This window comes from Manacus candei, unplaced genomic scaffold (assembly GCF_025592945.1).
Source record: "Manacus candei isolate 608988 ecotype Guabito, Panama unplaced genomic scaffold, ASM2559294v1 h1tg000076l, whole genome shotgun sequence".
NCBI classification, from domain to species: Eukaryota; Metazoa; Chordata; class Aves; order Passeriformes; family Pipridae; genus Manacus; species Manacus candei.
Genome location: NW_026138124.1, coordinates 460138 through 1613570, shown reverse-complemented (window position 1 = coordinate 1613570; position 1153433 = coordinate 460138). Strand labels below are relative to the sequence as shown.

At 44.4% G+C, this 1153433-nt stretch overlaps 6 protein-coding genes and 2 long non-coding RNA genes across 65 annotated transcripts in view; 2 read left to right on the top strand and 6 right to left on the bottom strand.

Moving 5' to 3' along the window:
- The window catches only part of AUTS2 (activator of transcription and developmental regulator AUTS2), a 766509-nt gene extending 655362 nt beyond the window's left edge, over nt 1-111147 (bottom strand). For 2 of the 5 annotated variants that reach the window (XM_051809510.1, XM_051809514.1), the window contains exon 1: nt 110574-111146. In XM_051809510.1, coding sequence (XP_051665470.1) covers nt 110574-110858 — 285 coding nt within the window. In that variant the 5' untranslated portion in view covers nt 110859-111146. Of the gene's footprint in view, nt 1-110573 lie in introns of all 5 variants that reach the window. The other 3 variants (XM_051809512.1, XM_051809515.1, XM_051809513.1) reach the window with 3 other exon arrangements.
- A 415325-nt stretch (nt 111148-526472) lies between these two features.
- LOC127480935 (uncharacterized) lies at nt 526473-645499 on the bottom strand. The gene is made up of 3 exons (XR_007908057.1): nt 645458-645499; nt 607234-607336; nt 526473-526560 (listed from the first exon to the last, which is right to left on the bottom strand). It is a non-coding gene; the product is annotated as an uncharacterized LOC127480935 (long non-coding RNA).
- On the top strand, nt 551096-900849 carry LOC127480934 (uncharacterized). Its single transcript, XR_007908056.1, has 2 exons — nt 551096-551270; nt 900392-900849. It is a non-coding gene; the product is annotated as an uncharacterized LOC127480934 (long non-coding RNA).
- CASTOR2 (cytosolic arginine sensor for mTORC1 subunit 2) lies at nt 774865-895053 on the top strand. Of its 2 annotated transcripts, none has more exons than XM_051809604.1 (9): nt 774865-775275; nt 841178-841248; nt 883837-884030; nt 884819-884951; nt 886235-886358; nt 886902-887012; nt 887754-887836; nt 890366-890460; nt 891242-891383. In XM_051809604.1, the coding sequence occupies exons 1-9, from the start codon at nt 775163-775165 to the stop codon at nt 891287-891289; spliced, it is 972 nt and encodes a 323-aa protein (XP_051665564.1). In that variant the 5' UTR covers nt 774865-775162; the 3' UTR covers nt 891290-891383. The 2 variants fall into 2 exon arrangements, with proteins under 2 accessions (XP_051665564.1, XP_051665563.1); XM_051809603.1 differs by lacking the exon at nt 891242-891383 and adding an exon at nt 894533-895053 and having other exon boundaries at nt 774905-775275.
- RCC1L (RCC1 like) lies at nt 894489-926932 on the bottom strand. 2 transcript variants are annotated; one of them, XM_051809599.1, is made up of 12 exons: nt 926593-926932; nt 925303-925432; nt 922688-922816; nt 921769-921835; nt 920614-920665; nt 918926-919010; nt 917732-917913; nt 916345-916429; nt 915146-915319; nt 913776-913861; nt 912204-912254; nt 894489-894536 (listed from the first exon to the last, which is right to left on the bottom strand). In XM_051809599.1, exons 1-12 carry the CDS (start codon nt 926884-926886, stop codon nt 894504-894506), a joined length of 1368 nt encoding a protein of 455 aa, XP_051665559.1. In that variant the 5' UTR covers nt 926887-926932; the 3' UTR covers nt 894489-894503. The 2 variants fall into 2 exon arrangements, with proteins under 2 accessions (XP_051665559.1, XP_051665557.1); XM_051809597.1 differs by lacking the exon at nt 894489-894536 and adding an exon at nt 907936-908159.
- A 642-nt stretch (nt 926933-927574) lies between these two features.
- On the bottom strand, nt 927575-937054 carry NCF1 (neutrophil cytosolic factor 1). Of its 2 annotated transcripts, XM_051809602.1 has the most exons (11): nt 935616-937054; nt 935072-935152; nt 934655-934730; nt 933320-933485; nt 933125-933180; nt 932698-932820; nt 932196-932303; nt 931332-931449; nt 930623-930727; nt 928947-929089; nt 927575-928034 (listed from the first exon to the last, which is right to left on the bottom strand). In XM_051809602.1, the coding sequence occupies exons 1-11, from the start codon at nt 935685-935687 to the stop codon at nt 927916-927918; spliced, it is 1167 nt and encodes a 388-aa protein (XP_051665562.1). In that variant the 5' UTR covers nt 935688-937054; the 3' UTR covers nt 927575-927915. The 2 variants fall into 2 exon arrangements, with proteins under 2 accessions (XP_051665562.1, XP_051665561.1); XM_051809601.1 differs by having other exon boundaries at nt 935072-937054.
- Nucleotides 937055-939362: 2308 nt separating this feature from the next.
- GTF2I (general transcription factor IIi) lies at nt 939363-1046684 on the bottom strand. 50 transcript variants are annotated; one of them, XM_051809520.1, is made up of 44 exons: nt 1046476-1046606; nt 1044510-1044710; nt 1034738-1034843; nt 1033268-1033406; nt 1020305-1020448; nt 1019769-1019952; nt 1019541-1019569; nt 1018328-1018376; nt 1017595-1017638; nt 1016201-1016278; nt 1014826-1014885; nt 1013289-1013351; nt 1011486-1011587; nt 1007328-1007393; nt 1003490-1003591; nt 993732-993797; nt 992530-992631; nt 990856-990918; nt 989071-989172; nt 978985-979047; nt 976443-976544; nt 973366-973431; nt 971552-971653; nt 967036-967101; nt 963885-964068; nt 962440-962492; nt 959942-960025; nt 959072-959255; nt 958696-958754; nt 956661-956732; nt 955970-956153; nt 955400-955458; nt 954666-954749; nt 954091-954186; nt 952216-952281; nt 951200-951383; nt 950266-950318; nt 948635-948715; nt 947668-947851; nt 946707-946735; nt 945810-945869; nt 944439-944477; nt 941981-942076; nt 939363-940473 (listed from the first exon to the last, which is right to left on the bottom strand). In XM_051809520.1, the coding sequence occupies exons 3-43, from the start codon at nt 1034834-1034836 to the stop codon at nt 941997-941999; spliced, it is 3726 nt and encodes a 1241-aa protein (XP_051665480.1). In that variant the 5' UTR covers nt 1034837-1034843; nt 1044510-1044710; nt 1046476-1046606; the 3' UTR covers nt 939363-940473; nt 941981-941996. The 50 variants fall into 50 exon arrangements, with proteins under 50 accessions (XP_051665480.1, XP_051665505.1, XP_051665483.1 ...); XM_051809545.1 differs by lacking the exon at nt 1044510-1044710 and having other exon boundaries at nt 1046476-1046684; XM_051809523.1 differs by lacking the exon at nt 1044510-1044710 and having other exon boundaries at nt 944439-944471; nt 1046476-1046618.
- Nucleotides 1046685-1060187: 13503 nt separating this feature from the next.
- On the bottom strand, nt 1060188-1132969 carry GTF2IRD1 (GTF2I repeat domain containing 1). Of its 2 annotated transcripts, XM_051809582.1 has the most exons (29): nt 1132906-1132969; nt 1109443-1109571; nt 1107292-1107433; nt 1104222-1104368; nt 1100399-1100582; nt 1098563-1098873; nt 1098039-1098128; nt 1097051-1097134; nt 1095480-1095663; nt 1094231-1094256; nt 1091422-1091542; nt 1088476-1088513; nt 1087356-1087436; nt 1085523-1085612; nt 1084923-1084982; nt 1084415-1084480; nt 1083111-1083294; nt 1081945-1082003; nt 1081695-1081760; nt 1080781-1080864; nt 1074394-1074577; nt 1073660-1073688; nt 1072822-1072920; nt 1068440-1068487; nt 1064548-1064625; nt 1062538-1062730; nt 1062059-1062096; nt 1061227-1061363; nt 1060188-1060449 (listed from the first exon to the last, which is right to left on the bottom strand). In XM_051809582.1, exons 1-29 carry the CDS (start codon nt 1132963-1132965, stop codon nt 1060375-1060377), a joined length of 3087 nt encoding a protein of 1028 aa, XP_051665542.1. In that variant the 5' UTR covers nt 1132966-1132969; the 3' UTR covers nt 1060188-1060374. The 2 variants fall into 2 exon arrangements, with proteins under 2 accessions (XP_051665542.1, XP_051665543.1); XM_051809583.1 differs by lacking the exons at nt 1107292-1107433; nt 1132906-1132969 and adding an exon at nt 1132706-1132764.
- Between the last annotated feature and the right edge of the window lie 20464 nt (nt 1132970-1153433).

Here is a 1153433-nt window from a genome sequence, read left to right as displayed (position 1 = left end):
CAGTTAAGTTTGACTTTATTTGCATGACGCTTGCCAAGACCAGTGAATTGGGAATTAATAGCTCCCACTGCTCCCACATTGCAGCCAATTTTACTGCATTCACTCCAGCACATCTCAATGCACAGAGGTCAGATGCAATTTTAATGAGCACCTCTACTCTTCTATTTATTTTAATACCTTTACTGCCCCATCAAGTTTATAATAATTAAGCATATTATAATTACAGAGAATTAAAGACTCTCCTTAAATGTATCCCCCATTATTTTATAATCAATTAAAATTAATAAAATTGATTGTAAAATCTCATGTCTGGTGTACAGTAATGTCTATTCTCATCATTATACAAAGCTCTACTTCAGTAATGGCCAACTACAAAGATTTCAGTACTATCAGAAGGTCTATAATAATCCATTTTCTTTACTGATCTTCTGATACCTCAATCCCTTCCTCAGAGTACCATTAATGCCCTGGTCTGCCAGGCTTGTTCCAGAGCCAGCTGCAGAGGGCTGCCAAGGGAGCTGACATGTGGCACCACGTACAAGCAAATCCCACCTCATCCCAGCTGTGGCCAAGCCCTGTTGCTCCAACTGGGCAGAACATGGGCAGACATGGGATCCTGGGAGCACAGTGGTCTGCTTCCCTTTCCAGCCTAGGTTCCCCACTTGGCAACAGTAAGAAGAAGAACTCAGAAAAGCAGCACTTTCCCAACTAATCAGACTCAGGATGTTCTGCTTTCTCTTATCTCCTCACTTCCCATCACCTAGAGACTTTGTGCTTTCCCAGCTGCTCAGCCATCTCCACTCACAGCTCTGCTGCCTTACAGCTGGGGGTTTCCTTGGCAATTATATCTCTTCAGTTGCTGAAAGCATCAGAAAATGACCCCCAAAGACCTCCTTTCTCCGTAAGAGCAAAGAGGAGCTGGTGGAATCACAGAGGTAATACAATTTTCAGTGTAAGTACATTACCTCATGGAACTTCTTGCCACAGAGTCCTCCCAGGGCAAACAGTTTGACAACCACTCAGTGTCTGTACTGCACAGCTCAGCACTCACCAGCAGCAGAGAAAGAAGCTGGAACAAATGTCACCCACTGGGCTAGTCTGGCCTTTTCTTTTCCTATTTTGGGGCTATTTTGGGAGAGAAGGGTCTAGAAAATGAATTGCCAAGAAAAATGATGCTGTGATCTCTGGGAAATCAGAGTTACAAGGTGAGGACTCGTGTCTGACTCTACCCAAGCAGAACGGGCTTGCAAAGGGGAGTCTGCACCATCTGACTGCAGAGCTGATGCACCAAGGTCTTCAAGAAAATGAAGAGGCAATCTATAAAACATCGCCCCAAGCCCCAGAATTTCTGTAAAGCTGATGGAGCTAAAAAAAACTCTCTTCCCACTGAATTTCCCTGGGAGGAACTTTGCTTATTAATTATACAAACCAAAGCTGACTTGCTAAACTTTGTGACCAAGCGAACACAGAACTGGGCGTTACTCGCTGCATTTTGCTTTTGTCACCCCGGTGTGCAGTTTGGTTTCTCTATGCTTCAGCTTCCTTCATTATTTTTATGCTTGAGGGGTGGTGGATGTATTTTGGCCGGGGAATTCCACTGGCCAAGCAGAGAGGAATTGTTTTGGTCTGTGTTTCTGCAGCACCTTACACAGCAGCTCCCCAAACCTCGATGGAACTCGGCAGTTCAGCTCTAACTTCTGCAAGGCAAAGCACACTGTGATTAGGGGCTCCTTGAAACCACCTGATTTTCCTAAGCATCTGAGGGCACTGGAGCAAAAGGCTTGATGTGTCTGCTATCACTTCCTAATGTGTATCGCCAGCTAATGGCAGCCACTTTAATGATGGCACTGTGCAGATTGCAGGCCCTTTTAGCACTTGTCAGGCTGCCTCGCTCGGAGCCTCCGCTGCTGCTCTCTCACTGACACGGCTCTCCACGGAAATGCTCTTCTCTCTGTCAGCTTTGGGGCGTGATTGGAGATGCTCCCATCGCAGTCAGTGAGTGTGAACTTCCCTGTGCCACGGGGCCTCGCCACAAGTGCCTCAGTGTGGGAGGTGGCACTCGGCAGTGTCAGCTCCACTCAGCCGCGCTCCTCCCCAGCGCTCCACGGCAAGTCACTGCTCTGGCTGAATCCCTGCTCCCCGCAGGACAGGAAAGAAACCCAGAGTTACATCACAGGGATCTCACGGGGAAGGCGATCTGCTTACTCAGAGCAAGCTTTTTATTTTTAGAACTCGCTGGAGGAGGCAGTGGCTATATAAATAAAAGGCTGCTCTGATTCTGAGTAAGCACAGTGCCTGCACGGCTTCTGTCATCACGATGACTGAATAATTCCCCACCCAAAGGATGGAGTGGGAGTCTACAGCAAATGCTCTCTGTGTGCAGCATGGAGGCGTGGGAATTTCATTGGAAGTGCTCCGGCTTCAGAGCTGGACACGAACGTGAGCAAAGCACGTGGCTACAGAGACTCTTCTCCTTGCACAGTGCCAGCAACCAGGGCCTCAGTGCTTTCAAAGAAGGAAATCAAACCACTACAGCCCCACACAACAAGATCCCAGAAAGGCCTTCATGATGCAGGCATCTCCTCTTGTAGAATAGGCATTCATGAAGCCTATACCAGTCTGGAACAATAAACTTCTCCTTGTGGGCAGGACCTATGCCATCTCCTCATGCAGTCCTCTCCAACGGTACAGAGTTCAGTGACTAAAACTCTGGAGAAAGCCTGAGAAGTGCTGGTGGACTCCAAGGTCCTTGGAGAAGGGCAGGGTTTGTACCCTGAGGGGTCGAAAATTCATAGCTTTGACACCCTAAGCAAATCTCCAGGGTCATTTCTGTTTGCGTATTGATACATCTCCTTGCTTCGCTTCTGCAGCAGGAGGTTGGTCTAGCTGTTCTTCAGCACTTCTGTCAGCAGTGGAGTAATAACCAGCCTAGGGAAGAGCAGGCTGGGCTCTAACTAAACACTCACTATTTCATCTACCTTCCAAAAGAACAAATACATAAAGTAGCTGGAAACATCATCCCCGACTGCAGTTACATGCAATATGCCTTGCAGTTAATCCTGAGCACACCAACACCAACATTTCCCATTTATGGGCTCAGACTTCTTTTTTCTCTCTCTGAGCTATTTCCTTACCTCCCTGCAACAGCTCCATCCTTCCAAGCAGCTCTCCCAGCTGAACAGGCCCTGAAACAGCACAGCTCTGCTTTCCATCCGAACGGGCACAGTTCATTGTTCAAAGCATTATAGTTCGTCTGAGCCTAATAATATTTGAAAGCAATAAATAAATTCATTGTTCTCAAAATGAGTAGGCTTAGGAGAATTTGTGATGTGGCAGGATCCCCATCAGGCAGGGACATGACAGCATTTTGCACATCCTGCTGCTGCTGGTGCGCTCAACCCTCCTGGCACAGAGACCCTACGCCCTGCAGATTTGTGCCACAACCCTTGCAGAGTTACTTTCCAATGTGACAGCTTTTTTTTAGTGGATTTTTAAATCACTGCCTAATCCTACTAGCTGTGTTTAGTTAATCTGGAAAAAAGAAAAGACCAGGATTGAGTCTTGCTGAGTGTCCAACAGTCTCCATGGTACGTGCAGTTCATCCAGCCAGAGACATTTCTCCTTCACAGCCAGTGCAGTTCTTCACTCTGAGTTAATGGGTATTAGGAGCACTCATACATGTACTGGACATGTACCCTAACACATGCTTCAAATCTAACAGCAGGAAGGCTCCAGTTGGGAATTCTTTCAAGAGAATCATTAAGTACATGCATAAATCTTGTTGAGAGTCGAGCCTACATTTTGAACTCTAGTCACTGATGGTTCAAATCCAAATTTACAACACTTCCAAGCTTCCTTAAAAGGCAAAAAGAAACAAACCTGCAATAAAATTAATGATCACTTGTGTTTACATTTCTGTTGGTGCACTTCAGCAAGTAAGATTATATCCACGTATTCAGAAGTCAGAGACACATTATTCATACTGCTATCAGTTCGGGACTGCCTGCCATGCTCTGCTTTTGTGCTCAGCTCTGCACTCAGTTTGTAAAACAGCCCTTACTCGGAGTCACACTAACAGCAGCTGCAGAGGACAGACTCAGCAGAGCCAGAGAGAGACAAGTCACCATCAGATGTGTCTCCACCATCCTGAAACGTCCATCCAGCCACTCTGAGCTTGGCTGTGCATGTTTTGTGGTGCAGCAAGAGAAGGTGGCTGCTCCTGTGCTACAAGGCCAGACAACCAGAGCTACTCTGAATAAAGCCTCGTTCCAAGAGCATCCCATTATCCACACAATTTCTCCTGCTCTACTATTTCCTGGCACCATAAAAGAAGGTGGAGTTCAAACAACCACTGTCCACCTGGGAATACACTTTGTGATTCCTAACTACATATTCTCTTATCCCACAGGTATTTATCCAGCACCAGGACCAGGTTCTGCTTGAACAGATTTGTGTGCCAGAGAAATCAATTGGTCTTTCCTTTTTCTTGTTTCTTGTCCTCCTTATAAACTCTCATCTCCATCTTCTGTAATGGCAAAGAGGTGAGAACCTGCCAGAACTCGTCCCCCAGCACAGAGCCCTCGACAAGCTCTCTGCCTCTACCAAAATATGGGGCTGCTGATGGTACTCTGCTAACAAGTCTGCTCTCAAGAGTCCTTTCAGACTACTGGCAAAGCTCCTTGACTTTAACTAGTGAGCTCCAAGGTACACTCAATGGCCACAGGTTTGATAGGATCTGAACCAGGTGTCGCCCTGAGCAAAGGAGAAGGAGCAGGCAGGATTAATGACTGCCTGCATGAATTATTCAGAACTCTTTGCCATTCCAGAATGAAAGAAATCGGGCAGTTAAGACCCAGAAAGAATATAAATATTCCCTTATTTATTCACAGACTATTTGTTCATTCCTCCAACACTAAAGTACATGAGAAAGAGCAAAGCATTCTATACCTGACATAAATAATTTCTATTTCTTAAAGTGCCTCTTTCCCTGCAAATACAATAATAGAAGTTAAATCTATTATCATAAACTTTGTTAGAAAGAGGTCCTAACCTCTCAGGATGGGATACAGACCCTATTAAATATAGTTGAAAATATATCCTGGTTTGGCAGAAACTCATTTTTCACTTCTTACCAACCAGCATGAGAACTAAATTTATGCCTCAGTTAGTTCAAACATTGCATAGAGAATGAGGCAGGGCTGTACAATGAAGATAAAATCCTGGCTTGGCTGAAGCCAATGGCAACAGGCCCATCAGCTCCCAGGGAGCTCCTTGAATCACAGAAAGAGCTGAGGAGCTCCTGCCCAGGGATGCTGTGTGGTGTGTTAGGAGCACCCTGGTGCTCATCCCTCAGTCACCACAAAGCATTTGGGACACGTGAGGAGACACTCTTTGAGAGAAGATGGGGAATATTTTCTTGGTCATGCATTACTTTGCCATTTGGGAAAGTCATGTTCTCTGTCTGTTTCAAACTCCCTGTGGAAACTTGGGATGCTGATCTTTCCCAGGGTTTGTACTTCTAAAATGCTCAGGAAAAGCAGTTGTCCCCTGCACAGCAGTGCAGTGACAGCGAGTCATCAAAGAATGAGAACCAGCAGAACAAAATTCAATCAGGATGGGGACCAGACATTCCTGGTGGAACTCACCTGATTTTAGCCAGCTTCCATTGCCAATGCAGAGGCATCATTGGAGAGGGTTCAGCTCCCCCTCATCATCAGATGGGAGTGACCTTCCACAAGTCCTCAGCCACACAGGGACATCAGCCTTTAAGCAACTAAAGTTAGGTAAGATAAATCCCACCTTCAATTACAAGAAACAACTTTCTGGTCCCCAACCTACAAAACGTGTTCAAGGCCACTAAAGCTGCTCATTCAGCTGCTGGCTCAGGTTGCAGCTCTGAGTTCCTTGGAGCAAGTCATAAAATTCGGGTGGAAACAACAGGATGAGGCCACATAATAAAATGAAGCATGTGCCCTCTGTGCATGAAGCTCTGGCTGAGGAGGAAACCTCACCTTCCCCCTCCTCGCTCTGGAGGGCCTGGCTTTGCACCTCAGTAGTCTTGAAAATGGAAAAGGTATTGAGAGAATTATTTTTAAAATCACACTATTCTCATGTGAAGGTTTTTAGTAGCATGACCTCCATTATTAATCAGAACAGAATGCAAAACATCTTCAAGCAGCCCTTCTAAATAGCAATGTTTATCTGTTCAAAGAAGCAATTAAGGAGGCTCTGGGTTGTAAAAACACTGAATACTATTTCCAGTTAAATGCAAGGACATTCATTACAACTGTCATTATCTCAGGAGGACTGTAGCTAACACCACTGAACTGACAATCCTGTCCTGAGCACATTACCAAAGTCACCTCTCAGCTCTGCACATGCCGGGCAGCAGTGAGTCCTTGGCTCCCCTCCAGCCTCCCCCCAAAACGATGAACACTCAGGTGTCTCTGCACCATCAGAGACCATTTACTGAACTTCCCTGTTTATGATTTTATCTCCCACCTAATTACAGCTGAAATAACATAATAAGATTTGTTCTCCCTGTTCGAGTCTGATATATTTAATAGATTTTTCAATATTGGTTTATCCAGCTATGTCAAAATGACAGCCCCACTTAATGTTAATCAGAGGTTGCGTGTGAGCATCAACGTTGAGCTCAGCACAGCTCAATGGAATTATCTGAGTTGTGAGACACCGTCGATATGTTTTGATCTCTGTGTCAAATGAATTTGGTTCCTTGTTAATTTTTTCCCTTTATGTTTCACTGCTGTTTAATTGTTTTGTCATCTGTGTGCATGCTGCTCTATCTAATTGCAATATTGGATGTTCAGGCAAATCAGAGGGCATGGTGTGACATTCATTGTTACTGAAGATCAGGTATTTTTCTTGTACCTACACACCAGCAGCACACGGTGTGAATATGCCTGGAAAGCCCAGCTCCAGCTTCCAAGGAGCTCTTAAAAATCATTCTGATGGTTCTCCAGCATCACTCAGCTATCAAAAAGTATGATTAAACAACCCACAGGGCTTTGGCATTAAACAGTGAGAACTACCTGAACTTAAACCAACACGTAGCCAGCCTGAGAACTTCACGGTGCACACAAGTCAGGGGTAAAGGGGAAATGATCTTGAGTTCTTGTACAGAGCTCACCAAGCTCAAAACACATGATCAAACACAAGGGGCTGGAAGGAATGCAGTGCTCTTCCTCAGCACTGCACAACTGCCTGCAGACCATGAGCACAGACCTGCAGACCAGGAGTGAAGAGAAGCAATTGTATCCCCCAAAACAGCAGTTCTCTTAAGTATATTGGTCTTAGAAATAAGGGATGACCAGCAGGGAAAATCCTCTCACCCACTCATTAAATGCTAATTTAAGGGCCCGTTCTAACTGCACCAAACAAATTCCTGTTCTTCGTGGACTTTAATTAGAGCACGAACATTTCCCTGAGGAACCCACGGGCAGTGTAGATTCAGTGTGATGGGGTGACAATAATTTTTCCATCTCTAAATTAAAACTTCCCAGCAAGGCTGACTTTGTTTTAAATAAGTGATTTGTTCTATTGACACAGACTCATAGAAAACACCTCTGAGACCATCGAGTCCAACTGTTCCTCCAGCACTCCCAAGCCCACCAATAACCCATGTCCCCAGGTGCCACATTTACATGTCTTGTACATGAAGTATCATATTAGGATCACCATGAGAAAGCTGAATCAGACCTGCATTTAGATTCCCTATTTTATCAAAATTTAACATGTGAAAGTGGATTCACAGAGATGTGTTAGCACACAGATCCAGTCACCCAGCACTGAGCAGTCAGGGTCTGGATGCAAACATAGTCATCATCACACAATATATTAAAATTTAACTTAAATGAACCAGCAGCAGGAAGCTGAAGACAAAGCAGCTGAAAGACAGTCCTGTTTGATACATGTCACTGTCAGAATCTTTGAGAAGTGTCAGACAACCCAACACATGGTCTATCCATCATGAGACTCTCTTTGGATTGACTGACAGATCATATGAAGCACTTGTAGTTAACTTGGGCTTAAAATGTCATCAGGGGATACTTAAAACTTACCTACTACAGTCTGCTTTGCTTAGCCTGGGTAATAGTTTTAGAGACCCAAATATATACTTGCCCCTGATCTCCTAATAAATCATAATTTGGATGCAATGTTGAATGTACTTGAAAGGTCAAAGCAGACAGGGTGGGATCAATTATCAGAAATACATCAATAATTTCATTTACTCCTCTAGGAGTAGATGTAGGATGCTTCCTGGGGCAAAAGAGCCAGGAAATTAGTCAGATGGATTTGGGGGTTAGATGTTTTCTTCCCTAGTTCCAATAGTCAGCACATCCATAGCTGTGACATCTGTTTTTCAAATGTTCTCTGAACACACAAATTAATTTTCTTGCACGTTGTAACCCAAACAGCCCTTTCTCTAACAACGCACTCCAGCAAAAATCTGTGAGTCCAGCAAAAGCTGGAGTTGAAGGATCATGTTCAAAAAGCTAACCAGGAGCTGCTGGCCTGTCCTGCAGCCACTCAGGCTTTCCAACAACTTGGTCTCAGAGTAAATTCAGATATTTAGAATTCAGCGAATGCCATGAGACTGTTTCTGGGAATAACACCAACAACACAAATAAACAGGACCAGATCTCAGATGAGGAAAACTAAATTACATTTTAATTGAGCAGCCTCTGTCATGATCTTCCAAAATCATGGTGGGAGGAGGGGAGCTCAACTCGAATAGCCTTTTAAAACCCTCACACTTGGAAAATTTTGAGCAACAACTCTGTGAGATTTGAGTTGAACCCTCGGTGCTCAAACTGGACAGTTCAAAATCAAGAGACACTTCTAAAACCACGAGACACTTCTAAAACCACCAGCCCCAAGGCTTTACTCCGACAGCTTTATTCTTAGGCTCCTCTCAGCTGCAGCCAAATCCCAAACTGTTTATCAGCAACTCTCACAAGGCTTTGCTGTTTTACTAAATCAGCCTTTAGACTCTTCCTCTACATCATCAAGCAGTATCTCAGAGCCACATTTGGGGCTCAGCTCCACGCTACACATCGCAGCAAAACCCCCAACCACTGTGCCTGGATGCCAAACAAAAAAAGAAACCCACTGGTTCCCCCTGCTCCTGTGGCAGAGAACTTTGAAGGCAGCTGAGGAGCTGTGCCTGGTTCTGGAGCCCTTGCTGGATTGGGCTCCACAGAGCTCTGTGTGCTGGCAAGTGTGAGCACGGTTGGGGCTCATTTTGCAAGGGTTGTTGCAAAGCACACGAGGGAGGGCTGTGCACGGCCAGCCCAGCTTCCCCCCTCCCTCACAGCCACCACGTTCGCCTCAAACAAACACATATTTTTGTCTCCCAGGTGAACATTTCTTTTTTCCCCCCTTAACAAAACAGGAGGCAGCTGCTCCAAGAGGAACCAATTTTGCTAACTGCTGAAGTGGAATCTGCTCAGGTGGCACATTGCACACAGGGAATCAATCAATCATAAACCACAGGATGGTTTGGGTTGGGAGGGACTGTACAGACCATCTCATTCCACCCCCTGCCATGGGCAGGGACACCTTCTGCTAGCCCAGGGTGCTCCAAGCCCTGTCCAACCTGGCCTTGGACACTTCCAGGGATCCAGGGGTAGCCACAGCTTCTCTGGGCAACCTGTGCCAGGGCCTCCCCACCCTCACAGGGAACAATTCCTTCTCAGTATTCCATCTAACCCTGCCCTCTGGCATTGGGAAGCCATTTCCCCTTGTCCTGTCACTCCAGGCCCTTTTAAATGGACTCTCTCTCCATCTTTCTCATTGGCACCCTTCAGGTACTAAAAGGCATAATTAAGTCACCCCAAAGCCTTCTCTTCTGCAGGCTGAACAATCCCAATTCCCTCAGCCTTTCCTCATAGGAGAGGAACTCGGGAAGCTGCTTCCTATGTGCCAGTCCGTGAAGCAAAGTACAAACCAAACATTTCTAAAGCTTTCCCCAGATCCAGGTGTAACCCAGCTTAAAGAAAAATTTGTGCCAAATCCTAACCCCTCACCTGTCCCTTTCTTTCCACAGCAATTCCTGCAGCAGAAAACTGTCACCCTCACCCGACCCGTCCTGTGATGGCCACCCAGAGCCACCACCACGCCGCCACTGTGCCCCTCACCACCACCACACATACATCCACCCTCTCCCATCCTCCAGCATGGCAGGAGATCCCTGCCCAGAGCGTGGCCATGGCAGGTTTGGTGGCCAAGGCCATTTGCAGCCATAAGCAGAGGAGAGGACATGGGGGCTGCTCTCGAGTCCAACAAAGTCAATAGGATTCTTTCTCCTTGCATTAATAGGTTTGGGGTCAGCTGTTAGACAAACAGGTCAATAACAGTATCAATAATTACAGGTGCAGCCAAGCGTGGACCTACACTGTTAGAGGTATTAAAGGCCGATTCCAAAGAGCACAGCAGCTCTTCCTCTCCCCGGGAGGCCAGGGGCAGATGTGCACCCGCATTATCCCAGCAGATACTATCTTACTGCGCTCCAGAAGGCCCGAAAGATTAAAACAAGTTGCCTGAGGTGACTCAGTAGGTGACCAGCAGTGTTGGGCAATTTCAGCTGTGCCCTTTCCTTCCTTTGCTCAAGACACAGGGGTTCCCATCCCGGGAACAAGCCCAGGATTAAACAGGCCTGTGTGCTTCTGAATGAAAAGACAGCAAGAGCATCTCTCTTGTTACTTGGCCTTGTTTTACTTGGTGGCCTTTGTAGTGTTTTTCAGAAGATTTAAAACAAAAAATGTTCACTGAACTTCCTTTTTGCACTGGCTCTTTTACATTTAATATAAGGGTTTACCTATTTGTATTTCAAATGGAATTTGAAATGAACACAACTGTATTTAATTCCTTGTTATTACACTGGCAACATCAAGAGACATCACTGCAGCTGTTAGAGGTTTGCTACTGAGTCAGAGAGCATGGGCTTATGTTGCTCCTGAAGCTCAGGGCAGCCATCCAAGGCTCCTGCCAAGCACAAGATGTGGAGATGTAGATGGTGGAAGGAGGGGAAGGAGATGGGACAGAGTTGCAATTTTACCAAAGCAGCATTTTAATGTATTTCAGTTGTCCAAAATGGTACCTTAAACTCACCACCATTACCTTGGCTTCCCAACCAAGACAGATCCCACACGTTCATGTACCTCGTGCTGTCCGTATGGACGTGCTCCCTTTCCTCCACATCCACATGAGCTAACCTGTCCCACTTCCTCCTATGGGGCCGTGCCAGACACATCCTGGTCTTCCCAGTGAGCATCACAACTCTGCTGTTTCAAAAAAATTTGTTCCCTTTGGAACAAGTCTGATGTTTAAGCAAATGAGGGAGCCAACATCCAGTCATCACTTAGGACAAAATCCTGCCAGGCTCCAAGAGCAGCCCAGCCTGGCACAGAGACAATTCTTGCAGCTTAACTGATTATTTTTATTTGTTCTCTTACCACTCTCCTCACCATCTCCAAAATGCAATAGGCAATGGCCAGCTGCCCATGTCAATGCCACTGGCAAACATTTATTAGAGTTCTAATTACTGCCAGTGGTGGAAAAAGGATGTCAAATCTAATCCTGGCAAACACTGGGGTATGTAAACCTGAGCTCTATCATGCTCCCAAATGCCCCGGATGGGATTTCTTCTGTCTTTAGATGTGGGGTTATGGCAGCATGTGCATCAGCTACTGGCAGCAAGGAGTCCTTCCTGTTTAGTCCTTCAAAGGTTTTACAGCTCCCTTACACTGCCCAGGCCGCCCAGTGAAGCCACTTAGTTTCCCTCCATAAATACACTCACCACTGCAGCACTAAGGGCCACAGCACAGGACAGGGCACCCCCTTCCTCTCTAAATGGGTTTGGAAGAGCAAAGGAAGATCTGCTTAGATTTAAAACCCAGGCCCAAGAGTCATCTCCGCAACAAAAAGGTTGCCTGGGTATTTTAATTTCCAGTGTTTGGATTTTTATAAGGTAGTCTTGTGAGAGGGTGACTCTGTCACATTCACCTGGCAGAAGAGCTGCATGCATTTTAGATATGTGAAGAGACACACACAGGTACCTTTCTTCATTTACATATATAAATAAAACACACCAACATACCGGAAATTGAAAAGCAAAATATACACACACACACACATATATGTATATATATATATATATATGCACACACACATAACCTCTTCCCTGCAGTTTATTTTTATATCTAACAGTCCTTTTGCTTCCTCAACACTGGAACACAGAACTACATCTAAGACCCACAGGGTTAGAGGAAGCACTAAAAAAAAAGCAACCAGTAATAAACCAAAATCCATAAAAAAATGGATGCTTGTGTGCTCAGATGTTGTTAGTAACAAAACCTTACCTTTGACCCCAGTTCCCCATCCCCACCTTGCCCTGAGCTCCAGGCACAGCACACACAGGCAGTGGTTACTGAGCAGCAACATCCTTCTCCCTCTGCTCAGCAGAGGATACATCATCCACATGAACAATGTCCCGTTTGGAAGCTGTTTGGGTTCCTGGGCAATGCAAACACTCATCCCCACCCTGAGCTCTCACAGCCTCCAGTAAACTTTGTACACCACTCTCAGGAATTCAAATGGCTTTGATGATCAGCACCCGTTTGCTGTAATTAAGGAAACTACCAGCTCCTTCCAAAAATTTCTGCAGATCACAATCTGTGAGCTGAGAAACACAGGCAAGAAAAATATTTGTGATGTGGTTTGAAAATAAACCCTGGATCAACCAAGCCTCTTCACCAGACATCTTTCTCTCTCCCTCCAGCTTGACTAAAGGATCTTCACACCTTGAAAGATTGGTACAGAAGTGAGAAAAATAGGCTCTTTTCCCAGAAAAATCTGTTAGACAACAAGGTGTGATCTACAAGCAGGGAGGGCTTTTGTCTTCAAGGCAGCTTCACATTTTCTGGCCCAAATTTCGTTTGTGAGCGTCGGGGAGTCGCCACAAACCCAACCTGTGCCCACAGCAGGGCATGAACCATCAGTGGAGGGAAGTGCTGTAACACACACACCACACCAGCATGTCTGTGAGCCCCCAGTCAGCCCAAGTCCCTGTCCCCAAGCCCTGGCCCTGGAGCTCCAGCTGTACTGAGATAACCCCTGACAGAAGGAGGGAGCATCCAGGAAGGCCAATCCCATCAGGACAGGGGGATGTGCCATTGCTCCTCTTTTGTGTGCCATTAAATTGTAATAGGAGCATTAAGGGCAAATCCTGGATGGACAGACAGGGAGCCACTGGGATGGTCTCCTTTCCCTGCCAGACCTGGGGAAGTTTCTGTCAGAGAGGTAGCATGAGGGTTTGCAGCTGGGAGGCTGCCCCCACAACCCTGGACCAGAACCTCTCCTTCTCTAGCCCTGGAAACCTACTTCAGAAGAAGTTACCTTGCCATCTACAAAGCCAAAATAATGCTTAAAAGAGCTGTGTCCTCTGTCTGTGTTGACCTGACCCCTGCAGCCAGGCCGTGGAGTCCAGCACAGCCTGAGCCAGCAGTGCCTGCAGACCCCATGCAGGCATTACAGCTCCTGTGTGGCTGTGTCCTGAGCAGCACTTGCAGCAAAGCCTGCATCACACTTCTACAACTTCTGTAAAAGAAAATACAGAAAGAAGAGCAACACCCCCCCCAACCTCCCCACCTCACCCCCAGCGTGACACTTGATCACCCACACTTTCATCCTGGCCATCGTGAGCTGCTGAGGAACGCCAGGAGGGTTTGACAACACATATATAACTTCAGAGGTGGCACTGAAAGACAGACTTGATGGATTTTAACCCACTCTCCCGATGACATACACCTGCAGGACCACATCTGGTCCCAAAGGAGGACAAGCAAGTCCATGATGTCAAGTGAAGGAAGGGAGAAAGGGAGAGAGGCTCAAGTGATTATGCAAATCAAACTGAAATTGAAATTTCAGTCTAACCTGCTGGGAAGAAACCCACAAACTAGGGCAATTAGAAGAAGCAATTATTACTGGATATAAATAAGAGAGATAATTTCATTTCTCATTGAAGCTATAAGGGCTTTGGGACCTTGGCGATGGAGCCAGAGAAGTTTCCACTAACTCAGGGGGTGGCTATTGCTCCTCCTCTACAGTAATGGCACATGCCTTATTCCCACAAGTACAGATAAACCAGCCCATCTGTCTTCACCACGGGCACATTCTACCTTTCTGGCCCCGAGGACCCCAGCTGAGATGTTCAGCATATAATGCTGCTGCCACGCCAAATCACCAGGAGAAAAACACCAAAACAAGCCCCCGTTTTGGCACCATCTGATATTCAGGGAAATGGACTGGATGGGGAATTTAAGATGACTGAAGGTTTCATGCAGTCCCTTGTGAGAAGTTATGACCTATTTCCTTCCTTTGATTGTATATCCTTCCTAAACTGACTTTTGGATAAATCAATATTAAAAATGCATTGCCCTATAAATAGGCAGGGTAAAGAAACATCCCTTGCACTTTAAATCACTCTGCTCAAGATTACATTCAAGCCTCATTACTCTAAAGAGACCTGGGATCCTCTTCCAAATGACTGAATTGGGGCAGACATTTTTCTGACAAGATCCTAAAAGTATTCAAGTCCATCCAGGCAGCAACGTCTGGCTTTTGTTTGAAAGAAGAGATATCTTGTTCTCAGCAATGCTAGAAAAGCAATGTCATGTCATGTTTACTACTTCCCCTCTATTGACTTCTGCAGCTGGTAAATTTTTTATGATAGAAATTACAAATATTTAGCCTGCTGAAGGCAGGATGAGCCAAGTATTCCCAAGGCTCATGCACACCAGCGTCCTTTGTTCCCTGGTTTCAGCTGCCCGTGTTAGATCTGCTTACATCCCTGCATCTGCTGGCACAACAATCAGAAGGATGCACTAAGCCATCCGTCCCAGGGAGCTGCACCACAGCAGGAGCGGGTGTTCTTCTCCCTTTCCACGTTCATGGAATGCTTGGAGTGAACTCTGGCACTGCGCCGGGCTCGGCACACACTGCCAGGACAGGCAGCAGTTCTGCCAAGGACGAGGCCACACGTGGCAACAAACTGACTGTGAGAGGGGATTGTCCTGCTCTGCTCTGCCCTGGGGCGGCCTCACCTCAACATTGGGGCAGTTTGGGGGGACACAATGTAGGGAAGGGATTGAGCCATTGGAGAGTGTCCAAAGGAGGGCAACAAAGATGGGGAAGGGCCTCGATTTGAAGCCATCTGAGGACACTGAGGGCACTTGGTGTGTCCAGCTGGAGCAGAGGAGACTGAGGGGAGACCTCAGTGCAGTTCCAACGTCCTGGGCAGGGGCAGAGGAGGGGCAGGGACTGAGCTCTGCTCTGGGGGGACCAGGGACAGCAGCCAGGGAATGGCTGGAGCTGTGTCAGGGCAGGCTCAGGTTGGATCTCAGCCAAAGGTTCTTCCCCCAGAGGCTGGTTGGGCACTGCCCAGGCTCCCCAGGGCAGTGGGCACAGCCCCAAGGCTGCCAGAGCTCAGGGAGGGTTTGGCTGATGCTCTGGGGCACAGGGGGTGACTCTTGGGGCTGGGCCTGTGCAGGGCTGAGGGTTGGACTCTGATCTTTGTGGGCCCCTTCCAACTCAGCATATTCTGTGATTCTGTGAGTGTGCAGAGACCCCAAACAGGGGCTCACCATACAACTTCTGGGCTGGCTGGGGTTTGAAGCCAAGCTCAACATGGGTCTGGAGGCAAAGCCTGCAAATCCTCTCGTGGAAGATGCCTCAAAGGTTGTAAGAGTGCCAGTTGTAGGGTGTGAACAGCAGCTGAGGGTTACATGTCTCCCTAGACTCCTCCAGCACAGAATAGCCCTAGTGCAAGTGTTGGGTTCAGTTTCAGTAAATGTCATTAAACACAAGTTCTTAAAATTTTGTGCAGAATGTTTTCTTTTTGCCCCAAATAGTCTGCATGATGCACTGCACCATATGAGTCGAGCAACTCTATTATTTTTAATTCCTCCATGACAGCTGTTGTTTATTATTAATAGAAACATTTTTGGTTTTGTCTAGATGAAAATATCTGTGATTTGCACTGTGGGGAGAGCATCCCTCACGCTGGCAGAAAGGCCACGTCTGTGTTGCGATCTGGAAACACGACAACAATGAGAATGAACAGATCTGAAGCAGCTTCAATCAGGCAGCTCTGGCAGCAGCAGAGGCTGTGGAGATGGAGCTGAGAGCCCAGGAAGGGCACACACTGGTGCGTCCCTGAGCAGCCACCCAGGCTGAACCTTGTGCCACTGAGTCTTCCTTATCACCGGTGTCCAATTCATTGGATCAATGTCAGACAGATATTCCAGATCCAGCTGCAGCCCTGGGGCTGGAACACACGATGGAGGAGGAGTGTCTGAGGGAGACATGTTTGTTCAAGAGGAGAGGAGTCTCAGGGGACCTTCCTGCAGCCTTCAGCCCCCTAATGCAGGGTGTGGAGCGGGTGGAGACAGGCTCCAGAGGAGCAAGGACAAGCAGGTTGCAGTATAAGACACTGCAATATAAGAAAACCTTCACTGTGACAGTGATCCAACACTGGGAGGCCAAGGAATTGTCACCCTTGGATGTGTTCAAAACTCAGTGGGGTATGATCCTGAGTAAGCTGATTTAAGCTTGAGGCTGGCCTTCTTTGAGGAGAGGGTTGAGGAAAAGGACCACCAGCCCAACTCCCAGTTGGATCAAAGACCCTTCTAACCCTCACTACTCATCATTATTCCAGTCATGCCTCAGCTCAACTTCAGACATATCAAAAATATCAAATTTTAGTATTTGGTAATGAAACACTGATGTAGGAAAGCAGGGCGTTCAAACCATACTAAAAAGCAGCTGTCCTTAATGATTCAACAAATAATCATATGTATCTAAATACACATATTTTAGACATGTAAATAAGTGCATTAGCTACGTATCAAATCACACCATATTATGCTGGCTCAATAATATGATCATTCAATATACTATGAAATGCAAAAGAAAAAAAAAACATGTGAGAAAGGCACACACATAAAACTACCCTGCAAAATTCCCCAGTTAAATTCTGACATTTTCCAGATCTACATATTTTCACTTCCAAAATGTTTCTCCATGGAAATTATATTGGAATCAACACATTTTTTCTAAACATTTAATTTATAACAAATATTTGGGTTTGGTTTTAATCAAATAGGTTTTGGCAAAATATTTTGCAGCTCTGCACGTAACACCTTCCCTGCTCCTGCGGGAAAAAGGAAAATGCTCTGGGCTTTTTTATCACTGCAAGTGGTATACATATATATATATATATATATACAAACACACAGATATACATAGGATGTGTTTGTCCCATAAATGTGGGACAACTCCAGGTTGAGCAGTGGCCACCTCAGGAGAGAGAGACTTCAGGGACCCTATCAGAGGTACCAGCCATGATGCTCCAGCCTCTTTATCCATAGCAGAGACCAGAGCACAGCCAGAGCCAGCCCAGCTCCTGTGCAGCTCCCCAGAGGGCTGAGCCAACCCAGGGACACTGGACTCGCTCATAAAAGATTTATCTACTCCATTTCCCTGCCAGCAGTTCATCTACATTATTGTACAAGCTGTACTGAATTACAGCACAAGAGTGGAAAACGCACCGTGTCAGACCTGAAGGTGGTTTATAAATCTATAAGTTTCCCTGGAAGCCAAACTGCTATGCTGGTTTACACTAATGAGGCATTTAGCCTGGATTTTTAATCCTAATATCTCACTCTTTTCCAAATTATCTCAGCGACAGAAGCTCCTGGTTACAGCTGCAGCATCCTACAGGTTGCAAATTGGAAAATGGTGCCATGTCAATGAAGATCTCTTTCAGCCCTTTTGCCATACATAATCCTTTCAACTGTTTCCAGTGTGCTTGGCTTTTTTGGGACTGACTGAGAAAACTCACAGTGTTTAAACCACTGCACACAAATAAATCACTGGCCTGTCTTCTCTTTCCTGACTCATTATATACAAATGTAATTTTTTAAAGAGAAAATCTCATCAGCCCAAGGATTCAGTGACTTAGAAACCAATTACAATTTAAAATAGTAAGAACTGACCCAATGTTTGTTTCTCCCAAAGCCAGCCCCTGGCAGCATCCCTGTACTTCATGTCTGTGTGACAGCAGCTCATTCCCTCTGAGGCTGAGATTCACCACTGGATATGACTCAAGTGAAGACAGTGCAGATCTGTTACCCAGGCCAGCACCCCTACCAAACCTGGCTCTCGGGGCTGAAGCTGCAGAGTCTCACCCTCCTCTGGAAATGAAGGGGCTGCAAACTCACACAGAGCTGTGAGATACATTGCAATGAGATTTATCATTTCAAAGAGAGGTGCAGAGTAAGCAACAGGCTTGTATCTCAGTGACCCAGCGGGTAGAAAGATGATTTTACACATGTAGACATATATAACTCTACCCAAGCATCTATATACACATGTATATAGGCACCTTTTGCACGTGACATTTCCCTACAGAGGCTCACAAAGGACCTCTCCATCCTTCTTCCTCCCCCAGCTCCATCCTCCCCTTTCTGTTTGCCATCTGGTACCCATCAAAGGCAGTTAGACCCATGACACATGTGCTCTTACCAAATCCTTTAAACCTAACTAGAGCCCTGTTTTGTTTCTTCCTCATCAGAAGCCACAAGGAACCCTGATTCAGTACATCTGGACCTTCTAATAGGGTAACAGCCTGGCTGTGCCAACTCTGCTTTCTGTCTGACTCCATCTTAATAATTCACAAATCACAAAAGAATTGTGAGGGGAGCAGAGCCAGCACAGCAGCACTACAAGGATGGCAGCTGAGACCAAAACAGTGGCCACAGATAGTGTTTGGGAGTGCTGGCATACAGCAAACCCATCTATATCCCTTTTTATACATGTGCCAGTCCCCTCATTTACTGGTCCCTTGTCAGGTGACTGGTATTGCCAGCAAAGCTCCCAGGTTTGCAGTTTGCCCTAGAAAGGCAGCCTGATGTTCCCTATGTGAAGGTGCCACAACAACAGCAAACTGCATCTGGCTGCGGGAGCCTGTGCTCGGATGAGAAGCCACATTCCCAGGGAAATGTAAGGAAATACAAATGGCTCCTCCCAGCTTTAATCACAACACTCATTTAGTGCAGTGCTGCCTGTGATTTCACTGCAAGGGTTTCCACAACTACTCTTTCCTTTACTCCCATTACTCGTTTTAATCTGCCCTTCCAGGACTCATGTGGCTTGGGACTCCCAGCTTCTGATATAAACAATTTCTAAATATCAGAGAAGAACTTGAAAATACAATCCAGTGACAGATTCAAAGCCCTCTCTTTCCTTTCTTCCCATTTTGATGATTGTTAAGCTGGTATCACACCTTTATGTGGGGGTCTAACTACTGAGTTTTACATTACAGGGCTAGAAACACCTGTAAATCAATGAGCTGATACCATGGATTACATCCCGTTATCCCTCAGAGAACCCCACTGGGCAGAGTGTAAGCTCAGTGGGGTCAAACCCATGCAGGAATACAGAGTAGCACTGTGTTATCATTTGCACTGAAAAGATCCACTGAAAAGATTCCTTCTCTCCATTTGCTCCATTCAGCCCCCGACACTCTGTTACCTTGTCCACACAACAGGAACTCATCCCAGGGATCACCCATCGAGCAATACAATATAACAGCCTGCACATAAACACAACCCTCTCCCACTACCATCTGACTCCGAGACCAACACAAAAGGCAGAAGAAATGTCCAAAGACAACCTCAGAGCTGCAGCTCCCCTTGGGCAGGTGCTCAGCTTCCCACCCCACGGCTGTTCTCTTCATCCCTAAAATGGCCACGATCTCCTCCAGGCACACACACACACACACACACACAAGGGTGGGTGGTTTTGATGTTTGACCAAAATAGGCCAATAAAGACAAGACATTAATCTGTCTGAGAAAAAGAGGGGGAAAAAAAAGCTCAGCAAAACAGAGGAGGGGGTCTTGACTTAACGCCAGGAGCTTGAGGACTTGTATTTATTTATGCTTTTCATGGGAAAGCCGTTCAGAGGCAGTAATCCATGACATCTGGCAACAGAGAAAGGAAGGACCTTTACTGCAAGCTGACTGATATTCAATCAAAAAAATGAGGAAAAAAAGCTCTAATTGGTAGTCCTGCAAGCAACTGCAGCCGAGAGGAGACCTTGGCAGGCTCTGAATGCCGGGACATGGGACTGTCCCAGCACAGCACAGAACACACAGACTCCACGGGCTGACTGCAGAGACGTGACAGAAAGCAAAACCTGAGGTGGTGGATGAAGAAACGGCACAATAGGGATAATTAGTCTGCCTAAACTTCTGACTGGAGGGCTGGAATCACGCCTGACATTCCCCAGCTATGCAGGAGCCTTCGAACCGGCTCGACTGCGCCTTGGCAGCTCAGGCTCTTCACCAACCCACCTCTACAAACCTCCACGTGGGACCCTTGTTTCTGATGCGAAGCAAATAAACACGAGGTATTTCTTTTCTGAACAACAGGACGACTCAAAGTGGTGTGCAGCTCTGCAGGGCCAGATACACATCGACTCGAAGTCTGAAATTAATATGGAAAGTGATTCATAACAGGAGGAGACAAAACAAGCCTATTCATGCTGCTCCATGTCAAGCCATCTTATAGCTAGTTTGGATACAAATCCTCTCTTCTTTTCCAAAACCACAAAGAAAAGCAAACAGATGTCAGCCATTGCAGATTTGCAAAGAAATGAACTGCACAGCCCATAATACCAGTGTTTTTCTTCAGCTCTTTGCACTGAGGGCTAGGGAGGCATTTCTCGGAGCCCTGCTGTGTGTGCTGGGGCTGCCACAGCCACAGGGCCGAGCCAAGGCCGTGCCTGATCCTCTGGGACCAGGCACAGTCCCACACCCAAGCTCCAAGGGTTCCATCACATTATTTCCTGTGGAGACACGATGGGAAGGGAAAAGACACCCTGTCAACAGGCAATCTAGAAAAATACAAGTATTTCAGAGTTAAGGAGCGATTTCAAAAGCACATACAGGGCTCAACCCTTGAAACTCCATTTTCAAAAGCTGCTTTGAAGCACAACAGCTTCGGCACCACTGAAAATCACTGAGGGAGACAGAACCCAAATTGCCTTGCAAAATCTTATCCATATGCAATTAACATTATTGTGAAGTACTTTTGATTTTAGCTTTTTTAAGTATGTTGGGTGTAGATATTACAGCACTAGAGCCCGTTACTCTCTTTCAAAGTGATACTTAAAAGCGATTTAAAAGTGATATTGATTTCTAAAAAGCAAATCTAAATACTGAGAGTGTTCAGAACACTCTGGTTATACACAAAAGGATTCTCTATTACTGAGTTTTCCCCTTCTCCTCTCACCTATCTCATGGCAGATTTTGGACCACTAAGGGTCAGTCTTGGAGACCAATCCTTCAGTGCAGCCTGTGTGGTGTGAATATGAGGACTCAGAGAATTTGATTTCATCAAATGTTCTGGCTGCGTCTAGAAAAAGTGTGAGCAGCACTCCAGAATTGAAGTGATTTCATTCAGATTCTGCATTCCCTTCCCTGTTCTGTTCCTGATTTTCATACATTTGTCATCCTGGCACAGGGGGAGCTGCTCCCAGCACAGCTGGAATGGGCCAAGTCAAGTTGCCATGTAAAGGTCCAGGACACGTCAGATACAGCTATCCTAGTAGGTCCCAGAGGCTACAGATTTGCTTAATAGAAATTAAAGGTAGAGAGCTGTGCCAGGAGCTGCTATCCCCCAGGACCCACCAATTCCAGCCAGGAGTTACAGCTGAGCCCTGTGGCACTCACAGCCCTCCTCCAGGCAGCAGGTCCTCACACACCCCCTCAGCCTCGGGGCTTACAGAAGAGCAAAAGTGAGCCACATCTGGATTTTGGGTTTTTTTCCTACACCAGAACAATTAACCTATTGTTTGCCTCCAAATTCATTCAGAGAAGTCAGGAGACTGAGGGAGACAGCCTTGTAGCAACTACTTCTTCATTAACAGCTACTGAGCTAAGTGCCTTTTTAAACCATGTTTGCTGTTCCAGTCTTCTCCTTTTTAGAGGGTGTGCATCTCTGTAGTACTCAAACCACTAGGATTACCTCATTTAAAAAAATATAAAACCAAGACTGCCATTTCCCACATTTCCTTCCCCTGCAAAACTTACTTTAATTTCTAATTTACAACTACAAACCATAATCTTACATTAGAATTTGCATAAAAGTGAAGAGACCTGCAGCAAGATATTAAATTTTAAATTTCCACGCTAGGATGGCCAAGGAATATTAGTCTGTCCAAGAAGTTCCTGCCTGTAAACTTGAGAGCGGTACATGTAATGAGAGGAGAATTTGTACACTTGAGTGAAACCAAACTGATTAAAAGGCTTTGGTGCAGTTGTTCCAAAGCAAGGATACAGATTGTACATATGGATAGCAGGGCTGCTACACAAACAGACCAGTGTGCCACCCAATCCACCACTGTGTGGCCAGGGCTGGCCCACACAAGCAGTCTAAAAAAATAATAAAAAACCAAAAAATAAATTAAAACCACAATGTTAATAAAGCTCTACAGCACGCTGCGGCTGGAAAGGCTCAACATGAAACTACCAGTAAAATTTTGTTCCTATTTCCAGCTGCTGCCCCTCAAATGGGAAGATGGACAGGCACCGGGCATTGCTGCCTTTTCCATATTAAAGCTCTCATTTGTGATTCTGGCTTTGCTGAGCAGCATGTCCTGGTCAGAGCCCTGTGCTCACGATGAATAATTCGGGGGCTGCTTGTGAGACGTGATAGAGCAACTGCAGGAGGATGATGAACAAGCAGTACAACATTCCGTGGCAGAGCCCAGGCACTGCCACCACCGGAGTCTCTTAACCCAATGTCAGAGGAAAGCCTCCCCCTCAAACCCCACCAGGCAGTAAATGCTGCCCGGCACAACTCCTGTTCTGTCCTTCCCGAGGTCAAAACCTACTGCAGCGTGTCACTGGAGAGCTTCCATCTCCTCCTGGCCACCCACGGGGCTGGAAGGAATCTAAAGGCAGGGCAGAGGCTGAGCAGATGACACAGGACACATCGCAGCCCTTAAACCTATCGCTCGGGATCTCACAGGCAACAGCCAGGCCGAGGGCACTGAGCCACTGCCCTAGAGAAGTTCGGGACCTGCAGGGTTTCTGCCCTGAGCTCGAGGAGAAAAGCCCCCTGCCCTCCTTCCCCAGGACTGACCCCAGCCCCGGCAGGGGCCGTGCAGCTCCGGGGTGCCCAGCGATGCCTCACCCCGCCCGGGCTGAGCCTCCCACCCCTCCCTCGCCTCTCTCCGTCTGGGCGCTGCTCGCTGAGCCTCCCTCCTCGCCGTGATCAAAGGACGAGCAATCATTCCCGCGACAGGCAGTGCTTTGTTCTCACCAGCCTACTTTTTGCCGCCAGACTCCCTTTGCCGGCATCTCTGCCGACTTCACTCCCTGCCTGTCACCACATCCCCGGTACTCAGCTGTCAGACACACGTTGTCCTGCTACCTATTTCTGTTGGCTCTTTAAAACTTTGTTAGCTCAGTTGCACACTCCAGACTTCCATTAAGTTGTCTTTGCCACAAAGAAAACATAGGTTTAACAATCTTCTCATTTTCTACCTGATTATAGTTCAGAAGAATTAATTTTTCTAAGCTGAAGTGTTTTTTAGCCCCCAGTCCAGTAAACCATTCATTCAATATCACTGGAGCGATATTAAAGGCATCTTTTCAAACCAGCAAAAACATGAAAAACAAACACCCTGCAAGTAGGATAAACTGTCTCACCCTCCAAAGTGGAATTTGTTTGCCTCATCTGCTCTCTGGGGAGCTTCTGAGATGCACCTGGAGGCTCACAGGACCTCGTCCTCTGCACCAGCCCTGAGCCAGCAGACAGCAGGTCTGATCATCATTGTCCTCACTGTAGTACAACCACCCTGACCTTCCATATGTAGCCACATCATCTCTGGTGGACACAAAGGTTCCCAAAGCCCAAACTTCAGCCCTGGGTGGGGTGAGCAAACACCAGTTCTTGGTGCACAAAGACCACTGTCACTTTGCAGATGACAGGTACCAAGTACCGAACTTCAAAACAGCCTCCAGAGGGTTTGACAATCAAGAGCTCAACGACCCAGGGACCAGGATGGGTGCCAACCACCTCCTCACACAGCCACTTTGTGCTGAACATGTCCTCAAACAATGCAGCCTGATCAGAAAGCATGTGGATCTAAGATGCAAGAAGTCAAATTAGTGACAGCCCAAACCAGGGGAAAAGGAGAAAACTGGTGTCTCAATGTCACTCCCTCGTTTGTATCGCAACAGCTTCACTTTTTAGACAAGTCCCAAACAAATCAGAAATAGCCCGTGGCCTTCTCCAGTTTTGAGTGTGTCATCCTGACACACTCGGTCAGGTCACAGCTCAGAACTGGTGTGATGCCTGTGTGTGTATTTTCCCCAAAGTCCTCACAATGTCCCCAAAGAACAGTATGTTACCAGCAGGTCTGTGTGATGACCCAGTTCCTCCAGCTCCAGCATCAGTACAGATCTCTCAGGGTATCCTCCCTTTAAAGGTCACCTTCAGGTTCATCAGGAACATCACATTATGTTAACAAAAAATAAGTAGGAGAATAATTTTCTCATCAAGAAAATGATTACTTTAAAATAAGACCAAACAGTGTCTTAAAGACAACCCCTTTAGATAGATCTTATAAATTAGTTAAAGAAAAGCTCTCTTTAAAAATGTTCACAGCTATATTGTCATTATTTCTTTTTTCTCTTTACTTGACAGAAAACCCTCTGCCACATTTACACATTAAGCTCCACACATTCCTCTGAACCACTGAGAAACTAAACAGGGTAGTGTTTGTGCTCATGCTGATTTTCAAAGGGCTGGACCCTTAACATCTAGGACACCTCAGAAGGGTAACTAAGAAAATCCAGCCAATGGCCAACAAGCTTAAATTCACTATATATACCTTAAGAAGAACAGTGATCTCCAAAAGTAAAAGCAACTTTCCCTACATGTTAGGGAAGCTAAAGGTGAAAAACACAACAACAACTTATGACTGAGGCACTTTGGGTTCAGCTTCTAGCACTGGCTTGTTACTAGTCCTTACCCTGTGACCTTCACCGTGTTCTCCGAGTCTCCAAAGAGACTTCTGCATGTATAGACTTGGTCCCCTAAGCTGGGCTTACGGTCCTAAAACCTTCAAACATCTGAGTCTGAAACCCTGCAGTGCTTCAGATACACATCCTCAGAACAGAGACATTAGTATTCCACCCTATTTGAACGGTAATTGTTTTACAATACTGGCCATCTCTCTGTGCACACAATCCTTCTCAGCCTGGTTTAGCGCAGCACATCCGGATTTTTAAATCCCCTCTGCTGACACGTATCCGAACGAGAGCACTGTGCCAGCACAAAAGTACTCGAGTGAATCTGATTGCTGTCATCACAATGTTCAACTTGAGTGACACGTTAAACATCTAAAACTGAACAGCAAAGAGGTCTGGACTAAAACTGAAATCCTGGCGTAGGGTGAAACGCGGGCAAGGGTTTATTTTCCTTCTTGACTTTTATCTTCAGTGTGATCCTCCAAGGCATGGGCAGGAAGAGGGCAAAGAAGCTGCTCAGCCATGGCAAGACTCATCCAACTGATGCAGCCACGTAGAGGGGGCAAACCACGCTCATGTGCACAGCCCTGGGGAAGGGACCCTGAACTGAAGATGGTGCTTTCAGATTTGCTGTCCTTTTAGTCCCACCCTGATTAATAAATCCTTATCACTAATGATCATTTCGTAGCAATCAAAGAATGCCTGGCCACAAGAGCTGTAATCTTCAGGAGTTTGGTTCAGTTCACCTGCAGCGTGGCACCAATGCACACCCGTGCAAGCAAATATAACAAGTACACGGCATGCCAGAGGGTGCCAAGTGCCAAAACTCATCCCCAACCTTCAGTTCTTGTACCATTGCTCCAGTTTTTCACTTGCCTGAGGTCAGCAGAGGGCTGGAGGCTGCCTGCACACCGAGGTCAGCTCAGAGTTCCCTCAGTGGCAAGTACAGCAAGTACCAGCTTGGAGGGTCACAGATCCCACACCTCTCAAGTGATGGGGTAAGGACTGGGAGAGCAAAGCCCCTCTCACTGTAAGTGAAGATCAGATCCACCTGAGGAATTTGAATGTCAACAAGTCTGTGGGACCCAACAAAATGCATTCCAGAGTCCTGAAGGAACTGGCTAATGGAGCTGCCCAGCCACTCTCCAAGACATTCAAAAAGTCCTGGCAGTCAACAAAGTCCTGGGTGAATGGAAAAAGGGAAACATTACATCCATCTTTAAGAAGGGAAGGAAGGATGATCCTGGGAACTACCAGCCTGAAAGCCTCCTCTCTATGCCTGGGAAGATCATGGAGCAGACCCTCCTAAAAGCTGTGCTGAGGCACATGGAGAACAAGGAGGTGATTTGGGACAGCCAGCACGGCTTCACCAAGGGCATGTCCTGCCTGACCAACCCAGTGGAGTAACAAGGGACAAGGGAAGGGCTACAGATGAAATTTCTCTGGACTTCTGTAAAGCCTTTGACACAGTCCCCCAGAACATCCTTCTCTCCAAGTTGGAGAGAGATGGATTCAATAGGTGGACTGTTGGGTGGATTAGGAATTGGTTGGACGGTCCCATCCAGAGCATCATGGTCAACAGCTCAGAGTCCTGACAGACACACAGTAACCAGTGACCAGTGGTGTCCCTCAAAGGTCTGTATTGTGACCACTGTTGTTTAGTACCTTCGTTAATGACACAGACAAAGGGATCAAGGGCACCCTCAGCAGGTTTGCAGGTGACACCAAGCTGAGAGTGCAGTGACACACCTGGAAGACGGGCCCATCCAGATGGACCTGGACAAGTTCAAGAAGTGGTCCTTGGGAATCTCATGAGGTTTAACAAAATCAAGTGCCCAAACAGCTCCACACTGCCACCAGCCATTCCCACTCCACACTGGAGGAACCAGCCTACGTGTGCCCCTTAGCAGTGCCTAAGATCATATCTTGCATGGCCCTGTAAACCACCTGCCCTGCTGTGCTGCCCAGGCTGTACACTGGCCATTTGAACACCATGTCCATGGACTGAGGGCCTAAGGAGCACACCTAGGAGGAGGAAGGCTTTGGCCATGCACATCTTGCCCATTTTAACTTAAATTGCGTCTCCAGCACAGAGTGCTCAGAAACAGGGGAAGGCAAGAGCCTAGCCCTAGAGGAAAGCTCTGCATCCCACTCTGGGTCTCCGGTGATGCAGCAGAAGAGAGAGCCCCACCATGAGCAGCCTGAGCAGCAGCAGGTTTATCCTGCCCGTCCCACTCCAGTATTTACTCTGCGAGCACAGGAGTTAACCCACAGCCTTTAATGAGAACAGACCCGATGCTCCCAAGAAGCCTCTTGGCACAAGCTCTCATCTATGTTTTAAATTCATGCCTCAGAAGGCCAAATCTGCTCCAACACTGCTGTTTCATTGCTGTTTGCTGTGATTGCCCTTTTTGGCCCAAGTGCAGCTGAGATGTCGATCCCACCACCCAGCACAGATGTGCAGGGCACACAGCAGTCAGTTAGGTTCAAATAGAGCCATATATGTTTTTCTGGAAAACATTATGAAGAAAAGCTGTCAGTCCTGAATGCATATTATCTCTAATTAATCCCATAAAAAAAAATTAAAAGGATGGTTGCTTGGTAGCGTTGCAAGAACCGTTTTGTAATTAATATGACCTTCATCTCCATATGGTAATTAGCAAACATTTATGTTGCCATTAAAAAGACCATGTTCATTACATAAGCTCACTTTTTTCTATTAGCTAACAGAACCAGCAAAACCAATTTAGTGCAAGCCTTGAACTTTTGCAAATACTCCAAATAAATACATTCAAAACTACTTTTTTTTTTTTTTTCCTTTTTAACAGACACTTGCTGGCTGATGTGAAAAGCACTGGAAGATGTTCCCTGAGGGTCTGGCAGGAAGGGTGCACGCTCCTTCTCCTCCCAAGGAAATGGCTGGCACGTGGGTGCTCCAGGAGCTCAAGCAGCCAGTTCCTGCTCACATCCCAGAGCCTTGAGTTACCCAGGATCACACTCTGGGAAGTCTGCCTTTCCAAGGGGCCGCAGACCCACTCCCAGGTGATGGACACTGTGTGGGGACAGTTCCCAGCTCTGCTGTCAGCACATGGAGCAGCCTCTCACCAGCTCTTTGTCCCCTCATCTGGAGCAACGGTGCCACCGTCTCCTTCCCAAAGGCCAGACAGAAATGTCTACAGAAAACACTGAGATTTCACTGCTAATAAGAACATCAATCTATTTTCTTCTCCTTGAAGCCAGATTGTTTTGCTCCAGGGAACGCCAGTGGTCAGCATTTCTATTGATAGTTTCTCCGCTTATATTAATCCAAGGTTTCCTACGCTGTGTTTTTTTTTGCATGCTGCAATCACTCCTACTCCCTGCAGTGACTCACCATTTAACTGGTTTGCTAACAGAGGACCTGATGTACCAGTCGACAACAACAACAAAAAACCCATTATCACAAATACTTGTTTTTTGCAGAGGTGGGAGAACTTGTGCTAAGTCATTCAACAACACCATAACTGCAAACACAGGGGAGAAATATGAGCGAAACCAAACAGCACACTTGCCCACACACTTCCCTACTCCTCTGACACATCTGCAAGTGAAAAACCCCAACCTTCCCATGGTTTGACTTCTGCTAATAACAGTTATACTTTACAAACATGCATTTCCTGCTCCTGATGAAAGCTGACAGCTCGGGGGGAACGACACCAAATGACTCGTGCTAATCAGTGCTTTCATCAGAGTATGACATGGTGTAAACCTCATCCAAGGTAGCTTTCTCTTTTACTTGCAAGCTGAACATCAACAACAACAAAAAAACATTTACTAATTGGAAAGATTATATGAAAATGCTAATAAGTCTGTTAAGTTGACAGGGCTGGGAGAATCTACATCTTATATACACGTATTTTTGTGTCTCTCCAATAATTCTTGCACTATAAATGATTTAACTAGGACTAGCAAATGCAAAGAATATTTGACTGAGAATTGCAGAAGAAATTCAAAGATTCTCATCCCTCCCTAGGGCTCGCCAAAGCCAAACACCCAACTTCTTCCATCTTTCTTCAAATTCCAGCAATTTTATTCCCCCACAAGCTGCAGGTTATTTCCCATTTCTCACTTGGTTTGGGCTCCCACTAAATGGCTCGAGTGCATGAGGCTGAAGAAAACCATGTACAGGGTGGTTAAGCTGAGCAGTGGGATGTTTGATTGGGACTCACAAACCCTGGATACTCACACTTGGCACGTGCAGCTGAGCACCAGGAAGGTCACGTTCAGAATTTACCCCAAAAGAAACACATCTCATGCATAAACACTGCACAAGACTTCAAACAAGTTGCCTGTTCTTTTTTTTTTTTTTCCTGAGGTAGCCAAAAAACATGTAGGATTGAGCCTGGCGACAGCAACATGCTGTAAACTTATCATAAAAGCAGGAGAGAGAAACCAGCTACCAGCTGTGAAGAATATTTACAACTGTAAATATTATATTTCAACTGGAGAGAGACTAAATACCATGTTATGGAAATGCCTCCTTTATTGATCAGCTCATCAGAAAGGAGAAAGAAAGAATATAATTCTGCAGTTTTCAGCAGCACAGCATTTTGCTGACACTGAGAGTGTATTTTGAGATACTGACTTTCCAGGAACAGCAACAGAGATCAACTTGCTGATGAATGAATGCAGTAACTTACATTCCAACACCTGCAAGGAACACCTTGCTACCACTTATTTTGGAAAGAATGCAACTTGAAGAATCAAATAATCATGAAAATTTAATTTCTATTGGTTATATTTATTTTCACTCAATAGTATCTCTTAAGACACCAATCCAGGGCAAATTCCACGAGAGATTTTTGAGCATTTTCCATCCTAAGAGCACCACAGACCTGCCCTGCTGAGCTGAGTCCACTGACACCCACTTGGAGCATCACATATGAGGGGGATATGGTACAACAAACCATATGTACAGTAATGCCTTTCATTTAAAGCTCCAAGTGGAAAATTAATTTTCCCATCTTTTTCTGTGGTAAAATAAAGAAAAAAAAGAAAAAACCTCACTGACCTACGTATGGAGATTAATGCAAATGCAACTGTCTGGTTTCAGTCTGGTCTATTGAACTTCTAGTAAGACTATAAGAGATCGAAGTAATTAGGAGCTCATCCAATAGCCAGAATTTTATGACTCTAAATATTACCAGCGTTGGCATTCCCAGAGCACCCTCACAGCCACTGCAGTGTAAATCCTCCCTGCTGCAACCCTGGGGAAGAGGAGCATCCATAACACTCCTTTATTCTTTAAGTAATTAACTTTCTCTGGTAAAAGGTAGTAAACAAATATCAATATTCTACTGCAGTCCACCACCAGGAATGACACTGTGGATACAGAGCAGAGCCTTGGGAACACCAACAGATACAGGAAGCTGCCAAAAATCCCTCTGTACAAATGAGATTGTTCAGCTATGGGACTATCTGGACAACAAACCTCTCTTGCTTCTCCCCACCTCTCTTCCAAAAGCAGAACGAATGTCTGTGCAGATCTAAGTTCCTTCTACAAACCTTGAAATGAAACTTTAGAAATATATAGAGAGCACGTAACCTCCAAATTTCCAGGTCCCTCAACTTTGGACATCAGTGGCAAATGTCTCCTCCCTAAGGTAACAGGACACCCCAATTCACTTAGAATTGCCATAATTCCAAGTGAAACCAAGTGGAAGGGAGGATAATCAGTATTGGATTTTCCAGTACAGGATATTCTTTTATTAGTTCATCAGAATAGAATGAGTTTGGCCAAACTGTCTCTCATTTTATAAAGTCCTCTACACAGCTGAAAACTCGACAACTACTGGGAAAGGAGTTGGGTCCCCTCTGGAACAAGACAGGTCTGAGCGCTTGGGACTCACCATACTGGGATGCCCCATGGTTTGGGACATACCAGGCCAACTTGGCAGAAATCCTCGATGCTATGAGCCTCTCTCAGCCAGTTTATTTACTCTGCATTGACAGTTCCCCACCTGAAACCAAAAGCAGGGCAAGATGGGAGAAAAATTGTACCACAAAGTGAGCTGTGACTGCTCATCCCACCATGCCCCGAGGAGCAACTTCTTCCCCAGCAGGTCAGTTGAACCAGTGTAAAACCAGAGCAGAGGTGCAGTCCAGCTCCTCACTCAGGAATATTTTGTGAATGAATCATCCTTCATTTGTGTTGGCTGCACGGATCTGCCAAACAGGGCCGGCAGTTCCAGTGGGTGAGGAACCAAACGGCAGAGCCGGGGACGACTCCAGGAAAGGCTGAAGCAAATGCACAGTGCAGCAGCACATCTTAACCAGCAGAACAGCTCCAGGCACGCCTGGAAAACCCAGAGTAAGTGGAATTTAATTTCTGGCTTAATAATTCCTTTCTTTATACGTGAATTTTGCTTAAGAGGACATCGAATCCCATTTTCATTTGGGATGGCTACACTGAATCAGAGAGCTGAATGGCAACTGTGTAATGCAGCTCAACAAAAGAAAGGGGCTTAATTCTACAGCCCAAGGCAAGAGCAGTCCCTACGTGGGTCAGTCCCAGTGAAGGACTTCTCACTTTGCATTTTACCAAATCACCTCACAACACACCAAACTAGAAGATTCCCCATATCCAATTTTTTTTGCTTTTCAACTCCATCTCCACAGAGTCTACATTACCCTTCATCTCTGGGATGGAACTCTGGGATAATGACAGGTTCCAATACCCACTGCTGGCTTTGAGGGTGTCACACAAATATTTTCTCCTGTTCTGAGGTTCCCTGGTGAACCTTCATTATGCAACTCAGAGCTGGATACTGCTGCACATCAGAAATTTTGCAAAGTAAACCAGCAACCAATAAAGTGCCCAAGGCCAGGTTGGACAGGGCTTGGAGCAACCTAGTCTAGTGGAAGGTGTTCCTGTCCATGGCAGGGGGTGGAACTAGCGGATATTTAAGGTCCTTTCCAACCCACACCAGTCTGTGACTCTATGAAATTGGATCAGGCAACTTCAAGCACAGCACAACTCATCACCCACCCCATTCTTGGGAGAGTTGGTTCTTATCGACCAGCTTTAATCCATTTCGAAAATGCAACCATTATTCAGAATTTTTTGTTGTTCCTTTCAAACAAAAAATTATAACAACAAACCTATTTGTCTAAAACCCCCAGAAATGGTGGAATTCTCTTCTAGTTTAAAATACAAATAAATCAGGTTACCTACATCAGCTTCCCAGAGACCTGGGAAGAAATGAAGTTCTATTCATGACTCGCCTCTGTAATGCCCTTCAAGGCTCCTTGATCACAGGTAATACAAACATTTATTGCCAAAAAACCAAAGCTGTAAACACATGAAAGCTTGCTGCTTTCAAGCAAGAAGCTGCCCCGACTGCTCACCGCTAAATCCCAATCAGGGATGGATTTTCCATGCTGGCAGCACTCAGAAAAACACTCAGAAACCCAGTGTTCATCTGAAATGTTGCCATCGTGAGGGAGGCAGATACCAGTCATTTTCTAGTGAAGATTTTCTTAACGCTGAACAGGGAAGCTGAGATTAAAGGTTCGCTATTCCCTACTGAAAATTAATTTTCTACAGTTGTTAGAAAACTTGTTTCTCCAGGAAAATGACTCACTTGACTAGATAAACACTTCTATCTCCTCCAGGAAAGCATGTTTCCTTGAACCTTGTGACCTTACACATTATACAGTTTAGTATCATCACAGAACAGTATTTGGCTTTTCATGCAGTTTTAGAAGGCAAAATCCCAACTACCCTTGGGAAAACATTTGAAATATTTTTTTTTAATCTGCCTTAAAAAGAATTAACACATTTGTTTTCCACCCCCCAAACCTGCTACCATCTTGTTAATTACCAGGCATGCTTCATGAGTACTTTCAAGGTGGAAAACAAAAGAATTGGGAGGTAAAGGAATGAAGTGGTGCGTAAAATGTCTTGGTAAAAACAGAAGGGTTTTTTTAGTTTTAAAACTAACTTGGATTTTAATGTGTATTTCGCACCTCCAGTGTGGACACAGGTTATGCTGGTGGGACAGGCAGAGCTGCACATACTCCTGCAACAGCCAAAGCCAAAAGGATTGTCTGATGTGAACAAGGGAGCTCCCAAAGCCCTGGGCCCTCCGGGGAGGTTGGGGATGGCCACACACAGAGCATCTGCCCAGGCACCCCCTTCAGTGCTCCATCAGACACTCAGTGTTTTTCCCAAACCTTAAACTGCTCCATCAGGGACTGGAGCTTCATCACACTAAACACTGGATCTGTGTGGGTTTGGGAGCACTGTGGAAATTCAAGCCCCAACTCTGGTTCCAGAAGCAGAGGGATGAAGGCTCTGTGTGAGCTGGAGCTGTGCAGCAGCAAACTGGGTGCCTCTACTTCAATATTGGGATGATAGATCCATATCCAGCAGGGATAGAAAAGTCCTTTAGAAAACACAATATTCAATTTCCTTTTCATCTCAGGGATGCAAGCCAGGCTTAGTACCTTAAAAACCTGGTGCTGCAATAATCTTTTCTGCTTTTTTTCTTCCTCTTTTTTTTTCTTCTTCTTTTTTTTTTTTTTTAAATGAGGAAACACTGCTTTCATTCCCCTCTGAGAGGGCTGATCTGAGCGTACAGGCACTGACGACACCAGTGCTGCAAAGATTTTTTGAAGGAAGCCAAAACCAAAGTGCAAGAGATTAAAGAGACAACTCCCTCACAAGCCAAATGATTAAAGCCTTCGCTCTTTGGAACAAGAATTTCCTTGAAATAATAAAAAACAAAAGGAAGACGAACAGTGCTCCGGGTCTCCACCAGTTTACGCTGCTGCGTGCCAGGCTTTTTTTGGAGTTCTGCACTCCCATTGGACACCCCATGGAAATCACTTATGGATACAGCAGGATCTGAAGCAGGGCCACAGCTGTAATATATTCTTTGGCATTTCCTTCACATGCACAACATATTAATAGGAGTTTTCTTTGGGATCTGGATTATGCTGCAGAGAAGTAGAACTATCAACAGACTGGAAGAGCCAAGACCTAACCCTTGTCATTCAGAGAGAAAGTTCTTGTGGATTCAGGATTCTGTACTCTACCTCCCTGCCCCAAGCTGAAAAAGAAAATCTTTTGTTTGAATATCTGAGCAAATTTCTAAGTGCCTATTTGCCAAAGGACAGTTTTTTGCAGTCTATAAAGGTAAGATCAATATCATCCAAGTGCTCATCCTGCGAGCAGATCTGCTCTTTTGCTGCCAAACATGCAAGAAATGCAAAGCTCTCATGCATTCCCCTGCAGGATTTCTTCATTACGTTACCATCTGAATTCTTCTTTGCAAAACTGCTATCTTCAGGAAAAATGTGTTTATTGTGAAAACACCTCACAAAGAGGGACAGTTAAAGGGAGGAGAATAAAGAAAAAGAGGGTAACCTCTATATTGTAATAAAACCAGCTGAAAGTCCTCTCTTCTGCAAAAGAGCGTTGCCTGGTGAGAACAACTCTGTTCTTCTCTTGGTAACATTACTCTGTCTTTTTTAATACACTCGTCATCCATTAACTTTGACTCCCCATGTGTCTAATTCACAGCTACACACCAAACAAATTATCTGGAATTAAAAACATCTCACTCATTTCCTCTTTCCCCACCTTCACTATGTCTTACAAAATCATTTTTCCATGAGATGTCTCAAGCAATCACTAATTTCTTTGCAGGGGGCTGGTGGGAAGGCAGATTCTCTTTGTGTGACACAACAGTCCCCTGGCCAAGGTTTGCATTTGGAGGATTTGACTCAGTCCAGTGCCCCAGATAAGAGGCAGCCCCCCATCCTCTGCCTACGAGATCAACAGGGAGATGCTGCTGATTCCTGCACTGTGGTGCTTTTCCTCCTCCCCCATCAGCACAGCCTCCCACATCCAGCTAAGAAATGACTGTAGAAAAGTCCACTTAATCACCTCCAAGCTTCATTTACGTTTCATATCCATATCTCATCTGCCTAGCTCCTCCCTCTTTACAGTAACTTCTCAACCCATGACCTTATTTTTTTTCCTCTGCAATCATCACTTCTGTTTTTAATTTACACTGTGTTCTCTCCTCAGGAATTCTGCTCAAGGGGGGCACATGCAGAGTGAATAGCACTGGTGCACCCTTGAGATGCAGGGCAATTCCTGAACCTCCTTGCTCCATTTTTTGTGGACCTCACACCATCAGCCTGCAGCCTCTCCTGCCCAGCCACCACCTGTGCTCATGACCATTGAGGTGCCCGTTGAACACAAATGTATTTCTCCTCAACATGTCCACATGAACGTGCCAAAATTACATCATTGGCTTCCTGCAGCTACAGCTCAAACTCTTCCCTGGTTCCTCCAACTCTTTCACTTCATGATCATCAGTTTATGGGGCAGGGTTTTTTTTTAATTGGTTTCCATCCAACCAGCATCACAGCTGCTTCCCTACATAAGGATGTGGGTTTTCTCTCCAGTAACCCCAGCACTGCTACAAAGGAGCAGATCTGTCCTGCTGCTTGGTGGCAGTCACAGCAGTACAGACCACAGCACACCACCCACACCAGCCAGGTCACTGCTGCTGCTGCACCCACTGCTCCTCCAAAGCTGCAGAGCAGGGTCTGTGAACTTCCCTTAGACACTGAGGCAGGGGAGGTACCATGGGAGTGGAGATGTTCTTTGAAATTCTACAGGGACAAATCAGAGAGAGGTGAGGACTGAAACCATCCCAGCTGAGCCATATCAGCCACACTGACACAATCTCTCTGCTTCGAGACTGACTCAACCCAGAGAAACCAACTCCATCACCTTTGCAAACTCACACAAATTTTAGTGGAACAGAAGCACAGACTGGAGACCCCAAAGCAAGCCCATCCCTTCACTCTGGCTCCTCATCAGCCATACAGTCCATGTATGACTGCAATTCAGATGGGAACAAACTGAAGACCTCAGAGTAGGAAGCACAAGTGGCAGCAAGATTCACTCCTGGTTCTAGCACTTGCTCCCTACACAGCTTTAAAAAAGTCATCTGAGCTCTAAGACAAAGTGCAGAAGTGCAAACAGGGCCAGTAGATCCAGCAAGGAGCCTGCTGGTCTTTCCACAAGTGTTGAGGTCCTTTACTCAAAGGTTTTGACACCAACTGAGCATAAAACTAAAGAAGGGAGGGATTTCAAAACAAAACAGAACAGATTATGCCATTTCAGCTAAAATGATGTTACGGTTCCCTGAACTATATAAGATCTCTAAGTCTGAACAAGATAGCCTGAACTCCACAGAGAGCCTGGGCTTGTTCAGAATGTCTCCACTCTAATATGGAGCCAAACACAGCAACCTTCAGAGCAGCCCATCCCAAGGGAAGGAGAGCTGTGCACAGAATCACAATGCAGGACTTGCACATCATGCCTGAAGAGCAGGGAAATGTAACAGCTTCCCCAGCTTGAACATAACTGACCCTGCAAAGAGAAAGGGAATGAATGACCTAACATTGCCTGCAAGGCGAGAAAGAGCCACTTCTGGGAGGTGAAGTTCTGGGTGGGCAGCTGCATTATGGAAAGCCAGCTGATGGAGGTATTTTCAGGTCTTTAGTTTTAATTTTGGACATGCCTTCAGTGGAAACAATCTTCTTTTAAGAGGATAACCTTCATGTGGCATATTTTCAGACCACTGAACCAGCCTGTCCAGATCCCCCTGCACCTTCCTGCCCTCTGGCAGATCAACACTCTCACCCACCTTGGTGTCATCTGCAAACTGACTGAAGGTGCCCTTGATCCCCTTGTCCACTGATGAGGACACTAAACTGGATTGGCTCCAATTCTGAGCCCAGGGGAACACCACTTGTGATGTAACTTCACTCCCCACCACTCTCTGGGCCCAGCCACCAGCCTGTTTTTTACCCAGTAAACAGTGCACCCATCCAAGTCATGGACAGACAGTTTCTTCAGGAGAAGGTTTACTAAAGTCCAGCTGGACTACATGCACAGCCTTCTCCTCACCCACCAAGAGGGTCACCTTGTCACAGAAGATTCAGGTAGTCCAACAGGACTTGCCTTTCCCTGCTGGCTGGGCCTGATCCCCTGGTGGTTCTGTACCTGCCATGTGATGGCAAATGATCACAATGATCTGCTCCATGACCTTGCCCAGCACTGAGGGCAGGCTGACAGGATCCTCCTTCTGACCCTTCATGGAGATGGGTCACACTGGCCAATTTCCAGTCACCTGGTGAGCCAGGACTGATGATAAAAGATGGAAAGTGCCTCAGCGAGCACTTCCATCAGTTCCCTCAGCACCCTTGGGTGGATCCCAGCCAGTCCCATGGACTTGTGGTGCAGCAGGTCACTGATAAATTCCCTCTGGATTATGGGGCTTTATCCTGCTCCCTGTCTCTGTCTTCCAGCTCAGGGGGCTGGGTGCTCTGAGGACAACGGGTCCTGCTATTAAAGACTGAGGCAAAGAAGGCATTAAGTGCCTCAGCTTTTTCCTTGTCCTTTGTCCCTATGTTTCCCCCTGCATCCAATAAAGGATGGCCCTCCTTTTGCTGCCAACATTTTTATAGAAACAGTTCCTATTGTCTTTTATGGCAGTAGCCAGATTAAGTTCTAGTTGGGCTTTGGCCCTTCTAGTTTTCTCCCCACATAACCTCACGGCATCCTTGCAGCCTGCCTGAGTTGCCTGCCCCTTCTTCCAAAGGTCTAATGCAGAGCATTAGAGGAGATTTATGTTTACTGCTGAGTTAAAGGTCAGGAATGAAGGCTTCCTCCCTTCTCCATCTCTCCCCTCCTCTCTTCTGTGAAGAGACTAAGGCTGCATAATCTGCTGCGTTTGTTTTCATACAAGAGCTGCTTTTAAGCACTGCCCTGATGATCACACAAGGGTAAGCAGATGAAATCCAATAAGTGGCTCTACAGGACAAGACACATGACGAGACAGCCTGCCAGACTCCTGCTCTAATGTACACGCTGAAAAGAAGCTTATGCAGAGCCTGGGTAAAGAACGCTTTGTTAGGGAACACAGGCAGCTCACACTGCAGTGTCTGTTCTCCATTAGCCATCCATTTAAAAACACTTCTGATTATTTTCAAAGTACTTGCATTGCCCTTTCTCGAACTCAATATTTGCAGTTAATTGCATAACTAGTGCACTTGCCTGCCATTTAAAAGCACATTAAACCCAGTTTTTATTTAAAACAGCCATGTTTCCACTCAAGCACTGAAAATATCAGCAGATCCAGCAGATAGTGTTTCAAAGCAAGACACCTCTGCTTCTGAGAGTGTACACGTGCACTTCATTGTGCCCAAGTGACTGAAATTGGACAGAGGACATGGCCATACAGACCAGGACCTTCAGGGTTAAAAAAAGGGAACCAGCCATCATGTGCTCTTCTGCAAAAATCTAATCTAAGAATGCACTGCACAACAACAATGGGCAAGGCACTATGCTCATCAGTCCCTATGCTCAGCTAAGCACCCTTTCACACCTTTTAGGGAAGGCTGTCTTCATCCTGATCATTTATCCTGCTGGAGGCCAGAAAGCAACCACAGTGAAAAGCAGAGCATGAGAAAAAAAATCCTTTTTTTTTATTTTTATGTGTCCATTTATATAAAACAACTTTCAAACCTATCAACAGGATTTATGGGGTTTATTCTTTGCTTTTATGAGAGTGTTTAACGTGGACAGGGCATAAGCATGACTCTGACAGACACCACCCCCACTGTCTGGCACACACCTGTCACATTTAGGTGTGGGACATTCGCCACTCGGTGGCTTTGCTCAAGAGATGCCACCTCAAAGCCCTCGGCAGAGCTGCTGCACATGAGCCCTCTCCTCTCTCCAGCCTCATCTTCCAGAAGCTCCTCGGCATTCCACACACACAGTCCTCCACCCCAGCAGCCCCTCCGTGCTGCAGGCTTCAAAAATCACAGCCAAACAAGTTTTATACAAGCATCACCTCAGCACTCATAAATCTCCCCCTGGACACTTGACGGAAGCGCTGACTCTACTGGCTTGGTAGAGTGGTAAGTTTTGTATTTACTGGTGACGTGGTCTTTTTCCTTTTTAAATAAAAACTGCCCAAAACAACTGGCTTTCAATTCAAGCTCACCCAGCCTGTCTAGAAGAACCAGAATTGCATCAAACCTCACAAATACATGAAGGGAGGACCAACATCTCTGTCAACGGGCACGGCTGCAACAATGGTCCTGCTGCCACCACCCCCACCACTCTTTTCTGGGAAGTTCTTTAGACACTTTATCATTTTAATTTGGAAATATTGGCACATCTAAATAAATACAACACAAATACGAAGACAAAGGACATTATGCTCCCTTGCAATATTAGTAGTCAGTACGTTGACTTTGCTTTCTTTAAGTACTCTTCAAAAAGTTCTAACAAAAGCAAGTAGAAGTGTTTAATTATGATACTGGATATTTTAATTCCTTTCAGAAAAAAAAATAGCCTAGAGAAAGTCCAAGTATTGCATTTCAAAAGGATGCACTCCCATGAAGTAATTAAGATTTAAACCATGACAAGCTGCAAATATCTCAGCGTGCTCTCTCCAACTGCAAGCACCAGACAGGCAAAGGACCTAAGAACAATTTGGAAATTACTTGTGGGAATTAAGGGAGTTGCATAATCTGATTTAGTTGTTGCTTCTGTCAATAGAAAGATATGAAATGTCTTGAATTTTCATGAGAGTTTGAGAGTAAGTGGGAGGGAAAAAAAAAGGAAACATAATCAATAACCTAATCTATAATTTCATTGATGGTGAGGGCGACAGCTTGTGCAGGGCAGGGGAGGGTTTGTTGTCAGAATAATGATTTGCTCCTGAGACCCACTGCTATCTCAACCTAAGTATATAAAGCTCTCAGTCAATTCAAAGAGGCTACATGTGCCTTACCAGGGCTCAGGCTGGTCTCTAATGTCCTGAAAGGATAGATTTGCAATAAAAATATGGGAAAACATTTACAGACATTAAGTTTACAAGATGACTCTGATCCTGTGGATTAGTGTCGAGTCTGCAAGTGTGCTGAAGCCTGCCAGGGAGAATAAAGCACTGTACTGTCCTTACACTAAGAGCAATTTAATTTGTATGTCCAGATGTTCATTTCAAGATTTTTATCCATTTTGAAGTGTTGTATCTCCACTGCCTCGGAATAAAAACACAATTATGTGCAAGCCATTTACAAGATTCCTGTGGCAAATATTCCTAACCCTGCTGGGTTATTTTAGAGCAATGAAGCCATAGTTAATACAAGGCAGGAGGAATGTTTGACAAAACTATTGAAATAAATAAAAGGACTTGCTCAAAATGCATGTCAAACCATGTGAAAATGTGAAGGTTACTGAAGCCCAAGAGATCCCTCCGTTTCTTGCCAGGCCCCAACTGTTGGGAAATGTTTCTAGCAGCAAACTGTCCCACTTTGCATTTCTAAGAGGCTGAATCCCAAGAATAATAATGCACAGAAGATTGCAGCCCTTGGCTTTCCAGCCAGACAGTAATTCAATGAACAATGCGGCCGGCCCATCAAAACATCCCTGCCAAGTTACACAAGTACCACTTGTAGGAAAAGCTTTCTACTAGAAAAAGAGACAGCAGAGGAGAATGTGCTGGCAGAGAGGGAGCTGATGGGAAGGGCTCTCTCCTAATCGGGTGTTAATCACAGCACCTCTCCCGGTGGCTGTGCTGGTGCTCGGAGGGGATGTGGAGCAGCGAGTGGTACCTGCTGCCACTGCCCGGGATGGAGGGACCCTCCTCCTGCAGCCAGGCCATGCCCCTCCACAAACCCCCCCAGAGGACACGGCCCTCCCCCTCCATCCCCCCCATGGGACGGTGGCCGGGTCCAAGGGGTTCCTCTGGGAGATCACTTTGTCTGAGCCAGGAGAGGCTCTAAGGCAGTCAAGCTTGGTCCTACATCACAGAGTGAAAACCCCCCCAAACAGGCTGCAAACCATAGTCTTTTGCTGAAAGTAGAAGGGCTTTGAATAGGCAGGGCACTGATCCAAAGGGTGATAAGAAGGCTCTCAGGGCACATTTTGAAAGGAAACAAAGATATGTGTTTTCTATTTTAAGAATCACCCGCCCCATCAAGTCAAGTCACTAAATGGTTTGGGCTGGGTTTTTTGAAGGCCTTCACCCACCTATCCTAGATTCTTTCCTCATTTTTGGCTACACAAATGCAGCTCTTTGCAGAGCAAAATGCCTTTGTAATTCTGTAACATTGCCTCCCACTGTTCCAGAGCTCAGTTCCTAAATCACACCAGCAAGGGGTCCCTGCTGGGATCCAGAGCGCTGGGATCCAGAGTGCTGGGATGAGGATGGCTGCTATGCACCTCCTCCAAGGAGGAGATCCAGAACATCCACCCCATGCGAGGGGCTTACCAAGGCACGTGCCCAGAGGCTGGGACAAGGCCATCAGGCTGTGCCCATGGAGCTTCCCACTCTGATCCCAGCTCTGTGCTTGGTCCCAGGTCAGAGGGGGGAGCACAAACACAGCTGGGATCACCTGGAAGCTGCAGTTCTGGGAGGAGATGAGGCACTCACACACCACCTCGGGCTCGTAACACAGACCCACTGCCCACAGGGGTCCCTTACAGCCTGTGGTGGGTTAGTGCCCACCCCTGGCTGCCCTATCCTGGCCAGGCTCCAGCTTCTGTATGAACTGGAAGATAAGCAAAATGGTTTGCAACCACTGATACCACCATTCCCACAGCAAAGGACTGTAAAGCAGAGTTTGCTTTCCCCTAGGAAGGACAACAGGGCCTCAGCTGATACTCATCTGGGTGTTGAAAATAACCCCAGAAACCCACAGCTAAAGGCACACAGGCTTGAGGCTGGGTCTGAGCTGGATCTCTGAAGCCTGTTCACCATTTGCTTCAGGATCACACCATTAGGTTTCACTACAAAGCTCCAAGGGTGTATATTAATCACAAAGCTTTGTCTCTGGTGCCCTTTGGCTAATGACACTTCATGCAATCAGGGCCTCAGGTTGTCCTCACCTCTGAGAAAGGTGCTTATCTTGAAAGATGGCTTGAAAATGTACCAGAAACACTAGTTTCTAAACCATGTGGTCACCAGGAGAAAGACAAAGCAAAAAGAAAGGAGTTGGAATTTAGGAGAGACCGAACATAGCGAAATGCAATAAATATATTGCATTTACTTGCTGTTCCACTTGATTTTTAGCTCACTTTGGCTAAGATGAAAAGAAAATGGCCTTGAGCTGGCTCTGCTGTGCTGGGCTAAATTACTGCACCAGAGTCACTGGAGAGCAGGACAGTCCTCAGCCCCTCTGCTCTTCCCCTCTGGAAATTCTGCTCAGCATGCAAAGGGGGTAGAAGCAAGGGAATTATTTGACCTTGCATTCAGAACCAAACACCCTCAGTGTAGCAGACATAACATTAATGTCACCTTGCTACCAAGCAGTCAGTATTCTGAAGATTTGTAAATTAGAATCTCAACAAAAGGGAAATTGCCACTTAGATGTCAAATAAGAGGGTTTTTTTCAGGGCAACTATTCTTTTGACGTGGTAAGGCCAATTCCCAAACAAAGGTGTTTGAAAAGAGTTTCCAGGAAATTCTCTTTCAGGAGCATCAGCCCCAAGCAGCAATGCCTTGGTTTCAGGATCAAATCTGCTTGGATCAAAACAATAAATTAACTCTTGTGTTATGTCCAGCATCTGAAACACAAAATACATCCCCAAATTAGCACAACCTCCTTAAAAAAAAAACAAAACAAAACAACAAAACCCAAAAAAGACATAATTGTGCCAACACAGAAACAAAAATAGCTTGGGAAACTGTCAAAGGAGCCATCTGGAGACTCCCACCACAGCAGCAGAAGAATGCCACAACAACCTCCATCACTAATGCCCTTCTCCAAAGCACTCAAATACAGTGGGGTGAGAACAAACATCAGCACGTTTCTCACATGGCAAAGCAGAATCTCTGCAAGTCACACAACATCCACCTGAACCCATCTGCCCCAGTGAGCCAGGGCACGTTGGTCAGCAGGAACAGGTACCACCAGCTGTGCTTCTGCCTCCCCACAGAGCTGGATGCTCCTTCCACCGATGAGCATCAAACCACCCAATGCACCACAGCTCCCTCTTCCCCCAGCAATGGGCTCTAAGACATTAAAATTAAACTCAACAGCTGCACTTTACAGCTGTTCCTTTCTAAAATACAGAGGTCTTTTTTTTTCCTCCCTCTTTAAAAGTGAGACTGTCGGATTTTCTTAATAAATATTCAGCATCCTCACCAGAATAAAACGGGAGTGAAAGCAAGAGCGCTTGCTTTTGGATCTGCTCCGTGCCTCTATTTTTCTGTGTAACCTGCTCTAAAAGTATAATGATCAGTATTAAATCCAAGCTTGATGGCAAAGTACTAAAGCCCAGGACAACAGTTTCATTTCTGTGAGGATGAAGCATGAAAATTCAGTGACAAATCCATTTTTCTTATGCAGAGTTGTGGCTTCAGAGCATTTGTAAAGACAGAAGAGGCCAGCACTGGGAGGATAATAAAACTATTGGCTACACTTCTCAATCTCTTATAGGTAGCAGTTCATCCTCTTTCAAGGAAACAAAATCAAAAGATCCCCCAAAAGAGAAAAAACGGATGTAAATTTTCTGTAGAAACACACACAAAGTAACCAAGTAATCCACCGCAGTCTGCAATCATGTAAACATTAAATCACTACAGAAAGTGCCCTCTTGCATGGGAGTTTGGTGGATTCTCATCAAGCAGTGCCAGGAAAAATGGCTCAATTTATGGGTGATGTTATGGGAAAACAGGAGACACCTCAGTCCAGAGAACACGACAAGGTTCCTCCAAGAAATAATAAAATTTCCTTGTTGATATATAACAAGTATTACAGTTTCCTCCCTTCTTCTGCTTCCCCACAGTGACGTGGAACTGAAGATGCTCAATGTTCCCTCTTGAATACTGCACTGGGCTGTGCACCTCTGGTGAACTTGCAGCGTGTCAAAAGTACAAGTGAGTCTTCACAGCACATCAGCTCAATGGACCAAATAATTCCATGGCTCTTCTGCTCCTCTACAGAGGGTTTAACAAACCCAGAAAACACACCATGGGAAAGCAAATCCCCACATTTTCAAACACTCCCTGTCAAAAAAACACATCCATTCTGTAAGTGAGTCCCCAGCTGACCCTCCCAAGCAATGCAGGTGCTTCTGACTCCTCTCTGTTGCACAAAATCATTTTAGGGAGCACAGTTTCTGAGCTGGGCAACCAAGGGCCTTGTATTGCACTTCGGGCCACCACAAGTGTCACTTGGGCAGCCCTGCCCATGGTCCTAAGAGCATAACCCTCCTTGAGTCACAGGTGTGAGACATCAGGGCTGTGCATCTCTTGGGTCACACGTGCAGTGCAAAAGGATGCTCAGCAAGGCTTTACAGAGGCACAAAGGATAGTCTAGGACAGACTTAGCAGGTTAGAAAGTAATTTTTCAGGTCTCTTACAGCCTTACTGTAAGGTCTTATGGAAGTTGCCTCCTTCTCATTTCTGCAAGGGGGAAAACTGTACCACTTTGGCCACCTTGGACTACAAGAGGCTCTAAGTGTGGAGGGAAGGGACCATCCCTAATGGGAAGTTTATTGACAGTGCAACAACACAAACAACCCAGCGTGTGCCAGGTCTGCACTTGAGTGGAGCCTGGGTCCTCATTAGTGGACACATCTGAGAGCTCTGGCCTAACATCTTCCACCAAATCAAGCAGCAAATCAGCAGCAATTAGAGCCATGCTACGGAGACAGGGGTTTAACGTGCTTTTCATTACCGTTTATAGCTGTCTACAGACTGCAAAGCTGCACAGATCCCACTGTCTGAAAGAACAAAAGCCATCCATCCTGTTAGAAATTTCTGATTATTCATTAATGGATAATAACAAAAACATTTAGTGTGAGGAGGAGGAGGGAGTACCCCTAAATCCTACACAGCCTGAGCCCCACTGGTATTAATGGAAAACCACTGAATATCATTCAAGGTCAGGAGCTATCTGGAAAAAAATAACCCCAAGAGAGTCTGGAGAGCATTTTTTCCCCCCTTCTCTTTTCAAGACTTGTGTTGTGCATAGAAAAGCAACCTTTGTGCAAACCACAATGAACGTTTGTCCAGCCTGAAACACATCCCACATCCAGGAGCAGCAGCACACACGCTGCAAGTCTGGCATCAGAAGTGAAGCAGAAAGCTGGGGCAGGAGCCAGCACAAATGCACATCACTCCTTCCTCACAGACCAAGAAGAGGTTAGGTCTGTTCCTTCACCTATTCTGAAACACTCTGCTATTCTCTACTTCAGACATCCAAACATGCAGCTTAACATTTAGAGGAAGATCCTATTACAGGATAAGAAGGAAGGAAGATTGTCTACATATGAATTTACTCTGAAGAGCTGTTTATAAATAATTCCATATGTGGATACTGCTCATTGCAGAGTAAAACCAGCTCGTTCTGGTTTAGTTAAACCCATCTTGGAGTTGCAAGACCCAAATCTCTTTTCTGCATTCATTTTATACTGACATCACTTTGACGACTGCAGAGTGACTCCTTAAACCAAGCCCAGCTGCACTGGCCTGTCTCTGGGTATGCCAGAGCAGGCCCCAGTGCAGGTTGGCCTCCCCAGCACAAGCTGCTCCACTTAAATCACTTCTGCTTTTAGCCTGATAGAAATAATCCCCCAGCAGAGCTGACTTCACCCCTCGGTCACCCCAGCATGAGGCTGTGCTGATTCCAGCAGAGTCACTCCACATTTAACATCACAGCACTGTGAGGGATCCTGCCTGGGAAGGGGGAGCAGCCACGTCAGTCCCATCCCTGGGAGAGCCAGGAGAGCCCCCGGAGCTCCGGGCCAGCCCAGCCCAGGGGACAGCGGCCGCTCCTGCCACCCAGGTGGACTTCTGCAGCTCCCTTAATCCCTGCTGCAGTAAGGTCACAGCTAAGACTGGTGAAACGAGGACATCTTAAAGACATATAAGGCACCTCTGCGGCCTGTCTTAGGATCTTAATCAGCACATTGAGATCAGGAGACTCTATTTAAGAGTTCCTGCCTTACATTGAAACATCTGCTCTGCCCTGGAGGGGCAGCAAAGGCACCCCAATCCCTCCTGGCAGAAAGTTCTATTTACTTCATGAATTTTTGAAGCTGCCTCATGAATTAATGCACTAAAATAACTTTCATAGAGTCCTCATTTACAAATGCTCCCTGGAAATATTGGTAGCATTTAAAATATACACCTAAAAATAAAGCAAGTGAACATTTAAAACTCTCTGGCAACAGCCTGGAGGAGGAAGCCCATGTTCACAGTGGGGCTCAGCACAGTAAGAAACAGTGTGAGGGGCTGAACAGGGACCCCAAAAGAGATGCTCACAGAGGGGGAGATCATGGGAGATGAACTCCACAGACCCCAGCTCTCCCTCAGGTGGTACTGCCCAAAAGGACAAGTACCATCCTCATCCTCATCTCATCCCTGTGGATCCTCACCTCCCTCTGGTAAGGGTCTGGAGATGTGCTGGCAAGTGCTGCACCTTAGACCCAGGGACCACTAATAGAAACTTTTCTTCTGGCCAGTGGTAGCACTTGTCTGATAAGAAAAACCCTTTCTTGGTCACCCAACCTTCTGTGAGACACTTGGAAACCACCAGAAGGTCATCTCAGTCCCTCCTGCCTCAGGAGCAGACAAAGCACAAGACCACCAAGCTCTCCACATGTCTGGTCTTTCAGACAAGATCTCAGTACATGGTTCAGCCAGGTCTGCACAGGTTGAAACATTTGACCAGCTTCCCAAAAGCACCTCTTGCTCAAGACAAAGCAAAGTTCCTGTGCATTGGTCCTTCCTGGCTGGCTCACCCCACAACCAGCTCCCACTGCTGAGGTGAAGCCCTGGGTGCTTCAGTGTGTAAGGCACTCTGAGATCCCTGGGGATGAAAGGAGCTATATAAATGTAAATCATTCTCATTAATGTAAATTGTGGGACAATGAGATGTTTACAGTGAACAGTCCTAGGGCTGAGCTTCAGAGTGGGTATGCTTCTGTATAATTTCACCGGTGAAGAACACAGCCCTCAGTGCCTGGCAGCAGGACAGCAGAAAAACCTCCATGGAGGATCCGGTTGGGAACTGTCACACACAGTGACCAGGTCAGGCTCCGAGGGCAGCACCGTGGCCACAGAACATTCATCTCCTCCCCTGTGTGCTCCTGAAAGACTTTTCAAAACCTGAAGTCCTCACCTTGCACAATTGTCCACAGCTGATTTGGAGTTTCTCTGTAACTGCAGGAGGTCAATTAGCACTTTTTAAGACCAATTCTAAAAACCAGGTGACTCCAGTTCAAACAACTTGGTTGCTAAAGAAGGGAGAACTCACAGAGACTGAAATGTGCAGCTACAACTATGATGCTCACCCTGACTCAGACCCTACCCAGTATCCACAATATCTTCTAGGAATTATTCTACTGCTTTGGGGTAAACTTTGAACCAGGCCCTTCTATGCATCCATCTCCCAGCCTCTTCATGTTAAGGGACAACTCCCATGCTGTGCTCATCCCAAGAGAACACAGTCTTTCCTCCTAGAAAGCCATTGGTACCCATGGACCAAACCAGAGCATCAACAATTAGAAGAGCCAACTTAAGGCACAGCTTATTGTCTTCACTGGACACAGGGAATGTGACCTGAAGGTCCAACTGAACCTTTGCTCAGGTCAAAAAGGGTGAAAATCTGCAAGCTATGATGAAACTGGAGGAGCAGGGCTGTCCTTTGGTCCTGCAGACTGGAGGATGCAAGTCTGCACTTAAAGGGAGGGAACTATTCCCCAGCAGACATGGCCAGCTGCCTGCACAAATCCTAGGGCACAACCTGAACTTGTGCAGAGTTTAGAACCAGACTCTGGCTGCCAGATCATGTGTAGAGCTGTATTTACCTCGGTGTGTGCTAATGCCAGGCCAGGTTCAGTGCCAGAGCTGTCCTGGGATGAGCTCTGAGGACAGCCCTGGGTCTGTGCTAACCCTGGCAGTCCACAGGAGCAGAGACACACACACACATGCACAGAGGTGCACACAGAACACGCACACAAAGCACCTGCATGGACTGAACAGCAACAGCTCCAGCTTAATCCCAAACTGAGAAGCAAGTGCAAATCATCAAATTTAAATTTCAGCCTCTTTCTTTTCTGTGCTTTTGTTTCAGTATTTAGAGCTCCAACTAACAAAGCAACAGACACAATGCCACCTCCTCGGAAACACATACTCAGCTCCCTCCATCTGCTCCTTCCCCAAGCCCCCTTGTATTCTGCAAAGCAGATTGTGCTGTGAAATATTAATACTTGGTTGGTTATTCCCAACCCTGAATCTCAAGGCTTGTTCCCAGCTTCTCTCCCCCTTGCATCTTTTCCAGGGATCATGGCACTCAGTGGGTTATGTTACTGCACACTGTACCACGTCTGAGGGGAGCTTTCATAAAAGGGTGGAAGCGGTCCAGAAGCAGCTTCTAGGGAGCCTTCCATCTGCAGCAGCATTTTATTTAGACAGCAGAGGGGAAATTAGATCCCTATGTTGCTGATTGGCTTTGGGAGTTGAATCTTCATTTCGGTAGGAGGAGTTCATTTACACCACTGTAACGAACCCAGTGCCAAAGGTCCCACCGGGACGATCGGCGCTCGGGGGAACGTGGGGAACAATGACTGTTCAGTTCGAGGGCAGCGTGGAGCTGCCTTTAATTCCCACCCTGCTTTCGCTCTAAATTTCTTTGAATTTGACTTTGTTCTATTTAATCTGGATTTCTGCTCCATCTGGCTTCTGAGTAACGATGCCAATTTATTCCATGCGCTTGCTGAAGAAGCTTTTCCTCAGCAGGGGGGAGCAGTTAGGACAGAGCTTCAACAAGTCTGTTTCAGTCCAGCTCTGAACCTCCCTTCTCCAAATGTTCTAAAAAACACATCTGCAAGCAGGAATTTCTGTAATTGCAGTTAATTCAGGTAACAGAACAGTGAACAGAGAAGGTATCCCATTGGAAATACCCTGAACCAGGTCTGACCCACGGCAAATCAGCTTTGGCATCAGTGGTTGCTAGGCTGAGGTGCAAGGCTGATACACAGCCTGGCAGTGGGGACAGCTTGCTCTTCTCCAAGACTCTCGACTCAAGGGTAAAAGGACATTTCTTCTTCTGAGCCCCTACCTGGAGCAGATAGATGGCTATCCAAGCCCCAACCCACTATATTTTTTAAGACCAGATCTAGACAGAGCTGAAAAGATGACTTCTCAGTGCCATTTTCATGTTTCTTTGGATCAGGTGCTAAATCAGCAACAGGCTTGCTCTTCTTCCAGGAAAAGAACATTTTGGCTACCAAGCCCTTAATCAAACTTCACATCAGACAGTTATGCTTCATCTGTCTCCTGCTCAGTTGGGTAAGACAGGTGGCATCTAAAAGGCAACCCCCACATGAAAATAAACTTTTCCCTTCTTAGACTGTTGAGCAAAGGAGCAGCAAACAACAAGCATGACGGGCACAGCTACAGAGAGCCCCCCATTCCCATCCTCCCTGGAGACAAGGAGCCCAGAGGCAGAGCTGGAGAGGCTGCCTGGAGAGATGACAGGTCCGTGCCACACTGCAAGGCATCCTGCAGCCTGGGCAGGCTCCCAGATTAAACACATGCTCTGAAACCAGAGGTGAGAGCACAGCTCAGCCTGGGACCTGCACAGCAACGGGGGTCACAGTGGCACCCTGGTGGAGCCAGCACCCACATCCCCGGCAGGATGATGCCCATGGGAGCTCCTCTGCCATCACTCCTATTGACCAACCTAAGCACAGGCACGTGGCAAACCCACTTCTGGACTGCAGCAGAGGCCCAGTTATGGATGTTTATGTTTTTGCAGCACCGTAAGTCACCGTGGATGTCTGGCATTGAGCACGATAATTTAGCAGGGTTTTCAAACGGCTCAGATTCTTCACCACTGAGGTGTAATGGCCTGAGACCCTCACAGCTATATTTTTTCCTATTCACTTAAGGTCAGAGAGGGCTTAACCTTATTATTTCAGAAGGCTCAAAGCTTTGACAATTATAAACAGGAGAGTAAAAACAAGAGCTAAATTTGTGTAATACATTACTTATCATTTCCCAGCCTCTGAATCGAAGCCAGAAAGGTGAGGATGGCTCTGACAACTACTTTCTTATTTAGGGTCTGGCTTGAATGAGACCTACAGAGCTAACAGTAGGAACAGTTAATACCAAAGTCTGCTTCATGATGTGGATCAAGCAGGTTTGCTCCTACCACACTTCCAGATTTCACAAACACTCTTCCCAGGCAAGACACACTTGACATAATATGGGGACAAGTGTGCAAATATGTCAATAATAGAGGAGCAAACACAAAATTAGATGCTGCTGGTACATTCTCAGTGACCCTGTCCCAAGGGTCCTGCACCTCCTGCCAACAAGTCTTTACTGCTTTTGCTGCTGGACTCCCCTTGCTGGTCACCACAGACCACACATTCCACAACAGACACTTTCCACTGCAGCCTCTCCAGGTATTTCCTTGCACAGAGAATTCTTAGTCACTGGCAAAACTTGTACTGAAATTAAAACTCTGAATAGGCAGTTGCATGCCCCTCCTGAGTCTCCTTGTGCTTGTGACCAGCCAGCATCCCTCTCCAGGAAAAGGGGTCCTGCACAGCCCCTCACTTGCAGAGGTAGAAACAGTGCAGAAATCCTCTATCTAAAACAATCAGTGATAAATGCATTTAGACTGGACCATGCCCAGCTTGTATGAAGGTAAACACGAAGAAAATTGCTCTGTTTGATCTACATGATGAGGATTTGTAAGTCAGGCAATGATTCCAAACCTCGAGCTGCAGGGAGGCACCACTCAGGCAAAGCAGCCCTCGGCTGCATCACCACTGCCTGGCACAACTTCATGAGCTTCCTCGGCACTAAAGAGAGAAGCAGAACAAATCCCTTCTTAAATGCAATCCTGCAACCCATTTCAATACATAGTGCTGGAAGATGAAGCTTCCGCCGAGCCAGTCAGGGCTGAAATATTGTTTATTGTACCTGAAAATTAATTTCATACCTTTTGGGGCATCACCAGATTGTTCAATCACTGACTGTGCACACGAGCCCACAAGTTTAGTGGCCAATTTTCTTCAGGCGTGCACTAAAGTGCACCCACGTAGTTAAGATCAAATTCAACCCATGGTGTTCAAACATTATGGTACATAACTCAACAGAAATGTCAGACCTGCGACCGTTAAAGCATAATATTTGCTGTGCACCACCACAGATTTACACAGCGCAACACTGCAACCCTTTGTAGACACACAACAGGCCAGAAAGCAAGAAGAATTAATTTTTCATACATTAGATGAGAAGCTGGTGTGGAAGAGATACCAGAGTGTACATCTGCTGTTCACCAAATCCGGCAGCATCTGAATTCGGATGTAGTATTCGAGGACATCCTGACCAGACGGCTCCAGATGACCCAGGAATGCTGTACACCAGAGCCATCATACACACTTGGCCAAAGTCTCCCATAATTATTTGTCAGGAACAGACTTGGACTGTCTCCAGTGGTTATAGTGGCAGGTAACCAGGAGGTCACAGTGACTCTGCTGGGATGCAAAGGAAGAGAGGAGGTTTGACATCCATAAATCTGTGGCAAACTTACTGACTCCCCACTGTTTCTTCTGGGCAAATGCTTAAAAGCAGGTGCAAAACTGAGTTTTAAAAATAAATATCAACTATCAAAGGTCACAGACCACAAATTTACCCTGTTTCTTTTAAGGTAAGTATAAACACTAAGAGTATTTATTTAGGCTTGCTTGCTCACGTCCATCATGAGAAACATTAGGATGTGAGAAATACCAGTGCTGAGGAAAGATGTATCCATGTTTTCTGGGACAACAGACCTGCTCCTTTTCTGCCAAGAACTTCCACAAATCCAGTGAGTCAAGGCACTGACACCCTCAGGAGAAAGCCATCACCCCCAGACACAGCCATGCCTCAATGCTACTCCTCAAATCACCCCAGCACTGCCAAGAGGAGGCTAAACTTCCACAGGGTGAGGACTTCTAATCCAACAGTCTACCAGGAATGAAGGCACTCTGTGGCTTGAGCAGGCTGATGTACAAGCCTTTGATGGCAATGGCTTTGGGTCACTGCCACCCACAACAGTGAGAGCACACATAAATAACACCTGCCCAAATGTGTATTTATACAGAGCAAAGTAATAGCTCCATCAGACCCTTACATTCTATCAGCCAAATAATATGAGTTTTCAAAAACATTTACTACTTTAACAGGCATTTTAACAGCTCCCATAACTCAGGTGCATCTTTGCTGTAAATCACTCGACAGTTGAATACTCCATTCTGAGATTTAATCCCCTTCAGCATTTTAGAAAGGAAGAAACAACATTCCTAAGGTTGTTTAGGAAGGCAAATAACTTTGCCAGGAGCCTGCATTGGGAGAAAAATCAGCAAGGCAGAGGCCAGTTAAACTCAACATGTGACCTGCCTTGGTTGAGCACAGAGCTCAGCCTGGACAGGAGCTGGTCCTATATCACAGAGGACAGTGCTGCCATAAACCCCAGCTGAGCACCCAGCAACATCCAGCCCTGCAGGAAAAACTGAAGGCAGCAGAGAAAACACAGCTCATGTTTTTCTGCGAGGCTGCCCCCACTGCAGCCCCTGTACCCTTCAGTGCTGATAACTGGGGCCTTTCTGCCTCTGGACTTGCACTGAACAAAAGGAGCTGGCAAGTCACAGGGACCTGAGCCCATCCCACACCCCATCCCACACCGTAACCAAGGACAGCAGATTCTGACCGAGCAGCTCTACAAAGTCCTTCCCTGCTTCCAATCGGGATCAGGGCACTTAATGTCAATTTGGCAGGAACCCACACACCCTCCATAGCAAAGAGAAATCATCACCTCCCAGCTCAGCAAAGACACAGACCAGCAGAGGGGAGACAAAGGAAGCTGAAGATGGGAGAACACAGAGCCAGTGGTGAACAGGGGTGTCCATACAGATTGGAAAAGGCAGGCGTGAAGCACTACATTTGGAGCATGCAAGCCTCCACTTCCCCTCACCTCCCTCAGAAGTGGGGGGTTAGACCCTGACAGTCCCCATCCTGTCTCCTGCCCCTGGAAGGAAGGCCCCGTTCTTGCATTTTCTCACATATTTCGAAGCACACAGACAGAGGCAGGAAAGGCACTTCAGTGTTGATGCAGGTGGAAAGGAGGCCTGCAACAAACCAGTGTTTAAGAAACAGTCTCAAATCAGAAATTTCACTCTATTTCACTCTGGCTTTATGATCTACTCTGATGAGCTCTTTAAAAAAAAAAATACACACACACTCTTGCTATATACATATATCTCCATCCAGATGAATGCTTTTGTTCACTTAGCAGAAGTTTTTCTTGGCTGTAAAAGATGGCAGGCTGGGGAGACTAAATGAGAGTGGGGAAGAGCCGAGGCAGCTGGATCCCAGTCATGTGGAGCCTGGACAGGCTCCGTCAAAAACAAGGACCAAGCCAGAGACAACCCAGCACGACTGACTTCATGCAGAGCCCTACAGGGACAACCACAACGACATAGTGAGTGTACCACATTGGCCAGATTTCCCTAAATAAATGCTTGATGAAGTTCCTGCAGGTTTTGAGTAAAGATTTATTCTTTCCCCGCCAAAGCATGTAATGCCTGAGAGACAGAGATCTCAGCTGGCTCATTCGTTCATAGATTGTACCCACAAAAATTTCCCCTGCTCTTCATAACCACACAGAGTCGAATTCCCTGGGCTGGGACTTCTTGCTGGGTCTGCTCCACGACCCCGGATGGCAGAGCAGGCATGAGCCTGGCAGTGAGGTGGGGATGAACACGCTGTGCCTGGCACTGCACCTGAGACACACTGGGACTGTCCAACTTGCCACCCTCCATGTCATCTTCTGTGATGGCTTTAGTTCACCACATGCCAAAATCATACAGCCAGCTCCATGCTTGCTTATTAATAAACACCTCTAAAGCTGCTGACAAATTCTCCTTGCAAACCTTTCCTCTAGGCAACTTCTGCCCCCAATTCTCCCTGCATATCTGAATATAACGTGGGCAGGGCAGTGGCTCACCTTTCAGGCTGGAGAGAATCCCTCAGCTTGACCCCAAACCCCCCAAAATTACTGATTTACCTCCAGTAAGTCAGATCATCACATCCCGGTGAACCATGAAGGAAAACAACAGAAAAACAAGCAAGAGAATCTGCTGGGAGATAACAAGACCCTGCAAAAAATCTTCCCCAGCAGGCTTTTTCAAGCTAAGGAAGGAGGTGAAATGCTGAAGGGTGGAAGAAGGTAAATTATCAGAGTTGAGCCATTTCAAATGACTGCTCCCTGCTGCGTTCAGCAGCTTTTCTTGATGGAGTCACTAATCACTGTAGTTTACCGAATGACCTTGTTGTGGCCATCTCATCTTCAGGGGACCACAAGCTGCAACAATCCCTGGTGCAGGGAAATGATGCCTTTTGGGCTGTGCTAACTCACAGCCATCGAGTGCTGACTGCAGCCTGTCACGACAGGGCAGAGGAACAGCCCACTTCACTGTAAAATGCCTCCACAGGGGCATTCATCATGTCCAACACACAGCCAGCTTTGTACTCCAGGCAGAGATGGAAGATTGGGGCAGAAATTCTCCTGTACATACATTTAAAATACCGTCTGCCACAAGCTGGAAAAATGCTATAGAAAAATTAAATATTTACTTCTTCTGTTTGTTAGTATCTTTCATTAGTTACTCAGCTGTAACAGTCATTAAAATGCTGAAAGGGAACGTCATGTAAATTCATCACTAGCCTGGGAATACTCCTGCATTTGTGAGCAGGCTGCACGCTGCAGCAGAGCTCGGAGACTCCATTTCCCTACAGGAAAGGCCAAACGTCTGGTTCACTCACAATTTACAAATGATTATTTTTCTAATTAATCATTCATCAAAAAACACAAATAGCAACAGGGCATGAAAGGCAGTGCTGGTGTTAACAGAAGGCAGAGTCAATCCATCACAGTCTCACCCTCAGCTGCTCACAGGGGAGACCCTCCAATGCTGTAACTCCAGTGACTGCAGGGAAGGAGCTGGGGAAATACCCTCTGTTCTCCCCAGCTGCCCTAAGGAAAGGGATGATGTATGCTTCTGTTATGCCAAACCTCATCTGTGTAAATTGGAGTTGCAACAGATCCGTGAAACATATTGGGAGCTGCACATGATGATGGTTTGAACAGGCAGGTTGGGATGGTGGGATGAGGAAAGGAAGGGCCAACAGAGCAGTGTGGGAGGAGAGAAAACTTGGACAACACAATGCACCAGAGCTGGCAGTGACCCATGACAATAACCCTGAAGGAAAGAGGTCATAAGAAAGACATCAGAACAATGAACAGGGACTTGCTAAATACCTTCCCTGGCTCTCTGTAGCAGTGACTTGGCTGCAACTAATCCAGCACCTCCTGGGCCCACCTGGATCCAGAGGAGATTGGTCCTCTCAGCTCTTGTGCTCCCAGCCCACAGAACTATGACTGTTAGTGCCAGCACACTGACCCCTCTGTTGCCTTAGTTTGGATTAAGGATCTTTGGAACCACAAGCAAATCCTCTCACTATCCAATGCATGTAGATATCACCTCTCCCAGTGTTCAGTTTGGCCCTGCAGCCCTCTGTGCTGCTCACTCACAGGACAAGACAACATATCCACACACCTGGAGACTGAAGGTAAACTGTAAATGCACGTGATTTTCACCAATTCTCTATTCTCACCATGATTAATCCAGGTTAGATATCTCCTGTACTCCAAGGACAGATGTTTGAAAGGTGTAATAGTTTCCAGCACCCCAGACCTCGCCCTGCTTTGGCTCTGCTGTATCAGGCTGCTGGCCAACCCCTTGCCAAGCCAACGACTCTTCAAAAAGCAGTATGAACTGGTAAAAGCAGGCAGCAGCATGATATTTCAGCCTTGCTATAGTCTCCTGCTGGCTTTTATTACACTTCACAGAGCTAGGCTTGAACCATATAATCACATTTCAAAGAGGCTGGGGTATTGTTGGCAGTCTGCTTCATTCTTGACCACAGAGATTGTGAGATCTGTCCCTGCTGTTCAGAGAAAGAGAAGATTTCCTCCTTCCAGCAATTAATTAAACAAACTCAAACCCTACAACACAACAACAAAGGACATCCAAGATAACCAGGACTTTTGCAGGACTGGCTTTTACCAAAGCTCTGCCAGTGCAGCCTCTCCACATGTTGCACAGGGAATGCAAAACTAGGCAAAACCAGGGAATTGTTCTGGAGAGCAGAATACTCCATACATCCCAACATATACCATACCCCAGCATCCTCATATGAAACAGTGATCTGTCCTGTGAGAAAGAGTCTTGAAGACAGACATAATGAGGCAATTTAAGAAGAGCCTGCAGCCAGTCTCCTGGAGGTTTAGAGGATCTGTCCTGAGTGGAGTTAGCAGGTTCAGACCAAAGTGGGTTCTCAAAACTGCATGGCCGAACCTTGGACTGTTGTTCTTTACCTAATTTTAACACACTTGAAAAATTTGCACCAACTCACTGGACACAACAGGAGTGGGCAGGAGGGATGGTCACCACCCCAATGAGCAGCTTCACAGCCAGAACTTGGGAAGCCTTGGATCAAAAACTTGCCACATTGCAAGGTTTTGAGCAGGCCACTGGTCCCTCCATGTTTCAGATCCTCTTGTACAGTACTGAGAACGTTACGTGTTGAAGACACTGGGACAGGAAGATCTTGCAAGAATGAAGGCTCACATAAGCTGCTCAGAGAGCCAGGAAAGGATTTCCTTAGGAGACAAAATAGGAAATTCTGAGCCTATCAACAACACACACATCACAACACTCAGCAACCTCCCAAGACAGTGTTTTACTTAATGGCATGAACTTAGCAAAGCAGGAGTAGTGACAGTGACTGAAGGGAGAACGGAGCCATGGCACACATCAGATTGCTCCCATGGCACTTCTGCAAGGGCCCAAATCCAAACAGCAGCAGAACCAGCCTTGCAAGTTACTGATGGCACAGGAGGAGCTGCAAGAAACACAAATTTAAACACAGTTTGCCTCCAAGAAGCAAATATGTGTGCAGCTGTGAAGGACAGCCAAAAGTACCTTCCTACAGCCCAGCAACAGGCAAACTGGGGCTTCAGATTTGCCATGTGGGAGGAGAGAATCATTCCAGCATTTCTACCCACTGCAGGACAAGTCAAACAAGAAATCCAATCCAATTTCCAGCATTTCAACACAGACATCCTATATTAGCTCATAAGCACTAAATGAGGGAGGAAATCCATATTAACAGAAGCCACTGATAAGAAATAGGTGTGGGTTCCAACTTTTTCTGGTGGTTGGCCTTTTCTCTCCAGTACTTGCATTAGTATTTCTGTGAAGTACCCACTGCAACAACTGCAACTCAATACATTTACAGGAAGTAGAGAACTATGCAGAGTGAAGTGGCTTTTAGCCTCAGGTTTGGGGCACATTTAAAGGTTTTATTGCCAGGCAGATTTCATACAGGAAAACTATGACATAAACGACGTGTCTGAATATTTTTTCTAAGTGAGAGTATTTCCTGCCATTATTTTCTTGTGTTTATGTTCTCTCCAGTGCATCCTATTATAGCAAATCTGTTTGGAAGGGCTCCATCCCTGAAGATGATGCAAGCTCCAAGAATGCCTTCTGCCCAAGCAATAATCCTAAAGAAACCAGTTATACTACTTGTGTGCTTCACAATAATCAGATACATGAGGGTGCTAGATAGGCAAACCCAGAGCACCAACACACTGCAGACTGGGCTATAAATATCCAATTATTTCATTTTTTGAATCTATCACTTTTTCTAGCCTATTTAGCAAGATCTGTTTCTGACCCAAGATCTACATTTACTTAAGAGATGCTCCCATCCAAACTCCATGCCCAGAGACAGTGCTGAAAACCAAGATAAGTTCTCTGTGAACATCTCCAGTGCTCATTCCAGTTCTTCAAAAATACAGCTAACCCACTCCCTGAAGGTGGACGTGGTAATAACTCATACCCTTTATTTTTAGCCTTGCTCTTCCTTCAAAGCCCAGTGAGATATGTGGAGTTTTGCAGTGTGCAAAGATTCCCTGCTCATGATTAACATCTATGTGAATAATAGAGCTTTAATCTGGTTTCAGTCAGTTACCTACTGCTCCAGCAGTTTAACATCATGGGGGAGCAAGAGCAGCAAGGGTATCCAGCTTTCATATAACTCAAAGCAGTACTAAACGAGGCTTAATTACTTGAGATCACAAGATGAAAAATCTCAATATATATAAAAGGTAAAACATCTGCTGATGCTCAGGCAGTCCTGAGATGGGATGCTCCATGGGAATCTCAGTTAAACTCCAATGAGAAGGGACTGAGACTCATCTGTGTACCAGAATTACGTTCCTCCTGCTCCAGAGTTCCAACCTCAGCTGGATGCTGGGTCTGAAATATAATGGCAGGACCACAAGCAAAGCTCAATGTTTTAATCAGACACCTATTTTCTCAGCCAAACCTTCCAGTAAGCCCAATGTGGACTGAATTGCTCCTTCTAAAACAGCACAAGTGTGAAGGTAGCTCAGACAGCAAACCCTCTTCTCAGACTAGTGCACATGCTTTCCATCATCTTAGTGTCACAAGTCCTGGCTGAACAGAAGCAGGGAGGGAGATGCAAGTCATGCAGGCCACACTGTGATATGGCTGCAACTCATTCTCCTTCCATATGTATCCTTCCCACATTCAGAGAGGGACTCGTCTGCAGCCAGCCAAAGTCACTGCACGAGCAAAGTACCAACCTGGCATCTCAAAGGAACTAAAAACCCACTCCAGTGGTTCCTCTCTCCAGCATGAATCAAGTGAGAGAAACAGTCAAGTATATAAAGATGGTTTGAAAGGGTAGCTTGGCATTTGCCAGGCCTCCTGGGACATAACTGACCCCGAGAAGGTCCGGGCTGCAGCACCCAGTTCTCCCTTCAGCAGTGACCATGTATGGCCATGTATGACCCAAGTCATTCAGCCCTGAGTCACAGTTGTGCTCAGACCATGTTCAGACATCTGCTCTCCTGCTGTCCAGGCACAGGTCCTTCAAAACATCCAGTCTCTGCTGGCATGGTAGACAGACTGCAAAACTCATTTTCAACGCACCTTCCCCATCAGGTTAGTCAAGCTCTCTTCCACATTGTCTAGCTCCTTAGACATCATCTTTTCTCCTCTTCATCCACATCCTCAAGTGCTCAGAGGCAGAGTGGTGGCTCTTTATGAAGCCATTCTGATCCATTTCTGTAAGCCCTGCACAGAATCCTGGCACTCCAGCAGGCACCGAGAGCTCCTGAAGCTCTCACACCACCCTAACACAGACATGCCATAACCCCAACTGCATCTCCCTTAGTGCATCTCTGTGGCACCACAGACACACAGAATCATTTAGGTTGGAAAAGCCCTCTGAGAACAAAGTCCAACCACTGCCCCAGCACTGCTGAGCTCACCACTAAACCATGTTCCCCCATCCACACATCTGTTAAGTCCCTCCAGGGACAGTGACTCTACTACTCCTGTGCCAGGGCTGGACAACCCTTTCGGACCACCCTGATCCCTCGCCCTCACCTGCTGCTCACAGACCACTGCCCAACACCACTTCCCAACTGATGGGATGCAGCTCCTGATTAAATCCAGGCAAAGCTTTCCAGAGATGGGGCTGAGTGACGTACCTCTATCTTCTCTCCAGTTCACAATATAAATGTGATACTGATTTTTTTTTCCCCAAGTATATATTTAGACATAATATATTTTAATGGCAAAAAGATGCTTTGTTCCATAGGGGATGTGTGTGTGTGTGTGTATTTGATTCCTGTGCTTCAAACAGATCCAGGAATGGAATTTCATACTTTTATAAAATTAAGAACAGATGCTGTGGACTGTTTAAACCAACAGAGAAAATAATAAGAGGAACACTCTGAGGAAGGTGACATGAAAAAAATGCTGAATGTTGCAGGAAAATGGAAATACAATAATGACTGTGAGACTTTTGGGACCCATGGTTCCATGCCACAAATCCCTCAGGAAAGACAGCTACCAGCTCAGGCACATTGAAGTTTCTTCTGCATGAGCTAGAGAGAGAAAAGTAATAGATAACAGCAGCTGAATACAGAGCACATTTGTCTTCTAGTACAACAGAGATGCAGTTCACCTTAAAATATAAATCACAGCACATGCAAAAAGAAATCTCTTCTATTATGTTTACCTCAAAATAAGCCAGTGAAGGCTGGGTTACGTTTCCCTGCTGCTTCTCTCTCTGCTTCTTTTCTTTCCAGCAGGTCCCTTGGTGGGACAGCTGGATTTCCTGGGAAGCTGAGGCAGCCACTGCCCTGCCGGGGGGTCCAGGGGTCCCTGCACACCCCCCCGGGGCTGCCAAGGCTGCACCAGGTGCTTTGGTTGTTTGCTGGTCAGTGTTTCCATTCCAGCTTGCAACAGCGATGGAAACTTCTCCTTTTGGGTTTCAGTTTGTCATCACAAGGTTTATGTTTGGGGTTGAACCCAAGCCAGCAGCCTTTTGGAACTGAACTGGTTCAGAATGAATGTCTGCATCTCCCTTTCCCATGCTGGCCCACGGGATCCCTCACCTGGCAGGCCAGGTACCCCGTTTCCCCAAGGAAAGGTTCTGCTCGGAGTCAGAAGTGGTTGCAGCCTCTCTGTAGCTCCCCGCAGCCCGGCAGTGGCACTGTCACCCCCCTGGCACAGCACTGTGCTGAGGGACAGAGCTTGCTGAGCACCTTTTGCCTCTGGTCACAGAAACCAAGAACGGGACTGGAGTTCAGAGCCCGAGCTCAGATCCTGCCTCACACTTCCCGCACACAGAAGAGCCCCTGCTGTACTTGCAGATCGCACATTTGCATTGCAAAGCGAGGGGTGTCAATGCCTGTATGTACAAGCAGATGCACATTCCGTAGGCAGAGCTTTGGAAATTCACCACAGACGTTCTGCCTACGAGTCAAAAGCCATCTCCAATTGCTAAAACTTAAATCAAAACACAAGTTGCTACAATTCATAAGGAGCTTAATATTTATTACCATGTATTGCAAGCATGCAGCTCTGGAGAAAGACTCCCTTACTGTCTTCAGTGATTATTCAAGGGACGGGAAAAAGAAAGAATAGCCTTTGATAGTAACAAAAAAAAAGCAAGTGTGGAGAAAGCAATGTATTAAATCCTTTTCACAGCCAAGAGGCCAAAGAAAATGCTATATATTTATAAAGGAAATGAAAACCTGTCAGGAACAAAATGAACTGAATAACAGAGTTTGGGCTGAATAAAGAGAAGCAAGAACTCAAGAACCAAAACACCAACCAGGGTGGAAAATATGGCATCCCTGGAAAGAGGGCTCTGAATGGATGTACAGTCCATTTGTATGGACTGGCCTGGATTCTAACTCCACAACTGGAAGAGCTGGCCTATAATAATTCTAAATCTTTGATGGTGAAAGATTACCAGAAAAATCACTGGGAAAATTCATGAAAACTCACATAAAACACAACTACTATAAACCCAAGTACTGCTGTCTTGATAGAAACAAGGTTTTTTAGTGCGCAGATGACTTGGATTCAATTCCTGATATTAAATAATTTAGTTTTATGTATCTAATTGCAGGAAGTTTGTGCGATTTCAAAAATAAACAACATAAGTATTTCATATTCAGATACTTAATTACTATTACCATATTGATTGCAGGAAATAGGATTAACCACACATTATATTTTGTCAGAGGATAATGTCAACAATCTTCAAGTGATGGCTACCAATGAATTAGCTGGGGGTACTACATTAAAAACAAAATACAAACCACAGCCATGAGGAAGGAGAATTCTCAATAAACTGGCATAATCATCTTTCCACTTGGACTTCCCAGTAAATCCAGGAGGGGAATATACTGTGTATGTACAGTTAAAGGGAAGAGAGCTGGAAGGTCTCCTGAAACTTTCCTTTCTTAGGTGGGTCATCAGTGCAGTCATTCAATAGATCCAAAAACGAATCCTACAAAGAACAACAATGCTCCTCCCCCCCCCACCCCATTCCTACAGAAAGATTTGGTGAACCAGCAGGAGGATCTGCTGGAATGTATTTCCAAAAGGACCTGAGTGTGGCACGACCTGTGCAGCTCACCAGGCCACCTCCTCCTCCTGGTGGCTGGGCACTGCTGCTGGGGGAGATCAACCACAAAGGTCAGAAGTATCTGCAGCATTTAACACCAAACTCTCCCAGGGCTCTGCCCCTGATCCACCTCCCAGTACCCTCACACAAACAACCAAGCCATGGGACACGTCCCTGGCAGGTTTCATCAAACATCATCAGGCATTTCCTACGAAATAAAGCTCTCCAGAGCAGCTGGTTTAACTCCCTGCACAACCAAACCCACCTACAGCCAGGAAGCCTGTGCTGTGCCAAACCCCCACAGGATACCGTGAAGTACAGCCTGGAGAGTCCACTTCAGCTCTCTCCACACAGACATACTGTTATTTCAGAGGAGAGCAGCAGAGGTTAAGTTGTGAATTAATGGAAGTGTTGGTCTTAAATCTGAAAATATGCTTTAAAAAAAAAATAACACCAAACCACAACAACTTGCTGAGATGCACTGGGTTTGCATCTTCCTCACCACAGACTGCAGTTACCTCTCTGTACAGCAACACAAGGGAAAGGGCATAACATGAAAAGAGCACAGGCACAGCCCTTGTACATGAAAGGTAGGTTGAGAATCTCCACAGAGGCACTTCAACATCTCTTGCTATATAGAAGACAATGCTCTGATACTCCTCTTATTTGCTTTTCATCATCTTGAGGATTCCACAAATCCTCGAGTGTGCTGGGAGCTGTCGAACAGATTCTGCAGGGGAAGGTTGGCACTGGTGGAGGGAGGGAGGGAGTGTGGCAGCATTCCACTGGTCTCCAAGGCAGGGACAGACACTCCAACCACTTCACATCTCCAGAAATCCCAACTGCAGCTTTCAGCAGCCCTGCCTCACTCCTTTTCAGACACCAGGTTTAACATCAGAGGGGCATGAAAACACAACCCCCCACGATTCGAGGGAAGGCACAAATCCACCACATCCAGGGGCTGCAAAGCTGCCCCAGCTTCCCCAGATAAGGGAGTGACCTCAGGGCAGCTCTGCAAGCTGGGCAACACTTTGAACCAGAAATTCCTCAATGCCTTTTAGCCTTGAGAGCAGAGTAAATCCCTTCAACACTAACCAGCATCCAAATTAGCAAGGAAGAAATTCCAATTAATGTCCCCGGAGAAACTGGCTCTGGCAGAAGGAATTAGCACTCTCCTCCTTCTCCACTCTGGACAGTGGAGCAGTACTTGTTTGCACTCACAGCTAACACACTGCAGGAGCCCAACACACGTGCTGTTCCTCAAGGGAACAGCCCCTGACAATGCATTAAGGCCAACCTGCCTCACAGCTAATGCTGCACTTCCCAGTGATTTGCCCAGGATCTCCCACATAGGATTCACACCTGGCTTCAGCCCTTACAGATGGACTGGTGGATTCAGAGCTCATCCTGCCAGAAATCAGCACTTCTTATACCTACACAATTTTGCTCTGGCTCTTTCTGTGACAAAGTGGGGCTATAGGCCAGTGATTTTCACCTTTCAAAAGCAGAGAAGCCCTGCCTGGTTCCCAAGGTTGGCACTGCTGGTACAGCACACCCAGCCTGAGGCTGCTGCTAGGTGTTTTCCAGAGTCTAAAACAGAGAGCAGAGCTCCACAGCAGCCTTACACGAGGATTTAGGAGTTGGGACACCTCATCAGGAGTTGTGTCCTCATCTCCCCCAGAGACAAGGCAGGAAAGCAGAGCTGAGCTCTGTCCTCGAATCCCCCATGTGCACCCTGAAAGGTCGATTACTGGAACATTTACCTCAGAGCTAGTTTCTCAGATCGACTTTTCCAGATTGATCCAGGGCCCAAAGGCACTAATCTCAGGCTTTAGCAAGTGAGAGCTGTGCCTGATTTCCAGCAATGCCTGGTATGTACAGCAGCAGGGAACAACAGACACCTCCAGGCACTGCCATGGAAAACTCTAGTCATTATCCTTATAATTTTGTATTATTTGATTCAGCAACACAAAATCTTTCATCAGATGTGACAGAAAGGGAAACTGCTGTATTTACATAGAGTAGCACATAGCACATATGTTTCTGTGTGTGCGTGTGTGTGTGTACACACCCTCCGTATGTTCTTCCAGGAAGCCTACAGGAATCAAAATCTATCTCTGTTTGAGTTAGATAACCCTCACAGACTTTCTTTAAAACCCCTCCATTTTTTGTTTCCTCAACGTTGCAAGTTTATCCAAATATCCTAAAACTGAAGTACAAATGAACAGCAACAATTCTGCCCAAGCTCCACCTAATCTAGACATAAGCAGCATTTCTAAAGTCATTGCCAACACTAGGAGGATTTCCTTGCCCTCTCTGACCTAGCAAACTGTGGCCAGCTGCTCAGTTTCCCCCAGATCTTGGTAACTCTAAGCCATATGAAGTTTTAACAGCGATGCCAGGAGTAGGTGCAGAAGGGGAACAGAGCCAGCCCTCTGCAGCCGCCTCCCACCAGGAGAAATTCCCATGTTCCAAAGCAATGGCAGACACTCTGCATGCTCACTTTGGAAAGCCTACAGAGCCTCGATGAGAATCAGAAAGCAAAATGCTTTATGGCACATTCAGAGCCCAGATAATATTGTTGAACTGGAGGCAACTACATTTCAACAAAAGTACTTCTAAGAGGACCCAACAGCAGGAGGTTTCATGGCTGTGCACAATATTTCCAGCAACATCAGCTGAAGTTCTGAACCCTGCATAGCCAGGACTTCACTTAAGTCTACTTTTTGGCATACTGTGGGACCACGGAGGCCATCAATATAAAGACTATTTTCCTCAATGCCAGTTCATAAAGGAGCACCAGCAAAAGACATGAGCTACCACCAAGAACCCATGGAGTTCTCCCTCATCAGGTGAGGAGGCTGCTCCCCCCCAAGAAGTCCCACAGACTGGGGGGCCTGCCACCATGCTGCCCATGCTGTAAGCACAGCAGCCACCTCAAAAGGGACCCCTAAGGAAGTAAATTTAGAGATGAACTCTCAGTCCCACTTAAGTCAGTGATACTTTTGTGATGAGCTCTAACGGAGCCATGAGCTCAGATCATGATGCAGCTGGTTTTTAGAAGGAGGACACCAGGGTGCAGCCCAGCTCTGCTGTCTGCCTGCAATATCACGTGTCAAAACACTTCCAGTACCAGTAGAACAGATAAACCATTGGGATGGCAGCACATCCACACCCTGAAGGCACCTCATACTGCCAGATGAAACAGCAGGAGGAGGTGAGGCCTGGGCAGAGTGAGCTGCAGATCTCCCCAGCACATCCCAACACCACAACACATGGCCCCTTGCACCACTTGCCCCCCCTTCTCTGCTATGGTAACACCTCAGAAAGGCATCACACAACATAAACATGGGAAGTTCAGATTTCCAGATAAGACAAGGAAAACCGTGACTTCTTGCATTTCCAAAAATCTCATGGTTGGTGGAGGTGACCTGACCCCCATCAGGCTCCAGCACAGCTTTTCTTCTGCCTAAACCCAACAGCTCCAAGTGCTGTGCCCCAACAGGAGTTTGGCACTTTGGATATTTAACAGCTTCTGTATTTGCAGAAGAGCCACTGCAGAGCACACACCACAAGGAGGTCACCTGGGCTTGTCACCTGGGCTTGGCACAGCTTTAGGAGGTACCCACAGTAGCTGGCCCAAAACCTCCACTTCTCTCGTGGCATTTCATGCCCATTTTGCTGGAACACCTCTTAAAACCCCAGTCAGTCTGTAAGACACACTGGGTGATTAAACAGGGGCAAAAGCTCATAATTAGCAGTCCACAGCAACCAGACAGCACCCCTGATCAGAGAAGAGAGAGGCTGCAGGTGATTCTGACAACAGGGGAACCAGCACAGCAATGGTGCCCACACCTCTGGTACCTCCTTGCTGCAGCTGCTCTGCAGCCACCACTTCTTGGCTCTGTCCATCACTGTGTCCATCACCTCTTGGCTCTGTCCATCACTGCAGCCATCACCTCTTTGCTGTCCATCCCCCATACAGGGGCAGCTCTCCAAGTGTGGGCAGATCCAGGCTGGTAAAGCCCATGTGCTTCTCCAGAACAGCCAAGGCAGGAGAGGCACCCCCAGGAGAAGCCCCTCATTCCTGCCTCACTGCTGCACTGCCACCCTCCCTGTGGGACAAGCCATGGCACCAGCCCCAGTGGGAGCTGTCAACGGAAGCAGAGAACATTCTATGCTCCCCTGTCATCACAACGGAGGGAGGCACAGAACCTTCCAGAACACGCTGCTCAATCATGAGCCTCTCACCCCAAGGGGGGCACCTGGGGCCAACCCCCCACTCCTTCCACAAGGCCACTCGCCTCAGGTTTAGTGTGAGCTGCTCAGAGAACCACAGCACACTCTCCACAGTTAATGTAAAATATTAATGTCTCATTTGTTCAACAATTTTGTGGAAATTAAAACTTTTAGGTTAATCATATACTGAACAATTTTAATTAAAGCAGTTATAAAACAATTAATCCACGAGAGCAGGCTTGGATCCTTGCCAGCCTTATTGGTTTAATACATGTAGGCAAAGCTTATTTCTCCCCGTGTTTGACTTAATGAATGCTAATAAGTGACACAAAATATGCATGCAGAGCTCCTAATATAGTTAGTCCATCTGGTTTCACTTGCATTTTGTATTTGTCATTTTGCTTTGATAGAGGAATTGAAAATGAATTCTCTGCGCTAGAAATTAGAAAAACTTTGTACCCTGCTTAATTTAAAATAATTTTTGCAAATCTTTGGGTGTAAAATATACAGCAATTGAGTACAGTACATTGGCCAGCTATCTTTTTGGTTGCTCTAAGGTTGGAAAAGAGCACAGGACAGAAATACAAGACCATACCACAGCACTGAAGGAATAAACAACACGTGCTCAGCTTTTTTTCCCATCAGGATTTCAAAACATGTTTTTTGCTTGAAGAGATGGTAATATAAAGGCAGGGGATAAAATATGATTTTAAGCATCTGAGACAAATCCTCCACTACTCCAATTTGTTCTGTATTACAACTTGTTTGATTCATTTGGGGATGTACTTGTTTGCCAAAGCAAGCAGAGATCAAGCTCTTTGTTGAATATTTAACCTATGCCAAAAATTTTTACCTTTTTAGCATTTCTGTTTGAGTTACAGAGTCATGTTATTTCCAGTAGTGCTCTGGACCACCACGGCCAGGTGCAACCGCTCAGCTTTGCCACGTAAAATCCCTGGGCAAAGGCCTGGCAGAGCTGAACTCCTTTGCCTGCAGCTCAAACCACCCTGTGAAGAGTTTGCTTTCTCCCAAGCATGTACAAAAACAAATGAAAAATGGGCTCTTCTCTGGGTAAAATCCAGAAAACACAACTCATGTCACACCATGTGATCGTACATGATGTGATCTGCACCGTGGGAAGTGGCCTCTGTGGAGACTCTAGTTCACAACACAGCACCACCACCAGAACCTCTCTGCAGTCCTTTCAGAGGTTCCCAAATGCCCCTGTGCAGAACCATGAGGGTCCTTCCATTAATCCCACTGGGGTCTGCATCAGCTCCAGATGATGTCTAGAGCTCTAGACAACATCTCCTTCCACAACCAGAGTGACACAGCAGAGGCACAGCTGCCCTGGGTTAAACTGTGCAGTTACCTTCTTCCTTGCTTAAGGTCACTTCCCATTTCTGCTGCTGAGATGTCCCAAATGGTGACAACAGGGAGCCTATTAGAGCTTAAAAACTAGCTCTGTTCCCAGAGGACCAGTGTCCCAAATTCAGTCACGCCAGAACAAGCAGGAGGAAGGGAATTGTGTATGTGTGTCCTGAAAAGTGCATTAAAGATGACAGAGCAGAGGAGGAGAGCTCCTGATCACCACAACCCTCGTTGTACCCTCAAGGGGAGGAAGGGAAAAACTTCCTCTCTCCCAGTGCTTCAGAACTGCAGAACTGATGATAAATCTGTGCACAGGCCACTGGCATTACCTGCTTAACCCAGTAATTAGTTTATGAGCCACCCTTGGGCTCACCTTGATCTACAGGTTTAGTTTTGAGTTGCATTGCTCCTGCACTGATGTCTCCTGCTACTTCCTACAGGAAAGGTGCTCTGACCACTGCAGGAGGAAGATAGGGGCACATAGCCTGTGCTCCACACTCATCCCACCCCCGACCTTCCCTGTCCTGCAGTTTAGTCATGGATGACCTGAAAGCATCAAGACCTGGATGCCTCCATGGTGCAAGATGCAGCCTCAGATCACGTCACATTTCCAGCAGCTCATTAAAAGCACCACCTCAGCAAGGCAGCCCAGGAGGAATATGGAGTGTAGGGAGTGCAAGGAAAAGACAAGGAGGGGGTGAAACAAATGGCAGCAGTTTCAGGGAGATGAATAACTGCCTTACAATGAACTTGCTTGCTCACTGTTAGTGAGCAAAATTTGGAAACTCGTGTGTGAAATGAAGCCCTCCGGCAGCCCGTGTACCTGCGGTACCCGGGGAGGGCAGCACGGGGTTGCCCCTTGAACAGGGCTCAGAGCCCATGAATTTGTCCCCCTGGTTCACCCCCTCCTCAGCGTGACAGGAGCAGCTGAACGCCCTGTGCTGGGGAGCTCCCCGCGCTGGCTCACATCCGAGCCACCGCTCATCCCGCAGCAGTCTCTTTAACGATGATATTGCATTTTTCCGTCAGAAAGATCCCAAAATACCTCCCGAGTCACGCACAGGCTGCCGCAGCCCATGCTCTCCTGCAGCTGGGGCTCCTGCCGAGCAGGGAGCACCAAAGCCCCAGGGGATGAAGCCCCCGGGCAGCAGCACCTCCCGAGCTCACCCTGCCCGGCACAGGGCAGAGCCAACGTGCCGATGGCACTCAGACCCAGGGGCTGAGTCTGTGCAAACTCTGCGCAGAGAGGGACACCCGGCACCAAAACTCAAATTAAAACAGAGAGCCTGGATCGCTTCTACGTCCCTAGAACTGAGAGCTTGCCAACAAGCTCTTTGTAAGTGCTAAATACCTTCTATATGTGTCACTTTGAAAAAAGGAGATGTGGCTCTTCTGCACGGAGACACTCCGGCAGAGCAGCTTTCCTTCCCCCCTCCCCTTCGGTTTTTTTTTTTTTTTTTTTAAGTGTTTAAACATCCTACAAACACTGTTTAGGGAAGTCAGCAGGAGGTCAAATAGAAGCCTTGTGTCTCAGTGGATAACAATCCTTCTGTGAAATCATTCCAGCACGAATCGAGTCACTCTTACATCTCCCTCTCCAGCTTTTTTTTCTTTTATTTTAAAGGCATTTTAGCAAAGCTCACTTTGAAGTTTAAACCTCCTGCAACAACACTGCTTGCCAACAAGATAAAATATTTAGTACTGCTATATACTAAAATCATATCTCTAACAATACCTTCCACGCCTGACATAGCACAAAAGTTAATTCAGCCAACAAAGCAATGCTTGCATTTTGTGTCTCGAGAAGCAGCAATTTATCTTTTTTGTATATATAAATTACATACACCATTGTGCCATTTAAACCTAAAACCTCCTGTTGTTAAATAGACAATAGAAAGATCTTTAAACACAGACAAAAAGATCAGAGCTGTAGGAAGAGCTGTGACAAGTGCAGGAGAATGGCAAAATAAATGCGAAAACCACAATGCTCCCCAGCAGATCCTCCCTGCTCAAGCCAACAGTGTCCTTCACCTTGTGGGGTTGGTTGGGGGTTTTTGGCAGCAGCATCTCCCCTCAGCTATAAAGGCAATGGTATCTATTTGTGATTGCTGGCAAGAGCCCATGAGGAAACACATCCCCATAAGGGCACTGGTAAGGCAGCAAATGCACCACCTGGGCAGGAGGGGATTTTAGGAGCAGCCACTTGCCCGTGTTCACACCACCTCTGCTGTTGCCCAGTTTATTGTGGTTGGTGTGTGACATTTAATGCCTGTGGCTGCCTCTCTCTCTTGGAGGGTCCCTGAACAGATGATGGCAAGCACTCACTGTCATGGATTCAATGGGAAAACAAAACAACTGCAGGTGAGGACAGGCAGTGCCTGCCAGTGACAACAGTGTAGGTACAATGTGCCTGTCACACACCTCCTGCCCCCCCTGCCTTGGACCAGGGACCTGCAGAGTGCTTACCCAGCTCTGTGCATGGCCAGGGAAGGAGAAGCTTCCCCTCTACAGATGTGCTCTGACCAAAGGCAGGAATGGTGCAAGGGTTAGGGAAGAGAATGGAAGGGAAACTTGTCCTGCAATCTGACCTTTTGGGTTTGTTGTTAAAGAAAATAACGGGAATGTTGCAGTGACTGCAATGTTTTGTTGGCAAGGTTGTTTCATTTTAGTTTTGTCTCCACTGTCTTGCCTCCTTTAGTTGCCTCTTCAAAATAAAGAACCAGTAACTACCTTCCCCCAGCCAAAATCCTACCATTTCTGCCCTTGCTTTTATAGGCTGCTCTTTACCATGTGAAGAGGCATCACCTCAGTGCCTCACGTACCACATCCCCCCTCCCAGCATAATTCGATGCATTTTACTCTTTCACATAAAATTAGTGGAAACAGTCCCAAAACGTCTGTCTTCTCCCATCTCTTTGCTGTACTTAGAGCACAAACTCCTCCCCAAGCAATTCAATTCCCCTCTCACATATGCTCAGCACACATGCACTCAGTAATTCCATCTCCACAGAACTGGCTCAGGGCTCCCGAACTCAAAAAAGGCAAACTAATTTAAAACAAACACATAAATGCCTTCCCCTTTTACCTCTTCAGGATGCAAACAACAGCACTGCCAGTGTGAGTCAGGTCCCAGTTCTGGAGATCATCTCCAGAGCTCTGTCTTACCCCAGAACACAGCCCCCTCCACTGGTCCTTGATGCCACCTGGGATCCAATTTGCCTTCCCATCCTTGTGCTCTCCTCTCCCCATCCCTGCCTTATTCTTGTTCCATTCAAACACTATCTTCAATCTCCCTGTTCATCTCTCAAAGGTTCCCAACCAGTAGCTTTTAAACATTCACATCCTCCTCTGGACTTTGGTGTCTGTCCCCTTGCTGCCCATGGCCAAATCTCTCCCCAGCAGACTTGGGGAGGCCCCTCTGGGAGCTCACATGGAGCAGAAGAGATCACAGCTGGGGCCTTTTTACAATGTGAGGCAAACAAAATCCAGGCACTGCCAGATGACTGTTACCTGCAGCATGAATAGCTGCTTTTTACAGGTTTATTATTTTTTAAACAATAGTGTGTGTATACACATCCATATATATGCTTTTTTAAGGTACAGACAGGATTTTCATGGCAGTGATTTTATTTTGCTCTTCTTGGAAATTAAGAGCATAATTCACCAGGTGCAAACTTCTGCTAGGAACAAGCATTTCTAAAAATTCATCCTCTGCTTTCCCATTTAGAATTACCCCACAGCTAGAGCCTCGATTTTTATCTCACTGATACCTGATGTAGTTCTAAAGGCAGAAGCAGAAATACTACTAATTTACTGCAGTGTAAAAGTTGAGTTTGTATTCATGACATTAAGATCAATGGCACAGAATCAAGCCCTCCTAACTTGGGTCCAACACCAGGACAGCAGTACATGCCATAAGCTGGTCTAGGCAAGTATTTAAGCAGAACCTCCAGGTTATTGTTTCCTCCCTGTCTTGTGCACCTGCTGCTACAACGTGTTTTTAAGAAACCTGGCTCAGGGATCTGGCTGCTGACAAAATGACCTGATGGATAAGGTGAGAAGCAGGATTCTGTCATGGGAATCTTGCCCACCTTGTAGTAGATCACAGTGAGCCCTGTCCCTGGACGAGCACCCCAAAGCTCTGGGGAGCAGCCGAGGAGCCGAGCGAGCTCCTGCATCCCCTGCAGCAGCTGGGAAATGTGACCTAGAGATGCTGCTCTGCAAGAATGATCTATGAGAAGGAATCAAATAACAGTAATAAAAAAGCACTCCACCTGTGGGTGATCATACTTTTTAAGATGGATTAACAAAATGACTGCTTATTTATTGAAAATAATGAATAGCCTAGTGCTTTTAGTTCGGGAAGGGATGCAGGGGGGAAAACCTGCTGCAGCAGAGTTTTAAATAAACTGAAAACCTCTGGCAGTGGCATGTATCACAGCCAGAAGTGATACAGGGACTCCTGGGAACATGACTAATGGCAGCTCCTGGAAAGCACACCAGGAATATAAGCAAAGCTGGTAAAAGAGTCAAATGGAGGGAAAGGGAAATGTAGAGAAGAAAATGTAGGCTTGCTCAGCCTGGATCAAGACTGATGCCTCAAACCGGGATTTTAGAGAATTCTGAAACAAAGGGAAGGAAATGCTGTCCCTGAACTAACCCTTGCACCAGGTCCTGTCTCGTGTGTCTGGACTCTGGCCAAGCCCACTGGCACGAGCATCTCTATTAACACCTGAGCTGGGGCAGAGACTGTCTAAAAGGAAGAGCAAAACTCTCAACCTGGGCTCCAGGACCTATCAAACAGACTTCTAGCAGGTCAACACTAAGTCCTCAAAGCATATTTCCAAATCTGGGTATTTCCTCTATTATCAGACTCTGTAGGCAACCAAACTCTTTAAGGCATCTTTCATCAGCATCCACGAGTGAAGCAGGGAAGGGCTCTTTGTTTTACAGAGCAGTGCAGAGAAAGCAAGGGATCAGATTTCTAGGTCTAAATTCCCCTCCCAAAACCACATGGTCTCTTTAGTGTACCTTGTCTAGAGATCTTCAGAGGTGCTTTGCCACGAGGAACCTCAGGAGCGAGGATTTAGCCTAGTTCAGCTGTTCCTTCCATGACTCCATGGGACCAAGTCCCCTGCCAGAAGAGAAACTGAATCCAAGTCCCACAGCCTCTCCTGCTATTACACATCCCCCTTCACCAGAAAACCATTATATCCACCCCTGACACTTCACAAGTGGTAAAAAACAGACATCAGCAAAGGTATCAACAGGATTTTAACCCCAGTAACCAGAAAAGGAGGGCATCACCACAAAAGTAAAAATGCTTTTTAGAGATGAATTCTGTAAACCCAAATTTAATTTTACTCTTTTCTTGGAATTTCATTAACCAGCAGCAAGGAAAGGGCAAAGGGAGCAAGACATTTTGCCAGGACCTTCATGGCAATGAGATTAGGAACACCCTGAAGGTAACACGGCACCACAGACACATTTTTTGCAGCAGTGTGTATTCCAGCAGTGTAAGAGGAAAGTGGGGTCATTCAGGACAATGTGATCTCCAGTACACACAGGGGCAAAAGTAAAACACTTCCCTCTGGATTAGCTTTCTTCCCAACTGTACCCAGCGAATCATGGAAGCAGATTAGTTCTGGGTGTTCATTCAAACCATAATCCTCTAACCCCAGTGCTGTTGCCTTCATGGTGCTAATTTAGTGAAACAGAAGATTCCATATGAAAGGTCTTACAGCTCATCCCAATTCCCAAGAGATGGCTGATAAAAACAGGACCTTATTCAAATTTCAGGTACCACAGTGCAGAGCCATGGAGTACTGTGCTTTGACACCAACACTGCTAAACAAAAGCTTCCTCAAGAACTTACTAATTCTTTTTAAACTGAAAAAATGCACATTTGTGCTTTTTCTGCCTGTCATATTCCTATTTGGACATCCAGGACTTGCACAGCTCTGAACAAAAAATACACCACTCCTGACAGCTCATTCCTAAACAGGGAAAGAGTTAGATGAAAACAGAAATTCAGCATCCAAGCTTTTAAGAAACTAACCTGGCAGATTGCATGCAAACTTCCTTGGCAAACACAAACAACAGGAGCTGAATAATACATATAAATATATATTGACAGAATGGCTTCTGCACACACCACTTTCAAGGTATATGGTGGAAGCACCAGCGAATTTTATGGAAAGCCAGCACTGACTTGGCTTGAAAGGCACCTTAACAAACAAAGGAAGTACATTAAAAAAATGCAGTGCTAAGACATTATCAAAACATGCATTATAGCTTGTGAAAGCCCTGTGCAAGCGAGTGTGTCTGCAGAGGACTGTGCAGAGCATTGATCTGTCTGTATTCCGGCTGCTTTTCGGGTGATGCCTGACCGTGGTTTACAAGGGCAAGCTCAGAGGTCCCCATTGTTTATTTCTCTGCAGTCTTTTACTTGTCACTGATAATAGTTTTCAAGTCATCCAGCCTGGGAGGATGCAGACAGGGGTCTGCCAGGGGTGAGAGGTCAAAGCAATAATGTGCCAACCAGGGTCAGAAATATTTATCTGCACCAAAATGGTTCTGGATAATCAAATAGTAGAAAATTAGTTTCGTGACAAGGCTCGTATTTGGCTCTTTTCCTTACACAGCACAAGGAAGGAGCAGGGCCCATCTCCAAAGGAAAGGACACTTTGCCACGTGTCTGCCTCAGCTGTTGTATGGAGACTGTGACAATCCTGCTGTGGCATCCACCAATCTGCTCCTGCCACCTTGGAGAGAGCCCCTGCCTGGCCCCAGCTCTGCTGAGCTTTCTGTGGGCACGAGGGCTTCAGCCCAAAGCTTCAGGGACAGGGAGTATCTGTGGGGAGTGTCTATTCCCAGGCATGGCACAACCCCATTGTCATTGGAGCTCCTACACCTCTGGTAAGCGGTGCAGGGTGAAGGTCAAACACCCAGCTTACACTAAATCCTGAAACCAAGATTGCTCCAGAGCTGGCCAAGAGCTAAAATCTTCTGGACAGATAAAATCACTCACAAAAATACACCCAAGTGCCAGCCCTTCAGCAGGCATACCAGCACTTTGTATGCTCTGTCTCCTCTCCACTCTGCCAGCTGTTTTTTACTTCATGTTTACTGGTAATGCAGCAGAGCACCAGCCCCCTGGATTTCAGTAAAGTATTTACTCACACTGAAATGGGAAAACATTGCTCTAGTTAAAAATTCCCATCAGACTGAAGCAGATCTGCTCCTCAGATAATATAATGGCACTGAGGTCCTCAAGAGAACCCCCTCCAAAGCTAATAAAGTGAAAACAAATCCAGTTACATTAGGTTAATTTACAGAACTTCTCTTTTTTAAATGTACGTGGAGAGAAAATGGAAGAAACCTACTACTTTAATTCCAGCATTATAAATTTGATTTAGTGAGTGCAGTGCACACCACTGTGAGAGCAATAACAATATAGGAATGTTTTAAGCAGAGAAAATAAATTATTTCAAAAGGGAGTGGTGAGGGAAGAAATGACAAATGTGTGAGAGAACCTGCTCCAATATTAATTAGAGATCTGCTCTTCAGTTTGCATTTGGCTTCATTAAACAAGGAACTGGAGTTAGCAGAGGCTCCAGACTCAATGGAGAAAAACAGCTGGAAACTCAAGCAAACCCCTCCAGAGGTGCCTGGTTCTTACCCCAGCTACAGGAGAGCCCTGGGTGACCAGCTCAGATTTATGCTCCCATTCTTTGCACACCCAAGTGCCAATGATGAACCCCATCTCTGGGGAGCAGCTGCAGTCCCAGCTACTACAAAGGAGCAAGAGAGACTTCATGCTTAAAATCAGTGAGTCCACCCAAGCTACTGCTCCCAAAGGGGGTTTTAAACCCACCTAAAGTGAACAGTGATCAAGACAGTGAAGTGCTTCAGGAAGCAAGCGAATGGACTACGGGTAGTACTCACTAACTGTGGGAGCACCTCCCTGTGTTCCCCATGTCTGGTTTCTCGGGAGCCAGGAGGAAGCTGAGCATGGGATGTTCTGGACACTTCCTGCTGGGACTGAGCCTTGGGCAAACCCTCCTGCCTTTGTGCTGGAAACACTGGAGGATCTCAGAACAGAGATGTTCTCTGCAGACACGACAATACTGTCGCATTTTCCATGCACAGTCCCCAGGTTACTCACACTGCAAATCCTTTCATTTTCACAGGAACAGGTATTTTTTCTCTAGCCCCTGGAGACACTGACCCAAACCACACTCCCTTAGAGCAATCCCATGTCTCCTTGCAAAGTAACTGGCATGTTTTCCTTTGGCTTAGTATCAATCACACTCACTTCTCAAACCCTGGCAGCTGGCAAGCAGTGGCTGTGGCTACATAACTTCCCCCAAAAACAGTGGGAGAGGTGAAAGAACAACAGACACCTGCCCATCCATGTGTGGAATTGCCACTGAGCCTCAGTGCTGTGAAGGCAACTCTGCTCCATGCAGAGGGGACCTGCTCCTCCACCTCCAGCACCACACGGAAAAAGGGAAAGCAAACGTAGCAGCAATGTAATCCAAAGCAGATAACACCAATCAGGGAGGTATTAAATGAGGTGTGCCCCCCTCAAAAAAAACCCCAAAAAACAACAAACCAAAAGACAACACAAGGAATAACAAATTAATACACAGGCTCTGTTTTATATATAACATCTGTCAAAATACTGAAGTGTTTGCTTTGTTGTACAAGCAGGAGGTTATGATTTTGCAGACAGTCATAAAGTAGGGCAGTATTATAAAAATTACAGATTTGCTTCATTTTCTCTACTGGTTTGCAGTTACTAATTATGAGACTGCTAAGTGCCAAATAGTCAACAAGCAAATCTAATCGTTATTTAACTGCAGCCAGCCAGGTTGTAGATGCACTCACAATACACACACGTGCATTTAGTTCACTGCTGGTTGCATGTGGAGTCGGGTCTACGAAAGGGAAGGCAGCACCACATCTCCCAGCCACGTGTTTGGACACACTCTGCCAGAAGGCACATCAAGGCAGCTGAGAAAGAGTCTCATTTTTTCTGACTTGGGCTCCTTATTGCAGGAACCAAGTAGCAGGAGGCAGAATACAGAACCAGAGAATGGTTTGGGTTGGAAGGACCTTTTAAGGTCACATAGTTCCCTGCCCCCCAGCCATGGGCGGGAACATCTTCTACTGGATCAAGTTGCTCTGCCTCCAACCTGACCTTGAATGTGTCCAGGGAGGGGGCAACCACCTCTCTGGGCAACCTGTGCCAGTGTTTAACCACCCTCATTGTGAAGCAGTTTCCCTTATATCCAGTTTGAATCTACCCTCTCAGTTAAAAACCATTTCCCCCTGTCCTATCAGGACAGGCTCTACTATAAAGTTTTCCCATCTTTCTTACAAGCCCCCTTAAAGTATTAAAGGGCCACAATAAGGTCTCCCTGAAATACTCTGAATTTCTTGAGAAGTCTCAGCAGACATGCATGTAATGCAGAATAGTGACCACACTTGAGGCTTTAATCTCTTATAGTGCCAGAATCCAGCCCCTTTCCTGCAGCAGGGTGTGGGGACAGGCTCGTTACTTCCATGGGCTGGAAAGGGTGTGAGAGGTGGCAATGGGGTAGAGATAACTGGGGTACAAATCTTGAACTGATGCTGCAGCAGAGCCATGTCAGTCACTTACAAGCCCCCAGAGGTGCAGGAGAGTGAGGATCAGTGCATCACTTTGGAGGAAAACAGACCCACAAGGACAGCAGGGACGGGCAGGGAGGGAGAGGAGGCTGGGACAGGGGACACCTCACCTGTCACACCAGAGAGGGCTGCTGGGCTAAAAAGGCTGGTGATAAAGCCAGGAACAAGAATGGGGAGGAGGAGATGAAGCAAATCAGAATCCAGCAGCTGCACTGCAGTTGCTGGGCCCATTCCCACAGTCCTGGCTGGGACAAGGGAGCAGGGAAATAGAGACACAACTCACCCCCTTCCTCCTGGCACAGCTGAGCCCTGAGCACCAGATTACAGAGCTGCATGCTAAGAAGTGATTCCCAACAGACTGGGACTGGATGCTCAATGAGGGCTCTGCTCCATCTCTGCCCTGGGGGCACCTGCTTCCTGAAAAAGCCAGAGCTGGGTCACCGTGTCCTGGGACACACTGATCCTTGAGCAAACCAAGGAGAGCAGCAGTTCACCTGAACCTCCAGCACAGAAGTGAATTTATCCTTTCTCCAAGCCCCAGTTCCCCCAGAGCATCCCCAGTCACAAGTGGGAGGATCTCGTTTATTTGACCACCACTCCAGAGGTGTAAGGAGTCGCCTGGAAATGGTACCTGGAGGATCCACGGGAATGAATAAAGCAATTCCAAAGTGGCACAAATAAAATACAGCATGATAATGAGGAAAATACCTTTGGTTTTTATCCATTTGCAATGCAGTTATCAGTTAGCCTTGATTTGCAGTTCCACTTTACCCTGCCAACTTCCAAGTTACTTTCAAGAGTTTGGGTCAGCTTTTTTTGGTTTTTGTGGGGGGTTTTTTGTTGGGTTTTTTGTCTTTTTTTTATTGTATTGTTTTCCTGAACTTTTCTGGGACACTGTATTTTGATGGACTCCACAAAGGTAGTCTATGACAGTTCACCTTTAAAAGATTTAGGCAACCACAGAAAGTATTATAACAATGCAGTTTATGTAGACCTGGAATGTATTCTCCAACGAGATTAACTTATCTAATAGGATTTGGGGAAGCTTTCAGGGCCATTAGGATGCCCCGTACATGCTAAAGGCTCCAGATGCTGTAACCATTTGATTTAATCTAATCAAGAGACTGCCTAGGTGTATTTTGTCAATGGATGTTTCCATCATTTTCATATTACATTTCAATAGACAACTCACATCTGAGCTCATCCTGTACATGCAGGCAGGCACATTTGAGGCTAATCTTCAATTATAAGAGCCACTAATTATTAAAGCCTGGTTTACAGCTGGTTGCAGTCTAATCCTGCATGGTATGGAGCATTCCCCTAAGTGCTGCTGAAGGGACACTCCACGTACCCACTTTCCTTTATTTTATCTTATAAACCATTCCCCCCTGCTGTTGTTTGTCATTCATCCTCAGGAGGAGCCCTTGGTGCCCCTGGGTGCCAGGTGCTGTGCAGATCAGCAGTGCTAAAGCTCAAAAGGAAATAAAAACATCCTTATCCCGGCGCTCTCGCCCTGCAAACACACACGGCCGGAGGCGTAACGGGAGAGCGGCCGGGAAGGAGAGGGAGGGGCCCCTCTGCACACACCTCATTCGATAAGCAAAGAAGATGCTATAAATCGCACTGATGAGCACTTACCCTCTGGAAGTGAGCGAGGGCCCTGTGAGGGATGAGCAAGTGCAGGAGTTACCATCTCCTCAGGGGCTTTTAGCCCTAACAAAAGCATTTCCTTTCTCCAGGTTAAACAGAGATCCTCAATACACATTCTTTAAATCCCCCCCCAGAGAGGAAAGCAAAGGTCAGCTCACAGGCTGGCGAGCACAGGCTGGCTGAGAGAGAGACAGACAAATGTCTGGCATCCCCCAAAAAACTACACACATCCCCAAAACCCTACACACACCAACCGACTGCCAACTGCACACATACAGTGCCCACCAAGCCCAGAGAGCACCCACGAGTGAGAGGGGCTGCAGCAACACCTGGAGCATCCAGGTGTGGCTTTTGCTCATTTGTTATCTCGGGCCTTGCAAGTCTGAGGCAAAGAGAGGGTTTTTTTAAGATTCAGGAGATTGCATTGAAGAAAGTCCTGACCACCAGACTCACCTGAGGTGAATCTGCTCCCGGGTGACTGTGGCTGTCACACATCCAGCCGGATCATTTTAAGCACCCAAGGAGCAGCTGTAGTGTCAAGTGACTTTAACCTGAATTGGGCAGGCTCAGCAAGGCTGCAGATCTATCCAAGCCCTCCTTTATGTTTATTTTCAAGGACTAGTTCAGGCATCTCTTCTTCAGTGATATTAATCAGAGGAAAGGAGCAAAGATGAAAGCCTGCAGCAGCCTCTGGGCAGGATTTGTCCAACCCTGTAAATTAGCCCTCCCAGCAGATCAAAATTTGAGAGGTATGGGCACCCAGGAAACATGAACTATTTGAACTGATCCCGATTTACCAGGCTGTGAGGAAGTGATTCCTCATTCCCCAAACACCTTCTCATGTGAATTTTTCCTTACATTTTTTCCCATTATTTTTCCAGTGGAAACAATTTATTTTTAGAATCAAGGCTAAAAGGCTCAATGCATGTTACTGACAACTCAGAAACACGATGTTCCTCCAAAAGCCTTCAACCCTGCCCCTACAGAAACCCCGCTGTCAGCAGCTTGGCTCTCTTGGCTTGCCTGTGCTGCAGAACAAATACTATCACTCATCCTGTCGAGCTTGTGTAAAATCAAAATACACCACAGGCACAGCACATGGTGTATTTTTGTTTTAGGGACTGGCTCATATATAGCAATTTGTGGTTGTGAACAGCTAGTGGAGGTCACAGAACCAGCATTTCAGGAGACACCAAAACAAAGTCAAGATGGATGGAGGGCAGCAGATGCTCAGCTCTGTAACACATTGATTTCAACAGCTTTTTATTCAGGTGCAACAATCACCAGTTTCTGGCCTGGTGCAGGCTGTCAAATGCTAAATGTTCCCCAATCCCATGCCAAGACACAGGAGATGGTGACAAACTCTGAGCAAGTCAAGTGAAATCTAACACTGGCACATGCAAAGTGACCAACTCATTCCAACTCTTTTCCCTGTGGCATTCACAGGAAAAGCTTTCAAGTTTAGCTTTCAAGTTCCCTCATAATGCTTAAACACTGCACTTGTTTTAAAATGAGAATTAATTCCGCATTCAGGAAGTTACTTTGGATGTAGGTTGATGCTAACTCAAATTAAATTATAGTTCTATTTTTCTTAAACAAAAACTTTTGTCACTTCCAGAAGCCTTGCCAGAAACAAGCAGCCCCTCTGCCTAATTAAATCCACAGAGTCAAGTTGTGCAGACACAAGTCTGGCTCTGCCACCGATGCTGCAGGTGACCTTGAGCAAGTCACTGAATAGTCCCAGGACTGCCCTGTCCCACAGGAGAGCTCTCCAAGTTATTTCATTTGTGCTCAGAGAGTGGTGTTAAGACCTGGCGAAGAAAAGACTGAAGAAATGCAAATAACTTCATGCTTGTTCACATTGCTCTCTCCAATATTCTTTTTTGCCTTAGTGCTTTTATAATGCTATTTTATTTCCTTTCTTCCTTTCTGTGCACAGGGTGTTTGTATAACAAAAACAGTACAAGCTGCTATAGGCTGTGCCTTGATTCCTTTGGCTCTCTCGTGTTTAACATTTCCCTCTTCCAGAGAGCTGCTCTGCCTTGGAGAGGAGAGAGCTGGAAGGGGGAGAGGCTCAGGACTGAGCCTGCATTTTGATGGAGACTAATGACAATTCCTTGACCTGCCATTTGTCCACAAATTAAAAGCCATCCCAAAACAGTCTGTAACACTTGAGCTAAGTTGTCTAAATGCACCAAAAGCTGAATGTGACTCCTGTATCAAATCCAGCTGCTGCTTTAAAAAAAAATAGTAATAATGGGAAAATCTTACAAGCCCTGCACAGCCCCATCATTGACTATAGAAGCACCAAGTACAAGTACAGCAGGAAATAATCCCTGAAAATTAGTGAGAATAGGCTTAAACTGAATGGGTGACCACTACTGGTTTGGACCTTAGAAAATCTTCATTTTCTTCTTCGATGTCAACTTTGCAGACTCTCCTCTTTAACAAAGCTGACATTAAAAAAAAAGAAACTGTATCTGATCTCATCAGCCATTCTGTCTTTAAAGCATTTGACTACAATCCGCACCAGACATACTTAGCAAACTTTAAAATACAGCCTCTCAACATTGTTACAATTAAGTCACTCTGAAATGTCATGAAAAGCAATCTAGTCCCATTAAAATCTTCACACTCATTAAAAAAGCACTTACAGACTCGAAAATGTTCCTAATACATTATTTAAAGACACAAGATGTACAGTGACTAAAAACCTTGTACAGAAAGGGAATAGCAACAAGTCTGCTTTAAAAAAGCCTGTGTGCAAATGTGTGTTATAATTAGCTAATTGGGAAACTGCAGGTAGAAGGCAGTTTATCATCTACTGGGTTTTGTCTAGGGGTTCTATTTATTCATTTCATTCTTTTTTTTAAATAAAAAAAGGGGGAAATGGGTGCTTTCTTTTTATGGAAGGGAAAAAGGCCATTGTAGGCAATTCATGGTCACTATGCAGATGACATGTGCCATAGCCACTTCTTTTCCTGGAAGGGATAGGGAAAACCACAGACATCCTCCAGCACCAGGCAGACTAAGATGGGGTCACTGGAAGTTGTGCCTGTGAGGACTGGAATTGCAGAACAAAGACTAATGAGCTCAGGCTGTAACACAGCCACTGTCCTCCTACAAATGCTGTATCTTTTTTTTTTGATGTTAACAGCAGATGAAGATATAAAATTAGCATCTTTATGGAGCCCACTGCTAGATGAACCGTGCTCCTCCAGAACCCCAGAGCAAGGGAATAGCAGTGTCTTCTTCTTCCAGGGAAGGCTCTTGCTTCTCCCTGCACCTCACCTCACTTAAATACTCGGATTTTAATAAGTTTTTTTCACAGTTTTGACCAGTGCAAGAAGGGAATCAGGCTGCAGAGGCATTCAGACTACAGAATAGAAATATCATTTGAAGGAGTTGAAAGAACAAGAAAGAATTTCAAAAGAGGTGAGAGGAATACCCCCTTCTCCAGCAGCACCCACACAAAGCCTTTTACTCCAGTAATTTAAGAAAAACAGTATTTGCTTGCAGGGAGCAAGGAGCAAGAGCTCCTCAGCATCCTACAGGGGCTTCTAATCAATCAACCAAAAGAAAAAAAAGAATAAATAATCTAATCTAAGTCAACTATCTGAAAGGCTTCCTTCTCCCCAAACCCTGGCTCCTCTGGAAAGCAGTGTGGCTCAGGGAGAGCTCAGCCCAGCCTGCCAGATGCTTCCAGTTTCCTCTCTGCCTTTTCCCCAGGGAAGCATGAGGTGGCACACTGACCCAGTGGGAGCAGCCACCTCGCTGGGTGCTCTGCCAACAGCCTGTGCTGAAGGTCTACGGAAGATCAAAACAAGCTCAGTGCATAATGAGTGTACCCAGAATAATCAGCCACCTGCACAAGTTGTGACGAGGGATCTCCTGAGTCATGCTCTTTAGCAGCCTTGCTCTGTGTGTGTCTCTTCCACAAATGCCTCCAGCAGATTTCCAAACCCACATCAGCTTCTCACACGCACCCAGAGGTGATGATTTCCACAGCTCCCTGCCCTCTCACAGGAAGAAATGTCTTCTTCTGCCTGTTTTGAGCCTCCACACTTCATCTGCCGCCTCTAGGTCTGGTATGAAGAAGAACTTGAACAGTCACTCTCCTTCGACCTTATCCATGGCTGTATCAATGTTTATCACACTCCTGCTTAATCATCCCTTTTCCACAGTGAAGAGGTCTCCTCTGTTCACTGAAGGTGTTTTCTCTCTCTCTGATCACCACCTTCACAGCCCACACCATGTCCAGTTTTACTACACCCTTTAGAGATGGAGAGCACATTTAAGAGACAACAATCCATGGATGTCTACAGAGATGGCATCTTCTTCTTCTCTGTATTTCTGCTTAACAAGTCCTGATATTCCATTTGTTCTGTGAATGCTCTTGAGCCCTGAAATCGTGTTTCCTTAGGACTGTCCTCAGAGAGCAGAGGAAGAGTTGTGTGGAGGTTGTATATCAACCAAGGGACTGTCCTTCCTCTGCCCATCCACAGTCCAGGAGTGCACAGACCATGGCCCAATGTCCAGGGACAGAGCAGGATCCCAACAGGACTGGGACTCATCACACACTGCTTTTTGAGCCTTGACCAACCTGGGTTAAGACACTGGAGTTGAAACACACTGAGGCACCACAGATACATCACAGTGATTTGTCACTCCAGCTCTGCAATGAACACGTTCAAGGGACATCCAAAAACTTGGTGCCTGTAGGCACTGGCAGAATGTCTGGTTCAGGCTGCAAACCCCAGAACTATAACACTCATTATAATACTATTAATATGCAGCTAAAGTGTCAGAATAAGATTCAGTATTTGATACTCTCAAGAGGAGGCTACAAATTGATGAGCAGACTATGTGAATGAGTTTATCTTGGAGAATAACGAGTTTATCTTTAAAGAAAAGCCCATTGTAGGCAATTTATGACAGTTATGCAGGTTAGAGAAGGGGGGAAGCATGGGAGAAAAGGAGAGGAGAGAAGCAATAGCATCTTTTACAAATGCCAAAGACCTGAAATAATGTCACTTTAACTGCCAAATACACTTCAGCTTTCAGGCAAATCAGTCATGACAAGGAGCAACTTCTCGAGTCACAGACAGAGCTGCTTCTCAAATAAGCTCTCCTTAGCTCCACATCTTCACCTGGCAAAATCTGCTCCTGCTCTCAAACGTGTCCTGGGCCCCTCTGAATAAAGGTCACCAATTAAAGGGAACAGCACGATCCTGTTGTGACACAGACCATTACTCACTGGTGACCCAGTCCACAGTACTGACTGGTTTTCACTTGTGAAATGGCTGTATCTGAATTTAGGTCTCTAGAAGCACAAGTCTTACAGATCTTCACCCATGAATGCTCCAGCCCATGCAGAGCTCCTGTAACTATTCTCCCTGGAAAACCAAAGGAAGGTTTCTGACATAATGGCTGTCCTTGAATGAGGTTTATCTTCCCAAACCACCCTTCTCAGCCGTGCTCTTTCCAGTAGAAAATCCTGTCCACACAGTCCCATCCTCTCTCACACACTCGCTTGCCCCATTCACATTTGGTTTTTTTAGTACACCTTAATAGTTGATGCAAATAGAAAAAATGTTACAGGGCATAAAATAACAAGAACAATCTGGACATATTTTATTACAGTGCCTTATCATTTAACACACAATGGGAGCATGTATTGTGAAATACCACACCCCTGGAGGTGAGATATTCTATTTTAATACAACATGGAGCTTCCACAGGAGAACAGACTGTTTTAGCCTCAGCTCCAGTAATTTCCATATATGCAAAGATAAAAGCTAGTCCTCATAAAAAAATGTGCTACTGTGAGTATTGAACAAATTCAATGCTCAGTGGGAATGCAGGGAACTAACTATAGTCTTGCCATGGTACCTGAACTTGAATCTCCAAAACAAAAGGCAAGGGTTGGTAAACAGACAGCTGTTTCTGTTTCCCTCCTCCACCCCTCCCAAAGCCAGGGGATTCCCACAGCTCTGAGATTTATGTTCTGAAAATGCCTCTAAAGCCAAGGCAGAGGTTAAGCTAATCGAGGCAAGGACCATTCCACCAGTGTATGAACACTAGTGCAGGGACTGCATCCATCCACAAACTCACTGCTGTGTGCCTGGGATGTGCATGACTCAGTGTGGGTGGATTTGGGTGCTCAGAGAACACCAGTACCTGCAGTTTGCTTGGGCTGGACCAAAGGCACCCACTGGGAACTGAGCATCGAGATCCCACTCCAGGGAAACTCCCAGCCCAGAGTCACAGAATCACAGAATGAGCTGAGCTGGAAGGGACCCCAAGGATCATGGAGTCCAACCCCCAGAGGATCAGCCAAACCCTCCCTGAGCTCTGGCAGCCTTGGGGCTGTGCCCACTGCCCTGGGGAGCCTGGGCAGTGCCCAACCAGCCTCTGGCTTTGTGCCCTCTCATAAAGCCCCACAGCCTCTGCCTGCCCTGTGCCCAGCCTGACTCACCCCAGTGTTTGCAGCACCTCTCCTTGCCCCTCTCAAAGCACCTCCTCAAGCCAAAAGCACCATTCCCTCCCTCTGCTTCTCTTCATTCAGGAACTCACTATTTTGAGCTGGGGGAATCCCTGCAAAATCGCAGCAGGGAAGAGCCCAGACAGTAATTTGTGTTTTCCTCCAGCCCATATAAAAGTGATTCGTTACATTTATTATTATTATTCCTTAAATCCTTTCAATTTTAAGCACTCCTACAGCCTCTCCTTCCTACTGGGAGCCTTTGTCAAGCACCCAGCACACAGGTTGAGCACTCAGCAGTGCTCTCAGATGATGCAGAGCAGCTCCACATCCCACTCAGCCATCAGCTTGTCTTGGGGGAATGTGGAGAAAAAGGATGAAGGGGTGTGATCACACAGTGCTGAAGGCAGCACAAATCCTGTCTGTGAATGCAGGGAGCAGGGCTGGCCACAAATGGCTCATTCATCTCTCCAATATCACAAAGGACTATGCTTTAGCCTTTACAGGAGCAACAAAGCTACTGCATCGAAGGAAACCCTCACTCCAAAGGGAACACTTGCTCTAAAAGGAAGCCTCACTCCCTGAGACTGGTAGTGCTCTGCACCATTGGAAAAAACACCGAGGGCAGCTCTGGAGAGATGTCAGCAGTGATTATCCGGGTGTCCTCACGCCCCAGGGGCAGATCCTGGCACAGAAGACTTTGCTGAGGGAAAACCAGAAAGTAAAGAAAACACAGTAAAGACCAAGAGTGAACATTTCAGGAGGAAATGCTGGAGAATGGCATTTACATCTGTGTGTAGGGGCAAATGGAGCTCTCCTATTCCCACTGCCACCTGTATCCATCTCCTCCACCCTCAGTCTCAACCCCCAATCGCTCATTTCTGATATTCTCATTTACACCAACAGATTATTTTGGATTCTGTCTCATTTTATTTTCATGTGCTTTTAAATCTCTCATGCTACTAAAATATTTGGTTCATAAACAAGTGTCTTTTCCAGGAGGGCAAGGTGAGGAGCAGCTCCAGACGCTCCTGAGGGCATCTGCCAGTCAGGCAACATCTCCCCCCTCAGCAGTGTGTCCCACCAGAGCAGGGACAGCCCATAGAGCTGGTTGGCATGTCCAGAGGGCACATATCCGCCTGGGTCAATGCCATGGGAGATCTTGTTTCATGGCAAAACAATTGCTCATAAAAATTCCATTTAAGTAACTATAATTTAACATTGTCCAAATGAAAACCCAGGGGCTACAGCTGAACCTTGGGTGACTCTATTGAGTTGAAGGGCATTTTTTGTATTTTTTTGTCTTGGTTCTTTTTTTTTTCTTAATATTCATTGATCTGAACAACCATAATAATCACCATCTGTTGTGAACACAGTTGGAATGAAAAAAAACCAACACAAAACCAAAAAAAAAAAAAAAAAAAAGGAAGATCACATACAAGGCTGATATAAACCAGCATAACTCCTCTGACCCCAACAGATCCATCAACACTCAGATAAAGTGTGTCATCCAATTTCTGTCTGAAATTACTCATAACATTAAAAATATACCTTTAGCCAGAGGGGTTTTGGTTTGGTTTCTTTTGTGGTGCAGGGCTGCTTTCTGTTTCCTATTGTTCTAGTGCTCTTGTACACTAAGTGGAAGAGGATCTCAGATCTTGACATCCCACTTCACCAGAGAGATGTCACAGGCAGCAACATCTGTGCCTCTGCCTGCGAGTCAGGCAGTCAAGCACCTCCTCAGCCCCTCCATTACTGGACTGAGACATTGAATAAATTCCCTCCTCTTCTACAGAGGGTAAAAACAACAGAACACAAGCAGGAATGTTTAATGACTCAGTGCCACAGAAAATAAATGGCTTAAAAACATAAGTGCTTTTCGGGAAAGCAAGCTTTCCACCGCTGGAGAGGAGCTGAAGCTGACTGGATCCTTAACCATTGCAGATGCCCTCACCACCACACATCCAGCACCTCCACCACGGAGCCCTGGAGGTATGACCCAGTGTTTGAGACCCCAGTCCACTCCCCAGGCACCTGCTGGGGTCCTCTTTTGAGCCAGGGGGGCACAAGGGACCCTGCTCTGGGTTATTTTTGCAGATTCACGGGGTGCAGGCAGCTGGAGACAAGTGGACTCAGGGATGGTGAGCAGGACATACCATGCCCATGGTCACTCTCAGCATGGTAAAAGCAGCACCACTGAAGCCACAGGCTCACCCAAAATCCAAACAGTCCTGACTCATGGGTAGAGTCCTACAGGAGACATGGACCAACTCCCACTCAGAGCACTCAATGATAAATAAGGGAAACAGGCTCCAAAGAAGGGAAACAGGCTCCAAAGAAAGAAGTCCTGTCCCCGTGTATTATGCATTCTCCAACTGCTCAGCATCTTGCAAAATGCTTAGAAAACTCCAGCCCTGCTCAGGTCAGCAGTGAGGCTGGAGAGAGAGGACAGGCTGGGGGTGGGTGTCAGGATCAGCTTCAGCACCCCTGAACACAGGGTGAGAAGTTGTGGCAGCCCCACACCCATTTACATGGCTTGGGTGCAACACAGTGCAAAGCACCACAGCATCTCAACACAGCTGATTACAAACAGGAAAACAAGCAGCAAAAATACAGCTGAGATTTTCCAGCACACACATGTACTGGCAAAAGATTAAGCAGTCACCATTCACCAGTGACTAGTCACCAGCCTTTTTTAAAAACAACAACCCACAACACCTCTAGCCTCCCAAGTGCCACCTTACTCCCATTCCCATTTCCATGTAACTTCTGCAGCCAGAATCCTAACGGCACCAGAGAACGGCACAGACCACCTAGATCCAGGATGAGACTCTTCAAATGGTTAGGGGAATTGATTTTCAGTAATAGGGGGATTTTTGCTGGATTTGGAGCATTTTTATGGATTCTGGTGGAAGTTGGCACTGAAATGATGCTAGACTTGAAGTGGAATGGGATCTTTCATATCACTGGAACAGGAAACAAACCGTAGGAAAGCTCAGATGTGATGTAGGATGAATAGCAATTGGTTTCTATCTCTGGTGAGTGGCGAATTTATTATTACACTCCTTCTAAAGCATATCACACTGATCTCAAACCTTCATGTTGTCACGAGTTTCCTGGACAAGCAGGATTATTTTGGTATTAATCCTTCGCTAGATTTAGCAGTGCCTCAGAAACAAACTCTGCATGAGAGCCAGTCTCCCTGATTTCTCCACCTGACTTTTCTTGGCTCCTTCTACGAGTACTGGCAGGTATTTCTAAGCCCCTGGCATCGTTCAGCCCAGGGCAATTAGCATTATTTTGTCAAAAAGGACTTTAAGTGCATGCAACCGTATGGCAACACGGTTCCCATTGCACTCGTCAGGAGAACAGACGGGGGTTACATTACCTACCACTTTATAATACACCTATTATACACATTTTTCCTGGATAACACTAAGCCTGAGCCTTTTGCAGTCCTCAGGGAGCCTTCTCACTGATGAGGTGGATCTGGCTTTAAAAGGCAGAGTGACCTAAAATCTGAGGCTTAAAGTGTTGCATAACCTTTGAAAGGAAAAAAAAAATTACAAATTAAATTTCCAAATAAACCAGAACCTCAAGAGAAGAGTCTCAGCTCAGTATTCAGAAGCCTTTAGCCACATGTTTCTAGCTAACATTTAATGTAGCTGGAAGGGTAAATCTCCCTCTCAAGGAAGAATATGGCCTTTAGGTTTCCCATCCCAAGGGATTAAGAATGGAGAAGTGGGTTATTTGCATTAACATTTGAAAAATGTGTATTGCCAGATACCGAAAGAAAAAAAATAAATAAATAGCAATGTCCTCCCACAATTGTACTCTGCAACATCCAGAGAGTGGACAAGCAAAACAGATATCAAGATAAATCACGCAACACTTTAAAGAAAAAAACCCTAAATTTTGTTCCTTGATGTTTTCACACTGCATCAAGGATGTAACAGTAGCTACAACAAGGCTTCCAGCAACCCAACAACATCAGCCATGGGGGTAAAGCCTAATTTTGCATCAGGTGGGCCAGGTTAGTTCATGGCATCCACCATCAATGGCACAGCAAAGGTTTCCCCACCTGTCCAAAACCCAACAAAACCCAAAACGTCGCCAGGTCAGGCGAGCACTGCAGCCTGGTTTGGGGTTGATTTGGGGCAGTGGAAGATTTTGCTTATTCGCTCTTTGCCCTGCAAAGGAAGAGCAGAGGAATCCGCAATGGTCTGTCATCTTAGTGCCCTATGAAAATTAAAATCCCCAGTGCATCTGAAACAAGAGTTGGCTTATGTCTCTGCATAGTAACAAAGTGTGAATCTTATCCTGTACAAAAGATGATCACAAAGGCAAAATTCAGTTCAAGTTCTTTGTTTTCACAGGAATACTGAGAATAAAAGGTGCAAACAACCCAGAAAGAAATGGAGCTGACCTGTCCCTCGCTCTTCCTTCAAACACAAGCTTCATTCACAGCTCTCAGCACTACAGACCTTTATCAGAAGCAGGTTTGCCTTATCCAGGGCACCACCTAGATATTATGTCTAATTCCAGAAGCAGAGAAAATACAGGCTCTTGGAAACAATGTTCCACCTCCACATCCAGGGGCTGAGCCTGAGCCCCGGGGAGCCCCCCGGCCGGTTTCCATCAGCTCAGGGCACACGGTGCAATCCCACAACAGCCAAAAACGAGACTGTATGTGCATGCACATACACCCACAGACACACAGGGAAAACTGCTATCAATTATGCTAGTTAATTATACATTATAATAGAATTAGAGTAAACCCTCCTCATTATGTGCTGGCCCAGCCCCTGCTCCACAGCCAGCTGACCACAGGCTGCACCCCTGCCAGCATTAACCTTTATCTGCGCCTCGCAGCCCCGCCGTGCGCTCCCAGCATCGGGCTGGTTCTGACCTTGTTCCTGGCTGACCTTTCTCTGAAATCTAACATTTGTAGCAGTCCTGGAGACTGACTCATCCCCCACGGCCTTGCAACCACGATACATTTTTGTACAGGATCTAAAACACAGGACACCTTGTTTTTTGCCATGTTCCCGGATCCTTGCCTGCCATTGGAGGTCCTCTGCCCTTCACCTTTCTCAAAGGGGCTGTGACATTACCAAGACAGTTTACAACTGCTGCTGTATGTTCAGTTATTAAAAGGAAATCATGAGGGATGTCTCATTATTACTGTTTTGCACAGAGGCTGTCAAAAAGGGATAATCACAGATGTGCCTGCGAGCAGAGCTCCGAGTGCCCTGGCTGTGCCTCTCACAGCTGCAGCAGCCCCAAACCAGGACACTGAGCCCCCCAGACCAGCCTGGAACCCCAAACTGTGACTGCAGCAGATTAAAGGGACCTTTCACTGCTGTGATTCACTGCTGGAGGAAGCAGTTTCCTGCTGGATTTTCAGAGTGATGGTGTTTAACGTAGGTGCCTGTGTGGGGTCGTCGGCTCCCACAGGCGACACATCCTTAAGCATCTCTGACTCCACAGACTTGCACTGCGGAGACAAAATCATCTTCATGCACAGGAGGAAGCTGTGACCTGCATAATATTTGCTCTGCGAAGTAAACCTTCTCTATTTTTATTTATATTTAAAGAAAAGTAGACAAACAAACCCAGAATAAAGTTCTCCTGTCAGGAGGAGGAAGAGTCTTTCCAAAAAGGGCAAAGTCCCAACTGCCACATAACTGACTGGACACAGCAGTGCAGTGAACACAGTAATTTAGACTCCCAGGAGCACGGAGAGTGTGGTTTAACAGAGTTTCCCCCTCTTCCCCTACAGGAATAACACAAAGCTGCAAACAGCCTCCTGGTTCCAGTCTCTGACCTTCCCCATCGACTTTCATGGGGGCTTAGGTGTCAGAGATGATAACTGAAAATCACATTTGCGAGGGAAGGTCCAGGTAGGATTACGTTAAGGGGGGGAAAAAAGAAAAGAAGGGAAAAAATTATGAATTAAAAAAAAAAGATTGACTAAAAGTTTAGCTCAAAAATGGTTGAAGCTTCCAAATTGGCAAAGGGAGGTATTAAGTAAAAAAACAATAATTCCCTAAGAAAGTTCATAAAACCGATTAAATAACTCACAAATAAAAGGCACAGAAAAATTTGCCTCATGAGAACTTTCCCCATTGTACAAGCACAGTGTACACGAGATAAAACCAACGTGGCTGCTGAGAAGTGGCAATGGTAATAGGTGAGGGTGAGACACACCAAATGCTTCAGAAAGAGATGAATTTGTTATTGAGCAGATCTGGTGATGGTCACAGACATACCCCAGGCAGAGGTCACTGGCTGCTTCCCTGGTTTCACTCTGCCCACAGAGACACAAAACCCACTACTGACGGAGAAAGAGAATTTTTTCTCTTTTCCCCCCCTCCCCCGACCCTTACTTCTCCCAAGATACAGAGCTTAAACAACTCAACATTTAAGGATCATCAACAAAAGTCACAAATAGCTGTATTTTAAAAAATTGCTTTAACATTTTAAACCCTCAAATGTCATCCAAAATAACCGCATTCAGCTTGAAAAGATGGTATTTTTCACTTCGCAGATGTCCAGTGGAAGACCTGTGCAGGGTTTATATCTTGCTTTCAAATGGCATCATTTCAACCTTGCAATGGAAACTCTTCTTTCTTCAGAGAGGGTCAGTGACTGGAGAGGAAGAGATACTATGAGTCCATGGGAACTAAAGACTATTCCCCTCCATCCTTAGGGAACTGGGGAGCCCCGGGAAGAGCCTCGGGGTGACGGACGGACACAAAAGCCACCAACCACTTACAGTGGGAGCAGAAGGCAGGAACCCAGCCCCATGCTGAAGAGCAGTGAACCTGCTGGCCACATCCCATGGAGCCTCTGCCCTGCTCCTGCTGCTGCACTGCCCTCCAGAACTGAGATAATCTGGCCTTTAAATAGGGTTCACAGCACCTGACCCCAAACCCGCAGAGCAAGGGAGGGCAGGGCGAGCAGGACAGCATGTCAGGTGTTGAGGTGAGGTGGTCTTTAATAACTCCTAGGTTTTGAAAAGGCTTTTCATGCATTAGATCCACCCTTTTTCTAATACTATCCGGAAAAAACTGCACTTATGAGGGAAAGGAGCATAAAAAAGGTAATAAACATTTAATGATCCAATAATTGGTTATATCGGAGTAATCACTGTTCAGTAATTAACTCCCATTCCTGCTTGCTCATTTGATATTTTCTGTACCCTTTGATAGGTTCCTGTGACTATCAGCATTCCTTAGAAACTCTTACACTGAAACCTTTTGATGAAGCTTGAAAGCAATGACACCATTAATCACTGCACATGTCCCAGTGGCTTTCAGACTGTCTGAGACGAGGCCTTTCCACCCTGAACATCCCTCCTCAGCCGCCTTTAGCATGGCCACTTGGCCCTAGGATTTGAGATTTTTCTCCCTTGCTTCTTCATGTTCCCGGAAAAATGAATTAGCTACACATTTTCTGTGCCAAAGGGTTAGTGGGGAAGCACACCAACATAAAATTACATCTTGAAAGATAACAAAAAAATAATTACATTGCAGCGTCACGGAAGAATACAGGGAACAGCTGGCATGTTGTTGCAATGTAAAACTAGAATTAAACTCAGGTTGGTGTCACTTCCAACTAACTGCCCATGGTAAGCAAGAGTAGAGACACTGGGCTTCTGCCACAGCTTTCCACAGCCAGTCCTTTCTCACCAACAGCCACACAAAGCAGTGGGAGAGCAGAGAGTGCTGGCACAGCTTCATTTCAACCATGGCAATCCCACCCCAGCTTAGGAAAGAGGGTAAGGGCTCTCCCTCAGAGAGAGCCCAGATGATCAGCTTTATCCAAACAGGTATTTCTCCAACCCTGATCCTAAATCTAACCAACTCTGGTATTTTAATACAAACTCACATAATGAAAGGAGGCTTCATTTATGGTCTTTAAACATTAAAAAATACATTGCACAATTTACTTCTCTGGAGTAACAGCTCTGTGATTTAACAGCTCTAAATATGTATAAGAAAAATGATGGTATAGAAATGCTGACTCCTGTTTTTCCCAAGTAACAGATATCCTTGCCTGGAAAAAAAACCCAAAACAAAACACACACACACAAAAAAAAAGCTAAATTTCAGTTACTCTCTTTGAGGTGGATTTTTATCTCTATCACATCAATGCAGAGCCAAAGTAAAGCCCTGGCATTTCCTTATACTCCACGTTTATTGTGCCAGACATTTGTTCAATCAAAAGTTCTTTCTCAAGACAAATATCTGCTGAGGTTTTTTTTTCCTCCTGTGTGAATCTTTTACCCTATATTTATTTTCAGATGGCACCATCTTATACCAAATCAGATCTGCTGCTTGCAGTGGAGCTGCCTTTGGCTGCCACGATCTGAGTATGAGGTGCTGTTCTTCCAGAACATACACACACCTCCATCAGCACAGACCACAGAGCAGTAATGTCTGCCTCAAAGATTTTAAAAGCCAGGGTCACAGAGGAACACAGAAAAAAAAGATGATCTTCAGAAGTCAAATATTCTGCCCAAATTGTCAATATTATGCAAGATGCTGGTATTGCAAAATTGTATTTTTAACTGCTGCTATGTAAGTTAATGGAAGTCAGTTAGTACAAGGAATACTGATACAGAACATGAAATACCAAGTTAAACAAAAGCACACACATGAAGCAGTCAATTCTGCCCTGCATGGGCCAGGGGGATTTCCTAAAGCACAGGGAGCTGGAGCTAAGGTGTTCCCAGAGCTGAACTGGAGGGAATGTGAGCTGTTTGTATGTTACTCATGCACTTGAAGGCATTACTAGTGATAGGAAGGGAGGGTGACAGGGAAACAGATTGAAAGGGGCAGGAAAATTAGAGAGAGCTCCTTGCCATTAATGGAAAAATAACTGTAGTGTTGTAACAGATTCCTCCTCTTTTGTATGCATAGGAATATTTATTTAATCAATGTTCTGTAACAAAACAGGCCTCTGGTGAGCTATTGTGGAGAGCAAACTCCATTCAGGGAGTGGTGATTTGAATCCTGCCACCTGTTTAGCTGGTACTGGAGAAAGCAACAATATGTAGCTGGATGGGAAGGTGTGTGCCCCAGGGAGAGGAGGAAGCTCCCTCTCAGAAGCTTCCCAAAGTAATTACCCAAAGTAATGCCACTTGCCAGGGAAATCTTGATGACTTGTCATTACCAGGACTTCCTGCAAGCAAAGCTGCAAAGCTCACCATTTCTCTTAGGCAGAGGTAAAATCCAGTCCCATTCAGCAGAGACTTCAGCTTGTCAGGATTTCCACTGACACTGTGTGTTATCCCAGACCGGGACCTGTGCTCGAATCCAAACTCACCCAACATCCCCCCTGCAGACACAGACCAGGCAGGGCACAGCAAACATCAAACATGAAAGCCTTCAACAAACCCAGGCTCCTGCCAATTAGTTATTTCAGTCCCACTGTTACTGGTGGTCCCCCAGCCCAGCTGCCTGCTGGGGCTTTTCCAGCATGGCCAGGGATGCTCTGAGCTGAACCAGGAGGCAGAGTTTGGAAGGCTCGCTGGCCCTGCAGCTCCAGGAGCTGTCTCACCACCAAGCTTGACCTCCTGAAGGCCCCAAACTAAACCAACCCCAAGCCACTCTACCGAGCTTCCCCTCAAAATAAACTATTGTTTAAAAACAAGTTGCTGTTAGGAAGCTTCACATTAAAGATATTTTCTGTATATACTTTATAACATCCCACCCCTGACTGCACTTCAGCAGATTTTAAGCGCCCTGTGCTACTGCTTTTAACAACATAGTCAAGCACTTTCTTTAAGAGGGACCGATTTAAACATCTGCATAAATGAGTCCTCAAATAAAGGCCTGACAAGGGCCCACTGAAAAACCTGGGAATATCAGTGGGAGCTTCTCACTGGACTTTGTTTATTTCTCATTTCTGCACTGTTTGCTGCAAACACACACCATTTACATGAATTTGGTGTTCACCTTACACAAACCTTATCATAAAGCAGCTTTGCTCTTAAATTTGTTAAATGAGGATTAAAAATCCCCAGTATTTATTTATTTTTATAGGCCAGCTAGCACCAGAGATATACCAGTTTTATGACATATTACACCTGCAGACCCTGGCATTAATGACAGACCTAATTTGTTTATCACAGTCACAGCTGCCAGAGTTAGTAATACATCCTTTAACATTTCTTGTAGGCAGAATGAGAGTTTCTTCCCTTTTCTGCAATGGATTTAAGGAAAGATATTACCATAAATAGCCTTGACAACCACCACAGCTGGGACAGATAATGTTGCAAGTGACTTAAAACTGAAGCAAGCCATAACTAAGCAACACCAATTTTTACACACTTAAAAATCCTAACAGAATAAAGAAAGATAATGCATTTATCAGAATTTCACTGTGCTACCCTTCACATCAGATTTCCTTAACAAAGTTGACTGTTGTCAACAATTTTAAGGCTTTATATAAAATATAAATAAAATTATAGCTTTGTTTTTAAAAGTGGTTGAAAACAACAAAAGTGCTTTCAGTTATTTAAATAAGTGTTCTAGCCAGGTCCCTGCTACACACGTATAGGCATTGGTCCTTTGCAGTCCTACAGGAAAATTATGTCGATATTTTATGTTAACCACTTACTATTGGAGCATCCTGCAGATGCTAATTAAGTAGCCAGGCAGTCTCTGAAGAGGGACAGTATTAATAAACCCATTTTGTGGACAGAAAAACTCAGCTACAGCAAAACTAACACTCCAGCTCAAGGTGATCCTTAAGCACATATTTTGGCTTCACACTAAATACTACCTCACACATCACCATTGTCTCCATACACACCCTCTTCTCAGTCAAGAGACCCAAACCTACACGCCTGGATGCAGCACCTCCCCTGAGCACACACACGAATCCAACTCCCAATCCATCCCCACTCAGCACAATCCCAAAGCAGGTGCTCACACGGCCGTGCTGAACCGGGAAGGGAGTGACTGCTTCAAGGTTATGGAAGATGACTGTGCTTACACAGAAACCAGCCCATGTCTCCCAAGGACCAGCTCAGCATCTTAATTAAAAGAGTGTGTTTGAAGGTCAAGAGATATCAGGAGTTGTTTTGGAAGGGACCTGAGCAAACCCAAACGCAACAGCAAGTGCCCGTGATGAGGGTGAAGGTGGCCATGGGCCAAGCCCCAATCTGCCTCAATGTCCCAGCTGGGCAGAGCAGAAAAACTAAGACAAAAACAATAACAAAACTACAGAAGAAGGATCTTCATGTGTATTATCCCTCCCACTCTCTAGTTTTACCCTTTGAATGGTGTAAAGAACATGAGCATCACTCCAGGTTGGAGAGAGGCTGTGTGCCACATCTATGCCATGTGCATCCCACTATGATAACTGCAGACTGCCAATGCACCCCAGAAAATCCACACCTGAAACTGTGAGGGTAGAAAAAAAGGTACAAGCTGAACAGATTGCCCTATACTCTGAAATGTGTGGAGCTGGGCAGCTCCTTTGTATGTGAACACAAAACAAGTACCCAAAATGTTCAGAGTAGAGCCCAGCATGGAGGACTTAAAAAAACCCCTTAAAGATTCAAAGCCATTTTTGTGGGGTTTACATTCTGCATATTTTTTCATGTTGTAACTGGCACTTCCCACTGAGATTTCTTAGAAGTCTTGTCAGTGTGGATGGCGAGCCCAGACCAAGCCCTGCAGGCCATGCAGGGTAAGGTGGGACCACGGCCCTGGGACTGAGGTGCAGCTTCTTACCATGTATGGCAGCACAAGAGATACTTCCTTCCCCGTGTATTGGAAGGGATATTATGTCAGATACCTTCAATAAACAAACAAACCCTTCCCTAAACTCTAACATAAACCGACACAGTCAAGTGCAGCCTACCCACATGAAAATGTGGTGACCCACACTCTAACACTGTAATCTAATCCTTGAACTAAAGACAGTTTAATGCCTTTACAAATCCATATGTTTTCTAATACCACCATTGCTGTCAGCAGACTACAGGAGTGCCTCTTTGAAGATGGAAGGAAAATGACAAAGCACATCATTGTGAAGGCAATTATATGCTGCAGTAACCATTTTACAATGGCCCATATGGGCTGTATTTCAACAACGCAATTTCCAAATCTGCCTTAGCAAACATATATCTCCATCCCAATCCCAGGTAGATTTTGCAAAACAAAATAAGACTGCAGCCAGAACAAATCCAAAATATGGATAACAGATGTAAAAATATACCAACAAGGATACCAGAGCAATTTTTTTGTCGGAGTACCAAACAAAGAGAGCAACCACAGCAGACCTCACGAGGCCATTCACAGCAAAGCTGCCCATTCAAGGGACTTAGAGACCTGGGTTTATCAGAAATCTGATTATACACTCGTGTGCTCTCCTATGCAGCTGCCCAATTCACTGCTGCAGTTGCTGGCCCATCCACCTCCCCGGGGACCAAAGGGCAGGGGAACTGCAATCCTAATTTAGAAGAGATTGCAGTTAAAATCAGATATGAACCAAGGCTGTGCAGGCTTACTCCAAATCCTCTCTGACGTCCAAGACCAGGGCCTAAATGAAGGAAACTAAAAAAAAAAACCTAAACCCAAAAAACAAAACCAGAAACTCACGTTCTTACACTTGTGAGAGCTGCAGTTTTTCAGATGCCTGTTCTGTGTACCTCGCTGTGGTAGCTGGGGCCATGCCACACCCAGCAGCCCAGTCCCTTGGGAGGCACAGAGCAGTGAAACTGCAGCTCCAGCCCAAAATCTTTCCCTCCTGTTGAGGGAGAAAAAGGAGCCAGGGCTGCGGAACATCCTTCACGTGGCAAATTATGCAAAAGCTGTACTCTAGCAAAAAGTGGGTTTACTTGTGCTGCTTTTCAGTAATCCCCTGCAGTGGTCCATTGCTTCTGGGGGCTCTGGGATGGATTCCTGTTCTGCAATATCTCTGTGCCAGTGGCACAGTTTTCTAGGGGCTCTGGGGTAAGCCACAGAGGAAAAACAACCATACAGACAGGAGGTGCTCAGAACCCTGAAGGGCTGCACCCCGGACCTACAGGTGGGATCCAGGCTGCAGGACAGCTGTTAGACAGACCTACACACATTAGTACCAGAAATAAAGACAGCAACAGACATGAACGTCTTTCTCCCAGAAGTGACACAGTAATAAAAAATGCCTTAAGCTGCCTGTAACAAAGAGAAATGGTAAAGGTGAAAATTTACAAGTTCATTGCCAATTCATTAACAACAAACCAGCTGCATCGTATATCTTACATTTCAGTGCCAAGGGCAGCAAGTAGAGGATATCCTGCCAGTCACACATGCACAGCACAGAGCAAAAAACACCAGCAAGAGGGAAACCTGGAACTGGGTATTCAGTAGCATGATCCAGTTCTTATCATTGTCAGCTCCTCAAAATGATCCTGTGAAGCTGAGCAAAAGCATTTCAAAAACTTTAATCCATGTGAAATATTACTTCCTGGACCCGGAAATTCAATCCCCAGCAATGAAAACAAAAGCACACTCATAAATGCACCTTTCAACTCGGCCACTATAGCCATATTTAGGCTCATGTTCTCTCAAAAAAAATCCTTTACTCATTAATATAGAGTAAACTTGAAATGATTGCTGTAATTGCAGTTAAAAAATTAATCATGTTTTGAGATAAATGCAGATAAAAGCATGTTTTACTAATTATCTTTTGAAGCTTCCGCTCATGAAAGATTAAAGGTGGAAGAAAAGTTGTTGAAATATTGAAGACAAAAATCCTACCATTTGAAATCACTTTGAAGCCACGTACCTCATATGATTGATCCTTAATGTCCAGATGTACTAAAAAAGGAGTCTCTTTAATTTAGAAAACGTCTAACACAACACGCCTGTTGGAGCTTTTATGCAGTCAGCTCTCTGGAAATCGGTGTGTTGAGCAGCCCCCGCTCTACAGAACTCCAGCCCACAGCTGGATTTTCTTCTGGTTCATCCCCAACTGGGGCAAAGAACTTCAAGCCTGAATTGAAAACTGAGTTCAAGAACTTTGGGCTTCACTGAGCTCTCCAGACCTGCTGCAGTGTCAATGTGCTTATAACTAGTTTTACTAACCCGAGCAACCATCTGAGGAAATGCCACCAAATCCACAAAAGGTGGGACTTTTCACACTGGGGGGGAGGACCTGGAGGTACCAACTTCAGGGTTTTACCAGAAAACCCCCATCACCTGCCATGGGGTTATCCACAAGCCACATTAACATCTGTTTCCATCCCCAGGGCATTTAAGGGAATGCAGGTTATCTGGGGTGCAAGTTACCAAAAAACAAGGCTGATACTTTGATTCACAGCCCTGGCAATAACAAGGCAAATAATTGCCTTCCTGCTCAGTTCCACCAGTCTATTTTACATCAGCCCTTTGCAGACTGAGCGTTAATTTCGAGAGCAAATCTACTGACCCCAGGCTGAAGTGGATGTCCACAACTGCACTGGAAACATTTTAGGCTTCTGCAAATTCAAATAAGTTGAAAAATACTGTTACAGAAAACTGCTAAGATACGTTATAGCCATTTAACAGACCTAGTAACAATTTACACCAAATTGGTGCAACTGTATAAATTTCAGAAGTTTCCTTAGTGGCCACCCCAGTCACCTGCAGCACCACAGAACCAAACCCAAGTGTTATAGGGCAGTTTTCAAAAGCATTGAAAACTGCACTCCAATGCTACAGAGACCAATGTCAAGGACTCTTTAGTCCTCTGGAGTTTCAAGAGTTGGGGCAGATCTGAAATGGTGCAGCTGACACCCCTTTCCCAAGGGAAGGGTCCCACTGTAAAGAACAGCAGCCCCTGCTCTGGATTTCCCCTTCTCCTTCCTCCTCACCCCGTATCCTTTAGCCCCTCTTCCCATCACGAAGCAGAGGTGATACCAAACCATTAAATCCTACCCTTGTTACAAACCTGAGCAGGGCTAAGTAAACGATTAAAAAGTTGGATTTTTCATAACCACATATCCAAGGAAATTTGCCAATGTCCTTTTATTTGCATATCTGGCAGACTGCCCCAGACAACTAATACATAAGTGACAGCGTACAGGTGTATTATTTTAGAGTTTGCCTTTAATCTAGAGGTGTCAATTTGCTTCTGTTTTAATTACATCCATCTTGATATGTTATTACAACCTCATGAAACTTCTTCATTATGTGAATGGCTATAAATACACACACATGACAAACAGTTGTTATAAATTTTCTGGTTCAGCAGTGGAGGCACAATATCTTAGCCCACACATCATGTACATTTAAAATTGCAGTGTTCCCTCTCCTCTCTACCCACTCCCATTTCCCTTCCTCCTCTTCTCTTTCATCCAATACCAAAATACTTTTCCCCCTATACTTAATGAATCCTCTAAAATTCCTTCACTAGTAGCAGCACCCCAACACAAATACTATCAGCTTACAGAGACATTTCAGCCCATGTGTCCTTCTGGGCTGTGCCTCTGTAAGAATGTCTGTTTGTCATTAGGCAAATATAAGAAGATTGCACTGAGGTCTTATAAACACGCAAAGATCCACTTTTGTAGCTACATAATTCACTGAGTTTTTCAATACACATTCTGAGGTTGAAAACTTGGCAAATCCATCCACCAGATGTATCTTTCTGATCCTAGAACTCATTAAAAATGACTTTTTTTCCCTTTTTTTTTTTTAAAGTCCAGCAGACTCAGCTGTTGAGCCACATTAATTGCATTTTTATTATTTTTTCCGTAGAGTCACTGCCTACAAGCACAATAGATAGACAGTGAAAATTACTAGAAGTTTTAATCATTCAGTAATATCCAAATCCCATAAAATAAAGAGAGGCATTTTGGTCCCCTCAAAACAGACGGTTTTGATTTTCAGTATTTATTTTGAATTTTCTTTAAAGGAGGAAGAGAGAGGAGAAAAGACACAAATTCACACCAAAAGATTCCACTCAAAGGTCAAAGTGCCCTTGACATGCATTAAAACCCACAATACTAACAGAGTTACAACATAAATCGTCCCCAACAGCAGCACTTCTTCCCTTGCCTTCTTCTTGGAGGTCAAAACCACTTTCACTGCCTCAGCCCTCCATCAGTGCCCGCTCTGATGGGTGTCACACCATGCCCAGCCACTGGACACATCTGGCTAGCTCTGGAGCAATCTGCAGAGCAGCTCTTGCAACAGCAGCAGCTCTCAGCTCCTTGCCCTGGGTATTCTGGAAGTTGGGCACCAGATGCCAGTTTCTGAAGGACCCTTGAAAGACATCCATGGTACTCTCTGAAGACATACAGCTCTAAGCACCTGGATTTGCAGAGGCCAAGATGAAGGTGACAGAAGTTGTCAGGAGCCAGGTGAAGAACAGAGCCTGCAGCCCCTCAGTTGGACAACCCCATTTAGGGCAACAAGTCAGGTCCTTTGGCCACCTCTCTACTATTCCCACTGTCCGTGTAAGCAACGAGCCAGGTCCTTTGGCCACCTCTCCTCCATTCCCACCACTCACGTAAGCAAATGTCTCAACCAAAAAAGAATTAGGCAGTAGGCAGATCCTCTGACTGAAAGGTCTCAGGCCACTGAGGACTTCCAGAGCGAAAATAAATAAAAATCAGTGCCTTGAGCAATCATCACCATGTTTGTAGCTCATCTAAGTCTCAGCAGTAGCAGGTGGTGTGCAAACAACAAAACACGGGCTGTCAAAACTTACCAAGAGGGAGACATTACACCACACGTGTTTGATACCCAGGGCCACCCCTCTCCCACACCCAAGAGCCACCCAGGTGTGGTCCAGGAGAATCTGGTGGCAAGAATTTCTGTCTTATTGGTTCCACTTCACAGGCAAAGAGATTAAAATGCCTTTACTACACCAGGAGGGTGAGTTAAGAGCAGGTGTAGGACAATCCAGAGCAACCTGCAGGAGGGTCCCCAAGGATAGGTCACCAGGGACACAGTAACCCCTACCTGCATGTAGGGAAAAAGGTGATAGTGGCTCTGGATTTCGCCGACAGGTAAGGGGGTATCTGCACCAGGCACTGTCAGCGTTACACGCTCTCCTCTAAAACACTGTTCCTCTCACAGTCAGCCTATGACAGGGAAAGGCTTCTCACAAACTGTCATCAATTTGGTCTGGATCTGACTGCTATTTATTTCACAGGAGAATAAAATATGTTTTAAAGTCTGATACAACTGTTAGAACTACTCCACAACACACAAGTACCTCTTCAAATGGTTTCACTCAAATGATGCTCAACACAGGGCTTGTCTCAAAGGCTGAAGATGTTTGCTTCTTTTCATGAGCTCATCCAACAAAGGACAAGCCTAGGTTTGTGTGTGTATGGGGAAGATGGGTTGACAGTGGTTTTATTCCCAAACCATTAAGTCCCATTTGCTACCAAATAAAAGTACAAAAAGAGCCAATTCATAAGAGCACTGATTCTAGAGGAGAAGCAACTTCCACTTTAGGAAGCTGGCAAACACATGTGAGACAGATGAAAGGGTGACCATTTCTGGAGAGAAAAGAACTGAACTCCTGCGTGGCTGTGGAATAACTATTCCTATCTGGTGTTGGGATATTAATCATATCAGTGGTCTGTGCATCAGCCAGCATAACACAATTGAAAGTTCAGACAGCCAGGAACTTGGGAACACCAGATATCAACACAGTCTGCATACCTCCCATGTCTTTGTGTCAGGAGATTTTAAAATCAGCAGGACCAAGATGCACACCAAATAAACCCACATGGAGCACGTGTCATGCAACACCATCAAATTAAACCTCGAGGCAAAACCTCACAAGCAGAAAAGGATGTGCAGGGCCAAGGGACAACCTGCTTCTTTCGGTGACTTTTTCTACCATTCCTACACAGAGGATGACAGAACCAAAACTCCTTCCTATACTATTTACCAGACTAAAGGTTTACCCTTTTGGTTAAAACCTTCTCTCTCCACCACGCGAGCGTGTGAACTTCAGCAGCAGTGTTGCCAAGACACAAGGAGAAAAATCTCAAGACATTAAGGTAACACACTATTTAAAGCCAAATAGCACAGCAGAGCTGAGCTGAGGATCTGACAAATCGCCACTGCCTATTCTGCTGTTGCAGCAAAACAAATCCCTACCTGCATTAGGCATTTCTCATTACTTACAAAGTGGATTTTCATATCCATTTTATAACAAAGGAGTTTAGAGGACTAGGATGTTCTGAAGTGGTCTTCACCATGGCTTGGCATTGAGTCAAAATGACAACTGACTACACAAAAAAACGCGCACAGCTTGTAATTTGTGGCACATATCGAGACAAACCCCAATGAGAACACCAAATCATAAGGATGATGTACAAGAACACAGAAAAACTTGGAAGCAATTTTCCCTCACTGAACCAAGGCAACACTGCAGTTCAAGTGAAGGAAAACTGAGAGTTAAGCATTTCCACATTTCAGCCCGCAACTTCCTAACTCCATTACCTTCTTAATAATTGCATTTGAGACTTCACTAAACTTGAGCTTGGGCTATTTTTAAAACCTATCTGACTCAACTTATTGTTGCTCAGAACAAAGATTAAACTTCTAATTTAGCTGTAGATAATTACAAGGCTGCAGGGCAGACCCCTGGTTTAATGTGGTAGGGTCTCCCATTCAAGATGATAGAAACAGTCTTCAAAAACAAAAATGAAAAAAATAGTAGCAGGGACAGAGGAAAGAGGGGATCATCCTCACTGAGTGAAGAATCTTTCTGCTTCCTCCCACCTGAAGTTACCAGGATTAATGACTTCTTAAGTAGGGACAGATTTGGTTGAGTGTTCCTCCTCGGTACTGACAGCGGGGTTCTCACCAAGGAGCATGGATCACAGCAATGGATCTCTCCTCAAACTTCCACCTTTGGTGACAACATTCCCCTCTAGTTCTCAGTGTTCCCATCCAGTCCCTGCTATTTCTCTATTGATCTCAGTGTTGTAACTCGATCTTTCAATTACTCAGACTCTTGATGTCTGATGACTTTTTTTTTTTTTGCCTTTCCCTAATGATCATTTTCCTTCCAAGTTCCTGATCCTTTACCCTTATTTTATAAATCATAGAGTCATATAATTGTTTAGGTTGGAAAAGACCTCTAAGATCAGGGAGTCCAAACGTTAACTCAGCACTGCCAAGGCCACCATTAGCTGTGTTCCCAAGTGCCACATCTTTTCAATCCCTCCAGGGATGGGGACTCCACCACTGCCCTGGACTTCACACTCCCTCATCCCAGCAGAGGCCCCAGATATTTAATGAGAAAGGGCTTACTTGCTCCCCCAAATAGGAGGAAAAAGAGATGCCAAGGGGGATGATGGATAAGAGTGTATTCTGTCCTGTTGATATGCAGTGTATTTCTCATTAATGTTAATCTTAAAGAGCAGGGCCAGTGGAGACTAATTGAATCACATTTATCTTGGCCTTATAGTTTAAACTCTTCCTTCTCCAACTCAAGGCCATTGAGCCTCCTACTACCCCCTATGGGAATGGCAAAAATCCTCACCTTCACTACATGGTTACCTTCAGGGGCTTAAAAGAATATTTATGCAACAGTCACAGCCCTCGGTCATTATCTGCACAAAGAGACAACTTCAGCTCTCCAACAGCTACTGAAGTCAATGGGATTTAGGTGTGCTTTGCCTCCCAGAAAGGTACCAGGCTTTTAAAAGTATTTTTAAAGTATTTTTGAAGTATTCAGATGCCCAAATGATAGCAACATAGGTTTCAAATATCACCAGAGAGGTTCCCTTTGTGGAACATGCATCCTGCTGTTTTCAGTCCCACTTTTAGTTTGAGTTGCTGCTTTTTCAGGTCTGGTCACTGAGGGTTTTCATCAAGAGATTCAGTTGCTCTGTCAAGGTTATCTCGAAATTTGATCTCAGGTCAATTCACTGTTTCCTTAAAATACACAGTGGAAATAATAAATGCACCGCCTCATATGATATCCCAGTGTCACACAAAGCCAAATGCCTCTCCCCATCCCCAGATATCTTCATTTAGTTACTCCCTTCTTTTCTCTGCTGGTCTAAATCTGCAGACTTGCACGTGCAAACAGAGACTGGGACAAACACCTAAGCACCTAAGCAGTTAATAAACACAAGAAGGGCCACCAAGATTTGCTGACAGCACTAAACAAACACCTCATGTTATGATGCTGCTGTGCTAAGTCTTGAAGATCAAATTCCTTTTGAAATATGAAGGGATAGAGACAAGGCAGAACAAACTTGCTTGAAATTTCTAAGAATTTAAGTAAACAGGTTAATCAGGCCAGCAAGACGACTGGTGAGAAGAGACTGATTTAGGGAGGAAAACCACACAGCAAGACAGCCATTCTGGTGTCCAGCTCAAAGCCTCTGCTGTCACTAAGCCAAGCTATTTCTATTTTCAGTGGGCCGTGCCTAGAGATGAGTATCACACACAGTTATTAAAGCAAATTCCTGCATTCAGATGCGCTCTCCGAGCCACACTGCCAGTGCACACAGACACACAACTGACACCACAGCATCTTCAAACCTGCCTGCTACTTCTACATTTTGTTTGTGTAGCAGTAGTGTCTCTATTTTAAAGCCCAGATCAGCTGTTAAGCTTTACTCCATCTAGTCTCATCCTCTGTCCAACGTGTAAAACTGCTGTAGCCAACATCTGCCTAAATCACACAAACGCAGTGGAACAATTGCTTAAAAATTATTTACACTAGGTGGATGGAATCATCTGAAACAGAATTTAAAGCTCATTAAACAGCTCCTTGACAAATATTTGTCAGCATTTCTCATTTGTAATTAATTATATTGGGCTTTACCTGATGATAATTCAGCATGGTCTCAAAACAGACAAATGCCTATGTGCTGAACAGAAATTAGCTCAGCAAATGCACAGTGAGAAATTGTGACAGTTTTATGAAACAAGAATTCCCATTTAAATGCAAGTCCCCCTGCTTCCTACCCCACTTCTATCTGTGCTTTATAAATATCTGTGTCCCATTTCAGGCTTGTCAGATGAACTGCCTAATTTGAAGCTAAACAAACATCTGCAGAAAAAAACTCATTACCTTACTCAGTGTTCAGAAAACCTGAAACCAACTGCTTACTCCATAGGGATGGTCAGAGCTGACTCAGGAAACATAAAGTACTTCCCAGGCTTTAAGCTATCTTAACATTCAGGTCAGATTTCCTTTCTCATCACAGTAAACCATCTTCACCATGGCACGTCAACAGCCACATCACGTCAGCCTCCTGCCCAGAGTCCTACGCACCAGGGGGTAGGAGGGAGACAAACATCTCAGAGAAATCTCACCTCACCACAGAGCTCTGCAGAAACCTCCTTGCCAGGACTGCCAGAGCACATCACAGAGAAAGTCACTCCAATGGATTGATTTATCACATTCTGAGAAATGACCTTTCCCTGTCAAACTGGTGTCTAAAATGCCCACCTGGGTTTGGAGAACCTCACGCTATTATTGTTGGTAACAAACACACCAGCAGTGCAGCACAGGCTACTCCAAGCCTGGTAAAGCAGTCAGCTTGATAAGCCACCAGTCACACTAACACGTGGACAGAGCATCTGTGCCTTCCTCCCTTCACAGCCTGGGAGATTTGGGGAGGTCAGTAACTGCTCTGGAGTAAACCACAGAGCTTGCTGCTGTTAGTCCCAGAAGGCCACTCATGGGAGAATCTGGTAAAGCAGATCAAATTGCAGGACCACATCTCAGCTGCTTACCTACAGATTTAGGGCTGCTTTCTGAAGGTCAAGGCTTCAAAATGCTCCCCCGTGTAGGGGCCAGGCCCACATTGCACACAGCTACACAGAAGTCTTGCAAGGCCAGGTAAGGATCACTCTGGCCACATCTGCAAGGACACTGGAATGGCTCAACTGTCACTCCAAGAAAAAAAAAATCCACAATGAGACACCGCTGTCTTCATTTAACTCCCTCTTCCCCTGCATTCCCCACACAAACATTAGAGACACCAAGGTATGGGGTACCATAAACACAGAGACAGAGGACTATAAGCAATGGCCTCTGTTTCCACACCACTTTACACTTGAGAAGCATGAGAAGGCTACTGACACCTGGACATAAAAGCAGTTCCCAGAGTGGGAGCTGGTTAAAGTTTTGCTTCAAGGGATGGGAACTTTTATCAACACAACCATAACAGACTGAATGACTCCTCCTGAGGCTACAGCAGCCATGGGATGTGTGTTCTTGTGCAGCACCCGTGTCCCCTTGCCATCTATGAGCTTCACACAACCTGGTATTTTACACAGGCTGGGCTTTTTCAGTCACCCCAACAAAAAGCATTTCGTAGAGGACAGGTGAAGCTGTATGGAAGTTCTTGCTCCTATTTGCAACTTGATACAGCATGCATAAAAAGATCCTGGAGTGACACCTCACACTCAGCCAACTCACACCCCTACAAGTGCCCTCAGAAGCAGAAACTCAGCCCTGTCCCTCCACAGTGGCTGTTCCCTCCTGCATGAGCCACCACCTACCTCTGTCCCCTCTTCCGAGCCATGGGTTTAGATCTTTCAGTGGTAAAGGCATTCTGCACTTTCCTTCTCACAGTTTTTCACATCAAGCAGACCAAACACTGTCTCTGCACATTTTCAGCTGTGCTAAGCCTAAGAAAAGGCTGAAGCTCAAGCACAAAGCCTGGGCTGGGACAGTCTTGTTAACATGCACAACAACTTGGGTGCAAGTGTCTTCTGGAACCTGAGGAAAGTCTCCACATCCTCACATGAGCTGGGGGTAGACCCAGAGCATGAGATGTACAAATATCAGGACAACTCTTCACAGCACCCAAGGCTTCTTGTCTCAACTCAAGCACATTAACACCTAAACATCTCACCAAGGCTGAGATATCTCACTCCACCAGCCACTCACAAACTCCTCGCCAACACAAGAATCACAATAAAAACTTGAGGCTGCTACACGCAATGCACACAGTAATTCCTGCCACACTGGGCTTGTGCCTTAGACACCTTCATCTCCCTCTGATCCTCAGAAACAAGTTTCTCAACATACATATGGAGCTGCAGGAAAAAGCACCTAACAACAATTTTGTGACATTATTTCTCAACACAGCATGAAATCGTTAGGTCAAAATGTGCCACCTATCACATGAACATTAAAAGTATGTCAAGTCTCAGTGTGCAAGCTATTGTTTTATCTGAATGTGATATTAGCTGACAGAACTGGGTAATGTTTCTGCACTCCTTCTTAGTGATATAGGATTACGAGAGGATGCAAGTAGTAGCCATTCTTGGCTTAGCAAAGAGAGGAGAGTGCAGCAATTATTTTCAAGTGGAAAATAAACAAATAAGAAGTGAAACAGAATAAAGACATTCTCTAAAATACCCTACCAAGTTCTGACCATAAAACTCACTCTTCATTTCCCCTCTAAAAAGGACTACAGCCAAAATCTCAAGTCCATATTTCCATAAAACCCTTAATGACATGAATTGAGGCTTTGTTTGAGGAAGAACGGAATTTTGTCCGAAACAGAAGCATGCAAAACGCACTCTTGCCAACAAACATGTATTCACACTTTTCATCTGTCTAGTTTGAGCAGGACACTTGTGGATGGGCTCACCAGGTGAGAAATGGTGGATAAATTGAGTCTGGACATTACCTCAGCATTTGCTTGTTATTGCTTACACCAGTCTAACACCAACCATGTGGAGGTTTGTTGGAGCGAACAAATCCTCTCTTCAATTACACCACAGCCTCTGTCAGAAGCTGTAGTCTGGATGGACACAGGTGTAACCAAAGACAAAATGAGGCTACAAAACAAGCCCCCAAAAAACAACAAACCAAAAACAAGCACCAAAAAAAAAAAAAAAAAAAGAAAAGAAAAGAAAAAAACACTAACCTGAAAATGCCACTAAGTATTCCTGGCTAAATATTTAAACAGCTTAAGAGCTACACAGATTTTTTTTTTTTGTTAAACAATCAGCTTCACCTCCACATTTATTTTGACAGTTCGTCATCGTTCCAGTTGTGATTCCAGTGCAACATAAACCCAAATAAATCCGCTTTTCGCCACAGCAAACTTCTCCGGATCAGAAGTTATAAACAACAAAGCCCTTCCAACACACGGGGTGGAGGTTCCCCTCGCACGGCAGCATCACCAGCACGGCCCCGGCCGGGCTGACAGCGGTCCCACGGTCGCGAGTGGGTGGGCAGAGGGGACACGGCGAGCCGGGCCCGGGCCGGGCGGGGGGAGGAGAAGCCCCACGGGCGACGTTTCCCTCGGCCCAGCCCGGCCTGGGCTCCCCCACCATCTGGGGGGGTGACTCGAGCCGCCCACCGCGGGGCCCACTCGTGACATGCCAGCAGGGAGCGCGACAGGACGGGCGGCCCCGACTCCGCACCACGAGCGAGAGGAAACCCGCGCACACACACACGCACACACACACACACACACACACACACACACACACAGCCCGGCCCCCGCCGCCCCGCGGACACGAGTGGGCGGCCCCGCCGGGCCACGGCGGCGCGAGAAAAGTTTGATCCGTGGGAGGAGAGGGAAGGGAAGCGCCGCCGGGGGACCCGCGCACAAAGTCCCCTCTCCCGGCGCGGGGGGATGCGGGGCCGGGGCGGGGGCACGGCCCCGGTCCCGCCGCCGCCCGCCGGGAGCGGCGCGCCGGGCTGCAGGTGTCGGCGGCGGGAGGGCGGCGGGAGGGGAGCGGGGCACCCCCGGGGCACGGGGAGGGGGCGGCGGGACCGCCCCGCGGGCACCCCCGGCGGCACGGCGGGATCGGGGGGTGCCCGGGTGGGCGCCGCGGGGGCTCCCCCGGCGCTGCCCCCCGCACACACAATGAGGCGCACACACAAAGCGGAGCCGCCGCTCCCTTACCTCCAGCGCCTCGAAAGTGACGAAGCTGGACATCGCGAAACCGTCGATAATGTCCTCTTCGGCCGAGGAGGACTCCCGCCGCTTCCTCCGGGGGGGCCGCGGCCGGGACGGCGGCGGGGGCCCATTGTCTTCCTTCTCGGAGCCCGAGGAGGAGAGCGCGGCGGCCCCGGGGGCCCCGCCGGCGGCCCCGCCGCGCCGCCCGCCCTGGGCTCGCCGCTCCCGGTCGCGCTGGGACCGCGATCGCCGCTTCTTCCGAAGCCCGTTGCATCGCGCCGGGCCATCCATGTCTCTCGCCGGCTCTCCCTCTCGCTCTCGTTCCCCCCCCGCCCCACCGCAGCCACAAATCCGGCTCCCCCGGCGGAATAACGGGGGAGGGAGGGAGGGGAGAGAGGGAAGGAGAAAAGGGAGGGGAGGAGAGGACAGCAAGGGGGTGGGGGGGGATGAAAGAATCCGAGTGCGGTTCCACCACCACCAGCAGCAAGCACCAAATGTAAGAGATTCCTATAAGCGAGCCAAGGAAAGTAATGGCTGATCTCAGGTCGCCTTTGTAAAAAAAAAAAAAAAAAAAAAAAAAAAAAAAAGAAAGGAAAAAAAAAGCCTCACCAAGCAGGCAATAAATCAGAATAGCGGAATGCTTTGATCAAGGGGCTGGGAGGGCGAGGATCTTCGAAAGAGAGGAAAAAAGGCAGAAAAGAAGGGGGGAAAAATAAAGAAAGGAGCCCCGCTGGAAGGAGGGAGCTGAGAGTATTTCCTTGCACAAAATTTATTTTCTTTCTTCCTTTCCTCCCCAACTAAAAGAAGTTCCATGGGGGGGGGGGGAATATATATGTAGATGTACGGAACTCCTTCTGTCTGCGTGTGTGTGTGTGTGCAGGGAAGGGTGCAGCCTTCCCCTCCCCACCAACACGCACTCCTCTCCCCCTCCTCCTTTATCTCCCTGGATCAAACACAATAATAATAATAACGATGCATCCAGATGCAATTTTCTCAGGCACCGACCAAGGATGGACTCGGGAGTGGAAATCGGATCCCAGCCCGGCCCCTCCAAAACCAAAACCAAACAATAAAAAGAAGGAAAAAAAAAAAAGAAAAAAAAAAAGGAGGAAAAAGGGGAGAGAAAAAAAGAGCCCCAAAACACGCCCACCCACCCCAGCTATTAATACGGATCAATCATGGCAAATTCATCGGATTAATTGTGGCGAGGAAGGAGCGGGGGGCTTGTGGGGGTGTGCTGGTGGTGGCGACAATAGATCCGAGCGGGGAGGAGGCGGCGGCCCCCTCCCCAAAAGCGGCGGCGGCACCAACAACAAACGCTGACGCTGAGCCGTGCGGCGGCTCGGGGCCGGTGGGTGCCGGGTCGGTGCCGGTGCCGGGTCGGTGCCGGTCCGGGGGTCCCGGTCCGGGGGTCCCGCCGAGCCCCGCGCGGGGCGGTCGCGGTGTCGCCCCCAGCGGCCGCGCGCGCGCGCCCCCGCGCAGGTCACGTGACCAGCACCGCCGCCCCGCCCGCTCCGCTCCCGCCGCGCGAAATAAGTCGCGGGCATGCGCGGGGGGCCTGCGCCGTGCGGGCGGCGGCACGCGCTGACCCCCTCCCCCCTCACGGACACCCCTCACCCGCCGGCCCCGCCCGCGGGGGGCCCGGACCCCGAGTGCGCCCAGTGCCCCCAGTGCCCCCAGTGCCCCCAGTGCTCCCAGTGCCCCCAGTGCCCCCAGTGCCCCCAGTGCCCCCAGTGCTCCCAGTGCCCCCAGTGCCCCCAGTGCTCCCAGTGCTCCCAGTGCTCCCAGTGCTCCCAGTGCCCCCAGTGCTCCCAGTGCTCCCAGTGCCCCCAGTGCTCCCAGTGCTCCCAGTGCCCCCAGTGCTCCCAGTGCTCCCAGTGCTCCCAGTGCCCCCAGTGCTCCCAGTGCTCCCAGTGCTCCCAGTGCCCCCAGTGCCCCCAGTGCCCCCAGTGCTCCCAGTGCCCCCAGTGAACCCAGTGTTCCCAGTGCCCCCAGTGCCCCCAGTGCTCCCAGTGCCCCCAGTGCCCCCAGTGCCCCCAGTGCTCCCAGTGCCCCCAGTGCCCCCAGTGCCCCCAGTGCCCCCAGTGCTCCCAGTGCTCCCAGTGCCCCCAGTGCCCCCAGTGTTCCCAGTGTCCCCAGTGCTCCCAGTGTTCCCAGTGCCCCCAGTGCTCCCAGTGTTCCCAGTGCCCCCAGTGCTCCCAGTGCCCCCAGTGCCCCCAGTGCCCCCAGTGCTCCCAGTGCCCCCAGTGCCCCCAGTGCCCCCAGTGCTCCCAGTGCCCCCAGTGCCCCCAGTGCCCCCAGTGCCCCCAGTGCTCCCAGTGCTCCCAGTGCTCCCAGTGCCCCCAGTGCCCCCAGTGCCCTCAGTGCTCCCAGTGTTCCCAGTGCCCCCAGTGCTCCCAGTGTTCCCAGTGCCCCCAGTGCTCCCAGTGCCCCCAGTGCCATCCAGTGCCCCCAGTGCTCCCAGTGCTCCCAGTGCCCCAGTGCTCCCAGTGCCCCCAGTGCTCCCAGTGCTCCCAGTGCTCCCAGTGCTCCCAGTGCCCCCAGTGCCCTCAGTGCCCCCAGTGTTCCCAGTGCCCTCAGTGCTCCCAGTGTTCCCAGTGCCCCCAGTGCTACCAGTGTTCCCAGTGCCCCCAGTGCCCCCAGTGCCCCCAGTGCCCCCAGTGCTCCCAGTGCCCCCAGTGCCCCCAGTGCTCCCAGTGCTCCCAGTGCTCCCAGTGCCCCCAGTGCCCTCAGTGCCCCCAGTGTTCCCAGTGCCCCCAGTGCTCCCAGTGTTCCCAGTGCCCCCAGTGCTCCCAGTGCCCCCAGTGCCCCCAGTGCCCCCAGTGCTCCCAGTGCTCCCAGTGCCCCCAGTGCTCCCAGTGCTCCCAGTGCCCCCAGTGCCCCGAGTGCCCCCAGTGCTCCCAGTGCTCCCAGTGCCCCCAGTGCCCTCAGTGCCCCCAGTGTTCCCAGTGCCCCCAGTGCTCCCAGTGCTCCCAGTGCCCCCAGTGCTCCCAGTGCCCCCAGTGCCCCCAGTGCCCCCAGTGCTCCCAGTGCTCCCAGTGCCCCCAGTGCTCCCAGTGCTCCCAGTGCCCCCAGTGCCCCGAGTGCCCCCAGTGCTCCCAGTGCTCCCAGTGCCCCCAGTGCCCCCAGTGCCCCCAGTGCTCCCAGTGCTCCCAGTGCTCCCAGTGCCCCCAGTGCCCCCAGCGCTCCCAGTGCTCCCAGTGCCCCCAGTGCCCCCAGTGCTCCCAGTGCTCCCAGTGCCCCCAGTGCCCCCAGTGCTCCCAGTGCTCCCAGTGCCCCCAGTGCTCCCAGTGCTCCCAGTGCCCCCAGTGCCCCCAGTGCTCCCAGTGCTCCCAGTGCGCCCAGTGCCCCCAGTGCCCCCAGTGCCCCCAGTGCTCCCAGTGCCCCCAGTGCCCCCAGTGCTCCCAGTGCCCCCAGTGCTCCCAGTGCTCCCAGTGCGCCCAGTGCCCCCAGTGCCCCCAGTGCCCCCAGTGCTCCCAGTGCCCCCAGTGCCCCCAGTGCTCCCAGTGCTCCCAGTGCTCCCAGTGCCCCCAGTGCCCCCAGTGCCCCGAGTGCCTCCAGTGCCCCAAGTGCTCCCAGTGCTCCCAGTGCCCCCAGTGCCCCCAGTGCCCCCAGTGCTCCCAGTGCCCCCAGTGCCCCGAGTGCTCCCAGTGCCCCCAGTGCCCCGAGTGCTCCCAGTGCTCCCAGTGCCCCCAGTGCCCCCAGTGCCCTGAGTGCCCCGGCACCGCTCCGGGCCCCGCCTGTCGGCCAGGGATGTCCCCAGTGGAACGGGCTGCCCTGGGATGCCCCCAATGGAACGGGCTGCCCTGGGTGGTTGTGGAGTCCAAACCCACCAGGACGTGTCCCCACGTCACCTCCTCTGGGAGACCCTGCCTTGGCAGGGGTGTCGGACTGGAGGATCTCCAGAGGTCCCTTCCAACCCCTAACCACTCTGTGATTCCATGACTCTGTGTCCAGCCCTTCGCCTCCTGCCCTGTCTCCTTCCCCCACAGCCCGGGTCCCTCACGGCCTCAGCTGCTGCACCTGCCCCTGCCCAGCCGGAGTGTGAGGCTGTTCAGTCTGGCTGTGGGGAGAAAGCATTAGGAGCAGAGACCCGGGGGAATCAGGAGATTTGTTCAGAAAGGAGAAGGATAGAGGAGGAGCAAGGAACAAGACGGGGAAAAAGAGCCAAACCTGTGGAGTCTCTGCTCAGAACAGGGAAGAGGGGCTCTGGAAGCACAGCACTGGTTTTCCTCCACGTAGCAGATGATCAGGCTATTGTGTAGTTTGAAATATATCGGGAGAGGTTGGAAGAGCAGGAAGAGAAAGTGAAATAATTTAATACTCCATCTCTACAAGAACTAAATCTGCCTCCTGTAGCTGCTAATCATTCCTCCTTTGAGATACCCAGAAGGGCTGCAGCAAGGGGAACACACACAGGCTGAGTGTATTTTTCCAATAGTCTCCCTCTGGGCTACTCTGACTCTTAGAGGATGAGGTTCTGCTTGACTGTGTAATATGTTGTTTACTCTGTACCTTAACTTAGGCCACCAATCAAGTAGTATTTTTAATATATTTTCTATGAGTATTAAGTGATTATGAGAAATACTGGGAATCAGATACACCTCTCTTTCTGGAAGGCAAGTGACACCTTTGCCACCTCTCTCCACCACATCTCCTGGATGGCATGCAGTGACTTTTAAGCTGGTGTGAAGCAGAAGAGGAGGAAGCACAAAGCCGTTGGTAACCTGATAGTGTGAGAGCGTGTACCTTACAGAAGGCCACGCTGCTTATTGCACAGGCACATGGCTAGTTTTTAAACATTCTCAAATATCGAGCTAGAGAACATCACCTCCTAGATCTGACCTTAGATCTCCCTGTTCAGATTTTGTTTTCTGTTTAACGAATGCATTTCTCTGTTTTACTTTGGGTTCTCCTGTCTCATAGCTGCCTGCCAGATCTATATAATCTGACTATGCAGAAGCTACACCAGTATTGCTGAAGTGATACAATTTGTGTGTATAGCAAGCTCAAATATTACAAGGTCTCTGTCTTCTGAGAAATATTAAGCTATACTGTGTCAAACAACTGTTACCTGTTGGGTTTTTTGGAAAATAACTGTGTAATTTTCAGGGCAATGTAATTGATTATAGTTTCCTGCATATCCATCACCATTAAAGTGACTGAAGAGACCTGTAGTCGGATACATTTCTGCAGACATTCATTGCGTGGCTGAAAGTCTGCTCAGTCTGTTTTCTTCTGGAATGCACGTATGTGGAAAACAGAAACGATACGTGATTTATTTTGCATTCTTTGTAGAAACAAATCACTAGACTTGAATGTCTATGGAAAAAATAAGATTAAAACCCATCCATCTAGCTCATCCTCTATTGAAAAACATTTTTGTTCTGCACAATATTTATCTCAAGCATTAGAATTCACAGGTCACCTTTTTGGGTACAATACAGGTGAATTATCCCTTTTCTGGGTCTGATCCAGCAGGAGCATTTCCACCAACCTTAATTGATTTGGGAGTATCATACAGATGCTCCAGAAGTTCCCTCTCCAATGAGCTTTTGCCTCCAGGTGAACATTTCAAGTCATCTTATCAGAAAGGATAACACAGACCTCCATGCACATTTGTTCTTAGGCTGCCTGTTAGCTTTTCCTCTAGAAATACATCTTGTCTGGCATCTGGTGTGAGAAAATAGCGCGCTTTTTTTCCTTTTTTTTTTTCTTATAGCACCAGTCTGCTGTGGTACCTTGCTGAGTCACTGTTTTTGAGGTTAATGACTAGTGTACTCAACTGGATACTCAGTAATTAACACCCACGGAAAGGGTACTTCTCGAACATATACTAACAGACCTATAATCTTCTGATTTGAGGCAGATACCAAAAGCTTTCTGTTTCTAAATAATGAAGAGGGAAAGGTTAACACAGACCAAAAGCAAGAATTGCAATTTCCATATCACCATTAAGCATTGGAGCAAAAAAAAAATTGCAACTGTAAAAACACTAAAAGGGGTTTTCTAAGGACTAGCCCCTGGCATACCTAACTGAAAAGGATATTTTGACATAACTTGAATATCATGAGGTAATTCATAGCTTGAGGAAATGGCAAGAACTTCGCTTCAAGCGAGAGTAACTTGCACTGTGCTTTGGCATTAAGCTCCAAAGATGGAATTTTTGTGGAGTTCAGTCCACATAAGAATCTCAGCAGAGGCAAATGTACCCTTCTAGGGTTAACATCCTTTTAGGAGATGGGTAGCTTAAAATAGCAGAATGTATGTCTGTCTTTCAGACTTTTTTTTTTTTTTTTTAATTTTAGAAGGAGTTCGATCTGGGAATGCAAAAAAACCCCAAGAGAAAATGGGAAAAAGAGCCTTTTAGTTATTATTTCCACCCTGCTCATACAGTGCATGTGTAAGAATAGCAAATAATGACAACCAAAATTCTAATACAAAATAAAAGGCAGGGCGGTTGTGTGGATGGCAGAGGAATGTAAAACAGTTCCACAAAACTAAACCAATTTTCTCCAAATTGAATTGCTTATCCGAATTGTATTGCTTATCAGAGAGGATTGTCTGGCTTCATAGCTGAGGCTGCACCGGTTGTTTTAAAAGGTGTTTTCCGACAAGGTGGTTTGAAACAGAAACAGTTACGGAAGAAGGAGCATCCAAAGTTAACCAACAGGAAGACTAGAAAGCAATGACCTTTAAAAAACCAAATAGTTCAAGAATAATGATAAAGGCAGTACCAAAAGGAATTAGTTGAAACCCAGGGGAAGGCAGGTTTTCAGAACAATATCAGGAGAAAATATACAGAGAAGAGACAATAGTTCCTTTCACAAAGGAAGGAACTCACCCAGTCAGTGGAACTCACTGCCCCGCGACAGCTCAGAGGTCCAGAGTAGTAAGAACTTTCAGAATAAACAGAATATTGGTTACCAAGTGGCTGGAGGGCATGTACATTTTAATGCCTCACAACTTAAACCAGTTTCTAAAACAAAGCAGGAGACTGAATTAGATGGACCACCAGCCTGATCCAATCTGCCAGCACCTGCATCCTCCTGACATTAATGGCCATGGCAGGCACACACCTGAACCTGTCTTCAAGTCTCCGCTGTTTTATCTCTTGTGTGCAAGAACAATGCTAGAGCCATCATCCCCAGTACCAGGAGATCAGGGGGTGCATGAGAATCTTGGTAAATTAGCTGGTCCTGAAAAGCTGAAGTTTGGATTTTTGTAGCTGGTGGTAATCCTTGTGTAACTGGCAGATATTTCTTAAAAAATAGCATAGAGTTCAGGAAATCTGGGAAGTGAAAAGAAAAAAGAAAAAAAAAAGCTGGATGGCATGAGCAGAAGTACAAGTTTTCCCAGAAAAGATGAAAAACTAATTTATCTGCCTTTCTTGTTTTTCTAATTCATTATAATACAATTATGAAGTAAAAATATGAGTCATTTTATCAGAAAAAAAATAAAAAGAAAAATCAGACCAAGAAGGAGAAAAGAACTTCAGAGTCTTGATCTATTGACTTGTGTGGATCTATGGTAATTTACAGCAAGTGAAATCTTGGTCCCTGGAGATCAGGACAGTCACAAGCAATAAAGCTGAGTATGTTTATCATGTATGGCCAGACAAACTCAAGAATTTTTGGATCCTGCTAGTTTCTTGGGATTTTTTAATAAACACCCTAGTGGAAGCTGACTAAACCTGTGCTTCTAATTGCCTGAGATGCCTTATCCCACAGCATGAATGTTGGTGAACGGCAGTGCTCACAAATACAGAGTAAAGCAGGTGTCACTGGGTTTCAGGAAGCTTAATTTGAAAACATGATTCCAAATCATGAGAAAAAAAAATACTGTATTGGTTGTGAAACTGTAAAGGATGGTGATAAATGGCAAGGTCAGAGTTTGTGTCATTGTGGATGGAGGATCTGCAGTCCTGAGTATCTAATATCCAAAATATCAAATAAATAGTACATTAATGAAATCTGGAGACCACATTAGATTTAGAAGAACCACAAATATTCATGTCCGTTGAGGAACAAATATAGGAGACACAAAGAACAAAATTTAAAAAAAATAAAATTCATAGAATAGAATCACAGAATCATTAATGTTGGGAAAACCCTCCCAGGCCATGGAGTCCACCCTGTGCCCAATCCCCACCTTGTCCTCCAGCCCAGAGCACTGAGTGCCATGGCCAGGCCTTCTTTGGACACCTCCAGGGATGGGGACTCCACCACCTCTCTGGGCAGCCCCTTCCCATTAATGCCTGACCACCCTTTCCATGGAGAAATTATTTCTGAGAAAGAGAGGAGTCCGAGGTAATTCATTACATTCACTGTGGAAGCAAAGCACAAACTGCAAATTATAGTTCTTCAGTTTGCATCCTAAAAAGTGAACTGGTCTTCTAGGGTGAAATTCTGACTTCAATTACATGTAAATGAGAAAACTATTATTTTCTTCAGGAAATTCAGCTGTTTTTTTCAGTTTGAGAATGGGATTTTTTAAAATGCGACTACGAGATTTAGGAGCATACACCTGCCCTTTGTCTCTTCAAAAACTGTTCACCAAAGCATACTGCTAAGTAGGTAGCATATGTCTCTGCCCTGGAAATTGGTCACCTTTTTTTACCTGAAAATACTGTTTATATTTCAGTGATGCCCAGTTCAGACTGCACTATCACATGCTATACCAGTTCTGCTGGTATGTCACAGCAAACAATCAGTTTACATTTTTTCTTCTCTCCCACCTTCACCAAAAAGCATGTGAGAGAAACACAAGAATGGGGTTTTCCAGCATTTTCAATCAATGGTTAAGAGAAACTATGTTTTAGCCCAACACAGGTTATGATATAGGGAGAACTGCATGAAATTTAATAGCCTGGGTTATCCAGAAGGTCAGAGTACCTGATCCTGGTCTTTCCTGGCCTTTTAAGTCTATGAATAAATTAGAAAGCTGATCTCTCAAAGTTTTAATTTCAGAACAGTCTTTGTAAAAAGGGGTGGAGTGGAATTGCTAATTAATTACATCCTCCTCCAACATTCATTTTTCTCCCTGAGAAATGGTTTCTTTTGAAAAGCAGTGTTTAGTTCCACATCTAAATTACAAAAAATTTATATCTCTTTATGTCGTACACTGTACTGTGTGCCAGCACAGCAATTATTAAAGCATTTTTATTGATATTACACAGCTCTCTATGAAATGTGAATTAAATTTATCATGAAAATTGATTTTTAATGACAGCTCAAGTTTACATTTCTGACGTTCATACCTTTTCACTATATTTTTGTTGGCAGTAGAGCAGGGCAGCTACAATATCTTTATGTGTCAGAAATAGATTAGGAAATATCCTGTAGTTTACTCACATTTATCAGTGTGATTCTACTGATGAAAACAATTAAGTTCTCTATTGAAGTTCATGTGCAGAGAGCAGAGTCAGGTTAACTGGTCCAAATCTGCACACCTGAGCACTTGAAGCCCCTCCCCTGCACTTAGGCATTTATAAGAGTGTCTTGATTTTTAAAGCTGTTGAATGTGCTCAGCTCATTCTAGTTTTATGAGAATTATGGGACACCACATCCCTGGAATCAATCTGTCATCCTCTGCCTCTTTTTCCCTATATATTATCTTTCCTTATTACTAACAGACTGCTGAAGGTAACTTTTGGGTTAGCAGACTGAACATGACACTGGATGCTAAACCAGTTAACACTGCAGGGAATGCTGCTTTTTAATCCGCCTGTTTTTTCAACTGCTGCAGATAGAAAGGGTGAGAGAATTTTCTGGGCTTGCTATTTAACATGTTGTATTCATGTGCTTTGATGAAAACAGTCATCCGACGTGGGAACGTGCAGGAGCAGAGTCCAGTCTTACAGCATGACCTGGTCTCCTCTGGCATTAAGTAATCTGAGGACAGAAAGGTACAATGTGAAGTCAGATGCAATTATTGACCACTCCAAACAACGTTGTGCCAACTGAGCATCAAGTGTTCTTAGTGCTCAGGTGGCATCCAGAAGGAAATTAGGTCTGTATTAGTGTAAGCTACTGTGGATAAAACCTCCAGCTTGGCAAAAATGTCACTTTTGCTTCTCTAAAATTGTTGTATTTCTGTAAGACACATCTGTGCAGGAGCTGGGGGGGAGGCTTGGGTTGTTTTTCATTGGCTGATGGGAGAAGGATTATTGGTTGCTGTTAAAAATGATCCCAAGCAAACTTTTACAAGGTCTTCCGTGACTAATAAAACCTGAGTCTTTGAAAATGTACTACAACTCAAGTTGTTGTTAAGAGATAATTCTCTTCGATCCAGATGCTTCCATCTGAAGTGCAGTGCAGAGAAAAGAAAAAGGGAGAAGGAAATTAGATGGAAAATCCCTGAAAGCAGAGGGAGAAGAAATCTGCATTTTCTCTTGCTTTAACACTTTATGTGCTGAACTTGGGGACTGAGGAAGTCCCATGCCCACTGTGACCTGTGCTGGGATCTGGGAGGAGGATTGTCCTGTCCAGCCTGGGTGGGTACTGACACACAGGGATTTCATCTGAAAGGTGAGAGTAGATAAGGTGGGGTTATCTTGTTCCTGGTATAATCTCTGTAACAGTGAATACATGATCATAGGTCTGTGAAAGTGCCTTGGAAGAGCCTCTCTTTACAGAAGTGCCCTGAGATTCAGGCAAAAGATTTTGATCACCCTCAGCAGGTTTGGCATATTGTGTAGTTGCAAAGGGTAGTAAAATCCTTTCCTCTGTGATTTATATTGTGTATTTCCAGCCATTTTTCACCTCTTCCTGCACTCAGACCCAAGGACCTGTTCATGAGCAGTGAGTGAGATAAGGTGTGGAGGCATTTTCTCACAGTCCTGCAAGATGTGGTACAGCTGCTGCTCATACAGTGATGCAGCATCTCCCTCCAGAGAGGGATGGACATATTTTCCTGGCCACTCATCTGTTTATCTTATTTTGACCCATCCTTCCCCCCTCCAACCTGTTCCCTCTTACATCTTGTTCCTGACATCTGAACTTTACACTTTAGTCTGGAAAAACGGATATCTCAGTCATCCCTGGAAAAATAAGTTTGTTTGTTTGTAAACAATAAATCATGACTGGCAGCCTTGTGTCATGGGACACCAAATCCTTCTAAATACTAGTGATACCTGGAAATCTAAGGAACCTTTAAAAATCACAGAATGGTTTGGTTTGGAAGGGAACTTAAAGCTCATCTTGTTCCATCCCTTGCCATGGGCAGGGACACCAGGTTACTTTGAGCCCCATCCAACCTGGTCTAGAACACTTCCAGGGATGAGGCAGCCACAGCTTCTCTGGGCAGCCTGTTCCCAACATACAGATCTGATATATTCTGCATATGGTATTCAAGCAGCCCCAATATTTACAGAACTTCACTGATAATGTCTCACTGTTTACTTGCCCCAATCTAAAATATCCCATCAGCAGACACTCTATATTCTGCTATGAGAAGGCAATCCCTTTTTATCTTCCACGAATTTGAAAATACACCAAGCTCCTTGAACAAAAAATAAAAATAATAATGAGGCAGACAGAAGCAGTATAAATCAATATAGCACTATTGATGTCAACAGAGCTATGCAAATATATACTCACTGAGGGTGACACATAAAATCAAACCCTAACTTTATATGGAAAAAGATAGAAACTACAGCAGCAATATTAAATACACTTTTCAGCTATGTTCAAAATGGATTGTGAAATAAGTCATTGTTGTAATAAGTAATCTGAGAGGGTTGTGAATTCTTCTGTGAGCATGTTGCATCAGGAGACAGAAGAAAAATCAAAGCACAGCCTTGCAAGTAGCATTCCCCCTGATATTAACAATAAAACTGTAACACTTCTTGGTTTTAAATAACAATTCTAACCAGTTTTTGCAGGTTGTTGTAAATTCTGCTCTGCCCCAAAGAGTCAGGGTTGCGACAGTGCCAGGACAAATGCCACTGCAGGTAAGTGATTTGTGTCAGCATTGGTCAGCTTAAGAGTTTTACTAAACACATCATTTATCTCAGAAATAATTTCTGGCTGCAAGGGGTGTTGTGGTTGTACTGCAGGGAAAGATCCCAGTGAGGCACTGGGTTGCTTGGATAAAGCCCCCACAGAGTAAATAGAAAACATGGCAGTGTCATTAGTGAATTGCTACTCTTTTGAGCAGAAGAAGCTGTTGGGCTCACACAAAGCTGTGATGGTGACAGAACGATGTATCTTTTGGTTAAGCTGCCAGTCCAACACTGGTTTACCAGCACAAGACTTGCCATATGCACGAATTCCCTTTGAGATCTGATGAGCTCCTCCCAACTCTGACGTTCTCTGCTGTCAGACCCGACCACAGAAATGGGTAAACAAAGGGAAAACAAAGCTGAGGGAAAAAAAATCCATTACTTATTAAATCAACAGCTTAGCAACTAATGCATGTGCCTACCCCATAACTTCATGTAACAGGACTTGTATGAGTTAAATATTCACCTAGTATTCATTTCACAGATGGAATTATACCTCATACACATTGAGAGATGATTACTGAAACACCAAGATCAGCTTAGCTCCTGTATCCTGAAAAGAACAAAAAAGAAAAGAAATTGTTGCTGCAGCAAATTGTAGAAGTGTTAAAAGATGCAAAAGGGTTTTCAACTAGTAGACAATTTTAAGTAAAGCTAATAAAACATGGCCACTTCATTATTCATTCATGAAGAAAGGCTGAGTTCAGACACTGGGTTTCGGTAGAAAAGCTGGACTATAATATCCTGTCTCTTGTTCATCATTCCCACAATTTCCATACACATTTTGTTTATGTAGCAGTTCTTTTACTGCACTGAAGACCAACCCAGGGAAATTGAAGAATAAATTCCTGCTGATTTAATAGACTTTAAATCCAGTACTGATCACCCTCTTCCTAATTCTAGGATGGAGCAATGCACAGTGCTGGAACCTCATGCTGACAGCACTCAGTGCTTTCCAGGGAATAACCTCTCCCTTCTTTCCCTGAATCCTTATGAAAATCCTGGGTGTGCTCCTCCTGAATTCAGTTGCGAGATCCTCTTTGCTTTTAATTTGTGGCAGGGCTGTAGGATCTGATGAAGAGCGACACCAGGAGCTTTGTGATCCCTTTTCTGGCTCTAGTTCTGACACACACCGTGAATAGCGGTGTGCAAATTACTCTGGTCACTCGTTCCTGCCTCAGACAGCCCATGGAAACAGGGATGGAATTAATTTCCCTGTTTGCAAAGAGCCTCCACAGCGCTCACAACAGCGGCCGCGAGCCAGGGCTGCCCCGGGCACGAGGGCTCCGGGGCACGGAGGGGGCCAAAGTCAGCCTGGGGATCTTAACAGGCATCCAGATCACCAAGGCAAGTTAAAAATATAATCTTTGAGCATCGCCAGCCATAATCACTCCGGCTTTCTGCCCCAGTCATTCTCTCCTGTGTATGCAGTTCACCACTCTCTCTTTGCATTGTTCCTGCCTCTTTTTGGACAGAGACCCTCAAACCATAAAACTTCTAGGAGTGTAACATACTGTCAAATGAAGCAAAGCACCAAATAATTAAGTAAACAATCAGCACGGAGGTCCATTGAAGGCAGAGTTTGGTTGGGCAGAAGCTATTTTATGATTTTACTGATCTGCTGCACCTTAATTTCATCTTCTCCTTTTCCTGTCAGAGTGTTCTTGCCATTTAAAATTTAATCCCTTGATTTGACATTTTCCCCTGTCCTCCATGCCACTTGCTATAATTACTCTTCCACTTTCCAATGCAGGTTATTTTTTTCCCAGACTGAAATTTATTTGTAATTTCTCAGAAAAAAAAATCTAGTTAAAAACCAACTGCCATGGATAATTGAAGGGGGAAAGGGAGGAAAATTGGATAAGGGAGGATTATTGCTTGTAAGGGCACGGTTGAGGTAATAAAGGAAAACAGCAAGTTCCAGCTGTAAGGTTTGGTCAGATCTCTCTAACACCAGACAGATGGGATCATGAACCCCTTGAGGTTGGTGTAATCCTTGTGTTCTCACTGCTGGGCACTGTGCAAACAGTGGTTCTTGCATGGGGCCATTACTTCTGTAGTCTGTCCCAAACCAAATAATAGCAGCAATATCTTCATAATAAAAAAATATGGACCATCACATAGTGTAAAAATGGTATATAGACTTTTACAGCACACTTAGGAACTTACAATAGCAGGTCAGTCAAGGACCAGCCTTTGAAGGTCCCTTTCACAAAGCTGCTAAAAAGCTGTGTCCCAGCCTTGTGGCACCACAGAATCAGAGAACCACTTGGGTTGGTGACCTTTATGATCATTGAGTCCAACCATTATACACTCTTGAAATCATAGAATGGTTTGGGCAGGGACACCTTCCACTGTCCCAGGCTGCTCCAAGCCCTGTCCAACCTGGCCTTGGACACTTCCAGGGATGGGGCAGCCACAGCTTCTCTGGACAACCTGTGCCAGGGCCTCACCATAACCCGGTGGCTGGTACCACATGCACTGATTTCTCTGGGAATGCCACAGCAAACCAGAGTCTGGAAATGATAGGTATGAAATACCTTTTCTGAACATCCTAAATTGATAGGACTTTATTATGTCAGTCAACTGCAAAATCAGAACACAACTCACTAGCCTGACGATGTTATTTTGTCAAGGTCCCAGTTTGTGGACTGTTGGAGGGTGTTTTTCTTCTTGTTTTCTATCTGCTTTTGGTTTACCCTAATTCTCTTTTTGTTTCCCTTTGTACTGATTTTGCAATTCTCCTTTCTGCTTTTCACATTTCACACACAGATTTCAGTGATTTGGCTTCTTTTCTTCTTGCATTGGTATTTAATACATGCATTTGTCTCCATGCTCAAACATATGGAGTCTCAACATCTTAACAGCTTCACAGAACTCCCACCAAAACTTTTCTTCTTTTGTTTTTGCTTGGGTCACACTAATAGTGTTCTGGCAGCTAAATGTTGGGACCTCTTTTCAACTAAATTAATCAGAGAAGTAGAGTATTTTGATAGCTCCTCTGGTCTTTAAGCAAGTTCACAGGCTCAGAGATTATAGCCTGTAATCATTGCTGAAGAAATGTTAGGATTTTAAGCAGAAAGTCTTATTCCCCCTTATTTATTATCAACATATTAACATAAAGGGAAGTACAAATGCAGGAGTGTGAAATATGATTGTCACTGGGCTCAGTATTACAAATGTATGCAATATTCATGTGTACAGCTCAGAAAAGAGAGGGTGCAGCTGTCTCCAGGCCTGGGGTTTATCCCAAAGCAGCTGGGCTTGCACAGGCCTTCCCGTGCAATGGGCTACAAGCTGCTCTGCAGATGCTTTGCCAGCAACATCAGCTTCAGGCATCTCTGTGACTGGGGGGTTCTGCCCACACTTCTGTGCTCTGTCTTGCACTCAGCCACGGGCATAAATTGCAGCCCAGAAGGGAAGGCACCAGGGTTCCTCTGCACAGTGCCTCCCAAGGGGCTAAATGGTGTCTGTGGTTCTCCTCCGGTACGACTTGTACACAGAACTGGAGCTGGAGGGGAAAAAGGTACCTCCCTCTCCACCCAGTGTGGCCTTTAAGAAGCTGCATGGTATGTAGAACCAAGCATTTACAAACTACCTCATGGTAAAAGCAATTCTACATCTGTTTAACTTTACTGCCATGAGAAGCCCCATCTCATTGAGTCACAGACCGGGCTGGGCTGGGGAGGGACCTTACACACCATCTCATTCCAACACCTTCCACTAGAACAGGTTGCTCCAAGCCCCATCCAACCTGGCCTTGAACACTTCCAGGGATTTCAATATTTGAATCTATGGGATTAATCAGAAGCAAAATTTCCAGTGTACGAATAGGTGTGGACAGGACCAGGACATTACAGTTCAGGCTGATTTGTACTGGAGGTGTTCAAGATACAACTGGACGTGGCACTCAGAGCTCTGGTATAGTTGACAGTGTGGAGATCAGTGAAAGGTTGGACTCAATGGTCTTGGAGGTCTTTTCCAACCCTCAATGATTCTGTGATTCTATGAATCCCCTCACTGCAGGGATCTCTGTCACACCTTTGCTCAGGATAAAAGACTGTGACTGCCCAATATATTTCTTATATTGCCATGACTTCAGGAGGAGCATGAGTTCTTATCCACTCTGTTTTCTGTCCTTTTTTTTTATTTAGTCATTCTGAGAATTTCAACTGAAAAAGAAAACACCCAGTTTCAATGAGATCTTGGCTTTGTAGAGTAGCATACAATCAGGTCATACCTCAAATCTTTGTTGTCCAGCTCTAGACTTTCTAGAGTGACAGCAGCTGAAGAAAAGTTCAGTAATCTCAGCTTTAAAATAATAATAGAAAAAAGGCATTAGCCTTCAGCGTTTTGAAAAATAGTTTTCCAAGTCTATAGTCTGTAGCATACGAATCACATTCTTTCACAATGATATGTTCAACACAGTTTTCAGAAATCAGCCCTGTAATTTTGCTGGCTGTTGCCTTGATTTTAGAAAATTTGGACTTTATAGTATTGAGAGTATGAAATCTCTCTGTGTAATTACTGAAAATAGGGATTTTTTTAAAGACTGATTTTTTAAATGGATATGAAATTAATTTACCTAGGTTGAGTCTCAGAAAGTTAATTCTTTGTTCACAGAGTAAGCTGAAAGTTTGGGGAGGATTTGCTGTGCTCACCATACAAATGAGAGTTAATAGCTGTTGTGAGCACTGTGTGCATCCCAGGCTACAGTGTGGAGCTGCAAAAGATGCTGAAAACCTGTATTACAAAGATTAAGAGGCTTGAGTATAACAACATGAATTATTATGGGTGGTTCTTTTCATTTTCATTATTCAAACCCTCATAGGCAGTGCCAGATGTTGCATCTTTCCAGGAAGCTCTTTCAGAAACACTTCAGACATTGCTTTCCATGGAAGGAGCTATTGTTCTCTGGGAGTCATTCTCCATCAGTGAGGTGTAAACGCAGCTCCAGTTTTCGTAGCTTAGGCAGACTAAGGTTGTACAGTAACAGAGTTGTGACAAGAGGATTTATTGACTGATTTAGCATTTTCCCCCAGAGTAGAAAAGATTATTCTGCCCAATTTTAACTTGAATTAAAACCAGGAAACCTCATTAGAAAGAATCTAGTAGAACACTCCTTTTTATCAGTGTGTGGGAGACACTGGGATGGCTGTCATTGCCTCTCTCCTGAGGAACCAAGCTGATCTTTCCAGAGCTTAGGAGGTCTATAACAACAGAGATAAATGAACGACACTGCAGGGAAAATGATCAAGCCAAGAATGGAGTTTTATTTGTGTCATAAGCACTGACAATGTAAAAATCAAGAGACAGTGGCAAAATAATAACTGCCAAAATAATTTACAAGCACAGAATTGTACATTTTAGACGATCAAAGTTACAGACCTGGGAGTACAAGATTAATTACTCTGTGATAGAAGACAGTATTTTCAAATTTGAGTGAGATGATACTCTTTGAAGAATCCTGAGTAATAAAATAACATAAAATTCAGGGATACCAGCTTTTTCAGATTTATAGATCTGCAATGTCAAGCTCTCTACTTGCTTTACTTAACTGGTCATACAGCCTGTCTGTAGGAAAAAACAGAGAAAGAATAAGGCAAAAAGCAAGTGATCCATAAAGGATAGCCAAGTGGAAAAGGACTGTGTTTTCTCCTCTTCTCCTCCTTCTCTACTCTAATCTCCCTTTCCTTCCCCTCAAGTTCTGCTTCATGCTAGGGGTTGATGAAGGCCTGTGGGTTTTTTATTGTTACTGTTTTATTAGGAGTTCAGTCCCTCCTGTGTCTGAAACATTCTGTGATAGCTGGAGAATAAGTCAAATGTGACACTACATTAAATAAGAGACCTGAGTAACTGTGACAGGAAGAGATTTACAATCTGGGTGTATAAAGCTTTGTGGTGTTTTTTTGTTAACACTTAATTTCACTTCTGTGGCTGGACTCACATTTTCCTGTATTAAACTTCACCAAGCTTCTCCCTTCTGATACACTGGGAGAGCTGAAAAAGAGCATTTCTTGAGAGACCTGGTTGAAGAATTAACGTGAGTGGTTTGGCTGAATTCTTAGGGCCCAGGGGAAAAGTCTGGGGACAGAAACCCCAATGATGGGACAAGGTCTGACTCTGACCTGCTGAAAAGTAACTGCAGAGACAACAGCAAGTCAGGGCAACAAAAAGTAAGGACAAATTCTCCCCACATCCCGCCTGGAAGGTTTCACTCATGAGTTTACCCTCAGCTCTCAGCAAGGATGCCATAACTCTTCTCGTAAAAACAGAACTGATCTGTACCTTTTTAAAAAGAGGTTCCCTCACCCATCTTCTCCTCCCACCACCCTATAAGAGCTGTCACGCAGCAGGTTTTATTTTTGCTGAATCCAAGTTTAGAGTGTTAACAAACAGACCAACCAGGGACATATTTAAGAGAGACACTGCATTTTTTGCATGATGCACAAGCAAACACATCTCTCTCTGAGAGAGATCTTTTCTTGTTCCCACATCTCTCTGAGCTGAGTGTCACCTAAGCAAATTATGTTCTGGCAATAAAGACAATAAAACAATATTCATATTCCATGATGTGTTAATAAAGCACTATGTGGCTCTCTCCATTCCAGAGGCCAGAATCTAACAGAGACTCCCCTTGCAGGGAGAGAGGAGGTACCTCCACCAGGCTGCCATATCACAGCCCCATCCTGGCTCGTTCCTCACGCTTCCCTGCCTGCATTCACTCCCTCACTTCCTTTCTCATCAGACACAAGCTTTCCAGGGCAGCAAACACTCTTTATGTTTTACATGTGCACAGTAGCAAGTACAATGCAATTCCTGCCCTTAGGCATTCACACAAAACAAGTCTTAAAAGGAGTATTACATTTTTGCCTCTACATATGGCTTTGTGTAGAATGTGGCTCTGAACTTGGCTTGGCCACAACCATCTTCTCTGTACAAATAAGCCAGAGGGAAGCAAGTCCGTGGGAGCTTTAGGTGTGGGTAAGGAGAAGGGCTGCAGGCTGGTTGCCCAGGGTGCTGGAAGGCTTCTTAACCTGGCATGACTTGTAGAGGAATTTTGGCAGCAAGGGGAGATTGGATGATTGGGTGCTTGGAATGTTGGTCACTGCTGAGCAGTGTAAGCACCTGAGACCTTGCCAGGTCCAAACAGGCACATCAAGCACAGCTCCTGTGAAAAGCTGAGCAGTCATCAACTACCACTGCCATGCTTGCCCCAGGGCAAGAGACAGCAAGAAGGCTGTCAGAGGCCACCACTTGGGTGATTTTGACAGCTGACAAATATCCTGGTGCAGAATGACCCATTCATCAAAGGCAAAATTAATTATGGATGAGATTTGAAGGAAGTGTTCAGGAGTGCTGTGTTTGGTTGTTAGGTACTGGTGGTCCAGGCTCTCAAGGTCACCACTAAAGGGGATGTTTAATGCCCAGCTGACACTCCCCTTTGATTTCAAGCTCCTTTTAAAATTAATTTGCACACTTCCTAGCTAGCTGGGATACAGGCTGGATTAGTAACACACACCATTGCTCCTCTCAGCTCCCTTTCCTTTCACCATCTTTGAGTATTCCAACTTCTCCCTTTGCTCTTGCTTATCTGAGATCTTCTATCTATCTGCAGTGTTTTCTCTCTGTGCTGCTCTCATTGCCCTTCTCTATCCCTCCACATAATCCTTATCCTTCTCTGTGCTTCATTTAATCCTGTCTGCCCAATTATGCAAATTGCACATTTACATTTTGACAGGGCTCCTCCACCCCTTTTCACTTTGTTATTTGTAATACAAATCATTCCCCCACTTCCTCCAGTTCCCGGCTGCCTCTCAGCTTCCTCACCAGGATGTTGTGTTGCAAACGTGGGGCTCAGAGGTGATCCTTCCTCCAGCCCTGTGCTGGGGGCCCTAACCCAGAGCTGTGCTGCACAGGACAGCTCAGAGGAGCTCACTGACCTCCTTCTGTTGTGCTGAGGAGAATCATGGAATCACAGAATGGTTTGGATTGGAAAGGACCTTAAAGATATCTCGTTCCACCCCCTGCCATGGGCAGGGACACCTTCCACTAGCCCAGGCTGCTCAAGGCCTTATCCAACATGGCTTTGAGCACTGCCAGGGCTGGGGCATCCACAACCTCCCTGGGAAACCTGTGCCAGTGTCTCACCAGCCTCACAGGGAAAAATTTCTCCCTAATATCTAACCTAATTTTCTCCTCTTTCAGTTTGAACCCATTAATCCTTGTCCTGTCACTACAGCTCCTGATGAAGGGTCCCTCTCTGGCTTCCCCGTAGGTCCGTTCAGATACTGGAAGGTTCACGTGAGGTCTCCACACAACCTTCTCCAGGCTCAAGAGCCCCAACTTTCTCAGCCTATCTCCACAGGGGATGTGCTCCAGTCCCTTTATCAACTTTGTGGCCCCCTCTGGACTTGCTCCAACAGTTCCATGTCCTTCTTACGTTGGAAGCACCAGAACTGTACCCAGTGCTGCAGGTGGGGCCTCACAGGAGCAGAGCAGAGGGGCAGAATCCCCTCCCTCGACCTGCTGGCCCCACTCCTTTGGATGCAGCCCAGGACTCTGTTGGTTTCTGGGCTGTGAGTGCTCACTGCTGGCTCATGGTGACCTTCTCATCCCCCATCACCCACAGGGCTGGTCACCATCACCTCTCTGCCCAACCTGTCGGTGTGTCTGGGATTGCTGTGACCCAGGTGTAGGGCCCTGCACTTCACTTTGTTGAACCCATAGTATCTTTAAAAACAAAGTTCAGGGAGAGAAATTAAATGCTATTTCTTCCATATAATTAGTGAAACTCACAAGATTTTGCAACAGCACCTTCAGCCTTAAGTTGCATTTATTACTGCTGCACTCTGCAGCAGATATTATATTCCTTCATCTCTATAGCATATAAGGGTTTTCCAGTAGAGTAGCATCAGTTTCTGCTTCCATTCCCACTCTTCCTTGGAGGAGATTTTTTTCTGCAGACTAGTGTTTTATTTGGGTAAGGCCTTATTTATCTTTATTCTAAGTACATCCTGCTCTGGGTTTACATTGGAGAAGACAAGGTCAGGGAAGTATACATCTTATTTAGACTGGAAAGTGCTGAAGTCTGAGGGCTCCCGGTGAGAAGTCTCCCAGCAGTAGGCTTTATTCTTACTGCTCTCTCAAGATGACCTTCATTAGTTCCCACATTAGTTCATTGCCTCATCTCCCACGAAAGCTTCACACTTGTGACATGTTACACAGTGACAAAATTATATTTAAAAGTGTAAAAGCCAGCTTATTTTCACTGGACCGGGGCCAGACTTAGACAAAGCACCAATGACATCTCCAGTGTTAACCATCTTCATAACACTGCCAATAGAGAGGGACTATTACCTGCAGGTGCAGCAGCACAGCCCCAGGAGATGAGCAGCAGCAAAGGTCAGAGAGGCAAAGGCTGGGAGTGCCTCACCCGCTGTTTGCAGAGGGGCAGAAACAATCAGCCCAAGCTCAGCAAGGAGCCCTCAGGAAAGCTGGGAGCTGAGCCTGAGCACCCCGAGCCGCATCATGGGCTTTGCTGTGTGATTTACTTACAAGTGAATTTTTATAGCAGGAATGTATTTTTCTCTTCTTTCTCTGTCAAGCTTGAGTGAGCGCATGGTTACAAGACAAAATTGCCTTTGCTTTCCAACAGTGGTGTCCTTGCCTGGTTTCCATCCCTGCTCTCACACCCATTCTTCTTGGTCATTTCCAGCCCTGTTACAACCCCCCAGCTTTGCACCTCTCCTTCTCTTGGCCAAGACAACATGGAAAGCTCTCACTGCTGAGGGCAAAGTCAGTACGTCAGAGCACTGTCTTCTCTCCCTACAGCTCCCTATTTTTCTACAACACACATTTACCTTTGAACTTTTGTTTTAACCTCTCTTTTATAAATCTCCAGATAAAGCCTCGTTGGTTTTCTACCCAGTCCAGCCCCTCATTTTCATTCCTGGTGCATGCTTTTCTGTACTTAGATTCAACTTCCTTCCCCGTGTTATCACCCCTCTTATCTGCTACCTTCAGTTTAGCATTTTAATCTCTGCTTTTTCCTCCCCCTCTCCTTTTTCTGTCCATTTTTAAGTGAGCTCTCCATGCACTACTAAACCCCCTCCAAGGTGGCAGTGCCGTCGTTCCCAGCCCGGAGCCCCGCATGGCTGCCCCGCCTGCCCTGGCTGCTGGAGCAGAGCTGTGCATCCCCTGCATGGCCTGCTGGATAAATGGCCAAGCATTAGGCACGTTCTGGCAGATGGAAGCCCATGGCAGTGCTAATGTGCCACCACTAGTGCATCTCGTCGCAGTCGTCACATCAACCCTGGGGGAAATTTCAGCGAGATGATCTACGGCGCTCGGTCTCCTGTTTTAATCCTGGCTTGCTTTGCTCCTGCTGGAGAGAAGGACACTCGCACTGGCAGCTGGAAACGAGGGGCCCTTTGTCACGGCGTTGCTGCATCATCGGCCGTGTCCCGGGTGTGCTCCCGCCGTGTGCTCCTCGCCGAGAGGGGATGCAGGGGAGCCGACGGAGAGCAGGGGGACTGCGAGGGGAGATGATTAACGCTGATGGCCGGGACTGCCGAGATGAGCCTCATAATGGCTGCGTGTTGCTTCTTTCGCTTGCAGAGTGGAGCAATAGCCTTACGAGAAAGGGAAAGGTCAGATACTGAGGGAAATGGAAGATACTTAAAGCTAAATGTCAGAACATCAATTTGGCGAGCTAAAGAAATATTTCTCTCTTTTCACACTCTGGGACCCCAGAACGGCGTGGGAGGGCCGGGGGTGCCGCCGTGGCCCCTGCTCTGCTCCCGGCCACGACAGGGAGGGTTTGCCTGAACAATCCTTTGGCATCGCTCAGCACGAGCACCGAGCCACGTTTGAACACGATTGATGCTGCCGTGGATCACTTGCTTATTGAGACTTAGAGGTGAAAACCTGCCTGTAGTGGTTCACTGTCGCGGTCTCCGTCGTTGCCTTTTGTTGGGCTGTAACCATTTTTGTCTGAAGCGCTGGGGCCTTCACAGTTAAAAGCTCAGCTGCAGCTTCCCACCTCGGGCTGTTGGGACTTGTATTCCCAGCGCAGCAGTCACGGGTCAGGCTCTGTAGTACACACATCCCAGGAGGCTGTGAGTGCGGAGAGCCTGAAAAATCCTGGACACTGCTTTGAACTTCAATTATTAATACCCACCTCCAGGCTTCCTCGAGAAGACGGGCTGAAAACCACAGTCTGTGCTTCACTCCAAGGATACTTCACCTTTACGTTTGTGTCAAAACAGGGGACTTTCACAAATGCCTTTGTTGCCAGGAGCTTGAATTATGTACAGGGAACTTGGTGCTCCACTGCATCACAGTAAACAACAGCACATTTCTGTGGATTTATTAATCAGGTTTGTATGCATTTATTTTTCTGTAGTGGTTTAAGCAAATAAAACGGAATAACCAGAGGATTTTTACTGAGTTAATTAAAGAGGAGAGCAGTTCCAGGCAAGCATGACATTAAAGACTTGCCAAATACCTCTTTTCTGAAAATACTACCAGCCGCTTTTAAGTCTGCTCCAATTCTTAGGCTTTAATGGAAAGTCCTTTCCAGACCAACTGGTTTGAGTTCCAAAACAAGTCGTCTGTCGGCAAGTTTGTAAAGGGAAATGGGCAGGAGGAAAAAGGGGCTTTATGGGGAAAATAGGGAAAAGAGTGCTTCTGAGATAATAGTTGAAAAGTTCTGTGAGTGTCCCCCTCCCAAAGCATTGTCACTAACTTTGTTCTCTCCGAGGCTCCCGGTCCAGGGGTTGTGTGGCAAACCAGTCTTAGTGACTTCAAAACTCAGTCTGAATTTGGCCCTAGATGTCGAAAATCTGTTTGATTTAACATTCCTGCACTCTTTTCCTGTGTTTTAAACCTCTGTCCTGCTGTGCTGGCTTTGACAGGAAGCCCAAAGCAGTCATCAGTTCCTATAAGCAAGAAATTTGCCACAAACAGCCCTTTATTAAAATCAATGAAAGATCTGACCTATTAATTTCTGAAGTATCCTCCTGTATGCAAAGAGGCTCTGCAGTATTGCCTGGCTCTGGGATGTGAGAAACGACACTTTGTATTGCTCAAGGGGTGCTAAAAACATATAGATATGAAATAGATTGGGAGGTCTGCCAGTACAAAGTTAATGGAAGTTCTCATAATTTCCCCAAGTGACATTGGTGACCTGGGCTTGAAGCAAAGCCAGGTCTGGTTTCACATCATCTAACATTTCACTAAATGTTAACCTACTGAGATAGAATTTTTATTAGGTATGCCAGCATTTCATAATTTACCACAACCTCTAGATACATATTTTCCCTTTACAGTCCAGGAGATGTTTATTATGGTCTTTTGAGATGCATTAAAAGGGTGTTAGTACAAATAAAGCTCCCTTCCTTAATCTCCAGGCAAGCTGCAAAAGCGATTTAATATCAGCACACTGGATACCTGGTGTGCTGCTTGAACACATAAGGATCCAACAAGTACACTCCAATGCTCTCGAGGGCAGATGTTTGATGACTTAGAGCTGCTGCAGTGGGAGAAGGTAACACAAGGATGCCGAGGGGAGAAAGTCCTTTGCAAAGGCAGCCCACCAACAGAATGTTATTTTTCAAAATGTACCCACTCAACCCAATGGTACCCACAGCGGGGAAACACAAGGTAAATTAGTGACCTTTCAGGCCCAGATGTTAAGAGAGTAGAATAGCTGAGAAATCCGAGGGCTAAGGTCAAGATAAAGAGTGCTGCATAAATGCAACAGCTGTAAGGCTCTGAAAAGGCATCAGAGACAGTGAGCACCAGGAATATATAAATCACTCGGAGCAATCTGCTGCAGCACAGCGTGCTGGACTGCACAGTCTCTTTAAACTATTGCCAACACTTTCCAAAAGTGCATGGTTAAAATTAGGCTTCCCAAGTCCGTATTTAGAAATCGAAAGGCACCAGAAGTACCGAGCACCCATCGAAACATATGGGCTCACAAACCCTCTGGAAATCAGGTCACACTTTGAGGCAGAGATTTCTGTGCTGAGTTGCCCCTGAACTGAGAAGGGTCTTGGTCTGAGAGCAACCCCATCTCCACCTCTTTTCAGATCCAGCCTAAATAGACAGTTAAGGCTCAGCTTCTCGACCATGAAAAGCTTTGACCTGTATAGAAAACCAAGAAGCCTGAGCAGTAAAACTAATGAAATATGATTTCCAACAGTTCTTTTCCACCTGGATTTCCCAATATCTATAAGGAGTGACTTATAACAGGATCTGTCTCCTTTATACTCCCGTAATTTTCATAGAACTTGCATAACTTTAGTGTCTTCATCAAGGGGGCTTAGAGTTAGCCCATGTTTTCAGACATCTACTTGCTTATTTGGAAGTCTGCTCAAGGATTTGGGGATCCTGTCACTTATAGTAAAGGTTATATAAACCATATAGTCGCACAAACTAAAGGGCTTTGTGTTGTTTATGTGTCTGCAGCTTCTCTAATTTATTACAGGATTTTTACAAAGTAGGACCCTTTGCAAGGCTGCACGTGTGCTTACAGGGACTGTTTGAATCTTGTTCTGTCAGTCTTTTTGTTGTTTGGGCAGTCTCTCAAACTACAGGAAGCTTATTTGTGCTAAAATATGTACTATATTCTCCAATTCGATTTACTGAGAAATATACCTAAAACATTCTAAAAGCTGAGGCGGAAAAAAAGGATAAATCACCTTTAATATGTGGCCAAAAAATACCCAAACAAAAACCAGTTAGTCACAACATTGAGGATTTTTTGCCTTACTTTACGAATTTCCTTGTTTACTCACAAACCAGAATCAATTCACAAAGGATGTAACTCTTCATCTCAGATAGGACATAAACAAACCTTATTCCACTGGATTAAGACAGAGATATCTGTAAACAACACTGAATATTTCGCTCGGTAGATGCAATATCTGTGACCCCAGCACCTACCTGTGCTCTCTGCAGGCAGAGGCTGCAGCAGAAGGGTGCTGGGTTCAGAGGAGCAGCAGAAACAACAGTGATTAATTAGAGCACCAGAGAGCCTTTATTACAGAAGGCACCAGGCTCCATGTTCAAAGCTGACCAGCAGAAAAATCTCATGGACCATTGGGCTTTTTCCTCCACCAGATCCCAGTTTAGTCAGGTAGTTAGAGATCTGATTTGCTTATTGCTCATTTGTTTTTTAAATGCTCTGACTGTGAAAACACTCATGTTTGTTTTTATTGCTATGGTTTCAATTGTTGCCCAAAACTGTTGCACAAAGTTCAATTGCTATGTTTTTCTTTCTTATGGAATCGAGTCCTACCAATATGGTCTATTTAAAATTAAAATTAGGCAGCGATTAACTACTTCCCAAATCAAGAGGAAACAAAAAAGCCCTACTGAGACAACACAAAGCTGAATGCCTTCTGACAGATTTACACGTTCTCCAGTCCTTGTCCCATTTGGGTGTTACTGGTAGGAAGAAGAAACTCACAGAAATCCTCTTGTTTCTCAAAGCATAACAAAATGTACTACAGCTCATACATACGTACATAAAAATACAAAGAGACATAAACAAATCACTTATAGAATCCTTGATTATCAGTGTGTGTGTTTGTTTGCTAACATTACTGGCTTCAAGACCAACTTACCCTGAAAACACCCGTGAAGGATCTTTGCTGCTCTGACAGATGCTCAGAGCAGCTGCAGGGCCTCTGCAGAGCCCCCGGTGCTGGGCTGGCTCGTGCTCACAGGTGAGGCTGTTCAACCTCGTCCTGCAGGAGCGTGACAGGGGCCCTGACTCCTTTAAAGAGCCTGGAGCAGGGAGAGAAAACCAGAAATAGCTGTGTTTGAAGCAGTTTCACAGTGGTTTGAGCTGTGCTCTGGTTTCTGAGTTGCCCAGACAGCCGAACCCCAAGGAGGTGAAGCGTTCTGCTGGCGCAGTCAAGGTCGGTCACTGCCCGATGTTTGTCATGTTTCTCTCTCCAGCAGCTGTCAGAGTGCAGGGAGGAAGCGGCTGCAGCCACCAGCTAATGAAGCTCATCTGGTACATTAGAGGAGGTGTAATGTAGGAGATTGTGTGTTCAAGCCCTGCTATTAACTCATGAAAAAGTTGGCTGTGTGCTCTTCCTGAAGACAGAGTGGAGGCTTGCAGCATCATTACTGGGAATAAAGATGATAAATGACAGTTGCTCTTCTAACCATGTGCATCATTTCCCTCCAGTGTGACTCAAGTTGCTCCTGAGTTCCACTTGGGGCAGCTACCACTCCAGGATTTTTGTCCTCATGTGTTTTTTCAAGCTGCTTGAAAGCATTTGCTCTCGGATGAGAGCACACGTTTCTTTCCATGCTCAGTGATTTGCAATTCTGCACTTCCCTGATTGGGGTGAGGAGCCTTGTGGAGGTGTGTAACCCTCTGCCTGGACCTGTTTTATCCTCTCCTATGTATGCACCAGGCTGTAGAGCCCTTAACTGTGCCTCAGGGACTGTGCAGGAGCTCTGTCTGGTTTAGGGGAAAGCACCGAACAGGAGCTCAGCATCTCACTCTTACTCTGTGCCCTGCCACACATTCCCTAATGGACCAACAGCGAAGCGATGAAGGGTTTGGTTTTGAGCCCAGCCTCTGCACAGAGAGCTGGTTCCCAGAGGTTCAGCTCCTTAGGAGGCTCAGCACTCAGTGATATCCATGTTGATGGGAGAGCAGGGTTGTCTGGAGAGCTCAGCATCCATGCACTGAACTCTCCTGAAACCATGGGAGTTCCTCCTGGTGCTTGAATCAAAGCCAAACTCATTCTGCCATCTGTCCCTCAGTGTAAGGACACATTGGCCTTTATCTCTCCAAATGAAGTTCTCAATCCACTAAACTCAAGGGGACTTTTGCCTTTAGCTTTGGCCTTTTTAGGATTTCTCCCACTCTACCCCAATGCCCACCAGTGGCATTGGGAATGTCCTACATCTCCTTCTGTCACACCTGAGTTCTGAGCTCTCATGGGTGTGTGCAGCCACAGCACCCCTGCCTGCGGGTCTCCTGTGTGCTAAAAGAATGAAAAAGGCTTTAAAACATTTATTACAAATTTAGAATCTTTTCATGGAAGTCCTCAACCAGCTTGTGGGATTCATATGACAAATTGAGTTTGTCTGTAAATTAATCCACAAAAATGCTGATACCTTTGGGCACTTACTAATACCACAAAAAAGTTACAGATAACATCTTTGCCAATATTCTGCAGTATCAATGCTGTTGTCTTTCTTATTTTCTCCCTTATAATTTCTTCTTATTGATCTTTTACGTGGAACTAGCATTTTTGTCCTAATTAGACAATTGCACATTATGATGCACTAATTTGTTAACCTATGTTCACAAATCTTTTAATTACAGCAGTTGTTTTTGATGTGCTGTTATTATTCACTATGGCAGTAAACAATTCAACAGCTAACTGGAAGGAACTCATTATTTTCTGAGACGTTGTCATTATTTTTCAAAGTATTTTTTCTCAAGAATACAGACAGTGAATAACCAAAGAAACACACAGAGAGTCGTTTCAGAAACCAAACACCACACTGATAGTTATTATTGAAAACACGAAGATTTTTAAAGTGTAAATAAGTTGAGGATTTATTCTTCACACTTGTAATCCCCAAGCTTCAAAGGTGCCAGAGATACAGGAAAGCCTTGTCTAGAGGCAGCACGAGCCACAGCAACAGGTACTGGATATGTGGCTCTTCACATGCTTCCAGGTTTCCATGTGTTTGATGGGAAGCAGCTATATTGCAAAGGTTTTTGCTTATTTTTAAAGATAAAGATTCCACATGCTTAACTCTCCTAGGTATCCTTCAAGAAAGGGTTTAGCCCTTCTTTTGTTCTTATTTCGGGCTCAAGCAAAACATAGCCAGGTGATGCATTTTTTCCTCTTTCAGTTACTGTCACTGAGCTGCCTTTAATCTTTGTAAGGATTATATTAATATTGTCAAGCATTTTTTTCCCTCTGGAACAGGGAGGTGTGGCTTCAGGAATCCCTGCTTGTGGTGATCCTTCACTTGTCTGGATGAAGTGTTTGCTCCAAAAATCCTGTGCTTTTGAGGATGCTTCACATATCCCACCACAGCAACATTCCTTTGTGAATGTCACCGAATCACAGAATGGTTTGGAAAGCACCTTAAAATTCATCTTGTCCTACCCCTCTGCCATGGTCAGGGACACCTTCCACAAGACCAGGTTGCTCCAAACCCTGTCTAACCTGGCCTTGAACACTTCCAGGGATCAGGGATCAGCTTGGAAGTAACCTACCTTCTGTTTCCAGTGCAAGTGAGCAAGCTCATGTCTTGCTGTGTGTCTCTGCTGTGACTAAAGGAACAGTGTTGTTTGGGGGAGCCCCAAGTGCTGTTTGGGGGAGCCCTGGTTACAGCCTGTTGGTACCTCTGTGACCTTCCTTTCCATCACTACTCTGAGTAGCTCTCCTCTGCAAGAGATGGAGACTTGGTGTTGGTGCTGGTGTTGGCTGTGAGGCCATCACCCTGCCCTCTGCTCACAAAGCCACATGGCTCCTTTCACTGCAGTGGTGAACCCATCCACCCTCACATGCCCATGTCCAGCCTCTCAGCAGCCCTTCATCTTCCCCTTCCCTCCCCAGGAAAGGAGGCATTGCATATCGACTTGGATTTTAGCTAGAACTATCAAACTGTGGAGGCTTGTGTCTTACCACCAAGAGCAGCACGAAGACACCACAGTTGCAATGTACAGATTGCCAGGAACAGACTGTCTTTCTTGAAGATCAGGTTGTCCATGTGAGTATTTGCCAGTTACAATGGACAGATCCAACTTTCTTGATGCTCCACTTTCCCAGACCTGGGAAAGCCTTTCTCCTGATTTTGTGTCCCTCAGAAGATCAGCAACAGCTGCTGAGACCTCTTATGAGAATAGGAAGGGGGATAGGGGAGCATAACCAGGCCATCTGTTGTAAAACCACAACTCATTATTGATTTCAATAGACTATTTTTGGCCCAAACAGTTTCCCAGCACACAAGCCCTCACACACCCTTTCTGCTGGCAGTAGAAAGCCATGGCTGTTACTGAGAACGAGAAAGCGAATGGCAGAAAACAGTGTTGGGTCTCCAAAGCAAAATCAGCCCCCCCTCCTCGTTCCTGGCAGATGTTTCCCTAACCCCTTCTTAAAGCTCTGGAATGATGGAGGTGTGATGCTCTCTCCAGCAATCTCCTCAGTGCTGAACCCTTCCTGCCCTCGAGTGCTTTTTCTAATGTGTAATCTGTGTCACCTCTGCTTCAATTTAGGGCCATTATTTGTTGCCCTACCCATTTTCTGGAAGCAGAGCAGAGGAAGGGGAGGCATCCGCTCTGTTTCCTGGGAAGCAGGGCTGTGCCGACCTTTCTGCAGTTTCCAGCCTGTCTCATTTCTTGTGCTCTGGTTTCCACTCCATAAAGCCCCGCAGCGAACGTGCCGTGCGGACACGAGCGGGGAGAACTTCAAGGGTTCATTTTGTCACAGTTTTAAAATGTCACATTAGGCTGCACAGTCACATTAGTCCTGTTAGCTTTAATATACTCGATGCCTAATCTGCCAGGACTTCTTTATTGACAGCCTGCATCTGTATTTGAGCTTGAATAAACTTGTGCATAAAATGTTATCAGCAGTGACAGCTGAAGAGAGGTCTATTGCTCTTTAAATTTTTGATGGGAGGCAAGCATTCTGTCATTTGTGATAGCATTATATGTAATCCAACATAACAACTTGATAGTCTGATATAACAACATTCCAGCTTCCCCGCTACCCTTGTAAAGAGATGCTGTATACAAGCTGCTCCTACATGCAATAATATCAGCTCTGACAGCTGGTAAAAGAGTCAAGCTCCTCTCTTTAAATTTCTGGGAAACAACCCTCATCTTCAGTGATTTTTTTTTCTTGAGGTTGACCAACATCTTTGCCCAAAATTCCTGGTGAAGTTGTGCTGGTTTGGAAACTCATTACAGGATGGAGGTGGCTCATGAGATGTCTGATTTTTCACAGTGCTGTCTGCAACTTTGGTACAGTGGGATGGTGTTCTGTCAGAAATCACAGGACGGGGGCTCCTCAAAGTCTTTGCTCCTTGCACGTATTTCATCTCCACCCTCCAGGTTCTTCATCACTGTTGGCTTCCACTGTTGTCCCATCCCTGGAAGTGTCCAAGGCCAGGTTGAACGGGGCTTGGAGCAACCTGGGCTAGTGGAAGATGTCCCTGCCCAAGGAAGGGGGGTTGGAACCAGATGAGCTTTAAGTCCCTTCTGATCCAAATCTATGGTTCTATGATTTCCTGACAACCTCTCAGTTCCTGCCAGGCAGGGACTTGGTGCTGTCACCCAGAGCCCCTTTCTTCCCCTTCCTTTGTTCTCAAAAAACCAGGATAATCACACCTCTGGTCTACTCCCTCAGTACAGCCCCAGAAGAGATGTGCTCTGCTACCCCACAAGGACAATGCATCCTGCTCCTCCTTGTCCCTTCATGCTGGGTGCTTCCTGCATTCAGATTCATGTAAAGGAAGTCTAATAATATATTGATCCAACATTTTGACCACTATTGGTTTATTAATTGAACTGTGACTTTTTAGATTTCAGTAACTTAACTGCTTGAGGTCGGGCAATTCAGAAATTAACTTCAAGTTAGTTCTCACAAGAAAAAGATCAATACACAAGATAAAATATATCCATCAGATTATGAACAGTTCATGTCCTAAAGAAATATCTACTTTGCTTTTTCTTTAAGTGGACTTGATTTTCACTCCTTTATACCTCCTCCATGCTGGTATGATTGACTTAAGTCAATGAAAATCCAGTGGAGCAATTCAGTTTAATTTAGCTAAGCTGCACCAGCATGAAACTGGTATGGCAGCGAGGACCAGTGACAGCCAATACAGAGTCACAGCAACATCCAGAACCAGTTTATCTCTTCCACATACTCCTCTGCATGCTATAGCAACATCAGTAAGCAACCAAGTGACACTGAGATTTACCCAAAGGTGTGTTCAAATGAAGGAGCACATTTTAATATTACACCATATGTTGCTAAATGAGCTGTCAGGCAAAACTTATAGGCAGGTGGATACCAGATCCGTAAATAACTGAGGTGTAGGTATTTTAAGGCACAGGTTTGTGGAGGAGGTTGTACTTCACCTGATTTCTGGCTGGCAAGGAACATTGTGATAACCTCACCTGACCCTCAACAGAACAGGAATCACAGAATTTCACACAGAATGTTTTACCCTTCTGTTCTCATTTTTATTCCTGTCTGTACATGTTATAGCATTGCTTTCTTTTGTGGTTAAATCTTTCATCATAGAATCACAGAATCCCAGAATGGTTTGGGTTGGAAGGAACTTTCAAGATCCTCCAGTGCCACCCCCTGCCATGGGCAGGGACACCTTCCACCAGCCCAGGTTGCTCCAAGCCCTGTCCAACCTGGCCTTGGACACTTCCAGGGATCCAGGGGCAGCCACAGCTTCTCTGGGCAACCTGTGCCAGGGCCTCCCCACCCTCACATCCAGGAAATTCTTCCTAATATCTAATCTTATTTGATCATCTTTCAGTTGAAAACCATTCCCCCTTGTCCTGTCACACAGGCCCTGCTAAAGAGTTTGTTCCCATCTTTCTTATAGGTCCCCCTTAAGTAGTGCAAGGTGCTCTAAGGTCTCCTTGGAGCCTTCTCCAGGCTGAACAATCCCAATTCTCTCAGCCTTTACTCATAGCAGAGGTGCTCCAGCCCTCTAAGCATCTTCATGGCCTCCTCTGGACTCACTCCAGCAAGTCTGTGTCATTCCTTCACTCTAATGACAAAATAACCTTTTCTTGTCCAGAAGCATCATTACAGATGTTTTTCTAGCACTGGCCCTGCATAGAGAATAATTTAGGTTGGAAAATACCTTTAAGATCACCAAGTCTAACAGTAAATCAAACACTGCCACATCCACCACTAAACCATGTCCCCAAGTGCCACGTTCAGAGAAACATGAGGTTCAGGGTGAGACTCTGCTGCAGAGGTGAGTCAGGGCACCCGAGCACACCCAGCTGGGGAGAGGCTGCCTTTGCAAAGCAAAGTTTACACAAGAACACGGGGATCCTCCCCCAAAGCAGAGAAGTGCTGTCTCTGCAGAGGGAGGAATTGAGGCACTTCTCCATTGTCAGCTACGAGTCTTCTTCCTGTTGCCCCTAGGGCTGAACTGGCACAAAGCAGGGGAGAGCCCTGGAGTCAGAGTCCTGTCCTGGGTCAGCCTGGGCTGACCTGCTCGCTCGGTGTGCCAAGACCGAGGCACGATCAGATGGGGCATGGGATGGAGAAAGTATTATTCCCTGCAGAGCTTCAGGAAAAATGGCCTTAAGGCAATGGTGGTGTGCATATGCATACGGACTGGAAACCTGTGGGGTGAAGAAATGTTCCAAGAGTGGGTTCTCCCAACCTCCCAGACATTGGTCCTGCTGCCTTTGAAAATTAAATGGGGTTTTACCCTGATCAGTCCTCCAGTAGGAAGTGGTGGGAAGATCAGAGCTTCTTGAATTAATTTGAGATTTTATTATTAAAAAAAAATGAGTCCAGTTACTGTGCAGAAAAAAAAATAAATTTTGTGATGCATTCTTTTCCAGATCTTCCTGAGGCTGTTGCTAAGATAGGTAACTGTCAACATCTTTATATTGCTTTAGTTCATAGTTTCTTGACAAGCTTCTTAGGCTCAGATTATGGGGAAACAAACGTGTAGGTGATACAAAATAACCCCATGAGCATCAGCAGTTAATAGAGGTAAATTAATGGTTAATTGGAACCACACATGTACAATTAGTTCCAGGTTCCAGGTTGAAAGTAATAAAATACTTCTAAAAGGAAAATGGCAGTTTTTAAAGTAATGCCAACATGTTGTAACCAAATCCTGGGTTTCTCTGTCTCACTCACAACGGCTGGAAGCTGCATCTGTCCACGCTTCGCCAGGGATGGCACCAGGCTGAGCTCAGCCCACCTTATCCCCCACCAAAGCAAGGCTTTGAGAGTTTGGCTCTTTGAAGCTCTTCTGAAAGGCTGTGATTGTGGAGTAAAGGTCTGCTGGGGTGTGTGGTTAGTGATATTGTCCTTGTCTCCCCGGGCAGGAAGTTTTGGGAAGCTCCAGATGGGGCAATGATCTCCTTCCCCTCTGGATCATCTTCCAGTTGCACACAGAGAATTCCCTCCTGGCAACAGCTCGGCACTGCTCTCCTCATGGGGTGGCAAGTGCCCATGGCTCCTGCTGGCTTCCAGCAGCCTTTCTCCAAGAGGATTTGCCAAGCAGGTGTTTGGTATTGGAACTGTTTGGGCTGAGGATGCAGACAGCGTTTTTGTGAATCCCTGTGAGCTAAATTGCTTAACTGGAGCCCAGGGAGGGCCACTGCATTAAAACTATCTATTTTAAATGTCAGGAATGAGGCCTTTGCTGGAAGATCAATAGACACACAGGAAGAGTATTTTCAGTTCTGCATCCTTCATTTATCATCTTCATTTCTTGCCTTGCTTGTGGGGCTGCCCCCAGCCAAGCAAAAGAGACAGGGTCTGCCATCCGCCGTGTCTCTGCTCCGAGGTGCAATCCATTGGTCTTTCCCTCCAGCCTGAGTGGGACAGTGTGTGAGGAGGGGATGGGTTTGTGCTGGAATGAGCTCCCTGGAATGGAGAAGTGCTCTGGCAGACATGGGAGTGCTGGGCAGGGCTGCAAACCTGCACTTGCTGGGGGAAGCCAAGTGCACTGAGGTACCCACTAAGGGCAGACTTTTTGCCATAATTTGTCATTGCTGTTCTTATTAAAATGTAAAATAGGAAAGCAGAGTGGAGGAAGGAAGTCAGGAGAGCTGGAGACATGCAGCGACTCCAGCCTGGAAGCTCCCTGCCTGCTAATGAGGCATGAAACACCATGTGGTTTTTGTAATGCAGGGCTCAGTAATGGATTAAGTTGGACAGCTTGTCTTCCCGCAAAAAGCAAAGTGGCAACTGTGTATTAAAGAAGGTGCACGAGTGGATTTAAAAAAAGGAATCAAACCAGTGTTAGGGGCAAAAAAAAATGGGTTAGGAAAACGCCTAATGGAGTGTAGCCTTACTCAGGCTTAAAAGGCTACTGCTTAGTGCTGTCCTCGTGCTGTCAGAGCAAATCCACCAGCTCCAGTTAAGAGGAAGCTTCACTTTACAGACAGGATGGTCCCTCCTCGCCTAAAGGCTGTGGTCTGTCCTACCACTGAGCAGATGGTCAGAGAGGCCAGAGGTATGTACTTGACTGTAGACAGCTTTTAATAGTTCTTAAAATGCCTTTTTGATGAGAGTAGAAAGTCAGAGGGTCAAGTGAATTGAGTGAATCCTGTGATTTCCTTTCTCTTAACATGCACCGAAGGCAGGCTCTGAGGGGACAGCCATTCCACATTGGCTGCCTTGGCACTCATGGGTTAACTCATGGGATGCTGGTGTTTTAGGTCTCATTTATGCTGTATTTTTTCAGTAAACGACATCAGCTTTGGAGATCTTTAAATTAGAGTCTTTGAAAAAACCCAATATGCTGTAATTCTTCCACCAAGGTCTACATGGAAAACAAAGAACATATTTCAAATGCAATGGCAACAAATAAACAAATGTGCATAGCCCCAGTCTGTAGGCCCAGTACACACACACACACTTCCCTAATATGCTTGCTTAGACTTTACAATCTGTTTATTAATTCGTGAGTAGACTTGATATGCCCTCTGGAAAAAATACTAAAATAATATCTCTCAGTTGGCTTTGCTGTTAGCATGCCTCTAATTAACTAATGTACACCTCCACTTGCTATTAAACAGTTCCATGATTTTTAACACCAGTGTTGTTTGGTGCCAGCTATAAAAATTTTTAACAGCTCTCCTGTTACTACTAAGTACATGAACGTGGCTTTACATATTTGACCTTTCCCCTGCTCCCACATTTTTAACCCTTCTTTCCCACTGCAGCAAGGAGCTCATGCAACGAATGTCTTGTGGTGATTAAGATGCAATATCCCCTCCTTGCTTTCCACCAGCATGGCTCTGAGGACAGAGACCTGTGGGCCTCCCTTGAGACTGCAAGGGAATGTTTGAGGAACAAAGTTCTGATTTTGTGAGTAAAACCCACCCATAGCAGTAGAGCTGACCCACAGCAAAGGCCATTAGAGATGCTATGGTAGCACCTTTCATGGGGCAGCTTGCTTTGGGAGGCAGGGACTGTCAGCCTGGCACTAAAACATCACCTTAACTCCAAACACAACAGAAACCTTTTAGCCACCCCACAGTCTAACACCCTGTAATCACCAGGAAGACAAGAGCAAATCCTTGGGATTATTTTCCTGTTTCAAGGTAAGCAGGATAAAGTACTCAGCTGGAGTTCGGCCACGAGGCTGACAAATCAGGGCATGAGGCACACCCTGCAGTTAAGGAGAGCATCAGGACTCAGGTGGGATCATCCAAGGACCCCTAATGCAAAGTGACCCTCCAGCCCAGCGTGAAACCGATGGCCAACCAAAAAGAACTGTTTGGAGGGAAAGCTGCCCTGTCTTGAACAGCTCCTCGTGGGCACCAGGCTTGTAGCTGGAGGTCAGTCAACCAAGGAGGGCCAAGGGAGTAACGGCTCAGTGTGGCTGATGGAAGTGGCTGAGGCTGCAGTCTAGAGGGATATGGCTTTGGGCCAGGATCATTACGTGTATTTTCCTCTTACAATTTGCAGATAATGAAAATTCAGATTTTTACCCATGAGTTGGAGAAGGAGAACCAGATGTATGTCCTGTCCAAAGAGAAAGCACAGGCAGATAAGCAATTTCTTCTGACAGCTCCAACCCCACGGACACACTGAATGCTGTTGGCAATTCTAGTCTGGATCATTCACAAAACATACAAATGTTTGAACTCTAAATCCACCGCTGTGCAATCCAAAGGAACAGGTCAGAGCAATGGCAGCTGCTAAACACCCTACTCGGGATCCTGCCCCAGAGCTGCCAAGTGGGAGATGCTGCCAGCAGGGCAGAAGCAGGAGCAGCAAGGGGAAGGTGCAGCATGAGCCCTTTTCCTGATAGCCCCAGGCATTACCCTTTCTTGGTCAGTCACTGCACATCTTCTGCAGCAGCTGATGGATCAGCGAATGGATCTGACCTGTCTGTGAAATCCTTCGTAACATCCTGAGAGCATCACAGCTTAACAATGCAAGTGTGAAAAAACCCTCCTTGTGTTTTCAGCAGTGAAGTCTGGCAGGAGCTGAAAGCACTTGAAATTAGATCCTTGAAGCCTTTTGCCAGCAAACCAGCCTCCATCTACAGGGAGCAGTCCCTGTCTCTCTAGTCAAAAGGTGCAAATGGCTCATGGCAGCTCTGTGCAAAACTAGTCATCCTGGGAGTCATCAAGCCATGCCACATAGCACATGCATCCCTCAGCCCTATGGAGTGTCTTCGTGGCCTTAAAACAACTTTTCCTGCATAGTTTTCACTTCCTAAGATAAGGGGAAGTTAGTGTTACAGTATCTGTCATGACATTGGATGCATTTGTTGTCTGCTGGCCTCATACAGGAGGACTCACTGGTGTGGAAAAACCTGTCCTGGTATAGCCCTGCTTGTGCTGCTTCCCAGAGCTGCTCCCTCAGCAAATGATCTGAATTGCACACAGGTTTGTCTTAGCAAAAGAGCTCATGCCTTCAGAGGAGAGCCAACACATGGGAACTAACGTGCAGATGATCCAGAGGACCTACACTGACGAGCAAACAAGGGCACAGAAATACTCAGCAACACAGACCCACCCAGATCTGTCCCTCACGATTCCTCAGAGGTCACTGGGACAGTGAGGGGCTGTCACACCTGCCAGGGATGGCACTCATAAATAACAGCCACCTGTGACAGCCGGAGGTGTAGCTGTCTGTAGGCAATTGCATGTGAAACAGGCAGACAGGTGCCATCAATCCAGCCCAACCCGCAGCCAAGTCATGCTGTTCAGTACCTCGAATGCAAAGCACAAGTGTCAGCTACAGCCTGGAACTAACTGCCATCCTTAAAAGACAGTTGCTAACGCAGGCTTTGGTTGAAGGAATTGCTGTATACCTGCACTGCTGCTGTCCCTAGACCAGAAGTGTGCCTAATGGAGGAGAAGGGTAATCTCATTTGATATGAAATTTTATTAGTGACAGCTCATTCCTTTGGCTGCTCAGAGGGTTGGGCAGGTTGGATGGTGCTTTCATGGTACTTACTAACCTAGAAGTAAGTAACTGAAGAAGCAAATGTCACTGGGATGTGGACCATGGGGAGCGGGGAGAGGGCAGCAGCAGCAGCACGTGGAGATGAAGTCAGGCACCATTAGCAGCCTAAAAAATGAATGGAAAGGCCTGGGAAGAGAAAAGGGCAGCTATCACCCAGAGCAAGGATGAAGAAGATCATAAAGAGAGAAAAAGGAAGAGTGGTCAGCAGCAGGGTCTGCTTGGTTATCCCAGTGTGAAGAAAAGATTTCAGGTAGGGGCTTGGTGCTCACAGCTCAGTAAAGGGCCTCCTGCAGCAGAGCAGGAGTGGTGTCAGCTCCCCACCAGCACCCACTGCCTCCACTTGGCCCCAAGAAAATGCCAGGCTTCAAGCAGGACAGTCACACCATACATCTCTCTGTTCTTTAGATATTCTTTTATTTTGCATGTATTTACAAGAGACTTTCACTGAATGTAGGGTCAGCTCTTTGTAGTCAACTCTCTAGAGCTATCAGCTCTGTAGAGTTGAATATATACACCTCAATAAAGGCTTTATGAGCAGCCCTACAACAAGTCAGTGCCAATTTTCTGAAACAAGAGCTTATTATCTGCTGCTTCATCACATAGCACCAGGGCTTGTGACAGACAGGACAAGGATGAGCAGGAAGCACTGGCACCCCATCACAGGACACCTCTGGACTCACTAAAACTCCAGCCCAGGAGTATCAGTGCACTGGTGAAAGCTGGAGCAGATGTTCATGGACAGCCAGATGCTGCTCCAGCCCTGCAAGGCTGCCAGCCAGGCTGCTGGGGGTCTGAGCCAGTCAGAGAGGATCCCCCCGGTGACTTCGCAGCTGGGGACCAGCCATGAGAAAGATGCTCCCAGTGCAGAGGAGGAAGAACCACTGCTCTTGGGTCCATGTACTGACCCTTGCTTTGTTCTTGCTGTCAGCACACTGTTTGTCATTTAACAAACAGATCAATAATTAGCTATTTCTGCTTAAAGGCAGTAATACAGTACATTATTTGGTTTTTATTACTTACAGTTAGTAATATAGTAAAATAACATCAACTGATTGTGTAAAGATTTTGGGAGCTGAGATTGCACAGAGAAAAATCAATTTTGCACAATAAAGTATTTGAGGGAGTGGGAAACGATGCTACTTCTGCCTTCAAGTGTCTGTGGGAGCAGGAGGCCTTGAAAAGTGCCTTTGCCCAGGCCAGAGCACCGAGGTGGAGCTGAGCTGCAGTTGGTGATGGAGCACATTTTGCAGGGGCTGCATTACCTGCCCCCTGGCTTTGGGTTTGTAGAGCCCTCACATGAACTGCTTTGTTGCAGGGAAGTGGGGAAGCAGTCGAATGGACTGAATCACAGCTAGGTCTGGCATTCCCCAGGAGCAGAGGCACTCTCTCACTCTCTTTCCCAGTCTTATCCTTGCTGAGACACCTCTGCTGCATCACGTGCAAATGTCCAAAGATGTCTCGCTTTCTCTTGCTCAGAGAAGAGAGGTTTGCTTTGTACACAATGAGATCCCACCTCCTCCTTCCATCACTGTCCATCTCCTCCTGCTCCCTTCAGGCTGACCCTGTGGTCAATAGACCCCTTCTGCAGCCTGACATATTTTGCCACGAGCACCACAAACAGCCCAGCAAACAAAAAGCAGGTAGATTTCTTTTGGTTAATGCCTTAAACTGGCTCAGAGAAGGGCTGAGGACCAGCAGAGCTAGTGCAGGGGAGCATCATAGACCTGGTGTGCTTTTCACTGAGTAAGATGAACATACACTGTATTTCCTATTTTTCCCCTCTGTTGAGTGGGCTAGGGGAGGAAAAGCCACTTTCCATTTCCATTTCCATGGTTATATCCTGTCAAAGGTGCAGCTGTGAGACAGTGGCTCACAGCTCACCTGCCTGCAGAGGGGACACCTCTGTGTCCACAGTGCCCTGTGCCACCGCCACAAAAGCTGCCGAGCCCAGCTCTGCCTGCTCAGCCACTTCCAAAGCTCACAGAGGTATTTTTGCCAGCATGTCATTTTGTTCCTTTTACCTTCATCCACAGCTGTAAAAGCTGGATTTGTTTTTTCCTGTGCCCCCAGCAAGGTGACAAGTATAACTCTGCAGTTGGTGCTACCCGTCTTGTCAGCCACAGCCTGTGGTTCCTGCTTGTAAAGCATACTGAACATGTGCTCTGGAAGTGATAAGCAACAAAAAAATGATTTTTTAAAATGTTGTTTATTGGCATGCCATTTCAGGTCAAAGAGATTTTTTTCTTCCTCCACGTTATCACAGATATCAGAAGAGGAACAGACCAATTAGGACTATTCCCTGGGCCTTTCCCTCAAGGGTTTTGTGTAGGGCAATGTATTACAGGAAAGCAGCACTGTTTGTACTCTAAATCATTTGTACCTGTGTTGAAATATTTCTGAATTAATTCCTTGTGCTGAGAACAGTCCCCACATGATCCATCTGGGATACGAGGCCATGTGGAGGGACCCTGAGTACTGGGCTCCTGGTCCTTGATGATGTTTCTCCCTTGCCATCACACATCTTTGCTGCAGCATCATAGCAGAACACGTTATTCCAATCACGTTCCTCCACCAGCCTCCACTAAATACACCTGGGGGAATTCTTCCATGGCACTTATAGAGGGACACCATGATTTTACTGTAAATTAAAGCCAAAATACCTACAGAAAGTGAAATCCACCAAGGCAAAAAGAGGGCAGAGTAGTCAGGTACCGTATTAGGAACAACTGGTTTTGCTCATCCCTAATGAATCAGCTGCATGTGATGTTTCACACAGGTGGCCACAAGGTGCCCTTTGGGGCTTGCACAATGCTGGGTTTTTAGCTGGGATGTGCTGGGCCATGATCAGGTCTCTGGACTAAAAGAAGATAAGCTCAATGTGCTACATCTTTAAACAGGGCTTGGTCCATGAGGACTCAGCAGTTCCATGCAGGAGCCTCCTCTGCTCCACCAGAAAAACTGCATCAGCTGTGCTGTGCGTGGAACACTCTGGGCCTGTCCTGGGCCAAACGGAGCAGAAAAGCAGCTCTGACCTGAACAGCATAAGAATTGCATGAGGAACATATCTGCAGGGCACAGCAGGGCTGGATTAGGGTATTTATGGTTCTCCAAGGCTAATTTCACAAGCAGAGCCAGCCAGCCAGAAAGAGCCTTTAAAGCACCATGTAACCCCAAAAGGCCCAAAGCAATTAAAAGCCGGATGGAGGCCACACAGTTGTTGTTCAGATGGGGAAAGGAGACTGCCATGCTGAAAAGGAGGTGCAGAGGAGTCAGGCCAGGCTGAAGGTGTCCCTCAGCCCAGCTCAGGATGGTGTTTCAGACCTCGTTGGGTCCCTGCAAAGACACAGCGTCGAGCAGGGGGCAACAGCGGGCATTGCACCCCCTGTACCTACTGCACCAGTGCCAGAGGCAGAGCCCGTTGGCTGTGACACTCCCTCACCTCTCTTCACAAGTAACTTGCTCACAATTTGGGATGGTGCCATTGATCTCTGTCCAGCTCACCAGCAGCTGCCCCACACACCCCTTCCCACTCTGTCATCCCCCAGACCCGCCACATTCGCCTTGCACAGGCTCTCACCAGGGTTTGTGCCTTGTTTTTAATTACAGGCTTTGATATGAAATGCTCCTGCAGATCTGCTAGAGCAGCACTTCGCTCCCACCCCCTTTCTTGGTATCAGAGGCCAAACCACAATGAGGGAATTTTTTTGTTCCATATCTTTACGGTGCTTCTTCCAGTAGCACATAAAACAAATTAGCCACTTAGGCCATTATTAGGCACTTATGGCCTTTTGATGTTTATGATTTATAACAGCAATTTGCACTTATGTAGCACATTTCAGTTGAGGCTCATATGGCAATGATAGTGCTTTGTATTTCAGTCGCGTCTCCCCCCTCCGGCTCTCAGAGAGCTTTGTGAGACCATGCTGGGCACAGCAGCAGGAGCTCCTCCGGGGTGGCAGGAGTCCTGTGCTGCTGGGCATCCATCCATCCCTCCATACCAGCACTCTTGCTCAGAGCCAGCCCAGCTCCAGGTGCTGGAGCCCTGTTAGAGGAATGCACTGAAGAACGGGCTCTGCTGTCCATGAGAGCTGGTTCAGTTCTGTGGTAGACACAGGAGAGTCTGGTTGTCCCTTAGCTGCTGTTTTTAGCTGCTCTTCCAACGGGAATAACAAGCTTATTTCTTTGTGTTTGCAGCTGCTTTGCTCTGGACCTGGGCTGGGCAGGGAAACACCAACTGGGCATCCTGTGGCTGGGCTGGGCTGTGGACCAGAGCCAGCAGGTCAAGGGGGACAACTCTTCCCCTTCGTGTATCACTTGTGGTGTGTCCCTGGTGTTTGGGTCCCCAACCCCAGTACAGCTCAACCTGCAGGAGCTTTGTTTTATCTATGTGCACTGTTGAGCCCACACTTGAAAGGAATCGAAGTCTCCTGGCCTCTTCAGAGACAGAAACCCAAAGTCTAGTGAAATATGGTGGGAATTCTTGGCTCTAGGCATGGTTTATATCCTAGAGAAAGCTGAGCACTGCAGTACAGAACCCCAAACCTGCAGTATTTCCTCTCTGGGGATTTACTGTTGACTTGGAAAGAGTTATCGGCCCGACATAAGATCTTATTTTCTCCCTCAGTTTTGGCATCTTGCTGCAGTTTATTTAGCTCAGCAAGGAGACCCAGGGGTGCCTGTCCTCAACTGGGGCACAGGGGGGTGGATCTGGGCTGTCTGCTCTGGGCTTGGCTGCTTTCCCCTGTTGGGGGGAGCTGGGGGAGTGATTCATCTGAGTCTTGGCTCCCCCAGCTGAGAGCTGAGTACATCCTTGTTTCTTCACAAGGATGCTCTCATAGGTCATGTAATTTCTTTGTGAGGTTTTAACTACAAGGTGTTGTCTGAAGGGCAAAGCCAGCTGGAATTTGCTGCAGAGGATGGAAGATGGGAGGGCAGGTTTTGGCAGAGGGTGCTGGAACTGGGGCTGTTTCTGGCACTGTCCCCGCATGGGATGGGAGTTGCAAGTTGCTCCACAATCCATGGAGAAGTGTCTCAATACTCTTCCTGACTCACTGCTGCCCCTCTGTTACCTCCTGGGCACCCCCTTGGCTGCCTTCCCTCCTTGCACAGTCTCAGGGAGATGCTCAGAGACAGCAGAAACAAAGATATTCTGAGCCGGTTTGCCAGGATACAGGTCTGACAAAAACTGCTAATGATGCAAACTCTATCTGTGAACATGCCCTATTTCTTGGGGATGTTTTAGAAAATTAGACATGCTGTTGGCTCAAAAGTTTACCTTTATGCAAATCAAAATGTCAACATCTGGCAGGAGGACTCATGGATTGTTTTTTTTCAGCCTGTCTATAGCAATGGGCTGCTTTCTATACATTGTTTTTTCCCTGACACTCATCTTCATAGGCATGCTAAGCACATCCTGAGGTGATTTTCCTGATAAAGGCAAGTGTAGAGAGCTAAGTTAAATGCTCTTTCAAAGCCACCAGGAATATCACTGTTTACTTGTTTCCTGGTCTGTAACAGATGCTGGCATTCAGCATTCGGGAGCGCCTCCGGGAAAAAGGAAAAACAAAGACTGCCACGACAGGGTTAGCAAATGATAATTATTTGTCAGTAAATCTCTTCTCCCACCAGTGGAGCTGCTGATTATGAATGGGCACCTCCCTCCTCCCCACGTGCAGAGGCCCATGCCTGCACTTGGAGGGGACATGGTGGTGGCACAGGGTGATGGGCAAAGCTTGCTTAGTGCCACCAAGCTGCTCAGCCCTGATCCACACTGACAGCCTTTGGAATGCTTTAAAAGGTAGGTAGGAGGAATCAGTCATGGTTGGTACTGTCTGGGACAAATCCTCTGCTCACTGACAAAATCACTCCAACGATATAATTCTCAGTTCAGCATAACTCTGATGAGTTTAAGGGAGCCTTAAGAGATGTCTAGGAATAGGCACCTTCACCCAAACACACATGCACACACACAGAGAGGATCCAGTGCCAGCTCTGCAAGTGTGAGGTCTTTTTATCTGTGACCAGCACAACCTTCTGGCCACTGACCCTGCACGGGAGCCACGCAGGTGTCCCGAGACATCCCCCACCTGCCTCCCCTGCCCAGCGTGGGCATTCTCCTTTCACCCCCAGGCCTGTGCCATCCTTCCTCCAGTGGCAGCAGTGCCCTCCTAGATTTTCTTCTCTCCCTCATTTGCAGCCTGGGAGTTTAAAATGAACTGCTTCCTTCCCTAAAGTGGGTCTCGACTGTAGTACACCTGCTTTCCTATTTCTTATTAACCACCACACAGCTCTCACCTCTGGATTCTCTCTTGGGACAGACCTGCTGTTGGCACACTGAGCTCTCAGTGATGCCACAAGCACCGGGCCCTTCCCACATGCTGTGCTCCAACCATATTTCAACTGATGGGAAATGCAGGAGGAAGCAGCTCCCCTGTGCTGCCTGGCAATGTGTGATTAGCTTGAAGCACTGTATGTATAAATAAAAGGCAAAGGACGTGCACATAAACAAAATCTATTGCATCTCCTGCTTTTTGGAGTCAAGTGCTATGCTGGGAAAACATTGCCTCTTCATCAAGTTTTATCTCTGGCAATCAATTCATTGGGCCAACCAAGAAGCTTTAGAAAAAAAAGACACAGATTTTCCCAAGTTTTGCTTTCAGAGCTGCTCAATCTTCTCCATCACTCTGACACAGGATTCTGAGTGAGACTGGGAAAATGCAAACTCACTGGAACCCAGCAGAACCCAGGTGCTCCCTCCTCCCCCCAGCACATCCCAAGCCTTACCCTGGGGGGCTGGGCACACCCCTGCCACCACTGCCAGGACAAGACACCTGATGGTGTCCCCAGGCTGTGTGTCAGCAGAGGGTTTAGTGCAGAGGCACTGCAACTCCTGCAGAAGGAAAAACACTGCTGCAAAGGGTTCACAGGCTGGTGTTTTGGTAGTGAAAGTGTAATTTTTTCCCCTTGTGGCTATAAATCTATAGGCTGCATTCTTCTCACTGCCACAGGGAAAATGCTCTTTTATGAGGAAGGCGAAGAGTGGAGAGAGTGAGCTGATGAGGGATATTACCCTTAAAGGGGGCTGGGAGACCAACACAGTCAGGAAGCCTCTGGGCTAGCTGCAGAATTGATTTTGCTTTTTGCAGACACAAAATATGCTCCAAATACTGGCTGGATGGCAGTTCACTGGGCATACACTTGTCTCGCCAGGTGAAGGGGAGGAGTTTGCTGTGGAGCAGAGGGTGCAGTGATGTGCCAAAGCCCCGGCCATGAGCACTGCCTGGTCTTCTCCAGGTGTTGGATGTCAGCCCCAGGCTTCACTGGCCTGGCTGAACAGCCTCTGTCTGTGGTGACCTCCGACAGGGCACCTTTTGGGTTGATTTAGGCCAGAAGGAGGCAGAACTGACCACACATCCCTGTTGGCTTTGCAAAAGGCTCCTGTGGCTTTGCCGGATCTGATGGTTTTTATTGATACTGGGTCATCCTTCAGCTGCTCTCAGAAACTGTAGGTAAGTGCTGGGCTCAGTTGTGCTGAGGGTTTCTCTCCCACACAGCCAGGCAGGGGCTGCTGGTGTCACTCAGGCCTTGGGCTGAAATGAGAATTTATTGCCTAGTTTGGAGATCGCTGTGAAGTCATCTCCCCAGCACTGGAAGAACGTGGCTGATGGCTTCCTCAGCATGGTAAATTGCTTCCTCATCACCCTCAACCCTTTTCTTCCCTAGGCACTAAGGTTTGGGTGAGATTGGTGAGATTTGGTGCTTTTTTTCCCAAACAAGGAGTGTGCAGTCCAGTGACAGGTTAAAGTTTCTCTACAACCACCAGAGCTGGCAGTGGGCTTTCCTCTGCAACAGTTGGTACAGTCCCATGATTGCACCAATAACATGGCTGCAGGTGCTGAAACTGTAAGAAAAAGCATTGGAAGATGTCACAGTGCAAATAAAATGCAAGAGAAGATGAGGCAGGAACTGCAATAAGCAATATTTGAAGAAATTTCCTTCTATAAGCAATGTGTAAGTCCCAGGACTGTGCTGATCCTGACGCTGGCTAATTCCCCCTGATGCATGATTTCTGCTGTGGTCAAAAGGCAAGCTCCAGACTAACCCACTGAACTTGCAGGCAGGTTTCAAGCTATCTACCATAATAGCTTTGGCAATGAAAGCTGACCCAGGGGGCCACAGAAGAAGCCAAAAAAAGATGATACCCACAGCCAAAGAAATACATCACAGCATACAAAGCCTCTCTGCCAGATGCACCTTGGGCTGGCCACAGCCAGGAGCTGGAGAGCTGGCCCTGTTGCAAGAGCTGCTGACAAATTACAAATCCAGATAGATGAGGAGGAGGATCAGCAGCCCAAGCCATAAGAGAGGGCATTGTGGAGCTGGCAGGGAGCACAGGGACACGTGCCAGGCTCCTTTGTCACCCTGCTGCCACTCAGGGCAGGGAGAGAAGCTGACAAAGGCTCGTCGAGGAAAGAGTCATTTCTCTGTGCAAAAAAATTAAGTTTTCAGTTGCGTTGGGCTGGAGGGATTCAAATGCAACTTGTACCAGCACTCCAAAGAGAAAGCCTTGTGAGGAAGGATTCCTAAAGTGCTTCACTGGAGATATTGAGGCTGTCTCTCTTAAAGGGGAGATGGAAGGAGAGGGCAGTTCAGGAAGAGGGGTGGAAAAAAGAGAGAAAAATGAAGCAGAGGGGAGTTCTATTATGCAGAAACTATATCCCAGAAAAGTCTATAAACTAAAGTACCCCAGAAAAGCAAGAGACAGGCAGCTACCCCGTAAAACCCATAATTCTGCATTGTGTCAGGGTTAAAACTGGAATCTGAAAAGTTTACCTGTCTTCTAGGAATCAAGCTGGGGCAGAGCTGAGAACCCACTATGCTTAGATTTGCTTTCTTTATGTCCTCAGAGCAAATACTTTTCCATCCATATATGATAATGCTCATAAACACAATCGTAAACCTGCAAATCTTGGGACTGTCTTGATCTCAAAAGGATTGTGATTCATTTGCTATTTAGTTTCAGGCAAGGAGAGATTGTACCATGGAGCTTAGTACAGTTAGGTTCCCTCTTAGATTTATAATCCTTCCTTTGCTTTGTGTGCAGGATGAACATGATACTATTTATAGCCTTGTAGCAACCCTGGTGTTCAAGCCTCCAATTCAGCAAAGCGCTTAAGCAGATGCTCAGCGTCAGGACGACCACATTAAGCACATGCTTGTGTTCCCTGGACTTACTGGGGATTAGCATGTGCACTGATAACTGCAAAGATTCAGAAGAGATGTGTGCAGTGCCTGACTGTGAGCTTATGTCAACAGGCTCTGCAGAGCAGGAAACAGAAATGACCACGTGCTTCAAATTAAGCATGTGTTCAAGTTACCTGCTGAAACTGAGGCCTTCTTCTGTTACTACAGAGCAGCAAGAGACACCATATCTTCAATCAAGATCCTCAAATAGCAGGAAACTAGTCCCAAGCCCAGCAGGAGGCTCAAGGGGAGCTGGGCAGGGTACCAGCTTCATCCAGAGGATGCTGAAAGCAAAAACTCCACCGAAGCTTTGTTATGCAATGTGTTTAGTCCCCCTTGGAAAAATCTCTCTTTGCAAGTACTCTAGAAGCTGATTCAGACCATCTTTTGCCCTTTCTGAAGCTTAAGCGTGGTTTACTTTGCATTTTCCTGTCTAAAAGCTGTCTGACATCTTAGGTAATTTGCAGAAGAGTTTGGGTTGGAAGGGACCTTCGAAGATTCTTGCATTTCAAGCCCCCTGCCATGGGCAGAGACACCTTGCACTAGACCAGGTTGCTCCAAGTCCCTTCCAGCCTGGCCTTGGACACTTCCAGGGATGGGGCAGCCACAGCTTCTCTGGGAAACCTGTGCCAGGGCCTCACCATCCTCACAGATTTCTTCCCAGTATCCCATCTAAACCTATTCTTCTTCCTTTGTTGCCACTAAATGCAGTGAGGTTTTGAGAGACCACCACAATGTGGGGATTTGTTGTGAAGGTCTTACAAGGTGTTTGGCCTTTCCTTACCTCATCTCCCCTTTTGGATGAAGCAAGGTGAGCAGGACTTCACAGAAGGGACATAAGGAGAAATCAGAGTTCCCATGGCATTGCTGTAGGGTACCACTGCATGTGGCTGGAGGGAGGTAGGTTGAACCAAAGCTAACAAATGAAACAGCCTGACCTTGCATGTGTCCAGGGGCAGCCCTGTGCCAGGGCCTGACCACCGTCACAGCCAACAATTTCTTCCCAATATCCCATCTAACCCTGCCTTCTGGCAGTGGGAAGCCATTCCCCCTTGTTCTGTCCCTCCAGGCCCTTGTCCAAAGTCCCTCTCCTCTTGGAGACCCTTTAGGCACTAGAAGGAGCTCTAAGGTCTCCCCAGAGCTTTCTCTTCTCCAGGCTGGACAGCCCCAGGTCTCTCAGCCTGCATCTATAGCAGAAATGCCCTATGATAACTTCTCATAGGTTCATCTTTTAGTAACTTTTACCACAGACATAAAATTCACATTTAACCAAATTTAGCCAGTGCCATAAAGACACCAGCCTTCCTGGCCTGAATTTGCCAAGTGGAAGAGTTGGCTGCATGCAGTGGCTTCCCTGGTATGCCTCTCTGAGCTATTTTTGTGTGTGTGTTGTATTTTTGTGCTTATGGATGGCTTCAAGTAGAGACATCAAATACCAGAGCACTACTTTCCAGCATTCTGCTCTGTTTGATTTAGAAATAAGCTGTTACATGAGACATAACATGCAAGAAGCCTGGTGACCCCTCACCTGCTCCTGTGGGGACTCTTTGAAGTTTAATAAAAATGGAAGTTGGGAGCCTTTCCCCTCCTAAGCATGTTAATGCCATCTCACTTCTCTGTGTGTCTACCTTTTTTTCCTGATGTAAGAAACTAATATAAGTGAGTGTCCCCACCTCTCTGTCAAATTTAGTTGAAATTGGCCAAGAGTTCTGGAGGCATGTGGTATCTTGAGGCTGGTTTCCTCAAGAAATTGGGATAATAGGTGGGCAGAAGACATTGCTGGTTGGGAATTAGGTAGTAGACAAGCAGAAGGCAGTCCCGGCTGGAGGAGCAGGAGTGGTTTGACTTACTGGAGCAGCAGCAGTGCAAGCCAGGTGGGGCTGGTGGGAAGGACTAGGGTCCCTGGGGCACACCTGGAGCCATTCCATGGGCAAACTGGAAAGCCAGCTGGGAAGCTTAAAGCCCTGAGCTTATCTGTGCAATAAATGATGAAGACACAGGAAAAGCAAGAGGAACCTGCTAAGCCAGACGCTTCTTTCCATTGACTTTGAAGACTCCCCAAGGTGCCTAGGGAGGAGCTGGAGGCCCAAGAAAGCCATGGTGGAGATCCCCCATTCCAGCCACACCGTGGCTGTACATGTGCATTCCTGCATCCAGCAGTGTGAAAATCCAATGATATTGACTGGAGCGACGCAGGACATACAGTGTCTCAGTCCACCAGAGCCAAAATCAATCAGCTAATTGCTTCATCCGAGGTTTGCACCAGGCAGCCTGATGGTCACTGACGTGCCCCTTTCAGCAGCCCATCTGCTGCCAGGGTGAGCATTTTCAACTTTCCTGCAGAACATTTAGTGCAGACCCTGAGGGGATCCGGAGGCTGGGACAGTCGCTCTCTCATGTCACAGCCTGGGTGGATTTGCTGGTTACCTCTCTGTCTGCCTCAGTGGGCTCAAGCAATCTCAGTGAATCTGTTCTTATCGATTTAGGAAAAGGCTTTGATTCTGCAAACTGCAAGCTCTTACTCACGAAACTATGACAACTTGGTATTAGCTGCAGATCAATGAACTTTTTAAATGCAGTCTAAGCAACAAAACTCACTTACTGCTAAACCCTGATAAGCCTGGTTCTGGGACAAGTCAAACCTTTATCTTAACTGCCATGTGATCTTTTTCAGTTTGATAGTTCCATTTACTGTATTGATAAGGATTATAACCCATCTGCAGTGAGATTTTACCCTCCCTGGAAGCTCTTGTACAGCAGACGATTTCGAAAAGGAAATATTTTTTTAACTTTCTCTTCATACCAAGAACATCCCAATATGTTATTCTTATTCACTGTTTTCTTTCCAGCCCCTTCCGCCTGCCTTCCTAATCTCAGCTGCTCTCAGACCAAGCAGAAACCAGGAGTGCATCAGAGATTTATGCAACATGACAGGGCTGTGGTTGTGCTGCCATGAGTGGTGACCATGGGCTGTTGTTGTCTACATGCAAACACCAGCCTTGGGATGCACATGCCCTCTTCCTCCTGGGGTTCCTTATCCACACTTCCCAGCAGCAGGTGGGAATAATCCATCAGGACTGGCATTGCCAGGCTTGGACAGTGACAGGAAAATTGGCACCATCAGGCTAAAAAGCAGAAGGTTTTTTGGTGGAGTGATCCACAACATAATCCCTCCTCTGTGAACTGTGTTTTTTTCCCCACATATGGTTGCTGAGTCTGTCCCCCAATGAAAGCCTCATGGGGCTCCTTCTGCCCTGGCACCTTTTGGGTGGCATTTAGCCCCTAGCTCCTTGTGAAGGCATTCAAAATGAGATACTCCATGTGCTGGTTTAAAGGTAAACCAGTAGGGGAAATGAACTCAACTCAAAAGAGAGATTATAAATCAGAATAACAATTTAATAAAATAATACAATAAGTACGATTATACAGACAATTGGTTTTAACCCACAAAACCCAAATGTATAACCCAGCACCCTGGGGCATGAACAGAGTGGTGTTCTTTGGACCCCCTGAGTCCAAAGTAAAGGGAGAGGGGGAAAACCTGTTGGTGAGAGTGCTGGTGCAGTCTGGTCAAGAGTGGTGATTGCAGTCCAGTCGAGAGTGGTGATGTGCAGTCTGGTTGAGAGCTGTGATCTGCAGTCTTCCTCAGGATCCCATGAGTGGTTAAAAATGTCCCAAGACTCCAAGATTATATATCCTCCAGTTCAGGCAGGAATGCCCAGTACCTCCCTCAGGGTGGGGGTGGGGGGGTTGGGGGGGGAGGGGTCCCTCAATGGGTGTGAGGACAAAAACCACTTTCCTATCTCACAGGCCTCTTAACACCTGGTTTATAGCCTGAGGAGTCAGGCTCTATGGGCAGAGGGTGTAAATAGTCTATTGATAACAGTTTCTGGGAAATGGCATGGAAGGCTATAGAACACACAGTTTTGGGTTACACCCATCCAGTGATGAACTGGTCCCAGCTGTCCTAACTAGGACACCCCAATACCTTCCCAGTTGTGGCAGCTTCAGCTCAGGGGCTCAGGAATTTGGGAGGCTGCTCCCAAATAAGAGGCTGGTGCACTCAGATGCCACCTCAGGCCAGCTGAGTGTCACAGCAAAGCAGCAAAGCCAAGCCTGAAGATGGGAGGCACTGGAGAATCCCCGCCCAGGCTCTGCAAATGCCAGAGAAGCTGGTAGAATAATGGGTCCATTTATTCCCCTGGGGGGAAAATGTCAGAAAACATTGAAATGAGAAAAAAATTGCCTCTTTGTTCTGCAAATGGTCATCATTGTGAGAAAGTTTATCCACCCTCTGGGAATTCATTTAGCATCATCAAAGAGAGGCTTTACAAAACTGAACTCTTATTCACCCACAGTAATGTCACCAAAATAATTTCTTTACTGGAAGGAAGGTGAAGGTACCCACACCAACAGATGCTGCCACTGCTCTGCAGAGGTGTAAGGGTACACTATAGTGGAAACCTGCTCCTGTTCAGAAGTGACATAAGCCCCTGGGAAAAACTGTAGGAGCTCCCTTAGCCATGGGAAGGTACTCCCAAGGGTCAAGTTGTTCAGTGGAGTGTTCCAGCAGATTTTTTTGCCCTTGCCATGAAACAGTGGGTAATAAGATGTTTGTGTATACAGGACTTAACAACTCTAAAATACACTGGCCAGCCATGACCAGCCTGTGGGAGGCTTTGGGGATAGCACGGAACAGTCACATGCTTTTAGAAGGATGTGTTATTTATAGTGTCCATGGCAGTTACCATTGCAGGCCCTGCTGAGATCAGACCTCTCCGTGAGGTCTGATATTCACTGAAGAAATATTCTTCATATATTCACTGAAGAAATAACTCTGACCCCATAAACCTTCATTGAGCACCTCAAACAGATATGTCCTCATGGAAAGCATTTCCTGCTCCAAAAAAGTGTAGGTTGCTGGTTCATGTAAAAAGAAAGTCCCTTCTCCTTTTTTTTTTTTTTGTCAGATTAATCCCTTGGTCTTATAAAAATTATTACATTGAGTCCAACCAAGTGAGAAAATAGATGGTTTTCTTCAGCTTTCTTGAAGATTTTAATTTTTTTAAGCTTTGAGGCTGCATTATAGCCAAGAGTTTTAGAGTCAAACCACACCCCCATTTCTTACAAAAGAGCTTCTGGGACAACCAAAGGCGGTAGAGTCAGCCTTCTTTGGGAATAACCCCACCTTGAGTAGCCCTCCCACACTTCTCCCTCAGTCCCTCCTCACCCACTCCCCTCAGAAAGGCACCAGGAATGATCACTCCGTGGCAGGACAAGGCTGCCCAAGGCTGTGCTGGACCAGACAGGAGTGGGGTTGCCCCTTACACAAAGCCAAGTTCACAGCTGGGCTTCAGACAGGCATTAACAAAAAGTGACTTATTTTCCACACTGAAATCAAATGCAAAGTGGGGGGAAAAAAACCAGTCCTGAGTAATTTTGCAGCTTAGGAATATTTCACATTCTTCTCTCACCATAATGTGAAGGCCAGATATAACTTTCTGATTAATAGGGGCCAGGGAGTGCAATAAATGCAGCTTTAAAGGAAATTCATTTCACAGCAAGCACAATCAGTCTTTCAGAACTCCACCCCCTGTATACACTGGATATTTTTTGCCTGCAAATTTAAGAAAGCCTAAGGGAATGAGGTACCCAGCTCCCATTCAGAGTCTGTGGGAGTTGGATGTTTGTTTCCTAGGAATGCCTCTATAACCCTCAGTCACTGGGTGGTACCAGCAGCTCTGTGAGCCCTATTCCTGGGGCTGTGTCCCAGGCCAACCTCTCAAGGAGTCAGCTTGGGCTTTTGCACAGGTGGGCTCCCTGAGATACACATAAAACCTTTTCCCTCATATTTGGTGGCCTTTTTTGCCATGTTTTACTAGTGGAGGGGTGAGCTGGGATCCCAGCTAGTGCCGTGTGAATGCTGCGACGAACCCGAACTCCCCAGAGCATCTTTGCCCTGTGGCCAAAGCAAACCAAAATCAGGAAGGAAAGCACTGCTGTGAGGAGCAAGGGCCCCCTGCGTGTCAATGGAAGGTGTTTGATTACTTGGGGAAGTAGTGGATGGGAGATATCTGGTCGTATGTGAGAGGAAGAAGAGACCTAAAGTGTAAGGGATAAGAAATGTCAGAAGTGGAGCAGAAATTGTGCACTATAAACGTTTGCTGAGTCACATAGCCAAAACTGTACCGCCAGGCGTCTTGGATGAATAACTCAACACCCCCAAATTTCCTAAGGTCCTGTGAGTTTTTCAGCAGGGGTGTCACTAGGCACACTAAGGTTAAGCAAGGAAACCAGAGCACTTTTTCTGGGCTCAGGGTCTCCTGCACAAGGGTCTGCTCAGACACTGGGGCCCCAGCTGACTGTACAAAACTCCTCAAGACTGGACTCACTCTGATGGTTTTGAGCCTTCGAATCATTGACATGCTGGAGAAGCAGCTGCTGCTTAGTGAGATGAATTCACTCCATGCTCCCTTCTGACAAACAGGAGTGCTTGAGTCATCTTTCAAATCAGTAGCAAACGCAGGAGGTGCCACTCAGCATCGTGGCACCCCATGCCAGCCCATGCTGGTATGTCTTCCTTTGGGCTGAAAATGGTGATGCTAGTTCAGCTTTTCTATAGCAAACTGGCACTTACTAAAACTTGGTTCCACGCTGTATAATTTCTATGGCTTTTATTAATACAGACAGTATAGGCCTCATAAAGAAGAAAAATTACCAGTGGAAGATAAAACTAAAATACTAGTTGCATTACAATCACATTCTAGTGCTGCAATAAATTGCATGAAGCCAATAAAGCAAAACTAACTGAAGATATTTGACACAAACCAAAAATGAAATGAGAGTCATTATGCAGTCTGCTACAGGGACCTGCCTTGATGTAGTTAAAGCAATAAACTATCTGGGAGTAATCTTTACTTATTTTAAATTGCATATTCCAATTGCAAAGCTGTTTCTGGCATTTCTGCCACACTTACTTTAGTCTGCTCAGAAAAAGAATTACATGTCTGGATAAGTCATGTCCTATTAAATGTGCATCATATCGGCAGCACTCACAAGTCACTTGAGTCATAATATTGTTTATTCTAACATTAGTCACTATTTTCTGTCATAAATTAGCTATTCTCCAGAAGAGTGGAAACGAGATGGAGCCAAGGCTGCAATTATTTCACACATCCATGTTGGCACACGGAATAGATTAAGTGGCCATCTCTACAGAGGAATTATCATCACTGGGCCATGGGTCAATTATAACAAATGTATTCATACCGTTAGCCCCTAGGTATCTTCAATAATAAGAGTTTGCATTCCTTTCCCTCCCTAATTATTCTCCTCCATGGTCTGGCTGACCCACACATGTGTCAAAATAAGCGGCAGCAGTGCCTTTTGCAATATTCAAGGTTAAACCCTCCCAGCCATCATTTCCTGCCAGCCCCCTCCAATCCTCCCTACCCACGGGATATTTGCATGCAAATACGGTGCATGGTGTGTCTTTGCCATGCAACCAGTCCTGCTGCTAATTAATTGTCTGTTATGCTGCCTTTTTGTGCAGAGGTAGCAGCCCTGGCCCCCTACCGGGAGGGAGGGAGGGGATGCAATTCCTCTGCCTTTCAGTCACCCCGGTTTTAATTTGGCTGAACGTGCTGGTGTTGATATTTCCCTGCCTTTGTGTGGCTCAGAGCACGCCCAGGCCTGGCTCCTCATCACCACATCCCAATTTTGAACCTGTACAGACCTGGGGACCCTCTGTTATTCACCACTGGCTGGGGATCAGGGTCCTGGAAGCACGTGCTGATGGAGCAGGGAGAAGGGGAACTTTTGGTTGGGATGCATTAAGTCTTGTTTGTATACAAACCCCTTTTAGTTAAAATGCAGTGTTTTGCCCCAAAGGGAGCAGGCCATTACAGCAGTGAATGGTGCTTTATAAGACAGCTTATTCCCTTAGGGAAGAGGCAATCAGTTGCCCCAGCTGAAGACACATTCATACTTGAATTAAAAACCTTCAGTAGCTGTTTTTTCTAAATTGCCTCTCATATAGAGCTAAAAAAAAAAAGAGGAAAAAAAGAAAAACAGCCTACTTGCACATCAGTTTGTTCCATTAATAACATATGTATCCCCCTGGGAATCTGTGCTCATGGAAATCTACAACTCTGCTACACCAGGTGAGATGAAAGCTCATCTCAAGTGCACTTCACCCAAGTGAGATCAACAGTGGCTGGACTGCTCTGGGCCCACCAGCCCCCTGTGCTGGGCTCAAGTGGAAATGCTCTTCACAAAATCACAGAGTGGTTTGTGTTGGAAGTGACCTTAAAGCCCACCCAGTTCCACCCCCTGCCATGGGCAGGGACACCTTCCACTAGCCCAGGTTGCTCCAAGTCCCCTCCAACCTGGCCTTGGACACTTCCAGGGATCCAGGGGCAGCCACAGCTTCTCTGGGCACCCTGTGCCAGGGCCTCACCACACTACTGTCTTGCTCTGATCTGGGTTATTTTTGCTCCATCACACCCAGGCTGCTTTGTTAAGGGCATGAGGAGGTGGCCATTCCATTCCCTCCTGCCTTCAGCATGATGGGAAGGACCAGAAGTCTGTATAATATCCAGTTTTGGACCGTGACTGAGACCAAGCATCTAAAAGAGACTATGAATCCAGGGCAAGCCCATGTGGACAGATTCCCTGCATAGTGTTTCCACATGGGGTGATCCACCCCTTCCTACCACCAGAGATACAGGTAATGCCATTGCATCTAACACCTGCCGACAGATTTTTGTCCCACAGGTTCAAAGTGTAATTGGATAAAGGTGTGTCAATATTTTGTGCCCAAAGTGTTGTGTGACAGCACTTTCAGCTCAGTAACACCCAAGGAGAAGCAATATCTTCTTCAGTGGGACTTTGGCCCTGCCTTGGTTGGTGGCTCCATGTCCATGGAAAAGACTGAGGAGAGGGACACATGCAACCTATGCAACATGTTAAAGATAATTATTTTTTAAATAATACAGCTCTCAGGGATTGATGTTACAACATGAATCCATGTCCCAAGGACACACCTGGACCCTTTTCCATGTAGCATCTCCTGCCTGCCCTTGCCAGACTCAGGCTCTGTGCTCACTGCCTGCTCTTCCTTACCCCCATTATAATTAAAATAACATGCAAATGAAAAAAAGCCTTCTCCACCTGGTATATACTTTATCTAGTTCCTTATAGATAAGCAATTTAATGTCCTCTTTATGTTGTTTTGTTTGGCTTAGAGGGAATTTAGAGTCACCCCTGTTTCCACTGAAGCCAGAGGCAGTACATGGAGCAGCTTCTCTGGAAAGCCCCTGGCAGAGCTGGCTAACACACCTTATGAGTGGATGGGAACCAAAAGAAAAAGAGAGGAAATCCAAACAAATTTAATAAGAGAAAACCAATACTTTTCACAACCACTCTACCTGCTTCTTGGTGGTTTTGCTGATTTACATGTCATTACCATACAGACACGGGTATACACAGACATCGCAGGGGGAGGTGGGTTCTTGGGATGAAGGTGCCACATTTCCTATATTTACACAATATTTCCTAACCTTCTGGACATGGGAGCTCTGTTTAAAGGATGGAGTTTGTTTTACCTGGCAGCCCCAACCCATGCTGTGCCAGGATGTACAGCTGCAGCTGCACTGGGAGCTGTTGGAGGCTAAAACCATCTCAGCTCCTGGTAAATCAGTGACTGCTTGTTGTATGAACACATTTGCAGACACAGAGCTGTTATCCCACCTGAAACTGTCTCCTAGAGGTGGTTAAGAGCTGGGTGAGTACTGGCCAACCTGCCAGGACATTCAAAGCCCCTCTCTGCTGCAGCACATCCTGGCAGTAGCAGCAGCTCTCCCTGGAAAGGGAATGGGGCTGGAATTTTTGCTTTCTGTTTGCAGAGTAAATAAGAGCCAGAAATGTGCAATTCCACTTCAGTGTGGAATCAAGAGGTCTCATCTTGTGACTGAAGCATTCACAGTGCTGAGCACAAATGCCCTCCTCTTCACCTTTAAAGTCTGCATCCTTTCTGTGCTTCCCATGTGCCCTTTGCCTTCACCTCCAGGATGTCTGTCTTGCCTTTGAAATATCACTGCTCTCCTACTGTTAAAGTATGTGGAAGGATGAATCTTTTATCTCCTTTTTCTATTTGGGAGGTTGATTCTGGGTTCATTGGTTAGGTTTAAGATGTTACAAAAGCATCTGCCTGGTGGGATTTAAAGATGACAACCCTCCAGTGTTATTTCAGTGCAGGTAATGGCAAGTAGATCCCCCTGCTTTCTTTACACTCTGTTAGGAGGAAAAGCCTGTCTGGAATAAGGATGTAGAGATAAGAAGAGATTAGAGATTCAAGCTCAAGGCAGCTTGCTCACATAGGGAGCAGTGCAGCTGAGCCCAGCTCTGCTCCTGGGGGCAACCCTTCTGCCCCCAGACCAGCTGTGGCTGCACCTCCTGGCTCTGGAGGATGTTCCCTCTAAGAGGAAGGCTCCATGCAGCCCCTGGACTGAGCCATAGCTGCAAATCCTGGCCTGAGCTCCACAAAAACATGAGGTGAGCTGTTTCTGCTCCTTGTAGAGACAGGTCCACCCCAGCCAGGCACGGTTTGGGCTGCAGGCTGCCCTCCAGGGAAACCTCTGCAAACCATCACACAGTCCTTTCTGGAATGGTTCCCACTAGAAAAACATGGGTTTGGATTCAACTGAAATTACTCAAAGAAAGTTGGAGAGCTTTCAATGGCATTTCACCTATATAAAAAAGGACTTATGAAAAAATCAATTATTTTTGAAAAATGCTGATGTTGTTTCCAATGCACACTATTGTTTTAAAATTTATTCAGGTCTAAATTTTCCACTTTAACCAGGTTGCTTGGCATTGACCTCCACTCACAGTGTGCAGCACCACGCTGACTCGTGCTGCACAGCTCACTCCTGAGTGCCCACACCCACAGCTGAGAGCCTCCCCTGCTCCATTTTCCTCTGCTTTGTTTCTCAAATACTGAGGAGAGCTCCAACTTCATACGAAGTTGAAGTCATCCAATTTTCTGGATCAAAGTGTCTCCTGTTTTTGTTGTAATGAAGCAATTTGACACTCTCGGTAATGCAAACATTCCCAACTCTAATTATAGGAGCAGCTGTTTTCAATATCTCCAGAAGACTCTTCCAGACTAGCACACGGATATGGCCAAAAAGCACAGGACACCAGAGGCTGGGAATATTCCCTTCCAGCAATGCTCTTCTGTCTGCTCCAATTCCCCACCCCCCTGCTCCATACTGACAGAGGAGCTACAAAAATCCCTCTTTTTTGTGTTGCCACAGCCAGCAGTGAGGCCACTGGGGAGCACTGGTGCAGGCTGATTACCAGCATTGAACTGGTTGTTCCCTTCAGTCTCTGCAGAAGATGTGTGGGGAGCCAGTGCCAGGCTGGGTCTGTGGTGCTGCTCCTACCCTGGGATCCAGGAGGAAACAAACCTGATCCAGAGAAGGCAAGGTGACATTTGCTGCTTTTGTACCCTGAAGTGAGCCCGAGCTCAGCCTTGGGGCACAGGAGCCAGCTGTGCCAAGCCACGGAGCTATGAACCTGAAACCAGAGAGATACAGGTTTTGGCTCCACTTTTCCATGGGCTGGTCAGGGCCCAGCAAGCTGCAATCCTGCGCTGTGCCTCAGTTCCCTTGTGGAAACCAGGGTGACAAGAGCAGATTTGGGAAGACCCCTGAGAGCTGCTGTGGCGAGGCACTCGGTGTGTCCACCTTGCAGAGACTGGGGAGAGAAGCAGAGCTCCCTCCTGACCCTGCAGTACAGGCCAGGATGCTGTATCCAACAGCCAGCCAGACAAGGGCTGGATGTGAGCTGCAGGCGTCGAGGGCTCTTGCCTGCAGTGCTGAAAAGCAATTTATTCATTTTGTCTCCTGAACAAGTATTAAGATGAATATCGAAACATAATTGTCTCAACAATCTTTAGGCTTTTACTTATCAGGCAATGATAAGGCTATAGAGGGATATGTTCATTTGTCTGCAGATCTCTGTAATCCTATTAAGTATAGAGTGATAACTGTTAAAGTGAACATATACACAGCCATGCACACATTTATTGAGGAAAGTATTTAACACACACATACAGTGGCACATGCTCTCTCATTAAAATTCAGTGCTGCACAGCCAGGCTAAGTGCCCCTGTATGGACAACCCGCCTCGATTAGCTGTGGATCACTTGGGGTCAAAGACCCCTCCTAGCACAGCATCAGGAATGCTGCTGGAGCTAAAACAGGCAAAAAAAAAATTCCCCTTGTATTTTATTCTGAATTTCCTTCAGAGAAGAGAGACTTTTTCTGGCTCTGTATTTCATGCCTGGAATCTGCGGTACCAGGCCAGGGCAGAGCTGCCCTCACCTGATGCTTAAACCTACTGCTGGTGCCTGCATCAGCACTGCCCACAGGCTTCACCCATCTGCAGCACCCTGGGACAAATCCACAGGGAACAGAGGTTTCTTCCCTCTTCTAAGCCATATCTAGTTCAGGAAAGCCCATTTGGGGAGAAATCACAGAGATTTTCACCCACCAAAAGATAGTGTCCTGGGCTTCAGTAGCAAAGGAAGAAGCTCGTGCTTCAACCCCAAACCTGGCAGCTGCTCAGTTTGGCTTTTGCTCTAAAAGCTGGAGTTTTGTGGGTTGTGTCCAGGTACAGAAATCTGGTGCAGGACAGCCCGACACCCCTTGGGTGCAGTGCATGGCCCATGGCGTGGACAGGGACACGGCCCTCTGTAGTTCAGTCTTCACTCTGGCTCATCCAGGGGCTCGGGGGCCGACTGTGGCCGTGCAGCCACCACCACTGTGGGGCTGCCTGTGTCTGGAGTGACACACCACTGCTTCACCTCTCCCTTCTGCACTCACCTCTCCCTTCTGAGCTCACCTCTCCCTGTGCTGGAAACAAACCCCAGTCCAAGCACCTGTTTTTGCTCAGTGCATCTCTGTCCTGGGAATTCATGAGGCACCAACCCACTGCTCACCAAGGCACGAGATTCACCTCACCTCACCTCCCTGCTTTCCCAGAGAGGTACAGCCACACCAATACTCCTGTTTACAGCCAGTTCTACCTCCTGCCCCTTCTTTGGGCTTACTCTGCAGCACTGTCACACTGTGCCTCCATGCAACACTCCTGCAATACCTGCCACAGACCGTTTACCTCCCTAAATTACTGTGAATTCATTCTCAACAGTTTTTCCAGATACCTTCCAGCTTTAAAAACACCATTTTCAAAACAAAGGTATCACAGCCAACGAGCTGGGAATAAGGACTCACATCCTTAGTTTCTCCCTCCAAAGCCTTGGCTGTTGCATGCTGAAGGAGCTGGAAAAGCCTCGTGAGATCACCAGGCCAGCACACATCCCTCTCACACAGCATCTTCCTCAGTTACTTGAAACTTGATTCCAGCTGGGCACTTTTCAAAGAATCACAGAATGGTTTGTGTGGAAAGGGACCTTTAAATGCCATCTAGTCCAACCCCCTGCAGTGAGCAGGGACATCATCTAGACCAGTTTGCTCAGAGCTCCATCCAGACTGACCTTGAGTGTGGCCAGGGATGGGGCATCCACCATCTCTCTAGGCAACCTGTGCCAGTGTTTCACCACCCTCATTGGCTTTCCATTTTTAACTCCCTTCTGCCCCCCATGTGCATAAATATCTGCTGTACTGTGGCCCACAGGCAGCTGGAGTTTGTCAGTGCCTCAGGGCCAGGACCATCAGCAGCAGATGAATTTTGAACATCAGTGAGCTCAGAGCAGCTCATGGGTTTCATTAGTGCTCAGTATCACAGGTAAACCTGGTTTTACTGTACTTGCATCACTGGTAAGTCTTCTCCCTCCTGTAAGGTAAGAGGGGTGCCTGGGACATATTTCCCTCTTAACTGCAGGCTGAGAGGCACAAAGGTCCACAGCCTGAAATTGTAATGTGCTGTGACTGGAGTGAGTGGGGTTGTCAGGAGGCAGCCAGGAGAGGACTTGTTCACTGGTGGGTGGCAGGTAGAAGAGCAGAGGCTTCTCCCAGGCTCTCGTTAAACACTGAGCTGAAATGCCAAGTGATGGAAAAATATAAGGAAAATAACCCAGGAAGGAGCATTTGAAATATTGATAACTCAGGCAAATCACTCCTCTGGACCTTCTTTGATTACATTATCTGTTCAGTCTCCCTTACAAAGTGCTGCTATCACATAAGCATAATAAAACAAGGATGTATAAATGGAAGGAATTAAGAGCCATCCTATTGGGACCAATTTAATCTTTGCTTCATTTAAAAGGAGAACATGGCTCCCTTACATAATGTACATAAAATTGCTCTTTATTCCCTAGGTTTACTTATAGATGACAGGTCTATATAAATATGGATCTGCTCCTTATCCCCATTCTACTGTGAGAAGAACCACCTTCCACCACATCTATTCTCTGCTCTACGTACTGGAAGGAGGGTCTCCCTCCTGCTGTCATCTTTCTGTGAAAGGAGAGAAAGAAGATATGGCAGCATCCCTTGGCAGATATGAGCTTTGGTAGCTGATATTTGAAGCAAAAAAGCAGTGAGAGTGGTCACAGATAGCTCTTGCTCAGAGGCATCTGGTGTTGATGGGAATAGGTTAGTTAGTCTGCACCCCAGGGCTGAAACCCAGCCAAAACATCCCTCCCAAGTTCTCTCCAATCCCATCCATCTTTGCTGGCTTTCAGGGAGTTACAGAGCAAATCCACAGAAGTTTCCGTGCAGTGCAAGACAGGCAGGAAACCACAAAGTCTCCTGTGAACTGTCATGTTCAGGCCACTCAGAGTGAAGAGGAAGCAGAGTTTTACTGTGGAATTACCAAGAGCAAAATGCCCCTGCCAGGACAAGAGTCCTGCTGAGCTACCATGTAGGTGAGATCAGCCCTGGACTTCTCCACCAGGAAAGGCTGAACCATGATCCCGAGAGCACTGGGAGAAGGTTTAGAGCAACAACCAAAAGCCATTTCAGTCTTCACAGGTTCAGGTTTTTTAGTTAAAACTCAGTTATCAGCAGAAACCAGACTTTCCCACAGTGAAAGACATAAACTGAAGCTCAAATGTGGATCTCAGTCAAGCACAGTGTCCCTGCCAAACTTCTCACTGGTCCTGTTACCATTACTGAGTGGGACCCGAGTCACTGCGAGTTCACATCCCTGCCCAGATGAAATCATGTCCTTTTCTATAGGACACATTCAGATATGGGCAGTATTTCCTCTTTTCCTCACCTCTGAGTTGGGAAAAAAGGTATTTGTGCTTTCCAACATGCTGCTCTTTCAAACCAAATATCATAAGTGCAATTTCAAAGTATTCCTCTCTGCTAATATCCAGTGCTTTTTAAAAAGCTGCTTTTTAAAAAAGCAGCTAAGGCAGTGCTGGAATGGCTAATGCCTAATTAGCTAATGGGTAATGATGCTCCTGTGAATGAGTTGACATTTCACTCTATAATTATCATCTAGCCTGGTATCACATCCTGCAGTGGGCAGTGGCAGGTGCCCTGGGACAAGTCTAAGGAATGGGCAGGCCTGTGGTGATGCTGCCATGCTGCCCCCTGAGTCACTGCCACGTGCCAGGGGCGCTGGCAAAGCCGCAGCTGCTGCCACCATTCCCAGCTGGAACAGCACGGAGCCGGCCATGGCTTTGGCATGTCTGGCCTTCCCCAGACATATCCTCATTTTCCACTCTCGAGTTTATATGTCTGAGCCGAAAACCAGGAATTTTGCTGGGACTTCCAGCTGCCTGGCAGCCTGTGAGAAGCTTAGCCCTGGTCCACGGGTCTGTGTCTCCATCCAGGAGGCAGAGGAGGAGCTGGAGCAATCCCTTTCTGCTTTGCTGGGACTTATCATGAAGCCTGGAGAAGTAACCACTTGGTCTAATTCCCTGAGGCTGAAGGCTCATATGCTGTATTAATCCTAAAAAAGTCAAACTCATCCTTTGAGAAGATTTGGGGTCCAGCAAACTTTTATGACATGTTTTAGTCTAAAGACCCCTGTGTCTTTTTTCTTTTACAGGAGCAACTCAGCTTTGTTCCTCAGGCCACCAAAGAGTGAACAGTAATTTATAGGATTCAGAGGGGGTTAATTCCCATGTACTTAAATGCAAAATCAACCCCTCTGGGACTGCTGCTTTGCTTTTCCCCAGCCCCTGCCCTACCCACCACACTGGGACATCCTGTCCAAAGACAAGCCTTAAACCTTAGGGTCCATCTCAAAATCTCCATTGCCAACTGCAACTCTCAGAAAAAAAAAACAATTACTGGACAATCTGTTAAACAAAGAACCACCACTGGAAACTCCTACCTAGTTTTCTGGAGTTTTAGGGATGCCACCAGCCTCGTGCTCCCACAGCGCAGGGAGGCTGCTGGGGAGCTGCCCCAGGTCTCTCACATGGACACAGCACTGAAGGACCCCTGGCAGGAGGGTTTTTTCCTGTCAGTTTCCAAATCTATAGTTTACACTTGCAAGTTTGACTTTTTAGACGTGCTAAGTGCTCCTAATTGAAGGAACTTGCTGGACCTGAGCATTTCCAGGGGCAAAAGGGAGACACACAAGCTGTGACACTGAAACAGAGACACTTGTGCACTGGGAAAACCTGGCCGAGCTCTTCCTTCACCAATCCTTGAAAACACGACCAAACATGCACCCTGCACACCTCTGCACTTCCACTTTCATGCTTCTGCAGAAGGTGGGGAGATGCCCAAGTGCTGACAAAGGCTGGTTGGTGTCAGAGGATGTGTGTGAAAACAGCAGTTCATGCAATACAGCACTCAAATGGCAGATTAAATAATAATAATAATAATAATAAATACCACTATTAATGAGCAGAAGGAGCACATGGAGCCCTGGGAGACACATTAGCTGTTTGAACAAGCAGATATTCCTGTCCCTCTCTCCCTGTGTAGTCAGCATGTATTTATTTCTTTATTTAGCTGAACACTCACCCTTTGAGGAGAAGATGAAAGTGTCAAGACGACCCTCTCCTTATCATGCCCCGCACAAGGGAAAGCTTTGAAGATATATATGCAGAAACATGGGGCTCTCTGGTGAGATTCTCCAGATTTAATTAGTCCAACCTTCTGTATGGATCCTTCCTCCCACTCCAGACAGTCCTTCTTCCCTTCTCCCCAGCCTCAGACAAGCTTCTGGACTCACGGGCAAAATAGCAGCTGCTCAAGCCCTCCATTTAATTCAGAGCTTGGCTCTCCAAGATGAGCTAAAAAAATGCCACCCCAAAGATGGAGCTGCTTTTAGCATTATACACGAGCTGCAACTGCCAAGGAAAGTTTATCTTGGAGCCAATGTGAGCTCTCTTGCTCCAAGTTAAATATTTCCATTTAAAAAGTAGAATGAACTATACTGTGGGACTTCCAATTGCTTCCTGAAATATTAAGAAGGAATATCTTTAAACATTAATATTTTGTTACAGTGCTGAAGCCTTTCTAAGGGAGGGTTATTTTTTAGAGCTGTGTATTTTTCTCTGCATAATGGGAGTCTCTGATCTGTGCCTGTACTCTGCACTCCAAAAGTCACTGTGCACCAGCAACCTTCCTTCTACAGGAATCAATCACAATCCTTCCCTTTTGTCTTCCCTGTTATTCTTGCTGCTGGAGGCACGTGCAAAGGACACCTGGGTTCAAGCCTTTGTGGTATGAGCACTGTCATGTGCTATGTCTTCAGTGACCCCAAAGAGCTGCTGAGAGCCAGAGCCACATCCTGCATCCACATCCACTGGCACATCAACTGTGCCAGGATGGGCATGGACGTGCTCCCACTGTCCATCCCAGATGGACCAGCAGTGGGAGATTCCACCAGCCAGGTCCTCCCCAGGCCTCGGCGCTGGCACAGCAGGGCTGGGCTAGACCAGACACCAGCCATTCTAGGCAGCCCAGAGCTCCCACCCTGCTGTGGCAGTGTTTTGGGATGGGGCAGGACAACTCCAAACCCTCTGACCCTCCATTGCTCCACCACTGTGCCATCCATCCTCCCTGATGCCAGGGAAGCAGCTGTTGAAACAGCAGATCAGGAGAGCAGATTTAATGCTGCTTCCGTGGGAGGAAAGGGAAAAAAAATTAAAAAAAAAAAAAGAAGAAAAAGAGAGAGAAAAATGATGTTGCTTCCAGGCCATTTACATGTTCATTTCTCAAGAGAATGTGACACTTTATCCTTTTTCTCAAATTAACTTCTGTGTCACATGTGGAATAGAAAGAGACGATAGACGGGAACTGAAACATAGTGAAATAAAAGACTGGGAGCCGCCGTGCACGGAGCATATGTTTGTGATCTATAGGAGCCGGGGGAGGGACAGGAGTGCAGCCCTGCTATGTCAACCATTGTTCAGCAGCTTGGTATGTTGGCTTAATCTTCCAAGGTTTCCCAGAGGTCCTTTTTTCCAGATTTTTTTCTCACCCTCCTTCAGGGCAAACAAAGTGCTTTCCTGAGCAGGCAGTTTGAGCTGTTTAACCATTCACATTCTCACTGGGAGAGCCCCTGAGGATGAAGGGCTGGTCCTTGGGTGGTCAGCTCAAGGGGGGACATCAAAGCCAGAGGGGCAGCCCCAGGACGTGCACTGGAGGCAAGAGCTGGTCTTTGCCCACAGGCTCAGCACAGGTTTGCACCAGAGGCACAGGGAGCAGCTGTGCAAAATGTAGTAGAAAGAAACTGAAAAAAGGATTACAGAAGAGAGGGGTTTGTGCACCAGGCAGGGTGACACTGTTTGACACAGCCAACAGCAAGGCTGAGCTGAAGACGTGGGATCACACCAATGGCACCCACAGCTCCCATCCAAGCCCTAGGACCCATCAAGTGACAGGCTGAGAGAGTGGGGGTTGTTCAGCCTGGAGAGGTGAAGGCTTTGGGGAGACCCTATGGCACCTTTCAGTGCCTAAAGCAGCTCCAAGGGAGCTGGGTAGGGACTTTGGACAAGGGCCTGGAGCAACGGGGGAATGGCTTCCAGCTGACAGAGTGCAGGGCTACATGGGATATTGGGGAGGAATCCTTCTCTGTGAGGGTGGGGAGGCCCTGGCACAGCTTGCCCAGAGAAGCTGTGGCTGCCCCATCCCTGAAAGTGTCCAAGGCCAGGCTGGATGGGGCTTGAAGCAACCTGGGATAGTGGAAGGTGTCTGCCCCCCTGCAGGGGGTGGAAGGAGATGAGTTTTAAGGCCACTTCCAACCCAAACCAGTCTGTGATGACCCTATGAATTTTTCTTCCTTGGCTGGCAATGTGCCCCATCTGTACATTTTTGAAGCACCCCATAGTCATTACTCTTGATCTACTGGGACATTTTGGTCCCAAACCTGCTTTCTAAAGTGTAACTGGAAAATGAACCAAGTCCTGCTCTTCCACTGTCACTGCAGTGCACAGCAAAACCTCAGCCTGGACAGTGGAGACAAGCCCTTAACCCAGACTGTTCCTGGACTACTGAGTATTTATTGTTAATAAGTCCTGTAACTTTTAAAAATCAGAGGGATTTTTGGGGGGCTGGAGTGGGACAGGGAAGAAAGAGAACAGAATGAGAGATCATTTCTCTGTGAGATCTGACTTCAGGCTGGCTTAAGCACTGACCTCCACAGCTGTGCTGTGGGGAAGTGCAGGCGGCTTCTCTGGGTCACATATGGTTTGGGATTTTCTGGAGACTTTGTGAATTTTTTCTATTGCTTTGTATATTTGTGCCTTCAGAAAGAAAAATTCACCACCCTGCCTTCACATCTCCCTTCTGCAGCGGCAGAGAATGGGTGTTAAAGCCCATGCTTCCACCTTCACCTAAAGTTTCATAAACTATAATACCCACTTCTACTCCATTCCCATTCCCATTTCTGTTCAGGATGGCTCTGAAAAAGCACAAGGTCTCAGACAGCAGAAGCCTTTCTGTCTCTCAAGTATCCCCATTCCTTGCTGAATGCAGTACTCTGGCTGTGTTTAGGACACGGTGTATGTGTATTTTGGGGACCCTCTGCACACCCAGCCCCAAACTGTGTGGGCTGGACATTCATCACTGTGGTCTGGTGCTGAACAGCCCCAGTGCAGGAAACCTGTGCAGGAGGTGACAACCTCAAGCTGTTGTGGATTGACACTCAGGGCAGGGCACCCTCAGGCACAACGGGCAGCTGGGAATAATTTGTCTGTCTAGGATTGCAATTAAACCTCAAGGACCAGAGGTATTTAAGTGCTTTAGTTCAGGGCTTTGTGGTTTCTGGGTGTGCAGCTGAAGGCACCTGTGACCTTGATGTCTTGGTGGTGCATTGAAGGAGGGAAGGGGATGTTGGTGTTCCTTCAGGGAGATCAAAGACATTCACATCGCTGCAGCAGTGAGATTTATTTCGCTTGGAGTGTCCATAGCATATTTAGTTCTACCAAAGTTCATCACTGATTAGCCATAAGTGCCTGAGGGAGTGTGGGTGTTCCTGCGATATGGTCCCCCTCACATAATGTGGACATGTGATGCTGGACAAGAGGACACACATCCCACATTGCCTGTTCCTGCCCAGCACTACTGAGGCTGCAGGACAGCCCTGGCAGAGGATCCCACTCCACAGGGTCTCTGTCAGCCTTAGCCCCAGCCTTTGGTCCACCAGCATAAGAAAAGCAAAATATTATTACTTGTAGTATTCAAGCTGAAGAAATTTGAGGAGAATTTCCATTTTAAAGAAGAAAATGTACTTGCCACAACAATAGAATTTTTCTAGTTTGACATTTCGACTCTTTTTTTTTCCTTTTTTTTTTTTTTTTCCCAAAAGCTTGAAAGAAGGCAGAGGAAAAGAAATGCTCTCCTTCCCAGCTTCCAGCAAAATTCAAATGGAGGACCCTTGCCTTTCCCACCAGCTGTATGTAGGTCAAGTCATGTATGTGCTCTCAGGGACAGGGCTTACAGAGCAGAAAATGGGGCAAGTCCCCCAGTGCCCCTGGTTAGGCCATCCACCCATTCAGGAGAGGACATGGGGCAGGCTGTGTCTCTGCTCTGGCACTGATGCTCTCCCCATGCTTGGGACCTGCACTGCTTCAATCACACCAATCTGGAAAAAAGCCCAAACCCTACCCCAAGGAAATCACAGCTCTGCTGGTTAAAAGGAGCCTCAAAATATTTTCTCCAGATCAATTTCAACTTCTAATCAAAGACAGCTACAAAGGTAAACCCTGAATTTAAACCAGACCTTAAACCCACAGAACACTGTTTAGCTGGACAGCATTGTAAGAGTGGAAAGTGTTAGAGAAGCTGGGGAACAGCCAGCTGGGGTTTGTTTCTGCCCCTGGCCGACATGTTCCACCCCACCCTTATGGAGCAGAAGGCTTTCTGCATCTTCACCTGCTAAAAATATCCAAGGCTAGAAGTTAAAAGAAATTAAATATTTAGCAGTTGCATAAAGGCACCTTGGGATGAAAGTGTTATGGATACAAAGCTGTCATCTTATCCCTTCATCATCATATTTTTTATGTAGCAGACATGTGTCTTGTTGGCAAGGCAACTTCTCTGTTTTAAACCAGCCTCATAAATCTCATTGGGATGCCTTTCCTAAACCATCCGTGCAAAAAACCGGGAACCAGCACCCACTGGACATCACTCCAGGTCCCTTCGGGCTCTTCTCACCAAAGCTCTCAGCAGGAACTTGTTGGACACTTCCCACTGGGATGCTTCATGATGCCTCCCGAGACACCGACAGCAGGACCAACACACACACCTGGCTTCACTGGAAAGGCTCCTGCTGATTTTAAACATGCACTGGGTTTTGTCCAGAGTTTCCTTCCCCACTATAAACACAACAAACCAAACTCATTCTTCAGCTTGTGGCCACGGAGAGCTCTAACCTGGCAAACTCCTCTGGGTGTAACTCCAGTTTGGGCAGCCTGGGTGGACAAACAGGAGCTGTATTTTGCAAAACTGCTCAAGTTTAGACCAGCCCTTACACATGCAATGTGATGGCCACCACTCTTGATGTGCCACCAGAAGCTCCTTCCCCTGGGAAAGGAGGCTGGGCTGGACATCATGGGATCAGGTTTTTAACTGAGATGCTTTGCTTACCTTGAGGCAGAATTAAATCAAACCCAACTGGTTTCCTTGAAGCAGAGCAGAGCTGTAGGAAACACACAGTCAGGATATTTTTTTTTAAATGCACAGTGTTGTATTTCTGGGGAATCTTTAAGTCAAACTGATTAAATAATGATCCCCTGCAGTGATTTACCCTTTCAAATACCCACTCAAGGAGTAATTCAGCACACTGGCAGCACAACAGGCTTACTGCACATCTCACATGAGCATGCAGGATTTTGACATACTCTCATAGGGGCAATGCCTCCCTCTTCAATAGCACAACCAATTTAATTTAGTGTTGGCTTTACTGTCCCATATACCATTCCCTTTTTCAAGCACACCACCTCTCAGGGGGTCCCATCAGCCTCTGGAGCAGAGATATACCTCATTTTCCTGGCAGCAGAGTCTGTGGCAGCTGCTATCAGCCTTTTCCAAGTGTTGGAAGGGAGGGATGGGGGGGATGAAGGGAGGGGGGATGGATGGAGCTCACCCTGCACCCCACAGGTGCAGGCCCCTTACCTTCATGTGCACATGCCTCCCAAATGCACACAACTTGTGAGCCTCTTCAGAGCTAAGAGTGGCATCTTCATGTCAGGTACAGGTTTGCAAGAGGTCAGATTTTTAAAGGGAACTGAGGTCCCTCTTCCTGGAGCTCTCTCACCACACACTGGCGAAAATGGTCCAGAAATAAGGATTTGGGGGGCAAGAAAGGGGAGCATTTGTTTAAATGAAAACACTCTCCAGCCCTGGTTCTACTGGGAGAAGACATTTTCACTGGTGAGAGAGGCAGCATTGCCTGGAGGCAAAGGAGACTCCACATGGACCCTGGGTTTGCTTTGTGGGGCAGCTCTGTCACCTCTCTTGTCCTCACTTGCTGCACACCACACTGGGGCAAAAGGGTTAAAGGGAATGGAAAAGGGTGCTGTACTTTGGTCCCTGGCCTACAGCATCCCCAGAGCCCCTGGGAGGCAGAGGGCAGGGACACACAGCTCTGAGCTTTCTCTGCCCACCTCAAGCCTTCCTGCAGAGGCATTAGCAGGGCTGAAGGGCCATGAAGGACCACGATTCCTCTTTACTGGTGAAAGCAGCTTTTCCAGACCATGAGTGATGGTGATACCAAGCTTGATTGGCAAGTGTTGCAGTTATGTACTTGTGCCCAGGGTCTTGTGTGGGGCACATGGTGCCCCTGCCCTCACAGCACACACCAGTGACACACGTGTCTGATTCCAGTGGGTTTAGGAGGCATGTGCAGGGTCTGGCTGCCAGCAGAGCTCCTGAAAGGAGTTTTTTGGAGGCCATTTATCCAGTTAAACTAAATCCAGCTCCCTCCCAGTCAGCAGCAGGCACTGTACCCCCACAAATGGTTTTTTGGAAGTTGCCCTCCCCCACTTCTCCAGTGCTGCAGGATTTATCAGGTCTTGGGAGGCCACAGCCACTTTTGGGGACACCCTCTGGGAAAGAACATCAGGTTTACTGTTTTTCTTACCAATTTCATGTGCCTTGGAGTGAGGTCAGTTATTTTCTCTCACTGGCATTGGTAGGATGTGGCTTTTGGGAGCAGAGGAGCCTGTCCACACACCCAAGCTCCTGCCCTGTCTGCAGCAGCAATACCCCACAGTATCCAGAGCCTCACACAGTGGTACAGGAATGCTCAAAAACATCCCTTGCTGCTTTATTTATTCTGGGCATAAACATAGCTGGCAGCACTCATCAGTGGGTGGACAGTTTCCCCCAGTAACCTTGTGCCTCTGCCCAATTAGTGCCACACCACCAGAGTGGGGAAGGAGCACCAGCCCCCATGGCCACAGAGCCAGCTCAGCGTAGCCTGTGGCTACATAATGCATCACACCTCTCCTGCTTCTGCTGTCTTGGGTTAGCTGAACCCCATGAATATTTCAATAGGCTCTGCTTGCTCAGGATACTATTAATTTTGGAGTCCCTATAATCCAATTCCTTTTCCTCCAAGTGGGTGGTGATTATTAATTTCACAAGCTATGCTTCCACTAGCTCCTTCCTAGTCCCTTGTGGCTAAGGAATATTAATCCACGTTCATCCTGTCATTCAGCTGCCCAGGAGACTGTGGTGTGAATAGTATTATTATTAATACCACTGCTTCATATGTGGTTATAGCAACTTAAAGGCATAGGGGTGGGTTGAAAAGGTCATTTGCAGAACAGCACTTTAGTGCTGATGCTCAGAAAAATAACATAGGGCCCAGGAAGTGCTTTTTGTAGGTGTTTCTCCAAGTTCTGGACCTACTGATGCTGGTCCTACCTTGCCAGGGTAGAGGGCTCAGATCTGTGAAGGTCCAAAAGCAGGAGATGAACTGCAACCTTGTCCCAGCCATTCCTGGCAGCCCGGAAGGAGCAAATACTTTTGTCCTTTTGTGGAAATTGGGAGGGAAAAAAAAAAAAGTTAAAAACCTAAACATGATCTCTCTATTTAAATAAATTGCCATAATGCTCTGGAATGTAATCACTTTTGACACCTCAACGTTATTATCAAATTTGCTTGAAATTAAGCAATTCATTTGTGTTCTGTTGGAAAGGCAGAGGGTGGAAGAAGGCAGCTGTCGCACTTCTTTGCAGAGCAAAAAAGCCTTTTCCAGTCAGCCAGGTTTACTAAGGCAGGCAAGACACATTTCAATCAAATATCTCATGGAGGGGTTTGACAACACATCAAGGTTCCCTTCAACGTGTGGCATTAAATGGCAGGGAGATAAACAGAAAAAAGAAAGCCAAGAAGTGCAGCATTGAATAACAGACAGCTCTCGAGGTCTCCCACTGGCAGAAAAGGATCAGGGCATCCCCCAGCTCTGGATCCAGAAGAAGGAAGGGGCAGGGGGTGAGGCAACACAAGAGGAACCTCCATGGGTCACAGGCTAAATATGTGCAATAACCACCCCAGTGCTGGCAGCCAGAGTTCACACCCCCTTGACTGCCAGGCACTGGCAGGGCTGCTCTGGGAGCTGCTGAGGAGCAGAGCATCTCCACAGCTGCAAAAACTCCTGGTCACCCTGTTCCTCTCTCTCAGCCAACACTGTACGTGGTATTACACCAAAATAAACACAGGTGCAGGCGAGGGCCAGCCTCACACCTGAGCTTGTCTCGCTTGCACAGGGATTGTCACACAAGCCACAGTGCATGGAGGCCTCTTGCCAAGACAGTGAAGGCCAGAGCATCTGAAACCAGAGTGTATTTCAGTTTTGTTACTTTACACTTTTGGCAGTAAGATAGGCTGGAGGCTTCACAGATGTAACTACTTTCCCAGTTTTTCCTCCTAGAAGAATGTAGCCTTCCCAAATTGTCAGCACTTCAGCCAGCACAGCCCGGGCAAACACACCAACACAATTACAAAAGCAGAGAGGGAAGGATTACCCCCTCCCAGACCGTGTCCTGAAATGTCTCAGACAAGAAGTCAAATCCCAGACCTGCTGAGACCCACTTCGGGTGGCAAATCCTTAGTTTTCCAGATGTTGCACAGCATGGGCTGCCAGATGTCCGAAAATCCCAACCCACAGACCCTGCATGCACAGGGTGACTTGGCATGGAGCAGGGACCCAGCTGGGATACATCAGCCTTGCAGTGTGGATGTGGGCAGCCCTCACTGCAGAAGGAGGGAAGGAGAGGAGGGTTTCAGCCACTCCTTTACTCTCCCAAAGAATCATAGAAAGGTTTGGGTTGGAAGAGACCTTTAAAGTTCATCTAGTCCAACCCCTCTGCAGTGAGAAGGGACGTCCTCAACTAGACCAAATTGTTGTTCAGAGACCCATCCAGCCTGACCTTGAATGGGGCATCCATCACCTCTCTGAGTAACCTGTTCCCTAAAAAATAACCAAAAAACTACTCACTGTTGCCAGTAGCCTCCTGGTAGATGTTCACTGAAAGCCATCCCCTTCCCAGCTATTCCTACCAACATGGTGAACTCAAGGTGTCTGATCTCAGCCTTTTCCTCTATCCCTGCCTGCAGAGCCCAGACATCAGGAATTAATTAGTTCCTCCTGGTTTTAAGTCTTTCCTTAGTTTCTGTTCAAGGCCCCATCACCTGAGCACAGGAGGTTCACATGAGCTGCCACAGTGGAGCTAGAGTCAAACAGTTCCTCTCCAGCAGAAAAGCTCTGCTAGATGGTTTAACATAACACATAGCTTCATTGAAGGCACTACAAGGTTTCCAGACCTTCTCCAGAGGTCTGGAGAAGAGCTGTGTCCTGGGCTGTCGCGTCACAGGAGCATCTGAACTCTGCACTGCTCACTCATGGTTTGAGCGATGTGAAACACGCTGTCCACCCACTTTTTGACAAGTGGAGCTAATCTGGGTGACTCTATTGCTGATATTAGTGTTTTGGATACCGTGCCCTGCTCTAAATGAGCTTAATTACAATTCATGCACATTGTAGATTAATGGTAGGTGGAAAAAGGAAAACGGTTAATGTCTGTATCTGTGCTGCTGCAGAGCAACGGCCAGACTGAGCAGGCTGGATGGGGCTTGGAGCAACCTGGTGTAGTGGAAGGTCTCCCTGCCCATGGCAGGGTGGTTGGAATGAGATGATTTTTGAGGTCCCTTCCAACCCATACCATTCTGTGATTCTATGACTCTTCCACTTCAGTCCTAACAGAGCGATCTCCTCCCCTGCACCCTCTCCTGAGAGCACAGGCACGTGGCAGGGCACTGCCAGACAGGCTGCTGTGTCTCTCAGCAAGTACTCTAACCAATTACACGTATGTGAGTACATTACAAATTCTTTACAGCTCCAGTAAATCAATTTTTCATACAGCAGGAGGAAGAACTCAATGCACTGGCAATAATGCTTCAAACCTTTCAGCGCCTCTCAGCGCAGCTCTCACTCTGGGGTTTCCCACACCAGGCCTGCTGGAGCTCAAGAAGTGCTTGGACAATGCTCTCAGGCACATGGTATGATTTTTGGGGTTGGCTTGTGCAGGGCCAGATGGTCCTTATGAGTCCCTTCCAACTCAAGATATTCTGTGATTCTGTTATTCTCCTTCTGTGGGTGTTGGGAAGTAGCCATGAGCAGGAGCCCCCTCAGGGCAGCAGGTTCAGGGTCAGCATATCCTGTGCTTGGCATATACTTTATAAAAAATAGAGGGGTCAAGTGAGGGGCTAAATCTTATCTATCCCCTTAAACCATAATTTTGCTGCTGAGTCCAGTACAAATACAGTTGGGCACTGGGAAGTCTTTCCTTTATGCTCATGAGTGATACCTGAGGGAGTGAGATGGATTTGAGAAGTGATTTAGAGCCTAAAAATTATTATTTTAAGTTATACAGGCCTTTAGGAATTAGAAACACGTTGAACCTCATTTATATTTAGGTTCTTGTATATGTAAGTGATATTTCAATAACATTTGAGACTGATTCTGATGCTCATTATGGGGTGGAGTGGGTCAATGGAGACCCTACAATGTCTAGGAATCCTTCTGGGGAACAAGGGGAAACAAAGCCTTTGGTCCCTCATCTCATGACTTCTCTTGAAAGATTATTAGAAAGTCCAAGGGATCTCTTAAGCTGTGCCTGGGACTTTGTGAAGGTCCTATTTTAACATGGGCTGCATAGACAGGCACAGAGACCTTCACTTCAACCCTGCATGTGCTCTGTGACCTGAGCCTGCCCTGAGCACCCAGCCACAGGACTGGTGCATCTCCCTGTTTTAATGGGACTTGACCCAGTTCAGGATGGAGGTGCCAGTCCAACAAGGAACCTCTCTTTTTGGTCCAGGAATGTGCTAAAGCTCCCTCTGAAATGACACTGTCATTCATTAGAGAGTGAGAGATTTGAACACGTCCTTAAGTGTTGGCCTTAGAGATATTTAAGCAGCTGATCATTACTTCTACATGTAAAAGGCAATAAAAAGCAAAAATTAAGCCAAGAGTGATGATCTCACTTGCTTTTATTAAGAGAGCCATTAATTCTGGCATGATGTGGGTTGATAAAGCCTGCTTTCACATGAGCACTGCTATTGTCTGCAGCAGCCATAGGGAATTGCTGGTTTGGCTCCAGCCTGGATGGTGCAGCATCCAGGGGGAGATCAGGGCTCCTCAGCACCCAGACCCAGACTCGTCCTCTCATGGGGTCTGCACCCTGAAGAGAGGAAGGGAGCAAAGCTTGGAGGTATAAAGTGGGGGTTTAATCTTATTTTACAGGAAGGGAAGGCGAGATCTCAAGGTTAAAGAGAGTATTTGGGAAAAGCTTGAATCCAGTCCTTTTTCCCCAGAAAAGGGCAGAGAGTTCCTTTGCAAGCCTGAGCTAATTCAGGAGTTTTCCTACTGAATTACATTGTGGTGTAGCCTAGTTCCTTAAACCCTGGTTTAATGTCCCCATTAGAGATTATAGTCCTAGTCTAACTCAGCATTAATCCACAGCAGATTGCAAAGTACTTTTTTGTTTGCTCTCTAAAATTAGCAACAACAAAACACTCTGTTGCTATCACAGTAGGGACAAAGTGTAGATAGCAAAGTGCAGCAAATAGCACCACTTGCAAGAGCAAACCCTTTTCTGCTCAAGTACACCCTGGTTTTGGCATCAGAAACAACACTTTCATGGACTTCCAGGTGTTAAGAGGCTGAGTAAACACTGGTTTCCTTTGGCCTACCTCCCTGCTGCTCCGAATGGAAATGCACTGGTTTATGCAGCATGTCCAACCTGATGGACTGAGGGGTGCAGTGCCCTGCACCTCCTGCTCTCTTTGCCCACCCAGCTGTATTAGGCATAGAAACAGTTGTATGTTGTCTCCATGCCTTTCTAGTGCCTGAGGACTGTTTTCTTAAGCATATTACAGCCATAACACTGTCTTGTTGGGATATTTCCTGGCAGTTAGCGTCTTGCTGGATCAAATACATTCAGCTTTGCCTTTGGCCTTCGGTCATCTAATTGCCAGGAAAAATATCCTCTCTGTAGGCAACTACAGTTTAATTACTGAAGCTTTTCCTGGGCATAGGATTGGGAGACTTGCTTTTTAAGAAGCACCTTTGCCCCTGCCCAGTCACGCCTGTAGCACTGAGGGGTGGTAACAGCAGCACCATGTCCAGGCAAAGCCAGCCCAGCAAGTGCCAGGTACTGCTCTCACTCAGCAGGAGATGATGGGATTCCTGAGGAGTAAGATTGTCCTAAACATTAATGTTTTGCACTTTAAAATGTACCTTTGGTGCACTAGTCTCCTGCCAGGCAGGTTTTGCTGCATCAGCCGTGTACTGATCATGGACTAAGCCACAAGGAAGCTTGTTTGATGGTGGTTGTGAAGCTGGGTGAGCTTAAAGGGCCAGAGGAGTTTGGTACCCAAATTTCCATCAGTTTGTGCCCTCAAGGCCCTTTCACAGCAGTAGGTGAGTGGGGATGGGAATGTCCCTGAGCACTCAGGAGGGTTCAATTGTGTCTCTGGTGAAGCTGCTCATGCTGTACCTGGTGCAGCCGCACTGTCCAGTGTGCTCCCAGAACCTTGGCACACCTGGAGCTGGCACGTCACAGGGCTTTTTCCCACCAGGAATGCTGCACCCACCACCCTTTTTCACAGGCTGCAGACACACACTTGGGCCCTTGAATGTCAGCTTTTGTGCCTTGGAGCAACCCGGGACACATTTAATTTGTTAATCTTGGTGCAATATACCTCCCTCCAGCCATGTGCAGTGGTACCCTACATGGGTCATGGAAACACTGATTTCTTCTTATATCCCTTTTGTGAGTCCTGCTTATCTTGTTTCACCCAAAATGGCACGAGGCAAGGAAAGGCCAAACATCTTATAAGACCTTCACAACAAATCCCCATGTTGAGCTGCTCTCCCAAAACCTCACTGCATTTAGTGGCAATAAAGGAAGAAGAAAAGGTTTGGATTGGATATTGGGAAGAAATTGTTCCCTGTGAGGGTGGGGAGGCCCTGGCACAGGTTACCCAGAGCAGCTGTGGCTGCCTCATCCCTGGAAGTGTCCAAGGCCAGGTTGGACGGGGCTTGGAGCAACCTGGGCTAGTGGAAGGTGTCCCTGCCCATGGCAGGGAGTTGGAACAAAATGATCGTTAAGGTCCCTTCCAAACCAAACCATTCTGGGATTCTGTGAAATACAATTCTCCAGGATGCCTTTCCTGGAGTTAGAATTCAGGTTCCTATAGGGAAAAAAGGCATCCAAAGAGTTGCTGGGGACAAAACTCTTATTAAAATGGAGTGGGGCTACAGCTCTTCTTGCTACCCAGGCATGGAGAAGGTAATTGATGGAAAATCCCAAGCCCTTGCTCTGCCACGGAGCAGACTCCAGCTTCACTCAGCCCCTCCTCCAGCACTGGTGCATGTAGAGAGAGGAGAACATGCAGCATCGCAGCACCCATGGCAGGAATTACAGAACAAATGGGACTGGAAATTATAATTTAATAGAGCTGATCCAATCCATTCATTATTTAATGATTTCATTGATAACTGCAGCAGAAAGCTGATGAAAGCACAGCCCTGGCCTATAAACCACCTTTTCCTCTATTTATTAAGTACAGTGACAGAACATATTGAACTGAATATACTGGAATGTAAATAGGGCATACTTTAGCATACGGGTAACTGTTGCATTTAATAACTATTACTGGTATAGGTATCTTAATTTAGCACCACTCACATGAACAGAGGCAAAACAGGGTGTGAACACGTGCTAGTGTGAGCAGCTGCTCCCATTAACACACATGAATCCCTTCACCCCAGCAGAGAAGAAGGGACCACAGCAGCTACTTCATGCTTTCCCATCATTATATTCACCTTTCTCAGTGCTGCACCCCAGCCCCAGTCACTACTGTTGCTAAACCATCCCAGGGTCACAACTCAGCCTGTCTGCTCACTCACTCCCGGGGCTGTCCCAGCTCATCAGGTTGAGCTGCAAATCTATCACAGAATCACAGAATGTCAAACCAGCAGGAGGGAACCGTAAAACACTTCACTGACAGCAAATATGTTTTATATTTGTTTAGGAAAGGTAGTGGGGGTGATTTGTTACCATTTGTCTTTGTCCTTTGAGGAAACCCTTGTTCTGTTGTTTTCCCCTGCACTGGTTTTGGTGGTGCAGTGCTGACAGCTCAGTGTGGTACCATCTCAGTGAGCAAAGCTGGCCAGGGCAGGGTCTGCCTTGGGGCATCTCACTGAAACACCTCAGTTCATCACTGCTCCCTATATCACAGTGGGAGTGACTCTTACTTTCCCACTGCCTGAGCAAACAGCCCGTGTTTATTTTTGGAACATCCCGAGGGGGCTGCAGAGCGGGACAGCACCCAGCAGAGCAGAGGGGGCTGGAGGCACTGAGAGCCCTCACAAGCCTGGTGTAATGCATATAGCAATGCAACTGCTGAAGCTCCCTAGTACCCAGACTGGCCTTCTTAAGAGAAGGTGTTAAGACAAAAGGGAATTTAGAGGCTTGTAGAACATCCTGTTGTTAAACAGGTGATGCCGCACCAGCAAAATATTTTGAGAGTGTTGATGCTGCTCACAGCTGTCTGGAAGAGGGTTATTCTGCTCTTTAATGTCTCTTGTAATCTGCATTGATGTTGTGCTGATGCAGGTGCTGACAGTGTCTCTTCCCTCTTCCTTCCCCAGCCCTGATCCTCTCCCCCCTCTCAGCCCTACTGCTGAATAAATTGCAAGACCAGGGTTCTCGTCCTGCAGAAATTGGTAGGGAAATGTATTTGTTAGGAAGCACTGAGATTGTGTTAGACATCCAGATTATGGGTACAATTTGAATGGCAATACATTTTGACAAGATGCTATTATGTATTTATTTGCACAGGGTATAATAAAGATGACAATCAACAGATTGTGTCAGAAGTGGGGACGTTCAGAAAGGATTCTAATTTAGCAGAAGAGCCGGTGCCTTGTTAACTTCTGACATCTGAAAACAGTTCCCAGATTCTCTCAGGTTGCCTTGGCCAGCCTGACACACCACGTTCATTTATGTCATCTTAGTAAAATGGTCACAACTAACTGTTTAATGATTTGGAGGAAAGAGATGTTAGAGAGATGTAAAGGTTCACAGTAACCCTATTTCAGCTTCCTTCTGGTCCTCCCTGCCTCAAGAGGTCCAGGTCTTCAAAGCAGAGGTGACCCTCTGACAATGCTACAGCTGGAGGAACCTGCACATCCTGCAAGAAAATATTCCCAACAGAATTTCAAGGATACCAGGAAAGTCCTTTTGAGTCTGTGTCAGTGGCTGACAATGACTTGCAGTTACAAACATGGATTCCTCTTAGCCCAAGGTGCCTGTGGCACCTTCATGGGCATTTTCACAAGAAATTCTCTGGCAAACCCTCTCTCAGAGATGAAGGCTGCTGCCATCTCACAGGGGTGCTGTGTGCCTCACATGGCAGATGGAATCTGTCCAGAGATGTTCTTATCTCACGGATGGGCACTACTGTCTATCCTACTGATATCAGTTTCTGGAGAGCAACTCCTCCTGAGGTACTGTAGGTCAACACCCAGGAGTTAAACCCTTGAGCGTCCACGTGTCATTACTCACTCTATGGTTTCCACTGGGGAAACTGAGGCACTGAGTTTGGGTGTTATCCTTTAAATTATGCCAATATGAACTTTTGGTCTTTAGCCACACTCAAAGCAAGCAGATGGAAATCCATGTCACCCTCTCCAGATGCACTGGTGGGGATGGCAGCCCAGCCAGCCAGCCCAACTCCTTGCACCCACTGCCATCGCTGCAGCAGGTCCCTGCCAGACCCAGCATTGCACTAGCTTCTTGTGTTCACATGATTTTCCAAACTTTGGACTTGCCTTGCACAGATGTGAAGTCCTCACTGTTCCTATGGTGTTCAAGAGAGTTAAGGCAGCATCTGGTCTTCAGTCAGGCTCAGCTTCTGTATCTGTCTGTGGGTACACCTTAAAGGAGAGAAGATAACACACTGACCTACAGTACATTTCACTTTTCATCCTCCTAATGAATTAAGGGTAATTAGGAATTTCTAATTTCCACTGTTTATATGATGTACTTTTGCTTTATTTCCTTTTAACTCTCTGTCTCCAGAACCTGTAGGAATTCACATAGCCCCTCTGTGCAACAGGAAATACAATCAAATAAGGAAATTTATGTAAACCTTGGTTTTGCAAGAGGAAGATGTGCCCCTGTGTGTGAGTTGGCAATGAATAGTCTCTCCTAATGTATTCCTCATTGCTTTCCTCTTCCTTTGCAGACAGTCAATACCCTTGAGAGAAGTTAATTAGATCCGCTTCACTCTGTTTGGTCCTGAACACTGAATACGGGGGAGAGGGAAATCCCAGCAAAGCAAATTGACTCGATTAGGGTAAGAGACCACTGAACAATTGTTCCCATTGTCTGTGATCACAGAGGATGATCTACTTGAAAAGCAAGCGTGAAAATGTTAAAACAATGATTTAAAAATATTTGTGCAAAATCCCAGTTCAGAAACAGAATGTGAGTGGCAACTTAAAAGGAGCTGTTTTCAAAGGTCCCAGTGTACACACTGTGTTCTCAGAGCTTGATGCCTCTGTGTGGAGTTGTTTGAAACCACTCACTGCAGATATTGGTATTTCCAAGTAACCATTTGCATATCAAACTAATGAAGGTGATTGTGTGTACAAAGCATGTGCACTTCTGGCTGTATCTCTGTAGAACTGGCTGAATGGATTGAAGATGTACAATAAAATCACACTATATGTAGGTTGGAAAGCTGAAAACTTGTGAATACCTACCTCTGGTTTAGCTTCCCTTCCAACAGGCAGCTCACAATTACAGTAAGCATCTACTGTATTTTAACTAGTCACCCCTTAGATATGGACTGGCCAGCTCTGAGGGCAGTGATTAGCACCAGTCTGTACCAAAATTCCCAGCTGCCTTTTTTTTAAACCAGCAAATTTCACATAAAGTCCCAAATCAGGGCCCCATGGGACCTGTGCAAACATGAGTGACCTTATCAAATCCCAGCCCGCTGTTGTTGACCTGGAAGCAGCTAAGGTGAATGAACATCAAAATGAAGGAAACTTGTCTCAAGTCATCAAGGAATCAGTGAAAAAACTCAGACCCTGAGTTCCACGAGCCCCACTCAGCTGCCTTTCCTTCCTGGGATAGGCTGTTTTGCAGTGCAATCCCCAAAACATGCTCTATAGGGCAGAAAAGGCCTTACTCTGTGAGGACAAACCTCTTCAAGGGCTTCAGTGTCACAATTAAGACCATTTTTAAAATGTTGCTTCACATGTTAAAAGACAAAGGCATCCAGGTGTGCCAAAGGGAACTGCCCATAGGTGCCAGTGCTCCTTAGAACAGATGAGCTGTGGGCAGTTTTAACCAGATTTGACATGGGGTCAGAAGTCTCAGAGGTATTTAACTCTTACCAGTGTTGTAACTTGGGGCATGATTTGTAGAATGGTGTCAGCTAAAGCCCAGGTCCTGTGTAACTGTTGAGTGCAAGCTTGCTGGGAAAGGCCAGGGAACAAACTCAGCCTCTGGGAGTACAATCCCATTAGGGAATGAAATAAAACATTGTCTGTGAGGTACAAAGTGCTCATTGGTACTAGGAGTAAGTCATCTCATAAGAGATACTCAGAGTATTTTACTGAAGCTGAGCACTGGGAAGCTTTGTTATTTCTAGTTGACTGAACCAAAGGGTAATGGAAATGGCCTTTGGGATTAATTGGAAATGATGGATGTTTGCCTGTTATAAAACACCTGGTGCAGACACAGAGCAAGAGGAACTGTGTGTCCACCAGCTAAAGCTGAAGGGAGACTTTTTACCAGGAAACTCCACCCCATCTCCTGCCCTGGACCCATCACTTTGGGTAAACACCATAAATTAACTCTTCGGAGGAGATGAGTTGGATGGCTCAATAAAAAACAAATCACCTGAAAACACAATTTCATGGATGCACAGTGTACATGTTATGGTCTCCCTTAGTGTCACTGTTAATCCATCACACTGGCCTACATCTCTGCCTCGGGGTCAGCAGTGCTGCACCAGCCCCGTGCTCTGGCTGCTGGCCTGGCTGAGGCCTTCCCTCCCTCAGCCTGCTTGTTCCAGCAGGACCAAGCTGGCATCAGGACTTCTCTAGGCACATTTATTAGTTTTGGACAAAAATCATGCTCCTGTAATTCATGATTAGAGTGACAAAAGTGTCCAAGGGAGGTACTGGATGAGTCCAGTCCCATTGTGTTACCACCCTATTCTAAACCTTTCCCTCACTTTCAAGGCCAGAGTTCTTCAGCACTTGCTTTGCTTCTTTACTTTTAATAGAATAATAGAATGGTTTTGGTTCACAGGGACCTTAAAGCTCATTCAGCTCAAACACCCCTGCCATGGGCAGGGACACCTTCCACTAGCCCAGGTTGCTCCAACCTGGCCTTGGACACTTCCAGGGATCCAGGGGCAGCCACAGCTTCTCTGAGCAACCTGTGCCAGGGCCTCATCACCTTCACAGGGAAGAATTCCCTCCCAATATCCAATCTAAACCCATCCTCTGCCACTTTGAAGCCATTCCCCCTTGTCCTGTCACACCAGACCCTTATCCCAAGTCTCTCCAGCTCTCTTGGAGCCCCTTTAGGCACTGAAAGGGGCTCTAAAGTCTCCCTGAAGCCTCTTCTCCCAGCAGACAATCCCAGCTCTGTTAGCCCATCTTCATAGGAAAGAAGTATTTTCTATACTTTTCTATACTTGTGTATATATTTACACACACACACACACACATATATATGTAATTTTTCGATATATTTTTCCATAGATATAATTTTTATATATATATATATATATTTTCTATGTAGATAAGTATTTATAGTTTGCATATATATATAATATGTATATATTATATACATAGTATTTTTCTATACGTGTTTCCCATCAAAGCTTTGTACCAGCAGCCACCACCCCTCTGGGGTAGGATTAGATGCATATTTGTCTGAGCCCTTATTAACAAGTTTCAAAATGCCTCTTGGAGGGCTGGAGCCCCAGCCCAGCTCGGCAGTGCCTTCCCACTGCTTGAGAGCAAACCCTGAAGATGCTGCTCCCTTGCAGGCAGCAGGGCCATTAGAAGAGCTGGCTGCATGCTTTTGCTGTTGCTTTCCCGAGCAGGCACGAATACTTATTTCAAAAGAAATGCCGAAGGGCAGTCCTTAAGAAAATAAACAACCCACTCCAAACCTGAAAGGAAAGGCCAGGGCCTCTGGAACAAACTCAGTACTGGAGAACAGGGTGAAAAAGTAGCATCACCCTCAGGCTCAGCTTTGCTTTTATCAAAGCTTTTTGTTGTAGGGGATTATTTTAGTGTTTCTGGGGTTTCTTTCTCTTTTTTTTTTTTTCCCCACTAGCAAGCCATCACTTTCTTTTCTCATGCCTGCAAATCCTACCTTAGAGAAGCAGTGTTCCTGGGCAGAAGGCACAAGAGAGAGAAACAATGAGGATTATATTTGCACTTTCCATCTTGGCCTTTTACATTTCTGCTCCCTCCATCAGGGCACACTTAATTCCTAAAGCTCATCTCTTCTAAAAACAGGCTCATCCACTCTCAAGGCATTGCACTGTGCTGGTCCCATAAATACCAGCTTCCAGCTGTGCCTGCAGCCTCTGTGCTGGTGCAAGGTGGGCTGGCACTGTGGAACACAACCAGTCTTTCCAGAGACGTGCTCTGCATGTGGAGGTTCATGGACATCAGTCCAGCCATTCCTGAAGATGCCCTTTCATCTGTGGGGCTGACACCAGTTCTGCTCCTGGCATGGAGTTTGTCACAAATATCACATTTAAATTTCCATGCGTTCCCCAGCCCCTGGATTAGCCAGATGTTCTTGTGTTTTGCCCTTTTCAGCACCCTGTGCTTTGATAGGCTCGTTCACCTCCTCCTGTTCCCCCAAAGTCCCACTAACCTCTGGGGAAAGGGATGCAATTTAGCCAATAAAAATAGGAAATACTGGAAAGGTCAAATCACACTATTACAATAAATTACCATAATTCAGAGTGTAAATCAGGCATTAAAATGATGATATGTTGCAAGACAGAGAGTGACACTGGACTTAAAGATGGCACAACATTAATGCAGTCTGAGGTCAAAGATCCGACTGGGAAATGGTAAACATTTTATAACTACACCCTTATCCCTATAATCGTGTGATGTTCTGAGACTGTCACATCAGGGATTACTGAAGGATGCAGCAGCACATTGAGCTATGATTTATTTTCCATACTAAAGACTTCCAAGCCAACAAGTGGGGGCAATTGAAAATAGAGATACCAGCAGCACTGGATAACCTTTAAATGGTTACCTCAAGCCTTCAGCAGCTCACTGATTGGAGAGGGTGACATTTATGATGTGGTAGCATCTTTTGAGCCTTTTCCTGTGGCTGGGGTAGGGGACAGAATGCAATAATTATGGCATTTACAGGGATGGCAGGAAGGTCCTACTGTACAGGGGGCTTGGGCTCTGTGAGGGTGCATCCTTCTCCCCCACCCCCTCAGCCCACAGTATGATCTGAGAAATGCTCATTAGGCCTTGGCCTTGACAAACAGCACCTGGACTGAGCTCCTCCTGAGCTAATCAGAAACACCGGCTGCTCTCAGGAACTGGTGCTGCTTAAAGAGCTCCTGCTTTTTAATAAACAGCCTTGGAAACTTAATTTTCATGCCTGAATAACAACCCAAGGGAAGAAACATTTTTGTTATTGAGCTTTCAGAGAAAGTTACCAACCCAAATTGTGGCCAGGATGGAAAATTCCCATGACTAAAGCCCACTCTCTTGCAACCCTATAAACAGTGGTGCTGAGTGAGACCCTTTGAGCTCCCCTGGGCCGCAGCAGCTGTGACAGCGACCTTCGAGTGGGGCCTCTCAGAGCTCATGAAATCTCAAGTTTGCTCTATTTGGAGGATCCTGCTGAGTGACGACAACAGAGCCTGGGCTGATCCCCCCCCTCCTCGAACCCTTCACCCGCTGAGAAGGTGCAAAGGCCCCAACGTGAGTCCTTCACTGAACTCCAGGGGCATTTTTCACAGGTACCTTGTACAGACTCTTTAGGTCTGTGCATGTGCAAGTGTGAATATGGCATAGCAAATGTACGTGAATATTGCTCTCCTGGGTTCTTAAGTAGTTTAGATTTGTAAGTAAGTCAGCCCTGTGAGTTTCTATTGTGCTACAGTAAATTCTATATGAATCCTTTGTTAAGTTGTTTAACTTTAGGTATTGATTAAGTGCTTTTAAATTTAAGTGCTGTTAAACCTTTAGGCCTAAACTGAATATTGTGCCTCAGTGGGAGGGTCTCCCTTATTCCTTTTTTCTCTGACCCTAACTATCCTTACCCTTTGCTCCACCCCCCATCCGTACCCCCCCAGGCTCCACGTAGATAATTTTTGGGCAGATTCTCGTTTTATATTGATTAATTTTAGACTTTAGTTTGCTTTTTCTCCGTGCTTTAACCATCTAGTAAGTAGTAGAGTGAACCCTGCCAATGAACTTTGTTGTGCTTTCATTTTTATATTAAATCTGCTTTCGTTGACACTGTTGCCAATGATTCTTTAAACGAACTTAAAACACTCATTTGTGACAGGCTCACACCATGCTTCCTCCTCAGGTATCTTGAGTGGCTTTGGATACTTCAGGAATTAGAGATGAGGATCCTGCCCTTTGTTTTAGTTACTTAGATATGGTGTGGTGGTCCTCTATTAGTAAGAGTTTCAAATAGAGTAATAAATTAAGCTGGGTTGGGGGAAAAAAAAGTGCCAAGAACAAAGAAGGGTAAATTACTGCCTTCCTGGCACTGGCAGAGGTATCCCACCTGGGCTCATTGCATGTTACAGACAGTCTGCTGACCTCCCTCAAGCATCTCTTGACTATCTTTTCACAGTGAAATACAGACAAGTGCAAAGCAGGGATGAGCTCTGAGAGAGTCTCCATCTCTACAAGCTGGAGCATTTGGCACAACATGCCAAAAAATCTAAGCAGAACACCAAGTTACATGTACAGGTCCAACCTTGTCCAGTCATTCATGTGTTTCCATAGCTTCCCAAAGTGCTGGCTAGCCCTTAACATGCCCATGAACATTGATGAGGATGCCCCAGGGCTCAGCAGTGAAAGTTCACTCACGTTTCCTGTCTCCAGCTCTGGTCTCCAGCCGAGAAGATCCCTGCACCAGGGTGTGCTGTGGCCAGGGATGTGTCGATCCCTTCATGTTCTTGGATGATCCAATTGCTCCCCTTGTGCTCTGGCAGAGTCCTCAGGCACGAGAGGACACCGGTTCAGGCTTGTCATTTATCAAACCCAACAGAGGAACTTTCCAGTGAGACCCTTTGAGCTCTTTTTTTCCCAACTGTACAAGTCTCCTGTCCCAGAGGGCAGGTTCCCCAGTCCCAGGGATATGGGATGGGGACACCTCCCCACCTTTGGGAGGGTGGGAAGAATCCACTGTGGCTCCTTTGTATTCCCCCAGTGCTCATGTCTGCAGCCCTTGCCACGGAGCTCCCAAGGAGCAGAGAGGCCACATCCCACCTGCAGACTGTGCAGCCTGGGGGTGTCAAGAGGAAGAGCTGCTCCAAAATGAGCTTTCTCCCTCATGCCATCTTTCTGACTTCTTTGATAAACCCAAGATACAAGCAGGAAACAGCAGGGATGACTGTTCTGCTCTGCTTACCAAGGGACAGTAACTGCTGGTGGCAAAAAATCTCCTGCCCCTCTCCTTTCTGATTAGTAACAGGGGGGTGGGAAGAGAAAAAAATGAAGTGGCTAATTTTCCACAGCAGCAGCCAGCAAGAATTTTAATCTACAAGTCACTCAGCTGCAGAAACCTCCTGTTCTGAAAGGATTTTCCATCTTTCAAAATTTTCTGTATCCCAGTAAAGCTCTCTCATTTCACACAGATTAAGAGTTAATTCAGGTCAAATAAGGATTAATTAGTCTGTGTAAACCAGCCCCAGACACTGATGCGCAGGAGATCTTTTTCAAATTAGTTGCTGTTACTGTAAGTCTGTATCTTCTGATGGCAAGACCTCTGGTGTATTATAAATTTGCAATCAGGTACCCCACGGGATGTGAGATGAGGGAAAATGTCAGTCTTAACAGTGTTTAAATCCCTCCTGCTGCTGAACTGCAGCCTCTTTCAAATTAGGTCCTGTTGGCAAAATCAGATAAGGAGATAGAAATAAATGATGTGAACAAAGGTCATCAAAGAGTATCATTTAAATTGTTATTGACTGTGGGTACAAAAAAAAAAGCACAGCATGAAAACATACTTAATAAGAGGAGATAATAGGACCATGGAGACAGGTCTTTTTGATTCAGAGGAAAAACATCAAACAGTTGGGGTGTTTGTGTATGCTTTTTCATCTAGTTTACAGGTAAGGGGGAGATTAATAGGGAATATATTTCACAGACCAGGCCAAATCACTTTGATATGCCATATGCACTAAGATCAGAGATTATTTGTTCAGACTGTATTGCAGGAGAAGAGATCAAACCTGTTGCTGTTGGAGGGACTTCCAGGATCTTAGGGTAATCTAAAAATATTTAACAGAGTTGCCAAAAACTCCAAGTGAAAAAAACCTTTTTTTGAGGGTCAAAGTGTGAGAAAACCTTTCAAACAAAAGGCTCCTCCACCATTACGTAGTGAACTCCAAGTCACACAGGGATAAAAGATAAGGAAGGAAATACATATGGCCCAGTTATTGCTCCTAAAGATTTGTCTTGCAGCTTTCAGGAGCAAAGAATCTGCTTGGCCACATCTCTCTGTGAGCTGGTTCCACAGGTGGGCTGAAGGGGGGGTGGAACTTAGAAACTGAACTAAAGGATTTAGAGATTATTGGTTTTTTTAATCCCCAGGCTCAGAGGACACACATTGATCTGACCAAGGCAGGAGATGATCCAAGCCATACCAAACCAACAGGAAGCCAGACTCGATGGTCCTTGTGGGTCCTTTCCAATTCAGGCTATTCCCTGATTATATGAACAGTGCTTGCTTTCTCTCTCCCCCCTTCCCCATGCTGTTGCTAAATGACATTCCACACTCCTAAACTCTTTGGAGGAAAACTATGTAAACATTGCTTCAGGTTCCTCATTGTGGCCTCCCAGTACCTTAATGGGGCTCGTAAAAAGGAGGGAGAGGGACTTCTGGGGACTCCATGGACAGACAGTGACAGAACAAAGCTAATGGTTTTAAACTGACAGAGGGCAGGGTTGGATGGGATATTGGGAAGGAATCCTTCCCTGGGAGGGTGGGGAGGCCCTGGCACAGGTTGCCCAGAGAAGCTGTGGCTGCCCCATCCCTGGAAGTGTCCAAGGCCAGGTTGGAGCAACCTGGGCTAGTGGAAGGTGTCCCTACCCATGGCAGGGGGTTGGGGCAAGATGGACTTAAGGTCCCAAACTATTCTGTGATTGTATGATTCTATGACATTTTGGGAAAACTTGTGGAACTTCTCCTCTCCTTTATTGAGGGTGATGACCAGTAGCCGTGATATGAGTGATAAAAGGGGTATGTTGGTAGTTGTGCTAATGGAGCACAGATTATGATTGGACCTTTTCTGGGATTCCTCATCCTTGCTCTGAGTCATAAGGAGAGCTCTGCTGTCCTAAGGAGGAGCAAAGTGCTTTTCCCCACTGTTAAGCAGGGTCAGGTCAGGTGTACAGATTTTCTTTTCAGTCGACACACACCAGTGGAGGCAGAATGGCCCAAGGTTTCCCTCCATCCATTTTTCACTCAGGAAGATGTCACCAGAAATGGAAAGGCAGCACTTGAAAGAAAAGATCCTTCAGAATAAAGTCCTGCTGGGGAGAATAGCTGGCTTACTGGTCTGGTTGTTAACACACCACTGAAATCACTCAGTGCTGCTGGGGGTACAGCCCCCAGAAAAGACAAGAATAGCCATTCAAGCCAGGAATTTGGAATGTTTCTCCAGAACTCTCTTCTCTTCCCCAGAGTGGGCATTTTTTTCCACAGCTTGTCTGCAAATACTTGCAATTACCTTGGAAATAAACCCAACCTAAGAGCTGTGCTGGGTGCCTGGGAGACCTTCTAATCTGGTCATGACAGGACTCCAGATGCAAATGCCTTTGTAACATGGATGCACACTCAGCCCTGGATGTGACCAAAGGAGCCAGGGCCCATTTTTCCTGCTAAGAGAGGACTGTGGAAGAAACAGGATTTGAATAGTGCATTTTTAAATGACATATAAACTGCAAAAAGACCACTGTGAGACAGGCACACTCATCTCCTGAATTGGACTCAGCATGATGCAGGTCAGCCCTGTTGAGCCCCATCATTATGTTTGACTATTAATCTGAGGCTGCAGAGACCTTGATCAGATGCACAGCTCCTGAACCACCAGGGAGCCAGGCTTGCAAAAAAGCTGTGATCTGAGATGCCACTTGAGCAGCACCTCAGCAACTCACAGGGTTTTTTTCCGGAGGTTGTAGGAAGATGGTACTTCCTTTTGGTTTACCTGCAAAAACAATGGGCAAAGTGTTTGGCTTTTCAAAGGCTAGCCTGGATGATGACAACAGTCTGTGACATGGGAACTTGTTATTCAGAAAGACTGCATAAAAGCCTTTTCATCTTGAAAAATGGAGAGTACTGCTGCTCTGCAGCAGAATGAGACCCCCTTGCCAGGAAGTGCCTGTGGATGGCTCTCCCTGAACAGATTGCAGCAAAGTTGAACACACTGGAGTGGAAAAGCTGTTTCCTGAGATTTTTGTGGCCAAACACCAGACTTTGCTTGAGGAGGGGCAGGTTCATATTCTGTCTCTGGCCACCAGTAGCACAGACAAGCCTCTCCTTTCTGCCCTGGGATGCTATTCCAGAAACACAGGAGGATTAAGCCAGGCATTTTACAGCCAGGTATGCTGCAGTAACCCAGTGCTGGCAGGGAGGTAGATGCATGCACTGGTCACATACTACTGAGTGATTTGGAAGCCACTTCTCATGCAGCAAGTCATGCCACCAAACAGAGCTCCACAGAGAGGAGCACCAGGGACCACAACCATGTCCCATCAGAATTTAACCCCCTGCAACCTCTTAATTTGTAAAACGAGGGAATGCTTCCTTTTCCTGTTGTGTTTACAGAGATTTTAAACCTTTCCCTGTGGGTCTCCCTCCTAAACATGCACACGGCTCCTGTCACTGCAAGCTGCATTCGAGGACCTCCAGGCTACAGCATAACACAGACAGCAAGAAAGACACAGTGCCTGGAGTATGGAAAAAGGTTGAGTTGGAAAGAGAGAGAGAGAGGTTAGAAAGGAGAGGTGAAGTTGTTTTCTTGCCCTTCAGGGCCATGTCTACATGAGCCAATGTAATACCTATTACTAGAAGTATTAGCGCAGACAAGGCTTTGGTATCTCCATGGAGCAAAATTACATCCCTGAGCTGGCATTTCTTTTTCCATCCTCCAGCTGTAATGCCTGAATCATGCACTCATTGAGGGGAATACATCCTTTTCCATCGTCCCAGCCTCCTGAGGGTTTTAAAGCCCCAGTGCCTGCCAAAGTAAACTGTCTGTGGCTGCCATGCAGCCAAGTGTCAGGAAATGTTGACTCATCCCTTGCACCAGGGCCATGCTGATAACACTGTGGGTGGTAGGGCTGGGAAGGGACAGAAGCTTCCAGGTGTGAGTCTGAGCAGTTCAACAGGGAGATAGGGGAGCCCCCAGCTGAGCCACTGGTGGGTATCCAGCTCCCAGTGTCACAGCACCCACAGGATAGGGCAGAGGAGATTTTTAAAGCCTGTCTAATAGTTTTAATTCCAGTAATAACTATATGTAAAGGGACCAAGCCACCTCCACAGTGGCTCTGCTGGGTACTCTTGGATGTGCCTTTGTCACACCAGTCCACTCAGACAGCCAGATGTGGTGAGGGAGGACAGGCTACACGTCTCCAGTCTTTCTCCAGCTATCCTGCCTGTGGATCATGGGTCCTGCTGCAGACAGCTCGAATATTTTGTCTGCACAGAGGATATTAGAGTAGAGAGTTCAGCACTCCTGAAACATGGGGCAAAGAGCTTAAAGTACTGACCAGGGGCTGCTTAAGAGCAGTCAGCAGGAAGCATTTGGCTCAGGGCCTGGGTTGAATTTAGTCTGTCTGAGCCACGGCTGTGCCTGTAGCTCACTGCCAGCAGCTCCCGTGGGAGCTCCTGGGAACAGCTCAGGATTAGCCCAGTCCGCTCTGCAGAGGGCAGGACTGCTGTGCCAACAGCATGACAAGGTGGAAGGTACAAACTTGCTCAGGGATGGGAGGCACAAAGTGGCTGCTTGCTGCTCCAGTTTCCTGGAGCCCCATAGGTCACCTCCAGACTTCTAAAAAATGTTTTTAATGACTTATATCATGTCCTTCAGACGAGGTGTTAAACCAGGCTCCCTGGAGGGTATCGAAGTGGTAGTTTAAGGCTGCACAACACTTTTTCAAAAGCAAAAAGGATGCAGCAGAACTGGAGCAGTCAGAGGCACCATCTCACTCTCTCTACCAAGCAAGCTGAAGCAGCACACTCTGTGCCTGAACTGCTGCTGACACCATGGGAGACACAGCTCCCTGCTTGGTCCCTGAGCACAGACAGCTCATGCAAAGGTAAAGTGTGTCATATTCATGAGAGGCTTCCTCAGGAGACACAGTCCTCTTCTTATTCCCAGGTTGTTTTATCTTCTGTAACATTGTACAGGCACAGGGACATTTGAGAAATGCAACAAGTCTCCCTCAGCTGAATACAGCTGTGTTTGAATAAAGGCTATCTGAATAAACCAGGAATTTCCACTTCAGGAGACACAATTTCATTTCTGAGGAGACATGCTGGATCTGCAAGCACTGGATATTATTCAAGCACTTCAAATAGACACCCTCAAAGCAAAAGGAAGACTGTAGGTGCCATTCATTCAGCAGGCAGCATCAGTACTTGCTCCTCCTTCCCTCCCCAGCAGCATGGAGCCAGAGCAAATAACAGCAATAATACAAGGCTGTAAACTCTGGAAGAAAGCAGACATCTGTTGCCCATCAGATATTACACCTTGGTGACCATGCAGCTCAGTAAGTATGAAAGTGATTACTTATACTTTTGACAGCATGGCTGCAGCACATAAATAGGGAGCTTTGTACAGCAGACTGGAAAGGAAGAGCTACAAACAGCGGGAGAAGCCACCATTTCACCTGTGAGGATGTGTCCATGGTGCTCCTGCTGTTGCTGTGAGACAGTCATGGCAGAACAGCTGCAGGCTGATGAAGAACATCTTAGGTAGCCTTGATTTCACTTGGGTGCCGTTAATCGGCATCTACTGCAGTGCTGGGGCAGCCCAACCTCCCATGGGTTGCACACAAAGTCCTTGGAAGTGGTTGTATCTTCAGCATAGAATCATAGAATCACAGAATCAGCTGGGTTGGAAGAGACCTCTGAGATCATCAAGTCCAACCCTTGATCCACTACCACCGTGATTACCAGACCATGGCACTGATGCCACATCCAGTCTCATCTTAAAAAACTCCAGGGACAGAGAATCCACCACTTCCCTGGGCAGCCCATTCCAATGTCTGACCATCCTCTCTGTAAAGAATTTCTTCCTAATATCCAACCTAAACGTCCCCTGGCAGAGCTTAAGACCAAACCCTCTTGTCTTGCTGAGAGTTGCCTGGAACAAGAGACCAACCCCCACTTGGCTACAACCTCCTGTCAGGGAGTTGTAGAGTGATGAGGTCTCCCCTGAGCCTCCTCTTCTCCAGGTTAAACAACCCCAGCTCCCTCAGCCTCTCCTCACAGCACTTGTGCTCCAGTCCCTTCCCCAGCCTCGTTGCTCTCCTCTGGACCTGCTCCAGCCCCTCCATGTCCTTCCTGAGCTGAGGGCCCAGAGCTGGACACAGCACTCCAGGGGTGGCCTCACCAGTGCTGAGTCCAGGGGCAGAATCACTTCCCTGCTCCTGCTGCCACCCTGTTCCTGATCCAGGCCAGGATCCATTGGCCCTCTTGGCCTCCTGGGCACACTGGCTCATGTTCAGCATCAGTTCTCCAGTGCCAAGGCAAACATTATGTTGACCTGTCCAACTACCTACCAGACTTACTTATGTTCAACAACATAGATATTTTCTTTCCTCTTGTTCACCTCTCTTAGTGTCCAAAGACTGCAAATAGGTATTTTTGGATCACATCTAGGCAGATTGAAAAACCTCCCCTTGAAGTATTAAACACAAGCCCCCAGTTAATATTCTGTTGGGGCAGCAGAAGAGGCTCACAAAAAAGTGAGCAAAACCAGGCGTGGAGAAGGCCCAAAGGTTGGGAAATCTTTTAGGACTGGCAGTTCATGGTGATGAAGAATCTGAGCAAGTGAAAATTATGGAAGCCAGAAGTTTTTCTCATTTCTGATACAAAAGCAATGAAGTTTTCACTGGAGCTGGGGTGAGGACTATAAAACCCAGTAATCCATGGTATCAGATTATTCCATTTTTGTGTCTTCTTCTGAAGTAGCTGGGGATTGCAAGTCTTCAAGAGAAAAACCTGGAGTAGAAATCTGATCCAGCAACATCTATGTTTTTATGCAAAGAAACCTGGTCTAGTTTAAATAGAGGTCCCAAGGCTGAAAGTCTCATCCCACTGTCCAAACTCTCTGAAATAAGTCTTAAATGATGCAAAAAAGACAAGTTTCACATCTCATTTTTCTTCCCCCAGTCTCCTGTCAGGAAGAGACAGATGTAAACCAACCCCTGTAATTCCAGCCAAGCCCTTGCTCTTTTGGAGGCACAGCAACAGGGACTTAACCCCCACTCTGTCTTCTGGAAAGGAAGGTCCCTTTTTTTGATATCAGCTCTGTCAGATCCAGCAGATGCAATGCAGAAGGCACAAGGAAATACACACGTGGAAATCAGGCTTCTGGTCCAACCAAGTCTGAATTATGAGTTGCTGACATGAGCCCTGGATCATGCAGCATTGATGCTCAAGCACGTCTTTAAAGAAATGGAACAATGGAGATGTTATCCACCCTGTTTTATAGCAAAGTTTCTCAGTCTACAGGTTTTCTCTCCCCTGCATCATCCTACCCCAAGCCCTGCAAATCTGTACCTATGTTTCTCCAGGCCCTTCACCAGCTAATTGTCTAAAAAGATTCAGATTGTGACCTGCAACTGAAACCTTTTCACAGGCATTAGGGGAGTATTAAATGGGAAATTCTAAAACTAAATTATAGTTTCTCACTGCAAGTGTTTAAAAAAAATGTATGTCTGTTTTTAATTAAAAAGAAAAATAAAAAGTCCCACAGCTGACTACAGTCTCCCTCCTTTCTGCCCACAGGCAGGCTCTGGCCAAACCCTCAGTGGGAATAGAGCAACAGAACTCCACTGCACTGGTGAATTTACATCGATGGGCTCTGGCAGAGGATCTGGCCCAGCCATTGCCTGGACAAGCTTGAAAAATCTCTGCAGAAATCCCCCATCTCTCCTTTTCCAGGCAGCTCGGGTTCCTGTTGAGCATCTCACACCTCTCTGCCGGGAATGTGTGATTTATTTGGCAGCTGGGCTTTCCCTCCCGGGGAGCTTCCTAATAGATCCGTGAAAGCAAAGGTTACGTGGAGGCAGCTCCAAGGATGAAGTCATTGGCTTTGCTCTGAGACCAGAGATTTTAGCCAAGCCTGATGGTTTCAATAAAGAGAAGCTCGTGAGTTTGCTGTTTGCCCCAGCGGGATGAGTGCTGTGAGCGCCAGGTGAGGCTGAGCAGGGAGGGGAGCAGCCCCTGCACAGCCTGGCAGGCACAGCAGCTGCCTGGAGTGACAAGGACTTCCCTAAGCTCTCTGCAGCGTGTGTCAGGCTTGATTACTCCGGGGATTTAAGGCACCAAAGCCATCTCTAACCCTTCCTGTGGGCAGGCAGCCCAGTCACTCCTGTGCCCAAGCCTGGCACGTGGCACTGGCACACAGGGGCTGCCAGTACCACTGCTCACCTGAGCTGGGCTGGCACAGGGTGGGCAACAAGAGTTACCCCTCCTCTGTCTGCATCTGCCTCACCAGCAGCATCCAGGCCTGACTACTCAAGTTTTGAGTATGCTGCCTTTGGAAAAACAATTCCAAATAATCATTATCAGTCAGTCTTACTGATTACCTGTAACTATAGTTGTTCATAGAGATTGATCAGAGCTGAGGATTAGATTAGATGCTAGGAAGAAATTCTTTACTGTGAGGGTGGCACAGGTTGCCCAGAGAAGCTGTGGCTGCCCCATCCCTGGAAGTGTCCAAGGCCAGGTTGGATGGGGCTTGGAGCAACCTGGGCTAGTAGAAGGTGTCCCTGCCCATGGCAGGGGGGTTGGAACTAAATAATCTTAAAGGTCTCTTCCAACCCAACCCGTTCTATGATTCTGTGAGTGTAAATGCACAAGGGGATCTTCCCTAAAGCTGAAATGCATATATATGTAATACCCTGCTACATAATAGATATATATGTGCGGATGCACAGCTGGGAGCACAGTGGGCATAAAGCAATGCAATACGTTGTCTTTTTGACCTTCTCACCAACCCCCTGCATGCTAATCCATCTCCCTTGAGAGGTATTCACAAATCCAAATTCTCTGAACAATTTCCAGCAGCTCCTATTGGAGATGAGGGGAAAAGAACTAATATAAAATGTTCCTCTGTCTCAAGAAAAGATACATCCATAGCCAAGACTACATTGGCTTGAGGGTCTCACAGGCAATTTTCAGGCCACATCTTTTTTCATCTTAATTGAGCATTTGCTTTTAATCTTGGAAGGGTCTGAGCTAATGCACTTTGCATTTTTTTTGTATTTGTATATAATTACATGCTGTTAGAGTAATTTAGGCCAGATCCACATCCCGTGAAATGTGTGTGAATATTTCCAGCAACTTCAGCCAGAAAAGAACATTCCAGTCCTCACAGAACTGATTAAATAGTTAAAAATTCAATCTTGTAAATATTTTTGTGAATGAAAGTGGTTGGTTGTGACTCACAAGCACTTGAAAAACCACAGGGCATTAGGGAAACGTCTGCAATTCACAACACCTTCATGCAAGTCAGTATAAATTAGCATTCATCCCAAATTTCATAGTCTGTTCCTCATTGCTCCCTAATTTAATACACCGTGGAAATACAAGTGATGCTGTAAGACTTCAGTGACCAGTCACAGACCATGTAAAACTGAATTGCAAACACTGAGCACTTGCAGCAGACACATCCCAAACTGCCCACTGATACCAGTCAAAGTGCCTGAAGAATAATTACAGCTAAAAACCCCGAGTCAGAAAAAGTTCCTGAGCAATTCACTGAGAGACAAACTGCACATGAGCTCACTCCACCAGCAGTACCCAACCCCTGAAGTCCTCAAGCTGCTGCCCTAGCTATAAAGCTCAGTGTCATTCTGTGCCAGAGCCATAAGGATGCCCTTCACCTTCCCATTTCTCTCACAAAGTTTTTCAGAGAAGTAGCAAATGCCCCTGATCTTCCTCACTTTGGAGGGCAGGAATAATCTTAACATGGTGTGTATATGCAGGCATAAGTATCTACATGATCTAAGATTGGCTCCCAGCCAGTCAAAAAAATCAGTATTTACATGAGCCATGATTAAATTTCACCCTGAGACCTCCAGAACAAAGGAGTCTTTCAAAGGAAAGACACCAAGACTGTGAAAAATGCCAGGTCAAATTTTTTCCACCAGAGAAATCTAATTTTTGATCATATTCGGTATGACTGGTCCTTTCGATGACCCCATGACAGGGATTATAGGTTTGTATTGTTCTCTCTGAGGAGGAGGTTGCCACACCACCTCAACCATGCTCCAGCACTCACGGCTATGAGGCCTGGAGTATGCTCCAGCTTTTGAAAACCACCTTTAGAAGACATGTGAATATTATTCCTGCAGCTCCCTCATTCCTGAAAGCACTTACTGAGCTCCAAGAGGCATTATAAGGGATGGTTAATTAATAACAAACCTGGAGACCAACGTCCCGTTATTCCTGTAAAGCTCACCCTCTCTGACACCTGGCTGTGAAACACAATAGCTGTGCTGTAACACAAACAAGAAATATTTGCAGTAATTACTTTGCCTGGAGTGGTTTTTCACCCATTACACCCGGACCACAGCCATCAAATCCAATTTATTCTCCAGGGAAACAAGTCAGTATTTGATATCCAAACACGGGCTCCTGGAAACTCCTCACAGCCTGGGCAGGGCACTGCTCCCCTGCAAGGGCATGACACATCTTGGAGAGGGAATGGATCTCCCCCACCTTGTGAGGGAGATAACTATTTGAAACCCTTCATAAAATAGTAGAAGTACAAAATGAGGGGAATTCTATCTTCCCTGGATGTGCTACAGCATCAAGAAGCAATCTTTGGGGAGCCTCCCAAAAGAGAAACCTGCCCCAGGCATCACCTTAGCTTATTTCTGTTACTGTAAGAGAGATCACACCTTCTGTAGGGTCCTCTCTTGGCAGATTCAGAAGTTGCTGTGCCCCTGCTCCCACCCCCCAGTAGCTCTGAGCTCCTGCTGAAGGGCTCTGCCCCACATCCAGCTGTGCTGCACGAGGGTGTGATGACAACACAGCTGGCTCCAGGCACTGCTGGTGCTGCTCCTTGGGAACCTTCATCCTGACACCCAGAAGATAACCAGAGAGAGCAAAAACGGGGAATGAGAGACTGGAAATGACACCAGGTCAAACAAGTTTCAGACAAGTTTAGGGATGAGGTGGATTAACCCCTGCCCAGCCCAGCAGCTGTTCCCACTAGGCTTCATGGGGAAGCTGGCTGAAGGGACTTGGCTTAGGTTATACAGGTAGTCAGGACCTTTAATAAATTAATAGGGATTTAGTCTTAATTTAATCAAAATGAGCAATTTCAAAGAGGAATAAGGGTAAGTTGAACTAATTGGTTTAAAACATCACACCCTCAGTTAAACAGGTGCAGCATCATTTAGAAAATGCCACAATGTCCATCAGAAAGGGAAACTCTGTTTTTAAAGACCTCTTACTAGAGCTGGAGGGAGTAGACAACCTTTTGGGGACAAAAGCTCTTCTGTTGTGTCCCAAATCTGAAATGGAAGCACTCTTGATATTCTTCACTCCTGGACCCACATTGACGACACAACAAGGGCTGCACAAAAATTATGGAGGGTGATAAATATTTTGCATGTCACATCCCTCTACAAAGTGGGTAGGGTTTTGTGTGGACTGAAATGATTTTTTAAACAAATGAAATTATCAACATAATACATGACTTCCTTGATTTTTAAAATATTCTCCATTGATTTATGGGGATAAAACTTCAAAAACTTTCCTGGCATTTTTAGTAATTTCTGTTCTTACAGACCAGATGAATCAATTATTCAGAAAACCCAATGACTATATTTTCCTGTTTTAATGACAATAATTTTTAACAATGAAGACTTTCAGCTTTGAGCTGAGGACACTGAACCTTGAGGAGCATTTACCCACCCTTCCCACCACAGTTTGGATGAGCTCTAAACAAAACCTGAAGCAGCAAACTCAGAGCCCCATCCAACCTGACCTTGAATGTCTTCAGGGATGGGACATCCACCACCTCTCTGGTCAAGCTGTGCCTCACCAAACCCATTGTAAGAAACTTTTCCTAGTGCCTCGTTTAAATCTGCTAAATGGAGGGAAAACTCAGTCATCGGGTTTTGCAGTTTGGCTGCAGGAGGAATCCCATCACTCAGCATCACCTCAGTCCATGCCTGGGGCAGGTTTCCAGCCTGCATCAGGTGAGTGCATCTCATTTTGGCAAGCCCCTGCCCCACACCAGTTAACAGCCTTTTCTGTACACAGCCTGGTACTGCCTGCAGTCATCAGAGGAGATCATGTCTTACATCAGGGCCTGAACCTCACTGTGACACCTTTATGCAGTTAAAGTGTCTGTTCTCTATATTCACTCAGATAAAAATACATACTGTAAAGCAAAGAGGGGGACTGATCTCATTACAACCATTTCAAAATGCAGTGTGAGGGCAGCACATTACAGGCAGGACATCAGCCCAACCAATCTCTCATTCTCCCTGTCAGGCTCTGCAAAGGAGCATTTTCCCCAAGACACCAACCCCAGAGGACACCATGGGATTTGTTGTGGGGTAGGAAGGTGGAGATGGGCAGGAATTTGAAAAGCCAGAATGAAACCTGGGTAGCCAGAAACAGGGCAAAACAACAGGGTTCAGTGTGGGAGGTCAAGACTAGAGAAGCCACTAAGTGAGGCAGGGACAGGTTGTAAGAGTCTGCTCTAGAGATATGGGAATCATGGAAAATTGGGAGACTCTAGGATTTGATGAAAAAACTATGAATGTGATTATAAGGATGGCTCAAGAGCAGCCTGAGGACTGCTGTTTGTCTGCAGAAGTGAGTCAAGGAGCATAAAGGAGTCACGAGAGTGGAGGTCCCTCAACGCATCTCAGGCACCAGATCAGCCAGCCCAGCCCAGGTTCCACGTGCTCTGTCCATGCAGAGGACGTGATGTAAGAAGCAGTTTTTATTTTCCATGAGATCAAGACCCCAAAACTCCCCTGAGGACCGGTAACAAGGACTGGTGGGTGCCCACCAAATTAAGGCTTTTTGCTGCTGAAGTGCCTGTGATTTCTTGAGAATTCATGATTTGGTCGGAGGGTTCATGATGATAAATGGTCTCACCCCTCTGGCATCTGTGTTTGTTAGTGACCTCAGGAGCATTAGAGGTTCTTGCTATGGGAAACAGAGACATGGTTTGATCAACACCAACTTGCCACAGTCACCAAGTCCTGCACTCAAAGGGTTGTGGTAAATAGCTCCACAAAAAGTCAACAGGATGCTGGGCTGCATCAGTAAGGGCATCACTATTGAGATAGAGAAGCCATTATCTCACTCTACTCAGTGGTTGCCAAGCCACACCTGAAATACTGTGCTCAGTTTTAGTCCCTCCTGTGGAAAAAAGTTGTGGACAGGCTGGAGAGGGTCCAGAAAAAAGCCGCAAAGACGATCCAAGGAAGAGAAAGCTGCCATATGAGGAAAGGGAGGAGCTGGGGTTGTTCAACCTTGAGAAATGGAGGGTGAGGGGAGACTTTATCACCATGTCCCAGTATTTAAAGTGTGGCTACAAAGAAGATGAAGATTCCATTTTTGCAAGGAGTCATATGGAAAAGATCAGGGTACAACGGGCAATGGGTACAAGATACTCCTGGGGAGGTTCCAGTTGGACACACAAAGGAAGATTTTCACAATGAGAACAATCAGCCACTGAAATAGTCTCCTCAGGGAAGCAGTGGATTCCCCAGTGTTGGATGCTTCTAAGATTTGGCAGGACAGGATGCTGGGCCATCTCATCTAGACTGTGCTTTTGCCAAGAAAGGATGGACCAGAAGATCCCTGAGGTCCCTTCCAACTTGGGATTCTACAAAGTCAAGGCAAGGTTTAGCATTTCCCAGAGCAAATGAGCCCTCAAAAAACCCCACAAACCCCAGAAGGATGTATTAAAAAAATGCAGAACTGGGCTGAGCAAAAGCAGTTTGCAGGACTGCATTGATTTAAAATGGGGCAATGTGCCTGCTGATTTAGCTCAGAGGTCCAAAGGTGTATCAAAAGTCCTGCCTGTGGGGAGAAAAGTGGTGACACCAGTTTCTTCCATGAATGTGGTGCTGATGGAGCCTCCCCTGTGGGTGTCCTAGTTAGAACAGCTGGGACCAGTTCATCACTGGATGGGTGGAACCCAAAACTGTGTATTCTATAGCCTTCCATGCCATTTCCCAGAAACTGGTATCAATAGAGCATTTACACCCTCTGCCCAGAGCAGCCTGACTCCTCAGGCTATAAACTAGGTGTTAGGAGGCCTGAGAGATAGGAAGATGTTCCTGTCCTCACACCCTTTTATGGAATTCCCCGCTCTGAGGGAAGGACTGAGCATTCCTGCCTGAACTGGAGAATATATAAACTTGGAGCTTTGGAACCTTTTTACCACTCGTGGGATCCAGAGGAAGACTGCAGCTCACCACTCTCAACCAGACTGAGACCACCACCCTCAACTGGACTGCAGTCACCACTTTTGACCAGACTGCAGCAGCTCTCCCACCAGCAGGTTTTTCCCCTCTCCCTTTACTTTGGACGCAGGGGGGGCCCAAGGAACACCACTTTGTTCATGCCCCAGGGTGCTGGGTTATACATTTGGGTTTTGTGGGTTAAAACCAATTGTTTGTCTGTATAATCGTACTTATTGTATTATTTTATTAAATTGTTATTCTGATTTATAATCTCTCTTTTGGGTTGAGTTCATTTCCCCTGCTGGTTAACTTTTAAACCAGCACAGTGGGTTATAAACACAAGGTTTCTCTGCAGCATTTGCAAAAGTGTTACATGCCAGGTTGAAAGTCTTAACACATCTAACATTTCTTATCATGTCTTCTACCACCCTCGTTCTGATTTTCATCTTCAACTCCTATGTAAACACCAGTGTAATCTGTAATATCTGTGCTGAAGCTCAACTGCTTTAAATTGGCTTCTACTTAGGGAGATGTGGAGTGTTGCCCTGGTGTGCAGCAGCCCTTGGGCAGGACAGGTACGATACTGGGCACCCAAATGCTGTTGGAATAATCTGTGCATCCCACTCCCACTCTCTCTCAGAGTGCACTTCATTGCAGAGCTGTGATGTGTGAGATAGGGCAGGTACAGGGTCTGTATCAAAGTATCTGCAATGGAGGAGTTATGTGCACTAACACATTTACTTGCCATTATGAGGTGCAGCAGAGCAGATAAAACCATTAGATATTTAAAAATTAGTTAATGCTAGGATGCAACGATTTGGGCATTTTTAATGCGGCTTTAAATTGGATCAATATTTTCCAGTTCATTTTACTGTAGATTTTTAACCCTGCTATTGCACTCGAGCTCTGTGCTCTGAGCAGCAGGTAAGGCAGCAGACAGAGGAAACACTTCCACTGGGATGTGATCGGTTGTTGCAGGAAGTGCGTCAGCTCCTGGAGACTCACTAGGCACCATCTCTTTTATTCAAGAGAGCTTAATTGTCATCCAGGACATCTGGGACAATCTCTCAGGGGCTTGTGTTGACAGAACATTAACTAACACATGAAAGCTCTGGGATCCCATGACATGATCCATCACTGAGTAAAGACAAGTTGCCTGTATCACATAGGATGAATTCATTGAGGAGCCAAATCATTAGCATAGAAAGGTCATCTAGTTGTCTGTCATTATCATGTGAGGCAGATAATCTATAATGTGTGCAGCAGTTCCCCATGGAGCAGCAATCAGCCCCTTGCTACACTATTTGATTGTTCTTTTTACAACTGGTGAAGAGCTTTTTCATTGAAATCTGCAGCTGTAAACACCTGAAAGGAAATTTATAAGTCTTGCTTGCTTCTGTCATCTGTATATGAGCATAAACAATCTGGGATAAAAAAGTTCCTTGCACAAAATTTCTGCTCTCCACTAGACAGTCAGACTGAAAGATCTGAAATGGATTCAGTATTGCTTGTAGCAAAGTAAGATCTCAGTTTTAAATAGCAGAAGCCTGCACCCAAAACAAAAAGTCCATCTTATTTTTCTCTCTGGTTATACCCAGAGCTCTGCCAGGTGCTTTAACCATGTGGCCATAGACATCCACCAACAAATGTCAACACTGCTGATTTCTCTGGCTGTTGTCTCCCAGAAGGTCAGGTAAATCTTGCCAAGCCAGCACTAGCTGGACAATTCTCACCTCATCAGCCAACCTGCTGAGTCTGCAAATAACATCAAGAAAATGCCCCCAAAGCAACATATTTTGGAACTGGACAAAAAAATCAATCATTTTCTTCCGTCAGCAGTGAGCATATGGTTTATGTTGTTTCATTACAAACTTGGATATCATCCCATTTGACACTTGAAAAACACAAAACCATCCCAGCTATGAACATTGTTTTATCATGACTTGGGCTCTGGAGGTTTGTAGGCTCTCCACTCTTTTCCACAGTGCTTGATTTCCAGTGCTGCTCAAAACATGAGCCACTCTCTGTCACCTCCTTTGTCTTGTTCATCTCCCAAGGGTGGCACCTGGTTTCTGGCACCTGGTTTCCTCTCCTGCACTGAGTCCAGGGCTGCCTCTCTGCAGCTGAGAGCAGAAAATTGGTGGTCAATTGTACATGGACAGGTAAGTCTGTAGTGTGTCCTTGAAATGCTGTCTTGGGCTTCTTGTCCTGCATGGCAACTCTCTGTGCAAGAGCTGGTGGGCATTCATGCATTGCTCTCCTCAACGACAGAGCCATCACAGGACAATAAAGTTGCATATTTCAACTGGTCAGAGGGTCAGGTTGAAAACTTGACCCTAAACACCAGTGATGCGTCTGGAGTGTCAGTATTTCACAGACCTTGGAAGCTTTGTAATGGCAAATGGTCCTGCCTGCCTTTGTGATAACCTTGCCAGCAAACAGATCTATAGCACCTCACAGTATATCATTTCAGAGGTTCCCATTCAGAAAAGAGGCACTGAAAATCCATAAGAATTGAAATATAGTGGAATTTGAACCAAGGTCACGCTAGCTTGAGAGATGACCTGCTGTGTTCAAAATTAGCCTCACCCAATGCATGTACTGCTCAGTTTACAAGTGATTCTCTGACCCCATGGTATTCAGAGTGACAAAAATAAAAATGTTTGCAAGAAAGGGTGGACTGGTAGCTATGAAGGGTGGAAGAAAGGTGTATGGTTATTTCACCTATCCTCATGCATAAAACAGGCCAGCAAACATTACTCTGAAATTCCTCTGGTAAGACCACTCATCCTTCTCTGAACTCACTTTACCTCTGAGAAGAGTCAGGATAAAATCCAGAAAAAAACCCCAAACTTATTGACCTCAATAGGGACAAATTTTCAAGGTGCCTTGGAACAGAGCAGAAAAAAAAATCTACATTTTCCTATGTTATAAGCATGACTGCATCCTTGTCCCTGCCTGGCAAACAGGGGCTGGTTGGTTGTGTGAGCTCCATTAATGTGCTATTGGCATTTTATGCAAGAAAAAGGTGATCTAGTGCTTTTTCTGTTAATAGATCTTCTACCTGGGGATGTTTCTATAAGCCAGATAAAAAGTTAGTTAGCTTTCTCTGTGCAGAGTCACACCAGCCGACCTCAGTGTCATTTTTCAAAGGATTTTGCAAACCTATTGCAGAACAGCTGTGTGATGTACTTCTATCAGTTTTGTCCTAATTGACATCAACTACAAACAGGCTTAGCCTAAGCTAAACTAAGTACTCTTATGCTGGGGGAGGCTCCACACAAGGCTGGACGTGTGCAGGGACACTGGTTCCAGTTTTGCTGTGGTCAAGCTCTTGGGTAAAAGACAGAGGTTTTTGTAAAATGAACAAAGGCACTCAGAGGGACATGGGAGTGATCAGCTGGAGATATCCACATCTAAAGGAAATCGAGGTGATTGGGTTTCTCAAAACTGTCTTCAAAGGACAGAGCTAATGCTGCTTGAAAGTATTCTAAAAATGCAAGTTCATCAAAACGGAAATTTTCTGCAGGAAAGTGTCCACTTCAACAAGGGTCGAGTCTGAAAACACCCTGAAACATAACGCCTGGTGGTGGCAGACACTTCCAGCTTGACACCCCTGGACCAGAGCAGCTGAAGTTAGTTTCCAAAGGATTTTCTGGCTTCACAACCACAACATGATTTTATAGTATCAAAGGCAGCATGCAGCCATCCCCTCCCCTCAAAAGAGAGGTTCTAATAGACCTAATCCCCTTTTTCATTTGCACTGGCAGAAAAAATTTTAAGTATTCTATCAAGAGCCTGTGTTAATATTTTTAATTTCAAACACTTGGATGCAATTCCTAATTCCTTTGGTGTGTGGTCAGCCCAATCCCACGGACACCACACTGGCCATCCAGGTGGGTGCTGCCAGTGCCAGGCTTTGCCAGAGCCACCACGGATGCAGCAGCTCAAGGGACATCAGAGTGCTGGGCTGGCAGGGGCTCTGCCCCCCACAGATCCCTGTGCTGGTGCCAGTGGCCCTGTGACACAGACAGCAGCAGCCAAGAAGTGCCTGAATCCCCTCAAGCTCTGCATGTCCCAGGCAGGGCTGACAATCAGAGACAAATACACCAGTGCACTGGCTTGCATTTGTCCAGTTCCTTTTGTATTAACAAAAGAGGGGGAAGAAGCCCAAGTAATGGACTATTTTTCTGCTTCATTTTACTCTTGCCTTCTCTGCCCCCTGCAATCTGATTTTTTTACACCTCATTTATGTGTTTTTATTCAGCTCATCTTTGTGTTTTCTTTTTTTCACACCTTTGGATCAGCTCTCTCCCCATGTCTGGCACCTGTGATTATATCCTTCAGCTTCACAATGCAGACTTGCAGAGCAGCATTTAATAACAGGGAGGATTTGACTGACTGGAGCTTTGATAATGGTGGTGAGAAAGGCACAATCACTGCCTTCTCGACAGTATACTTTGCACAGAAAGCATTCGACAGTGTCACAATCTGATAAAAAAAATTCCCAGATTCTACCCATAATTATACCTTCTCTCCTTTACCTCTCCACCTTCTTTTCAAAACTAAGCTATTGTGGGTGACATCAGTCTCCAGGAAGGTGGGGGTGGTGGGACACAAACCTGGAGAGAAACAGAGAGGAAAAAAAGTGTTCAGTTCACCACGATTTTGCTCAGCCTCTTTACCTGCCCACGCTCCCACCTGTCTTTTTTCAGCTGACACCTTGTTCTCAGCTCATGCCATCTTGTCTGTGACGGGGTGAGGTTTTAGGATGACAAAATATCACCTGATTGGTGGTATTTCTAAAAGAGGAAAGCCTGAAGGGCTTCCAGGAATTTAGAAACCCAGGTGAACTAAGAGGTTGCACGGTGTTCGATCAGCTCCACTCAGAGTCCCTGCTGGGAGGAGGAGGAGGGACTGTGGATGTCCAGATCTTGCAAAAAATAAGGTGCATGTGTGCTCTGCTGCCTTGGGGCTTCTCAGGGTGATGGACCCCACAGCAGGTCTGAAAATCTACAAACAACAACAAGAAAATGACCCCAAAGCAATATGAGGGGGGAGGGCCATAGCTCTAGAGCCATTCATGGTGCTGCCCAGCTTTGGCTGGACTTTGGGTTAGCCCTGTACCCTCATATGGGTTTAAACTCTCCTAAACAGTTTATAAACAACACAGGATGGACTGTCCAAAGCTCTTTGAGAGATGTCCGTGCCCAGAGATCTCTGGCAGCCAGAGATCAAAACATATTCAATGCCCCCAACACCACTGAGATCTCAGGTCATACAACTGCTTTTGGAAACACCTGTGGGCATAAGGAGGGGACAGAGCTCTGACCTTCCCCTCCCTCCTGGGGTACCCACCCAACAGTGCAACTCCAGAAGCTCAGACCTCCTGGCACTGGTCTTCCCATTTAAGCCAGCTGGGAGTGTGGGGGCTGGTGTGGATGAGGAGGGTTTGAAGCACTCTCAGTGCTGCTGCAGGCAGTGACAGGCACTCGAGTCCCTGCTCTGCCATTCCCCATGTGGTGTCCACTCTGTCTCACTGAATTTCCAGTAAACCAGGATGTTGCATCCATCAGCTCTGGCAAAGGACCAGCATCGTTCAATGGTTTTTAAGAAGCATCTTTGGGAAGAGAGTCAAGTCCTAGCTGTCCCAGCTCGTGTGGACATGGCATAGCTGATGTTAAATGGCTGGGGAAGCAAGAAGCTGAGCAAACATCCAGGAAGGACGTAAGGATGGGGGTTACTGGCATCAGCTTCTGCCTTAATACAGTAATGTGGAAATAAAAGCCGCTGTTGTGATGGTCTCAGGGCTGCCCTTTGGCAGGAGGTCCTGCCCTCAAGCTGTGATCAATGGGGTGCTAACAAGCCAGGTCAGACTGATGGTGGTGGCTGTCCATAAGGGAGCTGCTGCAGACAGGGGAGGCAGCACCGTCCCCAGTGCCCAGACAGAGCTGGAGCGGGACAAACACCAAATTCAGGATCACAGGATCATAGATCACTATCTACCCTTCTAAAAAGTCACCCTCCCTGTCTTTTTATGAGTCACCTTTAAGTACTGAAAGGACACATTGAGGTCTCCCTGGAGCTTTCTCTTCTCCAGGCTGAACATCCCCAGTTTTCCCAGTCTGACTCCACAGCAGAGGGGCTCCAGCCCTTGGAACATCTTCATGGCCTCCTCTGGACCCATTCCAACAGGTCCATGTCTCATGCTGAGGACCCCAGGCCTGGATGCAGCTCTCCAGTTACAAGGATTCACCCACACCTGCTCAAGGATGGAGCCCTTCCCTCAACTCAACTGCATTCAGGGTCAGGCCATGGCAAATACTAATGTGGGCTTGCAAGGGGATGTTATAAAATCCTCCTGGATTTCATAACAGCAGATGCAGCTCTGATGGCCAATGCACTGCTGTGAAATGGGGATTTCTGAGGCACCAGCACAGCACAACCAACAAGGGGTTCAGCACCACCTCCATTCCCACACAGGGCAGGGCTCCTGCACGTCACAGTGTCTTGGGCACATTTTCCTTGCTTCACAGCCCATTTTACAGCTCTGTGGCAAATAACAGCCATAGGCTGGGCTATGGGAACTACTGAGTTAGAATAATACCTTTTTTTTTCTGCTGCTGCATTTGGCTGAATTAGGCATGCATCTTTCTATTCTTTCTATTCAAGCTCATTTTGAAACAAGATGCCAAAATAAAAGAGCCCCCCAACTATCCTTGAAAACAGAACTCATCTGGTCTTATATATAAACCATATAATACTTGAGATTTTACTTCTAGAAAGTGACATTGGTTTTTAAAATTAGTTTTTAGTATTTGTTATATTATGGCTAAGGCCATGCAAATTATCTTGGGTAAAGGACCTATTGGCAAAAAAAATATTAAGTTTGGTAATGTTGAAATCTAAAAATTTATGCCAACATCAACAGAAAATCACCCTTAGACCCACTGCTCAGTTCAAATACTTTCTAGGCACAATGTTTTTAGTTGTTCTTCTTTTATATGTACCTGAATTTAACTTAAAAGCATAGATGTTCTCACTGCTGTTCCCTTCCATTCCCCACGTAATTTGTTGTTGAATGAGGCATTTTTGGTAACTAACTTTTTTTCATTCACTCGGGAGAAAAAAAATGTTCATCCAAAGCATTATGTTTTGTTCAGCCAGTAAATTCAAAAGAAATCTGTATTTCACACTGCTTAACAGGAGCTCTTGTTTTAAATAACTGAGTGAAAAAGGAAATACCTGCTCCTAAACTGTGGATAGTCTAAGTAGCAGGATATTAGAGTAATGAAAGAAAAATTCAATTATTTATTTTTTCCCTCTGGGTGAGGATCAGCCCACCTTTCAGCACAGTTGCTTTGGTTATAGCCCTAAATTAGCACCACAGCCATGCAATAGGACAAGGCTGTCAAGGAGCCAGCCAGACACTCAGTGTGCAAAGACAAGAATCCGAAATAACTCCATGATAATCACCACTTTTGTCATACCATTGTGCTATTCATTTTGGGGGAATCATCATTTACACTTTATTACGCAGGGCTCTGTCTTCCTCCATTAAAATCAATGGCAGCCGAGGACACAGCCCGTTTGGTTATGGCCTTCCAGGCAGCTCAGGCACTTCTGGGAATCAGGAACAGAAGAATAATGCCTTTCAATAAGCAGCTTATCGACCAAGCAGGAGTTAAGTGAACCTGTGGTGTACTTCTCAAGTTTCTCTTCTCTCACATGATCATTGCACTTTGCTCCTGCTTTGCTTTTGTTCTGTTGAGAATTGATCCCTTGGAAGGACTCGCCCCAGCCCCAGCCCAGCATGAGGGGTGCACTGGGGTGATGGGACAGTGGTTTTCTCCCCTTAGTCCCACCAGCTCCCTCCTCTCTAAATTTTGGGATTGCCAGCTGCTGCACCAGTGGCCAACTCACTGGATGTGGATCTCCAGCTTTCTGACCTAAGCTGGGCTCCCAACCTGCTTTTCAGAGAGGAACAAGGAAGGAGGAGAGGTTGCACAAAGTTCAGTACAAAGATTTCCCTTGAGAAGCACAGGAGCAATTGTCCATGGTTCTTCCTAACCCCTTTAAACAATTATGATAGAGGCACTGCAAAGAAATCCAGGGAGGAAAAAAAGCAAAGTCGGATGCTCGGTTTGGGTTTTTTCCAGGGCTGAAATGGAGAATCCCAGCAAGAAGCAGTCTGGTAAGCCACAGTAAAGCCAGAACTGGGACACGACAGACCTTGTGTTTTCTATTTGGGGATGAACTGATCATCTTTCAGCTCTGGGTTGGCTGGATGCCCCATATCCATGGACCCAAGAACAGATCTGCCTCCAGCACACAGAGCTCTGACCTCAACGCCTCTCATCACAGGGATTCCCACAGACATCCCAAAGCAAAGGAAGGAAATCTTAATACAATTTATACTCCGGTGTTACAGGGGAGACCCAGCACTGAGGCTGAACGGATTTGGGATCTGCAGGATTTGGGAGCTGTGTTAAACACCTACTCAGATAACTGAGGCTACGCCGCAGAACTGACAGCTCCCAATCTCTGCTTGGTACCAGACAAGGCACACAGCCATCCTCAGAGGTTTTATTTCTTTAATGCAATTATCTGATGCATTTTAGAACAGTTATGAAGAATACAAGACATTCTCAAAGACAGTAAGCATCCATGGATTACAGTCTGTACCCTGCAGCTCCTCCGTGTTGTGCAAAACAGCATTAAAAGCATTATTTAAGATCAAGTCAGGGACCACTTCATTGACCAAGACAACTAGAGGTGAAACCATGTCGTGGGTTTCTCCTGTGCACAAAAGCTGCTCCTGTGCATGTGGTGTGCACAACATCTGCTGTGCAGGGCACCTGCTGAGCTGCAGGAGTGGGACGTGTGGGAAGATTTTAATTACTCACCATGGCAACCTACATTAATAGCTCTAATCCCCCATAATAAACTGGGTTGGTCCTTCTCCCACATCCACAGAAATACCTCTAGGAAGGACATTCATGCTGCAGATCTGCTCTTGGGCACCCAGTGCCAAACTGACAAGCCTCAGCACAAGTCCCCATGCAAAACAGGAACACATCCCTGGAAGTGCTCAAGGCCGGACTGGATGAGACTTGGAGCAACCAGGTCTAGTGGGAGGTGTCCCTGCCCATGGCAGAGGGGGGGGAGAACTAGATGGTCTTTAAGGTCCCTTCCAACCCAAATCGTTCTATGACTATGAAAACCAGCCTGCCCCATCTGTGAGAGCTCTGGTCTGCCTCTCCATGCCAGACTTATGGGGGTCCCACCATGTCCATCCCCAAATCCATAGAGCTTCACATACTCTCATGCCTCCAGCAGCTGAAGCAAGCTCATCTTGTCGTGCAGTGAACCAGCTTGTAGCTGTTACAGGATGGTTTATCCTGAACTCATTGATCTTTCCCCATTGATCCAAAGCTTGGATTAATTTGAAGCTAAACCTCTCCCATCAGTGTCAGGGAGATGGCCCTTCAGGAATCAATGGACTTGAAATATCATGTTCCCTCCTCCCAGCAGACACCTCCGAGCCACACGCCTGCATCTCACCCTCCTGCTGTGCTGGCAGCTCTGCCCAGGGACACCTGTGAGAGTTCTGTGTGCTGTGCTGGCAAGATGCCAACTGCCCTACCGTCCTGCAAGGAATTACAGACCCTGGGGAGCCCTAAGACAAAATGCAAATTCCCAAAGGAAAACAGAAAATGAGTTGCCAAACTGCACAACCGACCCTGCAGAGGTGGATGCGGGAAGTTCTGCCAAATTCAGTATAGAGCTGCTAAAAACTACAAACCAAACAACAGAAAGGAGACAGGGATGCACCAGGCAATCACAGCTTTGGTGTTTTCACTTCTCCCTCACCTGTCTCTCAGTCCATAAAGGTGATCTGAACTTTGCCCACTGCCAGCACCACCACAGCCATCTGTCTCTCATGTTCCACTCCTAAACACATTGTAGTTACCCCCAGATCTCGTAAGCCTCCTTGGGAACAGGCTGTAGGGCCACGAGCTCTGCAGCACCTCCTGCCACTGGCAGCTCAGCACCCATAGCACTGTTACTTGGCTGTGCCCAACAGCAGCAGCAGCTCAGGTTTCCCACATCTCTGGTACCAACATTTCATATCTGTGTACTGAGCCTTTCCTAGTTTCTTTTACACAAAATCACAGAGGGCTGCAGAGCTGGAGGGACTCTGGAAATGACAGGAGCTACAGCAGAGTCAATGCAAGATGATCCAAGACCCTCCTCATCCTTACTGAGATGGACTTTTTCATCATTTCTCTCGAAGCAGCATCTGCACTTCATCTCCCACCATGAACTGTCAATTGCCTTTGGGAGATTCCCACGAGAAGACAACAGCAGCAACATATTTGGGGGACAAAGCTGCCCACAGAACTCAGCAACCCCCACAGACCCCACCATGGAGGGGAAGAGGTACCCACTTGTTTCATTATTCACTCCCATGTGCTGAGACTTTCAACTCACAGCTTCCCCAGCACGTGACTGAGCCCATTCCTCTGCAGGAGCACAGGCAGAGGGTGACACTAATTATACCAGAGGCAGATGTCTGATAAATAAACAACCTTGGAAAAATGATGTGGCAATCCAGCTGCAGCGTCCTCTGCCTCACCTTGCGGGCTCCTGGGGAAGTGTGTGGCTCAGGGCACGAGGCTTTGGGCACGGGGAAGGACCAAGGAGGGGAGCAGCCCCCGCTTGCACCAAGGAGCTTCTCGTGCTCACCCCAGACTCAATATTTTTAGGGGGTTTTTTGGTTTTGGGGTTTTTTGAGTGACAAATCCACTGACTCTAACAAAGCAAAAGAGCTTTGGTCAGGTAAGGACTTGACTCTTACTATCTTCACAGAAATACTTTATGCAAGTCTAGTGCTTTTTATGTGAAGATTTTAATCAGTCTTCTACAGTGCAGTCTCATGAGCTGGGCTAATATACTTATTTTATGACAGAGATAATAGTAACACAGAGACTCAAGAAAACTATTTAGCAACATGTACTTAGAGATATGATGTTTGCTACAGGTCAGCTTGAGGACTGGCAATTCTGGGAGAAAGCAAAATTCACCTAGCCCAGATTCCTAAAAAGATGTAGATATAATCTCCCCTCTGGTATTTGTGAACAAGACTTTGAGCTTATTTTGCAGGACCCTGACCTGGGTCAGGATGAAACCTGGATGTTAGAACAAACCCCAAGCCCTCCCAGCAGCATCCAGGTGATGATGGCCTCAATATCCTCTTTCCAAAGCGCTCTCTGGCAGCACAGGCAGGAGCTGAATGCTCTTGGAAAGATTGCCTGGATTTGGGGTATTGTCCATGAGGATCTTTCACAAAGATGAGGCAGGCAGGAACAACATCAACACGGTGAGGGTCACCCCTACCATGAGATAAAGGCTTTGCCCAGCAGACAGCCCTTAAAGCTTCCCCTTTCCCCACAGAATGCCCCTTTCTCACAATCTTTTCCTGGGGAGATGCAAGAGTCGAGTCTCAAAGGCATCCATCTCCTGTGGGTGTGTCCAGCTCAGCCCTCCTTCGTCTGTGCTGCACATCCTGGGAGACCTGGGCTGTCTGAAGCTGCAGGTCACCAAATTATAAACCCAGTAAGAGCAGTCCTGTGTGGCTGCCAGGCCATACAGAAGAACAGGGGTTGGGCTCAGCTGGCTCTTTTGCAGGGAGGAGGGGAAAGGGGGGGAAAAAGAAAGAAAAAGAAAAAAAAATAAAAAGACCACTGTTACATTGTTAATAGATTACTCACTCCTATTTTAATTAAAGGTTTAAAAAGAGCCCTGAAACCTGATAATGGACACTTTAGCAGAGGGTAGCCACATGGAACGAAACCTTAAAAACCATGAAAGACCTGATTTATGTGAGAGGGCAATAAAACATCAGTGGAAAAAGAACAGCGGTGTCTGTGGGAGCAGACTGTCATCTCGCCTTTGACCCTGTTTTATACTGGTGTGTTTCTTCTGGTTTTCATCTGGAGTTACTGGTTTAATTGGAACAAATTAGTCCCAAGACTTGGCTGCGGGAAGGGGATCGTGCTCGGACGCTGCTGAGCACCAGCCCCAGCAGAAAACGTGGTTTTGCTGTGGGCCGAGGACTTTTACCCCCTTCCACAGGCATTTGAGCCAAATCCCAGCAGGTAATGAGCCTGAGATGGCCTCAGTAACACTAGGGATATTTGAAGGTGGGGGAAAAAACCCTACAGGAACTAAGTTTTGCTGATTTTAGACTGAATCACACCAGACAATTACACGCTGAGCTTCATGCCACTGTGAACTAGAAGACCCAGGTTATAAAATGGCTGAACAGGGGGAGTTTTGGGGAAATGGCAACTGCTCACTGACTCCCACTGAGCGACAGGTCTGCTCTAGCTCTCAAAGCAACTTCTTTACAGCTCAGCAGACGGGCAGGGGGCACAGGGGCATGTGTGTGTTCCGCAAACGAGGAACAACCTTAATTGTTTTGGTTTGGCAATTGAAGTAGATACCCCAGAGAAGAGTTAGAGATATTTAGCCAGACCTGTAAGACTGAGAAAGAGCCAGCTCCTGTTTCTCATCTCTGACACCCCACTGAGCTGCCTTGGGTCCACGGCCCACAATATTCAGCTTGGTTAGATCCCAGGGTAGCAATAAGTTGGGCTCATGTCATTTTAGGGGGCAGTTACACACTCAGATGTCATTTAAAGCAAAAGAAACTCAGAAACTTCAAGTGTGGAAACTCATGGAAACTCCTGGCAGGGCAAGCAGCAGCAAGGCACTTGCTCCATTTCAACAGATAATTTCTATTTCTCCCTCTTTTTGCTTTGGTTTGCAGACAGAGTGATGCAGCAGCTGAGTAAGTGCAAAAAAGCGTAAAAGCAGGCAACTGCCTGGTTCAGTGTAGGTCGATTTGATGATAAGACACTGTTTGAACATAATTGTAACTACAGGGAACAATAAGAAAGATGAAAATTCACTGTCAGGTGAGATGAGGACCTGAAAAAGACACATGGTCAAACTGTAATATGTATTCAAGGAATGCTATCACACTATGACTCCTGCAAAGTCAGCAGAGTTAAAATTTATCTACATCATCTTAAATATGGGGCAGATCACAGCTCAAGGAATTTGGCCATTTTAAGCTTCAAAATGCAGAAAGTGGATGTGTCCTGCTGAACCCATGCTGATGTTGAACAGGCTCATCACAATCTAGTTCTGAATCCCTTCCCTGAGGGGGAATGCTGAGATGCTGCTGGGCATCTGTGAGCACTCAGGACCCTACAGAGGAGGGGGAAAAGGTGGTTTGGATGGATTGGTTATTTTGGTGTGTATTTTTGATTGTTAATTTTAAAAGCCATAAGAAATTCCTATGAAAAGATATTCTTTCTTGGTTCTTCCTTAAAGTTATGCCAGTTTGCAGAGCAATGAGAATTGAGCAGTTTCATGGATAGAGCCAAAAAAGATGTCTATAAATATTCCATGTTAGGGAGTAAGAGCTGGAAATCCCAAAGAAGATTCTCCAAGATAAAATTTAATGGAAAGTATTTTTCACTGAAATACAGAAGGGAGAAAAAAACAGACTGCTTCCAGTGGGATGTGGGAACCAGAGTACAGCACAACAAGGGGTTTCTTCACTGGTTTCACAGGAGACAGCAAAGCCCCAGGCTCTGGCATTTGGGAGGAAATCAGTGGTTTGGTCCTGCCTCTGTTTGGGGTGGCTGGGAAGGGCTGCACTGAGCCTGGCTGCTCCACATCCCTCCCACAGCTCTTGGCAGTGCAGCCCCCAGGGAACTTATAGGGATGTCCAACCCTGCCCAAGGGTCACATACAGGCTCACTCCTCAGGAAATGTTAAAAAACTCCCTAAAGTGAAAAGAGAAAAGAAAATTTGGAAGGATTGTCATGCTTTCTCCCACTCCAACACAAATGTTTAAAGTGTGAAGTTGACAGGCACCTGAGCAACCTCAGAACGGTGATGGCATGAGCAGCATCTCTCAAACACCAGGCCACTGCAGCAGGGCAGGGGGTTGTTCCACAGCCACATGGTCCCAAACACAGATGGGGCCTGGACAGGGTCCCCGTGGGCTCCCAGGGACAACCACCAGGCAACAACCCCTTAAAACTGGAATTACTCATAGACATTAACAGGATCAGGCCCTCTAAGCCATTAATAAAACAACACCCTATAAATCAAGCATTTTGGTTTCTTTTGAAGTGTTCCTAATAGCAGTAAATGCTAACAGCCTTTTTTTCCCTTCATGCTACTCTGCATCCCCTAAATAAGGTTGTCTGGACCCAAGGGACTTGATGGCCCCAGCCAGTACAGCCACTGCTCGCCACAGGATGCTCTGAATTATAACAGTATTCCAAGCAATATATCACAGTGTTTCTGTATTGAAAAGTGGAACGTATGAGGGGGGAGGGAGAAGGAGAGAAAGGGAAAAAAAAAAAAGGGAAGAGAAGAGAAGCTTATCTAAATCTATTTACATGGAATGATTATTCAATTAATTTTTACATTACACTTGCCAAAAAGAATTGCCCGTGTCTCTAATGCTGTATGTGAGATTTCATTAATAATTAATAGCAGCTCTTTCTTCTCTGTTTAGCAAGTGGGAGTGTTTGTCTTTGGAGGTCACACCCCACACCCATGTGGGGACACAGCCTGAAGGTGTGGGGACAAACCTGTGCCCTGAGCTACTGTCAGTGGGGTTCCATCTCCAGTGGGGTGCTGTTTGCCACTACAAATGCTGGGTGCAGTGAACAGACACTGGACTGCAAGAAGGAACAAGTCCTCCTCCCCACCAGTCCCACCTCCCCGCCTGGTGCTTGTCCCTCTGCTCTTCATGACCAGCTTGGGGAGCCCAGTCCTGTCTTCCACCCCTCATTCTTTGTCCCCCAAGTCTCTCTCACAAGCCCTGCACCACCTTTGCTCCTTTCTGCTGAACCTGCCTGTTCCCCCTGGGTTGCCCACTCCTGGTGCCATCTCCTCTGCTCCCCACACCTCCGTGCTCGGGGTCCTGCCCTGTTCACAGGACTGGGATGAAGCTCTCCCTGTACTGGCAGGAAGCAGAGCCATGGTCACTTTCCCCACACCACAAGCTGCCCCAAGCTTTAGCAGGACACACGAGAGGAGAGTGGCTTGGCTGGGACAGAGGCACCTTCTTTCCAACCTCCAGCCAGGAGTGTTCCACTAGAACCTGCTGTTACAGCAGAATGAAACTAGAAGTGCTGTCAGCAAACACAGCCAAGGCTCCTGGTGAAACACAGTGTAACCCCTCCCCAGCCCCCCACGGGCACAGACCCACAGTGCTGGATGCACAGCACAGGGACCACAAAATCCTAGAATGGTTTAGGTTGGAAGAGACCTCAAAGCTCATCAAGTTCCAACCCCCTGCCATGGGCAGGGACACCTTCCACTAGACCAGGTTCCTCCAAGCCCCGTCCAGCCTGGCCTTGGACACTTCCAGGGATCCAGGGCCAGCCACAGTTTCTCTGGGCAACCTGTGCCAGGGCCTCCCCACCCTCACAGGGAAGAATTCCTTCTCAATATCCCATCTCACCCTGCCCTCTGGCAGTGGGAAGCCATTCCCCCTTGTCCTGTCCCTCCATCCCTTGTCCCAAGTCCCTCTCCCGCTCTCCTGGAGCCCCTTTAGGCCCTGCAAGGGGATCTCAGCTCTCCCTGGAGCCTTCTCTTCTCCAGGGGAACACCCCCAGCTCTCCCAGCCTGGATCCAGAGCAGAGGGGCTCCAGCCCTTGGAGCATCTTCTGCTGGAGGAGCTGAGGGGCTCAGAGATGCTCACACAGTGTCCCCTCCAGGACAACACTGTGTGCTGTGCAGTGTTTGTGTGACTTTAGGTTATACCTGGACTGTGGGACAACCAGGTTAGCTCAGAGCATGGAGTGATGAAAGCAGAGGGAGCAGTGTTAACAGCAGCTATAAATCACTCTATCTCCTTCCCAAACATAACATTTGTAAGAGACCCCTGGGTTCTTATAAATATTTAAGTCAAATTTCAGCTGTTTATGCCTTACATCTGTCTTTATCAGCCTGTAATCATTTCTCCACTCGCATTCCACCCCACTGCCTGCTAATCCCTGCTGGCTGCTCTCCCTGCAAATGTATTTTCTCACCTCAGTTTGGACAATGATCACCTGAATTCTTCTGCCTGGCAATTCGCTCCAAAGAGGCCTCCACTAGAGTGGCTTCTCACAGAGCAGATGAAAAGGAAAAACGAAAGGTGTCTGGAGACTTAACCATAGCTCAACAAAATAATTTAAAATATACATACGAATGACAGAAAGATCTGGATTGGAAGGGACCTTCAAGATCATCTTGTTCCACCCTCCTGCTGTGGGCAGGATCAGCTTCCATTAGACCATGTTGTCCAAGCCCTGTCCAACCTGGCCTTGGACACTTCCTTCCTTGGAATGAGGATCACAGTCTGCCCAGCTGTGCCCGCCTGCACATTTTATTACTTCTCCTCTCTTTTCAGTGCCACACTAACTGTATTACAATGACCTGGTTTCTTCCAAGAGGTGTGTGCAGGGAAAAGTGCAAGGACCAAATTTATCCACAAAATGTCAGCTGGTGCAGATTATAGCCAGAGACTGCTAACTTTCCAGTTTTCTAGTAGAAAGGAAAACAAAGGGGAGATTGTTTTTCAGAACTTCTTAAAGAAAAACCCACCAAGAAATCCATGCTTTCCAAGCATCCATAGAGCTGGTGAAAACCTCAAGGATTTGGCAATTCTGAATATTCTGTTTCACAGAGGGTAGACAAATGAAGGGCAGGGATATTGAGGAGCCAGGGAACAGTCCACTGAACCAAGGCTTCCCAGAGCTGCATCCCTCCCTCTCCTCTTACCAGCCCTATAATAAAAATTCTCCAGGATGATTGAGACAAGTCCCAGTGTCCCTTTCAGACTGATGGAGATACCTTATGGCTGGAGGTACTGCTGGGCTGTTTGCTACCTCATTCATGGCTATTCCCTTCTTGCCAATACTCTCCTGATTGCCTGTGATCTCCCAGGTCCCTGGGAGGGGGAAAGGAATCATGAAAGCATGAGCTTTCCCTGCGAGCCTGGAAATCCCCCAGATCTGTTTCCAGCAACTCCTCAGGAGCACCGCTCACACCAGAGCACCATCAGGGCTGGGTGCCATCACCTGGCAGGGCTGGGCCACCGAGGCACAGGGGCTGCAAAGGGCACCCATGACGGGGAGCTCCTACTCTACTCCAACAGTGTGGTGAGATTGGCTCCCATGAAGGGCAGCTTGATGCACAAACCATAGCAGACACCTTCAAACCATCCTCCAGCCTTGCCTCTCTCCCTGTCAGGGGTGGTTGCCCCTCCCAAGTTACCCTTAGCCCTCTTCCAGCTGCTGCAGGCAGGGAGCCCACGGAGGAGCCAGGACTTGCAGTTCCTCCTCTGTGCCAAGAGGCACGGATGGAGGTGCCACCTCCTTGCTGGCACAGTGAGGCTGCCAGAGAACAGCACCAGGTCTGACACATCTCATGAGCTGCTGGGAGCAGGTACTGACACCCTGCCAGGGCTGGCCCTTCGTCCCGAGCTGTCCCAGCCCGGCAGCTGCAGGGACCGGCAGGATCGGTGCCAGCAAAGGATCAACTCGGCCTCCTCAACTGTCCTGGCTTTTCCAGCACTTGCTGGGGCTGGAATTTAGAAAATCTGGGTTCCATTCCCAGCTCAGCTACATTTGGTTTTTTTTTTTGTCCCTGTGGGCAAGTGACTGAGCCATGCTGTGCTCTCGTTTGCCTTCTACAAGCTGGAGTGAGGTTACAGCCTTTTTTCTCACCACTATTTCACTTGTCTACTTACATTACAATCTTTTGGGAGAGGAGGCTGTACACGCATATCTACCAAATCTAATATAAGTGATCTAATCCTGGCAGATTTCTCTAGGTATTACTGTCACACAAATTCTGAGGGCTGTGTCTATATAGACAGCTTAAACCCACTCTCAGGCACCAGTAAGTGACTTATTTCAGCACTGTGCCCATGCACCAAGGTCTCTGACTGTTTTAAATCTGCATTTCAGAACCCGAGCTCCAGTTCTCTGGGATTATGAAGCCCAGAGACCTGATCCAGGCAGCCCACCCCACTCCTCTGGGCACAGGACATTGCCAGCATTTGACTCTGGAGCAAGACCTTCCCATACCATTCCCGTTCTCATCTGTGAGAAAAATCAGCCTCAGCAAATTAATTTATATAAACAAGTTAGGTCAATCATCACCAATTTTATTCACTCTAGTAAATGAGCCAAAGGGGTTACTCCTTTCCTGGGCTCTCCTGGTTCTTTTTCAATCTCTGGAACATGGTTTCCTCACTTTCCTATTTAACTAAGAGCAGAACTTAAACACTAAAGGTGTTTATCTCCTCTCCAAGGTCGATACTGTCCCACTCACATGTTCACCCCTTGGGATCTTGGCAGCTGAAGCACTTCCCTGGGTAAACAGGCTGTTCTGGTATTTTTACAGGTATTTCCCCCTCCCCATTTCTCAGCAGACTGTCTGACTGTCAGGACATGCCATGATTCTGCTCAAGGCTCTGTGGTCCTTTCAGGTCTAGCCCAGAGCACCTTGCCCAGGGCAAACCTCACGAGGCCCCAGAATACAAGAGCTGCTGCTGCCACGTGTCTGAGCTGGACACCCTTCGGGAAGGACGGGCACCCAAAGGGCCTCACAACAGTGTCACAGCTTGGAGCAGCTACACTTCACTCTCACCTCCACATCCCTTACAAAGCTCTGTTGTCCACTCCTTCCATCCTGCTCTCTCCTTTGGGAGCCTATTCTCACTTTTAAGCCAAGGAATGGAAAATAAAGAAGGAAAAGAGGGAGCAGCAGCCTGTGCAGTAACTGGGTGCATCATTGCCTCCTGTGCACCTCCAGTGAAATGCCATGTTTGTTCCAAGGTAAAGAGGAAGCACTGGGGATTATGGACACAGCTTTGATTTTATTTTAACAGCTTTAATATTTGGAGCTGTATTGATTTATCTCAGCATGTCAGCGTACTGCTGGTAACTAAGCAACACCAATCCTCTCTGTATTCCAGGAGGCTCACGGGATTTTTGCCTATGAACAATATTACTTTGTGTATATGAAACTAAATGGACCATAGGCACCATTTGTAAGTGGAGGATATTTGAGTTCCATATTTTTTTTATTTCTTCTTGCTGGGGGATGGACACACTCTCTAGCACAGCTCTGTACCCACAGCCCAGGCTATGGAGTGGCAGGACCCCACTGCACATCCCTCCAGGACATGCCAACAAGAGCAACTCAATCCAATGTCGCCAGGACAGAGAGATTTCTCTGAACAGTTTTTCCTGCACTCTGTAGGCCTTGCTTGCCATGGAAGTGACCGGCATATATTGTTTATACTTATAGACTGTGTGAAAATATGTGATGCTTATACTTGTTAGCTGTGTGTCTAATTATAAGGTTTGAGAACATAATATGTTTATAGAAAGAAAACCTTGAGAAACTGAAGATAATGAAACACCTGCAAATTTAGTAAAACCCTAAAAGCAGATTAATTAGAAAGAGGTTTCTATGCCAAGGATGATTTCAGATCGCGTGGACAGAACATCAGGTCCCATGAACTGGAGATATGAGACGCGTGCACAGACTGAGCTATCCAATCATCTTATTGTGAGCATGTACCCTGAGCAAACTAAACCGTATAAAAGTTAACTGATTTAAATAATAAATTGACATATTGTCGATCCTAAGGGTCTGTGAATAATATGTTCATGCCTCCCCATCGATAATCCAAAGTCATACAGATGCACAAAAAAACCAGGAAGAAAAGCAGCTAGTGTGGTGGTGCTTCCATGCCCTCCTTTTGGGCCTATGTGAAAGCAAAAACCCTCCAAAACAAACCCTAAAGTAAGGTCACCTTTTGTGGGACTCAGAGTGGCCCAGAGGAAAGTTTAGCAAGTAGAAAGAATAGAACAGAAATTTTCAGTTGGAAAGGATGTACAATGACAATGTAGTACAACTGCCTGACCACTTCAGGGCTGACCAAAAGTTGAAGCACGTTGTTAAGGGCATTGTCCAAATGCCTCACAAACACTGAAAGACTCAGGACATCCACCACCGGTGGAGGAAACCTGTTCCAGGGTGTGACCACCCTCTCGGCAAGGCAATGCTTTCCAGCATTCAGTCTAAACCTCTCCTGACAGCTTTGAACCATTCCCACACCTCCTATCCCTGGATATCAGGGAGAAGAGCTCAGCTTCTCCCTCTTCACATCCCTTTTTGGGAAGATGCAGGCAGCAAGGAGGTTGCCTCTTAGCCTCTTTCCTCCCAGAGCAGATCTACACTGGCTGGAGCTTCCCAATTGAAACGGAACCACTTCAGGTGAGCCCCCTACCCCTCAGCCTCCCTCCCAGACAGAGACAACTGCACCATCCGTCCTGGCAGCCCTGGCACGGGCAGCCCCAGCTGTTCCTTTAAGACCCTGTGCCTGTGTGGTCAGTCAGCAGGCACAGAGGCACTGTCAGCTCACACTATATGGTTCAGTGGTCTGGCGCTAACGAGGTTTGTTTTTGGAGCCCGCCTGCTGGGCTGACCCATTTAGGATCCTCACTGCACTACAAGCCCGCCTTTCAATTGTAAGGGCAGGCAGAAGGGGTCTTTAAAATTAAATTGGAGCCCACCAAGCCTGAAACTGCCAAGTGCCAATGTAGGAAGTCAGGCTGCCATTGACCTGGGCCAGCAGAATCCATGATTCCACAAAGGGGAAGGAAGAAAGGGCCTTGCAGATGAATGGCTTCTCTGGCTTGGGACAGTGCTCCCCTCACCACTGCGAGAGCCAGGGCTGCTCTGCAGCACAGAGAGACCCTGTTTGTCTTCAAAAGGCTTTTTCTGGAGGGAGGAGGGAAGGACTTGGGCTGGGAGGGACACAGAAGCCCTTCGATCCTCTATCTGTATCAGCAGAAATTAAAGTCCTGTGTTGGCTGGGGAAAGGCATCCCCAGAGGCAGAAGGGACAAACAGATGGGAGATGTGTGCAGGGAGTTGGGATTGAGGATCCCCCCAGCTCCCGGGGGACTCCCACAGGACCCATTCCAGGTCAGCCTTGCTCATCCTGCACAGGAGTGGGAAACTCTCAGCTGCTGGAGCAGGAGCATCTTGCCCTACACACCCAGCAGGCACTGAGCACATCACAGACCTGCTCAGTGGAGTAGCAAGAGATGCACTGCTGAGCCTCCTGCTCAGAACCTCTATGCAAGCCCACGTGGATGCTCTGCTTGTCCTGATCTTGCTCCTGGCTTCTGCTGCAGAGGAGCTCATCTGAACATCACCACAGACCTCTGCCAAACCCACCTTCACCAAGAAGGTGACAGCAATTGCAGAGTGCACTGCAGACATCTTTGGCCTCATGCTTCACCACAAATATGTTATTGTTATTGTAAAACAGACCCTCCCATGAGCAAAAGGAACCATGTAGGTGTCACTTTTTATTGTTTTGTGAATAAAAATTTATTTCTTGTTATCTTCCTGTGGCTTAGAATGGATCTGCCAGAACCACACACAGGTCTGAGACCAGTCACAAGCGGAGTGTGCACCCACCATGACCTCGTGTGTGATGCTTTGCACTGACAAATATTTCCAATTAAGAAGCACAAATATCACAGAATCAGAATATTCCAAGTTGGAAGGGGACCACAAGGATCACTGAGTCCAACTCTCAGCTCTGCACATCCCCAAGATATCTCCAAGATGTTGCACCATGTGCCTGAGAGCATTGCCCAAACCCTCCCTGAGCTCTGGCAGCCTTGGGGCTGTGCCCACTGCCCTGGGGAGCCTGGGCAGTGCCCAACCAGCCTCTGGGGGAAGAACCTTTGCCTGAGATCCAACCTGAGCCTGCCCTGACACAGCTCCAGCCATTCCCTGGCTGCTGTCCCTGGTCCCCCCAGAGCAGAGCTCAGTCCCTGCCCCTCCTCTGCCCCTGCCCAGGAAGGTGGAACTGCACTGAGGTCTCCCCTCAGTCTCCTCTGCTCCAGCTGGACACACCAAGTGCCCTCAGTGTCCTCCCACGGCTTCAAATCGAGGCCCTTCCCCATCTTTGTTGCCCTCCTTTGGACACTCCAACGGCTTCATATCTTCCTTATATTGTGGTCAAATCCATGTTTGTGGGATGGACAAATAGTGCTAATGAAAGTGCTGGAGTGATCCTGTGGTTCTGGCTTGTACAAATTGGTCATTATTTTAACTCAGCTGAAACAAGAACCATGTAGATGAAGGGGCTGAATGTTTTCTTACATGAAATCTGAAACCAGGGAAAAGGCACATTGGCTTTGCCAAAGAGCTTCCCTGAGGTTTGCAGATTGCTCAGCAAGTCTGGACTGAGTTAGAGAAAGTCAAAGTGACAGGAAAACACTCAGTCTCAGAGAGGGACTCAGAGAAAGAATTTTCTCCATCTTTAAATCCAACCCCCTTGCCATGGCCTCCTCAGCTCAGCTCTTCCCTGGGAAGCTGAAAATGGTGCCTTTCTCTCCATCAGGCAAGAACTGGGCTTCTGCAAACATCCACCAATAGCAGCAATGTGGATACACAACCTACAACGAGAAGGCCCAGGCCCAACACCTGGGCTTGCTCTGCACCTCAGCAGAGGTGGTTTGGAGGAGCTCCTTGGAACTCTCCATGACCAGGCATAAGCAGCAGCCTTCTCTTCACTCCCCTTGCCATGGGACCAGCAGGTATCTCCTCAGCCTTCCCAGAAATACCAACAGGCAGCTGGGGAGTTGTGTCTGGTCCCCTCAGCCATGAATACACAGTCTCAGGGTACTCCACATTTAAGCACACATCCAACATATAAGCCATATATACACACAGTGACACCAGTGAAAACAGAAAACTGCAGAGAAGCCCTCATCCCCTGTGCTTTCCCACCTTGGTTTAAGGCACCCAAAGAAATCAAGTCCAAAATTAAACAAACTATAGAATAATAGAAAAAAAGGTAAGTACTTTGGGAACAGCACTGTCCACCAAGCCTGATGCTCAGAGCACTTTAGAATTAAACAGATGCTTAATTTTAAGTTCTCAAAAAAACCTCACACCAGAATAATACTTTCATTCCTCATTTAAAAGAGAAAAAACAACAAAAAAAAGAAAAATATATTAATGGCACTTCATCTGGCAGAATGACAGAGGAGATGCCCTCATGGAGATGCTGAGGTGCAGCAGCAGATGAGCCAGTCTGATGCATTAGGGATGCAGGTTCCCGGTCTCGGCAGCACAAAATCATCCTGTCCCCTGAGCCACTGCAGCTTTGGGTAAATCCCATTGCCCTTGTTACTGCAGTTAATTGCTTGACCTCTCCTGCAGCTGCCTCAGACACACATCTAACAGGGAGGGCAGAGGCAGGTCTAGGTGAAGCAGCTGCCTACCTGCTGCTGATACCAAAATGAGCTTCACATCAGCAGCAGAGCGGTGATTAACTGATAATACTTTTCAGCAGCGTGAGCTGGATTTGCACCAGCCATCTACCAGCAAAAGCCTCCAACTCCCAGTGAGGCTCAATATTAAAAGACATCAGGAAGGAGTCTAGGCTGAGAGAAGAATGACCCTGGATTAGGAAAAAGAGAGCTCAAACCCATGAAGCCTTTCAAAGGGAAACAAAATCTTCGGATGTCGTTTGACTGCTTTTATCTGCAAATTGAGTTTTATCTGTGGGGGGAAAAAAAGATAAACCCTACAGAAACACTCAGCACACTGGAAAAAAATGTTAAATTAAGCTTACAAAAATGTTTCTCTTTCTGAAAATCTTGGCTGGCGACAAATGGCTTGTGCCAAGTTATAAATCAAGTGTTGGGTTTCTTTAACACTCAGCATCCCCTGATTTATGATGCCATCACAACCTCTCGATTGATTTCTGACTCGGTGATCCATCTTCCTCCCTAGGTACCTGCCCATTATAACGCCTCTTCCTGAGCAGGCAGCACATTTTGCTTCCCAGAAGGGCTTTATAAAGGAGAGGTTGAACGGAAACCCTCTGGCAGAGCACAGCCCTGAGGTGGCCACGGAGGGAGGGGAGATGGATGGTGTTTGCATGAAGGAGTAGTGGTACTCACTCGAGTATATGCATTAAGGGGTCCAGGTTTGCTGGCCATTGGACCAGCATGGCCTTTGGCAGCACAGGTGTGCTGTTAGAAACCCCAGGAAAGGGCTCTCTTGCTTGTTTGGAGTGACTAGAGCCTCCCTGCTCCCCCAGGGCTTAGTTCCCAATAGCAGCCATCCCTCCCAGATGAAAACAAATTAAACTCTACAGGCTGAAAGAGTCAAGCTCACCAAAACCTCTAACCAAAGAGGAAAGCCTTTTCCTCTAGAAGCATCCCACCCCTCAGCAAAGTCTGTTCCCACCAGCTCAGCAATATAAGGACATGAGGGGATGCAACTCACCTGGTACTTAGAGGGCCAGTGCTGTGACAACCTCCCTTGCAATACAAGGGCCACGAGGCACCTCCCCAGCAGGTACCAAATGGGAGGGAGCTGTACAAGGGCTTGCTCAGATGCAAAGGTCACCAGCCTTAGTTGCTGTTGGGCACCAACCCCCTGGATATCCCAACACACAGAGCACTCCCTAACCCACTCTTTCCAAAACAAGCCAGATTTACTAAAGCACAGCTACTTACACTGAGCTTCTTCTGACCAAAACAGGTGAGGGTGGTTTTCTGGGAGCAGCAGGGAGGGCAGTGGGGAGCAGCTCAACCCCAAATGCAGCACAGCTGGAGGCTGTTAAAGAAACCCAAACACCTTGGAAATGAGAGACTATGGGGGTGCTAAGGGCAAAGGTAACAAATATTGACCACGCAAATCCCTCTGAGGTTTTCAGACTTCAGTGGGTTAGAGCTGTGTCCCAGGCTATGCATCAGCCCTTGGGGTGAGCACAGGGATCACGAATATGGGCTGGGAATCCCTGGAGTGCTGCAGTTCACTGACTAACAGAGCCTTGTCTGTAACAGCCAGGTTATATATCTTTATCTAATGCAATGACTCCTATATAAACATTTTCCTGGGGAGTCCAGAAGCTGGCTGTCCACTCAGATGGTACCTTTTTAACTTCTGAGATAAATAGGGCTTTTTTGTGTCACTCTATGGCATTATTTATAGTGGAAAGGGCTCACTCTGTCAGTTCAGTATGTAAATGATGCCAGCCCAGTTTGCTAAATCCCATCAATTATTTTCATACACTTTCCTTTGCCTTCATCTGTCAGAGAAAAAGTCACCTTGAGGCCTTGAAGTGGTTTTCTTCTCCCATTTCCTTTGGTGTGTGACTCTACACTGAGGCTTGGCAGGGAGGGCAACATGGGATTTTCAGAAGAAAGTGAGTGGGGAGAACAAGCCCTGATGGCCTTTGGAGCTCCACCAAAGAGCAAGATGGAAGAGCTGCCTCTTGATTAAAAACTGTGCTACAGTCCCTATCATGTGTGCTTCTTCACAGGAGTTTCAAGGCTGGGATGGCCCGAAGAGCCAGCCCTGGTCTCAAGGGAAGGGTAGAATGTGATGCTCACACCAGCAGGGTGGGCAGGAGTAGGTCCTCAGCACCACCAATGTGGAGTTTTTCAAAGAGCCTTTACTCGTCCCATTCTTGAAAGCTGAGTGCTGCTGGCTCCCACCCTCTTGTGCCTTTTTTTATGCAGGCTCAACTCTTTCTCTACTTTTGTTACTAGTCTTTGGATTAGACTACTCATTTCCCACACTAATTTGGGTGTCTGCCTCCCATTCCCACACAGCACCACTGGATCACCTCCAGTTAGACCCTCAGCTGGTACAAACCAGCTTTCTTGGATTGGCATTAGTGGTTACTGATCTGACCCAGCTACGTGTCTCTTAGAGAGCCCTTTGCAGGGGCTAAACAGTGGGCTTGCAGAGCTTTAGGAAGAAGAGACATCCCCTGTTACTTTGCCCTGTTCTTATGAGCAGGCACATTTCCTTGGATGCCCCAATTCTCTCCACTCCACCCCTCTGGTCACGCAGCAGCACTTGAGCTCAAGGTGCTCACTCTCTCTTCTGATGTAGAGAGAGGAAAAAAAAAAAAGAAAACAAACCCATTAATCACCAAGCTAGCAAATGAAAATAAATACACTTAACAATATTTCCATGCCGCTTTTTATTATTATTATTTATAATGGTATTACAGAATTTTGTAAAATTAAAGTAAATGTCAAGCAAAATGTAATAATTTTCCTTGGGGTTTGGCACATTTGTGTGCCTGACAGTTTCACATTTTTCTTTATATCTGTGAAGACAGGAGCCTGACAGGGCTATATTTTGTTACCCACTTTGTTCAATTTTGTCATAAATTGGAGCGAACAAAACAGGGAAAATACAGACACCAAATTAATCAAAGAAATTACATTTTAAAGCACCTCTTACAAACACGTATGAAGTAATCATACTGTGCCAGGAAAGTACATGAAAACACCAACATTTCCCCCTCCCAAATACAAACACTTTGCCCCAAGAAGAGCAGAGAGCTCAGCCCAGGGCCATTAGTGTTACACACCCAGTGTTGCTCCTCAGCTCTCTCACCTTGCAAAGCCCTCAATTAATTTCTCTCTCCTGAATTTCTCTCCCTGCACCTGAAGTTTATACAGATCTCAGCTATTCCATCCCCTGGCAACGAGCTGCACCTTTTAACACGATGGTGGGTGCTTGACATGGAGCAGCTAATTTGGGGTGCCAGCGCATGTGGCCACATCTCGACCTTTCGACAGGTTGTGTTCAAGTTCACACCTTCATCCTCTCACTTCTGCTGCCACCAGCACCCCTTGCAATGCCTGACACTGCCTGTCACTGCTGGGCCACTCCAAACCCTCCATTAGAAGCACAGTGGCTGTCCCTGATGTTTGAAAGGAGACATTTGCAGCAGGAAGAAGCACCATGCATAAAGAATTGCAATTTCCATGAGAATGACAAGGAGCCAGTAGCAGGGCTATCCTCGGGCCAATCCTTTCTGCCTGAGTAAATTCGATTTGAATTCCTCTTGAAAGACCAGCTCTGCAGCACTTGGACTATATTGAAAAGGTCACTGGAGGCAATGTCAGACATACTCTCCAGCTGCACTACAAGTGCACTGATAGAGATTCATAACAATGTATTACTGCAGCTGGAGATCCAAAGTGACTCTCTGAGGAATCCTCTCCACTCCTCTGGCAGCAGCAGACTATTCCATTACTCCCTGGATGGAGGTGTTCATGCCTTCTCTCCTGTCCCCCAAACACCGAACTGGAAGCTCTTCTTGGATCTAGTTAACAGCTGGGGAGGATGGCTGGGAGGGCCTTGCAAACCCTAAGTCCATTTCAGCCCCTGAAATGGCCACAATGATATTTCACTTGCCTCCCTCCTGCCTGTCTGGGCTTCACAGAGCACTGCAAAACCATAGTGGCAGAATGTGTGTAACACCAACAGCATCCCAAACCCACCTCTGGCATGGACAGAAGTATTATGTACTGCCAGACTTAGGCTTAAAACCTGAGACAGATGTTTCAGGTTGTCCCTGCCTATGGCACAGAGTTGGATGTAGGTGATCTTTAAGGCCCCTACCAATCCAAACCCTACTATGACTGTCTCCTTTCATCTCAAATTTACTATTTTGCCCTGTAGCTCTGTGCTATGAAAACATGAATTTTCCCCTTTGCTGCTGGGCACATCCAGTAGACTCACTGCAACAAGTCCATGTGCTCACCCATCCCAAAGACCTGGAGAGGGGCAGCATCATGCAGAGCTCAGGGCAAAGGGAGAGCTGAGCAGCGGGGCCCTGGAAAGCTGCAACATTCCCCTGCAAATGTGGAAGTGGTTCAGTGGTAGATTAAGGGATTTTTTTTCTCCCCAAACTACATACACCCACCAATGTATGGCAAATGTGCATTTTAAGCTTATTTGTGTATTCGTTGCTAAATACCATAATGGTCTCCAGCTGTATAGCAGGAGGGCCCATTCACTGACATTTTACAGTTGAGTTTATTTTTTATTTTTTTTGGTTTCCTTATTGTATTATAAACATATTTCCTCTCATTTTGCTCTGTGCTTGTCGAATGCCTGATGTCTCCCATCACACCTGTTTTCTATTATTTGCCCTCCATTATTTTAATTCCCCATCTATTGTGCAGGTTCTGAAAATTGTCTGATAAATCCCATTCTCTACTTTAAAAAAAGCCCATGAGAAGGTTTTAATAAGTGAAATCTGCATTTTTTCCACATGGTGCTCAATGAAAGTGTCCGGTGAATAACCCCTGATTGTCAGGTGTTCCCATTCCCATCCTCTAAGAGGGGGGATAATTAGCAGACAAACGAAGGTTTACAATTCTAAAAATATCTCAGAAAGATCATTTGGCTGCTTGATCAGGAGAAGGATATTTTTAAAACTGCCATTTGAGACTCAGTTGTATTGCTAATTAAATGAGAATTTCATAAAAATAATCTGAAAAAAGTCTCTGTTAATTGGACAACGATAATGAACAGACTTGCTAAACAGAGGCATAAACGTCAAACAATCGAAGAGGAATAATGAAGTGCTGTGTTATCGTGCAATGCCAGGCAGCTTTTATTTGAAGTTTTAACTTTTAGCAATGTTTTTTTTTGTTTGTTTTTGTGAATGGCACCCAAAAATCTGCTTTGCAATCATAATTCCTGGGACTTTGATTGGGTGTGAGCAATGTAGGGGTAGCAGAGACCACAACACTAACAGCATCCTTGCAAGTCTTCTTGCATTCTGTTAACAGCTTTTGTGTTCTGCAAAGAATACGAGGTGGGAAACACATTAATATTGTATGGGTGTTATTCCTGCAGGATAGCAGTGTTATTGAATTAGTGATTTTTTGTAATAATAATGACTTCCAGTACTGTATTGTACAGTAAAATACACAGGGTCAGGAAGGAACTCGTAAGCCTGATGGAAGACTCCGGTACAGTTCTGTTGGTGTTCCTCAGTGTTTGGTTCCCATGTGCTGCACCCGTGCAGGGACCAGCACCTCCCTTCCCCACACACATTGGATAGAGACTGGTCGTGTTTTTCTATGGGCAGACTGTACCTGTGCCAGTGCACTGGAGCAGGGAGTGCTGCCAGGATGCTGATCCTTGGAAACCCACTGCTGGGATGCAGGTGCCATCCTAACTCCGCAGCTGGCACAGGGTCATGGAAATTGGGATTGCTCAAACTGGAGAAGAGAAGGGTCCAGGGAAACCTTATTGTGGCTTTCAATACTTAAGGTGTCTATGAGAATGATGGGGACAAACATTTTAGCAGTGCCTGTTGTGATAGGACAAGGGGGAATGGTTTGAGACTAACAGAGGATCGATTTAGATTAGCTATTAGGAGGAAGTGTTTTATGATGGGTTTCATGAGGCTCTGGCACAGGCTGCCCAGAGAAGCTGTGGGTACGTCATCCCTGGAAGTGTTGAGGCCTTGGAGCAACCTGGTCTAGTGTTGGTGTCCCTGCTCTTGGCAGGGGGTGGAACTAAATGGTCTTTAAGGTCCCTTCCAACCCAAACCAGTCTAGGATTCTGTGATCTTGCATAAGCCAAAGGCTGGTGCCTTACAGCCTCCACTCGGCTGTGCTCCTTCCTCAGCCCTTGGCACTGTCTCACAAGCTCACAGCAGATGGCACAGAGCTGCATGGAAAAATTTGCAGGAAAACCTCCATTCATTTTACACCAGCAGAGAGTTCTGAAGCTGTGGCTGCCTCCTGCAATGTGAAACCTGCCGTGCTGCCTTCGCACTCCCACAGCCCAGAGCGAGCGAGTGTGAAGCAGAGACCTCAGCCTGAGCACAAAGTATCTCTTGGATAATCCACTTCTGTGGAAAAACCCAAACAAACCAGCTTTGTGAAAGCCCAGTGTAATGAGAATTGACTGCCCTCCACCAGAAGCATCGATTAATTACTCTGCACTGGAAAAAAAAAGGCAACTACAATGATACACATTTTCCAACTCCAGCACAAACAAATGCTTCTGAGGCACAGAGAGGCTGGACTGAGAAATCTCATGGAATGAAGTCCTCTCCAGGATGGAGATAGCAGCCAGGTTTACTGGAATGCAGCCAGATTTTGGCCAAAGAGACTTTCTTCTAAGGTTCTTTGAAGTAAGAACAAGTGTTTGAGTAACCTGGTGTAGTGGCAGGTGTCTCTGCCCATGGCAGGAGGGGTGAAACTAGATGGTCTTTAGGGTCTTTTAGAGCCCAAATCAACCTGGAATTCTATGATCATCTCCTGCACTTTTGGCTCAAGCTCAGTTTCAGATTTTCTAGAAGTTTCTTATGGGAACACGTACTTATGCATCTGCCTTGGTTCACAGACCCTGAGGTGCCCTCTGGGGAACACCCTTACAGTTTCTGGTTGTCGCTGTGCTGGTGGCAGTGCTCTGGCCATGCCACTGTGCTGCAGTCCTATGTCACCTCCCTAATTCATTTAGAGACCACAACAGAGACACTGACCAGGACAATCTCACCCACTCTAGAAATGGAAAAATCACTGGAAAATGTTATTCCTGGGAGTCGTAAAAAGAAAAGTCAATTTTGCAGGGCTGGACTGATGTATCAAGATGAGAGTTGGAATCAAAAAGTCAAATGAAGGAACAGGCTGCACATCTGGTTCAGCTGTGAGCATGCCAGGCCTTTCCCAGTAAGCAGTGCACATGCCCTGGTCTGGATCCCTTTCCCCACCCATGACGTGGGGAGGCCCAGTTCTAGTTCCATCTCCATCTGAGGAACCATTCCGACGTCTTGAAGGACGGGGAAAGGGAACTCCAGCGTCAGGGGTTTCAGGTCCTAAGACTGGAGGGGAGAGGTGGCTCCATGGCAGGCACAGAGACAGCACACCGGGCGTGGAGAGGAGGCAAGAGAGAGTTTATTGTTGGGGATGTTACATTTATAGGGTTAGGGAGAATCACAGGTTAACCAATTAGAAGTCTCAAGGGGCTTACAGGAACACCCAGTCACAGGAAGGGGTTAACAAGGGGCCAATGAGAACACCTCAGGATACATTCTTGCATGGGATAACACTTGTCATGGGGGGTGTTGGGAAGAAGAAACACGTGTTTGCAAAGAGACCACCAAAAGCCATTTTAAGACATGTTTAAACAGCAGTTTTCCCATATAATGCAGGTTTAGTGCCACACCCTGGGAAGGGAAAACATTGGAATACGTCTTCTGCTGACCTGTTGGTCTCACTGGCTTCAGAGGTAGGGCAGGACTTACAGCGGGTCCCTTTTCAGCTGTGAAATCCTTTTCCTTCAATTGCCACCAGTTACATCCAGAGCCTACACTCCTCAGGCACTGCTGGGAGCACCCCAGACTCAGCTCCTTTCTCCAACACAGCCCTTGCATGACCTTAGTCACGTCACTTCATCTGTCTCCACAGCAATTCTCTTTTGGGCAACTGGGTGTAGTGCTTCTTCTAGGTATGCTGGGAAGAAAAACACATTATAGGTGGTAAAAAGCCAGACAATTGGATAAAAGCAGAAGATAGTAGTAAGATTCCCCCATGCATTCAGGTGCCTGGTTCACTCTCTCCAGGGATGGACTGTGTAGGATTGTGTAGATGAGTTATTAGACTAGCTGATTCTCAGCTGCATTTGGGGTCTCCAGTGCCAGAGGTAGTGGTTGCTCTCTGGGAAGCAGATATTGCATGGAATAGGTTAAACAATGTTTGTATTTATGTACTATACACACACAAGGCAGGGAAGACAACTGCATCACCAATAACTTGCAAAAGTTATAAGTTAATGTTATTATGGTGCACGCATGTCCAGCACGTGGCCACACTGGCTGCTCCCTGTTAGCAAAGGGAGTGGGTGCTTCCCATCTCCCCACTGCTGCCACGCTGGCCAGGGCTGGGGTAGGAGCACAGCCAGCAGGACCTGCCACGTGTGTACACCTGGTCCAGGTGTGCCCATGCTGACAGCAGTACAGCAATGGAGATTTTCCCTCCCACAGGAGATTTGGAGCTGGATTTAAAAACACAAGGAGGCAACCACTCAGCTCTTCTCCAGTGCCTTGTACTATGCACCATAAGGACCATGGGCTTTGGCCATCATCTCCTACAAGTAACTTATGGGACAGACTGTGGTCAGGTCGCAGCAAAGTGATTTAAGATGTGAATTTTTATGACATTTCTATACAAATGAGAGCTTTATTATAGACAGAATTATATGTTATGTTGGCAGAAACACAAAATCAGTGTTAGTGCCCTAACTCTCTGCTCCTATATAAGTGATGGGACTTCTGAAGCCTGGTCCTAGAAACTGCCACCATTGGGTTTCTCTGGTGCTTCAGGGAGACTTTATAGGTGGCACTTGTCAAGTCCCGCCCAGTTCTGTGCACTGGGTTTCAGAGTTACCCCCATGTGTGAACAGTGTGATGCTGACAGAAGTATCTCCATGCCAGTCTCACTGTGTCTGTGTCATATCCATAGTCTATTCACTGGAATTCTGTACTGGGATACGTGCACACGTGTAGAACTCTGTTGGTAAAAGCGTGTCCTTCTCTCCTCCCCTGCAGAGATCTGTAGTTGTATATCCATTGCAAAACTGATCAGCTCTGAAGCAGTTTCTCTTTTTACTTAGAAAATATTTGAGCTGTTCATACTCAGGCACTTTCAAAGGTCATGAAAGGTCTGCTGTGTAGGTGGGCAAAATGTAAGGTTCAGCCCTCAGACAACCAGCCCAAGAAGTGTTGTGTCATGAAGACAATTTGTTGAATCCCTGTGGCACCTCCATTAGGTCAAGACAACCTTTAACTCTGGCTTTCCTCCCCAGACATGCTCATGATGGCCAACATGGGGTTGGAGCACAGGGAAGAGAGAATGGAGGGCATGTGCCATCACTTCTCCAGCACTTGTTGCAGGAAGGATGACCCTTTAAGGAGCCAGTGAGCCCCACATGCCTGAGCCCAAGCACCTGTGACCGTGGGAAGGAAGCAGGTTCTTTTTCCCACTTAGCCTCTGGCACATCGACCAAGTAATTCCAGTTAAAAAAAAAAGATCCTAGTTGGTCTGCTTGGAAGGGCAGAGGTGGTCAAACCAGATCATGAGAGCAAAGGGGCTAAACTAGTTATCAAAGATTTTCCTAGCCCAGGGCAAGAACAACAAGCAGGGATGGATGGGAGGGTTAATTACAGCGCTGGATGCCCAATATTTTCGTTTTTCTACTCTGCTGCACTCAGGTATTTCTGTAAGCAGCGCCTGGTGATTCTGGGCACAACCCACATCAGCAATTAATTGGATCTGTGGGTCTCAATTCTAGCACCCCTTTGAAATGTTCCCTCAGGAGATCATAAAAGATGGGGACTGAGCAAAGCAGTAAGAGGCAGGTATAATGTGGAGAGGATCCTTTTGTTAATCCTGCTCTGCTTATCTTTCATTAGCACACCTCATTATGACATCCTACAGATTTGTGCTTTGGCTCTACTGGTGAGAGGCAAATGATGTCTTAATGAATGATGGTGCCTCGAGCTGATAAGGGCCTGCCCCTCGCTCCCAGTGAACAGAGGCTGTGCTCAGCACCCTGTGTCCATCTGCACTTAACGTAATTGGATGAAACTTGTAATAGTTTGTTCACTCCAGGTGGGTACAAAAGTCACAGCAAAAAATCCCAACGATAAAATATCAATTGCTGTCTCTTGCTCAAGGATATAATTGTGGCTAGTGGCACTTGTGGAGCTGAGCATCCAGTCTGGAAGATCATGGGAGGAAGGATTCCCCCTGGCACATACAGCAAAAGGCAGAGGCATCTTGAGCACAAGGCTGCAGAGGCCAGGCCTGGAGCAGGCAGCTCTTAAGACACTGGCACTGCTTTTAGAAACTGTCTTGGCTACTTGTGTAGCCTCATGTGGCTCAGTGCCAGTGCACTCACCTTGGGTGACTGTGAGGGTGGGGAGGCCCTGGCACAGGTTGCCCAGAGAAGCTGTGGCTGCCCCATCCCTGGAACTGTTAGGTTAGATGGGCTTGGAGCAACCTGGGCTAGTGGAACACGTCCCTGCCCATGGCAAGGGCTTGGAACAAGATGGTCTTTAAGGTCCTTTTCAATCCAGACCATTCCAGGATTCCTGCTGCTCCAGGAGGAACACCACTAGGATAGCCGTGCCAGTGCCCGCTCCAGCTCAGTGCCACTTCAGCCCCACGTGCCCCAGCCACTGTGTTTATAAAATATTTTCCCAAAGCCATTACTTTTATGCCCTGAATGATTACTTCATTTATCACATACATCAGAACTAAAATACCCAATATTAGCTCATTTAACTTCATGCTCAGTGATGGATTAATAGTTTCTCTTTTCTGGAGCAATGCCCAGTCCTTTTCATCTGAGGGCTGAGGAGAAATGTTCTTTGTCTCCTGAAGTCTGAGACATCTACTGTGCTTTGTGGATCTACTTGCCCACAAAAAACCCCAACCTGAGAATGCTTCAATATATATATAAAAAACCTGCTAAAGCTATAGATCACACCCATTTCTTTCCTGCTTTCAGAGCAGGTGCAAAGGAAGCATATCAGCAGTACAGTCAGCATAAGCCTGTGTCTCCTTTGAGGTTTCAGATGTCACATCACGTTACAGTGGATATTGGTTCCACATACTATGGTGCATCATGGGCCACACAGGGAAATGCAGAGATTGAAACAAACCCAACGAGAGCAGACACCTGTGTTAGCCCCAGCCCGGCTGAGATGAGAGAATCCTGAGTGCTAAATATTGTGGCCAAAATAAAAACAATGGGTGAGTGACCAAACTGAAATGCTCGAGCTCTTGCTGTTCCCCAGAATGAACAGAGATGTTGATCAGTCAGTGCAATGAGTGTGAGGAAACGTCCCCCTCTGTCACTCCTGTGGGCAGCAGAGTTGTAGCAGGAAGCAAGGTTGGGTCTATGGCATGTGCCAGGGACCAAACTGGAAGGCCTTGCTCAGTCAAAACTATCTTGGCTCCAGTGACACTTTCTCAGCTCCAGGATCTTTCTTCTGTAGAAGCTGTGCCTGATGAAGCCCATTTTCTTCCAAAGCACGGGTAGCAGACTTTGGTTTTGGAATGCTTTTTTCTCCTTTCTCCCTAAAACATCAGCTGTCGAGGAAGGGGGGCAAAGAGAATTGGGTATGGGAGCAGAGATGTTCCCAAACTTAAAGAGTCACTTTGTTATTGAGAGCTCTATGTCTCCACATCTTCTGTTTGGTCACAAACCGAGGATGCTACTGTCTTTCTGCATTGTGAAAAAAAAACATGGAACAAGAAAACAGAGCTGAAATATTTCAGCCAGTCTCCCTTATCCAGCACTCAGCAATTACTCTTTTTGTCCTCAGGGGGAAAGAGGCATGTACCATTTGAAAGTATTTAGAACTGACTGTGTGGTTTCTACACACAGGATCTTTCAAGGTACTCCTCTCTTCTCATTTGGTGTCACAGGCAATTAAGTTCTTAAGAGGTTCTCTGTAGCATTAGCAGACTATATGATACTCTTGAAAGCGCCTTTATAGCATCCTACAGATAAACTCCTTGCATCTTCCTTGGAAAGTAAAAGGCTAAATTCCAAGACTGGAAGCCGACCAAATCCTTTTTATGTACAATCCAAGCTGGTTGGGTGCTCACCACTGCTGCTCCCCCCTCCAGCTGTGGCTCACCATGGGGGACCTGCTCTCCAAAACCAAAGTCCCTTACCAGGAACTTCTCCCTAAAACCAAAGCCTGTTACCAGGGAGGGAAGGCTCAGTCCTGCCTCTTTGGCTTTACCCTGTGCCCAGCTGTGGGGAGCATCCAGCTGCAGGGAGAGCGAGTCAGAGTGTCAGGGAGCACCAAGGTCTGCATATGCCCTCTCATTCAGCTCTAGCTAAGAGGAAGGTAAATATCAGAGTAAAAAGAGCAAAAAGAAGCAAGGAAGAGCCCATCCTTGGGACTGGCCCTCAGCTGCTCCAGAAGTACATTTCTATTCGACGCTGCCATCCTTTCTGGCTGTAATGTATTTCCTCATTATGGTAAACATCCACATGGCATTTGTTTCTGGAATGACATTGCACAAAGCTGGGCAATAAAAATGCCTCTGATCTTGCAAAGCACAAGGCTCCAGACAAATAAAGTCTGTAAACAGTTCTGCGCTCCAGGATGTTTTATGAGCTGGACTAGTGTTTACTCAGGGCTAAAGCTGAAGAAGTTCATTTCATCTCCCGGAAAAGGCACTGCTCCTGCAGGAGGCTTCATTCCTCAGGGGGTATTGCCATGGTCACTACCATCTAACTCTCAACTACCTTTTTTCCTTTGCTGCCTGCAAGTCAGTATCATTCATTCCATACTTCCCTCTCCCAGCAATACTTCTCTGATATTTAGAAATGCATATAAATGTCAGCAGGCCAGCGGAAGCCTGCAGGACTCTGCAGGCAGCAGGTAGGTGTGGAGTTCACTGGGATTGTGTTATGCTGAACCCTGAGCGCTGGGGAAGGGTGAAGCACTCCCCTCCCAGGGCTCCTTGGCTGCTCTGCAGGGATATCTGACACCAGCCAGTGGCAGGAGGTGGACAGTGAGCGATGGCATCTCTCGCATTTTCTCCAGCAGTGGCAATCTGATGTGTGCAGGTGGTGCTTGAAGCCAAAGCTGTGCAGGAGAGAGAGACAGACCCTCATTTGAAACCTCTATGTTGCAGTGAAAACTGGAGCAGGGACACACGTGAAGTGATGAGAACAGTACAAGGATCATAGAATCATCATGGAATCACAGAATGGTTTGGGTTCGAAGGGATCTTAAAGATCAACTAGTTCCAACTCCCCGCCATGGGCAGGGACATCTTCCACTAGACCAGGTTGCTCAGTGCCCCATCCAACCCAGCCTTGAACACCTTCAGGGGTGAGGCAGCCACAACCAATGGCTCTGTTGAGGCTCTGAGATGTTACAGACCAGGCTGTACTCAGCTGAGGCCAAAAAGCCTTTTGCTCACTGCATGAAGGCACGTGGCTTTTTGAATTTTAGAATACAGCTGCCAGCTGGGGCACCTTCCAGATACAAAAGGGTAAGACCAACATGGCACTAAAGTGATCCATCCAACCTGACTGCCTGACACTCATTCCCAGGGGCTGCCCTGTCCTGTGCCCTGAGGGATGCTGCCTAATCTTCACATGCAAGTGAGGAAGACTGAACATCTCACATCCCGAGAGACATCACCAGCTGTTTCCAGGGGAAGAGACATCACCAACCTGTTGCTGTTGGGAAGAGGGTGGCTCCAAACCAATCAAGGTTGGATTGTCCAACCCGCTTGCCTTGTCCAGCTGAGTTTGTAACAAGACTGGAGATCCTACAGCCTCTGTGGGTCCCTCATTTGACATTTGACCATCTTCAGGGTGGGCACTTTTGACATCGTATCTCACCAGAACTTCCCATGCTGCAATTTGTGCCTGTTGCCCCTTGTCCTGTCACTGTGCATCTCTGAGGACAGTCTGGCTCTGTCTTTTGTGTCCTTTGCACACCCTGCTGTTAAATGTCATCAACAGCAATAAGGTGACCCTTTTCCCTCCTTAAAACTACAGTTTTTCTCAGTCTCATCCCAGTACATTGACATCTTCTTGCAAGGGAAGCCCAAAACCGGCCACCAGACCTCCAGTGCTCAAGCACATGTAGGAACAGCTCTGGGATTCCTGTCCTGTGAGCAGCTCCAGCTGCACTGCACTAATTCATCACCCGGCGGGTGTCAGGAGCTCCTGGAAAAAAGCAGAAGTCAGAGAACTTTCCCGGCTGGTTCCCCTTTGACAGATTTCAAGCATTCACTCTCCTCTCATCTGGCTATTTGTGAGGGGTTCACATGTCTAGAGCCGCTCCATTAGAGCTCGTCTGCACTGCTGGAAAGCTTCATTAGTTCAGGACAGCGAGTGCATATCTACTGTTCAGAGGGAAAACCAGAGTGGAAGACAAGCCACGTTAGTTACAGCGTGAGGGAAACTCATCAGAGCCAAGCTCAGCTGCAGACTGACTTTATCTTCCTGGTGTCTTTACCTCACAATAGCACAAGCCTTTGTTACACGGGGGGGGGGGGAAAGTGGTGATTTTTTTTGCTCTTACAGATTGTTTTGGGACAGACCAAAAAAAAAGGGTTTTAGAGGATACTTGGAGCAAGAGGGAAGGGGAAGATGCCCCCAGGCAGCACCAACAGGGTGAGATGCTATTAATCCACCAACTCCCCTGTCTGACCATGAACCCTTTCCTTAGGAAATTCCAGAAGGGTCCAAATTTGACATGTGAAAGGAAAAAACTATTTTTAATAAGTCCGGTCCAGGTCTTCCTTGGGTTCAGTTCCTTGTTGCAACTTGTACCTGGTGGGGTTTTGTAGGTTACATGATCACACCAGATGCTCTGGTCCTATGCCTTTAGCAATGCCCTTCACTTTTCTGAGCACCAAACCAGAGATCAGGGAAGGACAGAAGGTATGACTGGAAGTGGGGAAAAAATGGGGGAGAAAAGGGCTTTTTGTAGGCCTGACTGAAAAATGGAAACTTCCCAGGTTAGCCATCCTTTTGGAAACCTCTGGCCTTAAATACACTTCACCACTGATCTGTTTTGATTCCAGGAACAACACACTGAGCTGAGGCTTAGACCTTAGGCAAATTCGCCTTTTGGCTCAAACAGCAAATATCTTGAGCTGAAAATGCCTGCTGCTGACAGCCTGCACCATGGCTGCATCCCAACACTGCTGGCATAGCTGTGGTGGAAAAAATAAAATACACTTCATTCCCCAATGGTCATGCTGTAATGGCATGAAATTAGAAACTCTAATCAATAGTGCTTTACACAGCATGACTCTCGTGTCAAAAGAAGAGTCACAAATAAATATGAAAATCAAGGCTGTGAAGCATCAGTAATGAAGTATAATTCTGTCAAGTAATCCCAGCCCATGATTCTGTTCACAAAACCTTCACTCACCCAATCCTTCCCTCTCCACACTTCCCTGGTCTTCCATCTCCACATAATTTTCCTGGTTTTATTTGCTCTTCGCACATGGAATGTCGCTGATTTGAGCGTGAGTGACGAAACTGGGGAGGGAAGGGCTGTGCTGCAGCCCTTGCTCTGCCTCTGCTTAGTTCTCAATACTTCTACCTCTCTGTTGCTCTGGAAGAGGCACCAACCTGCATCTGCTCACCTTGCTGAAACCGATGACACACCTTTCTTCTCAGGCATACCTCTTCCATTCCTACAAAATGTAAATGAAATGCAGATTGTTATCTTTAGAACAACAGCAGAAGTTAGAGTTATCCTATTTATATCAAGAATTATAGGCAGTTGTGCTAAGACCCTTGTTTTTTGCTTGTACTGGCAACACTCCCAGAAGAACCACCGGAGAGGTAAAGTATTCAAAAATAATAAGTAGACCCCCAAAGGCATGAAGGGCTGACAGCCACAGGGCTCTCTATCTGTCATACAAGTCTTCCGGGAGCTGGCAGCATTTTGTTCAGGGACAGGGTTTGGGTTTTTTCCAGCACTGGTTTTAAAACTCCTCTTGCCATGCACTGCTAACATCAGCACAGCTTGGCAGGTAGAGAAGTGCCCTGAAAATAGGAATTCTTGGAGTGAAGATTTTGTTAATTAGACCTTCTTCCTGCACACAGCTCCAGCTCTCCGTGCAGCTCCTGTGGCAGAGATGCAGTGATTGACCAAGGGTGGGATGTTTTCAGGAGAACAGATAACAGCAGCTTGAATTCCAGACATAAATGAATGTCCTCCAGAAAGACCTGCCACATCCAAAGGCACAAGAGTCAGTGGGAAAAAAGCTTGCATGGCCTTAAGTGAAGCCCCCAATCTTTGTGAGGGCTGTCTCTGGCAGTTTCTGGGTCCTTTTCCTAATTGTGCCACTGAACCACATTACTTTGGTCACTTGAGTTACCTGCAGCCTTGTCTTTAGCACAGAAAAAGGTATTTCCCTTGAGCCGATACTACTGGAAATCTCAATGAGGACACAGAAACAGAGGTTTACACATCGAATCCATGGCCCGAAGCCCAGATGAAGCCAGTAAAAACAAACCCCAGGGGACGACTCTCCACTCCAGACACGCCAAATAGGGACCTGCCCCGGTCCCCTGCAGGGACGGTGGCCTAGGTGACCTCTAGTGGTCCCTTCCAACCGTACCCATCCTGAGATTCTGTGAATGTGGCCCCGTCAAAGGCAGGGTGCCATGGGCCATGCCCTGCAGAGCAGTTCTCACAGCACTGCTTTAGCTCTCTCTCTCTGAAGAACAGTTGCTTCACTTCAGAGCAGTCACTTACATCATGCCACGTCTGAAAAGTGGGGTGAAAGCCAAAAAATATGTCTCTCCCAAGCCCTCAATAAAACCAGTGACTTGTGCAATACATGCAAAGCTTTAACTTGGGGAACTTGAAGTCACCAAGCATCTGTTAATCAGCAACGCGCCAGTCCCAGGGGATTGTGGGGACGTTAAAGGTTATCCTGCTCTCCCGCACATCACACTGCTGAGCTCCATTACACAACCAAAGGATGATTTCATGTGTGGCAAAGAATTTTTGATTCTCCGGATATTATTTTAGATGTGGAAACCCAGCTGCTGAATGCTGCTTTTCAGGTTAAACAAAACTTACAGCCAACTCTCATTCTCACACTATTAATGAAGATAATCTTGCCCTGCAATTGACTTTTTCCCAGAAATAGCAGGAGAGGGATTTTCAAATCCTTTCAGGTTTGCAAAACGTTATCTCACTCTATTCCTTTAATCTCCTGATGCTGAAAGATGGATCTTTTTCTCTTATGGCTGGATGTACTTCCACACTTCAGCAGCAAACCATGAAAGGGAATCAGGCTTATGGAAAAAAAACAACAAAGAATTTGCAGTGTTAACATTTACTTGGGCTTGTCTGGACTTCCTCAGCTTTGAATTCCAACATGATTGACCAGACTGAACATTGCACAGAAGAGACAAACAAAATGACAGGCTTTGTGTACAAAGGACTGCTAGGCAGGGGAAGAGACTGTGCTCTGCCCCAGGGCAGTGCTGGACAGGACAAGAAGCTGAAGAGCTCAAGGACAGACAGGGAGAGAGGTAGGTTGGACTGGCGAAAAGATTCTTGCAGTACTACAGCACCAGTACTGAGCATTGGGACACACTGTGGGGTCTCAAGGGTCAGTTTTAAGAACATCTTCAGCAAATAAGACAGGGCCAAAGTTTATCCATCCCTAGAAGTGTCCAAGGCCAGGTTGGACAAGGCTTGGAGCAACCTGGTCTACTGGAAGCTGTTCCTGCCCATGGCAGGGGGTTGGACTAGATGAGCTTTAAAGTCCTTTCCAACCCAAACCATGCTGTGGTTCTATGATACTATGATGCAACCTCCCTGGAGGAAGAAGGTGACCTGGAAAATCTCCTGAGGTCCCATTCACTTTTTGATTTCTAGGAAAACCCACAAATAAACAGCACAGCTACAGTAAAAGGCAGAGCAGAGCATTCCCTGAGCAATTCTTCCTCCTGAATTGCAGTGAAGGCACAATTCATAGCCTGCTTTTTCATTTCCATGAATCTCAATTGTTCACATAATAATCACAGAAGTATTTAATAATACAAAGCATATGGGCCAGATGTTCAACTGGTGTAAATCAATAGCACTCGGGAAGCTTTAGTGGTGCTGTGTTGGCATAATCACGTGAAGATCTGGTGCTGCATTTTTAAGGTGGCTCTCTGGATTTTAGTGCCTTCTTATTGCTCCCACTAAAACCAAGTCACAGAGTTTATTGCCCACCTAAAAATGGCCACCTCCCACCAAATACTCATAGTAGAAGATCAAAAACCCAACGCTCAAAATAGATTGACTTAAGATCACTTAAAAGCCACTGGTCTGGCTTCTGCTGGCCATCATCACAAAGTTTTATCATAGCCACATACTTCTCCATCTGACCTTACCCTGTCTCAGGTGGGGATAGAAAGCACTCACTTGACCAGATGCCTTGTCTTAGTCTCATCAGCTGGTGTGGGAGCTCTGCTTTATTTACTTATCACTATAAAAAAAGAAAAAGAAAAAGCTTTTAATTCACTTCCTCCTGGGAGTTTCTGTGATGCTCATTGATCCACTCTACAAGTACTTCACAAACACTAATGTATCCACTAAACTCTCCACTAATGTCTTCCTGAGACTTGGCACCAAACTGCTCATTTCTGATGCTGTGCCCTTTTACAGTTGTTTTGCTTTGCTACCTGTTTCAGAGTCACCCCAGGGCTCATTAATTGTTCATCCTTTGTCCCTTGAAAATTTTCCTTTAATCTTTCCAGTCGCATGTTGGACACTGATGTGAAACAGACTTCAATTTGTGGGTCTTCACACCTGCAATGATACTATTTGAACTGATTGTGGCATTACCACTTGCACATGGATCTGTGTAATTGAACTGAAAAGCTTTGCAAGATGTATTCATTGGACTTCTGATCTCATTTGTTAGGCAGCCTGAGGGAACAGGCAATTTCCACTCCTCAATTTATGACAACTGGTCATAGTTACTTAAATGGAATAAAATAAATCCTGCAGCATGTGTCCCTTCTGGAAACCAGGTTGACAATTGTATCCAGAAGAGAATTAAATTGCCCAGTGACAGTACTGTATTGAGTGAAATATATATATATATAGCAGAAAGTCATGGTAAAGTTTTTTGTAGAGGTTCCCAGGTTAATATTCCTTCTGCTAATGTGACTCCTTGATTGAGATTCTCGCAGATCTCAAGAAATTGTATGGAGACTATGCAAATAAGCTGGTCTGCTACAGCTGAAAATAACTTATCCTTGTGCTAATTATATTTGGGGCTAAGGTGTGACCTACTCCACTTCCATAACTAGGCCTAGATTTTCAGCTGTCAGTGACAGCTGGATTTTCAAAAGACCAGTAGACCAGCAAGGCTGGGCTCTTTGGGCAGCACAGTGCACACAGGAGGAATTTCACTGACCACCCAGCCCCAACCATCAGCCCTCAAAACACCATTCCCAAATCAGTAAATCTCCTTTCTTTCATTCCACATAACAAGCAATTTGGGATTTTTTTAATTTTTTTTTCTTTCTTTTTTTTTTTTTTTTTTTTTTGTCTTGGGTAGAAATTGCACTATCTGGAAATCAAAGTAGCTGTTTCTAGACTCAGCCAGTTTTAAAGCTGAGGTTTGTACTGTGGTCCACACATCTCCCTGAGGACCACAAGCTCAACCTGGCATCCTGCCATAATGCCCAGTGTGGGAAAGGCTGAGGAACTGGGAATTTGTACTCATGTGGGATACTGCAGCAAGAACTCCAACTGAGGAGCCCTTTGTCTTTGTTCACTCCACGTGCTGAACTGGCTTTCAGTTTGGGTCCTGAGAGGACTATGAGCTCCAACAGACAAGGCTGTTTGAGTACACCTGCAGAGCTTGGCCTAAAAGGAGGCCAGGTCCTTCTTCCTTTTAGCCCTGCTCTCTTTTCCACTGGCTTTTTCCTCTCATGAAAGCAGCCCATTCCCATCTAAAGTGTGCCAAGTGACCTTCTGGAGGGTGAGGAACTGGTCCTGGGTGTATAGCAGTTGCCACACCTATTAATGTTCTGCTGTGTGAGAACACTAGTGTGGATTTATGAGATTATTTTAAATCCAAGCTGCACATTTCTTAATTATCGGTATTCTTTTCCTGTACAAGAAGAATTTGCATGATTTCTCAGCAGTAGAGAAGAGCAACATCAAAACAATAAATTAAAAAAATGCACCAATTGGTCATGTAAGTGTATGTACAGTTGCTGGCATTGTTCATTTTCCTTGCAGAGCCAATGCAGACATCAAGGAAGAGCAGATCCTCAGTGTAGCTTCCAGAGAACCCCATTCACTGGTGCTGGTGGAAGAGCCGGCCCTGCATTAGCATGTTTACTCCAGGAGTTCTTCAAGGAACCCAGATAGTTTTGGCAAAGAATGCCAACTCAGACAGTGATCCTGCAAATATTTAAGCACTGAGCACTGTTGCTGTTACAGGTGGTGTTGTTGGCACTGAAAAGACCTCTTACAGCAGTGGTGGGGCCAAGGGGACACAGAGTTTTTGAGGCTAAGACCTCACGGAGCAAAGACATCCACCATTTGGGTTTTAATAATATGGGAATGTGCATCACAGGCAGCTGGCTCCTGAGTTTAGCAGCAGAGAAACAGGCAATGGATTCACATGGAGATCCACTGCCTTCCTGGTGGGTTTGATCCTCTGGCACATCTGGGGAGTGTGACCCATCCTGCTCTGCCAGGAGCTCCCAGGCCACTCTCCCTCTGTATTGGGGGGAGGAGCTGGTGCCCTCCTCAGCCACTCTATATCTGCTGGTGGCTTTTACAAATGGGAATTAGGACCCCAAACCAGTGAAGTGCTTTAGTCCAACATCACTTCATTGCTGCCCACCAAATGACAAATGACATTAACGTGATTTTTATCACTTCAGACAGTCCAGCTGCCCACATGAAAACTTAAAGATATATTTTGACCCTGTCTTGTCTACATTTGTGAATGGTTCAAACACTTGCCATCCTGGCACCATATAACTCAAACTGCCACTGCCCCAGTGATGTATTTTGAAGAGAGACCATTCTCACACTGTACTATATCAGGGGAATGACAGGCCCTTGTGGTGTACATCAGCAGGAAGATGACACTCTACTTTTGTGTTTTAAGGGCTCTAAGATATATCATGGAAAGTGCTGTCTGATTCCTGGAACCTGGAGGCAGGCACAAGGTGTTATTGTCAAAATAAAAGAGAAAAACTGGGGCAGATTTTGAATCTGACTATCCCACGATGATAGCAACAGGCAGGGGGTCATGGAGGCATTTTCTTCTGGCAGATTGGGATGTTTCCTCATCACTTTATCAGATCAGCCCAAAAGTGTGTTCCTAAAGCTCTATTTCAGAAATTATCTTTTGCTTAAATTTTACAATATTCTTCACTCCACTGGGCTTTCAGTGGATTTGCACATGTTTAATTTTAAGCATGTATTTTGCTGCCATGCTACCTAGGGGTAGTAATCTGGATTTTATAAGGCTGAGCTTAGTTCTGTAAAGTCAGAAGAAGAAAAGAACATGGAAATAATTCAGCAAAGGGCAGTAAAAGTATGTGAAGAAAGGACACAGTTGCTCACTCACTGATATTTTATATATCCCCTGGCATCAGAGGCACTGATTCTAGCATATGCTGAATAAGAATCATGAAGCTGCAGGGGCTCCACCAGTCCTCAGCAGCAGGGGAAAGCAGATCTGGTGACGAAGTGAAAAGAGGGAAATGCAAAAACTCACGTGCCTGTGCAAGGTGCAAAAGTGATTGTGAAACAAAAGTGACTGTGAAATGAATTTAAACAAGAAAAAATGAAAGAGAAAAAGAAAAAAAAAATCTAGTGTTCCTTAGAGGACCCAATTGTGGGGCAGTCCCAAATCCTCAAAGTCAGATTTCCTATTTTAGAGCATCACACTCAGGACAATAAGCATGGCAGGTTTATAACCCACCCAAGTGAAACAAGAATCCTGGCCAGAGCTGGAAGTCCCTGTTCCTAATTCCATCATTTATCTACTGGCTCAGGTTCCATCTACACAGATTTAAAGCCTCACACTGGCTCCTAAGGCTATGCTATATAAAATTTGATTGTTACATTCAACGGGCTGTAATAAATTAAATGAACTATCAGTAATAAGTTCACAGGCAACACTATCTTTTTTCAGTAAAGTATACTTCCTTAAAATATACCAGCAGCATCAAATGTAACTAGATTTAATTTCATACTGAAGAATCTGTGAATATTCATTTTAAAATAGTCACCAAGGCCTAATTTTAATTTGTGTGATGTTTCTGCTAATACCAATGCCTACTTAAAATATCCATTAAAAAGCCTTAAGAATATTAACTGGGAATTCTTACAGAAATGCACTAGAGTTTTATGTTTTGAATTAACATTACAGGCTTTTTGGTTTAACTCCTGTTAAACAGACTTCATTATTACAAGAATATGTGCAAATTAAAAGAAGCCCATTGAAATCTAAAATTCCATGCTAAAAAGATTAGGGATATTTGAGTTATTTTTCTTCTGAAAGAATAAATGTAATAAAATGTGATAGGGAGTAAAACCCAATACTTAGAAACACTCACAAGATTGTCAGGGGCTAGACAGTGGTGAGAATTTTCTAATGAGCTTCAGAATAACAGGCTTCATACAAGGAATCATTTCCCTTGTGTTTTTCTGCCTCCCATCACAAAGACATCACATTTATAAAGCCTTTGTCACAGATCTTGTTGGCAAACCATTCTACGATTCCATGATCTTCACCTGGCTCCAAGGTGCAGGCAGGGATGTGCTGGGTCAGGGAAGAGACATATGGTCCTGACATGGTTTAAGCCCAGCCAGCGGCTAAGGACTCTGCAGAAGCTCTCTCCCTGCTTCCTCAGTGGGATGGGAAGGAGAATCAGTAGGGGAAATGTAAAACTTGTGGTTTGAGATAAGAATTTAATAATTAAAACAAAGTAAAAGAAAATAGTAGTAATAATACTAATGATTATTATAATAATAATTGTAATTAAAAGGAGAGAGAGAGCGAGAGAGAGAGAAACCCCAAGAGAAACAAGGGATGCACAATACAGTTGCTCACTACCCTCCACCCCGTGCCCAGCCCATTCCCCAGCAGTGATCAGTGCCTCCCAGCAACTCCCCAGTTTCTGTATTGGGCCTGGTGCTCCATGGTATGGAATATCCCTCTGGCCAGTTTGGGTCAGCTGCCCTGGCCCTGCTCCCTCCTGGTTGTTTGTGCATCTTCTCATTGGCGGAGCATAACACACTGAAAAGTCCTTGATTTAGGGTAAGCACTGCTCAGCACCAACCAAAACATCAGTGTGTAATCAGTATTATTCTCACACTGAACCCAAAATACAGCACTGCACCAGCTACCAAGAAGGAAAATGATTTCTATCCCAGCCAAACCAGGACCAGTCCCCACTGACACCAGCCAGGTTTAGCAGACCTGGACACCTCGGACTTGCTCTCCAAAGGCTGCCCTCTGCTCCCTACCTGACCAAAACCTGGCTGCTGAGGATGGGAGTGAAGGTGCACAGGGCTGGATCTCTGACAGGACATCTACCAGGCTTGGTTTGGCACTCTGCACTGGGCTGGGCTTCCCCCTCGGCTGGGCTTCCCCCTCCACCAAGGAAATTCCACTGCCCAACAGCTTGTCTGAAGTCGGGCTCATTCCACAGCCCTGGAGGGAGCTGGAGCCTCTGGAAGGATGTCCCCTGCTCCAGCACTACATACATATATATGTGTCTATATGGTGAAGCTCACTCTAAGGCCTAAGGGGCAGTGAAAGGACTTCACGTGGAAGCAAGGCACTGCAAAATACATTTATCCTTCATTTGCTTTGGCTCCCAGCTGCTGTATTGATCCCCTTGGCTTCTAAATAGCCTTCCATTCAATATAGTCATCAATGAAAAGTCTCCTACTCTCATAAATCACATGAATATTTACGCTGCCTTGTGTAAAATACATCTTGTAGCCTACCAGGTGCTTCATGTCCCTGTTCCCTGTCTGGTTACTTCTGTCCCTCTGTTTACCTGAGGGGGCTGGGGCAGCCCCTGACCCTTCCCTGGGCTCCAGGCAGCCACAGCCAATTATCTGTGCTAAAACTCTTCTGTCAAGCTGCCAAATCTTTTGCATTAATCCTGAAAATTACAATTAACGAGTGCTAAGAGGATCTTTCCACCTCTGTGTATGGCTCTATTCAGTTGTAATGATCCTTGCTGCTCCACCAGCATCCGAAGCCTCTTATGGTCACGGTTTTTGGCTCTGGGGCAGGGCAAGGCACTCAGGGAAGGGAAGGGCCTGGTGGCAGAGGGGCTTCTGCCTTTTCTTGCTTGATGTCCTGTGACAAGGATGCTCCACACTGAAGATGGGAGAGATCTGAGTTAGTGAGAGCCCACGGTCCCCTCCACGTGAAAGGTCGTGTCAACATTTCAGGAGCTTGAAGTCATTAGATTTTCTGGGATCTGCCAGAAGACGGGGCTGATGATCAGCCTGCATGGGACCCCACCCTGGCTGGCTAATGAGACAACTTGAAACAACTTCACTGAGGCTCCAGGAGTCAAATTCCCAAGTTACCAATGCAGCTACAGAGACGCAGCTCTCTGAGGACCAAAACTTTTAAAATATGGTATTTTTAGTGATTAAGAACCAGAACTGGGACTCTCATTGACATGCTAATGTTATCTCTAGATGTGAATTAGGGATCTCAATCACATCTGGATCAATCAATCCCCTGACTGGGCATGGTGAAATACCTGCAGTAACCTTTAAGATTTGAAGAGAGATCTGTTCATATTTTTTAGCATGGACTGATTGCTATTCCCTCACAACAATCCCGCCTCCACCTGAGCTGTTGAACAGTTCCAGGAAAGGTTCTTGTTCTTGATTTTTTCCCCTTGCTTTGACCAGCAAACACTTGAAGGTGTTTAACCTTCACCAAGCAGTCAGTAACTGCCCCAGCCGGGCAGGCACTGGCTCTGCTCAATTCACCACTCACAGAAACTAAAGGATCTCCTATAATTCAATGGGTTGGTAGGTCTTGTGCTCCTGCTTTCACAAACCTCTTCATTGACATTTCCCCTTCAGGACTATTTATCTTTTTTCTCCTCTGTGTGTTCACTTTAGTCTGAGTTTATACAAACCACTTCACTGTGAATGGAGCATTTGTGCATTTCCAGGGTTTCGATCCCAGAAATAACCCTGCAGAAATCACTAGAATTACACTGGGGGAAAAGCAATGGATGTCAAAGGAGAAACAAGGTTTGTTTCTTTATTCCTTAGAGAGGAAATGTTAGATAACTAACTGCTTCCCTGACTTAATAATTTCCACTGTCTTCAGTCAAATGATTTTCCATTAGAACTAATAATAAATTTACCTTGTAATTACTAGATTTAATCTATAAATAATATATAATATATATTCAATATATATTATCCTCTATCCTTGATATATATTATCCTCTATGAGGTTAAGCACTTCTCCCCTCACTTCAGATGCTCTTTAAATTAGAGGATACAAACACAAACCAAAAATCAGAGTAGCCCAAGTATCCACTACCCCAAGCAGATCCCCTTCTGGAGAGGTCTCTGTCTGTGCAGGCGGGTCCCTGCAGGTGGACAGATGCCTGTGTGGGACACAGTTAACAGGGTTAGCTGGGCAATCAGCATCTGGAGCTGGGCAGGAGTGTACATCCTCATGCTTTGCATCCACACCAGTTCAGACACTTAATGGACTTCTAATCTCAGCTGGGGACCAGTGCTGCTGTCACATAAAACTTTAATGATTTCAGGGCGAAGGGAAACTTTTCACAGTAGTAATTGCTGACATTAGAAACATCAGCTCTGTCCATACACCACATCCAGTGCTGCCTGCAGGCCCAGAAGTGCCACAGCAGTGCTAGGCCAGTGAGAGCTCTCAGATGTGACTGCACCAGCTCGTCCCACATTAGTTTGGTGATGTCCACACTGTCATGTGTTGTGTGCTCCTCACACACCTACCTAGGTTTTTAAAAATTAATTAAATTATTATATATATACATACACATATATGTGTATCTCAAATCTGGTACAGGTAATGGAGGCTTTGGTAGGAAAAGATATAAGACATTCAGTGTCAGTGAACTGTGTTGATCTGAAACTTATGAATAACCTGCTCTCAGCTCCCACCTTGTCTGGTGGCATTTGGCACTGATGTGTTGGCAGTAGTGGAGTCATCTGTTGGGGTCACAAATGCATGGTAGGAGAGCTGAGTGATTATAGAGAAAAGGCCACATAGAAAAAGCAGTATTCTAAGAAACTGGATTTGCAGGCACTCCAATACTAGATCTCTGTGGGAAACAGGTAGGGTGGTGTACAACTGAAAGATGTTGAGATTAGGAAGGAGCAGGAAGGACAGCAGCAGTATCTCACATGTACAAGGTAGTGTACATGGTAGCTTCTTCTCAAAAGAAGCCCTGTCATTATAAAATTAATTTTGTGCAACTTACTATGAAACAGTGATTTGGCCCTTCTCAAGTGGAGATCCCAGAAGTGCAGTGGCTTTTTAAGCATTGAAGATCAGGTGACAGCGGAAGGAAGAGGAGAAAACAGGGTCCATCTGGAACTGCTGGATCCTGGGGAAGGGTGACAGATTTAGCCAGTGGCTCCCAAGTACCACCCTGGCAATGGGACCCAGGGTGACCACGGGGTATGGGATGGATTTAACATATCCTTTGATGCCAGAGCCCTTCTCAACACAAAGCATCACTGTTCCCACTGCTTCCAAAGAGGTCAGTGCTGTCCCTAAGATCACCAGCCTTCTTTAGCTTCTGGCACTACTTTTTTTGGGTTGTGGGTAATTCTTCCTCTGAGAGGGCAAAATTGACTCCTTCCTGCGAGCACATTAAAAAGGCATTTGTGGATGAAGATAATGCTGGGATAGTGGTGCTAATAAAATCAGCAGAGAAACAGCATTTAGCAGCTGGGAGGGGAGGGAAGCATTTTTTTCAGGAACACACAAGCTCCTGCTTTGATGTTACATTCAAGCCAAAGCAAGGGTATTTTTTAAATTCCCAATAATTCAAGTTTCTTTTCAAGTTACCAAGCCTGGCTGAGCTCTTAAAGACAACAGATCTTGCTCCTGGGGTTGGCTTTCCTAGGCAATTGCAGCTCTGCTCAGAATACTATTTAAATACCAATTATTGTAATTCTCAGCAGAAATATTACAGGCATTCAGATTTTTTTCTTAACAGCCAAAGGGAGACATTTCCAGCATCTATCAAACCTCTTTTATTTTAATCCACATTAAAATCTCTTTCCAGAAGGACTGGTCAATGGAGCATAATTTATCATTATAGTTTAAAGATTTGTCAGTGCTGCCCTGTGCCAAGCCAACCTGTCTAGAGAAGCCTTTGGGGAGCAGGGGGCATGGCTGGAGAGAGCAAAGGGTGCTGCAGCCAACAAGTAATGGAGTGTGGATAGGCAGGAAGCAGTGGAAGCAATATCCCACGCTTTCCTGCAAGGAGCTAATTCCCCATCTCCCACATTGTGGGGAAAACACACAAATCTTCCTTTGATTTTATGGTGGAAGTGAGCAAGCAGGGCACACCTTGGGACCGAGCTGGCAACCAGCTGGCATCACGTCAGTGAAGAGCTCCTGCTGAGAGGATGGAGCCTGTCCCTGTGGTGACCCTTCCCTGGGCCCTGGCACTGACCCCACTTGTGAGGAAAAAGAGAGACACTTGTCTGTTGAGACCCTGGGTCTGGCCAGTCTTCAGAAGGGCAAATGGTTCTCCTGCTGCCAAGAGTGATCACACTGCATGACAAGACTGCTCCAAAGCTGTCATTTTTATTTCCTTCAATAGTCACCATCATACCGGGCCCACTGCGATGACTGTCCTGGCACAACCACGGAGTCAGGGGTCCTGTGGTGCAAGTTTGAGTTGTTATTAACAGCCAACACCCCGAATTGAAAAACAGATGTTAGAGAAGTGTTGTTGTGTTATACAAAAAGAGGTATGCTCATGGCTCATTCCTCAGCCCAGGTGGTTTGATAGATGAAGGGCAGCAAAGGAGCTTGCCCTGTTCCCTGTACCTGTGGAACTGCTGTTTCCCAATCCCAGCACAACTTTGGTTCCTGAAGGACACAGGGCGTGTGTCTGAGCTTTCCACCTTGCCCTCTTTCACTGCCTCTTCCCCCAAACAGTTTCAGCCAGCCAGATAATCTCAACCAAATTTGGCAGAGGCAGAGGTTAAATATGAAGCTTGTAGAGGTTTTGGGGGAAGCAGGGTAATGGGGACATCCCCAGAGGATCCCCACAGAGGGATCAACCCGGAGGGTGGGTGCTGTGCATGGGGGCCACAGAGCACACCCACCCTGCCCACCCCTGTGAGGGCTGCACCTCCCACAGACCCGCAGGGACGTGTTGCCAGGGAGGGAGTGGGATGTTCACCAGCACAGGAGCTTCAAGCTTTGCAGGGAGGAAAAAGGCCTTCCAAGCACAGGGGCAATTGCGAAGTGTGAGGGAGGGCAAGGAACACAAATCCCTGCTCATGCAACAATTTGTTATTTTAAATGCCAAAGCAGCCAGAACTGGTGAATGCTAGTCCTGCTCCTGCCAGAAAACCCATCAGCAACCCCCTCCCTACTCCCAGCACAGAGAGACTGGTGCCTGTGCCCTCAGCCACTTCTCAAGATAAGCAGAATCTATAGCTCAAGTCAAGCTAAAAACTGTCTCTCTTCCTTCCTCCTCTTTCTTCAGCTGCACCCATTGTAAACGGAGCACAGCTGTGGTTCTGGCCCTCAGACTGTATAGGAGCTATAGCAAAGTGCTTAATGTATTCTTAGCTTTTAAAATACTATTCATCAGCTGCAATCAAAGAAGAGAGCCAGCATCATGTTGCCAGCCAAATTAATCACAGCTCCCCCACTCCCCCCTCCACTCACACAGCCACATTGTGCACATCAGTGGTGGTCCCAAGACCACGGTTTAGCAGACTCTGGAAAAGGCCAAGGTGGTAAATGTAAATCCTGACTGCTCTTAATCATGTTCGTAATGACCATGTCATCAATCATACTTGTTCTCAAGTGCTCAGCAACCACAGCCCAAGGGTATATTTTTCAAAGAATTCAGTTCAGTGAGGTCTCTCAAAAGCTGGGTCACCATTATTCCTACTCACATGGGAGGAGGGTTTCCTCTGACTTTCTGGCACTGACAGTGCATGGAGTCTCAGCATCTCCCTACCAGCCTGAATGCAATGAGTAAAGTCAATAAAATTTATGCAACTGAAAATTTCACTGACCTTTAGAAGACAACAAGATAAGGAAAAACAAAACACATCAATAGAACAGATTGGGAAAAACACAGTACTTCTGCCATTTCCCTAGTCTTGCTATTTTTCACTGGGGACATGGTCAAAACACTTCAAATATCCAGGCTTTCAAACTTCCTACAAATGTTGGAACACTGAGAACCAAAGAGAATTTTAGTAGTTACAGATTTTTCCTACAGATCTCCAAAGGACTTGAGACCTTCTGGCTATAGACACATAACACAGAGATACTCATGTGAAACAACCCACACACAAGTGGTAAACATCCCAAATTCCCAGAAACATTACAAAACGAGCCACATGCAAGTCACCAGACCAATTCACCTCCTGTGACTGGGTCCTGTCACCACCTGATGGTGCAATCGTGCCCTACTGCAAAGCTAACTGTGAAGCCCACCCATGAATATATTGGAGCCATTTGGTGGTTCTCCCACGTGTCAGCGGTGCAGAGCTGTAGCAATGATTGCATTTCACACCCCAGCCAGAGCTGAACAGGACCTGTTTGATGCCACGGGAGGAGCTGATGGAAGCTTTAACACTTCAAGGAGAGTTCAAGACGATTTTACGGAAGCACGCCTTGGGGAAATTGAAATGTCAAGCATAATTTGGTACTTGAAACATGAAGGAGAGAAGCTTTGCATTTGTTTTCATCTGCATCTTCCCCTCCTCTGAACTGTACATGCTCCATTTCCTGCTCTTCCCTGAGTTTTCATTAGGCTGTGCTGAAATCTGCTGGATTTGAGGGATCTCCAAGGATAAACAAGTATCTGGCATTAACCTGCTCTGTAAAAGTCAATTTGACATGTCTCACTATTCTTCCATTCTTGCTAGGGAAACTAGACCAAAACAAGCTTTTCCCCTGTTATCTTCCTTTTCCCATCCATTTATTTGATCTTTCGTGTGAGACTCGAAGCTTACTTCTCACTAGTCCAATTCTTAATACATGAGGGTTCACCTGAAAAAAAAATAGGCTTTTGATCTGAGTTTCAATCTCAGACCTGGTCTCTGGGGCCGCAGACACTCCACCAGGGTCTGAGCAGGCAGCAAGCAGGAATGGGGCAGTTGGAAAGGCTGGGAAACAGGGGAGCCTCCTCTCCCCCTGAAATAGAAGTGCTCTCACAGCTGTCAGCATGAGAAGGAATAACAGGAGCTGGCAAACAGGCCTCTGTTAGGTGCAGCTCCTGAGAACGCTGATAATGTGTTCTCAGGAGATAAATTTTTAATTCTCCCCATCATCTGAGTAATTTCTGGTGAGACAGACCACAGAGCCAAATCTTTCCCACAAGGATTTTCCATGAGGCAATGCTTGCTTGATGTGTGGGGAATTTCTTGCACCAATTTTGTAAGTTTAACTGAAGGTCATATTTAGAGAACAGTCAAGAGCTTTCAATATTATAGAAACACGTAATATATTGGAGTAACTTCCTTAAAAACATTCTCTTTGCACAGCCATTATGAGATACAACTTAGCCAGAGAAACGCAGAGTCACACCAATATAAGATATTTCAACTTTGTAAAGAAAAGAGTTTCAATCCACTTGATATAAGGGTTTAGTTTAAAGGGGTTGGAATTGTAATTTTTCAGGAAATTTTTGTTCAAAATTTTTTACATGAGGATAAAAGGGGTTTCTAAGAATTCCCTACAAGGTAAAAAAATCCATTTACTGTAAGCCTTGGAGGTCACCTTCAGTGACCAACACCATTTCTGTCTTTGACAAGGAGCTGCAAGGTGCAGCACATTTAGTGTGAAATCCTGCCTAAGTTTTGCCTAAAAAAGAGGCAGTACAATCAGCAAAATTTTCCTTTTAGCTCAACAGGACAATTTTAGGAAAAGTCACCTTAACACCCCCTTGAAGACCCCTTCAGAAGCACCTGAGCAGCTCTTTTCACATGGGGTGCTGTTTCCATCAAACAATCTGTGGTTTTGCATGGCTCCAGCTGCAGGAGTGAATTATTTTGGGGCTACCCTGTGTCATTAGATGCAGAGGCTTTATACCAATGACCAGTTTATGTCAGTGAAAGCAGATTGGATTTGAAACAAATCCCATTGATTTTCCTTCACCACTTCACTGTAGCCCCACTGCAGGAATGAATGCACAGCAAATGAACCCAAGGCTCCTCGGTCCTCTCTGGGCAGAGGAACGAGGCAGAGCCACCATTCCCTGAATGTCAGGGCTCTCCTGCAGCACTGCTGGCAGCTGCTACAGAAACAACAGGTTTAGGGCAGTGCAGACAGCAATGCACTGGGCAGCAGCTCAGAGCAGCACCAAGGTTTTGTCTAAGTCATAGAATCCCAGAATCCCAGAACGGTTTGGGTTGGAAGGGACCTCAAAGCTCATCCAGTTCCAACCTCCCTGCCATGGGCAGGGACACCTTCCACTAGACCAGGTTCCTCCAAGTCCTGTCCAACCTGGCCTTGGACACTTCCAGGGATGGGACAGCCACAGCTTCTCTGGGCAACCTGTGCCAGGGCCTCCCCACCCTCACAGGGAACAATTCCTTCCCAGTATCCCATCTCTGCCCTCTGGCAGTGGGAAGCCATTCCCCCTTGTCCTGTCAGTCCAGACCCTTGTCCCAAGTCCCTCACCAGCTCTCCTGGAGCCCCTTTAGGCCCTGGAAGGGGCTCTGAGGTCTCCCTGGAGCCTTCTCTTCTCCATGTGAACACCTCCAGCTCTCCCAGCCTGGATCCAGAGCAGAGGGGCACCAGACCTCAGAGGACCTTTATGGTCTCCTCTGGACCCTCTCCAACAGGTCTGTGTCTTGCTTGTGCTCAGGACCCCTAACCTGGATGCAGTACTCCAGGTGGGATCTCACTAGGGCAGAGTAGAGTTCTACCAAAACCACAGTTTCAGGGTGTTTCTGGAAACAAGCAGGATGCAAACCCATCAGCAATGGCCCAGCACAGACCACTGCAGAGATGAGAAATGCCCGAGAGCCCATCTCGGAGATAAATAAAGATACATAGCAGGATTTGAGGTCCCTGCACTGCACCCCCCAACAGCCACCACCACCCTGCCATGCTGCCATGGGTGGGAGGGGAAAGTGTTTCTCCCCACAAGGCAGAACCTTGTTTTACACAAGTAAAAGGGAAAGTCTTCTGGATATCACTGTCAGGAACAGCCTTGGATGAAGTACTGCAAGACCATATTGTGAAAGGCAAAAAATATAACCCACTTCACTGGTTAAGGAGTGTGTTCCTCCTTGTGGGTGGATAAGATCTCTCTCAAGTGAATGACTCTGGTATTTATTATGTCAGATTATGGCACTTCAGTTACTGGTTCAGATTATAACAAAACTGGAAAAACAACCACTTACTAGATATTAATTTTATCTTACAGATTCTATTGTAAATGGGATACAGGCCTCTATGTATATACTACAATTCTTAAAATAGCTCCATCTAAATGCAAATGTAGGCCTCTGCCTAACACAGAGCTGAAAGCCTTCCCATTAACACACCAAGAGATAGGGGAATTAATTTAATGCTTAAAAATTCCCAGGGATAAGAGGAACTTCTTTCTCTTCACATTTAGCATCATTTTCTCTTCATGCCCAAAGCACCCTTAATACAATAATTTTTACCTTTCTCAAACTTACAGAGGGAAACGGCACTACAGTCTCTCTCTAGAAATTACTTTACAGGCTGTACCCTCCTGACCAAAGCACAGGTCTGTGTGTACTTGGGAAGGGAGGCCAGGGAAAGGCAGGAGATGAAGATCACTTGAAGGAAGGTTGTTAGGATTCAATTACTTGCCTTTGCAAACTAATCAAAAGCAGAGATAGTGCTGGACAGTGTTCATCTCTCACCAGCACCTTCTGCTCCACCTGCACCTCTAAGCCTGTCACACACAGGAGGCTCACTCTGTACCCACCACGCACACACACGGTGTGAGAGTCTGCTTTCTCTTTGGAGGACTTTAGTGATCCCTTGGTGGCACATGGAAGGTGCTGGACCCCACTACAAAGAACCACAGAATACACAGAATCATAGAACAGCCACAGACTCATGGTGCCTCTCCTGCCCCTGCTGCAGCCCAGCCCGAGGGCACGGCAGGACAGAGGGGAAGGATGCTTCTCTGGCTGTTCTCTAGGTATGAAGTGTGCCATGGGGAACCACTCTCTGCAAATGCATCTCCATTTTGATTCCCAGGTGCTGGGCAGCAGAAGTCAGCTCTGTTCCCTTCCCCATTGTGGGAATTCAGTTCTTAGAAGTAGCTGGTATCCATCTGTAGGAGAAGGGCACATAGCACACAACAAATGGATCTCTTTTTTTCAGTATTTATGAAACTTCACTAGCAGCTTTTGTTAAACTTCGTGTCTTTCCATCGGAATATATGTAGCCCAAATTTGTTCCAAAAGAGTATTTTCAGGAAAAAAAAAAGGAAAAAGGAAGAGTCATACATGACCTCAGCAGGAAGAGGAGACATCCACCTTAACGCCCCGCCTGGAACAGGCATCTTGGAAGCCACAGGACTGGAAACCACCATGTCCAGATGGAGGAACATTATCATCATGCAAAAGCTGGGCAAGTGAGAGAAATATTCAGGCACTTCCAACAGACTTGCACTCTGAAGTGTATCTCTTTCTACATGAATTCAGAAACCAAACATAACAATGGACACGAGGTTGTGTTGCTGTGAATGATAAGTCACTGTTGTACTGACACAGCAGCAGCAGAATTTACATGCAGAGATTTGCTTTAGATTGCCTCACATGTCACAGGTTGAGCTTGCCCTAAGACCCCCTATAGTGGGGCACTTGGAAGGAACTTATGTGTTCTTGCTCTCTGAGGTGTTTTATATCACACAGCACTTCTCATTCATTGCTTGGGGTTTTTCTTGTTTTCTGGCATTTTTGTGCCTGTGCTGAACACGACTGGCTGCTGAATTCTCCCAAGGTTACAGTCTGCACTACCAGGAGCTCTGCAGAGGTGCCAGAGCCAGCTCCTCTGATCAATATGGACATATTTTCAGAGTCATGAAGAAATTCCTGTTTTCTTTCTGGACCTTGTCTTGTCTGTGCTGAATATTTTCTGTGCAAGAGCTCAGTGGCTGGGTCTTTTGTGACTGATCATCTGTGAGTTAATGCCCTAAATGGCATAAGAAAACTAAAAAAAAGGTAACTTCTCATGGCAAACAGATGTGCCTCAATTTAGGGAACTCTGCATCTCTCTCAGTACAGAGTCAGGGTTGCTTAGAGTGGAGTTTCCTCTGGCAAAGCCAAAGGGTCTGGCCTGGCTTTTGATCAACAGCAACCTAAAGTAGTGATTTAAACAGACTTGAGAAATTTGGGAAACAAAAGACTCGTTGCAGCTTTAAACTGACAGAGAGACAACTACAGACCGAAAGGATGGTGTAAAACTCCACATGTAAGTTACTGTCATAAAAACATCATTGTCCCCAAACAATATTTGTTACTTCATGAAACACAACACTTGCCAATGCAGTCCTGGAATCTAGAAAGAGTTTATGAAATATTGACATTATCGGCATTACTGATATTCCCATAGTAATTATCTTTCCTAATTATTAAACAATATGGCGTGAAATCTGGTGAGGCTTGTTCCTGATAACTAATCTTTTGGACTTAATTTACTTTCTACTCTTACAGAGACAAACATCTTTCAGAGCCTAAAAATCGCTGTTCTTCACAATTTTCACTGGACTTTATATTAACAAGGACATTATGTAAAAGCAGAATTCTAGTTTCTCTGGGGCTTAGGTTTTTTCCCTTTTTACTATTTTTTTAGCTCAAATTACATCAAATTTTGAACTGAAATTGAAGATTATGCTCAATTTTATACTTGTTGAGTATCTGGTTTTCTAAGTGGGAACTTATGGTGGAAATCTTCCCTGACCCCAGCATTACAAATGCTTGCTTTGCAATACACAGAAATCTGGCCTTTCCCCATTCTCCTCAGTTTTGGGCCTTGTGGATTCCAGATTTGGCTCCACTGTAAAGTAAAAAAATATAACGTAAAGCCTTTCAAACTGCAAAACACTCCAGCTTTGCTAACAATAATCCAGGATCTAAGCTTGAAGGGATCTTGAAACATCAGAAGTAGTTGGTGAGAGCTTGAGACATTTTCAATGAAATGTGGGAGATAAAAAGAAGATTCAGGAAAACCACAGGATAAAAGCTAAAGGAGAAATGTAATCCCAAAATAGCTCTGTTTGGAGTGTTCTTCTGGAAGAGTTATTATACTGTTCAGTATGGTAAAACATCAAAGAGGGAATAATTCAACCAAATTACTTGTGAACTGAATTTCTCATCTCCTTCCAGATCATCACAAGTTTCTGGTTTCCTCAATGTGGCCAAACATGGCAGGGCTCTCTTGTGCACCCAACTGAGGCAACACAGGGGCAGAAGCAGAACTGCTGATGAAGCAGCTGTCCTTCCCCACAGTGCTGCTGTTCCAGTCCTATCCACATATCCCTGTCTCCTGCAGCATCTTGAACACTGGCCTTTTCCTCACCAAGGGGCTTCCCTCTTCTCCCCATTTGCACACACGTGAGGGCCCCAGTCAAGCAGTGAGTTTGTGTAAGAATTTACCTCCAGTCCCCTCCAGTCTCACCAATACCTGTCAGGCTGTCACTGGCCTGTTCTCCTGGATCTTGGCTGGCTCTAGGACTTGATGAGCAACTGGCCAAATTCCCATAAATAGGATTTTCCTCTGTTGCTAAAGACCAGTGGTGTTTTATTTAGTTCAAGAAATTCTAGTTGTGGCTTTAAGTATGTGATATTATGGGTCAAGCTAAGGAAGCCAGGACGTTTTCAGAAGTGGACTTAAACAGCTGTTCACTGGTACAAATCCTGCTTCTTTGCATTCCTGTTTCCTCCTCATGCCCCCCACTGCCTCTCTTTCTCATACCCCTGCACTCATAGAACAAGTCCTTGAGATTAACCACAATATGATTACATTTTAATTGAGGCCAGCTTAGTGTGGGGACATCCTTTTAACTCAGGAGGCCTCAATTCCACAGAACCATAATGAACTAATAATGAATGTACTAAAGTCATTAAATCAAAATTCATAAAAGGGTGAATATTGCTTTCTTTTATAATAAAGCAATTAAAATCCCATATACTATAATAGATACTACTAAGGTGCATAAGTGTTCTTTATGCCACCACACATGAATTCGGGGATCTTTTCAAAATAAGACTGCAACACTATTAATAGATGGTCAGAACTCTTTTCATGTCTTCTCTGGTTCAGCATTTTTGCCTGCTTTAAGAAATACTGGCATGATTTCATTAGTAGGGTTTATGGAATAGTTATAATAAATCATGACTTCCAATATAAATACTAACTTTGAAGCAGTGGAAATATGCTACTTGTCAATTTGTGTTCCATCACTGTTCCTTTCATCATGACATCCCATTTCCATCTCTAATGCTCTGTTCCTTGGGGGCTAACAGCCCCAGTGTATGGCAGCAGAGAAAGCATGCAGTGGGTATGTCTGACTTTGCAAGCCAGGCCTAGCTAGGGAAAGAGTGCTCCAGAAAAATGCACGATATATTGACCATCTGTCTCTTCACATGGTCTTTGCTCCAAGGAAAACTCAAGTGAGAAGCCCTGGATTATTTTAAACTTGGATCTCTTTACCACAGGTGTTGGAAAGCTAATGGGCTCAGAGAGGGAGAAGGTCAGTTAACAGATGGGTTTGTAGCTGCTTGTTCACCATGATGGTCTGGAAACACCTCTTCATAGAATCATAGAATATAGGGGGTTGGAAGGGAGCCACAAGGATCATCAAAGTCCAGCTCCTGGCCCTGCATTGGAGAGACCCAAGAATCCCACCATGTACCTGAGAACATTGTCCAAGCACTTCTTGAGCTCTGTCAGCCTTGGGAGAGCCTGTTCAGTGCCCAAACCACCCTCTGGGGGAAGAATCTTTTCCTAATACCCAGCCTAAACCTCCCTGACAGAGCTCCAGCTGTTCCCTTGGGTTCTGTCACTGGTCACCAGATCAGTGGGGCACTCAGAGCAGTTGATGTCCGTGGGCTCTTGGTCCCCCTCCCCTTGGCCCTGCCACAAAACACTCCTCAGCTCCCAGCTCTGCGTATTTCTGCTCAGCCAGTGCAAAGTGGCCCTGTCAAAGACAGCCCCATGGGAGAGCTGAACTCTGAGGTATCTGCACACCAAAGATCCCTGATGCCCAAAGCTCATGTTCCCACCAAGGAAAGCCCCTTCTCTGAAGGGCTCCAATCCACCCTTGGAATGGCTGAGAAGACAGAAGAGGTACAAAGCGACTGGGATCAGATAAAACAACCAGCAGCAAACAGAAATACCACCAAGCCCATGCCACTGCTTGCTGTGCCAGACCTTGTTTTCTCCCGAAGGCCTTTGGCCTCCATTCAGGAAAAAAATCATTATTGTGTGCCAAATGGCTGGGATCTAAACACAGGACAATTTACTGTTACTCAAAAATCTACACAAGTAACAACTGTTCTTCCTCTTAGTGACACAGTCATGGAAACCTAAGATTTGAAGACTGCTCAGAAGAGATATTGGTGGAAAGCCTGTCCTGGGGCAGGCGGGCACATGTGCCTGGATGAGAGAGGAGAACAGATTGGCAGAAGAAAAACTATTAAATAGTACATGGTGGAGTAGAGGATTATCTGGAGAACATGATATAAGAACAGACAGATTAAAGGAACACTAAATATTTATTACAAAGTCCTTCATATCATATACAATAATACATGTCATAGCTGCTGCTGAATAATACAGGCAACAGCCCATTGCTGAGATTGCTCTTGGAGTTGGATAAAATAGAATTAGAGGCTTTTATCCACTGGAGACCATGTGCTGTTATACATAATAATTAAAATCACTCAGAGAAGAGAGAGAAATAGCTCAGTGATCACTGTAACTACGTTGGACAAAACACATTATGTCCGGGTTACCACAGGCCTTTGCTGTCCATTAGGGGTGGGAAGGCACCAGACAATCATAGTCCTTTTCATCCCTGAATTTTGGAATGGATGAGCCCAAAGGGATACAAGTACTTCAGGCCATAAAGGACCAAAACTGGGGGCTCCTGAGGAGTCCACAGGCTCTGCCCTGGGCCACGGGCCAGTTTGCTGTATGCTGGGCTTAGGGGAGGTACAGTGTGCTTTGGGCACAGCCAAAATTATTCTGTTTCTGTGGGGATGACACAAGTGCATCAGCACATTATTCAGGCAGTCTGACCCTAGAGTTAGCAAGGAACAAAACATAATATTGCAACCAGTTTGTCTCATGAGCCTGTTCCTTCTGTTTCACAAACCCATGCAGGCACAGGGGATGTGCTCCTGGGTTCCCTGAGAAGGCTAAAAATGAATGTACTTAAATGGAAAATCTCCTTGCTGTGGCAAATCAGCCTTTGATATCAGCTCATGTCTAACACCTTATACACAGGCAGGAAAAGAGAGGATTATCCAACAGAAGTAACTTGTCACAATGCAGCTGCTCTGTACCTCCTTTCCAGAGCCGAGTCCCTCGTGCCACTTTCACAGCCTGGCCAGGAACTCCCACCAAAAGGAGATTTCCATTTGGCTGTGTAATGGTCACCAAAACCAAAGAAATTCTTCCGAGTTGTGGGAAGGAGAGAAAAGGGCATGGGAAGCAAACTGGTTCAGGACTGGGACTTTTTAACCAGAGTGATTTTTTCAGAACTACTGCACAGTAGTGGGCACTCTGAAGGATGGCAGTAAGATGGAAACACCACAACCTGTGTGTAGCAGTACCACAATCACAGAAATCACAGAATAGTTTGGATTGGAAAGTGCCTTAAAGACCATCTAGTTCCCACCCTCCTTCCATGGGCAGGGACACCTTCCACTAGCCCAGGTTGCTCTGAGCCCCATCCAGCCTGGCCTTGAACACTTCCAGGGATGGGACAGCCACAGCTTCTCTGGGCAACCCTCACAGTCAAAAATTTCTTCCTAATATATCATCTAAATGTACTCTCTTTCAGTCTGAGACCATTCCCCCTTGTCCTGTCACTACATGCCCTTGTAAACAGTTCCTCTCCAGATTTCTTGTAGGATTTAGCAGATTTAGCAGAGTAAACTCTCCCCACTCAGAATGCTATTCCCATATGTACTTTTGGGGGTTTTGCACAGGCAGTTCCCACTGGCACCACGGGAATTGCCTTGAGCAATGCACCATGATTCAGGAGCACTAGGATCCCAAGGAGTATTGTATTTCTTCATCTCTCCTACGTACTGAGGAGAGCAGGGCTGCTCCACTGAGGGGAACCCAGGTGCTGAATTCATCTAACAAGCTGCTTAAAACTCTGAACAGATGTATCTGTGTCTTTCCTGCTCCTTGAGCAGGCTGTGTGGAAGCACCAGCAGATTTACAATAGAGCAGAGGCACAAACCTTACATGCCTTAATATCAAGACCCGAGTCATTGAAAAATGGTTTATGACTGCTGTGTGTGCACATGATTTGAGCAATGTGCCATAGGAATATAGGATCAACCTTGTCCGTAATGGAAATGTAGATTGACTGGCTGGAGTCAGACTGGAGGCAGCAAAATTCCCACTGAAACTGGCAATTATACCTGTCGTGGTGTGTTCCCTGCTCCTGCACTGACTCATGAAAATGCAGATTGGGTATTTAGGTTGGATCTCATCCAGTGCCTGGGGAGGTGTACAAAACAACTCAGATTTTAATGGATATTTTATCAAGGTCCTTAACTTTGCAAAGATGATGGAAGGATTGTAGATTGACCAGTAAACACACCGACAGCTATTAGAGCCTGGAAAAGCTAATTCTCACACTACATCATTTTTTTATACTGCCAGAGCAGTGAAAATTTATCTCAGTATCCAAAATTTCTGACTGCAGCATCACCAAGCACCACAGTCCCCAACAACCATGAAACTGGCTTGAAGAGCAGACACGATTTAAAAACACGTTCCCAGAACTACTGCATGTCCCTGGTGTTTCCTGACCACTTAGGATTTACTACTTGCAACTTTTTCATGCAGATTACTACTTTCATAGGAAAAAGTGAAACCTGATATTCTTATGTGCTCAGATAACTTCAGGAAGTGAGCTTTAGTGAGAAATATTAGTATCAGACTTGTAGGTTAGAGGAGGTGAATCCCACCTGAGATGACAACAGTCACAGTAGTTGCACCATGGCAGAGGGAGAGGATACACACATGGGGGCCCAGGTGGTCCAGTGCCTTTCTTGGCTTCCTTATTCACAAAACTGGAGCTCCTGGACTGTTGTTATTATTCAGGTGCTTTAACAGTGGTTCTTAAGGCAACTGGGGCACAATCACAGGAAGATAAATCAGGCAGCCACAGCCCACAGGTCTAGGGTGGGTCAGGGAGAGCATACATTTAAAAGTTGTATTCCTCCCAATCTGTCCATGGATCAAGGCATAGAATGAGGATGAACTTTTATATATAATATCATCCTGATATTGTAAAAAAACTGGTTTCAAGGAAATTGGAGGTGGAATTTGAAGTCCCAAAGACTCAAAGTTTCTGAAGGTGTGGAACACCTGAGCACATGGTCTTGTAGGTGGGTATGCCCCAAATTACTGCCTCTGATGGAAAAAAACATATTGACCACAAGCACCAGGAAATCCTCGGGGAGAATTTCACAAGCATCCACTGAGGCCAAGGAACCACTTGTTTAATACACACAAGACAGACTTGTTTTCTCAGGTAATGCACGGTAATAGCCAGTTATTAATCCCTTCAGCTGTAGATTGGATTTTTTAAATACCATAGACATCACTGACAGGGAAGTCACTGAAGCCTGACCCTAGAGACTGCAGAAGAAACCCTTTTCTCATGGCAGTGCAGGGGAACTCCCTCTGCCTCTCACAGGGACATGATTTCGCCACTGTGTGAGCTACAGAGATTTCTACCAACTGGACATCTCAGGGTTACCATTCTTTCTTACATCAAACATCCCAGGGCATTTATAAAGTCAGGAAGAGATTCACAGCAAGCACTGAAGATCTCTGCTTCAGTTACATCTGCTGCATTTCACATGTTGCATTTCCTGATGAAAATGGGTTCCATTATTTCTGAAATCTTAAATGTGAAAAGTGGAGCTGTAACATATGAATTATACAGTGCTGCAAAAGCTATCATCATGTCCAGTTTTTTTGGCATTTGAATGTATAAATATTATACCAAGGAGCTTTTATACTAATGGATAATTGCCTGCAGTGCACACTTAACCTTTGTCCCCTTCATTTGACTTGGTAGTGCTACCTACATACATCAAACATCAATTCCTCCAAATTGGCACCACAGGAAAGGCATGTGGCCAAATTCCTTCTCTCCTGCAAAGCTCAGCTCGGCTCTACAGGATTTGAATAGTGATGCAAAGGAGAACCCATGCTGCTTAGACTAATTGGGCTAGATCCTCCAATAGCCCATTCTGCTCATGTCAAGGGAGGTATCCTGAATTTGGGTTAACAGTAATTCAGGTACCATAAAAAGTTAGTTATTGGGCCCACGCAGATCTCAATTAACTGCCAGTAAACAATCTCACCCGATGTTACACATTATTACTCTATCAAACATGAAACTTCTTGGGGGAAAAAAGCCCCAGACTACATTTTATGAAGGCAGTACACATCCTCCTCTGCATATGGAAAAGCCACACTGATCTCCTTGCTCCAGGGAAATAAAATATGTCCTGTAAACTTTCAGAGAAAGGGAAGATGGAGGCTGCTAGAAATAGCCAGTTGCTCCTCTTCAACTCTTCCACCTGTGCTCCGTGAGAAGTGACCTCTGCTAACTCTCTGTAGTCAGGACCAAGACTTATCTTTGCTCTGTATTCTCTGACTTTTGCCATATCATATAGTCCCTGACTTAGTACAGGAAATTTGATTTCAGTGATTATGAAGCACCTGAATTCCTTTGTTCGCACTTTTACTCCTGACCTGGAGGCTACTCCCACCTCCTCACCTGCACAACTGACATGATGTCCCCCCCAGCCTTGCTGCAGCATCACACAAGGGGTGTCATTGGAGAAAAATGTTCAAGAGCTCAAGTATCACAACAGCAGCACCAAGCACTAAACAGAAACAGTGATAGATTTCAGATAGGGAGAAGAGTAAGTCTATATAACTCTTAGAAAGTGGACCTGGGAGCCGTTCCTTCAAGGGCTAACAGATTATTCCCATAGGATTTGGGAGGGCGGCTTTACTGTCTGGTTTGCTGATGCAGAGATAGTCCAAGTGCACCCAAGAACTCCATACATGACATACACTAGAGATCCCCATAAAGTGCCATGCAGACACTTTGTGGAGGAAACAGGAGCTGAGAGAAAAACAAATGCAACTGTCTGGTATTGGCAGCAGCCTTTCTGCAGAAAGAGGCTTTCAAGAATGAGAAGCAGCCACAGATGAATGACAGCCAGAAGAGCTCTCCTGCTGCCTGAGCGCTGCTTCAGGATGAAGCTGGAACATGCAACCAAGCAAAAAACTCATGCTTGGCCTCTCGCCTCAAAGATCTCATGGCTTCCGACTGTCCCCAGGTCAGCTCAGGCTGATTCACCTGGGGCAGCAGTTGAGAGGCTGATGAAGGTGATGGATAGGCCCAGGGCTGGCCCATGTGAGGGGTGTAGGTGGTACCCCAGGCAGCACACTTGCCATCAAGTTTGGAGATGTTCTGCCTGTTCAGACCTTTCATGTGGAATCACTCGTGTTGGCCTGGAGCTGTGTCAGGGCAGGCTCAGGTTGGATCTCAGGCAAAGGTTCTTCCCCCAGAGGCTGGTTGGGCACTGCCCAGGCTCCCCAGGGCAGTGGGCACAGCCCCAAGGCTGCCAGAGCTCAGGGAGGGTTTGGCTGATCCTCTGGGGCACAGGGGGTGACTCTTGGGGCTGGGCCTGTGCAGGGCTAAGGGTTGGACTCCATGATCCTTGTGAGTCCCTTCCAACTTGACTGTGTGATTCTGTGATTTGTAATTATGTGATTCTGTGATTGGTAATTATGTGATTCTGTGTGTCTTCCCTGCTTTTGTATTCTGCAGGGAGCTATTTTATTTGTTCAAAAGGCTTCTGCTCAAGTGCATTAGTGATGCAGCAGAGTTCATCTTTCTCCTGTGCCATCTCTTGCAGGAGGATCAGTGTCTGCCCAGCAGGTTCAGCTGAGCTGTGCTGGCCGAGTGCTCGGCTCCTCCTCAGGGGCATCTCCGTGTGCTCCCAGGAGTGCACTCGGAGACTGGGGGACACACAGTGTGTGCTTTCAGCTCCACACAGTGCTGGTCAAGTTCTGCATTCCCTGTGTTATCTTTACACTCTCTTGAAGTGCAATTACCTCCTCATTTTGCAGCTCTTTGTGGCCATTTAATCTCTCCCATTTTGTTTCTGACATCTCCAATAATCTAACCCTGGCATTCCTTACAGATACTGCAATTACAATACAGAGCAGCTCTTGACAGGATGAGTCGTATTTTGCTTCCTTTCTGTAACACTCAAACCACCAGGCATGGCTACATGTAATGGCAAAAGAAACCATCACCAACAATTTGTATGGGTCCCTAGCACATAGTGACACTGCTATATATCTGTTTTAACCAATTAAATGTCTGGAAGCTCCCCAGAACAGGCTAGCCGAGGTAAAATTTACATGTGAATCTGTTCTCAGTAATAACTCAGGGGTGATTTTCCATTTCTTTCCTTATATTTAGGTCAGAGAATTTGCTGTAGCCACTGTCCTGCCTTCCCACCCCATCACACACTTGCCAACTGTCCTCAGGTTTCAACATGCCCATGACAACGGGGATCAGGGTGCAAGACACGGGAAGGAGAACAGTTCCCAAAATAACCTTTAAAAATGGGCTTTTTGCTTCAGCCATCACAGAAATGGGCCAAGGAATCAGCAACACCTTCTGTCTGATTATAGCATCACAGAATGTTTGGGTTCGAAGGGACCTTAAAGGTCATTTCCCTCCACCTTCCCTGCCAAGGGCAGGGACACCTTCCACTAGCCCAGGTTGCTCCAAGCCCTGTCCAACCTGGCCTTGGACACTTCCAGGGATGGGACAGCCACAGCTTCTCTGGGCAACCTGTGCCAGGGCCTCCCCACCCTCCCAGCCATGAATTCCTTCCCAATATCCCATCTATCCCTGCCCTCTGGCAGTGGGAAGCCATTTTCCCTTGTCCTATCCCTCCAGGCCCTTGTCAAAAGTCTCTCTCCAGTTCTCTTGTAGAGAAAGATCTTGAGGACAACTAAGTAACTCGCAGAAAACATCTCCACACAATGCAAGGCAACATCTGATGTTCTTCATTACTTTTCCAACTCCCAATATATGCTGAGATGTGTCATATTCCTCTTTTTATTTGGCCAAGAAAGTATCAATCACCTCCAACTGCTCCATCAAAATCCAAAGGGACTATTCGCTGACTATAAAATGGATGGGCTTTGTGGTAACCCTGCAGCTCATGCCCCTCCCTTAAACCATTTGCAGCAAAAACTAAGCCCAGGAAGTAGATACACAGATCCCAATATAATGGGTTTCCTGATCTCTGGTGTCAGTTAATCCCCAGCTAAGGTGAGATCTCAGAAATAATCGAATCCTTCCAGAACAGGTTTGATTTGTAAGAGTGCTGAAGGATTTAGGCATTCTCCTGCCACTGAGTTTGTTTACACCTTATTTATATAACATTAATCCCATGATTTGGGACTTCTAGGTACCTGTAGGAACCAGGAGGGATTATTTTCCCCTGCAGATGCTCAATTTGCTTTTCAGCTTCCTTCATGTTTTCTGGCTATCATCCAAAGTGGTCGGTTTTAAACTCATCCTCAAACCTGGAGTAAGGAAAGACTCATTCCTACCTAATGTGTAGGATTTGTAGCAAGACAAACCTCAGCCTTCAGCACTATCATTCCCTGCAGAGCATCACACTGGAGTCAGCCCTGGCCTTGGTGTTTGCTGAGAACTAGAGAGACTTTAAGAGAAGTTATCACACCCTGTAAAGGAGTCACAGTCCCCTCTGCACCAGGGAGCTGCAGACAGGAGTTAAAGACACCTTTTGGAGGGATTTTCTCCTGCAGCTCAGAAGAGGTGTGGGGATGTGTGGTTGTGAGGGGCTGGGGGAAGAAGCAGAGCCCAACATCTATTTCTCAGCCAAGAAGTCACACTCTCTGCATGTGACCTTGAACATGTGCCATCAGGAGCACACTTGGAAATTCCACTCTGCACTGAGGATAATTAAACCAACCCACCTGGCAGGTGTTGGGGAGGCTTCTCCTCCACACTGATTTGTGACTGTCACAGCACAGCATTTGTGCATTGAGGGAGTAGGTTTTGTGTAAGGGTAGCTCAGCTGAATCCAGCACTGCTGGAGCCTCATCCAAGCAAAGGATAAAGGACTCTGCTGCCTTTGGGAATACCTAATACAACATGACAGGGCTCCTAAAGAGCAGAAGAAAAGAAACTGATTGCCCTACCTGTACCTGAACAGAAAGTATCTTAAGAGATGCAGTGACATCGGGGTGATCCCCTTTTACTTTGTAGTGGTAAATGTAGCAGTGTGCTTGTGTATGTTCCTTAAAATCAGGCTAAGTATTATTTTAAAGAAGCTAATGAGTACTTATGAGGTATAATGAACATGCAAAGAACGTATAGAGCTAGTGGGTATTAAGGAAACCTCACACACTATCTCCATCTACAGAAGGATGGATGTATACTAAATGGATTTGTTGCCAATATTATGACTGGACTAGTTATACCAGTATGAAGTTTGCTTTCTTCTCACCCTTATTATAGTTCAACAAACTAATTCCTTTTATTGATGATATAATGTGCATCCCTGTGCTAACAAATTATTTGCCATGTGCAATTGATTTCTGCTGCTGTAATCACTACACACAAATATCTTCTGTATCATTGCTCTGTAGAAAAATATGCCTTCCAGCAAGATTATATAGAGTAATAGTGTGATTACTCAGCTTCCATGAAGTTATCTATCTGCTTAACCTCTGTGCAGCCTTTACAGCAGGTTTATACAGATATGCTTCAGGAATTTATCCACCTACACTTTGTAAAACACCTTGTTAAACCACCTTCCATCTCAGCCTGAGGATGAACTTCCAACTACTTTATGGAGAGGGCTGTGTCTAAGAGTAATTGCTTAATTTAGGAGAGCCAGCCAGCTTCCCTTTTTAGTGATATTACTCTTCCAAACTGAATTTCACACAGGTAAGTCTCAGATCAGCAGTTCTGTGGACTGGACTCTTTACCTGAGTACAAGCCTGGTAAAAGGAGCAGCACAGGTTTTCTGTGTGATTGAAATCTGAGCCCAGTTGGTGCCCCCTACACCAACTCAGATCTCAGGTTTTATCCTGGGAGAATGGACAACGTGTACAAGCTAATGAGTCACTGCATCTACAGTCTCCTGTCCACCAGGACATGCCCAAGGGCACTCAACAGCCCTTCCACAGGCTTTTGTCCTGCTGCCCCAAAATAGGTACTTCCTGCCTGCTGGTCAACATTTGGTCTAAGGGGAGAATTAAAGGAAATGAGCAGTGCCTGGATTTGAGGTGATGACAAACTACCACTGGCACAGCATCCCTGGCACAGTGTCCAAGCTCACCTGCTTTGCCTGCTACACAAAGATTCCAGGCCAAGGTTTGCTGGTAGGAAGCCTTTCTCACCAGCTCCCAAGCACAGACGTGGATGCTCCCAGCTCCCCAGCCATGCTGGAAGCACAGCTTTGTTACAGCCTCAGAGCAAAGAGGCAGCTGCTACCTGACATTTCTCTACATCTCTGAGCACTGGCACCGCCCTGGCAGCAGCAGCACAGACAGGATGCTTTACTGGAGCTGAGGATCCAGCCCCTCTTGTTTATCCTGCCCTATAAAACTGTCTCATAAAGGTTGTTACTGGCCCTGCCTGTATTTGTCACAAGGCCATTTTGCTCTGGTGTTTTCAGATGTGACTGATAAGCACTCCTGCCTGAAATGTTTCAGATTCACAGCACCTAGATATTCCCAGGTACAGCAGTTACACACCAATCAAAAGCAAATGTCTTTCAATCACAAGAAGAGAAATGTTTCTGCTGCATTATGCACAATTATGTGCTCAGCTGTTATGAATAACTCTGAAGCTCTTGCTCTGAGACTATTTCAACCATATGTACCACTTGCTCAGCCACTTTCTGCTCTCTTCTCAGACAGGGAAGAGCAGGAGAGACAGTTTCACCCTTTACCATTGCAGAAACAGCCATTATTTAAATCAGCTACAGCCAGGAGGATGATTTGGGCTCTGTATAACTTTAAAATATAAACCATTAAGTCACCTCTGAGATATCAAACTGAATCCAAGCAAGTCCCACTATTCAAAATACACTTTGAAATCTATAGAGCACAAATGGCACCCTCATCACAAAGCTGTCTCAGAAAAATCTCCCCTTTTCCTGAGCCAAAGCTGTATGCCACAGCTAACAGGGGGGTTTTCAGTAAGGAATGTTGTTTATGCTTCTAATTTTAAGATGTTCAGTGATGCATTTAGGGCAGTGGTATGTACCTTGTGAGTGGTACACACGTGCTCACATACCCTGCTTGTCTGACGAAGGAAGCCATCAATAATTGCTGAGCCTGTGAGTACGAATTGTCTCTTGAAAGGAACTAAGAGACTTCGAGAGCACTAAGGAAAATAAAACTCAACTGGGAGAGACAGTAACCTGACAGTTTTCTCATCCAAAGATGTCTCTCAGTTTCTTAATTGCACAGATTGCTTCTGATTACATCAGGTAGCATCAGAAGTAGGTTACTCTGCAGAAGGAGGTGACAAAATAAGCAGAATTCCAACTACAGTATCTTTGATCTAGACTCTGGTTCGCCAAGGCTCTCATTGCTGACAAAAAGAGAAATATTATCATCATCACATGGCAACACCACCATCAACGTGACTACTTCATCCACTGATCCCTGCCTCAGGATCTGGCTGTTCCTCTTAGCCACTACAGTAATGATTAAACTGGAAAGAGATTTTAAAGATTGGAAAGCGAGTGTGTAAAACAGAGCAAAAATATACTGGTTAAACCCTGGTTGAAATATACTGGTCAATATTGTGAGAGATAGGTGAAGAACACAAGAATATGAGATTAAAAACTCACCTGTATACATCAAACTCACTATATGCTAAGTCCTGAGAAAGACCCTGACCTTCATACAGTTTCACACTCAAAAATCAGTCAGCAAGACTGGTGTATATTTAGACAAATGGTAGGTGCTTACCTGGGATAAGCACAGCCAGCCAGCTTAGCCTGACAGTGGTACAGTCAAGCACGAGGGTGTGATGGGTGAAGGCCAGGTTTGGGGTTTGGCACTCCTCTTTTTGCTGTTTGTTCTAGGAAAGATAATTATTCACCATGGGAATACTCCCCTCAGTAAATATTCCTGGAAAGAAATCACAAAGAAATACAGAGAGGGCACCTGGCTTTTGTTTTGCAGCCAGAGAAATCCTATCCAGGATGGAAAACCGTGCCATGAACCCACAGAAAAAAGCACCTCGACTTGCATCATGGCCATCAGAGGGGTGTCGGGTGCCAGGGTGTACCTGCTCCTGCAGGACATGAGTCTCATGAGCATCTTAGAGATGGAAAAGGGCCCAAAAGCCTGAAAAGCCAGAGGCAGCAGCAGTGGGCACAGCCTGCCTGGCATTTCTACAGCCAACAGTCCATTTCACTACTTTTTGAACACAAACTATAAGCTCAAGGGCTTCAGTAAGTGGGTGGCCTCCTTAGGGCACATTTGAGAAGACTGATTTTCACACAGCACCTTGGGAAATGGAGAGAACTCAGTTAATGTTTTTCTTTTTTCCCCCGTTCTCATTGTCTCTTTTTTTTCCTTCCTCCTAAGGTGCTGCAGTTTCTCAGAACAGCAACAGCCAAAGGCATCAAACACTCACCCTTCCAGGGCCAAGTGTGTCTCCCCAGCACTCCAGTGCAGCAACCTGGGGTTGGCATTGATAGACAGTCAGCTGACATATCTTCTGTGATTAACACTTAAGGTAGGTCTGTTTTCTTGTTCAAATAAAAGGCCAAATATGTTGTCAACTCCTTTTTTTTGTTTTAAATCCACACTAGTCCTAAAAGAGCAGCCCCACATGCTGCCCACTGGCACATAGTCCTCATCCCCCGCACCTTCCAATGCCCAATTTCACAAAAAAAGAGATTTATTCCCATCCAAAGGCAAGGTAGGGCACACCCAGATGAACACCTCAAAGACAGAGAGAAAAAGCAAGCTGGACAAACACCAAAAGCACCGAGAGGCCAAGAAGACTGAGTAAATATCAGCATTATTTTTGATGCTGCAAGATTTAAATCCCATTTGGTGTTCAGATTTGAACAGGAGTTTCTGAGAAAACACCACTGGAAAGCGGCTTATGAACAGCAGAAAGTCACAGGGTCAGATAAAACCCACCAACACGTGCATGCAGAGGACAAGGGGGGATGCCTGGGATGAAGGAGGAAATTAAAACTGTGGAATATGAAATTATATACAGAGTCCTGCATGATTCCAGGGTTGCCAAGTTCAAGACAATGAATAAATAAGAGAAATTCAAACCCAAGCAAATCTCTAGGATGAGACAAAATTCATTGCAGGGTGTTAGAGCAGATTTGAGGAAGGAAATATGTGTGCCAACAGCAATTACTATGGAGAACTCGCTGAGCACAAGTCTAGAAGACTGGAAAATTGGAAAATAACAAACCAAATGTGGTATCAATATGCAAAAAGTGAGAGCAAGCCTGGCACAGGAAATTACAGGGCTATCAGCTTAATATTCATTACATATAGGAAAACACAAGGTCCCCATTGTATACAAGAGTGTAATTAAATCAAGGGGTTCAGCTGAAATCAACTGCTTGTGATGTTTATGAATCAGCAGCAGATTCCAAATGCAGCAGCAGCCTCAGCACCCAGCCCAGGCCTGGGGTTGTTTGGTACAAGCTGCAAACCAGCCTTGGGGGGGAATTTTCTCCCAGACAGTGTAAGTTTAAAATCTCTCGCTCAGAGGTTTGGAGGGTTTTTTTTTTTTTTGCTTTGCATGTGATTGAGTGCTGAGGAGGATTAGAATAAACAGGCCATCTGAGGACAGTATCTGGGGGAAGATGTTATGGGCTGATTTACTGAGTAGTGCTTATTTGTTTACTGTTTAGAGCAATGGCAGTGAAGCATATCTCTAATTCCTCCTGCTTCTGCCCCCCTTTTTCCACAGCAGTAACATCTGCAGTTACCCACATATTTCCTAAGGAAATATGGGAAGCAGTGCCAGACATTCACAGAATCCCAGAATGGGTTAGGTTGGAAGGGACCACAGTTGGAAGGGGCATCTGGTCCAACCTCCCTGCTCCAGAGCACATGGCACAAGATTGTGTCCAGATGCTTGTGGAATATCCCCAGTGAGGGAGACTCCACACCCTCCCTGGGCAGCCTGTTCAGAGCTCGGTCACAGGGAAGAAGTTTCTTCCTTGTGTACAGGTGGAACTCCGTGGCATCAGTTTCTGCCATTGCCTCTTGTCCTATTGCTGGGCACCACCAAGGAGACCCTGACTCCATCCTCTGGACACCAGTCACCTTTCAAAGGGTGGTCACTTGATGCCTATGGAAACACCCTCTTGCATTTGTCCTGCCTGTAAAGTCACACAGGTTTTTACTTTCAAAGGCACTGCCAGGCTTTGCAAGTGGAACAATGGCAACACATCCCAGTGTCTGCTGAACCAGCAAGGCCTGGTGGTCCCATCCAAGGCCAGAGACAGGATTTACATCGAGACCTCCACCGCTGGGCAAGTGGTTCAGAAAACTGAATCAGCATCCCAAGTCCCGGGAAATACCAAGGATGCAGCTCAGCCTTCAGATGAAGAACTTCTCTTATTTCCCAGAGAACCTGTGGCTGCCCCATCCCTGGAAGTGTTCAAGGCCAGCCTGATGGGACTCTGAGCAACCATGTCTAGTGGAAGGTGTTCCTGCCCATGCAGTGGCATTGGAACAAGATGAGTTGTAAGGTCCCTTCTAACCCAAACAGTCTGTGATTCTGTGAGCTGAATGTGCTCAGCCAGGTAGATGCCCTGAGTAATGTACATTAATCCTCACCTGCTCCTCCTCAGCAAGAAAAAGCTAGAAATGTTAATAAACATATCAAAAGCTCCTACAGTGCACCTCACTTTTAGAAAGGCACTCCACAATCCTTTGTTACCCTGATAACCTCCAAGAAAAAGTATGAATGAACACAAAGAGCCTATTTTAAATGTGCAAATACCGAACATGATTTTGAAACACAGCAAACAGTGCCAGAGAAAAAATACAAGTCTCTTCACTTCCATCACAAGTTTCTTGTATCAATAAAAACATGTGGAGAAATGACACAGAACCTGACAGTGTTTTTTAAGTCAAAATGAGATCTTTGAATAAATATTCTCTGAATTTTTGTATTTATACCATCAACACCAGATAAAAAAGCTTGCCTCTTGTTTATAATGATTTAAAATGAAAATCCCACAACAGCCCAAACTGGAAAGGATTTAAAATACAGATCCTGATCCCAAACCCCATTTTGTGCAGGGCCAGAAGCTGGACTTGGATGATCCTTGTGGGTCCCTCCCAACTCAGGGTATTCTGTGGCTCTAAGATCACCTACGGAGAGCCAGTCAGTTCTTTTGGGGCTTATGTGGATTTGGCAGATTGCACAGTGAACAGGAACTGAGGGAAAGCCATGACAGCAAGTTCTGGCTGCAGAGGTCAGCCCAGGCCCTGAGGGCAGACAGAAGAGCCAGCAAGTGAAGAAAGGTCCCTTCTCATGGTCATTTCTAGATATCAAGGAGTCTCAGCCCTGCTCCATATTCCCTCTTCTCTGCAAAGCCTGGGCTGAGCATCAGGAGTAGTTTTGGCAGCAGCTTGTACAGTGCTGAGGGAACACAGTTTAGTTAAAATTCACCTCACAAGGAGGAAATGAAAATCCTCAAGGCCACAAATTAAAAATTGTGACTTGACAGAACAACAATTTATAAATAGAAAGACCTATTTCCTGCAAAAATCCTGTGGACTGAGTATTGGAAACTAATTAGTGGACTGAATCAGCAGGAAAAAAAACTATTTTCCTGTTATTTTTGAGAAGATATTACATTTCTAACACTTTTCCTTTGGCACTGGTGATCAGCATAATCCTGTAGGCACTCTGCAGCCCCCCTTAGTTGCATTTTCTTCCTATTCTAATAAAACACAGTGAGGTAAAGGAAAAACTTATTATTAGCCATTACTTTTATAGCACCAGTAGCTGCAAACTGTCTTTTCCCTCCTGATTATATGATCATGGAGCAGAAAGATGTCATTACACCTAAAATGCTTTATTATAAATGCCACTTCCAACCAAGAGGACTTTCATGGAATGATACGATGGTTTGGGTTGGAAGAGACATTAAAGACCATCTCATTCCACCCCCTGCCATGGGCAGGGACACCTTCCACCAGCCCAGGTTGCTCCAAGCCCCGTCCAGCCTGGCCTTGGACACTTCCAGGGATGGGGCAGCCACAGCTTCTCTGGGCAACCTGTGCCAGGGCCTCCCCACCCTCACAGGGAACAATTTCTTCCTAATATCCAATATAAATATCTCCCTTTTTAGTGTGAAACCATTCTCCCTTGTCCTATCACTATCTGTCATGTAAAAAGTCCCTCTCCCTCTCTTTTTAAGCCTTCCCTACGTCCTGGAAGGTTGCAATGAGTTCTCCCCAGAGCCTTCTACTTTTTCCCACTAAATTCATTAAGAAGATAAACAAAAACCAAAATAGCCCCTGGCCCAAGTAGAATTTTGCACAACTCCATGTAAAGATGGAAACCTCAGGGCTCACCCCTGGGGGACAAAAAGTGCAAGTGAGCCCTGTGCAGGAGCCTGCTCATCACTCAGTGTCAGCAGGACTGCTCCCGTGGGATCTGTCTGCAGGAAGCCTTGGCCTCAGCCAGCAGAGAAATCAGCTCCAGTGTCAGCACTGTAGTGCCACAACGTTGAAGCAGTAAAAAATCAGCACAAAGTAAAGTTCTCAGCATAGTTAAGAACCATATTTGCAGAGTGCAGAGCTCTTTGCCTGGTGACTGCACCCACACAAAAGCGCACAAGCAAAAATTGGTGGTCAGTGCTGCTTCTGGATGAAAGCCAAGGTCCCAGGGGCTGCAACATGGATGGATCTTTCTGGAGCAATTCCTGCTGGATTGCCCAGTGGTCTGTTTTCTCTCAGGACACAGAGAAGACCCACACTGCAGCCTGCACAAGCACTGTTGGGAACAGCTCTGGTACAGCTCACAGAGCAACAGGGAACCAGAAAAAACTTCTGAGAAAGGAGTGGAGGGCTGCAGAGCTCTTCTGCACAGACTGGAGAGTCAGGCTGCAAGGGACCATGTGACTTGTCTCAATCTTGAGTCTCTTTGGGCATCCTCTTCTAGATGTGATCTTGGGCTGACGAGTCACCACACCACTGCCCAAGGTCACCATCCACCCCAGTGAGCCAGACAAGCACCACAATTCTCCTCATTCCCTCCAGAAATCAGCGTGATGAGACACAAACTAGTCCTACAAAAAGTCAGTGTAGGGCTGTTCAGAGAAGGCAGTGCTCTTTTATTACCAAATTAACTTTAAAAACCACATCCAGTTCACTTTCCACATCAAAGATCATAACCTCCATGTAAAGTACAGGGTTGGTGAAAAAGGAGGTACTTAGAAAACACATTTTAAACTTTAAAACACTACTAGCACTGATTCTTCTTGCTTGTAAAGAACTCTGGGGTTTTTTTGTCTTATAAAGTACTCCAAGATCTCATTTGCAAACTACCACTGCTCACCACCCTGGGTTTTGCTGGCTGCTCATGTACTCTTTGGGGATTTCATATTCTTTTAAATTTTGTAAATGGCCACTAAACTGGAGATGAACATTATAAAACACATTTCAATCACCCTCACAATTTAGACTAATTCATTGGCAACTGTACAAAATGCTATTTACAAGGTACTTCCATCAGCTGGTATCTGGCATTAAGTATTTTGAATCAATCTACCATCATTTTCATCTCTTATTTTTCATGCAACGGAAATTATTGATCGAAGCTTTTCAGACTCATTTAATATACTGGAATAGGCTTTAAATTTTCCCATGTAAACCTCAGTGGATATTAGCAACTCTGTCTTGCTTAATGCAACACAAATCAGTCTCCCTGGTGAGACCACAATATTGAACATGACATCATGACCACTTTACTAGTTGATGGGCCTTGAGACAGGCACCTGCTAGAAACTCCCCAGGGACTCCACACTGCAGTGTAGTTTGAGTTAATAGGTGCCTTAAAGGGAAAAATCATAGAATCATTAAGGATGGAAGGGATCTTTAAGATCATCAAGTCCAATCATCAACCCAGCACCACCATCAAGTTCACCACTAAACCACGTCCACATCCACACATATTTTGAACACTTCCAGGGATGGTAACTCCCCCAGTTCCATGGGCAGCCTGTTCCAGTGCTTGACAAGCCTTTCCATGAAATTATTATTTTCCCTAATATCCTACCTAAACCTCACTTGGTGCAAATTGAGGCCAATTTCCTCCTTTAACTCTCAGAGGCCATTACAGTCTCACAGAGTGATACTTGGGATGGATTTCGGGAACAGGCAGACTTCTTTCATTGCTTCTGTCAAGTTTGCATTCAGTTTTTGAATTGCAGGGAATTTTGCATTCAGTTGCTATTGTGATGGGTGTGTGCCAATGCTCGATTAGATCTCTGTATGTTGAGGACAGAAAGCCTGGCTGAATTTTGATAAACTTGTTCTTGAATAAATAAGTAAAACCATCACTGAACAAGGTACTCAGCCAGCTTCAATAAATACATATGGTAGGAAAACAGCCAGCTAGGCAAACAGAATATATCACACTGAAACGAGCACTGATGATTTTGTAATGACTCCAGCAGCTTTCGGCATATTAGATACTACTGTAAAAAACAATATGCAAATGTCTGAGTCCAGTTTACAGTAAAAAACAAGTTATGCCCCTGTTACCAAAGCAGCAGTGAGTGATCTAACACAGTGTGCTCTCCTCTCCCTTACCAAATTCAAGCTGGGTCTAATTGGCAGGCATGGGCACAGCAGCGCTGCAGGTTGTGCAGGTGATGCTTCCCCAGGCAGCACAACTTCCAGAGGCCATGGGGAAACTCTGCATTGGAGATCCCATCAGATAAGGACATCAGGATGGATTGAGTGGGAATACAAAATTGTTTTGTTGTGAGGAAACACAAGACTGCAAATGCTATTACAAGCCAAGCCCAATACAAGATAAAAGCTGCTGTGGTGTCCTCAATATTGCATTCGATGCCGAGCAAGAGAGAATGAATCTCCTCCGGGGCTGAACTTCCAGTGGTCCATTTCATGGGCTAATTTGTGTGCAGGATGATACATTCAGTATGTTTCGGTACTAACAGAGAATTATCATAGGATAAGTAGAGCAAGGTAAGTACATATGCTGCTATTGTTTTCTTGCAGCATAATAGCATCATCAATGAAGCCTGAATGCAGCCCAATTAGCATAGAGTAATTAGAATCACGGCTGCTTCTTCATTTACTGTTGCACACCACGATGAGGTGTTGGTTGCAGTATATGGGGCTGCAATTCTATGGATAATGCCCATCATGCAAAGCACATATCCTGGTCTCTCATCAAAAAAACCACAAGGGAGACATTAGACTGCCTCAAGCTGCTAAAATTTCAATTTTGGCCTGACTTAGGGAAGTCTCCAGCTTACTCAAAGAATATCTAAGCACAGGCTGTGTTCCCAAGGGATTATCACACCTGTAATACCTGTTGCCTCTAAAGGCAGATGGAAGCTTTAATAAAAAATTTGATTTTCTAAAAGGCATCATCTTTTAGCTTGAAACTTTTAACAAGTTGCTGACTGCTGCTGCTCAGAGCTTAGACAAGCATTAGGAACTTGGTTGAAGAAACCCTGTGCAATTGTCCTGTGTTGTTACATGGCTGTCCTAGGAAAAAGCAGAAGGCAGATATTTGGAGAGGGGTCTTTCAGAGCAGCATTTGTGGAAGCTGGCTGGGCTGTGGACTGTTTATAACCCATCCACCACTGAAAAGTCTCTTAATGCTTCTCCGGACTTAAATGGCTAAGTTTTACGGCCCTTTTATGGCTCATTTCAGCAAAGCAGTTAAACATGCTCCAGGACTGGTATCTACATGTAAATAAAGGAAACGGTACTTGGCTGGCACCCGGGCTCCCGGTGCCCACCTGCCCTGCACAGACAGCCCCGAGCCCCACCTGAGGCACCACGATGTGGGACCCTTTTAACAGAGGGCAGAGCATGACGTTCATTCAGTGGGACCCTCTTTCCCTTTGAAATCCAGCCTGCAGCCCCTAAGGGTCATGGGCAGCCCCACAGCCTCGCTGGAAGGGGAGATGCCCTCACCTGTTGCATCTTCCTTGCTGCTCCCAGGACCTGCAGCACACACCCAACCTCACACCAAGAGTCACACCAACCAAACACAGTTTCATTAGGATTTATACCAAGGCTGGAAAGGCAGAGGTTAGTGGACTAGTCTGGAAGGGCTAAAAATCCAGGAGAGTTTTTATGTGTTTTGTTCACATATCCCCCAGGAGAAGGAAATCACATAAGCCAGGGTGCAGGACATGGTACTTTCTATGACTGGAAATGATGCTACAGCAAGAAAGAGCATATAAGGAGAAGTTTTACATAAGATGTGGGTTTTACAAGCTTTATAAAGACTCTCTTAGCACTTGTTAGTGGCGGGAACATCCCCATGGTCCAACCGGTCTGAAATGGGAAGGATAGAAAAGTGTCTTCCATTTAAAGAAATGGGCTGTGAAGGTGCTGTCAATGTCTGTGACTCTTTTTATTGATTTACAGTGTGTAAGCCATAAATCACTCTACCTTTTACTGAGCCCATAACTATGCATCACTCTGTCAGGGAAACTCCTCAAATTTTAAGGGGGACGTGCAAGAAAACAGACTTGTCTTTCATCGACTGGGCTCAACCAGGGCTGGATTTAACACTCACGGTGGGGTGGACATATATGGACAAAACACTTAATTTGAACAGCTGCCCATATCTGCTGCTCTTTATCTCTCCCAGGATTAATCTTTGGCTACAAAGGGACAGATGCAAGCCATACTTCCATTGGCAGACACTACACAGGGGTTTGCCTCTGTTGCCAAACACTCAACCCATTCGAGGGTAGCACAGCAGAGGGGCCTCTAATGGCACCAAATTTTGAGAGAGCATCTTAGCAGGGGACAGGGCTGTGGTCTGGGGCAGAAGCAGTGTTTGTCCTGAAGTTGGATTTACCCAGGGCAGAAACATCATCCACTCTACCAGAATCTTAAAAAAAAACCAACAAAATGCATCAACCTTACAACATATTACAGGACAAAAATTATCTTAAATGAATTTATGGACAAATTTCCATCTGGCATCAGTTTGAACAAGGAGGTTTCCACATACTCTTTCCAATTCTCAAGAAGAAGCCATGCAGAATTAGATAGTTCAGATTTGGTTCATTCACAGCATTCAGTAGTTACATTCTTGGTACAAAAATCTCACCTGAAGGCTAAGAGTTACCTAAGGACTCCTACAAAGTCTAACTGCTCTCTGCAGAGCATCCCTAGCTAGGTGTTCAAGGTTCAGTCCCAGTGAAGTCATGACTTCCTCTGCCATGGGAGCAACACCAAGCCATAAGGATTTTGGGATGCTGCATGAAACTGGGATGGGTGGACTTCACCCACACAGGGAGCTGGCAGAGCACCATCTGCTGGCACTAAGAAGTGTTCCTCCCTTGGTGGGTCCTGTCATGCTTGGATTGTTTTATGTTTTAAATAACCTTGCTGATCTGCCTTGTAAGGCATTTCATTCTTTGTATGCTAATTCAAGCCCAAGGCAAAAATCCATTCTTCTTCAGCAAAAGCCCTACAACACCTTCTCCAATCCAGCCTGGTATCCGAGTCTTGCACAGGTGTAAAATTAAGGTGTGATTTAGTGCCTTGCTGAAGAAGGACTGCTTGCTGCAGGAGCACTGAGCTTGCTGGATTGGGACCTTGCTGCTTTAAGGTTTTCTGATTAAACATCCCCACCAGATTGCACTGCAGGAGGCTCTGAAGAGCAGTTCTCTGCCAGAGTGAAGCAACTGGGATAATTCAGGTCTTTTGCTTGCTCAGGGGTGATCACTGAAGGGGCAGAAATTAATTTCCTATAAACACAGGCATATTTTTTTCACTACTTTGGCAAATGCAGTTGTAAATAAGCCATTACAGGAGCTGATCTTTATGATGCGTGACTTCAGCTTGTCCCAATGGGGGATATTTTATGAGGCATTTACATAAACACATACAAATCAAAAGAGCCAGCTGTGCTCCTCCTGTACCTGCAACCTACAGATACTTCAGCTAATTCCAGGTTCACATAACCAGCCACCCTGAAGTGGAACAAGGTCAAATGTCTGGGATGGACAAACTGAAGCGAGATCCAATACACCCCCCCAATCCCAAAACTCTGAGACTTTGAGGAGCTGTCTCAGCACACAGCTGGGCACTCTGAGGCACACAGAAATAAATAAACTATCAGATTCCCTTCAGTGCCTGTCTGTGGGGATGATACTGTTCATCAGGACTCCACCCCAATCCCTCTAAAATGCATTAGTTAAAACAGTTGAGTTGGGACTTACCTGAAGTGGAGGTTTTAGAGTCTTTGTTTTAAGTATATTTTGGGCATTACTTGGTGGTAATTCAACAGTCAGACAGTATTATCATCACGTCAGGATGAGAAACAAGTGTAGGTGTGACACTGACAACATGCTTTCTCTTGGAAGACCTGGGTGGTCCAGGACTTCATTTTAGACCTCAGTATCTAGAACTCAGTGTCTAAAATCACTGTTTTGTTCCTCACATCTGCAAACTTTTATTCCTCTAATTCACCTTGGCCAAGGGCAGGGAAGGAGCCAGCGGCAGGAACTGAGTCCCTGATTTCTGCCATTTCCTCAATTCATCTTCTCAATTTCCACCTCCCTCCAGATCTCTTCTCTTTATCCTAGCGGGCATCAGACAGTTGGCCATCTCTTTTTTCACTTAATACCGCTATTTTCTCTCAAAACATCAATCTTGGGCAGCTGATGTCAGTTCAAACACACACATGCCTCTGCCTTGGCCAAGAGTCAGTCTTCAACTCAAACTGTTGCCTCCCCACCAGGCATTGCAAATACTCAGAGAGCTTTTACACTGAGCCCTCAAGCCAAGGCTGCTCAAGAAGGGCAGTGCCCATCCTTTCCATCCCTCTGCTGCTCGTGGAAAGCCAGGCTTCTCTCAGGAGAAAGGGAGAACTGATGATCTGGCCAAATGCAGCCAGAGGGAGGTGCCTGTCAGGCCAGGCTTAGCAGCTGATCGAGCTGAATTAAGTTCTCTGCAGCCTGTTTGTTTCTTTAAATGACAGAGGCCCCTTCACAGGAACAATGCAGGCAGCACGTGGCCTGTTCCAGCCCTTCTCCCTTCCCCAGCCATGCCTGGGCTGCACTCATCCCGTTTGATCTCTGTTAACACATATAAAACCTCAGGCCAGCTGCTCCCCAAGCACTCTGGAAACGACAGCCAAAGTCTATTCAAGAAGCTGCATTCAATGGATGGGGAGAGCAAAAACACACTGCTTTGAAAGTATGGCCTGATTTCCTCTCCATTGCTATCAAACGGACTTTTCCAAACTCTCCTGCTCTTTCACCAGCCCTCAGAACAACGTCAATCCTTAAACCAGCTGTGCTTGATTTCAGTAGCTGTGCGGCCTGATCCATAGGCTGCCCCTCCTTCCCCACCCCTCCTGGGGTGTTCTCATTTGCTTGAAACTGCATCTGAAGGGCATCTGTTTCCTCTCCCTCTGGTGACCTGGAGGTATTCAGAGCACCACTGCTCAAGTTTAGACTGGCAGTGTAAGACTGCCTTTAAATTGCTGGTTTAAAGAATAGGGATTGGCTCCCTAGAAGGTTTTAGTATCTAAAAGGTATAGGAAAGTGGGCTGAGGATGAAGAGAGCTTGCTCCATCATGGGTTGGAGCAGCTCTCACCCTGTGCCAGAGGCTGTCAGATCCCAAACTCAGTGCTCGGAGTGAGGCAGGACCAGCTAGGTAAGCTTTGGAGTGGGATCCAGCCAGCTAAGAACACAGGATGGAATGAGACAGCAGGTATCTGGAGGAAGGTTGCTAATTCTGGCATTCACAAGCCAAAAGGAAGATTCCTGGTCTGCAACCACAGCATATTTTCCCCACAGCCCTACAGCTGGGTGCTTCCCCATGCAGAAAGCACACAGAAAGCTCACACCCCCATTTTCTTTCCACTTATGCTGTGTTTTAGGGATTCAACATGCTTTGTGCAAGTTCTGTGTGAGATGCACAGTGAATTTAGAGAAAGATAAGGGTAGCAGCTTCTCTGGATTTCTAGGACTGAAGCACTCCAGTGCAACTCTGCTGATGAAGTCTTCCCACTTACCCTCCAACCTGGCTCTGACTGATCCAGGGAGACAGGCTCAGATAGATACAAATGTCAAACCACTAAGCTTGATTAGGCTTTATAAATGCCACAGTGGGAGAAAGGGAAGCCTTTCCTTCTTCACAAGCTATTGTCTTTAACTGGATAAAAGAGTCAGCCTAGAAAGCATCACCGGTTCAAATTCACTCAGTAACGTCTAACAACTGGGTTAATTTGAAGTTGGGAATCTGAAAGCTTTCACATCAGTGTGCTGCTACAAAATCAACCCAGCCCACCCTTTCAGGAGCCGAGCAGTCAGAAAAAAGCATCAGTTCAAAAAGCACTCAATGGTATTCTCATCCATCATTTTCTGACCCTTTTTTTATTTATTTTCCCCAAACTGGTGGATATTGATTACCCAGTCTACAGACCTGCATAGATCAATACCTGTTTTCAAAAGAATATTGTGCAAAACTAAAGAAATTAGTTTATTTTGTAATGGGGAAGAAACAGCATGTCAATCAGACCTCTGGACTTTCCTGTCAAGGCAGAGCAGTGCTCCCTGCTAAAGTACAAAAATGTGAGACAGCAGGAATTGCCCAGGCTGGTAGGAAAAGGGATTTGTGTTTTATAGGAAAGGAGACAGCAAGGGAAGAGGATTCCCTAAAGAACTGCCACTGCCTGGTGCCTTCCTTGCCACACCTTCTCCTTTCTTGTAGCACAAACATGGCCCTTGGCTTCATATTGCTGAGTAATTTGTGGTTTCACCTGGAGCAGTAAGAGGAAAGAGATGCTTTTTTCAGTCATATGCACAGTAGTTAATTGGACCCCACCTATGTACTACTGCAGGGCAATCAAAACTCAGCAGAACTTGAGGCTGAAATGTTCACATCTATCTAACTGCCAATAAAAATCAACAAGAAATGGAAGCTGACATCCCACAAATATCTTAAATTTCAACTTTAACACCCAAACCACAGGTTATCAGCACTCAATAGCATTATGACAAGATCTAGGTGACACTGCCAGGACCTGGCATAAGGTCCAGCACATGCCAAGAGACAGGCCTTTCTCTGAAGAGTTTGACCATCTACACTGAAAAAGGGGGTGGTGTCCTGATAATCTCCATAATAACCAAGCAGAGCTTGTAGAGAGAGTATAACAATACCTTATAAGTGACTAAGCAAGTCTTGTAAGAAAAGAAATCTTTCCCCCAAGTTTAGTACACAATCAGGATATTTTCCTGAAGAATTTACTTGCTCTTACCAGATTCGTCCATATACACGTTATTTGTTGAAATTCTGTCACACAGCCTGGGAGCAACTAAGCCCAGGAGACATGAGCTTTGCTGCTTTAACAAGCACTTTCAGAGGAAAGCCTTGCCAAGATCAGTGTTTGCCTTTAGAGGACCAGAAGTCACTGGACTGCCCATCTCTTTTCCTTGGAAGGCATCGAGGGAAAAGAACAACAAAAACAGTACCTGGAATTTGATACTGTAAAATGAAAACCTTCACCTGGCACAGGTGCTCACAGGAAATTATGGTTGTGCTGAGACATTCTTTGGGTCCTCTAAGGTACAGTTACATTATTCTTTGATTTGCATCTCCTGTCTAAACTTGCCTTTATTTCACAGCAGTGCCAGGCTGGCGCAGCACTTCTCTTACCCTTAAGCTGGGCCCCGTATGTGGCACAGCCTGTGCAATGCTCTGCACTGCTCTCCAATTAAGCTGCGTACTGACAACATGTTGACATTGTTAAGGTTAATGACCTAATGATGAGCACCAGGAAACAGGTTTGCAATAAAATGCTCTGTACTGATTGCTTCCATGATGAATGCGAACAATATGTTGGACTGGGAACAATATGTTAAACAATATGTTGTGGTTTATCAATGTCAGGGTGCGGCGCTGCCGCAGTGGCTGCTCCTGGAGCGGCTGCTGACCCTCAGGAGGGTCACTTTGAAACCAGCACAGGGAATTCTCGGCTCTCTCAGAGGGGGAGTGAGTAGGACCAGCCTTAAGGAATGCAGAGGGAGAGCCTGATCCAGCCCAGCTGAGGATCATCAGGAAGCACAGGCCAGACCTGGCATGGCAACACAGATCTGCTACACCTGCCGTTAGAAATGAACCACCTTCTAAAAGACTTAGTTAAAATAATACAAGGACTAGAATCTAATGTAAGACAGATTTAGTACCCCTGAGAAACAGGCACAGTGAAGCAGACATTAATACAGAAGAACAGCTCAGCTGTTATGTGAATAGATATAAAAAATTTAAGAGGTGAAAAACAGAACTTCTAAAGAAGTATTTTCCTTATTCATGGAAAAGTTAATTTCTTGGGGGGAAAACCCCCCAAAACCTCCTTTCATCCTAAAAAGCCTTGCTTGGAAAAGGAACTGCAGGGCCTTAGTGCAGGTGATGCAGAACCTCAAAGGGCTGCTCTGTGCATCCTCAGGGCACAGCCAGGCAAGAGCCTGTGGACGAGTCCACTGCTGCCACCTGTGTTGAGCAAGTGCCTACCCCACACCAACAAACTCCACACAAGCTCCCCAAACTCAAGTCAGTTAGAACCACATTAGCATCAAGTGACACAGAAACCAGGGCAGGAGCTGAGCAGTGGGACCCTGCAGCACCTCTGCTATTGTCTGGGTTCAGAAAAGCCAGAGATCAGAAGGCAGCACCAGGCTAATGGCAACATGTTCATGAAAGCCACGAGTCAGGCAAATAACCCAACCTTCTGCACAGCCCAGAGAGAAAGCTTAGACTTGCAGCCTTCAGAAAGAAACAATGAACAAGAGAGGAGGCAATGTTCAGTGTATTAATAGACAAGCCACTTCACATCAATACATGTAAACTTATTTTTCAAATGGAGAGAAATAAAGATAAACAGATAATCCTATTAGCCAAAAGTTAGGCCACAATTTTAGGACCTCAAGGTGCACAACCCCTAACTAGGAAGGGCACAGACAGCTTGATGTGCTCACCAGACAAACCCCGTGCAGACACTCACTCCCTCCCAAGCCCTGGACACTGTGACAAGCCCTTTGGCTTCTCCCCCCTGAGCCTCCTAAGCCTCCCAGCTGAAGCACAGTTACCATATGGGTGATTTCACTGTAGGAAAGGAAAAGCCTGGCCCAGATAGACTTCTGAGAGCTCCCTGAGCACTGTGAGCTTGTTGTCAGCCTCCCAAGTTTGCCTTTTAGCAGATGTCAGTAGTGAAAGATGGCAACCAGGTTTCCTTGTGGCTAAAAGTCGGTGGCAGTTTTGCAGAAGGAAATACCTAGAGCTGGATGACCCATGACCCTTTGGGCAAAAGCTGCCAGTGAAATAGTTTGCTCTGACACACGTCTCACCAGAGAAATGAAGTAAGACTGGTAGAGACACTCCAGGCTGATCTGTGGGCTCTGAGAAGATGGACAAGGTTTTAGATAACTTGGTCCCGGATTAGGAGAGGGAAGGGCTTCTCCAGGTGGGAATTCAGAGCACATTTGAGGAATGTGTCCTTAAATCCCCATCGACTATAAACAGACACTAACTCCTAAACTGAATTAAGTATGTAATATCTGGCAGTACCTCCTCTCACCACACGTGCTCTTCCTGTCAAGGGCTTGTGTGAATTTATTTGCAGCTCATCTCCCTAACAAAGGAGAAATATTTAGAGCACTGAACTGGGAGTCAAGAGCCTGTATTTCTGCCCCTAGGTCTGAGTTAAGAAAAACCATTTAGCTCAGTGATTCAGGAAAATGAATGCCCTACATTTGGCAGTAAGGCTAGATAAGTGTTTCAAATGTTCAGCTAATAGATCTTGGGCTTCTTGGACACTTGGGAGCTTTGAGCATGTTATGCTGCATCTATCAGAGTGAGATGGATTCTATGCACTGCTGTCCTCCGGGCATTTGAGGGAGGCCTTCCTATGAAAAGTTCCCAGTAAGACCCCTCTATTCAGGGTCTTCTCTGGAACTCAAGCTTCCCCTGAAACCATGGCTCCAGAGGGGCTGATTGCCGCTCTGTGCTGTTTAAAAGCTACAGGCTTACTAACATTATACATGCAGGGTTTTTTTATCTAAGTATCAGAGTGGTAAATTTTTCATGTCTGATTCACAAAGTAAAGGAAAAAATTGTATTCAGTGGAGAGAAAACGTACTCTTTGTCAATACCAATCAACTTTCAGAGCAAATAATTTAATTACAAATGAAAGAAAACAACAAAATTCAAAGAAAAGCCAGTCCTTCCCAGATGCAAGAGCATGTCAATTTGTTTCTAACTCATTTTGACTGGTGATATATCCTATATGATCTCCAAAAGTCATTCAAGTATTTATAATGATGTTAGCTGAAACAAAGGCTTGGAAAGACTCTGGCTTTGTGGAATGAATTTCAAAACCATATGCCCCATTAAAAATCAGTAGGTTCCTGCAGGCTAAAATCCTTGAAAACTGACCTCTGCCAACTTGAAGCTCACTATGTCATCACATTAAAAGTTACGTTGGTTATAGGTTAATGCTAAAACCCTCTGATTAGAGAAAATAAGCTTAAAAATTACCAAGGCAGAATTCACCTTGCTTCTAGTGCTCTGGAAATACAAAGGCAGCTAATCAAAGTTCAGATTCTGCATAATTCTTGAAAAAAACAATGCAGCCCGTTTGCACTCCTGTCTGTCCTGAAGTCCACAGGCTTTTGCCCTTGGGAGGTCTTATTTCCAGCAATCTCAGCACTTCTGGGAGTTCAAATGTGGTGGACACCTTGTCCTGGAAACCTGGTAGGGAAGCACCTGGGGGCTGCTGGTACCTCTGACCTGGTGCAAACCTTCCTTCTCCCTGCAGCCTCTTTCAGAAAAGGTGATGTTGGAAAATAGTCGCCAGCTCCCCATGTACCTCCCCTCACAGGTGACATTCATTGGGAAACAGGTGAATATGCTGCAGTTACAGAGCTTCAAATGGGCTGATTTAGGAAGGGAAACCTCAAAGATGTCCTGGAAAATGCCTGGCTCACCAGGGAGCAAGAATCAAAGGGCATTCCGAGGTCACCTACCATTGGCACCTCAGTCCCAGACATCCTGCCCAAACTACCTGAGCTACAGCCTCCCCAGTCAATGGGTGATTCATCCCGTCAGTCCTGTCATTTGAAAGAGGGATGAGTCATGCTCTGAGCCTGTTAAGCTGTCTCAAGGGAGCCTGGATGCAAGGAGTGGAGTTATGCAGGCTAGGGCTGGACTCTGGTTACCATAGTTATTATTTCATCTACAAATCAAACCTGCAATTGTTGAGTCTGCTGTGGGGCCCTTCCCTGAGCAATACTAATACAAAGAATCCCACTGCAATCAGCAAACAGCAGCAAAACTCCTCATTTCCACTTGACGTAAGTCAGGTGGGATTGGGCCCTGAGCAGGAGCCTTCCACTTCAGACTGGGATCCTCTCATAAAAATGACTAGTTCCCCCTTTGATGTGTGCTTATCTCCTGCTCTGCGCTTCGGAAGGAAAGGGAATGTCCTAGTTCCTGGTGTTGAGGTATTTGCCTTGCTAATGAAGACGTTGCATATTCACTTTTGATCTGCAGAGAAATGGAAAGTGAAAGTGGCTGATTTCCACCACTAATATTGTCACTTAACATCCCTGCGCTGTCTCCTGGCTGTGATCTCTATGTGTGCTACTGCCATGGGAGCTGATGCCAGCTAAAAACATGCCAGGCTGGTTTGTCCCAGTGGATGCCTCGAGTTATGAACTCCCCCGATGGCAACACTGCCCTGACCAGGCTTGGTGCAAATCTTACTGAGTCCCCAAAAACAGAGAAAAAATCCCAGCATGTTTAAACCAATGGCTTCAATGTTTGCTTTAAAACTGGATCCCAGTCAAAGGCATATATTAGGAAAAACCTGGCATATCCCTTCCCTTCAGTCAGGAAATCCTCCGCTCTGTGGGTTTGGGCCTGTGAGGTGGAAGCAAGATGCACAAAGAGGGTTTCATCACTGTGTTGCTTCCCCAGATCTCAGATGGCCTGTGCACAGCACAAGCTGGTAGAGGCTCCTGAGACTGAGGATGAGGAGTCATTCAAGGGATGAAACCTCTGCTGATACACAGCGTGGACTGGATACAGGGGAGCTTCTAAAAATCCCCATCTCCCTTTAACACAGCATCTCCTTGTCTCCCAAATTTCAGAATAATACCACGTAGAACAGCAGAAATTGCTGTTGTTCCCTGGAACAAAAGAGATCAAAACCTTGTCCCACTGAATTTCCCACTGGCTAAAGTCACAAAAGCAGGCTGTGACCCTAAATACCTTGAGGTCTGATATAAAACAGGTTATATAAAGGCTTCTATGGTGGCACAGAGCAGACATCAGGACCCTTGATCTGTACAAACAAAAGAGAAAATGTGGATCAAAGGGGCTAAAGCTGCAGGGGGACCTAGTGTTTGACAGAGTTGCCTCTTCTCCATGTCTGAAATGGGGCTGGAAGACAAACACAGAGTTCACACAGTCACCAGGTGCTAAAAGCAGGTTTGCTGAAGCCTGGGCTTTTTGGTGTTTGTCACCTCTTTTGTACAGACTCTCCATCCCATTCTCTGGGACACAAGGAGTTACTCCACGCCACCCAAACCGGCCCAGCATCCCACTGCACAGGTAGCGTCATCTCACTCAAGTCAAACTCCTTTTTATTGACTAGATCTGTAATGTGTGAAGGTCATTGCCTCACTTCACACGTCTCAGCAGGGCTGTATTTCCACATTTAGCCACTTCAGTTTGTCAATATTAACATCTGTTACTATTTAACACCTGCCACTGCTCCAACGCACGTGGGTTTAGCACCGAGGCACAGCCACCCAGCCTGGCTCCACTGCGGCTCCCCCTCATCTGCTCACCCAAGCTGCCCCGACACTGCCTCGCCCACGTTCCCTGAGGAGAAGGGAAACCCAGGAAGCAGCTCACCTGCTGCAGGGACAGACGTGGATAGTGCTGGAAGCTGCACTTCACTGTGACAGAGATGTGAGCAGCAGCTCGAGCAACGTTCCTGCCATTGAGCCACCAGATCAGTTGTTTTCACTGCAGTGGTAGGGGAAAAAACCCAGCCCACAACTCCAAGCTGGGAACTTTCTGTCAAGATTCCTTGTAGTCAAGAGTTTGGCCTCCCCAGGGTGCTTGTTATCATGAAAAAATAACAGCGTGTGAATGTTAACAGCTCCAAATATTTGTGTGGCTCACGACTCATTCCCTATTCAGGTAACTAAGGAATATATAACATGGCCATGGCAGCTGAGTCATAAGTAGAGATGGGCTGATTGGTAAAATCCCCCTCTGCACCAGAATCTTCCCAGAGCACTGCACTGCTGAACACAAAGGTTTGTACACAGACCTGTTCAGTTGCTCCATCCTGCCTGTACAGAATCAGAGAATCACTTAGGCTGGAAAAGCCTCTAAGATTATTGAGTCCAGCCATTCCTCCAGCAATGCCAAGGCCAATACTAAACCACATCACCAAGTGCCACATCCACACACCTTTTGAATGATTCCAGGGACAATGACTCCACCACTGCCCTGGGCAGCCTGTTCCAATGCCTGACCATTTCTTCTGTGAAGAATTTTTCCCTAATATTCACTCTAAACCTCCCCTGCTGCCACTTCAGGCTGTTCCCTCTCCTCCTGTCCCTTGTTCCCTGGAAGCAGAGCCCAAAACCCCCCCTGGCTCCCCCCTCCTGTCAGGGAGTTGCAGAGCCAGAAGGTCCCCCCTGAGCCTCCTTTTCTCCAGGCTGAGTTCCCCCAGCTCCCTCAGCTGCTCCTGGTGCTCCAGACTCTTCCCCAGCTCCATTCCCTTCTCTGGATGTGCTCCAGCCCCTTAATGTCTCTCTTGTCATGAGGGGCCCAGAACTGAACCCAGAATTCAAGGTGAGGCCTCTGCAGTGCCCAGCACAGAAGGATGGTCACTGCCCTGGTCCTGCTGGCCACACAATGGCTGATAAAAGCCCCTCTACTGCTGCAGGCTCCAATTTTGCACGAAATCACACTCTCTAGCATTCCCTATTGCCCAATATCTGCTCTCCAAGCTCCCTCATCCCAGGAGTTACAGCTACAGTGCCTCATGCAACGACCAACAGTGCCATGACTCTGCCAAAGCCCCCAGTCCCACGGCATGTGCCCTAAACCAGAGCTGGCTGACTGAGCTTAGTCAACAGAGCATGTACCAGGCTTTGGAACTCAGACTCATGCTGGCCACCAAACAGGCTCTTGATAGAAAAACAGTAACTTCAAGCATCACTTTGACGTTGCTGACGTGGCACAGCAAAGCACAACACCTCTTGTATTAACACAAGACAGCTGGGAACATCAGATGAAGTAAGAATTGACTCCAAAGAAAACCAAGATGGTGCAATCTCACTCGAACTGGCTTTCATTTCCACATGCTTTTGCATTTCCTGGTGGTGACTAGGAGCAAAAATACCCACAGATAAACTCCTGCCGAGGTGTTTCACAGTTTTGCAAGCTGAGAAGTCCAGAGAAACACCTACAGCCACGGGAAGGCAGAACTAAACTGAATTCTGTTTAAATGGCTTGCTCAAGGCTCATCTATCACTGTACCTCCCTGCCTGCAGTGACAATGGTGGCAGCTCTGGTAGCTGGGACAAACCCACATAAACCAGAGTAAACAATCCTGAGCAGATGTGGCTGTTTACAAGATGCCCCTAGGACCAGTGGAACAAATTCTATCTCTCTGCTGCTGGGTTTCTTCTGCTGAACAGGGCTCTTCATCTCTAAATTCCCTTCAACTGTGTGTGATTTCATTTTCTCATGAGTCATGTGTCTCATGAAAGCAGTGTCCAACTGGGACATCATTACAAAGCCTCAAAACATTATTTTTGTAGCAAAATCCCAGCAGAATAAACTTCATAAACTTCTATTTAATTATTAGTGTGAACAATTGCTTGCAGACTCTGCAAGCCATGGCAACAAGCCAAGCCCAATGTCTTTAAAAGAGGTTTCAAGTATCAGAGTTTTCCACCTCCAAACTCCCTCACTTCTCTGACAAGACAAATATAATTACCGCTTATTTGCTTAACTCGTTCAGGTAAAAATTCAACAGTTCCCTGTAATTTCAAATAGCTGTATGGAAATTTCATTGTTTGTTTAAAATCTGTTTATTTGTTTAGAAGAAATTTTATGTCTATTCAGCTATGCCTGCCTTGTGGGAATTTTACAGACTATTAATTCTGTGAGACAATATCCACTAAAACAGGAATGACTGGTCACCCTACGAAGCCATTACAGTGTTTCTGGTCCTTCTCATCTCCTAAAGAGGATGAGAAAGAAACAGGAAAAAGAAAAATAAGACAAAAATTAAAAAAAAAAAGAGTAGGAGAAGGAGAGGAAATGGAGAAGGAGAAGAAGAGGAAATGGAAAAGGAAAAGGAGAGAAAAGAGTGAAAGAAGAGAAGAGGAGAAAGAAGAGAAAAGGGAAGGGAAGAGAAAGAAGAGAAAAGGGAAGGCTTGGGAAGGTTTGGGAAGTCAAGGCAAGGCAAGGGAAGGCAAGGGAAGGCAAGGGTAGAAAAGGGAAGGGAAGAAAAGAGAAGAAAAAAGAAAGAAAAGAAAAGAAAAGAAAAGAAAAGAAAAGAAAAGAAAAGAAAAGAAAAGAAAAGAAAAGAAAAGAAAAGAAAAGAAAAGAAAAGAAAAGAAAAGAAAAGAAAAGAAAAGAAAAGAAAAGAAAAGAAAAGAAAAGAAAAGAAGAAAAAAGAGAAAAGACAAATCTCCACCTCTGTACAGTGACAGAAGCTGCAGCACAGGCAGCTACAGCAACAGGTAATGTGAAGAAGTTGAATTTGGTTATTTGGAAAGCTGATCTTGAAAGAAGCAGAAATTTAAGCAATCCTTAACACCTCCTATTTCTCTACATCTTCCAGTGTCTCATTAAATCAGGGCCTTTCACAACACACAATATTCCCTCTGCTTTCTGCAGGAGCACCAAGATTCTTTCATTCATGAGTTTATCGTGCCCTTTCTTTCCTATTTCACTAAGGAACTGGAGGATATCAAAGGATATCAGCTATACCATAACCCTGGAGCAAGCATTAGGTAACACCCTTGACAGTCCTGGGTTTTCATTAGGAAGGTTTCCACATCTGTGTCCCATGGCCTCAGGGGAACAAGTGAGGCCTTGAACCAGAAACACAAATCTAAATGCTTGAAGTGTAAAATACTGGGGCAAGAAACATCTCACAGGCCACTGTGAGAAACATGTTAGTAATCTCTAAAGGCCAGATAAAAGTCTCCAAGAGCTAGTCATATGATGCTTCAAGTGATGATTAGAGCCTTAAAAAACTGAAGATGGAACAGTAAGGTTTTCGCCAAATCACTGAATAATATAACAACCAAAGAATTTAAAGCTGTCAGTACAGTGGACTTCAGCACAGGAGGGAAAAACTAAAGGAAGAAAAGAAAAATACCATTTTGATAGTTCTTGCACAGATTTTCTCAGGACTGGGAGCATATGAAATAAAATCTGGCACTCAGCATCTTCGTTTTCTTCTTTCCCCACACCTTTCTACAGCCTTCTGTCCTTGCTGGTAAATGCAAAAGAAGTGTTTGTAAGATACTCTCTAGAAACAGGAAAACATTAACTGGTACAAAGCAAATGTGGCAATATCCAGCTCTACCTTTATGAGCATCTTCTAGAGCTTAACAATTCCTCTGTACAGATTCCCTCCAGCTGGCCAGTTACTAGTTCCTACACACTCAGTGGTCCTTGACCAACAAATATCCTCAAAAGGATAGTTGCAGAAGCAGATTTTTGACAGATCACTCTTACTCACCCAGCAGAAAACAAGAAGCATAATATGTGGGAAATGAAGTCAGATAAGCTTTCAGGCCAGCAAATAGCTTCTCTTGGATTTTACTTCAGAAGGAAACTCAATCCCACAGCAGCATTAGCCGGTTTTGGACCACTGGATATCTGCCTCGTAATCAAAGATTTCACCTCTTGTCTGATAGAGCTTTCTTTTGACATTATTGACAAATCAGAGAGAGCACCTAAATACAAATGTCAAACCAAATGATTAAAAGAAGAAAAATCTTCAGAAAGAGATATTATGGTTGAGGTTGAACTTGTCCTGACGGCAGCCCCAGCATCTCCCAGTTCTCTTCAGAAAACCAGAGATAAAAAGAGAGAGAGTTTGGCAGTGTGTGTGGGCTGATGGTACCAACCTTCAGCCCGTGAGGACTGACAAGACTGTCCCAGGGCTGGGGACCCACTTCTGAAACCATGATACCTCCTTGATCTTTGAGGTACCCCAAAAAGAAATGCTCTCCTCAAGGCAGAAGAAAATTCAGATCACAGGTACAATAAATGTCACAATGGTGTGATCTGGCTAAGCCAATTCCAATCCCTGTGGAAGGCTAATGAGCAGAAAACTACCCGAACATTCAGTCTCACTGCAGCTCTGACACCTCAGTGGGAGGTAAAAGCAGATCTTGTTTTCCTGCAAGGGAGTACATTAGTTCCTGTGGGCAATGGCCTCTCCAGGCACACTGACTTGGCTCAGAGGCCACACTTGGAAGACAGTGTTCCTTTAGTCCTCATTTCAGTTAATTGCTCTCTCTTTGCCTTCAAACTATTCCCAGCAGACTTTGATTTCCACTGCAGTACTAATAGTTCATATCACTCCCAGAACATTGCAAAGGCACAGCGCTCACAGCAGACTTTACAGAGAATTTTGCAGAAAATCAGAAGAGCCACACATAATACTCCTGGCACAAACATTTCCAGTAGAATTCCAACTAGGAAGGTGACCAAGAGTATCTGTCTGTGTGGCACAGAGAGATGCACCTAATCTGACTAGAAGAAATACAAAAGTTGTGCAAGACAGCAGAAATGTTCATCATCTCAAACTACCTGAGCCAGGAGCCGTGACTTGTGATGGTCACAAAAGTGCCTGGATTTTGCAGTGGTTTGGGGTCTGGCAGAGGTCCATGTTCTCACAGTGGTGGAGCAAGGAGGTGACTTTATAGGGATTCATTCTGAACAGTAGGATTCACCTTTAGTATTCCCAAAATGCAACAGGAAGTATATCAGGATCTCCTGACCTGGAAACAAGGAACCAGCTTCCATCATCTGTTATCTTTTATAAAAAGAGAGAAGATGTGGAGTGATTACAGAAGTACTTTCCAAGCATCAGATGTCTTGTGCTGATAGTGGTGATCTTGGCAAAGGAAGCAAAATGGGGAAGATAATGGATGGCAATTTCATGGAAGGACAGTTGTTCTGCTTTAGCTTTCTATGTGATCCTCCCTCTCTAGCCAAGGAATTCACTTGAACAGGGAGACCAGTCACACTTCTACCTTGAGAACATGTCAGCCCAAAATGGACATAAGAATATCTTAACTTGAACTTTTCCAAATGTCTAGTGATTTTAAATTAGTAAAGAATTCCAGGGGTAAAAAAGGCATCTTTAGCAGATGATCAGTGTAGTCATCTAAAAATCAAACCACATCAAGGCATAAGCATAAAAAGTCATCACAGGTTTTGATCATTGAAAAGGCACACTGCATGGAATGATACTTCATCTATTGCACAGATGCACACAGAGAAACAGAACAGTGATCAAAACTCACAGTGAGCACAATTTGCATTGGCTTTGCCAAAAGCATGTAATGAATTAGTAATCCCCAGTAGAAATTAGAACACTCACATTCCCTGAGAGATGAAAGAATGGCTGAAAGTTGTGGCAAAATGCTTTCTTGCTTCAAAATGCTCTGCAGTAGGGGAAAAAAAAAGGACAAAAAGAATATGGACAAATTTCATGAGTAGTGTGTTCTCTTTGATCAGCTCTGCTACGTGGTAAATACTATATGCACAAGCAGATAGCCACTAATTGAATCAGCTGTATGCTTTAATAATTGGCACTGACTGAAGAGGCTTTCACTGGGTATTTTCCCAAGATCCCTCTCCTCAGCATATCTGTTACATTTCTTATACATTTCTTATGTGGCTTATTTGCTCACATTTCAATTTCAAATCCCGCCATTGGTAATGTGACAGCAGCCCTTTCAAGAGCCTGCCCGGGCCCAGGGAAGGCTGTCAGAGAGAACAGGCTGATCCTGGGGAAAGCAGCCTGATTAAAAACCTCATTGTGTCAGCCAGGCAATCAGCTGTTCATTATCCTATGACACACGACTACTGAAATGAAACATTCACATATTTTAAACTTGAGAGATTTGTACTTTAATATAATTATTTTTGAAAGATTCTTCATCAAAAAGGTTAATAAGAGCAATATAGGTTAATAACAGCACTAAGGCAGCTGACATAATCAGATAATTGACCTTATTGATATGTTAAGTGCCCTATGCTTCACCTTGGGATGTGTGACTGCTCTCCACAGTCAATTATCTTATAATGATGCCTGCTTCTTAAGGTCTTATTGCTTGAATATTGGACTTCATCCACAGTTTTCAGTGTACCCCCCTTCCCTCTCCTGGAGGATTTCGGCTCCACTTTCATCTAGAACTGCACTAACCTGTAACAGGCACTTTTCATAAATACGCTGATGCAGAGTGTCATCAACTGCTTATAAATTCAGTTTCCTTCAACAGAACTGGGGTGGATCTCTGTTGTCTCCCTTCAGTGGGAACAGCCCCCTGCTCTGCACGGCTGCTCCCAGGTGGGATTCCTGCAGTAGGGCACTGCCCACACTCCTGCCCCGCCAGCCCAGCACGTGCTGCTGCTCCCCAAAGCAGAGAGTGCAGCTCCCCAGCCCAGCACAGAGGGATGCTCTGTGGCCTGTGGAGCCTTGCTCAGTCAACCCTCATGGGATTTCTCCTCGGAACAAGGTTATTTGCTCAGGCTCCTTTGCAGATCCACAATGATCCCTTTGCCTTTCACATCGAGAATAAGAAAAAAAGCTGTATCTGCATGAAAAGGAACAGCAATTCTACCCCCTGCCCCTGCCTGATTTTTCCCTCCAGGTAGGTGTTGGGGCCCTGCTCAAACCTGCATCTCATTCCCAGCCTGCCTGCATGTCTGCCCCCTCCAAACTGTACTGAAATTTCCAAATACAGCATACCTGTGTGGGAGTGAGGCTGGTTAGTAGGGCATAGGGACCGAGTGGATCTCTCCAGGACAAAGTGGATCTGTGTGTTACCTGGCTTAACCCACTCAGCCCTTAGCTGGGGTTCTGGGTGCTGCTGTTATTGCCACATGCCCCTTGGTGGTGGGAAATGCTGAGCAGATGTGGCAGGGCCGGAATGAGCTGCCCTGCCCCAGCACACACCGGCCTCGCTGCACACACAGGGGTCACTGGGGGCTGTCAGACACCCTGCACCACCTCTGCCAGGGGAATCTCTCTTACTTCTGAAGCAAAGGATTTGCTGAGAATCTGCCAGTGGCAAGAGAGCTCAATGGTCATTAGAAGGGGCCTGTCCAGAGCCACTCCAGTGTCTCCCAGGTTGCTGCCCCGGCCCAATCTCTGCTTTAGGAATCTTTCCTTAACCTGACTTTGCTCATGTCCACACTAACACTGCTCTTATCTCAGGGATGGCAAAATTAATTCATAACATGCCAGAGAGTCATAAAGTTTTGGCTGCATTTGGGGTTCTTTTTCTTTTTTCTTGAAACAAAGTGGGCCTCAGGGGGAAGCAACAAGATTTTGGAAGAGAAACAGGAAGGCCTGAACCTGGAGCTCCAGGGCTTTGAACTGCATTTGTGATCCTGGCTGTCTGCTTTGTGCCTTCTGTTCCCCCTCTCTATCTGCCACCTCATCTCCTTCCCAGGTGCCTGGGCATGCTCTAAAACATTCATTCCCTCAGCACTGAATACTCTTGTCACCTAATGGGCTTAAAATTGGGATGATATTCAGCTGAAAGGCATTAGGCAATTTTGTGAGAGGCCGAGTGTGAATCGACACTTCTGAGCGGAGCTGCGGTGTGGAGGCCAGCGAAGGAAAAGATTTACTCTGCAACCACTGTGAAAATGAGGGTTTTGGGGAAGCCATTATTTCCAAGGCCTTTTTCAGTTCTTCCCCAGCACGTCTTTGAAGTGCTCGGCGGTGTTTTAACCTCTCACTGATGGAAATGGCAGGGCAGCCTAATGCTGTCCTGCAGTTTAACAAATGGGATGGCAAAATGGAATGGCAGGCTGCTGTTTGGTAGCCTCTCAGGCAGGACCCTCCAGGAGCAAGCTGTTGTGCTCCAGGCTTCTCACAGACATGAGAAATGAAGGATTGCTCTGCACTATTTATTAGTAAACCTGTTCTCTGCAGTGTTACCTGATGGGACTGCTCTGATCATCATAATTCAAGAAATAAAATTTAATCTGTGTGGGTTGCTATCAGTTAATATCTTAACAGGGATATCTTTACAGCAGCATTAGCCCAGTAGTACAATTAAGTTGCACAGGCAGGGTATCTTCCATAATCTCAGGCACTTTGAAAGCTTCGGGGATGGATCTGCTGAAAGAAAATTGCCTCACCCTGGCACCAGTACTTTCAGCAGACAATGCAGGCTGTAGTTACCTCCATGAGACAAAGAAGAAAAATAAAAAAGGTGGATTAGGCCAAAGCAAACCAAACCAGCCCAAGAAATACTAATATAATTTCAAGCTAAATTTCTGCCTGACAATCTCCTGCCTGCAGGGCACTGGGCACTGTCATTAACTCTGGAGCCACTCAAGGTCCCCTTAGTTCCCTTCTGAAACTGGCTTTTCATTTTCAGGGAAGGAGGACAGATGGTCAGCTTTAGCTTGGCACTGTCCCTCTTACCTTCCCTCTTCCTTTCATTCATTTTTAATACACCACCCTTAACACACCATGCTGGGAATGTCTGGGAAAATGGAGAAGTCTGTGATAAAAGCAATGGAGAAGAAGGGAGCCCACAGGATGCTTTAAGTGCTTTCCAGCTCATATGGAAACACATAGCATCAGGTGATCACATCTGGTCTAGTCAGAGGACTTGAGATGGCTGGAGAGGTTACAGTTGTGGAATATGCTTCTAAGTTTGCAGAAAAAGTGACTCTACACAGTAACCGATATGCACACTGTCAGCACTCTCCAGTGATCAGGTTTTACAGTCCTTACCATAACATTATCTATAAGTAGCCACAAAACACCCAAGCAGAACAAACGGTTTTAAAGGAATCAAGAAAAATTATGAGCTCAGAGCAACAAGTTTTCTTCCGATTATCACAGAGTAGACCAGAAAAATGAGATAGGTCCTGTTAAATAAATCATCCCAGTGACACACAGTGCAGGGGGAAGCACAGAGGGACACATCTGACCAAGGCAGGTTTCAGGACAAACTTGTTGACAAGTAAAAATATTAATTAAAAATATCCTGGTGCTCTAGCTCTCTTCTGAAAAAGATCCTCAGAAGCAAATAACATTTAGAGTGTCATGAATTTTTTGTCCAGGTATACTTCTGTGGGATGGATTCAAAGGAACCAAGGATTTGTCCTGAGAAGCTCAGCTTGCCCCATGCCAGAGAGCTCTACGCCCATCATCAGGATGCTCCAGGTCCTACAGGCTTTTAGGGATATTCATTGGAACAAATTTCAACCTGTCTGTGTGGCAACCACGCCTTGCATCCCTGCTGTGCCAGAGCACCTCTGTTAATGCCTGGTAATGCCAAATAACTCAGAAGAACACCTCCAGTGAGTGACGTTGTATGCAGACACAGAGGGAAAATCCTGCCTGCCAAACATGTCAGTCTGGGAAGAGACAGGAAGGAAGACAGTTTGCCCTCATTTTATGAACAAAAGGTTGGCTGTACCCCTTTGCATATCAACTGGAAGGTAATTAAGAACCCGAGTGACTTTTTAGACACTGAAGTATTTTAGAAGCTCAGGGGCTTGGTGTGTTGTAATCAATTCAATTGATAGCTACTCCCCGGAAATCAGAGCCACTGCCAGCACTTGTAGGGCTCCTCTTCCCCAAGGCAAGTCCATCTGCAGGAGGGATGAGACGTGCAGAAGAGGCTCTGTTGTCCTGACTCTGACCCTGATGATGCTCATGCTGGGTACTGAGCAGAGGGAGGTTTAGACCCACTCTGAATAGCACTGAAAACCCCATCTTTGAATAAGCAACAGACAGAGACAGCTCACGCTGTTTTAAAGCACCACAAATACTGCTGAGTTTGCAAAAAGGACTGGCTGGGTCCCAGTGAAATCCCTGGGACTGTCTGGAGCTCATGAAGGGGAAACCCTGAGTAGAGAAGCTTTTAGTTCACATAATCTGCTAATAAACACTCTGGTGGGTTGGAGCTACAGGAGAAACCACGATCGTGGAAAGCTACCGAGCCCCAGGTCAGCCTGGAAGGAGGAGAAGGGTGGAGTGTTGCCCTGCTCTAAACTATTTGTACATTGTCCCCATGAAAAAAGAGTCTCAAACATGACCTGAAGCCTAATTAGGCACAAAGGAAACCTGTGAACATGCTAATCCATATAAAACATTTCAATCAGAGATCACACCACATTAGACACCAGAGAATCAAAAGACAAGGCACAAATCCCTGAGAAGCAGCTTTAGTAATTCCACTACTCACACAAGTGTTGGGTTCAGACCAGTGAGAATCTTTTGAGCAAGGACTCCCATCTGCCTGTTTGACTGCATCAACTACCAGGATGTTTACGACAGCATGCAAATAATACATAGCAGTGATTAATAAATAATACAGTGAAGCATGGTACAAACTCTGCACTGAATCCATTTCCTCTCCCAAAGCTCTACAGCAAAGCCAACACTTGCAACTGCATTACAGAAAATATACTATTTGTACAAAAGTTGAAAAATACTGCTGTCATAATTAGATTTTCCATTAGGCTTGTGTGGCATAATTAAAAATGTAATTTCTCTGTGAGCACATAGCAGTGCTCTAGGAAAAGGGTGTCAGTACTCATTAAGAGCATATGCAGGTACTTTAGCAAACCACATAAATTGGTTAACTACTAAACTAGGCTATGGAGTCTTAATTGTTTTGAACAAATACCTACTTACTGCCTGTGAAAGGACACATTGCCTTGCCTGTCAGAAACTGCTGTTCATTCACACAACTACTAACTTTACTGTTGAATGCCATTCTCAGCTCCAGGTACCCAAATGTGTCCTATGGACACCACAGAAGCGATTTGCAGACAACAAAAGCACTTGAAGATCTCAGATGAAAGCAAGAACTTGACAGGACGGGGACGTGCCCTGTCCCTGTGCAGCTCCAGGGGAGCCATGTAGCCACTTTGGGCACCTCTTTGCCCTCAGCAGACTGCAAGAGCTTTGCAAAGTCCTGGATAACACTCCTCCCTGCATATTTCTCCCTGAGATTCACAAAGGAGCAGATGGGAGCTGGTTGCCAGGGTCAGATAAGCCTCTCTGAAATCCATCCCTGCCATTTGTAGCCAGACTGGACGGATTTTTACTTGAGCAGGCAATTGTGGTTTGTGTGAGCCCAAGTTAGGACTTAGTGGTCTGCTCTTCACAGGCATGTGGGACACTCCCCAGTCCTTAAAAAGACTTAGAAGAGCCTCAGAGGAAAGCCCCATGGCTTATATTTCCAGGAAGGATTTTTGCAGTCTCTAGAAACTCCTGAAGCAGCAGCACTGGAACAATGAGCAATGGGCCTCTGCGGGCCCTGGGGGAGGATTCACCCAGCTCCCAACTGCCTGGTTGACCACAGTCTCAGCCCCACTTCCCACATGGACAGGGGCAGGGAGCTGGCACCTCACACACAAGTGCAATGCAACTGTCCACCTGGGTGGATGCAGCTGGACCACTGCTGTCCCAGAAGGACTTGAGGAGCTCAGGGAGGAAGCAGAGCTTCCCAACATAAACTTAAAATAGAGCTGATGCAAGAAAGAAGTACCTGTCAGGCTGGGAGGATTTGAACCAATAAGCCAGATTCTCCCAGCACTGTGATTTCCTACTGTTTTGCTTGCATAAACTCATCTTAGCTTTTCCTGCTAATAAATGGGAAGACAATCTGACCCAGCCCATTCATTGACAAGCTCTGCAAAAGAAACCTCAGGAATATTTTATTCCTCCCACATTAGGAACGTACAGAACATAGAGAGAAATTTACCATCACATAATGATCCCTATTATGCAAAGCAAGGCTGACAAAATTTCCATCATTACATCCCTGACAAGTACTCAGAACTGTGGGGGCTTTCAGGCTTTCTTTTGAAAGAAGAAAGACCTGCAAAGTAGCTTTAATGTCTTAAATATGGAGCAGGAACTTCATCCTCTCCCTACTCAGAAACACCTTAAATACATCTCCTTCCTTCATAGCTTGTTAATCCCTACTCCTCTGCACTTCAGACATTTAAATTCTTTCCACAGATCTAACACAGCAGAGGTGTTTATATCGTGTTTAATCATCACTCACCAGCTCTGAACACCCCCCATGATCTTCATGGTTTCTGAGTGACCAAAGATCATTATGAAATCAACCAAGTGAAGACCTCGCTGCGGCTCGAAGCTCTTGTGCCATTACCAAACCACAATCCGACACATTTTCTCCTGTTTTTGCATCCAAAACTGTACATCAAATGGTTCCATTAACATTGAAACACTGATTAAAATCCTGAACTTGAAGGACAAGCAGATTGGCAGTGATTTAGCAGCTTGCTCAGTGTTAGGCTGTTTTAGGGTGCAAATCTGATCCAGTTACTCTTTGGCTGGAGGCTCTGAAGGCACCAATCCTGACCCCAAACCACTGACTGATGACTGACAGGTGGTCTGCTTTGTTAACTAGTGTGGTCTGCGCACACAGAGCAACATTCTAAGGCCATCCTCATCTTCCTCACTGCCATTTGATCACCACATAAGCAGATATCAAAGAAATACATGTGAGGAGAGAGCACATGGAGCTCACAAGCACCAACTATTTTGTCTCCCTTGCCTTTTTTTTGTCCTTTCTGTGTGTCCCCCTCCTACCTCAGGAGCAGCTGAGAGCACTTGGTGTGTTCAGCTGGAGAAGAGGAGACTGAGGGGAGACCTCAGTGCAGTTCCACCTTCCTGGGCAGGGGCAGAGGAGGGGCAGGGACTGAGCTCTGCTCTGGGGGGACCAGGGACAGCAGCCAGGGAATGGCTGGAGCTGTGTCAGGGCAGGCTCAGGTTGGATCTCAGGCAAAGGTTCTTCCCCCAGAGGCTGGTTGGGCACTGCCCAGGCTCCCCAGGGCAGTGGGCACAGCCCCAAGGCTGCCAGAGCTCAGGGAGGGTTTGGCTGATCCTCTGGGGCACAGGGGGTGACTCTTGGGGCTGGGCCTGTACAGGGCTGAGGGTTGGACTCCGTGATCCTTGGGGGTCCCTTCCAACTGAGCATATTCTGTGATTCTGGGATCCTGTGATTCTGGGATCTGTGCTCAGATCTGCTCCGATTTCCTTCACTGTTCCACCATAGCTATTCAGACTTTCTCCACCTGGGGCTCCTTGCCTCTCCCCAGCCTCCCTACCCAGCCTCCTTCCCTCTGATGCTGAGCAGAGGAAAGAGCAGAGACTGCGAGATGTTAATGACCATCACAGGGGGTTCCTGCTTCCAGCACTCTCCCTCTCATTCACACTGCAGGCCAGGAGCACCCGTGAGCCCCAGAGCAGTAATTAAGGGATTTTAGGAGGAGGGTGCCCTCAGAGGGCATCAGCAGATTGACACATGGTATTTCTTCTTAACAGTGACCATCCCGAACTGTACCCGATCCGTGTGCTGCTGTGTTTCCGGCAATTTGTAAGAACTGTTCAGTGTGTAGCCAGCTGGAATGCACCACAGCACATAATTGTTCTGTTACTGTAGACTTCAATTGTTTCTCTTTTATTCATTAAATGGCCATTTATTGGAAGAAAGGTCCTTTTTTTAGATGCATTTTTTACGCAGCTCTGGATTGGACTTGCCAGGACTGAACAAGGGCAGACCTTCCCTTTTCTCAGTGTGCTTTTGGAAGGAAAATGGGGAGCACAAACACTGGAATTTTTGTTTTTTAAATGGAGATGTTGAAAGCCTTTTACATTCTGCACTAGAACAAAAATGAGGCCTTTTGAAATGTTGCATGGGAGTCAAGGCAGAAGGCCACCCATGCTGACTGTGGGAGAGGCAAGAGGAAGGGGCTGCTTAGCAGTGCCTTGAGCATCCTTTGGATCAGGAGAGCATCCAAGGACTCAGGGAAAGAAGGACTGCTATTGTGAGAAGCCAAGGGCTTCACGCATGGCATGGGAGAAAACCAACTGCCTGGACCTTACAATGCTCACCTGGAAGTCAGGAGACACGAGGACTTGAACTACCATCCCATGTGGGTGCCCAGGTGGGAGGTGGGGGTGTGAATCTCTGCTTTACACCAGCAATTCCACAGCAGGCCAGGAATTCCTTGAAAACAGGCTTGGTAAATCCCAAGAAACATCCCACGCAGACTTGAAAAGTACTGTAGAACTGACTGTGTTATCTCTAGAACTGTTTCCTGTATAATCAGTATTGTCTTGATTTCAAAGTGTTTTACAAAATACAAGAGCCACAATCCAAACCCAGGAATCCCAAGTCTGAAATTCCTAATTCCCATGTCAGCTGTTGTTTCCCCAGCAGAAGAGGGAGATTTTAACCAGTCTGTTCTGGTCAGACCACACTACCTTGGCAAGCTGAATCTGTCCTATACTTCACTCTACAACAGAAAAGCAAAACATTAAAACATAAAAATGTAAACAGCAAACAAAACCAAAAAACCCTAACCAAAAAAAACCCCAAAAACCCTAACTCCAAAACATTAAATCTACATGTATATACAGAAGATAATTCCCTTTGCTCTCCTAGCCTTTCCTTAAGCTATTGAAATGGTCTAAGAAAAAAAAAAGGCAAGATGTAATTGTTTCCTGTACAAGCCTTGTGCCAGACTTTATTTTTATGGGCTGTATTTATTGACTTTAGCTATTTTTCCAGTATGCACAGTGTTAGACTTGGCAGGAAGTCCTATGAAGTGAAATAACATCTCTGAAAAAGTGGGAATTCTCATTGTTTGGCATGGTCAAAGTAAAATCCAGTCAAGCAAACTTATGACCTTCTCTTGTGTCAGACTCAAACTCAGACCAGGCCAACCACTAGAGCAGATTCTTCATTCCTCTTAAGTCACCAGAAAGTGCAAATTTGGAGGCCTGATCCAACACCTAAATGAAGCCCCATGTGCTCTACTCTTCACTTCTACTACAAGCTCCTGTTTGCCAATGCAGTTACACGAAGAGATTTGTATTTTGTGTAGACAGCAAATTGTTTTCAGGGGAGCAAAATAAGACACCCAGTCTCACCAGGAGCCATTAGTGAGTTAATTGCAGCCGTTTAAGAATGAGGTCTTAATGTGCCTGTCAGATCCAGGCACTTGCTGCACTGCCCAGGATTCTGTATGCATCCAAGACAGATGTCTCCAAAGCAATCAGGAAAGTCCCACAGTATACACTGAAGAAGACAGAAGACAACTGAAGAGATTTATGTTGGATGGAATGACAAGCTCAAGAGTTTAACTGCACATGGCATTTCTGGAAGCTTGCCAACTCCAAGTTTAGTGTGTTTTGTGTACTTCACTCATAAATGTTTATTGTGACAGGTAAACACTTGTTTTGAAAGCTCGCAGGCGTACTATTAAAACAGAAGTGTTCCTGACATAGTCAAGCTGTGCTGTCAAATGTTTATCTTTTGAATGATGAATGCTGGCTTCCTTCTTTGTTCCTCTCAGTCTGCAAGGAACAGATTTGAACAGTGTCTCCCAACTTGTTTGGGCTCATTCCACCTGAGGGGCATTGGCTGAGAGCTGATGGCCCCGAGAGCAGCCCCGGAATTCCCAGCCCATATGGCCATCGGTGAAGGTGATGCCGAGAACAAAGGAGGTACAACAGGCTGAGCAAGAGCAGCTCAGTGCCAGGTCTGTCTGCAAAGGCAGATATTGAGCTTTAGAGACTAGACGAGACTAGAGTTCAACAGAGGGGGCTATTTCCAGAGATTAGGGCATCTCAGAGACACATATTTCACAAGCCAAATTCTGTAGACTTCTGCTAACTAAAAATGCAACTTTAACAAATTTTTCACAATAGTATTTTTTACTCTATTTTTTAAGTAATAAACTAGAAAATCTGGAAACATTTAAGCCACAGTATTGGACACATACACAGCCTGTGAAACTGCAGACAGTCATAAAAGTTATTGGCAAAAGCGAACAAAGAGTCTTATGGGTGAGAATTAAAATTCTCCACTTGGTGTAAATATGCCTTCTGTAGAACTAGCGGAAAAGCCTGTGAAAAAAAGACAGTAATTTCTGTGTGTGTCAGTGTAATTGCATATGTTAAAAGGCTGTGGAATTCAGCAGTGATCCCATGGGCTTTCAAGTGGATTTCAGATATTTTACACTGTGTCAGCTATAGATTGAGATGTAAGACTTTGGGGAAAAAAAGTACAATCTTCGATTAGATGAAATAGCATCAGATTTCCATGAAAATGCAAATGTTTAATGAATTCATTGCTAATGCAGCTCTGCTGCTTCTTTGTTCTGTTGCAGAGGTACTTCAACCATGGGTTAGCTAACCTGCACTGGGTGTGCACTGGGGCCAATTTAACCAGCATCACTGTAACAGTTCCCTGCTGGGGGCACAAGGACGGGAATGAGATCAATGATTTACCCCTGACTTGAGGAAATTAGTCTTACACAACGTGTAAGCCATGGAATACTCACCACAGGAGGCATCAGAAATGTTCCTCTTACCCAGGAGTCAAAGGAGGATTGAGTATTCATCAGAATACTGAAAATATTAGGGTCCACAGAAATAAAAAACCCCACCTTTTTCCAAAATGATGTTAAACAGCCAAGTGCAAGTGCTTAAACAGAATCTAATTACAAGGGAAAAAGAAGAAAAGAACTTCTCATCACCAAATCTGTACATTCTGTAGGCCCATGTCCCAGTTTACTGTACAGAGGCTGGACACACAGAAAGGCTTACACACTGAACTGGGCTATTTCAGCAGAAGGTGGAATTAGGACTGGCTCAGCATTTACCTCTTTGTTCCATTTGCTCTTTCAGCCTAAAATATTTCCCCTTTCTTTCTCCCTTACTGCTGTTCCTCAGGTGCAGCTGTAGCATGAGATCTAAATATAAACCATCACAAGCAGCAACTAACTTCGATCCATGTCAGGAGTTACCTCCCCACAGCCAACTCCCTGGGTGCTGAGCATCCTGCCCACTCTGAACCTGCTGGAGTTTGTACACGAACAGCCTGGTACAAAGGGGCTTCAGCCCTTCCTTCCCTCTGGCTTCAGTGATCAACAGAGCAAACTACTTCATCATTTCTCTCCTAATGAAGAGTGTGCTGTGTCTTGTGCAAAACAAGAAGTGACCCCTATGCCAGGAGTCCATGCTGGCTAGTGCTTTTGTCCTGTCAAATGAAAAGCACATAAAAAAGGCAGTAAAAAAAGAAAAAAAAAAAACAAAAAACATTAAGACTCACACGAGGCTTGTTAAATTATTTAGATCTTCACGATGTATAGCATTTTCCTGGTAATTAAGTTGGAACGTTGAGCTGGGCTAAATGTTTACTGCTCCCTTGAAAACTCAGAGAGTTTTTTCTCTACCACAACCCCAACAACTGAAGGCAGGTTCTTTGAAAGGTGTAGGAATTACTTCCCATTGGTGGGGCACATCAGCAGAAAGTGCATTTCATGCTCATTTCATGCTTACACCACTGCATGAGTTCAGTGTAAGAAGAAATCCAGCTGGAATATAGGGCTTCTTTGTCAAAAAAAGAATGTAAAACTCGGAAAGAGGAGGAGAGATGAGAAGAATTGCATTTTTATGTGAAGTGGGAAGAAGAGGAGGTAGATGGTCTCTGTTTATGTCTCTATTTTATTTTTTCTGAAGTTTCCACTGAAGAGCTGTTTCAAAAAAAAGTCCTGACCTGCCTTGGTAACAGACTATTTGCTCATAAAAAAGATCAGTGGTTGTTCCTATTTTTGTTTCCAGTTCTTCCCTTTTCCTGGCATTTTTGCCCCCGTATTTATCTGCTCTTGGCTTACACATTACAGCTCTTGTTCTCAGCTCCTTCTTGCTCTCCTGCCCTCTCCACACTTACATCCAGCCTCACTTCTCAACACATTTCTTACCAAACAGTTCTTATGAGAAAAGCCTGGTGCCTTCCTGGGCAATACAGGACTCAGAGGGGAGGTTTGATCCCCTGCAGTAAAGAACACCCATCACACCTCCATACATGATCCCACTGCCCACCAGCCCATTTGAGCTGCATGTTGCCCAGTTTAGACTGCAATCACATCCAGTATTTTGTTTTAAACACAACCAGTGTGGCCAAATAACTTAGGTAGATAGTTGTGATGCAAACACATAAGCTTTGCAGTTTGGGCAGCCAACCTACAGAGCCCTGAGAGGTTAATTGACATTGTCAACTCCTGCTTGGCAAGGGAAAAATATTTAGATGTTCAGTAAATGCTTCAGGTGAAGCCTTCAAGTACTCAAAGCTGCACAGAAAAATTCTCTAAATTTAGGTCTATTTTCAAAATCCTCCTAGGCTGGCTTCATATATCATCCAAGTTGAAACTGTTCTCATGATATATTATACATAAAGAATGCACTACATCATCAGAGTTCTGACACTGCCATGTTCAGGGGATGCCAGGACACAACACAATGAATTACAACAGTGGACATTGACAAATACACTTTAGGGGAAGTTTAAATTAATTTTTTTAGCTGCTTTCAGTTGGCTTAGAAAGTAATTTTTATTAAATAGACTAGTGGGAGAGTGGGCAGATTCAGAGCCTTGAGAAAGGGAATGACAGAACAGAGATGACACAGGACAGGGAGCAAGGAAGCAATTTCAGCTCTGGGAATAAAGCACTCTGTGATTTTGGAAAAGTCAACTGGGCCAAACTCTGACTGTGCTCACCCACAGGCAGCTCTGCAGAAGGACCCATGTATCCAGATACAACATGGATACCAAGTTGACAGGGGCAATCCCACATCTGTGGATTGGACATCCAGCAATTCCCACCAAGTGCAGTCGGGGAATGGATTGCTGCAAGCACCCAGTATACTGTGAATCACAGGGATGCAGCAGGTGGGCTCTCACCTGGGAAACTCATAATCATCCAATGGTCCTGGGTTATTTTTTATTTTTTTGTTCATAAAAATAAACCACTAATAGCAATAAGAGAAGGATAAAATACAGCTGATTAAGCCAAACAAAAAAACCTTTCATGAGAAGCAAACACTAGTACCTTTGAGAAAGCCCAGAATACTAAACACCTTTTCCCTCTGAAGGAATCTTTTGTCATTTCATGGGGAATGAATTAACCACAGTGTCTTATACAGGTAGACTTTAGATTAGTACCATATCCCTTCACTATAGATAATTAACCTCAGTTTCTAAATTAGCAGCAAAATAAGCCAGTTATTAGTTTTTATAATGACTAGAACTCAATATTTTGGGTAGTTAAACACCCAAGAGTTTAAATTAAAATAGACATGTGACAGAAATCCCTAAAGTGTTCTTCAGATCATTAATACTATAAATTCCACAGTAGATTGAACTGACAATGTTCCCTTTTCCTTCTGGAGCACTCCAAAGGGATGAGCTACTCCCTCAAATCAGCATTCAGTTTGATCTCTGAAATAATCTCTCCTTGATACCTAAAGCCTCAAGGCCAACAGCATAGTTAAACTCATATCCTCCTCTTACCAGTGTTATGTCTAGTGAAGTGAGAAAAAAAAATAATAGAAAAGCCCATGTTCCTGGTCTGCCTGCAGTGTGCTTCATACATTACCGAGACAAACTGATGCTGACATCCTAGAAGAACACCCTGCTGAGGGTCACAGCCTGGGCAGCAGTGCAGGAGGATGGTGGGAACAGGGAGGAATGTGGAGCTGTCACTGCTTCCCGGGGAGACTGGGCTGTGCACAGCTCCTGTGTGATCCTAAACCAGCAGTCTCTCCCCTCCTCAGGTCCCCTGCAGGGGCACAAGGGCATTAAGCACATCCAGGGGACAACAGGACTCAATAATCTTGAGCCAGTGCTGCTTCATCCTCCTGCCCCACAGCTGGATCATGTCTGTATGTCTGGTCCCTGGGAGATGCTCTTCCACAGCATCCTCAGCCCATGCTGAACACTGCTCACCATCAAAAAGCCTTTCTAATACCTATTCTGCATCACTGCTGCTGTAAAAGGAGCCTGTTCCTTGATGTCCTACCTATACTTGCCTTTTTCCCACCAATGTGACTCTGAAATTTCATGAACTCCTGGTCCAGCCTTTGCTTTCCTCTACTCACCAGTTCCCTTTCCACACAACCACTTCCTCATCCTCACACTCTGCATTGATTATTCCAGCCCAAGTTTCATGCCTTGCACTTGTCTCTAATTTAATTCCCTTTTTTTTTCCCCAAAAAAGCCCACTTCTGCAATTTGTTGAACTCATTTGAATTCTCATCCTGTTGTCCAATATATTTGCAGTCCCTCCTAGCCTGGTGCCATCTGTAAGTTTAATAAGCGTACTATCTATTCCATCATCCCTGTTGTTAATGGAAATGTTGAACAGAACTGATTGTCTCCCTCCTCCCCAAGCCTCAGTCAGCCTGCCTGCCCGTTTTAAAGGCTTGCAGAGGATATTTTCCCCACAAAGGGGTGGAGGTACATCTGACACTGACTTCTGTGGGAGCTGTGACATCTCCCCATGTGGTCAGTGAGTCACAAAGGCAGCAGCACAAATCCTGCTCAGCCCACTGCAGACCCCACCCTTATTCCATGTTAGCTCCAACCAGCTATGCATAACACCACAAAGAAAAGAAAGAACTAAAGCTCCAGAGATTGTTCCACTGCAAGTAAAATGTGTAATCTAAGAGAAATGAATGTTTACCTTCCCATTTATGTGAATCAATTAGTGATAAATATCCCCTGGGCATAGAAAAGACCAACACAGAAAACAAAGGATATGCCCCAAATAATAGAGGATTAGAAAAAGGCATACACGAGTAATAAAATATCAGCTACAGATGCCACTTGAGAAGATTGCAAAACAGAGGAAAGTGAGTAGCTGAAGGAGGAGAGAAAGCAGAGGTGATGAGATTGCAGTAGTAGTAAAGATAAATGATGACCATGCTTTTGGAGTGTATATGCTGGAGTTCAGTGTAGAGCCAGGAAGGTCTCTGGGAGAACAGAAGGGTAATTTATAAACAAAGGAGCCAGACAGGACTTCTATGCCCAAAAACAAGTTCCTTTTTTTCCCCAGTTCTATCAGTCTCTCTAAGGAAGGGTATTACCTTTCCCTATAAACCTTACCTCTAGACAATACCAAAATAGAAAGATATATTTGCCCTGGCACTCTGAAAGGACAATGGGAGATTGATGCCACGAGCCTAGAGAGAAAGAAACATTTTAAGAAAGAAAAAGGACCAAAGTTGGAGCTTCTCAGGAATTACATTTTATCTCATGAAGAATGCCACCAAAAAGGAATAAAAATTGGCTCCCCTGACCCAATAGCTTCATTTTTGCCAGGATATTTTTATCAAAAAATGAAATCTTTCCATCAAAAAATCTTTAGGCCCCCAGACAAAACATATGTAGCTTTAAAGTAAGTGGAGGGTTCCTGGTTGGGCTTTTTGGGGCTTTGAGGCACCATTACAATACAAATCACAAAGAATGAGCATCTCAAGTCTATTTGATTTTATTTTTTTTTAAAACCCCTCACTAGGCTTTTAATATGGATTTTTTTCTGGATTTCAAGTACATAATAAAAAGTGGAGAAAGGATGGGAGGTGGTCTGGCTCCACGCCAGGTGGATGGGAAATCCTGGGTACCCAGGGTACGTGGGGGTAGGTACTCATCTATTCCTGCATCCATCCATTCCTGTGCCCACCCCTTCCTTCACCCATCCACTGATGTGCCCATCCACTCCTGCACCCATCCATTGCTGTACCCATCCACTGATGTGCCCATCCATTCCTGCACCCCTCCATTCCTGCACCCCTCCTTTCCTGCACCCATCCATTCTTGGGCTCAGGCTTGGCACCTACAAGACTTGCACTGTCAGCCCTTGGGGAGAGGGCAAGAGGACACCCGTGTCCCAGGTGTGGGCAGCAGTCTAAAAGTGGAGATTGTGCTTTTTGGTGCCAGGTTCACATCTCCATCAGCATTACCCTCTTTGGGGTCTGTTCCTCCTTTGACCCCCCCCCTCCCACAGGGTCCCTCTGGCCCTGGGTCACTCCGAGCTCTTCTCCTCCTCCCCGTCACTGCTGCTGCAGACCAGCAACATCTCATGCTGGGCTTGCCTGCCCTGCCTGGCACCTCTCCTACCTTGATTTTACTGACAGGAAAGAGCAGAAGGAGTAAACAGGGAGTAAATCCAGAGGCAAGGGAAGAGCTGTTTTCATTTGGAGAAATTTTATTGCTGTTTTTGGTTCTCAGCATGTCAGCAGAAACTTGAGGCTCGTCAGGAGGCTGCTCCCAATCCAGTTAATTACTAGAGGTGCCTCTACTCGGCCCTATCTTGATCTTACACCGTGTGATCACTTTATTATTCAGTTTTATTTTATTATTCAGTTTGATTTGGCAGCTGCCTGAGAAACCTAGGGCTACTCAAGCTGTATATTTTAAGACCTTTAAAATCTGTTGATATAGATTCTTTTAAAGTCTTCAGGCCTGAGTCAACATTGTTAATTCTGAAGCTCCAGCCCATCAGCTTGGCAGGACACTTCACACACACACACATGCACAGGGCTCAGCAGCAGCTTAAGGAGGGATCTGGCAGCAGAAGCCGTGATTTTCCCTTTGGATCCCAGCCAGCCCCACTCAGAGGCATCATCTGAAGGCCTCAGCAGAGGCAGAAAAAGTTCAGTCTTTTGGACAGTGTCAGAAACAGACACTTAGGAGAGAGAAAACACAATTCCTGCTGAAATGAAAAGTAAAACAAAAGCCCTGTTTAGTGGGTGGGGGTATGGGTAACCAGCTGGTTCTTCCTTCAGGGCTTGTAGCAAAACTTAGTCATGTCTCTCTCTCTCTCTCTCTCCTTCTCTGCCAAACCAGGGGGAATTTTGGACCCCTCGCCCAGTGGAAGCTGTTCCTCTATGTGGATCTAAGAAAACCCCTCACCTCACTTTATTGGGTCCTTGGATCTCATCTCTTCAAGAGAGGGATTTGCAGGTTGTTTAATGTTCAGGTTTGATTTCTGTACTTTGATTTCAGATTACTCACCCTCCTCTCAGCCTTTTTATGATCAAAACTAAGATCCAGCTTCCCCCCTCTGACTTCAAACAGTTTTAATCCTGACTCCCTAACACCTATTTTCCTTCTAATTCCCTGAAGAATTTCCCTTCTGGGATTGCCACTGTTCACACTCTCTTGCATGTTCAAAGTCCTTCACATTCTTCTTTCATCCACGCCGTGCTCCCCTATCACAGACTCCTCTGATTCCACTTCTTCAAGGGCAGAAATGTGTATTTTCATCCACAATGTTAGCAGGTTGGAAGAACTGGATCCCCAGTGCTGCTCTCTGTTCACACATCAGAGGGCCAAAGAGAGCCCAGGAGACGCCTCAGCTGCTCGTGCAGAGACTCAACCAGGGCTTTCCTGCTCGGAATCAGCACAGCCGTGCAAAAGGCCTTGTCCAAACATGGAATTGCCGCTCACATCCAGGGGTTCACATCCAGGGGTTCACATCCAGCTTGCACATGGCAGCCATGGCACAGTAATCCCATCTGTCCACTGGTGGATGCTGGAGGCCTTGGAGTGATGGTGACCCTTTGTTAAAGAGAGGAGATGACAGAGCTGGCACTCAGCCACTCAAAATACATTTTTTTTTTCTGTGGGAATTGACATTTCCATTAATTGTCATCTTTTAGTCAGCAGGTTGAGAAGGTACATGTCACTGCTGAATTACTACACACCCTTAATGTGACTTTGTTTAATCATTGTCATTAACTTCACTTTTCTTTTTGGTAATTAGTCCTTTAATTAGTCCACCCTTGTTGCCAGCAGTGCTCCCCATCTCTTCTAGGCTTTCCAACAGTAAAATCTCTCCTGTGATACCCCCTCATAGGTGTCTTTTTTCACAGCTGAAGGACCAGTGGCCCTTGAATTCCATGTTACATGTTACCTCTGCTACAGCCCACAAGGTTTGGTTGTATCTTCTCACAGCTCTGCCACTGCTCTTCTTCCAGCCTGGCTGGCCTGGAGCTGCAGTGGTGGCAGCCCTGGGCTCTGTCCTCATCCCTGTGCTGAGCAGTGGGGACTGTCCACCCAAAGGTTTACTTAGGGCTTTCAGCTTCTCAGTGTCTGCACCGCACTGCCCACACCCTCCTGTTCCTTCTGTTACAACACCCTGTCATAGGGCAGGGTTTGGTGTTACATAGTTCCCTTTAGAAGGTCATTCCACAGGGTTTCTAAGCCCTTTCCCAACAGGGAATACATCACCACTCCAGCAATGCCAGGCTATCTAGGATGGAACAAACTGCAGCATCAAATCCCAATTTCCTCTGACATTCCTCTGGGATAGAACCCAAGGGAGGGCAGAAATCAGTGGCAGCCCAAACCAAACACAAGAGCTTTCCCACAAGGAGTCATTCAATGGTTGTTATAAGAAAGAAATCTGGATCACTCTGTGGTGCAGGGAAGCTGGAAGGGAGCACAAGGAGCCCAACTGCAGGAGGTTTGTGCCTGGAGCTCTGCTTGCAGCTTGGAGAGCAGCATGTCCCAAACCTCAGGGTGCCCCTGAGGAGCAGCTTCCTTGCAAAACCTGTTTCCGGACTAGTCCTCCCCTCTAGATCCTAATACCCTGCAGATTCACATCATCTTTTACCTTTGAAAATATTTATAAGGGGTGCTTTCAAGACAAAGTAGTCCTCCCATTCTAGTGTTAACAGTAAGTTCTACGTCAGTTCTCATCCAAGTCCCTTCTCATCCCAGCAGTTGTGTACTTCCAATAGTGAATTACATAACATGACTAATACTTGTCATGCACAGCTTGCTCTTCCTCTTTTATGATAAAAAGGACTCCAGATACCTAAGTATGAAATTTCCCTTTCTATCAGCAGGTTTTTTTCCCCAGGAGTCATCCTCTTAGTCTCTTGGCATATCAGCTGCTCTGAATCAGTGGGGAGGTGCACAGATACGCATTTGGAAAAATAAGAGGCAACTCAACCTGCTGTTAGAAGATCTAACAACTTCTAGGGCTGTGTTCCCTTTTGGCAAACCTTTCCCTTCAGAAAGTATGAGAGAGCTGCCAGCAGCATCCTCCCTCACTAATCCTACCAGGCTTTAAAGTACTGCTGCTGGGTTTGCACCTGAGCCTCGTGCACAGGCAATGTGGCTCCATGTTCAACAAGCACCTCATACACACCTATCTTGTCAGGCAAATTTTGCTGTGTTCAGACACCTTAGACAACTGGAATCAAGGAGGGTTGGATGTGCAAGTATTTTGGAATCACCCTATCTGCTATTGTGGGGGCCCAGGTACCTTTTAAGATCTGGCCTTGAGGGATTCATCCACTGGAAGTCACACAATTAATCTGATTCTGCTAAGGTTTAGTCTGGTTTTGGTCTAATCTCCAAGATTACTCTTTCCCCCAGATCATACAGATGGCAGAGAAAAACCATTTAAAAGTGAGGCTATCAAGGAAGAGAAAAGCCTGGCAAGCATAATGGAGGCTGGAGTAGTGTAGTGTGTTTAAACAGCTTTTAAGATCATTAGACTAACAGTGTGTAAATGTATAAAAACAGTCTGTCTGCACATCGTTCACAAATTTGCTGTTGCTGGTCAATTGGAGTCCTGGAGAAGTCAGAGTTAGGAGCCCTAATACATTGCATTTAGTGCTGCAGTGGGGCTGGACCTACTAGTTACATGTCAGTTTTCCAAGATTTCTGCTGAGAGTATTTCAGAGAAAAGATAATTGTTCTTTAAAGGTTTTCAGCATTGGTTTATTTAATTATGTTGGAGTTTATATATATATTGTGAAAATGCTAGCAGAAAAAAAACTGTCTTAGTCAGATGTGGAGTACACTGGGGAAAAGTAAAGCAGAAAAAGTTTTGAGGAGGAGGCTGATCCTGGCTCCTGAAGGCATTCAGGAGCTTGGAAGGGACCAAAGGAAGAACAGATGTAACCGGAGCCTCAACATCCCAAACAGCATTGATGCTTCCCAGATATTACCCAGGGTGGAGAGGACACATGTTGATAAACCCCTGACAGCATCAAACAGGTATGTTGTAAACACCTTCCTCAGCATCAGAAATGGAAATCCTGCTAAAAATCTGCAATTGTTTACCCCAAGAAATGCTGAGGGAGCTTCTGCTTCGATCCAGGTGTGCACTTGCTTTCTTCCCTCTTACTAAGTGAACCTGAAGCACGGAGGTGTCTCCTCTGTTTATATTTCACCCAGTCTCATGGAGTTTGTTTTCCTCCTTCTGTCTCACTGCAATTATTAACCTAAGAACATCCTGAGTGGAAGGAGAAAAGGGCAAGATGCAGCAGCTCACTGGTGAGAAGCTAAGTGGGACATTAGTCTCCAACCTTGGCTCAGGGTTACCTATATTAAAAGTACAGCCACATGGCAGGCACCAGAAGCTACTAATTTCAGCAGCAGCTCTCACAGAGGGGAACTTCCCAAAATAGCCCTGCTTTTGCACTGCTACCATTTAAAAAGTTTTAAATTAAATCTGCTTGTACTCTGCCATTCTTGCAAAGCTAACTCTAGAAAGGTCTAGTCTGACAAAAATTTCACTGACTATGTCTCAAAGACTTTCAAAGCTGTGGAAGCATCTTTATTCCGCATTTTCAAAATGAAACTTTCCGACTTCCTAATTTCTGCCTTGAAATAACATTTCAAAAACTATTATCTTCATTTTACACCAAAAAAGAAGCTGTTTAAAGGATGTCGAAGGGATGACACAGCATTTTGGCTCACCTGAAGGAAAAGGTTTCTGTTGATCTGAACAACATTTGTTTTCTTTGTACATAAAAAATTCAGAAATCAGATTTTTTGGAAGAATCCTGAAGCAGACTGGGAAATCCTTTGCAATCACCTCATGAGCTGGGAAAAGTACCCTAATCCTCACTACAGAGACTGAAGAAACATTTTGACAGGCAGCCTTTAGTCAAGGGTAACAGAAATGATTGCTGCTGTCTCTTGCTGTTTCAGAAATAATCCACAAGAAACCGGTGGCTGCCAATGAGGAACAGCTGTTCATTAAGAGACCCAGTTGGACTGATAGCCAAAAAACCTGTTCTCTGCTAAATCCAAAGGCAGTACACTGCAAAAACACCTTTCATACCATGTAGGCAGCTTCTATATTTTCAAAAAACCATATTTGTGCCAATTTCACTGAAATCATAAAACCAGTCAATTCTTTGATTCCCACCAATGTAAACTGAAGTCAGGTGGATCCAGTGCAATTTGCTTCCCTCACAGCTCACGAGGCAGTTCTCACACAAACAGTCTCATAAACCAGAGCAGTAACAATAATGAATAAACTGCTCATTAAAATAATAATACTGCTATCACTAAAAGAAAAATGAGAACCTATTTTACATAGTTCTACTTGGCCTGGTTATTCTGTACAGAGAAATACAGGATAAGGCATTGAAGGCATCTGAGAGAGGATGGCAGGGAACACTAAAGGCCTGGATAACCTTTCATTCTGAGAACACCCCCCGCTCGGTACCTGTAACCAATTGGCTGCACTTGCTTTTCCACTTTTTAATTACCCCCTTCAAGTAAAGCCACCTGAATTGATTTCTTTCTTAGATGCCAAAGTTCTGCCTCTGCTCACTCTTCCCTTCTATTCATCTCAGTGCTTTGGATAAATTTTTTCCTGAAATAATGTTTCAAATGAATGTGATATTCTGTATTTAGGGGTTAATGAAACACTTAACCTCCAGTTTCCAAAAATGGGTGCTATACAGCATGAGGAAAATGAAGCAAGCATGGCTATTAGCAATGCTGGGTGTGCTGACACTCCCCTCCAGGCTGTACACCTGCCAGAAGGGAAGGAGCATCCTTGTCTTTCCTCTCGGGAGCCAGCCGGTCCCTGCCTGAGGAAGGGAGAACTTCAGGAGGCAGCCCTTAACACAAAGCATTCTCAAACACATTTACATTACCCACAGGCTTTCCAATTCATCCTAAACCCCAAAACTGTACTTGAGGAGTCAGTTTTCAAGAGCTGTAAAGACACCTTTCATAACCCTGGGCTCTACATCCATGGTTATCGGATGGCAGCAGGGCAGAGCAGTGCTTCAGAACATCAGGTCTGTAGCCAGTGCAACATGGAGTCTGTCTCCTCTGTGCACTGCTGAGGGGAGACAAACTGGTTCCACACCCAGACACAGATTCCTCGTTTGCCAAAAGCCTCCAACTCCCTATGGTTTCACCACCCACGCTGGCTGGTCTAAAGCTGGGCACAGAGACACACCAGGAAAAGAGTATGAAAAGAGCTTAGGGCAGAAAGAGAGATCGTCATGCCCAAAGGAAACAGCAAAGAATGACCAAAAGCAGAATATTTAACCTAAAAAAAGCAGAATATTTAGCCTAATAACATCACCAGGAGCTTTGCTTTTAAATTCTGATGAGCTCTCTAACAGGAATTTAACCAGGTTGTGGTCCTGACACCAGAACCATGTAAGAAATGATGTTTCAGTTCACTGTCACATGTGAATATGGGGATGGGTTTTCATTTGGTAAAAAACTGAAATGACTTTCTGTTTTTAATGTTGGAGAAATATATTTTAAAATAATTTTTAAAAAAGTCCATGGCATTTTTGATGGCATAATTTCTTTTGGCATTAGGTAAAATATTTCTTTTTAGGTGAAGTTCTCAGCTTCCAGAAAACACAGGAAATTGAAACAAAAATAGTTTTTTAAGAGAACTGAATTATTAGAAAAAAGTTTTTCATTTATTCCTCTCCCTCCCTGATCCCCAATACAGACATGATTTTATTAAATGGTCAGTTATTTCTTGTTCAGAAGTGTTCTCCCAACTTTAGTTAATACAATTGGCCAGAACATGACTGATGTCCTGGAGCTGGACAAATCGTGGCTGTCACAAACACACCTCCATTTCCAAACACTGTGGATGGGACCAGATCCTGCTCCTTATCCAGTGTTCACTGGCAGTGGTGTGAGATGGAGCCTCAAGTCATCAAACCAGAAACTTGAACTGTTTCCTCTGGTGGGACTGAAGCCCAGGGACAGCTTTATCAATATCTGGACATTTTTAACAGCTTCTGCTCAGCAGGGAGGGATGCATGGACAAAGGGAGGGATGCATGGACAAAGGGAGGGATGCATGGACATCCCCTTGCCCAACCCAGCTGTTCCCAGTCCTGGCTCAGATGGGAAGGACAGCAGGCTGGGAACAACAGGCAGAGAACCCTCAGAGATCCCCCTGCACAAGGTAAGAGGCATAATTTCCCCAAAGCATGGTGGGCACACTCTGTATGTCAGACCTCAGAAGTGTCTGAGCAGTGTTTCCTCGCAGTTCAGGTGTGGGGGGCAGTCCAGAAGAGTGTTTTCTGCAGCACCCAAAAAAGATCATGCTCCATCCTGCTTTCTTACCCAAGGTGACAACATCCCAACACACAGAGAAACCACTCCTGCCTGTTTGTACCTTGGTTTGCTCATGTCCTATTTGCAAAGAGCCCCGGCAGGATATTTCTACACACACAATCTACTGAATATTTCCCAGGCAAGTATAAACCATATTTTAACTGTTGTGCCATAATTCTCTGCTTTTAATTAGAAAGTGTGCTAAATACTCATGTCCTTGGGGATTCTCATTGAACTAGTCAGGTTTCTGATCATGGAAGTTTTGCATTAATGAGACTTTTAGTTCGACTTACAAAAGCTCTTACATTTACACAGCCAGGCTTTTAACTTCAAAGTCCTTGAGAATTGTTTCCGTGCATCTGCCTTGTCTGGGGCCTTAATTCACAGTTCTGGTCTCTGTTTATTATACAGGGAATGTTTTGTTTAGTGTTTATAGATATATATTTACAGCATTTAGGGATATTAGAGTTTATACCAAGCTACATTACTATAAAGACTGATCAAAGGGAGAGTTAAATGAAACTGAAGCACAAGAGGAAAATATCTCTGCAGCCACGATGGGAAAGAACAACTGGGAGCAGCCAGGAAGCTGCCTGCCTAGTTATGCCACTTCCAAACCCTCCAGCCCTTCTCTCTTCCTTCGTCTCCTGCCCACTTGCAAACCACCAACCCCAAATGTGTTTTGACAGAGCAGGGAAAGCACCACAGCTCCTGCAAAAGTCAGCAAGTATGTTTGCATGTCACTGCCTATATTGAGGCACATCCACTGTTTTTCAAGCTCCAGAAAGCCTGTAAACACCAGGCAACAGGCAGTGCTGAAGTTTCTGGTTTTATAGTGTTTCCTATTTTTTCATTTTTTTTCCTGTGGGAGACAGAAAAGGAAGTTGTTTTAGTGACCATTAAAGTCAGTGTAGATCCATAAATACTTTTCCACTGTGTTTATTTTTCTTATGCTGCTATGAATGTTTTCCTAGAGTCACATTTATGTCCTGGTAAGTCATATGTCCCATTCATCTCCTCATCAATTTTCTTCTTAAACCCTGTCACTTAGGGAAAATCAGAGAAGTCAGTTGCAGCTTGAACATTATCTGCTTTTGGACAGTTCATGGCTCGGTTTTGTAGAGGATTAGGAGTGCAAATGCTCAGTTACTGTAGCACAAGGTTCTGATACTAAAGTACCCCACAGCCCTTGCACACCTTTGCACTCCTACTGTCACCCTCCCTCTGCTGTTCTCTAGGTGTTCACTGCTCCTCTGATGTACTGAGGGCTCAGGTCAAACAGCTCCCCTGAAATACATGTGCACTAATTAATATTAAATACAAGGCTTTGAGCATTGGCATGACCTATATTAACCGGCTCCAGACAAAAAGCAGGAATTTTGGTAATTTAGGATGCAAACCTGACTCTTTGAAAAATTTGGCCTTAGATGTGGGTTGTGACCACTTGGAATTCCCTTTAGGCCTTTTAAGAGAACATCAGGCATGACTTGCAGCCACAGGGACCAGCTGGGCGGCAGCTTCCCAGGTGTTTGCCGTGCTCCCTGGAGCTCCACAAAACTGGGATAAACAGGTACAAACTCAAAACTGAGAAAAGATGAAGCAAGACTCACAGACACACTGAGCAAACTCAGCCCCAGGGAAAGGTGAGTGATACACAGGAGCACAAACCCATGCTCCACCTTCACTGACTTGCAGCAAAGACCAGCTCTTCGCAACCTTTCCCTAGCTATGAACTGGAGAAAACACGTTCATCCTGGAAGCAAGAACCCTGCAGCGAGGAGGAATAAGCAGTGTTTGGTGCATTCATAATATAGATATTATTTGGCAAACTAGTTAAACAAATTGTTTGCTTTCAGGCTCCTAGTGATGTGTGTGGTTGGCAAGTCTTCCTCCCTGCTGCTCGGCCACCTGCTCTCCCTCCTGCTGAGTGAGCTCCGTCTCCAGCCCCAGCTGCTCCGGCTGCAGCCTCCACGAGGCTCCAGCAAGCAATGCTGTGTCAGCTCCACAGCTATGGGCAGAGGTGTTCCCATGGACATCATGAGCATCTTCCAACCAATGCCTTGCAGACTGGGCAATGTTTGCTGTCTCATGCTGGGAACCCCGGTCTGGATGGGTGGATGGATGGATATGGATGGATGGATGGATGGATGGATGGATGGATGGATGGATATGGATGGATGGATGGATGGATGGATGGATGGATGGATATGGATGGATGGATGGATAGATGGATATGGATGGATGGATGGATATGGATGGATGGATGGATGGATATGGATGGATGGATGGATGGATGGATATGGATGGATGGATGGATGGATGGAGATGGATGGATGGATGGATGGATGGATATGGATGGACGGACGGATGGATGGATAGATGGATATGGATGGATGGATGGATGGATGGATATGGATGGATGGATGGATGGATGGATGGATATGGATGGATGGATGGATGGATGGATGGATGGATGGATATGGATGGATGGATGGATGGATGGATAGATGGATATGGATGGATGGATGGATATGAATGGATGGATGGATGGATGGATGGATATGGATGGATGGATATGGATGGATGGATGGATATGGATGGATATGGATGGATGGATGGATATGGATGGATGGATGGATGGATGGATGGATGGATGGATGGATATGGATGGATATGGATGGATGGATGGATATGGATGGATGGATGGATGGATGGATGGATGGATGGATGGATGGATGGATATGGATGGATGGATATGAATGGATGGATGGATGGATGGATATGGATGGATGGATGGATATGGATGGATGGATGGATGGATGGATGGATGGATGGATATGGATGGATGGATGGATGGATGGATATGGATGGATGGATATGGATGGATGGATATGGATGGATGGATGGATGGATGGATGGATATGGATGGGCTGGTGACCAGATTGGTCATTGCTGAGTTTCAGTGGAGATGGACCAGCCATGGCACTGCTCCACCAAGGTCCTGCCCATGCTGAGGGTTGGGGCAGCCACTGGATGTGGGGAGGCTCAGAGAGACCATATGGCACAGGAGCACTCCCTGCCTGCCATTGCCAAGGGAGCATTTCCCACTGGTAAAAACCTCCTTCGCCAACCATTTCCCAGTCTCTGTTGTATCTGCTGGGTTACTATTCATTCTTTTTTCCTGTGATGGTAACATAATTAAAGACCTTTGCTAACAAGACAGCACAGTCCCTGTCCTCAGGACCTGATGTGTGTACATGGCAAGACTGAAACACACAGCACTGAAAGGCATGTGCTCTCATCCTCTGCCCGCAGGAGAGAAGTCCCCTTGCCAGTTAGAGATGAAGTTAAATCCCTTCCATGATAAAACTTTCTCACTAACTGTATCTGTGGTCCCCTCCTGTGGCTGGATTGGGTCATACAAGGTGCTGGTATGGTGGCCAAAGTTGGATGGACCCTTGCAATGAAGAAAGTTTTTTTCTTCTTTTCGGTGAAACTCATGATATTTGAAAGATGGTCCTGCTTTGTCCTGCCTATCCTCTTCTCCGGAGAACATGGACCTGAAGAACTGGAGTGGGTGATTTCTGCTGCAGAAATAATGTTGCTCTTCCCCAAATACCAGCTTCAGACTCCTTGACTCTCAGCCTTTGTTCCTCTCAGGGGTAACCAGGAATCCAGGACACCTCGGCTGTGCTGGCTGCTGCACTGGACTTACAATAAATGCCTTCAAGTCTGCTGCCTACATGTGCTATTTAATATAATCCTTCTGCCACCTCTGAAGAGGAGATCATCCTTGGAAATTAGATTAGAGCTGTCTGCCTAACCTGTAGAAATTGTTACAGCCACCTTAGGAAATTCTTCTAAAGTGTCTCTGGAGTTTGGGAAAATAAATAAATTAATGGATCACCAGGCTATATCTGTTCAGGGTTCCCATCATTCCTGGGATGCAGCCATCGTGTGAACTCTTCTGCAACAGGATGGGAACAGAGACATCCCAGGAGGATTTATCTTGACCCCACCACTGCCCTGCCTGACCCACCTTTGACCAGTGAAGAGATTCTGGCAGCCAGTGCTTGAAAAACAGCCTTTTATGTTCTTACTTTCCCCCTCTTCTAATAATTTGCAGTCACAACCATCACTATTTGATCCAGGCAGCCAAAAATGTTCAGTTTCATTATTCTGACTGTTTGCAGCTGAACAGAGCAGAAGGCCAAGCATACACACAAGCTCTCAGATCTCCAGGCAAGGCACCATACTTGATGTTTAAGAACTCAGGGCCTTAAGATGTTTTCTACCTTTTGCAAATATTTTTTTTTTTTCAGTTTCTGTGTCATTTCTTGCTGAACTTCACCTCCTGATGGTTTTTATTATGTGAGATTTTGTCACAAGAAGTCTGCGTAAGGACAGGGAATTAAACTCATGTCTCCCAAATCCATATCAGTACCACAACCTTTGGCTCATCTTCTTGCCTCGCCTGTCTAGCAAAGGGCACTGTACAAAGGTACACAAGCATACATTATACCCCAAGGTCAAGAATGTTGGATGAAAAGGATGAATAAATACAAGTCCACGTCCTAGAAATCTGCTCTGTACCCTCCATGGATTTGCAAATAGCACTACTTAGAAGCAGAAATTAAATCCACAGCCTTTCAGCAAAGCAGGAACAGCCCGTTGCTACTGCTGCTATTCTATGAACCTCAGAGGGTAACACATCCAACATCCCCGCCCACGCTGGGAGGGATGTGTTAGCTCTCTGAATATCCCTGATTAACACAGCTTTATCCCAGCGTTTTGTATCATCTACATACATGCTGCAACAAGGCTGGTGCAGGTTAATAATACCTCATACCACCACGGCAGCCGTTTCAATCATCACTCATTCAAGTGGGGCTGCAGCCAGGCAGTGCTGCCAAAGTGCATGAGGACCTGCAGGAACCCCTGCGGTTTGTACCTCAGCCAGACCAGGAAACAGATCCTGCCTGGCACCTCACAGCCTCTCTGGGGATGCATCAGTGCCCCACAGAGCCCAGCAGGTTTTTGGCAGCCTGGGAATCTGTTTTAACATACCTTAAATACTTCTGTAACCCCCTGGTGCAGAGGGACTCCTGTGAGGTTGAATCCACGTTTCCCCATCTTGCCTAAAAATAAAGGGCGTACTGGATAATCATTCCTCTTTGAACAAAGGCTGAAATAGTAAGTATTATACAGGTTGGTTGGCAGTAGTGTAGGTGCCACTTGCTCTTTTTTACCCATACACCTTCCTCTCCCTTCCTGGACACCAACCTCCTTCTTGAAAAACTCATCCTTGCTCTACAAGAGAAGAAAAGCTTTGTAATGCAGAGAAAACCCAGGTTCCTTCTTCATGCAGGGGAAATCCTTCATCAGAGGTAAAACCATAGGATGATAATCTGAATCACCAACTTGGGTTTTAAAACTAGTTGCCCGGCAGGATGACAGCTGCATAGCAGATCACTGTTCTCCTCCCTCAGCAGAGCCCGGTGCCTGTGGGCTCCTCTGCTGAAGCCTCCCTCCAACTCCAAGGGGTTTATAAATAGATACTGCCATCAAAATATCCTTTTTTCAGGAGCTTTAGATGTCTCTTATTGAGTAGGCACCACGAGAATTAATTAATCACTGTGTGTGGGAGATGTGCTGGGTCTGTGGCAGTGTTGGTGCAGTGAGTGCTCAGCCTGGAGGGCGAGCACCTGGAACAGCCAGGTGAACCCACCCAGACCAGGGGCCTTGGGGATCTTGCTCTTTTGGATGGGGACAGCTTTTGAGTTTTGTGGTTGTTTTAAACAACTTTCCTTAGTGTTTCTTGTACAGAAACATCATCTCCCTCTCCTCATATCAGAAACTAACTGTGCTGCTGGGAGGGTCATCACAGCATGTGTGACCCTTGTGCTTCCAAGATGGGTGAGAACAGGATGTTGTGTGGACTCACACCCATGTGAGCAAAGTTGATGTCCCTACTGTGACTTTGCCAGCTGATGGCTTTGTGGGAGAAAGGCAAACCCCGTGAAGGATAGAGAATAAAGGGCTGAGAGGAGAGCAGAGGAAGATCAGGGTTTAAAAAGGCTCATGAGATGCCTACAGCCCCTGGTCTCCTTCTGAAGAGTTGCAACACAGGGTTTTTGAAAGACCCTCCCCACCAGAATTGCCTATGCTCGTACAAAGTGAAATGAGAAGCAAAGAGAAACCTTTGACAAAGCAGTGCTGATCAATTCCTGAGGGAATTGATGGGATTTTCAAAAGGCCTTGACTTTTGTCTGATTCTACAAGCCATGGGTGTTCACCACTGACTCTGGCAGGAGTGAAAGTGCAGGAAGTCTCTGAGCCCCTTTGCACAGCCTCAGGTCTTCGGCGGCCTGCAGTGATTTCCCCCCTTGCTGACAGCAGTGGGGTGCACTTTCCAAAACATTATCCCTTCCCCATGCTGTATCACACTCCATTGTATTGGGAAGCAAGCTCTACATTCCTCTCCGATACTGAATCAAGAAGTTCTCCTGCCTGCAGAAGGAGAGCTCAAATACCCTTCTTTATACCACTGCTACTCTTCCCACCTGCCTGCTCTGAAAATCACTTCCATTCTGGGCACTGTGTGCTACAGAATATCTTTTTTATTTCAGAATGTTATTAACCAACTTTTGTTGAGTGTGCTACCTCTAGAACCCTTCCTTCAGCGTTATCTGACAGCTTCTCCCTGCAGCACTCCCCATGCCTAGTGCTGGCATTTGGTGTCAGCAGGAATGACAGAGAGCAAAACAAACCAAAAACATATTTGCTTTTCGAGATGGCTGCAGTGAGAGTGTGGCACAACATGTGTCCCTGGGGAGGAGCATTTATTCACTTGGCCCAAGTCTCAGGGTTGTGACTGTGAACACAGTTTAACGTGATAGTCATCAGAGTGCCATTGCAGCTCCTACCTACCTTCTTTTGCTCTACAGTCTGCTGTGCAAGTTGAGAGGCCAGGGCTGGCACTCCATGGACACGCTATGGAGCTGCCTCTATTGCCCTGAGAAATGTCAATCTCCAGGCACAGGGCTGGGGGGAGAGAACAGAGCGTGTGCCTTCCTGGCTTACAGGGGAACCTGGGGACCCTCGGCCTGGAACAGAACTCTGCATGGCGCCTAACATAGCATATGGAATGATTTCTGCTGAGCTTCTTCAAAATTCTAGTTTGAGGAATACAGGGAAATCAGCTATATTGAGACTTGCAATTGTACTTGCACTCTGTGTTTGAGAATCTAAGGTGCTTCTCCCTTCTCAAGCTGATCTGAACCATGATGGTCCCAACACTGCAGTGTTGAGGTTTCTCAACTCTTCCTGCTCCAGGGCGTGTTCAGGACATCCCATCCCATGTCATGAAAATATTTTCTACTGGGTTCAGTTGGCAAAGGATCAGGAGTAAGAACTCAGTGCAGAGAAGACAACTTTTAGTTCAAACAGAGAGCACACTTGTGTTTTCTGCTGCTGTGAGCAGTTCAGGCTGGCTTGCCTTGGAGGGCAGCGAGCAGCTGCTATTGATGTCTCTGAAGAAAAGACATCAGTATCACTCAGAAAACTTGGGCTTCATTTAGCCTTGTTAAAACCACTCTCTGTTATGTTCTGCTGCAATCATTTAAAACAAAGGAGTTCATCAACACTTGAATTCTCCGGGTCTTTACTTCAGAGTGCCTGGGAATGGGAATAAGCCAATGTTTTTTGTTTAAACACCAAAAGAGTGTCAGAAAAGATTAAGTGAATTTCTACAGAGGAAAGCTCTCACAGATGCGAGTGTCAGCTGGGCTGATGCTGTTTGCCAGTATAACAAATGAACAGTGGCACCTATCCATGCCCTGAACTTGCCATAGTCAAAGCTGAGCTGCTCCAGCAATGACAGAGTATTCTCCTGTGCCACCATTCAGCAGGTGTAAAACAAGCAAGGAGAAAAGAGAGATGATTCCAGGGTAAAAAGTGGGCTGGTGCAGGCATAAGCATTACCTGTTTTTTAACTATTCAACCGCAGCATGAGAGGATTCCCTGAGATTGCATTAATTCGGAGGTTATTAGTAAGGGTGACAATGATCAAAAAGCCTGGACCGAGCAGTCAGTGAACCAGGGAAACTTCTACAGCCCAGTCTGAGATGTCCATACCAGCAAAGTACCAACACACAGCACACCAGAAGCAGAGATGAGTTTCTCTGCTGAAAAAACAACTTTCCTTCAGCTACCACAAAATGCAGACACCACTACTCGTACCTATCCTAAATATTCTGTGCCACTGTGACCTTCCTAATTCAAAAAAGAAATAAAGGAACTGGAAAAGGCCAAGAAGAGCTGCAGGGACAATGAAAGGTATGGTTCAGCATATACTTAACTCCTTCCTGCAGCCTGGAAGGGTGAAGCTGGGAAGGGCTGCTCCATGCACACGCTGGTTGTGCACACTTTCCTTTGAACAACCACTTTGCCACTGCTGCAGGCAGATTCTGTCTGCCTTTTAGCCTAAACTAAACTTCAAACCAGTTCCCAGTTTCTAGGGGCCAGATGCTAAAAAGCACCCAACTGAAATGAGTTTTAGGCACCTAAACACCTCTGAGTATTTGGGTCGAGTTGTTTCCATGTGCTGCTAAAAGCTCCGTCGCATTCAGGTTCAATGTGACGGCTGCAGCACCACCAGCCTGGTGGTGCCACTGGAGCAGAGCTGAGGCATTTTTAAAGCTTGTCATGTTATATTCCACTCAGAGAACAAAATGGGGGATTTTTGATTTTAATTTGTCACTTTACATGCAAATTAAATGTTGTATATTTTCACAAATGAATTCAGCCAGTGTTTATAATAACGGAAATCTGCTGCTTGGATTGCTAAACGAAAATTCCCCACACTGCTTGTGCTTCCCTGCATGAGCTTTTTCACTTCAGCTTTTCTGTGTTCTCTCTTTGAGAATGCCTAAAAGACTTTGTGGGGGCAAAGAAGGACTGAGAAAAAAAAAACAAATGAGAAATAATTGTTAGGATTACTCAGTAGGATGGCTGGACGACATTTTGTCCCTGTTTTTTGTGGGAAGAAGTATTGCAGTGCTTAAAATTAAGCACATGCTTAAATGTTTTGTTGATCTGAAGCCAGAATGCTCAAAACTGCAACCAATTAGTCCCTCCCAACCTGGTCCAAAGCCTGTTAAAGTGGTTAGAAAACTTAATAATGCCTAAAATGTGCTTAAGTGCCCCTACCATCGGTTGAGTTCACTTAATGCAAACACAGCCCTTCCCCGGCAAGGAGACTGATTACGTTGCATCCCCTGGAAACCAGGAGATGAAAAGTTAAGTATGTTGACATTTTCTTTCAAGAGCAAAGGAACTGGAAAAATAAAACAAGCTTCAGGAAATTATGCCTTTCAGGAACCTAGGAAGACAATACTCAGGCTTTTCGTTACTGTTCTTGGGCTGTGAGCCACTTGGAAAGCTCTGCACAGAGACTGGCTGGATTGTAACCTGCTATGTATTACTTATTTTTTATTTTAATTGCAAGCAGTCTCTGAAACATTACAGAGCATATAGTGCTAGACACAGCAGAAGTAATTGAAGTGAGAGGGCCACATGCAGTCGGCAGTAAACCACCAAATGTAGGCAGCTCAGAAAAAAATGTCATTGATTCAGCATCAGTGGGACTGGGAGGAGAAGAGGCGGGATTGAGATTATCAACAACAGATCACACTTAAAACACAGCAGCAAGACTACAGAATTTAAAGAAAAGCAGCCAAGGGATGTATTGCTGTAGAGCTGCAAGTGTCTCAAAGAGGAATGGGGCCGTCAGCTCCTCAAGGTCGTTTCAAAGGAACAAGCCAAGCCTGAACAATCTGCTCTTCTCCTGGCTCTGCAAGGAACAACCTGGGTTGTGATTTCCCCCCAGGAAAAACGGAATGCTTTCACACCATATTGAAAATAGTAATAATTAACTAAAGGAGGCAGAAAAAGAATCCCTGGCTGTTTGTTTTGAGGTGGGTGTAAAGCAATGCAACTGTACTTCAACTGAAAGCAAGGTTGGAGAGCTCGTTTGAGGTGAGCCAGGAGGCCACTGTGTCGTTCAGCTTGCTTGTCCAATGTCTCCTCCAAGACCGACCCAGGGTGAAAATGACTTCAAAGCGTTAACATCCCCCTGTCCCTGCACACCCTTATGGGGTGTCACCCCAACTCATATTAAATGGCATTGACCATTCTGAATGGAATTGGCTACAGCAAAGGTTAATGATCATTTCTACCTTTAAATAGTTTATGAAGATGTTTCATGTCTTCTAATAACGCAGATATTGGAACTTGCTGTTCTTTCCACTGACTTGCATATCATTGAACTTTCTTCCTGAAATGATTATCCCCAGGCAACTATAAATCTCACTTTCTCTGGCTCAAAAATGCTGGACAATGTAATGAACTGTTACAAGGGCAAAGACAGTGGACAGGGTCACCTCTTATGAGCTGGCAGCACATGTGCTTTGGCTGGGTACTCAGACCTGCACAGCTTTAGAGAGTCATCTCAGAGAGTCAAAGAAACGGACACCTTAAGGCAGAGTTTGTAATTAAAGAGCATGCATTAGTTCCAAGGATATCACTTTGTGACAGCTTTACATGCTAAATATAGTGGGTCTTGTAGCCATCTGGAGTATAACATCACACCCCAGAATTTAATTCAAACTTTCCTGCTACAAAAGTATCTGCGAGGCAATTCCTTCCCCATAACTTCACTTGCACTGAGCTCCTACAGGTCTATCAAAGACCAAGAACAGAGAAGTTTAAAGCTCCAAGTGTCCAGGGCAGCCAAAGCTTTCATCAGAGCCCCAAGTCACAGCGCACAAGGGCTTGAGAATTTTATGCAGAAGGTTGCAAGAATCTGTAAGGTCCTGTGTGAAAATAAACTAAAGATCTTCATCTGTGAAGTCTCCCCCAGCTTCAGGTTGACATCAAGTGTGAATGTGTGGGCGTGCCTGGGAGCAGGGACAGTCATTGTGATAGTGGACAGGGAATGCACTGTCTGATAAGCAAACAGTTTATGGGCTTGGATGTGTTTGGTTTCTGCTTCCAGTCACTGAATATCTTCATGTGAGGTTTTGGGGGGGGGGGGGGGTTTGGCAGATAGAAAAGCTGTTCATCTCCTCATATCTGGAGACTGGCTTGTCAGTAAGTCACTTTTTACCACAGTAAACCTTGCTTGCATTTCATTCCTCTGAAGGACCTCTTATGAGAGCTCCTGACCACCTCTGTTTCACAACTCCTTGAACTCCACACTTGATCAAGGTTTGCCCTCAGAAGTTTGAACTGCTAGGCCCAAGACCTAAGCTACCCGCAGACTTAACCATTTTCTTTGAGGTTAGAAGAAAATAAACAGTAATATTTCATAAGTACCGTTGGTCAGAAGAAATGACCCATGTTTTTATCTATTTTTCTATTTAGAATTTGTCGCAATTACAGAAGGTGATTAAAACAGATAACTTTAGTTCCAGAATTGTCACCAGATAAAAAGCAGACTACAGGCTCAGTCTTTTCCCCTTAGTTCCTTCAATTAGTAGCTCCTCTCCCTACTCCTGGCAATGCCTCAGCAGATCCAACAGAGCTAATATGGAAAGATGTTTGTCCACATTATCATTTTTAATGGCTCCAAAAAGAAAAGGCACGGACAGCTCTTAAACCCGAGACAGCAAACACAAATATAAATCTCCTTAGGCAAACCAGAGTAAAGTCGTGATACACTTTACAAGCTGTAAGCGCTGATTTTATTAGCCATTTATGGGCCACTTTGCACAACACAGCTTTAATATTAAACAATAAAGCTCACAACATACAAAGGAAAACAGACTCTCTTATTTACTCCTGAATTGCACGTGTGGCATCCCCTGATCACAAGAAATCAGCAGAAAAAAGGTTACTCAGTTTAGGCTGCATATTTTTCATTCTTGATGTCCCACACCATGCAGACTGTGCAGTGACACAAGAAAAAATTTAACAGCCACTGGAACCTGTAGTAATGAACATTCAGTAAGCATTGAGCAGCCCTGTATCCACATCAGTATGCACACAGACTTCAAGAAAACTTGTCCTTGTGGTTATGAGTATTTATCATTTATAATCTGATACATCAGATGTCTCATGTAAGATAAGGTCTGACTGTACAAGGGACAGCATGCAAAATGCATGCGTTTGTATGCAAAATAAGAGTAATTTCTTATTTTGAGGCTACAGTCAGAACAGGAAGGGAAGTACTGCTAATCCTCACTATAAATGGAAAACAGACTCGGGGGGGTGAAGTGATTTGGCCAATACTACACAGGAATCAGAAGGAGAGCGAACACTAGCATGTCACCCTCCCAAAATCTCTGCAAAATATGTGCTGTCCCTCAGCAGAGCTGATACAAGGGTCCCTTTGTGCCCCTAAAGGATTTTGACGGTTGGTGTGGGGAATGGTGGACCTGGTCCTGTGCCACCCAAAGCACAACTGCCCAGGCTTTCTGGTGCAAGGAAGAGGATTTGTAATCCCACAGCACCAGCATGTCCTGCTTTATCCCTTCACAGGCCCCGATCTGCTCAAGCTTGGCTTCAGGAAGGCCAGAGAAAATCCAGCTGTTCCATTTCTTTTTTTCAACTGGCAGCCACAAAGATGTCCATACATTTGGTCACTCTTCCAACTCAAACCATGCCAGGCTGGTGAACAAAGCTTGTAAAAAAAATCTTAAACCAGATGGGCCAAGTTTCCCTGCATCTGCTATTTGCTAAAGATGGCTCAGACAACCAAAATAAAGGGACAGAGATTCCCTTGCTGATGTAAAACTGAGCTCCCAAACGAGCTTACCCATCACACTGCTATGCACAGATATGCATTAGAAATATCTCAAAATAAGACCAGCTCATCCAGCTGGAGGGGAAAACAAAAGTAGCACAGTGAAGCTTTGATCAGTGAAGACAATTGAGCTAAAGGGACAGTCTCCATGGAGTCCTTAATCTGACGGAGGGCAGGGTTAGATGGGATATAGGGAAGAAATTGTTCCCTGTGAGGGTGGGGAGGCCCTGGCACAGGCTGCCCAGAGAAGCTGTGGCTGCCCCATCCCTGGAAGTGTTCAAGGCCAGGTTGGACCAGACTTGGAGCAACCTGGGCTAGTGGAAGGTGTCCCTGCGCATGGCAGAGGGATGATCAAGATGATCCTTAAGGTCTCTTCCAACCCAAACCATTTTGTGATCTCTGGAAACCAGAGTGCCCAGTGTTTTGTAAACTAATTTGAGGTACTTTAACAAAAGATGTTCTAACCAATTAAAGTAAATGCAACCTTAATGAGAAAAGACAAGCTTTCGCAGACTGCTGATCTAAGTCTTCCCAGATAGGGCAGGGAGTGTGATGCTATACATGGACCACCAGCAGAATCTGATGAGCTCTGTGAGCAGAGCACACACACACAGCAGTGCCAAAGCTCAGTCAAGATCAGAGTTTTGTCTATTGGCTCATTTAATATGATTATTCACTAAATCACATCAATACTAATTATTATGGAGAATGCCAATGATTTTGTCAGGAAATAGTACTGCAAAATATTCCACTAAAATCCAAATGGCTCTGGAAGGGAAAACAGAAGCTCAGCAAAGCCCCAGCTTCCCTGTGGTGACACTGGCACACTCAACAAGTGCTCAGGTAGCACTCTGCACATGCTGTAGAAGTGGCAGCCAAGGCAGATGTAATTACAGCACATATTCCTGAACAACTCTGCTGTAAGAAGTGCCTTTTGCCCAGGATGCCTCTAAAACCTTCTTACTTTCCACTCAGCTGGCTGTGTCCAGGTTGAGTTACCCACCTCACAAGGACAACTGTCTTGGACGGCTCAGTGCATGTTTACCTCCAGTGCTCTGCAGATACAATGCCTCATCCAAAGGCAGACACCTGGCACTGCCCATCCATCACTTGCAATCCCTCACCTTAAAAGGAGATGTGGGATCTGCCAATGTGCTGCAAATACACCCACCCTACTTACAGCAGTCACGTCTCCCCAGCCCCCCAAAGTAACCACTCCAGAATATTCAATTCAACATGTTCCTTGTGGTTGTTTCAGTTGGATCACTGGCCACTATCGAGCCTCAGTGTCCATGTCAGTGTGAGCTGGTGGCATCGGGCACAGCCGTGTCTGAATGGTCTCTGAGCTGTGGCCACACACCCGGGAGGTTTGTGTTGTCTTTAATGGCCAGAGAACAGGGCCTGCTGTTTTCTCAACAGAGTGAATGTGCAAACCAGCTCGTTTTGCACGGAGTAAACAATTACTGACACTATCACAGAAAAGGGCTTTTGGACTGTGTCTGCTATAAGAATAATAGAAGAATAGTTGGGGTTTTTTTCCCCTTGATCTCTCAAAATTTTTAGTAAATGCTGGTTACTAAAAGGGTCAGAAAAATACGATGGAAAAAAAATAAGGAGTATGCAATTAAAACTCTGCCATTCCTAAATGTAGCCACAAATCAGTGACGAGGGAAAGAGGAAACTTGCCATTTAAAGACCAACTGTTCCTATTCAGTCAAGCCTAGGAGCTTGAAGTAGCAATTGTCAATGAGAGAATAAGGACTATTACTGTTGAAAATATAAACAAATTTTATTTACAGTTGACATTTTTGAGACTGGTGCTGAGTATTGTCATCAGATAGAAAATCGTTGTCATCTCTCTCCCCTTAGGGACACGAACACGCAGTGGGAGTGACTCTAAGTGTAAACCAGGCTCCAGCCAGCTTTGTTACCCATCTTGCAGTTGGAAAGGAAACCTTATGCTGTCTTATTTAGATAACAAACCCCTACTGACTGAGCAAGACCTCTCCACGATGTGGCAGGGGATGCTAAAATCTCCCAGCTATTAGCAGGGAGCTCAAGTCTGAGCACATGGTGAGAGGCTTCTTCAGTCTTGCTCCCCCACTCCCTCCCCCCAGCCCTGGCAGCAGGAACCTCAGCAGGGCAGGGCCTTTGCCCTCCAGAGACGGCGCTGCCGGGGGCTGGATGTGCCCTGAGAGAAGGGACGTGGAGCTGTGCCACAGCCAAGGGAAGGGACATCACAGTGCAGCAGCACAGCTCTGCCACGCCTGCCCTGCCAAAACTGCAAGTTGACATGACCAGGGCTTCCCCTTCTCAGTGGATACACGAAGTTCACTCTCTGCATTTCCAGTATTTGATGACAAGTTTTTAGTGATGAGCAAGAAGCAGCTGTAACATTTAAAGCAACAGATCTGCTTTCTAGCATGGTGCCTTCTGGGCATCTGCCTTCCAGGGCAAACATTGACTTCTCCATGGATTGAGAGGAGAGTGGCCCACTTCTGCCTTCTGAGGGCACCTGCTCAATCCAGGTGTTCAGGGTTAGGCCCTACCAGGACCCTAAGCCAGCACTTCCTACTGCTCAGAACAAACCTCCCAACTCATACAGCCCTCACAGAAATCCAAACCCCAAGTTTTCTGAGTTTGGGCAGCCAACAGCAGGCAACAAAAGTTTTGCTAAGGAAGCTGCAGCCCTGTGCTTCAGAGACAGAGCTGGTAACAGCTCCCTCACGCCGGGGAGCGACGGCGATTCTGATCCCCAGCACTCACAAGCTGCTGCGTGGAGAGCAAAGGCAGCTGTGCAGGAAGAGGCAGCACAAGACAGTGCAATGTGAAAACAGGCCCAAACTGCAGATTTTAGCATCTGAACTAAGGACTGATTCCAGTCCTCTCCTTCCCTGCTCTGTCCAGCTCCCTGCAAGTTTGGAAGAGGGTAATGCTGAGGAAAAAGGGATCCCAGCCTAGAGTTTTACAAACAGTGCTGGAATTTCTATGAGCTGACCAACAGAACTATCAACTGAAACAGAGGCTGGGAAATACCAAATTTCTTCTCCAAATAGGAGATGGGGCTGGAGGAGAAATTTCTTATTTAACAGTAGGAGGAAGTGAAACAAAGCAGCAGCATCTCCCTTCCTTCTAAAACCAGCACAAAAGAAGTAAGGGGCTTTGATATTGATAATAGCCTAAAAGAAGTATGTGCTGTCCGTGAGCTCATCCTTCTGACCCACAGACAGCTCTGTCTCTGGGCAGTGTCCCAGATCTAACACAAAGTAATTGTCAGTTCTTTGTGACTTTGACTAGAAATCTCAGTGCTGAGAGGGGAATCTGCTTGGGCTTTGATGTAGAGATTTTGGTAGTGTCTATGGCTCCCCATCTCAGAACACACTCATTTGATGTATTGTTGAGTAAAGGTATTTGTTTTCTTCTCAGAGAACATGCATGTAGCTTGGTAAATCTATTTCCTGACTGCCTTTTAAGATAGGTAGTACAAGGGTTGTTTCTGAGGCATCAGTTTATCTGATACAGAGAACAAGGCTGGAGACAAATGTAGAGACCTCCAAAGTGTTGGCATTACGTGTCACTTTGAGGTCCCCTCTGGTTCCTTCCAGGTACATCTGACAGAAAGCAGGTTCCCTCCATACAAACTATCCTGTAATGTAAGTTTTATCTAGCACATCAAGGGGTTGAGGAGACAGCCTCTCCTGGATCAGGAACATGTACTGGCAGCAGCAGGAAAGTCATGTCTCCCTACGGGACCCATGCACTGTGTATCAGTACAGGCTGATCCAGCCCCATGTTGGGAGGGACTCGTTCCCATTGCCAGTATCCCAGCACACTCCAATCTAGCCGTTACCGGATGAGCCTGGTCATTTTTCTGCCAGCATTCAATTGCAGTAGGTTTTTTTCAGCCTCTGCCAGGCTCCCCCTTTGCCATGTGAGGAAAGAGCCACACTTGACTTTTCTTCCGTAACTTCAGGAAGCTGAGCCTCTCTAAAGCTGTTTTGGGACACTGCCATGAGCCTCTTAGGAGTATTAAGGTATCCTGGCTAAGCAGCACATGACACTGCAGCACGGCCGTGCCACTGTCAGTGCAGGTGGAAGGGCCTTTCTCCACCATCCCTGCACCTCTGTATGTGCCAGAGAGACACCAGTAGCTTCTCCAATAACCTTTAGTGACTCTGCACCGAATGCCTTGGGGAAAACAAAGCTTAGGGCATTTCTCTGGAACAGGGAAGGGTACCAACACCCCTGGCCAGGTCCTGGGGTAATCACACCTTCAGTGCCAGTCCCTTCTTTGTTGCTGGGGCTCTAACCTAATCCTTTTACACAGGACTGCTGTGAGGGTATAATTCCCTGAGTCATTCCTTTATCTCTTTTGAATTATCCTAGCAAGCCTCTAATCTTTTACAATTTCTTTTTTTGTTTTCAAGGATTCATTTCACCAAGTTCCCCCTCACCCCCAGAGCTCCCATTAGCTGGCGTAAGATTTTGCTGGAGTTTTCTTGTTGGTGTTCCCATGAAGTTTTAGAAATGCCCTTCTCTCTTCATTAGCATTTTGGTACGTGCACCACACAGGTGTGTCTCTACCTTGCCTTGCCATGTAAGAACAAGATATAAATGAGCATCAAAGAATGACATATAAAGGAGAAGCCCAAGTTATTTCACAAATGCTGTTTAGCAGTTTAACCACACAGGTATGTTTATAGTTAAATCCATTACACAAAAGGAAACAGGCCCTAGGAAAGTGTGATACCCCCTTATTGCAAAGGCAACTTGCAGCTGTCACTCAGAATTGACATCAAAATGCCCTTTCCCAGGAAATTATATAGTCACCCATGTCCAGGATTTGAGCAATTCCTGTTTGCAGCAGACTGAGGCTGCCCTACCTGGCATGCCAGCACACCCAAACCAATCAGCCAGGCCTTGCCAGGAGATAAGCACCTCTCATAAAGGTACAAAGAGAGTAGAGCATGTTTAATATCTTGCTGGATCAGCCTCATAATGTGTTTAAAACACTGGAAGGGGAAAGCATGTGTTCCTTTCAGCACAATCTGTGCCTTATAATCAAGTATAAATGCTCACAACCCGCTTGGATCCTAATGAGGAGAATGACATAAATGGCAGAATGCTCTGCTCTTTCTACAGGTTTACAAAAATGAAATTAAATGTAGGCTTCCTATTACAAAACAATAGGCAAATTGAAGACCAATTATGCAAACCCATCAGAGAACCTGGTGAACTGTGGAGAATTTTGCATTTCTGAGGCGGAACGACTTTTTAGATGAAAAAACCCCTCTACTCCAAGAAATTGAGAACATCTGTGCCATCAAAGAAAGAATGCAGTGAATAATTGGACAATCACAGACAGGCAGCCATTTGAATATGAAGCCGTTTGTAATGTGGCAGTGGAAGGGAAATTGCAGAATGCCAGTGCTGCCTGGCTGTCACTCCCCCGTGTTGTTCCCTTTGTGCCTCTCACCGCGCGTTGTCTGCTCACTTTGCAGGAGTCTGCGGGGTTGGCAGCGAGGTCTCTGGGGTTATCTGCTTTCATTATTTTGCACATCACACACGTAATGGAAAAGGAGCAGGCAGAGAGGTTCTTGAGCATTTACTTCCTCCAGCATCCGAGTTTAAGTACACCTTTAACCTTCCCCTGACAGACAGCCCAACCTGCAGCCTCCCCAGACAGTTGACACACAACACACACCAAACATTCTCTCTCTGTCAGCTGACAAACTCTTGTGATCCCTTGCCTCGAGCAATATTATCATCCTTGTTTCCAGCAGGCAAATCCCACACAGATACTCCTGAAGGGAAGACACTGAGCTACCTCACAGCCTGCAGCCCTGCAGACTCCTGACCCCTCTGCAGAAGCGACCCACAGAAAACCCTTCCTTGCTCCAGCTGACGGAATCAAACTGTGGCCAGACTGGAATGTGGGCTCTGGAATGTGGGCACAGGGCCTGGGAGACCTGAGCAACACAAGGCCATGGCTCATCTCCCACTCCAGCATCCAAAATTATTTGTCCCCAGGAAGAGGAGAGTGTTCCTCTTCCCAGGAACAGACAGCTCTGCACCAGCCCCATGCTGCTTCTCAGCACGACCTCTCCTGCAACACAAATCGTGCTGCCAAGTGCTGTGGGATTACAGTGTGAGCACAAATGCTTTAGGATATTGTCCAGGACAAAAAAGGGAAAATAAAAAAGTGATCAACTTAGTTGTGATTTCATGGCTAGTTGCACAGATATTCATGTATTACTTTGCACAGTCAGTCTAATAACCAGCTTTCAGAAGGACAGACAGCATAATGAATGGGTTGTAAAACACGCTCATAAAAACATTATAGCATGTCTCAGAGCATTTGTTAGCTGTTTGGGATTAACTGGGTCCCCTGTTTTACATTTTCTTATAATTTGCACATTTCCTATGAAAAATAGGCATTCAATGTGCATGCAATTTATTTTAATTTCCCTCCCCCCTCACAAGATGATAAAACTTTTACAGCCATGAAAGAATGGCAATATTGTAGTCACGAGGTTCATTATACAGTAATTAATACATGTTAATATCCTGTAAATATTATGTTATAATGGCTTTAAGTAAATATATACTGTACATTAGCAGTACCTATTAAGTCAGCACCACTTAAAATGAAATGTGACTAATTAATCTGTTTAAAAAGCTTAATGTCAACTTGAATATCTTTAAAAATTACAGTACAGCATTGCAAGCCTGAGCAGCGAGTCAGTCAGCATTTAATTATGGAACTTTGACATTAATGGTTACTTTCCTGGTTTATTTAACTGGATTGGACACATGGGCCAGCATTAAATGAATGAGAAGGGTAGAAGGAAGGTTTCATTGTTATGAGAAGCTAAAATCCCAAACAATACATCTCATTAATGTTACTTTGAGTGGCTGCAAACTTGCCCATGGATCGTTACAGCAGCATTCCCTTGAAAGGGGGGCCAGTGAGCCCCAATAACCTGCTCCATGTGGGCAGTGCAGCTCCAGTAACGCTGCCTTCAGAAGGAATCGGGGGGACTCCACTGTGGTTTTGTCCATTTGAGGCATTATATCACTTTATTAAGGGATGGTGCCTGGCTCAGCCACGCAGTGACAGCAGCACAGGCTTTGTTCTCTGCTCAACCAGAGCCTTAGACACTGCCTTTGTCCTGCACAGTGTTTTCCTACTCCTCATGAAAGGTACCCCCTTTAAACAATTTCAGTCACTCTCCACTGACCTAAATATACAAAGGAAAAAAATTCCCCCAGTTTTTTCTACCATGAAGCACAAATGCAAGAGAAGATGACACATGCTGAACGAGGGGCCCAGGAAAGGTCAGCTTTTCTTTCACCTATAATAGCAAGAATAGATGAGAGAAGGCAAAATCTTTTCCAGTGCATCTTATAGGTATTCACTTTCTATAGAAGTTTTCATCTTAGTATGCATGTGTCTAAAGAATGCCTATCAGATCAGACTTGCTCATTTACTGTTGGCTATGTGGAGGTGCCTATCTCCAGCTTTGAAGATGCCAAAAAAAAAATAAAAACACAGCTCTGTGAATTGCAGCCTCAATCTTGCCCAAGAAGTGGGGTACAGGCATTTCAGAGACACGCACTAATTCTGAAACAGGGCAAGAACTCAGACCCAGCTCTCCCAAATCCCTTATCAACATTCATAGCCCAAAACAGATTACTGCTCTCCAAAGGTAACTTCAGCAAAGCATAATTAGGCAAACAGAGTTCCGTCACAAACAAAGGCAGTTTAAGAAGCTTGTCTTCCATTAGTAGAAATTATTAAAAAGTCCTTCTTCTAGATAGTCAGACACTGCCAGGACCACAGATGCCAGAGGTCTTGGACTCTCTGCTTTTCCATGGTCAGCTCCTTCAGGTTTTACCATCAAACCCAGCCTGAGCAAGCTCTCCTTGCAGTGCAAATCTCTCCAGTCTGCTGCTGGAGATTACAGTTGGGCAAAGCATTTTATGGAGTAACTACATCAAGGTGATGGCTGGAACTGACATCCTCCCTGGGTGCTCCGGGCAGCAACAGCCAAGACAGAAATCCAAATGCTGGGAGGCATTTCAGGATGATGGGAATAAATTACAAGAGCTCAAGAAAGTCCAAAAGTGTCTGTGTAAACAAAGAACTTTGGTCTAGAGGCTGTGGTCTGGCTAAGCAGTGCTGAACCCAATCAAAGACAAGAAAGCGAGGTTTTAGATATATTTTCCTTCCCTTGCCCCTGAGGCCAGCAGCCACTGTCTGGTCTTTAGTAAATCAGGACAATGGGAAACTATCCCAATTTATTTCCATCTGATAGAGTCCCAAGTGCCATTTGGACAGCTGGGTATTATCTGGCTGTGCTACCTTCTGGGCAAACCCATCAAAAGAGATCACTTCAGGTGTGAAGCAGAGCCTCTGGCTTTCTGGCTGCTCTGCAGTGAGCAAATAGCTGGGACAGCTCCCGAACCGAACCGGAGTCCTCTGTGTTACAGAAGCCCCTGAAATCTTGTATTTTATCTAATGCTTCAGCATTGGCTTTAGAAATAGGAAAAAGAGCAGCATTCCATGGCAAGCTGCAAATACAAGAACATGGATAACCAGAGCACCAAAGAGGCAGAGGTAGTGGCTGGGGTGGGAGATTTGCATCTCACAATGGGATCTCCCATAGCTTTCTTCAAAGGTAAATCACTTATCAACCCTGAGCCTCAGTCTCCCTACTGCTAAATCACTATTCACATTTGCTTACCTCCTAAGTTGCTGCTGGGCTTATCTAATTTACAGTCATGATACATCCAGAGATAAAACAGTTTTATAAGTGCATTGTATGTCTTGTAATCTCTTGATGTTCCCATGCAAAAGAGACATCACAGAGCATGGGAATACCCTGGGCAAGCTCTGAGTCTGCTTTTCACTTCCAAGAGCTCCTTTCTCAGTGACCCCTGGCCTCTCATGAGTGGGAGTGATGTGCAGCATCCCCACTATCAGCTTCTAGAAGCCATGAAAACCTGTTGTTATGACCAGAGAGAAGTAACCAGCACTATTATTTGGATCATTTGCTGAGGTTTGTAACCTAGAATTAATTTTTGAATTGAGTCCCAACACTGCCTATTTCACATATATCTGGGTAGCCAGATATACGTGAAAGAGCCCTTTTAGCAACAGAAGCAAACAGAGCTACAATCAAGCAGCTCAAGGCACAAACCTCTAATAGATCAGTAATCAGTAATAATCAACCCTTCTCTTTATGCTCAGGGAAATCTAATAGAACCCAGCTATTCTACAGTGAATACATTTTCATTTATAAGACTAAATGCAAGCATACGTTATCTACTTAATTAAAACCGAAGTTCTCTAACTAACCATTTGTTGTTTCTCCTGGGTGCATGTTACATACATTACTGGTGTTTTCCTGAAATCCATTGCTAATGGATTAAAATAACTTGATGAAATGTTTAATTTGCTGTGTGAGGTTATGAAAGAGCACAAAATGCTTTGGTGCTGTGCACGTAGGGAACTCCTCTCCACCATTATCCCAGAGCAGCAGCTCCCATTTCTCTGTGTAGGAATGCCAATCCTTCCCCCAGGTTTCTCTTGTCTTTGGGGAGGGGGAAGATGTGACTCTCGCAAACCCCAGTGCAACTGCTCACACTGGAAACTTGTCTTTTTAGCCTTTGGTCAGACACATGTGACGCTGACCCTGCAGAGACCTGAACACTCTGAAGCACCAGCTGGGAGCCAGGCAAGATGTGTCAGCACATCTCTAACAGCACCAACCACCCACCTTCAGGCAACAGAAATGTTCCCAAGTGTTCAGGTCCCCTGCAAGAGGGAGAACCTTTGAGTATGGGAGTCCTCTCTGTAAATCTGCCAGGCTTCAGGAAGAAAAGACAGTAGAAATTAATTAACTGCCATTGTTTAATTAGAAAGGAAGATTCCTATTTACATGTTGTCTTTGGTTGTTTCTTTTTCTCTGACTCAGTTCTGTTCTTCAGATCTTTCTGAACAGGAAGGTGTGGCCATGCTGAGTCAGTTCAATCTGTGCTGGTGGCACAGGGCCCTTGTGACTCCTGGTACCCATGTCTGTGCTCCCAGGGCTACAAGAGGCCCCTCAATACTTAAGGACAAAATTTTCCCCAGAAAGCTCAAACATATCCTGTCATCGTTGCACTGGTGGTGAAACATTAATTTCCTTGCATTTTCGTACCTCTTTTTCCCAGGTGAGCATCCACCCTCTGAGGGGGCACAGCTGTCCCCTTCTCCAATAAAAGGCTGTGCTTTGTGTCCAAATTATTAACATCTTCAAAGGGTCACAATCTTTACTAGTGGGTCTAAACCTGGCTCATTCATTGGCTCTTAGGTTACATTTTCTTGCTCCTGTGTTTCCCATGCACAAGTAACACCACTGGCTATTTTGAGTGTCATGAAGAATCTCCTCCATAGGAAAGCAGAGAGGAGTGGAGGTGAGGCATTACCAAACTAAGGCTGATGGCTACTGCTCTTGAACGAAAGGAACTCCCTGACAGCTTCACATCATTACTGCAAATCACATTATTTAGAGAGATGCCACCAGGAATTCTGCTTTGCTTCCAGCAGACACAAAGTAAAAGGGCACCTTCTCCAAGCCATTCAGTCTATTCTCCATTATAATTAAAAACAATTTCTATCCTCAATAGGGTTTCATTCAGGTAACTCATTACCCCCAAGAGCCATTTGTGAAACTAAATTGAGAATGCAAATTAATGTCAGCTATAACAATAATGCTTCTTTTTTTCCTCCTTCCCACCTCTTTTGATAACTTCCAATTTTGGAAGCTTTCAGGTGCCTAAAGGAGAGTTGCCAAGCGACAAAGAGGGTTTTGTGCCCTTTTTATTAGATGATATTTCGTGCCTAATTGCTGCCATCCTGGCACATCAGGCAGTCCCAGTGCTACACCTTCAGTCAGAAACACAGAGCAATCAGAGCCCCAGCTGCAGCCCTGTGCCAGGGTTTTCTCCATCAGCTGAGAGAGTGGAGTTACTTGCTGTGATTACAGGCAGGAATTCCCTGCAATGTCTCTGCACACTTCTGCCACAACAACAAATTGTTCTGGATATCACTGTAACCACAGCTGGAACATCCACGTATCCTCTGCAAGGAAACACAAAGTCTCCAACCATGCAGAGTGCTCTGACTCCACCTGTACTTGCTTCCCCTCTCACTCACTGTCTTCTTATTTTATCATGTCATTATATTATCTTTTTTTGCCTGCACTTCTTTAACTCCTGGCTGTATATCCAGTCTGATGCAGCTCAAATCCAGCACAGCCAAAGGACACCTGCTATTCTTTACAAAGAACAGAGCAGCAAATACAAGAACTGAAAAGCTTTGCTTCTGTTCCTCACTTAGGCAATACGTGACCACAGCAACAGCGTGGAGGGACACGAGTTTTTGGGTTTGGTTTAAAAGGGCAGGAGTGTGTGCACAGGGATGCTGCATTGATCAAACATGGCTTACCCACAGGCTCACATCAAAAGGGGAGTAAGGTCCCCTGTGTTTCCCATCAAACACACACAAAAGGCCAAATGGGTAAAACTGACCAAATAATTAATGCTAAAAACTGAAGAAAGCCAGAAACCCTGACCCCAGGGGATGGCTGAAATGCAGAGCCAATTGCTGCTGCTGGTCCCTGCTAGTGTCGTAACAAAAAGGCAAAGTTGTTATTTATGTCCTTTATTCCTGTAGCATTTGATGTCTTTAATGCAGTCTGTGCACAGGAGTGTGATGAAGTGCTCTTACTTCCATTTCACACACAAGGACAGAGACACAGCCTCCTATTCTCAAAAGGTACTCGAGCACCTAATGCCCTTGGAAATCAGCTCTAGTGGAGCTCTGAAACACCTGGGAAAAACACATGCCCAAGGGGCTCATCCAGACTTGCCAATACTGGTTGCTGCACGCTGACTGCTCGCCCGGAGCCCCGAGATGTGGCGGATGAACGCCCTGGCAGCCGTGTCTGCCACAGAGAGAGCAGCTCCTGAGGGCTGGTCTCTGCTGCTATGGTTCCCCCAGGCACAGCTGGCCCTTCCCAGAGAGCCTGCCACTGCAGACAAGGATGCCCTGCTGAAGAAAAGCTGCATCTCAAGTACACAGAGCACCAGCACGCTCAGAGTCAGAGCACCAAGGCTGGGGGCCGTGTTCTGGAGCTCCCTTTCTCCATGGTATAGGTTCAGTAGGGATCCAAGGGGTTATTCCTGTTTCACAGCAAGTGGAAGTATTTTGAGGGTCTTCTGCCTCCTGAGTGGGATCTCAGCTCTGCTCCTGATTTTTCAGTGGCCTTTAGCCAATTACTCTTCATCTTTCTGTGTCCCCATCCGGAAGAGCCAGTTACTGGTACAAGCCTCAGATTTGATGGATTAGCTTGTTACTAATTCCACTGTGTTCGACAAATCCTAAGTATCTTTTACTAATCAGCAGAAACTTAATAATTCTCATTATGAGTGCTTCCCATGTCCTTTCTGATAAAGCTCACTGGGAGATACAATAGTTTTCCAGAACAGAGGCACAGTCCCTTGAAAAAAACAGCAGGAAAAAACAATCAACCCATTTCTTTACAAAAATAACTTCATATCATTATGGGAATTTGCTTCACATTAGATTTCCAGAGGAATTTTCCACTCACTCAATTTCTTAGCTTTTTCCCCACAGAGAAACTGCTTTTTAAACCCACATTTTCTGGGTAATTGGACTGAAAATGGTTTTTTCATGGCAGAGAATGGAGCTGTCTCCTCCACTGTTGCCAGCCCACACTCCAGAGGCTCTTCACTTTGTCCCCTGAACATGAAGCTGACACCAGTATTCCCAGTGGGTTACCAGATGCAAACATCAGTGCTCCTCATCACTCCATTCCCTCCCAGGACAGAGTGCCAGACAGGGTCTCACCCAGCAGAGCTCCTCAGGAAACTCCTTCCTGCAAAGCACCGCAGCTGCTTGTGTTTGGGATGCAGGGAAGCATCTCCCACCTGTGGAGGTTACTCACCACAGCTACAGAACAGCCTGTGTGTAAGGCTAAAGTTACAAAGTGATCTCGTGATTGAAGTCAAATGTCCAAGTCCAAATGAATCCAAACAGAGACAATCCCCTGGATTTGCAGGATGCAGGTGGTGATCACACACAGAGAGTTCCACCCCAGCAGAGACCTGGATGCATTGTCCTCTAATGAATGCAAGTGTCTGCTCCCTCTCTGCCCCCCTTTGCCAAGAACAGGAGCAAGGGGGAGGGAAGGGGGTGATCCTATGTGAGGGGGTGGGGGGTTTCTCTTGTTTTTTAAGTCTGGTTGACATTTTGACTTTGAGCTGCTTGGAACAGCTACATCTCTTGCTATGCATATTCATGATAACCATCATCCTTGCTGACACACCACTCACCTTCGGAGCTAAAACAATGAACCACGACAACTTGTGATAGCAAGGGCTCCCACCTCTACCTGTTGAGGCACCAGGACAAGCAGTTTCAAAGCAAAGAGGGCACTTTTCCATACTAGAGATGTAGTTTTCAGTTTCTCCACTCTTTCAGACTCTCCAAAACAAAAAACATAAGCAAGACAACAACTGCACATGTCTCTTTTTGATTTTCTGTGTAAAAAGAAAGAGACAATTGTATTTTTGGTAAAACAAAGTGTTCATTTGGAGGAATATTGTAATGTTTTACTACCTCAAAAAAAACCCCACGAGACCTCAAAAAATTATTCATAGGAAAAGCTGATGTTTCACTTCTATTAATTAGTTTTCCTTAAATTCAGCAAGCAAATTCACCTTCATCCACTGATAGGCAAAGTTTTCTTCTTTTTTTGCATGGAACTATTACTGAAAATTCATTTTGGTTTGGAGTCCAGGTTCTCAGGCAAAGTTCTCAAAGAGATAGAGAACAACCAAAATCTCTATTGTCTTGAGAATAAAAAAAACTTAGCAAGTCTCCAGATGATATCACACATCAAAATGTGTCAGAAATGGCTTCCTGAAAGAAAAGATTACTCAATTTATCAAATAACTTGTAAATTCATATGTCTGGCATGAGCAAGACTCAAGGGAGTCTCATGAATTGTAAAAAAAGACTCCGGCTCCTCCCTGCCCATTTCAATTGAATGAAATAAGAGTCAAGAGAAAGTGGTCCGAGATGTCTTTTGAAACACGATGTGACTCCCCATGATGTATGGGAAGGGGACTGGTCAGATTTGGTCCCTAGGGCAGTTCAGCACGACAGTGGCAGCAGCTTTGGCCTGTGGAGCTGCTGCTTGGAGCAGTCCAGCCCCTTGCAGCCTTCCTTGCACCCTCATGTACCTATATACTCTCCCCTAGACAATATATGTATCTGTCTGCCTTATCCTTCCCTAACCTTTACTCTGCTACCTCCAAACCTCTCCTGTTCACATTCCCAGTATGCCCTTCCCCTTACCAATGCCCTTTCTCCAAATGCAAGGACCTTGCAGGTCATAAAAGAGGCTGGAGGGATGGAATCTAATCCCATCATTTCCTTTGCAGCAGGCAGATGCTCCCTCCCCAGACAATACACAGCAAAACTAAGGACACCCTTCAGAAACTCCCCTGGGCCAGGCTGGATGGGGCTGGTCTAGTGGAAGGTGTCCCTGCCCATGGCAGGGGGATGGAACGAGATGAGCTTTAAGGTCCCTTTCCACCTTTCCCACCTTTCTCTCTAGTCTGGGATTGTGTGATATCATCCTATTACCTGAGCAATCTGCAGACACATCCAATACTGCACGTTGGGAGTGAGGGTGGGATGGCTGGATGGGGCAGGAGGAGATCCCAGCACGGGCAGATGTCTGGACTTGCTCCCTCCAGTCTGTGCAGAGCATGGCCGGTTCAAAGGCTGCCAGGAGGTGCGTCGTCCCCAAAATGTCATCCATTTCCAAATCACCTCCCCATGCCTGGGTGGGCTATTTTCAGTCGCAGGCTCACTGTGGCAGCAGTATCAATACACAGACATGTCAATAAGGTGTCTGAAGAGACATTTTAGTTGTGAGCTGTGGTCTTACTTAGCTGAAAGTACACCAGTGCACCCATAAAAGTAATATAATCTCAGGAACAGAGGGACCTCTGCTAAAAGGACTGGTGAGAGCCAGGCTAATTCCTGCTCTGTTTTCTCAGGAAGTCTCCAGGACAACTGTCCAAGAACTACTGAGCCAGTTGCTGGGCTCAGTCTGGCTCTCACCAAAGGTCTTCTGGGTCCCCTCCACTGTCATAAGCACTTCTCTGATTCTGCTCAGTGCTGCCTAAGCCCTGGGAAGCTGCATCCTGCTGTGTGATTAGATCCACCATCTGAACCACATGTCCATTCTGTTTAAAGCACAGCTTTGGGAACCCAAGGCCTGGGTTCAGTTCCAGTCCTGAGACAATCTTTCTCCATAATCTTGGGCAGGAGATTAAATATCAGTGAACTCCAGTTCACTTCTGCACAATGGGGAGCACACTGCTTTATCTGTTCAGACTGTCAGCCCAGTGACCCAGACACTGGACAGGTGGGCATACACCAAGGGGAGACCCTCTAAATGTCACTGCCATACAACTGAACATTATTCTTTGGGAACATCAAATGGATGCTAAAGTCCATCCAGTCCCTGTTCACCCTAAACATTTTGTATACTTGCCTGTAGGCTCACAATTTCTGTGGTATCTTTTACAGTCTGCATAAAAGCAAGAAGAAGGACCATCCTGCCTTGCTAATACATCCCAGAAACCCCATTAAGTTATCCCTAGGCACAATCTAAACCCATGGGGACAGGCTGACAGCCCAGTGCTGCTGTTTCCTCTGTTGTCGAGGCCTCCTGTGCCACCCCCTCCCCTGTGAGACCTATTGCAAGAACTCAAGCATTAGTTCTGGTCAGCTGGCAATATAACTGGGTCTCTGGGGAGTCTGCAGCCTGCCTATCATGTGGAGCTCTGGCCTGGAGGATCTGCTAATCCACCCATGCTGACCAGTGGAGTGTAAGGGAAGCTCACCTGTGGGGAGTGGAAGGCACTTAAGCCTCAGAGGTTGAGTCCTTTGACCCTGGCTGAATAATTTCACTCATTTTCAGAGCAGTTACTTGCACAAACCCTAAAAACTGGCCAGGGGAAGCTCATCATTTGTCCACAGCAAAAGTGCCAGGCTCTATCAGGCAAGATTTCGTTCCACAAGAGTGTTAAACAACGAGAGTGTTAAATGACACTCTTGCTTACAGCATACATTTTCATGCTGCTGAACCCAGCAAACTCTACTTCTTTGAAAAGCCATGAGGTGCCTCCAATGGCATTTGGAACTAGTAACACCCATTTCAGGCTGGACAGATGGGACACAAGGATGCCTCAAAATGACCCGGGAAAGCCATAGGACCTAGACAGCCTAAACAGACTCAAGCTGCAGGAACTCACACATCTCTCCATTGAATACAGGAGTTGCTTCAGTTTACACCAGCTGAGAATCTGAATCGGAACTGCATTTCTCTACTCTCAGGTGATAACATTTGGATGCAATCTTATGAAGAGAACATAAACAGCTCAAGTCACTAAAAGCTTGAAACAAACATCCTCTATCCTGTGGGGTAGAAAGCATTTTTGTTTTTCAGCATTTAGGGTGGCTCAGGAGCACTGGTGGGGAATGAATGCCCTTAAGTATAGACAAGGGAAATAAATCTTCAGCTTGTCAAGATGGTAAGGGAAAAAAGGTGTATTTGTTTTCCGAGTGAATAAAGTTCAGTTTAATCTTTGTTCCACTAGGCTGCAATTCCACTGAGTGTGGTGAATTCTTGCAATGAGAGCAGAGGGTATCCTGCAGGCCCCAAAGCTGTACTTTTACATGAATTAACAAAAACTCAGTGTTCTGTGCAAACCTCATCTGACTGTAAGCTGAGCTTCCTAATTGAGAAGCCATTTTTTCCTCAATTAGAGAACCTTCGGAATTCAGCTGTTGAGCCTTCATTCTGAACAACAATATGCCCATTTCCATTGTAAATCTAGCCCAGGTGCCATACTCTCTGCTTACATTAATCTATGGGTTGTGGGGACAAAGGGCCTCCAGGGAGTGGGGTGGCCTTACAAGAGTTGGATTGCAACACCACCAACACTTAGGGTTTGTCCCAGCTTTCTGCCCACGTGCAGCTCCAAATCTTCCCGGTTCTTGTACTTGATTAACCATGCACACCCAAGACATGTGAATTCTCCCACCCCCAGCTTCTCCTTCTCCCAGGTACCATCCGCTGGAAGCACAAACATTCATAGCTTCAGATGAAGAACCTATTCACTGAGCTCACTTGAAGATACTTATTTTGACCTAATTGTACCTTGCACAGGAGGTAACACCACATCCTGCACCCAGCTCCTGGACCATACCAGAGCACCCTTCAGAGCAGCAGCACTGGCAGCAATAAACAATAACAAACACTTGATTTCAGTATTCTGCAGGATCTAAATGCATTTCAGGCACTCCTGTGACTAGCAAATGAACTTGTTAGTTTGATCACCCTTTTGGGTTTTGGGGAAAAAAAGGCTGGCAAGGAAAACACACCATCATCTGCAAGCTGAGCAAGCCACAAGGATTTGTTCCCTCTCTTCCTACTCATCCCAGCCCTGCACCAGAAAAGCAGTCTGGTGTAAAATCAGGACAGCAGGATAATAGGGAGAGATATGCAGAGACAAGGAGTTGCTGTCCTCCTCTCCCAAGGATGAAGGAAAGCTTTCTACTGTACCTGAGAAAGGGCAGGAGGGAAGGGCTGGTCTCAGGCCGTATATGAGATGGGAGTACTGGAGGAAAACGGTTATGAAAGCAGAAAGGTTTGTGTGCTTAAAAAATTGTGAAACTCATTACTTTTGTTAAGGTGCTCTCTGAGTGGCATTATTGTGCATTATGCTCTATAAAGAATGAGATGCTCCTCTGCTGTGCTTCACACTGGCTATTGAGAAAAATACTCCAGGCTGCCAAGTCATTGTATGAAGCTATTTTAGTTTTCTTCAGAGGAAACCAATGCCTTTTCAACAAATAAAGAAAAAACGGGAAAAAAAGAGTTCTCTTTTCTTTCTACCATTGTTGCAATCAATGACAAGGACTTGTGGCTTTCTGACAAGGCTGCCCCAGGATGGATCTGAAGGCAACATACACTGTTATCAGGTCATTGCCTTCAAAGCCTAACTACTTTGTGCCAGCTTGGGATTTGGCCCTGTATATTCAAGCCCACTTCAGCTCTGTGCACATTTTCACTTGCTATTAACTCTGCTGAGCTCTGGCCCATATCACTGTTTGCTCAGATTTTTCTTGATGTTTCCTCTCTCTGACCTCCTTTTGGAAGAGCTGGTAACATCTTGCCTCCTTGAAAGTTGATCATTTCCTTCATATCAAAGTAAGAAGCAAGGTCAAGATCGAGCTGCTACTAATGCACAGCTTAAAACAATAGCTTTTGGTGGAGACCAAACTAATCTGCTCCAAGTTCTTTTTTGAAGATAGGTGGGAGGAGTGGGTTGAGAATGAGTCTTTACACCTTCTACTCAAAGCAAACAGCCTGCTTTGGTGACAAACTGGGACAAACAGAGAGTGCTGATAAAAGAGATCACAGGGCTGATCACAGAGAGCACACAGGAATTGTACTGGTTCCCACAGGAACTAAGTCAATACAAACATTTCTTCAGAGACTAAATGCTTCACTTTTGCAAGAAAAAATCCAACACTTAAAAATCTACATATGACACAACCATTGTCCCAACACTATATTTTGATAAGGCTGCAGCCTGCTGCAGCCTGAGAAAGGCTGGTAAGGCTGGGACACCATGAAGTGAGCTGTATGGAGCCTTACAGTTTGCTGGTTTCCAACACAATGAAGATACAGGTGGGCAAAGTGGATTAAGTCACATATTAGCATATCATGTGACCAAGTTGCACTCTCAGGGACTTAAGTTCATTGTGCTTTAGCAGAAGTATACTAATACTCAAACAAACCAACAAACAACCCAGGAGAAATACCTGAACCAGGAGAAGAGCAGCAGAGCCATGAACAGAACCCAGAAGCCATCACACTGGCTGAGGGACAGCCCAGCTTGCTTTCTCAAACCAGTTTACCCATCAGGCAGCATGACATTGTGTGACTAGTAAGAGTTCCTCAGGAAGCGCTCACATGACCTTCATAGTGCCAAAATACACACAATACATTGGGCTGCTTGCTTACACTTCACTGCTCCCTGTTAAATCTGTTCCTCCACCACCCTCTCAACAGCTGCAGCTCGTGTGGGTTGAGGCATCCTCCCCCTTCCCCACCAGTGCCTTCAGGTACCTGCTCGGGTGCAGAGCTGGCTCCTGTTCCCTGCAACCTTGGAAATGAGCCTGAAGGCTTCAATAGGATGTCTGTGGAGAAGAAAGCAACAGGGATTTGGGCCCTCAGCATGACGGGAGATGAGCACGTCTCTTACCAAGTTCCTGCTTGAAGGGTTTTTTTCACTGGTTGGTCCCACAGTCTCAACTTGAAATGTTGCCTCCTGAGCCGCTGTTGAAAGCCAGCTATCTACCATTTATATTGTTAATTCATTAAAACCTGTTCTTTATCCTCGCAGGAAATAACAGCAGTCCTGCTTACTGGCAGACAATAACATTGGAGGGCTGCAATCACTGACAATATCAATTATTTAGTTTTCTGCCAATTTCTATTAGACTTTTCAGGCTAGAGAATTTACACTGTGTTATTGAATTGAAAAACAGCTAAAAGCTTTAGGGAATCCAAACTAATTAGCTGGCATTTGTAAACCCCTTTGTTCATGGTAATTTGTTTACAAGAGTAGATCAACCTTTTAATTATGGGCACATTCATAGGCCACATCCTGTACCATTACAGGCAACATTTTTTGTTTGATGTAAGAAGGGCAAAGATGGGGCAGCTAATTTTTACTTTAATGAATTGTGATGACCCCGCTTGGCACTGGATGACTTTAAAATATAAGTGTGTCTATAATTAAAACTAAGAAAAAAACCCACTCTCAGTGCTTTGGGTGGGCCAGAAATTACCAGCATCCACCAGTGTCAGCAATACAAGTCCACAGCCCTGCCTCTCACTCCCTCTTCAGCCTCAAGATCTCAGCTCAAGACAGCGCTTCCCCTTCTTGCTTATTCTCATCTATTTGTTTTAATTCCTTCTGTTTCAGACTTGCAAGATTAATGGTTTAGATGTTCTAGAGCAGGACACATCCTCCCTTGCAATGATGACCTTGTGCCAATGGGCATTTATCTCTTTGCAGCAGGTTGTCCTCTCGGTCTGTGCTGTCCTGTACGTCACAACCCATGACCCTGCTCCACTAAGCACTGCTGTGGCAGGAGCACCATCAAGGCTTTACAGGTCCTTTCTCTTTAGCATGAGATTAAGGGTTTAGTTTTGGAAGAAACCCTACAGTTCTGATTGATAGAGGATTTTTAGTCTGTTACATAGGAAGCTGTAGAGAACTGTTTGCTTTCTCTTCTGATGGATTTTCCAGACTGAGCTCCTGGGCAGAACTGTTCCAGGGGAGCTGGGCAGAAGTGTTTGGGCTGAGATCTCAGGAGCAGGAGGATTCCTGCCTGCAGCCTGTGACCATCTCTCCTTATGCATCAATGCATGGACATGTAAATAAATGAAGTGGCCAAAGAATGTTTTCCCACTGTGTCTGGTTTCTTCATTGAAAAGCTGCTCAGAGCTCCTGAGCAGAACTACTCAAAATCAACAGTTGTAGGATTCCAAAATCAAATATCTGCAGAAAGGAGTTTGATGAGTCTCAGCAGAAAACCTTGGGCCACAAAAGCTGGGGAAAGAACCTGCATTTGAGGACCACACAGGATGTCACCTTTTTGGAATGTCCTACCAAGATACAGAGACACTGTGCTGTGATGTTATAAAGCCTCTGCATAAAATCCATTGTTGCTTTCCCCCTCCCTCTGTATCCTGTGTATTCTGTAAACACTGGATATCTCTCCCCCAGGTAAACCCCCAAAATGTAATCCTAAGATAAGTGTTTTTTCCCCATGATGTGAGTGCTAAACCCAAAAGGTGTAACTTGGGTTTTTCCCTTACCTCATCCTTGTAAAACCCCCTGTTTCTAATAACTCAGCCCCCCATGAATATGTAGACCTTAGACCCTTAAAATATCAGCCTGTATGTCCAATAAACCATTCCAGATTCTGCCTCCAACTGAGATTGTGTTAGCTTTATTGACTCCCACAAACAGTGAAAATCTTGACATTTGCCTTGACATTGAACAGAAATTCTGAATATGTTCATTTCTGAGGTAAGGAATGGCAAAGAAGGGAAGGAAAATGAAATGAGATGTCTCTCAGTGAGGGATCATGCAGTAGATTACAGGAATATTGAAATGTGAAGACTTCAATGAAGTTCCTACTTTATTTTGAATAGTTCCAAGAAACTTGTTCAATAAAATCTATATCTTGATTTTTAAAAATGTATCAAACTTAATTTTAGGGGGGAAAATGCTAAGAAAATGTTTAAAACTGCTTCATCACTGATAGGTACACAGTGTATTGGGCATCTACCAGTCTGATTGAACATGTGGAATACAGATGGACACAGCCTTAGCCCATGGGCCCAGTGTGAGGGCAAAGCAATCTTCCCACTCAACCCCAAGGACAGACATGGCCCCAGGGACAGACATGGCCCCATGGTCACCTTCCCCCCTTTGTCAGTCAATTGACACCAGTAGAGATGAGTCAGAGGCCCCCCCAGCACAGAGTCTGGGTATCCTGTGCACAGCATGGTCTAACCAGAGCACAGGGCAGACCACTGTTTCCTCCCAGTCTCTGGCACTGGTTTGCTGGGCCCTTGCCAAGGTTATTTTCCCCTCTGTTGTTCTCTTTTCCAACCTGGAAACTGTTCCCAACTCTTATCCTATCTCCACCCCTAGAAGTGTCCAAGGCCAGGTTGGACAGGGCTTAGAGCAATCTGGGATAGTGGAAGGTATCCCTGCCCATGGCAGGGGTGGAAGGAGGTGAATTTTAAGTTCCCTTCCAACCCAAACCATTCTGTGATTATTCAGTGAGTCTGTGTGTCTCAGGCACTCTGAGTCTGCATGGATAGTACAGAGCTTGCTGTCTTTGTGTGTCATCTGACCACATCACATTTAGCTTTGCTTTAAGGGCAGCTGAATGTTTAGGTAGAGCAGCTGATTTAATCTCTTTAGGAATTGTGTTATGAGGCTCAAATAGCATCTATAAAATGGAGATGGGCACAAGTGTCCCTCAAACATTCAGGTCTTCCAGACCGCATTTAGTTAAAATATCATTAACTGTGCAGCATGTTTGACAAGAATGTATGACAGCACTAGCCATATGGAAAGCATAAATATTAAATACTGTATATTGCAGCCATTTGCAAGAAACTGCATTAATCCCTTGAAGGTTAATGAGAATTATTCATGTGCATCTGAGGGAGAGAAGTACTTCACTTTAGAAATTGAACAGCTTGACATGCCTGATTTTTCATTTACCAATAAATATGAAAATGGAAAATGGATGGACATCTCAGCACTGTGTCTGGATAAGAGGCTCATTGAGCAACTTTGAGGTTTGTTTTTTCAAATCAATATTTTACATCATTAATATTTTCAGTTCCAGGAATCAGTGAAACAATAAATCTTGCCTGATCACAGATGGTTTGCCACTGTGTAGATATTCTTGTAAGAGGGGAAACAAATGTCACAGAGCCAAGACAAACCTGGTTTGTTTAGTTAAGTCCTGAGAGTAAAAAGAAGGGATCAATACCTGTGTAGGGCCTGCTTAGAGAGCAGGGAAAAGAGGGAAAAGAGAAATGAGGAAAAATTATCCTTGATAGGCAAGATCTACAATTGGTAGCACAGAGACTACTCCATTCACATGATTGAAGCATCTCATCAGAAAATATGGACAGACACCTGAAATGTGTTTCAGTGACTAACAAATGTGATTTCTTGCAGTAATCCCTCCCGGAATTATTTCAAATGTTTTTCAAACAGCTTTGTTATGGCCTGTTTTTAAATGAACAACCTGCATCAGTAGAGCTATTAAAAACTAGAAATTATAAAATTTCTCTGTCTTTGATGAAAATCACTTGTTGTCAATGAAATCCTTCGTCTACTTTGCAAGGAGTAATTTCTAGAGATGGTTAAAATTTGTGGATAGTCTTCTTTTAATTCAGGTTGGGGGTGGGGTAAGGTGTAGCTTGGGGGTTTTTTTCAATAGCATCTTTCATAATGAAAATACTTTCCCTTCACTTTTCTCCTACCTTGTACGTTTTTTCATAGTCCAGTCACCATAGTTATGCCGCATATTTGGGCAAGTTCCAGTCATTATACCTGCAGGGTTCATGGTAACTAGAAGAATTTAGGTCCATGCCCACACCAGAGCCTGCTGCTCTATATCCCTACTAGCCATGAACACCATCCTATGGAAAACTGGGAGATTTAGCTGTCTCAGCAAAGAGAAAAGTATCCTGACTAGAAACCACACCTTCCAGAGCCTTTGGCTCAGCTTCTAGAATGTATTTTCAGCTGATGTGAGCAACGGGAGTTCCCACAGCTCAAGGAAACAGTGGGGCTGGACTGATTTACACTAGCAGAAGATTTAGCTCTGCATGTGCTCCCTTCAGTGCTAAATGCATGTGCTTCAACCTCCTTCCTGCCCAGCCTGAAACAGGTAGTAAAACAGATAGTTGGAAAACACAGGGAACTGCCAAAGGAACCATCTCTTCAGAAGTGCCTGGGAGATGCTTGGCCATAGGGAGGGAGGATGGGCCCCTGCAGCTACACTTTGCCTGATCTCAGGCTGTGCTTACATCCCCGGCCCCCTGGTGCTGGTTTGGACGAGCCAGCTCTCACTGAGGCAGTGCTGGGGCAGGGAGAACCCATGGAGTGGAGGCCAGTAAGCCTGAAGCCTCTTGGGCTGAGCAAAGGGGCTGATGGTGACCTGGGGACCCCCTGGAAACAGGATCAGGGGAATGAGGGGGAGGCTGAGTTGATAGAGCAAGCACAGTTCTCTGTCTCTGCATAAAGAGCATTGGCAGACAAGTCAGTTATCACATCATATGGGCTCTTCCTTCTCAGATGTCTTGATTTCCAGTCCTGGTGCTTCAGAAGTGGCTTGTGTGAAACAAGCCCGGAGTGCCAGCAGACATCCCCCTGCAGTGCAATACAAGCATTGGGAAGCTACTGGGACAAACACTGTGCTGCTGGGAACATCTTGCCCTGTTTTCTGAGCCAGAGCTCTGTGTTGGTGTGCGGTGATGCATATGGGACAAGGAGCAATCACACGCACAGTCAGACCATGGTCCTGTGGAAACCTTACTGAATCACACAGGATCCACATACAAACTCACTATTGTTGTTATCATTAGCTGGACTTCCAAGGAATTAATGCACTTCATTCCTTTTGCACTGTGCCCAAGGTCAGGAAAGCAGCTGAGGGAGAGTGTTTTGTATTAGAGGTATATTTATAAACAGCTTTTAAAGGGGTAGGTAAAGGGTGTTTGGATAAGTAGCTAATCAATTGGCACAGATTACTATGAGACCAGCAGAAGCACAGGCTGCTTAGGAATGTCTTACAGTATCAGCGACTGAGAGGCACATAACCATTTGATACAACATGTATTAGTCACCCCTGCAGCAGCTATTGCTAAGCATTTCTAACAACAGCACTTATGTGAATCTCCTTACAAAGTCAGTTAATCCGTGAGACTGGGACTCATTGACCCCAAAACAGGCTGCTGAGGAGGAATCAAGCAGGAGGTCTCTCCCCTTCTGAGCAGCAGCTTCTCTTTCAAGAGTGTCCCATTGCCCAGAAGTCTGGCAACCTGTGAACTCCAGCAGTGGAGTTTTGCTCTGTTTTCATTGCCAGACACAGCACACAAGCACTGTTGGATCGTACAAAGGAAAACACAGTTGGTGATTCCCAACTATGTTGTTTTTATTCTGAGTCATTTACCACCTCCTTTAAATAATCCCCGACGCCTCCACAGAGATTTACTTTTACAGCATCAGATTACTCAGGAGTGTGTCCATCTCTGGCCTTTTCCTTCTGCTTTTCAGTTTCTATTCTAGCCTGGCTCCGCCTGAGGAGAGGATGTGATCAAAGTCACTCAGTGGAATATTTTAAGGCTCTGAGGATAATCCACAACTGATATAAAGCATAGCAGACCCAGTGGCTTTGGTAAAGCCATGCACAGTTATGCCAATGGTAGGTCTTCAGCTTGCAAAGTTGCACTGCTTTCTCAAAAAACAGAAAGCACAGTTGGGTAGGAGACATCCCATTTCCAAGCCATGGCATGACATGGCTAAGTCCCATTTTGGGCTATGGCCACATGTATCTAAAATATAAATCCATATTACCAATTGATATTGTGTGTTTGACAGCGCTGACTGAAAATTTTAAATGTATGTCTTACAAATATTCACTTGTTTAAATATATACTGTAGCTAAGGTCTGTTTGTCTATAAGTAAAGGAAAATATAACATTGAATACTGAAGATAATTTTTTAAAAAAACATTGGGTGTGGAACTGTGTACCTAGTCACTGAAATGTTGTCAGAATGTGTCATTGCATCTGCCAGCTGTCAGCACTGCCATGTGCCCCAGGCTCCCCATCAGATCTGGCTGCATTCAGCAGCCAGGTTCTCCCCATAAATGGAAAAATATCATCCAGGCAGAGTGCCAATAGGTTACAAAGTTAAAAGGGGCAATATTCCACTTTTTTCTTTGTGCAGCTGTGGACAGCTTGGGATAAAAATGTTCTTAACAACAAGCCTCAAACACCGTCACACACGAGTGAAGGCACTGCATGTGGGACACACGATCTCCCATTGCATCCTGTGTTACATCACGTTCTGGTGCCCTGTGAAGCCAGAAGACAAGACTTGCTTTGCCTAAATTTACTCTGGAAATCCACAGATAGGCTGAAAGAAACAAAAAGAAATGGAAGTAAATCCAATCCATCCCCTCTTCTGCTTTACTGCACAATATTTTCTCGACAGGTTCACAAGGCAAACCTGCTGTGAGCTGTAAGGTCAGGGCCAACTTTGGGAGTATGTGAATTTTCCATAGCTGTTTAATATCTATGGTGAGAAATTACACTCCTTGCCTCAGAACTGTTGTGTTCTCTTTGGCAGAAAGGGAGCAAAGAGAATATCGTCAAGTCGTTCAGTCCCTCACTGGCTTTTGGATGGGCTGCCCAGTGTCCAGGGGAACCCCAACCTGGGAAGGCAGTAGTATTTCCCCCCAGTTTGTGTGTCTATACCCCAAATGTTCCCCATTTCACTCTGGGGAGAATGACAGAATGGCAGAATGACAAGAACCTGTCATAAAAGTCAAGAAAGAGCAGCTCTGCTCTTCCCCAGGAGACGTTCTGTGTGCTGCCCACAACAAGAGCCATTTACATTGGCTCATTTACACCAATAAAGCAATTCTTTAGGGCAAATTAGCTTCTTCTTAATGAAGACTTGTTATTTTTAGTAAGTCAGTGCTTTTGGTAGGGAGATTTAATAAACTTTATTCTTCCTCTCATTGTGATAAGCAAATTTAATTTTACTCTTTTTATTAGCAGTATTAAGCATCGCCTTAAAATGTACAATAGGCAATCTGAATCAGTTTGTTCAGTATGAAAATCCTCTTTTCTGATACCATATTTAGGTAAATGGAAAATATTCAGTCTCTCATAAGTGGATGTTAAGACAGAGGGAAGATACACCCAGAAAATAACACTGACCCTCAAAGGGGGCCAAAGCAGGGCCACTCATTTCTATCATTGCTGACATTTCCCTTGCTTCCAAAAAGGCAATCACTTAATTAAAAAAGCTGCTCTCCTGAATTCACAAATACTATTTTCAAGCACTTCTGTCTAAGCGAGGGAGAGGTCCCCTCAAAGCCCACAGTTCCTGGCTCCCACAGCCTGGGTACCAGCTTTGGTTGCAACACCCTTCTCTTACCATTGCAATAGTACACTGTAAAACATTATGCATTTGATGTTAGATCACAATGTTTTGTGCTTTTGCACACCCCAAAGCATTCAATAAGGTGTGGGACTGTGCAAGACAGCCGCAGAACATCATATACACATGCATCGTATCTCCACCCAGCTGATCCACAAATGATACCTGTTCTCTGTCCACAGTCTCCAGCACGTGTTTTCCCTGGCAGGTGCTTTCTGGGCCATCACACCTGTGTATCATCAATTGGTGCATCCCCCAGCTGGCAGTCAAAATGAGGCTGAACGAATGTTAACGAAAGGGAATATTCACCTTATGCAAAAGGTGAATCAGGGAGATAAATTCAAAAGATTGCTGTGCCATTACTATAGGCAGGTGCTATTGAGTTTAATCAGGTCTATAGAGAATTTAGAGAGCTATAGAAACTAGCCTAAAATAGGCAGTCTCCTATGGAGAACACGCCCTTTCCTGTGGATGCCTTCCAGCCTGGCCTGACTGCCAGACAGTCTAAAGATTCTGCACAACTCTTACAAAGGAGCAATTTTATACCCATTTTGACAATGCATTAGTATAATGGCTTGATCGGCAGATAATCTCCTTTTACAGAACAACAATATTTACAGAGCCTAAAAAAGTAATTTTCTCCCTCCCTTGCTGACCTAACTATCTCCTGGAGTTTCAGAAATAACCAAAGGCTTTTCAGTCACTTTGTATGTATGAACAATGGAGACTCTGAATGTATCATTTCTTTCCTCTTCAGAGAGAGTTTTCAACATAACACCCTTCATTTCTTCTAGACATTCTCTTTTCTCTAAACGTTACTGACACAGACGTTGTTCTCCTTACCTCGCCTGTGCTGGTTATGCCTTACTGGCTCATTTGGTCCAAACATGATAAATCAATTTCCACCCAATTAGGCTACGCCTGAAGAATTAATTTGCTACACTTTAGACTGTAGTATTTTGTATGTTCCTAAATGCAATTAGAAAACTTTAATTTAATCTTACATGCCCAATATGATCAGCTGGTACATAAGACAATCCAGTTGGAGCTTGTTCAGCATGCAATTGTAGTTGTAATTGATTAAAATTGTTTTTGCAAGTGTGTCTTGATGTCATGGATAACTTGATTTGCTTTGGGTCTTACTCCTGCAAGTGCATAGGCACATCAGAAACTTTCTCTGCATGAGCAGTTCATCAAACCGTGAAGGATTTATGAGCAGAAATAGGCAGGGACAGGGCTTGCTGCCCCAAAGCAGTCATTTTCTCCTCAAACAGTGTTTCTATGATCAGAGATGTGAAGGAGAGAGGGTAAAAATGTTAGATGGATTTTCAAAACAATAAAGGTGCTTAGGCTGACATCCACGGAGGCAACAGCAGGTAGGATCCCTCCTCCTTGGTTTCAAAACCCAACTGAAGTGCTGGGCTTAGGAGCCCAGTGACCTTAGGACAGGTCTACTCACAGCCAATGCTCCAGTTTGCAACTCCCTCTGTTTAAAGTAGCAGGAGTTTAGGGTGACTGGTCCTCAAAACACAGCCTGGATGTTCTGTGAGGTCTAAGGGGATCCCATCAGTCCATGCCCTTGACTGCACAGGGGTGCTCAAGGACCATGACCTTTAAAGTGCTGTGAGTGATGGATACAGCAGAGGTTAGTGCTGGCCCCAGGGGGGCTCTGGCAGAGGAGGGGATCCCAGATACAGCTCTGGCTCCAGGCAAGGCTGCTGCTGACTGTGGACAAATCCACACCATCACTCCAACCGTTGGCAAGGAAAGATATGGTCCTCAGCACTGCTGTCCCCTCAGCCTTTCTAATTCTGGTGCCTAAAATGAAGTCATTGAAATCCCACTCCATCACACATCTTGAGAAAACAGGCTCTAATTTCACCAGGGACCTGGTTTTCTAAGCATGTCCAGAAATCTGTCTAGGCTTCTGTCCTAAAGGCTTATCCAAATCTAGTCCCAGGTAATCAGACACTGTTATAATTGGACCTAATTTAAGATCTAGAAGTTTTTTAAAAGATCTGGGACGATATTTCCCACCTGGAAAATATTCTGCAAAAAAAGCTATTTCTTTGAAATATTTCAACAGCAAAACAGCTGCTTAGCTCAGCCAAAAAGGACTGGATCAAATCCCCACTGTTCCTTATTTTCAGAAGTAGGTTACAATGTGAAGGTTAACTGTAACTGGACATGACAGAATCCTAATGCCTTTAATTTTACTTTCCCACTTCTGAGAAGTGTTTATATTTGAAATCATGGTGAGTTAACATGAGTTAAAGGCACATGCTCTCACCTCTTGATAGATAAGTAATGGGTTGTTCCCTAGATAATACCAGGGCTTGTCAGTAACATGTAACACAGACACTGTGATTTTTCACAGCATGTAGTTCTCACTGTGACAGTAGGTAAGAGAATTTCACAGAGGTGGGGAAAAAAGCAGAAGATACAATATGGAACTATTCTGTGTCATGCAAGATACAGCACCTATAAGTTTGCTTCTGATTTATTTTCTCTGTTCTGTTAAGAACAGAATCTAGAAGGGAAGTTCCATTTCATATGTATAATGTACTTCGAGAGATAGACAGTTTGCAAAGTATTAGACAGTACAGTGAGAGAGAAAATGACCTAGTGCATGCCTGTGCTTGGGAAGGTTGGTATGGTTTGGGAAAGAGTGAGAAAACGTCATTGAAACCTCAAAATGACTGAGAATCAGGGCCCCTGCAAGCCTGACTGTTGATTTGGAAAATATAAATGCCATGTTACTATCAACTACCACACTGCATACTAAGGGAAAAGCAGATGTTAAAATGGCAATGATTTTCTGTCCAAAGCTTCACAAGTTCTTTCTGCAAATAAAAGCCAGCAAGCATTTTAACTCTTATTCATTCTCCACTATACTGTCTCAAAATGGGTGGACCAGCAGGGTAAAGAGCCAAAAACAGAAGTTTTTTTCAAAGACACTGGTATTGACACTAAACTGGTAACACTAGCACCCAGTCCCTGGTAAAGATCATGTTGACACCTCTAGATGTTCCTGATGACACTGAAGAATAACATACAGCCATGAACATGAAGGTGCCAGTAGTTCTTTTCTCAGCCCAGTATATAATTGCTATTCCCACAATATCCAGAAACACTAAATAAATCTCTTTTTCTTCGTGCTTATTTCTGTAGAAATTCCCCCACCTTCCTACAATGTGCCTTGATTTAACCCTCTGGCCACTTTGAGCAAACTGTTGCCCCAGGCAACAACCTTCAACTGGTTGGACCAGGCTGGGGGGAATTAACTTCAGCCTCATGTGGCTGTGGCTCCAGTCTCCTGTGATTGCAGGAAGCAACCCTGTCCAACAGACCCTTCCAGAAGCAGAGAAGCTTTGTTACAAGACTGGTTAAGTGTACATCCCACACTCCTAGGATACAGAGGCTGCTCCAGAACTTCCTTCCTGCGATAGCCTGTGGTTTCCACTTTATTGATGGCCAATTGTTCTCTTCAAAGGCTCTTCACCATCACAGCATAAACTCCCAGCCTCCCTGTGGGCTTAGAAAGAGCAACCACATCTCTGCTCAGCCATGTTACCAAAGCTTTGTTTAACAGAAGCTCTTCATCATCTTGATCGCCCTTAACAGCCCATCTCCAAAGCTGTTCCAGCATGGGTGCATCCCTCTACAGCTACCTAATCAAAGAGTACTGCCTCCAGCCAGGTTCTTCCCCCAGAGGGTGGCTGGGCACTGAACAGGCTCCCCAGGGCAGTGGTCATGGCCCCAAGGCTGTCAGAGCTCAAAAAGCATTTGGGCAATGCTCTCGGGCACATGGTGGGATTGTTGGGGTGTCTGTGCAGGGCCAGAAACTGGACTGGATGATCCTTGTGAATCCCTTCCAACTCAGGATGTTCTATGATTCTGTGATTCTATGATTTTTTGAAAATGTGCTTGAAATTATTTTGCTTCCATTTCAGTGTCAAACTGACAAGATGATGCCATTCATTGCAGTGCTCATTGTGGGCTGCCCACAACCCCCAGAGCAGAAGTCTGGTCCCTGCTGTCCCCCTCACAGGCACAAGCCCAAAACCAGAGCAGCTCTGGATGAGTCTATTCATGCTGTAAGCAGATGTCCTTGGTGCAGAATAGGTCAGTCCTATATAGGTGTTCTATAACAGCTCTTTATTCAGTCACATGGTCCATGGTGCTCCTGCTCAACAAAACTTGTGTGCTGCATGTCCAGTTTCAGGGAAATCACACCACTAAAAAGAGGCATTTCAGTTTCTTTTTAAACAGACATCACTGGGTAAAAAGAGATAATAGATTAGGCCAGTTCTCCCACGTACAAGATAATCAAACATTGGGTAGGCTGCGAAAAATATAAGGAAAAAACCAGGCATAGTATTGCAGGAATTTTTAAAGATCCTTTCCAGCAAAGTGTGTGAGAGCATTACATAATGTTGAGCCCTGCACGGGAGTAATTGCACTAAACCATCTCGCTTCATGTTCCATAGGTGAGCCCACCCAGCCATGCCAGACCCAGTCAGGCCACATTCCTGGTGCTAACACAGAGTGAATCAGTGGCATGTTTTGTAGAATTTCTACCACCTCTTTTCTGTTCCTTTTTAATATAGCAGGTGTTAATATATCAGGTGCTTCAAACTGTACCTCTAAAATATTCGTTTTCCCAAATATTACATTTCTAGTCACATTATTTAAATGTATCAGGAAAGCTTCAACTAAATCTTTTCATCCCATTTGATCTATAAACAGAGCTGCAACATGACAGGTTGGATTAATGCATCTGGCATTTGTGAAACTATAAACCTCACACAGCAAACAGACAGCAACTGCTGCTGCTATTTCCCTTCTGCTTTTGTAACGCCAGGCTAAAGTAAAACAAACCCTTTCCCTACATCTACATTTGATTGAAAGGTAGACATACACGAAAGGGTGAAGTATTCTAAGTGATGGGCTCAGTGGGATATTGAATTTATGTCTACGCTTTGATGCTTCTGGGTTTCGTTTTCTGCTCCTGAGTAGAATTAATTCTGTTCCCCACAGGAGTCAATTTGGTATTCTACATAACCCTCCTTTTTTATTGTTTTAAATCCAACTTTTGGGAAAAGGCAAGAGGTCAAGGAGAGACAGAAGGAATGAAAGGTGGAGAGGGGACCTTTTACAGCACAAATGCCATTAAGACCCTTTTTAATATACTAAGCCCCGTTTTGTCTGTCTTGGTTTCAAAAAGAGACAAGAGCTCCTTTAAAGGGGCTCCTGAATCCTCATTTCCAATTCCATGTTCTCCCTGACAACCCTTTACCTTGTGTTCTTGACAGTTACACAACTGACAGCACTACTTTTCCCCTTATACTCCACAGCAAGAGCCTGAAAAAATAGCCAGCTCCCCGCAGAGACTGATCCAACAACCTCAAATCCAAGAGGAAAAACCCCCTTGGCTCTGAACCCACTTTCTGGCCATGGGAAAGTGGGTGAGCTCTCCCAAAGACCCCCCAAACCAACAAAACACTGTCCAGGCTTCCAGAGACTCATCAGCATTCAGAGCAGCCACCTCCACACCGTGGAGGACACTTCAAAGAGTGTAAAAGCACAGGTATATATGGAACAAAACAACAAAAGGGAACAAAATAGACAGTCACAGGTAGGGAGGGAGAAAAGGACAATGCTACAAATGACGAGCTTTGTCTGGAAGTTTGCTTCCTGACAGCCTGTGCCCTGGTTGCAACATGATGTTGCTCCAGATTTTTCAGTGGTCTGAATGCTAAGGCAGTGGTCAGCTACATAATATAAATATCCAGGTTTCCAGGCACAGCAAAACCATTCCTCATTCAGCAGTTACACAAAACTTTAGCTAGCCTCACTTATAAGGATGAGGTGTAAATTCCAGGGTGAATACCCTACAAGTGATGGTAAATTCCAAGGTACATGCATGTGGTGTGAAGGGATGTTTCACAAATCAGTCCATTTTCTTACAAAATCATTCCACCAGACACACCCCTGGACAACCTGAAGCACCCAGGGCTTATGCCAGAAAGAGGCTGAACCCCTCGGCCCCAGCACAGTGTCCTTGCCCAATTCCACATTAATGGATCCATGGCAGAGATGTTCCCCACCTTTCAGAAGCCAGGGCAGAGGGGCCCAAAGAGCGCTGCTACAACCAAGGCCTCTAATCTGGGCCAAGTTCTCATCTCCTGAGAAGACCAGCTGTCAGTTCAAAAGTTCAGAATTGAGGTTTGAAAACTAAGGACCCGAATATAACCAATATTTATCTTTGGCTGAGTTTGCAGATAGGTTGACACAAAACCTATGACCTGCACAAAATTCAAAGTGTGCCTTTCCTTTGAAATCTACTGTTCTGTTGAAATTTCATCAGCAAAGCCCTCCTCTGGAGGAGGATAAATCCTCCCTCAGAAGCAGCACAGAAGCCCTGTGGAGAAGCAGCAGGTCTGTACAGGACCCACATCACACAGGCATTGACTGACTGACCCTTCCTTTCCCCGTGGGGATGGTTGTGGCAATCAGGGATGTTCATATTGGAGCCAAATTTGTTTAATCCAGGGCCTCAGACAGCTTTAATGCAGACCTACTCTTTAATGCAGACTGTCTGCTATTTTGGCACTAATAGTGTTAAATGGCATTAATTAAAACAAAATGGTTATAAAACAGGCTGGATTCATCAACAATAAGCGAGGAGATATTTTTCTTTCCTTTTTTTTTCCCTGTTTTTTAGGATTTTAATGAATAAACAGCAATTCCTATTTATCTACTTCTGAATTTTAATGAATAGTTCCCAGTGCTCATTAACAAATCTCTGTATTTATGGAAAACTGGCACTTCATAAATATCAAATTGTGCTATTTTATGTGCTGGTTTTATATAAATATAGAAATTCTGTAATTATCACTCGAACTGATCATTAAAATTCAAAAGCAGATAAATAAGCCCAAGCTTCCTGCATTATTATTCAGATAAAACATCTTTCTTTTCTTTTCTATATGGTTCTCTGTCCCTCCAGGTGTCACACCCATTCCTTGGGGTGGCACTCATCCACCACTCACCTTGCAGGTGGCACCTTTCTGCTGTGTTATCTGGGGTTCCTGCCCTGTGCCAGAGTAGGAACTCTTTTGTTGGCCTGCACCCGCTTCTTCCCAACCTCACCTCTCTAGATCGGGAAATTCCTGGTAGGCATTTTCATTCTACACTGATCTGTCCTTTTTTCCCCTCGACACTGTTATTGACTTTTGTATTATCACAGCATAAACCATTAGCCATTTTATGCAAATCCCTTTGTTGAATGAAATCCCTGTCAATCCATGAAATCAAATTCCAACGTGCCGTGTGATGTAAGTGCACAGAGCTGCCTTTGTTCAAAACCGCTGGGAGGAAAACCCACCCGATCCCACCCAAACCAAAGTCAACCACTGCAATCTGCTCTCCATTTGATCCCACTCTGGAACACAGAACAGGTCATATACTGCTCTCGGTGTGCGGGGAAAGCTGAAGCACCAGTGCTGCTTTCCAGTCCTGTCCCAGCTTTATATCACTTCATTTCAGATTAGTGCTTGACCCAGCATCAATTATCCACGTGAAGACAATGAGCACTAATATTACAGTAACACATGAACAGCACTTCAGTCACCTGCACTTCAGTGGCTTCACTCAGGCCATTTGTAGTGAAATCCACAGAGCACGCCACCATTTTCTGGATGTGTGGTGGTACTCCCACCCCAAAGCACAAGGAGCTAAAGTGCTGAAGAAGGTAAGAGCTGTGCCCAGGGTCACAGGGGGGGTCTGGCTCAGAAACAGTACCACAGTGGCTACTCAAGGGGAAAAGCACACAGGTATTTAAGAGGCAGACAAATCCATGACTCTTAAAAAGCAAAATCTATATTAGCCTAAAACCCCTAGAGATTCTGCAGGTCGATATATTATCAGGGCACTACAGCAGGCGTGTTGTGTTAAAGGTTATTCCTTTAAAAATCAGACCAATGAAAGCATTTAAGGTCAGCAAACTTTTATGTTCCCTGATTGCATCACGCCATGAAACCAAAGGCTTCCCAGGCTTCACCTCTCTCTTTAGAGAAGCTTGTGTGCAAAATTTTGTCCAAGTTTTTGAAAGTTATGCAGTGTCCTTGCCACAGTGCTGGACATATTCGTGATAATTGTTAAAAAAGTTAAACAAGGTGTGATTAAGGAAGAGTCATGACTCCTTTCAATTAAAATTCTTGGTTTTTCTTTTGTTCAAAAAATCCTCATCTCCCTGGAGTTTTGTATGTCAGTGCACCTGTAATGAAAAAGACTTTGGATCTCAAAGACTCTCGATGCTCCACCTGAGCATCGAGTCATTTATCAGGTCAGCCATGGGAAAATTCCTTTCCAGTTTGCTGACTAGGCTTAAGTGGGCCATAATAGCTTAATCCAAAACTTCCCTTGTGCCATAACACTGGTACATATGTGTTCCCCAGAGCTAAATAAGACCAACACTCTTCCAAACTGCAGAGTCAACTGAGTCAACACTCCTTACACCACCTGTGAGAAGAAACGACACTTTTGTCCTTTTTTAGTCCATTTAACTGTAGAACAGTGAAGTTTAGAGAAAGTGTTGAGTTTGATGTGCTTTAAGCCTAGTTTCCCCAAAGCTCTTGGCATTAAGGAAGACAGGTGGTACAGTAGCATTTCACCTCATGTCTTCTACCTGCTTTCCTTTGCTTTACATAAACTTTGCCTTTTCTCTTACATGAAAACTGTAACCACCCTGGGGCAGGAGAAGTGTGTTTGATCTGTTGGTTTGGCACCTCTCATGATGAGGCTCTGCTTCATCAATGCAGGTCCAGAAATAAGGATAAGACAAACAGGATGGATCAGTTATGGCCCTTCTCCAGTGGGCCAGTCCCTGGGAGAATGCATTGAAATCCCTGCACACAAACCTCATCTCCCAGAACACTGCCTTTCCCAACAAGGACTGCTGCAACCAGCTGTTACCAAAGGCAAAAACCCCACAACTTTTTCCTTACACCCTTAACTGTCCCCTTATCTCTTTGCCACTTTTTAACTCCAGTTCCACTTTTTCAGGCCGACCCTTGTTCTATTGTGCTGAACTTCTCCACAGCTGCTATTCAGGGTCTGCAGAGGGCTGAAGGTTTCATTAAAGCAAAGCCCTCCTGATGCTGGGCATTGTGCATGGCTCAGCAGCGAAGTCATTAATCCTCCCCACCACTCCCTGCCATGTTGGGGTGGTTCTCCTCCAGGACACACATCCCCTTGTCATGTCATGTTGAAAGCCAGAAGCTCCTGAAATATTTTTGAATTCATTATCACAGTTGCAGCAACAGAAACATTTGACTTTTCTGCCTAAATCAATACAGGGATCTTCCTTTTTTTTTTTTTTTAAATGACTTGCCTACACAACTGTTTCACAGCCAAGCTCTTCAAAAGTGCAAGCAGAGGAAGAACTATGGGATCATTCTGGCTGTAATCTCAGTATATCTTTCAATTGCCCATATACAAGACGGTCAGTCTTGTACTTTTCGGCCACATTTCCCCTCCATCCCAGGTTTGATGTTGACCTACTTTCCCATGCCATAATTCACTAAATATTCCCTTCAGCATCCAGATAATAAAGTGAGAGGAAAAACGCAAATCTGACTTGCACCAAGCAATTATTTTCATGTCCATCCGTATTCACTGTGTTAGTGCCAGGGTTTTGTTAATGCATAATAGAGCATAATGAGAACCTTTTTAATTCTCCCTCTTCTTCCATCTGAAGCTCTGAGAGCTCTGGGGAAAGACAAAAGCGGTCATGTTTCGCCAGGGTAGTGCTTCAAACCACAGTGTGCTTCAGTGATTACAGCCATGTGTTTACAGGAAGGTGCCACAAATAAGTGGATAAATAAATAAATGAACGAAAACCCTTATGTTAAACAGTTGATATAGGTTCAATAACACCTCAGGCAATTTGTTTCCCTTTACAAATGCTGATTCTTTAACCTAAGTCCTTGGGTAACTGCCAGGCAAACCAGAAGCTCAAGTGGGGAGATGAAGCAGGTTAGCTGCGTAGGAGACAGATGGGTTTATCTTACAAATAGCCTGAACTGTGCAACTGAAAACACAACACTGAAAAACATGACACTACACAAAATCCCTGCTTCAGGACTGTCGCTGGGAGAAGGAACTCTCTCTTGTCACCTAATGCGTGAGGTACAAGGCATGATGCCCTCACCAGGGCAAACTCACTCTTGTACCGCTGAACTTGGCTCTGGGCAGCAAGATGTGCAAAACTGCTGATGGAGCTGCAAACCAGCCCTGGCCTCCCCAGTCCTCCCGAGAGCTGTGCCAGGCACAGAGCAGCCATCATGCCATGGGTGGACAGGGATTGATGGGCCTCAGGGCCAGGAGAGCCCATGGAGAGCACCCAGCCTGACTCCACACACCCCGTGTGCTGTGAACATGTCCCAGGTGTGTCACACACAGCACAGGGTGTCTGGAGGCTCAGACCCAACAGCTCAGTGTATCCTGGAGTCTGCTGCCTACGAGAGGCCATACAAATGTTTATCACATGTTGAAGCAAAACACTGAAGAACCTCACTGTTTAACAATGATCCCTCGAGTATATCACACACATTGTATGTGCTGTGCTAGGAGTTTTCTTCTTTTCCTGCCTTTTAGGGTTGCCATATCCCACAGTTGCTGTGGTTTGCTCTCCACGGTGATACACAACGCAGCGTCCTCACCATCTGCTGCACGGAAATCTCTCTAAACTCCCCTTTCCTGGAGAAGACGTACATGAGATTCTGTTTTTGCAAAGACTGACTAGGACTCCAGTGTGACAAACACACAGGCTGAAGGACATACTGGCTATGTTCAAATCAAAGGATCTGGGAGTGCATGTGATCTCCTCTGTTTCAAACAAGGGCTTTCTAAATAAGGTCTGAGTATGATCTGACCAATACTAGAACAGAAGTTTTCCAAGTTATACTTCATTTAAAACATGAGAGATTTTGACTAGTAAAAGTGCAGTGCATTCAGAGAAACCCTCCTCCAGACATATTTAATGGCATGCAAATAAAATGAGCTCTGAATCGCGGCCTGAGTTCACGGCTCAGTTTGGGAGTTTGCAGCTGGTGCCCTTTCAGCCACATCCAGATACAGCAAAACGGAACCTCAGATGGTGGGAGCTGGCTGGGGGATGAGGAGACCCATCCTCAGCTGTGTCCACAACCTCTGCTGGACTGAACCACCCGAGTTCTGCAGCTTTTACCAGCCTTGGGCGTCTGAAGCAACCTCCTCCCGAGGGCAACCCATGGCCCGGCAGGGGAAGCTCTGGGCAGCTGGAAGAACAGGCCTTGGCTTCCCTACAGCTCTGACTTCTGACACGAGCCCTTGGTCATCTTCTGGAAGGAGTAAGAGTATAGACAGGCAGCCAGACCAAACATAGGATGGTGAGAGATGTCCCTTGACCAGCTGGAATCTTTCAAGAGAGACATTAAAAAGTGACCATAGGAGCTGGAAACTCAGACCTCCTTAACTGTGCCCACACTGTAATCAATCTGAATGGCTCTGGGGTCCTGGCACCTGACACCCATGCCAGCCTGTGGTGGTGCATCCCCTCAGCCCACAGTATGATCTGAGAAATGCTCATTAGGCCTTGGCCTTGACAAACAGCACCTGGACTGAGCTCCTCCTGAGCTCAGAAACACCGGCTGCTCTCAGGAACTGGTGCTGCTTAAAGAGCTCCTGCTTTTTAATAAACAGCCTTGGAAACTTAATTTTCGTGCCTGAATAACAACCCAAGGGAAGAAACATTTTTGTTATTGAACTTTCAGAGAAAGTTACCAACCCAAATTGTGGCCAGGATGGAAAATTCCCATGACTAAAGCCCACTCTCTTGCAACCCTATAAACAGTGGTGCTGAGTGAGACCCTTTGAGCTCCCCTGGGCCGCAGCAGCTGTGACAGCGACCTTCGAGTGGGGCCTCTCAGAGCTCATGAAATCTCAAGTTTGCTCTATTTGGAGGATCCTGCTGAGTGACGACAACAGAGCCTGGGCTGATCCCCCCCCTCCTCGAACCCTTCACCTGCTGAGAAGGTGCAAAGGCCCCAACGTGAGTCCTTCACTGAACTCCAGGGGCATTTTTCACAGGTACCTTGTACAGACTCTTTAGGTCTGTGCATGTGCAAGTGTGAATATGACATAGCAAATGTACGTGAATATTGCTCTCCTGGGTTCTTAAGTAGTTTAGATTTGTAAGTAAGTCTGCCCTGTGAGTTACTGTTGTGCTACAGTAAATTCTGTATGAGTCTTTTGTTAGGTTGTTTAACTTAAGCTATTGATTAAGTGCTGTTAAGTTTCAGTGCTATTAAACCTTAAGGATAAAACATTGGTCAAGTCCAGGGCTCAGTTTGGCAAGGGATTCCACTCTGAATATTGTGCCTCAATGAGAGGGTCTCCTTTTTTCCTTTTTTCTCTGACCCTAACTATCCTTACCCTTCACTCCACCCCCCATCCCCTCCCCCCAGGCTCCACACAGATCATTTTTGGGTGGATTCTGGTTTTAGATCGATTGATATTAGATTTTAGTTTGCTTTTTCTTTGTGTGCTTTAACCATCTAGTAAGTAGTAGAGTGAACCCTGCCAATGAACTTTGTTGTGCTTTCACTTTTGTATTACACCTTCTTTTGCCAATACCTTTGCCAGTGATTCTCTAAGCAACCTAAAACACTTGTGACACGGCCCCTTATCAGCAGCCTGTGCACAGCTTCATTTCAGCATTACTTTTCACTGCCTGTAAATCCCTTTTGGAAAGACAGATTCCTCTGTGAAAGTAATTTTTTTTCTGTCTGTCATGATCGTCACAGGGGAGATCAAACAGCTGGAGACTGAGCAAGTGGTGGGCCATGCCAGTGAAACCTGTTTTCAGGTACTGTAACCAGTGGATGCACCTTGAAAATGAGGTTTTGCCTCAGGAATGTAAACTGCAACCTGCCAGACTGACAGGGTAGATACAGGAGGCCAGTAAGTAATGAGAGAAATAGGTGTAACTGGAGGACAAGTTGATCCACCACCACCAGCATATGGTTGTGCCTCAGCAGTAGTGCATATCCACATCCAAAGGATGAAGGTAATCTCAGGAAGAGTGTCAGCATCTCCCAGTGACAGGGAGATGCTGTCACACACTGTTTTGTGCATACATTTGAAAACAGACACCTTTATGAAAAGAGCTCAGTTGCATCTTGAGCCCTGCAACAGCCATCCCAGTCAGGCACAGATCTCCAGTGAATTTGTGAAGTTTCCACTAAGCTGGAAGTGGATTAAGCTCTATAAACGAACAAATCTGCCCAGGCTGACAGACATGGCAGGAGGTGGAATCAGGGGCTGTCAGCTGCTGCTGAGTCAGTTGGGCAGTAAACCCTCCTCTGAAGTTTTATGTGTGGCTTTGTTGAGCTTATGGCTGCTTTCTCACCTTTCTTGTCAGGAGCAACTGAATAGTTCGACAATATTGTTAACCTATGCAAAGGAAAATACATCCTGCTCAACGTAGATTTTGCAGACCCAGGATGCTTCACCATTTCTGTAAAGTTGGCAATTTTGCTGTCTGGTCACATTTTCCTTCCTATCAACTTGGGTAGTGTGATTTGTTGCCCTAGAAAAAAAATCAGTATTATGTTAGCAGTACACAGCAGCAACAGTTCTAACATCTGACACAGCAGTAGTAAGTTCCTGACCTGACATTTAGAAGAGACTCCTCCTGACTCCAGTGTGCTTTGGAGTAAGCCCTAAAGACCTTGCCCATGCTTTACACAGGTACTGTTGCTTGTGATCAGTGCTTGACTCTTCATCTGCTGTGGCTCCTGGGGTCTTTTTATTCGTTCTGAACATTCAGCTTACAGTCAAATGTCAGCTCCTCAAAAATAAGTGGTTGGCCTGTGGTTAACAAAGAAGAAGGCTTGGTTAATTCCCAGCTCAACCACAGACACCCAAGTAAGACTGGCCAGATTGCTCACAGTCTGCTTAATTCCAGACACACTGAATTGAGTTGCTACCTCATGGAATTTTTATGTGCTTGCCATTGTTGTAAATCGTGCCCTTAAAATCTCTACTAACACCCACAGCTGTAGGGTAGGGACAATCCTACCACCTTTCTCTCACTTCCTGTGAGCTGGAAGCTCACAACCAGGCTCTCAACTCTGAAATGCTTGTACAGCATCGAGCACATGGAGCTCCAGGGGCTTTAACAGAAGAAGGAGCCCAGGAGCAGAGACCCACCCTACGAAAGGGTCAGCAGAAGGGGCTTCTCCCACAACCCAGGAAGACGGTCAGAATCTGCCAGAGGAAAAATAAAAATTAGAATTGTCTCAAACTTGGAAGATTGCCCAGGCTGACTCATGGGCACATGCAAAGGGTTTCTGGCAGAGCAATTTTACCTCCTCATTTGAACCACTCAGAATGAAGGCTGAATTTTAGTCACACAGAAATTACATCAAAAGGAAAAGCCAGATGTTTTGTGAATCCCACCACTAATGAGCTACAAGTGCTGGTTTTTACCATTGTACAAGAAAATGATGAATTTTTAAACATATACAAAACAAATTGTTTGTGATTACATTAGATCTTCAAAAGAAAGAGGGAACATAAATTCAGAGATGAATAGCATAATATTGGATGCTTGCCTCACTGCTTGACTTCAATAACTTATCTCAATAAATCCCCCAGTAGAAAGCATCTTATGTACTTCAAGCCTGGAGAAGATGAGACATGAATGCTGGAGGAATTACAAGACAGAGGGACATTCTTGCAGCAGTGAAGGAGCTGAAAATTACAAGGTAATGGAAACTCAGCAGGAGGCTCCCGTACCCTGCCATTAGCTAACTCCTACAGTGAGTGCTGCAGAAATCACTCAGGTGAGGTAAGCACTGTACACTGCTGCTGCACTTTGCATCTCTCTCCACCAAAACACATAGACAATTTAATTAGGCAAGAGGAGATACCTGAGCAACAGGGACTTTGGCTTGCAGATGAGACAGGGCTGCTGCTCAACCAAAGTGCAGCCCTTTGTCCCAACACGATCAGCTGCCTGTCTCTTTGCTGCACTCTGACACTGGCTGTAGAGATCAGTTTATTAAAGCATTTATCAATTTCAAGCAAATATAGGCCCGACCTCCTCAAACTGCACTACTACTGTGACTGTGGAGATCAGGAAAATGAAGAATTAACAGCAGGAGAGTATTAGGCTGGAGTTCCTTAAAGGGTAATTAGTGCCTGTCCTTCATGTTTCTTCCCACAGTCTCATCCCATAGAAACACTTGTTATTCCAGTCTTGGATAATAAGTCAGCTTCATATAAACATCTCTGTGCTGTAGCTCTTATTTTACTAAGCAGGATGTTAATGAGGGTAAGACACGTTTCAAGTATTAAAAAGGAAGAAGAAAACCAGCCCAGCAGGTGCAACATGGCAGAGCAGAGTGGGACATGCACTTAGAAAAAGGCACAAGAAAGCTGGAAAGAAGAAAACGCTTCCTCCAAGCAGATACACCACAGAAACCGAGGACGTCTTCGGCTGAGAAGTTGGGAACATGAAGGAGATAGAGGAGAGGTCATGTTAAGCTTTCCCAGGAGCTGGGGAAGGAGAGAGCAGTAGTGATGGCTCACAGAGCATCACTGCATACGTAGGAAGTGACAGTAGTGCTCTGAGTGGACTCACAGTGCCAGCACTGGGCAGCAGGGGCCTTGATCACACACTGCAAAAAGGCCCTCCAAGGCAGCGGATCACCAGCAGAACATTGCTGTCCCCTAAATTTTACCCTCTAAGAACTGCTTTCTTCTACCTTCCTTTATGCTATCACATCACAAAACCATCATCAATTTGTCCCCAGGTTAAGGGTTGTGGGGACTCAGAAAAACCAAGTGAATGAGACGCCCATGCCAGTCCAGTCTTTCTGCTTCTTATCCCTTGCTATAACGAGTAACCCCACAAGACTCTGGGCTCTGTGCTGCTGGCCAGCTCTGGCCCTACCTCAACTGAGTTCAGAGACAGAGAAGACAGCTTTTCCTCCAGGGACCACAGTGGCCACGGAGAGAGGCTTCACTCACCACAGCAGAGAGTAAACACAAGGCAGATCAAACCTGCAGCCTGATTTTTGATCTTAAGTGCTTAAAAGATAGGCATCTAAATCCATATTAAGGTACTTACATGTCTCAGTGAAGTATTTTGGGGCATGACAGCAGAAAGCTTGACTCCAGGGAAGTTCACCTAGATGTGACTTGACACTCGTGATAGCTGTGATCTCATGGACCCGCACGTGAGTCAGGCCCAGCCCGGCGTCCATCACAGCATCCTCTGGAGAGAGGCCAGCATCAAGCCTAGACTGGGGTGACTTAAAGCTTCAGGGTAGCTCCTGCACTGCCTGTGTCACTCCTTGTCTCTGTTTCAGCTCTCAAAGCGAGGGCTGGCAGTCACCTCCTTGGAGGTAATGCCCTGCACGAAAGCCCCGTCCATGCTGTCAGCGTGCACTGCACCCATCAGCAACTCCTCTGACATACACCACTTGTATTTAAACTCAGCCCTCTTCCAGCGTTTCACAATCAATATCCCCTGTCAGGATTTCTGAGATACCTTGGTATTTTCCAGTAACTCTGACAGAAAATGTGAGATATATTGCAAACGCCACCAAAGCCACATTTGGTGGTCACCAAAGGTGACATTTATTTCTGTGCCAGACTTCAAATTTGGTGGTACAGATTTCATTTTGAGCTGAAGGAGGGGTGGATTTCACCCTCTGTGTCTCAGAGATGCTTTCATGGTGGTGACTCTTACACCCCTGGTATGATATATGCAATTTTAAAACATTATCTGTAACTCTATTATAAAGTAATTGTTTCTCTAAAATAAGATACTGGGTATTAACTATTAAATATTCTTAGTTTTATTCTGTATCTGGAGAAAAGGACATTTAGAAACATTGGTACTCTATGTGTGAAAGAGACTCTTAGAACTCAGAATGTGCTTTGGTTTTTATGGGTTTCATTTCAGGAGACAGTTGAATTTTTAACTCAAATCAATAAAATGCATGGGTGCACTTACCCTCATCCAGCTTTCCTGGACATGTTAGAAGATAACCAAGCTTGCCTGATTCTCATTAAAAACAGACTAGGGGCAATTAATTTAGCTTGTACCAACTTGTAATTACAACACTAGCTGTACAACTCTACAAATAAAGGTGGCAAGGCAGAAGGGGCTTTTGTGGGATTTTTGTGATGCTACCCTGAAAAACCTCAGAGCAAATCACTTGTGATAAGTTTTTTAGTGTTAGACCTGCATTGTTTAATAGTCATCTCAATACTACTTTATACAACAAGTAAATGTCAGTTGTGGAAAGTGAAAACTGAAACATGCTCCTCACTCATTCCACTCCTCCCCCTGTCTGACCAGTTACTTACCTGACCACCTATCTTTGTTTTTCAGTCTGGCCTCTTGTTTACTCTTGCCAGGTGGTTCTGAGGGAAGATCTCTCAATTGCTACTGCTTGACCATTGAAAAGCGGAGTTTCACTCTCTTCTGCTTTTCTTCTTTCTCCATCACTATTCAGGCTGTAATGAGGGCAAGAAATATAATCAAGTTCTTCAGTTCCGTAACCACCCTTCCTTTATGAACTGATTTTTTGTTAAAAGGATTCCTGAAGACTTATCTTGCTACTAAAGCAGATTTAACAGCAGACTGTTTTCTTCCTCTTCTTGGCACTTTAGAGCCAGTGACTACTTGCAGCGTCAGCGGAACATTAAGACAAGACAATGTTTTCTGTGCAATGGAGAAAAGCTAAAGTGCTGCTCTCCCCCATCACCATGTGACAAACTCCACACCCCATCCCCAGCAGAAGAAATCCATTGACATGTTCTCCTAATTCAAGCCCTGTCAATTAAATGACAGCAAGTAAATGACAACTTTAATGTCACTTCACTAAAATGACTCTGTGGCAATTTTTGCTTTATTGCTCACTTGTGTAGTACCAAGTACCACACAACTCTGAAAAATATCCCCAGAAGAAGGAAAAAAAAGAAATAAGGAAGGAAGGGAGGGAGGGAAGAAGGAAGAAAGGAAGGAAGCAAGCAAGCAAGCAAGGAAGGAAAACTAGTGAAAGAAGAGACCAGAAACTGCTTTCTGATATTGGGTTTACACGGTTCACCTCTTCTCTAAGACTGAGCACAGCTCAACGCAGATGATGAGGTGACTGGTGGATGCTTAGGGCAAAGCTGGTCTTCCAGAGCAATTCACATTTCCATCTTTCATTTGTAATGCCAAGACACTCAGCTGTTGTCAGACACTGAGTCAACTCTGGGTTTTCAGAGAAAAAACCCCACAGTTCAAACCTGTGATTTAATAACTTGAAGTACTGCATTGCCTCTTCTCCCTTGGAGATATCTGATGCATAGTAAAACCAAATTACTTACTGTTGACACTAACTCATTTCACTGAGGATTCTTACTTGTTCTCAATGATCTTCAAGCTCTGGAAAGTGTTAAATGCACACCACCAGAAACCAGAAAATGCTTATCACTAAGCTCAGGGTTTGCTGGGCTATTTTATATGCTGCAGTAACTTGCAGTGTCAACCAAATTCATGTTTTCACAAAAATAACAGAGTGAAGGAGGAACAGTGAATTTACCAGAATGCCTGAAGTATATCAGCACAAGAGGCATGACAGCAGAAGTGCTGTCACCAGCTGAAGCATCGAGTCAGTGGCCTGCAAGCAGCTCCGGCTGGTTCTTTGCTTGTCATGGAATAGAAAGTGGTTCAGTTTCTCTCCCAGTATTTGCTGTCATGGAGCTCAAATATAACTCTTTCTGAACAGAAAGCATTCCACAGCTGAATCAGTTCCACCTGCCACAAAGGCAAACTTCTCTGCTTCCTAGTTGATTTTCCACAGACAATTGATTTAAGCTTTTCAAACTCCTCCTGATGGCAGGATTAGAGTTGAGTCTGTACAGTGCTCTACAGTTTGCAGGGTGAGCTCGGAGGTACATTTCTCTTTCACAGAGTTTTGCTTAATTAGATGAAGGGGACAGAGTTCAAGGGCAAGCCAACAGAAGGTGTTTTATTTAAGCATAGCTGTAAAGTACCTGTAATGAGAAAGCATGTCTCTCACTCCCGTGTATAAATGACATAAGCAATGTTTCAATTCCATTTCCCTCTCTTGGCTCAGTGGGTAACACAGGAACCTGATGTATTTGATCCTATAGCATTAGTTCAGGGAAATGTGTTTATTATGAGTTCCATTATAATATACTTAGCACAGTCCTTTCAAGTGATTACTAGAGGTTTGTTTAGGAACTAATTCAGCACTAGCTACAGTTAAAAAGAAGCTTTCATGTGTCAGTGGAAACTGTGTTGAATCTTTACTGACAGTCAAGGGGCTGAGGGAAAGCGATTAAACATTTTTACATGCAGCTTATTGGCATAAAAAGCATTACTTCTCCCAGGGCATTATTGTTTCCAATAAGTTTTCTTATCAGGATAGGTGGGAAATACCAAATCTCCATGGCAGCTGGGAGAATATATTTCCTTCTGACTAAAGTTTAGTTGGGCATTCCAGAATTGGGAATTCCCAACAACCACTAGAAATGTTTTCACTCATATTAGGATAGCCAAGCAGCAGCAGCAGCAATGAGCCCTCTGCCCACCTTGATTTTGTGAGAGGATAAAAGGGCTAAAATTTACCTCAATGTGAAGAATATTCCATTTTTCAGAGTCCAGTGAGTTCCACTCATCAGTGCTGCTGTTCTCCAGGGGAGAGGAGGTACTGTCCCCACAGGCCTGAGGGCTTCCACTGGTTTATTTACTGGATGGACCAGAAAGGAGGAACAGTTCACAGCAAAGATGTTTTAGAACATATTTTAGATCAGTTAATAATGCCTGAGATTCTCAGGTTAAGGAAAAAAAAGCCTGGGGATTTGGTGGCTTGCAAAGCTGACAACATATAGTAAACACTGACTGTCTTTATAAGTGATTTCTGTTTTGAATACCCTGTACAATGCAAAATGACCAATATTGGATGAAATTTTCTGCATACAATGAAGATGTCTTAAAAATTGTACTATAAGATTGCTGAGAAACACTGCTATGACAGCGAGGCAGTCAGATCTCTCTGCCAGATCTGCCCAGAACTACACTACCATGACACCATGGAAGGGCTTTAACACCCCAGTGGGGTTTTCTTTACATAGGAATCAGAAATAACAGCTTTTCTTTTTACTATACTCAGGACTATGTGGATAAGGGTTCCCTTTCCTTAAAGGTTTCTCCCAAAGCAGTGCTCAGCAGCAGGCTGGTGTGCAGGCACTCTGGATACCTAAGAAGCCTTTTTGTGTGCCACTGCTGAGACCTGGTTTTGTCCCTGACCCCCTGTCTGCAGGAACAGCTAAACAAGACAACACCAGCCACATGGATGATAGAAGAAGAAGTAAATATTAAAGCAAAAATATTGTGGTCCCGAGTGAGGCAGAGCTACAATTAGTGTGTGTGTATGAAAAGAATCGCAAGGTCAAGCTGGAAAGCCGCTTGAAGCAGGATTGTTCTTTGTGGTTGAAGGCAGCTCTGGGGGTGTGTGTGGTATGTGTGCAGATAAGAAACATCTGACCCTGCTTGATAGCTCAGCCCCCTATTCTGTGTATATATGGGATAATAAAGTTACAAGTGAGTTCTGCCTGGACAAAGTCTGTCTCCCGTGGATTCATTCACCGCACCCGTCATCAGCTCCCTGCCACTCTCGGAGTTCTCCCTGTGCTTCTCTTGCCCTGGTCCTGGCCCAAAGGTCTCTCTCAGACGCCTCCAGCATATTCTGGGAAGGAACAGTCACACGTCCTTCCAAAGTATCAGACCTGGCCCAATAGCTTTGAAGGTAGATTGTTATGGTCAAGGACAGAAGCACAGAATATGTTGAATTAGAAGGGACCCACAAGGATCACGGAGTCCAACCCTCAGCCCTGCACAGGCCCAGCCCCAAGAGTCACCCCCTGTGCCCCAGAGGATCAGCCAAACCCTCCCTGAGCTCTGGCAGCCTTGGGGCTGTGCCCACTGCCCTGGGGAGCCTGGGCAGTGCCCAACCAGCCTCTGGGGGAAGAACCTTTCCCTGAGATCCAACCTGAGCCTGCCCTGACACAGCTCCAGCCATTCCCTGGGGGCTTTCCCTGGTCCCCCCAGAGCAGAGCTCAGTCCCTGCCCCTCCTCTGCCCCTGCCCAGGAAGGTGGAACTGCAGTGAGGTCTCCCCTCAGTCTCCTCTGCTCCAGCTGAACACACCAAGTGCCCTCAGTGTCCTCCCACGCCTTCAAATCAAGGCCCTTCCCCACCCTCGATCCCTCCTTTGGACACTCTCTAATGGCTCAATCCCTTCCCTACATTGTGTCCCCCCAAACTACCCCAATGTTGCAGGTGAGGCCGCCCCAGGGCAGAGCAGAGCAGGACAATCCCCTCCTTCGACTGGCTGACATGATCTACCACAAACACACAGTCCTCTGTTCCTGCTACCCCTTTTCCTTTCTCTGAATAACTCAACCCCATTTCCCCCGTGGAATTTGGGCAAGAGAGCTGGAGAAGGATCTGGAGCACAAGTCCTGTGAGGAGCAGCTGAGGGAGCTGGGGGGGCTCAACCTGAAGAAAAGGAGGCTCAGGGGGGACCTTCTCACTCTCTACAAGTCCCTGATAGGAAGGTGGAGCCAGGTGGGGGTCTGAGGTAACGAGTGACAGGATGGCAGGGAATGGCCTCAAGTTGCACCAGAGATTGGATTGGACTTTAGAGAAAATTTTTTTACCTAAAGGCCTGTCAATCATTGGAACAGGATGCCCAGGAGCGGGCACCAGAAGTGATGGAGTCACCATCCCTGCAGGGATTTAGAAGATGTACAGATGTGGCCCTTAGGGACGTGTTTCAGTGGTCGGCTTGGCAATGCTGAGTTAACAGTCGGACTTGATCTGATGAGTCTTTTCCAAACTAAACAATTCTATGACTCTATAATTTTATTTTAGAATTATAAGGTTTTTAATGGTGTGTAGGTGTCCTTAATTACCCAGGTTAAACAGCACTAAGCACAAGTTCAAGGTGACTTCAACAGCTTCTGTTCAAAATCTGCATTTTCATCTTGCTTAGATTAATTCATATTTTAATTGCTTATATCATTGTAGTGTTAGCTAAGGGAGCACTTTCATTCCTTTGATCTCCTGCTTTCAATACACATAGGCAAGGCTGGACACCAGGAAAACCTTCAAAATTGCTCTGCTTCAGGGCAAAGCATGAGGCACAAGTGTGCAGTGACTGAGATCACATAGCATGAGTGGCAGCAAGGGCTGGGGACAGGTCACTTCATGCTTCTCCTGTTATCCCATACATTAATTGCTTATAACTATCAAACCAAGAGAGGCTTCATCAATTGATCAAAATTTGAACGAGGAAGATACATGAAGAATCCTCATCAATTTCCACCCCAGGGTCAGGGCCCTGCACATGGTCTGTGCCCCCTCACCCAGTGGGTGGCCATGGCCCTGTGTCTCTCGTACTCCGCATGGAGCTGAACCAACTAACCAAATGCCTCTTCAGACAAAAACCAATTGATAAGCCATTGCTTCACAATGGGGACAAACAGGAATGGATAACACCACAAATACCTTGGGAAAGGGATGATGAGACCTTCAGTTCTTGCCACAGCAGACCAGTGAGGAGCTTTCAAGGAGGTTAAAAGGAAAAAATTCAAAGCCACAAAAAGAAATCTTTTCATAATGTGATTAGCCTACAGCACTCATTGCCATGGGATGTTCCTGAAGGAAAAGCAAAAAAGATTCTAAAAGGCAGTGGAAATACATGTGCCTATCATGGCTGTCTAAAGTCAATGGCTGTCAAAATCAGGGAAGGGATCTTCATATTTTCTTCCAGTGTGGGCTTCTGTGAGATGTTTGTTCCTCATCTGTCTGTTGGGGATTTCAACTCTTACAGTCTGCTTACAGGTATCTGCTTCTGATGCCTGCCAGAGAGAAGCCCCTGAGCTGGAGTTGCTGCTGGTACAGCCTGGATGGTTCTCTGTAGATGACGAGGACTGTTCCATGATGTGCACCAGCTATTTCTGCACATTCCAAAGCCCCACTGAAGGTGTACATGTCATCAAGAGCACTCTCTCAGTCTCTAGACATGGGGGCAGCAGTGGGGCCACAGTCTCTCCATGCACTAGGACAATTCTTTTGATGAGGACTGGCAGATGCCCCTCAGAATTTCCTCTGCCAGCAGTCCCTTTCCTGCTTTCAGCTGTGATGAAGGTCCTTTACTCCAGCCTGTCGCTTTCCTCCCTTCCAGACCAGTTTGCCCAACTTCAGATTTGCACTTCCTTTTTTAATTTGATTAGTGACAGCTGTTATTATCTGAGGAAATCTAAATTGCCTCTTCCTGTGCTAATGAATCACTGCACTATGTGTGTGGGGATTAGAGAGCAAGATGGATTTATTAATACACTCCTAATTAAAGGGACTGTTCAACCGTTCCAGTGGCTTTCAGTGAAGGGGTTGTAGCAGGTTTTTGAGGTGGAGAGGACAGCTACAGGTTGTCACTGCTAATCACAAATCACAATTGTACCTATACACCTTCTCGGGCTGCAACTAGTGAGTGGACATACTAATTTACATGCCCAGAGCAGGGCAGTCATATCAATGGGATGTCACATTGAACTGTCTTGTCTGCAGGAACCAGGTCAGGTCCCGCATGGTGCTGCTGAGGCTGCACTGCCTGTTCCAGCTGCCAGAATGATTTTAAACCACCCACTGTCTGGAGGTGGGAGGATGTACCAAGGAAAGGGTCATCCTAAATTGACTTCTCTTTTACACTCCTTAAGCACCCTTTATTATCTGTCACACAATAAATCACAGCTATCTGTCTGATTCAATTTGGAGTCTGACTGAGGCTAACTACTCTTATCTAAGATTTTCACGTTACAATTGCTCAGGCCTCTAACATCACAGATGTTAATGATTTTGTTTTAAACTTAACTGGGCACTTAAAAAATCACCAGGCAGTTTGTAAAAGGCAGATTTTGTAAACTAAGCCTAATTACGGCAACAACAGACGTGATCTGAATACTGAGTCCCTAAAGAATTACTCTTATTTACTCTGCTTGTGAGTACAACTTCAAAAAAAGGTGCTTGTATATAATCTTCTTATCTCATACCTAATACCAGGAACTCAAAGAGATGGCTCCCAGCCTATCTTCACAAAATACAACACAACAACATGTTTCCTACTGTACAGCAGAGGGCTGGGACTGACCGGGAATAGCATTGCACTGTTTTCATAACCACAGCCCAAGCCAGCATCCTGAAAACCCATGGAGAAAAAGCAAAGGGAAAAAGAAAGTCCAAGTTTACTCATGTCTAACTCCCCAAACCATGTCATGCTTTTGGAGAGGAGATTGTTTGATCTGGTGTCGCCATTCTTACAAAATTAAGTTTATGTGGGGACTCAACATCTCAATGGCATCAGCCAATAAGGAATTCTGTTAGAGAGAACTGAGGAAGATCTTTCTTCTTGCATCCACCTTTTAGTCTAATTCTTTTGGCCCTGATTTACCTCAATTTTAATGCAGTGTTGGTGGGATACAGACAGAACACATGAATGAAGCACCTTCAGGAAGATGAGGTGCTCAGCTGTTCCAGGGTGAGCACTGCAGCCTCCAGTGTTCAGAGGAGCAATATTAACACCTCAGGAGTACCAGGGGTATGGTGAGGCTCGCGTGGCTGAGCATTGTGAGTTTATATACTGGTAATCTCAACCCAGTGAAATCACCAGAAGTCTCTTCATGGACTTTATCTCTGGCTTTGGATCAGATCAGCAGACATAAATCCCTGTATCTCCACTGAAGTCACACAACTATGCCAGCTGAGGCCAGCTGATTCTCCTGCCCTTTCTCTCCACAGTAATTCAACACGCAAAACTGCCTGCAAAAGTGTTGCTGACAACAGCCTTGTCTTCTCAAATGAACTACTTCCACGGTGTTCCCAGGTTCTACGTCTTCTGTAATAATGTCTTACTCTACGTGCATTATCCATCACCATAAAATCACTCATTCTTTCAGAGACAGTTAATTTAAATGAGGCTGCCATGGATTAACAAGCCATTGATTCACAGTTACAGATATAGTAAACACTCTTGATTTCTTTCAATCTCTGCACTTGAGCGTGCCAAGCAGTTCTAGCCAACACTGTACGCTGGACACACGCCCACCTTATTACTGGGAGATACCCAAACCTTTCCTGCAAGGTTATCACTGTGTGCTTGGCTACAGAGGAAGAGAAACTAAGAGCTTATTGGTATGAACAGACTTGCAGGATAACTTGATTTCCTGTAGTCATTTCAAATAATTGAACAAGATTCAGGTTTCAGTTATCGTTTTGCAAAGCTGACTCATTGCTCAAGGAAAAGCCTAAAGAAACCCAAATGCTTTTCATTGTGGACTCTCTCTTTTATTGGTGATTAAAAGATTAGGGGTGCCTAGGCTATTGCTATAATGGAAGGAGAGACAGTCCCCAGCTCGACCTCAGCTAATTTTGCTGTTGGGGAGCTCAGTGCAGGGCTCAGTGGTAGCTCTCATTGGTGGCAGCAGAAGCAGATGGAGAGTCCCAAGCCCATAGTTGCTATTCAAAACAGGAAAAGAAAAAAAAAATCCCTCAAACACTTCTGAGCTACCTGGACTTAACCACTTAGGCTCCATGCTCCCTTCATTTAGATGCCTGAATTTAGCCTGCATGAATCACCCTGTGGCAAATCTCTACCCAGACTTGATATATAAATTATGCATTTTTCAGCATGTGAAAAAGGGAAGTCCTGGGATTAGAAGCTAACCTGTGACTCAAAGCATGAGTGATCCAGTCAGTCTTGTCTTCCAGGGCCAGAAAGGTTTTCAAAATAACTTATAATCAATCCCCTCAGTTACTTGCCTGTATCCTGTCCTGGCTGCAGGACCTGCTGTTCCAGGCCTCACCATGTATTTCTTGTAGCAGCAATCTGAGTCTCTTTGGCTGCAGTATAAAGCCTAAACCTACTTGTTCTATCTACTGCAGATAACAAGGAAAAATTACCTTCTTCCCCTTTAAAAGTGTTTCAAAGATGCCTTGTTTTCCCTTAGCCCTGCTCTATCTCAGCTACATGCTCCTCCACGGGCTCCTCACGCCTCTGCTCTTCACTGGTAACGACAGGATGACGGAGCTGTGCCTCCTTTCCTCAGGGGGACAAACACATCCAGGAGATTATGATTTCCAGATATAACTGTAGGCAGTACAAATTTTTGCAAGGTACTTTGAAGTGATGGATAGCTCGTCAACTGTAAATTTAGCTCAAGCATTGGAAAATAGGGGCATTTCCCTCACAAAAAATTCAAGTGGTCTTCTAGGTTGCCCCAAAGTTACGTAATTGCAGAGTGTGTAAGGTTGGAAGGGACCACAGTGGGTCATCTGGTCCAACCCCCCTGCTCAAGCAGGATCATCCCAGAATACATGGCACAGGATTGTGCCCAGATGGGTCTGGAATATCCCCAGGGAGGAGACTCCAGCCCCTCCCTGGGCAGCCTGTTCAGAGCTGGGGCACTGCCCAGGGAAGAAGTTCTTCTTCCTGTCCAGTTGGAGCTTCCTGGGCATCAGTTCCTGCCCGTTCCTGCTGTGCCATTGCTGGGCCCCCCGAGCAGAGCCTGCTCCATCCTCTGCCCCCTCCCTGCAGACACTGACAGACACTGAAGTCATCACAGGAAGCCATGCCAAGGTGTGCTGCTGAGTACTGTGGTGTTCCACCATTCTTCCCCATGAGGGTGGGGAGGCCCTGGCACAGGTTGCCCAGAGAAGCTGTGGCTGACCCTCCCTGGAAGTGTTCAAGGCCAGGTTGGACAGGGCTTGGAGCAACCTGGGTTAGTGGAAGGTGTCCCTGCCCATGGCAGGGAGTTATAACAAGATGAGTTTTAATGTTGCTTTCAACCTAAACCCTTTTATGATTCTATGATGATTCTAAGATCTTCAGCTACAGTCAGGAGCCCAGACTATGAAACTAAGGAGTCAGAAACTTATATGAGAATATTTGGTTGGACATATTCTACTGTTTCTTAGCTGCTGCATTGAGAGGACAGAGGAGCAGATGCCTCATGCATGAGGCTCGACTGAATGCAAAGTAACCACCAACACAAAAGGGGACATGAGAGGTGTTCCAAGGCATGGCACATACACTGAATCAGGACCAAGGAAAGAGGAAATACAGCTCCTGCCTTCTATCAACACGTGTGGGTTCTGACGTGTAATACAAACAACAATTTCTCCTTTGCTTAATTAAGAGATGTTAATTTAAGTCTGGGTTTTGGTGTTTGCTTAAGGAAGGACAATTACTTCTGCTTTCATAGCATAAAATAAAAATCTCAAATAAGCTCCAAAGACAGGGCCTTTGGTTTGGGGTCAGTAAGCAAACAAAATGGCTTTGACTTCCTGGGATTCACAGATCACAAAAACCTAGTGCTTGTTACATTCTTAGAAGACAATTCTCTGGTTTCAGGGGAACCGCTACGGAACAGTACTGCAACTCACGCCTCCATCTCCACCAGTGAGTGGTCGTCTGCTGAGATCAGACCAAACAGATTTTAGACATTTAAGCAATTTAGATATCCATGTTTCCGGAAGGTGCAGAGCAAAACCAATGGATGCTCAGCATTTTTTAAGTGAGGCACCTTAATTTGTGCAACGTGGTTCCCAATATAACCTACACCAGTAAACAGCACTGGCCTGGCCTCCTCTTTTCCCTATAGAGGGATCTCCACATTCCCAGTTGAACTGCTCCAGTTCTGCGTACATAAACTTGGCTGTAATTGCAGTTGAGTCTTGAAACAACCTGGGGGATGCATCTCTTTTCCCCAAATCCATTCAGTTGCAAGAGAACAGGAATTACAAGGACTATTCTTGCATTCACCTTGAGGATATGTCTAGCAAAGGTAACTGTCACACGTGACACATGGGCTGACAAAACAAGGCTTAAATAGACACTGCAGAAGTATTTGAAAGGACACAAGCCCAGAGGAGTCTTTAGCCGTTGTTCCTCCTTCCTTACTCCTTTATGCTGAAAAATATGCAGAGAAAGAAAAGAAAATGAGGGTGTTCTGTGTCCAATAAGGAGTGAAGTCACAAAGTAAATATGCAGGGGGTAGTCAACACAGCTGTCACAAGAGCTATAGATACACTTAAGCACTGTCACATCTACAGCATCATTGTGCACGGGGTAGTTTGAGTTGTCCTAAGAATGGCCCCTGAGTACCAGTGGTGTGCTGAGCCCGAGGTTCTCTCCAGCACAGGACGGACCTGCCAGGGCATCCTGCAGTGTTAAATAAGCTCCTTAATCAGGACAGAATTCTATTCTATTCTAAAATGGAGGAAAGCAGGATGAGAACTAGACTATTTTGTATTCAGGGCTCCAATAACCAACCGAGTAGGATATATCATTATCAGAGAGTAAGGAAAGGGAAAAAGAAGCTAAACCTTGGTATTATTAAATGTAAAATCGGAAAACATTTAAAGTAACACCTTCATGAAGGGAGCTTTTAAATTATTCAAAGTCAATGCAATACAATCCACAGCTAATTACAGTCTATACATGCAAATGAAAGTAACGATAATCATAATTACTTTGCACTTATATACTGTAGCAATTTTCATCTGTAGACCTAAAAGACTTTGTAAACATTAATTTATCCTCCCATCACCCTGGTGTGCTGGGTAACTGTTACCATAATTCTCATTTTAGAGACAGGTAAACTGGGGTTCAAACATGTTTGCTTGTTGTCAAATGTTGGTGCTGCAGGTGGGATTGGAAGGGATGGGGATGTCATCAGAGGGCAGAGATCCCCCACCCTGCCAGGTTACAGTGGTTGGGGCTGTGGGAGGAGAAGGGTGTGGGGTATTGAGGCAAAGGAAAGATTCTGGAGCTGAAGAGCAAGAATTTGACAAAACCACTTCACTTACACTAGTACAAAGACAGGACTATATTTATAGCCCACCACACTGAGCTAGTTCTACTGCTGAGATCCGTACATTTACCCTGAAAGTGCTGACACTCATTTTAAGATTTGATTTTTGCCTTCTGTAGAGTTGCTTAGTTTTGTTCTTTTGTTTTGCTTCTTCCTAGAAAATAGTATCATAAAACTTTTTCTAGGAGACAGATTTGCAGAGAAAACAGCAAATACCAGAATCACTGCTGGGTAAACTGTAGGACAATGAGGAGGCCATTCTGCGTCCTTAGTGATGGTAACATTGGCCTCTGTGTCCACCAAGCCTGTGAATCTATGCCCATCTATTTGGCACATCATCTTAGGCTGTGTTGTTGTAATGGCCCTTTGCCAATTTGCGGCTCACCTGCATTTCCAAAAGCCCCTGAGCATCCAAAGCATCTCTCCCCTTCCCCAGCAGGATATGCACTGAAAAAGGGAATCAGTTGGGCAATCTTTTGTCCCTTAGGGATGTGACGGGGTACTGGAGTCCATGCCATTATTTGAATCTCACTGTGGGAGTCTGAGTCAATTACTACAGGCAGAACAAACAAACCCATCCTAGTGGTTGACAATCTCCCTATTAACAGTGCATGTACCACTGGGGTCAACGGTCCCCAAACCCCTGCAGGAATTAACACTACAGGAGTGGATGTTATAGTTACCAGTTCTCTGCTGGATAAATCCAGCCCAGCGCTGGCTGTGGTGGAGGAGCACAGATCGCCAGCCTGTTTTCCTGAGCTGAATTTGTTTGTTGTGCTGGGGCGCGTGTCCTCGCCCCCTGTCTCCAGTTTCCCTGCTGTGAGGAGTTTTTTGACCCCCACTTCCCTTGCTGACACTTTTGGCACACTGGTGTGGGGGTTTTCTTAGGGCAATCCCTTTGAAAATGATCAGCAGCACCACATTTAAAGCAACCGCTTTTAGGTCTTGTCCCCTCCTGCACTCTCAGCTGCACACTTAAGGCGGTAGCCAGAGAAGCAGTTTGGTGTTCGACCGACCCAACACCCTGGCAGGCTCCCACCTCAGGAATGCTGTGGCTTTCTCTTTTAGGGAGAATTTGCAAAGCTCTTTTACAATCTGGATTTGAGTTCTCATATACCAGTTGCTTAAAAAGCATTTATCTAGCTTCATCATGCTCAATTTGCCCGTTTAAAGCAGCCTGCAGCCGATCGAGAAACTGAGAGAAGGGTTCTGCAGAACCTTGCAAGACCTTTGTGAAGGACAGATTACTGTCTTTGTCTGTACTTGGGAGTTTTCTCATTGCTCTTAAAGCCAGTTTTGCAATCACCTCATAAATTTCTCGGAGATAGCCTGTTTGTGAGTCTACTGTGGCAAATTCCCCTTCTGTTAAGTGATTGCATGTTAGCCTGCTTGTGGATTATTTGCATACACTGCACAATTCTCCCAAAAATCCATCAACCAAACGCTGTACTGTGTATTTGTTAGGACCATTTTCAGCAAGGTTTTCCAGTCATGTGGGGTAAAGATGTAACTTGAACTCAACGTCTCCAAATATGCAAATGTATGAGTCGAGGAAACATCAGTTTCTCTTACTAATTGCCTCAGTTCCTTTGTTACCTCATAAGGTAAAGGCTGGAACTGAGGGGCCTGGCGCTGGCGGAATATGACTGGACACACATGAATCACTTGCCAATCTCCCACCCGCATCGCTTCTGCGTGGCATCTACCCCCCAGTCAACCGGAAGGGACCTCCCCTCTTCCCATGCCCGCGACTGGAATGAGCTGGGAGAGACAGATGTCTGTGCCTGTACCGAAGCATGTGGTCACTGTTCATCTGCAGCATGAGGGGGTGAATTTGCTGCGTTCCCTCCCCCATTGCTGCAATGGGGCCCTGTACCTCGCTCCTGTGGGCTGGATTCTCGAGCTAGGGTTCCCGTTCCTTCCCCACGATCCGTGCTCCCGCTAAAACCAGAATCTAACCTGACACTTAAATCACGAACACTCCTCGCCTGCCCACGCAGATCCTCCCCCGAATTTAAGTCTGTTTTGGGTTGCGAGTGGGGTATTCCCCCCACTTTGCGTATGTCTATGTTGTGGACTAGGGCTGTGGCTAACAGCCTGGCTGGGGGATTGTGTATTGGTGTGGCTTGGGTTTCTGTAATTGATTCAAAGGACTGCTTCTTTACCAGCTTTCTGCACCCTGAGGATGCTCCACGGTTTGCTTTTTCTATCCTCACTCTGAACAATGCACAGCCTATGCAGAGACACCACTGGGTTGTCCTTCCTCAGGGGATGCGGAACAGTCGGACCATATGTCAGACTGTTGTGGTAAAAGCTATTCACCCCATCAGAAGGCTTTATCCCTCAGCAATCATTTACCATTACATAGACGACATTTTAATTGCCACGGCCAAAGAGACTGAATTGCAATCTGTTGTTGCTGCTTAAACCAATGCTGTCCAAGACGCAGGATTGCAGGTCACTCCAGAAAAAATGCAGCGATCGCAGCCCTGGACTTACCTTGAATGGAGAATCACCCAGCAGGAGATCTCGCCCCAGCCACTTCGGCTTAAGGCAAATGATACCTTAACCTTAAATGAACTGCAAAAACTTCTAGGAGCCATCAATTGGTTAAGACCTATCTTAGACTTAACCACAGAGGAGTTACACCCCCTGTTCGAACTGTTAAAGGGTAACTCAGACTTAACATCTAGCAGGTCTCTGACTGCAGAGGCAAAGCAGGCTTTAGAGCCATGCTCCAAGGTAATCAAGAGCAAACAAGGCAGAAGGAGAGATCCTGAACTGCAAATCTGCCTTGCTCTTGTTCCTAGCAGGTTCCAGCCATTTGCAGTTTTGTTTCAGTGGGATCAAACTGAAAAGGATCCACTGAGGGTCCTAGAGTGGCTGTTTCTGCCCCATTCACCCCTGAAACTGTGTGGACCACTAATTAAATGTTTGCCAAGCTTGTCGTTAAAGGCAGAGGGCGTCTATAGGAGCCGGACAGATAGGACTCTGTGACCACCTACATCCCAGCAACTAAGGATGCTGGCTGAAGATGTAGGATTTCAAGCTGCCTTGGCAGGCTATGATGGTGACATTTCTGTACATTACCCTAAACACAGGCTTTGAGCAGAAATGGGTAACTTACCCTTAAAGGCCACAACCAGACACAAACACCAACCAGTAAAAGGCATCAGGACGGACCAGGAAAGTTGTAGTGACATGGGTAAACCCTGATGCAGGACAACAGGAACAAGAGGTGCAGACCATGAACCAAGGTTCTGGAACTGGCTGCTATCCATATTGCCTTGGAAAGGTTTTCAGAGCAACTTGTAAATGTTGTAACAGATTCTTGCTATGCAGCAGGTTTAGTGTCCCATCTCGAAGGTTCATTCCTTCAAGATGCTGCAAACCCTCACTTGTTGGTTGAAATGTGTACTGTTTGGTTTCTTGTTAACCACAGGAGGTTTGATTTTTACATCATGCGCATAAGATCGCACACAGAAACACCAGGGCCCATAGCAGAGGGGAACCAGAGGGAGGACACAGCAGTCTGGATCCCTTTCCCCACCCATGACGTGGGGGAGCCCAGTTCTAGTTCCATCTCCATCTGAAGAACCATTCCGACGTCTTGAGGGATGGGGAAAGGGAACTCCAGCCACAGGGTTTTTCAGGCCCCGAGCCTGGAGGGGAGAGGTGCCCCCCCTACCCCCACGCACGTGGTCCCATGGCAGGCACAGAGGCAGCACACCGGGCGTGGAGAGGAGGCAAGAGAGAGTTTATTGTTGGGGGGGTTACATTTATAGAGTTAGGGAGAATCACAGGTTAACCAATTAGAAGTCTCAAGGGGCTTACAGAAACACCCAGTCACAGGAAGGGGTTAACAAGGGGCCAATGAAACACCTCAGGATACCTTTCCCAGGACATTCCTGCATGGAAGATAACAGTTGCTGTGGGGGTGTTGGGAAGAAGAAACACGTGTTTGCAAAGAGACCACCAAAAGCCATTTTAAGACATGTTTAAACAACAGTTTTCCCATATAATGCAGGTTTAGTGCCACACAGCAGCTACGTTTAACACAGTGCCCAGAGGCTTAGAGCAAGCGAAATTGGCTGTGATGGGAAAAAAAAAGTGGTTTTCCTCCTGGAGTTAAAAAAAATGGTAGCCCTCGAGGGGGTGGTGTCCCTTGGGGTTGATCCAATCAGTGCCCCTGCAAAATTTAAACATATCACACCAGACCAGAAAAGAAGGATAATGTTGTAGTGGGAGAAGAAGTGGCCATGTTCTGGGACCACGAGGAGAGGGAGAGGGGCTAGTTGCCCCGCTGGGGGCCACGGCCCCCAGCCCCCCCAGCTGAAGTTGAAGAAACTCAGAAACAGTTTTAAACTGGACCGAGTTCCGTAACTGAAAAGCTGAGGGAGTCTTTCTCCACTGTGAGTGGGCAGCAGAAGACAGAAAAGCGGCGGCAGAGGCAGCGCTGAGTGGAAGGCTATGGTTGAAAACCAAGATAAGGAACAAGCAGCAACGGCAGCGTGTAGCTGGATGGAAGTCCTAAAATGCAACATGCAGAAGAGAGAGAGGAGCTAAGAAGCTCAGACATCCTGGAAGCTGGACCGGGATGGCCGGACAGAATGCGGAGGAGGGCCTTGCCCCCCCGCTGCTGCCACGCTGGTAGTTTGAGATGGAGCACAGGAGCTCTGATAGAATGCTTGAGGCAAAGACTTTCAACTGAAAGCTGCCCTAGATGTTCTGACTCGAGGGAACTTAAATCCCCTCTAGGAAGGGACCTTCATGGGAGTCTTACACCCCATGATATGACGTGGTGAGGCGAACTTTTGTCCCAGCTACCGCAGCCCACGGGAGAGAGACCTTCGCTTGGAGTCGAAGGGCCGAGAGGGGTGAGAGGAGACCCTCCTTGTGTGTAAAGGAGAGAGAGATCCAGCTACAACAATCCAGCTACAGTTGCTGCATTGAGGAGGAGAGACTGCTGCCCTAAAGGTGGAAAGGATCTTTCCTTCTTCCCTTCTGGACTTTTATTGGAGGGAAAAGAGATTTGATCCAATGTAAATACTGGTTTATCATACGAGAGATAGTTATGATTGTGTATATAATGTATTATAATATTTATTTGTGTAGTGATTGTAATATAATTCCCTTCCCCCCATATTGAGTCTTGCATTTTGTCTGGAAAACCCCTCTCACACTGGGGTGAGTTGTGGGAGGAGGCTTGGACTCGGAAATTGTATTTTTGGGGGTCTCACACCATGACATCTTTTCATTCATTTTTTCATCAGAATGCACACTCACTGAAGAGACAATTTCAAATCACACTCAATCAGGCTCGAGACATAGTTATGTCATGCCCAGATTGCCAACAAATAACTCCAATGCCATCTCAGGAAGGAATTAACCCCAGGACATTAGTGGCAAATGAGATATAGCAAACAGACATAGCACATATACCTGAGTTTGGCCCATTGAAATATGTACATGTTACAGTTGACACACGCTCAAAATACATCACTGCTACTGCACACACTGAGGAAAAGGCAAAGGACATGATAAGGCACTGGTTCAGCTGTTTTGCAATGCTGGGTACCCCAAAACAGATCAAAACCAACAACGGACCAGCTGACATATCAGAAAAGGTAAAAACCTTCCTGTCAAATTGGGGAATTTCTCACTCTACAGGCATCCCACATTCACCTACGGGACAGGCCATAGTAGAAAGGGCACATCGCATTTTAAAAGACATGTTGCTTAAACAAAGGAAGGGGGAATCCATCTGTAGCCCACAAGAGCGTCTGTGGAAAGCAACATATGTCATAAATTTTTTAAATTGTGACAATGCTGAAAAAAGCAGGCACGAAATGCAACACAGACCTTAGGCATTCTCCTCTCCCAAACCACCAGTCACGATGAGGGATCTAATTTTGGGATAGTGGACAGGATCGGTAGATCTTGTGACATGGGGGAGGGTTATGCATGTGCATCTGCAGGAAAAGGGCTGAAATGGGTTCCTTCCAGGTGTGTCAGACCTTACCTAGGTACATCCCCACAGCAGCAAGAATCAGAGTAATGCAGAGTTTAAAAAGACAGTTGTGTTTACCAATTGATATTGATGTTTACATTTCAGGTTTACAATTGATGATGACCAATGTAGCAAAATGCAGAGTTTATAAAAACCCATGAGTGTGTATGCGAAGAGTGAAGGCGGTCACCCCTGTGAGTGTGTGCAAGTGATTAAAAGAGTTGTGTGAATGTATAAAGCACCTTAAACACCAAACATCTTATAAGAGTATCACTACCTCAGCCACGTGGTCACATTGGGAAAATTTAGTGTACTGCGTTTAACTTGCTCTTGAAATAAAGTTGATTTTTCCTGTTTATATAAACCCTGAGAAAAATAAACGCTACAATTTTATAGGTACTACGCAGTTGGGCCAAGGCCCTTAGGTTAATAAAGCTGTTTTTCCAGGTTACATTATACCCCTTAGGAAAATAAAGGTTTAAGGTAATACGAATAGGTTTAAAAGGTTAAAGAAAACATTTTCAGTTGATATAAAAGCTGTTAAGGAACCAAAGTGAGCGGTGTGCTGGGTCACTGCCATGCTATGGTAATTGTTCAAAGGTATTCTACTATTTGCACTGTTGTTATTGCACTGTTTTTGTGACTCACCTTAAATATTTAGACCGGGGGAGATGCAGAGATGTGACCCGAGAATGCAGAAGGAAGCATTCTGGGAGTTGGAGTCCCCGGACAGCACACTGGGGCACACGAGCAAGGTGTGCTGTGCTGTCATTGGTGAGGCAGTCACATGTCCTCCAGAGGGGTTATAAAGAGGCACTTTTCTTGGAAATAAACAGATTTGGCTGCTTGCCAGCTGAGCTGCTGGGTCTCGTCTCTTTACATTATATTAAAATATCACAGGGACTGGTCTCTTCTGCTGTGCCTGCAGCGAGCACCAGAGGAAATGGCCTTAAACTGAGACAGGGGAGATTCAGATTAGAGATTAGATATTAGAAAAACGCTTTTCACTGGGGCTGCCCAGGGACGTGGTGGAGCCACCATCCCTGGAGGTGTTCAAGAGGCACCTGGATCTCACCAGGTGATGTGGTTTAGTGGTTCAGGGGGTACAGTGGCAGTGTTGGGTGAAGCATTGGACTGGATGATCTTGTAGGTCTCTACCAACCTTGATGATTCTATGATTCTACAGCACCCACCCTAGAGCAGCAGTGAAAGGTGCTACCACAAAAAAAGGTAATTGGTTTAATACCCCGCAGACCCCGCAGGACAGGCTGCTTGTTCCTTCTTGGGCTAATGATCCGAGTCACACGACGCAAAAGATGAATGGACTTGAAAAATCCCCTCGGCAAAATATCTGACAGTCAAGGAGACAAAAGAGCTTAACTTCAAACCTCTCTCACCTGTAATTACTTTTCTGGATTTGCATCCCATGGTTCAGGAAACGCACTCAGATTTTGCCTTTACCCACATTTCTAAAGGCCATTGTGTGTTAATCATTGTCTGGTACCATAAAATGCAACAGCCATCACTATCAAGCCTGCCAACTTAACAGACTCTTGTGATGGGTACATTTCTATAGACCTACACAATAAGACTAATTGCACGGGCTTGCTGTAAAAGCCAGAGGTCGTTTGATTACTAGCTGTTTTGTACCATGAAAGTGCACATTAATTATTTAAAAGATGGACTTATAATTATTGTAAGCGCTAAGTAATTACCTATAATTTTGGCAAGTGTTAGAAAAACTGATAGTCTAGCAAATTCAGGTTTTAGTCATTAGTAAGCTCCTAATTACATTTAAATTGTAAAATGAGAATTATGCAATTTATCTCCCCAATAATACATAAACATTATAGTGATTGTAGGTTTTAATGGACTATATTATTACTACAAAAAGCAGAGCAGTGATGGGCAGTGAGGGGCAATTTGAGTTCACTGCTGTTATTTTACATGATAATTGCTTATCAGTGACTGCACGTTGATGGGTCTCCTCCTTGATTAACACGGGATAAGTCCATTCCACTCATCAAACTGTACTGGAAAATAGCAGAACTTAGTGAAGTCAGTAAAAATAAGTGATTAGTCTTCTATCAATACAGGACTAATTGCTGTAGGTAAACAATCTAGAAATCCCATATTTACTCTTTCTTAAAGAAAGCATAATTCCCAAGTCATGCTGTTTTGGTTAGTGCTGCTTTTTCAATTTAGACTGTTCTCATACACTCTTCACCCATCCCTGAGGCTACTCAGTGCTACTCCACCACCTATACAGAACAAGAATGAATAGAAAAATGCCACCAAGTAATACAAACACAGGAGGATTTTTCATATGCTGCTACTCCAAAGCAGGCCATGCCCATCTAATATCCTAGCACGTCAATGGCAAAATCCATTTCAACATGAGAAAAGCAGTATAGTGACTAGATTCAGATTACCAGACAACAGAACTGGTCTGGAACCAGTTCAGCATCATTCCAGAAAGAGGAACTTTCTAATAATAATAAATAATAATAAATGCAAATTATCAAGGGTGATCAAGTAACTGCGTGGCTGTGTGCTCTAACCTTACAGATGCCCACCTGCCCCTCCACAGCAGCAGGAATTCACAAAAGAGCCAATCCCTTCTTTGCAAGAGCCCCAGATCTTTACAGTGGCAGCAGAGAATAAGTAGGAGAAAATGAGGGAGACCTGTCTGAGGATGGGACCCACCGAACTGGAGCACAGGACAACACAGTGTCCAGAGCACACAGTGACACCTTAACAGCACTCCCACAGAGCTCAGAGGAAATGTTACCACCCAGAGCTGGAACTCTGGGGCAGTGGGTTTCTTGCAATTTGGTAATGTTATTGTTCCTTTAGTTTCAGGTGACAGGGGAAGTGATTTCTGCCTGTGTCCATCAGACAAAAGTGTCAGTCACACAAGTTCTAGGGGCACTGCTGGTAACAGATTAGGATAGAAATGGAGGATATTTTAACCAGCTGAAAATGACTGTAATTAATCCGCATTAGAAACTGGATGGGTTTATATCCCAAACACTGCATTTTCAGCCAACAGCACAGCCAAACAGTGGTATTAGTGTTCAAAGAAAAGGCAACACCAAACACTGTGAATCACTCATGCAATTTCCTTATAGATTTTCACCTTCCCCGTTCCATGGACTTTTCAGAAAATGAAGCCGAGGGATTGGTAAAGGTGAACACCATGTCCCTTAGCTTGGAATCAGGACCTGCCCATGGAGTTAATTGTTTCATGATTTCATTAGGACTCCTGTCTGCAAAAGGGGGGAAAACTTGTCCCTTTGTGATGTGGGAGGAATGAAATCCTGAGACTGTATTTCCAGTCTTGTCCACAGCAAGACACTCCCACACAGTGTGCACCTTAAAAGCTGAAGTCTTGCCACTACAACTGTCTTGGTTTGACACCAGGGAAATTTAAGATCTGCTTTGTATTGTTATTTTACAAGTTATACAGTGTTGTTTTAAAGGATGTGCTCTGTGATTTAGTGGTGCCTGCTGAGATGATGAAAGTCAGTGCCTGATGTGCTGTGCTGTGTGACTGCTGTCTTCTCCCGGAGATGAGATATTACTTTTCACTGGAGTTTCCCAAAAGGCAGCAGCAAGCTTTAGCCTTTGGGGCACCAGATGTGCTCAGAACTCCCAAAAATAAAATCCAAGGGAAATGGTCATGGCTTTAGCTCAGCTCTGTATGCCATTTAGCAGAGTGGCTCATCAGTGGAAGTTGCCCTGGCAGAGGGTGCTGCAGTAGGGACACACTGCAGGGGTTGGCAGAGCCCACACCTCGGTGACTGGGGGGTAACACCAGCAGTGCTGTACAAGCTGTTTCAGGAGCACACTGGCAACGAGGGGTTTGTTCCTTGCTTCTGGGAGCTCACGGGCAGGCTTTTAGTGACGAGACGTTTGAAGGCCACGGTCAGATAATTTCTGGTGTCAATACTCAGGCCAACCCCTACTCCTTGTTCTGTGAGCTGGGGCATGATGAGACTCCTGCCTGGGCACCTTTGATGAAGGGGCAGATCTGGCTGATGTATATTTCTCTAACAGTGAGAACCAAAGCCTCTGCCCCAGAAGGCAGGCAGGAAGAGAAAGAATTACTTTTTGTCAAATGATAGGCTCTAGCTTCCTTAAGAGCAATACAGGATCATCCCTTGGAACACAAAAACTGATGAAATTCCTGCCCTGTATAACTTCCAGGTTGCTACAGAGTGAAAGAGTTGGAAATAACAGGACTCTGGGGACCCTGATGCTGCTCAAGAAATCTAATCCAAAAACTTCTCCCTGCCAATGCCCTGTGTCAGGTGCTTCACTGAAGATGCACTAAGCCTTCCAGGAGCTAAACAAGGGATAATATTATTCTACCATTTCTACTCAAGGCTTCAGCCTAATTCCCATTTACCATAGTTTCACCTATACTCTCAAGCATTGGAAGTTATACCCCTTCCAAGACTTTTTATTAAGCAGCTTAATTCTGCATTGAAACATTCAATGACTCTTTGCACCTCCCTAAATTTCAGCCCTTTGTAGGAACCACCAACTTATATTACAGGCACATCAAGGCTTTGGAAAAACTTCCTTTCTCTAGCAAGTGCTCTTTGCCTTCTGGTTCAAAGGTGCATCTGGTCACAGGTCAGTGATTCACCAGAAGACATCTAAAGAGGAACAACTCTTCAGTCAGGGCACATTTCCTCCAGGATGATGATAGCAATGGCTATGTGGGAACACAGGATCACTGTGCTGACAGAGACTGGAAGAGACACTGAGTCCCATGCCCTGATGGCAGAGGCCACTAAATCACATCATCTCCTTCACCCATGCTTCAAGATGCATCTTTAAACAGACAGTACTTTTGTCTCTGTTATTCTGACATGAATGCTGTTCTGTTCTCAAACCTTCTTGTTTTAATGGTTAAATACTGTCTTATTTCCAGGCTAGATTAACTAATGGTTAATGCATGTTTTGCTCTTAGTCAATGAATTCCTCTCTCACTGCTCCTTACTCCCATATGGTATTTTTAGACAGCAATCAGCTCATCTCTTGGTGTGTGATTTGCCAGACTAAACAAGCCAAACTTCTCCAGTCTCCTCTCTTAGAGTACATTCCATTTTCCCTTACTCGCTCGGTTCAAGTTCACCTTTCCTGGATGGGACTGACTGGAGCGTTGCTGCTTCAGACAGAGCCAGCCAGCACAAATACCTCCTCTCCCCTGGAAGATGGCCTTTCTCTGATAAACCCCAACATCACATGCCATTTCAATAGCAGCAGCACAGAGGCATTTTCCATCACCAACCAACACAAAAGGAAATTATCTCATGTTTTTAACTGTTGTCTGTTACTCTACTATGAAAAGGTCTTGCTATTAGTCCAAACAAGCACTTGACATCTCACTTCATATTTTTAAATTGAAGCAGTGACTGCTGCAAGCTATTCAACAGTGTTCATGGGACAAACCTTTACCAAGAAAAAATTGCTTTTGTTTGAGCCTGCTTGCTTAAATACTTCCCGTGGGTTTGGCTCACAGCTCCCAGGACTCTGCCAGCCTTTTCACTGTTGGTCTTGAATGAACAGAAGAGCTGTTCTCCAAGAGCAGCTGTAGGAGAGAAAGAGATGTGGAGCCCTGGCTTGGCCAACCTCAAGTGGGCTCCTCACTACACAGCCCTCAAGACTCCAGGGAGCAGGAAAATACAGTAACAGAGCTACCGAGCCCATTTTGATGTGGCTGATGAAGGACAAACATTTGTGCTGCCAGAACTGCAGAGTGTAACTGTCCATCGGGTAGGTCTGGAAGGTATCTCTGCCTCTGAAGTCACATCCCCACTGTGCTGGGCAATGAGCTCAGCCAGAACAATCTCACCAGGGTTCCTCAGCAGCCTGTGCCACCCGATTGCCCTCTGGAAATGTGTGTTACACAGGTACCAGAAGCCAGGGTTTGGTACTAGAAATCCCAACACTATTACTTTGAACTTCCTTCTGTTCTCGCTGATGGCAGTTTCTCAGCAGTATTTGCATCGTGGGAATTCACACAGAGGCTCCTTCTTTGGCTTTAGAGCAGCAGTCCCACTCCCAATGCTCTGTATATTCTACATGTATTTTCTATCAACAGATAGGTTTTTAGAGACAAAGTCCCCATCTGAATGGGAGCAATGCCTGCCAGGAGTGCCTGAGATGTGTGCCTGTGCAAAGGCCACCACTGACATTGCTGCAAGGCTGGGCTACTGGGAGACTGGAGGGAACAGCTCTGAAATCCACATGCCCAGGTTTTACAGATCCCTCTCCAGCCTGCCTGGGTCTGACAAAAGGCAGCTGAGCCTCATTAGTGAGGCAGCCAAGCAGGACAGGTAGCCTCAGGTTACACTAACGAGCCAATTAAAAGGACTTAGAAAAGAACCTTGGCTGGGTAAGGAGGGAGGAGAAAGCCTGGTAGCCCTGGCTGGGCAGGCAGAGCTGTGCAGCTGATGAGTTGGTGCATAATTACCAAAGATTTTTGTATTGTGCCATTGGGGAACGGGAGTCTTAAAACATTAAAGATGGCTGGTTTGGGGCTGTGATGCTGTTAATTTGTCTCATCAAAGACTGAAGTAAATCAAATAACAGTAAATAAGGATATTCTTGCTCTACCTGAGAGGATACCTTAGGGCATTTTGGAGGCCCTGCTTGACCCAACAGGCACCCACTGTCCCAGGATCCCACCAACACCCTTGAGGCCTTCTAAGGCAGCTGGGTAGGAAGGTTCTGTCACACATCAGTTCCCAGTCACCAGAGACCAAATTCAAATACATACCCAGCATTTTATAGAAAATAAATTCCAATCCAAATCAGGCCAAGTTCTCCTCTGAGGGCTGGAATTAAAATCATGACTCCAAATGATTTCTTAACTTTATCCAGTCATCAGTCTGTCTCAACAAGAGCTCACAGGCAACAATTTGGGGGATACAGAGTTACTGAGCTTTTTGGTCTGGGCTTGAAGTAACGTAATGATTTGCAAACCGACCTCTTTCTTTGTCAAGCCATTTGCAACTCATTCCTGAAGCTATTTTTGATGTCTTTGAGGATCCTTTACAAACCAGAAAGGCCAGACTTGTACTGATGAAAAACCTTAAAGTTTCCTCCAAAACTCTGCAATGAATCTTTGCCCAAGAGTAAGGGCAAGTTTTATGCATCTAGTCCAATGTCGTATTCTATCCGTTGGCCAAAATCCAGTGCTCCCAAGTGATTCCTCCTGCACAAGCACTACTGGAGTTTGGTGAGCAAAAATGGCCCATGCAACCACACGATCATTTTACAGCCATTTAAGAACACAGAGAGCTCTGTTCTGAGTTAAAGTTCCCAGCACACTGTTAGCATTAGACAAATAATTATAATAGCTGATTGCACCAAGGTGCCTCAACTGGAAAGAATCCCAACTTGATCTGATGGAACAAAGCTGCCTACAGGAAACACAAACACAAATAGGTCCTGTGACACCTGACTGAGCACCAAGATGCGTATTCCCCCCAGGTGGCTGAGATCTTCTGAGCCTGGGGACGGCAAACAGCAAACCCGTGCTCGTGTTCAGCAAATCTGAATGATCACATGCCAGAGGGAATTCACATCTACATGGCAGGATACGGCCAGAGAAGTGGAGCCATTTCACTTCTCAAGCAGAAACAAGAAATCCATAAGCTCTCACATCCTAGTTTTTGCAATAAAGAACAGGCATTGTCTTTTCTTATTTAAACAGATGGATACTACTCCTACCTGGGAAAGAACACACTTTGCCCTTTGTAGCTGCATCAAAGTAAAGGTGAAAGGGTGAAATAAGACCTGCCAAGCACGAAGTATTGCAGGCCAAAGAAAACAAGTGGTAGTTCTGAGAGTCCTGGGTTTGGGACTAGAAGAGGAGAAAGAGGGGAAGACTTGTTTTTACGAGTCATTTCAAGGACTATCAATTTGAAGACAATACAGCAAATATAGCAAACACAGTTCTTCTAGTACATCCATGAGGATATTTTCTGGCTGTCCAGCACTGAAATCTTCTAAATAACTTCCTGACTATACAGTTGCAAAGGGGTCAATGAGTTCATCATGTAACAGAGGCGAGTGTCTGACCAAATGACACTGAAAAATTTCAATGTTTTACTAATCTGAAGATTTTACAAAGATAGAATAAGATATTACAAAGGATCTGTGAAATATTCATTAATACACTATACTGTTCTTCACTCAACTCCTACAAAACCCATGTTGTCCTGCAGATATGCTGAGGTTGTCAAAGCAGCTTACAGAATTTGGCATCCTGATTGTATCAAAGTTACCCAAATAGGTGTCCTAAGTAATTTTTATAAATAGTGCTTAAAATAATACCAGAAATCAAAACACCAGAGGATGGCCTTGGGGCAACCACACTGAGATTCAGGCAATCTAGACCAAACTCCTCTCCTGTACAAATCTCCTAAGTAAAGAACAAGTACACTGAGGCATAATTGTGTCCCCAGTAGAAAATAGAGAAAATAATTGTTCTTCATCTATTCTTAGTTAAAAATAAAAGAAATGTAATGAGGACTTGGACAGTGTCTTCTGATGTCAGTATGTAACATTTAACTCCACAGCCCAAGATAACTGCTAGAGTTTCCATATATTAATCACAGAGAATAATAATCCAAGACATCACAGGCTGCTTGGCATTATCTTTTGATAGAGGAGTGCAGTAGATGATTAGCTCAAAGGCACTACTGCTAATCCTGCCTTCACTTCTATCCCAAGATCATCACTGTGATAAGACTGTTACTGCTACTAAGAACTACCTTAGCTTGAAACACTCCTGATAGAATTACAGGTGGAATAAGAAACTTTCAACTGTGCAGATATTGAAATAAACAGAAACAGATTTTATTATGAGGTCTTCTATGCTTGACAAGGATAAAATACTGAAGACTTTTGAGACCTGCAATACTATTTCTTTGGTCTAATGTAGGAACAAGGGTTTTCCCTTTCACTGAGAGTTTTCAATGATTAAATCTCTGGGACATCAAAAGAGACTTTGAATTTAACCTAAGAATCTTTTCTCCACTTGGAAATGTTTTATGAATCTTCTTTTAAATATGAATCTCTGAGAAGGTGAACAAGGAAAATGGTCATCTGTACAAGTTTGAAGTAAACCACAAACATATAGAAGCTAATGAAACATTAAGTGAAAAAGTCCCTATCTTTGGCTACTTGATTTCTCATATCTCACTCCTTGGAAGCAAAATATAAAGATAACAGGAATAAATCAACAGTTTTGATTTCATGCAGGTTGGTTCATCTTCATGACCTGTTTGATCAGGAAGATCTAATCTCAACATCTTCTGACCCTTCTCCATAGTTCATTACTTTCTAATCACTTATGGCTCTTATCAAAGAATGCTCTGAGTTTCTCAGACTGGAACAAATCCATAAATCAAAGACAATAGCTTCTTGGCTTTCTTTAGCAGCCTGTCTTCTCTTTATAATCTTGTCCATCTGTTGAATTTGAAATTCAGTTTGTATGTGTAAATATACTGCTAGAAAAAAACAAGAAACAAGCAAAATTATTTCTAGTACAGAATAAATGGTCCATTGACTTTCTGAGCTGGTGTGAGGCACTAACCTGGTACCCACCCAGGGAACTGAGGTTATGTACTGCAATCTGTTATCTTGCTGACCTCCAGCAGAGTTTCTCACTATTCCTTTATTGATATATAGTTTCTCTCCCATGGACAGACAATAGGAAAAAGGAAAACTAACAAAATAATGAACTGACCTTTTTAAGACTGCCTGCAGTTTACACTAAAAAGTTTACAATGCAAATGAAGAACATGTGCTTAACCATCAGTCTTTGTGTCAACTTCTGAAAGGAGGTAACAATCAAATTTGATATTGGTTATTTTCTGGATTCCAAAGGGGGCTTTTTTCTCCCAATATTCTGCAGTAAAATCATCCCTATTGGGTTACAGCAGTGACATACAGATAGATTCCTGCTCTTTGAAGGAGATTACATGGGTGACATTTGTTCTAGTAATTATATCTCCCAGATCAGTACAGAGCAATGCATTCAGACCCTTTAAAATGCAGCATCTCCCAGGATGCAATAGATTTGACAAGGACTGAAACAACATGCAGGCAAAGAGGATGAGGGGGGTAACACCAGCTAAGAAGATGAGAAGGGCTTTCCTCTTCACTTCAGCTAGACAAACACAGACTTCATTCTTCCACTTGCAATAACAAACTTGCAAGACTTGTCCATAAAACCAGCAGGAAGTAAAGCAGTGCACAAGGATGGATCTAATGTGTGCTCTGCTCACCTGGGGCTGGGGGTGTGGTTTTTTTACATATCACAGCGAGAAGAAAGTTGAATTTTAATGGAAATACAGCAGAATCTGACTGGTGAAGTAGCTTAGGAGCTGTTTTATAATTTCCCATGTGCGAGACTGACCAGAAGGAAGACGGTGGACAGAACAGGGAAGCAGAATGGGCAGAAAAGGACAGACATGGAAAAATCTGTTTTTAAGAAAACAGTTGCAAAAAAGGGAGATATAAAAGGGCTGTGAAAAGCTCTACTTTTTTGGACATTCTTTCCAAGCCTGGGCTGGGTAACGACTAAGGCAAGCTTCCCAAAGCACAAAGCAGCACAGGCTCCATGCAGCAGAAAATTCAACATCGTCTGCACACACACCTAGTCTAACTAATAATAACACCTCTTGTGAGACTGGTAAATCACTCTTTCATAAAGGCAGAGAAACACTTTCAAAATGACATTTTGCTTCACCCCAGCCCGGTTTTGGTCTGGGTACCTTACCTGAAAAGCCTACCTGAACAGAAAATCTGGCTCCTGTCCTGATTCAGAAGGAGCTGATTTGATATATTTGAGACAAAATGTCTATCTGGGGTTGGTTTTACTGACTAAAAGCACTGGAAAGTAACATGAATCCACAAAAATAAAGGTAATACAGTTCTGGAATATAGATGAATATAAGATACATTCTGTAAACGGATTTAAATTTCTGAGGCAACAGAAAATGTACTATACCTCACCTCTGTGTTCTCTTACCCAGACAACTTATTAGGATATATTTGGGGCTGTCTAAGATTTAATGACATTCAGACATCATTTATCCCTCATGCACAGCCAAAATTGGCAATGTTATTTAGGAGCTGACAACCAAGGGATAAAACATAAGTTGCTTCTTAAGATCAGTCTCAATTGAAAGTATTTAGATAATTAATAGGCAAGTTTAATCTTCCTTTTAAGTTCTTCCTTGTTTTAAGCAAAACCGATGATGAAATTAAGCCTGGCCATAGCAATAGCAAAATCATAACTACAAATACTGTTCAACAGCCAGTTGTTGCACCAGTGTGTGAACCTAAACGTGTCTGGTGTGCGTCAGTCAGCCCCTGAGGAAGCTGCATTTCTCCACTGGTCAGGATAACATACAACTCAAGCACTTTATACTGTTGGGACCTCTCTAGACAAAAAATGCTATAAAAGGTGTGCCATGTGTTGTTCTCTGGTTACCATAAAATAAGATTCCAGAGCAAGTGCAGAGTAAGGTAAAGAAAGCCTTCTTAATAGCAGGGTGATGTTGAAAGTACAGCTTATCATCTCTAGTGCTGGGTTATTTGTAAAAGTTCTGTCCTCTCTAAGGACTGGGAGGTAGAACAGACACATCCTGAAATAAATCAAACTCCTATATCATCCACCATATCTGATGATAGCCTTTATGACACTGTCCTATTTTCCATCTTACTTTTGTTATGTTTTCCTATGGAAAGTCAATAAAGAATCTTTCTTTCTTTCTTTGTCAGCTACACTTCTGGAACAGTTGAAAAAACACAACCCACCTCCAAGAGGTTATTTTGTAGAATATAGCATCATACACAAAGTGTCTCCGGCACAAAAGCACAGACTGTCATGTCCAACTTCTAAAGAGTGTATGAAGGATAACTTCCTTTACATGCTTTGTCTGAATCTTTTTTCCTGCTTTAAAGATGATTTTCAGGTTTCCTTGGGGAAAAAACATTTTCCCTGTCTGAATGTAAACAGCACACTGTCCTGAACCGGCCCTGTTGCCCAAAGCTCCCATCAGAGTGCCAGCCTGAGCACGTGCCAGAGGGACACCACGTTGAGCTCATGTCTGAGATGAGGGTTTAGATGCTAAACAAAAGTACTAAGAAGGAAAAGATCACTTTTTAGGCTGTTTCAAAATGGTTTTTCCAAGCTTTCTTCACAGAGGGACCAAGGAATAACTCAGGGGCCAGCAGTGGCTATCACCTATTTCCTGTCCATTCCAACACCCAAAGCAGCTCCTATTGTTTGAAGCTGCCACCTGTTCAGTGTGTCTGTCTGTGCAAGGGATAGAATGAAGAAGAAGGTTATTAAAAAAGCAGTTTGGCTAAATAAGGGAGCTCATTATGTGTGCTATTTTTGTTCCTCAAATGTCTGCCTTCCTCTCTTTCCCTTGAGGTTTCTAGAGAAATCTGACAATCAGGGCTGAGGTTTACTGTCAGCTTCCATTAGGCAAATCAGCCAGGCTGGGGATGGGGAAAGGACAAGGGGAAAATTGCCCTAAAATTGAGCTGATTCAGTACCAATCATGTCTTTGTGCACATCCCTACTACCAGAAAGTGCTCTGCTTGAGGCGCTGCCCCAAAAATGAGCCCTTCCAGAGCCTCTGCGGTAGAACACGGTCATGGAAAACCATTTTCTGTCAGAGCCACAGTGATGGGTGCAGCCAACAGCTCTCACTGCCCTGACAAGGCAATGACCTTCAGCATGCTCACCTGTCATGGACTCATTTCCATGTTGTAACTGACGTGTAAAAGTCATCTTCATTACTTGAACTAAAGACACACGAGCCAGCAAAACAGATGATTTTCCCAAGAATATGAACAGACTCTCTGGACATGGAGCATCAGATCTGACATTTCAAAATCTCTGCATAAAAATAAGAAAAATGAATTTTCTTAATTATTTTTCACTTTTCCTTTAGAAAATACTGATTTTCCTTCAGTGACTTTATATGACTTTCATCAGTTTATATAGAATTCCAATGGGTTGCGAGGGATCACCTAGTTCCAACCCTCAGTTGGGGGTGGGTTCCTTATATATCAAGAAGGAGCATAAACCGTTCTTCACAGAACAGACATCCAGTTTTAAGCAGAAAAGGTTTCTGTCTCTTATAGTTTTAATACCATGCTCACAAAACAGGCTATTATTCCAAGGATAGGCCAGTCTCCACTGCACTGCCATGTATCCTGGTTGCACCTTATACATCTTTTAGGATCAGTCACTATACACAGATACAGAATGAGACAGCAAAATTAGTCACCTGCTGTAGAAAACACAGCTCTTTCTCAGTTAGAGAGAGTGGGATTTCACTGCAGCACACAGTCGTCTTCAAAACTGCAGCCATCAGGGCAAGAAGGAGGCTTGTGCATTATGGTTTCCACAGGAATATCACTAAGAAAAAATATTCATTTCTCTAGCTGTGAGATGGCTATGAACTGTAATCATGCATGTCTTCTTCGTCATAAAGCCATTGTGAGGCATCATCACATCAAATTCACAGTAAACAGGGAATTAAATTAAATTATATATCTCCTCACAATCACAGTCTTTTAAATAAACCCCTGACCCATGAAAAACATCACCAGTGTAGCCACAAACATAAAAAGATATTTAGGATCTTCCACAGCACCTGTGACTTGAGGAATTTAAGTCCTAATGTCGATTACCTTGGCAGTATTGCACCTCCTTGGGATAAAACTGTCCCAGGGTAACACTACATCCTTCCCAGAAATGGAGGGACGTGCCCAAAGTTTTGAATTAACTGGTAGAAATGGGATCTGAATTGCTTGCTGCCCTCCCATCGTTGTCTGGCCACCCCTTCTTCTCCTCCACACACCACAGGGGACACCAGCAAACCTCTCTCTGACAAGCTTGTGCTCGTTGCTGAAGGCTTCAGACAGGGTTTAAGTTTTCAGACTCAGCAGCATTTCTCCCCTCTGGTGTACTGAAGGTGCCTGCTATCCATTTCCATGGCAGACTCCAAAGCAATGCCAGACATGGAGAGCTACTTGTGAGATGCTGGCACAATGGAGGAGATGGGACATGCACCCTCTAAGTCTAGTGGGACTAGGCTCCCAAACAAGCTCCAGGGCAGGAATGCCACAAGGGAAGAAAGTCCCTACAGGAAATCCAGTTTCTCCTTAGCCAGACACCTTTGCACTCCAGAGTCTCAGGGCTCATCTCCATTCCTGCCCTCATGTCCTCCTCAGTGCCTCTTATCTGCAGGTCCCCAGGTCACTGCCCCAGGCCACCTCCTGCCCTCAAGCCCCACATGTCAGCAGAGTGTCAGCAGCTGAACAGCCCCAGCCAAGCCACTTCAGGGCCCCCTGATGAAAACTAATGGATGCTCTTCCCAATTCCTAAACACCACTTGGGACTAAGCAGGAGGGACTCAGTAACTGTCTGAAGCTGGGTCTATAATGAGAAAACTCGAAGTCTGGAGGATAAAGTCTGGGTTTTGCCTCTCAATATGTTCTTCTCCACTGCAAAACCCACCTCATGCACCAATTTGGTACTCGTGTTTAATCAGCTGAAACAAAAAATGGACGAAACTTTGACAGGGTGTTTCATGAGGATCCTCTTGTACTCAAGGATTTCTAAATTGATATTTTAAAGCTTAGAATAAAAGCTTTCCAATATAACTAAGTGCTTTGAGCTCCGAAGTCCCAAACCGAGGTATTTCAGTGGAAAATAAGTAATCTTAAAATTTAAGTTCTTCCCATTAAGGAATCCAAAATTTCAGTGTTCTGGACCTGGTTTTTTTTTTTTCCTTTTCAGGAAAAGCACTGCTTCATGTCATGGATTTGGAAACTGCTGCACAAAATACCCAAGAAATAAAAACTACAGCATTTGTTTAACATAGCAATGGAAAACCAGCCTTGCCTCAATCTTCATCTGTTTTTGACAGGGTTCCCATATCCTGCAAGTTCATCCCAAAGAACAGTCACATCTACTCAAGTGAGCAGGTCGGGGGGGAGGAGGCTCAGTGAGGTCCCGTGGGCAGAGCTGCCCAACTACAGGTGGAAGGGGCTCTGACAGCCCAGAAACAACAGGAAAGGCTTTTCTGAGATGCTCCCACACCACAGAAGAGAAAACTAATTTCTCCCATGTGAGAGGACACTCTTGCTGCACTCCTGTCAGGAGTCCATTTCAGAGCTGAAGATTACAGGATAAAACATTCAACCTACAAGGAATTGTCAAAAAATGCAGCTAAATAGCAAACACATGTAAGTCCCAGGCATTTCCCTGAGCCCTACTTGTTCTTTTTTTAGCCTCAGGAGAAAAGCACATTCTTCTGCATAATTTATTTCTTCAGCAGAATTATGCAGAAAACTGCCACTAAATTGCTTTTCCTGATTAAAACCAGAGCATTTTATATTCTCCCCTCCATTTCTGGATTTTTATTTATTTTTTTTTTTATCCTAGAGCTTCTTCTTCCTAAATGTATCTCTTTAATTCTGCCTGTAAAGAAAACAAAGGCCTGTCTGGTCCTGCTGTTCCCAACACATTCCCAAATGTGGGCAGGACACCTCCCTCCCATTTCCCCAGCCCTAATGCTCTGAATTTGGGTCATGAAAGCCCATGAGCTGATTGTGTTGGGGTCTGTGTTGGGCTTGCTTAGGGGAAGGGAGCTTGTTGATGAAAGAGGGGGGGTATTTTATCACAAACAGTGAAATAGCTTTCTGAAAGGGCTCATGCCCTTGAAGTGGTGTTAGAGGCCTATGGGTAGGTGTTTACAGGGCTGAACAAAATCAGTTCTTTACCAGAAGCTGAAGAACAGAGGTTCTGTCACAGTCACCTGTACAACAACAGAGCCAGGTTCAACTGCTTGCAAATCACAAGCCCTCAAATCAGTGAAAGACTGACCTTCATTTGGATCAGTCATTTGCTGTTGTTCAGGTTTTTTGCCCAGGAGTGTGAGAGATTACTTTTAGCACACCTGAGAAATGGGTGGAGGATCAGTGGTTCATGGGGGAGCAGCTTCACCTCCCTGTGAACTCATTTCTTCCTGCACTGGTGATGTAGTGCTGCTATTTGCATTTAGCTCTGGATGAACATATTGGCTCAGCTCTTCAAAAACCTTCCTTTAAAGACCAGTTGCAGGCAGAGACTGGTTATAAACCTTTGCATGGCCACTTCCATGCTCTTAGCAGAAATAAAATATTGATGGATTTTCACTCTCATTTAAGGTCTTTGCCTGGTATGAGGATCTGATGTGATGAGTCAGTGCTGAGCCATGCTTATAGTGTCTGCCTGCATGTAAGAAATTAGGGCTATGACAGTTAAATAAAGGCACACTCAGGATTATTCTGCAGGCTTTATTTTCAGCATGACAGAGCTGTAGTTCTCTGGTTGTTTGTGCTTCTTCCCATGTTTGGTGTTTAGCAGCACCAGTGGAAATCAAAATGCAACTGTGGGGACGTCTGAGTTTTCATTGTAGTAGTATGGCCTTCTTCCTTCTCATCCTTGTCTTTGTTAATCATTAGTGTAGTAAATAATAACAGGCTCTGGGTAACACACCCAGTGCCTGGGTCACTGATGAAGGCACTTGGAAGATATGGAATGGGGGCAGGTGGGGGCTGTTGCTTAGCCACTAAATCCTCCTTGTCAACTGCTGAAGGTTGTTCAGGGAGTTTTTTGTTAGTGGAAAAGGATTCACTACTGGTCTCCCCCACATCTCTCTCCAAGCCCATCATTTCCCATAACCAGGGAAAGCAGCCCATGTACCTGTGGTGCCTGTATTGTTCACTGATTTAATCCAGACTTAAGATGTGTACCTAATTTGGGGGTTATGGAGTTTCAGTACAAAACAAAATATCTAAAAAGTGCTCTAAGAGCACTGTGGGTCCCTTCCCTATAAGTGCCCAGGTGCTGGTGCATGGAAAGCTGGTCAGGGAGTTCAGGCAAGAAGCAAAGCTTCAACAGCCCTTGCTTAAATACAGAAATACACACTGCAAACACCCCCACACAGCCAGCCTCTCTCAACAAGCCTGGGGGGAAAGGTAGAATTTGAGGCACATACTGAACACTTGTTCAAGACCTTGTTCTGATAGAGGGAAAAATTCCTACTGCCAGGACCCATCCTTGGAACACATTCATCCAGGAGTCACTTATTCTTACACCAACTCAAGGGCCATTGCAGGAGCAGAGCTGACCTCTCAATGTCTCTGTCCCTCTCTATCCCTTCACACTGACTTGAGCTTGCAGATGCTCCTGGAGCTTATTCCTCTGCCTTACACTGACTGAGACTGAGTCCCAGGATAAATCTTCCAGGGCCAGAATCCATGTGGAGTAGCTGGATCTAACCGTTGGAACTGTGTCTATTGCCATCTGTGTACAGCAAGCCACAGGTTCACAGACTTCTGCATGTTCAGATTGTGCTCATTTTATCAGTGCTGGTTGAACTTGGTATCACTCTGTTTATCATCCATATCTCTACTAATAGGATACATCAGCTCTTATAGCCCTGCCACTGCAGAAGCTGTTGACACATCTGGGGTGTCAGGGACATACCTCTCTTTCTGAGTAACAGATCATTACTGCATTGATGGTGTCTTTCTTTCTTGAATCCATTGATTGTTGATCTTCAGCTTAAAACTTCAAATGAACTATTTTCTCTAATTTGGCCTGTTTTGTGCTCACTATTAACTTTACTCATGGTAGCATTATGTGGTCTGCAAGGGTTGTCCGAAGATCCTGGTAGGAAGGGAATTTCTTTAACAGAGGAAAAGCAGAAAAAAAGAATATTAATGGAGCAATCTTTAACTGATACTTTGAATTAATTGTAGAAGGAGTGAGAATTCCCCTGCGTCTCCAAATTAGTGACTTTTTTTGTTATTTCCTAAATTAATGTATATGATGGCTTTCCAACAGTAACTAAGCCAGTAACGGCAGATAAAGAGTATTTAGTGCTTTTATTTGCAAATTAAATCTATACTATTGGGACAACTTTATTTCTGGCAATATCTCTGTAAAGTGTTCTCTGAAACCAGGGAACGAAAATCATCTGAGGAACTTCTGCACTATTGCCTTGGGAATTAGAGTTCTTGTTCCCCACTTTAGACTTGGCATAGTGCTATTGCAGGTAATAGCCTTTTGAGAGCAGTGATTAAATGCACAGGGTGAACAAGGCTGTACATATTGTGCATTACATTCCAGCTGATTACATTAAATATTCCAGATTCATGGGGTCCCCTCGGTGTAGGCAATGTTCCACTTAGCAGAATCATCATCAATATTTAAGCGTTCTTTCATACCAAGCTGTAACAGCCCCACTTGATACCTAGCAATGAAAATGATGTCTCAAATTGCAATACGTTTCAACCTCCACCAACATCTTCTGTAACTACAATCCCATGTTCCTTCCCTTCCTGAGCCCACCTCACTCAGGAATATGATGTTACAGCACACACGCACACTCTGGTCCCAGGATCCTGCTGTCCTGCCAACAGAAGACAAATGACCCTTTGATGTGATGTCAAGAAACTGCACATGCCTTTGGCCCCTTAGGGCCCCTTAGAGAAGCCTTTGGTTTCTCTGCTTTCATCACAACATGCTCCAAAGCTCCTCCTAGGCTAAATTATTCTTGGAGGCCCTCCCCTTCCTGTTGAGGAGATGTGGACCTTTAGGTCTCATGTCTTCTAAGTCTACACTGGCTGATGAGGAACAGGCATCCTGCACCCACTTTTCTAAGCCTGTTTTCAAGAATCTTTTAAAAGGAGGGGCTGCACTGCCTGTGCTAAGTGGTATGTTCAGCTGGAGCCATGTGCATCCTTTCCCATGCCCTGAGCCAAGCTCCAGCCACATGACTTGAATGGAGACAGGGAAGGGAGAATGCCTCTCCTCAGATACTAATAACTGAACTTACAACAATAATAAAACATGATATGCTCCGTTAGATCTTTCATTTGAAATAAAATCCTGTGACACAGAGATATCATTATCATTTTTATCTCGTCAGAAGTAACTACCACATTTGTGGGTAAATATAATACATCAAAATGGGAGATTCTTTGCAAAGGAGTCTGTATAAATACAAACAGTGGAGATTAAAGGGCTAACAACAATGGTCTTTGCTGCTGAGGCTCCAGCAACACCCTGTGTGCATCCCCAGCAATACGTTTAAAAGGAAGATTTAAGAACTAAATGTATGATATTACTTTGTCTCCCCTGCCAATAATCTGGTAGCCTTAGGCACACATGCCAATGGAAAAACAGGCTGGAGTTCAAAGATGTGGCACATGAGAAAGTAGCAGGGATAATTTTCACCTGATATAACATCATCAGAAACTGCTACACAAAATTATTGTGAATTATGGGGGCCTGCTGTGCATTTGATTTCCCACAGCTGCTACCACAGCAGTCACTTTCCTGAAAATTAAGTACATGTTTCATCTGCTCACAGGAAGGAAAGAGGGGGAAAAAGGTAAAGAAAGAAAAATTTATGATGGAAAACCCATTGAAATCTCCTGTGCCATCTTGTGTAGCCACAGCCTGTTCCCTGGCTGGACTCTGGGACAAGCAGCAGGGACACATGGCCTGATGTCACTGGCAGGGTGGGCTGTGTCCATCAGCAGTGGAGCCAAAGCAGACCCACCAGAGCTGTGTCCAGCAACTGCAATATGTTCATTCAATTTACATTCTCCGCAACTCACGTCTGTCTCTTATCTCCAGCAAGGGACACTACACAAAGCAGATCATTCCATCCTCTCCTCCAAAGCAGGCAGCAGCACTAACAGCCCCCGTGACTGCCAGGAGCTGCACAACAGCGTAATGAGAGCCTGTCTGTTGGAAACGAGGGGCCATGGGGGAGGCAGGGAAGGGAGATTCTTTCATTCCTACATGTGAAACTACAGCACAAAGCTCCTTCCTGAGCACTCACTGTGTGATCACAGCATTTGGTTTGAATGGCACTGCAGGTGGGGCTGGTCCCGCTCCCCCGCGGGGAAGCTGACAGGCCACAGCACCAGACTGACAGCCCTGAGCCTGAGCAGAAAGGGAATGGCACCAATATATTTCCCTCCTCCATCATTATCATTCTGCTCCAACAAATGTTGACCAGAAAAGCCATATGGTTATTTCATTTTCAGGCAGGTTTTACTAGCATGGAAACAAAGATACTTCAATCGCACTTTTGTGTCCCAAGATCACCAAGTGCTTCTCTGAGTGCTAATTAAATTCCACAACCTCCTCAAACAGCAGGTCAGTCCAATCCAGCATTGCCACAGCTTTGTTCCCTGTGGAAAGGCTGCAGAGGTGCCCATGCTGGGCATGGCTGGGTGTGCATCTGCCCTCCCCCAACACATGCTGGAACAACTGGCCCAGTTAAAGACAATTTGATGGAGAGGTAGAACCCCCAGAGAAAATTAATCTCCCGAATTTTTTTTATGGCCTTTGCCAACATCACTTCAAGGTGCTGAAGGGACAGCCTGTTCTGTGAGTTCATCAGGCAATGCAGGTAGAAAAGGCCTCATCCATGGAAAAGCTTCAGCCAAAACTTGGACTTTTTTGGACAGTGAACTGACTGGAGGGAACTGGACTTAGAACATCCTGACTTACAAAACAAATGATTTCTGGACCAGAGGAAGATGGACTAGGTTAGCAGAGGGCTCATGCAAACCATCATGCAGGTCCAGGATCCCAGTCCAGAAGCCCTGGCATTTCCTCGAGCAGAGTGACACCTTGAACCTCATTCCCCATGATACTCACAGGTACAATGAGTGCTTTGATTCTCACACTTCCCCCAACACCATTGGATCAACCGCAGAGAAAATCGGGAGCAATAAAATCAAGTCTTCACTGGACTTCTTTCTGTGTCTGGACATTTTCTTTTAGGAAGGTGATTTTGTCCCTAGGCCTTGAATTTTTAGCCTTTTCTTTTGAAAAGGAGATTGATATGGATCCTTAGAGTAAAAAATGATAAAATAATTTCTCTCAAAGGGACTTTTTGTAAGGCAGAATGAATACAGATCATGAGAAAAAAGGAAGAAAAACCACTCTGATTCTGGGGCAATTTCATCCACACAGGTGGCCTTCCTCAGATCTTCTCAGGAATTCCTCTTGGATTTTGGGGTCTTCATCTTCATAGAGGAGGCCTGAGAGGACAGGGTTCATCTAGGATAAGATAGGAGACTTACAGCTGCCACTTTATTTCCATTAGCACTTGGCTTGCAAAGAGCCAAGTCCTACTTCACTATGAAGCCGAGGCAAAGAAAAAATGGTTGGAACTCATTTTAATGGTAAATTTACTTTGGCATCAAGTTGGTACTTAAGACAGACATGAAGTTATTCTGTGGGAGTCAACTGAATATCAATTGGATTTTTATATAATGTGGAAAAGGATTGAAATTTGGGGTTAATTAGGAGTATTATGGACAGTTAGAGAAAAATGGAATAACAGAAAAGTGCAAACACATGGTAGTGTCTTTTCAGTACAATGTGCAGTCAAGTATAACTTTTTTGCTTGTCCGAAAAAAACCCCAACTACTTTGAGAGGCAGTGGTGAGTGTTTCTGTGATCCAGATTGTGACTGGGGAGAGAGATGGAGTGAGATAAGAAAAGGAAAGGAGTGGAATTTGCTTTAATTCAAAGCATCTTGAGCTGTTAAAGTTTTGGCCCTGCCTAGAAAGCAATAATGAAAGAAATAGCCCTTGCTGAGAAGTATCTCTTTTCTTCAGAAATTTCTATTCCAAAAAGCCATTCTCTGTCACTAATATGTCTGACATCTAATAAAAATAAATACACCTCTAAGGGATGTAACCTTTGTTCACTGTAACTTGCTAGTTAACTTCCTGTCCCCAGAAGTGTCTGTCACCGCTCATTTGTACACAGGTGGGGATCTCTGGGCGGACAAGGCCTTCCATGGGCTGGAACCATTCAGTGGGAACAGCCATATCCATCCCAGCATTATCCAAGATGCAGCAGAAGCAAACACAGCAACAGCACTGTGCACAGGATCATTAGCAGAAGAGAAAGGGGGCTGCGTTTCTCTGACTTCCAAGATAGTAATGCCAGCAATAGAGGAAAAGGGATTATCTTTTTTTTCCGAGGTTGGGAATCCTGTTTCAGGTTTCATGCCATGCAGACAGCAATAATAACCTGCTCTGAAAGCTGCTTGCTGCACAATAGTAAATTGCTCATGGGCAGCGATGGCAAAATTTAATCCCTGCTTTTAGAATGCAACCCGCACAGCCACTCAAGACAACATAATAGCACTTTTGTAGCTCTCTGCTACAAACATCACTTTGAAAAGGATACAGCTGTGGAGGGGAGTCTCCACATGCGTCATTTTTGGCTGACTACCAAGTCCTCAGAGCCTCAGCCACACTGCTCTGCCAACTACTGCAAATTCACGCTTGAGGAAGGAGAGGAAATGGTTGGAGCTGTGTAAGCAGGAAATGCAAGATAAAATTAGGTCCTTGGCCAGGTGATCAGGTTAGAAATTCATTTGCTGAAGAACTGCAATGAGAGAAAACTGGGAGGCAGCTCCAGTCTGGGATTTAATTTACAATCCATAAGGCACTGTATGGACTCACCTAAGCTTCTAAAGCTGCAGATGCATCAAACATCAGCCATTCCTTCACCCAATGCTGACCCAAATTATACTGTGGGACATCTGGTAGGAACATAGAAAAAGTTGTCTGCTTGTCCTGAAGGTCTCATCCATGTGATCTGAAAAGAGATGCAATGTCTTCATCCTGCCAAGAGGATTTACTGTGCAATGTGAACTTCATCTTTGCTTGGATGTGGATTTTCACCCTGGGTGCAGAGCAGTGAGGATTTGCCCATTCAGGAGCAGCCCAGACAAGGAGGACCCCAGACAAGACTACAGATGGCACCAGCAATTTCTCTCCCTGTCTTCCCTCCACTGTTCTGCTGAGCTATCAGTCACACTGTTTCCAGATGCCAAATAAATGAACTAAGTGTCCAAAGGAGGCCAGGTTGTTCTCACCACTGTGCTGGTTAAGCACGGCCCCAGAAGTGCCCCATGTCCTGCTCAGCAGTGGGGGCTGTGAGGACACATCTCTATAGAAGAAGAACCAGCCTGGAGGAACAACCCTTCCACAGCAGGCTGGAGGCACAGACGTGCATGTGAGAGGGACAGGGATGATGTTCCCAGCTGGGGAGGTGGGATGAGCAGCCAAGAGCAGTGCAGTATCCAGCTGACCCAACCAGATTCAGAAAAGGCACTTCCACTCTGGGAGCACAGTTGTTGCTGGAGGGCTGCAGTGGGCAAGGGAAGAAGAGCTTGGGGTTTTGCAGTCAGCTGTGAACCAGAAAGAGCAAGAAACCCCTCCAGAGCTGACCCAGGCAGCTTGTGCTTTGAATCTCTATCAACCTGCTGTCAACTCTTTCTGAAAGCACCAAGAAGTATCAGCTAGAATTAGTTTTTTCCATAACAAATCCAAGAAAACTGTAAGCTTCTTATGGATCTATCAAAGAGGGATAATGTGGTCATGTGTGTCCTGTGATATTACTAGGGCCTCTGCATCTAAATAATTTTAGAAAAAATCATCGTAAAACTTTGGGGTGTGTTCTCCCTTCCTGGCACAAATAAAGATATAGGATTTTGAGTGAATTGCCTAGTAATTCTGTCATGAACTGATCTGCTTTCTCCTTCCTCCCTACCTCACTGTATTACTGATGGGAACAAGGGAGTTGTTATCAATCAAGACAAGCTACATTGTGATCTCTGCAACTGAAATCCATTTCAGATCGGAGGATAAAATGTGATTATATTTACACTTCCTTGACACAATTCAGGCAGCAAAATAACAGCCTTCTAAAGATATTTTTCTTCTTCATATTTAGATTTGTCAGTATTGTGGAGCTGTGTGAGAAGGGAGGGAATTATTATAGCAGCTGGGATTCAGTGATATGTTTTAGTTGCCTTACAAATTAAGATGTTCAGTTTATTGTGTTGTCTTCCCATCTTTTTCATCTACAAGTTCCTTGAATAGTGTCCAGAGCATCCTCCAGATTGATGAGATTGCATTTCAATCAATACAGCTCTATGTAAATCTATTTTTGCTTTTGACATATCCCATAAATTATTTCTACTTATAACCTTAATTGGTCTGTATTCATCACAGGAGATGGAATTTCTAACTCATGCAGCTGTTTACAAATTAAATTTGCAATTAATGAAGAAAGTATGAGATTAAGCACTTCATATTTCCCCAATCTGAATTTGAAAAGGATATAATCATGTTTTATATGGTCAGAACGTGCTTGGACATTTTTATGTTAAAGGTGTAGGCTCCAAAATATCCCAGAAATGCAAAAACTGGCTTGACCAACATAGTCTTAGTCAAACTAAGGTTGGGCTTGACCTGCTGGTAGGAACAACCAGTATTACTCATAACAACAGTCTCATTTCTAGTAGACAACATATGTTCTCTTCTCCTTCCAACACCAACAATGATATTGAGCCCATCCATCCTACCCAGAGCACCAAGGAAGCCTCCCATCTCACTTTTTAATTTGTGCCTGCTCCAGTGCATCCTAGGCACAGTCAGAGACCCCACAGAGCTTTGCTTTAGAGTGAAAACAATCCTGCTCTCATAATTTTACCTTTTTTTTCTTTTTTTAAGGAATTGTATTACAATTTCTAATGTATTTCCTGGATCTCTACAAAGTATTCCATGGAAGGGCCATCTCCTGTCACCTCTCCAGATTCACAGAGACAGTTTTCAAAGCAGTAGCCAAGCTGAGAATGGTTCAGTATTCTCCTCACAGCCACATACTATGTAGCAGGAGAGCTGTGAAAAGGTGAGTTAACCAAAAGCATCAATAGCAATTTTTAAGGAACAATCATGTAGAATTACTGTTCAAACTTGATAATATACCATAATACACAGAGCTCAGCTGCAGGATAGCACACTAAAACTGGGAAAGAATGAAAGCCCTTTCCTTTCTTTTACAACTGGAATACAAGACTTCATTGGTCAATTTTCTAATACCTGCAATTTTTATTTTCTTATATTCAGTGCTTCATTCTTCTCCATCTTCAGCAGACTGCCTTAGGCAAAGTTGTGCTCCTCTCCATTTCCATTTTTTCTTTTACCTTCACCACTTAGACAGTGAATTCAAAACTACAGAATGCAATTAAGAACATAGCCTTGCCCTGCCATTTAGTACAGGCACAGAAAACTCAGGAGAAAACATAGATTAAAAAGTCAGTAGTTGAGTTCCAATATATTCACTGCTCGTGGACCCAAGGAGACCAAGGCCTTCCCTATAGACTTTCATAAAAGAGTCAGGATCTTGAATATTTGGATGACCCTGCTTGAACAGGGAGGCTGGACTAGACGACCCACTGTGGTCCCTTCCAATCTTACCCATTGTGTGATTATCTGTAAATGGAAGTTCATAATATCAGTTATTAGAAATGCTATCAATTCCTCATCCTCCAGTAAAGAATGAGATACAGTGCTGCAATATTCCTCGAGCAATGCACCTGTAATACAACACAAGCCTGTCTGTGTTACCCTGTGTTTAAAAAGGGCTCCATGGCTAATAATAGACAGGAAACTAGTTGGACGTGGATTGTGGGAATCACACCAACAGCTCTAGGAACCTCTCCTTATACAATACCAAAACCAGCTCAACTGAGTAACTAACTGCCCTTTGCTTTGGGAAAGAAACGGGGTTCTGGTGCAGGAAGAAGCAAGGTGTGATAAAGAGCAGCAACTGCTGAAGGGAATACTGAGGGTGAGAAGCTGGGAGTCTGTAAACAAGCAGACAGTTAAAGAGGAAGGTTAAGTGCAGGTTAAATGGAAAGGAGGTGAACTGGAGGCTGAATCCTGCAGGAAATGTTAAGTGTTAAGCAGTAGCAGTGTGTGTGTGCAGGTGCATGTCTTGAGGGAAGCCTCTCCACTCCATTCTTTCTCCCTTTCTTCTTTTTATATCCACAGAAAGGCCCCCCACACTTCTGCACATGTCCATGGCATCCATGGAAAAGCACTTCAGGCTTTTGTAAACGCACAAGAGAGAAAACACCCGGGAAAGCTTATGGGAGAGGTGAAGAATAGCTGAAAAAACCGCAGAAGCTCCTTTCCTTGAGAAGGTGTCTGAGGGGTCGACTCTGTGGTTACGAGTGCTTTCTTGCTGGGGTGCTCCAGCCCAGGAATCCCCCTGATGGCCTGCGGGGCAGACGGAGCTCCCACAGCCCCCGCAGCCCCCGCTCCACCGGCAGCACCAGGGGCCGCAAACAGCGGGGCTGAGGGAACCATCTGGGGGAAGCTCACAGTGGTCATTGCCCTGCTCCAAGCACAGCCCACGGTAGGGCTGGGCTGAGCCGGGACCACCAAGAGGGCTGGGCTGGGCTGGGCTGCCACCGCCTCCGCTGCCTCTCCTCCCCAGCAGGAACATTCAGCTGTCACCTCCTTTTCAGTCTCAGCTATTAACCCATTTTCTAACTTTACCAAGCCATCTATTAAAGGAATGATGTTGTCCCTGACATCACTCTTGGAGGTGAGTGTGTTTTGGAAGAGCAGTAACTTTGCTAATGAAATGCTCTGCATGCCAGAGCATGCTTTCTCCATGCTTTACCACCATATGGTTAAATTTTCCCCTCCATCAGATTTAATAAATAGTGTTTACAAATTCTTAGGCATACCTCCCTTGTAAAAATCCACTAAACCCACAACAAATATACTTATCATGGCATTAATTTGGTTAGAGATTTTCTCAGAGTACTGACAGCCATATCTAATTTCTAAGGATTTATTTTTATTTCAAAATATATTAGATACATTTTTTCTTTACCCACTACAATTCCTTTATAATCGTGGTTCCTCTGAAGGCAGGGGGCAGCTGCTTTGCAACCATCCACTGTCAGACTACATCCCCTCTAAAATATCCTTCAATAATTAATATTTTATATTTATTCACAAGTAAGAACTTAAACTTTTCAACACAGATCTACAAAGCCCTAAGTTCATTCTTTCTGCAGCTGAACACTGACATTTCATAGTTCAAACACCACTCCCTTCTGGGAGATTATCTCCTACCACGGTCTAGATATTAATATCTGCAGTCTGTGAAGAAGCTTTAATAATCTTAAATATAAATTTTAATATCAATTCTCTCACTCATACTTGTTCCTTCTTAAAAATGAAACCAAGCAGACACCTAAAAAGCAGAGACTTCAATTTATATTCAGTACCAGTTTTTAATGCATTTCCTTTCTTGGTCAGTTGATTGGCCTCTGTTAACAACAACATATCTGGACTAGTAGTGAATTGAGTGTCCTGTTGACAGATGCCTATGTTTCTCTTGAAATATGAATGTTATCTACCATTTATATGTATATGTGTGTGTATATGTATATGTGTGTCTATATATATAGATATATGTATATAGATATATGTATATACACCACATATACCCCAATAGTTTTAGAATATCAGCAGAGATACATTGTGGCAAATGAAAATTAACGTGGCATGGATCTGGCAAGTACCAGCACCTTTCTATCTTTCCAGGTTCCCTAGTTAGTTAGAGCCACGGATTCATCCTCACCTCTTTTTGTATGGAGAAATACTGCAGTAAGAGGCTGAAATCAGTGAGCAGCTGCTCAGTTCCCTGATACAAACACCCATATGTCAGCAACAAGCAAGAGATTCCCACCACATTTATACTGTTAGAGAGCTCTGAGAGTCCAGGGAAGTGTGAATTGTTTATGGTGATGGGTGAACTCAGGAACAGTTTCCTTCTGTCAGGATTTCTCCTGACGGAACTTAATTCCTCAGTTATGACAAACTCCATTCTGAAGATGTATGAAATGTTACAATTGAGTTAAATTGAGTGTGTAGCAAGTGGGAGAGAAATAACTAACCCAGAAAGCAAGGATCCTCTGACATCTGGCCTTACCTGAGGTGGCCTCAGGTTGCTCTGTGCTTCCTGCATCAGACTCTGCTCTAGTCCCACAAATTCATAAATAAGTTTTGGCAGAGAGAGAGAGAGAAAATCTAATTCCTTGATTGCAATAACAGTACCTGAATTCATCCTTACAGCCCCTTCACTCTCCTCTAAAAACATGACAACAAATGGAGACCTCCCCTAATCAATCTAACCACCTCCATAGTGGGGATTTTCCTGGAAAGGTAGACAGAGATTTTACTGGAGGAAATGTATAGCTCCTGGTCTCTGCTCAACCCATTACCATCAGCCATGCTGCACTGGTTAGGTGACCTGGGTCAATGCCTGGAGTATTATCTAAAATTAATATCTACCCAAAGATGATGTCAAATATATGTAAGTATTGGGAGGAGTATCAGCAAAAGAGTGTAAACAAAGTGTTCATAGTTTTTCATACACTCCCCATGATGAAAACTTTACTTCTGATATTGTAATTAAGGTCAAATATTCGGGGCCAAAATTGCAGCTGACATGAAAGAACTTTGCTGTTTTGGTTTAGACCACTGCAAAATGGTGGCCTTAGGCTTCATTTTTCCAAAGTCATGCTGATGTTTCAATTGCTTTGGACAAGGGTTTCCCACAGAACCAATGCTTCCCAGTGAAAGGAAATGCTTGTGATGTGGTTAAAAGGTTTGTCCCTCTGCATATGTTGGCAACTAAACCACAGTGCAAACTGCAGTCTCCACACAACTGGCACAACCTCTTCTGCTGTGCTTGCACAATGCCCAGCACTGTGCAGGCCTGCTCTGTGCCACAGCCCTGGCACAGGCCCGAAATCATAATCAATAGCAACAGCTCTGCAAACAAGAAATGCGAAACAGTGGCACTTTGATTCTTGTGACAACAGTCCTCTCAACCACAGCACAACCAAACAACAGCACAGCTACCACACAGTCTCTGCTTCATGACACCGACTGGTTTGGGCTGCAAGGGGCCACTGATGGGAGGAATTCAATATTGTTCTATGTTTGGCTAATGCAATAATCACTACATGTGACTGTTCCTTTGCTCGTGTGCTCAGTGCTATGTTTGGAAAAGGAGAAGTCAGTGAAACATCATAGATATAAACATGTGCTATCTTCCCAAACATGGAAATGTATTTTTTCCTTCTCTTATATTCTTTCTGTTCTTATCTATTCACTTCTGCTAAATACTACTTACCCTTGATTCAGTTCACAGTCTCAAGGCTTTTGTGTGGTTTCTACTTCACTTCAGGGATTTTGGAAATAAATTGCTGCACTGGGTTTGTTTTAAGAAAGGATTTGTTTGTTTTCAAACCCTATACTTGACTAAATGAAAAGGATCCAGCTCTGTGTTTTCTCACAGGCTATTTGGGTTCCAGTAATTGTTTGCTACTGTAGTTTGAAGGAGATGAAGGAGATGGGATGGGGCAAAACTACAGAGTGAGCCTTGCTTCCAGGTCTACATGACCTGTTGCCTATGAACAGCACTGAGCTTCCCCTCAGATGGGGGAGAGGGAGCTTCTGTACTCCAACAGCCCCCATGAGCATATCAAAAGCTAATCCTGGTTCATCCAAAGGAGAAGTCCGTGCACTTTCGGAGCACCTGGTTCATCCTTCTTTTCAGTACCCGCTTTAGAAGAAGAATCCTGACTAACAGTGCCCATAATTCTCTGTGGGCTTCAAAGGGAATTGGAACAGTTAGTTCACATGAAGGTGATAATGTAGTAGTAATTTTGGGCTGATTAGTTCTTTTCCCAGTATTTTCATTTATTATTTTAGTCTTTAGAAATAACATGGATCTTATTTGCATCTGATATATATTTGCACCTGGGCTTTCTGCTCCCACCCAGCCCAGAATCTCCAGAACTGATACCAGCTGGAAAGCCCATCAGAAAAACACCTGAGCAGTTCAACTCTCTTAAAAAAGTTGTCTCTACCACAGATGCCCATTAACATCTTAAAGCACGTTTCTTTTTTATACCTCAGTTTACCCAATACAAAATGGGGATAAAGATACTGAAACTGATGTCTGATGTAAAGATCTTTCAAGGGCTGTTGTAGTAGTAATGTAATGGGCACAGGTAGCAGAATGAAATTTGAAATCAGTGATTTCAAATGACTGATCAGAAGCTGTTGCTCAAACAGTAGATGAGAAAGACTGAGAGCTTCCACAATATGAAAGCACAGACCTCAGAGCCTTTGAGGACAAGATACAGGGAGGAAAGTCGTATGAAGAATAACCTTGTTGAAAGCACCATCATAAGTAAAAATATGTTTGTGAAAGGACAGGACAAAAGTGCTGAAGTCAATGGATACAGGCCACATTTGGTGACAGGGGTATTTGCCTCTGTAATCCCAAATCATGTCAAGGTCAGGAAATAAAGTTCACAGTCTGAGCATGCTCTGGTTGTAGCACACTTTGATCACACACGGGAAACTGCTCTAGAAAGGAAGCAGAGTTCTGTTTTATGTCATGATGACAGTAACTAGCACATTTCATAACTTCCCCTGTGTTTCAGCAATAGAACGGGCTTCTACAGGTGAACAGCAGGGCAACAATTATTGTTAGTGGCTAAAAAATTAATCTGACGCTCTTTTTGATGTCTTCCCATTTACCTCAGTTAGTGGCCATCAGGACTACAAATTCTCCTTCCTCAGAATATTTTTAGCATAAGGCAGTTTCATTCTGACAGAAAGACACTCACCAGCAAAGTTCTAAAAATAGCACTTAATTTAATCACCCAGCTAACAAAATCAAGGTGACAGATAGCCAAGCTCAGTAGAAAATGATGCTGCTACTTCATACCCACAACACAACACTGCTACAATAGCAATAACATGTACGCTATGGATTACCAATCCTGGAACAGCACAACTGGCATCTCCCTTAATCAGCTGCTAAATTGTTCTTAGCTAGGCCCTAAACTAAACGTCTGACTGTATTGAGAAAGCTTCAGATATGCTTTTATGAGATCTTAAGAGCCTGATGTGCAGCATTCCAGAGAACTGAGGGTTTCTGCTTGGTTTTAGTGTAGAGTGGGCAGCACCTGAGAGGGTGCAGCTTCCCTGTGCTCAGCTGTATGAGGTAGATACTCCTCACAGCCATAGAGGAGAGCAGGATGGAAGGGAAACAACTGCTGAACTGCTGGATGCCACCCTCCCTGGCCATGTGTGTTTGAGGCAGGGCTGGGAGCTAATCAAGGTGCTGGTCTGAAGATGTGTGCTTAGCCACTTCACTTCATGACCTTGTGCAAACTGCCAGACTCAGCACCATCTATAGCTGTAAAAGTGGATGCAAAACACAGCCTGGATGAACTACTTGGAGAACATTTTGCATGATAGGTGTCTGAAAGCTGCTCCTAAGCCGTTGTAATACAGAAGAAAGCCATGCTGTGTAAAAACCTACTAGCGGCAACCCAAGTAATTCTCTGCACCTCTAAGTCTGCAAAGGCACCTCCTATTTACCTACAATGCACCGTTCTCTGAAAGAATAGACACACAGCCAAATAAGAAGAAAAATGCAAGTATACTGAGGTATATAAATCTGCTCTGGAGGATGCAGTACAGTGACCAACCACATGTGGACTAGCTCTGCTATATTACTCAGATGTCTTGAATGAATCTCTTTCCGGAAGATCATTGCACATAAAACAAATAAAAGTGGAGATATTTATCTCTTGCAATATTACTCCACCCTTCCCAAAATTATTCTGTGCACATCTATGTGTACCAGACTGAATTAAAAAGATATGAATTGATTTCAACGTACTCCTTTCTTGTTGCTGTCAAGGTATTTTTAATCACTTGTCTAGTGCTACTAATCTTCGTACTTTCTCTTATAAGTCCAATTCTAAGTCAAGGCTTCCTTGTGCTCCGTGTGCATATGGGCCCATTCCCTGTTCAGCCACCCACAGGCACCTCCACAGATCAGTCACTGCTTCTGTGGGCAGCAGCTCCTGGTCTTTTTCAGGCTTGTGGGGGTTCCTCTGGAGTCACTGACCTGGCTTTCAGGCTATGCTTTGCTTGCCTCTGTGCCCCCCTCTCTGCTGTGTCCTATACCTAATTCTGCCCTTTTGCCCTCCTTTTCGATCAGGCAGGACTTGCAAAGTGCACCTCAGGACTTATGAGGAGTTCACCACCTAGTTAGTCACCGCAGGCAATGCCTGAGAGAATGGGATATTGCAACCCATGTTTAGCAACTGGGAAACTGGGGCACAAGAGACAGACTTGACTGGGCCAAACAGGAAGATGGAAGGTGAATTCAGATTTGAATCCCACCTGAGATGCCAGAGTCACAGAGATGTCCTTCTATCTTCCTGCAATTTTTTTAATCTGAATGCCATTATCTTTACTTTTGTTTTTTTTTTTATTTCCTTGTAGCTGTAACTAGTTTATAGCATTAAATATATTTTGAAATAAAAATTAAATAACAAATTACTACTATATTGCCTGCATGTCTCCCTTCAATGCACAGAAATTCCTAGTTTCAGAGTGATCACATCCAATGTCACAGACAATACCAAGTATTGTTGTTAAACACTTTAAAAGAAAAATGTGGCTCCATAAAATCTTTATATGATCCATACAGAAAAGTTTACTTAAAAAAAAAAAGTGACTCAACCTCCCAGTGCTCATGCACCTGTGGAGTGGAAAGTGTTCTGGATTGCTCTTGAGTACCAGGAATTTTTTTACCCACTTATATTTTAGCACCTTTCATCTCAACCTTTTTCTGAAGTTGATCATCCCTGTGGTGCTTAAATGAGAGATGACAGAGAACCCATGGGGAAAATAAGGTTGATGAAATGCAAAGTAGTGTTATTTATGCTGAGTCTGTGTGCAAAGTGCATTTCAAACTTCCTTGATTTTTCGGTAATAACCAATGCTGGGGGGATGGGGCAAGCCAATATTTGCATTTGATATTTCTAAATAGCTTATCTTTTTTTTTTCTCCCTCAGTGAAGCACAGTTATTATTTTTCTTTTTTCCATTTGACTTGAAGATCTGATAATTAAAACTCTGCAGGAAATGTAAGGAGCATCTTTGGGGCCTGCAGATGGGAGAGGGAAATATGCTAGAGAGGGCAGTTTGGGACACCTTTCCTTTCAGCCTCCAGGAGATGAATGGCAGCTGCTCAGATTTGGAGGCATGTTGCTGTGGTTGCTGTGGGAGCCTCACATTGATGCTGTCAGTGTCACATTCCTGTTTCCCACTGAAATGAATAACTTGACTTTGAAGTATTATCATGGTTGCTCCTCTTTAAACAAATATCCTGTCCTCTTGAACAAAAGCTCTCAGCTGTAAACTGCTGTTCCAGGGTCAGCCACCTTCAGACAAATCCCTCTGCCACACTCTGAGTCCAGCATGCCTTTGGCCAGGATGTTGAGAGCAAAGAGCTAAATACTGATTTGTCCAGAGGACCTAACACTCCTAGGACTTCACTGGCCTGAATCAGCACTATGCAAAAAATATCCAAAGGAGATAGGGTCGATAAAATCCAGAGATAAGCCACTCAATATTTCTCCTCAGAAGTATGACTGGAGGACTCACCTGAACAGATAAACCCTGTCACACAGAAATCTGTGACCTCAGTGAAATGCATTGAGTCAGGCAAGCAAGCGGAAGAAAACCCTGTCCTGTTAATAATCTGACATTCTGCCTTTGCTCCTCATATTGCATGAATTGGGAGGGGCAGACATCCTCCCACTGTTTGTACGAAGGGAGTCTTGCTAATTTTTCACCTCCAGTGCTACAAACACAGCACTAAGAGGGTGAGACAGCCACCAGGCACACACAGTAACAGATCTGCAGCTCTCAGGCTCAAGGCTTCCCCACAGCGGTGGCTCCGTGCTCAGGAACATTCCAAGAGCCTCCTTAATGTTCTCACCCAGCCAGAGGAAGCAGACAGGGGGTTGCTGGTTACCAGGCACGACGGGTGGACCAGCTGCCCTGCTGTGCCACTGACAACTGCCAGGAACCTGTCAGTGGAGCATCTGTTTGGAATCTTCACTGTCTCCATCATGATTATTATACATTTGTAAGAAGCAGAAAGGAATCCAAAGGACAGGTCTGCAGCTCCTCTGGTCATGAGGGCAGAGAGGAGTGAATCCAGTATGTCCCTGGCACTCCCATGGCTCTATGTCTGCTCCCACTCAGGCTCCCTTTCCTCAGTAAACCCTACAGATAACAGGGTCTGCACACAGGCAAAATGAAATAGGTGGTTCCAAATCTAGAGGATAGCTCTGTCCCTTGGAGCAATTTTCTCTTGTTCCTAGTGGCACAGCAAAGGCATTTCTGTTTAATCCCCAGACTAGGCTAAACAGCTGGTCCTCACTGAGACTTACGTTCATATTTATCCTGTCTGTGTCACAGCCAGGCACTATAATGATGTCTATAGGAGATCCAGGCTCCCTGTTGTCCAGCTATCCCCAGAGCAGAGAAAGCTGTCTCAGCTGTCAAGGAACCCTTAGCCCAGCAGTGGGAACAGGCCTGAATGCCAGCCCAACACTACAGGAATTACTGACATAAGACCCCAGGCTGTGCAAGGCAGACTGGAGAGTAGCACAGCCATAGCCTAATAGGCATGGAGCTGGAGGAGTAGGCTCCATTATCATCCTGCTGCACTTTGCTGGGCCACGTCCCATCCAAAACAAGGCCCTATTTTGCTGCAAACAATGCAGGCAATTATTTGCTTGCAGCACAAACTAAACAGATTCTGCTTTAACTTCCCAAATTAACAACTCGTTGATCATCAACCAAGCATGAGGAGTATTAGCTCAAACTATAAATTTTCATGAAGTTTATAGTCACAGAGTGGTAGAAAGAAAACCACACCACAGCCTTCCCTCAAGGTTTCAGGTAATGCCTGCTGCCTCCAGCTGCCTCCACCACGCAGCACAGACCTTCACTCCTCACCTGAGAAAAGCACCACACCTCTGGATTGTTTGCTCCCACTGGAACAGGTACCAAGGGGAACACCCCACTTACAGGAACTTCCAAATACAGAGATGTAAAAACAAACTCTGGTCCCAACATTCTGTGTGAATGGATGTCAATCATTACTTAAAGCACGCAAACAGCTAGCCTGCTTATAAGATTTATTATTGTCAAGTTGGAAAATTACAGTAGAGTCAAGTTTGTGTTTTAATAATGAAATACCAAAGCTCTTGCCAAAAAAAGTGGAAAAAAGAATTATGTCAAAATTAATCTGATCCAGATGGGCTGCACCAGGTCTCACCCAGCATGGCACTGGTTTGATAAGAGACCTCAGTCTTCTGCCCAAAACCTGGAAAGGCTCCCCCCCGCCTGAGGAAATGGCACACTTTAGAATCCAACTGCAAGAAGATGCAATGGATTTTTAAATTACACAAATTAAAAATTAATTAGCTCCTTGGGTTTTTTGTTGTGTGATTGGTTTCGTGCTCGGGCAATTAACTGTCAGCAGGGTGGTGACCAGCAGAAATCGGCTCTGCTGCAGCCGTGGAATGGCAAGGGTGGGCAACAATACCCAAGCAGCTGGTGGCAAGAGGCTCCAGCACAGCTTAAAGGTGAGAATATCCTCTCTGACTTGGTAATTTGTAAAAGAAAACCAGTGAGACCTTCTGCTGAAGTAACTGAACTGTGTAGGCCACAACACACTTCAGTATAATTTCAAGTATTAAATGCTAAATTCAGGAACATTCACCTGCCCGCCCCAAAAATCGAAACAAATCAAATAAAAACTGATAACATACCATGTTCTGTACTCTTTTCCCCTCTCAAACAAGTATAAGAGAAACACAGAAACAGCTTTACCCTTCAGACACTGGCCACTGGGAATCACAGCTTTTGAAATAAAACAAATAAAGTTTGCTTTATTTTACTGCTTCTCTAGCACAGACATCCACAGCCGTGTCTAATCTTAAGGTGCTGCTAAATGCTGTCTGGGTCCTTCACCTGGTCTCACAGACGTGGTGTTTTTGCCTGCACCCGTGCTCAGTATCAGCCTTCCCAACTGCTGTTGTCCAACGGCTCACATCCCAAAGAGCCTGAATCCAGAGATCCAGCATCCGGGTTATTCTGCTCCCACATTTGTTTTGTCCTTTGTGGTAGGACAGCATGGCTTGAGCCTGCCAGAAGCAGAGGAATGGTCCAGCTCTGTCCCAGATTAAGTCTCTCTCGCACCTCGGTGTCTAATGAAGCAGCTCTTACTTTCTCCTCTCCCTTATGTCCTTGCTGGAATGTTTCTCTTAGGGGCAGCAAGTCTCTTTTCCCATTTTCATGCCCCGATCTCACTGCCCTAACTCTTATAAAAAAACCAGCACAGGAGCTGGGACCCCCATACATTGACGAGGCAACTCAACTGTGCTGCACTTTGTGTTGGGCCAGAGGATAGGGAAAAATGGTATATAAAAGCTGGAAATTCCTTGCCATGTTAGCACCAATGAAAATTTATCTTCTAAGACTCCAGCAAACAGATAAATGATGTCCCTGAGTAAACAACTTCTGTCTGCCTTTTTTTTTTATAGTACCTCATACCTTGCCATCATTTTCTTGCCCTGCTGCCAGTCTCAGTGTGCAGGGTCACAAGTAAATGATACACATCTGCTTTCTATGTAAATCAGCAAGGAAATATTTACTATGCAGGAGAACCAGTGGATTTGCTTGTGGTGTCAGGGGAGGCCCTTTGGTGAGCAGTAGGAGGCTCCTGGGCACCTGCAGACAGCTCGCCAGGCTGGACCAGCTCCTTGGTATTAAAGTGGCTGGCAGCAAGCCTTTCGTTGTGTCGGAGTTTGTGCCTCCTGTGGGTGGTTTCCCTTCACTGGAAGTGGGGGGAAGAGGGAATGAAAACAGAAAGGTATCACCAGTGTATACCCAGTGTTCTGGCATGCTAGTTAAGTTCTAAATTATGTTTCTAATTACTTGGCATGATTTATTGAGACAGTGTCTCAAGGTCATAAAGCACTGCAAAGTGACACAACTTGCTTGCCAGCTGGAATCTCTGCCACTGAAATGCTCCCTTTCTCTCCTGCTCTGTCATACTTCTCGGGCCTCCTCCCACACTATCCAGCATCTCTGTGGTTGGATGGAGTCAGACACCTTTGGGGGCTAATTTGATATAGCTCTGAGCCAAGGCTGCAAAGGGAAAGGTTTGGGGGCAGCAAAGCTGGGCTGAAGGGTTAAGTTCCAGGGCATTTGTAAAACAGATCTGCCAAAGGAGTAGTTAAAAAAATACAGTCCCATTGCTGACTCTGATAAAGAAACAAGAAACCCAGAAAACTATCACGTAGGAGCAAAAAGCAGAGAAAATGCTTCTGCTGTAATGCCTCTCATGCAGGCAGTTCAAGCAGCAGGACACAGCCTGTCTGGGTGGGTGAGAGAACAGATCTGAAATCCACTGACCTTGTCCTGCAAGAGGATGGTGAAGGCCCTGCCAAGTGTCATTTGGTCCCAAAGAGCTATAAGGGAAGACTCACTGATCTTAAGTGTACAGCAGGGCTTTGCACACAGTGAGTGCATAATGATGTGTCACTGCACTGCCAATTAAAAGTGCTAACACTCCTGGGGCCTTTGGGAAGGAACATGTGCCCTTCCTGTGGTAAAACAGTGCAATGTGACAATGAAGAGACTGTGGAATCCAACCCTGATGCGTTTTAAAGCTTCTATAAATAATTAAGGGAGCTCATTAATTAATAAAAAGAGAGTGAAATTGCAAAAACAGGAGGAGAGAGACAACGAATACCCACAGGGGGATAAGAAATATGTCCTACACTGCAGCTTACACAGACTGAAGTCTTTTAGACTTAAAGTGGCTTTGTGGTTTGAACTAGAGAAACAAATCTTAGCTGGAAGAAAAATCTTCTGGGAATAACAAAGCTACTTCTTAAATCCAAGTTACACTTGGGAAGATTTTTCACGATTTACACACTCAAGTGAGAACAACATGGGATATATACAGATGTGTCTGTGTATTTCTCAAATTCATGAGGGAAAAAAAAAGGATCTAGCTGGTGCCTGAGGTTGGCTTGCACCAATAAGTCTTTGGGGAAGAGATAAAATACAGCAATGCAAAGAAAAACAGCTTCCACTAATTAGATCATTATTAGTCTCCTCTGACTCAAATGTGGGCAGCTTTGAAACCCTAGCTGCTATCAAAGAAAAGATTTACAGAAGTTCCACAAAGACAGAAAGAAACAATAAAGTCTGGTAATATCCCAGTGGGCTACGAATTGGTAGAGTACACTGACTGCAAGTTACTAATTACAGCAGCTTTGAAATCAGAAGCTTAAATCTGTGCTAAACAGCAACACTGCTTTGGGCCACAGTTTCAAGCTCAAAGGAATGTGCCAAGCACACACACCCAAGCAAAGACAAGTCATTCCAAAAGGAAAGCAGGAAATTGCAGGTGCAGCTGAATGCTTGTGAGCAGACAATTACCCAGTGGGTGATTGCAACTGCATATTTCATATGCGCAATTACCTCTTTGCACCCCTGCCTGCGTATTTTTGGATTTGATTTCACTGCCTATCTTTAAGAATATGACCTCGGTACCTGAAAATACCAAACTTGCCCAAACTGCTGATCTGAATGTCTAGTAGGCATTAAGGTTTTAAGCAGGTGAAAGGGCTGTTTTATCTTATATTACTGACACACTGCCTGACATGAAATTGGTACTTTGCTGCTGATGACTTCTCATCTCTGGAATATTTCCCTGGGAAGTTCTGGCATGCTGCTGGTGAGCTGTGTAGCACGAGTGAAGGGAGAGGAGATGTATGTCTACCCTACAGGAAGGAAATGCAGAGAAAAGGTTTCAATAAGGTTGAGGCCTGTGATCTTGCCAAATCAAGGAAATGGAAGGTAATAGAGGTGCCTGTGCTAAAGACCTGTCTTTTGCTGTCAAGCAGCCTGACATTTTCTCTGGTTTCAAATACTTATAATCTGTTGTGAAATACCCTTTGGATTTTGCTGTCAGCAGCTCTGTAGAGATGTGGGGTCTGTGGCTGGGCGGGCAAGAGGAGCAGGGAGGAGAACATTGACCCTCTGCTGTCGGCCCTGCAGAACCTGCCCAGGGCTCCAGGGTCTGGCACACAGCCCTCATGGGAAAGCAGCACCTTTAGCTTTTCAAACACTGCCAAGAAATTCTCCTGCATGAAACAAGCACAATGTGTGTTTGAAGCAGAATGCGTTTAAGCAGAGGAAAAAGCAGGTAATAGTAAGAATATCCTAAATAAAACTTTTAAATACTTCTTTAAGGCTCACCTAGCTCTACACTATGATAGATGTTAACAGCATCCAGCAAGCTACATGCAAGGACTAAAGGAGTTTTTCCCAGTGCAGGGTCAGCCCAACCCTTACTGCTAAATTTTCCTTCCCTAGTGTAAAAGACTCAAAACTAGGATAACTTTCAAATCTGCTACACTGCCAGGTTTTAGTGCTCTAACTTCACTGTACTACCATCCCAGGTTCCCAGAAAATGGTATAATTCTGAAATATATGTCTGATGTAGCATCTGTAACTAAAACATTGGAGGAAGGAGTTGGTGCTCCTTTGTACTGTTAGCAGTCTGAGGTGCCTTCCAAGAAAGAGCAAAAGAAGAGAATAGGACATGAAGAAATTATGCTAAAGAATAATAAAGAATGAGTTTCAGAAAAGTTACACAGTTGTTCATTACTGCTCCACAGTAGTTTTAAATGGCTACATAAATGTAAAAATTGATGGACGAAATGAAGGAAAAAAGATATTTCCACCTGGTAGGAGAAAAAACCTCTGTCCAAAGCTGCAGTGATTTATTAATATAAGTAATCAATAGCAATAGGTCTGTATCAGTTTTACATCTAAATTAAACTTTCAGGTCTCAATGTAGTCACTAAATAATATAATAGATTTACATATTTTAATTATATTTTATGGATTCTGAACATAATGTAATTAAAAGGGTTTTTCAGGGAAGATGATTAATGAGCAGGGCAGCCAGACGTTCTGTTCAGGCTTTGTGGGTGAAGGTGTTCAATATGGTGTGAGCTCAACCCCCGACCTGAGGAGAAGTAGATTCACCTCCACATACAACCCTGTGCACTGAAAGGAGGCACTGAAATGAGGAACCAGAGGCCATCACACACCAGGAACACATCTTTAGACAATATCTTACAAAAGTATAGTTCAGTTGTGGAGCAGGACTGTGTGAAACACAGAGAAGATATTTCAGGTCTTGTCAAGGACATATCAAGGTGATATTCCTTAGAACAGACAACACTCCTGCACACATTCAGCTGTGTTATGTGTTTGACAATAGGGAAACTGAGTCCTGGAAAAGGAGGAATGAACTTGACCCAGGGGTCAGAGCAGGCAGGGACAGAGCCAAGGTGAGGGACAGGGCTTCCTATTTCCACCCTCCTAATCCAGTCACCAGGCTGAAAGAATAATTTGACAAAAGGCTGGTGTGCCCATAACTGCTTTCCCAATCATATCAGACCTGCTCATAAAAGATCCTAAATCTTTCAGCGAACCTTGCATTTCTGTTGAACAATCACAGCTGTAGCACCATTGCTGATACTTCTACATTCAAGTTTTATCTATCAGTAAAATGCAGCTCCCTTGAACCAAGGTCAACACCTACTGAATCACATGCCCAAGAGCTTCAGCAGCCAAAGCAACTGCTGAAGATACAAGTAAAGAAGATTTGAAATAAAAACTGAAATGCAAACACAGCGGAAAGGAGGTCAGCATTGCCAGGTCTCTTAACTCCACTAAAGGACTGTGATACTTCATGTTTCCTCTACAGCTTCAGCTATTTGGTCTTGCACACAGAGAAATAAAGTTTCTAGTTCTCATGACTGTGAAGGAAAAGACCTCAAAATTCCTACTTAATGCAGATCAAGGAGGTTCTAGTCTTAGTTGAAGCCTCCTGGTGCTATTGAGGTATAAAACACTAGTACAGCACATAACAACAAAGAACAAGCAGTCACTTCCCTGTGATCTGTTGGTCCCTAGCATCTGAAAGCCTCCGTGTATTGATTTAGTAGTCAGTCCTCAATTACTCTCCAGCTTTCTTTTCTCCTTATATAAAACTATTCTCTAGCATCTACACCAGTAATTCGTCAACAGATTTCTGTAAAGAGCCAGAAGATCCACAGTGTGGCATGTTTTGCAGTTTTAAGATCCCTTCACTGATTTAGGGAAATAATTCATTGTTGCCTCTTCCTTTCTACTTCATTTCAAACAACTGTGTTCTCTGTGCCCCTCACTGCTGTGAATTGCACCCCCCTCCTGCCTGGGTTTACACTCTCCCAGCAGTTCCCACAGGAGCTGGCTCAAGCATGGCTGCAGAGACGGCTGCTTCTTGCAGAGGAAAAAATTTGGGTCATGAGTAGTTTGGCTTTTACACCATGGGACAGAGAGACCAGGCAGCCAAAGCATTTACTACCTCTGGAAGGGCTCAGGGCCAGGTTGGACGGGCCTTGGAACAACCTGGTCTAGTGGAAGGTGTCCCTGTCCATGGCAGGGGGTGGAACAAGATGAGTTTTAAGGTCCCTCCCAACCCAGCCTGTTCTATGATTCTGTGGTTCTATGATCTGTCTGACAGCCATGCTCGGGAGACCTGGTGAGGAGAGGGCAACATTCCCTCAGCATTCTTCCCATCTGGATCTCCACTTACATATTCAGAGTTTATTCAGAGCATTTACTGTTTTTTTCAAGACAGATCCCAGAAATTCCCCTCTTTTGGATGCAATCTGGATTTCCTCACTAGCCATCATTTTCAGTGACCTCTTGCTGATGATGTCCCTGCTCCCTTCAGCCCTGGTTCCAGTTCCAGCTCTCTCTGATGTTTCTGCATTTGCTCGGTAAACACACCATGTTCTGTATAATGTAAAACATGAGCATCTCATACACTGATAAAATTACTTCTATGCTTACACAGCTACTTAATTCCATTTTGCCATTGATTTGTCATTTTAAAGTTAAATAGTAACATGGATTGCAGCCAGGATACTGAGTGCTGCTTTCTCCCCCTCCAGTTTTTGATTTATGTGTTTGTTTATTTGCTGATGTATTTAAGTACTCCCTATTGCATTTCACACATAATCTGGTAAATCCTGGGGATTTACTTTCACAACTGATTAGAAAAGTCAATGTTTTATAGACAGGATTAAAATGGAAAATATCAAAGAGCCTTGATGGAATCTACTTATGACAAACAGTATCTCCAGTAGGCTCTCCAGCCCTTAAACACCCGTGTTGTGTGTTGTCAAACACTGTGAAGACATAACCATTCCCTGCTACAGGTATTATGTCAATTAAAGACGTATACTTGCTCATTTGTCCATTGTGGGAGTGCCTTGTGGGCTTTTCATTTAATGAGCACATGGGAAAAGATGTTTTCTATTTGCTAGTAGTTCTCTTCTAAATCAAATCAGACAGGCTGGGAAGCAATGCTAAGGCAAGCAGTGCATTTCCAATATTGTCATTTCACTAATCTAAATTTAAAAATTCTAAAAATGTCAACGGGACATTTTGTTTTTTCTTTTTCTGCTTTACCTCCAAACCATGTACTACTTCTTCAGTGTTATTTATTTTTAAATCCGTGTTTAGAATTTTATTAATGCTTTATGACAGGACAAATTGCTTTTCAGCTTTCTGATTCTCTGTCAAATGGTGAACCTGGCTTCCTTTTGATCCACTCTCACAACCAAAACCACCCAAACCAAATCAGTTATTCACACACAGCTCACTCCACAGTGGAATAATTTTCCAGATCATGAAATTTCAGTACAGAGTGATAAAAAAGATTAAGCTGGTGTCAGAGAGCAGATTACAGGGCAGCCCACAGAAAAGAATTAGATCTACTCCTAATCCCATTCTCCTGGGCTCTTGCTGGTTTTCCCTGGTGCCGCTAGATGGTGAAATTCAATTCTGTTGCACGGTGCTATCAGTGGTTTGAATTCATAACAGGGGCTTTTTTTCACTGTCCTTGGTGAATTTAATGCCAAAATATGGAGGCAGGAAAGGAAAGAGATTGTGTGCTGGGGCAAAGAAATTCCTAAAGAGAGCAAGGCATCCCTACATTATTAGCTGGCCACTGGAATTTGTAGAAGGACAGTCAATATTGATTCACCTTGCCTGTTACAGAAAGGTCAAGTGAGCAGACATGATAAGGTGATGGGAAAGCACTGTTTGTGCCTCTGGTGCTAAAAAGTCACATAAAGCGAGAGATAGACCATGCACAAAGACCCACCCAAGCCTAAGGCACTGGAAAACACCCCAATTAAGTGAAAATAACCATCCCCCTTAAGTGGCAGCCATCATTGCTTAATTACTGCCCAGGGAGGTATCCTGATTGAGAGCAGATGAAGTTTAGTGCTACTTAGGCAATAGCTTATTGCTCAGGTATGAAGGAAAGGGAAGAAAAGGAAAACCAGAAATAGAAGACTATGGCACTTCAGTCTAAAACTGGAGGCGTTCAGTTTTGCAAGATAAAACCAGAAAAGGGCTGGGGATCCACTGAATTGAGGTGTGTTTCTCTCCTCGTCCATAAGTCAGGGTCTGAAACATCCTTTTTTTATTCCACTTGTTTGCTTCCAAGTGGGGAAGGAGCAGGAGCTGAGTCCACTTGCTGCAGCTGGGCATTTAACCCGGCCCAGGCTGGACTGCAACCCCCTCAGCCATGCTCTGGCTCTGTTCGTTCTGCAGACTTCAGAGCAGCTCAAAACCACATTTTACTCAGGTAGAATCAGGCTCCTTATGCTCACTCTAAATCCTCTGGCCTCAGTGAAGACTGTGGCTTTGTCAAGATAATGTGACCCCTTTATTTTTTCCCCCTAACCCTGCAATTCCTCTTTCTTTGGAAGAGCTTTGACCTTTAAATGAAGATGCATGCCAAGAAAAATCCAGAGCTTGTTATCAAGACAATCTGTGGCACAGGTTGTGTGGTAATGTCCTCCCGAGGTGATGAATCAGATCTATCAGTGTCTAGATACTAAGGCCTTTTTTATCCTTGCAGACTCAGGGCTTTCCAAATCTTTAAGCCTGATCAGAGATAGAGAACTACAAGAGCTTACTTAAATCTCAGCAAGCAGAAAAGAGGGTGAGGGGGAGAGTGCTCACATAAAATAAAGGCCACTTTTTAAAGATAAAACATAACTCCAGGTACAATGAAGCCTTTAGAGAACAGAAGAGATCTTTGTCAAGAATGTATCTCATTTAGTCCCATTGTTTCACTGCACGTGTTCCAGAAAGCCAGCCATTTATCTTGACTTTTTTTTCCCAGGTTCTTTTCTCTTCCCTTCCTGATGCCAGTTTCCATTTCATTAGGAAATGAATCACTGATGAGGTGCTAGTCCTGCCTTCCTGCAAGCAGACCTCAAACACAAGGGAGTCAGGAAAAAGAAAATATACAGTCTTATGACTTGAAACCTGAATGCTTTTACAAGTGCAGTTTTATTTCTGTTGTGCTGTGCTATGGATAGCTGTTGTTTAGTGTTTATGACACGAAGGCTAAAAATTCCCTGTCAGAATACCTGTGGTTAGATACCTAACATATGTGTTGAGGCCTCAAAGGGAGAAATTTTCAAAGGGAAATGCAAAGGGCAGAAGAATTCCTGAATTTCCACACAATTTCCCTTGTGGGCACTGTGAGCTAAACCTTCCTGGTTCACAGAACATTGCTGGAATGCTGTACCCGTGTCCCTGAAAGCCTCAGAGGGATCTCTCATCTTCACAGTTGGTGTACTGCACACACATTTCTTTGTGGAGTTATGTGCCCAGACAAGGAGACAATCACATTCCTGTAGCTTGAGTACCCCTGTAATGGGGCATAATGATGTTGTGGGCTTTGCACAGGGAAACAAACTCCCAGACAAGCTGCGTCAGCTTGACCTTGACCTTTCATCCAACAGTGATGCAGATCAGGATGTTTTCTCTGCAACAGGGCTGCACACCCAGCACACACGAGTTGTCACATATGGAACAGTCTGCACCCAAATATCCCTAATCTGGTGATCGCTGAAAAGCAAAGTCCTGACCCACATAGCAGTTCATTTTGGCTACTTCAGTGAGAGAGGAAGGGAGGGGATATTGCTTTTCTATCCCCTGCATGAACTCATCCACCACTCAGACTGTATTGGTCTGACACACAGACTAAGCTGTTGCCAGAAATACCCATCTTGGAGCCTGAAAAATGTGTTTTTCCCAGCAACACCAGTCTAATAAAATACACTTCTCCCAACCACCCCATTGTCTTTCATATCCTCTGGCAATAGTCCTACATGACTATCATGATGCTGTGCGAGTCTTCACAGCTCCCAGCTACATTTTTTTTACATTTCAGTTGGATAAGCACGAAAGAAAACAAACACATTTAGCATTTGCAGAATCTTGTCCCTCAGCTATATAAAGATTTATAATGCACACATTTATTTTATGCAGCTTCTAAGTGACTAACCTAATGTGTCCTCCATTTAGAGGGCCCATAACATTTTCCAAAATGTATTGGATTGATCCACTTGTGATTTGTGCAGGAGTGGGAAACACCACTTTCACTCACACCATCAAAACATTTTGGGAATTGTTCTGGGATTTTGATCAAACCCCTGCACATATACAATTCTCACAAAGGCTTCTTATTTTGAAGACCCAGATATACTAACCAGCAACCTGATTTTTAGAAGAGCCAAAAATCTCTTTGGAAGGCTCTCTTTGGAAGAGCCTTCAGAGTCTCCCTTGTTTTTTCCACCAACAATGCATGTACGTGATTTCTATTCATTCCAGAATGAATGGCAGACAAGGAATATGATGCCTAACTCAAGCTGTTCCTATTAATTGCTTACAATCTTAACAGAGAATACATAAAGAGATGGAGAACACCAAGAACCCAATAACTGTGCTCACAGTCTGATCATCTCATGTGCTTGCAGTCAAAGCCATGAGTTGAGGGATGACAACACCAATACTCAGGAGCTTGCTTAGGAACATGCAGCTTGGCAGAATGAGGAAAGGACAGCCTGAGAGGCAGACTAGCAACTTGTTGTAAGTCTTTGGCCAAATTGCTTCATTTCTCCCAGGTGCCTCCTGTCAGATTTGGCTCATCACTCCTAGGACAGAGCCTTCTTCACATGACATAGGTAAAAAGCCTAAGGTCACGGTGCAGTGATTCCCTTTACCCTATCAGAGCCCCCAAAAAACCCCTCCAAGTCACTCAAAACTAAATGCTTTCCCATCTTCTGCTTCTCCTGTAAAGTGCCTCAGCTTTGTAAATCGTGTTTCTTTCTTGCTAGTTCTACAGTGAATTGGTTTGTGCCTCAAACATACTTGTACCTTAGTAAACCTCTTGTATTGATTTTAATTTTGTAGTATTTCTCAGTACTCTCTGTCTCTTTTCTTTTTCCTGCTGGTCCTTGATTTCAGTTCTTATTAAAGAATTTCCAGGTCAGGGACTGTCCGTTTTCTGTCCTTTGTTGTGATGGGTTTTTTTCCTCCTCCGTAATTTCTATTCTTCTGCATTTGCATAACGCCCAGTGAAGAGAGTTTTCAGTAATAGGTTTGGATGTTTTTTGTCTCTGACAGTTTTGTTTCACCTGTTTCTGTTTTCCCTCCTTTATGCTGAAGCAAAGGAGGAAACCTCTAATGTGCTGTGCCTCAGCCCATTGATTAAGTGGAGAACTTTTCCATGCAGTAATTATTGTTGCCTAAGCTATACCCAAGCACAGCAAATCATTGTTATTTCTGTATACTCTGCAACTCAGAGAAAGAAACCCTAGTCATAGTTAGACAGTTTATGAATTGATAGAAAAATCCTGCACAGGTTGTGCACAGATCATTTATAATCTAGCCAGCCCAGGGTTTGCAGAGGGTTTTGCCCACTAAGCATCTCATAAATCATTGACTTCCTTTAAAAAAATAACAATAATTTCAAAGAGTTAAGTGGGATTGGTCTGTATCATTATGTTCTCCCTCTAGGGTAGGGAGTTGAAAGTTTTAATTTTCTTTTATCAGTCTAAGTCATCACCCACAGCTGGAGTGTGATGTTTGACTTCCACTACTGCAAACCTTAGTAAGAGAGATCTGAGCACCCTCCACAGAGGTCTTAAGTGGTGCTACTGCACTTGTTCAGGAAGTTGTGTCATAACTGCCTGTGAGCAGAGTGTTGTGGCTCTGAACCATGCCCACTGTGGGACCGAAGACTAAAGTCACCAGCAGCAGAGCTTGCTGTCTGTCTTCTTGTCATGGGTTTATAAGTAAAGAGAAGGGAGCAGGAAGATGTCACTTTTGTGATCAGACTTCCCAAACACGTCTGTGTGTACAGGCATTATACTGCACAGCAATAATGACTTCAGCATGGGTCTGGTATCATTAAATTCACTGCACATGATGTGCAGTTGATTTGTGCAGGGAACAGGTTTCAACACATCTGGCAGCCCAAGCTACTCCTTCAAACTAGCTCACTGACATTCCAGAGCTGAAATAATTGTTCTATATCCTTCAAATCTAGGCAGACAAAGAAAGAATACCCCCCTAAACTCAACTGTAAATACTGAGGGTGGGAGGGTTCCTCCTCCGTGACAGCCGCTAAAGCTGCACTGCCCCTCCTGCTGTGTGACATGTCTGTGGGGTGTGTAGCTGTCCAGGACTGCATCAGAATCCCACTTTCTCTTTGTTCTTTCCATTGGCTCTGGGGCACAGTGTGCTTTTCTGCTACCTTTGTGTAAGAGAGGACGCTGGAGTCTCACCTGAAGTTCATGGCTGGTGCCCTCATGTGCCACCATTCCAGCCACAACAACCACAACAGAAGCAAGCTCAGCCATGAGCTAAACATTTTCCTTTCAATTAATCTCGTGGGTTTTCTTTCTGCAAAAACTGTACATCCACGTAATATTTTCTTCAAATATACTATTTATTTAAATGAATTAGCTGAATAATTTATATGACTAATTTTCAGCATGTGCATTGATTCTTTGTTATTTTTTATTGTAGTCAGCTTGTTTGTAGCCAGTTGTAATCATTCTTTGTAGTACTATGAAGACCATGGGATCTTTCTGATAGGAGCTGTACAGAAAATGAGATACTGAATGTTCCCTATAGCCAAAACCTCATTGAAGAAATACAACAAAAACACTGAGAGAAGCAGAAGGCAGTAAACAGGGAAGCTTGTAAGGCACAAGTGGGAAAAAATGTATTATAAAGCCACCACAGATCCTTGCTGGGTCATGGCTTACCTGGAGTTCCTGAGTGTTTTAGAGGAATTCTGGCAGGAAGAAGTTCAGCGCAGTCACACATGTGGGATGCTCCAAGCCTGAGTATGTCAGCTTTGTGCTTCCTCACAGTGTGTTTCACATCTTCAACCTGCAAAAGAAGATGCCATGTTCATATATCAAAGGACACAGCAACTGAAAGCACCTAATGTTAGAAACCTATTTAGTAACAAATTGACATTTTGCCAACAGCTTGTTGCTGCCACATTGTACCAGCTATGCCAAGAGCCACTTCTGCAGGCAAAAGGAAAATTGGCACCAAATTTATTGCTTTCTTAATCCTTCTAGTGCCACTGCCAACAAAGGCAGTCCTGCTTTTACTACCAGATTTAGTGAGGCCTTCCAAAACAACTTATTTCCCATGTACCACAGAAGGCAACTGTGGAGTGCCAGAGTGCAGGTGAGTGCAAGCAATGAACAAATTAGTCAGGGCCAGAGTACCTTTCCTGGGCTCAAAACAAGATCCATTTGTTCTGGATCCTTGGAGATGCTGGACTCAGTGGCAACTGTGCCCACGAATGCCAATAAAGATATGACAAAAGGAGACTTGAGCACTGAAGAATCACAACCACGCACCAGCTACTTGCAGAGATGCAGGACTTGGAGGAAGGACCAAACTGCAATGGCCTAATTGTCGCTGATAATGTCGGAACGGCCAAAGCGACACGAAAAAAGGTTCCAGCAAAGTTTATTCCAAGGAAAAAGCAGGGACCCCGGGGCTGCTGCACAGCCCCTTAAGTACAGTTTTTGAACACACGTAATGCACACGGATAGGACAGTTCAAACTTTCACACCAGAATTCTTACAGCTAATAGGTGCATTTTCTAAACTCTACTTTCTCACCACAACTTTGCTCTTTCTCAAAACAGCCCAGTTCTTTCCCACAACAGTCCCGAGCACCTGCTCTTATTTTTCTCTCATGTTGATGTTTTTCCCAACCACTCTCGTTCAAAACAGGTCCTTGTTCTCATGAGACAGTGCTCCTGTTTTCATGAGACAGTGTTCTCTGTTCCCACGGGACAGCTTCTTCAGGATGCATCAGTATGTTGTCAGGATCAGGGCCTCCATTTTCAGTCCTCTCTTTTCAGTCCATCTCAGGGGTATACTTTGATCTGGTCAACATCTATTGCTTCATCAGTATGTGCCAAGGTGCTGACAGACCCGCTGTCACCCCTGACACCTAATCTTCCCCAGCTACTGCCTAATTAAAATTCTCAGCACCCTATTAAAAATTCAGTTATAGTTCAATAGGAGTATCACAGACTATTTAAATAAAATGTATTTCAATAAAAGGAAATTCAATCCATAGAAGAGATTTTAGAAGGTATAGGTATACTTCTCAGAAGGGGATTTCTACCCTTACAAACTGATGATCTGTGCTCTCTACAGTATAATACCAACATGTAATGTTTTAAAAGAGTACATTATATTTAGTTGCTTACCTAGTTTTCCTCGTAAATTAAACTGAAGCCCTCAGCAGTACTTCCTTTTGTTCCTTCCTCTCTAATTAAACTGTGGCACTAATTATCTTATGGGCAGAAACAGTCTGTAGATCACTGCTGCTTCAAAACTTAGCCACTACTCCTCCTACTCTCTCGCATCTTATGAATATTTTCATGCAGTGAAAAAAAAACCCAAAATGCAACAAAGAAAGCAAAATTCTGCCCAAGTCTTCCTCTCTACAACTTCTCTACCTCCCTGTTTCTCACCTTCTTGCGAATCACTACCTATTCCCTAAGTTTGATTCACTCTTATCTTTGAACTTCAGCACTTCTCTAGGCTATAAAAGGTACCTGTGCTCTAGAAAGCATGACTGTTTCCTGATTCCTGATTTCCATTTTCATAATTGTTAGGATCTTTTCCTGTAGCCTTTATGTGGACGAGTAGTCTACCTCTAGTGTAATCTCATTTGGAGAAATTTAACAGCAGGTGTCAATAGAGTAACCATGAATTTTTTCATGTGAGAAAATGATTGCAAAATTGGATCATCATACAGCACATCTCAGCAAAAATACCAGTTGAGCTTTTTTAAAGTATAAATGATGTTTCTAATACTAAATCATACAATATTAACTTACTGCTGATGGCACAAACATATGCTCACTTTACAAAATCTACTACATTAAGACACTCTAAAGAGAGGCAAAAAGGGATCTAAACAAATTTTTCAGTTCATCAATTCACCAACTCAAGCATTGATTAACAGAACCCTTGCTATTGTAGCTGCACCCATAAGTAGCTTAATAAGTCAAAATATTCTGCTCAGGGTTTTTAGTTTAGCACTTCTTTATTGATTTTTTTAAGAAGAAAATACAACAACATATAAAGCAGTCTGCACAATGCTTTAATTTTGCACAGGCCCATCAAAAGTAACCTTCATTCATTTTTCACGTCACCAAGCCGCATGATCCTTCAACAGTAATTCAGCAAGAAAATTACATATCTAGCAGAAAGTTTTGAGAGAACAATTCCTTAGAGAGTACCCAGGTTGTGCTGTGCATTGCATCCAGTCAAACACACCTAATGGAAAACTGCTGACATCTTTGAACAACCATGGTGAGCAGGACAGTCTTTTTGTGGTCATGGGATATTTGGTGTACGTGCATAGGATGCAGTTGGGCTTTTATGAGCCTCATGAGAAATCAAATTAGTCAAGCAACTTCACCAAGATTGTCCACCTCTGTGGTAACCACAGCTGGAGCCTCTCTGTACTCCACAGGCATTGCATTTCATTCCCTCTGGAGCCCTGTGTTACAGGGAAAAGCCATCAGAGCTGTCACCCTCCCCAGGCCTCCTCGCTTGTTCCCCGTTCCAGACCCACTACATCATCTTCTCACCACCAGCTCTCTCTCTCCCCCTGCAGTCAGATCCCCCTACTCTCTGTGTTGAGCACAAGGTTTCCTCTCTGCCCTGTCAAGACCAGCCTCCTCAGAGCTCAGTCTCCCAAAGAGGTGCAGGGGAAGAGCTGTGTGTTTTCCCCAGCTTGAATCAAAATGTTCATGTGCTTCTCTTTGCTTGGTTTCTGCTTGCAAGGACAAACTGCTCCATTCACCTCAAAGCCATTAACAGCTTCCAACATCCCTCACAGCAAGAGCTTGTAGTGTTTCTACCTCCATTTGTCATGGTGCCCACGCTACATGGCTCTGAAGTCATTACACAGGGCAAGAGAGGCAGCTTCCTAGAGCACAGGACTAATTAATGGGCAACCAGGTTATTTTTGTTCTGTTTTATCTCACTTCGTTTTTAAATGTCTTGCCTAGAGCAAGAGGCCACTGTCACCAGCACTGGGAAGACCCATCACCACATAGGGATCTTCTCTGTGAGCCAGAGCATAAGGCAAGTTTCAGATATGCTTATAACATCCAGAACAAAACTGTCTTCCCTCTGTCCAACAGTGACCCCTTTGTGACATTGCTCAGTAACAAGAACAGGCTTTGGGGGGAGGTGGATTGTAATCATTAAATTGTAAATCCCTTTAAATGCACAGATCAAAGGGAAAGTTCCAATCCTATGACACATAATTAAAAATGCAGATGTGAATGGCTTTGATTCATGAATGCTTATGTACTTTTAAATTGTTGCCAAGGAGATCAGGGCATGAGAAAATTAAAAACCATTACGCTTCAAAAGGATAAATGATTTTCACAGCTTTCTAACATTATTTCCTGTTGCGCAGATTTTCTGTGTGTTTTAACATTTTCCCCACCCTGCCTGGGTAGATTAGTTCTAAAAAATGTTTTCTAGAAAATTTTCAGAACTCAATGAGATTAAAAGGAGATTAGTGAACTTGTTGGTTGGAGAGTTCCCACTGGTATGTAATGACAAACACTCAGGGCAGTTAAAGAGAAAACCCACCACAAACATTTTACCCTTTTACTTGCACTTTAATTTAAAGACCTGTGAACTTTCAATTCATTATTCTTTTTTCCAATTGAGCCAGTGCAGTACAGTATGGTACAGGCCATAAGCCAAATCTCCCTGAAGTTAAAGGAAATATTCCCATGGCTGTAATGGTTTCAATCTGTTTGTTTAACATTTCTCACTTGTAAAAGTCAAAGCACTTAACTGAAAGGAAAAGGCTGCTTCCTATTTCACAACTGAAAATAGAGACTCAAAGTGGAAATGATTCTTAACTATTGTATCATGAATGAGAGAGTAAGTCTAGTGCTGGCCACAGCAAATACTCCCACTTCTGATCCATGGTGTCTCAGATTTGTCTTGCTTCAATATGTCAATTTAACATTACCAACTTGCACCTGAGACATCTCTGAAGTGCTTTAAAATCACCTCAATCTTACCAAACAGTTAATTTCTTAGACAGAAACATGTTGTTGAAATGCACCTGTGAGTTGATGGCTGCAGTGAACTCATGGGCAGCAGTTTCATCCCTGGACTGAAAGTACATATGAAAACAGCACTAAACTCCTTAGTGCTGAACTCACTTTGCTTCTTAGCCACTGGCAACATGGAGGGTGGGATGATCAGGTGGGATTGCTGGCCCCCTCCTCTCCCTGTCCATCTGATGGAACACAGGATGATTTATGTGTAACTTCAGATGTCTCCGTATCGTGGAGGTGATTTTGGTTTACATGTATAAGTTACATAGGATGAATCCCACCCTCCAAAAGGTGTATATTTGGTTTGAAGGTACAGATCCAGTCCAGAGCCACAGCAGCTCTAAATACACTATTCTGTTCCCATGCTTTGGAATTTTGGGACTCCACTTTCAATAAAACAAGGTTCAGCTGAAATATGCCTGCATGAGGCTGACTCGCTCCTCACTCTACTCTGGCATTGTTCAGCTGCCAGCCAAGCCAACCTTCACAAAATTTTGTCTGAGGGGGAAAAGCCAGAGACAAGTAGCAGCAGACTAACAGAGCACTGAACAGTTCAGCAGGTATCTGGTGGTGGAAGGATAAACCTTTTGTATTTACTTCTGAACATATGAATCAGGTATTATTTCTGTTTGAGACTGGGCTACTTCAGAAAAGTGTCTCCATAGTGGCAGCCAGCTGAGATTCAGCATAAGTGGCCATCGCAAAAACGCACTCATGCCTGCTTTGTTATTTACTGCATTCGCTGAGATAGCTCCGGGAACCAGATGGCCCACATTAAGACATCTAATATATTACCCTTTTCGTAATTTGTCATATCGAGTGTCTGAATAGCAAATCAGATGGCAAGAATTTATCTTTTTTGTCAGTTGGCAGTTGTTCAAGAACATGTTACTATTGTTCTTTGTTTACATTATTGGATCAATAATGTTGCTACATAATTCTTATTCTTCAGATTTCAGTCCAAAGAAGATTTTATAGTCTCAGTTTCTTTGTGACACAGACCATAACACTTAATCCACTTATGGCAAGGCTTAGATCAGTCACTCGCATTTGACTAAGGCAAAAGCATCTGGTGTTGACTTGAGGATTTTAAGAAGCAAAGAAACAGTTTATTCTATATTTTTTAAGAAAGAGTCTTATGTGAATTTGGGCCTTCTCCACTAATGTTGGTATCCCCATCAGCATTTTCAATGTGAAAGAATAAAACCTCTCATCATGTTCAAGCATCTGGATTGTCTTGCAAACCTGGTTTTTGAATGTTACCTTCTTCCACACACACTTCAGAATGACTGCCCTGCCTTAAGGGAGGAGGAGACCAGATCCTCTGCAAGTTTAAGTTAACTCCAATTCATGTCTGTCATCAATTCCCATCACCTGCTTAGCTTGAAGGCTGAAAACTACTGGGTACTGAAGATGCTATGAATTGAGAGATGCCCCCTCATTCAGGTGAATACCTGCCAGGGAAGGAGTTGATAATACTCTATCCCAGGAAGTCTGCCTAGCCCACTTCAGGGCTCCTTTGTAGTCCCTGGACCCATATACACTCAGTCTTTGGCCTATAGGAGTTCCCTTAACCTAAGACAAGGTATCTAATTTCATCACTCTTTCTTCAAGCTTTTTTGTCAAGTATCTGTATTGTTCTTCTTGGCACTTCTCGCCTTCAAAATTAACATGTTCCTTGCAAAACAAGGGAGAAAAGCATATTTACTGCACCCTGTACTGCCTCAGACAGCCTGAGAATCTCCTCTGCACAGAGGCTCTCCTTCCTCTTAGATATGATGTACATGAGGGAGAAATTCAACAGAAAAGATGACTTTGTCCCTCAGTACAAAACTGATCTATGCAGCTGAGGCTGGGAAAAGTGTGAATGGAGAGAGAGGAGTCACAGCAATACCAATTCTCTCCAGCATGGTATTCCTGCAATTCCAGTTTCTGTTGATATCAGCTCTGAGCAGTAATGTACAAAAACTATGTGTGCTGTTTGCATATTGGCTTGCAAAAGCAGGGAAGACAGATTCTGATAAAACAGATGCAAGGACAGTTTTCTACATCATGAAGCTCTGCTCAGTCACCATGTCAAATATTGAACTCTTCTCTTTCATCCCCACAGTCAGAATCTGCCTCTGACCAGGACTAATAGCAGGAGCAGGCAAGAGCAGCTGTTCTGACTTCCAGCATGCATGAAAGCAGGGGCAACAAGAAATCTCACAGCTGAACAAAATCATTTGCTGTTTGGTTTTATTTATGCTGTTTCATTTCAGCAGCAGAACAGTGAACTGCCATTCAAGCATTTCAGCCTGTTTCAGGGACTGGTGGTGTCACTTTCTTGCTCAATTCACATTTGTTCTGGTCCCAGTACTGATTACCTTTGTCCCAGGTTCATCAAAAGTCTAAGCCCACTGCAAGTCTAGGAGAAGGAAAAGAACAAAACCAATGAATTCAAATAGTGTTTATCATTAATAAATTTTTATATAGTCCTTGCCTGTTTGCAGCAGCTCCAACCTAAACTGTAAATGTGCTTAATTTGCTTTGTAGGACAAAGACCTCCACAGTTCCTGACAACCTCAGCAGTTCTCAGCACACTGAGGAAGAGATAATTTTCAAATGGATAGGTAGCCAGATGGCAAGTGTTCTGTTTTTTCAAAGATACCTGCATATTTGAAGCAATTCTCTTCCTTAACACTCAGCTTCACCAGGGCTGGGACCATTATGAAGGGGAAGATGAAGAGGAAATCCTCATCCAGAGATAAAAGAGTTGACAACTGCCTTTTCTGCCCTTTGGAAATGATATTGAGAGTTGAGAATAACTCTTCCCACCGACTAGACTGGTTGGCAACTGAGTGATGATTATGTCACAAAAGACTCCCAATCCACTTTTCTGTGCACTTTTCAAAAGAAATCAGTGTTCTCCATGTTCTGCAGGTCTCCTTTACCGAACAGCTACTTAGCAATATCCTTCTTCTGCTCAGCTTGTCCTTGAGTTGGAGTGGCTGTTGCATACTAGGATAGAGATGTTATAAACATGTTTTTCAGAAAGTACTGAAGCTCAAGAGATTTGCCCTCACCTTCTGACGGTGTCACTGACTGCCTGACGACCTCAGCTCCCCCATCCCGAGGGCAGTGATAGGAATTCTCACACAGCTATTTGTATGTCAAACACACAATAGCTGGGGGTGAGCAGTGCTGAAGAACAGTGAGGCATGATTACTAATAGCTTGCATGATTATTCCCAAACACATGCAATCTCATAATATTGCCTTCATTTGGCATAACACTGCCTGAAAACACCGAGAGGAAAACACTGTTTTGCTCTAGTGTTTTATTGATAACTGGAAGGGGAGATACAGAGTATTTGCATTGCCCCAGCAGACAAAACCCCCACGTCCCGCAGGTAATTACCATCTCCTAATTGGGTTTGAAAACAGGAGATTTGAGTCTGGATGCATGGAGTTTGCACCAAAATGAACAATTACTAGTCTGAGGGATTCTGTGGTTTCAAAACACAACAGGAATAGACTGAAACTGAGGCTGAATTGAAGCTTTAACTGTGAGTTTGCTGGTAGCCTGTAGAGACCTGCACTGCCAAGCTGCTACTTTCACTGACTGGAGTCAGAATTCACACTGACCCCTATTGTCATCTTTTATCTGCCACTCTAGGCTCATTACATCAGTTTAACTAATGAGAATTAATATGAAAATTAAAATTGATAGCAAAATGAAGTACTTGGAGGACAGACAGTGTTGCTGCATAACTCTGGCATGCCTAATTACTGTTGTAACAAAGCCCCTGGCACAACCTGTCCAGGCCAGCCCTGTCCCAGCTCCAGACTCCTCTTCCCAGCTGCTGTTCCAGCCCAGCCCCGTGCCTGGGAGATGATGCTCCGCGTTCTCCATGAGGATTCACTGATCACACTCCTGGTGCAGCAGCCACATTTGAGAACTTTTAAGGTGCTGTGACAAACTAGTCCCCTAGTTTGCTGTGGATGCATGCAGAGATTTTGTAGCATGACTTACAATGCAGAGATGAAAAATAAGCATGTGCTGACTCAGTACCAATACCAAACTCTTCAAAAAGTCAGGGTTTCTGCTAGCAGACAGTCAAAGTTCTATACCTGACAGAGGACGAAAGGGAAACTGCTAGACCTGCCCGTGACCTCGGGGTTTCGTTTCAAAATACCTACTTTGCCAATCCAAAAGCTTAATTATTCAGAGTTTGTAGGCGCAGGCTGTATCCCACAGTGAAAATGTTATTACAAACAGGGTTCTGATATCTTCCAGCCTTCACTCAGCAGCACTTTAAGTGTTATTTGCACCAACATTGTTGTGACAACAGCTCTCACACTCCTCAATGTCCAAACTTTCCACCCATGACATGCAGCTTAAAACTCATCTAGTTTTAAATGAGCTGGCAGAATCAGAATTGTCCTCTACATTTTTCCATTACCAAGGCACCAGACGTATTTTACAAACATCTTTTCAGCAAGGGACTATGTCACTGTTTACTGATAGAATAATCAACATAAATCTGCAAAACTCTTTTGCTGACATTGTTGATAGGGAACAAAACACAGTATTAAACACACTCAGCCCTCATTTCCCCAATGCAACTTATCTGGAGTTGCTTGGCAGAGAGGATGTTGTGATTTTATGCTGTGTGTCCAATTTTATATTGATACCTGCTGTGTGTGAGTGGAGCTATAACTGCGTTCTGCCCAAGAGCCATCCTTGCTATGCACCACCTATGCTGTAACTGCCTCCATCATATACTTACAAATGGTTCCAAGCAGAGAAATAACATCTGTATTGATCTGAAGAATATTTTATTGATTAAAGAATGCAGAAGAAACCATATGAAATGCAGGCATGTTATTTAACAATGTCTTTTCAGAACCTGTGTTAGAAATATAGGAACATGAGGCTGTTAAATTTTTGATCAAATAGCTCCCACTGAGATTGCTGCAGTTATGCAAAGTCAAATCACTAAGCTATGGGGTTCCCCACCCCCTCACGCTCCTTCTAGTCTGTTCTGTAGGGGGAAAGGAAAGATCTCCAGATGAAAAGTGTTCTGGATATTGACACTGAAAGAATAAGAGTGTGAAAGTGTATCTCCATACTTTGTGCAGCAAGATGGCACACAGGTCTCTGCAGGAGACTGGTGTGATTGAGCAACACTTTGGGAAGGACAGCTTGTACAGATCTCCCCTGGCCTGTACTTAAACAGCTTTCAGTGTGTTTAACATCAAATTAAAAACTATTGTGTCATGTAGAAGGGCCATCCACTTCAAGGCTTTGTACCTAATCTTTCAGGTAGAGGAAGGCACATGAGGGGCAATTAGCAGTTTTGAAGAAACCCCGTGGGCAATCGCAGTCAAGTGTTTTCAGGTATAGAGTGGAGAAGGAGGAACTTCACTACAGGTATGAGAAATAAATAACCTGGTTTTATTATAAGCAAATGAATTTAGTAGGAGGACAGAAGGGGGTGGGGTTTTCCTTTTTATTAGTTCCAAGAGCTTTTTAGGTGTACTGTGGAAACTGTAAGGTGGATGATTCTGTCTGGACCTGACATCAGGGAATCTTTTGCGGCCAGGAATAGGGAAAAATACAAAAATAAAGATGTATCCTCTCTGCCACGTGGCAGCTGATTGTGTCCAGAGGGACCCCATGTACAAAGTCCAAGGGGGTACATCAGAATCAATCAAGAGAAAAGGTAACATCCCCTCCTGGGTCAAGAAATTACCTTTTAAGGTAAAAAACCGACGGTCAATGAATATTTGGCCACGGTCCAAAGAGGGGAGGGGAGAAGGCCGCAGCATTGCACAGAAGGGTCCAAGAAAGTTTGAGGTTGTGATGCAATGCCAAATTTAATGGGGGTGCACAAGAGTTTTATAAACTCTGGTGTGGAATGCACCAGAAAATAGAGTGGAGCATGAGACAGAGCTAGGGAAACGAACTGGGGTAGGGACACAGGCGAAGGGGGAGGAACGTGAGCGGAACCGGGGAAGGAAAGGGTGAATGGTAACTGTCTCCTCTCTGCAGCTTCTTCAGCCTATCAGAGAAGGAAGCAGGGAAGCAGGCATGCCTGGGCATGCCCGGGAAATACAAATCCCGGGGAAACATATGATGTATATATTTATAAACACATAAGAACTGTAAAGTCAGTATAATAAAGTCCTTTCAATTGCTGTGTGACTTCTTCCACTCCCGAAAGCGCTCCCATCCTGAATCTTGCTCCTTCACATGTCACAGCTCATGTAACCGGGAGAACACAAAAAGCTCAGTTTTCAAACGGTTGGGGTGCTTTCAGACCCACGTGGCCTTGGAACACCCAGCACACTGCAATAAAAAGCTTCTCGATACATTTTCCTTGTCCTAGAGGTAATTTTTGCCGTCTGTAACTCTAAAGGAAGGATTTTCCCAACACAGGCATGGGGTATCAGCACAAAGCTGCTTCTGGCAGCAGCTGACAATTTACTGCACATTTTAGTTCTCATCTTACATTCCTGTTTTTCTCTTGAAGAGAAATTCAGAAAACACCAGCTGACATCTCAGCCAGGAAATAGGAAATGCAAATAAAACCCAACAGCCTCTTGGGAAATCCAAATTCAAAGGCTTTCAAGCTCAATCTCCACATAGCTCTGAACTTCCCAAGATTGTGAAAGCCCGTTCTTGTATGAGAAATCCAGTACCAATTGTTTTACCATTGACATTGTGTTGTAAGGGGAAAGATACCACATGAAGGCGATGAAAATCTGTGACAGGAAACTGGATGAAATCAATGTTTTGGGGACAGAAAGGAAAAAATGTGGTATGATCCAGGATTCTATCATTGTTCAATGAAGGTCTGGCAAACTATTATGTTACACACACAGTTTGAGTATTTAGAGTTATATTTCATGTAAGCAGAGGGAAACCTAGTGATTTTGATATCACAGGAATGCTAATATAGATTTTTACATGTATCAGTTGGGAGAGAAACCCAGTCACTTTATAGGAACTTGAGGAATGAAAGCCTTGGTAAAGCTGGGACAGTCAGCTCCATAAACATGCTTCCCTTTTTGGTTTTTTATTTGTTTGTTTTTTCGTATTTCCCTTCTGGAGTCTCTTATACTTTTGTCTATTGAAGAAATTAAGATGAATGGTGCTCCACTGAGTGAATCCAACCTAGACAGTCAACTGAAGAAATTTTTTTCCAGGTTGCCAGGTTGAGGTGGCAGAAATTGGTGCTGGAGCACACAGCAGGTGAAAGGAAAGGACCTAATTGGAAGCACCTTGGCCTCCAAGGACTCTTTCCATACCAGCATGGTGGATTTAATTCAGAGTCAAGACTATGCCCCAGCTTTGTTAGCAGACCTAATTCGAGGATTAAAAATATTACAGAAATATGATTACCAGGGTTGGAAAAGAATTTGTTTTCCCAGGCTTTACATTGTCTTTTTAAAACTTATCCCAAAGTAAAGAAAACAAGTTGGTGAGGGTTTTTTTCTTTATATTTACACATCTATTTAGCCTTTCTTGCACACGCTCTTCCCAGTTTTGGTTTGTATTAACAACCATATTGAACATTAAAAAAACCAAAACGCCTTTTTCACCTACTGTTTAAGAGTTATGTAATTTAAATTGCATTTGTAATAGTTTCATATTGGTATTTTCAGGAAGCAAAAACATTTCATAAAAATTACTTCCCAGACAGTACCAGAGGACTCGGGGGGAGGGACCTGTAGGTCAAAATCTTTTGGTGACATGCAGCAGCTGAGGGAATGGCCAGGTCTGGCAGTGGGAATGCACCAGACCTGTTGAGACTCCCCTGGGTACAGCAGAACTGAGGTACATTTGCAGACACACCAGGGCTTCCCCTTGTGCAGCCTGGCAAGAACACAGGCCAACCCCTTGGGATGTTCAGACCAATTAATGGTGGAGGGGAGTGCACATAGTGTGTTCAGAGCATTTCCAGACCAAACTGGTCCTCTCTTACTGCTTTGCTCTGGGAAGGAGACTTTTTCCAGTTAGTTACAGCTCAGTAACTGCTACCATTGCATGAATGGTTCTTCTTTTAATTCCTTTGATCTAATCCAGACAGGTTTTTTCCCTTTGTCAACAGTCAGCCAGACTGTGTTTTTGCTTAGGTAATGAAATATATAGCTAATTTACATTAATGACTATTACTGGACACCTAGAAACATTTAGACAGACTGATCACTCAGTAGTTCTTTTTTACTTGAAAGGTCAAAACCTCTGAACCAAACTTAGACCAGGAGTGCCATGAGTCAAATGTAATATATTGAGGACTTTTATTAAATAAACAGAAGTTAGCTGCATAAAAACCAACAGTTCTTGTTATCTTTAGTGTCTCCTACTGTTTCCTCATGATTGAAAGTTAACTTTGAAAATGTCATACTAGAAAGCATGGTGCATATTGTACTCTTTGTTCTCTTCATTCAGAAGGATTCAGGTTAATACAGGGAAACAAACACAAAAGAAAACACCAGGAACCCTCAGGCAAACTTGTTGCTCTCCCACTGTTCAGCCCTGGAGGGTCACAGTCACACAACAGAACAAAGCTGGAACAAGCAAAATTGACCAAGGAAAAACACAGGTCATTGCAAAGGATGAAAACCCCAACATTTCTATTCAAGTTCTGTGGCACAAGACTGACACTATTTTGGTCCAATTTCCTATAATAGAGGCAGATGGGCTCTGAAAGGGCAACAGTAATAAATATAGACAGCCAATATCTGTCCATTGAAAGTTTTTCCTAACAAGATCTCAGATCTTGGCACCAGGCACAATTTCAACATGAGGGGTCATGCTGCAGGGTAGAGCATTATACCACATGCTGATACAGCCACAATAAAGAAAAATATTAGAGTGCCAAAAGCCCTTGGAACCCAAATTTTTAGGAGAACAGTTTACTTAAAAAGCCACAAATGCTTCCAGTAAAATTCTTGTTCATTTATATATGAACAGGGGAAGTGAAATAATTGTGGGAAAGGTGGAGTCTAAGGCAGAACAATTGTTTTTATTATTTTAAGTGTAACCACCCCAAACTAGCTAATTTCCAGCTAATTTCATTGTAACTAAACATCTGGGATTTTATTGTCATCATTTTTAGTAGTCTAATATGCTTTTTATATCTCAGAAAGCTTCCTAGAAGCTTCTCCTCTGCCACTTGGTCTCTCAGAGGATTGTAAATAGGGGACAATGTAACATAAACCTCCAAAGAGGCTATTACTTAAACAAACAGATGGGGTCATTTTCATTTATTTCATGACAACCTCTTCCACCCTTTGCTTTCCTTTGAGGTCATTTTTCGATTGTCTTGTTTTGAAGCCAGGCAATTTGTCCCACACTCACTGCTGTTCATGGGCTAATTAAAATTTTAAAAGTAATTGGAACACCCTTTGCAGTATGCTGTTAATTCCCTCCAGATTGCTGGGAACATTAGCTTCAGTGTTTGTTTTATCTGACTCTAAAATATTAAACGATCATGGTTTAGGAGTGGTATTCTCCAATTTAGTGCTCCCACTATAACCATACCGCTAATCGCTCCCCCCTCCCACTGCGGTGGTTGGAGAAAAGGCACAAAAAGTAAAGAAACAGCAATAAGAAAACAAACAGTAACAGTAACAATGTTAATAGCAAAAGTGTACAAAAGAGAGAGCAATTCACATGCAAAATGCTGACCACAGAGCCCAGAGCCCGATCCCACAGCAGTCACAACACCTGCTCCCTCTGGCTCGGAACTGGCACCTCCCTACCGCTCCCTCCTCCACACTGACCCGACCAGACAGGAACCCCTTCTCCCCAGAAGAGAGTCCCTTCCCCCTGCCCCAGGCAGTGACATGAGGTGGTACAGGATAACCCCTGGGTCCTGGCCTTGCCCCTTCCTTGTCCCAGCTCGAAGCAGAACATAAGCACATCAGATTTGGAATAATTCACTTTTAACAACAAATTTGTTATAAAAGTAAGCACCCTACTTCATTAGCATTGGCTCATGCTCTTGGAGGTCTCCACACTCCAAAAAGCCTGTGTGGCTGAATCCCATAGTGCCAGATCCCAGCACAGCAGGACACTGGGATGGGCAGGTGTCGTGGGTTGATTCTGACTGGATTTTAAACCCCCACAAAAATTTGTTAAGAGCTGGGAGAGGTCACACAGGCAAGACAGACTCAACGTGAGAATAATACTAAAATTTATTACCAACAGGATAGAAGCCAAGCAGTAAGAAAATAAACAGTTTTAAACATACTTTCTAACCACCCCTCTTCCCCCACATCAGTGCAGGAAGAGAAGTCTACCTATAAGGCAACAGGTCTTCCAAATCTGATGCACCTGTAGATCACTCTTCTCCATGAGCCTCAGGGAGCAGCCTGCTCCATCATAGTCCTTCACCACAGGCTACAGGAGAGGAGAAGGGCCAAAGCTCTGAGTCCCTGTGGTGGCCCGTGGGTCCCTCCCATGGGAAACAGCCTTCAGTGGACTCTTCTAACATGGGTCCACCCCTCCCCTGGGCCGCAGGTCCTGGGGTGCAGGGGGCTCTATACCCTGATGGTTTTCCATAGAACGCAGTCCTTGACAGAGGGTATTGTCCCAGGGTGGGTTCCCCACAGAGGCTACAAAGTCCTACCCAGAACAAACTGCTCCAGTGTGGTTTCTCTCTCCACAAGTCACAGATCTTCCGAAGGACTTCACTCCCTCTTGGGCCTCCCACAGCAGCGTAGCAGTCCTCCTTCATTTCGATGCATCCACTTGTTCCATCCTGGGTGCAGCTGCCCCGTGGCAGAGCCTCACCCCGGCCCATCCCGGCTTGGCTGGGACAAGAGGGAGGAAAGGACATTGCCTGCCTGCGGGGCTGGCTCGGCCTGGCCTAGCCTGCGGCCGGGACAGGCCCAGAGAGGACCACCGGGCTGCTCTGAGCACAGCCACACGCCCTGGCCACAGCCATGGCCACCCCTTTGCAGGGACAGCACTGCCAAGAGAAGCATGGGCAGCTTGGCCGGGATGGGCCTGGGGAGGGGGAACTACGGGGCCGCCTGCACTGGCCCCGGCCCCGGCCCCGACCTCAGCACCATGCCTGCCCCGGGCTAGTTGTTGCTCCAGCCCCGGGCCATGGTCGCCTGTGACTGGGGGGTCGGAACCGCCTCAGCCTGGTCACAGCGACCACCGCGCGTGGTCCCGGACCAGAGCTGCCGGACCCGGCCCCTGGGCCCAGCAGCTCCCTCTGCCACCCTCCCGGCTCCAATTTCTTCTGCACAACAACCCTCTCTTCCTCTTTTTTCTTAAATGTGTTCTCACAGAGGCGTTACAAAAACTTCCCATTGGCTCTCCTCCTGGTCAGAACCAGGAAGTTTGTCCTGGAACTAACCCCCTTTGGCTCTGGGGGGGGACCACATACACCTGTGACAGCAGGCAGGGCCTCAGCACCTGCGGGGTCTCACAGGGCACCCGCAGAGTTCACCTCACCATCACTAGCACAGGCTGGGGACAGCCCTGCCACTGTCATCTGTGCTGGCTGCGCTCTCGGGGACACCTCAGACACCAGGTACATCTTGGTCTTTCTGCTCTCTGCTCCAGGCCCAAGCAGCATAAACCAGATGCTGGTTTTGTACAACAACCTTCCCAAGTCAACAAGTCAAACTCTGACCAGAGCCCACAGACAAATCCAGAAGAAGCACAGCCCCCAGCACTCAAGCCTAAGCTACACTTGGAACCTCAGAAGGGCCATTCCCCTCCCTGTGTCATCTCTCCAGGTAGCTGAGGTGCTAGCAGGCACATGGAGCTCCGAGCACTCCTCCAGGCTCTGGCCAGGCTGCTGAGCAGCACAACTCAGCCAGCCTGCACCTGTGACGTGCTACAAGAAACCCTGCATGAGATCACACATGGAAAAGTTCTGCCAGCTTTCTATGAATACCTTTAAGTGAAAATTACTGTATGCAAATTTTGCAAACAGAATTAGTTGTATAAGAAATAATAACAATATAGAAGAAACCAGCACAAAGAATTTGGGAAATAATTGAGTGGAAAAAAAACCAGCAGCAGTTTACAAAAAATAATTGATACTTGAATACATTCATACTCTGTAGAGTCATTTAATTTATCTTCTATACCTCTCTCTGGAAAAAGAAAAGCAATTTTATGAGAAAAAAATAATCATTACTACACAGTCCTGCACTTCACAAATACCCCATTATTTGTGCTAACAAAAAGTTAGTGTCGAATTGTCAGTAAAAATTTGACACCACTTTCCACAATGAGCAATATTATAAGCAATTAAATCAGAACTACACTTGTCAGGGAAGTACCTGCAGTATACATCAGTTAAGTGTTAACATGAGTTAACAACCACTTCTATCTGGCATGTTTGCTTATCCATTTATTTTCTGATTAAGCCATCTAAGAACATGAAAGCAGCTGTACCTGTGTTCATCCAGCCAAGGACCCTCTCTTCAACAAGGGCTTTAAGTTGACACCTAGAAATAAGTAAGAACCATGCAAGTGTTGGCACTTCTCAAGTACTCTCACAACCTTTGAGCATTTTCAGGTCAAGGTATTTCTTGAATCTAGTATTATTTATCTATCTAGTAACACTCAGTAGATGTCTTCTCCGAATGTTGTGCAGGCTCTGCACCCCACAGGCTCTTTTTGCAAATAGAGAATCTTTGGCAAGGAGCTTCAGAGACCCACTAACACAGCTGTTTGTCTTGAACACATTTGCTGCAGTTTTTAATGACACAATTTCATTTTCCATCTATTCCTTTCCCAAAAACTCTCTTTTTTTTTTCTTTTTTTTTTCATTTACTGTTCTGGTAGCTATAGAGTATTGAGATGATGCCTTCATGGAATTCAAGTGTGCTCTGAATTGTGGCACACTATTTGTACAGCTATACCACTTCAGAAGTGAACAGTCTGACTTCCTGCTGTGGTTACCAGTACATCATTGTAGCTTTAAAGAAATCAAATAAATCTATACCTGTGTAACACTATCTGTACTGAAGGCTGCTTTGATTGAATCACGTTAGTAACCCATTCCACACTAAAATACCTAGCAAGGCACAAGGCAGTACAGAGACTGGCCAAAACTAAACTATCATTTTACTGCCTAAAACACCAGCTTTAATCCACTGGCACTATTTCATCCGAGCTGGTGTACCGAGTGCTGTTGACATAAGAACCACTCCCTGACTTCTCCTCTAGTAATACTCAGTGTTTTTGTTTACCCACAAAAGAGCTTGTATCTGGCATTCAGACTCTCACTTCAAAATATCAATGAAGAGTTTTTAAACGATCAGGCACTGAAAGCTGTGAAACACTTTCCCCCTCAGGTTTCCACAGTTACTGTATCTCCAAAGTGCCATTCACGTCACTTATGCCAGTTTGCTCCAGGTAGCTTCCCAAGCTGTCGCCGAGGTACCACCCCCCTTTGGATTGGTAAGTGTATGGCAAGGACAGCCACCATAACCCTAATTCTTCCCTCTCGTGTTCCTGGGCAGCATCCCAAGGTGGCTCATAGGTGTCCTGAGCAGGTCTTGCAGTGGGGTGAGCTTTGGGGTATGGCCAGTGATGGCTCTTGCCACTGAGTTCAACACAACCCATGTAGGCTTTTGCAGATCTTGGGTCAGGTACTGAAGGCTCAAACCTGGCTTGGTGGGAGGCAATGAGGTTTTGTCTATAGCTGAATCAGCTTTCAGCTAGGATATATTTACTGATGGCTTTATAAACCTGACATTTTTCAGGAGAAACACAAGGCCAGGGAAAGCACCTCAGGCTCAGACCAGCGACACCCTGGGCTGTATTCGACAAGCCCAAAGGCCTTCAGGCATCAATGTGCTTCTGGAAATGCAATGATAAAGCTCCAGAGAGCCTGACAGACTAAAGCCAATGAAAACCCACTTTAAAAGCAGCATAAAGAAACATGAGAAACACACAGCAGCTTGCAAAATGTACATTTTTTAAGTGTAGTTGGCAGATAGCAAAATAATAAGTGAAGACAACAATAACTATATATTAAAAAGTCCTTAGAACAGCTGAAATAACAGGTTTAACATATTTTTCAGGTACCCATTCCCACAGATAATTTGGCAGTAACAGAAATCACCAAGGAGACAATTGGACCCAGAGGACAGGAGCTGGTGAGGCAGCAGAGGTGCAGAAGGTAGGGAGGGCACTGGAGACTAAACCTTACAGGAACTAGTCAATGAAAATAATGCATATAATATGTGGCTAGGGGGGCACCACAGTTCAACTGTGCAACATGTTTGGGGTTCCATCATTAGATGGAAAGGAAGAGCTTTGACAGATCAAATTGAAACAGTGATAGTCAAGAACGTGAAAGTTCTGTTACGTATTCAAGGCTACATTCTGCCATCCCATTGCTCCCAGAACAGCGTGTCCTGTCCCAGGAACTGAAGGGCACTACCCAAAGCCATGATCACTTTATGAAGAACTATTATCCCCAGTCAGGTCAGACATTCCTAAAGTGAGATGTAATTCAAAGTTTCCCTGATTCGGGTATCCCGAAAGGCTGATTGCCAAGCTGCTGTCAGCTGAAAACAAGCCCTGCAAAAGCATCTCAAAGTCTGGACGCTGGCAAAGTCTTATTCATTTTTAAGGGTTGTGGGTTAAGGAACTCATTCAGATTGAAGGACGGTGCACTACCAAAGAAGACATACAGGGAGGTGAAAACCACCATGATTAATAAATACAGAAAATAATGTGAAATTTACTTCTTTCAATCACTTTACTACACTCAATTTAAAATGTTTTCTGTTCAGTCTAGCTATGTTTATGTACAAACATATAAAATGACATTATATGTCCCTTCTGCTGGATGAAATGGCAAGTAGTTAAGAGCATACAAAAATAATCAGGGCAGCAAGTGGAAAAAAGCTCTTTTCTACTAGAATTTATACATGGAACCTAGAAAGAGAGACTAATTGTTCCCTGGGACCCTGTGATTAGCTAAATCTGACTCGTAAACAGCTGCAAGATCATGGTATCAAGGAGTGAGTACCTCTGTTTTCTGTCTCGCTGGCTGCTTGAGACACATTTTTCCCCTGATTTGAGCTGATTGGGCCTCTCATTTACCAATTAGGGGACGAGACTGAACAGGGAGGAATGGAGGATGATTAAAAATCTGCTCTTTGCTATTTCTAAACAACTGTGGACCATTCTCTTCCAAATTAAATCTGGCTTCTGGCTGGCAAGCTAACTGGCAAATGCAATCTCATTCCCTGAGTGCCAGAGCACATCAGCTGTACATGTGCCATTTGTGGTCCATCTGCAGGAAACGTGACATGCTGGCTGATTTTGGGTGGGCTGGGAAGGGGATGCAGCAGTACAAGCAGCATGTCATTGAGCTTTCCTACCCTTCCCTCCTCCCCAAGCAAGTAAGGTTTTGGAATCTTGGGAGACTGTGCTTTAAAACTTGGGAAATTCACACCATTTCCAGATATCAGCTTCTGTCAACAGGTCTGGTTAGTAAAGTATCATTTTTTAAATGGAAAGATAGTGGCAATGAAATTTTTTCATTATTTAAAAGAATTATGATTTTTTAAAAATAAGATTTTGGAGTTCTGGCAGGTGATGTAGGAAATGTTTGGTTCCTGTTTCTCCACTCTATCTCTTGAGCTAGGGCAGGGAGGAAATGAACTGAACAACCCTCAGAAAAAAAGTTCAAACATAGCAATTTAAAATTCACTCTGAGCTAGATGAGATGTAAAATGCACATCCATAGGAAACCCATATTCTCCATTAGATAGTTCTTGGGCATAGACTCCCCACAGGAAGGCTTTAGGCCAGTTTGATAACCTTTATAATTTTATAATCTCTATCCTGGGAGGGAAGTAGTGCTGTGAGGAGAAGAAAGTTGTCTTTAAAATAACTCAGTTTTTTTTCCTGTATAATTGTGTCATACTGTATTTTTAAACTCCAGAGAGAGAAATATCATATTATGGTTTATGATGTAACAGATTTTTTTCAGCATATCAGAATACTTTAGATGGATAATAGCAAAGAGATAGCAATGCTGACCAGAATTCCAGCTCACTCCTGTAGCTGTGACACAGTGAATAGGTAAAGTGAGCTGAACAGCCCCACTGCAGTAACCAAGGCCCATTGGGCCCTCTCTCATTTGTCCGAATTAATTTGTCCCATCAATTATCGTGACTGGCAAATTCATTTCAGGAGAGATTCAGGAGAAAAACTGTTCCTAGTTACCAGTGCAGATTAAAGTGAGCTGTCAGAGTTGCAAGGGGGAGCTAACAAGGCACCTGACTGTATTACACTCAGAGTGAGCCAGAGCTGTCAGTCTGCCGTTCTCGAGTACCCTCATTTGAGAAAAGCACAAGATCTTGAGTGCCTCTTGTTCTCTGTAATTGCATCTGCACTCCAGTGCTGCCATCCTCCTGGAGTTTGACTAAGCCCCATGATCACTGAGAGTTTGTTTGCTGTTTTCTCAGCATACACGGGGTCGATCCATTTCTTTTTTTTAGCCCTTGTTTGCCTTGCTGTGGCTGAGAGCAGTTGCACACAGATACTGCCTGACACTGTCAGTGGGGAAATCATGTCAAACACTGGTAACCATAATGTTGTCTGCAGCTTAAGCCAAAAGCTGCAGCAAGTGCCCGACTGCACAGCATTGAATTAAAATGCTGTGCTTATTCATAAGCTTCCTTGACATTAATATGAATAAAATGGCAGAAAGCCTATATTTTATATTCTGTCATTTCAGTCTGCATGACTAGTACTGTAACTTTGTATGCTCCCACTACACTCATAGAGATTACACTTATAAATTGCCCCTCTGAATAAAGAGCACTGTGCAGGGATGACAAGTATTGATTTTCAATCTCCTTCCAAAATGACTCTATCATTGCAAGTAAGTCAGGCAATTTGCCTCACTTTACACTTCAGGCTATAGGCCTCAGATCACATTGACAGGCCTGATCCTTCAGGAGATGTTTAATTAGAAAAGAAACGGAAGGAATTACTGTAAATCAGCACTTAGCAGTGCTACAGAAATTGAAAAGCTCCTTCTTCCCTCCTGTATGAACTGACATTATTCTCTTAACCTCATCAGGAAGTTTGAGGTTTTTGTTTCACATAATTAAAACTGCAATGTTTTCTCTAGGAAATACCTCTTATGGTCTAGCCTGTTTTTCTCTTTCTTGCCAGCTCCTCCTCCCCTGCCACACAGGGGGATCACACAAGCCCTCACCAGGGCTCCCCTTCCCCGCTGGCAGTGCCCAGCAGTTCTGGGCACCTTTGCTCCAGAGCTCTTGGAGCCGAGCTGTGGGTCCCCTGCAGTCCAGGTGCATCCCACCTGGGAATTGCAGCCCTGTCCCTGCTGTGGCACTCGGGGGCCGGCGCTTGCTCCCCCCAGGCCCACCCAAAGGCACCTGCAAAGTCTCCCCCGGCTGCAGGATCCGGGGAAGCTCTTGGTTAAATCAATTCTTCCACGAATGACTGGAGTCTTTGACACGTTGCTTTGGAGTCACTGTGAGGTGGGGGCTTCTGAGTTTTTGATTTTTTGATTTTTGATTTTTAAACTAAACCAAACCACTAAAATTAGCTCGGTTCATTAAAACGTGGTGCTAATGATCCCTTTATGGACCATTCATTTAAGAGTTGGTCTTGATGATCCTTGTGGGTCCCTTCCAACTCAGAATGTTCTGTGATTCTGAACAAATCCCAGGGTTTACTGGCTTCCCCCCCTCAGCTCCACATTCCCTCCCTCTCACTCAGACAGAGAACCACCCGGCCTCACCCCTCTGCCACCCCACCTGCTCATCAGGCTCCCAAAACAACCACCAGGCAGCCTCAAGTCCCAGATTCCCCCAAAACACAGTGCAAGTTCTTGAAACGTGCCCATGCAGGTGTCTGCAGGGCAACAGATGGCACGGTAAAGGAAATCCTGGATGTGTGCTGTGTTCACTGTAGTGTTTTTCGTAGCAAGTCTTTCACATGAACAACATATCAACATTAGCATCTTGAAAGGGCTACAGGAATAACCTCTGCACCTTTTAAGTACTTGTTAAAAAAGGAATATCTCAAAACTAAAGAGAAGGATGTAACATTTGTGACTCTGCAAGAGATTTTAAAAAATTACCTTCTGTTGAAATGCAGTGGGGAGAAAAAACCCTCCTACAATTTTATTAAGCCTTGTTACAAGTGGTGAGTGCAATCATCCATCACCTTGTACAGATTACTTTTTCTTCTCTTTAGTGTGAGAAATGAAACCACTTGTTTACTGCAGCAATAATGCGTGGAGAACTACTTCCAAAGCTCCAAGCTATGCTCCATCTGACACTCACTATGGAAAGGGGGAAAACAAAATCACCCGAGAAAAACCAGCAGAGAGGTTTGGATGCCAATGGTCTCACAGCAGGCTGCAGTTGACACGTCTTGCTTCTGCGAAGGAGGGGAGTGTTGTGTTAGTGGTTTTCAGTCTTGCTGGTTGTAGTGGTTTGAATCTTGTTTTCCCCCAGAGGCTAAGAAAAGTGGTAGACCCCAAGGGGTGGAAATCTCTGGAAGTTTTGAAGTTTTGTCCAATGGGCGCTCCTGCAAAATGTAAACATACCACTACCAGAACGGAAGAGTTGTAGTTTGGTTGTTGTAGGAGAGGTGGCCATGTTGTAGAGCCACGAGGAAGGGGCTCTGAACCCCTCGGGGCCTCTGGAGCCCCCCAGCCCCGGTTGGGGGCTATAGGGACGTGGAACAGTGTTAAGCTGGACTATGTATCTGTAGCTATGAACTGGGGGATGGTTCTTCACTGTGAGCAGAGCAGCAGCAGCGGCGGCAGAAGCAACACTGGCCGGAGAAGGTGGCAGAGAGCCAGGAGAGATAAGACCAAGCAGCACCAAAGGCATTACAGGCAAGCAGGAGGGAACTCCTGGAAAGAGAGAGAGAGAGAGAGAGCCGGCAGCAGAGCTACAGAGTTCTTGGGGGTAAGAACTGTACCAGACCTCCCCCAAACTCCTTTGAGACCCCTCTTAGAAAAGAGGGAGATGGACTCCTATTAAGGAGAAGAGTTTTGAACATGCAGCACCGGAGAGAGAGAGGAGCTGAGAAGCTCAGTCGTCCTGAGAACTGAGCCAGGACGATGTGGGAGGTTGGCCTTGGGGACTCTCCCTTGCTGCAAGCTACAAAGAAGCTCGCAGCCTGAGGCAGGGCACAGAGACCCTGCAAGGAGCTGAGTCTCCTGGAGATACCAGACCGTCATGAAGACCCCCCTGTGTCTCATGATATGACCGTGGTGGAACGACCTTGTCTGGGGTGACGTAGCCCACAGAAGACCCCTTTGCCTGCGTCAAGGGGCCGAGGGAGCCTGGATACCTCCCTCGTGAGTGCTGGCAGAAATCCAGCTATCAGCTGCTGCATGTATGTGAAGAAGACAGATGACTGCTGCCGTAGAGAAACTGCTTAGAGACTGGAAGGGATCTGTTCTTCTTCCCTCCTGGACTTTTATTTGGAGAGGAGAGGAGATCTGATCCATTGTAAATACTATATGTCATGGTAGAGATAGTTGTGATCGTGTGTATAACGTATTGTAGTATTTATTTGTACAGTCATTGTAATATATTCCCTTTCCCCCATTCTGAGTCTGGCGTGTTTTGTCTGGAAAAACCCATCTCACATTAGGTTGAGATAGGGGAGGGGGCTTAGACTAGGGAATTGGATTTTGGGGCTATCTCAAACCATGACACTGGTGCAGGTTCCGCAGTTGCCTTGGCTTGACGGGGCAGCCCCAATATTCCCTGTGAGCAGCATCAGAGCCTGTTCTGTGGAATGAAGCTCTTTGAGTCAAGGACAGCAAAACACTCCATTTCAGATTAATTCCTATTTTTGCTGCAAAAAGCCAGGAAAAGGTCATTTTATTTTTATAAATGCATAGAAACATCTGGAATCTTCAGGATTTCTTTGAACACAGTGTTGTCAGTGTAAGCTCAGTCAAGCTTATGAACTTTAATCAGTGCTTTGCTGTTAATTGGGGTCACAGAGGTCACCCAGATGACTGGGACTTCTTCCTTTGGTGTTGTGAGGAATCTTGTCTGCAGAACAGCCTACTTGCTATTGGCAGACATGGCTTGCCAGCTGACTGTGTACAAAAGCTTTCAATAAATAGAGTCTCATTCTAAAGTATCTGATAACTCAGCCCTGAATCATTGGATTCAGTGAAGGAAATACTGGATGGATTGTTTTCCCCTGAATGAGTCAGGAGTTTAGAGGAGAGGAATCATTGTATTAAATGATTCCTTACGAACTTCTTTAAAAATATTTAATGATTAAAATATACTTTTCTATTCAAAACAAGAACCAAACACAGGGTGAATCTTCTGTGCTTTATTACAACCACTATTAATATTTCCAGGAATTTCCAACTGTTTCAACCATTTGTTCTGGCACTGAAAAGGAAAGCTTTGATTTCTGGTGTTCTAAAAACAACAAGTTATTCTGTGTATGACACAGCTAATGGAGTTGAACTTCCCATGAAGCTGAGCTTTTTGTTCCCTTTTTTTCTCTTTCTACACAGAGTAACTGCAGCCTCATTGCATGTCCTTTGTGAGACCCACTCTGGGCAAGACAGGCCAGGCAGTGACCCCCAAGCAGAGTATGAATAATTGAGATCCAGTTGCCATTGCCCTGGCAGAGGTGCTCATTTGGGTCCTTACTCTAGCTAGATACTAATGGCCATAAATTTGTAGGAAAGTGTTTATCTTTGAACTGTCTATTCTTATGTAAAATTTTGTTAAAATAGGTTACCAGGTTCCATAAATTCCTGGAGGGCTGTTTTGGCTTGATGGTAGATTGACAATATGGTCACCAAGCCTTCTTTCTTGAGGAGATCAGGTCACTAAATTTCAGCAGCTCAAGTTTCTAGTCATTATCCTGAGAACTTCAATTGTATTTTCAGAACATTCCAGAATGCATAATGCTTCCTCACTACTAAACATTTACTTTACACATGGTGTTTGAATGAATGTCAGGCACTGAAGGGAGCCCATAGTGTAGCACAGCTGAATGATCAATCAGGTACAGGAGTTTTACAGCCTGGAGACAGAGGACAGTGTACTTCATCTAAGTCTCCTTCCACAGCTGTGGAGGGCTGCTGAAGTAGCCAGTACTCACCATCTACTTCTAAAGGGATCTGCAATCTCTAGTCTGCAGTCTTTCCCACAGGCGGTTGTGGCTTTGTGCTGGGTAGAGAGCTCCTACACTCAGCATCATCCTCAGCCCCAGCTTGCTGGGGACTGGTGTTGCTGCTGAAGCTGTGATAGCATCAAGCTTAGAGGGGATATTTCTTGCTGCAGCTTCTGTTGATGTTTTAGCTCTTTTGGAAAAGTAACAGCAGCCTAAAAGTTCCTTAACCCAATGTGAAAGTCCCCATAACCAAAACAAACTAGTTCCCTATGAGTCTTTTTCACAGTCTTTTGACTGTGCCACCTCTGACAGATTTGCCACACTAGTCAGGTAACATAAACTTAGTTCTCTTGGCCAGAAATTCCCAAGCACCAGTGCAAATACTATTTTAAATTTACAGAAAACTTATGATTTTAATAAAAATATCACTGCTCTTTTCATGCAGGTGAGTGGTCCTGCCAAGTGTCCTTTCCTCACTTGTACTCCCTGTCCTACTGGACTGCTGCCCAGGGCTCTCCTTTCTTATCCACTGTCAAGTACCAACAGAGAACTCCCCTTCTGCTCCCTGGTCTCAGGGCTTTGGCTTTCCAACATTACAAGATCATGCAAGGAATAAAAGAATAATAAAAGCTGAGTACCATTTTAGGATTGTTTTTCAGCAGATCTCTGCTGTGTTATGTGCAACCTGTGATTATAAAATCATTTTGCACTTACAAATATTTTCTGTTAGAAAATGGAATCATAGAATCATAGAATATCTTGAGTTGGAAAGGACTCACACGGATCACTAAGTCCAGCTCCTGGCCCTGCACAGAATAGCCCCAAGAATGTACCTGAGAGCAGTCACTTATTTTCAACTGTTCTGTAATATTTTATACCTTTTTGTTTTAAAAAATCTATTAATCTAAATATGCCAGAATACAGGCCTGAATTTTCAGTGCAGAAGTTATTTATATATGCTACAAAAGAGATTAGAATCATACTTAATATAAATCCCTTTTCCCTTTCAGAGCTCTTATGATGTAGGTACAATAATCATATTTGTACTATACAAATGGGAAAATGAGGACACGGGGAAAGTAAATTACTGGAGACCATTCAAAATTATCAATAGTACTGATTATGACTAAGTATTCTATTGCTGTTATCTGAGGAAGGAGGGGGAAATAGAAAGTGAATATTCATTTCAAAAGCTTCAGACCAGTGAAGAAGGAAAACACTTTCCAACTGCCTGGCAGGAATGACTGTTGTAGGGCATTGTTGTGCCTCCCTTGTTGTGCCAGAGTTCTTAAATTCCATTATTCCTTCTGCTATTTTGGTTGCTTCTTGCCTAAATACAAGCCCCAGCCCTCTATTTACTGTGGTGGATCACTGACACATGGGGTGTTGGGGGGCACTTCTGCCCAGACCCCCGACCACAGGATGGCCTTTGAGGCTGAGCCGTTTGGAGCAAGGGCAACCTGTTCTATCTCCCTGCACTGCACCCATCAGCCAGCACCTTCACAGTCCCTGCTCTAAACTGGGAGGACTGAGAAATGGCCTAACCTTTCTTTTTCCCCCATCTCTGTCCCTTTTGTACCAAAACAACTAATAATTCCCAGTCCCATTTCAAAGGGACATACACCTCCTTGTGCTGCTGCCTCGCTTTCTGTGATAACTTCTGAAGGAAACCTTTTCACTAAACTAATTTCAGCATGCTCAATTTAGTTTTTCAGAGATTATGTGTGAGAGAGAGAGAGAAGGGACACAGGTTATTTATTGAACCAGACCAAAACAGTGCACTTACTTAGAATTAAGTACTGAAAATGTTGACTTAATTGCAAGGATTAATTAGGTTTTTGAAACCCTGTTCCTACTGAATAATGCATGGTGATGTGAGGGGAAAGAGGCAAGTATTTGGATGATGGATGAATAGCTGGTTACTAGTTGATCACCATCTGGTCAAAGTGCTAACTTTTACTTGCACATTTTCCCTTCTCCAAGAAAGACCCTACTTCTTGTTTGGAGTTGTTTTCCTCATTAGTTTTGCAGCTTCCCTTCACACTTCTTCCCTGCTTTGAGCAGTTTCAACTGATACCCTTTTCAAAGCACACCAGCCCTCTCACACCACTCCAGTATGTTTCTAAAGAGGAGCAGGAACATTTTTCTTGAGGGGACACTTCAGGTTGTTCTGGAAACCCCTTTTCCCTTCAGCAGCTTATTGCTCTGCTACTTTGTTCCACATTCCTGGTCACAGTAGCCTGCATATTTGGAATGCTCCTCCTGTCCTGAGAAAAGGCTTGGTATTGTTGCAGCTGCATTTGAGCCTATCTGGTTCTGAAGTAATCATCTTATTTAAGCTGCAGTTTAAAAAATGCTCTCCACAGTAATTATAGTGTTGCATTAAAAATTACTGGATGTGTACATATTGCATCCATAGCCTGTACTCTCTGCACTGAGATAGCTGCACCATCTGCTCTCCTGCTCTGTTCTTACTCCTGCAGACATTGGATAAACATGTTTGAGAGAGCAGCAGGCTGTTTGCAGTCATGACATATCTGAGCTGTTTTTAAAGTCAAAAGCCTTTATTTACAGCTTGGTGAAGAGAGAGGACTCATAATTAAGGGCAATAAACCAGATCTATAGCAGTTTAATGTTTCGAAGGGATAGGAGCCATGAATGTCAACCTGCCACTTCTTTAAAATGGAGAAGCCTCCAAAAAAAAAAAAAAAAAGGAATGGAATCCTTACTGGTTACTGTGAGACGACCTTCAGTGATATGGATTTGGTTTGCAGGTACAGAAGTGGGGTAAGTTCTGTGATTCTGAAGTATTCACTGCTTCTCACAGACATCACAGAGTGACCTGAAAAGAAACTCACTGGCTTTTTTTAACCCAATCCATAGTGCTGGAGCAGCACGAGGTGTTGGCAGGAATACTTGAAGGAGGATATCCCTCTCTGGGATAAGTTGCCAGAGCTGCTGTGAGATGTTTGTCCTTGTTTGGAAGGGAGGGAGAGCAATGAAAGGGAAGGAGTATTGGCAGGATGGTCCTGTAGTAGCCTAGAAGCCAGTCTGTCTGATGCCTCACTGTAGAAACTCACAGAACTCATCGTCCTTTGAACAGCAACCCAGTCTTAACCAACTGACTTAGTCCAATATCAGCTTGGAGTATTTACACCAACACTGAGTAGCTACTACATCTGAACTAATACTCTGAATCCTGTCTGAACCTGGGCACTTACTGGGCCTCTGCAATGTGTTCAGTCAACCCTTCAGTGCTACGAATCCGGGAATGCAGTTCACATGAAGCCTTAAATGTATTGGATTGGCTGAGCTTTGCAGGAGTTGTAATGGCAGGGATGCAATGCCCTGGTTTAGAGCTAATGTTTATACCAAGATAATTTAGTGGTTAAACTAATCCAGGATAAGACTCCTACAACTCAAGCTTGCAAAAAATCCCAAGACCAGGTTTTACAAGCTCAGGTTTTCTGGCAATGTGTGTGCATTTTCCCTTGCTCATTTTTCATCAACCTTTCCAATTTTACTTGTTTTCTCTCTGATCCTTGGAATTCAATTGTACTGACTTCCTGAGCATTAAACATACATGAATGTTCTACTAGTCTGCTTAATGGCCCTAGCAAAAAGTGTTTCGACTCATTGGCAAGGCAGTTGGAGCAATCACTGAACACAATCTACTCTTGCAGGAGTGGATGTTGGAAACAGCTTTTTTTTACAGTGAGTGAGCATGTGAAGTTATGATATTACAAATGGCTCCTGAGAAGTGGGCTTCAAAATGCAGCATAATGATCATTACAAGATGGGGCTGTACTTTGTTCTTTAACTGCTATGCACATTTTATTGAGATGGGAGAAAAGATTCCAGAGAGTGAGGCTTCAGCAGCCAGCTGGAACCCAATTTGGGCTTTGGCAATGACGCATTCATGAACTTCAAATTACACATCTCTGTGATGGTGCTAAGAAGAGATGATGCAGCTGAGGTGGATTGTTAAAAGGTGTTTTAGAAAAGTTACAAATGCAGAACTCTCCAAGCCTGAAGCATGTCACAGTTACAGCCTTGCAGATCCTGGTGGTGACTGCCACGTTGCAAAATCTCAGAAGTCTGAATTCAAGTTAATATTGGATTGACAGTAAATTTTTAAATTCTCTCTCAGATTTTTCTGGGTGAAGAATATGTTCTTGCATCAAACGCTCTGTAGTATTTACATTTTCTGCCAGGGATTAAGAAAATTATTATGGTAACTGGGTCCCAATCCAAAGTACCAAAGATATTGGTTCTTTCGACTGAACCTATTATTCAGTCAAGCTGAGCAGAGTTTCCTTCCTCTGCTTCAGAAACATACCCAAAGCTGTACCCAGCTGATTCCTGCTCCCTGCAGATCTACCAGTGATGTTGTCTATAGGATTTTTCTATTCTCTTGAGCTTTATCCAGTCAGTGTTTTTGCCACTAATACATTCTCTGCAATCCCCAAATCCTTATCTGATCATTAAAGTGGGCAGGGAAGAGGCCACAAGAAGCCTCTCACTGCACTTTCAGCACGGCTCAGATATTTTCTCTCTGAGCTGAAGGTACTGTGTCTATTATTCTGTGATGCTTCTTGGCCTGCTCGGGCCAGGCAGGGTCAACATCTGCCGGGAGGTCCTGCAGTGCAGCACCATGTGGATCCAGACTCCTGCCCTGTGTTCATTTGTCACCACTGTACAGAATAGGAATAAAGGAAAGATTTCCCCTTCATCCATCAGTATACTGATGATGGCAGTTCTGGGGTGACTGGCTGAGAACAAGGGACTCTCCCAAAGCTGTGCTCATCAAGTGCAGTTGGAGCTGTGGAGGGAACCATGGGTGAAATGACACACTCATGACATGCACCATGCCCTGCAGAGTTACAGCCTTGATTGTCCACATTACTCCTCAGAGAGAAGAAATCATCTTCCCCTGCAGAGGAAGTGTAATGCCCTGTGTCCAATTTTCTTTTCATTGCTGTTTTTATTATGGAAACAAAATGTTCACTGATTCTAAGATGAAAATGGAGAAAGCTAATTTTTGTAGTTCTTGCTAATAAAATTCTTAATGTGTTCCTCTCCCATTATCATAAAGATTGTTATGGTTTACTTCATCTCTGGAATCTTATTATTTTCCCCAGAATTCATGGGCATTCCTTATCTTCAAAACTGTTTTCATCTATTGAGATATTCCTCCTTTGTCTTATCTTTACCCTCATAATTAATATGAACATATCTTTATTATTCTACTTCTGTTTTCAAAACAATAAATGGCTATTGATCACAAAAGCCTTAGAGTCTTTAGAAGATGTGGCAGTAAAACTACTAGAAGCACTTAGTAAGAAGAAATTCTGGATTTACAGGTAACCAAAAATCTGATTGATAGCAAGGTAATACAAAGCCATTAAAAAAAAATGGTAATTCCAGTAGTACTGAGAAGTGTCAACCTAATTTGCTACGTTGTGAATGCTGCAGATGATGTACTGAGCTGGAGACCTGTTCTATGGTAAAATGCAGGTCAAGTGCACACATCAAATGTTATATGGTTTGGGGACTGGTTGTAACAACCTGGCTGTACTGGAACCAGTCTGCCTGTCTGCCTCCTGCCTGAGTATACTTAAAAATGGGTTACAGTGAGGGTTAAAGGCTGCTCTCCAATCATAAGGTACTTTTCCCAAGCAAAACTAAAATGCTGCAGTTGCAAAGATCTGTTAGGAAAACTGGTTGCACTAACATCTGTGATTTACAAGCACAAGAACTGTTCTGAGAGCAGGACAGAGGAGCGTGGCAGCTCAGCTCCTGGGGAAGGCCCTGCTGCACAGACAGGTGGGGGGCAAAGCCACCAAGAGTCTGAAAACTGACAAGGAGAGTAGGGCCTCTGTACAGGAAAACAAGAAAGAAAGAAAGAAAGAACAAAAGTCCAGTGTGATTTACTCATGTAAGAGGTGCAACAAGACTGTAGTGTGTGGCCCAACCTTTGCACGTGTATAGTGGTCCCACTGACCACCTGCAGAGCCAAGGGGAACGTGGAAGCTGTTAAAGGTATCACAAGGTGCACTGCAGCTCACTCACACTTCCCTTCACAGGCTTCTGCCACTGTCTCTGAGCTGGGCTGATAGTCCCAGCTGGTAACCAAAGGAGACAGCACAGTTCATGTTTAGGCACAGAAGCCTGTTTGACTATATCTAGGTAGCATCTAAACAAAAGAGAGAACCAGAATTGTCAAGGAGTTCCGTGAATTTGACTTGTGAAGTCCTAAAACTTTTATGTGTCTCTCCCTGAGGTGGCAGCAGGAGTCTAGTAATGAGCATGACACGAAGGCTGAAACACCTCTGAGCTGTGTGGCCCCACACTGGAATTCACCTGTGTTTCCTTTTGACATTCGGCCAAATGAGTTGCCTTTTCCTGGAATAACCTGAAAGTTGTCAGCAAGGTGGGAGCCAGAGTGGTGATGCATTGCCCAGGCAGCTACAGTGACTCTGGTGTCAGTGGGTAACAAGGCAGCTGGAATCCTTGCTTTTTCCAGGTGTCCCCTCCGTCTCCTTTGAGCCATTAGGATACACAAAGCATATGAAGTACAGCATGACTCAGGCCAGCTCTGCTGCCAGCACATGCTGCCAGCAGGATCTCCGGTTCAAACCCTCACTCCTGCCATTAATCTCTCTTGCCCTGAGCCAAATGCTCACAGGAGCTTTTCCTCGCCCAGTCTCTGATGAAAGCAAACTGTTCCAGTTGCTGCTGAGGTGAGAAGGAGAGGACAGGGCAGGCTGTGCGTCAGAAAGTCGAGTCACCACCAGATGGGAAAACATGCAGCTCATGTCCTGCTGAAGCAAGGCTGGCCTATGAGCACACTGCCATGGCAACCTCAAGCTCTTGGGTTACAATGCCATCAGTGAAACCTGGAGTTTGTACTGGCTGTGAGGGAAGTGTTTTGAGGCTCTCATCACTGTTCCTTTTCACCACACTGTTGGACTCAGACCACCTCTGAACTCGTCTGCTGCTGTGGAGCATGGGCTCTAAGACTCCTGGAGACACAAGCTTTTCTGTTTTTCTCATCATAGCAGTTTTTGCTGTAATGTCCATACATTACTAGTACAAAAAAAGACAACAGAAGAATAAAAGCCAATTAGAGTGGCTGGCAAAAAGTGGTAGAATCTCTCCGTGCTGGCAGCAGCTCACTTGACATGCGATTAATGGCGGTTAGTGTGGGCACAGCCCAAGCTTGTACAACTCTAGATAAATAATAATGAGGTTTAAAAAGATATAAGTTCCTCGAGTCAATAATTTTACCAGGCTGTGAGAAATGTTGCTGTTCTCATGGTAACAGAAAAGCTGTAATTTCATCTCTAATTTGAGCATGCCTGTATAATGTGTACAGATAGCTTTCCAACGGGAAATTTTTTCTCTCTTCTTTAATTGAAGCCTTTTTAATGAAGTAATATTCTTGTGTAGTTTGGGCAAACAATTCAATATGGACAAATTAGCACTAAATAAACCACTGAAAAGCACAGTCAGAATTATTTGGAACTAAACTGCTATTGCTGCTTGCAACCCCTGGTTTCTATCTCAATAGATATCGGATACTGATGTATGTGGGCATCTCTCAAGACTCTTGAGGAGATTCTGAATGCATTTACATCTCACTGGTGGTTGCATTTCTAGAGTTACATTCATTAGATAAGAAAGAAATACATTCACTGGTCTTACAAACACGTGTGCTCACTTTTTGAATAAATACCTCAAGAACAAAGGCACTCAGAGGTCAAAACAGCCCAACAATTTGAACAGTTGGTTTTTTCTGTCATGGCTTTGACCAAGATGTCAAGACACACAAAGATACTGAGAGTCTCATCCTTTCCACAATAATTCCAAAAAAATATGAATAAGGCACCTAAATGTGCAGGTGCAAGACCAAGAATGAATCTCTTGGAAAACCAGCAAGTATTAGGCCTGTGATTCTTTAGTACTTTTAGAAGTATTATCTGTGGTCCTTTTCAGGTTATTACAATGGTTTAGTCATGGAAGCCAAATGACAGCATGCATAATAGGAGCAGTTTTGGTAGCTGTACAATGGTGTCTCCATGGACTACTAATCTTAAACCATCTCCACTGTTCCTTTTTCCTATTAAAGCTCTATATTCAGGTTTATTATTCTCTATCAGTTCGAGAACATTTAACTGCCTGATATTGGGACAGTTCCAAAGCAGTTTCATAAATATGAATTAGTGCTTTGCTTACAGAAAACACGGTGTGACCTTGCCCCAAATGGATGTGTCCTTTGAACTGGGACCCCAGTTGCCCAGAGATAGGAGCAGACGTGTAGATGCTCTGAGGAGCCTCCCTCCCTGGGGGAGCTGGAGCTGAGCATGGAGGAGGAGGAAACCACCACTTCCAGCTTCTTGTTTTTATCTTTCAGCATACACAGACTGACATGTGATGGAACAGGGGCATTTCACAGTTAGTTTTTCAAAGGCTGTTACTTCAGAATCATTAACCTGGCTGAGATCTTTGCATTCTTCTCTCTGCTTTGTTGAATGTTTTCATAGCAGCAGTTGGTGGTGGTTCACATATCCTTAAAGCTGCAAAGCTAGCATTTTAATTTATCCTAATTCAGAACTAAATTGTCTTGCACTGTTGGCTAATTAAATGTTCAAAGAAGTGATAAATTAAGTAGGTTGATCATTACAACACAAGCAATTAGTCAGTCCAACTGAATCTGAGTCTTGACATCCACATTCCCTGAGATGACAGAAATTTTGGGGATGTGCAAGAATGCCAGGTGTGAGCCAAGGTTGAAGAGGAAAAAAAATCCTTAAATATTTCATGTTCACATCAATTTGGGACTTTCAGGCAGTTTATTTTGTTCATAAGGAATTCTTTTCTGGTGCCTAAGAGAAGATGAAGTTCCAAGACAGCACCTTGAGATGCTGAGACTTGCAGCTAGTTTCCTGCAGGATCTGACATCTTCCTGTGTTAGACACACAGGAACACACCTGTTTGTGAAAACAGGTATGAGTGGGACAAACAAATTCACAAAACCTCCAACCTTCTCAACAGTAGCTAATTCCTAAATAGACAGTTATAAATGTGATATTCCCTGGTAGGGAGCTTCCAACCATAAAGGTTTTCATACAGTCTTTTATTAAAAGTTCTCCCTGGAGTCAAATTACATAAGATCTAAAGACCAAAATGTTTGTTCTGAAAATTTCAGCCTCTCTGTGCACCAGCTCAAATTCTCAAGACAACTTTCTGCCAGAAAAAAAACTAAAATCTGTACAATGCATCATCATAGTAGCTTGATATTCTTCCTGCTAATATATCCAAGTGTTCCTGTGTCCTCCCACATGGCCCACCCTGTGGCAAGGTGTGTCTCTGGGGAAGGGTCATGTTGGCACATTGTGCAGCATCATCACATTGTTGTGGACTGTCTGGAATGTGAACCTGGGGATAGTGTGCCTGGGACAGGACATGCCATCTTGTATCTGCAAACAGGAATGAAAACTAGTCAGGAAAGATACTTAGACTGTTTAATTCAAGCATGTGGGGGACCTTGTCCTGTCTGTGTAATCATATCACTCACTGTTCTGCCTGGTAGTAGAGTTCTCTTCTCTCTTCCTCTGTGTTTAGGACAGTTAGATTTAAGATTTCCAGTCTTCTGCAGTGGAAACAACAAATAATAATTGCTAACAGTGTCCCTTAAGGGTAAATTTCCAATGCAGGCTTCCCACAGGCTGTTTTTCTCACCTATCCACCATGACTCTGGTGTGGAACAAGCATTTAGATCATTCTCTCAGTGCACTAGATAGACAGCTCTGTCTACTCTCCACCTCTTCTAGAGGTGATAATAAGTTTTAAAAGTCTTCTGCTTGTCTGCCATAAAGACAATGTCTTGTCATGACTTTTCAGTTTGTCTACTATTTCCTTGTGCCTTGGGTTATAACTTGTTTCCTGAACTCCTACTTGCTTTGCTGAATCAGCTGGTATTTCATATTGAAAATGATGTTCTTCAAATTACAGCTTCTGCGATGTTCTAATTTTTATTCTTTTCTGTGCTCTAATTGGTCTAGCTGGATTATGTTAATTATTTCTGATCAAAACTGCTTAATTAGCATGTCAGGTCAATTACTAAGGGTCTCTGGGGCTTAAGATAGTTGTTGGGTTTTTTTTTTTTGGTTATAGCGTAGGCAATTCATTGTTACATATTTTATGTTTCTAGAGCTACCCCTGAATTAATGAAAAGTTAACAGACTGGGATGTAAGCAAACGCTTCATAAACATCAGCCAATATCTTGCACTGGGGATCACTGGTATTGAAAATGCTGCTTTAATGCTTCAGCATTGAAATCAATCTTGAAAGCAGAGTTCATGGCCTCGCAGCTGGCCCATGAGGGGACAAACACCAAGAGAACCATGTACTACCCTGAGCCTGAGGGACAGGTTAGAACAGGGAAAGCTGCAGCCATGAGTGTTGTCCCTTACTGTCCATAAAAAGCAGGGATAACAGTAATTTCCCATCTGTGAGATTCCATTGAGTAACTCTTCATAAAATACTGAAAGGCTGCTAAATGTTGTTAAATATATTTCTTGCAGATAACTTTTTCTGATACACATTCATAATCACAAGAGCCTTTAGATTATACTAGCATAGAGGATGTCAGAGAAAAGTTGTCCACAGATTTAAGACTTTTTTTTTTAATATTCTAAATACTTGATTTATTTCTGTGAGTGTAGGTTTTCATCAAACCATCTTTCTCCTTAATTGAGCTAATAACTTTACTCATGTCCTCCTCTTTGTTCAGTCTGGCAAGCAATTTCCCAGTCTCATCTCCCATCTCATATATCCATGTTTGATCTGATTTAATCTTCTACAACATTCAGTGCATGATATTCAAGCCCAACCTTATTTAAGGAAGTAATACCTTTTGGTGTGCTGGGTGTCACATATCTCCTTTGTAAGGTAACAATTCTGTCTTGTGTTATTGCATGCTATTTGTTCTCCATTTTCCTTCCCCTCCTCCCCTTTCCTAACTGGCATATGACTCTTCATAAGAAGGTATAAATGGAAATGGTTCTGGACTGCTCGGGTGGGTGACCTTGGTGCCACATGCACACACCAGTGGCAGGTAGTTTAGCAGTTTCCCTGCCATGGTTGGTCCTGCAGCACAGGCAGGATGGAGAACAGGGGTTCTGCTGGCAGAGCAATCACAGCAAACCCCAAAGATAGAATTTCTGGTTCACCACATATATACTGTGAAGAGAGCAGGATTACATGAGCAACTTATCCTGCATTTCTGTAGGCCTTGCCTTGACATGGCTGGGCACAGACAGTGTAAAAGGTGCACAGTCATCATGGCTTCAGGCTCTGAGGCTGAAACAAAGAAGGATCTGTGCCAAAATTAAGGAGGAGTCCCAAGAGGTAAACAAATGTCTTCACCTCGCGTGGACACCTGCAATAATCCAATTAGAAATGTGTTAGTAGGGCATGTTTAGACTGTGGACACTTTCATGTAACCAATAATGTAAAAGTATCATGTGCCAGGGTGTAGAAAAAGTATAAAAAGGGTAGTTTAAATAAATAAAGTGGACATTTTGCAGATCATATTGGTCGTGTGCAATCTGTCTCTGAACCCCTCCATCGACAATATACATACAAGTAATCTTTTGCCAGAGATAAACCTAACTGGGGTTGCAGATCAGTGAGACAGGTTATTCAGAATTTAAGAACATTTAAATCTGGGGAAATAAAATTATCAAGAATTGGCAAGTGATCTAACAGTCAAGAAGTTGTCTCCAGTGTATAAGCACAGTGCACATTGTTGCCAGTGGTCTGGTCTACTGAGATACCTGATCATCTGGTGTTACCACAACTCCTTCTTCACTTATGTGGATCTTTCCTCCAGATAAATTTCCAGGGATCTGTTCTAAGCTTTCCCCAGATGTAAGTTGGCATTACATTTTTTTGCAGCTGTAAACAAACCCAAGAACTGGTGATGCTCAGCAGGGGCACAGTCACACTGTTGCATGGCTCACCCTGTCTCAGGGCAGGACTTTGCTGCTGTCCCAGTGGCACACCTGCACCTCACCCACTCCCCACTTTAGGAATCAAGGAACCAGATTATCAGGAACAACCCCTTTTTAAACAGTTAACAGCCTGGAGTGAGTATTCCTCGTTCTGGTAAATCAAGTCTTAAAACCTGCTAGAAAACAGTTGAAAAAAGAATGCTTTGCTACTGTGACTTTCACAAGTGCCCATATCTTTGAAGCCACTGAATGGTCTTTTTTTGTTTCTAACTACGATCCTATTCCCTATCCTATGCTGGGTGTCTAACACTAAACTACTTGTCATTAGTCCTAGGTGCTTCATGTATGTCACATAACTAACCTACCAAATTAACAGGGAAAAGAAGTTGAAAACACTTGACATTCTGAGCCTAAAGTCTTCTCTGTATAGCATGAAAATGGAACACAACTGAATTTACCATTTAGGTCTTCTTAATTCAAACATTTTCTGCAGTTTATTAAAAAAATGTCTTTCCTTTGGGTATCAAAGAAATATTTAGGATATTTATGGTAAATATTTCTGGTAATATTTAAATACAATATTTTTCTGTTCTATGCAAATATGTTTAAGGGACCTCAATGATGAAACTGAAAACAGTACTGCTCATTATCTTCGCTCTGCATGAGTTTGAGAGTGTAGGATGGTTTTGTTACTTTTCTGGCAAATAGTGGTTTTAGTCTTGTTTCTGAGGGATGGGAAGTTGGGAGGGGTTTCAGAACTGGTTAGAATTGTGAGCTGTTAATTTTGAGACTTGATTGCTAATAGCTGAGGGATATTGTGGGACATTCTGCAATGGAATATTTGAAATGGCTGAGAGAAAACTGCTCCTAGTGATTAGTAACACTTTTGCTCTATACTTCCTCTAGGCAACATGTTCTGAAAGTGGTGTGGGAAGCTTGGGCTGTATGCTCTTCAGGGACCTACAGAATAGGGAGGGAAATCTCTGCTAAAGATGAAGGAGATGCACCTTTCCTTACTAACAAGGAATGGTATGGCTTAACATCTTGCACTCCACTGTAGTGCTTATCCTTGTACTCACAAATTCCAGTCACTCTCTTGCAAGTGGCCTCTTCTGGGTGACCAGCTCCACAGCAGAACTTGGGAGAAGATCAGGTTTCTGTATTATTTTATTAATTTTCGGGTTTTTTAATTCAAGGAACTAAACTAGATACTTTTCAAGAAAAGCTTCAGTTATTCTGAGGGAAATGCCGGAGAATGCATTTGTCAACCTGGCTGTTTTTGATTCTTAGAGCTGGTGGTGCAATATAGTGACTGGGCTTTTTCCTATGTATCACAGTGTCATGGTGTACTTCTCAAAGTGATTCCAACACCTCACGGGTGCTGATGAAAGAGAGGTAACTCCCCTTTATCTTCTAGCAAATCCTATTACTATAGTTTCCCACCATAGATCAACACAGCCCAGCTGGCTCTGTCTTATCATCAATCAATCTACATAACTGTGCCCAAAGGCATCCTGAAATGCTTTGGAAGTTTCTTTCTAACTGTCCTTGAACTCCAGTCAGACTGAAACCAGTTGTGGTTTCAGCAGACTTATCCCAGAAATAAGTGAGTCTGTAACTAAGAAAACTGCCAGTATGAAATGCTTACCAAGGAAACATCCTGCCACTGTGCTGGTCTCCGTGGTATCCCACACTGCTGGTGTGCACTGGAACCAGTCTCTTTCCAAGTACAAAGAAACTCTCAGCCAGAGGTGAGCCCAAACTTGCTTGTGTGAGGGTTGAGAGAGCTTCAATGCCATGCATGTCTTGTTACTGTCCCGTGTTCATTATTGTCAACGGCAAGGTATTAGTGAAGCACAAGTGATGGCAACTGGTAGGAAATGACCAAAGGATCACACAGAGCCTAGTTCTATCCTCAGTTAAAACCATGTAGAGCAAATTCCAGCCCTTTCTGCTGGCTGGGAAGAATTTTCTACTGTAAGAAACCTAAATAGAAGCAGGATCCGCATGTACCTGGAGATAGGGCTGAGCAGAAGCCTCGTAAATCCATTAGGAAATGGAGGTCTTCCTAATTACAGAGTTCGATGTAATCATCTGTTTGGTACAGCAGGGAGGGGAGAGTTCAGAAACACAAAAGTATTAAGTTCTGCAAAGGTAAGGATCTGCCAGGCCTGAGAGGGCTCACAATGTCTGGGGCTTTGCACACAAACAAAACTGTATTCAAGCATAAGTAAAATATTTTTTTTTCTCGTCCTTCTTAAAAAAACATAATGTGATATGAAAAAACAGAATCAGGGATTTTTGTCCGGGGTTTTATTTTGGATTCAATGTTTTTATTTCCCCTAAGTGTGTTTGTATAAAGTTTCAGGCACAGATCTCTAACTTTTTATCCAAGTCTTCACAAGTACTCTCTCTTCAACAATGTATCTAAAGACATTTTGATGTGTAAAAGCTCATGAAGAGTGGTTAATGTGATAAAAGCAGAAGCTTGAAGCAATGACATCTAAAGAGAGTCTGTCTGAAGATCTTGAAATCAGATAGAATAAAGGGAAGGCTCAAATGACAAACATGTTTGATCTTACGTACTTAAACAGGAAATCATTTCCGAGCCCTGTCTTATCCTATAAAGGAGTGGATGAATGTCTTGGATTTAGATACATGTAGCTATATTTGCTATTGAGAAAATTACATACTTGTCCTTTTGCACTAGTACTGTAGCTCAGGAGTTTATTGATTTAAAAAGCTAAATCACCCACTTCATTCTTCCTCCCCTCTCTGCCTAAAAAAGTATTCAAGTGGAAAACAGAAGTTGGCTTTCTTCTACAAGGAAGGAATTAATTTCCTTAAGGAAACGCCTCCAAAAATAAAGTGAAGAGATGACTTTTGGGTCAAGTAGAGAAGCACAATGCATACAGAAGGCAGCTGTTGAGTCAAGCGCAGTCACTGCAATACAACTACACCATTTGCAGGGGAAGGGACAGGTAATTAGGGTGACAGAAGACAATTTCTGTGGATTAAACCTGTAAATTAAGGGAAAATAGGGAGGAATTATATGGCATGAGTCCTAAACCTGTCATTTCTCTATTCAAGTCTGGAGTTCACAGACGAGTAGAGAGCTTGCTAACAAGGAGGTAATGATAATCATCCTTGAACTTACCATTGGACATGAGTAGTACAGACAAGCTGAGACCTAGAGCCTTTCCTTTAGAAACACACTCTCTGTTCTTGTAGAATTGAAGGAAAGTTGCTTAACATTTGCTCATGTTTTGAAATACTTCTTCCCCCAAGCCCACAAGACATGTAAAGCCTTTAAAAATTATTTTTTACAGAAGAAAACTTATTTTTCTTGTCCGCAGTCAGGAGGTTCCTAGTTTAACCCTTCCAGCTACGAAAAGCTTTTAGCATATCATGGCCCAGTAAAGCATTTAAGTAGTTGCTTCGTTGTAATTGCAGCATTACACATACAACTCTGAGCTCCACAATCAGGGGCAAGAAGGCATTGGAGCCTTGAAACTAAATAATGCTGCATTAGAAATATTCATCTCTGTTAAATGATGCCCTCCTCTTTCCTCCTCCAAGGTGGTGCAAAAACAAGTGCAGCAGGCTGGGACTGCTGCCTGCAGTCAGTGACCCACTTGGCACACACAGTGGCCCAGCTGGTGCTCACTGCCACGCTCCCCATGGACAAGCTGCTCGTCCCTCCACCACTCCTTTGAAGGACCTGTGTTTTGGCTTTGCTTTGCTAGTGCTGCCTCTGTCCAAAGCCATGTGCACCTCCACATGTTCTCATAAGCAGGTCAATGAATGCAATGTCTCAGCATTAAAAAAAAAAAGTCTCTAATTTCGTGCAATAAAAACTGCTAAGGAAGAGTAAGGAGAAAGCATCAGCTCCAGATCAGTGGAGGCTGGAGCCACCTAAGTCACCGTGCATAGGCTCCAATCTGCAGAGAGCAGTAGTTTGAATATTATTTTAGAGACTCTCCAATTCCTTATGCACCCACATCTCTGATATTGCACCGAAGTTACCTTTGAATGTACAATATTTGCATTCCACTTGCTAATTCATGTTGCTTATTCCCTCTAATCTTGACATCACAGCACAAATCCTTTTCATGCTCTATTTCCTATGCAGTACAGCTTCTTTGGTTTGTAAGCAACATTATTTTTCCTGTTAAAGTTAATTTTTATTGTAGACTATGGACTTCTCCCCTTCCCCACTTTCCAGGAGGAACTACAGAAAGAAAAGTCAAAGGAATTGTCATGGACTCCTGAAAAGGTGCCAGTAAATTCTTCGTTTTCTGAGGCCTATTTCAAAGCTGGTGAGAGCTGTTACATTCACATGCTTGTGGACAAAACTACTTCTGACCAGTAGACAATTAAAGTAGACATAAGGCATCACATTAGTATGTGAACATACTAAGGAGTCAGTATGTAAACATAGTAAGGAGTCAGCTGAGGAAGAGGAGGGAGATAATCTGCTGAAGGCAGCCTTACTCCTTCATGGATAAATCAATGTAGAGAAGGTAAACATGAACCCTGAAGGTGATATACGAGCAGAAGAAAGTCCATGAGGAAAACAGAACAAGTCTGTGGAAGAATATGAAAGGTGTACAGATTTAGCAAGGTACTTTTCAATATGCATGGGGTCCTCAAGAAAGCCTTGTAATTCTCTAGACTTTACTGATTATGTGACATTTTCTGCAGCTGCCATGCAGGCTCATTTTATCAAAACAAAGTCTCAGGTGAATGTACCTAACCTAAATCAGTAAGAAGTTGTCAGATGACCCTGGTGAACACTGACCAAAATATCCACTCATTCTGTTTTTGTTTGTTTTCTGTGAAGTGTGCAATGTCACATCAGAATGGGTAGATTTGAGCTTGTCCTGGATTAATGTCTGGTTTGATACTCAGACAAAGTCATGTTGAGTCAAGGTTCACTCACTAGTGGGTGGGTTGACCTTGGCTGGACACCAAGTGCCTACCCAGCCACTCTATCACTGCCTTTCCCAGCCAGACAGAGGAGAGAGAATAAGATGGAAAATGACTTGTAGGTTGACATAAAGCAGTTCACTAAAGCAAAAGCAAAAGTTTGTGCACACACAAGTGAAGTAGAAAATAACAAGGTTTATTTTCTGCTTCCCATCATCAGCGATGCCCAGCCACTTCCCAAGCAGCAGGACTTCAGCAATGTGTAGTGGTTTCCCAGCAGGCAGACACTGTAAAGAACAAATGACCCCTTCTTCCTTCTCCTTTCCTCAGCTTTTATATTTGAGCTGGTGTCATATGATCTGGAATATCCTGTTGGTCGGTTTGGGTCAGCTGGCCTGGTTGTGTCCCCTCCCAGGACCCTTGCCCTCTGTTGGGGGAGGAATGTTACAGTGCTGATGCTGTGCCAGCCCTGCCCAACAGTGGCCAAACCACTGGTGTGTTATCAACACCTTTCCAGCTCCCAATGCAAAGCACAGCACTGTGAGGACTGCAATAGGGAAATGAACTCCCATCTCAGCCAGATCGAATACAATCTCCACCCCTTATTCCACACCATTTGCTTCATCCTCAGATCTCACATAATTTATATATCTTCTACCTATCTCCCATCCTTTCGCAGTTAGATATTATTTTCCCATTTTCATGGGCTTCTTCCACCTCTCCAGCTCTTGGGCTTCATTTTATTGGGATGGGTGCTCAGGACAGGAGAATCAACACAATCAGTCATTGGGCACCAACACCAGCCTGTCCCAGGTCATTGTCACACTCCCCTTGCTCCTCATAAAATTTGCTCTTCATTGTCCTGCTACTTCACTTCCTGCAACATACAATTTACACCACAGATTATTTTTTCCCCCAAGGTTAAATCTCCTTAAGGCACGCACTGTGTCTCCCCATCCTCCCACATCACCCACCAGGTACACCCTGGTGCCTGAGCAAAGACAATCTCATGGATAGGTTTGCCTTTTCCCATGGGAGGAGAAATCCACATCGACTTCCCCAGCCACTTCCCCATGTGTAGTACAGGGACCTTCTCTCCTCCCACAGGGTGTGGGGGTTTTGTTTGGGCAGGACCAGGGAGGTTGGCAGATCCTCTAGTGTTGACCAGCCAAGTGGCTTCAGCTAAATTTGTGTGCCCATGCTTCCATGTCCCATTACCTAATGCTCATTGTGTTCAACAGTCCATTATACCTCCCAGTCTTCCCAGAGGCTTGTGGGTGATAAAGGATGTGATATGTCCACTCAATACCATGTTTCTTTGCCCAAGAGTTTATAAGGTTATTCTGAAATTGAGTCCCATTGTCTGATTCAATTCTCTCTGGGGTCCCCTGTCACCACAGAATGTGTCTCTCAAGGCCTAAAATGGTGTTTTGAGCAGTGTCCTGGTTTACAGGATGTTTCCAGCCAGCCAGTTGTTGCCTCCACCAAAGTGAGTCTGTAGCTCTTGTCCTGGTATGTTGGTGGCAGTGGTCCAATGCAGTCAATTTGTCAGGCCTCACCACACTGGAAATCCAAACACCAGCCTCTATTCCAGGGAGATTTTACTCGCATGGCCCTGCTTGATTGCTGCACACGTTTCACATTCCTGAACAACCTGTGTGATGGCCTCCATGGTCAGGTCCACCCCTCGATCACGAGCCCATCTGTACGTTGCATCTCTTCCCAGATGTCCTGATATTCCATGGGCCCATCGGGCTACAAAGAGCTCACCCTTCCGCTCCCGTCCCAGTCTACCTGGGCTATTCCAATCTTGGCAGCCTTACCCACCTGTTTCTTGTTCTGATGTTCTTCAGTGGCACAACTTTTGCCCATGTCAGCATCGACACGATGCCCCTTCTGAGTCATCTGTTCCACCCGTGCAGCGAAGTCCTGCCCCAGTGCAGAGCCCAGGTGGGTTTACCCATGTGCTGCCTGTTGCTTTTCTTCCACTGATAGAGCCACCCCCACAGGGCATTAGCCACCATCCAGGAGCCAGTGCAGAGATACAGTACGGGCCACTGTCATCGTTCAGCATCTCTAGGGATGGTTGGATGACTTTCACTTCTGCAAACTGGCTTGACTCACCTTCTCCTTCAGCAGCTTCAATGACTCTTCATGTAGGACACCACACAGCAGCTTTGCATCCCGATGGTTTCCTACCAGGAAACCATCAGTAAATAGAGCATAGCCTTTTTCCTTTTCTGGTAGCTCTTTATATGATGGTGCTTCTTGGGCACAAGTCACCTTCTCAGACAATGCTTCAAAATCTCTGCTTTCTGGCCAGTCCATAACCTCTTCTAGGTTTCCTAGGAAATTGGGTTTTCCCATTCAGCTCATTGAGTAATCAATGCTACTCACTTCCTCCTGACCATTTCATTTTCTAACAATGTTCATTACTTGCCTTGCCCATTACCTCTCCCAGTTACTTTCCTTATCTCAAAGTCCTCATGATCCCAAGGTTTCAGCACCAAAAAGACTATAGTGGGTTGACCCTGGCTGGATGCCAAGTACTCACTAAAGCCACCGTCTCAGTCCCCTCTGCAAATGGACGGAGGAGAGAAAATATAATGAAGGGTTCATGAGTTGAGATAAGGACCAGGACACATTACTCACTTGTCACAGGCAAAACAGACTCAAAATGGGGATATTAATTAAATTTATTACTAAAAGAATCAGATCAGGAGAATGAGAAGTAAAACTTAAAAAAACATCTTCCCCCTCGCTCCTTCCTTCCCAAGTTCTGCCTCTTCCCCGCCCAGCGGTGCAGGGAGACAGGAATGGGATTTACAGTCAGTTCATCACAGGTTGTTCCAGCTGCTCAGAGAGGGGAGACCTTTCCCTGCTTCCCGTGCTGTCCCTCCCATGGGAAACAGTCCTTCATGAACTTCTCCAGCATGAGTCCATCCCACAGCAACTGGGGCCTCCTCTGGGTGTCCATCTGCTCCAGTGAGGGCTCCTCCCCGGTCTGCAGGGGGGGTCTCTGCACACCCCTGGCCCTCCATGGGCTCAGGGGCACAGCTGCCTCACCAGGGGCTGCACCAGGGGCTGCAGGGGAATCTCAGTTCCAACACTGGGAGCACCTCCTGCCCCTCCTTCTCCACTGACCTTAGTGTCTGCAGAGCTGTTCACATGTTTTCACTCCACTCTTCTCTGGTTGGAATTTTCATCTGCACAACAACTTTTTTTTTCTTCTTAAATATGTTATTCCAGAGGTATTACTGTCATTCCTGCTGGGTTCGGCCTTGGTTAGCAGTGGGTCCATCCTGGAGCCAGCTGGAATTGGCTCTGCTGGACATGGTGGAAGCTTCTGGCAGCTTCTCACAGAAGTCATCAATACAGCCCCCCACTCCCAAAACCCAATGCAACTAGTTTTATATTTGTGGACTTTACACTAAGAAATTATTTCAGGATCCACTTCCTAGTTCTCTAGCAGGGAACACAGGATTTCTTCCATATGCAACCTGCAAAATGCTGCAGGAGAAAACAGTCTGTGCTGTGTGGTGTAATTTAGACCATCTGTGATGACAAATCTTTCCAAGTTGTATTTTTGCTGCTGCTCTCTGACATTTCTCTGTGCTGGGGTATGAGTTACACAACAGCAATTCTCAACAGACATCAACAAAAGTGACCTCAGTTTCAGCAACACCATACTCTTTAAATTATATTGCTGTTACTGTTTGTTTTCTTATCTCGTTGCTGTTTCCAGTAAATTGTTATCTCAACCCTTTATCTCTGCCTTTTGTATCTCTCTCACAGGATGAGGTGGGGGGAAGAGAGCAACTGCATGGGGTTTAACTTCCAGCTGAGCTTAAACCATGACACACTCATACAGGAAGCAGTATGGGTTTTCCTTTTGGCAGTGGGGCAAAAAGATTTATTCCTATTTCATTTCCTTATGAAAGTATCCTTCTAAGTATGTCATGAGACAGCAGCAATGCCATTTTTGCATGGCTTCTAATTAAAAACTCTTCCGAACTTTACTTTTCATGGCATGCAGTGGCAAGGAAAAATTCAGCGCTATTGTTGAAGTCCACTTTATACTATAGCCTCACGAGTAGCTACATGGATGGAGTTAGCAAGTATTAACATGCATTAAATGGCTGCTCATTTCTTCTGTCTTCTCTCCTGTGTGCTCAGAAGTGGCTCGAAGTATTGAAATAGAAACTGTCCAAATTCCTGCAGATTCCTGCTGTGGTCAGTGGAGGTGCAGAACCATTGTATTAGTTCTACAGAAAGAGATGCATGTCAATGCATGAAGTCAGTTCTGAAAGTATCTTCCCATTGCTGTCCATCTCTGGAGGGAAAAATAAAAGGCCCCAATGCAAGGCTGGGACTCAGCTCATAAATGTCACTCTGGACGTTCCTCCAGCTGCCACTTTAGAGCAGCACAGCTCTGTCACAGGTCCTGTGTTACACCCACAGGCCTGTTTTGGATGTCTCTGGGTTTTAGGCAATTGAAGTTCAACTTTCAGGCCTTCAGATTGAGTTTCTGGTTATGCAACAAGTTGATCTGAGACTTAGAGCAAAGCTTTTGATTCCTCTGCAAAACACAGATGATGATCCTTTCCATGTAAATAGAGAGAGGCTCAGAGAAGAACAGTAGTTACTACCACACACCTGGATCCTCACACAGCAGGGCCTCAATCTCAGCTGATCCTCGTACACTAAGCCACTGACGGTTCTTTCATCTCTCCAAGCTGTCCTCATACTCTGGCCAACAGAACAGCCTGGAGACATTACAGGGGTGGAGAATGGATATTTTAAAATGGTATTTCTGCTAAAAACTAAGAAACTTAAACCATTCAGGGACAAATTACTTGCTGCCACCGTGCTGAGATCATTGCCACTCCATGGAAGGAAGACTGTGCTCATTCAGAGCTTGTACAGATGTTTTTCTCAAAATTGCTGACCTTTCCCCCTGTTCACCTCCTGTTCTCTGAGGTACCACCATACTAAGTGATATATCATACACAGCCATGGGTTTTTCCTTCTGGAAAATAATGATGGGCTCGGTTGTTCTATTCCCTAAACTGAAACACTTTCTGCACAATGGTGAGCCACAAAAGGTTTTGCCTTACTTGATTTCAATATTGTATCCTGACTCGTGGAAGAACATTTAAAGAACATGTCATCAGTGCCCTTAAAAGATAACTACACTAATTTTCCCTTTTTACCTTTCTGTCATTAATTCAGAACTATAAAATGCATAATTATACTGCACAGATTTCCATTCTTTCTTGTGCAGCACTTAAAATATTTTGTTCTCCTACCAAAAGATTCTTTTTCAAAATTTGTAGTCAAGATGCTTTTTATGTGTCTTGGACTCTAAAGATTATCCAATAATTTCTTTCAAGAAATTTCCTTATTTCTGAAATTACCTTTGTGTGGTTTCATTTCACACTGCTCTCCAGAGTACAGTCATCTACATTCTTTCCTTTTTTTTTTAAGTTGTCATCATCATCAGTGCTTAGAGTTTAACAATCACAGATTATATTTTACTTGGGAGCACATTGTATGAGCTTCTTACAAGCCATCAGAATACTTTGTTCAAGCTGTGTTTTCTCTTTCAGATCTTTCCAGTCTTCTTGAGCAGGGAGGAAGGTAAATGTGACACCAGTGCAAAGTTGGGACAACAAGGGCACTTTGGGGGCTCCAGTCTGCAGGATGTATAATTTTGTGCTTTGTAAATCACTGAGCCATAGCCAATGCAGAGCAGGAGATCTCTGCCACAACTGATCTTTTGGGGAGCACTCCATTGAAAATATCAGCTGGAAAACTCTGGTCTAGCACAAGGTTAAACTATTCTACTGCAAATGGACAATCCAAAATTATCTGCCAGGTTTGGCCGACAATCCTGAGCAATAAGCCAGGGAGCTGAATGCCTTTAATTCGTGCAAAGCCAGGCCAGTGGCTGGAGGCTTTGTCTGTAATGGTCGAGCAGATAAAAGTGGAGGGTTATTCTGTACTGCTTCTTCCTGTCCAAAAAAACAAGGCCAGGGAGGAATTATCACCTTAAACCCATTGCCATGGGCACATTCGTGGTCAGGAAACCAGTCTCTTCCCTCAGAGAGGACAAGGTTGCTCGGCTGCCCCTCCCAGCCTGGCCTGGAGCTGCAGTGCTTCCCGGAGGATGGAGAGCCTGCCTGGGGCAGTGCTGCACCCAGGGGGCTTTGGGATCATCGGGAGAGATGATGTGCAGAGTGCTGGGAACAAGAATTTTTCATGGCAATATTTGCAGTTTGCAATTTAACACAAACCCTGTTAAAGCACAAAAGCAGTCTGTTATAGCCAGGAAACACTGTGCACAGCAACTTTGGGTGTTTATTTATCAATACAATACAGCGTGGTTCCGGGGGGAATCGATCAAGTTGCATTAAAGATTTAGGAGTCCATTCTGTAGCTGTAATAATGCCTTTAGCACTTTCTCAAATCCTTTCTTATATTCCAACATAGCAGCTTGTGCTGGTTTATCTTTTGGACCATAAACCACTTTATATCTTCAATATTTCAGAAGTGATATCACAATAAAACAGATTTTAGCCACAAAATAATACACACATTTTCTGTTTGTATATGTGTTAAATCTGTTTTTGAGAAACTAACTGCTTGTGAAGCTATTAACACAGTACTAGTAATACCACAGAATATCCCTCTAAAAGTGATGGCAGGTTCTTGTTAATGACTAATCAGGTTTTAATGCAATTCTGTTGAAAAAATCGTAATTGAAAAATTATTCCTCTCAGAGAATTTAAGCAATTTTCTTTTGGTTTGATTTTTTTTTTTTAATAATTTAATCAAAAGAGTTCTTAAAACTTTCTATGAAATGAAAACCAAGGGGCTTGGGATTGTTTTTTTTTTAATTCTTCTTTAAAAATACAACATATTTAAGCCATATCAAGGTTTATCTAAACGCTCAGCAGATAAATCTGCTAAAATTAACAACTCCAGTTCAACATTTAAAATACTAATAATGGAGCAGGGTGATACTGTCCTGGGTTTGCATCCTAAGGGAGCGTGGCCTCAGACAGTGCACTATTCCTGTGGAGAGAATTCAGGCACTGCGGCTGCTGGGAAGCATTGGCAGCAATACCCAGGCTTTAATAGGTACATGAGCAATAACTCCCTCTGCAGTGCTCAGGAGAAAGTAATTCCATTTAGGACTACATAAATTTTCAGTTTGTTAATTAGGTTAAGAGAGGAAAAATAACATTAGGAACTTTCGCTGAAGTTGTATTAGCTTCAAAATTGCAAAGAAATTGAAAGAGAATTTATGTTATCCAGTAGCTTTGGCAATCAGCTCTACTTCCAAACCAGAGCCCCAAAACACTTGGACATGTGTTCTTTCTTTTTTTTTTTCATTGTTTTTAATCATTGGCTTGTCATTAAAACTTCTCAAACAGCTTGTGAAGTAGTTATCCAAATATATAATATAGAATTATTCTGAAATCTGTCTTTTTTATGAAGCATTTATCAGAGTAGATGTACTCAGCCCAGGTATCACAGATTATACATAGGAATTACTCCCGAGAAATACCGAGTAGTTAAAGCCTTTTTTGGAAAATATCAGGTCAGCCTTCAGAATTGACTTTGCTGAGATCAAGTGTGGTCATCATGTCAGCTTTGGGTGGGACCCTGGGAACTTGCCAATAACTGGTGAGGGTCACTGAATCTCACTGAAAGCCTTCAGGACTGTGGAGGAACCGTCAGGAATATTTTTGATAATGCAGACAGGAGTTGAGTGTAAATCAAAAATCAGCTTTCTATCAGAGAAATTTTATCAGGTTCAATAGAGGGAGATTAACCACTTCAAAACCTCACAAACTCATGCTTTAGATACACCCACATGAGAGGAAAGCCTTGAAAAGTGGCCTTTGAATTCTCAGCTGAGGATCCTGACCAGGAGAGGAAGAGTGTGTGTGTTGCTCTTAGCCTTCAACTGCTGACAGATGAAAGCACTTTTGTTCATCTATTCCTGCCTGGAATATGAAGGACTTGGATCACTTCTGATAGTAGCCATGAATTTATAGCTCAATACTTAGGGAAAGAAGGACACTAGAATTCTAACACACTGAAGTAACAAAGCTGGCAAGTGGCTTGACCTATCCCTTTCTTATGAATATTTACACCTGGTCTTAAAAATGCTTTCAGACCTGGGTATTTGAATGTGTCCAATGTATTCACCACATGCTAGTTAAAGAGAAGTTCAGATAAAGCATCAGACTTCTCATATACAACTCCAATAATTCCTACAGACAGCAGGAATTTCATCTCTCATCATGTTTCTGTAGGCATTCGCCCTCTTTCTGAGGTTTCTTCTTCCAGAAACCCAACTTTAGGGGGTTATTGCTTTGCAGCAGATGAGCAAAGCAATAGTTTGTCTGAGGTGTAGGCCAAAACACAAGAAATAGCATCAGCCTTGGTGTAATCCCTGTCTCCTCAGCCTTTGCTGGCAGTGGAAAGCTGGCAGCTCTCAGGTTTGTTACCAGTGCCAGTCATCAGGCAGATCTTGTAGCTCTTGGACCAAGCCCTGTCTAACGTGGGCAATCTCAAACCAGAGCAGGTAGGGTTTTTTGGGGGGCAGCCATGAGAAGTATTCCCTTCTGGGAATACTTCCATCAGGCTCTTTCATCAGGCTCTTTTTGGCCAAGGGTCCTAATGGGCTGGGCTTCCCGTTGAGGCCACCACAGGGAAAAGCAGTCCTGGTGCAAGCCTCTTGTCACCTTCCTTAGGGGAGCAGAAGGCAGGAGAGGAGGAAAATCAGGGAAAAGTTTGAGGAACTGCTACTCCAAGATACAACCTCTCTTTTCTGTAGCTTGTCAGTGAGTGCTGAGCCCTGTGGTGGGGTCACTGATGCAAAGAACAGCCTGTGTGAATGAACAGCCTCACTTACAGCACAAGGCAGGCACAACTGCAGGATGTACAACACCAGTACAAGGGAAATACCTGCACACACATCAGGAGTCAGTGCCATGGCACAACAGCCTCCAGCTGTGCTTACTTTTCCTTTTGGTTCTGTTCCTTGCTTGTCCTCTGCAGCACATATTGAAGGAAGCAGTATGCACCTCATTATTTAGATTTACTGTTCTATTGATAGCAGTTCAGAGCAAAGCAGAAGGGCTTAATAATCCTGCCCCCACCAACTGAGGTCTGGAGAGAGCAACAACCCCTCTCAGAACACAGGGCTGCACTAGGCAGCAGCTGGAACAAGGCCTCACCACTGGGGAAGTGACTGGTGGGGTTGCAGTCACTCGATGATTTTGCATGTAGAGCCAGCATCTGATCAGACTTTTAACCTGGAGGGGGAAGCAAAGCAAAATTCTGGTGAGTTAAATTACCTTCTGCTGCATACAATCACCCGGCATAACACAGCCCCGCAATAACATTCGTGTTGCCATTAATGGAAAACACTTCACATTGCACTCCAGAGATTTTGTTGTTGTTGTTTCCCTTGGTATGGAAGTGATCCATTCAGATTGGAGCTGCCTGAAAAAAGCCTAGGGGCTCAGACACCAGCAGCAGCAGCTCTCTAAGTGTCTCTGTCTTACTGTGTAATCTCTCACTGACTTGAAGGAAATGTGCCAATTGCTGCTGCTATAGGGCTCTGTGTACATAAAACACACGCTCAGCTGAGTGGCCCTATGGGGCAACATGATTTATTTGCTGATTTACCTCAACTAAATCATGATAATACTTCAACAGAATTGTCTTGGCTTCAACAAAATGTGTCAAAGCATTTTTAAATAGAACATTCAATCTGCACCTCACTCCCTCGTGTGATGAAGTAAAGAATTAAAAACATGACTATGTACTACGCTGGTAGAAGTCTGTGTCATGGTTTGAGATGGCCCCAAAATCCAATTCCCTAGCTCCATTCCCCCTCCCACATCTCAACCTAATGTGAGATGGGTTTTTCCAGACAAAACACACCAGACTCAAAGTGGGAGAGAGGGAATATATTACAATGACTATACAAATAAATACCATATCACATTATGCACACGATCACAACTATCTCTACCATGACATATGTATTTACAATGATCAGATCTCTTCTCCCCTCCAAATAAAAGTCCAGGAGGGAAAGAAGGACAGATCCCTTCCAGTCCTTAAGCAGCAGCATCTTCTGAGGTAGCAGTCTGTCTGTCTTCTCCACATGCAGCAGCTGATAGCTGGCTTTCTGCCAGCACTCACGAGGGAGGTATTCAAGCCTCTCTCGGCCCCATCGCCTCCAACCGAGGGGTCTTCCGTGGGCTTCGTAACCCCAGACAAGGTTGTATCACCACGTCATATCACGAAGACACAGGGGGGTCTTCGTGACGGTCTGGTATCTCCAGGAGACTCAGCTCCTTGCAGGGCCTCTGTGCCCTGCCTCAGGCTGCCACCGTGGCAGCAGTGCGAGGGGGGAGCCAAGGTCAACTCCCCCCGCATTCCTCTGGCCGTCCCGGTCCAGCTACAGGACATCTTTTGAGCTTCTTAACTCCTCTCTCTCTCTGGTGCTGCATGTCTAAAACTCTTCTCCTTAATAGGAGTCCATCTCCCTCTTTTCCCAGAGGGATCTCAAAGGAGTTTTAGGGGATCTGGTACAGTCTTACCCCCAGAACTCTGTCTCTCATGCTGCTGGTTCTCTTTCTCCTCAGCTCTCTTTCCAGAGTCTTCTCTGCGGTGCTGCATGTTGTTTCTGCTGCTCCTTCAGTTCAGGTGTTATCTCTCCTGGCTCTCTGCCACCGTTTCTCTGGTCAGCGCCGGCTGCTGCTCTGCACCCATGGAGAAAACATCTCCCGGCATAACTACAGGCACCTAGCCCAGCTTTATGCTGTTCCAGGTCCCTGCAGCCCCAGCCAGGGGCTGGGGGGCCCCAGAGGGCCCAAGGGGCTCGGAGCCCCTTCCTCGTGGCTCTACAGCATGGCCACCTCTCCTACAACAACCAAACTACAACTCATCTCTTCCGGTGAGCTTGTGATATATTTACATTTCTGCAGGAGCGCCCACTGGGCAGAACTTCAAAACTTCCAGGGGTTTCCACCCCTTGGGGTCTACCACTTTTCTTAGCCTCTGGGGGAAAACAAGGTTCAAACCACGACAGTCTGGAAAAGCTGATTAAATACTTATTGGAGGAAGTGGGGCATTTTCCGGTGTGCTCAAAGATATCTCAGGTTTTCTAAACATTAAAGCTTGTCTTGGAAACTTTCGGTCATCCTGAAAACTAAATTGAAATATAAATAATAATAATAATAATAATAACAACGACAATAATAATAATAATAATGATGTCGGAAGACCAGAATCAATGTTTATCTCCATATACAGGCTGTTCCTTCAAGCTGACAGGTACCTGTACCTGTACCTCCGGGGTAAAGAGGTGCTGAAGTGCTGACAGCAGAATGGTGACACTTGACCTACAGAAAAGCAAGTGCCAGGCAGTTTGGGTCTGGCTGGAGGAGTGACTTGGGCTTCCAGAGGCTGGAGTCTGGTGGATGTGGAATTATGTTACCTGAGATGTGAATTGTTTTATATCCTTGGTCCCTAAAATGTTCAAGAGATAACTTTACTCCTGGCTGAATGAAACTACCCCTTGAGCCATTTTATTAATGTTTGTTTATTGTTTAATGAGGGCTTGCAATGCTTAAGGCTGTCTACTCTGTTAAAATTAGCAACCAGGCTTTGAGATGGAAAAAGTCATCCTGTTTTCTCACTGGAATCATTCACAAACCAAGAAGGGATGCTGCAGCCAGTCCTTAATTGAATTCCGTGGCATTTTCAACGATAATGCATGAGTCTCCTCTCCAATTCAGGAATGAGGAATTATTACACAGAAGGATAAACAGGATAAAAATGAAAATTTATGCTCTTGGGAAACAAACCAAGTATTTCTGCAAATCTGTTTACTGGTATTTCAGTTCATAGACTCCTAAGATAGAAGTCTCTGTTATTGAACCCCGACCCATCAAAGATGATCATTCTCTAATTCCATGTCCTTTTTTACTCCTAGTAAAAGACCATGAAGTTACATAGAGCATTAAAAGCATTACTCTAAGTGGTATGGTAAATAGGCTGATCTTATTAACCTCAGTATAAACCAGGAACATAGGAGTTGGATTATGAAGGGGAAGGCTCATGTTCACACACATTTATCTAAGGTAATTAGACATTTGTAGGGGGGATGGGGTGTAAACCAAAAGTACAGGGCAAGAAAATTGATTTGTTCTCTGAAATTGTCTGCCTTCTACAGTGAGATCTAAAAGTAGATCCTATCAAGAAATAATTTACTATGTCATTTACAACATTTAGAAATGAAATGGCAATTACCAGCCCTCTGTATATGTCAAAGGTTGCTAGACAAGGTTGGCTCAGCATTTTCACAGCATCAGGTCTCTCAAATTCAGATCTTAGTCTTTATCAGACATCAGAGGAGTCCATCATAAAATACGTAGAAACAACATAGGCAATCTAGTTTCTGGACAACTCTTCCTTTGGCAATATTATGGAAAATTAGGGCTGGGAGACTGCTTATTTTTCAGTGCAGAAATCCTCCCTAAGATTGTTCGCAATTTGGAAAACTTACCTTTTTGTTGTTTTTACTGGGAGAATAAATAAGTAAAGAAATTTTCTGATGTAGATCAACTGCACTACATATTTACCAATTAGAATGTTATGAGAAGTCACTATTAGCAACACTGATGAGATTCAATGAGATGTGACACACTATTCAGGATGTAGGTCTATTTTCAGAATAACTTGTTCTCAAAAACTGACATTTTTTTGTTAAGTAATTGTTAAGTAGTTGAGGTCAGAAGCTATATATTTCTTAAAAAGGACTTACTTCATAGAGTTTGTGGCAGGAGTAGGGAAAAGGAGTTCCAGGTGACCTGAGGAATTTTCTTTTTCCTTAGTCCCACTGTCTCTTGCCACATCAACTGTCCTTCATGAAACTGAGCTAACAAGTCAATATTTTGAAAACCTTAGCTTGTAGTCTCTTGTAATATTAAATTTTGCCTGAGTTTAGATTTCCCAAGTTCTTTTTCTCCTAGCTGAAAACAAGGACAAGAAAATCATCAGAAAACAAAACTACAGTTAACACTAGAAGAACTACAAGAAGAAAGCACTTTAATGTCTGTAAATTAGAAAAACCCTATCACCTCATTAAAAACATAAAATGGTTGAAGCATAGAGGGTCAGCTCTGCTAAGGGGTTAGGTATGTCTGTGAAATGCTAAGAAAAATAAGTTGGAGAGACTTTTGCTTTTCCTGTGAAAGCTATTTTTGCACACATCTGATGCCTTGGGAGTCTGTAGGAATGCAGGAGCAGCTGATTTCCTCCTGGGTGCCGAAGATCATATCTGTGGGGTGTTTAGTTTTACTATTTCCAGTCCTTCAGATGTGTCTAGCGTCATCATGTCTGAGACCACTGAAATGGGAAGGGCTGTTTTACCATACTCCGTAGTCTGCTTTATATACAAGAGTGTGGCACATCTGCATAAGTGAAGTTGCTGTCAAAATACAAGTTTTCCTCACATAATGTAGAATTCAAACCATCTCAGTGTTCATTTCTCAGTGAGCTATCTCTGTAATAAGCATATCTGAAAATCAGGCTGTGAACTAAATTAAGAAACATTAAAAGCTGGGGCTGGTGTAAGACCACTTGTTTTGAAGAGGGTCATGAGACCACATGTCATGGTTTGAGATAGCCCCAAAATCCAATTTCCTAGTCCTAGCCCCCTTCCCCATCTCAACCTAATGTTAGATGGGTTTTTCCAGACAAAAACACACCAGACTCCAAATGGGGGAAAGGGAATATATTACAATGACTGTACAAATAAATATTATAACACATTATACACACAATCACAACTATCTCTACCATGACATCTAGTATTTACAATGATCAGATCTCTTCTCCCCTCCAAATAAAAGTCCAGGAGGGAAAGAAGGACAGATCCCTTCCAGTCTCTGAACAGCAGCATCTTCTGAGGCAGCAGTCTGTCTTCTTCACATGCATGCAGCAGCTGATAGCTGGATTTCTGCCAACACTCATGAGGGAGGTATCCAAGCCCCCTTGGCCCCATCGCCTCCAACCGAGGGGTCTTCCGTGGGCTTCGTAACCCCAGACAAAGTTGTTCCACCACGGTCATATCACGAGCACAGGGGGCTTCGTGACGGTCTGGTATCTCCAGGGGACTCAGCCCCTTGCAGAGCTTCTGTTCCCTGTCTCTCAGGCTGCCACCGTGGTAGCAGTGCGAGGGGGGAGCCAAGGTCACCCCCTCTGCATTCCTCTCGGAGCTCTCTAGCTCCTTTCTGCAGTGCATGTCGCACTTCAAGGCTCTTTCAAGTAAGAGTCCATCATCTTCCTCCTTCCAAGTGGTCTCAAAGGAGTTTGGGGGGGGGGGTCTGGTATCAGTTCTCACCCCCAGAACTCTGTCTCTCAGCTGCTGGCTCTCTTTTCCTCGGCTCTCCTTCCAGGAGTCCTTTCTCTGGTGCTGCATGTTGCTTCTGCTGCTCCTCCAGTTCAGGTGTTATCTATCCTGGCTCTCTGCCACCGTTTCTCTGGTCAGTGCCGGCTGCTGCTCTGCGCCCATGGAGAAAACATCTCCCGGCATAACTACAGACACTTAGTCCAGTCTAGCACTGTTCCAGGTCTTTGTAGTCCCACCCCAGCCAGGGGCTGGGGGGCTCCAGAGGGCCTAAGGGGCTCAGAGCCCCTTCCTCGTGGCTCTACAACATGGCCATCTCTCCTCAACAAAAAAACTACAACTCATCTCTTCCGGTGAGCTTGTGGGATGTTGACATTTTTGCAGGAGCGCCCATTGGGCAGAACTTCAAAACTTCCAGGGGTTTCCACCCCTTGGGGTCTACCACTTTTCTTAGCCTCTGGGGGAAAACAAAATTCAAACCACGACAACACAGAAACCCAGCCCTGTCTGTAAAGCCTGAGGAATGTGTGGGGTTCCTTCTGGTCTGGTACAAAGGTGAAGGAATTTGTTTGAAGGCCAAGCAATCAGCCTCAATCTCTGATCACAGTGCCTGGCATTTGGAGAGTTCAGAGCCCTCATGTTCTCCCATGACTTATTGTGCACAGCTCTGAAGTCTAGGATGAAATAGGGACTGTATCGGTGCTCCCCGCACGTGAATAAGGACAGGAAACTTCTGATTCAGGGATGTTTGCACCTATTTGATAGATTTTTGACTTATTTTTAATTTTTTTTTCTCTCTCTCTCTGTTGTCAGCTTATTCTTAGACACAAAGAAAATGGTCGTATAAATAATATCATTATATTTCAGAATTCACAAGAGTTCATCTTTCTTTTTCCTCCCTTAAAAGAACCACTACCAAGAGGTCGCTCCATGTGAGGGTTTTTGACTCTCTTCATAATCATAGGAAAATGACTTTGGCCCATCAGCAGAGTATCAGCTTTGCATTAGCAAGTTGGCTTGAACACAAAATGACCTTTTTACATTCCAGTATCCATCTCTCTGGAATTAATCCCATTCAGCTTGTAGTTTGTTTAAACATAAACACACAAAAAAGGTGCAGTAAGAGTGTTTTCAGAATCCAAATATTTGCTTTCTACCTCTTTAAACCACCTCCCCACCACAAGGGTGAAAGCTGCCAAATGGCAGCTGAAAGCAACATTTTGTCTTCAATTAGTCATATCTGAATCTATTTTTTTTCCTGTGAGATAGTGCCACTGGGACACATGTGTAACAACAGAGGGCAAACGAGGTCACTGGAAAACTGACTCCTGGGGCATGTCTAGCTTGCAAATGAGTTCATGACTTCTGTTAGGAGCTCCCATTCTCCCACTGAGATTACATTTCCTGCTGTAGACAGATCATGTGGGCTGAGCCAACATCTGCCCTTGGGTAAGCAGGAGGGAACACTGTGCCCTGAGCACACAACACTTAATCTGGGGGATGCTGCACAGGGGGCAGGAGCAGGGGGAACCCTCCCAACATCACTAAGTAACCTTGACAACCCAAAGTGCTGGAGAAGCATTGTGTGCTCTCAGGTGTCTGCTCCAAGGGCAGGGATGGTGTGAAATGTTTCATTTCCCCCCATGGTATGAGAAATGTATTTTATGGCTACTAATCTGAAGCACTTGGGTTAGGGGTGGGCCAAGGGTGCCCAGTAACTACATTAGGTAGTTTACAGACACCTAAGCAAAGGATGAGGCCAATTCATTAGCCAAGTATTTATGCTACAGCTCCCTGTGAGCTCCAAGAGGAATGGAGGAACTGTCCAATATGAGAACTGACAAAAGCAATACACAGACATGAGTTAATCCTGTTTTGAGTTGGTGAGTTTGCATGTAGTTGAGCATGAGGGTTGTTCCCAATGGGGTCTGATGAGCCTTGATTTCACATTTGTCTTTATGAAGTCTGGAAAGCTTTCCTGGAAAAATTCCCAGTGAAAGGCACTGGAGGTGGCTGACTTCCCCAGCTTGTGTTTCAAGGTGATGAATTCTCGTGGGGCTATGTTATAAAAATGGCCTGGTCAAGGGAAGAGAGCACATACCTTTAAAGGCAAGCTCAAAATTAGGATCCTTGAGTGTTAGAGTTGTGATTGATTTCCCTAGCTCTCAGATAATTTCTATGACTAAGTAAAAGCATTTCTAAAAATTGGGTCTTTGTCTGAAAGGAGGAAAACAAGATAAAATATTCTCAAATGCCTACTTGAGGTCTGCTTTCTGTGTTAGAGCACTGGCTTACATTTGACGTAGGGTTAAACAAATAGAAGCCTTTATTCTGTGCTGTAGATTTAGTTTCAGAGTGCGGCATTTTTTAAGCCCAGAGTGACTCAGAACTGTAGTAGACTGACTAACCTATAACTATCACAATAGTTGGAAAGCTTCCTTGCCTGAACCAGGAAGGTAATTGCTGCTTAGCATTGCTTAGCGCAGGCCTACCCAACTTTGTGACCCATTGATTATCATTTCATCTGATAACAAAGAAAGTAAAGGTGGTCTCAACCTCAACTTTCTTTATGACCTCAGAAGTGAATCAGCACAAAATCCACAGGTATTTCTTCTGGGGTTGCTTTCAGGACTATCTGGAAAGCCTGTGGTGCTATTCATATTCCTTGGCAAATGAAGAAGGATTGTTGCCCTGAAATAGAAGGTTTTCCTGATTGCTGCACAAGTGTCCATTTGGTGGCCACAGGCTTGGAGAGCAGTTCAGACACAACTGGTCACAGGCAGATAAGCACGGACACACAAAAGCTGAAGATTAGACACTGCAGCCTAATTAATACCTTAATTAACAACACTAGCCCAGTAAGAGAGGCTTATCATAGATGTGAATATTTATCTTTAGGCCCAAATCTCTCAAATTGAAGGCTACTTACTCAAAGCCAAGTTTTCTTCTTTTAAGGTACTCATTTGAGTTTGTGTTACACTGATGTGTGCATAACTGAAAATTCCAGAAAATGTCACGTACTCCTAAAACAGCACTACTGTACAAAGGGAAATTAGGATAGAACAGTATAATTCTAGTTGGAAGGGACCTACAGTTATCTTCTAGTCCAAATGCTTGACTACCTCAGGCTGGCCAAAAAAAGTTAAAGTGTACAGAAAACAAACCTCTTTTCCTTACCTCACCTGCACACCTGAGAGCTCCCCCTGTGCAACACCAAGCCCTGTCCCTTTGCACAGGGCTGCAAGGGGAACCCCAGAACTGGGAGGGCTGCTGGGGGGACCTCCTCCAGTGACTGGGCTCCCCCAAGGTGGCTCATGTCAGGAGCATCACTAGAGGTACAGCAGCTTCGGAGTGAGACATGGATTATTTTTAATTCCTCTATCCAGGCCTCCTCTCTGCCCTTAGTTGTGAGAACTTAAAAAATCAGATATTTTCATCTTTTAGTTTTCAGTTCATGGGTGTGTCAAAATGCTTGGATAGTTTCCCTGAGGAAAGCTTAAGAAAGCTCTAGAACAACTCAAATAGTCTTATTCATTGCAGAGTCCCCAAAGGATGCCAAATTTAAACTGAATTCCTGCTTGGAGAGGAAATGAAAACGGAGAGGAAGGGGTTCGGAGGATCAGAGGGTTTTTAATTAGTTTGTGGTGGAGACAGTGGAATTAAATGCTGTAATACTCTGGTGCCTCTCTGCACATTATTCTCTCCAGGGTGAGCTCTGTGAATCTGCTGAGTGACAGAAGGGTAACCTTATTGCTTCCTTCGCCCGTATTCTAATCTCAAATCAGCACAACACTGTTAAATTCTACTTTTACCTCTCTCTCTTTTTGGCTTTGCAAGAGTTCTATCCCAACACAGAAGGGAAGAGAAATGACAATTGGATCATGTACATATCTCACTTCTGGACTCCTCCAACAGTACTGCAGCTGCCAGGCCAGGTTGCTCTGGTTTGTTAGCTATTTAATTCAGCAATGACTTACTCTATCTTTTGTATAAAAGAAACCACCTGAATCACAGCAGCTTTTCTGTATTCTGTCCCCAACAGTCAGCTGGTTGTGGATCCTGCAGCACTGGCTGGACACAGCAGCTGCAGATGCTCCTTTTCCCCAAATGAAACATGGCACAACAAGTTTTCAGCGCTTGTTTTCCAGATACTGCTCTTACATAGAGAATGGGCTAAAGAACATAAAGTTATGCAAACTTCCTATCAGCATAATGCCAGGCATTTAAAAAACTGAATTGACCTAGTTTCTGATTTGTAGAATCAAGTAGTGACTTGCAGTTTAATATATGAAAAAAAAATCCTTAATTAAAAAATTGTGTAGCACACATACTCCTTCCTTTCAATCTCATACTTGTATCATGCTGTGCATGCTGCTAATTCAAAAGGCTGATATGATCACAGACAGCCCAGCTTCTAGGATTTACCATTCAAACACACTTGAACTGGCATGAAAAATGCAATAAAATAATTCTTTCAGACAAGTTTAGAGAGAGGTATTCCCAAAAGACAGAATTCTGGCTTCCAGCCACATAAAGCTTACACTTTGTCAATAACACAGTGAAGGAAGGCATGAATGAATTTTATTTCATTGGACAAGTGACTTGGAATACAGATAAGGCAGGGTGAGCATATAAACCTTTAAATAAATGTTTTAGCACTATCTGGAAGGGAGGAATGCAATTGATTCCAATCTTTTCTGACAGAAAATCAGTTCCTCTGAAGCTCTTGGGGCAACAAACACTAACTAAAAGGGTCTGTTACTAATAAAATCTTTAAGTACAACAAAACAAGATGTTGTCGTTTGAAATTAATAAGCCACAATTAATGCAAATTATTGCTCTGTAGTTTAATTGAAATATTAAACTGTGATATGAGGTCTTTGTTTTACTATGACTTTAAGAACCATGTAACTTTGAAGAGGGATCTTTAAAGAGCTCGAGGAAAACCCAGCAGAGCAATAGCTGACGAAACCCCCCCGACAAAACACAGTGCAAACAGCAGCAGCAGGAATTCCAAACATTCTGTCATACTCTGCTGGGGTTTCTCTCTAATGAGCACAACTGTGGTACCTGGAGCTGCTACAAAGAGTTAATAGAAAACACTGATTTCTGGTTGTGCCCCACATTCTCTGTTCTGTTTTGTGGCGGTTACCTCATACAAAGTTGTTTTGTGGAAAATCTTGACCTTTTCCTCCCTCTCTGCCTGTTTAACATGAACCTTGTTTTATTCTCTGCACTGATACTACAAGCTGGATCAGTAAAAACTGCTGTCACAATTCTGGTTTTGCTTTCAAAGACGTGTTATGCATCAGAATGAAGGGGGGCATTTAGTGTTTTAGGAGAGCCACGTTTGTAATTTCTACAAGAGAAACCCTCTGCAAGTGGCAATTTCTTTTACATTATAAATCTAACTCAAACCAGTATATGGAGGTTCAGTTTTATTTGCAAAACCACAGGTTGATAAAATTTACAAATAACACTCAACATTATTCTCTTGGGGGCTGAGAATGACTGGTGTGGCTCAGAGAAGGGACTGTAATCAATCACAACCCGAATTTCAAATTAAATGGTGCCTCATTCCCACTGCCAATCCCATACCAGCTCATAGGAGCCACTATATTTTTAGTATTAAATGTTATTTTCCTAATGCTTTCCATAATGGAAGCAAAAATTGCAGAATAGAAAAAAAGGTCTCGTGTTTGTACAAAATACATTCGGTGGCTGCATTAATGCTTTTAGCCTAAAATACATAGTAGCAGTAGTACTACTACAGTAAGTAATCTGTATTAGTTGGTAGAAAACACTTTTTACATTGCATTTACTTTCAGGTTACTACCTACTGAAAGAGACCTTTTCAGATTAAGTCAGATAACACGGTTAATAGAATGGAAAAAATCACGCAACTCCAGGTGCACATGCTTGCAATTGTTATTACCTAATAAAGAGCACTCAGGGTCTGTTTCTGTGCCTTCCCAGCCCATAAATCACAGAATTTCAGGATCCTAACTTCTGCCTTTTCATCTTAATTTTTATTTTTATTTTTATAAATAACTATTCAACCTTCAGACTTCAATGTGACAGGACTTTGGCCCTGTACAAACTAAAAACACAAGCGGTGAGCTCGAGATTTAGAAATAGAAAGTTGTATCTCTATTTTCATAATTCTACAGTTAGAGAGGCAATAGAATCTATTTCACTATCTTGTTACAGACATAAACCTCCAACACTCAGAGTAGCTATTTCTGAAGGGGCTGCCTTTCAGTTTTGCCAAAGAAAGCATTCAGCAACTGCATGGGAAAAAAAAAATCAAGTGTTAAAGAATGGCCAACATTTTCCTTGCAGTTGATGGATGACTCTGTGTGGTAATCGATACTTCTGCACTGTTGAACCCAAAATAATTGCATAAAGTCTCCAGAGCTCAAAACTTTTCTCAGAAGCCTCTAAGAAATACATCCTAGAACTCTTAGAACCAGCAAAGGGTGGAATACAGGAACACAGCCCTTTGCACTCTCTTCTCTGAACTGCTTATTTCTGGCAACAGGTTCCATATGTATATGTTTTGAATAAATTTCTGGTTTTGAATGACACTAAAAAGTGTCTACATTCTGCAGTGAGGTGTCCTGATAGTTAAATCTATGAAAGAAACACTCTTGTACTTAGGAAACATTTTTAAACGTGCATTTTAACATTCCATCAACATGAACAGAATTTCCTGCCTTGTGACAAAGTGCTTCATATTTAAAGTCCTGAAAATGTTTCCAGATAATTTCTTTCGTGTTTTCTGTCTTTATGGAAATCTTTCAAAAGTTCTTCTTGATTTCAAATACATAGAGGTACCAAACTTTGCTAACTAATTTACATCCAGCTCTAATGACTGCAGATCCCATCAGTGGGCAGCAGGTGTTTTTGTTTTATACAAAAGCTGTTCAACTAACTACTGATTCTATAGGCAGTGCTGACACTCTGCAACTTTAAAAATCACTTAACTTCTGAGGAACTGCTTAAATAATGAGAAGTTACTGATTGACATACCATGGAAAACTTTCAATGGAGTAATTTGACAAGTATTTCTATCTTCAGCTGAAGGCTACTTTTCTTTTGTTAAATATAATTTTCAAATACAGTTTTCCTTAGTGATGAAGAGTAGGCTAGTTGTGCTTCAGTAAAGAGCTGGCTGTGACAAATGACTGGATGAAGCAGTAATCTCAAAGATGACTTGAACAAAAAGTCAAATAAGATACCAACTATTGTAATTATAAACCCAGAAGTACTGTGTGACTTTGTCCATGTGCCAGAAAATACAAGTCTTTTGAAGTTATAAAAATCCTTTTAAAGCACTTTTAAGCACTTAGGGGCTCTTTTAAAGAACTCCCTTCTTATTAGAAAAACAGGCAGCTTGGAGGTCCAGGTCAAGGGAGGTATGTTTGGCAATTTAAATCAGCTCCTGTGTACTCTGAGGTTGTGTGTCCTGTCCTTAGAGCTGACCCAGCAGCAGATATGGCCTCACAGCTGGATGGCCCAGCACTAGCACCAGTTAGCAAAGGTTGCCCACAGCCACATTGCACAGACCTGGGCCTTTGTGCTCTCTAAGGTCCTTACAGCCCTGAAACTTCTTTTTCCTTTTTGTTTTTGTTTCAAAACAGTGGTGTGTTCACAGTGTGGTACAGGAAGCACGCTCAGGATAGCATATGTGACAATAAAGAGTGAGCAACTACCTGGTATGGTAGCAAAGAACTGTCCTGGATGGAAGAACCAGGGTAGTGTTGGATACATCCATATTTTCTGGGTAGAGCTTGTAACAAACTCCCCTTAAAAACAGGTTTATGTTTTCCTCTAGGACTAGCTGGGGCTCACTCCAGAAGGCAGTATGAAGTGAACCCATGTACTTTCAGTATGGAAAACTGTCCTACAGCAAAGCAGGGAGATGAGGAAGACTTTGCCTTTTGCTCCTCCACTGGAGGCATCTTCCTTAACTTGCTGTACCAGCTCTTTCATTTCACATCACTACAGTACTTCCTCTGATTCCCTGTCCTCCTCCTGTTCTGATGACATCCTTTGCCAGCAAGGACACTTGTGATACTGATTTTTCCAAATACAGCTAGTTGAAAATATTAAATGAATGCAAATCAAGCATTTGTGCATAGACAGAGGGACGAATTTGGTTTTGATCAACTGAAGGTTTTTTCCAAATGTTGTCTCCAGACATTTCTGCTGACTTTCTAAAATAATTAAAGCTTGTGGTGAGGCAGTTTTATTGTTTGGGGGTTTTTTACTAGCTGTATCAAATAGTGAGGGAAAGCACCATTCAGATTTCAACATATCCAGTTGTGCTTGCTTTCCTAAAAACTAAACCAAACCGTTAAATTTCTTATCAACAGGCAATGATTTTCATGGGTGACCCAGACTCACTGCACCTGTAAGTCTTTAAATAGCTGCACTTTCAGCTGTGGCAGCTTCCAGGAGTAATTAATCCTGAACATGCTGTTTCACGAAAATGACTTGGTGATTTTAGAGCTGTGTTTTCCCTATAGTGAAAATGCCATGTTATTGCCATATGAAGCTAGCTGTCATTCCCAGCTGCCTTCATGGAGCCAGTGGGATGCACAACTGCAAGGGAATCACTTTGCTTCCCTTGGAGCTGGGGAACAGCACTAAATCAATGGGCTCAGTGCTGCTAGAAAGAAGGATTCTGAGAACACCATCTGTTCCCAGGCAGATCAGGGGGATGATTTCGGTGTGTAATCCACACTGTCATCCCTTGAGTGTGCAAAGCACCAGGCTTGTGCCAGCTCCCACAGAGCACTGCCCCACACTGCTCCTGCTGCTTTCCCTCCCTGCTGAGCAGAGCAGGCTTGGGCTGAGCTCCCCCTCTGTAAGAGGGCAGCGGCACTCTGAATTCAGTCTTCAACGTAGTCCAACACAGGGAGCAAAGTCAAACCCATGAGCGGTTTCGCCATGGATACAAGCACACTGCATGTCTCCCTAACACAGCCCTGGGCACATAAGTGGTGTTATACAAACCGTGATGTTCTCAGCACAGTGTAAAGCAGTTGTACCTTGGAGGCACAGTTCTTACCTTCCTTCCTGTCCCACAGAGCAGCCATGGCTGGCACAGTCAGTCTGTCTGGATTTTTTAGGTGAGACACAGTGTGCGCTGCACTGAGCCCACCCTTTAATCCTGAGGTTCATCTGCCGGGGCCGAGCGAGCTCAGACAGTGGCAGTGAGGTCCTCAGGACGTAGGTTTGTTTAGTGACCTTCTCTGAGATGGATGGCTTACAGGGCTGACGAGCTCCATCTGCCCGGGAAGTCCCCTGACCGGGAATCGAACCTGGGCCGTGGTGGTGAGAGCGCCGCATCCTGACCACTAGACCACCAGGGGGGCCCCTGATATTAAATATTACTTTATGTTTAACAAGGGCAACAAGTCAAAACCATTTTAAAAACAAAGTAAGATTGGCAAAAGCCTATCAGTAGAGTGAACCAGAGATTAGGAAATCCCAGGTGAAATCCAAGCATTAATAAAAGTCATTGCTGACTAAGAGAAATTCTAAAGAAAGGAGGCTACAGACAAGAAATCTGTTTCCATAACACAGGATTTTTTGTATTTTTTCTGATCATCTGAACTTACTATTTGAAGAGGTTTCCTATTTTAACTCCTCATCATGTTGATAACATTAACTAACAAATATAAGGAGATCTTGTTTTCAAAGCCATACTCACTGGTTGATTCTAGGATATTTTATTTTATATTAGTAATGATTTTACAATAAACATTGGGACATTTATAGGAGAAACTAGCACAGCATTTGACAGGGCTTTGGGTCATTACTCTGCACCTGCAACAGTGCTCTGACAAAGGACAGGATACTGTGTGATGAAAATTAAAGCCTCAAAACACAGAACCCATATGTGTTACCACAGGAAAAAAATGGTAGCAAGCTGAGGGTGTTTTGAATGAGGTCATAATTTTTGTTTACTGTATCTGTTAAATTATTTAGGAAATGCCTACTTAGTTTATTTTTTAAAACAAAATATTCCATGCCTTGAATGTAATTTTTTTTCTTTGTGCAAAAGAACCTGTATTCAAAGCTAGAATTTAAGCACAGGCAATGTTAAATATGAGTGTGTGGATTTGGGGATTTTGTTTGCTTGAGTTTTTAAAAGAAAAACTTTCAATTTTTTTGAACAGGCAACTTTGTAGAAACCAGTAGTGACCAGGAGCAATAGTCTGAGCAGACAGCATTGCTTGTTTTTCAAAAGGACTTTTTCATAACCTGAATGTGGGTCTTATAACTACTTACCTCATAAAATCAGATCTGGTAGTCCTCAAGATTTCAGTTCTTTGTGACAGACAGCAGAGAGCATACAAAATCTACCTAACTGCATTTCTGCTATGTTTTTTTTGTAGGTAGCATTCCTGTTTGTGTATTAGACACAGGCATCAGTCCCAGAGACATACTGCTTTCCCTGCCTGCCCTTTGCCTCAACTCAGGTGAATATAGTTTTCCTCCTTCCTTGCATACATCACAGAAAGCCACCCAAATACTTCAAAGTAACACATATTCCTTGTTACCTCCAGTTAAAGATGGTAACATCAGGAAAAAACTTTTCCCCCAGAGGGTCGTTGGGCACTGACCAGGCTCCCCAGGGCAGTAGTCATGGCCCCAAGGCCACCAGAGCTCCAGGAGTGTTGGGACAACACTCTCAGGGACATGGTGGGATTGTTGGGGTGTCTGTGCAGGGCCTGGAGTTGGACTTGATGATCCTGATGGGTCCCTTCTAGCTCAGCATATTCTATAATTCCATGTTCTTCATGATCAGTGAGCTGACTGCTTCACCCCATAACCAACAATTAGAGCTGGTTATAACCCACCAACAGTTTACCTAGAATGAAATTAAGTTTTCATTAAACTGCAAGGTGAAGGCAACTAGCCAACTTCTGAGTGGTTCCTATTTTAACTGAGCAGATCTAATTTCAGATTTCTTCGAAGTTCAATCCTTCATGTCCTCTCCACAGGAGTAAACCCTCATCCCTCATAAGGCCACTGTTCTCCTTCATAGCTCCTGTGCTAAGTGACCCCTCTGTCCCCATTTCCTGCTGCTGACGTAGTGAGCAGAGTTTAAAACCGAACACTACTTGCTGGTTCCCTTTTAGGCACCACCATGACACACACAAATACACCCTGAGCCGGTTCTGAGACCTGATCCAGCTGAGACTGAGTATTACCAAAAGCTGTTTTAGCTGCAGCCACGCAGAGGAGCACCAGAGCCCCAGGAGCAGGCTGGGAGAGCAGGGCAGGACAACAACAGCCTGGATTTAGATCAGCTTAACTCATAACAGGATTAAATCCCAGCATCAAAAGACACAAACTGGTAGGATTTAAAAGAATATGACACTTACTGTGTGCAATTCTGAGAATGACTTTACCATGCCCCCTTTTTTTTCTGTGTGAAGGGGCCTCTCAGATCCCTGTCACTTCTTTATCAGGGCTTGGGAATTAGTGCCTTATAGAAAAGTGTGTCAGTGCCAATCGGGTAAATCAGTGAGCCCTGCCTAATTCTAGTGCAGGACACCATTCCTGCATCTTACTCTTCATGTGCAGTCATACCAAAGTCTGGGATTGTGGGCTAGAGCCTGACTCTTTCCTCTCCATCCTTTACTCAATATAGTGCCACCCTTTTATCTAATAAACTTGACTCTCCACATGCTCCAGCTCTGTCCAGATAACCTCACTGACAGACATGCTGAGGAAACATCTCCCCAGTTCCTATTTCTTTGATGTAGTACCTGGGTGACAGAAGATCCTCTGAGCTGTCTGGATCAATCAGGACAGAAATATCAAAAAACTCTAGAGAACTTTGTCCAAAGAAGTCAAGTGAAGAAATGTAGCTGTAATGTAAACACACCCACATGAGGGAGCAGCTGTGAGAGGCTGAGGATCACAGTTCGGAACTTTGTGCCCAAATATAAATTCAGTTCTGATCTGGATCTGGCCGGAGCACTTTAGCTGATACATCTGTGTTCAAGTAGTAAGTGTTAGAATATGTGGGATTCAACACAAGTTCACAAAATTTCAGCTCAGACTCAGATCTTGCTGAAACATCACTTACTGCGCATACTGAGAAACAAGAGCCACAGAGTATAGATGAAATGAGAATTAAGTGTGGGCAGCTACAACCAAAGAGCAGTGAAGTTCCAAACGCTGACCACAGTCATTCACGAGATAATACTCAAACCATGAAGCAATGTACACATGCAGTTACAAGCAGTTTTTCATTGAATAATTACTTCAGATTTTCATTAGATACTCTTCTTTCTCCTTTACATATATAAAACTTGGACAAATGACTGTAGAATAAAATGAGTTCTCTGTAAAAAGAGCACTTTTGAGGGCTGAATTTGCATTTACTTTTTCTGAGGTTGCCACTAAAACTTTTTTATCCTCCTAAACCTCGGCTTACCCAACTCTTCCGTGAACAGAGTTAATGGAAGGAACAGCAACACCCCTCCTCTGGTGATCTCTCCACACTGAAAATTCATGAGCAGGCCAGTTACACAGCATCCCTCTTCCCCTCACAGGTACACTCAGCCCTCTCATTTGTGAAGTTAATTTAGTGAGGTTAAATGACACAGTATATCTGACTACATTTTCTCAGCTCCAGCTGGAGCCCAGTTGGGGTTCCCAGGTAGGGAAAGGAATACTCTCCCTGCCTTGCTTTCATACCTGCTACAAAAAGGATTGCATTATCCTCCCCCCAGCCTCAATTACCAGGCTGTGGAAAGAACTCCAATTAAGCGGTTAGCCATAATGGCATGGCAGCCCTTCAGGAAACTGCCTATCTAAATAGAGATGTACGGAAGGCAGTTTTCTCTCTAATAGTGATGCATTTTCAATTTATGCAATACAAAGTGCATTGGTCTGCAGTGTCCCTGGCTACTGATGATTAATAGCCCATACACTGCAAGGGGCTACAAAGAAAAGTGCCAAGGGAAGCAGATGCAGTGGGTTTTATATTATCATGACTGCAACAAACTCATTCAGTGGTGTCAGCTCTGACTGCAGGATTCTGATTATGAAATATGATGCGTGTTGAATTTAATGGCTTTCTCTGCCCTTCTGGTGAGTTCACTGCTTTCCAATGTCATTTTGTGTTCTCATCTGAGTGGTAATAAAAGGAATATCATTGACTGTGCTAGCTCTGTAACCACTGTGTGTTTTACAATAAATTGTGTTTCAGGACCTTTCTACCCAGGAGAGTGTGCAGGGCCAGAAAGTAATATTCCCCAGTTCTCCAATATGAAGGCTTTCTGTGAGAGAAAGGAAATTATGCAGGACTGCCCTTCTCTTGAGGCATTCCTTATGTGAGCAGGACATCTCTTTTTCAAGTGGTTATATAGTAAAAAGATCTGTTTGGACTGCAAATAATAATAAAAAAATCCAAATAAGCAGCTAGTGCTACAGAGCAGAAATTATGATACCTTGATGACCAGAGGATAAAAGTTGTTTAAAATAAAATGTAAATAAGGAACCTGGACATACATAGTGTCACCCATGTAGGAACATAAAGTCAGGGGAGACATCTAAAGGGGGATTTCTTCATCCAGCAAATCATTATTCTGTCCAACCTGTCAGTGAGCTGTGGCCTACACCATTAAGTCAAGATCTTACTTGCTGGAGAAATACAGGTGTAGCTGCAAAATCCTCTAATACCTGCAAAGTCATTATATTGGTTTCTCAAACAAAATAAGCTTTGCAAAAATGCATTATGTCAGTGTCAGTGTTGAAGGGTGCACACCAGATTCTTCATGCTGCCAACCAACACTGACCAAGCTGGGATGGCTCTATCCCAGCAGGAACAATACAGATCTGTGCAGAGAGAAGAGACAGAGTCTCAAAGCTGAGATATTTTGCCTTAACTGAAGGAATTCCAGCGGTTCCATCCTCTTTGCCCATATCCGTCTCCTGCCTGTGTGAGCAACACTGGGGGCTCTGTCGCTCCCACAGCTGCATCAGTCAGGGAAAAGTAACATAATAGATAAATAGAAAGAAACAGTCTGTGAGATTCTCAGATAAATCCACCTGTCTGATCTTTCACCTTGGAATCTACTGGAGCCAGCATGAAACGCTGCAGCAACAGCTGGATCAGTGGTTGCGTGAGCTGGAAGGCAAGTCCTGTCATGTAGACAGGGTGAGACACAACCACATTACTCCTCTTTCAACCATGAAGAGGCACATATCAAAGCTTACTCACTTTTGCACTTCACAGTTTCATGACTGGCCAAATCTAGAGAGCAGCAGTGAAACGGCAAGAGGTGCTTCTCATGAGGAGCAAAACCATCTCCACTGAGGTAGGAAGCACCTGACACACAAAGAGTATTTTTGCCTTTGTAAATGCACGTTCCAAAGTTCACCTGTGCTGTTTTCTTATCTACAGCCCCCTCTGATGGAGTACTGCTCTTTCTAAAAACATAAGAAATGTTTTTCCAAGCAGGAGGACAGAAAGTTATGCACGTACATTTCAGTTCACTACAGTCTGAATCCAGGGCTGGGGCTGTATCTTTAAAGTGATGAAACCAAACTGCAGAGGCCGTTCCTAAGAACTTACAGTTAGGTGGAAACTCACCTTTACAGAAGTAAAGAAGTGTGTTTTTCTGGTTTTTGGAAAAAAAAGATCACCACCAAACCAGGACACAGTCCCGTTAACACCACAGAGAGGTGCACACGGCCACACACAGCCAGCGCTGCCCCAGCTGAACTCTGCCTTTAATGTAGTGAGTTTGCATTCAGCAGTTCAATTGTATCCCACACCACTTCATTTATTAGGTTTTCATGAAGAACCTAGGAATGAAACTTTCACCTTTAGGATAAACCAGAACGTTTTTAACCTTGTTTTTGTGTCTGGTTGAAATGTCACTGGTATTCTCAATCATATTTTATACATGAACACTTAAAAAGTTTTGCCTAGAGGATAAATGAGAGAATTGTCTTTTGTCCTTTCAAACTATACTTCATATATTTTCACATAAAAATGTACTGAAACAAGATTTAAAACTGTTATACATTTCATTGAGATCTACCTCCAGAGGGAGAAAAAAAAGAATATTAACATTTAACATGGTGGTTTTGTCTTTCTCCCTGTTTGCTGAAAAACTTGCAACAGTTGAAGGGTAGAAATGTCAGGCAGAAATTGTGATCTGCCTCAAAATTAAATTATATATTGCCATAACACAACAGAGCCTTTGTCCTTTCTGGAATTCTCAGTTCCAGTAGAGAATGATCAAAGGGGGTAAAAATGAAAGAAAATAGAGAACAAAGGCCCCAGGAACATTATAATCAGCTTGACAAGCCAGTGGCGGTGTTGCCTGCTACAATCATCTTTTGATTTCCTCTGGAATGCAGGTACAAGCAGGTGCCTGTCTCGGGGCACAGCACAGTGCAGGGACACAGGAACAGGCCACTGGTTCTTGGGCTGGAAACACAGAGAGGCCTCAGCTGCTGTCAGTGACTGGGGAACAAAGGAAATCTCCTGCAAAATGCAGACTATCCTCCCTCCTGCTGTGCTCGGTGCTGGTGTCTGCTGTTTACAAGCAGAGACATTGCAGCCGTCTTGGACCTGGCAGAGACAGCTGGCACTGAAACAGCAGCCCTGTCAGAAATTGCATCCTTGAGTCTCCTCTGCCCAACAGCCCATGAAGTGCTGTGCTCAAATTTAGATGTCTACATGAACAGTGAGACCGATCCAGCACTGAGAGGGCCAGAGCAGGCCAAATGCATCCAAGATGTTCTTCCTGGGCCAGCAGCAGCTCTGCACAGTGAAAATTACCTCAGCAGGTCAAGGCAGGAGAGTTTCAAGCAGGTAAAGAAAGGTTTACTATGACTAAGATAAAAGTCAGCTGAGTTACGCTGTACAGATGGGGAAAGGGAAGGAAGATGATCTACTCCCTATAGTGCCCAGTATCAGGTATATTTCTTATTCTGAATGTATTTCTTATGCTTGAAGTTGCAAATTTTGTCCTCAAGTTCAAAAAAGCCTTTAAGCACCTGCCTTTTTGTGTTGACTTCAGTAGGGCCTCAGAGCAGCATGTGTGCTTGAAACAGAGCAAGCCAACATGTTTACATCCATCTTTCTGACCACTCACCACAACATCACCACAGGGCACACGCCACGTTCACACCAATCCCTAAAATCCTGTCTGCAGCAGCTCTGGTGTCCCTGCACAGTGCATCCCTCGGTCTGGAAGCCTTTTGCTTCAGATGACTACAATTAGCCGGGTTTGTGACCAAGCTCGGCGTTTCGGGAGCTCCTGTGCTTTCCCACCAGAAGCACGAGGCAAGGCTGGATTTCACCTGGAGTACCTGATTGCCAACAAGTGCTCCTTAGTAACACCCAAAGCCTCCACAGCCTTGCTGTATGATTTATGAGAGATTGTGATGGTGATACACATGAAATACCACATCACCAAGGGTGGTTTGCCAGTTTGGGCTGGACAGAATTTTGCACCAGTTGTGCCTGTACAAGGGCACATGCCAAGAATTGTTATTTTGTTATTTTTCCTCAAAGGTCATAACTGAAATGCCCTGGTGGGAAACATGGAAATCCATCGACTGTCCTGCAATCCTTTAAAGCAAATGAATAACAAAACCAACAAAATGTCTTCCTTTTTTCTTTGTTAACAGTAGATTTTTCTCCTAAAATGTTGTTGTAATTCTGTTTAGGAAGACACAGTTACAAAACCTGAAGGGCTTGAAGAGCAGTTCTAGAATTTGCTCCTTACTAACAGCATTCTGACATATTCAGATCTATCATTAGACTCTATAAAGCTACCTGTAGTCGGTGTCAGTTTAATAATGGGAGAAAGGAGCCCTATATTCAAGGAAGCCCCAAGATCTTTCCCAGTGCCCCTGGAGGAGCGGGGAACAGAGCAGGGGTTTTCTTCTCATTCCATCCCTCCCAACCATGGCTGTTTTAAACCGAGTGGGCACCTCCATGCTCTTAAACTGAGATAGCAGGGCAGCTTCTCAGCTGTACAGGGCAGGGAGGATTAATATTCTTGGAGGTTTTCCTTAGTCTACAGGAAGCCAGCACAAAGGCACCAATAACCTCTTCAAGTAGAGAACATTTTCTCATGGGGATAGTAGCTCAAGGATAGAGGTTTTATTCTATAAAGTAGCATTATCTTGTATGAAAAGTAACTGGTTTTGGCTCTTTAGTGCAGAACTAAGCTACCTTAGTTTTACCTGTGCATTTGCACCTGTGTAAGGAAAATTTTGAAATGTCAACAAAATGTGTTTTAAGGAGTCTATCTTATGCCTCCTCTTTTGCATTTGTTTCATAACACAGAAATAGAAATTAAAGGCCTTCACTACAGTTCAGGCAGCTTGCCAGTACCTATTTTATAGCAATAAAATATGTACAAATTAAGGAATCTCATGTGGAAAATTCATTCAACAGCCTCAAAAGCCAAGTGAATGGTAATTACTTCAAACACAATGTGGTGGCAATCAGGCAAGATTGGATCATACTATTAAATGTATGTCTAAATTTTTAAGAACCAAGATAATTATGAATTATGAAAATAACTCAGATAATGCAATACCAAATACAGTGTTTGTGGAATAAGAGAGATCTTTAAGGAAGAGAGAAGACTTCATTCCAACACCTGCATAGAAATAACTAAAGGGCAAATATGGGGCTGATATTTTATTTCCTTACTTCTAGCCATCATTTTATACTTTAGGGTGGCTCATGGATGCCTTGAGGTATGGAGCAAGTGAAAGCATATAAAATAAAATTCAAGTAAAAGGATTTATCCTGCTTACTAAAAGCAATGACAGCTCCTTCTAGTCACATTCATATATATTGCAGTATAAAACAAATTAGCCTTCTTAGTTCCTGTGCAAGTTTTCTTCAATCTGGAAAACAATTTCCGTGCTCATCCACTTATGCAATGCCAGCTGAATAAACCCAGTTCATTCCCCACAGGTAAAGCTGAACAGAACTTCTGAAATAATTAACCAGCAGAACAGCATACCTAATGGTATGGTTGAAATTCCATCTATGAAATCTTTAGGACTACACATTTTGCTACAAACATGCCAAACCACAACCAGCTGTAAGAGGCTAGAAAACCTCTTGGATAATGCTGAATGTCACACTGGTTGACAACAATAATTTTGTAGGTGAGCATGAAATCAAACATAGTAATTAGTAGGGGAGAAGGAGTTGAAGAGGGAAGTTCTCAAAGGCAGATCATCATCTGCCTCTCTTGGAAGAAAAATTAAGCCCCAGACTTTGCAAAATCTCTCCACAAGCATCCAGCACACTGGAGCCAACTGCATATTCATCACATGCCCAAGGATTCGAGCTCTGTTTTGCTGTGGATTATGTTGGAACATTTACAGGTTTCCCTTGCTCAGATTCGCTTTGCCCAAAGACATGCTCAAGGACTGAAGAGAGAATCTGCCACAGTAGAAGCCCATGACATTACGAATGGCACAAAGAAGTGAGTAAAGGAAGAAAAATGTTTACTTCATTCAAGAAGAGCTCTGGGACACCAGTGACATTTTCAGCAGAAGAAATCAGATTTTGGAAGTCATTGCCACAAGATGCTGAGGGTGTGAAATAAAAACTTAAAGAGGGATTGGACACACATCACAGAGAATAAATTACTGTAAAACCTAACAGTGCTCATATAACTTCTGGCACAGGAGAGCTGTGCTCCTCTCCTATCTGGGAGCTGTGGGGGCCTTTCTGGGAAGAGCTCCCTGAGTTCCAGCCCTCAGTCAGTGAGTGCACTGCATTTTCTGCAGTGTCAGCCCTGCAGGTCATGGCATTGCTAAGGTAACTCCACTCAAGTCAGGGCACTCCAGGGAGGGATTCGTCCAATGTAATCATTTTTGTCTGCAAGAAATCTAGGCCAGTTGAATAATTTATCCAACTGTTGTGCACTGTAACTCTATTCTAGTAGATGCAACCTATAGTGCAGAGGGTGCATCAATATAGCTCAGCCAGGAGAGCAGAAGATTCTCTAGAAACCACCTGTTAAGGAAAAAAAAAGAAAACCTTCTTAAATATTTTTTTTTTAAAAAAGGAGAATATCAAGAGAGACTATCCTCCCTCTCCAATTTAAATGAAGTAGGAAAAGGTCTTAAACCATAACCACCATAGTGGGAATTCCATACATTCTCTTAGTTCCTATTTTTATTAGAAATTGAACAGGACTCCATAAAAAGGTCAAATAAAGCATGTGCCTTCATTTCTTCATTTTCCTGAGATGATTTGGTTTCACCGAAGATCAGCAAGATAGAAAAAACAACTTTGAATTGCTCAAAGCTATTTAGAAGACGCTTTCTTAAAAATTTACAAAATAAAAACAACATTCAGCATTACAGGTCCCGAATGCATTTCCCATGTGCCCAGCAAAGGCTGGGCAGTTACAGTGCACAAACACAGCCACAGTCCAGTGGCTCAAGAGAGGAAAATTGCCACTATCACCCTCAGGATATCTTTTTAAAATCACAATTCTTAAGACATAGTTAAACCATGCTGATGGCTTAATTCTAACTCTTCACGGATTTCTGAACCGATACTGCCATTTGCTCCATACACGGCCCTCCCCTCGCACTGCTGCACCCAGGAGCTGGCTCCTGAGCATGGTGGCAGAGGTACAGGGTGTGCCTGTGGCTGACCCGTGAGTGAGGACCCAGCCCAGGTGACATTAAGCTCAGTCCAGCACAGCAGCAGCTCAGTGGCACTGCTACCTCTTCATGATCAGCTTTGGCACCTCCGACACTGTGCATTTACTTGCAATGTCACATCCACTGTGGGATTGGCACTGGGGGTGCACTCACCCACACTGGGAGAGCACCACTTCCTAATACCTCTATTTCTGGTACCTAGTACAGCACTCCAACATCCAGAAGTGCTGTTTACCTGTTAAGGGTAGAACTGCCCGACCAGACCAAGAGTATTTTGGCTGTACCAATACCCACCCAATTCCTTCATAGCAGCACAGCTGGTTATTCTGTCTTGCTACAAGTCCGACAGGAAAACCCAGTTTCTCAATGTAATTTGAGAATGAATCATTGTTTTCTGGGGAGTTATTATAATTATCTCCCTTTGTTAACACCAGCAACAAGCAAGGCCTGGCATCAATTAGAAAAGGACAACACTTCATTGATCCCCAAACATCCCAATCTTTTGTTGCTGTAAACCAGCTGACAGTGCCTTGGCTGTGTCACCAAACACAGCTCTAACATGCCCAGGGTTGGGCACAGCCTGGAGCTATCTGGGGTGACTGAAGGGATGAGCCACATCACCCAGCTCCTGAGGGACAGGGAAGGTAAAGCTCCCAGCCCCTTCCTGCCCCCTGCCCAGCTCCTGAGGAAACTGTCCACCAACTCCTGCTTCATATGCATGTGCTGGTCTGTAACTGAAGCTCCCTGAATGAGCCCTGTCTGAGCAGCCTCTCTCCAGTGCTACTGTCAGACCCAGAGATCTTTGTGCCCGAGCAAAGCCCGAGTGCCTGTGAGCACTCCTTGGGCTGGCAATGACTGACAGCAGAATAATCTCCTAGTGAAAACCCTGGCCTACTTACTGCACCTTGCTCTGATGAAGGAATTTAATCTTGCAGGCAGTTCAGCAGATGCACTACTGAGATGCCCACCTTGTGGAATTTGTATTTTTTTTAAGCTCATTTAAGTTTTCAATCCAGAATCTTATTCTTTCAAGTGCTCTTTCTCCTCTCAAGGCTATCTCAAGCACTGGACATATCTTTTCTCTTTTTTTCTGGAAGTTATAAATGAAAACCAAGCATTTTAAAATTATTTGAATACTTGGAGAAGGAATTACTTGTCGATATTATTAAGCTATATTTCTCTCCCTTTAAACCTACTAGTAAAATATCAGTTAAGATCAGGCGTGGGAACTATGACCTCCCTCCATTCATTCCTGCCTTTATTCTTTACTGACTTTTTAGCCTCTAGCAAAGACACCTACTGAGAAACAAGAAAGAAATTACAGCTCTGGCAGTTCACAAATTTCAAAACAAAAAAAAATATTAGAAAGCATAGTAGTGAAAGAAGAAATTTGACAACAGGCAAGCAGTGAGGAAAAAGTGGATAAACTGACAGTATTCCTTTTTCATGTTCAGCTAAAGTAAAAAAGATCTTAGAATATTTCACAGATTATTTTAAAAGAGCAGAAGATTGTGGTGTCTCAAAAGAGAAAATGGGAGAATATGGTTTCATGATGTTTTGCTGCTTCAAACTTGCCATATACACTTCCTGTTTCTCACCTACCACATTTTTTCTCTACCTTCATACTTGGGCTATATACATGTTCTATCAACATCCTGTACCTCCTCCTATGGAAGAAGAATCCTATTGAAAAGGATTCATCCTTAAAATCCTAATATTTTGTAACAAGAAATTTAAACCAACGTTGTTTTGGAAAAAGTCCCGTGTCCATTTTATCCCTCCAGTGTTCAATCACACCATGAATTCTTTTGCAGAACTGGCAACAGCAAATTGTCTCAGGACTTTCATTCCGTGCACAGTCACTGCTGAACCTTAGTTTCTGACGCTGCCATGTAAGTGCTCTGTACTTACTGTGCAATAACAAAAAACCAAATATAACATTCAAGACGTGATCAGAAAATGACCACTGATACATATTCCAACATATTGGAAGTGGCAGATGATGCCTTGATTATGGAGCAAATATCCCAAGGAGTTCACAAGGGTAATTCCTGTTTCCCTGCTAAAAGACAAAGGTCCAATACAGGTCCTGATTTTCTAGGGGGCTGTGTATATATGTGTGGTTTAATTTAAATAGCTTGGCATTTCACAAAATAGATACCAAAATTGATTCTGCCTCCTTCAGGCTAAACATGGGGAAATGCTGACTGACAGAATCACCTGAGGGTAATAAATCTGCCAAGTGTTTTGTTAAACAGCAATTCAGTCTGAAATGCACCTTGGCATTCTGGAATAACAATGGGCTACTGTAATATGTGATGCATTAATTAGAGAGTTGACAAGAAAATTACCCTTCAAGCCAAGATTACTAAAAACTTTACTAGGCATTTTTTCCCCTCTGGTGTTAAATACAGTATTCAGTGTAGCCCTCCCAGAGGTTTTGCTCACTTCCCCCTGCAGAGTTAACCAGCATGGCAATAAAGGTCCAGGGAGAGCTGCACTAATATTTCACTGAGAACATTGGCTGCTTCCCCAAATTTTATTATAGCTGCTAAATGCTAAATGATGAATATCAACATCAAAAATGGTTTTGGCTTTTCTCAGTGTTTTTCTGATAAAAAAAAATAAAATACTGCTTTAATGTGTGACTCCATTTACATCCTACAATAGGTATGCTTGTGGAGCCCTGACAAAAAACCCACCTCAGCTTTCAAACACTCATCTGCTGGTGAGACAGAAGGAACTCTCAGCCCTGAAGGAAGTGCAAAGATGTACATCAGTATAAAGACCCAACAGAAATGAAAATGCTCTGTTATGAATAGAACAGAATTTGCTTGTTCTCCAGGCAAACTCCTCTCTGATCCCTCTGACAGCTCCTGCAACTGCTACAGCTCAGGACTAAATCTGGACACCCTCAGCGAAGCGGTGCAGTGGTGCTTCAGCACATGCCACCCCCCGAGCTGTGAGCTGTCTTCAAAACTACAGCGTACAACAGGCAAATTCTCACCCAGCAGCATCCTGACTGCAGGATGTAGAAACACAAACAGATTTCAAGGTCCTGAGGGTGCTGTAAGTACAATGGACTTTCCTCCATTATAATTCCTTCTAGGATGAACTTTTATTCAGAAATTTTGGGAAGTGAAAAATTCCATGTATGAAACAAAAATCTGCATCAAAGATGATTAATTCTTAAATAAATTACATTAACTTTCTAAATGCAATTATCAGTCATGCATTTGCTTTTTTGAGTTAGAATCTCTCTCAACTTCCAGCCCAATTCTCTGGTGAGCGTTCAGCATTCATGCACTGCTGCTGATACGGAAAAGCACTTCTAGTATTGCCAAGACAGAAGTGCTTACTACCAAAGAAATGTTTCAAAACTGTACTGAAATATACTCTGTGGAGTTGAAAACGATGTGTTAGAACTAAAGAAAATATCACACCTGTTGTAAATTGAATTAAAATTCAAAGACGTCTTATAAGTATAAAACTGAACATTCAATTTCTTACAATTTGAGGTAAGAGAATGATTTATAATCAAACATATCTGGAAAATGACACCACTGAGATTTGTCACCCTGAGGAATAGCCTGTAAGGATACATGTTTTTAGCATAATGCCACACTTCTTTTTAACTGAGTACAGAGAAATTCTTAGGTTTTGCAGTTGAATTTTAAAAAGTTACATCTTTCATAGACTGCTTTACTGTAGGTTCTGTAAACTCACTATTACAATAAATGAGCAGGAATCATACATTAAAAACCACTCCAGTTTCAACTGTTATAAACCCCACTTTAGTAAATCACATTACCTTGTAATTTATTCTTATGTAGCATGCATTTCCCTTTAAAATCACTTTCTTTTCCTTGGGTATCTGTCTCAATGATTTTCTGACTCACCTCTTGGTTCGAAAGCCTACATAGCTCAAGCAAAATCTTTCCATTTATCTCAACAAGCTGTATATTACTCTCCTTTTCAGAAGTTGTGAGGAGCTGGGTACCATAACGTCGTTTTTTTCAAGGAAAGCTTCAGATGAAGCAACAGTGTGGACTGGATGCTTGAAGAAAGCAAATGACATAATACATTGTGCTCTCATGGTAACCACAAGAGGAGACTCATCTGAACAGCAGGATCAGTGAGTTAACACTGACAGAGGTGTCATCTCAGGGCTGCTGTTAATAAGCCAATGTGGGCCCAAGTTACATCCCAGTTCTAGATGTCTCTGTCCTTGAGGAAAATACAACTAGGATGTTATGGCTCAAGTCCTGCTACAGAAGCCAAGCCTGTCTGTTTTCAGTCCCAGCTGGCAAACGGCTTAAGACTCTCGTGATACCCACACCTTTACAGAATGAAAAGTTACAAAATTTCCCAGATGAAAGCACTCTGGCAGAGAACTGACGTAGGATGAGGTCTGGCTCACGGGAAGGAAATTTAAGAAGAGACAGAAAGGAGGCTCTGTCCAGGGTAAATCAGTGCCTGGCAAACACTAAAATATGAAATTTGAAGCCTGTCATTTCCAATGTTTGAAACCCTCTTCTCATTCCTCCTACCACATATCCACGGGCTGCACTGACAGAGTCCCAGTTCATCAGCTTTTAAACAGAGCTTGACACTGAAGAGCTCTAACTCAAGGGGCTTGTGGTGGTTTAAATATATTTCCATCACTAGTAGATTTCTTTCTCCATTACACCCTTTAGAGAAGGGATCAGATTTCTTTTAATCTCTGTACATCACCTCAACATTTCATAATGCATCAAGAGAACCAACAGAGAACAGAACAAAGAACAGGTCTAAAGTCTTCCTCACAATTTTCACTTACTAATTTTTGCTTTATTGACTTCCCCAGATAACAGAGGCAGCCACATTGCCCAGGTATACTTGTCACATTTCATCAGAAAATTCAGTACATTGTTTTTGCCATTGCTCCATTCTGATTGTCAGACCCATCTAACGCAAACAAGAACACTTGTTCCACAGCTTCATCAGATCTGCAGCTTTGAGAATTCAGCTGTGACCAGAGATTTCAAGCAGCAGCCACTGCTCAACACTCTGAAGCTTCTCAAATGGTCAGTTACACCCACAGCCCAAACTATACAGCTCAGTCGTATCTACCTACAGCTGCCCAACATGATCTAGTACTGTCTAGAGTATCTTATCACAGATCTCTTCTTCAAGTAATCATTTAATTTTCTTTTCAAACAAAGTTAAGAGATTAGGAGTCTAAGTCTTTCTTTTCAAATCTTCCTGTAACTCTTTCCAAACACCTTCCAATTTGCCAACATCCTTTTTGATGTCCACACGTCACACTTGGACACACATTTCTATTTGTCCAGTAAGAGTACTCCGAAGCTAATCAGCACAGTTCTTTCTATTAAGCAGTTTTCCATTTTACAGCTTTACTTTCACCATACATTGCTGTTGGGCTGCACACACTCTGTTCATCTGTGCTTCATTCCAACTAGGCTTGCTTTGGTGGGAAGGAAAAAAATGTAAATGCTTGCTTTCACACACAATTTAATTTGTGCTTGCAGTAGATCATACACAATTCCATTACACCTGCTTCCAAAAAGAGGTGTTCCTAAGATTTTAGTACTGGGGGCCAGAAGGACATGGGAAGACACCAACATTAAAAAAAAGCAAAAAGCATTGCCTAACTTGAGAAAAGAAATTAATGCCCTTGGCCCATTACAGCCCAGGCCACTCATGGCCTAGTTCAGCACCAGCAAAAGTGTCCATGAGCTCCATGCTAAGGAGAAGAGGATGCTGCATATGTCAAAGCGGAACCTTGGTTGTGATGACTTTGAAGATATGAGGTTACAAAATGGAAAATCTCTTTCCAGTAGGCAGTACAATTCCAATTGGCCATTACAGCATAAAACTTCCAAGGATTACTGGCAACTTCAGGAGGAGGCAACTGTGCAGCTATAAAACATCTGGCCATATTTCACAGAGCGAACACACACTTTCTGGGGCCCCACTTCAGAGTTCTGCAAGAGCAGCCCTGGTTGCTGACAAGTACTGCTGAGTCTCCAGAGCCCATGATACTGTCCCAAATCAAAAATGCCACAGCTAACAAATCACCAGAGGTATTTGTACCAGAATCACATAATCCACATCTTTCTTTCGCACAGAGAACATGTTCTAGATATCTCCCATGATAATGCCCTCTGCATTGTCACTGGTAGCAGCCAGGCTCACTGACTGAGCACAGCACAGGCCGGGCTCGCTGGTTGCATTATCATGAAATGCTTTAATTGCATTAAATACTTAACTCTGCTCACTAGAATGGTAAAAAGGCTGGAGAAAAAAAAATAAAGAAAAGCTTGCAGAAGGAGAGGAAGCACAAGAGGAGGTTAAAAGCAAGCAGTAACTTTAGAGCCATAGCAATCGGTGACAGCAGGAGACTCCAGGTACCCATGTGGTCAGTACTAAAACCTCTGTTCTCCCATCTTAGACATAGGCATTTTCATACTCTCCAAGTGAAGACAGTAAAACAGCATTAAAAGAAAAAAAATCAACAACTTTACTACAATTACATGAATGCAACAGTGAAAAACAACGAAAGCAGCTTGGCATTTTTATAAGACAGTTCAAATAAAAATTAATGGTACATATAATAATAATTCCAAAAGTATTTTGTTTCCATTTATATGCAACTAAGAGACAATTTTTGGTGCATTTGGTTTTATACGTGTATATGCAGCAAAGTGAAAATTCTGCATGTGGGAAAATAAATAAGTGGTTATATGACTGGTTGACAGCAAGATTTGTAGAGCTAATTAGCTCAAGGAATAGTAAAGGCACTCAAAACTAACAGCTCATCAAATAGTTCTTCATACAAGAGATATCTGTCACCCTGCCTGTGCTGAATAAATATCTTTACTGTTTTCCAGAGATCAATGCCAACAGAAGCAAATCAAAACAAAACAACAGCAAAAAACACCAAGCCCCAAAGAACACCACACCTAAGCTGACCTCACCAACAGCAATTCCATGGGATCACAGAATCACAGAATCATCAAGGTTGGAAGAGACCTTCAAGATAATTGAGCCCAACCATCAACCCAGTACCACCATAATCACCCCTAACCATGTCTCCAAGTGCCACATCCAGATACCTCTTGAATATTCCAGAGACAGTGATTCCCTGGGCAACTTATTCCAATGTCTGACCACTCTTTCAGTGATTTTTTTTTTCTAATCTGAACCTCCGCTGGCACGACTTGAGGTTATTTCCTATCATCCTTTCACTTGAGACACAGCAGAAGAGGGTGACTCCCACCTGGCTACACCCTCCTGCCAGGTCGTTGTAGAGAGCGAGAAGGTCCTGCAGAGCATCCACATCTCCAAACTGAGCAATCCCAGTTCCCTCGGTCACTCCTCACAGGACATCTTTTTAGACTCTTCCCTAGTTCCAGTGCCCTTCTCTGGGCACCAGAGCACCTCCAGCACCTCAATGTCCTTTTTGCAGTGAAGGGCCAAAACTGAACCTAGGATTCCAGGTGCCTCACCAGTGCCAATACAGAGTGATGGTCACCCCCCTGGTCCTGCTGACACACTATGGCTGATCCAGGCCAGGATGTCATTGACCTTCTTGCCCACCTGGGCACACACTGGCTCATATTCTGCAAGTTGTCAACCCACACAACTAAATCACTTTCTGCTGAGCAACTCTCAAGCCACTCCTCCCCTGGCCTGGAGCACTGCATGAAGTTGCTGAGACACAAAGTGCAGGACTCAACACTTGCCCTTATTGAACTTTATGACTTATCCTCAGCCCATTGCTCCAGACTGTCTAGATCCCTCTGCAGAGCCTTCCTGCCCACCCAACTTAGTGCAATCTGCAGACTTACTGAGGACACCCTGAATCCCCTCATCCAAATCTTTAATCTAATATTGAACGTGACTGGCCACAATACCAAGCCCTGGGGAACCTCACTCGTGACTGGCCATCGTTCACCATCACTTTCTGGGCCTGACCATCCAACCAGTTTTTCAGCCAGTGAGGGTTTCACCCAGTGAGGTAAAAGAAGTTGCTGGAAATACCAAGTAGAAACTACTTCTGCTGCAGCCAAATCCAGCTTCCTGTGATCCAAGACGGATGAGAGTCAGAGTCACAGCTATCAATACACCTTAAATTCTGTAATATACATAAATACTCTTCTTGGTTTTAGTCTGGGGCCAGAGACCATCATTTTGGCCGGTCAGACTGTGTCCAGCCTGGATTATACAACACTGTGTTATTACAGCCCTGAACAAAAGAGCAGGCAGGGAATGGAAGAGTTCACACAGCCCCTCTGCTCTCTGTCTGTTCTGCCAGGCTCAAACCATGGCACAGCCTGTTGGATTTTCTGTCACTCAGGATGTCTCTGCAGGAGACCCTGGATGAATTTCAGCAGAAGATATGCATTAAACTACAAAAGCAGCCACCTCCAACTTGCTAATCCCTATGCATGCAGCTGGGACTACAGGGGAAAGCAGAATTCTGGGCAATTCCATGTCCCCCTCAGGCAGCCAGCATTCTTGACAGCCTGAGACAGAGCGAGCATCTCAGCACCATGAACCAAGGGACACGTGCAGAGTCTCCCAGGCACTCATGTGTGTGCAAGACCTGCTCCAAGTCTCAGGATCCTGAAGAAAATGTAGCCCCTTACAGAAGATGTGGGCCTAAGATGAACTAAGCCATATTTTTTGATGTCTCTCCTGCTACTGTTAGAGAAGAGAGAGGAGGTGAGTCCTTACAGGGGTTGGAAAAGCTTCTACCTTGCTTCTGCATGAAAAATCTGCACTTCCACATCCTAAGCAGATGCCACTGACATAAAACTGCAGATCCACAGTGCAAAACACCTTGAAATCGGTAAAGGGTTGAATGAACTGCCTGTCCCACAGCCGAGGGTTGTCCTCACTCCACTGTCCTTATTCAGATCCCAGTGCTTGTTTCTTGTGTGCAAAGCCAGGCCCAATTCATATACCTATTTCAGATCCCACTGGAAAAGACAGTATTTATTTATTTATTTATCTGTTTGCAAATCTCATGCCACAACATGTGAATTGAGCCCAGCACTTCATTGCTATTAAAGAGCCAGGAGGCTGCACCTCAGCCTCCCTCCTCTCCAAACCAGCTGTCAGGCCAGCTGCAAACTGAGCCATTTCAGATATCCATAAAACATGTCCTGTCACACAGCATAAGAACTGTGTGTGCTCCTCTTGGGCATTGAGTCCTTCCTTGTATGGTTATCTGTATTGTGCTGAAAATTATGATTAATTAGGAAGACAGAACACATCCCCAAAGCACACTCAGTAGAAAAGGTAACACCTTGTGTAGATATTTGAGGTCAAATAATTTTCCATGAGAGTTCACTACAGAAGTGTTGCTTCATCAAAAACAAACAGGTTCAAGCAAGTGCTTTTGTATCAGGGGACCCAACAGGGCCGTGTACTACAGATTAAGGAAACAATTAAGAAAAAATAACAGATTAAATAGTAAAAATCAACAGTGTGATAGGAAGGCTTACAGTAAACACTGTGTCTCACCTGCATTTTTAAAACCCACATATATCACCTTATTCGATCCACTTGTCTAAAAAAAGTAGACTGAAATGGATAGTTTTATTCCTTGGGAGGACTTGTGTGAAATACTTCATTGTGAGAGACAAACCAGGTTACAAGACATTGTTCTGGGCAGAACATCTGGTTACAGTTAGCAAAAGAAAAGAAAGTACTTGTCTGTCCATATCTTGTACTCCTGCAGAGGAGAAAGTAACATAATAAGGTGATGACACAGACCAAATAAAAAGAAGAAAAATAAAGTAGCAGTGAGCGTGCACTGAGGGCAGCTTCCTCAAACCAAAAGGAAGGACCCAAATCTGTCCTACTTCTGGCAGTAAGTGCTTGATGGGACAGAGGAGGAAAAGGATAAATTTTAGAAGCAGCTGTGGGAGGGAATCACTTCCACAAATACCATGAGAAAACGGAACTCCCTCAAAAAGACCATGAGAACTCCAACAGCTCCTGACAGCTCATACTGGCAGCACTGTCCCCAGTAGAGAGAAATGTAATAATGTTAAAGAGTAAAATTCATGGCTTATACAGTTTTATTATTGACATTCAAGTAAAATATCAGATCCTCTGGCAAGCATTATTTCTAATAGATCTGGAATTGTGATATAGCTATTATTCGATCAACTCAGTTTTGCAAATTAAATTGATATCTGAAGCCATTCCAAGAGACATAATGAGACTGTAGTAGTTACATATTTAAAAGAGGAGAAAAAGTAAACCATCTGTTTGCTTATGTACAGTAATAGACAACATACCCTTGCCATCTTTTTTGATTTTGACACTGTACTCCTTTGAAGAACTACTCAGAAGAAAAATGCTCAGGCTGTAGCTAGCTTTCATCATACTCCCCAAATCATAGCCCTCTTTTACAGCAAATCATTACAATTCTCTTCACCTTTTTATGCAAGCGCTGTCTTGGATATAAGGGCCATTTGGGGCAAACCTAATTTGATGAAACATTGGCCTTGTCTTCTGAGCATTTCAAAATGATGACACACATTTCAGCATTTGAATTCTTCTAAACCTGAGGCATGATAGTGAGTGAAAGCAGAACTGAGCAAACTCACATCTGAACATGCATCTGTGATTTAACTTTTAGTACTTTGTCAAATCTTTCTGAGTTTCTTTAATAACAAAGCAGTACAAGAGGTGTGTTTCCATTGAGATATTGAATCTGACTCTTGAAAACATGGTACAAAGAAGGCTAATCACAATTTTCATTTTACTCTTTTAGTGCTGACACTTCCCCCACCAAGTTCAATAACTTTTCTCAGGTTGACTAAGGTGACCAGAGTGACAAAAGTCCACATTCACAACTAATATAATTCATGACAAATTATTTCTACTGTGTTCCTCCTCTCATATTGAATTCTTCTTGTGTGTGAAAAGATGGCCACGGCCAGCACTGTGACTGTAATTGAGGTTCATGGAGTTGCTATTTCCATTATCAAACCCAGTTTCCAAGGTTTAATGTCAGCAGTTCAAATTGCACAAGTTATCAGCAGAGTCACATTTTGTGCTTATCTGTTTATAAAAGCACAGTTTAAATCCACTCAGCTGTTACTGAATCAGAGATCTATAAACCATGACCTGCATCTTCCTCTTCAGCTCTTTAGGACCTGCATGCTCTGAACACCAAAAAGTCCTCTGGCAAGTACCTGAAATTAAACTGTGGGGGAGATATCTCCTTTTTTCTTTTCTTTTTCTTTTTTTCTTCCCACCAAAACCATTTGTATAGACTATGGAAGAAAAATAAAGGAAAACCTAATATGCTTTTTGCACCACAAAGCAACAATGAATTCCTAAGAACCAGAATTTTCGAAGCTCTGTAGGTACATCAGGTACATAAGCCCCACAAAAGTACAGCAACTTGGATGGGTAATTTCTGAAACACCATCTCTGGAAGAACATAGGTTGGGGCAAATTCTGAGATCGGGAAAGACAACATGGTCTTTCCACTCAGAATATAACATCAGCTGGGAGCTGACAGCTTTCATTTTTTCAGGTGTCAGAGTTTTGGCCTCTGTAAAAAGGTGAAGTACATACTTCTCCTGCACAAAAGAGAAGATTAATTTGTTTCTCAGGCATGATGAGATCTTGAGCCCTGAAAATACTTCTCTCTCTGCTAGTCCCAACACTCAGTGATTCCGTCTCTGCTCAGAGGTGCCTTGGTGGCATAGAAGGCAGTTCCTCTCTGCCCCAGAAGAGAGTAGGTTTGGGAGAAGCCTGATCAAACATTCAGGGGCTGCTTTGTCCAGTTTTGTGTCCATTGCTTTATAGAAGCAGCGATGGAACTGTACCTGGACCTTCCTGCATGGAGAGGCATCAGGAGTAAAACTGATCCAGTGTGAATGAGCCGTGGGTGTGAAAGGCTCATCCATAGCTGGAAGCAAAGCCGAGCAAGCCAAGCACAGCCATTACTCTGCATGTTTTGCCAGGAAGCCACGTGAAAAGAGAACATTGTCCCCAACAGAGAGATGGTTCTCGGGTTCTAGGTCCTGCATGATGGTGGAAGAAAGAAAAAAACTAATCAAAATACTGCATCCTGTATCTATCCATAGCTTATTACAGAGGCAGAATTTACTGTTTTGGAGTAAGTTCCTTCATCTAACACTATTCTGGTCTTAAGAGTATTTTAGTTTGGAGTAATTCCTCCAAACTGAAATACTAAGCAAAACAAGTCAAAACTGATGCAGCCTAGCACTGAAATCCAGAAGGGATTGAGGAAAACCTTCTGCAATATGAAACGGAGTGAAAAACAATTAGTGAAATATTTCAAGAAGAAAAAAGTCTAGCCTTGGTAATAACAATCTTTTTATAATAACAAACAATCCTGATTGTATAAGCAGTATTTGTGTCCATCATCTACTTATAGCATTGTCTCAGTTTAATGAGACTGAAGGGTTTTGCTAAGGAGGATGAATTATGAGGAAGACCAAACGCCTCCCTCTAAGCAATTGCAAATCCAAAATTAAGAGAGTCCAATTGAGGAAGTATGGAGAAAGAAAAAATAACAGCCCTTTATTAAAGGATATATATGTATTGGCCGAACAACAAAAGAACACAAAACAACTAAACAACCCTGTACCCAAAAATCCCCTTCAAAAACAAAACAGTTTGGTACTTTCCATCCTTTGGTGCAATTCTAACCATGGCCAGCAGGGGGCGCTGTTGGCCCCAGGGCACGGGAGGAGCCGCGATGGAAATTCCGCCCCACCGAGAAGGGAAGAGGAAAAGGGGGAAAGGGGGAAAAGGGGGAAAAGGGGGAAAAGGGGGAAAAGGGGGAAAAGGGGGAAAAGGGGGAAAGGGGGAAAAGGGGCTCTTCCCATGAAACTCACGCTGGCTGTGGCTGGCTGTGGCCAGGAATTCCCCTTTTTGTCAATGGACACACGCCACTGCCAACATGGGAGCGGAGCAGGGAGAGGGCGACCTCCTCCCCAAAAAGTTCCTTTGCAGGTGGGTCAAACCTCTCCGATGAGCAGGTCCGGGCTGGGGGCAGAACAGGGCACAGGAAAACGGAGCCAGAAAACAGTCAGATGACCAGGCTGAAAACAAAGTGAACCTCAGACCCCTCCAACACACACCTTGCCTGAGTTAAGGCAAGAGTGAAGTGCCTCCCGTTTCCGAGGAGAGGTAAAAAAAGCTCATCACCCCTCCCCCCCAGTGTTCGGAGGGCCATCAGCTTGGAATGTGGATCTGCTGGTTAGTTCTTTCGTGTGGATCAATCACCGAAGGCAAACCACCCTTTCCATTTAAGATCTTTCTTTTATAACGATGCAGGGGAAAATAAAAAAGAACTCTCCCTTGGTTTTGTTTTAGAGCAAGTAAACCTATGACAAACATGACTTTAATCTCCAATATTTCTTCCATACTAGTGAGACTTCAGAGCATCTTCTTTCCAGCCAGTCTAATTATAACAGTAAAAAAGAGAAAGAAGTACTCAAATCCAGGGATTTGTTTCTCCTTCCTGCACTGAGACACCTTCTTTTGGTTGAGTTATGATTGCAAAGGTGAACAATGACGAAGCACATCAGAACTGAGATAATAAGCACATATAACTTGCTTAACTATCTTCACTCTGTTATGCAATGTTCAATATTGATTTTGATTCAACTAAACTGCTATTGGAGTTATCTGTTCCAGACAGCTGCCAAATACCTGCTCAGTAATGTGTCCAAATTCATTAACAGTTTTGTTTTAATAATATTTCTTTTTAAAGTTTAATTTTATCCACACATTAGCTTCATATTACTTATGCAAATAAAAGCTTTATGGCTCTATTAGCAATAATTCATTATCATTCCCTACTGACTTAGTGAAGGAATTTGTAACTTTGGAGTACATCCAGAGCTTTTAATTGAAGATACTAAGGGAAGCCTACATTTAGTTACAATCATTTGCACATACTAATCAAATATGATTAGCATAAGTCCCTCAAATTCTTTCCAGGCTCAAAGATAAATTGTCTAGTATAGGACTTCTCCTCGAATCCTGTCTGAAGGATACTGTATGAAGATGGAATCCGATGAGCATCCTGGCAGAATGAGGCTGTGATTGTTGGAAATGGGATCCCAGACAAGAAGGTGATCTATTTATTGAAAGTTACTGCTCCATCTTCACCATTATGGCAGAGGTAACACTTGGCTCTTCCTCCTCTGTCTAGCCCTTATCATCTCTAAGCAGAGGGAGAAAGGAAAGCAGCAGCTCTACCCATGGTGATTTCTCTCCCAGGGACTCACTCCAGGTGATGTGGTAGCAGGGAAGGAAGGAAATACAAAGACTGTGTGTCAGGTTGCAAAACCTAAAGTGTTTTAGTAGCTGCAACTGATGGAGAATGTTTGGGTGCAACTTTTTTCTGTTTCTTTACATCTCCTCAACTGGCCATGGAATGGATCATAACTAGCTGTTTGGTATTGCCACAGAAGCCCTACAGGGCTGGGTCTTCTAAGTTCCAGTGCTTCTATCTCCACTCCGAAGGTGGAGGACTAGACCCTAAACTGCCTCAAAAAACTTATTAAGAAAATTGCATTGTGTACCTTCCTTTCTTTGTGCTCTAAATGAGCTCTTGTTGAATCAGGAACTGATTTGTGTTTACTTTAGTATGTTGCAAGTCCCATAAGGACTGTGGGTATCTCCTCATCTCCGACAGAAGATGTTTTAATTAGCCAATTATATTAGTAAAAAGCAATCTAGTTTCTAGGCCGAAGAATAGCATAGCACAGATATTAAAATCAAATTAGCAAGACATACCAGTGTTTTCCTTCGGCATGTAAAAGCGACCTCCTGCACGGATAATCAGCATTGTGTCTGGGTGTGATCTGCAGCAGTGAAAAGCACACACAGTGCTGAGTAATGACACAGTGACAGGTATATGAACTTCTCTCTACTGTATCCAGCTTTTAGCCTTTTAATTTAGTTTATTGGTAATTACGGAGTGTCTTTACGCTTTAAAAAACAAACAGCATTGCAAACAATGAGCAAAGCACATACACTAAAAAGAAAGGGGGAGGTAGGGGTAGATCTTACAGCTTGACTCCACACAGACTTTTTCTTTCCTCAAAAATACAAGTTTACACCGAAGCAGAGAATTAGAATGTTTGATCCAGGGTGATGGCTCTTTTGATTGCTGGCTAGTGAGAGCTGAAAGGAATCTTTAAAACTGTGTTTAGAATTTACCGTCTGAGATAAAAACTGACTGAAAACATGTTTATTTGAGTACTAAAACCAGACATTTACAAAACAAATAGCTGCTTTGAAAAATGTGTTTCCACCTTCCCCCAAAGAAAAGAGCAGCCTGCTCTTCCATACCTGGTACCAGCAGCCCTGCTTCCAAACCCCAGCTGAGCCACACAGGGAGACATTGGGAAAAGAGGTGTGGATTTGTTTGGATAAGACTTTTATCCTTTAAAGGCCGGAGCAACAGAGTGACCGCCTTGGCAAAGCTCACAGATCAGCTCTGCTTAACCCCTGAACTCTGAGTCCTTATTGCAACCTTTCATGGGCTCCATGGTGTAACCCACCTCTGACCAAAACAGGGCCAAAGGACAGTGCCATGATGAAGAGGCAGAAATGGGCTCAGGTACCAGCTGTAGGGGCTCTCTGACCCTACAGGATGCAGAGCCTGTCTCTGCTGCACCTTGTGCTGCAGCAGCTCCAGCCCCAAGGTCAGGTTGGACTTGGGCTGGGAGTAATTGCTCCCGTCACAGCTTGTGACAGGTGCCCCAGATCAGGACACACTCTGATCTGCTCTAATATATAAAGAAAATCACATACAGAAAATGGGAGCTCTTAAAGGTGCAGTGCATCCACATAGCTGGACCCAAATTTAATCTGTTCAAAATTACTGTAAGGGTGGACTGCAGAGATCATTTCAGCCTCCCTGGCATTGGTGTATGTTTCTGACTGTGTTCCATGCTGCTGAGGGAGATGCAGAGAGGACTGACAATCCAAAAGAAAGGCAAACGAAATACGAAAGTGTATCAGCACTGTTCTGATTTCACTGCTGCCAACACTACTAGTTCGCCCTCCAAACAGAATTCTACATATTTTATTTTATCTGAAGGAGCATAATGTCCTCGTACTGTTTTTGTTCTGTAATTCCTTCTCCTTATCCCAGTGTCCACTCGCTGCTCTTAAACAAACAGTAGGATCATGCACTGGATTAAACCACATAATCCATCATTTAAACAAAAGGATTGATCAAGAACTCAGCTCTCCCTGCGCTTTTTGACTAAAATGCACACAGGAATTTCCACATATTTTTGGAACCAGTGACATTCAAACCCACCACCTAGGGCTCACTACGCTTGGTCCTGCTGAACACTTGACATCAGTGCTATGTCCAAAGACGGACTAACATCAGCTTCTTATGAAGACCATGGCATTTTTTGTATCTATTGGAAAGCACTTAGACACATGATTTCTTTTTATATTTCCTAGAGTAAATAAAATATTCTGAAATTACATTTCAGTAATTTTGCAGAATTTCATGCGAGGGCCCTGTTTGTCACCTTCCCTTCAGCCCTGTGACATTATTTCTACACTTGCTCACCCAGAATCCTCCCCCATTCCACAAGGTAACTCTTCATAAATGCTACCAGATGCACAGGGGAGGCAGTGATTCCTGGCTGTGTTGGCATCCTGTTTCTGAGGTAACACGATGCTCTGGTAGCATTACAGAGGGTATTTCCACCAGTGTAACTTTCCTGCAAACACCTGCAGAGAGGTGAGCTCAGGTGGGAGCTCTGACACCGCTGCCACCACCACAACCAACAACAGACAGGCCACGGGCAGTGCTGGGAGCTCTGGGAATGAGCCACCAGCCACCGTTGGGACGGGGACTCCAGGGCTGATCCCACCACCTTGCCTGTGCTTTGCTTGGCAGCACATCTGCAGCAAAGGCAATGTCCCTGTCACCTTGGGCCAGCCAGCCTGGGTGACTGCCACAGTGAAGGCTCTGACACGGGGTGCAAAAGTGCACTGGCACTGTGAAATCACTTGGCTACTGCAGCTCAGGTTTGTCATTAGCAATCACACTCCTGGCCTACAGTGGGACCGGGGCCCTACCAGTGGGGAAGAGAGGAAAAATCAGGTGGCTGATCCTGGGCTTCTGCACCTCAGTGAGAGGAACAGAGAGACAAACTGAAAGAACACCATGCAGGATCCAGCTGTGGCTGCTTTGCAATCTAAGTTGTGGTGCCATGATTTTGGGATGAACTTCCCTCTCCTAGGCACAAAGTGTATGAGTAAAGAATGCTAAATTACATGCAAGTCACATTAAGAACAATCAGTGGCATGTAATAAGGAATCTAATAGTTCATAAAAGAGATGCAAATTCATTTTTATGGGTGCACTATAATAAGCCAATTATTTCAGAGCTCTTCAATTATGCAGTTTCAAAAAGCTGAATTGCTTTAAAATTTTTTTAAGAACCTTTAAGTTTTTTGTATAGCTTACAAGGAAAAGAAAATATATCTGCCTTGCAACATTAAAAAAAAGCAACAAAAACCCAAAACCCACCCCCAAACATGATGCCATGTTGCAAGCAGGAGCAACACAAACATAGAAGAATATGTCAGCTGGCAAACCACGAGTGTAGAAGGCATGCAGATATGGAGCTCTGTGTTCGTCCCTATCCTGAGACAGGCCTTGAGAGCTCAGCCTGCAGCACACGGGGGTGAGTATGAGATGAGGACTCATGGCCCTGTAGGGGATCCACATCGGTACAGCTCACCCTATGAAGGACTGTATTCTATGAAGGACCATCGGGGTGCAGAGACCCCCCCCTGCACTCCATGGAGAAGTGACCCTCGGGACAGTAGATATGGAAGAACTACTGCCTGAGGGGTGGTCCTACACTGGAGAGGTCCATCAAGGGCTGTTACTCGTGGGAGGGACCCCACAGAACAGGGGGAGGACTCAGAGCTGTGCCCCCGCCGTAACCCGTGGTGAGGACCATGGTGGAGTAGCCTGTCCCCCTGCAGCCCATGGAAGAGTGACCTGTCGGACAGCAGATCTGGAAGACCTGTTGCCCAAGGGGTGGACTTGTTCCCCTGCACTGATGTGGGGGGAGGAAGGAGAACATGGAAGGAAGGAGGGGTGGGTGGAAAGTGTGTTTAAGACAGGTTTATTTCTCACTCTTTAAATCTTATCCTATTAGTAATAAATTTTAGTATTAACCCCACGATGAGTCTGTTTTCCCTGTGTGATCTCTCCCAGCCCAGAGTGACTTTAGTGGGTGCCTGGAATCTGTCCAAGGTCAACCCACAACAGTTGGACCTCAGCAAAGCCTTTGACACTGTCTCCCACAGCATTCTCCTGGAAAAGTTGCAGCCCACAGCTTTGACAGGGGCACTCTGTGCTGGGTCAGGAACTGGCTGGAGGGCTGGGCCCAGAGAGTGGTGGTAAACGGGGCTGTATCCTGTTGAGATCTGTTCACCAGTGGTGTCCCCAGGGATCAGTGTCGGGCCCAGTTCTGTTTAATATCTTTATCGATGATTTAGATGAGGGGATTGAGTCCATCATCAGCAAAGTTGCAGATGACACCAAGATGGGGGGGAGTGTCAATCAGCTGGAAGGCAGGAGGGCTCTGCAGAGGGACCTGGACAGACTGGAGAGTTGGGCTGATTCCAACAGGATGAGGGTCAACCAGGCCAAGTGCCGGGTCCTGCATTTTGGTCACAACAACCCCCGGCAGGCTGGGGACAGAGTGGCTGGAGAGCAGCCAGGCAGGAAGGGACCAGGGAGTTTGGATGGACAGGAAGCTGAACAGGAGCCAGAGTGTGCCCAGGTGGCCAAGAAGGCCAATGGATCCTGGCCTGGATCAGGAACAGTGTGGCAGCAGGACCAGGGAAGTGATTCTTCCCCTGGACTCAGCGCTGGTGAGGCCACCCCTGGAGTGCTGTGTCCAGTTCTGGGCCCCTCAGTTCAGGAAGGACATGGAGGGGCTGCAGCAGGTCCAGAAAAGAGCAACGAGGCTGGTGAAGGGATGGGAACACAAGTCCTATGAGGAGAGGCTGAGGGAGGCGGGGTTGTTTAGCCTGGAGGAGGCTCAGGGGAGACCTTATCACTCTCTACAACTCCCTGGAAGAAGGTTGTAGCCAGGTGGGGGTCGGGCTCTTCTCCCAGGAACCAGCAGTAGAACAAGAGGGCTCGGTCTTAAGCTGTGCCAGGGGAGGTTTAGGTTGGATATTAGGAAGAAATTCTTTACAGAGAGGGTAATCAGGCATTGGAATGGACTGCCCAAGGAAGTGTTGGATTCTCCATCCCTGGAGGTTTTTAAGATAAGATTGGATGTGGCATCAGTGCCATGGTCTGGGAACCACAGCGGTGTTGGATCAAGGGTTGGACTTGATGATCTCAGAGGTCCCTTCCAACCCAGCTGATTCTGTGATTCTGATGGGTGACACAGTTTCACTGAAGTCTTTGCTTCTTCAATTGCTCGTGGTTGCTTACAGGGAATTTATTGCTGATGGTTACTTACAGGGAAACAAAAGCAAAACCAGTTCTGAACCAGAGATCACATGAAGGAGCAAACCTCCCTTTGCAGTTTTATGCCTTTTTATGCCTTTTTAAGACTTCTGCTGCACTGATTGCTATATTCAAATGTTTTCCTGCAGGGCACCTCACTGCTGACCTTGGCAGCTGGTGTGACATGGCCTGGTTTTGGTCTGTGATTTTCAACTGGGACAAAAGAGTTCAAACGCTGTATGGGCAGTTCCTATCTCTAATACAACCATTTTTCATTCACAGAGCCACAAAACACTCTGCAGGGGCATATCAATTTCAAGAAATTGAAAAAATCACAGTCGTTCACATCTTGGCCACACAATAATAACAAACTCAGGCTTAACTCAGCATGTACAGTTATAAAGTGCTTGACTCCATCCCAATCTCTCTCATTACCATTTACCCCTTTCCCACATATGCACATTTATAAATGACCTGAGGAAAGGGCTTCCCTTTCTGTAAAATGAATAATTATATTTTTCAGCCTTTGCTTGCAAATTCTTCGGACCAATGTGCAGATAAAAGTGAAAACACTCTGCTGTATGTGCCAAATATTCCTGGAGAGAACACCCGAACAGATCAAGTTTCTGAGTAGCAGCAAAAGAGGCAATAAATTATTACATCATTCTCTACTTTAAGTGGCCTGGAGATAGTACAATATTGACCGACATCCAGATATACAATCAATTGTTTAGCTTTGAAAATGCTTTTTGACCAAGGCCTACCTAGAACAATGTACATCAGAGTTTGAACACTTTCCTATCAAAATCCATGTGTATTGTTTGCAATGCGAAAATGATGCTCATTTTAAAAAAGACCATATTCAAAACACAAATGTAAAAAAATTATGTAAAGTGTCTAAAACCCAGATCTGCATGAGATTCCGAGGTGGCTTTGGAGAAGGACATAATCGAGCAGAGCTGATTTGAGCTCCCAGTGTCTGAATCTGCAGTCAGCTGACCTTCTGGGACAGAATAATTTTAATAGCATTCTGGCCTTATAATGCTGTAAACTATATCATCAATACATACATCAGTCTTGGGTAAGAAAATAATAAATTAGTTAATTTTTTTCATTTAGCCAACAGCCAGTGCAAGCCATGGCTTTATTTACAAAAGGTTAAACATTCCTTTAATTGGATTGCTGGCATTTAAGTGTGCAGCGGAATATCCTTCAGCAGTGTCCCTTTTATTTGTGACTGGAGAAGTGCCTAGAGAAATGCCAAGGGAATATTTAATTTTAATAAAAAAGAGAAGCTTAAGATGCCTTTGGAGGCTTATGTTACATCTCAAAACTACCATGAACTAATGAATTTAATCTAAAAGGTCCCCAACCACAGGACTGAAGGGAAATTGCAACCCTGGTGTAGCTTGAACAAGCTGACTTTCTGTGTGTGTTAGCAGTGGTAATGCTGCTTACATTCTGTTATGAATACAAACACACACATCCAAAGTTTTTTATCACTTAGAAGATATTTTTAAATGAGAAATATGGCTGCCCTGCAGTATCCTAAAGACACTTCCAAGAACCATTCATGTCAGAAACTTGCAAATAAATAGAGCAAAAAGAAAATCCTCTTCCCTTCCTCCCCCAAGTTACACACCAAAATTGTAGTGCCTGGAAGAAAAACAGCCCCTTGTTTGTTCCTACTGGGGCCAAGCTAAGGACATCATTCTGCATGGTGCTGGTGGCTGAGTGCACTCAGCACCCCCAGCTCAGTTATTATCTCACAGCTGTTATATGCACAGTGTGAGAGTGTCCTGGGACAGTGGCTAACGTACACGTTGCCTCCCTAGGAAGCAGGGTGGGAATTTATGATGAGAGAAAATAGGTTCTATAAATTACACAGAGGACCTTTAACTAGAGGGATAGGTTTCATTACTGGAGCATGTTACTCAATGACCAAAATTAAGAACAGCTTCTAGAAAGTAGATTGCATTTAACTTTCCATTTGTGGGGAAAGAAAACAAGAAACAATTTCAGACACAGCCTCAATTATCTGGGCAATGTAAAGCACGATGCCAAGTTTGCACCAACACAGTAAGGGACCAGCACATAACTTATCATCTACCAGGCACCTTTACTTCAACATTGCATTTTGCTTTCCAAAATTTGATTATTGGAGCACTGACTTAATGCTACAGTGGATTTGAGAGACAGAATTTACCTATTTCATTACCATCTTAAACAATGTGAGTTGCCATTGCTTGGTGCAACATTGCCTGTGCAATGTGGTTGATCTCCAAGATCCAGCAGGTGAAGAGCCATGAGGGAGAAGAGCAAGAACTGGAGAATCTGAGCAATGAAACCCCTACCCTGAGATGTCCCCACCTCTGCTGGGGCCAAGCAGCAGCCAACCATCCCTCCCTGTAGTCCACCCCAACATCTGGCATTCATCCAGGCTCTGCTCCCCTCAGGCCCACCTGGTGAGGCAGGACTCTCCAGAGACAAAGCTGTGCCCCTTAATGTATACCCACGGTCTAAAGTACTTCACCACGATAAACAGCAGCAGTTTGGGGCACATCAGCTCTTTCCTCACCAGATCTCCATGTTCCCAAAAAGAACAAAACAACCTGGGGAAACTTTCCTATTTAGAGATTTCCAGCATTGCTTTATTATTTAAAGCCACAGTTCAGCTGTGGCTTTAATAACACTCCCGTCTCACGAAAAGGTGAGTGTTGGTGCCTTAGTGGGGATATAGAAGAAGTGGAAAATTAACCACAAACAATCCAAAAACTAAAAGAATCTCAACTTCACTAAAGCAACAGTTCATTATTTTCAATCCACTAATACAATTTTTAGAAATTTGCAGTTGGCAACCCTGACCTTTCCAATTCTATCATCATACTTGAAGAGGGGAAGTCTCATCATCAGATTCCTTTCTACCACAGACCTTCAAACATAGCTGCTGGCACTTAGACCTTCTTGGGACGAAAGACTCCCAATTTGAACGGAACACTTGGCATTGGTGTGCCTGTTCCATCACAATGTTGCTTGAAAAGATATCTGTGGAGAGGAGAATATATTTTGATTTTTAAAAATTTGGAATGGTGCTTTTTTTAAAATGTCAATTTTTTTCAATCATGGATACAATATTTAAAACTACTCAAGAAAAAAATAAAATGTCTCATTTAAGGTTAGGCAAAGCATTCAGTCAGCCTCAAAACCAAAATTGTCCATTAATTGTTTTGTTTTCTCTGTCATTCATAAGCAGCCCATCTGGTTTGATCTGGAAAGAAAACAGATCTTTAAAAAAGACACGTATTCATGTATGGTTTATCCTCCTGTCCTGCTGCAATTCCATGTCCAGCTCATGAGAGAGGCGGCTTCCTGCTTGGGGGACAAAATCAGTGAGGAAAAAACCCAACCCCAGCAACAACAGCTTTCGTTTCTTCTATTCTATGTCCACATATTTGTCCTTGGAGTCACAATTATTTTACTCTGGTCACCACACTCTGCACTGGATTTTTACATTTAATGAGGTTGCAGGCTGCTGCTTTTCACTATTATCCTTAATCAAATTTTATTGATTACTGGGACACAGCATCAATGGAGGGAACATTACAAACAAATGGAAAAGCTGCCCAGAAGCTACTGGCAAGTTTTTTGTACACTAGAAAAAAACTGCCCAATGTTAAAAAATAATGTCATTGCCTCTCCCATTCAATCCTGTGTGCTCCCTGAAATACATTTTGATAATTCTGCACTGTACTGTCCCCTGTAATCCTGGCAGACCCTGGCTGAAAACCTGCTGGCTGTGAAGACTGAACATGCAGGGATGCAGATGCTGCGCCAGGAGCTGGAGGCAGGAGGATCACACATTCTCAGCTTGATGTGGGTAAGTAAAAAACATGTTCCCTCATGCAGCCTCCCTCCCACTCAGGCAGCAGGAACCTGCAGAAGGCTGAAGGAAAGGTTGGTGGAACACAAGTTATTTGCCTTGTAGTTTTCTGTAACCAAGTCAATTATCTAAGAGTTAATGGCATAGAAATCACCTGGCCAGGGACTATCACAGGTTGCAGAAAATTAACAACTTAGAAAAAGTGATCAGTTGGTTCTAGGTGGTTAAATTAAAATGCTTTTAAGTATTCCAAATTATTTAAGATCCATGAGTTAAATCTCCTAAACTATAAATCCTTTCACAGTAGCATATGTATTATCAAGGTATGGCTAAAAGAGAAAATAAGGAAATTGGGGAATTTAAGATACACGATATGGTTGTGCCTGATAGATTAGGCTAAGTAAAAAAAAATTCTGTGCTAGTTCTTAAATGTTCATTATTATTTAAAGTGGCTGTCTGAATGGAAGCCGGGTGACAGCAGTGACCCACACTGAGATGTGCATTTCTATGGACAATGTTGTGAAAGGAAATGAGTCTGTTTGCAAGCCAGCAGCCCATTAAACACTGCAATCTGTTAACAGAGAGGCTCTAGCTCATATTAACACAGCAATCTTCAAACTCTTCCCATTCTTTTGTAGGTATAAATTGCAATTTCCCAAGACAGTCCAAAGTAACCAAAGAGTTGCTGCTACTCTGTCTCTACCACCTTCAACTCTTCTCTTTATTCCTGAGGATTACTTTTGCCATGGGATGTTCTGTGCCTTGTAAAAACATCCTTCAAAGAAAGCATGGTAGAACTCTTGATTTCTTGATCATAATAGTCCCTACTGGATTGCACAAGATTAATGACTAACTGTTTTCTATGAAGAACAAACACATAACAAAAGGTTGTCGGCATAGAGGGGGAAAAAACCCTTCCTCAATTTCATACAATTTATGACTGGTTTATGCCATAAAGAAAATGGATCTCTCCCCATGCACCTTAGCAGAGTTCCACAATTAATAGCCAAGAAAAGGAAAACAACTCTAAATTTCTCCTTCCTGCAATTACAAGATCTATAAAGGATAATCCTGTCTCTGCAGTTCAGGATGACCAGTCATTACAGGAGATAGATTTAAATAAATAGACCTACTACAAACATAAGTGCATGTAAAATGTACCAATATCCATGTCCACCTCTATGTCCTATCTTAAGCTTCTGGTCATTGTTCTAAAGAAAAGAAAGCTTTCATTTTGCATTGCTTATAGACTGTAGATACCAGCATTCCCTCTTGTGACACTGTGGGATGGTGATGATGGCACACAAACAGGGATGCAGGTGAGTGGGAACTGGCTGACACTGCTGCTTATCCCATCCCCAGCTTTGATCAACTACAGTGTGAGAAGCATTTGTAAAGAGCAGCATTGAGCTCCCTGCCCCCCCAACCTTGGCACTGAGCAAACCCCCAGTACGGCCCTGCAAGACCCCAGCCCACATCCAGCAGCAATCCCACTGCCATCCTTTGGCTAGGTGTCATTGTTTAGGATTGGTATTTCCCAATTCCATGTCCCCATCGAGATTGCAAACCATGTGCCTTTCTCTCACTCCCCCCGGTCCTCTCCCTAGTCCCCTCTGCGGAGAGATGGAGGGGAGAACAGGAGGCAAAGTAAAGCAAATATGATGGGTTGAGATAAGAACAATTTACTGGAAACAACAACGAGATAAGAAAACAAACAATAACAGCAACCATATCAATAACGAAAGTGTACAAAAGAGAGTGAGTCACATGCCAAAATGCTCACCATGGAGCCTGACCCGACAGCAGTCACCACACCGCAATCACAAGAAAACCTTTCCTTCTGGAAAGAGACTCCCTTCCCCCCAGGTGATGGTGTGAGGTGGTATAGAATAACCTCTGTGTCCTGGCCATGCCCCTTCAGCTACTGCAAAAATTATCCCTATCCTGGCTGGAACCAGGACACTGGGGATGCAGATGGGCTGAGAAATATGAGGATGCAGCAGATTGTTTGTCCTTTGGAGACCATCACAGCCTTCAAAGGTCTCATCCTATGCTCTTACCATTACGGACTGCAAGCAGAGAGCACTTTGCTCACAGCTGGGCATTACCTGGTTACACAGGTCCTGGTCCATTCGCAGTGCTCCTGCACTATGTCTGAGTGTCACTAAACATTTTGTAGCTATCCACATTATGAGAGACAGCAAGGCAGAGTTCAATCAGGCATGGACAGGGAATGTTTTCCAACTGGTACCGCTCATGCTCAGCGCTGGGTGATTGTGTTACAGTTCTCTGCCCTTTGTTGCTCTTTGTTCAGAGATGGTGGGATGGAATTCACCATATCTTTAAACTGTCACTGACACAGCTGCAGTGTTCATGTGCTTATCTTCTGGTTTGCAGCTTTTTTTTCCTGCTTTGTTTCTCCTACAATATACAGCTTTCTCATGAATTTGCTTTTTTTTAATGTGTGTATTAATTCCTAAATTACAATGTGTCATATCCTTTCAACTGCTCATGAATGTCTTTGTAACTATGGTATTTTATGGCAATTTAACTCTGGAGATTACAAATAAAATTATCAGCTAAAGCCAGAATGATTAGTAAGCCAAGATAAATGCTGTAAATTAATCATAATTTCATACATTGTACCAAGGTTTTAAATTTTCATGTTAACATAGCAGATGCAAATTTTTGAGGTGAAAAGAGTTGTAGCAATTTTAACTATACAAACTATCAATCCTTAAACACAAACAAAACACAGATGGGAAATTTCTAGCTAGCCTTTCAGTCAGAGACACCTTCACAGAACAAGTGTTTTTGAGCAGATACTTGCCAAGTGGCCACACCACAGTCACTCTGAGAGTTCCTGTTCTTTGATTTTCCGTTGCAGTGTCAAGAAGGGTACTCGTGACACAGCACACGCTGCAGCCACGGCCTCCCTTGGTGAGATGTGAGAGAATGAAACTCACTTGTCTGCAGGTCTTTTCTGGGATAGGACATACTGTACCTTCGGAATCCTGCAGCTCTTGACCCAAGGGACACTTAATCCTCCTTTAGGAAAAGTGCCTTAGATGTGAAGAGAACATTTTCTTCTGCAAAATAATGGAGGGAAATACTTTAATATTAAGAGTAACAGATGGGCACCTTGACACCCTCCAACACGGAACACACACACAAATATATTCCTTCCATGTCCACGTACAGACATACACACATTTTAAATCCCTTCACATTTTAAATTATGTTGCATTGACTCAACTAGACAGAAAATGTGCGGGGTTACTCCCAGACAAAGATTAATCTTTCTTTGATATATTCAATTCTTCACATACTGCACATTATCTGGTGAGTATATATGCCTTGCCTTCAAGAATGTGATGTACTGTGCCATATATCATTGTCTAATTTATTGAGTGCATCTCTGCAGCATGCACTGTACATCCCTGCCCAGGGTCAGGATCACATGCCAATCTGCAGCCTTGCTTTTCCCAGCCCTGGGTCTCCTCCAAGTGCCAAAACTGCCGTGGTCTGTAGAGACAGCCCTGTTCACACCTCTCACTTGCACAGCTTTTTTCGAGCACGTGTACAGTCAGCATAAGACTGAACCAAAAACAATCCATGACTCTCATTAAAGGCAATATGCTGGGAAAATCATTAACTGGAAAGAACACTGGAACAAGCAAAGCACATGGATCTACACACTCAGACACTGGCACCCAACCAGACTCTCCTGTCTTTATTTTATAGAAAGAAAACACTCTTGGGGCATCTGAGTTTTCCATTTGCCAGTGTGGTCTCCTGTCAGGCTTATTTCAGCCTCTACCACCGACAGCTCTTGAGACCCTCCTGTCACCCCAGAAACTGAAACAGCCTCTGTGCTCACATGTTCTGAGGGCATTAACGTACACTGTGCACTGGTATCTATTAAAGGCACAGAGGCCCTGCAAGGAGCTTGAGTCTCCTGGAGATACCAGACCGTCACGAAGACCCCCCTGTGTCTTCGTGATATGACCGTGGTGGAACGACCTTGTCTGGGGTGACGTAGCCCACAGAAGACCCCTTTGCCTGCGTCAAGGGGCCGAGGGAGCCTGGATACCTCCCTTGTGAGTGCTGGCGGAAATCCAGCTATCAGCTGCTGCATGTATGTGAAGAAGACAGACTGTTGCCTTAGAAGATGCTGCTGCTAAAGGACTGAAAGGGAATATATTACAATGACTGTACAGATAAATATTATAACACATTATACACACAATCACAACTATCTCTACCATGACATATATATTTACAATGATCAGATCTCTTCTCCCCTCCAAACAAAAGTCCAGGAGGGAAAGAAGGACAGATCCCTTCCAGATTTAGGGCAGCAGCTCCTCTTCTGTCTTCCATGCAGCAGTTACTGGATTGTTGTAGCTGGATCTCTGTTCAATACACACAAGGGGGTCTCCAAGCCCCTCGGCTCTCCTTCGGTCCAAGCGAAGGCCTCACCTGTGGACTGCCAGCAGAGACAAGACTCACATCACCACAGGTATATCACGAAATGCAGGGGCATCTTCGTGAAAGTCCCCTCCTCAGGGGATTCAAATTCCCCTTTGCAGAGCTCCGTGCTCTGTCTCCAGGCAGCGGGGGGGCAAAGCCCTCCTCCACATTCCTTTGGCTGTCCTGGTCCAGCTTCAGGACGCCTTTGAGCTTCTCAGCTCCTCTCTCTCTCCAGTGCTGCATGTCCAAAACTCTTCTCCAAAATAGGAGTCCATGTCCCTCTTCTCCAAGAGGGGTCTCAAGGGAGTTTTGGTGGGGGGGGGGCGTCTGGTATCAGTTCTCACCCCCAGAACTCTGTCTCTCAGCTGCTGGCTCTCTTTTCCTCGGCTCTCCTTCCAGGAGTCTTCTCTGTGGTGCTGCATGTTGCTTCTGCTGCTCCTCCAGTTCAGGTGTTATCTCTCCTGGCTCTCTGCCACCGTTTCTCTGGTCAGTGCCGGCTGCTGCTCTGCGCCCATGGAGAAAACATCTCCCGGCATAACTACAGACACTTAGTCCAGTCTAGCACTGTTCCAGGTCTTTGCAGTCCCCCCCCCCAGCCAGGGGCTGGGGGGCCCCAGAGGGCCCAAGGGGCTCAGAGCCCCTTCCTCGTGGCTCTACAACATGGCCACCTCTCCTCACAACAACCAAAACTACAACTCATCTCTTCTGGTGAGCTTGTGGGATGTTGACATTTTTGCAGGAGCGCCCACTGGGCAGAACTTCAAAACTTCCAGGGGTTTCCACCCCTTGGGGTCTACCACTTTTCTTAGCCTCTGGGGGAAAACAAAGTCCAAACCACTACAGAGGGGAAAATGAACAAATATAAACACACGTCCTCTACCTGCAGTTCAGTTTGTTATTGAAGACCTGGGGCTTCTGCAGAGAAGCAACCTGGGGTAATGTCCTACAATCTTCGCTCTAAGCACAGAACAATTAGCCTCATGTCATGGAATGGACATAACATATCCTGGTGTGATTAAAAGCACTAACCCCACATATGCCTCTCTTCGGTCTATGTCTACAGCTGCACTTAAAAGGAAGCATGCTGCATAAATATTGATACTTGCTGTGATTAATATTGCTATTTATATTAGCAATGAATTGGGTTCACATAAAAATAATTAGCACAGCATGCATGGGTATTATTTGCTACTAATTATATCACAGTTCATTTCACCAACAGCAACGTGTCACTAAGTCAATAACAACCAATGACTAATACAGAGAATGTATGACTTTAAAATAACCCTTGTGTAACTCTCTGTGTTAAATGAAATACTATTAGGAAGTCCCTGGATAATTGTTTCAGGTGAGCTCCCGACCAGAGTTACTAATACTAACACAAATTGCAAATGCAATTATAGGATAATAAATAATAAGGATAAAAAAGGTGTTAGTGGTTTTATTTGTTCATTTTCTGACTTTTTTTTTGTTTTTTCCCTTCACACATCCAGGCTCAGGGGTGACTAGGCAGATCAAAGCACCAGCTCTACCATTCTGCAACTCCTCACCCACAGCAGTCTGACCTCTCACTCTGGAAACAAGCTGGTGTCATTCCAATCCCCCCATCAGGGAGCACCCAGAGCCCCTCCACCTTCCCCCTGAGAACTCTGGATATACTCTTAGAAAACATCTCACAGAACAGACTTGGGCAACTGCAGCCCAACCACCACCACCCAGGCAGCAGCAAGAATATAACAAACATGTAATAAACCAGCCAGCAAAATCCTCCCCAGAGCCTGCCTCCTGCATCTGCCCAGCCTTGCTCATCTCCCAGCTCCCCTGAGCAAGTCATTTAACTGCTCTTGTTGCCATCTGGAAAGCTGGGACATTCCCGCTGCTCCAGTGCTCACAGGCTATTGGGAGACTTGGTTTACTGGAGTTTGTGAAGAAAACTGAGATTTTTGGGATGAAATGAGTTGTCATCGGCTCTATTGTTCAAGATGCTGGCTCTGGCCTGGATCCAGCAATGCACTTAAGCACTTGGTTGTCCCTTAAAAAAGTAGAGTAACTTTTCCACTGACAGTATCACGGCAAATGTATTAAAAAGACCTTCAAAAATAGCATAGACAAAATGGAGCAATGTAATACAAGTGCTGATTCCAAACACAAGAAGAATGGTTTCATGTTGTTCTCCAGAGCAGTCTTCTCACTTTTGGCTTCTGATGGCACCTGCAAGATTTAAACATGAAAGTGGCCACACATCAAAGCTGGAATAAACAACTTGGAAGGATAAAGATTCGCGGGTCGGTTTAAGACAGCAAATACAAACTTCTCTTTGCTCATCACTTATTAGTTAAGATGAACTTGGATGTACGTTAATGTTTTTTGCCAATACCTGTCGAACCCCCAGCCAGCTAACAAGTGCTAAATAATCCCAGAATATGGCTCCCAGCCAGACCTCAGCCCAGGCAGGGCTCACACACCGAGCAGCTCTGTGGTGTGCTACTGCCCCCGTGTGCAACAAACACTCCTAACAGCGATCCCAGAGCTGGGAAATGCTGTCCTGCTTTTCATCTTTATAGAACTGGCAGAGTTTCAGAGAGGAAATGTGCCGGTGCCCTGCAACTGAAAAATCAAGGGAATACTTCAAGCAGGGCCGTCTCTGACTCGGTTAGCATGTGAATGACAGGACACTGCCCCTTCTTGATCATTCTGTAAGAACTTCATACGTTGGGACAGACATTTGTAACAATTTTGTTGCAGCACAGAAAATAATGGATCTCGAGACACCTGGGATGAGATTTTTTTTTTTTTAACAACTCAACTCTTATTTTGGTGCCAAAATACTCAAAATTTGAAAGTTTTCACTGCATTAACTGTAGTGGTTTTGAAAAATTTATTTGAGAGTGTTACTTTATGAAGAGCAGGTCTCTCTGGGGAAAAAAAGAAAAGAGCTTTTAAACATGTCGCTGAGCATGGTTCAGGGCCTGGAAGAGCTCTAGAAATGCCTCACTGGTCAGTACAAACACCTGACAAGAGACAACGCAGACAACTCATTAAAAAAGCAGCAGAAACTCTCAGCTCTGATCAGCTGCTGTGTAACAAAGGTTTCTCTCCAAGCAGAAAGCAAAACCAGTTTTCTCCCCTGTCAGACTTTTCAGCTGCTGCTCACCCACTGATCTCCATCTGCAGATACAGCTAAAAGTCAAAATCCTTGCAAAGAAAAGGAATCAAAAAATACTGAAGGAAAGAAAAATTTAGGTTTATCATTTCACTTTATTTCAACCAAAACCAATACTTCTCGCTCTAAATGTTGATAGTAGCGTCAATAATAACACAGGTCACTTTGTCATTTTTACAATGTTACAACAGGACATATTGAAATTAATTAAGAAAGGGAATTGCTGCAGAAAAATACACTACTTTCTCTTGCCTACAAATCCAGTTTTATAATCAGTGAGTTTTGTTTAAAAACAACATTGGCAAATGACAAAATTTCTCAACAGCTGTACTTGGTACCTTGAGAAATGAGCTGCTCAGCAAGCACTTCATTTAATTTGTGAGAAGAAAGATGAACTGGCTAAAATTATCTTCTCTTGTTTCCTAAACATCTTGTTCTCCCATCCAATGTGAATGAAAGCAGGTCTGTGTTCCCACATCTGCCCCAGCTGCAGTGCCAGCACTGGGCTCAGGGCGCTTGTCCCCAAGGGGCCAAGGGGCCAGGGAGCACCAGGGAGCACTTCCATTGGAGCACCTCTCGGCTCTCAGTCCTGGAGATTGGCACAAGCCATTTGCCAAACATGCCAAACATGTTTGTGCCAATCTCCCAGGTGCCATCCCATTTTCAACATGTTTTTAAGGAGTTGAGAAGCAGCACAGGAGAGTACAGCAGCTGTCCTCTGCTCCCAGATCCAAGGATTTGAGACCATGCACTGCCACGCCTGGAGCAGGAGCTCTGCTGTCAGGGTTCCCAAGCAGGCTGACTGCACACGAGAGATCAGCCCAGGCAGCATCAGTGCTGAAGGGCAAGTGACAAGGACCTGTGTCCTTGATTTTTCTCGGGACACAGGATGACTCATCTCTTATTCTCAAATTATAGGAACCTGCTTTTTTTTCCCAGCAGAATTTGGGGACTGAGAAATCCCCTGGGGGCATTTGAAATCCTTTCCAAAAGGGAATTGGACCACTTGTACTATCTTTCAATCAAGTCCACAGAGCCCTGGGCATCCATGGGCTTGTTCTAAGGGAGCTGCCAAAATAACTAAGAAAATGACAGTTGATTTACCCACAGGCTTGCATCGACACAGGAAAGCTTTTGGGACCCACACTGGAAGAGAACAAAACGCATCATTCTACTGAAATGGTCCCATATCCTCGGTTCAGGTCATGGGAAAGGTCTTTAATAGTCATTGTCACCCAATGCTTCAGTGCCAGTGCTCCAGGAACAAGTTCCTGAGCTGGGCCTCTGACACACTGCAGGAACTGTTCTGTGTGCAGTTAATACTGCACCAGCTCATGTTGCAGCTTTCCTGCAGGAGAGCACAGAGTGAAGTCCCAGAGAGGTGACAGCGGGAACGGCTCCCCGGCACCTTCCAGACTGGCCAGGCCTACAGTACACCACAGGAAACAGAGGGCTGGGCCCAGCCTCACACCTCCTACTCCTTATGCCAAAGGCATAGACATGGAAACAGCTACATTTTAAAGCTCCAAAACAGTACCTCATCTTCTGGCCAGCCCTAACCTTTGCTATGCAGTAGCTCAGACGGCAATGGGTTTTTCTGTGCCCTTTCCAACTAGCAGAAGTATCCCTCTGTATTTCTGTTTTACTCATAGACTCTGTCTTTCAAGAAAAATTAAGCCTTTGAATGCAAGATTAAATTCCCAATGAAAAGTACACAGCTAGATAGAGTCAGAGTGATAATGGAGACCTAATATCTGCCAGGTCGACGCAGCTGCACAGCAAAGCCCGATGGATCATTGCTGCAGAAAATTCTGAGCCACGCAGCCTGTTGCCTCGATCCTATGGTAGGAAAGGTATATGATGTATGGTTCCCCACAGAACTTTATTAACACATTCAGGTTTGTGAAAATATGCAGGCTAAGCTTTTTCAGGTTTGGGGGGTTTTTTGTTTGGTTTTGTTTTGGTTTTTTCCTTTTGGTTTTTAAATAAGATATTTTCCAGTAACAAAACTGATTTTTAAGTATGGAACAGTCATTTGTCAGGTTTTCAAAGCCATCTGTTTTCAAAGCCTACCTTCCTTGTTGTTTACCACAGGCTGTCTATCTGTTTTAACAACCTCCACTGGGATTTCACATACCTCATTATGCAAAATCACTACTTATGCATTCACTACAGCACTTGTCTAACTAATCTGCACTCACAACACCTCCCACAGAAGATGCAGCATCCCTCTTCAGAGGCTGCAGATCAAAAACAATGGTAGCTGGTGTCATAGCAAGACAAAACACAGCCTCCTGTGAATTACTCTTGTGATACAGGCCTAATCCACCACTGCTCAAAGCTGCTAAAGTATAATAGGAAAAAAACCATATCACAAGAGATTTTGTATCATATTCAAGATAAAAAGCATCTATTTTTAATGTTGAGACTTGTGCTTTTCTTCATCAAGGGATTCCAAGTATTTTGGTCTCCCTGGCAATCTCATGAGCACCCTCAACCTCTTCTGAAGTGCCTCATGATCTACTGCTTGGTTCACCCCAGGCACCATGTGCTTTTCTTGCCAGATTTCCATCTCTAGTAGCAGCCCTAACCTTGGACAGAGCTGAAGTCACTGTTCACAGCCCTCCTCTGTCTCCTGTTCCATCCCTCCTCCAGAGGTATCCATAGAATCAGCAGATCCTTGACAACAGCAGACTTCCCAAACTGCTCCAGTCGCCCCTGCGGGGCCTGCGTGGGGACCCTTTAACCACAGCACTGATACAATCCATCACATTAAGAGCTGGGGGATGCTTTAATTCATGGATTATTAATGCAAGAGACTATTATGGCTGTGTCACAGAACATCCTCAGGGAGGTTAAAATCCAGAGAGGAAAAGAGAGGACCATAAATTTCTCTATTGACATATTAAATGCACCATATATAGTATTTTCCAAATAATTAAAACCAAAATAACTCAGAATTTATTAACATTATTTTCTTTAAAATAATTCAATAACTCATCTTCCTTGGAAAATCCATCTACTACCTCTATTTTTTGGTATACTGCAAATTTGAGACCTAAATGTAAATGCAAAACTTGCCGTTTTACATCTTTAAACACATCTCTGAATCACAGCTGCAATGACATTGCTGTGGAGAGATATAACTCTAAAATTCAAAAAGACAAAGTGACTTTAAATTATATTTATTTTACATGGAGAGCAAGGGGAATTCTTGTTGAAGCACAGAAGATTGAGGCTAGCAACAGGAAAAAAACTGAAGTTTCATGGTTTAGTTATGATTTCCCAGGAAAAAAAATATAATACATCAGTCTTATAAAAGGCGTTTCATCTATGAAACCAAAAACACTTCCTGGGTGAGGTAAGCATCACATCACTATCCCATTTCATATCTATGAAAACAAGAGACTGGAAATAAAACAAGGAGTGACCTTTCCAAAATGTGGACCTGAACCAGGTACAAGTATCAGAACTCTCCACGCTGCTGCCCTCAGTTCCATTTCCTACCCCAGGGTGCTATTGCATCACAGCCTCAAAGCATTCTTGGGGTCACTCCAACACAGTAGCAACAAGACTTCCATGATCAGGGACTGCAACACCACCCCTCACTGCTCAGGGTGGCAGAGGGGAGGAGAGGACACCCTGCTCACTTAGACAGTTGCTGCTGGAGGTTTTAACAGCCGGTTTGGGAACTGTCTCTGATTTTACCTCAAACTGCAGCTCACAGGGCCCAGACAGTATTGCCACAAATCGTAGGAGCCTTGGTCCTCTCCAAATCAAAATGGGCTTTTGTGGAGTGATTGCTCATCGAGTGAGACTCCGGAACAGAACTCTCTGTAATGGCCATGCTCATGTCTCGTAGCATGACAGGACAAACCCAGAATCAGTGTGTGTATTTCTTTGTGTCTTTGCTTTCCTCAGACACAAAAGGGAAATCACTCTAAACACTCACTGTTGCAAACCATTTTATGCCTAAATATGTTTTTATTTATAAATGGTTTTATATTGCAAAAGACTGAATTTATATAGCTTCATTAACATTTTCTATGTAAGAAAAAAAGATTCACTCAAACTCCTTATTTTGAAACACTAATTAAGTTTGTATACACCTGTATGATACACCTCCACTACAGCACGAACTGCTGTTTCTTTTCCCTGCATTTGTTTTACTTGGCTTGTTTGTTGTTCTACACAGTACAGGTTCAATAAGTACCTGCATTTTGCCAGGGGAACACTTGGTTGATACAACTCTGCCAGCACAGATGTTCACTGGAACAGCTCTAAATGCTTGATCTTCCTTGTACACTTATGAAATATGTCAGGCCCTTCACTAGGATTAAACACTGTCATGTGCTAACACAGGAGACGGTAGGTATGGATCAGGATTATGTTAGTGTAGGCACTGGTTATATGCAGAATAAAGAGCAGGTCTTGCACAAAGTTGTCCAAATTATTTATATGAATGCCAGCTACAAATAGGATCAGATTAACTTTCAGCTTTGGTAACTACTAGTTTTCCTGGAACCAAATCCTCTGCTTCTACAGATTCTGCTAAAAACATCAGCCTGGCTATCTGAGAGGCATCATGACTCCAGCACTTAAGAAGAGTGGTTGGATGGCCCTGCAGCAAAACTCATTTGTTTGTCATTTGGATTGCAGGTTGGATAACCAAGACAGACATGCAAAATGTTTGCATTTAAACTAATACACTCTCATCAGGAACAGTTCTATTGCTCACTGCACAGCTGGTTTTCCAAACAGTGCAGAGCAGCAGAAACCATCTTAGCACTGTTCTTAAATATTCCTTGTTAGGTCACTCCTGACATAATTTGGAAAACCGCTAGAATGGGAACTGAAACTGCATTAAACATAAACCCAACAGAAGACAAGCTGCTGGAGACAAACATTACAGAAACAAGCATCCTATAAAAAATGAACCAAGTGGTGTCAGGAGCCCCAGCCCCTGCACAATCAGAAGTGTCAGAGCAGCAGCACTGAGACACCACAGAGGTGCATCCAGGCGCCCCAAACCCAGGGCCACGGCAGCTCAGCCGGGCTCTGACAGGGGGTGTTCTCTGTGTTGGACGAACTCGCAGAGGTGTGTTTACCCAAGAAGCAGCAACTCTTCTTCAGTCTGAAAAAGAAGGCTGAAGGCTAGTGCAATGGCACAGAGAGAGAGATTCCACCAATGGTTGCACCACCCACCCCATCTCTCCCATTCCATCCGGCCAGACCCCACCTCTCCACTGCTCCACACGTGCTTTCGCTTAGGGCAGGAGCAGGAATAACCATGGAAGTTGCTCCTCAGCATAACAGGGTTGCCAGAACCTGGCAGAACCCTCAAATGTACTGTTGGTACTACAGCAATAGAACATTATTTTTTTTTAAAGAGTTTAATGTGAGATTCCTGTCAACATTTATTTAACAAGCACTCACTCCCCATTTCCTCTTTGACCTCGAAAGCACTCGTCATTCCAATATTTAAGCACCACACTAAAACAAAATATCAAACGGTCCAAACTGCAGCACAGAGGATGGATATAAATATCAGTCCTTTTGCTTCTAATGGAGCTTGAAATTAACACCACTTCTCTATTTCAGCACAATTTTTCAGAACTTTTAAAAATTCTTTTGGACAAGGGCCACTTCCTCTTCCTGCAAGGTCTGCACAGTGTGAGGTTAAAAGATAGGTCTTGACTACTGCAGAGGTGATCAGAGAAGACACAAAGACTGCTTACAAAATCCTGCCATAGCAGGAAGCACAGAGAATATGCAGGAAATATTTAGTATATACTTAAAAATGGAAAGATAGTTCTCTACAGTTTTTAACCATTTTCAAGAGGAGTAATCTTCAATACACTACTTAAAAATCTTTGTTAAATAATCAAATGGTAAAGACTAAGCTATAAAATGCAGTTACTGTGCAAACTCCAAGAGTTAGGATCACAGATCAGCCTTAGAATTAACTTTGACAGCAACCACTGGGAGAAACCAGATAAAAGATTTTGCTCATCTATGGGTTTATCGATGGGGCTCCTTTGGTTCCCAAGACCTCAGAGCCTAATGGGTTCCCAATCCTACTCTGTATATAGAATATATATAGAATATATATAATATCTGTCTATATTCTGTATATAGAATCATAGTATCATAGAGTTTTTTAGGTTGGAAAAGACTTTTAAGATCAAGTCCAACCATTAACCAAGCACTGACAAGCCCACCATTAAACTAGGTCGCCAGGTGCCACATCTACATGGTTTTTTAAAACCTCCAGGGATGGTGATTCCACCACTGCCCTGGGCAACCTGTGCCAGTGCTTGACAGCCTTTTCCTCAACATCTGATCTAAACCTCCCCTGTGGCAACTGGAGGCTGTTTCCTCTCATCCTGATTTTTGTTCCCTGGAAGCAGAGCCAGACCCCCACCTGGCTTCCCCCTCCTGTCAGGGAGTCACAGAGAATGAGAAGGTCCCCCCTGACCCCCCTTTTCCCCAGGCTGAGCCCCCCCAGCTCCCTCAGCTGCTCCTCATCAGACTTGTGCTCCAGACTCTGCTGCCCTTCTCTGGACACACTGCAGCACCCCAGTGTCTTACATCCTCGTACTTGGCTGGAAGAGCTTCTACTGTCAGCTTGCAAATGGAAAAACTAGTAAGGTTACACTCTGCTACACTGATCCAACCTGCAGTAACACTACCACAGCTCTCCTACAGCTCTCTGCAAAGCACAGGAGATGGGGAAATTCTCAAAAACCCTGAAGAACATAGGGAGTTGAAATCCCACTGCATACCAGGATTTGTGCTCTCAGGTTAGATAACTTGTTTAAATACTGCCTTGAAGGGCTCCTCTGCCCTAAAAAGATTGCCGAAGCTTCCTCTGCTCCTACACATCTCTTGCAGCCAACCTAATCAATATTAGGTGAGTGAGAGAAGATCTATTGCTCACACTGTTCTACTCCCTGTGTGTCTGGAGCTGACTTTGCGAGATCTCAGGGACCTACATTCAAAATTTTGAGTCAATATGTTTAAATAAACTAATAAAAATCCACAATATTCAGCAATCTTTCTTCCCTGAAAATGTCTAAAACCAGGGAAAGTGCTCCCTGATTTCTCTGCAGATTGTGATCAACCAAAACTGAAGACTGATGGATACCCCGGTGCAGGTTTCTTCCTAGAGATACCAGCTCTAATAGGAAGCATTTGTGATGCACTGGAGAAACCCTGTCTCAAAGGGTACAGCACATTTGATGTGCTTATTTTTAATACCAATAAACACTCCAGTTTCCCAACAGCCCTTCACAGTCCTCCAGCGTCAAAAACGTGGCAACAAGACTGCACCTGCAACGTGTTCATCTTTAAATCTTGACATCACAGGAATATATTAATCAGAGAGATTTAGGTTTGGATTAATATTTTTGCCCCAGCTTAGTTCTAGAAATGAGTGGTTTGAAACTGCCAGCATTAGTATGATTGCTTTACTATGTAGTTTAAATTTGGATTTTGCAGCAAGGTTGCAGAGAATTTAATTGACTCATTTTATAGCTTAACTCTCAGCTACAACATCAATATTAGAAGAAGAAATGTCATTTCTAATTTAACTTAATTTTTAAAGAACATGTTTCTGTAACCTTTGGTATGTAATATCTTTTTATTTTACTTGAAAAACATCTCTTTTAAGTGATAAAGTAGGCTAATAGGAAAGCTAATATTCAGTTAACCCATATTTTTCAAAGTAAACAAGCCCTTTTGCATAAATGGAGGCCATCAGCCAGCTTTGGTCTAATTTCTCTAAACTCAAAAGAAAAATCACCCCAGAAAAGAAATAACTAGAATACATTCTATGCAGATTTGAATTGGGGTCTTTGTGTAGGCAAAGCCAGTGGCTCAGTGGCTGTCACCACGAACCATGCTACCAGTGTATGGAGTTCTCTCAACTTTAGAGACTGTGGGCATATTTATGACTTTTAAAAAGCCAACATTGTACTCTGGGATTGGAAGAAATATGTTTGCTGACTTCAATTAAAATATTTAAGCTTGGGTTTTAAATCAAGCTCCAGCTCAAACTCAAATTCCTTGCTTCTAAGGTTCTGGTCTAGTGTGAATATGTAATGCACCATGTTAAAGAAAAGGGAAGCAAAATCAGAACATATGTGATTTAAGAGCCACATTGAGAGAATTTAAAACCAATTCTCTCTTCTCAAAATACTAAAGGGAGAAAATCTCCTACTCTAAACCTTAACTAGACTCCATCCAGACCCCTTAGCCCAGGAATTTGAAACATGAATGCTGTCCTTTTTAAAATCTTCTTTAAATCTTTTAAAACTTCCTGTTAAGTTTGGGTCCTCCTAGCTATACCCTTTAAGGTGGCATCCTTAAAATGGATATTTAATGAACAAAACATGAAGTTCAAGTTTGATGAAAAATACTAGTCTAACCTTTTCTATGTTTTTGCAGTTACTGCCTCGCTCGGTTCCAACTTTCTCTCCTTTATTAACAACCACCTTTAAATCAGGTAACCATAGTGATGCTTTTCAACCTGGATGTCTTTTGTTTGATTTGCTTGAAGATGAAGTCACAACATAATTTTCATCAACAGCTCTTATGAAAACTTAACATCAAAACTGTGGCAATATTTCAAGTAAAGTATGAGAGACAGTGGCTTTCCATGGAAAAAACTAATTTACCTTTAGCTTTAAATAAAAAGAAAGTACAGTGTCTTTTGGTACAATATTCTTACCTCAGTTTGGAGCAGATTTGAGTTCTCCTAAGCTTATTTCATTCTGTTGCCATATACAGAGAGCAAATCAGAGTGAGAAGCTGAGTTCCACGTGGTGTAAGCAGTTCCTCAATGTCTGTTGTTAGGACAGAGCTCAAGGGTCACAAAATACATTGTGCCAGGTGCTTCCCATGTATAGGTGGCAGCAAGTCAGCAAAAACCACCATGAAAGATCAGGACACGCTGGCACAAAGACTAGAGGGCTCAAGGGATTTCCTTAGCCATTTCACTGACTTTGATAAAAACGCAAAAACCGCTAACAGTAACTACATTAAATTTTAAAAATTTTGAATTTATAATTCAGTCTGATTTTTTCAGGAGGGGCATAAAGCTGAATGACATATTAACTCTCCTTCCCCAGGGCTCCATGTGTCACACAGAGTCTCAGAGATGTGAGGGAGTCTTGCTTTGACTTGGTCCTGGCAACACACAGGTGCTCTTTACAAATCCATTATGTGTCACACAGTATCTATAACTATAATCTTACTTAAAAATTGCATTGTCAACATAAATTTCACCAAAAATAAGCTTAACATTCTACTCTACAGAGTTCACTGTAAAGCTTAAATGTGTCAGATATTTCCACCAAGAAATGTCATCTGGGAAAACAAAATATTCATAACAAAATGGAAATATTTTGTTTTATTTGAAAACATCTTGCTGGAAAATAGAAGTCAGACTGGGCAACCCAGCTCTGCTCTTTGCCTGCCCCTCTGGAAAGCCTCAAAAGCATGGCTCCTTCTGTGGGGGAGGATTAGCACCTGCATGAATCCTCTAGGTTTTCGTAAGGGGGGACAATGTTCTTCCATTTTGGATCTCTTGCAATGTTCATTCCTAAATCATGGTCTGCAAGCTTGCTTCAGACCAAGGGAAAACAAGAGCAAGCAAACAAAAAACATGCCTTGTCCCCGAGAATAACGTGGATAGCACAGAGCACTGCCCTGCAAAAGGCATCGCCAACTGAGCTGAGGTGGCCTCAGGCAACCACCTGATGCTGCATTTGGTCTTTTGCCAGACCTGTCACAGAGGTGACTGAACACTGGGCCTTTACTGGGTACAGTGGGACAAAACCTTCTCGGTTTGGTGACCCTGGCCATACCTAACATTTCTCTCAAACCACCTGCACCTGAAGATTCAGAAACCAAGCTAAGGAAAAGAATGATCTGCAGTATCACTTACAGTAAAAACTCTCAAGATTAAAAGTTTTTCAGAATGTGGTGGGTTGACCATGTCTGGGGGTCAGGTCCCCATCAAAGCTGCTCTGTCACTCCTCTCCTCAGCAGGGGAAAGAAAATACAACAAAAGGTTCATGGGTGGAGATAAAGACAGGGAGAGATCACTCACCCATTACCGTCACGGACAAACAGACCTGACTTGGAGAAATTAATTTATTACCAATCAAATCAGATTAGGACGATGTGAAATAAATTGTCTTAAAACCTTCCCCACATCTTAATACCTTCTTCCCAGGCTTAACTTTAGTCCTGATTTTCTCCCTCCTCACCCCAGTGGCATAGGGGGACAGGGAATGGAGGCTGTGGTCAGTTCATAACGCATTGTCTCTGCTGTGTCTTCCTCTGCAGTGGGAGGACTCCTCACACTCTGCCCCAGTTCCAATGTGGGCTTCTCCATGGGCTACAGGGGGGTCTCTGCACACCCCTGGCCCTCCATGGGCTGCAGGGGCACAGCTGCCTCACCATGGGCTGCACCAGGGGCTGCAGGGGAATCGCAGCTCCAGCGCCTGGAGCACCTCCTGCCCCTCCTTCTGCCCTGCCCTGGGGGCCTGCAGAGCTGTTTCTCTCACATATTCTCACTCCTCTCTCTGGCTGAAGTTGCCTCCCCCACATCTACTTAACTCTGTTACCCCAGAGGTGCTACCTCTGATGGGCTCAGCCCTGGCCAGCAGCACATCCACCTTGGAGACACCTGACAGTGGCTCCACTGGAGAGAGAAGCTGTATCCCCCCACTACCAAAACCTTGTCACACAAACCAAACACAAAAATTAAAAGCCAGACTCCTACACAACCTGGGTTGAAAGGAAGGAAGGAATACAAGTGCTGACACATTTTAGATCAAAAAGAAGCCAAAACACAATGCCTAACACTCACAGGACCATCCGAAGAAACTTGGAAGAGTTTTTGTGTTCAAGAAGAAGGATCTGTAGGGTATTTTTCTCATGGCTCCCACCAAATAACACTGTGGGAGAAAGTAAAGGCACTCACCATCACAGACAGCCCACACACTGGGCACACATCACTGACCATCTCCTTAATGGCCTAAGGCCAAGGCATTTTCTTCACCTAAACCCCAGAGTATTTCACCTAATACCAGACTGGAAACCTTTTATGATTCTTCTGTTTCAAATGATTCTATAAAATGTTCTCCAATTTATCCCATTTTCAAGTGGGGAAAAAAAATTCTCCTTTTCATAATAAGGTATATGCCTATTCATGTATTTTTATAGTATAACAATCAAACCATTAATTATGACCAAACTTCCATCAATTTACTCTTTCATCTGTGTAGGTGCACTTTTATGCTCATTATCTGCCTTATGACTTCCTGTTTCCATTATGTCTTTCTTCTTCCCTACAGATTCCCTAAAGATTATATCCTCTTTAGGATATCCCTAAAAAGATAGAGACTGTACCACACATGGTGACTAATAGCACAGCAAGACCAAAATTCAAACACAGATATCTGGACCAACATTTTGACTTTCCAGTTAAACTCACCTTAATTAGTATGCAACAAGCAGTAGGATTTTTACTATCAGGATTTAAAACAGGAGAGATTCAAGTTGACTTATATATAAATAATATTTTATTTACTTTATAAAATTAGTATTTTACTCTATTTTGACACCGGAGGGGGTGATGCTGTTTTTAATTAGTTTACTCTTTTCACTTTTTTAGTGTCAAGAAAACAAATGGAGTAATATAAAAATAATAGCAAATCAGCTATAATCAGGGGATCTATAATGTAACCATAAAAGAAGCACTTTCAAAGCACTTGCAAAGTTCCAGCCACATGATTCCCATTAACTGTAATGAGCACTGGACAGATAAATTCACACATGTTGCTTTGAAGATTTGTACTAAATTGGCCTCATCTTTGTTAGCACTGAAGGAATACTGATGCTATACCATATGAAAGAGAAATAGTTCAATTTGCCCCCTGCAATCTTCTTCATTATCCATAGAATTCTCCTGCAGCCAGTCATACTACAGATTCATAATCTCTCCAATTTTACAGACTGTTAAAAATATTAACTATAGCACAACAGTCACCCTCTGCAGAATGGAGTGCTAAAATGCTCCTTTGTTTAAGCACAGGCCCAGCTAGTTGTGCTCTGAAGCACATCAAAGGCCTGAACAAGTGGAACAGCACAGGGAGAAAGCTACTGCTGTAGAAGCCAATCCATATTACCTTGCCAAGTCTTTAATTGCTATGCATGTACATTTGGCTTGATCTTGTGTTGCTTTGAAGTGAAGACATTAGCTTCAATTAATCCCAAAATGACCTCAAGTTATGAGCTTTGGGGAAAATAAAGAAACCCAGAAAATGGCACAGGACCAATGTGAGTTGCTTGCCGTTTTATTTCCTTCTTTTCCCCCTTTCTCCTCTTGTCTGTTTAAGGACAGGATTTTGTATTAATGGATAATGCTAAACAGACCCTGCAAATGAAGCTGCTTCTCTGCTGCCCAGGCCAGAGGAGCTCCAGGCTGTGTGAGCTGGTGACTCCTCACGGCTCCCTCCCTGCTCTCTGCTGCCAGAGGAGCTGCTGGCCCAGCGCGAGAGACGTGCCACGTGTAGCGCAAACACCCCTCAGCTGATGCAACAATCCAACATAAACAACTGTAAATCATGAAGAAAAAACCCCAGAATCCATGGATCCAAAACCATTCTTCAACTAAAGCACTTTGTAAATGGAGGATGTACACAAGTGAGCCAGCTACAAGGGCTGCACTGCTACTGGTGCTGACAAAAGCCCTTGTCACTATCTTCCTATCTACCACTTTCATCCCAATGAGTACACAGCTTCTAAAATTAGTCATTTTAGGGTTTTACAAAGGGGACACATCAACGCTGTTAGTACCCAGAGGCTCATACTGAAAAATCTATATATTACTTTGCTTAAAACTGGGGGAAAAAACTACCAATCCACCAGAAATTTTAAGGTCTCAAATAACATTCCTATACCAGTCAGAAATCAAAACTGCAATGCAAGCATGTACTCTCTGACAACTTGCAAATGTTACACCCTTCATAAGAGAAACAAACAAACAAAAAAAACCCCTTGCAACTCAAAGCACTAGAAATAATCCTCAAATCTTTTGCTTCTGCTATAGCACCATAAGCACAGCTCAATCTCCTGGCTCTGCCCTCAGCATAACCACTCCTGCACTGGAGAGCACCTTCAGAGAGCAGCAGGGACTCTTTTTCCTCAAGGTGGTATTTCCACAAGGAAAAACTGTTTGGTATTTTAAAACAAGTATTAAAACTTCAGGTGCTGAGGCTTCCCCTCCCTGCACGCCCCTTCCAGCAGTGCAACAGGCGCACTCCTGGTCATAGGTTGCAAACAGCTCTGCCCTCCCGCACCACAGCTGAGACAGGCAGCAGCAAGAAGCATCTTCTCAAGCTTTCTCTTGCTTTTCCTGCATCCATTTTCCTTCACTGGATTATTTTTTGTTGTTTTCTAAGGAGATAACATTTTTGTGCTGTTCTTTCTGACACATCGGATCCAAACATTACTGAACCAGACTCATATTTCAGTGTTTCCTCCAAATCAAAGGACTACTGAACTACTCAGAGTTATCTCTGTGTCAGCACATTCCCTCGAGGACAATATTGTCTTTTTCTCTCGTCAGTTAATTTGTTCATTGCAACATAAGTTTATTGAAAGCTCTATGAGTCTTTAGTTGTGCTCTTTAGCTGCTGTTTCCCATAGCTGCTGTGTCTCAGTATCAAATGCTGTTGGAGTTGAATTAACAAGAAATTTCATTATATCCATGGTTTAAACACAAAATATTCTAAATACCTGTAGCAGCATACTTGCAACTAACTTTAAGCCCTGAAGCAACATCACTGCCACTGAGTATGTCAGCACAGACATACTCATTCTCAAAAAGTCTCCACAAGGCCAGGAACAATTCTATTTATCAACACAGAAGGAGGAAGAGCGTTCTCCAGGGTCATGGAGCATCACACAACTGTACCTTACAACCAGTTTCCTAAACAACACACATATGTTGAATGCACATACCTGCATTGCCATTGACTTTATCAGCAAACTGTTCCAAAAATTCTGCTATAAACTGCCCTAAATGCTAGATACCTTTTCCAAAATGAAGTCTAAATCTGTGTTTGCCAACTTATGTGCCTTTAATCTTGCACTATTGTTGTCTGTACCATTTAAGCATTTTCCCCCTTCTTCAGCCTTCTCTCCTGGTATATCACAGACACAATCCTATCCTGCCCCAGTGCTCTGTATTCTCTGTAGTTGCTCCTGTATTAATCCATTTGTCCTGAATACAAGTGACCTGACTTGAGCACAGTATTCCAGGCACATTCCCTTCCTGCCTTACACAACAGCAGAATAAACACCATGGCCATAGTATCAATGATTTGCTGCATGTACAGTAGAATTGCTCTGATGCTCCTCTTCTGATACTTCCAAATTACAAGACCTTATAAATTAAATCTTTATTACTAGGCCATGACTGACTCATGTGAGTTTTATACCAATATATTTAACAGTCTATTATTTCAGCCCCTAAGACAACCCTCTGCTCCCAGCCCTGGTCTTTTGCCCTATATGACAAAGCTCCCTGCATTGCATTTCCCTTAAGTACTCTCAGTGACTTCCGAGCCATTCCTGCTGTAATTACACTGGTTTGGGGGGCATTTCAGCTTAATGTCCCCCAGCCCAGTACCTCTCTGAACATCACAAAATGGGGCTGTTTTCTAGCTGTTTCCTCATACCAATTTCTAGCTTAACTAATAATTTCCCATGTGGCTCTGTAGCTAATGTCTTTGTGAAATCCAAACAGATTAGATCTCAGAAACTCCAAAATCCGGCCATGGCTTTGAGAAAGACACCAGCAAGACCTTATAGTCAATGCTACTTTGTTTATTTTAATTATGTCCTTTGTTGCACAATAGAAAAAGGCAGCCTTTCATGTTTCTCTGCTTTTGTGACAAGACTGATTGTTATCTCCTTAATTAATCCTGGCTCTGCAGGTGACAGAGTCCAGATATAGGCTGCAGCTAAGTCAAGCCACTTTTCCCACTGTAAAAAAATTCTGCTTTCAAAGCTCTGCTGCTCTTGGTCAAACGCTCCAAAGATGCAATGACCGCCAACGAGAGGTTTTAGTGAAACAGGGCAATTGTTAATCCCAATGGAATACAACAGATGTGTGGCGTGGCGGGTACTTTACATGGTAAAGAAGGAAGCACGTTCCTTGTGAGACGGTGAACAAAGAGGATTTATTTCAAATTCGGCGCTGGTTTTATCCCTTCAAACCATGTGACTTCTTTGACCAATAAGGTTGTCTGTGTCGGTGCATGCTCCCTTGGGCACTCTTGCCCTGGTACATCCCCTGTCCCTTAAACACACCCCCTACATCACCGCCCTCTTAATTATCTAAAGAAGTCACAAAAACAGTGCAAAACCAACAGTGCAAACAATCAGAACAGTACATTGTAAACCACCAAAGCTCGCAATGACCCAGCACATCACTTGCTTGGCCTCTTATACCTCTATGGTAAACTTTATAAAACTTTCTTATATTCCTAAAAGGTAGTGCAACTTGGAGAAATAACTTTATTAACCTAAAGGTCTTAGCTCAACCATGTATAAACTTATAACCTTTATTAATTTGAGGGTTTTTAGATAACTGGGGAGTTCAACTTTATTTAAGAAACAGGATAAGCTTAGCAAAACTAAATTTTCTTAAAGTGACCTTGTGGCGGGGGTAATGTTATTTTGTGAGGTGTTTTGTGTTTTAATATTTGTCCAGTCAAACAACTCTCTTTATTCATTCACTCTTCTCATTCATCGGCGGCCACCATTCATTCATCTCACACACATTCACAGATTTTTTACAGACTGCTTTTTACCACATTGGTCGTCCCTTAATGTAAACCTGAAACATAAACATAACTCTTTTATAACTTCTGCGTTACTCTGGTTCTTGCTGCTGGATTGTGTACCTAAATAGGGTTTCACACACATGGAAGGAATCCACTTAAGTTCTTTTCTTGTAGCCACACAGCCTCCCCCCCAAGTCACAAAATCTAGGGATCTCGTCCACTGTCCTGAATTCAAGTTTCTTACCATGACCAGTGGTTTGGGAGAGGCACAAACCTAAGGTCTATGTTGCCTTTCATACTTACTCTTTTCAGTTCTGTCACAATTTAAAAAATTGATAACATATGTGGCTTTTTACAGATGTTCTTGCGGGCTATACAGATTCTCCCCCTTTTTTGTTGTTCATTGAACATGTGTTTCAGTGTGTGATGTGCTCTTTCAATAATTGCCTGTCTTATGGGTTAGTATGGAAATGCCTGTGATGAGAGAATTTTCCTATTTGATAGGAAGTGGAGCCGATTTATTATTAGTGTTAATCTGCTTTGGGATACCAGAGGTTGCTAAGCAACTAAGCCAGTGTGTTTTACACTTTTGGTGTTTTGTTCAGTGGATGCTGTGGCAGTTATGTTTTGTGGATGTGTATCTCAGTTTCTGTCAGTCATTGGCCCTGGCATGTTAGCATGTGATTTTGTGTGTATTATATAGAAATCAAACCTTCTATGAATCACAAGAAACCAAACAGAACGCATCTCAAACAACAGGTGAGGGTTAACAATATCTCAAAGAAACTAACTTTCAAAACAGGGGATTAACCTTATAGTATAACAGGAATTAGTTGCAACATTAAAAAGTTGTTTAGAAAATTTCCCCAAGGCAGCCAGTTCTAGAACCTGTACAGGAGTTTGGTTCGTGGTCTGTACTTCTCATTCCCACTGTTCTGTGGTAGGATTTACTCAAGTCATTGCAGCCTTTCTTGTTTTTCCCAGATGCATCTGTGAAGGCCCTGAGGCCTTTTACTGGTTCATTTTTGCATCTGGTTGTGGCCTTTAAAGGTAAATTACCGATTTCTGCCCACAATCTGTGTTTAGGGAGATGGATTGAAATGTTACTATCAAAGCTTGCCAAGGCAGCTTGGAATCCTGCGTCCTCAGCCAGTATCCAATCCAAGTTGTCCTTCATAGCTGGGATGTAGATGATGGTAGGATCCCTTCTGTCCACTTCCTGCAGTCGCCCTCTGCCTTTAATGACAATGTGAGCAAACATTTCGTTAATGGTCCATACAGTCTTAGGTGGTGTGTGGGGCAGAAAGAGCCACTCCAGAATTAGCAGCGGGTCTTTCTCAGTCTGATCTCACTGAAACAAGACTGCAAATGGTTGGTACCTGCTGGGAACTAAGGCCAGGTAGATTTGCAGTTCAGGATTTCTCCTTCTGCCCTGCCTATTCTCTATTGCCTTGGTACAAATGTCTAACGCCTGCTTTGCCTCTGCTGTCAGAGACCTGTTAGATGTTAGGTTGGAGTCTCCCCTTAGCAGCACAAATAGAGGGTGTAGCTCATCTGTGGTTATGCCTAAAATAGGCCTTAACCAATTTATGGTCCCCAGGAGTTTTTGCAACTCATGTAAAGTTAAAGTGTCCTTTACCTCGAGCTGCAGTGGTTGTGTGGAAATTTCTTGCTGTGTGATCCTCCATCCAAGATAAGTCCAGGGTTGTGATGGTTGGATCCTTTCTGAAACAATCTGAAATCCTGCATCTTGGACAGTTTTGGTTAGAGCAGTAATAACAAATGTCAGTTCATTTCTTGTGGCCGTGGTTATTAATGTGTTATCTACATGATGGTGTATGATAATTGTCTGATTTTTCGTCAGGTTGTTTTGCATCCTCTGGGGAAGGACAGCCCAGCAGTGCTGGTGGTCTTGCATGGGTTGTGCATTGTTCAAGGTCATGATGGAAAATGTAAACCTTGGCGCATTCTCAGGGTGCAGAAGGACGGTAAAGAAATAGTTCTTTAAATCAATTATTATTAGAGATCAATTTGCTGGAAGCATTGTAGGTAAGGGCAATCCAAGCTGCAAAGCTTCTGTATGTTTTGTGACTGCGTTTTCTGCTCTTAACATTTGCAGTGTTTTCCACTTCTCACCTTTCTTGGGGGTGCAGAACACAGGGGTATTTTTGGGGCTGGTTGTTGGCATATCGTGGCTTGCCTTAAGCTGCTTCCTCTCTTGCTCGGGAAAGCGGGTGGCAGAGAGGAGGATAGCAAGCAGCACGGCAGCAAGCAGTACAATGCTTATGGCATAGCCTTTGCCTTGCCTACGGCACCCTTGGTATAACTCAGCCCATTCCCTGCTGCTTAGGTAGTTGTGGGATGTTGCTGCTAAGGGTCTCCAAGGGCAATCTCTGATACTGGTTACTATCACCACATGTAACACAACTAGCTCTGTGTCTGGCCTCATCTTTTACTCCTAACTGGGCTTTTAGGGTTATAGCAAAAGGGTTAGATTGGTGTTTCACAGAGTTAACTCTTTGGTAGGGTTGAACTAACTCAGCAATGCTATAGCCTTCCCTTTCAAGAGGGGTTTGCAAAGCTTCTCCACAGCTTGAGCTTGCCTTTTCAAAAGCCAATTGCTTATACAGCATGTCTCTGGCTTTATTGTTTGTTTAAAACAGATTGCAGCAGATCTAAACATCTTGAATTTGGCTCAGTATAATTTTGTAATGCTTTTGTGGAGGGCAGGTTGCTATTTTGGTCTGTAGTGTGAAGGTTTTTCATAGCTTTCAGGGCTTGTTTGGCTATTACATCGTATATCTCTCTGTGGTATTTAGATTGTGTATCTATTGAACTATAATTTCCATCTCCGGTTAACTGATGTGCTGTTACACTGCCTGTGGGTCACTGGCATAAGCAGAGCAATTCTCCCTAAAATCAGCCAACCACATGTTGTCCTCCAGTCGTGTGGCATACTTATCAACTGATCCTTCCCTGTTTGCTACCTTGCTCCCTCCTGGCAGAACCATCCCGGATTCCTCCTCCTCATCCCCCCATTCCTCCCCTCCCCGTGGCCCCAGTGAACCCGGTTCCCTGTGGGGGGGTGGTGGTGGGTGGTGGAGGCGGCGAGGGGACGGGGTTACCTCCCCCTTTGTGCCTATGGGTAGGACGGGGCGGCGCTGGGGCCGGGAGAGACGGGTCAGTTTCTGGTCCCTGTGGCAGGCAAGATGGGGGCACCCATGCCTGGGCACGTGGTCGGCGATCATCCGTGGTGCAGGTTGGCAAATATGCTGGGTTACCCCCCCATCGCTGTTAAGGGGCCCTCTGCGCTGGTCCCATGGGCTGGGATCTCTCATCACAGGCCCCGTCCCCTCCCGCTGACCTGTGTCCCCTTGGCTCCTGGCCCCTGACTCGAAGCTTAAGTTACGAACAGCTCCTCTCCATCCCCCCGCTGGACTTTGTGTGTTTGAGCTCCTACGCCTAAAAGTCGGGCTGTTGCCAGCAGTGTGAGCGGGGGGGATGGTGTTGGCATTGGATGCATGTGTTGTCCGTTCGTGTGCTCTGCTTAGTGCAGATATTATGACTTGCCAGGCTGGAAAGGCATTGTTACCTTGGGGGTCTCCCCCCTGGACTTTCAGTTTTATGAGGTTTCCTGTTTTGTCCCATATTTCTATGTGAAGGGCTTCAACTAATGGCAGTTCAGGTACAGCTGCCTTAATAAAGCATACGAGTTCTATTAGTTCTGCCCTTGTGGCTTGTATGTGATATGGTTTTAGCAGGATAGCCAGTGCATCTGTGTCCTGTGAAATCTCAGTGGAGAAAAAATTTCCCATTTTACCGCTAGGTCTCGGCGCTGTAGATGTGTGCTGCTGGAAATGTTTGTCTATTTGCTGGCTCCCCCCGGTTCTCTGTCAACTGGATCCGCGTGGGTGGCGGAGGCGCTGTTTCTCGGTGGCGGTGGCAGTGGTGGCTGCGGGCGCGTGGCGTGTGCGACGGGCGGTTGTGGTAGGCGCTGGCAGCAAGTGGCTGGCAAGCGCGGGTGCGTGGCGGCGGCGGGCTGCGGCGGCGGTGGGCAACGGTTGTGGGCAGCTCAGCGTGGGGCTCTACGGCAGCAGTGGGAATCAGCTCCGGGGTTCCCACAGTTAGCTGGGCGGTGCGGGGGTTCCGGCGCTGCGGCGGGGAGTCGCAGTGCGGCGCGCGTTCTGTTTGGCTTCAGTAGGTTCCGCGTGGTTTTGAATGTGGCGCAGGGGGAGGCTCGGCAGGGTCGCGGCGGTGAGCTGCAGCAGTTTCTGCTAGGCAGAAAACCGATGTGGGCTTCGCGGGGTCTGGCGGTGGCACCGAGGATGTTAAAAGGCAGCAGCGGTGGAGCCGCTTTATGCACACGGCCGAGCCGTGGTAAGCAGCGGGTAGCGGGGCTTCCCCGGTGGTTTTAAGGTGCTCCGCTGCCCAGGTCTCCAAGCTGTGGACACGGCACCACTTAGGGAAAACGTCCTTGCCAACATCTTACGATGTTGGCGCTGCCTCTCAGTATGACTCACCAGTGTATGTTGGATCCCGCTCCGCCTCTCCAACTGCCTCGATCTGTCGTTTTTTTCTTTTCTTCTTTCTTCTTTCTTCTATTTCCTGTGAACTATCTGTAATATTTTTGGAGCTCACTAAACTAGGATTGCGTTTCTCAGACACTCTGAGACAACGACTCAAAGACATCTGTGTTTTTTCGGTGAAAATTCCTGTCTCGAGATAATTGAGACGATACCGGAATTAGCGAGTTTTTTGCCAGATTCAGGATATGCTAAACTGACTTAATATAAGTTCAAAGTCCCAAGTTCGGGTGTGCCATATGTAGGGTGCACATGTCCTTATATAATAAGAAAAAACACGCTCCTCGTGAGATGGTGAACAAAGAGGATTTATTTCAAATTTGGCGCTGGTTTTATCCCTTCAAACCATGTGACTTCTTTGACCAATAAGGTTGTCTGTGTCGGCACATGCTCCCTCAGGCACTCTTGCCCTGGCACATCCCCTGTACCTTAAACACGCCCCCTACACAGATGGATAGAGTGGGAACAACTGTTATGCGCTCTCTCAAATCCTGGCAGCTGCAGGACCCCTTGGAGCCGCAAACAGAAAGCCTCTCCTGGCTCAGAGTAACTGCTGTGATCTCAGAGTGCTCAAGAACTTGACTCTGACCATTCCCATCTCCTTCCTCCTACTCAAATACACTGAATTCCTAAATATCTGCATCCACGAAAAAGATATACGCAGCGATTTGGGCTTGCATGAAACACTGGTCTAGTTTGACCACTTCAAAACAGCCAAACAACAATGACAGAGCACAGACTTTGCACATTGGGATGTTCAACACACTGTTAATTTACAGTAGCATGGAATTATGTGGATTTTTTTGATGTCCCACACATTAGTTTGCATCCTATGAAGCAGCAACGCTGACATGTCCATACTGGCTGAACGCTACGAGCCAGACACACTTCAGACAGACAGAGCAGGGAAGAAGGAAATGAGCTCTTGAACCAACACACTGCAGCACAGGAACTGGCATAGCACAGTCTCTTGCTTCCCTGCATCCATGTGAGTCAGCAACAGCTATATTATTCCTCCTCCCAAACCTGCTGTCGTGCAGGGCTTGTACACAACTGCATCTTGAAGCCCAAAACACCTTTAAGGATCCCACAATGCCAAACTCACACACAAAGAACAAGAAGATAAAAGAAGTATAATTTCAAGCAATTTTGAAAGAAATTTAAAAGTAATTTAAATTAGTCTAATAAATAATACCTAACCATTGGGAAAAAAGTTTCCAAGTGATTCTACATTTAAATGCTTTAAAACAATCATATGAAAATTATCAAAAACAATCAGATAAAGAAGCCAATGCCAGAGTTCCTCTGACTACATCTTCCTTAACAGCAGAAGAAAGCTCAGTCTGACCAGAGTGGGGGTCAGCTTTGCTCTCTCCTTGGGTTTACTTTAATAAAGGAGCTACTGACATGGATTTTTGATTCTGTGGCTTAGTTTTATTTCCTAAGATTTGTGAAGTATTTTGCATGTCTGGTTATGCTATTCCCATTGACTTTAATATGTTGCTGAGGAAATGTGTAGTTTACCAATCACATCATCATCAAAATCCTTCTTTCCCCAAGCACAAATTTAGCAAATTATACCTGTAATTTAATTCTTAATCAAGAGGTCCTTGAACCTGACTCCCGAGACTCACTCAATGGATTCTGTTATGCATAGTATCAAAATAAAGGTGCTCTGGGTTCATGCCTCTATCTTCTACCTTTCCACCATTATGAACCTAAAATAAAACACTAGAGGTATTTGTGTTCTAGATGGTTAAGAAATTAATTTTCAATGAAAAATATTGGTTACAGTAAGGATGCAAACAGCACAAAGGGTTTCAAGCCTGAGCAAGCTCCATGATTCTAATGATCTGTGCCCAGAACTGAAAACAGGATTTGGAAACAAATTTTGCCTTGTCATTGAAAACAAGAGATGACAGTTATGCCTGTGCAAATTAAGTGTGGGAAGCTTATTTGTGGAAAAACAAACAAACAAATAAAAAACCCACGAAAAATCAGATTGCGGTCTGTTAAACATATTCAGCTATTTTTTAAAGGATAATTAGTTCAGTTGGTTACTGCATAACTGAAATGTTTTCTTTACCTGATTCAAATCACAGTGCACTAAAAAAAAATGCATGTGTACTTCCTTATGATTAGAGGCCAAGGTGGGAAATCAATTGAAAATAAATCAATTTATTTCTTCCCCATGATTTCTTTCATCAGTGTTGGTTAAAAAACACCCAAGAGCTAACTTAAACCTTTGAGGGTTGAAATGAGGCAGCTTTCATCTCACACTGTTGCCATTCCCACTCGCTGCAGCCCAGCAGCAGCTGACCAGCAGCAAACAGCCACTGCAGCTGCAGAGCCCCAAGAGTGGCATCGACCTGCCTGGCCTGTGCACCCAGCTGCAGCAGAAGTAAGTAAAAGAGCTCTGGGAGCCTTACTAGAGCTTGATCAGGTGTGATGGTTTCAGTCTAGGCCTTCCTGGAAACCAGTTTGTAACCAGGAAGGAACTGGGAAGGTGACCAAGGAAGTATTCCATGCTATTCCTTTACGTAACCTAGGGTATAAATAAGGCTTTGATAAGAGAGTTCGCTCTCTTCTCTTCCGGCGAGGTTGGAGAACGGTGGTCCCTGTCTGGGCCTGGCTTATCTGGAGCTGAGGCCTACAGTGACTGCTGTTATCGGCCACGCGTGAGGGGGGAGTGCTGGGCCGTGTCCAGACGTACTGCTTTCTTTCAAGGGAAGTGGTGAGCTCTTGCCAATCCTTCAGCTTTGCTGGGTTTTTAGATTGTGTAGATCTGTTTTATTATTTGCCCCTTTTCACCCTATTTTATCCTTTTCCCTTCTCCCTTCCCCCCTCTTCCCTTCGACTTCGGGAAGCTATTTGGGGTCATAGATTCATATATATAATTCTCATTGTATATCTCTGTTTTATACATAATATATATATATTTTGGCTAGAACTTTGGCTGCCTGGTTTTTCGTTTTTTTTTCCTTCCCTCTCTGGGAAGGAGACCCTGTTGTCGAGTTTCGGAGATTTGGCAGGAAGCCAACTCCAAACTTGCACATCAGGCCATCAGGAAAATGTACAGGATCTCACTACAGAAGCTTCTCCAAAACCTGTAGGGGCTGAACTTCACAATACTTGTATTTACAGGGAGCAACCTGAGGTGGCCTCGTGGTCTGTGATAACGGGCAGTGCCAAACTGGTCCCTATGGAACACAGGTAGAGGAAATTCCAGTAAGTCCTGTTTGATGAAACAGCTTGGTGTGAAAGAGAAAGACTTGGAGTATGAATGCCAAAGCCTTGTGTAAAGTAATACAACATGATATTCCTAGGTCTGATATAGCAATTCAAAAATCAAAATCCTGGTGAGATAATTACGTAGTGAAGTCCACATTTTACTGACAGTTTGAAGAGGCAAATGATCAGCATGGGAACTCTCTGTGATTTGAAAATACAAACAGAAAATTGAAAGGAATAAGCATGGAATGTGTTTTATATACATAAAATTATATCCACACCTATTTATGACAGCATGACACTGCAAACATATTTAGTATGACTAAAAAATGCTTTGCCACAAACCTAGACTTGGTGATGTCTTATTAGGAACACAAGATTCTGCATAATTAACAAAAGATGTAACCCATTGATGTTTGATGTTTTCTTAATTTGAAAACGATGCACCAAAATAAATAAAGTAAATAAGTAGGGCAAGATTCCCCTTGAATTCCCCTTGAATTAGTATTTTATCTCAGTAACTAACATATTTGTATAAAGATTTTCAATAAGTAATAAAACATCCTGCTTTCTAGATTGGTACTGATGTTGGTATAGTTCCACATAAATAACCTTTCCAAGTGGCAACATGAGTAAAAGCAATCAGGACCCTATCTTACTGTGTGCAGTACAAAGTGAACACTTTAATGCAATCAATAATCCCAAGGCAAAGAGACGATGGCTACAGAGCAAGACTCAGTGGGATATAGATTTCAGGTTACAAGTCAACAAAGATGTAATAACTCACCTTAGCTGCAGCATATTCCTCAGAGCTCTGCAAGCTCGTTCACCACCCAGGGATATTCTCAGGAGCAGATCAAACCACTGAAAGATGATTCTTTCCCTGTGCCACAGGACAGAGAGCAGAAAATACAGTCACTGGAGCCCAAGTCACATGGACTCTGAGACACAAGAGCCATATAAATATGAGCAAGTGAAGTGATACATCCCTGCCCTACCTGGAGGTTCCAAGCCCGAGCAACTCAGCTCCTGCAGCAGTGAGGTTGGCTACTCCCACCCAACAATGATCTTCATCAGTCAGGGACCAGACTAATAGAAGTCCACACATTATCCTCTTTGCACCCATTCCAGTGAATAGCACCTATGGCCTCAAGCAGGAGCTCACACATACCTTGCATGTGAAATTCCACCAGCAGTTGAAACCAGACATCGTGAAGTGTTGGTCTGGTCTGCTTGATTTCATATCCTTCAAGTGATAGGGTAAATCTCCTAAAACCTTTGCCAAATTTTGGGAGAAGCCTCCAGAGCTCTCTGGCAATTGCAGTTCTTACTGCACAGGTACTCTTGTATTTAAGCTGCTGTATTTCAGACTCTGCAGGGCTGGCTGCCCCAGAATGAAGAGTAAGTGCCCCTGAAGACATGGGAAAACACTCCTGGACTGAACTGTTGCCTTAAGAGACCACAGAGAAAAAAGACTCCAGGCCAATTTAGTGTAGGAGATAAGATAAAGAGAGTAGGTCCTTTAACCTCAGGCCTGACAGTGGTTCTGTGATTTTATAATAAGGTCCATCCAATCCTAGATTTGTCCACCCCCGTTCTTCCCCCCGACACGCCCCTTTGGGAATTGGGTCTGGGGGCATATGGGGCCCCTTCTTCCCCATCTTCCTCTTTGTCACAGCACATCCAGTCGTTGGAGCTCCTCCAAAGTTCTGGGTTTTGAAGGATCCTTTGACTATGATGTGTCTTCTTGTTCAAGCCAGGTGCAAAGGTTCTTAAACAGAAAGAAGGCCTACCTTGACGGAAGTCTAAACAAGCTAAGGAATTTATAAAGTTAGATATGAAAGGGGGTAATAGGATTGGGTAAATGTGAAAACTACTGTGCTAAAGGGTGGCATATTATACAGCTTTATTAAAATCTACATTCACCACACAACTACTTCTAAAATCTACAAAAGTTAAAAAAAAGCAAAAAGCTCTGAGGTATCAGAACACATCTGAGCACAGTGGGTATGCAGCAACACATCTCTATTTTTATGATAAAAAAATTTATGGCATTTTATTGTATGTTGATCATTCCAGAGTTTAGACAGGAATGGAATCCTGTCTAATTTGTACAGCACTGGTAGAATTGTTAACTGAGTTTTGCAGAGCATAATTCTTTCAACTCCACACACCTGCATGTTTTGCTTTCCATTTTCTCCCCGGCCACATTTTCTGCAGCTGCAGCTGCTGCTGCTGACTCAGAGCCATTTCAGACTCCATTCCCAGCACCTCTGACCAAAGTACCTGCCTAGACATGAATCCAAGGACCTCGATTCCTCCTCCTGTGCCAGCACCCTCAGTAGATGTGGCATGGCCATGCATGGCCATCAGCCACTGTTCATCTCTGGAGCTTCCTTATCTCTCTCTTCCTCATATCCCTTCTGATAATTTTTCCCTCCTCAAGATGATCACAACTGGTGGGCGTCATTTAAACTGCACATGGAGTGCATCAGTTAGTACCTCTGCACCAGCAAACAAGAATTAAAATAGGTGATTTGTATAAGGAGCACAACATGAATGACAAAAATTATTTTTTATATCATTTTCCTGTCCATTATTGGGAAACCAGGATTCCTACTAAGGCAAGAACTGACAATCTTCATTGTAGGGAAGCTTTGTGGAACACACGAATTTGTACAGGTTTTTGTAATCTCCTTAAATTTATGAACTTAGCAGAGTTGACACTAAAAAACCACTCGCACATGTGAGATCCAGTAAAACAGCTTACAGCATGTTTTTTCTGATTGGCAGTAACAGGTCATTTCATAAACTACATTACAGATTTTTGTAAAAGATCTTGTGATTGAGGATGTCTGCATTATCCAGATAATCTCAAGCAAAGAAGTCGGAACAATCAGCAATCACCACTGAAGCTGTAACGAAATGGTCTTTGTATCCACTTAGAAACTTTCCAGTGGAATATTTTCCACTAGAAAAAAACCTAAAAATTAAAAATCAAGTTCATCAAAACATTTTAGTTTATTAATTTGACTAAAAATCTCATGAAAACCATGCAGGTTTCCATTGGAAAATTACTTAATTTCCTCATACTCTGCTGCAATCATCCCAGCAGGCTGATAGAAACCTGGAGATAAAGAAACCCTCAAGTCCTAAACTCACCACTAGCAACCTCACAAGCCAAGTCTGCAAGTCTTCTTGCCAGCTTGGTAAATCACCAGGCAAACTGCCTTGAATTTACAGAAACTTTACTGCTTCTGAAGTCTCCAGCTCCTCAGAACCCTTTCAGCAGTAGACAAGCCTGACTCCAGGACTCCCAGCCTTATGAATTTTAAGCACCCAGAAATCTGGTGAAAACCTGGATGCATTTATTAAAAGAATCCATGTATTTGCAGAAGTAATTTTCAATTAAATTTCAATGCTTCTTATTTTCATGCCATTTGGAATAAGAAACTTCCAATTTAAAGAACTGGAAAATCAGACTTACACTTTCCAAGGAGTTATTGGTATCTGTTGTCCAAAATAAAAGCCAGAGGTCACATTGCTCTAGTTCTTTATTTATGAGGCAACAAACATGGAATTCAAAGCTTCAGTTGGTGCTGACTCATTCTGAAATGGCTGAACACTTACTAGAGTAGGAACTACCTGTTTCATAGTGGGTCTCCTGTGCATCCCAACCTAAGGCACGTGCCAGTTTCTCTGGGCTGTGTAACAGGCATTCAAATGGCACAGTGACCAGTAGCATTTACAGCCAGAACACATCTGTTATGTGACAGCTGCAAGTTTTACCATCTTTATTTAAAACCGGAACTTCTCTGTTATTTTTTTTATTTCATGACTATCCCCCTTGACAGTACAAAAGCTTGAACTGGCACAGCATGTATTCCTTTGGATGAGAACATTCCCAGCAAGTGAATGTAGAATCTCTATGAGCAAATTATAACCAGACACAAAAAATGGACTGAAGAAGCAACCTTCGTTCACAAGCAAACTCATTTCAGACAACTCAGATTTCTGGATAAAAACAAAGTCTATCAAGTCAATCACTTTCTTTTCAGAAAATAAAAAGACGCACTTAAATTATTAACCTTTATCCACTGCACTGCAACAAAAAAGAGTATTTTTCCATGGAAACTCAATTTCATGGAAAATTTAACTGATTGGAATACATTTGTCTCCTAGCATGTCAATGCCTTGAAGATACAATCCACAGTTTCACACAAGCCCAGCAATACAGGAGTGCAGCCTGGAACATGCCCATCACTGGACATCGCAGAGCCCAGGAGAGATTCCAGAGCCAGCACAAAACCCATCAGCTTCTGAGCCAGAGGAGGAGAGCACAAATGTTGTCTCTCACCTGGGCTGACTTGCACTATCATTGCACTAATGTGCTGCTCTGGGAATCCAAGTTGGCCTTTCCATAACACTCCTGTGACACACAGGTAACCCTGGGCTAGTATTGAACACCTGAGTGGAGACAAATCGTTTTACCTGCAGTCTACTGATGTTTCTGCTGTGTTTTAGTGTAAAAGCTGACCCAGAAAGGATGACAAAACCAAAACTCAGGAGAAAAGAGTTAATTTTACAACTCTAGAATGGACTAACTGCGTGTTACTTAACCATGGAGTACCACAGGGAAAGGATTTATCCCAGGCCCAGAACAAAGGACATCCGAATTCAAATCCTAATGTGCGCATTGACTATCCTTCAGTCATCTTTGTTTGTGTTAACTCTTCTAATTTCATACATTAGGGCTTGCAAAAGAATCAATATCTATTGAACACTGCCTCCTTTTCAAATATCTTCCACTCTGTGCTGTGGCCATACAGACATTACATACCTACCATAGAGATTCCACACACAAACTCACTGTATTTCCATTGGCCAGACTTATACCTTTCTGATTTACAAAGGCATTAATCTATCAGTGTTTGGGTACTACTCTAACAACAGCACTCCAAAAGTACTAAGACTCAGAAGAGTGCTGGAAAGTGGAATACATTCAGACTAGCAGCACCTACTCTCATAGCTAGAGCTGTTTAAACATACTTTCTAGTTCTGTGGCCCAGACCCACCAGCTGAAAATTATTTCCTATAAAGTAATTAAAAACTGCACATAATCAACTAATATAATCAACTAACCTGCCTACGTTTGTGAGACCCACTATGGGAAACTTCTTACCCAGTGTGCTGCCTGATGCTGTAAATATGAACAGCTACATGGGCCGACCTGCTATCCATATTTGTTTGAAAAAATTACAAGTGCAGAAACTACAGGTAAAAACTCTTCTTGATGACCTCCTTTATGAGCCCTGCCTTTTATGATGCCCTGAGTTCAACCTGAGCCTTTACTTTAGAGCTTGTCCCATAAGGTACAGATTTGTCAGAGGAAAAAATAGCCTGCAGCTGTTGAAGCAATAGCAACTGTTGTAGATGCAACCAAGGGAATATTGGGGTAACATTATCACATCACACACCTCATAGAATGACCCAAACATTGTTTCAGGCAAATATGAACTGGCACAGGCGAGTCAGTCTTCTCTGAGCTACTGGCACACATTAGGGTGACACAAAGCACTGGCCCTGGACTGAGAAGAGCATCTGGCTTTGAGCAGTGCCTGCTCCTTCTTTTGAGCATGTCAGTGCATAGTCCTTGGCCTTGGACACAGAGCTCCAACCCCCACACTCTCTGTAGGTCCTGAACCTCTTGGAAACATCTTTCTCCCAGGTACAACCAGGCCCTACATATTTTCAAATGTCTCACTTCCAGTCAAGGATTGAAATGTGTAAATGTTAGTGTGCTGGAGGATTTGATCTGTGCTGGGGAGATGTTTAACATATAGAGCTTGCCTGCAGAGAGAGGGAAGGTCAGAATGACTTGTGAGATGTTTTACCTGGGAAAAGGAGTCTGTGGAGGTTAGAGGCTTCCCCCATTGATCCTTCTGTGAAACACATCCTCCTGGTTTCACAATAAGAGAGTTGCTAGATAACTGTAAAGCCCACACTTACCCCTCTCCATGATCACAGCTGTGACACCTTTGAGGAAATCAGCTCCCTTGTATCTTGTCCCCAGAGCATCAGCACAGAATAGATAAAAGACCCAAGTACACTACAGATAAAACACCATGAATTCATACCCTGCTCAGTAGCTTCCCTAAACAGATGAGCCTTCAAGAGTACAATAAAGAAAATAACAAAGAATCACTCAAAGCACCGACAAACTACCAAAGCAACTCTCTGCACATATACTTCAGTCCTATGAGGCCCTTTTCTTACTTGCCAGAGAATCCCACAACCTCAACTCACTGACAGCATGGGCTACAGTTCACAAGATTATCCAAAAAAAATTATAAAACCCCAGCTTCCCATTGGTTTAAAATCAGAATACAACCTGTCATTATGTAAGAGGGACAAAATATCTGAGTTGATTGAGCCAATCAGATTATCCTTGCCCCCTGCTGATGAATATAAGCTATTCTAAAAAATTAAAAAGCTATTAGACTCTTGAAAATAGTTTTGAACAATAATCTCTGGATGCATTATTTCCATGTTTAAAGATCAGCTAGTAGAAGCACAACTGCTAATACAGGCTGCCTGAAAATTCAATAACTGGATAATGGTCACTTCCTTCACTGTTACTGTCTAATTAGAGAATTCTGCTTCAGCTGAAATCCATTTAAGTGAGCAACATCCACATATTGTAAAGAAAGATTAAGAATGCATTAGGTCAGGGTAAGAATGATGTGAGTAGGCAATTACAAAAGCCATCTCTGATTGACCACCTCCACCTCTTTTATTGTATTTTCTGCTCTGTCAATAAAAAACAGTGGCAAGAATTGAAATAAGTAGTAATTCTCCTTCCCACTTTTTCTTCTTTTTAAATTGTCACAGTAGAAAAAAATAGATAGCTACTAAAAAATAACAGTCTTGTGAGAAAGCACGAATACCTGCTCTCTAGAAAGAGTAGGGAACGTACAAATATTAGCACTCTCTCTCTACAAAACTAGTGGCAGAATGTGCTGGAATGCTCTACCCAGAGGAAATGCTGCTTTGCTGTAGTATGGGAACAGTCAGTTGGCAAACCTTAAATAGGGTGGAACTTTCATAAAACCAGCCCTGCACATCCACGTTCATGAATAAGAACAAGTGTCTAAGGTTCCAACATCATCTTCTAAGAGGCCTTACCTGATGGTTGAGCACTGGATAGGCCCAAAAATAAAGTAAAACATCATTATCTCCAGAAAATTTGGTGAAGTGGGTCTGCTGCTGTGCTGGTTTAAAAGTTATCCAGCAAGGGAAATGAACTCAACTCAAAAGAGAGATTATAAATCAGAATAACAATTTAATAAAATAATACAATAAGTACGATTATACAGACAAACAATTGGTTTTAACCCACAAAACCCAAATGTATAACCCAGCACCCTAGGGCATGAACAAAGTGGTGTTCCTTGGGCCCCCCCTGAGTCCAAAGTAAAGGGAGAGGGGAAAAACCTGCTGGTGGGAGAGCTGCTGCAGTCTGGTCAAAAGTGGTGACTGCAGTCCAGTTGAGGGTGGTGAGCTGCAGTCTGGTTGAGAGTGGTGAGCTGCAGTCTTCCTCTGGATCCCACGAGTGGTAAAAAGGTTCCAAAGCTCCAAGTTTATATATTCTCCATTTCAGGCAGGAATGCTCAGTCCTTCCCTCAGAGCGGGGAATTCCATAAAAGGGTATGAGGACAGGAACATCTTCCTATCTCACAGGCCTCTACTGACAACAGTTTCTGGGAAATGGCATGGAAAGTTATAGAATACACAGTCCTGGGCTACACCCATCCAGTGATGAATTGGTCCCAGTTGTTCTAACTAGGACAGCTGCCTAGTGCTCTGGGTAAGATCTGGTTAGAACAAAGGGTAGACAGCCCAGCAACATCAGCTAAGGAGGAAGATGTTAAAAAGTTGGCCAAAAAACTATCTGAAAATTGATACAATAAATCCCCTAGGAAACAGTTATTGAATGATATGAGGCCTCAGGTTATGCTTTTATATGTCTATAATTCCCTTATCTTCCAAATCAATGGAAAGCAGCGTGGGATTTCTAAAATCTAACAATCCTGCAGAAACTATTTTCCATGAGACACAATTGCATCATTTTGTCATCAGGCAGAAATACAACCCCATGTGTGATTAATATTGGGCAAATATGCAAAGTTTTCTTGTGCTTTCAAGAATATATTATTCCTTTTGTTTTGATGTATCAAAGAAAAACATTCTAAAAGCTCAGGGAATTTACTGACTACTAAAGAACTTTCACCCATGCCGATAGTTAAGACAGGGTCGTAGTTATATCATTTGCAATGGCACAGCCCCTTTACAATTTTCCATTCTCCCTTAATCATGACATAGTTAACAAGAGCAAAGTAAAAGTTAGAGTATCAGGTATTTGCAAAGTTTCCTCTATAGTCTTTCATTTCTATTCAGGCTGAAATTTGATGTATTCTGAATAATGGAAACAATGTTCAAAGCAAACTTCCCCCCAGCATTATGCTTCCTTAATGTTCCTTTACTTGTGATATTGTGATTTTTATATTCCATATAAAGGTCTCCTTTAGGTTGAAAAAAAGAAAATATGTTTTAACATTTAAAGCAAGGGTAAATAATACTGTACTGCTGGGCAGTTTTCAAAGCCACATTAAAAGAGGATCATAGCAAAAAGAGGCATCCAGTACAAAAACACTACAGGCTCCTTCTCTGTGTTCTGTGATTTTGTTAAGATACCCTTTTAATCCAGCCATTTATAGCAACTCTCTCAGTAAGTGGAAATCAGGCTTTATTATAACATATATTAAATGTCATTGCATTCTCTAACTGACAGATAAGATTTGGTGAATCCTGACCCTTACATCAGTTCCCCAGAAGACTGTTATGAAAGTGTTAAGAATACTGGGAAAACCATAAGAAAAATGTCTATTTCCCTGATGGATCCCAGTTGCCACAGGACGTCTGTCTATGGCTCACATGGGGCAGAGGGATACAGGTTTGCAGGAATTCCTGTCAAAATTCAGTGTAGAACATCACAGGCTAGAATTCAGTGTTGCTCACCCTTCAATGCCTGTGAAACTTTCCTCATGCAAATAAGCCCTGTGGATGCATTTAGATGCCTCTGCCTCCAGATGTGCATCTTCTGATCATCTCCAGTATTAGGTCCATCATGACAATCACATTGTGCAGGAATCTCTCTAACCATCCACCATCCAGAAGAGAACTTACAAACAAATGAGTTTCCTCTAGGGTCAAAACCACAAGAAGATTTTCCCTGACATTCCAGTGTCCTCCTAGGGAGAACACTTGGAGGAATCCAGCTCCATTTTCATACTACCCCACTCAAGGGATCTCAAGCCACACCTCTGAAGCAGTGCTCAAGCAAAGGCTTTCCTCAAAACACCATAGTAGGCATAAAACAAATCTTGGGACATCCCTGCTGCAAGGGCTTCAAAATAATGACATGAGGAGATAACAGAGAAGAGCCTCAATCTAAGCTGCTGATCACCTGTTGAAGCTTATCTGACTCACCATCTGTCCTTTCTCTCTTCCTTTTGGGTCAAGGCCTTTTATGGGTCAGGTAAGACCACAGTGAGATGCAATTACTGCTGTGTCTTTGCAGCCTCCCTGGAGCACGGGGGTGAGGGCCATTCAGGGCTGCACCCCCAAAGTGCTGCTTTCTGGTGCTGCAGCTTCATCACTTCTTGGACCACAGAGCCCAGGAAAAGTTGTCTGAAGCCCAGAAGCTGGAGCTGTAGTATTGTATTCATCAAAGGGCTGAGAAAGAGTCTTGCACAAACCATGAGATTTAGCAGGTCTGGAGAAGCTTTGTTAAATTTACTTTAATTCTCTTGATTTCATCTCCTCTGGGAATGGCTAAATACAGTTTTCCATGCTCTTGTATCATTGGCAATAGTTATCAAGGAAAGACAAAAAAGGATGAAAAATCAAATGTCTCACCTTATCTAAATTTGCCATAAAACACTAAACAAATTAATTTAAAATTATAAATAAATAAGGATAATTCAACCTCCTTGAAAACCATCATCCTATTCTTCAGACAGTCTGTCAGCATCAACTGGTCTCTAGATAACAGAGCCTGGAAGCTTCTCAGTCATCTAAATGCAGAATTTATTCCACTGGCTTCCCCATGCATGCACGTGTACACGTGTTTAATACATGTATTAAATTTCAAATACATTACTTTTAACTAATCACCTCAAGTGGCATTTGTGCAATCTAGATATTTTCTTTGTTCCTTCAACACTCTTTCAATTACACTGAAAATTTCAGAGAAATAAAATTATAGCATGCCGAATATTAAAAGGTAGGGAGGGAAAAGAGCAAGAAACTAAGCTTCAAAGGGAATTCTACACTTTGATTTCAGTTTGCATCTTCCAAATGTTCACATTTTGCTACACAGATGTCAAACCAGGGTATAGGTAATAAAGCAGGTTCCTGTAAGATGTAAAAAAAATACATTTTAAATGATCAAATTAAACCATATTCCAAGCATGGCAGAAGCAAATGACGTATTATTAGATCTTCCCTAAACCTCATTGAACCACCTCTTTCCATCATAGCAAGGGCCTGTCAACCATGCAAGCCCTTGCCAAAAATAAAGAAAGAATGGCAGCATTTCCCATCTGCTGATGAGTCCTTTCTAAGGGAAGACAAAACACTGATTTTATTTAACTCTGTTCCAGTTATTGACTGGCCATATAAACAGTCATCATGACACACAGCCAGGTTTATCCATGTGCCCAGCAAACCAGGCCACGCATAATAAAGAGATTACACACTCTGTTTGGAATACAGGCAACTTGGAATAGCTTTTATTGAAGCTTAAGCATGGGAAATATTGGGTAGTAGATTTAGGTATCACACAATCAGAAATATGTTTGGCTCAAAAACACAGCACATGGCACCCTCAGTGAATGAGGGTGAGTATTATTACAGCACAACAGGCCTGCCTTTCTCTCCCTACCAAAAGGAAAGCTTGGAATAGCACAGAGCACATGGCATTTTAAACTTAGGGGAGAGACACTGACAAGAGTAGGAAGGAAAAAAAAGTATTAAAAAGAGTTCTGTAAAATATCTGTGCCCTCAAAAGACAGCTCCTCATTAACCACCCCCAGTCCCTGTACTAGAGACCTTGGAAAGGAAAAGACTCCTAACATGAAGAAATGGGACAGAAGGGACAACAGTTGGGCTCTGCTCAATTTCTGGGTTTCTCCTGCTCTCACTGGCATCTCTACCTGGGGAGCCCACTCAGGGCAAAGAGGTTGTGGATGTGCTGAGGGCACATGCAACCCCACCAATCAGTGCTGCTTCCTCCTTTCCCTCTGCTACTCCATTTGTGCCCAGCTGTTGGATTTTTGTTGGTAAATACTTTGGGCTGGACTATCAACCTACCCTGAGGTTGCACAGGTAACACACGATGTGGCCCTGATTCACAGGTACGATTCCAAGGCACAACCTGCATAACAGCTAAGGAAACACAACTCACATTTGCTATCCCAGGCTTTCACTTTTCAATGCTCAGCCATCTCAGATGGTTACAATTTACACTAATTTGACCATTTTCTTGCATAGAAGTGTTCCTGCTTATTTAGAAAATACTTTCAAGTGCACCTAAGATGTTACAGCTCCTGTGCCAGAAAATGTCAGTTTAAGAAAAGTCCTGCAAAATAAAGGTTTTTCTGACCAAGGTCAGCAAGAGCTCAGACCTTTATTTGACATGATGGTAATTGGTGCCATGGATGCAGTAACCAACACAGGTAGGAGGCTCTTGATGACTAAAGGAAAAAAAAACAGATTTCTGCTTGATGTGCTGCTGACTGAATTTACTTTACAGGAACCTCATGTGGCACAGGAGGAAGAGGTGCCTAGAAATCAGGGGCCAACCAAATGGACAAAAAAGGCTGATATACAGACAGCTACTGTTCCCATTGCACAGAACATTCCTAACTTTTACTGCTTGTACTTTCCTCAGTAACATGTCAGTCCGTTCATTCTTTTTATTTACAACCCTCTGCCCTGTGTCTGTGTATCAAGGTATGCAACAACAACCTTCTTACAGACAGCAGTTGAACTGCAACTTTATTCTGAATAAAGCCATAACAAGATAGGTGAAGTGTCTACACAGAGTCAATCTAGGCAATAAGTATTCCATAAGGCAACAGGATCGGACTTTAAGAAAGATGCAGCTAGAGCACAACAAAGGTCAGTGAGAGCCACACAGTGATTAAGTTTCCTTAACCCAATCAGAAGGTGTTCAGCTTGAACTATGGACTATGACCCCTCAAGGAATCTGACGCCTTTTTTTCTCTGATGGTTTAAGGAAGAACAGTGTTTTCCTAGGTTAAGCTGACAGGCAGGATGAGGCTTACAGCAAGGCTTGGAGCTTGTGACTATCCTTTCTCCTAACACACATACCTGCAGACCCATCAAGCTGGCAAGTGATAGCAACATGCCTCTGTCATAGGTTTACTTGTTCTAAAAAACCAAGTGGGAATTTTTTTTCTTTCTCCTGCATCGTTGTGTGTAATGGTTTGGTCTAGGCCTCTTCCTGGCAACCAGGTCGAAACTAAGGAAATACCATATCCCAGTATTCCATTCTATTTCTTTATGTAAGCAGAAGTATTAATACAAGGGGAGAAGTAGGTTGAGCCCTTCTTCTCTTCCGGCGTACTTGGAGAGGGCTCTGTGGTGCAATGGACAGCACTTTGGACTTCTGGCTGCCGTGGACTACTCTCGAGAGGCTAAGGTTGAGGCAGAAACTCAAACTGAAACACTGTGAAAGAGGGATGTTGAACGAGGGAGGGAGAGGGTGGTTCTTTTGGTTGGGTGATTGACAGGCACAAAAGAACTGACTAGCAGGCCTGCATTCCAGACTGATGGCTGTCAGAAGACTGGGAGGGTGGAGGTGAGGTTTTTTTTTCCTCTCCTCAGAAACGGCAGTCACTTCACTTTTGCCCTGACTCAGGGAAGGGGTGTGTGTGGAGGGATTTTTTCCATGGTTCGTTTTGGTTTTGGCCAGGTCATCTGGCTGCTTCTGGACCCGGTTCACCTCCATTCCCCTGCGCCCTGTTCTGCCCCCAGCCTGGACTAGCTCAGATTTCATCAGAGAGGCTTGGCCCTTCTGGGAAGGAACCTTTGGGGGAGTCCCGGCCACAGGCAGCCGCTGACAGTGTGAGTCTGTGGGAAAGAGTTTGGGGGTTTTTTCCCCCTTCTCCCCTTCCCTTCTCGGGGGGGGGAAAATCGCCATCGCGGCTCCTCCCGCGCACGGGGCCCACAGCGCCCCCTGCTGGCCAGCACCGAGCACTGCACTGACCCCACAGCGCCCCCTGCTGGCCAGCACCGAGCACTGCACTGACCCCACAGCGCCCCCTGCTGGCCAACACCGGGCACTGCACTGACCACAGCGCCCCCTGCTGGCCCACACCGAGACTGCACTGACCTGACAGCGCCCCCTGCTGGCCAACACTGAGCACTGCACTGACCCCACAGCGCCCCCTGCTGGCCAACACCGAGCACTGCCGTGATCCCACAGCGCCCCCTGCTGGCCAACACCGAGCACTGCACTGACCCCACAGCGCCCCCTGCTGGCCAACACCGAGACTGCACTGACCACAGCGCCCCCTGCTGGCCAACACCGAGACTGCACTGACCACAGCGCCCCCTGCTGGCCAACACGAGCACTGCACTGACCCCACAGCGCCCCCTGCTGTTCACGGTTGGAATTGCACCAAAAGGTGGAAAGTACCGAACTGGGCTCTTTTGTGGGGAACTTCGGGTGTGGAATTATTGTTTAGTTGTTTTTGTGTTCTTTTGCTCTTCTACCAATACACATATATCTTTTAATAAAGGGCTGTTATCTTTTTTCTTTCTCCATACTTGCTCAATTGGAGCCTCTTAATTTCAGATTTACAGTTGCTTGGAGGGAGGAGCTTGGTCTTCCTCATAACTCATCCTCCTTAGCAAAACCCTTCAGTCTCATTAAACTGAGACAGCCTCTGACACGATGAGCACAGCACCAGCTCTTTGCTGTTCTTCTCAGCCTGCTCCCACAGTCAGGATGTGAGATGAGTCTGAGCTGTGTGATATCTGTTTGTTGCAGTAACTGAGGCATTATAATGATTTCAAAATTTAAAGTCTGTTTAAGCCAGAATAGAAAGGAAGTTACAGTAGATATTATAAATAGAAAAGGAATTGAAAGTTTGAATCTTTTTTAGACGTAGTTTAAGGCTCTGTTGATAAGTCCAGCCGGTTTGCTGCCCAGGACACTTATGCTCCACTTGGCCAGCTCAGATCATAGGTTGTCCCCAGGCCCAGTTTCTTGAAGGTATGCGCAAAATCATAAAATACAAGACCTGGTGTCTGCATGGCACCAGCTATGCAGGCAGTCTTTCACCTGCTCAATTCACCTCCTTTTTCTCAAATCCTCTTCTCTAACTAGGAAGATGGAGTAGAACCTCATCTCCTGACTCCTTGAACATTGTTCCAAGGGAGGTCACCCTTGATATTTCTGAGTCATCTCTTTGCAGTGTCATTCAACCCTACCTGGAATAGCAGGAACAGGTGACAGTCTGCAGGCTTGACCAGCCTCGGCAGCCTCTCAGTGACACCACAGATATAAGCTCCCAGCAGGCAGACTTCTCCAGAGATACTGCTTGGATGACAAACGGGGCCTCTCATCAGGAAGTCTCCAATCACTAACCCCCTAAAGCACCAGTTCCAATGGGGTAGATGGCTGGATCAACTTTGCCCGGTTGGCCTTTTCTGGGACTTGCCTGTTGCTCACACCCTCCTCATTCTCCAGTCCCAGGGCATTGTATCTCTTTCCTAAGGGCACTGCAAGGGGGAAGAGGAAGGTCCCTCCTCCTGCCCCAAGCACAGGTGAGAATCTGGTCTCCTTTGTCTTCTGAGTTAGTCAAGTCAGTCAGTTCAGGGCTGGAAGCAAACGTACCTTCCTCTTGCCTTAAGGTAAGACCTCTTGCTCAGCTTGTGACAAGTACACCACACCACACATCCACCTCTCGTGCAGATCCCCAGACACTGTGCTGCCTATTACACTCCTCTTACAACACGGCTACGTGCTTGAGGAGTCCATCCAGCTGGGCACGCTTGCACCCATGACACCCATGTCTGCCTTCAGACTCTACAGGGACTTCCAGGTTCTGGAATCACATGGAAGTTTGGATCTGAGAAGCTCTTTCAGTTCTTGGGAGGCCAGGCAGGGTGTAGCTGTTGTACACCATGATCCTCAACTGCGGAACCCACCAGCACAGAGCTGAACACCTCCAGGAGTGTCACTGTGTAATTTCATTCAAAAATGCTATCCAAGGTGGAATTGTGCAACATCAAGTGTTTTATTTTATCAGGCACCACATTTGACCACAGTCCTAGGTCTGTAAGATCTTTGGGGTTTGGCTTTTGTGGTCTTCAAAAAAATAATATACACCATAACATCAGTTGCAGCCAGGAGACACCAGAACTCAGAGTGCCCTGGGCCCTAGCTCTGATCATTTCTGTTTAGGTTGGAGGGTATTTACACTTCTCAAATATGCACTGGAACCAAGCTGTGAAACATCCTGAAAAATCTGGTAGGCTTAAGAGCTCTAAACTTGCAGAATGAATTTCACTCTAATTTCTCATTCCTAGGAATTATCTTTCCAAACAGCAAAGTAATGACTGACTCTGATTACAATTCAATCAAATAAAAGCCCTGCAGAATACTCACACATACTTGGAACAGAAAAGGGAAATGCAGTTATCTGAAATTCTCCATTCATTTAGAGCACAATGCTGCTTAAACCTGGGCATAAATGTCTCTAGCCAGTGCTCACAAGATGGTGTTGTAATTGATGCCAAAAATTCAGCAGCTTTATCATATGCATTTTTTTTTCTACTGACAAAGTATTCCACAGAGCTGTATTTCAATTCTGATTTCATGTCACTTCAACTTCTGATCAGAGCTTAAACATAAAAAAATTATAGCCCTCCTCAATGGACCAACAAAAAAAGAATCCCTTCTTTTTACATATCCACATTTATTAGTCTCAGTCATTTCAGAAATATAATCATTATGGTCCCTTTTACTGAGAACAGCTCCCTACACACACACATCCTGGGGACTCCTCTGTACAGATGCTCTTTTTCCTTTCACTTCTGAGGGCGCCATGTTGTTCAACAGCAAAATCTGCCATCATGCAGAACCAAGAGAGAAAGTAATTTTAAAAGGCTGGTTTAGTTTCTTTTCCTATTCCCCAATACCCTGGGGTTTTTTTATATTAGTATTATTTTCTTTCCTCCTCCCTTATTGAAATAAACGTTGACTAAAAAGTCAAAGGCAGAGAAGGTTTCAAGTCAGAAGGAATGATTGCATTGACCATCCTGAACTCTGCATATCCCAGGCCTTTTGGTTTCAGGTGGGGCTGGCGTTTAACCAGAGCACAGCTCACAGCTCGCTCAGCACATATTCCAGAAGCATACAAGGCCCTGGCTGGAAACCATCAATACTTAAAAGTTTTCAGAATCACTGATCATATCTGTTTGTTCTATACTCTTTCAGAACCTTCCCAAAGAAATTGATCTATCCTTCCTACTGAAAACTCAAGACAGATAGGATGCCGTTTTTCAAAAAGACTTTCACAGATCCCATCAATATTGGAATAAAACTAGAAAAAAACAAGGTAGCTTTATTGATTTACACATTAAAATAACATATGCTTTTTGTGCATGTGCAGTCTCCCATGAGTGATAATTGGACTTCTAAAGAGAATATAATGTTGAACCTATAGGTATTATCCATCAGTTCTCCTCCTCCTTTCATAACAGCCACAAAAGATTAGAGATAACATGCCTAATTAGTGTAGAATGATGTAAAAATCACTGTCTGGACTGAAATGTGGTGCAAACAATAAATGAGCTCCCATGAGGGCAGTGAAGATGGGGAAAGGCCCTGAGGGGAAGCCGTGCGAGGACACTGAGGGCACTTGGTGTGTTCATCTGGAGGAGACTGAGGGGAGACCTCACTGCAGTGCCAGCTTCCTGGGCAGGGGCAGAGGAGGGGCAGGGACTGAGCTCTGCTCTGGGGGGACCAGGGACAGCAGCCAGGGAATGGCTGGAGCTGTGTCAGGGCAGGCTCAGGTTGGATCTCAGCCAAAGGTTCTTCCCCCAGAGGCTGGTTGGGCACTGCCCAGGCTCCCCAGGGCAGTGGGCACAGCCCCAAGGCTGCCAGAGCTTAGGGAGGGTTTGGCTGATCCTCTGGGGCACAGGGGGTGACTCTTGGGGCTGGGCCTGTGCAGGGCTGAGGGTTGGACTCAATGTGGGTCCCTCCCAACTCGGCATATTCTGTGACTCTGTGATGAGTTTGTGCAGGGGGGCAGACAGCCCCACCCAAACAGGATGAAAGCATTGCTGCCAGTTCATGGGAAGACTACACTTCACATAGCACAGGTCCCATCCAACTTCAGTTTACACTGCCTGTATTTAGTAGGAGATGCAGTACAGCTACTCCAACACATAGCAGACTACTCAGATATGTAAATACTAATAACAAATTCCGGCAGCAATCTTATCAATCTCCTGTCACTGCTCTGCCAAATAGCCTCCTGCAACTACCTCCCATGCTGCTGCCTGGTGGTCACACGTGTCTGGGCTGCTCCTATCTCTGCTCTCAGCAGGGTTTGTATGGGCTCATGGCTCAGCCCCAGCAGAGCAGCATTTTGTTTCTTCTGCAGCCCTTGCATTGTGGGCACACAGCAGACGCCTCCAGTAACCCACATGAGCCATTTCAAGCCCAGGAAGGCTGCTGCCCCAGCAGCTGAGTGCAGCGTTCTGTAGTGTCTCTGCAACAAACAGGATTACAACGAAATTGCATTTGTTTTTCCTTGCAGGTTTATGAACAGGCCTGTGACCACAACTTAATTTAAAACATCCACAAACTAAAGCCCCTTGCCTGGTGACTCCTGCTGTTCCCTTGAGAGCTGTGGCCTAAGGAAACAAATGCACTGACTAACTCCCCCTCCTCACTGCCCCAGTGCCACTCTCTTAAATCCACTGATTTAAGTGCTGCCACTGGCTTAAACGGTGACAGACTCAGTGCCAAAGAAGGAATTTTTCTCGAAACCATACTGTTTAAGGATGGCTGGCACGATGCAACGTAAGCTGACAAAAAGAAACAGACATTTTGTTTAATTTATGTATGTATGTATATATACAGTTCTCACACAGATCCTGAAAATGAGTACCCTCCTCCCAGATCAGTTTAAGTTAGATGTTAGATTCTAATTTACAGAGATCATCTCTGTTCAGGACAGTATTTGAACTCATAGCTCTACACTTCAGCAAAAGTCCCTGATGACTTTGAAAATAAAAAAAATAAAATCAAATTTAAAGTTCATCTTTAGCCAGTAAGAATAAAATGCTGAAGCCTCCTCTCCAAAAAAGCAAAGGAAGGAAAGGAAACATGAACAAAGAATGAAAATGAGTCAGTATCATCCATCTGGACTTTTCATTTTCCTATGAAGGTCACCAGAGAGCACAATGCTTCCCGCAGACCAGGAACAGAGAACTGGTCTCTGCAGGCTCTGCAGTCCCCAGGAACGTCTCTCATCGACTTCAGCCTCACCAGAGCAGGAGCAGTGCTGTGACACACAAATTCACTCGCTGCTAAACTGTGCCAACAAATTGCTCATTTCTGACAGATGTTTCTGTTTAAAGCCACAAGGAACTGTATGGATCATTCCACCTCAGCAGTCTCAAAAGCCACCCCAGCAACTCCAAGAGTAAGAAATTTATAAGGAACAAATGAAAAACCTAATTAGATCAACAGACAAAATTTGGATCAAGATTAGAGGATCTAACATGACAATGGGATTAGACTATTTACAAGACATAATAAGGTTTGGTTATTTATCACTTCACAACCAATTTCACAGTACAAGGGGGAAGCAGTGGCAAATCAGCATGACAAATGCAGATATGAGAATATCCTTGTTTCAGTTTAGTGTGTGCTCCCTATTGATGCCAAGCTCTATGAAACCACAGTCAAGAAAAAACACTGCAATCGCAGAAGGAAGTAAGAACTGGAGGCATAGCAAAGGAAATAAAAATAAGAAAAGCCTTACAGCCAGATACAGGTAGTTGCATGTGTACAAAAAGGTTAAAAGTAAATGAGTAATTGCAAACAACACAGTTGGAGTTATCCACATTGAAAAGTTAATGCAAACAAACACTTGGAAAGACTTTGCAATGACATTGTCCTTTTTGTCTTCTACACCTCTATTCCAACCAAGTTCCAACATACTTAGAAATGTAATACTGTATGTTCCAACATACTTAGAAAATGAGGCTGAAAACCAAAAAGCCCCCTTGTCCCTTGCCTCCCTTGAGAGGTTGCCTGTGGGACTGAACAGGGTGTAAGAGTGGTGGTCAAATCAAAGGAATCTCAAGCTTATGTCAAACTAGAAGACAGCAGTGAAAGCAGAGCTCAACAGCACACACCATGGTTGCATGAACTAAGTTCCCAGCCTTCACCAAGGGGTGCTTTGCTCCAACTACTGACAAGTCACTAAAGGTGTAGGTGGTATTTAGGCCAACAAGAAACTGAGCCTGGCCCTCAGCAGTCCTGCTGTCCTATTTCTGATCAGATACTTCATACACCTTCACCTTCTCCTCCCACATCTGAGAAGCCAGGCTTGGAAACACTGAGCAATGCTCCTCCAGCGGCAGGAGTCTTTATGCATCACTTTCCTGCTTATTGCCTCTTGTATCACAAACAAAGCCACCTGAGCCTGCCTGAAGGAAGCTCGTTTTCCCCAAACATTCTGTCCCTGCTCATCTGGGGAGCAGACACAGGCAGTGCACTGTAGGCTTCACACAAGCAATGCAATCTGGTCCCATTCCAGATTATTAAAGCCTAAGGCTTATTTCTACTCCTGGCATCAGCCATGATGACCTGGTCACATACAACAACATGGTTTTAAAGAAAGGAAATTAAGTGAGAGCGCTACGGAAGAACTGTACAGGTGGAGCTATACCTCTGCAGCACCAACAGGGAAGAAAAAGCAAAAAACCACCTCACCTGTGGCTTCTCAGTGTGCCTACTAGGTGTCTTTCACTTTCTATTTTAATTGCAAACTGAAGTTCAGAGCACCTTTTTGATCTAAATTCAGACAGCACCCAGTACAGTGCAAGTCTCAGGTCACGTCCAAAGTGTCTACTTACCCACAGTCAGATAGAATTCACCAGCAGCACAAGGTACCATTTCCATGCTGCACCACCAATCCCAGCAGTGAAGCAGTGCTTTCCAAAGCCTGTAGAAGCCACCCTGGACGAGACAGAATCACAGCACACTTGTCATTTTATGACTCAAGAAGCTTAAGAGATTACAAGCGTATTTACAGTTTATCACTAACCAAACTGCAACACCAAGCAAAGCAATTAAGTAATGATATCATATAAAATACAAACATTTCTGGGACCTTGTACTACATGGAAGTGCCTGTAATAGGAAGAAAATACATTCACAGCAGAAGGAACTGCAATGTTAACCATCAGGATTTAAAAGCTTCTTTCAGGGCAATACAACATCAGCTGATGTCAGCCAATGAGGGGGTTGCTCCATCCCAAGGTGTAGCTGTCTGACAGGGTGGCCATTTACATTTTAGCAGAGCAGCCAGGAATGGAAGGTTTGGGCTGGAGCTAATACAAGTGGAACAGCAATGAAAGAGAGACAAAAGGTGGGGTTTTCCCCTCAAACTTCTTCATCACACCCTAAACTTTATTTGTAACTAGTAGTGTATCTAAAGGAACTTATGTTAACATCCTGTGTCAGTGTTGATCAGTGCTGACAGCACTAAAAGGACAGGTTGCAACAGCAATAAGAACACTTCCATACATGTTTCAAAAATAATCGCTCTTAGTCAAATTAAGTATGGTTTTTTTACACAATTAGCTTTTTACCTGGAGCTCTAGTGGTCCTGATATGACAGGAATCTAGATATACATCAGTTATGGTTTAAGTCCTGCATTTAAGAAATAGATGAAAAAAAAATCCTTCTCTCAAGCTCATCTTCTCATAAATCTTATTAATAAGAGATATTCTGAGATTATACCAACAAGGCACCAGTATCTCTCCTTTCCTCCATGACTTTTGATACGGTAAATCATCATGTGTAGCACTTATAAATACCATTGCAATGTTTCTGTTGCTCTTCACTAAATATTGCTATTTCTTTTTTTTTTTCTTTTTTTTTTCCTAGAAGTAAGTACACACATAAATGAAATGGACAGAAGATGGAAACTATGAAAGAGGAGCAGTGTTTAAACAATAAGACTTATTTTAAAAATACATGCTCTCCAAGCCCATGGCAACAGCAACATTTCAACGGTACAATAGAAAAAACGAGGGGTTCTGTGAGGAGCCTGGTAGAAAACCAGAGTTTCCTGTGGGGTAAGGCCCACTTTTCCTTGTCAGTGGATTAGCATGAGGCTTTTTTTCTTCCTGCCCAGTTGTAGGAACCTGATAGTTTTAAGCCCTTTCCTGCCCCGTTACATTTGGTGGAAACTGTCCCATGTGGGTCAAAATTGCCAGTGGGCAGGAAGACCAGACAGACAGCTGGCATTGGCACAGCATCCTCATCTCCTCAGGAGAGCCAACAAAAAACCCTATCCCCAGGACTGAGCCAAGGATGGCCAGGATGGCATTTTTCAGACACGTGGGCCATAGTTCTGTACGGAAGGAGCAGGCTGTGCTCTCAGGTGTTACACACAGGTGGTGCTGAGCCCAGGACCCACAGAAACCACCACTGACACAGGCTCCAAACCAGATCTCCTCCATTTCAGAATTCCACTTTCAGAGACCCTCAGTGTTGGAAGTCTACAAACCCACCTCACAACTACTGTAGGAGGGGTAAGAGAGACCATTAGTGTCTGTAAAACATTCTTCCCACTCAAGTATAAGCAGATAAGCAGCTACAGTGGCAAACAACATTAAACTACACTACTGTGTGCAGCTAATAAAAACTTCTACTGAGCTAAAACATGTCAATTACATCCCAACACCAAAGCTATGAATTTTAATTTCTTGCAACTGCTGAGAAGACTAAGACAAGTGCCTTGCCCCACTGCAGTTCCAGGGCTGCAGGTCCTTGTCTCTCTGTACCTGCCCTCTGCGCTGAGAGAAATACCACCCATTGACAGCTTAGCTACTTCTGATGCACAGCACGCAAATATCTTCATCATTGTACTGGTTTAAAAGTTAACCAGCAGGGGGAATGAACCCAACTCAAAGGAGAGATTATAAGTCAGAATAACAATTTATTAAAATAATACAGTAAGTACAATAATACAAACAAACAATTGGTCTCAACCCACAAAAACCCAAATGTATAACCCAGTACCCTGGGGCCTGAACAAAGTGGTGTTCCTTGGGCCCTGTTTGAGTCCAAAGTAAAGGGAGAGGGGAAGAACCTGCTGGTGGGAGAGCTGCTGCAGTCTGGCCAGAACTGGTGATCGCAGTCCAGTGGTGGTCTAAGTCTGGTTGAGAGCGATGAGATGCAGCCGTCCTCTGGATCCCACGAGTGGGTTGAAAAATGTTCCAAAACTCCAAGATTATATATCCTCCAGTTCAGACAGGAATGCTTGGTACTCTCCTCAGGGCGGGGAGTTCACAAAGGGTGTGAGGACAGAAACATCCTCCTATCTCACAGGCCTCTTAACACCTAGTTTATAGCCTGAGGAGTCAGGCTCTATGGGCAGAAGGTGCAAATAGTCTATTGACAACAATAGTCTAGTTTCTGGGAAATGACATGGAAGGCTATAGAATACAGTTTTGGGTTACACCCACCATGCTCTATGGGCAGAGGGTGCGAATAGTCTATTGACAACAATAGTCTAGTTTCTGGGAAATGACATGGAAGGCTATAGAATACAGTTTTGGGTTACACCCACCATGATGAACTGATCTCAGCTGTCCTAACTAGGACATTATCCACCCCTTATTCTATGCCATCCATGTCATGCCCAAATTAACCCCCTTTAAAAACTATATCCCTTTAAAACTATATACATCTATCTATCTATCTATCTATATATATATATACAATGAAACATTACAGACCATTCTCACTCAAAATTAGGTCCCCTTGTGGTACACAACGTGTCTCCCCATCTTTTTGCATTACCCACCACGTGGAACCAGGTCCCTGAGCAAAAACAATCCCTCGGATGGGTTTGCCTTTGCTTGAGGTGGGACTAATCCAAACAGTCTTTCCTAACATTCCTCTCATATGTACCACGGGGACTTTATCTCCATCTACAGTATGCAAAAGTTCTGATTGGGCAGGGCCAGTTCGATTGATGGAACCTCGGGTGTTGACCAACCAGGTGGCCTTTGCTAAATGCAGCTCCCAGTGTTTGAGAGTCTCCCCACACAGTGCCTTCAGAGTGGTTTTCAGCAGTCCGTTGCACCGCTCAACTTTTCCAGCAGCTGGTGCATGGTAGGGGATATGATACACCCACTCAATGCCGTGCTCTTTGGCCCAGGTGTCTACAAGGCCATTCTTGAAATGGGTCCCATTATCAGACTCAATTCTCTCCGGGGTGCCGTGTCGCCACAGGACTTGTTTTTCAAGGCCCAGGATGGTGTTCCGGGCAGTGGCATGAGGCACGGGGTATGTCTCCAACCATCCAGTGCTTCCTTCTACCATGGTCAGTACGTAGTGCTTGCCTTGGCGGGTTTTGGGGAGCGTGATGTAGTCAACTTGCCAGGCTTCCCCATACCTGTACTTTGACCACCGTCCACCATACCATAGAGGCTTCACCCGCTTGGCCTGCTTGATGGCAGTACATGTCTCACAGTCATGGATGACCTGTGAGACAATGTCCTTGGTTAAGTCCACCCCTCGGTCACGAGCCCATCTGTATGTTGCATCTCTCCCCTGGTGACCGGAGGCGTCATGGGCCCATCGAGCCAGAAATAATTCTCCTTTGTGCTGCCAATCCAGATCTACCTGAGAGACTTTAATCCTGGCAGCTCGGTCCGCCTGCTCGTTGTTATGATGCTCCTCATTAGCCCGTTTCTTGCCTACATGAGCGTCTACGTGACGGACCTTCACACTCAGCTTCTCTACCCGGCCAGCGATGTCCTGCCACATCTCCGCTGCCCAGATGGGTTTCCCTTGGCGCTGCCAGTTGGCCTTTTTCCATCTTTCCAGCCATCCCCACAGAGCATTGGCCACCATCCATGAGTCAGTGTAGAGATAGAGTCTTGGCCACTTCTCTCGTTCAGCTATATCCAAAGCCAACTGGACGGCTTTAAGCTCTGCAAACTGACTTGACCCACCTTGTCCTTCAGTCGCTTCTGCAACTCGCCGTGTGGGACTCCATACAGCTGCCTTCCATTTTCGGTTTGTCCCTACAATGCGGCAGGAGCCATCCGTGAAGAGCACATATCGCCTTTCATCTGCGGGTAGCTTGTCATATGGTGGGGCCTCCTCAGCCCGTGTCACCTTCTCCTCCTCTTCTTCAGAGGATAGTCCGAAACTCTCACCTTCGGGCCAATTGGTGATAATTTCCAGAATCCCAGGGCGATTAGGATTCCCTATCCGGGTTCGCTGTGTGATCAGAGCGATCCACTTACTCCATGTGGCATCGGTGGCATGATGTGTGGAAGGAACTCTTCCCTTGAACATCCAGCCCAGCACTGGTAGTCGGGGTGCCAGGAGGAGCTGCGCTTCGGTGCCGATTACTTCTGAGGCAGCTCGAACTCCTTCATAGGCAGCCAGGATCTCTTTCTCAGTTGGTGTATAGCTGGCTTCAGATCCTTTGTATCCCCGACTCCAGAATCCTAGCGGTCGTCCTCGGGTCTCCCCAGGCACTTTCTGCCAGAGGCTCCAAGAAGGGCCATTCTCCCCGGCTGCGGTGTAGAGCACGTTCTTCACGTCCTGTCCTGTCCTTACTGGCCCAAGGGCTACCGCATGGGCAATCTCCTGTTTAATTTGTTCAAAGGCTTGTTGTTGTTCGGGGCCCCACTGGAAATCATTTTTCTTCCGTGTCACAAGGTAGAGAGGGCTTACAATCTGACTATACTCGGGGATATGCATCCTCCAAAAGCCCACAGCGCCCAGGAAAGCCTGTGTTTCCTTCTTGCTGGTTGGTGGGGACATGGCTGCTATTTTGTTAATCACCTCCATTGGAATTAGGCGGCGTCCATCTTGCCACTTCACTCCTAGGAACTGAATTTCCTGAGCAGGTCCCTTGACCTTACTCCGTTTAATGGCAAAACCGGCTCTTAGGAGAATCTGGATTATCTTCTCTCCTTTCTCGAAGACTTCGCCCGCTGTGTTCCCCCATACAATGATGTCATCAATGTACTGTAGGTGCTCTGGAGCCTCACCCTTTTCCAGTGCAGTCTGGATCAGTCCATGGCAAATGCTGGGACTGTGTTTCCACCCCTGAGGCAGTCGATTCCAGGTGTACTGCACACCTCTCCAAGTGAAAGCAAATTGTGGTCTGCACTCCGCTGCCAAAGGAATGGAGAAAAAGGCATTGGCTATGTCAATGGTGGCATACCACTTGGCTTCCTTGGACTCCAGCTCATACTGGAGCTCCAGCATGTCCGGCACAGCAGCACTCAGGGGTGGTGTGACTTCATTGAGTCCACGGTAATCCACCGTCAGCCTCCACTCTCCGCTGGACTTACGCACTGGCCATATAGGGCTATTAAAGGGTGAGCGAGTCTTGCTGACCACCCCCTGGGTCTCCAGTTCGCGGATCATCTTATGTATAGGGGTCACAGAGTCTCGGTCGGTGCGGTATTGCCGACGGTGCACTGTTGCTGTGGCTATCGGTACCAATTGTTCTTCAACCTTCAGCAGTCCCACAGCAGAGGGGTCCTCTGAGAGACCAGGCAAGGTGTTCAGCTGTCTAATTTCCTCCGTCTCCACAGCAGCTATGCCAAAAGCCCAACGAAGTCCTTTTGGGTCTTTGAAATACCCACTCCTCAGGTAATCTATGCCAAGGATACACGGGGCCTCTGGACCAGTCACGATGGGGTGTCTGTGCCATTCCTTCCCAGTCAGGCTCACTTCAGCTTCCAGTACAGTCAGCTGTTGGGATCCCCCTGTCACCCCAGAAATGGAGATGGATTCTGCCCCTACGTATCTTGATGGCATTAATGTACATTGTGCGCCAGTGTCCACTAAAGCCTTATATCTTTGTGGCTCTGATGTGCCAGGCCACCGAATCCACACAGTCCAATAGACTCGATTGTCCCTCTCCTCTACCTGGCTAGAGGCAGGGCACCCCTAGTCCTGGTCATGGTACTCATTGTGCTCTTCTTGTGGGTATGACCTGGAGGTCCCTTCAAGAGGATCAGACGTATCATCATTCCTGTACCGTCTGGAGTCTTGCCCACGAGAGACTGGAGCAACGTTTACCCTTGAAGAGTTCTTTATGGTATTTGTTCCTCTTTTCAGTTCACGTACCCGGGCTGCTAAGGAAGAGGTGGGTTTCCCATCCCACTTCCTCATATCTTCTCCATGCTCACGGAGGTAAAACCATAGATCGCCACGTGGAGTGTACCTTCTCTCCTTAGCTGGGGGACGCTGGCTCCTGATAGCAGAGACTCTTGTTCGTCCTGGCGAGATATGGAAAATCCCTTCCTTAATCTCTTCTCTTAGCTTCTGGTGTCCCTCTTCAATTTTCTCTTCCAGGTTTCGGACGTGTTCAGCCAGTTTGGTTTCCACAGATGAGACGTGGGCTCGTAATGGGGCGGTGACAGTGTCTTCATAAATCCTGAGTTTGCTAACCAATGCTCCCACCTTGTCCTCTCCCTCCCTCCATTGCAGCGTTGCTAAGTAGCGGGAATACATTTCTGGCCCGAGTCGTGCAAACTTTAACCACATTTGGGAGGTGCACTGTACGCCATCTGGACTCTTAGGGAATCTTTCATCCTCTGAAAAGATTATCTCCAGTACAGCTAACTCCCTTAAGCACCGGATACCTTGTTCCATCGTGTTCCACTGTCCTTGCTGTACGTGGAGGTCCTCCTTGCAAAGGTATCTCTCCCTCACACTGGACAACAGTCGCCGCCAGAGGCTGAGAGTTTCCTGCCTCCTTCCAATCCCCTGATCAATGACTACATCTCGAGACAGGGATCCCAGCTGTCTGGCTTCACTCCCATCTAGGATCGTATCGTTAGCTGCGGCATCCCAGATTCGGAGCAGCCAGGTCAGAATGGACTCGTTCGCCTGTCGTGTGAACTCTCTCCGGAGCTCACGTAGCTCACCCAGGGATAGGGACCGAGTGATTATTTCTGGCTCTGTCTCCTCCGGTGGATGTGAAGGTCCCGCCTCTTCGTCATCATTTGCTATGCGAACTGATTTAGTCTTTGATTTCCTTTTCTGGACAGGGGCGACTGCTATTGGTTTTGCTTGTTCTTCTGGCTCCTCGATGGTTTGTGTGGACACGGTGCTGGTTGGTTCATTTCTTTCTCCCTCTGACTCAGCTGTGGTTTGGGTGGACGTGGTGTCTGCGGATTTGGTCCTTCTCTCCTCGCCCTGACAGTGCTGTATCATGTCAAGCAGTGCCCGGTAGGCAGTGGCCAGGGCCCAGCAGGTTGCTGTGAGCTGGCCATCTCTGGAGCTGCCAGAGCATTTTTCCTTCACCAGTCTTATCATGCTAACAGGATCCTGCAGTTGTTCAGGGGTGAATTTCCAGGTCATTGGAGGAGAAAACTTTTCCAAATACTGGCTGATGGCCTCCCACTTCCCGTGCCATTCAGCATTATCTGCTCCCAGGGCAGGTGTCCAACCAACCTCCCTAAAAGGCACTTTTCTGACCCTAAACATGGTGTACACAGTACAGAGCAGACAGAGCAACACTAACAATAACATTATGCTGTCCTTAACATCAAAAGGGAACTCAATATTTTCAAAAACTGTTTTAGCAGGTCTGAAGGGGAAGAAGGAGGTGGGAGGCTGGAAACCATCCACCCCTGTTCCCCCAAAAAGCTGGGTACGATTTTTAATGAGGCCCCAGAGGTAGCAACCCAAACCAGGACAGGCAAACAGGACTGAATACACATTTACAATGAAACTCATTGCTTCTGATGTTAGAATGACATAAACATAATATATTAATAAAACAATTTGGATCCCTCTCCCTGGTCTTAAAGAGAGCATCAAAACAGGCAAATAATACGCCATCTGTGGAAATATGAACAGGCTCAAATATAACATCCATGTGAGTGCATCAAACAACATGGTGATCAGGGAGTTTCTATATTCAAATAGACAAATGCTTCAAATGAAATTGTGATTCTGACTTCTCTCTCTCTGCCCGACGTTTGGGCGCCAAAATGTACTGGTTTAAAAGTTAACCAGCAGGGGGAATGAACCCAACTCAAAGGAGAGATTATAAGTCAGAATAACAATTTATTAAAATAATACAGTAAGTACAATAATACAAACAAACAATTGGTCTCAACCCACAAAAACCCAAATGTGTAACCCAGTACCCTGGGGCCTGAACAAAGTGGTGTTCCTTGGGCCCTGTTTGAGTCCAAAGTAAAGGGAGAGGGGAAGAACCTGCTGGTGGGAGAGCTGCTGCAGTCTGGCCAGAACTGGTGATCGCAGTCCAGTGGTGGTCTAAGTCTGGTTGAGAGCGATGAGATGCAGCCGTCCTCTGGATCCCACGAGTGGGTTGAAAAATGTTCCAAAACTCCAAGATTATATATCCTCCAGTTCAGGCAGGAATGCTTGGTACTCCCCTCAGGGCGGGGAGTTCACAAAGGGTGTGAGGACAGAAACATCCTTCTATCTCACAGGCCTCTTAACACCTAGTTTATAGCCTGAGGAGTCAGGCTCTATGGGTAGAGGGTGCAAATAGTCTATTGACAACAATAGTCTAGTTTCTGGGAAATGACATGGAAGGCTATAGAATACAGTTTTGGGTTACACCCACCATGCTCTATGGGCAGAGGGTGCGAATAGTCTATTGACAACAATAGTCTAGTTTCTGGGAAATGACATGGAAGGCTATAGAATACAGTTTTGGGTTACACCCACCATGATGAACTGATCTCAGCTGTCCTAACTAGGACAATCATCAAAAAATAAAGAAGTCTTTTTACAATCATTGTAACTCATGAGAGCAAAACCTGCAAAGAAAGGTTTCTCCAGTTTAGAGCTTAAATGGGAAAATTTCAGCAGCCGCATATGTACCCAGTATGGTTTCATTTCCCCCAGAGATGTACTTCTGATCCTAGGTAGACAAAGCAGCTCATTTGTCCTAATTCCAAACCAGTGCATGTTAGTCTCCTTCAATCTCAATTAGCCAGTAGGAAATTTATTTAGAAAGCTGACAGGAACTATTTGGGGGATTAATGATCACTGATTTATGAATATTGAGCAGCATTTCAATAATCCAAGCAGAGTGATCACTTGTAGCTGAAGCCAGTTCTCCCAACCATTATAGTCTGTAGCAATCACTCAAAGGCAGTTAAATGATTCTGATTTATGACCTTAACCTACAGGGCCCAGTACATTTGCTCTACCAGTGTGTAAATTCTAAAAACGCAATTCCCTGCACCTCTAGAGAGCCAATTTAAGTCAACATTATGCATGAGCTGAGTATGCTTGAATTCTCAGATCTCTTATTTCACTCATTAAATTTGCACTGAACATCTTGCAATTAAAATTTCATATAGATTTTTTCTTATGATTGACATTTGGCCTTGGCAAAATGAGTTTAAATTTTGTTTCTCTGAAGATTTAGAAGGAGATAGATTGATCTAGACATTGTTTTCTGCAAGATGATGATGATGGAGCGCTAATGCTTTTATTAGCATTTTGAAAGGCCTCCCTTTTTGCTGGAAGACTGTCTATCACTGGTGAGAGCAATTCAGTAACCGCAGCCAAAGGTACAGCTAACACAGCAGCATCAAACGTGTTGCTGCAGTCCATGTGACCCTTTACCGTTTTTAGGCCAACATCTTTAACTGGGGTGGAACAAATTGGGCCTTCCAGTATAAACCAAAATGCACTCATCTGAAATGAATAAACAGCAGTTCTAATATATGATTTTGAAAATAAGCCCAGGACAACTAGAAAAAGCAGAGAAGTATTAAAGCGATTTCAAATCCTGATCTGAAATTAACTACTTGGATTGATTCAGCACTAGATTTGTGGTGCTAAAATCAGACAACTCATTTTATCTTATGTTCTGTCCCTCAGGCAAGGAGTTCATAGGAAGAACAGTTGTACCCTTTGGCAATCCCATGCAAACCTTCTGCAGAAGACAGACTCGTCATCGAGGAGTTCACAGAGTAGGGACAAACACCATGGCTGAGGGGAGAAGAATCACTTATGCCTCAATACATCGATGGCTTAAGAGGACTACAGTGTTAAGAGCCCATGGACAAACTGTACTACAGAGGACAGCTAAGGAAATATGAGGTCTTTTTGCAGAAATGCAGCTCCTAGCACAATGACACCTTGACTTCATATAGGACTTGGAGTATTAGGGTCATGCCAATAATTAGTAACCAAGCACCTGCTGTAGCAGACATGTAAGTATCCATTTTGTACCTTGAGAAGCAAATCAAGAGGAAATGTTTTAAAAACCTAAGGAGTTGACTAAAGGAAGCATCTCCTGGGTTGGAGAAACATGAATACATGCTTACAATATCCATTTAGATCTACTGTCCGATGGAAACTGCACCGGAGATAACATTTTAACCACTCTTTCCCAACCTGCTGGCCAAAAGATTATTCACATGTCTGTGCAGGTCGTCAAATGCACAGAGCTGAAGTAGACCTCGAGCTTATATACTGAACCTGTAAGCGGTAAGAGAAGGCACCCTCCTTCTCACGTCACAGGAACACTCCAGACACTGTAGACCGGCCAGGAAGAATGCCTAAAGAACACACATCTACCACTTCCAGTTTAACCACTCTTCATTCCATTCAGCTGAGAACAGTATTTACCCATCAGCAAATTATAAGCAAAGGAAATAAGCAAAAATTTGTCTCGCTATGGGAAGAGATCAATAGTGTACCTAAATTCCATTACGTAGCTAAAGGAAAAATCCAGTGTACTAGCCCTGGAGAATATCAATCTTGCAGCAGTGCCCAAGGCATATTTTACTGCAGAATAGTAAAGTCTTTACAGGCACAGCATAATTACACTAACATACCGATATTTTAATATCATCTCTCTGAAATGAAATTTTGTTTCCATGGCCAGTCAATAATTCTGTCTCATCTCAGTGATGAATTGAGCTTAGTGAATAATTTGTTATGAATAATTTATTCACTGCATTTCACCTTTCATCTCTCTTTGAACATTTTGTGAAATTCTGCAGGTATACATTACACAAAACTATTCACAAATAACTCATGCTTGCACACTGTGTGTTGACAGTTCACTGAAAATATGAAAACTGATTTGCCACTTGGTTACCATTTACGAGGTGTTGTACCTGCTGCATCACTGGTTAGGCTCCGTTCAACCAAGCTGAGTTCCCAGTTGTTCAGAGAACTGCAATTCAAGTTCAATCTCAGATATTTAAGCTTGGAATGTACATTATGTACAATTTCTCCCATTTTTCAGGAGTCCTTCAACTGGACTGACAATCATATAATGAAGCCATGACCCAGTGGAAGCCAATTCAGAATAATTCACCTATTTTAGAATTAGGTATGCAAGTGTCTGGAAACAGTCAATGGCATAAGAGGAGGAGAAGCACCAGGAGGAAAGGCAGGCCCGGAGCTGGGAATGGAGCATTCGGGATCTCAGGGCACTCAGGTGTCGAGTGCCTCCGACTCTTCAGTACTACACAAACTGAGAACACTCACACCATCTGAATTAAGCTACAGTTTGAGCGTGTTCTGTTGTCTGAACTGCTATGGAGTCACCAGCTGTGAACAGCCACTCCAGGAGTGTGAGAAAGCTGGTGGGCAGGTACACGGCCCCAGAGCCCCTGGATTAGCAACAGTAGTGCTGCAGTGCTGTAAACAGTTCACAAATGCCCTTCAGTAGTGACAGGTGACACATGGCACCCTCACAAGGGACACAGAACCGATGGATACAATACACCAAAACCGGGCCGAGGGGGGGACTTGTTATGATTTGGTGGGGGGAAGGCTTTTTTGATTTATTTTCTATGATTCTACCACTTCTACTTGCTACTGCTCGGCTTTAGACATTCCATAGCTAATGTAATTTGGCCAACAAAATAGCACTGCATGAAGCCAAACTAAAAATCCAGGCTATGGATAAACAAATTCAGTAAATGTATAACCTGCTCTCCGAAGTATGGTTATAGAGAACTCACAATTCATTTTTTATTGTTGTAAGTTGCTCTAGAAATATCAGATAACTTCACTAAACAATTAATGGTTATTTAAATTATGGAAATTGAAGTCCTCAGAATGATGAATCTCTATTTCATATCTGTATTATAACAACAGTGAGATTTACAGAACTGTAAAGAATAATTCTTTAGCTTCATACACTTGTGTAATTATCTTAAAAATTGAAATGTCATCAATGATACAATATGGTGATAATAATTAACCACCAAATTAAAATCTAGAAATCAAAAGTAATTCACGTTCATAAAAAGCTGTCCTTCGCAGTTGGATTTCAGTAGTCCATGAACCTAAGCAATACTGAAAATGGAAGAAATAAAGAGATGCTGAACACTTTTTATGGGAATGTGCAATGTAAAGCAAAAAAGGAAGTACAGGTTAGAACACACCATGTTGATTAGTGTTCAGTTTAATCGCTGCTGACATGTCACGCCTTATTTTGCTATGTTAGAACTAAGTCAGCTTTTGGAAAGAAGAAGATGAGGAAACATTGAGAACACAAGGGTTCCTGCAGTACTGGAAAAGTCTTTGCCTATTCTGAACACATACAATTAAAACCACACAGCATTAAAAAAAAGGGGGGGGAAGAAAGTTTGAAAAGTTTCAAACATTAAGCTGAAGAAGTCATATTTGTTCTCCCTGATCAGCACTCTGTATTTGGTGAGGAAAAGCAGCAGCATCTCATCGCAAGGCAGGAAAGCATTTCTGGATTCAAGGAGCAAAAGTTGCAGCCTATCAGGGAGAAATCAATGCATTTCAAAGGACTATCAAGCTTTTCGACAAAACACTAACAACTTAAAGTTGTCATTCCACAATCTCAAACTAAAGAACTAGCTGAACAGTCATTAATGCCAGTTTATGCGGATTCAGAGACAATGCTCTGCATCAGGTCAAGACAAATTGTGATAAAAGGAACTGAAAAATATACAGTAGTGTGACTGAGTTCAGGCATTGCAGGGAGCTCCCACATTTAAGCCAAAGTGCTAGAGAATTATTATTGTCCAAATTTACATAGGCCTTTAAATAAGACTTGTCATCATGAATTCTAAACCTTATATTAATGAAAGAACTTCAGTTTAATTGCAGGGTAATATTCTGCACTTGACAAAGGCTCTGTATGTGCATATTGAATGGGAGTCACCAAGAACCTGTGCAAGGCCACACACTGTTCCTGTAGAGACAAACTGAGGCCCTGACCTTACAAAGAGCTTGAGGCACCTTTGCTGCAGTTCAGCAAGGTAAGCACTTGCTTTCAGCTGGTCCCTATTGAGCACACCTGGGCACATACCTCTAAGCACTTAATGGGTAACACTGATGTCACAGGCTTTTAAAACACCTGCAGAGGTAACCTCCTGAAGAAATGACTTTCTAAGCTGGGTTTTGCTAGAGACCTTTCCTGATGGGCCATGCAGGACCTGTGATGTGTTAGTTTTGACCTCTCAGACATGCAAAACTTTTCATAGGCTATGGACCACTGACAGCCTCTTCTCCTTCAAATCCTGTTATCGTAGGAAGAAGACACGTATTTGGCTTTTAAATATGGTATTTATTTCATGTCAAATTTTTGTTTTAAACAGTCAATCTCATAATTTCTTCACCTTCTCTCCCCATCCTGGAATAATGAAAGTATCTCATTCTCTTTAGTTTTTGAGATTTTATGGCAATTCCTACAGAACTGCATTCATCTTTTAATACACAATATATTACTAGAAGAACTGTCTGCTACAACTACCCAAAGGGAATGATCTTTTGTATCCACCAAACAACAGACCTAAGGAGTCTGAAACTTTAGTGCACATCTCAAAAAAACAAAAGCTTTTGTTTCTTCCATGTGTGCTCATTCACAAGCCATTTGTAGACAAGCAGAGAATAGATCATTAATCTTTGATTATGTTCCACTGATTTGCTCCCTTGCCTTCCCCACCACCCAGCCACCAGCCTGAGAGCAAGGAGGTGGGTGGCTGCAGGAGAGCAGCCCCAGACACTGGCAGCTGTGCTTTGGGTGCACAATGAGGCACTGTAGGTGATTGCAGACTTCTGTCTTCCAGTTAGACCTGGATTATTTCTCAAAACTGTCAGATTACTTTGCTAACTTTCTGCCTGCTCATTTTTAATCACCACTATGATTTCAATCTTCTCCACCTACTGTGGATAATAAATTAAACAGAGGAGCTATATAATCAGGGCAAAACTTTATTATTAGGTTTTTTTCTGATTTGAAATGCCCAGCACTTGCTATGCTGACTGATGTTCTTTGGTCAGTAAATAATGCCACCTGCTGAGCTAAGGATGTGCTTGGAATGAGCACATACTCTTAAGTGATTCAAAAAGACCATTATTTTCCCCTTCATTTCCCTGCTTTTTTTTTTCTTAAAACAGAATTTGAACCAGCCTGTCTCATTTCTAAGATGCACGGACCACACATGGATTTGCACGACCACTATTGCACAAGTTAATTAAGACAGGATAGAAGGCACACACAAGCATTAAATGAGCTACATCCACCTTTATGCAGGTGGAAATACAAACCTTGCAAGTACATGCTCGCTCCTCTCCACACCCTCTCCCTCTGCTCCTGAACTATCCCAAACTCTCCCTGGAGCGGGAAAGCCCAGAAGAGGAGCACAGTGCTCAATCAGAAGACCTTGTATAAAAAAGGGTAAGTCAGGTGACTGTGGCTCTTCTTTTTACCCCACCATTATTTCACAGAACCACAGAGTCACTGAGGTTGGAAGGCATCTCTGGAGATCACCTAGTCCAGTCTCCTTGCTCAAAACCTACAGCAGTTTGCTCAGTACTGTGTCCTGTTGGGTTTGAGTATCTCCAAGGCTGTCCCTTCAGACCACTTCTTCCAGTGTTTGATCACCCTCTTACAGTAAAATAGATTTTTCTTAGGATTAAAAAGAATTTCCTGTGTTTCAGTTTGTGCCCACTGAAGACCCATTTTGTGTACCTTAATCAAACCTCTCTTTTTAAGTGACTTTTCTTTAAATATCCCAGGGGTCATTATCTGTACCAAAGGGGATGAAGTTCCATTAAGATTTATAAATCTACATCACATCAGCCAGCACAGCTCAGTGATCAAACACGTTGTACACCATGAAAAGCTGCAGCCCTGGAGAGTTTCTCTTGCCTCCTGGCAATCTTCAAGAGGCATTTGCTTCAAAGGACTTTGTCTCCTTAGCTGCTTTCAAGTAGTTCAATGTAATCAATGTTGTCCCTTAGTCAGGTCAGGATCATTTATTATTTGCCCTAATGGTCAAAAAGATGTTCAATTTCATCACCTCCACGTGAGCTGGTGCAAAGCTGTATTACAAATGCCACCTATTTTCCAGTGCCATTTTAGTAGCAGATTAGTAGTGACAAGAAAACACAGAATTATATTGAAAGTGAGCCTACAGATATTGCTAATCTCTCTCACAAGTTTTCACAAAGAAAAGGTTTGCAATGACTTGATTCTTCTGTCGTCACCAGATATAAGCAGCACTGGTTTATTAACTCCACAGTTCTTTGCTTATCAGGAAAAGTGAGGAACAGAATTAACAGATTCTCTAAGGACCAGACAAAGCTGTACTGCAAGGTCAGACATACAAATTCAACTGATTATTACATACACTAAGAACCGTCCCCTTAAATTTATCAACTAGAAGAAAATTATCCATACTAGTTTCTTATAATTATATTAAACAAACAAAAAACTCCCAAAGCACAATATTTGTCTACTTTACAAAAGGGAAGTCCTTAATTTTCTTCATTTTTTTTTTCACTGTGTAGAATTTACTGTGTTTTTATCTGTCCTATTTTTTTTGTTCCTAACAGCTAAGGATCACCCATGGCAAAAAAGAAAATAATTTTGCATTAACACTTCTATTTTGTTACGGGAAGCCTCTCACCCTGAAAAGGGTTACAAAAGAAGAAAAGAAATAGATCTGAGACTAGTAATAAATTCATATCCCCAAGTGAGACCAGCAAAATAATTTCTTATAATACATTAAATGTCACTGAGGTTCAGCATGCTCACGAAGGCTATGAACCACATGGATCCAAGGGACAAAAGGAACAAGGCCATGTGTGCACAGACGGCCCCTCAAATATGCTCAACGGGCTTCTCTGCAAGGTCTTACATCTACTCACTCCCTGCCAAGCTTTTCATTATCTCCTCTGCCTTTCCTCTATTAGCTAACTTTTCTACCCTGAAGAAGATTCTAAGGCTGTTCTATTTCTAAATAAAATAGACATTGCACAGTGGTTTAAAACATAGTGCTGACCTAATTGATTTTTCTTTGGGAAAGAAAATGAGAAAGCAACAAATGTACTTCAGCAACATGTACAAAGAGGAGGCTATATAAATAACAGGTTACATAGTTAAAGCTTTTTCTAAGCTGGACAATTGATTTTTTAACATTGTTTTATTAACTTTCACTTGTGTTAAAACAGAAAAAAAATGTAATTCCCATATCCTGTATGAAAAAAAAATCCAGACTTCTATAATATGTACAGGTTAATTAACAGCTGCATAACTCTGTGCTTTTAAATCCATTTTCATATTTAAACACAAGAGATGAGGACATTGATTATCAAGTCTCTCAATCAAGTTCCTTACACTTGGGATGTAAACAAGACTGAAATCCGCTAGAATTACAGTTCTATTTACCCTGTCACTAATTTCTTTGTAGACAAGTTCTTTTTAAAAAGCAGGGCATTCCAAAATCTTGATGTAATCAAAAAGTCATTTTGAAACATCCTATTCAATACTGTTTGATGACACCTGACAACTCTTGCCATGGGGATCTTCTCCAAATCCAGACTGTTCCCGTGCAGGTCGATGACAATCACAAGACCTAGAATGGTTTATCAATGGGCTTTACAGAATGCAAGAAATACAAGATTTGTACCTGATGCCCAAATTTAAGAAGGAAGAGGACAGCATATAGTCCAGTCTAGCAGCAACAGGACTCTTCACACCTGTGGTGCACACAAGCTTGCTTTACTTGTGACACCTTTGAATTTTTAGGATTTTTAGCTTTTTGTAGATTTTAGAAGTAACTGTGTAGTAAATGTAGGTTGTAATATAATTGTACAATGTCTCACACTTTAGAATAGTAGTTTAACACTCACCAAACCCTATCCCCCATTTCAAATTGAATTTTCTAAATTCTTTAAGTTTGTTTAGGCTTCTTTCAAGGCAGGCCTTCATTCTGTTTAACAACATTTGCACCCCAAGCCTGAACAATAAGATTCCATAATAGTCAAAGCAACCTTTATGAGAAATAAATAACCTGGTTTTATTACAAGCAAGTGAACTGAGTAGAAAGGCAAAAGGGGGGAGGGGCTTTTATTAACCAAAGAGGGGTTCCTTTTTCTTTTTAATTAAAATAGGCGTGGCGTGGAGCTGTAAGGTGAATGGTTCTGTCTGAACCTGACACCAGGGAATTTTGCGGCCAGGAATAGGGAAAAATACAAAAAGTAAAGATGTAACTAAACAAAGACTTTCTCTGCCATGTAGTAGCCTATTGTGTGCAGGGGGACCTGGACCAGGGGGATACGTCAGAAAATAACCTTTTAAGGTAAAAATGGCATTTAATGAATATGTAACAGTTTCTGTAATCAAAAGAACTACAAAAGGCGTGGTTTTCAAACTGGTGGGGTGCTTCCAGACCCTAGTGGCTTGGGCTGCCCAGTGTGCTGCAATAAAACCTCCCATTACACTTCCTTTGTCTCACAGGTTTTTGCCGTCTTTCTAAATTCAAAACAGGGATTTTCCCCACACCTTCAAGCCCCGGAACCCTGGAGAAGTTTCAAAGACACTAAATGCTGTGAAGAAGAGGAAGATGAGGCCAAAAAGGGTCTTAGGACCCCGAGTCAAATTCTAAAGACGCGTGCCAGGGGGAGGATCCAGGGGGCAGATAGTTCTGGGATTGGATGGATGATACCATAAATTGTGGAACCCCTGGAACGGTGCACGCGCCGTTCGTACTCCCTTACGCCAGAAGGCCTTTCATTAAAGAGCTGCTCCTTATCTCTGTGCTAAATTTGTTTGAGTCTTTTTTGGCTCTTGATCTCAAGGCAACACTTGCCACAGGGAAGAGGCACCCCTAGGGGAATCAAAATCCTGTGCTGGAACACATGAATTTCCCCTACAGGACTCCCCAGCACCTCTTTCCCATGAGCTGCATGGTTATCAGAGCTCTCTGCACACCACCAGGAACCAGGGTAGGCCAAACAGACCTCAAGCATCACAACCTACAGAGACAGAGAAGGCAGACTGGAGAAAGGTTTGTTAGGTGAGTTTTTTTCTCCTTCCCAAAATGAGAGGATTTTAGATTAGAACTGAGGGAAGAGTTAACTGAAACCAACTCATCAAGTGCCCAAAGCTTCTGAGAAAACAGGTCCTGGGTAGGGCCGAATCCAAACATTCAGTCAGACCTAAACAAACACTCATGGCAGGTATTATGCCCGATGCACACAGCCCTGCTGGTAGGTAGATGAACAGAGAGATTAGGACAGCCTGTACTGGGGTGGTACACAGGCAGCTTAAGTGGCCCATCAGAGGCAGTTATTTACAACAAATGGGAAAACATTTGACACTTGTTTTTCAGGCATAGCCAGGAGTCACTTAGAGATTCCCACTCAGACTCACAGCAGGAACAAGGGGCTGCTAAGGAAAGGTCACAGCAGCTCCCCATTTTCAGGGTGAATTCACACTTTGGATTATAACAGCCCTTTAACACCACTCACTTGGCAAAGACAGGACAGACTCCACTCCCACTACATCTTCTGCTGCAGCACCCCAGGCAACTTCCATCTGCAAACACCCAGCTGCCTTCAGGTTGCACTGAATAGAAATCTGACCTGGGATATACATATCTAGTGTGCAAAATTCCTGCTATTTTGAATATGTACCAGCTGATTATGGACATGAAGAGTCAGCTAGGCCCCAAATGCCTATTGTCTAGGAAACTACGACTATGATTTGTTAAGGGCTGAGGGGAGGAGGAACAGAATCGCAGAAGAGTAAAGCACATGTTTTCTCTCCCTCTTTGATTAAAACAATTCCTTTTAATTGCAATACTCTTTGCAACTATAATGTCATTCTTCTTGGAGGGGAAATATAGACCCTCCTCGGTAAGAATTAAATTATCTATTTAATTAATACTTTCAAAAGGTGCTGTAAGCTTTTAAATTATCAGCTCAAAATGTGGCATAAATAAAATACCAACAATGGAAAACCATGTATAAATCATGCTATTATGCAGAGTTATAGAAAAATTACACCAAGCAGCTACAGCAGATCTTCCATTATTTGATCTTTTTCGGTGTTCAACACATCTCACAAATGATAAACTTAGACTAAATGGCCTTACCTAAACAAAAGTGGGGGATGTATGAGCAAAGCATTCTGGGAAAATTCCCAAGGGTCTAATTGTTGCAAAGCAGTTTAAATTTAGTAGTAGAATGGCTAAGGCTTAAGTAAGAGGGTAGTCGGTAGAACCTCTCTCACCTACAAAGATGGTATTTCGAGCCAACAATTGAAGATTGTGGTATTCCTGGGGTTGATAAGTTTAGCAGAGACCACCGTGAGAATTGAGACCCCAGATCCTTATTTGTTTGCACCAGAACACACTGATGTAAACTTAACTTGTCTGTTTTCAGATGACCAGGGAGCTGAATTAAGAGATGTCCACGTCAAGTGGAGATGGAGGGATCAAGATCGAATCATAACAGAAGGAGTGACAACAGTTTGGGATGCGACACAACAAAAGGGTTATACCGTCCTGCAGGTACCTGAGGTGTCTAAAACCGTAGAAGGGACATACATGTGTGTAGTTTGGATTCAAAGGAGTTTTGATTATGGGTATGTAGAAATACACATGATAAACACAACTCGGGAAATAATGACTAAGGTACAAGTTATACCCCCTAGGAAAACTCGACATGTGAGAGATCTGCAGATTCCGAATAGAGAAATAGAACAGGAAAATTTAATTGTGGGCCTAATTCGAGATTTTGGGAAAGTACAAAACGTTACTAAAATTACTGCATGTCTCCCTATGCCTCATGCAGCAGGAGACCCAATTCCATGGGGAATAATTCCAGTGCCAGAAATACCCAAAATGTTTAAGAATATTGCAAGGAATTGCAAATTTGTAACCATCACATGGAGCGAAACGATAGATGTATGTTTATTAAGTGACAAAATGATGAAGAAGCAATGTGAACAGATGCCGGGATATTTCCGATGGGTAGTAATTGGGACATGGGTAACAAGTGAAACAATTAATGAATTAAAAGGATACTGTTTAGTTACAAATTCAACACACCCATGCTCTAAAGTTCCGGCTTCAGTAAAACGAGAAAAACAAGAAGAGGTCTGTCAAAATATTACCAGTTCTACAACCATGGAAGAATGGCAAACAATTTGGGGACCCAGCCTGCTAGAGACATATAGTTATATTGGAAAGGTACAGTGGTGCATTCACTGGAAGGGGAAAAAGAATCAAACTTATTCTACAGGAAATAGAGGGAATCATAATTGGAGGACAGAAACACATACAAAAGAGGATTGGAATTGTACCCGAATATATACATGTGATACCCCAGACGATGAAATAGGCTTAATGCCAGTCAAAACACTTCTGCAGTTAGGATGTGAGTGTCGAGGATATAACCATACTATTAAAGGACATGTGAAAAACATTGATTGTCACACTACCACAGTTAGAAGTCCCGGAAACCTAGTATGGGTCATGGGACATGGTCAATGGACTACCCACATGCCACTAGACGGTCCGGTTGTACCTGTCACACTAGGGATACCTACTCTTTGTCCACTCTGGAGAAAAGAGAAGTTAACACCAGCAGAGATGCGACCACAGGAGAAAAGAGAAGTTAGTAATGACATTAATGACCTGGAACTAACAGATTGGCATGAGCCATCAGCAGGAGTTAAATTCGGATGGGCACTAGAATCTTTGTTTGCCCCAATTTCAACATATCGAAATAGAGAAATATTGTTCAAATTGATGAGCCAGACCGAAAGGTTAGCAGCAGTCACTAAGAAAGGATTTAAAGATCTAAATTTACAATTACAAGCCACCTCTAGAATGACCATACAAAACTGCATGGCATTAGACCTGATATTACTCAAAGAACATGGAGTTTGCGGTTACCTGCATGCAAAGGATGAGCATTGTTGTGTACACATCCCAAATGTCACTCAAGAAGTAGAGAAAGATATTAATCAATTAGAACAAATTGACGAGAATGTTCATAAACTGCAGAAAGAAGCGGAACACAATTGGATAGGACAATTATTCAGCTCCCTAGGTCTCCATGTGTCAGGATGGATATCTTCTGTTATCCAGTACGGAATATTGATTGTAATAATTGTTGTCATAGCCATAACTGTTTACAAGTGTCTTTTAGGAATGATTGTAAAAGAAGGTCAACATACGAGACGCATCATGAAAGCTATAACAAGAAAAGAAGTAATCTCACCGCAAAATGGATCACCTCCTATCCATCAAGAAACTGCAACCTGAAGATTGCTGTATTTGAGCATCCTTGCAAGCAAAGCCTGAAGAATGCTCAAAAGGGGGGACTGTTGCAAAGCAGTTTAAATTTAGTAGTAGAATGGCTAAGGCTTAAGTAAGAGGGTAGGCCTAGAAAGCAACACTTTACAGGAGTGAGTTAAGCAGCAGCCTTGTTCGTGGGAATAGAATGTACTGAAGAAGTAGAAACAATAATCAAACGATTTAGTCAAGCATGTACGTAACGATTTGTACCTTAGATGTGGTAAGGGTCTGTTAAACAGTTTCTAGGGGGGTAAGACAACTTAAGCAGATTTATGATTAGAGTAGATGATTGTTAATTGTTATAAACTACTGCACCTGGTTTGCTATAGAAACTGTAATTGTTTTAGCCGTGAGAATACATGTAAACTTGTTTGTGTATAAAAGCTGAACTGAGAACGAGGGTCGTTGGAACCCTGTCTTGGGGCGTTAGCCCGCAGGTTCCCGGGGCCCCGAATAAAGCACCCATAAACCGGCACTTTGTTGGTTTGTGTCTTTGTTTACGGGCAACATAATGATAATGGTAAACATTTTCCAGCATGATTCTGTTAAGGAATCTGGAGTGACTTTCTGAAGTCAGCAAGAATTCTGCAGTGATTTCAACAGAAAGAGGATATTGCCTCTGGCCTTCCAGGCAGGACTTACTGCTCAGAGGAAAGCCAGCTAACCACGGAGGAACAATTATTAATACTCATCCAGACAGACAGCAGTAAAATTCACATCTATAGTTCAGATTAGCCTAGGCAATGAATGACCATATTTAAAGAAAGTATAATTCATGCAGAAGTACCTGATTACCTTCAATTTCTGCTATAAGTTTTAGAATAAAAGAATATCTTAATTATCCCAAAGGTGCAATTTTTCATTATTCACAAATCCAAAGTCCCACTGGGAGCACAGGAGGCAAGATGGAGTATCCTTTAGATACTGTAGCATTGAGGTTAATGGAAGATTGAAATGCACAAGAAATGCAGGGTCTGGACATAAGGGTATTTGAAAAAGAATTATAATAGTCATAAAAATGGAACAATATTTAGTAGAAAATGCTTCAGTAAGTTACTTCTTTTCCATACCACTTTTTCAGCTGGATCACTGCTACTTCTACTCTCCTTAATCTTTCCTTTTTAATTCTTCTTTTAAATATTTATAAAAAATTTGCACAGATGTAGAAAAAGCTGAAGATCTGAAACAAAATTAATTTAATAAAGGACTAGAATTCCATTATTGGTTTAGGCAGCCTCTTCTCACTCTGTATATTGTAACTAGGAATAATTAATTTCAAAGTCCTTGATCTTTGGGAGCTTTTTCATTAATATTATTATTATTATTAATAATAGCAATTCACATTCACTCTCCCCACTTGCCTCTTCCTGGTGTAAGCACTGCAGTGCCTTCAGGCACCCTCGTGCTGTCCCAGCACAGAAGGCTGGGTTTAAAAGCTGCTGCTTTCTGCTTTGGCCTGTGGCACAGGTGGGCAGCTCCACATCCACCACAGAGACGGCCTGTCCCGGTCTCCCCGGGGCAACCTCAGGGGTGCCTTGTGTTACCCATTCACACGGCAGGAAAGGGCTGAGGCAGGAGGATCCCAGCTCCTGGGATGGGCAGGTATTATGCAGGGAGAGGTGGGAAGCTTTGAGGCACAGGCCTGTGCTGAGAGATGGAGCAACACTGCAGCAGCTTTTTCACTTCACTCATCTGTGCAAAGGGCACAGCCTGAAAAATCAGAGAAAGCACAGTCATGTGCTGTCAACGCATGAAGTACCAGCACCTAAACTGGCGCATGCACAGACCCAGGCCTGCCAGCCACATTCCCAACAGATGGGCCTGGAGTTCAGGATACCAATTTGCCTTAGAGAGAAAACCACTGGGATAGTGAGTTCAGTCCCATTGCCCAAACAAAACACTTGTTCACACTCTAGTAAGGCATTTCAGCATTTCCATTTGCTGTTTACATGATGGTAGCAGTTATCTATGCCAGGGGGTGCAGCCCCTTCCTGCTGTTGGTGGGAGCTGAAGCAGGACTGCATGTGATGCAAACCCAGTTCCAAACACGGTTCAGAAGGACAGCCAGTCACAGAGCTCTGATCAGCTGGCCAGGGACAGCAGGAGCTCTGGAAATAACTGCAGCATCCTCCGAGACAGACCCTGGGATAACACACTCCCCATTGGACTGCACTGCTTATTTTGACATCCAGATGGTCAAGTGTCGTACAGACTGTCCCTCAACCTCTCATCCAATATATCCTGCCACAGGGCTCTATTCACGGCTGTGCCTTGCTGGTCTTTATTCTTGTAACATGAACAACTTTCTCCTACCTTCCTTTTCAAGGACCTTTCAGTCTCATACAACCTATTCACACACCTTCTAACACTGTGAGGACATGACAATATTGCCTTCACATGAAAACCAGACCTATTCTCCTCCCAAAACTTTTCTAAAACCTTTTACATATTCAAGTCTTTTGAACCTGTGCTGTTCTGGATGCCTACCTTGGCAAGGCCCTAAAAGGCCCTGAATTATCAGCAGTTGCTGTAACAAGGAATGGAGGTAAAGACATCAATGCGTCTCAAAAACTACACACAATTCAATTTATCCATGTTACATTCCACTCCTATATGTCAGTGTCAAAACAGTGAAAATGCAAGGCCTCTCTTTCTTTAAAGACAGGAACAAAACATAATACACATTTCACTTGCAAACTGGATTCCTCAGTGGAAAGAATTCCAGCCCACCTGCCACACACACACTTTTTTTAAATTCATGTGCAAAATAAGGCTTGTTCGCACAAAATAAAGAGGACCCTAAAGACAAATAATCCCCTCTGTTTCCTGGCTAAACTATTACAAGTCTGTATGTTACTGAGGTTTCAACCCTTTATTTCAAGTAAGGCTGGCATAAAAGTTGGTTGCAAGCAGTTAACTTCCTAAACTGATGAATGATTAGGTCAGCTCAGCCTCTTTCAGTTTAAAAAGTAGTTTGTCCAAAGCCGGAAACTGACGTGAGATACAATTCCAGATGTAACACATTCCGGTAAGGTATAAAGACCCAATGGTAAAGAGATGCAAAAAAAATTATGGTGGATCAAGATGACCCAACTGCAACTTCCCAAGGTTTGATGACAGAATAACCACTGCTGGGTGAAAGTTTCTATGGTTTTGGACTGCAGATACAGGGGATTTTTGTTTGTTAATTCTTCTCATACTGAATTTCCAACCAGATCAGACAACTCAAGCATTAGAGCCTCAACTAAAATAGCAAGGACATAAAATACCAGCACCCACACCCAACCTGCCTATAATCAAAGGCCTCCATCAGAAAGTTCACCAGAGAGAATTCTGAAAGGGGAACAAATAGCAAATAGACCTGGGCGGGAAATAGGAAGGATGGCTAAGCATTGGCCAGGGCATGTGCTATCTCCTGAACAAGAACACAAACCTCTCTGAACACAGTTCAGGTGTTCACTTGATTTGCTTTCTGTTACCCAGTATGAAAGTCCTGTTTCATCCCTCCAGGTAGGCAATCACTAGCAAGCTGGTTGTGTTTTCCTAAGCTTCGACAGAGAAGTGGGTATGTCCAGAGAGAAATTCATCACCTCTTAAGCAAGGGGTCTTAAACACTTTGCAGCATCTCAAGGGGATTCTCTGTCACCTCAGGTTGTAGAGAAACTCAATTCCCACTAGTGAAGTGGAGCTAAAAGCACTTCAGCAACTCACAAAGTTTTCAGGAAAAGCACAACAGAGAATTTTAGAGCAGCCAGGTACGAAGTGAGAGCCCAAGTGTGCCCCAGTCAACTGAGGGGAGTTACCTTTGCAGTGTTAGCTGCCCCTCCGGGAGCTGTAAGCAATGCATATGCACTCTTCACACTGCTCTAAGCCTGGCAGCTAAGCTGATGATAAAAAAATGAAAAATTAAGGAAGATCATAAAATATACAGGCCTTGGGGTGAACACTCTGGTCCCCAAGTGCAGCTGAGAGACAACAACATATCTAAAGCGAGAGTAAATCCCTTAACCCAGGTGCTGGATTGCCTGTTGATTCCCATCTTGGCTGGTCACCACTGTCACTTTGCTGGCCACATCTTGGCTTCTGCATGTACCAATGGCTCAGAGACTGTCTTCTTCCTCAGGAGGCTGGAGTCTCACACTTGTGGACTGTTATTCATGGAAAGATATTATTAAATGCAATGCAAACTGCTCTTTACTTTGTATTAATAGACTTGTTAACGTTATAGAAATAACTGCGAAATAGATAAAGCACTCCTCTGCAGGAGTTCATACCATTTTACCTAAAAATCTTTGCCTGCTTTAATGCAAGCAGTGGGTTTAAATCCAGCCAGTATCACTTAGTCAGTACTACCAAAACACAAATCCAAAATCTGCACAAATTAAAATCTGCACAAAAGTAAAATTACTGTACAGCAGATATGAAAATTTTAGTAAATTTTTAAAGAAAATATTAGTTTTATCAACCCCAAAATTTTATCTCAAGATGTTGTGTGTACAGGGGACAAGAAATTCTCAGGAAATGGTTTCAAGCATTCATGTTCCATTATATAAAACTTGAAAGGTTGCTGCAAAATGCATTTAAATAAAAGCAAAGCCATCGTATGGTTGCAACAGACCATTTTCCCCTCTCCTTATGAATGAGGATGTTTCAACACACTTAGTTTTTCCTGTCTGTTTTGGTCACATTTTTATTATCCCATGAGGCAGGATTTCTTTCAGAGTAAATTTTCTGGGGGTGTTTTCTTAATATGCAATATTTAGATGTATTGATTATTCTCCTTTGTAATGTTTATGCTCTGGTTTCCATCACATTTTAATACAGCTATTTTTGTCAACTGCTAAACAAGTTATTTAAAAAACACCAAACTGCTGTATGTACACTGCATTTCATTATAATGGTTTTATCTATCACAAATTAAAAAGAAAATATTAAAAACCTAAAGGTATTTAACCTCTCTCTCTGAGAACTAAACACTGTTATCTTTTTTTGAAATCAGTCACCTCTCTATACTGATCCCTTCACTCAAGGTTCTCCAAATTTTAATTAAATTAATACAATTTGAGGAAAAAATTGAGTAGGTGATATGCTGCTTTTCCCTGGGCACAGGGAAATTTCTAAGAGAGCAGAGCACAGCCCAGCACTGCAGACAGGCAGAACTGGTCTCCTTCCCAGAGCCACAAGGTAAAACAGCCTCTTTTTCCTGCCTGTTGGCAGGTCACTCAGCTCTCCCTGGGGGGTGGATGCAGCACTGCTCTGAAGCAAAGGTGATTACAGACCATATGAAAATGCTCCCAATTGGTGTGATTTTGCAGCTAGCTATTATAGATGGTCCCCAGATTTATTGACAAGCACTTGGGCAAATTTGTTTGACTTCCTCTGCTCACTGCTTTCTCAGACACCATGTCACAGGCCAGCGCCGAGCAAGTGCTTATCCAGGCAGGACACACACCCCAGTGACAGACAGAGCTCACTCCACTAGTGTTTCAGTCAGAACCTGAGAGCAGCAGGCAGTTTTAACCAGGATTTAAAGAAAAAGTAACAACAAAATTAAACAAGAAAAAACAAACAACCACCAACAACAAAAACCCCAAACAAAATAAAACAAAAAACCCCATGTGTCTTCTCGACTAATAAAATCAGTACAAGTTGGATGAAATTATGTTCTATCACCATTCCCTATTTCCACTGTATTGGGATGGAGTTGGGATGATATTTTTGGTCTGTGTTTGGCCTTAGCCACCTGCAGAAGTTTGTAGTTCTTCCTGCCAAGTTCCCTGATAAAACAGTGAATTTGGCCTTGGAGGGAGAACTTCTGTGTAAACTGTTTTAATTGGTCTTTTGTGATTGGTCAATGGCTTGTCAAGGGCATTTGGAGGAGAAAGTGACAATGAAATGAGGAAGGCTCTCCCCCAGCCTCAACTGGGAAAGACCCCTCAGGACTCACCTTCGTGAGGGGATTTCCAAAGTGCTCACGCGTGCACAGGAGGGGGGCACTGACATAACCAAGGGGGTGGGATTGGGAACCCCTGACAGGGCAGTGCTGGCCACACCTCCCCGGGGCAGGAGTTCTCAATGAACTGTACAAAAGCAGACACATTTTCCTTGTTGGGGGCCGGCTCTCCACGATGGACCGAGTTGCTTTAGTGGGGACGCCTGCTGGAGTGGGAGCCTGCCAGCCCCTCGGAACACACAGCTGCTGCAGAGAGGCTTTATTACTGGTCAGGATGGGTAAGACTATCTTATAGGTGACACCTGGGTGAGTATGGGTGTCAAGCCTTCTTTCTAGGGTCTTTTGTGTGCTTTTTCCTCCTTCCCTAATCCTTTTTCCTTAGATGCCTGTTTTTCCCTTTTCCTGTTTGCCACCTTTCATGATAAATAGTTACTTTGTTAACTAGCAACGGTGTTTAGTTTTTTCACGTTCCAGAATCTCTCGAACCTGTTTTTCCCTGATACAGTAACCCCTTTCCTGTTACATCCACCCTATAAATTGTTGTGTAGATGTTGCTGAGCCAAACCAAATTCCACAACAGATCTTCTACCCAAAGAGGCTGCAAAGAACGCCTTGTGTTTTTAAGCTCCTATTGGTATGAAATGTGCTACATTAAAAATTAGCATTGCTCTGATAAGCAATAATCATCCATTTACCTTAGGAATAATTCTCCCTTTCTTTGATAGGTGAACCCAACAACCATCTGAACTGCCTCACTTCACCTGACTTACCTGTTTCAGTAAAACACAGTATTTTAATCCATTCTGATGTACTCTCTAGACTTAGGGAATCAATGTGCCAGTGTAATTCCTGGACAACCACATGCTTTTTCTCCAGCAAGAAATGTAACAGGCATAATAAGCTAAAAAAGAACAGTTGCTACACATGAATCATACCTTTAGCTCAGTGTAAATATTTTTAATGCCATGATGAACCAAAAAAATTGGTAGCAATGCAAAACCACAATGTTAACATTTGACTTTTATAAGAATTCAGAATTTCATCATTAGTTAATGTGGGGGTTTTGCAGGCAGAAAATTTTACTTTACTTACCTTGTTGCACAAAACTGTCATGAACAAGATATATTACCTAAATATGCTGGTCCGTTCTACTTCTGAGCAGGATTGCAGCTATAAATTTCACACAGTCTATGTACTGTGTGCAAAGGCTTCTGACAGAATCCCATGGCCATGAAGAACAGAATCTGGATAGTGTCATTCCATTTGACAAACTGACTGATATCACTGTCAGCATAATAGTCCCAGATCTGCAGCAGAAGAGAACAACACTGATTGTCAACATCAAAAGGGTCAAGATAAATTAAATATTTATGGCTCTAGGCTGTGCTGACAACCCCTGATGTGTTCTCAAAGCTGATTCATTTCTTCTGAAAGTTGTCCCACTGAACCTGCAGTCTCCAGTGTTCTGTGTTTATTTCCCAGGCTGTGACAGCCCTGCACTGCAGGGAACCAGCAGCACATTGCTGAACACTCTGCCCTTCCCATCTGGCTAAGCCAGAATCATGCATTCCTTTCCATAGAGGAAGGGAAATTATTAGTACATCTGCTCTTTTTTTTTTTTCATCTAGATGAAAATTTGTGAAAAACCTCAGTGACGCAAAATTCAGGGTTGTCGAGTTTTACCCTGCAGGCAATAAAATTAGTTTCAAGTGAGACTAACTCCCGACTCAAGGCTAAATTTGCCCATTCCCAGATTGCAAATTGTATCATTACTTCATAGGTGCAGGTGAACGCAATAATTAGTGTAACATTCAAGCCATACAAAGCCAAGAATATAATAAATGCCAGGAAAAAAAATTTTGCTGTAGACTAGCTCTTGTTTAACAAACCTGATTTTGTCTTCCAGTTGATTAGAAGTTAGGCTCATAGTGCAAATGTCTTTGATTCATATAAGACTTCTAAATCAGCACCTGAGAATACAACTTGACTAAAGTACACATTAAATGGATTAAAAATATCCACCTAGCTTGAAAACATAGACATTAATTGGGACTTGACATCTGAGGCACTATTACTAGCAAGTTCCCAAAAGGATTGGGATGAGACCCTTTACAAAGGAATGCTTCTGTCAATGAGAACTCACTAAAGCAAACTGAGCAGAGGTAATTGATATTACAAATACTTGCTGACTGATAAATGAGGAAGAGATGAGAGTACTGACAAAGAAATCAGAGCCACTTGGGAAACAAGACATTTCAACAAAGTATGTTTTAAATCGAAACTCACAAAAATGTTCATCTGGGAAAATTCCTAGAAATTCCAAATAGAAAGGTTTATGAATCATCTAAGACTATCTTCCTACTGAGATCTAAGCCATCCAGACAGCTATTTGGGTAACTTCTTGAAAATCTCTAATGATTGCAAAGGCCTGGCAAGTAAATCTAGTCTGGAAAAAGTTTCCCATCACATCTAGACTAAAACATTCTCATCTGCAATTTCAGATCATTTACTTCTCAGCCTGTCTCCGGTGGGCTGGAGCATGAGACACATTTGTCTTTGCAAGACCCCCTCCAACAGCCACCTGCAACAACCTGCAAACTCATTCTCCCTTAGTTGGGTCTTCGTGAAAAAAATATTTGTTTTGTTTTTCTTCTCTGATCCTGCTTTCAAGACTAAGGAAAAATACTCAGGAAAATAGTAATGTAAAGAGAAAGCGGGGCTTGTGGTAAAGTGACAGCATGAGCTCCAAGTAGTTCTGAGGCAGTTCTCAATCCGTTTGTTGAAAACCTTAAAAAGGAAAGTAGATAAGTTTGTCTCTCTTTATAACTTTAGCTTAAAAGACATTTAAATATTTAAAAGGAGGATACTGACACAAAGACATTTGGAAATAAAAAATTCACCTTTCTTGGTCATCTGTTTCACTGTTAAAGATACTTGCCTTATTCCTAATTTGAATTAATTTGGTTTCACTTTCCAGCAACTGCTTCTCAATTCTGTCTTTTGGAGCTAGATTAAACCACCCTGTAGCACACTGTGTTTCTCCAGATGAAAATACTTCAGTCATCTTAGTAGCCCTTCTATCACTCAAAGGGAACTGTTGAATGAGGATGTAGTCAATCCCTATGGTTCCCCTTCTGCATCCATAGCCCTCAGACTAATTCCTAACCACTTGTATTAACAGGTGCAAAGTTCCTCAGCTTGTTCACATGTGGTGGTTTGGTCCGGGCCTTCCTTGGTGACCAGTTTGTAACCAAGGAAGGGTCCAGATTTACCCAGTATTCCCTACGATTTTTGCGTAAGCCAGATTATAAGAAGAAAGGAGGAGAGGCCTTTGCTCTCTTTCCTTCCGGCGGCTTGGAGGTGCAGGTTCCCTGCTGTTGATCTGCCGTGTTGGGGAGCGAGGCCTGGTCAGGCCTTGTCGACCTTGGGAGACAGAGGTTGCCGGTGAGCATTCCGGAGCGACCCTCGGTTGTCCCAGGAGAGTAGTGAGCTATTTTCTTTGCTAATTCTTTTAGTTGTTAGATATTGGGTCACTAATTGGGATATATATATATTTTAGTTTAGTTTTGTTCCTTTTCCCTTCCCCCTTCCCTTTCCCTTGTGAAATTGTATATTTTAATTATATATAAGTGTACATATATTTATATATCTAACTTTGGTTGTCTCTCTCTCGTTTCGGGTTTTCTTAGTTTTTTTTCTCCCTCTTCTCCCTGAGGTTTTGGGGGGGGACTTCTGGTGGTAAGGTTTGGAGACTCGGCAGGGAGCCAGCTTCGAACCATATCACACATACTGCAAGCTCCAAACTTCCATGTCAAAATCATGGTCCTTCCAACCAAGTGGGTCAAGAGTTCTAGTGAAAGTCAATAGATTGTTGACCTGGTTCTCCCCATCTCCTCACTGATATTTTAATTCATGCACATAAGATGGTACATAAAAAAAACAACTTAAAGCTATTTGCATTTTCCAACTGAAAATGCTTAAGCAAAGTTTCTCCACCAGTTCCTCCAGTGAGGGAATCAATAACAACACTGTTTCATTCCCTGCACTGCATACAGAAGAAAGAATTTTCTTTAAAAAGCAAAATGCAAGATTACTAGGTAGCAGTTAATTCCTAACTAACTGCACAATATCTTCAGTATTTTTGTTTACATTACTGAAAATAAAATTAGGGTGGAGAAATTTCTTTCTGCATTGATGACATCTGATACCAGCAATTTGCAGTTATTTTGACTGGTACAATACTTAAATTACTAATAACACATAAAACTCAGAGTTAACACCTGCCTGTGGCAGCAAGAAACACACTTCGTCAAGATTATATTTCCACAAGACCAGATTAATTTAATTACAATTAATATTTTTTTATTAAATGGCTCCAACAAATGCGCAGAGCAATTAATTTGTGTATAAATTACTCCCACTCCTGCTCTAGATGTTATCAGCTCCAAAAAGCCACTTACAACTGTGTGAATTCACTGTCATTCTCAGTCATCACATATGAAAAGGTAGGAAAAGTTTTGTTGAAATAATATACATCTTTTGCAAATACCATGTGTCTGCTTTTCCCTCTCAGGCTGCAGACTGGGCAGGAAGCAGCGTTTGCTGTAACAAATGTTGATGTTCATTCTTGGCAAGAGATCTCTTCTTCAGATAAGCTTTAAGAAATATCATAGATCTACATTATCAGAAGCAGCATCCACGTGAAATTATTTTCCTAAGGATTCTTTGGAAAAAACATTTCGCTTCCCAGGTCTGCTCCCAGGTGCTGTGGGATTCTGCCCCACCCTGTGCTATCACCACTCTTGACTCTGCTTGTCCTGCTCCTGCTGCTCCCTGACATGGGAATGCTTTTCTGACAGCTCAGACACACAAAAGAACCCTCCCATGGGGAGATCCAATGCAAGAAGTCAGCTCACACGCCAGGTTTTTGCTCAAAGACTGTTTTAACCAATTAATCTCCTGCAGGAACACAGTAAATTTGAGTGCCTTTCTCCAAATCTGGTTAAATTTGGTTAAGAGATGTTACAGGCTGAGAGCAACAAAAAGGGGAAGCACACACGTTCCTGAGATGTGACGACATGAGCCTTCAAAGAAGTAATTTCATGTAAATTTGTGTATTCTTTTCCTGTTCTCCATCTTCTTTCCATTGTGTTTCAAACAGGAGAAACTCCTTTTCCTGAAGCAGCTTAGTTCAGATTTGCAAAGTATCTCTGGTCTAAGCTTGGTTTTAGGTATCTAAATTAGCACTTAAAAGGCTTCAGCAGATGAACTGACAATACCTCTGGCAGCTTTTTCCTGCTATCATACCAAATTTCTCTATTAATACTGCAGACACCTCCACTTCAAAGAATCATATGATGTTTCAGTGAGCAGAGTCTCATGTATACACTTGAAATATTTTCAGGATTATTTATACATAGCTCAGCAATATTCACTGAAAGATGCTTCCTAACATTTTGGATCACAGTCATCTGGCATTCAGACTTCAACTGAAAAAAAATTCATTCCACATATAAAATTGCTGGTTAGACTCCATCATCAGGCCTGTTCTTTGAGGTAGCATGAAAGCAGAATCAGGAAAAAACTCAAGAGAGAAAAAATTAAACTAATTAAAATTGAATCAGGTAACAAGCACAGCATTTCCTGCCCTGTATTGTGCATCCATAGAAGCAGCATGCACTCCCAGTGAAGACCATCCCAGTCAACAAAACTGAACGTTGTCTGTATTACCACCATGTAGTAGAAGTGAAAATTCAACCTTAGGACAGCCATGCAGCCTAAAAAACAGGGGAAACGTTGTTAGAGACTATTCAGTACTTCCTGGGAACTCAAGTGAATGACCTAAGAGGGATTTCAAAGTTTGAATATAGTATATTAATGTGGAAAATAAGAGTTACATGCTATAAAGCTGGACAAATTCCTATGATCTCTCATTCAAACTGAGGTTCATAATCACATATCCTGTGTTTTACTCTCATGTAAAAAAATTCAAGAAGATAATGCTTGGAGAGCATAATCTCTTCTTATAGAAGTGACTCAGTGATTCACAGGGAGCCAAACTGGAGATTAACACATAGTGAGGACAACTTCTCCAGCATTTTTGTAGTCTATGGTCATTCATTTCACACTCATTGGCACAATGGTGTGATATCACATCACTAAGAATATTTTGTCAACAGAAAATAAAGAGAGGAAATCTTTAAATTTAGGTACCTAATTCATGATGCCCCCCTCAAAGCTGTAGAGAGCAATGGTTTTCCTCCCTTGCAAACACCGAATGCCATAAACCACAAGGATTCCTAACCTGTTTTTATCATCAGACACCTGTGGAAGGCAGAACACCTTTCTCAGAGCACAAATTTACTCAAACATTTTCTGCAGGTGAGTCTCCTATTTCCTACACATTAACATTAGCCCTGTCCTTTGCACTCGTGTTCTCGGTCATGACCAGAGCAATTCATCAAGCTCCAGTGTGCACAAGAAGCACCTTATCACCAGTTCTTCAGCCAAAATCACCACTGATGTCATAGAAACACGTGCATCCTGTCTGAAACATTACTCCTGACAAGGCAAATTCTCTCCAGGCTAAAGCCAGCATAGAATTAATTTACTCTTACTCACAGACATATAGCGTTGGGACATAGCATAGGGACAGTCCTTGATGAAGAGTTTTAAAGTAAAAAACATTCTGCATTCAATGTAGATTAGACTAGAAATCTCATATGTGATTTAAACATTACAGGTTTTGTGGGCTAAGAAGCACAGTGTTTATCACAATAGCTGTGAAACATTGGAAGAATCAATGCTCCACAATAGTGATGTGCACCATTAATGCTCCACGTGTTTTCCAGGGAAACTACCTGGTGGACAATCCCTTTTTTGTGTGTGTATTTTGCATTACCACCAAGAAGCCAAAACAGAGCACAACCCCAGATCCAGCAGACTGAGGCTGAACGTTACCAAAGCACTGTGGTGCCCTAAGGCCTTGCTGCTGTTGCTGCTTCTCCCCACTCCTGGCTCCCTCTGCCCCCACGCAGTCACACCCCCTTTGGTGCTGGCACCTATTGACTCTCTCTCAAGTTGGCCCAGCTCTCCAACCCAGCAGAAAACAAACTTGTTTCTGCTGAGCTTTTTCCTACTGTAACCAGGCTGGCCTGGCTGATAGAGGGGCTGACAGGCACATGCACACAGGGGAGACGGAGGGGGACCACCACTTCCAGTGGTGACTTCACTCAGCCCACCCTTGGGAACCTCTGTAACAAACCAAAACCAGGCATGTACTGATGGGTTACTGCTGTGCACATAAGCCTTCTGCCAAACTTGTGAAGCTTAGAAAGTAAAAGCTTGTTAAATTAAAAAAAAAACAAATAGAAAAAATTCCCCATATTTTATTTATGATAGTTCTTCTTTGTAATAATTACACTACCTCCCGTACATGAGCAACATATTCAATAACATTTTTGTTATTGAAGAGGCAAAAAAATAAACCCACAAAACTTTCTACAAAAGTTACAAGACCACCTATTGAAAAACAGTGGCCCATCAGAAATTCTAAGAGCAACCTGTTCATGTGAACAATTCAGTCACATTGTAAAAGCATCATTTTTCTTTTATAAATATGACACAAATTATTCATGTTCTTACATAACAGCCAGTTAAAGGCATTCCCATCACAGCCTGCAAAGATGGTTTACTTTTATAGATACAGAACAAAAGAGAACAATAGTACATAATTGCTTTACAAATGGCTTTAGAGTGTAATTATATTATTAGTCCTGAGCAGTTCCATATTCCAAGTGTTCTGCCACTAATCTTTTCAATACATTTTTGTTAGGAACTAAGTGGATATCACTAGAGAAAAAACTTGCCTAGTGGAGAGCACTCCACTGGAGAAATCTAGTTCCATGGAGCTCATGGAAAAGGAGAAATTTCCTATACACATTGCCCTGGAAACAGCCAAAGGAGGAACAGTGAGAGCTGCTTCCATGTACCAACTCCATAGTGACTCTGCCCCCAAAGCTTTACACCCTGAATGTTATCTGCCTTGGTACAATCATTTGTGGGCAGAGGACTTCCTAACAATCTGTCTACCAAGCAAGGTCAGTCAAAAAAGGCCAACAGGACACAGGGCACAGAACTTCTTCACAGGTCTGGATGTCCTCTAGGGGCATCTTCAACTGCTCACATAGCCTCTACAGCCATGTCATGTGCCCAGTTGCCTCTTCCTCTTCAACTTCTGAGGAAGGTCATCTGCAACTGTGCTCGCAGATATCTGAGGTTAGAGCAGACACTGCAGCTGCAGTGAACATCTGTTACCTGCTAGTCAACTCCAGCATGCAGCAAAACACATCTGGCTGGCCAGAAAGAGCAGATATGAAATCCATTCAACACCTGCTCCCTCTCAAAATCTTTACTTCTACAAGACCTTTTTTTTCCCAACACTGCTAACTATAAAGCAACACTTCAACATGAATTCTTTCAATGTCTCTGTACCTTTCTCTTTCTTCTAAATACTATCTTTTCAGCTTGATTTTAAGAATGAAAGTCCCTTTTAGCTTATTGGAACAAATCTAGAGCCAGTGCTACTTCTGACTTACAAGACATTCTTGTTTGATTTGCTTTGTTTTCCTCCTACCCACGGAATGCCTCAGCTAACATCTTCAAAAAGGTTACCTTTTCTATAGCACACAGGCAGGACAAGAATAAACACCTTATTATTGAAGTACTGTAGATTCTGTTACTGTGTACAATTACACTATTACAGTCATACCAGCACTGAAAGCAAAAAGCTCAAGTTCTCTTGCAGTTATTCAGTGCACAGGCAAGAACGGTTTCAGATTTCAGTTCCATTTCTTGAAGTTGTCTTCAGCAGAGAGATCCAAGTTACCACCTTATTTCAACGTAAGAACCACATTAATCATGTGCAGCTCACCACGACATAACAGCCAAATTTAATAATAAGCTACATTTTATAATCTCCTACTAAAATTTATAAGCTATACACTGCTCAGGAATGACTTGCTTTAAAAGAAGAAAAAGGGGTAAACATCATTCACAGACAATTTCCGGAGATAATACAGATGTCAGAGAGCCACAGAATAGCCAAGGTTAGAAGGGACCTCTAGAGACCCTTCAGTCCCAGCCTGCTCAAGGAGGGTCAGCAGGGCCCTGTCCAGTCAGGCTTTGACAATCTCCAAGGACACATCCCTGTCTCTGTGGCACTGGGGAGTGCTCACCAGTGCTGTGCAGGAAGGACCAATCCTCTCCCTCAACCTGCAGGTTACACTCTTTCCAAAGCTTTGGCCTTTGCTGGCTCCTGCTCAGCTTCTGGTCCACAAGGATCCCTAAAGACTTCTGTGCAAACTGTCTTCCTGCCCATCAGTCCTCAGCCTACACTGGGGTATTTCTTCCAGGTTGCAGGATTTTTCTCTTCACTGAACTTCATGAGGTTCCCATTGGCCCAGTGCCTCTCTGAACAGCAGTGCAACATGTGGTGGATCAACCATTCCTCCCAGCTTTGTACATTCTGCAAACGTGCCGAGAGTGCACTCTGTCCCACCAGCCATGTTACAACAGGATTGCCCCAGTATCACCTGATCCTGCTTCCACCTCTTCTATGATTTTTATGTTTGTGTTTGGTCAGGACTTTCATGTTCATCCACATAGGCCTCCTATCACTTGTACTCAATGTCCTGCTCATCCAGTTGGTCCACTCCTGAGCTTGGAGAAGACAACCCTTAAACATTAAACAAGCAGGTCCACAAACAGGTGAAAGTTTGTGCTCCTGAAGCCTACAGTTGCAGTCCTACAATTTGCCTTGTTGCTTTGCCTCAGGATCCTGAACTCCACCAGGTCAAGCTTGCTGTCTCCAAGATAACCTCCCCAAACCCACAAGCTCAGCCAGTTCTTCCTTGTTTGTAAGTATGAGGAACAGAGCACCTCCCCTCATCAGCTGCTTGATCATCTTGCTCAGGAATTTTTCAACAATGCACTTGAGAAACGACCTGATTGCTTGTATCTTGCTGGGATACCCTTCCAGCAGATATTGGGGCAGTTAAAGTTCCCCATGAGGGCCCAAGGCTTCCTCCAGTTGTCTGAAGACAACCTGACCTACTTCTTCTTCCTTATCATGTCATGGGAGACATCAAGAACAGTACTGCTAATACTGGTCTGCCTGGTAATCTTGAACACCAACTCTTCAGTGGCTCATCACCCGCCTGAAGGCAGAGCTCCAGGCATTCCTGCTAGTCTTGCAAATAAAGGGCAACTTTTCTTGCCACTCTCCAACTTGACCATCCTGAAGGGCTTGAATCATCCATTACAGCAGTCCAGCTGTGTGAATATCTTAGTACCTGTCTGTGATGCAACAAGGCTGCAGACATAATACCTACAAGTGAGAGCACCTCCCCCACCATGCTGTCCTCAACAATTTGTCTGTTAAAGTACTTTTACTGCAATTAAATAAGATCCCTGGAGTATATCTCCCTCAATCCCTGATCACAGGCTAAAAATGCCTCACGTGCACTGCTTAATACAGCTCATACCTGGCAGGTGTGAACAGTTATATTGTCACATTCACTCCTCTGAAGCCATTAATGTAGCACAATGTGATCGACAGTGCCAGGGGTTCAGTGAGGACAAAGAGCAGGAAAGTGAAGGTTAAAAAAACATTCTGGGAACAGTTGAGCTGAAACACTGATTGCACAGGTCCAGACAGCAATCTGCAGAAATGCAAGTGAGGTGATCACTCAAGTTAGAGACCCAGCTGGTGTATTATTTCAAGAAACTGGACTGTTTGGCAGACTAGGTATTTTTACCTCGCTATAATTAAAAAACACTTGAGCAATCCCTGGAAAATTTCTAGCACTGTAGTTGGTTTCCCCTCACACTGACAAAACAAGCACAAACCACATTATCTCAGCTGTGCTATGAAAAGAGGAGTTATGGAGCCACCCTGAAGGGGAACATCCCTTGGTGTTTAACCAGAGGGAAAGGAACCACATGAAAGCTAAGAAATAACCTACTTGGTAATTACAATGAATAGCATTTACCTCTTACTGAGAGTTTTACATTTCTTAAATGTTTTCCAAACATTAATTACTAAGGCATGCGGGAAAATATGTCATTGTGTTATGTAGAATATACTAATATATTAATTATTGTGTATGTACCACTGTTCCCTGAGCTCTTCCATACGAATAGCCCGGGGGTACATGTGGTTTGAGTTTGTTCCCGGCTGTAAGGGCAGACAGCATTTTTGGATATTTTTTTTTTCTTTTTTAGTCTACTTCCTCCCAACCTAAGTTGCTAAATATGGATTATTCTGCAATAGGAAGTGAGCTAAAAATAAAACTTGTTTTAATGTAGACCTGGGGTCCCAGAAAGCTACATTCTAAATTTCCCAGAGTCTAACATAATAATAGCTAAAAAATGTCACCAGGTTTCCAAAACAATGAGACAACACAAAGCTTTTGCTACCTCAACAGGCAGTTCCACAAATCAAGGACACGATTTGCACTGCCATAATCACTTCTTCCAAAAGCAGAAACCTATACTTAAATATTTTTTAACTATCCAAACAAATGCCTTGAAATGAAGAAAGGTTGATTATACTACAAATAATTAGAAATACTAAAAGCAATACTACTACTTTTCATCACATTATCATTGTTCTGACTGTGTAACATAAACAGGAAATTTACCTACCTGCTCCCAAGACTTCCAAGTGAAAATTTCATTAAACACTGCTTATCTCAGGGAAAAAAAAAAAAAAAGAAAAGAAAAGGAAAAAAAGGTTATTTCCTATTCTTAAGGAAATAACCTAAAGAGGAAAACTTTTATTTTTTTTCCCATCATTATTAAACATATTTTTTATACTGGGGCACTCACAATTCCTTCAAGCACATCTCACCACTTTTCAAAGCTTTCTTTTTCATCTTTTCCTAGATCAGCTCAATGTACCTCTTGTAATGAGTCCCACTTCCTTGGGAAGCTGCTATTAAATCTCAGAATCATCTTCCTGAGCTAAGTCTGTTATGACTGTTATAAGCCCAGCAAGACACATGACATAACTGAGACAAAAAATTTGAAGCCTGTTGCAGAACTCAGTCCTCCAGGTTCCCACAGAGCTCATCTAAATTCAGGCAGCACTTCAATTAATTTCTATAATGGATTTAAACTGTTATACTGAAAATAGGAAAAGGAGTTGCCATCCAGAACTCCTCAGCACAGACTTCTCAAGAAGGTGGAAGCTCTGAAACCAAAATGCAATTAATGTTTTCCTTATTATCAGTGTCTGAACCATGGTGGATACTTTTTAAACACACAGAACCAGGGGCACTCACTACCACTCTTCCCTCTTGTCTTCATCTTTTCCTGTGAGAATACTTTGAAAACAATTTGTTGCCAAGCATAATATTAATATAAATTTACTTTTGTAACAGTCATTTTACTATAGATGCTGATTTTCAAAATCCAATTAAAAATCTAATACTTTCTGCTTAGTCTCATTAGCTTTCATCCTATCTGACGATCTGAAGCAAATTAAAGCCTAAGCTGTCATTTAAAGGCAGAAAGAGAATTGGTTTAATTTAAGGAAGTCACTTTTGAGGGGACACAGTTGTGTCTGACTCATACTTTTAAGAACTTCATGTGCTAAGCATCCCAATACCCTGTTTTGTACAGGGTTGTCCAAGTCTGAATTCTGATTTTACCCTTTTAGTTATTTTGTAAGAAAAAGGTTTGACAAAACTGACAAGCAGTGACTATATCTGCTCCATTTAACCCAAGGAGGCAAAGCCATGATGTCATTATTGTATTAGGAACTCCTAGTTTAATTCCCTCACTCACCAGGTCCTTCAGAAAGCTAAAGAAATCACATAGATCAGTTCTCAAAAATACTCAAGACTGAACTGAAACAGGAAGCCTTTCACATTTTGAGATATTTAAATAAAAATGCAAAAAGAAATAGGGAAATAGTCTAGAAGTTGTAGGGATCTCTCCAGAAGTTGAAAAACCTATCTCAGTTTACAGGTCTTGCTCTATATTCTCTGTTTGCCAACAACTTGAGGATGTGAGCATCTCTCATTCCAGATGAATCTGTGAAGACAAAGTACAAAGCACAAAGCAATCAGATATTAGAGTGGTGAGGAACACAAGTGCCCAAGACCTCTTAAAAATGAGGCAGAGCACCTTCAGCAAAATGGCCTGCTTCATATGAGCTGGCACAAACTGCCCTGAATTATCTGTCTTGATCTCAAATGAATGATTATTAAAATACTGGTGCTTCTATATCTGTGAGTTTCCTGTGAGCATAAAACCAGCACAGCTACACTCAGCTCCACTCCCATTAAATAGCACAGAGCTTGCTGCCGTCACAGCCTGCGCTTCAGCCACTGCTGGGAAGCCTTCCCAGCTGAAATCCATTCCTGGCTTTTTATAAATGAGTGTCAGAGAAGCCCAAATCACTTGCTGCCCCTCAGTCCTCAGCTATGCTCAAGTTCACAGTGACACAGTTGAACAAGGGCAGTGCTTGAAGCCGTTTGCATTCACAACAGGAAAAGATGAAGACAAGAGGGAAGAGTGGTAGTGAGTGCCCCTGGGTAGGAGCTCCTACCCAGCTCCACTGACAGGTACAGGTCAGCAGTGTCAAAAGACGAGGAGATCACCAAAAAGCAAAGTGTTACATCTTCCAATACTGACGGACAAAATAAGATCGTCATTTATCAAAGGAAATATTGAATGAGGGCAGTGATAGCCTCTATTTCTGTGTAGCATTGCTCAACCAACCCAGCAAGGCTCCAGATCACTGACTGCAGGGGCATAGCCATGAACAGGCCACTCATATCTGCCTCTTTCTTATACTCTCACCCCACACATCTGCTACCTCCACATTGAAAAAGACCCTGGGAATTCTGTCTGACCTAACACAGACACTACATGTTCTAAACACTGCCCAAGAAGACTGTTTTCCATAGGCTATCAAGCACTAAGATTAAGGGCAAATTAGAAAAACTCAACCTAATACTTTTATTCTGCCTCATACAAAATTTCTTTACACATGATCAAAAACCAGAAAATGGCACTTAAAGCTGTATCATAAAGGAAACTCTTGTAAAATCTCTTTCGATATCTTGTCAAAATCAGCATGCTCTGTGACTAGACGACTGTCAGGGTGATCTATAGCCCCCAGCCAGCACTGTAATATAAGCTAAATTGCCTGAGCCACAAGCAATGATAGAGTCATTCTACAGGAAATTGGAAATCAATTCTTGTCATCACTGTACATAACTCCTTTATCAGAGATCCAGTTCACCAGTGTAATGCAAGGCAAGGAAGCTGGGAACTGACAATCATGACAAGTTGAACAGTTCCACACATGTATTTAAGTATGGGAGTTCTGTTTCTGGAATACCCCTTTGCATAGGGCACATGATAGATGTGAGCAGCCTGACCTGGTGAAGTATCAAAGGTTAGTGGTGGTCACACAGGTGTGCTGCAACTTGTTCCATGAGGTTGATGTACACACCCAGGGTTTGGGCCTGAAATTTGAGGCCCAGTGCAGTGAGTCCTGGTAAAACAGAGGGACAACCTCCTGCTGAATCTCACATTGGAATTCTTTCAGACTGGTACTGGGAGATTCCTTCATAATCATGATCTAGATGTTGCAGAAACCAGGGCACCAGTATCAGCATTGGTAATGTTACAGTTAAATCAAACCAAAATATTTAAATTTGAAAAGTAGTAAAAATTTATTGTAAGATTTACTGAAAGTGCAAATGAGCAAAACAGTGTGCTGGGTGACCGGGGAGACCTCTGCTCCGCTCACGGTCCACAAGCGCAACAAGCAAACAGCAACATTTATACCCTTATTAATTTCCCCTCCCACAGTCACTTGTCATCTCTTCATTGGACTTAGGTTCGTGGGCTCCATTCTGTTTGGTCCTTCCTTCCCGGGCTCAGTTTAGTTGCTAGGGACTTCCCACCAATAGTTTGATTAGTCCGCTGTCCTTGAGGCCTGGTATGTGGGACTTTCCAGATGGCAGTCCTGTTTATTCTTTATCGTCCTTGTGCTTGACCCTCTGCTCCTTATCCATCTCCTCCTTGCCTTATAAGTACACTTGGACAATACACTTTTAGAATAACAGGATATAATATACTCATTTAGCAAAGCATAACAATTTGTCATGTCAGCATTATGGTTAACTATTCTGCAACTTATGATTTTTCAGCCTAAGCGAAGTTTTAACTATATCGGTATAAAGCATATTAATTTAAGATATAATTTGATGAGCAAATTATTTATTTCATCGTTGCTCACTCATTACAGCAAGCTTATTCACAAGTTTGGCTATCTGCAATGCTCGTTGTCGTGGTTTGAGAGGCCCTCCTTACCTGGAGCTGGAAGATTGCTAGTTCCACGGGTGGCATTTTTGATGCAGAGCCAATCAGAAGCTTGATTACGCCTCGGCAAAATGACATATTTTGATGCACTGGAAGAGAAGCTGGTGGCGCAGTTTGAATTAGAGACCACGAGGAGAGAGAGAGAGGCCCTATGGCCCAGGGGCCAAGTGCGGCACCAAAGCCGAACCAAGCCCCTCGCTGAGACTTTGTTACACAGAAAGAATTAGAGACTCGAGGGGTAGCCGAGGGGGAACTCCGAATTCAGGGGGCCTCCTGGGCCCCATGGCCCTGGCTCGGCCAGGGCTGTGGCGTTTTTCCCCACTCGCAGTGGGGGCGGCGGCAGAGGCAGCATGGAGCAGCCAGTTGTGGCCAGGGCCGAGACTGGGCTCCTGGCCAAAGATATGCAGCTGAGATCAGAAGAATTCCAGAGGGCAAGAGAAAAGCTGCCCAGAGCAGGAGAGCATAGCATGGAATCAGACCAAGGAACGCGGGAGCATCTAGCCGTGACCGCTTGCAACGGAGCAGGGAGAGAGAAGCCAGGCTTGGAACATTCTTGGGATACGGACTGAGCCGAAACCCCAAGACTCCTTTGACCCGGGGAGAGGTGGATCCTGCTTGGAGAGGGATTCTCCGAAACTCCTCATGGAAGGAACCTCCATGGAGCAGAGAATAAAGACTTAAAGCTTTAAGTCCCTGTAACCCGTGGTGAAGATGTGGTGACACAGGTGACACCTGAAGCCCATGGTGAACCCTGGGTAGTGTAGCCAAGTGGCTACAGGCGGGGGTAGAGACCCTCTGCATTCCAATGAAGAGAAAGAAAGAGAAATTTTCCAGCGACTGCAACTGGGAGCTGTAGCCCTGAGAGTGAAGGAGAAACTTCTCCTCCTGGACTTTATGGGGGGAGAAAGGGTGATTTTTGTAAATATGTGGTTTTATCATCATAGGAGGATTAGTTAGGATTGTTGTGTATATTACTTTTTAGTTTTTATTCCGTTAGGAATAAATTTTGATATTATTTCCCCATGCTGAGTCTGTTGCCTATCTGAAAACTTCTCTCACATTTTAGCAAATTTGTGTGGGGGTTTGAAAAATTGTCCCTGGGTCAAACCACAGCACGTGTGGTCAGGACTCAGTTGTTGGAATCAAGTGGTTAAGTCAGCTTTTGTCACCAACTTAGATTTTCAAACTAAGGGACGAACCCTGATTCTAAAAGCTAAGAGGAAATAAAGAGTCCAACATGATGTTATTCTAGGAGCATACAATCAACAATGTTTTTCTGCATAGATACTCTGCTATGCCTCATTTTACCTGGACTCACCAGCTAAATTCACTAAAATGAGGTACAAAATTAGTTTCAAAACAAAGGCAATTTAAGAAAATTCTCTGTGAAACAAAACATTTTCTATTTCCACTTCCTACACAAAAGTCAACTCATCAAGCTTCCACTCACCTAGAACAAAGCCATAGATGTTTCCTTACACAAACTCACTTTCAACTACTTGACACAGTGTGGTGGTCAAACCCCAGGACACACAGAAAATCCAGAATGCAGGAATATGATCAGTTCATATTTGTCCAGCACAGCATGTTTCTCATCTTAATGCAGAAGTCCTAATCTACAATAAGGACTCCTTCCAAAATACAAAATCCCAGAATGGTTTGGGTTGGAAGGGACCTTAAAGATCGTTCCACCCTTCTGCCATGGACTGGCTCCAAGCCCTGTCCAGCCTGGCCTTGAACACTTCCAGGGATAGGTCAGTCACTGGTTCTCTGAGCAACCTGTGCCAGGGCCTTCCCACCCTCACATGGAGGAGTTTTTTCCTAATTTCTAACCTAAACCTACACTCTGTCAGTCTGAAGCTATCCCCCCCAGTCCTGTCACTCCAGACCCTTGCAAGTAGTATGTCTCCATCTTTTTTGCTGGCTCCCTTCAGGTACTCCAGGGCTACAATTAGGTGATCCTGAAGCCTTCTCTTCTCCAGCCTTTCCTCATAGGAGAGGTGCTCCAGCCTTCTGATCAACTTAGTGGCCTCCTCTGGATTTGCAGCAACAGGTCAATGGCCTTTCTGTGCTGGGGATTCCAGAGCTGGATCAAAAGTTTAATATGAAGTGTTCTGCATACATGTCACAAAGTTTGCTTTCCTACTGTCTGGCCTGTTTAGGAGAAAGTGGTTTCTCCACATCCCAAAAATTTGTTATTAGACTAATATTGAGGATTCCTCTTCATAAGAGCTAAAGAGCTCCATGAAGCAAACAAGCCAACCCCACTAAGGGCCTGGAACACATGGCAAAGGGGCTGTGCGTGCCCTGAGAGCTTTACTGCAATGCCTGGCATGAGTCAGGCACATGGAGAGACAACAGGCTACCAGAAAACAACTGAGAAGCTAAATGCAATCATCTTGGGTTAATTAGCTGAATTTAGCTGACATCAGCCATTGATAACTTTATCCTAAGTATGATACTGTTTATATTTTTGTTACTACGCCTAGAAAAAGAACTCATTCATAAGTATCTTCTGAAGTGCATGAATACTTTTCAGCTCTTCTGCTCCCCTATTCAGAAATATTGTCATTCCATGTTAATTTTTTATTTTTCATGCAGCAAGTAGTTAGGAAATGAATGTATATTTTGTGGTGGAATAATTGTAAAATTTAAATAATTTGTGATGAAAAATACACCTTCTTTTGTTTTTCTTTAAAAGCAACTTGAAATCCACAATACCCCAAAAAGATGACCACTTCTATGAAAAAGTCTTACTTGATTTTAATTACACTATCCACCCTTAATGATGTGCCATTATTCATAAAATGTTATTGGGTAGATAGAAATTTAGTCAGATGTTTTTTGTTTGTTTAACATCATTGCTCACTTTTGAGTCCATGAACAAAAGGAAACGAGCTTTTAATTAATGCAGAATAAGAAGAGCATGAAAGCATAATATTTAATTTGCAGAGTGTAGTTACACAATGTGTGTTCCTTGGTGGCAAAGCCAGCATGAGAAGTTCCTGCTCCACTCCACCTCTCCCTTCTTGCCCTCACTAAAATGCTGCAATTTTCTGCTCTTCCCTCAGCTGTACCAATATAACTTCACACTGTGTGTGTTCATCACTTCAACCCTCTGGAATATCATTCACTACCCCTGCAACAGTATTGAGTGTTCTTTTAATTGCTTCCAGTACAGCCCCATAAACATTGAAGGCAGCAAACACTGACCTGGAAAATTACTTTATCTGCATAAAACAACATAAGGGTCAGTATCCATAATGTACTATTGCACTAATAATATCCTGGTTCATTATGGGCTGTCACATGGGCCTAACAAATTAATCCAATGTGATCAGCTTGTTCTTAACCAGCACTGCACGAGTCACTGGCTTCCAAAATTCACACTTGAGTGCATCGGCTTTGAAAGGGCCAAGATTAAAGCTCCTGGACCTGCGTCCATTACCAGGGTGACAATTTCAGGTTAGGAAATGTGGGCTATCTGATGGCTCAAACCTTCTCTTTCACAGTCTGAGTCAGTTTGGAAATCCCAACAAAGACTTCAACCATTGCAGAAAGATGTGCAGTGTTCATGCTACTGAGGAAGAGTGACCAGTTCAAACTAGAGATTTTGCACCAGCAGACTTCATTCTTTCATGCTTGACCTGCATCCTCACACACACAGAAAAAGTGTCCTTAGCTACCAAAAAGCACTAAAGTTAAAGAATTAGTAAGTGGTGACTGTGAGAGACTGAAATGTTAAAGGTTAATGGCTCAAACATTTGGCCATTTGCAGAGGCGGTGGGTGCTTTGCTGGGGCTGGGATTGCACCCCTTGAGGGGGAGGAGGAGAGTTTTTGGGTATGTGGTGGTGGAACCTCTGATCCACACAAGACAGAGGGGGTGAGCACCCTCCACCGGAGGCTCTGGGTCTTGAGCCAGATAAGGGAGAAGGCCAATAAAAAGCACACCCTGTGGAGGCAGGATACTGCTTTTCATCACCGATTGTCAGCCCTTACACAACTGGCTCTGTTGTGAAACTCATCCCCCAACAGGGAGGATCACATTTACATGGAACATTCACATTCACATGAAGGCCTGAGCAAGTTCATCCCTTCTGATAGGGCATAACTGCCTCAACTATGCTGACATGAGAGGCAGCTGTCATGTCTTAGAAGGGACCATAAACCATCAAAGTCCCCCAAAATGCCCCAGACTCATTTCTGAGGCCTTCCAGCAGAGGACTTCATGTGATCCAAAAGTAATGTAACAGATCCATGGTGTTGCAAAAGACAGTGTAAAACTCCCCCCCAGGGGAGGGGTTAGTGTGTTCTCATGTATATTTGAACATACATTAACCCACTGAACTCTGTTTCATGGGCTTTCCCCCACCTCCAATGGATCAAGACTGAGATCATCAATTTGACCAAAGAACATCTAAATTGCAACAATCAAGTCTCATCACTGGATGGAAATATCTTTCTTATCCTTTCTTTCTCTTTCTTTCTTTTCCCTTATACATTTTCTTCAGTCATATTTTTATGCTTTCAGATTTCTATATTACTTATAGATAATAATAACCAAAATGGCTACATACCTGCTTTCCACTGCAACCAAATTGTTCTAAAATAAACTCTACATATACATGTTTTTAAACACCTATCACTCAGTATTGTTTGTCTAATCCACCCCAAGGGATCTATTAACAAGAACCTGGATTACTCTTGTCTTCAGGGGCGTTTTGTAACAGTGAAAAACTCAAATGGACTCTGGAAAAGCTGTAGAGGTCTGTAAAGAAAGAAAATTTCAATGCCAACAGTATATGCTGGGCAGCAGTTGCAGAGCTTTAACCATCTTGCAACAAGTCAAAGGCAGAACTGTATTGCTTGCTAGGTTGTATTATGCACACAGACAGAAGGTGATCCAAAAAACCTAACAGTGTTAGAAACAGGCCAAGAAAGAGGGCAGTTATTGCTTATGAAAGACTAAATGAAATAGAATCCCACAGTTCTAATTATCTTCATTACTGGATCCTCACCCGTCCTTTCTCTCTCCAAACCGAGGTTTACTTTACAGCATCAGTTAAAGAAACCAGAGGTCAACTGTGCCAAACAGAAGTTTTGCAAGTCATGAATCTTCTCTGTAACTGCTATCATAACTATGGGAAAATACTTTATAACTGAAATAATCCCCTTTAAAGGAGATTACCAAAGTGAACAGTCATGGTTGAACTGGTCCCAGTTTTGTTTCAGTCCTTAATTTAGACACTTTAACTGCTAGTTATTGCTGAAGCACAGTGAATTTTGCTTGGTAAGTCATTTTAAAGGCTGTTTCTCCATATCTTAAAAGGTCTAAAAGAGAGGTTAGAAAAACCAATAAATTTAAAAGTATAAAAACCAATAAATTTAAAAGTATAAAAAGCTATAGATATAAAGAAACCTTTTATCAACACACAGCATTTCAGTGAGACACATCCCAACATGAAAAAGTCATTTGCATGTTTACTGATGCATTGTGGATATTTGTTCAAAGCCTTTAACATAAGCTGTTAGTTACGCAGCACTGATTCATTTAAGTTCTCAAAGTTTTAATTAGTTCTGAGAAAATGTTTTATGTAGAAGCCACAAGTCACTGTGAAGCAGCGACTTCTCCGCCTTCTTCCTGGGATTCAAACCCTCATGGGAAAAGTCCTTCATATTAGACTTAGGCCGAGAACACTCCAAACAGAAAGCTGCAGCACCTCCCTGGCTGTCATACAGCAACCCTGCATTTTTTAGCACCCAAAAGACTTCACAAATACAACACATTTATCCACATTTGGCAGATTACATCAAGCTGCAGAGAAATAAAGTCATTTCTTATGGACTAATAGCCATGGTTAAAACAAGGAAAAAAAAGGAAAAAAAGAAACAGCAGCAAAGGTTTTCTGACCGTCAGAGCAGCACAGCTGCAGCTGTGCAGAGGCCAGCAAGATGAGCAAGTAAGCCTGCAAGGCCCCTCTTCAGGCCTGTGCCCCACGTTTCCAGCAGCACAGACCACTGCCAGGAGGGAGTAGAGCTGCTCACATTCCCCCTCACGTCAGGACTGACACTCCAGGAGGGCTGGTTCAGGCCTCCCTCTCACAACACTGCACCAGTTCTGTGCCCTGGCCTCGGGGATGACCCAGTCACCCCCACCTGTTGGAAGAGGACAATATTCTCTGCAGTTCTGTAGTGTAGAATCATGGATTTACCTGTCTTTTTTTTTTTTTTTTTGCCATCTCACTGCCTTCATTCCAGTGAAGATCTGGATGATGATGAAAGCTGACTTTGGTATTTGTGGTTGGATGAAAACACGGACTTTCTGCAGCCTTCACCATATTAATTCTTATTCCCTTATTTTACAAAATTAAGTAATTGGAGTGCATTCTTGTGGCAATTCAAAAAGTGACTTTTCAGAAAATTGAACGTACCCGATGAATTAAGTTCAACAAACCACTCTAAATCTTTTAAAACACTAATAAGTGCATTTTTGTACATATGCACTTATAATCTTCTACAAGATCTCTGACTTTTAAGTAACATCTAATTCTTGTTTCTCCATTTCCTTTTGTACATCCAGTTTTCACTTCCAGATACTGTTTAGGACTAGAGTAGCAGAACGGAGAAAAATACCTAATGTCTTGTTGTCTGTAGCCTGGCAAGAGGGAAACGGGATCATCTGGCAAAAAGTTGCAATTCTGTAAGAATTCGATTTCTGCATCAAAACAACTGTATATCCTGTAAACCTGAATAACTAAGCATAAGCGTCTGGAGATGCTTATCAAAGCTGAAGTAAACCTCTGTGTTCTGTCATCACTGCTAGAAATGTCTATTCTAATGACTCATACATTTTCATAGCTTGGATACATAATGATGTTAGAAAGCTCTGAACAGAGGAGGAGTATAGCCCGTGGGAGTCAGAAAGAGCAAATTAAAGGTTTCTTTAAAAAGTGTCTTTAAACTTAATTTGTCTGAAAATGTGCATCATGTTGGCCACAGTAGCAATCATTTGTAAAGAATTTGCAAGTAGCTGGATCACTAAATTTACTTGTGACATCAGTATACAGAGTCAAGGTAGAACTTATCCTTTCACTGTTTCTTCTCCCACCCCAATGCAAAGCTCCTTCAGTTTTTCTTGGATCTGTCCTCATCGTGTCTTATTGCCTGCTACTATCAGCTGAGAGATGTGAGCACTCTCAGTGCTATTCTGTCTATATGGTTTCAATTAGCCAAACAACTAAAATAGTGCAAATCCTAAATCAAAGTGAAAGAAAGCAAAGGGATGGGAGACTTCACCAGTTAGAAAGAAAACCAGAGGAAACTGCATGTGATGCTTCTTTGTTATCATACCACACCCAAAAATATCACACAGCTACACTGTAATTGAGGAAAACCTACCTGAAGGAAATATCTTTTGCCCAAGCCCTGGACTCTCTGCCACTGGTGACAGAGGCACTCTTGACAGCAAGGTTACCCACTGAGCTGATAGAACAAGCAGCTAAGCATTCAAACGTCGATCCATTGGCAGCCTTTCCCCCAGCAAAGAAAACTCGCCTAGACAAGACCACCTGATGGCACACTCAAACAGGTGTTACAGTGCTACTATGTCTCAAATAAGAGAAAAAACTTCATTCTGCAACCATTAAACTGCAGCCTTTTTAAAGTGCCCTGAGTACTACTTGAGTCTTTACGGTCAGTTTTGGTTGAGATACTTTAAACAAGCACTAAAGTGCTCATGGATTAACCCCTAAAGACAGTTAAGGGAATTCAGTATGAATGTAAAAGGCTTAGCTGGGAAATTTCAGTTAAAACTGAGATACCAAAGAACAGGAAGACTGCCATATCCTTAATTACCCACAATCCTCTATGATTGCTCTGTACTTAAGAATCACATCCAAAATAAATAACGTGGTGAAAAGGCCATATGTGTAACTGAACTTCACCTGCCTGTATAGATCAAGTGAAACCAATCATTTAGGACCTCACTCTGCTTATGCAGCTTTCAGATTGCTCTGCTAAAAGCAATATGATGGCAAATACTGAGTGCCATTCCAAGACTCACCAACTGCTGAAGAAAACACTATCTACTTCAACATAATGACATATGATGGTGGTTAAACCACTCACATTTATCAACCAGGAGCACACAGATGCTCAATTGTTGAAGTTTGGCTGAGGAGTTGCTTGCTAAGCTGCTGTAACATATTCACCGAGGATCTTATGAGTAAATACTAAGAGCTCCAACTGAACAAAGTCCAGGAGGTTGGTGTTCCTAATTGCTTTGGATGCTTCTGATTACTAAGACTTAGTAGAAAATGCAGTGCTCTGTGATGCTCCAAAGAAAAGTTACTATGCTTCTACACAGGCTCTTTGATAACACATGCTGCATCTCATGGCCATACCATGACAATTTCCTGATAGTTACTTGCCTCTGTGGTGTTCAGGATGTGACATGAGGTTTGCAGAAGCTAAAGGAAGAGTAACAAACAGTTTTACAGGACACTTTCCCTCTCCGTATATTAGAACCGACTGTATGAGTACAGCGCAGCAGTACAGAGCACTCAAAAGGTTAAGATTATCCCAAATTTCCCCCTAAGAACAGACACTGCAGCACCAGCCATTCTTCACTGTGGGTCTCGCTCTATAGAGCAGGAAGCCGTTTTCTTTCCCTACCACTGCAAGTCTTGGCCAGGAGTCCCAAGTGACAACACTGTGGGGCTGAGCTCCATGGAAAGCGCCGTGTAAGAGAAGTGATTTCCTGGCATGAGAAAACTACCGTGGAGCCAGAGCACCATCACCTGGGGATAGGCCTGCACTGCCCCTTCCCACTCATCCGATCACAGGGAGCACAAATATTTTATCCCTTCCTCAGCAGCACACAGCACACAGCTTTGTATTAGAACACACTGCATGTAATTAGATTTAGAACGAAAAAGTAATTTTACCATTTCATCACTATTTTCCCCATCTTTCTAGAACCATTTGCGTTAATTTTTTCTTTTCCCTAAATTTCACAGGAAGGGATTTTCAAAAGCACTAGACCTTCAAGTGAGTTCTGGAAAAATCCCTCATCCAGAAAAATACAAATAAATACCTAACCAGCCTTGCTACTACAGTGAGAAAGATAAACATAAATCCAACTGTGACTAAAATTCAATGGTTTTACAACTTAAAAAGTCTGTTGAAAAGGAAGATGATGGCTGTATCACTGCATGTTACCTGTACTATTATTCTAACATATTTAACTGCTAAATTAGAGAGACAATCCTACCCAGTGAAGGTTTATCTCTGCAGCCCTTGCAATCAAGCAGGATGTGATGACTCCATGTACTATCTCATTCTCCAAGGCACCCAACAAACCTGCCATGGGAGAACAGCAGAACAGAACTCTTCCCCAAGAGGAGAGCATTGAAATCAGACATTGCAAGCTGGAAGCTGGGAAATAAATGAAAAAATCCCTGTAATCCTGTTGCCCTGAATGACATGAAATGGCTCTCTACTTAAAACTTCTAGTGCTTGATCTGCCACCCCTGGTCCTCACCACTCCCTCTCCTCTTTCCCATTGAAGCACATGTTGTGGACATCCATACCATGGGACAGAGAGGCAACTATTGAATTCCTCATCCTGCACTAACAGAACACAGAGGAAAAACTACAACCCACAATCCTGGCCTCAGCTGTAGTACAACACGCATGCACATCGTGTTTGTGCATTGTACTTTACGATGGCACTGAAGAGCTCCCCTGACCAGCAGCTCAGTGCAGCACACACAGCTCCCACAATTACTAGCAATCAGTCACTCCCCTTGACATTTTAGACATTTACAAATCCACCTGGATTCCTCTTTTCTCTAAATAACAGCACATTGTGTCTCTTCTCCACTCATGACCATCTTTCCTAAAAAAAGTTAGTTTAGCCAACACCTGATTTTGCGTGCTACTGCTGTGAAGAGGGGGATACACAGAGACAGCACTGTACAGAGAGACAATGTGAGAGGAAGGAATTTTATACACGAGACAGATTAGAAGCAGTCTGGCCTTCCAGTTGCCTTGCAGGCCATAAGCAACCAAAAGCTTCTTGCAACACAACAAACCCAAACCATGCAGCAGGCTTTTGGTATCTGTCTCTGACAGACTTGAAGTATCAGATCATCCTAGTTCGTGTCTGCTTCTAAATGCCTGATGAGGACATGAAACTGTTCCAACTTCCTCTGCTTACCTTACTTCACATGCTCCCAGACTGCTGCAAAGCAGGGGCCCAGCACAGGGCAGTGCACCTGCAGAACTCTCACTGCAGAACTCAGCCCAGGCACCAGTTTGGTTAGTCTCAATAACAGAGTATTCAGACTTAGGAGTGGGGGCTGCATAGCTTTGAGTGGCTAATGAAGTCGTAATGGAGCATTTACCAAGTGATTTTTAAAGTAAACATCATCGATTTCCTTGCAAAATGTAGCACTTAAATGACGCATTCAAGGAGTGGCTCAGCTACCTGGTCCCTGGGGAGCAGAGAGGTGCCACACAGAGTCACTTTATCAATCACTGCAGGCACTGTGGTCTCTGTGTCCATCCAGCTGTTGCCTCCAGCTAGATTTAAGGACTATTAGGATGAAGCAAAGCAAGGACTAAAGGATGCCCATCTTCCATCGTGGATGAGTGCTCTAACTAGGCTTTCGAACAGTTACAGGGGTGCATCTCTTTCATGTTCAGAAGACTCACTCAGAAAACTCTTCTTGAAAGTTTTAACCAAGCAACTGAATTTCAAGAAAATATTTTTCTCATTTTGAGAAGCCAGCATTTTTTAATATAAAAAAAGTCACTGAAAATTCACAACCAGCTGCAACTATTATCCTAAGTTATTATCCTGTTCCTCTGGGCAGTAATTTAATTGTATTTCGCAAAAATGTTAAACCAAACTTGCTGTACTCTTTCCTTGACTTGGCTGCTCCAGTTTTGTGCAGTCTCCTTGGTCAGCAGCAGCTCAGCTCTTCCATGGCAAAGGAACAAGAACTGGTTGGATTTGCTGACTGTGGGAGGTACCACACACTCCTCTGCCTTTGGAAACTGGGCTGCTTTCAGCAACTGGAAACAATTTGCAGTTCCCCAGCCAGAGTTTTTGCAAACACTTAGAATCTCACTCTCTTTTCCCAAAGGAAAGGGATTACAGAACTGTTTTTCCCTAAACCACCACATGATTCACAGTCTCTTTTGAACCCTTCTACAGGCAGGCCACAAAAAACAGTCTATCAGCCAGTTTTTCAATATGGATTTCTAATATGTATTACTAGTCTCACCCAAAATTATGTCAAACTGGTCTCAACAGAATTATGCCAAACTGTCACAAAAGGGGCTGGTGGAAACAATTAATAGCCATGGGGAAGTCACACCCAAACTAGGCCCAGATCCCAGGCTAAGAGTACAAAAGAGAAATCACTGCAGACCAGTAGATTAAATGCAAGAAGTAATAAAATAATGAAGTCAGTTAAACCCCTTGAGAGCAAACCCACTGAGGGAGAAGGCCATCAAAAGACAGTGACAAAGCAGCTGCATGAGAGGGTATTTCAGTAGACCAACACCCTATAATATGTCCGGATTTGTTACTGCTTCTCTCACCAAAGGACAGTCAGTAAGTAAACACAGTTAACAAAGCAACCACGAGCATGCACACAAGATGATTGTGCTGGCACTGCACAGTTCATTGTTTTAGGGCACAATTGACATGACTCCTCTGAAGTAGATTAAATGCAGCCACACCCAAATGGGCAAGATGGACAAAGTGCTGGGGAAAAGAAACAGAAGAATGAAATTCAGCAGTCAAATGTTACCCATGAAAGGCTTTTTAGTGAACATTTCAACATGCATCTTTGGTTATTAGAGGAAAACCAGAATGTACATCTAAAATTTAAATAAAAAGTCACGAAAAATAAAGTTGTGAAAAAAGCCACTTATCTGCATTAATGGCTATGAGGAGAGTCCATACCAAGAACTTTTATTAATAGTCAGACTCTCAATATTTTGACAAAAAAGGAAGGATCACTGAACTTTTAGAGTTACAGTGCTTCTCCTAGACAGATTTTAGAGTCTGCAGGCATTTATCTCCACTTTCTAAAGCAAGTACAACTGTCTCTTGCTATATCAAAAACTGAAAAGCTGACAGCAATACTTAGGCATACTACAGAAAACATTCTGCGTGACTTCCATCTGGTATTCATCAATCTAAGTGAATGTAAGGATGGCACATATAAGTGTTCTTCCACAGTCTAGTGAAAGTAATCTTACCCTCCTCGATGCAAGCATCACATATTTTTGCATGAAACAGATATTTTTACTTATTAGTTTTTAACCTTCTCTACAGACTTGTATCTAGGAGAAGGCCTTCTGGACATTCCTCTTGGAAGTACCAGACCACTGGGTGGTATTATGTCCAATTTTTCCAAAGCAGAAATCTATCTATGAAGGGAAACAAAGAATCAGGTTACAGAGAAAGAACCAGGTGGTTTGCACCGCTGAGAGATTTGAGGCTGTCCCTCTGCCCATGGAGTAAAAGTCATCCTCTACTCGAACAAAAAACCAAAATTCAAACACACTCTGTTTTCCGTCATTAGTAATGTTAAATTTGCTGCAAGTCTTAAAACCACATGGAAAACCTAAAGGTTTTCAAGATTAAGGGAATAAAATCCTAAGAGGATTCTGATTTCTCTTCGTTAACCAATATTTTCTATCATTACAGATAGCTATTACAGTAGAATTTCTGGTCAGCTTTTTCACAGAGGAAAATAGTTATGTCCATGTGATATTAACTACAGAGATGTGTGTATTTGCCAAAACATGTACTGAAGGTTTAAAGAATTACCACAGTTGCATTTTTAAATGTGAAGCGAATGGATGAGCCGGCTGAAGTCTTATAAAATAAACAAACAACAACAAAAAACCCTCACAAAATCCCACAAGTAATCAAATTTCTGACTGATAAACCACTACTACAGAGAGAGTGTGAAGTAAAGCCCCGTGAACTCACGGTAAGACTTTCTTCCACATAAATGGACACAGACCATGTTCCAGCTCAGGGTATGAACAGAGAGTCTGCTCAAGTTTCAGCCAGGACATGTGTAGCAGAGCTTACTCTGCCAAGGAGGTACAAGCTTGGGTTTGGGGATTTGTTTTTTCTCATTTCTTGTTGATTTTGAAATTATTGCTATTAAATAAATTAAACAAGAAACCACAGACAATGTTAGGAGAATAGACAAAGGAATTCATCAACTATTATGAACCAAAACAAGCAAAAAAAAAAAAATCTCAATATTTTGGACTCAATTAAATACAGTCTTTTTTCCCCTCTTCATGACTATCTTTTTTTTAATCTAATGTCACAGTTGTGGTCTCTGCATTCCATGGTATTAAACTCCTTGAAAATGAATGAGAAACACACAAACCCAAAGAGCAAGCTGGCAGCAAAACTGTACCAACTGCAGGGAAGTATAATAAAGCTTGCAACATCACCAGCCAAGAAAAATCCAGTAAGGATTATTTCTAGAGCTTTGTATTTCACAGGAAAAAATTTTCACCAGTATAGCCAGAAAACATGATGTGGAGAAGACATCAGTGTGGAAAACCTGATCCAGATAGAATTTTCTGAGCTTTCCTGCTTTCCCATAGGTAGCAGTGTATTTATCACTGTAGGATATGCTTCAGATATTTAAACACAAATGGGTTTTTCTGAGAAACATGGACTCTGCTGAGAAACCAGACTGGCGAGATAGAAACAAATTTATCTAAAAGTAAGCTTGAGGAGCACAAGGAAATACCACACAGCAGACACCTGAGCTAGTACATTCTGTCTCTTGTTATGAGTTCTTCATTCCCCATATCATTCCTGTAGTCCTTTATTCCCAATTCCAGTGTGAATTAATCTTTCTCAAAAGACTGCTCATAATTTTGCAACTACAGTTTAGTTAAGATCCTACTAACAAAACAGAGAATCGGTGTCATCATGACTGATCTTTGTTCTAAATAACACAGGAGAATAATAATACATTATCAGAGTCTTTTCAGTGAAAAATCATAAAGTTCTCATCCCTTACAGCATGACACAGCTTCAGCAGTGTGTTCCTGCAACAGGAGCATCACTTCTGTTTCAATGTAACTACTTCTTTTAGAAATGAAGTCACAAATTCCTCAGTGAAGGATCCCCCTTGTCTAGAGGGATGACCTTCTAAGGGTTAACTACTTCAGTGAAAAAATTTCATACCAAATTTATAGTTTCAATAAAAGTTTCAGATTTCATTTCACTGAAAATGCAGGCCAGTTGTAACAAGGTGACAGTAAAAGCCAATTTAGGAGTAGAACCATGGCCGTATTAATTACCAGAACCTATATTTCCCTGGGAGAATTTTTGTTTGTTTTGGGGGGGGGGGTTTGTGCTGGTGTTTGTTATTTTTTAAAATAGAAAAATCTTCAACCACGAGAATCATCTTCCAAAAGCAGCTATCAAACTGCTGGTCCAGCTCAAAGGAATGTGACTGAAGGAATAACACAACCACCTGCAGTGGTGAGGTTGCACTCCTCAATTATCCCCACCCACCAGAACCCAGGTGATGTAGATCTTCCTTCACGTCCCCAGACAGTCTTCCTACACATCCTCCTTTCTGCATTCTTAAAGACTTATATTCATATGAACTTGCAAGAAGGGGTTCAAATGTAATTTTCATACATTGGAGCTTTTCATGCATAGACATCTTCCATAACCAACGACTTCCCTCATAACTCAGAGGAAATCTAAACTGCACATGTAAATTTTATCATATACATGCTTTGGAACAGAAGAAAACCCCAGTTATTTCAGTTATAACTGCCCTTTCTTCTGGGGGGCAGAACGCAAATTCACTTGCAGGACAGATTCCAGTGAAATGAATAGAAACAGAAGCAATGTTTTATAGCAGTATCATATTAATAATTTGGAGACTAATCGTGTCTTATCAAGCCTTGAGCATCAGACAGACAGGAAAAAAAATGGAAGATGTGTCCTCAAGCTGCATATTTCAGCAATCTATTTAACATGTACTTTATTTTTATATCATAGCACTGTACACGTTCAGTTGTATATTCTCTAGAAGTAATTAAGTTATAATAACTTGACACCTCACCATGACTCTCTTTTTTTTCCACCTAAATTTTACATCAAGCAAATAATATAAAAGTGAATAAAAAAAATCTATGAAGGTCCTTTTAACCATGACAGTCTGTCACATTGTGAAAATCAGAGCAGATCAAGAATTGCTCTTATTTTCCAGTCTTGCCTCTCATTCAAACACATGGATTTAAACATTTACATGCCTATCCATAATTTATTGGAGAATTTGCAGCTCATGACAAATACAGGTCTAGCCTACAGGAAAAACAATGACTAATAGTTGAAAGAAAGCATTCCAATTAGTCACTAGGAAGTAAACCTATGCTCGTTTCTTGGTCCTCAGGTGGCAGTAAACTCCAATAGGGAAGTCTGACATCAAATTTGTCGTCCGGAAAAATAGATCACTTTCAAATGGCAATAGCAGTTAGATCAGAGACTGAATTTCTCTTCTGGTACATACCAGTAGGAAAGTTTATCTTTAAAGAAGTTCCCAAAAATCTGGACCCCTTAAGGAGGTGGTGGGGAAAAGCTGTGCTCCCAGTTGTGTTCCTGCTACTGGGACGTGCGGCATTCTGCCTCAGAGAACCTGTATTTTCTGTTTCCAATGTCAGTGTTAAGGGTAGAGACAGTGGAGCCAGGAGATGCAGAGGAAAGCTGTTGTGCCTTCCACAAGGATCCCACTCTGGCCACATTTGCAGGACACTATTCTGAAAAGACCATTTCTCTCAGCTCTTTCCCCTGTCACAACAGGGTAGTCTTGCCAAATGCCATTCAAAATATGCTTGGGTACCATCTTCAGCATCATGGAATCCTTAGATTCATGGGTAGGAAACACATTCTCACTCAGTCAGAAAGCATTGCATGTCTCCATATTGGGCTTACTTTTGTTCCAAGATTGTGTTCACCTCCATGATCCTCCTTCCAAGACATTGTGCACCTTCAGCCTAAATTCAGATTTTTGAGATAAGTAAAAGCCTAAGTTCGCTTGTGCTCTGTAAACTTAGTGCAACATAAGGCATTCACAGAGTCCCAGAAGGGTTTGGGTTGGAAGCAACCATAAGGATGATCTACCTCCACCCCTCTGCCATGGCCTGGGACACTCTCCACTAGTCCAGGTTGCTCCAAGCACCGGCCAGCCTGGCCTTTAACACTTTCAGGTTGTATTTCAAGGCGCATTTACCAAAAAAAACCCACTGAAGACAAACCAAAGTGGATGTAGATTTACCTGACGGCTAAGGGAGTCATGAGGTCTTTTCTTTCCACTTCCTCTCCCTTATTAGATAAGTTGGTATAGGGCTGGCTAAGCATGTGCTACATCTCATGCCACAGCCATGGTCAGAGGCTGTGCAATCCAGATGAATACTAGGCCTACTCCAGTTTCCAGCTGAATGTGGCCACAATTACCGTCTTGCTTTGGAAAGGCACAGGGACCATGAAAACAGCACATCTAGAAGGGGTTCCTCATATTAAAATATCTATTGCATTGAAAGAATTTCCCATTAAGAGTTTTCAGTGTATTCTAGTAGTCCAGATGATAATTTCTAGGATTTTAGTACAGAATTTTTTTACCCTCTTCTGGAGGATCAGGAGTTTATGGAATCTGAAATATGGCCTGGCCGGTTTTTAAGTCAAGTCCCTTCTGTCTGGACAAGTGGCTAGGAACAAGGGAATAACAGAAAGATTTGACAAATTCCAACAGCCACCTCCATTCAAAATAAAAAGCATGTTGTCTTCCTAAATACATTACGCTCAATCTGCATGTTAATGAGAAATATATAAATAGAATTAGGCACTAACTGACATTAGATTTTTTTTTTAATGGGGAGGAGATGAGGAATGTTGTTATTAAGGGAGTTAAATTCTAACATCTGTTTTTAATTCTACCAGCTTAATCGTCTGTTTATACCTACAGGCTTTCAAGACATCATTCAACAATGCTAATTAAAGCTGACAAGTTTTGTTCGGTGTGAAGCTGCAAGCCACTTACTCATGTCGGTGCTGTCACTGCTGCTTGACGAAGAGATGACAAGGGGCAGAGTGCCCCCAAAGGGATGAGAAGAGGTTCACCTTGTCTCCTGTCAGACAGAAGAGTAAAGAAGTGACGGATGGCAGTGACCATTGCTCTGGCTGTAAACCTTTGTCCCTTCTCCAGGCTGGGTCAGAATCCTCCAGTTTTCTACCATGGCTAGCCTAAAACACAAATCCACAGCAATATTCTCTACTGTATTTCTAAAATGCCACAGAAACGGGACTCCCATTTAACAACACATTGTAGACATCCACAACACACATTCTGTTTTTCATTAGCAGTAGGAATCCAATCTGCAGCAAGGGATGTTTCCCGTGCTCTCAGGAAACTTACTATTTGTTCTCCAGTCAGAACAAGATTCAGGAGAGTGGCAGCGTGCATGGGAGTAGATCATGCCTAGGAAAGCATCTGCAGAAGGGGCTGACTTGGCTCAGGCGAAATGATGCACCTGATGCAAGAAACCATGGACAAATGACAGAAAGTTTATTCACTGCTTCATATGCTGGACTTCAGACTCCATAGATCCAAACATAGATGTTATTGGCTACTCATTTACATATTTTCTCCTTAAACCAAACAAAAAACCCCATGTCAATCAGAGAATACTGGTGGAGGGTCAAGCAAGCAGGCCAGGCACAGCCTCTTATAAAATCCCAGCCTCTGAACTCTTTGCATCATGCAGGCACACCATGCCCAGTAGAGCAGGCTCATGGGTGATCACTGGGATCCACCCCAGGCTGCACAGGCTGGAGACGTGCCAGGAGGAGAGAACCCAGAGAGGGAACGAGTCACATTGTGACTCATTGACTTTTTGTCACACAGAGGTTTATCTTATTTTTCCCTAAATAGGAGTTTCACAACCAGAATAGACTTTTTTTTTTAGTAGCCCACATGCTTTTCAAGTGTGTTTTTAAAGCTGTCAGAGTCTGGAAGAGGCTTTTTGTTACCCAGTGTGGCAGTTTGAGCCACATTAGAAATCTAAAATCCAATTTTCAGGCTTTCCCCCACCCCTTCTCAACAATTTATCCTAACACCAGAGAGAAACTTTCAGACCAGAGGCTTCTGTAGGGGAAGAGGGAAGTATATACATTTATTTACACAAATAAACACTATACAAACTAAAGGCAACTATATATATATATATATATATATATATATATTACATTTCTATCAGTCAGTCCTTTCAAGCTCCTCCTTTAACTTTAGTCCAGGAGCAGCTTTTCAAGGCTGATACGTAACACAGTCTTTTGCTCTGGGAGTGTTCTGGGTTCCCCCTCACCAAGTTCTAGTTGTTTGTTGCAGTCTCTCCTCCCCATGAAGTCGAAGAAGATAGCTTTGAGTCCTCGTTCTGCTGCTGTGTGATCTCTCTCTCTCTCTCTGCTTCATACGTCAGTTCGTAGGCTGCTGCAGTGTAGTTCAGCTTATCAAGCGTCCACGTCCTGCAATGTTGATTTCTCCTCAGGTTTTCGGTTGTCTTGCGTTTTAGTTCACGGCAGAGACATCCTCTGGGCCCCCCTCTCTCTCTCTGGGGTCCGTCTCCAACTCTTGCCTGGGATTTCCTCCCTAGCAATCGAGCCTCCTCCGGCCCATCCACTTGGCTCTGCTCAATGCTGAGCCTCACATCCACTCTCACTAAAGAGCGAGAGGGAAAAACACAGCCCTCCTCTGCAGCTTGGCTGCAAAGGTGGGGGGGGAAGAAAAAGAGGGCCTGGCTGCAGGGCCTGCCTCTCTCTCTCCCACTTACCAGTAGTTTGTGAGTCGCATCCCTCACAAACATGCTGTCTCTAACTCCCCCGGAGGGGGAGACAGCGAGCCCAGCCACCCCCTGGCCTTCAACACCTGCACGCAGCAGACACCAACAGCAAAACAACCAAGACAGAACTGCCAACCCTTTCCGGTGCTGTGATATGTGATTTTGAGCAGAAGCGAACGACATGGACAGTGACTGGCTCTCCAGGGAACACTGCCCTGGTACCCAATCACCTCTGAGCTCCCCCAGCCTCTCGGGGGGGCCAATTTCAAACTGTGAGACCCAGGCATCCAGTGCTCAGTACCTGGGGGCTTGTCCAGACATCTCTGCAGTGAAAATAACAGCACCACCCAGCACCATACTGAACCCATTGGTTTTAGCAGTAGAAGTTATTTCATGCCCCAGGTAGCCATAATGAAACACATCTGTTGCATGAAAATTATCCACTGCCAACTTGAGAGCAAAGCACAGTATGTCCAAATCATCTGTGTTCTCAAGACCAACTTTACCTCCTAGAAGACTACATTAAACACCACGCATCATAGCATCACCACCACTGCTTCAGTCACTCCAAAACTCACATGACATGCAAACGCACCTAAAAATCCACTTTGAGGAGAGCAATGTCTTTAAACTGGGAACAGTAACTTTGGCAGTGATATTCCAATAACTACTACACTGAACGTTAGTAATATATAAATTATATATTCCAAATACTTTCACAAAAACAGGTTAAAGCACTTCTCTCAATCCTCTACAAAGAAAAAAGTTATAGAGAAAACAACTGTTAATTCAAGCCAGTTTTTAGCTTCATTTCTCTACAGTTACATTTTCATAGTTCAATACACAAAAACATTATGACATATATGCAAATCTGATAATGTCAGGCAGGAAAGATGAAATATGAAAGGTTGAAGTCTGATCTTCAAAAGGAGCCTGCAGTTGGATTTTGTCATCTTTCTTCCTCTCCTTGATTTAATAAGCAGAACCCCAGTTTAAGGAAAAAGATGATTTTGACCACAACAGAAAAAGAACAACAGACCTCTCCATACTGAGCCAAGAATTCACCTTTTCTCTGGGGGAAAACACTAGCACTTTTCAAAGAAAAAAAGAAGAGGGGGTAGAAATAAAAATCAGATTTTCAGGTTTTCAGCTACAAAATTTTGGAAGTAAATAATAAGAAAAAAAGATAATAATATAAAAGTATTTCCCACTAATTCAAACACATCTCAATTTATTTCCTGCTTTATTTCCCCATCTAGTCTAGTATTTTCCATAGTTACTGAAGTGGAAAACATTTTTGGAACTGCCACTCTTGTTTTGCAGAATAAAAGTAAATATTCTTTCTTCTCACTCCCGCCACACACACTTATAAGATGATTGCTGTATGGTTTTCTGCAGCCTCAAGTCAAAGAGACACCTTTTACATATTAATGCCACATCCCTCAGGTCCAATAGGCTAAAAGCCCATGAATCCTCTTTTTAAAAAAGAAGTTATGTATTTTATTTTACTGGTTTGAGATGCTGAGAGCCCCTGAATCACTTTTTCAAAAATAAAGCTTATGATGTCACAGGGTGTCACACCCTTCATTTGTAGGGTTGTTGATCACTTGAACATTTCTCTTTCCCTGCCACACTCCCTCCTCCGAGCCCGTGCAGATGCAGGGCTGTAACAAAATAACCCCTCCAGGCAACACCAGCCAACAGAGCATCAGCAGAGAGCAGCAACCTGGAGATGTGCATCCGGAGCTAAAACTGAGCTCTCCAGGCACCTTGAAATCCAGTTATGAGACTTGCACTGCAACAAACCCAAATGATCTGGGCACAGAGTATGAAGTGACTCAAACCCTCAGGAGAACTGAGAGCTTACACCTCTAAGGGTACATAGCACTTTCACACACAAACCTCGGAGCAGGTTGCTATAAGTATATCCATTACAAAGAATTAAAGGTTGCAGAATCTTAAAGAGACCTTTTTGCACAATTCAAATGCATCAAAATGAACAGAAACTAAAATTTTATCAGCAAATCCTCACAAACAAAACATTTGGTCTAGAGGAGGCAATAGAATACCATCAAAGCACTTCTTTATTTTAGCAATGCTTTGGGGATGTGAGTGCTCCACATTTTCTTTTTAAATGTTGACTTGCCTCATTGAAATGCAGCTCATGTGGCACCCAGGCTTACTTCTGGATCACTAAGAAATTGGTCCGATTTAGAAATGTCAGGATCTGGTTAGCAATTCAAATGACCACAGTGGTAATTATGGCTTTTCATGTTCCAGCATGTTGCAGTGCATCAAAACTGACACAAATGCCGGGGTTTATAATATCACAGCATGGAAATAAATGTTCAAAATTATATGAAAATGTGCTGGTAAGAGATTAATAACTGTTCTTCCAGGAAGAAAGATGGCTCTTTTCAACCAGTATATTTTAAAAAACACTTCTCTGATAGCATCTCTCCTTGAGGAAAACTGAATTATATTATCACTCATAAACTATAATAATTTCTGTCAGCACCAGTCAGAATATTTGAAGGAAAGGAGGAGGAGAAACAGGGAATAGGTTGTGGGAAAAATAGTGCAATCTTGTAAATAATTCCAGAGAGATACTACTTAAAGGTTCCCCTCCAGTATTTTGTTCGCTCTCCCACCTGGCAGAGCAGAACATATTTCAAGTGTTTTATTTTGATCATAAAGTGGAGGAACTCTGTGGATAGGGAGCAATGCATCGTGAGTGATGTGTGCAGCCCCACGATCTGTGATACCAACGTGTCATTTTGAAATACGGACCTAAAGCAATATGCGCAAAGGAACCTTCTTTTCTTTTTCAGGGTAGAAAGGTCTTTTGAAGCCTCACGTGCCCCCAAAAGTCTGCTTATGAAATAAAATAAATTAAACAAGCAATGTCTTCAGTAGTTCTCTTGTGCAGCAGCCAACTGAGTCATTCAACTGCCTTCTAGCTATGGAATGGTTTAAACAGAGATCGACACTTGGTACTGCTGCTGTCTGCAGAAAGTGTCTGAAGTGAGATACCAGTCAGCACACCCACAGCAGCTGCACACCTATTTTGTCACCTGACAGATCACACAACACAACATGCTCTCAGCCATATACAAGACCAAGAGTAAAGCGAACAGACCAGTGCAACGTCCTCACAGGCTGACCCAAGCCTCAGAAGAAAGCCTATGCTTTCTCTGCAGTCTCATATTTTCTTTCCACTCGGATAAGATGTTGGATGTCCATGTATTTATCCATGATGTTAAGATGGAGAGATGTGTTGGATAATAACTTCCCTCCTGCCCCTGACAGTGCTGCTGTTTCATGGGGTTTGCTGTTTGTTCTGAGCAGCATCTGCACCATTCCCTTTAATCCAGCATAGAAAAGCGGCTGATGCTAGAGCTGCAGGTCCCTCAGCATGTTACCCCACTGTAACCTGAACAGTTCTATATTACCTATGCCTCTGGTCTCTCTTGGCCACTCCACCCTCTTATACCAAAGATGGATGTTCTTGAAATGACCCTGGGAAGCAGATCAGAGAGCTGATGGAGAGTAGACCACCCTGACCAGATAAACCAGGAGATAAACCAGGAGAGGAGAGAAGGGGAAACTTTTGGTTCGATCCACGTTGTCCTGTGGCTCACAGGTGTGTAACACAAAGAAGTCAGAAGCAGAAAGTTTCCTCCTGTAACAGTGCTTAACACTTAGGCCAGAGTAAAACCCAACAGAAGTGAACCAGAAAAACAAACAGTCAGTTACTAATGTTAGGAGGTGTCAAGAAAAGAATACAAAAGATTCTGCCTTGAAGAAGAAACACTCTGCAGGAGGTGAATCACGTCTCTCACATGGTGTTGAGCACGGGGCTGCCCTGGCAGCTGCGATAAGCCCAGAAAAATCCCAAAGGAAAGTGAATCTCTAGGTTTCCGTCTTACCACACAAGGCCCTTTTAAACACTGGATTCAGCATCAGAGATACATCTTCGTCTCTGTCATTGTCTTTTGCACACTCTGCCTCAATTTCTCCAGTTCTACAACTGTACACCTATTTTTCTGCTTTAATTATATACTTTCCAAGAAGCAAGTGCCAAGCCTTCTCTAAAAACAAAAGACTAAAGTATTTTATCTATTGATCATTTGTGAAGTATAGCTGCCACTGAGACACGGCCATAATCAAATTTAGTGAAATTTGCCCATATACAGGGAAATCACAGCTAGAGAAGACCCTGTCAAGTCAATTCTACTGGGCAAACATGCCAAGAACGTGAATCCATAGGTGAGCAGACTGCACGTGATTTTAAGACACCTTCAAGTGACCAACTCATAATCCTAAACAAGTCATTTCTCTGTCTCAAGTACAAGTGCAAAACTTCAAGGAATGCAAATTCCACTAAGGACTTCAAAATTATATCCTTACAGAATTCTTTTACTATTGGAAATGCAATAATCTTTTCTGAATAAAAGCAAGGTAGTGTAAGAAAGATTTTGCTGGAATTAGCACTTCATCTAGCTCATTACCTGGTGAAATTTCACAGGCACATCTTCACTGTTAAACATCCATACAAATTTTTGCTGTATTTTCACAAGCACATGAGATGCAAATAGTGCACTGCTGCACCAATGACCTGATCAAAACTTCCAATCAATGGTGGGTGGACTGGACGATTGCACTTCAAAGAGCTCTAGAGACATGAGGAAATAAAACATATTTGCATGGTGGGGAGAAACTTCAGCAAGTCTAGATGCCAAAGACTTGCCTGAGCTTCAAGTCCTCTATCAGTAGACACAAAAACTCAGCTGGTATCTTATTTCCCCAAATTATTTACTAATGCCACATCTGTGCTAATGCCACATCTTACAGTATTTTGAATCCAATTTCTATGTCATTGAGAATATAACAAAATTCAAAACTCTCATTTACATTTAATGAGAACATTACAAGAAACAATGCATACTGAAAGCATTCAAGACAAAGTACCATACAAAGCATGAATCAATTCAGAGCAGTAGGGGAAACTGGCTGCCTACCTTATTTCTCCCCAACTAAGGAGGTGTTAATACTATCACCCCAAGAATGTTTTCCAGCATTTTCAGAAGGGAAGTAAGTTTTGGAGAGAACTGACTCTTAACTTTACAGCTCCTTCCAGACTCTGGAGGAAGAGAACTACAGCCAAGACTGCAAACCAAAGCTCCAGCCTAGTAAGGTACAGCATTAGTGCTACACTCAGGCAATCCTTTCATCCCAGCTCTGCAAGAAAGTAATGCCTTTCTGTGGTATGACACAAACCACCACAAGAACTTAAACTTCTGTTCCTTAAAAAAATGTATCAATAATATACTAACCAGTAACTGCAGAGTGGAATTAAGGAACTACTATTCCACCACAATCAAAAAAAAAAGAAACTGATAAAGTGCACTATTTTTATCTCAGAAAAAAATCACATCTTACACAGTAAGCAAACGTATTTCTTACTCTACAAACAGACTGCTTCTGTCCAAAAATCAAGGCCTTAGTTTACAGCTGGGATACTATATTGATTTAAGAGAAAACCAAGGATCTCTGCCAAACCAATTGTGCTCTGCATGAGAAGGCATGCCCACAAGATTATTTAGAGCATTTCTTGTCTTTAGAGCATGAGAAGTAATAAAAAAAAAAAATACTGCAGAAAAATTTCTGCTAGGAGCATTTTAGTGAACACTTTAGCTCATAAATTCAGTCAGACAATGAACAAGTGCAGAACTCTACTTCTTTCTTTACTTTTAGATGTCTAACAGTGACTTAAAAAAAAGCTATGGCATTAGCAATGAGTCCTTTTGCCTTTGTATGATCCTGAACACAGACTGCTATTGAATAATGTCATTTAGATCAACAAATATGGTACTACAAATTTAAACATGGAAAAAGAAACACATTGCCTATGTGAGAGATTCTCTTTCTGTTGCCAAAATCTGAGCTCCTTCATTCAAACAAACTGTCACACAAGACTGGACCTCAAAGCTGACAGTTGTGCACAGCAGGTGACCCTAGTCATACTCACATGGCTGTCACCATTGCAGAAAAGTAAAAAATAAAAAATTAATTTGGACATAAAGATAAAATACCTCATTTAAAGAAGTTCATTTTGTGTGAGTCAAAACCAAGAAAGAAGAAAGGTTTACACTATAAACTGTAGAGAAGAGATTTTTTTTTTTTTCCATACAGGCCTTGATATAAAAAGGGCCCACAGGCTCCCAGGTGAGAGTTACAAACAATAATAGTAGTAGTAATTAAAGTAAAATAAAAAGCAAATAAGCAGATTGGATTCCCAGTAGATAAAGGCACTCTAACAACTTACAATGAACACATGTTTGAAGTCAACTTCAAGTAATATGCTAAGAAGAATTATGCACATCTGTTTCATGCTCGCTGAGAATAATATCATCAAAACTGAATTCAAATGTTTCAAAGCTACAGAGAGCCTGAGCTTGTCTGACTAATTAAAATTAACCATGTTACTGAGTTACAAGCTTACCCCTTTGGACGAGCAAATTCTGGCTAAGGTCACTTCATCAAGCAAATGTCTGTATTCAAAAGGCATTAACGATAAGTTTTTTCTAATTAACATATTACTAGACTGAGCAAGATTTTTGAAGTTATTTAGATTTTGGAAGACCCACAATAACACTCTTTAGTCGTAATATATGAAGACGTAAAAATATTCAATAAAATTTAAGAAAACAGGTCAAAACTAGAACCTTAGCTGAATTATTAATAAGACCAAAACAGCACTTGATATGAAAACACCCTTGTCATAGGTTTACTTGTTCTAAAAAAGCAAGCAGGAATTTCTCTTTCCCCTGCCCCATTGTAAAAGAAAGTTGTTGAATGGGGGAGGGCAGTTTGCCTTGTGTAATTGATTTACACAAAAGAACTAACTGGCAGGACTGCATTCCAAGCTGATGGTCCTCCTAAGAACTGTGGGAAGGAGTGATGAAGTTTTTTTCTTCACTCCTCGGAAATGGAATTCACTTCACTTCTGCCTTAACTCAGGCAAGGTGTGTGTTGGAAAGGCTCTGTCTGAGGTCATTTTGTTCTCGGCTTGGTCATCTGTCTGTTTGCTGGTTCCAGGTTTGCCTTCGTTTCCTGCACCCTGTTCTGCCTCCAACCCAGACCTGTTCGGACTTCATCAGAGAGGTTTGACCCACCTACAGAGGAACTTTATGGAGAGGAAGTCGCCCTTTCCCTCCTCCGCTCCCATGTTTGGCAGCAGTTTGTGCCTATCAATGAAAAGGCGGAAATCCTGGTCACAGCCAGCCACAGCCAGTGTGAGTTTTTGTGGGAAGAACCCCCTTTGTCCCCTTTTCTCCTTCTTGGTGGTGGTAAAATCTCCATTTTCAGCTTCTCCCGTGCACTGGGGCCCAACAGTGTCCCCTGCTGGCCATGGTTAGAATTGCACCAAAAGGCGGAAAGTACAGAACTGTTTCCTTTTAAAGGGGATTTTTGGGTACAGGGTTATTGTTTGGTTGGTTTTTGTGTTCTGCCAATACACATATATCCTTTAATAAAGGGCTGGGTTTTTTTTTTTCTTTCTCCATACTTCCTCTATTGGAGCCTCTTAATTTCGGATTTACAGTTTCTTAGAGAGAGGAACTTGGTCTACCCATAACTCATCCTCCTCAGCAAAACACTTTAGTCTCATTAAACTGAGACAATCATATTTTTACTAAAAAGTATCAATTAATTTTCATTTTATTTAAAATTCAAATAAATAGAAAAAAATGTAGATTTAACTGTGGTTTGACATTACTGAGGCCGTTGCATCTTCCATGTTCCTTATGTAAATTATGGACCTTGTTTTCCTTGGTCAAATGTAAAAGGGGAGCAGATAATTGGAACGGAAAGTTCCAGGTACTGTTACAAGTTCTTTTTTCCAGTCTTCATTTTTCCATAATATAATATAAAATGGGAAAGTTAAGATCATAATAGAGAAAAAAAAGGTTAGGTTTCTCAGAATGCACTATGCAGAAAACTAGACTAGCATAGTGGTAACAGCTGAAAATTCTGACTCCACCAGTCCAGCTCTGTCGCGGTCGGAAGGTGCTGGGAGAGCTCGGCACAGGTGTGCAGTTATCAGTCCATCACCACCAGCTCCGTTTCCCTGTGCAGTCGATTCCCTCTGATTCAGGCACCTCTGAGTATCACTGGAATATACATAAGTGTTTAGGTGGCAAACTGACAGTTTTAAGGACCATTATTTCCTTTGCAAAGCATGGCAATCCATTAGCATGGCAATCCATCATTCCCTGTGGAATCTGTTTCTGTCTGAAGACAGATTTACTCACTGTGTTCCAACTGTCCCACATGACTGTAGGCAATTTTATTTTAGTATACTGGCACTAACAAACTGAAACCTACTAAATGAAAATAATTTTATGTCACAAAATAAAACCTCCTCATTTTATCAGACACTGATCTGATTATTGTCTGATTAAAGCTAATCAATGTAATTACACAGTTTAGAAGTACATGCTGTGGACCCACAGATCATCACAGACAATACTTCTCTTGGTGCCAGCTGTGTTTCAGATTTACTAGAGTTTTCTGTAACGTTCTTTTTCAAAAAACTCAGGGGTTTCAAATTATTCTTTTGAATTTAGTTATAGAAATAGAAATGGAAGATGTTTCCTACCATTTGCTTTCCAGGGAGAACATTCCATTAAAAGGTAGCAATTTGGAGATGAAGCACAGCAATTCCATGCATTGTGGTGCTCCATCAGCAAAGGGCTGGATTTGGAAATCCAGTCTCACTTCATTGCCCTGACAAAACTGATTAGCAGTTCACTTGACTATTACAACATGGACATTATTGCCATCATTTAATATCTTAGCATTAATATGTAAGGCTGCCAAAGGATTCTAATCACAGAAATACTGTTCAGGTTTAAAAAAGAAAAAAAAGTAACACATAAGCAGCTTTATCTAATTAAACAAAAAACAGATCAGAATGTACTACTGTCACTACCATAGGGACAAGGGTCAGTGTGATAGTATTCTCCCTTTTATGCCCTCTGGCAGGCAAAATTTGATCTAAGGCTTGCCAGAAATTCATTGTCTATGATCTGAGAATTCCAGCTTCACCTTTACCCAGTTGATCCAGCTCTGATCTGAAGTATCAATGATGTTCTCTTGTATACAGGTTCAGGAGCTCTGGGTTGAAAACCATTTTGACATTTCTGGTTTGGTATCCTGCCCTCAACAAATTAATCTGATGCTCATGTATCACCTCCTGGCTACTCACTGCCACAGCCATCTGTCCTCAATGGCACACTGCCTGTGGACTAGGGGATGTGCCAGTTTTACTAGGGCACAGATGCCAAGAATAGGTGGTTTTAAATCCACAGTCAGCATATTAATTCAGTGCCATCTTGTCTTAATGCCCTTCCTCCACCATCTCAAGGAAGGCAAGAGTAGCCATACAAGAAGACACCAGAAGTCTGTCCAGCAATCCTCTCTGACTCCAGATGCATGTCATTAACAAGTGCTTTAAAACAAGGGTATCAAGACCTGAACAATTACAGAATAACCTGCTCATCAAAAGCCTGGAAATATTTCAGATGTAAACATGTATATGGGCTTCTCTGTAGAAAGCATTATAAAACCTGGAGTGAACCTCTCATTTAAAACTAGAAATGCCTCAATGCTGTTAATCATTTAAAGCAAATTAAAGCCACTCCAGCCCTGACACAGTGCCAGTATAGAAAGGTTTAACATTTAGTACATAGTTGAAATCATTTTGAAACTCCTTTTCTTTGAAACTCCTTTTCTTATCTCCCTAATGGAGACAAGCTTTAAACTGAACTATCTGATTGCCTGAATATGATTAATAATGTTGTAAGTGCAACCAGTTCTTCTATACCTCAATTTGTGTTAAGGTTAAAATCCTGAAAAGTGAATGCTGCATTTGTGCTATGGTGCTTAATTTTCATGCCTGTCCCCGTCTGCCAGTCTGAAGATTTCACTATTTGTACTGGGTAGGCAACCTTTTGCCTAGGGAGGTCACACAGCCCACAGTGAGGACAGAACACACTCCCACAACTCCCCCAGCCCACGGCAGATGGTAAGTTGGTAAGTGAACTTCCTTCTGCTTGGTAAGAAAGTAAGTGAACTTCCCTGGGATCAGGAAGGACTGTAAACCAATTTTCAGTCATGTTTAAGGAGTCAGTAAGGGAAAGAGCAGTGAAGAAGAGGTTGCAGACTATAGGGATGATAGTGAGAGCACTTGCCCTGGTGCCAGGATTTGTGCCACTGCTGTGGCTGAAAGCAGTGAGTTACCAGGTAATGTGAGTTACTCACTGCACACCTGCCCGGCCTCACAGCCAACTGACAGCTCTGTACTGCTGGCACAGGCACAGCATGGATTAAGAACTAGCCTCAAGGCTGATGGCAACCACACAGGACAGATCAAATCACACAACATTAAAAAGCAAAGCTGATGGAGTTGCAACACACGTGGTTCCTCTGAGGAGGTGAGATCCAGCCAGCACATATAAATACGGTTGACTTTTTTTGGCAGAGAAGAGATTTTTCTTAAATACATTTGATTTCCCCAGTTATATGGCACACAAATGTGCCAATTTTGAAACACATTTGAACACCGAGTACAACACAAATGCTTTCCAGTCCTGAACCAGGAATTCTACCATATTTGGACAAAGCCCATTTGAATAAAAAGCTAAACCACAAAAAAGAAAAGAAAATAAAAGAAAACTAAACCCAAACACTTCATTCATTTTCTGCTCAAGCACCAGAAATTATTTACACTTTTCCTTACGACTTCATCTTTCTCTCTCTCCAGATATCTCCTCCACTCTTCTCATCCAAATTGCTCAAACTGCTGTACAACTCTCAGACAACTGAAGACCAGAATTCCCAAATACCTATATCTGTCAAGTCACCTGCAGCAAGCTCCCTCACAGATGTCTGCTGCACCAAAAAAATCCTGACCTAAGCCCACAGAGTCTGAAATACCAGTGAGCATAAGTTCCCTGAACTCCATGAAACTCCAGGTAGACTTACCACAAGAAAAGAACAGTTCTGAGTTCCACCAGCTGAGTTTGCCTCCTTCTCCTGACAGGAGGGGCTAGCACCTCAAATCAGAGGATTTCATGTCAAATGGTGAGAGCATGGTACTAATAACACCAAGGTCCACAGATTCAAATCCCATATAGGCCATTCACTTAAGAGTTGGACTCAGTGATCCTCAGAATATTCTGTGAAATCTTAAATCTGTGCAATATCAAACTATTTAGCACTTGCATTATTAGGTATATTAGCAAATACTATGCACAATTCAAATGTCTTGTCTGTGTCCTACAGTCGTTGCCATTATTTATGGATGCATAGTTGTAGTCCTAGTCATTAAAAACATTTCAAGTCTTGCCTCAATTGTTTGTGCTTTTGGGCATCAGGCCAAGTAAACTTACACCAGCCGTGTTTGCCCCCCTCACCCTCCACAGCCTCCCCGAGACTCTGCCCTTCCCACAGTCAGGTGCAATCCTCCCCAAAATCCCTTGCAACTGGCAGGCAAGGGACGTGCAAATGCACTTACTGAGAAACTTAGTTGTTCTTTAACAGAGTGGAGGAAGGAGAGGTCCCCACTGGCACAGCAGGAGCTCTTTACCTGCTTTTTTGACAGTGAATTAGAGCAACCAGCAGAGGAAAGACGCTGGGACTTTCCCAGGTAGTTCAGGAGCTCTCCAGGGCGATTAGCAGGTATCTTGAAACTAGTGAGGCTGGTGTAATGGGCAGCCAGTACTAAACTGGTCTCTTGAGCCTGAGGATGAGGAAAGCAAAGCGTGGCTTTTTCTCTCCAACCTTCCTCTCAGCTCTGCTCCAGGTTCTCTGCTAGGACAAAGAGAGCTGACCTGCACCCACCTCTGACAAGAAGTCAGTCATGGGAGCTTCACTCACTTTTTAAAAAGAGGTGGCAAAACTCCAATGTATTCCTCCTGTGCTGCCTGCTCAGAAAGGGGTCAGAACCTTCTCTGGGTCAGAATATTTGTTTCATACAGTGTATGTGTTGATCTATATGTGCCAAGTTTCCTGTAATATCTGTATTTATCTCCCAGTGGAAAATTTGTTGCACATTAAGCCAAATTCCTTCCATTCTTGCTATTTCTACTCTATAATTACATTACAGACTTCATAAGCTAAAGCTATGAAAAGCAGCAATCCTCTCCATTTGAATGGGACCAGATTACACTTGCTCAGAACTCTATAGGATTTGTTTATGTTTGCATGATTACAAACCGTTTGGGGGAAAGAGGATTACTCTAGCACTGTTTGTTTGCTTTTTAAAGTGCTTGTTTTTCCATCATGTAGCAGATAACATCTCTAGTCATCCTGCCTTAGTACACTGAGCCTCCAAGACAGATAATTATAGCAGAGACAGATAAGACCTATTGGCCTTACATCTCAGCTGATGTATTTCTGTGCAAGTACAAAAGTCTCCAGAGCCGCTGTCTATTGGTACCCAGCTCAGTTTAGTTTCTCGAGTCCCAAAAAGACAACCTCCCCCTATTTTCCTTCAGATATTTTAAGTTTTCTGAAAATTCCTTTCCCTGTTCCTCACTAAACCAAAACAGAAAAATTCATTCACACCTTCCTTCTTTTATACCTATATGAGAAGGAAGCACCTCTACTCTGGGAACCAATGGCAGAGTCCCAGGTCATGCAGGGACTGAACTATATGTGCTTCTGAGTCAGAATTCCACTTCCCTAATTGCTGAACACTTCAGTCTCCCTTCCACAAGAGGGAGTTGCCTTTCCCCATCCCCAAAGATCACTGATCTTTAGGTTACCCTCTTACTTTTAACAAAAGCTTGAGAAACCCTGCTGAGCATCCTGCCTTTACAGAGCCATACCCTGGCACAGATCTTGGCAAGGCTCCCTCTGAAAAGGAAATTGTGTGCATGTACACAGGAATGGAAAAACATAATTCACAGTAGCATAAACCCTTGGAAAGCACCTTAATCACATTAACCAAACTAGATACTTAAATGAACAACAACAAAAAAGGCCACAAAGAACAAATTCCAGAATCCTGTGTCGCTTCTAGACACCTGTTTCCTTGCATGAAAATCAGACTCATTCTGTGAAGTGATGTTCTTCAGAAGGGTTGGTACTGTGCACAACAAAAATTCCCAGGTAACTTTGACAAGCAGAGTCCCCAGAACAAAGTCTCACTGGTGCTGCAAAGTAGGCAGAGGTAAGTTACACAGAGCTGTGTGCTGTGGGAGCCCAAACCCAGCTTTCAGCAAAGGAAAACAAGGGCTGACAAAAACCTCGTGATCTGAAGGAGCTGGACCCTTCTCACAAGACCTGTTAAAGTTCTACCTTATGGATCAAGCCTGGCTCCAACAGAAATCAGAAAGGACTTTTGAGATGATTGTATCAAACCATGTCTAAACCCCTGTAATCCCTCTATCCCCCATGTAATCCTACTAGAAGAAAAATTAACTATTTGGAAATTGCAGTAAAAATTTGTGTAACTCCCCAATTAACATAGGTTGTCCCCTTCATTAACATACAGCCCCAGATGCCTTTAAAGTAGTGTTCTCGTGTTCAATAAACTATTCCAGTTTCCCCATACTGGGATCGTGTCTAGCTTTTATTTTTCAGACCGCCACTGTGTGTCACAGCCTGAGATAGTAGCAGACAACCTTACAGACTGCAGAAGGTGCCACCACACTATACAAAACCAGACATGAAGCCAGGGTACCTGTTGATGAAGGTTGAGGGGAAAAAACATCACTCAAGAGGATAAATAAAGCCTATCTGTTCAAAGGCTTTGATAAAGCAATTCTTGAAGCATTAACTAAACCCACCATGGGGTAAGAGGGCCAGCAAGCCACTTGTAATTGAACACAAGCAATCCTTAAAAGCTCTGCAAAAGCAGAGGCTGCGTGCAAGGAGCTTTTATTGGATTGTAGTGGGTTTGTAACCCTCCCTAGGAGGGAAATGGAACTAGGATAGGTCACCTGATGTATATTTTTCCAGTAAGCTATTCCATACCATGTTACGTCAGCTCAGATATAAAGAGATGAGAAGGAAACAACTTCCCTCTTCTATTCCGGGACAGTTGCACAGGATCGATGGCTGTTTTCATAGGAGGAAAACACCTTTCATGGGGAATTAGTCTTTATTGTTAGTTTTCCCTGTGTGTATAGTGCTTATAGTTCTCTTTTTCTTCTCTGTGTCAACATAAAACCACCTTTCTCAGCAGCCTTGGTTTTGCAAGTTTTTTTTCCTTCCCCCTCCTTCCCTCCTCCTTCTCCCTCTGGGGGGGTTGGGCAGAGTCTCAGTGGACACTGGATGTTCTGCCAAAGTAACCAATAACATGGATCTGCAAAGGGCTCCAAATGTGACACCCAACTAACAATGGAAAAATGGGTATCTACTAGGTGCAGAAATGTGTATTTTTTGTCTCAAAAAAAACCCAAACCAAAACCAAAACCAAAAAAAAAAAAAAAAAACACGAAAACCAAACCACACAAAAAAACCCCAACCAACCAACCAAAAAAAAAAAAAAACCAAAAAAACCCCACAAACCAAACCAAACAAACAGAACGAAAAATAAACACAAACCTGTTGCTGTTCAGAGTTCTTTGCTGCAAATAGGACTGTCAAGGGGAAGCAGGACAATGTATTTGGCTGCAGATCCATGTTTTAAGAGACCAGAAAGGACCTCAAAGACCCACATTGCAATGGGACACTGCAAGAGAGAGCAGAAGCTGGAGTACCTGGGGTCTATGACCAGAGCAAACACACTAACAACAGTATCTTCATATGGGATTTCTGTCCTCTATGCTTTTAAACACCTTTTGTCTTACATGTACTGATTAGAAATTAGAAACAATGATTTGCACCTTTATGGATGTAACTGACAATATAAAATTACAATAGAAATAAAAACTGAACTTTCCACCCAGTGTTAATGGAAGAAACCCAAGTGACATTACTTGGCACGAAAACCTGCTACAGCTCCTGTCTTGTGTTCTGTTCCTGTCTTATTGCAATGATTTGGATTTTGCAGTTTTTCCTCCAAGGAAATTCCTAACATGAAGAGAGGAGAGCTGGTAAAAATTAAAATTCATGTATAACACATAGAAAATGTTTCCTTTTAAGTAATATCTCCAAGGACTATTTTCACTTAGACATCTCATTCTTTCCTGTAAAGAACCCGAAAAATTTGACTAAATATATAAACCCTACTGGATACACTTGGGTTTGGAAATATCATTTCAGTAATCATAAACCCATAAATATGAGAAAAACTGATATTACTAGAGTAATACTATGCTGACAGAAGTAATTGCACATTAGTAAGCATATAGTCCCTGTAACAGCGTACTTGTAAAAACGTGGATAGAGCCTTCCTAAATCTTCGTTTGCGAAGCCTAGCCATGAGTCCCTGTAAGAAATGGCCACATTACTATACAGATTGCCTTTTAAAAAAAAATAAAAAGTAAGCTTTTATTCCCCCTTTATAAAGCAAAAGTACAGGTCCTTGCTGCATGTAAAATGTTTTAAAAATCAAATCAAATTTCCCAGAGTTTTAGTTGGCTTCTGGCTTGACCCAATAGCTGAGCAAGAAAGTAGAAATTTATCAACTATAATTACAAGCAACTTTGTTAAAACAAATTCATGTGCTTGGAAAAATCTAGTATAGAAACAAAATGTCAAGTAAAAATCACAATGTGAAGGTTAAAAAACTAAATTTCGGGTGTTACCTTTCACTTTTAAACACATCTAATTTAAATCAGGGTGACACTCAAGATAGGAAAAATTCTTATTCTTTTAGTTGAAACAATTCACGGAATTTGACACAAATTTTACCAATCTTTGGTCCAAAATTATACAACTTCGGAAAATAATCTTTGTTCTGCCACTGCTATATTTCTTAGCTTCATAAATATTCTGCCTAATAATATCTTCATTTAAAATACATTCCTCTAAATGGCTTTGTTCCCAAAATGATGACTGAACACTAATTAAGAATTCTGAATTATTGTGAGAGTAACACCTATGGATTGATGCCTCAGAGCTTTTTCGATTTTTTAGCTTCTGAGATTTTAGAAGGAGTTGTGTAGTAAATGTAATTTTAATGTAGCTGCGTTATACCCTTACCCTTTAGCATAATAGTTTACAGATACGCAAACTTATTACCCCATTTCATATCAATCCCTCTAAATTCCATTACCATATTTAGTCTTCAAGGTAGAATTGTAGAAAATTGCCTCTGTTTAAAAACAGTGGACCCCAGGCCTGGAGCAGAAGATATCACACAGGCACAGCAACTTTCAAGCCCAGAACTTTGGAGGAGCTCCAAAGACTGTGCATGCTGCAAAGAAGATGAAGATGAGGAAGTAGGGGTCCCAAACACCCCGAGACCTAATTCCCAAAGGGCCATGTCAGGGGGCAGAATGGGGCAGAATCAGGGGGTGGATAGATCTGGGATTGGACAGATGATATTATAAAATCATAGAACCACTCTCTGGGTGCACCCATCAGGTTATTTTTACCAGTGCCATGTAAACTTAATATATGCTGCCATTAAATGACGGCAGCCTCTTCCAATAACAGTCCCATTTTGCATCAGAACTCAGGGAACTTTTAATCAGTCTACAGAATAAATCATTAGCGTTTCCTGCTCTAAAGCATCTAAACAAAGACATTCTCAGCTCAGAAAACAGGAGACACCCTTAACGGGTAGATATTCAGGATGCTGGCAGATATGACCCCAAAAGTTAACAGCTCTACAGGTTGCCAGGGGTCACATTATTGGTTGCTCTGGGGAATTAAAGTCTGTCTCTCACACCAGGAAATACTCAGTGAATCATCAGACACATGACCATAACCTCTTCTGCACACACAGCTCCATTCCTTATCTTCCTCACTTCTGCACCTCAGATTCTCCTCCTTCGAGGATGTAACATTCCTCCAGGAAGAACATGGTTTAGTTCTTTTGAAGCCTAGTGACTATTTTATATCCACTTACCCAAACTCTTCCTTAATTCTGTACAGATAAAGAAAAGTTAAAATTCCAGGACATATTCAGCATTCCATCTAACCCATATTGGGGTAGAGGTCAGTACATAAATGGCTTTAACGTCTTTTAATTTTAAATCAAAGATTACAGCAAAGATCTTCTACCAAGTTTTCAGGGCCTCCATACTGAGGCTGCAGAAGTTGCAAAAGGGTAGATGACCTAAAACAATGAAGGCTTTTAATGCAGCTGAATGACAGTCCTCATGGACTCTTCATATCTAGTATTTCCCATAAAAAAATCTATGTATGGAACATGAGCTTTCACCATTACAAAGATGAGAAAAGTCATTCATTGAGGAAGAAAAATCAGTCCCTACCTGTAAGCAATTAGGGAAAGAAATGTATTTTACATTTGAGGGTGAAGGCAGCCACACATTCCTGTGAGCAGGCCCCGAGTGTGCTCTAGCCATGCTCCAAGCTACCTGGGAAGCATGGAACCATTAGCCTAGCACTAAGGACCATCTAATAGCCCTTGTCTTTTGAGCAAGGGTTGTCAGATCAGCGTCAGTGTGAGTGTGCCCCACGCCTAACTGCTTGGATGCTGCCAGCATCTAGAAATACTGGACAGATGCATTGTAATGGGATACTCCAGGAAGGCAAATTTCTCCTCAGCCTCTCCAATAAAACTATGCCTGAAACATAAAGTGGGAGTAAAAGGTAGCAGGAACTGGCCACAGGTCTAACTCGATGGCCACCCCTGTTCTCCTTTAAATCTGACCCATCTATCTCAACTTATGCAACAAGATAAAATGGTGAGCTTCAGGAAAGCACAGCTCCAGACTATCTGGCTGAAGAGTTAGGAAAGGTCATTCCACATTTCAGAGAAAGGGCTTGGAACGTTTTCATAGGGCCTCCTCCAGTGGGGATAGAAATGAAGGCTGTTCTGTTTAAAGAGTTACTTTTTGTTGTGCTAGGAAATCACCTTGTTGGCACCTTTTTTCTTTTTGCATGGATTTTTATTTTCAGAAAGAAACAGGTACCTGAAAGACACATAGAGATTGCTCAGCTTACGATATTCTTTTATATCTGCATGACCACTAAGGTAAGTGGTTTCCTGCACCATGAGCATCATACCCTCAGGAAAGCACGGATGTCAATGCAAGGGAAGGCCAGCTGGTCTCCAAAGCATGCAGTGCAGTACCAGTTCAATAGAGTATCATCACTGCAGTTAAAAAGCAGACTGTCGCATTTGGATTACAAATCCTGCACAGTCAACTAACAGATTTAGAAAAAGAACATAAGATGGAACAATCCGAAAGGTTAAACTCATCTTGCCAGGGATACTGTGTGGCTTGCATGCAACAGCTGAGAATGAGGATATACCACCTCTACATACAGCAGCAGGGTGGGGGTGGAGGGGGGGAAGGGAGGAAAAGTAAGGTAACCCTAAAAAACCCAGTAGTCTTTGCAAAATTCCTCCATTGAAATACCTGAATCGTTACTCAAACAACTGAAAACATGGGCTTGCTTAATATATTTCTTTACCAAGCAATGAAAAAACACCAATCAAAACTTCCTTCAAAACTTCATTGAGTTGCTGTCTATGATCAGTTATCTGTTTGCTCATTGGAATAAAAGTCCTGTTTCTGAACCCCAGTTTCAAACAGCTGCACTGACTGTGAGCAATGGTTCCCATCTTCATGGAATCAGGATCAAAACAGAGGTAGTCTGACTCCATACACGCAAATGCAGGCACACCATCAACAAGCCACATTCAACACCAGCATATGGTATAGTCATCATCATGGCTAGGCTTCGCGAACGAAGATTTGGGATATGGTATAGTATGGAAATAATAAATGACACATCAAAGCACTTCCCAGTTGCAAAAGATTCTCCTTTTTAATTCATCAGTTCATTCAACTGCCAGTTTACTTCATTACAGTTCATATTCAATACAAAGTAATAAGAACTGTTTTCCTGAACTAAATATGGGCTAATTTGTAGCAATCTGATCCAGAAGACAATAATAAAGTCCTTAATATTGCCTTTTCTGTTATTAGAAAGCATTTTTATGATAAAAGAAAAGTAATTCACCATTTGGTCCTAATGTACTTAAATGGAAAAAATCCTTAGAGGTTTCAAAAATCCTAAAATAGAGAAAAATATGCTAAAATTTAGGTGCAGCTGTTTAGTGAAGAGGTCCAATGCTAGAAACACCATTATTGCAAGCTCCCTCTGCAACCAATAAAGAGTTTGTTAAAAAAGCCATGGAAAAGGGTGAAGTGTTGTCCAGATTCAAAGTGCTTTTTTTTGTTCTGTCTTTAAGGCACTGACATCTTTTGTCATCAAAACTTGGAGGAATTTTTTTAATTTAGTATTACATAGGTGTTTCAGCCAAAGTCTAATCAGGCCATATCCCAGCCAAGCCCTCGTTTGCCACTGATTCAAAGCAGACAGAGTTGTTTCAGGTGTAAGAACAAAGACACCCAAAGTCTGGTACAGGAGGCCTGCTGTATTTCCTGCTTAGCAACTAGAGTCACTTCAATGGTAAAAAAAATGACTCCATGTTAAGCCTATTACCAGCTTTAGGCTCTTTTATACAACTCTGGACAGCAAAGTGTCTCGCATGACGTCACTATACTGTTTTCCAATTGGGGGGAAAACCTGCATGGCATTTAGATAAAAGACTAATCCATATGACATTACTATAAATTTGGGCTAGGGGAGTGTGAAGGTAGACTATCATAATCCTTAGCCACAGTGAGGAAGGTGGTGTCCCTCAAAGTCACCAATTTTTTAATTGAAATTGAAATGAAAGGGACAGAAAAATCCCATTTTCTCAGCAATAAAAACAGTCTCTAAACCTGCATGAGGAAAGTTAAGATTCCTGCTGAAAAGGACACCAACTGTTAAAATGAGGAAGTACAATTTATTACTGTACTCCAGAGCAATCTGAGCCTACCAAAAAAAAAAAAAAAGTGAAAAGAAAATATGAGACTCAAAACAGAGGGCTTATGTCTGCCTGCTTATTGCTATCTAGTGCTTGTGAATATAATGCATACTATACACTACCTTATATAAGTTGGAGAAGAGAGTTAAAAGATTGAAACAAGGAAAAAGAAGAAGAAGAGATGCACCCTTTTGCTAGTTACCCAAATCAATGGCTAGAGCAAAATTAGACCATCACATTTCAGACACTGTAACATGAATATTTCCCGTGCATTTTGCGCATTTCCAAGCATTCTGTCAACATCATAATGTAGTTATATTTTTTTTTAAGAACATGATAAAACCTCAACTTCACTAATGTTTCTGCTGGGAGAGGGAACAGGAAGGATTAGAAATGTAATTCACAACCATAATGTCGGTTAACAGAACAACAAGCTACCAAAAAGATTCAGATGGTTCCTGATTCATGATAATTCTTGGGTTTCATATATATCCTAGTTGATTACATCACAGTTACTATGTGCTTGCTTCATTCCTGTACTCACCCCAGGTATCCCTCACTGGCTTGTGCTGGCAACAGAGCACAACCTCAAGGGATCTTTCTTCTAGTACAGTCCCATGTTGATGGTTATCCTCCAGGGAAATCTTCAGCAGAGAGCTAAAGATATTAAAGATAAAATATGTTTTATTTTGCTGACTTTTCAGATTAACGGCAATGGACCAAGGCAACAATATTATTTTTATATTTTAATTAGTTGGGTCACAAGAAAACGGCTTGTCACAGTTAGCCTTACTGCTGCTGTCTGTGAGCACAAACACTATCTAGAATATCCAAGTGACTTTTAAAAGACTTTTATGGATATTCCACTCTCAAAGGATGCTAGATGAGATCAATGGATGCCAACCACGATCATTATGTATGACTTGCCTTGCCCATTTCCTTCCCTCTCTGCCTTTGAGGCTCTTTTAGTGAACTTAATGTCTTCCTGGGGAATTTCATTTAATATCTTGGCAGCACACTCAATTCCTCCTGTCAGATCCTTGAGGCAGTCCTATAAATAAAGGGTAGAATGCTTTATTACTAGAGTCAGCAAAAGAATTATGCACAGTGATGTCCTTACTCATACCACAACATTATTAAAATGTGCATATCCTTTCTGTGATTCAGAGGCAAAAGGAGGCAAGCAATTTTAACAAGAGCTTCAGCTCTCTCTGCTCGTAGATGTGTGTGTAACACTTGGTACTCTGAATTCTGCTCCACATGAACTGCCATCTCTGTCTGCTCTTCTTCTGTTAACACAGGCCCACATCCCACTGCTCTCGTATGATCACATGCTTCGTTTTGTGTTTAATACTGATATGCAAACCGTGCACTTCAAGTGTCAGCAAATGGTAGCCTGCTAGGACAGACATTAAGGTTAGAGCTCAGGGGTCCTAATCAACTTTTGCATTTCCAGCTGCCCATAGCATGCCAAAGACCTGGAAATAGTCACATAGGGTCCCCACTACAAGTTCTACAGCCTGTTGCTGTATAACAGTGGGCTCAAAACTTTGATCTAAAGTAAAACAAGAGGCAGGTCATTGCTAAATGTACTAACTTAAAACCAGCCTACTTCAAAAAGACTTCAAAGTCCTTCCTAGTGTTACAGAACAATCCAGTCAGGGAAGACTTACAGACACACATTGCAGCCAGACTCATAATTTTATTTCGTACACTCTTCCCATGGGCTTTCATGGCGAGGAAGACTTTTATTCCTTACTTTTTTAAAAAAGAAGATATTTCTAACATGAGGAAAACACTCAAATAGGACCCAAACCTACCATTTCACCACTCAGGAATTGTAGCCCTGCAAGCATTATCAAAAACTTAACCAGTTTTGAAGTAGGCAAGGTTACTTCATGTATCTCCAGCATATCACTCCCCCAGCATTAGAAGGACTTTTTCTTTTTCCTATTTTAAATTATTAAATAGTTTATTAAAAACTTATAACTTGATGTTGTATAGCAACAAAGTCCGAAAAGCATCAGCAGCACCTTACTCGGGTAAATCAACTGTTAGGCAAACATATTTACCCTCTGATTCTGCTTTATAAGTAGGTGGTTTGTATTCATCTACCCGAGGGAGAAAAGCTAGAAGCAAGAGTATCCTCAACACTCTGAGGTGGGGCATTAAATTAAGAAATTAATTTCTAAATAGTTTATATCTAAGGCTTATAAAATTTCAGCAAAACATTATGTCTTGACAGTGATACTATGGAGTAAATGCTCCATGTCAATTATTAGCAACCTCTTCCAGGAGAAAGAGAAGGAAAGGAGACATGCCCCATTGGAATGAGACTGTAAAGTTAATCCTCGCTACAGGGGAATCTGCCAAGCGTCAAATTTGATTAATTTTATGACACAGTACATATATTTTTCCCAAAGTGGAACCTTCTAAAATGGGCAGAAATTCCAATAGACCACCTCCTTATGGGAAATACCCCCAAGGAATGAAGTATCACACAGAGATAGCACTGCTCCCTTTCTTTCCCATTCCGTTGTTTTTGCAAGTCAGCTGCTCAGGCCAAGAGAGTTGTTCTTACCCTTACTCCCATCCTCTTGACCTCACATCCTCACCAAAGTTGTTAAACTGATCCACTACAATAAAACTTTATGGGAGAAACACAGGACTCAACAGGCAGTAAGTCCCACACCACTAACTAGAACGCTTATACTTGGTGAATGTGCGCTTGGGGAAGGCACATTTAATTAACTCCTGGGCCATTTCTTGGCTTGTGAGGGAGCTGAACACTAATGCTTGCAGATGCTGTCCTGCACTCACTGCCTGTTCAGCAGCCCTTCACAGTGACTCTTAACCACGGAGCAATAAGGTGTTACACGTTATTGCTATGAGGCCTGATGGGTGGGGTGCGAGTTGGGAGGGAGATTAAGAAAAAAAAATTTGTTCCAGAAGACAGACCTTCCAGAAGTCCTACAAAACATCTTTTTTCAGAGCTACCCTGCATTACCAGAGCTGCACTTGTACTTAAAAGGAAAATGAATGATCTATCCCTCGTTTACACCTGTTGTTTTTCTGGATTTTAGTACTGCTACACCTCAGAGGCTGAGATGACTTGGTCCCACACACCTTGCATACAATGATAGACAGAATATCTGTACAACTTACACTATGGTCCACCTTGGGCACTACAGTTACTAGTCATCTTTTGTTCCAAATCTAACAAATAAAACTTTTATCTCAAATCCAGTATTAAAGTACACTTCTTCTCTTATTAAAATGCTCACCAAGGAAGAACAGAAAGTGCCAAACAGCAAAAGTATTGCTGTTGTAGGGCTCAGCTGATGCAGACCACTCTGACTTCAGTAGTCATTATTCAGTGCTTATTTAATTAAACTCATTCTTTTCAGCTCAGTCACTGACTGTCTAAGCATAAACAACATTCAAATGCTGAATTTTTAATAGTAGGTTTCCATGAGGACTTCACTTGTTGCAGAACTTCAGCAAAGTGTAATAACACAGTTCAAATAGACTTTACTTCCGTGCATGGGCAGGTTTTTCCACACAGAGCCAAAAGAAAGATCTTTTCACTGGACATCTGTTGATGGCTTGTGGAAACTGATTTCCATTTATCTCGACAGCAGCTAAAACAAAATTGTCTAAGGTCTCAAGGGGAAAAAATCTGTAAAATTACTCTTTTAGATTTGTCTGAAGAGTCAAAAAACCCAACATCAATGCACCAAAAACAATTCAAAGATTAATTTAGCAACAGACAAATGTAGATAATAAATATGAAAAAGTAGAATGTTCATACAGATCTAATATATATTTTTCCTTACATACACACACAATTAACAGTTGCACGGTCATGAATTAAACCAGAAGGTGGGTGCACTGACTTGCAGGCTAAGGAAAAAAGAAAACACTTAAAAATCATATGCATGTATTTTTAAACATGAGCATGCAATAACATTATTTGTTGTTTTTGGAACAGGTATCAATGTCAAACTTGGGGCTGGAATGTCATCACTGCTGGCAGGGAACAACTGCGAGGACACTCATATATGCAGTGGTCCCACTGACACCATCAGGTGTTGTTTATGCATGATACAAGTCTAGATATCAAAGCAAAACAGAAGGAGCCAGCAGGGAATATACCAAGGAAAAATGTAAGAAGAGAAGGATTAGCTACCCAGATACCAATAAAAATTAAAACAACATTTTCCTTCTCTTTAAAAACTGGATTGTACTGCAAACCTGAATGATCCCAATACAAAAGAGCTGAAATTTAGGCCTTAAAGACACTTAAGAGAAACCTAAAATTAAACACACTTTTCTACAGTTTAGAATATCTCCCCTCAAAAAAAAAATTTTAAAAATCCTAGCTATTCTGTTTAAAACAATTTTTTCTCTATTCTGCTAAAACATGGACCCTTTTAGCAAGAGAAAGCCAACAAAATATATATTTGAATACTCCTCATTTTTAAAACACAAGCTTACCTGCACATTACTCTTACTTTCAATATCTATATTCACTTTTGGTGAACAGAACAGTTTTAAGGGAGCAAGTAACTTACTAAAAAAAGATTAGATATCTCCAAAACCATTGTCAGAAGGTGTTTGAGTACTTTCCCAAAGTCTTATTCTTTCACTGCACAAAACACTTAAACTCAAAGTGCTGAAATATTCTGGGTTTTGGACTAGATGCATCTATGTGCAAAGCAGTTCTGCTACTGGGGAATCAGACCAAATTCAGGAAAACTGAATTCCATCTTACTATTTTCCCTAAACTTTCTCTCCCAAGGGAGCTACAATAAATTACTTGATTTCTCCTCCACTTAGCTTCCCATACATAGATGACAAATCTATTTCTGTGCTTTCCCTCTGACTGGGGGATCCAAGTCCTGCTGATTTGGATTTCCATGTGTGTATATATTAAAACTGTGCAGCACTCTAGGATCCTAATTCTGTTCGATTCCCATTCATACATGCTACCAACAAAGTGTTTAAAAGCCCTACCAGTTTGTAGTGGTTTGAAACCAGGTTTTCCCCCTGAAGCTAAGAAAGTGGTAACCCCCAGGGGGTGGTGACACTTGAGATTTGAACCAATCTGCGCTCCTGCGAAATATAAACATACCACAAGCTGACTGGAAGAGACGAGTTGTAGTTTGGTTGGAGAAGAAGTGGCCGTGTTGTAAGACCACGAGGAGAGAGAGAGCAGGAGACCCCTGGGGGGCTCCAGCCCCCGGCCCCCAGCTGGGGGGACTGCAGAGACTTGGAACAGTGTTAGACTGGGCTAAGTGTCTGTAGTTAAGCCGGGAGATGTTTCTCCACCGTGGGCAGCGGTAGGAGTAGCAACAGCCAGCATTGACCGGAGAAAAAGCGGCGGCACAGAGCCAAAAGATAAGAGAGCAGCAAAACAAGCATGCAGCAAGAGAGAGAACTCCCAGAAGGAGAGTCGAGAAAGAGAGCTAGCAGCAGAGAGACAGAGTTTGGGGGTAAGAACTGCAAAAACTCCCCTAAACTTTCTTTGAGATCCCTCCAAAATGGAGGGGGTGGACTCTTACTGATTAGAAGTCCTAAATGGAGTAAAGGAGCTAAGAAGTTCGGTTGTCCTGAGAGCTCAGCCAGGACGGTGTGTAGGAGGTTGACCTTGGGGTCCTCCCTTGCTGCAAGCTACAAAGAAGCTCGTAGCCATCTTGAGGCAGGGCACAGAAGCTCTGCAAGGAGCTTGAGTCCCCTGAAGATACCAGACCGTCACGAAGACCCCCTGTGCTCGTGATATGACCGTGGTGGAACGACCTTTGTCTGGGGTGAACGTAGCCCAAGGAAGACCCCTCATTTGGAGACGATGGGGCCAAGGGGGCTTGGATACCCCCCTTGTGAGTGCTGGCAGAAATCCAGCCACAGTTGCTGCATGCATGAGAAGAAGAAAGCTTGATGCCTTAGAAGCTACTGCTCTGACTGGAAAGAATCTGTCCTTCTTCCCTCCTGGACTTTTATTTGGAGGGGAGAAGAGATCTGATCCATTGTAAATACTATATGTCATGGTAGAGATAGTTGAGATTGTGTGTATAATGTATTATAATATTTATTTGTACAGTCATTGTAATATATATTCCCTTTCCCCCATTCTGAGTCTCGTGTTTTGTCTGGAAAAAATCATCCCACATTAGGTTGAGATGTTAGAGGGGGCTTAGACTAGGGAATTAGATTTTTGGAGCTCTCAAACCATGACACAGTTAAAAAAAAAAAACACTTTTAGATACAAAACTAGGTTTACACCAGCACTGTTTAGGTCAAAATGGAAAATCAGAGAGCTTGGAGTGGTGAGAAATAGCATACCATAGCTACACCAGATCATACTGCAGAGACAGCTTTCTTGTCCTCTGAGTTTGTAGGATATGGAGCAAGGAAGCAAAGTGCTAAATTTTATAAAAAGGCTACAAAATTTTGTAATCATTTAAATCATTCTACTACATTATCCCTACCAATAAACACACGTTCACTAATCTAATGTAGTACACAACATCAAATTTTCAGGAAGATTCGTCACAAGACTTCTATAAATATTCTTCACTCTGCAACACATTAACTTGACTGATTTTCTCTTACCAAGACAACATTAACCTTTCATAATTATGAGATATACATTGGCAAACCTAAGATATGAAACCAGCCTCAATGCAGGGCATGTACTTTTTGGAAACCAGCTAGATGAAGGACTGTCAGCCATTAAATCTGGCCAGGGAACAACTGGTTGACTTATTTGTGCCAAATCAGTGCCATCTTGAGACACCTTCAGCTCCCGCTTTGTTAAAATTCACAAGAGTCCTCATTAAAGAGATGAAGGTGTATTAAATTAAGGCAGAAATTAGACCTAATTTTAAATATGCACTGGTTTAACAGAACCTTGTAATCTGCTCAGATGCATTACCTTGTGATTTCCTTAATGTTTCTTTAATGATTTTGGAAGGTAATTCTCTGTTGCACTGCAAATCAGTTTTCTTCAGACACATTCAAGTTTTCCCACAGTGGAGTAAGCAAGTTATCAAGAGAACTAATTAGCTTGACTTTCTGTTTGCCCAGTAATGAGAAATGCACCAAACAAGTCTCTCCTTTTACATCTGAGTCTGTCAATTAAAGCTGAGGCTTTCTATTTGTTACATTGTCCTCAAGAATATTTACCACAAGCACAGCCAATATAAGGAATGGCCTATTGTCGTGGTTTGAATCTTGTTTTCCCCCAGAGGCTAAATTAAGTGGTAGACCCCAAGGGGTGGAAACCCCTGGAAGTTTTGAAGTTCTGCCCAATGGGCGCTCCTGCAGAAATGTAAACATATCACAAACTCACCGGAAGAGATGAGTTGTCGTTTTGGTTGTTGCGGGAGAGGTGGCCATGTTGTAGAGCCACGAGGAAGGGGCTCCGAGCCCCTTGGGCCCTCTGGGCCCTCCCAGCTCCTGGCTGGGGGGGCTGCAGGGACCTGGAACAGCATAAAGCTGGGCTAGGTGCCTGTAGTTATGCCGGGAGATGTTTTCTCCATGGGTGCAGAGCAGCAGCCGGTGCTGACCAGAGAAACGGTGGCAGAGAGCCAGGATAGATAACACCTGAACTGAAGGAGCAGCAGAAGCAACATGCAGCACCAGAGAAAGGACTCTTGGAAGGAGAGCTGGGAAAAAAAGAGAATCAGCAGCCTGAGAGACAGAATTCTGGGGGTAAGACTGTACCAGCCCCCCAAAACTCCTTTGAGACCCTCTTGGAGAAGAGGGAGATGGACTCCTATTTAGGAGAAGAGTTTTAGACATGCAGCACCAGAGAGAGAGAGGAGCTAAGAAGCTCAGAGCGTCCCGGAGCTGGACCGGGACGACCAGAGGAATGCGGGGGGAGTTGACCTTGGCTCCCCCCCACCCTTGCACTGCTGCCATGGTGGCAGCCTGAAGGCAGGGCACAGAGGCCCTGCAAGGAGCTTGAGTCTCCTGGAGATACCAGACCGTCACGAAGACCCCCCTGTGTCTTCGTGATATGACGTGGTGATACGACCTTGTCTGGGGTTACGAAGCCCACGGAAGACCCCTCGGTTGTGAGGTGATGGGGCCGAGAGAGGTTTGGATACCTCCCTCGTGAGTGCTGGCAGAAAGCCAGCTATCAGCTGCTGCATGTGGAGAAGACAGACAGACTGCTGCCTCAGAAGATGCTGCTGCTTAAGGACTGGAAGGGATCTGTCCTTCTTTCCCTCCTGGACTTTTATTTGGAGGGGAGAAGAGATCTGATCATTGTAAATACATATGTCATGGTAGAGATAGTTTGTGATCATGTGTATAGTGTGATATGGTATTTATTTGTACAGTCATTGTAATATATTCCCTTTCCCCCACTTTGAGTCTGGTGTGTTTTGTCTGGAAAAAACCCATCTCAGATTAGGTTGAGATGTGGGAGGGGGAATGGAGCTAGGGAATTGGATTTTGGGGTTATCTCAAACCATGACACCTATCCACTCACATATTAACACTACCAGTTAATAGTTTTGAAATTCCTTCAGAGGAGGAAAACAACAGCCATGAATCATAGAATCAGCCGGGTTGGAAGGGAACTCTGAGATCATCAAGTCCAACCCTTGATCCACTACCATCGTGGTTACCAGACCATGGCACTGATGCCACATCCAGTCTCATCTTAAAAAACTCCAGGGATGGAGAATGCACCACTTCCCTGGGCAGCCCATTCCAATGTCTGACCATCCTCTCTGTAAGGAATTTCTTCCTAATATCCAACCTAAACCTCCCCTGGCACAGCTTAAGACCGAGCCCTCTTGTCTGACTGAGAGTTGCCTGGGACAAGAGACCAACCCCCACCTGGTTACAACCTCCTGTCAGGGAGTTGTAGAGAGTGATAAGGTCTCCCCTGAGCCTCCTCTTCTCCAGGCTAAACAACCCCAGCTCCCTCAGCCTCTCCTCACAGCACTTGTGCTCCAGTCCCTTCCCCAGCCTCGTTGCTCTTCTCTGGACCTGCTGCAGCCCCTCCATGTCCTTCCTGAGCTGAGGGCCCAGAACTGGACACAGCACTCAGGTGTGGCCTCACCAGCACTGAGTCCAGGGGAAGAATCACTTCCCTGCTCCTTCTGCCACACTGTTCCTGATCCAGGCCAGGATGCCATTGGCCTTCTTGGCCACCTGGGCACACTCTGGCTCCTGTTCAGCTCCCTGTCAATCCCAGCTCTCAGGTCCTTCTCTGCCTGGCTGCTCTCCAGTCAATCTGTCCCCAGCCTGTAGCATTGTCGGGGCTTCTTGTGGCCAAAGGGCAGGACCCGGCACTTGGCCTGGTTGAACCTCATCCTGTTGGAATCAGCCCAACTCTCCAGTCTGTCCGGGTCCCTCTGTAGAGCCCTCCTGCCTTCCAGCTGATTGACACTCCCCCCCAGCTTAGTGTCATCTGCAAATTTGCTGATGGTGGACTCAATCCCCTCATCTAAATCATCAATAAAGATATTAAACAGAACTGGGCCCGACACTGATCCCTGGGGGACACCAACAGTGACCAGATCCCAACTGGATGCAGCCCCATCCCCACCACTCTGGGCCCGTCCCTCCAACCAGTTCCTAACCCAGCACAGAGTGCCCCTGTCCAAGCCTGGCTGCAGCTTTTTCAGGAGTATGCTGTGGGAGACAGTGTCAAAGGCCTTGCTGAAGTCCAGGTAGACACATCAACAGCCTTCCCCTCATCCACCAGGTGGGTCGCTTGATCATAAAAGGAGATCAGGTTGGTCAGACAGGACCTGCCCTTCCTAAACCCGTGCTGGCTGGGTCTGATCCCTTGTCCATCCTGTAGGTGCTGTGTGATTGCACTGAGGATGATCTGCTCCATAACCTTGCCAGGCACTGAGGTCAGGCTGACGGGCCTGTAGTTTCCCAGGTCCTCCTTCCAGCCCTTTTGGCGGATTGGCGTGACATTCGCCAACTTTAAATCATTTGCGACCTCCCCAGTGAGCCAGGACTGTTGGTAGATGACGGAGAGCAGCTTGGCAAGCTCTCCCACCAGCTCCCTCATCACCTTTGGCTGGATCCCATCTGGTCCCATAGACTTGTGAGGATCCAAGTGGTTCAGCAGGTCACTGACTGTTCCCTCCTGGATTACAGGGGGGCTATTCAGATTCTTATCTCTGTCTACAAGCTCCAGAAGCCAGCTGTCCTCAGGACAACCTGTTTTACTGTTGAAAACTGAGGTAAAAAAGGTGTTAAATACCTCAGCCTTTTCCTCATCTTTGATAACTGTATCTCCCACTGTATTAGGGAGAGGTTTGGACATACTGAAACCTGAAACCATGACACCATCGCAAGCTCAACGAAACTGATATTTATTACCAAGAGGTGGCCAACAAAACGAACAAACCCAAAAGGGAGGAAGGAGGAGAAAAATAAGCCCCCAGCACGACCTCCCCAGTTACCCAGTTGTTGCCCATAAAGTTATCTTACCGACCTAGCATGCCTATAATTACCCATAGCAGAAGCTGCATCCTTGGAGAGTCAGTAAGTTCACAAACTGGCAGGCATCCCCGCCAAAGGCAACGTTGTCCTTGGTGTGAAGCTAGCTCCCTCCAAGAAAGCACTGTCTGCTTTTATACAATTAACTGAGTGACCTCAACTTGGGCAGGAGTGGCCAGCACCACCCAGCCAGAGGCCCTCAGTCCCACCCCCTTGGTTATGTCAGTGCATCTCTTCTGCGCATGCGTGGCTTTCCCTGCGCCCGTGTACTGCACTCAGGGGGGTCTTTTGCAAATGAGTCTGGGGGCGTCCTTCATCATTATAGTCTTCAATCTCTCCTTCAAGTGACCTTGGAGAATGATTAGACAGTCACAGAACACCAATTAAATATAGTTTATACAACAACTCCCTTCAAGGACAAGGTTCCCGTTTTATCAGTGCTTGTTTTATCATAACTTGGCAGGGAAAGAACAAAACTTTCACAGGTGACTGGGCCGAACACAGAACAAAAGTATCAGCGTAATTAACCCCTGATACATCCGCCCATGTCCAACAAAGAATGGAGGTTTTCCTTGCCCCTCCTTTTGCTATTGATGTATCTGTAGAAGGACTTATTGTTATCCTTCACAGAAGTGGTGAGATTAAGTTCAAGCTGTGCCTTCATCTCTCTAATTTTCTTTCTACATGACCTAATTACATTTCTAAACTCTTCCTGAATAGCCAGTCCTTTTTTCCATGATTGGTAGACTCTCTTTTTTACCCTAATTTCTTTCAAAATCTCCCTATTCAGCCAGATCGGTCGTCTTCCCCACCGGCTTGCCTTTTGGCAGACTGGGACAGCTCCTGTGCTTTCAATACTTTCTTCTTGAAGCATGTCCATCCCTCCTGGACTCCTTTGTTTTCAAGGGTTGTTTCCCAGGGTACACTCTGAACTAGTCTTCTGAATAGGCTGAAATCTGCCCTCCGGAAGTCCAGCATAGAGGTTTTATTGATGGCCCTCCTTGTATCCCTGAGTATTGAAAACTCTATTATTTCATGGTCACTGTGCCCCAGACAGCCTCCGACCACCACATCTCCCACCAGCCCCTCTCTGTTTGAGAACAGAAGGTCTAGATGAAACTTCCTTTGCAGAAGACAGGTAAAATCCTTCTGAATTCAGAGTTCCTTTGGCAAAATTAAAAGATATGGACTCAGACAGTAATGGACCGTACGAGCAAGAACAACACCCAAAACAATAATCATATCCCAATTTATTAGGAAATTCAGGAATTGCTACATTTAAATGAACTATAAATCCTGATTTCTCTAGTACTCTAATAGTGCAAACATTTTTTGCAAATGTAAGTCCTTAATTCATACATTCAACTTCCTTTTACAAATAAAGCAAGTCAGAAGATAAACCATCAAAATCAAAGGCAAAGACCTGGGGACTAGCAGGAGCAGGGACCCTGCTGTACATTTTCCCTCATGTTACTCAGACAAGATCATAACAGTCAAGGTTACAGGAGAATGACATGGGAATCAATGGAGGGAAGTTATTTTGGAGAAGAAACAAGGTCAAGGTATTTTCTACTTTAAGGTAACCCACAGGTCACATATGTGAAATTCCAGCAAATTGATCCCAGAAAATGGATTTTAAGACCTAATAAAAGGCCTTGGTTTTCTATTCCACAACGTCAGATCTGTACATTCATTACATGTTCCAGACATACTCTTAAAAAGAAATCTGACAACAGATTTGGCAGTTCCATTGCTTAGGAAAACTTCTAGGTTTGTTGGATTCAAAATTCTGTGCACATTTCATCCTGGGTATGCAGAACACTCCAGTTTTGCAGTCCTGATTACTCTCTTCATAAAAGTGTAATTGAACTTTACAGAAACCAAGGATCACCTTTCCAAAGAGAATTGTTTCTTGCGCTAAAGAGCATTACAGACCCTTTACCCATTCTCACCAGTGCCATCCATCACTGTGAACGAGGATCTTAAGCTCACCGAGTGCCCCATGAAGAAAGTCAGGATATACCAGTGCTGTTCACACAATGCTCACACTAAATTAAATGTCATTTAAATTACCTTTTTCAGAAGGAGATCCATCTTCTTCTTTTAGAGTTCACACACCTGACATCTTGGTGAGTTGTCCACTTGAACACTTTTCTACTGACAACAGGTCAGCTATCATTCTTCTAGCTGACATGGGGTAAAGTGACAATCCTCTTTCACCCAATGCCCCAGTGATCAGGGCATGTGGATAAGCTGTAGTAAGCCAAATTTCAGTTTTCTTCTCTACTTAAAGGAGGTGCAAACTTTCACCTTTCACTACGCTATCAGCCAGGAAACCTCAGAGCCTGGGAACTCGCAGTCAGTCCTGGGCAGGGAATGATGCAGACAGAAGCCGGAGGCAGGCACACAAGGGAAATGAATTCTGAGTTTTCTACATGCAGAAGACTGCCCTAAAAGCTTAGCCACATATAAAACACAATCTTTTCACTTCTCATGTTTCTTCAGATTGGAACTGAGAGTTCTGACTGGTCTTGTAGTATGCATCAATATGTTCAAAACACATCGCACAAGATGTCCCTTGGAAACAGAAAGGCTGCAAGGAGCCTAGTGAAGAGTCATGAGACAGGGACAAGGAGTGCTGTGCTATTCTCAAGGCAGTCTGGAGCACATGCCCACACAGGGCCTTGTGGGAACTCCCCAATGACCACAGATGCCTGCAGGCTAACAGAGTGGATTTTAAGGAGTGTGCTTCTAGGCTTAGACATCCAAATTCTGCCTACATCCCCGTGTCAGCAACTTAAAGTTTGTAGAGACTTCTTCTCGAGCAATTCTTAACAGATCTAAGAGACCAAAACCCAGTGTTCCGAGTCCCAGACTCATTCCTATTCTACTTGGCAAAACTAGCCCACTTCTATAAATCTGCACTCAAATTAATTTCCAAAAGAAAAAATCAATTTCCAGCAGTTTTTGGCACCAGTCAGTCATAGAGGACCAGGTGTTATTTGCTCTTTGTCCTAGTTAGAACAGCTGGGACCAGTTCATCACTGGATGGGTGTTACCCAAAGCTGTGTATTCTATGGCCTTCCATGCCATTTCCCAGAAACTGGTATCAATAGACTATTTACACCCTCTGCCCAGAGCAACCTGACTCCTCAGGCTATAAACTAGGTGTTAAGAGGCCTGCGAGATAGGAGGATGCTCCTGTCCTTACACCCATTGTGGAACTCCCCACCCTGAGGGAGGTACTGAGCATTCCTGCCTGAACTGGAGAATATATAATCTTGGAGTCTTGGGACTTTTTTAACCACTCGTGGGATCCAGAGGAAGATTGCAGATCACCGCTCTCAACCAGACTGCAACCACCACTCTTGACCAGATTGCAACAGCACTCTTACCAACAGGTTTTTTTCCCCTCTCCTTTTCCTTTGGACTCAGGAGGCCCAAAGAAGACCACTCTGTTCATGCCCCAGGGTGCTGGGTTATATATTTGGGTTTTGTGGGTTAAAACCAACTGTTTGTCTGCATAATCACATTTATTGTATTATTTTATTAAATTGTTATTGTGATTTATAATCTCTCCTTTGAGTTAAGTTCATTTCCCCTGCTGGTTTACCTTTAAACCAGCACACTCTTCAATAAGAACACATTTTGGACAATAATATCAGGCATCAGAATTCAACTGGTGTTTAATATCTTGTGGGTAAAGCACTGCCCGAAAACTGAGTCTCTTTCTTAATTCTGCCTTAGAACATGGTTTAAACCTCAGGAAGTAAATCAGTTCCTCTTTCTCCAGATGAGAAATGGAGATAAACAAAATCTCTGTTATAGCATGCTTTGAGAACTACATAATAGTAAGATTACATTAGTACTAAGGGATAATCAGCATCTCATAGTAGATGGCATTCCTTCAAATCCTTGGCAAAGAACCACTGCACTTCTATTTTAAAATGAAGCAAAACCAGATAATTAGCAATAAGAGTAGCCACCAGCCAGGCATCTTGTTTTCTCAGTCACAGTTTTATAACAATTATAAAATCTGTTGGTCCACATTCCCTATTCCTTTAATTTTCAAAATGAGAGCAGACCCCAGCATTTTCACTCTGGGGCATCATGCCACCCAAGAGTTGATGCAGACTGCTCAGGTCCACAGCAGAGCACACTGCAAAGTCAGAAGCAACCCTGAGCCCTTAACCATTTTCTTTTACTCATGTCAAAATATGAAAACCAAGTGTCCTTTACCTTACAAAAGACCTTGCTAGACAGGAAAAACACAATGCAGAAGATTGTTCTTCTTTTATAATTAGAAGGTAATATCGTAGAGAAACATGTTACAAGGGCACCTGTCAATGTGATGCCGCATTCTTCCGCATGAAGATTATCCACATCATCTAATGAGAACAGACAGCCAGGACAGCTGGGTCAGTGTACTGGGAGCCAACGTGCTTGACAGGACACAGCATTCATGTGGCACTGTGCAAGGGAAGTTCTCCTTCCACAGTACTCACTAGAAACTATTTTGCAGTATTTGTATGACCCAGGAAGAAAACAAATTAGAAAATTTAGCTTTATAGTATACCCATAACATTAGCTGCATAATCGAATGGCAAAACTCATTCGTTTATTACATCAGTATTTCTTTCTTAGTGACATAAATTAAGCATGTTTTTGGCAGTTTTCCCTTGACAGGAACAATTCTTTTATTCATGAACCTGCTCTTTTTAAGGGCTGACTCTTTAGAGCCCATTAGAAAAACATCAACACATTTTGTTTTTTTAATGCAAGGAAAGAAATGTTAAGCAAGCTGCCATTCCCATTCTTCAAAATAAATCTGTTCTTCTCTCCCAGTTTTATACCAGTACATAAAACTGATTTCAGCAGTTACTTCTGATTTACATGGCTGTGGAAGCAGTCACAAGTCCATAGCATACGTAAAGGCATTTCTGTAGCATCTCCTGAAGCTGCTGAGTCGGCATTGCGTCTAACATAGGACAGCAGAGGAATTTCAAGTGCTGTGCTGCCAAGGGAAAACGTGCCTTGCTTCCCAGACTACAGGTTATTATTCATATTGCCACAGTGCCTTGAGAGCAAGACCCTAGGTACAGGTTGCTGTACATATCTCCAGCTAGAACATTTTTTGAATATTTATCACCTAAACAGATAGTAGCAAAACCAGATCTAGGAAGATGAGACAGAAACCTCCACTGGGGCTTCTTCAAGGTCTCCCAGTGCACCTGTGACAAGCATAAGTGCAGTTCAGGGTCACAGCATCATATTTCCTCTCCATTTGGATTCCCTCTGAACAGTACAGTGTTTTTCGGTACAACTTGGTATCCTCTGGAACTATAACACAACTTATCATGCTAAAAAATTAAGACTGTAACTTCTCATACCTTAATTTTTTTCACGTGTTTGTGGGGAAAGGGCTTTAATGAAAAAGAATTCTTTACCTTTGGAAGTAAATACATACCAATAATTGCAGGCATTTTAGCTCTCTCCTTTTAATGACAAATGGGCAAGGGTGGTAGAAATCAAAGAGACACATCCTATCATTTGAAGGTCTGGATAAAAAAAAAAAAAAACACCAGAACTAAAAAGGTGGTGGGTGTATCCATGGTGATTTCACAATCTTTATGTGTGTAGGCAGTTTTCCTGAAAACAAGAAGTATTCTTCTGCAAGTCCTTGGGCCAAACATGTTTCAATGAGGCATTGAAATTTATGAGGTACTTTTAAAAAAAATTTTTCTCGGTATTTATAGAGCTCCTGCCTAAAATCATAAACACTCCAGTTCATTAGGCGCATTATTAAAACATCTAGCTCCAGTACTTCAGTCAGTTATTGACTTTACACTGACCAAAATTTATTATCACTATTTGTTCATGACTTGCATGTCTTTCCAAAAAAACCCACAAGTTCTCATTTCATGTTAACCGTACGTTAATTTATTCATCAGTGGCAGATGAAAAGCAGAAGAAAAGTAATCCTTAGCACATCCAGTGCCAGACTTCCAGACTTGAAACAAAAGAGTTCTCAGACTTCTCAGAGGCCATATATTTTAACAGATGCTATCATTTTTGCCAGCAGCCCTAGCAAAAGTGGCACTTGCATTCTTACTCTCCTCCAACATAGCAGCCCAGTCCAAACTCCATATTTCCATCTCCAATAATACAACAGTGATACCTTCTTTATTTTTTTGTCTTGCAAAAACTCAGAGGGAAGCGAGTGTGGAAAGGCCAGTTGGCTTCATACCTGCACCAAGAACACTGGTTGTTTACTGCAGGCCTTCCCTTCATGTTCAGCAAACATGCAGCATGAGGGCAGTGGCAACTTATCTTCTCCTGAGTTCTTCTCATATGACAGGGTTTTCATGGATCAGTGGCTGTACATCACTACTTCAGTTAGAAGGTAATGCACTCCACTCCATGAGATGTTGAACTTGAGGGTCTGTGTCCAGCTGAACGTCTGACCAGTTACCAGTCTTTTGCTTATCTTGAACATTAGACTGCAGCTCATTAGTGGCAGAGAAGTTGCTCTGGGTCTATTCTGTGCAATGCCCACAACGTTGCCCACAGCGAATGTTCCAGTTCCACTGGAATCTCAAAGTACAAGTGTCACATAAACAACAAACTAGAACTTAAGCTGGGAACAGGATACTAAGCCATGAATTTTATGTAGCAGTTTGTAGCTCAGAGTCTGCCTTTCCTACACATAAAATAATTTAGTTTTTTTTTTTTTTAGTAAGAATAAAAGTCAAACATGAAGAGTTTGCAGCTGATTCACTGATATCCCCCAGCCCAAATCATGCTGCCTAGCTTTTTTTCCTGTTTTGCTGCATGTCTTGGACAAAGACTATTTTTTCATTCTCTCCTCCTGATTTGTGCTTACATATATGTACAACAGAAACCCACATTATCCTTTTGTAATTAGACACTGTGCAAACACCTGCCAGACTGCCATGTTTGAACAACTCACCATGTGCTTGTAATGGTACAGAAATCACTGGAATGCTGCACAGGGTGACAAACTGTTGTAAATATCTTACAGGAAGGTAGTCCGTTTATTTACATCTAGGATATAAAAGTCTACATACTACTCAAAAAAACCAATACTTAGTGGCAGAGGAGATGAACAGACAGGCAATGATCTCCTTCCTTAGCATTTTCTAGACTTGTTTTCTGCCTGTGGGCACTGTGAATGTATCACCAGTCTCTGAGGATGTTTACATCCATATTTCATAACTAATAAAGAGTGAAAACAAATACAGTTTTTCAAATTCATCTATAATATGGAAGTGCTCAATCTGAGGAGCAAAATTATGTCTTATTTTCATCATACCAAGGGGTAGGGGAAGAAAAAATTCAGGCCCTCTCATCAGCATGTTCAAAAAGCCCCAGAAATCCCTGTTTGTCCTGAAAGTGAGCTTGCATATTGTGTATAGGTTTTTACTGAAACATTAGTGAAATCACTTGTGTGCTTAACTAGGCATTTTCTGATCTGGAGCAAGAGCCAGAACTGCTTAAACAACCTCACTTCCTCTGAAACCAATGAATCTCTAGGAAATCAAGACGATTTGAACACCCGAACGACAGGTGAGCTCTGGCTTCAATTCCACAGTTTTGCACAGAGCTAAGGTGGTAGCCTGTGGAAGTTTTTCATAACAAGATAACTCTCAAAATCTTTTTTCTTTTCAAAAGCATATTGGGTATTTTCATCACATATTCAATTACACACCCATTTTCTATTTGGGGACCAAGAAGAGAGCAAGCAGGAGCTGAACTCAGTTTCCCAGCCACCAACATGACGCTTATATTTTCCCACCACATTTCATATTTGTTCCTACTGGTTCCCTAGGCCAAATGCACAGCAACTTTACTAGATATTAGGTCAGACCCTTAATACCAAAAGTGGTCTTCAGCAAAAGGCATACAGCCATACCAGTTGGCAACATCTGGTCCCAACCAATAGCACTTACAAAAAAACCTGAGAGTCAATCTATAAGAAAGGACATCTGATTTCCTTCTGTGTCAAAACAAAAACTAAAAAGACAAGAAAAAGCAGAGGAGAACCCTGTCTCTAAATTCTCCTTAATAAGACATGAACCTGGAAGATGGGAAATTGAATTTCACTTGCTGCTTTCACCCACCTGAAGCAGGGGCTTTCCTAAAGAGCTTTCCTAAATGTTTGAGCAAGAGCACCAGCCTAGCAGCTATTGCACTAGGTTGGACACTATTTTCAACAGGGAAAAACCACCAACAGATAAAACCAAAACCAAATCCACAACACTCTAAAGCTTCCCTCCTCCAATCTCTCCAGTCTAGTTACTATTCATCTTTAAAATCACCACCACATTCAAGTAACAGTTACATTCCATATACAAATAGATATTCACTACACCCCTCCAAATCCTGCCCTGCCACAAGAGCGATCTTATCAGCCCTACAACGTGTTGTCCTTTGTCACACACATTTTCACTATGCATCTGTCTATTGATCCGTTCAAAGACTACTTTCCTTCTGCAGATGGAAATAGCCTTTTTTTCTTGATGTGGAGTAGCTGGCCCATCTAGGACACTAAGAGAAAAAACTTCAAGCCATCTATTATATGCAAGTGATTTGTCTTCATAGAACAGTCCTAGTGAAATGGATTGCTCCAACACTCATTTCCTCTATACTGCTTCTTATCAGCCAAGTCAGAGGGTGCAAATCACATCCAAATGTGGCAAGTAACAACAAACAAAGCCAAAAGAGCAGAGGAAGCCAAGATAGATTGCATACTCACAAGAAAAATAAAGAACAAATAGCTATTTAAAATACTTTCTGTACAAAAATCGCACCTCCAGTGCATTTGACTAAATAAAGCAGCCTGCAAAAGCTGCCAGTCTCATAACTGCTGTTTCCCAATGCAGATTCAGAAATGTTCAGTCCTGGCTTATAAGTATCTCCCTCCCTAGCTAAGGCAAACCTTAACCCAAACAGCACTTCTATTCTTTCACGTGGATCCAGTTATTTCCTCTCATCACCAATACTTCCATAGTCTTTAGCACAAAATATATGGATAAATATTGAACTTTAAATGTTTGCTAAAGAAAAGAAATAGGCCTGAATATAATCTCACTGACAGTTGCTTGGATCATGCATGATTACAGAAAATCCTGAGTTGAAAGGAACCCACTAGGATCATCCAAGTCAAACTCCTGACCCTGCACAGGACACCCCAAGAATACTACCATGTACCTGAGAGTATTGTCCAAATACTTTTTGAGCTCTGTCAGTCTTGGTGCTGTGACCACTATATGTCTGAGTGCCTGACTTCCTCAGGGTGAAGAACCTTTTCCTAATATCCAGCCTAAACCTGCTCTAGCACAGCTTTGTGATGTTCTTTGGGTCCCTGTCACTGGTCACAGAGAACACAGATTGTAGCTACCCCTCCACTGCCCCTCATGAGAAAGCTGCAGACCCTAATGAGGTCTGACATCAGTCTCCTCTTCTCCAGCTGAACAAGTCAAGTGCCCTCAGCCTCTCTTCCTAAGGTTTCCCCTCCAGACCCTTCAGCATACTCGTGGCCTCCTTTGGACACTCTCTAATAGCTTGACGTCCTTTTTATATTGTGGTGCCCAAAACTGCCACAATATTCAAGGTGAGGCTACACCAGTGCAAAGCAGAGGAGGACCATCCACTCCCTCAACTTGTTGGTGATGCTTTGCCTGATACCCCCCAGGACATGGTTGTCCCTCCTGGCCACCAGAGCACTGCTGATTCATATTCCACTTGTTCTCAACCAGGGCCCCAGGTCCCTTCCCACAGCTGGTCTCCAGCCTCTTGTCCCCCCATCTAGACACACAACCAGGGGTGCCCCAAACAAGGTGCAGAATCCTACACTTGTTTTTGTTAAACTTCATGCGTGTAGCAGGGAAGGATGCTGAAACTGAAACCATACGCTGTTGAAAGCTCAACAAAAACTATTTATTACCAAGAGGCAGTCAACAAAACAAAAACCCAAGAGAGAGGAAGGAGGAGGAAAATAAGCCCTCAGTACAACTTCCCCTCTCACCCAGATGTTGCTTACAAAGTTTTGTTACCAACCCCAGAATGGCTGGAATTAGCCAAAGCAGAAGCTGCACTCTTGGAGTGTCGGCAGCTCACGAGATAGCAGGCATCCCCACAAAAGGCAACATTGTCCTTTGATGTGAAGCTTGCTTTCCCACTCCCAGCACAAGCCATCTGCTTTTTATACAATTAATTGGTGACATCTACCTGGGCAGGTGTGGCCAGCACCGCCCAGTTAGAGGCCTTCAGTCCCTCCCCCCATCTCTTCTGCACATGCATGACTCTGGAATATCCCTGCACCTGCATGCTGCACCTCAGGGGGTCTTTCCTAAAAGAGTCTGGGGGATTGCTTCATCATCCTCCTCTTTATTTTCTTCTACAAATGCCCTTGAAAGGCCATCAGCCAATAGTGAGGTACCAATTAAATATAGTTTATATAGGATGATCCTTTCAAGAATGAAAATTCTCATTTATCAGTGTTTGTTTCCTCCTAACTTGGTAGGAAAAGAATAAACTCTCACAGGTGGCTGGGCCAACCACAGACCAAAAAATAGCAGCACCTAATTAAGCACAAATACAATGCAGTTGGTGATTGCCAATCTCTGATTTGTTGAAGTCTCTCTGCAGGGCCTCTTTGCCTTTGAGGGAGTTAACAGCTCCTCCAAATTTTTTATCATCTTCAAACTTCCTTTGTAGTCCTTCAAGTCCTGCATCCAAGTCATTTATGAAGATATTGAAGAGCATTAGGCCTAAGATGGAGCCCTGTTGAACCCCACAAGTGACCAGTCGCCAGCCTGATTGCAACTCCATTCATTAGTGATTTGTAAATGATGTACCACTCCAAGACAGCATTTGTAATAAAATCTGTGTTTCACAAAGGCAAAAGCTCTCTCCTGTGACAAAGTTCATAAAAACATGGAAGAAGGTGACAGTACCTTGTACATCACACTTGAAGATTCATTTTCAGTTTGATTTCTTAATACCTAAAAGGACTGTAAGTACTCACTCGTGACATACTCGGGCACAGACCCCATGCAGTATAATGGAACCATTTATTACAGTTTTTTCATGGTTTATATACCCCATTATATCAGCAGTAAATTCCCATTAGTAACTTTTCTCTGTATCTACTTTTTAGTTAAGCATTCTCTATCCATGAAAATATAAAACAGCAATTTCCCACACAGAAGGATACATCTCACCACGTCTGCATTTATCTTGCCAAGTTCCCCTTATGTTTCTCCCAGGGTCATATAATCTCAGTTCCCTATATCTCCCCCTTCTTTATTTTCTAAGGCTCTTAAAGTTAAAACTATATGGACTCGTACCACCAAGGCTTGATGTTTTGCCTTTATCCTAGATTGTAAAATCCCAGTCAAGCATGGGGAACAGAAGATCATCCCCAATAGACCCAACACTATAACCAAGCCACACATTAGAATTTTTTTTTACTCATGGCCCTAATCCCAAAGTCCAATCTCATCCTTCAAGGGGGCTTTATCCATCATTCACCATCACCTTCTTCTTTAGGTCCTGCAACTGTTGTAAGCTTTTGTGAATAGAGGTTGATTTGTCACTCAAATTCATGCAACACATTCCATTAAATTCTTCTCATCCATGTCCCTGTGCTAAAAGCAGACAGTCAATAGCAGTTTTATTTTGCAAAGTAGCATGTCTCACTGATTGAGCTTCGGTCAATAAAGCTGCAATAGACTGACTAGTAGCATTTGTCTGTTTTGCTAACCAGCATCCTAATTTATTTAATGTAGCTAAAGCTTTTGCACCTGCCACTCCAGGTGCTAAGAAAGAGGCAGCAATTCTTGTCCCCTGATTCCAAAACTCTATGTTATCCCTACATTCACCAGTGTCTCTTGTAACTATTATGCTGGTTTAGGATCATTGTTGTAGTAGGAGTGAACAAGGTTAATTTTCCTACCATACAAGGTCCTCCGATAATTTGTGCTGGTACCAAAACCGAGGCTCAATCTCCACAAAGGAAGAAAAGACCAGACAGCAAGGTCATGTGACCTGAAAAGGATAGGGTACTATTATCTACGTGTGAACACCATAGAAACGTGTTACTAAATGATCTGGTACCTGTAACATTCCATAAGGTGCTAACATTGTTCCTAAACATTATGCATCTATCGTAAAAATTCCAACTCCTGAGGGGTATTTTTACATGGCTGACCTACGTGAGACCACCACCCATCCCAGCAGTCGTAAGTGTCATTTCTCATAAGATTCTGGCAGGAGGATGGAGTAGGCAGGAGGATGGAGTATGCAGTGAGTCATTACAGAGAGTGAACAATTCCTGTGTCTAGAGGAACACCTACTAAGCAAGTCAAAAAAGGATTGTTAGGTGTTGCAGAGCTAAGACACGTGGTATCCTGACCCCTTACATTGGCTAATGTAACCCAAATGTTCTCTTTCGGTTGAGCCACCAGCCATCCTTGAGTTACTGCCACTCGGGTCAGCAGTCCCAGCAGCTTTGCAAATATCACCCAGTCTCTCATGCTGCTTCGCTCTCTGGTGTGTTGTTGTTGCTGTTGCCTGTGTCAGCGTTGGTGTCATTGTTGACTACGGTATCAACTGGCTGGACAAAAGGAGCAGGGATCCAACGCAGTCCCTGACCTGTGGAGACACAAGCATATCCTTTCCCTCACATTATTAATTCTGCTGCAGAACTCCGTTGACCCGTTTCAGAGTCCCTGTATCTCACATAAGGTGTGGTCCACCATGGGGGGCTACGAAAATGTCAAGAAACAGAAGTGTCATTATCAATGTGATTCAAAAAATTTAAAACATAGATTGCTTTCCATAACTGTTCTTGTGGAGTAATACCTGGGCAAGTCCTCCGTTTTTGTTTATGTAACATGTCTTTCAGGGTGCGGTGAGCACATTCAACAGTTGCTTGAGCAGTAGGAGAATGTGGAATGCCAGTAACATGGCGAATTCCCCAATCTTGTCAAGAAATCTGAGTACATTGAGCCATATAGGCAGGGCCATTATCTGTTTTAATTTCAACTGGCACACCCATTACTGCAAAAGAAGCTAACCAATGACAGCAAACATCATGGCTTTTCTCTCTGGTATGAGCAGTGGCAAAAAGCATAGGTGAACAGGTATCAACAGAAACATGAATATATTTTAGTTTGCCAAAGGAGGGATAATGAGTAATAGCAGTTTGCAGATGTCACAGGGCTGTAAGCCCTGAGGGTTCACACCATGTGGCAAAGGCAAAAGACTTATATCCTGGCAATCAGGGTAACTGTGAATAATGCTTTGAGCCTGTTCTCGTGTAAAACCATAGGACTGTTGCAAAGCTTTTGCATTTTGATGGAAAAAAACATGTGAAAGTCTGGCCTGTTGATAGGCATTAGGGGGTTTTGTCACTGCAGCAAGGGAGTCTGCTATTTGATTTCCCTGTACAATTGGGCCTGGCAATATTGAATGTGACCAAATATGTAAAACAAAATATTCATGGTGACAGAGTTCTAATAAAAGTAATAACTGCCTAAGAAGTGAAAACAATTGCTGATTAGAAACCCTTTCGAGAAATGCTCTCTCTAAGCGCTGAATAATACCTGTGACATTGAGTCAGCAACAACATTCAAAGGACACTGTGAAAAAAGAGTAAAGGCACGAACAGCAGCTGCCAGTTCCACTATCTGTCCAGAGCCTGTAACAAAAGTAACATCTGAGTTCCATTTATCACTGTCCGTTTTCCATGCTACCACAGCTTTTCCCGTTTCCCCTGACCCATCTATAAAAAAAGTTAAGGCATTTGGGGTAGGGGCTAGAGAAAGGTGGGTCTTTGACTGCAAAGGCAAGGCTGAGAGCAAATGTAACAGCTTGTGATGAGGAAGAGAAAATTTTATCTCTCCAGTAAATTCTGCTAATGCAATCTGCAATGGCGTGTGCTGTTGAAGCCAAAAAGCAAAATCTTGTTTTGCAAGCAGTATATAAATTACTGCAGGATCACATGCCATTAATTTTTGCAAACGATGTCTGTCTCACTGTATAAGCATAGTCAACATTTCAATACCTGTGCTTACTGTTTTAGGAAAGGCATGAGGCAGCAAAACCTACTCCAGAACCTGTAAGGGGTCTGCATAGGTACATCCCACTGGCATAAGAGGGAATAAGGTTGAAAGGTATTATAAATTAAAATCAAGAAGTCTAGTAATTTCAACACTATGCGACAGCTCTATCGATCCCAAGTAGCCTGAAGCAAAAAGACAAAGCCTGTTTTGCTTCATTAGTTAATGAACGAGGTGAAGGCAAGTCAGGATCGCCCTTTAACGATTCAAACAACGGGGCCAATTGTGTAGATATGCCTAATTACGGTCACACTCAACTGATGGCGCCTTACAGTTTCTGCAGGTCATTAAGTGTTTGTATGTCTAGGGCTAGATGAAGTGACTGTGGAAAACAGCTGTTTTGGTTACTTTCCACCCCAGATACTTCCACGGAGAATGTTTTTTAACTTGTCCTAAGCGGCACACAGTCCTGCTTGCTCAAATGCTCTCTGTAGAACAGCAAGTACTCGTTGTAACAGCTCATCTGTCGGCGATGTGATAAGAATGTTGTCCATGTAATGACAGAGTAAAACCTGTGGGAAAGAAACTTGAATAGGTATAAGAACTTTTGCAACAATCCTTTGACACATTACAGGACTGTTCATCATTCTCTGGGGTAAAACAGTCCAATGGTAATGTTCTGCAGGTTCCTGATTATTAACTGCCGGCACTGTGAAAGAAAAACATGACACATCCTCCGGATGCAATGGAATGGTAAAAAACCAGTTTTAATAGCAATAACTATCAGTGGCCAGGAGTCGGGTAACATAGCAGGCGAAGGAACACCAGGCTAAAGGGCTCCCATCCGTTCTAGCACAGAGTTAGTTGCTCGCAAATCATGTAATAGTCTCCATTTACCATTCTTCTTAGGAATAACAAACACAGGTGTATTCCACGGGCTAGTAGAAGGAACTATATGTTCTGCCTGTAACTGTTCATGCACTACTTTTTGGAGTTTTTGCAGCTGCTCCTGTTTCAGGGACCACTGTTCTACCCACACTGGCACATTTGTTTTCCAGGTGAGTTTTAGATAGGGCTGCATCACAGTGGCCCCAAGGATAAATTTGTCCAGATAGAAACACACAATTGACTCAATAAATCTCTTCCCCATAATATACAAGGAGTGCTCATCACATAGGGTGTAATTTGACCCTTTTGTCCTTCTGGTCCTGTAACTCCTGTGCACTTTGTTTAGGGAGCTGGGTCCCACCGATACCCAGGACTGCAGCAGTAGGAGTCTTTAAAGGCCAATTGGTGGGTCAATCAGTGTTCAATACGATAGTAACCAGTGTCCACCAAACCTGTAAATGGCCACCCTTTAATGTAACAAATCAGCATCAGTTGATTGCGAGACTTGGCGAGCCTGTGCTGTGGCGGGGCCTCCACGGCTGCCGCATTGGCCATCGGCTCCCACCTCCCAGTGCCAGGCAGTGCTGCTGCCGGGAAGTGGCCCAGCTGCTGTGCACCCACCTGCGGCCGGGCATGGGCTCCGGTTGCTCCAGAGGCTGCAGCGGTGCCAGTGACGGCAGCGGAGGAGGAGAGTGGGGGCCCCTGGAGCAGCGGCTTTCGCAGGGGGCTGCCATGGCGGGAGATGCGTTTGCTCCCAGCAGCACCAGGAAGAGCATGTTCCTCAGTGCTGACACCACTAGCACCACGGCCAGGCAGCCTGAGGCGGCGGGGGCTGCCGCCCCCAGCCCACTGGGCTCACACGGCCCCAGTGGCGAAGTGCACCCACGCAGTGCCCCGGTGGCTCCCACTGCAGCTGGCAGCAGCGAGGAGGAGGCGGCAGTGGAAGTGGTTGCACAGGGCAGCAGCGGAGTAGGGCTGAGCGCTGCACTCACGGGTGGACAGAGGGCAGGATGGCGGCAGGAGTGAAGCCAGTCCTTCTTCCTCCTGTCCTCCCTTCTCCTGCCCTTCTTCCTTCCTACACTGCTCAAGAGTCCCACAGTATTGTGAAGAATCACTGTTTTTCTTGCTTCCCACCTCGGGGTACATGGGTTTTGCCCAAGATGCGGGATTCGCAGGTAAGGGTTCTTAGCGGTGGATTTGGAGTGAGGGTTTTAGTGGTGGATTTGTAGGCATGGCAGAAGCGGTGACGCGGAGCCACGGGTTTAGCAGGGCTGTTCCCGAGGTGCGCGTCACACTTTGTAGTGAGTCATTGTTAGCAGGAGTGGGATATAAATCCTGCTTCTTTTCAGATTGACCCAGAGTGGGTCGAGAAGATCATTGGGGTTTGAGTCTTGGGTTGTAAGCAGGGCTTGTTTCTCTTTAGGATCATTCTCGGCGAGAGGTACACTTGCCAAAGAAGGTAAATCAGTTACATTTGCGGCTTGCAGGTGGCTTAATGCTGAAAACACCTGTTGCCACGTTGAAAGTAAACTTAAAACTTTTTCATCTGGCGTTCGCCCCAGCTCTTCCCCAATTCGCTTCAATACGGAAACATTCAAGGTTCCCTCTCAGGGAAAGCCAGAGCAACTGTCTCTTACCCAAACTAACAGTGTTGCTAACAATAACTGGCATACATTAGTGCCATATATCTTTAATATCTTCATGAGTATCTCCATCTGATTTTTTGTTCTCGTGTTAGTGATTGTCTCATGGTTCCCAGCTGCTCACCTGCTGTCCTGCAGAGGTGATGGGCACAGTCCTGACCCAGGTCTCTTTCCTTGGTTGAGTCGGAGTTCCAGCTATGTTTCTGGATTAACTTTGCAAGCCCCACGTTCAGGACGCCATTCGTGACATACTCGGACACGGACCCCACGTGTATAATGGAATCATTTATTACCGTTTTTTCACAGTTTATGTACCCCATTACATCAGCAGTAAATTTCTCTTAGTAACTTTTCTCTATATCTACTTTTTAGTTAAGCATTCTCTGTCTATGAAAATATAACACTACAGCAGTTTCCCACACATAAGGATACATCTCACCACTTCTGCATTTATCTTGCCAAGTTCCCCTTATGTTTCTCCCAGGGTCATATAATTTCGGCTCCCTATAGTCAGTGTCACCACAGGCAATGGAAGAATCAGTGGGTTTTCAAAGACATACAGGCACGACATTCCTTACAGGGCACTATTAAAACTTGAGTAATAAGCTCCAGGAAGATGACAAGGTCAAAGGTATTAAGATGGCAGTTTTAGACACAGTCATTATTCAAATAGCTTTCTGTCACTGAAAGAAGTTTATTAGAACTTTCAGTGTGATCATAACAATATGAAAATTGGACTGCTCAAATGAGGATATATGGTGATGATGCGTAGTAGGAGTCACCAACTAGAAACTGGAAGTAGGGAAGAAAAAATTATACAATTACTGTGGTCAGGAATTCTGAATGCCTTGGTTTAATAGACTGAGCAAGATGTACTACATCAAAGAAACCCTCTTGAATAGAGTTGCTAACAGTAATAATCCACCTCTCTTAAGTACTGAACTATGCAATATAGGACATCAAAAACGAGTTACTATAGAAAAAGAGTCACAAAAAGACATGAAAAATAGATGAGTCTTATAGTCTTGCTGACCATATTTTGTTAATACATTCTGCAAGCATTCAAATTTATGAAAACTACCAGATTCATGTTTCTAAATGGTCACTGTTTCATCTGTTATGCTGTTCAGAGTTGTTGAAAATAGTAAGTGATGATATATTTGAGAAAAACTGACAAAGTTAACCAGAACCACATTGACAGATCATTGGGCTCTGTTTATTTATTAAAAAAAAAAAAAAAAAAAAAAAAGAAAAAAGTGTTTTAAATCTTCTATGTGGAAAAAAACCAGATCTCTTCTACAAAGCAAGTCCACTTTCACATTACTAAGAGTGAAGATCTATAGTGTGAGAAAGCATGTTTAACATCCTTCAGATTTTAATGGAGATTAAACCCATGGAGTTGCACCCATCCAGGGACTATCAGATCATCTCCTGTCACTAGTCAGACACCTTAACAAAATTATTGTCATAAAGTGTCAAGTAATCTTCCCTTCAGAACAGCCTCAAAATCACCTCTGATTCCTCCTCCCTGTGTTAGCATGTGACCTCACACACAAGACAAGCCCTGACCACCAGTGTCATACTCTACATGAGCAGGACTCACTGAACAGAAGCTGCCACAAGGCTACATGCTGAACTGGACAGACACTTAACTGCAGACATAATTAAGACACCCGACAGCCAGGTAGCTGTAACAACAAATTAAAATGAACTGCAAAAATCCAGAGGGAGTTGCAAAACAGAGACTGTATCAATTACAAATACAGTTTATGTCTTGCAGAAACAGTCACTTTACAGACAAGAACAAATCTCTAAAGGGGGAAAAGGCATGTTGGAGTACTACCAAGTCACCTCAAAAGAACAACCAGATTTTAAGTTACAGTGAGAAAAATGCAGACACCTCTCACCAGTAACTCTGCCATGGCCATTTCTGCTGAATCCTTGCTTCACCACCTATGTTACTTTGCAGTTGGCCATTTTCGACCTATATATGTACGTCAACGCGTAGGTAAAGCAAAACAAGGGGAGCTTTACAGCATCCAAATTCACTCCTGTTCAGATCACTTTACAGTCCCAAACAACAGGGATGCCAAAATGGGTTATCTATCCCCCCACAGGAGAGTTCACCTTCATGGCAGATGAACGATCACACAGAAACTTTCAGCTTCCCAAAAGATGAAAAGCAACACACTTAAGGGCATCTACTCTATCCTTGCCAGGGTCCAACAGACATACCATTTTCCTGTCACTGGCAGTAAAATCAAGGTTACAGGTTAAGAATAACCATAGGCACCTGCTCTGTGTCCACAGAGCACAAGGGCTCAAGCACAACAAACCTCTCTGGCAAGCTTAGCATCCACCTGGATTCACTACAGTGAGGGAGGTACTTGAATAATCTACCTGTATTCCTCTTGCAGTAACTCAGTGAACAGCTATTCATGATAACTGGAAGTGACAATGACAGTTGAATAGTAAATAACAGGTACCTTTCCTTAAGAAGAAAGTGATTTGAATAAAGCCGGCACTGCACTTCTAACTGCTGTGTCTAAACACAGAAAGATATTGAGAGTTTTGAATCACCATGACATAAAAAAAAAAAAATCCTATGTAACAGGAAAGTATTCATTTCAGTCTAACTTTTTAAGCTCGAAAAATAGAGGCTATAGCATTATATATAGTTCCACCCACCAGTAAGAGCAGTTTTTATTCTGGGCATATACTAGTTTCAGTCTTCAGTGGCTTTACACTCACTGAAACATCATAGAGCGCAAAAAACAGTTGAACTTGGTGAGCTTATACGTCTTTTCCAATCTTAATGAACCTATAATAACATAATATATTTTTTTATATATATATATATATATATATATATATATATATATATATATATATATATATATATAAAATATGATAATATGGAAGAGTTCTTAAGAAAGGTGAAGCAGAATCTGGTACTGTCCAAAAGAGAAAAACAAATGCATTGGGAGAAAAAAAAAAAAAGGAAAAAAAAAAAAAATTCACCACAGTTCCTACTAGTATTCCTACAAAAAGACTAAGACTTCCAGACATGAATAACTTTTGCAAATGGCTTGCAACCCTCTTTTCCTGCCTTAACAAAAAGCATCCTTTTAGGGTACCTCACACAAAGCTCACTAAACGAAAAGAAACTGTGCAGTATCTACTACAGAAAGCTGGAAGTAGACTGTATACCCTAGTGACTGGCATAAGTCAAAATAACTCAATTGTTGTAGTGAATCATATTCCAGGTCTTCTTCGAACAGACAGAGAATTTAATCCAGACCAGGCTACTGTGACATAAGAAAGCTATGCCTGGATTTGTTTTTTACAGTGATATTTGGCATAACTAACCTCAGTATGATGCAGGTTAAAAAGGTAACTTGTTCTATGAATAGGTTCCCCCAAGGGCCATACTCACACTTCCTAAATTATACTCAAGTCCCTGTACTTTGTATTTTCTAAAATTGGACTGCAGTTTAATAATACATGAGTTGTCTTTTCAGCAGTTGCTCCATCAGTGGATCTGTCACCACTGACAAAATACAAGCAACTTAAGGGATTTTAAATCCATTTCTTAATGAAATTACATGATGGGATTTCTGGGATCATCTTCTAAACATGATGGGCAATGGCTACTACAGCACTACTGGCTTTCCACAGTCTTCAACAAATGCATTTTTTAATGATTTCTCTGAATAACTCTCATCAAAAAGAAAGATGCATAACTGTATATTCCCTTTAGAACACAATTAAGCAGGGCCTGTACCCTCTCGATGCTGAGATCTCAGCAGTGAATCTCCTGAAGTATCACAGCACCCTTATCTGTTGCATCTTAGGGCTGAATCAGAAGAAAATAATAATAAGCAACATCTTAAGCTTCAATTAGCAGTACATTCCAAGATTGCAGGATCTGAAATGGAAATGATCAAGAGACCATTAGAAACATTATAGATTTACCAGATGTTCATCCTGGTTTAGGGCGGGGGGGAGGGAAGCAGAGGCATTAATTCCTAAGAAATAGAGAATGAAATAGAGTTGCCATATTTATCTTTTCACAGAATAGTTACGTGTCTTATTAAAAGTATACTTACTATCCAGTCTTTAATGTTTCATATGGGCAAAACATATTAAGAATAGGTATTCTCCATTCAGCTCTAATGATTGTTATTTACCTCAGTAATTCTGGTGGCAGGATGGAAAGCTACTCCAGAGTTGCCCCACTACAGACTAACCTTCAGAAGACTTTCCATTCTACTTGGACTAGCCGTACACTAACCTCCAAGGGAAAAAGCCTCCCAAGATTCTTTTGCTGCCCACACTAACATAGCATCAAGAATGAGCAGAGTGATCTTGTGATACAGACTTCCCTATTTGTACTCTCCAGAGCAAAAAGAGAATCTAAACCTATTCCTCTTCAAAGGGCATTTCTAACACTTATTGCTGCAAAGACATAAAAACAATCCTTATCCATAAATCTATCCAACAAACATCTATGCATATGTGCAAACAACTCGAAGAACTTTCTTGGGATTCCTTTAATTTCCATATGTAGTCATCTATGAACAGTGTCATAAAGGTTAAACCCTAACTTTTCAACTGAAATTGTACCTAGAAGCTTCAATTTTCAGTCTGCAGACTTTGGGAATATATTGTTGTCACAGTCACATCATGTTATTTCCATCAAAACAGCTGGAGGTTTCCAGTGTAGGAAGCAATTACTGTGAAAAGTGTCAATGTGTCATTCTCTACAAGTCACATGTTTAACTTCACATTATAACATTTGACAAGAAACCAGCTCTAAGCCTCCACCAAGAAAAAGGAAAATAGAGAGAGAGTACACGTGCAAGTCACAAGAGAAAAGATCAGTTTACCCAGTGCTATGCAAGCAGATTTTGACAATGCTGGCTGATGACAGAGTCGTGGTACATCTCTAGAGTTTAATTGCTTTGGTGGAAGGCAGGTTTAGGTCTTCATTGACAGTTTACCTTGACCCAACAATGCACATACAAAAGGCATGTCTAAAACAGCATGATCAGTAATTACCTGTTCAATGGGTTTTGCAAGTCTTTTAGGAGGCAATAGTCACATTTCATGTCAGGATTGAGAGAAAATGTCCTGCCTGCAAATGCACAACAAAGAAACTGAGTTACTGTGACACCTTTCTGGCCTACACAACTCAATTTAGTGACAGTGTTAGATACAAAGGACCACGCACATGCCTGAAACTTCCCGGTCTAGTGACTTCCCAGGGTATGTCCACATAGAGGAACAAAGGTGTTGTTGTACTCAAGCAGCCATATCTCTCAGTATACAATACATCTTCTAGCTTCACCCCTGTAATCTGACCAGTTACACCAGAAAACAATAAAGTACAAGCCTAGATAGTAGCAAGCCAGCAACCTGGCTACACATTCCCTAAAACAAGCAGAAGTGCCTTCCTCTACATCCTCCTCACATTTGATGGCCAGTAGGCACGTTCTGCTCTCTCCAGAGCACTCTGCAGTCTGACCCTCCTGTGAAGGCACAGATATACCCTTGATGTCTTTCCTCCAGAGAGAGCAAGCCAGTCTGCTCCGTGTGACCAGGGTAGCCTTGGCTCATGCCAAAGTCAGTACACCCCAAGGAAGAGTTCCTTGTTTGCACTCCCAAGTTGTTGACTCAGACCACCCACACAGAGTCTCGTTCTCCCATTTCACTTGGCACCTCAGGGGCCATGCCATTAATTTTGAAGCTAATACTTTGTGAAAGTATTTGGAGGGGAAGCAAAACAGCGAGAGGACTTCACCAAAAAGAACTTCAAAACTCTTAAGCTGGAGTCAAGACAAGGAAGTGATACAAAACATATGAGATCCCAAATTCCAATTCCGTTTAGAGCAGGAGTCTCTGGTTCATACACTCTATTCTCCATCTACTCATATATTAAATTAACGGAAACTGTGAGCTTTAGCATATGTTTAGTAGCTACACTGTGCTTTTTTGAGCAATGATATGACTTTCTTGTGTATACAAAAACACACATATGGATGCATTTATGTATATCAAAAATACCCATGCAGGCTTCGATATTACTCAGCAGTACATATTGTCCATGTTCAAACAGGGCTTTAGGCCGTGTTAAGCAACGCAGAAGTAAGCTGGTAAAAAGTGTCACAGTTCCTCAGAACCTAGCAAAATCTTAAAAAAAAAAAAAAAAGATAAAAAAAAAATCAGTTAGGAGAAAGATGTTCTTCCATGATCAGCCAGAGACTGATAAGCCTCTGGTCCTCCCACAGTATGGCCAAAACATCATGCCATTACACAGACTTCTCTCACACTGACACAGCTGTAAAGGCTGTGGGACACAGCAGGACAAGAGGCAATTTTTCATCTGTTTTTCATTGACCTTAACTAGACAAGGCAGGTTTGGCTAAACCTTGGTGATAACACCCAAGGCAAAAAACCGAGGGTCTAATCGTCTGCCAGCCAGAAGGATGAAGACAACATCTTCTGTCCCACCCCACCCACACACAGTCTTCAGGGGAAAATAGGAATTGGGGTCGAAGGGGGAGATAAAGTAATCTCCAAAGAAACAAAAGTCTCAGCTTTGCATTCTGCAGCTCTAACTTCATGTCTGTTCAACTGCAGGAGGTTGAATGCAAAATAATAGAGCATTGCTTCCACCGTGTGCTACAAGAGATCTCTGCAATCAAGGGGTTTCCTTTTGCCTTATTTTTTAAACCACAAAAACAGAACTGCTGTTTGTATTGGCACATTCAGGACAGAGGGTAAGGAGAAGGCCTCCATCTCTGTCTCTTCTGAAGAAGAGTTTTTCACAAGAATACTCCCAAAGAAAGGATATCTGAACACAATATTTTAATGTATTTTAACTGGACCATTTGTCTCATTGATATTTTAAAATTTTGCCTGCTCCATTTTGTCCCTTGTTTCTGAGATAAATTTTAACTAAAAATTAAAAAATATATGAATATTTTTTCTCCCATAGCAGTTGAGTATTAATATAAAAATTATACCTTCTTCCAAACATGTAAAAATATTTTCACATATTTTAAATCTTAAACAAATGCTATCCCACAGATAGGAAGGCAACCAGTGAACCAGAAAATAAGGGAAACTTTCTCAGTGAGAGACAGACCTTCACTTCTGAACTACACTAGAGGCCGGCAACAAGAGAGTCTCAAGATTTTCTTGATTCCAAGTACATATTGGAAAGCATCTAAAAAAGACAGCTTTATGGCTGTCCACTATGGTTCTTGCATCAAGAAATCTTCCCCTGTCTGAAAAGAAATTCTGAAGGGTCCTCTGCCTATTGTCACAGGAAGCTTCACAGAATTAGCAGTCTCCTTATGTAAAATTTGGTTTGTCTTATCTGATCAAAAGATTGGCTCTAGTCAGATGTCTTCCTTATCCAAAGAAGATCCTGAGCTGCTCTGCTACTTCTGCTTTCATAATACTATAAAAAACCCAAATAACCCTAAATGTAGAAACTATTACACAAAAAATTTTTTGATGTTTATCTTCTCTCCATTCCTCCTCTTTGTTCTGTACTAGACATTGTCATACAGCAAGACTTCATGTATATAAACAAAAATCTGTACAAACCAGTAGTTTATTTCAATTTTATTACTTCTGTCTTTTTACCTGGTCTGGTAACTCACCATTATTTTTCCTACTCCTATCCACCCCCTCTATCTCCTTCCCACCCCCACATCGTTGTCGTTTCTCTTTTCCTCCTCCGTATGCTTATTCTGTACTTCAGAAAAACAGCATTTTAGCAAGCAAATTCAGGTAAAATGAACTGGTGTATACTGGCCAGGGTGATTCTCATTCTAGTCCCTACTTATCTTTTTAAATTATGCAGGATGAGGTTCATCTGCCGAAGGGTGGGCTCAGTTCAGCGCACACTGTGTCTCACCTAAAAAAATCTGCACAGGCTCGAAGGGTTAATGACCTTTCCCAAATCTTCGCTCCCGAAGACTGGCCATACTCTCATGCAGGATGAAAAAACTCCACTCTGAATCAGTGGGAACAGAAACTAAACATGAAGCATCCCACACTCCCAGTCTGTCATGCTGTGGCTACAAACTACACCCTAAGGGGCACAAATGTGCATACATCTCCCCAGTAAAAATCAATTTTTGCAAAGACTTCTCCAAAGGAGCATGAAAAATGTGAAGATCCCTTTTGCTCCAGCAAGACACTGCCTCAAAAGACCAAAGGCTGTTAAAATGTTTCCAGTGATAGAAAACTTTTAATACTTTTTAACAAATTTAATTCCTTTTTATTCCAATTGGAACTAGCGATCGGACAAGGTTAGAGTTCAGGCAAGTGAGTTGTGCGAAGTGCATGCTCAGCTGTCCTGCCTTCCCCTCCTCAGGACGACACTGCAGCTCAGCTGTAGAGCCAGGCAGCCGTTCTGTCCTCCCTTCAACTAAAGGCAGCCACCAGCATGACACTTCCGCAGCGTGCCCACCAACAGAGATCCCACTGCTGTCTCCAGCCCAGAAGTAGCTCTGATAGAGCCCACAGACAGCCTTTGTGGCTGGAGAAGAACACAGCATTACTGTTCATGTCCATCCTCTAGTGCACACACAAACCATATGTGTTGTGACAGCCACTCACAACGAGAGCTTGGCTCTCTTGCTGGAGCTGTCAGCACTCATTGTTTTAGCTCTGGAGGCCCCCAGTTCAGTCCTGGAGCATAAGCCAAAACTGTGGCTGCAACACAGACATTGTGGAAATACCAGCAGTCAGTGGTCCGAAAAGCTAATGCTTAGCTCAGGCATACCCAGCGAAGACATAGTAGATGGACCTCTCCAACAAAAAAATGAAACTTTAAAGGAAGGAATTACAATATTATCCTTACCTCCTGCAGTGGAACAACTCTGACAAAGCAGTGACACCTCTGACACGGCAGCCTCCCAGCTGACACACAATTTTGCTGTATTAAAAGTTCCGCCTAATTTTTCTCATTATAGACTTCAGTTTTATACTGTAACTACATAGGTCCTAGTCAGACAGGTCACTCTCAGCTTAAATAAAATATTTGCCTCCTAAACCAGGAGAGGAACAATGAATATTGTTTTAGTTATGGATTAAGCATGCTAATAGAATACTTCATCTAATCCTGTTTTCTAAGCAGCATGGCTACTTACAATCTCAACATGAACTGTGTAATGAGAGCAGTTTCATACGGCGCCAGTTCCTCCAGGTTTGATGCAAAGGCCACAGATGCTGTGGCTAACATCCATCACTGATGATCTGATTAAGCCTGCACTGAGTGGTACTGGAACATACTATGAATTAATAATCATCAGAAGGATGAAGGGTTGAAGGTGGTTAGAATTTAAATTTGTTGTGTTTGTACAAATAAATCAGACGTAAACTAATACATCAAAGTTTAGTGCTTAAAAATTGATTTGCTTCTGTAGAAAAGAAATCAAATTCTTCATACAAAACAGTAAGCTCTAACATAGATAATGCAGATTTTCATTGCAAGAAAGACAACTTCTGCTTTCCAGTTTCAGTTATTGTCATAAATTCATAAAAAAATTCCTTGAATAGAATCCTTAACTCCTGTTGAGTGGTATCATGGGGTACAGGAGCACAGAGAGTATCAGTTGATGTTACTGAGTACAAACAAGCAACTCAAGTCTGCATAGCCTTTCTTTGTATAAAATGTCCCCGAATGACATGGGTCACACTTTGATCCCTGTAACTGTATGTATCACTCAAATAATTTCTGTCACAAGAAATGGTGAAAAATTGTCCATCCCAAAGCATGCAGACAGAAAGATGAATAAACTGTAACGACTTAAGTGATACCAGTTGACAGAAATTACAGGGTAGTCAGATCAGCTCCTGACAGGCTGGATTCCCTTGAATTTCAGCCAACAATGCAGAGTTAAAGCCATTCTCAGGCCTTCAGTAAGGCCATTTAGTGTGAGGATAGGGCTTAGCCGTAGACACTGGAAATCCTCCTATCAGAAGCAAAGAACCGAATCCAGAATTTCCAGCAGAAATGCATTGAACGAAGAGGCCACCATGCTTCTATAGCAAATCTACTTCCTCACATCAAACTGAAAATTAAGAAACTATGGTTTTCTGGACCATGGTCTTGCATATTGGAGTTCAGGGAGAGGATCCACAAAATTCCCAGTAATTTGTACTTGCCAGACTGTCAGTCTATACAAAGAATAAAACACATGACTGAAGCTGGCCAGGGCACCGGAGGAGGCTACACTTCTAAAATTATTTCATCAGCTGCTATAAAATCCAATAGTTTTCCAATCTGCTCCATCTCCAGCAGATAAAGGAACTGCTAAACTCTGGGATATAGGAGAACCCCAAAAGCTTATCCAAACACTAACTGGTTTTAAAGCTCTGATTCCTGGCAGTCTGGGGCTGGCTTAGCTCAGCTTTGATGTTCAAGTGCTGAAGTCAGCCTGCACTATATATTGCAGCACTGCCTGGAAACCCTGGAGCAGAGCAGGTACTGGGGTCAGGACAGGCCCAGGCACACAGCAGCTCTGCTAAAACCATTACAGTGGGATGCAGCACACACACCGACAAGCTCTGCTGTCTTCCCTGGGCCCAGGGCAGGTACCACCACAAATAGCTCTGCACTGGCCAGGCACAGCATGCTTGTTGAGAATAATGCAATCATGGGAGGGCTTTTTAGGCAAAGACTTTTAAGGTATTTCTACACCCCACCTTCTCTCATCAGAGCAAAAAGACCCAGCTGCAGACAGGTAATGACAAGAAATTATTTACTGTTTCCATATTTGGCCTAAGTTAACAGCAAACACACAAACACAGCAGGATCACGCACTTAGGTGCCAGGCTTCCATGGACAACCTCTTCATTTCATAACTGATTTTTGTCCCACTGACCTCATCTAAACACACAGAAGAAGCCAGCGTGAGAGCTACAGCCTCAGTGGAATCTTCTGGCCCTTCACCGAGGCTATCAAACAATCTGCTAGAAGAGGATAGAACCTGCAGAAAAATAAAATACATTCTAGAAGGAGAAAAATAAATAGAACACAGTCTGGCTTCTTGCAGCACCAGTATGTTTTTGTTTCAGTCAAAGGTTAAAAGCCTCACCTCAAAAGCTATTTTCATCTTTCAGAAAATACATTTTAAAAAAAAATAATAAACCCTATGTTGTCCAACTTTTCACTTCACAACCCCCTCACCCCACACCCCCATGGGCTTAAACTCCTGCTCCCAATCCCACACACTGTCCCACAGCCTGTCTTCCTTTAAACCTCACACCCATGGTACTTGCGAGGTAGCTGTCAGTCCTTCCACTGGGGTGATAATCCCAGCAACATCCAAGCTGGCTAAAGCTGTTCCTGAACATAAGCTGCAAACTGCTACTGAAGTACCAGGCCACTAATTCCTCCCCGTTTTGATTCCTGTAACAAGCACAACTGCTTCACAGGAAGATCCCATCCCTACCCAACCTGCATTACTCATGGTCACAGATGGCGTCCACAAACTATAGCTAAAACCTTCCATTTCTGACCTACCCTAAAGGCATAAATATATATAAAATATATACAGCAGCAGAATTTCACTTAAGCTTTTCCTCTAGAAGGAACTATCTGAGGAGCAAAGTACAGCATCAATTGAGCAAGTCTAGACCTGCCTTCATTTTCCTTCACGCTTCAGCCCGTACAGCCTTGGCTAATAACACTCTTACATCAGCAATTTTCATTCTGTGGTTCACACTTATCTGGTGGGCAGGGAGGGAGACCACAAACTCTTTGGGAGACATCCACAAAAGGCATCTAAGAAAACTAGGTTTCTGCACACCACATAACAAACCATATATGGACCCATAAAAATTTCACACAAGTCCCTCATAATTTGGAGGGGAGGCTCCAAGAGCCACTGCTGTCCACTGTGATATTCCAATGATAGAGAAATCACTGATTTAAAACTCGAAAAACCCAAGTTATTTTACCAGATTTGTTCCTCCAGCAACAGGAATAGACAGGACTTGTCACTGTTCTGTACTTCAGTCTGTCCCTCTGTAAAATAAGAGGGAAATTACTGCATCTGTTTTTTAAGATTTAATACCTACCTAGGAATAAATGTGATTTGTAAAAGGTCTGTGTCGCTACTGTTCTGTCTCTTAAGTTCACCTCCATAAACCTTTGCTCAGCACCTCAGTTAGTCACCTTGAATTACTGAGTCTCCTGTAATCAGACTCTGGAATTCAGCACTGGATGCCACACATCTATGAACCATCTTGTTTGCCCACGTATAAATGATTGTTGTTGAGTTCCTTTGGTGTTTACACATTGGGGGCAGAACATTATAAATACCGTAAATATTAATGTAGATGGTGAGAGTTACATGTTTATAGTCATATGTTTCAAAGCAATTGACACACAAATCCCAGCAAACAGGATCATATAGAAACAGAGCAGGAACAGAATGCAAAAGGCATTGGTCAAAGCAGCAGTCTACCATTATGGCACCATTAAGGCAAAGCTTCCTAAGCAGAATTATCCTGTCAATGCAGGGACAGAAAGAGAAGATTGCATATAACCTGCATGTTTACAGAAGTACTTCAGTTTTTCCCAGTTGCTGGGCAGAGCTAAGTAATGATCTAAATCTTGCGTACCTTCAAGGATGCCCTGCTAGTTCAGACCTTTAAGGATTTTGTATCTTCAAGTGAATTTCCTAATTTATTATTAATCATGCATAAGATCTTCTATAAAGACCAACAACCCTTTGTGCTAGCTTGTTGTCCAAACACAGATTTGTTAGCGTTTATCCCTGTTTCAGCAAGCATACAATGACAATGTGCATATTTGAGATCTCATATACAATTCTCTCATGTTACAGGACCTAGTGTCCATACAGTTTGTTTTTAAAACTTTATTTTTATTCTTACTACTTCCTAGAATAATTCCACAGAAGAGCTTTTGTATGTGCTTATCACTTTTAAAAATGCATGACTTCATCAGAAGCACTCTCAGTTCTGCTCTGTAGAAGCATGACCCAAAACCAGTTACAAATCAGTGAGACCTCCCCATTAGGTAGTCTGGGCCTTGAAAAGCCCTTATGAATCACCTAGCCTTCATTATGCTATACAGTAATTTGTACAGCAAATGAATCCTTCTGCCACTCTTCATCTTTTGTATTGTGTTTCTTCAATTTCTACGTTCCTGGAAGCTTCTGTTGCTTTTAAATATAAATGTAAAAATCTGCTTTGACCTTTCTCTCCCTTACTAATATCACAGAATCAAGGAAATCAGATAGGCTATCAGCACCAATCATGACTATGTCCTTTCTCTACCCCTTGCCTCAGCTGCTGCTTCCCACAGCACAAGCAGTTCATTCCCAGGCTGCTCAAACTTGCATGGTTTCAGCATAGAAGGCTCTAACTGAGCCTCCCAGGGGAAACAGGACACAGGTCACAAGTTGCTTCCGCTATGAAGAGCCCAACTCATGGGTATCACGCATTCAGCAGAGTCCATCAGCCCAAGCATATACAGAATATATACAGCCCAAATATACAGAAAATGAAAAATACTTCTAAATATCTCATTGTTCTAACTGAAAAATGTTCTAAGAGAAAAAAAGTGCAAAAAATGAGACTGCTTCACTTTTGAATTACAACACAAAGGTCACAAAATAAATACTATGGTAATTTAAGACTAATGAGGTACTGCCCATAGAACTGCAACACCAGTGATCTTACAAAATATTTTTTTATTCTATGCAGTTGCTGATTTTGCTAATGGAAGCGGTGGATATTTTTCTTAACGTTTCTCTATTGCTCCCCATTTTCTTACTGCATAGCATATGCTATTTCAATTATAGATTCAAGAACATACTTCTTCATTAATACAGAAAAATCCTTGATCAGGGAAAAGACTCTAGAAACAGCAAATGATAAAACACGATGGAGCCAAAAGCACTTGGGGCCCAGCCACACAACACCTTGGAGGCTGGTTTCCCACAGGAGCTGTTTCAGTAACAGCGCTAAGCACAGCCCTCACCACGGGAGTGACCTAAACTCCCAGCACTAGCCATTCACGAGGTAATTTAATGAGAAATCACTGCAAACACTTGTTCCCTGTATTACATTAACCACCTCGCACAGCAGGTGGGCACTATAAGTCCTGTCCAGGCCGGGGTGCGGCCAAGCTGGGGCAGGAACGCTGGGCTGGGGCCATCAACCTCAGCCTTGGACCAGCACTGGCCTCCGTTCGGGGAACCTACCTCTTCCTCTACCAGCAACTTAAAGCACCGAATCCTTAAACTGAGTGCTTGTCATTGTCGAAATACTCCTTCAGGAGGGGGGTTGTGTTGTCTGTCTCCTTGTGCACAGTGGGAGTATGTCAGCAGCACTACTGGAATGGCAAAGCTGCCACTCACTGCTTCAGCAGGTGAATCAGCCATTAGTACCCATGAGGAAATGTGAATCCTATACTTGAAAATCATTCTTAGTCTAAGATGATGCTAGCTATCTGGATAACTGTACTGGTTTTCTTTTTAAGTGCTGTGGATGGCTTTTTGTTTATAAACTATTATATAATCCTGCCTCAGTAACACCAATGAAACAAAAGGTTGCTGTTGTTAGGCAGGAGTTTGGGAGCATCCAGGGATTAAAGCCTCACCCCAGTAAGGAGCCTGAGGCAAACAAGTTCCCTGGGCTCTGCCCTGCTGTGCATGGACCTGACTGCAGGAGTGGGGCTCTGGCAGCTGTGGATAGAGGATGCTGAGCTTGCTGTGTGTGATACAAGTGTTCTGTCCCAGAATCAAAGCGTTCATGCATAAGGCTAATTTGTGATGGTTTCAGACCAAATTCACCTAGCCCAAGGGACTTTTCATTTTCTCTTAGTAATCTTATTCAGTGAAATAGCACAGGTATTTTCTGAAATGAAAACCTCAGTTGCTTGATACTGTTAAGTGATGGCAGAAAGCTCAGGACCCCTGGGTGCCCCCCTGGTAAGTTTTACTCGGAGGGGCTCCCCTCTTGGACAGCTTACTGCAGGGGTGGACAAGGACTCACTGCATACTGATAGAAAGGTATTTGTATCTTGCTTGGTTCTTGGTCTTGAGTTCCCATAAGGCAGTGAAGGATGCTTGCTGCAGGGCAATGTACCACAGGTGAAACTCCTGAAGTTGGTACTTAGGGTTGTATTTTGATAAGGTAAGGATCAATCCCTTGGTTTGCATGATTGTATTTATGGTATTGGTTCCCTTAAGTTCATGACCACCGCATGAACTGGGGCTTGGGCAGTGTTATTGTGTTAATAGTTTTGTGTGTTTATTGTAATTTTGTGTTGTCTTGTTTGTTTTTGGAAAAGTTATTGTATACCTTGCTTACCTTGAAACATCCAGGAGCACATAGTTAAAGGTATTATCATGCTAAGAATTGCTATGCTGGAGGTAGTGCTGAACAGTTAACTATTAGCACACCGCATCGGATAAAATCTAGAATTAAGATCTGTCCATTTTGCAAATGTTGGTTATATGTACGAGCTTTGTGTAATAGATGTAACAAATACATTTTGGGGCCTGGAGAAATTCAAGAGATAAGATTGAGTAGGGCTTTAGATTTGAAGTGTATACGGTGCAGACTTAATCAAAAGTTGGAAGATATCCAGAGGGTGAGATACTATTGCTGCAGAACACATAGGTTGATATTTGTACAAAGTCACCCTAACTTGCTATAGAGCTTTGACACATCTTGTGGGAAAGAGTGACATCTAGTGGATCTTATGAAGTTCTTTCGAACACTCAGAAAGAACCTAAAACAGATATTCTGAAAGAACCGAAGATAGAAAGGGGAGGTTTGATTCACAAGCTATACTAGATTTTGGGAACTGGAGCTTCATTCCTAGAGGGAAAAACCACAGCTGAACCCCTTGTACCTGACTGCCTGGAGACCGTGAAAGCAGTGTATTCCAGTCGCCCAGACCTCAAAGAAGAATCACTCCTGGATGCAGAAGACTGGTTTACCAATGGCAGCAGTTTCATAAAACAAGGTGTGAAGATGGCTGGGTATGCTGTAACCACCACTACTGAGGTAATTGAATCAAAACCTTTGCCTGCAGGAACCTCAGCCCAGAAAGCAGAACTTTAGAATTGGCGAAAGGGAAACAAATTAACATCTGGACTGATTCTAAATATGTGTTTGGCATAGTCCATGCCCCTGGAGCAATTTGGAAAGAGAGGGGACTCTTAACTGCTCAAGAAAAAGTTGTAAAATAGGCTGAAGACATTTTACAATTACTAGAAGCTGTACAACTCCCATCACAGGTGGCAATTATGCACTGCTGAGGACACCTGAAAGGTAACACTGTCCCAAAGGTGGATAACACAAAAGCTGACAGTGAAGCCAGGCGAGCTGCTGAAAAGAGTAAAGAAGTGCAAGTAGCAGCCATAGTACCAGAAGAAATAAATACGGACAAACAAGTAGAGTATCAAGAATCAGATTATAAATGAATACATGAAAATAGGGGTAAGATGTTAGACAATGGTGGGATCTATTAAAAACAGGTCAGTTAGTGTTACTGGAAAAATTAGTGTGGCACTTTGTTAAGGCTGAACATGATAAGACACATTGGGGTCTGGACTCCTTATATCAGCATTTAAGAACTCAAGTAGCAGGGCCAAACCTGTTTACCACAATAAAACAAATAACATCTCAATGTGAAATCTGTTTAAAGAACAACCCAAACACTGGAACAAAAAAACATCAAGGAGTCATAAGCAAAGGGCACATCCTGGGTGAAATTTGACGAATTGACTTTTCTGATCTTCCAAGAAAGGGGAGTTTATGTTATCTTTTGGTTTTGACAGATACCTTTTCTGGATGGCCAGAAGCATTCCCATGCAGAACTAATGAGGCAAGAGAAGTGGTTAAGGTTTTGTTGAATGAAATAATACCATGGTTTGGAATACCCAGAAGTACATCTTCGAATACAGGATCCCACTTCTGTGCACGGATTGTACAAGCAATAAGTAAAGCACTAAAAACTAAATGGCAATTGCATACCCCATACAGACGCCAAGCAAGCAGACAAGTGGAAAAGATGAACCATCTCATCAGACAGCAAATAACTAAAATTTGTCAGGAAACAAATCTGTATTGGTGCCAAGCTTTACCTATTGCTTTAATCCAAAAAGGGTCAAACCAAGATCAAAAGAGAAGATAAGTCCATTTGAGATTTCGTACGGCAGGCCTTGTGGAATGAACAGTGTTAATAGTGAAGCCTGAGATCAGATAAGTAATCAATATGTTCATGATTATGTTATAACTGTGGGAAAACAATTAGATAAGAATTCTGCTGTAGTATTAGGACATCAGACTAAACAACATGATTGTAAAGTTCATCCATTTATCCTCAGTGATTGGGTATATGTTAAGAATTTTTCAGGAGACTCTCTGCAAGAAAAGTGGGATGGACCCTTCCAGGTGTTACTGACCACATTCACAGCAGTCCAGACAAAAGAACAACCCACTTGGATTCACTACTCTCAAGTCAAGAAAGCCCCTGAGGGACCATGGACCTCGGAACCTGTAGGACCCTCAAGCTTACTCAACATTAGCCTTTGGAACTCTGCTAAGTATAATAAATCTGGCTCAAACCATTACATTAGAATGGCCATGGTCTCAAGCCTATATTGGATATTCCGGTTCGATGGGAAAAGATCTTTCCAATTTAAACCTAACCACGGCAATCATACAAAATAATAGAACAATTCCAGGAGAAACATGGGGGAAAAGAAATGGATTTAGCCAGAACTCTAGGAGCAGAGATACAAGTAGGATGCTGAGGACTCAATGTATCCAAATCCAAAACATCTTATACTCAAGTGTCTATAAAACCTACAAGAAACACCATAGCACTTACTACCCGAATTGCTTGCTGCTCTGGCCAACGTTGGTACAATTTTACACTGAGTAAACCAGTGACTGCAGTATGTCTTTGGCATAATGGAAAAGTGAATAGAGATTTATCTAAAAGTATAAAAATACACTTTGGGGAAACCTCAACTACTACAGTTCCCAAGGTAACGACTTCAACTGTAACAACACAACAACAAATGCCGAAATGCAGCTATGAGCACAACCTAACTTTTGTAGGACTTCATGTAATTAGGCAATCAAATGAACAAAAATTACTTTTGGATCCTACATCCTCCCTTAAAAGGATACAGGTAAAAGTCCAAACAGATATTTCTAGTATTAAAAGACACTGCCGACCACATATCCTCCAAAGCATTAAAGGATGGACTGCATGGATAGAGACCAGATCCCACCACAACAGAGGGAAGAGGGATGCAACCAGATGGTTTGGAACGGGGCTAGGAGTACTTAATGCCATTGACCAAGAAGTCCTTGTAAATTAACTTAGTGCCGTGACTTCTGATTTAGGTAAGCTAAAAATTCCTTTAAGGTCATCTCTGTTAATTGTTCAACTGCTAACGATGCTTGTCAATCGTACCTCAGAGGATTTTATGAAATTTTCCAATTATACCAATAGAATAACCAAAAGAATTGCCTTTGCCATTCAATGTGTTCAGACTCAAGAATGGGTACAATTAGTAGCTGCAGGAATACTTAGAGAAGGAACCTCAGGGATACTATGCCAAGAAATCTGAGGGATCATAGTGAAAAACAGCTCCACAACCCAATTTGAAAAAGATCATCAAGCATGGTGGCAGCTAGCAAATTTCACTTCTAGCTCACATATAGAACTCATTGAAGCTTATGGGCTCAGCATCAGAGGCCCAGGAGCAAACTATTTTCCCTGTTTTAATTTTAGGAGCAATACACCAGGGCACATTAATCAAACGTGTAGGCCATACTGTTTGGACTAAGTGTAATAAAGACAAAAGAAATTGGCAGTCAATCAGTACTGAAGCTTGTATTTCTAGAGGACAACTAGGGTATGTTTGTGAAAACACTGTGGCAGAAAATGAAGGCTTGTGTTTAGATACTAAGGATAGTGTGTGTATCTTTGAAATGTCTTTGCATTCTAAACTGCAATCACAGGTATATTATGTAGGTAATGGATGTGCATGTATTAGAACCTTTTGTATGAATATATTTGTATGAACTATTGATAATTGTCAAGAGATTACAAATGGCACTAATGTTTGTGTTTGCAATTTTACTAAAATAATAGGCTGCCATTTGAACTACACAATACCAATAACTACTGAACAGTTGATTGAAAATTATTATCTGCTGTATCATGATGTACCTAAATTACAAATGGAGATGGATATAAGTCTTTTCCAGAAAATGCTTGAACATCTGGACATAAAAAAGATGGTGGAGGAAGTAAATAAAACCACTCGACGTATGCTCTGGAAAGTGAAACATGATACCAAGAGTATAAGAACCATATTAGCAAAGGTAGAGCAAGTAGGGGAACATCATTTGTGGGATATTTTCCTGGGATATTCCCCCACGACCTCTCAAGTGTTCCATTTCCTAATACATCCTAGATAGTATTAGTGAGTGCCATAACCTTGTTATCATTATTCAGTTTATAGCTATGGTGCAAACTCAGTACGCTGACTAGGAGAATACAACTAATACAGTCAATACAGAATTCTCATCAAGAACAATTGTTGAACTATAGATTATGACCCTTGCAAAGGAATTTGCAAAGAAAGAAAGAAAGGGGGGAATTGATGGCAGAAAGGCACAAAAGGCATTAAAGACGGCTTAGTTGGTACACCTTGCCCTGCTAAACCAGGAGAAGGTAATTGCCTAATGTTTGTTCTGCCTGCTTTGCTAGAAGAACATTGCAGGAGCACTGGTTAATGTCTTGTTCTGTTCTGTTTACAGCACCAAAATCATATCATAGAAAGAATGCTAGGGAGTAGACCACAAGGTAATAAATTAGGTAAACTAGATGTTTGAAGTAGATATAGGAGGCCCAGAGCCAGGATTCTGCAAGCTTGAAGAATCTACATCATCTAGTAAAGAAAGTTGAAAAGTTCAACCCCAAGGAAGACAACCCTGACGACCACCAGGAGGATGAAGGCTTGGTGTCAACCACCCCAGTGAAAGACTGAGCATGCACCAAAGAAAATTCTGGAAAATCTCCGCCCAGAGACCAGCCCACCTATTAACATGTATGTTAGAAGGTGTAACTGTGCAGAGCATTAAGACACATGGACCCAGCGGGGGAAAAACTGAGACATTTATTCAAAGGGTCACAGCCCTTTTATAGCCAAACATAAACAGAAAACATTCCTTATAAGGCAAAAAGTGTGACCACAACATTTGATTGGCTGCTAGCTGTTGCTGAGGGAAATGGCAGTTTTCAGAGCTACAGCTCGCTTCTGTAATGAGTTGCACTGTTCTCTGCAAAGGTCTGTTTTTTTCCAGGTTCTAATTCCCACATAACTGTGTATATAAAATGTATAAAATGGTTTGTTTTGCACTTTTGGGTCGAACAAGTCTGTGCAGTGTGAACTGCCTCGCTCCCAACATTGCAATAACCCGATACCTTGCTGCTTAAAGATGCAAAGTCTCTGTGAAGTTCTTCTATTCCGAGGTTTTTTGGCATCATTTAATGCAAATAAAGAAGATATTAACTGGGGCTCAAACTATTACTACTTGAAATCCAACTATGTATAAAATTCTCATGTTGGGTTGTTGTTGGTCATTTCTTTTGGTTTTGGTTCGTTGTTTTATTTGAGTTTTTTTTAATCCAGTACTATAGGCAGCGGAGGATGCCAACTGGCTTTGTCATTTCTAGTGCAACACATTTTTCCCCCATATGACTGCTGCTAGCCCTGGTACAGTTCATAAGCTGTACAGCAAGAGCTCGTCTCAAGCCTAGAACTAGCAGAGAAACCCTTCAACACCAAGCAGACTGGTTGTCCTGATGCTAAAAGCTCAAGGTCATTTGTTCCTTTCATGATGGCCAGTAGTGCTGCTGTTGTGCACAGAAGTACTCTAAATAGTGGTGGTATTTTTCTGGTGCTTTTCCATGGTAAGGTACTAGGGAGGGTAAAACACTATAGCACCCAAAGTTACTCCAGATATCCAGTATAATTTCCTTATGTGTACTTTTTTGATCTTCATATGCCAGTCATCTGATCTAATTCTACAGGGAAAACATGCCTATCTATTTCTGTAATCCTTATTGCTATTTGCACAGCCCTGGAAGAGACTTTTTTCATTGCCCCTTAGTTATTGTCATATCACCAGGCAATAAACTTTTCTGCTATAAAATGCAAAATTGAAGTTAAAATAAATGGTCAGTTTATACTTGTAGACATCACCAAACAATTGTTTGTGTAGTATTTCAGTTAATTTAGAAACATTTACATAATAGGGAAGGAGGTGGTGTGCAAATTCCCTATTTCTCCAGTTGAGAATTCTACTCCTACGTAACCTCTCCGATGTGCTGGTTTTTAACTTGCCTTCCAAGACTCCCACAATCTCTAGGCAGAAAATGGTGAACTGTGAATGACTTTCCACTCATTTAGAGATTGTGGCAAGTCTCAGTAATGATCACTTCCATTCTGAAAACAGCTGCAGCAAGGAATGTATTGGGTTGCTAAAGATTTTCATGACTAATAATCCATTTGCATTTCTATGTATGGCAGAGTCATGTTGTCATTTGTAAGAATAAAATGTTCTAGAGCTTGATTGCCCAGCGAAGATATAAAGCAAGGTTGATTTTTATTGTCTGCTTATGGAACACCTGTATTTAACCTACAAAATCCAAAAGGTAGTCCTGGGATTTCGTAACAGCTATTAAAATAATAAGTTTCAGTGGGGAAGCAACATAAATCAGTGCTGCTTGTGTTGGCTGGCAACTTGCTAATTTGTTCCAAACCAAGCACTAATCTTTAACTGTCCTACTGACGCTCGGTGAAAACGTATTTTTCAAGCTGGGAGAAGGCCCTGTATTAGGAGGAGGCCAATGCCCAGTGTTTGTCTCCCTGATTAGCTGTCTCTAAACCAGTTAAAGTATGCAACTCTTTCATAAGGCTCTTGGGAAAGGCTCGTGACTTATTTGCTTGACCTGGGAGTGGCCTGTTTCACCCCATTTTCAGGTATGCTTTAGAAAGAAGTTTCATAGTACTTATTAATACAACACACTGTTCAACACACGTGACAACAATTCTCCCATTAAGAAAAATGCTAAAGATTTGTTAGGTTAGAATTAAATCTAGAAAAATGGAATGCATAAGGAAATCTCAAATGTACATAGCTTTCAATAGTAAAGCTTGCTCCTCTGTTGTTCTTCTACATCAGTTGAGAAAACTGTTCATCTCTTCCAATAAGTTCTGCTAAATGAAACTGTCAGCATAATTCACCTACTTGGAAATAATTCACCTTTCTCCTGTGCAAGTAGTATGAACTACTGAAGTAATCTTTCACGATCTAAGACATTACATACGTCAGATGCTGCCTGGGTAGTCTTCATGTGTGTAAGAACAGCTATCATGCTCTTAATCATCAGGCTGAAATTACCATCCCTAAAGCCAGATAACTGAATGATGTAAACTTTTTTGCTGTCCAAGTACCAAATATTGATTAGTCACTTTAGCATAATACACCTTTAAAAATACATCTAAGCCCCTTCTCAATGTCATTTTCAGGGAACATTAGTTCACTGATTTGATGTTTGCTTTTTTTCTTCATCTGTTAGCAAGTCATTCTAGGTCTTTGCCTCCACATAGTAGTACCAATCAAGAAGCTTTAAACTTACTCTCCTTTATTAAAAGGGGTTTGCATTGTATTATTTTGTTTTCGAAATGCAAGGCATACTTGTATAAAGTTGCCATGAGTCATGTTTTGTCATCCTTAGGCAGGCTAGGGTGATACCCTTCTCTGTGAATAGTGCTGGTGGCATCAATAACAAGTGAAATGTTGATTTCCTTGATTATCAACAGGGAAATCTGACCTTTGGAGTTCATTGTTCTACTCTTCATCCATATTGTCTAGTAAAACTTTAGTTCTCCTTTCTATGCATTATGTAGCCAGAGAAAATTGAAAGTAGCATATAGCAAGCCATATCCATACTAGGAAAGAGCTTGCTGGGTCATCTGCTCTGTCATCATCTTCCAGACAATCATTGCTCTTTTAACCACAAAACATGTAACATGGCCCAGGCTTTGCAAATATCTTCTGCAGTCTGAAGGTGGATATCTATCAGAGACAAATCTCCTGAGATGTCTGTGGTATTTCTAGTTACGCATTCTGTCTGGTTCACCCCAGTTTACTGTCACATACACTATGGCAATCACTTGGTGTTTCTTAAGATAGAAGTATCTTGTGCTATTCTGTGAATCCTCTGGCAAACAGTCACCTGCTGAGTCATTGAAATAAGGAGACAGCTCAGCTTACCAGTATGAGTGAAAGGCTCTGCAGTCTCCACACTTTACAAGTTACACTGTTTGACCTTCAGCTTGGGTGGTCTGACCAATCTGCCTAAGTCCTATTAGTGTGTGGGAGTTGTACAGTGCAGGATTCTGCATATGTTTATCCCTGAAACCAAGGGAGTACCTTAGTAAAACTGCATGTGCAGTGCTGGTTGATAACGCTGCTTCTGCTGGTGATGGAGTCAGGGACTCAAAATGGATCGTGTTTGTTGACAGAGAACACATCTGGTTGCCATACAGCCCTGCACTCCAGAAGTCTAATTCTTTCCTAATTTACTCCCCATCTGGTTTGTGGCTGTAACTCTTCCACATGTGCCACATGTTGATACATATCAGTGACTAAATCTGGACAGAACTTGGTCTTCTGTTTATGCCTATAGATTTAATTTAATTTTAGTGATACATTTGGATTCAGGAGGCTGAATATAAACACTTGCTCTATGCCTAGATCTGTAATGTCAGTGCTTCTTGACCAGAATACAGAACTATTGGAATAAAGCTCTGTAAGTCCCTTGCTTTATTTAAAGTAGTGGTTTTTTCTTTAAAACACTCAATTTTTAGGATAGAACAGTTGCACTGTAAAAAAAAGAAAAAATACATACGTGTGCATGTATGCTAATGTCTATATGGAGAATGATAATAGTGATAAGCTTTTGGACACCCAAAACCTTCGTGCTCTTTACCAGTGTTGAATGTCAGGATTGCTTAGTGTTACAGTAAGAACAGATCCAGTTTGTAACTTTATCTCTTTTGTAGGTAGGGTTTTTTGGAAGGTTTTCTAATATCTGTAATTGTTTTTAGGAGTGATGTTACCCATTTGAGACTTTCTTATGCATATGATAGAGGGCAGCAGCATAAACTCTATTGAATAAAAAAAGCCACAGGTTGATAGCTCTTATAAGCATGCATAAAATCCCCTTTTCCCCCTTCAGATGGCTCAGATAAGTATGGATGGTTCTGATACTAAATTTGTAATTAAATATTTAATCTTTGTCATCATTAATTCTAATTTTATCTTTTATGATTATTTAAATTGTTTATTCTTTTTATGAATGCTTCTTCAAGACAAAGAAGGAAATGTATCTAGTACATGGTAGAAGAGGTACAATTAAAGTTGCATATCTGGTTTTTACCATACTGTGACTGATTTTTCTGTACTTTCTCAAGCGTATTTATTATTAATAAAGCTTCTGTTAAATTTTGTTTTTCATGTATGAACCCTTAACTTCCATTCCACCACTGTTAGGCAGGAAGTCAGGTGAAAATGTGATGGACATCTCCCAGGACAGTGAAAGTGCTTTCAGTGAGTGCAGAAAACGTAGTGGCTGTTGAATTCAGGAAAAATATTTTGGTAAATGTATTCTATTTGCTCATATGTTTTCGTATTGTATTTTGATAGAATTCCTGCTCACTTCCCTTTGGTAACCACACGGTGCCTTGTGCAGTAGCTGTGCAGAGTCAGGGAGCTTCTACACTCGCTGCTCTTCTGTGTGTGTCCTGAATGTAGAAGAGATTTGAGGGAACTGATCTAGTAAGCAGGATCCAAAGGAACGAGAATGAAACTCGATGTCACATAATTCTGAGTTTATATTTAGATGATGACAATGATTAACTTTCCTACTCCTTTTCTGCCTGTAAAACAGGGATATTTTAGTACATACCTTTCTAAAAATAAAGCTTGAGTTGCTTCATTACTACACTGAACATGACAGCTGCTAATAATTCTCTAATTGCAGATTTCTTTAGAATTTCATAGGTATCCCAAATTTGATAAATCACCTTTTTATTTCTTTTGGAGAATATTCCAGTAAGTCTGCAATATTTGATTTCTGTTTCTTGTTTTGTTTGTTTTTGTAAAATGTCAGCAATTTATAAGTGTGTTGTAACTGATTTCTCCACTGTAATTTCCTTATGCTGAACAGACTCATTCTTCAAATACCAGGCTCATCAAGCTCATGAAGTAGTTTAAAATCCATAGTTTGCTACTTTGAAAGTAATAGAGACACACTGTAAGATTCGGAGCTTTTTCTTTTACCTTTTTACTTTTTTCCAGGGGCACTTTGCTGCCCTTTGTTGATTTTCTCCCTTTAACCATCTTTCTGAAGCTGTGTCGAGAGGAAAATGATTGTGACATATGCTGTATCAACCAATGAGTACCTAATGCATCAAGGATCTTTCTCATCAGTTCAGTAAGTTGTAAGGGTACAATCTATAGATGAGTGGTCAGATGGCCATTGAAAATTAGGAATACAGTAGGTCTAAATTTTCTTTCCAGTACTCAAAGTTTAGTTGTTTTAAACTGCCCCGACCTCACTGGAGCTAATTGTGTATGAGTACTGTACTGCAGCAGAGAATTCAGTCTACACAAATGCAGAAGAAATCTAAATCATGAAACAATAGCTGTAGGCTTTCCCAATAAGTGTATCTAATATAGGGCAACACTACTCATTTTAACCCAGGTAACTAGAAATCTAACCAACCTTGTTTATTTGCAGGGTCATAATTCTGGTCACGGTGACTAGCAACTCTTTCCATGCATACTGTGCAGAGCTTCTTTCAGCTGCCACCATTTCAAGTTCTGCCTTTGCTGCTCCCCATACAACCCAGTCTGGGCATGCACCTCATTTAGAAATTTTTTAACAGTCTCTCCTGACATAAGCCACAATGCATTTTACAAGAGTAGACATACCTAGGGTTTCTAGAAAGGATGGATACTTTTAACTTTGAGATTAATATCTCCTTAAGAAATAGGACCGTTTCCTACAGGTATCTGTTGCAACAGGCCACAGCTGTATTTCTTCAAGGACAGAGGAGGCTAAAGAAGTTCCTGCTCTGCTCTGACCTGCTTGATTCATGCTAGTGGTTAATAGTTTCATACATCTGAGAACTCCTTCAGAGTACCAAAGTAAGTCAGGGAAATAGTTTAAATACTTAATTTCTAACATCTTGGATTATCTTAATCAAAAGTGAAGCCCATCCCAATATTTACTTGCTAATCAAAATTGTATGCTTTTTTACAAAATGGCAGTTAAATATGCTTACGGTTATCTCTGTATTTGTATTAGTTATTGTATCCTCCTTAAATGACACATAATTATACCCAAGAAAAATTGGTTTGGTTGGTCCTAGCTATACTCTTCAAACAAATGATTGTTTGGACTCAAATGAGGATGAGCTATCTGTCATGGATGCTGGCTTTGATCTGATCATTTAAATCTTTGTAGGCAGCACTGAACTGTGCTACTCCAGTTCTTGTGGATCAAACTCACAACTAAATTCTGGTTGCTGCACACTTTCTGCATTTTTAATGGACAAAAAAAACCATTCTACTTAGAGAAAGTGTATGCCCTGCTCAGTGCACTTTCTTGCCTGGGAATGATATGTTTTCAAGTGCCTTTTGTATTGAAAGCGACAGGTTGCTTTCAGCTAAGGCATTTGGTAGGGGCTCAGCTGCTCAGGGCTATGCAGAAGGTGGTTTGTTTTCTGCACAGATAACTAGAAAGGGAAATTGGCTGGGTGCACTGCAGCGTGGATCTTTGCTTTCCTGTATGGAGAAAAGATAAGTCTCCCGGCTTCTGCTGTGCCCAAATAAGATGACAAACCTTATGAATGGAAAAGCTTCATGTCTCAGTCATGAAGAGCACACACGTGAACATGGCAAATGTTCTGTTCTGAATGCCCTGGAAGTATCAGCTGTAGGCTAACAGTGGCTGAGCAAATGGCTCACCCTTCAGAGCACAGCCCTCTGAATGAATGCCATGCTGTTCTGCAGATCTGTCAGTCAGGTGGGTTATCTTGCCTCAGAAAATGGATGTCAGTGACCAAGATGTGTTTGTGATGCTTGAAGTTCACATCCGCTTTTTCGAAGAGGATTGCAGCAAGTGTCTGGCTCTGGCCCTGGTCTCATGTTAAAAGTTAAACAACAGTGATTATCCTCAAAGTAACTATACACTCCAAAAAAGCAGCCTTGCTGAGTGTTGGTGTTCCTGCCAGTGTTTGTGTTCTCGGGAGCATCTCTGGCTACTGCTCATGCAGAAGCAGTAGTTTGGTGGGTACATATTTACAGGAGAGGAGCTTGGAGCTGCAGATGCATTCCCCCACTTGCTCCACAGGATACTCCAATAAGAAGCAGGAGGAGAGAAAAGCCTGTAATGAAGAGTCAGAGTTACAGAACTGACCATCAAAGATACCCATAACACATCAAGGTTAAATACCTCTGTATGTACAATGTTATATGTCATATCGATTACTCTTTTCCAGAAAGAGTAGGGGAAGGAAATACAACAATAATTCCTTGGCTTTGCTGTATATTTCGTGTTGTAACCTGGTGTAACTCAGGATATTCTTCAACCTGAAAGCTAAAGCAATGGAGGAGGTTGGCTGATTTAACACTACCGTTAAGAATAAGAAATTAATAGCTGAGCTCAAGACCTTCATACCTTTTATTGCAGGGTCTGTGTCCAGTAAGGTAGCCCAAGGCCTTTAAAGAAGACCTGAAAGAAGGAGCTTTACATAAGTTTTGCAACAACTGCAGAAGACAGGAAAGATGACACTGTACACGCTCGGCTCCAAGGCTCACAACTCTCTCATTTCAGAATTTTGTTCATGGAAACAGAGTATTGCATTTCTTATCCGGGGGATCAACATGTTGCATAGAATCTCTTGCTTGCCTGTTTCTGTCCATAGGTCTTATCTTATGAACGCATGTGAGATATCCTTAAAAATATTTAGTCATCTTAGTGTTCCCTTTATTGACTTAGATCCCTTTTGCCATATTGAGTTTGGTGCATTCCACTTAAACACTTCCCTGTTAACCTCTCCCAGAAGTGCAGGTTGGACTGTCCTGTGTTTCATTTACTTTGCCCAACTCTCTGCCTGTTGCACCTGTATTGTTACTCCAAGCAACAATGATAGTGTGAGGTATTACTCCAAGTATGGGAGTGGTGGGATAAAACTGGGAGTCAGAATTCTGCTTTGTGGATATATTTCTGGATATGCTGCTAGCTGACAGGCAGACTTCAATGTAATCATTTAACTGGTAAGAATACTGAAGCAAGGAGGTGTAACCTCTGAAGTGGCTTCACCTCTCTGCAGATTCTGTAAGGGTGGTGATTATTCTGTAGTTGTTCAGCCTTGTTCAAACAAACTGGAGAAAATGGGAAGTCAGTTCATTTGCACTGATTAAACCTTAGAGGTGGGAGAGGTTGAGCTGTTCTCTGAGAGGGAGAGAAATGCTTTTTTGACCTTGATTTCAGCTGCATTTGGTAAGAGAAGCTGACTGATAACACAGGTGCCAAGGAATATACCTCTCTTTAAATGAGGATTTTTCTCTGTGAGAGATTGTCTTCATTTAGTAAATTAAAACCCACCACCCACAACCCAGGCTATGGGAATAGATGGCCTCTTTCATTAATGATTTTGTTGATTACAATAACTTGTATTTAATTGCAATGTACATGACTGGTATGTTCCAGGGAAGCTGTGTGTCATCAGAGAAACTGGGGAAAGTGAGTTGTTTGTTCTGCCAATAGGTCAGGTGTTTTTTCTTGATTTCTCCCTGTGATCTTTCTATGTGTTCTATATGCATGCACTGTAGGCAGACTTTAATTATAGGCGTATTGTACTTGTTACTTCCCAAACGACTGTGTCTTCTGAAGTGGGTGCTAGCATACAAGAAGAATTCTATGAGCAAAATTTAAAAGCTCTGCTTTGTGTCAGAAGTCACTACCTGGCAAAGTGTTACCTGATCTTTCAAGCAAGTAGCCTTCAGAGGAAAGAAAAATTATTTTCCTAACACTATAAAACAAAGAATTAATTTACAGCCAAATGCTTTTTTATTTGTTTTGTTTGGAGGAGAAAAGAGCCTAATAGATATAATATATAAATATATACACAATAAATAAAATAAATAAAAATATTTATAATATACAAAATATCTTCCAGAATTAGCTATTTTAATACTGAACTTTGGCCACATTCCTTTCAAATGTGTGTCTGAATGTGTGTCTGAATAGAGGATCTGTAAGTGGAAGCTGGCAAAATGGGTGTTCATGACTCTTAACTCACTGCTGCACTTTTGGCTACCCTGCAGCAGCTGGCTGTGGTCATCTAAAATAGTGTCGGGCTGGTGCAGTTCTCTCAGCTGTAGACAGAGCTTCATCTGTTGGTGTCTCAGTTTAATGAGACTGAAGTGTTTTGCTAAGGAGGATGAGTTATGAGGAAGACCAAACGCCTCCCTCTAAGCAATTGTAAATCTGAAATTAAGAGACTCCAATTGAGCAAGTATGGAGAAAGAAAAAATAACAGCCCTTTATTAAAGGATATATGTGTATTGGCCGAACAACAAAAGAACACAAAAACAACCAAACAATAATTCTGTACCCAAAAATCCCCTTCAAAAACGAAACAGTTTGGTACTTTCCGTCCTTTGGCCCCAGAGCACGGGAGGAGCCGCGATGGAAATTCCGCCCCACCGAGAAGGGAAGAGGAAAAGTGGGAAAAGGGGGAAAGGGGGAAAAGGGGGAAAAGGGGGAAAAGGGGGAAAGGGGGAAAAGGGGGAAAGGGGGAAAAGGGGGAAAAGGGGCTCTTCCCATGAAACTCACGCTGGCTGTGGCTGGCTGTGGCCAGGAATTCCCCTTTTCGTCAATGGACACACGCCACTGCCAACATGGGAGCGGAGTAGGGAGAGGGCGACCTCCTCCCCAAAAAGTTTTGGGTACAGAATTATTGTTTGGTTGTTTTTGTGTTCTTTTGTTTTCTACCAATACATATATATCCTTTAATAAAGAGCTGTTATTTTTTCTTTCTCCATACTTGCTCAATAGGAGCCTCTTAATTTTGGATTTACAATTGCTTAGAGGGAGGAGCTTGGTCTTCCTCATAACTCATCCTCCTTAGCAAAATACTTCAGTCTTATTAAACTGAGATAGTTGTCTTCCCTGTACGAAACAGTAGCTGACCCCACTTATTAGAGGGCAGATGCAGACTGACACAGCCAGCCTTAAACATTGGAGACTTCAGCACAATCTTTGTCACCTATAAATGAGGGTTGAGTACTTCCTCCAAGTCACTTGTTAAATCATCTGAGGCACAACCCAGGGTACTTTTAGTCAGGCCTTTGAAAATATGCAATCCTATTCTGGACAGTGTTTTAGGCCCCAAAACTGCAGGACTTGTTGCTGAATAGACCTTTGTCTACGTGCCAAACTTCCTCTTACTGCTCTAGAATACTGTAGAGGGATTGGGATTTCTGCACAAGCAGATGTTTACAACCATTTGTTCCCGCTACACTGTGTTTTAGCTCACTAGCAGGAATTCATGATTCCTATTAATGGGAAATACATACCTGCTAATATAAGTCAACTAACATACCAGATCCAGAGTCAATACCATGACCATTATCACTAATGCTAGAAGGGAAAATGCTGCTAATATGAATAATCTTATAATCAACGGTCTTTTTAGCAGCTCTGGTTCTCATCCAGAAGGCAAGCACATGTTCTGAAAATTAAAGAACTACGTAGCTGTTGTGAAGGACATATCACAGAAGCTTGTAAATTGCATATCCAACACTGAGCATGCTTCTAGGTTAGTAACCTTTGCTTTTGCTTCTTCTGGCCCTTATCTGACTGCATACGCATTCTTTCCTACTGCACCACTCATCTGTGATGCAGTGGTCAAGATCTTTGTCACTAAAAGATTGGTAGAACTGAGAACAAGAACCTTTTTTGTTTAAAATGAAAGAACGTGTTCCCTAGCTGGAAGCTACCATGCATCACATCATCTGTGAACCAAGCACAGAGGGAAGAAGCAGTGCATATTGAGTAGTGGGTAACATCACTGCCTTCTCTTTAAAGCATTGAGAAAGTAGAAATTTTGCTAAAAAAAGTGCCATGTGCCTTATTGCAGATTTTCAAGATAATGCTATGTTTATATCTGATGAACTTGCTTATTAGCTTGCTTACAAAACTACTACACATTGAGCACTCTGAGAAAGTCCCCCCTAGATAAACTGAGCATTAATCCACTACAGGTAATGCTTAGGCCATTGCTGTCTTACTGTAATTTGCATCTAAAGAAATACTGAAAATATTTTTGCCAAATCCCATAATAATAAAAATAATAGTGCATTACAGTCACTTCTTGAATTTTGCTCCTGGCTAGGGAACAGAAGAGGTTTGAGGCTGGAATTTAGCTGTTCTTTGGCATTTGATAGTATTGACTTCCTCATATGAAGGCTATAGGGAAAAAAAAAAAGATGATCAGTGACAGGAAGACACTCATGAGTGAGATTGGGAACTTAAATAGAAGAGCTTCAGATCTATTTGTTTACCTTTATGAACTAACATTTCACTTCATTAGCTGGACTTCATCCTGCTCCCTCTACAGAGGGAGTCTGCCAGGCTTAGTTCTGGCAGACAAATGCATGACAAATATCAGTGCATCATCCTCAGACAGAGAGATCTTCTCCAGGTTTCAGGAAGAAGTGAACAAAAACTTTACAAAACATATTATTTACAGGAATCGTTCCTCAACAGGAAATGGGACAAGTCCTGCTCCCAGTTTAAGTCTAACTTAATAAACCTTAAATCAAGCAGTCAGAATGTCAAGGACAGAAAACACTTAGACGAATAACCAAGAAAAAATTACCGAGAAAAACTAATCAAGAGTTAGGGAGGCTGGAAAGATACTGAGGATGAACAGTTATGTTTCCCAGGCTGCTGGTGGTGCCAGGGAACCAGGTCTTCTTTTCAGAAGAGGCATGATAGACAGATGTAAAGCCTCTACTCAGAATATTGTCTTACTTACGTTGTCTAGCTTTACTTCAACCTATGCAAGCATATTTTTCCCCTGTTGTTAGGACATGCCAGTATGTCTTATGACTTGGGTAACTTCTTGTCTAGGTGGATATTTTTTAGTTATTTAAGAATTTGTAAAGGATAGCAAAGGAAACTTCAGATCTTGCTGTCTGCCCTAGTAGGTTGTCTCGGATTAAAGACAACATATGCCAGGGAAGCAGGACCTCCAATGGAATAGAGACCCCTTCTTCCCAGACTTATGTAAATTTGAAAATATGAGACCTTCGAGTAACGTGTAGAAATGAAATAACAGTTTACTAAAAACAGAACAAAACAACAAACACACAATAACAGAAAAATGTCACCCAAAAATCACTCCTTCCCTTCTGCACCGCCAAGGTGGCAGCACAGGCAGTCTCAATACGGAGATATGGTCCCAGTGGTGAGGCGGCCGCCACGTGGAAGCAGCAACAATGTTGGCCGGTGGTGGGACACTGGCAGGTCCCCCTGCGGCAGCTGCTCAGGCAGGCGGCAGGAAAGCCGGCAGAGCAGAGCCAAGGGCGCTCACGGCAAATCGGAAGGTGGCGGCAGCAGCAGGAAAATCTCCGGGATGCGGCGCGGGGCCGGTACCGGGCACATGGGATGGGTAGCCCGCCTGGGGTGGGCGGCAGTGGAGGGCATGGAGCGGGACCAGTGGGAGGTATGGGATGGCAGGAAGCGGGGGAGCGCCAGTGGAGCAGCGTGGGACACGCAGAGGAGGAGCACAAAGCAGGTTCTTACCGTGGTTGCCGGCGGCTCCCTCCCAATAGCAGTCCCAGGACCAGGACAGGCGGACGCTCCTTTTCGACTGCCATGCCACAACAAAAAGAGAAGCAGCTGGTAGCAAACACACGGCAGCTCTGGGTGGCAGGGAACCGGGGAAGCTCTCCTAGCAAGTCCACAGCCAGAGAGCAAGAGCACAAAACTCCTGGCTCTTTTATTCTTCCCAGTTACCCCGGGATTCCTGCTCCAGGGATCCCGTCTCCCTCACTGTCCGCTCCCCCTTGTCCACAGCTGGTCCGGTATCCTGGCGGTGCTGACCCGTCTCCGGGCAGCTGCTCGGGCTTGGGGGGCCTGCCACTGGGTGACTTGAGCCACCCCCCCCATGGTGACATGGAGAAATCCAAGAAGAGAATCCAGACCCACGACATAGGCCTACTGATATATTAGTTAGAAATGAGACTAATTGAAATCCATGTCAATTTAATTCTTAATGAGATGTCCTGTGTGGCTGATTATTTTTAATAGTTGCTTTTTAATCCTCTGGGAAGATCTAATTTCTTAACTACATTTATAGGAAGAAGTTTTCATGTGAGTTCAAAGAATTTGTAAGACTTGAGTCTTAGATCCGAAAATTGATTTTGTAGGCTAAAATAATTTTATTATGATGGAGATCTTAGTGGTTGTTTCCTGAACCCACAACAGTGTTTTTCTGAAATTCTGAGATAGATCTAGCTAAACACTAATCATTACACAGCCTCTTCCCTTTTTCTTAGTGCCATACAAAACCCAGTTCTAAGATACAGAGACTGACAGAACCATCAGTGCCTGGGCAGAGGGGCAATAGGCTTTTATCTGCTGCTCTATATACTGCTTAATGTCTGTACAAGGGGTTTGGCAAGCAAATTTGCCATGGGTATTTTCATCTGAATTTACCTGAGGATCTCACTGAAGTAGAACCGCAATAGTGGGAACCAGGTGTATACCTAACGGAGAAACGCTAACAAATACACAGCATCTCAATTCAGCAAACTGCCTGAGTCTCCCAATGCTACCAGAATACAATTTCCCCTCACCCATGAGATTATGCACATACTCCACACCAAAATGGTGTCAGAGGCTGCCATGGTACTCTTAATATAAAACCAGTTTGGATGTAGGACAACATTCAACTTTTTTTTCGCTCAGTTAAAGAAGGATTATGGGCCAGATTTGAATATTTTCCAGATCACTTGAACTCTACCTTGCTTTCTCAAGAGTTTCATTGATTTGAAGGCAAAGAGATTATTCCATTAAATCCCCATGAAATGTGTTTTTTCGCCCAAATAGCACATACCCAGAGAAAGTTCAAGGGGCTTCTTTTCAGACTAGATTGCATGGCACATAGGAAATGCACAAAATCTGCATAGATGTTTAAGGAATTTTGTGTGTCAACAGTAAAATAATGGATAATTCACATAATCTTTGCACATCATCAGAATCTCAGTGTTAGGAAGGCTGTCAGGACCCTAGGATGCCAATCCAAGATATCTTCCTGCCTACCGTGGTAGTATGGCTTTCTTATTGTTTTGTCTAATTAGTTATCTGTGAGGTTTTTAAATTAAAGAAAAATAAATCTAAATTTGGTGCAAAACTTGAGTGGCCAGCTATTCAGTAGCTTGTCTGTATTTGTTAATAGCATCTATTGATCCATTGAGCTTGGACACATGATGTTCCCGATTAAATTGAGAACATGAATGACTGAAAGATGACTTCTGGAAAAAGCTTAGTTTTGAGTTTCTATCTGTTAGTGCACTGGCATCCCATAAAAGAAATACTTTGTTTGACAGATTTTAGGAAAAAAAAGTTTTCCTGCAAACCATATCTGTGCAGGACCATGAGATCCATGTGAAGTTTTATACATTTGTCTTGGAAATTTCTTTACCTTTCAGAGCTTAAATATGGTTGACTGTGATGGGCTGACCCTGGCTGAAAGCCAAGTACCCACCAAAGCCATTTTATTACTCCCCTGTGCAGCTGGACAGGAGAGAGGAAAAAAAATGAAAGTTTCATGAGTTGAGGTAAGGACAGGGAGAGATCAGTGTGAGAGACTAGATTCAAATCTCACTGGATTATTTATTGGGTTGGAACAACCTGTATGTGGGGGGCAGGGGGAGGCTAAAGCCCACCTGGCAGGGCCGGCCATGGCAGCATGGATCTCACATGGTTGGGCTGGAGCCCGCAGGGGGCAGCTGACAGTAAAAAGGGCCGTCTGGCAGCCCACCCTGACCATGCCCCCTGGAGCCTCTGACTGGCTACACCACTCCTTCCTCTGGCTTGGAGGGCTCTGAGTGAGCAGTGAATCCCATGTCCCGCCTGGGAGAGGTGGCCACGGTAGCCAAAGCACATAAATACAGGAGCACATGAGCCCTATCTTCCTCTTCTCTGGCTGTCACCATGTGAAGGATTTTTGGCAGTAACTATTTTTCTTCTTTTCTAATCTTTTTCTTCACTCTTTCTCTCTTCTTCTCTCTCTGTTTATGCCTGTTTCTTCTCTTCATCTCTTTCCTTATTTGTTCTTTCCTTAATCTCTTGTGGGTAACTTAAAACTGATGGGTTATACTTTACTAAGTCGTGAGGTTGGTGTTTGCTGTGTACCTTGTGGAATCTTCTCCTTGGTTGTATGTTACCACTGTGAACTTTTTGCCAAAATACCTATTTTCTCACTAAATTTAATAAAATCTCTTGAGTAAAACTGTATGGCTTTTTCTCTTTACGTGATCTCAAAGTAGTAAAGAACAAGGGCTCTGCAAAAGTTCACTGGGAACTCTCGGAGTCTTAAATATAAAATACACCCACTAAAGCTTGAGGCTGCAGGACTGAGGCATTACAGTCAGTCATTGATCACTGGCATGGGCAAAACAGACTTGACTTGGGGAAATTAATTGAATTTGTTACCAATCAAAACCAGAGCAGGATAATGAGAAGTAAAACAAATCTTAAAAACACTTTCCCCCCACCCTTTCCTCCTCCATAGGCTCTCTTGCCTCCCTCCAGCAGGGCAGGGAGAAGGGAATGGGGGTCACACCAGTTCAGCAGAGGTTATTACTGCTGCTGCTCAGGGCGTGGAGTTGGAGTCCTTCCCCTGCTCCAATGTTGGGTCCCTCCCATGAGATACAGATATTCATGAATTTCTCCAATGTGAGTCCATCTCATGGGCAACAATTCTTCACTAACTGCTCTAACATGGGTCCCTTTTCATGGGGGGCAGTCCTTCAGGCACAGCCTGCTCCAGCTTGGGTCCCCTACAGGGTCACAGGTTCTACCAGGAAACCGCTCTCCATGGATACACAGGCCCTGCCAGGACCCTGCTCCACCATGGGCTTCCATGGGCCTCCCCTCCTCCAGCATGGGGCTCCTCCATGGGCTGCAGGGGGGTGTCTGCACCCCCGTGGCCCTCCATGGGCTGCAGGAGCACAGCTGCCTCACCATGGGCTGCACCACGGGCTGCAGGGGAATCGCAGCTCCAGTGCCAAAACTGTTGCCTAAAAGACCTTGGAGAAAAAAGACTCCAGGCCAATTTAGTGTAGGAGATAAGAGAGCAGGAGCTTTATGAGTCCTTAGGTCCAGAGGAATACATACCATGCGCACACTTTCAGACAGTGGCTCTAGGATTTCATAATAAGGTCCATCCAATCCCAATTTGTCCATCCCCTGGTTCTGTCCCCTGACATGCCCCTTCAGGAATTGAGTCTGGGGACATTTGGGACCTCTTCTTCCTCATCTTCATCTTCCTTGAAGCACATACAGTCCTTGGAGTTCCTCCAAAGTTCTGGGCTTGAAGGTCGCTGTGTCTGTGTGATATCTTCTGGGCCAGGTCTTAAGGTGTTTTTCTACAATTCTACCTTGAAAAGAAGACTAAACAGTTAACAGAATTTTGAGGAATTGATTTGAGATTGGGCAGTAGGGTTTGGGTATGTGTAAACATTATGCTACAAGGTAAGGGATATAATACAGCTACAGTAAAATCTACATTCACTACACAACTACTTCTAAAGATCTATAAAAATTAAAGAATAAAAAAAGCTCTGATGCATCAGTCTCCCCTTTAGAGATGGCCAAAACTCAATCTTGTCCAATCTCTACTACTTATACCTAGCATTACACCAAAGAGATGATCAACATCTACAGCATTGGTTCATGCAATGAACTATTATACAAACACTAATTATGTATATCACTAATATAAAGAGTGATCACTAATATAAACAGTTGTTTTATCCAGGTCCAGTTCAGTAACCATGAAGTAAGTTTGTGGAGAATGTCTCCAAAACCCAGTGAGACATCATCAAGAGTTATCTGGTGTAGAATTTCGGTTTGCTTCCAAATTACACCTCCTGCCCCTCCTGCACTGCCCTGGTGGTCTGCTGAGCTGTTCCTCACACATATTCTCACTCCACTCTTCCCTGACCTCAATTACCTCTACACAATAACTTTTTTTTCCTTCTTAAACCACTTATCCCTGAAGCATCACTGCCATCTCTGTTGGGCTCGGCCTTGACCAGTGGTGTGTCCGTACTGGAGCCAGCTGGAATTGACTGTGCTGGACATAGGGGAATCTTCTGGCAGCTGCTCACAGAAGTCACCCCTCTAGCCCCCCTCACTCTCAAAACCTGGCCACACAAAAACAGTACGTTGACTTTCTATGCATGTTGTTTCCTGAGATTTAAAGTGGTGACAGGTTGAATGTGGTTGATGTCGCATGTGCAGATTGTGTTTTTTCGATAATCACCACTGTGGAAACCATTTCCCCTTTCTAAGTGAAGTGTGAGCTCTTTTTTGATAAGTGTGTTCTACAAATTGGAGAAAGTGAAGCACCATCTCGAGGTCAAATATTGCTCGAAGTATTTTTGTAACCTGTCCTTCTCACTGACTGAAAAGGTACTGAAGGACTGGGGTTTTGCCCTTTTTGGAGTGGGACTTAATCAAGTCTTCTCTACATGTGCATTCCGGAAGAAGAACAATTTAAATGTGGAGGTGTAGGTAAGTGTATTCTCAACTGGTTCTTGATTTATTGGCCTCATACAAGCAGGTGAGGACCTGGGGCTTGACTTGGTTGAGCTTCGTGTTTGTACACATCTGTGCTGCTTTTTGCTTTCTGATGCAGCCTAAGCAGCAACTTCTTTATCATCCTATTGCAGTCTGTAAGCACTTGATAAGGAGGAGAAAGCACTAGCAGATAAGAAGATGGAAACTGCCAGGGTCTTCAGCCTTGAGCATTTGAAGGGGCAGCTGAGTCTTACACTGAAAATTAAGTGCTATTTTCTTGTAATACCCTGTCGGAGAGTTAGAGCCTTAGGAATATGATGCTTCTCTCTTTACTCTTTAGCGCAGTTCCTTGCACAAAATACTAAAGTTGAAATGTTGAGCCTTATTTGTTACACTTAGGCCTCAGTTTATGGATTAAATGTATTTTCATATCATTTACCCAGGTTGTCTGAGTATATAGCTTGTTAGAATTATTTTTTCTAGAATAGGAGATTACTCGGCCAAGTGGAGAGGAAATGGGCAGTTTCCCAATGAAGTTTTGCTGTGTACAGTCAGGAGTAGCAGACTTGAGCTATGGGACCTCAAGGTCTGCTTTGCTGTCGGCAGTTCCTGAACACCAGAAAGACAGTGTCAGTGCAGTCCCTGATTAAACAAGGTACAGAGCAATGGACACACACATATGCTATGCTCCTGTGTTTTGAAAGACAAAGAGCAAAGGAAAGTCAATAAGCAATCCGTCCACTTGCTGTTTGGCATGTTACAGGAGAGATTGTTTGTTTTCCTTTTTAATTTACTCTCGTAAGGGACATCCAGTTAAACTTGGTGGAGGCCACAAGGCCCAAGTTCAGTGTAACAAAATATTTTAGTATCAGGGAGGCCATGAACCATTTCAGAAATGCCTGCTGATATTATTTGTAACCTTTAAAAAAGTATTTGCAGATATTTTCTACATAGCCTGTTCTTTTTAGTGCCAGCAGTCACTGTCAGTCTATCAATACAAAGATGATCTACTCAGAGATAAGAGAAACTGTACTAGCTCAGCAGTAATTGTTTTCCCTGTGCCTGAAACAAACACCAAAGAGCACAAATACAAGAATATGGAATGTACTTCCTTTGGTTCCCTCTGTATTGCCTGCAAATCACCAGTGGAGGAAGCAGAAGTGTAGGAACTTCCCAGGTGCCAGAGCAGGACAAGCATTGCAGATGGAAAAAACAGTCCTCTTGAACTGCACCTGAGCTCTGAGAGGGGTGCATAGGTGGTGTGTGTCTGGCTGATACTTCTGGGATAGTTCCTGAGCTGAATAAACTTCCATCAATACACTGATTTCTTTACTCATGTTGTGAAGAGAACGTTTATCAGAGGTTCTGTTACAGTTTGTGTAAACCAGACCAAATGCCCATTTTGTGTGCTAAATAAAAAACAAATTAGGGACAGGTCCATCAGAGGATATTGTGTGTAGAAGCTGAGATAGTAGTGTTCCATCCCTTCAGTACATTTAGGTATGAGAATAAAACTTCTCCTTTACCAGATTCCAGAGAGGAAACACAGTTTCTACCTCTTTAAAAAGATGTTAATCAGTTTATTGGAAAACGTCTTGATGAAACTGCCTCTAAAGCAGTTAACTGCTATGAAGGAGATTTCATCACCTATTTTGGGACTTAGATATGCATTTCTATTGCATGTAGGGGAAAAAATTAAAACATATACATCAGTACCAATTAAGAGGTGCTATGAGTCCTCTTTGCAGAGCACTAAGAATGCTGTAATCATATTTATAAACAAAAATAAATAATCAAGACTGTGATGGAGCATGCAATCTAAAAATATTTTGTATTAGATACAAGAAAATATTCTTTAAGTTCTACAAACCATTTTGCCGTATTTCCTTCCCAGCACATACACACTGATTTCTAATGAAATATGATCCCAGTAAATGTTGAGGTTTTGGTGCATTTACAGTGACCCCAAGCATCCTATTTTTGAGGGGGTTATGTTAAGCCTTCTGGAAGATATTTGTCTTTCATTGTCACCTTCTAAAATAGCTTTTCAGTCTCTGGGGACTGCAGTTCATCTGACTGCTTTAGGAACGTGCTTCAGTTCCTGTGTTCAGTAGAGCCTTCAAGTATGTGCTAAGACCCTCATATTGGGAAGACTTTAAGAAGGTGTTAATGGTGAGCATGTGCTTAAAACACTCTGGCAGAGGAAAGCAGACAACTATTTACCACCACAGTTTTGGACATCACCTCTCGGTTGTACACACTTCTGGCCAGGTGCTTCTGCTACTCCATTGGAATGGCAGGAGAACCACTTCAATGCCAAGTCCTGAGCCATAGGTAGAAATGAGCAGTTTGTAACACCAGGCCAAGCTCAGGTGCTAAGTGGTGACGTGAAGCTGCTCTGGAGCGAGCACAGAGGTGATACTCCTGGCAAAGCTCCATGCAGGACAGTGGGGACAGTCACACTGTACCTGGCCTTGGGCTGAGAGATAGGGCTCACCTATCCATACTTCTTGACTTCTGCCTCTGGTGTCTCCTCCCTTTGATGCCTGTGGTGGTGTTTCTGCTAGTTTTGAGGAAGCTTATCCTACATGGAAAAAAACTATTTGTTTGAAAGGGCCTGTAATGAAAGATGACTGCAATTACTGCAGGCTGTTATATTTGCACATTTGAAGGTTAATTCATGTACTGCACTCAGACATAGTCAAATATCCAGGAGAGATGATTCTGATTTTAAAAATAGACTGGTTATTACAAAGCAAGCAACTGAATAGAGATGAAACAGCAGAACTCCACCTGATTCCAGTACTATAAAATTGTCAGTGACACGTAGTAGGAAACCTCGTGCCAACTTAACTATTGCTTTTCTTGTAGAAAGTGACAGAAACAAGTCTGTGCAACATAAGACGTAGGCTTTTGCAGTGTGCTGACAACTTAAACAGGGGTCCAAATTAGTTCCCTATGTCTGAGCCCCCTTTGCTTTTTCTGAAAGTGAAATTTTTGTGCCAAAGCTTGAAAAAGTAGAATACGGACAAGTCAAACAATTTCAGGCATGTCCAGGCGGGTTGTTCCAATGGCATCTCCTCAAGGCTTGCCATTGGAAAACAGAGGCTGTACGTACCAAACAGCGTGTAGCACACCAGGGGAGTGAACAAGCTCCTTGCAAATGTATGTGTCTATATGTAGAGCGTATCTGTGAAATGCTGACCTTCTCATGCTTTTGCAAAGTACTGGCTGTAGTACTGCTGCTTCTCTTTTTGTTGTTGGCTTTGTGAACTTGCAGCAGAGTGGCCTGGCTGCAACTTTATAGTTTGTGCACTGAGAGCCAAATACTGGTCCCAGTGAAATTAAGTGAGTTACCTCCTGCAAGGAAGCGATAACCTCTCTGACGAAGATGACAATTTGGCCTTGAGAGTGTCAGGCAGATTTAGTCAGTATATAGTGCCAGAGTTCTGTATTCCTTCTAAACACAGTTCTCCTGGGGATTAGTTGGTGGGAATGTGCTTGTTTTTACATTTGTAGACTATATAATCCCAACAGAGGGTTTTTTTAAACCAGATACTGCATGTGCACAAATCTTGTGTCCATCACTTACGAAGATGATATTGTCCTTTGCAGCCAGGTGAAATGGACTGCAGAGACAGGGATGTGACCTAGCTGTGCCCAGGGCAGAGCATTTCTCTGGGAACATTGCCTGTGGTAGATGCTGGGTTTCTGTTGATAGCAGCATGTGTGGGATATACACTTTCTGCAGCAAGGAAAAGGAAGGGGATTTGGGCTTCAGCCTCCAATAAATTGTGCTCCTTTGTGCTTGATGTTGCTGTTACACCCATGCTCTTTTCAACAGTAGAATTCACTCCCTTTGTCTTGATCTAGATTATTGCCTTTCGGTATTTGATGAAAGGAGCCTGAGGTCCCAGGCAAACAGGAGGAAAGGCAAGATTGGAAGTAACAAGATAAGTGATTGGCAAATGGTCTTGGATTTACTGGACTCCAATCCTGCCTTATCTTTCTGTTGTATTCAGCAGATCCTGCTGGGCTGGGAGAAAACTGCAGCGACCCTTTGCAGGCAAATGCTGACATCTCTCTTGAGAGAGAGGTGTTTGTGCACAACTATTAATGCCCCAAAGACACCAAACCTCTGGTTCTTAGTCTCACCAAAGCCCTCTAATGCTGTTATTAGAACAAGGCTGAGTGTTTGCCTTGCACAGTATCTTTGCTGGCCCATCCACACCTCTACTCACATCTTTCCAAAACAGACCCACTTCATGGAGTGGTATGTTTGACCCACAACAGTCATTTGCATTAGTGTTAGCAGAAAAACCCTGCATGGTTATGCAGGAAAACATGTACTTTTAATTTTAGCAGTCTCTTGTAATGTTAGTTTCTTGCAGAAATCACTACAACTTGGTTTTTGTTCAGTTTTTTTTCTTGTTTTTTGCCCAATATTTTTTTGGGGGGAGAGGAGGGGAAATCTGACTTGCTCCAATTTGAGTGGTGTTAGAAACAGTAATTTCTTTTACTGAGATTGAAGAAATTAAATAACTGACTTTCCACTGATTTTCCGTTACTCTTTTATAGAAGTTACATAGTCTTCAAGCTGGACCCTAAGAAATGCTAAACTTACACATTCAATGTGAGTAGGCACATGGCATTTTCTTAATAGTGTATTCCTAACATGTTTTCTTGGGCAAAACATAAGCAAATCATGGAAGTAAATGTACTGCTGTTGTCTGTGGCCTTAGGTGTCTAATCTGTTCATTTTGTGCACTCATGCATTCTTTTCTTCTCTTATCTTCTTAATGAGCAGTAACACAGCAGAGTATATAATATGTAGCCCTTGTTTGTCCTAAGTTATAGAACTGAAAGGAACCTTGTTTCCAAAGTGTGCTAGCGGTGGAAGAGAGAAGGTAATGTCTTCAGAGATGAATGGAAGTTATAAACACAAGGTCTGAAAGGTATCCTGGGTGATACTTTTTGACTTTAATATGTAGGTGAACCTTCTAAATATGTTCATCTTATTTTCATCTGACCATGCAAACTTCTGTTCAAGAATCAGCTGCAGAAGTGACCCTTTGGAGCCTATATTAATGTTCATCTGGCAAAGTTTTGGAATTTCATAATCATATAATTGTTGCCAATATGTTTCTCTTTCTCTTCTCTACTTTTCTATTAATGGCATCTGTATTCTCTGAATACAATATCATTTGCTGCTGCATGAAAAATTATAAAGTCAGGGTGACCATACTAAGGGTGTTTAAGTTTTGTAGAGAGACTTCAATCCACCTGCTTGGAGAAGGAACATATGAGTGCAGGAGTAAGTAGTAAGTCATGTTTGGGTGCTGGTTATGAATTTGAAATTTGCAGGGGTGAGGACACAAGAAACTAAACTGCAGGGCTAGCACCTGGACATTGCAATTGGTCTGGCTTATTCTCTTGTACAAAGTTTTACAATTTTCCAATTTTCCAAGTCATTGGTATAAGCATGGAAAATAGGCAGTATAATGTATTGTTAAATCAGTATTAGTGGAAACTTCTCATCATGAAAATGTGATTGAAGCTATTATTTTTGTGGCAGCTTAGTGTTATAATGGCAGCATACTCCATTGATGAATGGAATCTCAAGATTCACAACTTCATATACAGCCACACTTTAAGGAAAAAATTTAACTCTTTCAACATGTATCATCAATGCAGATGCAGAACAGGATAATGTGGAATGGGGGAAGTCACTTAATGCACTCTTCTTGTCTTCCTTGTTGAAGAGCTTGCAAAAAGGTATTGGAGCAACAAGTGGGAATGAAGCAACCTGCTTTGTTCTGGCCTGATTCATTGCATTGTTCTGTTGTCATTTGGAGAGGAACACTTTCTCTGTGCTTCCTTTCAGGTTTCCAGAGTGAGTCATGAAGGCGAAGTACCCAGATGGCTTTAAGCACTACCTGTCTCCTGTCTTTAGCACTCTTCAGCACACATTTGCACAGTAATTCCAGGCTTTAGATAGTAGAAGGATGTTCCTTCTTGAGAGTTTATTGACAGGAATTAATCACAAATTTCTTATTGAAATATCTGTGTTGTAAAATGATAACTCATTAAAATCAAACATATTTTTTTCAGGAGAGGGCTTGTTCTGAGACTACCCTATCACACTTTGGCTTTTACAATCATTTGTACAGGAAAGGTTTTGACATTGTTGAAACATCTGCTTTGAACAATTCTTTTATAAACTGTACTATTTGAAACACATTAAGTGGGAACTTAAACTGGAAAAGATAAGACAAAATGAATAGTTGCCATGAAACAAATATTTTGATTTTTTTTCCTAGTTTGCATGAGGAAAGTAATTTTAAAGATCACATTCATATAGCCTGGAAGAGTGCTTCTCATTCTATTCTAAAAAATTAAGGGATGGGAAAATACCTAGTTGAAAATAAGTGAACAGTACAAAATAACAGTTCATTTCTGCTCTTTGTAGAAGGGCGTTACATTAGTGTATGATGTTACAGTTTACCTTCCTGAGGCCCATGACAGTCCCTATTCATGTTTGTCCTCACTGTGTTTCTGTTCGTGTATGAACTTTAAAGGTGAATTCTGCACACCTCAATCAAAACCCCTTGGGAATTCCAAGATGGTAAAGATTGCAGGGTCAGTACTAAGGGTTGCTTGCTGCTACTCTGCATTTATTTAATATTTTAATATATTTTAATATAATATATATTAATTATATATATTAATATATAATATTATTATATTATATGTTGTTTTGTATTATTTATCATTATATATTATTATATTATATATTATAGTATTATATATTATAATATATTAATATATTAATATATTGATATGTTAATAAATCTGTATCATCCAATTTCAGCTGCAGCTGTTGCACACAGTGGTAGATCAGCATAGCAGGAAACAGCACCCTGATTACTTGTGATACCATGAGGGCAAACTAGGTTAATAAGCAAGTCATCTGTAAATTGGCAAAGCATGGTGCAAAAAAACCTGGAATTGGTCTTCTCCTTAAATCTCTTACCATTGTTTCCACACAGCATAGTGGGAGTTAGAGAACAAGTCTGAAAGTCAGAGCTGGTGTAAACTAGTGCTATTCAGTGAAGTCTGGTGGAGTTGTACTATCTCATACCTGCTTTCAAAGAGGGCTTGCACAAAAATCATCATACCATGGAAGTGACATGATGTTACCCTGGCTGTCTGAATTTGTTCCACCTGCTGCTGGAGCAGATAAAAGGAGATGTAATATATGGACTATGCTATGTGTGAGAGGTAGCCTGCATTCTGTTTTTTCCACACTTTATCAGTGTCATTCAACTTGTAATAATTTCTTATAACTTACAGCAAAGACACTTGACTAGAAGTTCCTTTTTTCTCTTTTGAGTGACAAAAAGAAAAACCAACACTCTAGTTTTCCAGTAGTGGCCTAAACTGTTGTTTCTCCTCAGTATCAAATCATTTGTGTTCATAGAATTTGAATTTCTGGCAAGCCTGCATTGCTAGCAACATGCCTTTCTTTTCTTCTGGGTTGGACAACAACAGCGTAACAGGAATATTCTTCTTGCCTATCGGATGAAGCCTTCTATGATCAGCTGGTTGATGCACGTCTTTTAATTTGTCATGGATATTTCCGTGTTTTCAAGGAGATGTCTAGACTGAAAGTTGGGAAGAAACAGACTTATAAGACTGTAAATCTGTGTCAAAGAGTCTAAATACAGACATGACAAGTGTGCCAAAATCTGATTTGTAAGTGTGACTGAATCAAGCCTTACAGGATTATAAGCCATAACTTCCTACCAAACCTCTAAGTATTTAGACTGAATTATCTAAGCAAGTGAGACACTTAACATTTGCAGGAAAAAATCTTGTGAAGCAAAAGAAAAAAAATAGTCTGTGATTGGCATCAATCTGACATTCAACATCTGCATTTTAGGAACATAATCTTTTTATGCTAATTGGGGTGATAGATTTGCTATTCCTTTTCTAGATGCACCTTTGTATGTCCATTACAGTACCAAAGGCAGTGTGCACAAGTTGCTGATTGAATCATGGCCACCTTGTCAGTCAGATGTGGCCATGTGGATGCTGGAAGTCACTATGCCAATAGAAGCTGTGACATGGCAGCAATGTCTGTATTACTTACTCTTTTGGTCACAGCAGATTTCTGTTGACCCAGGCTTCAGCAAAGAGCCCCTCCCTCTCACCAAGTGGGTCTTGAATTTTTTTTGTCTTTTCTAGGCCTTGAGTTTTACAGCTCAAAAACCTGTTGGGAAACACACCGGGGATGAAGTGTCTCAACCAGCCTTTCTTTTGATAATTGATAGGAAGTTTGGATGCTCTAACTCTTCTTGACTCTCTGTATATGGCTAATGCATGGGTCATTGCTGCTTTCTCCCTGGGCAATTCCCTCTGGAGTGGCTTATACACCAGAAAACTCTAAAGTACAAGGCATTATCACTTGTTGCCACAACCGTGTTTGCATACAGAAAATGAGGTACATAAAAATGTTAGTCACATAATACCAATCCACAAATAAAGCTTATTTTGGACCTATGAAAGGGCTTAAGGTGAGATAATGTCACAGTATTTGAAACAGCTGTGGTTCAGCTCTTAATCCTAAATGCAGACTTGTGTCAAGGTGACTGTGGGCTCACAGTTTGTCTTCATCCTTGGCTTGTGGCTTCCAAAGACATCAACAAAAATATTTTCAAGTGGCATATTTTATAGGTAGGCATATAAGCATCTCCAAAAGGTAATTCTTTCATTTGTCTTTGTCCAAGTTTGATAGTGACTGAAAGCTAGTCGAGAATGCCACCTTGGAAACACAGAATCAGGGGGAGGCACTGTTCTCTTTGGACTCAGGACAACTCCAGTGAAACATGCATCACCTGCCTTGAGCAGAGGCACCACAGCACAGCACGTCGAGCTCCTCAGCCCTGGGCTCCAGCAACAACAGCCCCCACACGGCCACCAGCACGGACAAGACACATCCAGGCTGAGGTCACTAAGAATTCGCCAAGCAGCTGAGCTGTTTTAAAAGTCCTTGGCATATATGGGGCCTGAGACGTTTGGGAAGGGATTTAAACAGTGCAGTTGCTTGGGATAGCAGAAAATGAGATTGAGAACCAGAAAGAGCCTATCTGGGCTAAAAAAATCCAACTTCCTGCAGTTATACTCTTTCAAACAACATCTTACTGCACCCACATCATTTAAACAGAGGACCTGGTACTTTTAGACAGATTTTTACAGCTCTTAAGCATTATCAGAAAACACTGTTTCCCTAGTCAGGGAGCCCAGCTTGCACCTTGTTCCGCTGATTTAGTGAAATGGTGCTGGAAACAAGTCTGGAGGTATGCATGCAAGGAGAGCCAGCCTCAAGCTGGAGGGTAGAGAGTGAGGCAGGGTTTCTTTTAAGTCTTATGCTTAATCTTTCTAAATGTAGCACTATCACACAGAGTTACAAGGTTTTGTCCTTGTTTGTTTAGTTTTCTTTAGCCGAAATAATTATCAAATCCCTAGTGTGAGTGCAATGATACCATTTGTGTTAAAACTGGAGAGTGGAAACAGTGTTGTTTCATTAAAAGTTCAATGGTTTTGTGTTTTTGTTTGATCTCTTCTTGAAAAAGGAAACCAAAGCTCCTAAGCCTCCACTTTGGAGAAGCAGAGTGAGACAACAACCAAGTTCCTTCCCCTATGGTAGTAGTCCAGTGGGAAAGGCCAGGTTCAAACACCTCTTCTAAATCTGGCCTTTCACACTGAAGTGATTGCCTTTTCTGGTTTGTGTTTGCCTGTCTGTCTGTCTGTCTGCCCACCCCTGCAGTGTATGGCTAGTGCAGAAGGACCCCAGAAGGAATGCTGGATCTGCCCAGTCTTGCCAAACAATTGCATTGTGAGCACTGGAACCTGTTCCCAGTTAATATTTCATTGAAGCTGACAGTTTTCCACAGAAAGCTTTGGTTTCAACAAATCAGCACTTTCCAACAGAGAAGTCTTTTGCCAAAGAAATTCTCCAAATATTTAGTTGTGGTTGTGATAGCTCCTCAGTAGGGGGAGTTCTGGTATGCTTAGAGGTTCACGTCCAAGAATTTGGAGAACAACATAAAGTGCTTTCATGACTGTTGTTGGTTATGAGGAAGGGATAAAAATGTCTAGGACTTCTGCTCTTCTTTGGGCTTCATTGTCTCCCACTGTTCTTTCTTTTTGCATATTCCTAAGTTAAAGAAATACCGTGTAGTATTTATTCTGCTATCATTTCCCCTTGGGACAAATTATTCCAGTACAGACATCTTTCTGTTATTCAGCCTACTGGACCAAAAGCAGTGAATTATTCTGATGATCATATTGCCTTACCTTCAATTCATCTATTTGTTCTGCATGTGGACCCATTTTGTGTTATTTCTGCCTCAGAAGTTTATCCCATTTCTAGCTCTGCCCAAGAAGCAGATCACAAAATCTCTGCCTACTCACTCCAGTTAAAGAGTAAGAAATGAACTGGAGTTATATGGGAAGAGAGGTAAGGACGTTACCATTAACAACTGAGAAGGCACAGTCTTCAGGTAATGAACAGATTAGGAAGCAGGTAACTGTCTGGAGTATCTCTTCTTGGTATAACTCCTTTTTTTTTTCCCTTTTCTGCTTTCTGCAACTCACAAACAACAACACAAAAAACCTAAGAACAATTTATTGCAGCATTCTTTCTCTAGGACAACATTTGCCCTCTTGTGAAAATAGGCCACTAGAAAAAAAAAGTCAGTTCTCAGTTCAGTAAGTGGCTTTCACTGTCCATCCACCTGATTGCCAGATCCTGCTCTCCCCTCTCAGCCAGAGCTGTCCTGCTGTTTGTTTGTGGAACCTCATGTATAGTAAAAAGCACTGGTTTTCTTCGCAAGGTATTCATTGCATATCCACTTCTCCCCACCCATCCCCCTCTGGACTCTCGCTCCTCCCTCCTTGTTAGACATGATTACATGTTCTTTGGCCTCATGCTGTATCATCCTGAATCTGTGCGTAGCATAACAGCTCCAAAGATCTCCTGGTTTGAACCAAATGATGGAGTAGGCAGAGTTCATTAATATAAGTAACAGCATAGCAAGAAACACAGCCCTGAAGTAATCAAAACTGAAATTTGAAAAAGTGACTCAAAGTGTATTACATGCTGTCTGGTACAGGCAGCAATGGGCCCTTGAAAACAGTCAGTTTTATATGTTCTATTCAAACCTGTCAGCTCTCCAGACAAAGACACGGGTAGTTATAGTGGGGGGAGAGAAGGCAGGTGGGAGGGGGATATGTCTGACTATATTATAGAACCGTGTGCCTGAATTTCTCCTTTGATCCCCAAAGCTGGAACACTTCATGTTGTTGTTGTTGTTTTTTATTGCAGCATGTGGCAGAGAAAAGCCATGATTAAGCCTAGGAGTGGAACTGTTTCATATAAAGCAAACTTTCTACACAATTAAATATGTAGACACTGCCTCCTTCCACTTGCTCCCCTGTGTGTCTTGCTGTCCCATTTCTTTAGACTGCTTGTTTTCAATGTTTGTAATGTTCCATTTTAAAATATCTCAGTGGTTTTTACCCTGCTGTCTAACAGACTTTGTTCTCCACTTCAGCTTTAGTTCCTCAGGGCACTCAGATTATTACTACTAAAATTTTGCTACTAAAATACAGACTGAGTGGTTTAGAAGAAGGTGAGTTTTTGTACATGTTAGACACTAGACTGAGTGTAGCAGTAGAGGCTACAAAAAATGTCTCACATTCTGCCATCGGCATTTGCTACTGTCAAAAACAGGATTCAAGGCAAGATGGTCCAGTTCTGCAGCTCATTATATTCATCGCTGAATTTGTTTCAGCAACTCCTCCCTTGCAGCATCTGTGGACCTACAAATATGGTGTATTATCCAAGTTTACTTGGATACGTATTCTCTAGCTACCATGGTGGAACACACAATCTGAAGATGTGAGAACACATTTCTAGTTCTCTGCAGAGGTATACTGTTGAGAGATACAACATTTCCACGATTCTTGCACTTGCAAATTGGAGCCTGAAGCAATCATATGTGACTCCCAAGTGTTAAAGAAGCAAACTTTGTGTAGGCAAATGTGTGTGCATTTCCTAATTGTCTAGTTATTTTTATGTCTCTTTAGTACATTCTTCATTTTGGTCCTGGTCTGTGTCTACTATTAAACTCCTTGGAGTACATGAGGGTAGTTGTTGTGCATGCTGCTGTATCCTGTTTTCAAGGGATAACACTGGGTTAAAAATCTTAAGCTGGTATGAGAGGCAAGAGGAGGAGAGTATTTTCAAGTATTTGCTGGAATGTGCTGTGTGGAATCAAAAGGGTTGAGATATTTGAAGGAAGACCCATGTTAGAGAGTGTGAGAACAACAGGGCTTTACCTTCTAAATTGCTCCAGGAGGGCTTGTTTATATTAAAGTTATCATGTAAAAGAGACCCTGCTGAAGAGGACAAACAGGAGGGAATAGATGCCGATAATGTGCTGGAGGAAATGGAGATTGTTAGAGGGACCAGGCTGCTTCCCTGTTGTTAGCTCCTGCCAAGAGAGACGGGACATGATGGCTCAGGCCCTCTATCTCTTATAGAAGAATGGCCAACAGGTCCTGCTTTGTCCCAGCAAAGCCACTTTGCCTAACTGGAATTCCTGCCTGCCTGCCTCAGCTTCCCTTAAAGAGAGCAGGCCTTAGAGTGGATTTAAAATATTCAGTTTCGCCTCTGCTGAATTTCTGTCACTGGAGTTCCCTGTGGCCAGACAAAAGCTTTGACTAGCACAGCAAACATGTAGGAATTAGTCCCTTAGAGCAGGCTGCAACTTCTAAAACCAGCTTCAACAACAGTAAATGCACTGCCATAGCCAAAAACTCCCTAGCGAGGAAAAAGCATGATGTTCCAGGCTCACAAAGCCAAAAATCCCCAGGACTTATCCAGAGGTTATAATGACTGAGAGATTCAGGGGGTCCTCAGATGGCAATGATAAAACCCTGTGGGTTCAACTTAGCTGCACCAGTTGTGAAAGAAGCAGTGTGGTCAGAAGTGTACTGCCTTCTGTGCATGTAAGGTTACTCTATAAATATATGGGCAAATAAGGCCTTCTCACCATTAAGATACAGGATGTAGTTTATTGAGAATGTGGGGGGATTTTTCCATATGGTATTTCATGCGGAATTAAATCTTGTGAATACCTGAATCCTATGGTCCAACAGAGCATAGAGGATTTTGTTCTGTACGATCAGAACTTTCCAGTGTGTAGAAAGATTTTTTGGGAAAAAGATTGGATTGGTCTTTAGGAGTCCCCAGGCTGCTGTGGAGCCCTACCTGGTCACACAGTAGACTGTGAGATATGCACTATATTCCTCAGTGGGAGGTACAATAAATGACATTGAACAAGATATTGATCTATGCTTTCTCATGAAATCTTGTCCCCACCAGTGGATGCCTTCTTGCAGAAAATGCTCTGTCCACTGCCTTCTGCACTCTGGCCTCTCTGACAGCACTAGGTTTCTATAGAGCAGTGACAGTGTTTGTTTGATTTGGTGCAAAACGGTGCAGTTAAGGGAGGAGCTGTGGATAAATTTCAGATCCTTAATTCGCGGATCACTAGCTCTGCATAGTAACCCTTGGGAGACAAGGTCACCTGCTTCATGGGCTGGGAAGGTGGTTTTGCAAATAAGGGTGTTTGTTCAACATTGCTGATCCCTGCTGATCCGTTATAAAAGCCACGTTAGTTATTGTATTCACGTTATGTACAGTCATGTGATGCTTGAGGCCTGACATACATTTAGCCAGTCAGAAGAGATAAGGCAGGCTACAATCTGGCTTTCTTCCCTGAGGTTTGCAGAATGTGTTTGCAGATGTGTTGATCTTCAGGAGGTTGGGGGGTGGGTGGGAGGGAGCATTTTCTTCAACTGCTTATTTCAATATCCGAAGTAAATGAGAAGCTGAGGTCATCTTTAGCACCTCCTATTAGCTGTGAAGACATTCTTCCCACATCCTGAGCCTGCTGTCTCAGTTTTGTATCAACAATGCTTTTCAGCCTTCGTAAAGTGGATATGACTTCAGTCATTTCATCTGGCAGTGTGTAAGAGCTAATGAGGTGGACTGGGTCTGTTTCAATAATGCTTATTGCAGCAAATAGGTTTAAGTAGCTCACCTGATCAGCAAAACAGTGTAATCAGCATCTTGGCTAGGAAACTTTCAGCTTCTGTCTCGTGATGTTTTGGTTCAGCAACGCATGTATTACTTTTGCTCATTTTACCTCCCAGAGTTTGAATGTTCCCAGTAAAGTCATAGGTTCAGCTTCTTAATGCATCTAGGTGTTAAATGAGAATGAGGGATTCATAGGAGTGTCTGTAGCCATGGAATTTCCAAGGATGAGGACAAGCTTTGGCAGACACTAAGAGAATGAGGAATTGAATAAAGTTTAGCAAATGTTGCTTGTCTTAAATGGGGACAATACTAACCTGCCACTCTTTGGTATACTGAGTTCTGGCAAGGTTGGTGAGTACTGCAGTTGGAAGTTGCTGTGTCCAGTTACACATGCCAGGTACATGGAATTTCATCCCTTCTCTCCAGAGGCTACATAACACTGATTATAAGTGCCGAACCTTTCCCCAGCCCAGTACTGGGAGTTGCGTTGTTTTCTGTTCTAGGACAGTAGTTGTTAGGTGTCACCAAAGCATAGAACACAGGTGGGGGAGATGTGAGTTTTTGTCCTCCCTGACCAAGGTGTTTAGTTGGATAATCTCCATTTGCAAGCTGGGGTGTGAATGTTTAATTGGAATTCTCTGCTGCTGTTCAGGTTAGGGGTAACGTAGCTTTGTGCACAGTGGGAGCTGCCTTTGCACATCCCTTGGCTCCTGTGGCCTCCCCCAGCTCTCCCGCAGGACTTGGCCTCTTCGAGGAGCTGCTGCACAGCAGAGTCTCATCTGCACTTCTGCTGACCTGTGAGCATGAGGTGTCTGACCTGCTCAGCCCACTTCATACTTCAACAGCAAATTAAAGGTCTTCATTAGTGTATTTGATAGTTGAATAAAATGCTTTGAAACACTGGCACATTAACTGCAATCGAGTTTTGAAAGGTCTCTGGTTGCTAGAAGGAAATTAGCCTGATAAATTGCTCTTTTCAATTAAACAAATGGGTAATTTTTCACAAGCAAGCTCAGAAGCTATTATTTGGGGAGCTTTTTTCCCCCCTTTTTTATTTTTATTTTAGTATATTACACATGATTGTTCCTCAAGAACTGATTTTTTTTTTTCCAAAGAGGCTAATTGTCCCTGAAGTGTAAGCAGCTTGTAAACCCATCCTGTCTCTCTGCCTCTGACAACCCCATAATGGTCTCGTGATCAAGCAGTGGCCTATGAATTGTACTTCCAAAATGACAGTGACTGATGGTGTGACCTTGGCTCATTGCCTGCCTTTCTGTGCCTTTGTTTACCTGTTTGTCTAAAGAAGCATTAACCTCCCTGGGTCAAAAAGGCCTGTTTAACTTAAGCAAGGAGTTCTAAGGTAATTATAGTTACTCAGTAACTTTCATCTCAGAGCGAACTGATTAAGGAGGCTAAAAAATATGATGGCTTCCCTTTTGGTCAAAATCAGCAACTGACCTGAAGGTACCTCTGTCCTCAAAACTTTAAACAGAATCTGCATTCAAAAGCACATCTTAGGAGCTGAAACAGATTGCTGTATCCCTTACGTACTGAGTCTAAAAGGGACCCCAGAAACACACACTGACCCTGGTTTCACACCAGAGCTACAGATGTGCTAAGAACTTCATATGCTCCATCTACTAAAGAAAAGCAAATGCTAGTACAAACAACTGCAACACTGGATTCATCTTGCCTTGGGCATATTTACCCAGGGTATTGCCATTACATCATTTGCATTAGGCCTTTATTATCTGCTATTTTAGATCTTAGAAGCTGTTACAAGCCCTGGTCAGAGGTCAAGATGCTGTTGAACTTCAGGTCTTTCTGAAAGAAGAAATTCTGCCAACAGCAGAGCAATGTTAAATTTACAGCAGTGTAATGTCATACAAATCATGAGAAAAAATGTAATCTAAATTATATTTATTTTTTAAAATGAGGTTTTTGTTGCCAAAAAGATAGACACTGCATGTTAAAATCCACATGGAAAAGACTACTGTACCGTCATCTTTGAGAACTAAACAAGGTATTTTGGGCTTTTTTATGCTATCAGAAAAGACCACAAATTATTTAAAAACAAACTTCCACCATCTAAATAAAATAACACCAAAATATCTTGCTGTAGTTTGGAGTAACTGCATAAAACATGACTCACATGTTTAGAAATTCTCCTTTATCTTTCCTCTGTGTGCAGCACTGATCTTCATGAACTGTTTGTCACAGTGCGTAATTACATTCCTTTCACCTAAACTGTGTCTACATATTTTAAATTTCTACTTCCAGAAGCTGATTGCTGTTGAGTGTTTCAGTTTGGTTTGGAAGAAATCTGCATGCAGTCACTCGGGTGGTGGACTTCAGTGTGCTTTATGAGAAATTTTGCGCTCAGACAAAATGCAGACTCAGAAGAGCAGAGTCTACCAGAAGACTGTTGGTGACCTGTATTTTGATTGTCACTGACAGAAATGTTTGAGGCAAAAATACAGACCATCTCCTTGAACTCAAGTTTTTCATAAAACACTGCATTCCTTCTGAGGACCTCACTTCCAGACAAACAGTGCTCCAGAGAAAGCAGGAGATGGCTCTTGCACTGCTCACCAGTGGGAAGGTCCTTGTGATTGTGAGCAGAAGCCAAGATATCTGACAAGTGCCTGTCAGTCCAAGTACAGACTGTATTCTTCTGCTGGAGAACCCCCACCACCTCTGGCCTCAAGGCTTCAAAACCCAAATTCTGTTTAGTGTTATGGCTGCTATCTGACCTAGAGCACTTAGAAATCTCATCTACTTAGGACAGCTCATAAGCACTCTGCTTGCCATCCAGGCAGGGAATGGGTTTTGGTTTAAATGAAAAGGTGCAGTTACATCATCTTGCACAACAGGTCCCTACTCTGTGTCTGGGCCAAGCGAGTCCTCTCGAGCTGGAAGAACATGGAAAACTTGGAATTGCAGTAATAAAAAAAATTATAGTACGTTATGTATAATAACAACATATTCTAGCCTGCTCCCTGCATGGAATCTCCCAGGTATACCTGACAACAAAGGATAGAGAGATCTGAATACTAATAACAGCTGGAGGAGGGGGCCCTTAATAGTATTTGGCTAATTGCCAGGTTGCCTGCTCTTGAAAAATTTTCCTGTGCTGAGCTAGACACATTTTTCATGTGTAGAAAATTAGGTTGTTGGTAGGACTTTATATTTTCCTAATGCTTCCTACAGTCAACTGTGTGAAGGTTCACGATAGCCATGAGATCTGTGTTTCTAGCTCAAAGGCCTTCAGGCCTTCTTTGAAAGACTTGGAAAATCATAGCAGCTGAACAGGTACTGGAAAGAAATTATAATTTTGGAGAGCTCCAGATGTAAACTTAGAAAATGAAAAAGTATTTTTGTATTTTGTGTGTTTGGGTGTGTTTTTTTTTTTCTTGTTTGCTCGATTTTTCTTTTTTTAGTAAATACAGATGACTAACTCAGGGCCTCTTTTCTCCTACCCTGAAGGAAGAACAAAGTCTCTGATGATTTGCTTGTTCAAAAGGATTTTTGAATTTTACCTTAGGTCTGTTCTAACATTTCTCATTGTTTCATTGTAAGCATTTTCTGTGGTAATTAGACTGTAATAGCATAATCCCTGGTGGCCTTCCTGGAGTGTCTGGCCTCTCTGGGTTGAGAAAGCTCTGCTTAGTTACAACATATTTTCCTCTAAGTGGGAAGGGGAAGAGTTGATGTTGTGAATGGAGTACTGATTATGATGGAAAATCTCTTTAAAGAGGGAAGTTTTGCAGCATTTCCTAAAAGTGATTCAGGCTACATTTGTGTGATTTCCTCTGGAAGCTCACAGCAACCAAGATGGTGCATGTTTATTTTGTCTCTGGCTGCTTCCTTCTGGACTCTATGGTCTGCATTGTCCCAGAGGAACACAGATATCTCTGTGATTTGTAGATGCAGGTGCAGGCATTTTTTGTAGCTGGGCACAGATACATTCAGAGCTTTGAAGTCCAAGACCTTGAACTGGCAGTGGAAGCAGATTAAAAATCCTCTTTAGCTTCCTAAAATGCAATGCCTAGAGTCATCTGAGCTGTGGTGTAAGGTAAAGAAAGAAAACTAGCTTTTTAAAGGCTTCTAAGAAATGAAGTAGAGATTTGATATTTTATCTTGATTGCATTTCCTCTGAATGATTTTGACAAACTATTGATGTGAATGACTCTAATTTCAAGGTTTTTTTCTTGGGATATAACAAAATTAAGACAGCCTTTCAAAGTATGGCCACAGGCAGAGGAAGAACAGATGTGTCCAGGGGATAAATACAGCCATCCCATGGGAATTAACAGAATAGAAAGGCCTCGGAAATCCTGGTTTTGGAAGCTTGTCCCCAGACAAGGGATTTCTGTAACAAGAACTCAGGCCCTAAAACCTTAACTTGTAACTGCAGAAGCTCTTCCTTCTCTATAAGGAGAAGGAATGGCTTGAAGTGGGGCTTGGCTAACTGAGCTCTCATCTTGTGCCCTTGGACACATCCCGTGCCTCAGTTTTCCTCTGTACAGAATGGAAGGATTGCTATTAATGGTCTTTAGAAAGCTTATTTCAGATCTACTCGTGAAAAGGGCCATAGTGACTGGGGGGTGGTGGTATGTTCCTGGCAGAATCAGTGTCATCTGAAGTCAGAGGGAGCCTTGCACAGAATCTGAACCAGGTTTACAGCCCAAGTCCTGCTTTACAAACACCCCAAGACTGAATTTAATTGCTGTGTTAACGTGGTGCTAGTGAGGTGCAGTGTTCACAAACAGCGTGGTTGCAGTTGGTTGGTGTCGTGACATTCCCAGTGCCAGAGTAGCCCCATTTCTGGGGTGCTGGTTTGGAGGCTCATCCCTTCCTACCTCTATTCAGCCTCCTTGTGTTGAGGAGTGAGGCAAGAACTGGGATGAACACGCCATTCACCCTTCCAGCATTACAACTGTCACACACACAAGGCTGGTTTTACATTCTTGACAGTTGTGATTTTACCTCTGTAACACTTCCATGCAAAGTGAGGGGTTTTGCCACTTTAGTTTTGCTTCCCAGGGAAATGGACGAGGACTCCCCATCTGCCACATGAACGAATGAAAATGGTAACATTTGACTATTTCCCTACGGTTAGCAAAAACTTCTGAAATTCTCCTTTCTGCTGGTTTTTGGGTTGTGAAAGATTTTTCCCGATAGGTGCAAAGAAAATTAAACAAACAAAACCACCACCCCAACCAGCTGGGCACTTAGAAGTGTTGATTCCCGTGTTTCTTTCTTTTCTTTTCTTTTCTTTTCTTTTCTTTTCTTTTCTTTTCTTTTCTTTTCTTTTCTTTTCTTTTCTTTTCTTTTCTTTTCTTTTCTTTTCTTTTCTTTTCTTTTCTTTTCTTTTCCTTCTTTCTTTCCTTTTTTTTTTTTTAAGTGGCTGGTCAAAACTGCCCCTTGAAGGCCGTTGTGGGGGCTGGGGCAGAGCAGGGCAGGGCAGACTGTCCCATCCAAGTTGGGGGGACTGTCAATCTGCTGGAGGGTAGGAGGGCTCTGCAGAGGGATGTGGACAGGATGGATAGATGGGCTGAATCCAATTATATGATGTTTAACAAGACCAAGTGCTGGGTCCTGCACTTTGGCCACAACACTCCACGTAGTTCTACAGGCTGGGGACAGAGTGGCTGGAGAGCAGCCAGGCAGGAAGGGACCAGGGAGTTTGGATTGACAGGAACCTGAACAAGAGCCAGAGTGTGCCCAGGTGGCCAAGAAGGCCAATGGATCCTGGCCTGGATCAGGAACAGTGTGGCCAGCAGGTCCAGGGAAGTGATTCTTCCCCTGGACTCAGCACTGGTGAGGCCACCCCCGGAGTGCTGTGTCCAGTTCTGGGCCCCTCAGTTCAGGAAGGATATTGAGGTGCTGCAGCAGGTCCAGAGAAGGGCAACAAGGCTGGGGAAGGGACTGGAGCACAAGTGCTGTGAGGAGAGGCTGAGGGAGGTGGGGTTGTTCAGCCTGGAGAAGAGGAGGCTCAGGGGAGACCTGACAGGAGGTTGTAGCCAGGTGGGGGTCGATCTCTTTTCGAGGCAACTAGCAGTAGAACAAGAGGGCATGGTCTTAAACTGCACCAGGGGAGGTTTAAATTGGACATTAGGAAGAAATTCTTTACAGAGTGAGTGATCAGACATTGTAATGGGCTGCCCAAGGAGGTGGTGGATTCACCGTCCCTGAAGGTGTTTAAGAAGAGACTGGATGTGGCAGTCAGTGTCATGGTCTAGTTGACAAGGTGGTGTTGGGTCATAGGTTGTATTTGACGATCTCAGAGGTCTTTTCCAGCCCGGTCGATCCCGCGATCCCGTCCCATCCCGCCGGGGCGGCGCGGACTCCAAGGCCCGGCATGCGGCGGGGCGCGGCGCAGGCGCAGGGCTGGGCTTGAGTGGCAAGTTGTTTGTTCCAGCGAGCACCAGCTGCTCGGCGCCCCGGGCTCGCTGCTCCTGCCCGGCTCCGCTCCGCCGGCCTCCCCCCGCCCAACTTCGGCACCCTCCGCTCCCTCATCTCCCAGCCCCCGGAGCCGGGAAGGGGCAGAAGGAATCGAGGGGAGGCGGGGGAGGAACACAAAAAAAAAAAAAAAAGAAAAAAAAAGGCACCGACAATAACAGCCCCCTCCCCCTCCCCATTCAAAACCACAAAATAAACCCCAGGAATAGATGAACTACAAATGAGAAAGAGGAAAAGATGGAACTGCACATCCTAGAGCACAGGCTCAGAGTGGCCAGCATAGCCAAGGAGAACATCCAGTTGTTTACCTATGGATTAATCAAACTTGCTTTCCTGTCCTCCAAGACGAGGTAGGTGCTGGGGATGGGGCAGTGCGGGGGCGGAGGCGCCCTCCTTGCGAGGGAACGTACCCTCCTTGCTGCAAGGGGGCTCGGGGCTGCAGGGTATCCTCCTTCCCGCACAGGGGCTGGGGTGGGGATGTCTGTCTGGCAAGTGAGCACAGCAGCCTCCTTCTTGCAAAGGGGGTGGGTTGATGGGTGCTCTTAAAAAAAACCTAAAAACCAACCAACCAAAAAAGGCATCCCCTCCTGGGATGGAGGACACCCCTCCTTGCAAGGGGGCAGGGTGCTGGGGTAAGGGACACCCTCCTTCCTGCAAATTGGCACGGTGCTGAAGGAGGGGGACACCCTCCTTGTAACGGGGCAGGGTGCCGGGGTGGGGGAGGGCACCCTCCTTGAGGAGTCAGGGCGCTGGGTGAGGGGGGACGCCCCCTCGCCGGAGAGCAGGGGGTCTTGGGCGTGGGGGAACACCTAGGTCTTCCCTACTCACACCCACCATCCCAGGACTGGGAGATGGTGATGCAGGTCAGCGCTCAAGTTCGGGGTGTCCCAGCCCGGCTTTGGGGCACCTCCCGCGGGCAGCCTGGCCGGGCCAGGCCGATGAATGAAACAGGTGGGGGCCGGGGGGCCCGGCCGGGCCGGACAACAAAGGCAACAACAGCGGCCCGAGGAGGAGGAGGAGGAGTGGTGGGGGTTTTCTGTAGCGCGCTCTCTGTTTTCTGGGGTTTTTTTGTTTGGTTTGGTTTTTTTTTCCCCTGGTTGTTGTTCCCTGCAGTACTTAAAACGAAGCCTCCACACGCGGGTTTGTTTAAAAGGTGCTTTTCCAGTGCTGCCAAATTGGAGGGAGGACGAGGGGCAGTGCATGCCTTGCACTTGAAAATTATGATATTGAGTAATATGGATTGTTATAGCTTTCAGGAAAAGAAAAAAAAAGAAAGAAAAATGTAGTAGAAGGCACTGTGAGAATTTTTTCTTTTTTTTTAAGAGGAAACAAAATAGTGTGGACAGTTTATTGAATGTATGTAAGGTGCTAGGCCTGTCGCACAAAACAACTTGAATTGTAATCAATCATGTATTCTTCTGTCTTCACTTAGCTTGGTGACTTTGGTCTGTACAGAAAAAGAAATGGGAATGTAAATAACACGACTCAAATTCTTCTTGTTTTTCGAACCTGATAATTAGTATTTCAGTTTTCTCCCCACATTCATCTTGAATAGCATTCTTGTATGAAGGTGGGAAGTTTTCTTTGGCTGCAGGAAAATAATAAATAGATAATAAATTTACTTTTTATTTCTTAAATTGTTTTATTCCAATCTGTAAGTCAATCCTCTCTCTGTTATAATGTTTATGGATGAATGGAGCTATTTGTGATGTAATTTGATCACAGTCCCTTATCTTATGCATTGAAATCTCACTCTGATTTGGGGCTCATCCCATTTGGCTCACCACTGACATTGTTTGCAGTATAAAGTGTATCAGCACCTTGTTTACTGCTGTTCCTGAATACTCCGTGGGACATTAAAATAGAAATGTATAACTGAAGAGCCTTTAATGTGTTGGTTTATTGTAATTGAAAGTCGCTGCTGATTTTTTTGAAGGACTTGTTGCTCCCCTTCCCATGTTTAAAATGTCACTGTTAACATCAGTAGTGAAGTCTTTAAATCTGTCACTCCTAATGCATAGACTGGAGTTGTGGGGGTTGTTTTTCTTGGGTATTATTATTATATTTTATTTTTCTTTTTTAAACTTCAAGGATGGTCCTGTTGTCTTTTTGTTTCACACTAAATTTCACATCTTCAATGTTAGAGAGCTGTGAAAGGATCAAGGCAGTAAGATAACCCCTTTGGGGTGTGATACCTTGTCCTGCATTTGGGTGCAGCACTTGACAGTTTCGTATTGTCTTTGGTTGCTGTGGTATCTGTCCCTTTCCATATACACTGTGAGTATCAATCTTTTCCTTAGCTTTCGTGGAATCGTACTGATGAGGAAGAGTAAATGTTTGTGTAAAAGTTTGTTGGCACGGGAAGCCTCTATTTATTTCCCTTTTGTTTGTTTTATTATTTTTGCAGACAGTAGAGATGCAGGGGAGAGAAGGGAAAGTTTGTGTCATTCTTAAGACAACTGACAGCACTGAAACCTTGCTTTTTCCCTTGTGCTTGCCCTGATGCAAACAAGGTCCCTGCCCCACAGACCTCTCTGATGAACACCATGTGTATGAGGAAGGTGAGGGTCTCCGGGAGATGTAGCTCCATAAATTTATGATCCCACTGTTTCTTTTTCCTCCTCCTTTAAAAAGTGAATATGCCCAGGAGACAACAACTTTTTATGGGGGTGCAACAGGGATCTCCCTTCCTGACCACCCTATCTACAAAGGACCTGTTAGGGGGTGAAAGGGGAAGGTGGCCCACATCCCTGCTAACCTTTTCTGATGAGATAGCAAAGATGCCAGTTACTTACACTACCTGCATTTTTCCCAGTGAGACCTTAAACAGAGTTTTTACCGGTGCTGCAAGGCTACCAGTAAGAAATAATGATTTGAGATCCAAAGGTATGGCAGTGACATCATCAGTATTCTTATGTTGGTTATGCGAGAAACTAGAGTTTTTACATAGCCTCCTGTGAGAAGTGATTTGGAGGGTCTCTTTTATGTTTTTCTTAATCCTCTTGGGAAGAAAAAGTTACAAATCTCCCTCTTCATTTGGCCTTTTGCTACTCTCAGTCTGCCCTTGTTCATGACATGAGTCTTTTAATTTAGCTTCTGTTACAATAACAGTATTTTTTGTAACAAAGAACAGCAATTTTAAAACTGCTCCGATGGCTGGAAGCAAGACAGCAGTTAACAAGGTGAAGAGGTGAGACCAGTAGTGAATAAAACAGTGAGCTAAACTGAGCTGAAAGAAAAACACTATTAATCATAACTGTGTTAGGCATGACTTTTTTATGCAAAGTTGCATTAAGAGAGGTACTTCAGGAATAAATAATAGCGGAACTCCTGAGCAGTTACACTGAGCACTGTGCTCTTGGTGCTCTGCTTGTGTCAGTGCAGACCTGCTGATTCCAATTGGCTCTGCCAGGTACCCCAGTGGAGGAACAGATCTGTGTCATTTTTAGTTGCATTTTGCTGTTCCTGGCATCGTCATTCTGGTGTTTTACTTTATGTTGGTTAGAGCGTGTTGCTAATAATGTCAGGGTCGTGGGTTCAATCACCATACAGGCCATTCGCTTCGGGGTTGGACTCTGTGATCCCTGTGGGTCCCTTTCAAGTCAGATTACTCTGGGACTCTTGTGTCTGACTTGAGGATTTTTACCTATTCAGAAGGTGTGCAGTGTGTTTAGGTATGTAAATATAACAACTGTGTGTGGCTTCACTGTTGCATCCTTTTCCTTTTGCACATGCCTCTGTAAATGTTAGTTCTCTGGGGCGCAGAACTGTGCTCATCTGGGAACTCCCACCTTCAGCCTGTGTGCTGCAGAGCAAGTGGCTTCCCTCCCATCAAAACTGCCTTCACTTCCTTGGTCAGAGTTAAACTGTCTTGGGACACGTGACACAAGTAACCTGCTTGAAGACTTGATAGACATACTAATGTGTTGCTATGTTCCTGTCTTGATTTTTTTTTTTTCCTAATGGCAAAATATTATGTAACTGCATCTCATTTTAGTGCATAGGAATTAAATCTGAATAGAGGGGAAGGACAACCTGGGATGATGTTTGCGCTGAGCCACTAGTGTGTGCAATAGGGAGAAGGAAGGTGAGCCTGACCTTGTCTTTTGAGTGTATATAAAAATATATGGAGAGTCTAGGAGGATAAAGTGGGGTCAGGGTTCTTCCAAGCACTGTATTTTATATGATGTAATTAGCCTGATTTCTGGGTAATGCTTTGGTAGACCCCTGAACATCTGGAGTCAGTGAGTTAAAAAGTAGCCTTTCCTGTCTATTTCAGTACCTCATATAAAGATTTGGTGGTAAACAGTGAAATAAAGTAGTTGAGGGAAAAAGGTATATTATTTAAATTGTAATGCTATTCAATTATAACCAGAATGAATCAGAACGGTTAGTTTGTTCACAGGGCTGGGTGGTTAAAGTAATTGTAGGTCGTTTGTCTGGCATCACAAACTTTAAAAATCTCAGAGGGTTTTTTGTTACTCTGGTTTGAGGTGGTCATTAGGTCAACACACTGAAGAGAAGGAACAAGTTCTGTATGTGTAAAGGATGAGATTTTGGTCACAGAAGTTTCTACGGCTGCCATTCCAAAAGCATCTGTCACTCTTGGTTCTTTTTCAAGATGCTCTGATCTTCTTCTGAAGGTACAGTTTGTGTATATTGGTGACTTGAAGCAGAATTACAGGCACTTTGCAAACTTGCAGGTTTGGCACTAAATACAGATGGCTGCCCATGCGAGTGAAAGGCTTCCTGGAGAAGCTGGAGGAGCCAGGCTGGGCTCTGCCCCAGCCTCGATTCTGCTTGTCACTCACCTCTACCATGGGATGCTCAGAGGCAGGAGGTATTCTTAGTGTGGAGAGGAGCTTAAAAATATTCATTCTACTAAAAATGTAGGAAGAAGTGAAAACTATGATAAACTGTACGGAATAAGTTGAATTTTTTTTCTTTAGTTTGTGAACAAAAAACATAATTTTGTGGTGGTATGTTTGGTAATCTGTCCGTTTTGCTTAGAAGTAATTGACACCTCTACTTATGAACAGTGTGCTGTTGCTATTAATATAAGTGTTTCTCATTCCCTGATCAGTTGTTTACTGTCTAGGTGTCCTGAAATTGGAGATACTGTAATAAAAGGTCTATTTTGGATTTCAGGAAATAATAGGACAAACAAGTGCTTAAAATGTATCCATGCATCATTTAAAGACACTCAAGAGATCAGCAGCCTGTTTCCTTTGGTATGAACTCAGAAAAACGTGTCTTCTGTGCCCTTGTATGAGATACAGATCGGTCTGCAACCCTGCATGATTATCTGGCAAAGACAACTCCTGTAGTTAAAACCTTTTTTTTTTCTTGTGGCTTCTGCCATCTTGTGCATCCAAGGAAGACTGAGTAAAGGCTTTTGCAGTTATAAGACAGTGTCTACTCATCTAAAACAGCTGTTTTCTTTTGGTGTGGCAGACTCCCAGATGTCTTGAATATTTTATTTTCTTTTCTGGGGGTGTATATGTGTGTGTTATCTGAGGTTTGGGGACTTCTTTTTCAGTCCTATTTGGTGACCGTCTGTTACAGAAGGACTGAGTGCTGATGTCCAGACACCACAGGAGGCTGGAGTATGGGAAGCCTCATGGCTTCAAGCCTGCCTGCCCTTCCCCAGAGCACTTTGCTGCCTTGCTTGTGTCACCGTGTGCATGTATGGTGCTGAACTTGATGGTGGATGTTCAGAATGAGTAGAGGTAGTAAGAATCAGCTAACTAAGAAGGAGAGAGAATAGAAGTTACTTGTTTGGGCTAAGGAAAGACATAAGTGCTTTAATTATGGATGTCATCAATTTATATGCAAGGCTGCTGGGTGTTTCAGATGCTGCAGTGTTTTAGAGTGTTAAACCTTGGGAAGAACAGGTTTCCTTCCTGATGGTCTCTTTTCATTTATCTACAAATGTTGTTATTATTTCCCTTTCTTTTCTGCTTCTGGCACGTGAGTGACCAGTGGGGCACTGCCTGATTTTGTCTTTTTTGCCTGACAGTTCTGTTGTGTAGTACTCAACCTACCATGTGGTCCCATCAGGCTGAGGCTGATGCCATGTCAGAAGCTGACAGGAGTGCTTAGAAACTAAATGAGATTCAAAAGGTAGACCATAAGTAATGGATCAAACCAACACTAATTCTGGGGAGCACTAAGTGGTGGAGAAATGTTGATTTAGATATTGTACTTTTAAAATAAATAACTGCCTGTAGTTTGTAGTGGGATGGATGATTGTCCTTATTTACAATGGTAAATGTTTCAGTCCATTGGCAGAGCTGTCACATGGATGAGATGCATGTTCTGTGGATAAGGTACAGCAGCAGTAATGTAAAAGAAACACCAGTAGTGCCCATTCATCTTGAGTTGAGAAATAAAAAAGAGGAAAAAGAATTATCATGTAACTCATTAAAGATCCCTTCAGCTGAATATTTGTTTATTACTTTGAGATTAAGTCAATATTTAAATGAAAAATATGACTTCTATTAGTTATTAGATGGCTGCCCCTGCAAGCTGGGTACTCATGCTTCAGCAGTATAGCCAATGCAGGTCTGCTAAGGGAAAGTATGAGTATTGTGCATTTGTCATTGAGAAGCAACAACTGAGTTTTTCATTAACATAATAGTTTGAATCCACAGGCTACTCCTCCACCGAGTTAAACTTAAATTAGGCACCATTTGATGGCTGAACTGTTTAACAATGCCTTGTTTGTGCTCTATAAATATGTAAATCTTTCCACTTAATTCTCTTTTTTTTAATCTGTTGAGCACACTACCTCATTTATCCAACACACAACTTCTTAATCGTCCTGCATGTTTCAGAGTTTTAATATATTTGGACAGGGGCTGCAATTTCTTTTTTCAGAGGAAAGAGTGCAGATTTGTTCTTTTGTTTACTGCCAACTCCAAGGTAAACTCCAACTCTGATCTGCTGGTAGCTGAAGGCTGGTAAAGGAAGAATTATACAACAGGAATGTGAGGAAATAAGTCCATTCTTTATAGTTCAGAATCAACAGCCTGAAAGCTGCAGCTATCATTTCAAAGTAAAAAAGATCTCTTCTCCCCCTCAAGCTCAGCTTGGTTTTGTGTAGCTAACTGTAAGATATATTTGTTAAGAGAGAAAAAAACAGACAAAAATGTTTTATTATGGGACAAAAGAAATTAAGAGTGATTAAGCCAGTTTTGTGACTATACAATCCCGTGTTAGTTCCAGACATTCTGCACAAAGTTTTACTGTGCTGACCATGGAAACAGAGTATCTGATCTGATTTTTGTGGGCTGATGTATAATAAATGTTTTGTACTGGTTGATGAAGTTTTATTTTCATATCCAAAGAATAGCAGTGAATGCCCAAACTTCCTCACCAAACAGAACAACCTTACTTTGGTCTGTTAAATGTGGTTTACTTCAGATTAAAATAAAAAGCCTACTTCTGACCTGCAGCCTGCTTTGGGAAGCTTCCAGCAGTAATGCTGAGGTACCAAAACTGCTATTTAGCACAGTTGGCACATGGAATAGAGAAGTGGCAAGTTTGCTTGGTGGCAGAAAACCATTTGTTAATCCTTTGGGGGTGATTTTGTGGGGATGCCTGGGTAGGCAAAGTGATTTTTTCAGACTTTTGTGGTCCATTTAAATTTTGTTAACGTGGTAGAATAAAAGTTTTTAAGATATTGTGCTACTTACTGGTCAGTAGTTGTAGGGAGATGTAGGCTGTTATTGGTGGTAAGCTGTTCTTGATCCAAATACTTTCAATAGAAATTGTTTATAAAGTAGGAACCAAACCTTCTAGTAAGTGTGAATGTGTATTTGACCAAGATGTCACTGTAAAGGAAAAGTTCATTTTCTTCGACTGCAAAGTTTTAGTGCCCTTGTTACAGAGGATACTAGAGATGCTATAAGGTGTTGCTGTTTAAGAGTAAATGCAACCTTTAAGTCTTATGCAAAGTATTCAAATAGATGAATTTAAAAAGTTGATGCTGGGGGAATTTCTAAACCTGAGAGAGGAAAATTTACAAGTTTTGACATGGGTGGAACAGTTAAAACATAGGTGTGACTCTCCCTGTCTTTTTCTGTTCAGGCTTTTTAGAACTGTTATGTGCAGAGAATTTGGGTGATGATATGCACTAGTTTTAGTAATACCTGAATATTTATCCTAGTTCTGTGGTTAAAAGATTGGCATTTGACCCTTTCTTATGCCACACGTGTATCCTGTTTTACAGGGTGAGTTGGTTGAAGTTGACAAGTCTGAGACCTTGATTGAAATGGCCCATGTTAATCTTGTTTAAATCTGTAGCTTTTATTTCTTTTCCTAAAGAAAGATTGACTCTGCTCTCTTGATAACCTCTAAGACACTCAACTGCATGTAGATGTAGTCTTGGGAGGAAGAAAAACAAGGTAGCTCGTAATAACGAGAAGGGTATACTCTGTATTCATCTAAGCAACTGTATACATTTACATAGATTTACTTAGTCTTTATTTTTATGCTTTTTTGAAAGTGATGGATGACTTATCACATGATTAGTCTTTGAGTTGTGATGTTTTTCAGGCTGCTTTTGGGTGGAAATTGAAGCTTGATTATAACATGGAAAACAAACATTTTCATTTGCTCTTTTTAAACTACTACACAATATTAAATGTGCTAAGTATTTAGGGGAAAAAAAAATCTCTGCCTATTTTGTGTTTATAACTAAGCAGTGTAATGTGACCTGTACTAAGCAAATGAAGCTGGTGGTGCCTTGAGACTGTGCTTGGCAAGACATTGAAGCTGGGATGTCTCAGACTCCCACACCTACTTCTTGTTTGCAGACTGGAAGAAGAAAACCTAAGTTTACTTGCTTTTTCAGTTCCTAATTTGTTTCTCAACCTGGAACGAACCAGTAATTATTTTGAATTAAACTGAGTAGTTTCAAATAAGGAAAATATTCTCCCATCTTGCAGAAGATGCTGTTGCTGTCAAAATCTGGTGTATTGCATAAATGGACTTGTTCCCATGGCTTTGTCGCTGATTTCTCCTCCGTTGACTTGTTTCATTTGCTTTGGAGTTTCAGCAGCAAACATCTTTTTATAATGCTATTGTTTAAATTATCTTACTTACACCTAGGATGCCCTCAGTCCAAAAATTTTTGGATTTTAGATATTCTTATATTAGATGAGCTAATGTTAAAATAAAATTGTGCTCTTAATTGTTTTCACATTCAAACTACTTGGTTGCAAAAGGGGGATGTTAGAATTGACCTTTCGCTCCTGTGGGGATTTAAGACAGTTGATGATATACTGAGATGTGTTTTGAGTAGCATGTTATTTACCCATTTGGCATTTTTGTAAGCCAAGTAGAGTTTTAATGTGCATTACTTGTTTGTGCCTGCTGAGCCAGCAAGGTGTAAAACCACATGCCTGTGGCTTGGTCTCTCCTGAGCTTACTGCAGGTCTTAAACTAGTTAGTGAATGGTTTTCTGTGGTGAGCAGTGGGTCTATGTGCTTTGCAGTAGTTTCCTTGCATGAACTAAGCGGTCACAAATTGACATAGATTATTTTTGTCAAGAGATCTTTCTTCAGGCAAAACCCAGCAGTGTGGACAGGTTATGGCAATTTCTGTACAGATGAAATTAATACTTTATTCTGGAAAATGAAAGGGATCTGGGTTACCTGCATTGCAGGCTAGGTAATGAATGGTATGTACAGATTTGCAAACCAACCAGATTCCTAAAGAGCAGATCATCATTTTTAATGCAGTTTGTTTTCTCTTTTTTCAATGATTGCTTTCTTTTCAGTGTTCCTGGCATGCAGGTGTAATGGTATTTTGGTGACTGCCAGGAACCACTTTCTTTGCTAGACCAGTATGATGCTGGCTAAGCACAGAAAAGTTAGCAAGAATTCAGCTTGATCAGAGCAGGCTTTGTGGTTTAATGGGGGGAGAGGAAGAGGAAGGGAAGTGACAAAGCCCAGAGTTGGCCTTGTGAATGAGCATGGATGGCTCGTGGCCTGGGAGCCTCACGTGGGACTGATGGTTAATGCCACAGTGGAGCCTTAACCTTTTTGTGCAGCTTGTCCACGCCTGGTACATTGTCACAAAATTAGGAAATAGCAAATCTTCACAGAATGGATGAGGTCGAGAAGGATCTCTGAAGATCATATAGCCTAACCTTCCAGCTCAAGGCAGAGTCTAGAGCAGGTTGCTCAAAATTTTGTGCAGTGGGATCTTGTGCTTAAAACCATGCATGGAGCTTTGCTCTCTGCTGTATTAACATTTCGTTGACCTCGTTGACATTTTGGTGCTTTGCTCCACTTGGCATTACTTTCCACATAGCATTATAATGTGTACTTTAATGTCTCATTTAAACACAACAACGTGTTTTTTGAACTTGAGTGAAACTGTACAACCTCTCAGTTGTGGAGAGAACTGTTGGTATGGATGAGAGACTGTTTACTGCAGTAGTTCATTGATCCTTTATGTTGCTCTGTGAGTATTTTAGGTGAAACTGTGTATTGGCTGTAAACTGTGAAAAACTAGCTGAAACAAACTAGAAACCAAAAAATTCCATAGCTGGGTAAGAGCAAAGCTTGCCTTGGGAAAGGGCATGTACTCACTTCTGGGCCAGTGCAGACAGCTTAATTCCAATTTGTGATGGTGTTAGATAGATGTACAAGACTAATGAAGCTACTTCTACCCAAGTCCTCTATACAGAAGCTTTATTCATGTCCTTGACGCAAGTAAGGTAAAGTACTAGAATGTCATGAAGTCCAAATGTGACTTGGTTTGACTTTAATGTGCAGTGCTTTGACTTTAATGTGCAGTGCTGTGTGGTGCATGCCCTTCAGTGAAAGTTGTGCTTTGGTTATTGTGCAGTTTCTGAAATCCCACTGTAATAGTGGTCATGTGGTGAAACCATGCTGTAGGGAAGGGTTTTCTTTGTACTCTTCCTATTGGTATCAGGTTACTGCAAGCATTTCTAAGTGGTTCTTGTAATTCCTGTATGTACAGTCACGTTGTTGGCTTTGTCTTGTCACATTACCCCTCACAGTGCTGTATTCTGGGGACTGTTAAGGCTTGACCCCAGGACAAGTGCTCTTTGTCTGTATGTAGGGAGAACCTCGCGTCTGAGGAAGGGTAAGTTTAGAAGGGAAGGGTTTGCATGGAATCGCTGAGCTATGCCCTGGTAGCTCTTATGCTGTGACAGGCCAGAAGTATTTCTTGTTTGCACAAGAGTGTTAAATCAGCCCAGAATGACTAATCTAAAACGGCTTTGTGTGTTCTGTACCCACCCATATGAATGGCTTTGTTCATTCAGATGGTGGTTGAATTGTAATCTTAGGCAATGATTTAAATATGAAGTAGTCTGAAAACAATATAGTTATCTAGTGGCTTTTAATGATCTTATGAAGCAGTGTATTTTGAATGGGTATCTCTAAAGGTGATAATGACCTAATTATTGGTGGGGGGGAAAAGGAGGAACCAAGTCAGAAGTAATAAATAGTATGCTCGTGTGTATGTTATATGCTTCCTATAAAATTTGTGTTCTTTTGAGGTGTATGTGAGCATATGCTTGAAATTAACTTTCTTCCATGTTTGTAGTATATCACTGAGGCTTTCAACTGGTGCATCCTTGGCTGTTAGTCTGTGTTTGATAGCCTTCCATGGCAAGGTATTGCTGTTTATCTCTTTTTGAGTTTTTCTGCTGCCATAACCATGTGTTTTTCTTATAGATTTGTAGATGGCCACACTACTTATAACAGTTAATGGCTCTATCTTTAGGTGCAGTCTGCATTTGCTGAATTACTGAGGGGGGTCATAGCAAAGCAGTTGATGAAATTCCTGTCCCTGAGTCAACAGTTCCCATCTCCGGTGTTGTGGAAGTTGCTGTTAACTTGCTGAGTGTGTTTCAAGTTCATGAGAAAAATAAAAAAACAACAAACCAAAAACCTACACTTTGAAGCCAAATCATTTTATTTATGTTTATGGCACAGGGATGGTTAATTTGGAGTTGGAGTGGAAATGATTGACTTATTAACCTTCCTTTACTGCCCAGGAGAATGAATGGTCAGATGATTAGATCTTTTTGTAGGGAGAGAAATAATTTATTTGTAAAGATATGAAGTGTATGAAGAACAATGGTGTTAACCTTTATTCAAAACTATAGGGCTGGCTTTTCCTATATGTCTTACTAGTATCACTCTTTGAATATTACATTTTCTTATTTTGTATTTTTACAGTAATAGTTTTTCCCTTTTACTTGGGTTTGAAATAACTCAGTGGCAGGAATAGAACAATTTCTGGATTCAAAATAGAGTGGTAAGTTTTACTTGGCCTGTTTAAACATATTACTGATTATATATTCCTTGCAGGATCAGCACATAGAGAAGGACAATGAAAGAATTTCATTGTGTTCTTTAAATGAGTCTTAGATAAAACAAAGTTTAAAATTAATTAGGACTTACCTTTTAAGCACTTGTCAGATGTTCTCAGTGTCAGGTTTTCTTCACATTTAATGCTCACTTTATATCATGTCTAATGTGAGGTACATGATAATATTTTCAGAATCACCTAAGTCCCATTAAAAAAACCTGACTTAAGCACTTGGGTACCCCAAGGCTCATTGGAAGCCAATGGGGCTTACACTCCAAAATGGCTGTTGTTGTTTGATGGGAAGACATTTAAGGATCTTAAAAATTTTGCCTCCTGGTCAGACTAGTTGGCAACAGTCAGGACAGGAGCAAGGTAAAAGTGAAATTGAGGGGAAGGCTTGGTATGGCTGCTCATGCAGGCAAGAGTGAAAATGTATTTCTGAGAATTAGTATAGGGAATCAGAAGGAGGGTCTCTTTGTTCTTCTCTCTCCAGGTGGGTTATGGGCTGTCGTGGCTCCATGTCTCCAGCAGTCCCAGGTCCTGTGTGCTCTGGGATCACCTGGTACAGCCTGTGCTGGTTGTGCCTTTGAGAGCTGGACAGATGCTGCTGACTTGATTTGCAGAGGGAGAAACTGAGGCATTTAGGAAGGCGAGTACCTTACCCATCCCACACAGCAGGTCTGCAGTAGGACCTGACTCTTGTTTTCCAGGTCCTGCATAGTGTTCACCACTAGAACTACTACTTTTTGGTAGTTCCACCAGATGAAAGTCATGATTTCAGTCCCTGTGTTTATTAGCCATTTTGAAGTCCTTGTCATTCAGCTGCTGCTTTCTTTTTCTTTTACCTTTTTTCTTCCTAGGTTTGGATTCATTAATGGAGGTGTGCTCTGTTGTTTCTCCTTGTACCTTGAGAGAGCAATGTGAGTTGGAAGATGTCCATTTGAAATTCCAGTAGTAACAGCAATCTTCCTGAGAGTCAAAAAGAAAACCACCAGGAATGTACTCATATGTATGTGTGGCTTTTTAATACACATAAACATACATATGTATGTACACATGTGTCACTCCAAAGTCAGAGCACTCTCGAAATAGAAATTGCCTCAGCTAGAAATGAGGTAACTCCTGCTATCATGTGTTTTTAGGAGTTCTAATAGCTGTGCTTCAGAACAGAGAATGTCTCTCTTCCCAGTATCCTTCAGACGACAGCTGCCACAATGAAGGCTGAATATGAAGAATACACTTTCCTGTGGCTGTATCCTGGGCACAAGGAAGACTCTACAGCTCACAACAATAGCAGAATACAGAGCTGCCAGCAGGCAGCCTGAGTGGACAAGTATAATCATGTACTGCTCCGCTTTCAAGGAAATTACAGTTAGTGCACTGACTTGCTCATAATAGCAATGCATTGTTTAGCTTAATAACTTACCAGCTCTCCAGGAACCAACTAGTGATCACTGTCATCATACACTGCTAATCATTCTGTTCTCAAATTGTTCCAAGATGACCTGTCATATCACCTATTAAACAGGCAAACCGAGTGCACTGTAATTTTTTTTTTTTTTAAGCTCCAAGGAACAATATTTACCACCTTTTTTGTTGTCTTGTTTTGTCATTATCTTTGTCATATGTAATTGTGCCTGTAGTTTTTTTTTAAATGTTGAGTTGAAAGGACATTGTCAAATTGTGTTGGGATTTTTTTAGATCGATAGAGTTTTTGTTAAATTGCTAGGTTTTTGTGATGACTAGTAGGTAACTGAATCTGAAACCTGCCTTTTAAGGAACATTTGTTTTTCATAAAGCGTTTGGGGCTGGGGGTGATTTTTTTTGTGGTGCTTCTCTGTAGTACCTGAGCTCCTGTCAGTCACTAGTAAGTGCAGCCTGACAATGGCCCTCTGTAGTCATGAAGAATGATTATCCCTCTTATATAAATGTGGAATTTAGGCACAGAAAGATTGAGTGATTTACCCAGAGGCATGCAGGGACTTGTGGAAGAACAAGACAGAGGAGCAAGCTTGTTTGAGTCCTGATCCTGGTAGGCTGTATATCCATGCTGAACGCGTTCTGGCTTCTTGTCAAAGGGTTATTTGTGAGCTCTGAGCTGCTGGCACTAAAGGAGCCTCGTAGCATTTTTTCTGATGGAAAGTGGCCACAGCTTCACTTGCAGACATTGAGATGAAGGATCCTAGAATAGTGCAAAGTACCAAACCTGTGAGGACACCTTTTTGTGGTAAGGGGCACACAGACATGCAAGTTATGGAGGCAGATCTCCAACCTGTTCCATGCTTAGGACTGAAATGGTGAGTCAATTGAAAGGGGAGGGAAAAGATGGATGTGCTCATCTGAAACAAGCCTCCTTGCTGTTCCGAATAGTGCAGGCAACTGAAGGATAGTATCTCCTGATCTCAGGAATTCTGCAAACTGTGGGATGAGCTATTTTTATTAGACTCGAACAAGTTCACCAGGATTTAAATGAAACCTGGAGTATTTTTCTGTCTTTTCAGTTGTTTGCTTTGGTTTCATCTCTCCTGTGTCTGTCTTGAGAAAGACAATTGTATCTCTTGATCAGTGACGACCAGAATTAAAATAGGAAGGAGCCTTCTGCTGCAAGATTTATTGCCTGGCACACCTACATTGTCTGATGAAGTGTCATCTTTTGTTATGTTTTGAGAAGATGCTGTCTGACTGTGGTATCTCTGAACCACATGAGAAGACGTTTGGCCACACCTGTTCTTGTCGATTGTAGCAATCTTGTTCTGGCTCAAATTATATAGATCTTTCTATATTGTATTGAAAAATTTAGGTACAACCTCTGCTAATAAACAGAAAAGATCAGGTTGTTATAATATGGCAGTCTCTACAGAGGCTTGCCTTTGCATATGCCTTAAATGCTACTTCTGTCAGTGAGAAGTGAGAAAAATGCTAAGTATGACTTGTCTTCAGACAACTTCCTACCTGAACTTTATGGTGTGACTTTCTCTTTTCCATGGGAATATTTCCCACTTCTCCAGGAGTTTGCCATCTTTCTTTGAAAACAATTGTTCAGATAGTTCCCTGCTACAAGTTGTCCTGTTTTATTGGCTCTATTTGTTGTAGGGCCAACAAATGATGTTCAGCCCAAACTCCAAAGTGTTACCAGTTCATTGTATTTTACATTCTACAAAGTTGAAGGGCATTGCCAGGTGAAAAGATAAAATAGAATAGAATTAGAAAGCCTAAAACCTCCTATTAAACAATGCCAATGTGCTCCTTAATACAGCATAACCACTGTGCAATGATTTGCCTTACTGTGTGTTTTGAAATGTGTCTGACTTGGAAGTTATGCTTGACCAGAGCTTTTTCTTGCAAGAGGTATGTCTGACTTTACCATGTCTAAGGATGCAAGAGGGGAAATGTCAATATATATAAGCCAATGATTTTGTTACAAATCTCCATGGGATGCCCTGATAACCCAGTTCTATGCCTGGCAAAGTTAACAAGTTAGTCTCTGTGTTGATGTTGCCGAGTTAAAGCCTGGGCTGAAAAATTCACGTGAGAGGGAGTGTTTCTGCAAAACCCTGTTCATGCAAACTGGACATAAGTATGCTTATGTTCTGTGAACAATGCATTAAGATCCTTGGATTAATTCATGTTATATTAAAGCCAGGTCTTGATTATTTCTGGTGAATTGTGTGAATGCTGAAAGTCCTGTACAAAGGGGACAAAACATCTGGATCTAGATGAGCAGATTGGAAGCAACATGGCATTTTGTTGTTGCTTTCTCAGCTTGGGAAACTCAGCAGATGACAGGATTGCTGATGGTTCTTTCCCCAACATCACATTCTGGATTCATTTGTGTGGTTTCTGCTACTTAAACTTTTATTTTACCAAGGCTCTCCTGTCCCTTTGTTCTCCTGGCTAACTGATGTTTACAGTGTTCCTGTCCTGTTGCAGGGCAATTCCACCATAGTTTGAAGCTATTGTATGTTGTGAAGTGTGAGTGTGAAGATGCTGGTACTCAGTGTGATGATTGCTTAAGCCTTGCTCTGTTACCTCTGACCCTTTTATTGCTGCCTCTGTGGCTGTGAGATTCTGTTCAATGCAGGTTTGTTGAAGAAAAAAATCCATGGTGGCTCTGTGCCGTTATTTCAAAGAACAGCTATTCACCAGGCTCTTGATGGAGAGGTTTAAGAAGAAATTATTTTGCTTCTTGGGCATGAAAATGCTTGTTAAGAGTGTAACTGGCACAGGACTACTGTTGCCCTGGGAATCTGGCCAGAGAGAATTTTTTTCATTTCCATTTAAGCTGTGGGTCTGCACCCTCAGTAGGCTCTTTCATCGATGTTTTGTTTACAGCTGTCAGTGCCTCACAGGAGCAAGCTGTGATGTCTCGCACTGAGAATAGCCTGTGATGCCTCAGAACAGCTCTCCAGCTGCTTGGCAGTAGTGGACTGCCATGCTGGGAGAGGGAGGATGCAGGGAAGAAAGGGTGTAAGGCTAAATCAAGGGTCTAGGAAAACTTGCGTGTTAATTTTGGGTCTGCATTGAGTTGTTTGGTTGGTTTTTTTTTTAATTGTGAAATTGAGGGAAACATCTTCTCTAGACTTCTCTTCTGTAAGCATAGGTGAAAAGATCGATCCCTTGGGTACAGGTGACAATAGTGCTGACCCCTTTACACTGCCTTTGTTTAGAGCAGGAAAGTCTGAAGTTTGCTACTGCTGAAATAATTGTGGTAAAATCATCCAATCACTTTATCTTCAACAAATCTCTGCCTCATTTTGGAGGCAAGGATTTGGTGAAGATAAAGTTGTTGGATCTTGGTTCATTTTGGAGCCTAGTTTTGTCCTTTTTTCAGGCACCTTGTATGGTTGTATTACAGCTGGCAGTGATACAGGCTCATTGCAATCCAGGCAACGAGGAACTCCCAGGCAAGGAAGAAGCTAACTGGAGCATGGCCCAGCACTGAATGGTTTTTGATAGACAATGAGCAAGTTAAGCCTGTGTAAAAGGAGAAATCTTTATTCAGTCACAAGCAGTGGCCATATTGACATTAATGTAATTGGAACGGACAGACATTTTCCCTATCTGTTGATAGATTTGAGTGTTACTTTCTTTTCCCAGTACACTTATATTTAGTTTTTAAAGTAGAAGATGCACAGCTCCAGAATGAAGCCTCATGCACCAGCTGAAACTTTACAGCAGTTGTAGCTTTCCTTATTGCAGCCTCACATGAAACTGAAGCTTATTTTACAGAAATCCAGTAAACTATGCTTCAGCATTTTTTTGGACAGGTCAGCAGTAACTGACTTTGAAACCTTAACATAATGTTGTATTTCTGTTATTCTGAAAGCTTGCCTATGATTTAATCTAAAAGATTCTCTTCCTGTCTTTCCATCATTTATTCATCTCAGCACAAAAAAAAAATACTTTGACATTGTGTGAGCTGATTTCCACGGAGGTAGCACTCTTCCCTGCAGAGAGTGTGTCCTGGCACTGGAGCTTCCCAGGAAATTTGTCAAAACTGCTACACCTTGGCCTGCATACCTTCATTATGTGTAACATTGCTATTAAACTAGTCGTGTACTTCCATCCAGGCTGGCACACTGACAGATTTGAAGCAACAAGCTCTATAATGTCCTTTTTACTATTTTTACCCATGCATTTGTATGGCCACATGGAGCCTCCTCCCGAAATGTATGCAGCCTCCCCATTCTGCAGATGACAGACTGGGAGCAAGTTTCCTTCTTGATGCCGTATAGAAAATCAGTGTTGTATAGTTACATGGCACCAAACTAGTGAATGGAGTGGCCGCATCCAGAATTGGGAAGTGTCTTTGTGGGAGACTGGCTTCAGTGGAATTATCTGATATTCTGGTTAACTGGTTCATTGCTGGCTTTCTCAAAACCCCATAATGTCCCTTAGTTGTTTTCTTTCATAATTAACCTGTTTTCCTTAGTCTGGATTCTTGGTCTTTAAATAAATTACATCCTTCACGAAAACAATTTCTTCTGCTTAGAAAAGATGCACAGACTCCTCTGTGGGCTCCTAGCAGGATTTGTTTCCTTGGTTTGTCTTTGTGTCCTAAAAAGAATCCAGAGTGCTTGGGCATTCGGGGATTGTGTTTACTCATTTTCAGAGTAGGATTTTGGTCCCTTTGCTGACAGTTTGTCTGTGGCTCGACACCTTTTGAAATAGTCTGCAGATTCTGTGCTGACAGTCCTCAATCTGTTGTCACTCATTTCTTGTCTTGTACTTTACTTGTTTCAACATTATCGGACTGTTCTGCTCGCTCCCTCAAATCCTTTAGAGTCTTGTTATGTCAGGGTGTGTGGGAGAGGGTTGTATATATTTTTGTTGATGGGGAATCTCATATTGAGTCCTTTATCTTTTATATCTCAGACCTTGGAGGTATTTGGTTCTTCCCAAAATGTGCTGTTTTGAAGAAATGCCTCTTGTGCTCAACTGGCTAAAACCTTTGCTGCTGAAGCACTGAGGTTGTCTGATGCAGCTGATTCCTTGGGGCAGATACTGTGCAAGAGACTGGAATTCAGGCTGGAAACTCTTGCAGTATAGTGGTAGGACAGTGGGCAAGATCAATGCCATGAGAAAACTTACACCAAAGTTACAGGCTTGATACATGAATTATCAAATCAGTTTTTTTCAGAAGGTTAAACTGTGTAATGACAAAGCCTTTTCTCTCTCTCTCTCTCTCTCTCTCTGCCTCCGACCCTGCTCTCCCTCACACACACAATCAACTTTTTCATTCTTCTTTCTCTTTAGTCTGCAGAAAGCAAATTCTGCAGAATTCCTGGCATAAGGAGGAAAACTGATAACACTGGTGTGTGATACTGAAGCTACAGCCATTTCATAGTTTTCAGCGCAGAGCTGGGGGAAGTGTCCTGAGAGAAACCTCATAAGGGCCCTGTGTCCCCTTGCTACATCCAAGTCCAGTTGTGTGCCCAAGTGCCCTGTTTGGGAGAAGGCAGAGGTTGTGTAGCGACTACAGCACTAGGAACCAGGATTCCCAGCTTCTATTCTTAGCTCAGCAACCAGTTCATTGCAAAGCCTCTGGCAAATCATTCAGGCCTAATCCCGCACATACAGCCGCCCTCAACAAGGTCCTTTCTGTTTTTCACTGGGGACATAGGATCAGCTTCTTAACTGCTGCTTTTCTGTCTCTCCGTGGGACTGGTGGGTTGAGAAACATCTTCATGCAGAAGGTGTGATAATTTGTTCATGTTTGTGAAGCAATAACATGGGCATCACTGGGTGTGTGTGATCTGACATCCATAAAGGCAGGTTGATTGATTGCTGTTATCAGCTGGATCTTTGGAGCATGGGATTTTTGGCCTCTCTCTTCAGAATACAATTTTACATGATTATAGAGGATAATGCTGGAAATGCCTCTGCATTGGGCTTGCCACATGTCCAGATGGCAAGGTCAGTGTAGCGTGGACCTTGCTCAATTGCTTTTTGTGCCAGGGTAAGTGCTGCTGCTTCTTCTTCCCTTTATGCCACTGGCACAGCTAGAAATTGAGGAATTATATGGCTGTCAATAAATTCTGCAAGATGGAAATTAATATCTACAGTGAACTCTGCTTTTATTGACCTTAAATTAATTTCCCACCCTTTTGCAAAGGTGAATGACAGTACTCATTTTTCTATGGTACTTTTGCTTTAAGATAATCTGAGCTGCAATCTGAAAATTAAATGGTATTAAAAGCATTCTGTGCTAGGAGTTAATTTCTGGAGTGCCTTGTAGGATAAAAGGGCATAACAAAAAGGTACTTTAATCTGCAACCCCCTTACCTCTACATTTATCTGTGCTGTGTTTTGTAGCATATGCAGTTCTGGTATCTGCCAAGTGCAGTATCTTGGTCTGCTGATTTGTGTGAGGCTTTATTTGCCTGCCTCAGGCAGGGGCAGAGGTGGATTAATCTACAGAGCTGTTAGCAGAAATCTGTTAGCAGGCTGTTCAGGGGAGATCAGCTCGAAGAAAACACAACTTGGTTTTTGTGTCAGTTGACTTTCTGATAATATTAGAGAAAGTGTGGTCTCTTTGTATACTTAGTTCTGAAAGCACAGAACCTGGTAGAGGATTCTTTTGTTTGTTTTAGGAAATGTTTTAGTGTAGTGGCACTTCATGCTCTTGCCTATGAAGGGACAGGTCCGTTCCAGTGCTTATGGATACTTGATTAACAGGGCTTGAAAGTGGGCAGGCCTTGCTGAGTTAATTATTTAGGTAAAATAAGAGACAGAAGAGCAGAACTATTACCTTCTGTGTCCCTCAGGCTGGGACAGCATCCTCTGTTCCATTCTCTCCAGAGGCTGAAAATATTGTCAACAACAGCCTCCTACAACAAGCCATTTCTGGGAGCTGGGGGGGCAATGGTGCAAAGAGCACAGGTAGCCCATAGTCAGAAGCTTGAAGATGGCTTTTAGTTTGTTGGGGGTTACATGCCTGTACCTTTAAATATACATATCAATTTACTGGTGTCTCTCCAGCTTTATAGTGTATCTATTGTCTCTGACTGCATATGAGGCAATGGGTTGGAGCTGCCACAAGTGCTGGGGACTCCTAGTCCTCGTGGAACTTCACCCAGAGATGTACTTGCTGGTGCCCATATCACACTCCAGTGCTGGGGACACAATCTGAATCCACAGAGAGTCTCTGAGATTGATGCACTAGATCTGGGTCTGTCCTCCCCAGATAGTAATAATGATGATGATGATGATAAGAATGATATCTGTCATACAGTCGTCTCTCTGTCTGGCAGTCGCCTCATGATGGGCTTTGGAGGCTTTGTGCAGCAAACTCCTGTTCTTTAAAGAGATTCCCCTCATTTTGATCGAATGCTTGTCTAAATATATTTTTTTCTTCCTGAAAGTACAGGAATCTCTTGCTTTCCTGTCTGCTGTCTCCCTCTATCCCTTGCTAGAGCCCTCCTGTCCTGAAGGGGAAGGCTCTGGAAGGAGCCTGTTTGCTGCAGTTCTGCCTGAGGGCACCAGTACCCCTGTGGGTAAGGCGTGGGATGTTTTGGGGTAAGTTGGCTGGTTTGCTTGTCTCAGGAGGACTTGGAAGTAGTTGTGACCTTCCAGTTTTCTTCCCACCTCCTTGGTAGAGAAGGTGACAGCCCTGAGTACTTCTCACCACAGAAGAGCAGGGAGGCTCATCCCCAACAAAATGGGCATCAGAAAAAGGGCCAGGAAAATAAGCCTTTGCTCTGCTTCTCCAACTACTGCACTGGACAAGCACTTTAAGATGCACTTAAATGTAGTCCAGTGTTGACTAAGTTGTGCACTGGATGACTTCGGTATTTTTATTAAAGCCTGCCCAAAAACTCATGGAGGCTCTTGGACTCCTTTGTATACTGCTATTTTTTTCCCTTATTTTTAGTGGAGTTTCAGCCACAAAGCAATTTTTTTGGTCATTTTGTGTTAATTTCCTTTTGTTGATACTAGAGCATCATATGATTTAGGGCTTTGTTTTCAGGCATGATATGAAAGCTAATTACTTCCTTCTTACATCCTGTGACTAAGAAATCATAGGACTTAATCTTTCAAAAAGAGAAAAGCAAGGAAAAAATTTTAAATGCCTAGAAGTCTTTGATAAGTCCCTAGATTTGAATTTATTTTTCATAGCGTAATGACAACAAAACATTAGAAACTAAGCTCCAAACTCCATAGCTCTGTGGACAGTTTTCTCTTTGGTTGTTTGTCCTCACTGGGTCTAATTTTGCAATTACAATTCAGTCTGTTCCTGAGTACATTTTGTAATTAGGGGTACAATGTTGATATTTATTGTTAATATAAAAGTGTATATTTGTCTTGTTCTGGTTATCCATAGTCTTCTAGCTAATTAACCTGTATATTTTCTCCCTGCCTCTTTCTTCATATTCTCTCTTGCCTTAATTTGATAAGAGAAGGAGAAACTACATCCGGAAGCTTGGGAGCACTAGTTGCAATGGGAAAGCGTGTGACAGTGTTTTACAGAGATTCCAACCTAAAGGCAGGCTGCTGTCTGGGCAGTTTGGGAAGAAAAAGGTTGTTGCTTCCTCATAAAGTGTCACTTTAATACAACCAAGGGAACATCAGCTCTTTGGTTCACTCATGCAACACGTGACTGACAAAGCTGAGAGGAATCATATTTCAATTCTGAGCAAAGTAGTTGTTAAACTTTTATCTAAAATTCCTGCTTGGTCTAGGCAGTAAGGATTGGAGGCATGCATTAGAAAATGCAGTACTCCACAGTGCAGTGTAAACCCCAGATAATTTGGGAATGTCCTTCTGTAAGCAACGATAGGAAGGTGTGCTTTTATAAAAGCTTGGTTTGTCTTAGATGGTTGGTTTTACTCCAGGGTCAACATGTATCATTACCAATATCCCTGGTTCATCAGGCTGCCTTGGGCCATGACGAACTTCAAGCACGAGTCACTCCATTTAAATTTTATTATCTAGGTATGTGATTAAGTAACTTGATAAATTGGGAGTGCAAGTTGTAAGTAGGGACAGGGGAAGTGTTCCCCAAGTCTCTCGTCTGGCCATGACTCCTTCTGTGGTGGTGTACTTGCAAGACTTGTTTGTTTCCAAGACTTACTAATGAGCTTTTCTGAAGTTTGGCAGAAGAAAAGTCAGATGATTCTTTTGAAGATGTGCTTGTGGGATTCAGAGGTGATAAACCCAGAAAACTTATTTTATAAGGAACTAAGTTCTGTAGAGTATCATTAAGAATAGCTTGTTGTCCGTGGCTGTCTGAACCATTTTTAACATTTGATATAGAGGGATTACAATTCCTTAAATGTTTTACAGGGATCTTAATTTTTGTAAGTGCTTATGATATTCCTCAAGACTTTTCTAACAAGATATATAAAGGATATATTAAAAACCAATAAAATTGATAATTTTATGTGCTCACAAGCTTTGTAGCAAGGCAGTATTTACAACCTGCACATGCCTATGTCTATTTTTCATGCATTAAAAAAATACAAGATAGATGGTTTTAAACATTTTCACTCAGATTAAATATACATACATTGTCAAAACAATGCAATTAATTTTAAATTCTTGATATATATTTTTAAAATAAAAATAGAACTATTCTTGTTATATTATTACTTATGTTTCAATCTGAGCTTCTTCAGTTACAGAGGCATCATGTTTATTTTGCGTTTTCTGTTTAGGTGAGCTTCATATGATTTATTTTTATAAGCTTTAAGAAAAGCTCATGTCACAGGGTCAGTGACTGTAAAACAGATCATCAGTGCTGAATTTTATTCCAAGTGAAATCCCAAACAGTGTCATATATACCTTGACAGACAGAAGTTGGAAATGTAAAGAAAAGATACAGAAATTACTTTTTTTCAAACCTTGATGTGTGTCTAACTGTATCTTCAGCTGAAGAATAGGCTCAGATCTGAGTTAAAGGGATCAAGCCTGTATAGGGCTTCTCAGATGACTCTCAGCCAAGGTTTTGGGTTTGGGTTGCACTTGTGATGGGCGAGTCTGTACCTTCTTTCCCAGTGAAGGGCTGCTTTGTTCAGCATCTCCTCTGAGCACCCTTTGAACAGCTGCTACTGAGCTCACAAATGTAATTGTATAGTGTCAGTTGTGTTGGAGACAACATTGAAATGTAGACTTGTGCCTAGGCATGCGCATGGGAAACTGTCCTGGTTTAGCTTCATCCATCTTCAGCCATCAGGTGAACATTCAGGTTGTTAAAGCCAGTTAGTACTTTTAAGCAGAAAGGTGGGATGAGTAGAAAAAACAGCACAGCAAAACGTGGACAAGTGCTGATGGCACCTGCTTGAACGCTCAGGAACTTGCCAGGGGCCTAATGGAAGAATGTGGTGTAGGGGGCTGGTTGGAGTTGCTTCTCCAAGTGTGCAAGGTCAGTGCTGCACAGTAGCCAGGCACAATCAGACAAAACACTGCTCGGAGGCCACTCTTAGCTGGCCAGCTGTTTTAGGAGTGCTGTTACCACAAACTCTGGATAGAAATAGCTGTCAAAGGACCAGCAGTATTTTAGGAAGAGTAGTTAAGCTGCAGAACACCTGGATGAGGTTGGCTGGACATTCCTTTTTCAGAACTGACATATCCGAATAGACAAAATCGCTATGAAACTGGGCCCCAAGAAATAGGAAGACTGGTTTTAAAAGGTAAGTTTCTTTCTCTGATTAGTATCCAGGCTTTCAGTTTATATTTGTCTTCGAACAAGCCTAAACCTATTTACTTACTTTTTTTTGTTTGGTCTTGCATAATCACGTTGTTCAGGGTAGAGATTTGGAGAAAAGATACTTGCTTTGTTAACCATGTTGCAATGAATGATAGCTCAGGATTATGCAGGAGGCTAAATGAGGGGAGAGATTTGCTCCAAAGCTGCAGTACCTTAGAGTTCCTGATCTCTCTAGCTTTATGGAAATCATTAATCTGAATGGGATCCCATGCCTTTGCAGAAAGAACTTCTTCCTTTTCTCAAGCTGCATCCCATTCACTTCCCCACTGCCCAGAAGACCTTGTGGTAAACTCAGGGTGTGAATAAGTTTCTAAAGAAAACAGAGAAGCATTAATTAATTGACTTTGAGATAGGAATAATTAACATGTGGCTCTCATTTGATAGAGGTTTAAACTAAATATTCCTGGCTGTATAAATAGTGCTCAGGAGACTTATGTGACATCTGAACAAGACAAGCTTTTATTTCTTGTCTCAAGTCAAGTTTTGACAAAGCTTGGAATTTCTTGCATGGGAGATTGGTGGGATGTGACTGCGTGGTATGGGTTTAGTATGGTGAGCAGTAATTGATTCAGAGATCAAGGGCATCTACTAGAAACTCTTCATGAAAGAACAGTGCCAGATCCTGCTTGATGGGCAGAGGAAACTAAAACAGGAAGTAAACGATGGACAAAGAAGGTTCCCTTTCTGCCTTTGAAATAGCCATCGTTGTGAGTTTTGAGCCTGTGCAGTTAAAGGATTATAACTGTTCCTGTTTTGGCTGGTGCTTGAATGGATAAATGATTTCACACCACTGGATTACAAAAGTTTCACAGTGCCCTCAGCAAGTAACTTGCATGAAATCCCTGTTTGAAGAGCTCCCAAGCTGAGCCTTAATATTTTAAGGATGGTGGGCAGGGCTGCCCAGTGCTCACCTTCTACAAGTGCCAACTGCTGGGCTGGCTCCTCTGGTCTGTTGACCAGCACCAAGATCTTGGCCAGCCAGTAGGCATGTAGGCATGTGTGATGCATGTGCAGGTTTTATTCAGGGGCCCTTTGGAGCTGCTGGGGGAACATTCTCCCTTCTGTAACACTTACTTTCTTCTGAGACAGCTTTGTGATGATGCCAGGGCTGAAAGTCCTTGGTTTTTGACATCAGATATTTAAAAAATAGGTACAGAGAGCAGCTTCCCTTTCTCAAAAATGAACAGTTGTGTACATGCACTCTCAGCACTCAGACTCTATGCAATGAAGCATAGAGTGGCAAAGAACTGGGCTGTTTATTGAATTATTACAGTGTTTAATCAACTTTCTATTTTGAGGAGTATCCCACTGGCTCCTAAGAGATCTGTCCAGATCACTTGAACTTGTGGGGTTTTTGGGGTTTGTTTGGGTTTTTTTGGTTTTTGGTTTGGTGGCAGTTTTTGTATGTAGTTTTAGTTTTTCTTTGTTGTTGTTGTTCTGCCACACTGAAATGTGATCAGGAACTTCAGACCTGCATTTGGGAGAGATGGTCCCAGCCCTAAGATGCTTACACAGATCACTGAGGGTTGTCTTAGCATGCAGTTTTGACAAGGAGATAAACGTAATTTGAAAAGGTAGTTTCCATGAAAGTTGTATTTCCCAAAAAGTGTATTTGGAATATTTTTATGATGTAGTGTGCTGGTGTTGGCTGAGATAGACTTAATTTTCTTCACATTACCTGGTATGGGACTGTGTCTTCGATTTCTGCTGGACACAGTGTTGATAACTCAGGGATGTTTTCATTATCTCTGAGCAGTGTTTGCACAGAGCCTTTTCTGCTCCTTGCCCCACCAGCAAGGAGGCTGGGGGCACACAAGGGGTTGGGGTGATACATGTGGGCCAGCTGACCCCAACCGACCCCAGGGATATCCCAGACCGGGTGCAGTCATGCTCAGCATCCAGAGCAGGGGGCAGAAGGGAGGGGTGGATGTTCAGAGTGGCGTTTGTCTTCCCAAGTCACCATTACATGTGCTGGAGCCGTGCTGTCCTGGGGATGGCCGAACACCTGCCTGCGATGGGAAGTGGGAATGAATTCCCTGGTTTGCTTTGCTTGTCTGTGCAGCTTTTCCTTTTCCTATTAAACTGTCTTTGTCTCAGCCTGTGAGTTTTCTCACTTTTGCCCTTCAAGTTCTCTCCCCCATCCCAGTATGGGGGGAGGAAGCAAGCAGCTGTTTGAGGCTGACTTGCTGTCTGGGGTTAAGCCATGACACGTGGGCAGATTTTGATGAAAAATTGTTATTCTAGAAGCTTGTTCTGAGTTTTCACTTGTTAGCTTATGCAAACAGGCCAGTTCAGACAGAGGAATAAAATCATCATTGCCGTTTACCTTGCTGAACTGAGATACAAAACAAAGTTTAAAGAGCCTTTTTGTGTGCAATCATTTCCTTGTTGTTAATGTCTCACATAAGTTAAGCTCCCAGTTCCTGACACAAGGACTTTTGACTTCCTGGGTTTGTTGGAAAAGCTCTTTGGGCCCAGGCAGCTCTGTGGGTGCAGGCAGGGACATGTGCCCAGTGAGTCAGGGCAGGGAAGCTGCCCTCTCCGCTTCCATGGCTTCCCAGGGGCTGTGTCTGCTCCAGCAGCACAAGTTTGCAGTTGGAAAAAACTGCGGATAAACAACCAGCAGTGGTTAAATCCAGCAAAACAGCAGGAAATACACTGGCAAGTGATCTTCAGCAGAGTTTAACTTCAGTTTTGTTCTTGCCTTGAAAGCTATACAGACAGTTTCCTATTGAAGTGCTTCCCAGGGCATGTTGCATACAGAGATGTATCAAACAAATCTCCTGAACTTTCTGCATTGTCAATCATGGAACTCTGTTTTCAGTTTTCAGCGAGTTTTCTTGGTAGCTGGGATGAGAAGTGAGGTTAACACATAATTCTTCAGGAAAAATGTATTTTGGTATCAACTGTAACAGTAACAATGAAATTAATAAAAGCTGTCCAGAGCAGTGGACTTCACCTTCTTACACAGGCACACACTGGTGGGAAAAAAAGATTTGTTTTTATCTCCCTAGACTATTTCTATTATCTGAATGCCAAGAAATGAGTAATTTGTGGTTTTGTTTTTCTTTTTCGTTCTTATAAATAACTTTTGATGTGTTTTCCTAAGGAAGTTGGAACTAAAGCCTAGTTCTGGAAATGTTAAGCTGTACATTGCTTTCTCTTTGAAAGCCTCATGAAGGAGACCAAAAGAAAAAAGCAATTAAATTTAAAAAGTCATAGTGGTGGCTTTTTCTGCCACATTTAACTTTAAATGAAGAACACTTCCTACAAATTTCCTTCCATATTTTTCTACCATACTTTCTTTTGTTGTGGTGTTTTTTTCTTTTCCTTTCAGCTTCTCTTAGCCACACCTTGGTGTGCCAGACAGATCCTTCTGAATTACCTGTTGGAGAGCCACAGAGCTCACAACAATCTATGATCAGGCTTCAGTGGGAAACTGGAGGCTGTTGCTGCTGGCCAGAGGGAGAAAGTGGCCTCTGTGACATGGGGAGCTTGCAAGTGAGAGTTCGGGTGAACTCTGGGTTACATCAATAGTTCACCCACGTTTGGTAAAACACAGTGAATTTGTTCTGTCATGCTCATTCAAGGAGCCATGTATCTACTAAAGGTATTATTTGTAAAGCTGGAAAAGAGACTGGCCCTGGAGGATGGAAGAAATTCAAATTTTTCTGCTTTTTTCTTTTTCATTGAAATTCAAAATATTGGTGATGTATCTTACCAGTTTTTAACTGTGAAAAAAAGGCTTTCTGCACTGACCTTTATGTGTGTCCAGATGCTATTTTGTTAGTTATTTACAGGATAAATTGTATGATCAAAAAGCCAATTCAAATAACTTTTTTCGCTCTTAGTATGATTTAAAAATAAAGCATGCACAGACTGATCTCACAGGCTTCAATTCTGTTTTCAAGGTTTAACCAAAACATTGAATTACTTTTACCTTTGTGATACTGTGAGGATTATTTTTAACTAAGTGAAGTGTTTTAACATGCTTTGATTTGTTTTTCAGCAAATGTGTTTCACATTTGATAGAGAGGGGCTGGTTCTGGGAACAAGATGTGCTGTGTCTTGCCTCACTTACCTGAGAGTTGGGTAAATACTCCTTGAGGATCAGGAAAGGAGAGGTTATTGATGAATTACCTCCTATTATAGCCATATACAGATCCCAGAATACTTGTGCATGAACTGCAGGGAGGAGATGATGTGTACAGGTTAAATGCTCTGATCCTGAGCTGTGCTGTAGGAGCAGCTTATTCCCTCAGTAAACAGTGCAGAAAGCAGAAGCTGAATCTGAGCAAGTGTGGTGGGTTGACCTTGGCTGGACACCAGGTGCCCACCAAGCCACTCTATCACTCCCATCCCAGCTGGACAGGGCAAAGAAAATGAGATGGAAAAAGACTTGTAGGTTGAGATAAGGCAGTTCACTAAAGCAAAAGTGAAAGTTTGTGCACACACAAGCAAAGAAAAAGAAACAATGATTTTATTCTCTACTTCCCATCAGCAAGCAATGTTCAGCCACTTCCCGGGAAGTGGGGCTTCTGCACGTGTGGCAGTTGCTCAGGAAGACAAACATTGTAAATAATGAATGTCCCCCTTCCTCCTTAGCTCCTGTCATTAGCTTTTATATCTGAGCTGACATCCTATGGTATGGGATATCCCTTTGGTTAATTTGGGCCAGCTGGCCCCTCCCAGGATGTTGCCTATCCCCAGCCTATTGATGGGGGGAATGTTGAGAGACAGCGCTGATGCCGTGGGAGCACTGTAACCAAAATGCTGGCGTGTTATGAACACCTTTCTAGCTACCACTGCAAAGCACAGCACTGGGACAACTGCTAGGGGAAGATGAACTCCATCTCAGCCAGACCCAATGCAGCAAGTCATTAGCTCTACTCATTCTTAATCCCTGGTGTATTCTCAGTCTACTTTTAAGGTTATACTGAAGCCTAAATATTTATTTTCCTGGAAAAAAAGTCATAAATAAACTATTTCTTCACCAAAACAACATTGCATAAGAAATTTTGTAATTTTTAAAACAAGACAACAGGTGAACTTAAGGGGGGATCAAACCTACTGCAGAACAACCTGTACCTGGCTCTTCCTGCCAGGGCTGTGCAGTCTGGCTGGAGTGAGCTGTACAGTGACTGAGCTCCCTTGTGGGGTATATTCCAGCATAAGGGGGTTGGACCGGAGAACAGTGCTTGGCCCTTTCATCAGCAGAATACATGAGACCCCAGAGTGTGGTGAAGAAACCTAAGTTTTCTTACCACAGTGCAGCTTTTTGGGGACTTGAAGGGAAGATCCATGGCTCTTCCCATGGGCTTGGCCTGAGTGTAGAAGATGGGATAAAACTATATGGTGGTTTAGGAATAGTACTCCCCAATTTAGTGCTCCCACTGAGACTCTCCAAACCATGCTGCTGCTCGCTTCCTCACCCCCTCCTTCTTCCCCTGTGATGGAATGGAGAGGAGAATAGGAGGCACAAAAGATAAAGATCAGAGATAAGACAAATTTACTGGAACAGCAATGAGATAAGAAAACGAACAGTAACAACTACAATACTAATGACCAAGGGTACAAGAAAGAGGCGAAAGATTCTCATGGACACTCCTCTCCAGCAACAGACAATACCCGACAGCTCCCTCCCCACACTGTGCCGGCCTAGAACAGACTCCCTGTCCCCTGCCAGGGGTAGTGATGTGGTATGGTATAGAATAACCTCTGGGTCCTGGCCGTGTGCCCTCCTGGCTACTGCAGAAACTGACCCTGTCCTGGTTGGAACCAGGACAAACTGTCTGTGGAGAGGCTTAATCCAAGGATATTTGAAGGTGCTGGAAAAAAGACGCTACGCAGCAATGGACAGAAGTGTGACAAAATCTGGGAAACTGAGACATGTTCTCCTAATCTTGCAGTTGTAATGAGATTTCTTCCCTTCCAGAGTGATCATTAAGATTTGCAGAGAGCGTGAAGGTCTGGGTCAGAGCTGAGTCATAGCAGGCACTTTGGTACTGAAACTTTACTCTTTCTTCATTTCTTCCAAAAGTCAGAGTTGACTTTAGGTTAATCTTACACCTCATCTCTTGCTTACTGCAGGGTTTTCCTTTCCCTCTGTCCTTGTTTTAATCTGTTTTCCAGTCTGATGGCAGTAAGGTGTAGGGCTGAGGTGTGCCCACCGTTCCTGCATCCCATGCATCTCGACAGACTGAGAGAGAACTGATGAAATGAAGAATGGGGTTTCTAAAATGGATGCCTTCAATTGTCTGGTTTATAAGCAGCATTTCAGGGAAGGAAAAAAAAGGGATGTTTGTGAACAAGAATTTGCCATGTTAGTCGCTCCTATTTTGGTTGCAAGTAGGAACTTTGCCCTTATTTGCCTAAGCTGCATTCAGGTGCTTCTGAATATGACTTCTCTCCCTCCATGTCAGCCAAAGGCATTTAAGCAGAGTATGCAACTATGTGGTATCTTAATTTCATGCTTGGTAGCTTCCAAAAACTCAAAAGAGGCTAAAGAAAGTTTATGTTTGTAGTTTGTTTTGGAGGTCAGGGTGAAGGGTAGATGAGAGATGTTAACCTTGTAATATTTAGAGAGGTAGAGTTAGCATTTGTGTTTATAGCTACCTAGTGCCAACTTGCGCAATAAAAACCGTGTAAGGTTTCCAAGAGTATCAGGAAACCCAGGGTAGTGTTGGGAGAGGGAAAGGAAGACAGCTGCTCTTTTATAGATCAGGTTGCAGGAAAACTTGGGTTACTGTGCTGTTGTATTATTACTGGGGGCAGTGGGGTGGTGTTAAGTGTAAGCAGGCAGATGTATCACAGATGATGGCTGGAAGTCTATTTTGTTATACGGACTAACTGACTGACTGGCAGCTCGATCATTTTAAGAAGTGATCCCTTCCCTTTGCTATGGTGTTATGTTCTCTGTCTGCCAGCCTGAGCAGGCTGTGGCAGTTATACTTAATGCACGACCCTTCAAAGCAGCTGCACTGCAAGGTCTGAAGGCTGTGCAGGGGAAAGTGGTCTGTGTGCATCCAATCACAGAGTAGTTTATGGTGTCCCTATCAGGACTTTTGGAAGTGCCCCAATAAATACAAATACTGTATTTGAGCCATAATCACTGCACTGTAACAACATTGCTTAAATGTGTAATAACACATCTGTGGGGGGGGAAGTGAGAATTACATGGTTCATTCAGTACACGGGTAGGAAAAATTGCTCTCCTTAGGTATCTTCTCTGTGGCTCAGTTGGGATTTATTGTCATAACTAAATAATTTGGTACCAACAAGTAGCCATTTTCTCCCATTGTAACTTTAAATACTGATTGGAGGTGGAAAGGCAGCACTGAAATCCCTGTGGATTGTAGCTGTGTCATGCCCGTGATTTCTTCCAGCACAGCAGGCGGAGTCCCTGGCACAGTCTGGAGTGCAGCATCCCCTCTGCTCCCAGCAGCAGCCTGGGGGGTGGTGGGAATCCCCCCCACTGCTCTCCAAGGTCCATCTACCAGCAAAAACTGAGACAATTCTAGCATTGCCTGGGATGGGAACTTTGACTCCTGGTATCTCCCTGTTTTCTTAATTTTTACTTCCACAATAGTAGATGTCCTTAGTGGAAACAAACCTGTCAGGGGTTGGAGGTGTCTCTCTAATCTTCTCGGAAGGTAGAGCCACCGTGGCACAAGGAGCATGTCAGGACTGAATGGAGGAATAACCAGTGGTGGCAGTAGCTGGGCTTGTCTTTGGGCTACAAACAAGGACTCACAGGTGCTTCTGTAGATTGTAAAGGGCGGGCTTGGGTTATTCTTTGAGCTGGGGCTTGGTCTCTGCCATTCAGTTTCAGGACTGCTGCAGCTGATTCACAGGTTTCAAGAGCCACAGCCCTTTTTTTGGGCAGTGAAAACCTTTTTGAAGCCAAGTAGAGGTATTTTTTGCCTTAATTTTTCTGTCTCCTTTCTCTATCTGCAAAGCAGGATAAATGTGCTTCTATCTTCACCCTTTTCTGCTGAGTCTGCCTAGATAAGGAGGTTGCTAATGGTACAGTCATGGGTTTGTCTAAGGGACATGTGGGACACTTCTCCCAGTTTGCCGGGTTGTGATCCTCCAGCCTTAGGGCACCAACAGCAAGCCAAGAAGGCAGCTGCCTTCAGGATGGGGTTCTTGCAGTGCTGCTGGTGTCACCTCGTCCATTAGATTTGTGTGTTTTCCCCTTCTTTCTAATTATGCTGATATTTACTGCTCAGCAGCTGTAGTGTGGGAAGGAGAGTGGTGAACGCTGGCTCTGCAGCTGACAGCCGCCTGGTGCCTTGGCTGCATGTCAGCAGAGGGCTGTTGCTGGCTGGGCTACAGCTGTGTGGGCTTTGCCTTCTGTTGACCGGAAGGTAGTTTGGAGTTATCCACTAGGTAAAAAAAATAAAAAAGTATTTCCCATGTTTCTGTGGTAGGAACTACCTGGTAAATGACTGAGAATTTTTGAGGAGGGCTTCTCTGAGGAAAGGGATCCGCTGTAGCGAAAAGCTCCCCCAAAATGAATGCTTGGACAGTTTTGAGTAGGTGATACTGTCCTGACGCCTGGTCCTAAATTGCCTGTTGTGTACCAGTCTGTGTTTCATTGTTTTGCGCATCTGTTTCTGAGGAATTCTGGATCTGCTGATTTCACAAGACCCTTCCTGCTCTGTCCCCAGTCTGCAAGAGCATCAGAAAATGGTCCTGGGAACTTTTCTTGTCCAGAGTCCTGCATCCTCCATTGCCTGAGACCCAGCACCAGTGTGATACTGGCACTAAAAAGAGACTTGGATTGAGTAACAATATGATCTTTTGGACCTTAAGCTATAAATTTTAAAGTTCATTTAACGATTTATCACTCTTCCAATTCTGCAGTAAAGCCTGCTTTATCTTTAAGTACAGATCCATGCTCTCATGACTGTTTCCAAGGGTCGCTATCCTAATTCAGAACCTCTTGAATTTGCTTGATAGCTGCTTCCAATTTCCATTTCCAGTGGTGGGAGTGCAGTGTCGTGGTAGGCGCATTGCACTCGCTGTGGAGTAGGTATGGGAGGGAAGGAGTTGAGCTCAGGTGTGGGATCTAGATTAATGTTAAACTTGACTCTGATCTGGGCTCTGGAAGTAGGTTTTATGCCTGCTTCCATGTGTGAAGATGAAAGTGATGAAGTTAAGGACAATTTACACCTGTTTGCTTCAGGGAGATGTGAAGATGTACTTGTAAAATCCATTTGCAGGCAGTGCATGTTCTGAATTGCTGAGTGCTGGGCAGTGATGGGAAACACGCTGATGAAAGACCTGGTGCATGATGCTGGATGCTGCGTTGTCCTTGGAGGGGGGGCAGTTTAGGTGTCGGCCTTCAGAGCCCCATTTTTCCCTGGGAGCATTAGACACCTGCCCTGGTGATTGCAGGCTACTTGCCAGCATAGAGCTTTGTACTGAAATCTTTGGCCTGGCATGCAGTAATTGGTTGGGGTTTAAATTCTTTTCTTTTTTAAACAGGACTTCAAATGCTGCAGCTTTACCATGGGGTTATAAGTACATAAGCCATAGAAATGTACTTCAGTGACCAGTCAAATGACTTTGTTTTTTCCAGTAGTTTAAGCTTACCATTTATTAAGTTGCTGAAGAAATATAATTGAAATTCATTGGAGAGTTTAATTTTATCAAGCCCTCTATTGCTTATGCTTTTGCTTATGTCTGTGTGTATCTGGACTGCCTATAAATGGCTTGTTTGCTTTCATAAAGGAATTAGCACAACAGTGCAACTGTGTAAGGAGCCAACCCCCAATCCCTGCCCCGTGTTGTCTGTATGGACAAGAATTGACATAAACATGTGCAGAAGTGACCTCTAAGTATTTCAGTTGGTAGAAAAGTTCTGTATTTTTATTAATTTTGCTGCAGTCCTTTATTCTATTTTTGAGCATAAACAGACACCTGAGGTCTAATATATTCAAGAAGGTTTTAATGGCTGCTCCGCGGATGCTTCTGTCACTCTGGCTGGTGCTGGGAGACGGCTGCTGCCCTGCAGTGCTTTCAGGCCTTATGATCAGCAAGAAACTTGTTTGCTTTGTCTCCCTTTAGGACTTTTCAGCTCTGTATTGCACAGTTCCCAGATGAGGGGGTTGCCTGTTGGCTGTGTAAGTGTTAGCTTGATCTGGGGTCTGCCCCCAGCTTGGTGCGGGGCACTCGGTAAGAAAAGAGTGCTTTGCACTGCAGAGAGTCCTCTGCAAGCAGTTCTTGGTCCTTTGCTACATCCCCTTTTCCTGCACCAATCTAGGTGCTTGTCTGTGTCTGCCATAAGACCCTACACTGCCCCTCCTCCCGTCAGCCCCTGTGTTTTGCCTTTTCTTCCCACATGTAAATTGTGAGACCTGGTGATGCTTGCTGTCACTCCAAAACTGGGAGGGAGGAGTCGTGGCACTTGTGCTTCTTTAGATGGTGGCAGACCTCCTCCACTGGGATTTCTATAACCAGCAAATCCGGGGAGGAGTTAAAGCATCGCTTTCTGATCTGCAGACATGAACTGGCAGGAGCCTTCTCCACCACCTCCTGCTCTGCGAAAAATACTGCCTCAGCATTACAACCTGAATGGAGATCTGCCGTCTGTCGTTGTGTGGCTGTCCCAGATTTTAGGTGTGGTGGCTTTGGTGCTGTCCAGGACATTGGTGTGCTCCTTGCGCATCCTGTCTTACCTACCACCGCTCAGTATGTGCTCATCGCCATCCCCATGGAAACACAGTCACTCTTTTTTCAGTGCATGATAGTGCACTTGATGCTTTTGGCAGTGTTATTCCTTAAACCAGTGACTTTAGCTGTGAAAGGTGAGCATTTGGGCAAAAACCTGCTTACAGAGATCTGGGCTCTTGCTTTGAATTCTTTCATTAAGGGGGTTCAGGTACTCAGTTTTCATTCTGCCCCTTGCAAGCAGGGAGGGCAGAATGATGAACACTGTGGATGGGTTCAGTTCTGCTCTACAGTCCAAGTCACCGGTTTGGGAGAAGGGTTACTGTGTTACCACGTGAGGTTTTTTGTGTAAGTTGGACTTTTAAGTGATTAAAAAGATTATTCTCTCTTTGACTTAATTGGTCCTTGCTTGGTCCAATTGGTTCTCCTCATTGTCTAGCATCCCCACAATTCCTCACTTGAAAAAAACAGGCTGACAGGGGCTGTTAGAATGGTTTGAGCCCAGCAGGACATATGTGCTTCTCTGCAGTGTGATCTCCCTGCTTTTTCTTTTAATTAAACTTCAGTATCTTCTAATTGTTTTCTAGTGATTGTGCTCCAGTTTGTTGAATCCATCCTTGACAAGGCTCAGCCTGCTCAGTTTGTACCAGAGCTTCTGTGCTTTTTGGCAAAGTATTGTAATGCTGGTCCTTCTCAAACTTTTATCTGAGGCCAATGTGAAAGGGAGCTTACAAAACAAGATACTGTCTTAAAATCACACAAGAAAACGTACAATGATAGTACAGGCAGCTTTGAATGCTCAAATTTGATCTATAAAACATAGGGGGGAAAAAAATCTCTTCCTTCGTCTTACAAGGGTAAGTGCATCAAGGGCAGTTCAGAGAGTAAGGTATTTCAGTTCTGATGACCATCTAAACACATTGTATTTCAGGCTTGGGGGTTACTACAAACTGACTCCTCAGGTTCTTGTGACCTGGAAAGATCCAACTGTTGTGTGTCAGCTGTAGCTGCAATTATAGAGTAAGGTAGGGTTTTATGAATGTATTTTGTTTGAGGATGCTGCTCTAAGCACAGTAGCAAAACTGTCTTCTGAGTGTGCAGAGCAGAGAGGAAATTGGGGGGGGGATTATGCTATATCATGACATTTTCTTCTTGCTTAGCAACTATAGCTTGATTTCCACATCTGGAGATATTGAAAAAAACTGAAATACTTGGCGATAGTTGGGGGGAGGGGAGGACTTGCTAAGTAGTCTTTTCCTATCAGTTAGGGGGAGATCTGTTGCACCATTTAGAACAGTGCTACAACTAAATCGTGCTTATGATGAGCCCTGGAAGGCCAGGGACATGAGCACTGTATTGCTCCTCTGTGCCATTCTGTGCACAGGGTTATTTGGGAACATTGATAACCAAAGGGATCCCTGGCCACCCATGGCTGGTTTGCAGTAGCCCTGTGCTGTATGCCTTTATCTACTGGAATGTTTAAAATCAGGAATAAAATTTTAATGTGGGAATGTTCAAATTACCACTGAGTTAACAATGAAACACTGAGTAGGTTGCTCTCTAGAGAGATATGGAGCCATTGCAGCTCCAGCTGCTGGCAACGGGAATTACTAGTAGCTCAGCACTTTGGAAGCTGCTGAAGGACTTGCAAGCAGATGTAATGACTGCCTCTAGGCAGTGAAGTTGAAAATACTGGCCTGAATTTGCATGGCAGAGGAACATAAATAAATAGCAAGAAATTAAGCAGGACAGAGAGAGGAAGAAGTTCATGATAGCTGTAAGCGTTATGGAAAATTATTCTTTCTCTATAGCTGACTTTAGAGTAGCAAGTTAGCAGGTGTGAACTCCAGTGGCATTAAACCAGTCATGGTTATTTGATGCTCGGGAGTTGAGTGTGGCTGGCTGGTGGCTGGGTATTACATTGACCTTCTTTGATGAGATCGTTCCAGCCTGGTGAATCACAGGCTTTTCCTTCTGATTTAATCCCATGTTCTGGTTCCATCCAGGACAGGTTTAATTTTTGCGATAGGAAATTTTTGCCCAGGAAGGGGCATGGCCAGGACCTGAGGTTATTCTGTACCACCTCACGTCACTGGCTGGAGGGCAGGGCCCAGAGAGTGGTGGTGAATGGGGCTGCATCCAGTTGGGATCTGGTCACCAGTGGTGTCCCCAGGGATCAGTGTTGGGTCCAGTTCTGTTTAATATCTTTATCGATGATTTAGATGAGGGGATTGAGTCCATCATCAGCAAATTTGCAGATGACACCAAGCTGGTGGGGAGTGTCAATCAGCTGGAAGGCAGGAGGGCTCTGCAGAGGGACCTGGACAGACTGGAGAGTTGGGCTGATTCCAAGGGGATGAGGTTCAACCAGGCTAAGTGCCGGGTCCTGCATTTTGGTCACAACAACCCCGTGCAGTGCTACAGGCTGGGACAGAGTGGCTGGAGAGCAGCCAGGCAGAAAGGAACCTGGGAGCTGGGATTGACAGGAAGGTGAACAGGAGCCAGAGTGTGCCCAGGTGGCCAAGAAGGCCAATGGATCCTGGCCTGGATCAGGAACAGTGTGGCCAACAGGTCCAGGGAAGTGATTCTTCCCCTGGACTCAGCGCTGGTGAGGCCACACCTGAGTGCTGTGTCCAGTTCTGGGCCCCTCAGTTCAGGAAGGATATTGAGGTGCTGGAGCAGGTCCAGAGAAGAGCAACAAGGCTGGTGAAGGGACTTGAACACAAGTGCTGTGAGGAGAGGCTGAGGGAGCTGGGGCTGTTCAGCCTGGAGAAGAAGAGGCTCAGGGGAGACCTCCTCACTCTCTACAACTCCCTGGAAGGAGGTTGTAGCCAGGTGGGGGTTGGTCTCTTCTCCCAGGAACCAGCAGTAAGACAGTAAGCTGTGCCAGGGGAGGTTTAGGTTGGATATTAGGAAGAAATTCTTTACAGAGAGGGTAATCAGGCATTGGAATGGGCTGCCCAGGGAAATGGTAGATTCTCCATCCCTGGAGGTTTTTAAGATGAGACTGGATGTGGCACTCAGTGCCATGGTCTAGTAACCACAGTGGCAGTGATTCAAGGGTTGGACTTGATGATCTCAGAGGTCCTTTTCAACCCAGCTGATTCTGTGATTCTGTGATGGGGGGGGAGGGGGGGCAGTGGGAGGGGTCCTTTCAGCTTGATGTTCTGTGGTTGGGTGTTGCCAGGCTCTGTGTGGTGAGCAAATCACATATGAATTGTTCACCTTCCTTTTACACCCAGTTATTCATATTGTTGTTACTGTTCTTTTCCTTATTAGGTTGCTGTTTCCAGTAAGTTGTTCTTATCTCAAGCCGTGATCTTTACCTTTTGTGCCTCCAGTTCTCCTCTCCAGCCACCACAGGGGAGAGAGAGGGGGGATTGAGTGAGCAGTGCATGGTTTGGAGTGTTTCAATGGGAGCACTAAATTGGGGAATACGATTCCTAAACCATGACACCCATCTCTACAATGGCCTTATCCTCCTCTTGTTTATAAGTTGGCAATGAAATTCTTGTTCTCCATGTGCATGATAAAGTTCCTACTTTCTTGCCTTTGTGTTATCCTGCTAGAACTGCCAGATGGAGTTTGCAGTATGAAATAGGGAGAGACTTCAGCTTTTGGTCCCCTGTGGCAGACAGGACTATCCCTGTTGAATTTACTCAGAGCACAAATCTGCAGAAAACCTGTTGTTAACCAGGAGTGGGATAGTTATGGTCTTGCAGGACAGTGAACCTTTCTCACTGTAAAAAGGAGCAAAGGTCCTCACCCTGAGACTGCCTTGATACTGCCCTGCTGGGACTGTCATGAGTGCCAGCACAGTGCCACATACGAGCAAGATGGGGCTAGCTGGAAAGCTGGAGTTTTAGAGAGCACTGCCTGCACCTGGCATATCTGTCTTATCTGAGAGAGAAAGTGTATATGTGAGCACTTGCTAATATAATAGGCTTTGTTCTGAAGCAGCAGTATCCTCAGAAATGCCACAATATATGCCTTATTTTCCTCCTCCTTTGTAAGCTGAGGTGAACAATTGGATGTATTGGGAGCACAAGACAGTGATTGTCAGTGTGGAGGCTAAGTCTGGCACTACACTGAAATACAATAGAGGATTATTATTTTTATAAAAAATGCAGTAGTTAAATTTTAAAGCTGTGACAGAATATACTTTTAACCCCTTATTCCATCTACTGCCTCTTTCTCTTCTCCCCCACCTGTTTGGTTTTTTTTTCCATTGCTCTGCTTTATGCACACAAGTGCTTAATCCTCTCTGCAGGCTTTTTTTCAGCACATGCAACTGTGTGTCATCCTGCACATCAGACTTCTCTTACCTAGGGAAATACTTCATCTCATGTAGATCTGTTGCTTCCATCAAAGAGTCATCCTCTTCAAAGATCTTCAGGTCATTTAAAAGAAAGAGAGATCTTAAAGCACTTTTCCTAATCTTCACTGTTAAATGAATACTACCTCAAGGAATTATGCGGTAAATGATAAAAGCGGTGCTGTGGACGTGGAAGTGCTCATGGGTGGTCAGACACAGGAAAGGGTTAATTGTTCTGTGGAGACATATTAGGGTTTGCTCTCTCCCCTCCTTGCTCTTTGGTGTGAGACTAGAATTAGGGCTATTGAACTCAAGACTTGATTGTTGTTGAATATAGACAAAAAGCAATTTCTTCCATATTCACACAGAATTTGGCATCCTGTTTTTGGTTTGTGTGGTAATGCTTCAGGACCTTTTTCCACACCTGTGAGGTCTAGCTTAGCTACTTCATTTTAAAATGGCTTTTTTTTAAATGGCATGTGATTACACAAAAACTTCATCTGTTTTTAGATACAACAGCATCAAGGCAATCATTTGACAGTTAGAACACCACACAAATCTGGTGGCACAACAGCAAGTTGCTGCAGCTTAGTAAAAGTGTTGTGGGGAGAGTTGCTTTTGCTGCTGCTCCCTCACTTCTGTGCCAGCAATTTCTGAGTTGATGGGACAGGATGGAAACTCTCTGAACACAAAAGGGACAATAAGGTGCCAGCAGTCTCTGTGATTAGCTGGATTTCTTTGTACTTGGTTCTCGTTTAATAATAATACACCAGGGCTATGCTTCTCTTGCCTCTGTGTTGGTTGAAATTGTCTGATGCTTAAAATATGACCCTTTACTGTGTAATCTTCCTTTTGGGTTTGTAACAGGAGTTAAGTTGGTGACGGTATTTGCTCCAAAGTGTGGGCTTCTGACCTATGTCTCACCTTTTATTTTTTTTTTCTAGCAGCCAAGGCAACTGATAGTATTTAAGTTGGTAATAATATCTGAAGCATGCCTGAAAATATCTGATAAGTTGCTTCATTCTTTTGATGAGAGAGTGAGGCAGAGAAAAGCAGAGCTTAGTGTAAATTTTATTAAATGGCAGAGCACGTTTAATCTTCCCACCTCACACATTGAAGCCAGCATTTGTAATCAACAGTGGCCCTGCAGCATTACTAAAACCAGATTTGTCTTCACGACAGCAGGTTGGTTTTTTTCTTTCGCAGATGGACACAATGGGTTGTTTGTTCTTTCTCTTTGGACAGCTGAATAATATGTACACAAACCTACCTACCTCTGTGCTTCCAAATCATGGAAGTCAGCAAGTTGCACAGGTACCCATTTTGACAGTATGGTAGCATGCTGTCAGTGCTAATATTCATTAATATGCATTGGCAACTGCTTATGTTTGAAATGAAGTATTCTGTAATTCCCAGTAAAATGACATGAACGTAAAGGAGTTGCATCTTGAGGGACAGGTATGTGAACACAGAGCATGTACATGAGCTGTTACATGCCCACTGTTGAACACTTCTCTCCTTATCACTTCCCCATGCCTTGGCACTTCAGTACACTTAATTTTATTGACCTTTAAAGATGATTGCAAACTTCATGAGAGCTGAATTAAAGTCCTGTACAGATAGGTTGTCATAAACCCCTACCGAAGTTGTTGCATACATTTTATATTTTCTGGTCTTTTCTCCATGATTTTAGTGCTCTACCACTTCTATTGGGGATATCATGAGTTATCATCTGAAAAATGAAATAAATTGGCTCATTTACTGATGCTTGGGTGAAAGACTTGCCTGTGAACTGCAGTACTTCACCACAGCTGGTGAAGCTCAGAGAATACCCAAGATGTTGATGTGCTTTTTTTGTCCTTGGATTTTTCACTGGAAGAAATAGGTGGAAGAGGATTTTCAGCAGCCAGCCCAAAATACTGCAGTGAATGCATATTGAAGCCATGACCTGCATCTAGAAGCCCCGAGTCCCAGTGCTGCCACTTCCATTAGATTTCTTCCATTGCTTGCAGGTAAAGATCCAGGCTCATCCTGGCAGTTTGGAGGACCACGTGCATGTACTTACGCATTTCTACTCCTGTGGCTGTTTCAGTTTTCACTCCAGCTTTCTTGGACATGTTCTTTTTATGTAGGCAGAAATTTAATGTAGTAATTTGCCTGTTCCTGTGCTTGAGACAAAAAAGCCTCTTCAGTCATAGGCATAAAGCTGGGGAGGAATGAAGGAGCGAGCACTTTGTTCTTATTTTGTGGGGATGTTTTGTTAAGAGTGGGGGAGCTGGCCTTTTCTCAAGGGAAACAAGGCTGCCCTTTGCATTTACCTCTTGAGAACAAGAGCTCTCTCGCACACTGAAGCATCTTGAAATGGGAAAATGCCTTTTTTGATGTTCTTTTCTTCACTAAAGCCACAGGACTTTGTTTCAGAGAACTTAGCACTTGTATGTGCAGTTGTTTTCCCATCCTCAAGGTTCTGCTTTATGTGTAAGTTTTGGACTTGATGTCAGAATCTGTGGGACCTTTTGGCACTCAAGATCCACCTTTGGAGGACTAGCATTGGCGAAACTGCTGTGAGACTGTGTTTGTCTTTGAGGTACACAGCTTAAAAGATAAAGCCACTCCAAGTGAAACCGGAAATAAATCTGCTTTGTTGCAGATGTTGGCCTGTGTTGACAAAGCAGATGAGTCTTGTAGCACCTGTGTGGTTGTTATGACCCGCCCCAGAAAAAGGGAGGGGGGTAACCCAGGTTTTTATCAATAATTCCCTTGAGGTGGATTAAAGTGAAATGACACTAAATAATCGGTGTCTGAAAACAAAGTTTATTTTAACAATTCTGCATCAACAAGTATGTTAGCGTTTTGGGTGTTGTCATAAAACAATGCAACATAGAGATAACTTTGGGGGGGGGAGAGACTGTTTAGGAGAGAGGAAAAACAGGATGAGAGTAAGGGACAAGAGAAGCTGAGAGTGCAAAGAAAATGGATATAGTCACCGGCCACTGGATCCAGCGATGCTTGAGAGCGATGGTCTTGATTCGCAGGCGGTGGGGGAGAAGGAGAACCCAAATTCCCAAAGTCACCAGTCAGCTTATATACCCTCAGCATGCTTTTGCACCTCCCTGGGACGAGGAGTTGTTTGCCTTTTTAGGGCTTAGCACTGGAGGGAGGGGTGGGCCCAACTGCCCATCTGAGGTATCTTCTTGCCTATTTAGGGCTTAGCCCATCTGAGGCATCTTCTTGCCTTTTTAGGGCTTAGCCCATCTAAGGCATCTTCTTGCCTTTTTAGGGCAAAAGACAAAGCCTGCAAACTCCTGGAATGCATAAATCATTAACCATTTCAGTCTCTGACAGTGGTCCAAGGGATGAAGCATGTCTCTTACTGAGCAAAAACATTTTCTCTTATTCCTTTGAGAATGTGGGTTTTTTTCTATAAAAATACCTTAGAAAGTAGTCTTTGTATGACATAAGCTCTGTCGTCCCCAAATCCAGCACAGTAACAGAACAAACCAGCGAGACTGATTTGTGTGATTCCTCGTGATCAGTTGCACATGTAATTTCTAAAGGCTTCCGTACTGTCCATGAGTGGTTCAGAGAGTGCACCTTCTTGGGAATGGGGTATTCTGGGTTTTACTAAATGGCTGATTGGATACAAAGATTGTTAGACTAGTAAAAACAGAGGAAGATTCTAAATCATTTCAATGTGTATGACTGATCTGTGCAGTGATGCAGATGTGAATTTACACAGAAGGCTGTAAATGGTGTTCAGAAGTAAGACAGAAGTAAATTCTTTTCTTAGGAAGATGAGTGAAATTTCCCTTACCTGTCTTACCTGCTACGGAGTGGAATTGCTTATGATGAACATGGGTCCTGAGGGAAAACTAGCAATACTAGATTGAGTCATGTCTTTAAATGAAAGAAAAAATAAAACTGTTAGTCAGCTTCATAATTTACATTTAGCATGTCCATTTAAAGATGTGCAGCTTGACTATATATCTGAAACCGATACAGAGGAATGAATAAGAAACCACAGCACAAATTAGTGCAGGATGACGTTGTTCCGTGAAAGTGTTTGGCACCATGAACTCATTTTAATCCCTCTTGTTCTGTCTTCTGCCTCCTACTAGCTTGGAAAAGAGCTGTCGCCTTAGTGAGAATAACTCAACAGGAATGGTCCCTGGTTTACTGATAGTTTATTGAACGTATTTAACTTTCACAAAAGCAAGGATTGCTTAGATGAAGTTTCCCTTGCCTGATGCCTCAGTGATTCACTGGGTCTAGAAATGATAACAGCTCCCAGTGAAGTCCCTTCTCATCTTACTGGGGAAGAAACCCCATGGTACAGTAGCACTCAGTAGTACAGAAGTTGCCCACACTTACATGTGCAAAGGAGTTCATTTTGGTTACCCATGGGTTTTCAGAGGTATTGAAGTGCCTGACTTTTTCCATTTCTGTTTAAGGGGCAGGTGCTATGGAAACCTCACAGTGAGCAACCCTGCCTACCTTTGAAAGTCTGGCTGCTGGGTTTTAGTGTGGAAGTTGGCTGGCTGGCAAGTAACTCCTGCCATCACTGAGACAGAACCATCTTTAGGTTGTTTTCCCCGTTATATCAATGACTAAGATGTACTGTCCCCCAGTCTGATTTCTGGGAGGTTCTCGTCCAGCCCTGTTTGCTCGGTGCCTTACAGCTAATACACAGTGCTGAAACCTGCAATTAGCTTTACCATGTCAGGGCAAACAGATGGATGTTTCCAAGGAGAAGATACTGAGTATTCTGTGCAGGTTTTGCAGTGTGGTGAAAATCCAGGTAATGGAAACAGCCAGAAGTGAGGGCTGAATTACATCGTATTTCTGAGTCGTCAGCTATTGATGCAGAAGATCCTGCTGCCTATGCTTTTGTGGTGATGCTGCTAAGTAGCATTTCCAGCCCTCTGGGCAATGACATCAAAGGATAGCGAAGATAAAAACAGACCACTGTTGACTTTGAGAAAAAATGTTCTATTTTTACAGGCAGATGTTGAGATAACTGAAAACTTTAGGACTGCTGTAATGAAAGTTTGCCAGTCCTCAACCTTCAGAAACTCATACCCAAGCTTGCCTTCTTTCCTTCAAAATCACAGAGCTGGCTTTGAGTGCCCCTGCTTCTTAGCAGAGGAGAGCTTCTTTTAGAATGAATGAGGAGCTCCAGGAGGGAAGCAAGGCCTGCAGTGACCTGGCAGGACAGAAAGGGTGGCCAAGCCCTGTCCTTTGCCAGAGATGCCCCTCAGTCATGCCAGTCTCTTTTTCTCACATGAACATCTGGGTTCCTGATGTATGAGCTGCTGGATTTAGGTCAAGTCTGGTTCCAATCTGGGCTCATGCACAGCTCTCTCCCACCAGCACAGCACTCCATGTGCTCCTCCGTTGGCCAGTGACACTCGACTGGGTTTTCCAGCCTCTTCAGGCAAGTAATATAAAGAAACACCACAGCTTTACGTGAGATTTCTAAACCAGCCAAGATTCTGCCTTGCAAAGCCTGCCCGGGCTGCACTTCTCAGTTGAAAACAAGCAGCCAAACTAGTAAAGCTGGTTTCCCCTCACTTTCTCTTGCAGCAAGACTCTCTGCAGTCTAGCATAGTGTGAGCTCTGAGGTTTCCTGTGATCAGGACATGCCTCTTATGGATTCTTTGCTGTCTAATAAGGTTTGTGCTTGCATTATGGCCTTTCCCCCAGTGCTGTAGCAGACAGGCTTTCCTCTTCTATCTAGAACCCCTTTTAGTGACCCTTATTGGAATTTGGTACCTTTAAAATCTGCAGGTCTGATATTTAACAAATTAGGCAATAGGTCAAAAACTTACATGAAAGGAACAAGTGGCATAGGGTGTTCACATTAAAGCTGTCTTTCACTTTAGAACTAGGCCCAAAATAGGGGATCGGTCAGCACTTCTTTCTTAAATCTTCCTTAAACACTGTCTTTTGGGAAGACAGTGTTCATCTCTTCCCTGCTTCACTTGTTGCTGAGCGCTTGAACAGCAAAAAACCCCCAAGTACTCTTCTCATCTTAATAAGATCTTAGTTCCTTCAGTAGGTCACTGATCCTCTCCCATGCTGGGCAGCTCCAGTGACTCATGACTTGGTCCATCTACCTGCAAACAGCTCCCTGGCTCAGAGCCAGTTCACCATTCTCGGCGGCTGCCATGTTACTGGAGGAGCACCTTGGTGTGTGACCCTGGATCATGCTTCAGCTGCTAGAGTGCACACACAATTTCTCCAAATGCCTCCTGGGCATCCAAACCCTCTATTGAGGTTAAACAGTGGAATGTAGTTATAGGAAAGACAGCAATTAAAAATTCACATTCTCAAAACGTTCACGTCATTGTGCCAGATCGGCAGGAGACAGCAGTACCTAGACATTCCTACCAGTCTTCTCACTGCTCTGTCACAGACCAGACTCTTGACCCCACACTTACAGAGAACAGCACCTAAATCCATGGGTGAAATTGCAGTTTGTGGTGCAAAATGCTCTTTGGGTAATTTGATGTGATGTGATTTGACTGCTTGGAACGTCAGAGGATCATTCTGTAATTCATGGAACTGCTGCTTTTAGCAGAGGAACAAAAAGACAAAGAACTTACTGGCAAACAAATGGTAACTTCCCTCTCTTGTATTTATACAGTTCTTTGAGGTATAAATGTATTCTTGATGGCTAGAGAAATCAGTCATTCTGCATTAGAAAGCTTGATTGATTTCTTCAGCAGGCCTTTACGAAGGGTGGTTTTGGAAATAACCCACAGAGAAAAATACTATGTGGTCTGGTTCATTTAATACACAAGTACTCAATTATGTTCTTGTGCTACTACTTAAGGAAATTTTAATTGTACAGATATGTGAAGATAAATTACTTCATCCCTCCAAAACATCCCTTGTGTGATATTCATCACTGCCAAACTACTATGACTTGCACCACATCAGAATTTTAATCATTGTATTGTTATGTTCCAATTTGATATTTCTCTTACTGTGACAAGATCAGATGTGTTTAACTATGGAACAGAATCCTGCTGAGGTTTACAGATAGTGCTTGCTCCAAGGACGTTGCGTCTGAACTGTGTGTCTGCTCACCTTCCTTAGCAGCCTCCATTGTCTGTGCAACTTGCCATCCCCACAGTGAAGGTGGTGGGGAAGGAAGGGCTCCTCAAAGAGCTTAAGCAGTGGGAGAAGGTGCATCAGGGTGGGCTCAGCAAAACAGAAGTTGTCTGTATTGAAAGAAGAGATCTACCCTTCCCAGAGTGTCCAGCACTCTCTGTTCCCCTTGACAGTGAAGTCCTCATTTCAGACAGTTTTCTTATAAATCATCCAGGTGCTTTCTGGGATAGGAGCACAGGCAGCAGATATTTGCAGAAGCTTCCTGGAACTGCTGGAGACTCTGGTTACTGGAGCTCAAATGCTACTGGAGACCTGTGCACCACATCAGACCAAATAAGATGTAGATCCCTAGTTATGCTGAAAAAGTCTTTGTCATATTTGTCCTCTGTACAGGATTGAATCTTATTTTTCAGGTCGTTACTTGCTTTGCCAGCTTTTATGCTATTCCTTGGATTGATCCGTGGATAAAAATGGCAAGGTGCTGGTGGTTTGGGTCAGATCCTGCTGTCCTGTGGGTCTGTGCTGTTTTCTCCTTTCCTCGCTGCTCTGTGACTGCTTAGAGTGTGCAGACAGCAATATCTGGGTGGTTTTGTTCCTGTTTGTTTCTGCTGTGAAAAAAACCGAGTGTTTGCTTGAAAGCAAAGTCTCATATATTGCTGAAGGCTGTGCTTCCTTTATCCTCAGCATAGGTTAAAAATGTTCTTTAACTGTTACAAACTGTTTTTTCTACCAGAGGACTTAGTGGAAGAGCACTAAATGTTCAGGCCTGCCTGGGCTGTGCGAGGCCGGAGCAAATTTCTACTTTTGTGCTTTGTCCTGTGAAGCTGATATGCAATAAATCCTGATATTGATACTGACTTTCTTTAGAAAGTGCTTTGAGGTCTTCTTGTGAAAAGCAGCGAACAGAAACCAGATGCCTTTCAAAGAGTCTTTTCTTCTGTTGTTCTCCCACAGTAGTAATTTAGCAGGACCCTGTCAGGTCCACTCACAGCCTAGCAATAACTTGTGTTCTTTAGGTGCTGTTCCACCTGTGATTGTCTTACTTCAACATTTTACTTAGTTTTGTATGTTTTTCTAGGGTATTCAAGTGTTTTCTGTGACCTAAATATATTTTCAAGAGAACTTTCTGATGGTGAGCCGGGGGGGGAACTCACTGAGAGCAGCCTTGTAGAGAAGGACTTGGGGTGGATGAAAAGCTGGACATGAGCCAGCAGTGTGCAGATGCAGCCCAGAAAGCCAACTATATCCTGGGCTGCATCAGAAGAGGAGCAGCCAGCAGGTTGAGGGAGGTGATTCTTCCCCAAACCTTTACAAGAGGAAGATTGTGTAGTTTTGTCATGGTTTTTTTAATCTCAGCTAGTGATTTCACAATTTTAATTTTCTGTAAATCTTTGATAGCTGTTATTTTGTTGCTTTAAATTTTTTCAATCTATTTTAATACTTGCCCTCCACACCACTTGTGCACAAGTACATGATTATAGCCTGTTGGACCATCACAAGGCCTGGCCGTTTTGCAACCTTTGGCTTGTTTCCAGAGAACATGAGTAGGGACTGTTGGTTACTGAAGCATCTCCTTTTCCCCTTATCTCATCTTCCCCTTCTGCGTGAAGAAACAGGTAATGCAGTAAAACATAAAATGAATTGGGGATTAGAATTTCATGTGAAGTGGTATTTTAAATGGTGCTGTACTTGATACACTTACAGTTTAAAGCAAAGAGTGTAGGGCAAGGAAAAATCTGTTAGTTAAAGTATTAAAATCTGCCAGGGGCACAGCATTTCCTTCCACTTCCAAAATGCCTATCCAGTTGAAGACAACTGGAAGTGTAAAGATGATGTCTGTGCCCTCAGGGTCCCACTTCGAACTACCTTAATTTCTTGCTACCTCTGCTGGTGGAAAGGTTTTCCCAGCATGTTAAATGCATTGGATTGGTTCCCATAGACTTTAAATGCCTCTTTAAAACATGGACTGACCACTGCCATTTAGGTGCTTTTTAGTTTGGCTGAGATAACAGCTAACACTGTTCTCTGGTAACTGGAACCTCTAAACCATTACTAAAATGCTGACCTTTTTCCTGATACAATTCTGTTCTGTACTCCTTCCCCAGCTCAATTCATCATGTTTGAAAAAACTTTACAAATTTAGTATCCATGACAGCTATGCCAGAAGAGGGTGTGTCTTGATAGCAGACTTTACCTGGCTTTTAGCTAACTCTCCTCTTTTACCCATTCTGAAATATGAGCTCGGAAGCAGGAATTTGAGAATCAGGATATGAAGCATGGAATTCTCTGTGGTTGTATCTGAAGCAGCAGGCTCTTAGCCAGACAAATGGCTTAGCTTAGTACTGGTAATTTTCTCTTCCCCACCCTGGGAAAGAGCTGACAGATTTCTCCCAAGGTGGCAGCTCGGCACGAAGAGTCCATCTAGGATCCATGCCTAAAAGGACCAAGAGGAGGAAATGACATGGGAAGGACTTTTCTCTGTGACTGCGTGTGTCTGGAGCTGATTGACCTTGAGGCCAGTTACCTGAAAGGTAGAAGATGTCAGAGGTTGCCAGGTTGCACAAGTACTCCCTAAAGACATCAAAGAAAAAGAAAGGGATTAAGACCACAGGTTTTTATTTCATGCTGTATCTTCCTGTCTTGTCCTTGCTTTGAACCATGCTGTCCTTTGGAGTACGAGGTTGGTCTGTCCTCTGGAATACAAGGTTGGTCAAAGCCAAGAGCCATCCTGCCCAGCACTGTGTCGCCCATAGCATTGATTGGGCTGCTCAGGGAAGTGAAATGGGGCCAGTGTACATATCCTGGAGCATCCTCCCAGAGCCAGAAGTGCAAGAGGTGTCCTAAAGGGACATTGTGTTCAGTGTTGGACTCGTCTTAGAATGGTTTTTGTTGGAAGGGACCTTGAACCCGTCTCTTCCCTCTGCATATTGGCTTTTGTGTTTTTATCTGGCCATCCCTCTCACACAGGTACGTAATCATGCCAGTTTTTAAATGGAAAAGTTTATGCTATCAGATCAATGTATTGGATGCCCCTCTTTCTCACACTGTGAGACAGTAAATTATTCTTTAATCACCTTGGCCATAATAACTTTCCCTGTAATCCCAAACTGAGCTATTGCTTCCTGCAGTTGGACGGTTCTCATCTGTTCAGTTTTCCACACCTTGGATCACCATTGGCACTTTCTCTGTGTTTCTTCCATTTGGTAGCCTTGGGATGGTTTGATCATGAAGTACTTGGCATCTGGGTATGTGCTGAATTTGTGATTTGTAGTAATGAGATGTGCCTTGCCCTTGTTAATGTGCATTAAATTTGGAGTTGACATGCAACCTCACAGAGAGCATTCCCCCTCAGATGGAGTTGTAATGTGGGGGTTTGGACCTGCTTGCAAATGGAAGGTCTTTGAAATCTATGAGGGCTGAAATGTGCTTCTCCTGCCCCTCTGTTCTGATGGAGTATGGCTTGCTCATTCACCTCCCTCCTCTTTAATCTCCCTGCCACACATGTTCTCACTTACTGCCTGCATTGAAGCTGCAAACAATTCTTGTGCATCTAACTTTCTGTATTTAGCACTGGAAATATATTTTAGTAATTTGTGGGAGAACTATTATGTCCCATGCTGGGAAAATTGTGTTTATGGTTCCTGAAGGGAAAAAGGTTCATCAATTCCAGTCCTCAGTGAATTGTGCGTTTCTTCCTCCTTCTCTTGTATCTTGGAGCAATACTGTAAGAACCTCTTGCCCCCAGAGCATTGAGCCTGGGTTGCTCCCATCTTTGAAATAAAAAGCATATGCTCTGCAGTCTGTGTTTTTCAGTCCACGAAATAATCACTGGTTTTTGGCTGAACACAACAATAGCTACTATGAACCCCAAATATTTGGGTTTGGATGTACAGCAGCATTGCATTTACGAAAACTCAGTTATATTTTATTGTTGGTAGGATAGTCAAAGTCAATATTCTGCAGCAGAGGGCATTAAAGGAGTGATATGATAGTGCCTGATCTGGAAGGGAGAAGGAAACAGGACTTTTTCTTTTTCTTAGCATTTGCATTGCCCTCATAGGATAATCCTTCAGGGTCCAGTTGGTAAAATATATTCACAACCTTTTGTTGTACATTAAATCATGCTTTGTTTTAAACTGTAAACCTTAGGTCCCACACCCACACCTGCAACGTGTTTCTCTGCTTGGATTTTGATTTGTAGAACAGAATTTATGGTTAAGAAAAATTCTGTGTTGTTCTTCGCCTTTGTGCTGAAAGCAAGTTCAACTCTGATAGTGATCAGGGGATACTGTTACTGCTGTACTGAGAAAGTTTTTAAAGCACAGTTACCTTCTGCTTAAATAAATGTTGGGCTTTCTCAAGTGTAAGGAATTACTTTAGCGTCTCACGTGTGACATAAGTTGGCTCACAATAGATGGGCTTCCAAGAGTTCTGGCAGGCTGGGATAGCAAAGAGAGAAGAGGAAAAGGTGTGTCTGGACCAGTTAGTTAATTGTTAGATAATAAATGAATCCTTTTTCAATGCACACAAACTAAACTTTCTTTTCAGTTACTGCTCCAACTTCTTCAGAGATTTGATTATAGCATCCTCTCCCAAAGCAAAGAGCTCTCGCCATTTTGATGTAAACACTCATTGACACTCTGTGGAGATTTGAAAATTTGCTTTCCTGTCATTAACAATGATAAAACTGTAAGCAATATTGTTAAAGATGCTTGGGGGGGCATCAAACCAAGAGGAACAAATTAAAGGACTTTAAGAAGTCTTCTACCGTTATGCTCTGAGACGGTAGTTTTGTGCAAATTATTTTATGGGTTTTGATGAAGTTTGGGAATTCAGAGTTTTTTGCTATTACTCTGTTGCTTTGTTTCTGATAAGTTTCTTAAAAAAAAAAAAAAACTGGAGGAACAACAGCAATAAAACATGAGCAAAGTGATGCCTGAGATGCTCGTTTAGTTCCCATTAGCACAATAAATGCAAATATAGTGAGGTTTGGTTTGGTTTTATATCCCCATGCTTCTCAGTAGGATTGGTTTAGATCTGTATCACAAATGGAAGCTGAGTCATAGGCTGGCCCATAGGACTGGTATGGAGCAAGGCGTTGGATCTGAGTCTGGAGCTAGTAATGTAACTCTGGCAGTTTTGCTGGGAGGTGGTTTTTGTTGGCAGTTGGTTGTTGGTTTTTTTCAATGGATAAGAGTCTTGTCTCATTTTCCTATTTGTAAATCCAAAGGCAATCTGAATTAGCAGACTGAAATAATTCCTGATGTTATTTATGGGTTTACCTAAAAGGAAGAGAGCTGCAATGTAGGCTTGGGTCAGTAGCAATGGCCACAACCTCCCCTGCTCACCTCCTTGCACAGGGCAGTGTGCCTGGAGCCTTGGGGACTGGATCTGGTAACCCAGGAGATGTGTTACTGCCTGCACTGGGACAAAGCTGTTCCCATCCCACCAGGCATGGAGGCTGGGAATGGAAGCAGTTGCAGGGTGCTTTCACTGCAGAACCAGGATCTGGCTTAACCATGACAGCCTGTTCTGACTGTTCGTACGTAGCTGGCTATAATGACTGGAGGAATGTGTTACCTAAGGTTACTTTATCTTTCGGATGTTTCTGTTACTGGCTGCTCTCCTGTCTCTTGGGTCTGAGGGCTGTGACACCAATCACACTGCAAAGGTCTTAGTCCCCTCTCACATTTGTTCCTAATAAAATTTTTTTGAGAGACAGAAGGGTGGAAAAGCTGTGTAAATACAGGTGTTAAGTTCACAGAGGAGAATGTGCAGAGAAGCCCTGTGGGCAGTTTCCTATTTTCCCTCAAGTGCTCTGGGCTGAGAGGAGGTGTCCTTGTCCTTCCTGCATGTTAATGGTTATTATGGTTCCTGCTAATAGTAGAGTTCATAGTAGGTCAATATAGCACAGGCAGGGCCTGGGGTCAGAAGTAGGTCAGCATCCACCTCAGCACTGCTTAGGATGGCCATGGCTGGTCTGTGTTCAAGGCTCTTGATATCACTGATGTTGGCAACACCACACTGCTTTGGCTCCTGGGGAGACCTGTGTGCTGCTGCAATGACATGTAGGTCTGGCATTTTCTCTTGTGCTGTGGCTCACCTTCTGCCTTGGCTTGACTTTCATTCACTTTATCTAGTGCCAAGCCTCCAAGTATCTTCCTTTGACATGAAGTGCTTTTTTTGCCAGTCTCCTGGCTTTGTGGAGCTGTACAGCACCCTGGTAGTCCTCTGTGACTCTACACTGACCTGGCAGGAGCTTGCAGAAATGTGCCCAAGGCCCATGGTGAAAAGCTGAACGCAGAGTGAGACAATCCCAACTGGAATACCGTGTGATATAGAGACTCACTACCGCTGTTCTTTCAGATAATAGTGCTAAAGGCAGATTTCTATAAAGAAAAATATCACCTGGTTTTACCTTTTGCCTGTATTGCATTTAGTGAGGCTAGTGTTGGGTTTAATGGAAGTCAGAAGAGTTGGAAAGAGAATTACATGGACAGAAAGTGTTTTTTTTTACCAAAACACCAAACACAGGTTCCTGTGGCTTCTTTTTAACTCAGAAAACCATGCTGATAAATCCTGGGCTGGTTTTGGTTATATTTCTGTGAATCTTGCACATTTGTTGTTTTGTTTTGCTCTCAAATTCAAAATTGAATTTTTCAAGTTGAGTTTTCTTTAACATAATATGAATGAACCAGCAGTGGTGGCTAGAGGAAGAATTACTCATCCATGTTTTCAGTGTTCAGAACAAAAATTTGCTTTCTCTACACACTTCGCCTTTTGGGGAATGTAGTCTTTAGTGACCCAAAATCAACCGTGTGCAAGGCCTGTTCCTACAGCTTGGTTTTGTTTATGTATCTGCAGATATATAAAACCGTGAACCAAAAAGCCATGAACTCATGAAAACGGAATGCACTAAACTTCTTGACTTAAATTCACTTATATTCCTCCTATATTGCAAGTTGAACTCCTTAAGTTGCAAGCAGGACTGTACTCAAGCTGATGGAAGTTCCTTCTAGGGAAAGCTGAACATCAGCCCTGTCTTATGTTTACTGTTGGGGGGAAAAGCAGATCCTGGGAGCACTTGTGAGCTGGCAGGGTAGCCTGCTAGATCCAGGGATAACACTGATGTGTTGTACTTGCCTCTGTTGCGAACGTGCTTCAGTGCTTCTCTGGCAGTGCAAACAGCATCACCCTGTCAGTGTTTGCTTAGAGCTGTATAAGGCCACCTAAATTGGTAGAAATTTATGCACCATTTGGGAAAAGGGTCAGCACAGGATGAATGCTGACTTGGGAAGAGTTGGGTACCTGAGCTGATCCCACACCTTGTGACTCACAGTGCGTGCTCGGCGCACACAGCGTTGCGCCCTACGAGGCTCCTCAGCCGGGAGGGCTCTCCAGCCATGTCGGCTCCACTGACTCTGGAAGGCCTGTTTCTTTAATGCAGACAGCAAGCCTTTTAAAGCAAGTTTTTATGTCAAGGGATAGAGCTGTGCTCAGTTTGCCTTCAGCTCTGTAGAACCAGAGCTGCAAAAAGGCTTTTGTCATAATAACCAATGCTGAGCCCAGACAAGTGCCCAGTGCTCATCATCCAGATGCCCCACAGAGCTGCATGTACACCTGAATGTTCCTGAGGTGAAGAGCAGGTGTCTCAACCCTCCAGGGTTACTGACTACAGTGGCAACTGGGCACCCAGTGGCCACCACTTTGTACCACGCACAGAGAAATCCTAAGGTGCAAGGGTAACTGTGGCTTTCACTTGGCCTGCTGCCTGCCCTTATCAGAGCAGCCTAGTTTCTGACTTCTGGTCAGTAGGCAAAATCAGCTAATAGTTTTTCTTGCAGAACTTGAAGTTGCCAAATTTGTGTTGTAGGAAAAATAGAAAATCATTTCCAGTGAGAAGGGGCACCTTTTATTGACTTCCTGGCTGTTACCCTACAAACAAGCATGCTGATATTTTCCATACAGTCAGTGGACAAAGATATATAGTCCACTCCATCCATGTTCACCCATATGCTGATGAATTTGGGTTCAGAATTACTGTGTGATGACTGGAAGGAAAACTAGTAATCACAGGCAGTATTAGGCAACCATTCTCAAAGTCTGAGAGAATAACAGAAGATTAATGACTTGGTAATTCTTCTCTGTTTCCTTTCTCCAGCAGCTTTCAAGCACAAATGCAGCTAGTTCCATCAGCAGTCTGACACCTGCACTTTTTGCCCATAATGAATCTAGAAAGTTCAAATACTCTTTGGGAAAGTAATACCTAACTGAATGTATTTATTTTCTCTCATTTCTCCCTTCCTCCAGCCTTCTCTCTTGCCTTACTGTGTTCCCTACTGATGATTGAAATGAGTTTTCCAAGATGGGAACAGACCAGCGCTATACCATGCAACTCACATATAGCAGCAGAAGAGGAAGGTGGGATCTTGTCATGGCTCACCTAAATATCACCTAATGCTCCCACAGCAGTGTCTGTAGTGCATGTGACATGTGCAGGCCACCAAGCCAACCCTGTGCTTCAGCGAGCGTGTAAGCCACATGTCCAAGGGGCAGTCACACATGCTGAGAAACACAGTGCAGTCTCAAAGGCCTGAGAAGAGAGTGTGGGGTGGAAGCATGAGCATATACCTGTCTTAAATGCTGGTTTATTCTAATATTTTTTTACATTTAAGATTAGTGGAGGACCTTGTTCCTGTCTGCACCTCTGAGTCATGACTACTGGATTCTTCCAGCCCCTTTGTCTTTTGCTGCACCAAGATAAACATTTCCGAAGCAGAAGGCATTAACCATTGAAGATTCTTTATGGAATTAAATTTTGAGGGGCTCAGTTATGTCAAAATGGAATAGTGCCTTCCACAAAATGTTTGTTGCTGGCATGAATTTTTATAGTTCAATTAAAATGAAAAGGAAATGTTTCAATTTGAAACTACAAGAAATGATGAATGAGAAGTAGAAGTGAAGTAATTCTCTTGTACTTTTTTTTTTCAGTTACTTCAGGAAAATTTGAATTATGTTACTATAACTGATAGTTTTCTAGACCAAGAGCTGCCTGTCTCTGAGCACCATATAGGCTTTCAGATGCCTTGTATCTGCCAAATCCTTATGAGTACTAGTATTCAGTACCACTAAATATCCAGTAAGAATGATAAAATCTATTTCTGTGTGAAGTGCAGTGCAGCATGGGTGCAGGTCTGCTGCAGCCTCCCATCCTTGTGCTCTTTGAGCACCCTTTGAGGATGCTTCCCGGAGTCCCAAAGTGCAGGTGAGCCATTTGGAGGTAGTTGGGTGACTTTACTCAATATGTGGATGGAAAGGCTCCTGCCAGGCTCCTGACACTTGCATCAATTGGGCACCAGCCATGGCAGTGGAGTGCAGATCCAGATTTTTGGTTCAACCCCATTCACTAATATAGGTGATGAGTGGTGATGTTCCAAGTAAAAATTACACAGCACAGCTCACTAGAAGTAATTTGTGACCCAAGAAGAAAAATCTGTGCTAAGAATAACTTTTAATTACATCAGGACAGTAAATTATTTTACAGATTCATGCCCAGGATAAGTCTTTGCTATAGAATAGATATTAACTTCAGTATATCCACACCTAGAGTCATTCATTTGTGTATTGTTCTCATGGGGTTCATAAAAAAAGTCTCTGTATTTAGCTCCTTCAGTGGACAAATAACGGATGAGCACAGTAACACTTGCATGGTTTTAAGCTTCATTTGTATCTCCTGCAGCACCTCTCTGCTGAGCACTCTTGAGTGGACTTGCACCTCTTCATCTCTCTTGTAGTTTCCTTGAGAAAGCTGAGCTTTCTGCTCCATTCCAGCATGTAACATGCCTTAGTTTCTTCATGTAGAGAATTTTCTTACCACTACTTCAGTGTAGTTTTAGCTTGTCTCTTCACATTTGGCAAGAATTTATTTCTACACATAAATGGAGATAAAACAGATTTTCTTACAGAATCTTCCTAAGTATGATGGTGGAAGTCTCTTGAAGGGGAGAAAGTAAACCAGCCAAGTTGTGTGTTGCCTTCTAATTGGTTCCTGCGAAGTATTAAAAAAATGCTTTCATGACAAATGGAAGAAAGATATGTTTTATCATCTCAAGTAAATTTTAGAAAGCAGTACTACAAATACTGAAAGCATCATGACTTGGGCTTTGCTAGTCATACAAAATAAACTCCAAGTGTCTCTTTATAAAACCAAAAAAAATACGTCCTGTGGTTATAGTGCAGGATAACTCTTGAATATTGTAGCTTTTTTGAATCTGTAGCCTGGGAAGTCTTGACTGACCAGGTCTGACTACAGAAAAAGAAAAAATTATAACTGAATTACTCATTGGTGTTGTTTCAAGCTACTGCTAGTCATTCATTTGCTGCAGTAATTTTATTTGCATGGGCTCTCATAGTGCAGGCCTTGTGAACTGCCCTGAGAAAGACCTGAACCACAGTTTGATACTGGTTTAATAAAGCCAATACGGTAGATGCCCAGCTGACACTTTTTGAATAATCCTTGTTTATTTTTGCCATGTGTCCTGGCTTTATCAGTGAGCTGTATTTATGATCAGTTATCTTCTCCAGCGTAGCCAAATCTGCTTATTTCTTTGCTTATTTTGTGTATGACAGGTCATCCTTTCTCTGTTTTGTCTTGATTTCTGTTCCTCCAGGGTGCCAGTCATTTCTCTATTATTCTGCTCCTGGTTGTCTCAAAGTCTAAATAAAGTCTCAGATAACTTGCTCAGCTCCACAAAAGTAGCGAGGAGAGGGCTTGAATAAAGGTCTCCCCTTTTAACTTTACACACTGTAATCTGTAGTTTAAACCGTCATTATTATTATTAGTATGGATTAGACAAGACCATCATGGTTATTGTGATGGAAGTTTTGGCATAGCACAGGCTGTGACACTTCTGAATTTATGTCTGTTCATGAATACTTGCTTTCCCTAGCCTCATCTCTCTTAGTTTTGTTCTGTCTTGGTTTTGAGGATTATTAACTTTCTGTAATGAAGTAATATCACAGTGTCTTTTTAGGCGATCCCTAGTTGTGTTTGCTAACGTCTCTGTCCCAGATCTGAGCACAGGTAATGACTGGAAGAAATGTTGCCGGTGTCCTTTGGCCATTTCTAACTGCTGTGACATGTTTAATGTTTCCCTTGGTAGGGACAGTAGGATGGGAGAAGGGCATTCCTTCTGGTTGAAAAAATATGGTGGCCACAACAGTCCACTACTGTCTATTGTTGGGGGCTTTTCTGTGTAAATCCTTTCTTTGTCTGATACCTTTTGTTATTAATATTGTTACTGTTACTGTTCATTTTCTTATTGTGAGCTGTTTCTGGTAAATTGTTCTTTTCTCACCCCGTAATCTTTACCTTTTGTGCCTCTAACTGGAGGGGGAGAGGGAAGCAAGCAACAGTGTAGTTTTAGTGGGAGCACTGAATTGGAGAGTACCATTCCTAACCTAGGACAGCCTTAATTGGTGCCCAATGTGGAGCACTAAGGGTTGAGGTAACAACACATCTCCCCAGAGGAGGTTGGAAACAAATTTGATCTAAGCATTTGCTGTGTTAGGTACAGAACCACCGGTCGCAGTGTTACTTGGTCTGTCCATGTGGGTGTGGTACCTAATCCTGTATATATTCCCCTGTGTGCTCCTCATGGTGCTCTTTTTCAGAGGGGGGGGAGGGGGGAATCAGGATTGTTTTGTTGCTGTACTCTGTGATATCAGCGTATGACATGATGACATCGAGGGCAGTGAGGGTCATTTGGGATGTGTCTTCAGTGTTGTTCTCCTGCCCTGGCCTTCAATGCTACCTCAGGGAATTCTTTAATAATCATACCCAACCTGTGGGGGGAACAGAGGAGGATGATTTTCCCCAGCTTTTCACACTCTTTTCCTTCGTCGGGCCTGTTACAACAGCTTTTGAGAATTTTGAATTCTGTTTGGATGTTAAGGAAAGCATGTTTTTGTTGCTAAGCCTGCCAGTGCTGTCCACACTATGTTTAGAGAGTTCTAAGGAGGTTATTCAGAGATCTGTCCCCAAGGGTGGATAGTCATGAGTGACGTGGAATGTGGGAGAAAATGAGACAGATTTTTGGGAAATTCTCTGCTTCAGTGGTTTGGAAGTTCACCTCTGAACAACTACAAGATCTTGATAAAGTAACAGAATATTTGCAAGGAGAATGCTGTGGCAGCTCCAGAGAGAAGCAACTTATTGCAGTGTGCTGGATCCTGGCTACTACTTATCAGACACTGTTTGTCACTAGACAGCACCCTCACAGCCTCAGGAGGAGGAAAGCAGACCTACAAGGCACTGTGGCCACTCAAACTGCAGCTGAACCAGAGGAACAACCTGTGCCAGTAGCAGTTGCCCCTACACAGAAGAAGAAATCCAAGACAAAATCAGTTCACTTAGTAAGGGATGAAGAGGAAGCAGGGCCCTCAGAACAGGAGGAAGAGGTAGGGCCAGAGATAATCACCTGATCCCTATCCCTGGGTGAGATGCAAGATGCACAGGAGAGCCCCTGGTGACCTGGCTGCTCCAGTGCTGGGATATCACGGCCCAGGATATGGAACTAGATGGTAGTGAAGCCAAGCAACTGGGATCCCTGATCCCTGTCCCAGGATCCCAGGGCACTGACAAGGGGATTTGGGAAGAGGACAAACTCAGTCTCTGGAAGCAACTCCTGTCAAGTGTGAGGGAAAGGTGACCTAATAGTGCGCCCAAGCAGGTGGAACACCATGGAGAAAGGTATACAGTAGCTGAGAGAATTAGCTGTGCTGGAGGTAATCTATAGAGATCTATAGTCGAATGGAAAACCCACCTCTGCCCCAGCAGCATGGGTGCATGAGTTCAAAGGTAGGACAACCACCGCACAGAGTTCTTCAAGGATAAATGCTGCTCCGGTTTCCAGAGGGCAAGTCCTCAGACAGAATGGAATGGATGATGCTACATTCAATCCTCTTGAAGGGTCCTCCAGGTCATATTTACAAGAAGTGAGCAACGAGTACCATGACCAGGACTAAAGGGGCCCTGCCTCCAGCCAGGTGGAGGAAAGGCACGGTCGGAGCTATTGGACTGTGTGGATCCAATGGCCTGGCACACCAGACCCACAAGAGCACAAGGCTTTAATTGACACTGGTGTACAATGTACCCTGATGCCATCAAGATATGTGGGGACAGAATCCATCTCTATTTCTGGGCTGACAGGGGGATCCCAAGAGCTGATTGTACTGGAAGCTGAAGTGAGCCTGACTGGGAAGGAATGGCAAAAACACCTCCTTGTGATTGGCTCAGAGGCCCGGTCTATCCTTGGCATAGATTACCTCAGGAGAGGGTATCTCAAGGACCCAAAATGACATTGTTGGGTTTTTGGGATAGCTGCTGTGGAGACAGGAAATTAGGCAGCTGGGTACCTTGCCTGGTCTCTCAGAGGACCCTTCTGTTGTGGGATTGCTGAGGGTCAAAAGAAGAGTTACTGATTGCCACCACAGCAATGCAATGTCGGCAATATTGTGACCCCCATCCATGAGACGATTCATGAATTGGAGAGCCAGGGATTGGTCAGCAAGACTCACTCCCCCTTTAATAGCCCTATATGGCCAGTGCATAAGTCCAGTGGAGAGTGGAGACTGACAGTGGACTATTGTGGCCTGAAAGAAGTCACAGCACCACTGATGCCGCTGTGCCAGACATGCTGGAACTTCAGTACGAGCTGGAGTCCAAGGCAGCCAAGTGGTGCCACTGCTGACATTGCTGATGGGTTCTTCTCCATTCCTTTGGTAGCAGAGTGCAGGCCACAGTTTGCTTTTACTTGGAGGGCTGTTCAGTACACCTGGAACAGACTGTCCCAGGGCTGGAAACACAGCCTCACCATTTGCCATGGACCGATCCAGACTGCACTGGAAAAGGGTGAGGCTCCAGAACACCTGCAGTACATTGATGACATTATAGTGTGGGGGAACACAGCAGAGGCAGATTTTGAGAAAGGAAGAAGCTAATCCAGATCCTCCTGAAGGCTGGTTTTGCCATAAAACAAAGTAAGGTCAAAGGACCTGCCCAGGAAATTCAGGTTTTAGGAGTAAAGTGGCAACATGGACATTGTCAGGTCCCAATGGATGCAGTTAACAAAACAGCAGCTGTGTCCCCACCGACCAGCAAGAAGGAAACACAGACTTTCCTGGATGCTGTGGGTTTCTGGAGGACGCATATTCCAGATTACATTCAGATTGTCAGCCCTTTCTATCATTTGACACAGAAGAAGAACAATTTTAAGTGGGGTGCTGAACAACAACACGCTTTTGAACAAATTAAACAGGAGGTTGCCCATTCAGTAGTCCATGGGCCAGTCAGGACAGGACAGAATGTAAAAATCGTGCTCTACACTACAGCTGGGGAGAATGGTCCTTCCTGGAGTCTCTGGCAAAAAGTACCTGGGGAGACTCGAGGACAAGCCCCAGGGTTCTGGAGTCAGGGATACAAAGGGTCGAAGGCCTGTTACTCCCCAACTGAAAAAGAGATCCTGGCAGCTTCTGAAGGGGTTGGAACCACTTCAGAAGTGACTGACACCAAAGCACAGCTCCTTCTGGCACCCTGACTGCCAGTGCTGGGCTGGATGTTCAAAGGGAAAGCCCCTTCCACATGATCCACGTAGAGTAAGTGGATCACCCTGATCACACAGCGAGCTCAGCTACAAAACCCCAATTGCCCAGAAATCTTGGAGATCATCACAAACTGGCCCAAAGGTGAAAATTTCAGATTATTACCAGAGGAGGATCAGGTGACATGTGCTGTGAAGGCCCCACCATATAATCAGCTTCCAGAAAATGAAAGGTGACACACAATGTTCACTGTTGGTTCCTGCTGTATTGTAGGGACACACTGAAAATGGAAAACTGTTGTATGGAGTCCTATGGTGGTGAGCTGCAGAAGCTCCTGATGGACAAGGTGGATCAAGTCAGGTTGCAGAGCTGAAGGCTGTCCAGCTGGCTCTAGGTACCACTGAACAAGAGAAATGGCCAGTGCTCTACCTCTGCACTGACTTTTGGATGATGGCAAATGCTCTGTGGGGGTGGCTGGACCAATGGAAAAAGGCCAATTGGCAGCACAGACGGAAACCCATCTGGGCTGCTGAACTGTGGCAAGACATCGCTGCTCAGGTAGAGAAATTGGCTATACAAGTACATCACGTCAGGACAGTTGGAAAAGACCCTTGAGATCCAATCCAGCCATTCCCCCAGCAATGCCAAGGCCACACTAAACCATGTCCCTAAGTGCCACATCTACATGTCTTTTAAATACCTCCAGGGCCAATGACTCCACCACCTCCCTGGGCAGCCTGTTCCAATGCCTGACAACCCTTTTGATGAAAAAGTTTTCCCTAATACCCAATGTAAATCTCCCCTGGCGCTATTTGAGGCTGTTTCCTCTTGTCCTATGGCATGTTACTTGGGATCACATTAACAGCACGAATGTCCTTTACTGCTTTCCTAAATACATTTCCAAAGATGATGTACTAGAATCCACCCCTTGTCATTATTTATAAACCGCAAAGATCACCAAGAATTAGATGATTAGCATGAGACTTTTTCTCTGCTAAGAATATATCATCATCATGTCCAGTCTTCGCGAATGAAGATTTGGGAAAGGTCATTACCCTTCAAGCCTGCGCAGTGGATTTTTTAGGTGAGACACAGTGTGCGCTGAACTGAGCCCACCCTTTAATCCTGAGGTTCATCTGCCGGGGCCGAGCGAGCTCAGACAGTGGCAGTGAGGTCCTCAGGACGTAGGTTTGTTTAGAGTGACCTTCTCTGAGATGGATGGCCTTACGGGGCTGACGAGCTCCATCTGCCCGGGGAAGTCCCCTGACCGGGAATCGAACCCGGGCCACGGCGGTGAGAGTGCTGCATCCTGACCACTAGACCACCAGGGGGCCCCCACTAAGAATATATATTGTCATAATAATATACCAAAGCGAACAGCCTGGAATAAACCCCAATAAATTACATTTTTCATATTCACACAGATGAACTTGCTGCTCCTTCTTCTTAATTCCCATTCAGTTCAACTGCTTCTTTGCAAACTTCTGTGTTACCTCCAGACATTTAACTGCCTTGAATGACATTTGGGCATGGTTTCCTATGTGTGAGGAGACCACCCACCCACCTGCTTCTGGAACAGATGTTTTCCACAGTACAGACAATTTTGCAACACTTTACCCTCCTGAGACAAGAATTAACTAAGTAGTTTCCATATAAATAAGAAGGTAAGACTTGTGGTCTTCTTTAAAGACTATTGTCTTGTGCTGAACTTTCAAATTATGCACAGCAGTATTCCCACAAACTTGTGGTCTGCGTGAAACCAATGAAAATCATGTTCATCCCAGTATTGTCAGTCTTGTGATCTTACCAACTCTCGAAGACCGAACGGCTGGAGAAGACACTTGTGGTGTGGACCTGCAAGCATGACTCTGCTTTCCTGCTCTCTTCTCCCACAGAGACTGGAGTACTGTTTGCAAACTGACACGATGCTGCTGCTGCATCCTACAGGCGATTTCCTGCTCTGTGCAAGAATGGGTATTGCTTCCATACACAGTGTAGACTTTGCAGTTTCAAAGATCTAATCTAATTATAGATTGGTCTACATTTGTGGCATTGCCAGAAAAAGGCATATGTTGTTAGGGAGTCGAAGTCAGCAACAGTGCTGAAGTGGAAATGTATTGAAACTTTAAGGAGGCAGGAATCCAAAATAATCCACCTGAGGTTTGGCTATTAGGAAACTAGAAATACGTCTTCCTGCATATATGCTTTCCACACGTACTTAGAGAAATACTGTTTGCCTGATGTCTCAAAATGATTAAAGGGCAGTTCTTTTCCTTTCTTGGCTTTGGTGTGATAATAGAAGATGCTGTTGGCATTCAGCTTATCAGGGACTGGTTTAAGAGGAAAGAGAAATCATTGAAATAACTTGAATGGAAGAGGCATGTGTTATATAAGGAGAGAGATATGACATTGAGTTCCTTCTGTTTTGTCACACAAGATTTGCAATTCCAGTTTTTCATGTTTAGATTTCACTTGTTCATTGGCTTGAGCAAAGTGAATATAAAGCCCAAGAACCACTGGTCTTCTCTGTGCTGGTGAAAGACTTTGCTTTTAAATTCAGATGGTCTGTGGTACTGACCTTTTACAGAACTGCACAGAATTGGGGATTGGGCTTTAAGATGGTACGTGAAGATAATGAGGTTTTGACATGCATTCTGAGCCAGCAATTATGGGATTTCATCTGTACATATCCCTTAGATATGCGCTCAGAAACTAGCATCTGTCACAATCATACTTTTTCTGCTGGGGCAAACGGTGCACACAGACATTTATTACTGTTCTGGTTCAATATTCTTCCGTAAATGCCATCACAGGTCAGGCAAGATTAGGTGGTTTTTATTAATGTTTTCTCCTTTAAGACCATGAGCTTTTCCCTGGTCAGCGTGCATGTGGCTCGGTCCGGTAGTGGTAGCAAAGACTTTAATTTTATTGACTTTCCCAGGGAATTCATCCACTAAATAACAAATACTTCTACCTCCTGGGACTCACCTGGAACAGCATCCCAGAAATCCGTTTTATCCAGCTTGGATCACCCCTTGCAAAGGTGGCAGCCTTGTGCAGTTAAGAAGTGAGAGTAAAAATTTGGGCTGCTGCTATTTTCTGCTTTTCTTGGCACTGTTCCTAGAGAGACTTGAGTTGGTAAATGTGGCCGTCACAGCAGCTATTACCGATGACACAAAATAATTAAGTTGTGGTTTCTCTTGTGGTGGGGCCACGTCTGTATTTTATAGTGATATGTCTGTGCTAGGAGGTAGAGTGTCATACTTGATTGTCGTGATGGATGCTTCCAGGGAAACAGGATGAGTCTCTAAAGGCAGGTTGTCTGATACTTTCCATGTACATGGAATCCTGCTGGTTACATGGCAGATCACTAATTGAACTGTGTGTTGCTTCTTCTTGATTTTCTGATGAGATGATGGGGAGGGCAGTATCCATCTCATTTTTCTCCCTGTTGCTTTTGGAGGGGATAGCTGCTATGTTTGTTCTTTTCAGCCAGTCAGAAGAATGCTGCAGCCAGGTGTTATTCTAATTCTTTAATCAAGTAAATGCTTTGATCTTTTGATGTCTTGAACCACCAGCATGGGATTCCAGGCTTTCAAAAGTCCTGAACACTTTAAAACACAGATGCTCAGCAGTGCTGAGAAGCCCTGGTAGTCCCTGGTTGATGAATGCTGCTGAACTGTGCTTCATGCAGAAATTATACTATGAACATGCTGTGAAATTTGGGGGTCTTGAGAACAATATTTGTTTTTCAAGTATTTAAAATATTTTCTGTAGGTTGCCTCAGATAAATTGGACAGTATTATAGTGTAACTGTGAAATCCTGCTCTTTGGTTCTTAGAGACACAGGCTCCTCATGTTGCAGCCAATTTAGGTTCCTAGAGGGAAAAATTTCTCCTGTGGCTTGGGCAGCAAAAACAGTTCATGTGCTCTGGCATGCTTCTGGAGGGGCTGGGAGCCCTGCATAGGTTGCTACCCAGCACGGTGCTGATGCTCTGCTGAAGGTGAACCTGAGCTTGAAAAATGCTGTGCTAACCTTCCTGCCATTACTGGGGACCAACTGGATAGAAGCTGATTTTTTTTTTCAGTAGATGTTGCTGTACATATGTTGGTGTGTCAGGGAAAAAAATCCTTTTTGACTATATGTGGTGTTAAAGCTTAAGGCTGAGCCTTTTTCTGTTTGTGTCTGCAGTGGAAGAATCCCATGTCATATTTGGTTTTTATCTCCTGTTAGAGATGACATGGTGCTCAGTGCTGAACAAGCTGGGAATGCTATGCTGCACATGACCTGTAGTGTCAGAAGATGAGCATGGAGCAGAACAGAAGCAATAGGGGATCAAGGTGGGGGAAGCTCAGCCTTGTGTCCATGGACTTGATTGCTGCTACCATGGCTCTTTACCTGGAACACCCCAGGGAAGGGGCGAGGACCAGCATAGGAAGTTGGGGTGCTATCTACTTGTGGAAACAGCCTCTGAAGCAATAAGAAGAGATACTGGGGCTTGGTTGAGAGATTGGATGTCAAATTTTGATAAGGCAAGAAATTTTAGTGGACAGATAGGAAAAACAGTTGCATGCATGAACCATGGGAAGGCTTTTCGAGGGTACTGGAGTGATCAATCAGTGAGCAAAACTTTTTGCTCTGTGTCAGTGCAACACAGCAGGTCCTGGCTGTGATGGAAAGCCTTAAGGGATATGGTAATTAGAGAAAAGTAACTAAGAACTAAGTAATAAAAAATAGTAAGAGTTTTACCAGCTCCATTGTGCATAGGCAGGCAGCAGGGAACGTGGGTCACACAGTGTGAGTTAGCCAGGAATAAAATCCAGGTCTGTTAATGCCTCTGGCCTCTCCATAAACACCAGACCTTGACTCTTTCCTCCACCACAGCTTGGATGGGAAAGGACCTCCATTTTAGGTGAAAGACCAGACTCTGCTCAGTCCAGCATCTAATCATGTTTTCCTACTGTTTGCCTTTGCCAGGTGCAAGTTCTTCAGCCTCACAGAAACCCCCGAGGACTACACCATCATTGTGGATGAAGAGGGCTTCCTAGGTAAGTGTCAGCATGTGCCACTTCGGTATCCAACCTGGGACAGGAGGAGGAAAACATGTCACCTCGCTGAGATTATAAATCAAAGTGTTTGTAAAACAGGTCTGTTTGTCAGTGCTGGTAGTACAGCTCTGAAAGGTGCTTTGATCACTTAAGCACACTGTCTCAGCTGCTGTGCTGTACAAGGTGATTCATACCCAGAATATAAATATTTTTGAATGCTGAGAGAGGAGCACACACAGGTCTTAAAGAGCAGTTTAAGTGTGTTTGAAACAGCAAAACCAAGCATATCATAGTGTTTAGATTGGACTCGATGATCTCAGAGGTCTTTTCCAACCTAGGTGATTCTGTGATTTTGATTCTGTGTTAAAATCAGCTGGCCTGTGTCCTCAAACCTCCACAAGCACACATCTTGCATCTCTAGCTTCTTCTACCAACCTCTCTTTCAAAGGAGCACTTGAAGATGAGTAGTTTGTATCATCCCCATAGCCAGCACAATGCTGTGGAGTTGTGAATCAGCTCCTTTGGCTCATCACCAAAAGCTGGGATTTATCCCGCTTTCTTACACCCAGCTATCACTGTACTGAATGTGCCATCTTTCTTTGCTTGTGCTGGCTGAAAGGGTCAAAGGTGGAGTCGTCACAGAAGGTGACTGGCATGTACTAGAGAGCTGCCAGTTCTTGGTGCTGGGCAAATGCTGATTGTTTTGGCTTTGTAGATGGAAATAGTTTGTAATAACTTTTATTGTGTGTGGAGGTTTTGTTTGTAGCAGTGTTATTGAGGTGGTGGAATGAGAAAGTGTCGGGCAGCTATTATTACTATTTTTCAGTCACTCCTTTCTGTGGTTGGAATTAAAAGTTTATACAGTTTAGATGTTGGAGAAAATTCATCAAAATATAAAAAAAGAGGATTTTATTCCTAAATAGGAATTAACTGTTGAGAACCTTCTTCTGACACTGTAATATTCAGTGGGTTCGTAATATCCAAAACACAAGGAGAAAACTTGAAACTGCATCGTCTTTATTTAGTGCAGAGTCAAAGTTTATGATCAGTAGCCTTGCTGAGTAAGTCCCGTTTCTGTTTCAGGAATACTCATAAACATGTAATAGTACAATAGTACTACATTTTAGAACAGTACAAAGGTAGCTAAAGATTTTAATAAATTAATCCCTAGGTTGAGAATAGGTAAATAGATCTTTACAGCTATATCTGTTTATAATTTGGTAGTTTTGGTGTTTGATTGAAAGTCTATGTCACGTAGTTTTGCTCTCAAAAGAGGAGGTGACATATGATTCTACTACTAGAGTGTCACTTGTTGCATTTGTTTGAGGGGCATATGCATAAGAATTTTATGACTGTTAGTAGTATCAGGCTTTTTGTTATCAGTGGCAGCTGGGGAAAATCAATTCAAATTTGGTTTTGCCACAATAGTAGGATACAGAGCCTCCCACTAAGATCTCCATTTAAAGAGAAGGCTTGCCAAAGTACGAGAAAGTTTTTGGGTTTTTTTCCAAGGGGCACAGCATGTGGCAGAGCAAGAAACCCAGAGATTCCCATTGTCAGGAGGGAGTCTGTGTCACTGAACCGTGCTGTCCCTGCAGATGGGATATGCTAGGGGCACGCTCACCTCCAGCATCGCATCTGTGTCTGACATCCATGGCACTCGTTTCTCTGCCCTGTTGGCACAACACAGATTTCTCAGTTCAATCACTGGTGGCAAGTTTAGATTGCAACCACCCCTGTACAGTCTCCAGCAGCCACACTGCCATTTTTCTCTCTGGAAATTATTCCAGCTTGAAACAAAGGTGAGCTCAGGCAGTGGTCTTGCCCCTCCATGGTGGGGGATGTTGCACTGTGCACCCCCGTCTGTGCTTGGAGCAAATCCCAAGTCTAGCATGACCAGTGTCCTCAAGGACCTGCGTTTCCCACTGGTGCCCAAGTTATCTCTGTGAACCAGGAAGTGCTGCTGCACTTCAAAGCAGCAGTCCCCTCTGCTTGGACCTTCTGTCACCTTGGCTCTCACTGGCACCTGAACTTACTGCTGATAGTCGTAGTGCCCATGTACCTTTCGTTGGGCCATGGTTTTGGCAGCATATAATATCCCTGTTTTTTCAAATACACTGTGTGTATTTGGTGTGTTAAAGCAGGGCTTTGCAGGAGAAAAGGTCATCTTCTAGGCAATGCAGGGAAAGGAGGGAACATGCTAAGGCCATCCTCTGCTACAGCATAGCATGGAAGGCAGGTGCAAAACTCAACCTGGGTAGTAGCGTCACAGAGCTGGCAGCTTCATCCCCTTTTCTGTGCTTTTTCCTAGGAAGTGATGATGTGCTGGCAAGAACTGTGTGCACTGCTAACTCTCCTACCACAACCCCCATATCTTTTGGGTTTGTGTACAGCCTATGTTCTTTCTGAATTTTCACTACCGAAGCTTCATCTCAGGGTTAGCCCTGTCTGCAGCTGTTCTGTCCTTGTTCCTCAGTTCAGTATGGTTTAAGTTTTTCATTGTCTGGAGCAATCCAGGATCTAACATACAGGATGCCCTGTAACAGTGAAAGGGCTCTGCTTTGCTCCCTGGTTCCCCTCAGAGTCTATAAACGTCTTGGGAGGAGGAAGCTCACCTTGCCATTGTATAGCCTGTAATCAGCCCATGGGCTTCAACAGAATCAAAATCTCCAAGAGTTCCAGCATCCCACCTTCTTGCAAAACAGCACCAATCATGTCTGCCTCGAGTGCATCAGCTGCTGCTTGTCTTGAGTAGCAAAGTGCCAAGTTCAAGAATTACAGGGTAAATCTTCAGCTTTGATGAGCAGTTCAGATAGCAAGTCCAGCAGTAAGTGACTTTCTTTTTCTATCCAGATAACTGTTTTTCTTGCAGTGCCTAACAAACTTGATGTAAGTCTCTGAAGGACAGATTTTCCTGTGTGGAAAATTAGGATCTTTCTTTCTCAGGGACCTGTATGAATTTTTGCCACAGCAGCAGTGAGAAGGTTGTCTTGTTTAGCTGACATCTCCCATGGTAGCCATGTTAGCCCTTCTGCACATCACAAACATCCCTGATGGGGAAGAAATACTGGCACTTCAGCAATCCTTGACATTAATACTTCAAACATACTGACATGCAGTAATCATTCTTAACTGTTTTGTCAACAGGTAATCTCTAGGCTTGTTTCCCTGAGAGCAAGTGAGTTGGGCTGGTAAAGAAGTCATTATTTCTTCTCCCCAGAAGATGTCTGCAGTGCAAAGCTGTAACCTGCTTAAGCATTCATTGTGCTGAAAGGGAACAGCTACAGCCTAATTCTGTGCTTTAATTCCCTGGTGGTGAGGTGGGGATTTATATCTGCACAGAACCTTGTTTGTTCCAGTGGCCGTTTCTTGGGCTTTGGCCTGTTAATGAGAAAGAGTTTTATTCAGCAAATAACACAGGGGGATGGTGCAGAGAAAACTCTTTCCTGGCTGATACTGGGATGAATTAGCAGAAAGAGTTTGGCCATGGGCCTCCTGCATGAAGACAAGTGTCTCAGCTGCTGGGGTACTTGGACAGCCATGTACAATCCTGGCATTTATCCCCTGCTGTGGAGCCGGCACATGGCAGAAAAATGGAGTGGCTGCTGCTCCTGGAAATATAGGAATATTTGTTTGGCTGGTTTGGTTTATTTCCCAAGGTTTGGCTGAAAGCAGGAGCTGTCTGTGCATGGTGCAGATATGCCATAGCCCCTGTGCTCTCTACATAGTCTCTCCCTTTTTCAAAGGGCAGCAAGGACATTCTCCCTGTCTTTGAGCAGCTGCATGAGCAGAGCTTCTAGCCTGTGGTCTTGCTGTTCCCAATAGTCTCTGCTCACCAAAGGTTTTAGCTGTCACACACTGAAAGGAAAACACGTCAGCACACCTGGAGATACCCGTGCTCTTGGAAAACATGTTTGTGTGCACTGGGAAGCATTGCAGTCCTATGCTGGAGATGCCATCTGAATAAAATAATAAGGTTTGGGGGTAGCAATGTTCCTCCAGTGGCACTTCCAACAGCTGTTGTGTCGCAGCTCTCTGTATCCAGAGAGCCTTTTATTGTAGGTAAAATGGCAGTTTAAAGGGGGTTGGGCTTGGTTTGATTGTCCTTTTTCTGCTCCTGGTTTCTCCAGCTGGCTTGTCTGCAGTCCTTTTTTCTCTTGGAAGTCCACTACTGTGTTTAGTGATAGCTCTGCTTGGGTAGCTTTCCGATGAAATGCCATCCCTCCAGCCTCCGATTTTACAGCAGTTCTCTAACTGCACAGTACAGTGAGAAATGTAGAACTTACACTCTCCATCAACCACCATTATTCTCTACAAGCCTAATGAAGAACCTATCCAGTGCCACCTATGGTCCATTTGTGTGGAGGTGAGAGATGGCCACAGTTTACCCTTGGGTATTGATTTGTTTCAGTATCTCTTGAATTCATTGAAATGAAGCTGAACTGTTTGATACTGACCTGCCCAGAGTCATCACCACTGGGACCTGGCTACGTGCTATGCAAAAATAGGCTCCTCTGTACTATCATCCCTGTGGCAAGAGAGTGTCTTTGGACCTAGAGGGCAACAAATTCTACTTTTTGAGTTTGTACCCTATTTATAGTGGAAAGACAAGTCTCCCTTTTTGAGACCACTTAGAGGGCAGTGAATGGAGTTTGAAGGCTTCTTTCTCCATTATGGGGACAACCCATGCCTGTGGCTGCCCCAGCCTGGTCTCCTCTGTGACCTTGGCAGCTGTTGATTTGCTCCACGAACATCTGCATAAATGGGGTCTGGAACAGTCTGTCACCCAGGGGAAGCTGTCCTGAAGATGGAAGACTGTAAAGCAACATGTTGCTAACATTTTCAAGGTGAGGTCGTTGTCTTCCCAGCCTTGGCACTTGCTTGATGTCCCTGGCGCGCAATCTTTCACATAGGCAGTGAAGTTCAAAGGTATCAGAGAAGGGGAAAAGAAATAAAATGCTGGGGTAAAGGGAGGAGTGAATCACTGTGACTTTCAAGTTGGTAAACATGCATATTCTAGTTTCAGGAAAATTTGTGCTAAGGGAAACACATCACCTTTATGTACTCTGATCTTTGTCCTAGAATTAGCAAGTCCATTTCGTGTAGGTCACTGCGGTCAGCAGACCTTAGGTCCTGACTGGTCTCTTCTGGATTGGAACCAGTGAGGAAAGGCCACTTCATTTCAGTACTGAAGCAGCACTGGTAATGTCCTTCTCAGGTGTAGATCCCGCTGGTGAACATGTAGCAAGACTTGCTGCCTCCCCACACTGAGGTTCATCTGCAAGATGGATGTGACAGTCCTTCCTTAAACCTTCTTTGGCTGCCTGATATGGCTGGGATCTTCTCTGAGGCCAGAAATCCATTCATTTACACGTTTTCCAGAAGGAGGAGGCTCCTAGTCTCAGTTCATGCTTCACAGTAAATTGCCCAGTACATTAACAATAATGAAACTATTTGAAAAATCTCAGCTAGTTAGAGTGGCAGAGAAATTTTCATTTTAATATAAAAAGGGTAAAAAGAAAAAAACCATCTTGTTGGCAATGCTTTGTTTTGATAACCATCATCCTCAGACAACCTGTTCCCTGTCTGACCTTGGATTCAGGACCATCATATGCTTTAGTACCACATTGAGTTCCTGTTTCAATAGCATCAAAATGGCGAATTGCTTTCAGTGTCCTTCCTCTCATCCTGTATATAAAACAGGCAAGAAATCAGCTTATAAATAAGTCCAAGCACATAACCCATCTAGCTGGGAGCAATTTTTAACTTTATTTAAAGATACAAACAAGCTAATAGTTGCATGTTGTTTTCTGAATATTGCTTCTATAACTATCTCTGCTTTAATTTTTTATTGCCCAGTGACTAGGCCGTTGTATCTCAGGCACAGTGGCATGATTTGCTTGCTGACATTTATAGTGCTAGTTTCCTCCCCCGGACAGCCAGGAGAGCCTGTGGTTGCTAGGCAGAACATGTTTTTCCCTACTAAACACATGTACAATCGCTCTCTTTTGAACCTCTGCATCGGCTAGACTATGCTGTGCCTGGGGTTTTCGGGTTTTTTAAGTAGTGTGGTATTAACGACCTAAATTCAAATTAAAACATGAGAATTTGACTACTGCCTAATTATGAATATGTGCTTGGTTGGGTAGGTTTTCCCTGCAATGCATGTCTGTTTTTACAGATCAATAAACATTTTTGGAGTCTGTGATTACATGGGATTTCTACCCTCTCCCAAGAGGCAGTAGGATTTGGTAGTTAAAGCTTTTGGGGGAAGGGAGGGAAGAATGAGAAACACGCATATTCCAAGGTCTGGTTTGTGTCACCTGGGGAAAGGAGCATTTCAGCTTCTTCTCAGAGCTTGTATGTGAGTGGGTTTGCAAATCTTGACAGGATGTAGTATTCCTTATGTTTGTAACCTGCCACATAAAGTCTTTTGGTTCAGTTTCTCTGCTTGCTCCTATTTAAAGATGTACTGCATAAATAATACATTTTTTTCACTGTTTCCTCCAGCAGATGGGTGTGTATTGATACCTATTTTTGTTTCACAGCCTGTGGGTGAGAAAGCCCAGACTTCTCTTCCTGAACCACTCGAGTGGCCATGATTTCCTCCTTTAAATTTATTACATCTTGGCTGCTTCCTAGCACTTTCCAAAGTCTGAGATGGATGAGCAGGGCTCGTTCTTATCAACCCCTCTCATAAATGCAGGACCCACAAAGCTTTTCTGGCTGAAATGATGGAACAATTCACTGAAATTTTAGATTGCTCTCTAAGAGCAAGATGCAGCTCAACAGAGAAGTAGCAGCCCTGCTTATTTCATTAGAGAGCATTTGACCATCTGCTTGCTGTTCCACTGGTGCATTTCTGGGTTTTTTTCTGAAGGGTGGGCTTAAGCAGAGAGGGTGGCTTGTCTTGTTTGTTCTGGAGCTGGCTGTATTCCACCATGGCTAAGTGCACCCCATGGCAAGGCTGAATACACTCTATAAGACCTTTTAAAGCTTTTATATATTATAAGTGCTGGTAAGACTGTAATTTGTCATCTTTCCCTGCTTTTGACATGAATTTTATATGGAGCTCCCTGTGAGAGATGGGGAAGTGCGGTTGCCCTCCCATGACAGGTTGAGAAGTGAAGCCCAGGGAAAACTGTGATACAGGAAATCAGTGATACAAGTAGGAAATGAAACCCCTTTCCCACGGCTGAAAGCATTCAACCACCAGTTCCCAAGCTTTGCTAATTGTGAACCTACTTTAAGTTTACGCCATACTTTTCTCAAGTCCATGACCTGGATGAAGAAGTGGATTTTCTCCACCTTGGCATCTCATAAGTGCTGTGACCTCAGTCTAGAAATGGAGTCTCCAATAACCTTGGAAAAAAACCAGTCTGGCATCATCTGCCAACAGAGAAAACATCTCTTTCATGGTAATCCATGGCAAAATGCCAGTGCACGGTACTCCCCAGGGTTGGTCTCTGAGCAGATTTGCCAGATGTTCTTATCAGAGCAGGAGATGCCTCATGTTTCCCAAGGATCAGCAGTCATTCATCGAGGTGAGAACATTTCTGTTCCTGGCAGGCTTGGAGAATTCTCTTAATCAAGTGAGATTGGAAAGCCAAACTTAGATCTGTCTGTACTCAGACAGAGGCTGTCAGGCAGAGGTGGCACATTTCGTGCCCAAAAACTTGACCAGCTTTTTCTACTGGTGCCAGTGATCAGGTTTTCCCAGCTTTCTGCCTGCCTCGGTACAAAGTCTCCAGAGATAATGATGGATAAAGGGTAGCTCTCATAATCCCAGTGCAATGTGCGTGGTTGTTTAGTCGAGGGAATGTTCTTTCCTTTGCATACAGTATTAAGCTGATGGTGAAACACTGGGCCACCATCATCTTAAGGCTTTTGGCCTGACAGTCATAGTCTGTCTTGAGTTTGTGGAAGGGCTGCCCCGTGGGCAGGTGAGCTATTCTCAAGTGAGTAGTTTTGCTGCTGCAATCACAAGGAGAAGGGAGCCAGAGCACCACGGTGAAGTTTCCAAGAGTTCTGCAGGTTTTTCTGCTTGACCTTGGTCAAGTCTCTCAATGTCCCTCTCAGTTTCCTCATCTGAAAAATCGGGATAATCCTATTAAATCACCTCATAACAGGCCTTGTAAAGATTACTTAGTAAACATGTGGAAATGCTTTGATAATGTAACTGCCAAGGGTCATGATAAATAATAATAATTGAGGTAGCTTCTGTCCCCCAGGATTCCCTTTTACAGTGGGTGCACTTGCAGCCTGCAGAACAAATTCTCTCTGTAGTGGAACAGATTGAAGATTGTGGTGGGAAAAAATAACCTTTATGAGAAAAGTTACATAATCTTTTAAAAATCTTCTATTTTAGGATTTAATCTTGCACAGGATTAAGACTCACAACATCAAGGTTACAATCTTACAGTTAGGAATTTAGTGGCTCCATCTTCAAGTCTTGTTTGAAATGTAATTATTGGCTCTTCTCTGTCAGTCCAGTGAAACGTTGTCTGAAATACTGTCTTCTTTAAAAAAAAAAAAAAAAAAAAGGATTCCTTGTGCTGTTTTGTTTGAAAATACAAAAGGAAATGGAATTGTGAGTCCAACTGCATTGCTTCTTTTTTTGATGTTCTTTCCTTTGCGTTTTTGGTTTCTCAGTGGAACGCGCTGCCTGCGTCCCCTTGCCGGCAGCAACCAGAGCCGGCAGCTTTGCCTTCAACTGCCTGGGCTACGTCCTCTCCACCCCCGGCTTGCAGAGTGAGCAAAGCCTTTGCCAAGAGTTTTTGAAACACAGGGAAAGTTTTATCAGGAAGTGGGAAGTCTGCTGATTTCTGCAGTTCCTGTTACTGGACTGTCAGAGACAAAATCCTCAGTTCTTTCAGGCTGTGGATCCCATTTGCTCACGAAGCAGTGAGTGGGTCAGGAGTGGCCATGGCAATGCTTTCTTGCCTGGGAGCAGAAAGCCATGGCTGACAGGTTGGGAATGACCCAACTCTTGATTGTGACACAGAGAGGGCATCAAAGTCTGTGAACTCAGGAGGCAATCCTGCACAGGACAGATGCACCAATACCCCTGCTCTGAACACATCTTGAGCCACACTTTTAATCTTCATTGCTTGCCACCTAAGAAAAAACCCAATTTCTGCTCCCTTCTTCGCTTAACCTGGATTTGTCTTCCTAACCCAGCTCCCCAGTGAGAGTGGACATAATGATTATCTTTGGAATCTACCTTACCATGTTCCACATTTTTAGCCAAACATAATAATGATGCTTTGTTTTTGGAGTGTATTCATACTTCCTGTCTTATGAGACCACTGTGAAGTAAGAATTAATTTTTTTCTCCCGCATATGAGGAAACTGATAAAAAGGAGACAAAATTACTTGGTTCAGGTCACATACATGCTTTGTGGGACAGATGAGGTTTTGCCTTACTTAGAAGCCCGAATTAACAACTACTTATATGCACTTCAAAATCAGGCTTTATTTGTATTCCAAACACCTGAATATCTGTTCTAAGACGCTGCTGTAAAACCAGTTACCTTATGATCCTCCCAATAGTCTGTGGTGAGTCCTGCATCCCTCTCTGTCCACGGCCAGGTGGGAATTGTGCTGTCTCATTACAACAGCCTCTGCATGTTGACTTGACTTTGTTGTGCAGTTCCTTTTATTGCTAGGTCAATGTCTGGCCTGGCAAGAACTTGTCTCTTGCTCTTAGACTCAGACTTCGGTATTAGGCTGCGTTTTTTGTTTCCCGCAGCAGAAATCACAAGTAGAAAGCTAAGAAGGGAGGCCACCTGAACCAGATTTTCAAAATGGACATTTTTATGCATTTCACATGACTGCACCAATCTCATTGGAAATGCACTTCTCCTTTTCATTCAATTTTTAAAAGTCAGTGTAAAAGTATAACCAGCTTAGGTTTTAGATTGCTGACAAAGTTTCAAGTTACAAGGATTGCAAGAGGAGAAATAATTGAAGATGAGACAAAAGCAAGGGTTTCTGTATAAGCATTTCCTTTTTTTCCTCTCTTAATGGACACTTGTACTGGAGCTCTTTCCTCCGGAGGTGCTGCTGATTTCAGTGAAGAGAAGGCTGTGCTTGTGCATATGTATGAATTTGCAAGTTCTCTGTCTCTAAAGCACTAGGGCTTCAGCCCAAACTTCAAGAAGGACCAGTGTTTGTTATCCCATGGTCTGATTGAAAAGGATAGTTGCATGCCCTAGTTAGATGTTTAGTCCCTTGGAAAACAGAGGGAGATACTTGTCAGAGACAGGATTTCAAAGCTGAGCTATGTGTTTGTACAGCTTCATTTAATTCCAAGTTACCCTTGGGTTATTTAATTTCCTGGCAGCTGCAAAAACAGTGTTCTCAGATAACAATGGCCTCTAATTAGGCAATGTGCCTAAAATGGTAGAATGTTTTATTTGACCATGACATTAATATTTTGCATGCAGCTTAGAGACGAGAAAGTTGAGCAAGTTGCATTTCCTTTGGCAGAGCTGTCTCTCTCTTGTGATCTTCAGTGCATAATGCTGAAGGCATGCCCGCTCCTCTGCCCCTGTGCTTCACATGCCTCTCATTGTTTTGCACTGCGTCATCAGTAAATCTGCCTTTCAGCTGGAGCCACCTTCCAGAAATATGTTTTATCAGCCCAGCAGCACTGAGAGGAGTTGCATAGCTGAGGCTACAGAGCATTTCAGGGACATGCAGGCAAGAAGGAAGCAGACGAGATTTACCTGTGGCTAAGGCTTGTAGCTTCTTGGGGGTTGTATTACACTGCAGAGCTGCCCATATGTTGCTTTTATGGCTCATGCACTTAGTACACAATCAGGCAGTGATAGAAGTAAACATACAAGTCAACTATTCTTCCAAATCATTTATTCAACTTGAAAAGGGTGTTAGCATCAGGTTATGTTAATTAGATCCTGCAAATGATTTGTGCTTGTGGCAGCTTTATGCATTGGGCTGTACGAATGGGTGATCTCTGAATTCCTTCCTGTGACAGCAAAGAGTGGCTGTTGGGGAGTCCGTCCCCTCCTTTAATTCTTAGATTTCCCTTGAAGTCTTGAATCTAAAAGAAAATAGGTAATTTTTTTATTCGCAGTTTGGCTTCCTATTTTAATTCCTTTCCGGAGCTCAAAATTCTGACAGTTCCCATACCATTCCTCATCATTGCACAGCTGTAAGTTCTTTATTTTAGATCCTGTTCATATAACCATGATGCAAAATTGCACTTCTGATATATCAGATGCCTACTTAAAAATTGTGCAACTTTAATTAGATGTTTACTAACCTGCAGTCAGAGTTTATCTCTGCCTTTCAGATGAGCTCTCTGCATCATGTCCTGTACCACTGAAGAGGGGGCTCTTTGGAAGGTTTCTCTGAGGATTCTGTATAGCCATTTGCTTTTAGGTGACTGATCCTGCTCAGACACCATAATACAATGAAAGAGAAATTACTGTATCAAATGCAATGTAAATAACAATGAAAATTTATTGCCTGTATTAATCTGACCTTACCCAGTTCTGTTGAGATGCTGTCTGTTTGAAGGAGCTGTGGATGTTGGCTCAGATTGGCTTGTGGCTATGTGAGCAGTGCCCATAGATCAGCCAGGATAGGAGATGAGCAGGAAGTTTTTATTCTTCCTTCCCCACCACAGTTCCCCATCAGTTGGTAACTGAGGGATTCCTAAATGACAGATTGAATCCACATTATCATATTTAATAGCTATCAGTATACCAATCCACTGCAAAGTTGTCTAGACCTCTTATGAAGCCTCTTCATTCTTTTGGTCTCCCAGACATCCTCTGTGAGCACTCCTGGTAATTTCATTGGGTTTTGGGTGTTGTCTGTTTGCACTGTAGCATGGTTATGCCTGTGGTCTTGCTCAGTTCCCCTCCCAGCAGTTCTTAAAGGTCTTTGAACATCAACTTGTTGTTTCTGAAAGAACTGTCTACAGTATCTCCAAGACTCTGAGGAAAGAGGATGAACAGAGCCTTAATAAAAATATAAAATAACATAGGTCATGCCAGGTTATCCTGCAGATATTCCTCCATTGAGAACTGACTGCTTATTGGTGTTTTTCTTAAAAGTCCACCAGAGGATCTTTGCTTTTTAAGACAAATTCTGCCTTTTGATGAGTTGTTTCACAATATATCATCCCTTAAAATCCCATCTCTGACAGCTATATTATTGCTATAGTACTCTTAACAGAAAAATCTGGTTGATTTTCTTATGATAGAGAAGAAAAAAATTCTAAAATAAGAACACTGCATCCCCAGAAGACAAATCAAAAGAGTCACAATATATTTGGGTTCATACCTCCCTGTCTCTTTCCTCCTCCCTCTCTCTCTGAATGTGCATATCAGTTTCAGTCCCAAAATACATAAATCCTAAATCCTGGCACTAGGAACTAAGTTGGGTGTAGGATGCAATGTGCAGTGGTTAACTTCCTTCAGAGCAGCATAAAGACTCAACTTTATTTTCCACCATAATCCCCCTCCGAGCTTTCTGCAGACCATCTAGCCCATGGTAAACATGTGCCCAATTTTGCTTATCCATTTTTCTTCTGCGTTTACTCTCTCTGAGATTTCCATCATCGTGTTCTACCAAAACAGTATTGTTATTATTTTACAAGATTTACCAACCCCTCTTCAGTTCCAACTTCCCTACTTCCACATTTATTGAATTTTTGCAGTCATAATCTGCATTTATTGTGTGAGTTGACTTTGGAGTACACGAAATTCAAGAGTTACGTAAAATGTTAGAGGCGACTTCAAGGGCTGGAGGTGTCAGCAGCACTGGCCTTGTAGTTGACAAGCCCCTGGAGGGTCCCCAAAAATCTGATTTCTTTATCTTTGTGTCTTTCACATTGCTGACCAGATTGCAAGCACTAAGTAATTTTTACTCTCTGGAGCCCTGCTGAAGTAACTGTGTCTGCGAGGTATTTATTTCACAATTGTTCTTCTCCTTCTCTGGGCTTGGTTAAGATGTTTATTTCCTGAAACACTTTGAGCTGAACTTGTGTAATTAAGAGTTGCCAATTTAAATGTATATAAGTATATATATATATATATATAAAGCCTGTGTATGTATGTGTATATACCAGTATTTGTATATGTATATATTTATTCAGGGATGTAGAAGAAAACCTGTCTTTAAACTCTAGCTTAAAACTGAAAAGTATATTGGATTTTCAGTGTGTCTACCAAGAGCATCTGCTAGGACTCAGTGGTCCAAGACCAAAACAAGTTTTTTTGTAGTTGGTTAATTAAATAGGCAGCTCACACATGGACACTGACGTCCATAACTGAGGGCAGCCCAGCAGAGCACGGGATCCTCAGGAGCTGGATGGCAGGTTGTGTCCTGACCTCTTGAGTATAGTTGTCCTACAACTGAAATCCTCAGGGATATGAGGTTTCAGTTTTGGTGAATTAGGTGGTTTATTTTATTTCTTTTAAAAATTTAGAATTGAGCCTTTGGAGATGTGAGATGAGGATTTATGTGGGTCATCATGTGGATAAAGCCTCTGGTGTATGTCTGTTCGTGCATTTTAGCCAGTGAACAAAAATAAAATAGCCTCTTGAACAAGAGCTGTGCTGTTTGCAGTTGGATGAGCCCAGGTCTTCACAGTGGGGAGGGAGGAGGAGGAGGGCATCAGCAGAGGTTTTCTTCGCATAAAAGCCTTGTTTTGCGGCTGAGTCTGACTTGGGTTCTGTGACAAGGGTGTTGATGTCTATTAGCAGTGCAGAAGGCTGGATTTTGAGCAGGGCTGTTTCATACAGCAGACAAGGTGTGTGCTGGAGTTTCAGGTTGTGTCAGTCACTGAATCTCCGTCTTTCCCCAGCTGCTTTAAACAGTCTCTCCTGTTGAAAAGTTTCTGAAGGGAAATTTAGTAGGAAAAAAGAGCCTGTTCTATAGAGATTCCCGTGGTTTAGTTTGGTATAGTTTTGATGGGCTCTTCTAGGTGGGGACACTTTTATTGTCAGTTTTAATTAGTTGGGCTCCAGACATAGGGTGCAGCCTGCTTCCTTGTTTGAAAAGGGAAAGGTGATGCTGTAAAAGCACTCAGTGGAAAACTGGGAAAAGGAAAAGAGTTAAATACTGCTTTTTATCTGCTGCTTTTCATGTATTTCAATTTTTCGTGTTTTTTTTTTTTTCCCCTCCAGTGAGCTCAAGGCAGCTGGTCTCTGGTCCATGACCAGGTCTCCCAGCCTCTGCCACAGTCATGTGGTCCAGGAAGCAAAAATCTGAAAGACTCTTCTGTGTTTACCAAGTACTTTTTTCCAAGCAGCCATTGCAGCTTGAAGGTTCTAGGTGGCAAGAAAGGTTTGAACTAAAATGCAGAAGGTCCTTATTGCTAAGGTGAGCAGAAGGTACCCAGTGTGACCAGTTTCCCGTATAGAAAAGGTCTCCGTTACTGACTTGTGTGTGACTAAGTAAACAGCGTCTCCGTTGCTGAATCATAACAACAATATAATTTCTGCAGTGCATAGATGTGCAATAATGTATTGGGTTTTTTCTCCCTGCTTCTTTTTTCAATTCTTTACAATTTGGCTCCTTGTGGATTAGAGAGTAAGATTGATTTGGCCTTTTTCCATTGAGGCAAGTGAAACAAGGCAGCCCCTTGTCAATGTAAGTCTAATTTGACCTTATCTTCTCCATTTGGAGAAGAGCTGGAGTCGCTGATGTACTTTGAGTGGGTAATGTGACCACCAAAACACATCGAGCTTAGCAGTGTGGGGAGTACTCTATAAAGAGAAGGACCTTGTACTCAGAAATGCCAGAGAGAAATTGTGTAGAAAATTCTGTCAACTAATGGTTTGAAAAATACTCTGCAAAGGCTATTTTCTGTCCTTTCTATCCTTAATTACATCCTTAACATTAATAGCCTGAACAACAGGAGAATCACACACACTAATGTCACAGTTCACTTGGAGCAATTTGTTTTGTAGGATAGTGAACCGTGTCAGCAAAAATTTAACATTTGCTGTAGGTGGGGCTGACAGTGCAGCCTTCTGGTAACTTTGCCAGCGTTTCCCAGTAAAATGCCCATGGTCTTTGCTTGATTCTCTGCGAGATTTGGTAACCTGAGGGGGAGGTTCTCTATGCCATGACTTTTTTTCAGTTATTTTTTATTTTGTTTAAGGCATTCTCTGGAGTAGCTTGGATACTGCAAAATATTAACAACTACTTCTCTGAAGAGCTCTAGTCCTCTCATGTCTTGGCAGGGGAGGTATCTTTGCATGAGAAGGTACCTTCACCATTAAAGCCATTCAGCCCAGGTGTGGGTTTGTGCACCCTGGAGTTTTTCATCTACAGTGTCAGAAGTGGTGGGGTTTTGCAGCCCATAGGGCAGCTCATGCTTACAGAGGATGCTGTACCCCTTGGTTGTGGGTAAGGCCCTAGCGGTGCAGTGGGTAGCAGGGACCCCAGGGAGTGTGCAAGAGCAAGGCAGGTTTCTGGCCCTGCTGTTACAAATAAAATGCAGAGGAAGAAGAAGAATAAAGGTATAAATAGTGAGTCTGAGATTGTAGGGAAGAGATCCTTGAGTGAGAGCAGCAGTGATGGAGATAAGGACAGGCTGGTTGGGTGGGGGAATAGACCTAGTGTCAGGGAAGATAGAGTACAGGACCAGTGGGGAGGACAAGAAGAGTTAAAAAAAAGTAAAGATGGACATAGGAACAAGGAGAATGGGAGAGAAGGATGGGGATTGAGTTGTAGAGGTTGACCAGGGCAGGGAGGTGGGAGAGGGGAAGAGAAGAAGGAGGAGCAGGCTGGTGGGTGTTGGGTTTGTGGATGAGCAGAAATTGGCCACTCAGAGCACTCTCTCCTTTCACTTCCCAGGAGGACACTCATGGCAGCAAGTACCTGCCAAGCAAGAAGGGTTGTCTTTCATTCCACACCAGCTCAGGGCAGTGGAAAAGGCCAGGTACAGTTGCAGTGCAAGCGCAGCAGGATGGGTTGGCTCCAAAGCAGGAAATGAAGCTCTGATACAATTGCTGGTTTTCAGCAGCTTTCAGTGCCCAAGCTGGTAGTTGTACTGGTTTTGTTTCTGAGCATTTTGTTTATTATTAAAAGTGCCTGGGGTTATTAAAGCCTGATACCAAAACTCAGTTTGCCTATGATAATTTACCTCCTCTTGTGTGTGCCTCATGCATTCAGTTGCATCTTTACAGGCAGCTGCTTTGAGATCTGTTACCTGAGTGCCCAGAGCTCCCATGCTGGGGTGGCAACTGGCTCTGTGGTGGATGTGACTGGGGCTGCAGACAGCCCCGTCCTTCTCGCTGAGGGAAGCTGGAAACTAAACAAAGCAAATGGCAGGAATAGAAATATTGGTTTCATGGTAAATAGGATTGTCTCCTTGTCTGTGACAACCTCATTTGGCAGCCTCCCACCTCCAGAGCACATTCCTGGCCGTCATAGGATTTGCAGTAAATTGACCCTGTGGAGAAACTCTGCAGATAATGTCCAGCTATATTGAGAAGGATCACCTTTTTCATTAAGGGCACATGTATTAGGAAGTTATAAAAGCTTAATAAATGACAAATAAATAACTCTAGTGCAGATTGTTTTTACCTATTTGAAGGACCTATCTCTGCCACACATTGGAGAGATGAGACTGCACAACCCAGCGTTTAGTGTTTTCTTGCTCTCTTTCATCTTCAGGATCAGTTGGGAGTCCTGGAGTGGAGAGTCATCTCTCACTGTGTCTGGTTCAGAAGTAGTCCAGATTTGTTTACCCTAAGGAAGAGGTCATGCGAGTCCAGCACAGACACAACAGCTTTGTTCAGTGGGATGTTTTTCTTCTATGCTTTCTTTCATACCATGCTGTCCCGTGGCATTTCACAACAGTGGGGCACAGCAGAGCTGAAGAAGTTAGCTATCCTTTTATTTTTAGGATCCAAGATTTGTAGGTCCAGTTCTAATTCTTACAAATTAGGAGTTTAGCTGTGTTAGGGCAGCACTTTGGGAACAGAATTGGGGAGGACAGCCTGAAGGTGAGAGTCAGAGGTGAAGGCATGCTGAGCTCTGAGGTTCCTGGTGGGGCTCTGTGCCTGTCTCTCCACAGGCTGACCAGCTCAGAAGGAGGCGGTGAAGCTGGGGAGTAGGATTCTAGTCTGCATCACTTTGTAAGCCTCCTTCTCTGGGACATCTATCATCTCTCTCAGTCAGTTCTTTCAGAACTTGTGTTTATCTGAAGGTGTCAGTTTTATTTCTTTTCTCAAGAGCTTGTGCTGAGTTTCTGCTAAGCCCTGTCATGGGACTTACTTTTGTTTTTGATTGCCCGCGATGTACAGCAAAATTCCCCTTCGTGCTTCTCAGATTGTGACTGCAGAAATGAATTTAAGCTATTCTTGTCTGTACTTATCTTCTTTGTTCTCCTAACATTTCTCATGCTGTGAAAGCAGCCAGAATGCATTTTTGCTTATGTCTGTTGTCTCTTTGTATTAGATGGAAATGTAAACTTGTGGGGCAAGAAACATCTTTTGGAAGGAAGTGCAGGACCCTTTGGAGTACTGCTGTCTCTGCTCCATTTGGTGCAAGTGATCAGTAAAAACTTAGATTCAAAACTTAAGTCATGCAAGCATTTAAAACCAAACTGCACGTTAAATCAACTCACTCCCAGCTGGTGAGCCACACTGAAAATCCTGGTGGCTGCTTTTCTGCTTGCTCTCTTGTTCTTCTAATTAGCACCTCAGCTTCCTATGGGAAATGGAAACCCTTTCCCCAACTGGTGTGTCCTGCAGGGTGGGCAGGTGGAAGTAAAGCCACAGTGGTGCTGCTGGCTCAGGAATCTGTCCTCCTAGCCACCCTCTGGGCTATGTCTTGTTCTGCTTGAGGATCTCCATAAATTGCAGAAGTGAATGTGGGGTTCAACCCCCACCGTCACTTTCAGGGAGGGAAGTGGAGGCTCTGACTGAACAGAGGAGTGAGTTTGCTGCCTGTTCCCAGCCGAGCAGTTGTTGGTTCACTGGGTTCCAGCTGGATGCCGAGTCCATGGGACCAGCACTGGGCAGAGCTTGCCCAGAGCCCCAGTGCTGGGGGGTTTTACACCCTTTAAGTGGTTATTGCCTTGGTAGAGTTTGGATGAGCACTGTTTACTCATTTTCTTTCATACAGACCAATCTGAAAAACCTTTTAACTGGCATTATTTTCCATACTCTTATAGAATGTTTTGGGGTTGGAAGGAACAGATCGCCTTGTTCCTTTTTTTCTCCCTATTTTTAAACATTTGCATTTCTGTTGATGAGGATTTGCAGAAATGCAAATATCTCTTGCTGCATCTCAGGAGAGAGTAAACACTGTGGGGGAAGTTCTTTTCTTATAAATAATTCTTTATTCCCCCTAATTTAAATGGAAAGCAACACTTTACTAATCTTTTAAAACTATCAGCTTAATTCTGTGTTTGTTACCGGTGTAACCTCATGTCCCTGTAGTGTTCTGGGCGATTTGCAAGCTGAGAGAAGTTAACGCATATTGTGCTCAGCGTAAGTAGGCAGGGGCTACTAGGTTGATGAAATATCAGCTCTCCTTACCTAGCCTAGGCAGGTTTCAGTATACCTGGAGTTGCAGATGACATTTATGCAGTCTGAGAGATGCTTGTAGTAGCCTGTGTCATGGACTGTGCAATACATGTAATCAATACGATACTAAAGAGGCAGCAGGCTCTCTATCACTGGGTGATTTCAAATAATGCATTAAATAGAACAGGGAATGATCTATAGACTGGCTGTATTTTGTCTGAAGATCTTTCAACCCTGTTTTTTTATTGTCTTCTTGGTGTACATTACAGATGTACACAGCTCTTATCACCAAACAAGAACAGTGGTGCATTGCATACTATGTAAGGCGTAGGAAGAGATGGTTATGCCCCCAGATCCAGTTGTAAAAGCTAGACAGGAATTAGGAGCAGAGCATATTATTCCAGTCTTAGAGACTGAGAACTGAGATCCAGTGAGATGCTTTTGCAAGATAATCTGTGGTGGGGACTGGTCCCAGCCCCCAAAGCTGGTATTCTGTGCCCCTTGCTGGAGCTTGTTTAAATATACATGTCAGTGAAACAGAGCTCACAAGCCTCTTTGGCTGAGTGCCCGTAGCTAATCAGTAGCGATTTCACTGTGAAGTCCTTCAAAGTGTCTGTTTGATTAATGGTTCATATTTCACAGATCTGAGGCTTTTTATTTTATTCTTAAATTTATTACATATTACTTATACGAGTTAAATATGTTTTAATTCCATCTTAAATACAGTGGGAAAATCTTTACAGTGAAGTTGGCTTTTTTTTTTTTTTTGTGCAGCAGAAGCTCTTTTGTGTTTGCAGAGGCTCATGCTTGGACATGCAGCTGGTTAGTTAGAATTCTTCACAGTCCTGTTGCACTTTCCTGAATGTCTCTTAAAAGTGAGAAACCAAAGAGGTCTGAAACACCATGGAACTGAACCTTATGCCTCAAGGCTATGAGGGATAACCCTGCTGCTCTCACAGGAGAGAGGTTTGGTATGCCAGGCTGTCACAAAGGTATGTGCAGAGAGGCTAGTTGAGAATGGGAATGTGTGTTTGGGTCCATTGAGATGACCTTGTAGAGTCCAGCTGGTTTCCCTGGGCCAGACTTTGAGGATGTCAGAGTGAAACCTGATTTTTACAAGTTCACACAGTCTGTATGCTGCTCCCTTCCTTTTAAATTAAACATCCTTTTCTTTTCCCCTGACAGGAAGGCCCCCAGGCATGCTCCCATTGTGGCTGCACTGTTTGGGGACAGGCTGTTTGCTGTGACTCCAGCACAAGTGCTGCAACAGCAACTGCAGTTGGCTGTTGAATAAACAGTGCCTCTCCATCTGTTCAGTTGTGGATTCCTGAGGATGCCTTTTCCCCCCATTTGCATACATGCATGAGCAAGCTACCACTATCTAAGTAAAGCCATGTCAAAGGGTTCATTAACAAGGGATTTAGCAGTTGTGCCATGTTTGCCTGCAGAGCTTTGATCGTGAGAAGGGCACTCAGCAGCAGCAACACTGCTGCCAATATCAAGTGCCTTTATCCTAAGCACCTGGGGCTGGAGGCTCAGCAGGGAGGAGCTTTGAAATGAATTAGGAGCCTTTCTCCTGAGAACCATGAACGCCTGTCTCAGTTAAGTGTGTGTTTGCTATTTTCCAGTGCCGCAAGTGATCCATTATTGTAAAATCCCTTCGTGTCTTGTATAGTGGAGAAATCCATGACAAATGCAAGTAAACTTACTGCTTTTGACACTTGCTTCTCTTCATATTTTCAGTCCGGAATGACAAATGAGCTGTATTTTTTGTGGTTAGCATGGACCATTTGCAGAGCACTGTGGAGCAGAAGCCTCATGCATCCACGTCTTCAGAGCTCAAATAACTTCTCAAGCCAGCTTTTCCAGCAAATTGCTTCTTTCTGAAGTTCATTGTTGAAGATCATAATAGCTAGGTGGCAGAAGCCCACAGAAGAACAAGGCAGTATTCCACATGTAATGATGTAACTTAGTACATTCAGTAAGTTTTTGTATGCTATTCCATCTCGCCCAACTGCACTACTTTAGTCCAAACCTAGCACTGTTATGCCAACTAGTTCGGTTTTATCCCTTCTTCTTCCTCTTTGTCCTGCTTTCCTGGGTTTTTTGCTCATGTTCACAGGAGCAGCCCTGCCAGACTGTCCTTCCACTCTGGGCTGCAGTCACTGCTTTCAGAGCGTTGCTGCACGAGTAGGATCTTCAGTGTGCCACGACACCTTTTAAAGCCAAGAAGTTTCTCTCTTGAGTTGATGTAGTGCTCTCCAAGGAGCTGCATTTGTGTTTTTTTCTTCTAGGTTCTCCCAGGATTGTTTTTGTTCCTGTTTGTGACACCAGTGATGGGCTCAGCACTCTGCCTCGCCATCTAGGCAGCCCAGGGTTTAGTTTATTTATAGATGTGCTGCAAGTCAAGGGAGCATCAGTGGCACTTCCAGGTTTGGGGAGGTGGGAGAGAAAAAACAAGAGGAAGCAGCTTGCTAGCAAAGAAGAGATTATTTGTCAGATTATGTTTTTTGCTCTTTCTGGAATCAGCTTATTTGTTTTAGAGGACCAGTGTGAGAAGGGCAAAAGTCCTGGGGGTGCTGTGTTTGTCAGGGAGGCTCTGTGTTGGGATTACAGAAGAACAGAGAGCCCTTGCCTGAGCCTGTAGGGTAACGTGATGTGGGAACTCGTGATGTGCCACTGAACTGATTTTTATTTCTGCAATCAGAGGCAGAGTGCCTGCTTCAGCTCTCTTTAGGTTCACAGATAGAAAATAAAGGAAAGGAAATATTTCTTGCTTTTGGAAACTTTCTTCTTTTTTTCATGTAGTACATAGTTTGGAAGCAAAAGTCTTTGCTGCTCTGCCAGTATGGCTCTTAAGAAGAAAAGATAAAACATATGCCAAGGAGGATTTTAAAGGAGCACCAACGGGCAGTGATCTTGCCAGCATATAAAAAGAATCTTCAGTTTTTCCTCAGCATCTCTTATGTAGTGCTTCCCCCCCCTCTACCCCCTTATTTTTGTCATCTGAGCTATCATCACTACAAGACAGAGAAAAAAACCAGTATTGAGAAATCTAGTGTCTGCACAGAATCTCAGCCTGTCCCTTTAAACTAGAGAAGCCTTAGTGGAATTTCTATTCTGGGAATAGTTAATTCTGTTTGAGGTTGGGCAAGAGAGAAGCATTCACAGGCTTAGTAACAATATTTTTACTCCATTTGGTTTTTCTTCTAAGGATTTGCCTCCCTCATTTGATGAAAAGTACAATTATTGATCAATCCCCCACTAAGGAGAAGCTTTTGAAGAAAAAAAGAGAGAAAGAAAGAAAAAACAAACAAAAAGCCCAAAAGGGAGTATTTGTAGCTCAAGTGCTGTTATATAATAGCCATTATGTAATGCCTGTTGGTGCTAACTAAAAATATACTGGAAGATAACTTCCAATTCATTGAAGCATTTAACTAGATTCGTCCCAGGGTTTCTGGTTCTGGATTCAACCTCTTCTGCAGATGTTGAGAAGAGCTTACAAGTCCTGTAAGCACCTGTTCTGTCTCTTACCCCTCTTCTTCTCCACTCTTGTTTTTTTCTTCTAACTGGAGTTTTAGAAATGGTAAATGCCTCTTCACATCACCTCTCTGCACACTCCGCTGACCATGCCATCAGTCCACACAGCCTCTCTTTTAATGCTTTGTTCAGCTGAGCTTTAAATGTCCATGGCAGACACTGGATTTCAGGAGAAGCTGAGCATAAAGCGTAGCAGGGATTAGATTTTGCACTTGCTCATGCAGCAGCCATTGAAAACCTAACAGCTTCATAGGCAGTGTTTTATAGGGAGCCCTTCTCCTGTAGCTGAGCTGCAGCTAAAAGTGCCTTGCCTTTTCCATCCTTAAGCCTCACCTCAAACTGCTGGCAGGTCCTGCCATCGTACCCAAATGCTTAGCCCAGCTACAATTGCAGAAATGGAGCAAACCTCCAAGGTGCCCATACCCAGCCTGGGAGAAGAGATGTGATGCAGACTGTGGTTTGCCCTTCCTCTCTGTAGCAAAATGTCAGTGTGGCTGTGCAGAGCCTGGAGCACCATTCCCAGGTGGAGCACGGACAGCCCATGCTGAGCTGTGCTGCACGATGGAAGTTTCTTGTCCCAGGCTCGGGAGCAGTGTCAGCCTCTCTGAGGAAGGGGGGGAGACATCCACTGTGGTCCCCTAGACAGGGTGGGGGTGACAGCTGTAGTCCTCTAGAGACAAGGGGACATGAAGTTTATCTTCCCAGGGAGGTGACACAGACAGTAGCAGTGAGCTGCAGCACTGATAGGGACCCTGCAAGGTTTGTTATTTTGACAAGAGAAGCTCAAATAGTCCTGCTGACAAACTGTGAGCAATAAACCTCTTTATATCCACATATCCAGAATTCCAGTCTGCATGGAGCCTTACAGCACTGTAAATAACATGATGTGTTGCAAAATTGCGTGAGTGCTTTAATTAAAGCCTCGTGGTAGTACTGGGAGAGGATGAGTAGACCTGTTACCACCAGAGGTGAAGCTGAGCCATGGCTGAAGCAACTTCACACAGAGGGGTTCAGAAAGCAGGGTTTGGATTCTCATCTTTTGCTGTAATTGATGTAAAGCATTGCCATTTCTGTACTTCATTATTGAGAAGTCGTCGTGCTGTTCTGTACCCAAGCACAAAGACTACGATGTCAATATCATTGGCATAAATCTGGATTCAGGTCTGTTACTATAGTAGATACATCCTGTTAACGAGCAGTGGTCGAGGAGACTAATGCCTTCATTGAAGGAGTAACAGGTGCCTTTTTCGGTGAGGAGGGATTGACTGCCTCAGCCCTCCAGGATCACTGGTTCAACCCCCAGTGAGATCAGCAAGGGGTTTTGTTTTTCAAAAGAGCAAAGTTTGAGTCTGTCTTAAAGACTTACAGAGCATTTGTTTTGCATGAATTTACCCAAGAAGCATGTTATAATTGCATGTAAGCAATTATGTACATCATGTGACGCATTTTGCTCTTGAAGGTGCAGAAGTCATTAGTACCCATAGTACCCATATTGTTGTTGCTATTGCTCTATTACAGCAGCGGAATGAAATGTGAATGCAAATAACTCCTGGTTAAATTCGATTGCCTATGCAGGAACAGAAATGTTGACAAACTGAGAAAGGGAACCAATGGTGCTTTGTGCATGCATTGGCTCCCTGTCAGCCATAATGACAAGGGCAGTTATGTTGTGTACAGTTTTAATACAGGGGAAATCCTGATAAGTAAGTAGAACTAGGATTTTATCTGACATGGGTTTTTGTCTGCTTTTAACTAAAGCTGCCTGCTTTCTGCCACGAGTGTGCTTCATGTCCCGGCTCCTGGCTGGATGAAAGAAGCCTTTCTGCTGGAAGATGCCTGTGTAGGAAGGGCAGTGGGTAGTGGGTTAAGTCAGGGGATCAGGACATGGAAATCATATCACATATGATCAGATGTCTTAACCTGGTTGTATGTTGATGCTTGTCTCTGGTAGCTGACACTGAGTCATGTGAATGCTTACTCAAAATCACAGCAAATTAGGTGGGTGATAATAGTTTAGCACTCTGGGATACAGATTTAGGACTCTGGAGCCTCAGGCCAATATGATTTGCTTTCTGTGGGGTAAAATGTTGTCTACAGTGCTTATTGCTTTATTTGTATGAAGAGGGAGAGAGAACCTATGCAAAGGGTTTTTTGCTGGCGTGTGTGTGAGCAGAAACCATTCTCCTTTTCCTTGTGCCTGTGTGTCAGATCCTAGGTAGCAGAGAGCTGGAGAGAAGAAACGCAAAAGCTGTGGGAAGAGGCACCAGTGGCTTTAGTGCTGCCTCACTGTCCAGCCGAGCACAGTTAGAACAATCCACTGCGTTTGGTGCGCTTCCCTCGGTGACACCTTCAGCATATTAACTGAAGATGTGACCATAAATATTTTAGTGCCAGGAAAGAGCTGGAAGTCTGAAACATTGAATACGTAACAAGAGCCCCATGGGAGATGCACAGGAGTGGGCAACATGGGACAGATGCCGGCCCATCGGTTGTCCTTGGGAAGCTGGAAACTATTGCACTGAAGGTCCTCAGTCTGCACCCTCTGTGTACCTTTAGTGGGACCAGTCTGGGGAGTTGACTCTGCTGCATCATGGTTTTGCATGCTCATGGGCAACGTGTGTTGAGAAAAGCACTCATTACATTCTGAATAGGACAAATAAACCAGGCAATACTGTATCAGCGATATTGTTGTGTGGGATTGTTATTTAAAACAGTGTTTCATCTGGAAGCTTTGACCAGCTCTTTGACTGGGAATCAACTGGGTTTGTTACTGTGCTTATGTTTAAATTGTGCTTTCCTTTAAATGTTTTTAGTCTACATCCTGCATTAAAAATGCACTTAATTTTATGGCCAGAAGTTTCCCTGGCTGCTCCTCCTGTACGACTGCTTCACCACCAGATATGCCATAGCCATTAAATCGACCCTGCAGTGACCTGCATGTCTTTAAGCATTTAAATGAGTTCTGTAAATTAAGCTTTTAGAATTAGTCATTGTAGGTTTGCAGCATCATTGGTGCATTGCCAAGGACCCCAGTTTTGTCACCATGACTACTACTGCAGGGATACTGAGAAACACAAACTGCAGGAAAGTTTATTAAACCAAAAATTCACGTGACAGAATGGGAGTGGGTGAGTGGTGATGTGGCACCCACTGCAGCCAGGGGAGCACCTGGTTGTTGATGCCCAGCACAGCCCAGAGGTAAACCTCCAGAGGGGAGAAGATACTGTTTATCTTCCCAGGGAAAATCACCATTGTATGTATTTCTTGTTCCTGTTCAATAAACAGTGTGCTTTGAGAAGAAAGACAGGGAGGCAGTGGCAGTGTGCTTATTCCCCTCAATGCTCTAATCCTGTGGAGATTGTCCCTTCCTGGGAAAGGGTGTCCCCACTGTGGGCTGTGAAGCTGCAGGGGGACTGATCCTGTGATAAAGTATTTGGAATGATAAAATTCACTGGTACTGTCTAGTGAGATGAATGGTAATGGACTGTCATGTTTGGGAGATTTTTTTTAAACCCAAGCACTGAAAAACAGGATGCTGTGATTTGTCTCCAGTGGGGAATATACAACACAACTCTTCTCTGCATCTTTAAATATGCCTACCTTGTGCAAAGGAAAGCTCCTGGCCCTTCACCTTCTTTTCTAGACGTTCTTCAGACGTATGGGAATTAAGTCTTTAGAAATAGGGCTGCTGGAAACTCCTGAGTGCCATCTCTTCCAGATCTGTGATCTTCTGTCATTTGAAAACCCATGCCCGTAGCTCTCCTCTCTCTCCCCCTAGTGTCTTCTAGGACATGCAACGTGTATACGTGAGTTTGCGTGGGAGCTCCTGAAGAGAAAGGGCATTTGGTACCATTGTTTGGCGTGTTTTTCACCATACTGTTGATATCTGTGGCTCTGTCTCCTGTCCTCTGGCACATGTCCTGGACTCTCCTACTGAATCTTTCAACAAGACAGTGCCGTAAATCATCAACTCACTGGAACCTAATGGAAGAAGGGTCCAAGTTTTGAAATGTCTTTTACAGTCCTTGGCGGGAGAAGAATTCCAGGCAATGGTTCTTAGTTCCTCATCAGTTCTACAGGCGCTTTCTCCTGCCCAGAGCAGGCATGCTGATAAAGTGGCTTCCCAGCAGTGTGCTTAGTACCAGGCAGGAGCAGAGCCCATTCTCAGAGGACTTTTCTGCTCTGCATGAATCTGCCTTTCCCATCTCACCCCATCCCTCCTGTCTCTGCAGGACCTCCTTGCAGGTCTTGTGGCTGACTGTCTCTATAAGGCTGGCTGTCCTCTAGGAACATGGGATCCTCCCTGTGCTATTCCACCAGCTCTGACCCACCAGCTTGCCATCTTGGTATGAAGGCTTGAGTGGGTTTTTTGTTTTTGAAAGAGATTCTTTGAATTTAGAACATAGCAAATTCCTGGTGGAGGCAGCTGATGGATTATGCTCTGCAAGGGCTCTGTGTCTGGGACTTGCTCTTCTGTGGCCCTTCCCTGACCTTCCAGCAACAGTGCCAAAAACCTCTGTTGTGGGTTACAGATCAAAAATACATAAATAGAATGAACCAATGTACTGGGGTCAAAAAGGGAACAAACGCTTCTGATGCCAACTCACACATGTGGCCTGAAGACACACTGGCTGTCCTGTAAGCCTGCTACTCCCTAAAATTGGGACTGGCTGGGAGGAGAGAGCATAGCTGGGTGCTTATGTGTTCTATAGAGGAACATACCTAGCAATGCATGCAAGTACATTACATGTTTGTGTGCTAGTAGGCCAGCATAACCCTACTGCTTCCTCAGTTTGGAGGTTTCCCACTTAAACCGTTATGGTTTCCCTCTTATGTATTGTTTTTACCTTTAATTTCCCACAAATGGGCCATCGGGGAGTTCTCCTACTGCTCTCCTAAAGGTTTCCTTCTCCTGAACAAAACTGCTTTTGCAGCGGATTTTCACTTACTTACACACTAAAGTGCTTGTTCGAGGTCTGTGTGGGTGACTAAATGCTATTTGCTTTCCAGTGTCAGTCCCTTTCCATATTTGTATTTGTCCTGACTGTTCTAGAGAAGTAGAGGAAAAATACATTTTCACTTCAGAACCATCTCAATGTAAATGAATTTTGTGCCTGTTTCTTCCGAGGCTGTTTGCACTGATCCCATGGTTAAGGGAGTGGAAATGATGTAAAATCCTGAGCTATCATAATCCTCTTTGGGTGAACTGGCTGCTTTCAAAGTACACAGCCTGGTGTGGAAAGCAACTCATTTTTAATTACTACTAATGCTGCTGTTTCGGTAGCACTTAACGCTGGATTACTCGAGAGCCTGGCTGTCTCAGGAACACCAATGTTATCCATAGGCAAGTGAGATTTGCACACATGCAGAGCATGTTCTTCTCCACTTGGCTGGTTTCAACCGAGTTTGCTGGAGGCAGAGGAAAAATTCTCAAGGATCTGTTTTCTGCCATTAATTGTGCAGATGGACAAGTGGAAAATGGGAGAGTTGTTGTGTCCCTGTTCACCCTTTCCTGCTCCAGGAAAAGGGTCCTAGGCTTCCTCATGTGTATTGCTCCCATTGCATCATGCTCCAGACAGCAGTTGCCTAGGGAAGGAGAGCCAGCAGTGGGAATGTGGCTATTCATGCCTCTTCCTGGGTCTCATCTTCCCCTTCACTTCAGCCCATTCATCTCTTGGGGTTTTTTCCCACTGGCAGTTATCATGATAATAATGGAATCAAATGCTGAAGAAGAGGTGAAATGTTAGAGCATTTCTTGCAACATGTAGCATTGGACCTGGTCCCTCAAGCAGGAATTGCTGGAAGATTTCAGATGCTCCCTTGTAGTATGATGTTGTAATCTATTAGTGTGTACTCTTGATCTGTCTTGTTCATTGTCACTCAGGGTAATAATTATCCAGACCATTTTACCTTCCAAATTCTTGGTAGCTATTAATCACTCAACAACATTCCTGGAATAACAAGGTTTGTATCCCCATTATATAAATAAGGAAAGTGAGATGAAGGTGGTAGCACCAAAACTTCATAGGAGTGTCTGCCATTCTGGAGTGGGTCTGGTTTGGGAGTTGATGTGCAGATGCTATTTCCAAGGTGCTGAGTCCCAGAGGACTGCTGGGCTGAGTGCAAATCAGGCTCTGTGTCTCTCAGGGTGAGGAGAGGCTTTTGAAAAATTGTCTCAAAATTAGAAAGCTGATTTTAGGAGTTAGATCAGCTTTCCTCCAACTACAAGGCTTGTTTTTATGGGGGACTCTGCAGGGAGACAGGAGATGAGTTCCCAGCACAGCAGCACGGTGGGAGGATGGGCAGCAGTTTTCAGCCTTTCTGCATCATCTCCACAAAGCATGAAGCCAAAGTGTTACCAGCAGTGATTCTCTCTGGAATCCCGAGAGAACTCAGATTTTACCAAACACCATCCAACTATGCAGAGGCAAGAAGAAACCCTGCTGTCTGCTGTTTGCTTCATTTGCAGCTAACCATTCTATCCTGGCTGGTTTTATCCATGGTTTCTAGCCTGTCCTCCACCTGCATCTTTCTGTATCCTGGCAAAGGAAGTGCTATGATCAAATGTTAATGCTCAGGAAAATCTAGCTGTGAGCAGCAGCACTCACATCCTGCTATTTAATGTTCCTTGTCATGGGCTGCAGTGATCAGTGACTGGGGCAGGCTGCCTTCTCTCCCCTCCCCATGCCAGCTCCTCTGCGGACCCTGCCACAGCTCTGGCACTGGGCTGCTGGGAACTGTGCTGGCCATTGCTCCCTCCCTCCTTCCCAGGGCTAAATATCTAGTGTTCCCCGTCTTTGATGCTCCTTAGCAGGTCCAGCTTTGTTTACTTGCATAATTCCCTCAGAGCCTCATGAGCTTAGCGTGATTTCGAAGTGTTTAGAGCATCAGTTTCTCAAAGAGTTTTGCAGTAGCTTGCCTTGGCCTCAGATTAGATGTAGACATAATAATAATAATAATAATAATAATAATAATAATAATAATAATAATAATAATAATTCTATTCTATAGAATATAGAATAATAGAAAACCGTTTGGACAGAGATGGGGTTTTTTTCTTCCTGGGTTAATAATAGAAGTATGGAGACCTGTTGGAAAGGAGCAAGGTTTTCTCATGCAGTTGCTTTAATCTGTGTTACGTCTCCAGTATCTGACTTTTTTGTGATTGGTGTGGAGGAATGGCAGAGAAAGCCCCATGTCCCACAACAAAGACCCCGTGTGCTTCCCCAGGTCACAGAAACAGAAAGGGATTCCTGTTGGTCCCTGCAGTTGGGGAACAAGGCCCATCTGAGCAATGTCTTGTTTCTCCTGGGTGAGTTTGGAGATTTGATTTGTTTAAAGAAGGGTCATGGAAGGGGTTACACTGGAGCCAGCCACAATTATCCCTGCTTCCCTCCCTCCTCCCTCTCTGAGAGCAACACTAAGGCATGTTGCATGCATGGGAGCGTTATGTCAACACATAGGAAATAATGAGATCTTCCTGTTCCTGATAGTGTCAGGTGTAATCAGACCAATATCTTTGTTCCATCCTGAAGGGTAAAGGTTTTTGGTGTGTGTGCTGGATCATGGTTGGAGAGGGCCACCTAGCCCCTGTGGGGATGCTCATTCCTCTGAAGGGAGGTGGTCCTGAGCCTTGTCGCAGACCTGGGCAGAGCCCTAACCAAGCTAATGCCTGCCTGAAGAGTTTGCCACGTGGCCAGTTTGCACCTTGTGCTTATCCACATACCTCACACAGGGAGGATCTGTTTCCAGAGTACTTCTGCTTTGCTTGGAGTGCTGGGTACAGCAGAAAATAGGCTTATGGTCTAACTGAGGAGATATCTTTACTCCTAGCCAGAGAAAAATGTACTCTGCTTTCCACATTCATACCATATACCGATTCCCATGATGCAGTCTCAGCCCCTCCAGCTCCCTCTGTCCACCTTTTGCCTGATTGCAAAAGCATCCAACAACCACGTTCATACTTGGACTTAGCCAGTTCCAGGCATTGACTTTTTTGTCGTTGACTTTTCTATCCAGAAAAATTTATTGTTATTCATGCTTGCTCTCACCCTTCCCTCACCATTTCCCCTAAAATTCCCACTCCACATCTTGCTGAATAATTTCAAGGTGCTAATTGCCAGTGCTGCAGCTGATCCATTGATCTGGAACATAAACAGTCTCGAGGTAGTTTCTGTCTGAACCAGTCTGGGGTTTACGCAAGTGCTGGTGTTTGTTTCCTTGTTTTTTAATTTCCTGCAAAGAAAAGCTTTTTTGTTGCTCTCAACAAGATGCCTGTGCCTCAGTCAGCGGCTGCTCTGACAGGCCACGTGAGGCTCGAGGAAAATTGACACTAACAATACCTTATTCTGTGTAATTGAAGTCCGTGGGTGGGAATTGAAAGTCCTGCTCAGTCATGTCATGTCCCTGTATCAAAACTGTTAGTCTGGTCCTTGAGGTATCACGTGGCTTCTTTGCCCATCTTTAGTTCTACATTTGGGACAGACTGGGAGCAACTCAGATTCTTTTTCCTGTTGGAAAAATACTTGTTCTGTTAGGTAAATACTTGGAGGCATAAGTTACTGGGGTTGCACATCTCTGAGGATTCAGACATCCCTGTCTGTAACAGCTGACAACAAAACCCTGTACTGGGTTACTGTTGGCGACTGGGGAGTGCATCCTACACAACAAAGAGTTAATTTTCCTATGGCTATTGCTTCCAGCAGCCTTAGAAGAAGCTGTGCCTTTGCAGGGTTTGATCCGAGGGGCGGGGGTGTGGGATGATGTAATGTTAGCAACTCCTTGTGCTGGTGGGAGGAGGGGACACAAAAATAAACTCATCTGCTTTCATTTTTCTTCCCAGCTGGTATGCGCAGGTTCAGTTTACCTGGAGGACTTGCTTTTGTACTTGTTAAATAAAATCAGTGGTTGTTTTGCTCACCAAGGCAAGGCTGATGCAGCAGTGCTGGCAGAGAGCAGGGCACGGAGCCAGAGGGAGAACCCAGCCTGGTGCTGGTGGGGCTGCACCCTGCGTGATGATGAGCAGGATGAGCTTTGCATCCCATTTCTGGAGGCAGTCTTGTCTCCAGGTGGTGTGTGCATATAAGTAGAAATGAGTAGTTGTCTACTCCTGAATCATAAGCAGATTTTGAAAAGTGAAATACAACATAACACCTATCTCCCTCCAGTAACAGCTCCTTCTTCACAGAGTCAGATAAGGTGCCCATTGCTCAGCCTCCTTTTGATGATATGCAGCAGCCTGGCTGAGTCAGCTCTAAGGTGGCACTAGCCAGGGAAAGGCAGGGGTGTGGGAGGGAAGGGGGAAACGGTGGCATTAGTTGCAGTCCTGGCCCCTTTCCGGGCTGGCTGATAAACCCCATCGCTCTGGCAGAGTTGTCGCTCCGGCAGGAGGGGAAGTTTGCTCCTACCAGCACCTTCTGCCAGGCCTTTGGAGGGGTGCTGACTCAGGCGACTCAGCCCTTGCTTTACGGACTTCATCTATAGAAGAGGAGGATCTGCCTGAGTGAGTGTGTGGAGTCCTCACACCTGCACACTTGGCCTTCCAGAAATGAAAAAGATTGATGACATCTTTGGAATAATTTGGCATGTCCCAACCAAGGAAAGATTTTCCCAGTTCAGATACAGTACTGAATATCCCCTCTGTCCATCCACAAATTCACAGATAGAGTAGGGTGAGGTAGGAACATCTCACAATTTGGAAATTGAGCTTCCATGAATCCTTTCCCCAGCACCACCCCATGTCACCTGCGTGCCTGGCACTGGCAGGGAATGGGAACAGAGCAGAGCTCAGCTGGCCTGCATGGCTGGCAGCTGGGAAGAGTTTGGGGGTTTTATGATGATGGACTCAGATGACAAGTGGCCAACAGATGTAATCCTTGTGATGATGGGATGGGTAGCCAGCACTCCTAGGTTTCTCTCTGGTTTGCCCACAGATATGCAAATATGTCTGCACTGCCCTGAAAGCCTCTTTTAAACTGAAGCAATTGTTAGGGCGGTGGTTTGGGTCCATTCTGTAGTCTCAGAGCAAGATGATAACACTCAAAAAATGGATCCATGTGAACATCTGTCACTGGACACTGTTGGAACTGCCTCTGGTCTGACTTGGTGTGGTGAGTCATGTGTATCCAGAACATCTCTAGGAGGGAAGTCTTCCACTCCACTTCCTTTAACTGGAACAAGGGGAGGCAAACATTTAATAAAACAACTTCAAAAGTTGGAGAGCTTGATGTTTTCATGTAAAGTTAATGACTGTTAAAAATAGCAGTTCTCATTCATTTCCCTACCAGAACCCTCTCTGTTATTCTGGACGTGACCCAGGGTGTACATGGGACTGTCGCTGTGGCTAAACACAGGACTGCCGCAGCTATTCCAAGAACATGATCTATCTCATGTACCTCCCCAGGACACAGCTTCCCCCAGCTTTTCTGCTTGTCACAACCTTCATGGCAGGCCCAGGTGAAGGACCACAGACATCTGGAAGGCTTCCACAAGGCCAGGAGAAAGCTATCATAGCAAAATCTCTGCAAAGCCCAGTGCACACACTCATCAGATACTAAATACTTGAGCTGGGAAAGGGAGAGGAACGGGACATGAGCTCTTGTGTGTCTTCAGAGATTTGTGCTGGGTACCTCTGCTGAAGCAACTTGGGCTGCAGCAGATCTGGTGGATATGCAAAAGAACATGGCACTGCTTGGTTATGTGGTTAGTGGGGGACAGGCAGAGAATCTAGATGGTGTTTCTGGCCTCTGCCTGCAGCTGTGCAACACTTGGTGGTTGTTGAGTTCAGCTCTTTGTCGGGTCAACACAGGGATGCAAATTCTTTGCTTGAAGGTGGGGAAGCTGAGGTTCAGAGGAATATTTGCTGATTTTAAAGGAAATATATTGTGTTTCACATCTCTCTACTGCAAGGGAAACTTGCATTGCAAACACATTCTTTTCCCCCTGGGAAATTATGTCTTTTCTTTAATGCAAGGGGATCCAGCTGCTCTCCAGATGCAGACCAAAGGAGTCACTTGTTTTGGTGGTAGGTTGGAGCCCAATGGAGGGAGAAAAAGCAACTGCTTGGATTTCTGCAGCTGTTGTATTTCAGAAGGATAGGAGAGGCATGGAGACCCCTCACCTCAGTGGCACAGGCACTGCTGGTCCCTCCTGCGGACACAAGAGGCTTTAGGAAAATGACATGAAATGAAAATACCAGTACACAAATAAAGGGGAGCTACATCCTTTAAGTGCACCAGGATGGGTTGCCAGGTCACACCTCCTGAGTTCATTCTTGGTGCTGTTACTGTAACACCCGGGAGCCACAATGCTCTGTGGAAATATAACAACATTTCACATACTTATTTAGTGTGAGAGAGGGACTTTAGCAACCAAATACTTTATGTGAAAGGGAAACACAGGTATGGGAAGGGATGCTCAAGGTCACCTCACAAGCTAGTGTCAGAGTAAGGCAGGTAAGTCCCATCTGGTGGGGCCAGACCATTGTGATGGACTCACAGCAGCCACCTGCAGCCCTTGCCACTACCCCAGTATTCCTGCATGTGGACTGTCTCTGTCTGGCAGGGACAGGGCACCTGTGAAACAGCCTGCAGCTCTACAGGCCAGCAGCCAGCTAGGCAAGGAGTATAGGAAAGTCTGAAAGAGAGACAGGCTGCACAGGAACGGTGCATTTCTGAACACAGCATGCTTCTTGCCTCTGCTTCTTACAGTCAGCAAAAGCAGCTGATGACTTTGATGCTTTTTTGCATTCACAACAAGCTCCAATGATAATATTCACTTTAATTTAGCTCTTCCCCAGAAACAAACCTTTCAGTTTACTCTGCTTGCCTGTATTCAGGCAGTAGAGAGACCCTGAACAGCTTACACTGGGGAAAAGTCTGATTTGTCTGTTCAGTCCCAGTGGTGTGCCAGGCGTATTTGATTGCTGGAACTACCCCAAATTCCTGTCTGCACCCTTAATTGGGAGACAAGGATGGGGATGAGCAGGGAACTCCAGAGGTGTAAATAGATCAGTCAGCCACATGGCGTCATCTGTGCTTTGTACAAATATAGTTGAGGACATACTGAGCAGAAAGAATAATTTTAATTATCACATGCTTCTTCCCCAGTTCTGGAACTAGTGTAAATACATTCTCACTTCTGCTTCTTTTAGCAGACTAGCTAGTAAACTTTCCAGGAAGGTGCCATACCTCAGCATCTACCTCATCTCATTCCTCAAAATCCACAAAGGCTGTGTCCATGTCAGCAGAGATGAGGAGCCCTTTGGCATGAGTTGAGAAAGTGATGCACATGTTCCCGATAGGTAAAGAGAAGCAGCACCACACTGTCCTCCTTCATCCTCTCAGGGCATGGGCATTGTGCTTAGGAGGTTTTTCTGTAACTGTACTGTTCATGGTAAAAATACACATCTCGATCTTGGAACATGACACCTGTCAGACTTTCCTGTTTCGTGCAGATATGTGGGCAGATGTATAACAGTGGAGAAGCTGCAAAGCAGTGTAGCCTCCCTTCCCAGAAACTTTTTGTATAGGCCTTGCTTGGGAGCTGCTAGATTGTAGTGCCTGCAGAAGTGGTTGTGGTGTGGCGGATAGTGGATGGGGCTGTTTAGGAAAGTAGTTACTTTGCATTAAAAGTTTCTAGCTGTTTCAAAATAGTCATTTACCCCTGCAGATTGCTTACAGTGAAGGTTCAGTGGAGATGGCTGAGCTGACACAATGTCTGCTGTAGCTCCTGAGATTGCTGGAAATATCCACTATTAAATCCCTTGTTGTCTCTGGGTAGGAACCATTTCTCTATCTTTAAGAATAGGGCTTGAAGAAATGCCCCAGGTGACCTCAGTGCTCTTCAAAGCAGATTTTTCAATCTTCTAATTTTTATAAAATAAAGGTGTGATGAATGTGTTTATCATTTCCCTCCAGTAAAGGGCTTGGAGAACTCCCTTGTGTGTGACTAATAACAGTAGTTTCCATCAGATGGACATGAGACCCAGGGTCACTGCATGTAATTCCCTGCATATGTAATTTGTCCTATTCGTGTGAATAGTTGGAAATTCAAACTGGTTATTACACTGGGTAAAACTTGAATTGAATTGTCAGGACAACATGAGAAAATTGCACTGTGTATGTTCACCAATTCTAATGTAAATAAATAGCCTTTAGAGTTAGTTACTCCATAAACTGAAAGAATATCTGTAACAGACAAGGACTAGTATAAGATGAATGTCATGCAAGAATCAAAGGAAGATGCATTTGCTTGAGGTTGCTTTGGGAACACTCCTGGGAGGCGTGGGTTTGGGGAGAGCTGGTCTATACTGGGTGCTCTGAGCCAGCTGCTCAGAGCTCAGGGAGTGGGACTTTGGCAGGTTCAGGGTGCTTTTTTTTCCCTAGAGAGCATTCTCGTTTGCTTACTTCTTGTTTTCTTTCTTTTCCTCTGTCTGTTTTTCTGTCTTTTATGGTCTTGATAGTGGAAAGTGAGAAACCTTTGCCTTTCAAACCTACCTGATTATCCCTGGAATAGCACTAGTACCAACAGCTTCCTCCCTCAGTGATAAGGCAAAGATGTTCAAAGAGGCCAGAACAAAACTTCCCAGGAATTCTAACCCTGTTTTTAGACATTCAAATCTTTGCTACACTCCCTCTTAGTGCAGAAATTTTCCATGCTGCTTTGCATTAGCTGTAAAGTCCTTCAATTGTCAGATGTATATAAACCTCAGCTGAACAAGTCAGCTGGTTCTTTAGAGCAAAATTTAGAAGAAATAGGGGTTTGTACCCACTTCAGGAAACTGAAACACAGAAACATTGAGGCTAGATGTCATTTCCTCCCTGCAGAGTGCGAGTTTATGAACCTAACGATGTTCTTTTGACAGTTGTGTGAGTGGGATAATAAATAAATGGGAAAATGAGATGACAGGTTTCACAGCTTCCCTGTTGATGGCACTTAGAATGAAAAAAACCCAAGTTTTGCATGCTCTGCTAGGAGAAAATGTCAGAAACACAGAAACACACAGTTAGAGATGGCGAGGTTCCCCAGGTGTGGATCCAGTCCTGCGGGTGCCCAGGTTCATCAGGAGCAAATTTGGGATGAAAGAGATGAAAACTGAAGTTCAATAGTCTGCTGAGATCCTGGAAAAACCTGCTGTCCCATTTGCTGGCACCACTTGGTATCTAATAAACATGTAGAGCTCTAAAAACCCCTGCTGTGCCCTGGATGAGATGTCTCACTGCCAGCTCACGCATCTGAGCCTGAGCCTGAGCACTGTGCTGGAGGCACTGCACTCCTCATGCCACAAGTCGGGTTCACAGAGCTCACTTCTGTTCCTGATTCTGGCACAGCACCTCTGTTTGCCCAGAAAAGTGGTGGATACCCCATCCCTGGACACGTTCAAGGTTAGGGGGCTTGGAGCAACCTGATCTAGCTGAAGATGTCCCCGCTTATTGCAAGGAGGTTGCACTGGACGGCCTGTAAAAGTCCCTTCCCACCCAAACCATTCTCTGATACAATGATCACCTCTGGTATTGCCCTGTGAGGAAGGTGGCAGCTGACCAAACCGTTAGCATAAATGGAAAAAATTGCTAAAGCTGCTTGATCGTGAGCGTGCTGACCTTTTCCCAGGATGAGCTCAAGCTTGTTGCCATGTGAGATGCTTTCAGCTGGTTCGGAGCTGTGGGGTTTTCTTCCTCCTCTTGAGCACAGAAGCATTAACTTTTTGGACCTAAGACAAGCAACGAGCTTTCACCTTGCCTGACTATTGTGCTTAGATAAGTCCCTTGGTGTGGGAATGCTCTGTGGCACTTGGATCAAACTGACACCCAGGACTTTCTGCCTAGTGGCCACCTCACTCTGCACTCCAAATTGCCCAGGGGGCTTGCTTAGAATTTGTGTGACAGCAGAAATCTTTGCTCCCAGTTATTAAGTGTGAAGCTGGCAACGTGTGTGCTTTAGGGCCAAAATAAAGGCTGTTTGCATCCTCTGAAAGGTTATGATTTGCCTTGTAACATCCCCAGGATGTTTTTGCTGCCCTGGTGGGGTCCTGTAGGGGAAGCACAGTGCTGGATCACTTTGGCTTGTCCATGCAGCAAAGCAAAGCGAGGAGTAGGACATCGATTAGGAACAACCCTCATGCTTCCAGAGTAGTGAGGACCAGGACACACAAAGCTGGCCACTGGACCAGCTTCAGAGCTCTTTCTGGATTTTAGCACACTTTAGAAACTGATAAATAAACACCTTTATCCTGCTTTATCCACTTTCTGATATTTTCTGGAAGTGAGAGAAACAGAGTACCCCATTTCCCAACATTAAAGGAATATTTACTTTGCCTGATTTCCCAAAAGAAATGGGGTTCAGGTGGTTATCTTCCACCCACTCTTCCCTCAGGATTTTGAGCTCACGTGACCAGTTTCCACAGCGCCTGAAAGAATAAAAGTTCCTAAAATGTTTCCCGAGCAGAGATATCCAGTTCAAACACATGCACTTCATGCAGATGTCAGGAAACCACACCAATGGGTGCTGGCAATGAGCCCTGTGTACCCCAGCTCCCCATGGGCTCGCTGGTGGTTGGGCATTGCACGGTCTGCACAGCAGCACCTCTCCAGCCCCTCTGGTGTGGTGAAGCCAACAGAGAAGTCAGACACTAGGCTTTGGCTCAGGCTTTACACCCTGAGATTATAAAATGGGATTTTAAAACTGCAGAGCAATGAAAAGCTTCTACTGGAAGAGAACCCCTTAATAAACACAAAAATCCTATTAAAAAAAAATATATATACATAACAGTGCTGCCACATTGAGGCATTGGTGACAGCTCTCCTGATTTATCATGACTTTTGCACTTGGCAGTGTTTTTATTTCTAGTGACCGACCATTGGAGTCCTGCTATTGTAGGAGCCGTTTTCCCTGTCCTTTTAATATAAGCCAGAGTCTAGCTACCATTTTTGCAGAAGGAAGCTATAAAAGGTGAAATAAGTACAGTGTAAGGTTTTTAAAACCAGAAGGCTGGTCAAAAAATCCACAGCACTTTTTAATTTCCTTATTTTTTAGTATTTGGCTGAAAACACAAGTCTCGCAATGATGAATCATGTGAATAGTTGGTTCATTCAGAGTACGAGAACAAACCAGAGAGTAGCACATCATTCAGGGCATTCTGCTATGCAAAAATTTGTGTACTGAGTGAAGGTAAGTGCTTAGGAAATGATCCAAAATGCCACACCAAAGGAACAAACCAAGTGCCTTCATTTCTCTCCAAGCACTATGATAAATCCATCATTTATCTATAGTTTCACTTGAAAATATAGGTGTCCTGAAGTGGGTGTCTGATTGTCGTTAAGTTGGAATAGGCTCCACAGAAAACAGGGTATTTTTGTGGAGGAAGGGAGTAGGTCACTGGTTGGCAACACATTGCACAGGACTCACCCAGCTATCAGTGTGGGTAGGTGAGATGCACTTCTTCTGTGGAGCTGTGCATCCCCCTTAACTATAACCTTTTTATGAGAAACGTGAGCCCATTTAAATTAGATACAGAAGGGCAAAAAAGTTCTGGTGGTCCTGCCCTTTCTCAGAGCATTTTGCACGTTTTCCAGTGTTCTGCTGGAGTGGGAGGTCTGTCTCCTGGTGCTTTGTCTCTTACTATGCAGGGTGTGTGAGACTGCAGGGTCCCTAGGGTGGAAAATATAGGCAGAAAAAATGTTGTTTTCCCAGTGTTGTGCAGATCCACACTGTCGGGCTGACTCTTTGATCAGGACTGTAGAAACAGAAGATTTTTTCTTTCCTGCTTTCTGTGACCTCCTTGGCTGCTTGCAAAGACCCATGAGCTGGAATCTCATCATCTGCCCAACAACCTCCCAAAGGTATTTTAGGAGTGCCACATGGAGCACCAGCTCACAGTACTTACAGCATTGCATATAGTGCTCCAGCAGCAGCAATTCAGTCCTTATTTGGATTTCAGCCAATGTTTGTTGTCCTCCTTGGAAATGGTATTGATTATTTTTGCTGAGGAGCCAATTATGGCTGCTATGATACTCGCCACCTCTCTTCCCAGGATGATGTGTGCCATGGAGGCTGCTCTACTTCAGCTAGGGCTGCCAAATGGGCCAGTGAGGCTCCAGACAGAGCCCTGACCTTTTAAATAACCCACAATATGAATAAGCATTTACTCACTCCCTAAACCTTATTGGATGTGTTGGTTGGGTTTGGTTTGTGCAGGGATTGGCATTTGTTTAATACCTGGGAGGTTTAATACTGGGAGGTGCAGTGTCCCACATGGCATCTGTCTGCTTGGTGGCACTGCAGATTGCATGCAGTGGGAAGAATTTTGGATGAGAGAAAACTGCTGTGCCAATGGAGAGCAGTCCCACAGGCTTTTGGAGCCCATCAGCAATTGGTACCCAGCGTTGCATTGCCAGGGAAAATTACCCTGGGCTATCAAATTGTTTACATCTTGCCAAGCCTGGTGGGGTTCCATGCCAATGACCATGGAATGATGGCTGGAGTCTAGGACCCTGCTCTGCCAGTGGTAGTTGTGATGTTAGGCAGAAAACAATGGTTGTGGAGCCTGCAAGCAGCTGACCTGCTTCTGGTGCCTGCTGTTGGCAGCAGCTCTGCAAAGCCTTACACAGCAAAACCACAAAAATCTTAAGGCTTCACCCCAGTGAAAGTTCAAAACAAACCCCCTGATTATAATAAAGCCTTTGAGAGGTCCTTCTCAGCTAGAGGTGAGATGTCCCCCATGATCAGAAGCGGGAGTGAGTGCACTCTGATAAACCAGTTGCCAGAGAACCTTGATAACCCAGCAGAGAGATTTCTGCCTGATGGGAGGACAGAGGATGTGGCAGTGCTGAAGCTGTGGCGTGTCCAGAGTTCTGCTCTCCCGTGGGCTGAGTGGTGGAGATGGTGGGTTGGTACTGAAACATGGGCGATTCCTCATTTTCCTCTGTATTTATTACCTTATTCTACCTCATTGAGTCTGTGTAAAAAGGTTCTTTGCCTAGATGGTGGTTGGGTGTTGGAACAGGCTCCCCAGGGCAGTGGTCACAGCACCAAGCCTGACAGAGTTCGTGTGTCCGGATGATACTCTCAGGCACATAGTATGACTCTTGGGGGTGGTTGTGTGCAGGACCAGGAGTTGCACTTGCTGATCCTTGTGGGTCCCTTCCAACTCAGCATATTCTGTGATTCTCTGTTAATGTTACAACTGGTGTTTTTGGCTCTCCTTGGGTTTACAGCATTTAACAGGATCCTGGGCAAAGCACTGTCCCACATGATTTTTTTGATACTATTTAGATGAATTTGTTGATCCTCCAGCCCGAGTTTGTTTCCTTAAAATTTGGGCTGTATTTTTCCATCTGGCTGCCTAGTGGAGACAGTGTCCAAAACTGGTATTTCAATCACTTTGTATATATTTTTTGCAAAGTTAATTGAATTGTGAGAAACAGGTTACTTAAGCAAGTGCAGTGGCCCCTGTCACACTTCATAGGACCTGTTAAACACATAAACCCAAACGTGATCAACACTTCCCAATAATTACAACTGCAATGGGCAAATCAGCCATCCTGCTCCCTGAGGAAGGGGTTGATGAAGTCTTTTTGGGGCAGCTCCTCCAGTGCAGCTGCTGCTGGACTGAAACGTGATAATGCCTCTGTCCACCATGAAATACTACATCTTCCGTCATATCCCTGACCCAAAATAGTATTTAAACTGGTATATGATGAACTGCAATCCAGGCCCATGTCACCTGAACAAAGCAGGAATATCATCTGCTCTGTTTATAGAGAGGGAAATAAGTTGTGTGATCTCTTCTCGCTGCCATTTAGGTGTCATTAGTGAACTTGGGCACACCTGGGACACGCCCACTGGGGGTGGGACTGGTTGGTGAGCACAGGACCCTGAGGCAAGCAGAGTTCAGTGGCAGTTGTTTTGAGCCCTAGTTTCTCCGTGCCAGATGATGCAGTAAGCTTGGCTTTGGGGGTGCTTCTCTGATGCAGAGGGCTGTCTGATCAGAAAATGGTTATTTTGCTGCAATAATTTGCTGCAAGCAACTTGCACTAGTCTCTCCAAGGTAACATCCTATTGATTAATGCACAAACTTACCCCCTCTCACTGTGTCTAGTTTTCATTCCATGTAAGCTCTGATTACTCAGTAAAAAACATTGGCTTATGAAGCTAAACATCAAAATGCAGAAGCAGAACCCTCAGTATCTCCACTGTTTGGCAATGTGTTTGCTCAGGGTTATTTTCATGCCACACACAGTTGAGGTTATTGAAGAGAGTAAAATGAACAGTGTTTGTTATTCAGTTCATTTTGGGTTTTCAGTGCTGTCATTGTCTCAGGGAAGTGGTGCCTGAGGATTTGGAGCAGGTGAGTTTAAGAATTTATTATACAGTGTTTGAGGCTGTACAGAAACAGCTCCCAAAGGTCTCACTGAAGGAAAAGGAAAGGATACTGTATGGAGAAGCCAGGAGTGAGTGGACATGGAGACAAGTCTGCAGTGCCAGGGCACTGACTGCAGGAGCAGTGATGCTGGGGTTTATGCTTTTCAGACTTCTGGGCTGTATCTCTCCTCTGAGCTAAGTGCGTAGGTTTCCACTGGGACCTCTGCTGTGTCCTTACTGGCTGGATCTGCATCTGAGGTCAGGTTCCTTACACCAAGTAGATTTAACTGAGATTATGCATTTGTTAGTCTGGATCTGGATCTGAACTGTTTATTTCTATGATTTGCCAAATTAAAATCCAGAGTCCAGAGGATCTTAGTGTATGCCTTCATTCCAGAGTCTGACTCTGGTTTTCTAGGCTGTTAATGCATTAAGGGTTCTTTAAAACAGTTAATAATTTGTATTAAGTGGTTTAGCTGCAGATTTTTAACTACTTAACCACAACAGACTAGAAGCAAATGGAATGGGGTTATTCTTAAAAAGGTTTCCGTTATCCTATGCTTACCTTGTAATCGCTCCATCTCTACAGAATCTGTCCATCTCTACAGAACTGTGTGGCTCTTCTGCTTTAGAGATGGAGGCAGCAGCCCACAGATGCATAGGGTGCCTGCTCTGCATCCGCAAAGTCTTGGATACTGCCAAGGCTGTTCTGTCAACTTTCATCTCAAGTCCAGGAGAACAAAATTTGGGTTTAGATTAGAGTGGGAAAATGGAAACAAAAGAGAAAGCTGAGTAAAGCTTGAGTAAAGTGTTCAGAGAAATTGTGTGATAGAAATTATTCAAGTTAAGTCAAAGACCTTGGGCTGCTTCCACATGGGAAGGTCACCAGGGCCAGACGCAGCCATCCAGGTGAATTACTGAGTCTCTCTGTGTTGTCCTCAACAATCTGTATGAGTCCTGCCATGGAATTTGATGCAATCACTATGTGTAAAAACCAGCACAATACTATCCTGTGGAGTAGCATGGGGAAGCCCACGAGGTTGGCTGGATAAGGGGGCTCATCTCATTCCTTGCACTTAGGTCTGTGCTAACCCCATACTGATAAATGATGGACCTGGTTCTCCCTGCCTCTAAAACAAACCTCTGTCCTCCCATTCTGTCTCTGCAGAGCTTCCTTCCTCGGAACACTTGAGCGTGGCTGATGCGACATGGCTTGCCCTCAACGTGGTGTCTGGTGGAGGTGGCTTCTCCAGCTCCCAGCCCATTGGAGTGACCAAAATTGCCAAGTCAGTAATAGCACCTCTAGCTGACCAAAACATCTCAGTGTTTATGCTCTCCACCTATCAGACGGACTTCATCCTGGTAAGAGAATGTGAGAGGAAAAGGCAGAGTTACTGCCACTAGATGAGGGTTCAGTTAGGCATTTCTGGGAACGAGTTGTTTGGGAAGCAGCAGAAGTACCAAAGTCTGCTTTCCCCAGAGCTCTGTCCCTTGTAGTTAGGCTTTCTGACGTCTCAGGAGCTTTTCCCATGGAATGAAGCATTTGTTGTCATGAGTTGTCTGGTGTCTAAGGAGAGTGCTGAGCCCACACTACAGTCTCTCCCTCAGTGGAGGTTCTGGCAGCATTTCTCACCATCACTCAGACATTGGTTTTCTGAAAGTTAGAGGAACACAGTGTCTGCTGTCAGGTTGGCTGGTGATGGCTAAGAGGCTCCAAAGTTGTTTTGGACAGACTGTTTTTCTGTCTCACACACACGTGTGTGTGTGTGTGTGTGCGTGCCCTCACACAGAGCCCAACCGTATTTCCTGAATAAGAAAAGGAAAGGCTGAAGAACAGGCAAGTACTGAGTTCTTGAAGGGATGCTGGAAAAGACATGAGACATCCTCCTCTTAGAAATCTCCACACTCTTTTCACAATCTTAAAAGCACTCTGAGGCTCGCACTGGCATCACCAAGTGTGCTTCTCTAAGACACACACAGATGGTAATTATTGTTACACACCACAGATGGTAATTATCATTACACACCCGCTGGCTCAAACAGGAGTCACATGTCCACTTCTCAGTGCCCTGAAAGCATGTGCCCTCCACTGCAGTATCTTGTCACTTCTGGAGCACACCATCACCAGATAATCCTGTTGTCACCTCCAGGTGCGTGAGCGAGACCTGCCCTTCGTGATGCACACGCTGGCTGCCGAGTTCACCATCCTCAGAGTAGTGAATGGGGAGACAGTGGCTGCTGATGACTTTGGGATAACAAATGGATTTGTCAAACCAAAACTAGGTAAGGACCAGCACAGGCTCAGCTTGCCAGGGAGTTGGTCTCCATGACACATGGGGTGGAAGTCCTGCCTCCTAGCTTCCTCCAACATTTGGGGGAATGTTTATCCTGTTGTAAGGTAGTAATCGTACAAGGCTATCTCAGTACAACCAAGGATTTGAGTAGGTTCTTAACTTTCTGAGCAGTGCTGATGAGTTTTGCTGAATTTTGGCCTTTTAATGCTTGTTTCACATCTCTAGAGGAGACATGCCTTTTGTAGGACAGAAGGTTAAAGTACAGTTCATTGCAGTTGCAAAAATAACATTGTCTGCAGCCCATATTTCCATGCTTCAACATTCCAAAGAAAAATGGCTTCTATAAAAGCTTGTTAAAGTATTGCAGTGATGCACAGAGAAGATTGTTGTTCAACTTTCACACTTCAGTGCCAATGAGGATCAAGGCCACAATGAGCTCAGGACTGTACAAAAGCTTAGTATGTTTGCAGTCTAGAGGAACAAGCATCAAGCCAAAGGGCACAATTAGGAAAAGGAACAACTTAAGTATATATGTTTAGCTGGCGACCTCTGTGTAACTTTTTGCCCATAACCAAAATAAAAGCAGAGATCAGTTTTTATGAAGTGCCACTCAATTTTGTCACTCAGGAGCTATAAATCATCTGATTTAAGAAAATGAGCCTTAAACAAAAAATGCATTAAGGAAGGACACAGTGAAACGTGTTGATTAGGCACAGGTGTTGCTCTATTTACTAGTTGGTTGCCTAAATACTGGCTGCTTCTTAACCGCTGGCTGCAATGTGTTTGCCAAACTGCTGTGTGGCAGCCTGTTTTTAATTTTTCTAGATATTATCATCCCCAGAAATGAGGAAAAAGAGGATGGACTGCCAACAACCACAGCTGGAGAAATGCCTTCCATGGCCCTGCCTTTTAAATGGTGGAAACCTGAATTTTTTTCCTCTTTTCAGTTTGTCTTGGCACCTCCTTTAGGTTGTCCCTCAACTCATGTGGCTACACCTGATGGTGTGAAAGCCCCTAGGAGTAGAGAGCTGGGCTGGGTACTCAGGGTGATACCACCCTATACCCCAGGGAGAGCACCACAAGAGCAGGTTGTGCACAGGTCCCTCAGTACCTGTCTGAGAGCCAACACGTCTTCAGCTATGAAGAACTGCATTACAAATACCTTGAGCTTTCTCTGCGGCTGCTGCCAGTGCATGGATAATACGGCTGCTGGGACAGGAACTTTCTGCAGATGTGGCTTCACAGTTGTATGTGTCCATGTGTCTCTTTCAGTTCAGAGGTCTGTCATTCATCCCCTTTCCAGTCCGAGTAATATGTTCTGCGTCACCAGCCTGGATCCAGATACCCTTCCTACTGTTGCTACACTCCTAATGGATGTCATGTTTTACTCCAATGGGTAGGTCATGCAGGGAAGTGTGCTTCCAGGAGAGGTGTGCCTGGCGTCTGGAAGCACAGAATCCCATTGCTCCTCTGGGATGCTCAGGGATCTGCTGTGGCCTTGTGCTGCTCCAGTGCTCTGCACTGGGGGAGGAAGGTTTCACAGACTCAGGAGGGTTGTCCTGATAGGTGGAAGCCCAACGGGCTTGAGGGTGCCCAAAGACATCCGCTGGTTTTGGAAAGCTTGAGCCTTTCAGAGTGAAGTTAAGAGCAGTCATGTGATCAGTGTGCTGCATATCTGTACAGCTGGCTGGGCTGCTGCCCTTTGGTGCCTGTGGCTCCTGGCCCACAGCCTCCTGTGAGGGGACCTTGGGGCAGGGATGGGAGAGGTTTGTCAGATGTGGAGATTGCCTTTTTCCCCCCTGCAAAATAAAAAAATTAAAAGCAGTATAGAGTGACAGGACTCTGTGACACTTCCCTAAGTCAGTGTATGAACATTTCTGGTTTCACAGCCTTCCTGTGTTCTAGCCATAGTTAATGTTCTTCTCTTCTCTTTCTTCAGAGTAAAAGACTCGGTGGTGGGCAACGAAGACTCGGGACATATTCGCTTTTTCTCCTTTTCTCTCATCGAGGGTTATATCTCCTTGGTCATGGATGTGCAGACACAACAGAGGTGAGCATTAGTCTTAGGGTAACCTGGACCTCAAAAAAAGCACCTGGTATGTTTTCAAAGGAGCAGGAAGCAGCTTAGACTCCTTCACGTTAATTATTGGGACCTTCATTGCATCAGTGTCTTTCACCTTACTAGAGTAAACCTTTGTCTTCCTTCAAGACTGGCCAGAGGGCTGGAGCTTCAGCCTGGGGCGTGGAAAACCTGGGAGGCCAATTCTTCTCCATCACAGGCTGCCTGACTGACAAGTTGGGCAAGTCTCTTACCCACTGGTCTCCTTTCTCCTGCTAAGAAATAAGGATCTCTGCAGAGATACCAGGGACCTCCTGGGGATAGTATGGAAAAAAGCACTGATGGTGCTCAAACACAAGAACAGTGGTCAACATTTACATTCCTGAGAGCAGGTATAGAAATACATTCCATCCCTGGGTGTGTCCTAATGCAGCTCAAATGAAACCTTCACGGTCTCAATGTTTGTAAAACTGGGGCACAGCCTGTTTCTTAGAAATCTTTTCCTGTGCCTCTCTCGCAGCAGATGCTGCTGATTTACCATAGGACACTTGGAGGGGCTGGCAGGTGCATTTGCCCCACTTGCCCTGAGTTTTCCCAGTTTGCCCAAGCTGCTGCCCTGCTATTGTTGACTTCAAATGTTGCAGGAATGCAGGAAGAGCAGATCCCCGCAGGCAGAATCTGACACACTCCTGTGTTTTAATTGCCATGTTTGGTGTTCCTTTGCTTTTACAGATTTCCTAATAATTTGTTGTTTACAAGTGCTTCTGGCGAACTATGGAAGATGGTGCGGATTGGTGGGCAGCCTCTTGGCTTCGGTAGGTGACATTTGGGGGATCAGTTGGTGTGCAGGCAGTCAGTCGCCTCAGGGCCTTCAAGGAGTATAGAAAAATCCATCTGAGGCTGAGGTTTTTTGAGAGTCAGCAGCTTAACATGACTTTGTGAGCTGAGATTTTCAAACAGGAGGAGTCCGACTCCTACCTATTAAGTCAGACTTCTAAATATACTCCTGAAAGTGCTACATGCTTGACAGCTCCAGCTAAATTGCATTCATCTGCTGGACTTTGGAGGTGGCTACTGCTGGGGCTCTGATTAAAGAGAAAAACTGGACAAAAGGTGGCATGGAAACGCATTGTAGATTACTGGAATCAGTGGTCCAAAGGCACTGTCGTGCTCCAGTGCAGAGATCATAGAATCCTAGAATCAGCAGGGTTGGAAAAGACCTCTGAGATCATCAGGTCTAACCCTTGATCCAACATTGCTGTAGTTACTAGACCATGGCACTGATGCCACATCCAGTCTCACCTTAAAAACCTCCAGGGACGGAGAATGCACCACTTCCCTGGGCAGCCCATTCCAATGCCTGATTGCCCTCTCTGTAAAGAATTTCTTCCTAATATCTAACCTAAACCTCCCCTGCCAGAGCCTAAGACCATGCCCTCTTGTCTTACTGATAGCTGTCTGGGAGAAGAGACAGACCCCCACCTGGCTACACCCTCCCGTCAAGTAGTTGTAGAGAGTGAGGAGGTCTTCCCTGAGCCTCCTTTTTTCCAGGCTAAACAACCCCAGCTCCCTCAGCCTCTCCTAATAGGACCTGTGTTCAAGCCCCTTCACCAGCCTTGTTGCTCTTCTCTGGACCTGCTCCAGCATCTCGACATCCTTCCCGAACTGAGGGGCCCAGATCAGGTTATTCTCTGACTTCGGTAGATTTAGTATAGATTTATAGCTGTCCAAGTAGGAGTCCTGATCTCAGATGTTTCACATTCAGTGCTGCATGTTTTCTCTATTCAAAAAAATATTGGTCTGAAGTAACACAGAGCAAGTGCTTCATGCCTGGAGGCATGTTCTTATTGCTGTGTCCCCTGCAATTTTAAGGGTCTGATCTGAATACTGCAACAAAGGCCTGATCTTCAGGAAACATGGGGGCTCCTTCCCATGGGCTACAAAGTACAAGCTTCAAGAACATTTCTGAAAAATGTTTGGCCAATTTTTATATTTAATTGCAACTTCTACACCAGACAAACAAAAGTAGCAGGAAGGAAATTTTCGTGTACTTTCTCTTTAAACATCTTAGAGGCAAAATATGTAGATATGTCACTGATGGCACATCAGGACACTGACCAGGCCCCTACATATGTGATGTTTAAATATGTTAACTTAAAATCAAGTTGAAATGTTGAATTTGGATCGGTGAAACTCAAGATTTCATCTGAAAACAGTGTACCATTTTATCTGCAACGAACAAGACAGATGAACGATTTAAATTCCATTTAAAGCCCAGAAAGCCAACCGAATAGCCCGAACAACCAACCAGATCTTGGGCTGCATCCAAAGGAGCAGGGCCAGCAGGTCGAAAGGTGGTGATTCTCCCGCTCTACTCTGCTCTTGTAAGACCGCACCTGGAGCACTGTGTACAGATCTTGTGTGGACATGGAACTGTTGGAGCAAGTCCAGAGGAGGCCACGAAGTTGATAAGGGAACTGAAGCACCTCTCCTATGAAGACAGGCTGAGAAAGCTGGGGCTGTTGAGCCTGGAGAACAGAAGATTTTGTGGAGACCTCACATCAACCTTCCAGTATCTGAAGGGACCTACGGGGAAGCCTGGGAGAGACTCTTCATCAGAACTGCAGTGACAGGACAAGGATTAATGGGTTCAGACTGAAAGAGGGGAAATTTAGGTTAGATATTAGGGAGAAATTTTTCTCTGTGAGGGTGGTGAGACACTGGCACAAGTTGCCCAGGGGGGTTGCAGATGCCCCAACCCTGGCAACGTTCAAAGTCAGGTTGGATAAGGCCTTGAGCAACCTGGGCTAGTGGGAGATGTCCCTGCCCGTGACAGAGGGGTTGGGACTAGATGATGCTTAAGGTCCATTCCAACCCATTAATGTTCTGTGATGAGATTGGCATGAAATCCTGTCTCAGGGGCTGTGGTGGGCTGCAGCCTAGGAACCATCTCTCCAGGGTGACAGGTGGGTCAGCATCTCCTCTTTCAAAGGTGCAGGGCAAAGTGTTTGATAGCAGAGAAAAATGGAGGTAAAGGGCATATGAGGCTGGTTGTGGTGCTTCCTTCTGAACATCATTCAGTGCCTTTCTTTGGACCTCTGAAAATCGTTTCAATTCTAATGTTTTGTGCCTTTAGAGATCTGCTCTGTTGCAAAAAGAAGGTAATAAAATTAAATGTGCAAAAAAAAGCCTGATTCTGTGAGAAAGAACACATTTCATTGCAGAGATTCCTTCTTGTTGGAGTTTGTAAAGACAAACTACTCCCTGTGTAGCCGTGGAGTTGGTGAGTCCTGGGAGTTCTGCAAGCCCCTCCAAACAATGATTGATTTTTTGTCTCCCCACAGATGAATGTGGAATTGTTGCTCAGATTTCTGAGCCTTTGGCCGCAGCCGATATCCCAGCCTACTACATCAGTACTTTTAAGTTTGATCACGCATTGGTGAGTATGAAGACAGCTTTTTTTCCCTGGGAGAAAACTCATGATGAAAATGTCATTTCCATCTGGATAGTTTGTTGGAGTGCCTTTGCTTCTATATAGCCCAGCAGACACCTCTCTCCAGCCTCCTCTTGGCTGTCACTGCCCTGTGTCAGAGGCTCCTGAACCAAGCCCAGCCCTACCCGAAGGCAAAGCTGTGTTAGTGAGTGTTGTTCTGGAAAAAGGCTGCTTCCAGTCTTTAAATACCTGCAGCAATGGAGACATCGCAGCCTCCCCGAGCAGTCTTGTTAGCTGCATCCCTGTCTTTTATTAGAAAGAGCCACAAACCCTCTCCCATTTTGCTGCAGACATAGTTGCAGGCTCCAGACTCTTGGGATGGTGCTGTGATGACCCACCCTTAAGGGGAAGGTGCTTCTTTAGGTGCTTCCTTCCACTTAAGGGTGGGCCATCCCAGGTGCCTTTGTGTGTGGGGAGCATTTTGGAGAGTCTCCCAATAGCAGACCCCTGCCTTCATCTCTTGGTGCCTGCATGGCCCTAACCTTTGTGTTTCAAAACCCATCTATTAGCTCTGCTGCCCCTGCATCTTCCTCCTCATGGTGCAGACCTTTGACAAACGAGCAACAATTGCCAGCACAGCAAGGGAAGGCAATTTTAAAGCAAATAAGTTTGTTACCATGTTCATTCTCCTGAGTGCCCATAAGCAGTTACAGCACAATCATCAACATGAGGGTCTTGCCATCCTTACAGAGTTCTCTTTTATACTGATGGATATTTTACTTTTTAGGCCTACCTTTGCTCTTCCTTTGGCTTTATAGGACACCCTCAAAAATGAGGAATTTCCCTGGAAAGGGAAAATTGCTGTGCCTGTAGCCAGAAGCAGAATGGCATTTGTCTTGGAGCCCATTTCCCTGGTCCTGAGGAAGGGAGTCAGTAACCCATGCGCTAACAAGGCTGCAAAACTCAACTGCGTTATGCTATTCAATTGTGGTTTTTTTTTAAATGTGCCCTCTATTGCATTATACTTCTCCTTTCATCATTGCAAATTCATTGCTCAGGCCCTACCTTTGACCTGTGAAAGCTCCAGTGAGTTCAAAGCAGGTTTTGGGGGGCTCAGGAGAGCTTTAATTTCACAATTGGTATGAACCATTAGCAGATGATAGGTCATGTGTGTAAAGAGTAAAAGTAAATATTATTTCAGATAGCAAAGGTCAAAGTGTTGTATGTGTTTGTCTTATTTTCTTGAATTTTAACTGCGCTGATAAGATAAGCTAATAAAACACCATTTAAAAATCAATACTGTTAGCTTTGCCTCACATTCTTGCCATTGTGTGGCCCCAAGTGCCCACTTTCTGTGCAGAGCATAAGGTGCAGAGTGCTTCTAGGTGTCAAGCCATATTTGGAGAGCTCAGCCCTGTCAGTTAAAAGAGGTATTTAACCGAAAACTTGTGCCATACAATTGTGATGACTCTGCAGGCAGCTCCACCCTGCTGGAGTGCTTCATCCTGATGCCTCCAGCCCCACAGGAGGGGCTTGACCTTGCCTTCCATCAGCTGGCAGGGCATTGAGGCCATGCACTGAGGTCTGCAGATCTTCCTTATTCAAAGCAGTATTTTAGTGTTTTTCCTTGCTACTTGACGTTTTCTTTATATATGGTTTTAAAAGCCTTTTCTCCTGGACAGTGCTTTTCTAGCTGTCAAACCCCTCCATCCTTTGGAAGGTGCATTTCAAGCCCTCCTTTGCCTGACTTTGCTCTGGGCACACTGGCCAGGTTTAATGCTTTTTGGTTCTAAGGTGGTTGTGTTGGCCAAGACCCTGACCTAGATTTTGTCATATTTTCCCTAACTTTGCTACCCAGATACCATGACTTCTAGTGACATTTCTCAAACTCTAAGTGCATCTTGAACCCTTTCTCTAAATCCTCTCTGTCTTTATTTAAGGTACTGACCTGTTGTCAACAATTTGGAGCACTTTATAAAAGTTTGTTGTTCCTTTTGATCTGTTTTTTTTTTCTACTGTGCATCTTAAGGTGTTTTTTGTCGCTCCGGTGTTAATACTGAGGTCTTCCTGCAATGCTGTCACTGTAGATGTTTGCCCTGGAAATCAGGACTTGTGCTTGAGAGGAAATAGAGACAGTGTTGGAGATGGGAACCTCCAGGTCTCTGGCCTGTCCCCTGCATGATTAAAGGGCTGGTGAGAGCCACTGTTTCCAGCTCCCTCTAGAGAGAGCAAGGGATAAGAGTCCTCTTTCCAGGTGCTCTGCTCTTAGCTGCCTCATGCTCACAGATGTCTTGCTCTCCTTCACCAGCATTTTCTTTCTGAAGAGGCTGAAACTGTGTCTGGGATGTAGTTTGGAGCTTTACTTCTCCCTTCATGTTTGGTGCTTTGGTCTGTGCACTGCCTGAGAAGTGAACACAGTGCACCAGCTGCCCTGGGACAGGGATCATTTCTAAGGGGCAGGGAGGGGTAGAACTCCTCCTCTGTTGGTAAAAATAGGATGGGTCCTGCAAAGCAAAACCATTTGCGTGTCTGTCCTGGAGAAAATCCGGCCCAAACATTTGTGGGGTGATTGATACCACTTCCATGCCGTTAAGGGAGTCAGGCATTTTTCAGGGAGTAAAGGACCAACCCAGTGTGTTTCAGGGAGGAGGTGGGTCTGTCCAGGTCAAAGTCAGTTGGCCAGAACTGGCCAGTGCTGCTTTCTCCTGCTTCTGTCCAGTGGTAACAGAGCATATGGAGAGACCTGTACTGCTGAGCATCGCTGGGGCTGACGAGGAGGGTGTGGTTTGAAAACCTGACTCCTATGCCTTTTCTCATTATCTTCTGGAGAGGCAAGGAGTCAAACAGCTTCTTCCACTGCAGTGTTCAGTGTTCTGGGAAAAAATGATGGAAGGGCAGGTAATGGAAAGTCCTGTTCCCAGTGGTGGAGGTATGCTGGGGTTTTCTTCCTAACCCAGAAGAGTTCTCTGTGTGCTTGTTTTAAGATTATTTTCTTCCTTTCCAAGCTGACTTTTGTTCACACATCATCAGAGATTCTATCTTCCCATTGGAAAATTGAACATTTTTCTTGTTATTTCTCATGGGTTTTTTCCTCAATTTTGTTAGAAGCCTTGCAGAAAGTCACAGTCCAGTTGTATTCTGACTGTCTGAGCTCTGGAAATTGTCAGTGAATCCAGGTATTGTGCTCTGGGCCTCCTCCTCTCGCAGAGGAGACAGTCCTTCTTTAACTTACTTAACGTGAATTATTTTGGCTTCTTGCAGCAGCTCGCGGACAGTTCGTTTTTTCCCTCAGTCCTCTTTCCACTTTCCAAGAGCTGCCTGTTCCCTGAGCAGTCTTGGAGTTTATGTAATGGTCAGATGCCCCTTTTCTGTCTGATGTAACTTCACTTGTGATGTTCTTTTCTACTGATGACAGTTGCTCTGAGAGCTTTTGCATCTTCTGTTACAAGAGATTTTTCTTGCAGTAAGCGTGAAAAGATACCCACTAATAATTTTGTTTATGAACTTCTATGGTTAGGTCTCCTCACAAGACTGGATAAGAAAGTGTAGATGCTACACCACACCATTTGGGAACCCCACCACAAGCAGACTGGTGGTTCTCTTCTTTGTTTGATGGCTGTGTTCTCCTGTCACCCAGCATGGTCTTCCCAGCTTATGGGTCCCAAACCTGTAGGATACCCCTGAACGCCCCATGGAGCCCCTAGGCAGCCCCATAAATCAGTCAGCACAGGCACCTTGCATGAGCAAGCTCCTGGTGTACAAGGCCTTCACCAACAAAAGGAAAGGAAAGGAGGGGAGAGGAAGAGGGGAGAGAAAGACAAACCCCCAAATAGTTGCCCCGCCACGAGCACCCACCATATGACAGCAAACCAGCCAGCTTTCACTTAGCAAGGGGATAACTTAACTCCAGGGATACTGTGGGTTAACAGGTGTGTCCTTGCATGTGGAGTCCTTTCTCAGTGGAGTTCAAGTGTCCAACAGCAAAGTACCTGCCTCCTTGGGACTTTGTCTCCTGCCTCTCTTTTCCTTGTCATCCATTTTGCTGGAGGTCATGACCTTTCTTTTTGTTTTCTTGCAGGTACCTGAAGAAAATATAAATGGTGTGGTCAATGCACTCCAAGTCAGTCAAGCTGAAAAGCATTAGAAATGTTCTGAGCTGGTTCCAGATGCTTTTTATTATTATAATTATTATTATTATTATTATAATTATTATTATTATTCTTTTTTTTCTGACAGTATTTCTTGAAAAATCTGATTACAGAGAGTGACATGAAAAGAGACTGTGGAAAGCTGAGCAGAAACAGCTCCAATAAGCTTTTGTTTTAATTATTATTATTATTGTTGTTATTTTATTAAATTTATGAATGAGGGGAAGGAGGAAAGGGAGTTCAGGTGGTTTCCTGATGTTCAGCTCCAAGGTGAAGTGTACCCTGCCTGTGTTCTCAGTGTGAAAGGAGCTGCCCAGGGTCCCTGTCTCTCCCCGTGGGTGCACTGGCTGAAAGCAGCAGGATAGGCCGAGAGCAGATGGACGGGCTACTGGCTCAGAGAGCCCTGAAAACCAGAAACAAAATGAAACGTGGAATTAAACAGAAAAGATGTCACATAGTGCTGGCTTGTCTCCTCGCATCAGACTTTCTGAGGACTGTCCATCACTGCCTGTGTTGAGGTAGGATGGGAATTGGGTTCTGTTTCCCCTAACAGAACTCTTTGGTGTTGGAAAAGGGGAAAATATCCAGTTGTTTGACTTTTCCTCTTTTCCCTTCTCCCTGCAGTCAAAGCCTGGCTGCTCTGAGAAAGCCTGGATGAGGGGAGAGCTGTTCTGGCCAGTTTCTGGCAGGTGGTGTCACCCAGACTTCTGTCTGCATTGAAGCTTGGCTGATTTTGCCCAGTTTCTCCCAGTCACCCTCTCACTGCTCCCAGCATCCTCCTGCTGAGAGGATGTCACCTGTCTCCTGCTCCCAGACAGCTACTGTCCCCTTGCCCCATATTGGAGCCATCCCTCAGCCCTTGTCCCCCAGGGCCAGCAGGAGGAGGGAGGTATCTTTTTCCTGTCCCCTCAGGCTTTTTCCTATCCACTCTGTACATGGGGACAAGAGGGTTGCCTGGGCTCCCTGGAGATCTGCTCTTGCACATCACAGACCACCTTGGCCAAGAGCCACAGCAGGTTGTACCCACCATGGCCAGAAAGGTGCCTGAGCCCTGTGGGGACCCTCCTGTAAGTTTTTCATCATCTCCTTCATCTCCCAGGTGGAAATCGCTGCTGGCTGGGGTCTTGATCCATGGGATTTTCCACTGGGTTCAGTGTGCAGTCCTTTGAAAGTAGAATGGTGCTGAAAATGCCTAAAGTCTGAGGTGTTTCCATCTGGTCCTGTCACAGGAAGTTGATGGGGGCTTTTCCTGCTCAGGGGCAGCAGGAGTGTGTTTGTACCACAGGAGCCGCCCATCAGGGCCTGTAGTGCCACCTGGCTCCGAGTTGTGCCTGTGGCTGCTCCCAGCACCATAGAGGACAGTGAGGACCAGTGCCAGGAGAGCAAATGTTGCTCAAGACATGGATGCCAACAGTCTGCCCCGTGTGTGACCATGCAGCAAGGAGTGGTGAAAGGAGAAACTGTCTGCAGAGGACCCTTCTTTTGTGGTTAGCAGCCCCAGTATATGTTGCATTTCTCAACTTCTTCCACTCCGGTCTTGACATAAAGAAATTGCAGATCTTGCCTTTTTCCGGAGGGCTTTCCAGCCATGCTTCAGAGACAGCCTCTTACAGGATTTTCCTGAGGCTGTGTGAGCCAGGATTTTGCGTTAATCTGGAGGCAGTAAGTGAGCACCTGAGATGATGCCATGGACATGGCTTTTACTGTTGTGTAGGACACGGGCTTACAGCTTGCTGTTTAGTTCTCCATTCACAGTGCTGGAGGCCTGAACTTAACAGTTATGGTTTCTGATGCTGCTGGACCCAGACAGTTTCGAATCTGATTTTTCATCAGTGGGATGTTGTGTGGCAGCTAGACAAGGAATCAGAGTATCCGCGGAAAAAACTGTGAATCACTCTCCTTGGTTGGCCCTATCTGAGCTAAAGCATCCCTGCTGAGAAACATGGAGGCACATGTTCAGTGCTTTACCAAACAGGGTGCTTTGCTGTTCCTTTACATGGGTTTTCAGAATTGCCCCATGATAAGTTATATTCACTCCAGATTTCTAGAGCAAAGGTTGATCCCAGATGTGGCACTGTGCCTCTCTGGATGTTTGCTTGGAAAGATGCCTAAGTCTCCTGCCACAACGACGCAGGCACAGGTGGTGCAGTGCAGTGTTTAAAGTACTCGGGGGGGTTTGCTGTGACTGCCCAGCATCCTGGGCACAGAACTGGGCTGGAGCAGGTGGCAAGGTAGGCGACAGCTTTTCATCACATATATTGTCAGAAGGTTCCTCCTTGGGATGGCAGACTGGGGAGGAGATGGGACTTTTTTTTTTTAATTGATGTACAGCTGTTGAGTTGCCGGTCAGGCTTTCTGGTCATCTGAGTTGAGCCCGAGTTTTTCCTGTGTGCATGAATGGTGCCACCATCATAGGATCACTGGGATGGAGTCATTTTTTTGCTCTGGGGTTTTGGCAACCTTTGGAAAGTACCAGTTTCATCATCAGAGGCCTGTGCAATGCTCTGCGTATGCCAGTGCTGCTTCCAAAGGACCATGATGTGGATGGGGAGGAATCACTTGAAACAAGCCACAACTTAACTGAGCCTTAAGTGAAAGCAAAAAAAATTGGTTTTAATTTTCTTTTTCTAACATTGCACTCAGGCACTTAGAGGCTGATCTTTTTAATTCAAATTTTTCACTTTTTTTCCCAGGGATGCCAGCCTTAAATTTGTGAAATCTGTAGAAGTCTTTGTGGTGTTTCAAACCTTCCCAAAACAGATAGATGTCCCAACATGGGAAAGTTGGCCTGAAAAATTCACAGGGTATGAAATGCCATTGAGGGACTCTCTGATTCCACCATCTTCTGGCACCATCCTTGGCTTCACCTTTTTATTTCCCTTTCTTGTTTTTCCTGACATCCAAGAAGATTGTTTTAGACAACTTGGGGTGGTTGATGCTTTCCGTTTATTGTTCCCTGCGTATTTTTGCTGGTGGGAACTGAGATACTCCAGATGTGGTCAAAATTAGTGGAACCTTGTCCCTGTGCCCTGGGAAGGGCAGGCCAGCCTGTAGTCAGGGTTGGTGCAAGCTTGCACAGCACTGGATAAGACAGGAAGGGATCTGTAGGGGCTTTATTAAAAAAATTCATAGTAATAATACCACTACAGTAATAACACCACAGTGTTCAGTGAGCCCAAAATAGGCAGTCTTAAAGCTGCTCCACAGCTCCCACTCTCCTGGCACACAGTCTTTGGGGTGAGGAAAAGTGGAAGTCTTTTCCTTTTTTTAAAATGCCTTATGATAATAAGTCTGAGCATCCCTGGGATCATGCTGTTCAACGCTGTGGATAAAGGAGGAACGTCTCAGTTGGGACACCCTTCATCTGGATGCCTGCATTACCTGTCAGCCCCCCACGCTGTCCCCCAGCATCTCTGCTCAGCTCTCTGCAGAGTTCTACCTCTCTATGGCTGCTGCTGATGATCACCTCAATGCCACGGGACCCTCCCTGTGCCCTCTCTCCTCTCGTTTCACAAAAATTCACCAAACAGCAAAATGCAAAAGTTTTTCCAGCCCTGCAGGGAGAGGTGGGCGGGGGGGGGAAGGGGAAGCATAGCCTTCCCACACGCTCTGTCTTTCTCCAAGGCCTTTGTTTTCTTAGAAATCTCAACTTTTCCAAGTTGCGTGTGTTACTATGTAGGGTTTTGTCTTTTTCCCCTGCCCCAATTAGATTTTGGCTGCAAATTCCTTTCTACTCTGTGTGTTCTTATTAATGTATAATGTTTCTATAGAAATCCTTAGTGTGTCTCTGTTGTACACATATAAATACCCGTTTGTATCCGTAGGGCTGTATATGGTGTGGGCACTCAAGCAATAGGGGTACATATATATATATACAGTGTGAGTATGTGTGTGTATACCCGGGGCACACACTGTTTGTGTGTGTATCTATGTAGTAAGTAATGTATGCACTCATTTATTCACCATATATTTTTAATTCAGTTAATGGGCAATATGAGTATTAGTTCCGCTCTCAGGATTTCTCTACATGTGTTTCGTGCAGAGCAGCAGTGGAGCTGACCCAGAGCAAAGCTGGGGCTCCTCTGCTTGCTGTGAGCAGCATCTGATTTTCCTGCCTGCTTCAGAAACTCCCTGTTCCTCTCCATTTTGGTGCCTCCAGCACAGAGACTGTAGGAAAGTTACTCCTTTTTCTCTCTGTGTTTTAGTTGCTGCCCTGAATTGCCCCAGCCTGTAAGTATGGCTGGTTCATTTGCACAGTGCCTGCCCAGACCCTGGGGTTTCCAGTGGGCCTTCCAGCTCCTGCAAGCACTGAGCAGGTGCTGGTGCCTCCCGCCTTCCCCTGGCCAAGATGGGAGCTCCACCCGGGCCTTCTGCATCTGGGGCTTTCGGGTGGCCTGCGTTAGGCACCGGCATTCCCTCTCAGCCACTTCCCAGCGTCTCCGCAGGAGGCTGTGGGCAGGTATGAGGTTTCCTGGTGGATGTGTCTGCCAAGTGCTCACCAGGCAGAAGGCAGTCCAAGGCTAGTGTAGGGCTCTGGTATTTATTGAGGGGTTCACATTTGTTGGCCTGTGAGGGACTGAAATCAGTGGGTTATTTTTGAATAGATGGAAATGCTGGAAGGTCTTTTCCTGTTGAAAGCAGGAGAGGCTGCTTGAACCCAGTCGTTGCATCACTGGAGATTTCTGCTGACCAGGAGTGCTGTAAGGGTCCGGGTAGGGAAAAGTTTTAACCCAAAACATCCCCTATTTTGCTATTTCAGTTACACTTCACAGAAGGCAGTGCTCTATCATCTACCAACAGCCCTGGCTCACTGGAGAGGTCGCAAATGATTTAAAGTTGGCAAATGTCACGCCAATCCACAAAAAGGGCCAGAAGGAGGACCTGGGAAACTACAGGCCCGTCAGCCTGACCTCAGTGCCTGGCAAGGTTACGGAGCAGATCATCCTCAGTGCAATAACACAGCACCTACAGGATGGACAAGGGATCAGACCCAGCCAGCACGGGTTTAGGAAGGGCAGGTCCTGTCTGACCAACCTGATCTCCTTTTATGACCAGGTGACCCACCTGGTGGATGAGGGGAAGGCTGTGGATGTGTCTACCTGGACTTCAGCAAGGCCTTTGACACTGTCTCCCACAGCATTCTCCTGAAAAAGCTGCAGCCAGGCTTGGACAGGGGCACTCTGTGCTGGGTTAGTAACTGGCTGGAGGGCAGGGCCCAGAGAGTGGTGGGGATGGGGCTGCATCCAGTTGGGATCTGGTCACCAGTGGTGTCCCCAGGGATCAGTGTCGGGCCCAGTTCTGTTTAATATCTTTATCGATGATTTAGATGAGGGGATTGAGTCCATCATCAGCAAATTTGCAGATGACACCAAGCTGGGGGGGAGTGTGGATCAGCTAGAAGGCAGGAGGGCTCTGCAGAGGGACCTGGACAGACTGGAGAGTTGGGCTGATTCCAACAGGATGAGGTTCAACCAGGCCAAGGGCCGGGTCCTGCACTTTGGTCACAACAACCCCCTCCAGCGCTATGGGCTGGGGACAGAGTGGCTGGAGAGCAGCCAGGCAGGAAGGGACCAGGGAGTTTGGATTGACAGGAAGCTGAACAGGAGCCAGAGTGTGCCCAGGTGGCCAAGAAGGCCAATGGCATCCTGGCCTGGATCAGGAACAGTGTGGCCAGCAGGTCCAGGGAAGTGATTCTTCCCCTGGACTCAGCACTGGCGAGGCCACTCCCGGAGTGCTGTGTCCAGTTCTGGGCCCCTCAGTTCAGGAAGGATATTGAGGTGCTGGAGCAGGTCCAGAGAAGAGCAACAAGGCTGGTGAAGGGACTTGAACACAAGTCCTATGAGGAGAGGCTGAGGGAGCTGGAGCTGTTCAGCCTGGAGAAGAGGAGGCTCAGGGGAGACCTCCTCACTCTCTACAACTACCTGAAAGGCCAGGTGGGGGTTGGTCTCTTTTCCCAGGCAACTATCAGCAAGACAAGAGGGCATGGTCTCAAGTTGTGCCAGGGGAGGTTTAGGTTAGATATTAGAAAGAATTTCTTTACAGAGAGGATGGTCAGACATTGGAATGGGCTGCCCAGGGAAGTCCCTGGAGATTTTTAAAAAGAGACTGGATGTGGCATCAGTGCCATGGTCTAGTAACCACGGTGGTAGTGGATCAAGGGTTGGACTTGATGATCTCTGAGGTCCCTTCCAACCCAGCTGATTCTATGATTCTGTGATTCTACTGTCTTGCTGCTGACCTTTCAGCACTTCAAGGTTGCTGGTTTTTCGGGCTGCCCCACAAATGCATCCTTGCATAGGTTTGTGCAGCCTTCCTTTTCAGGCATTGAAGTCAGTTTGGAGTTTCTGCAATGCTGTGCTGTAGGTGGCATGTATCTGCCTGTTGCATGGGGAGGCCTTAATGGAAATGTTTGGGTTTGCTGGAGCACAGAGATGGTGGCACCTGCAGTGGGTGACGTTAGTATTAAGACTCACTTAACATCAATGCAATTTGTAAAGCACATTCGTCATACAAATATTATGCTGATGCTTCCAAATGTATTTTAAACTCCAAGCTTGGTATTAAAATTCCCAGGTAGGAAATGCTACTAATCAGAGATGAATCATTCTTCATCTCTCATGAAAAGCTTGTGGGTGTCAGACTCTGCTGTGGGCTAGCATATGACACTCTTTAAGACATGCCATGCAAAGTGAGTGTGGGGACTTTTAGGACTGACACTTGAAGAAAAATGTTACTGGGAGATCATGATTGCTTTAGCCAAGCAAAGCATCCAACAGAAGTGTATCAGGTTTAATTTTTCTGAACCATGATGTTTTGTCCTGCCAGCACTGGGAGGGAAACAAGGCAGTGGAGCACAGGGAAGTGTGTGGCAGAAGAGGTCACTCAGCCTCCAGCGTAGATCCCTGAGTTTTCCTGGTGTTTCCCAGCTGTTTTCCAGTTGTTCTCCAGGTGCTCTTGATGCTCTCAGCAGTGTGCAGACCCTGAGAGAGGCAGGCTCTGCTCAGAGCTGGCACTGCCATATGCAGTGCAGTTGCAGGATTTGCTGTCCCCCCGGCATGAGCTCCCGACACATTCCCCCACTGGCTGACCTGTACAGGCACCTGTTATCTCACAGTGTGTCCATGGGATGAGGGTATAATAGTCTGACTGACATCCCATGAAGGCTGGGAAGCTGTTTGGGACACACATGTGCTTAATCAGAGCCTGACTCTGAGAGCAGCTGTTTCCTGTCTTTTCTCAGCTCTGTTGTACAAAGCTTGAATTTTCTTCTGTTACAAAGGGGGCCCCTCCTTGGTGTGAGGTGATGTTGCTGTCACTGCCCTGCTGCAGAAGGGCCAGGGCTTCAGGCCGTGACCCGCAGCAGCCGTGGGGTCAGCCCAGGCTCCTCTGTTCCGAGGGCTTCTGGGTCTGACTTGGCAGTGTCCCACACGTCCATGCTGTGGCAGTGGGGGTCCCTGTTAGTGACAGGCATGGAAAGGCCAGGGGAAAGGCAGGGATAGCTGGAGTGCCAAGTGATGCAAAGGAATCAGTTTGTTCCTTTTTAGTCATGCACATATGAATGTATTGCAGTTTTGCTTATTGTTGTGAAGACAAAAGCATTCTCATTCTTTTCTTCCTCTTTGACTCAAACAGATCTCCCCTCCCTGCCCAGACTCCTAGCTCAGGCCCAGTATCCCAGGGGATGCATTTGTCCAAGTCCCACCATCCCAGCAAGGGTGGGTTGCACAACCCCTCCCAAACCCCAAGTAATCAAAAAATCATCTGATGCTCAGCCTCCCCATGTGGGGAAAGCCCTCAAGAATCACCACGTGTTTTGATGCAACTGTGATGTCAGGCACTGTGGCCCATATGGGTTAGTCCCATCCTTATGGTTTTCCTCATCCATGTACCTCACACAGCGTTTGAGAGCACGGGGCATGCAAACTCTACTTTAGAGGTCAGTGACTTGAGTAACACAGTGACTTCATCGGCACAGTCAGCACTCACTGAGGGCAAACACTCCTGTCTTAGCACTGGAAAATTGGTATTTACTGATAATGGCAAGGGAGAAATGCTTTGTTCGGCCCCAGGCTGAGCATTGCTGCTATCTCCCAAGAGAAGGTGTCCCCCAGCAGTGATGGACAAGAAGTCATTTTCTGATGAGGATTTCTTCTCTCTCTGTTACTGTGACTGTTGTAGACATCTCTGATAAGCAGCTTAAGGCATCTCACTTACCTGTTCCAGTCCTGCCAGCAAACGTAGGATTGGATTAAACTTTTATTACCTGCAGGAGAGTAAAACCCAGTAATCCTTTGCCAAATAGCATTTACATGTTATAGCGTGTGCTGGGGTGTGTTTACACTGGCTGAAATTTGCAGACCTGCCTCCAGATTTCCATGCCTTCTCCCCATCTATCTGCCTGCCTGTGTGTATCCTGTCATGGGCCATATGTCAAGGGCCAGCAATATCCCTCAGGCATCCTGGCAGCACTAAGCCAGTACAGAAACACTCTGTGCACATGCTCAGCAGGGGCTGCAGGACCTTCTCAGGGCACCTGGGAGGGAAATGCTCAACTGTGAAGATAATCTTGAGTTACTCTGCTGCTCTCCTCCTCCTTTATTTAGTCCTCATGAAGCGCAGCTGGGTGAACTACCAACTCCAGTTAGCACAGGTGAAGGAAAGGACAGGATTCTGCAGCGGGGTATGTGGGCAGGAGGCTGATCAGCAAATCTGGTGAGCACAGAGCAATGCACAACCCCTTTTCTATGCAGGGGGAAATGGATGAAGTATGTATCAATGTACATGCATTTTAGGGTATTAATTTTAGGGTTCTGTACCTCTTTGGAACATGCCTAAGCCAAAACAGTCTCTTGGTCTCTCTAGACAGCAGCAGCCATTTTTCTTCAGGTTCAGAGCCTGGGACTGAATGTTCCCTTGTAATTAGTTGCAGATTGCATGGAATAGAATCATAGAATCATAGAATCATAGAATCGACTGGGTTGGAAAAGACCTCCGAGATCATCGAGTCCAACCCTTGGTCCAAATCCAGTCCATTTACTAGATCATGGCACTCAGTGCCACGTCCAATCTGCGTTTAAAAATCTCCAGGGATGGTGAATCCACCACCTCTCTGGGCAGCCCATTCCAATGCCTGATTACTCTCTCTGTAAAGAATTTTCTCCTGATATCCAACAAATAGCTTCTCCCTGCTCCATAATTCTCTTGCAGTGATGACCTGTGCTGCTGCCTACCCCCAGGTTTGGGAAAGGCCCAGCCACGAAGGTAACACAAACCCCAGGCATCTTCTCCCAGCTGAGAGCACCTAAGTTTTGCAGCCAAGGTGCAGGGAGCGGCAGAGGGACGATAGCCACACACTGCCTGCCCTGCCTGCAGAGCTCCAGAGTGGCCATGGCCAGCCCAGCTTGGCACCATACCAGCTGTGCAGAGCAAGGGAGGTTGCTAAACAGCTACTTAATGTCCTGGGCTCCCTTGAGGTTTCGTTTTCATCAGTTTTTAGCATTCTGCAGAATTCTGTAAATGAAGTGTCGGTGGATTTTGGAGCAGAGACGGACAGAGATGCCCAACAGGCATCTGGCAGGATTTAAATTTTTGAAATATGTTTGAGAGCACAGCAGGAACATGTTGCTCTCCTCTGTCCAGCTCTGTCCTCTGCCCATACCATAGGAGAGCTGACTGGCTGCTGTGTCCCTCTCTAGGCAGACCCAGCTGTTTTACTGGTGTCCTCCCAACCCTAAAAGATTATGCCAGAAATAGGGCTAATTTCATCCTTCACTTTGGGGGGTGGTTTCGTTTTCCTTCCCTGTGAGGCTGTGGCAGAAGCAGTGTCTCTTGCACAGTACGTTTGGGAAAATGCCATCAGAGGCTGCTGTTGTTTGGGGTCCCCGTGCTCTGTCTGGCTTTCTGCTGTTATCTGCTCAGTGTCCTGAGGATTTGAAACCAGCTTTCTGCAGTTACAGTAATAAGCTTTTTCTTTATTCCTACCAGCTCTTTTGTAACTTGAAAAACATAATTTTCTAGGTACTCGATTCCCTGGCCCTTGCGGGAATGCTGCTCAAAGCACCCGACTTGCCAAGATGACTGCTGTGAGCATATACTGCTCCTTTGGGCCCCAAAAGAGGAGTCCAGCCCTGTTTGCCTGCTGAAATGCTGAAGCAGCCTCCAGGCTCAGGCTGGCAGGATGCTGCTCTGGGGACAGGTCACATGGGACAGACAGCCAAAGTAAACAGAACCCTCTTGCCCTCCTCGTCCTTGCTGCCTGCACAGTCATTCCCATCAGCTGGAAGGGGATGTGAAGTGAATTTCCCTTCTGCTGAAGAAAACCGATAGTCTTTTCCATGGGTTTGTGGTTGTTGGGAAGAGCAAAAGAGCATTTGCCAAGTGGGACACTGAAGGAAGGGGCCAGGAGGTTGTATGTGTAGGGCAAAGAAGAAAAAACCCACGGCCTTTGTTGTAGCTGTTTCTTGCAATTATTTCTAATGCCAGCCTTGGGATGGGATTCAATTTTTGAGGTCACTGAAATTACCTGAAGAGCTAGTGTTGCTTTTAAAACTGTGGGAGCTGCAGACCTGTCTCCAGGCAGGACCAACCTGCACAGGGTGTGGGACCCTGCCGTGGTTCAGCCCTGGGACACAGGGTGTTTGGGGCTCTCCCATCCAGCTGTGCTGTTCCCCTGCAGTACATGTAGGCAGGCTATTGAACCAAGCCTGCTCTTGCAGAAGTCCCTGAGTTCTAACATCTCCTTCCTGGCAACAAACCTCTGTGTTTTCCCTGGCAGTGTGTGTTTGTATGTTGGTGCAGCATGGGGCTGGGGGGTTCAGGGTACCAAGAGGATGCCACTGCAGGAGGAGCACCCAGTTTCTCCTTCAACCATTAGGAGCAGACGCTGTCTGCGCCAGCTCAATGACCCTGGCCTTTTTTTTAGTTGTATCATAGAATTAAAAATGAATCGTGCCCTCATTCTCCTTCAGGCCCTGCCCACCAGGCTTCCCCTACCTGCCCCGTGTCTCAGTGCTTTCTCCCTCCAGGTTTTTGATTTGCTCTGCAATTGTGAACTGCTCCAACATTAGTGTGGTGGAACAGAGGAGCAGATCGGTGTCCCAGGGCAGTCTTTTTAGGTGCTTCTGGTTGTGCTGGATCCGGGACTGCTCTCACTTCTCACCCCAAATCCTTCTGCTACTGCTGCTAAAAATAATCCTGCCAGTCCAAAGGTTATTGATTGTAGGGGTGTGAGAATTGCACCTGAGTGCTGTTAGTCCCTGGGTCAGTACCTGGAAATGCAGAGGGTAGGGACACTCACCTGCCTCTTTCCAGCCCAGGACTGTGCTCAGTGTCACAGCCAGCAATGTCCTGTACCCTGTCCCTGCTGCCTGTGGCTGGGTATTCTGTCATCCCTCCCCCATGCATGGGCTCCCAGCTTGGCGCTGGGGCTTGTGAGACATGAAGTTGAGGAGCAGGACATTCATTTTAGCACTGTGGCAGTCATGGTTTCTGCCAGTGCATCCTCCTCCTCCGTGCTGTGTCTGCAGCAGCTGAGGACGGCCATGACAGAGAGGGAACACACTCATCCTGGTGAACAGAGCAGTAGGATGACCATGGCTCTTGGGACAGGCAGAGGAGGAGGCTGCCAGGCAGTGATTCACAGTAGGATCCAGTTTTGGATGCTCTGTTTCAGCCTTTGGAAGAGCCTGTCTCACTCCCTCCCTCCCCACAAAGTCCATTCTCCCCTTGTTTTAACTAAAATTAGAGGGGGATGATGACCTCAATTTGGTTAACATGTTCACCTGCTCCCACCATGCCAGCAGGTCCTGGTGCTGCTGGGATTTGGGTCACAGTGCCCAGGGAACATGCTCTGGACTTGCAGCCCCTCCTTGCAACGACTTGGGCTGCAGATCCACAGTGCGGCACTGGCTCACACTGGTGATGACCATGAGGCAGCCAGGGAGGGTTAGTCCAGGGGGAACATTGCACAGAGGGAGCCTCATCCTCCTCATTATTACTTAGGGCAAATTCTTAGTTTGGTTCCTCTGGGCTAAGCTGCAGCAAGCCATCAACCCTGAAGGGTTGAAGAGTGCAGAGTTATGCCTCAACTCCACTGCACGGTGCACATTCAGGCCATAGTGCAGCACCACTTTATTAGTGCCTCAAGTGGCTTGAACAAGACTGAGCATTTCTCTCTGTCTCCCCTTTGTCTGGACTCAAGAAGGAGCCCAGATTCCCTCCAGATGCCCAGGATGGCCACAGCATGAACCCAAATTCCTAGAACTGCCAAGAGAGCAGAGAGGCTCCTGTGCAGAAGCTGCTTGGAACAGCTGTGCTGGACAGCCTGGGGAGGAAGCACAAATTTTTACAACTTTATTTAATAAGTTATTTATATAGTATTTGCTTGGTAACTGAAATACCACTTTTGTCCTCAGACACCCACCAAACCGGCTGAAGTGGGGCTGGGAACCCCAGCCTCCTGCAGCCTCTCGTCCCTGCTCACCTCTCAGGAACCCCATGGAGGTTTCCACTAGGGGAAGGGGGGAGAGTGTGCAAAAAAAAGTGTATTTATTTTCCTTTAATTACCAGACCAATGCAAACTGACAGGGCAGGGGGGCATCCTCCCAGTGCAGGGACCTGGGCTACACCCCCTGCTCTGGGCTGCAGCCGTGTGGGCAGTGCCTGTGGGCTCAGTGGGGCTGAGCACCATGTGGGCAGCAGCTCCTGTGAGCTTGAGGTCACAAGGCACAGGGGAGCCTGAATGCATCAGTCTCTTTTGTGACCTCTGCACGAGGGGGATGTTACACCATGGGGCAGAGGGAGTGGTGGCGGCAGCTGGAGATCATGTGCTGGGCATGGCATGGAGCTGAGAAGTGGCTGCTTTGCTTTCCCAGTGAGTGCACATGCTGCTTTTTTTTGCTGGTCTTATGCTGAAAAGCTGAGATTTATGTACTGTATGAAAAAAAACAAACACAACAAAACAGAAAAAAAGAAAAAATCCTAATGTTCCAAAATAAATGACAGTATATTTTGTACTTTGTAAAGTAATTAAAATGAAAAAAGAATAAAAAGTGAAACTTATGCTGTCTGCTTTTGTACTGATCAAACTGATGAAAATAAAGCAGAGCTTGGCATTGTCTATAAGATGTAACTCTAATTTCTTTTGCTTACAGCCACACTGGGCCTCACACCATTTAGGAAGGCCAGCAGACATCCCCAAGGCTCTCCAGTGTCCAGGACCTATCACCAGGTGTACTGTACCCCTATTGATGGTACCCACCACCATCTCCATCCTTCAGCTCTTCTCTGGGAGCCACAAACATGCCCCATCCTATTTCCTTAAAAGACAAAGTGAGATGCTGCTAGTGTAATTGTCAGACTTAGTTTTACCGGCTCACGATGCCCAAGGAGCCTGCAGAGCTCCAGCAGAGATCCCAGTGAAGCATCCCCAGAGCCCTGCAGCCCTTTCATGGCTTACATTAGGGCAGTCACTTGCTGAGTCCTGAGTCTCAGTCAGCAGCGTGGCTGCACAGCACCATTGCCACATGATTCTCTGCAAGGAGGAGCTGAAGAAGCTGGCTGAAATGTGCAAGAAAAACAGTGAAATCAGGCGTACCATCACCCTCTCACAGTTGTAACCATTTATAGTGGATGTTTAAAGGGAAGCAGCTCAACTGCATAAACTGTGGTCAAGAAAAGTATCTCCTTCTTAGCATAGTGTAACATATTTTTTACTCTTCCAGTCAAGCATAAGAGCCTTCATGTAAGAAATTAGTGTGGGATTGCTAATCTGAAATGCAGCCTTATTGCAGAGCACTGCCTTGAGGGTTTAATCCATTAATACACAAATAAATCAACACAGGCACTGCCATACAATCTCAGCACTGCCTGTCACTCCCTGCAAAAGCAACTGTCATCTTAGGGTAAATAGCAGGATTTAGGCTGTTAAACTGGTGTTCAGACCCTGAAGACACTGCACACACTGAGAGGCTTTTAGCATTTGAGTTACCTCACCTGCCCAGGCTCACACCTTTGAGCAGGAGGTGCTGGGCCACTGGGGGATGGGCAAGGCTCCAGCCCCTTGCAAAAAATGCTACAAAAATAGATTCTGATGAGTCATGATGAAGTAATATTATTTTAGGAGTTATTATTTTGAATGCTGCAGGGTAATTAGTAGTTCTCTGAGTCATTTGTTTTTGAAGGATCCTGCAGAGAAAAGAATCTGTTGTAATGCAACAAGTGCCCAAGATAATCTTTGTCTTACAGGCACTCGTGTGTTTTATTCCCAGCTGGGCAGTTTGCTGACAAGATGAGCCCAGCCTTGCTGTGCAGGGGCTCACGAGGTGGCCCAGGGGCCATGCTGGGGCCAGCTCTCCAGCAGGAAATTGCCAGCAGGATGGCAGGGTGTGGACAGGGCACTTGGGCTTGAACCTTTCATCCATCTCTCCTGCAGCTCCTTTAGCCCTCAGCCACTGCTGTGCTCAGAGCTGTACATGCACAGGGCTCTGTGCCCTTCTGGGCTATTTTAAGCCAAACGTGCCGGCATGGTGCTGTTCAGAGGGCGAATTACTCGTGTAATCAATGCCAAATCAAGTAGGTTATTCTAGCTCTAATTTGAGCTGCTCCCCATGTGCATCCCTGGCCCCCACCCCCCTCGCTGCAGGTATATTTAGGAATGCAGGTGTATTTTGGGCTACTTTACCATACTTTGAAGGACAAAATGATACAAAGTTGCCTTGCAGTGCACACTGGTGGTGACCTGGGGTCACCCCAGTATGGCAGGGCCCCTCAGTCGTGTGGGTGGAGCACAAGCCATGCAGGTTGGGCCTGCCTTCAACAGGTAAGGGGTGGCAGGGTGAAGAGGGTATTTTCATTTTCTGAGCCAAGACCGAGCCTATCAGCAATGCTGGCAGCATCTCTGGGAGAACACACTTTAGAAGGGGGAAAAACTGCTGCACAGCAGCAGCCAGGATAGAGTGAGAATCTGTGAGAGACAACCATGCAGACACCAAGGTCAGTGCAGGAAAGGGAGGAGAGAGAAAAACCAGGATTAAGGATGAGCCTGGGAAGAAGAGAAAGGTATGGGAAAGGCACTTTTAGATTTCTTCTTATTCCTGAGCAATAAAATAATTTCTCCAACATGAATCTGTTGTGCTTATGATGATAACGTGTGATCATCATAATGCCCTGTGATCATTATGATGCCCTGTCCTTATCCCAACCCACATGCTTTCCTTTAGATCTTCTCCCTCTGTCCTGTTGATGCAGGGGAGATGGTAACAGAGCAGCTCGGGCTGCACCTGACCAAGGTCGAATTGCCCCCCGCCACTGTAACCAAAACAAAGGTGAGTCCTGGTCTTGATGAACTGCAGATCCAGCGCCACTAACCTGGTTCCCACCAAGCAGGGTCTGAGAATCCCACAGACACTGTAATGAAAGCGCAAATGCCCCCACTGCATTAAGCCATACAACACTTCTATTTAGGGCTCAAGACCTCACTGGCATCTCATTAACACGCAGAATTTTCAATTTATTGCACAGCAAGATTGCTACACAACAAGGTATGACATGGCACTAACTCATCCCAGCTCTGCAGAAGGTCCAGCCCCAAGGTGCATTGGGTAACAGCTGTGCATGAGAGCAGCTGAGAGCCCAGCACTAACCAGCCCTCCTCAACAGCAACATCCTGACGGGAATTGTTTGTAACACCTTTCTTACAAGAGTTTTTGAATTTGTTTTCAATGCTTTAATAAGCCTCCTCGTATTAAAAGGGTACAGCTACTTCCATGAGGCTAACAAGACATGCTTGGACAGCACAAGTTGCCCAAGTCACATGTAGAATCAGGTATAAATTAAAGCTAACTAAATGAGAATTCACAGCAGTGAAGGTCTACCAATTTTACAGGAGCTTTCTGCTTGTTCTGCCTCAACCCACTCAGCAACACCTGTTTCACAGGAACGTCAGTAAGAACTGAGAGATGTGTCTCTATTTCTGCGTACACTGGTCCACCTTTCCTGTATTTTATGAAAAGCCCTTCAAGACTTACTTCATCAAGGTAAAGTTTAAACCCTGAGTTTGGTACAGACTTTCATCTAAGGAAGCCAAAATGTGAGTATGTGGTGTCCCTGGGGCCACAGATGCAGTGCCTGACTACAACAAGTATCAGTTCTGCAGGTGTGAAGGTGGCTCAGCTGACAGAAGTTGTTCCACATCACTGCGAACCAAAATGCTGAAGTTTAAATGCAGAGTGCAAGACAGAGAGGCTCATGTATGAAGTCATGCTCAAGAATATTCCTATTACTACTGATAAAGACTTTATAATCACTTTATTTAAAACATATCAGCTTGGATTTTGACAAAATAATTTGCACAGCAGAAGTACCCCACAGAGAGAAAAGACAATTCTGCTTGATGTTTGGAGTGTTTCACAGGGGACAGTTTCCCATTCTTGGATGTGAAATTGGTAAGTGCCTGCTACAGGTACATACAGCTGTTGTATCCTATTTCCATCACCTTACTGATAAGAAGGTACCAAGGAATGAGGCTCTGCTTCTCACCCATTAAGACTCCTTCCCCTGCTAGGCAATCCTGAAAACTCCGGCTAACTGCAACTAAGAGCTGCCATACCTCTGAAAATAGAAAGAGTGCAGGGACTCCCCCAGAAAAAATCAAAGACTCTGTTGTGTGATCAGCACAAGGAGACAAAAGTACCCGAGGAGTAGCGAGCACTGCTGAGATCCATGCCTGAGCACCAAGTCGGCAGGTAGCTGAGCAGGGACTTTGTTTCCAGCCTCCCTCCCATGATAGGCTAGATGGGCTTCTGTCACCATCTATCTGTCCTCCCACAGCCACAGCAGTGCAGACAGCCTGGGACTGATCTTTCCCTGCTGTCTTATTTAACAGTACTTTCCCCTGAAAACAGGTTCTCACTCTTCGAATGTGTTCCTCGGCTGTTCAGCCTTTAGTGCTGACACAGAAAGCCTGCAACAGCCCATGGACACACCACTGCCTTTAGGCCACCACACTGTATCCAGCTGTGCATCCAGTTTCCGCATGGGCCAGCAGCCCAGGCACAGTGCAGCTCGGGGTGGCCAGTCAGGACAGCTGTGATGGGCTTCAAGAGCCAGCAAAACCTCTCTTCCACATAAAAAACAGCTATAAAAAAACCCCCTTCCCCTTGAGAAATAGTTTGGCTCTGCTCAACACTGACACCCCAGAGCTGGTGACAGGGAGTGTCCATAAATCAATGTCCTTTGCTGTAGATTTCAGGCCATGCCAGCCTTCCTTGAGGGAGATGCTCTTCATCCTCAGGCACAGGGAGGCTCACCAGCTTGGGGCTGGGCCTCAGATTCTCAGGGAGCTCATCATGAACCAGCCAGAACACTCTGCATTTCCACACTCCTCAAGGAATGTGCTTCCTTCCTGCAGCCAGGGCAGAGTGTTTCAACAATGCAGAGATGACAACACACCCAGGCACTGCTATGGCTGTCTCTGCTCACAATCACTTGGCTTCACAGAATGAGTCTTCCTTTCCAAGAAGCTCATCACCAAGTCCCTCCATCGCCCTGGCATGGTGCTGAGGCCCAGCAGTATTGCTAGGTAAAAGACTTGACCAAGCTTACCATATGATCAACTCCACATGCCACATCCACCACCTCACCGGGTACAGTCACCTGGATGAGATACATGAGAATGGGTTATTTATCAAGCTAGTACTTTGCACCTGATATATACTATTTCTCAAGCTCTTCTGCTCAACATGCCAGCTGGTTTCACAGGGCCTTGTACCAATGGAAGTGCCAACTTGAAAACCCAGAAAGAACAAGATGTAGCACCAGGCATGCTTGTGCACTGAGCTGTGAAATACTCCTCTTTTTCCTCCACAGAAGCACATAAAGCTTTGGAAGGACAGGAGAGCTGGCTCACTAGCAGACTGAGACTGTAGCCTCAGCCCATCTGTTCAGCAGCAGAAGCAGCATGACTGAACAGAGAGCAGGAAGAGCATCTGCCCAAGCACCACAAGGATTTGCCTCTTCTCTCATCAGCGAGAAATGGAACAAGGCAAAGGCTCAACTCAGCCTAAGGCAGTTTGTGCTTTGACTAAGAGACCAACTCCTTACTCCTGAAATTACAGGCTCCTTCACTTAAAGCTGACCTCAAACTTGAGGAAAGCAGAGGCTAAAAAAGCAAGTTTTTCCTTAGAGCTAAGAGAGAGGACAGCTGGCCAATTCTTGGACAAGAGGAGGTCACAGACAAGGATCCCGGCACATTGCCATAGCACTGTGAGACAGGAGTTGGCTGTCTGAAGGAGCACAACCCCCAACATCCACACATAGGGAAACCTGGATGTGCCACACTTGGAGAATTCAGAAATTCCACTCAGCCACAGCAATGTGATTGTAGGCAAATGTTCCAGAGCTGGTCTAATTCTATTTATGTTTACAAGGAGGAGAAAACATATTACAGAAACACATCCACTGCAAGCTCAGACACATGAACAGGAAGTCAAGAGTAGTCCCACTGCTTGCCTACCTCCTCTCCTACTTGGCCTTCATGGAGACCAGGTACATCAGTTAGGCTGAACTCCAGAGCCAAGGACTCTTCTACATTCACTGAGTCTGGCTCTCAGAGCCATCTGAGGGAAGGGAGTAGAACTGGAAGTGCTATACAACAGCTATGAAAACAGTTGAATAAGGATCTCCTACTGTAACCTCACAGTCAGTCCAGTGACCCACCATCACAGCTGGGAAGGAAGCCCACCACTATGCAGACCTGTAGCCATGACAGTCTGAGCACCATGACCAAAATGTTCACCTAATTTAGATAAGTAATTTCTTCTGGGACAGATGACCAATACTGGTGGTTTTCTTTGCAGCACATACAAAAGTGAAGAGGAAGGAAGAGGCAGTAAGGGCAGCACGTAGATGATGGTGAACAGGAAGGAGATGAGAACTGTTCAGATGTGGTGGCACAGCACCAGATGCTGTTTCGGGACCTGAAATCGTTACTGGCATAGTAGACTAAAAGGTTTACTGAATACCTCCATCCCTAAGGAGGCTACACAAGGACCTCTGGAAAACAAAGCACTTCTACAGTCATCTTAGACTTCCAGTTCTTTCAGAATTACTCAACAAAACCACACAAAAAAAACTAGCCAAAGAATATACTCTTGGCATTAATATCACAATCCTTACCCTCCACGGGAAATACTGGTCTTCCATTCTTCCAGTTCCCAGGCACCCTCTTAGATTCTTGCCCCATACAAACAGTTCTCCTCTGTCTATACAGGAGAAAAAAAATAATAGAAAAGAACAGAGACATTAAAAAGGACAAATTCTATTTTTGATGTTGGCAAATGTGGCTACAGTGCTTCTGTTATACAAGCAGTATGACAGCCACCAATTTACTTCAAGGTACAATAAATGTACTTGTGTTTGGGGAAAATGCCTAATGAGCAGGACAAGCAACAAGTTCTGTGCACAAGTCTTTGTTTCCCCCTCTTACAGCTATTGCTTTAGCATTTTATTTGAAGAAAGAGCACAGAAGAAGAAATTCCAGGGAACCATTTGAGAAATGAATCATTTATGATGGAAGTCGGACAATTGGAACTGATCCATATCAGCTATAAGCAGAGCAAATCCAGTAAGCAAGACAGTGAGATCTGTCCCAAGCCATCACCTGGGGACTGCTTATTCAGCTGCCTGACAGAAGTGACCTTCTAACGACAGCTGGGGAAAAGCAAAAACTTGTGTTTAACAGAGTTAAAAGTTTTATGCTCCTCAGGAAAATATGTAGATCTTGGAAGTGTTTGGATCAGCCCCACTGCAGAGACAACCAAAGCACAATCTATAAAGTATGTATAATTTAATCAAAACATGGTTTCTAATACTTCCTGAACACTAAGGGGAGCCCAGTTACAAGCACCCTGCAACAAGACTGACAGTGTCACATACGCCGCTTGCCCCAAACGACACAGCACCGGCACTGAAGTGCCCCTCCACAAACACTCACTGTGGGTGTCTGTGCTGCTGCCCTCTGCTGCTTGATGTCAAATGACTTTCAAATTCCAAACCCTACTAAGGCTGGGAACCCACACAGGGTGCACAGAGCACACACAGTGTGATACCCTTTGCATATTAAATGTCTGGGTCTGCCCACATCGGGCTGTTAACTCAATTGGTCAGAAATGCCAAGAAACCCTGACATCCAGCTCCACTTAGACTCAGTTTTAATTTGTTCATTTATCACTTATAAATTCGTGCTGCTCCTAAAGTGCACAAATTCTGCACAGAGAAATGGAAAAACTTTCCAGGTTTCCTGTTTGAGAAAAGTTTTTTTGTTTGCTTTAGACAAATAACACTTTCTTAATTAATGCATAAGTTAGCACAGTATGTATGCCAGAAACCTGCTACCTGCCCCCCTGCTGCATTCCAGTGTGCTTTCAGTTTCAAGAAAGATGGGTGCTTTTTTTGTGTTTTTCATTTTTTTTTCTTTTGGTTTGTCTTATTTTCTGCCAATAACACAGCAATCTGACTTCCCCACGACAGGAGGATGAGAAACTTACTTGTAAGTGCTGCAAACTGGCCGAGTCCACAGCGAATATGAGCAACACAGATGTCTGAATTGAAGTCTGACCAGCCAAAAAGGCTGGGTGGGATCATCTCTGGCACTGCTGTCTCTGTTAGGTTTGGTCCTTTCCCAAGAATTCCATATCCCCAGACAAAAATATTTCCTTCTTCTGTATTATAAGAACACATTCTGTAAGAAAGTCTGTGCTTGTGAAATTCATGCCACAACCAAGAGTTAATCAAAACCCAAGCAATATTTTCCTTTCTCACAGACCAGTCTAACACCTTTTGATTATTTCAAATCTGCAAACAATGCATTCTCATCCAAATGCCTCAGTTTTTTCCTAAGATGTGTAAGCAGTCAAGCTTCCCAGGTAAAACTTTCATAGGGAAATAATGCCAAGACAGTGTGGGCTGGATAAAATAATTCAGCTTACTGACTGATGGGATAGAGGTTGAGGGTTTATTATCATGGCTTTCTCCTTTGAGGCGTGCCCAAACCACCAGTAGGCTCATCACTCTGCCTGGCATTCTGCCTTAAGTTGGGTGCTTGAGAAAGTCAGCAGTTGGACAGTGTAAGACAGAGTAAGTTTCTATGTCAGCTAGCTCTGTTCCCTTCATGCTAGAAGCTCAAATGTCTGGTCACCACGACTCCATCATAAATATGAACATCTTCCTCAAGATAATCCTTCATAAAAGCAGTACAATCCCCTCCCTCATTACTTCACTCAGCAAGCCTCTAGCTGTGCTCCCCAGCACTGACAATCCAAGGTACAGTCACTAAGAAACTGCTGCAGACTTTCACTGTTCTCAGAACTCTCTACTTTCTGTCCTAGTTTATCAAGATTTATAAACATGTCAGACTCATATGGAGTCTGAAGTGTGGCCTTACTTCCTCCCTATATCCATACTCATCAAAGGCCACACACAGCCCGTGTGACAGGCAACAGCAGCCATACTCTTGTTCTAGTCTGCAGAAGCTCTCAAAACGGCACACACTGGAAGCAATGCTCTGTACTAGTGAAAACAACTCCTCTAGTACATTCTTAAATCACAGATTTCTCAGTCTCACAGCTCTCCTCATCATGGACAGTACTTACCTATTTCCAGAAAACAACATGTTTGTTCCACGATGTTACAATTCACCTACTGCATGGCCTTGCACTAAAGTGAATGATCCTAGAAGTGAACTCACCTGTTAGCACAGCATTGCCAGTCCCTCCACAGGCAGCCTCCTTTATCTTCCCAATCTTGAATGGCAAATGTCTGGGAACATTCACCTGTATGAGATTGCAGAGGAGTTGTCAGACACAAGGTAAACTGCAAACCAGACACACATTTTAACTTATTCTCTAGTTCTGGTTAGAGCTTACATACACTGGATTCCTGACATAACCTTTATTGCCTGAATAACAGAGTAAGTGCAAGTCCAAAAATTAAAAAAAAAAAACTACATGAAATTCATTAAGGTGAGGACAAGGTGGAAAAGGTTACCCACTGAAAAGCTTATATGAAAGACAACAAGGCTAGGAATGCCTAATGTCTGCTTCTATCCCTTGGTTCTCCAAGTCAGACACAACAGGGAAGTCAATAAGTAAACATGTTTGCAAGTTTTCACGATGGACTAGATCACTAAAATTTGGTTTGCAGTGACATTTTTGAACATTCTGAAGAAAAATCACTAGAAGAAAATTGCACTTATTTGGTACAGTCCAACACAACAGAAACATAGACAGCTTGACACATGTAAAGAGCAGTCTCTGATTTCACAGCTCTGCTATTCCACAATTTGGACCTCATCTATATTGTAGCTAAGACTCTTGGTTTTGCCATTCATCCATTTCAGACCCCTCTGACCTCCATCGAGCATCCAGCTAGGAAAACTACTACACAGCATAACCGTTTTCAGGCATTACAGGTCTCAGGATTTAGCCCTACATTAAGGATACATCAGCAGAGGCATGGGAAACAAAGGTTTCTAAAATTTTGCTAAAGCCATTCTAATGCAACTGTCTGCTCCTAGCCTTCTGCCAAGAGTAGCTTGAGTATTAATTCCCTCACTCCACTTCCTAAACTAACTGTAAGATGAGACCATCTGCCTAATGAGTTCAGTACTACAATGCCTAGTGTGAAGTCAGCGTTGTATTTTTGTCCCATGTAAGTATGTTGCAAAAAAACTTTTATCTGTGAGACACTGGAATTTGTTTAAGACTCAGTTATAAACCTACTAAGGATGTCCATTCGAAATTCTAGATTAGCCAGCCAAAAGACTAATTCCTGTCCTGAAACTCGCAAAAGCGCTTGAGCTGGGTCTCATGGAGTTCTTCGACTAACAAACTGGGGTGAGGAGACAGAAGCCTTTGCCTATTAAAGCTGGGAAACATACTGCCCTAAAACTATACAAACATGTCAGATAGGTTGGTTTTATAAGCATAGGTAAAAGTAGTCTGTTATTAGTATTAGTTTATATCAATTTACACTGCTGTCAGAAGGACCCAGAGCAGGGATAAGTGCAACATCTTTAACTCTGTGCACAGCAGCTGAATTGAAACATGTAAAAACACACTCCCAGGCCAACTGACCTGTGTGGTTTCTGTGACAGATGCCAACTGCAAGTATTCTGAATTTCCCCAACCAAAGACATCTCCTTCATCCGAAACAGCCAGACAACAGTCCCCATAGGAAGAGACCTGGATAATGTTTACTCCAGCAATGTCACCATGTAGCTTAGTAGGAACACTGGTGATGTTGTAGTGTCCAAGACCTGAAAGAAAAAAAAGTTGAGAGATGATGAAGAATTTTTTCCAGATGCACTTTTAACGCCTGCATAGGACCATTTTGTCATGTAACAAAATCAGGCATCCTCCAAAAGACATCTTTCTGTCCATACTGCTTAGCTTCAATGGACAAGCAGCCATAAACACCACTTCCAGTAGTCAAAACTACCTCTCTGGAGTACACAACAACTTTATACGATCACACCTGGAAAACAGTCTCATCTCTCTTGTCTGCATGGACCAAAGTGTTTGAAGAACAGTAACAAAGCCAGGCAGATATCCTGACAAGAGATGAAGTTTCACAAGCTGGCTGCATCCTGTCTTCTGCAAGGAGAGCCATGAGCGACAGCACACTGCAATCAGTTAGACAACAGCAAGTGGCAAAAGAGGCTGGGAAGCAAATGCTTTACACGACAAATTGTTGCCTGGAAAAGAGACCAGAATGTAGATGACAGAAAAATGGGCTACAGCATATTGGCACAAAAAACCATGGGAGGAACACAGCTTTGGGAGCAGCAGGACTAAACAGCAGGAATGAATGTGAGGAAGTTCTCTGACAGCAAAAGCCACCAGAAAAAGTGCCTGCCCAAAGATCCCATGCTAAGATAGCAGAGGCTGCCAAAGAGCTTAGTCAGTTCAAAAGAGCAAGAAGCAAAACAGATCCTGAAACAAGAATCAGGAAGGTAACGCCTGCACAGAACTGGGGAGCTAAACTGCCCATGTCACTTCCACATCCCCTCAGAAGCTTTTAACAGCACACATTCTCCTCAGACTGCATGCTTGGATTGCCTTGCGTGGCATCCTAAAGCTCCTCCAAAAATGAACTGGATTGTCTCAGTTTGGTTATACAAGAGTACCAAGAACATCTGCACACAGCTGGAAACATACCAGCCCCTTTCTGTCCACACATGCACGACAAATACACATCATAAGCTGTGAATTGTGACAACTTGCTATATTCATCAATTCCCTGAAAAGCAAACTGAGCTGAGCTCCTACCTGTCTGTCCATCAGCTCCCCATCCACATGCATAGACTGAACCTTTCTTGGTTCTAAACAGACTGTGGTCCTGCCCACACGCTACCTGCACACAAACAAAAAGTCAGAGCTGGTCAGGAAAGGTCATGTGTTCAGACTCAATGTAACGAAGCATTACTGGCAGATAAACTGAGCCTCTACAATGCCCATCACTTCAGATTTTGACCTTTCTCTCCTGATCAAATGGCTCTACAGATGGGGAAGACCAAGAACAGCAGGACACAACACTGAACAGCAAGATACAACGCCAAAACCAGCAGCATATTTTTGATGGAAAGTGATGTTGCAGTTGATTTGTTCTGAAATCCAACAGGGAAAGAAAGCTCAATTCAGCAGTACAACACAATAAAACAGCAAAGGGTAAATAAGAGCTCTCCTTTCCCAGAGTGCTAACGACATGGCTCTTGATGCCAGCTACAAACTGCTATTGATTCCTTGCCATGTAAGTGCTCTAGGTACACAGCTGTTCTCAAATCTACATTTATGTTGAACTAGCAATCATGTCTGCCACAGGCTTGGCATGAATTAAAGCCAAGCAAAAAGTTATTCAAAAGCAGACATTAAAAATTAGCCAAAGATTAAAGGGATTTAATCAACAAGGTAAGAGAGGCACTACCAATATCAAGCACATAACTGGTATCAAAGTACAAACAGGTACCAAGTATTCAACCCTCTCGAAAAAATAAAACCATGAAAAGTCCAAACAGAAGTTTACCAGCCTAATTCAAAACATTTTCAGGTTGTACCATGCCACAGTCTCATCAGATAAACCTAACTGAATGACCCTTCCTTGAAACAGGAGCAATGTTTGCCCATAGAGTATGTCTACAAGGGCACAGATATACTAACAAACTGTTCCTGGGAATACTGCAGCCATGGCAGGCATAGTGGCATTTCTGCTGCTCTGCAGTCCCTTGCTCTCCAGGGAACCTGCCCTAGAGAAATGCTGGCTAGTCTAAGTAATGGTCTCACAGCTCACTTTTGAAAAGGGAAAGACAAAATTCAAACTAAAACAAGCAATATAAAATTGACAAGAGGAACAAGAAATCAGGACAGGAAGAGATGAGGTGTCAGAATGACCTCCCTGTACTGGCAAGCCCAGAAATGGACACTGTACTTCAACAACACTGAGCAGAAGGGAAGAACCACCTCCCTTGACCTGCAGGTAACGCTCCTCCTAATGCAGCCCAGGGTATCATTTCCCTTCTCTGCAGCAAGGGCACACCACCAGCTCATGGTCAACATGGCGTCCACCAGAACCCCCAGGGCCTTTTCCTCACAGCCAGTCATCCCCAGCACACAGTGGTGTCTGGGGCTGCTCCTACCCAGTGGCAGGACCTGGCCCCTCCCCTTGCTGAACTTGATAAGGTTCACATAGGCCCAATTCTCCAGCCTCTGGATGGCAGCACCATCCTCTGGTTTATCAGCCACTCCTCACAGTTTACGCCGTCTGTTAACCTGCTAAGTGTATAAGTGTACACTCAGTGATCCAGACCACTAGGGAAAAAGTAAACAGGACTGGACCCAGTACTGACCCCTGGGATACAGCACTCCTTACCGGTTTCAACTTGGTTTCATGCCAATGACTGCCACCCTCTGAGCTCAGCTTTCAATCCATCTTCAGAACTGAGTTCAGATGATCCTCTTACCTGGACAACTCTGCTGTCAAACTCCTTCAGCTGATGAATGAGATAGCTTTCACTAGACACCAAACAACCATCGAGAAGAAAAAAGACAACACAGAAGATTTCAGAGGACTGCAACTGAAAAAAGCAAAGGTAAACCTGCCTTTACTGAAAGCCACTTTATTATTTCAAGAAGAGATTTGTCCACATGTAGTTCCACATGCAAAATAACTGCATGAAGAAGGAACATAATTTTACATTCTCTTCTTTAAGAAATTAAGAACTGTCACTTCTTAAATATAACTTTCCATGGGAATTAGGGAGTAGGAGCAATCCTCAAAAGATGGTCCCTAGTCTAGAATGAGCACAGACACTACATAATACTGCAGCACCTATATAAACACTACACTTAACTAGAGATTAACCAAATATTCCAGAGCGCAGTGTAGTGCTAACATCCCTGTCGTTATTTCACAATACCAGGAATTATGAACAATCCAATGACTGACTTGCAGTATCAAGGCTAACAAAAGCTACCTAATTTCAGCTATTTTCTCAAACTCTACACTCCAAGTGCTGAGGATCACAGAGAGAGCAATGAGCAAGATTTCTTCTAGGTCCTGCCAGGGATCAGAAACTTCCACTTACACATTCCCACTATCCACTTGCTCACTGCTATCTTACAGAGCATTTTGAGCATATGCTTTGGTGTGGCCCACCAAAAATCCCTGTGAAGGAAAAGCACTACAGATTCAGAGGCAGTTACAACAGAGATTCAACAAAAGCATACCTCTTTCATAACTAAATGGCATTTCTAACACCCTCAGGAATTGCACATGGCTCTGAGCCATTAAAGGGAGAAAGCCCAACTAATTAACACCAATTACTTCAAGCAATTTATGAAGGCTGGGTTTCCTCTCTACACCCTGTGAGAACTGTCCCATGCTGACCATCCTTTTGTCTTTTGTGAATGTGGTCACCAGAACATTAGTGCCCAGTATAGGTTCAAAGCCAGGCCACTTGTATGACGCCTGCAGCACAAAAGCCTGTTCTCAGACTCCTTAATCTCAAATGGCATGCCTATACTACCAGACTTTTCCCACCTTAGGCCTTTCTGCAGAGTTGTTTTCATGCAATTGTTTTTAACATTAAAAAAGTTCAGGATCTTTCAATTCTCACCTGTAAATTTCATCTTCAATAACCTTCCGGCCACACTGTCCATAAGAATTGTTTCCCATTGTGAAAACTGAAAAACAGTGATAAAATGCATTAGTTTTATTACTGTCCAATCCCCTGAAAGCCTCTTTTCAGGTCCACAAAATATTTTCATGCCATTCTCAGTCTGAAAGGGAGAGCACTGTAACAGAAAAATGGCATAAGCTTTCTTCAAAGCAAGTCCACTTTAATTTAAGTGACCGACTCCATTTTCATCAACAAAACCCAGCAATATTGTTGCAGGCACAGCAGCGGTACCTGGAGCCCATTCATTGGCTGTTTGTCAGGAATTGCCTGGTTCATCCTGCGTTGTCAAGGAGACTCAGAAATAGATCAGTGTTCCCACTGGAATGGTAAATCAACCAACCAACCAGCTCACCCATTGAGAAGCTGCACTGAATCGCCTGGTGCAGCACTGAAGCCACTGCACCACAGAATTCCCAAAGACATGGAGAGATAATTCACAAACAGGATCGTCTCTATAAAGGGCTATTAATTAATTAATTGCTTGTATTAATGCAGCACTCCAGAGCTCCAAGGGGAAAGTAACACAGGAGTATTGGCATAGTCATCCAAAGCTGCATTCAAAAATGTCTGAGTGAACTGACAAACAGGCTGCACTTCAGCCAGGCCTGGGGCAAGATAAACAAACCTCAGACTGAAAAAGCTCCCAACACATTTACAGTTTGAGCCAAGCAGAGCTCACATTTCTCCCTTGCAGCAGCAATCCCACAAAGGCCAACAGCTGCCTGTATTCCATTTACAGTGCAGACAGCCCACCTGGGGTTGGTCTAGTTCTAAAGGACAGAAATCAATTTTTTTTTGAGCTCTTAATAAAAGCATAGTCAGGCATCCCTTGTCCACAGCACAAGCAACATTATACCTCCTTCGCTATCTGTCAGGACCAGGGAATGGGCTCTCCCACAGGACACCTGCAAGACTCGAGTCTGCTGCGGCTTCTCCAGTGGTAATGGAATTGGAGATGGTTCCAAGACATAATCATAGCCCTTAGCTTAATGAAGACAGAAAAATGTTAAGTCAGTAGCTTCCATAAAGTAAATTTAGCATATATTTGCTGATTCCGTTGTACATTCACATACTCACTTCTCCTTTGTTACAAAAGCAGATACATTTTAGAAAGCCAAGATAGAGGCTGACAGAAATTTATTACAGAGAAAGAGAGAAGGTAAAAGCCATGGTGAAGGCTCAAGCCAATATCACTGCCTAATCAAAGGTCCACCACACCTAAAGGCTGAGTTAAGGCTTCAGGTGGCAGAATTGAGAAACTGAGGCTTTCAGCCATATGTTCAACCACTTTGATGAATAAGGCTGGATTACCAGAACTTAACACGAAGCACAAACTAAGTACTGTGTGAAAATGGGGATATTGCAAACAAGATACAAGAGCAAGGATCACAAACAACAAAAAAAGGAGGAAAGGTGAACAAAAAAAAATCTTAGGGCTTTATATTTAAAGAACAGTAGATTAAAGGCTCTTTCAGAAAAAAGGAATGCAGGAAAGACTAGCTAGGCTAGCTCCATAGGGAATAAGAGATCTAACATTTATGAAAGAAAATGACATGCTGTACTTGAAAAAGATTTAGTAACTTGAAGAATATGTAATCAGTTATAGTCAATGGGGGGGGAGCAAAAAAGAACAGCAAAACATAAATCAGTACTAAGGAAAAGGTTAAGGGGAGATAAAAAGCTTTGATATCAAAGAAAGTCACTGTAACAAGTGACATCAAATTCCAGAGGACTCAAATAAATAGTTTGCTCACATGCAGCAGTGCTTTAACTGGTTCTCACTGTCTTCAATAAAAATAATAATTAAAAAAAACCCTAGAAAATCTACACAAGCCCTTTTGCAGTAAGACAGTACTGGATGTGAGGACAGGTAGGCACTGGATGTGACAATAGGATGTTTGTGAATGGCGGGTGCCTGCCATGCAATAGAGTAGGAGCTGAAAGGCAGCCAAGTCTCTGTCTAAAGACACGTGGAAGTCACAAAGCAAAAAAATCTTTTCCTCTCTCTCTGTTCCTTCCAGCAGTGCAACACAGGCTATTAGGATCTGTGGTAATCATCACTGATGGTTGAGGGATTTTGAAGAATAGAGGCAATGAGGTGGCTAAGGAAGAGGAGGATAAGAATGAAATATTAGTAGTTCAGATACAACCATCTAAAAGTCAGACACAAATTCCCCTGGAAATAAAGCATTGTCTCTACAGAGACAGTGTTGGAACCAGTGGGTAACAAAGTTAAGTTTGTAAAACAGTAATGAGCAGCACATCCCAAAAGAAAGCTTGTCTGAGGGAAGTAAGGAGCAGTAGCAATCCCACTGTTGAATTCCCACTTTCAACAGATCCTGCCAAACCCTCTTACTTAGCAGGGCTTGAACTGCAAAACTACTTAACCTATTTCTGGATTCTCTGGTAAAAGTAATCTCCAGGTCAGATGACAGGCAAGATAACCACAAGACACACCTGAGACATCAGCACGTGCAGAACGAAGACACAGCAAGAGCTGAAACCCTTAAAAGCAGAAGTCAGGAGAGGCTTTTCCAGCCCCTGCATTTTGCCGCTGCTGTTTAAGCTCACACTTGCTGTGCACACACACTGCTGGGGATCTATCCAGCGTGCCAGCACAAAGCAGCATCACTGCAAGCCTCAGCATGCTGCACTGTAGCTGCAATTTTCTTTGCTTCTCCAAAAACTTTAAGATTTTGCCCATATCAGATGCATTACACTCTTATACATTATAAAAACTGCTTTTAACATGATTTTCCTCGACCGTTTATGGAGGAATGTCTTCAGAGACAACCATTTTATGATGAAAGTTTGTGTTTCTCCTATTTGCCTTTGGTGAAAAGTGTCCATTTTCTGCACAAAAATCATTATCTTAAATGGTTTGAGAGCCTGGAATAAGACAGAATGACTGAATAATGTGGTTTTCCTTCAAAATTCAACTTGCTATTAAAATAATTTAAAAAAACGCCCTACAGCTTCACAAACAAAACAACCGAAAAAAACCCAACCAACCCAACGACTGTATAAAAAGAGCTCTGTGGGAAAGGAATTTAGTTTATAAGTGCATAGGCAACAGAAGTGAGCAAACCACCCTGACAAAATCGATTAATTAACTAGCCCCTAACATTGTCTACTATCGAACTATAGATTCAAAGCCACCCCTAAACCAACACCCACATTTTCCAGAATAAATAGTTCCACTCCAGCCTGGATGTAACTAAACTCTGTAAGTGCAGTGTATAGAACAGAGGCAAATCTTGACCAAGTACAAAGCACAGAAAAACACAGTTAAGTTCAAGAAAAAGATCCCTTTAAAAAAAAACAACAAGCACAGCCCGGCACTGCATCAAAGCCTCCCGATATTTTTCACACCTTCAAACTGAAGTTTCCTGTACTACAGGTATCCTGCAGTGCCCTCTTGTGCCCCCCCTCTCCCCACCCTGTAAATCTTTAAAACACTCCAATCCTTACTTTGATCTCTTCTGCTCCTCTGGAATCCAAGCTGGGAATCCTTGTTGAGCCCCGTACCCCACACTTTGGTGATGTCCGTGGTATTAGAGGCCAGCAGTGTGAATCCATAACCACAGGCAGCAGAGGATATCTTTAAAGACAGACAAAACCCACACCATTCAGTTAGCAATTGTGGTTTAGAAAAGCAAGTTTCAGCCCACGCTATTTGTTCATCAGCATTCATCCCTCATTAAGCTACATCCATATACGGCCCGAATTCAAGGCACGTACGATTTTGCAAAAATTATCAGAAACATTCTTCTGTGATAAGCACAACGGCGCAAATTCAAGTCCAATTTTTTTGCCTTTTTGTTTTCATGTGCATACATCTTCATTTTTGTATTATTTTGGCCCCATTCAAACACAACAGGAAGACCTGTCTGCTGACCTGCATCAGCAGATTACAAAAAAAAAACAACAACCAAGCAAAAAGATCTTAAAAGAATAACATTCCCGTTTTATTCCTTTTGCCAAAAAAAGCCCAGGACAAAAGCCATGTGAGGAGCAACTGAGGTCACTTGGTTTGTTCAGCCTGGAGGAGAATGAGGTCAGACCCCATCGGGGTCTGCAGCTTCCTCATAAGGGGCCTCATGGATCTCTCCTCTGTGTGAGCAGTGACAAGACCTGAGGGAACTGCTGGAGCTGTGTCAGGGCAGGGTTAGGTTGGATATCAGGAAAAGGCCTTCCCGCAGAGAGTGGTCGGGCACTGAACAGGCTCCTCAGGGCAATGGTCACAGCACCAAGAGAGCTCCAGGAGTGTTTGGACAACGCTCTCGGGTGCGTGGTGGGATTGTTGGGGTGTCTGTGCAGGGCTGGAGTTGGAGTCGATGATCCATGTGGGTTCCTTCCAGCTCAAGATATTCTATGAATGTTCTGACCTTCTCTGCACTGAACAGCAGAGCACAACGAGTGAAACACGTAGGCAAAAGAGTAATATTTTCAAGACAAGCTTCCTATTTGTCGTGTGGGAGGAGCCACGGAGCCACTGGAGGCGAGGCGCGTTTTCTCTGGCAAATGTTCTTCCCACCCTGGTTCTCTTATGCCTCTGACAAAACTACAGATATATACTTTCCAACCTGTATGCTGCTGCAGTTATACCAATAATCATCCCGAGTAACACTGTTATATCGACAAAAAACTGTGAATCACGGCAAAGCCCTTAAACCCGATCCCGCAGCGCCGTTCTCGCTGGGCAGAGCCCTGACCAGGCTCCGGGGGGGGAAAACGGCAGCCTCGCCGGGCCGCGCCCACCTTCTCCTCCGTCTCCAGGCGGTACGGCGTGGGTTGGATACGCCGCGGCTTCTTCCAGCCCGCATCAGGCTTCACGAAGCTGGGGACGCCCAGGGCGCCCGAGTAGCTGAAGCCCCACACGAACACGCGGTCCTTGCGCCTGGCCGCCTTCCCCGTGTACTGGAACACTGGGGCGGCCTCTTCGGCCTCCCGCAGCTGGCGGGTGCTCGGCGGCCCCGCTGCCCCGCCCAGGCCCCTGCAGTAGAAAGGCCGCGCCAGCCCCGCCGTGCTGATCACCCTCAGCGCCCCCGCCATGGCCGCACTCAGACCGCCGCCATCTTGCCGCTCCCCCGCGGGGGGGGGGGGGGGGCGGGGAGGGAGGGGGGGTGTCACCGCCCCTGCGCGCACGCGCACTGCCGCGGTGGCGCGGCGCGCTCGTCTTAAAGGGGCTACCCCGCCATCTGCTGAGGGTGTGTCTCAGAGCCCAGACCCAAATCTAAACCTAAACCTACACCCAAACCTAGTTCTAAATCTAAACATACCCCCAGACCTAAATCCGCACCCTGGTATGGATTAGACCCAGCCCAGACCCAAACCAAGATCAAAACCCAAACTCAGGCCCAAATCTACATGTAGACCCAGACCTCACCCCAAACCCAAATCCAAACCCAGACCCAGACCAACCCCGTCTGGCGTGGTGATGGCAGGGCTGGCTCTGGTGGCACCCAAAACCAGCCGTCACACCACACTCCCTCTGAGAAGCAGCCCCATCCTCACATCCTAGCCCTCGCTTTCCACTTCAGGGAACAAAGTAGCCGCCTTCCAGGAGGAAGCTGCCGTCCTTTCATCCCCCTCAACTAAATTTCCTCCCTGCCAGCATCTTTTGCAAGAGACTCTTGCCCAATATCCCCCAGGGAGAACACCTTTTCTGTCACGATACCCACTCTGCTCCTCAGGGTCTGCCTGATTCACTGTCTAGGTGGACACTGAGATGTCTATCAAGTGTCTCTCCTTTATTGATGAAAACCACAAAATCATTCAAAACACAAAGAGGTGATAAAAGGGGATCTAGAGATGAGGGGTCCTGGTGGCTGTGAGGTCTCAGCCCCCTGGTGCTGGTGGAGCAGGGCCAGTCCCTCCTCACAATGCCACCAGGACACCTTGGGCTGGCCATGATGGAGGATGAGGGCGGGCACAGGTCTGTGCCGATTTGCCCAGCAGTCCCCTGTGGCCTGTGGTGGCTGCCAGAACCACATGGATCCCTGGTCTGGCTCCAAGCCCTGGCTGTGCAGGGGCTGGAGGAGATGAAGCAGTGGGTGTCTGGTGTGGGGGCTCAGAGAATCCTCACAGGATCTTCCTCCAGGTCCTCTCAGTGCAGCGGTTCAAGATGAGATCTTTGCTGGGACGAGGAGGAACAGCAGGTTGAGCCTTGGCCTTGTTGTCCTGTGGCTCATTTTTCTCAACTGTGAGCAAAGCAGATGTACAGATGGGTCAAAGTGCTCCACCACCCACTCCCCTCATGAACGTTCAGCAGCTTCCTATGTGATGGCCACCAAAGCTTCTGCCTCTCCTCCCTGTTGCCTGTAACGGTCTTCATGTAGGTGAGGGTGGTGGGATGAGCCCACCTGTGCCCAGCTGGGAACTCTTCTCAGGGGAATCCCAGCTTTAGGTCTGCACAAGGAGCTGCTCTCCCTCGGGAAGGTCATGGGTACTGCATGGGGACTGCCAGATCTAAAGGGTCTACCTCAATGGCAGCCATCTTTCTCATGGAGAGAGGCTTTTTACAAGGGGCTGGAGTGACAGGACAAGGAGGAATGGCTTCACAATGACAGAGGGAAGGGTTAGATTAAATATTAGGAAAAAAATCTTGCCTGTGAGGGGGGTAAGGCCCTGGCACAGGTTGCTCAGAGAAGCTATGGCTGTTCCATGCTTGAAAGTGTTCAAGGCCAGGTTGGACGGGTCTTGGAGCAACCTGGGCTAGTGGAAGGTGGGGTTGGAACAAGATAATCATTAAGGTCCCTTCCTACTGAAACCATTCTATGATTCCATGATTCTTCATACAACACTTCCCTCTGGGGGCTCTGCTGACAGCTCACGTATGTGGCAATGGCAATAGTAATGGGGAGGCGAGGTGCACAGAGGAAAGCACACGTCCCAAATGCGGGCTGACCTCCCTCCAGGTCCATATTCCACTCTATCTGACCTATAGCCAGGGGTAAGAAACCTCGCTGAAAGAAACACCTCCCTGCACACACTTTCCCCATAGGAAAAAGGCAGATGGGCAGGGGGTGACCTAAGTGTGCCATCCTGCTCCAGCTGCCAGCACTGGGGGTCACAGCCCATGCCTGCAGGATTCCAGTCTCGTTGAGACTTACTGATGACATTGGCCTTGTTCTGGGAATTTCCCTGCATGTTCCACTGGCTCTGGATGTACTTCTTGCTGTTCCTCCTGTAAGTCTCCGGGCTGATCTGCTTCCGGCCCTGCTTATGGATGCTCTTCGCATTTCGGATGGTGGATCTGCAGGGAGTGAGAAACAAAACTTTCATTTTAATGCTGGTAGCTCTAACACCACACGTTTCTTTCCCCGTGTCTCCTCCTCTGCTTCACCCAAACCCCAATTTCTGCTTTTGAGTTTTGCCTGGTGGATGCCAGCCCTCGAGGAGAGCCACGAGGGACATGATGTACGATGTGTTCAGAGGTAGCTGGATGGTGCTTTAGAAGCAAACACTGAAGGGTGAACCCTGAGCCTGGAAGGTAACAATGGGGATGGTGAGGAAGATTGGGTGTAAGGCTGGGAGGATGAGATGGGCATGAGGTTTACCAAGAAAGCCCCGTAAGTGATCTATAGCTCTTTGATGAGTGGACATACAGCACCTCTCCTGGCTGCAACACTGAGGTCCCTGCTGTAGGGCTTGGCATGGCTCCCCAATGCCCAAGGATCAGATGCAGGGGAATGGAGCGTGGGGCATGTGTCAGCATGCACCTGGATGTGCAGTGTTGAACCCACAGCAGAGAAACTACTGAGAGAAGTTAAAGGCTCAGCAGCATGGTGCTACTACAGGAGAACACACAGCATCAGGACCTCCCCCAGGCACGCAGACGGAGGCCACTGCTTTGCCTCCACTACCACACAGCAGTGAGGTGGCTCCTGAACTCCACCTCATGGCACCATCCTTCTGCTCTTCTTGAGCCAATGTGTCTGCCTACCTTCAGCCCCTTCCTGGTCTGAGAACACATCCCATGTCATATTAAAGCTCTTACCCACAATGGCAGGTCACCACATTTGCAACAGGGCTCAGCCTGGCTGCCAGCGCCAGCACTGCAGGGGCAGTGTCACCATGGTGGGGGGACAAGACAGTCACCTTGGAACAGGCCACCTCACCTCCCCCAAGGGTATCAGCAAGCATTCCTGCACTCAAATAGGTGGATCTGGACCACTTTACACTGTCCCACATCCAGTCCATGATCCATCAGAACTGGATTTGGAGAGATTTTTAGAGCAGGGTTTATGTGTTTTCTTGCAGGGAAGAAAAGACAGCTGCAAGCTCTGCCCTTCCTAGCCATTCTCTCCACACCAGAATTAATGAGTTATTATTGCTTTTTATCTTTTTAATCAAAATAAAATCCCTTCCATTAGCTCAAATCCTCCCGTCAGATTAGGCCATTTGGCAGCTCTGTTTAGTCAAATCTCGCCTCTTAGATTCAGTGCATGCACTTGGGAAATAAGAAAATGGTCAATTTGAAAATTAAAGGAGATTAGCCCAGAAAATAAATTTTGCAGAAGGACATGGAGAAATGCCCTGGCTGGAGGACCTGTTGGAGTAAGGATCACGCAGCCTGGCACCAGCAATGCTAGGGTACTTGTGGGAGCTGGGGAGCACAAAGCTGGTTTTGCTGCAGCCTGGTCTGTCTGCTCTGCTCACATCGACCCAAGCAGTTCCTCATTGACAGGGCAAGCAGGTGACACCACAACCCACTGTCTGGTTTAATTTCATCTTGCTCAAGGAAGAGCTTTAGTCCAAGCCCCCTCCCACCCAGGGCTTCTCCTACCTCCGTGGAGGAGCACTCCGGTTCCTCAGTTCACTCTTCACAGAGTTTACCTCTCCAGCTTTCTGCAGGTACATGGAGGGGTAATAACCCGTGGTTTCATCCTTCCTGCAGTGCAACACAAAGCAACATCACTTGCAGTCGTGGCTCTGCAACTGCCTCCTCAGTCCGGGAGAGAGACTTGATGATCCTTGTGGGTGTCAAAGAATCCCAGGGTGGTTTGGCTTGGAAGCGACCTTAAAGATCATCTTGTTCCAACTCCCTGCCATTGGCAGGGACACCTTCCATTAGAGCAGGTTGTTCCAAGCCCCATTCAACCTGGCCTTGAACACCTCCTGCTTAGGATATCCCATGATTCATGGTTCATGCCTGTCCCCTGCTGGTGTCCTGTGGGTTACCTTTCATGTTCCTTGCAGATGAGATGAAAGTTGAGATTTTGCAAAGCAAAATGTGCCAGACCAATTAGAGGCAAAATAACTAACAATTTTTTTTCCCATCTGCCTCCTTCTTGGATATTTCTGAAGTCCCCAACAGAGGGGACATTTAATATTTGGCAAAGAAGAGACTCTAAGAAGGAGCCCTGCAAAAGGAAGTGCTGGGCAGTGGCACCAAACAGCCCACGGCTTCCACAGCCCTGATGTGGAGAACCATGGGTGCATCCCTTCCCTCTGCCTGAATCCTGCTCACCTGACCTGTTCTTGGCATCTCTCACCTGATGACCCACCAGCCATCAAGGAGCTTGTGGATGACTTCGATTGTATCACCCTCCTTGAGGGTCAACTCGTCCTCTTCCACAGCTGTGTAGCTTTTCTGGACCACATACGACTCACCTGCACACAAAATGGGGATGGCAGATCATATGCTGCCCCCCCCGGGATGGAGCTCAACCTCCCCAGCCACTGAGGAGAGAGGAGGCACCAGAACATTTATCGTACATTTTAGGCAAGACCCAGGGTGCTTCAAGTTTGGATTCAGACTTTCCCCAGCCTTGTCACTGCCCATGGCTCATCCCAGCCCCTCCATCACCTCTCCAGAAGAAAGCTGCTGGGTGCAAGCAGTGGAAGCACAACTATCTCTGCTGGAAAGTGTGTTCAGAATTCAGTTGATGAAATGAGGCAGAAGGAAGTGTTGTGGTAATAAAGCCTGTTGCAGTGTTGTAAATCCCATGAAGCTGAAGCCTGGTGAGCAATTAGCACAAGTCTGTGGGATCCTCCCTCTGCTCCATGCAATAAGGCCCCATTGTCATGGCAGGGTGACGTGGGGGGCACTGTGCTCCTCTGCTAACCCAGCACTTCAGTATTCACCCAGCCACCTCAGCACGGCCACTGGATCAAGATGAGCATCTGTGATCAGCCAAAACACGTCTAATGCTGAGTTGCAGGTCATGGGAAGCTCCCAAGGTTGACACTGAGGCACCAAATCATGAGATTTATCCCTTCTGGCAGTTCCTACAGCAGCATCTCCCTGCCCAGTGATCCTGCTCAGTGTGGATTGCCCAGTCTTGCAGTGAGCCATCCCAGTGGGGAGCTGCACAGGCTGTGCACTGATGCATACCCTGGTCACCCCAGCATTTTACCTGCATAGTTGGGCTCCTGCTCTTCAGACTCATCAGGACCATCCATCGGCTCCAGATAGGCAGCAGGCACCCAGCCCCGTTTATTCTTCAACTGGCAAAACCACCAGCCTGCAAGGAAAGTAGCCATGGACATGAACAGAGAATACTGTGGGGGCACCATGGGGACACTAGCACTGAGTCTGTCCTGGCTGGGGCAGGTGCAGACATCCACATGTCCTGGACTGAAGGGACAGTGCTGGGGCTGGTCTCTGTTGACATGGTGCAACCAGAGGGCTTGACCAGTTCATCATGTTCCTGCTGGGCAGGAAACCTCACAGGCTGAGGCACATCAGGAAGTTGCACCGTTTTCTAGAATTGCCCCTCACCCTTCAGCCTGTGCACTGTCATAACTAACTCACATGCTACGTTTGGACTCAAGATGCAAGGGCAGTCCTCATCCCTGCTGAAATGGTGGCAGGGAGGGGGCTGGCCCTCGGGACACTTCCAAGGGATGGACACATACCATTCTCGCTCTTCTCCACGACATCCACCATGTCCCCAGCTTTTAGAGCCATCTCGGACATGGAGCTCTTCTCATAGTCAGCGATGGCTCGATAGGTTTGCAGGACGATGGGGCCTGTGATGTCTGCATGGGAGAAGTGAGAGATGTTCCCTCTCCCAGCACCCAGCAGAGAAACACCCTATTTCAGGCAGGCCAGAAGCAGCCCCAGGACAGCCCAAAGTGCCCTCCCAGCCTCTTCCTTCCCCAAAGCAGCTGGATCTCAGGACAGTGACTCATTCCCCCTGAGGCTTTGGCTTCCCCCCAGCTGAAGCTCTGGCACAAAGACCGTGCTCTTGATGAGCATATCCGCTGTGGGATGGCAGCCCCTCTCCCAAATGGCCTTTGTTGCTACCAAGGCAGCTGCTTGCACCCCTCTGAGGCCTCTTACCAGTGAGGCTTTGCTTGGAATCCTTCGGCAGGAGGAAGACCTCAGGCTTCTTGATCCTAGACAGGTCAGAGCAAAGGCAGCTCAATGCCAACCACCCCTGTCCATCAGCAGCGATGTCCTCCCTGTGGGCTACTGCCAGCACCCAAAGGCCAGGGACACAGGATTTCCCTCAAACTAGCAGGCAGCTGGACTCACTGGCTGTCCGTGACAGGGTTCATGTCATCATGACGGACCTTGAAGAAGCTGACCACATGCAGGCATCGAGAGATCTTGTGGGGCAGGTTGACCAGTGTGTAGCAGTACTCGGCCAGCGTGCCCTGCCTGTTCTCAGTCGAGCGCTGCCCATCAAACCACTTTGGGGCTGAGGGAGAGGGAAAAGGGCTCAGAAAAAGCAGACAGAGAGCCTTGTTTTTAATATGTTCCCAAGCAAGCTGCTCTGAATCATTAATTTTGCCCTGCAAACAAGTGGGTTTGGCCCCAGGGTGCTGCATGGTTCCATGGTGTCCATAATGTGAAGCTCTGGGGGAGTACAGCTCATGCAAGCTCAGAAAAGACCCTGTTTGACCCCATTTCAGCTTCAGGATAATTCCCACATGTGTTCAGACTAAGCCCAGCTGCTGGCCCATAAATACAGCAGCTGCATTGGGGCACCCAGAGGGGGAGCCTGTGATCAGAGGACACTTATGCTTATGCTTATCCCCCTGTCCCACTGGCCACGGTGCTCTTGACCCCAGAGCTCCAAAATGTCACTGGCAGCTCCAACCCCCAGCAATGCTGAACTGCATAACAGGGGGTGCATGTGTGTGGTTGGTGGCACACCCATGCCCCCCCCAGAGCAGTCTGACACCTGCCTAGTCCCCAGTGCTCTCAGTTCCCCAAGCGGAACAAGGACACTTGAACAGCCAGAGCATGGTGGGGGCGGTGCATGGGAACAAGCCCAGCATGCCAGTGTTAGTCCAGCCCCAACGGAGCTGCCTCCCAAATGTGCCACCCTGCATAGTGCAGGCTTATTCCTCGTTGATAGGTGTCAACCACAATCTGTACTTCTTTCTCAGGCTCTCTCCTGCCTCCTTTAAAGCAGGAAATTAATTAAAAGGGGGAAGTTTGTTGACCTGCACTTGCTTGGGGACAAAGCTGTTTGGATCAGGAGTTCATTCCCTGTCATTGAAGAGGTATTGCATTGCTTACAAAGTATCTGTGTTGCCATACGGGCATTAAACCAACCCCAGTGATGGTGTCACCAAAGGAGGGCTCAGCTCAGCTCAGCTCAGCCTCCCCAAAGCCAGGGGTCACAGCTGATGCTTCAGGACATGCCCAGCCTTCAGAAAGGAGTCTGTGGGGCTGCGGAGTGGGGAGGAACCACTGCCACCGCTCAGATCTTTCCAGGGTTTAGATTTCAAGCTTGGTGGGCAGGAATGATCAGACCACGCACCTGCCTGGGAAGCAGCCAGAACAGCTTGACCCACCAGGGAATTTCCCAACCTGCTGCAATTTCTATTTCACCCTCCAGCCCCGGTGCTTGCCCCTCACCTGGCAAGTGTGGGATGATCCGGTTCTCTGTGTTGATGTCCCCGGATTCAATGGGGAACATCTCCTTCAGCACTTTCTGCAGGTAGAGCCAGGCAGACCGTGAGGATGGCACCAGGGGAACCCCCTTTAACACCCACCCTCCTGCCCACAGCTTGCCCCCCTTCTTGATGCTCGCCCTGCTGCCACTAGGATGTGCTGGCTGGATCCCACACTTCAGCACTGGGAGAAACCTGCCCAGGGACACAGATGACTCCCACCTTTAAAGGGGCAAAAGAGATTGAAGGACTGGACACAGAAGCTTCTTTGGAGCCAGGTTTGCTTTGGGGCAATTTCAGATGGAATTCACCCTCCTCTTTTCCCCACCTTGAGCCCTGGTGTGCTGGGCCAGAGGACAGTGCCTGTCCTGCAAGGACTCACATGGAACTCGTATATCTCAGTAAAGCGGCGGTAGACGACCTTTTCGGATAGGTCATTCCACTTCACCAGGAACATGTAGACCTGAAGGGCAAAGCAGAGGTTGAAGCTCTGCAGGTGAGTGGGACACCACACTGCGCTGTGCCTGGGGAGCCCCACAGATGTTCCAGTTTCAGATAAACTGCGTGTTTTCCTTCCACCACCCCATGCAAATAGCTCTGCCTTGTCATCGAGCAAGCTGGGCACTAAGGAACTCAGCATGGATGGAGAGGGGACAGAAACATGCGGATGGGTGGCAGTCAAAGAGGAAAAAGTGCTTTCCAAGCCTGTGAAGTAACCAACAGCTTGCAAAGGAGGTGCCCAAAATCTTGTGTGTTTAGGACATTTTAGTCTCTGATTGCCTCCAGCTCATGCCATCATCCATGACCCCTCCAAAAAGGATGTTCTTAGGCCCTTGGTCACATTTATCTCAGGAAATTTGCTGGGCAGGCTTTTTACCCCGCCCAGTCCTCGCTCTTCACTTGTTGGAAGGTTGCTGTGTACTCACATAGTGCTGGCTGGGGAAAAACCTTTTCTCGTAGCCCAGCAGCTCGATGTGCCGGATGAAGGCGTCCGCCATTGCTGCTCCTGCCCGCGGTGTCCTGCTCCGGACCCTGCTTCTGCCTCTCCGAGTGTCTGGGCACCCTCTCCTTTCCTCTCCTCCCCTGCCCTCCCCTCTGCCCTCGCACAGTTCTGCTTCGCAGTTAAAGCGCTGGGGAAGTGGAACTTGGGCTGCAATCGCACCCGTAATCGTTTACCCACTGTGGTTTGTACTGAGTCGGTGCTTCCCATGGTGAGTTCCCAGCCCAGCCCCTCCGGTGGCTCCAGGGAGAGGGAGGAGGCGGGGTGGGAGGCCTCGGGGTATCCTGGAAGCACCTCTGGAATCAGGGACAGTGAAGGGCGAGGGCCAGGCTGGCTGCCCTGATATCCAAGTGACCCTCCGACTGCTGATGCTGCCCTGTGATGGCACAGGGTGCTGCAGCAGAGGGTCAAGGACAGACAGGTGCCTTGGCAATGGCAGCCAGAGGAGCTTTTTTCATCTCTAGCAGAGGTGGAAGGGCTGAACGAAGCGTGTTAAAGCACTTCCTGAGCCCAGGGATGGCAGCACCATTCTCTGTAGGGCAGGTAGGGAAGCTGGGACAGAGCCCAGGCAGGATGGGGCAGCTACGAGCTGTGTGCAAGAGCTCCTGCCCTTGATCACCATTTCCTTTCAGTTACCTGCAGCTTCCTCAAAATCTGCCACTGAAAGGCTGCCTTAAGCAGCCCTCGAGGACCTGAGCCAGTCCCAGCCCTGCTCACCTCCTTACCTGAGCATGAGGCCGAAGAGGAGGGGACCCCAGGCATAGGGAAATGCCAGGGTGGGCTGGAGACAGACCTCTACCTCCCACTGGGAGAGCAGGAGGGTCCCTTGCTAAGACACTCTGATATGCCAGCACATAATCTGCATCTACCTCCTCCTTCTCCCTCCCCAGCCCTGAGCAGAAAGACCTGAATGGATGTGAGATCTGCATGGATCAATCCTACACTGCTTGCAGGCAAAAGTGCACCCAGGATTACAATGGGCGCCAGTGCAAGGCAGTCCCCCGACAGAGGCAGGACCTGCTCTTCACAGGATGCTCAGAGGAGCCCAACTCCAGCCAGCCGTGAGCCCTCGGCCCCATCCCTGACTCCCGGTGCTCTATCTCCTGCGAGAGCCCATGCCTGGGTGCAGCTCTTGTCCCTGGCAGGCCAGCACGTTACTGTGAGCTAAGCATCAAGCAAACCCAGCCCCACTCTCAGCTGGGAGCAGAGATGTTTTGGGCAATGATGCAGCACCGCTGTTGCCCAATCCTGGCAGGCAACAGCCCCAAACCATGGTGGAGCTGACAGGGGCTCTCCTCACTGACCAGCCCTGCCACAGGATCAGCCCGGTGGCCTTATTAGCTGTAAAGACAAAAGCTTGCTCTGTCTGCATTAAAAACATCAAATACTAACCATAAGTTCCCCCTGGCCCTTGGGTGTGGTGCTTTGCATCTGTGGAGTTCAGAAACATGGTTATTTACATTTGGCTTCCTATTATTTTAACATGGGGACTTCCCTGTATGCAAGGCAAAATTATACAACCACATATATTAAAAAAGGCCCCTCCAGGGTTGTTTGGATTCTGCTCTGTTAGTCACCAGATAGCTGCTGCTTATGCAGAACACCACAAACTGTCATGAAAGCTTATTTCTAAATTTAAAACTCTGTTACAGACAGTACATTACTGGAAACCACGCAATTCACGTTTCTTCCTGTTTCATCATTTCTTATCTTGTGATGTGAGAAATGAAACAGAGATTGTAAATGCCAGTGATGGGTTAGTTCACAGGAAGACACCACCTGTAACTCAGTATTCAAAATGTAATTTTTTATTTTTGGTAGTTTAAATTTCAGCTTAATTCAATACAGAGCCAAGGGAGGCCTTGCTTACGTCACTGATGGCAGACAGCTGTTACACAATCACAGAAACAAGAGCCTGCCCTCTTCCTTGACAGTGGGTCTCTGACAGGACAGATACAGAAAGAAACAAAGGAGAAAAGGTTCAAGTTTTGTATGTGGAAAACTTTAATTCCCAAGGGAAAAACACTGGCCAGCAGCTGCACCACAGAGGTGCTGGACTTAAACTGGTTGTTACGCTGTGAGAAAAGCCAGAGTGCCGTAACCGAGAAATGCCCAGTTTCGCCATGGACATCCTGGATACTGACTACTTGGATCCAAAATTCCCATTTAAGAGAAAGGAGCCAGCCCACTGCACAGGACAGGTTTTTAAAGTTCAGTAAAACATAGGGAATAAATACTTGTCTCCTTCTTTGTCAACAGAAACCTTTCATGCTGGAACAAAAACCAGTCAGAGGTCTGGTAAGTGGTTGCAATTTTATTTATTTGTTTGTTTATTAGTACAACCAGGGCTTTTTAGGGCATTATCACTCAACACCTAAAGAGTGACATATCTCATGTGTTTGAAAATGAGTGAGATTTTCACAGTCAACATCTTAAAAGTCTGCTGTTAGGATTAGAGGTAGGTAATTTCTTAATATAAAATTGATATTTGGAAGGTATAAATATTGGTGCAATTATTTTGTCAGTCTAATTTACCTCTACTGGATGTAACTCAAAATGTCTGAGACCAAAATGAGCCTTCAGCGTTGAGTGCCAACACACCCATCAGCATTACTGCACGCCCAGCAGCAGGCCACACATGATGCACACCACCACTCCAACTCCCAGCATCATACAAGGACTCTAGTCCTTCCAGTAAAACCACTGCATCCCCTTTCACTTAATTTTTTTTTCAGGTCCTGCATACAAAGTTGTAAGAGGACCACTCTGATATTATACACTTGACAAGGCAATATCCTGGAATTATTTATTTTCCCGGTTCCTTTGCTGTGATACCTTGCCCTCACTTTGAGTAAACACTTTAAACTCCATCAGCAATAGACAGCCTTGCTCCACAGGCAGCTGTGCAAAATGTGCCTCTTAAAGAGGGCTGTGTGTCAAGAAGGGATGGACTGTCCTTCTGCTTTTTCAGAAGGGGAAGTCAAGCCAGCTGAAACCCAGAGAAAGCTGCATTAGCTCATTTCCTCATTCTGAACGTGTCCAGCAGCAAGTGCGAAACTTGATCCTGACCTATTGCTGCAGGTTCATTAACTGAGCCTTTCTGTTTGAGTCATCAGCAGGCAAATGTGTTAGTGGTTATAATGTGGAGAGTACCCATAGGCTGGGTTAGCAGACAAGGTGCACCAACCGGCTGGTTCCATGGGGCTGGGAGGGGCTGTCTGCTGAGGCAGGAAGGCAGCTCGGCACTAGGCACCACCAGCTGGAGAGCAGGAAGGTCGGACAGGATGTGTGTTTTCAAAATGCCTCAGCACAAAGCCAACCTTGCCCCCTGCTGACATCACCAGCACAAGGTCCCAGAATTGAGTGGGAGCACCTAGATCTGCATGGAGCAATTGTGAAAACACAAGCATGTGCTGCTCTGAATTTATCTGCTGCATTTCAGATTGCTTCCAGGGAATAGACACTCTACTCAAATGAATTTAAGGCTTCAAAATTTTCCTTGAAGATACAACCACCTCACCCACCCAGAGCTGGATTTCTATCTCAAAGGCATGACAGGACCTTACCTCTTTGCTGGAAGAAAGTAACTGTGCTGCAGCATGTTCTACCTGCCTACAGAATTATTGCTAGGACTTGTTGTAAAATACATAAATGTATACTGCATGGACAGTCATGAAAACCATCAGGAAAGTCTTTATTTCTTCATCAGGGAATAAAGTTTACCATTTGTGCATAAAATGCAGTCATCCTAAGCTCATTCCAGTAAAAGAGAAACCTTTAGAATAACTTGCATCTTTAGAGATTATCATACAGCCAGAACTGTACATGTCTTATGGCTTGTGAAACTTTAAAAAAAAAAAAGTACATTAGTCTCTTACACGATGTGGGGCGTAACCAGGACTACAGGGGACTTCAACTGATTGTTGTAGTCACAGAATCACAGAATATCCTGAGCTTTTGACATAGTAGGACTTAGAGCAGCTTGTAGCATGTTTCCATAACTAGTTCTAGATGAACAGAAAGGCATCCCCACAGCCTTCAGAAAAGCTCTCACACAGATCCACAGGACTATTGCCTACAGTAGGACTGCAAGACCAAACTCATCATATATAAACTTGTGATACTCTGATAAAACATGCACTTACTACTTTGAATTAACGGAAGAAACTATAACAAGGTTTAACACTGAAATACTGACCATTTCACAGTCCATCTCATTAATGAGTACTAATCATCAAATGAAACAGTTTATCTTTTATTTAGGAAAAACATATAAATTGTGACAGGTATGACAGGAAAAATTAGTTCAAATATGCAGATACTATTGTCCAATCAACCATTAAAATAGTAACTGAAAATGAATGATTTTTTTTTTCTTCCAAAGTAAAAAAAGTGAACTCTTTACAGAAATTTTTCCTCATTAAAAAAGCTGAGATGCATTCAGGTATGGTGAAATTTAGCTGTATTGGGAAATGTAGACAGCCTCAGCTAAGTCCATAATCATTTTAATACCTATCATCTCCCCAGCATTGCTGCATCATATTTAGTCCTTAAAATATATTCCAAAGTAAAACCAGCCATTCCAAATCTACAGTCATTTTTTGCTTTAAGTCAATTCACAGAACTGCTGAAAAAGTACACATTTATATTTAAAAATACAAAAGGGTTTGTATAGAAGGTATTTCTCTTATACAAAAGGGTTTGAATTGAAGATACTTTTCTTATACAGTTATATTACACAGCTCTAGACAGGCCCAGCAGGCTCTTCTCAGAACCGGATGCTTCTGACAAGGTAAGAAAAGTTACAAAAGTGAGTTAGTTTCATTGCAGCTTTGGATCTTATTACAATTATGAGCAGTTTGTGTTGCATTGTCCAGTACTTTAGGCCTAGATTCCGCAAGCGCGCAGAAGTTGAGTATTGCTCTCAATAAATGTGAGATTAAATGTGTGTGAGTGGTCTCTGTAAGAATTTAGAACAAATATTTACTTTAGTACAAATTCAGTGGATGGCCTAAAGCATCTAAAATCCAAACCACTGCAGCATCCAATTGTGTAGCCATTGCTCGGACAACATTTCTGTCACCTTTAATGGACAAGTGGGAGGGTTTTATATATCTCACTGACTGCAGTGCTTCCCATGACAAATCAGAACTTTTTCTTTAGTATATTTTCTCCTGCCACATTCAGTTTTATGACAAATACCCACAAAGCAGACTTTACTGATTTAATAAGACCACCATTGCTGTGCCTGAAATGCTCAGGGCATAGACAATTGGAATGCTGATTTGTCAGTGCCTGCCACTTTCTACCACATCATTTCATTGTCCCAATGCCACCAGCAGCCTTTCATGCCCCAGGCTGTGTTCATGCTGCATGGATGGAGGGCCATGGCCAAGGCTGTCCCTGGTCTCCAAAAAGCTGGATGGTGCCAGGAGTAAAACCCACAGGCTCCAGGCTTCCCCAGCCACTGCTTCATCTAACTTTATGTTAGATGAAATCAAATCAAATTGCTGAAGTATCAAATACCACACTATGAGGGAAATATCTGGTTTCAAGTATTATCAAAAAACTGAAATGGGAAGAAGTACTACCATTTTCTCTGAATGAAGCACAGAGACTCAAAAACATGTGGGTCAGCATTTTAAACTCAGTGATGTAACAGCATCACTATCACTGTTCTCCATCGCCACAAAAATGTCATTTTTAAGAATAAGTGACGTTAAAAATAGTGTAAGAGACGGACTTGAACATTTTGGCACTGTAAATTAAACTAAGCTTTTCATAAGTTAATGCAAAAGAAAGAAAACTTCTAAAGGAGATCTGTTTGTCATCAAAGCTAATAGCTTTACCGAGTGTCCCAAGCTCAGACAATACTGCAAAAATAGTGAAGAGCTTTTCTGTTCAATTATGATTTGGAAATATATGGGTGTTACCAAGAACAACAATGCTCTTTCCCACAACCATGTCAGAGCTCTTCATAAACACTAATTCCCTCTGCTTTCAGTTGCTCTGCCTCCCAGGTACATAATTATTACACATTTTTATTTTTAGGTCACATTTTTCTAGGACTGACTGTCTCTGAAATTTGAACACAGTGTGCTTTACACTGTATTTGGATAAGAAAGTGAAAACATCCTGCACTTCATATGTGAGAACTGAGACAGATAAAATAATTCACAAGAAAAGGACTGGCACCTTCTGACATTGAGTGTTGTACCCTCTCCTCCCCAAAAGTATAAGAATACTATTCCTTGACAGGCGCTGCCTTCACAAAACACTAAATTCTTTTACCTGGTATTGGTGATGTCTACGACATTGGGTGTGGTTCTTGCTTTATTGGGTGTGGTTCTTGTTTTATTTGAGAATTTTCTTCTTTTTCTGTGTTATCTGTTGAAAAAGCAGTAATGAATGAAGAAAAGGGGAACTTCCCCACCAATTTTGTGGTTGTACTTAATAAGGAAAACTTTATGAAAGCATGAAAAGCATTAATTATCCCTTTAAACTATTAATGATAAATAAAAATGTATTCACAGCAATCTGACTCTAGAAATTACCATTTCCACTTCAATGTAAAGCAGCCTAGGATCTTAGAGAACTCTAGTTTTTAAATAACGGAAATACAATGGCATTAGTAGGACTTGTCTCAATTAGAAACAGACTTATGCATTTTTCTATTTCAATCTGTCCAAAACAAATTCTGGCCCTAGCTAATTTTCTTCTTCAAAGAACAGTATTCCACGGGAAGGTATTATGGTATGTTTAAAAAAAAAATCCAAATTTTATCTTGTTGACTAAAGCATTTATCATCTTTTGAAACAGGTTTTTCATTTCAGGGACGCTTGGAAGTAACTCAAAAGAATCTTGTACCTGTATAGCACTGGATATGTGACCTGGAGCCTGATTCTGTTCTTTTTATAAACAGAGAATATGATGTTGGAAGGAAATTGTTTTTTCCCTGAAGTTGTTTGGAAGGTTTGGGGTGAGGATAATTCATCACTACAAAGCCAAGCTGTTTCACCACATAATCATTTTATACCTTCCAGCCTAGTTCTGAAGTGATTTTGGGTTCTTTATCAATCATATGCCTTTTCACAAAAATATTTCTCTAGTTACAGGGTCTGAATCCAGTTTTGGGTGACAAATTCAAAAACACCCTTGTCTGTCTCTTCCAAACTATCATTTCGAAGGCCCACAGCTAGAATTCCTCCACATGACAGTATTCAGGAATAAGCGTCCTTCTCCCTCATCATCTAACTTTGGCGATCCCACAGAGTTTTGGCATTATTAAGTTATCTGATGTTCCAGCTTTCAGTAACTGTGAGCTTAAAATCTGGAGCTCAGCTCTGCTCTGACTCTAATGCTTGCCTTCCTTCTGTCTTGACTGCTGCAACAGGGTTGATCCATACTCCAAGAAAGACTGTAAAACCCTCGGAGTGAACCTGTAGCTGAGCTTGTAACAGTCATTCTGGTTGAGCATGTTGGCTTGGCTCAGAGTTCAGTGACATGACAGGGAAACTGAAGCAATGGAGATTGGAAAGGGCATTTCCATGGAAAAGGGTACAGAAAAACAGGAGTGCTGAGGTTTGCTGCTTTCTTTTTTGGGGCCACATAAGCAGGATTAGGGAATGAATTGAAGTTGAGAGTCTTAAAGTGCTGATGCACAGCAGGCTCCGTTCCAGGGCTGTTGGCTATGTTGCCATCAAGCTGCCATGGACACATCACAGAGCCCCTCTCAGGACCACCTGACATGAAGGCAGCACCCTGGCAAACTACCACAGCACCTCAGATCCTCTGTGCCAGCCACAGCAGAGGCAGGCATGGCCGTCCAGGGCCATGCCTGACAGACTGGGGTATAGCAAAGGCAACATTTACAGGAGCAGGGCACACAGCAGACACCAGCATCCCAACTCTCATGTCAATTCTGTATTCCTGAAGACCACATGCAAAAGCACAGGGGGGGATACAAAATCTACAGCCTTCTTAGTCTCACATATATAAACATATTAGGAAATATTTTTTCACCAAAAGGGTTGTCAAGCTCTCCAACAGGCTGCCCAGGGAAGTGGTGGAGTCACCGTCCCTGGAGGGATTTATAAGCCGTGTGGATGTGGCACTTGGGGAGATGGTTTAGTGGTGGGCTTGGCAGTGCTGGGGGAACACTTGGATTTGATGTTCTTAGATGGCTTTTCCGACCTAAGTGATTGTATGATCCTATCTGAAACAGAAACAACCCAAGTATATTCTTGGACAATAGGAAAGCTGGATGTTTTTCAGAGCTTAAGTTTGTATGATCCTATCTGAAACAGAAACAACCCAAGTATATTCTTGGACAATAGGAAAGCTGGATGTTTTTCAGAGCTTAAGTTCTGGAAGAACAACAATATTCCCCTCCCTTGCCCTCAACATGGTATATCAATACGGCATTCAGAGTTCCTGATGATGGCAATCACTCACTTGCATCAATTGTGGAAATTACTGCACTGAATAATTAGATGCATCACTCAGGATATGAACAATCACTCAGAGCCTATCGTCATGACTCAAGTGAACAACAGTTCATAAAACTCCTTTGTAAAATTACTTGAATAATAACATTTGCACAGACTATTTTTCCCATGATGCAGCATGATATTAATATAGATGAAAAAATGTCCTGGAAACCAATAAAAGACCTGACTTCAAAAAAAAAGGTAAACTTTGTTCAACACTACTTAAAAATATTTGTTGATAATAACTGAAGAACACTTACCTCCTAGAGATACTTCTATTCCGCTTGTTTCAGCTGGCTCTTAAATGAAAACATTACAGTCAAATGAATATGAATATAGTTTCAACATGATGAATCAGATTAGGGAAATTAAGTTTTCCCTGAAAAAAAGCAACTAATTTTTGTTTTAACAATCAGACTTGTATCTTTTTGTCTGAGATAAATTTGTGTAACTTTCTACAGTCTGCAGCAAATTATAAACAATCCCAAACATTTATTACATTCAACTACCTAACACTTTCTCTTCAAAGAATGGTTTACCTTGACAGACATACCACCAAGTTGCAGCACAATGTAATGTGCAGTTGCACAGAATACACCCCGTTCAGAGCAGCTTGAAAAAAGAGTCATCAGTCCTGATGAACACTGTCTTTGATGGTGAGTATTGGGGGAGAGTGGGAAAATGCAGAATACAGGACAAGAAGTATGTTTTAATTCCATGATGAGTTTTCTATTATCTCTGCATGGTTTATAAATGAACAGGTTCTGGGAAAGCCATTTAACCTTTTTAACACTGCAGCTGAGTTAAGGACAGACAGACTACATCAACCGCATAGACCATCAGCAGCTGATTTCCTCCCTCCCACACCTTCACATATAAAAAGATGAGCCAGTAGTTTCCTTTATAATAATTTTCATCATACAAGTGTCCCTTACTCTTAAAATGTTTACATAATGTTTTCTCTTCGTTTCCCAATTTCTTCCTGTAATGGTTTATTCAGTCAATTGCAAAAGTTTTTCCCACACTATACCAACTTGGGATACACAGTTTTAAAAGGTCTGTGAACATTTAAAAGCTATACTGGATCAAAATGAAGTTGTTCAACCATGTTTACTCCAGTTATTAATAGTACAAAGCTGAGTTCTCCCTTCGGACTAAGACAGGTGATATGTGTGCAGTCCAGACACAGTCTAGCATGAGTTACAGGTCTGCAGCAGGCAGAAATTCCATCCAGACCCCATTGCCAGTTATGCAGGCAAACTTCACTTGGCTGAACATCTATTTGGTTCAGACATGCACACATTTGAGTTAAGAAGACATCAATAAATGGATACCGAATTGGCTTTATATATTGCCCCCACTAATCCTTCTTTTCAGCTCACTCATCATCTGCAAAAATCAAATCAAGGAACATACCAATGACAAAGCTCGAAGAAAGTAGAGGCTCTTCCCATTAAATTATTAATATTTAACAGCTACAAAAGTCCCTGTTGCACACAATCTATCAAAATGATATGGCTCATCATGAGCAGTGTATACCCAGGACTTGACTATTAATGTCATCTACCAATGAGCTGGAGAACTCCATAACCCACCCCTCCTGCAAGGACATACGTCATGCTCTGCATCACCTGGTAGTCCTGGGGCTGTTGCTGTTGGTGATGCTTCTGCTTCAGCTTTTTCCATCAGATCTAAGATTAGACATGATCACCGTTTAACTTCACAATGAAAATGGTTCACACGTAACACAAGGGCAACCTTTGAATCTGCAAATCCTGAAACTTGTCACATGAACAAGTTACTAACACTTGTGATTGAGCTGCTGTTCAGTATATTGTTACAGAAAAAACGTTCCCTATTTCACCTGCAAGCACCAAAAATTTCAAGTTTCCACATGTTCTTCATATGAAGAATAAAGCATCATACCTATGAGCAGTAGGCTCAGAGCCTTTCATTCACCTTGGTATCCATCAGTATAAGATCATTTTGATCATAATTAGTGGACACAGATAATGCCCAAACCCCACACGGTCAATGACCAGCCTGCTCCCCCAGCCCCAGCACATGCTGACAAATTGGCCATGGCACTTCAGCTAAGTACATTTGCCTCTCTAAACAGTTACCGTTTCAGCAGAATGCAGAATTTTTCACTGGAACAGGGTTGTGCGGCTACTGTAAAGTTCTTGCTTACTAACAGCTACTGTGATGGATCTAAACGTGTAAGTCTGTTGCTAGGTCAGGATCCTAAATCTCTTTGGTACTCTGCAGCTGAAAAATACAAACTCAGTGTCTTGCATTTTCATATGAAAGTTATGCTGATCTTACACTGTTTAAATGTAAATTTACCCCCATGCCCTCAAGTTAACTGTATATGCATGATTACTCAGAAAATCTTAATAAGAAAGACACAGACAGTTATACTGAGACCTTAATGACTATGGAACCTCTGTCACTAAGCCACAATGTAGAAAATTAATCTTGGTAGGTTACAAAAATACATTTGTCATCAGTGTCTCATAAATACTTACGATTGTTAATCACAAGTCCTGGAAACGGTCTGAAAAAGAAAAAAAAACAAAACAAATTACTGATTCTAAAAGGCACTGCATGGGGTGTCCTCCCAGTGCAACCTCCCCACACTTTCTGTAACAGAGGTCATGCTAAAAGTAAAAAACAAAGTCAAATAAAACAGATGGAATAGCAGCTCTTGGGCGCTGTGGTTGTTCAAAACTAGTGTTTTGAAAAGTAACACACAAAGGAAGAGCTAAACCCTTCCCTTGGTCACCACTAGTTAACAAGGGGTCATCTCTTCTCTAGAGCTTCATTCAACAACACACATCAAAGTACCATGTTTGGTTAGAACATGTCATGATTAAGGGCTGAGAATTCAGACCCCCTAGTAAAATATATTTAAGAAATTTCTCTCTCTAAAGATAAACTGAAACTTTTAGACTCCTACAAAGTCAACTATGATTTGAGGAGTTACATAAACTGATACATTTTTATTTTCAACTCCTCCTTAGTGCGATTCAAAAGTTTCATCTATTCTGCTTCATGCATACAAATTAACTTTGTATATATGTGTGTTTTATATACATCTGTGGAAATATACACATATAAATGAAATTCCGTTATACTGTAATTGGACAATACTGTATTTTAAAATCCTGTAGATATGTTCATTTTGTAGGGAAAAAATTATCAAAGAATTTACCTGAACTCAAGATTCTTAACACAACTGGAATATTTAAAAATACTAATAGTAATACTAATACAAATATACTATTTACTGTTAAGAGCCAACAAGCTCTGGACTTCATTCATGCTAGAAACATCTGGACTTTATTTGACCTGATATATTGTTATCCAAAAGAACCTCTCACTATTTAAAGATGCACTGCTACTTCTATTCTCTCACATTTCAATTTATTCCAGCTACAGGGCTGTGCTCACAGCACCTGCACAATCTAATCAACAGCAACTACATACCGAATGACAGTAAACTTGATAAGTTCTGCTGATTCCAAAATCTTCTCCATCGAGCTGATTTCCAGATAACTGGGCGCTTTAAACGCCACGCCGGGAGGCAACCCCTCCACCACCACACACCCAGGGTTGGTAGTGATTTTTCTGTATGGAACTTTCACAGGAAAATTCATACCAGTGGCTTCACCTAAGTGAGAGAGGTCATGTTTATTTTCAAACCTTATAATATTTATGACTACACTGAAGAAAAAAGTCCTCAGATGATTAACAAACACAATGCAAACCCAAGCTTTCTATCAGATCTGAAATTATGAACATTCACTTGACAATGAAAGAAATAGAGGTGTTGGATTACATTCATGAACATTAGTCACAATTCCAACTCTGACTGCTCACCATATGAAGAACACAGATTCTGCTTTTACTAAAAAAAAGTATAGAACGTGGTATAAAAGGAAATAACTACATGAAGGAAAACAAAGCATTTCCTGCAAGGCCATGAAAAGCAATTCAACACAGCACAAGTGAAGGAATTTTAGATAAAGAAACTCAGGTCATTACTGCTGTACAATCCAAAGTAAAAAATCCAAACAAAACTATACACAGCAAAAAGCTTATGCTGCATTTTTAAAATTACTCTATTCCCAAGTATTATGAGTTTGGGATTATGAAGCCCTGAGAAGAACCATGCAAAATAAATACTTTATCCATGTTGACACAGAAAGAAACAGGAAAGGGGAGGGGAACCATGAAGCAATCTAGACTCTTATGATTTTATTGTTTAAAGCTACCTACATCACTTACAAAAGATTCTTTTCTAAGTCAAAGCACAACATTCATATACAATTCTCAAATTTGTTCATTTTAATGATCACATATATAATTCACTGTAAGTGAATACTCAGTAACTTCCGTATCAACATTTATTACACCCACACCTATGTAAAAACGGGGAGTAAGAAGCAATTACCAAATTTCTGGCTAAAAAGATCATTTACTTGCTCTCTCAATTGTCTGGTCTTTTCTACTTTTGACGGTCGCTCACTGTCATCTGGAAGAAATTGTTAGAATAGCATGAGAATTAAGCACGAATTTTTTTACCCCTGAAGCTTGCTTATCCCTGCGTATTTACTTAAAGCAGATACATCTGAAGGCTTCAAAACAGGTGCTGTCTTTGCTCCTCATTTTATCAGTAACACAGAATTGTAGAAATACACAAAAATAGATGGTTATTAAGAAATCACAGAATCCTAGAATGATTTGGTTTAGAAGGGACCTTAAAGCTCATCCAGTTCCACCCCCCTGCCATGGGAAGGGATACCTCCCACTAAAGCAGGTTGCTCCAAGCCCCGTCCAACCTGGCCTTGGACACTTCTAGGGATAAACCTAGGTTTACTGTCTAGAGATGATTTTGTAAACTTAATCTGAACCAACAAATTGTATTTTATTTTCTTAAAGAACATAGAATGGTGGGGAAAGGCAAAAGCAAAGTGACCATTCAATAAGATGGCCATTTCTCATGGTTTCCAGTGAATTCCAATGGATGTACTATATGCCTGAGAAAGCAGTAATCAGTGTTAAGACCAAGCAGTTCAGTCTGAGTGATTATTCAATTCAGTCTGAGTACTGACCTCTTGAATTTGCCAAGAATTGCAAATCAGTATTTCATTTATTGCATGAGAAAAATGTGAATACTTCTTAACTAGTTGTTGGACCAAGAATATTCTAAAGATGTGACTGAAGAGATATTAATGAGTGTTAGAAAATATTTAACACCTCGATAAAAACAAAATGCTAAATTATGCTCTTTGTTGACTGTACTTGCATTTCAGTGAACCAGCCGGACAGTAGGAAAAACTTCATTGAACAAAACAAATGTCATGAAGAATATAAGCACAAATATTATGACATGAAACCAGCCAGTATAGACACTTGGTATAGTTACTTGAATCATGTTCAGGTCTTCAGCACCAGCGGTTGTGTTCACCACTGTGTTTGTTGTGGTTCTTGTTGTATTGGCTACATCAGATGAATTAGTTTTCCGTAAAAGGACTAATTCAGAAAACATTTACAGAGAACTCAAAATTTTCAATCTCTTAGATAAAGAAAATATTGCAAAACAACAGATATTGGCAAAGTTTTCAAAGAGAATCCAGCTTCAAAATAGGAGCATTTATTCCAAGACCCACCTACCTACCTGACACAATTTTCTACTGGCTACCTGCATGCCCATCTCTTAAGCATTTGTCATTTAGATGACCTACATATTATGAGCAAATAATTTATCTCTAGACCAGAATTACTCCTGTGAATCATATATTGCTGGCTACATTTTGATAAAAAACAGTAAAGAATACATCAGATGCATGATTATTGTGAATAACTTTAAGAAATTAATACTCCCTTGCTAGAACTATATTTAAACTGTGATTGGTAAGTGCATTTCCCATCTTAAAAACAATCAATCAAGCAAACGAACCAAGCAACTCCAATGTAGAATGAATCTTTCAGGAATTTGTTAACACCATACAGTTTTTATAATCTATATTTAATCCTTGAAAGAAACTGTTACATAGAACATGAAACAGTTGCAAAACTCACTTGAGGGGTTTCTAGCAGAACTTTCTTTAACAGCTGCCTCCAACATCTCAGGCCTGCAAACAGATCCAACATTTCATGTACAACAATAAAATTACATCATCAACATTAAAGAAAATGTAATTTTCTAGTATTATTTTATTAAAGACAGGAACTAAGTGATATCCTCTCAGCCAAACCGATGGTCAAGAATGCAATGACTTGAGAGGCTCCATAACTTCTTAGAATCACAGAATGGTTCGGGTTGGAGGAGACCTTAAAGCCCATCCACTTCCACCTCCTGCCATGGGCAGGGACATGTTCCTCTATCCCAGGTTGCTCCAAGCCCCATCCATCTTGGCCTTGGACACTTCCAGGGATGGGGCATCCTCAGCTTCTCTGGGCAACCTGTGATAGGGCCTCACCACCACCCTCACTGGGAAAAATTTCTTCCTAATATCCAGTCTAACCCTGCCCTGTCAATTTAAAGCCATTCCTCCTTTTTCTATCACTACATGCCCTTGTAACTTCTCTTGCCACTGTTTCGACACTGGCACATGGCTATCCAAACCTGTTTTAGACAAGAAAATTCTTAACACACCCCACTATATGAATCTCCACTTCTCAGCTCTTAGTACACAGCCAGCAAGCTTTATGAGTAACCTGTATGTGCTCCCTGCAGTAGGAACTAAACCAGTGATGTGATAATTGTAATGAGCTAAGAAATCTGGACTTGTTCTTCCTCTCACAACAGCCTCTAAGAGTCTTTCAGAACAAAGAGAGTATTGTATCTTGCTCTACCTCTACAAGAGTTTTCTGGCCATTTCCTCAATTACTAAATATATTCCAGCGTGTATTTTATAGAGTAATTCAGCAACTTCCCAACACAATTTCATTTTTTGGTCTACATTTCAATACTCATAGAACAGATTACCAAAGACATATATGGGAGTCTTACTTTTTAATAATGAATTTTATTTTAGATTTGTTTCTCAGGATCTTCTCTAGTCTTGGAATTCCAAAAGTTGAAGGTTGGCGGAAAGGTACCCCCTCAGGTAGTCCTTCCACGTAGAAAACATCCGGGAAGGATTCAAACAGTGAAAATGGCACCTTCACCGGTTTACTGAGTCCTAGCGCTTCCCCTGAAATGCAACAGAGCAAATAAGCTACCAGTTAGGTAACTCATGTGTATAGAAATAGAAAACCTCTGGTATAAATGGTATAGCATAGTTGGCACATATATAACTAGATTAGGCAGAACCAGTAGGCTTGCCTTTTTTGGTGACAGCTATGAATAGGCACAAAGAAAATTAACAGTTTCAAACATAACTCATTCTGTAGCAGTAAATCTCATCATGATTTACTGAAAATTAGTAATTGGTAGCCAGTTCATGCCACTGGCTTGGTCTGCATACGAGACTATCCCATATGTATCTCACTTTGTTACAAGCCATGCATTCTGTCTCTGCCTCTTCTAGAGAACAGTACTAAGGGCAGTGAGATTAGTGCTCTTGTTCAAAAACCTGCACTCAGAAGAGTAATCAGAAATCATTACTTCCAAAACTCATTAGTTTCCAAACAGTCTGCACTAGAGGAAGTGCTGGAATACGACAGTGCACGCCTCTCCAGATACGATCCGTAACGCATTGAGTCCTGCAGAGTCATACAAAGTCCCATTCATAAGCAGAGTGAAGAAAGCTTAAAAAGATGTGTCAGGATGTGGATCACTGTATCTGTGGGTCATTAAAAAATTCATAACCCAGCTACAACTTCTCCATTTCCAAATCCAAATAAAATAATAGTGGAAATGAGACACAGGATTGCAAGCAAGTACATGAGAATGAACGCAGATGGGAAACTGTGTAGGGCACACAAGAATTGCAGGACCTCTGGAATAAACGTGAACATCTCTCATAAATCTAACTGCATGTTCATAAGAAAGGCTTCTCAGTAAAAAAGAATCAATAAACTTACCACATTTTTCATTAAAAAGATCTTCGACTCTCTGCTTTAAGTCACTAATTTTGGCATTCCATGCCTCTGCCAGGAGGAAATTGAAAGAATTAAATCAACGCTCACACAATGAATCAGTCTTCAAAGAATATTTTAAAAAATGCTTAATAAATTATTACGTTTGATAACTGATTTACCATGGCAGTAAAATGTGCAAAATGGCTTTCATTCTGCAAAACTATATTCACATCAATCCTCATTTTCCTGAAGCTTTGAAAGATAGTGCTATGAGATAAAGCAAGGGCTATTAAAATTAATCCAAGAGTGATCTAAATTTACAGTACTAGGCAGTATAAAATTTACTCATCTGAACCACCACCCAAAATAGTGGCAGAAAACTATTCACATGTTCAGTGACACAGCTCTGAAACGCACACCTCTCTCCTGAGATCTATAATCTCTAGCCCAGTTTCTACTTCAGTGGGTGAAATCAGATGTCCATCAAGATAAACATTTTGTTTCTGACAGCCATCAGAGAAATTACAGTCACAGAATCAGAGAATATGCTGAGTTGGAAGGGACACACAAGGATCATCAAGTCCAAATCCTGGCCCTGCACAGGACTATTCCAAAGAGTCACACAACGTGCCTGAGAGTATCATCCAAATGCTCCTTGAGCTCTGTCAGCCTTGGTGCTGAGAGAGCACTGGGGAGTCTGCAAAGTGCCCAACCATCCTCTGGGGGAAGAACCTTTTTCTAAGATCCAACCTAAATCTCCCCTGACATAAATTCATGCCATTCCCTGGGTGCTTTTTACTTGAGGCTGCACTAAGTGGTCTATGGTTGGTCTACAAAACTAAAAACTCAGTTTAAAGTTAAAAAAAAAAAAAAGCCTAGGTCTAGCAATAGCGAGCAAGTCCAAAAAAACTGAACACAGCTCTGAGTATGAATAACACCCATGTCAAAAGGAGCAGTCATTCCAAATCAGTATCTTATATGCTTTCTCAACTGGCTCAGTAGGAGTAAAGTATTCCTTTCTTTCACATTTTTTGACCATAACGCTAAAAAGAAAGCATGTGGGACAAAAAAGAAAAAGCAAATAACAACAAACTTTTGTATATATATATATATATATATATATGTGTATAAAAGTAAGGATGCTGAAAAAAAGGTTTACTGAGACAGAATTGCTTACAGTTACTCTGAGTGCACTCATCTTATTTGACTACAAAGAATTTATCTGAGTTGCAAATTGATGCTGCTTTCAATACAGAGACTCCTGTGCCAGAGTACTGCACAGACAGGTCTGGGCCTTTAAGCCCAAAAAGCTCCAGCCAACACTCAGGAACACAACTATATGGCTTCCAGTCCTGTCCAGCTTTTCCTTTATTGATTTTACAAACTTGGACTAGGCAGTCATGCATAACTAGCTCTGACAGAGCATGGCTTACCAATGTTTGTTCAAATCCTTCCTGGTTCCTACAGGAATGGTATGCCTCCACAGTGATGTCAATATTTCAGATTTGTTGAGTGCTTATGAAATTTATGCACTATATCAGATCTTAGCTGGGTTTATGCACTTTGGTGGTACTTTGCACCAGAAAAGTCCTTCAAGGGTCTGAAGCATCATGCAGTAAAGACCAGCAAAATCCTAACGGGCCTGACCAAACCCAAAGATCTAACGGACCTGTGCTGCATTCTCCATACATCATTTAGGATTTTTCTAATGCATATTATTACTCCACATGATGAAGAACTGAATGTATGTGAAAGCAAGAGCTTCAGTCATTCACTAACTGTACAACACAACACGAATGTGAAATATCTGATATGTAATCAGAATGTTCCATACCAATATTAAAAGAATGCATCTGTGCCAATTCCCACAACACTTACGAAAAGAGAAGTCTTTTCCTTGTAGCTTGAAATTTATACTGGAGCCATTGGTTTGAGAATTAGTTTGAGTCCTTGTTGTTTGTGTTTTATCAGGACCTGTGAAGAGACATTACATATATACATGCAGAGAGCAGAAGCAAGACATCATACAAAAACAACACATCAAAGCTGATTACTAGAGAAATCTTAACTTCTGAATTAAGAGTAGAATAAAAAAACCCCCTTAAGAAGTTCTTGTAGGATTGTATTTAAGCATTTGATACTACTGATCACATTTGTCATTTCTCTGCCCATGGGCTACGTCAGTTCCCACACCTCTGCTTGCAATAATGGGCCAAGCAAGCTGTCAAATTCCAACATTCCACATAAGCATCATCTACACAGAATCCAGTATTATTCAGAAACAAAAAATAAAACTTTCTATATTAAAGTGTATCTGGAGCCTTGAAATGAAAGAGTTTGCTACATGAGGCAGGTGTACAAGTTATTTATGGACTACAAAAGCTGAGAAGAACAGAAAAGAAGAATAAAATAGAAGAGCATCAGAAGAATGCTTAATGATATTTCTTCCATACTTCCATCAACAGTAACTTCAATCTCTGGGACATTTGAATTGCGTGCAGGACTTCGCGACCTTTTGGAACTCCCTGGACTCGTTGCTGGAAGCCAAGAGAACACAAGGTGTAAAGCACAAACCCTTTACAATATATATCCTGCACAGTTAACAAAAAAAACCAGCTGTATTCCAAAAATTCCAACAGACCGAACTAAGTACACTGTAAACCCTGAACAACACAGTGATGCTCACAGTCCTAAAAAGTAGGTTTAGTGCTCTTGAAAAAGGCAGGTATTATAGCTAAATTTTCATGCCACTAATTCAGAAGAGAAGACTTCATTGTTTCTAAGGATGAAGGACAGGTTTGGTACTTTTTATTATCTAAATAACAAAAAATTATTAACATCTGAATTTTTTATAGGCAACTTCAAGGACTTTTTTTTTTCTCATAAAATATAATTTTTACTTACTGCAGTTCACAGCTCTCAGTTAAATATGGTTTAAGCCATTAAAAGCAAAATAAAAGTTGTCAAAATTGCGTAAGTTCCATTTTCCATACTAGGATAGTCAATTTAAAAAAACAGATAAATTTATGGATTATATTTTTCAAATAATAGCATTTGAACAGGCTACTATGCTAGATCATCTTAATGCCCTTTTTTTGCAACACCTGTATTTTTCAACCACAAAGATCTTTCAGTCTGCTAGGGAAGAAACCAAGTATTTAGGAATTGATGGCAGCAAATTGTTTACCTTTTGTGTATTTTTTATTAGCCAGTTTTCGAGACAAATAGGAATTGAGAAGCTCAGGCCTAGAAGTTGGACAGAACACAACCTGATCAATTACAAGTCAAATAATATAGCAAAATGTTAACATTTCTTGGAATTCAGTTGAGTTCCAACACACATAACATCAGCTTTTTACAATAAAATTCTGCTAGAAGCATAGATGACTCTCCCTCTACTGTAAGCAAAAAAAAAAAAACCCAACCATAAAGCTACATTTTCTCATCTGTAATTTTATTTTGAGTCTATTTTAAGTAAAAATAATAAAGAAAAAGAAAAGAAAAATAAGAAAAAAAGCTTCTAGGTACAAGACCATTTCCCCTTCCCTAGATCCTTGATGCATGAAACACCCAATTTATACATCTACAGAAATTTAATGAGGAATGTATGTCCTTTTATGAGACAAAACATATGTGCAAAATGGTCTTTCTGTTTCATGGAACCAGAATTTAGGTAGCATTTAAAGCCTAAAGTTGCTGGGAATAAAATCAAATAACTTCAAAATCATGAGTAAAAATAACTGAATTGCAAACATACTTTTTAATAACAAATTTGATTTTGTCACTCGCACGGATAATTCTTTCAAGGCGTGGAATTCCAAACCATGTGGGACTCCGGAAGGGGATTCCATCTGGCAAGCCTTCAACGCACAACTGCGCAGGATTTGACTCAAATATAGCGTAGGGAACTTTCACTATCTCTGAAATCCCCAGAGCTTGGCCTGAAAATAAAGATTAAATGATAGATTACACACTCAAATGGGTGGAATTTTATCTCAAGTGACTTTATTAACCTTCGCTTACAGAAGCTCTGTTACTCAGAGCTAATAAAAAACCCCAAACAACAGAAATATCTAAATAGATTTAAACAGATTTCCTATTATTTTCTGTAGAATAACTGCAAATGGGGACTTGGTCCATCTTGTTACAGGTAACATCTAAGCCTGCGGTGTCTAATATTTTCTTTTAAGAACTTTTTTTCATCCAAAAGCTTTTGTGCACATACCATCATCTCTTGTCACACAACTGGAAAAATTATGGCCTAGGATGCTGCTATAAAAATATTTATGTCAGTTACAGGATAAAGTCAGTAAAATATAGGTAAGAGGAGTCAAGATTTCCATATCTGTCCTAGTATATTTCTGATGCTTAAGTAAATACAGTAACGTTTAAACAGAGTTTTAAAATGCAGCAGCATTACAGAACGGTTCATTTAGCATTTAACTTACCAAATTTCTTACTAAATAACTCTTCTACTTGGTTTCTTAGGTTTGTGATCTTGGCATTCCAATCTTCTCTCTCTGAAAACCAGAAATAGATATGTCAGAGAATGACTCAGTTCTAGGTACAGAGGTACATTTGAACACATTTCCTACAACATAAGAACTTGAAAACTATCAACACAATCACATCTGAGGAGACAAGGATACGCAATGAATAATGATTACATGCAATTCCTTCTATATAATGGAAAATCTGTTTAAATATAGTTACAAAATTCAAACACTGACCCAAGTGGGAGAACTTGTTTTTCAGAGCCTTTAGATGCAGGAAGAAACTATTTTAGTGGCTCTTACAAAGTTAGAATTAATTAATCATAGCGTATAATAAATAATACTCTTTAGAGTAGAAGATGAGGATTTAAAGACTGCTTTGCTAAACATTTTGATTAGCATAAAAAAATCATCTTCAGTCGTATTCTCTATCGTAAATAAAAGCCAATTACAGGAGTGCTAACTAGCACAGACAATTTGTAGCTTAGATAGAGAAGAAAGCAAAGGATGTGGTATAAAAAGCACTTCTTTTCTAACAAATGGCATCATACTTCACGTTTCATCACTAACCACAAATAACAAATAACTGATACTGAGTCAAACCCATTCTTTCCAAGCTGTGGAATGCATGCAGGAAGGAAGCTATACAGAAATTTTTTGTTTCCAAATCCTATTTTTGACTCAGAAATTACCTAACTTGCTTAGTTCTAGTGTCTTATACTTCCATGGCAAGATGCATTATTATTTTTTGCAGTCTGGCCTACTTATTTGATAGATTTCACAGGTATTTAAAATCTGCATGTGTGTAGTCTCAGTGGCAAAGCAACTAGAGTAATTTACTTTAAAACACTGAAGTGTTATTCATAAACTATCTGTTGAGAGCACAGGATTAATTTTGCAAAAGAATAATATTTTGCTTAAAAGAAGTCTAATATTCTTTAGCAACATCAAGTTTGCAACTACAGTAGGAAGATCCTCGGTCTTTGTCTGGGAAAGTGGTTTTCACTGGTCTTTAAGCCCAGGAGAACATTTGCTGTGTTTGCCTGTCTGATATCAAACCTTGGACCCTAGAAAGCTTTGTGAGCACTGGTAATTCCATAATCACTTATTAGTTAGTGAAAGATACAGTGAAATAACCAGTAAAAAAAAATAAAATATTCTGAACATTCAGTCTGAGGTTTAAGAATCATCATCACTACTTACCTTTCAGAGAGAACGTCATTAGTTGTTTTTTTACTGCTGTCACTGGCACCTGCTGTTACGACTTTGAAAAAACCTCAGACTCAATGCTGCCTTTTCCTCTGCTCTGTGAACCCTACCTTTTCTACTGAGCTACCCACTTACTGAATATGAGTTTTTTCCTAAAATCCAAATAAAATCCACAATACGTTGTGATGATATAAGACAACTACCGCTTACATGATTATTAAATCATATTCCTTTTTTTTCTCCTTCACATGAGCTATGTATGTGGAAAAACATACGAAGCCCTGGATATCCATTTGTGTTATTATTACAAGCAGATTCATACACCTCTAAAACTCAATGAGATATGGATGGCATATTCCTGCAGCAAGAAAGTGCCAATACACTCCAATTCAGGGCATTTGGAAATAAACCCCAAAATGATTCTCCCCCCCTGTTAAGGCACTTCATGCTTTGAAGAAGCTCCTACAACTCCTTACCAACAGAGGCCTGAAAAGAGCTCAGGATCAGCTGTGAAATGCCAAGGGCCTTCAGAGCTTTCATTCAGGCCAGGACAGTAACTCCAGTTCCCTGGGGCTGTGAAGGTGACCCAGTGTAGTTATTCAAAGACAGGTAGACTGCACCATGATCCCACAATCCATGTTCATAGTGATCAATTTATTCCTTGCAGCCCCCATGAAGAACATGCCAACACACTCATCACACAAGGGTTACTTGAAAAATGCTGCACTTATCCACCAAACCAAACCCTTCCATTCCCACTTGGAGACAGCACCTGTCTTACCTCTTGGGTTCAACCTGGGCTGAATAATTTCGGTTGAAGTGAGAGTTAGCAGCTCTGGTCTGCAACAAGGACACAAATAATCTGCTTATTCTTGACATAAATTAAATATTACTACCTATCATGACATGAATTGAAGAGTCTGAATTTTTCTATTATGTTTTTCACACTTGTCAACATGCTACAAAAGTATTTTGGAATACTTGTCTGGATTGCAAATACCCACTTTTTAATGCAGAATATTTAATTTGCCTATTTGGTAACTAGAAACCAAATGCTTCATGACTTCATGAAATCAAGTGCTTGATTACACACAGGGTGTTTGCTTAGCCTCTTTTTTAAGAAAACCTCAAGGTTTATGAATTAAACAAATACTTACTTTTTGATCACAAATTTTATTCTCTTGCCCACTTGAATTATTTGTTCAAGGCAAGGGATTCCATACCAGGAGGGACTCCTAAAAGGGATGTTTTCTGGTAGCCCTTCAACATAGAGGTCAGTTGGATGAGCTTCAAATTTCTTGTATGGAACAACTTTGGGCTCACTGCTCCCCAAGGCCTTGGCTGTTGGAACAAAATACATCCAGTAACTGGACAGCAATCAAACTTCATTAAAAGCTAGTTGATACCAATTACTCAAGCTATTGCAGTTGTGATCTTAGAACCTGGGACAATGCAGGACATCTAAATCCAAGTCTCAGCACACCAAAAATGTAAAAAATTTGCCATATTGCATGATGGTCTTGCTGGGCAGTCACAATACAAGACTGAAGATTACTGGATTGCTCACTGAGGCATACTACAGTGGTTTTATCCAGAGTTTTTAGTCTATAACAGAGCATTATGCAACGTTTTATTCTAGCTCTTAGGAAGTTGACTAATTTTTCATATTGGAGAGGATATAAAAATTCACCTGGATATGTTCTAATACTAATTTTAATGATAGTGCAATGGACATAAATAAGTAAATGGCTAGTTTATTCACCATCAAAGGAAAAATATCCAAATAGGAGGGAATTGAGAGCAATCAGAAGAGCTGTATATATGACTTATAATTATTTTTTAAAACTATGACTTTACTTTGTATAAGCAGTAAACCAAAACATTCTTTTTCACTCAACTGCTAGGATTTTAAATATTTGAAAAAAAAACCTGATCAAAGGTCTCATTCACTTGGATGTTCAAACGAAGGAATGAATACAACCTTCAAGAAATACAAAGCTATAAAGAAAAGAAAATAGTGTACTCACCAAACTTTTTACAGAAGAGTTGATCTACCATCTTTCTCAGTTTGGTGACTTTGGTATGCCACTCCTCTTTTCCTGTATTTGAGACTGACACAGAACAAAAACAAAATTCCTTAATTATTTTGGTTATATTTTCAGTTGTTCAATTTACAGCATGCATAATCATCCTGCATTTTCAGGTAACACAGAAAATGCTGTGAGGAAGAAGCATGGATTCAAATTGGAACTAGAAAAAAATAAGCATTAAAAATGACATAATATTAAAACTGAACAAAAATCCACTGAACCAGTGACATCACTTCCTACAAAATACACAAGAATTACAATGCTTTCATCAGCCACCTCTGATCTGCAGTCCCACTTGGAGATGGGATTAGATTTTTGCCAGTGTCATTTTCTGAAGAATTATCTTGATATTCAATGCAGAATTAGGCATGCCTATGGAATGAAAACCTGCTTACAAGGGATGAAAGGACATATAATACAAATCACTTTTTTCTTCTGAATATGTCTTTGTGACCAATAAGTCAAACTTATTGTCGAAGCTTTTTGTGAAGCTCGTACAAGACACGGGCAGCTGCCACACCATGGGTTTAGCCAGCATGCAGAAGCAAAAACCTGCACTCCATAACTGCACTGCACCAGGTTGGGCTATCAGCATAAGCACCAGTTCATGCTTCTCCAGCCATTCCTGAGCCAAACCATCACTGCCTGACTGGTTTTGTCTTGCAGCCAGTATCAGTCTATTAAGGGTTTCAGGACTGAAGCCATTCTATAAAACCTTCCTGACTAGACTGCTTCCCACAGGAATGCAAACCCAAATCATCATTTCCTCTGCCAGTCAAAATACAGGTTCCATATTCACACCATTCCTCTCCTGCTGGGGATACAAGCTAGCAGGTGCTATGGACAGAGCAGGACATAGGACGTGGAGCCAATGTCTTTTAAGATGGCAGTGGACACATGGAGTAGCAGAGGAGACAGTGAACTACTGGGAAAGAGGGAATCCAAACAGGAAGAAAAGAAAACTGAGGGAAAGGAGGCTCAGACATCTGCTGTCTTCTGTGTTCCCTGAGATGTTACTGACAGCTTCCACAGATGCTCTCTTCTCTTAGAAAGGATGCAGAGGTCACACATGACTATCACTACAAGTCAGTGATGACAAGAAATGAAAGAAACTGTTCATAATGCTGTGTCATAAAAATTGTTTACCACTGGTTTTCTTAGCTACAGGAGTTTTATGAGATTACTTTGCCTTCGTAATCAGCACAAACATATTAAATATGACTAAAACAACAGAGAAAAGGGCTAACCTGACCCAGACAAAAGTACACCTAGGGTTAAGGCTCAGTTATTAGCCTACCTACTATTTTTGTAGTCAAATTTGCTGCTTGAAGGAACAGTAGGTTATTAAGACTCAAAACACTACGTTAACTTATACTTCAGGAAAAGTTTAATTCCTGCACACATGTTAAAGACACATTTTTATGGCATAATTGCTTTGCTTAATTTATATCCTTGATATTCATCTTAGTACAGTCTTTGATATACTTTTTACAACAGAAGACTATGAGTATATAATACAACATAACGGTGTTGCACTAGTGCAAACAGTTCTGTCTATATGCTTGTGTTACTGTCTGAACTAAGGACTTCTCTGGTATTACTAAAATTCACAGTTCAACCAGGTTGAGGGTGCCAGTTAGCATTTTGGGTTTGGGAGCAATTTCTTTGCAACTGTTTTTTCAGACATACAAGCTTTCAACACTTGGTTTAATTGGACATTTAAAAAAATGCTCTGAAGCCCAAGAAACAATAGAATTCAACTGAACAGAAAAACAAGTCGGGGAAAGATATTTACCAACCAGTGTTCGTGCAAAGGTACAATTCTTTCAAAACTTGATTCTTTTTCAATGTTAAACTTCTTTCTCCCAGTTTGAGAGGAAATGAATTCATGGGTGCAACTGGAAAAAAAAAATCTATTCCTGTAGTCTTAAATTTCCATGGTCATTTTTGCTATCTTTGGATGGGTGCTCAATGGAGACAAGACATGTAAGAGCATGAATCTGCTGAAAAGTATTCCTGATGGGAAAAGTGGATGGAATGTATTATTTTTGCACCACTATAATCACTATGTTCATCAGTTAATCTGATTTTGGAAAATACCATATATAAGCAATTATTCCACAGTACAGACAGTTCCCAGTAAACTCTTATCAGCTGTGGAAACTGTTGCCTTTTCTCTATATCTCAACAGACTAACACCTAGCTCAAGGTTTTTCCTTTGAAAACCAGTTGAATCAAATTAATTGACAGAGTGTTAGTAACATTGGCTTGGATAACCAGTGGAAAACTGCTGTCCCTCTGTAGCTAAAGAAAATTCAAATCCAGAGGAATTATTTGCAATGTGTTATTAGTAAAAGCAAATTGTAGCCACCACTAAGACTGACAAATATGAATATCATACTGTACTTGTACAACTCACACATTTGAAAACTTACCTCCTTTAGCTGTTTTGTCCAGTGGAACATCTGTTGAATTCAGAAGTTCCTCCCTAAAAGATTTAAGATACATGCTTAACAGTAACAGACACTTTGAGAAACCAGCCTCCAGTTACAGCCTCAAGTTACTACTGAAGGATCAGAAAAAAACCAACCAAACAAAAAACGCCTCAGGGGACATCATAATTCCCAACATTAAATTCCAATTAAGACCAAAGTAGCATAAAAGCTAATTGGAACACTACTAACAAAACATTTTTCATGCCTGATATCCATATCCACTTGAGCTATAACATTTCATGGTAACATACAGGTTCCATTAAACTTAACTCTAAGATACATTTCATAAGAAACAAAGATCCAAACCAAAAGTTTAATCTCTAAAAAGCAAAACTTCAAAGCAGACACTTCGGTTTCTCAAATACATCTAGTTTTATCCACATTTAAACAAACAAGAAATTAAGCATTCTGATGTTTCTCACAGAGCCAAACTGGTTTTTGAGCTGCTCTGGTTACCACATATTACAAAACCGATAAACAGCATAAAATGATTTCTGTTAACAACTAAGACAAATTTGACAAGAGACGGTGCCAGCATTGCATGGATACTAAAATCTATGCATAGTGTCTGATTTTAAGTCAGACAAAAGGTATATCTACACTTCTTCCTCTTTCCTAGTTATCTGCAAGCATCAGGATGACAGAAACTGGCCATGTACCTCTCAAATAGGAGCAACTAGCACAGGGGCAGGGGCTGTCATTACTCCCAATTCTGACCCTGACCACTGCAATCAGCAGATTCCTGTCCATTTCAAAAACTTGGATTAGGCCCTACACCACTAAACCCCAGGAAAACATGAGCTGATACTCACTGAAGCTTCCTTTAAGCTTCAAGCAGTCTCTAGGTGCACCTTAGGTGTCCTTCATGTATGCTACCTGATCTACCTCCAGGTACACACAAGACACACATCCAATTAAACCACAGGAACCAGTAGCTATATCTTGGCCTCAAGCCTGCCCTGGGAGATCCTCTATACAGATACAGCCATAGACACTTTGATACAGCGTTCCAGCAAGAAAAAAAAATAAAAACACAAGCTGAAATTTAGGCCAAGATCCTCAGATAGCATCAAATATGCCAGTCAATGGCTTTTAACAGGTACTGCAGCTGAAGAGATTTGAACAGTACAAAGAGATCTGCTCATGACAAGAAATCCATAATATTGAAGAGATCTGTCCAGAGAACTGCCCACACCACTGTGGTGTTCTGCTGGTCTGATAAGCTGAGTTTATCAGAGTGAACATCAACTAAAAATCCCTCCTTAGTATTGCAAATGAATATGTCAGTAGAAACCAGTCTGGAAGTTCTTGAAGATAAAATGAAGCAGAGAGGAGCCAGCAGAAAACAATGAGTAATGTACAGACAAAAATGCAAAGTTCCACACCTTTTAATCACAAATTTAATCCTCTCCTTTGCTAGAAGTATCCTCTCCAGCCGGGGAATGCCGTACGTGGATGGACGCCTGAAGGGGACACCTTCTGGCAGCCCTTCCACTTGTAAGTCTTCTGCAGTTGACTGGAAGAGTGAGTATGGGATAGACACTCGACCTTTTGCTTTTATAGCTTCAGCTTTGAGGAAAAAGAAGAATAAAAAGATTAGACTGGCTTGTGGCTCTAATCAAATTACCTGTTTGATATCACTCTGATAAACATTATAATTAGTAGATGGGCAATAACCCCTTAGCACATTTAAATATGCAAGCATTCATTGTTTTTGTTTTGTAGCAAAATCACTCTGATTCACAGTAAACAAGCTGCAGATGTAGATCCTCCTCTTTTCCCTTTACTCTGTAAATGTTTCTTAACAGTTAACAGTTCATAACAACTGCACCTGTTAAGAGTGAAGAGTCACACTATTTTCGTTTTGTTTAATAGCTCATTTTGAAAGATGAAGTTACCTAGACTTAATTATAAACCAAGCATGTTTCAGTTCACTAGCTCTTACTATTATTATTTGTTACTAATATTGGCTTACAAAAGTCATTAAAGCCTTGGAGGAGGGGCACACATACCTTCTTTTTCAGTGAATTCCTAAAGTTGTGGTTTATTTTAGAAATCCAAGGAACCACTAAGGAAATAAACAATACACTTCTAACACTACTGAAAAAAGCATGGCCTTACTAATGAGGTCTTTGAAGCAAATGGAAAGCAAATAACTGACTCAGCCACAGATGGAAAATAACCTCCGTGTATTTAAGTTATGAGGACCATAATCATATCAATACATGTATCAGGCTGGCAAATACTGGAGAATGACACAAGGCTTTGCAAATATGAAGAGGGCTGATTTCTTTATACTCCCAAGGGTATGTTAACTTTGTAAGCCATGCAACAAATAGTTTGGTACATTCTGTTGTTTTGCTATGGAAATTAGATGTAAAAAATTATTTGAGAAGACAAAAGCCAAGCTAAGGCCAAATTAGAGTACAGTGATGTTGTGGCAGCATTTCTGAAAGCAAAACTACTCTGGGCACCTTTTCAAGCAACTTAATGTCATGTCTAAGTGGCCCGTGGTTCAGACATTGTCTATGCAAAATGCTCTCATTAACTCACAAATGCAATAAAACAGTGTAAGTTTTAAAGCTACGTGGGTAACACACTCTTTCAACCACTTGGAACCAGAATATTTCTAGGGATGTTTATCACAAAATAGGCAAACGTTGAAAACAAGTACATTTCTTAGTACAGTTTACTATTAGTCTTGTACATATGTCATCTTAGTCTTGTATGTATCTTAGTCTTCTATGCTGATCGGAACTGTGTATCAAAGTTTTAGAAAACTGCAAGAACGGTGTTTCAATTAGACTTGGTTTCAACTGGCAAATACAAGATGGCCAAAACTGGAGACAGAGAATAGAATCATAGAGATGGACACGAACCTGAAGATGAATCTTAGCAAATAGACTAATGAAACCCTATTCAAACACATGCCAAAGGTGCTCCAGAACAATCAAAAGAGCTGCTGTGTATCACCTCAGTCCTTCATTAATGTAGATTTTTATTGCAGTCATATACCTCTTTCAAGAAATTAAAAAGAAAATTATTCTCAGCCCTGGGGGCTGTTGTGGCATGTGGTGAAAAGCGCAACAAATCCAGCAGACAAGCTCAGGGTAACAGATCAACATCACTAAAATCCAGATCACTACCAAGCATCAAGTAAGAACAGCTTCACAGGAACAGAAATCCTCTCTGTTTACGTAAGTAACTAATAACAGGTAAGTTTTTACAGGTGAGAGTCTTTATTTCTCTTAAATCAGCAAATTTTTTAGCCAGTACACTTCATAGAGCCTAAAAACACCATCAGCATCACAGTCTGCAGTGAAGCTTCTCAGATTTGGAATCTTACATGTTTTTGCATAGAAATTCTAGTGAATACAGCTTTCATTTTTATGAATTAGTCTGTATATGTAAAGTCACTAACAAGTAAACCCATTTAGTTTTCATCTAGACACAAAACTATATTTTCAGACACATCAGTTGCAATGGATTACAGTGACTGACATTGCTAAAACACTTTGGAGCTACAAAAGCCAACAAATTTGAAGAGCATTCTGGGAATTCTGGACATCCATAACTCATTTCAGTAAATGGGAGATTGCATGCCCATACAGAAAGAACTAGAGTCTGATAAGGAATTGGTTTGTGAATCAAAGCAATATTGTCATCCACAGGGAAAAGGGGATAACTTAATACCAGATGCCCTGCTATGGAAAGTCAGGAATAGCTCAGTATTCCACAGACTACACAGGAGATTTTTAGGCTGACTATGTGCAAACACCAAAATCAAAATTAAAGCAATTCACTAAGAATGATGCTCCTTTTTAGAGCAATTAAAATACAGTGAATGAGACCCTGAACTTGATGTGAGTTGCTTTCAGTGGGCTGTTTAAATGTCAGATGATAGTCACACCCGAAACATGTAATAACTCCAAATCACAAGGTCCATTCTGAAAGCACTTCCACTTTTTGTGGTAGATGAGCACCACCATTTATTTTGAAATCTTTGCTGATGCTGTTTTAGTCTGTGATACTGGGACATAAAATATATCTACATGCAGCATCTGGAAACAAATTCCAAGGTCTAACATGTCTGATCCTTTTTCTTTCCAAGAGCCATTAACATATAATTTTTGCTTCACTGCAAATCAGTCATAATCAGACAGGAACAATCAATGAGTGGCAACCTCTCCCTAGAGCCATTCTAACAAGATTCTTTCATGTAAGAACTCGGTGTAATTACAGAAAAAAGGACAGCTCTCTCAAATGTGGTTGCCTAAGACATGAGCATGCTGGAGTTCCAGGAAACTGAACAAAACTAGTACCAAGTTTTGCACTTTGGTGCCAAACGGAGACACTCCATTTTGAAATTACTCTGCTAATCAAAAAAGCTACTTTCCCCAGTTTTACGTCTTTTAGCAGTATTTAACCCTTTGGTGCTGTCAGTTCAGGTGTACTCCTGAGCCAACAAGATACAAGCCAAAGGGCTGTCACAGTAAGAACTAGAGGCAATGGTTTGGAATGGTGTGTAGCACATACCGTATTTTTTTTCAAACAGCTCTTCAACTTGCTTTCTCAAGTCTGTAATTCGTGCATTCCATTTCTCTGCAAAGAGAAGGACATGTCAGACTACAAACAAAACTGAGGATCTCTTGTAAAGTCTGTGTTACCAATGAAATATGCAGTGTGCTTTTACTGCTCACTTGCATACAGGTGACTGCAGAGTACAGTACAGGCTATACTTTAAAGCAAATGGATATGTTCAGGAAAAAAAAAAAGTACAGAATAAATTCTTTAAGATTACTACGAATCTTGTATATTAAATCGAGTTAAAAAAACCACAACACAAACCAGGCTAAAGTAACTTCCAAAACTGGTTTCTCTTCAACGGATCAGTCAGCAGCTCTCATAGCCATCAGGGGTAAAGGCAGTTTGTAGCTGCTGTTGATAGTTATCTAAATTTGTGTGCTGAAAAGCTTAATTATTGAAGATTGATAAAGCATACAGTGAGTACATGGAGTTGTTTTGGTGCAAATCTGTATAACTATCTGGGTCAGGAGGCATTGTGCCATCCTCTACCTTAACCCAGCATTTCTCCAAGTCCTGGTGTTGCAAAACATCCTCATAAATCCTACTTCTGAAAGAAGATACAGACTGCAAGACAGAAGTTATCCAAATCCAGTCCTGTGTTACATGGACAACTGGATTAAATGGTAGAATTTTAACACTTAATTTCCTGCCTGTGACAGAGCACACGTTTTCACTGCTTTTTTGTACTATCTCAATGCTTTTAGGAAAATTCCACAACTCTTTTGTAGATGTTACCAGATGTCGTCTGGTCTTTTAAGAAAGAATTAAGCAAGTGTACTTACAGCTTATTTCTTACTCCAAAGACTTGAATCTAGTAACTACAGAGGTCAAAAAATGACGCCATTCAAGCTATGACACTTCCAGTTGTCAAAAAATACTTAGACAAGATAGAGGACTGAATTTTGAGTCTCTATCAAAAGGGACTTAAATATTCATTCTCAGACCAATGTACACAGCTTTGGTGTCCATATTTAATCTTTTTTTTTTTAATGTAGCTTCATGGATATCAACAGAACAGAATGCTTTAGATGTAGGCAAGAATTAGACCTTTTTTAACAGGGAAAGGGTATTTTGGCATGCTGCCTTGCATCCACACAAACTCTTAATTCTAGTTACCTGGCAGATTTTGAAATTACATTCTTGTGGATAAATTTATACAATTACTTCTGCCACCCCTCTACTGCTACCCTGTACTGCACAGCCTCTTATGTGATAAACACATTGTGAGCTCAATGTTTTCTATTCCTGTGTCGCTTTCTCCTTACAATATTCCCTCCTTTAACTTCAGATATAGACCTAGATGAAGCTCTCTCTGATTTTAGCACAACCACCAACTGCATTTTCTGTTGACCAGTGGAACAATGGATTAACAGCAGCTTTAGCAGAAAAGCCAGGAAAATATGAGCCAGAACTGGCTGGTCTAAAGGGGAAACCCTACTTTACTCCACAGAGCTGGTGAACACACATGGACAGTCATGGAGCAAGGGTTTTAAAAGGCATCTGTGTGACTCAGGAGTGGAACTGAGGAAAGCATTAACAGTTGAGATCCTGTCAGTTCGTCAAGCTCTAAGGCAGACTCGAGAAATGATCTCCTCTAAAACTCAGGCTGTTTTTTGTTAGAAGGAGAACAGGCAGAAACAATGTCATACCATATTACAAACCAACCATATAGAAGCATACAAATAATACTGAATATTGGTGGTTGCACAATTTTAGGAGACACTGCTCCTACCCCGACTGTTCTCCTACATAAGCCATTAAGCTATCAAGGCTTCATTTTTCTCAGTTTCCAAATCTCACTATCACTGGTCAAATATACCATGTGGATCTTTTCAATCTCCTACTTTCATGTCCCTCTCCCTCCAATGGAAACACTACAGGGATTCATAATCAATTACACATTACAGGCATTTTTGTTTGGAATGGTGAATACACAGAGAACAGGAAACTGGAAAAAAAAATCATAAACTGGCTCACATTTTGGTCAGCACACTGTTTTTTTGGCTACTTTTATACTTTATTAGTAAATCGAACAACAGAGATATTTAAAAATTCAGAGGGATTATCAGGTAACCAGTGTGATTTTTTAATCTGATTGTCAGCATTACTAACCCCTTGGATCCTGACCAATTACTGTAAAAACATTCTTTCATCACACACTTTGTGCTCACATAGCAAAGTTAAAGACCTATCACAAAACTAAGCTCTGTTTTAGTAACCACCACAAAGCAATTTAGTTTTCCTGTAGGCACCAAAAAAACCGGTGGTTTCCTTCTATTCCTCCATAAACACCTTCTGATACACCATCCCAGTTAAATAACAACCCTGAAAACTTCCCCCGTTTGTCCACAGTCTCCTCAATTTATCCATTCTCTGCTCCTTTGGATATGTTCCAGATAACATCCACTACAGCTGAGGAAACCTGCACAGTGTACATACATTGATGCTCAGGTACTAGGCACTCTACTATTCCCATATCCATGCCATAGAGTACTCCATGGGGAAATAAAACAGAAAACACACAACTCAGCATAGAAAACAGAGAGCAACTCTAAGCATGCTGCAAGCTGGTAAAACCTGTGCTCAACAGTGTGCCAAAATGGGGAAAAAACATACACACTTCCCATCACTGTCGTAGTCAGACAACAGCTAGGGGGACTTTATTCCCCACTAAAATAGTTTAACACAACTGTAAGACACAACTTGAGGCTTCTGACCTTTTTATAAAATTTCTTAAGAAAGCAAAAGAACGTGGAAAGTGATTTTTACTGACAATGTCAGTTCCTTTCAGCAATGATATTTTTTAACCTCAAACAGCTGGTTCAGATTTTTTTTGAAATCCAACCTCCCTTCCCAGAGATTATCAAATTCTATCAAACATTTTAATAGACATTTGTTACAATTATTTTGTTTTTCTGTCTCCACAAAACTAAGAGCACAGTTCATTATTCACCCTGTTTCTCAGGCCACTTGGGCTACCTGATCAATCAATCAAGACATCAAGGAAGTCCCTCCAACCCAAACATCTCATTGCTGTTATGTAAAATACTGAAAGTCCTTATCAGATGAGACAGATTTCTCTCTCAAGCATCTATACCCCCTTTCCAGTTTTCTGAGTGCATGTGCCTTTGTCATTCTGCAGAATGACAAAGCTTCTCGTGATAGAATTAATCACCTCCTTTCTCCTGTCCCATTAGCTAATATTAGACTTGGTTATCAAAGGTGCAAAGTCTTCTGAAATATCCGAACACCAGCACTGAAACTACGAACAGTTGTTATTTTTTCCATTAGAGAAAATGAAGTATCTTTCTCTGAAGCTTCTCACATTCATTTTGTGTTTTAAACAGACCTGGAAACACTATACAGAAATGCCACTTTCTGTAGGTGAACCCCAAAGTGAACATGAGGGGTAATAACGCCAATACAAAGTAGGAAACCCAGGAGTAAAGATGTCTGAAAAACCCGTGAGCTGTAAATCCCTGTAATCTAAGTGCAGAGTGGGTGGTTTAGAACAAAATTTTCTTGAGAATAGCTCAGAGCAATAAACTAAGTCAACTCAGAGCAACAGTGAGCAGATAAGCTCTGAGATGCTCTTAAACTGGTGTTTCAACATTGCAAGCTCAACTAAAATTTTTATTGCCCTAAAAGCTAATTACCTTTGCTCTACATCTCTAACCAACATCACTCTTCATATCTCTTACAAAAACTGTTGTCACGCAAAGCTTAAATGCTGTTTTCTGCTGAGAGAATATATATAGGGAAAGCTTTGCAAGAGTAAGTGGTAAGTATTGTACTCGCCAATGCCATTATGTTCTCTGGTAGCACCCAAAAATAATGTTAAATATGGAAGTGGCTACTAGTAGTAATGACCTTAAAAGACGACAACTCACAATACTTTATTATTTTGGCTGAAATTAGCATTAAATACATGTTTCATACAATACAAATGTCAGAAGGAAGATCCAAGGGGACTTTTCAATTCACCTCAAATTCCAGAATTCCTAAGAAACATCTCAAATAATGTGCCAAAGGACATATTCCAGACTGCACAGAACCTTATAAAAGCAGACAGATGAATGGGCTACACGTCCAGAAACCAAAATAAACCAAAGAATTAAGGAGAGGTAAAGGACTTCCAAAATATCCCCAGGAAAGCATCTTTGACCAGAGTAACCACGGCATGTGGATGCATTTCTGTGGAGAAATCTACATAAGGAAGCATGAAAGAACACCACCAAAAAGATCCCAACTTTCTGTGTGTCCATTCACTTGCTCACTTTGAAGAACAAAAAGGAACAGAGGTAGCCGATGATGATGATTATACTCCTGCAATACATCTAAAAAGAGCCCTGGGCTCTTAAATGAATGCTTGCACAGCTGTGTCTCGCTCCTGCAACATGACATGGCCTGACACCTCTTCAGAAAACCAAGCAGAGAGAAAAAAAATTTTAATTTTTTATCTTACCAAAATTGAATTCTCCAACTTTTCTTCTCTCAGAATTGCCAGCTTCATTAGTCGACTTGGTCCTTTTTCGTCTCTTATATGAGGGCATATAGTCGTCATCATCTTAAAGAAACATAAAAATTGAACACTGGTTCAATGTCCAGACAACTCATGTGCAATGCTGGAACTGCTTTGAATTTCAAAGCTCTAATGCAAGTATTGGACTGGGCTTATCAGGGCACCAAACTGTGCAACACATTACTTATGTGAGAAACTTTAGAAAGCTCCTCTTCCTACCCCTGTAGGAACAACCTGTGCAAGACGGACTCTGTAAGGCACAAGACAGCAAAAAGCACAGCAGCTTCTGTACTTCCTAAGGAAAACAACATTGTGTTTTGAAACATGACTGCAAACCTCACAATCATAAAATGACCATGCAACAGCAAAAGGAAATCAGGAAATAAACTGTGCAGATATTGACTACATTTTTTTTATCTAACTGGAAGTAGTACCCTTCCACTAGAAAGTCTCGCAACAACAGTACCTAAGTTTTGTCTTGAAGAGCTCAAAGGTGCTAAAACCAGTTTCGAAACACTGTAAAACTAATGGACACAAATGAAAACTCATGTAACAGGTCAACTCCACCTAAAACACACACAGATGGACAGACAGGAAAACTGCAAATGCAGGAATTTTTGCGTGAGCTGCTACTCAGCCAGTCACTTCTCAATCCAACCCTATCCTCCTTAGGTTCCTGAGCTAGGAAGACTGTCCAATTCCCAACACCTGCAACCTTAATGGAAAATGAACCATTTCAACAGACAAAGACAATTTCACATAAAGAATAGCAGGTACCCAGGTCACTAAGGGTATAGTTCACTTTGCAAGAATAACATGACATATTGACACACCTTGTACCTATGTAGTTGTATTATATTCCGTCAGACAAAACCCCTCCAAATCATTTTTACTTTTGCGGAAAGACTTTTACGGATACACAGAACTTAATGACTCCTCTCTTATTACCTCTTCTGTTGAGGTAATAAGAACTCTTCTATAAGAGTTACTTTATTGCTGGATGACAAAAAGGTAATAGTAATGCCAGAAGTGTCAGTTTCTGTCCTAAATGCCCCTGCCTATTTCCTAGATTGCTAATTGGGTGGTCTCAATCCTAATCGAATTCCAGAAACAAGCACTGCAAAGCCACTCGCAGAAGTGCTGTAAAGCAGCCACAGGACATGTAATCCACAAACACAAGAAACAGAGCTGACTCCCAACCAAGATCCTAGACTGAAAACAACAGCAACACTGGGCAGTGGCTTTAGTGCCATTCAGATGAGAAAGGCAAGTGGCAAGTACAAAGGTTTTTCTCTCGTATTTATCGCTATGAGGCAAATAAATTGAGGCTTCACTTATGCCACCTGTGACACAGCCCTTCTGTTCTGGTACAGTTCTTCCCAGAAGCGAGTGTTCACCAGAAATTTTATATAGCTACAGTGTGCTTACAAAACAATGTGTTCTTCAGAATGAATGAAAGTTATAACATCCTGTGTGTTCAAGGAGTATTCTTCATTACCAACACTTGAAATGAACGTGAAAGATGCAAACTGCTGCCTGGCATCATTTCAAAACCAGCCCAGGAAGTCCAATATCCTTCAGCATATTGTAGCTTTATAAAACTTCTGGACTAGGTCTGTTTACCAAGCAGTGCACAATCCAAGCTGCAGTCAACACTGGCACATAAGTCTGTTTATTCAGTGACAAGTAACCCAGGCACTGGAAAGCATTTTTTGAATATGCCCAACAGACTGAAATCAATGAACCACTGAACTGACCTTCTTCATTGGAGAACTCAACCTCAGAATCCTCACTTGTTTCTGACGAGTCATGCTGGGAGGAAGCTGAAAGGGGAAAACAGGGCTGCTGAATGATGGACACAGAAAAGGGTTTTCTAACCAAACACTCCACGATTCTGCATTGAAACTAACATTTGTCAGAGAAACCCCTGGCACTCACTGCAGGCAACAAAAGCAGAAGCAAAGATATTTTACCAAAAGCCTTGAAGCAATTCCAGACAAGGGTAAGGAGGTGAGGATTACACTTGCTAAACCATGTGTGCAGCAGTGCAGAGTTGGTGGCAAGGACAGTAGGAAATCCCTTGTTCTTGGCTTAGAAGGATTAATACAATCATCAATATTTTTCTCTTTGTTATCAAGGATTACTGAAAATATAAACAAAGGCTGTGTGCCACCACAGATTAGGCATTTCTTTATCATTTACACAGCCTCTGGCTGTTGCACTGTAATGACCACCATAACAGGCTGCAAGGCCAATAATGAAACACAGGAGGGAAATTCATGATCACAAAGGCTTTTGTTGGGGCCATGTGCACCAACAAAACAAACAGGATTAGGCCTATCAACACTCGGTGTGAGAAACAGCAATTTACATTCAACTGCAGTAAAGTTTAAAAAACTACAGGCAGCTAGATCAGAAACTATACCAACATTAAGCAGCAGGGTATGAAGGAACGTGTTTTACTTATTCTGGCACAGTAATGCTGCACTTGTGCATTTTCAAGAGCATCTGCTTTCAGATCTCCGTAAGATGGAGTATGATATCGCTTTGGGAGCAAGTTGGAAGGAATCTCTGCTTCAAAGGCCCTTCATGTGATGTTGTCTATAGTAGACGTTCAGCAGCATCTCCTGAGACACCTTAACTGGAGTATATTTGAACTATGTCAAACAGATCATCCCGTCCATGGAAAACAGGGAATGATGTTTTGCTCTAATTCCGAGTGAGTGCTGGGTAGATAACTACCAAATGCAAAGTACAACAAATCAAAAGAATTAGGTGGTCTTTCTTTTAGTAGACATGAACATAAAATACAGTCATGTCCTACTTACAGAGGCCTGGACCTGTTTATCACTATGTGGGTATAACCAAAACTCTGTATTCTACACCCTCTGTGTCATTTCTAATGGACTGGTAATAGTGGACCGTTTGCAGCAGCTGTCCAGGGCACACCTGACACCTCAGGCTACAAACTGGGTGTTGAAGAACCCTGAGATGCAGGTGAGTGATTTTTTGTCTTCACACCAGTGACTCAGCTGTGGTAACTCCCCTCCAGGGAGGCATTAGCACCTTCACACCCAGCCTGAGAGGGTCATCTCTGCTATTGGGCCATAAGGGATGGGCATAATAGGCAGCTGCAATGACCTAGGCCATCAAAGATTCCAAAAATATCCCAGGACTCACAGAGTTAAATCACCCATTGTGAAACTTCCTGCCCTGGAGGATGTACTAGGCATTCCCACCTGAACCTGAGAATATATAATCCTCCAGCTTTGGGACTTCTGGTACCACTCTTCGGATCCAGAGGAGGACAAGAACTTCAACAGGACTCTGACTGCCACTCTCCACAAGACGGCAGTCATTACTTCTGCAGAACTGCGACCATCATCTGGACCAACAGGCTTCCTTTCCTTTTACTTTGCACCCGGGGGGGCCACGTGGTAACAGCAAATGAACACCATTCTCTTCTTGTCACAGGGGGCTGGGTTATACAGCTGCCTTTGGGGGGTAAAACTAGTTTTTGCTCTATCATTCTATTTATTGTAATCTTTTTAGTAAATTGCAACTCTGACTTATAATCTCTCTTGAGTTGGGTTCATTTCTCCTGCCGCTTTACTTTTAAACCAGCACAGGTCACAAAAATAACTGTCACATCAACTGACTGCTTAGAACACTTTGAGAGCATCAGAAGAGTTTAAAAAAAATAATAAAAGATTCTAGCATGCCCCAGAGTGGTGTGACTTGAGAGATTAAAACAAAACCAAAATCACAAAAGGCAACCTTGTGGAAATATGAAAAGAGAAATGTCGTTGGAGAAGAAGTACAACTCCAATTAAGATGACACCTTTTCAAATATTTCAGTAAAAAAATCCCAACCGATTACGTTAATTTATTCTCACAAAAAAACCCATTTCACATCTCTGATCTTCTAACGGTGTTTCCACATCTGTTCCTTCACTGCAATCTGAACACTGGTGGCTTCCTTTATACATATCAGGTAAAAAACATATACCTGACTAGGCTGTCTACTATAAAAGTAGACAGATGAATGGGCTATGTGTCCAGAAACCAAAACAAACAAAGGAATAAAGGAGAGGTAAAGGACTTCCAAAAAATCCCCGGGGAAGCGTCTTCGACCAGAGTAACCACGGCGTGTGGGTGCATTTCTGTGGAGAACTCTACTTAAGGGATCATGAAAGAACACCACCAAAAAGATCCCAACTTTCTGTGTGTCCATTCACATGCTCACTTTGAAGAACTAAAAGCAACAGAGGTAGCCTATGATGATGATTATACTCCTGCAATACATCTACAAAGAGCCCTGAGCTCTTAAATGAATGCTTGCACTGGTGTGTCTCGCTCCTGCAGCATAATATCTTTTTATAAAACCAAGCAGAGAGAAGAAATATGCTTTACTGTAGGTGTGTTACCCTTTCAGAAGAATTTGTAACGAGGAGTTAGAACTTGTTTTCCCTAAGGTAGTCCCTCCTGCCCAAGAGTACACTTTAAAAAACAACTGGATGTTTTCCCTTCCCTTCACCTTTTGCATTCCAGAGAAAAAGCTGCAGTCTCTCTCTCTGGGCTGAGGAGAGAGAAACCCTCATGGGTGTTACAGGCCATGCTGGCGGTGAGCCTGGGGGAAGGAGGCCAGAGAAGAAAACAAGCCTGGCAGAGATCAGGAGGCAGGAGTTTCTCAGGCCCAGCATTTTCCTCAGCTGGGGCAGATTTTGTTTTGTCAGTTTTTGTGTTCTTACCTTGGAAATAAACCTTTTTTGGGATCGTTCCAACGCCTTGGCATTTTGGGGGGATACCTGCGTGTATCTCACTCTACACTTACCAACATTGCACTCTTCCGCTTTTCTTCTCCCAGAATTGTCAGCTCCATTAGTTGACTGGGCACTTTTTGGTCTCTCGTTATGGGGCAGATAGTCATCATCATCTTAAAGAAACATAAAAATTGAACACTGGTTCAATGTCCAGACAACTCATGTGCAATGCTGGAACTGCTTTGAATTTCAAAGCTCTAATGCAAGTATTGGACTGGGCTTATCAGGGCACTAAACTGTGCAACACATTACTTATGTGAGAAACTTTAGAAAGCTCCTCTTCCTACCCCTGTAGGAACAACCTGTGCAAGACGGACTCTGTAAGGCACAAGATAGCAAAAAGCACAGCTGCTTCTGTACTTCGTGTTTTGAAACATGACTGCAAACCTCACAATCATAAAATGACCATGCAACAGCAAAAGGAAATCAGGAAATAAACTGTGCAGATATTGACTACATTTTTTTTATCTAACTGGAAGTAGTACCCTTCCACTAGAAAGTCTCGCAACAACAGTACCTAAGTTTTGTCTTGAAGAGCTCAAAGGTGCTAAAACCAGTTTCGAAACACTGTAAAACTAATGGACACAAATGAAAACTCATGTAACAGGTCAACTCCACCTAAAACACACACAGATGGACAGACAGGAAAACTGCAAATGCAGGAATTTTTGCGTGAGCTGCTACTCAGCCAGTCACTTCTCAATCCAACCCTATCCTCCTTAGGTTCCTGAGCTAGGAAGACTGTCCAATTCCCAACACCTGCAACCTTAATGGAAAATGAACCATTTCAAGAGACAAAGACAATCAATTTCACATAAAGAATAGCAGGTACCCAGGTCACTAAGGGTATAGTTCACTTTGCAAGAATAACATGACATATTGACACACCTTGTACCTATGTAGTTGTATTATATTCTGTCAGACAAAACCCCTTCAGACCATTTTTGCTTTTGTGTAAAGGCATTTACCAAGATCAGACGGGATCGGGTATTTTCGGGGTGGTATGGCCATAACGTTTGGCGTAATAAACACTTGAAGAAAAGTACTAAGATCAGTGTTTACACAGCCATAGTGCTGTCTACTCTTTTATATGGTTCCGAATCATGGGTCATCTACCGCCACCACCTGCAACTCCTAGAATGCTTCCATCAACACTGCCTCTGTACAGTCCTTAACGTCCACTGGTCAGATTATGTGACCAATACATCTGTTCTAGAACAAGCAGCAGTCACAAGTATTGAGGCCATGTTGATGAGAACACAGCTGTGCTGGGCAGGGCACGTCTCCAGGATGAAGGACCAACCACTGCCTCCCTAAGATCTTGCTCTATGGTGAACTGGCCACTGGCTGCTGTAAGAGAGGAGCCCCGAAGAAAAGATACAAGGACTCCCTGAAACAACATCTCATCCTTGGCCATATTGATCACCATAACTGGTCTACTCTCCAATCAGGAGTTCTGGAGACACATCATCTATAACACTGCTGCTTCTTTTGAGAATACATGCAGAATCACTCTCGACGAGAAAAGACAAGGTAGAAAGAATCATGCCTTGCAGAATATACCACCTAAGGAGTGTTTCTGCTGTGCCTTTTGCAATCGGATGTGTCTATCTCGTATTGGCCTTTTTAGCCACCAGTGTGGTTTGTTAACAAATGTGAATAGAGCCTTTCCCAAATCTTCGTTCACGAAACCCAGCCATGATGATGATGAAAAGCCTTTACGTGTACACAGAACTTAATGACTTATTGCCTCTTCTGTTGAGGAAATGTAGGAGTTATTTTATTACTAGATGACAAAAAGGTAATAGTAATGCCAGAAGTATCAACTTTGTCCTAAATGCCCCTGCCTATTTCCTAGATTGCTAATTGGGTGGTCTCAATCCTAATCGAATTCCAGAAACAAGCACTGCAAAAGCCACTCGCAGAAGTGCTGTAAAGCAGCCACAGGACATGTAATCCACAAACACAAGAAACAGAGCTGACTCCCAACCAAGATCCTAGACTGAAAACAACAGCAACACTGGGCAGTGGCTTTAGTGCCATTCAGATGAGAAAGGCAAGTGGCAAGTACAAAGGTTTTTCTCTCGTATTTATCGCTATGAGGCAAATAAATTGAGGCTTCACTTATGCCACCTGTGACACAGCCCTTCTGTTCTGGTACAGTTCTTCCCAGAAGCGAGTGTTCACCAGAAATTTTATATAACTACAGTGTGCTTACAAAACAATGTGTTCTTCAGAATGAATGAAAGTTATAACATCCTGTGTGTTCAAGGAGTATTCTTCATTACCAACACTTGAAATGAACGTGAAAGATGCAAACTGCTGCCTGGCATCATTTCAAAACCAGCCCAGGAAGTCCAATATCCTTCAGCATATTGTAGCTTTATAAAACTTCTGGACTAGATCTGTTTACCAAGCAGTGCACAATCCAAGCTGCAGTCAACACTGGCACATAAGTCTGTTTATTCAGTGACAAGTAACCCAGGCACTGGAAAGCATTTTTTGAATATAAAAATGCCCAACAGACTGAAATCAATGAACCACTGAACTGACCTTCAAGAGTGACCTCGACCTCAGGATTCTCACGTGTTTCTGACGAGTCATGCTGGGAGGAAGCTGAAAGGGGAAAACAGGGCTGCTGAATGATGGACACAGAAAAGGGTTTTCTAACCAAACACTCCACGATTCTGCATTGAAACTAACGTTTGTCAGAGAAACCCCTGGCACTCACTGCAGGCAACAAAAGCAGAAGCAAAGATATTTTACCAAAAGCCTTGAAGCAATTCCAGACAAGGGTAAGGAGGTGAGGATTACACTTGCTAAACCACGTGTGCAGCAATGCAGAGTCGGTGGCAAGGACAGTAGGAAATCCCTTGTTCTTGGCTTAGAAGGATTAATACAATCATCAATATTTTTCTCTTTGTTATCAAAGATTACTGAAAATATAAACAAAGGCTGTGAGCCACCACAGATTATGCATTTCTTTACCATTTACACAGCCTCTGGCTGTTGCACTATAATGACCACCATAACAGGCTGCAAGGCCAATAATGAAACACGGGAGGGAAATTCATGATCACAAAGGCTTTTGTTGGGGCTGTCAGAGACTGAAGTGTTCGATGATTTTTGCATTCTCGGAGACTTTTGCAGGCTTTTGACTTTTTGATAGGCAACTGGGCCCATCCCCCCTCCTCCAGCGCAGAAGATGTGAAGCCCCGAAAAGGCGGGAAGAGCCGAGCTTGCAGGTTTTTGACTGTTGCACTGTACCTCTGATGGCCCATGGGAGCCCATCTCCCCCGCCAGTCGGGAAAAGGGCGGGAACCAGGCCAGACACTGCAGCTCTTGGGCAGGGCCCAGGGAGAGGCTGGAGGCTGGAGGCATGGCCCGTGACACTGACCATGGATATGATAATTCATAACTTCTTGGAGTGTGGGGGCTTCCCTCCTTCACCCCCAGCAGATCAAGGCCACCACTTCAAGTGACAGACATGGAAGCTGCAACTATCAAGTTTCATCGCTGGACCCCGTGGGCGGTGACTATGGACATCTGTCCACTCTCAGCTTTTCTTTCCCTTACTCTCCCTTGCTCTTATCCTGCCTTTCTCTCCCCATGCATTTTTCTCCTCCCCAGAAAAGTTATGACAGCACCCAAAAATGTTAACTTACCTATTGATTCAAAATTGTTAAAATAAATCTTATCAATATATGTTTTCATACACCGATTATTTAGTGTCGTTTTGCTTTAATCCACCCCAAAGGAATTTTTGATAAAACCTGGGTTACCCCCTCCCGCCTCTTTTCCTGGGGCGTGTCATAACAGGGGCCATGTGCACCAACAAAACAAACAGGATTAGGCCTATCAACACTCGGTGTGAGAAACAGCAATTTACATTCAACTGCAGTAAAGTTTAAAAAACTACAGGCAGCTAGATCAGAAACTATACCAACATTAAGCAGCAGGGTATGAAGGAACGTGTTTTACTTATTCTGGCACAGTAATGCTGCACTTGTGCATTTTCAAGAGCATCTGCTTTCAGATCTCTGTAAGATGGAGTATGATATCGCTTTGGGAGCAAGTTGGAAGGAATCTCTGCTTCAAAGGTCCTTCACGTGATGTTGTCTATAGTAGACGTTCAGCAGCATCTCCTGAGACACCTTAACTGGAGTATATTTGAACTATGTCAAACAGATCATCCTGTCCATGGAAAACAGGGAATGATGTTTTGCTCTAATTCCGAGTGAGTGCTGGGTAGATAACTACCAAATGCAAAGTACAACAAATCAAAAGAATTAGGTGGTCTTTCTTTTAGTAAACATGAACATAAAGTACGGTCAGAAAAAGAACTGTCACATCAACTGATCACTTAGAACCTTCTTGAGAGCATCAGAAAAATTTGAAAAAATAATCAAAGGTACACAAATTTTTGAAATTTAAGAACAGCCACAAGACTAGCAAATGGTCCATCCAGTTCAGTACCAATTCCCTGAGAAACAGTCGTAATTAAGAGACTTACGCAAAAAAGCCAAAGCAGATAGTAACAAAGTTCTGGAAGAAAACTCCCAGATGGAACATTTCTTCTTAAGTCACTCTAGTGGGTTGACCCTGGCTGGATGCCAGGCACCCACTAAAGCCACTCTCTCACTCTCCCTCTGCAACTGGACAGAGGAGAGAGAAAAAAAAAAAAGCTAAGGATTCCTGAGTTGAGATTAACAGCTGGGAGAGGTCACTTACTGATTACCTTCATGGGCAAAACAGACTCAAAGTGGGGATATTACTTAAATTTATTACTAACAGACAAAAAGTGAGAAATAAAAAAGTCTTAAAAACACATTCCCCTCACCTCTCCTTCCTTCCATGTTCTCCCTCCTCCCCCCCAGTAGTGCAGGGGGACGAGGAATGGGGGTTACAGTCAGTTGTTGTTTTGGCCACTGCTCAGGGAGAGGAGTCCTTTCCCTGCTCCTGTGGGTGCCCTCTCATGGGAGATAATCCTTGATAGACCTCTCCAGTGTGAGCCCACCCCACGGGAGACAGTCCTTGATGGACCTCTCTGGGGTGAGTCCATCCTTTGGACAGCAGTTCTTCCCAAACTGCTGTCCCGTGGGTCACTTCTCCATGGGGTGCAGTTCTTCACGAATGAGCTGTACCGGTGTGGGTCTTCCACAGGGGCCACAAGTCCTACCTGAGAAAAACCTGCTCCGGCGTGGGCTTCCCTCTCCATGGCCTGCACGTCTCTGGCAGGACCCTGTTCACTCTTGGGCCTCTCACGGGGTCACAGCCTCCTTCACAAATCCACCTGCACCAGCATGGGAGCCTTCATAGGCTGCAGGGGGGGGCTCTGCACCCCAAAGGTCCTCCAGGGGCTGCAGGGGGACAGCCTGCTCCATGGTCTGCACCACGGGCCACAGAGGCCTCAGCTCCAGTGCCTGGAGCACCTCCTCCCCCTCCTTCTGCACTGACCTTGATGTCTACCTTCTTGTTCCCACGTTCTCACTCTGCTCTTCCCTGGCTGGAATTCTCTCTGCGCCACAACCTTCTGTTCTTAAATATCTTATCACAGAGGCATCACTACTATTCCTAATTGCCTTGGCCTTGGCCAGCGGGAGGAAGTCCGTCCTGGAGCCGGCTGGCATTATCTCCATGGGACAGGGAAAGCTTCTAGGAGCTTTTAGCAGAAGCCACCCCTGTAGCCCCCCCGCTACCAAAACCCAGCCACAGTGACCCACTACAGTCACATTAAACCAACTGTTTCAAACATTAAAGTAAGGGGGTTTTTAACAACGTATTACCATCCCTAGGTATCCCTTGATCTTGGGTAAATACACACAGCTCCTCAGCAGCAACCTTCTTCACAGTCCTAAATGTTGTCATTCACCAGCACTGGCTCCAGTTTCTCAAATGTGATTTCATTCAGTTTAAAACAATTTCTTCTGATGCACATAACCTTAACTTTCTGATTGCTGAATTTCAATCACACCGTGCTGCCCGCTCATCCAATCTCACTAAGACCTCAGACACCTTTATCAGCTACAGCTAGCCTGGGGGATCCCAGGCATACCATAATTTTGCCACTTCCTCTATCACCATCTTGTCACAGTTATTGGAGGGGAAAAACAGACAGATTACACCGAAGACTTTATAAAATCCAAACACTGTCACTGATGTTTTTCTTTCTTACTCATTTTTGTGAGGATCAGCAATAAATCATTTCATTTTCTAGAATCCAGACAAGACTGCCTACTCTGTATGCCTATCTAAATCACAAGTGAAATTTAAGTTAGACTGTCACTGTCACTAGACCTTTTAGTCACTGTCACTAGACCTTTTTGTAAATACTAACCTTCATGAACAACAGATTTATTCTGTTCAGCAAAACCAGGTGCAACTTTCAGCATTGCTCTTACAGAAACTTGTAAAGAACAATAGATTTGAGAAAAGAGCGCATAACAAAACCTTATTCTGACTCAAAGGGCCACACTCAGCATCTGTAGCTATAAGATTCTAGTCAAAACCAAGGCAAAGCCAGTGTCTTGGTCATTTCCTATTACACTTCCCTTTCCTCATGCTCTCTCTTCACAGTCAGGTATAAAGTTCATGGTATTATGCTTAGGAAAACAAAGTACCTAGATAATTTCTTCTCAAATAGGTGGAGTTAACGGTGCAGTCAGCACAAGCAAAGAACTTTATTCTCCTTTATCAACAGACATGCTTTTTATTCATGTAATGGTACCCTTAAGGTCGTTCTTGGGTATTTCCTTGGATTGAATATAGATAGGTGGCAGAAAAGCAGGAAGTGAAAGACTTGCACTAATCGTTTTATAAGAATGAAGCCTTTGTACCCCTATGTGGTTGCGAGCTATGCTGGCGATGGTACACGCCTTTGGTAGGGTTGCCCATGCCAGACAGGTCAAAACCGTAGGGCCAGATACAATACATCCTTGGGCAGATACAATACATCATTAGCCTTCTGGCAGTCATCCTAGGAGAAGGACAACTCTAATCCCAAACCTGGGCAGATGGAGCTTGCTTAGCCCTGTAAGACCATCCATCTAAGAGAAGGTCACTCTAAACAAACCTACATCCTGAGGACCTCGCTGCCACCGTCCAAGCTCGCTCGGCCCTGGAGATGAACCTTGGGATTAAAGGGCGGGTTCAGATCCGCACATACTGTATCTCACCTAAAAAATCCCTTGCGCAGGTTCGAAGGCTTTACCCACATTTGCAAAGCCCTGTGGCGATGAACAAGGGTCGAAATGGCAGGTGAAAGGTGCACTGGAAGCCGCAGACCCAACCCTGCATGCAGGTGGTTCAGGGCATTGGTCATTAGAGACTGACCAGAGATGACAGTCTCTTGGGGCAGCACCCTGAATGTCCAAGCAGCCTTTTCAAGGACAGCACTGCTTGCTCTACTCAGAGAGGGGCCTAGAAAAGGTGGCCTAAACAAAGGTCATCTCCACTTTCACCCAGTTGGTTAACCGCAGGCCAACGGGCATCTTCTTCCAATGCGGTCACACAAAGATCAAAAGACAAAGGCACACACCTGCCTCCAAAGGTGTACCTAAATTAACTCTAGCATGTTGGAACTCAGAACCATGCCCGATTCTGTGGATAGCGGACGTCCTGAGCGTCGTTCTGCCCTAATTGCCCATGAGCTGGCTCGTCTCAACATCGACATTGCTGCTCTCAGTGAAGTTCATCTCCATGAGGAAGGCAGCCTCAGAGAACATGGTGCTGGTTACACACTCTTTTGGTCAGGTAAACCCAGAACCGAAAGGCATCTCTCAGGAGTTGGTTTCATGACTAAAAAGCTCTATTGTTCCTAAACTCGAAAATCTGCCAACAGGTCACTCTGACCGCATTATCTCCCTATGCCTTACACTAAACAACAAGCAACACGTCTTCTTTAGTATATATGCCCCAACTCTCCAAGTTGACCCTGCTGAAAAAGATAAATTTTACACCAACCTGTGCCGCCTTACCCAAAAGGTTCCCACAGATGATAAGATCATTGTCCTTGATGATTTCAATGTCAGAGTAGGAAAGAACTTTGAAGCCTCAAAGGAGTATAAGGCAAGCATGGTGTTGGAAACTGCAGTGGTAATGGTCGACTTCTGTTAGAATTCTGTGTGGAGCAACAGCTCACCATCACTAATACTATCTTTCTGCAGAAAAATAGTCTGAAGACAACCTGGATGCATCCTAGATCTAAGCATTGGCACCTCATTGATGACATCTTGGTGTGAGGGAGAGATGTCTGCGATGTCCCATCACACCCACATGACGCCTAGTGCAGAATGCCAAACAGACCATCAACTTGTGCACTGTAACCTTAACTTCAATCTTAAATTCAAACCTAAAAGGGGCAGTATCCCAAGGAGGAGACTCCACATTAACAATCTCCAATCAGTCACAGTGAGAGACAGATTCCAGGCAAATCTTCAAACTAGGCTTGAAAACCATTCCATAGATTCTACAGATGCCTCTCCTGAAACACTTTGGTACCATATTAAAAACAGTATCCTGCAGTCCTCTGAAGAATCCTTAGGGTTCTCCTTCGAGAAGAACAAGAACTGGTTTGATGAAAACAATCAAGAGATCCAGGAATTGCTGAGGTAGAAGAGAACTGCTCAACAAGCGCACCTTGCACTGCCGTCTCGTCACGTAAGAAAAGCAGCCTTTCGTCTTGTGCGCAGCAGGCTCCACCAGAAACTCCGTGACATCCAGAACAAATGGTGGATCAATCTAGCTGAAAAAAATCAATTATGCGCAGATACAGGTTGTAACAGACAGATAACATACAAATGCCAAAAATTATGTTTCGCCATTGTTTCTGCCTGTCAAAAACTTCCTACCAAAACTTCTGTGTCAGTTTTCCACCAGAAGTTCTCACCAGAGTCTTCTCACGGGAGTTTTCCTGCTAAAAGATCCTGGTATTGTTCACAGTTATCATATCTCTGTGAACATCTGAACAGGGCTACGTGCCAAAACACCACAGACTACCTCCTTGAACACTATAAAAAGCTGAAGAGAAATTTTGGAAAATCAGGGAACGAGGAATGGAAGAGAGAGTTGGCTATAACCGCTAACTCACCCTCCGCCTCACCCTCACCTTTCCTTCTATCACCTGGAAGCTGCCTGTCTGAAGCTGGACGCCTGTCGTCTTGCAGTGGACTGGGACCCACCGTGCTTCCTGCATGAGTTTTTCCACCCTGACCCTATTTCTGAGAGGTACAGCAGGACCGAGGCCTCTGCACAAGCCTGAGACAGGGCCGGTGTGAGTGACGGCGTGAGCTGCGGAGAAGCCCACATCCTGGCTGCATTCCAGACTCCCTGCAGCTAAAGAGATAACATTGAAAGTGGCAGAGACTACAGAAAAAAAAGGGGCAAAACTGCTTCTTTCTCTCCCTCTCCCCCCCCCACTCCACAAATCAGGTTGGACAAGAAGGTAGTTTGTTTGGTGGTAACCTTTTCTCTCTGCTTTTTAAAAGTAATCTTAGCATTTTCTAACCTTTTCTTATTTTTTCCTCTTTCTCTTTGCATCTCTTAGCAATAAATAAAAACAGTTTTGGTATTAACAGAAAACTTGTATGAGTTTTAATTTTGCTTAAGGGAACATTCGAATATAAAAATTCTTTCTGCAATATTTAGGCAGATTGCAACACAGGTGATCAAAGAGGATTCTACGAGGCCTTGAAAACAGCATACGGGCCTACATACCAGGTACAAAGCTCTCTACTCAGCGTCAATGGTCAAATGCTTCTAAAAGACAAAACCTCCATTCTGAATTGACGGTCTGAACACTTTCAGACCCTTTTCAGTACTAGTCGTGTAGTCCAAGACTCAGCTATTCAGTCCATCACACAACAACCGGTGAAGTATGAATTGGATATTGCCCCCACTTTCGGAGAAACCCTTAAGGTCATACAGCAGATGAAAATCGACAAGGCAGTTGGGGTTGATGGAATTCCACCTGAAGTCTGGAAAAATGGGGGCCATGCACTCCATGCTAAATTTCACGAGTTTGTGGCGCACTGTTGGGAACTAGGCCAACTACCATCAGACCTCTGTGACACAGTCATCATCACTTTGTATAAGAAGAAAGGAATTAAATCAGACTGTTCAAATTACCATGGTATTACTCTGCTCTCCATTGCTGGCAAAATCTTGGCGAGAATACTCTTGAACAGACTAATACCTGCTATAGCAGAAGGAATTCTACCTGAAAGCCAGTGTGGTTTCAGAGCCAACAGGAGTACCACAGACATGGTATTTGTCCTCAGACAACTGCAAGAGAAGTGTAGGGAACAGAACAAAGGTCTCTATGTAACCTTTGTCGACCTCACCAAGGCTTTTGATACTGTGAGTAGAAGAGGTCTGTGGCAGATTTTGGAACGCTTAGGTTGTTCCCCCAAGTTCCTTAAAATGATCATCTCACTCCATGAGGATCAGCACGGCCAAGTCAGATATGGCAACACACTTTCTGAGCCCTTTTTAATTAAGAATGGTGTGAAACAAGGCTGTGTTCTTGCACCAACTCTATTCACAGTCTTTTTCAGCATGATGCTCCAAAGGACCACGTCAGACCTCGATGATCAGGATGGTATCTATATCCGATACCGTACTGATGGAAGCCTGTTCAACCTAAGGCGACTGAAGGCCCACACTAAGACCTTAAACCATCTTGTCTGGGAGCTGCTTTATGCTGATGACGTTGCCCTTGTTGCCCACACAGAAGCAGCTCTGCAGCGTTTAACATCCTGCTTTGCAACACTGCTGAGCTCTTTGGACTGGAAGTCAGCTTAAAGAAGACAGAAGATCTCTATCAACCTGCACCTCAGGAAGTCTTCCATCATCCCCATATCACCATTGGCCAATCAGTTTAATTTCCTAGGTAGCCTCATCTCCTCTGATGGTAAGACTGATGGAGAGATAGACAATAGGTTAGCAAAGGCATACTGTGCCTTCGGAAAGCTTCATAAAAGAGTATGGTGAAATAAACACTTGAAGAAAAGTACTAAGATCAGTGTTTACAAAGCCATAGTGCTGTCTACTCTTTTATATGGATTTGAATCATGGGCCATTTACTGCCACCACCTGCAACTCCTAGAATGCCTTCCATGAATGCTGTCTTTGTACAATCCTAAACATTCACTGGTCAGATTATGTGACCAATACATCTGTTCTAGAATAAGCAGCAGTCACAAGCATTGAGGCCATGTTGATGAGAACACAGCTGCGTTGGGCAGGGCACAACTCAAGGATGATGGACCACCGCCCCCCTAAGATCTTGCTCTATGGTGAACTGGCCACCGGCTGCTGTAAGAGAGGAGCCCTGAAGTGAAGATACAAGGACTCCCTGAAACAACATCTCAGCCTTGGCCATATTGATCAACATAACTGATCTACTCTGGCTTCTAATCGGGAGGCCTGGAGACACACTGTCTTTAATGCTGCTGCTTCCTTTGAGAACACACGCAGGATAACTCTTGAGGAGAAAAGACAATGCAGAAAGAATCATGCCTTGCAGAATATACCACTTAAGGAGTGTTTCTGCTGTGCCTTTTGCAACCGGACGTGCCTACTTCGTATTGGCCTTTTTGGCCACCAACACGCTTGTAACAAACATGGGTAGAGCCCTTCCCAAATCTTCGTTCGCAAAGCCCAGCCATGATGGCACCCTTAACTATGATCATAGCTACCTTTAAAGCAAAACTAACAGGATTTGCAAGAAGGAGCACTGCTGCTACCATAACCTGGCTTTTAAAAGCACACAACTTGGGCTGGAGAGCCTTAGTGCTTAGAATAAAGCCAGTGGAGGATGATGTACTTTTCATATCACATCAAAGCACGCCATGTTGGGTGACGAGTACCTTACAAATGCCATTCATGATTTAATATAACAACAATTCCATCCCAATTTGTTTATAGCATGCTCCAGAGTGGTGTGATTTGAGAGATTAAAACAAAACCAAAATCACAAAAGACAACCTTGCGGAAATATGAAAAGAGAAATGTGGCTGGAGAAGAAGTACAACTCCAACTAAGATGACACCTTTTCAATATTTCAGTAAAAAAACCACAACCGATTACATTAATTTATTCTCACAAAAACAACATTTCACATCTCTAATCTTCTAATGGTGTTTCCACATCTGTTCCTTCACTGTAATCCGAACACTGGTGGCTTCCTTTATACATATTAGGTAAAAAACATATACCTGACTAGGTTGTCTACTATAAAAGTAGACAGATGAATGGGCTATGTGTCCAGAAACCAAAACAAACCAAAGAATTAAGGAGAGGTAAAGGACTTCCAAAATATCCCCGGGGAAGCATCTTTGACCAGAGTAACCATGGCGTGTGGATGCACGTCTGTGGAGAACTCTACTTAAGGGATCGTGAAAGACCACCACCAAAAAGATCCCAGCTTTCTGTGTGTGCATTCACGTGCTCACTTTGAAGAACAAAAAGCAACAGAGGTAGCCGATGATGATGATTATACTCCTGCAATACATCTAAAAAGAGCCCTGGGCTCTTAAATGAATGCTTGCACAGCTGTGTCTCGCTTCTGCAGCATGACATTACCTGACACCTCTTCAGAAAACCAAGCAGAGAGAAAAATAATCTTGATTTTTATCTTACCAACATTGCACTCTTCCGCTTTTCTTCTCCCAAAATTGTCAGCTCCATTAGTTGACCTAGTGCGTTTCGGTCTCTCCTTACAGGGTAGGTAGTCGTCATCATCTTAAAGAAACATAAAAATTGAACACTGGTTCAATGTCCAGACAACTCATGTGCAATGCTGGAACTGCTTTGAATTTCAAAGCTCTAATGCAAGTATTGGACTGGGCTTATCAGGGCACCAAACTGTGCAACACATTACTTATGTGAGAAACTTTAGAAAGCTCCTCTTCCTACTTCTGTAGGAATAAACTGTGCAAGGTAGCCTCTGTAAGGTACAAGACAGCAAAAAGCACAGCAGCTTCTGTACTTCCTAAGGAAAACAACATTGTGTTTTGAAACATGACTGCAAACCTCACAATCATAAAATGACCATGCAACAGCAAAAGGAAATCAGGAAATAAACTGTGCAGATATTGACTACATTTTTTATCTAACTGGAAGTAGTACCCTTCCACTAGAAAGTCTCGCAACAACAGTACCTAAGTTTTGTCTTGAAGAGCTCAAAGGTGCTAAAACCAGTTTCGAAACACTGTAAAACTAATGGACACAAATGAAAACTCATGTAACAGGTCAACTCCACCTAAAACACACACAGATGGACAGACAGGAAAACTGCAAATGCAGGAATTTTTGCGTGAGCTGCTACTCAGCCAGTCACTTCTCAATCCAACCCTATCCTCCTTAGGTTCCTGAGCTAGGAAGACTGTCCAATTCCCAACACCTGCAACCTTAATGGAAAATGAACCATTTCAACAGACAATCAATTTCACATAAAGAATAGCAGGCACCCAGGTCACTAAGGGCATAGTTTACTTCGCAAGAATAACATGACATATTGACACATCTTGTACCTATGTAGTTGTATTATATTCCGTCAGATCATTTTTACTTTTGCGGAAAGACTTTTACGGATACACAGAACTTAATGACTCTTATTACCTCTTCTGTTGAGGTAATAAGAACTCTTCTGTAAGAGTTATTTTATTGCTGGATGACAAAAAAATACTAGTAATGCCAGAAGTGTCAACTTTGTCCTAAATGCCCCTGCCTATTTCCTAGATTGCTAATTGGGTGGTCTCAATCCTAATCGAATTCCAGAAGCAAGCACTGCAAAGCCACTCTCAAAAGTGTTTTAAAGCAGCCACAGGACATGTAATCCACAAACACAAGAAACAGAGCTGACTCCCAACCAAGATCCTAGACTGAAAACAACAGCAACACTGGGCAGTGGCTTTAGTGCCATTCAGATGAGAAAGGCAAGTGGCAAGTACAAAGGTTTTTCTCTCGTATTTATCGCTATGAGGCAAATAAATTGAGGTTTCACTGTGACACAGCCCTTCTGTACTGGTACAGTTCTTCCCAGAAGCGAGTGTTCACCAGAAATTTTATATAACTACAGTGTGCTTACAAAACAATGTGTTCTTCAGAATGAATGAAAGTTATAACATCCTGTGTGTTCAAGGAGTATTCTTCATTACCAACACTTGAAATGAACGTGAAAGATGCAAACTGCTGCCTGGCATCATTTCAAAACCAGCCCAGGAAGTCCAATATCCTTCAGCATATTGTAGCTTTATAAAACTTCTGGACTAGATCTGTTTACCAAGCAGTGCACAATCCAAGCTGCAGTCAACACTGGCACATAAGTCTGTTTATTCAGTGACAAGTAACCCAGGCACTGGAAAGCATTTTTTGAATATAAAAATGTCCAACAGACTGAAATCAATGAACCACTGAACTGACCTTCAAGAGTGACCTCAACCTCAGGATCCTCACTTGTTTCTGACGAGTCATGCTGGGAGGAAGCTGAAAGGGAAAATCAGGGCTGCTGAATGATGGACACAGAAAAGGGTTTTCTAACCAAACACTCCACTCTTCAGATTCAGAGGAGAACGAGAACTTCAACAGGACTCTGACTGCCACTCTCCACAAGACGGCAGTCATTACTTCTGCAGAACTGCGACCATCATCTGGACCAACAGGTTTCCTTTCCTTTTACTTTGCACCCGGGGGGGCCACGTGGTAACAGCAAATGAACACCATTCTCTTCTTGTCACAGGGGGCTGGGTAATACAGCTGCCTTTGGGGGGTAAAACCAGTTTTTGCTCTATCATTCTATTTATTGTAATCTTTTTAGTAAATTGCAACTCTGACTTGTAATCTCTCTTGAGTTGGGTTCATTTCTCCTGCCGGTTTACTTTTAAACCAGCACAGGTCACAAAAATAACTGTCACATCAACTGACTGCTTAAAACACTGTGAGAGCATCAGAAAAGTTTAAAAAAAATAATAAAAGATTCTAGCATGCCCCAGAATGGTGTGATTTGAGAGATTAAAGCAAAACCAAAATCACAAAAGGCAACCTTGTGGAAATATGAAAAGAGAAATGTGGTTGGAGAAGAAGTACAACTCCAATTAAGGTGACACCTTTTCAAATATTTCAGTAAAAAAAAACCAACCAATTACGTTAATTTATTCTCACAAAAAACATTTCACATCTCTAATCTTCTAACTGTGTTTCCACATCTGTTCCTTCACTGCAATCTGAACACTGGTGGCTTCCTTTATACATATCAGGTAAAAAACATATACCTGACTAGGCTGTCTACTATAAAAATAGACAGATGAATGGGCTATGTGTCCAGAAACCAAAACAAACAAAGGAATAAAGGAGAGGTAAAGGACTTCCAAAAAATCCCAGGGGAAGCATCTTTGACCAGAGTAACCACGGCGTGTGGGTGCATTTCTGTGGAGAACTCTACTTAAGGGATCATGAAAGAACACCACCAAAAAGATCCCAGCTTTCTGTGTGTCCATTCACGTGCTCACTTTGAAGAACTAAAAGCAACAGAGGTAGCCTATGATGATGATTATACTCCTGCAATACATCTACAAAGAGCCCTGAGCTCTTAAATGAATGCTTGCACTGGTGTGTCTCGCTCCTGCAGCATAATATCTTTTTATAAAACCAAGCAGAGAGAAGAAATATGCTTTACTGTAGGTGTGTTACCCTTTCAGAAGAATTTGTAACGAGGAGTTAGAACTTGTTTTCCCTAAGGTAGTCCCTCCTGCCCAAGAGTACACTTTAAAAAACAACTGGATGTTTTCCCTTCCCTTCACCTTTTGCATTCCAGAGAAAAAAGCTGCAGTCTCTCTCTCTGGGCTGAGGAGAGAGAAACCCTCATGGGTGTTACAGGCCATGCTGGCGGTGAGCCTGGGGGGAGGAGGCCAGAGAAGAAAACAAGCCTGGCAGAGATCAGGAGGCAGGAGTTTCTCAGGCCCAGCATTTTCCTCAGCTGGGGCAGATTTTGTTTTGTCAGTTTTTGTGTTCTTACCTTGGAAATAAACCTTTTTTGGGATCGTTCCAATGCCTTGGCATTTTGGGGGGATACCTGCGTGTATCTCACTCTGCACTTACCAACATTGCACTTTTCCACTTTTCTTCTCCCTGAATTGCCAGCTCCAATAGTTGACCTAGTGCGTTTCGGTCGCTTGTTAGGGGGCAGATAGTCATCATCATCTTAAAGAAACATAAAAATTGAACACTGGTTCAATGTCCAGAAAACTCATGTGCAATGCTGGAACTGCTTTGAATTTCAAAGCTCTAATGCAAGTATTGGACAACGAGCAGACAAAGACAATCAATTTCACATAAAGAATAGCAGGTACCTAGGAGTTTGCTATGCAAAAATAACATGACATATTGACACACCTTGTATCTATGCAGTTGTATTATATTCCGTCAGACAAAACCCCTTCAGACCATTTTTACTTTTGTGTAAAGGCCTTTACGGATACACAGAACTTAATGACTCTTCTCTTATTACCTCTTCTATTGAGGTAATGTAAGAGTTATTTTATTGCTAGATGACAAAAAGGTAATAATAGTGCCAGAAATGTACTAAATGCCCCTGCCTATTTCCTAGATTGCTAATTGGGTGGTCTCAATCCTAATCGAATTCCAGAAGCAAGCACTGCAAAGCCACTCGCAGAAGTGCTTTAAAGCAGTCACAGGACATGTAATCCACAAACACAAGAAACAGAGCTGGCTCCCAACCAAGATCCTAGACTGAAAACAACAGCAACACTGGGCAGTGGCTTTAGTGCCATTCAGATGAGAAAGGCAAGTGGCAAGTACAAAGGTTTTTCTCTCGTATTTATCGCTATGAGGCAAATAAATTGAGGCTTCACTTATGCCACCTGTGACACAGCCCTTCTGTTCTGGTACAGTTCTTCCCAGAAGCGAGTGTTCACCAGAAATTTTATATAACTACAGTGTGCTTACAAAACAATGTGTTCTTCAGAATGAATGAAAGTTATAACATCCTGTGTGTTCAAGGAGTATTCTTCATTACCAACACTTGAAATGAACGTGAAAGATGCAAACTGCTGCCTGGCATCATTTCAAAACCAGCCCAGGAAGTCCAATATCCTTCAGCATATTGTAGCTTTATAAAACTTCTGGACTAGATCTGTTTACCAAGCAGTGCACAATCCAAGCTGCAGTCAACACTGGCACATAAGTCTGTTTATTCAGTGACAAGTAACCCAGGCACTGGAAAGCATTTTTTGAATATAAAAATGTCCAACAGACTGAAATCAATGAACCACTGAACTGACCTTCTTCATTGGAGAACTCAACCTCAGAATCCTCACTTGTTTCTGACGAGTCATGCTGGGAGGAAGCTGAAAGGGGAAAACAGGGCTGCTGAATGATGGACACAGAAAAGGGTTTTCTAACCAAACACTCCACGATTCTGCATTGAAACTAACATTTGTCAGAGAAACCCCTGGCACTCACTGCAGGCAACAAAAGCAGAAGCAAAGATATTTTACCAAAAGCCTTGAAGCAATTCCAGACAAGGGTAAGGAGGTGAGGATTACACTTGCTAAACCACGTGTGCAGCAGTGCAGAGTCGGTGGCAAGGACAGTAGGAAATCCCTTGTTCTTGGCTTAGAAGGATTAATACAATCATCAATATTTTTCTCTTTGTTATCAAGGATTACTGAAAATATAAACAAAGGCTGTGTGCCACCACAGATTAGGCATTTCTTTACCATTTACACAGCCTCTGGCTGTTGCACTGTAATGACCACCATAACAGGCTGCAAGGCCAATAATGAAACACAGGAGGGAAATTCATGATCACAAAGGCTTTTGTTGGGGCCATGTGCACCAACAAAACAAACAGGATTAGGCCTATCAACACTCGGTGTGAGAAACAGCAATTTACATTCAACTGCAGTAAAGTTTAAAAAACTACAGGCAGCTAGATCAGAAACTATACCAACATTAAGCAGCAGGGTATGAAGGAACGTGTTTTACTTATTCTGGCACAGTAATGCTGCACTTGTGCATTTTCAAGAGCATCTGCTTTCAGATCTCCGTAAGATGGAGTATGATATCGCTTTGGGAGCAAGTTGGAAGGAATCTCTGCTTCAAAGGCCCTTCATGTGATGTTGTCTATAGTAGACGTTCAGCAGCATCTCCTGATGACACCTTAACTGGAGTATATTTGAACTATATCAAACAGATCATCCCGTCCATGGAAAACAGGGAATGATGTTTTGCTCTAATTCCGAGTGAATGCTGGGTGGATAACTACCAAATGCAAAGTACAACAAAACGAAATAATTAGTTGGTCTTTCTTTTAGTAGACGGGAACATAAAGTACGGTCATGTCCTAGTTACAGAGGCCTGGACCTGTCGAGGTTGACAGAGAACCTGTCAGCAGCCTGGCAATTAGTGACGAGGAATTTAAACAACTTTTAGGAAATATTTACTGTAATGCAGGACGGAACAAACGTAATGCAGCCCAGACCAAAGGTCACCAATCAAAAAGTGTATAGTGTCACCAATAGCATGTTACAGCATGCACAGTGTCTTCAGTGTCACCAATAAGAGTGTGTGCAGTGTCTTCTGTATTACCAATTAAAGCATATACAGTGTTTTATGCTTTAGACTTTTGACCAATTGGGTTGTGGCACGATAGTGTCCAAAGAGTATGAAAGAAACACTTGAGAGCAATAAACAGCTTCCTGATCACCTTACACCTGGACTATGTCTGATATCTGTGTCATTTTGGCCGTTCCGACTTTATCAGCGACATATGGAAACGCCAATGTGATTGCAGCATGGAAGAAAGATTTATCTCCAACTCCGAGAAAGAGTTTGGAGGAATTCCACTCTGAGAGAGAGGGGCTGCCATGACTTCCCTCCTAGAGGGGGAAAGAGCAGAGATTTTCTCTCCTAGAGAGAGAGAGAGGACCTGTGGGACAAGGCACAGGGGGAACGGAGCCCGGTGAAGCTTGAGAGTGGGCATGGTTCCCGTGAAAAGGTCCGAACCTGAACTTTTTCGAACCCTCATTAGGTAAGCTAATGGGGGTGCCACCGGGGACAATATTTTAACAATGGGACAGCATATAATGAAGGAGGAAAGTGTAGTTCTATCTACGTGGAAATCCCTCCTTAACCGAAAGAATGTCAAGGTTGCTGAATTTAATTTACGACATGTGCTGTTACAGTACTGAAAATAAGGCTTTGAAGCTACTACGTTAAGTTGCATTTCATGTGTTTGCCTAACACTTGCTCTGTGAGACTTTGAAAGATTTAGAAGCGTAAGGGAGGCAACAATCTATGCAATAATTCATATAAGAACTAAAACTCTTAAACGCAGTTGCCCAGAAAGATAAGCAGGTTGCCGATGTAACAAATTGTCCTTGAACTACACCTCCAAGCAAAAAAATGCAGAAAAATTTAATAATTCACTCCCGGAGACAGAAAAGAAGTAAGGACCGCCCCCCTCTCCATTTGCCACTGCTGCAGAAGAAACAGTTTTTCCACCAGATAACTCCACCAAGAAAACAACTAAGAAAAGAAATTCAAGTCAAGATATATAAGTGAATGGAGGGGGACAGAGATAAATTAGAACAGTGGGGGTTGGGCAGAAAACAGGACAGCAAGGCCCATCCCTGTATAAGCTATTGAACTTAAAAGTCAGCACCTACCTCCTTTTCTTGCTTTTTTGTAGCCTGAGTTACCTATTTTTTGTTCATGTACTAATTGGCTGTTTCAGTCTCACAATGTGTGTAAGATAAAATACAAAAAATATGCAACAAATCAAGTTTGGTGTCATGGAAGCCTGAAGAAGACAATCTCTGCCGTGGGGGGAAGAAAAGAGGGGGCAAAAACTACCTCTGATATTTCTGTTAATTCTCGTGTTAACTGTAGTGTCTGTGGAATGTGTTTTTGTGAGCTCACAATATTATTGTTACTGTGTGTGTGCGTATGTGAAGAAACAAAGTTCTTTGCCAGGAAAAATTCAAAAGCAGGAGTGAAACTCTCCTACTTTGTAAAAATTGCAACTTTGTAACCTTCTGATTGGCGAGAGAAATTGTCTTACAATTTCATAACATAGTCTCACTAACTGTTTTCTGAAGTTGTTCATTAAAATAACCAAAATTGTTTTAAAATACATACATAAATGTAATGGAGAAATAGAGTTTTTAAAGTAACTGCTGACAACTGCCTGTGATAAGAAAATTCCAAGGTATGTGGGAGGAGCGATTCTCCAGCAGAGCTGCTAAGCACAGCTGCTCTACCTTCCCTCTCCCCCCCTGCTCAAACAGCTCTGTAAACATTCTTTTGTTGCTTCTGTATTTTACAGATAGGTTTTTTGAGATTGTTGAGGAAGCCTTAAGATAGACTTATTTGGTGGAATACCTAGCTCAAAAATAACTTATTTGACAGGGGCAGTTTTTGCCAGAGAAAAAAAGGGAAAAATAAATGAACTGTTTCTAGCTGGAAGTTTCCACCTTTGTGGAAAGAGAGATAAAATCTAAAGATATAATACAGGAAAATGCCTAACAACAGACAGTGTTTCAAGTTTAAACTGCATCTGTCCTAGACTCTGTGCTAAGCAGCAGAGGTGTGTCCCTGTTATAGGTGACAAGCTTAAGCCAGAACTGTTGCTGCTTTGCCAGGTGTGCATTCTGGATCCCCTGGTATACTCTTATGAGCAAAACCCTAGTTTAAAACAACCTGAGTGAGTTTTACTGTGACTTTATGTAAATTGTTAAAGTTGAAAGCTACTTTACGAGTGTTAACTTCTTAAATACATCTATGTAAGTTAAACTGTTACACCTATTTTGTTTAAATAAGATGTTTAAAGTTTTCACGCATATCCCAGAAAAATACATAAATATCAGCAAAAATTCAGAATTGGCTGCTTATAAATCCTAGCTGATCATATAGTTTCAGAGGCTGGGTGAGACTGCTTAAATTTTAAAAGGATGTGACTGTTCTCCAGTTTCATTTTTTACATTCAGAGAGGCAGGAATCTGCCCTATGAATTTGTGAATCCTGTTCAAATCCTAAGCCATGTGTGGCTAGATAATAGAAAAGTAAAAGATGCAGAACTACATTTAATCCAATTATGCAACTAAAACCCTTATCAAAATCAGTAATCTCATCCTCTGAAAGATTTCCATATGCTGAGATTTTGAACAGCCAACTGTTTCTTCATAATGAAAGCTGCTATTTGCTTTTATTGAAGCTACAGTGACCTTCCTGAAATTGTGTGTTTTACTTTACAATAGGAGAGAATTGTTCTGCAGTACATGATAAAATGCTGTTCAAATTGATAAAAGCAAAGTAAAAGGAAATACAGAAGTTAGAGACCTAAAAAGATGAGCTAAAACTAAATGTGATTGTTCTAACCAATGTTATTTGAGAAGCAGGATTGAAGAATGCTCCAGAAAAAATTCAAAGAACCAAGCCATGGAACCTATCTCCAACAGAGAGAATTACATCACACAGAATCATCACTAGGCCTTTGAGTCCAAAGATAAACTGTGAAATTACCCAGGATACCCACTTAAAACTGACTGAACTATTAATAACAAATTTGTGAGGTCTTTATTAAAGGTGAAGAACAACTAAAGAAAGCAGATGAACAAGAGCCGAGAGTTAATTACGTCCCACACATCAGAGACAATTTAGACTGACTTCTCACAGAAGACACTGAATTTCGAGCTGTATTAGCAGACTGTAATAGTGATTTATCTATTCATTTTTCTAGGTACCGACTATAGACAGAAATCATGTGTTGCTGCCAATCACTCATTACTCATGTAACTCAGACATTGGTTTAACTTCTCCACAGTTTAGGAAGTTTTGAAAAACTGTAAGGACAAGTAATGTTGTAATTTGCTGGTTTTCCAGAGCTAAAACAATTCTTGCAGGTTGGGGTGCATGTCATGCTGCAGACATCCAGCATAAATCTCTAAAAGTTACAACATTACACTCAGTGTGAGGGGGCATGAACCTCTTTAACAGAATTATTTGCAATGCACCGCATGAATTCTAATAACTGTTTTGGTTTCCTTTAGTGACTACTGCTGTGAAGCTTCTCTTAATATACTGAATGTAAACGTTCAGAAATTCTTTTTCAGTATTAACACTGTTGGGTAGATGATCCCATGATAACGTATTGTACAGGCTAATTTAATCCATATTTGATACAATATTCCTTCGATTCAATCAAGATGTGAATTATGAGTAACTAAATTCAAGAAGTGAAATACCATTTGTATTAATTTACAGCTCTTACAGCATGTTGCTAAAAGATGAACAAAAATATAGAATTAGATGATGCACTAATAGAATAACATAACCCTGAATTTTACACATGAATGGAAATTGCTTTATAGAGCACTTCATTCCATGCAAGATTTCTAATACCCTTTAATGTTAAAAGTGAAAGTAAGGATAATTCTTCTAATGGAAAAATAGATGTTAGTGCTTTAAAGATTAAATTTCAGTAAGCTACAAACATGTCCCACCTATCTCAGGAAAAATAGGACTTTTAAGTACTGACTTTACATAAAACAGAATACACATGACTTGAGCATTGCAATTTCAGAAATTTTCACTAAAATAACTGTCTCTTTTTAACTTTGTGAAGAACGTGATACAATAATATTCAACTACAGACAGAAGCTTTATCTTATACCTTTTATTTTAACTTACAGGGACCAGCTGTAATACTAGTAGTGCAGTACTGTTCGTTGTCTGTGTAAAGGGACAAAACCTTACGTTTATACTTAAATTACTGATGTTTAAAAACTCCTGAGATTTTTATTATTCAAACAGTTCTTTAACTCGTTGCAGTTAAATTCAAAGGTCTAAATTGTTGATTTTTTTTCCTTTTTGCCCTTCTATATGTCTGCTTACTAAAAGAATAATTAAGAGTAATTCAAAAAATTTAATCCTAATCCAGATTACTGTAGTCCAGTGATTGCAAACTAAACCTTCTTTCATTCCTTTTCCCCCTTCCTGACATCACATTTGTGTCTCCCTGCAGCAAACTCATTGAAGAAGTCTATCAGCCAAATAATAAGGGGTTTTTTTGCATAACTAAGTCAGCTGTGTGGCCTGAGTATCAAGACTATGTTGTCTCCACAGTGAACTGACTTGAACACTTACGCAAATAAGCCCACAGGACAAGTGGAACTAAAAATAAGATCAAGTAGCACATATAACACATGATGTGTAATTTCTCTTGATGTTCCTTAATCATCTCCTTTAGAATGCTCTGTATGTACTACTGTCTTCTTAACTTTGACTTAACTGGCAGTTAGTACCCAAAATGAAATAGCATCAATAACAAATAATGGTTATAACAGTGGAACTTCGGTTGTGAAACAAATTGGGTACATTTTGGTTGGAAATTGAAGGTGTACGGGCATTACTTTCTTATATTCTTTTAACTCAAATGACATTGTTTTTATTGTGCTGCGTAGAAAAATCAAATTACTGCAAGATACAGATATGCGGAGATTCCTAACTCACTCATAGGACAAACTGTTGTCAAGAAAACATTTTACGCATCAAATGAACATTTTAAAATATAAAAAGGGGGGAAAGAGACTATGCAGGTGCATCAACAGATGATAAATCAGAATACAACTCATTTAAATTTGTTAGGCCTTATATTCCTTGTATGTATTCCTTTTCAAGCCAGGAACAGTTGTTAGACATGACTGCCAAAGATGACAAACTGAGAAGTACACAGCCAATAACTACTTAAAATGTAAACTGTGTAATTAAAATGTAAAAGTATAATAGAAATTCCAGCTATGCGTGAGTGAAGAGTGACTGACCTGGCCACCAATGAATGACTGAAGGGAGATTGTATGAGAGTGTCCTAGTTAGAACAGCTGGGACCGATTCATCACTGGATGGGTATAGCCCAAAACTGTGTATTCTATGGCCCTCCATGCCATTTCCCAGAAACTGCTGTCGGGGGTGGGGGGGGTCTGCCTGGGGGGGGGGGATGTTCCTGTCCTCATACCCTTTTATGGAATTCCCCGCTCTGAGGGAAGGATTGACCATTCCTGCCTGAACTGGAGAATATATAAACCTGGAGTTTCAGAACCTTTCTACCACTCGTGGGATCCAGAGGAAGACTGCAGCTCACCGCTCTCAACCAGCCTGAGACCACCACCCTCAACTGGACTGCAATCACCACTTTTGACCAGACTGCAACAGCTCTCCCACCAGCAGGTTTTTCCCCTCTTCCTTTACTTTGGACTCAAGGGGGGGCCCAAGGAACACCACTTTGTTCATGCCCCAGGGTGCTGGGTTATACATTTGGGTATTGTGGGTTAAAACCAATTGTTTGTTTGTATAATTGTACTTACTGTATTTATTTTAATAAACTGTTATTCTGACTTATAATCTCTCCTTTGAGTTGAGTTCATTTCCCCTGCTGGTTAACTCTTAAACCAGCACAGAGAGAGACTGTGTAGATATATATGTGTTACAATATCTGTGTGTGCGAACTTAACAATGCTTTTGTATTGGAGTGTTGAGACTTTGAGGGAATGTTTAACATGGATCTCTCGGACTGTAATGAATCCTTGTTTTGAATGGTGGACGAGCTCTCTGGATTCTTTCTTGGTGGGATGTTGTTGCTGTGTTTCTTTTTACCTTTGGATCAGGGGTTGCCATTGTTGGTGCCTTGCTTGATTAGCCTGTTGCAAAGGGACCCGCAATAGACTGTCAAAGCCATCTTTCTGGCATAAAATAAAAAAAGAGGGGGAATTGTCGGGGTTGACAGAGAACCTGTCAGCAACCTGGCAATTAGTGATGAGGAATTTAAACAATTTAAAGGAAATATTTACTGTAATGCAGGACGGAACAAACGTAATGCAGCCCAGACCAAAGGTCACCAATCAAAATGTGTATAGTGTCACCAAAAGCATGTTACAGCATGCACAGTGTCTTCAGTGTCACCAATAAGAGTGTGTGCAGTGTCTTCTGTATTACCAATTAAAGCATATACAGTGTTTTGTGCTTGAGACTTTTGACCAATTGGGTTGTGGCACGATAGTGTCCAAAGAGTATAAAAGAAACACTTGAGAGCAATAAACAGCTTCCTGATCACCTTACACCTGGACTATGTCGGATATCTGTGTCCTTTTGGTCGTTTCGACTTTATCAGAGACATGGACCTGTTTATCACTATGTGGGTATAACTAAAACTCTGTATTCTACACCCTCTGTGTCATTTCTAATGGACTGGTAATAGTGGACCGTTTGCAGCAGCTGTCCAGGGAGGCATTAGCACCTTCACACCCAGCCTGAGAGGGTCATCTCTGCTATTGGGCCATAAGGGATGGGCATAATAGGCAGCTGCAATGACCTAGGCCATCAAAGATTCCAAAAATATCCCAGGACTCACAGAGTTAAATCACCCATTGTGAAACTTCCTGCCCTGGAGGATGTACTAGGCATTCCCACCTGAACCTGAGAATATATAATCCTCCAGCTTTGGGACTTCTGGTACCACTCTTCGGATCCAGAGGAGGACAAGAACTTCAACAGGACTCTGACTGCCACTCTCCACAAGACGGCAGTCATTACTTCTGCAGAACTGCGACCATCATCTGGACCAACAGGCTTCCTTTCCTTTTACTTTGCACCCGGGGGGGCCACGTGGTAACAGCAAATGAACACCATTCTCTTCTTGTCACAGGGGGCTGGGTAATACAGCTGCCTTTGGGGGGTAAAACCAGTTTTTGCTCTATCATTCTATTTATTGTAATCTTTTTAGTAAATTGTAACTCTGACTTGTAATCTCTCTTGAGTTGGGTTCATTTCTCCTGCCGGTTTACTTTTAAACCAGCACAGGTCACAAAAATAACTGTCACATCAACTGACTGCTTAGAACACTTTGAGAGCATCAGAAGAGTTTAAAAAAAATAATAAAAGATTCTAGCATGCCCCAGAGTGGTGTGATTTAAAAGATTAAAACAAAACCAAAATCACAAAAGACAACCTTGCGGAAATATGAAAAGAGAAATGTGGCTGGAGAAGAAGTACAACTCCAACTAAGATGACACCTTTTCAAATATTTCAGTAAAAAAATCCCAACCGATTACGTTAATTTATTCTCACAAAAAAACCCATTTCACATCTCTGATCTTCTAACGGTGTTTCCACATCTGTTCCTTCACTGCAATCTGAACACTGGTGGCTTCCTTTATACATATCAGGTAAAAAACATATACCTGACTAGGCTGTCTACTATAAAAGTAGACAGATGAATGGGCTATGTGTCCAGAAACCAAAACAAACAAAGGAATAAAGGAGAGGTAAAGGACTTCCAAAAAATCCCAGGGGAAGCATCTTTGACCAGAGTAACCACGGCGTGTGGGTGCATTTCTGTGGAGAACTCTACTTAAGGGATCATGAAAGAACACCACCAAAAAGATCCCAGCTTTCTGTGTGTCCATTCACGTGCTCACTTTGAAGAACTAAAAGCAACAGAGGTAGCCTATGATGATTATACTCCTGCAATACATCTACAAAGAGCCCTGAGCTCTTAAATGAATGCTTGCACTGGTGTGTCTCGCTCCTGCAGCATAATATCTTTTTATAAAACCAAGTAGAGGGAAAAAAGATGCTTTATTTTTATCTTACTGTAGGGGTGGTACCCTTTCAGAAGAATTTGTAACGAGGAGTTAGAACTTGTTTTCCCTAAGGTAGTCCCTCCTGCCCAAGAGTACACTTTAAAAAACCTTTTGCATTTCAGAGAAAAAGCTGCAGTCTCTCTGGGCTGAGGAGAGAGAAACTCTCATGGGTGTTACAGGCCATGCTGGTGGTGAGCCTGGGGGGAGGAGGCCAGAGAAGAAAACAAGCCTGGCAGAGATCAGGAGGCAAGAGTTTCTCAGGGCCAGCATTTTCCTCAGCTGGGGCAGATTTTGTTTTGTCAGTTTTTGTGTTCTTACCTTGGAAATAAACCTTTTTTGGGATCGTTCCAATGCCTTGGCATTTTGGTGGGATACCTGCGTGTATCTCACTCTACACTTACCAACATTGCACTCTTCCACTTTTCTTCTCCCAGAATTGTCAGCTCCATTAGTTGACCTAGTGCGTTTTGGTCTCTCTTTACAGGGCAGGTAGTCGTCATCATCTTAAAGAAACATAAAAATTGAACACTGGTTCAATGTCCAGACAACTCATGTGCAATGCTGGAACTGCTTTGAATTTCAAAGCTCTAATGCAAGTATTGGACTGGGCTTATCAGGGTACCAAACTGTGCAACACATTACTTATGTGAGAAACTTTAGAAAGCTCCTCTTCTGTAGGAGGCGTGGCTAAGGTGGTACAGAGGATGTGCCCAGGTACAGAGCCCAAGGAGCATGCCCCAGAGTTAGTAAACTGGTTGGTTAAGAAAGTCACATGATATGTAAGGTTAAAAGAGCGCGCGAGTTTGAATAAATCCTCTTTGTCTCACCACCGCACGAGGAGCATCATTCATTCCTTGTTGTACAAGGGCCTAACCGCTACACTCTTCCTAGCTCTGTAGGAATAACCTGTGCAAGGCAGCCTCTGTAAGGCACAAAACAGCAAAAAGCACAGCTGCTTCTGTCATCATCATGGCTGGGCTTCGCAAACGAAGATTTGGGAAGGGCTCTATCCACATTTGTTACAGGCATGCTGGTGGCTAATAAGGCCAATACGTGACAGACATATCCGATTGCAAAAGGCACAGCAGAAAGACTCCTTAGATGGTTTATTCTGCAATACACGGTTCTTTCTGCGTTGCCTTTTCTCCTCGAGAGTGATCCTGCGTGTGTTCTCAAAGGAAACAGCTGCTTTACAGATGGTGTGTCTCCAGAACTCCTGATTGGAGGCCAGAGTGGACCAGTTATGGTGATCAATATGGCCAAGGATGAGATGTTGTTTCAGGGAGTCCTTGTATCTTCTCTTCAGGGCTCCTCTAATGCGACAGCCAGTGGCCAGTTCACCATAGAGCAAGATCTTAGGGGGGCGGTGGTTGGTCCTTCATCCTGGAGACGTGCCCTGCCCAGCACAGCTGTGTTCTCATCAACATGGCCTCAATACTTGTGACTGCTGCTTGCTCTAGAACAGATATATTGGTCACATAATCTGACCAGTGGATGTTTAGGATTGTACGGAGGCAGTGTTGATGGAAGCGTTCTAAGAGACGCAGGTGGTGGCGGTAGATGACCCGTGATTCGGAACCGTATAAGAGAGTAGACAGCACTATGGCTTTGTAAACAGTGATCTTGGTTTTTATCTTCAAGTGTTTATTATGCCATACTCTTTTGTGGAGTTTTCCAAAAGCACTATATGAGTTTGCTAACCTGTTGTCTATCTCGCCATCAGTCTTAAAATCCGAGGAGATGAGGCTACCTAGGTAATTAAACTACTGGACTGATTTGAGTTCTGATTGGCCAATGGTGATGTGGGGATGATGGAAGACTTCCTGAGGTGCAGGTTGATAGAGATCTTCTGTCTTCTTTAAGCTGACTTCCAGTCCAAAGAGCTCAGCAGCGTTGCAAAGCAGGATGTTAAACGCTGCAGAGCTGCTTCTGTGTGGGCAACAAGGGCAACATCATCAGCATAAAGCAGCTCCCAGACAAGATGGTTTAAGGTCTTAGTGTGGGCCTTCAGTCGCCTTAGGTTGAACAGGCTTCCATCAGTACGGTATCGGATATAGATACCATCCTGATCATCGAGGTCTGACGTGGCACTTTGGAGCATCATGCTTAAGAAGACTGTGAATAGGGTAGGAGCGAGAACACAGCCTTGTTTCACACCATTCTTAATTAAAAAGGGCTCAGAAAGTGTGTTGCCATATCTGACTTGGCCGTGCTGATCCTCATGGAGTGAGATGATCATTCTAAGGAACTTGGGGGGACAACCTAAACCTGCCACAGACCTTTTCTGCTCACAGTATCAAAAGCCTTGGTGAGGTCGACAAAGGTTACATAGAGACCTTTATTCTGTTCCCTACCCTTCTCTTGCAGTTGTCTGAGAACAAATCTGTACTTCCTAAGGAAAACAACACTGTGTTTTGAAACATGACTGCAAATCTCACAATCATAAAATGACCATGCAACAGCAATAGGAAATCAGGAAATAAACTGTGCAGATACAGACGACATTTTTTATCTAACTGGAAGTAGTACCCTTCCACTAGAAAGTCTCGCAACAACAGTACCTAAGTTTTGTCTTGAAGAGCTCAAAGGTGCTAAAACCAGTTTCGAAACACTGTAAAACTAATGGACACAAATGAAAACTCATATAAAAGGTCAACTCCACCTAAAACACACACAGATGGACAGACAGGAAAACTGCAAATGCAGGAATTTTTGCGTGAGCTGCTACTCAGCCAGTCACTTCTCAATCCAACCCTATCCTCCTTAGGTTCATGAGCTATTAAGTGTGGGGGGAGGCGGCGGGTACGTTGAGCCCCTAGAAGTTGACGAGCTTAAAATATCGTATGGTATAACGCCCTCCCTATGAGAGCAGTGAAGTTAATTAATTTGTTCCCATAAAGAGAGCAGCCTTGAGAAGCCGGGTGTTGACTAGAAAGATGATAAGCAGGATGGAATGTGCAAGGACAGAGATGTTGGCTGTGTTCAAAATTGCAGGTGTTAGTACTCTGGTGCTTTGTAGGATTTACGTTTAGAAAAAGTGTGCGGTAAAGTGTGGATTGGCTGCCTCAAAAAACGAGGTTGCTGCGCTAACGCAGCAGACAACTCTTGTCTCAACTCTCTCTGTGTGTTTGCTTTTTCTACCAACCAAACCTAACAAAAGGATAGATACCCTGCGACAATGAAGACTGTCCAATTCCCAACACCTGCAACCTTAATGGAAAATGAACCATTTTAATAAAGACAATCAATTTCACATAAAGAATAGCAGGTACCTAGGAGTTTGCTTCGCAAGAATAACTTGGCATATTGACACACCTTGTATCTATGCAGTTGTATTATATTCCGTCAGACAAAACCCCTTCAGACCATTTTTACTTTTGCGTAAAGGCCTTTACGGATACACAGAACTTAATGACTCCTCTCTTATTACCTCTTCTGTTGAGGTAATATAAGTTATTTTATTGCTGGATGACAAAAAGGTAATAATAGTGCCAGCAGTGTCAGCTTCTGTCCTAAATGCCCCTGCCTATTTCCTAGATTGCTAATTGGGTGGTCTTAATCCTAATTGAATTCCAGAAACAAGCACTGCAAAGTCACTCTCAAAAGTGTTTTAAAGCAGCCACAGGACATGTAATCCACAAACACAAGAAACAGAGCTGACTCCCAACCAAGATCCTAGACTGAAAACAACAGCAACACTGGGCAGTGGCTTTAGTGCCATTCAGATGAGAAAGGCAAGTGGCAAGTACAAAGGTTTTTCTCTCGTATTTATCGCTATGAGGCAAATAAATTGAGGCTTCACTTATGCCACCTGTGACACAGCCCTTCTGTTCTGGTACAGTTCTTCCCAGAAGCGAGTGTTCACCAGAAATTTTATATAGCTACAGTGTGCTTACAAAACAATGTAAGTACATTTTCTTCAGAATGAATGAAAGTTATAACATCCTGTGTGTTCAATGAGTATTCTTCATTACCAACACTTGAAATGAACGTGAAAGATGCAAACTGCTGCCTGGCATCATTTCAAAACCAGCCCAGGAAGTCCAATATCCTTCAGCATATTGTAGCTTTATAAAACTTCTGGACTAGGTCTGTTTACCAAGCAGTGCACAATCCAAGCTGCAGTCAACACTGGCACATAAGTCTGTTTATTCAGTGACAAGTAACCCAGGCACTGGAAAGCATTTTTTGAATATAAAAATGCCCAACAGACTGAAATCAATGAACCACTGAACTGACCTTCTTCATTGGAGAACTCAACCTCAGAATCCTCACTTGTTTCTGACGAGTCATGCTGGGAGGAAGCTGAAAAGGGGAAAACAGGGCTGCTGAATGATGGACACAGAAAAGGGTTTTCTAACCAAACACTCCACGATTCTGCATTGAAACTAACATTTGTCAGAGAAACCCCTGGCACTCACTGCAGGCAACAAAAGCAGAAGCAAAGATATTTTACCAAAAGCCTTGAAGCAATTCCAGACAAGGGTAAGGAGGTGAGGATTACACTTGCTAAACCACGTGTGCAGCAGTGCAGAGTTGGTGGCAAGGACAGTAGGAAATCCCTTGTTCTTGGCTTAGAAGGATTAATACAATCATCAATATTTTTCTCTTTGTTATCAAGGATTACTGAAAATATAAACAAAGGCTGTGTGCCACCACAGATTAGGCATTTCTTTACCATTTACACAGCCTCTGGCTGTTGCACTATAATGACCACCATAACAGGCTGCAAGGCCAATAATGAAACACGGGAGGGAAATTCATGATCACAAAGGCTTTTGTTGGGGCCATGTGCACCAACAAAACAAACAGGATTAGGCCTATCAACACTCGGTGTGAGAAACAGCAATTTACATTCAACTGCAGTAAAGTTTAAAAAACTACAGGCAGCTAGATCAGAAACTATACCAACATTAAGCAGCAGGGTATGAAGGAACGTGTTTTACTTATTCTGGCACAGTAATGCTGCACTTGTGCATTTTCAAGAGCATCTGCTTTCAGATCTCCGTAAGATGGAGTATGATATCGCTTTGGGAGCAAGTTGGAAGGAATCTCTGCTTCAAAGGCCCTTCACGTGATGTTGTCTATAGTAGACGTTCAGCAGCATCTCCTGAGACACCTTAACTGGAGTATATTTGAACTATGTCAAACAGATCATCCCGTCCATGGAAAACAGGGAATGATGTTTTGCTCTAATTCCGAGTGAATGCTGGGTGGATAACTACCAAATGCAAAGTACAACAACCAAAAGAATTAGGTGGTCTTTCTTTTAGTAGACGGGAACATAAAGTACGGTCATGTCCTAGTTACAGAGGCCTGGACGTGTTTATCATCATCATCAGGGTTTAATTTCGCGAACAAAGATTTGAGAAAGGTTCTATCCACATTTGTTACAAGCACACTTGTGGCTAATAAGGCCAATATGAGACAGACATGTCTGATTGCAAAAGGCAAGAGCAGAAAGACTCCTTCGATGGTGTATTCTGCAAGGCACGATTCTTTCTGCCTTGTCTTTTCTCCTCAAGAGTGATCCTGCGTGCGTTCTCAAAGGAAACAGTAGCGTTACAGATGGTGTGTCTCCAGAACTCCTGATTGGAGGCCAGAGTGGACCAGTTATGGTGATCAATATGGCCAAGGATGAGATGTTGTTTCAGGGAGTCCTTGTATCTTCTCTTCAGGGCTCCTCTCCTATGGCAGCCGGTGGCCAGTTCACCATAAAGCAAGATCTTAGGGAGGCGGTGGTTGGTCCTTCATCCTGGAGACGTGTCCTGCCCAGCGCAGCTGTGTTCTCATCAACATGGCCTCAATACTTGTGACTGCTGCTTGCTCAAGAACAGATGTATGGATCTGACCATTATCTGACCATCCACATAATCTGACCAGTGGATGTTAAGGACTGTACAGATACAGCATTGATGGAAGCTTTCTAGGAGACACAGGTGGTGGCAGTAAATGGCCCATGATTCAAATCCATATAATAGAGTAGACAGCACTATGGCTTTGTAAACACTGATCTTGGTGTTTTTCTTCAAGTGTTTATTATGCCATACTTTTTTATGGAGTTTTCTGAAAGCACTATATGAGTTTGCTAACCTGTTGTCTATCTCTCCATCAGTCTTAAAATCAGAGGAGATAAGGCTACCTAGGAAATTAAACTACTGGACTGATTTGAGCTCTGATTGGCCAATGGTGATATGGGGATGATGGAAGACTTCCTGAGGTGCAGGTTGATAGAGAATTTTTGTCTTCTTCAAGTTGACTTCCAGCCCAAAGAGCTCAGCAGCCTCAGCAAAGCAGGATGTTAAACGCTGCAGAGCTGCTTCTGTGTGGGCAACAAGGGCAAGGTCATCAGCATAAAGCAGCTCCCAGACAAGATGATTTAAGGTCTTGACCTGTTTATCACTATGTGGGTATAACCAAAACTCTGTATTCTACACCCTCTGTGTCATTTCTAATGGACTGGTAATAGTGGACCATTTGCAGCAGCTGTCCAGGGCACACCTGACACCTCAGGCAACAAACTGGGTGTTGAAGAACCCTGAGATGCAGGTGAGTGATTTTTTGTCTTCACACCAGTGACTCAGCTGTGATAACTCCCCTCCAGGGAGGCATTAGCACCTTCACACCCAGCCTGAGAGGGTCATCTCTGCTATTGGGCCATAAGGGATGGGCATAATAGGCAGCTGCAATGACCTAGGCCATCAAAGATTCCAAAAATATCCCAGGACTCACAGAGTTAAATCACCCATTGTGAAACTTCCTGCCCTGGAGGATGTACTAGGCATTCCCACCTGAACCTGAGAATATATAATCCTCCAGCTTTGGGACTTCTGGTACCACTCTTCGGATCCAGAGGAGGACAAGAACTTCAACAGGACTCTGACTGCCACTCTCCACAAGACGGCAGTCATTACTTCTGCAGAACTGCGACCATCATCTGGACCAACAGGCTTCCTTTCCTTTTACTTTGCACCCGGGGGGGCCACGTGGTAACAGCAAATGAACACCATTCTCTTCTTGTCACAGGGGGCTGGGTAATACAGCTGCCTTTGGGGGGTAAAACCAGTTTTTGCTCTATCATTCTATTTATTGTAATCTTTTTAGTAAATTGTAACTCTGACTTGTAATCTCTCTTGAGTTGGGTTCATTTCTCCTGCCGGTTTACTTTTAAACCAGCACAGGTCACAAAAATAACTGTCACATCAACTGACTGCTTAGAACACTTTGAGAGCATCAGAAGAGTTTAAAAAAAATAATAAAAGATTCTAGCATGCCCCAGAGTGGTGTGATTTAAAAGATTAAAACAAAACCAAAATCACAAAAGACAACCTTGCGGAAATATGAAAAGAGAAATGTGGCTGGAGAAGAAGTACAACTCCAACTAAGATGACACCTTTTCAAATATTTCAGTAAAAAAATCCCAACCGATTACGTTAATTTATTCTCACAAAAAAACCCATTTCACATCTCTGATCTTCTAACGGTGTTTCCACATCTGTTCCTTCACTGCAATCTGAACACTGGTGGCTTCCTTTATACATATCAGGTAAAAAACATATACCTGACTAGGCTGTCTACTATAAAAGTAGACAGATGAATGGGCTATGTGTCCAGAAACCAAAACAAACAAAGGAATAAAGGAGAGGTAAAGGACTTCCAAAAAATCCCCGGGGAAGCGTCTTCAACCAGAGTAACCACGGCGTGTGGGTGCATTTCTGTGGAGAACTCTACTTAAGGGATCATGAAAGAACACCACCAAAAAGATCCCAGCTTTCTGTGTGTCCATTCACATGCTCACTTTGAAGAACTAAAAGCAACAGAGGTAGCCTATGATGATGATTATACTCCTGCAATACATCTACAAAGAGCCCTGAGCTCTTAAATGAATGCTTGCACTGGTGTGTCTCGCTCCTGCAGCATAATATCTTTTTATAAAACCAAGCAGAGCGAAAAAAGATGTTATATTTTTATCTTACTGTAGGGGTGGTACCCTTTCAGAAGAATTTGTAACGAGGAGTTAGAACTTGTTTTCCCTAAGGTAGTCCCTCCTGCCCAAGAGTACACTTTAAAAAACAACTGGATGTTTTCCCTTCCCTTCACCTTTTGCATTCCAGAGAAAAAGCTGCAGTCTCTCTCTCTGGGCTGAGGAGAGAGAAACCCTCATGGGTGTTACAGGCCATGCTGGCGGTGAGCCTGGGGGGAGGAGGCCAGAGAAGAAAACAAGCCTGGCAGAGATCAGGAGGCAGGAGTTTCTCAGGCCCAGCATTTTCCTCAGCTGGGGCAGATTTTGTTTTGTCAGTTTTTGTGTTCTTACCTTGGAAATAAACCTTTTTTGGGATCGTTCCAATGCCTTGGCATTTTGGGGGGATACCTGCGTGTATCTCACTCTACACTTACCAACATTGCACTCTTCCGCTTTTCTTCTCCCAGAATTGTCAGCTCCATTAGTTGACTGGGCACTTTTTGGTCTCTCGTTATGGGGCAGATAGTCATCATCATCTTAAAGAAACATAAAAATTGAACACTGGTTCAATGTCCAGACAACTCACGTGCAATGCTGGAACTGCTTTGAATTTCAAAGCTCTAATGCAAGTATTGGACTGGGCTTATCAGGGCACCAAACTGTGCAACACATTACTTATGTGAGAAACTTTAGAAAGCTCCTCCTCCTACCCCTGTAGGAACAACCTGTGCAAGACGGACTCTGTAAGGCACAAGATAGCAAAAAGCACAGCTGCTTCTGTACTTCCTAAGGAAAACAACATTGTGTTTTGAAACATGACTGCAAACCTCACAATCATAAAATGACCATGCAACAGCAAAAGGAAATCAGGAAATAAACTGTGCAGATATTGACTACATTTTTTTTATCTAACTGGAAGTAGTACCCTTCCACTAGAAAGTCTCGCAACAACAGTACCTAAGTTTTGTCTTGAAGAGCTCAAAGCTCTGTAAAACTAATGGACACAAATGAAAACTCATGTAACAGGTCAACTCCACCTAAAACACACACAGATGGACAGACAGGAAAACTGCAAATGCAGGAATTTTTGCGTGAGCTGCTACTCAGCCAGTCACTTCTCAATCCAACCCTATCCTCCTTAGGTTCCTGAGCTAGGAAGACTGTCCAATTCCCAACACCTGCAACCTTAATGGAAAATGAACCATTTCAACAGACAAAGACAATCAATTTCACATAAAGAATAGCAGGTACCTAGGAGTTTGCTTCGCAAGAATAACTTGACATATTGACACACCTTGTACCTATGCAGTTGTATTATATTCCGTCAGACAAAACCCCTTCAGACCATTTTTACTTTTGCGTAAAGGCCTTTACGGATACACAGAACTTAATGACTCCTCTCTTATTACCTCTTCTGTTGAGGTAATAAGAGAGTTGAGAGTTATTTTATTGTTGAGAGTTATTTTATTGTTGGATGACAAAAAGGTAAAAGTAACGCCAGAAGTGTCAGCTTCTGTCCTAAATGCCCTTGCCTATTTCCTAGATTGCTAATTGGGTGGTCTCAATCCTAATTGAATTCCAGAAACAAGCACTGCAAAGTCACTCTCAAAAGTGTTTTAAAGCAGCCACAGGACATGTAATCCACAAACACAAGAAACAGAGCTGACTCCCAACCAAGATCCTAGACTGAAAACAACAGCAACACTGGGCAGTGGCTTTAGTGCCATTCAGATGAGAAAGGCAAGTGGCAAGTACAAAGGTTTTTCTCTCGTATTTATCGCTATGAGGCAAATAAATTGAGGCTTCACTTATGCCACCTGTGACACAGCCCTTCTGTTCTGGTACAGTTCTTCCCAGAAGCGAGTGTTCACCAGAAATTTTATATAACTACAGTGTGCTTACAAAACAATGTGTTCTTCAGAATGAATGAAAGTTATAACATCCTGTGTGTTCAAGGAGTATTCTTCATTACCAACACTTGAAATGAACGTGAAAGATGCAAACTGCTGCCTGGCATCATTTCAAAACCAGCCCAGGAAGTCCAATATCCTTCAGCATATTGTAGCTTTATAAAACTTCTGGACTAGGTCTGTTTACCAAGCAGTGCACAATCCAAGCTGCAGTCAACACTGGCACATAAGTCTGTTTATTCAGTGACAAGTAACCCAGGCACTGGAAAGCATTTTTTGAATATAAAAATGTCCAACAGACTGAAATCAATGAACCACTGAACTGACCTTCAAGAGTGACCTCGACCTCAGGATTCTCACGTGTTTCTGACGAGTCATGCTGGGAGGAAGCTGAAAGGGGAAAACAGGGCTGCTGAATGATGGACACAGAAAAGGGTTTTCTAACCAAACACTCCACGATTCTGCATTGAAACTAACATTTGTCAGAGAAACCCCTGGCACTCACTGCAGGCAACAAAAGCAGAAGCAAAGATATTTTACCAAAAGCCTTGAAGCAATTCCAGACGAGGGTAAGGAGGTGAGGATTACACTTGCTAAACCACGTGTGCAGCAGTGCAGAGTTGGTGGCAAGGACAGTAGGAAATCCCTTGTTCTTGGCTTAGAAGGATTAATACAATCATCAATATTTTTCTCTTTGTTATCAAGGATTACTGAAAATATAAACAAAGGCTGTGTGCCACCACAGATTATGCATTTCTTTACCTTTTACACAGCCTCTGGCTGTTGCACTGTAATGACCACCATAACAGGCTGCAAGGCCAATAATGAAACACGGGAGGGAAATTCATGATCACAAAGGCTTTTGTTGAGGCCATGTGCACCAACAAAACAAACAGGATTAGGCCTATCAACACTCGGTGTGAGAAACAGCAATTTATATTCAACTGCAGTAAAGTTTAAAAAACTACAGGCAGCTAGATCAGAAACTATACCAACATTAAGTAGCAGGGTATGAAGGAACGTGTTTTACTTATTCTGGCACAGTAATGCTGCACTTGTGCATTTTCAAGAGCATCTGCTTTCAGATCTCTGTAAGATGGAGTATGGAGATGGAGCCACACTCATGGCTTTCTTTACAAATATAAAGGAAAAAAATATCAAATGTCAAAATGTCAAAAGAAACTTTTAACTCCAACTATGCAATGTAAGGATTTTCACAAGGTAAAATCCAGAGGTATAATGTTCACATGAATAACACACAGAAGACTCATTTTCTGAATCTTAAAAATTCATGGCAGCCAGAGCACTCTGAGCTTATGAAGAAATTAACATGCTGAAATGCAGGTGTGTATTTTCTGGTGTTTGGAAATTGGGAAAGCAGTATCTTCAATACAAATTGTAAGAAGCTGAAAAAAATTGCACAATTTTGGGGTAAATGTATTTCAGCTATTGCTGAGATGCAGTAAGGAATTGCTTCCACTAAACACAGACTTCCCATTTACTTTTTTATGTTTGTGCCCATTCATCTCACACTTAACGGAAAGAAATGATCAAGTTGGACTCACAATTTATAAGCAGACTTTTATTAAAATTAATAAGTAATTATTAAACAGATTGAATTTCTTGAGAAACATATCTATTCACACAAATCACTAGTGATAAATCTGATGCTTGGTCCTGAATTTATAAAAGGAAGAAATGAGATTCCCTTCTATATGTTTCTCTACTTGAACACCTGGAAATTAAAGCAACTGAAATTTTCACTTGTTTTGATGTTTTAGTTCCAATACCCTCACTCTTATTGCAAATCAAGGGTTCACATATTCAATTTCCAAAACAAGAAAAATACAACTAAAAGATCTACCTGTGTAACTTTTTGCAAGACCAGATTTTTCATCCATGTCTGATGTCTTGGAAGGGCCTGCTTGGGAATAAAGAGAAGGGCTTTTAAAGGGTGTCTCACAACAAACACCTATAGAGAAATTTGCCAAGTAACTCTTAATTTCATATACTATATTCTCATTTCATACTTTCTGTAATGCTGAACTTCGGAAAGACTGTGTTAAATATTAAGTATCTATAAGCCCCTACTTACCTGGTTCAACAGAATAAAAATGTTGAGGGGCTACTGTCAGGTGTGTGCATTTCTTGGACTACTGAACAACCAGACACTCATGCAGAACAGCAGGCTTTCATTTTTTTTGTGTGTTAATAAACTAATTTTAAAACACAAAATGCTGATGTTTCTGCCCTTTTTCAATGAATTTTTAATCAGCTTTATCTCTTTCCTGTTCGTAAAATTTATATTCCTAAGGAGTACTCTTTGCCTTTCAAATTTCTACCTACATTAAATACATAAATTCAGAGAGATTAAAATAACTTATGATGCTGTCCAAGACTGTTTGCTTTTCATAATAACAGCTCTTTTGAATGCTACAGACAGATTGGTTAAAAGGGGCTGGTGCAGAAACCAGCATACAAATGACACTTAACTGATTAAAGTAATACTCCTAAAATCCTACCGTTTAATGCTCTGGTTCTCCTGCAGCTACACTGGAAAGATGAGCTGTAGGCTATTTTTAGCAAAAACTATGACCATTTGCTTTATTTTGTAGCATGTCTCTGCAAATGCAATACTGGAACACACCTCAGAATAACTGCAGTTTTTGAAGGTTCAGTTCCTGCACAGCACCACCACGCACACACAAACCCCTATATGACTCCAGAGTTTATAGTTCTCTACAGTTTGGACAACCTTTGGCTTGAATCAGAGTGGTAGCTACTCAAAGAATGAAGGGGAAGCTGCTTTACTCCAGGGAAGTTGGCATGACTTGACATGGGAATATCTCTTTTAACTCAGAGCACCCCATCACTTCTACCAATCTACTCAAATCCCCCCCTTCAAATCCAGACTGCTTAGACTTCACTATGGAAGTATATTGTATAACTGGGATTTTTCAGCTCAGATAAATACGCTGCAGAACAATGGGTACTATTTTGTAAGGACGCAATTTCAGAGCAGACTCCCTTCAGATGGCATTGGGTTACACTGCGGGATATTTTGGCACTCTTCAGAATAACTTAAATGATAGGCAGCATGGAAATGCTGTATCCTAACAGAGCTATGTAATTGCGTGTTTAATGACCAAAAATAAGTAAACGGAGAGGCGTGGAGAGAGCAACACTTATGCAACCAGCCCTTTCATGAGATAAACACATATGAAAATTACTATCATTACCTGGGATATTAAATCTACAGTAGTCAGGGTCATCTGATTCCCCCTTCACTGGTACTGTTGCCGTTTCCGAAGAAATTCCTGTATTAGCAACAAAGGAATGAAATATGGAAAATAGTAATAAGCAGATTCTTACAAAACCCAAACAACAGCACCCACCAAGACCCTCACTGATCTCTGTCAAAAAAAAGAAGAAAAAAAGAAGAAAAGACACTACACATTTGTTGAGCTAAAACAATGGTAAAAAAGTGACCTGCTGGTTTCTTATGTTTCAGTCTGGTCACCCTCCGAAAGGATCCAGGATTAAATGCTTCCCTACAAACTAAATGTGTCCCTGCAGATGGTATTTCAGATCTGAAGATTTTTTTTAAATGGGTTCCTTCCTTTTGCATGCTACCACAGAAAAAGAATATATTTTACTACTCATCGTGCTGAAAATACTCGTAGACTGCTCCTGCTCACTTCTCTGTGCAGACAAGTTCAGATACAGCCTGCGTCAAACTGCACTGCTGACAGAGCAACACATACCCCCTCCATAAGCCTTGACAGCATTCTCTAAAATGTTTTCAAAACTTTCTGACAAAAGAAAATGTGTAGAAAGCAGCATAGGAAAGAGCTGGGACTGACTTGGCAAAAAGTTCAAGTTAACCCTTTGTGTATGTCAGGCTAAATGTTAACCACATAGGGTTCCTAAACCACAAGGTTAAAGCTGTGAAGCACAAAGAACTAGATCAAGAAACTGGACTACATACAAAAACTTAATTCTTATAGGAAAGGGAGCAGTGCAGCCTAACCCAACAAAAAGGAAAGTCACCACCTTATCTTCCAGCACACTTGCTGCCTCACTGGCTTTAACGAGGTTATCCATGCCTTTACCTCACAGCAGACTCTTAAGCATTGCTCTGCCACAGATCACAGTGGCTAGGGGAATCATCTGTTATCTTCAAGGCAATTTAGGAATGGGTTGGCAATTTTTTAATAACAAATAACACATCTTGGTATTTATTTATTTATTTCCATTTTGGCTAGAAAATGGACATTTTGTTATTTTCAATATGTTAGTAATATTAACAAATAAACAAAGTTTTTTTGTTTCCCATTAGGGACAAAGATATCTTGAATTAGAACAAACCCAAACAAAACAGAGGAATTTCCTCTTTTCTAAACTACTTAAAGATAAATTATTTTAGTCTACAATATATTACAAATTTCCTCCCTCTTGAGATGGAAGCATTTAGCTAAGGTTCAGAAAAGTGGAGAGTTTCAAGGAAAAAAAAGGGTTTTCCATCTCACCAAAGATGTCTTTTTGCTGCTTTTGTTTATTTAAGCTTCCTAGCTTTGCTTAAATTCAGATTTATTTTTTTTTTTTGCAAATAAGGGCAAAATTTTGAACATACCAGAATCTCCGCTTGGCTCCATTTTCACTTTAATAGGAGGACAACTACAAAAATAAACAAATCAAGCAGATTGACATTATAAAATACAAACATCACATTTCTGGGAAGTTCCTCAAGCTTTACAACCTGTCAAGTAAAATCAATCTCCCAGAATTATTTCCAACACAAACACAAAAGTAAAAAACTGCATATTGGCTTATCTGACTCATATCATGCGAATTGCCAGGAATCTCCTATCCCTACATTTTTTGGGGCATACAAAATATTCAAATCATGTTTAGCATTTAATGAGAAGCAATTACAGAAGCACAGAAAATTGAGGTCTGTTTTCACATTAACCAATTTTTTATGTATTCCAACTATAATATCTTCATTTACTAACCAAAAAAATTACTTTTGTTTTTTTCAAACTGAGGAGGGAGAAGGAAGCAACTTGACATCTGTTCCCCCTGTTATACCATAAAATGTGGCAAACTTATCCCTGACTGACAAACTGTGAATTAAGAACACTCCGTGGGCTAATTAAACCACAGAGACACTTTGCCATTTGTTTAACTTGTAACGGTTTCTCCATAAATAATGGTCTAAAGAAGGAGAAGATGTTTTTATAATGTCAAGCAAACAAAAGTTATCTAAAGGTCAGCTGGGTAGAAAAAGTACACCAAGAGAAAGATAAACCACATGAAAATGCATAGCTGATACAAAAAAGAAAGCTACATTATTTTAAGTTTACCTTCCACCCAGAGGTATAACTGAATGTGAAGCATCTGTCATATGAGCTCCTGAAAGTTAAAAAACAGTATTTGAATTTCCTGTACTCCATTTACTTTAAATACAAATTGAAAATATAACATTGATTTCACAAAGCAAAAACCTGTTTACATTTTACAAGCACATGTGCATATTTTCTGTATTCACAGATAATGAGAGAAAGATCTCATTAAACTACCTTAATAATCTATAAAGCAACATCAATATAAAATCTATTCAGATGTGCATGGTAAAATGCACTGCTGTCTTTCATGATGCTAAGTGAAAATCTTGGAAAACAAGGATAAACAAGTCTTTCACCTAAACTCTGTTAAAAGAAAATGATAGTTTCATATAGATTAAGTTTAGTCCTAAATTACAGTTAGACAGAAATAACTTATATTTTTAGAATGTCATTCACCACATTGAAAACCCACATTGCATTTTCAATAGAACTATATTGTTACCAGAATCTTTGTAATTTCCCAATCTCTAATCTTCTAACTGAGCACAAACAACACATTTTTAATTTTACTAATGAAGCATCAACTTCCGTCTGTTTCACCTAAGAAATTAAACTCTTCTTTTTCGATTACATTCCTATAGAGATTGTTTCATCCTTTTCTTAAATGAATCCTCACATATATTCATTTAGCAAGTAAAGCAACATGATCCCATGAAAGGAACAGAAGGGATTTCTCCTAAGCTAGAATTGAATCTTTTAGGATTTTACAAAACTTACTCTAGCTTAGATTTTTTTGATATAGAGAGGCTTTCATAGGAGCTACAACACCAAGCCACTTCAGAAGATTAAATTAATTTTTATAATTAAATATAAATGCCAAAATCAGCTCTGTAGTGGAACATAAGCACTGCAAAGTTTTGGCATCTTCTAAAAGTGCAATGCAGTCTTTTGCAAGTTCCATTCTCCCTTCCCTAGGATACTATCCAATCCACATTAAACTTAAATTCAGTAAACAGATGAAAAATTAAATAGAACGAATTTAATCTCTAATGAGTTTCTCCTGGTAGAATGCATAAAGGAAAAGGTTATAGCTTCATAAGTAAGGCAACTCACGGTCTAGAAATTTCTGCAGTTTGCTGCTTTATGGACATGACCAAATATTCTATCTACATTGCTATCTAAACTCAAATTGAAATCTGTTTCTGTTTAGTCTGAGTAAGCAGTAACTTACCTATGTGTTCCTCTGGTTCTAGGAAAGGCCTGTGTGGAAATATGGAAAGAAAAACTTAGCTTTAGCAAAGACATCATTAATTACTTGGTAGTGTAACATTACAGAGAGCGCATTCCTGTTTAAGAGAAACAGCCTGCAATGTAGCTATTTAAAAATTAAAATTAATTTTACTTAATTTAAGTACAAAACTGAATTGGACAGACTAGTGCAAAAGAGTGAGCAAATAACCTTTTGATAATAAACGAGATCCCTGACTTGTTTTCCAAAATCCATTTCAGGGTTGAAACATCGTAATTTGCTGGATTTTTAAATGCAAGTCCTTTGGGCAGGCCCTGTACTATCACAGCAGACTGGTCCCTCTGAATCTTCTCATATGGCACAGGTACCATCGTTGACTTTCCTAAAGCTTCACCTAGAAAAAAAAATAGAGATTGTTTTGAGGTCAAGATTGCTCAAGTTAGCAAAAGAATGAGTCTCTCTCATAACTTTGGAGAGGACTGGAGCAAAAGCAAAGTGCAAATCTCCTCAGAAACCAAGTGCTGCTGGTATTAACATGGCACTGGGTAATAATCTGAAATCACATCCCACAAAACACATCAAGAAGCAAATTAACCACTATATGTGCAGTTTTTAGAAACATCTACTAAAAGTTTCTAAAAATAGCAGTGTAGCTGGAAGGCTAAGATTGTGCAGTTTCTTCCTCCCAGCTGGAATAAAAACTTAGAAACCTAGAACAGCTCTTCAGAAAATTTTAAAGCACTCACCATAGCAAAAGGAGAAAAAGTCCTCCACAGACTTTCTAAGAGTCTCCAGGTCTACAACATCCCCTGTGAGATTGTTTACCCCTGTTTCAGCTGGTGTAGTCTTCGTTTTCTGCAGTTCTGCAGCCCTGTCCTCTTCTGTAACACCTGGCAGTTATTTATAAAAAATAGACAAAAATAAAATAATAAAATAGGAAATTATTCAAACTGCCAGTACCTAGTCCCTCCAGTTTATACTAGAGATGCTCAGGAAGGATTCCTGCCAGAAAATCCTAAGATCTTATTTGCCTTAGAAGCCAATGCACATATCTATGTACATAAGCAATGAGCAAACTTGAATTTACACCAGAATAACTATATTCTCCTTACAACCTTTGTAAATATCACCCTCTGAGGATTAAGAATGATGAATTAAGAGACACGTCCAAGGAGACCTTTTTTTGGCATGAAGAAGTAGAAAACACTATTAGGCTCAGAAGAAGATAAAAATAAAATGCAAAACTGCCAAGAAAAGAAGGACCAACAGAGTCACCAGGGAAAAGGTAAAATGCCAGTGTGGAGGGTCCCATAGCTCTCTACTGCTGTGCATGACATCTTATGCAGCAATTCTGTTACATTCTGGTTTGTTTATGCTGTATGTGCTTTGCTGAAGTTTTTATAGAAGGGATCTGAGTTCTGCCACAACAGCTCTTGTCTCCTTCAAAGGACATTTTAAGTACACGCCTCTTACTGCCAAATAGGAGGAGTTGGAAACAAGCCATCATCATGCAGAATAGAGAGGATTTCAGCCCTACATCTGCTTCTAGTCTCTGAGCAAAAGTCATTGCAAAAGGAGTGAGGGAATAATAACACTTTCAATATTAAAAAGCAAATAAAAGGGATGGTTTCAGGTGGCAGCCTTTCTTTCTTGTTGTTCAGTTCTTGCAAAGATTTACTGAGAATCATCCAGCAAACAACAGAGATATGCTTGCCTACCTGGAAGGAAAGGCAAGGAAGATCTGTGTTCCTGTGTGCAAGAGCATGATCAATGCTGATGCTGTGTCATGACTTCCCCACGAGCCAGCACAGCAGTAAGCCTGACACACCGCGATGTGCATCACCAGGACTCCTGACATCAGAATTCTACACTGACACAAGAAAACAAACATCAGTTTGAACAACTGACTACAAATGGGCTGTGCAATGAGCTGAAGCAGCAATGCTTTTAGTAAAACCACATTCATCATTTAAAAGCTCATATCTTCATTTAAAAGAGAATCTTGTCCTTCCTCTTCAGATCACACATCTGGCTTCATGCTCTGGAAACCCACCTCCATGCAACATTGAGCTTTCCAGCTCTTGAGGCCTGAAACTTTTGCTTTCTCTGCAGTATCACAGGGCCTATCAGAACACGAAAAATAACACAGAAGTGGGATATAATTGTATACCTGTAACACAGGTGCTTAATTAATGACAGTTTTTAAGACTTGCCTGTGGACTCGGGGATAAGAGACACCAGTTTCCATTTACAGCTCCATGTAATGTTGCTTTTCGAGTGGGGTTTTTTTCCATGTAAGAAACTGATTCACTGAAAATGCCTTTACTGCCATCAGCTTCTCAAAAGTGTACCCACACTTTTTAAAAATAATACATAAACCAAAATTAAAATGACAACACTACCCACTTCACACTAAAATGAAAAGCAGACAGAGAGATAGAGAAATTTTCTTTCTTAACTAGAAGAGAAATCCTTATCAGATTTTTTATTACATGATTTTTATCCATTTTCTTAAGCTTACATTATGCATCTGCCTCCCTAATCTCTCCCACATTCTTTGGTCAATATTAATCAAGTCTGACAAACAAGATCAATTTTCAAGCACAGCACAGCAAGATTTGTGAGAGCCTTGCACAATTGATCGAAGGTAGCAGCCATTCACTCCTCCTGGCAGCACTGAAGGACACGTGATCACTTAGAGGGTACACAACTTCACAGGTTCTGCTGAACCCTCGCTACAATTACTGGAGCCCGCAGCAGGATTCAGGCTACCTTTGGAAGAGGGAGAGGGTGCCTGGGACATATGCAACAAGATCTAGTAGTAAAGAGGGATGAGGGGGCTGTATTTACAGGGTAAATAGCTCATGAAGGGGGAGGAATGGTTATATGTAAAAGAATAGCATTCTACACAGTTGTGAGCGTACTGCAGGAGAAATCCAGTTACTCTGCAAAAACTCTTCTACATTCAGGATTACAATTCCCCAATTCCCAACAATGCTCATTTTGCACTGAGAGTCCATATATACCTAAGTGTCTCTTATCTTCTTGTACTATCCAGGTGTGTTGGATATTCAGAATATCCTTCTCTCCTAGTCTGACAGTCCAGCATACCACTTGGCTGGAAAAGGAATCTCCCAGCTATCTCCATTCTTATAAAACAGATATAGTATAAAATGAATAGGCTGCTTTACAGAAAAAAAAAGTCCTCTTACAAGAAAGTTTATGATGGAACAAAAATATTTGAAATGATGAAATTTTAATTTGGTAATTTTTTCTTGTTGCTTGTCAGCAATCGGACAGCTAAACCTTGACCTCTGTATGGGCAGATGCTATAGCTTCCTGCCTGAAGCAGCTGCTTATAATTTGATACAGCTCTCTTCATCACAGAGAACACAGCTCAGCACTTACTCTAAGGTCCACACAGTCTGAGGGCAGCAGACTGAAAGAGGCCATAAGTGTCTGTCTGCCAAGCACCTGACCCAGAGGTAAGGGGAGAGCTGTGTTGGGAGAAGGCAGGCTGCATTTCTCCTGTGGAGCAGAGCATGCCTTGCTGGGTCACATTGTGGACAAGTGTCAAAACCCAGCACTGTCCACATCTCACTGTTGCAGAATAATTCGAATTTAGTAGTAGAATGGCTAAGGCTTAGTAGGAGAGTAGGCCTAGAAAGCAGCACTCCAAAGTAGTAAGTTAGCAACTTTGTTTGTGAGCATGGAATGTGCTGAAGAGATGGCAACAACAATCAAAGGATTTAGTCAAGCATGTATATAATGATTTGTTACCTTGGATGTGGTAAGGGTCTGTTAATCAGTTTCTAGGGGTAAGACAGCTTAGAAGATTTATGATTAGAGTAGATGATTATTAATTGTTATCAGTATGAAGTATGAGCTTGCTTGTAACTGTTTTGTTGTAGAAACTGCTATGAGCTTGTTTGTAACTGAATGTAACTGTTTTGCTGTGGAAACTGCACGTAAACTTGTTTGTGTATAAAAGCTGAACTGAGAATGGAGGTCTTTGGAATCCTGACTTGGGCCGCTAGTCCTCAGGTTCCCGGGGCCCCGAATAAAGCACCGCATAAACCGGCACTCTGTTGGTTTGTGTTTTTGTTACGGGCAACATCACCATAGAGTAAGAAACCAAAAAATCAAGCTTCAGCAGAAAAATGAGCTGTCAGTCCCATGGTACATAAGGCATCTTGAAACATCAGATGATTTTTAATCAGGTGGCTTTTAATCCCCCAGGTAGAGAAAGCTAAGAAGTAATCATGAGAGTATGAATGTGACTCCTGCATAGGCACTCTGAGAGGCAACTTAAGGGCAACAATGATTTTGTGACAACGCTCACATAGATATATTTTACTATGTGCTTAAGGAAAATTACTGCATGAACATAACTATGAGCAATGAAAGAGAGAAAGTAAATGTGTGTGTGGCTAAAAGCATTTAGGTTTGGTTTAGAATGCATCCACCCAGCTCATCTGTGAGCTTTTTAAGACCACCACTGTAAAGTTCGTGAAATTGGAAAATACCCTCAAAGTAAAGAAAATTAATTTCATAATTATCAAACAATCACCTAATCCACAAGAAAAGTAAATCACCTGAGGCAGAATTTAGGAGCCATAGAATTTCAAAAAGATTGTCTGTCTCCAGTAATTTTCTGTTTGTTTACGACTCCAAGGGATCAAGATGGGTGGCTTCTGGGAAAATGGGACTGAACTTTCCCTGTAAGTTTTTAAACCGGCTGTTAACTTCATACCCCTTAGCTGGCTAGGCAGTGACAGAACATGAAAGCTTTGGAGCAATCAAGCCAAGCAACCCAGCTGTACAAGTTACCCAGCTCTGAAATGACCCCAGAAAAACACCAGGGAGCTCTGAGCTAGGCAGGGCATGGCTAAAGCTAAGGATGCTGGAAAGAAAAGGCATCCGGACTAGCACATGACCCGCAAGAGTCTTTGTTCCTGACATTTCTACAGGGAAGAGAGGTAGATGACGGAAGCAGAGAAAGCACTGTCACGGAAGAGAGGCAAAATAACTTGCATCTAACTATGTAGCAGAATTTTTGAAAATGCATGCTGCTTTTCGAGAACTCGCTAAAAGGGGTGAACTGACTTGTAAAACAAGAGAAACTGCCAGTAGTGTAAAACTCAGGAAAAGCAGATTAATTCACCCCTAATACCATGAGAAAGAGCTTGCAAAGGAAACTATAAGAAATGCCTGACTAGCTGGGCTGGCCATCATCCACTTAAGGTAAAGCCCTTTAACCAGTCCAGGAAGCTGGGGGAAAAAGAAAGGGCAAGTAGTAGAAAGCGGGCAGTAGTAGAAAGTAGAAAATAGCAGGCCACAAGGTCCAGCTAAATGATAGGAAAATTATTTTCACCTAGAATGCAGAATTCAGATTATGAACACATATTAATATATGAAAAATATGCAGTACAGAAACTACATTATTTGCATTGCAAACGGTTAGGCAGAAGAGGATTGCAAGCTGAACCATTTAAGTGAGGTCGAATGGAGACAGTGATGGCAAAAAACCCACCGTAAGACAGATGGAGATGATTGCTTTGGATTTTATTATTTGCAACTGCAGCTGCTGGGTAAGTGCTACGAATATTATTTTTAAACTAACTGCTAAGCACATGATTTATTAGGAATAACCTGGTCAAATCTTTCATAGCAACATTCTGCAAATGCAAAATAGAAAGTAACTGAAACTTAAATCCAAAAAAATTAACACAGTATAGTTAATTTAACAAGTGGTTACAACCACAACAGAAAAACTCCCCCAAAAACTAGGGGTCAGGCAAAAACAGATGCAAAATATGAACTAGGCTTCAGCGCACAATGTAAATACTTTAGGGGACTGGAAAAGCAGAATTCCGAAGTGCTGGTGGCAGACACAATGTCTGTAATAAAGTGTCCTAGCTTTCCAGTAGGAACATCTGAAGCGTCACGTTTTTTTATTAAATAAAGATATTTCATAAGCTGTAGCAATCAGGGCACTCTAGACATCTTTGTACCACCCTGGGGAGATAGGGACCCCCAGAACTAACTCTCAGTGCTAAGGTTTTACAGCCACACAGAGGCCTGAGCACAAGAGCAGAAGCAGGAAAGAAAGCAGGAAAGAAAAAGCCAGCAGTTACCTTGCCCACACCTCTCCCAAAAAAACGGATTAGGAAACGGTTCCCTATTTAATCCCAAGCAGAGACAGGCAGGTTAGCATTAACACATCACTAAACAGGCACGATGCAACCTGGTCATGTAAAAAGGACAAGAGAACGGTAACATAATCCCTTCCACCACCAGAGATGCCAGGCCTCAACTACCAAGTGACACATGGCAGGAGTAAATACATCATGTTTGCCAGCACAGTTAGGGCAACGGTGATAAGCTACAGTCAGGAGCAGCCGTTTATCTCTGCTGGTCTGAACCTTGACAGAAGTGTAAGTTATTCCAAGTCATTTGCTGCAAAAAGGGAGGTGAAAACTCAGGAACACAACTGAGAGCCACAGCTGAGTAAGTTCCCATTAACAGTGACTGGGAAGAGGCTGTTTCAGCAGATACTCAGAACAAACTCTTAGCAGAGGTTTTTTTAAGGGGTCACTTCCAAATAGCTGCAAGGAAACTGGGCATGAAAGAAAGGTCAAGAGTTACAGAGGTGTAAACCAGCTCTGGCTTGGCAACAGGAAAGTATCTTGACAGTCACACCTTTAAAAAGCAACTATTCAATTATTTCCTTTTTTCCTGCTATGAATTCCATACAGTGTAACATACTTTGAAGTGCACTGGCTGACCAAAGCTAAAATAAGGATCACAGATACAGCCCCCATTTGCATTTAAAGTAGGTAACAGATCAGTGATGGCACTCCTGCAACTCCATAAGTGTTTTGTCATGATTAGTTCTCCACCTGGCTCTTACTGGTTTTTTTGATTTACTATTTATGTCTCCTTTTTCTTCCAAAATATTCTGTAGCTTCAGGAGTGTAAAAGCCACAGAAGTCTCAGCTGGCCACAGAATAGTTTAGGGCCAAAGAAAATGACTGTGGGAAATCATTTTCCACACTGGCACATGATCATCAAAAAGAACCGGTATTTTTGAACTAGCTGTATTAGTATCAAGGGATTAGGCTCTGAGCAATATAAAAAGATGTCAGCTAGTTTCAGAATGGTATTTTCACTATAATACCATAGCACATAATTGAAAATGATAATGAAGACTGTCCTTAAGGCATAATGCAGACAAACACAACTGATAGCAGTTTGACTCACTAATAACCTCTGTTATTAGAGTAATACTTGAAAAGGTATCAGGCTGCTTCCATATAGGTCAGGGGATTCAGTCTATTCAGTTTCAAATCTGAGACATTCTGCTTTAGAGCTGAAAAGCTAAACACTCCATTTAGATACTGCTTCTGAATTACTACAGGCATGACAAGATAGTGTACAATCAGAGGTAATCAAAATAGTAAGGAAGAAGCAAATCAATTGTATTAATACTTTATTTACATCATTACTGCAGCATCCAAGTAAAGTATCATGAAAGGACTACATCCAAAACAGTACCCACACTAGCAAGCTGCAGTGTTGGGGGCTATCTCAGCAGATTTCAAAGACATTTTTAAGCACCAGTCTAAAATTAACACAGAGCTACTGAATTAATATAAATTTTCTCACTACTGTAGCTTGACTCCCACCTACCATATTCTAAATATCAGATCTGTGCATGATGCTCTCTGGTCTGCAGTACCACAGTCTGTTGAGCATTGCTTAGGTGAAAGTACGCAGATAATACATAGACAAGATCAAACATGTAAACAGCTTCATCCATTGAAAAAAATAAAAAAAAAAGCAGCAAGACATGCCAATCAGAGCTTCATCACGGGAAAATTTATATTTATATTTATACCAATGCTATACACTTTACTGAGCTTTGGTTAAAAAATACTGAAGCCACATATTTCTATACCATGCTTTTTAGATATACAAAGAGAACACAGTTAAAACCAAAAATACTGATTTATGAGTTATTTAGATGCCTACAAGTGGATGTCACAGAGACTTTCAGAAGCTTTGCTCTATATTTTTAGGCATATAAGTTGTTTTGTACATCTGGCCCTATTGCTATCACTGCTTTATTATTGCCAGTATTAGAACTAATTGGACCCTTGGTCATAAAATTTTTTTAAACCTCAATCACAAAAGAAGTCTTGACTATTTTATTTCACAAAATACTTCTAGTTTGGAAAAAATGTATTAGCTAGGCAACTTGGAGCGCATGCACCTCTTGTCAGTAAGGAACAGCACAAAACAGATAATGACAGGCAAACAAACAGTTGGCCTTTGGGCCGTAGTGTCCATATGCACTTTTTCACAGAGGATGACTCCTGCCAGTTCCACAAATTTGTCTGCAGAAAAGTTGTCATGGAGACACATGAGCATGACAACCACAACCACAGAGCTTGTACTCACTGTTTGTGAGATCTCCTGAAGCGAGCTGAGCAAAGCCATCACCTCTGATGAAAGCATACCCAGAGAATACAGCTTGCCTTCCAGCTGTCAGGGGCTCAGCACAGCATATATGCATTTGAAATCCTCTTGGATATTGAACTAAAAAGTTCATCCTCCACAGAGAAGAGATCATACAGCAGCTTCTTTGGAAGCCAAAATCTGAAGTGAGGACAATCACTGCAAAACTATAATTACAGGTATGGAGTAGGAAGCCAGCATCTACCATAGCAAGACACTAGACATGGTATAACTTCAGTAAGAGATACTTAGAACTCTCTAGGATACAGGGACAAGCTACTACGAGTCCAAAAATGCCAATTTCAGGTATTCATATGAAAATTACAGCAGGCCAAAGTAGTATCACAAGTAGTGAGACTCTCGAGTAACTACCAATCCTGTAGAGACTTGCCAGTTTTAGTGTGTTTTGGTTTTTAAACCAGCAAGATCTAGTCTTTCAAGGGTCTGGTTTTGTTTGCTTTTTCCATCCCCCTTTAAATTGCAGAACTGTTACGTTAGTTGCAGAGTCACAGACATAAGGGAGCACAATGTCAGAATAAGAATTCCCCAGAAAACCTGATGGTTCTATTTCTTCAAAGGCCAGAAGGATTCAATGACACAGAAGCCTACTGCAGATCTTTAATCAGCTCCACGGTAGCCTAGTTTATGGTAAGAATAACTTTATTTGCCTGCAGATAATGGAGTATATCCAAAAGGAAACAGTAATTCACATACCAAAGGTACTGAGGAGCCAAAGATGAGCAATTTTTCCCATAAGGTCTTTGGAGAATTGTGTTTCATTCATTCATCCTGAGCAGAAGGAATGGCTGTGCTCATTAAAAACATTCAGATTCTGAACATTCCTGAAGCTACAAGAAGTTCTTGCAACCCGTGGCTGGATGGACATGAAGCACAGGTAAGAAGAGCAAAAGACCCTGGGCCAAAGTCTCTAGCAGGACTTGAAGCCAACTCTGGCCCATACCAGACTGTCCTGGTTAGAACAGCTGGAACCAGTTCATCACTGGATGGGTGTAACCCAAAGCTGTGTATTCTATAGCCTTCCATGCCATTTCCCAGAAACTGTTATCAATAGACTATTTACACCTTCTGCCCAGAGCAGCCTGACTTCTCAGGCTATAAACTAGGTGTTAAGAGGCCTGCGAGATAGGAGGGTGCCTTCTTGTCCTCACACTCTTTTTGTGGAACTACCCCCCCCTCCCCCGAAGGGAAGTACTGAGCATTCCTGCCTGAACTGGAGAATATATAATCTTGGAGTCTTGGAACTTTTTTAAGCACTCGTGGGATCCAAAGGAAGACTGCAGATCATTGCTCTCAACCGGACTGCAACCACCACTCTCGACTGGACTGCAACCACCACTCTTGACCAGACTGCACCAGCACTCTCACCAACAGGTTTTCCCCTCTCCTTTTACTTTGACTCAGGGGGCCCAAAGAACACCACTCTGTTCATGCCCCAGGGTGCTGGGTTATACATTTGGGTTTTGTGGGTTAAAACCAATTGTTTGTCTGTATAATCGTACTTATTGTATTATTTTATTAAATTGTTATTCTGACTTATAATCTCTCTTTTGAGTTGAGTTCATTTCCCCTGCTGGTTTACCTTTAAACCAGCACACAGATGCATTGTTAAGATCAGCGTGGAAACCCAAGGCCACCGGAAGTAACATGAAGGTTCCAAAAAATAAAGACCTATCATCCAAGATGAACTGTCTACAGATGCAACACTGCCCCACCTCATGCAAGTGAGCTCAGACCCCTGGCACCAAAGACAAAAAAAGCAGTACAACTGGGAGAGCTGGCTGGAAGCTGTAGAACTAGCAGGATTATGCTTCTCTCAGCCCACATATGGATGCTGCAGCAGCCAGTACCAATGTAAATGCTAGCAGAGGCAACCAGGATTCTTGGAGAAGAATCATCTCCTTGGCAGATGAGATGGAACACACAGTGCTGCGTAAATATCTTTAAAAGTCCAGAGCAGATGACTGAAAAGGTGTTTCTGAGTCAGGAAACTGTTCTGAAAGTTCCCTTCTGACAGGCAAATACAGCTTGGGGATGATGAGGCTTCCTCTGGTGTTGGGGGGTTTTTTGGTTATTTTATAAACCATCTCCAGCTCGCATTCAAAAGAGAATGAATTCCACAGAGCTCAAGGGAAACTGCTAAGATGACAAAGAAGAACACATGAAGGGAACAGCATTCTTCAGACACCCCAGGAATAAGTCACCTGTTCAGGACAGTTGATAACCCACAACTCCACAGCAATCCAGAGAGGACAGACGCACTTCATCTTGCCAAGGTCATGCAAGAGGAACTGAGGACCACACAATACACTTTAGCAGGGGACAGCAACTAAAACAAAGAGTTACTGCTAGGGCAAGACATGTATGACCTTGATTACTTAACAGCACACAAGTATCCACGCTTGTCCATATGCTGAATATGAGCAGGTGCTTGAAGAACATACTCTTTCTATATACAATACAAACTTACACAGGCTTAGAATATCTGACACTGCAGGTTACCCAAGTCATACGTTCTACATACAAGCATATACAGTTCTACACCAACTGAAACATTCCATTTCACTGTAACAGGGCTCGCAGCCATCTTCATTAAGCACAGCTCAGAAAAATACATTATCTGACTCAGTTTTAAATAATCAATGCCTGTAGATTGGTTTTTAAACACTCACTATTGAAAAAAGCATTGCTATAATTCATTTCTAACACATTTTCTTAAGGTGAAAAGGTAAATGAGACATGGGTAGGGCTCCTCCTTGCCCTGCAGCAAGGCATCAGGGAGGCCATGTGGATGAAAGTCATCATGAATGAAAGCCTGAGGAAACCAAACTCCAGCGCTGCTTTCACTGAATTGCTATTATTTTTATCAGCCCTATACTGCTAAAAAGTGTACATGCTACTTCCTTCATAAACCTCATATATATATATTTCAGCAGTTTAGCCCACTAAATGATACTTATTACTAAAAATAAGCAGCATGTTTGAAGCCTGAGCCTTCATACTTACTTAAATTATACAAACAAGCTGTGGATAAAACAGAAGTGAAGACTGGAGATACATGCTGGCTTGCATAGAGTCAGACATAACCAGGGGCATGATTAGTAACTAGACTTCTGTTTCTATATTTAAAGAAAAATGAAGATTCCCACACAAGTGGAGAACTAATTCTCAATATTGTCAGCACCATGTGTTTCAGAGACTGACATCACAGATGAATTTTTAAAGGTTTAGTTCTAACAGCAAGGTAAGAATCACTTGAAAGCTTTTATTAATCATAAAGTTAGGGTTTTAATCATAAAGTAACAGAAAGGGCCCAACTCTAACTTGTTAGAAACACACAGAACTGTGTCCTTCCTGGGCTCCTGAAAAACACTTCAAATTGTGACTAGCACTGACAATTGCTTGCTTTCATATTCAACTGAAGAAACAAGGTGCGAGGGGAAAGGAACTATTCCCTCCAAAACTCCCCTAAAAGCATGGGAGATGCATACTTAGTGAAACCATGAAAGCAATGACAGACAATAGTTGGCCTTATTCACACAGATCTACATCATGATGTTCTACAAGAAGCATAATGAAAACATTGTTTTCAAAGTGGATATTGTTTAATCCTGTCAGCCTGACAGTACAAAACCATCACAGGAGAATGAGTAACCTTGTAACTGCAATAAAGGAAAGGATGAGGACCATCACGTCTGATAGAGCCAAACACAAGAATGGATACGAAGCCAGTGCTTCCCACAGTAAAAAATCTGAAATACAGATCTAGTCAGGAGATCAAACACCAAATCCCCATAATTTCAGACTCCCTACCAATAGATGTGTGCAGTATACAAAGTCTCCAGTATATCAGGGCCTATGATACCGCTGTACTGGCAATAAAACACAGTAGCTAGGACTTCAGGGAATCCCTTAAGGCAACAAAACCAAAAAAGAAATCAGGTGAAAAATTGAACTCCCTGCCCATTACTCAGTTAGTAGTTTTCATAGACAGCAGTACCAGAAAACTGCTCCTGTAAAATATTAGAAAAAAAAAGAAACTTATTCATCTTATACTTGATTCCACAATCAGGTTGCAATTCTACATTTTGGTATCAGTAATCTGTTACAATGTAACATTGTGGTGACTTCCCTCGGAGTAAGTAAGTGCACAGAAAGTCACTGTCCATGCCAGTAGGCCAATGGCAAAAAAATCGAGTCCTACCACAACCAAATGACCTTGAGACAGAGCCTCCAGAAGAATTTTAGTTAGCGCCAAAAGCATCTATAGGAGCAAGTGTTTCTGCTACAGACTAAACATAGTTGCTTCCCAAGTATTTAATTAGTTAAGCCAGAACATTTTACAGTTGTTCTCAGACTGATTGTTCTATCATACCCCACCCTTGACCTGCATCTTCTCCCTTTCCCTAGGCAGGTAAATGTACATTTTGCTATTTATTAGGCAGGGTATACCACCAACACTTCCCTAAATGAGCATATCAGTGCTCCCCCAGAGTCACTGAATCTTTGAAACCTAACTCCTAAAAATACTGTCCCTTAGTTGATGTGTTTTATGAACACAAAAATTCCACTGGTTTACTATAAAAATGAAATCAAACAAAAAACATACCCTAAATGTACTTAAAGGAGTACAAAAGTAATGCAGATGTGAGTTTAAGTCATTAAATTCTGTCTACTAAATAAAATTGATATAAAAAAGCTACACGAAAAAATACTATCTTGTCAAAACTCTGCATCTGCTTTAATAAGACATGAAGTGACCTGAAGAATCAGGACCATCCAAGTGGACAGAAGTACTTCTCTACCCGTTCAGTGCACCCACCTCAGCCTTCACAAGTGGAAAAAAAAGGCTTGGAGGAGGGGGTACAAAATAAAATTAATGTGCACTAGGAAATGCAGGTGTTGTGAGGGTGGGCAGTCTAATACTTCCTATTGTACTAGTTTGTTACATTATCTAAGAAAAAAATGAACATTTCCAGCCATTGTTGAAATAAAACTCCAAACAAGACTGTTACTGATCACTTTTATGTTCTTAAATGGCTGGTTTTGCCATAGACAATGTAATTATAGCAGGCAGCCGTAACAGACAGAATTTTCCTCCCCAAAGTTTAGTATTATATAATATACATTAAGCAACTTGTGACATATAAAAATACAACATTGGAACTTACAGTATGTAACAAAATCCTTCTGAAAATCTTTCCTAGAGTCGACAAAGGCTCTTCCTTTTTCAGTTCCAACTACAAACACATCTGTTTCATACAGAGCAATACAGGCAACTTCTGCCTTGGACTTGGTAAGTTCTTTACACTATAAAAAGAAAAAGAAAAAGTTTTTATTACTATAGTTAAGATACAGTTAACAGAAATGTATGTGATATTATGCTGCCAGCATCCACCTTCAGAAGGTACTAGAAGCAACATAACACCAGCCAGTAGCAAAGCACAATTTACACACCTGGAACGCTTTTCGTCAGAAATCTTAAAAGCACTGTAGATGCATTAGTGAAATTAAGCCCTTGTCTAGAGTCAGATATTGCAGTGTTTCTAATTAAAATTATTTATGACATCAATTCATGTGAAATTATCACTTTCATGTTAATCATCCTGAGTGTCTTACTCCAACTCCTACTTTCAAGAAGCATACAGGAGTTTTGTTCATTCACAGCACACTTCTTGCACACCATGTTCTCTTCAGAACGGTGTGGCTGCAAGCAGGATGGCTGCCTGCATTCTGCCTTGTCCTGACTGCTAGGCCCAGGTTTAGGTGAATTCCTCCTGAACCAAAGGTCTCGACCATCCCTGCAGACACCTACATGTGTTCTGCCAGGAGAAATTTGTGGCAAGAATTAAGGCAGGAAGCCTATGGAGAGAACAAAGATCCCAAGAAAATTGGTGAGATGATCAAGAAGTGATAACAAAAAGTCAGTCTCTTCTAGCAACTCAATCAGTTTGCTGCAACCTATACTGCAGCATGTGAGGAAAAAGTGACACAAGGACTTTAAGAACCTAATATACCCAATGGGATAAAAGGCTTTCAACCCATTATCTTGTAACCATCCCATTCAAAGTTTCATTGCTAAAAAGAAAATGCTTGGTTTTGCTTATCATTTAAAAAAACAATTTTAAAGAACCACATCTGTGGCAGTGTCTCAACTTCAAGGAAACAGGGCATTTCCACTCACAGTCCTGGCCGACCTTAAACCGCACCACATAGTAATTAGGTAACTCCTACAAAACAGGTGATATGCCAATTTAAAAAGAATATTTTCTGAACAAGTTTTGTTGAGTTGGTACAGCAGCTGAGAACAAGGCATTAGCCTCAAAACAATTTATTCACTCCACATAACAGATGACAAAGATCAGAACACACTCTTTCCTTTAAACCACGCTGTACCTGAGCAATCAACAAATATTTCCTATTTATTCGACGAAATAATTTTTAAAACAACCACCACAACAAGAAACAAGATGACTGTTAGTATGATTTACCACAAGCAGAGACAGAGTAATGGTTGGTTGGACAGCACACAATAAGGTATAATCCACCTTTCCTGCTGCCCAGCGGGAAGCAATATACTGCTGTAGTCCTGCAAATGCTAAGACAGAGTTATGATGCAGCAGATTAATTTCTCTACTAACCATTGACTCAAGTCCTGACATGAGGAATTTAACCACCATTCTGCTTTCTAAGGATTCCTCATCATGGATGGATGCTGCTGGTGCGGTAGCTTGAGCCATTTTCCTCCTATAAAATGAAAGAAAAAAACTTTTCAGATACACACAACAGTCAAGAAAACCTCTCTTATGCAAGCAGAGGAAAAAATAAATTCAAAACCCCACAGAATACAGCCCACTACACACAAGCAACAAAACAAAGAGGTAAATTAACAGGAGAAAGTGCTTGCTCTTCTATTCTTTCATGCTTCCTGCTGTTTTATAAAAGCAGAAGCTAAAAACTCAAAAGTTACAATGTTGTGCCATGACCAGGCCACAAACCCTTCGTGCCTAGAAAGATGCATATTAATTGATTAGCTAAATTTACATAAATTTCTCTTTCTAAGTATGTTTGCAACTCCAGCAGTCTAGATAAACACAGCAACAAACACTGGCAGTAACATACAGAAATGGTAAATCATAATTACGATTCAGGTATTAGAACAATCTTACCTGTAATTATCATGGCCTATTTCAAAACAAACCACCATCACACTGCCCCAAAATCACGCCTCAGAGACTACAGTATCAGTAATCAGAACATGACATGCTTATTCGCATATTCTTCAGTTGTAGGATTAACTCAAAGTTAAGTAGTCCCAATTAAGGTGCCAAAATTACAAACTGAATTTCAGCAGTGACACAAAAAAGAGATTTAAACTGTTTTCCTGTAGGTCATTCAAGAGACTTTCAACTTTTTTAAGACATAAGTAATAATCAAGACTAGTTTACGTTTCTGTTGGCAGTCTCTAACACTGTAATTTTACTATTAGAAAGCAGGCATTTATTCGGCGCAGGGTTCTAGGGGATCTCTCCTCCTAACACGCACATCCTCAGCACATCCCCAGCATCTAATGCATCAGCTTATATCTACGTAACTAATACACATTCATTACATTTCCTGGAGCTCATACACATATGCTAAACATTCCCATGAATTCTTTAACACATTTAAATCACTTCTCAGAACTCATTTAAATTAGAGTAGGGGTTTCTTGAGGGTCTCTGGTTGCTGTTCAGGGAACATTCCATTCCTCAAATCATCCTTTTATGATCATCAGCTTCCTAAAAACAGTTTCTTCTCCTTGAATGCATTCCACCTATGTGGTCTGGCCAATGATGCCAATTTTATGCCCCAAAAAGGCACAGAGAGACTGCTCAGAGACAGAGTTTTTAGTCTATAAGCAGGAGGGTAATTATTGCCAATCAACATTGGGGAGCTCCCAGCTCGCACTGGACAAAAGAGCTCCAAAGCAGGCAGTGAACAGCTGGAATATTTATACAATTCTTGTTGGGAGATGACATCATTTTACATGAATATTCATAGTATTGCAACATCTAGTTATAATATTCATAACAGGTGGAGTTAGGGTGGGGTCAGGGGCATGGTCTTCATTTTGGGGAGTACTTGGTGGTACATCCGGTTATTTCGGCCTCAGGGGTCTTGATTTTACTCCTCTTACTCAGGTAAACTCTTGAACTCTTGAACTCTTGAACTCTTGTGCCTGACTTCACATGTATTTGGCAGGAGTTTCTGATATTCGGCAAGAGTGCCTAGGCTTTGACTCTTCTCCTTTCCCTTATCTCCCTCTGTTTTTCTTCCATATGTCTGTTTTATGTGTATGCTAGCATTTTTGGTTCTCTCTGTTTTCCTGTGTACTTTACTTTATGCTCTTTGGGTCAGTGTGTTCAGTATTCCTTAATGAGTTCTTATCTCCGTTGTTCTTGAAACTCAGTTCCCTATGCCTTTGCTCAGAGCATGCATTCTAAGTTAACTCTCTAGGTCTTGTTTTGCTACACTACATTAGCTTTTCAGGCCTTGCTCTGCTTCACCAAGAAACGCCTTTTTATCAGCTCTTGCTCAGGCACAGTCTTAATTCTCAAGGCTAAGATATTCACTTCCACACATGGGGGAATACAGGACTAGGCACTGTCTGTTAAAGGAATTCACAAGACTAAGCACTATTAGCTACAATTAAAGATTTTTTCCAACACCATTACCAATGCTACACAAAAAGGCCAATTTAAGAGCCATCCTTTCAATAGCGTACCACTTACGATATATCTAATAATCTTAAAACTTCCAGATCAGTTAATATCAGTTATAATTATCTCTAAATCCTTTAGTTTAACTTTGCCAAGATGAGCCTTTGCCCAAATAAAGCCTTGTAACAATGAACAAAGCCTTGCAAAATACATTCCTGCCTGTGGTTTAACCCCAGCTACAACTCAGCCCCAAACAGCTGCTTGCTCACTCCCCCCCGGTGGGATGGGGAGAGAACTGGAAGGGTGAAAGTGACAAAACTCGCAGGTTGAACAAAGGAGTTTAATAGTGAAAGAAAAAGCTGCACAGACAAGCAAAACAAAACAGGGAATTCATTCCCACTTCCCATCGCAGGCAGGTGTTCGGCCATCCCCAGGACAGCACGGCTCCAGCACATGTAATGGTGACTTGGGAAGACAAACGCCACTCTGAACATCCACCCCTCCCTTCTGCCCCCTGCTCTGGATGCTGAGCATGACTGCACCCGGTCTGGGATATCCCTGGGGTCGGTTGGGGTCAGCTGGCCCACATGTATCACCCCAACCCCTTGTGTGCCCCCAGCCTCCTTGCTGGTGGGGCAAGGAGCAGAAAAGGCTCTGTGCAAACACTGCTCAGAGATAATGAAAACATCCCTGAGTTATCAACACTGTGTCCAGCAGAAATCCAAAACATGGTCTCATACCAGCTACTGTGAAGAAAATTAACTATCTCAGTCAAAACCAGCACACTGCCTGATGAGAAGGCCATGAAAATACAGAGTTAAAAAAAAATCCCTGGATTTTCCTTTTACAAGGAGAAAACCAAAGACCAAATGTTACGACCCACCCCTAAAGGCGGAGTAATTGAGGTTCTTGTTAACAGATCCCTTGGGGTGGTTTAGAGTGAAATGACACTGAATGACCAGTGTTATATATATGCATATGGCAGCTTTATTTTAGAACAATTCGGTTGCAATGCAAAGGAGGTATCTAGCCATTTTGGTCATTATAGTAATATAACAATATAAAAGTACAACGATATCACTTAAGAAAACATATAAGGAAAAGAAAGAAAGCAGAAGAAAGGATAAGAGCAGATAGTGGAAAGATATCACCACCCATGGATCCAGCAACAAGACTTGATTGTCACAATTTTAGAAGTTCGTTGTGATGCCCGAAAAGGCGCAATGGAACTGTTTAGAGACAGAATTTAGCCTTTAAACAGCAAGGTATTTATTTAGGCAACGTTGGAGAGCAAGCCAGCTCGGGCTGGACAAACTTGCTCTGCCTTCTCAGTGAAAAGAGACATGATTATATACAATTTCTACGAGGGATTACAACATTTTCACATACATATTCATATAATTGCAACATCTAGTTATAATATTCATAATAGGCGGAGTCTGGGTGGAGTCTGGGGTGGAGTCGTCTTTTTGGGGTGATGTTCGGTGGTTGTTCCTGTTTCTTCAGCCTCACGGGGTTGTATTTTCACTCTTCTTCCTCGGCTGAACTCTTCAACTTTCTTGATTTTCGCTGACTCCATGGTGAATTTTGCAAGACTGGACTCAAGCCCCTATTTCACCCCTTATCTATTCGTGTTCTTACCCTATCTTTATTTATGTAGGTGTGTGAGCATTCTTTTGGTGTACGGTACCATCTAATCCCTAAGCCCTGGTTTCTGTCTCTAGCTAAGCATTACATTCTTCTGAGCAGGAGGGTCCCCGGATCAGTATTGAGAGTTAACTCTTTAGGCCCTAGCTCCGTTTCAGTTGATCAAAGTGATGGTTGCAGTCTTGATCCATCACAGGTGGGGAAAGCCCATGAAACACAAAGTTCAGTGGGTTAATATACATTCATTTCGGGGGGAACACCCAGGTACCTCATCTGAGGCAGGAAGTTTTAGGCTTTCTGATGCAACACTGTGGGTCATGCACAGTCCTCTTGGGCAAGGCCCCAGAAATTAGTCTAGGGGTGCTTCAAGGGTCTTTGATGATTTATGGCCCCTTCTAAGACATGACCACTGTGTCTCACACCATCATATGTAGCAGGATGCTCTGCCTTGTTAAGGCTTATCTGCCTTGGCCCAGAATCTGGTCAGAGGATCCAAACAAACCAAGCTCTCTGTGGTGAGCTACTCCTGGTGCCATGGTGCTGCTTTTACCAGCCCAATTTACCATCTGCAAACACACATCCTGCTTTTTGAGGCGAGATTTGACAGCTAAGCTGCTAGCTGACCTGGAGATACATGACTGGCAGTCAATCACTTCATATGGCAGATTCTTTTACAGACTTTCTTGAAGTGTGTGCAGCTTCTCCCGTGAAGCAGGGGCGCCTCTTCATGGCCACTCCCCATGGGTTAAGTGGTCACAGAAACCAGCCAAACAAGCAAAGGAGGTGCGGTTACACAGCAAGGTAAAAGATTGCGCATACCCTCAAAGGAGTTCATGAAGCGGTCACCTAGAACTTTGGGGACTCCAGATGACCACCAGAGACCCTCTGTGAAGCCTCTCAGACACCTTATAAGGATATGTATATATGCTAATTAGTGTTCTGAAATGTCATGAATATGTAACAGGATCTCAGGAAACAAAAATTAATGCATCTGGCACAGTAATAAAGAATGCCTGACTTGCAGGTTTCTTTAAGACCCAATTTTTGGCAATTTTTTCACCACAGCACTGAATAAAGTAATGTTGGTTTTCTAAGCTATCAAACTAGTTAGAGAGTTTATTTCCCGGTTTTTAGTGATAAGAGCAAGGAGCCCTAAGAAACAAAGCTCTGATGGGAAACAGCTGGTGCTCAGCACACCCAACAGTACTGAGTCACAGGAAACCAGCAGGACTTTGCAGGTGGCAAAGGGTAGGGTAGGGCAGCTGTAAGACACCCCCAAACCCAAGGATAATTAATTCCCTTTTTTCTAGGTAATTTTATGATACTCAGCATCATATGATGACTTTTTAGTCAGCCTAGATGGCAACTACGTCTGCTACTCTTAAGAACCATTATAAGAGTAAAATACAATCCAGCAACTGTTATTTGAAAAGCACCTCTGATGTCACTCAGTCCTAAACTGGCACAATGTTTGCAAAGAGATATTTATATCTGATTTTCACTTTTTCTACAGATTCCAATGTAGACTAACATATAATTAGAAAATTTTAGACGAAATTAAAACGCAGTATCTAACTATACACCTCACAAGGCAACAATAAAAAAGTGAATGTATTACTCAGTTTGGAGTAGTAAAGAAACCATTAGCATAAAATTCAGTTTCTGAATTAAAGCCAGACATTCTTCTCAGGGAAGAATTCATTTGTATTTTAAGTATGCAGTGTCCTACTGCATCACCTAGGCATTCATAAATTACACTGATATCATGTAAACAAAATGAAATATTAATCACAGCAGTCCTGACCATCTGATAATTTCTATCTTTACCAGTGTAATTATATTTACTTAGACAACTACAACAACGATCACGTTCAACAACAATTACTTTAGTTATGTGTGTCTGTGGGATGATGGGTAGGGTTAAATCTAGAGGAGATTCAGAATTCTAGGGTAAAAAGCAGCTGCAACTCCCTGGATGGAATGAGGTCAACATGCTCCCCAATACAACAATAAACATCTGCTCAGCGGAACAGAACGGAGAGTGGAACAAAGTGGAGACTACATGGGCCCCCCCATTCAAATCCCAGCAGAACGAGGGAACATTGTGGTCCTGAGACCTTGGTTCCTTCTGCCAAGGGAGAATCAAGATGTTCTGCTACTGAAGCCAACAACCATGTCAAACCCACTTCTCAGGTGCCAAGCCACAACCACTCTCTCCATTAGGTACACCAAACAGAAATAAAAGGTATTTATGACTAGAGCCACTCAAATTTCACCCAAACATAAAGAAAATAGTATAAAAGTAAGTTGGAGATAGAGGGAAAGTGGGAGAAGACCTCCACCGAAACTGCTGGGATCAGTTGATGGACTGAGTCCGTCTTCTCCCCCCCAGAGGGACACCTTGGATGAAAAATATACTCTATGCACATTAAATCCTGCTTTTAGGACTAGAGTTCTTGTTTGTTCTTTTCTCTTAGCATATCACTTAGATTGCTTCGTATCAGAGCTGGTGCTTGCTTAATATATGTATCAGTAGATTGCTTTAAAACATATTTTTGAAGTAGACACTATCACCAACAACCTTCAAATCTTATTAAACTGTCCCAATTTGTACTAATAAAGAGTGTTACTCTGTGAACTGTTAAAGCGAGTCCTTGCAGTTGCCAGCAGCAGAAAACACTTTGGCAGGATGCACTGAGGGGTCTTCAATCTATTGAGTCCCCCCAACAAGGGCAGTCAAAGCACTTGTGAATCTGTTGGTAAAGGGTCTCATTACAAGTGATGGTAGAGAAAACCACAAAAGGAGTTAAAGACAGCTTAGTTGTTTGTGGTGGTTTGAAAAACCTTTTCTCTGAGGTAGTAATGGTTTGCCCCACTGGTAATACTGGACCAATCAATAGTCCACGTGCGCCCTACGGGAATTACATACCCACAGAAACGGAAGAGAAGGTGGTGAAGATAGTTTTAGAAGGTAGGTAGCCATGATCTGAGCCACGAGGAGGCAGGGGGCCAGTGAGCCCCTCTGGGGGCCAAGGGCCCCCAGCTGAGGCTACGGGAGACCCAGTATAGTGTCAGTGCTGGACCGGGTCCTGTAATCAAGAGCTGGAAAAGTTCCCTTACTGTCAGCAGCAGCAGAAGACACTGAAAGCGGCAGCGGAGCAGTCCTGAACAGAGACAACAATGGCTAAAAGCCAAAAAGATAGCCAGTAGCAGCGAGATAACATGAAGCCGGAAGACGCAGAGATGTTCCTGCAGGAGGGAGAGCCGGCAACAAAACAGAGGAAAACTCAACAGAGCTGGTTTGGGGTAAGACTGTATTACTTTCCCAGAAAACCCAGAGAATTCCTGAAGAGGGGTGGACTTCTAAACCCTTAGGGAGTCCCAAAATGCAGCAGCAGCGAGAGAGAGAGAAAGGAGCTGAAAACCGGAAGTCGTCCTGAGAGCTGAGCCAGGGAATGCGGAGGAGGTGGCCGTGCCCTCTGCTGCTGCTGCTGCTTTTATCGTGCTGAGAAAGAGCAAAAGAGCTTTGGTAAGACTGAACTGAAAGCTGCCTTCAATGTTCTAACCCAAGAGGAGTGAAGGAAATCCCCCGAAGGCTCCGGCTCGGGGTTGGAATTTCCACAAAGTAAGAACCAAAATCCTGACTGCCATACTTAAATCTGCTGCTGCAGGAAAATGAAGGACACTAATCAGTGCCACAAGAAAACTGAAATGAAAGAACTGTGGCCCCAGAAGTGACAGAAAGATTTTTCTCTTTTTTTCTTGGACTTCTATTGAAGAAAAGGAGAAATTTAATTTAATGTAAATATATATGTGGGTGTAAATAAACCTTTGTAAATATTTTCCCCTTCCCCCAATAACGAATGGTTGTTTTTTGTCTGAAAACTCTCCACATGAAGTGAAAAAGATATCAAGTCCATACCATCACTAAACCCTCTCACAGGGGCAAACTGTGGGAGGGGGGCTTGAACGTAAAAATTAGATTCTTGGGAGTTTCAAACCACCACATTGATAAAACACCTTGCCCTGCTGAGCCAGGAGACGGTAGCACCTAATGTTTGTTCTGCCTGTTTTGCTAGAAGAACACTGTAGAAACACTGGTTAATATCTTGTTCTGTCCTGCTTACTGGACCAAGGTTTCATTATAGAAAGAATGCTAGGAAATAGTACATAACAGACCACAAGGTAATAAATCAAGTAAACTAAATGTTTAAAGTATACATAGGAGGCCAAGAGCCAGGATTTTGCAAGCTTGAAGAATCTAGGTCACCTAACAAAGAAAGTTGAAAAGTTCAACCTCGAGGAAGACAACCCTGACGACCACTAGAAGGATGAAGGCTCGATGTCCCAGTGAAAGACTGAGGATGCACCAAAGAAGATTCTCAAAAGCTCCACCTAGACTCCACCTGGACTCTGCCTAATTATTAATATGCATGTCAGAAGGTGTAACTGTGTACCTAAAATATATAAAATGGCTTGTTTTGCACTTTTGGGTGGAGCGAGTCTGTGCAGTGCGAACTGCCTTACTCCCAACATTGCAATAAACCAATACTTTGCTGCTTAAAGATGCAAAGTCCCCGAGCAGTTCTTTTATTTTGAAGTTTTTCGACATGACAAGACGCTGACAGACTGTTGGGCACCAGGGTATCAACTTTCCTGGGGTACTGACCAGCAAAAAACCAAACTCCCACCTTTCACATGACAGTGTCCATCAACACTTACATATAATATTTGAGAAGTGAATTAGTCTAAACTCTGTTGATATTTATTTAATTATAACAGCATTGGTGCTTGTCTTAGTTTAACAAGATTGTTAACAACTTAGAAATTAAGAAACTTCAGGTGGAAGTGTGGAAAAGGAAAAGAAACAGCTTTTTATTAACAAAATCTGAATAAACAACAAATGGTGCAATCAAAAACTTTCAGAAGAAACAAAACGAAGTCCCAATTCCCCAGGTGGGGGGGGGAGAAATCCGCGGCAACCTGAGGAGGGGTGGGGGGGAAAGCAGGACTGTCGCGGCAGTTCAACGGCTGCTCTCAGCCATGTGTGCTCACAGCCAGCACTGGAAAAAAAAAGTCCTTTTTCCCACAGGCAGTCGGAAGGCAGAATACCTCGCTCTGAGATGGGTCGGTCTCTCGGTCGTTTTCCGCGAGGTGTCCCGTGGGGAAAAAAAACTTCCTCTCAGGAAAAGAAAAGGAGGCGGCCGAAACCAGGTTCCCCACTCTGTCCCCAAAAACCCCGGACCAACAGACTCCCAGCCAGCCCCGTGGCCACCGTGCTTCCCGAGAGCGCTCACCCTCCCCCCGCTCCCGCACTGCCCAGCGCGTGCGGCTTTGCTTCCCGCATCCTGGAAGAAACAGATGGGGGGGGAGGACATTGGGAAAAAATTCCAACATCTCTTTGCAAACCTATGCCAGTGCTGACACATTTTTCACAGTGAGAATTGCTGTCTTTACTAGTGAGAGCTGGTCCTTTGGATTTCTATGTCATACTGCAAAGGTCACAGCAAACAAATAGCTCAGATTGTTTAAGGGCAAACAAATTCAATTCTTCTGGGGCTCTCACAAAGAGCTAATCCAACACTAAGCACCCATTTGAATTCCAACACCTTGAAAACAAAAATCGTTTGATCAGTATGTAGGTCGTATTCGAAGCACACAGCTTTGCACACAAAGTGAAGTGCCCTGTGTCTGCTGCTGCCCACCACTGCACGCAACAGGGCACTGGGAAACCAATTACCCTGTCATTCTTCAGCAGTAATCAGTCTCCTCCTTTGGTCACTTCATTACCTCAGCAGCTCTCTCCCTTGTTCCTGTTACTGCATTTAACCGAATGAACCAGAACACCAATTTCCATGGAATCAATTATATGTGTTCTTCCTTGAATTAAAGCATTTATGTCAATTCTATTATGAATCTCTCTCCACCCAGAATCTGGGACCAGAAATAGAAGTTGTAATAGACTATGGTGGGTGGTGTTGTTTATCAAACAGGATGTATTTGCTTAACGCTAAAGCAAGTGCGAAACCACAAAGAACTATGCTAATGCTTAGGCAAGACATACCTTAAGATTGCTAAATTTTCCAAGAAACGCAAGGACAGTCCATACAAGGAGGACGATTGCTACTAGAGCCAAAGGGCAGAAAGAGGACACCTGAGGAAGACGTCTTACTTCAGCCTCGACGATCACCGGGAGGCAGAAAAGACCCCCTAGCAACAGCCCAGGCATGCGCAGAGTACTATTGCCACATCACGGAAAGAGGAACTAAAAGAATATAAAAAGGGACTGTTTTAGCATGATGTTGCGGCAGTTGATGGAGCGGTGACTCCCCTGTCGCCCAGCGCTGCATTTGCTCATATTCTCTTGCTGTAATTAATAAATTCTAATTGGTTTATTGATCCGTTGTGGTCCAATTTATAACAAAGTCAACTCCATAAATTAGAGTTTGGGAATGTGTCACTAACTTTTTCTCAGAAAATTACAAATTCACAATCTTTCCAGAGAAACATAAGTTTCAACCAAACTTCTATGAAAAGGTTCTCATGTCTTGATGGATAAGACAAAAGGCTGTCAGTAGTGGTACCTCAGCTGTCTGTGAGGCTACTGTATACCAGGCTGTATGGGGACAAATTTTTAATGCCATCTAATTTACCTAATGGAATTACACATCCTGTTTTGTTTTGTTGTTTTTTTTTTTTAGTTTGTTACTGGTTTTCATTTCTTTAAATGCAGAGTTAAAGTTAGACAAGTAGAAACAAATATAAAGTATATTTTAAAAAGGAATCTAAAATTTGCTCCTTATTGTGAGATACTGACCCAAAAATTTGTACACATTGACAACAACAAAAGTACATTATTAGCTTATAGGGGGCGTCTGCACACATGAAACAGTCATCATGCAGATGTTCCTCTCAAGCAACTCACACACCAAACCTTTGGTAAAAGAAGCCTGCAAACAGAACTGGCAACACAACAGGTGATATCAAAAACACTGTTATGATTAAAAACATTGCTGTGATGCCAAGAGAGCCTGATAAGGTTACATACGCAGACAGGTGTACAATTATATGCCAACCTCTCTCAAACACCAGGCTGACAAGTTTCTGCAGAAATTTTTTGTTGCCAGCTAGATTTGTTCTTTGTTGGTAGCCATGCTTCTGCACACAGGGCCGCTAAGACTATCAGAGGGCTGAAACGCTTCTCCTACAAGGAAATGTTGAGAGAATTGGGATTGTTCAGCCTGAAGAAGAGAAGGTTCCAAGGTGATCTAATTGTGGCTTTCCAGTACCTGAAGGGAGCCTACAAGAGAGCTGGAGAGGGACTTTGAACAAGGTCCTGGAGTGACAGAACAAGGGGGAATGGCTTCACATTTGCAGAAAGCAGGATATTACAATCTAGGAAAAAATTCTTCTTCGCGAGGGTGATAAGGCATTGGTTGCTCTGGTTGCCCAGAAAAGCTGTAGCTGCCTCAACCCTAGAAGTGTCCAAGGCCACGTTGGATGGGGCTTGGAGCAACCTGGGATAGTGGAAGATGTCCCTGCCCATAGCAAGAAGTTGAACCTGGATGGTCTTCAAGGTCCTTTTCAAGGCAAATCATTTGGTGATTCCATTTCTCCCCAGTGGCTTGCCGGCCTAGGTGCCAGCGCCTGCCTCGGGTGCGGCCAGAGCCCCTCACACCGCTGCCGTGGCTGCCCCGGGAAGGCCTCGGGGCTCCCCCAACGCCGCGCGCTGCCCGCGGCAGCTCCTTTACATGACCCGCCCCGCCCCTTCCCGTCCACGCCCAATCGCCGCCGTCGCGCGCGGGGCTTCCGCATGCGCGCGCCGCCCCGACAGCCAATGGCAGGAGGCGGCAGTGCCCCCCCTGCCATGCGGAGAGAGAGAGGCGCGAGCAGCGGCCCCACCGACGAGCCCCCTCGGCCCCGCAGCCTCCTCGGCCCCGCAGCCCCCCGGCCCCGCAGCCCCCAGGGCCGCCCGTCATGGTCTGTCCCTCGCCCCGCCCCGGCGGGCCCGGACCCGCCCTCCCACTCACCCGGCACGGGCAGCCCGGTCCCGCTGGCTGGAGACGCCGCAGGGCTGCGGGGGAGACCGGGGCGGTGGCGGCTTCCTCGTGAGCCCTCGGTGCTGTCGGGGCGGCGGGCGCCGCGCTGCCCCGCTCCTCCCGCGGTGTCGGGCCGAGCCCAGCACCGCTCCGGGCGGGGGAGGGTTGCTCGCGCAGCCGCGGTGGCGCAGACGCTCGCGGGGGCCGCTGGGAGCCGCAGTCCCGGGGCTGGAGCTTCCGCTGGGCCTGGCGCGGGGGCCTTGGCGGGGCCCGGCCCGCGCTGCCCTTCCCTGCCTCGGGGGGCTCTGCCCACAGCACACTTCTCCTCGGGGAACGAGGAGGGTCCCGGGGCCTCACCATCGGCCCCTCTCCACACGGATCGGCCGCGCTGTACACCCGGAGCTGCTCCAAGCCCTGCAGAAAAAACGCTGGCGCTAGCGACAGCAGCCACCAGCAGCAGAAAGCCTGATTTTGGTTTAATCAGCAACTTGACAGCAAAGCAGTCTTTTATTTCAATTACAAAGGCGTTAAGCATAATGCATCCCATCTACGAGATCCTTTTTCTTGGCTAGAAACAGACAAATATTTTGTCTGACATCACTATTACTTTCCTTTGAATTTAGGTTCAGTGTGGTAAATGTGGATGGAAAGTTTTCTATTCAAAAGAAAATGCTGCATTTCAGAATTTGATCCCAATGATGCCTCAGAGCTTTTTCTTGATTTTTAAATTTTTATAGATTTTAGAAGTAGATGTGTAGTGAATGTAGATTTTAATGTAGCTGTATTATATCCCTTACCCTGTAGCATAATGTTTACAGGTACCCAACCCTGCTACTCTATTTCATATCAATCCCTCTAAAGTTCCATTAGCATGTTTAGTCTTCTTTTCAAGGTAGAATTGTAGATAAACACCCTAAGGCTTGGACCAGAAGATATCACACAGACACAGCAACTTCAAGCCCAGAACTTTGGAGGAACTCCAAGGACTGTAGGTGTAATGAGTGAGTAATGATGAAATAAACAATTTGCTCATCAAATTATATCTTAAATTAATATACTTTATACCGATATAGTTAAAGCTTCACTTAGGCTGAAAAATCATAAGTTGCAGAATAGTTAACCATAATGCTGACATGACAAATTGTTATACTTTGCTAAATGAGTATATTATATCCTGTTATTCTAAAAGTGTATTGTCCAAGTGTACTTATAAGGCAAGGAGGAGATGGATAAGGAGCAGAGGGTCAAGCACAAGGACGATAAAGAATAAACAGGACTGCCATCTGGAAAGTCCCACATACCAGGCCTCAAGGACAGTGGACTAATCAAACTATTGGTGGGAAGTCCCTAGCAACTAAACTGAGCCCGGGAAGGAAGGACCAAACAGAATGGAGCCCGCGAACCTAAGTCCAATGAAGAGATGACAAGTGACTGTGGGAGGGGAAATTAATAAGGGTATAAATGTTGCTGTTTGCTTGTTGCGCTTGCGGACCGTGAGCGGAGCAGAGGTCTCCCCGGTCACCCAGCACACTGTTTTGCTCATTTGCACTTTCAGTAAATCTTATAATAAATTTTTACTACTTTTCAAATTTAAATATTTTGGTTTGATTTAACTGTAACAGTAGGTGCTGCGAAGAAGACAAAAATGAGGAAGTAGGGGTCCCAAACACCCCCAGAACCAATTCCCAAAGGGGCGTGTCGGGGGACAGAACGGGGCAGAACCGGGGGTGGACAAATCTGGAATTGGATGGATCTTATTATAAAATCATAGAGCCACTGTCTGGGCGTGCGCACATGGTACATATTCCTCTAGGCCTACGGACTCATTAAAGGACCTACTTTCTTTTAAATTGGCCTGGAGTCTTTTTCTCCATGGTCTTTTAGGCAACACCAATGAAATGCTATTAAAAACAATTCGTTTTTAAATCAAACTATGATTTTCATAAACATCAACATTTTGTCTATAGTGTTTATAGTGTGTATAGGACTTAAAATGTTCAAAAAAGCACTAACTGTATTTTCAAAACGTTCACAGTGTGTTTAGAGTTTGTCAAGAGTAACCACCACACACTACAACTTGAAGTAAATCTCGTTTGTAAAAGAAATGGAAGTGTGCTCTGTTGAAAGCATTCAGATTCCTCCTAGTGGTAATAAATAGCAATAAATACATCTAGGGAATAAATCTCAGAAGCTGGGAAAGGGCCTTGCAGGAGATGTTGTGGTACATTCCTGTACCATCACTGTTGAGGCTGTGGACTTCGTGCAAAACAAATGCTGAGCTGCAAACACTAACCAGAATCCCCCAGCAAGCAATCTGAGTGAGAGTAAACAATCTGAGTGAATCAAGATGTCCTGGCTCTTTTAGTTCCTTGCTGGTGTTCAATTGGACATCACTGTTCTCATAATTTACATAGTGAGAGACAGAAGCATTCTGTAGTGGCCTATAAAAACAAACGCCTCAAAAAAAATTCCCAAACCCCAACACCAAAACACTCCAAAACCCCCAAAAGATTAAAAAAAGCCATCCCCTACTGATTGCCACCCTAACCTAAACCAGGAGATTTCGCCCTGCAGCACTTGGGTGGTTCCTTTTTGCAGACTCTGGGTAGGGAAAGGCATAATGCTGGTGAAAAACTTGAGCACAAGGTACACCAAATCTTTCTAAGCAACCACAGACATTTTCTACATCAATTTGCCAGTTCCCTTTGCTGTTGGCATTTTTAGTGGAAGGTATCCATAACTTCATGCTCCACCATAACTTCATGCTGCCATCTTCCAGCTGCACCTTACTGCACACACAGCCTGTCCTGGCCATTTCATATAGATTTAAATATCCTAAGTACACTCTGCCCAGAAGTTGCTCAAGCAAATCCTTCTGGAAGGCAGTAGGAGTTTACCTGCCTAAGAAATGGAAGCTCACTGCCAGGATATCAATGGGAGGCTGTGTCCAGACCGTGTTCTGCAGGCATGGATCGTTCTGGGGGCAGAGAAGATGCCTTTTGGTTCCACAGCATGATGCCATGATTTATTTTGAGAGTCATATCTGGCAGCTGCTTCTTGCTGGTAGGGCCACTGTTGCTACCACGTGGTGTGAGAGACTGAAATGTTACAGTTAATGGCTTAAACATTGTTAAAATCACCAAAGGATTTTTGTTCACTGTAGCAAAATGTGCAAAGAAGCAACTGCTCATTTGCGACCACTGAAGCCCATCCCTCCCCGCATATGCTTCCTGACAGGAACTGGACTGTGAATTAAGCCACCTGATGGGAACTTGAGATAAGATAAAGATGGTACTATTGTGCAAATATCTCAGGTCTAAGGGGAAGTAAACAAGCCTGAGGGGAGAAGAAGGTGTCCACAGAGAAAGCCATCAGCAAATCTGCAGATGACACCAAGATGGGAGGGGGAGTGTCAATCAGCTGGAAGGCAGGAGGGCTGTGCAGAAGGACCTGGACAGACTGGAGAGTTAGGCTGATTCCAACAGGATGAGGTTCAACAGGGCCAAGTGCCGGGTCCTGCATTTTGGCCACAACAACCCCCTCCAGCGCTACAGGCTGGGGACAGCCAGGCAGGAAGGGACCTGAGAGTTGGGATTGACAGGAAGCTGAACAGGAGCCAGAGTGTGCCCAGGTGGCCAAGAAGGCCAATGGCATCCTGGCCTGGATCAGGAACAGTGTGGTAGCAGGAGCAGGGAAGTGATTCTTCCCCTGGACTCAGTGCTGGTGAGGCCACCCCTGGAGTGCTGTGTCCAATTCTGGGCCTCTCAGTTCAGGAAGGACATGGAGGGGCTGCAGCAGGTCCAGAGAAGAGCAATAAGACTCGCGAAGGGACTGGAGCACAAGTGCTGTGAGGAGAGGCTGAGGGAGCTGGGGCTGTTCAGCCTGGAGAAGAGGAGGCTCAGGGGAGACTTCCTCACTCTCTACAACTACTTGACAGGAGGGTGTAGCCAGGTGGGGATTGGTTTCTTCTCCCAGGCAACTATCAGTAAGACATGAGGGCATGGTTCTAAGCTCTGCCAGGGGAGGTTTAGGTTGGATATTAGGAAGAAATTCTTTACAGAGAGGGTAATCAGGCATTGGAATGGGCTGCCCAGGGAAGTGGTGGATTCTCTGTCTCTGGAGGTTTTTAAGATGAGACTAGGTGTGGCATCAGTGCCATGGTCTGGTAACCACGGTGGTAGTGGATCAGGGGTTGGACTTGATGATCTCAGAGGTCCTTTCCAACCCATCTGATTCTAAGATTCTAAGATCCCATTCTCAGCAGCTATGTTGACGACCTAATCCGCAGACTCATTTGTTGAGGTGAGGTTTGCACTACCTGAGGGGGAGGGTCACACCCTTTAAGTTGGAGTGGTGCTCTTTATAAAGGTAATTGTCCTCTGCTCAATTATAAAACTTCCCCTCCTCCCCCCCAGGAAGGTCTGATAGGGCATTGTGAGAGCCAGCTGTCATGTCTTAGAAGGTGTAGTAAACCATCAAGACCCCCTGAGGCCTTCCACCAGCCTTCCTACACGTGATCCAAAAGTGTTGCAACAGATCCAAAGTTTGTTGCAAGAGACAGTGTAAAAGTTCCCCCCCACCCACAGGGGAGGTACTATGGTGTTCCCACCTAGCCTTAGTGCATTTTAACCCATCAGACTTTGTGTTCCATGGGCTTTCCCCTCCACGCCGGGATCCAGGCTGCAACCATCACATCGACCAACAGACATCAAAATTACAACAATCAAGTGACATCGCAGGTTCCAAGAGTGGTGAATGTACACCTTTCTACTCTTATGCTTTCTTTTTCTTTCTTCTCCTTTATATATTTTCTTAAGTAATATTTTTATGCTTTCATATTGCTATATTACTAGAGATAATAATAACCAAAACAGCTACATACCTGCTCTCCATTGCAACCAAATTGTTCTAAAATAAACACTACACATACATGTATTTACAAACACTGATCATTCAGGGTCATCTCACTAATCCACCTCTAGAGATCTGTTAGTAAGAGCCTGGGTCACCCTTCTCTTGTGAGGTGGGCCATAACACCTGGGTCCTCAGAAGAGTGGATATTTGGTATTCTCTGGGTCAGGATTCTCCCCACTCTTCTGTATCCCTCTCTATGACTTTCTCCAGCCACATGAAGCTATGAAGTCAGACTGCAGAGTCTGCAAGCTCTAAGAAAATCTATCAGACCCTCAGAGCACAGGGTTCATAGTTCCTTGCTGTGCACAGCTCCTTTTATATTTAGATATAATCTCTTTCCTTCTCAAAAATTATTTTTTTTAATAACAACTCCCAAACCAGTGTAGCTTCAATTCAGCCCAGGAACAGTAACGTGCTCTATGTGTCACAGCACAGCAGTGATGACAGATCGGAACAACACTACAGTGATCCGTATTTTTCCTGCACACAGATCAATATAAGCTTATTTTATGCTCCTTTACCTATTTTCCTTTGCTCTAGTTGTCTAGATTTTTTTGTGGTTTTCTTTCACTATGGTTTTTTTTTCTGTTAAATAGTAAATAAAGGCATCCTGTATTTTTACTTTGAATATGGTGCATGAGATAAGGCTGCTGAACATATGGGCAGTGCAAATATTTGTCTAGGAAAAGCACAAGCACTGTTTTCCTCCTCTCATTTATTGCTCTGTCCTCAGTTAAGCATATTCTGGGGAGTTTAGCAAGGAATGTTTACTAGAATGTCTTGGTTCCATGTACCCCCCACACTGATATCTTAGATCAAGTGATCAAGAACCTTCTATTACCATCATTTTTAATGACAATATAAAGTCTATAGAGCAGACAAGAATTCTACATTGGTTTGTGAACTGTAACTCTTCCAAAAGAAGAGGGAAGCATTTAAAAAAATAATTCACCATTTGCGACAGAGCATTACAGTGACAATAAATATGCATTTTTCCAAAGATCAGAATAAAACCTCCCAACTTAACATGTTATCCAAAATTGCAGGTGCTAGCAGCAGGTCACCCCTAAATGCATTTTCTTCCATCACAAAAGTTTGAAAATCCAGCAAATCTGTGTGGTGAGATGCTTCAATAAACACAGTGGTTAACATGGACATTAAAAGCATCCATGGCTGCTGAGTAATTATTCATGTCTCTGAACAGTTGCTGCCCTTGCAGGCTTGTACAGACACTGATGTAGAAGCTTGTGCTTCCCAATTTTTCCTGCCAGCCACACCAGCCAGGGACCAAGTGTCTCTAAAATGAAAGCTGAGAGTGTTGTACACAAGATGGCACAGAGGGAGAGGTGCCAACATGCCACCAGATACCCTGGCCCTGCTCCAGCCCAGTGCCAGGCTTACATGGCCTGGTGGAGAGTCCTGGGCAGCAGACAGGACAACATGAGCAAAAGAGAAATGCAATAGCTCAGGTCCAGAGCTAATGCACTGCAAATTCATTCAATGATACAGAAGCCAGCAGTGCTTGTGCCTCATATGTTCAGCCAGTCCCTCAAATATACTTACATTGCTTTTGGCTCGTAGGAGGAAATTAGATCAGGAGTTCGCCAGCAAAGCATTATCATCTAATAGAAGGTTTTTGGGTTTTTTTGGTTTGGGTTTTTCTTCCTGCTTCATGCTCCCTCCTAAGAAATCTTTGCAAGTGTGATTATGGAGCCTAGATCAAGCTGCTGACAAACAGACCAGCAATTTGGACACCACAGTAATTGATAGAAATACCCACGACGGGTGAAAAGGGATTCTTGTACTTGTCTGCAATAAAGAAAACAGACAATTCTATTCAATCTTTTTTTTCTGAAAGAAAGGAGTTTAGGAGCATTTTTGCTCTACATTACCGAACAATTTCCTTGGCAGCTAAACTATAAAAAATATAAAAGCAAAAAAATTCAAATAAACCAATAAAAATTTTATGGAATTGCCTGTGTTCAGATTATGGTTCCAATCTTCCTAGGCACTGTCCTTCTCCCTAGGTATTCCAACATACAGGTGGTGCAGGGATGGCTAGGGACCATCAGCAAGAAGCAGGAGCAGGTTGGTTGTGATGGGATCATCTTCCAGGGTTCGGAGCTACTCAGCAGGGCTGATTGTCATCTCATCATCTACCAATCTCTCCAAGATACAACTTCTCCTCAGGGGCCAAAAGCCATCTGAAAGTGACGATGAAGGAGTTGAAAACTGCACAGCAACAAGCAGCCAGTGGTCCTCACAGGTTGCCCAGGACATGCAAGGGAGTGCTCTGCCCTGCACATCTTGGTGGCGAGAAGTCCAAACCAGAATCAGTTTTCCTCAGCTGCAGAGCTGGGTATTTTTTTGTGCAAACTAACCATTCAGGAATCTTCATTGAGTGAGAGCATGTTTGTCCACATCCATCACCATCCTTCCCAGAGAGGTGATGTTCCTGGGAAGGTCCCCTGGCAGCACCAGCACAAGCAGTGTGTCAGAACTCTGCGCAGGAGCTTTCTCACACATCAGTGCTGTCCTCTACAGGGGCTTCCTGAGGCAAACACCAGGCCACCTTAGTTATTTTTGACTGAACACCATCAACTGTCACTGTTCCTTATATGCCTGCAGATCTATTAGCATGATGCCTCAGAGCTTTTTGGGTTTTTTTAACTTTTGTAGATTTTAGAAGTAGTTCTGTAGTGAATGTAGATTTTAATGTAGCTGTATTATATCCCTTACCCTTAACGTAGTAGTTACACATACCCAACTCTGTTACCTCATTCCATATCAATCCCTCTAAATTCCGTTAGCGTGTTTAGTCTTCTTTTCAAGGTAGAATTGTAGAAAAACACCCTAAGGCCTGGACCAGAAGATATCACACAGACACTGACCTTCAAGCCCAGAACTCTGGAGGAACTCCAAGAATTGTGCATGCTGCGAAGAAGATGAAGATGAGGAAGAAGGGGTCCCAAAGACCCCAAACCCAATTCCCAAAAGGGCATGTTGGGGGGCAGAACCAGGGCTGGACAAATCTGGGATTGGATGGACCTTATTATAAAATCATAGAACCACTGTCCAGAGGTGCACACATCCTTGGATCTCAAGCCTGAGATTAAAGGACCTACTCTCTGTATCTTATACACTAAATTGGCCTGGAGTCTTTTTTTCTCTGAGGTCTCTTAAGGCAACAGCACTTCTAAATGTAATCAGCATATTGCAACGTTATCTTCAATTATTTTGCACTCAGGTCTGTTGACATTTTGCCATGAAAAAGAAGGGGGTTTTTTTTGTACTGATTGAAACAGAAGACAGATTTACTGATGCAGACACCAGCAACATAACCAGCAACTTAAAATGAGTCATTAATGTTAGAAGAGCAACTGAAAGGAAGCTCACTACCCATAGACAAGTTGGATGCACCTCTTTCCAGCAGATTTTATAATCCTTTATAAGACCTTGAGCATGCAGTCAGCTCTCCATAGGCTGACACCAGCCAGTGTCCTAAAGCTGGAGGTTTCCAAGCTGGCAAGGTAATGTTGCACCATTAGAACAGAGAAGAAATCCTGTGCCACCACAGAGCAGAGCAATGATGGTGCTACATGTGGGGGTTGTTTTCTTAGTTCACTTCACCTGCTTGGAAACAAGTTGTGTTGATTTAGTCAGAGAAATGTGGAAAGTGTTTTGGAGAAAACTTTGCAGCAGTACAGGAGGAGAGATTGTGATCACAGGCTACACAACTGCAGTCACTTCTAGGGGCTTTCCCAGGATGGGCCATGCCCTAAGTGCAGCAGCCCCTCACTGGTGGGTGATGCTGGATTGCAGCCAGTTGCACAGATGACTCCCTGACCCTCAATGAACCATTCTCAGCACCCTTTCTCTCCTCCTTTTTGTCTTAAAAAGCTCCTGCCCATGCCCTTCTCAGAGTGGTATTAGTGTGCAGGTTAATGAGGAGCCTCATTACCCTCCAGTGACCATGCAGCAGCTAAGGCAGGTGTCCATCCATCTTCTTTGCTACCATTTGCCATTAGCAGGACAGGGCAAAGCAGCAGAGCTGCCTCCTCCCTGGGCCGCTGGCAGCAGCAGATGTGCCACAGCCCTGTGCCTCCAAGTCTGGTGGCAGTGATGAGATCCCAGCCTCTATAATGAGGACTGTGAAACCATTTTAGTAAGACAGGCCGGGGATGGCCTGTCCCTTCTAGGAATGCCCATTTCATAATCTTATTGGGAAAAATACTAATAAATAAATTTCATGATGCCTCATGGAGCTTCATTCCACTTAAACATCACCCCTCAAAAAACCCCACTCATGGAAAGTCTTTGCATGAGAATGCTCCAGTTCAGTTCAGCTACATCAACCTGCCTTTATACCCCATAGACCTGTAAATCTGAGTGTGAGACAGCTCTGCAATACATTCATTTTACAAAAGACTTAGATACTCCACTGGCAGCTTCTCCATGAATTACAGCACTGCAACTCCATCCCTCAATTGACCCCAGAGCCTCCAGTGTCACTGCTACCCACCAGCTCTCCCTGTCCAGCAGCACAGGCACATCAGTAGAGTTCCTTTCTCTGGATTAGGTAATCCTAATCAATCGAATTAACAGTCTAAACTGAGCAGTGTTTGAGCCATTAACAGGAGAACATAATTCGAGAAATGGCAAAGCCCAAGTTATATACTAGCTATATGGGAGATAAATATATATACACCCAAGTTTTGCAAATATATATATATATATATGCAAAACGTTATGTGGGGAAGCAAAGCCATTGTCTGAAGGTCACACAACTTGCAGACACATGAAATAAATGAAAGTCACTGTGCCGTCAAGCAGCTGCCACTCCTTGGAAAGGCTCCGGTGTGCACTGTGCTGATGAAAGACCCTGCACAGAAACCAGTGCTTCTCACTGGGACTGCAGAAATGGTATGGAAAAACATCCACCAGGCTTTCCTCCACCTTGCATCATCTGACACTGGCATACAATGGGCTTTAAACCCTGCCATGGCCAGGCAGGCAGATGGGGGTTGACCTGGAGGGCAGCACTGAGCCCTGGCTGGAGCTGCCCAGGAGCTCCAGAGGCAGTCAAGCTGTGGCACCACCGAGACGGAGCCTCCCACAACACCTGAGCCTCTATTCCATTAGCTTTAGCCTTGGATAAGGAACTTGCTCTAAGCTGTGCAGGCTACAAATGACTACAGGTAATGTCTATGAAGTCATGCTGCTTTGTGAGTAGCTGGAATGGGCTGGATAATGCGGGGAGGAGTGGATTGTGATGACTGCTGGGAAACAGTTCGAAACTTGGTTGTAGCTCAGACCAAGTCTTACTTTGGCATTAGCTGAACTCCTCAAAAATATAAATATAAATTAAAATTAAAAAATAATAGAAAAAACCAACAAAAACCCCAAAACCAACCAACCAACCAAAAAAAACACACAAAGAAGGAAGCAAGATCTTGCACTTCGGTGCATTATTAGTTTCCCAGCCTTGCCGTAGTGTCAGGAGAAGGTGGTTTCTGAAGGCACCCACCAGCCGTGCTGTCTGCTGAGCTGCATCCCACAACCCAGAATTGCTCCGGGCTTCGCAAAGGGATTCCTCTCAAATGCCTTCAGGCTTCTGAATTAAAGCACAGATGCTGTTTATACTGTTCTCTAGCATCTCGGTGCACTATATCTTTAAAAAATGATTTGAATCAAAGCTCTCATTCTTTAATTAAACCTCATTTAGCTGCCATCTGTCTTGGATCAAAATGGCTTCATGTTTTGCAACTCTTAATGAAGATTGTTATTGGATTTGTAAACACATAAGCAACACAAAACCCCCAAAAAACACCAAAGGCTTTGAAAAGTAATAAATGAGAAACACAGCGGAAGTGTTAAGATCATCTTCACTCATCTAATTGTAATGGAGTGGCTCCCATTCAGCAGATAATCGCAATATTCACAAAAAACAAGTGCCACTCTGACTGCAGGATCAAGATTAGGGAAGCTGTAAGAATTACAGTTGAGGGAAGCCAGTAATAAAATAAATGATCTATCATTTTTCCAAAGTGGGAAGGGTCAGCGCTCCTAGGTCACAAGCAAACACAGGCACCAGGGCAAGAGTTTCCCACTTCAGCCATGGAAAATGGAAGTGGATATTGTGGCCCTTAAACTACTCAAAATTACAGCAGGAATCACTGCTATTCAGTCTGCAAAATATACCTGTTATAAGAACCCAGCAGCCTCAAAACCCAGCCAGGGGAACCTGGAGGTGCCAGGCAGATGCGGGGCTCCCTGGCTTAGCATACAGGGCAGGGCACAAGCTGCCTATTAGAAAGTGGGGCTTGGGGATATGCAGAGCTCCATATCATGGATCAGGAAACTTAGGGAAGAAAATCTGAGCCCAGAGCTTTGGCTTAGCCCATGCCAGAGCAGCACAGCCAGCCTTCCTCTGCCCCATCTTGCTCACCAGACTCCAAGCTGAGGATGCTGAGGATGCCAGCAGGAGAAGAGTCTCCTTGGTCAGTTTCCACCCCCCTCAACCATTTACAGCCTTTATGGTTACATTCAGCTCTCTGAATCAAATCATTAGTTCCCAGCACAGCTCCCATTCTCTAATTTAACTCTGTAGCCTGCACTCACCCCTGCCTTTTGGCAGCATCATTAGGGCCTGTGTGAGCACAGCCCCACCCCACCAGAGCCTCTGTTTGAGGGACGCTGGGATGGGCAGCCTCCAACATCCCCATCATTACTGATCTGCACAACTGCCTTTGGTGCTCTGGCATCAGACCTTTATGTTCTTCACAGAAAAAAAAAATCAAAATATAATGAGTGTGCTCTCTTAGGTGACACCGACTCAGTGGGATCTGACCTGTGAAAAAGCCCTTTTCAGACATTTAGGAAGAGAAAAATGTATTTTTACCTCTGAATCATGTTTCTTTGTTTCCTAATTGGAGATGCTGCAGGTTTGAGCATCAGGCAGAAACAAGACTCAGATTTTGATGCCAACTGCTCAGATGTCAAACTGTATTTATAATTGGGGTCACTGATACAGGCTTTGCCACCTTTGTGCACTATCCTACATTTGTTTCGGATTTTGTTTATCTCATGTGATCATTTACATCTAACTGTAGAGGAAATGCAAGTCCAGAGACAGGAAATAAAACTGCAGCTGTCTTGAAACACTTCTACTCACCATCAAATAACACTTCTACCAACCGTCCGAAACTCTTCTGTGGCCTTAAGAGACATGGACTCAAGCAGACCAAAAACATGTAAAACAAATAAAGCATGGCATTGCACTCAGAAAAACTGTAATGAGTGACTTTGATCCTGTGTCCACCACAGTCCACCCGCTGGCAGACCACAGCTGCTGCTGTCATGGCAGGTTTGCTCTGTGACAAGGCTCTGACCCATCCTGCATCCTGGAGGGACACCCAGCAATGGTCACCCCCCCAGTGATGCCATGTATTGCTGCTTGGGATGACTCCAAAGTTACAATCCTCTGGTGGCTCATGCTGAGCTGCATTTAACTACACCCAAGCCAGATGTTTCTTATGCCAGGATTAGTTCCCACGGTGTCTCACCTGTGCATGGCTCTCAGCAGGCATAAAGCACAAATTAAAAATGTGCAATGGTTAGTAACAGCAGTCAGGGCCATTTGCTTCTGCTGCCAAACTCCAGAGGTGGAATATACAAGGCAGAAATTTCAAATAATATCCCTCAATTTATTGCCTTGTTTCTTATATGGGGCAAAGTGGCCCAGGGTGTGTGGAGGAGCCCAGGGGTTTCCCCAGATGCCCTCAGCATTGCCATTTGCAGTGGCCAAGCAATCTGGAACCTGTGCAGCCTCAGCAGGATCAGCCTGGAGAGAAGGAAGTGCAGGGGGGACCTTCTTGCTCTATACAACTACTTAGAAGGACAACTACCTAGCCAGGTGGGGGTCGGTCTCTTCTCCCAGGTAACAAAAGGAAATGGCCTCAAGTTGCACCAGGGGAGGTTTAGACTGCATGTTATGGAAAAGTCTTCACCAAAAGGGAGGTCAGGCATTGGAACAGGCTGTCCAGGGAAGTGCAAGAGTCACCATCCCTGGAAGTGCGAGAGTCACCATCATCCCACTCAAATCCCATTCAAATCCATGTGGATGTGGTTCATAGGGATGTGGTTTAGTGGCGAACATGGCAGAGCTGGGTTAATGGTTGGACTCGATCTTAAAGGTCTTTTCCAAATGAAACAATTCTGTGATTCTATTGAAGGAACTTCCTCCCCCATAAGCCTCCCAGAAAGCCATAGAGCCGTAGAATGATAATCATAAAATCATAAATAGTGAAGGACTTCAATGGATGAAAATCTTTTCCTGGTTTAGACTCTGGTTAAACTCATGCAACCCAATGCTTCTGTGCCTTCCCAAGACCTGGGATGGCAGGAGGCTGGAAGGGAAGGCTTGGGAGGATCTCACCTCTTGGGAGGCCTGAAACCTCCTTCCTTCTTAATGCAAATGCACTTCAGCTCCAGAGCTGACAGGACTCATGAGTGCAGGTGCCTGATGTTCAGAAGGGCTGGTTCCCTCTCCTCTGTCACCACTGCAGTTCGGTACCACTCCCCTGGCAGCTCTGTACATGGATTTTTACAACTTTGATTTAAATTAAATGAAACATTAAAACATTGCAGACCTCTTGACTTCAAGCACTGGTGACACTACGGATTTACTGAGCAGCCAAAGCCTGACAAGGTCTGTCCAGGGGTGCCCTTCTGCCCTTACTCTTACCTATAAATCTATTTATCAATACTATATGTAATAAAATAAGTACTTTTAAGAGCAAGGCAACACTTTTTATTTTTATTTAAAAAGGCCTTGATGGCAGGAATATAGTGTAAAAATCATTGGAAAAACTAAAAGGCATTGATACATATTGGAATATACACTTTTTACATAAATTACATTTATTTATTTATTTATTTATTCTCTCATTTGAGGTTCTTATTCAGTATTGAGGTCTAATAGTTAATAGGTCCTGGGATCTGGACGTTTAGACCACCATAGTCTAACATGTACATGTTCATGGGCCATTGCTGAAAGAGAGGGAGAGAAAAAGAAGGCAAAAGTCTCTGTTAGGACACAACACAAAACCATACACACACCAAACCTCTGACATGTTTCGACACCAGCCGTTGCTCCCACTTTCCAAGGAGAGGAGAAGAACCAACCCCAAATCAAAAAACCATTGGCAAACTTGACAAAAAAACTTCTAAATTTGTATTTCTCTTGCTCTTTTGGGGGGGAGTTTTATTTTGTATCATCCACAACCAAAGCCAAGCCCTGAGGGAGTGCAGCTGTATGCATCTCCCTGATTTGTTTCCTATTTTTGTGGGTTTGTGGCATGCTGAAGCTCTGCATCACTCCCAGGACTGAGCTGGAGGTACACCCGGCACAGCTCAGATCATGGGGAACCACTGGGTCCTGCCAAGAGGCGCTACAGGCCCGAGACGATGCCACCAGCATCTGTGTTTTAACCCAGTGGGGTGGGAGAATTTGCCCGAGTCTGTGTGCAGCTCACGTGTGGCTCCCACTAAAGCTGAGTACCCCCATGGCACCCAGCAGGGATGTGGGAGAGCCCCAAGCAGTGGCAGACGCTTTGGTCTGCTGACCTCCCCCAGAGAAACCAAGCAGGAAAAGGTAGCCCCACAGGTGTGTCCCCTTCTTTGCCAAACCTGCTTGTGCCATTTTACATCACACTTAATAGTGTTTGTCAGGCAGAGGGAGGTGGTGACGGTTCGAGAACAAAGAGCAGCATCCAGAAGCAGAAAGATAGGTAGGCAGTAACCCCCCTAATATTTGGAAGGCTTTACCACAAGTGAGATCTGATTTGTTGATGATGTAGACTCCATATTGGAAGAGGAGGAAGAGGAAGACGAGGAAGAGGAAGATACCAAGTTTCCTTCAGAGATCCTCTTCCGCTTCCGTTTGGGAACACTGATGTCTTTCTCTGCAAGGAGAGAGGAAAGGCGTGAGGTGTCCAAGCCCTGCAAGTGGCCCCTAAATGTGGAGTCTCTTCCTGCCGCTCTGACCTCGCCTCCCACAGAACATCTCCCCACAGCAATCTGCTCAGCCTCCATGATCTGGCACAGAGCTGCCAGCTTTCCTTACATTGAAGGCATGCTCTTGCTTGCCAGATCTCCCTTCTCTAAAAAGCCACCCATTTTCATAACACTAATAGGATCATAATTTTCTCTAGGGTTGCTAATTCTGACACATTTGATTAAAACTGGCTGAGATTTATTGGGGAGGATGGGACAGAGAGAGAAACACATTCCCAGTGATCACAGAAACCTTGTTTCCTTAGAAGTTCAAAAGCTAAACAATGGATTAAATTTAACCAGTGAATAAATTGCTCATGGTGAGTAAATTGCTAATGGGAGAGAGATAATCACATCCTCCAGAATATGCTGGAAGTTTGAGACGAACAGCCCAGTCTTCCTGCAGCTCACAGAACTGGAATCATTTAAGAGGATGGTTTGCTAATGAACAGATGCTTAGCCTACTGAGGTAGGATCTTCTCCCCAGCCAGCCCTAGGGATGTGGGAGGTTTGAACACCACCTCACAACCCCCATCCATTTTGCCTTTGTATTTTCTCTCCTGTAGAGCTGGGAAAGCCAGTTATGTCCTAGCCCTTCCCTTACCTGTTTGTTTGACCTCGGGGCAGATTTCAGCAAATGGCCTGTGGAAGAGACAATGGGTGAGTCAGGCAGATGCTGTTGTTTCACCCTGTGTGCCTGCCCATGCTGGGACACAGCCCAGACCCCAACCCTGAGCTGCCTCCTCCAACACCCCTTTGCACAGAGAGGGGACTCAGAGGATCCCCAGTGTGCCCCAGAGGGAAGCAACCTGAAAGAACTCAGCTGGGTCTCTGAGTTTCCTGCCCCCATGTCATGTCCCTTCCCAGCATGATCATCAGAAATTGCACAAGAAAGAGGGGAAAAATCAGCCCTGCTAACCCTTTGCTGTGCCTACCCACAGGCGAGCACCTCCCTGCAGCACAGGACAATGTACATGGTGGCTCTGGTGGCCCTGTGGTGAGTTACCCCACTCGTGGCTGAAGAAGCAAAGACAACACTTAAAGAACAGTAACCTCCCCCATCACAAAGCTGGGGGGACTTACTGGAGCTGGTTTATAATCACCATCCGAATGCTCTCCCGTGCCTTCAAGATCTTCTCCAGCCGATGAATGTCATAGGTATTGGGATTTCTGAACGGGATATCGTCTGGCAACCCAGTAACCTCCACGGCATCAGGACTGTCCCTGATGAGTTTATAGGGCACCATGACAGGCCGGTTCAAGCCCAGAGCCTCTCCTGTAATGGCAGAGCAGAGGACAGCATACCAGCTTTACCCCAAGGGGCTCCAGACCCAACCAACTGAAGGACCAAGAGCCCCAGGGGACTTTGGGATGCCATGGCTGCCATAATGCCTGACCTTTGCTGCAGCCACACCCCACCCAGCTGTTTCACATCTACTTGCCCAATTTACTGTCTGCTCTATTAGCCTCCATTTAGAATTCTGCAGGAGCCTCTGGTGAGTTCAGAGCACGCCCATTGCACCAGCAGCTGGACCAGCAGCAGCAGCATGAGAGACAACCCAGGACAGGGGGCAAATGGGAGAGATTTGCCCATTTCCACTTCCCTCTAGGGGATCACTGGGGTGGATATCACTGCCATGCCTCATCATCACATCACATCACAGTCACATCACTCTTGCCCATTTTTTGGAATCAGTTTCTCTCTTTGGCCTCCACAACATCCTATGGCAGCGAAATACCACAATTTAATTCCTTGTTGCATTAGAAGCACTTCCTTCTGTGCGATTAAACCTGCTGCTCACCTCTCCGGATACCCCTTCAGTTCCTACTTGATGGGGAGCAGTGAACATCCCTCCCTCCTGTGCTGGTTCTTTCTGACTGTAAGAGCCTGTTCCCACCTTGTGTCTCTGCAGCCCAAAACATGAAGGTGTGAGTGGTGCCTCAGCCACATTTTTGGATTTCCTCACAGAAAGTTTGTCCCTGGAGCCTACCTGGCATCTTCTGCTCCATAAACAGTGCCAGGACCATGAGAAAGCAGGGATCTGCTGTGGGCTCAGCCCTCCCAAGGGTTGAATGGATAGAGATGCTCAGAGCATTGGCACCAGCCTCCTGGGGCGCTGTGCACATAAGCTGGCACCTCCAGTGACACAAATCCACCCTCAAAGCAGCACACAGCCCTTGCTGCAAGCAGCACCTCAAAATAAACAGGACTGGGAAGGGTGAGCAGCCTTGACAAGAGGAGATGAGAAAGGACAGCAATGACATTCCCTGCTGCTTTGCTATGAGTTTGGCTATTTTCCTTCTCCCTCAGGCAGTTATTTTGGGGAGGGAGGCTAGACACCACACTGAAGCTGTGGGGTGCCACTGAACTGCTGTGGCCTGGCTGTGAAGCCCTGGGGACTCAGAGGCTGAAAAATAACTGCACAGCTGTGCCCCTATGATGGCAAGGGGCAGCCAAGAGCAGAGGCAGCCCAACCTGCAGGGTCAAGATGCAGGGTCATGCACCCTACGCTGGCTCCTACAGACCCCCCACCCCCAGCTATTCCTGCTGCTCCTTTTCCCAAGGATGGGTGGAAGGAGAGGTTTGCTGGGTAGCACAAGGAGCCTGCAGATGGCATTTTCAAATTGTCACTATTCTGACCTCCTTTTCCACTGCAGCTTCAGCAAACTGTTCCCCACACGTGCTGCATGTCAGGATGGGGTTCCAGCCTTGCTCTCAGCCTGGCAGGCAGGGGCTGGCACAGGGCAGCACACTCGGTATTTGGCTCATGCCAGATCAGGACATGTTAAAAATGCATCAAAGACTGACAGCAGACTGAACAAATCCTGCTTCTGTACTGCATTTTGCCATCCTCCTTCCCCTTGCCAAGGATGAGCTGTCAACAAGCAGGTCACAGTCCCAGCTGCCAGAAGCAAGACACAGGGATGTTCCTGGGGAAAGGCTGTAACATGGAGCAGCAGGATGGAACCTGCGCTGCGGCAGCTGCGGTGTGCTCAGGCTATAAATAGAGGCCTTTGGTGGAATTAATTTTAACTACAGCTGCTGTCAGCAAAACCAGGCTCCCTCTGTGATGCATGCAGGCGGAGACTCACCGTATTTTTCATTGAAAAGCTCTTTCACTTGCTCTCGGAGAATCACCTTCTCTCCGAGCCTGTTGGCATCATCCTCATCTGCAAAAGCAAGGACAGGCATGAACACACCTTGTTTCCTTCTGAGCCCCTGGAAAACTAATCCCACTGCCAAAATGCACGACGGTGTCCCCATCCATCTGCCTCAGCGTGGCCTGGGGACACCTCAGAGGTGCTGCTCTATCCTTGCACCCTGTGATGCCTTTCAGAGCTGTGCAAAGCAGCTCTAAAATGTTGACAGATCTCCATTTGCCATGCACTGCCATGGCTGAGAGCATTTTACGTCTACATTGAGGGGTGTATGACTAGAAAATTACTAGAAAAAATGCAAAGCAATGGATGCTCAAGCCCTCAGTGCCGTGAATGCTCCCACAAGCGACATCAAGGAACGAGAGAACACTTTTATGGCTAGGCTCTTAAGTACAGTATTGTTTTATAATATGTCATATAATCAGCTTGGCTTTACTAGCTTTTTCAATTATCCTCATCATGCTAAACAGTTTCTCCTCCATTCTCTCATTTCAAACGATGTGTCTAATTCAGTAGATTTTTACCCTCAGCTATTTAGCATCCTCAGGAGGCTCCAGGACAAACAAGTGGGGTCACTACAGGTCCCCTTCGATGCTTTTTTACCCCTACAGGTATAAAGCACCAAGTGAACGAACTTTATCTGCCTCTTGCTGGGGTCACCCCTCCAGTCCTGAGCCAGTTGTGATGTGCTGTGCAGGATCAGCTCAGTGGGGTCTCCTTCCCACATTCTCTCCTCCCAAAGAGAACCCTCACTGCACCCAAGGCAGGCACTGTCACCCTGGCTGGCAAGCCACTGGGTAGACATCATGGAATCCCTGAAAGGTTTGGGTTGAAAAGGACCTTAAAGACCATGCAGTTCCAACTCCCTGCCACAGGCAGGGACATCTTCCACTAGACCAGTTTGCTCCAAGCCCTGTCCAACCTGGCCTTGAACACTTCCAGGGATGGGGCAGCCACAGCTTCTTCGGGCAACCTGTGCCAGTGCCTCATCCACCCTCACAGGGGGGAATTTCTTCCCAATATTCCATTTAACCCTGCCCTCTGCCAGTGTGAAGATATTCCCCCTTGTCCTCTCACTTGTTCAAAGTTTGTCTCCAGCTCTCTTGGAGAGAGTAGCCCTTAGGTACTGGAAAGGGCTCTAAGGTCTCCCCAGAGCCCTCTCTTCTCCAGGTGAACACCTCCAGCTCTCCCAGCCTGTTTCCATGGCAGAAGTGCTCCAGCCCTTGGGGTATCTTTGTGGCCTCCTCTGGACTCGTTTCAACAGATTCAGGTCTTTCTTGTGTTGAGGGCCACAGAGCTGGATGCAGTGCTCCAGGTGGGGTCTCACAGTGGGTTTTTATAGCATTAAGGTGAGCCCTGTAAACCCTGGCATGAGGGATCCAAGCATCCTCTGCCTCCAGTCTGAAGCTATTTAGTTTCATTTTAAGCAATCACATGATTATGATTTTTGATTATTTTGAGCACATGATTTTTGTTTTGATTTTAAGTAAACAAATGGCTGGCAGGTTTGTTTTAAACACAAGGTGAAAACCCATCGTGAGTCCCTCAGCATGGGACTGAGCCCAGCACTCAGCACCCCTGGCAGAAACAACCCCATCCCACACCTCAGCCACTCTGCTGCTGCAGGTGCTGGAGAGAAGCTGGCACCCTTAAACCTCTGCACTCTGCTACTGTACAGTACAGCCTCAAAAAAGCCTCTTCTCCACCTGGAAAACAATTGTTTTGCCTTGATATAACTAGGAAAAAACAAAAAGACATTTCTGCAAAGAAACCCCAGGGCCAAGTTGTGCTTCAGATCCAGAAAGGGCAACAAAGGAGCTTGAATGGCATGGAACAAAAAATAAATAGAATAGATGAAACTTAAAGGTTGCCAGGGAGCTCTGATTTCAAGGTGATGCCTTCCAGCGCTGCTTCAGAGGTCATGGCAGGCGAGCAGGGGCCAACCCTATAGGCTCCCTCTGTGACTTCCTTGTCATCGATGCTCAGTTTCTGGGCTGTATATACACACCCGTGTGGATGTGTAGATGGTAGCAGACAAAGAAACACCAAAATTCAGTGTTCTCACTCATGTAATTCTCTGGGACTGAAAAATGAAGCAGCTCTTTCCTTTCCGCTCATGCCCCAAGCGATGTGAGTGCCAAAAACAAGATCCCAAGGGGTTTTTTCCACCTTGCAGTGGGCAGTACTCATGAATTCCCATCTAAGGACACAAACAAATATGAAAAACCTGGAACTGAGCATGCATAACAGAGAAGCCAAAGAGGAGGCTCTGCCCACTGGCGCTGCTTCTTGGGGACCTGCCCCTCCGTCCCAAGGCAAGAGAGATCTCCATGTCCCTTTGGCTTTACCCATTTGGATTTGGGAATTAATCAACTCAAGGAAGCCACTGCTACTCCTGAAATGTGCAGAGTCCCATCAAGCAGGTTTATCCATGCTGCTGGCTTCAGCTCTGTGTTATCTTTTTTTTTTTTCCAAAAAGTAGCCAGTTGATTAACCTTTTGTCCCCAGTCCTACTTGCCTGAAGCCAGGAGCCCTGGCTTCCATAGGCACTTACATCCATATGGTCACATTTTTAAAGCACCATTTGCTTTTTTCCTTGTCAGAACTTGACGTTTCTTTGAAAAACACCAAGTTACAGTTAGTAATTATTAAACTGGGCTTTAGGTGTCTGCTGTTGGACAACAGGATCCAAATCACTGCCTATTCTTCTAGTGACTCAAAAAACCCACACAAAACCAAATCCAAGGTATCCCAAGGATAAACAATGGTTCTGTGTTCATGATGGCACGTGCAGAGCCTTGATCTTGGCAGTGAAGCTGCAGCATGGCCAAGCAGGGTACCCAGTGGAGCCTTTCTCCTTCCCATGCCACCAACAGCATCCTTTGAGTGCTGCTCCAGGCAATGCCCCTCCTCCACTGGGCCACTGTGCATGGGGTAAAAACCTTCCGTTACCAAAACACGTGTCATGAAGCCTGTTTCATGAGGAAAACTGCCACTGCCCAACACATCCCACTGAGAATGTGGCTTAGATCCCTTCTGCAGCCAATCCCAGACACATCAAAGAAACACCCAGCCATGGCAGGATGCTTACAACAGCCAGGATCTGGCCCTTACTCCTAAGAGAATTCTTTCCACCTCAAGCTTCCATGGCTGCAATTCAGTTATACCCCTGTGCAAATCCAGAATAAACCTGCTGCCTTTACTGAGGCTATTCCGCAGTAACTCAGGTTTAAATGTAGTTAGAATAACCTCAACACATGTATGTTTTTAAAACGGAGCTATAAACTTGACACCTAGACACGCAGACAGAATTCCAGCTGGTTGCTTGCACTACCGCTGGATCTGCCTTGCCTGCCACAGGTACAGGCAGGAGAGCTCTTCCTTATTCCTGTACATTAGTCTACATCTTAAATCCCCCAAGCCTTCATGGCTACACACCAGCCTTGGCCCAGAGTATGAATTAAAGCAAAGCAAAAACCCCCCAACCCAAATCCATGCAAGCTCTCTGTTGAATGGTAAGTGGATTTTTAACAAACTAATTGCTGGGACACATGGATGAGCTGAGGAGAACATGGCACAGTGGTTTGGCTGGAGCAGAACTGGCTCTGATGCCCAGGGACTACAGCAACAGCGCTTAGAAATGCAGAGAGAATAATAACAACAATAAAACACTGTATCATTCAGTTTGGAGTATCACAGGGAAACAGAGCAGAGAGGAAAAAAAATACCTGAAATTTGGGGGGTTTGGACATTTTCATTCCCATATTAAAACGCAAGTGCATTTCTTGTCTGCTACCATCTACGATGCATCAACTGAGCTACGTACCATTCAAGGCAGCGTACGCTTTTTCCAAGGATGTTATCCGTCTAGGGGCTACAGTGCAAGTTACCGGAAGACAAAAAAAAAGAAAAGAAAGAGAAAGAAAAAGAGAGCCATGAGTGCTGCAGCTTGGTTTCTTGGTCACAAACTAAAGCAAAACCCAGGACAACTCTGTCCCTAGCAGCTTAAAATTCCTCTGGTCCTGAGGCCCCTTGGCACAGAGACAATTTTGGTAGCTAAATAACTGCTGGGTGAGCTATTTAGTGGTGAGCTGGGCTCTCCGCCTTGCAGCAGCACCTGCTTTGTTTGGAATGTGTCTGGGCCTGTGAGCATCCCTTGAGATATGCTGCACTCCTGGGCAGCTCAAGGCCCACACATGCCCAGGGATGCACGGTTGAATGGCAGCATTTATGGCATGTGCCAGAGCAGCAGCGGCTGTGCTGCATGGCTGTTCCAGCATCAGAGGAGAAAAAAATCTGAGGTTAAAGCAGATGAAAAGCAAACAGGGAATCTGTGTCAGTTCTGCAGCAATGGGGGAAAACAGGAGAAAGAGGAGTCCCTAAGGAGAGGCTGGTGCTTGCCACTGACTCCAAAGAGACGAGCGATATCAAAAAGAAATTAATTTCCTGGTGAAAAGCTGCAGGGACAGGGTTGGGGCCAGGATTTGCATGATGGGCAAAAGGAGGAACGAAGCGGCTCATCCCATTGAAGTCACAGCCACAGGGACAGCCAGTGGGGAAGCTGAGGCTGCAGCATCAGGGCAAGGAAGGGGCTCAGTGGGGAGGCTCTTACTGCCAAGCTGCAGTGCACTGGCACTGGCAAACTGGAGGGGATTGGGGAGAGAGCAGGAGCATGTGTCTAAATTTTCTTAACAGAGGCATAAGCAATCTGAAATAAAATACATATTCCACATTTCAAGGAGGCTCAGGAAAGCAGCCACTGAAGCACAGTGCTCTGCTGCTGCCCTGTGTGGGGGATGAGAACCCTTCGGTTCAGTGGCACCAAAGGAAGAGAAAAACATGGGGTTCTGCCCAGTGCAATTGCACGCACTGAGCTTTGGGCACAGACCTCAGACCCTCATAAGCTGGGACACTGAGCTGGGCCCTGCACCCCTGGGCTGCAGCAGGACAAATCCTGCCATAAGTGGTTGCAGCACTGCCACTCGCTGTCACACAGCAGGAGCACTGAAAATAAGTGATGCTCTCTGCAGCCTGGTCTCCCAAATCGCTGGTGACAGTCTGCTTGAGTGGGCACCCTGAGGGCAGCACCCATAGCACTAAATGCTTATCACAGGGAAAGAGATGCAGATGGATTATGCTGACGCTGGGAAAGCCAAGTTAGAGTCCAAGCCAAGAGGGAACAAGGTCCTAGCATGACTTCTGTCAAGGAGGAATGGAGACAGGAGTGCAAGCAGACTGCAAGCAGTGAGGTATAGAAACATATGGCAGCATCTTTCCAATATGGATCAGAACCAGTTTAGGAAGGGCAGTACTGCATTTCCTTTGGTTGGCAGCAACCCAAAGGTTTTTGCAGCATTTGAGGGGAAGATTTCAAGACACTGTTATGAAATCATGCTGGTTAAGAAAGATAATTAAAATTTCTTGTCCTGCTAACCCACACGTCCTGAGCCTTAACCATGGGAAGCATTCCACCAGGCTCAGGGCCACAATGCTGTGAGGTATGGACTGCATCCCAAAGTGCTGGACCACAGCCAGGATGGAGCAGTACTCATCTCACCCTGTGATAAGCACCCTGAAAAATGGAGTGGGGGGTCTCTGAAAGACCCAGCAGGATATAAGGGTGGTGGGGAGCAGGAGGGAGGTAAGAGCAAAGTGAACACGAGTGTTGGGATGAGCTAGGCAATGGTGCTGCCTTCTTGAAAGTGAGAGGATGCCAAACACACAGGCAAATGGGAAAAGCAGACCAAAATTAGGGAAAGAAAAAGGTGATTGGAATCACAGACAGGCTTTGAAGCTCCACACCTACTCACACTATCTGTTTGAATTTTCACCTTCAGACTAGAAACAGTGAAAAATAATTCACCCCGGGCCTCGCTGCTCCCACGAGGGGTAAACAGGGCAGAGGGGTAAAGGGAGAGGCACATGGACCTCAAAAAGCAACCTGGTGATGGAGTAAGATGCGCTCAGCCCCATCACTGCTTTCCTGTTTTCTTTTTTTTCTCGCTAGGAGTTTCAAATGCAAGGCACATCTCATCAAAGTCTTGAGGAGGATTGTGCTCTGGTTGTTTTAATTAAAGAACACTGCCTGCCCTACTTTATTAATTGGAGTATGGGAAATAATCTATCAGGGTGGTAGAGAGCTTGGGGAATAGGACAGATGTAGCTGGTGTACATTTTCAATCAAAAGACATAAAAATTAACATACAGAAAGATTTTTTTATGTTTGTGCTAGATTACTTATGCTTGATTTTTTTTTTCAAAGGCTCATATTAAGCCAGTTTTGTATCTCTGTGCCTCAGGAAAGAAAAAGAGAAAGGATAAGCACAGTGTTTATAGCACTGGAGCTTTACCCCTTCTCACTCGCTCCTGTTAAATGGTGAAAGATCATTCTGCTTTCAAAAACGGGTTTTGAAGGTCTTTTTGCAGAGCAGAGACCAGACATTTTTAGTAGTCTGGAGAAAAGACACTGGAAATCAAAACAAAAACCTCTGGATGCCAGGAGAATTGTGCTTCTGTGTTAAAGCCCTCAGGGGAGTCACAGAGGTGAAGTGCTGGTACCAGTGGTCTCAGGGATATTGTCCCATCTTTGAGAAGCTGCAAACCTGCACTGTGGATGGTTTTTTTTTCCAAACACCAGCCTCATTCCCCCCAAAATCCACCTCCTTCTGCAAACAACATCCCTGAAGGCACAGCACCCCCAGCTGCTTCTGCACCAGCAGCTCCCTCCATCCCCATTTCCCAGTAGAGGGAAGATACCACCTCAACAGATAAACTACAGATTATCTTGAGAAGAAAGCACTGAGGTGCTCAGATCATACTGAAATCCTTTTCTCTGTTTCTGTTGCACTGAAAAAACGGGTGTCCACGAAAGAGAGAGATCCATGGTCCTGCACTTATTGGGAATGCTCTTTGCAATGCAGGAGGTGCACAACTTTAAAGCAAATTAAACCCCATAATTTAACCTAAAGGCAACTAAAATCACTCCAAAGTGATTTTTTAAAAAATTATGTTAAATTTCCCCTTTTCCTTAAAATGTGTACTTTTCATGTGATTTTTGGCCAAAGTGATCCATAAAACCCATTAATTTCCCTTACCTTTATAAAGTCACCTCCTGGGCTTTCCAGTTTTAGAGACCTCTGCAATACCATCCTGCTTGGGAGTAACTATTGCTTTCATTTTAACCCTCCTCTATGAAATAAAAGTGATTTTTATTGATTTTGTTTTAAGGCCAAGCCCACTGCTGCTCATTTTACACGGCAGGGCTTCACTACACAAGACTGAGGTAAAAAGGATGCTCTTAAAGTTTTAGTGAACTATGGCTAGTTGGAAATCATTCATTTTGCTAAGGCAGATGAAAAGCAATCAAAGCCAAGGCAGTGAGTGTACTACTGTGTTGCCACCATCAACTTTCGTGTAATGGCATGGAAAAGCAAATGACTGGTTAATTGCTGCCAGTGGGGATTTTTCAGGGGGGCAAAATACAAATAGCTCTTTTCTTGAGGAGATATTCCAATAGTAATCTGACTACTAGAAAATCATTATAAGTCCTGGAATTGTCTCTGAAGATTTGGCAAGTATGGGAAATAATCTATAACAAATTGAGATGTCAAGTAAGGAAAACCCCTCATCTGTGACTCCCCTTATCTAAAACCTCAGTGGGAGGAGAGAGACTGAAGCACCGAGCCTGGCAGGGATGCTGCAACCTGCCGAGTCTGCTCAGGGTACCACAATACACATAATAAAATATATCTTTAGGTTTGCAGAAGGGCCAGTCCATGGGGGGAGCATTCAGCTGGAGAAGGAGAGAAAAAAATGTTGTGCATCAAAAAGAAAATCAATTTCCTCTCCATCTCTATTTATCAGGCTGCATCTTCCAGTCAGGTAGCATGTTGAAGTATTTGCCTTCTGATGTTCTCCTTTGTTAATGGTGTGATTTGTGTCAGATCAGGGTCTCTTAATGCAATTACACTGATTATGGCTGGGGAATGGGAAGACAAGATGTGGCTGGAGGAGCAGATACATAACCATGTAATTCTGTGGAAAACAAGAGTTCTGCAAAACTCGTGTTTCACTGAGAACTCATTTAAGGTCTAGCTACAAGTCTAAGGCCAAGGTCTGCAGAGGTCTTGAGGCATTATTGGCTGGAGCCTACACAGGGACACAGAAGGTGAACACAAAGACCATGTCTGAATTTTTCTGACAGCTCACCTTTTGTTAGAGCTCTTTCTGCTGTTCCAAATAAGGGTATATAAATGTTTTCCTCTCTGCCATATTTGTCTTTCCTAAATTGTGCCATTGCCATGGAGGCTGGCCAAGGAAATGGAAAGCCATGAATAAAGATGACAAGGTTCTTTGCACCCAGCTGTGCTCTTCCAATAGTTGTGATTACAGACATTTAAAATCGAGACAGGTTTTTACCCACATTTCTGATGGCAGCTCTTTTTTTGGGGCAGCCTAGAAATGAGAGACAAAGCTACTGCGGGAATACACAGTGAAGGACACGGTTCTGGGATGGTGATTTGAGCAGCTGTGTATGGAGTGCGTCCCAGACACCCTGTCCTCTCTTCTGCCATGACTTTCCCAGTGTATTTGCACACGAAATTCCCACAAGCTGGAGTGGGCTTTCAGTGCCACACTGCTGCAGCCCAGCATGGACCCTTGTGGTTAACCACCCCTTCCCATGACCCTCCCTTGCCACCAAACTTGCCAGCTCATTGCAATGCAGATTTATTTTAAGAAAACACTTAAGAAAGTGGGTGCTTTCTTAAATAGAAAACAGATCCCTGCCCTAGATTAGCCCTTGAAAAATGCCATCATTTCAAGGAAACAGCAGCAGTACCGATATGTGACGCTAAAGCCAGCTGTCTCAGGCAACAAATGCACCAAACAACAACAAAACCAAAGTGGCAAGCCCAGGAAAGTGAAGTTGGGACAACCTTTCTCCAGCTGATAAAATTATTGCTTGCCATCCACATTTTACAATTCCCTGACCACCACTAAACACCTGGCAAATACATTGCTTAGACAAAAAGGCATCATCTCTTACCAGGTTTGGGGATAAGTCCTTGAAAAGGCCTGTGAAAAATAAGAAAAAAAGGAGATTTAAAATGAAATGGTACTGGGAAGCCAGCATGCCTGGACAGAACACCCTCCTATGGCCCAGGGAAGGCTGGGAATCAACCTGTCCTTCACATGCTGTGGCATGACTCATGGGGGACCAGCAGGAGCTCTGTGGGGATGAGATCCCTGCTTGGGGCAGCATGTACCCTGTTGGTAAGAAGACAGGCAGCATGGTCCAGCAAGAGGGTGATGGAGCCACTCTTAAAAGTCCATTTTTTTTCCCCGTGTCACATTAGTGTGATACACAGCTAAAGTGCTTTTCCCCTCCCACTTGTGTCCGTCCCCTCTGGATGCAAAACTAAAAGGACCCTGCTATGAACAGGCAGTGCTAAAGGACTTCCCTGCACCAGCAATTATCTGCCTCATGCCTCCTAAAAAAGGGGCTGAGAGTTCTCTGCTTGCACATCAATCACACCGAGAACCTTATTCTCCGGATAGTGCCTGCCCCACCATCTCCCTGGGCAGCAAGTGGGAGGAAAGAGCGGGAGTGTCCATTTCATGGTCCACTCCTTTCTGTTGACCCTATTGCTGCCTTGGGGGGCTGGAGGCACTTACAGCATTTACAGACCTGCCCCACTGAGGCTACAAAGCAGAGGGTGCATTTAGGTGGGCTCCCTCCTCTTCCCCTTCATGGGGCAGCTGACACTTCTTGCCATGTACCTTGTCACAGTGAACTTGATTTTATCAGCAACAGCTAGTATCCTCTCCAGGTTTTGTGAGCCAAAGGTGCAGGGCTTCCGGAAGGGGATCCCAGGAGGCAGTCCCTCTATAATCACTGACCCTGGATTGCTCTTGATCCTCTTGTATGGCACTTGCACAGGGTATTTAATGCCCAAGGCCTCACCTGGGAGAGAAGAGAGTAAGCAGTGAGTGTGTGGGATGCCAGGGATACCATTTCTGCCGAGGCTCTGGCTCCATCCCTACCCTACCAAGGCACGGAACAACGTGGGCAGGCTGCTTGAGGCACCAGGTCAGCATTAGATCAAGGACCAACATTTTCAGGCTGCCTCCATGATGGTAGTAAAGGGATCCCAAGACAGGCACACATGGGCAGCAGAGCTAGTGGGGCCGAAGAGAGGTATCGTCCTGCACAATGATGACCATGCACTGCAGTGGGAAGGATGGAAAGCTGCTGCTCTTTGCTTTGGGACATTATCTGGAGATAACTCCATAGGCATGTTCCCACTCTAAGGTAGCTGGAAACATGCACAAGTCTTACCCCTGCCTAGAAAATGGGGTGTCCTGGTTCCTGCCAGGAGAGGGTTAATTTTTGCAGTAACCAGGAGGGGCCTTAGCTAAGACCTGGAGGTTATTAGGTCACAATGTTGCTTGGGTCTGTTCACCTGGTTGTGGTACCTAACCCTGCACAAACTCCCGTATATGAACATCAGCATTTCAGAGCAGGTGGAAGGATCAGCATTGCTGCTTTTTTGCTGTACTATGTGATATCAGCGTATGACATGATAACATAGAAGGCAGTGAGGGTCATTTGGGATGTGTCTTCAGTGTTGCTCTCCTGCCCTGGCCTTCAATGCTACCTCAGGGAATTCCTTAATAATCATACCCAGCCTGTAGGGGGAACAGAAGGGTGATTTTCCCCAGCTTTTTATCCTCTTCTTCTCCTTCAGGCCTGTTATAACAGCTTTTGAGAATTTTGAATTCCCTCTGGATGATAAGGACAACATGTTTTTGTTGCTAAGTCTGCTAGGTCTCCTCAGTGCTGTCCACACCACAGTTAGAGTTAGAGGGTCTTTCAAAGATCTACCCCGAGGCTGGATAGTCATGAGTGGTGGGAGAAAATGGAAGCTCACTTCTGAACAACTACAGGACCCAGACAAAGTGGCAGGATATTTGAAAGAAGAAATGCTAGGGGCAGTTACAGAAGGATGCAAAGTTATGCAGTGTGCTGGATCCTGGCTACTACTTATCAGACACTGTTAGTCACTAGACAGCACCCTCACAGCCTCAGGAGGAGGAAAGCAGACCTACAAGGCACTGTGGCCACTCAAACTGCAGCTGAACCAGAGGAACAACCTGTGCCAGTAGCAGTTGCCCCTACACAGAAGAAGAAATCCAAGACAAAATCAGTTCACTTAGTAAGGGATGAAGAGGAAGCAGGGCCCTCAGAACAGGAGGAAGAGGTAGGGCCAGAGATAATCACCTGATCCCTATCCCTGGGTGAGATGCAAGATGCACAGGAGAGCCCCTGGTGACCTGGCTGCTCCAGTGCTGGGATATCACGGCCCAGGATATGGAACTAGATGGTAGTGAAGCCAAGTAACTGGGATCCCTGATCCCTGTCCCAGGATCCCAGGGCACTGACAAGGGGATTTGGGAAGAGGACAAACTCAGTCTCTGGAAGCAACTCCTGTCAAGCGTGAGGGAAAGGTGTTCTCTCAAGGGTGACCTAATAGTGCGCCCAAGCAGGTGGAACACCATGGAGAAAGGTATACAGTAGCTGAGAGAATTAGCTGTGCTGGAGGTAATCTATAGAGATTCAAATAATGAGCAGTCCCCTGTAGATCAGATGAGGTCCAGCGCACACAATCCATGTGCCAGAAGTTTGCATGGAGCGTGCCATCGTTGTACACCAACTCACTGGCATCAATGTCAATGAAAGGAGGAGGACAAACAGTGCTTCAGATGACTACCTGACTCTGGCAGTATGAATATCATCTTTTTTCCTCCCTACTGACCTGCGTCTCAGCTGTAGAAATACTCCCCAAGACTGTGAGCAGACTCAAAAGACTTGAGCAAACTAAAGAGGAAATATCCTATGCCCTACCAGTATGGACTAGAATCTCTGCTTGGGAGCAGGCGCCCCACTGCTCAAGAGGGAGGGTATACACCACGAAGTAACCTGTGGTTTTACCTGCATGACCATGGAGAGGACATGAGGAAGTTGGATGGAAAACCCACCTCTGCCCCAGCAGCATGGGTGCATGAGTTCAAAGGTAGGACAACCACCGCACAGAGTTCTTCAAGGATAAATGCTGCTCCGGTTTCCAGAGGGCAAGTCCTCAGACAGAATGGAATGGATGATGCTACATTCAATCCTCTTGAAGGGACTTCCAGGTCATATTTACAAGAAGTGAGCAACGAGTACCATGACCAGGACTAAAGGGGCCCTGCCTCCAGCCAGGTGGAGGAAAGGCACGGTCGGAGCTATTGGACTGTGTGGATCCAATGGCCTGGCACACCAGACCCACAAGAGCACAAGGCTTTAATTGACACTGGTGTACAATGTACCCTGATGCCATCAAGATATGTGGGGACAGAATCCATCTCTATTTCTGGGCTGACAGGGGGATCCCAAGAGCTGATTGTACCGGAAGCTGAAGTGAGCCTGACTGGGAAGGAATGGCAAAAACACCTCCTTGTGATTGGCTCAGAGGCCCGGTCTATCCTTGGCATAGATTACCTCAGGAGAGGGTATCTCAAGGACCCAAAATGACATTGTTGGGTTTTTGGGATAGCTGCTGTGGAGACAGAGGAAATTAAACAGCTGAATATCATGCTTGGTCTCTCAGAGGACCCCTCTGTTGTGGGATTGCTGAGGGTTGAAGAACATCAGGTACTGATCTCTACCACAGCAGTGCACCGTTGACAATATTGTGACCCCCCCATCCATGAGATGATTCGTGAACTTGAGAGCCAGGTCAGCAAGACCTTTTTAGTGGGTTGACCTTGGCTGGATGCCAGGTGCCCACCAAGCCACTCTATCACTCCCATCCCAGCTGGACAGGGGAGAGAAAATAAGATGGAAAATGACTCATATGTTGAGATAAGGCAGTTCACTAAAGCAAAAGTGAAAGTTTGTGCACACACAAGCAAAGAGAAAAAAAAAGGTTTATTCTCTACTTCCCATCAGCAAGCAATGTTCAGCCACTTCCCGGGAAGTGGGGCTTCTGCACGTGTGGCAGTTGCTCAGGAAGACAAACATTGTAAATAATGAATGTCCCCCTTCCTCCTTAGCTCCTGTCATTAGCTTTTATATCTGAGCTGACATCCTATGGTATGGGATATCCCTTTGGTTAATTTGGGCCAGCTGGCCCCTCCCAGGATGTTGCCTATCCCCAGCCTATTGATGGGGGGAATGTTGAAAGACAGCGCTGATGCCGTGGGAGCACTGTAACCAAAATGCTGGCGTGTTATGAACACCTTTCTAGCTACCACTGCAAAGCACAGCACTGGGACAACTGCTAGGGGAAGATGAACTCCATCTCAGCCAGACCCAATACACCCTTTAATAGCCCTATATGACCAGTGCACAAGTGCAGTGGAGAGTGGAGACTGACAGTGGACTATCGTGGCCTGAAAGAAGTCACAGCACCACTGATGCCGCTGTGCCAGACATGCTGGAACTTCAGTACGAGCTGGAGTCCAAGGCAGCCAAGTGGTGCCACTGCTGACATTGCTGATGGGTTCTTCTCCATTCCTTTGGCAGCAGAGTGCAGGCCACAGTTTGCTTTTACTTGGAGGGCTGTTCAGTACACCTGGAACAGACTGTCCCAGGGCTGGAAACACAGCCTCACCATTTGCCATGGACCGATCCAGACTGCACTGGAAAAGGGTGAGGCTCCAGAACACCTGCAGTACATTGATGACATTATTGTGTGGGGGAACACAGCAGAGGCAGATTTTGAGAAAGGAAGAAGATAATCCAGATCCTCCTGAAGGCTGGTTTTGCCATAAAACAAAGTAAGGTCAAGGGACCTGCCCTGGAAATCCAGTTTTTAGGAGTAAAATGGCAACATGGACATTGTCAGGTCCCAATGGATGCAGTTAACAAAACAGCAGCTGTGTCCCCACCGACCAGCAAGAAGGAAACACAGACTTTCCTGGATGCTGTGGGTTTCTGGAGGACGCATATTCCAGATTACATTCAGATTGTCAGCCCTTTCTATCATTTGACACAGAAGAAGAACAATTTTAAGTGGGGTGCTGAACAACAACACGCTTTTGAACAAATTAAACAGGAGGTTGCCCATTCAGTAGTCCATGGGCCAGTCAGGACAGGACAGAATGTAAAAATCGTGCTCTACACTACAGCTGGGGAGAATGGTCCTTCCTGGAGTCTCTGGCAAAAAGTACCTGGGGAGACTCAAGGACAAGCCCCAGGGTTCTGGAGTCAGGGATACAAAGGGTCCAAGGCCTGTTACTCCCCAACTGAAAAAGAGATCCTGGCAGCTTCTGAAGGGGTTGGAACCACTTCAGAAGTGACTGACACCAAAGCACAGCTCCTTCTGGCACCCTGACTGCCAGTGCTGGGCTGGATGTTCAAAGGGAAAGCCCCTTCCACATGATCCACGTAGAGTAAGTGGATCGCTCTGATCACGCAGCGAGCTCAGCTAAGAAACCCCAATTGCCCAGAAATCTTGGAGATCATCACAAACTGGCCCAAAGGTGAAAATTTCAGATTATTACCAGAGGAGGATCAGGTGACATGTGCTGTGAAGGCCCCACCATATAATCAGCTTCCAGAAAATGAAAGGTGACACACAATGTTCACTGTTGGTTCCTGCTGTATTGTAGGGACACACTGAAAATGGAAAGCTGTTGTATGGAGTCCTATGGTGGTGAGCTGCAGAAGCTCCTGATGGACAAGGTGGATCAAGTCAGGTTGCAGAGCTGAAGGCTGTCCAGCTGGCTCTAGGTACCACTGAACAAGAGAAATGGCCAATGCTCTACCTCTGCACTGACTTTTGGATGATGGCAAATGCTCTGTGGGGGTGGCTGGACCAATGGAAAAAGGCCAATTGGCAGCACAGACGGAAACCCATCTGGGCTGCTGAACTGTGGCAAGACATCGCTGCTCAGGTAGAGAAGTTGGCGGTAAAAGTATGTCAAGCAAAGGCAAACCCACCCTTGGGATCATTTTTGCTCAAGGACCTGGGTGCACTTGGTGGGTGATGCAGAGCGACAAGGAAACACAGTGTGTCTGGGGATTTGATTTTTGGGCAAGAACAGTCTCTGATGTTGAATCGTATAATACTAGTTGCTGAATGACACTGCTACTGTCTGCCACAACTACCATGGACAATGAGGATGGGCTGCTGCAGATATACCAGCTGTGAGCTCCTGATGCAGCTTGCAACCAGCTGACAGCACACCAGCCCTCCTGCTCTGGAAGACATCTAGGATGGATAGAATCCACAGTCATGGACTAAATGAGCTCAACAGACATTTTGGAGTGACGCCCATTGACTATGGAAATGATACCTATACTTATATATATACATATATATATACATATATATGTATATAGTTGGAAAGTGTAGGATTTCAGCATGACATAGACGGTACAGAATAAGGGGCGGATAATGTCCTGGTTCCATCCAGGACAGGGTTAATTTTTGCAGTAGCCAGAGGGGGTAAGGCCAGGACCCTGAGGTTATTCTGTACCACCTCACATTATTTTCTGGGGAATAGGGAAGGGGTCCCTTCTGGTGGAGTAAGCGTGGCAGAGGGAGCAATCAGATAGCACCAATTCCCTCTGTTCCTGATATTGTAGCTGTTACTGTTCGTTTTCTTATTCCATTGCTGCTTATAGTAAATATCAACCCATGATCTTTACCCTTTGTGCCTCTAATTCTCCTCTCCATCCACATGCAGGGGGAGGAGGACTGGAAGGGAGGAAGGAATGAGCAAGCAGCACATGGTTTTGAGTGCTTCAGTGGGAACACTAAATTGGGGAAGACTATTTCTAAACCACGACATGGGGATAACGGCATTTCCCTGCCCTGGGGACAGGAGGGGCAGCATCTACTTGTCCCCTACTGCTTCTGCGGGTGCTCAGTACAGCCTGTTCTTACTCTCTTCCCAACCTCCCGCCACCCCCTGTTGCTCCCACAGCTCCTGCAGCAAAGAGCACCAATTCCCAGACCTGCCATTCCTTTCTGGCCCTCCAAGGTGTCGGTGGCTCAAGGGGGAGTTGAAAGAAAGTACCTGGCAAGGAGGAATCAGGAGGAGAGGGGAGAGACAGGGTGCAAAGAATTAGGAGGGAATAAGGGGGGAATAAAACCAACTCTCTGCCTGGTTTCTCACCGTATTTCTTATTGAACAGGTCCTGGACTTGTTCCCGTAGCGTGTTAGCAATGTCTATTCTGGAAAGCCTGGCATCATAATTTTCTGTAAAATAAAGAATCAATTGTGGACTTCTACTGGTAAATTAAAAGGCACTCTGTGACTTTTAAGTAATGCCATTTTCTAATTATAGGAAAGTCCTTATCTTGCAATTAGCTAATCTCTGGAGTGGGCCATTCAAAGTCCTTAAAAATAATCTAAACAGAAATATGGGGCTTTTTCCTCTGCCTGTTTGCTAAGAATAAAAGCCACGTGAAATTGAAGATTCAGTTGCGATAATTACCTGTGTTAAAATAAAACACACTCCAAAGCCTCTTGGAAAAGCCAAAGGTTTTGAAAAGGCTCCCTCCCTGTGCAAACCCTTGCAGGCCTCCAAGGCCCAAGAAGGGATGCTTGAGCAACAGCTGCATTTGCCCGCCCAGCCCACAGGCTTCTCACCATCACTTCCCCCAAGGGAGCCACCACATTGTTGCCAGTGCATGCTGAACTTGAGTGGCATTTATACAGGTATCACCCAGGCAGAAAAAGCCCCAGAAAAGGCAAACCCCGAGGCTTGGAAACTTAATTATGCATCTCACAAGGTCAGACAGGGAGACAAGCAAAGTGGGTTAATTAGGGCACCATGCAGAGCAGTTTGAGCTTCTTTCTTGGACCTGTGGGACTGCCTGTCCCAGCTGTACATCTTGTTTTCCAGTTGTCTGTGCTTCCCATCCCCTTATCCCACTTCCTCTCCTTCCTCCCAGTCTCGCCTTGCTCTTCTGCCAACCCACCAAGCCCCAACACCCGCAGCGCTCCCTTCTCACGTGTTTGTCACGTGCAGCCCCAGTGGGCTAGGGGCTCTGCCTCAGCCCCCACAGATGCCTCCAGCCCCCCACCTTGAAAGCCCTGTCTCTTCACAGCGTCCTCCATCAGCACCTCGCTCGAGTCCCTCTCGCTGGCGGCTGAGACAGGGGACATAAGAGGAATTAGGATTTGCAGTGCTGCCAAGGGGGATGCACGGGAGAGGGGTTTCCAGCCAAAAAACGAGGTGGAGAGATAAGGCAACAGAAACGCTGTATGAAATCACTCTCATTCCTCTCCTACCTAGCCCTTAATGGCCCAGCTGCCGGGCGTCTCTCAACCTACCTTTGGCTGCTGGGCTGTCCGATGCTGGCTCCTTTATGCCCTCTGCCAGTAGCTCAGGTCTGGAAAAAAAGGGAGAAGCAGAGGGCACATGACTGACCTTCCTGGCCAGTGAGACTCAGCTGCTTCAGCATCCCCAGGACCACCACTCCTACAGCCACAAACCACTCACCCTGTCTAACACCATTTTAAAAGCTCCTGCAATGCAACAGGAGAACTTTGGACATAGTTTTCACACTGACAGACTCTTCAATGAACTGATGCGGTGCTCCCTGGGATGAGATTAATCAAGTGATGACTGAGCAGCTTAAGTCAGCAGCTACAGACTTTTAGTGGACATGGTCCTGAACGTTTCTCAGGGATGGGAAAAACTGTGCATGGCTCCTTTCAACATACAGTTGGCCCCAAAAATTTTTACCTTGGTACCTAATGCTAAAACTGCACAGTGAGGCAATAGCAAGGCTTGTTACAAGCTGCACTGAAGCTGTATCACTAAGAAATGGGTCCAAGATCAGGACAAGAGAAACCCCAAAGTATGGTTGGGCTGGTCTGGGAGCTGCTGCTCTGACACCACAAAATCTCCATGCTCCCAATGTTTATTTTCTGTTTCAGCCACCCACTGCATTGGTTGTGTCAGCAGTTGCGTGAGAAACATCACTAAAATACCCAAGACATCTTAAAATCCATCTCTGCTGGATCTGTTCCCTCTTTCAGGGCAATGCTACCATGTTACGTTGGTTGGGCTTCTCACAGCCCTCTCACAGTTCTTATGACATCCCCCCTTCTCCACACAGGGTTGGCATCTTCCCTGCTCTTTGCAGCTACCTCATTTTCTGTAGGAAGACCCCTCAGGGCTCCAGGCCCCTCTCCTTGTCCCACACCAAGGCACCCTGAAGTTTAAAGGCTCCTTCCCTCACTGTTGGATGCTCCCTGCTGCTGTGGCCAACATTTGCAAAAGCAGGTTAAAAACCCAACAGACATCAAGGGAGAGATGACAACACCACTGCTGCCTCCCACGGATGGCTCTAACGAGGCAACAACTCTTGCTTCTAATCAAGCAAATTTATTGAAGGTGACCAAGAGATGGACGTTCCCCAGGACACTGCACAGCAGCAGGAGCTCTGAGCAGAAACATCCTCCCCAAGGGATGGCCACCCCACCCACCTTACCTTTTAATGACAAACTGGATGTTGTTGCTTGCTTGCAGGATCTTCTTCAGCTTTGCAATCCCGAAGCAGTTGGGGCGGCGCAGTAGGATGCCTTCTGGCAAGCCCACAACAAACAAGTCCTCAGGGTACATCAGGAACTTGGAGTAGGGGACTTTGACCGGCTCTGATATTCCTATGGCTTTCGCTGCATGGGGACCCAATCTCATTAGTTTGCTGGACCTCTGTGTCAGGTCACAGCAACAGCAACAAGGCATGTTGGTGGAGGTTTTAAGGGAGTTTATTGTCACTGTGCCTGGTGGGGATGTCCCTGACACTGGCAGACATGAGAAGAGGGACAGAGCCAGGCAGCCAGCTGGAACTGGCTTTTGCATTTGCTACATTATCACAGCCTGCCTTCCTAAAAAGGCTGCAAGCAGTGGGACCTCACATTCAGACCCCCATGGAAATCCCTCTCCTAGGTGAGGGGACAGGGAACATGCGTGGTGGTACACCACGCAGCCCAGCGTGGTGAGGGCTCCCCTTGCTCTGCTAAATATTGCCAAAAGCAACTGAGCAGCCAATGCCAAGTAGCACTGCTTGGGCAGAGATGATAAACCAGGACAAAACCCCACCAGTGTGGATGACAACTCCCAGTCTGTTATTAAAGCATGGGGTGCAGTGAGGACCATCACTCTGATGGCCATTTCAGCTGCATCCCCAGTGCCCAGCCCTGCCCAAGAGCATCCTGGCCCTTCTTTCCCTGGTCACAATGGGCTCTACAAGCCCAGGGGATGCAGCTCCGCTCTACCTCCAACTTGTGAGGACTGCCAGGCAAACCCACATCTCCTGGTCCTACCAGTGGCAAAAACTTTCTACCAGCTCTCAAAATGCATGTGTGACCTCACTTGTACTTTTTCTCAATTAAATAACCTCTCTAAGAAGAGGTGAGCAGAGCATGCTGAGTGCCAGTCCCCACCATCGAGGTGCCATCAGCCTTCCTGAGCTATGCAATGACCACCTTGAGTGGAAAACCCTCTCTGACATTTCAAGCAAATGATGCTGGAACCATGTTGGACCTTTCCTCCATGGGAGAAAGGCTGAAGGCCACGGAAGCAATTCCTAGGCTGCAGTCAGTGAAACAGCATTGAGGAAACCAAGGGAAAGAGCTTCAATAACAAGGCCTGAGGAGATTTCAAATGCATTTGTAAACCCAGCAGACAGCAAACAAACAAATTAGATAGCACCTTCAGTCAGCTGCTGGTTTGGAAATGGTAGGTGACAAGGCCGACACTCGGCATGATGAAATGTGTTAATGACCATCTTACCGTATCGTGAGTTGAACAGAATTTCAACTTGTTTCCTCAAATGACTTAAAACATCCCCTATACCATCTGCAAAAAAAAAAAAAACAATAGAGAGAACTGGTCTGAGCAACCAGCTGCTTCAGGAGTAAGCAACGCACGGCACAGGTGAGCAGCCCCTGATCTCTGGCAGAGCTGGTTGCACACTCTTCATGCCCGCAGATCAGTGCCAGACCTCTGACAGCTGTGTCCAAGCTCATCCCCTAGCAAGGAAGGGCAGGGATGCACCTGCCACAGAGTGGTGCTAGCAGCCAGAAATGAAAAAAAATGGTAGAAAAGTAAATCCAGCAAGAGAGGGGAGGACAGAGCCCAGGAACATGGCAGTGCCCTTCTGTGCTGAGGTTCTGGAGGCTGAAGGCTTTGCTGATAACATAGGAAGCCCACAAAACCGAACCCGAAATACATCTGTGTTCATCCATCCTTCCAAAAACCTGCAATGATGGGCAATGCTCAGAGTTCACCGTAGACTCACCTGATCCCTCCATCTGCCTTTCTTCACGTCGAGACTCCTCACTTGGCCCCTTCTCTGTCTCTGATGAGGAAGAATAGGGTAAGCAGTAGTAGGCACCAGCAAAACCACACCAGATGAGCAGGAGTTCTCTGGGTGCCCTACAGCCACTCAAATGCTCCCTCCCCTCACTAAGCTCTGAACATGTGTCCCAGCAGAAGCTGGGCTTGGTACCAGCATGCCAGGAGTTGCATCAGCAGAATAACTCATTGCCTACATACAAGAGGTCTCCCTGCCCTTTGGTATGGGCTCCCTGGGAGAGGAGAGACCCAGCAGGAGCAAGGGAAGCCACTGGGCCAGCACACGTTCCACAGGTAAATCCCAGGCATGAACCAGGAAGAGGAACTGGGATTTGCAGAATGCTGGGAGCTGGGAAGGAACAGCAGTGCCAGAAAAGCCACCAGTTAGTTCATCGGAGTTCCCAGGTGGTCTGATTGAGGCCAAGATTCTGGAATTGGGTCCCAACTCCATCACTTTGGCTCAGAAATGGTATTTACTCATTTCTGACACATGCGTGAACACCGGTGCCACCACACGGCCTCCCACATGCTTCATTTCTGGTACCTGCTACTGTTTCCAGGATGTAGCTCGACTCCTCGGAGGCCACGTGTGTGGGCACTGAGTCGTGCATCTCATCTAAACCAGGTGATCGGTCTGCAGACAAAAATCCATGGGCACCTTTTGTTCTGATGCCAGGGACACACTGTCCCCAAAACAGGGTTCAGAAGGTCCTGACCCATCAGCAAAGACCAAGCGAAGGGCCTCCCACTTCTGAGAGCCCCACACACCACCAGAAGCTGATCTGGGGATGCATTTGCCTTCTTCCTCCCCAGAACCACCCAAAGCTCATCCCTGAAACACACTCAGTCACTCAACCTGAGGAGCAAAAGTCTCTTCCTAACCTCTACAGAAGGCAAAGAGCAAAAATACTTCAAAATTATTTACTTGGCTTAATTCCATATGGACACTCAATTTTGGTTAAAAAAGTTAATGCTGCTAAACTTAGCTACTACACGGGAGGAAACCATTCCACTTACGCTGCCTTCCTCCACAAAATCACCCCTCTTTGGGCTTCCCTTACGCAATTTGTCTGCCCTCTTCTGTTAAATCTGTCTTCCCAGGTGCTAGGCTCTCCAGTGCCCTCAAAGAGCCATCCAAATTAATCTTCAAATAAAGTTACAGCTAGTTTATACACTTCAATCAGGTCACTTCTGACCTCACAGGAAAAATAATCCCAATTTCATCAATTTTTCCCTGCAGGTGAGAACCTCTTTTCTATTAGTCCTCCTCCCTGTCCTCACCTGCATTCCCCCTGATTGTACTCGATCTTCAAATAAGGTAAAAAAAGGCGGACTCAGGACTTGGAGTATGATCTCCCTGGCACGGGAGAAGTGGTAATTACTCCCCCTCCTCCTGCTGTACCTCACCACACATTAGCTTTCTTCTCTTTCATTAGCTGCCAAGTTGAAAATTAAAATGTTTGACGTACCACAATACCTTGTTCCTTCTTCTTCCCCTATATTACCCATAGATAAGTCCACCCTACACCAATCCTGGAGTGAATCCCCTTACTTACTATCACCTTACTGAGGGGATTGCTACAATTTGGGTGCAACAGAGGTGAACACTGGTGCAGTGGGGCTGGGTGTCACTGCTGTCCCCAGCATCACTCACCCTCAGGGCATGTTTGAGTCCTGTTGTTGCCCTTATTCTGGTGAGATTATTAATTAATGGTTGTAAAGCACACTGAAAATGCAAACTGCTAACAATCCACTCATTAAACCCTGAGGATCATCCTACCATTTGCTGTACTGTCCAGGTCAGGTAAGTAGAAAATAACTCTCACAGTTGCCCCTCAAGCACCTCATCTCCATGACCACCCATTGACACTGACCTCTGCGGGCAGAAATGCAGGGAACTTCCCCCATCAATGTCAACAATTCCAACACATTTTCAGCACATGCTTAATATTAAACCTGCATTAAGCAGGTTAGACCTGTTTTTATGAACTCTTCATAACCAGGCTGGTTTTCTAAACGAAGGACCTCGTCAAAAGCATCCTGCACTCAATACCTGGGATCCTCTAAGCCCATGTGTGAAGGAAAGCAGCAAACCAGGCTCGCTTTCTCCAAGGGAAAGGCAAGATAAGAAAGCAACGAAGGAGAGAGGTAAAAAACAACAAAGAACCCTAAAACACCTACCAATGCTCCCAGGAAATCTCAATATGCTCCTTAAAATGACTGTCAGCGAAGGAAGACTGTTGCACGTGCACAAGGGAACCTTTTGTTCTGGGAGATACCCTGCTAATGCCTCTTCTCAAAGCGAAATGCTGAGACATGATGCGGCAGCCCTGCCTGCGCAGCAGCCACTGCACACAGACGGTACCCCAGCAGCTACCTGGTACGGTGATCTGGATGATGTCCAGCTCGTCTGGTTCGATTTTGATCTGCCTGATCCCACCTAGCTCTCCTGAGGTACCTATGGGGAAAGGCAACGGAAGGCAGTCGCCAACAGGATCCAGTAATGCCATGTGTGCCCACCAATGCAGGGAAAGCGTGGCCGGCTGTGACGTCAATGCCAACTGAGCATCCTGCATCAACAAGGCTTTGGTAAAGTGGCCCAGTGGCATCAAGCCCACGGCATGGAGGCACCCAAAAGGACATCTGTAGGCATGGCTTCTGCAAACAGGTCAGCCGGCAGGAGCTGTTGGGGCCCTCGAAGTGGCCGCTGGCCCTTGTTCTATGCTTGTTTCCTGGCTTTCTTCACTTAAAATGAACCAAAGCCACCAACAGGCTTTGGTGGGGACACAGAGAAGCTGTCTCCAGTGAGCGCTTCTGGCATTTTTAATGCTCCCAAATGCCTGGAACATGCCCCTGTTCTGAGAGGGCTGACGGCAGCTGCATCATACCAGGATGCGACCAGCTGAACCCCTGCAAAATTCAGCATGGTTTCAACCCCAGTGGATGGGAACCTATGCTAACAGGCTGCCCCAGGAAGAGGCTGCCCCAGGAGGCTGCCCACAGTGCTTAACCCGCTTCCTTTTATCTCAGGATAAACTTCCTCACTTAGGATGGGATGGATCCACTGCAAGGGGCAGAGTCCCAGCTTGCAGCTTGGGCAAGCAAGATAGCAAGGCTTGGCGTGCTGTTTCAACAGGTCAAAACTGCTAAATCTGGGGAAAAGCACTTCCTTATCATTTGTGGTGCTCAGAACACTGACACCTATGACTTCTAAGTGATGGTTTTCAAAGGAACTGAGACTGATGAATTCCTTTCGCTTTGCACTTAAGCACATGCTTAAGCCTCATTAATTTCAATTTATGCACTTTGACCTCCTCAGCTGGAGGGTCACACAGTAAGAGCCTTCATCTCTGCATCTATCGAATGGGGATAAAGTCATTAGAGAACTGTACTGTGCCGCAATCAGATGTCACACATCCAAGTTACTTTGCAGGCATCTTTCTCTAGTTTGTCCCCCAGTATCACTGTTTTGCAAGAGAAAATGAATTATTCCTCACCTGGTTCACAGCTTTCAGAAACACTACACTTCTCAGACCTGGAAGGGAAAGGCAGACAAGAGAGGTGGTCAAGGAACAAGAAAAGAGAGAGCTTAAAAACACAGTGGTGTGTGTAGAACCAATCCTGGCAGGAGGGGTGTAGGAAGAGGTACCCCTTTTTGGAAGAATTTGTAATGCGAAAACTAGAGCTTAATTAAATGTCGCTTAGGGAGACTTTTTGCCTAAGAAGAAACCCCTTTTTCAAGGATGGGGGGGGGGGGAAGTGTTTCTTTCCCTCCTGTGTCCCAGAGAGGAAGCAGCAGTCTCTCTCTCTCTCTCTCTCTCTCTCTCTCTCTGGTCTGAGGAGAGATAAAGCCTCATGGTGTTACAAAATGTGACTGCCTGGAGGCTGGGGAAGGGAGGCCAGAGAAGATAAGAAGCCTGGAAAAGATCAGGAGGCATTACTTTCTCAGGCCCAGTGCTCTCACTGCTGGCGCAGAATATTCTTTGTGAGTTTCTAGGGTTCTTGCCTTTGAATAAACCTTTTTGAATTCTTTCCACTGCTTTAGCATTTTGGGGGAATACCCGCATGTATCTTACTTTACAAGGGGGAAACCCTGCCTTCCATCATAGAGGGCTGCAAGGGCTGAGGACAGGTCCTCAGGGTCACTGCACCCAAGGTCCCAATAGTGGCACGGCATCCATGATTGCAAGGAAAGCCATGGTCTGTGAGTTTCTTTGTGAATAAGCCCTGCTGCCAAACCCATCCTGGTCCTGCTACCCCACTGATGGCCGTCCTGCCTCTAGACACTCACAGATGGAACCACAGCAAAGAGCTCTGGAAAGTAAGAGACATTTTAAGCCTGAAACCTGGTTGGCTCCATCCCTTTGTGACAGAGAGGAGTGCATAAGGTATCATTACAATGTGGTTACTCATAGAGCTAAAGTAAAGAGGGATAAAGGAAAAAACTCAATTGATTTGGTAAATACTTTTACTGCTCAAAACCTTTTTTTCCCCAAAACTGGGCACTATCCCAATCTCCCATCTACAGTTAACTTCACATGCTCAGGAATTTACACAAGGTGTTCAGCATCCAAATGAGATTATTTAGCATTCTCAGGATGTGTATGCTTTCTGTCTCTCTCTTAAACAAGAACAACCATGGCTCTTTGGCAGTAAGGAACCCAAGGAACCACTCTGGAAATGCACTTCTCCCCCAGTGCTGGTCCTTCATGGGGAAGGAAAACCTTCTGAGCCAGTGCCATACTCCTATTGGTTTAAGAGTGATGTTCAAAACCACTTCTCACTCGCCTAAATCCACTCAGCAGTGTCAGCAGAACAAACCACAGAACAAGCTAGGAGTATTCTTGAAATGTTCTTCCTAAATGTGGTATTGGTAGAAAGGATCACTGGTCTAGAAGGTGAGCCTCGGAAAGGGTTATAAACTCTCCCACTTCAGGTTAAAGTCAACCTTTTACCAGGGAAATTTGGGAGGAGGGCTTCCCTGGGGAGCACGTTACCCCTCACAGTGTCTGGCCTTTCTCCTGGACTTTTGGACACTGCCCTTTTCCTGGAGTAGGACTCTGATCTGAGTGGACCATTGCTATGGAAATGCTCCTACCAAGGCACAGAGGTTCCTCATTTGCAGGAAGAACAAAGTAAAAGCTCCTGCAAACCCTCCTTTGAAGCTGAAGATACCCAGAAGGCTGGAGACAAATGCTAGTCCTGTGGACTTGGCAGGTCAGGAAGTCTCTGCCCTCCAAAGATGGAGATTTCCGTGCTGGGCATATTGCTGGGCTCACTTGTTGCCTGCCCTAGTGATGCAGGTTCCCCTGCCCAGAGCATGCACAGCTTAAGGGGCATGTGGCAGCCACATCCAAGAGGATAAACCTGAAACAGCACTGGGGAGAACCAGAGGAGACTCCAGCCTGTCACGGGTTCATGTCAATGAAGAGCCAAGAAACGAGAGGAACCCAAGAGATGTCATGGAGGACGCAAGTCACCCTGTATCCCTGTCCTGACCTGCAGAACTTATCAACCCCATAGCACAGTCAGCAGTTCCAGCTGGTGGAGCTATCAGTGCTGGGTAGTGAGGCTTTGTGATGGAAAGGCTGAGGAGCACTTCTCACCCCATCCATGACTGAGCCAGCTGTGTGAAGCAAGGCCAGGAGAAGGCTCCTTGTCTTAGAGCAGTTTATACTGCTATAAACTGATGCCCTGCCTCTCTTCTTCAAAGTGATTTTAAAGACTAAATTATACCTTGCTTCCACTGAAGCAAGAACGAAGGACTCTGGGGCTATACAGAGAAAAACACCTCCTGGATCTCCTAGTCTGGGCTGGAAAGCTGTATGCTATGCGCTATATGTTCCACAGGCACTGCCAGCACGGACTTGTCTAGCTCATGGCATGACTGCAACAGAAACAGGTACTCTTATAAAAAGCTTCCTGCTCTGCTGAACTCTATAACCCAGTCTTTATTAAATCTACTTTTAGTCTCCCTGTGAGCTTTATAAGCAAGCAACACCTAATTAGCAGGATGCTGTTATGGTATGGGCTGAGGGTGAATCCTTAGGTCATGTTTTAACACCAGAGGGCTCCAACAGATAATCTCAGCCTGCCCAGGCACAGCACCGATTTTATCGGTTTTGTTCAAAATCAATGATTCCAAATTTTTGGCTTGCAAAAGGACAGGGCTGCTTGGCCTCCTCCTGTGCTGGCTAGCTGTACCATTACAGTGGGATTTTAAGAAGGCAGGAAAGCAACATCAATTCATCATCACTCACCTTCCCACCATGGACCTACATGGACCTGATGCTGCAGCTTACTGAATTACATCCATGGCAACCTCCTGCATGCATTGCACACTGCTGATGGATACAGCAGTAACCTGCTGTGCACACTAACGCTCCCCAAATAGCTCTGAGGAATGTCACTTGGCAGGGGACAGGGACAGAAGCCTCACTTACCTGCTGTTGGCCTGAGAGGTCCCCGCCAGGTCCAGCGCAGCCCCGCGGTGTGGCTCAGGGGAAATCTCCCGGGGGGGGCTGGAGGGTTCCAGCTTGGTTGGATCTTTGGTAAATTTGCTTCCTGGTGCCAAGTGCGCATGGCAGGTTTTGGGAGGAAAAGTAAAAACAGAATTAGCAACTGGAGATGTCAATGATGCAGCTTGGTCCCCTCCTAGTCCCAGAGCTGAGGTCAGAGCGGGAGGCAGGTTTTCAAGTGTCACCTGCTTGCAAAGAGACAGATGCAGATTTAATTTGGTTTACATGTTAAAATAATAGCAAGACATTTGCTTAAACCTCTGCATTAACTATGTGTGCTGAGAAGCCCTGCCAGGGTTGAGCATCTCCCGAAAGGGTTAGCTGCCAGGACAAGGTTCCAAGAGGTAGGGACTAGGGTCAGAAAACTCAGGGCCATGGACCAGTACTGTAGGAACTAACTTCTAATGGGGGACAGCCCTGTTCCAAGGAAGGAGATGGGCTGCACTGGATAGGAGATTGACAAAACCCAGAGTATCAGTGATACAGGCAGCCCTGTCCTGCAGCTCCAAGCCCCACAGGCAGTGACACCAAGAGGAATGAAAGCATCCCATCACTATGAAAAACCTCCTCTCTCCCTTCCCTGTTCCTCAGCAGCCTGAAAGGAGCTGAAATGAAGCCTGGCAATGACCTTGGAGATGAAAAGAGTAATCTGAAGGCAGGGTAGGAAATGCAATAAGGCAGGGAAGGTGAGCAAAGAGCTGAAGGATGAGGGCTGGGGGAAGGAGAGAATGACATTACACTGTGAGGCTGCAGAAACCACAGAGGTGTCTTGTAAAACAGCTGCTGCCAAAGGCCCTTTGCTGGTCTCAAAGCACCATTGCAATATCCCCACCCTTCTAAAACATATCTCATCCATGGCAATGTGAATCCTCTGTCCCTTTGGTTCCTGCCTGCCAGGAAGGGCAGGGCTCTGGCAATGGGACCAGCAGCAATATAGAGCCTTAAAGACACTATTTATCTACCAACAGTCCAAAGGGCTCCTTTTAATTTGTGCTTTCTATGGACCAAATCTTGTTCTTCCAGCAGCAGAGCCTGTCTGAAGCTGCTACCCAGGGGAGGAGCAAAAATAGTCTTCCAAGCAGTAGTGGGTATTTTAATGAAAGGGCGAGCAAAATTGTATGGGGAATCTTTGAGATACTTTGCACTTGGCAACTTAAAATACAGCTCCACTCAGAAAATAGCATCTCTGCAGAAATGGCACCTCCTGACTCAGCAGATGCTTTTTTTTTTTGCACAGGCTGATGTGCTGATGCAAACCACAAAAAGACAGGTTTAATGGGTTTTGCTTCTAGTAGCCCTGCAGGGACCAGTCAAGAGAGATAACCTGCTACCCACCCCAGTTCTGCTGGGTTTGCTTCTTCGTTTCCTAATTTCTACTTGCAGCTCCCTGCGATGTAACCCCTGAGCTCACAGCACAGTGCTCTCCATCAGCAGCTCCTGAGCTGATGTACAGATGTACTTCATGCCTCCCCCAGATACTGTGCAGCCATTATGCAAGGAAAACCCAAGCATCCCAAGACACAGTTCAGTGTGCCATCCCTTGGGGATGCGTTAAAGCTTAAAGAAATCCTTTTCTTGAGAAAAAAAAGCCATTAATTACTTTAGACAAAGAACCCCCTCATGCAGGTGGGGACCCCTTCAGGCTCTGCCGGAGGTCCCCTTTGGGTGGCTTCAGCATCATCGTGCCCAGGGAGCAATGTTAGGGCTGGGGCTGCCACGGGACCAGAGCAATAATTTGGCTGGCAGAGATATCTGAGAAGGTGTCTGGAGAGCTGCGAGTGTGTGTGTGGTTGGCAGCTCAGAGAAAAAAACCAAAACAATACCCCAACACCTCAAGTCTTTTCTTGTGAGCCAAGCCCAGGTGATCCAGGAGCAGGGCTGGGCATGATAAATTTGGATGCAGTGCAGGTGTGCATGAGGGCGTGTGATGAGGGCACTGCTGGAGTGAGGGTTGAGTTGGACAGCACAGGTACCTGTTTTCTTGTATCTGCCAAGAAGTACTTATCATGGAATCACAGAATAGTTTGTGTTGGAAGGGACCTTCCATCTCATTCCAACTCCCTGTCGTAGGCAGGGACATCTTCCACTAGACCAGGTTGCTTGCACTAGACCCCTGTCCAACCTGGCCTTGGACACTTTCAGGGATAGAGTATCCTCAGCTTCTTTAGGCAACCTGTGCCAGGGCCTCACCACCCTCACAGTAAAGACTTAATCTGGCCTCTCCAGCTCAGAGAAAAAGGAGTGAAAACACAGAGCAGAGAAAGTCAAAGAACTCCCTCATCAGGGTTTTGCCACTGAAAAAATGGACTTTTGTTATTTTTCTTTTAAAAACAGTCAGCAGTTGGATGATGCTAGCACTTCCCAGACAAAAAAAGATAAAAATTTACCAGTGCAGAACACGGCAATGATTTTCTTGAAAGCACAGAAACATGCTGCGTGCTGCCTGTACTGCAACTCAGCCTGGTGCAGGGAGCCAGCCCAGCCTCACAAACCAGGAATTCTCACTTAAACCTTCAAAACTCAATTTTTAAGGGGAGCGCAGAGCTTGCACCAATCCCAGGCAAAAGAAATCTCAGCATGTCCTGGTGTAGGGCACAGACAAGGCTTCTTCTCACTGAGCATAACTGCATGTGTCCTGCACTTCTGTTGCTTACAGATGACATTATTTCAACTCTGCTTTCTGGATAATAGTTCAATTTTGTGGGCAATAAATCAAAGGACATGGAGAACATACCTGTAAAAATTCTCTCATCGAACATCCTAGGAGAAAAGGAAAAAAAAAGGATTAGGTGCTTCTAATGACTGAATTGGAGGTTTTATTAATGAACGGCATTAAACCAAGTCAAAATAGTGGTTTTATTAATTCTCTAAAAAAAGAGAATTAATTTTTCAGCTTAAAAAAAAAGCCTTCTAGCCTGTTGTGCAACCAAGCAACCTTACAGCATATGTTTTTTAACTAAAGCACCTCTAAATCTGCTTATAAATCATTCACTTAATTTAATTAACTTATTAAATGAGGCTGCTATAGGCTGGCTTTACCAAAAGAGAGAGCAGGACCAAAGTAGCTGCTGGACCTTCACTTCCCAAGACAGACCATCAACCAGATGTCATCTGTCTCCTGAATATCATATTTTGGTGCTACCCACAACTTTGCTTATGGGAGCAAAGTGTATCCAGGGCCATATCCCAGGGCCTGATCCAGACTGGTGCAGCCTGAGCAGGGTGGGAGAAAGTGGCTCCTCTAGCAGCTGACATATGGAAAGCTAATTCCTCTTAGGATGCCTGAGTTCCGTTGATGTTGGTGATTTTAGTGCCCTTGGGAGACTTAGCTGGGATCTTTCTGTGCTATAGTTTCACACTTCTAGCAGGGAAACAATACAAGTGCTGCACAGGCAGGGACTAAATAATTAAATATATTATAAAGCAGATTTTCCTGATAGAGAAGCAAAGAGGGATTGCATGCCACAGACATAACTGGGAATGCATCCACTCCTCCTACTCTAGTGCAAATGCAGACACCAAGACACAGTGCCCATCCTCGTCACCAGATATAGAGGACGTGCACAAGTGATCAACAAAAAACAAGGTGGAGGGAATCCCTGTGCATCATGTTCCTCCCCCCACCCAGGCACCACTTCCATCCACCAAATGCCATTGGAAAGGGTTGTGCTGTGATCGGAGGGTGCTGTAACAACCTGAAATGCTTGGGGTGGCACGAGCAATGTCTAGTGCCATCATCACTTAAAACAGGATGGCAGGGCTTGAGGGTGACCATGGTACAGCCAGACCTGTCACATCTTTACAAAAAGAGAGATGAAAACCAGAGGTTTGTGGGGGGAAAAGAGCTTTCAGCTCTTTTCCATGAAAAAGGGTGAAATGAGTTTTGGGTGTCAAAACAAACCCTGTGAGCAACGGGAGGAACACAGCTCAAGTCCCCAGTGCCCTCAAGCCATGCATTCCCCCTTGCCTTCCTCACCACCCACCTTTTGATAACAAAATGGATATTGTGCCTCTCTTCCAATATCCGCTTGAGTTTGGGGACACCATAGGTGCAAGGTCTTTTGAAGGGTATTTTGTCCGGGATGCCGATGATCTCCACTGCCTCAGGGTCACAGGCAATCTTCCGGTATGGGACAGGGACCATGTGGTCTAACCCCAAGGCTTCAGCTGGAAGGTGAACACATGGTTTTTATTTACACAAGCACTTTTTCTTTTACAGATGCTAAAATGAAGGTGTCAAGGCTTGAACTCAAGCACAGCAAGTGTCTTCTGTCCTCTTCTTTGCTTGTCCCAGAAGGTGAGCCCCAGGAGCAGATCTCCCATACCAAATGGGACAACAGGAGAGAAAGCAGCAGTAAACACAGCTAATTGTGTCCTCCAAAACTCCCAAACATTCCCAGTGATGCTCAAACCAAGGGTGAGCCACATGCCATCCCCAAACTCCCTGTAACCCACCAGAGCAGATTTGTGAGCTCTATGCCTCACGAGTTGCATAGCACATGGAATCATAACATTGTTAAGGCTGGAAAAACCCTCTAAGATTGATTCCAAATGTTAACCCAGCACTGCCCTGCTCACCACCAAACCATGTCCCCAAGTGCCACATCTACACATTTTTTGAACATTTCAAGGAATGGTGACTTCACCACTGCCCTGGGCAGCCTCTTCCAGGGCCTGACGACCCTTTCAGGGAAGAAATTTTCCCCAATATCCAATCTAAACCTTCTCTGAAGCAACTTGAAGCCACTTTCTCTAAATCTGTCACTTGTTACTCAGGAGTAGAGGCCAATCCCCACCTGGTTACAATCTCCTTCAGGTAATTGTAGAGAGTGAGAAGATCTCCCTTGAGCCTCCTATTCCCCATGCTGAGGCCCCCCAGCTTCCTCAGCTGCTCCTCATCAGACTTGTGCTCCAGACCCTTCCCCAGCTCTGTTACTCTTTGTACACACTCGAGCACCACATATATTGATCATAAGTTAAAGGGCTCACCTCAAGCCCATATATAACTCACAGGTGACACATGAATTACATAGACTGATGGGGATGGCACAGGTGAAGAGCCAGCCCATCAACCCATTCCCAAACTATTTCCCAAGCTTCCAGCTGCCCAAATGCCCAGTAGCTACCCTTGAAGCACTGCCCATTGCAAAGGGAGCACCAATGACAGCTGTAAGCCATGCAGATGGAAAAAAGAGCAGCTGCAATAACAATCGCCTTCTTTTTACCTGCCATGTTAATGTGAAAGGGCTACATGTCACCACTTCTGGTGCCCCGGGTGCTCTGATCTGGCATGCCACACTCCCAGACAGAGATGCTTTACAGCCCAGTGATAAATTCCTCGACAGCAGAGGGGGTGTTTCCAAATGGAAATATTGACATAACCTTCAGCAGACACCCAAAGACTGGAAGCTGCTGAGCTAAATGTGTTAGGAAGAGCAGGGAGCTCTAGCATATGGCTTCTGCTGCTGTGTTAGGGAACAAAAATGATTGCTATATAATGATATGCAATCCACAAGCGCTGCAGATGCATAATGGGATATTAACTCCTACTCACCATATCTGCTGTTAAACAGAATTTGCACGCACTCCCTAAGGGTGTTGATATCTTCAGTTTCTTTTATAAAACTGTCCCACTTATCTATCAAAACAAAATACAAGAAATAAGAAACTTCCATATGGTTCGTACACAGCAGATGCACTTTTCTCCCACAAAGTGCTGGGAAGCACGAACAAGACTTTGCTGCTTTAAAAATTATTTCCCTCTTCCTAAGCAGATTTTGCCAGGCTGGGCTTTCTCAGCCCCAAGCACCCTCCAGAGCACGTGCAAAAAGCAAATTACTAAGAAATGACCCCACAAAATTTCTAAACCCTGCAATGAAAGACCCTCTGGGACAGAGTCAACTCCACCTGGAATGAACCTTTGAAAGGAACAGCCATTTCACACTGGAGCTTTTCGATCTCCTCCTCTTTCCCAGCTTTCCCATCCATGTTTTTTTCTCCTCTTTAAGGCAGGCAGGTGAGGGTTTTGATGGAAACACGTCAGCATTTTTAGGCTGCATTTTCCTTGGGTGGAGTGGAGGTGGGGAAATGGCAGAGTCTCCTCCCCCCTGCTGATCCCTGCAGGCACCGCTGCAGAATCACACTGGGATTAGTGGGGTTTAGTTATTTTGAAATAACGCCAAGTTCTCAGCAGGTATGTGCTGTTTGCAGCTGGGGCAAACAGCCTCTCCCAAAGCCATGCCTTCCTGTGCAGGAAGTAGAGATGGGAATTCCCACCCAGCCAGCAGTGCTCAACAACCACTGGCAGCATCTTGGAGACAGCAAGGATGGACCTGAGCAGAGATGAAGGTTTGGGCTGCAATGTGAGATGCTGCATCAAGGAAAGGGAAAAAAATCCCCTCCTGCATCATCTCCAACATTGCCAAGTTCTTGCAGAGCATGCAGTCCCTGCAGGGCTGCGAGACTGCTGGGGAGAGATGAGAGGAAACCTTTCCCTAAGAGGCGGCTACCGACTGCCTCCAACGCTAGAGCACAACACAGACCTGTCTTGTCGTGTACGATGGAGAAGAGGATGCGCTTGGATGAGTGCACATTCTGGATGAGGGGACCTCCGGAGACCGATGATTTCTGTCCTGGACAAGAGGGGAGACAAGGAGAAAGGGCTGATGAGAGCCTGACCAATGCTCCAGGCATCCCAACAAGACTCCAGGTGCTGACCCCCGCCAGTGACACTGACCTGACTCTTCTCTCTCTCCTCCATGCACCCTGGCCTGTGACTCCCGGTGTGATGCTGACCAGACCGACCCTTCCCATCCCCATTCCAGCTGTCATTCTACCTGGTAGTGCAGCACCCAGCATTTTGGAGTAAAAATAGAGGTGTGCCCCGTTGGCACTTTGCAGCCACCCAGGGAAGGGCTGGGGCAGTGCAGCATGGCAGGGGCTCCACTCATCTTCATTCAGGCCAAACTCATCTGAGGACCACCAAAACACCCAGCCTGTCCCCTGCCAGTGCCCGGGGTGGGCTGTGCACAGGGCCCTCATCTTAGAGCAAACTCTAGGCTATTACCACAGCAGTCGCTGTACTCCTGTGAGGAAGGCACCTTCAGCTCTCCTGCCGGCCGAGCCAGCAGAGCCTCGCCCACCGCGGTCGGCCCAGGCAGCCCCGAGGACACCTCCTGCTTGAGGTCAACGGCGACAGGAGTGGGCAGCGAGACGCTGTATAGGAAGTTGGTGACAGCAATGGCGGAGGGGGTGTCCTGGGTGGCAGGCTTGGCCATGGGGCCGTTGGCACCGGAGTCTCGGCTGCCCTTGGAGGCGAGGGAGGAACAAGTTAACTCAACGCTGGGGTTGGGCTCTCGGCTGGGTTCATCTGCTGGCCTGAGGGGAAGGAAGGGAGAAGAGGAGGGAAAACAGGTTCCTTTGGGCCCAAGGCACTGCTAAGCCTCAACAAGCAAGGATGTGGAGGGGGAAGGAGAGCCATGCCCAGGAGGGTGAAACATGCTGCATCACTGGCTGCCAGGCTCCTTGTCGAGGAGGGCCATGAAGACAATTAGAGGGCTGGAGCACCTCTCCTATTTGGAAAGGTTGAGAGAGTTGAGATTGTTCAGCTTGGACAAGAGAAGGCTCTGGGGAGAACTTACTGCAGCCTTCCACTACCTAAAGGTACTGGAGAGCTGGAGAGGGACTTTTGACAAGAGCAGGGAGTGACAGGACAACAAGGAATGGCTTCAAACTGAAAAGAGTAGGTTTAGATTAGATAGTAGGAAGAAAATCTTCCTTGTGAGGGTGGTGGTACAGGTTGCCCAGAGAAGCCGTGGCTGCCCCATCCTTGGAAGTGTTCAATGTCAGGTTGGACAGGGCTTGGAGCAACCTGGTCTAGTGGAAGGTGACCCTGAGGGGGTTGGAACAAGATGGTCTTTAAGATCTCTTCCAACCCAAGCCATTCTATGGATCTATTCTAGTTCTATTCTATGATTTAGAAGTTACATCCATCACCCAACCTCCAGAGCATCTTCAGGCCCCTGGACCGTTCTTGTCTTCTTTCAGTGGATCTGGTTGGTCTTATGGTGGTTCAAAGTGTTTGTATTAGCTAAGGCAAAGCTGTTCAGCTTCATGCCTGATGCATTTAAGAGGTAAAACCTTGTGTGACCACAACCACTTGGCTATATTGCCTGTGCCAGCCCCCAGCACCCATGGCATGTTCAAAGGGGACCTCAGTCAGCCCAGGGATGAGCTGCAGACCAAGGAAATACAAGTGCTCCACACGAGACAGGCAGCCACGAGCTCGCAGACACCTCAAATTCTGTGTGTCCTACTTTTAGCTGTCTCAGCCTGATTTTCCAGAAGTACCAAGCCTTCAGATGAGGTATTTGGTAGTGCTCAGCATTTCTCTGAATGGATCTGAGGTGCTGCCAGCCAGGCAAACACAAGGGAAATGCACTCAAAACGACCAAACCCCTTGTGTAAACGTGGCCAAAAGGGGGAGTTTGTCCTGTCGCAGTCTCCCGCTTCCCTCTTCATCTGCCATTAAAAAACCCATTTCATGCTGGGAAGACACTTGCAGCACTTACCCCAGAAACTCCTCTGGAGACAAGAAAAGCACTTAGCTTACTGCAGTGGAAATTTTGGCAGAGACATGTAAAACGATGCAGTTAATCTGCATGTTTGCATGCACTTAAAAGAAACAAGCCTGAAATGGTCTCGAGCCCCACGACATGAAAAAATCTCTGTGCAAGGCTGGGTTTGGCATGGACCCAGGTTTGTGTGTCTGGGAGAGAAGCTGGGACATAGGAGGGACTCTCTTGCCTGTGCCACACAAAATCTTCACCATCTGCCAGCATTGTAAGAGCCACTATCCCAAGGGCTTGCTGCTCTCTCACCCCTTGGGGATCCCCAAAATTACCTTTTAAGCCTGAAGCGGATGCTGTGGCTGTGTTCTAGGATGGCCATCAGGGATTTCACATCGTACTCCATGGGTTTCTTAAAGCTGATCCCTTCAGGCAAGCCAGCGACTGCAAGTGAGCCCGGCTCTTTCAGGAACCTCTCATACGGCAAAGGGACCACACTGCTCTTCCCCATGGCTTCACCTGGCGAGGGGGCAGAGTTACACACTGACAAACACCCCGCGCCCCCGACCACAGCTGAGCCAGGCTGCAGCAGGAAATGCAAGAGCAAGAAATAACAACAAAACCATTAGGAGAAGACCCATTCTTACCTCTGCACTTAGCATGCAAGGCACTCCAAGCCCTTTCTAAAAGCACTAATTAATAAAAAGCTCATAAAAGCCAAAAAGTCAATGTCTCATCATTCAGGTTGCACAGTAAAATGCTCAGCTAGGGTCATTTGGCACAAGCTGACTCCTGGGAGTTCCCAGCAATGTGCCAGTAAGGTACATGGCCACCAGCAAGCTGGGAGGGAGCTGAAAGCTGACAAAGAAGGCTGAAGGCCTCATGATGATTTTTATCTCATGTTTACTGAGATATTCTGGGAACCTTATTTTCAGCCAGTATTTTTATTTTACCTCCTGAAAGAATGAGAAGTAGCTTGATTGCTGTTGCTTTGATGCACTTTAGCAGACAAGAAAAAACCCCCCAGTAATCTCCCTCCATCCCACCATTCACAGACAGCTTGGATATTGACCTGTTTGACCACACAGTCACCTCCAGCAGCCCAGAACTGTCACCCCCTCCCCTCAACAATGGCCACAGAGTCCCCCCATGTCCCCATTACATGAGCCTGGCTCCATTTTACTTCTGACACCAAAATCTGCTCAAGGAGTTGGGTGCACAGTGCTTTCCCTTCCCTGGCAGCAAGAGATGACCAGCAAGCCTTGCCATTATAGAGGGATTTTCTAAATGAGCTGAAGAGCCCATGTGCCCAAACCACGGTTGTTTATGGTGCTCTCCAGTCAGAAAAAAAGTCCCCTCTGAAGGGTTCCAAGAAATGGTCAAAACCTTCAAGCTGCTCTCTGTGGAAGAATTATTTTGGAAATCAACCCAAGCCACTGCAAGCAATAAACTTGGTGCTGAAAGCATGAAGCAGAAGAAACAGCCATGAAGGAATGAGACTGGTCTGGCAACGCAGTATCCAGATGCAGAACATCTGGCAGCATGGCATGGTGTCTGCACCTTTGTCTCCAGGCTGAGGGACAGGCAGAGAAGAGTACTGGACATTTAAGTTACTGTGGGATTTTATACTGTGGATTTTCTTTTAAATATTTTCTTTTTCCTCTCCTCTTAAAAAAAACTCAACCCCCACACCTAAGTATCTTACAGAAGCCCTGTAAATCTTGTGACACCGTCAGCAAGTCCTTATTAAAAGTGGCTTCTTCAACATGTTCTTTGAAGGAACACACGATAACTAACAATGTGCAACTTGCACGAGCCATCAAGGTTCCTTATACATGGGATGGATAATATTTTAATTAAGCCAATAACTTAAGTTTCAAAATGAGCCTTTGAACGACACTGCGAGTTCACTTTCTGCAAGCTGACAGTTTCTCTGTCCCGAACTGCTGGCTCTAGCAGTTCTCCACCTCCCTCCATCACCTCTCTTCGTGATGAGGAAAAGCTCCTGATGCCTACAGTGTCTCCTTATCAACCCAATGCCCAAGAACTCCCCAAACATATTTTAATGGGGAACATGTTACTGTCAAAGTGACCTTCACAAGCCTAGCACTGCCACACAGAGGCTTATAGTTTAGCTAAAGAGAGGCAATAATCATCATTAATGCCTGTTTAATAGAAGCCAGTGGTAATCAGTCATCCTGTTGGTTCAGAGATTACCTGGAGGGAACCTTTTTGATGGAGAATTTTCTAAGACTTTTTTGTTTCCAATCCCTGTTGATGGGAGGTGACTAAAAGGATAAAAAGCCCCCCGTAAGAACAGTAACTGTTAATTTCTCACAGTCCTCTCACTGTTGGAAACAGAATCAAGCTTGGACATGTATTATTTCTCCACTCAATCAAGAGAGGCTCTTTCCAGTGGGAATGCTGGGAGTGCTAGGCAGCTTTCGCCACAGAGCAGCTCAAGGATGGAAACAGTTGATCCTACTGAAGCAGCAGCAAAGGCAGAATTACACCCAGTGCCAGAGCCAAAACCACTGGTTCAGGGATGCCTGACCTCCTCCTGCTATTAGCAATGCTGGCCAACTCGGACTGGGGACCAGCTTGTCCCCATGCACCTCTACAGATCTCAACAAGGTAAAGAGCATTGCTAATCATCCTGATGGATGGGCTACCTGCCTGGTTTGTACACCCCATGCAAATGCATCCTGATCAAGCTTTTTTAATGCAGTTATACATTTATGGTATGTCAGATTTTAGTAATTCTCATATTCCCAAGAGGACAGCAAATTTTGGCACTCTCTCAGCAGCAGACCTACAACTTAGAGAGGGGATCCACCAGTACAAAAACGTCCTCTGCATCCTATTCCCTTGTCTCTTCTGCATCATCCCTTCCCTCACTCTTAGGTCCAGCCTTTGGAAGGCAGCAAGGGGATCTGATTGCCCCCTTAATGGGAATATTGCCTCCACATCCTTTGAATGGTTTCAGAAAACTTTAGTGACTGTCTCTCTCGGGGGGGAGGAAAGGATACCATTTCCCTTTTCTGTCTGTGAAGCCTGTGGCAGGTGTGACAGCCAGCAACAGCAACTCCTGCACGTGAGCCCAAGGTGGTTGGTGGTAGTTCCCATTATCCCCCTTCTGTCAAGTGGAAATGCCCAAACCCCACACACAGACCTGGGCAAGCCCCACACCTTGGGTTCAGGAAGACCTGTGCAGCCCTGGTAGGGCTCTACCAGGCTCTGAATCGCAGATGGTGATGGGGAGCTGCACCCAGGAAAGCCAAACACCCAGTTCTGCAGCTGATCCAGCCACATGGCCTGAACTCCCCCGAAACATCACAGTAGGCTAAAGCACACTGCTGAGCACCACGTGAAAATATTGATGCGTGTTGCCCTGTTTTCCCAAGCCAACCTTGCTTTTCCTTTCCCAAGCAGCACAGCCCTAGAGATGCTGTCAGAGGATGAGCTGGTAGCATGGCTGCTGCCTCCAGCCACTCCATGGGGGCTCCAGTGGATCCTCCTGAGTGAGAAGAAGGCACTGCTGCTACTCAAGCCACCACAGATTGGGCCTGGAGGGAGCTCTGCAACCCACTGGGTTCCATATCAACAGCCATATGGTCATCTACATTTTAATTGCAGAAGGTTTATTGCCAGGGATGGAAGAGCACCAGCTTGTCTCTTGAAGCTGGGGCTGCAGGGCTGCTTGCTAGAAAATCATCTTTTTTTCCTTCTAAATAGACTTGCCAGGGAAAGGGGGGAAGTGAGTCTGTAGAGTCCCAACACAGCGCTATGAAAAAGGTGCAATGGACGAGGTGTGAGGGATAAAGGTGTGCTTGGAAATCCCATCCCAGGGCATAGCAGAGGCTTCCCCTGGTCAGGGGTGACAAAGGATGCTCCCCCCAGCATGGGGATTTTTTTGGCCCAGTTTGGGACACTGGAAAGTGAAGCAGTGGCCAAATCCCATCTCAGTGCAATGCTAACCCCATGCAGGAGCACATCCCACCACACCACCCGTGCCAGGCACCTGCAGGCACCTGCAGGCACTTCCTCTTGCTGGGGAGCTGGGCTGGCACTCAAAGCCACATCTGGTGGTGGCACTGGGCAGCTCAGAGAGCCCTGGGGGCAATCCATATCCCCAAAGGGAAGCATGAAGATTCTTACTATAAAGCACATCAAACACTTCCTCTACCATCTTCCTGAGGAGGTACACGTCTGATCCCTGGTCCGGGGAGATCCTGAGCACCCTTCGCCCACACTCCTTTGCCTTCTTCTGTGCCTCTGTGTCCTGCTCCTTCCTTTGCTGGATTCCTGCAGCGGGAGAGGAAAAAATGGGAGTCCCTGTAGTGAGAAAGGGCTCATGGTGATGACTCTGGCTAAGGAGGTGGGTCCCCCGGGTCTCCCACCCACCCCGGACCCTCAACATGTCCCTCCCAGCAACCCCCGATGTGCAGGAGAAAGTGCTGGCATGGGCAGTGGTGCCAGCAGTGGGGTCCGTCATCCTGTGCCTGCCCCCCTCCTTTCCCTGGCTTTTCCCTTCAGTTGCACTGAAACTGTTGAGATTAATTAGGCAGCACACTTCTTTTCTCTGGTTTCAATCTGCTTAGCCTTCAATCTCGCAGCAAAAGAAAATCTGCCTTTCTTGGAGGCTTTTTTACCCTTCAGCATCATGTAGCTCAGTAATACCAGCTATTTCCTGCTAATTTCCCCCATTAAAGCTCAAATAAAGCATAGCTTTGGCAGTGACTTCCTTGCATCTCTAAATGCACAGAAAATTAAACACTATATAAGTGCATTATTGCTGTTCTATTCACAGTAATTCACAAGGGATTTTTGTTGGTGAAGGACTAATTCCTTCATCATCCTCGAAAGCCTCCTGCCAATGATTGGCCCTGCATGCCACCTGGGTGCTCGAGAAGGTGCTCATGAATCCTTCCTGTGGAAAAGGCCTGTGGCTACAATAGCACTGAAAAGGGACGGGTCAAGAGCCGCATGGGATACCCCTAGAACTAGACATAAGAAAGTAGACAGCCACTATGCCACCCCTGGCAAGTTCCGCATGCCTCCCACGGCACAGCAAAACAGGCCCTGGAAAATTTTTTGGCGGGTTTTACCACGGCGATGAAATGCATATATATCTGCACCCTCCAATTACTGCTTCTCCCACCAGCTGGGCATTAATGCTATTCTGCTGACATTAATCCGGATCACTGTCAGGCCCCCCCCGTGCACAAGGAAAGGCTGAGCCAGAGGTTCAGATGAAGGAGGGTGTTCAAGTGAGGTCTATGCACCCAAGAGAGATAAGAGGCTTCTTACCTCTCCCAGCGATGTCTGCTTTAGACTAATTCAGATCTTTCTAAGAGGGCAGCAAGACCATAAATCAGAGGCACTTACAGGGATGCTTTCCACTGCGTGCCAGTTGTAAGAGCTTTATGGAGCTGAGTTGAGCGTGGACCATTTATAATTCAAGACAGAGTTATCACATTTCACCCTGTCTCCAGCATCAGCTGCTTCACCCAAACACCATCATCAAGATTTTGTACTTTCAATCAGACATCGCTATTTCTTTTTGACAAAGGTATAAAATGAAACCAAAGAGATGGGAATCAGGATCTAGTGCCAGGTGCCTTGTCCCAGCACAGCAGTAAGTCACTGACCAGGATATATCACAGAATCAGAGAACAGTTTAGGTTGGAAGGGACCTTAAGGACCATCTTGTTTCAACCCCTTGCCATGGACAGGGACACCTTCCGCTAGATCAAGCCCCATCCAACCTGGCCTTGAACACTTCCAGGAATGGGGCAGCCACAGCTTCTCTGAGAAACCTGTGCCAGTGTCACACAACCCTCATAGGAAAGAATTTCTTCCTAACATCTAATCCAAATCTCTCCTCTTTTAGTTTAAAACCATTTCCCCTTGTTCTATCACTATCTGCCTATGAAAAAAGTCACTCTCCCTCTTTTTCGTAAGTCCCTTTTAGGTACTGGAAGGGGCTCTAGAGGGCTCCCCAGACCCTTCTCTTCTCCATGTTGAACAATCCCAGTTCTCTCAGCCTGAGGGAACTCCTTCCCATTGGCCATCCCACTGCCATTCACATCTTGTAGGTGGTGGGAAGGGGAGGCAGAGTTGCCCATGAATGTGGAAAACATCCCGCAAATGCCTCCTGCAGAATGCAATGGAGGATAACTAATGGCATCTCTCCCGGGTGCAAGTGGGATGCCCAGGGCAGCAGGACGAGGGGCAGAGCAGAGCCATGGCAGGGAGCTGCTCCTGTAGAGCTGTGCCGAGAACAAGCTGAGCAGTGACCTGGACAGCTTCACAGCACTGGTGTTGTCACCAGAGCAAACCCTTCCTGCACAATCTCTCCAATGGATTAAGCACCTATCTGGTTTCTTTCAATACCATGTGTGCACACACACAGCCGGGTCATTTCTTTCCAGTGACATCCCACCGTGGGCAGTGTATAGGAACAGATCCGAGTCTGGGGTCCCTAGCACCATCAAAACCAGATTCTTTCCCAGCTCCTGTATGGAGTAGGGAAAGCAGCAGCTGGCATGCTGGGGATGATGCTGACCAAGAAATGCAGGTCCCTGTTCACAGCACGGCTCCCACTTTCCCCTCAGCTCCCAGGCTGTTTTTGGGGAGCTGGCAGAGGCACAGAGCTGGGGCCTGCAAGACACAGGAATCCCTCAGATACTTGGTGAATCTGATCTAAGACTGGAGGGACACAGCATCTGCTCAAGGCATCCTGTCACCCCTGTTCATCCCTCAAAAATATAAGCAATTCCACAACCGACACCTTCATCTACCAAATCCATCCCTGTTTTTCCAAAACCAGGAAAAAGGCCCAGGACCAAGAAAGCCTCTTGGTTCCTGGGGGATCACTTGGACAAACTATTTCTGCAAAGTCCTCCAAAAACACTCCAGCACTCCCACAGCATTGCTGAAGGCTAACAGAGCCAGGGGAACAGAGCAACCATCCAGCCCTGTGCCACTTCAGGGATGCTTTTGGAGAGAAGAGCCAGGGCATACAGTGCCCTCCCTGGGAGGGGAGAGGCTCTGACCACAGTTCCCACCTGCCATCACTTCAACCACCACTCAGCCCCGTGGACAGACAGACAACATTGTGGTGCCCCCCAAACCACAATCACTTCGTGCATGGTGGGAGTCCCAGCTCGCAGAACTGAAGCACCCACCTTGGCATGGGAGAAGATCTCTGGCGGGGGATACTCACTGCAAAACTTCTGGAAGTCGGCCTGCAGCTCCTTGTGGGTGCTGAGGAAGACCCGTCCCTTTTCAGTGCCCACCACGAAGGCACTCTCCTCATGGACAGCGATGCAGGCCACCTCTGCGTTTAGCTTGGAGAGCGCTGAGCACTGCGGGAGGCACCAGGTTAGTGCAGCACGGGACTGGAGAACATCCCTGCTTCCCAATCCTTGCCATTTCCCAGTGGGATTTTTTAGTTCCCATCAAAAGATTCCCCTACCAAAAGCAATGTTCTGATTTGGGTCAGAATTTCATGGGTTTATGACATGCCCTAAATATTTTGGTGACTTTACTGCTCCCAAAGATATCTGGCCGAGCTAGGCTTTGCTGGAAAACAAGAACTATATTCCCACCATTTTACTTCATTTTTTCCTATCCTAAAAGTAAACATTTTATAGCATTTCTTTAAAAGAAAACATTTCTGTAAAAAAAAAGAAACAAAAAACCCACACCACAACCAACAACAACTTTCCCCCAGCTCTAATGGAATAAGGAACATGAGAATCTTATTTCAGCTGCAGAACACTAATATGGTCAAAGTCTGGAGTAGTTGAACGATTCTTCTTGTACAGTTATGCAAAACAATAAAGAGATGGAAAAGACTTCCTCTATTAATCCGTTTTATGTAATGTGCACTTCCAGCTCTACAAAATACACATGTATATGTCTTTTATTAGTATTTTTTATATTATAATAGTTACTCAGTGCCAGCAGCCTGAGCCATATTCCCATAGCTACAGCATGGTGCTATTCCCAGGTCATGTTTTAAAAGGGTAAAAAAGGGGTGATTTTCCAAGCAGCAGCCACGGTTAGACACATCAACAATGCCATGGAGGGGTTGGGAGCAGGAAAGCATGGACTAAACCCCCTTGAGCTACCTTCAGTTCACTGAATGCATCTACAGTGAGCTTCACTTGTGTGGGCCTAAACCAGCCTTTATACCAGGTCATTTTACCTCCTGATCACCTTCTTCAAGGATGCACCAAATCAAATCCCCCAAAATAGATATTTTTAGGAAACATCCCTTCAAAACCCAGTAGCAAACACAAGTATTTTGCTCAAAAAGCCCAACACTCAAAAGATAAACACAACAACTAAGGTATGTGAAATTTGGAGGCAGACCAAATCCAAACCCCAAGCCCACCTGGTGATGTGCACGTGGCCTTGCAGTTTATTTACCAGGCATGCAGGCAGCTAGGCTTCAGTGGGCACAGAGCCTAGCACTGGTGAAGCACTGGGATAAAGGCTGAATTTCAGGAGCAGCCTGGCTCCCTAGCTCTGGTTTAAGTACCTAATGAAGACTGCGGAATAATGTATATTCATTAAGAAGCCAAACTACAATATGTTTGTATTGTATGTTGTATGGGTTGGCACGTATATAAATCATCAAAGCTGCTTGGGGTGTGTCAGCTCCAGGGAACCTGCTCCTTACTGGGGCAGTGATGTCAAAGAGAAGGAAATTGGTATTAATGAAAAAACCTCTACCCGCAGAGAGAAGAAAACGAAACGCATCCTAGACAAATGCATTACATATGACTTGACTTTAAAACAGGAGGGCTATTTAGCATATCTCATTGCATTACACATTTGTTACTACACATCTGCTTTCCCTTCTTGATCACATTCACAGTTAAAAATAAGATTAGCTCTGGTCCACGAGACTTAATGCAGACAGTTATCTTGTTTATGTAAGCACAGCTGACTTAGGCAAGGTTTCCACAGGGAATTCTACGTCAAATGATATGAAAGTTATTTTCTTTGTTCTCAAAGATAAAAAGCCATTGTTCTGATGTTGTGTAAAAGCTCATGGTAACATTGGTAAAACGGCAAGAAAAAAAAAGACAACCACCCTACGTTCAGTTGATACCAACATAAATATTAATGGAAAAACAATACACATCTGAGATTAACTTGGGCTGACTTTATGATTCTTACGGCTGTCAGGGTGGGAGAGGGATTTTATTTCCCAGCTCCAGCAGCTCCCTGGGCTTTCCAGTAGCAGAGGGCAGCAGGATGAGCTCACCAGCTCTCCTGTGCCAGCCCTGCACCCAGCCAGCCCTGCTAAACGGAGGCCAAAAGAGGGAGGGGAACATCAACAGGGATGCCACTGGCCTCTTACCATGGAGTCTAAGGCAGACACTAAGCTGGTGATGATTTCGTCTTTCTGGGGAAAAACCATATTCCATTGGTCAGCTCTGGAGGTGGTGAGAGTCGCATCTAAAGGCTTCCCTGCCAGGGCCATATTCACCTGAAAACAGAAAAAACAAGAGCTATGCATGACTATCACTAATCGAGAGCTGGCGCTGAGCACCACCCATTACCATGGTGTGGCATGGAGAGCAATGCTGGCACGGATACACAGGGGAAACTGAGGCATGGCCAGGAGCCAGGGCAGCCTGAACCCCATAATCCCCTTGTGTCCTCTGCTAAGGCAGATAATTGAGGACGCTGTTGAGCTGTAATCAAACTCTGGAGCCAATGCTGTGTGTTCCAGCAGCGGCCAGGTCATCTCCACCCTTGGGGCTCACCCTCAGGGAGATGTCACTGCTGCGCAGGGCGCGCTGGATCAGTTGCATGGTGGCACACCCCGGATGTGCAGACTGAGGCTGTGCAAGCCAGAGGACACAGTGTTGAAGCAGACGTGGAGCACTCCTGTGTCTGAGCTCTTACAGCAGCTGCGAGCTAGGGGTGATGGCTGTGTCCCCATGAGGACACTGTGCCAGCCATCCTTGTGCCTCCCTCCCTACACCCTGGGCAAGAGGAGAACCTAGCATCCAAAAGTGTTCCTGAAACAGGCCAAAACCACAGGGTGCTCTGCTTTCACCCCAAGGGAGAGATGCAGCTCATGGCAAGGAGTTCCCACATCAAATCATCCCACACTGCAGTTCCGGGTGTCAGTGGCAACAAGACCAAGTGATGCACAGGGACTGCACATCTGAGAAGAGGCTCAGCCCCAGAAGCTCTATCGCTCATGAAAAAATGGGGAAAAAAGGGGATAAATGCTGGGACCCAGTTACACATGCAGCAACAGCAGCAGGTTTCTGTGCACACTGCACCGGGCCTCACTGCGACCCACAGCAATGCCAGTGCTGCAGGGGAAACTGAGGCAAGGTCTCGCCTTGCATAAATCACCCCATTCCAATGCTGGGACATCCACACCCGAGACAGCATCACACCCAGCAACCAACACATCCCTGTCAGCTATTGCCTCTCCATCCAGAGGGCAGTATTGCACTGTCCAGCTTTAATCCTGCGAATAAAGGATGACAAATTAGCTCAGAAGCCACTCAAACCAAATCGTAAATCATGTGCTTGCAAGTGGATAAAAGAGGCCGGAGAACCCCTAACAAGGCTGGATGGGCAGGAGCCAGGGAATATGAATGAAGTTGCCCATGCATAACTCAATTTGCCACTCAGTCAATAATCACACTGCCTGGCCCTGCTGGAAACAGGGGTTATAGGCAACAGAAATACCCCCAGTTCACCTTCCTGCCCCAGTCTGCACCTATGTCCAAGTAGAAGGAATCTGAACACAAAAGTAGGTAGTGCAACTGGGGAAATGGTGGATTTTGGCACAAAATAACAAGTCCCTCGTGCTGGCATCTCCATAGGTGTCTGAGCATGCACATCTTATCACAGAATGTTTTAGGTTGGAAGGGACTTAAAGATACTCTCGTTCCAACCGCTTGCTATAGGCAGGGACACCTTCCACTATCCCAGGTTGCTCCAAGCCCTGTCCAACCTGGTCTTGAGCACTTCCAGGGATGGGGCAGCCACAGTTTCTCTGTGTAAACTCTTATGAGGGTCTCCGATAAGCTAATGAGAGGGTAGACAAATCCCAATAAACAATAATGATTAAATTTCAGGAATTGCTCTGAATAAGCCCTCCAGGTTGTTACCCCACATTGCTGGCCAGTGAAAGCAGCCAAGCAGCGCTGGGGCTCCACTGGCATCTGTGAATGGCAGAGCCAAAGCGGCATCCAGGCTGACAGCCACACAGGAAAATCCTCTTCCATCCATGTGACACTTCCTAACAAAGTTGACAGACAACTCTTCTTCCACAGAATGATCCTGGGGGGGGGGGAAATCTGTCCTAACTAGGTACCAGCTTGGAAAATAAAGCAGGAAACCGAACACATGGTCCTGCAGCTGGGCACAGACCACAGGCGTCCACATGCCGGTGACAGGGCTCTGCCAGGCACCTCCAACTTAACCATCATGAGAGCCTGTAGCAACACCAGGCATTCCTCCTTGCTCCAGCCCTGCAGTCTGTGCATGGACAGACATATAGACAAGGAACCATTTCACCTGCAAGCTCCTAAGCAGCTTCCTGAGCACTTCCCTGAAGGAGCAGGGAACTTGACATTCTGTGGATGCTTTGTTAAGAGGTGCCTTGTTGCAATTGGCAGGAAACAGTGAGGTGGTGGTGGTGCCGATGCCCGGTCCCAGGCTGAGCTGGGGGACCAGCCATCACTTGGTCTAGGGAGCATCACTCCCTTCTTAAACCCCCCAAGCACTCGTTTGGAAAACAGCCTTACTTTGATGCCCGTACATGTTTCTGAGGGCCCTAATTATTATTAAATATGACTGCTACGACATGGATGTTCTGTTGCCTTCTGGCAATCTGGAGAGCCAATCCCTGCCCCGGTGGGGCTGGTCGTGGCCCCTTGGAGAGCTCCAACTGCACCAACCTGCTCGGCCACAGCCTCTCACAGGAAGCAGCACTTCCAGGGAAGAGATGCTCCTCCCTCCGCTGCAAAAACCAAAGTCACAAGATGGATCTGGCTCCAGAGGGAGAACCAATGGGAAAGACAGGGATAACATCAATGGGAAGTGGGGCAGGGTACCTGCATCCCCTCCCTCTCCCGCAGGAGACCAGGACAAAAATAATACCTTTCACCTGGTTGATTGTTTATAAGGAGAAGGGAGAATTATTCTACAAGAAAAAAAAAAAAAACATAATAAAAATATGACCCAAGTAACACAGCAGAACTTTAAGGGATGGGGGGAGATGACAATATTCCTGTAAAGCTTTTAATCATTTGTGGTCACAAAGAGCAGTGACAGCGGATATAGAAAAGAGGAGAATAAAAGGGAGGGGAAAAACTTCACAGCAAGTGCTAGGCTTATTTAAATCAAATTAAGGGCTTGATGTTGTTTGCCTAATCAAAGGGAAAGTAATCTTAAGGAAAACTAGGGTAAACCATTCTTATAGCAGTTCAGGCTGGCGACATGGAGAAAGGTGGGTAGAACGGGTGCAGAGCATCCTGCCCTGCTTCCCAAGGATCCACACATCTGTCCTACTGAAATCCCTCCCTGGGACACCACTGATGTTCCTCTCTGCAAGGGACTCTGTTCTGGCCCCAGCCCAATCCCACCTCTGCACACCAAGTCCCATCCCCAGGGGCATGGGGACCATCACATCACTGTCACAAGGCCAAAGCAAACATTTGCAGATTGTTTTTACATTTTTCAGGGTTTTTTTTTCAAATGTTATTAAATTTTATTAATTATTTCTCCTCCCCAAAGGAATCTTGGGGGGACAGGGTGCTATGCAACAGCTGGCACAGGATGTCATCTCCTGCTTGGCTCTTATGACACCTCCCTTGATAATCCTGGGAAAGATTGGAAATTTGGCCTCGAGGGAGTTTCACTCATGAATCACCTGAGCTGCAGCAAAGGAAAAACCAGGCATGTGGGGAGGCTTATGAACCCCTATGGAAAGGGCTGGGGCCCCCCCCAACCCCATGCTCACAGCAGGCATGTCCCCTCACCAGTCCTCCAACTGCTGCCACAGGGCAGCATCTCCCCAAAATAAACATCCTCCAGCCTTCCGCCCCACATCACCATTTCCAAACACTACAGAGCAAACAAAACAGTAAAAAAACCCCTACTAGTGAGCCAATGACAACCTTGCCAAGGAAATTTCCAGGCAGAAAACTGTTATTATACCCCTCAAATTATAAATAGGTCCCATTAGGAGAAACAGAGGGGGTTTATGGGATCCAGCAACTTGCACACTACGCCCGGGCCCTTGCAAAGACTGAACTTACAGGGTGCTACCGCTGTTAACTTCAGTATGAGAGAGTTTTCATCCTTCTTCTTCCTCTTCATCTTTTCAAGTCTTACAGTGATTTCCAGCCCCATGCCACAACCAGAAGCAACAGCATCTTATTTAACCCAAGCTGGTGTTTCCACACTGCAATGGTCCTTGAAGCAGAACCTCCACTGCCATCCTCCCCATGGCCTTCACCTTGGGGTGAGTAAAAACCTTATTTAGTGTAAACCTCCAAAATCTCATTCCTCAAAGGAAACTGGGTGCTTGTCCAGGACTCGCAAAACTGGGCTGAAAAGCTCTCCTCAAGCCTTTCACTCCTCTGGGCCACATCTGCCAGCAAGAAAAAGGTAAAGCAATGACCCCTGTTTTGGGTATTACCCAGGACCAAACTCAGTGCAGAGTGGGAGATGGGAACAGCCAAATGCCCAGGAGGGACTGAGGACATCCCACACCTGCTTCTCATTCCACTGACTTCTACAAATACTGGGGTTTTTTACTATCAATACTAAATCAAAGAACCATGGAATGGTTTGGTTTGGAAGGGACCTTAAAGCCCATCTCACTCCAAACTCCTGCCATGGGCAGAGACACCTTCTGATAGACCAGGTTGTCCAGCCTTGCCTAGAACACTTCCAGGGATGATGCATATTGTGTTTAAATTAATTGATTTGTTTTTTCCTGCAGGTCTACTGTATCTTAAAAATATAACTCTCTCCATTCCCACCATGTGAAGCATCTCCTGTACTGAAGACCTGGAAAGGACACCAGATCTCAAAACCGTCAGAACAAAGCATCCTCAGGCTGGTGCCCCAACCCAATTGGTGGCTGCCACAGCTGTGTCTTCCATCTCAGCCCTTAAACTACCGGCTGTACCCAAGGGCGACAAACTGGAGAGCACTGGCTCAGACCCAGCACCCAGCAAGGGAGAAGTGAAAAGCTGAGGAGCAGCACAGAGAGTCCCAAAGACACACTGCCACTGCTGCCTGCTTGCCCTATGGAGACTGTAGTATCACCATGGAAATCCCCCTGCGCCTGACAACCCAGAACGTTTAAAACACCTGCAGCGATGTGGACTGGCTCCCAGTTCAGGAAGCTAAACAGGAATTAAAATTAGTGAGAGTTTGACTATTCAGCACATTGAGGGTTAAAAAAGAAGAAAAAAAGAAGGGGAAAAATATGATCCTCACACTGGTCCTGTCCACATCTCCATACAACAGTGGCTGGAAATTATCTGCTAATTCATTTTTCCAGGAAAATTCTGCCTGTTGCTTCAGTGGTGCTGGTGAGATGGCAGAAAGCCCAAGCAAGCCAGCCTCAGTTCCAACAAAATAATGAAAATAAAAAATAGATATATCAATCTCTATGGAATATATATTTTATATATATTTTTAATATTATTTTATTTATATATATATATGAGGTAGGTTTTGAGATGGATTACAGGCCCTCTACCCTGGGTAGGGGAGGGGCAGCCTAGGGGTATATTAGAGCAGGGGAAAGCACAGCTGTGGGTGGGAAACTTGAAGGTGGTAGTTGGGTTTTTTGGTCACCTGAAATGTTTGATGAGCTCCGGGATATCAAGTACCACATACAGCCATCTCCATTCCCCCCAGGACCAAGGGAACAGGACAAGCACCCCCAGCCCATCTGCTGGGAGGACACCTCCAGCCCACAAATGTAAAAATGAGATACCAGTGATTTCATTTGTTATTTCCTTTTTCTCCAGGAGGGTATATCTTAAGGGATTTTTAAAACAGACCAGATTTGGAAGACCTTTCAGCAAATAGCTCTGGCTATCATTAAACACGCTTTTAAGTCGACCAGGAGACATCCTGATTGGAGCCTGAGGGACAAATAATGTCCTATGCCAGTGCTGGGACAGTGTCCCCTCTCCAAGCAAGGGGCCAATCCCTGTCTCCCATTTTGGGACATCGTTCTGGAGCAGGACCCACACTAAGGATTATGTCACAAGTGAGGAAGGGGCAATAACTCAGAAGGCATTTCCCCGTCCCACTCCATCCCAGGGATTTTGGAGGTCTCTTTTTTTGGAGGCACTTGTGAGCAGGAAGGTGCCTGGCAAGCTGGAGTCGTTTGAGCAAAAAACCCTGGAAACCACATCAGCCACAGCAGGTCAAAAGCCAGGGAAGGGACTAGGCTTGAATTTCCGCTTGTGTTTTTTTCTAATTGCTTAAGCAAACACCAGTATCAGCAGAGCCAGTGGATGTGATCAAAGCTGTCTTGCTTGCAGGAGCACCATGGCACGACCCCGCATTTGCCAAATAGCTGGCCTTGGGATTTTTGCCACAGCAGTGGAGATTTCTGCTCTGCATGGGCAACTTGCTTTAACCCATCCATGCTGCCTGACTAAACCTGAATCCCTTACGCCTAATTCAGCACTAGTCTTCAGCCTCTGTAGCCAGATTCTGTCCATCCTTAGCCAGGTAACACACACCCATGCCAAGGTGGTTTACTTTGTCCCTAATGATGCCTCATTCCCTAACAGTGCAGGGTTAGCAGGTGGTTGGTGAGCTGCAGAGCTGCACCATCAACACAATGCCAGTGGTAGAGCAGATTAACTGCAGTCCAGAGTACTCACAAAATGCCCAGAAACACCCTCAAATGTCTCATCATCATCATCATCATGGCTGGGCCTCGCGAACGAAGATTTGGGAAGGCTCTATCCACATTTGTTACAGGCACGCTGGTGGCTTATGAGGCCAATATGTGACAGACATGTCCGATTGCAAAAGGCACAGCAGAAAGGCTCCTTAGATGGTGTATTCTGCAAGACACGGTTCTTTCTGCGTTGCCTTTTCTCCTCGAGAGTGATCCTGCGTGTGTTCTCGAAGGAGACAGCTGTGTTATAGATAGTGTGTCTCCAGGCCTCCCAATTTGAGGCCAGAGTGGACCAGTTATGGTGATCAATATGGCCAAGGCTGAGATGTTGTTTCAGGGAGTCCTTGTATCTTTTCTTCGGGGCTCCTCTCTTACAGCAGCCAGAGGCAAGTTCACCATAGAGCAAGATCTTAGGGAGGGGGGGGTTGGTCCTTCATCCTTGAGACGTGCCCTGCCCAGCGCAGCTGTGTTCTCATCAACATGGCTTCTATACTTGTGACTGCTGCTTGTTCTAGAACAGATGTATTGGTCACATAATCTGACCAGTGGATGTTTAAGATTGACTGCTGCTTGTTCTAGAACAGATGTATTGGTCACATAATCTTAAACATCCTCAAATGTCTAAACACCCCCAAAATCCCCCAAATTCCTAATCTGTGCCCTACGTGTGTATACCCCTGCAGCACATCTCTCCTGGGACACGCAGGGGGATCTGGGTTTTAGGGGACCCAGTTGATGCACCCAGTGTGAGAAGCATTTGCTGAGGACACATCTGCATCCTCCAAATGTGAGTGTCAGCATACTCCCAGCCCCAAATCTTGTCTAAGTGCTGCCCCATAGCTATTGCTATGTCTCTTCCCAGATCCACAAATTCCCTTTTATTTTGCTACTTTTCAAGCTAATACCTTTTTCCAAATCCTGAAAGTAGCAGAGCTGGGGGGCAAATGGCCTTCGATGCAGTCTGGGGCACCCAACTGCTTGTGCCCACATCCCCATTGTGCCAGTAGGTCTTACCTCACTGCCTCTACCAGCCTTCCCAAACCCTGTATCTCCCCTCCCTGCTCCTTCCAAACAGGTAGTACAGGGCAGAACAAGTTCCCATCACCAAACACCTCCTTCCTTGTTTTGTTTTACCCAAAAAACTCAAGGCACCTGCTGGAAAACCTCCTCACATACACCCCAGCACCACAACATTCAACAGCATCACTGCCTGAACTCGGCTTTCCTGGATAATCTGCCATGGTTTAGTCTCACTTATGAAAGAAGCAGAGAGCAAACTGGGGGCTCCTGTGTCTGCCACAGGAATTTCACTTTGTCTCCCCAGCTAGAGCATGGCATTCTGCTGCCACCTTGATTTCCTTAAGCCCAGCCCAGGTGCACATCTTAATATAATATGGTAAAATTATAGTAGGCTTCTGCTAGTGCAAAGAGAGACAGAAGAGGATCAAGTGCCCTTCAGAAGCTGTATGTCATCTCCCCCAGGATAAACACTTCCATGGCATGGCAGCTGCTGGGGGACCACTCTGCCTGTGGAGCTCCAGCAGCATGGCTTTCAGTTCCAGACAAGTTTCCATGCCACAATCTCACAGCAGGCAGGCAGAGAAGCTCTTGCTTCCAGGAACTGCCTCTTCAGTTATTAAAGAAATTTAAAAGAAAAAAAAAAAGGGAGGGGAAAAAAAGTAAGTGTTAATCAGATCATTCCCACCATAGCAAGGATAGATGCTGCAAGCATCACACATGGAGAGCTGGATCTTGCCCCTCATGAGTGGTTGGGTCAGTGAGGCCATGATGAGCTTCATGGTGGCTGGTGGGTGAGCAGAGCCACCCAGCCACAGGGACCTGGGTGCCTGTATGGCTCCTAGGGCTGAGCCTCCTTCTCCAGGGGGATGCCCAGCCCCAAAACTCAGCATCGGGGAGCTCAGCACCCCTTCCCATACAGCCCGGACAAAACGCACTGCTTGGCAGTTCCTAGAAGAAGAGGTGGGAACAGATGCGGGAGCGAGGGTGCGGATCCAGCACCCTCACACACTAGGGCTCAGGTTGCACTTCCTAGGAGCAAGTGGCCAGGGGAAGCCAAAATTAGCAGGCTGCTAATTCTACCCCTTGGTACATCCCACTGGTCTAGTGGAAGGTGTCCCTGCCCAGGCCAGGGAGGTTTGGAACTAGATGATCTTTAAGGTCCCTTTCAAACCAAACTGTTCCATGATTCTATGATGATCCCTGGCCCCTGCACTGCCACAACTGCTGGTTATTGCAAGAAGATGTTATCAGTCCCTTGCTTAGAGAACAAGTGAGATGAAATGAACCCAGAAGCCACAGAATAACCTGCAAGGAAGGTCTTAGCGTTGCAGCAACCTGGGCCCCCAGCCCTGTACCCCCCAGCATCCCTCCATCAACACCTGGGTCCCACCCTGGACCCCTAACTGGGTGTTGGGGCCAGGGGAAGGCAGGCAGACCCCAGTTCCCAGCCCCCAGTTCAGCAGTGCATATACTAATGCTGGGGTTATTTAAAGCCCAGTTTTAACAGCATTCAGCTACTGGTTGCGTGATCAGGATAAAAAAATCGCAATCCTAATTCCTGGCCACCCCCTCCCCCCCAGTGCCTATGGCAACTGGTATCCATCTCCTTGGAAACTAATCTCGTGGTATTTGAGCAATGTACCAAGGGCCTTTAATCTCCCAAACACTGTAAATCTTTATTCTAGCCTGCTCTCCTCCTACCCCCAGAGCCAATATAAAAAGCCTGTTGTTTTCTGCGAAGTCACCAAGAGCCCAACTTGAATTTTATATTACACAGACACGTTTTTTGCCTTTTTTTTTTTTGCCTTCTTTTTCCCTCCCCACTAAATTAAGGAAAAATCACATATGCACTAAGTCCCAGGTGTTGCAGCCCTGGCCCCACATCCTGGTATGAGGTTTGCTTTCTCCAAACAGTGCTCAATAGCTGTCGCCTCGATCAGCATGTCCGCTTTGTCCATCTAACAGGACACTGCTCTAGATAATCATCATCATCGTGATGATGATCATCATCATCATCATCTGAATTATCTAGCAAAAAAGTACCCAAGCTGCAAATACACAGAGAGCCCGGGCTGGGGGCAATGAGTTCACAAGAGCTCAGCAGAGGATGGTCCACCCCAGTACCTCAGATGCAGTTGGGCACCTCATCTTTCTCCTCAACACTCAACCCCAACGCTTTTTCCTTTTGCAAAGCTTCTGCTGATGGCACCAGCCCCTCCCCACCTCCCCCTCACCAACCCCATCCCACGGCCACTACTGCTAGTCACCCACTTTCTGCTCTGCACAGGCAATTAACTCTGCATAAGGTGATCCCTGATAGAGAGCCGACACCTATCTCATTATGTTTAATTTTATCTCTAATATTTCTCTCTTGTTACTGGTTCTCAGTACTGAGTATTCCCCATGTTACAGGACAGGCTGTTTTTGCTAATCCCAGGCCTGTCTCTCTGCTACATAAATGAACCCAATAAAAAAAATAGAATGCCTTTTTAAGGGGAGGTAAGGAGGCTCAGAGACAGAAGCCCTTCTCCTTTCTTCGTTATTTTATTTTATGGGATGAGTCAGAAAGGTGAGAGCAGGTCCTGCGTCACCCCGACCCCACAGTGGGAGCATGTGTGTAGAGAACAAGTGCTAGCTGCTCCTTGTCACCCATGCCCTCGATGTTTGTCCAGAACTGGGCATCCCGCACGGGCAGGTGACTCACACCGGCAATGGAGGAGTCTTGGGTGAAGCTGAGCATGCACCTGCCCTGATGTGACCCATCAAGAGAGGCAGTGCCACCAGGGAGGGGCAGCCAGCTGGGATTCCCATTTCCTCCTCGGGCAGCCTCTGGCTGTGACACTCAAAACCTGCAGTTGCTCATGCAAACCCTGCCATTACCGTGGTACTATCAAGGCTTGGGATCACCACTGCTGCCAGACACAAACAACTGCGGGTGCTACAGCCCCCACTCACCCTGAGCAGGGACATCATCTTCCATGGTGAGGCAACACACCAGGAGCCACTGGGGATGGCCACAAACAGCTTTAGCTTCCCTGAGCTGCCCAGCATCCTGACTGGGGCTGCAATGCCAGGTCCTGCTGTGCTGCTCCTGCAACCCGAGAGCAGCAGCTTTGTGGCTCAGGGGCACCCAGAGGCTGGTAGAGCCATGCCACCTCAGCCAAGGCATCCCCAACAGTGTGACCATCCCCACAGCTCCCGTGGCGAGATTCTCCACTAATACAGCTTGGGTGCACCACACCCCCACCACATTCACAGGAGCTCAGCTGTTTCTTAACACTGAGCCTCGAGCACCATAAGCCTTGCTTGGTGCACAGGTGGCAGCCAGCCAGGGACAGGGGCAGGCAGACAGACAGACGGAACAGACCCACGCCCAGGGACAGTGATCACACACCTGCTGGTCCCAACCTGCCAATTCCCCAGTGATGCCTCTTCCCCTAGGGGCTGTAGGAAGCTGCCCACACATATCAGTGCCTTCACCCGGGAAGGGCAGCACAGCACCCTGGGGGGTTTGCTGTGGCTCGCTTCCAGAGGCATGTGGGCTGCAGTGGGGTGGGGAGTGTGGCAGCCTAGGGCAAAGGTGGTGGGAGCAGCTCTGATCGTGGCAATTGCAGCCCTGACTCAAAGGCTGCCTGGGTGGGTGTCGGGGCTGGCCCCAGGGAGCCCTGCGAGGATGGCTCCAGGCTGGCCAGGATCTGGCTCGAAAACAGCCAGGCCCTCTCCCACATGCTTCTGCTTGGAGTCACCTCAGGACAAGGTGACCTGGCTGCTGACACTTCCTCCCTCCTGGGACTCATTGGCACTCAGGCTCCAACATGGCAGCTTGGGACAGCATTTCCCTTCCCTGACACCTTGACCCACCCCAGAGAACATGAGCTCCTTCTTTCCCAGGGGGAAACAGGTCCAGATCAGCCCTGGTCCCTATAACCCTGGACGGGGGAACACTAGCCCTCTCCCCAGCTTCCCCAATGGGTCAGCTCAGCTCCCTGAACCTGCAGCCACCCAGTCTTGCCCTCATCCCACTCACATGTTTCAGGGAGGATTAGGCAGGGAAATGATTGGCCCCCAATACCAGCAAGAGTGGGCTTCCAGTGATGCCAATCACCCACTGCCATCACCATAATATGGCACATGGGGCCAGCAGAGCCTGAAGTCTTGCAGAAACACATGTTCCCCCTGCTAAATTCCAGCTTAATTCTCATTTTCATTGTGTTATGAAACACATTATCTATTGAAACTAAGTCAACAGTTGTTTGCATTTACATGTAAACACAGTGAATATTAGGAGCGGGGCCAGCATTAAATTTGCATCCGAAATGCTGCCTGCACTGCCCTCTCTCCCTGGCTCTTCTCCATCCCTGCAGCTAAAGACATAAGGATGCAGAAGACAGTGAAAGCCAAGACCAGAGCAGCCCAAGGTGCAAAAAAACCCCTTGTTTTTCTCTCTCTGTTTTTATTTTTGTGCAGCAGAAGAAACATGCCTTTAAACCCCCATACCGCACTGACATGCACACCTCTTCATCTCAGGACCAAGTAGAAACTGCTTCAAATTCCCAACGACACGCATATCTTATTAGAGCTGCTTTGCATAGCGCATAAATATTTATTTGATTTTAATCCTGCAAAGCAAACCTGCCTTGTGGCGCATTTCCCTTAATCGGCAACTCTGGCACCCAACAAGGCATTGAGAGAAGTGGCATCCCAAATTCTGAGCCTGCTTTAGGTGCAATGGCATGGAAATAAGAACCCAAGGCCCAGTACCGACCACCTCTTGGTGTGCCCAAGGCAGGACTGGGATGCCAAAGCAGCCATAAGGCACCCTGGTTCCTTGCCATTAGGGAAAGCAAGAGCCTGGCTCAGGTGCCCCATAAATAACAGAAGATAAATACATGTGCATCATGCTTTGGATGTGAGAAGTGGCTTGATGATGACTTAGCTCTGTGATGGTGACACTTGCAGGAGAGGTGATACCAGGGGTGGGGGCTCACCCTTCAAAAAAAGAGATTTTTGGGGCTGAAAAAAGGGAGAGCACCTTGTCACATGGAAGGCAGATGACATACGGCTTATTTCTGGGGCTTGCAGCTAATTTTTTGCACATGGACTTGTTGGGTTGAAAAATGGGAACCCTCCAGTGTGGTCATCCATGAAATGGGCAACAAGGGGCTGCACTGCTGGGAATCAGCTCAGCCTCTCCATCACCCCAATTCAGGACATTGCTGAGCACAGATCCATACCCCAAGCCCTGTCAAGACTCATACAGCCTCATATGTCACAAAACTTGTAGAAATTGAAAAAAATGAGAATTTTCAAACATCAAATCACCGCAACACCAAAGGACCCTAATGACCTCTCGTTTCAGCCAGGAGGACAGGAAGCAGCACACTTGCCCGCATCCATCCCTGCTCCACAGTGATCACAGCATTCACATGAGGACGCATAGAGCCTGGGATTGTGAATTCCTTTCTCAACCAGTTTCTCTTAAATGGGTGGGAAGTAATTAGGCAAGGGGTGCAGCAAGGGTGCCATGCCTGGGGAGCCAGCAAGTGCTCAGCAAGGCTCTTCGCTCCCACAGGCAGCCAGAGTGGGTAAACCCAGAGATACTTTATAGTGGGCAGGTAAATACTTAATAGGGTTTATTTTGGCCACTCCGCCACTGTGCCTCATACTCTGTGAATCTGTTGATCCAGATGGAGCCCCAAAATCTGATTCAAAGCAAAATACTGTTTTTCCCCAAGATGGATGGAAATACCTTAACCTCTGCCCAAGGCTAGTGATTTGGGACTGGGAGCCGCCCCAGCCATCCTACAAGAGGCTTTCCCCAGGAGCTGAGTGTGATCTCACACCTCTCCAGCATCTTCAAGGAGTGCTTCTCACAGCCCAAACCCACAACTCCCCGGATATTAGCACCTCCAAGGATCCGTCCCCATGAATGCCTCTCCCAAACCCCATGCCCATCACCTCACTGCCAAGGACATGAAGCACCCTGAGGTGGCAGTCTGGCTCTCCACGGCATCCTTCAAGGTGCTCCCCAAATACCAAGGGCAATACAGAGTCTCGAGCAGAAAGCAAAATCAATACTGGAAGGAAGGTTCTGGGCTTAAATGCCTATCATAGCATCACTGGGAAAAGCAGGTTAGTGAGGTGGGGAGGACAGAAAACCACTCGGCATCACCCACAGCACACAGAGGAACTGTGTTTGTTGCAAGGTTTCCCATAGGCATCGTGATGGCTTTCAGGCAGGGAGCACACAGTGGGGGTGCAGACTCAGCTTGGCACTCCCTGAGCCTGATCCAACCACAAGGTGTTTTGGGGAAGAGGAAGAAGAGAGAGACCTCAGAACTGTGTCCTGTGTCCCACACAGGCGATGCTGGTGTGCACCAGATGCTGCCATTTTGGTTTTGGGGCGTGTGGAGCCGCAGGGATATGGGGCAGTTGACTGTCATCAACCAGCACCAGGAGAAGAGTCACTCTCCCACTGCTCTTCTCACCTGCAGCCCCAACAGAAGACATTTCCCTTTCTGCTCTTCTGGTCTTGCATCTCCAAAGGGCCAGCTCCAAATGCCGACAGGCATCAGCTTCCCTGCCCCATTGGGACAGCACCACAGCAAAGCCCACCTGCTGGTCCAGGCACAGATAAGACCACCCCCCATAATGTGGGAAAGCCATATCCTGAAGTATCGTCAGCAGCAGCTCCCCACAGCAGAGACAACTCCACATTATTCTGAATTTTCAATTTAAAATAATAAAGGATGCCTATGTGCTCCAGTGCATTGATGGTAACCCAGCACCAGCCCAGTAGTTACAAATAGTCCTTTCCAGGAGTGCGCTGCCAGTCTCGGCCACAGGCACACTTGGCCCTGTGGGGGACACACTCTCTGCTCTGTCCATCAGCATCACCACGTCAGGTCCACAGTGCACCCAAAGGTCAGAGAGTGTTGAAATATGCATCTTACTTACAGAAAAAAAATAAAAAAAAAATTAACCAAAAGGCAAAAAAATATATTGAGGGATCCTATGCTGATAAGGAGGAGAGAAAAAAATCAGGGGGGGGAAAGTTTATTTGGGAATGAAGCCCCAAACTGAGCAGCTGATGTTCAGAGAGTACTGAGGTGAGGTGCAGAGGGGAGTCAAGCGTCACCCCTGCCGGATGCTAAAGTAGTGGAAACTTTTGCATCACTGCAGCAGCACCAGAGCTGGCTTTTATCATGGACAGCCTCGCACAGGCAGCAATAGGGCTGGATTTCTGCAGGTGTAATTCCCACGGAAATTAATACCTTGTTTTTCAAGAAGCAGCAACATCATACGTAAATTACAACAGCAAATGTAGGAAACAAAGAGGTTTTCAAGAGACCACATAACCCTCAGAGGGGTGGCATGGGGAAAGCCGGCAGGTGGCTCTGGGAAGACAATGCTGGTGAGATGTGGGGCTGATCTCATGCTCTCCCACGCTCCAAACGAATAAACCTTTGAGCAGGTGGGGTGAAAAATTAGGCCACCTAAACAATAACTATTTGAGGGGCCCAGGACAGAGGTGGAATTGGATGCTACTTGCTTTTCCCTGCAGCAGGATCCAGCAAGGAGCCATGGGAAGGGCACAGGTGGATGCTGGACCTGTCCTGGAGCCAGGTCTTCACTCCAAGAGTTCACATGGGAAGTGACGGGGCTGCACTGCACTGGGTTGATCAGCTCATGGCACGGGTCACTTACTCATGGCTCACCCCTCTTACACATCTTTTCTTTTGTCCCCTCTCTTTTAAAATAAAATAAATAATACAACCTGACGCTAATTCTAACAGGCTTAATAAACGTCTAACATCCTGTAAAAGGTCACTGCCCACTCACTTCTGTCCGTGGATCTGTATTAAGAGCACTGGGGCACTTGGCTTGAGCTGTTCTGTTTCATAGGGTCCTGATGTCCAGCATGCTCCTCTCCCAGCTCAGCATCTCCCAAGGAGTTGTGGGGCAGGGGTGGCAGGGGACTGGCATGTGCAGTGAACCCCAGCTAACCCCCCATCTTTGATGGGAACAGGCTGCCCATAGAAGCTGTTGCTGCCCCATCCCTAGAAGTATTCAAGGCCAGGTTGGACGGGGCTTGGAGCAACCTGGTCTAGTGGAAGGTGTCCCTGCCCATGGCAGGGAGTTGGAATAAGATGATCTTTAAGGCTCCTTCCAACCCAAATCATTCTATGGTTGCATGATTCAAGCTCCTGGATGAGCTTCATCTGAGGGCATGGGGGGATGTGCATTTTGGGGAGCAAAAATACCAACCTCTAGCTCAGGGTAAAATGTTGTAATTTCACTTAAGGGGTTTCTAGGCATTTTCCTCCAAAAAGACAAATGAAATTACAGCCCAGCGATGCCCCTAAAGGGTGTGGAGCAATTTATTTCTAGTGATCCTCCTCTAATGAAGCTAATTTATAACCTTGTCAGAAGGTGCAAGCAGGCTTGGGGCATCGGTGAGGCTCCCTTCCCCCCGCCTGCCTTTCCCAGGGTGAAAACCTCCAACCCAAACCCCAACTAGGATGTTTAAGACCCAAACCCCAAAGGCACTTTAAACAAGCAAGGTTCTTCACATATTTTGCCAAGTGCAACCCTTCCTGCCAGCAATTACAAAAATGCTTTCAGTGCCCAGGGAGGTGCAGGGGTCCCTGCTGTCACCAGGACAGAGTAGGGTGGGAGCAAGGATGATGCTGTGGCACCCAGGGACCTGGTGGCATCATGGGGTGTCCTTGCAGACCAGAGCATCCCCACACATCTGGGTCTCCACAGCTCAGCAACGTGGTGACCCAGTTTTTGGGAAACTTATCAAGGACCTGAACACCACCCCAACAGCCCCACTACACTCCGATGGGAATTGGTCCTCACCAGTTGGAAGGGCTCAACAGCTCATACCCCAGGCGATTAAAAGGGACAAAGCCATAAGGAAAAGCCCTTTCTCCATCCATACCAACCACTCATGTTTCTCCTAGGACATGGCAGATGCCAGCAGGAAGTAGCAGGGGAGCAGCGGCATGGCAGGCAGCTCCCACTGCTCCCTGCAGCAGCACTTCAGCAGATGGTGGCTCCTAACATTGTTATAGTTACCTAATAAGATTGCCTTATTGTAGCCCTCCAACAATAAAGCTAGAGCATCTAAAAGGAGTGGCCAACTCCTGTGCTTTGACAACCCTGGTGCCAAAAATACGTGCATGTATTTTAAATCTCTATATAAATCACAATTTTAGGGGTCATGGTAATACACCGATTTTTTTTTTTCCCCTCATACTAAAGCAGATGTGACTCACATGCAAGCAAAAGGATGTAGAATTCAATACTTTAAATACTTCTAAGTGTCAGGGTGTGGAGCTGCAGCAATTTGGGTGATGCCACGGGCACAGAGCTCAACTCCCAATCTACCCAGCCCATTCAGAACACCAGAGACAGCATTTCTCCTGGCAAGGACTGTCATTCCCTGTCTGCAGAGCAAACAGGGTCCCAGCCTTCTAAATACTAATGCAATACAAATAATAAAGACAATTCCCATATATTTAATCATTACCAGAGGTCTGGGAAGAAATGATAATCAGGCTCCTACTAATTAGGGAGACATAATCTTGCCTTCCCTACAGGTTTTTCCATCCCTGTGTCTTACCCTGCAGCGAAACAAGCAGAAAACTAGCCCAGTGGGGAGGAGTGTGGCTTTGGTGGAAGCCTCAAGCAGATCCTAAAGCCTGGCTGCAGTGGGTGCAGCCCCATCCTACTGGTGCCAGGGAGACACGCCAAAATACCCATCTCGCTCAGTACCCATCCTACCATGAACGCAACCCATCCTTTAGGGTCCCTCTTGAGAAGGTCCAAGAGGCAGTATTTCCAGGGAGAACCCTACCCTTGCCACCCATGTCCTTCTAGGGTCTCTGCCCTGCAACAGGGTATGGACCAGGAGCTCACCTCAAGCCTCATCCAAAACCTTTCAGCATCCCACAGTTCTCCCTGATGGCAGGCAGGCAGGGGAAGGCAGCGCCTGCCTTATCGGCACTGCTCCCGGGTGCCATCATCAACGTGATGTGCCACGCACGCTTCCTGGCACTGAGCCCTTCTGAATTAACCCCCTGGTTCATTTCTGGCATGAGGGCTGCTGCTAACTAGAGGCAGGGCGAGGTTGGTCCCTTTCATCTGTGGGGGGCTCTGACCCCCTCCAGGGAGCCATCTCCATCCTGGCACAATGGCCAGAGCTGTCCCCACTGCCCAGGCCCAACTCTCTGGTGCCACCAGGCTGCAGCCCAGCAGCAGATGAGCGACCTGGCATGGCAGTCAGTGCCCTAAGGCAAGGTCACCTCTTGCAGGCACTAAGGTGCGGGAGGTTTCCCAGGCAGGGAAGCAGATGCAGCTGGAACTAAAGGCAGGACGTGAGCTCTGCTGAAACCTGGGCAGAGAGATGCATTCATCCCTTTAAAGATGGGTGAAGCATCTTCCTGTACAGCAACTAGATAAAACCATGGAGATCTTCTTCACTTACTGCAATGGTTTCATTTTCCAGTGTCACCTTGCTCTGGAAGACTCCCACTCCATGAGTTTTCCCTGAGCAAGACCAACTGCCTGTATGTTCTTCCAATCTGTTGGAAAATGAAAACTTAGGGGGGTTTTTGCCTTCTTTTTTTTAAAGTGAGGGAGACGGAAGCTAAGGGCTCCTCTATGGCCACACTGCTGGCACAACCCATGGCTGGGATTCCATGCCTCTATCCCACCTCGTCCAGGGATTTGAAGTGGGACTGAAAAACCTGCTGCTTGTTACCAGGGTCCAGGCACCAAGGATTTCCCTCAGAAGCATGTAGATCTCTCCAACCTCTGTCCACCCACTGGGGGGAGGTTTCTCCTGTAGGGTACATCCAAGCTAAGTGGGACACACAACCCTGGCAGGGACCACCACCCACCCACATCACCAAAAAGTTCAAGAAATGCTCCAAAAATTAAAAATGTTTACAAAACATCCTGCACACCAGTTTTCCTCCCAGCCATCTCCAAAGGGATCTACACCCCAAAGCACCTCCTGAGCTCTCAGGTTTTAGTCTGCCTATGGGGCTGTGGGAACAGATCAACAGCAGGTCCGTGGTACCCACCACAATCCTTTGCACCCAACTGCTCACACCCACTTGAATGGCTCAGGGGCACTGCCAGACCCTGGCACACCCATAGGGGATGTCACCCATGGGCAGGGAACTTCTGTCTTGTCCTCTTCAATCTCCTGGGGCAGAGGTCCCAGGTACGCAGGTGAGCACTGGATGACACATTTCCAAGATCCATCCTGGGTCCACACTGAGCTCCCCACTGGCATTTGCTCTATTTAATGTTACAGATTTAAAGAAAATAAGATGGACATCTCACCCCTCATGCGAGAGGTGGAGATCGGCTCTGAGAAGGGACACGCTGGCAAAGGACTATGTCAACCACACAGCTGTGCAGCAGAAGAGTGATGCTCCTCGCTGGTCCCCTGCTCATTCCACTGAGGTTAATTGTCTTCTTAAGCCAGGCAGACCAGCCCAGAGCAGAGACAAGGCCACATGAAACCAGAAAACTCCAACAGAAGCCATTTGCATGCAGGAATGTAAATCCTGCTCAGCACAGCCTGCTCCCAAGGAGGGGCTTCATGTACCCAGTGCTTTTCTCCACAGCATCCCAACTCGAGGGATGCTTTCCCTCGCTCCCACAGCGAGGGGAGCCTTGCTGCATCATAGGCAAATCCCTTGGAAACAACACCATCATTTTTAAGGTGGCGTTTGGCAGCAACTCCTGAACCAGGATGGGACACAGTGTGTTCCCACACCAGCCAATGCCCTAGCTGCTTTGGGGGGTCTCTCTGGCAGCAAACCCCCATCCCAGCCCACTGCTCCATCACTCTAGGGGCACCACACAGCAGGGCCAAGCACCCACCTGGACCCACTTCACATTTTTCTCTCTGGCCTGAAGCAAATTCAACAAATGAGGCTGTACCAAGAAATGAAGCATCAAAACAGTGAGCCAGAAACCCCCAAACTCCCAATCCCCAAAGTCCAACAGACACCACCGTCCAGCTCCGAGCCTCCTGCAGCTCTTGACTTCTTTTTAAAGACAATGCTTCAAGAGATGTAAATAGAAGAGGCTGCCATAGGGCAGAGCAAGGTCCTGGGAAGCCTTGCTCCGGTTTGCAAAGAGCTGCCACCTCACTGGCGAACCTCCATCTGGGGCTGCTCTATGCCCCCAGCCCTGCTGCTCTGGCCAGCATCCACATGGACACTGGAGGCTCTTCTCTACAGCTTCCAGCTGGGCTCTTCCCAATAAATGAACCAATAAATACATATTTAGCTCCTGGATAGCTATCTCCATCTCAGAAGGGGTACTCAGTAGGTCCTTTCCTCTCCTCCTCCCTGTCCTCAAGGAGGCTTCTGGTGGTGGTAAACCCAGCCCAGATGCCTTCAGCATCTGCCTCTACTCCCCCCAAACCCCTGAAGAAGGTTTCTCATTGCCAGCAAGGCGTAACACAAGGCAGATGTGGTTGAAGGGCCAGAAGTAAAGCAAGGACACCAACATAGCCCCTCACCCACTCAGCATCCCCTTCCTCAAACCATCACCCACCACCAAGCCCAATCATGCTGGAGCAGCAGTACTGAACCACCAGCATGTCCACCCACCACTGGCACCTGCAAATGGATGCTGATGGTACTCCTGCCCTCAGCCAGCACTGAGTCCTGCACCCACCCCAGGGGTTAGCCTTGCAGCGAGCAGCTGGCTAGTCCCTCTGTACTCCTCCAGACTGCCTGCTGGGGTGCAGTCACTGAAATTACCAAAGGAAGTACAGAGGATTGATAGTTGCCAAAAAAAAATCTGAGCTATTTCCTGTGGGAGCAGCAGATGGGAATCCCCTATTAACTCCAGCAGCAAGAGGTCATGTGCTTTGACCTGAGACTTTTTTTTCTCCTTCCTTTAAGCAGAGCATCACTTTAGTCATATGTGATGCGCATCATGTTGGACAGCCAGACCTGTGCCCTCTGTGCTGGCCTCAAAGCCCACCTTCCTTGTCACCTCCTGCTCCACGCAAGGATGTGCCAGGCTCCCATGACAGTACCAGCCTGCCAGCAAGGGCACGGTGTCTCTCACTTGGGCTGGTAGAGCCAGGCTGATAAACATGTCCCTGAGCAGGTTCCTGCTTTCCTGTCCCAACTTCTCATTAGCAAATCTGAATGAGCAGCAACCAGTGGCAACACCAGCCGCTCCTGTAGAGGATGGAAAGCCCTCTCAGGAGGGACAGCAGAAGCAAGCAGCAGTGGCCATCAGAGCATATTTCTAGTGTCACTTCTCCACTACTGCAAGCACCCTGGGAGGGCAGTTGCCTGAACTTTTCTTCTGCCTGCATAGTGGTGACACATCCAAAGAAGGGCTCAGCCCAAAATGTGGCCTTGGAGAGGCGACACCAGCTCAGAGAGCCACGGTGCATGAGAAAACCAGTGGCACAGCCCCAAGGAAGGGCACCCTGTCCATTGGTGGTCACTTGGAGTCTGGCTCTGTGGGGCTGAAGGGAGAGGAGCAGGGAATCTGCGGGTGGTCATAGAGCCACACTGCCCTGACACGGCAACCCTGACATCCAACCAGCTGCTGACATTGCTCCGATGGCAGCACGTGCTGCTGTGCCAGGGCTTGCTGCTCCGGCTGCGGCACTAGGACATGGCCTTTAGCACCCCAGCCACTAAGCTGCTGGCAGGGTCAGGTCCCCATAAAGCTTTCTCATTTCAGAGCAAGTGCTGCAGCAGTTTCCACAGGAGGGGATTCTGTGGGTTCAGATGGGCAACAGCTGACTTACTGAGTCTGCCTGCGCTCTTGGGGACAGGAAACAAGGGATCTTGTGGAATTAAAGGTGCTCGCATCCACAGGATTATTCCCCAGCTGCAGCACTTCCAGCAGCTCCTTAAGTAAGAGCAGTGTGAAGAGCATACACCCTGAAGCCGAGGGCTCCCGTCATGCAAGGCTCCATGCTGACGTCCCCAGGTGGTTCTGATGTCTGGAACTCACACACTGACAGGTGACGGACGGATGCAGCAGTAGGCGGCTGACCCAAAATGCCCGCGGCACCCACCCCGTGGTGCTCACTGGCACCATCGCCTCCCGAAGTGCTCTTGCCTGGCTGTGCCTGGCGCTCACCACAAACACCCAGGATTACCTGCCGGGTCCAAACTTGCTCCTGCACAAGATGCATTAATAGGATCACTCCAATTTACAGCTTATCCCAGATAAACCCACTGCCAGCCCCACGCACTGGAAAGACAAGGGCGCCCGATCCCCAGGGAGTGACTTTCTCCTCATCACGGTCATCCTCGGGCACTGAGAATCTTCCACTTGCCATAGGAGAGGATGTCTATCCCTCCAGCCCATGGGCCACAGTGCCAAGGCCAGTAACCAGCCCAGCCAAAGCCCCGAGCGCTTTGTCAGCTCAATGCTGTGTTTCTATTTCCAGCAGTGCTGCCACTGATCCCTGTGGTGTCGGAGAGGAGGCAAGCTCTGGCAGAGCCCTGCTTCTAGCTCCCCTTCCTGCCTGGCACCATTGGACACAGCCAGGGCAGGTGGTGGCCCCGGAGCTGCCTTCAGGATGTGGGACACCACTGGTACCGAGGGCCAGCCAGACATCCCCTGTCCAATTGCCTCAGTAGCCCCCCCAGCCCTATTGCTCCCTGCATCCCCCCCCGCAGCACTATTGCCCTCAACCCCTAACACCCTCCCAAACTTATTGGCATCTCCCCAACAGCCCCCATGGATCCCACCAACCCCAAGCCGCATCATCACCCTCAGCATTCCCCCCATCAGCCCTAATGACCCTCAGCCCCAGTGAGCTCCAGAATATCCTTAGCATCTCCACCAAGCCCTACAGCTCCTCAGTATTCCTCCCAGCCCTAATAGCCCCAGCATCCCTGCCAAGCCCTATTGCCCTGCAGCATCCTCCAACACTATCAGCCCCCAGTATCCCTACTGCCTCCCTGCCCTCTCCCACACTGATGAGCCTGGCATTCCCTCCACAGCATCCCCCCAGCACCAATGAGCTCAGCATCCAGGCCAGCAACCCCACTAGTCCCCTACATCCCAACCCTTAATGCCCTGCAGATCCCCACAGCCCTAACACCCCCCCAGCAGCCCTAATGTCTACCTGCATCCCCCAGACCTATCATCTCCCCAGAAGCCCTATTGCCCCCTGCATTCCCCAGTATTGTCACCCCCAGCATACCCCAGCCTTAAAGAGTCCAGCATGACCTCCCACCCTACTGTCCCCCTGCACCCCGCATCCCTATCATTCCCCCAGCAACCCACTGCCCACTCCATGCCTTGATATCCTTTTGTACCCCCGCAGCCCGATCACGCCCCAACAGTCCTGTTGCCCCTCCGCATCCTCCAGCCCTCTCGCCCCAGCCCTAATGTCCTGCTGCATCCCTCAGCACTATCTTCCCTCAGGACCCCTAATGCTCCCCTCCATCCCCCCAGCCCTAACAACTCCAATCATCCCCTGAGCCTTGATGCCCCCCCCTGCATTCCCGAGACCTATCCTCCCCCAGCATCCCCCCAGCCCTAATATCCCCCTACACCCCATCGCACCTACCACCCCCACATCCCTCCCACCGCTGCCCCCCCAGAGTCGTGACTGGGGGTGGGGGGGAGCCATGACGAAGGGATGGGGGGCAAAACTTTTTCTTACCGCGGGCGGCTGGGGCGCGGCGCTGCTGCCTCCCCCGGCGAGGCTGCGCGGGAGCGGCGGGGGCGGACGGGCGGGGGCCGGGATGGAGCCGCCTCCCGCCGCCTCCCGCCGCTTCCCGGGCGGAGCCGGTATAACCCGATGGGGGCCTAAAGGAATGAAAAAAAAACCGGGGGGGTGGTTTGGGGTTTTTTTTCCCCCACCTCAAATCGGGCAGGGAACGCAGCTCTTTGTTCTGTAATCCCAGTAAAAGTGCCAGCCATTCGCCCCGCCGCTAATCCCAGCCCCGCGCAACGGCCGCATCCATTGGCTGCCATTTACACACGGGATTAACCAGCCCGAAAACCGGGAGGGGGGGTTTAGGAAGGCGGGGACGAGCTCTGGGAAGTCCTTTAACGCTGCGCTGGGGACGCGCCGGGGACGTCCCCGGCGCGACTGGTTTTGGGGTGCAATGGGGACGTGTCGCCACCTGTTGGTGTTGGCACGGCTGGGTTTGGCTCAGTTTGACATGGTATTGTGTGGGTTGTCACGGCTTGATCCGGTGGGACGTGGAATGGCATAGAATCATAGCATCACAGATTCCCAGAATATGCTGAGTAGGAAGGGACCCACAAGGATCATCGAGTCCAACTCCTTGCCCTGCACAGGATCATCCCCAAGAGTCACACCGTGTGCCCGAGAGAATCGTCCAAACGTGTCCTGAACTCTGTCAGGCTTGGTGCTGAGACCACTTCTCTGGGGAGCTTGTTCCAGTGCTCGACAATCTTTTTCTAATATCCAACCTAAATCTCCCCTGACACAACTTCCGGCCATTCCCTCAGGTCACCACAGAGAAGAGGTCAATGCCTGGCCCTCCTCTTCCCCTCCTGAGGAAGTTGAAACTGCCATGAGGTCTCCCTTCAGTCTTCTTCAGCTGAACACACCAAGTGCCCTCAGCCGCTCCTCAACATGGCTTCCCCTCAAGGCCCTTCACCATCTTCGTTGCCTCCTTTGGATGCTCTCTCATGGCTTAATATCTTTCTTATATTGTGGTGACCAAAACTGCACATAATATTCAAGCTGAGGCTGCCCCAGGTCAGAGCAGAGCGGGACAATCCCCTCCCTGGCCTGACTGGCGATGCTGAGCCTGATGCCCCTCAGGACATGGTTGGCCCTCCTGGCTGCCAGGGCACTGCTGACTCATGTATGACTTGCCATCAACCAGGACCACCAAGTCCCTTTCCTGGCACTGCTTTCCAGCATCTCATTCCCCACTCTGTTCGTACATCCGGGGTTGCTCCATTCTGGGTGCAGAATCTGGCACTTCCCCTTCTTGAACTTCATACGGCTGTTGACTGTTTGTCAAGATGTCTCTGCAGGGCCTCGCAGCCTTCAAGGGAGTGAGCAGCTCGTCCAGTTTTGGGTCATCTGCAAACTTGCTCAGTGTCCCTTACAGTCCTGCATCCAAGTCATTTATGAAGATGTCGAAGGGCATAGGGCCTAAGATGGGACCCTGTGGAACCCCACTAGTGACAGGTCACCAGTTTGATGTTACCCCATTCACTGTCACCCTCTGTGCCCTATCCGTGAGCCAACTGCTCACCCCCCACATGATGTGTTTATTCAGCTGTGAGCTGGACAGTTTATCCAGAAGATCCGGTGAGAGACAGGATCGAAGGCTTCACTGAAATCCAAAGGGATTACATCAATTGGCTTTCCTTGATCAGCCGGGTGGGTTACCTTGTCATAGAAGGAAATTAGGTTTCACAAGGAGGACTTTCTCTCCTGAAGCTGTGCTGGCTGTGACCAATGACTGTGTTGTCTTTAAGATGTTTTTCAATTTTTCCAAAAATAATCCTCTCCATAACTTTACCAGGCACTGAAATGACAGTGACGGGCCTGTAGTTTCCAGGGTCCTCCTTCTTGCCTTTCTTGAAAATTGGGACAGCGTTCACCAGCTCCCAGTCAGCTGGGAGCTCCCCAGATTCCCAAGACCGCTCAAAACTCATCAAGCGAGGTTTTGTGATGACATCAGCACCTCTTTGAGGAATCTTGGATGAAACCCATCAGGGCCCATAGATTTTTGTTGGTTTAGGTTGGAAGGGACCTCAAAGACCATCTCATTCCAAACCCCCTGCCATGGGCAGGGACACCTTCCACTATTCCAGGTTGCTCCAAGCCCCGTCCAACCTGGCCTTGAACACTTCCAGGGATGGGGCAGCCACAGCTTCTCTGACCGACATGTGCTAGTGCCTCATCACCCTCATAGGGAAAAATTCCCTCCTAACATCTAATCTAAACCTACCTTCTGTCGTGTGAAACTGTTCCCCCTTGTCCTGTCACTCCATGTCTTTGTCCAAAGTCCCTCTCCAGCTCTCTTGAAGCTCCTTTAAGCTCTGGAAGGGGCTCTAAGGTCTCCCCAGAGCCTTCTCTTTTCCAGGCTGAAGAACCCCAGCTCTCTCAGCCTGTCTCCGAAGCAGAAGTGTTCCAGAGGCACAGCACAGCTCAGCTCAGCACAGTCTGTCCCTGCTCACCTCGGCATGGCAGAGCATGGCTTTGTACAGTCTTGCTCCACATAGTTGAGCTCAGCATGGCTTAAGTCAGCATGGCTCAGCAAGGCATGGCACAACCTGGCCCTGTATGGCACAATTTGGCATGGCATGACACAGCTCGGACAGTCCCAGCCCTGTCTGGTGGCACAGGGGTGGGCCGAGGCCACATTTGTCAGCTGGGAAAACAACCCACCAGGAGGAAGCACCCCATGCTGCATGTTATCAAGTGGAAAATTAAAATGAATCAAAAACTATTAAAAACAACTTGACGGTATTTTAACCTCCAAAGTTTCAGAAATGCTGACAGCTTTCCCTGGAAGCATGCATTAGGCAGCTGCTCCATTAGCTGCATTTTGGGTTAAATAAGTGATGATTTATTACTACTCCAGGACCATGGGAGAAGAAAACATTTTAGGAGGAAACACATTTTTTTCAGTTTCTGGAGGAGCAGGAAAGTGGGGGTTTGTGCTGTCGAGCAACACACAAGCATCCAGCACCCCCTGCATCCCTCCTCATGTCATCAAGTCTGGCAAACTCATTGCACTGGTAGTGGCAGGCTGGATGCTGTGCAGGATCACAGCAAACACCACTAGGTTCCCAGTAAGAATCCTTAGGGCAGGACGGGTCCCGATGGGATGCTCAGAGCCAGTCCTCAATTCGCATCTGCAGTGCCTTGGAACATGAATTGTGTGTGAGAACACACTAGCTGAAAAGTGGCAGATCTTTGAAGAAAGAAATCAGGTCATTATTTGGCTAATTATCTTTAAGCCACATACACCCCCCCTCCCCAAAAAGACCCCAACCACTCACCAAAATTCATTTAATTAGGTCACCAAGTACAGGAGTCAAGCATGAGGGAACTGCCTGCACAGAACAACCAGGTTTCCATGTCCCGCTCTTGCTAGGGCTCTCCACACACTGCCCGCCCAAACCTGTGGCCCCTGAGTGGGGAAATATGTATGATTTATAAAAAGAGGGGAAAAAAATGTGTATTTTCATGCAACATCCCTGTGCTGTGGCTGCACATGTCCCCTGCTCTGTGTCCTCAGGGCACTGTGGCCCCACACTTCTTGTCACAGCAGGCAGAGGTTTGGGCAGTGCTGTGAGTGCCAGGAGGGCTATGTCTCTGTGGTGCTGGTGGCACCATGCAAAGGTTTGGGCATCATGGGGCTCCTGCCTACAGCCATGCTTGACTCAGGCTCATGCTCATCATTTTTCTGTGGGATGTGCCCCATGCTCCTGCCCCATGGGGTATTGGAGGGTGCCAGCAGCCCCAAGGGAACATTTATGGAACAATCAAAGGACCATGATGTTGTCAGTATTGGAATAATTAAATGTCCCCCAGGATGTGTTCAGTTCTCTACTGCTGTAAATAGGCCTCAGGCAACACTTCTCAGAGCCCTCAGAAGGACACTGGCCCTTGGAGAGGACTTTGGCAAAGAGGGAGTATAAGGTTCTTTGGCCAAAGACAAGCAGCTGGCTCTCTCCAACAGCCCAGGGATGTCTCCTGCCCTTTGCCTTCTTCCAGCAGAGCCCCCAAGACCTGCTCACAAGGCTAGGACCCCCATGCTGAGCCTTGGAGGATGAATCTGTGACAGCTGGCTTTGGGGTCCTGTTTTGCTCCTCACTATTGGAGACCATGAGCCAAAATGAGGTTGGAGACCTGTGGGTGCCACCTTGGGTCACCAGTGCATGAACAGTGAGCTCAGCCCCTGCAGCCAGTAGGAGCTCCCAACAGAGCCTTTGCTTGAGGTGCTGTCCCCAAGTAGGGCTGTGAGTGCTTGGGACAAAATAATCCTGAAATTTGGAGAAGAAACCTGGAAAGATGGTGGGGAGGAGAGCAGGGAGATCTCCTGGGGCTGTTGCCAGCTGGGGCTGTGGACTTCAGGAGGGAGGTGGACCATCTGGGGGGACTCCAGCTGTTCTGCAGATGTTCCACTGGAACTGAATCCACACAGGTGAGCTCAACACCCCTGAGCCCCCACCTCTGGGGATGCTCATGGTGATGAAAAGGACGCCTGGTCCAGCTGGGGGACAGATGCGATGGCTCAAATGTGCTCTTGCCATTTTCCCATCTAGGCAGGAACCCACCGCAACAGGGTAAAAGTGAGGGCAGGATATTTTATTTGGGGACTGAAAGAATGAGCCACATTAACACATCCAGTATGAAAGGGATAGTTTAATCTGCTCTATCTCAGTAGAGATTTATTCAGCAATAAAGAAGTTCCTTGTCACAGCACCGACAAAAAAAAAAAAAGGCAACATTGCCAGAAAACAATTCTATCTGCAGAGAGATGTCTTTTTTTTTTTTTTAATAATTTGCTAATTAGTGACTGCTGGGCATCACAAGGATCGTTGTTTTCTCTGATATGCTGATTTCTTCTGTCTCAGTGGAATTGGAGATCACAAAAATAAAATAAAAAAAAGAAAAGCTGCTTCTTCAGAAGAGGAAACAGGGAAAAAGTTTTAGTAAGGTCAGGAGAAATTTAGTTGAAAGAATGAGTTTATTTCTTCTTTCCTGAAGGGGTATTGTGTTCTTTTGCTAAGCAAATTGCTGGTTAAAGAGACCAAGGCAAAACAAAATGGTTTTTAAATTATAGATCACAGAGCAGGATGTTCCTGGAAGCCCTCCCCCCAACTCACATTCTCAGGCAGGTCTCCGGTGAGCAGTGTGGCCACAGGGCCATCCTCTCTCCAGTCCCTGACCACTGGGGCTCAGTGATGACTCACAGTGACTATTTGCTCTGCCAACGTGCACCTCTGCCAACGTGCACCTCACACACCTCACTGGCCACCAACTACCAGCAGCCCTGCTGTCCTTTCAACCTGCACTGTTCAAAGGGTTTGCTCTGGTGCAACAGCTAAAAATCTTTTCAAACTCTCTTGTGGTCCATTGAATTTTTTCCATCCTATGGAGAGCTGGTGAAACGCTCCTGAACTGGAGCCTCTGAAGAGTGTACTGGAGGGCAGAGCAGGCAGATTTCCATGTTCTGCCTCTCCCATCGTTCCCACCTCCATGTCACCAAGAGGAAAGGCCCTTTCCTAAGCTGATGTCACTGGGCCTAGTTTTGGCTTATCAATGCAGGGGATGGAAAATCCTACACACACCCACACAGGGACCAGCAGCATCCCAGGGGGAAGCTGAAAACCCAGCCTTTGGTCCTGAGATCCCCTCTGCAGACTTCAGGCATCCCAAATGGACAGAGAAGGCCCCATCCATGGAAATCTCACTCCATGGGGTGGGGAGGCAGGCCTCAGGGTTATTCCTGCACCATGTTTTGGCTGAGATCATCACCTTCTCCTGATGGCAAGGGGCTGTGGGGGTGCCCGCCTGAGCCCTGCCCAAGGTCAGGCTGTTATTCATCCATTTTTAATCAAACCCACAGCTGAGGTTACAGCCACAGCCTTTGAAATTGCTGCAGAATTTTGCAGTGAGGCTTCAGCTTTGCCCATTGCTTCTTTTGGCCCTTGATTGCATCCCCCCAACGCTCTGCCCAACTAAGCCATCCCCACTGGAGGCCCCACACCCTTGCCACCCCCCTGGTCCCGTGCCAGGAATGAACTAAGAGCATGAGTTCTCTGCAGGCCTGGGGTCTTGGTGCCAGTACCCCCATGGCACTGCTGGCCTGTGCCCCCTCAAGTGCTGGTTGGGACACCCACCCCCTCATGCCCTTCCAGTGCCAACACCACGGGCAGAAAGCATTGACATTCCCGCTGGGTCCGTGCAGTGCAAAACTAAACTTAACAGCGCTGATCTGGTAATTAATACCCTGGATGCTTTCTATTGGAATGAGCGAGGGCAAGGACGTGCTGGGGGTTTTAATCAAGGGCCGGGCTGGAGAGGTGCTTTCCCCTGGTTTCCCTGGAAGGGGCTGTGCTGGGCAGAGGCTTGGAGTCTGGTCTGCGTGGGGTGTCTAGTGCCTCATGTTAAGTGCTCCTGGAGTGATCCCAGCCCTGCACCCACCATACGAGCCCATACATCTGTTCTACCTGCTCATGTACTACATCTAATTCCACACCACACCCCACTGGGGTCTTTTCTTAAGTGAGTTGCTTTCAAGATCTTTAAATATTAGGCACAAAGTGTTTGCCCAGGCTTTCACTGCACTCCACTCGGTAGCACCCATTAGGGCAGGGAGCCGGCAAGAACTCTGCTCAGCAGCACCAGGGATGCCAGGACCATTTTGCTCCAAAACTGCTGTATCTGTAGTTGATCCTGCTGCTATTTTTAATACAGATGCCTTATTGAGATTCAAATGAATGTTTCAAATCCTCACTCCTTTGCATAATTCTTTTTAATTAACACTTCAAAGGTTTGAACACAAGATCCATACTATTTCCCTGACGAAGTTGACTAAACCTCCTTTCCCCCAAAGCTCCCCTGCCACATTTCTGAGGGCTAAAGCTGGTTCTGGGGCTGTCCTCTGTGTCCCCTCTGCAGGGGGGGTGATGGTGTTTGGGATCAGGCTCTGCAGAAACAGGAGCTAAGGGAGGATAGGGTGTCCATGGCTGCAGTGGCTGCCATCACGCACCCCTGCAAACAGCTTGGCACATACCGCGCAACCGAACAGCCTGAGCTTGGCACAGAAATCATGGTGTTTGAAGAGAAAATGGTCAAGGCCACTACTCTGTCATCCCTTGCCCCAGCGCCAGCTGCTGCACTAACAAACACATTGTTCCTCCCATGTCAAACAAAATCTCCCCCAAAGGAGCATCACATCTCCCGGGTCATGTTTTGCTCACATTTCCAACCTTCCTGGCATCCAAAAGACTCAGAGGCACCTTTCTTCTTTCTGAAATTGTACTTTTAAAATAAAAACTGTAGTTGTCACACAATTGCATTCACTAGGAAGAGCTGGAGCTTTACCTCAGCTATCCCAAGAGCTGGGAATGATAAAAGGCCCCAAGGATGTAACAGAGACACAGGTGCAAAAGAAGCAGCCCAGGTCCCCATCCCACTTCCCCCCCCCATTTCCCTACCCCCAGGGTCTCCCTGTCTTCAGTGGAAGTATCCTTAGTTTTTGAGACTGAAACTCGTAAGAACAATGTGGTACCACATATGGGGAAATAAGCCTCAGCTTTAATTCATGCAAGTAAAGACATTATTAGACACTACAAAATTATATAATTAGTAGGATTTAATAAGATACTGTCCCAGACATGCAAAAGAAGTGGACCTTTTGTTCAACTACAAAAGACATTAATTTGCAAATACTTTTAATATTCTTTTTTTGTTATTTAGACTGATTTTTTGAAAGTTTCCAATAAAATAAGATATCTGGACTAAGCATTCCAGTTGCATTTCCAAGTGCAGGAATCCAGCTTTCATGTTCCTCTTGATAGCATTTTTTTTAGAGCCTTGACTGCATCAAATTAAATTCTGATTATCCTGATAGTGCAATACAGCTTCCAAATGTATTCTGGTGACTTTTTGTTCTGGAAGGAAATTAGCTATTTTGACAAGGATGCTTGTTAGGCAGGAAAGAAATGGGGAGGAAACAGCCCCGCCATGGAAGCAGCACATTCCGAGCCCTGAGTTCAACACCAGGGCTACCGGGCTGTGGTGGCCCAGCAAGCCAGGTCACTGGCATTGGGACTGTAGCAGGGAGAGGGGACACAGGCAGACTTTGCAAAAGCCAAATTACACCTTTGGTGGCTCATAGGTCTCCCAGTACCAGAGACCTGGATCATTTGTCCCCTCCAGATGGGACATCCCAAAGGATGAAAATAAAGTGCAAATATTATTGTTGGCAGAGATTACCAGCTCCCCACTGTGATTTAGGCATCTTTAAACTTCATGTTTTATTAATCCTCACCAAACAATTAGTGGCATCGAAATGTGATGTCTGCAAACAAAGGCATGAGCTGCAGTGTCATGTCTGTGGGATACAGGGGCTTGGGCACGTGATTGTAAATATGCATGTTAAGGAATTATGCAGTAGGACTACACAAAAGATGGAGCTGGAGTCACCTGCCCTGAGCAGGAATGTGGTTCTCACGGTCTTTGTCTCCTTCCCCTGCATAGCTCGGGGAAGGGTTGGTTCAACAGAAAACTCACTGTTTTCTTCCAGCTTTACTAGATAAAGCATCATCCTCAAAACCTTTCTTTTCCCAGTAAGTTTCCCTCCAGGAGTCTTGGTTTCAAAAGGAGACTTTCTTGGTGAACTGGCAGCTGCTATGGGGACAGTTCAACAGCTGCCACTAGAGCTGTCTTCGTGCTCGACAGCCAAGATGGAGCAGAGGGTCGCAAACCTCCTTGAAGCCACTGCTCAGGGCTGAGCAGTGAGAGATGCATCTGCCTAAATTAAGGTGCAAACAAGACCAAGTGCCCAAGTATAATACTACACATTTTATTTAACAATAGATGTGAGGTAGAGAGAAAGAAATAAAAAAGAGAGAGGAGAGAGAGAGATCAAGTAGAAGACAGTCACCACCTGTGTATCCAACAGTGTCCTGTTGGTCCTTCTTCACCTTGGGCTTCTCAGTGGGAGGGGTGTCCCAGAGTCATTCTTCTGAGTATACAGTCCAAGTTCCAGATATCCTTGGGGTGCTTGTAGAGGCCGTGGTGACTTGGGGTGATATGTGTGTGAGCAGTTGCTTCCTTTACCACAGTTTGCCACAGTGGGAATTTTTGTATAGATGCATTAACCAGGATGTGCTGACCAGATCTTGCCTCTGCTAGGCCTGGAATTAGCACCTTTCTGTTGCAAATTCCTCTCTTCTGTGCTTATCTGAAGTTCCCACTGTGGTGGCTTATCTTGTGGCAACTTCCTTCTGTGGCCTTGACAGTGTTTGAGACAGGCCACAGGGCTCTTTAAGTCCTTACAAGCTGTGACAGTAGGATCAAACACCGGAGCCACTGCCAGCTCCCCATGCCAGCACTGGGAGAGGATCCCACCCTCCAGCACTGCCCAGCTGTGTTGCCTTAGGACCTGAGGTGAATGAGGAGCAGCTGCCTACAAAAGCCGAGAGCGGAAAATAACACCTTCATCAGCTCCCTGCCCCACACCAGCCCTGGGTTGAGCCCTCAGGAACCTTCTGTGGCTGAAGATTTCTTCCACACAAACTTCAAATGAATTATTCTTCTTCCAGCTACTGGAGGACAGTGAAGCCCACAGCAACAGCTGGTGCCATCAGCACCCGCTGTAGAATTAAGCCACACGGAGCCCCAGGGACTAGCTGTTCTTGCACAGCTATTTTAGATACCAAGACCCTATACAGGGCCAGGGAACTGCTGAATAAACAGAAAGTCTCCAGCTACTTATTCTTGACAGCAACCTTTGCCCACCTTGAAAGAAGAAAATAGGAGAATATCATGGATGACACTGTGCAGACCCTGTTACACTTCTGGAATAAGGCTGCCAGACCAGTTTTCATGTTGTTATTCTCAGTCACCTGTACTTTTCTTGGGGCCTCACTATGGAATCAATCCATCACCTGCAAACCTCACCAGCTGTTTGGAAAGAGTTTATAACTTTCAGGTAATCTGGGTAGTGGAGAATTTTATTTGAAGTCTAGGAAAAGAAGGAGCCCGGAAAAAAAGGAAAAAGCATCCCATTTTTTTCCTTTATCTTAAAACAGAATACAGACAAAGATTCCTCCCAGACAAAAGGTTCCAAGACAGAAAGCTCTTGCTGCCCATGGAGTGCCCAGGGTGGCCCACCAACTGCACCAGAAATCACAAGTGTCAGGGCTTTCTTTCCCGCGGCAAAGGGCTGTTTGCTTGCAGAAACCCATCGCTGAAATTGTCAGTCCGACTCCCCAAATTGAATATGGACAAAGATTCCTCCCAGACAAAATTGGCAGGAGAGAAAGCTCTTGCTGCCATGGAGTGGCCAGGGTGGTCCACCAACTGCACCTGACACCCAAAGGTTACAGGCTCTCTTTCCTGGGGGAAAGGGTTGTCTTTCCTTTGCAGGAACCCTGCCCTGAAATTGCCAATCCGACTCCTGAAATTCAATACAGATGAAGATTCCTTCCAGACAAAAGGTGCTAGGACAGAAAGCTCTTTCTCCTTATGGAGTGCTTAGGGTGGTCCACCAACTGCACCTGAAACCCAAAGGTTACAGGCTTTCTTTCCTGGGGCAAAGGGCTATCATTTGCTTGCAGAAACCCTGTGCTGAAATTGCCAGTCTAACTCCCAAAATGGAATATAGATGGAGATTCCTCCCAGACGAAAGGCGGCAGGACAGAAAGCTCTTGCTGCCCATGGAGTGCCCAGTGTGGCCTACCAACTGCACGTGACACAAAAGGGTTACAGGCTTTCTTTATTGGGGGAAAGGACTGTCCTTTGCTTGCCGAAAGAAAGCCCTTTCCCCAAGGAAAGAAAGCCCATAACCATTTGGTGTCAGGTGCGGGTTGTGGGCCACCCTGGGCACTCCATGGACAGCAAGAGCTTTCTGTCATGCCACCTTTTGTCTGGGAGGAATCTTCATCCATATTCAATTTTGGGAGTTGGACTGGAAATTTCAGGGCTGGCTTCTGTGAGTGAACAATAGCCCTTTCCCCCAGGAAAGAAAGCCAGTAACCTTTGAGTTTCAGGTGGAGTTGGTGGAACAATGTGGGCACTCCACAAGCAGCAAAAGCTTTCTATCCTGCCACCTTTTGTTTGGGAGGAATCTTCATCTGTATTTAATTGAGAGAGTTATACTAGCAATTTCCACGCACAATTCTTCCAAGTGAACACCAACCCTTCCCCCAGGAAAGAAAGACTGTAACCTTTGTGTTTCAGGTGCTGTTGGTGGGCCACCCGGGGCACTCCATGTGCAGCCAGACCTTTCTCTCCTGGTATCTTTTGTCTGGAAGGACTCTACGTCTGTATTCAATTTTGAGAGTCAGACTGGCAATTTCAGCACATGACTCCTGCAAGTGCACAACAGCCCTTTCTCTAAGGAAAGAAAGACCTTACCCTCTTGCTTTGTCATGCAGTTGGTGGGCCACCCTGGGCACTCCATGGCAGCTAGAGCTTTTTTTCTGGCCCCTGTTGTCTGGGAGGAATCTTCGTCCGTATTCAATTTTGGGAGTCGGACTGGCAATTTCATTGCAGGACTCCTGCAAGCAAAAGACAATCCTTCCTCCCAGGAAAGAAAGCCCTTAGCTTAGGTCTCTCATGTGCAGTTGGTGGTGGCAGTTGGAGTTGGCACTCCATAGGCAGCAAGAGCTTCCTGTCTTGGAGCCTTTTGTCTGTGAGGAATCTTCGTCCATATTCAATTTTGGGGGTTGGACTGGCAATTTCAGGGCTTCTGCAAGCAAACAATAGCCCTTTTCTCCATGAAAGAAAGCCAGTAACCTTTGGGTTTCAGGTAGAGTTGGTAGACCACCGTGGGCACTCCATAAGCAGAAGAGCTTTATGTGGTGGCACCTTTTGTCTGGGAGTAATCTTCGTCCGTATTCAATTTTGGGAGTCAGACTGGCAGTTTCAGCACAGTGTTCCTGCAAGAGAACGACAACCTTTCCTCCAGGAAAGAAAACCCTTACCCTCGGTCTCTCATGTGCAGATGGTGGGCCACCCTGGGCATTCCATAAGCAGCAAGATCTTTCTGTCCTAGTACTGTTTGGGAGAAATCTTCGTCTGTATTCTATTTTGGGAGTTGGATTGATAATATAAATGCTTGGCTCCTGCAAGTGAATGATAGCCCTTTGCCCCAAGAAAGAAAGCCTGTAACCTTTGGGTTTCAGGTGGAGTTAGTGGGCCATCCTGGGCACTCCATAAACAGAGAAGCTTTCTGTCCTGGCACCTTTTGTCTGTGAGGAATCTTCATCCGTATTTAATTTAGAAAGTCAGACAGGCAATTTCAGCGCAGGCTTTCTGCAAGGGAATGTAAACCGTTTCTCCCCAGGAAAGAAAGCCCGTAACCTCTGGCTTTCAGGTACAGTTAGTGGGCCTCTGTGGGCACACGAACTTTCTCTCCTGACACCTTGTGCCTGGGAGGAATCTTTGTCCATATTCAATTATGGGAGTCATAATGGCAATTTCAGTGCACAGCTCCTGCAAGTGAACAAAAGCCCTATCCCCTAGGAAAGAAAGCCTGTAGCCTTTGGGTATCAGGTAAATCAGCAAAATCAGCAGCAAGTTTTCCTTCTGGGACATTTGGCACAGGCTCAGCTGCTAGGGTCTATGGGGTTATCAAGTGAGATGTGCGTGAGTGGAAGAGAAGGTGAAAGTCCATCTATGTGAGAAGGAAAGAGCAGAGCCCCAGGGTGTAGCATGTAGTAGAAAGACTGCAAGGAGAAGGGCTAAGCCAGCAAATGGTTGTGCCCTGGCCCATTTTACTCTGCGGGAGCTGTAGTGGACACTCTGGACTGAGCCAGTCTGAAAGTGGTTCAGGGTACATCTAGCTGAGAAGAACATGCAAGGCAGAGTGCGGTGGGTAGTGTTTAAATGCTGCAAGGCGAAAAGGACTACCACTCCATTGTGAGTGCATAGAAGGGTGCAATTAGAAGGGGTAGGACATCGAAGGCTTTCTTTCTTGGCACACTTCTGTCATAGGTTTGCTTGTTCTAAAAAAACCTCAGCTTGGAATTTTTTCCCCTGCACCACTGTGAAAGAAAGGTGTTCAACTAGGGAGGGGGAGGGAATGACTGGAGTGATTCACACACACATAAAAGAGCTCACGGGTAGCCCCACATTCCAAGCTAATTGACCACAGAAGACCTGGGAGGGGGAGGTGGATTTTTTCCTCTTGGAGAAACTGTAACTCTTTACTTCACTTCTGCCCTGACTCAAGGAAGGTGTGTGTGCGGAGGGGAAGCTCCAGGATTCATTTTCTTTTCGGCCGGGTCATCTGGCTACCTTTGGCCCCAGTCCACCTCCATTCTCTCGTGGACTGTTCTGCCCACAGCCTGGACTTGCCTGGGATTTCATCAGAGAAGTAAGTGCCATCTCAGCCAGACGCTTCCCTAGAGCCCTCTCTCCTCAGTTTTCCTCTGCAAACACTGCTTAGTCCATGCTGCAGTCTCTCAGGAGTGATGCTTCCCGAGTTCACAGTGGGGCCTTAGGAGCCGACAGGTGCCCAGAGGCCTTTTGTACAGACAGTTCCACTCTTTGCTCCCACGGATGGCAGGCTGACCTGCGTGGCCCTCCCCTCCCTGCGCTCAGCGCGCCGCAGCCAAGTCCTCGGCAGTTTGTGCCATGGTCCAGCTGGCCATGGGTGAGCTACTGCAGAGCTCCCCCAGAGACCCAACACCGCCCCCTGATGGTCGTGGTTAGATTTGCTCTGAAAGGCAAAAACAACTGGATTTGGGTGGGAATTTGGGTGCAGGATTGTTGTTTGTTTTTTGTTCTTTTGGTGTGCTACTATAGACATATATCCTTCAATAAAAGGCTGGGTGTTTTTATCTTTCTCCACATTTCCGCGACTGGAGCCTCTTAATTTCGGATTTACAATTGCTTAGAGGGGGAAGTTTGGTCTTCCTCATAGCTTACCCTCCTTAGCAAATGCTTCTGTCTCGTTAAAGTGAAACATAATTGGTGCCCAATGTGGGGATCCAAGAGAGGAAAGATGTAAAAGGAATAATTGCCTTTGTGTGATTTACACACATATTGAACCTGTAAGCACCATGACGCTTGGGGTTGTTGCTTTCCTCTGGCACGTAACCATGCCAAGATGCCTGTCCCATCTCTCAGTTTATTTCAGCTCAGATATTAAGACCCTCATTGCAATAAGTACCTTTGAGTTTGTGCACTGGGTTTATGACATGGCAAACTCAGCACCTGTGAGTCTCATCTGGAATATGTCCTCAAGGATGCACTTCTGCTCAAGCCTAAGCTGCTTCCTCTGGGGATTTAAGGATAATGGCACCCATCCTTATGGAGAAACGCAGGGAGGCATGTTTGCCCAACCCTTCATCCATTTCCCCTTTGGAAATTGCCTCTGGGAAGTTTAAATTCTCCTTAGATGTCAGAGACTTTTTACTTTTTGGGCTTTTCATGCAAGTTTGTACCACTGTGGTATACCTACTATACAAAACTAGGGCCAATAATTATCAAGAACAGACCCAGAAACCTGCCCCAGGAGTAGGAAATCTCAAATGGCATGGATTGTGGGAGGATATGGGCTAATTCCTAGGAAGTTGTTCAGCTCCTACAACATGGAAGCTCACCCTCGAACAACTCCTAAACCTTACAAAAATAATGAAAGCCATGAGGGAGAGAGGTCGTGATAGACCCATGAAGAGGCAGTTGGCTGCATGTGGGGCTTTGGCCATTGCCTACTGGAAGCTGCTCGTTATGGTGCAACACTTCCAGGGAAAATGAAAAGATGAAAACAAGATGCCTGATACCACAGTGACTCAGGATAGGGCCAAATCAAAGGGACAGACCAAACCAATGGAGATTGCCCCTATTCAAAAGAGGAAATATAAGACCAAATTGGTTTGCCAAGTTGATGATGACGGGGAGGCAGCACCCTCACAGGCAGCAGGCCCAGAGCCAGAAATCATCACTGAGTCCTTATCATATCACAACCTCCGGAGCTTACGGGGAGAAGTTATTCATTGCTCGAATGAGTCCATTCTGACTTGGATGATCCAAGTTTGGGACTCTACAGGCGATGCCATAAACCTTGATGGCAGTGAAGTGAGGTTCTTGAGGTCTATTGCCCAGGATATGGGTATCGAGGAGACATTCGTGAGAGAATCAAAGCCCCTGTCTCTCTGGGCTTGGCTTTTGGATGGTGTGAGGGAGAGGTTTATTTACAGAGATTCCTTGCAGGCAGACCATTATGCAAAGGGCTGGAAGACCATAGAGGAGGGCATCCTACGCCTGAGGGAAAAGGCACTGTTGGAGGTACTTTTTGGAAGGGACATGCAACCCATCAACGATCCTGACAGGGTTAGGTGTACACCACAGATGTGGTGGATCCTCACACATATGGGGCTGCCCACACACGCCAGTTACCTGACATCATTGCAGGCTGGGGAGCCAGTGATGTCTATAATAAATAAACTTTGGTTGTATGACAGTATGATCAAAGGCCCGCTACAGGCCCGCATCTCCACTGTAGAAACATTGGTTAAGCACCTCAAGACACTAACTACAGATGTGAAAGATAAACAGGAGAGACTGAGAGAGAGGATTGAGGGAAACAGCTTCCATATGGCACCAGTGAGGACCAGACGCCCCCCAGCCAGAGAGAGCGGACAGACCTCACAGACTGAGTTATGGTATTTCCTAGCTGATCATGAAGAAGACATGAGACAGTGAGACAGGAAACCCACCCGTGTTCTAGCAGACAGAGTATGAGAGCTGAAGGAGGGAGGAAAAAGAAGTTAATGAAAGTGAGTGCAGTACCGGTATCCTGTGGGCAAGGTTCTGCCCTGCTAGAAGGTACCTCCCGTTGGTATTCACAGGAAAAAAACTGTGATTGGCAGAATGAAGACCAGTGTTAGAGGGGCTTTGCCTCTAGCCAAGTAGAGGCACGGGAGAACCGTGTCTATTGGACTGTGTGGATCCAGTGACCTGGCACGTCGGACCACAGGAATACCAGTCTTTGGTTGATACTGGTGCTCAATGCATGTTAATGCCATCAGGACATGTGGGGCCGGAAACTCTTTATATCTCTGGAGTGATAGGAGGCTCTCAAGAGTTGACAGTGCTGGAAGCTGAAGTAAGCTTGACCTGGAAAGACTGGCAGACACACCCCATTGTGACTGGCCCAGACGTCCCATGTATCCTGGGCATTGACTGCCTCAGGAATGGATATTTCAAAGACCCAAAGGGACACAGATGGGCTTTTGGAATAGTCGCTGTGAAGGCATAAGTGGCTAAGCAGTTGAATTCGTTACATGAACTTTTGGAGAATCCTTCTGCTGCTAGACTGTTTAAGGTTGAAGAACAGTGAGTGCCAATTGCCATCACAACAGTGCAGTGTTGGCAGTACTGAACAAACTGAGACCCTATGATCCCCATCCATAAGATGATGTGAGCTGGAGAGCCAAGGGGTGATCAGTAAGACCCATTCACCCTTCAACAGCCTCATCTGGTCTGTGAGTAAGTCTGATGGAGAATGGAGATTGACTGTTGAGGTGGTTTGAAGCTGGCTTCCTGCCAAGTCTCTAAATGTCACCACAAGAGCTCCCCCCCCAAAACCAAGGGAGAAGAGAAAAAAAAAACAAGAAAACCGAATCGAGAGAGGGGCAGCTAAAGCAATATATATATAAATACATTTACACTTATATTACATTTATATACAACTGAAATATATGTACAATTTCAAAAGGAAAAGGGAAAGGGAAGGGGGAAGGAAAAAAAAGGAACAAAACCAAAATAAAATATACACGATCAGTAGCCCAAGATCTAGCAACTAAAAGAATTAGCAAAAGAATATTTTACTACTCTCCTTGGGACAACAGAAAGTCGTGCCAGAACAACCACCGCAACCTCCACCTCCCAAGGTCAGCAAGACCTTACCAGGCCTCACTCTCCAACATGACAGACTCAACAGGAGGGAAACTCGCACCTCCAAAGCTGCTGGAAGGAAAGAGGGATGAAGGCCTCTCCTCCTTTCTTCTTATACCTTGGCTTACGTAAAAATCGTAGGGAATACTGGGTAAATCTGGGCACTTCCTTGGTTACAAATTGGTCACCAAGGAAGGCCCAGACTAAACTACCACAACTGTGGACTATCGTGGCCTGAATGAAGTCACCCCGCTGCTGAGTGCTGCTGTGCCAGACATGTTGGAGCTCCAGCACGAGCTGGAGTCCAAGGCAGCAAGGTGGTACACCACTATTGACATCGCAAATGCATTCTTCTCCATCTCCTTGGCAGCAGAGTGCAGGCCGCAGTTCACTTTCACCTGGAGGGGTGTGCAGTACACCTGGAACTGATTGCCCCAGGGGTGGAAACACAGTCCCACCATCTGCCACGGACTGATTCAGACTACACTAGAGAAGGGTGAGGCCCCAGAACACCTGCAGTATATTGATGACATCATTGTATGGGGGGAGGTTTTTGAGAAAGGAAAGAAAATCATCCAGATTCTCCTGGGAGCTGGTTTTGCTATCAAAAAGAGTAAAGTCAAGGGACCTGCCCGAGAGATCCAATTCCTGGGGGTGAAGGGGCAAGATGGACGTCATTATATCCCGACAGAAGTCATCAATAAGATCACAGCAATGGCCCCACTGACCAACAAGAAGGAAACGCAAGCCTTCCTGGGCACCGTAGGTTTCTGGAGTACAGCACGTCCCTGAGTACAGTCAGATAGTAAACCCTCTCTACTTTGTGACTCACAAGAAGAATGATTTCCATTGGGACCCCAAACAGCAGCAAGCATTTGAACAGGTGAAGCAGGAGATTGCCCACACTGTAGCCCTTGGACCAGTCAGGACAGGACCAAATATGAAGAATGTATTCTACTCTGCAGCTAGGGATAAGGGTCTTTCCTAGAGACTCTTGCAAAAAGTGCCTGGCGAGACCCGAGGCCGCCCACTTGGATTCTGGAGCCAAAGCTACAGAGGATCTGAAGCCAACTACACCCCAACAGAGGAGGAGATTCTAGCAGCTTATAAAGGAGTACAAACTGCCTCAGAGATGATTGGCACAGAAGAACAGTTCCTCCTGGCACCTTGACTACCCATACTGAGTTGGATGTTCAAGGGAAAGGTGCCCTCTACACATCATGCCACTGATGTTACATGGAGCAAATGGATTGCTTTGATCACGCAGTGCACCCGAATTGGAAACCCGAATCTCCCTGGGATCCTAGAAATCATCATGAACTGGCATGAAGTTGAACACTTCAGTCTAGCAGATGAAAAGGAAGATGAGCCAGTGGTATGGGCTGAGGAAGCTCCACCATACAATCAACTGCCCTGGGGAGAAACGCGCTATGCCCTTTTCACTGATGGTTACTGTCGCATTGTAGGAACAACCCGAAAATGGAGAGCAGCTGTATGGAGCCCCACATGACAAGCTGCAGAAGATACTGAAGGGGAAGGGGGATCGAGTTGATTCGCAGAGCTCAAAACTGTCCAGTTGGCATTGGACATTGCTGAACGAGAGAAGTGGCCAAGGCTTTACCTCTACACTGATTCGTGGATGGTGGCCAATGCTCTGTGGGGGTGGTTGGACAGATGGAAGAAAGCCAACTGGAAACGTAGAGGGAAACCCATCTGGGCCACTGATATGTGGCAAGACATTGCTACCCGGATAGAGAAGTTGATTGTGAGAATCTGCTATGTAGATGCCCATGTGCCCAAAAATCAAGCCAATGAGGAACATTGCAACAATAAACAAGTCAAAGTGTCACAGGTGGATCTGAACTGGCAGCACAAAGGAGAGTTGTTCCTAGCACGGTGGGCCCATGATGCCTCAGGCCATCAGGGCAGAGATGCCACCTGTAGATGGGCACGAGACTAAGGGGTGGACTTAACCATGGACGCTATTTCCCAGATTATCCATGATTGTGAGACATGCGCTGCCATTAAACAGGCTAAGAGACTGAAGCCCCTATGGTATCGTGGATATTGGAATAAGTATAGGTACGGGGAGGCCTGGCAGGTTGATTACATCACACTACCACAAACCCGGCAAGGTAAACTTAGTTACCACCTGGGCGAAAGAGCATGGCATCAAGTGGATGTACCACATCCTATACCATACAGCAGCTGCAGGGAAGGTTGAACAGTGTAATGGACTGTTGAAAACCACCCTGAAGGCATTGGGTGGAGGGCCTTTCAAGCACTGGGATCAGCACCTAGCAAAGGCTACATGGTTAGTCAATACTAGAGGCTCTGTCAATCAAGCTGGTCCTGTCCAGTCAGAGTCCCTTCACACTGTAGATGGGGACAAAGTCCCAGTAATTCACTTGAGAGGTATATAAGGTAAAACAGTTTGGATTAATCCTGCCTCGAGCAAAGGCAAACCCATTCATGGCATTGTTTTTACTGAAGGATAAGGTAGCATGTGGCGGGTAATGCTGGAAGATGGAGAAACATGGTGTATACCTCAAGGGGACCTCATTTTTGGGTGAATATCCCATAACATTGTGCCTGTATTTGTATGTAAATATTTGTAATATGATGTAGTTGGGGTAATGTACGTATATATGTGGTTGGAAAATTTGAATCCGATATAGCATGTTAGTATGGAAAATTCTGGGGTGGATGATGTCATAGGTTTGAAAAGAGATGTTGGAATTTTTTCCCAATGTCCTCCCCCCCCCATCTGTTTCTTCCAGGATGGGGGGGAATGGAGCAAAACCGCACGCGCTGGGCAGCGTGGGAGCAGGGGGAGGGCAAGAACTCTCGGGAAACACAGTGGCCACAGGGATGGCTGGGAGTCTGTTGATTGGGGGAATTTGGGTTTGGCATGAACCAGACAGAGTGGTTTCTGCCACCTCCTTTTCTTTTCCTGAGAGGAAGTTTTTTTCCCCATGGGACACCTCACGGAAAATGACCAAGAGAGATAGAGACCGACCCATCTCAGAGTGAGGTATTCTGCCTTCTGACTGCCTGTGGGAAAAAGGACTTTTTTTTTCAGTGCTGGCTGTGAGCATACATGGCTGTGAGCAGCTGTTGAACCGCCGTGACAGTCCTACTTTCCCCCACCCAACCCCGGGTTGCCATGGGTTTCTCCCCCCCACCTGGGGAACTGGGACCTTGCTTTGTTTCCTCTGAAAGTTTTTGAGTGCACCATTTGTTGTTTATACAGATTTTGTTAATAAAAAGCTGTTTTTTTCCTTTTCCACACTTCCCCCTGAAGTTTCTTAATTTCTAGGCTGTAATCTTGTTAAACTAAGACAGTGGGGCTGCACTGTGGTACTGTAGGGCATTGGTTCTTTTGTTGCCAGGGGCCATTCTGGAACGGAGAGGATAGGCCGTGACATCACAAAGGGGCCCATGGCACATGGGTGGGGCTACACTATGACATTGTGGGTTGTTGATTCTTTGGTTGCCACAGGCTGTTCTTGAGTGGAGAGGAGACATCTCAAAGGGGCCCATGGAACATGGTTTCGTTTGCACTCTGGAGGTGTGTTGCAGTAGTTCTTTGGTTTCCAGGGGCTATCTTGGAATTGAGAGGATAGGCAGTGAGATCACAGAGATGCCCATGGCACATGGATGGTTGTGAACTGTGGTGGTCTGGAGTGTTGGTTCTTTGGTTTCCAGAGCCATTCCAGAGCAGAGAGGACCGACCATGATATCAGAAATGGGCCCATGGCACACAGGTGGGGTTGCACTGTGCTGGTGTGGGGTGTCATTT

What these genes read in the sequence shown, in the direction of transcription:
- CASTOR2 (XM_051809603.1), top strand. Translation starts at nt 775,163, where the DNA reads ATGGAACTGCACATCCTAGAGCACAGGCTCAGAGTGGCCAGCATAGCC. An exon ending in TTCCTGTCCTCCAAGACGAG is followed by an intron (nt 775,276 to 841,177) that starts GTAGGTGCTGGG and finishes TGCCTTTGCCAG; the next exon opens with GTGCAAGTTCTTCAGCCTCA. An exon ending in ATTTGTCAAACCAAAACTAG is followed by an intron (nt 884,952 to 886,234) that starts GTAAGGACCAGC and finishes TGTCTCTTTCAG; the next exon opens with TTCAGAGGTCTGTCATTCAT.
- RCC1L (XM_051809597.1), bottom strand. Translation starts at nt 926,886, where the DNA reads ATGGCGGGGGCGCTGAGGGTGATCAGCACGGCGGGGCTGGCGCGGCCT. An exon ending in TTGACAGCAGAGTTGTCCAG is followed by an intron (nt 919,011 to 920,613) that starts GTAAGAGGATCA and finishes GTTTGTGTGCAG; the next exon opens with GTAGCGTGTGGGCAGGACCA. An exon ending in CTGTCACAGAAACCACACAG is followed by an intron (nt 916,430 to 917,731) that starts GTCAGTTGGCCT and finishes AATCTCATACAG; the next exon opens with GTGAATGTTCCCAGACATTT.
- NCF1 (XM_051809601.1), bottom strand. Translation starts at nt 935,329, where the DNA reads ATGCTGAGTTCCTTAGTGCCCAGCTTGCTCGATGACAAGGCAGAGCTA. An exon ending in CTGAGATATACGAGTTCCAT is followed by an intron (nt 934,731 to 935,071) that starts GTGAGTCCTTGC and finishes CTCTACCTGCAG; the next exon opens with AAAGTGCTGAAGGAGATGTT. An exon ending in CGTGGAGAAGAGCGAGAATG is followed by an intron (nt 932,304 to 932,697) that starts GTATGTGTCCAT and finishes CTTTCCTTGCAG; the next exon opens with GCTGGTGGTTTTGCCAGTTG.
- GTF2I (XM_051809545.1), bottom strand. Translation starts at nt 1,034,836, where the DNA reads ATGGCTCAAGCTACCGCACCAGCAGCATCCATCCATGATGAGGAATCC. An exon ending in ACTCTTCTGTAAAAAGTTTG is followed by an intron (nt 959,256 to 959,941) that starts GTGAGTACACTA and finishes TTGTTCCAACAG; the next exon opens with CCAAGGCCTTGGGGAGCAGT. An exon ending in AGGAAAAGACTTCTCTTTTC is followed by an intron (nt 952,282 to 954,090) that starts GTAAGTGTTGTG and finishes TCCTCCTGGCAG; the next exon opens with AGGCATGGAATGCCAAAATT.
- GTF2IRD1 (XM_051809582.1), bottom strand. Translation starts at nt 1,132,965, where the DNA reads ATGGCTGGCACTTTTACTGGGATTACAGAACAAAGAGCTGCGTTCCCT. An exon ending in GGACAGCCCAGCAGCCAAAG is followed by an intron (nt 1,081,761 to 1,081,944) that starts GTAGGTTGAGAG and finishes CCCCTGTCTCAG; the next exon opens with CCGCCAGCGAGAGGGACTCG. An exon ending in ATCAAGTTCACTGTGACAAG is followed by an intron (nt 1,073,689 to 1,074,393) that starts GTACATGGCAAG and finishes TATTTTTCACAG; the next exon opens with GCCTTTTCAAGGACTTATCC.